This window comes from Lepidochelys kempii, chromosome 1, assembly GCF_965140285.1.
Source record: "Lepidochelys kempii isolate rLepKem1 chromosome 1, rLepKem1.hap1, whole genome shotgun sequence".
In the NCBI taxonomy this organism is placed as follows: domain Eukaryota; kingdom Metazoa; phylum Chordata; order Testudines; family Cheloniidae; genus Lepidochelys; species Lepidochelys kempii.
The window spans coordinates 46,734,013-47,822,343 of record NC_136380.1 but is presented as its reverse complement, the minus strand read 5'-3'; the positions used below and the strand labels follow the sequence as shown (position 1 = coordinate 47,822,343).

The 1,088,331-nt window shown below is 44.0% G+C and overlaps 7 protein-coding genes and 2 long non-coding RNA genes across 29 annotated transcripts; 6 read left to right on the top strand and 3 right to left on the bottom strand.

Annotated features, from left to right (window-relative positions):
* The first annotated feature begins 163,860 nt into the window (after window positions 1-163,860).
* UBL3 (ubiquitin like 3) lies at window positions 163,861-241,624 on the top strand. The gene is made up of 5 exons (XM_073341055.2): window positions 163,861-164,720; window positions 228,289-228,397; window positions 232,559-232,645; window positions 239,471-239,548; window positions 239,889-241,624. Exons 1-5 carry the CDS (start codon window positions 164,694-164,696, stop codon window positions 239,939-239,941), a joined length of 354 nt encoding a protein of 117 aa, XP_073197156.1. The 5' UTR covers window positions 163,861-164,693; the 3' UTR covers window positions 239,942-241,624.
* An 81,901-nt stretch (window positions 241,625-323,525) lies between these two features.
* Window positions 323,526-333,112, bottom strand: LOC140910329 (uncharacterized). 3 transcript variants are annotated; one of them, XM_073340992.2, is made up of 3 exons: window positions 331,964-333,112; window positions 324,758-329,818; window positions 323,526-324,169 (listed from the first exon to the last, which is right to left on the bottom strand). In XM_073340992.2, the coding sequence occupies exons 2-3, from the start codon at window positions 325,338-325,340 to the stop codon at window positions 323,655-323,657; spliced, it is 1,098 nt and encodes a 365-aa protein (XP_073197093.1). In that variant the 5' UTR covers window positions 325,341-329,818; window positions 331,964-333,112; the 3' UTR covers window positions 323,526-323,654. The 3 variants fall into 3 exon arrangements, with proteins under 3 accessions (XP_073197093.1, XP_073197101.1, XP_073197108.1); XM_073341000.2 differs by having other exon boundaries at window positions 332,031-333,112; XM_073341007.2 differs by having other exon boundaries at window positions 332,568-333,112.
* SLC7A1 (solute carrier family 7 member 1) lies at window positions 331,600-394,456 on the top strand. Of its 6 annotated transcripts, XM_073340947.2 has the most exons (13): window positions 331,600-332,495; window positions 333,837-333,904; window positions 365,785-366,168; window positions 369,944-370,102; window positions 373,544-373,718; window positions 375,650-375,777; window positions 377,772-377,994; window positions 378,826-378,965; window positions 381,005-381,107; window positions 384,897-385,108; window positions 385,400-385,566; window positions 386,867-386,975; window positions 387,247-394,456. In XM_073340947.2, exons 3-13 carry the CDS (start codon window positions 365,799-365,801, stop codon window positions 387,354-387,356), a joined length of 1,896 nt encoding a protein of 631 aa, XP_073197048.2. In that variant the 5' UTR covers window positions 331,600-332,495; window positions 333,837-333,904; window positions 365,785-365,798; the 3' UTR covers window positions 387,357-394,456. The 6 variants fall into 6 exon arrangements, 4 of the variants coding, with proteins under 4 accessions (XP_073197048.2, XP_073197064.2, XP_073197037.2 ...); XR_012158538.2 differs by lacking the exons at window positions 333,837-333,904; window positions 386,867-386,975 and adding an exon at window positions 385,957-386,866 and having other exon boundaries at window positions 387,247-387,333; XR_012158532.2 differs by lacking the exons at window positions 333,837-333,904; window positions 386,867-386,975 and adding an exon at window positions 385,954-386,866 and having other exon boundaries at window positions 387,247-387,333.
* LOC140910342 (uncharacterized) lies at window positions 335,382-339,454 on the top strand. Its single transcript, XM_073341014.2, has 2 exons — window positions 335,382-338,304; window positions 338,893-339,454. The coding sequence occupies exons 1-2, from the start codon at window positions 337,722-337,724 to the stop codon at window positions 338,994-338,996; spliced, it is 687 nt and encodes a 228-aa protein (XP_073197115.2). The 5' UTR covers window positions 335,382-337,721; the 3' UTR covers window positions 338,997-339,454.
* Window positions 394,457-397,613: 3,157 nt separating the features above from the next.
* MTUS2 (microtubule associated scaffold protein 2) lies at window positions 397,614-900,508 on the bottom strand. 7 transcript variants are annotated; one of them, XR_012158528.2, is made up of 17 exons: window positions 900,227-900,504; window positions 878,672-878,744; window positions 702,439-705,039; window positions 696,413-696,653; window positions 670,664-670,870; window positions 536,705-536,866; window positions 506,495-506,596; window positions 498,923-499,134; window positions 451,595-451,661; window positions 436,626-436,840; window positions 426,359-426,464; window positions 421,359-421,432; window positions 417,894-417,992; window positions 416,262-416,381; window positions 414,632-414,729; window positions 405,628-407,658; window positions 397,614-400,369 (listed from the first exon to the last, which is right to left on the bottom strand). XR_012158528.2 is itself a non-coding variant. In XM_073340845.2 (17 exons), the coding sequence occupies exons 4-17, from the start codon at window positions 704,740-704,742 to the stop codon at window positions 407,442-407,444; spliced, it is 4,224 nt and encodes a 1,407-aa protein (XP_073196946.2). In that variant the 5' UTR covers window positions 704,743-705,039; window positions 864,038-864,178; window positions 878,672-878,744; window positions 900,227-900,504; the 3' UTR covers window positions 400,568-407,441. The 7 variants fall into 7 exon arrangements, 6 of the variants coding, with proteins under 6 accessions (XP_073196946.2, XP_073196983.2, XP_073196939.2 ...); XM_073340845.2 differs by lacking the exon at window positions 397,614-400,369 and adding an exon at window positions 864,038-864,178 and having other exon boundaries at window positions 400,568-407,658; XM_073340882.2 differs by lacking the exon at window positions 397,614-400,369 and having other exon boundaries at window positions 400,568-407,658; window positions 506,495-506,593; window positions 900,227-900,506.
* LOC140910354 (uncharacterized) lies at window positions 399,430-426,699 on the top strand. The gene is made up of 3 exons (XR_012158549.1): window positions 399,430-399,563; window positions 399,689-399,720; window positions 426,437-426,699. It is a non-coding gene; the product is annotated as an uncharacterized LOC140910354 (long non-coding RNA).
* On the top strand, window positions 716,001-778,775 carry LOC140910346 (uncharacterized). Of its 3 annotated transcripts, XR_012158548.2 has the most exons (4): window positions 716,001-716,292; window positions 740,130-740,316; window positions 750,372-750,544; window positions 775,357-778,775. It is a non-coding gene; the product is annotated as an uncharacterized LOC140910346 (long non-coding RNA). The 3 variants fall into 3 exon arrangements; XR_012158546.2 differs by lacking the exon at window positions 775,357-778,775 and having other exon boundaries at window positions 750,375-750,652; XR_012158545.2 differs by lacking the exon at window positions 775,357-778,775 and having other exon boundaries at window positions 750,372-750,652.
* Window positions 900,509-988,311: 87,803 nt separating the features above from the next.
* SLC46A3 (solute carrier family 46 member 3) lies at window positions 988,312-1,021,475 on the top strand. Of its 6 annotated transcripts, none has more exons than XM_073340775.2 (6): window positions 988,312-988,589; window positions 989,781-989,994; window positions 999,018-999,891; window positions 1,000,345-1,000,428; window positions 1,002,585-1,002,741; window positions 1,009,161-1,021,475. In XM_073340775.2, exons 1-6 carry the CDS (start codon window positions 988,327-988,329, stop codon window positions 1,009,246-1,009,248), a joined length of 1,680 nt encoding a protein of 559 aa, XP_073196876.2. In that variant the 5' UTR covers window positions 988,312-988,326; the 3' UTR covers window positions 1,009,249-1,021,475. The 6 variants fall into 6 exon arrangements, with proteins under 6 accessions (XP_073196876.2, XP_073196885.2, XP_073196912.2 ...); XM_073340802.2 differs by lacking the exon at window positions 988,312-988,589 and adding an exon at window positions 988,600-988,921; XM_073340784.2 differs by lacking the exon at window positions 1,002,585-1,002,741.
* Window positions 1,021,476-1,023,921: 2,446 nt separating this feature from the next.
* On the bottom strand, window positions 1,023,922-1,035,494 carry POMP (proteasome maturation protein). Its single transcript, XM_073340831.1, has 6 exons — window positions 1,035,387-1,035,494; window positions 1,032,809-1,032,906; window positions 1,029,776-1,029,836; window positions 1,028,040-1,028,141; window positions 1,025,862-1,025,955; window positions 1,023,922-1,024,461 (listed from the first exon to the last, which is right to left on the bottom strand). Exons 1-6 carry the CDS (start codon window positions 1,035,387-1,035,389, stop codon window positions 1,024,394-1,024,396), a joined length of 426 nt encoding a protein of 141 aa, XP_073196932.1. The 5' UTR covers window positions 1,035,390-1,035,494; the 3' UTR covers window positions 1,023,922-1,024,393.
* Between the last annotated feature and the right edge of the window lie 52,837 nt (window positions 1,035,495-1,088,331).

Below are 1,088,331 nucleotides of genomic sequence, written 5' to 3'. Positions count from 1 at the left end.
GGTAATAGCACCTTGTTGTTGCTATGGCAACTGAGTTAGATTATTAGTGGGTAGCCCAGCCAGTTTGGGCTGGTTTGGTTTGTTCAGTGTGTGAAAATAAATGGCTGCTTTCATGGCTCACAGCTCTCTGTGTCTCAAGTGATTTCTTCCTAAAACTGCTGTCCCCAAGGATACAACACAAGGGACTGTCACAGCCATTTACCTGTCTCCTATGTAAATTACAGTGGAATCAGAAACAGTGGAAGCCCCATTTACATACAGGGGTGGGAATCCCACAGGAAGGGAAGAACAGTGTGAGGCCATCCTGTGCTCATTGAATGTTGGAAGATATAAGCAAGGACAGAAGCCATCTTTGGCATCCATCACTAGACAGACACAAGAGGCTAGAGCTCTTGTAAGCTGAGAAAGATGGGTGCTTCCACCAACGAGGGGTTGAAGTCTCTGGAGCTGAATATAGGTGAGAAACCTGCTTAGGTAAAGATCTTTCAGCTAAGAAGCCAAGGGAAGACAGCACCTTGTATTCTTTGCCTCAGGCAAGATCTTCCACGAGTCAGCCATCAGGGCTGTCCCTAACCCTACCCACCCCTGCTCCGCCCTGCTCTGCCCCTGAGGTCTGCAGCAGGGTTGGGCCTGCACTCACCAGCGGTAAGTACAGTGACCCGGCCCTGGCCGCGCTGCCGGTGAGTGCTGGGGGCAGTTCCCCCTTGCCTCCCCAAGCCAGCCTCCCCCCGCCCCACACACGGAGGCCTGCCCCCCTGCAGTGGGGCTAGGGCCCCAGGATAGCTAGGGATGGCCCTGTCAGCCATGACTGGAAGGAAGAATGGTTAGTGTGAAAAACCATCTGGAACAAAGCCTGTATCTTGCTAGAGTGTTTTAGACTTCTAGAAGTGTGTTTTGTTTTGTTTTACTTGTAACTCCTTCTGTCTTAGAATCATAGAATCATAGAATCATAGAATATCAGGGTTGGAAGGGACCCCAGAAGGTCATCTAGTCCAACCCCCTGCTCAAAGCAGGACCAATTCCCAGTTAAATCATCCCAATCTTCATTCCTTATACTTGAATTCACTATAGCCTATGTATATTTTGTTAATAAATATATTTCATTTTTACCATAAACCATCCCAGTGTTCGCAAAAAGAAAAGGAGTACTTGTGGCACCTTAGATTTTCTTTTTGCGAATACAGACTAACATGGCTGTTACTCTAAAACATCCCAGTGTTGGGGACACTGGGGCGTGGCCACTAGGTAATGAAGGATCGTGTTGTAATTAATTGACCCTCCTGGTGGCCACCACTCCTGGTCCTCTAGTTGATATTGAGGCCAGTCAACTGTACAGAATCGTTTTAATTGGCTCTTAGTCATCGGATCCGCACCAAATACTTTCCAGTTTGCTAGAATGCACTCTAGGGGCGTACACTGTGCCCTAACCCCTGAGCTCTGTCCCTGTTCCATACCTACAGGGTAACTCTGGCCGTCCCCAGGTTCCAACAGAGCATACAATCCGGATTTCAAAAGATTCCTACCTTATCCAAGGGACCAGTTCTTCACCGTTGTCCACCACCGAGGGGATGGAAGACCACGAGTGTCGATGAAGCCCCCTCGCACTAGGCCCAAGTGTCCTTGGCCCCCCCTCCCGCCTGGAGGCACTCTCAGCAGCTCTGCATACTAGGCCTAAGTGTCCTTGGCCCCCCGCCTGGAGGCACACACAGCAGTTATGCTGAGAATCTGCAACAATATGCTGCAGAGTCAGACTGCCTGAAACTAAGCAAGGCCAAACAGGGGAGATATGGAAGAACAATGCTGAATAAAGCAGCTTTATGTATAGTTTAACAAATGATACAGAGAACCAGGGAACTAGCTGGGAACTGGATTGGCTGGCTATATGGATACTTAGAGCAGCTTGCTATTGGATAAGTATGCTGGGAAAAAGGATGTATAAAAGCCTGTGTAACTTCCTGCTCTGGGTGCAGGATTTGAGATTTTATTCTCCCTGTACCTTTTTGCAGCTGCAAATAAACTTTTCTGCTTCTCCACCCCGTTGTGATTATTGGGTGTAGCACACCAGGTAACGAACCACTCAAGCTGTTGTTCAGCCTCTCGGCACTGGGTGCCGGCAACAGCTTTTGGCGTCCCTGGGTGGGCACAAGGCTGCAATTTAGCCTTGCCCGGACCCCTCCTGGAGGTCGAGGATTGCGGTGAGAACCGACGCCCAGTGCGCACCGGTGAGTTCACCGGGGCCTCGGAGGAGATGCGATTTGATCAACCCCGGAGGGCACAACGGTGCAACGCACTCATATAGTGGAGAAGCAGTTGTGGTGGACAACGGTGAAGAACTGGTCCCTTGGATAAGGTAGGAATCTTTTGAAATCTGGATTGTATGCTCTGTTGGAACCTGGGGACGGCCAGAGTTACCCTGTAGGTATGGGACAGGGACAGAGCTCAGGGGTTAGGACACAGTGTACGCCCCTAGAGTGCATTCTAGCAAACTGGAAGGTATTTGGTGCGGATCCGATGACTAAGAACCAATTAAAACGATTCTGTACAGTTGACTGGCCTCAATATCAACTAGAGGACCAGGAGTGGTGGCCACCAGGAGGGTCAATTAATTACAACACGATCCTTCAGTTACTCCTGTTCTGTCAGAGAACAAGGAAATGGAATGAACATATGTATGCACATTTGTTTCTGACTTTATGTACTCGACCAGATATTTTACAGTGCTGTAATCTGACTCCGAATGGTTTGGTAGCAGCTAATGTTAGTCCCCAGACCTCCACCTCCACTGTAATGGCAGAGCTGGTGCCCCCTTCGACCCCTACACCCACACCTTGTAAGTCCCCAATGGTTGGTCTATACCCCTTAATCACCGAAACTAAAGTCGCCTGGTCTGGATCGGACAGGCGTCCTGCCACGACTATGCAGGTTTATACTCATGTGCCCTTTAATCCTGTGGATTTGGCTGCTTTCAGAGCACAGGCAGGAGAGTTTTCCACCAACCCAAGCAGGTTTATATCAGTCTTTGAGGGGTGCCTCAGTAGTCACAAGCCGGACTGGGATGATTGTAACGTCCTCCTGCGAACCCTATTGTCTGAGGTTGAAAGACAACAGGTTGTGTCCAAGGCAAGGGAGGAGGCACAGAGACGGTACGACCGGGATCATATTAATGTCCCTGACCCGGATGCACAAGTCCCCTGAGCAGACCCCAGGTGGGATCCAAATGATCATGGGGATATGACCCGCCTTACCTCCTATAAGGAGTTGCTTTTGCATGGACTCCATCACTCGGCTGTCCGACATAATAATTGGGCAAAGCCATATGAAGTAATGCAGGATTTAAAAGAAAGCCCAGGGGCCTTTCTACAGCGTATTCGGGACACCATTCGACAGAACACTAATGCAGACCCCGATGATCAGGCAACTGAGTCAATTATTAAGGGAATTTTTACGAGCAGAGCAGCCCCTGATATTAAGAGAAAGTTACAAAAAAAGGAGGATTTAATGGGTATGACCATGGCACAAATCTTAGAGACTGCAAACCGAGCTTATAGTCTGAGAGAGACAGAGAAGGAGAGAAAGCAAGTGAGATTGATGGTAACAGTGGTACAGGCCGGCACTAAGAGAAGTGGCCGGGGAGGAAGGCACCGTGGACGCGACTGTCCGGGCCCGCAGGAGAGACGACTGGGTCGCAACCAGTGTGCCCTGTGTCGACAGGAGGGACACTGGAAAATTGAGTGCCCAAAGAGGAAAGAACAGGGGGGTGCCCCTATGATGGCGATGGTGGAGCAGGAATAGGGGTGTCAGGGGAGACGGACCACCCTACCCCTGGAACCCCGAGTAAAGATGCGGGTGGGAAGCTCAGAAATAGATTTTTTAGTGGACTCTGGAGCGGCCCGAACTGCCGTAAATCAACCTCTTCAGTTGCCAGTAGCAGATTCCCTTACTGTGGTGGGAGCCACAGGCAGGGACACCAAGTGCCCAGTGTATGCCCCAGCGGAATGCGCTTTGGGAAACAGGACGATATCCCACAAGCTGGTATACCTCCCTGAGTGTCCAACACCTCTGCTGGGACGGGATCTGTTTGTCGCCTCGGTGCCACCCTGCATTTTACTGAGGACGAAATAACCCTTACCTTACCCCCTGAGAATGCCTGGATCATGACCCTTGCAGTTGAGCCCTCAGCCATGCAAGCCCCAGAATGGAGCCCGTGGGAAGACCAAGTGTACCCCCTCGTGTGGGCATCAGGGATTCCAGGAAAGGCCACCCACCAGACCCCCATTACTATTCAGCTCATACCAGGGAAAGGCCCAGTGCAAGTAAAACAGTATCCAATCAAGAGGGAAGCCAGAGAAGGTTTACAGGAAACTATAGATTGATTCCTAATGTATGGTATTCTCCGGGAATGTCAGTCAGCCTGGAACACTCCCATTCTACCCGTACAGAAGCCTGATGGCATGTATCGGCTAGTACAGGACCTAAGGGCAGTCAATGAACAGGTTAAGACTCTGCACCCTCTTGTCCCTAACCCGTATACCTTATTGGCTTCTATAGGGGGATAGTATACCCATTTTTCAGTCCTTGATCTGAAAGATGCTTTCTTTACTATCCCAGTTGCCACCGCGTCACAGGAGATCTTCTCCTTCGAGTGGGAGGACCGAAAAAGGGTTAAAAAGCAACTTTGCTGGACAGTGTTGGCCCAGGGATTTAAAAACTCCCCCACCCTCTTTGGCCAGGCTCTGGCCAGGGACCTAGAGGAATGGGATAATGAGGAGGCCCTCCTTCTGCAGTATGTAGATGATTTGTTAATTGCCACTGTGGGCCAAACCCCCTGCCTTAAAGCCACCGTGAGCCTCCTGAATTTTATTGAACTCCGGGGATATCGGGTAGCACGGAGTAAGGCTCAAATTGCCCTCCCAGAGGTACGGTACCTCGGGTTTCACATACGGCAAGGGGAGCGTCAGCTTTCAAGTGAAAGAAAGGAAGCTATCTGTCAAGTTCCTACCCCAAGTAACCGTAAGCAGCTCAGGGCATTTCTGGGTATGGCAGGCTTTTGCAGGATATGGATCCCAGAGTTTGGACTGTGGGCTAAACCCCTGTACGACTGTGTAAAAGGAGCAGATCATGACCCCTTCTATTGGACCCCAGAGGCTGACAGAGCATTTAAAATCCTGAAAAGAAAATTGATGGAAGCCCCGGCTTTGGGCCTGCCGGATCTCTCTAAGCCGTTTCAGTTGTACGTACATGAACGAAGGGGGGTGGTCCTAGGAGTGCTCACACAGCTGTTAGCAGCATGGAGACGTCCTGTGGCTTATTTTTCTAAGCAATTGGATCAGGTTGCAAAGGGTTGGCTGGCATGTTTACGGGCGGTTGCAGCTACTGCCCTAGTGCTTGAGGAAGCCGAGAAGCTAACATTGGGAGGGGTTATGCAAATCTATACTCCCCATATGGTCCGAGCCTTATTGGATGCAAAGGGAGGGCTTTGGCTCACCCAGGCTCGGATTGCTCGGTACCAGGCTAAGCTGTTAGAGAACTCTGAAGTCACCCTACAGCCTTGCCCCTCCCTTAACCCAGCCACTCTTTTGCCAGAAACAGAGGAACAGAAACGACTGTTTAGAGATCATAGATGTCCAGTACTCCAGCCGTCCGGATTTAAAGGATGTACCCCTCCCAAATGCAGATTATGAGTGGTACACTGATGGTAGCAGTACTGTAATAGATGGGCAAAGGAGGGCGGGTTATGCTGTTGTGACCCTCCATGACACTGTGGAAGCTGAAGGTTTGCCTGCTGGGACCTCTGCCCAGCTTGCCGAACTGATAGCCCTGACCCGTGCACTTGAACTGTCAAAAGGAAAGCGGGTCAACATTTTTACTGATTCAAAGTATGCTTTTGGTGTGCTGCATGCTCATGCTGGCCTATGGAAGCAAAGGGGAATGCTGACAGCCCAAGGCTCCCCAGTCAAGTACGGGCCCCAAATCCTCAGGCTCCTAGAAGCCGTACAACTTCCATCGGAAGTGGCGGTGGTACACTGTAAAGCCCATCAAAGGGAGGATCAAGATGTGGCCAGAGGTAACGCCCGGGCAGATAGAGAGGCTAAGCATGCTGCCACCCTGCCATCCCCTCAGGCTGAGAACGCCCATATGCATGCCCTTATCCCATCAGTAGGGGAGCTTCCAACCCCTCAGTACTCTGGGGAGGAGAGACAGCTAACTGACAAACTCGGTCTCCGGGAAAAGGAGGGATGGCTCCATTCCCCGGAAGGGAAGGTCCTCTTACCAAAGGGCCTGATCCAGCCAGTGCTGCAGAAACTACATCAAACCACTCATGCTGGCAGGGAAGCACTTATCCAACTAATGGGAAAATACTTTATCACTTCCGGACTCCGACCCCTGGCTGCCCAGGTACAAGCGGACTGCTTAGTCTGCCAAAAGAATAACCCCCGACCGGGACATCCTGTGCCACCAGCTGCCCTAGAACCCACTCCGGGCCCCGGACAAGTGTGGCAAATAGACTTTACTGAGTTTCCCCGGACCCAAGCGTTCAAATATCTCCTTGTTATAGTGGATCGGTTCAGCGGATGGCCAGAAGCCTTCCCATGCCGTAACTGCACTGCCAGGACAGTGGCCCTCAAGTTTGTTAAGGAGATCATTCCTCGCTTTGGACTCCCCCTGTGGATGGAATCTGACAATGGGACACACTTCACGTCAAAAATCATTCAAAGCATCTCACATGCCTTACAGATCCCCTGGAAACTCCATACGCCCTGGAGACTGCAAGCCAGTGGGGTAGTGGAGCGTACCAATCAGACCCTTAAACGGCATCTCTCAAAAGTGTGCCAAGAAGCCTCACTGCGATGGCCTGATGCTTTGCCCCTCGTCCTACTCCGTATCCGCGTTCTCCCAAAGGGTAAATTAGGGCTCAGTCCCTTTAAAATTATGTTTGGAAGGGCATGGCCTATGAATGGCACCCCGGTTCTGTCAGGGGAATGGGAGTTGGGTAATGTTTTTTTGTCACAGTATATGCGTTCCCTGTCTGCTGTTCTTTTGTCTCTTCACAGGTATACCAAGGATTCCCAGCCTCTCCCCTTGGACTCTCCCGTTCACTCCTTACAGCCCGGTGACTCTGTGCTTGTTCGTACCTGGAAAGACGAGCCTCTCCAGGAAAAGTGGAAAGGACCCTATACCGTCCTGCTGATCTCCCATACAGCGGCAAAGATCGAGGGACACAAGAACTGGATCCATCACTCTCGTCTGAAGGCAGTACCCGCCCCCTCGTCAGCAGAACAGTGAACTGTCCAACCTGCTGACTCCTCATCTAGTGACGATCTCGGGCTAAAGCTACTGTTTAAAAAACACAAATAGTGGGCACCTTAAGGCTAAAATGGGCCCACCCAGGTACTGGAGACCCTGGGTTAAAAAGACTCTGGTGATAATTAATTGGGTAACATTGTTATTCTCTGTATTGGTATTTCCAAACTGTGCATATCGGGAGCATAACTCCTTTGTTTTGCTTGCACACCATGTTGCTACTTTAACAAACCAGACTGATTGCTGGGTATGTGCCCCGACTCCACTGTCCCCCAAAACGGGAATGCCCCTTGACATGCCGCCCTTGACCCTAGCAGAATTAGCCACCACCAAAGAGCAGAAAAGAACGGACTCACCGTTCTGGAATAAGACCTCTTTATAGCAAGCCACCTATCAGGACCAGGAGTATTCAGTTGCAGTACTCACTGAGGGAATGTTATGTTTTACCCTAAACCAATCTGATCACTATGGGCGTCTTGTGGGAAAAAGCTCCTGTGTTATTACACAGTGGGCTGATGGGTATTGGATAAAGACCGAAAGGGGAGGCCAACAGTGTGGGTGTAATGGTTCCTCCCCTTTTAGGGAAACTCTTACAAATACTCTTACCACAAAAGAGGAGTTTGGAAATATAACTTGCCGTCCAGTTAATATCTCCAATGCAGCAAGCTAATGGTGGGTTTGTAGTGGTCCCTATGGCGAGTGTAATTTGAATGGCACAATTAGAAACACCCCCACTTGTACCCAATCAGGAGGATGGGATGCCCCCTTAGGGGCATATGAACTGTTTGGAAAAACAGCCTTAAATATCCCAGGAATCCCCTAAAGAAACAGTCCTTACTGGGCCATACAGGGTCACTGTATGTGGCCGAAAGGCTTACAAGGTGCTGCCAGCCAACTGGACAGGTAGCTGTTATATAGCTCATGGAGTTCCTCATCTGTCAATAACTGCCACACTGCCCAAAGGAAAGATTAACAATGCCTGAGACACCTCTGTTGAGTTACGAGAAAAGACCCTGTGGCGATTGACTACAGCATTGGAGGGCAATATGAAGAATTCCCTCACAACCAAGGTGCTCTGTAGTGGGAATAGCGCCACTGTTTACCAGGCCAGCCATGGCATGCATAGGCCGCTATACTGTAAGGCTGCAAATGGTACTTGAGAAAGTTGCCTTAGAGTGAGAGGACTCGGTTAGTGATTTAGGATCAGCAGTAAAAACATTAAATAAAGAGGTACAGCAGCTCAGGACGTTTTCCCTCCAAAACAGGCTGGCTTTGGACTATCTCTTGGCATCCCAAGGAGGGATTTGTGCCCTCGTTGGGCCCCGATGTTGTGTATATGTAAATGATAGCAGTTATGAGATCTATGAAAAGGTGGTACAGGCTGAGGCCCATGCCCGAGCTGGAGCACAGGTTGCCTATACTGCCCCAGAGAGCGATTGGTTGCAAACCTTGTTTTCAGGCTGGGGTTTGTCGTTTTGGCTTGGTGGTTTATTTAGCCTGCTATTGAAACTTCTTTTTCCTGTATTGCTTGTATTACTGGTATTATGCTGTGCAGTATCATGTGTCAGGGCCCTTTTGCAAAAGTTAATAAGTCATTCTCTTCAGGGCTATCACAAAGTGCTTATGCAAAGTCCTATTGTAAAGAAATAAGTAGCCCAAGTGAGAAAACTCAGAGCCAAGGCTGTTGAGTGTTCTCAAAGGAGGGAGTTGTTGGGGACAGTGGGGCATGGCCACTAGGTAACTCGAGGGGATGGAAGACCACGAGTGTCGATGAAGCCCCCTCGCATTAGGCCCAAGTGTCTTTGGCCCCCCCGCCTGGAGGCACACACAGCAGTTATGCTGAGAATCTGCAACAATATGCTGCAGAGTCAGACTGCCTGAAACTAAGCAAGGCCAAACAGGGGAGATATGGAAGAACAATGCTGAATAAAGCAGCTTTATGTATGGTTTAACAAATGATACAGAGAACCAGGAAACTAGCTGGGAACTGGATTGGCTGGCTATATGGATACTTAGAGCAGCTTGCTATTGGATAAGTATGCTGGGAAAAAGGATGTATAAAAGCCTGTGTAACTTCCTGCTCTGGGTGCAGGATTTGAGATTTTATTCTCCCTGTACCTTTTTGCAGCTGCAAATAAACTTTTCTGCTTCTCCACCCCGTTGTGATTTTTGGGTGTAGCACACCGGGTAACGAACCACTCAAGCTGTTGTTCAGCCTCTCGGCACTGGGTGCCGGCAACACCAGTGCAGTGTTTAAAGGGAAGGGTGTATTTACCCACAGTTAAGTTAATAAGCTGTGATGTGTCTAAAAGGAAACAATGAACCATATCATTTCTCTGAACTGTCCAGGAGAGGGCTGGACATTGCAGAGCATGTGGTTTTGGGAAAATTCGGGACTGGGCAAATGTAACCAGGTAGTAGGAGGAACCAAGGCTGGTGGAAGCCAGAGTGGGGGTTGCGGGCTGGAGACAGGCTGCTGGGGTCAGAGCTGCTGAACCAGGGCCATCTAGCACACAGATGCTCAGGGTATGCCCTGTAGGCTGGTTGTGAGTGGCCCAGGTTGGGAGTTACAGGTACAAAAGGAAAGCACTGTAAGGCATCCAAAGTTACAGGACAAGTGGTGACACCCCTCACTGGTCTGATTTGCACCCCTGAACTGTGACATGCTCGGACAGAAGCGTAGACCATTTCTATCAAATATGACCTTGGCTAAATGAAGTTACCCGGTCTACTGATGTCTTGAGAGCTCATCTGACAGCCAGCCAACTCCCTCATACAGCCTAATTCTTTGGGTAGCCCAGGGAGCTTGAGAAGTGTTATGCAGTCTTTCTGAAAAATGGGTTTCTCTCTCATGTCATTGATTCATACAGCATTTGGCAAATTTTTTTTTCTCTCAAAGAGAAGCAGCAGGACACTGCGCAGCTCCTCGCTGAGGCATTTTCTGAAGCCCTTTCTGCTCCCAACGTCATTCTCTCACTGCTATTATTGTACACTGCATAACTAGAACACGTGTATTGTGGATGTAATGCCCCATAAAAGGGATTTGTTTTTGCCTTGAGTAGCAATATCCCATACTATAAAACATACATTATTGTATTCTCCTCTTTCCTCCTTGAAAACTAACAGCAGGAATTAGTCTTAACATTGCATTCACATTTTTATTAAATTTTTCAATAAAGAAGAACAGAGTATAGAGAGATTCAGCTTGTAAATTAAGCCAGTGGAATTCCCTTGAGCTCACAAACTGATCTGATCTGAAGTTACTGTTTACAAAGTTTACACCAGTTTTAAGTGCCTATTTCTTAAACCAGTGGTTTTCAAACCATGGGTCGCGACCCAGTTCTGGAATGGAAGGGACTGGGTCACGGTGGCTCTGGTCAGCACCACTGACTGGCGCATTAAAAGTCCCATCGGCAGTGATGCCTGGCTAAGGCAGGCTAGTCCCTACCTTTTCTGACACTGCGCTGTGCCCTGGAGGCAGCCAGCAGTGGGTCCGGCTCCTAGGCAGGGGGCCACAGGGCTCCGCACACTGCCCATGCCCCGAGCACCAGCTCCAATGGGAGCTGAGAGTGGGGCGGTGCCTGCGGGCAAGAGCCACATGGAGCCACTTGCGTACCTCCGCCTAGGATTCGGACCTGCTGGTGGCCACTTCTGGGGTGCCCTGCGGTCCATGGTGCTAGCACAGGGGAAGCCTGCCTCTGTACCCCAGCTCTGCCACTGACTGGGAGCCGCTGGAAGTAAGCCCATGCCCCAACCCGGCACCTCAATCCCCTGCCCCAGCCCTGAGCCCCCCTAAACCCAGAGCTCCCTCCTACACTCCAAACCCCTCATCCCCAGCCCCACCCCATAGCCAGCACTCCCAGCCCAGAGCCCTGACCTCCACCCGCACCCCAACCCTCTGCCCCAGCCCTGAGCCCCCCCCAACCCAGAGCCCCTTCCTGCACCCCAAACTCCTCATCCCTGGCCCCACCGCAGAGCTTGCATCCCCATCCCAGAGCCCTGACCCCCTGCCCCAGCTCAGAGCCCCCTCCCACATCCTGAACCCCTCATTCCTGGCCCCACTGCACAGCCCTCACCCCGGCACCCCAGCCCTCTGCCTGAGCCCCTCCCACACCCTAAGCCCCTCATCCCCAGCTCTGTTGGGTCGCAGTCATCAAAAATTTTCTTCAACTGGGTCTCCAGAAAAAAAGTTTGAAAACCACTGCCTTAAACCACAGGCCTGGGCTACATCTAAAACTTAGGGTTGACCTAGCTATCTCACTCGGGGTGTGAAAAAGTCACACCCCTGAGAGACATAGTTAAGTTAACCTAAGCCCCAGCGTAGACACCACTAGGTCGATGGACGAAGTCTTCCATGGAGCTCACTACAGCCTCTTAAGGGGGTGGATGTATGACAGAAATGGAAAAACCCCTTCTGTAGGCATCTACACTCCGGCAGAGTCGCGGCAGCTGTGTCACTGTAGTGCTTGTGATGCAGACATACCCAGAGGCTGCAGCCTTGCATAGCTTAAGAGCTGAACTGGAGCAGGACTGAAATTTCACAGAGCTCTGGAAGCCCTACAATTTGGCTTTTGGAGCAAACAGATGCATGGTGAACTCAGCCATCTGTAAAACTAGGTCCTTAAGGAGTTGAGACAAACTGCTTTAATTAATTTCAGGCCCCTTAAGCACTTCAGGAAGTTTTAAGAGCTTAAGTTAGCTTAACAGTGGCCTTAAGTGCTCAGGAACCTTAAAGTCTGTGAAAGCAGTTGCTAAGCCAGTCCAAAGGCTGTAAACAATTAAGGGCCTCAACTCAAGGCTGAAGTGGTTTTAATACCCGCCCTTCACTCTAAACTGCTTTGAAACAAGCAGAAGTCAAATGCACATATGCACAAAATCCTATCTTTAAACATCCACAACCTTAAAAACCAGTATTGAACCGAGCTCCTAAAAAGCTGGCTTGTCTACAAGCAACTTTTAAAGCAAGCTAAATTTGAAGCAAAATCTTAACGTTCCCAAGCCCGTCATCATTTTTCAAGTAAGAACGTGGGAGGAAGGATTCTTCATGTGCTCAGAAAGCAGTAACCATTTAAAAGTCAGCGTTTACTCCCATGGAAGCTGGTGGAAATGTTTGTGTTTTCAAACTGTGCATGATGAAACATTTTCCAGTAAAATGTTGTTGGTAAATATTGAACCTGCTGTAGTCAGCACCATTTCCCCTCTGTACTTAGAATGGGAAATAGTTATGATATCAGTGTGATAGGAAAGGTATAAATCTCGGTAGAGGTATACTGTATTCTCATCCTGAGGCTCTACACATGTGAGTGGTCCTACTGAAGTCAATGGGACTACTCATGCCTGACTGTCAATAGGATCAAGGCCCTAGATACCGGTCATCAGTGACAAAGTGGCACTGGCTTTTTAGTGGCAATTGTTTTAATGTAAAATGGCACAACTGACTTTGTTCAGACTTAAAACAAACAAACAAACAAACAAAAATGGGGGGAGCAAATATACCCAATTTTATCCCCAAAGGAATTTGTCTGAGGAAGGGACAAGCAATTAAAAAAGCAGGTTTAGAATGGAATTTGGAACTCAGTCTTTTATCAAATTTGTATTGATTACCATAGCACCTAGGTGCCCAGTAGCGGCCCAGGACCCCATTGTGCTAGGTGCTGTACAAACTCAGAACAACAAGACGGTCGCTGCCCTAAAGAGGTTACTGTCTAAATGATATCCGATGCTACCTATGCCCATTCTATGTTCGGGGCATGTTGGCCCACGTTTTCCAAAGAGCCCAGCCTCTTTGTAGGCACCAAAAGAGGTGGGCAGATTTTCAGAAGTGTCGAGCATATTGAGTGCTGAGCTTTCTAGAAAATCTGTCCATTGGTGTCACAATGGGAGCTGCTGGGTGCGCAGCACTTCTGAAAATCTGCTGTTGTGAATATTGTAGAGCCTTTCAGGGTGGCTGGTGAGTGGGAGGGCAAGTGTCTGGGTTAGTGGGTGCTGCCAAGCTTCCACAGCAACCTCCCTAATGAGAGGAAAGAGAACACAACAGGCATAATTGCTTATTTTGTCAAGTCACACCCTTATTCCTCTGCCTCTCCCTACCTTGTGCTTGCTCCCATTTCCCAGGCTCCAGGTTCACATTTGGATGGCTGCCTTCTTCAATGGCATGGGACAGATTTTCCTAGTTCAGCTGAGCACGATGCATTCTGGGGGAGCAGCGTGTGGGCCTGTGAAGGGGAGAGGATGCCAGAAGCTTTCTTTCCCTCACACCTGCCCCCAGGGAGTGAGCAGAGATCATGAGTCTCTGCTCCCTCCTAACACAGTGGAGGGTATAAACTGGTCCCCACAGAGGAGAAGGAAGATGCTAGGCCATTCCTGCACCCTTTCCACTAGCCAACAGAGATGGGTACAGAAAGGAGAGCTGTCTGCATCATCCTGCATATAGGGACATAGATGCTGGAACAAGGGGTACAGAGGGTGCTGCCACACCCCCTGGCTTGAAGTGGTTCCAGCATATAAGGGTTTACAGTTTGGTTCAATGGCTGTCAGCACCCCTGCTATACAAATTGTTCTAGAACCTCTGTCTGGGAGAGATAGCATCTGAGACACAGGGCCTCCTGCAGGCAGTGTGGCTCTGCATCACCCTCCCAGCACGGCTGGTGCCTGGCAGACGCATGACCTCTATCTGAGTCAATTAGAAGGAGACTGGAGAGAGTCTGAGCTCAATTACACTGGTATAAATTAGGTGTAAATTCACAGCAATCCATTTAAATTCGCCGCTTGCCCCCGCACATTCCTCCACACCCCACTTTTTTGACAAAAGTGGGCATTTGGCCTGTTTGCTCTTGCCAAATGATCAAGTTGGCAACAGCAAATGGGACAAATGCCCACTTTTGTCAAAAAAGTGGGGATGGCCAAGACAGGGCTTAAAAAACTGACTGTCCCAGCCAAAACAGGACATATGGTCACCCTACAGCCAAAGATTACATTAGCCCTCTTTGCCACAGCAGATGGCAAAAGAGAGCCCACATTTAAGAACTGCGAAACTAGATAGTGATATTAAAAAGAGAAAAATGGAGCCAAGAGGAAAGCAGCATAACACACCAAAGCAGCAGTAACAGCCCAGTGTGACGCGAGCCTGAACAAATTGGTCAATATAGAATGCCGATTAAAACAGTTTCTTCTCCTTTAGAGACTGTTACAGCCATGTTGAGGCTATTTCCCTTTCCTTTAAGCTGTGATGACACCTTGGTGGGCAAGCCATGAGAAAGAGACAAGAGCGAGCAGCTGTGCGATGTGAAGAAGCCGACAGAGGTGACGCAATACGAAGAGGATTGGTTCCTGCTGTACTGCAGGGCACACACAGCCCCTTGTTAAAATTCTGTCCCCAAGCCGGAGAGCGGTTTTGGCTGATTTCCCTCCCTCCCTCCCTCCCCTGGGATCACCCCTCCGCTGGATGCTGCCAATTAGCCCTGCTAAATGTGCTTTATCCTCAGGTTTCAGAGTAACAGCCGTGTTAGTCTGGATTCGCAAAAAGAAAAGGAGTACTAGTGGCACCTTAGAGACTAACCAATTTATTTGAGCATAAGCTTTCGTGAGCTACAGCTCACCTCATCTTTATCCTCAGGGCTCACACAAATGCTAATGAAGAGCACTTTTCTGTTGCAGGACATGCAGATAGTTCACCATGCAGCAGGTGTTTTCCTAAAGGTCTTCACCCACCCATCTTTCCTTTCAAATAACACATACTAGACATGGTGCTATCCTGGACTTGGTATAGTTTTCAGGAACAATCTGTGACAATTTCCAGCATCCCAAACGTTCCCAAATGTACTTGCAATATGCTAGTCTGCCAACCAATGCTGTCCCCTTCCTGTGTCACAGTTAACAGGAAATTTGGGCCTTTTCCAAAACCCATGAAAATCAATTGGAGGCCATGTCTGATTGTCTCAGGGGTAAATGAGAGCAAGGATGGTCCAGTGGTTTGAGCACTCCCTTTGGATGGGGGAACGCTGGGTTCCAGGCCCTGCTCCATCATTGGCTTCCCATGTGATTGCATGCACTGGAGTGCCTAGAAAATCATGGGAACAGCACTGCTATCTGCAAAGGCAAGGGGGCTCCCTGTACAATGAATGAGGAGAGACAGGCACCTTAGATTGCAATCCAGAAAATTCTGAATGTTATGTGGGGAGCTGTCTAAGCTAGCCAGTGGGAAATGCCAACCAGAGGGAAGTGTGCTAAACCCTGCCCCTTAAGTTCCTAAATCTGGGCTGTATGAAATTTTAGTTTGTACTGACTTTGCTAGTGCTTTTTATGTAGCCTGTTGTAAAACTAGGCAAATATCTAGATGAGTTGATGCACCCCCTGGAAGAGTTCTGCGTTCCCCCAGGGGTACGCGTACCCCTGGTTGAGAACCACTGGGCTGTAGAGTCATTCTCTCTTTCTTTCCCAGTGACTGTACATGTATTTATCAACAGAGGAACAGCTTCAACAGGAGAGACCGAAGGAGGCCCACATCAGAACAGTCCCTAGCTTCGTGCTTGGAGCACTCTCCTGAGAAGTGGGAGACCCCTGATCAAATCCCTGCTCCTCATCAGGCAGAGGAGAGGAATTGAACCTGGGTCTCCCACATCCCAAGGGAGTGCTCTAGCCATCGGGCTATTAGTTATAAGGTGGGCAGTGCACACCCCTCCCCTGCCAGATTTTGAATGGGACCCAATCTGGTTGGGGGCCTCTGAGCTTGCCTACTGGACTGGGCCCTGCATAGGAGAGAGGAAGGCGAATGCCTATCTTCCCCTGGTTTGTGGATCATCCTGGGGCTTAGGTGGGAGATAGACATCCAGACGCCTACAGTCACAGGCGCTGACTTTCCAATGTGCTCTGCCCCATGCCCCGACCCCACTCCACCCCTTCCCCCAAGGCCCCACCCCACCCCATCTCTTCCTGCCCCAGCCCCACTTCTGCCTGTCCCCGGTCCATCTCTGCCCTGCCTCTTCTGCCCCCTCCCCCAAGCTTGCTACACTCCCCCTCCTCCCCCCAGAGCCTCCTGCATGCCACAAAACAGCTGATTACGGTGGGCGGGAGGTGTGGGGAGGGAGACAGAGGTGCTGATTGCCAACAGGAAGCACTGGGTGGGGGAGCTGATGGGGGGCTGCCAGTGGGCGCTCAGCATCCATCATTTTTTCCCTGTGGGTGCACTGGTCGACGCCTATGCTTAGAGTGAGAGAGCAGTGCATATGCACAGCGGCAGCAATTCAGGCACCAAGGGAATTTTTATCCTGAAAATGTAGGTGCTGAGTGAGTGTAGGTGCCAAAAGGTTTGATGGATAGTTTGTGGATCCCAGTTGAACTAGCAGCCAGAGCAGAGCTGACCACGTGGTGACTGACCTCACCTAGGGAGCTGGAGGGCTAACGCAGCTTGGGTGGGGGAAGATTTCCCAACAAAGCTCTACCAACTGGGAGTCACCTTGGAGAGGGAAAGGCTCACGTTGAGGGATCTTGCGTTCAGGTCCCCAGAGGCCAGTTCTCTGGAGGAACCCTGAATGCAGGCCTGGGACTCATCAACTCCCCACTAGGGTTGCCAACTTCCTAATTGCACAAAAGTGAACACCCTTGTCCTGCCCCCTGCCCCACCCCGGCATCTCACTCTCTATTGGTTGGCAAGCAGACTCTGAGTCTGCCCTTGGCTCCCCTTCCTACCAGGGACAGTGCGCCTCTCCCTGAGGTAGCAGCACACAGGGCCCCAGGATTCTGGTAATTTTAGGGTTACATATTTTGCCCATGGAAAAACTTGCAGTCTGAGCACAAAGAGCATTTGCTTTGCTTTTGCCAATCACGTGTCTGGGCACCAAATGCAAACAAGTGTGGTCACAAATGAACAGAGCACTCCAGAAAATGTGGTCTCTGTGTCACAGAAACCAAACACAAAGATCCATTCTGCCACGTAATTAAACAAACAAACAAATTGAAAACCCTGTTAAAACAACTACATCTTCAGCACTTTTCAAAGATCATGGTACCTAACCCATTTAACATTGCTAACAGGAACTTAGGGTATGTCTGCTTCCATATCATAGAAATGTCACCCGAACTGTATAAAAAGCCAGGCCTCACCAACATCTGTAACATCTTCTAAGTACCTTAAAGCACCCAGTACTTGTAAGTGTACAGCACCACAGAACTCAGAGTCCAGCAAAACACCGAGACATGTGCGTACATGTACTGCAAGCGCCGCATCATTCATAGATTCAGAAAAACACACAGTGTAATATTTATAGCAAGCACTACACAATTCCTAACAGCACCCAAACCTTCATGACCAGAGCTCTGCTGACCGATTAGTATAAGTGGTGGAAAAACGAAGATACTTCATGAAAAATCTTGAAGTTTTCATTCCGCAGGGCTTCAAACGGCTCCATTATCTTTCCTTTTGAAAATTTTTGCAATGTTTTAAGCAAAATCATGTAATTTATCAAACCTTTTATTAAGCAACTGTTATCAACTTTGATTAAAGTCTACCAGTTTTCATTCTTAATGTCAACAATTCTTCACAAAATGTGTTTTGAAAAAAGGGTATTTCTCAACAACAAAAACGACCTGCACTGTGAAAGAGGGCTTGCTGCCAGATTGCTTATGGTGGCTGTTTCCACCTGCAGTCCTAGGAGAGACCGCAGTTTTCTGGCTTCATGAGAGAGGGTTTGAATAGGGTCCACCCGCTCCATTGCAGGCTGACACTTGTCCTGTAAGAGGGAGCAGGGCTGGACCGGTGTACCTGTGACTCATCAGCTCACAACTGGGTTTTAAGAGAGGGCACCTGGGCCATATAAATGGGGGAGTAGGTGAGGACAGAGAGTGAGTCAGGCAGGAGACTGGGGGAGGTCTCTGAGGAAAACTGCAGAAAACTCTGTTGGAGAGAGGGAAGAAGTATTAGCAAGCCAGTGGAGGGCCTGGCCTGCTGACTTCCAAGAACCAAAGCCAGTGCTGAAAATGGCTGAGGGCCAGGAAGCAGACATTTTGCAGCTGTCCCATAATCACAGTCCAGAATTCCCCAGCATCATACAAACAATACATGAAACTCCCCAAGTACAGCTCCAGCATCACTCACCACACTTCACACAACCTTCAGCCTTTTCTGGCCCTCTACCTTCAGCTCCCTGGCACAGAGAGCCACCAGTCATCTCACACAGAGAGACTTTAATCAAAGTTGAAAAGTTGTTTACTAAAATGTTTGATAAATTATGTGATTTTGGCTCCTAAGTACCTCTCTTCTGTAATACATTAACCCTCAAGGGCTATTTGTGCTCAGACTGTTTGGACTATTTCTGGGGATTCTAAAGAAGGGAAACCGAGGCAGGCGTACATGTTGTGCTGCGGCCTACCACAGGAGGGTGTTCCAGGCAGGGCCACCCTCTGACAAGCACATTGTCAAAGGGCTGAACTTTAGTGATAGATGGAAGAAGTCCTTCTCTCTGAAGTAAATGACATACAAGCAAGGCCCTTTGTTTTCAGTATTCATTGAACAATTCCTGGATTTTACAAAAGCTGTTTGTTTCCATTGATTTTACACTTAAAATTTGGACCACTCAAGTACTTGAAAATACTGATTATGTCAAGCAGATTCAATACTTACATTAGGTAGATGTGTTTATGTTAATAATAAGTTAGGCTAAGTGTAAATGCAAGGCTGTCTGTGAAAGTAAGGCACTGTAGTGGAAGGTATATATACACACACACACACATATCTGCATACAGGCACATCGGTGCTCAAGTGCTTAAAAAAAAAAAATTCTGGCTCCCTGCTCTGGAAGGAGAGATGGTTGCTCGGTAACCTGAGTGACCCAGATAACCAGGCAACCATCTCTCCTTCCAGAGCAGAAGCGGTGGAGGAGACAGCATGAGGAGATAGCGCCCTTGCCCCTTCCACCTCTGGGCCCATTTTTCTCTTTGTTGCCTTTTTTTTTTCTGTCCCCCGATATTTACCCAGAAAACCGTGAAGTTAATTTTTTGCACCGATTTTTTTTTACCTATTTTTAATTTTTTTTTGTAATAAACAGATAAATTCCTGGGAAATGTTAAACAAAATGAAAATGAAGGGCCTTGTGCACACACATTCAGTGAACGGATCTAGCTTTGCTAACCAAAGACAATTGCCTCGAAACTAGCTCTCTGCGGCTGATGGTGCTGCCACAATTCCCAAGCTACAGAACCAGCTGACTAGGGCTGGTGCCGATAGTAGGAGGCTGTTGTGGAATGTTAAAGACGACAGCAAGTCGGAGCCCAGATCGCCTAAGCTCAGCTTTGCAACAAACTTACTGTGTTACTTGGGCAAGCCGCTTGCTCTGTGCTTCAGTTTCCCCAGCTGATAATCAGAGCCTGGTGGTGCAAATCATGATTAAAATCTCCCCACTGTATTTTCCACGGAATGCATCCGACGAAGTGAGCTGTAGCTCACGAAAGCTTATGCCCAAATAAATTGGTTAGTCTGTACGGTGCCACGAGTCCTCCTTTTCTTTTTGCCATTAAACAGTAACTTTTACAATAAGTTACAACGCAATGGTAGTGCAGTTATTTCCTATTGGAAGCACAGAGAAATCCTGCACTTCTTAGCTACACTAATTGTTGCTAAATCGTGACTTTTTAGCTGTGATCCCTGTCTCAGAAGTTCACTGTAATAACAGTGCCCTTTGCAAACACTTAGGCACTTTTGTTCATAATCTTTCTCTAGGAGAGAAGTTGGTAAGCCTTTATTATTGAGTAAACTCATCACCTGTGAGGCAACTAATGAGTCACAGATGGAACGAAGCATAACTCCCTTCATTGGCTACCCCCACCCTGTGACACCTCCTGCAATGTTGTGCTGGATCAAGCCCAGAGTGATTAGTACTTTATTCTTCAAAGGTGACTACAAATTTTGGGGGCCGAGTCCCTTTTGAAAATGGAAGCCATTGTTTATCAGAACTTGCCGCCTAGAAACAGAAACATGACACGAACACACACTGCAGTGGCTGTAAGTGAATAGATCAGAAAAAAACTCACTAGTCTTTGAAAAGGCAGAGCAAGAGTCTTTGGGATACTGCAGGCAGCAAGTAACTTTTCCTTCATCTCCAAATCTAGAGCAGGCAGAGCAAAGAGGTTCTTTAACCCAGATCTTGCTCTGTAGTTGATTCTAGGGCCAGAGGGAAACTTCCTTACAGAACCACAACAAGCCTGGTCTGGAAGCTCTTCTCAAAGAGAGAATTTACTGGCCGGCTCCACAGACCCAGTGGTCTTGCTTGTCTCAAAGTGAATTATTTACACAGAGTGCAGTCAGAAATCCTCGCACTAGACAGTTGTCTGTTGGTATGATTTTAAAATGATCCCCACCCTTTTCTTGAGCCCTTAATTTTTGGGGTGGGAGGGCTGCCTAGTGGTTAGAACACTGAACTGGTCTCCATGTTAGGAATTCTGGTTTCTATTCTTGACACTGATTCTTTCCTCTGCAGATGACGTGCTGTACTGCCTTTAGCAATTCATTCAGGGACAAATCCAGGCCCCAGGCAAGTGGCTGGGTTAGGTGTTGGGGGATGGGGCGAGCAACCATCCTCTACAAACCAGGGTGATGCTCTCTAGAGCCTAAGACACCTGCAAGGCTGGCTTAGATTATGCAGGTCCTTTATACAGGCCCCTGCTAGGATTGCCAACCCTCCAGGATTAATCTCTAATTAAAGACTGTCATGTGATGAAACCTCCAGGAATCCGTCCAACCAAAACTGGCAACCCTAGCCCTTGCTCACCCCCTTGTAGTGTGTGTGTATGTGCGGGGAGGCAGGATCTGTACATCATCATTCCTAAGGCTAAGATTTTGTCATGGTTATTTTTAGCAAAAGTCCTGGACAGGTCAGGGGCAATAAACAAAAATTCACCTCCCATGACCTGTCCCTGACTTTTACTAAAAATAACTGTGACAAAATGGGGAGCAGGGGCTCCAGCACCAATCCCTGCTGCTGCTCCTGGTTCCCACAGGCGCCTGTGGTGGCTCGGAGATCCAGGTCCCCCCCGCTGCCCATAATGTCTGGGAGCTGCAGGGGGTCCCCAACCACTTGCAGCGGCTGGGAGCTGAAGCGGGAAATGTCATGGAGATCTCTGGAAGTATGGATTCCGTGACATCATCTTAGCCTTAACATTCCCACTCGTTGCCCCACTCCTTATGTGCTACTGCTTAAGGGGTTTGCACGCAGAAGGGCTCTGCAATACACAGCGTGACTTCACCTCTTGAGCAGGCATCACTCCCCACGTCCTGGCTGCGCCCTGCACAGCAGAACCACACTGCACGTGGCGTCTCAGGGTCACAGAGCAGGGGGCTGGATTTGTCCCTTCACCTCTATTTCTTTCCCCTCACCCCCCTGGGAGTGTTGTTGTGTGGCTCCATACTCTAAGGTTGTACAAGGCTTTGAGATTTGTGGATGCAAAGTGCTGCAGGAAATATTTTTTCTCTGTCCCCTACTTGGGCACCGGCAGGTGGGAGGCATGGGGTTTAAAGAGTGGATTTCAAGCTTTGGTTTGACCTCTAGGATGGTCTGTTTTTCTTTACCTATTTTTAATGTCCATTTCAGTATGATGTCTGTTAGGCCTGGTCTAGTCAGCAAAGCAGACCTGTATAGCTATTGCGGATTAATATTAATCATTAGGTCTGGTCTTATTCCACAATAAATCTTCTTGCGGACACTGGTGTGCAATTGCTTATTCCCACTGCAACAGCTATTCTGGTCAGTTTCCTTACGTTGCCAAGCCTAAAGATATAGAAGCCTCTTGATATATGTGCAGCTTGCTGAATAAGGACATTGAAACTGTGAAACTTCCTGATTCCAAAGGCTTTATCTTTCTAGGATAATCATGGTAGCTACCTGGGTGGCAATATCTTTTGATTTGATCGGGGGCTGTCCCCTCCCCTGAAAGGATGCCTGTAGTTAACAGCACAGAGCAGAAGGAATGACAGCCTGTGCATCCCAGGGCTAGACAGCTCTGAACATATGCTGTGTATCCAGGGCCTCACAAAGGATTTACAGGCCTGCCAACTTGCATTCATTATGCGTAAGGCAGGAGAAGGTGTCTTGTCATTGTTTAGTAGGCTAGCTACCTAGCCTGGGTCCGGAGGGGCAGAACAAAATAGCCTTATTATTACTGGAGAGTGTCTGTCTGAGACGATAAAAGGTTAGGTTTTGGGGTGGGTTTTTGATCAGAAATGACACTTCATAAAGAGTAAACAGATGACAATTCTTTCCCTGTGTTAGTTAGTGGCATGGCTCATTCTTGCTAGTAAAATAACCTCTTCAATTAAGCTAATGAGGTTTCAAACCAGGCAGGACGTTGTTCCATGGAGTGGAGGAAGGAGGCATAGGGCATGAATCGGTGTGTGCGTGGGGGGAATTAGGGACTCTTTCCAACAGTTACATGAATGTACCCTAATTGCACGGAAAATAAGTAAATACAATTTTCCCTTGCCAAGTAATCTTCATAACATTCTCGCTCTGCAGCTAAAGAACATAGGGGCAATCATGCCAAGATGACACACATGGAAAAGGGTCATGATGGGTGTTAATTCTTGTCTTTATAGAGTTATAGAGAGCTTGCAGGGGATTCAAATGCAAGCAGCAAATTCTCCAAAGGCTAATCACAGGGAAGGGGAGGGAATGCCATTGCAATGCCTGGGGGATGGGGACAAGTTCACTCACACACTTCTTTTCAGTCCCGTTGCCTAGCGAAGTGGTCAAGGTGAGCCGGAGAGAGAAGATAGGTTAATAGCCACAATTGTAAGTACTCAGTATGTGTTTGCTTAGTATGATTAGCCCTCCTTATGGGGAAGCAGACGGTCCAGTGGACAGGGCACCGGCCTTGACAATGGGAGGCTTGGGGTCTGTTCCCAGCATAGGTGCCAACTTAGAATCATAGAATATCGGGGTTGGAAGGGACCTCAGGAGGTCATCTAGTCCAACCCCCTGCTCAAAGCAGGACCAATCCCCAACTAAATCATCCCAGCCAGGACTTTGTCAAGCCTGACCTTAAAAATATCTAAGGAAGGAGTTTCTACCACCTCCCTAGGTAACGCATTCCAGTGTTTCACCACCCTCCTAGTGAAAAAGTTTTTCCAAATATCCAACCTAAACCTCCCCCACTACAACTTGAGACCATTACTCCTTGTTCTGTCATCAGCTACCACTGAGAACAGTCTAGATCCATCCTCTTTGGAACCCCCTTTCAGGTAGTTGAAAGCAGCTATCAAATCCCTCCTCATTCTTCTCTTCCGCAGACTAAACAATCCCAGTTCCCTCAGCCTCTCCTCATAAGTCATATGTTCCAGTCCCCTAATCATTTTTGTTGCCCTCTGCTGGACTCTTTCCAATTTTTCCACATCCTTCTTATAGTGTGGGGCCCAAAACTGGACACAGTACTCCAGATGAGGCCTCACCAATGTCGAATAGAGGGGAATGATCACATCCCTCGATCTGCTGGCAATGCCCCTACATATACATCCCAAAATGCCATTGGCCTTCTTGGCAACAAGGGCACACTGTTGACTCATATCCAGCTTCTCGTCCATTGTAACCCCTAGGTCCTTTTCTGCAGAACTGCTGCCGAGCCATTCAGTCCCTAGTCTGTAGCAGTGCATGGGATTCTTCCGTCCTAAGTGCAGGACTCTGCACTTGTCCTTGTTGAACCTCATCAGATTTCTTTTGGCCCAATCCTCTAATTTGTCTAGGTCCCTCTGTATCCTATCCCTACTCTCCAGCGTATCTACCTTTCCTCCCAGTTTAGTGTCATCTGCAAACTTGCTGAGGGTGCAATCTACACCATCCTCCAGATCATTTATGAAGATATTGAACAAAACCGGCCCCAGGACCGATCCTTGGGGCACTCCGCTTGATACTGGCTGCCAACTAGACATGGAGCCATTGATCACTACCCGTTGAGCCCGACAATCTAGCCAACTTTCTATCCACCTTATAGTCCATTCATCCAGCCCATACTTCTTTAACTTGCTGGCAAGAATACTGTCAAAAGCTTTGCTAAAGTCAAGGAATAACACGTCCACTGCTTTCCCCTCATCCACAGAGCCAGTTATCTCGTCATAGAAGGCAATTAGATTAGTCAGGCATGCCCTGGTGAATCCATGCTGACTGTTCCTGATCACTTTCCTCTCCTCTAAGTGCTTCAGAATTGATTCCTTGAGGACCTGCTCCATGATTTTTCCAGGGACTGAGGTGAGGCTGACTGGCCTTTAGTTCCCAGGATCCTCCTTCTTCCCTTTTTTAAAGATGGGCACTACATTAGCCTTTTTCCAGTTGTCCGGGACTTCCCCCGAGCGCCATGAGTTTTCAAAGATAATGGCCAATGGCTCTGCAATCACATCCGCCAACTCCTTTAGCAATCTCGGATGCAGCGCATCTGGCCCCATGGACTTGTGCTCGTCCAGCTTTTTTAAATAGTCCCGAACCACTTCTTTCTCCACAGAGGGCTGATCACCTCCTCCCCATGCTGTGCTGCCCAGTGCAGTAGTCTGGGAGCTGACCTTGTTCATGAAGACAGAGGCAAAAAAAGCATTGAGTACATTAGCTTTTTCCACATCCTCTGTCACTAGGTTGCCTCCCTCATTCAGTAAGGGGCCCACGCTTTCCTTGACTTTCTTCTTGTTGCTAACATACCTGAAGAAACTCTTCTTGTTACTTTTAACATCTTGCCAGTTGCAACTCCAGGTGTGATTTGGCCTTCCTGATTTCACTCCTGCATGCCCAAGCAATATTTTTATACTCTTCCGGGGTCATTTGTCCAATCTTCCACTTCTTGTAAGCTTCTTTTTTGTGTTTAAGATCAGCAAAGACTTCACTTTTAAGCCAAGCTGGTCGCCTGCCATATTTACTATTCTTTCTCCACATCGGGATGGTTTGTCCCTGTAACCTCAATAAGGATTCTTTAAAATACAGCCAGCTCTCCTGGACTCCTTTCCCCCTCATGTTATTCTCCCAGGGGATCCTGCCCATCAGTTCCCTGAGGGAGTCAATGTCTGCTTTTCTGAAGTCCAGGGCCCGTATTCTGCTGCCCTCCTTTCTTCCCTGTGTCAGGATCCTGAACTCGACCATCTCATGGTCACTGCCTCCCAGGTTCCCATCCACTTTAGCTTCCCCTACTAATTCTTCCTGGTTTGTGAGAAGCAGGTCAAGAAAAGCTCTGCCCCTAGTTGGTTCCTCCAGCACTTGTACCAGGAAATTGTCCCCTACATTTTCCAAAAACTTCCTGGATTATCTGTGCACCGCTGTATTGCTCTCCCAGCAGACATCAGGGTGATTGAAGTCTCCTATGAGAATCAGGGCCTGCAATCTAGTAACTTCTGTGAGTTGCCGGAAGAAAGCCTCGTCCACCTCATCCCCCTGGTCTGGTGGTCTATAGCAGACTCCCACCACGACATCACCCTTGTTGCTCACACTTCTAAACTTAATCCAGAGACACTCAAGTTTTTCTGCAGTTTCATACTTGAGCTCTGAGCAGTCATACTGCTCCCTTACATACAGTGCAACTCCCCACCTTTTCTGCCCTGCCTGTCCTTCCTGAACAGTTTATATCCATCCATGACAGTACTCCAGTCATGCGAGTTATCCCACCAAGTCTCTGTTATTCCAATCACATCATAATTCCTTCCAGGACTTCCAGTTCTCCCTGCTTGTTTCCCAGGCTTCTTGCATTTGTGTATAGGCACTTGAGGTAACTCGCTGATCATCCCTCTTTCTCAGTATGAGGCAGGAGCCCTGCCCTCTCGCGCGCTCCTGCTCATGCTTCCTCCCGGTATCCCACTTCCCCACTTACCTCAGGGCTTTGGTCTCCTTCCCCCAGTGAACCTAGTTTAAAGCCCTCCTCACTAGGTTAGCCAGCCTGCTTGCGAAGATGCTCTTCCCTCTCTTCATTAGGTGGAGCCCAACTCTGCCTAGCACTCCTCCTTCTTGGAACGCCATCCCATGGTCAAAGAATCCAAAGCCTTCTCTCCGACACCACCTGCATAGCCATTTGTTGACTTCCATGATTCGATGGTCTCTACCCAGGCCTTTTCCTTCCATGGGGAGGATGGACGAGAAGACCACTTGCGCCTCAAACTCCTTTATCTTAGTGGGTGCTCCGGCACGAGAGCAGCACCTGGCGAGGGCCTTGAGGGAGGGATTGGAGCACGGGCAGTAAGAAGCGGAGTGAGGTTGGCACCTGAAGTGAGGCAGAGCAGGGACGGGAAGAGGTGGGACAAGGGCAGACGGGGTGGAGTGGAGGCAGGGCATTGGGGCAGAAAGAGGGTGGAGCACCTCTGGGGAAAAATAAAGTCAGCACCTATAGTTCCCAGCTCTGCCACTGACTCACTGTGGGACCGTGGGCGAGTCGCATCCCCACTTTGTGCTTCATTTTACAATTCTGCTCACCCACTCATGAAAGCACTTTCAAATCCGTGGCTACAATTCCCTAGCTAAGTGCTGTTATTATGTAGGGTCTGTAATTTAGCACAGTGCTATGAATAGATTTCAGTTTCTGTTTTGACTTTAACACAGCATACGCTTTCATTGCATGCTTAACAAACCCCCCGTTCTAATGTGTACTTGGAGGGAGATCCTTCTCACGGGCCTACATGTGACACTGCAGCCCTCACCTGGGCAGCGTAATTGGCTACACACTTGTCCGCTGGTAACCACAGCTTAGTGTGTTCAGTGCACAGGCTCTGGAAGAGCTCTGGGCCACCCCCTCTCACCAGCTGAGGTGAGGGAAACTGATTTCTGGAACGAATGCTGTGGAGCGGGGTTGACTATAGGGATTTTGCTGCCCTGGGGCAGAAAACGTTTTTGGCAGCTCCCCCCCCCGCCCCCCCACCAAAAAAAAACACACCAAAAAAACCCCCCAGCTGAGCAAAAAAACCCAAACAAACCTGATTTGGTACCCCCAGAAACTGGCACACAGGGCAACCACCCTGATCGTGCCCCCCCTTCCCCCGCCCCGTATGGGAGTCACAGCGCCACCAGCTGAATCAGAGTCTGACTTCCCAAGCCCAGCTCTGTTTAAAAGACAGTCCTGCCCCCATAGAACGACAGACAGAGATGCAAATTACATTTGCAAGGGCAGGGATAACATCACAGTGAAGAATGTTTACACCCAACAGTGACATTGTTCAGAACATGAGAACGGCCATACTGGCTCAGACCAATGGTCCATCTAGCCCAGTATCCAGTCTCCCGACAGTGGCCACTGCCAGGTGCCTCAGACGGAATGAACAGAACAGGGTAATTTATCAAGTGATCCATCCCATGTCGTCCAGTCCCATTGTTGTCCTTTGCTCTTTACACAACAAACACAAAGGAGGAACCACACAGTTACTTGGACTCCATGGTGCCCATGTTTGTTGTATATGTACAACAACAACAACAAGCACTGCCTAGCTACATAGGCACTCTGCTGGTTTCTGGTGTCTTCTAAAACCCAGAACATAGTGAGAGCCACTAAAGGGCTCACAGGCTATTTAAAGGGATACTCCCCAATTTTTAAAAAAAGAAAAGGAGTACTTGTGGCACCTTAGAGACTAACCAATTTATTTGAGCATGAGCTTTCGTGAGCTACAGCTCACTTCATCGATGAAGTGAGCTGTAGCTCACGAAAGCTCATGCTCAAATAAATTGGTTAGTCTCTAAGGTGCCACAAGTACTCCTTTTCTTTTTGCGAATACAGACTAACACGGCTGTTACTCTGATCCCCAATTTTTATACATTACAGACATCACAGGTTTTATTTGATTTTGCTCAATATAAACCTAACGTTGGAAAAGGATGAATGATGCTTACTTGTGGGCAACGAGGAAGAGGTAAAGAGAGAGTTGCAGTTTCATGGACTGAAGCAGATGATACCTTCCCAGGGGGCAAGGAAAAGAAGCACAGAGACACTGGAGGGAAAAACAGAACCCTGCGCCATTAATGATAATGGGAGCTTTGCTATTGACTTCAGTGAATGCAGGATCAAATTGGGTAAAATATCTTCAATGGGATTACTCGTACTTAAAGTTATGCATGTACTTCAGTGCTTTGCTGGACTGGGGCCTTAATCTGATGCACCTAATTGTGTTTAAAACACAGACCTTCACATGCTGTGTTGGGTTGTTGCTAGCTGCCATGCTCCAGACTATGCATCATGTGTGACAGTTGTGAATTAAAGGAGGTGGCTTTTGAGGAGTGGACTGCAGTGTCTCCCAGGCGGAGGACTCCGACACTGGCTGCTTTAATTCACTTGTGACAACTTTGTTATCTAGCCTTGTTCACCTGAGAAGATCAGTCAAAAGTGAAACCTAGATGGATATTGTGGGCATGCCTGAAACGAAGCCAGACTGCGCTGCATCTGTGTCATGTGTTTATTTTTTTTTAAATAAACAGAAGTGCTCAGACCAATATACTGTGTGTGCAGCAAAGTTCAGGATCTGCTATGCAAAATACACCACTATTTGGATAGTCGAGTAAATAGCAGCAGGGTGCAAGAGCACTGCATTCCCTTATAGGAAAAAAAATAATATTTATTGAATATTCATTTGATACTCAAGAGCTAAGAACTTCCTTCCTCTACCTTTTGTGGGAGCTGCGCACCCTTCAGGCATGTAACTGAGAGTTAGCCCTTTCTCAAGGGAAAAGGAGTTTAATGACTCATGGAAATTCATTCTTTGCTCAGACTGTGGGCTGAACGCTGCTTTTCATGTACAGAACATGACGTTCATACGGAAACAGCCCAGTGTTTTATGAATAGGGCCCCTATGAAAACTTAAAGCTCTCTGATTTGGGGCTTTACAGAAATGGCATGAACTGAACCTCAAGGATAATTGCTTAAATAAAACGTTAGAAAGAATGTTTGCGTCAAATTCAATCAGTATGTTAGAGTTCAAACAAGCTATTATATTATTCGTGTGTGTGTGTCTGCATATGCATATGACTAACCTCTTGATGCCAGCTGGCAGAGGGCATAAGGCGCACATATGAATCACGGGAATCCCTCTGGGTCTGGTATTCACATTGTAGTTCATCAAAGAATGTCATGCAAGGTCTTTAATCTGTGAGGACAAAAAGCTAGCTTGATTTTAGGAGAAGAGGTTAAAACTGGTTAAAAACACTGGGGAAAGAATTTGAGGTAAGCTATCTGATAAGAGATAGGTGAATGCCTTGTTAGTTAAGTTTACTCTCTAGAGAGCATGTTATGATTTTGTTTTATATTAGGGCTGTTGATTAATCGCAGTTAACTCATGAGATTAATGCCAAAAAATTAATCGCGATTAAAAAATGTATTGCAATTAATTGCTGTTTTAATCGCACTGTTAAACAATAGAATACCAATTTAAATTTATTAAATATTTTTGGATGGTTTTCTACATTTTCTAATGTATTGATTTCAATTACAACACAGAATACAAAGTGTACAGGGCTCACTTTATATTATTATTTTTATTACAAATAGTTGCACTGTAAAAATGATAAGCAAAAGAAATAGTATTTTTCAATTCACCTCATACAAGTACTGTAGTGCAATGTCTTTATCGGGAAAGTGCAACTTACAAATGTAGATTTTTTTTGTTACATAACTGCACTCAAAAATAAAACATTGTAAAACTTTAGAGCCTACGAGTCCACTCAGTCCTACTACTTGTTCAGCCAATCGCTAAGACAAACACATTTGTTTACATTTACGGAAGATAATGTTGCCCGCTTCTTATTTACAATGTCACCGTAAAGTGAGAATGGGTTTTCGCATGAGACTTTTGTATCTGATATTGCAAGGTATTTATATGCCAGATATGCTAAACATTCGTATGTCCCTTCATACTTTGGCCACCATTCCAGAGGACATGCTTCCATGCTGATGACGTTCATTAAAAAAATAATGCGTTAATTAAATTTGTGACTGAACTCCTTGGGGGAGAATTGTATGTTTCTGGCTCTGTTTTACCCACATTCTGTTATATATTTCATGCTATAGTAGTCTCAGATGATGACTCAGCACATGTTGTTCATTTGAAGAACACTTTCACTGCAGATTTGACAAAATGCAAAGATGGTACCAATGTGAGATTTCTAAGGATAGATACAGCACTTGACCCAAGGTTTAAGAATCTGAAGTGCCGTCCAAAATCTGAGAGGGATGAGGTGTGGAACATGCTTTCAGTAGTCTTAAAAGAGCAAAACTCTGATGCGGAAACTACAGAACACAAACCACCAAAAAAGAAAATCAACCTTCTGCTGGTGGCATCTGACTCAGATGATGAAAATGAACATGCATCAGTCCGCACTGCTTTCGATTGTTATTGAGCAGAACCTATCGTCAGCATGGACATATGTCCCCTAGAATGGTGGCTGAAGCATGAAGGGACATATGAATCTTTAGCACATCTGGCACATAAATATCTTGCAACACCAGCTACGGCAGTGCAATGAGAACACCTGTTCTCGCTTTCAGGTAACATTGTGAACAAGAAGCGGGCAGCATTATCTCCTGAAAATGTAAACAAACTTGTTTGTCTGAGTGATTGACTGAACAAGAAGTAGGACTGAGAGGACTCATAGGCTCTAAAGTTTTACATTGGTTTATTATTGAATGCAGTTTTTTTTGTACATAATTCAACATTTGTAAGTTCAACTTTCATGATAAAGAGATTGCAGTACAGTACTTGTATTAGGTGAATTGAAAAATACAATTTCTTTTGTTTTTTACAGTGCAAATATTTATAATAAAAAATAAATACAAAATGAGCACTGTACAATTTGTATTCTGTGTTGTAATTGAAATCAATATATTTGAAAATGTAGAAAACATCCAAAATATTTAAATGAATGGTATTCTATTATTAACAGTGCGATTATTCATGTGATTAAAAAAATTAATCATGCGATTAATTTTTTTAATCGTTTGACAGCTCTATTTTATACGTAACCAGTTTTTCCAATATTCTTACTCACTATCACTTGAATCTCTTTGATAATAAACTTATTCTTGTTTTCACTATAAATGTATCTAAGTGCTGTGTGTTCAGCAGAGCTGTATTCTAAGGTATAACTAGTAAGCTGCGGTGTACTGTTCCTTTCGGAACAGCAGGCCTGATAATTCTGTGAGTCTTCAGTGAATAAGGGTCAGGACTCTACAGGGATGCTCAGAGGACTCGGAGAGGGGGAGGTGTGCTTATTACTAACGTGTACAGAGAGAGGGAGGCCTGCAGAGGCCTGGAAAGCAGTGCTCATATTGCCAGAGGCTGATGGAGTCAGGGAGCTGATCCACAGTAGGAAGAGACGGAATTTTCTCATGCTAAGGGCAGGTGGTGGTGAGGTGCCTCACAACCCTGGGTACCCATGGGAAGCATCACAGTGTATGTTTAAGGAATAAGTATGATGCTTTTCTAAAGCCTTATTCTGTGAGGTGAGTGCCTCCAATTCCTGAGAGGGGCCCATAACTTTGGAGGATTGGGACCATGCTGTAACTTTTCAGCAGATCTCTGTGTTCCACAGAGCACAGATTCTATCAGATCCTTCCCTTTCACAAACGCGGATCTCACTCTGTAGCTCTGGCTAGGGTAGAGATGTGAAGAATTATGCCCTTTCCCAATCCATGTGAACAGCATTTAACTCTAATCCCATATCTGGGGCTAGATCTAAGCACTGCTTGTAACAAGGAGACAAAGTTTTCTCCAAGATGTTTTAAACCCCAAACAGAACTAACGCCTCAGTAATTTTTTTTTTACTTGAGTTACATGGAAGGACAGATTGTGACAAACGTAGGGGTGCTCAGTGGTGAATATTGGTCTCAAAATGTGTCTATGGATAGGACTTCTGAGGGGGAGGCTTGGAATGTCATGGGGAGAAGACAGTTTCAGCGCACTCTCCCAGTCACAAGATATCTGATTGCAAGCCATTGTACCTGAATGGCTTATAGACTGCCAAACGATGGAGCATGGTAGTAGCAGCCATGTCGGTCCCAGCACAGGAGAGAGACAAGGAGGGTGAGGTAATATCTTTTATTGGACCAACATCTGTTGGTGAGAGATGTGCTTTTGAGCCACACAGAGCTCTTCTTCAGGTCAGACCCTCACCCACCTGGCTAAACAATGGAGCAACCATTACTGGGCACTTCTAGATGGCCAGGCTGGCTAGTCTGAGGTAAAAGGAAGACTGCAAATTTATGCACTGTAACAAAGACCATTGGGCAGCATATCTGGAATTACAGGATTGCCAGTTCATTCCAAGTATTTAACATGCATGTAAAGGCCAGCTTGGACACTCCCCACACAGTTCTTGCAGTCTACACATGTGGCTAACCCATAGGATGAACAACGTATGTTTGCATCCTGGAACAAAAGACAAGTCCAGTGAAGCTGAGCGCTTTGTCTCTTGTGTGCGCCGGGGCCTGTGGGGCTTTGAGAGAAGGCAGTTTTTCCTGAGAGAAGGAACTTGAGAAGCAATTCTGGGAGACATTCTCTGGAATGAAAACTGGTCCTGAGAGCTCCTTGGCTTCCTAAAGGAATTCAAGGTGGTTCTGCTTTTTTCCTGTAATTCAAGAGGGAATCCCATCTAATTTAGCTTGCAGTGAAGTGTTAGATTCAGTGAGACTGGGTGTAGGCTTTTTGAAATCATTTTCTCTAGTGCTTAGTTCTGTTTTCTAATGAACATACTTGTTTTAAGAAGGCTGTTTCCCCTCTGTTCCACTGATCACAGGCTCCTGAAGGGAAGACATTCAGGTGTCCAGTCAGACTCACAGGTAAGGGGAGCCGGAACAACTTTCACCACAGCATCCTCTGCACAGTGTGACCTTGAACATGTGTGAGAGGTCACGCCAGCAGGGGCGTTCTGGTAGTGCACAACCTATTCAGGGCTGCACCATTGGTCGCACTTGTGTGCTAAGAAGTGATTGGCAGAGATAGGGTGTTGTACCCAGATTCCAGTCCAAAGCCGTCTACATGACAGTGGCACAGTTGTAGTTACACCACTGTAGCACTTGTCGTGCAGACACACGTGTGACACTGGCAGACCAGGTGCCAGCTCATGCCAATGTCCCTATTTCGCAACTGAACACTGACAAATACGTAGCTGGAATCAGTCTGGCCCACCTGTTTATTAGTATTATTAAAATGGGTATTAGAATTATAAGAATGTGTTTGGTGGTTAGAGTTTATTGAATGTTTGTGAGCTGCTGAATGCACTAATTTCACTTATAACATCTGTATCCCATTTTGCAAGATAATATTTAAGTGGTTGTGTTGTAAGTCTGTTCGACAGTGTAAATCACCAGTCAAGAGAGAGCATTAACTAGTGTACAGTGCTGGTCTTCAACAGAAGGTGTTATGTCCTGCCCCACCAAAAAGGTCCATCAACACCAGATGGACTATTGTGGGATGATAAAGAGGACAAAAGGCATTGGCTGTTCTGCCCTCGTCTCTGTCAAGACAGGTCATGCAAGTGGATTCTTCCAGTCAGCTGAGTTCACAGCTCAGAGCACAAGGGGGGAGGGGGATAAAAACCCCTAACAAGAAGGAACTAGATCTCTAGACTACTTGGGCTCTGGAGAGCAAGGTTTACTAGGCATACACAAGAGATCCCCATGCTTAACCTGGGTTATCCTTCAAGGATATATAAAGCTTGCTTATTATAGAAGTGTGACTGTTGTTGCTTGGAGGGGCCACACTGAGATAGCTGTATTAGGGCAAACTGCAAAAATGGGGCAAACAATCCCCAAAACTGGTGGTTATTCTAATAATTAGATTCACCAAGCCAGCAACAAAACAGCTTCCACAACACCTTACTGGTTACCCAGAAGCCAGAAATATAGTTCCTTTAAACCAACCGAGCCTTGGGCTCCCACCCAGACAGCCAAGTCAAATATGGTCAGGATTTCTGAAAATATTGTTCATCATAAATAAAGTTCTACCAGTCCCAGGGGATCGGACACATTACCCACTAGGTCAATGAATATTTCAGATCTTACCCAAATACACTCTTACAGCCAATTCATATTAATTAAAGAAAAGAGAGAGAATATTGTGGTTAAAAGATCATCATACATACAGATATGAATAAAGTTCTTAGGTCAGTTTCATAGTAGAGATGGTAAGCTGCTGAGTTGCAACAAGTCCTTTCCAGAATCAGTTCATCCAGTCATAGTCCAAACAGGCAGTCCATATATAGAGTTTGTTCAAATTATTCCATGAGAATTAGCAGGATAGTCCAGACTGGAGCTGGAGACCTCAGTCTTGCGACTCAAGCTTCCCCTGACCAAGCTTAAGCAGATCTAAGATAACAGGATCAGGGCCCTAGAGTTCTTTTACAGATCTCTGGCAGACTATCGATAGCCTCTTGACAGCAGGTATTCCTTGGGTGAAGCATTGTGGCTTTGAAGTAAAACCTCTTATTTCCTATGTATATACAGGTAATTGGGCGCATTCATCAATATAAGGTCATCCATTAAGCAGTTCATAGACAGGTTACTACAAACTTCAAAAAGAAATATAGACAATGATATTATTACACCCAAGTTTCATCTAAATGTTAATATTCCCTTTTGCTCTCTGAATCAATAGAATATAGTAACAGATGGGAACCTTCTGGTTACATGGTTAACCTCTAACAAGATATAGGTAAACACAGACCAATACAATCACTATCTTCTTCTAATTCTCTAACAATACAAGTCTATGTTTCAAAGCTCTAATCTATCTAACATGGCTTTGTTAGTTATTTATAAGGAATGGCCCTAGTTACCATTTATATACTTTTCTAATATGTCTTTAAAGGTTGAATGTGAGTCATTTAGCCTTCAAGATGCTTAATCCTTTCTGGCTCAGTGTCACAAGAAGCTTCTATTACTTTTTGAAACTTAAGCTTGTAACTCATGTGTGTATATAAGTTTACCTGCTTTTAACCTTGTATATAACTTTCTTGTTTCTTTTTCCTACTTAGTAAATCTTTATATAGTGTATTATAGGATTGGCTAGAAGCACTGTCTTTAGTGTAAGATCTAAGGTGCAATTGACATGGGGTAAGTGACTGGTCCTTTGGACTGGGAGTAACCTGAATATTGCTTGTGATTCTTGGTATAAGGGACCATCTGTCACGAAGATATGCTCACTTGTGTAGCAAGATAGATTGGAGAAGTCAAGACTGCCCGTGACTCCATGTTTAGGCTGTTACAGTGCCTAACTATAGGAATTTACACTTGATAATTGGTTGGTGAAATCTAAATATAGCATTCACAGCCAATTTGGAGTCTGTGACCTGGTTCTTAACAGTGTGCCCTGAGATTAGTACTCATGCTCTTTAGTCACTGCAGGCAGCTTGACAACTTGTTACAGTGACAGAAGGGGTTTTTCCATCACTGTAGTAAATCCACCCACTCAAGAGGCAATAGCCAGGTCGATGGAAGAATTCCTCTGTCGACCTAGCGGTATCTACACTGGGGCTTAAGTTGGCTTAACTGCATCTCTGACGGATGTGAATTTTTCATGTCCCCGAGTGATGTATCTAGGTCAACCTGTGTAAACCCGGCCTAAGAGTGGGAGAATCATGAGTTTCCATCCCAAGATAAGTAAGAACATGTGTCTGGGCAGCTGAAGGGGTGCACCTAGACACTAGAAAAGGGCCGGGATGCAATCAGCCTTGGAACCATGTCAGAAATATTCCAAGAACCTACAATATCTGTACTTACACCTATTAGTGCATGCAACAGACATTACCATGGCAGGCACAGAAGGCCTGATTGCATGCAGAAGTGCTCTTTGGCACATGAAAATTGGTGGATTCACAAAAATAATGAGTACTTTTCAAAGGGGCTTTGGAAATTTGGCTTTTGTTATCTTCCTAACGAGGAATAGCATTACCCAGAGTGTCCAGTAGCTAATTGGAAAGACTGCTCCATCGTGGGTTCTCTCTAACTGTATTTAGAAAAACAGCACAAATCACAAATAGGGATCAATGAGAAGGCTAATAATGATAACATATTAGCAACATCAAATATTAGAAGCTTACACAGACATTGTATATCAGCAGTTGTACAGATCTTGCCATTACAGTGATATACAGCCCTCCTGTTTTCAACATTAGAAAACTCAGTGGCTTCCAAACACTGTGATGTTTCTAGTGCAGAAACACAACATACCTGAGTATCAAGTACCACAGCATTATGTAGAAGGAGTAGTGGCAATATGTATCATGCATGTCCATGTAGCAAGAGACGTGTCTCAAACTCATTTTACTATGATGGTGAGTCACTTAGGCTTAGCTGCCAAACTGCTTGCTTGTGGCCTTTCATGCCACAGCCAAAAATTTAAGTATTTATGTCATGTCTCTTATTTCAACATGCCCCACATGTGCCACAAAATACCATGATCGCCTTTCACTCTTGGCACAGGCAATTTCCATATCATGGTGTCTCCTCACAAGCACTGGTGTAAAATAATAAAAAGAGAACTGCAGTGATTTTACTAGCCCAGCTGTCTGAAAGCCTAGAAGATGGTGCCAGCTTAATTGTTGCAGTCACTATTCTTTTTCTTCATTTATTCATGCTTGGAGGGACCTCTCTCCTCTTGACATTCAGAGTGCTGGTGTGTAGAAAATTGGTACAGTTTCCTTTAGCTTTCAGGGGCAATACAGGAGTTGGATTATATGTCACAATTGAAAATACAACAGCTGTGCTCCATGCTAGCCATTCCTTTTCTTCTGGATCCAAAGTCTTCAAGGGAGTATCACAAATCCACATAATGATTCTGAATGCCAGGTTTGACATTTGGATCTCTAGTTTGGATTAGCGATAAGGGAAAACACATATGGTCAGAAAACTGACTCTTACAGCATGGGCACATCTGTGCATTCTGATGAGTGCAGGTTAATACTGACTTCTGCAGGAATAACTTGAGTTTAGAGTTTATTCTCCATATCCAGCTGCCAGTTGTCCAAGTTCCAGGCACTGATGAGAGAGAAAATAATTCCTAGGCTGTGAGTTATGATGCAAAATAACAGAGTTCATTCTGCTACACTAGTTAGGATTTTTAGTTATTTATTTAAAAATGATTTGCAGATAACTTTTTTTAAAATTGGGGTTGTGCCCTTTCTTGCTGCTTTAAGATGTATACGGAAATCGTGTTCTTTTTTTAACAAAAAGCCATATGTTTTCTTTTCCACTTGTATTTTGCCTTAGAAATATCAGGAACATTGATTGAGGCTTTCCGTATTTCTGCGGCAGGCTTCCTTGGTGGTTTCAGAGAGCATATTGTGAGCTCTCCCACATTAAGGTGTCTAATCTTTAACAAAAAAATCCTTTTTCCAGTATGTCCATTAGGCGTTATAGTTAAATATGTGAAAACAAAAATCCATATGTCTTTGTTTCAGATTCAAGGGCATTTTCCTTCTTCACCAAAGGCTGACATGGAGGTTTTAGGAGCCAATGTACTGCATAAATGATAGTGAGACCAGAAACTTAGGTTCTGTGAACGTTGAACACCAGTCTTTCAATCATAGCTGATTTTCTACTGATTTGAACTTTATGTGCTTGTTTTATTACATCAGTTATCTTCCCTTGCTTGGCTTTGATTTACATACCACTCTGATCTTCCTTACCTTTATGTCCACCCTTTCCCCCTGCCTCCTTCACTTCATGCTGACCCCTCTCCAGCTTCTACTCCTTCCCATATCTTTATATCTTAATTCTCAGATTTCTTCTTCCCTCGCATACTCTCCCACCTAACTCTCCCACCTTTGTTCTATACCCATCCCACCAGAAACAGCACCTGCATTTATTTAAATGTACGTGTACATATACCCAGACTGCATGTGTTTATGTTCATTTCAATATATTATATAACCATCAGCGCATACATATAACCCCATATAGCTGCTGAATCTCAGTTTTGCAACTCTCAACTTGCTGTCCACATCTTTGCATCACAGTTTGCTGTAGCTGCTCTTTTAGGTTGTGATCTTTTCGGGACGGAAACTGGCTGTCCTCTGAGGCACCTAGAAAATTTCAGAGCACCAGATAAATAATAATGCTATCAGCTTCTGCACTGCCTGAACACTCGCATGGGAAATGAACTTAAGCCAATGTAATTGAAACACTATGTAAAAGATTGACAGCCACTGAGGATCTGGGCCTATATCCAAAAGATACTATTTGGAATAATTTGCAGCCCATGGGTCTATAATTATTTAATTATTTGGCTAGCACAGCCATTTCTGTTACCCAGCTTGTGTGAGCTCTTAAAGAATGGGCATAAGGGGCCTGTGCAGATCTCAGCCTGCCCAGGGAGGTTGAAGATAAGGAGCTAAATCAGAAAATGGTGCCTACTGAGTGGTGTGTTTCATGATCCCATCAGGCAAAATATCTGGTTTACCTTAGCAGTACTATACTCACAAACAATATTTTCTGTGTTTAAGCAGGGTGGAGCTGCCCTCTACTGTTTCAATTATGTACAACTGTCCACTTGTTTATTTAGAAAATAAAGGACCTGCATTGATATAGTCTTCTGTTTTTTTAAAAAAAGCCCCTCCCCTTTGAAATGAAGCAGTGTGTAGTAAAACTGCAAATATATTTCTGGAAGTGTTGACAAATTGTATTTCTTTCTACTGTCTGGCAACTTCCCCAGAGACCATCAGACACCGTATGACGAGTGATGAAGTGACATCTGAGATTGCCCCAAAAGAAGCATTGTAGAATTTGCATTGCATCTGAAAAGGGGGGCAAGTGGAGACTCGTTGTTTGAAAAGCTTTAATGCCCCGGATGCTATTTATGAGCAGGGATATCCTGATGTTTATACCCAGTTTCTCAACCATCTCTGCTGCTCTTAGAGAAGCTTTGAGCTGTGTTAAAATTAGGATGATCTAAATTTGATTTCCAGGGAAAGGAATGAAAGGAAGAGAGGATATTTAAATACCAATGGATTTAAAAAAAATTCTCAGCCATCCTGCCACAAAATATTCCTGGTATTGTCAAGGTGCACTTTCCCATTCTGTGACTGCATCTTGGATGAACAAAAGCAAAATGTGTCACAGATACCTACTGTCATGCCAGTTCCACTAGGTTTAACTTTATTTCTAGAACCAGATTCTCAGCTGCTGTGAATCAGCACAACAGCACTGTCATCACCAGAGCTGCATCCATTCACACCAGCTGAGAATCAGGTTCCTTATGTCTTGCTACTGGCTTTCATGTTCTGACTTCAAACCAACAGGCTGAGTGCAGAAAGTGCAGGGTCCTATGAGTCATAAGTATCACTTGTCGCTTCTTGTTTGGCATATTCTTGAACTGCTCTTCAGAAAACCACGATCATGCCCTATAACTGAGCAGCATGAGAACAAATATCTCACAAGCAATGCCCCAATTTGGGCTTTTGGCCTGAGACCCTCAGGATTGTCCCCACGTTTCTCAGCCACAGCTGTTGTAGCTACTGCAGTCGTGAAAGCAATCTTCAGTAGAATAAAGGGAGAATACAGACATGTGTCTTGGGTCCATTCTAGCTGTTAAAGCAGATAGTATTTGGATTCATCGGCCATAGGGGTATGTTACTGTCCTGATTTTTTAAGGACTTTCCCCCCACACGTATTCGAGGGAAATTGGCGTAGCGGGTGGGGAGGTGGGATGGTTATCTCAGCCAAGAACAAAATCTCAGGCTTTCTAAATCCCACTCTAGCTAGTGTGTTCCTGGGCCTATGACTGTGTGGGGAGATCTCTATAGATGGTTTTTTTAGTGTACAATAAAATGGTGAGTCAAACAAAAACACCAAAGTGCGTCGACAAGCCAGGTGATGTTCATGGTGGCAGGACCTGCTATGGGGAGGAATTCCCCAGGCCTAGGAAAACGATGTATAATTGGCCGAGTCAGGGGAACACTGCTGATCCAGAACACTGGAATGACACCAAATTTGATTGTTTTAGTGGGCCCCTGTTGGAATGTGAATTGGGTTAGGTTCCAGGCCAGCCATTCTATTAACATTAAAGTGCCTTTTGCATTAAAGTGCCTCCCTGTTATAGCTGTTCAGAGCAGCCCAGGACTCTGAAAACAGAAAAAAGGGACGATGAAGGGACGAGAGTAACAAAAAGCACCATGTAGTGGGAGAACACAAGGGTGCTAATTCTCTAGGAGAGCCTGCAGCAGTATTTCCTCCGAGTGTAATCCTGTCAGATCTCCTTAGCTAAGCAGGGTCTAATCAGTACTCGAGTTGAGGCCTTGCTAGGGAGAAAAAGCCTAGCAGGAAGTGGTTCTGGTGCTTCAGTAGGTGGTGCTCTTCTCTCTGAATTAATGCTGAACCAATGTCCCAGCATACTGTTAAGGGATGTTGTGCTCCGGGAAGAGAGGTATTTGGGTAAAATGTAAAACCATGATCCCGTCCAAAGCAAGACCTATGGTCTAAAATGGCACTTTTTACATGAGTTTGTATGTTAACCTGGGTGTATTGGAGAAATTCTAATTTGGGGAATTACTTTCTACCTACCTTAAAATTCTCCCTACACTTCCACTGAGGGCAGTCCTCTGGGGTGCTGAGCACTCTCAACTCCCATGTAAGTAAAGGTGTTGAGCACTTCATTGGACTGGCCCCCTTAATTTTTCTATTAAGGTTCTTATACCTTGCCCATCACCACCGTAGCATCTGAACACCTTCCGGTACTGCACTAAGTAACATGATTAACATCTGTCACATGTTTGTTCTCTCATTCTCCCCCCTGGGGAAGAGGTCTGTGTGCAGTGGGGTGACTTGTTTTTGTACAGTGTCTCTTGTATTTTGGTTTTATTTTTGAGTCTCTGTGTGTGTGTAATATACCTGTTGCTATGTATTTGCTAGAAAAGGCAAGGTCAAAGAAATATACCTTGCCCTTAGAGCGGAAGGTGGTGAAGTTTGTGATGGTCCTTAGTCCTGCAGGAGTTCATTCCACAGTCTCGAACTGGCCGCAAGAAAGTTCTGTGTCCTGCACAAGCAAGTTTTACCATTCTGGTTAAGAGTTCTGTTGTGCCAGAGGAGTGAAGTTATTGACATTGGTCTTTGTCCCAGAGCCTTAGGTGATCTTTTCGATACCCTGGGCCCAGGCCAATGAGTGCCTTGAAGATAAGGACCCAGCCCTTGAACTTGATTTGAAATTCTTTGGGAAGCCAGCATAGAGAGCAGAGGGCAGGTGTGATGTGCTCACATTAACCAGTATTGTTGAGGAGATGCACTGGAATGTTCTGTGCTAGATGGAGTTTCCTAAGTGCTGAAGTTTTCATGCCCAGGTATATCACATTGATGTAGTCCAGGTGAGGGGTGACAAAGGCATGAATAATTGAGGCCAGGCCTTCATCCACCAGGATGGGATGGTCTCCTAGCCAGCTGGCAAAGGTAGAAAGCGTTACTTATGGATGCTGCTGTGCGAGCGCTTAGTGTGAGTGAGGAATCCGGGAGCACTCCTAACCTTGGGCTGAACTGACCGATTGTGAGTGTGAACCTTCAACCTAAGAGGACAGCACTGTGTCTGCACGCTCTTCAAAATGCTTTCCTCAGCCCACCAGCATCAGATCTGTCCTGCTTGAATTCAGCTTCCGCCAGCTGCTCTTCATTCATGAGCTTATCTCATCCAAGCAACTAGGCCATCTTAATGGCAGTGGGCTGGTCGTATCGGGTGAAAGAGAGGTAGAGCTGTGTGTTATCTGTGTATTTCTGGCACTGGAGTCCATGTCACCTGATCAGTTCCCCTAGGGTATGTTTACACTGCAGCTGGAAGCTAGTGTACTGGAAATAGCAGTGTGGGCGTTAGGCTCTGGCAGAGACTTGGGCTAGCCACCTGAGCTCAGACCCAGGGGGTCAGCTGCTATGCCTGCCACAATGGCCACACTGCTATTTGTAGTGCGTTAGTGTGAGTCCTGCTAGCCCAATTCTGTTTATCTACTCTGGGAGGCTCACTCCCAGCTGCAATTAGACATATCCCTAGTGGCGGCATGTTGCTGTTGAAAAGAACCAGAGGGAACTGATCCTTGTGGAACTCCACAGATGAAGGATGTAGTGGTGGAGGTCCAGTTTCCCATCACTACTCATTGGGTGAGTCTCTCCAGGAAGGACTCAAACCATTTTAGCACATTACCTTGGACCCCTTCCATCTCTTTCGGGTGAGACTGCAGTATTTCATGATCAACGGTGTCAAGTGCTACAGAGAAGTTTTGACTGAGTGGGAATTTTTTATAATATTTTGGATGAATATTGTGTGTGCCTCAGTTTTCCCTATGTGCTGCATGGTTAAGTAGGTGTGGGCAAAATGTTGTTTTGCAGAGATCCAGGTGTGACTGGTGTCTAGCTGTCTGGGGCCTGGGCCCGATGTCCATGGAGGGCCTAAGAAGACAATGGCTACTCCAATTGCCTGGACATCTGGTACCTAGCAACTAACGAGTAGGGAGCCAGCTGGCTGGGACCACCTGGAGAACAAAGGGCTAAGGGCAAGGCCAGGTGACCATGCTTCCCAGCAACAAGAAAAAAGGACTAAAGAGGGGCTCTTTGGGGTTGTTAAGTGTGGGCTGCTGGTAGCAGGAGACACTTCTGGGTTGAGACTACAGAGGGGTCAGAGAGAGCTCTTGACTGACCCAGATGGACTTTGCTGTAACTTTCTAATCTCCATGTTAACCAAGGACTCTCTACGCTGTGTGCCAGAGATCTAATAAACCCATCTGTTTTTGCAACGCAGGCTGAGAGTCACTCCAGAGTCAGAAAGTCGGGGGTGCATTGCTCCCATTGGGTGCAGAAGTCTTCCCCAGGTGTCCAATGCAGGTCAACTTGCTGCAGGGATCTTATGGCGTGAAGTGGGGGTGCTGAAGGCTCTGAGGTTCGGTCTCAGTGAAGCCAAGGGGCTTATCCCAGTGAAAGAGTGTGACCCTAAGGGGGGTCCTCCCAGGGATTGTCCCAGAGCTGGTCGTGAGCACTGGGCCTGTGGATCCGTAACAGAAGTCCAGGCAGATGAGAATGGATATCTGTCTCTTATCCATTGACAGCGGGAGTTCATCCATCAGTACCACCAAAGCAGTTTCAGTTCCATGTCCTGGCCTCAATCCAGACTGAATCCACCACTACTACGTATTCTTGCTCTGCCTATTGACAGTTGCCCCAGTTTACCCCTAAAGTTGGGAGCACTTCAGTGGTGGACAAAATGTTGCTCTATGACATAGTTCCCAGTTCTGCAATTAGATCTATGGAGGCAGATGTCCACATGTCAGGAGACCCTTTTCTCCTTCTCTGTTTTGGCACCAGCTGAGCTCTGTGGGGACACAAGGGTCTAACTCAGGGGTGGGCAAACTATGGCCCGCGGGCTGGATCCGGCTCCTCAGGGTGTTGGATCCGGCCCGCAGGATTGCCCCCTCTGGTGCCGCAGGCCCTGCGCCCCTCTCAGAAGTGGCCGGCACCACGTCCCTGGGGTTCCGGGGATGGGGGTGAGGGGGGGCAGAGGGCTCTGTGAGTTGCCCTTGTCTCCAGGCACTGCCCCCGCAGCTCCCATTGGCTGGGAGTGGGGAACTGAGGTCAATGGGAGCTTCAGGGGAGGTACCTGGAGGTGCGACAAGGGCAGCGTGCAGAGCCCTGTGCCCCCCTCCCCCAGGGGCCGCGCAGGGACATGGTGCCGGCCGCTTCCCAGAGCAGCACGGCATGGGGCCAGGGCAGGCATGCAGGGAGCCTGCCTTGGCCCTGGTGCGCACCACTGCTACCCCAGAGCTGCTTTAGGAAAGCAGCGCCAGGCCGGAGCCTGAACCCCGCCCCCCAACTCCTTGCCCTAAGCCCCCTGCCTGCAGCTTGCACCCCTCCTGAACCCCTCCTGCACCCCAACCCCCTGCCCTGAGGCTCCTGCTGCACTCTGCACCCCCGAGCACCCCAACCCCCTGCCCTGAGCCCCCTGCCACACCCCACACCCCTCCTGCACCCGAACTCCCTGCCCTGAGCCCTCTGTCACACCCTGCACCCCTCCTGCACCCCAACCCCCTACCCTGATCCCCTCATACACTCCTCCTCTGCCCCAATCCCTTGCCCTGAGCCCTTTCCTGCACACCACACCCTTTCCCACATCCCACACTCCCTCCTGAACTCTGTCCCTGCATATAATTTCCCACCCAGATGTGGCCCTCAGCCCAAAAAGTTTGCCCACCCCTGGTCTAACTGCACAGATCCAATTGCAGGACTGAGGCCATAATTTGCAAAATGCATTGGGCTCCCCCTGACAAAAGGCACTATTTATTATCATTGGCAAGGGAAGTCCCAGCACTTTGGAGCCATTAGCAAAACAGCAAAAACATAGTTGAAAAAGCTCAGGACACAATCTCTGCAAGATGAAGTGGAAAGATAAAACTTCTTCTTTCACTTGCTCAGCTTGAAACAGAAGGCGATCATTTCAAACAGAAATGTAACCATCAGGGGGTTTGTTTCGGATTTGTTTTTTAAATTCAATGTGATTGATGATAAATGTGTTGGACAACAGCAATTGATGCAAATAGCTTGGCGTAATTTTAGGAACTGTAAGAATTTTATATTGACTACATCTGCTGAATCACTAGTGGACACTGAAATACATAAATGAGAAAACCCTTCTAGGATGATTCATAATCGTAACAGCAAAGACAGCAATAACTGTTGTTTTTTGGGAAAGTGGAAACTGAAGTAATTTGACGTGAAATATTTTACACATAACGTGTAGCTTATGAGTGTTTAATTAAAAATGCTCACAGTAAGTTGCTCATTTTAGTCCATTCAAACAAGAGAAAAACACTGATTGACAGTAATATTTTGTGCATGCTGTCATGGAGTCACCGGGCAATGCTCTGGAACTACTCCATAGAAGCCAGTCAGGACTCTGGGGGAGCATGCCTCCTCTCTCTGAGCATATTGTCACCAGGGCAAGAAGCTTACACAGCTTCGACCTTCCTGGGTCTGACCTTGGAGCATTCAGCATCCCCTTTTCACACCGTGTGTTTCCCGCAGGAGTCCGCCTGGACGGGACTCCTGGGGAAGCCAGGGGGTCCTGCACCCCAACTCCGCAGTCAGACGTGACTCTCAGCCAGTGTAAAACAGAAGGTTTATTCGTCGACAGGAACACAGCGTAGAACAGAGCTTGTTATTACAGACATCAGCGACTTTCAGCCAAGTCCCTCTTGGGAATCCTGGGCCAGATGCCCTGGATTCCCCCTCCTCCAGTCCCCCCACGCAGACTGCCAGCCTCCAGCCACCCAACCTCTGACACCCCCCTTGATGCCCCTCCTCCTTCTCTTTGTCTCGCTTCCTCCTCGGGCCAAAGGTGTCACCCGGTCACATGCCCTTCCTGGGTCTCAGGTTCCATAGGTGCAAACAGCTGGGCTGTCTCATCTGCCCTGAGGGCCTCAGCAAAGTCACACACCCAATTCCCACCGCCAAGCATTGGTGCAGTACACAGGGAAACTAAGGGACACACCGTATCAGTATAGGACAGTAAGACTCACATGCAACGTAACAAGATGACTAAAGCCCCGCTCGTCACACATGCATAACACTCTTCCTGTGAGGCTCTCACAGGTCTCTACAGAGCGGTAGTATTATCCTGGTTTGACAGTGACAAAACTCGGGCACAAGTAAGCTAAATGACTTGTCTAAGACCAGACACAAAGTCAAAGCTGCCCACAGAACTCAGTTCCTGCTCTAAGCACTAGACTGCTAGGTCCAATTCTCCACTGCCTTGCACTTTGTGGAGCCATCTATTCCTGTGAAGAGTAGGTGTTAAAAAAAAAAAGGTACAAAATCAAAATTTTCCATTCACTCACACACCAGTGGCAAGGCTTTACCTCCATTTTGCTGTTGCTTTGAATGGGAGTAAATGACTATATGAGATACCAGGCAGTGGAGACTCAGGCCCCTTACCTCCTTAGATGTGAATCAGGGGACGGAATAACAAGGAGAGAACACAGACTGATTGGCAGGTGACTTCAGGTGCTAACGGTCAGCTCATTACTACTGCTGAAGATAATCCCAGTTTATGCAAACTCTTCCAAGTCAGGAGTATCAGCTTCTTCCCTCTGCTTCCCAGCTTCTTTCTTTATTCCTCTCGGCCAATTCAGTTCCTTCTTTTTTCTTGCATATTGCGCACTCCTTTCTTCTATTTCTTGTCTTCATACACCCTGCTGTGAATGATATTCCACAAGGGGTTGGTACAAAGCCCACTGAAGTCAATCGGAATCTTCCAGGAGACTTCAAAAGCCTCAATTCAGCAAAGTACTTATGCAAGTGCATTCTGTCTTTTCTACATCATTCATTATTTTATATAAAGCAGCTAAAATAATGAATGGGATAGAGCAGATATAAGACAGGGAGAACAGAAGCTCCTGATCTAACACAAGGACAAGGGGATAGTCAATGAAACGAAAAGGTGGCAAATTCAAAATTGATAGAAGGAAATAGAAAAGGAGTACTTGTGGCACCTTAGAGACTAACCAATTTATTTGAGCATAAGCTTTCGTGAGCTACAGCTCACTTCATCGGATGCTTACTTTTCCACAGTATGCATCCGATGAAGTGAGCTGTAGCTCACGAAAGCTTATGCTCAAATAAATTGGTTAGTCTCTAAGGTGCCACAAGTACTCCTTTTCTTTTTGTGAATACTGACTAACTCGGGTGTTACTCTGAAACCTGTCAGAAGGAAATACTTTTTCATGCAATGCATAATTAGACTGTGGAACTCATTCCCACAGGATGTCATCAAGGCTGAAAATTTAGCATGATTCAAACATTTATATGGATAGCAAGAAGTTATAACAGTTAATGTTAATGCTAAGGGATATTAAACCTCATGCTTCAGGGCATAACCCAGTCTCTAACCATTAGTGATTCCCAAGAGATCTTCATGGGGGACAGATTTATCCTCATCTGCCTCTCGTGGGGTTTCTTACACCTTCCTCTGAAGCATCCGGTGCTGGGCACTGTTGAAGGACTAGATGGACCTTTCAGAGTAACAGCCGTGTTAGTTTGTATTCGCAAAAAGAAAAGGAGTACTTGTGGCACCTTAGAGACTAACCAATTTATTTGAGCATAAGCTTTCGTGAGCTAGAGCTCACTTCATCGGATGCATACCGTGGAAACTGCAGAAGACACAGAGACCATGAAACAATACCTCCTCCCATCCCACTCTCCTGCTGGTAATAGCTTATCTAAAGTGATCATTCTCCTTACAATGTGTATGATAATCAAGGTGGGCCATTTCCAGCACAAATCCAGGTTTTCTAACCTCCCACCCCCCCTCCAATAACCACACACACAAACTCACTCTCCTGCTGGTAATAGCTTATCCAAAGTGACCACTCTCCTTACAATGTGTATGAAAATCAAGGTGGGCCATTTCCAGCACAAATCCAGGTTTTCTCACCCCCCCCCCCCACCCACACACACAAACTCACTCTCCTGCTGGTAACAGCTCATCCAAACTGACCACTCTCCTTACAATGTGTATGATTATCAAGGTGGGCCATTTGGTTTGACGGCAATTCCTTTTCCTCTATGTTCTGTCCCATTTGAAGCTGGGCCTTAAGCATGTGCTTTAAGTTAAGCACGAGTTTGAGTGCTTTGCTGAGAGAGAGTTGGGGGAGAAGGGAGGATGTCGAAGGTCAGTTATGCTCTGCAGGTTTCTCTCTGGTTTCTCTCTTTGAATCACAATGCTCAAAGCTTTCCCGAGGGCAGAGGTGCCTCAGAATATATTGCTCTTCCTCTGAGCTGTGGAGGACTCTGAAACTGCAGCTATCCTAGCTGTCACTGCTCAATCTGCTGAAATGGATTTCAGAAAAGAGAGGAGACCTAAGAGAGGAGACCCTTCCATCCTACGTCTCCCTCTACCCCCCATCAAAAATATATTTGTCTTATAATCCTGTGCCTCACACACTATTTCTGCCTGGTCGTCACTCCGAGTGTAGCAAAGTCTAAAAGGTACTATTGAGATATTATATAGCTGATTGTTATCATGTATACAGTTTGATATTTTCAGTAATTGCAGCTTCCTCTGGGAAGCCCGACCGTGCATTGTCAAACTCTCTGACCATGCCTAATGTTTCACCCAGCTGTGCTAGGTGAAGCCTGAGCCCGCACAGCTCCTTTTGCATACCAGACACTAGTGTAATACTGCAGAGCCCACTGGGTGCATAATTACCAGCACAGGTGTCTATGCCAATGTCGTAAATTATAGGATGGATCGTGCAGGAGAGCATCTAATTGCACTGCTAGTCTGACTGCTAGTACTCAATGCTTCTCTGCACTTGAATACAGTATTTCTTCCTGGGAAGAGAGAGATAAGTATGTGGGTTTGTATTTGCCCCTTCAAGCCTTATTTTTTGACTGCAAGGGCTAGCAGAGACTTCAGAACCAATACGATAAACTGCATGTTGGGAAATGCATGTTAGTGTGGTAACTCTATGGCAACTGCTGCCTGTTCTCCAGGCCACTGAGCCTCAAGTCCTTGGCCCCTAGTGCAGTTCTGTAATGCAGGGAGACAGGATGCAGGGGACCCCATGCCTGATGCAGAATGCAGAGCCATGCTTTGTGGGGAGCTCTCTGTGCCTCGGTGTGTAGGGGCTTGACAGAGGAGAGCCAGTGGATCTGTGACTGTCGATCCACAACTCTTTATCCAGACAGGTGATGGAGGAGGAAGGGGCTACTGGAGAAGACAGGGCTGAGTACAGGGCCTTGAGGCCGCAGCAGTGGACGTGGAGCACTCTGGTGTCACTCTGCATTCTGGAGTTCAGATTGTCCCTCCCCCGTGCCCCAGCCCCTGTGCAGATCCCCAGGGCCACAGCCTGGTTTCCAGGGCTGTGGGACCAGGATTTGGCCAGTTCAAAGTGGTAATCAACTGAGTTTGTTCAACTATTTGTAGGCACATCAAACTGTATCACATGTCCCATAGACTCCCGGAGCTAAATCCTGCCCACTACTGCATGAGGGAATAGGGTGACTCCTCTGCCCATACAACCAGCAAGGCAGATGGCCTTTGTCATGTTACTGGGGAGCCCTGGGGAGGAGGGAGCGCCTAAAGCTTTGTCTTCATTGCCAAACCAGGTATGTGTTTAGCAAGGGATAACTAATATGCGCTCGCTAACTGCTGTAAAAGTCCCTTTTTGGGCACGAACACCAAGCCTAATGATGTGTCAGCCTGTGACCCATGTGTCCAACAGGATCATCTGCTGCTCAGCAGGCATGGCTGCGCACCCTGCCTGACCGCAGACGTCTCCACCATTGAGCAGCAAGTCGCAGCTTGACACACTTTTCACCGCTCCTCTGAGCAGAAGCAGTGCATCCCCTGCATGGAGACCTGGCCTAGTCCTACCCTGGCCAGTAGGGATCCTATAACAGAGGATGTAGCAAGCAGCATCTTTGCTCGCCCTGGTAGCACTTGCCACTGCAGGACTCAGTCGTAGAAATTAGAAATGAAAATTCTTTTGCCATCCTCCAGGGGGCGATGTGGGACTGTTGTCTCCAGTGTTTTGTCTTGTCAAGTGCTAAATGTCCCAACCAAACAACAGTACTTCCATGGCTTTCGGGAGGCTACATCTCTCCGTGTCAGGAAGCTTTAGCTGTCATTCAGCCTAAATTTTTATTTTCTTAATTTCATTCTTAATGTTCTTCACCGAAGCCCTCAGGGCAATAAACAGAAGCCAGGTTGGTAGGAATAGCTCAGTGGCTGTAATGAGATTTCTGCACTGCATGGTTTTGCCTTCTCATTTGTCTGTCTTGTGCCACTTCTGGACGAGTCAGCATCCTTCTGAGACATATCGCTCGCTGAGGTCTTTCCCGGAGTTTTATTTTTAGTTTTGTTGAATCAGGAGCAATTAGCTCCATATGCATCTGGCTGTCTTACCTGGGGCTGGCTTTGAGGGCTTTTTGTGTCCTAGGAAAACTGAAAATTACAGGCAGGCCTTTCCCAGCTCACAATTTCTCCATCCCTCCATCACTGGTTCTCTCACATTTGTCTCACTTTTTGCAACATTTGGATCTTTGTTCTTACTCTTATTTTCACTCAGATTCTGCTCTCTTTCTTCTGGGACTTATTTTATTACTTTGGTTTAGATCCTTTGAGCTAATTTTCCCTGTTACTCTGCTTTCTTTTCATTCTCCTTCCCTGCCAGCTCCCTACCTAATTTTCTTATTTAGTATTTGTCTTTCTTTTCCTGGTTCTATATCCATTTCCATACTTTTATTCTCTCTCTGTGTTGTCAATAAGGGGCTCAGAGTGGTGGGATGGCTTATGGAAAAGTCCACAGTGACCTCAGCTTGGTAGGAATAATAAAATAACAGTAGTACCACAGTTAGTAAAAGTTCTACAAAAGGCTGCTCTGGATGAGAGATGGCTACCAGAGAGAGAGAGAGATGGCATGTCAGTAGCAGAATAGACTCTTTAATTGTAGGATTTGGCTCCTAGCTGCCTTGACACTAAACGTATTCTCATTCCAAATATTTTATTGCTGCTCTGTCCCTTCCATTTCCTATAAAGCCCCTTCTTTGGTTATTTAAGATGTTTGCAATCTCAGCTAGTAGGAAGATCTGTAAGCTAAGCCAGGGGCTGGAGTAGATGAGGTTAGTTTATTTTCTGTTTTGTCATCTCCTAGGATTTGCGACAGGGGTGGGGAACCTATTTTCTGTCATGGGCCATTGACCCACAGAACATATCAATCGTGGGCCACTCACCTGCCGAGGACCAGGTGGGGCGCCGAAACTTACCGTGGGCCAGATGAAATTAATCAATGGACCAGATGCGGCCTGCGGGCCACGGGTTCCCCACCCCTGTGCTAGAGCAATCTTCGTATGCCTCACAGACTTCTGGCCATAGACCTGATTGTGTTTTACAACATTGCAAGACTCATTTTTGACCACCTGGGCAGCTCTTGGAAGCCACTTGTTGGGTGAATCAGCAAGTCATACTTGGACTATAAGCTCCTTGGGGCAGGGGGGTCATCATTTTGTTCTGTATTTTGTATGTCACCTAGCACAATGGGGTCCTGGTCCATGACTGGGGCTCCTAGGTACTATGGTAATAGCAAAAATAATAAATAATTAGCCCCCTTGCAGACTAGTTAAACATGAAATGTGGACTATGAAACTAACTCTAGCTTCCAACCTCTGAACACAGACCTTCAGTAGCAAAGGCATCACAACAACATACAAGCCACAAAGGGTCTTAGTTAGTGTCTACACTACAGCCTTCCTCTCACCAATGTAAGTGCAGTACTACGCCAACCTAATAACTCTACCTCCACAAGAGGTATAAGGCTTATGTTGGTGTAGTTAGGGCAACACAATGTCTATGTAGACACTGTGTCCCTTACATCAGCTGTCTTGTCAATTTCACGGCAGGAGCTGTGAAACTGACAAGAAAGCTCTGCCTCTGCTGGAGAGCTGGCAGCTGGACCCTGCTTCCAGCTGGGAGCTGGGGTGAGAAGCCCAGGGCGCTTGCCCCCACTCCTAGCCCAGAGCCGAAGCCAGGGCAGCTTTGGACCCCCCTCCCAGCTGGGAGCTGGGCTGAGAAGCTGAAGTGGCTTTGGACCCCACTCACAGCTGGAAGCGGGGGTGAGAAGCCCAAGGGGCCCCATGCCTGCTCCCTGCCAGAGCTGGGCAGCTTTGTCAATTTCAGGGCTCTGTGAGCCCTGAAATTGACAAGGCTGCTGGGCTCCCTGCAGGGAGCAGATGGGTGGGGAGAGGGGGCTGAGAAGCCCCAGGCGGCTTCCCCCCGCTCCTGCCAAGGAATGGGGAAGAGAAGCCAGGGCTTCTGTCCCTGGCTCCCGGTGGGGAAGCAGGGAAGAGAAGCCCCAGGCAGCTTCCCCCCACTCCCGGCAGAGAATGGGGAACGGAGAGGGAAGGCAGTCCTCTGGGAGCCTGTGGGGGAGCTGGGCTCCCAGCAAGGAGTGCCAGCAGAGCTGAGAGACCGGGCTCTCAGCTCCCCACACTGCCCCTCTTTGTGAGGACACGCACCACCGACCCAAGGAGGGTAGTGTAGACATGCAGTTGTAAATCGAGCTAATGTAGGTTGCCTAACATTTCTGGTGTAGACATGCCCTCAGCGGTAGCTGTATCTTGAACTAGGGGCCCAGTCCTCTGGCCATCCCACAGTGGATCTCAGGGAGTGCAGTGCCTGGAGCCGTGGCCCAACTGAGCCCAGGCTTTGCTCAGCAGTGCTGCACTAGCAGCTGCACTTGTTCTGTAAGAGAAAAGAAATAATAAAAGACATGGTATCATTATGAAGGAGAAATCCTTCTCCTCCTCTGACTCTCTCTCCCCAGCCTGCTCAAAATGGAGTCTGTTTCAACTTGAACTTTAGGCCTACAGATAAACTGTAGAGCAGGTTTCTTTGAAGTGAAATGTATACCCGAGAGGAGATTGTCCTGTACATATTCAGATTTGCTTTTACCTGTGTGTTTCCTTCCCAAATATTGGCCTCTTCCCATAATGTTGATCACTTCTGCCTATCTCCCAGCATTTCAGGTGGCTAAAATGGGATGCATCGCCACTCAGGTTTGGCTGGGATGCCCCTCTGCAGATGGAAGGTCAGCCTCTCCCTAGTCAGAGAGGGAGGGTCAGCCGGGCCAGACCTGAGTGGTACTGCAAACCCATGTGCCAGGTAACAACAACACTCAGTTTAGGGACCCTCAGGGAGCAAACTGCCTGGAACAAACTGTTCCTTTTGTCACTCCCCTCCCTCTCCGCCACCCTCAAGAGCAGCCTTGAATGTGGGAAATGTTCACTTCAACCAGGACAGTGGGGTTGGGGGATCAAAGTGGGACAGTCCTGTGAAACGTGGGACTGGTGGGAGGTCTGTGGGTGAACCCCCTCTCCCTCTTTAACAATTCAGTTTACTAGCTCCGCAACTGACATTATTTGATGTGCTTGGTAAAAAAGAATTTCTCCCTGGGGCAATTGGGGTAGATTGGTTCCCTTTGTGGCATCTCTCTGATTTGTATAGATCACAATAAATATAGTCTCCACCTCTGGTTATTCGGACAGTAACTGGTCTGGTCAGGGTGACTAAATCCCAGGGGTTTAACTTTCTTATATGCACCTTTTCTTATATTTTGCCACCTTAGACATTTCTCTCAGTTTTAACTAACATTCCCCATTAGTACAGCTAAATAGCATTCCCAGTCCAATGCTGGGGTTTTTGGAACAGGTTCCTCTACCTTTGCTGTGGGATGAGACTGTGAGCTACAAGATACTTTTGGCTGAAAGGAGCAGTTCCATTCTAAGTATATAGCAAATTAACACCACAATTAGTACTGCTGCAAAATGATGCACTTGTTGCTACAGTCATCAGAGTATGTCTCTCTTACCGTATGCAAACAGGCCCCAGCCAGCCAAGTACATCAGCAAATGCGTTGTCTAATTGACCTCAGTGAGACTACTCACATGGTCGATGTCAAGCATGTGTTTACCTTTGCTGGATCAGGCCCTCAGGAAATGCCCAATAGTTCTGAGACAAAACAGACACAACAGGTTCTAAATGAAATAGCTCATCAAGAGATTCTTTGGAGGATGAATTCGCTCTGGGATGTCCCCATGCCTTTCCTTAGCTCCCTCTCCCCATCCAATCCCTCCTCAAAACCCACCTCTTTCTTCAATCTTGCTCTCTGACAGTGACCCCCCTCCATTATGCCAACCTCACAACTGAAAGAGACAAAAGCCCAACAAACAAACAAAGGAGTTAACATAGAGCCTGATCCTGCAAAGACCAAGATCTGACTCATGGCAGTAAAATTACTCTTCTGTGTATGGCTTCACAGGACTGGCTCATCCCGTGCACCATTCAAAACAAGCCACCTCATCCTTTGTTGTTGTTCTTAATTTCTCCCTTCCTCCTCTCTCCCCCCACACCCATTAGCAGTCCCTGCATCATATCATAGATATATTTAACCTAGACTATGAGATTCTTAGGGCTGTGACTGTCTCCAGTGGCTATGTAAAGCATTATGCAAACAGAGGGGTCTAAATACATGTTGAACCATAGTATTCACTAATAATGGTCAATGGAGCCAGCTCTCAATGCCACTAGCTTTCACAATCCGGTTCCTGTTCTGTGATTCCTGTTGGTCTTCGGTGATCGCACATGGCCTCACTGACTTTCTCTGGCCTAGCACTGGGCCTTCACTCAGCTATTCATGTAGCCTTCAGCTCAACTACGCCGTCAACAGTTCATATGCTGGAGAATGAATCTTTCTAAGGGTATGTCTACACTACGAAATTAGATCGATTTTATAGAAGTCGATTTTTAGACATTGATTTTATACAGTCGATTGTGTATGTTCCCACTAAGCGCATTAAGTCGGCGGAGTGTGTCCTCAATACTGTGGCTAGCATCAACTTACAGAGCGGTGCACTTTGGGTAGCTATCCCACAGTTCCTGCAGTCTCCGCTGCCCATTGGAATTCTGGGTTAAGCTCCCAATGCCTGATGGGGCAAAAACATTGTCGCGGGTGGTTTTGGGTACATGTCATCAGTCGCCCCTCCCTCTCTCCGTGAAAGCAATGGCAGACAATCGTTTCGCACCTTTTTTCCTGGGTTACCCATGCAGACGCCATACCACAGCAAGCATGGAGCCCGCTCAGCTCACCGCTGCTGTTGTGAGCATTGTAAACACCTCGCGCTTTATCCTGGAGTATGTACAGAACCGGGCTAAGAAATGCCAACACAAGGACGACTGTGAGGAGGACATGGACACAGACGTTCCTGAAAGCATGGGCTGTGGCAATTGGGACATCGTGGTGGCAATGGGGCTGGTTGATACAGTGGAATGCCGATTCTGGGCCCGGCAAACAAGCACAGACTGGTGGGACCACACAGTGTTGCAGGTATGGGATGATTCACAGTGTCTGCAAAACTTTCGCATGCGTAAGGCCACTTTCCTGGAACTTTGTGAGTTGCTTTCCCCCGCTCTGAAGCACAGGAATACCAAGATGAGAGGTGCCCTGACAGTTGAGAAGCGAGTGGCGATAGCCCTGTGGAAGCTTGCAATGCCTGACTGCTACTGGTCAGTTGGGAATCAATTTGGAGTGGGCAAGTCTACTGTGGGGACTGCTGTGATCCAAGTAGCCAATGCAATCACTGATGTTCTGCTATCAAGGGTAGTGACTCTCGGAAATGTGCAGGTCATACTGGATGCTTTGCTGCAATGGGGTTCCCTAACTGTGGTGCAGTGATAGACGGAATGCATATCCCTATCTTGGCACTGGACCACCTTGCTAACCAGTACGTAAACCACAAGGGGTACTTCTCAATAGTGCTGTAAGCACTGGTGGATCACAAGGGACGTTTCACCAACATCAGTGTGGGATGGCCAGGAAAGGTGCATGACGCTCGCCTCTTTAGGAACTCCGAGCTGTTTGAGCAGTTGCAAGAAGGGACTTAATTCCCAGACCAGAAAATTATCATTGGGGATGTTGAAATGCCAATAGTTATCCTTGGGGACCCAGCCTACCCCTTGCTCCCATGGCTCATGAAGCCATACACAGGCAGCCTGGACAGTAGTAAGGAGAAGTTCAACTGTAGGCTGAGCAAGTGCAGAATGGTGGTAGAATGTGCCTTTGGATGTTTAAAAGCGCGCTGGCACTGTTTGCTGACTAGGTTAGACCTCAGCGCAACCAACATTCCCATTGTTATTACTGCTTGCTGTGTGCTCCATAATATCTGGGAGAGTAAGGGGGAAACCTTTATGGCAGGGTGGGAGGTTGAGGCAAATCACCTGGTGACCGATTTTGAGCAGCAAGACGCCAGGGCGATTAGAAGAGCACAGCAAGGCGCTCTGCACATCAGAGAGGCTTTGAAAACCAGTTTCATGACTGGCCAGGCTACGGTGTGACAGTTGGGTGTGTTTCTCCTTCCTGCAAACCCGCCCCCTTTGTTGATTTTAATTCCCTGCAAGCCAACCACCCTCCCCCCTTTGATCACAACTGGCAAAGGAAATAAAGTAACTATTGTTTTGAAACCGTGCATTCTTTCTTTATTAATTAAAAAAAAAGTGAGATAACTGACAAAGTAGCCCAGGTGGGGTGGGGTGTGGGAGGAGGGAAGGACAAGACCACATTGTTTATTGGAGCCACACTACAAATCAAAACTGTTTGACAGTCTTCTGTTGTTTTGGTATCCTCTGAAGTAGAGTGGCTGGGTGCCCGGAGCCTCCCTCCGCCCCACGTTCTTGGGTGTCTGGGTGAGGAGGATATGGAACTTGGGGAGGAGGGCAGGCGGTTATACAAAGGATGCAGTGGGGGTCTGTGCTCTTGTTGTCTTTCCTGCAGCTCTAACAGACACTTCATCATATCTGTTTGCTCTCCCATTACCTCAGCATCACCTCCTGCCGCTGCTCTTTGCGCTCACTTAATGCTTTCCTGGCCTCTGCCACTGAATGCCTCCATGCATTAAGCTGTGCCCTATCAGTGTGGGAGGACTGCATGAGCTCGGAAAACATGTCATCGCAAATGCGTTTTTTCGCCTTCGAATCTGCGATAACCTCAAGGATGGAGATGATAGGGGAAGCATAGAAACATTTGGGTGATAAATGGGGAGAGTAAAATTTAAGATGATACATTTCTGAGAACATAAGGGAGACTCTTTCACAGTGAATCAAGCAATTCACAGAAGACAGCACATGTGCTTTAGGTACAAGGTTGCATTTTGCCTTTTATATTGAGCACCTGCCGATATGGTGTCACATCACAAACGGCTGGGCAACAGAATTCGGTTTCCAGGCAGCCATGGTAAGCCTTTTGGTATGCGGGGTTGGCTTCCTAACATGTGGGAATGGTTTCAAACTGCAATGCCATCCTTTCCCATAGTAAGCAATGCTGGCTGGGTTTCACATTTCAAAGGAGGGGCTGCAGTTTTCAGGCGGATGTGCAGCACACATCTCCCCCAACCCCACCGCATAGCTATTCTCTGGGATGATCCCTTCAACCATCCCCCCGCTGCATGGCTATTCTCCAGGATGATCCCTTTTAGCCAAGCACAAACAACCCAGCATGAATGAGGGCCTTTTATTGTTCCCTTAAAAAATTCCCCTATTTCAACCAGGTGACCATGAATGATATCACTCTCCTGAGACTAACACAGAAAGATATAGACCGAATGTTGCTTGAATGCAACCAAAACCCAGGACCACTTGCTGCCATGCTTTGTGCTGCAGTGATTCCAGACAACTTACTATTGGATTGGTGTGGTAAAGTGTCCTTCTGTGGAGGATGAAATAAGGCAGCCCTCCCTAGAAACCTTCTGCAAAAGGTTTCAGAGTTCACCCAGGAGAGCTTCATGGAGATGTCCCTGGAGGATTGCCACTCCATCCCCAGACACGTTAACGGACGTTTCCAGTACTGGCCGTAAATTCATCCCAAGTCTTCAGGGCAAATCAAACATTGAACACTATTGCTTTTAAACCCTGTACTGTAGTTATAAATGTGCACTCACCAGAGCTGCCTTCTCCAGCTTCAGGGTCAGGGATCCCGCTTTGGGAGGGTATTGGCTCCAGGGTGATGAAAAGGTCCTGGCTGATGGGGAGGATGGATTTACCACTTGCCTTCTGCGCATTCTCCTTCCTCCTCCTCCTCCTCCTCTTCCTCATCCACAAAATCCTCCTCCCTGTTCCATGAGGCTCCCCCATTGCAGGTGTCCACAGACAGTGGTGGGGTAGTGGTAGGGTCCCCCACTAGAATGCCATACAGCTGATCATAGAAGCGGCATGCATGGGGCTCTGACCTGGAGTGACTGTTTGCCTCCTTTGTCTTTTGGTCGGCTTGCCTGAGCTTCTTAACTTTCATGTGTGTCCCTGTTGTAGCCTCTTTCCACAATGCCCTGTGTGATTTTGGCATATATTTTAGCATTTCTTGGTTTTGATCAGAGTTCGGCCTGCACAGATTCTTCTCCCCATACAGCAATCAGATCCAGTGTCTCCTTTTCGGTCCATGCTGGAGCTCGTTTGCAATTCTGGGGGGACTGCATGGTCACCTGTGCTGCTGAGCTCGCCATGCTGACCAAACAGGAAATGAAATTCAAAATTTCCCAGGGCTTTTCCTGCGTACCTGGCTAGTGCATCGGAGTTCAAAGTGCTGCCCAGAGCGGTCACATTGGAACACTCTGGGATAGCTCCCGGAGGCCAATACCATAGAATTGCGTTTGCACTACCCCAAATTCGACCCAGCAAGGTCAATTTTAGTGCTACTCCCCTCACCGGGGAGGAGTACAGAAGTCGATTTTAAGAGCCCTTTAGGTCGATGGAACAGGGTTGGTTGTTTAGATGCATTCATTATAAAAATCAACCTAACGAGGCTAAATTCGACTTAACTCCATAGTGTAGACCAGGGCTAACTTCCCTCCCCTTACATCTTCCTCCCACTTCCATGCTTCAACCATTTTGTACAGTTCAGTGTGCTTGATCCAGTTCCATCACAGGGAATTTTCAGTGACCAGAAAGTAAAATCTAGACAAATGTAAAATCTAGACTTATGTTTTGAAAGCTGGGAGGATTGCTGCAGGTCTCTGTTCTCAGTTATTATTTCTGTGCCTAAGGATCCCAAAGAAGGATTGGGATCCTGTTAAACTAGGTATTATACTAATAGTGGGCACAGAGGCCTTCTGCCCCAGAGAGCCTGCAATCTATGAATTAGGCCAGTGGTTCTCAACTTATTACACATTGTGGGCCACATATGCAGCCCACAATGTGTTTCCTGGGCCTCAGGGGCTGCGTGGCAGGGCAGCAGCAGCCCAGATCACGACCCAGCACCTCTGCCACGTGGGGCCAGCCGACTGCCGCTCTGGACCCCCGCCATGTGGCTGCCCCGGGGCCAGGCAGTTGCCCCGGTCCCCAGAGCTCATGGCAACCCCAGACTCCACCACGCGGGGTAGGCCAGCTGTCCCGATGCCACAGCTCATGGGGACTGGTGGCTGGCTTGGACCCTGTGGGGCCAGCCGGCACCCCTGGATCCCTGCTGCGCGGCTGCACTGACCCTGGACACAGCTGCCCTGACCCCAGACCCCCACTGGCAGATCCCAGCTCGCGGGCCGGCCTTTACCACACAGCTGAGTTGGGCCGCAGCTGCGTGCTAATTGGGCTGTGGGCTGAGAACTACTAACTTAGGCAATATGCAGTGCATGAATAAAGAGACAAGCAAGGGGGAGAGGAGTAGGAGGACAAGATAAGAGCCAAGACATATCTCAGTAGCCCCAGTGAGCTAAGTAACCACAGAGAGGTGCAATTTTAGCAATGCTTGGCTCAAAATCAGAGAATTGTCTTTTTCCAGGTTTCAGCTACTGTACAGGGAAGGTCTCAAAATCCTGTTCTCCTTGGTCTGGTCTGGGCTAAGTACCACAGAAAATCTGTTGTTTTTTAATTATTTTTTGTTCATTGAATGTGGATAGTGACTATTTGGTATTCCAACAAATATAAAAAAGACCAAACACCACCCCCCCAAACCAACAACCCCACAAAACCCTGCAGCTGGAGACCATTAAAGTGGCAAAGTCAAACAGTCAAAAATTAGGAACTGCCAGAATTAAGGTTGCCTGTGCAGCCTTCATTTGGTCTACTTGCTTCAATGCATTATGATACAGTTTTTAATTGTGTGATCATATCACATCCACAGGACCCCTGCCTTATTCAGTGAATGAGAAGTAATTCAGTATTTCCTTTTATCCTCCACCTTCAATGTGTGCCTCCAGGCCTTACTGAATGCATAGCAGCCAGCCCCTGAGCTGAGTACATAATTATTAATTTGTTTATGGGCATTCCTGTGGTGTTTGCCCCATAATAACTGAGTGCTTTACAAATGCTAATGAATTTGATTGTCTTCATAAACTTCCTGTAAGAATAGGTGATATTATTATCCCCCTCTTATGGATGGGGAATTGAGGCACAGTGACCACTAATTTGAGGTGCCCAATTTGAGACACATGAGGCCTGATTTTTTTGAGTGTTTTGGTATGACATAGCTCTTTATCTGTTCAAAGCCCAGCGCCCATTGACTTCAGTTCAGTTGCGAGGGCCGGGCTCCCAGAAAATGAGGTACACATAATTAGCATGAACATTTTGAATTGTGACTTGCCCAGCATTACATAGGGACTCTGTCGTTGCTGGCAAGGATGGAATCCAGTTCTCTAGGACAGCATTCAACTGCCTTACCTATGAGAGGATCCTTTCTCCTCTTTCTATCGATCAGGGGTGAAAGTAAGTTAGAGGACTTACCGGTACGTCGGAGTCCTGAGCAGAGGGGGTGGCCTCAACTGGAAGAGGCGTGGCCTCAACCGGAAGAGGCAGAGCCTTAAATCCCCGGGCCCTTTACATCTTGATTTAAAGAGCCAGGGCTCCAGCTGCGGTAGTGGCGGCTGGGAGCCCGGGGCCCTTTAAATCACCCCTGAGCTACCAGCTGCAGAGGCAGTTGGGAGCCCCGGGGCTCGGGGGCAATTTAAAGGGCCCAGGCTCCAGCTGCTGCTACCGCAGTGGAGCCCCGGGCCCTTTAAATCACTGAGGAGCCCTGGGGGCTCCCAGCTGCCACCGCTACCCCGGGGTTCTGGGCTCTGGCAGAGCTTTAAAGGGCATGGGGCTCCGCTGTGGTAGCAGCTGCCGGAGCCCCGAGCCCTTTAAATTCCCACCGGAGCCCTGCTGCCCAAGCCCTGGGGTAGCGGTGGCCGGGCTCCATTGGGGATTTAAAGGGCCCCGGGGCTCCAGCCGCCGCTACCGCCCCGGCCCTTTAAATGCCCACCGGAGCCCCACCACCGCTACCCCAGGGCTTCGGCAGCAGGGCTCCGGCGGGGATTTAAAGGGCCGGGGCTGTAGCGGTGGCTGGAGCTCCAGGGCTCTTTAAATCCCCGCCAGAGCCCCCCACCCCTACCCCAGGGCTCGGGCAGCAGGGCTCAGGTTGGGATTTAAAGGGCTTGGGGCTCCAGCCACCACTACTGCCCCGGCCCTATAAATCCCCTCCGGAGCCCTGCCGCCGCTACCCCAGGGCTTCGGCAGCAGGGCTCAGGCGGGGATTTAAAGGGCCCCAGGAGGGTAGCGGGGGCTGGAGCTCCAGGGCCCTTTAAATCCCCGCAAAAGCCCCACCGCCGCTGCTACCCCAGGGCTCGGGCAGCAGGACTCAGGCCGGAATTTAAAGGGCCCCGGGGGGCTGGGGGGGAAGCAGTGGCTGGAGCTCTAGGGCCCTTTAAATCCCTGCCGCAGCCCCGCTGCCGATACCCCAGGGCTTTAAATTGCCCTCTCAGAAAGCCGGTCCTGGTACAGTGCACCAGCTCTTACAGGTACGCCGTACCGGGGCGTACCGGCTTACTCTCACCTCTGCTATCGATCCCCTGCTTCATTCACTGAACACCTTCCAAATTCTACAGGCATCTTACAGCCAACAGCCTCCTCCTTCACTACACAACTCTAATTTGTCCCCAGAGCATGGTCCATTCTGTGCACTGAATGAGGCATGGGTCCTGTCTCAAACTAATGTGTGATCATGTAATTAAAGACTGTATCATAATGCGTATGCACAAGATGTCCGAATTAAGACTGTGTACATATATGTAGGCTAGATGTTATGATTACAGATGGAGAGAGAATCCATCATACAACACTCTAGGACAAGCATTCTGAAAGATGAAGTTAACAGTTTACAGAGACTGGGAGTGGCTGGATCATTACACATATTGAATCTATTTCCCTATGTTAAGTATCCTCACACCTTCTTGTCAACTGTCTAAATGGGCCATCTTGATTATCACTACAAAAGTTTTTTTCTCCTGCTGATAATAGCTCATCTTAACTAATTAGCCTCTCTCAGTTTGTATGGCAACTTCCACCTTCTCTTTATGCATATATATATATATATATATCTTCTTACTATATATTCATTTCTATGCATCCGATGAAGTGGGCTGTAGCCCACGAAAGCTTATGCTCTCATAAATTTGTTAGTCTCTAAGGTGCCACAAGTACTCCTGTTCTTTTTGCGGATACAGACTAACACTGCTGCTACTCTGAAACCTACAGAGCAGTGGTTATTTTTAGTTCTTGTTTATATAGCATCATTTAAATCCAGTTTAACATCAAATCTTATATCATGGCTGGGCCCTTTCATGTGGGAACGCAACACTTAGATGAAATCTTTGAGGTAGAATGTATTATCAAAACTTTGCTAGTATGGAAAATAGAATCCAGATGAATCAGCAGCATGTGACTTGGGATGCTGAGTGTCAACAGACAGTCCAAAGTAAGGGTGAATAAGCTGATGGGGTGAACAGCTGCCTTCATCCCAGACTGGCTCGTGTCTTCAGCACTTCCAGAGCTGTGATTTCATGACACACGTTAGTAATTAAACAATTTAGTAAGAGAATTACATACTACATAATTATACCTTCCACTCTAGTGGCAGGAGTCCCCATGCACAACAACTTAGTCATGGTGACATCACAGCTACAAGAAGCAGGAAGGTGGGACATCCAGTTTTATTATAAGGGCCGAATACTGACGTCCTTACTCAGGCAAAACTCCCACTGTAAGTCTAGGAGTGAGGAAGGATTCAGGAATCAGCCCTAAATGTTCATAAGACTGAGGTGTAACAACATGTCCTAAATGTACTGTCCATTGTTCTCATGATAAAGTGATTCATACTTTTGCCTCCTTAAAACTTTGTTTTGACTAGCCAAATTAGGTTGTGTGTAAGCAAAGCTTTCTAAGGTCTGCATGTGTGTGGTGGGTGGAAGTGAGACCCATTACGGAGAGCTATCTGAGCTGAATATCAGCCCTTACTCATAAACATGAATGTCAAATGGAAAAGTTTGGGTCTCATTTGGGAGCCTGCACATGCATGAGTGGGAGGTCAGATGAGAGGATTTGAGCCAATCAGGGGCTAGATGTAGACTCCCAGTCATGTGACCTATGGGAATCAATCACTATGGTGTCACTTCTGCTTATTCCATTCTGAGCAAAGCAGGCTCGAAAATTTTGATGCAAACAGAATTTTTACCAAAAAAGAAGAAGAAATTTGCGGGGGATTCCCCCCAACCCCAGTTTGAGTACTGGCTGAGAGTGGAAGCAGTTTGCTGCTGCTCTTATGCCCATTAGAAGCAGCTGTGATAGCTCACCACAGTCAAATGCTTCTAAAACCCCCCTTTTAAATTTAATAACTGAAACTCCCTGATTTTGCAATCCTGTCAACTGGAGGAAGGGAAGGGGAGGGGATAAGAGCATGAGGAGTGGGGAGCCAGCAGTTCCCTGGCTCTGCAGCTGTCTACAGTGCTGGTGTTATGGCAATCATGTAATATTAGCAGGGTTTAGGAAGGAACACAAACTGCAAACAGCAGGACCCAGCAGGGCTCTATTCTCCGGTGCACTCCGCACTGCAGTCAGTATTGTGGCGATTGCTGGCAGCTCAAGCTCCAAGCAAAGCTGTTTGCTGCTGCACAATGTTAGCAGCTGGGGCTGACTTAATTTTGAATTAATACTCCAGGTCCTGACATCGGATGGACTCTCCAGTCAGAGCGGGACTGTGATGATGTTAGTTTAGGGTCTGAGAGAGACCCAATCTGTCGTCGTCTTCTTTTTTAAACATTCATAATTTAAAAAGAACCCTTCCTGCAGTTACACAGCAGCCTGGAGCTGACAGGGACAACTGGCAAACAGCAGCAAGGTCCCTGCATCATCCAGAGCTTGGTGACAGACACAGAGTTCAGCTCCAATCGGCTCCCTGCTGCCAGCCTGGGCTACAGTTCGTTTTTGTAGTGACACATTTGGCGCGTGGGACAGTTTATTAGTCATACTGTAGTTTAGGGTCAGAGAAATTTATGTATTTCCTACAAACTTCAGGCATCTCAGCACAGCAGCAAGCCCAGTGACAAACAACACAGGTCCACTTAAAGTAGGCTCAGGACTCCTCCAGTCTCTGTGGCTTGTAGCTATGTAGTGATGGGAGCTACAGCTTGTAGTCATGGGAGCTACAGCTATTACTGCTTCTGCTTGCCTGGGGCTACAGTCTGAGCACTTTCAGAATGGTACACTCTGGGTCAGCAAGGACTATTATTAATCATAGCCTAGCTTAGGTCCCGAGAGACCTATGGCTTCTCTATTTTAAAAGTTGTAGACAACTCTCTGCAGGAGGAGGCACAATGGCAACAAGATGAGATTCCATACTCGGGGCAAGACCCTCAAGTCTCTGCCTTGGATTCCATTGTCAGATGCTGGTGCAAATCCACAGCTCCTCAGCAGAATTCAGTGGAGTTACTCTGGATTTACTCACAGGGCGTGAGATCAGACTGTGGTTCACCAAGTTGTTCTGAGAGCCAGCATGCGGTTATTGCTGCTCTTGGAAGCTGTGTTTTAATTCCTTCCTGTGCAGGCCAGAGGGACTCTCCTAGTTCCTGCACTGGTGAGTCACTTCCTCCCCTGTGTCTTAAGTATAGATGGAAGTTATGTGACTTACCTAAGAACACACAGGGAGGCAGTAGCGGAGCTGGAAAACAAAACCCAAGAATCCCAGTGGCCCGTAGCCCCTTCAATTTCACCCAGAGTGTCACCGCCTTCCTAACGGATGATAAATGTGAGCAACTTGTTTACAGAGAAACACTCCTTTGCACTCAGCTAGCTGTATAAATGCAATTTAAATAAGTATTATTTTAGATGGCAGGTGATTCCTAACAGAATAAAGGGTGGCTGCTTCCTGGCTTTGTTCCTCCCAAGACCTACTTAACAATTAACCAATCCACACAAGGGACTGCTCTTTCCCTGTAAACATAAATATACACCATTGTTTAAAAGGTGCAACCAATTGTTGACTACATTTCTGGTTTGTTATTTAGAACTAACCACGCTTAGCACAAAGGAAAAACAGTACCATACAAAAAGGAGATACACATACCCTCCTTCCCAGAGGGAAATCTTATCTTGCAGATGAAATTCAATAAAGACAAGTGCAAAGCACAACACTTAGGAAGGGAAAATCAAATGCACAACTACAAAGTGGGGAATACTTGCTTAGATGGTAACATTGCTGCAAAGGATCGGAGGGTTATAGTGGATCGGAAACGGAATATGAGTCAACACTGTGATGCAGCTGCGAAAAAGGCTAATATCATTCTGGGGTATATTAACATGAGTGTCAGATGTAAGACATGGGAAGTAATTGTCCTGCTCCTCTTGGCACTGGTGAGGTCTCAGCTGGATTATTGTGTCCAGTGCTGCACACCATACTATAGGAAAGAGGTGAACAAATTGGAGAGTGTCCAGAGGAGGGCAACCAAAATGATAAAAGGGTTAGAAAACCTGATCTATGAGGGAAGGTTAAACAAACTGGCATGTTTAGTCTTGAGAAAAGAAGATAGTGGAAGGGGACCTGATCAGAGTCTTCAAATATGTTCAGGGCTGTTATAAAGAGGATGGGTTTCAGAGTAACAGCCGTGTTAGTCTGTATTCGCAAAAAGAAAAGGAGTACTTGTGGCACCTTAGAGACTAACCAATTTATTTGAGCATGAGCTTTCGTGAGCTACAGCTCACTTCATCGGATGCATGCCGTGGAAACTGCAGCAGACTTTATATACACACAGAGATCATAAAACAATACCTCCTCCCACCCCACTGTCCTGCTGGTAATAGCTTATCTAAAGTGATCATCAGATTGGGCCATTTCCAGCACAAATCCAGGTTTTCTCACCCTCCACCCCCCCACACAAATTCACTCTCCTGCTGGTGATAGCCCATCCAAAGTGACAACTCTTTACACAATGTGCATGATAATCAAGTTGGGCCATTTCCTGCACAAATCCAGGTTCTCTCACCCCCTCACCCCCCTCCCAAAAACCACACACACAAACTCACTCTCCTGCTGGTAATAGCTCATCCAAAGTGACCACTCTCCCTACAATGTGCATGATAATCAAGGTGGGCCATTTCCAGCACAGATCCAGGTTTTCTCACACCACCCCCACCCCCATACACACACAAACTCACTCTCCTGCTGGTAATAGCTCATCCAAACTGACCACTCTCCAAGTTTAAATCCAAGTTAAACCAGAACATCTGGGGGGGCGGGGTAGGAAAAAACAAGGGGAAATAGGTTACCTTGCATAATGACTTAGCCACTCCCAGTCTCTATTTAAGCCTAAATTAATAGTATCCAATTTGCAAATGAATTCCAATTCAGCAGTTTCTCGCTGGAGTCTAGATTTGAAGTTTTTTTGTTTTAAGATAGCGACCTTCATGTCTGTGATTGCGTGACCAGAGAGATTGAAGTGTTCTCCGACTGGTTTATGAATGTTATAATTCTTGACATCTGATTTGTGTCCATTTATTCTTTTACGTAGAGACTGTCCAGTTTGACCAATGTACATGGCAGAGGGGCATTGCTGGCACATGATGGCATAGATCACATTGGTGGATGTGCAGGTGAACGAGCCTCTGATAGTGTGGCTGATGTTATTAGGCCCTGTGATGGTGTCCCCTGAATAGATATGTGGGCACAATTGGCAGCGGGCTTTGTTGCAAGGATAAGTTCCTGGGTTAGTGGTTCTGTTGTGTGGTATGTGGTTGTTGGTGAGTATTTGCTTCAGGTTGCGGGGCTGTCTGTAGGCAAGGACTGGCCTGTCTCCCAAGATTTGTGAGAGTGTTGGGTCATCCTTTAGGATAGGTTGTAGATCCTTAATAATGCGTTGGAGGGGTTTTAGTTGGGGGCTGAAGGTGACGGCTAGTGGCGTTCTGTTATTTTCTTTGTTAGGCCTGTCCTGTAGTAGGTAACTTCTGGGAACTCTTCTGGCTCTATCAATCTGTTTCTTTACTTCTGCAGGTGGGTATTGTAGTTGTAAAAAAGCTTGACAGAGATCTTGTAGGTTAGTATTTTGTAGTTTTTTGTAAATTTTGTAGCTTGGATGAGCTATTACCAGCAGGAGAGTGAGTTTGTGTGTGTATGGGGGTGGGGGGGTGTGTGTGAGAAAACCTGGATCTATGCTGGAAATGGCCCACCTTGATTATCATGCACATTGTAGGGAGAGTGGTCACTTTGGATGTGCTATTACCAGCAGGAGAGTGAGTTTGTGTGTGTGGTTTTTGGGAGGGGGGTGAGGGGGTGAGAGAACCTGGATTTGTGCAGGAAATGGCCCAACTTGATTATCATGCACATTGTGTAAAGAGTTGTCACTTTGGATGGGCTATCACCAGCAGGAGAGTGAATTTGTGTGGGGGGGTGGAGGGTGAGAAAACCTGGATTTGTGCTGGAAATGGCCCAACCTGATGATCACTTTAGATAAGCTATTACCAGCAGGACAGTGGGGTGGGAGGAGGTATTGTTTTATGATCTCTGTGTGTATATAAAGTCTGCTGCAGTTTCCACGGTACGCATCCGATGAAGTGAGCTGTAGCTCACGAAAGCTCATGCTCAAATAAATTGGTTAGTCTCTAAGGTGCCACAAGTACTCCTTTTCTTTTTGCATAAAGAGGGTGATGATCAATTGTTCTCCATGTCCATGGAAGGTAGGACAAGAAATAATTGGCTAAATCTGCAGAAAGGGAGATTTAAGTAAGATATTAGGGAAATCTTTCTAACTACAAAGGTAGTTAAGCTCTGCAGTAGGCTTCCAAGGGAGGTTGTGGAATCCCCATCATTGGAGAACTGGTTAGAAAAACACCTCAGAGATGGTCTAGGTTGACTGGGTCCTGCTTCAGCACAGGGGCCTGGACTCAATGATTTCTGGAGGTCCCTGCCAGCCTTACATTTCTATAATGCTATGATTCTATGCTCACCTTACACAAAAGATGTGCTACAAAGATATGCCCTCAAACCATCTTCTATTTACAGTAACTCCTCACTTAACGTTGTAGTTATGTTCCTGAAAAATGCAACTTTAAGTGAAATGACGTTAAACGAATCCAATTTTCCGATAAGATTTAATGTAAATGCGGGGGGTTAGGTTCCAAGGAAATTTGGGGGGAGGGACAGACAAAAGGCATTATATACTGTACAGTACTGTACTGTGGTTGGGAGGTGCCCCTGGCTTACCCCACACAGGCACAGCCCGCTGCAGATAATGAGGCAGGCAAGGAGGCTAGGAAGCACCTTGCTCAGCAGCAGCGGCAGCTTCCCCCCAGAAGAACAGGTACCGACTTTGCCAGGGGATGCTCCAGGCCTGCCTCTTTCTGTCCCCGCTCCACTCCAGGCCCACCTCTTCCCACCCCCACTCCACCTCCTCCTTGGAGCACGCCGCATCCCCGCTCCTTCCCCTTCCTCCCAGTACCTTCCTGCCGCCAAACAGCTGTTTGGTGGCGCTTAGGACTTTCTGGGAGGGAGGGGGAGGAGCAGAGACATGGCGCTTCCCCGCTTCCCCGCTCCTCCCCCTCCCTCCCAGAAAGTCCTAAGCACCGCCAAACAGCTGTTTGGTGGCGGGGGAAGCACTGTGAGGGAGGGGGAGGAGGCGGAGAAGAGGAACTTGTGCAATGTTCCCTTGTAAAGTCGCTGCTCTTCCCAGAATCCTACAAGCAGTGGACAGAGCAGGTAGCCAAACGACATTATAAGGGAGCATTGCACAACTTAAATGAGCATGTTCCCTAATGGAGCAGCGACGTAACTTTGAAACAACGTTAAGAGGGAGGACGTTAAGTGAGGAGTTACTGTATACTGTAGTTGTTTGCAAGCGCAAAGCCCCTATATGCCACTCAAAGTTTAAGTTTAACACACTAGTTTGTACCAACCTTGTCCTTGGTACCTCCCGATACTTTCCTATATCTCGTTTGGAATTTACTTTCAAGGCTTGATGAGCCATGACAGTGATTCGCTCGCGGTGTTTGGTACAAAGTATTCATGCAGCTTTGCTTTGACAAATGTCTTTTTTCTGATGCCAAAGCTGGTTTCAGCTTTGCAAAGTGCTGTGGGATGCTTGACATGGGTGGACAGAATTGTGGGAAGAGCATAATACATTTAGTGAACATAACTTCCCAACACCATATATATATATAATGTACATTTATACCATGGACATAATGCCTACTAATGTAGTGAATGCTACACTTAGCATACATGTAATGGATAATACCACCTACAGACAGCATCTGAAGAATCTCCCCTTCTTCCAGCAAAAGGCATCTAATAATATCTCCTAGCAACGTCTCCAATCCGCCTCCCTCTCTAAGGATGGGTATATCTATGGTGCCGTCGGAGGTGTGATTGCAGCTTGCGTAGACATACCTGAGCTAGCTTTAATCTAGCTGGTGTGGGTACAAATATCAGTGACTTAACCACAGACTAGCCACACAAGGAAGCTGCCAGGGTCCTGGATGGACTTGTACAGCCCACGTTGAAACCTTTGTGGCTGCAGTTTCACTGCTCTTGGTACCCGTGTTGGCTAGTTTAAAGCTAGCTCCACACATGCTGCAACTTCGCCTCTGATTGCAGCTTAGACAAACCCAAGAGGAAGGATGTGCTTTGCAGGATGTCCCAAAGGTTCATGGCGCCAGGCCCTAGAAGATCAAGGTGGATTTTGTATCCCAGAGTCGAGGCTCCTTCACCAAGGACATTCTGCCAGCAGCCCCCTCTCTTTGAGAGAGAGCTCTGGATTGAGTGTTTTTGCTGATCACAAGATTGGCAGCTTGGCATGGGGATGGGGGAGGGGGAGGCAGTCTCTGGGTAGGCAGGTCCCACAGCATTCAAAGGTCAAAATCAGCACTTCAGTCTACACCTGGAAACCAACAAGCAGAGGCTAAGCTGGTGTTACTGGGACGCCATCCGTGTGCGGGGGTCAGCCTGCTTGGCTCTGGGGTGATACTTTGTTCCAAAAAGTCCTAGAGACTATCAAAGGCCAGGTATTCCAGAAACTGATTTGTGATATTCCGGTGTAGGAATGCTGTTCATACAAATCTTTCTTGCCATGGTTACTGTCGTTCTGGGAGTGGAGTTCTGTTTTTCTTACAGCTGTAGTCAAATGTAAAGCTACATTCTTCATTCTTTAAATAGCAGGGGCCCAATTTTCATTTATGCTATTTATTTACACCCCTTTATTCTGCCACTGACTGAACTGGCAGTGTGTTACATGGTGACCTTATCCCTGCAGAACAGTGGTCTCCAACCTTTTTACGCCCAAGATCACTTTTTGAATTTAAGGGCAACTCAGGGTCAACCCTGCCCCTTCCCCAAGGCCCCGCCCCTTCCCCAAAGCTGCTCCCCACTTACTCCATCACCCCCTCTCTCCGTCACTCACTCTCCCCCACCCTCACTCACTTTCACTGGGCTGGGGTTCGGGAGGGGGTGCGGGCTCTGGGCTGGGGCCGAGAGGTTTGTAGTATGGGAGAGGGCTCTGGGCTGAGCCTGGGACAGGGGGTTGGAGTGCAGGAGGAGGTGAGGGGTGCAAGCTCTGGGAAGAAGTTTGGGTGCAGGAGTGGGCTCCGGGCTGGGGCAGAGGGTTGGGGTGCAGGAGAGGGTACAAGATGCTGGCTCTGGGAGGGGGGTCAGGGCTGGGACGGGGGCTGGGGTGTAGGAGGGGGTTTGGGGTGCTGGCTCTTGGGGGGGTCAGAACTGGGGTTTGGGGTGCAGGAGGGGGTTTGGGGTGCTGGCTCAAGGCTGGGGGTTGGGCTGCAGCCTCCTGCTGGGCAGCACTTACCTCTGGCAGCTCCTTGTCAGTGGTGCAGTGTGGCTCCTGCTAAGGCAGGCTCCCTGCCTACCCCAGCCCCATGCCTTGGGGCCACACTGGCTGCTTCCGGGAGCTTCCGGGCAGGCAGGGAGCCTGTCTTAGCAGCAGCCTTGCTGTGCCACCAGAGATGGCGATCGGCCAGTTGGTGACCACTGCTTTATAAGCATGTTTAATACATTAGAAATAGCATTAAAATTAATTTCTGCTGCCACTAGAGGTCAGACAACATACCATCTGCATGAAGACAGCAGAACAATGCACTGTATTTCTAGATACACCAAGCAGGAGAAATATGTTGTAAGTTTTACATAAAAAGGTATTTCAGACCATGGCACCTTCTGTATCTCCTTGTCCTCTCTTGGCTTTTGTGACTCTGTCCTCTCCTGGTTCTCTTCCTACCTCTTTATGCAGTCCTTCGGTGTGTCCTTTGGAGGATCCTCCTCATCCACCCTCCAACCTTCTGTGGGGGTTCCACAGGGCTTTGGTTTTGATGCCCTTCTCTTCTTTCTCTACACCTTATCACGAGGTAATCTCATCCATAGACACAACTTCAGCTACCATCTTTATGCTGACCATTCACAGATTTACCTCTCTACTTCAGATCTGTCTTCTTCTTTCCAAACTAAAATCTCAGCCTGCCTTTTGAACATCTCCTCGTGGGATGTCTGGCCATCAACTCAAGCTCATCATGGCTAAAACAGAGCTCCTAATCTTTCTCCTCCCCAAATAATCCTCTTCACTACCTCCTTTCTTGAACAATGAGGACAGCACCATCATCCTGCTTGTCACTCAAGCCCATAACCTGGGCATCATCTTCAACTAGGACCTCCCTCTAGGTCCTTGCTGTATCTAAGGCCAAGGTTTACACTATATTGGTATAACTTATGTCGCTCAGGATGTGATAAATCCATACCTCTGAGTGACTAGTTATACCGACTTAACCCCCTGTGTAGACAGTGCTATGTCGACTGGCGAAGCTGTCCTGTCAACATAGCTACCACCTCTTAGGGAGGTGGATTAACTATGCCAACAGGAGAAACTCTTCACTAAAGCTCTACAGCATCACAGCAGCACTGGTGCAGCTGGGCCGCTGTAGCACTGTACACAAAGACAAGCCCTAAATGTCACTCATTCTTCCTGCATAACATCTCTAAGCCCTGGTCCATACTACGGGGTTAGGTCGAATTTAGCCATGTTAGGTTGATTTTATAATGAATGCGTCTACACAATCAACCCCGTTCCGTCGACCTAAAGGGCTCTTAAAATAGACTTCTGTACTCCTCCCTAGTGAGGGGAGTAGGGCTAAAATCGACCTTGCTGGGTCAAATTTGGGGTAGTGCAGACCTAATTCTATGGTATTGGCCTCCAGGAGCTATCCCAGAGTGCTCCAATGTGACCACCCTGGGCAGCACTTTGAACTCCGATGTACCAGCCAGGTATGCAGGAAAAGCCCCGGGAAATTTTGAATTTAATTTCCTGTATGGTCATGGCGTGGCCAACTCAGCAGCACAGGTGACCATGCAGTCCCCCCAGAATTGCAAACGAGCTCCAGCATGGACCAAAACGGAGACACTGGATCTGATTGCTGTATGGGGAGAAGAATCTGTGCAGGCTGAACTCTGATCAAAACCAAGAAATGCTAATATATATGCCAAAATCTCACAGAGCATGGTGGAAAGAAGCTACAGTAGGGACACACAGCAGTGCTGCATGAAAGTCAAGGAGCTCAGGCAAGCCTACCAAAAGACAAAGGAGGCAAATGGGCGCTCCGGGTCAGAGCCCCATGCATGCCGCATCTATGATCAGCTGTATGGCATTCTATGGGGGGACCCTACCATTACCCACCACTGTCCATGGACACCTGCAAGGGGGGAGTCTCATGGAACAGGGAGGAGGACTTTGTGGAGGAGAAAGAGAAGGAGGAGGAGGAGGAGGAACGAGAATGCGCAGCAGGCAAGCGGTAAATCCATCCTCCCCGGCAGCCAGGACCTTTTCATCACCCTGGAGCCAATACCCTCCCAAGGCGGGATCCCTGACCCTGAAGCTGGAGAAGGCAGCTCTGGTGAGTGCACATTTATAACTACAGTACAGGGTTTAAAAGCAATAGTGTTTAATGTTTGATTTGCCCTGAAGACTTGGGATGAATTTGCAGCCAGTACAGCTACTGGAAAAGTCTGTTAATGTGTCTGGGGATGGAGCGGGAATCCTCCAGGGACATCTCCATGAAGCTCTCCTGGAGGTACTCTGAAAGCCTTTGCAGAAGGTTTCTGGGGAGGGCTGCCTTATTTTGTCCTCCATGGTAGGACACTTTATCACACCAAGCCAGTAGCAAGTAGTCTGGAATCATTGCAGCACAAAACATGGCAGCAAGTGGTCCTGGGTTTTGGATGCATTCAAGCAATATTCGGACTTTATCTTTCTGTGTTAGCCTCAGGAGAGTGATATCATTCATGGTCACCTGGTTGAAATAGGGGAATTTTTGTAAGGGAACAGTAAAAGGACCCCGTTCATGCTGGGTTGTTTTTGCTTGGCTAAAAGGGATCATCCCGGAGAACAGCCATGCAGCGGCGGGAGGGGTAAAGGGATCATCCAGGAGAATAGCCACGCAGTGGGGTGGGGGGAGGTGTGTGCTGCACATCCACCCGAAAACCGCAGCCCCTCCTTTTAAATGTGAAACCCAGCCAGCATTGCTTGCTATGGGAAAGGATGGCGTTGCAGTTTGAAACCATTCCCACGTTAGGAAGCCAACCCCGCATACCAAAAGGCTTACCATGGCTGCCTGGAAACCGAATTCTGTTGCCCAGCCATTTGTGATGTGACACCATACCGGCAGGTGCTCAATATAAAAGGCAAAATGCGACCTTTTACCTAAAGCACATGTGCTGTCTGCTGTGACTTGCTTGATTCACTGTGAAAGAGTCTCCCTTATGTTCTCAGAAATGTATCATCTTAAATTTTACTCTGCCTTTTTATCTCCCCCCAGGTGCAAATGTTTCTGTGCTCCCCCTATCATCTCCGTCCCTGAGGTTATCGCAGATTAGAAGGTGAAAAAAATGCACTCGCAATGACATATTTTCCGCGCTCATGCAGTCCTCCTGCACTGATAGAGCACAGCTTAATGCATGGAGGCATGCAGTGGCAGAGGCCAGGAAAGCATTAAGTGAGCACAAAGAGCAGAGGCAGGAGGAGATGCTGAGGCTAATGGGGGAACAAACAGACATGATGAAGCGTCTGTTGGAGCTGCAGGAAAGACAACAAGAGCACAGACCTCCACTGCATTCATTGTATAACCGCCTGCCCTCCTCCATAAGTTCCATATCCTCCTCACCCAGATGCCCAAGAATGTGGGGCAGACAGAGGCTCTGGGCACCCAGCCACTCCACTCCAGAGGGTGGCCCAAGCAACAGAAGGCTGTCATTCAAACAGTTTTGATTTGTAGTGTGGCTCCAATAAGCAATATGGCCTTGTCCTTCCCTCCTCCCGCACCCCACCCCACCCGGGCTACCTTGTCAGTTATCTCACTTTTTTTTTCAATTAATAAAGAAAGAATGTATGGTTTCAAAACAATAGTTACTTTATTTCCTTTGCCAGCTGTGATCAAAGGGGGGAGGGTGGTTGGCTTACAGGGAATTAAAATCAACAAAGGGGGCAGGTTTGCAGCAAGAAGAAACACACCCAACTGTCACACCGTAGCCTAGCCAGTCATGAAACTGGTTTTCAAAGCCTCTCTGATGCGCAGAGCGCCTTGCTGTGCTCTTCTAATCGCCCTGGTGTCTGGCTGCTCAAAATCAGTCACCAGGTGATTTGCCTCAACCTCCCACCCCGCCATAAACATCTCCCCCTTACTCTCCCAGATATTATGGAGCACACAGCAAGTAGCAATAGCAATAGGAATGCTGGTTGTGCTGAGGTCTAACCTAGTCAGCAAACAGTGCCAGCGTGCTTTTAAACATCCAAAGGCACGTTCTACCACCATTCTGTACTTGCTCAGCCTACAGTTGAACTGCTCCTTACTACTGTCCAGGCTGCCTGTGTATGGCTTCATGAGTCATGGCTGCAAGGGGTTGGTTGGGTCCCCAAGGATAACTATTGGCATTTCAACATCCTTCTTGCAACTGCTCGAACAGCCTGGAGTTCCTAAAGATGCAAGCGTCATGCACCTTTCCTGGCCATTCCACGTTGATGTCGGTGAAACGTCCCTTGTGATCCACCAGTGCTTGCAGCACCATTAAGAAGTACCCCTTGTGGTTTACGTACTAGTTAGCAAGGTGGCCAAGATAGGGATATGTGTTCTGTCTATCGGCCCACCATAATTAGGGAACACCATTGCAGCAAAGCCATCCAGTATGACCTGCACATTTCCCAGAGTCACTACCCTTGATAGCAGAACATCAGTGATTGCATTGGCTACTTGGATCACAGCAGTCCCCACAGTAGACTTGCACGCTCCAAATTGATTCCTGACTGACCGGTAGCAGTCAGGCATTGCAAGCTTCCACAGGGCTATCGCCACTCGCTTCTCAACTGTCAGGGCACCTCTCATCTTGGTATTCCTGCGCTTCAGAGCGGGGGAAAGCAACTCACAAAGTTCCAGGAAAGTGGCCTTACACATGCGAAAGTTTCGCAGCCGCTGTGAATCATCCCATACCTGCAACACTATGTGGTCCCACCAGTCTGTGCTTGTTTGCCGGGCCCAGAATCGGCGTTCCACTGTATCAACCAGCCCCACTGCCGCCATGATGTCCCAATTGCCACAGCTCGTGCTTTCAGGAACATATGTGTCCATGTCCTCATCACAATCATCCTCATGCTGGCGTCTCTTAGCCCGGTTCTGCACCTACTCCAGGATAATAAGCGAGGTGTTTAGAATGCTCACAACAGCAGCGGTGAGCTGAGCGGGCTCCATGCTTGCTGTGGTATGGTGTCTGCACGGGTAACCCAGGAAAAAAGGCACGAAATGATTGTCTGCCATTGCTTTCACGGAGGGAGGGAGAGAAAGTGGGAGGGAGGGGCGACTGACGACATGTACCCAAAACCACCCTTGACAATGTTTTTGCCCCATCAGGCATTGGGCGCTTAACCCAAAATTCCAATGGGCAGCAGAGACTGCGGGAACAGTGGGATAGCTACCCACAGTGCACCGCTCCATAAGTCGATGCTAGCCATGGGTATTGAGGACACACTCCACCGACTTAATGCACTTAGTGGGGACATACACAATCGACTGTATAAAATCGATTTCTAAAAATCGACTTCTATCAAACCGACCTAATTTCGTAGTGTAGACATACCCTCAGATACAGCATTTCTTATCCATCTGCTCAGCTAAAACCCTCATCCTGGCTGTTTTCCTCTCACATCTCAGTTACCACAGCATACTTCTCTCTGGCCTTGACAAGTGTGATCTGGCTTTGTTCTGGGTTTGTGCAGTGCCTGGCCCAGGAGCAGGTTTCCTAGGCCCTATGATACTGTAAATAATAATATACAACTGGTGCCAATATTATATTTGTTTAACAGACTGTTACCAAACACCCACCTATGCAGCAGAAAGCATGTGTATTTCTTGAAAGTACAGTTAGGGTGTGGACAAAGTCCCATATGTCAATGACTTTGAGCCCCTCACTCCGTTTCCCATTGCCTCACATTTAATCGTGACTGAAACGTGTAACCGTGTTTGTATTCTCTTCGCACCTTAAGTAACATTTTACCAGAATGTCTTATTTATATATTTAATATAAGAACTCCCTGCTCTAGTATTCCTCTCTTTATAAGAGATGCAGTCCCCATACATTTGTACAGGATGTTGTATTAATAATGATTCATGCTGCAATCCATAGACAAGGAATACTTCCCCGAGACACCTTACAGTACTTAGTATTTCATAGGGTTGTCTATCATTTCCTCCTTCCCAGATTGATTGGAAAGGAAATTACAATATTTAGTTTGGTTGAGTTCAGTTGCAATCCTTTCTATGATCAGCTAGCACTATCAAGGCTGCCCCTCCATCCAACTGCAGTCTCAGAGCTGTGGAAGATATAGGATTGTCCTTTCTGTTTCACTGAGATCCTGGCATGGCGGCTTAGGTTTTTCAATAGAGCTATCTAGTCATTCACTATTCAGTATCAGTAAATTTTTATAAGCAACTTCTAGTGCTAGATGGATTTCTGGAAAATTCAAAGAAGAAAGGTTGACTTGCCAAGATGGCTGGTGTATGAAAGGCATTGTAGTGTATTGCCTGTTCACCTGAGTCATATCTACTATAAATGGAACTATTCCAGAATGACAAGGGAGGGGTGAGAGAGAAAAAAGCTCCTCTTTTAAAGAGCTAATTAAGCAGACCATGCTAACTCAGTGAGGGCTCAGTGCTACACAACCCATTATTTTGTCAGTATTCAGATTGTATCTAGATAACAAGTTGGCCAGAACCTTATCAACAGGGAAAATGGAAAGATAGGGGTTATCGTCTGTTCTTTACAGTGATGTCAGGTAAGGGCTGACCACACCAGAACAGAGGGCTAATCTCACCAGAAACCTGAAGCTGGGAAATAAAAATTCATTTTCTGGAGTTAAGCCTCCAAATCCCGGACAACTTGTACATTAAGGCGGCAGATGGTGAATCTGCTGCCACTATTAAGACATATGGCTCCGCACCGGCTTCCATTTGTCCTGAGTGAACTAAAACTAGGGAGTCTGGCATGCAAGTGAGAGCAGCCAAACCAGTGAAGCCCAAATCTGACTTCCTTTGGGATGTTATGGTTTTGTTAAGTCATTTACTCAGTTGGCAGCTTACCTTGCAGCAGCATGGATTTGGCTGCAAACTGACTGATTCTTGGCCCTAAAATGGGCTGTGAGGGCAGTGAGTGGAGAGATTAATTATGAACAGATGATCAGAAGAATGTAGCCGTTTTTCCCCATCAGTGTATTTTGTCATTCACATGCATTCACGGAATAGTTTGCATGAGCATATTTCAGCCCACGGGTTGTTTGCAAACTCCATATTTGTGACAGGTGAGTAGTCACTCATGATAGGGTATTTGTTTCTGCTCCCTGGTTGGATGTCTACAACTTTTTTAAAGAGGTCAATGACGAATGGTGAGTGGCAAATAGGTCCCTGTTCTGATTGCCGCTTATGCAGGTTCAAGGTGGTGTATGTGTGCAAAAAACTAGCCTCGATGTTTCACCTATTAGAGCCACTAGGAGAATCTTCAGCAGGGGACGTGCAACTAGTTTCTACTCCCTTTGTGCTCCTGGGCAGTGCAAAGAACTGAGAGTACGTCTACACTGGAGCTGGGCGTACATTAAAAATAGAAATATGGCTACTGCAGCTGGAGCAGTGGGAGGGGCTTGCCATCCATGTACTTAGGGTCTTGGACCTGATTGTACTGGGTGGCAGCGAGCTCGTCCCTCTGCTCATGCCACCCTTGCTACACTTCTATCTTTAGCGTGCCAGCTGGATCGGAGCTAGCATGGGTGTGTCTATTCAAGCTGGAAATGACACCTACATCTCCAGTGTAGGCATACCCTGAGAGTGGGGCAGAAGATCTACCCTATAAGCCCAAGAGAAGGAAACCCCCAAATGTCTGAATTCTGTCTGGGAGGGCTAGAACTCAGTTTGGAACATGAGCTGTTAATTACTGATTGTTCACGTTGCTGGCAGTTCTGGGGGGGAAATGGCTTGCGGCCAAACGAAATGTTTTGATTTTGTGTAAAGACGTTTGACTTTTTCAGACTTTTTCCTCCCACCCCCCGTCTTTTTTTTTTTTTTTTGACAGAAACAATTCAGTGGAACTGATACAAATTTTTGAAACATTTTGGTGTTACCAAATTTGCCTTTATTGCCAAAAAAGCTTCCGCCAAAAAATACCATCCACCTCTAATTGCAATCCAGTTTTGCTTTGCCTCCTTAAGGTTTAGCAAGATTCAGAAGTCCTGTGTCCCTTCACATGTTGAGCAATATAATGAAAAATCTGATAGGAGACTCCCCCACAGGCCTGTGAGAACAAATGCAATAAAAGACTAGATTAAATCCCAAAGGTATAGAAGTAAAAGAGGGTGATTCTTGCAAATATATATGGTTGGATTTAAAAATGAACAGCCCTCATGTCTCATCCATCTTCATACCCCTTTGGTGTTTTCTCTCCCATGGACATGTAAGCAATTGAGCTCTGCTCAGTTTACAGAGAGCCAGAGCTCAAGGGCCATGTACCTCTTAAGTCTGTCTTAAGAGGGATTTAACTGTTGCATATGACTTGCATTGGCCTTCTGCTGCAGCGTGGATTCATGGGAGGCTAACTTTAAACAGAGCAGTAAATGACCAGACTAAACTGTGGCCCCACCTTTCCCTACCAGGCTGTCGATGAAGACACACCAGGATTTTGTGTCTATGGCTAGGCAATGAGAAGGAAAATACAGCCGAGTAAGTGAAATACCCTGACTATATTTTATACAGATGTGACACTGCTTGACTCAGCATAAGAACGGCCATACTGGGTCAGACCAAAGATCCATCTAGCCCAGTATCCTGTCTTCCGACAGTGGCCAATGCCAGGTGTCCCAGAGGGAATGAACAGAACAGGTAATCATCAAGTGATCCATCCCCTGTTGCCCATTCCTGATGGCAGGGACACAGGGTTAGCAGAAACACTCCCACAGTGGACATTAAATAAACCAGGCGAGGATCTGATCATACACTTTGCAACTAGAACTGTGCATGTACAATTGACTAGGGTGATTACAAATGAACTCGGCCAGTGGATCTGACAGCAGCCTCGATTCTCTCTGAATGATTCCTCAGGCAAAGCCTGAATAGCCAGAAAGGATGAAGTGGTCCCATTATTTTTAACGTTGACGGTCATCTTTCTGGTGACAGCGTATCATTTCTCTCTGACATCTTGCGGGCTCTGCTACCGGGCACGGTTATAAACCTTTAGAAGAAAAGTAGTAGGTTTAACGAACGAACTAACAAACGAACTAAACTACGTTTCACTCCCTTTCTCTATCACCTCAGCTATTCAGTAACTCCCTGGCTCCTGGCCTAGTTATCTGGGTGCCAGAGCCTTCTTGGGCCTGGTCTACACTGTGAAAAATGTCATACTCTGAGTGCTGTAGTTAAGTCGACCTAACCCCTGGCGTAGACGCAGCTAGGCCGACGAAAGAATTTTGGAAACCTAGCTACCGACTGCCTCTCGGAGAGGTAGCTTAACTACACTGCTGGAAAGAGCCCTTCCATCAATGTAAGAAGAAGTGTCTACACCACAGCACTATGCTGGGCACTGCTGCTGCGCCATAGCTGGGCTGCTGCAGCGGCTAGACATGCCCTCAGTCTCTTAAACCCCTGTTGTCTTGGGCAATATTTACTCCTGCTGGTATAGGGGAGGGCTGAGGATAAAATGACTCTCGCTCTACATGGCTGTGGAGGCTTACAGGGAACCTGGTCAGGGCTTTGTACAAATCAGATTGTGCTCTTCTCAGGGGAATTAATAATAATGTCAGACCCACGCATACTTGCAAAACACAACTCTCCAGTGCAGCTTAGTTGCTATGGGCAACCGTCGAATGCCAAGCTCTTAGAACACTGCTCCAGCACCCAACACCACAAGGTACCCGGAGGAAACATGCCATGAAAGCCAAGTGGTGATAAGCGGGGTCCGCTCCACTGTAGCTGCACTAGAGATAGGAAATTTAAGCCACCCAGGTAGAATTAAAGGAACGCAAAAGTAAACAGTCAGGTTACTATTCTCAAATGCTTGTGAAAGGATATTGAAAGGTATCCAGGTTTTATTTGTATCCAAAAACCGAAATATAGTTTGATTGAAGCCCTCTGGGGATTTGAATGTGGACTTTGCCAGGTCATATACACGCTTGACTTGAAGGCGGTTCCAGATAAAGTTTTTCTCTTTCCTCTTATCTCAGTTGATGTTATCATTTGTTCCTTGTATTTCCCTTAGCCCTGTGACCAAGAGGAATGTGGTGTTGTAAAAACTACCTTAGGGAGAAAACTGCCTTCTTGTTGCTGTTAGCTGCTGGCATGGTACCAATGAGGTGAAAGGTTCAGGATTAAAGGTCCCCGTTGAAGCAGCATTGATCCAATAAAGCATATTTAGTGGATTGCCCATTGATCTCTCTGGGAAATGCTGGTGGAGGACGCATGGTCTTGTGGCTAAGGCACTGAACTTGGGCCTGTGAAATTTGGATTAAATTCCTGAAGTTGCTTAACCTCAACGTGCCAATTCACAGGGTTTGGGGCTCGGTGGTGGGTAATCGGGACCATCATGATCCCTGGCCCAGCCTGAGCGCCTGCCTCTGCCCAGCACTGGCGGCCCCCGGACTCTTCCCTCGTTCGCGGGCAGGGAGTGCCTTTGAGGCGTGCCGGGGTGCCTGGTGGGTGACAGGCAGGGCTGCCAAGTGATCTGGTCGAGGCACTCAGCAGGCTGCTGAGGCAGAGGGTGTCTGTGGGAGCTGTCTGTGGCACCTGCCTGGTCTCTTCTCCTGCTCGCTGGCCCTGGTCCCTGCTGAGGCAAGGGGCCACACACACTCTGCGGGGCCCCTCTCCCTGACAGACACATGCAGTGCCTATTGCAGCTGCACAGGTGGGTGTGAAGGAAAAAAGTTTGGGAACCCCTGGTCTAGGAGACTGAAATGCTTCCATTTTTCATTGAGCTGAGAGATGAATCATTCCAGTTAGTCCATTTTCTTTACATTTTAAAATAAATGCCTGAGCGTTAAAGAAACTTTGAACTTAAAAACAGACTGCAAGCTTCCTTCGCACTGTTTTCTACAGAGAGATGCCAGGTTGTTTTATTGCTGCTATTCTCTTACATGAAATAATTACTCCCAGTACTACGCCCTAACCTAGTAAGTGGGCAGACAGTGGAAATATGTTGGCTTCTCTGAGCATAGTAAAACAAGAGCATGTTGTGTAAAAAGCCGAGGGAGACAGGAGGGGAGATAATGTTCATCGTGTCACTCCTCATTAAACTACCTAATGACCAACTATGCCTAGGAAATGTTAAAATGTATTTACCAAGCAGATGGTTCAAGAGACTTTTCTACACCAGAGAATTTTGGTGAGCTCACCACTTTGTGGACTCTCTAGTGCTCCTATGATTGCCCCAATGCGCTGACCTGTTCACGCTGGCAAAGGGTCCCTAAAAGTCTAGTCTTTCTCAGGGCAAGGTTTCCCTGGCAAAGCAGCAAGGAAGACAATCATAAGGCTGACATCCAAGGGCCCCCTTGCCAGCCCTGGCATAGGGAGCATGCATAGGATGAGAATGGAGGTAGGAGAGTCATGTAGAGGGCAGGGCCACAGCATGCAGCACTGGGGGGACTCCAGGCAGCGCTTCTGCCCATAGGGCAGCCAAATGAGACTGCTGTAATTTAGGATCCCAGAGCTCTGTAAGTTACACTGGGAACCTCACCAGCCCCTGGAGCAGCCCACACTCAGGAGGGTGCAAAGGTGGCTTACAGCCTCCTTGACTCATCTCTCCCTCTGGGCTGCGAGTTGTGTGCGGCACTCTGACAGTGTGTCTACACTGGAGCTGTAATTTCCAGCTTGAGGAGACCTCCCTGTGCTAGCTCTGGTCGAGTCAGCATGGTAAAAATAGAAGTGTAGCTGTGGCTGTGCAAGCAGAGGGAGGGGCTAGCTGCCCAAGTACAGACCTAGGGCCTTGGACGGGAGGGCGAGCCTGTCCCGCTGCTTGCACTGCAGTGGCTACACTTCTATCTTTAGCGGGCTGGCTCAATCAGAGCTAGCACAAGTGTGTCTCCTTCAGGTCAAAATCACCCCTCCAGCTGCAGTGTATATATACACGTTGAGGCCCAGTCCAGAATTTCACCCGTTGTGTCTACTAAATTGGCACCAACCGTGTGTAGACGTTCACCCCACTGTATGGATTGTACCTGCTCTGCACAAGGATAATCACTGTGCCAGTCTCCACTGGGCAGTGCCCGATGTCGCAGTTGCAATGAGGAAATTAGTCTCCCATCACCATCCCAGACTACAAGGGTCATTTGCTAGGTAGCCTCTTTAGTCAGGTTTCTGTACTCTACTTTGACAAGGCTCAGTTTCCAGGAAACCGCACACTTTCTTTCCATCATCCACTTCTTTGTGCTCTCCCTGTTCCCAAGCCACTCTTGGAGCACGACTGAGAAGATTCCATGCTGTGACCATGCTGCACGCTGGCCCAGGACAGATGCCAGCACATGGGGCGATAGCATTCCGGCTCTGCTCTGTAATTTAGAATCCTTTGCCGTATGACCAGGTGTGCAGGTGTCTTGCCCGGGAGCCTATCACTCTCTCCAGAACACTGTCAGGAGAAGATAAGGATCTGAAAGGCCACACCTCCAGTCCTGGGCTGTCAACACCTACTCCGTGGAAGAAAGGAAAACTTCCCCTTCCATGGTGACCTTGGTCACCTCCTGTGCACTTACAGCCTAATCTAAGCCCACTGAGTTCTTTCCACTGACTTCAATAGGCTTTGGATCATGCCCTTACAGACCCAGATTTAATCATGGAACAAATCCAAGGCGCCTGGCTGTTGATACCAGGACTTAACTACCAGGAACCAAATTCTGCTCTAAAGGGCAAATCCTGTCCCCTGTGCCAAACTCAGGTACAGGGGTGTGGCAGGGACAACGCCACAGGGGTTGAAGGGAAAGAACATTCCTCCAGACTGGGGAGCAGCAGTAAGCAGATGTATAACTATTCCTACGCTTTCAGTGTTGCAACAGCCGTCCACAAGAGAAAACTCCAATAGGACAGCTCAGTGAGAGAAACACTGTATCTGCGCATTCTCCCATCAGTGTGGGAAGATCCCCATGGAGCTGGGATGTGCAACCCAAGAGCTGCTTATCCCTTACATGGGTTCTGGCATCCTGGCATCATTCCCCTTGTGGAGCAAAACTCCCCACGGCTGTACCTTTGCCCGTAAGTGACACCTCTGCAGCCCTATGGCCCAGTGCTTCTAGAATGTTCTTGCGTTTTGTTGAGGCAGTTTCGATATTGCAAATCCCCTGGGTTATATATATACTCTGTATTGTCTATAGACCCGTACACCTCTTTTCCCCTGGCAGATCACTTCAGATGGCTGTGGGTTGTGTTCCTTTTGTTCAGGGTTTTTTTTTCTTAATTTGACAGAGATAAAAATAGTAAAAAGAGTGTGAGTGGGACTGTCTTTTTTTAAAATATCTCTTCCCCTAAGTACAAGGGGTACTGGGCTTGCTTTTTTCATTTGAAAAGTGGAGAATTTTCCTGTGATCACAATTCACTTTTGTAGGCATGGCTCCTCTGAGGCAGCTCCCTGGGGTTCTGGCAGCTGTTCCCCAGGACAAGTGAAACTGACATGGCTTCCCCTCCTCCTCATTTTAAAGATTAAGAAAACCTCTCCCCCTCTCTCCCCCTGTGAAGAGATTATTAAAGAAAGGGGTCCAGGCTCTTTGCTGAGTCTGACTTAGGCTGGGCTCCTCAGAAAGTGGGGCTGTAAATTATAGGTTCCTGATTCTTTGCTGCAGTCCTGAACAGTTTATCGGCTTCTGGCCTGCCTTGACTGGACAGGCTGGTTATGGTCGCCTAGTGACCACAGGCAACCTGGGGATTGCTGGCTTCACCCTGCAACTGCTCCTCCAGCCTGTTCCTCCTCTGCCCTGTCACGTCCCCTGCACTGGGAGAGAGCTCTGCCAGCTCTCCACTTGCCAGGGACTCCCCAGTGCCGGGGTGGCCTCTGTTGGAGTTACAGGAGTTTTTGCTCCCCTGACTCCGTGCTAGTGACGGAAAGGGAGCAGAGTGGGCCCCAGGCATGAACAGGCAGAATGTCAACCCCACAAACCTGTGTTGCAGCACTAGTGATAAAGAATGAGATCCATTCATAATAAAACGATTGTGGGCCTAAGCTCGGTCACAGAAACCACCATAGGAGCAGAATCAGCCCACGAAGGCTTCCATGACATGCATTTTTTCTTTACAATACCTAGGTCAGATCCTTAGCCAGTGGTCATTGGGACAGTACCATTGTGGAGCTATGCTGATGTGTACCCCCACCCAGGAAGTTTTCAATAATCTCATGATTTCACATTAATGTATGGAAATTAAACAGTGAGATTACAACAGGTTTTTGTGGGCTGGCGGCACATGGGCTACATGCATTAAATATTGAACCTTGTAATGAGATGCAGCTGGGACTTACACAGAGCCGCTTTTCCTCTTATTGCTTCTAGCAAATTTTGAAGTGCTGGAAAGGGCCCGGGTATTCCTGAGCAATACTGAAGAACACCAAAGGCTGGAGAAGAGCCTCCTTAAATCTCCCCCAGCAGTTTCCCCCAAAACTTTACTTCTCCTCATATTCCCGGGAAGATCCTCAACTTCCTGCTCAATTCAGAAGAAAATAAACCTCTTGGAGAACAAATTTTTTAAAGATAATGGGCCAAATTCCTCAGCTGGTACAAATTGTGCAACTCCATTGAAGTCCGTATCTGCGAGGCTGAGTCAATGTAGTGATATCTGTTTACCCCAGCTGAGAATGCGGCCCATCACATGTTTTAGGCTCGCACTGCAGCTGTTCTATTCACATGCCCTGGTTCATCTTCACTAGGAGAGACAGTCTGTGGCGAGAGAGTTGTCCTTTCAGTGTAAGAGAAGAAGATTTTTTTTAGGTGGTGGTGGTTGGGGAAATAATTCACAATCATTCCCAGGCAAGGCCAGCTTCTGTTGTCCTGCCTGTTGTGCCCCTTATAGGTTCACCATCGTGGGGGCCTATGAGCATACTGTATACAAATACCCCCTATGGCCACACCAATTACTAAGGAGGGGTTCCCTGTCCTGCAGTCTTTAAGATCCAGTTACAAGCGGTGACCACAGACTGATTCTCTTCAGAACCAGAAGTGGTCTTTCTCCCTCCTTGGATTGAGAGAGGCTGGGAAGTATAAAAGACAGGATTCTAAATGCCCTTTGGCATGTACAGTCAGTGTCAATTCAGCTGTACCGAGGGAACTGGTGTGGTTAACCCAGACAGAGAGAACACACCTTGTTTCTTTTGCCCCCAATTTCAGTCATGTTTTGATCACATTTTTACTGAGAAATGTGACAGATGTCACATCATTTTAAAAAGGCAACCGCTTTTCACAACATTTTCATTTTTGAAAAAAGCCTTCTTTTTAATGAAAGAGTTTTTTGTTTAAGAACTATCGACCAGCTCTACTTCTAATACAACTTACACCCACTTTGTGACCCCTTTACACTGGCTGAGCGGTGAAAATGGGATTGTGGTGTAAATGGGAATTGGGCATTTTATTTTAAAGCCTGCCACGTTATGCTGTGATTCATTCTGTGCCCTCGTGCTGTTGAATGGCACAGCCCTACCTAAGTATTCAAAGCCTCTGAGCAGCACCTTCCTGTTACAAATATTTCAGCAATCTAAGTTGTCTTACTTGTTTTTCCAGTCAGATGTTTTTGTGGCACGCCGCCATATCTGTGGTTTCCTTTCCTCCATTTTTGTGTTATTCTTTTTAAAGAGCTCACAAGTGCCCAGGGGTGACACAGAGGAGGTCTTTCTCTTGGCAATTGCAGTGCTCTGTAGGTTCCTTTTCTTAAAGTCTATCATCACCTATTATCTCTGACCACTTTGTGAGCAGGAGGGGGGAGGGGGCATTTTTATGGCCCACCCAGGAGAGTCGAGAGCCGTGTGTATGTGTCTGGAAATGTCAGTGGAGCTTAGGCACTTTTGAAAATGTTAGCCTATGTCTAGAAATTACCCCTTAGAATTCAAAGTCGTATTCTGAACAGTCCAAACAAGCTTGTTGTTGTTTATATTTTATTTGTATTACAGTAGCACTGAGAAGTTGAAGCCACCATCAGGACTGGTAGTGTTAGGCACCCTAAACACAGCTAGTCTCTGTCTTGTCAAAATTGAGGTTCTCTTCCTTTGTTTTCAACCACTCGTCGCCCTTGAAGATCACTCCCTGGAGAATGAACCCTCTCCTATATTGCAGATGTTCAATACCTAGAAGATTAGTTTCAAAATATCCATGGGAGATTCATCGTTACAATTCCAGGTTATCCACCTTCCACACCCTGAGCTAGTGTATTGGGTTTGTTCAACAACAAGGTAGTTTACTTCCTGACCAAGTTAACACCCTTGTCTTTGGGCCAGCTGTTTTACATCCTGTGGACTCTCAGGAGTCATTATTCTTAATAGACTTCCAGTCTTCCTGTTGACTTTGTTATTGCTCAAGATTCAGGAAGCCTATTATGTCAGGTGTAACAAGGTCTTTGGTTTAAGGTAACCCACACAAGTGAGATCAGTGTTTCAAGAGTCAGCAGAATATGTGACGATAATTGTTATAGTGAATACAAATGAAAATCCTCAATTCAGGTAAAACAGTTAGAAACTTGAGTTAGAGTAAGTGAACAAGCACACACCTTTCCTCACCCAGAGCACTACTTTAAACCACAAGTGGTTCCATTACCTTCATTGGGCCTATTTGCAGAATGAGGTTACTCCATTGCATTTGGCAATGTACAGTATTATACTAACGTGAGACCTCACTATAGCACACCACTGCGTTGTGACGTATTTCCTGTCAAGGATCCGCCTCTTTTTGGTAAGAATTACTGAGCCTGCAGTGCAGACTGATTACTAAAGGGAGAATAGGCATTAAGGGAGCCAGAGACTCTTACCTTTAAAAAAGCTCTGAAAACAGAGAAAGGGACATATCTGAGCGTGAAGCACCCTAGTTGTTATACCATGTTGGTTGTGCATCGTTTTATCACACTCACTATTCCCCATTGCTTTGCAAGATGGAACGCATTCTTTAACATGTTTCACTGGCATGGAAACAAGTGTGTGACTGTATGTGACTTCTGGCAATGGGTAAGATTTCAAAATAGGCATTAAGAAAAAAACAGCTTTTTGTGAAACCGCCTTGGCCCAGATTGCAAAAGTAGCATGGGGGAAAAAAAACAAGGTAGGTAGGGGGTGTGTGTGTGTGCGTGTGGCCTTCCTGTCACAATGAAACAGGAATGATCATCCTAAATCAATTAAACATGCCTTTCATCTCTAGTACACTTAAATTGGAGATGTCATGCAGGACAAGAATTAAACTAGAAACATCAACTTCAGTTGTAGGGAGTGAAGCTGAAAACTCGTGAAGGGAAAAACAAGGGTTGTGTGTATGATAGACAGTATTCAGTTAAATTTTGCAGCTCTTCTTTGTATCATTCCCAATCAAAACTCCCAGTGGACTACAGCATTTGGCCAGCTGTGACTCATTTCAGCACTGCACTCAGATCTGCTACTCTCTTTTTAAAAATGGCATCAGAATTAATTCAGAACCAACATGCTTACTTTGTTTTTGACTTTTCTTTTAAAACACTATTGTGTGAATAATAACAGAGGCTCTACGCAACCATTTGAGGTGGGAAATAATATCCTGACTGCCTGAAATATTTGACTTTTCTCCTGAGCAAATCTGGGATGCCCTTAAAATTGTGGATTTGCAAGGCAGAAACCTAAAAGGATTAATCAAGAAGTCAATAAGTAGTGGAAAATAACATGAGTGAAACTCACTGGACAAAGCATGTTCTGAAAAATATAAGCAAATAATATACATACCTTAACCATGGAGCTATAGTACCTCCATAATTATCTAAATCCTTACAGGCCCAATGCTATGAGTTGTTTAGCATGTACTGTAAAGCATTAAGTGTCCTTCCATTGAACTCCCACTGAAGTCAAAGGCCCTGAGTACTGAAGTGAGGAAAAGCACAGACCAACATCAAGTGCTCAGACCCTTACTTTTTTCTACCTCGGGTAGTGTTTGTTGTATATAATTTTGCCCAGACATCCAGACCTCCAGCAGAGCTAATGGCCCCATCAAAGAGATGCTGAGCCAGGAGTGCCCTCTGTTCCCAGGGAATTCAGCTGGCAGTGGAAGGCCCCCAACAGCCCCTGCTAAGCTTGGGCCCTAACAGAACTCTTTCAGCTCGTGATTCCTGGCCAACAAATGAACAGCCAGTGTTCTCTGCAGCAGGGAGAGGGGCTCATGAGCTCATTCTGGCCCCACTCCAGGATTACACTTAAGCACATGCTTAATTTTAAGCATATGAATATGCTCATTGAAGACATTGGCTCAAGTGCATTGCTTTATCTAGGCTTCTGTGCTGTTTTCAGAGGCAGGGTTAGAGTAAGTGAACAAGCTATTGCCACTGAAATATTGTCTGGAAATCTCTTAGCGTTCTTATGATAACTGGCCCTGAAATACTAGAGGACTCCAGGAATCTGGAATATTCATTTTGCAAAACATACCCTTATTTCTAGACTACAGTCTGAATGCACATAGTTCCTTTCCTGTTCGAGGCACAGTGGTACTTACAGGAGGCGGGAGCAGCTCCTATTTTTGCAGTACTTCAAACCCACAAAATAATGTAAGATGTTCATGAAATCTCCAGCTTCACTAGCCACACTTGCCCTTAGTTCCAGTCAGTGCTTGCAAAGGACAAACAGACATCTGTGTTAGAACGTCTTGGCCAGAATCAGGCTTCCTGAGTTAATACACTGAAGGAAATTGCTCTCTGTTGCATTTTCATTTTGTTTTTTTTTTTATTTATTCACTCTCAGCAAGAAAATTAAGCCCGACTTACAAAATATGCTTCAATTCTATGTATAGCCTGTAGGCAGGGTGGCCAACTTTCTAATTGCACAAAACCGAACACCCTTGCCCCGCCCCTGCCATGCCCCTTCTCTGAGACCCTGCCCCCCATTCACTCCAGCCCCCACCCTCACTCACTTTCATTGGGCTGGGGCCGGGGGTTGGGGTGTGGGAGGGAGTGAGGGCTCCGACTGGGGGTGTGGGCTCTAGGGTGGGGCTGGGGATGAGGACTTGGGGTGCAGGAGTGGTCTCCAGGCCGGGGTAGGGGATTGAAGTGTGGGAGCGAGCCCAGGGCTTGGGCAGGGGGTTGAGGTGTGGGAGGGAGTGCAGGTTCTAGCTGGGAGTTTGGGCTCTGGGGTGGGGCTGTGGATGAGAGGTTTGGGGTGCAGGAGGGGGCTCAGAGCTGGGGCAGGGGGTTGGAGTGTGGTAGGGGGTGAGGGCTCCGGGAGGGAGTTTGGGTGCAGGAGGGGGTGTGGGTGTGGGCTCTGGGAGGGGGCTCAGAGCTGGGGTAGGGGGTTGGAGTGCAGGAGGGGGTGCGGGGTTCAGGCTCTGGGAGGGAGTTAGGGTGCGGGAGGGTGTTTCGACCTGGGGCAGGGGATTTGGGGTGCAGGCTTTGGCCAGGTGGCACTTACCTCAGGTGGCTCTTGGTCAGTGGTGTAGTGGGGCTAAGGCAGGGTCCCTGCCTGCCCTGGCTCCGCGCTGCTCCCGGAAGTGTCTGGCATGTCCAGCCCCTAGGCGCAGGGACAGCCAAGTGGCTCTGCACAGTGCGCACTGCCCGCTCCCGCAGATGCCGCCCCCGTAGCTCCCATGGCCCTAGTTCCCGGCCAATGGGAGCTGTGGAGCCGGCGCTGGGGGCGGGGGCAGTATGTGGAGCTTCCCTGATCACCCCTGCATCTAGGGACCGGACATCCTGGCTGCTTCCAGGAGCAGTGCAGAGCCAAGGCAGCAGGGAGCCTGCCTTAGCCCCGCTACACCACCAACCGGACTTTTAACAGCAGTGCTGACCAGAGCCACCAGGGTCCCTTTGCCCAGTCGAAAACTGGACACCTGGCAACCCTACATGTAGAATTAAAGGTGTTCCTGTGTTCAGCTCAGAAAAAGGACTGATTCTCCTCTCACTTACATCAGTGCATTACCGATGTAAATCCACTGACTGTGCTGGGAATTGTGCCAGATTTATGCTGGCATAAACAAGAGGCAACCAGGCTCCTGGTCTTTAGACTTATATGGTGGATGTGCCAAATACTAAGGCTAAAAATGTCATTAGACATATCAAAGTTAGCTAACATGCTTCTTTTGTCTCTCAGATCCTCTGAAGTTGCAGATGATATAGGTCCACTCCACATGACAGTCCATGGGGCAATCCGCTGGTGGTTATCCAGGAGACAGGAAAGCAGGTTGATAAGGGAGCGGGGAAGGTTAGGTAGATGCCACGTTTTAGCGACTGTTTAGTTTTGCAAAGTTTCTTTGAAAAGATTATTATTTTAGACTTTGCAGACTCATGCAATCCACTTCTCATCCTGGCTGCTCAGGGGATTCAGCACAGAATTCTGAAGCTGGTGCATATTTCTCGGCGCTATTTGCTAATCATCTTTAAAGCCTTTTGACAATCTATGCTAATTTATTTAATTGGTGGAGATGACTATTTTACTGCAAGGCGGTGTGCAATCCATACCATGACTCACACCTGATTGGCCTGGAGTAAAATAACATAACATGGGCGTTTTGTGCCCTGGCCTCCTAATGAGCCCGCAACAAAAGGAAGAAAGGTAAATGCAGGCTCCTTGCTCTCTGTGTGCTTGAACATCTGTTAGCTGCAGAGCAATGCATGCAATGCGAACACTTCTTGTAGGCTGTTATTTTGAACTCAGAGCGGATACCAGGGCTTGTGGAATGCATATTTACAAAAGTCCTTATTTTACTGTGTCGAGTTGCCATGGAAATCTGTGACACATAAATCTGACTTTGGTAACTGTCAGTCATCTTTTGCAACAAGCAAGGCAGATTGCTGGGTTCAAGCTGCTTTTGTTGATTCTGCACTAAAAATCCTTGGCCCGCAGACGGCCTGATTCTGACATGTCGATTAGTGCTTTACACCACAAGTAGACACACTGATTTCATTGGGATTACTCATGGAATAAGGTACTACTCAAAGAGCGTAAGTGTGGCCCAAAATCAGGCCTGTATCAGGGTTTTGCCCAATGAGACCTGATCTGGCCTCTACTGAGTTCAGTGGGAGCAGGATTAGATCTTCAAATACGTCTACACTGCAGTCACTGGGTGTGATTGCAGCTCAAGTAGACACACCTGAGCTAGTTTTTATCTAGCTAGCTTGGGTCCTGGCACAGTGGCACTGTGGGAGCGTGGGCTTCAGCGCAGGCGAGCCCCATGAATAATTACCTTGTACCACTGTGCACTGCTGCAGCTTCACTGCTCTGGAACCTGAGCAAAGCTCAGCTCTTTCTACGAGTTGCAGTCGTCACACCCTGTGATTGCAGTATAGACATTCCCTTAGTTTGTCAGGAACTGGACATCACCCTTCCTGTTTTAAAATACGTGATCTTGTAATGAAAGACGTCTCTGATCACCAATCAGTCTTCTACATCCCTAGAGCATTCCAATATGCCTGTCCCCAAAAGCCAAGCATTAGAAAATACTGATCGTGTGCTACAGCTGACTATGATTTCATCTTAAAGAATCTAACCTTTGTCCATCCTCCAGATCAACAGAACATAGGGCCTTAGTCACTGCCTGCCTTTGTTAATTAAAACAGTTTGGCTGACAAGATTGTGACCCAAGAACCACTGATTAGCAGCTGGCAGAGGACACAAGGCTGCATAAGGGTTACAGGGATCCCCTGGGTCTCGTATTTATATACTAGTTCACCAAGGAATGTCATGTAAGGTTTCTATTGAAGGCCTGAGCCACACAGGTCATCATAGCCATTGTGAAATGTATGTGTGGATAATACGTAAGGAGATAGGTATATATGTTGGAAATTATGTTCCTAAGGCCTTGTAATTAAAGGCAGGTCCCTCAGCTGCTTATCTGCCTAGCTGATTGTGTGTCTTACAATAGAAGTCCATTAGCATGCTGAGTAAAATGCTAATGAAGCGATTACAGGGACTTCAGAAGGAAAAATTAACAGGAAGAGATAAACAGTGGGCTGGGGGATGCGATGGGGAGAGGGGAACGAACCCTGTTTTACAGGTGAAGACCAACGGACGGGTCTGATATATCTGGGCATGCGTAAAGATGCCCGGGCATCCTCCATCTCAGGAGAGAAGTTGCCAGTGGGTTTGGTCTCATGAAAGAGAGTCTCAGCCATTCTGGTTGAAAAACACCATGAGAAGGACTTTGGGGTAAGGAGTAAGGAATATCTTATTAGATAAGAGAACATCTTGTTAGTTGAGTTTAGGCCCTAGAATGTGTGTTAGTATTTTATTTTATCTGGAGCCCTTGTTTCCAATGTTTCTGCTTGCTATTATTTAAATCTCTGTTCTTTATTAGATAAACTTATATTTGCTTTCTCTGTAAACAAATATAAGTGACAAACTGCTCTTTAGTGGCTCAAGAGCGTGAGTACCAACCTCAGGGCAGACTATGAAGAAGCAGGGCCCAAACCCCAAATTGGTTGTCAGTTCTATACTTAGATTTCATCAACAATATCATGGGTGAACTCCTCAGGCATGGAAACAGCCTTAACATGGAGTCATAGGCAGTCCCCTTGGCTACTCTGATCTGTCTTGCCACCCAGGTAAGCCTGCCTTTGTGATAGATGGTCCCTTACACCAAAGATCACAGCACTATTCAGGTTGCTCCCAATCCTGAAGATCCAGTCACTTACCACAGGTCAATTTCACTTTAGATCTCACACCAAAGACAAAGCTTGTAGCCAACCCTACAGTAAATTATCTAAAGATTTATTATATAGGGAAAGGAAACGAGAGTTGTTTATAAGGTTAAAGCAGGAAAACATATATATGTGCACAAATAAGTTCCAATCTTAAGTTTCCAAAAACAGTAGAAATATCAATAATAAGCAAGCTCTATATTGGCATTTAGGGCTTACTCAGACTAAGCACTGGGGATCTTTTACTTATGCCTAGTAATCCTTGCTCTGCAGAGTCCAAGCATCATAAAGATCCAATTCCTCCTTATTAGAGGTTTTTATTTGCTTCCTCCCTTCTGCTTGGAGTTGCAAACTCAGCTGATGGGACGAATTCAGGAGAGTAAACAATGAAGTCTTTTGTCCCTTTTAATGTTTCACTCCAGTAAACAACAAAGTCTTCACTTGCAAGTCTCATCTTCCTGGGTGGAAGAGTAAACACTAAAGTCTTTGGTCCCTTTTAATGTTCCACTCTAGTCCATCTGTCCTTGATAGGCCTTCCTTGTTAGACGTAACACTTTCTGTGGGAGCCCAGCATTTCACAGGATTTAATGTGTGATTTACACAGACACAGAGGCTCACATTGCAGATTGACAAATATTACCTTACAATGTGGGATACAGATGTTATGAGTGAGATTAACCCACGCAGCACCTCACAAGCATTCCATAAAGTCTAAACACTAAGCACATTTTATACCTCTAATATCTATTTAACAATACTGACATACAGATGAGCCAGACTGTTTCCAGCTATGTATCTGTCAGCGTTCATTGGAGACATGGGGATTTTGGCATGAGTTGGCACCTGGTCTGCCAGCATCACACTAAGTGCTGTGTGTGTCAAGGAAAGCGGGGGTCTAATGCTATGTCTACATAGCAACTAGACACCTGCAGCTGGCCCATGGCCAGCCAACTCGGGCTCGTGGACCTCAGGCTGTGGAGCTGTTCTGGGATCCTCCTGCTTTGCTGTCCTGGAGTCCGGCTCCAGCCCAAGCCCGGAAGTTTACACAGCAATGAAACAGTCCCTCAGCCTGAGCCCTGCGAGCCCAAGTCAGCTGGCACGGCCAGCTGCGGGTTTTTCTTTGCTGTGTAGACATCCCCTAAAATGTAACCAGTAAGCCGTGGTGTACCATTCCTTTGGGAACAGCGGATCTGGTCATTCTGTGATTGTCCAATGGATAAGGGGCTGCACACCATGTGGGGATGCTCAGAGGACTCGGGGTTGCAGTGTGCCTACCACTAGCCTGCACAAGGGACAGCAGAGCTCACTGGGCTGGGAGAGGAGTGCTTGTGCTGACAGGGGTGGGGGGTGTCGGGGAACTGACCCTGGCAGGCACGGACAAGGCTTCAGCATGCTAAGGGCAGGTGGGAGCGAAGTGATCACAACCCTGGGGAATGTCACAAAGATATTCTGATTAGCTGCTATTTTTCAAAAGATTATAACAGTGCAAGTAATGGTGTTTATAACATGCCCATTCCTTTCTTACTCCTTCAAAGTGATCAAGGAATAAATAAAATGAGCTGGAAATAATAGTTCAAATATTTTCCAGTAGACCAGAAAAACGAACCTACTCTTCCGGTAATCCCAGCACAATAGGGCCTGCTCTGGCTGATCTCTGGGTACCACTGCAATACAAGTTAATTAAGAATCAATATACATGTCCAAAGTGGGAACCTTTCCATCTTCCCCAGATCTTCTTAAGGAGACCGTTCTTTGTCTCATTGAACTGTGATATCAAAACAAAATGCAAGCCCCGCCCACCCTGGTGAGTACTTACTGTTGTGAGTACCCATGTCAACATCGAAGGGACGACTCATGTGAGTATGTGCTCAGCATCTCGAGAAAGGGTTGCACAACAGGGGCCTAAATATAGCCAAGATACTGTAGATAAAGCCCAGGGCAAGTATAATTGCTATAGCTTCAGGGCCCAATCCAGCTCCCAATAAAGACAATGGGAAAACTCCCATTTGACTGCAAAGGCAGCTGTTACAAACCCAAGTCCAGAAGCATGTATTTATAGCAAGTATAATTTCTTGGATTCCGTCCAAATCAAGTACTGTATTACCTGATATTTTTTTACAACTAAGAGCAGATTTTCTAAACCAAAAAGGTGACACAAGGTATCTGTGATTCATTTTTGTTTTGCAGATTCTGAGAACTGAGGTTAAGTGCAGTGTGGGAAATGAGTTTGGACTGCAAGGAATGAATGACCTTTTTCTGATATATTGTACAGCCAGACTTGTATTCCCTCTTTAATAACATTCAGACACATCATTGCACCTGTGTTTTGTGTCACATTAATTTCTGTAAGATGGATAATGTATGCAAGCAGTGATATGCAACAGAATGTGCAATTATAGCGTCATATATGCCATGCATGCTGTGGGTGTGATGTGAGTGACTCCCAAAATGCACATAGGTATGTAATACCAACAAGACTAACCTAGAATATTATAATTATAATGTAATTATAAATTACATTGCTCATAGGAAGGTATTCACCTGGTACATTTTGTTTGTTGAAGTGACAATGCTGATGCTTTACTGTTCCCATGTTTTGTTCCTTGACATCTGCTAGTTTGCGTATGTCACAGATTCTGTAGGTTAGTCAGATAAAAAACATCCTGCCGAATGTCAGTCTGAGTTTAAAATCCATCATCACCGCAGGATCTATTCTTATGTATCTGCAATGATGGGTGCTGAACCACCTTCCACGATGTTGTAAAAACAGGAAGTTAAACTCGTGAAACAGGGCCTAATCCTGTGAGGTTCTGCATGCCTCCAGGCAAGGGATGAGTGCTCTCTGCTGCCAGTGACTTTAGGAAGTGCCCAGCTCCTGGTGAGATTGAACCATTAGGCCAAAATTTTAAAACTTGGGTGTCTATAGCTAGTCACCTAAAAACTTAGGTGTCTAAGAAATTGGCCTGATTTTCAGAGTTAGCACATGCACGTCCCTCAGAAGTCATCATGGTGACCTGCGAATTACAGGTACTTAGCATCTCTCAAAATTAGGCAAATGATTTAGGAACCTAACTAATGTTAGACACTCATTTTGGAATATCTTTGCCTTCATCTTTGAGAGCCTTATCCTGCTCACGTTTAGAGAACAGGAATTTGGCCAGTGAGTTCAGAGGGTACTGGATCAGCCCCAGAGTGGTGTTGTAAAGTAGAAAGAGTGCATCTTTCATATAAATTGAGGTCAAGTTTCAAAGGTAATGAAGAAAAAGGGAAAGGCTTCAGACCAAACCATAGCACTGGGTGAGATGCACATTAACAATTTACTGTTATGCAGGACTAGTCAAATGCAATCACTGAAGAAACTGTAGAAACTTCTAAGAGACAAGAACTGAAGGGAAAGTGATCTGGCCAATGCAGTGTTAACTGATTATTAATTCCCTGGCTGTTTCCAGAGAATGCTTTTATCCCAGCAAGTTTTCCAAGGAGCATCCAGTCAAATGACTGGCATGTCATAATATATATTCCTTCCATATCTGGAACACCTAGAAACAAACATTATGGAAACATACTTGGCCCCTAATCATTAAGACCATATCTTCAGCAACAAACCCCGTGATTTTTGTGAGGTGGGATGTGGGGTTCGCTACAGAGTCATCATTTTTATCCTGTTCAGCTCCACTACATATTTTTACAAATTTGGTTCTGTATATGTCCAGTGCAATGGACTATGGGGCTTTCAATAGCTTAAAACTATTAGTTAAGTATTATGAAATGCTTTGAATAAAAGTTTATTGTAAAATCAAGGATATCCTTTCTCAGACTTAAATATTTTATGTCTGGACTCATCTTTTCTTTTTTTAAAGCTAAAATGATGACTTCCAATGGGACTTATGTTCCTAAGTCACTTTGGTGCTGTTCAAAGTCACCCTCTGTGACAGCTGGAGGGGGTGGGAGAAAGTCAGAGTAAACAGCCAATGAGCACTGAAGGGGTTCAGAAATTATGGCCTTTACCTGAGTGGATTTACTATCTAAGCCAATTTCACAGCTTTGAAATATACATCTGAAACCCCAGAGGCATCTCACGTAAAGACTTTGAGAATCAGGTCAAGTGGTCAGTCGATTTTTTAAAGGTAAGATTTTTGCTGTGGGGTGTTTTATAAAGGTCCAGACAAAGAAGGGTCAGCCTTGACAAACCAGGAATTAGTATAATCTCAATGGGGAAAGATAAAGGCACAAGTCAAAATTTCAGGATCCATATGTATCAGAAGTGCTCTGGATGTAGTACTCAGGTACTTCTGATCTTTAGATGGTGCTTTGGAACTACCTCGGTGCTACACTTGCTTTTAAAATGTTATGACGCTGGATCTAAAACATCTGAATTATATTGACGATGAGCCATCATGACCTGACTTTCAGGGGGACTGAGCACCCACAACTCCAGTTAAAGTCAATGTGACCTACAGGGGCTCAGTATTTCTGGAAACCAGGCTATTACTGTAATAAGGATATGTTATATGTCTATATCGTGTAAAATGATTTCAAAACAAAATGCTTGTCATTGCGTGAAGTATGGTTATAATCAGAAGAATTTCTTTAGAAATGACACTGCAAGGTTTCCAACAATACCAGTCTACAAGTAGGTAATAACAATAATTAATAAAATCCCATATTCATTCTTTTTTATTTACTGTCTGTACATTTAGACTTTAAACTGTTTGGGCAGGGTCTGTCTCTGATTATACATTTGTATAGTATCTAGGAAAATCGGGCCATGAACTTGGTTGGGACAACTAGGTGCTAAGATAACACAATGAATAATACTATATATGAAATGTGCTTAATGTTCATGTTTAAAAACAAAAGATGGGTTTTTTCTAATGGCCATAATTGTAAACTCAAAATGAGATCTCTGCATCAAGCTGTTTTTGTTCTCTCTCATATCATTACTGTTGATAATGATTGTGCTACTAGAATTTAGCTGTCAATTTTGTTGGTGATACATGAGGCTTTCCCCTACTACAGTGCACTGGGCAGCAGAGATGATGCAAAGCCACAGGGAGCAGATGTGTCGAATATGAACGTCACTTTTCTGACTGTAACTACATTTAAAGGCTGCAGTGCTTCTCTTGACTATTTATTGAATTCCAGCTGATTTCTGGGCCTGACAAACTATTTGAGACTACAGTTACTCTGATTAATTGTCTGGCTCTTTGTTTTGTTTTTTTAAATCTGAGGCTTGTCTGTTTCTTTGCACTGCTGGGTGATTACACTGCCTTTATTTTCTTCCAACTCATTATCAATGGCTGTTCTGTCCCCTGGCATTTCTGGAGTTAGAAAAATGGATGCTCAATGCAACATGAGAGGGGTCCTAGGGCTAGTGAAATTATTGACATGACTAAGCTCCTTTGTACTTCTGGTAACCAGCCAGCCTGTCCTTTCCTGTTTTAACTGGTTAACACTGGAAGTCCAGAGGTCACTCAATAATCTCCCTCGCCCTGGGCCATCACTTCGGTTGCTTTGACCATCCAGTTTTATGACACCGTTATTAGTATTTTTTTCAAACACCCAACAATGTGCAAGCACCTCAGAAAATGGAGCAAAGATGCAGTCTCTGCTCTAATGAGTGCACAATCCAAATGGGACATAAAACAGGGGGCTGATCCAAAGCCCATGGAGGCCTTCAAACAGACTTTCCGTTAGCTACATTTGGCTTGGGCTCAGGTCCTAAGTGAAAGTCACAAATAGACCAGGAAGAAGGGAAGAGATAGGACAAGAATGTCAGTAGTGATTTGATGGACAGGGCTATGCCAGCTTTTCCCACCGACATAGCTACTGCCCCTCACAGCTAGTGCCCTTAGACAGGAATATGGACAGAATACTGCAGCTTAGATAACAAGGAGGAACTATCAGATACCTTGTAATAGGAGCAGATATAAACACACTAACCATTTTTGTAGTCTACATCCTCTCATACACTCAGACATGTCTGCTTAGAATAATCACGGGCATAAGACATACAAGATATGTTTATGCAGGTAAAAACAAGATGAGGCTACAAAAGACACTGAAAATGTTTTGTATTTGAAGCACAGAAATCAAGAGAGGAGCTAATAAAAACTAAAGTTTAGTTTCACCTGGTTAAAAGGCCTCCAGGAGAATGGCTGAGATGAACTGCCAAAGAGAAACACATTGGGAAGTACAATGAAAGCCAGAAACAATGATTGAGATAGGGTCCAGGAAGGTGTGTACACATCTTGGTGGAACTTTTAACTTGTGGGGGGGCTGTTAAAATATATATTTTTATCTTTACCTTTCCTCCCCCTGCCTCCTCGCAAACAAGGAAACACAGGTTTAAGGACGATTTGAACATGGTGAAACTAGATGCTTGAAAACAGCTTTAAAAATAGAGCTTTCCATGTATGAGGCTGCATTGGAAAAGATACAGATACTGAGGTGATAGAAGGGAGCAGAGAGGGCACCAACGCTGGTATCACTAGTGAAACAGAAGATGCAGAAGGATAGTCTTATGATTAGGGCATTCGACTAGCGCTCAGGAGATATAGGTTGGTTCCTGGCACTATCACAGACTTTCTGTGTGACTTGGGCCATAGTTCCTATCCCCAAAATGGGAATAATAATCCTTAAATTGGTTAGTCTCTAAGGTGCCACAAGTACTCCTTTTCTTTTTGCGAATACAGACTACCATGGCTGTTACTCTGAAACCAATCCTTCTTTGTGCGCCTCATTTATTTAGGTTGTAAGATTTTTGGGCAGGGACTTTGTATAGCACCTAGCATAACATGGCTACAATCTCAGTAGAGGCCTCCAGGCACTACTGTAACATAAATAATATATAATAACCTTGCAATTAGTCAAAGATAAGGTCAAAGATATTGAGTGGGCTGAATACAAGGAGAGAGCTCAGAGGGGACTAATATCTTAGTTGCTGCTTCAGGAAATATTCTATTGGAGAACAGTTTTTTCTTCCCTATTTTTCTTTTCTCTCTGTCTTTTTTATTGACCTATACGTTGAGATTTGTGTAGCTGTGACATTTAAAAGTCGTTAGCACCTATCCCTTTGTCTGTCGACCCTATCTCAATCATTGTTTCTGGCTTTCATTGTACTTCCCAATGTGTTTCTCTTTGGCAGTTCATCTCAGCCATTCTCCTGGAGGCCTTTTAACCAGGTGAAACTAAACTTTAGTTTTTATTAGCTCTTCTCTTGATTTCTGTGCTTCAAATACAAAACATTTTCAGTGTCTTTTGTAGCCTCATCTTGTTTTTACCTGCATAAACATATCTTGTATGTCTTATGCCCGTGATTATTCTAAGCAGACATGTCTGAGTGTATGAGAGGATATAGACTACAAAAATGGTTAGTGTGTTTATATCTGCTCCTATTACAAGGTATCTGATAGTTCCTCCTTGTTATCTAAGCTGCAGTATTCTGTCCATATTCCTGTCTAAGGGCACTAGCTGTGAGGGGTAGTAGCTATGTCGGTGGGAAAAGCTGGCATAGCCCTGTCCACACCACCACGTTAGGTGTAACTTATGTCACTTGTGGGGGGGGGGGTGATTTATTCACACCTGTCAAGGTTCCTTCCCCACTCTGAACGCTAGGGTACAGATGTGGGGACCTGCATGAAAAACCTCTTAAGCTTATCTTTACCAGCTTAGGTCAAAACTTCCCCAGGGTACAAAATATTCCATCCTTTGTCCTTGGATTGGCTGCTACCACCACCAAACAAATACTGGTTACTGGGGAAGAGCTGTTTGGAAACGTCTTTCCCCCCAAAATACTTCCCAAAACCTTGCACCCCACTTCCTGGACAAGGTTTGGTAAAAAGCCTCACCAATTTGCCTAGGTGACTACAGACCCAGACCCTTGGATCTTAAGAACAATGAACAATCCTCCCAACACTTGCACCCTCCCTTTCCTGGGAAATGTTGGATAAAAAGCCTCACCAATTTGCATAGGTGACCACAGCCCAAACCCTTGGATCTGAGAACAATGAAAAAGCATTCAGTTTTCTTACAAGAAGACTTTTAATAGAAATAGAAGTAAATAGAAGTAAAGAAATCACCTCTGTAAAATCAGGATGGTAGATACCTTACAGGGTAATTAGATTCAAAACATAGAGAACCCCTCTAGGCAAAACCTTAAATTACAAAAACGATACACAGACAGAAATAGTTATTCTATTCAGCACAATTCTTTTCTCAGCCATTTAAAGAAATCATAATCTAACACGTACCTAGCTAGATTACTTACTAAAAGTTCTAAGACTCCATTCCTGGTCTATCCCTGGCAGAAACAGCATAAAGACAGACAGAGACCCTTTGTTTCTCTCCCTCCTCCCAGCTTTTGAAAGTACCTTGTCTCCTCATTGGTCATTTTGGTCAGGTGCCAGTGAGGTTACCTTTAGCTTCTTAACCCTTTACAGGTGAGAGGAGCTTTCCCCTGGCCAGGAGGGATTTCAAAGGGGTTTACCCTTCCCTTTATATTTATGACAACACCCCTGAGCAAGATAAATTATGCCAAGATAAGCTGTAGTGTAGACATGGCCTAGGAGTTTGTAACAAGCATAGAAGAGACAATTCCCAGGGAATCCTTTCCACACTAAGACTGGAATGGGATTTGCAGAGTTTAGGCCTTGATTTAGCAAGGTACTTAAGCACACGTCTAACCTGAAGTCAGTGGACTACATGTTAAAAGTTAAGCACATTGCATAAGTACCATGCTGGGGCCTCAATCATTGCTGTGTGAATGTTCATGCAGTGTAGGTATAATTAATAAAGTCATGTACCCAATTACTGATGTTCAGTGGAAAACATATTTGCACAGCACAATGGGGGCCAGTGGTGAGTGGGGCCTTTGGGTTTATTGTAATCTCAAGAATAATAAATGCCCTGATTTAAGAATAACCAGGAACACAATACAAAAGTCACCCGTGATTTCTGAATGTTTTGCTCAGTACTGTCTCAGAAACCTAGCCAGATGGTGCTTTAGTTCATCACCCTTCTGAGTTCATCCTTACAGGATAAAAAGCTATGTACCATTCATATACTTCACACTGGGGCAGTGCAGTGACTCTGGTTCTTGCAGGGTCTTCTGCTTGAAAATTTTCTTTAGATTTATTTGTGCATGTAACGATTTGGGGCCAGAGCATGGAAGAAGAATGGATTCATTCAGGCTAGTGGGACTATTGACATGATTAGTAACTGCTCACCTATGTGATTAGGTGTCCCATAATATAGAGCTAATTTTTCAAAATAGTACCTATGTTTCATATGCAAACTACTAGAAATTGCCTATTTTCTGCTATTAGCTCTGTATCATTAAATTTAGCAGCCCATGCCTTTGGTTTGAAATCGGAATTTCCCTTTTCCTAGCGATTGTGGAGGAAGACAACCAAGGGGAAGCCAAAGACTCGGTACTTCGACTAGATATCTGCAGACCTTAGACTCAGAAAGACCGATTTGCATGACAGCCAGGCATACAGTCATGAGTTTTGGAAGAAGGCTATAAAAGTTGCTGACCACGAACAGGGAACTGGCAAGAACAAGAATTAGCTCTGCATCTGTATGAACAACTCAAGTGCCTGTTCTTGAAAATTATCAGCTAGAGAGTCTCCTTTTCTATCTTATTCTTCCTTGTGACCTATGACATATACTAAACTCTGGCATAACACCAAGGTAACGCATTCCTACTATTTAAGAAAAAATAAAAATCTTCTTCCACTCAAACCTTTCTAGGAGGTCGGAATTGTCATTGCCAGCAGCAAATAAAATCTGAATTGTATCTATATTGGCATATCTATTCTTACCATTCCAACCAATGTCTGTGTTTCTGCCATGCATGGTGTCCAAATATTACTATAATTTTATAATCAACAGTAACCCTCACAACATATACAAAGCCATTGTATGGACCACATTGTAAAAATCCCATCAGTCTTTATTCTAAGTCACTTCAGCATTTGACGTCCCTTAGAGTTGAGGTTAGATGTAATGATGCCCAATTTCTGTAATGAGATATGTAACGTAATTCCGGTACTTGCCTCTTAATGAAAATGTTAGCTAATCCATCAAAATATTAGAGCTGAGTAAATAAATGATGTTTTTGATTGATTAGCTGAACCAAAAAATCTGGAAAAAAATTGCTTAGTTTCAAACTAAATGGATGACAAGAAGAAAAACTTTTCATTTGGGTTGAACTAAAAATTTTGAACATTGTTTTGAATCCACATTTTGTTTTAGAAATGTCGATTTGAAATGACACAGTTCATTTCTAAATGAAATATTGAAACACTTCATTTTGAAAATGTCATAATGAACCGTTTCAACTTTTTTGACATTTTTATTTGGCTAAAACTATCGGTCGAATTTGACCTGAATTTGCAAATAGTTTCAGTTGCCCCGAAACTGCATATTTTGGCAAATTACTATTTGACCAAAAAATTTAGCCCATCTCTACATAATGTATTAAACTCAATCAATCCACAGTACCTTGGAAGTAACAGAAACCTCTCTCCCACCACTGAGCCTTTCCCTTTACAAATATGAATTGTTTACTTAGGAGCAAATTCATCCCTGATATAACTCTATTTATTTCAGTGGTGTTTTGCTGAGACTTATGTTGCCACTAGAGCCTTATTATGAGCCATAAGTAGAATATTTAACTATAGAGCCAACACTTTTGTTTCAATCTGAAATGCCCAAATGTGATCCCTCTTGCACATTGATCTGAACCATTGACAAGAGTGTTTGTATGAGCTGTTAGTCCAACCACAGATTAATGCATACAGGAAATGTGACCTGAGATAAGCTAAAAATACTCAGGTATTGCATATATTCTTAGCGACAATTTTAGCTGAGCTTCTTTGACCATATAAAAAATTAAAACACATGCATATACTGCCATTTTCTTTCTCATACACTCCTGTATCTTTACCGAACAAATCCCTTCCCTGACTGCGAGAAATAGCGTAGGCTCTTTACTAGGCAACGCTTTCTCAAGTTTTATAAATAAGGGGGATCAGCCACATACTTGAGCCTTCTGGGAGTATTTTCTATAATAATCCTAAAGGAAGACTGCTCAAAGGAGCATTATATTTTATATAATGTACAAAATGGTGTAATTATAAGCACTGGTAAAAGGAATCTTTGCTATATATTGAAGTTGCATTGTCTTCAATTCATCCTTATCAAGTAGTGGAGTCATTTTAGCAATGCCTGCTGAGTTCTGGACTGATTTTCTTGCACAGATAAATCAGTCCAGGACTCAAAGTATTATAATGGTGTATGAGGGTAAGAACCATAGTATCGTAGAAATGGAGGGCTAGAAGGGACCTCCATAGGTCATCAAGACCAGCCCCCTGCACAGAGGCAGAACCAAGTAAATTGAGACCATCCCTGAAAGGTGTTTGTCCAGCCTGTTTGTAAAAAGCTCCAATGGTGGGGATTCACAGCCTCCCTTGGAAGCATATTCCAGAACTTAACTACCATTATAGTTAGAAAGGTTTTCCTAATATCGAAACTAAATCTCCCTTGCTGCAGATTCAGCCCATTACTTCTTGTCCTACCTTCAGTGGACATGGAGAACAATTGATCACAGTCCTCTTTATAACAGCCCTTAGCATATTTGAAGGCTCTTATCAGGTCCCCCCTCAGTCTTCTGTTGTCATGCTCAGTTTTTTTAACCTTTCCTCATAGGTCAGCTTTTCTAAACCTTTTATCATTTTTGTTGCTTTCCTTTGAACTTACTCCAATTTATCCACATATTTTCTAAAAAGTGGGACCCAGAACTGAACACTGTAGACCAGCTAAGTGGCGAGTAGAGCAGGACAATTACCTCGTGTATCGTACGTTCAACACTCCTGCTAATACACCCCAGAAAGATATTAGCCTTTTTTGCAACTGCATCAGATTGTTGACATATTCAACTTGTGATCCTTTGCAGCAGGGCTACCACCCAGACAGTTATTCCCCATTTTGTAGTTGTGTATTTGATTTTTCCTTCAGAAGTGTAGAACTCTGCACTTATCTTTACTGAGTTTCATCTTATTGATTTCAGATCAATTCTCCAATTTAACAAGGCATTTTGAATTCGAATCCTATCTTGCAAAGTGCTTGCAACACTTCCCAGCTTGGTGTCATCTGCAGATTTTATAAACATACTCTCCACTCCATTGTCCAAGTTATTAATGAAAATATTGATTAGTCCTGAACCCAGGACTGACCCCGAGGGACCCCCCACCCTTCATATGTTCCACCCATTTTGACAGGACATCTTTGATAACTACTCTTTGTGTATGGTCTTTCAACCAGTTGTGCACCCACATTACAGTAATTTCAGCTAGACAACAGTTCCCTAGTTTCCTTTGAGAATGTCATGTAGAACGGTGTCAAAAACCTTGCTAAAATCAAGATATATCATGTCTACTGCTTATCCCCTATCTACTAAGGCCAGTAACCCTGTCAAAGATATAAATTAGGTTAGTTTGGTATGATTTGTCTTTGACAAATCCATGCCGGCTATTCTTTATAACACTATAATCCTCTAGGTGCATAAAAATTGATTGTTTAATTATTTTTTCCATTGTCTGTCCAGGTTCAAAATTAGTCTGCTTGATCTATAATTCTCTGTGTCCTTTTGCCCATCTCCAGTCCTCTGGGACCTTACCCATTCTCCATGAGTTCTTGAAGATAATGCTAATGGTTCCAAGATTGCTTCAGCTAGTTCCTTAAGTACCCTAGGATGAATTTCATCAAGCCCTGCTGACTTGAATACCTCTCACTTACCTAACTAGTCTTTAACCTGTTCTTTCTCTATTTTGGCTTTTGATTCTTCCCTCTTGTTGTTAATATTAATTGTGTTGAGTATCTGGTCACCATTAACCATTTAAGTGAAGACTGAAGCAAAATAGGCATTAAACACCTCTGCCATCTTGAAGTCATTTGCTCTCCTTTCCTCTGGAAGTACAGGATCTACACTTTCCTTTGTCTTTCTTTTGCTCCTAATGTATTTAAAGAACCTCTTTTTGCTTTTTATGTCCCTTGCTCGCTGTAACTCTTTCAAGAAGCATTCTTGAATCTCACATTCCAGATTTCAGAGTAACAGCCGTGTTAGTCTGTATTCGCAAAAAGAAAAGGAGGACTTGTGGCACCTTAGAGACTAACCAATTTATTAGAGCATGAGCTTTCGTGAGCTACAGCTCACTTCCTCAGATGCATATCGTGGAAACTGCAGCAGGCTTTATATATACACAGAGAATATGAAACAATACCTATTCCCACCCCACTGTCCTGCTGGTAATAGCTTATCTAAAGTGATTTCCAGCACAAATCCAGGTTTTCTCACCCTCCACCCCCCCACACAAATTCACTCTCCTGCTGGTGATAGCCCATCCAAAGTGACAACTCTTTACACAATGTGCATGACAATCAAGCTGGGCTATTTCCTGCATAAATCCAGGTTCTCACATCCCCCCCACCCCCATACACACACAAACTCACTCTCCTGCTGGTAATAGCTCATCCAAACTGACCACTCTTCAAGTTAAAATCCAAGTTAAACCAGAACATCTCGGGGGGGGGGGGTAGGAAAAAACAAGAGCAAAGGGATATTTCCTTAGATCTGGACAGCTGGCTGTAGGGAAGTTCATCAACAAACTAGCCAGTTTGACACCTCTATACATGCTTGTGTAACTCCCCCAATGGGTATTATTTGGGAGTGTCTATCAGTATGGGAATGCTCTCAGCAATGCTGTGCAATAGCCTTCCAACAAAACATACCCTCAAATGGAAGCTCTCACCTCGTTTCCCATCTCACTTTTTGCCCCACCTCCTTTTTCAAACGTTTATTTAAACTGTTGAAAAACCTGTTGACCTAAGAGAAAACAGCCAAACCAAGAACCTCAGCATTCCTCAACCATTCCTCCTGCTTAAATACCTTTATAATAAAAATAGAGCTTATTTATACATTTATTCTACCCATTCAGCTAGCCAGTGAGATGGACCTTTCCTCAAAATCTTCTGTCATTTTTGAGAGGGAGGGATGACATTTTCTATATTGATGTCTGTGTGTTGTCAAGCTCAAAGGTGAAGAATGAAGGAAGGTATTTAAACTCCTCCCTTCTCACCTTTATCCTTCAGTACCTATTATTGGTATTTGGATTAAAGGGTAAGGTTTGGCTCATTCTAGAGATAGGGGGTCATCTGGAATGTTTGGATCAGAGTCCAAATCCAGAGACAAACATTACCAAAATGTAGGAGTATTTGGATCCAGAAGTTGATCCTGGCCTATCTCCAACATTTTATATTAACTTCTTATATTCGGGGGTGGGGGGTGGGGGGGAACACCTGCACTGAAACCTCATACATATTTTTGTCAGAATTATACCATCACCTCCTTCCTACACAATGACTTAAAAAGTCAGCCAGAAAATCATCCAGTTTGGTTACTTTGTTCACTGGCAGGCTCTAATGTGGGTCATTTCCTCCTTCTATTCTCCTTGCCTCTACTTCAGCCACACCAGCTAGTGTAATTTAGCCATGTCTATGTTTATCCTTAATATCCACCTGTTTAGTATAGATGGCTGATGGAACAGGCGCTGGTAGAAATGTACAGATTCTTACTTGGCTATTCTTGGGCCAGGAATGGTTAATATGAGTGATTATTCTAACCTATTCTGTATAGGTTCTTGTACCACGTTCATCATCATAGTATCTGAGCACCTTCCAGTAGTGTGTTGAGCAATGTAATCACACATCTATCCTATGTTAACAGGTTTCAGAGTGGTAACCGTGTTAGTCTGTATCAGCAAAAAGAACGAGGAGTACTTGTGGCACCTTAGAGACTAACACATTTATTTGAGCATAAGCTTTTGTGGGCTAAAGCTCACTTCATCAGATGCATGCAGTGGAAAATACAGTTGGAAGATGTATATATATACAGAGAACATGAAAAAATGGGGGTTGCCATACCAACTCTAACAAGAATCATTGATTAAGGTGGGCTATTATCAGCAGGTGAAAAAAAACTTTTGTAGTGATAATCAGGATGTCCCATTTCAAACAGTTGACAAGAAGGTGTGAGTAACAGTAGGGGAAAAATTAGCATTGGGAAATAGTTTTTAATTTGTGTAATGACCCATCCACTCCCAGTCTTTATTCAAACTTAATTTAATGGTGTCCAGTTTGCAAATTAATTCCAGTTCTGCAGTTGTTGGAGTCTGTTTCTGAAGTTTTTTTGTTGAAGAATTGCCACTTTTAGTCTGTAATTGAGTGTCTAGGGAGGTTGAAGCGTTCTCCGACTGGTTTTTGAATGTTCTAATTCTTGTCTGATTTGTGTCCATTTATTTCATGTTGTTTGTTTTCTCCTTCTCTCCACAGAGGAAGAAACAAGTGCAGTGGAGTATCTAGTTTACTGCCATCCCAATGCTCTATCAGTTCTGTTAATTTTTTCTAAGTAATGCCTCTTAGATACCTGAATCATAGATTCCATTTTTATTGTTTATTTTTCTGCTATTATTGATTTCTGCTATTAGCTTTGAGGATTATTTCCTCCAGGACCCATCAACAGAGTGAATCCTCTGCACTGTGATTTCCTGCCTGCTGAATAGAAAGTGGGGATTGGTTAGCAACTTCCAAACCACCATCCTTCCATCCCAGAATCTGTAGATCCACCTCTGAGAGTCCTAGGATCTACACATGGAGAGAGAACAGGAGAAGACAGAGATGAAGGAGGGCCAGCAGGCAGGTTAAGCCTGCCCTAATTTTTGTGTGAAGCTCTCTCTGCATTGGGAAAAATCTCCGTTCAGGGGGAAGCTACCTGTGAGGTACACCTCAGCAGTACATCTCAAAGGGAAACTCGCTGCCTGGGTGTCAGTAGAAGCAAGGTGGGCCCAGAGCTGTGAAGAGCTTAGGGTCTGCACGCAGATGGCCCTGTGCCTCCAGAAGATCCCCAGAGATCTCCAGGCTCTTGAGGCTAACCCCCTTGACAGGACCCTGGGGCAAGGAGGGAATGCCCTGTCCTCTCCTCTGATGGGTCCTGGGGCTACCAGTTCTCTCTCATGAGTTGGTCCATGCAAGGGGTCAGTGCTTAATTTGTGCCAGGGCTGAGCTCTGGCACCTCTGAGCTTGCTATGTCAGTTATGAATGTAAAAAAATTGCTTGAGCCCCGGCACCTCTTTAATTACAAATTAAACACTGCTGGGGTGGTCCCATACCAAGCCTCTTATGACTTTTTGGTATTTTCAAAGGAGTCAGTGGGTGTTAGCACCCACTTCCCACTGATACCTTTACCATCTAGATTCAACACAGGAATTCTTTGCTGTTCATCATTTTTAGCTAGACCTGATAAAAGGTGCATTTGAGGAGGCTGAACAGAGAGAGAGAGAGAGAGAGAGATTGGGAGAGAAACAATTTTTTTAAAACAAGCCTCCCCTGGGGTTTGGCAAAGCCACTGCTCTGAGGCACGTTAATTCAGAACAACACAGAATAAGCTTGATGAGCTTTATCTAAAAATGCTTAATGTTTGAGGCAAAACATAAAGGCTGTAGTTTTCAAAGGACGCTAAGGGAATTAGACCCACTAATTGACACCGAATTACATTTGCCGTACCCCAAAGGTTGCTGCTTTTGAAAATGTGGCCATATATATAAAAGCTTTTCAGACTTTTAATCAGGTGTAGCAAAAATGATGTGTTTCAGAATAGCAGAGAATTCCTCATGTTGAATCTAGACTGTGGAGTCCCAGAGAGAGAGAGAGAGAGAGAGAGAGAGAGAATATCGGTGCCTCCCTCTGGAGCAGCCTGGGGCCCGCACTGTCAGCTGCCAGTCCCACCTTTAGATTTCCCTTGTGAGAAGCCTGATTCTGGCTGACTCTGTCTGAGGAGGGGTGGGTGGGGCTGAGAGAGCTCGAAGGCTCACCCCGTCCTTGTGCACCAGCACAGGGTGAGCCACATTTCAGATGCTCGTGGGCCCTCAGTGATGCTGCTGTAAATTCTGGGGTTACAACAGTGAAATCAGCAGCTTTACTCTGGATTTCCACCAGTGATATTGGGATGAGGATCTGGCTTCCTGAGTTGCAAGGAGCATTAGTGCCACCAGTCGCACCAGGGACTCCAGCGGGGAGCATGCCAGGAGAGTGGTAGTGAGCCCACTTCTTTCCACGCCTGTCAGCAGCCTGGAGGTAGATGCAGGCAGGATACAGATTCAAACCCCCCCCTCCCCCCCCGCCCCCAAAAGGAGAGGAAAGAGCTCCCTGTGCATATGCTCCTCCCCAATTCCCCTCCATGTACTCCACACAGAAAATCCCTCCTGCCACTGGTGAACACTGTGTGCTGGGCCAAGTTCGCCTTTTTACCCCAGTGTTTATCAGGATTAACTCAGCTGAGGTCAGTGGTGTCAGCGAGAGGGGACCCAGGCCCACGCTTTTTACTATGGCTGTGCCCGCAATGCCCCCATTGTAGGGGCCTTAATCACCTGGTATCATTTTAGCTGAAGTGGGAAAGCTGTTGTGGTGAAGAAAACTTTCCATTGGAAATTAACCCTTTCTTTTCTCTTCGAGGAAAAGTCGGGCAAGCCGGACTGTGGCATATTTGGCGGTCGAAGATGCACACTAAGAGGAGGATGCTTTGCTCCCCAGCTGTCTGTTCCCAATATGCTGCCGTGAACGCCACGTGGGAAGAGAAGCGCCTTGGCATGGTTGCAGTGATGCCTGAAGTGCTAACAGCTGATAAGCAGTACAGAAGGGGCCATTTCTTGAAAGCACGTGTCCCGCTCTAGTCCAGTAAAATTGTTCAGGGCACATATGGGTTACCTGAATCAGGAAATATTGGCTCCATGTTCAAAAATAGAGGAGAAGAAGAAAAAAGACCTGTTTTTCATTCCTTCATCCGTAAATGTCTAATATGAAACATGTTTTCAGGTCGGAGAAAGCAGCAGGAACAATTGCAGATTGCACCTGGCAACATCCCACCCCAGGTGAGCCTTGATGAATTTGGATGTTTGGGTAAATTTCTCGTATTTTTATTGTGCTTTGGCTGTTATGGCTTTGTTTGCAAAACAGCAAGGAAAGAGAGGTAATTGTTGGGTCGGGCGCTGGGTGTGCTAATGTGAGCCTCACTTGGGTTAAAACTGGTCAGAGATAATTTGCAACCCACATGTGCCTAAAACCAATTTTGCATAATCTCCATGGACATACAGTTAGTGCCTTTGTGAGTGCTGGAAGGAGCATTGCCTTATCTTTCAGTAAGGATATTACTTTTCCTTGAGAAACATCAAGCGAATATTCTCTGTATAACTAGAAAAGAGGAAACATTTTAAGAGCAGGAAAACTCACAAGTTAGCTTGCCGATGAAATCAATGTAATAAACAGGAAATGAATTTTCATATGAACAAGCTCATATGAGCCTGCGGGACAGGAATCCTCTCAGTCTGACATTTGGCATACAAAGCACATTTTATGTTTATATATAACGGATTTTCTATTTTTTCTGTACTTTGAAGTGAGGGTGAAGTTTGAGACAACAGGGAGGAAGGAGACACTGAACCATTATTGGCTCCAGAATGGACTGGGACTGAGGGAGAGCTGAGGAGAGATCACAAGCTTTAAAAAAATGTTTAAAAAAAAAAATTTGCCATTCAGGCACTGGCCCCAGAGTCATCTTCCCTATCAAGACAAACAGGTCTTGTGTTCGCCACTATGGTCCCACGCAAGGATAATATACTAAAGCCATTGATTATCACTATTCTAGCACTTTTTATCTGTAGATATGATCCAGTGTTGCCAACTTTTGTGACCTCAACTCAAGTTGCAATATTTGGTGTTTGTCTTTAAGCATGAGACCCTGGAATCATGTGACTATACCATGAATTACAGGTGTTCGATATTTTTAATGTAAGTCTCTAGGCCTCGTGGTTGTGGAAGAAAACTTGAAAGCAGAAACCCCGAAGGTTCAAAAGGCAAGTGAAAAGAATCCAACTGTATTATTTTATACGTTTCATGTTTTTAAGCAAATCCCATGATTTTGGAGGGACCTTACTTCAGATGTTGGGACACAGCTAAGAGCACCAATCTCAGGCCAGACTGCCAGAATACAGGGTATTCACCCCAAACGGGTGGCGTACTCTCTCATAAGATTTAGCAAGCCAGTAACATATGTGTAACTTCCAAAATACTATACTAGTTATTATGAAGCCACAGACCTTCAGGCCCTCTGGCCCCTCATGCACCACCCAGACAAACCAGACTTTATGTGAAAGGCTATTAAACCCATAAGTCATCACACATTAGGTTCTTCCAGCTCTGGAGAGCCAGCCACTCACCCCAGGTCAATATGTTCTTCAGGATCTTACCAAAAAAACCACGCTGATGCCAATCCTCTAGTAAACTAAAAGTTTATTAATAAAAAAGAAGAGAGTTATGAAAAGGTTAAAGTGAATCATATACATTACAGTTGATTTCAGAGTCTGTAGATCAGGATAATAGCAGTGATGTTAAATCTGCTAGCTTGTAGTAAGTCTTTCTGGTTCAATCAAACGATGAGAGTCCTCAGTCCTTTGTTCAAAGCTCCCCTTGTTAGAAGTTCAGAGATGTGGGGCAGGAATGAGACCAAGAGGTGCTGTCTCCATCTCCAATTTATATTTCCAGCCAGGTACTGGATCAAACATGGAGTTATGCATCACATGTTCTACGTTCCACGCTGAATCATGGGGTCTCCATTGTCCATGTGCTCTTTGAGGCATCCTTGAGAAGGGCCCACTGGAAGAGTTGATTCTCCTGATTGGCCTATCAAGCATGGCTGTCTAGTCTTGATGTAAATCTGTCTTGTGGGTGTTACCCAGGAACATAACATGTTTAGTGACAAGCAAAATTTCATAACTTCATACCCAATGATGATATATGCATTTCATCAAGTTATCACTGTTCCACAGATTACAGCTTTTCCAATGATACCTTACAAGGCATATTTTGTACAAGATTTATCACAATTGCGCGACAATGGTGACAATATTAGTGTAGACAGTCACCTTCCTTTATATACAGTGTCATGATTTTTAAGCAGATCCCATGATTTTGCGGGGACCTGACTTCTGACATTTGAATGTTTGTGGTTGGCAATACTGGATAGCAAAGGAGATTAAGTATCTTTATCCCCTTTAGAAAGATGGGGAAAATGAGGCACAGAGGAGCTAACTGACTTGCCCAAGGTCACATAGCTATTTGGTTGCAGAACTGGGAATAGAACATTGGTCTCTTGACTTTCACGCTGGTATCCTGTCCACAAGGCCACACTGTAAGAGCTGATGTAATGTATAGGGCCTTGTTTGGGCCCTCTGCACTATGAATTTCATTCTGTAATACTGGACCCACATGGCATTGTAATGGGGTTCCTCTCTTCCACTTTCTGGGTTGCAGGTGCATATGGTTTGAGAGAGGCTGCAGAAATGGAAAGTGAGAAGTGTTCTTGAGTTTGGTGCTACCTGGGGACAGACACTTGCTGTGTGGGGACTTGCATTAGGATTAAGATTAAGTTGCATTAAGATAGGATTGCTAGATTTAAGAACAGTGTGCTGATCTACCTGGGGCACAGCGTGTGTGGAGGAGGTGTGAGTCTCCCAAGATCCTGGGGTTGTCAAGATCTGTAGTTGTCATTCAGAGATGGATTTTGTGGCCAGTGTCTCTGTGATGGACAGCAGCCTTCTCTGTGATGGGAGAAGCCCAAGGCTAATGGGGGAGGGGGGGTCACCTAATCCTGCCTGGGGCTGTCCAGGGCCCAAACCCTGATCTGGCCAAAATGGGGGCCTGGGCCTCCTGGGCTATATAAATACTGGTGCTAATAATGGTAGTAAAGTACTGCACAGTATTCAAGTTCTGTTTTGCACAAGGTGTTCAAGGGTTTAGGAATGTGACATAGAAAGGCTGACATATTATCGCAGTGTTACATTAGAAATGTCTGCCTAAGTGGCTGAACAATGTGGTATTGTCTAGCATTTGGCAGCATGCACAGATTGCTTAGATAACTTACTGATTGAAATAGGACCTTCGACATTGATGGTGCCTGCTACATCCATCAACTGGTAAAATCGATGTATCACCTTATTATGAAGCAAAACCAGCTGTATTAGGCTCAGAAATTACAACCCAAAATAAGGGGCTTTATTGGAGGCAGAAATGAACACTGTGTCTTAGGACACTTAAAAGACACTGGTTTCTGCATCTCTTTTTTTGAAGCTGCAGTAAGCACTCTCCCCAGAAATGACCTTGGACCAATAGCTGTACACAGTGGTGGAGGAGGATGGGCCTGTAGCCACACTCCCTTTGGGGGGCATGCTACTATTACCATGGCCAGCACAATGACGCCACTCCACATTGTGCTCAAGAACTCCTTGCACTAAGGGTTTTTCCTGCTGGGCGCAGGTGTGCCATGGTAGGAAGAGCTGCCTGTGTTTTTCCCCTCTCCTTGCTCACCTGGGCAGAGAATCTTGCCCAATGAGTTCCTTTGTTAGCAGTAGGAAGAACAGGAGGAGGAACAGGAGGCCGGTTCAAGCAAATCTATTGAATCTAGCAGGCTTTCTATCGCTGCGGGATCTAGGAATTGGACATGCGGCTTAGAAAGGGGTGGTCCAGATTCTCCTGTCATCCTGATTTTACACTGGTGTAATTCCGTTGACTTTAATGGAACCAGTGCTGATTTATACCAGAGTTTGTGAGAGGAGAATAAGGCCCAGTGAGATCTGTCCAGAAGAGACAGTCCATTCCCCATCCCTCTCTTTGTTTGTAGCCAGGCAGCCATGTGCACTGGCCCCTTTGGGGGGATGCTTTGCTGAAGGGGTGGGCTCTGCAATATGACCTGAAGATGGTGAGGCTCAGATATGAGCCTTGTTGGGGAAGGCTGTTCCCAGTTATTGGGCCTGCTATTAAAAGGCTCCTGCTCTGTATCCATTGACTCTCTACGTGGGCTTCATTAGTCATAAGATCCTGTCAGTCCACAAGGTACTCTGGGCCTATCCCATTAAAGGCTTTGTAGATCAGAACCTTGAACTGGGCCTGGTAATGAAGAGGGATACAGGGTATATTAGGGAGCAGTGGGGCAATATGCTGTTGTAATCTTCCCCCTGCTCACACAACAGCTTGGTGCAGTGTACCAGCTAAAGCTCCTTTTTTGCTAGACCCAAGTAAAGCAAACCATGATAACACATCCTGAAGGTGATGAAGGCCTGGATGGCAGGTCAGCAGTGCAGTCTGGATCCCTTGTAATGGCCCCACATGACTGTTGACTAGATGTTTTAATAAATATCTTCAGGAGGGGTCTGGAAGTCATTATTTGCACACACAATGGCTGTACTGGCATAGCTAACTATAGGTGAAAATTTGCAGGCTGTTTTTTTAAAACGTGGCCTTCAGCATCTGTTAAGGAAGAGGGAATGATGAGGGAAGCAATGAGCAAAATGGACTAAAGCTAATCAAAAGGGAATAAGAAGGGCCCTGGGATGGGGTGCACCTGTCCTTTACAACTCCCTACAGGATGGCCTGCAGTCCTATTACAACCTGCCTAAGGAAGCAGAGATATAGGAGGAAGGGAGCAGTGAAGGTGGGTCCTCCAGGCCTGCCTCTGGAGACCTGATCCTCCAAGGGCTAGCGACAGCCAGTAAGAGCCCTGCAGGCTCAGATAAAATGACGCTGTAGGGCATTGGCAGGGCAGTCCATGGCTGGAACTGGGGGCTGGGGGGGAGAAGACAGGTTCTCCTCTCTGGCCAAAGGAGCCTGACAGTCAGGCAGGGTTGATGGCTGGCTGAAATTACATAGGTGGGACAGAAGGACCTGAGGATACTGACCTTAAGATAGGGCTGGAGATGACAGGGCCCAGTGGGAGGAGGCCCAGAGAAATAGCAGCAAAGGACTGAAGTGAGCAGTAAGTGTCTGCTGTACGCAGAGTCCCTGGGTTGGAACCTGGAGTAATGGGCGGTGCCTGGGTTCTCCTACTGCCACAAGTAAAGTAGTGTAGACCCCAAGAAGGGGACAGGGCTTATTTGGAAACCCAAACCAAGGCCTGGATTTAAAGACCTGGGGCTGACGACCTTACTGAAGGCAGAGAGATGGCTTATTTATTGGCCTCTTTCATTCAGACTTTGTGACTCAGCTGCAGGACCATGTCACTGAAGACCCACCAAGATTGTTCGGCACCTACGGGGGCACCAGGGGGAAGGAAAGGACTGTGGTACTGCACCCAGTTACTCGGAAGTGCTCAAAAGGTGAGTGCCCCTTTCCAGGCCTTTACACATATACCAAGGAGAAGAGAAAAACAAGGGAGGAAGTAGGTCACTTAATAAAGGAGGGGGATGAAGTTAATGGAGACTCAAATATAACTGAGATGCTGAACATCTTTTAAAAATCTGACTTTAATACGAGAAACAGAGTCAAACAACTCTCTGAAGGAATGAAATCGGTGGAAAGAAATTGAGAGATTGTGTATCAGGGATGCTGGACTGAGACTCAAACTTTCTGAATCTCTAATTCTGTGATTAGGACTCAGGCAATAGTTTTTCAAAAACAACTCCATAAAACAACAGGACACTTAAAGAAGTGTGATTCTATAAAGCTCCAACCCAGCCTGGTGAGGACTGACTGACACACCGCAAAAGACCTCGCCACCAGTTTATTATTTCTTGTATTGCAGCAATGCCTGCTGTGCAAGGTGCTGTACAAATGCAGAGTGAGAGACATAATTTAATAGGCAAAGAAGTGGGGGTAAACAGAGGCACAGAAAGGTGAAAAGATTTGCCAAGGTCACACAGCAGGGCAAGGACAGAGCTGGGAGTAGAAGCTAGATCTCCTGGCTTTCAGGCCAGCTTCCTACCATTAGACACACTACCTCCTCAAGGGTTGGCATTGGTGTGATATTTACAGTTAGACGGTGTTGCATGAGAGATGATAGCTACCAGCCAAACATAACTTTTACATTGTAAATCATTTTGTGTTTGGTTACCATTGTCTGCCAGCGACCTTTGCCACTGCAGCTAGTCACACTTCTTGTAGTGGTTGGTTTCCTTTGGCCCAAGTAAGAGGCTTTTCCTTTCACTTCTTCTTTTCCCTGCTGCACACAGTCCCTGGGTATGCAGCCACTAAGCCTGAGTTCTTCTTTGCAACTTCCTCTTCTGAGCTGCTCCTTATGCATACAATTAACCTGATTCACCTTTTTGTTATTCCAGCTTTGCCTGGAATAGGTGGAGTTACCGAAGCAGTGAATCAGGCCAGCTGGGTGGACAATAATCTCCATACTGAGGGTTGCTTCTGTTCTTAGCCAGGATGCTGTGCTATGTCTAATATGCTAGAGAACACTTGAGTCATGCCCGTCCGCCAGGCGCCAGGCCTCCGTCCAGCTGTTATTTATGTTGCATTTTGCAGAAGTTTGCAGGCTGTCATGGACTCTTGCATCTGGGTCATGACGTTGGCATTGCACAGGAAGCAGAACTGGGGACTTTCATGTAACACCAAAGACATGGGCAGTTTGTGGGCATTGAAAATTGTCTCATCTTTACATTACCTATTTCCATATTTCTTCTGGCCATTTTAAGCAGTGATCCAACTGCACTGATATTTCTGCCAGGTGTGGCTTTAACCAAAGACACAATTAAATGGGCCCAGTGTTGTGGGGGTGGAAACAGTTTGCTGCAGTTTTAAGTTAGAAACTGGTTTCTTTAATGTTACTACTGTAGGGCTAGATTCTGGTCAGACTCAGCACAAGTGCACAAAAACCGGGAGGATACATCTTCTTCCCCTCTCCTCCCACCACGGCACCCCTAAGTAGATGCTGCTCAGAATCCCATTGGGGAGCACAGACCCTGCCTGCTCCCTCCTAGCAGCCCCATGTGTGCTAACTTGCATAAGGGAGCAGGGAGTATGAGACCTTTACCCCTCCCTGCACTGGCTTGTGAATATGTGAATAAGACCATAAGCGCGGCCATACTGGGACAGACCAATGGGCCATCTAGCCCTGGATCCTGTCTTCTGACAGCAGCCAGTGCCAGATGCTTCTGAACAGCGCAATTTATTGAGTGATTCATCCCCTGTCGTCCAGTCCCAGCTTCTGGCACTCAGAGGTTTAGGCAGTCAAAGGACCAGGCCAGAGTGCTACATCCTCTCCAAAGGCTGGTGGAGTTACAGCTCAGCGGGCCTGATCCCAAGCCCGTTAAACTCTGTGGGAGTTTTTCCACTGAGTTAATTGGATTTTGGACGAAGTCCAGTGTGCACATCCTAGGGGCCCACTAGAACGAGTTGTGGATGAATCAGCCACAATTCCTCCTGGGGCCCCAGCTAACACACTGTCCCTCTGCAACCCCTCTGGAGCCCCAGTGTTGTACCAATAAAATAAAAACCAGCAGGATCTTATTAAAGGGAAAAGGGCAAAATACCACATTTATTGTGAATACAGAAAGAATCATAGTAAGCAGTTAGTTATAGCTATAACATTCCATTCAATCTCATATTTATTCACACATTCATTCATACAAACACACACCCACACACATACACACCCACACACACAGGTTCTGCAAGGTTGTTATCATAGTTACCAGCCTTAGAGTTGCTCATGCCAAGCCACTGGCCAGGTGGCCTGGACATGAGGAGGGAGCAGGGCCTTGTCAGATGCTCATCTGATGCTCCTGGAAGTTGGTTTGCAGAATCAGACCCCAAAGTTCTCACTTTTTAGAGTCTATTTTTATAGGAATTTCTTCCTATGCCAGTCTATGGGAATTGCTTCATCATGCTGTTGCTGAATCAATCAGCAGATAGCACATTCCTGACGGCTCCAAGATGTTATCTTGTTCTTTGGTTCTCCCATTCTTGAGGCTGTTGGGTGGATTCCAGTCTGCCCTCCGGGGGGGGTCGTCTGGTTATTTCCACTTGACGCCTTCTTCAGCCGATGGACACTGGATTCTTAGGCTGGCACCTCCCTGATCATTCAGTTATTATCCACACCAAGCATCCATCCACATACATCCTCTATCTCTATTTTAATCACAATTGTTAATACAACAAAAGGGTGGGGAGTCTCTGGGTGCTGTTTCTGTTGTTAGAGTATTGCTTTGAGTCTCTCTCTCTGTGAATTGCTTTGAGAATAGACTCTGTCTTAGAATGTACTAACACAATTAGCAGCTTGCAAGTTTCACACATAGAGGGAGAGAAACAGTACCAAAAACCAAGAGACCTCTTAATTAGTAATACCCTGGAATTTAAACTCTGGGGAATCAAACTCATTTGTGATTTTAATACAGAACTTCTTTAATATGATCCAACACCAGAACCTTGCTCTTAATTATATTTTACATAGCTGATGCTGGGCAAGGGCTGAACTAGGAAACGTGGGAGATTTTTATGTACACTTTATTGAGGTAGGGTTTTTTATTATTAGGAGAAATAAAATAAATGCACAAAATGCTGTGATTTATTACAGTGGAACTTAACGTAGCTCATCTTTTGGGAATCTGTCACATCATTCTTCACCTATAACTCAGTGTATTCTCCAGCTGGGCATGGATTCAAGGCACCTAATTCAACTAACCAAATCAGGTCTTTAACCAAGCAAATTCTTACAACCAATACAAGCATGTTAGGTTATAGCTTCATGAAGATCCAAAAGAAATACTTAGAGTAATCTTCCTTACTCTATGACGTACTCAGAACTGTTGCCTCTAAATGAGAAATTGCAACATTTATTCTGATCTTACGGGGTGCCTCCCACAGCAGTTACAGAATATTCATCTCAGATCTCAGAATGGAGACAGGGATACATATACCAAACAACACATTTGAAGAGGCACTCTCAGGGTTAACAGGGCCCAACTTTCTCCTACATTAAAGCTGCTTTTTTTTTTTTTTTCTTTCTCTGGCATCCCCATTCTCATCCTGATCCTGAACAGTCTTTCGAGAGACAGGTGCAGTCTAGTTCTTAAAGTGCAAGGCTAGGAATTAGGAAGTCATAAATTCTAATCCCAGGCTCTGACACTGGCTCTCTCTGTGCTTTTAGACAAGGCAATTATGGCTAAAATGGACTTGCCTGTGTGCAGGTGTGCTAGACTGGACAGGAGGCACAGGAATCTCCTTCCTTTCTTTACTGTATTTCTGCAGGGCACAGACAGACAGCTGATTTGCAGGGCTCCAGAGACTAAGCATCAGGGCAGGCTCCTTTTGCCTGCAGTGCTGATTGGGCCCATCCCAAAGCATTTCTTTGTGGGATGTGAGCAGAATCATGGCCTGTTTATTTGTCTAGGCTCTTAGATTGTGCTCATCCCTGCATTGTCCAAATAGTGGGTTGACTGCGCTGTGAAGATTATTTGCACACCCATGGGTGGTGGGTATCGCAGGCCAGGGGAGGCAGAGCCACTCCAAACAGCCAGGCATGGCCCTGCCCATGCTCTGCCCTGAGGCCACCTCCTGCTTCCCGCTCTTCCCCCATTGCCCCAGCCCAGACAGCTCCTCTTCCCAGAAGCAGGTGGGGCTGGGGCTAAGGCAGGCCAGCTGGTGGCCCGGGACTCGGGGCAGCTGGGGCGGCACTTGGCTCACCCAGTGCTCTGGAGCTGGGGTCACTGGGGCAACCCGCCCAGCGATCTGAGGCTGGGGTTGCTCAGGTAGACCAGCTGAGGCTGGGGTGAGGGGAGCAGGCAGCCAGGGCCAGATGGTGAGCCTGGACTCCTGGCAGCTGGGGCAGGGCTCCTTCAGCTGCAGTGGGGGGCTCGGGCAGAAGGGGCTGGGATGGGGGCTAGCCTCCCCGAACAGGCGGCTCACACGCTGCTCATGGCACCACTTTTTCAAAGATGAAGCCAGGGGCACGACTGACCTTATTTGCTCATGCCCCGCTCTCATCTGGGCATCTCTTCCTCGTATGCAGAGCTCTCCAGTAGTGTGGGAGTTACAGTTTGACTTTCTCTCTCAGTTTTCCCCAGTGTAAAAGGACTTCAGTGGAGCAGCACATGCTTGTGCCAGTGGACAATTTAGCTTAGAAAGCATAAATGCAACATACAGCGAGTTATCACGTTGTGGTGATAGGTGAGATGCCACTGTTATTGTTTGTACTATCTAGGAGTGTTGTCTAGTGGCTTGAGCACTGGACTGGGACTCAGGGGAGCTCTCTCCCTAGCCTGCTCTCTCCCTAGCCTGCTGTGTGGCCTTGAGCAAATTGCTTCACCTCTCCATGCCTGTTTCCTGATCTGTGAAATGGGGATAACAATACTTATCTCCTTTGTAAAACGCTTTGAGGTCTACTGTTGAAAAGACCTAGGTATCTCTGGTAAATGTTGACTTTTTGAAAACAACCACTGGCAGTTTGGAATGTACAAGAATCCTGCTCTCTGAAGTGATTTATGTATTTCAAACTCCTGCCTACTCACAAGAATGAAGTCAACAGACAGAAGGATGAGGGGATGTGATTACGCTCACAGGTGCTGTGTGCATGTAGGTGCTATAGTGAACCGAAAAAAAGCTACTAGGTTAAAGTCTGGCATGTGAAAATGTCACCTTCGGACAAAAAGGAGATGCCTTGGCACTGTCCCTTTAAAGTAAACACATCTGGATCGAAGCTACACCAATGCAGCAGACTGCAGCTTCCACTTTGTAACTCTACGAATCACTCTATGTGGAAACAGAAAATGATTCTCAGATTGGAGGTAAGTCCTGAAAGTCACATTGGCTTAGTGGGAGTCACGTAGCTAATACTTCCTACAAATGTTTAGTTGCGTCCATGTCATCGTAATCATTTATCGACATTTGTCCCTTTTCACTTAAATTCCTTTGGACAGTTTCATAGAATCATAGAATATCAGGGTTGGAAGGGACCCCAGAAGGTCATCTAGTCCAACCCCCTGCTCAAAGCAGGACCAATTCCCAGTTAAATAATCCCAGCCAGGGCTTTGTCAAGCCTGACCTTAAAAACCTCTAAGGAAGGAGATTCTACCACCTCCCTAGGTAACGCATTCCAGTGTTTCACCACCCTCTTAGTGAAAAAGTTTTTCCTAATATCCAATCTAAACCTCCCCCACTGCAACTTGAAAAAAGTTTGGGGAAAATGTCTGTGTCAGTGTCCGAATTCCTTTTGGTTTGTGAAATAGTATTTATGACTGTAACCTTCGGTGTGGATTAGAACCTCCAGTTTGTAGCAGAAACAGTGTAAGGCCAGGTCTATACTCTTGTCGGTATAGCCATACTGGTACACAACATTGGCAAAGCCCTCCTCGTATGGACACAGCTGAGACTGGCAAAACTGCACTTTTGCCGGTGTATCTTAGTCTAGCCCCCTTGAGTGAAACAAGCTATACCAGTAAGTAAAAGCACAGTTTGCCTGTATAACTGTACCTACACTCGGGGCTTGTGCCCGCACAGCAATATTGGTCAGGGTCCACACTTCTTCACACCCCTGACTGATGGAGCTATGCCACCAAAAGCTTAGAGTGTAGACCTGGCCTGTGTCTGAGAAGCTAAAACAGGGTCTTCAAAGGGCTACCAACAATTGAATACTGTAGTGCTACCTTGGTGGGACAATAGGGTTGCTACTGGCAGAGCCATTGACTTTTAATGACCCTCTGCCCAACATCCAAGAGGGGGTTGGAGTATGGAACATCCACAGAGGAAGAAGAGAAGAGAAAGAAAAAATGGGTCTCAGGCTGCTTTGAAAAACAATATACCCGATAGGCAAGGGAGGCAGCCCATCACCAGAAACAGGAGACCCCACTGGAGGAGTGGTGGCAGACGGGGCTTTGCTGTCCAACTGTCTAATCGCACAAACCTAAAGACCCTTGGTCCACCCTTCCCCAAGGTCCCACCCCTGCCCCCTCCTTCTTCGAGGCACCCCCCCCATTCACTCCAGCCCCCCCCCCCCGGTCGCTCACTCTCCCCCACCCTCACTCGCTTTCACCGGGCTGGGGCAGGGGATTGGGGTGTGGGATGGGGTGCGGGCTCTGGGCTGGGAGGTGGGGCTGAGGGGTTTGGAGTGTGGGAGGGGGCTCCAAGCTGAGCCTGGGGCAGGGGGTTTGCGTGCAGGAGGGGGTTTGGGGTGTGGGCTCTGGGAGGGAGTTTGAGTGAGGGAGGGGGCTCAGGGCTGGGGCAGGAGGTTGGGGTGCAGGAGGGGGTGCGGGCTCTGGGAGGGAGTTTGGGTGTGGGAGGGGGCTGGGGCAGGGGGTTGGAGTGTGAGAGGGAGTTCAGGGTGCAGGGTCTGGCCTGGCGGCACTTACCTTGGGTGGCTTCGGAAGTGGCGGCATGTCTGCCAGCAGTTCCTAGGCTTCTGGACAGCCAGGTGGCTCTGTACACTGCCCCTTCCTGCAACCACCGCCCCCGCAGCTCTCATTGGCTGTAGTTCCCCATTCCCAGCCAATGGGAGCTGCGGAGTCAGCGCTTGGGGTAGGGGCAGCGCACAGAGAACCCCTGGCTGCACCTCCTCCGAGGAGCTGCTGCCAGACATGTCGCCACTTCCAGGAGCAGCGTGGAGCCAGGGCAGGTAGGGAGACTGCCTTAACCCTGCTGCGCCATCAAACTTTTAGCGGCCTAAAATCTCCCGGATTGGCTTCAGTAGCTTGCGGGAGATTGAGCCCAATTCCCGGAGACTCCTGGCCAGTCCAGGAGGGTTGTTAACCCTAGCTGTCCCCCAAGGGCACTGACCAACCCAAGGACCCTCAGGAGGGTTAACGACTCAGGGGGAGGGGAGGGGAGCATGTTCAGTGTTTTTTTGTTTTGCCTAGATCTGAAACTTTCCTTGGTTTCTAAAAGCAAAGAGAGAGAGAGAGTGTAAGAAGTTCCTGTGCAAAGCCTGAGTTCCTTGCTTTACCTGCCATGTGTCCTTGAAGAGTTAACTAGAAACCAGAGCACCCACAAAGGAGAAACTCTGGGTAGTGTGCCCAAAGGGCTGGCAAGGCTCGGGAGGTCTTGGGGCCTAGGGCAGCTGGACCGTGGAGTCCCAAGGACAGGCTACAAACCAGTACCTGGGAGTGTGCCCTAGAGGCCCAGCACTACAAACAGGCTGGGCCCTGCCCAGACCCATGCGGCTTAGCTGCATGTGGGATCCAGAGGTTGGGCCTGATTAACTCAGTTTGGTGATTGTCAGACAGGTCTGAGACATTTATTTCTTGTCAAATGTTTTTCATGTTAATTTTCTGGTTTTCTTAAAGTCATTCCTATAATAATAACCCGGTACTTATAGAGCCCTTATCACAGTACTATATGAGCACCTCCTGGTCATTGACGGGAGGGGGTGAGCTTCAGAGCCTGAGCCACAACTTCAAAGCACTCGTACTAGCATGAGCCCCCACTAGCCTGAGTCTGTCAGTCGGGGCTGGGAGGCTCGCTGCCTCAGGCCGTGTGGACATTACCAGAAAGTCTCTGGGAGAGCTGGGAACTGAACACAGGCCTCCAATGTCCCAGTCCAGTGTGTTAACGGCTACGCCTTCTTCTGCCGTAATACTGCAATGCTGTGACATTAACCTCTCTCTGTCATAAAGGTAGCCACACAAAACAATGCAGCTTCTGAAACACATTGGCAAATCTTCACTTGAGTTCCCCAGCAATGTACTAATATGGGGAAAGAAATTCTGGTTCTGAAATGATCGTTGGTTCCTGTTGAGCGAAGTATGAGATGACACATGACATGACCGAATGTACTCAAGAAAAGTCGATAAATCCACAACATGTGTGGTGCTCAGCCTTGTACCACAACGCTTAACCAGTGAAGAAGCATAAGTGTTTCCACACATGCCGTTTGAACCGTGATGCATATAATACATAATATATCGAGAAAACCCCCCATGAATTCAAAATAATGTATTAATAAATTGATTTCTGTGACAAACAATAGCAGCGCATTTATTGCTTCCAAAATTAGTACACGGGATGTTTTCAGTAACAATAAACATTTTTCCTAAAGCAAACCTTAATGTTACATTATAAAAGCAATTTGAAAATGGATCTTCTGCCTCCCCCTCTAGTTCTTACCAGCAGGTGGCATCAGTACCTTCATATCTTGAAAGACAGGCAGGCTGAGCTACACTAGGGAGAGTAAAGCTCCAGGCCTTGGGAAGCACAGGGAGGGATTTCATGCCAGCTGCCTTTCCCCACGCAAAGTTATTACTGTTGCTTTGAGTTTCTGAATGGTGGAAGGATTCTGGTAAGAAAAGTGCTGATGCATATGAGGATGTGAGAACCTGTGTCCCATCACTGCTATGTCTTCCGGTGGCCAAGCCATTTTAGGAAATGAAACAATCATCACATTTGTTTTGAACCTGAAGGACAGTGAGCAGAAAAACGTCTCACTGGTAAATTAATCGAACACAAGGTGCTACAAAAGGCTGAAGCGCCTGATTCATGAGAACCCAAGCAATGCTTAGGAACAATACACTATTTCTTCGTTGAAAGCAAGGGCCTGAACCTTTGAGGTGCCGAGCACCCTTAAATCCCTTTGACTTCAGGGGGAGTCAAAGTTTTTCAGTTCCTTGCAAGGGGTATTCAGACTGAGTGCCAAGAAAATCTCTGTCGGATAACAACAGAGACCTCATTAGCTAGTATTATTCACCTGTGACATAGATAAATACACAATGGGTTCTGATCAATATCCCATCCCTAAATCAGTTCATCTTTTTTTATTCTGTGCAGAAGCAGCCCTTTCTCCAATACTCTGAGCAAAGCTATGTAAGTTGGCAAAACCAGACTGACTAAGCATTTACATACATACATGAATGGATTCTCTGCTTAATCAGGAGCACAACATACAAGATCTTGCAGCTTTTTAGCAGCCATTACTTATCCACTGATAGTTTACCAGCTTTAAAGTATCTATTTCCTCTATTTGAAAAAGCAGCTACCTTACCAAATTCAACTGGTATGAGATTTAATTTCCCTCTTCCTAGTAGCTATACCAGTGGTGGGCAACCTGCGACTCACAGGCCGCACTCAGCCCATCAGGGTAATCCTCTGGTGGGCCGCGAGACAGTTTGTTTTCATTGCCGTCCGCAGGCATGGCTGCCTGCAGCTCCCGGTGGCCGTGGTTCGCGGTTCCCGGCCAATGGGAGCTGCGGGAAGCAGCGCGGGCCTCAGGGACATGCTGGCTGCTGCTTCCTGCAGTTCCCATTGGCCGGGAATGGCAACCTGGGGCCACTGGGAGCTGTAGGCAGCCGTGCCTGCATATGGCAATGTAAACAAGCTGTCTCATGACCCGCCAGTGGATTACCCTGACAGGCCGCAGGTTGCCCACCACTGAGCTATGCTGTACTTTCTGAAAGAAACACAAACCACTATATCTTGTCATCTGTTGTCATACACATCTATATTTCTTGCAGTGTGTCAAATGGTTAAGTATATTCTGGTTTGCACATGCTGTTAATGATTAACAGCTGTCTGCTAGAGTAACTGGTTTTTTCCTTCATTTCTAAAGTCATTAGCCATCTTTAGAGGAGAAAGAAGAACAGCATTGCACTGGATTCAGTAGGGACTTGTAAATACTGCATTGATGATACAGAGGATGACAAAGCATTTGGAATCTGTGCCACAGCTTTTAGCTGGTCTGTTTGCTATTAGGTTTCAAAATGTGTATGGATAGAGGTGCATGACAGAAAGGATGGGCTTGGGGTTAAGGTACTGGATTGGCCTGAGACTCAGAAGATCTGCATTAATGTCCTGGCTTCGCCACAGACTCTCTATATATGACCTTGGGCAAATCACTTAATGTCCTTGTGTCTCAGTCCTCTACCTATTAGATGGGGATAATACTTCCTTCTCCCACCTTTTGTCTGTTTGATCTCTGTAGACAAAGCTTGTCAGGGCAGGGATTGTCTCTTACTGTATGTTTGTGCAGTGACTAGCACAACAGGGCCCTAATCTTGGTTGGGGCCTCTACATGCTATTCTACTACAAGTAAAAACTAAGGATATTAGCAGTAGGACAGATTCTGCACTGACTCACTCCTAGGTGTTCACTGTGCTTATCTTCAGGTCTCTTAGAGGGCTGGGACCAGGTACCTTATCGATCACCTCTGTCTCTGCATGGCAGTGGTCCACCATGACAACTGCAATCACCAGAAACACTAGAGTTGGCTGTGCCTGGGCTGAAAGTCACAGGAGACTGGACATTCTGTGCAGCTATGGAACTCCCTTCCACCAGACATCAGATGTCACCATATCCCGAGCGAAATTTGGACTCCACCTCTTTATGCTAGCATTCAGCTCAGATGGCAAATGAAAATAAAAACGCCAAAGATTTAGATTGTAGATGATCTAAGCAAAGATTTACCCATCTGTAAAGGGCTCACAAATATGGGTTCTAAAGAAATTATTTCTGTACACATGTATGTAGAGGGTTTAATTCTCCCCCACAGACCCACATGGAAGGGGCAGGAAACTGAGCCGGTCAGAACTTCCTCCCACTCCTTGTCTTGTCTTGTCTTGTCTTGTCTTGTCTCTGCGGAATGAGTAGAGGAGTTAGCCCCTAAGCCCTTGTAACGTGTCAGATCTGTGGATATGAGGGAGACCTGCAGAGGGCAAAGCCATAGGCATGGAGGTCCATGCTTCCACTCTGCATTCCAGCAATCCCCAGAGCTTCTTTGAAAACTCACAGCTGCTTCTGTCCTTGAAGCAGAGGCAGACATTGCATACAATACTGCTGACAATGTTACCATTAGCTTACGTGATGAATGAGGGGGGACGATGCTGCAAGCTATAGCCACCACTCTAGCCCTGTCCCCTTCCGACCTGTGGCTCTCCTGCTCTGTGGAGCACCCACTCATGGAAACTGAGGGATGATCACACACCCATTGTGAAATTTGCCATTGCTTGTTATCTTTTCTAGAGTGTGGTTCAATAACGTCGAAACAATGGTGAAATAATCACTAATGTGGATTTTAGGAACCGTCCACTGCATCCAGTGTTGCTCCTAAACATTTTGGAAAACTAGTTTCAGACACAGTTATAAAGTAGTAGGACTGGGACTGTCCTGTGGTGAATATAAGCTATATAATATGTCTATACTGTGTGTACTATACCAGTATGCGTGTACTGCTAATATTCCTGTAACTAGAGCCAGAGACACCGACTTTCTACGTTCCCGGGGGGTGCTCGACCCCTGCTCCACCCCAGGCCCCACCCCCACTCCACCCCTTCCCCCAAACCCCCACCCGCCCCATCTCTTCCCGCCCCTGCTCCGCCCCCTCCCCCGCCGCAGTGCCGCCTGCACACTGCTGAACAGCTGGCCACCGGTGGGTGGGAGGCACTGGGAGGGAGGGGGAGGAGCTGATCTACAGAGCTGCCAGTGGGTGCTGAGCACCCACTGTTTTTTTGCTGTGGGTGCTCCAGTCTGCACCTATGGTTAGAGCATGATCAGGGACTCATACCGAGCAATTTCACATGCTTAAAATCCATCAGCCATTCATTTAGCCCTTTTCTTCAAACCCGCATGCTTGTATTTCAGTGTATATATACAGTGCATTCCACAACAGAAATCTAAAAATTGGGAGGCTCCTACCAGAGACTCCACAATTAACACTCGGCTATAATTTCACACTGCAAAATTTCAAGACACTGTGTGCCGAAAGCTGGTAGATCTTGCTCATATAATGGCGGCCCCTTTGCGAAATGTGACAGCGAACACCCTAATTAATCTTAGAAATGTCAGAGCCCACTGGAAGTAATTGGGCCTGACAGTTCGAGGGCTAATTAACTTCAAACCATGCATCTTATTTTTGCTTCCTCCACGCTTGTAGGTCACTTCTTTGCTTTATTTTTACATGACACTTGTTCTGTTTGGAGCTGTATTACTGCCTGCCTGTTTGTGCGGAGGCTGATGTAAAGGTTGAGAGCAAAGTGTATCTAAATAATTGCCAGGTTGGGTGTATTGCAGGCAGTCACAGGAAGTCCCCTAGTGTATCCTGACTTGAAGGGAATACAAAACGGCAGTAAACTCTGGGCTAGCCCCCTGGGAACCGCTTAGTGCAGGAGACTGTAAGAATAAAACCTCATGAGGTCTCCTATTCCCATGCCTCAACAGTGTCTAGAAGCAGAGCCGTAACTAGGCATTTTAGTGCCTGGGACGAATAACCATATTTGTGCCCCCTCCTGGTTTTTTAAATCATTTTTCTGCCCCCGCAGCTTTGCGCAATGGGCAGCTGCCCCCTTCACCCCGCCCTGGGCTATGGCCCTGTCTAGAGGCATAACAGTTATCACTTTCAATCCCCGGCAGAGTGGTGGGTGAAGCCATTATCATGCTTCAACATTGTCCAGCAGCCATAAAGAAGTGGTTGCACAGCGCAGTTTTATTAGGCCCGATCCCACTCCAGTTTAGCCGGAAACTGCAACATGAGCAGGATGAGGTTTGCTGTGAGCCTCTGCCAAGCCAAGAAGGTGAGGATTTTGTGCTGCATAGAGCTAACGAAGAATCCTAGGCTCCTCTCCTTCACTCCACCACCTTTTACTTTAATCTCCTCTTCTTTCCCTGTTTGTAACTATTTTTGTAGGTATTGAATATGCATGAAAAGCATTCAGTTGGTTTCAACTCTTGCAGTTTTTCTCACGCATCAGTCCAGGCGCACAAATTCCTTCTTTCCAACATAGACAGTGGGTTTTGAATAGCAGAATTTTGAAAGGTACGGTACACTCCTGCGGCTTAGTTCACCCCCACTGGTGCAGGGATGAATATATGTGCAACTTGCACTCCCCTGCATCAGCAGGGACCACTGCACCAAAGGGCGAATTCACCCCAAGGGAGGGTAGCATTAAACTGTGACCAGGATGGCCTAGGAGCCCTACCCTTGGAGGCTGCCTGGGTAGTGTCTTGAATTGGCTCAGCTCCCTGACTCCCCAGCCATCTCACCCACCCTCCGCAGTGACTCCTTTTGAAGTGTCTTCAGGTTCCTCAACAGAGTAGGGATTGTGAGTGCTCTGTGCTGGTCCATACCCCCTTCCAAGCAGACTTTAGTTTTAAATGTCTCAAGTGGTGGGGCTCCCATCACTTCCTTCGCAGACTGTTCCATAGCCTAATGCTGTAATTCTCACTCCTAGAAGGTTTCTCCTTTTATTTAGACTACTGTTTCTTCTTGCTTAATTTCATTCCATTACTACATATTATTCTGACTTGTACCAATTCTTCACCCTACTTGGCTCCTGATCTGTCCTTACCTTGGTAAAACTCCATTGACTTCTTCAAAGGGTATTGCCTGGGGAATGATCACAGAATAGGTCCCTTGGCTCTTACATCATTCAATGTTTATGGAAAGGCATAGAATGGGATAGAGAGGGAAAGTAAGGGAAAAGGGCAGCTAGTAAGGGCTTGTCTAAGTCAAGAAATTGCCTAAAGTAGCTATTTTGGAATACCTCCCCATAAGGACACTCTTATTCTGAAATAGCTATTCTAGTCAATTTCCCCATGTAAAAAAAACATAAATAGAGTTGGAAGGAAATCCCAAATTAGACTGTAAGGTCTTTAGAGCCGGAACTGTTTCTGTCTGTACAGCACCTAGCACTGTAGAGCACTGAGTCTGATTTGGGTTTCTGGGTGCTACAGTAATACAAACACTAACAAGGAGCCTCTCCTTCTTAGCATCACAAGAACTGGGGTCCAATCTGGTGATAAGGCTATCTGTGGGAGTCAGGTCTGTCTATGCGGAGGCAAGGCACTTGAGATATGAACTATGTAGTACCCGAGTAGGAGGATACACTGCAGAGAAGGGAAATTAGGAAAAGTGTGAGAGCAGTTTCCACGATATGCATCTGATGAAGTGATCTGTAGCTCACGAAAGCTTATGCTCTAATAAATTGGTTAGTCTCTAAGGTGCCACAAGTACTCCTTTTCTTTTTGCGAATACAGACTAACACGGCTGTTACTCTGAAACCTGTGAGAACACTATACCTGATTGTCATGGGGTTCATTGATCTTAATTTCTTTTCAGCTAGCACTCTTCTTCAGCTGCCACTTCACACTGCTCCAGCCAATATCTAATTATCCATCATATGCCTGGCACAGGAGTATCTAAGTGCCTAGTGAGTGTGGTACCTCGTTAGCATTCACTGAAACCTGTTGTAAAGGGATAGTACTGAAAAGAAAAGACTCAGTTCATTAATGAAGTTGCTTAGCCCTGGTCTACACTACGAGTTTAGGTCGAATTTAGCAGCGTTAGATCGATTTAACCCTATACCCGTTCATACAACGAAGCCATATTTGTCGACTTAATGGGCTCTTAAAATCGATTTCTGCACTCCACCCCGACGAGGGGATTAGTGCTGAAATCGACATTGCCAGGTCGAATCTGGGTTAGTGTGGATGCAATTCGACAGTATTGGCCTCCGGGAGCAGGCCCACAGTGCTCCATTGTGACCGCTCTGGACAGCACTCTCAACTCGGATGCAGTGGCCAGGTACACAGGAAAAGCCCAGCAAACTTTTGAATTTCATTTCCTGTTTGGCCACCGTGGCGTGACCACACAGACAGAGCTCATCAGCAGAGATAACCATGGAGTCCCAGAATCGCAAAAAAGCTCCAGCATGGACTGAATGGGAGGTACTGGATCTGTTCGCTGTATGGGGAGATGAATCCATGCTATCAGAACTCTGTTCCAAAAGATGAAATGCCAAAATATTTGAAAAAATCTCCAAGGGCATGAAGGACAAAGGCTATCACAGGGACCCGCAGCAGTGCCGTGTGGAACTTAAGGAGCTCAAGCAAGCCTACCAAAAAATCCAAGAGGCAAACGCTCGCTTGGGGTCAGAGCCCCAGACATGTCGATTCTATGATGAGCTGCATGCCATTCCAGGGGGTGCCCCTACAACTACCCCACACCTGTATGTACACTCCTGCAAGGGAGTCTCACGCAACAGGGATGAGGATTTTGGGGATGAGGAAGATGAGGAGGAGGGGGAGGTTGAAGATAGCGCACACCAGGCAAGCAGAGAAACCATTCTCCCCGACAGCCAGGAACTGTTTATCACCCTGGAGCCAATACCCTCCCAACCTGGGCTCCCGAACCTTGAAGCCAGAGAAGGCATCTCTGGTGAGGATACCTTTGTAAATATAATATGCGGTTTAAAAGCAAGCGTGTTTAATGTTTAATTTTCCCTGAAGACTTGGGATGCATTTGCGGCCAGCACAGCTACTGGAAAAGTCTGTTAACGTGTCTGGGGATGGGGCAGAAATCCTGCAGGGATATCTCAATGAAGCTGTCCTGGAGGTACTCCCAAAGCCTTTGCAAAAGGTTTCTGGGGAGGGCAGCCTTATTGCATCCTCCATGGTAGGACACTTTAGCATGGCAGGTCAGTCGCACGTAGTCTGGAATCATTGCATATGAAAGCATGGTAGCGTGTGGTCCCAGTGTTTGCTGGCATTCAAGCAACATCCGTTCTTTATCTTTCTGTGTTATCTTCAGGAGAGTGATATCATTCATGGTCACCTGGTTGAAATAGGGGAATTTTCTTAAGGGGACATCAGAGGTCGCCGTTCCTGCTGGGCTATTTGCCTGTGGCTGAAAAGAAATCATCCCCGCTGTTAGCCATGCAGTGGAGGGGAGGGGTGAAGCAATCATCCCAGAGAATTGGGTGTGGGAGGGGTTTAGTTGGGTTTGTGCTGCACGTTAACTCGAAAACATAAGCCCCTCCTTTTAAATGGCCAATGTGTCTTTTTCAATTTTAATCTCCCTTTTTTTCCTCCCGCAGCTGCAAATGTTTCAACGCTGCGACTAGCATCTCCGTCCTAGAGGCTAGCGCAGATAAGAAGGCGAAAAAAACGCACTAGCGATGAAATGTTCTCTGAGCTCATGCTGTCCACCCAAACTGAAAGAGCACAGCAGAATGCGTGGAGGCAGACAATGGCAGAGTCCAGGAAAGCACAAAATGAACATGAGGACAGGAGGGACGTGCGAGAGGATAGATGGCTGGAGCAACACGAGAGGTGGCGGGATCAAGAGGAAAGGTGGCGGCAGCATGATGAAAGGAGGCAGGATGCAATGCTGAAGCTACTGGAGGATCAAACTGATATGCTCCAGCATACGGTTGAGGTGCAGAAAAGGCACAGACCGCAACTGCAGCCCCTGTGTAACCAACCACCCTCCTCCACAAGGTCCATAGCATCCTCACCCAGATGCCCAAGAACGCGGTGGGGAGGGGGCCTCCGGCCACCCAGCCACTCTACCCCAGAGGACTGCCCAAGCAACAGAAGGCTGGCATTCAATAAGTTTTGAAGTGCTGTGTGGCCTTGTCCTTCCCTCCTCCCCTCATCCACCACCCCACCCAGTGCTTCCCTCCTCCCCCACCCCTCCTGGGATACCTTGGCAGTTATCCCCCTATTTGTGTGACAAATTAATAAAGAATGCATGAATTTGAAACAACAATGACTTTATTGCCTCTGCAAGCGGTGATCGAAGGGGGGAGGAGAGGGAGGCTGGCTTACAGGGAAGTAGAGTGAATCAAGGGGGCAGGTTTTCATCAAGGAGAAATGAACACAACTGTCACACCGTAGCCTGGTCAGCCATGAAACTGGTTTTCAAAGCTTCTCTGATGCACAGCGCGCCCTGCTGTGCTCTTCTAACCGCCCTGGTGTCTGGCTGCGCATAATCAGCGGCCAGGCAATTTGCCTCAACTTCCCACCCCACCATAAACATCTCCCCCTTGCTCTCTCAGATATTGTGAGGCACACAGCAAGCAGTAATAACAATGGGAATATTGGTTTCACTGAGGTCTAACAGAGTCAGTAAACTGCACCAGCGCGCCTTTAAACGTCTAAATGCACATTCTACCACCATTCAGCACTTGCTCAGCCTGTAGTTGAACAGCTCCTGACTACTGTCCAGGGTGTCTGTGTATGGCTTCATGAGCTAGGGCATTAAAGGGTAGGCTGGGTCCCCAAGGATACGTATAGGCATTTCAACATCCCCAACGGTTATTTTCTGGTCTTGGAAGTAAGTCCCTTGCTTCAGCTGTTCATACAGACCAGAGTTCCTGAAGATGTGAGCGTCATGGACCTTTCCCAGCCATCCCACACTGATGTTGGTGAAACGTCCCTTGTGATCCACCAGTGCTTTCAGCACCATTGAAAAGTACCCCTTTCGGTTTATGTACTGGCTGCCTTGGTGAACCGGTCCTAAGACAGGGATATGTGTTCTGTCTATCGCCCCACCACAGTTAGGGAATCCCATTGCAGCAAAGCCATCCACTATGACCTGCACATTTCCCAGAGTCACTACCCGTGATAGCAGCAGCTCAGTGATTGCGTTGGCTACTTGGATCACAGCAGCCCCCACAGTAGATTTGCCCACTCCAAATTGATTCCAGACTGACCAGTAGCTGTCTGGCGTTGCAAGCTTCCAGAGGGCTACCACCACTCACTTGTGAACTGGGAGGGCTGCTGTCATCTTGGTATTCTTGCACTTCAGGGCAGGGGAAAGCAAGTCACAAAGTTCCATGAAAGTGCCCTTACGCATGTGAAAGTTTCCCAGCCACTGGGAATCATCCCAGACCTGCAACACTATGCGGTCCCACCAGTCTGTGCTTGTTTCCCGGGCCCAGAATCGGTGTTCCACAGCATGAGCCTGCCCCATTGCCACTAGGATGGCCAGATTGCCGGGGCCCATGCTTTGAGAGAAGTCTATGTCCATGTCCTCATTGCTCTCATCACCGTGCTGCCATCGCCTCCTTGCCTGCTTTTGCAGGTTATGGTTCTGCACATACTGCAGGATAATGCTTGAGGTGTTTACAATGCTCATAACTGCCGCGATGATCTGAGCGGGCTCCATGCTTGCAGTCCTATGGCGTCTGCACGGGCAATCCAGGGAAAAGGGCGTGAAATGATTGTCTGCCGTTGCTTTCACCAAGGGAGGGGAGACTGACGACAAGGGCAAATGCGAGGTGTTTATGTACAATGCTCACAACTCCAGCGGTGACCTGAGCAGACTCCTGCTTTCAGAGCTATGGCGCATGCAGGAGCAATCCAGGAAAAAGGGTGCGACAGGATTGTCTGCCATTGCTTTCATGGCTGGGGGGGATAGGGGGTGACTGACGACATGTACCCCAAACCACCTGAGGCTACCTTTTCCATTATCTCATTTATTTTTAAGTAATAAAGAAAGAATGCATGGTTTCAAAACAATAGTTGCTTTATTTCGAAGGGGGAAGGGTGGTTGGCTTACAGGGAGTTAAATTCAACAAAGGGGGCGGGTTTGCAGCCATGAGAAACTAGTTTTCAAAGTCTCTGTGATGCACCACGCACCTTGCCCATCCCGCCATACACGTCTTCCCCTTACCCAGGCATCACGTAGCACACAGCAAGCCGCAATAAACAATGCAAATGCTAGTTGCGCTGAGGTTTGATCAACAGCAGCAGCGAGCTTGTTAATGTCCAAAGGCACATCGCACCACCATTGCTCCTTACTCCTGTCCAGGGGTCATGAGCTGTGGGAGCAAGGGGTAGGCGGGGTGGGTGCGGCCGTGCGGTGCTGCTGCCTGTGACAGCAGCCAGGTTGCTGGAGATCAGGATGGCAGAGTTGCAGCGGAAGTGGCGGAGCGAGCAAAGCAACACTGCATTGCCGCTCCGAGGACAGTTAAAAGTCATATGCAGGACGACGGCTTTCAGGCCTATTGCACGATCGGCTGCTGGATTGCAGGAGCTCGGGATGGCAGAGTTGCGGCGGAAGCGGCGGAGCGAGCAAAACACCATTGCTGTTCCAGATGGCTACAAGTCCTACTGATGAGGACGGCTGCAAGACTTCTTCTCCGGCGACAAAGGAGATGAATATGATGCGCCTAAAATCTAACCAGTCCCGTACATGTCCCAGAGTCACTACCCTTTAGACTTGCCTGCAACAGCAGTGGTGACGGAGAGCTGAGCGGGCTCCTGCTTGCAGTGCTATGGCGTCTGCGCTGTTAACCCAGGAAACAAGCCGTGAAACGATTGGCTGCTGTTACTTTCACAGAGGGAGGGAAGGAACGAGGGTTGACTGATGACAGTTACCCAAAACCACCCGCAACAAATTTTTGGCCCCATCAGGCATTGGGAGCTCAACCCAGAATTCCAATGGGCAGCGGGGACTGCGGGAACTGTGGGATAGCTACCTACAGTGCACCACTCGGAATGTCAACGCTAGCCATGGTACTGTGGACGCGCTCCACCGACTTAATGTGCTTAGTTGGGACGCACGCATTCAACTTTATACAATCTGTTCCCAAAAATCAACTTCTATAAAATCGGCCTAATTTCATAGTGTAGACATACCTTTAGAGGAAAAGAACTGCTATATGTAACATCTCCTTTCATAGCTGTTGGATTAGGAGTTCAGTGTAGTCAAGAAAATGTACAAATATTTGCAAGATACTATATGTAAGGTTTTGTTGTTGTTGTTTCAGTTTTTAAAATAATAAGCACATTTTCTGTTATTTGAACTGTTGTAACTAATCAGAAGTTACATGGGTTACTGTGAATTATTTGTACCTAAATAAAGAGGCCCAATTCTGATGGACAAAGAGGCTTCTGAGAAGTTTGTGGGCTGTTGCAATGAAGTGGCAAATACTGTAAAATGGAAATGACAGCATGAATCCCTTTCATACATGCATTGTAATATTTCCTCTGCAATCATGTCTTTCTCCTTCTTACCATTTGAGGGAGATAATTTTGTTGAATTTCACTTTTTCTTGGGCAGTTGTTACATTTTTAAATCCTGTGTGAAATGATGTTGTGATGGCAAAAGTTTGACATGATTCACTGCAAAACAAGGTTTTTGTGAATAAAACTACAGATGAAAGAAAGCCAAGACACGGATTCATCAGACCCCAGAATCCAACTGCAGAAATTATCAGTCTTTTGCTTTCACTAGGAGGATTCTGTAAGTTCTAGGAAATCGCCTTCACAAGCATCTCCTCATCCGCATTAGAAATGAACCATATGGCAACATGGCAGGAGCTGTCAAGTCACTGTTGGGGAGGCAGGGGGAGACTTTGAATAATGGAGCAATGAGTGGGCTATATGTGTTCAAATTACTAAAGCTCCCACTAAACTAATACAAGTCTCATTTTTAATGTAGTTCTTAATTTACCTTATCCTGGCTCTGGCTACGGCTACTTTGTGTTGCTCTCGTGACGCACATGGCCATGATTCTAGTTTAACCAGCTGGCGGAAGGTTCCTCTAGAGTGAGGAATCCCCAAGTGGTATATTATTGATTGATTTTATTTGTATTACAGTAATATCTACAGACCCCAATCAGAGACCAGCACCTCTGTGCTAGGTGCTGCACAAACCAAAAAGATGCCCCATACCTCATGGAGTTTACAATCTAAGTAAGCTGCTGTAATGGTTCTTCTGCCATTCCTTACCCAGCATAACGATAGTGCCTGGGAGGAAAAGGCCTCTCTGTAGGCCGGTGTGCGTAAGTTAGAGCAGCCTCCTATGTAAGGGACCAGTCCAGTCTCGAGCCAGCCCCAGGATCAGAAAGCCACTTTGCCTCTACCTGTGAGCAGCAAAAGATCACGGCCTTTATCTTTAGCAGGTTTATTTTTTCAAAGAAAAAAGACCCCCTCAGTGAGTGAGCGCTATTGCTCTGTAAAAATGTTTGCACTGGGGCAGGAGATTCTAGAAGTGTAAATATTAAAGTTTGTCCTACTTGGGATGTCTATGAAGACCAAAAGGAGAGTTAACAGAGATTCTAAAATCCGTTTATGTTCTGCCAGATGAGATAAGGGCACCTGAATGTATGCGAACCTTTCAGATGATTTTCTTTCTGAGTCAGTCTGAAGTACCATGCACACAAAGCAGCATTGCTTGTTTGGGTTCAGGGCAATTCTTTTTATTCTGGAGGTAGCATCTCCCCCACCCGCAATCTAAGCATTGTTGACTTATTTGAATGAATTATGTGACTGTTTGGAGCAGCGACTGCATGTGCAAAGTCTGGCACAGCAGAGTGTCCATCTGGATACAGATAATAGGGCTTCCAGCTTACTCTCTGCAAACAGGGTGAACCTATGGCATTTTCACACTAGAGAATTGTATGTGCTCTGGAAATAATGAGGGAAACTAACTACTGGTTGGTGGTCAATTTGCCCTGATATTGGGAATGTTGTGCCTGCACAGATCTACATAAGAACAGCCATACTGGGTCAGACCAAAGGTCCATCCAGCCCAGTATCCTGTCTACCAGTGGCCAATGCCAGATGCCCCAGAGGGAGTGAACCTAACATGTAATGATCAAGTGATCTCTCTCCTGCCATCCATCTCCACCCTCTGACAACCAGAGGCTAGGGACACCATTCCTTACCCATCCTGGCTAATAGCCATTAATGGACTTAACCTCCATGAATTTATCCAGTTCTCTTTTAAACCCTGTTATAGTCCTAGCCTTCACAACCTCCTCAGGCAAGGAGTTCCACAGGTTGACTGTGCGCTGTGTGAAGAGAACTTCCTTTTATTTGTTTTAAACCTGCTACCCATTAATTTCATTTGGTGGCCCCTAGTTCTTATGTTATGGAAACAAGTAAGTAACTTTTCCTTATTCACTGTCTCCACACCACTCATGATTTTATATCCCCCCTTAGTCTCCTCTTTTCCAAGCTGAAAAGTCCTACCCTCTTTAATCTCTCCTCATATGGGACCCGTTCCAAACCCCTAATCATTTTAATTGCCCTTTTCTGAACCTTTTCTAATGCCAGTATATCTTTTTTGAGATGAGGGGACCACATCTGTACGCAGTATTCAAGATGTGGGTGTTCCATGGTTTTATATAAGGGCAATAAGATATTCTCTGTCTTATTCTCTATCCCTTTTTTAATGATTCCTAACATCCCGTTTGCTTTTTTGACTGCCACTGCACACTGCGTGGACGTCTTCAGAGAACTATCCACGATGAGTCCAAGATCTTTCTTCTGATTAGTTGTAGCTAAATTAGCCCCCATCATATTGTATGTATAGTTGGGGTTATTTTTTTCCAACGTGCATTACTTTACATTTATCCACATTAAATTTCATTTGCCATTTTGTTGCCCAATCGCTTAGTTTTGTGAGATCTTTTTGAAGTTCTTCACAGTCTGCTTTGGTCTTAACTATCTTGAGCAGTTTAGTATCGTCTGCAAACTTTGCCACCTCACTGTTTACCCCTTTCTGCAGATCATTTAGGAATAAGTTGAATAGGACAGGTCTATAGGATAGGATATCTAGCTGTTACTGTTTTTTTTCTTACTTTCTATCAAATATGCGACTTGTATTAAGCCCGTGGTGCTTGACTCAGAATTTCATTGGGCTTTAGAAGCTGGAGTATAATGGCATATGTACAAGTAAATAGTATTTACTTTAACTGTTTTTTACTCTTTTTTATTTAACTGTTCCAAATGTGACAGTGCAAATAATTATGGACATTTTGCTACTGTCTTGATAACTATGAATGTTTATGTAGCCACTTACATTTTGGCAAATTGAAACCTCACTGTTAAATTCACAGCTGCATACTCAATTTGCAAGGAAGGGCTCAAGCACTGGACTTCCTTGTTAAGCTGATATGAATGCTTCCTCTTTCTTCTCTTCCTATACCCAAAAAACAAAATAAAGAAAATAAACTGATGTTTTCTCCTGTCAAAACCTGAGTACAGTTGATAACATCATTAACCTCTAAAGCTGTGTGGGGCATGCAGCTTCTCCAGATGTTTTCTGCAGTGTTGAATTTGCCAGCGATAGGCTACAAAACCCTTAACCCTGCACTCAGGTTTCGGTAAGTAATTTAAATTATCAATGATTTTTCAACTATTTCGTTGGACTAAAGTTTAAAATATGCAGCACCTACATAAGCGCTTTACAGTTTCAAAGTGAGAAGTATAAATAATCGGATACCAAATTTGGATCTTTAGCATTTTTAACTGGCTTACTTTATTTGTGTACAAAAGCATCTTTGCTCACCTATAAGCAGACTCTGATGGCTTTGGATATAATGTAAGTGTGATCTACCTGGTCTCTGATCCCACTCCCACTGACTTTCTATTGACTTCAATGAGAATTGAACCAAGCCCCTGACTTCTACTGAGCTAGAGGGATCTTTGGTCTCACCCAGTCTGACCCAGTATGGCCGTTCTTGTTTCTATAGCATATGCAATATGAAATCAGTATATTATGTTTCGTGACAAAGTTCCTGCTCTACCTTGGTGGGTCTTGCACTTATTGGCAGATTTGCTTGCCTTGGAGCTTCACGGCAGCCCTCAGCTTGGCTGTTTTCTGAACCCACAGTCCAGGTCGACGCCTCCTGTGTCTGATCAGAAGTTGGGAGGATTTGGGGGGAACCCGGGCCCGCCCTCTACTCCGGGTTCCAGCCCAGGGCCCTGTGGAATGCAGCTGTCTAGAGTGCCTCCTGGAACAGCTGTGTGACAGCTACAACTCCCTGGGCTACTTCCCCATGGCCTCCTCCCAACACCTTCTTTATCCTCACCATAGGACCTTCCTCCTGGTGTCTGATAATGCTTGTACACCTCAGTCCTCCAACAGTACGTGTTCTCATTCTCAGCTCCTAGTGCCTCTTGCTCCCAGCTCCTCACACGCACACCACAAACTGAAGTGAGCTCCTTTTTAAAACCCAGGTGCCCTGATTAGCCTGCCTTAATTGATTCTAGCAGCTTCTTGATTGGCTGCAGGTGTTCTAATCAGCCTATCTTAATTGTCTCCAGAAGGTTCCTGATTGTTCTGGAAACTTCCCTGTTACCTTACCCAGGGAAAGGGACCTACTTAGCCTGGGGCTAATATATCTGCCTTCTATTACTCTCCTATAGCCATCTGGCCCAACTCTGTCACAGTTTCTAATAGTATGTTCCCTAAAAGCTGCACTGTATGATGCTGTTAGGCATGAATATGCTGTTCAGGTTTCATTATGCGGCTGTGTGTACTCGTGTTTTTATGTTCTGGGAGCAATAACATGGAGGTGTTCTGTTCAACATCTGTAGCCATAAAATTGCTGAAGGACTTTGTTATACTGAATGTTGTGACCTTCACCACTACCTAGGACAAGACCTCTGCTCTGATCATTAGGAGGGTTGGAAGGAAGAAGGATTTTGGAAATGGGTCAGTGGGTTCTAACAGGGACAGAGGGTAACTAAAATGAGAAAAGTTAGGCCATGTTTACACTACAGAGTTAAGTCGACTTAAATTTTGTCGACGATCATAAGTTGCTTTAATAACATTGGTGGAGCATGTCCACACAACACTCCTTGTAACACCTGAGCATGTCCACAGTCATTGCTTTTGCATCAACAAGAGAGAGTGTTGCATCGTGGGTAGCTATCCCACTGTGTAACTTGCCACCCTCTGTCACCCTTTGCCACTGGGAGCTCTGGGAACAGATTGTGGTGCATCATGGGGACATGCTCGCAATCCTGTGATGTAGTTCTTTCCGTCCCATCATTTTCATGGGTTTCATACTTCCTACTTGGTTTCACACCATTTTTCAACAGCCCCAACTGAACAGAGAACCGCCGTCTCTGCCTAACAGTGTGGATCCTGAGCTGCTAACCATTGTGGTGATGAGCATTATGAACACAACTCAGCTGGTCCTGCAGTATTTCATGAGCTGCAAATCAGAGAGAGAATCAGTGATGCTTGTCCTGCTGTCTGCCATAGAAACAAATAATTCAAGATTGCTGCTCACATTCATAGAACAGCTTGCCACAGTGGACTGTCGGTACTGGGCTTGGGAAAAAAGCACTGATTGGTGGGATCGCATTGTAATGCAGGTCTGCTACGATGAGCAGTGGCTACACTCACTGACATCAATGTGAGATAGTCAGGGAAGATGCATGATGCACGCATCTTTCAGAACACTGACTGGACTGTATAGAAAGCTGTGTGCTGGGACTTTCTTTCCAGACCACAAGATTCCAATGTGGGGTGAGCAAATGCCCATAGTGATCCTGGGTGACCCTGCATACCTTGATCCCCTGGCTCATGAAGCCTTACACCAGGAACCTAGGCAGCAGCAAGGAGTGCTTTAACAATAGGCTCAGCAGGTGCCGAATGATGGTTGAATGTGACTTTGGCCAATTAAAAGGATGCTGGCACTATCTTTTTGGCCGGTTAGACCTCAACAAGGCAAATACTCTGATGATCATTGTGGCCTGCTGTACTCTCCATAATATTTGCAAATCAAAGGGAGAAAAGTTTCCCTAGGGGTGGACCACTGAGGCTGATCAGTGCCAGAGCTGGAATGCTGATTTTCAGCAGCCATATACAAGGACAATTAGTGGGATGCAGTGGGAGGCTATTCGAATCAGGGAGCCTTTGAAGGAGCAGTTTGACAATGATTCCCAGTAATATGTTTTTATGTGATTCATTTGGCTAGACAATGTTTACTTGCTGCTATGCATTGCCCCTGCTATGCTTGCTTCTTGAGCATTAATTGCAAGGAGCAGATAGTCCTACCTATAGCCAGTGTGTTTCAATGTTAGCACTGAGCGATGTAGGTATGTCTGTATTTCACAAATAAAGACATTTAATTTCAAAGACTCAAGTTTAATAACAGGATCAAATGCAAACTTTTGGTCAAACAGGGGACATGAAAGTGAGGAACAGTCTCACAGTTAGGGCTCTCACACCTGAGTGTAACTCCAGCTTTCACTGGGAAACCAGTCCCCAGGCGTGGAGTGCATGGGATTGTGTGAGGGACCGGTAACATGTGATGAATGCAAGGGTGCGGGAAGTTTGGGGAGGGCATGGACTGGTGTTGTGTAGTGGCTGAAGGGGGAGTTGGGCACAGATTTACTGCAATTGCAGGCTGACGAGGGACTTCAACATCTCTGTCTGGTCCTCAAGGAGCTTTATCATCTGCTCCTGCCCCTGTGTCCTTTCCTGGCTATCCAGCTGCAGTCTTTCATATATTGTCTCCCTCCATGCTCTTCTTTTGCTCTGAGCTGCATCTGTAGACTGCAGCGCCTTGCAAAATAAATCCTCCTTACTCATCCTGGGTTGTCGTCTTATCTGATGGATAAGGCTCCGCAGGTGTGGAGGAGTGTGTTCCCCAAGGGCACATCTGCAGAAGGCAAAGAAACAATGAACAGAGACAGGATTGTGAGTGCACTCACAGTCGGGAATCACAATAGTTACACACATCTCTTTCTCACTGCCCCTTGGCTAGCACACATGTTGCATAAATTATAATTATGGCTAATTAGCAGGGAAGGGAGGATGGACATGGGGGGAAAAGGGGAGAAAGGGAGGTTTGCGAAGGGGGTTACTATAAGCAGCTAGGGAGTCTATTTCCACAGGCTAGGGTAATTGAACCTGATATCTCACTCCTAAGGGTAACCCATCTCCTGCATTCATTTGCCTTCAGACCAGTTCCATATGCCACTCGCCTGTGTGCCGATCTGGTCCCTGCAGAAATAATTGCCAGATGGTGTAGCAAAGCTTCCTACAGCAAAGGTAGAAACAAGGCAGCTCTCCCAAGGAACCTTCGGCGGAGGATTGCAGAATATCTACAGAAGAGTTTCCTAGAGATCACTATTGAGGATTCAAGAGACATCCCTGTGTACATTAACAAACTTTTCTGCCATGGCGTAGATTGACAGGCTCTGTTGTTAATTTCTGTCCCTTATCCCTCCTCTATCATATAACAAAGTACAGGAGAGCTCAATCTCCTCTCACTGTGCAGTATGAAAGCAAACTGAACACTTACCGGAGCTCCCCTCTCCTGCATCCTGCGTGCCAAAGCTGGAATGCTGGGACTGGCTAGACCCCTCTGGAGTGGAAAAGAGATCCTACTCACTGCGACACTGGACAACCCTGTGTGTATTCCACATCATCCTCCATCTCCATCTCCTTGTCCTCCACTTCCTTATCAGGGTTGAGTCTGCTGGCCACTGTCTCCAGTCCCCCCATAATATCCCCGGGGCTCTTGGTGGTGAAGGTAGGGTCACCACTGAGGATGGCGTGCAGGTCCTTATAGAAGCGGCATGTCTTCGGTGTTGCACCAGAGCGATGGTTGGCCTTCTTTGCCTTCTGGTAGGCCTGCCTCAGCTCCTTGATTTTAGCATGACACTGCTGCATGTCCCTTTCGCGCCCCTTCTCCTGCATGCCACTAGCAATCAGCCCACAGGTATAGAAATTCCTACAGTTGGTGAGAAGCTGCAGCTGCACAGCCTCCTCTCCCCATAGACTCAGCAGATCCAACAGCTCTGGTGTACACCACACGGGAGCGCGTCTGCTACAGAAAGCTGGCATGGTCAGCTGGGAAGATGCTGTGTGAACTGTGCACACCCAGCAAACAGGAAGAGAAATTTCAAAAATTCCTGGGCCTTTAATGGGGGAGGGGCACATACTTGTGTACCTTCAGGGCAGCAGAGTTCAAACTGCTTACCAGAGTGGTCATGATGGGCATTGTGGAACACCTCGTTGAGGCCAATTAAGGCAACAACCCAGTGCGGTGTCTACACTGACTCTCTAAATAAGTCACAAAAAGCTCTTATGCCACTCGTTGAGGTGATTTTATTATGTTGGCATAACAGAGTAGTTACGTCGGCGGGAGGAACATTTCAGTGTGTACACCTCCACTGTTTTGTTGATGAAAGCTGACTTTTGTTGACCAAACTGTGTAGTGTAGACAAGGCCAAAGTGTCTGGTGCTGCTGTAAGTGACTTTGCTTAGAGTTGGGGGATGTGATGTTTTGTTTGTGGATTGGAATGTGCTACAGGCCAGGGCACTTTTAACAAATGCCAGATCTGTTGATTGGCTGTTAGAGATTATGGCCAACATCTTCAAAAGCGACTAGTGACTTTGGGTGCCCAACCAGAGACACCTAAAAGGGGTCTGAGCACCTGTCCTCTGAAAACAAGGATTCTGGCTGCAACAGAAGTGGAGCTGGAAGGGGAAAAGGGTATGGCTCTATGCACCCTCTCCCTATTTGTTAATGAATCAAATGAATCAAGCCTACCCAATGTTTAATTTGCCAGGTTTTCAAAAGAATATATTCCTGCAGGCTGTTTGAAACAGGCTTCATTATGCATGTCTTTAAAATTGCCAACAGGCCTCCATAGGACCTAATTTAACACATTCATTTGCTCACAGAAGTGTATAAGGAACAAACTAGAGAGCAAGAACAAAGAAACATTAACATACTTTGTCAAGCTAAACCAGTTGTAAAAGGCATGGTATACCTCTCTTCACTATTCTGCACATGACATATGCACTTTGGTACAATGAGTAAGGGCCATTATAAAACCTGCCTGTGGTTCTGGAGTGTTTTGGGCACCAACAAAAACACCCAAAGTGCCCAACACATAATACTCTATAACAAATGCCAATTACTTCTGTCAAAAATCCAAAAAAATGCAGAGTATTCAGAATGGATGATAATAGGAATTGCCAGTGGGACATCCCAGAAAACAGGTCAATCCCAGTCCTTATGCAAGTACACAAGGGGCAAGGCAAAGGGGGTGGATGCAAAGGGCCTACCCCATGACCTACATAAGGGCCAGGCAGAATTGCAGTCCCCACACTCAGAAGGGAGAAAGCTGCACCATGCTCTCCTCCTGTATGACAAGGAGTCATTCTGTCCATAGGGAAGAAAATGCTTCTTTGTCATGACCCCCAAGCCTCGAATCCCAGTCCACAGGAGCAGCCACACTGCAACCTTCCCCTTGCCAGCCTGCTGACAACTGCTGACCCAGGACCCATGAAGTCCAGCCCCAGTTTGAGGTTCCTCTCCTGAAGTCCCATTGGTGGAGTCCCAGAGCAGGATTGGCCCGCTGGCCCAACTTCATGCAGCAACAGGAACAGGAAGCTGTCTGAACAACTGGGATGTACCCTGCTCTGGACTATGTACCTTGTCGCTCCAGCTCCCCTGGCTTGGCTCCTGACCTCTGATTTGTGGTTCTGATCTCCAGTTTGTCTCCTGCTTCTCCTAGTATCCTGACCCTACTGACTCTCCACTTCTGACTGTGGGCTTTGCCTCTGACCCCTAAGTCTGGCTGCCCATGACCTGGCCTTGACATTCTTGGTGCTTCTTTGGGCAGTCTGCACCACCTTTTACTGTGAGCAGTGCCTAACACACACAATACAGCCTACTGGGTAAAGGTTTGATCCTGCATGGCTGGGACTACTCACATGCTTAAAGTTAAGCACATGCCAAAGTGCTTTGCTTGACTGGGGACAGAGTGTTTGGCACCTTCCTGAATTGAGCCCTAAAACTTCTTCCAATTTTGTTATCATCCTAACTGATTCAGTATCCTGGGTCTCCTATAAACTGAGTGATGGATGTTAACAGTTCAAATATATTGAGATTGGAGGAGATTGTGCTATCAGGGATTAGAGCATTTAGAGCAAACAATGGCTAGCAGCATTGGTCTAGATTCTGATCTAGCTAGCTCGATTTACTCTGGATTTCCATAGATAGAACAGAACAGAACAGTTAGTTGCTATTTTCTTTAATTGAAAAACATTCTTTTAAATAGAAGGAAAGAGGAAGTATGGAGACGGATATTGGCAACAGAGACACATTCACACAATTCTAACAGCTTAACTCAAACAACCAGTTTAGTATAAGAATCAACATACACTACACCAAGTATGCTGTTATTTATTCATACACATATGAGAAATCAGACCTAATGTTGTTAAATATTCTCTAATCGCTCATTCACTGGAAAAATATTTTTCAGGTTGGCAAGATCATTCATACTAAAATACCAGTCTGATCTTAAGATCTCTCTTTTTCATTTTTCTGGTATGTTTTGAGCCTTTCGACTTCATCTCATTATCAGCATCTGAGGGGTTTTATTTACATTCACCAGCATGTCCAGATCCACGCAAATAAAACCCCTGTCTTTAGGAGACCAAGCTGATAGAACGCTATTAGACTATTTCCAGCCAGAAGAAATCAGCCCATTCACATTTACTGGTAAACACTCCCTTTTATCCATAGAAGTAATAATCATATGATGTAGTGATCCTACATTCATTAGTGGGCTAGCCTGGCATTTCAGTCAATGGAATAAAAGCAAGTATAATTTTGCTGCATTCCAGCAGCAATAAAGATGGTATGCTAGAGAACCCAGAAAGCTGTTCAAATCCTTTTCCTTCCTAACTCTGAACATTATCTACTTTATGACAGGTTTCAGAGTAACAGCCGTGTTAGTCTGTATTCGCAAAAAGAAAAGGAGTACTTGTGGCACCTTAAAGACTAACCAATTTATTTGAGCATGAGCTTTCGTGAGCTACAGCTCACTTCATCGGATGCATACCGTGGAAACTACAGCAGACTTTATATATACACAGAGAATATGAAACAATACCTCCTCCCACCCCACTGTCCTGCTGGTAATAGCTTATCTAAAGTGATCATCAGGTGGGCCATTTCCAGCACAAATCCAGGTTTTCTCACCCTCCACCCCCCCACACAAATTCACTCTCCTGCTGGTGATAGCCCAGGGTGATTGTGTGGGGGGGTGGAGGGTGAGAAAACCTGGATTTGTGCTGGAAATGGCCCACCTGATGATCACTTTAGATAAGCTATTACCAGCAGGACAGTGGGGTGGGAGGAGGTATTGTTTCATATTCTCTGTGTATATATAAAGTCTGCTGTAGTTTCCACGGTATGCATCCGATGAAGTGAGCTGTAGCTCACGAAAGCTCATGCTCAAATAAATTGGTTAGTCTCTAAGGTGCCACAAGTACTCCTTTTCTATCTACTTTATGTGTTTCTACTGCTGGAGCAAAGGAAAAAGAAACATGGACTATATAAAAAAACTACAAAGTTTGAAATTATTGTAAAAGTTGGATTCTGGAAAACAATGGCAAAAAGAGTTTTTTAAAAATCAGTGGTTTTGATTTCATAACTGTTCACATCGTGTGCAACAGCACACACAAGGTTTTTGTGCTCCACCAGAAATGTGGGGTGAAGGCTATACAAAGGTGAAGTAGTGTTAAGTGCAAGGTGTTGTGTCCTCTGCATGGAATGATAGTAATTCTGAACCTCTTGATGCTCAGTCACTTACCACATGTTCAGGGTAAAAAAAAAAAAGGTTAGGGGGGCAAGGTAGGGCAGGACAGTATTGGGGAATGAGTGTGTCAGGAAGCATGGGGAATGGTGCGGTGTTTAAGTAATTCTTAGCTATATGTTCCCCTCATAGGTCTGATTCCTGCTACTGCTGCTAGCTATTCCAGGGTAGTGCTCTTATTAATACAGAATTGGGCTCCCATGCTCTGCATGTCCTGCTCATTAATTTTTAACCTTTGTGATCGAATACACCCCCTGTATTCACTCCCTACACACTATTGTAATAATCATGGTGCAAAATATGCCTTGTGAGGTATCATTAGAAAGCTCAGAACTTGCTGGTCAATAATATCATGGAGAAATGTGTGTCGCAACATTATATGTAAAGAATCATAGAATCATAGAATCATAGAATATCAGGGTTGGAAGGGACCCCAGAAGGTCATCTAGTCCAACCCCCTGCTCGAAGCAGGACCAATTCCCAGTTAAATCATCCCAGCCAGGGCTTTGTCAAGCCTGACCTTAAAAACCTCTAAGGAAGGAGATTCTACCACCTCCCTAGGTAACGCATTCCAGTGTTTCACCACCCTCCTAGTGAAAAAGTTTTTCCTAATATCCAATCTAAACCACCCCCACTGCAACTTGAGACCATTACTCCTCGTTCTGTCATCTGCTACCATTGAGAACAGTCTAGAGCCATCCTCTTTGGAACCCCCTTTCAGGTAGTTGAAAGCAGCTATCAAATCCCCCCTCATTCTTCTCTTCTGCAGGCTAAACAATCCCAGCTCCCTCAGCCTCTCCTCATAAGTCAAAAGTAGTTAAAGGTATTAACATAAGCTGAAATTATGACTGAAATGTGTTTACCAGACAAGTCTGGGAAGGGGGTAAACCAGTTCCTCAAAGACAAAGGGCAAGCTGACACCTCTAGCCAGGTGTCATCAAAGTTGATTGGCAATCACCAGTCAAGTGTCCATTCTTTGGCAATGGAGGTGACAGGGACAGATCGGTCTGCATTTTAACAAACAACAACATGGAACTTCTTTCACTGTGAGACTCCATTTCTCTATCTTCACAGCAGGAAGAAACTGTACCTAGGGATAACCCTGTGGAAAGTGCATTTCAAAGGGGTACTGGACTATAAAAAGTGAGGGACAAAACACCACAGGGATTCTTTCTTTCTCTCTCACCTAAGAAGACATAGGAACCAGCCTAAGGACTTTGGGAGGGGTTCTGACCTAAAAATGTGGCTAGCAACGTTGCCGGGAATATGTGGTAAGGATTTTATCTTGAACCAAGTCTAGTTTAAGTTTTAGTTACTAGAAAGGATTTTATATTTTGCTCTTGTAACCATTTCTGACTTTAATGCCTTATACTTATACTCACTTAAAATCTATCTCTTTGTAGTTAAATAGACTTGTTTTATTTTTTTAATCAAAACTAATCCAGTGTTGTGTTTAAACTGAGCTGTTTGGTAACTCCAATTAAAGTAGCACACTGTTGTATATTGACCGCTTACAGGGGAGATGGACCTCTAATGTCTGAACAGTCCAGGAGACAGCTAGTCAGTGCAGAACACACATTTTTTTTGCAGGGGGGGGGGATCTGGCACTAGGAGTGTGTTGGGGTCACCTTGCAAGTAGTAACGGAGAGTGTGACTGGAGTGTTGCTGGCAGGCTGCAGCTATATACAGTCAGGGGGTGACCTGCATGCTGTCTGGGAGGGACTCAAGGAGGGAGCTACAGCAGCAAAGTATTTTGAGCACCCAAGGTTGCAGGGCAGGCGGTGACACAACCCCTCACTGGTCTGGATTGCACCCCAAAATGTGACATATCTGCAGCACTCCACATTATAACATTGTTGAGAGTCATTAGAAGGTGCTATTACAAATGGTTGTTAGTTTAGATTAACAGATTGTATAAATTTATTGTCAGCTGTGCTGCACTTCTCTTTTGATGCTGAAAATATCACCAGTCAAATCTGTTCTGCCTGAGTCTGTCTCTGACTGAATCTATTTTTAGGTGTAACTTGCCTACTAATGCAAGTAAGCAAAACATTACGTGATGCCTGTCCCAGTTTCAGGGTAACTGCTCCTGAATTCCCCTCTCCGAGGTCCACTCCCAAAGTGCCCAGTCAGGTCTCAGGTCTCCAGCTGTCACCTGTTGCTGGGCAGGGAGCCATGTCCCAATCCATTCTGACTAAGGGATTTTAAGGCTGCACAGCTCCCTGCTTTACACTGTGATGTTCCCAGCAAGACGGCCTGCCTAACGGCCAGTCCCTGTGTGTTGCTTACTCTCTGTGGGCTATGACAGGTGTGATTTACCAGTATGACCACATAGCTCTCTCTGCAGTACATTTATTCTTAAGTTAAAAGCATTACAGAGAAAATATATAAAATACAAGAAAAGTTCCTACATGTTTATTAAAATCTTGCCCAAAGTAACTCCCAACTCCAACATAGGGCTCCGGTAGGTGTCAGTCTTCCCAACCCTTCCACAAAGAGGAGTCCTTCTAGGACCCAAGGTCCTGTCAGTTTGTTGAGTCAAAAGGAAGATCCTATATCAGTTTAAACTCAGGCTTTTATACCAAAAGCCTTTTCTTTGTCTCTTGGTCTCCGGAAAACCCAGTTTGAACCAGTATATGCAAACCATCCTGGGGGTGAGGGTGGGGGTGGGTGGAACTTCTCTGGAGTTCTTTATAATCACCGGGGTAATCACACATACCCACACCCTAACACACACACATTGTGTTTAGTTTCTGGGGGAGCTGTGGTAACCCTCCCCAATGGAGTAGAACACAATCATACATAAACCATTCATAAATGTAATGCAATAGTCCCCAAAGATACTGCATTATAGTGAGGCGGCTGCCCCATTCCTGGAGAAAAGGGGTTAAAAGCAGCCAAGCTAGGCTGATTGGGCAAGCAGCCACAGCTGAGGCCATGCCAATCAGGGCCCAGCTGGCCCTGATAAGAGGGCTGGGGGCCAGGAGCTGAGAGGAGTCTCTCTCTAGCTGTTGAGAGAGAAGGACCTGGCTGCCTGGGAGCTCAGGGTACCGGGATTAGAGCAGTGCAGGGGAAAGGCAAGAGGAGCTGGGGAGCTCCAGCCTGGCAAATCCCCAGGCTGTGGACCTTGCTAAAGGCCAAAGCAGGTATTCGGGTTGCAGAGGTGCAGCCCATGGTTAGGCAGAGGCAGCTGGTCTGACCCTCTTGCCAATGATGAGTGGCCTTTACAGACTACAGTTTGCCCCGGTGACAGGGGGCTAGATGATGACTGGCAGTAGCCACTGAGGCAAGGTGGATGAGAGGGTTGGTGTCTCCCCTGGGTGGGGAGACCCAAAGAGTTGGGGTACTCCTGGTGCCAAAACCCTGAGTAAAAGGGGCACTGGGGTCCTGGAGGGACATGGGGCCTGAGGCAGGTAAGACACTGGCCAACAGAGGGTGCTCTGGAGCTGGAGTGAGCTAATCCCCAAGATGACCAGCAAAAGGTGCTGTGCCTGTGAGTTGTCGACCCTGCTACATGCATGAGGTTGCTATATCTGTCACAAGGCCAAAACATTACATGGTGGCTGGAGCCCTGTAAGTGCAGAACCAATTTATGAAATAAACTGACCTGCTTTACAGAATATGCTGGAGTCCAGCTGCCCAAAAGGAACTGGGGAAAGCCCGAATCTTCTTTTGGGATGAAAGAAGCTTGGTCAGCATGGAGAGCTGTGTAGGAACAACACCTAAGTACAGAAGTGTTTTTACAAATAAGCTCTGTATCAAACAGATTTCGAGGGTATATATGCATGAAGAGATTATGACAAAATATATTTTTCATTTCATTATGTAGTTCATGGTAGTCAGGAATAGTACAAGTTAAATCTGATGACAGCTTTCACTCCATTTCTTTTACGGAAAATATTGAATAGCTTTTTTGTTTTAAGGTGCATGCTTTGCTCCTTTAGACTAATACTCAAGCCATCTCCCACTTTTTAAAGTACCATTCATGCCCTTCTTAGGTCATGGGAGAGTTAGGTTTTCATACAAAGTTGAAGAGGTGTTTCATCAATAAGGAAACATAGATTTTGCTTTTACTGCAGTCATTTATTACAAAACAGCTAAGAAGTGAACAGCATTTTTGTTTGGTGGCATTTCTAATACTTTGCAAAATACACTGTATTGTTCTGCATTAATATTCTGTGTTAAAACATACATTTTGCTGGATCTGCAAATAAATTTGTTCTAATAAAATAGAAAGTATACAAGTATTTAATCTCACAATGAAGCTGCCCGGAAGAGAGCTAGATATATTTTCCCCCTTTCAATTTTTCTTCAATTTATTTTTTACAAGTTTTTATGGAGTCTCTTACAACATCCTCAGTGCTTCAGAAAGTGAGGCTTTCTGGAAAGTGAATGGATTTAGGATCTCATACAACTCTCATGGTAGGCAGTGGGAGTCTTCCCATTTGTTTTAATGGCAGCTGGACTGAGGCCCCCATCTTGCAAACACTGATGGGCATACTTAGCTACAAACTCCAGTTGCCACATTGTAAATGTCTATAGCAAAGCCAGTGATGAGTTTTTGTCTATTTCTTATGAGGTTTAAATATTTTCTTAAGATACCATGACTGCAACATTTGTGAAGTCACACGCTCATTTATCTGTTTGAAAATGTATTATTAATTAAGTGCCAGCTGCATACTCAATGTTGTAAAAGAGATAAAATAAGACAAGATTCTCGTCCTGAGGAGCTTACAATCTAAAACCTCAATCCTGCAAAAGTTTACAGACAGATTTAACTCTTAAGCACAGCACTAGTCCTGTGTGCGCTAGTTAATTCTGACTTCAGTGAGACTACTCCCATGCTTTCAGCTGAGCACAAGCATAAATGTTCACAGGATCCTGGACTTTGGATCATAGGCTCTTTGGAGCAGGGATCATTTCCCATTCTGCATGTCATACTGCACCAGGAACATTGTTAGCAATTAATTAATAAATAATACACTTTTAAATAGAGGACTGAATGTGTGACCTTGCAAACATTGGATTTATGGTATCTTTTAAGAAATCATTTACACTCTAATAAAAAGAATTGAAATTTTATCACAGGTTTTGTGTATGGACAAATATTTATGCCATTACAGTTGTATGTGGGTGTAGTCTCCAGGCACCCAGATACTAATAGTGATGGATGCTTCAGCACTGAATGATGAGATAAATGTGCATTGAATTCTCCTTTTATTTAACTTTGAGTTAATACAGCTTATAATTGAGCTTTTAAATGAATGATAGAAGCAGGTAGTGCCTGCTCAGCACTATTAGAAATCGTAACTAGCTCAAACACTGTTGTTAAAAACTGTTGTGTGGGTGTCTCAAAGTCCTGTTTCAACCTTCTGCTGACACTACATCAATTATATGATTTTTTTATGCTAGTTATCTGATTGGGGGGTACAGGTCTATACTATATAAATACTGCTACTGTACATCTATGCACAGGGGGTAGATTTAATTGATGCACTCTGGAATTCTGCAACCTGTCATCAGTACCTCAGCCAGAGGTGACGGGTGGGCGAGGTTCAGTGGCCTTCAGTGTGCAGGAGGTCCGACTAGATGACCATCGGAGGCGGATTAAGATTTACTGGGGCCCTGGGCACAAAAAACATTTGGGCTCCCCACACCTTGGGGGCTCAGAGGCGACGGAAATGGAGGGGCCTTGCCTGCCCACTTTTTAATCTGGGCGTAGTAGCCTTGGGCAGGTGCAGAGCAGCTGCAGCAGAGGCTGCGCTTCACAGTGCGGGAGCTGATCAGTCTCTTTCAAGTGCAGGGGCTGAGGTGGGCCTTAGTCACTGCTCACTACAGGGCCCCACCCCCTGCTCCTCCTCTTCCCCCTGAGGCCCTGGCCAAATCAGAAGCTGGAACCGGGATGTGGTAAGAGGCCCCCAGAGAGCCTGGGCTGCTGTGGAAAGCTCTGAACTAGGCTGTCAACTTTCTAATAGCAGAAAACCAAACACCCTTGTCCTGCCTCTTCCCCAAGGCCAGGCCTCTGCCCCACCCCTTCTCCAAGCCCCCCCCTCCCTCCCAGCCACTCGCTCTCCCCGACCCTTGCTCACTCACTCATTTTCACCGGGCTGGGGTAGGGAGTTGGGATGTAGGAGGGAGCGAGATCTGGAGGTGCAGGCTCTGGGGTGGGGCCAGGGATGAGGGGTTTCAGGTGCAGGAGGGGGCTCCAGGCTGGGGCAGGGGATTGGGGTGCAGGAGGGGCTGAGAGCTCTGGCTGGGGGGCTGGGCTCAAGGGTGGGGCTGGGGTGAAGGGGATTGGGGTGCAGGAGGGGGCTTTGACTGGGGCAGGGGATTGGGGTGCAGGAGGGGGCCTTGGACTGGGACTGAGGGATTCAGGGTGTGTGCTGAGGCAGGTGGTTGGGATGTCAGAGACAGTGAGGGCTCCAGCTGGGGGTGCAGGGTGGGACCAGAAATGAGGAGTTCAGGGTGCAGGAGTGGACTCTGGGCTGGGGCAGGGGATTGGGGTGCAGGAGGGGGCGAGGGCTCCGGCTGGGGGTGCGGGCTCTGGAGTGGGGCTGGGGATGTGGGGTTTGGCGTGCAGGAGGGGGCTCCAGGCTGGGGCCGAGGGGTTAGGAGTGTGGGAGGAGGCTCCGAGCAGGAACCAGGGGTTGGGGTGCAGGAGAGGGTGAGGGCTCTGGGCTGGGGGTTCAGGGTGTGGGAGGGGACTCCGGGCTTGTGGAGGGGGTTGAGGTGTGGAAGGGGGTCCGGGGTGCAGGCTCTAGGAGGGAGTTTGGGTACAGGAGGAGGTGAGGGATGCGGGCTCCGGGCAGCGCTTACCTCAGGCAGCTCCCGGAAGTGGCGACATGTCCCGATGGCTCCTAGGTGCAGGGGCAGCCAGGGAGACTGCACACGCTGACCTTGCCCGTAGGCGTCGCCCCTGCAGCTTCCATTGGCTGCAGTTCCTGGCCAATGGGAGCTGCGGAGCTGGCTCTCAGGGGCATCTCACAGAGCCTGCCTGTCTGCCTAGGAGGCAGATATGTCGCTGCTTCTGGAAGCTGTGCGGAACCGTGCAGGGAGCCTGCCAGCCCCTCTGTGCCACAACCTGACTTTTTAACAGCCTGGTCAGCAGTGCTGACCGGAGCCACCAGGGTCCCTTTTCGACTGGGTGTTCCAGTCGAAAACCAGACACCTGGCAACCCTACCCTGAACCCTCCACCTTCCCTGGGTAGTGTGGGCGCGGGCCGGGGGCTGCTCTTGGGCCTCTGGCCTCCATGCCCAGTGTAGGTGAGTGTCCAGGGCTCCCCACAGCAGCCCAGGCTCCCTGGGTGGCTCTTACCACAGCCCAATTCCCGCTTCGGCCTAGCCAGGGGCAGGAACTCAGGGGGAAGAGGAGGAACAGGGACAGGGCCAGAGTTTTGGCACCAGTGGCCCCACCACCTCAAAACAGGTTCCTGCACTTCTGCAGGGACCCCCAAATTGTCTGGGGCCCTTGGGTATGGGCCTGTTAATCTGCCAATGATGATCATTATGGTGCCTTCTGACCTGATAGTCTGAGTCTATGCCAGTGCCATGACTGAATCTTAAAGAAAACAATCTGTCGCAACAGCTGCAGCATTCTAGATTATCTGGGTCTGGCAATATAAACAGAATAAAATTCAGATTGAAATGTAATGGAAATTCCAGTTAAAGGGCCTGCTGCTGTTCTCCCATCAGTGTAAATCATTAATAACTTAGTCAATGGAGATACACTGGTGGTATGGAATTAGTTTGAGATCATAATCCAGCCCAAAGTCCCCACTTTTTTTTTAAATTAAAAAAAACAGTCATATATGTACAACTCCATTCCCCAGTACTGTTATTTTTTCCCTTTACATATAAAAGAAAGCAGAGCATTCAGCAAAACAAAAAAAAGGATTATTCACATGTTTCATATACTGACAACATTCATCCTCAGGAACTCTTTGTTGATTGTTCCTAGTAGCTCTAGTAATAAATTTAAAGAAATACAAAACAGTGGTGTCCCCGTACCCCATAGACGACACTATACCATTGTCCTATTATGTTTAAAGAATGTAACAGTGACTGTAAAGAGTTTCCTGAGCAAACAGCAAGTGGTAACCAAAGGACAAGTGGTCTCTTGAGTCAATTAAAAAAGCAGAATTTCTAAATGCTGCTTTATTCAGATTTTGCGGCTCGTGAATGTTAGAATATAAGTCACATTGATGTTTTTTTTACACTGATGTAATAATGTATGCAACCAATAAATACGTGCTTGGTATAAAAAGGTCTATTGTTGCTAATTATGACATCATAAAAAACACAAGGACACATTCTGATCTTGGTTAAACCATATAAATTCAGAGTAATTCCACTGGCTGGTATAGTTGAACTGAGAGGAAGTGTTTCAGAGAATGAAAAAAATATAGTTAAGATCCTTAGGTAAATGAATAGAGCCCTGCGTGGATACAAAATTATATCTGCAGATTTGCAGGGCTCTAGATATAAAATTTGGATCCGCATCCGTCAGCGATCCACAAACATGGTCCATGGATATCCGCATTGGCAAATATTGGGGATTATAAAGTGGATATTCACAGATATGCAGGGCTCTATAAATGAAAACTTGTCTTAGTACAGTACTAGGAGTCCTAGTGGAGTTTATGTAATGCAAACATAAACACTGAGAAATCAGGAATGGGAGCCCTAATAATAATAAATGAATATAGCATTGCTTCTATGTGCTGCAAGTCCAGAAAATACCCTGTGTTAGTCAGCAAAAAATAGAAATGACAAACTGTAACCGTACTCCAGATTCCCCATGAAATTTGATTCTCTGAAGACAACAGGCTACATTCAGCCCTGGGCTACAATGGCTTCTGCAAAACATAAATGAAGGCTGGGATTTTGGTGACACTAAGCATCACTTTTCTTCCTTAAGATTTGTTAAAGCCCTTCTTATTCTCCTTGAACTTTTTCTTAGAAGTAAGAAATTCTGTTTTCTAGTGCTCTTCTATTTCCCTCCTAACTTAAGCATGTATTTTTGTTTTTTCCCCATTTCTCTTTCCTGTGCAGTTGATTTTATAAACTTGTTGTAGCGGTCATTCATGAAGCTGCTGCTCCTTGTTCCTTTTTCTGAAGAACTGCAGTCCATTGTACTTTTATTATGGCACCCTTGGGATTCTCCAGCCTTCTCCAATGCTGACAGTTTTAGTATTTCTTTAGTCACACCTTTAGTCACAATTTTTTTTAATTTCCCCAGATTTGATTTCATGATGTTTAATATCCTTTTACTGCTGTGGTCTGAAACCCATTCCTCACAATGCTAAATTCAAGCTCCTGGCTCAGATCTTCCCTATTATTTCCAATGTTTTCCTTCAGTTCCACTTTGTTGGTAGGAAACAGACCCCAAGATGGATTGTCATCTGCTTGGATTTTTTTATTTTCTGGCTCTTGTCTTACATATGTAACTTAGGAATTTCCATTTGCTTTTTTGGCTGTGTTTGTTACCTCATAGATTTCTGGGTAGTTAAAAGCCCTGAGTATAGCACCCTGGGGCTTCATATACTTCCAAAAGTAGTTCTAGGAATGTTTTGGCTTTGTTCTCTTCATACCTACTACTGTATCCCACCCCCACCCCTTTGTTTTTTCATTCCTTATATCCTACTCCATCGAATTTTACTCCATACAGTCTTCATTGTTGACTTGCAGCTCATTGGCATAAAAATGTTTGATACATGACACCAATATTCCATCTTGCCTTTCCTACCACTTGTGTCCATTAATACTGGCATTGCACTATTGCCTCCAGGTTTAATTTATGACAACTAGATCATAATTATCATCACTTTGTAGCACTTCTCATTCTTCTTGTTTGTTCCTTATATTCCTTACATTTGTATATAGATACTACAATATAAACAGGTGCATGGAAAAAGTAAACCCTTGAAACATAAAGGGATACTGTTAATGTTTTAGACCCACAATCTGAGTTGTTATAGTATTTTTAATTATATCAGTCTGACACCTAATATTGAAAAAAAGTAACCACTAGTGTGTAATGTAAACACTGCAAAAACTCAAAAGTTTTCTTTTAATCTCCTTACTGGCTCTGAAGCAGAAGTTAACTAATAAATTTTATTCCCAGAATGCTGCTGACATCAATTGATGTGGCATACTCTGTGTTGGCTTGACATAAGCAGAACTTGTGAAACAAACGAGGGAAAATCAATATTTTGCAAAAAGAAAAGGAATAATTGTAGTAGGGGGGAAATATTTCCAAACTTGGGGTCAAATCCTGATGTCCTTATCAAGGCCCAGTCCTGGGAGCTGCTGAATATCCTTACCACATAGTGTGGACAATGGAAATTGACAATGCTCAGGACATATCAGGAGGAGTTCAGTGTGACAGATATGGCAGTTTCTTGCAGTATCAAGAAATGGGACTACTTGCAGCCCATAAAGTTAAGCACATGTGTAAGTCTTTGCAGGACCTGGGCCTAATCATAGTTTGGGGACAAAATTATAATCTGTTTGACCTGTTCACAGTTCCTCAGTCTGTCACAGATTTAACCATGCATGCACAGGGAAGAATGTGTCTTATGTAGGATGGAGAAGTATTACTGACTGAGACTCCCTTATTGTTGGTGTTCTACAATGCTCATTATTTTAAATTCTTTTTGTGATACATCAAAATACAAAGAGCTTAGCTCTTTCACATAAAAACCCACCAGCAACTCCAAAACTTGAGAATTACCAGAGAGATCAATACAATCAATGCCCCAACACTATCCTGCTGCTCCCACAACTACCAGTCCTTTTATTATTATTTCTGGTCATGTAGTGCCAGCCCTAGAAGCCCCAGCTGAGAGCAGGGCCCCATTATGTAAGGTACCATATACACAGAGTGAGAGTCAGTCAGTGAGCTCACAGACTAAACAAGCAAGACTGACCAAGGGTAGCAGGGAAAACAGGCACAGAAAAGTGAAGTGATGTGTCCAAGGTCACACAACATAACAGCAGGGGAGCTGGGAATAGAAACCAGATCCCCTATTCACATGGCCTCTCCACTAGCCCTCTCTTGTAAGACTGCTCATGCCCCCAAAACTTTGGTAATGAGTTGGACCTTGCTGCAAGCCATGGAGGTCAACAGCTTTGTGGTATTTTGGGCCAAGGAGTAGAGAAATGCATTCCAAACCGGAGGACCCATCATGAAGAACATCCTGCTGTGAGTGTCCTCTGTATTATACTGAGAGGGCTCCTGCTCAAATGCCTCCTCTGAACACCACTGCTGTAGTCTAGTGTGGGGAGAGAGGCAGTCTCTAACTTTCTGAACTATTGAACTTAGCCATATTTTGATGTGGGTTTACAGGAGACCTATGACCTATAGACACCAGACTGAATGTGTAGATGATAGTGAACCATCCTTAAGGAAAAAGAAAAGGAGTACTAGTGGCACCTTAGAGACGAACCAATTTATTTGAGCATAAGCTTTCATGAGCTACAGCTCACTTCATCAGATGCATTCAGTAGAAAATACAGTGAGGAGATTTATATACACACAGAACATGAAAAAATGGCAGTTATCATACACACTGTCAGGAGAGTGATCACTTAAGGTGAGCTATTACCATCAGGAGAGCGGAGCGGGGCTGGGGGGAGAAAACCTTTTGTAGTGATAATCAAGGTGGGCCATTTCCAGCAGTTAACAGGAACGTCCGAGGAGCAGTGTGGGGTTGGGGGGGGAGAAGGGAATAAACATGGGGAAATAGTTTTACTTTGTGTAATGACACATCCACTCCCAGTCTCTATTCAAGCCTAAGTTAATTGTATCCAATTTGCAAATTAATTCCAATTCAGCAGTCTCTCGTTGGAGTCTGTTTTTGAAGTCTTTTTGTTCTAATATTGCGACCTTTAGGTCTGAAATCGAGTGACCAGAGAGATTGAAATGTTCTCCAACTGGTTTATGAATGTTATAATTCTTGACATCTGATTTGTGTCCATTAATTCTTTTACGTAGAGAGTATCCAGTTTGACCAATGTACATGGCAGAGGGGCATCGCTGGCACATGATGGCATATATCACATTGGTAGATGTGCAGGTGAACAAGCCTCTGATAGTGTGGCTGATGTGATTAGGCCCTATGATGGTGTCCCCTGAATAGATATGTGGACACAGTTGGCAACGGGCTTTGTTGCAAGGATAGGTTCCTGGGTTATTGGTTTTTTTTGTGTGGTGTGTGGTTGCTGGTGAGTATTTGCTTCAGGTTGGGGGGCTGTCTGTAGGCAAGGACTGGCCTGTCTCCCAAGATTTGTGAGAGTGATGGGTCGTCCTTCAGGATAGGTTGTAGATCCTTGATGATGCGTTGGAGAGGTTTTAGTTGGGGGCTGAAGGTGACGGCTAGTGGCGTTCTGTTATTATCTTTGTTGGGCCTGTCCTGTAGTAGGTGACTTCTGGGTACTCTTCTGGCTCTGCCAATTTGTTTCTTCACTTCATCAGGTGGGTATTGTAGTTGTAAGAATGCTTGACAGAGATCTTGTAGGCGTTTTTCTCTGTCTGAGGGGTTGGAGCAAATGTGATTGTATCGTAGAACTTGGCTGTAGACGATGGATCATGTGGTGTGGTCTGGGTGAAAGCTGGAGGCATGTAGGTAGGAATAGTGGTCAGTAGGTTACCGGTATACGGTGGTGTTTATGTGACTATTGCTTATTAGCACCGTAGTGTCCAGGAAGTGGGTCTCTTGTGTGGACTGGTCCAGGCTGAGGTTCATGTTGGGATGGAAATTGTTGAAATCATGGTGGAATTCCTCAAGGGCTTCTTTTCCATGGGTCCAGATGATGAAGATGTCATCAATGTAGCGGAAGTAGAGTAGGGGCATTAGGGGACGAGAGCTGAGGAAACGTTGTTCTAAGTCAGCCATAAAAATGTTGGCATACTGTGGGGCCATGCGGGTACCCATAGCAGTGCCGCTGATTTGAAGGTATACATTGTCCCCAAATTTGAAATAGTTATGGGTAAGGACAAAGTCACAAAGTTCAGCCACCAGGTTTGCCGTGACATTATCGGGGATACTGTTCCTGACGGTTTGTAGTCCATCTTTGTGTGGAATGTTGGTGTAGAGGGCTTCTACATACATAGTGGCCAGGATGGTGTTTTCAGGAAGATCACTGATGGACTGTAGTATCCTCAGGAAGTCAGTGGTGTCTCGAAGATAGCTGGGAGTGCTGGTAGCGTAGGGCCTGAGGAGGGAGTCTACATAGCCAGACAATCCAGCTGTCAGGGTGCCAATGCCTGAGATGATGGGGCATCCAGGATTTCCAGGTTTATGGATCTTGGGTAGCAGATAGAATACCTCTGGTCGGTTCCAGGGGTGTGTCTGTGCGGATTTGTTCTTGTGCTTTTTCAGGGAGTTTCTTGAGCAAATGCTGTAGTTTCTTTTGGTAACCCTCAGTGGGATCAGAGAGTAATGGCTTGTAGAAAGTGGTGCTGGAGAGCTGCCTAGAAGCCTCTTGTTCATATTCCGACCTATTCATGATGACGACAGCACCTCCTTTGTCAGCCTTTTTTATTATGATGTCAGAGTTGTTTCCGAGGCTGTGGATGGCATTGTGTTCTGCACAGTTGAGGTTATGGGGCAAGTGATGCTGCTTTTCCACAATTTCAGCCCGTGCACATCGGCGGAAGCACTCTATGTAGAAGTCCAGTCTGTTGTTTTGACCTTCAGGAGGAGCCCACCTAGAATCCTTCTTTTTGTAGTGTTGGTAGGAAGGTCTCTGTGGATTAGTATGTTGTTCAGAGGTGTGTTGGAAATATTCCTTGGGTCACTTGATTTCAGACCTAAAGGTCGCAATATTAGAACAAAAAGACTTCAAAAACAGACTCCAATGAGAGACTGCTGAATTGGAATTAATTTGCAACTTGGATACAATTAACTTAGGCTTGAATAGAGACTGGGAGTGGATGTGTCATTACACAAAGTAAAACTATTTCCCCATGTTTATTCCCACCTTGATTATCACTACAAAAGGTCCCCCCTCCCCCTGCTCTCCTGCTGGTAATAGCTCATCTTAAGTGATCACTCTCCTTACAGTGTGTATGATAACACCCATTTTTTCATGTTCTGTGTGTATATAAATTTCCTCACTGTATTTTCCACTGAATGCAACCGATGAAGTGAGCTGTAGCCCACGAAAGCTTATGCTCAAATAAATTGGTTAGTCTCTAAGGTGCAACTAGTACTCCTTTCCTTTTTGCGAATACAGACTAACACGGCTGCTACTCTGAAACCCATCCTTAAGGAATCATCTGCTTGATTTTCTTAATATTTCCTTTGACACTTTTACATGAGCAGATATGTGTGTCTATACATCTGCATCTTGGTTAAACAGTTGGACATCAGTTTTTCCTTTTTAGAGGTGGAATATCTCTTCCACCTGACATTACCTTTACTTAGTCAGGGCTGGGATTCCAAATCAGACTGTGGTAAGGCATAAGTTGCCCTACAGCCTCCTTTTAAGAAAATTTGGCCTTGAAGTAAGGAAGCATTTGGTGAGGGACCACTTTCCTTTTGAAACTGCAATAAGTCATCATTTCTGCTGTGGGTCCCATTGGAGCTTTTCAGTGGAAGAACTACGCAGCTTAGAAAGAATGGTCCAGACTAGAAATGACTGATATTTCAGGCTAAAAAAATCTAAGAATTGAGAAGTACAAAGAAGTGCTGTGGCACCTGAGACATGCGAACCTGTGGTATAAAGAAATAATTCTCTTCTATTCAGCTGGAAAATGTACAGGAACAAAACATACAACCATATTTTGTAAATAATACCATCTAAAAGGGCTCCCAGCGGTCTCCAAGTAGCTGTAAAGTACGTTACAGCCCACCTCATGAAAACAGTGCAATTCATTTAATATTTATGTGGAGGTTTATAATATATAAAGAAAACAGGTGCATTGTAACACATCATCAGTTTCAGCGGCTGTGTCTTAGTTGGTGCCTGGCCCCTGGGCCAAACTCACAGAAGTTGCACTAGGAATATGGAGTGAAATCCAGGCTGAGAACTTTGGAAAACTACATCTGCTTGTGGCCCAGCTGGGCCTGTAAGGAGCTCAGGGAACTGGGTGCCCTGGTGGTGCCAAGCTCTGCAGGTGGCCCAGCTTCCAGCCAGAGACTTTGGAGAGCAGGGTGATCATTGGGACTGCAGCCCCTGCTGCTGGCAGGGAGGGGCCCTTGGGAAGTGTGGGGCTCCTAGGCTAGAAGCCCCCTTGGGAAGTGTGGGGCCCCCCTGAGCTTGCAGCCCCCTGGGGAAGTGTGGGGCCCCTCGGAGCCAGGGAACTTGCTGGCCCCCACATGCTCCCTCGTGACAACACGGCAGGATACCGCCCCCACGACCTGTTGCCAGCCCTAGCAACCGTTGCTGAGTGAGGGCGGCGCTCGACTCTCTGGGCTGTTCGTTCTTGGGGCTTTCCCCGCTCCGCGGCCTACAATCCCCATGGTGCCCCGCGGGGGATGCCGAGCGTGACGCACAGGGGAGGGGCGGGGCTCGTCTCTCCCCTGCTGTGTCCCCTTCCCTCGGCTCGGCGGGCGCCATGTTGGCTTGAGAGGAAGATGACAGGCAGCGGCTGCGGGCGCGGGGCAGAGAGCGGATCGCACTGAGACGGCCCCGGCCCACGGCGAGACGAGGCAGGGCAGCCCGCCCGGCACTGGGGTCCCCGCCGGGCCGCTAAGGGAGCCGTTGGACGGGGGAGGCAGCGGCGATGAGAGCAGAGACCTGAGGCTGCTGCGGGCTGGAGGCGGCTGCCGTTTAAATTCCCCTTGAGGCTCTGCCGCTCCCGGAGCGGTGTGGGGGAGGGCACCCCGGGCCGGGGAGAGACGCTGCCCTTCTCCCTCGCCCGCAGACACCGTGCAGGGTGGTCCGCCCCCGGCACCCCCCGCCTCCTGGGAGGACACAAACTTCAGCCGCTCGCTCCGGCCGCCGGAAGGTCGCCCAGCCTGTCTGGGTCGCCCGCTTTAATGAGGAGGTGACTTGGGCGCAGAGCTATCCCGTGAATCATCCCGTCATTATCCGTCTGGGCTGGAGAAGGAAGAAAACCCCCCGCCCGCAGTTCATGTCACTGTACAGCCCTGTCTGGTCCACCTGGCACCGCTGCTGCTGACAAGGATCTGCTGCCATCTCCGGGCTGCTGCTGTGCCCGCTGGAGACCGGCTCCTCTTGGATATTTCCCCCTCAACAAACAGCCTCCTCTCTGCGTATCCACCACTCACAGGAACATTGAACTTACTGCCGCCGAACCGGGCGCGGATCCCTTGCTGTGCGAGCTTGGTGGTATTATTATTATTTTTAAAGTTGTTTTAAACCACTAGAGTATAACAGCAAGATGTCCAGCAGTGTCCCAGCTGACATGGTAAGTACCGGGCGCCTTATTTGCTGTCGTTACTACAGCCATTGGTTGACAGTCTGTTGGGTGTGTGTTTGGGAGATGAAGACGGAAAAAGAGAGGGGTTCAGCAAAGAGGGTTAGCAGAAAATGACACTCCTGTCCCTTAAGGATGTAGGGGACAAAAAGTTCCAGCCTTCTAGTGTCTCCTTCCTCGCCCACCCTCCCCCTCGTACGTCCAGATGCTGCTTTGATTTTTCCTAAGGGAATCGGGGAGCTGCAGTGTCGTCTTGTATGTAGTAAGGCAACTCGGAGAGGTAATTGTCCTTCTCCTTTACCTACACCAGTGAATAGCTGTCTGCGTCTTTTCATTTTGTGTAGCTGTATTGTGTAACTCTGTGAAGCATTTTTGAATTATAATGTGTGAGCGAGATGCTATACAAAATAAAACTGTACCGGAAACCATTTGTGTCCAAACCATAGCATACTGGAAAACATTTATCCTCCAGAACCAGCTGAAATTCGGCCCTATTCTCTCCTCCCACCTCCCTGGCTTCCCACCAACACTTTGGCATCTAGCATTGATAGGGAGATAATCTCTTCACTTGATACAGGTGAACAGGCAAAAACTCACATATGTATTTACACAATAAGATCTCTGGTGTACTAGCTGCAGTATTGACTTTTTTCAAGGACAGTTGTATTTCTTTTAGTGAACTATACTTCGACCAGTATAGTTCTCTGTTGAGCTCCCGTTGGACCTGCCAGATCAATAAATTTAAAACCAGAAAGGTGTATAGATGGGCATGTTCTGGTGCTTTGGGGGGAGGAGGAGGGAGTTCTTGCACTAGTCTTTCAGGTCTGCTAATTAATCTATTTGCAGCATGAATTTTCTGATGTTATATATTGAAAGAAACTGGTTAATACATTTTTATGTGTTACCTCTATTCTTACAGCAAAACTCTTCCACATATCACTTCATTCTTCATATTTCAAGGTGATTGGTGGTGACTTTGTTTTAGAGCAGAAGACACGTCCATGCTTCTGTCATTTGGTGTGAAATTACATTTTGCCTTGATAACCTAGTGCTGTAGAAAGAATTTAAAGATGGATAGCCCTTGTTTCAGGCATAGTAGGTATGCAGTTAATGTGCATATTCATGCTAATCAGGCTGTTGGAATAGTGGTACCATTTGGGAGCTTACTTTCATTGTTTCTTGCAGAGGGTCATTTTGGCTGCTGTAGAAAAATTAAATTTTGCCAAAAAAAGAGAAGTAATAAGATAAACGATTAAAAAAAATCGGTGGCTGTGGGCTTTTTTTTCTCTCTCAGATATATTCTGCATATTATGACTTGGAGGGTGGGGGGACTGTTGTCTCTGAGTTTGAATCCTTTGCAGTGTAATTTTCAGTCATAATATTATTTAGTGTATGTTTCCTTTCAGGGTCTCCTTAGCCCTGAGAATACACTGAATAGTCTTTCCCCTTCCCCTCACTGACTAATGCGTCATATCACAGCAAATCTTACTCTAGCTGAGGAGGGCTGGATGCAAATCCCTTAGCATTGTTTTTGAAATTTGCTGGAGGGGTCTCTAGACAACAACAGGAAGCACTCTTCTCTCCCCTTTCCCTGAGCTGAGCAAGTTGCCCCTCCACAGTACTCCTGGACCCTACCTACTTGGGAATCATTGTGCTGTCACTAGATATCTTGTGCTGAAGACTTGATTTTATATCAATGTACACATTTAAATGATAGAAATAAAAAAAATTTAGCTATAAAAACTGTTCTATCTTTTAAAAGCAGTAATTATTCTGATGCCATATTGGCACATTGCTACTAGTAAAATAGGCCTAAAGATATGCCATTTGTTCATAATCAAGAAGATTGTTAGCAGTAGTGATTTTTTGGATATATGGGGATGAAATATCAAATGATAACATCAGTATCCATTCATTTTAACTGGGGGTATAAATTCATGCTGGCTTTTTCAGGACCATTTCAATAGGTTTCTGCATTTTTTTTTTAGCTGCAGTTGTCTTGTCTTAACAGGCTTGAGTCATATACACTGTGGAAAATTGGGCTATTAAGTATGGATAAATTGTTAGAAGGAACATGGGGAAATGACACCCCCTTGAGTGCTGCAAGTTTCAGTGCTGTAAAATGCCAATATAGACAGTGCACCCGTGCTGGTAGCCATGCCCCTCGTGGAGGTGGGTTTTTTAGAGCGCTGGGAGACCTCTCTCCCAGCGCTCTGCCGCAACTACACAAGTCAAGTTAAAGCGCTGCTGTGTAGACTAGCCCTTAGTCTCCTATTATCAACAACGTCCTCACTCCAAAAGCTCACATTTGCTAGTAATCCCTGTTTAAACTGATTGTTCCTAAAAGAGAAGCATTTATCAGGCTGTCACCTTGTTTGTTTGTATTTACTGTAGAGTCTTGGTAATTTGCATTTCCCTAATCCACCCACTCCATAATTTGTATGCACAAGCAATGGTCTTTTTCCCAGTTCTCAACGATTTAATAGTAGTCTAGAGGGATGTTGTATTACTAAAATTCATTACGTTTACAAAACCATTTACAAAACACTGAAGTATTATAATAAATAATTAAAACTAAACTGTATTTGTCAAATAAATGATTTAGTGTCTGCTTTTTATTATTTTAATGGCTACTTTGCAAAATGTAGTTATTTGCAATAGCTCTTTCTATCAGTGGAAATTAGCAGTGTTCTGGGGTGTGTGTGTGTGTGTATATATATATATATTCTGAATTTATATAAATCTATGGAAGCTGTACAGAAATTTCAAGCTAGTACAGTATTTGAATATGTGCAAAACTTTGACCTCTTTCTCGTCAGTCACGTTTGATTGACTTCCTCTAGAATTAGTCGCTTTTTATGTTGCTAAACATTTCAATACATCAGTCCTAAATGATTAACATAATAATTCTTTATCATTTGCATTCTATTAACAAAGTAGATTATGACACGTCACATTCCAAACATTATTTTATAAGTATGTGTTTTGCTGCTGCTGTTGCAATACATGCTACTCAAAGGTTAAGGCTCCAGTTTTTCAATGAAACCTGCTAGTGTTGACCTATGTGGCTGTGTGGCTTTTCATCAACTAATTAGGACTCTAGACATGTGTAGGGGTCAGTGGTAGCAGATTGTATTGCAGGATTGGATCATAATTTTGTTTGTTTTCTCATAGTTCCCTGTTTTAGAATATTGGGGGTGCCAGTGACCATAGGGATCATCTCTGAATATTTCAAACACTTTCACCAGAAAATTGACCAGTTTTGTTATGCAGTAGTGGTTGAAAATAGATTGTAGATAAGAGGTGATCTGTTTGCAAGTCATATTTCTTAAGTAAAAATAAGAAGGCACTAAGTGGTTTGCGGATTCATGTAGTTAATTTGACTCTACTCTTTTAACTTAATGAAAATATTTAGTTTTCTGTTTGAGTTTTGATATAAGCATAGTTGAGTGTTTCAGCACAAGTGACTCAAAACATGGGCTCAGTACAGAAGCTATTACTTAAATGAATAATTCTAGGGATTTCAGTGGGACTGTCATGTGAGCCATGTCTCTTGTACTGTTACTACACTCTTCCTTACAAATCTAATTTCTTTTCAAGGACTTCCATCTTTGAAAAGCACCTTGTATGGCTTAGTCTTAAACTGAGTCCTTCCTGCACCTTCAGACATTGCTTAGGGCATGAACAAGACTCTGCCACCCCTGATTATCCAGGGCCACCCTTTGTATGTCTTCTATGTTGTTAAGTCCCATACATTTTCTCTCTCTGAGTAATGTTCGAGGGAGATATTCTTTTTGTTGACCCCTTTTGCATAGGCACCATGTAAACAACAAAACATTTATAAATTAGGAATTTATAGACTATTAAATTATTTTATACAGTCTGTTTGAATCCATATACTAAGACTTAAGCAAAAGACATCATGGTGTGTGGAATGCCTATTTTTAGTAAAACTTAATTAGCGTCTCCGGTGCTAGGCACTTAACAGACACAAGACAGGTGCTTGTCGGGCAGAAATACTATCGTCTTTATGGGTAATGAGGATAGTGGACAAAAGAAGGGCGGCAACAACAACAAAAACTGGTTCCAAACTTATTCCACGGTTTTTGAAGTGGTTTATATGTGTGCCTGTACAAGCTATTTCAGGAAGTAAAAGGTAGGGAGAAGGTGGGTGGCCTAGTGTATACTGGCACCTGTGAATTGTGATTTCATGAGGGACTTGATGGAGAAAATCAGATAGGGATATGGCCTCAGGCAGATTGTGCAGCCTGAAAGAAGGTGCAGTAGGAGAGTGGAAGAAGAACCTGAAGAAGTAGTTGTGTGCAGTTAAGTTTCAGTATCCACCAACCAGTTTAAAAATATTCTAAATATAAGAATACTCAAGGAGAATATCAACATAATATATTGGAAATAAAGTAGTTAAACATATTTGATTTTATTCACAGCATTTCATTTATGGGGACAAAATTCAAAAAGTGGTGCATCTTTATCCTCTTACCTTATTTACTTTAGTTACTGTTCCTCCTTTTACCTTTTCATAGGCTTTGTGACAGAATCTGAAATAACTTTTCTTATTTTTTAAACTGATTAGATACCAAGTTGACTGTGTTAAGTTTATTAAGGAGTGCTTGAGGGAGTGACTAATAAATGCTAAAATGTTATTTCTGTGCATTTTACATCCCCTTCTCCAATCTGAAGAGTTTTAAGTATTTATTCCTGGTATATTGTGTTCTGTATTTAATTGTAACATGTTATCCAGTTTGCAGCCAGGAAGCATTTGGGTATTCTTTCTTTCCTGATACAGGAGAGAGTGAAACATATCACAGTGTATCATTTCCTGTGTTGTCGTCATTTTCCTTTTTGTGTGTGTATGTCGGGGATGTGGGAGGGGATCAGGATGAAGAAAGCCCCTTTTCTGGTTCCCTATATGTTGAATCAGGGTGTGTAACATATTGCAGTGCTGCTTTTAAAGGGACAAGACATTTCTCCCTGCCTGTCTTCCAACACTCTCTTGTTACCTGCAGCTGTGATCAGGGCCATACATGCTCAAAGCTGATGTCACATATATACTTGGCAACCTCTACTAAAATTATCTGAAAATATTCCCCCTGCCCAACAAACAAAACGGAACAACCCATGTATTTAACCAGGTGTACCAATCATTATTATGATCATTTGTTTGTATACAGGACATTGTGTACTCCCTGGCAGAATAGGACCAAATTCCACAGTACTCATCCATAACTTTTAGGAAGTGTTAATTTACTCTTTTCACAATAAAATGCTCCATATTTTATTCCCCCACACGAGCACAGATCTGTGTCTCATAGTTGAAAATACTCCGATGTAAAATTTGTCAATGGTTATTTTTGAAGATGAGGTTTTTTTGCTATGCTCTCCAGGTGGCCCAGCTCCTCTCCTTGGGCCTTGGCTCCTATGTTGTTGTTCAAGTTGTTTGGCACAGAACTTGCGTCCACCATTGTGCAAGGAACTGACAGCGCTTATAGTCTGCTTCATTGGGACATTTCCTCCTGGCCTTGGCTGCTGCTCTGTTTTCCAGGCAAGTTAAGTCATCAGCCTATTTTCTGGTTCCCCCTGTTTCCTGGCTGTAAGCTGGACTCTAGTTCTTGCTCTCCAGCTCCCCGCTGTCTAGTTCCATGAAACAGTGCAGGGAGCACACACTGTAATCCAATTAATTTCCCCTTTTGGGGAATGGTGGGGAGCAGAGGCAACTGCTGGCAGGTCCTGGAAAGACTGAGAGACGGAAAACAAAAGCTGGGCACCTGGTAGTAGCAAAATGATGAATTCTACAGCAACAAAAGTTGAATTTTGTCAAAAAATAGCGAAATTCTGCAGCTCTGGAGTCCACAGGGCTCTATTTGAGATAAATGGGGCAATTCACAGTTCTCAGAGTTATTGTTTTGGTCTCTGTGCAAATGCAGGCAGGAAACAGTGTTGATGCTTTCAAGGTTTTTTCCATGATCACTATGACTGTAGACCAGCGTTTCCCAAACTGCTTTCCACGGAACACTGGTGTTCCACACAATGTGAACAGGTGTTCCTTGAAAGAATCTAGAATTTAATTTTGACTCTTGCGCTTGATTTTTGTACCTTTTTATACGCGCTTTCCAGTTAGAAATTGTTAGTTCAAGTTATTTTAAATTTATATTTTTGCTTTGTTTTATAAAATAAAATATATTTGAGCATAAATAATGCAATTTTTTATTTGAAAACCAAACGACTACAAAATAATATTATAAATGTTCTGTAATAGGCTAAAAAGTTTGGGAAACGCTGCTATATATATAAATAAAAACTCAGATTCTGGAGCACAGCTCTGTAAAAGGAGTGAAATCTGAGGCTATGCAACGTGGAATACGTGGGGCCTGCTTGTGTATACACTTACATCCAGTTTTTGTCCGTTTCTATGCTTTAATAAGTTTTAGAGTATAAGGTTTGAGGGCTGGAACTGTTTTTTCGTATATGCTTGTACACTGCACAGCACAATGGTGTTCCAGTCCTGTCTGCACCCATTGAGCGCTACTGTAAGATAAATCCTAGAAATAATGTGGGAGAAACTGTGGAACTGACTATATGCAAAGTGCTGTCAAATACACAAAGTAAATAATCTGAAAAAATAGTGATGTTGCCACAACAGTAATTCCAAATCCCCAAAATAAAACCTGTTTTTCCCCACAGAGAAGCCAAGCCCCTGGATCTTAGAGAATTTTTTCTGTGTTTTTTGGTTTTTTTAACTTTTGACCTTCTTCCTCACTCTGAAGAATTTACATTATTCTTGGGAGGGTGGTCTTGCAGGAGTCTAGGCACTTCTGGAAAGTTCTGGGTAATCTTGATGGTTCTGTATATGGCTCCTCTTATTTTTCAGTCTTCTATCTGCACTATTGCATTCACTAGATATTGGCCATTTATTCTAAATTTAGTAACAGTGAAAACTTTTGATTCCATCATTGTCATCTAATCCTGGCCATGATGCTGATTTAAGTCTAAATTTCAGACCTTTTAGCACATCTACAACTTCAGCTTAGTTTTGGAGTAGTCTCTGGTTTTGGTATCCAAAAATTGGCAAAGATCAATCTATGACTATGCTATAACAACTTGCATTTGATGGGATTTGCAACCTCCTACTATGCTAACCACCTCCAGGGTAGCACAAAATGATCAATTTAAAAAAATGACTGAAGTATTTTGGCCTGGCTATACTTCCCAAAACAAATTTAAAATGGCAGGTCCACCACCAGATGCTACTTGTGATGAAAATGAAGAAATATTGAAGGAAAAAATTAAAGAACGAACACTTATAATTGTAAGGACTGTTGGTCAAATATGAGAAAATTCTTGAAATTGTCTCTATGCAGCCAAATGCATTCCAAGTTAATGCTATTGATTATACATCAGAAAAGAAAATTTAGAGAATAATGTTACAGAGAATAAAGTTGCTGAAGGGGCCTTCCAAGAACGTTGGTAAAATTGTGTCAAGGATATCTTTGTTATTTGTTAAGCCAACGGAAAAAAGATGAGACTTCTCAGTTGTTGTCATTCTAAACTTCTGATGTATAAGTCTTCAGAATTATTTACACCTTGTTAAAGAAGTAACATTGAACCGTCCTAAAGCATGGAGTGAACATTGAAATATTCTTTGACAGCCACTCTCAGTTTCAGGATGGGTTGGTTGGTTGTTTGACAGAGAAGGATTGATATGTTCTAGTTTGACAATTGCAGTCAGTGGAATCCATTGGCAGGTTCTCTCTAAACTTGTATCTAGCAATCATCATAGATGTGTTTGAAATTTGCATTAAAAAGGAAGAGGGCGTTGATCAAAACATACTATAAATTTTCTCCAAAAAGAGTCTTCACAGAGAGCCACTAAACTTATAAAAGCATCTGAAAGAGGAGGGAACTTGACACATTGCAAGGTGATGACGCCCCTGATGCAGGATCGGACTCTTTTCAAGTAATTTTTTTCTATAGTTTCTGGCAGTGGCTAAGTGGCTTAAAAATAATTTGTCAATGTTAGGTCCACATATCTATATTTCTTACCTAAAATTCTTTGGGAGATAGATTTCAAAACTTCATGGAAAGCTAGTGGTAGAATCCCATACAATTAATTATCTTTCCAATTAAGATATTATTTTGTTCCATGATAGTTATTATGGAGATAGAAATAAATATAAATTGACTGAGTTTAATGTGTCCCATTTTTATTAGCCAAGTCATAAAACAGATGTAAATAGGACCAGGTCCTGTTCAGCACTGTGCCAGATTTGTGTTAGCCCTCCACCAAAAAAAACTTCCCTATACTTTAGTGGGTCCAGCTCCTGGATAATAGTATCTCATAGTCACCATCTAAGAAGTGTGTCTATGACACTCCTACACTGTATGTCTATCTGTTGGAATAGCCCCTGATTGCTCCAGGTAGCTGTCATCGATTCAAGTACTGTTCAGGCTCATCTGATTTACACCAAAGACCTGGACCTGTGCCAGGACAGCCATAGTAGATTCAGGGGGAAACAATTCTGGCTCTCTTCTTTTAGTGCTATTCAGCTGCAGATCTGGACTTCAATTTGTAATGCCAATATTTCAGGTATGGATGAATGCTTCGACCTTGAAAAACTTGGGTCTTTGCTCTTTTGGAAGCTTTCCCTTGATCTTTCTTACACCATATTATGTTATGTAAGATAAGAAATTCTCTTAGATGTAAATTTGGTACCTTTTTAAAATAAACATAACATGGTGGGTTTTTTTCTTCTTTTGAGATTAAACAGTGAGAAGAATGTGTTTTATTTCCAAAGTAATTTCATTTCAGAGTTGGATATTGCAACATTGGTTAATATCTCCTCTGTGCAGCAAGCATGATGTCCCAGTGCATTGTGGTCTAACAGTCGCCTGTGCCACACTAATCTGTTTCTGAACTCTAACAAACATATCAAATGATACTGCTTATAGTCCCTTAGAATACTGACGTATATATTTAATATAGAGATTCCATTATTGTTCGTAATAAAAATAAATAGTGGAGATCAATATTTAATCAATTAATTGTGCCTTTCAGAACTGCGGTATAACTTTAAGATGCTGATGGTGTGTTGAGCTTGATTAGTTATCCAACAATCCCTATTTCCTTGTTACCCTAATGAGTCATCAGGAGAGCACTTCAATTATTTTAGATCTGTGGCCTATATATATATATATATATATATATATATAAAAGTTTATAGTTTCCAAAGGAGCTTAAGTACCAGGTTACCTTGGCTCAGATATTCTTTTCATAGCATTATGTATTGTATCATTAGTGACTGAGAGAATGGCTAATAATGAGCTATACAGTATCAATAAGGTTTAAAATCGTGGATGTAATAGGTTTTATTACACATTGGTACTTGGATGGGCCGGTGGCATGAATGTGACTGTTTGGAATAATGTTCAGTTACTTTAGTTGTTGTACAGTGTACTAATAAGGGTTGAAGTTTGTATGTCATCTTGGTGCTATGCATTTTTAATTTTAGTCTTTACAAAGAAGAATTATGCAGAGTAATTAATAGCTGTTGTGAAACCAGGGTGGATAAAAATCAATTATTTAAAAAATAAAATAAAAAAAATCTGATTTTTTGTATATAAATCAGATTTTTTTTATTTTTTTTATAAAATGTATCCAGCAATGATCCCTCCATAATGCCAGCTATAGTAAACTTCAGAGCTAAGGATGAACCATTCAAGAAATATGTTTGCTGATGATGTTCTAAAGAAAGTCTCACCAGTGAACTGGTGGAAGTCACTTAAGCAGTTGGATTCAGAGACTGTTGAAGTGATAATCTCACTTTTAACAGCAGTAGCTTCTTCTGCCGGTGTAGAAAAAATATTTTTTTCCTTTGGACTAATTCATTCCAAATTGAGAAATCGTTTGGGACCTGAAATAACCAAACAATCATTCATTTTCTGATATAGCTGTAAAACTAATCTGAAAAGTTTTCAAAATTAATCACTTTAAATATGTATAGTGTGTACCTTCTAAAAATGAAACCTACATCTGTCTCTGAGTTGTGAAGAATATGTATTAAGGTTATAACAACCAACAAGAATGCACTTTTATGTAGAAATCCATGATTAAGTCAAGTCTTCCTGACTTGTAATTTAAATCATGATTTAAATCAAATCCATCCTGTGTGAAACATCATAAAGCAAATATAATTTTCATTTGTGAAAACTGAATTACTGATGTAAATGGACACAATTACATTTCTTATTGGATTTACGTAGTTATGCATGTTGTCTTAATCTTTACAGTTTAAGGTAAATCATTATATGGGGACTCATCTGTATTTGTATATATGATACTTGTATGCAGCTTTTCTTTTTTCTGTTTACAACAATACCAAGACTGGTTGCAAAAATATTTCAAATTTTGATTTATCAAGTTTTTTTACTGAGAGAGGTAGACATCGTGAACTCTTTTTATCTTGCGAATAATGAAAATATTGGAACAGAATTGAAAATATGTAAAAGAATTGGTGACTCTCTACAGTTGTATTGCAACAGGTGAGCTGGTAATATTACTATGTACCTAAAATGAAAGTACTTTTATGTGCTGTTTGCCGTCATCCTCTGAAAAAAGAACAGTATATTATTATAGGTAGGGCTGGTAGTGCTGTCTGTTACTAAGGTTACCTGATACTTCCCATTTTGTTCAGTTTCTTATAACTTTACCACCATGTTTGCCTTAGGCTTTGTTTTTTTATGAAAAACTTCAGCCAAAACAATTCAGCCATTTCAGAGAACTAGGTTAGAGAAAAATTGTTTTGACCACATTAAAAATTCCAGTAATTTTTTTTTTTTTTTTTTTGAAACCCACTAGTGCATCCATGCTTTGGAGCAGGGATTTGAAATTTTGGCAGGGAGTTGACCTTTGTGTCAGTGATGTCTTTGCCATCCCTGTAAAAATCCACCCAAATTTGGCCAAGTTGCATTTTGTGCATGCTCAGTAGAGATTTAATAGAACTTTGCTGCTAAATTCTTCAAAGATTCCATCCACCATCAAGCATAGTGTAGTCCAGGTTTTCAGCAACCCAGAATCATCTTAGTTCAGGTACTATGTCTTTGCTATCTCTTTACTTTTATAAAGACAACCTGCCCTATACATGGATTATAGGCTGATCACTGATCAGTCCTTCTATCTACATGTATGTTGTTTTGTGAGTGCTTGATTATATGAGTTGGGTTTGAAATTGTAAAAATGAGGGACTAAGAATTCTGGGTAGAGCTGAGCCAGGCATAGGCAAGTTAGGTACTTACAGGCTTTCTCAGTTGGTTCTGCCACTTCACATCAGTCCGACCTTCAACACTTTTGCTAGTCTTGGGCATCTTCTGAGCAGAGACAGACAATTGTGACCAATTATTGTATGAAGTATCTTTATGATTGTAATAACCCATCATTTGGGTTTAGGTTGAAATCAACCAATTTGTTTAATTTGTGACCTGAATGAGATCTATACTTTGACCTGTCATCTCTGAAGGTGTGTAGGTATTAACCAACGACCCTTCACAGCCATGGAGTATATTTTATAATATTAAAAGCCCTTAAAATCGTAAACAAATTAGGTCTTTATTGATAATAAACCTGCCATTAGGAGATGTTCATTTTCCCCTTAGCTTCCCCCATCCTAAAAACTTAGTTTGAGTATTCGAATGTCCTATTTTTCAGTGTATGAAAACAGCTGAAAGGAAAAAATACTAAAATTCATAGACATAAGAGGAAGGGAAGAGTAGTAACCATAGGTAGTAATTTCTGGGTGGCTGTGTGTGGTGGACTGTTTGTATATATTTTTGGCCCTTTTTATCCTTCTTAATACTGAAGATGCTTTCAAATACCTTGTCATGCCTGAGCAGCAATGAGCTCTATGTCAGTGGCTCTCAACCTTTCCAGACTACTGCATCCCTTTCAGGAGTTTGATCTGTCTTGTGTCCCCAAGTTTTACCTCACTTAAAAACTACTTGCTTATAAAATCAGACCAGTGTCAGAGCACACTATTATCGAAAAATTGCTTACTTGCTCATTTTTACCATAAAATTATAAAATGAATTAGAATATAAATATTGTACTTACATGTCAGTGTATAGTATATAGAGCAGCACAAACAAGTCATTGTATAAAATTTTAGTTTTTACTGACATCGCTAGTGCTTTTTATGTAGCGTGTTAAATATCTAAACGAGTTGATGTACCCTCTGGAAGACATCTGCGTACCCCCAGGGATACACGTACCCCCAGGGATACACGTACCCCCAGGGATACACGTACCCCTAGGGATACACGTACCCCTGATTGAGAACCACTTCCCTATGTTATTGAATAGGTATACTTGACTCTGCCTCAGCATGCGGGAGATGGATTTAATGACCTCTCAAGGTCCCTTCCATCTCTACATTTCTATGGTTCTATGAAAGACTGAAAATAAAACATGACAGATATTGTTTACATGTTACTGCACCCAGAGGTTTTTTTTTGTTTTTTGCACTGAGTAGATATTACATACTAAAATACTGAAACATGTTCTAAGAAATATGATACTTTTCCCCCAGGAGAACCAAGATTCCTATTTATACCCTCTATCCCTGAAGATCAGTTCCGGTTTGCTGTTATGTAGAGGAAATTGGGAGGTCCTCCTGTAGTTAAGGTTGCATAGTAGTTTGTTATAACCCAATGTTTGTATTGTGGCTCATAGCAAGTATATGTTGTTCAAACAATTCTTGAGAGTTACCAAAGTATTTAAAAATTTAAATTTATATGTTGAAAGAAAGGCAAGACTACCTATTCTCTGCCTGTTAACTTTGGGGGTAAAGCCAGTTGGCTGTTTTTAGCTGTACACTGGGTGCTGTGTTAGGAACAGTAATAGCCAGCTTCAGAGTGTCTGAAACTCTGAATATCAGCCAGGCAGCCATAGAATTGTAGGACTGGAGAGGACCTTGAGTAGTCTTCTAGTCCAGTCCCCTGCACTCAAGGCAGGACTAGTTTTATCTAGACCATTCCTGATAGGTGTTTGTCTGACCTGCTCTTAAAAATCTTCAATGACAGAGATTCCACAATCTCCCTAGGCAATTTATTCCAGTGCTTAATTACCCTGATAGTTAAGAAGTTTTTCTTTATGTCCAACCTAAACCGCGCTTGATGCAATTTAAGCCCATTGCTTCTCCTAACCTGAGAGGTCAAAGAGAACAATTTATCTCCCCCCTGCTTGTAAGAACCTTTTATGTACCTGAAAACTGTTATCAGGTTCCCCCTCAGTCTTCTCTTCTCCAGCCTAAACAAACCCAATTATTTCAATTTTCCTTCACAGATCATATTTTGTAGATCTTTAATAATTTTTGTTGCTCTCCTCTGGACTTTTTCTCATTTGTCCACATCTTTCCTGAAATGTGGCTCCTAGAACTGGACACAGTACCAGTTAAGGCCTAATCAGCACGGAGTAGAGCGGAAAAATTACTTCTCGTGTCTTGCTTACAACACTCCTGTTAATACATCCCAGAATGATGTTTGCTTTTTTTGCAACAGTGTTATACTGTTGACTCATCTTTAGCTTATGATCCACTATGACTAAGGCTGTGAGTTTGTCATGAAGGTCATGGATTCCGCGACTTTCCGGGACCTCTGTGACTTCTACAGCAGCCGGTGCAGTTGGTCCGGGTGCCACCTGAGCAACTCAGTCAGCCCCTGGGCCAACTGCACCAGCCGCTGCTGGGGCAGTCTTGGGCCACTGCGCCCCTTCCCCTGAGCAGCAACAGGAGTTTGTGTGTGGGAGGGGTCTCAGGGTTGGGGTGTGTGAGGTGGGGGTAAGGGTTCTAGGAGGTGCTTGCCTCAGGGGAGCTCCCTGGAAGTGGCTACATCCCTCAGCTCCTAGATGGAGGTGTGGCCAGGGAGCCCTGCACGCTGCCTCCACCTGCAGGCACCGCCCCCACCACTCCCATTGGCCTTGGTTCCCAGCCAATAAGAGCTGTGGAGTCAGCGCTCAGGGCGGAGGTAGTATGCAGAGCCCCGTGGCTGTGCCTCCGCCTAGGAGCAGAGGGAGAGGGATGTCACCGCTTCCAAGGAGGCACGGAGCCGGGTAGGGAGCCTGCCAGCCCCACCAATTCCCCCTCCACAGCATCAGCAGGGTTTCCGGGCCACGTGTCCCCTGGGCTTCCCCCCCCAGCATCTACAGCTCCCCCCAGGTGGCCTCCCCAGCACCCGCAGCACCCCCATGCCTCCCCCCCGCCCCCCAAGATTTAGTCAAGGCTATATAGTACAAGTCATGGACAGGTCACTGGCTGTGAATTTTTATTTACTGCCCGTGACCTGTCCATGACTTTTACTAAAAATACCCGTGACTAAAACATAGCCTTAACTATGACCTCCAGATCCCCTTCCGCAGTACTCCTTCCTAGGCAGTAATTTCCCATTTGGTGTGTGTGCAACTGATTGTTCCTTCCTAAGTGGAGTACTTTTCATTTGTCTTATTGAGTTTAATCCTATTTACTTTAGACATGTGAGAGAAAGGAAGAGGAAATTTGCTGTATCGTTTTATCAATAGTTCTAGTTGGGTTACTGGTGGGAAAGAACAAATTCACTTTCAAGGGTAGGCATTGTGAATTGTATTTAGACCTTGAAGATTCTGTGGTTATAGCTGCTGAAAAAGGGTTGGAAGGAGAAGTCATACAGTCAGCTAGTGAGTAACCTACAAACATTGGAAAGAGGGGGAACCAAAGTTAACAGACTTACTTATGGGCAATAAATTAGCACATAAGCATGGATGGACAGCCGCAAGAAGTCATGTAAAGTAAGGAATATAGTTCTGAATTAAGAAAATGCCATCACATACATTTGTAGGCTTATTGGCCAACTTCTGTTATAAATCGTTTTTCTGACATGTCAGATGATGATGATAATGTAAACCCTTACCCATTCCTGAATCTGTTTTTCCCTTTCTTTAAATTTTTTATTTATATGCATGATTAAACTAAAAAAAAAATTATCAATACTGTCTTGTTTTAAGATTGAGTGGAGGTAGCACTAATAGACATCAGTGTATGCAAGTGCAACAAGGTCTATCCGTATGCAGCAGAATGTTTGCTTCAGCCTTTAGAAGTAAAACTTCCACATTTAAAAGTAGGGCTATAGTGCAGTAGAACACTTCAGAATGTTTAGAGATGTATGAAGTCCAGTCTTGGCCACAGTATGTGTAACATTTACATATATTTGTTTTTGTAGATGGCTTTCCTCTAGCTCACCAGTTTTGAAGTACTTAGGTTACAACAAATGATAATTCTCCCAGGTATTATGGTTGCTCCTGAAAAAAGTTGACTTTCATATTTAAAGCTACAAATTTTCCAAATCACTGGAAAACAAATATAATCAGCAATTTTTCCAGTGCTGGGAATGTATGTCTTTCCTCTTTCACACTGATCTAGAGGTTTGAAGGAGAATGAGTTCACAGATCAACATGGATATTTAGTGGCATGTTTATAGTGCTTATTGCCAAAGTATTGGAGTGCTTCATAAGACTGAGTATTGAGAACTACTAGTATTTTTTCTTCCTTTAAGTAAGAGAGGAGACAATTGAAACAATTTTGGGGGCAGGAAGAGGGGTGGAAAGGTGGTGGATGGACAATTTAGCACCAGATTACAAAAATGTAACAGATTTTACCATGTTGAGTAAAATGGTCAAGTTCTGAACCTTGGTTGAAAATAGTCTTATTACCAATACCAGGAGTTTAAGTATAATGCCGATCATAATTTTAGGGGAATGTTGTTTATTATGTATGTCTTTATAAACTACTAAAGTTTGTAATGTATTTTTTCTGTGCTAAAGATGGAACTGGTAAACGGTTATCTTGTTAGTGTAGTTATATCAAAAATAAGGTTCAAGGCAGCAGTTGCAGAAACTGTTCTAAAAGGCTAAGAATACACATTGTGACATTTTATGTAGAATGTCACTCTAAGGGCTGTTGGCTTAGTGTTTCTGTTTTATTGATCACTTTGATATCTACTTTCTAGAAAAGGAACCATTATTGTAAAGGGCTTTATGGCACCTGAAATTTATGTAAAGTGAATTGCAACAGTACTGAAGCCCACTACTACAGCTAGTAGATTTTCAAGCCCTTGAGTACATTACGTAAAAGAGATGATACTTTTATTTCTATTCTACTAAAGAAAATATAATGGGTATAAAATATAACAAGGTAATATGTAACATGTATAAGACAAGTCGCTGTCCCATCACTTAAAAGGCAGACCCTGTCAGGGTGGAATGTGACTGTGTTGCTGGCACAGAATGGCTAGCTGGCATTGTTGCGGGTTTTCTGTTTTTGGATGGAGGTGAAGATGAAGGAATGTAATATTAAAAGCAATTAAGTCTTCCATTTTGGTATGCATTTCTTCGAACTGTACCCAAAAACCTGAAAATGACATGGTGGGTCACTCATGTCACCGTGAAGTCCAAAGAGTTTTTAAATTTGATATAGTGCTATTGGATATAAGATTTTTATATTGTGATTTTTTAAAGACGAGGAGTTGTGTGTTACTCCCTTAAGTCCTCAAAAAATCTCAGTCCTGGCTAACTTTTGTATACAATTTTTAATTTGTCTAAAAAGTAAATGGTAAATTTCTAAAGACCGTTGACTGCATCTATTAAATACACGTTACCACTTCTGAGATTCGATCAGTAAGAGAATCTGGGAAAAGACAGCAAAAATAGCATTTGATAGTAAAATGCTCGTTTGCATTAACAAATACTAATTTGTGAAATGAAGTATGTAGCTCTAATTTGGTGTTGATTGCCACCAAAAAGCTAGCTGTTGAAAACATTTTTGGTTGGCAACTATGTCCTGGTGAACTGGCAGACCACATTGCAAGTGGGCATGATACTGCCCTACCGGGTGAGCATTAGTGAAGACATGCTAGAGAACTAATACTTACTCCTGAGGGCATTCTGCACCAAAAAATTTAAATTCTACACACAATATTTTACAATTCTGCAAATTTTGTCAGATAAATGTGGAGGCTCCAGCATGGCATTGGGGAGCACAGGCCACTGGCTGCAAAGAGGTGGGAGATCACTGTGCAGCGCCCACTTCCCCCCGCCCCCGGGACATAGAGTCAGCGGTGAGGCTGCACCCAACCATAACTCAGTGCAAGGACCGGGCCTGCCCCAGGAACACCCCAGGGCCCGGCCCGTCCATGCCAAATGCACCAAGTGTGGGAGGCAGGCTCAGCAAGGCAGGATCCAAATGTGGAGGGGCTTAGTGTGGGAGGGATCCAGGTGTGGGTTGAGAGGGTTTTGTGTGGGGCAATCTGGGTGTGGGTGGCTCAGTGCGGGATCCAGGTGCGGAGGTGATCTGGATGCACGGGGGCTTGTTGGGGTGTTCTGGGTGCAATGGTAATTTGGACTTTGCAGAGGGGTCCAGGCAAAGGTGGTTGGGGCTCAGCGGGGGTGTGTGTCTGGGTTTGGGGAGCTCAGTGGGGGGGATCCAGATGTTGGGGGAGTGGGCTCAGTGGGGTGGGGATCCAGGTACAACTGGTTGTGGCTCGGTTGGGTGGAAATCTGGGTGCAGGTGGCGCGTCAGGGTGGTCCAGGTGCAGGGGAAGTGGGGTTCATCTGGGGAGAGGGGGGTTCTGAGTGCAGGGGGGTGAGGCTCAGCGGGAGGGTCTGGGTATGAGGGGGTCTGGATGCATGGGCGTTGGGCGGATGGGGAGCAGCTCCCTGTACAGGGATCCCTCCCCCTGCAGCTGAGGAGCGATGGGCGCAGGAAAGAGGGGGGAATAGGGAGTTTGCAGAGCTTCCTGCAGCTGGGGGAGAAATCTGGAGGTGGGTCTGACCTGGCCCCAGATGCCGTGCAAGGGAAGAGGAAGTCTCAACCTCCCCAGCCCAGATTAGCAGCTAAACTCAGCACAGGGTAGGAACCACAAGCTGGGTCTTCCCTAGTCCAGCCTCCTGCCCCACAGTGACTTATCTCTCTACCGTCTCCTCTGGACACCCGAAACATACTGCTGGGGAGGGTTGCATGACCGTTCTTGTGGCTTCCCTGCCAGGAAGTTTCATTTTTCTGGGGGGAAGCAAAGAAATCTGCAGGGGCCATAAATTCTGTGCATGCACAATGGTGCAGAATTCCCTCAGGAGTAAATACTGCATAAAATTTGAGTTTAATTATTAGGATATATTTAATCTCAGGAATATTGAAGTGATATCCCATGCAGAGTATTCCTATCCAGAGTTAGGTGGATAGGCTATTGCTTCTCCAGTTCAGATGGATTAAATCCATAAATACTGTAGCCTCCTATATGCTTGCAAAGTGACTTTTAGATTCTGGTAAATGTGAGAGGTTTTTGCAGAGGAATGAGAGTCACTCTGTGTATTAGTTTAACCAATAGCTGTTTTCTTGCACCTTTTAAGGAATTTATAAAAACTTGGTATGCTTTCAATACAGCATATAAATAGATGTTTTTTTATCTACTCTGAAGGGATTATGTATTTTACTAAATGATCCATCATGGGAATGAATCATAGAATATCAGGGTTGGAAGGGACCTCAGGAGGTCATCTAGTCCAACCCCCTGCTCAAAGCAGGACCAATCCCCAACTAAATCATCCCAGCCAGGGCTTTGTCAAGCCTGACCTTAAAAACTTCTAAGGAAGGAGATTCCACCACCTCCCTAGGTAACACATTCCAGTGCTTCACCACCCTCCTAGTGAAAAAGAAAAGGAGTACTTGTGGCACCTTAGAGACTAACCAATTTATTTGAGCATGAGCACCTGTTGATCACTTTAGATAAGCTATTACCAGCAGGACAGTGGGGTGGGAGGAGGTATTGTTTCATGATTTCTGTGTGTATATAAAGTCTGCTGCAGTTTCCACGGTAAACATCTGATGAAGTGAGCTGTAGCTCACGAAAGCTCATGCTCAAATAAATTGGTTAGTCTCTAAGGTGCCACAAGTACTCCTTTTCTTTTTGCGAATACAGACTAACACGGCTGTTCCTCTGAAACCTAGTGAAAAAGGTTTTCCTAATATCCAACCTAAACCTCCCCCACTGCAACTTGAGACCATTACTCCTTGTTCTGTCATCTGCTAAATGGAATGGTAACGCTTAGTCTCATGGCTCAGTTTCAGATGTTAGAAAAGAACTGGGACTTTACCCTTACAAATTGGAGTAGTGTGAAGTAGAATATGCAATATTAATCAGCTAGGAAGCAATTTGTATGTGACTTATTTTGATACAGACTAAAAAATTTAGCATAATTAAATTATATGAGATTAGGGGGAGGGGTGTGTATGTGTTTATTTCAACTCACATTTAGGTATTTGACTTAACAATGAAAAATCGTGTAAACATGAATTCCATACCTCTATATCATGGAAGTGATACCACTAATGCTTGAAACATTTCTGCTGCACTCTTTTCCTCTGATCTGTGCTTTCATCTCTTTCCACTTAAGTTTGAAACTGCTCCATGGAGTCTACCCATGCTTAGAAATGTTTTAAAATACTTTTATGTATTATATGAGATTTACAATTATTTCTGCTGAATGCAAAGCTGCTTATATTAAAAGCAAGATGTATGGAGTTTAAAGGTGCCTTGCAAACATTTTATTGTAAGTCGCAATGTTTGGATTATAGTAGGTTATGAATGCCCCAAATAAAGAGGACAAGAAATAGATCAGCACACTTATAATTACTTCCACTCACCTCTTTCTGATGTCAGCGTAAGAAAGATTCTGCCACCCAGATGCAAAGGCTGGTTTAGGCTTAAGATGGATGCCCTGATGTCCTAAAGGCTGATGAACAGTGCTGAAGACTGGTGCATGTCAAGGGGGCAAATACATTAACTTTCCCCAGTATTGTATATTTAAAAAGTTAGGAAATATTATGTTATACTGTAGCACTTGAGATTAATATTGAAGACTTAAAAACACCATGCAACATTGAATGGAGATGGTGGCTCTTGTCTTATCTTTATAATAATCAGGTTTCAGTCCCTGGTATGGCTTGATAGGTGTAGCATCACCAGCAGAATGAATGCTGGGATATCATGAAGCTAGAGATCATGAAGCTAGACAATGGGATCCATGGATGGAGTGATTGTGGAAAGTCAGCCTGTCTATGCTTTAATTTGTCTATGCTTTTTTATATTCAGTCTTTGCGCAAATGAGAGGAATGTATTTGAAAATTTTCTGCTGCATTCCCTTCCTCTGGTCTGTGCTTTCATCTTCTCCCACTTAGGGTTGGAACTGCTCCACAGAGGTACTACCCGTGCTTAGAGATGTACATTCCTGATAGATTTGAATAAGCAGTGCGGTGTCCTGACTCCATGCCCCTTTACCCTTTTTACTTGAGGCATAAGAAAATAACCCTGAAGTTTTATTTTTTTTAATTTGCAGATTCTTTCTCTTGCTGGAAACTGATAGGTAGTAATACTCAGGGTAGGAGATACTCTACAAATGTATGTATCACACATTCTTATGTTTAAAATATTCAGATGTTCAGCTTTGTTTCATCAGTAGAATTCTAAACTGTAGTAAGATGGACTGTTTAAATATTACAGTTCAGCTGAACATTGTAAAAGATTATGTTAAGAGACAGAAGCAAAGCCCAATCTCATAACCTGTGCCACCATCTGCTAACTACACTACAAGCTTATGTTTCCTTCTGGAAGGGGTTTAGCCAGCTGTCCATTCTGGACTGCTGACTGGAAGAGGGTATGCATTTAAGAACAGCACAGGACTCACAGGAGGCTGTCTGTGAGTTGACAAAAGCTTTTTCTGTTTTGATCTGAAACTCTTTTAATTTGTCTATGCTTTTTTATATTCAGTCTTTGCGCAAATGAGAGGAATGTATTTGAAAATTTTCTGCTGCATTCCCTTCCTCTGGTCTATGCTTTCATCTTCTCCCACTTAGGGTTGGAACTGCTCCACAGAGGTACTACCCGTGCTTAGAGATGTACATTCCTGCTGAATTCTTTGTGAGGAACGTTGATGTGTTTTGTAGCTGTAACTCTCAGTGCATTCAAATTCTATTGTCATGTAACCCAAGTAGCATTTAGGTCAGTGGTTTTCAAACTTTTTAGGCTGTGTACCTCTTTCCAAATAATGTAGTCTACCACATACTCCCATCTGAGATAGGGTCATAATATATCTATTATTAGATTGCCAAGTCTCACTAAATAAAATATGTTGTTTCGTGTGTCCCCGATCAGAGCTTGGGTACCCCATTTTGAAAACCACTGGTTTAGGTAATCTGTCTGACATTCTCCTTTCTTTCTGATCCATTGAGATGATGCAGCTTTTTGTAACTTTTAGCTAAGAGATAGCGGTGTCATTGTTCTAATTCAAGCTGTATAAATACTGGGGTTTTTTTTGGTTCTCTGGCATCTGGGAAAAAAGGTCATTTTGGGTCAACCGCAACCAACATTTTTCAGACTTCTTAGCAAATTGAAATCTGCTTTGTATAAAAAATGTTCATTGGGCCAGAGAGAGAGAATGACTTTGTTAGTAGGTTGTTTGGGCAGTCACCTGGGAGAGGGGATCTGAGAGTCTCTTCAATGAATATTCAAGTATTTTATACAAGAGCAGCACTCACCTAGTAGGGGAGAGATCTGGGTTCAAGTTCCCACCCTAGAAAAGGGAATAAAACCTGGGTCTCCCACATCCCAGGTGAGTGCCCTGACTACCAACCTGTTTGGTATAAGAGGCAGGAGCACAACTCCTCTTCCTCCATTTTAGATTTTCCTTCATTTCTTTATTCCTGGCTCTGTGCAGGTGGCTAGACTCGAGGTCCCTTCCAGCCCTATGATTTTATGAATGGGACAAACGTCCCCTTGTGAATCTAGCCCCCCAAATCGAAACATTTAGTTTAGATAATGCTGAAATTAACGTTTAGTAGTTTCTGAATCTTTTTCTCTTCCTTTTTTGATCAAAACAATTTGCCAAAATCAACATGAATTTGTGAAATTTTTCAGTTAACCCAAATCTGTGTTTTCTACCCCTCCCAAAAGTTTCAGCCAAAATGTTTTGAGCAGCTCTGGTTGTAATACAGGCTAGTGATGTTTATTGAAAATATACTTCTTGAATGGTTACTTTTGTTTAATTACAGGGTTATAAACTCTCTAGCATGGACATAAACTGAAACTGGCAGATATATTTAACTATTGTAGCTATTGCAATTTAATAAACAACATATTGGGGTGTTGAGATCAAGAGAATATTTTATATTAATTCTGCAAAAAGACAGTACATTGTTATTGTAGGTCAGTTATATAATATAATTGCATTATTCTGCCATTCGTTGTGCAGTAAAAGTAGACTTATTTTTAAATCTGATATCAGTGTTTTTTTCTATAAAATTACTGAAAGCAGTTCAAGATTACAGGTCTCCTTCAGACTGAGAATTACTTGAAATGTCTTTAATGTGATCTTAAAAGTAAATGTTGGGAAATCATTCTGCCATCTTCTACAGGAACTATGATCTGTTGAATCAGACTGTAAGACTTCAGTGAAATCTAGCAGAAATATTTTTAAGGAACTGGATGAGATAATGTATTGTATATTTACTCAGCTAGTTTTCCATGGAATACTCAGTGGATGTTGCAGTATATTGTACAGAATTGTGAGTTCTTCACCACTGGCAATTTTACCATTCTAGTAGCGGGCTTTCCCTGTTCCTTCAGGCAGGAACAGAATTGTCAACTGAAGAAAGACTTCATTCCACTCTATGGAAAATCCTCACTTCTTTCTGACTACTAGCAGAGTTATCCGGTGGGCCTACAGATTCATAGAGCACTGAAAAATTGTTAATTTGCAAAGTTTAGGGGGTTCAGGGATCTTTCTTAGTTATGCCAAGCTTTATTTTCTGGGCTCCGCAGAAGAATAACACTTTATTTTGGCAGGGCACTCATTCTGATCCACTCAATGTGGTAGATAAACACACCAAAAAGAAGCAAAAAGGTAGGGCTGTTTTACTGATGTCTTTATGGTCTCCTATAGTACTCATTACCCTACTACGTAAGTGCCTGAAATGCTTTGCTCTTCTAATCTCCTGTGTGGATGGGAAACTGCCCTGGAAAAAAAAATGAAGCATTTTCTGCAGCCTCTACTGCTGCTACATGTTTTGCATGGGCTACCTCCATGTGGCATTGTCTCAGCATCAGAGGATCATTCTAGGCAGATCAAAGACATCAAATCTACCCTTTTAAAAAAATTCTCTTTTGCTGCAGTCTTGGACTCTCCAATGCCTCACTGAATGCTTGCAGCTACAGCTATACTATTTAACACTGATGATGCAAGAGAGCACCTCTGAAGTCTTGACAAATGAAGAGCCAAGCCAAGCACTTAATGGTCCTGTTCAGATAACTGAGGGCAAATATCTTGATGAAAGATTGGATAAAACCATAGTCTAAATTAAGGAGAAAAGTTCCATTTCTTTTCCCATCTAGCCTTCAGAGGAAGGACAACAAAAATTGATACAGCGGTAATAAGTCTTTTTGTCATAGGGTGACCAGACAGCAAATGTGAAAAATCAGGTTGGGGGTGGGGGTAATAGGAGTCTATATAAGAGAGAGACCACAAAATCAGAATTGTCCCTATAAAATCGGGATATCTGGTCACCCTGTTTTGTCACGTCTTCTCCTTCCCCGGACGATGACTTAGCATTAGTTACTGACCAACATGAAAGAATACTAATATAAAATTCAAATTTCAGTCAGAAATCAGGCTGTATGGAAACTCAGTTTGTGAAACCAAATGTACATTTGTGAGCAGCGAATTAATAGTCAGTGACTGACTGAGAACACAAATTCGGAATTTGCTTAGAACGCCAAAATCAGGCCAGATGGCTTTAATTAAAAAAAAAAAAAAACACTAGCTGCCTGGTTGATTGGGCAGAAAAAGCAAAATAAAAGCACTATTTTAAAAAAATCAAATAATAAAAAAAGGCTGCCAGGGAATCTCCAGATGTTTTACACTTCTTTGAAAATTGTAGCTATTATATTGAATGAGTACATCTATTTTTATAAAAAGAGACTGTTTTGATCCACCCTCCGATTCATGGGGTGGCAATATTGTTTGGTTTGATTACCATATATTCTTCTGTTCAACCAAAACCCCTCTCCCCTTTCTAATTCAGTCTCTTCTTCTTTTTAAATCTCACATTAAAAACCTTCCTTTTCTCTTTCGACTACAGTGTGACTGTCTCACTCTGAAGTTTTTAGTGATGTCCTGTTTGAAGAACACTACATAAACTCTACTGAACTACAGTACAAGAACTTTTAATTAGGTGGGAATGTGAATTTTTATTAGTAATAATACTAGGCCAAACTTTTAATCAGTGCAACTTGTGAATCTGCAGTTGTTGTACCTATTCATTTCAGAAATGTATCAGTTGTCCCAAGAGAGTGGTACTCACATTCTAACCTGGGTGTTCTCTCTGAATACTGGTGGCAACAGCCAAAGGCCATCAGCTGGTGCTCAAACACTGTGGTAATGGGTGGCAGTACAAAATCCTAAATTAAGTCAGAGGGTCTTCAATTCCCATTTTGCTTGGGTTCTGAAGTGGTTGCAGTTCTGCCACTTTGGAGAGCATGTTTTTGTTCTGTGTTGGTACAGAGTCTAGCACTGTGGGTTCCTGGTCCATGACTAGGGCTGCTATGTGCTATGATTGTACAAATAATATATTAATAAGGGGAAAGTGATGAGATAGACATTGTCTTATATATATGCAAGAGGGGGAAGGGTCACAGAACCTCAAAGTTATAAGAATGTTGGTGAGTGTGCCACCGAGCCGTGGGGAAGGGTGAAGGGGTCAGGGTTTGGGAATAAAAAATAAGCTTATTTTTGGCCACATTCAAACCGGGTTAGCAGCAGATCAGTCAGGAGTTAATACCACAGGGTGTGTCTACACTGCAGCTGGTAGTATGCCTCCCAGTCTGGGTAGAAAGATATATACTAGTTCCGCTTGAGTTAGAGTGCTAATAATTGCAGATTCGATGATGATGCCTGAGCTTGGACCCAGAGATTGGGTCGTCTTGCACTCAGGCAGCTAGCCTGTGCTGCAACATCCATATTGCTAATTTTAGCTGGCTGAAGTGGAGCTGGCATGTGTCAGTCTATCCAGACTGGAAGGCATACTACCAGCTGCAATTTCAACACACCCAGAGAAAGATTTGTGGGACTGGATGAAGGGGGCAAAGGTAAACATGAGTCATCAGCAAAGAAAATGATAGATAAATGTGTGCATATGGTTAAGTCAGCAAAAGATAGGATGTTTCTAGAACAGGGATGGGCAAACTTTTTGTCCCGAGGGCTGCATCTGGGAATGGAAATTGTATGGCAGGCTCGGGGTGCGGGCTCTGGGATGGGGCTGTGGATGAGCGGTTTGGGGTGTAGGAGGTGCTCCGGACTGGGACAGAGGGGTTTGGAGGGTGGGAGGAGGATCGGGGTGGAGTTAGGGGGTTGGAGCGAGGGAGGAGGTCAGCGGTGCAGGCTCTGGGTGGCGCTTACTTCAAGCAGCTCCCAGAAGCAGTGGCATGGCTCCACTCTGGCTCCTACATGGAGGCATGGCCAGGCGGCTCTGTGCACTGCCCCATCTGCAGGCACCACCCCCACAGCTCCCATTGGTTGCAGTTCCTGGCCAATGGGAGCTGTGAGGGTGGCACTTGGGGTGAGGGCAGCATCCGAAGCCCCCTGGCTGCCCCTACATGTAGGAGCCGGAGAGGGGACATGCCACTGCTTCTGGGAATCACTCGCAGATACGGCATGCATGGAGTGGGGCAAGCCCCTGATCCCGCTCCCCGGCTGGAGCGCAGGAGCAGGGCAAGCCCCAAATCCCGCTCTCTGGCAGGAGCTCTAGGGTCAGATTAAGACATGTGACCGGCTGGACGCAGCCTGCGGGACATAGTTTGCCCACCTCTACTCTAGAGAGAAGAGATTGGTACCAATAGCAGTGCCAGAAGACATGGGGAGAGGTCTTGGAGATCACATTTAGGCTGCTAGGTAAGAGATTAAAGTCCAGGACCTCCGTGGTAGCATCCTCTGAAATGCTTCCAGTTCCATCTGCAGGGCCAGTTAGACAGGCAGAACGTCAGTGTCTCAATGAGTCGAGGAGACGATAGGGTAGAGAGGAGAATTTGGGTTTTTTAGGAACTGGGAAACCTTTTGGGAAAGGAGGAGCCTATACAGGAAGATGGCTCCACCTAAACCAAAAGGGAACCAGATTTCAGGCACATAAAATTAAAAAAGCCATAGAGGAGCTTTTAAGGGCTGAGGGAATGAGGGTAAAGCTGACAGGTGTGGAGGAGCGCATAGTTCGGACAAAGATGTCCCATAGGGGAGGTTCAATTAATGGGTATTCTTTAAATTCTAGTAAAGAGGAGAGGATAGAAATTGATAAAGTACAGGTAGGAATAGGAGGGAAACAGTCAAATGAAAGTGTCCCATTTAATTACAGAACATAATGGCAGACAACTAAAAAGTGACAAATTTTAAAAGTGCTTGTATATGAATGCTAAAAGTCAAAATTTTAAGATGGGTGAACTTGAATGCCTGGTATTAAATGAAGGTATTGATATAATGGGCATTATGGAAACTTGATGGAATGAATATCATCAATGGGACATAATAATACTAGGGTATAATACAGGAATGACAGAATAGGTCATGCTGGTGGGGAGAGACACTATATGTGAAAGAAAGCAGAGTCAAATATAGTAAAAATCTTAAATGAATCAAGCTGTACCATAGAATCTCTATGGATAGAAATTTCATGCTTGAATAATAAGTGTATAGCAGTAGGAATATGTTACTGACCATCAGACCAGGCTTGTGATGGTGATTGTGTGAAATGTTCAGGGAGATTAGATTGGCTATAAAAACAGAAAACTCAGTAAATAATGGGTGATTTCAACTATCCCCTTATTGACCGGATACATGTCACCTCAGGATGGGATGCAGAATTAAAGTTCTGGACACCATTAATGACTGCTTCTTGGAGCAGCTGGTCCTGGAACCCACAAGGGGAAAGACAGTTCTTGATTTCGTCTTTAGTGGAGCACAGGATCTGGTCCAAGAGGTGAATATAGCTGAACCGCTTGGTGGCAACAACCGTAATATAATTAAAGTTAACATCCTTGTGGGGGGTATACCAGAGAAGCCCACCAAGTAGCATTTCGTTTCAGGAGAACTATACAAAAATGAGGAAGCTAATTAAGTGGACATTAAAAGGAGCAATCACAAGAGTGAAATGCCTGCAAGCTGCATGGAAACTTTTTGAAAACACAATAATAGAGGCTCAAATTAAATGTGTACCCTAAATTAAAAAAGAGTAAGGATCAAAAAAGTGCCAGTATGGCTAAACAATTAAAAGAAGCAGTTAAAGGCAAAAAGGCATCCTTTCCAAAATTGGAAGTCAAATCCTACTGAGGAAAATGGAAAGAAGCATAAACTCTGCCAAGTCAAGTGTAAAAGTATAATTAGTCAGGCCAGAAAAAAAAAACTTGCCGAGCAACGAGCCGAAGACACACAAACTAACAGCAAACCGTTTTTCAGTACATCAGAAGTAGTAAACCTGCCAGATAATCAGTGGGGTCACTGGATGATCGAAGTGCTAAAAGAGCATTCAAGAAAGATAGGGCCATTGCAGAGAAGCTAAATGAATTCTTTGCATCAGTCTTCACTGCAGAGGATATCCTCTGCAGTGAAGACTGATTCATTTAGCACCAGGAAGATTCCCACAGCTGAGCTATCCATTTTAGGTGACAGATCTGAGGAACTGTCCCAGTATGATGTGTCAGTAGAGGAGGTTTTGGAATAAATTGATAAATTTAACAGTAATAAGTCACCAGGACTAGAGGATATTCACCCAGGAGTTCTGAAAGAACTCAAATGAAATCGCAGAACTACTAACTGTGGTATGTAACCTGTCACTTAAACCAGCCTCTGTACCACATGAGTGGAGGACAGCTAATGTGAAGCCAATTTTTAAAAAAGGTTCCAAAAGTAAGCCTAACTTCAGTACCAGGCAAATTGGTGGAAAGTATAGTAAAGAACAGAATTGCCAGACTCATAAATGAACGTAATTTGTTGGGGAAGAGTCAATGTTTTTTGTGAAGGGAAACCATGCCTCACCAATCTATTAGAATTCTTTGAAGGGAGGGTCAACAAACATGTGGACAAGGGTGATCCAGTGGATATAGTGTACTTGGACTTTCAGAAAGCCTTGGACAAGGTCCCTCACCAAAGACTCGTAAGCAAAGTAAACTGTCATGGGTTAAGAGGGAAGGTCCTTTCATGGATCAGTAACTGGTTAAAAGATAGGACACAAAGTATGGAAAGAATTGGTCAGTTTTCAGAATGGAGAGAGATAAATAGTGGTCCCTCAAGGATCTGTACTGGGACCACTTCTGTTCAACATATTCATAAGTGATCTGAAAAAAGCGGTGGCAAAACAGTGATGTGGGAAAATTTGCAGACGATACAAAATTATTTAAGATAGTTAAGTCCAAAGCAGACTGTGAAGAAGTACAAAGGGGTCTCTCAAAACTGGGTGACTGGACAACAAAATGGCAGATGAAATTCAATGCTGATAAATGCACAGTGGAAAACATAATCCCAACTTTACATACAAAATGATGGGATCTAAATTAACTGTTAACACTCAAAAAAGTGATCTGGGAGTCGTGGATAATTCTGTGAAAACATCTGCTTAATGTGCAGCGGCAGTCAAAAACATTAACAGAATATCAGGAACCATTAGGAAAGGGATACATAATAAGACAGAAAATATCATAATGTCACGATATAAATCCATGGTACGCCCACACCTTGAATACTGTGGGCAGTTCTAGTTGCCCCATCTCAAAAAAGATACATTAGAATTGGAAAAGGTACAGAAAGGCAAAAAAATGATTAGGGGTATGGAACAGCTTTCTTATTAGGAGAGATTAAAAAGACTGGGACTTTTCAGCTTGGAAGAGAGACGACTAACAGGCGATATGATAGAGATCTATAAAATCATGACTGATGTTCTGTGAAAGGGTAAATAACATTTTCTTATTCACTTTCTCCACACAAGAATTAGGAGTCACCCAATGAAATGAATAGGCAGAAGGTTTAAAACAAACAAAAGGAAGTACTTCTTCACATAATGCACAGTCAACCTGTGGAACTCATTGCAAGGGTTATTGTGAAGGCCCAAAGTATAACTGGATTCAAAAAAGAATTAGATACAGTAGAACCTCAGAGTTACGAGTACCTCGGGAATGGAGGTTGTTTGTAACTCTGAAATGTTCATAACTCCGAACAAAACATTTTAGTTCTTTCAAATGTTTACAACTGAACATTGACTTAATACAGCTTTGAAACTTAACTATGCAGAAGAAAAATGTGGGTTTTTTTGTAGTAGTTTGTTTAACACAGTACTTTGCTGTATTTGCTTCCCCGCCCCTTCTGCTGCTTCCTGATTGCATAATTCCGGTTCCAAATAAGGTGTGTGGTTGTCTGGTCAGTTCGTAACTCTCGTGTTCGTAACTCTGAGGTTCTACTATAAGTTCATGGAGGATAGGTCCATAAGTGGCTACTAGCCAAGACGATCAGGGGTGTTACCCCATTCTGCGGGTGTCCTAAGTCTCTTACTACCAGAAGTTGAGAGTGGACAATGTGGGATGGATCATTCAATAATTGCCTTGTTCAGTTCATTGCCTCTGAAGCATCCAGCATCAGCCACTATGGGAAGACAGGATGCTGGGCTACGTGGATCATTGATCTGACCCATTGTGGGCATTTTTATGTTCTTATGAAGTTGAGTGGTGGGGGGTGGGGGAAGAGGAACTTTTCCTTTTAGTTTTTGCTTGTCACGTGGGGGAAGAGGAACTTTTCCTTTTAGTTTTTGCTTGTCACGTGGGGGAAGAGGAACTTTTCCTTTTAGTTTTTGCTTGTCACATTGATATTTCATTAAATACTGTAATTCAGCTATTTGTATGTTCACTAAGATTTTTTTGTTCCTGTGTCAGCCAATCCAATATTTCGTGAGGTTGGCCAAAGATTGGTGGCTCCTCTTTGCTATGTGGTACAAAGCCATAACAGACCTAAAGCAGTTAAAGCAGGAAGTGACTTCTCAGAAGGTATTGGGGAAATTGGCTATTATGCTGGTGTTTCAGTTGGGAAATTGAGCATTGATACTCTAGAGTTCATATTACAGAATATGCTTAAAGATTCATTTTTTTAAATGAACTGTTCATCGGCTTTAACAGAAATAGAATCTTGAAGCAGATACTGTCTCTGGCAGAGCTTAAAGTCTGTGATCACATTTGGTTTGTTGTGAATCCTAAGTAGGAAACCAAAATAGAACTTCAATTAAAGAATGTTTGCCTAGAGAAGGTTAAATACTTTTTCATGCATTAGTTGCCAAATAGAGATCTGGGGACACCTGCTCTTAAATAAGGCAAAGCTGTTTCCAGATGGGCATAGTGGTGCCTGTTCAAGTAAACAGTTTTATTTAATTGCTAAAATACTTTATTTTTCTTTGTATTGGAAAGTTCCTACATATGTACATATGTTAAAAATTGAGTATATGTGGTATGTAGTTCTTTTTAAATTTACAGATGTGTATCTGCCCTTCCTATTTTCTGCTTTCCATTTTCAGTCATTTTGGGTTAGAGCTGTTCAGAAAAAGATTGCTCTCTTTTGTAATGTGAGAAAGTAGTTCCTCCTCTTTCCACTATTTTCAAAAATGACTGAATTGTTCTTACTCATACTTTAAAAAAATAAATAAATAAAAAGACTCTTGAGCAATGACCAGGTTTGGGAAATTTCAACCTGAATTTGAATGGTGCAAGGTTCAGAAAGTTAAGCATGAGTGATAACCAAAGGTTAAAATGGAAATGTTTGGGCAACCTTAATTGTCGCTTCCATTCTAACCATATCTGTATTACTGAATATGTTCTGAACATAATTGGGTTAAATTTATAGCCTGCTGTGGAATTTCATGGTTTTCAAGAGCCATTAAAATAGTTGTGACAAATTCTAAGAATAGTGAATATTCTGCCCAGAATAGGTCTAATGTGTTGTGCAATAAAGATCTAATACATGTCAAGGTATTCATTATTAGCAGTCTGTGTACACTTAAATGTTTGCTTTAACCAAATGAGAGGTAAGTAATCAGTGTTACTTCATGAAATCAAATATTTCTTCTACGTTTTGTACTGCTCAGGCTTGAGTGTGTAAAGGGAAATAAATTTTTTTTATTACTGGTTCTAATTTCAATGCCAAGGCACATTTTAGTTAAATAATATATGTAAGATTGATATCTTTAGAATAATTTAAATCCAGTCCCAATAAAGACATACTTTTGGCCTGAACCCATAACATCTCCGTCTGTAATCTCACCAGATCCCATAAGCTAATCAAGTTCTACTTTTGTCAATACTTAGCTTTCCTCTAAGATCTCCTAGTTATGTTGACCACAGACAGTAGGGGTCATGGTGATTCAGTAGATGGTTTTCTGGCCTCTGATTCTGTGTTAAACCAATGCTCCAAGTCAGGGCTTCAGTGCTGGAGGGATGGGCTTTGAAACTTAAACCACAGGCTCATACTTTTGAAAGAGTGGTGTGTTTGCATCCTGGACAAATTCCAGTTCTGGAAATTGCATTCTGCCTGCCTAAATAACCATTGCAGATTAAACTGGATTGAACTGAAGTTCTTCTTTTGGGACTGGGCTGTGTCTTGTTTTTGTAGAGCTCAAGTACACTTATGGCATTAGTTAAATACTTAATAATCAGTTGCTCAGAGTTCAACCCACATAAGTGGCAGCACTTTGTTGGAGAAATGATTGCCAGTGTGTCTGTTTCTGTAGCTTGACTGCCACCAGTTTGGATAATGAGTTATATTCTTCACTGTGTGTCAGTTAGGTAGATGGTGGCCAGTCAGAAGGGATTTTTGCATTGAGTCCTCTTTCTCACTATGCTCTTTTTGCAAGTTTTCCCCAGTCTTTTTTTGGTTGTTTCTTTTGTTTTAAGTCCTCTCTCTTACAGCAGTATAGCAGCTAGAAGAGCTACAAATCAGAAGGTCTCATACTTCTCAGGAGGAGTGGAGATGAGGCTCTTTCCACTTCACCTGTAATGTGCTCCAGTTGGGAGCTCACTGTCCACCATGAAAGTAGCTAGCAGAAGAACAAAATGTTCCTACCTTCTGTTAATTTTCTGTGGTTGACAACGTCAGTTGGACTCGCTCCCCAGCATCCCCTCTCTGGCAAAGCAGCCAGTACAATACTAGATAGGGTTAGTCTCCACTATACTTTCATATGAAAAGTTTCATCGTCAGCATCATCATTCTCAAGGCAAATCCAAAAGTGATGTAGCCTCTTTGTAGAGTGTAGATCAAGTGTTACCTAGATCAAATTCTATCTAGGTCCTTAAGTCTGGAAGTTCATCACCTGAGGAATACCTACAGATAAAGTCTAAGAGGAGGAGGAGTTTATACCTGATAAAATCGTATTTGATTCCAACCAAATGAATAAATTGAAATGCCTCCACATGAATTACGTTAACGTTAACCTTAAGTTAGGAAATAATGTATTCTGAGTAGCTGTAAATTGCTTTGTTGTCTTCTAAACTCAAGGAGAAATATGGAATGCACACATTACATGAAAGGGTAAGTATACCGTTCTTGGGTAAGATTACACTGTTTTTTTCTGACATCCTTAAGATAAATAGTCTTTTTCAAAATATAATCAGGTGAGTATTGGGTGTGGTTGTTGGGGGGGTTTTTGAGGAGTATTTGTGGCACCTTAGAGACTAACAAATTTATTTAAGCATAAGCTTTCGTGGGCTAAAACCCACTTCATCGGATGCATGCAGTGGAAAATACAGTAGGAAGATATATATATACACACAGAGAACATGAAAAAATGCACGTTGCCATACACACTATAATGAGAGTGATCAATTAAGGTGAGCTATTATCAGCAGGAGAAAAAAACCTTTTGTGGTGTGTGGTTGCTGGTGAGTATTTGCTTCAGGTTGGGGGGCTGTCTGTAGGCAAGGACTGGCCTGTCTCCCAAGATCTGTGAGAGTGAGGGATCGTCCTTCAGGATAGGTTGTAGATCCTTGATGATGCATTGGAGAGGTTTTAGTTGGGGGCTGAAGGTGATGGCTAGTGGCGTTCTCTTACTTTCTTTGTTGGGCCTGTCCTGCAGTAGGTGACTTCTGGGTACTCTTCTGGCTCTGTCAATCTGTTTCTTCACTTCCGCAGGTGGGTATTGTAGTTGTAAAAATGCTTGATATAGATCTTGTAGGTGTTTGTCTCTGTCTGAGGGGTTGGAGCAAATACAAATTTGGGGTTGATACAAATGTGTTTTTATCGTAGAGCTTGGTTGTAGACAATGGATCATGTGGTGTGGTCTGGGTGAAAGCTGGAGGCATGTAGGTATGTATAGCGGTCAGTAGGTTTCCGGTTTAGGGTGGTGGTTATGTGACCATCGCTTATTAGCACTATAGTGTTCAGGAAGTGAATCTCTTGTGTGGACTGGTCCAGGCTGAGGTTGATGGTGGGATGGAAATTGTTGAAATCATGGTGGAATTCCTCAAGGGCTTCTTTCCCGTGGTTCCAGATGATCAAGATGTCATCAATGTAGCGCAAGTAGAGTAAGGGCGTTAGGGGACGAGAGCTAAGGAAGCGTTGTTCTAAGTCAGCCATAAAAATGTTGGCATACTGTGGGGCCATGCAGGTACCCATAGCAGTACCGCTGACTTGAAGGTATACATCGTCCCCAAATGTGAAATAGTTATGGGTGAGGACAAAGTCACAAAGTTCAGCCACCAGGTTTGCTGTGATATTATCAGGGATACTGTTCCTGATGGCTTGTTGTCCATCTTTGTGTGGAATGTTGGTGTAGAGGACTTCTACATCCATAATGGCCAGTATGGTGTTTTCTGGAAAATCACCAATGGATTGTAGTTTCCTTAGGAAATCTGTGGTGTCTTGAAGATAGCTAGATGCGCTGGTAGCGTAGGGCCTGAGGAGGGAGTCTACATAGCCAGACAATCCTGCTGTCAGGGTGCCAATGCCTGAGATGATGGGGCATCCAGGATTTCCAGGTTTATGGATCTTGGGTAGCAGATAGAATACCTCTGGTCGGAGTTCTAGGGGTGTGTCTGTGCGGATTTGTTCTTGTGCTTTTTCAGGGAGTTTCTTGAGCAAATGCTGTAGTTTCTTTTGGTAACCCGCAGTGGGATCAGAGGGTAATGGCTTGTAGAATGCGGTGTTAGAGAGCTGCCTAGCAGCCTCTTATTCATATTCCGACCTATTCATGATGACGACAGTACCTCCTTTGTCAGCCTTTTTTATTATGATGTCAGAGTTGTTTCTGAGGCTGTGAATGGCATTGTGTTCTGCATGGCTGAGGTTATGGGGCAAGTGATGCTGCTTTTCCACAATTGCAGCCCGTGCACGTCAGCGGAAGCACTCTGTCGAAGTCCAGTCTGTTTCGATCTTCAGGAGGAGTCCACCCAGAATTCTTCTTTTTGTAGTGTTGGTAGGAAGGTCTCTGTGGGTTAGTATGCTGCTCAGAGGTGTGTTGGAAATATTCCTTGAGTCAGAGACATCGAAAATAGGATTCTAGGTCACCACAGAATTGTATCATGTTCGTGGGGGTGGAAGGGCAGAAGGAGAGGCCCCAAGATAGGACAGATTCTTCTGCTGGGCTAAGAGTATAGCTGGATAGATTAACAATATTGCTGGGTGGGTTAAGGGAACCACTGTTGTGGCCCCTTGTGGCATGAAGTAGTTTAGATAGTTTAGTGTCCTTTTTCCATTGTAGAGAAGCAAAGTGTGTGTTGTAAATGGCTTGTCTAATTTTTGTTAAGTCCAGCCACGAGGAAGTTTGTGTGGAAGATTGGTGTTATTAGAGTATCCGGTTTGAGAGCTCATTCTTAATCTTTCCCTGTTTGCTGTATAGGATGATGATCAGGTCGTTCCTCAGTGTCTTTGAGAGTGTGTGGCACAATCTGTCAGCATAATCTGTGTGGTATGTAGATTGTAGTGGATATTTTACCTTCAGTCCTTTTGGTATGATGTCCATCTGTTTGCATTTGGAAAAGAAGATGTCTGTCTGTATCTGTACAAGTTTTTTGATGAAGTTGATGGATTTCCACTTCATACAGCTAAATGCCGTGCCTTGCATGGTGACAGGTTTCAGAGTGGTAGCCGTGTTAGCCTGTATCAGCAAAAAGAACGAGGAGTACTTGTGGCACCTTAGAGACTAACAAATTTATTTGAGCATAAGCTTTCGTGGGCTAAAACCCACTTCATCGGATGCATGCAGTGGAAAATACAGTAGGAAGATATATATACACAGAGAACATGAAAAAATGGGTGTTGCCATACACACTATTAGGTCCTATTCAGGGGACACCATCATAGGACCTGTCACATCAGCCACACTATCAGAGGCTCGTTCACCTGCACATCTACCTATGTGATATATGCCATCATTTGCCAGCAATGCCCTTCTGCCATGTACCTTGGCCAAACCGGACAGTCTCTACATAAAAGAATAAATGGACACAAATCAGACGTCAAGAATTATGACATTCAAACACCAGTCGGAGAACACTTCAATCTCCCTGGTCACTCGATTACAGATCTAAAAGTCTCAATATTACAAGAAAAAAACTTCAAAAACAGACTCCAACAAGACACTGCTGAATTGGAAGGAATTTGCAAACTGGGCACCATTAAATTAGGCTTGAATAAAGAATGGGAGTGGATGTGTCATTACACAAAGTAAAGCTATTTCCCCATGCTTATTCCCCCCCACCCCACACACACACACTGTTACTCACACCTTCTTGTCAACTGTTGGAAATGGGCCATCCTGATTATCACTACAAAAGGTTTTTTTCTCCTGCTGATAATAGCTCACCTTAATTGATCACTCTTGTTATAGCGTGTATGGCAACGTGCATTTTTTCATGTTCTGTGTGTATATATATCTTCCTACTGTATTTTCCACTGCATGCATCCGATGAAGTGGGTTTTAGCCCACGAAAGCTTATGCTCAGATAAATTTGTTAGTCTCTAAGGTGCCACAAGTACTGCTTGTTCTTTTTACCTGCTTTGTGTGTGCCTCGGAGGCATTCCCCTGCTCCAGGCTCTCACTTCCCATAGTCATCTGGCAACAGCATTTTGGGGAACAGGATCCAAGCAGCAGCGTGGAGGAAACGCTTCAGGGGCATGGGTGGGGAAAGCACAGGCTGCTTCCTCCATGCTGCCACTGCTAGGTGGATCCTGAGCTCACTTCCTCTGGTCAGCAAGCAGCAGTGTGGAGGATGCTCTCAGCAACAGTGCTGAGAAAGTGGGCAGAGCCAGTGAGCAGGCAGACAATCAATAGCTTAGTGTAGTGATCTTGGCCTTGCTGTGAGGACAGAAGAGCTGGCTGGGGTACAGGAGGTGGCATGGCTGGGAGAGCGAGAGCAAGGGATTCTTGGGGGGAACCAAAGAGGGGGCTTGGCCTGAGAAGTGGGGGACTGGAAGGCTGAGAAAGGAAGGGGAGTGATAGCAGGAGTAATGGTGGGTCCCCCAGAAAGTCAAAATGCAGTTGATAAGTCACCTTAATAAAAGGTTTGGGAACCGCTGAATTAAAACGTTTTGCCTGATTTAGCGGAGGTCTTTATGAAGAGTAAATTATGAATGTTAGCATGTATTATATGATAAATGACAATAATTGCTAACTACAAATGAAAGCTTCCCAAAGAGCGTCTTTTTAAAAAAACACAAATCTGTATACTGGCAATTATTATGGAATATAGTACTGAAATACTGTCTCAGTTTGCTTTTGTCTTTATGCAATGGCAAACAAATTTTCTCAGAATTTTACATAAAATTTTAGTATTAATATTTTATGGGTATGTAATACCTCCTTGAATTATTTTTCCCAGGAACATTTTGTATGGAGATTTATCTTCCAGTCTGGTATAATTGACTTGGGCCAGCATTAGCATTCTAGATGGTAGTGAAAATGTTCTCATCATTTGTATTCGTTTGTATGTTTGCTAACAACCTTGTCTCTCTCCTGAGATGCAATAGTATGTCTGATTTATATTTTGAACTTTCAAATAATTTATTTTGTCCTTTATTAATATCAGTTATTATCAGACATTCTATCCCCAGAGATTCTTATTTTGTGTTTTAATGGGTTGGAAACTGGTCCATTATGTTTGTCTGATATGTATTCCAATATAATGACTTCTGCAAGTCTAGTTCTTTTACCTACTATGCAAGGATTTTTTTAATATAGCATAGGTCAGTAGTTTTTAAACTTTTTGAGCTGAGGTTTCCCTTTAAGTTACAATTTTTGGTTTTGACCCCTTCTTTCCCCCTCCCCCGACTAAATAGACCCACATACTGGGTGGCTCACTGAGGTGAGTCAGGGGTAGCTGTGACGTTATGTCCCCAAACATTTCTCTCACACGGGGCCAGCCCGAACATTCTGCTGCGCCCCCTAGGGGGCACGCACCACAGTTTGAAAACCTCTAGTATAGGTCAACTCATTCTCCTGACATCTAAATAATGGGCTAATTGTAAATATATTGATGTGTTCTCTTCTCTAAGAAGCCTTGGAATGACTGCAAACACTGGGAGTAGTGTACTATCAAGTGCAGAGCTATATTCATTCTAAAGAACTGCACTGTAGCTGCTGTAGTTTGAGAGGGAGATTGCAGCAGGTAATCACAATAATAGTCTCTTCCTTCACAGCACAGATAGCCCCCTGATGATTTTAGTGACGCATTTAGGGAGGAAGGTGAAGATGATCAGCTGGTTCAGTACTTGCATCAAGAACTAATTAAACTTTTTAATGCTACCTTTGAGGCAGATATTGGAAAGGTCCAAAATACCATGGGTTTAGATCTGGGAGAAGTTCACTTATTGTCAGTACTGCAGTTTAGTAGTGAGTTGTCAGCTTTTAAAATTTGAAATTAAATTTTAGTGAGGACCTAATAGAAGTAGAGTATTTATCATGTTTGTCTGATGAAAGACTTTAAAGTGTTTCTATCAAAAGTAGTTTCCTAGTACAGTTCTAATCAACTAGAATTATTTGGACAAGCTTTTATTCTTGGCTGTAATGCACAGTTTGTTACTTTATTGAAGCTTCAGTGAAAGTCCTCAAGAATTTGGAGAAAGGGCATGGATTAGTACACTAATTATTCAAAAAAAATCGTAGGTACTTATATGCCCCCTCTTTCCCCAATGGATTGATGTAAATCAAAACAATTTAAATAATTTTAATTTTGTTTAGTATTTGCATTAATTCTTTTCCTAAAGAAAGTTTTATTCTTATTGGCTGGTAACGATTAAAACATTGATTTTTTTCAATTAAATATAGCCTTTACGCTATATTTTGGTGCTTTTTTGCTAACCAGGAGGATACACCATATCTATCCACATTTATTTAAGCAATTAAAAATGGTGAATGATGTATTTCTTATTTACTAGATAATGATTAATTTTTAGTTGTGATTTTTGCCGAGCTCTATTTGGATGGAAATTAAAATGCATAAAACTATAATTTTAAAATGTGTTCATTAGTTAAATAAGGCTCTTAAATGTGCTGGATACATAAAGTTTATCAGAAACTTTATATGAAATTGTTTTTAATTTAAAACTGAATTGATTTATTAAAGAAAATAAATATTATCTGTAGCTAGTGAATGTAACTGATTGGTTTTGGTCATTGTGTCCTTTGAGATTTTTAGAACTAGTAGATCTTATCCTCTGGCATTTGATTTTTATTAATAGATTGGAAGCTTTTCTGCGTTTTTCAACTCCCATTAGTTTATTAACTTTCAGTAAATGCCTCTTTGAACTGAACTGGTTGAATAAACTGAAATGAAGAAAATATTCTCTCCGCATCTGCAGAAAAGGCTACTGCTATTCACAAGGTGCATTAGCCCTTCAGCAAACTCTGGTGCTTGGCCAGTGACTTCCTTCAGTTCAGTGGTATGATTTTCTTTAAAACTTGGCAGCAAACATATGCTGCTTAATATTATTGTTTTATTTTATTTAAATTATTTTAATAAATTACAGTAAATTTATGTCTTAATGTAACTTGTCATAATTTAAATTTAAAATTTAAATACAGTTTTTTTTAAATGTAAGTTAGGTTTATTTTAAATCTCATTTAAATAAAAAACTGATTTAAAAATTGGATTTTTAAAAATTTGAATAAAATAAACCCCAATTTTTATCCGCTCTGCATGCCCTTTCAGAAGTATCTGAATGTCTCACAACACACCAGTGACATAGGGAAGTACTATTATCTATATTTTACATGTAGGTGAACTGTAGTACAAAGATTGTGGCTTGCTCAAGGTCATACAAAGTCTGCAGCGGAGCAAGGAACTGAATCCAGGTCTACCAAGTTCCAGGCTAGTGCTAGCCACTGGACCGTCCTTCTTGACATCAAAGACAGATTTTAGCGCTGATGCAAAAGTTATAAAGAGACAATTTGTACCAAAAGCAGTTTACCAGTACTCTTACATGGATACATGTTCTCCCTCAGCACAACTTCTCCTTCTTGATACTATAGGGAAGTGCTTAATTCTGTATCTATCAGATGGGTCTGTTGCTGTGGAAATTATGTTGAATCCAGGGTCAACACTACGGCATTTCTGCAGGATCAATTAGTAGGAGAGGGGGTTGAGAAGAAAAGCAAGTCCTTGTCATCAATACCAATTGAGAAATAGGAAATTTAGTAAGAAATACGTAGATAAACAAGGGAAAGTTAAAAAATCTTTGGTAAATCTAAGTCCCCCAGTGCACAAGTTCCTCTTCCCATAAAAATTTCATGTCACAAAATGTGCTCATGAAAACTTAAACTTACAAAACCAGTTACATTAGCAACAAGACATTTATTGTGCTTCTGCTTTTTCTAGGAATCCTCAGTGATTTGTATATCGGACTGTTGCAATGGGGCATCCTCTCACCTGCTGATTGTATAAGGAAGCTGATGTTAACACCTCTCTAATCTCTCAAAAAAAGAAAAGGAGTACTTGTGGCACCTCAGAGACTAACAAATTTAGTTGAGCATAAGCTTTCGTAAGCTACAGCGTGCATCTGATGAAGTGAGCTATAGCTCACGAAAGCTTATGCTCAAATAAATTGGTTAGTCTCCAAGGTGCCACAGGTACTCCTTTTCTTTTTGCGGATACAGACTAACACGGCTGCTACTCTGAAACCTCTCTAATTTCTGTTACCATAGTATTTTACCATGTGTGAGCATAGACTGATGTACTCCACTTCTTATATAGTTTATATAATTTAACTTTTTCATAAGTGTATGTTGATTAAAGAAGTCGGGTAAGTTTATCATGTGTGAATATGTGTTTTCAGCTTCCCTGCATTTAAATAACTCCTACATAACAGCTGCACGCAAGTAGATGTTTGTTGTGGCTGATTTTGAATATTTCCTCTATGCAGTAATGAAATGACGCTTTGATTCCCTTCATTTGAGTTTTAATAAATAAGTTCTTAGCTAGATATGTTAGTTATGTTGAGACAAATGTGTGTGTATGTATCTTGCTTTATAGTTTTAAGAACTAATAGTGTATTCTGATAACGTACAAATGTACTTTAAAATAAAACAACCTTTGCATAGAGTTTAAGGGCAGAAGGGACTACTGGACATTCAGTCTGATCTCCTATATATCACAAGCCACCAAAACCACCCAGCACCTGCACCTTAAACCCAACAACTGAAATTAGACCATTATTACAGCCTATAGGAGAGTAGATTATTATGTGCCATAGGCAGAGAATAGGAGGGACTGATGTGCACCAGTTCCCAAGGCCCCCGCAGAAGAAAGGAAATGATTGTTAGATATACTCAGATAATCCTGGCAAGTAACCCACACCTACATGCTGCACAGGAAGGTGAAAAAAACCCAAGGTCACTGCTAATCTGACCTGGGGAAAATTCTTTCCCAACCAAACTGTGTGGCAATCAACTAGACATATGAGCAATAACCAGCCAGCCAACCACCTTGGAAAGAGAATGCTCGGTGCCACCTCAGAGCCCTGTCCTTTCTCTTCCAACGTCCAGTTTCCAGCTGTGGCTATTCCTGATGCTTCAGAGAAAGGAGGAAAAAAATACGGTGAGGGGTGAAGTGGGGAATCCCTTCTTAACGCCTATAGATGGGTAAATATGAATAAATAAATGTAAACGCATTCTCTTAGATTATTATCTGAGTTGCTTACAGTCTCAGCAGGTCTGATGAAGAAGAGATTATAAACTTGATTTTTAACATTATGGATAATTTGATGCCTGCACTAAAATTCATTTTTTAAACAAGGATCAGCTTGCTCCTAACAGCACCATGCAGTTTTTCAGCCGTTTAAAACCCGCTTAGTTCCATGAAGATGTAGTTTGTGTGTGGATGGAGAATAGGGCTTTTATTGTACTTATTTTGGTATGTTTTGAGTATTGATGGCAAAACACATGAGATCAACAAACAACTTCAGGCCACATGCCAGAAATCAATTTGAATGAAGCTTTAAAAGATGCTGCCAAGTCAGTTAAGTCAAACACGCATCTTTAAATTTGTCTCTGCTTATATATGGGATGATCCAGTGGATAGGGTGCTAGTTTAGGACTTGCTAGACCTGGATTCAGTTCCCTGGTCTTCCACAGACTTAGAGTGAACTTGGGCAAGTCATTTAACCTCTTTGAGTCTCAGTTCCCCATCAGTAGAATGGGGGTGATACTTCCCTACTTCACAGGGATGTTATGAGGATAAATACATTAAAGATTGTGAGGCACTCAGATATTCCAGTAATAGGAACCATATAAGTATCTGATAGTCTCTTAGATAGGTGGTGTGGGGGTGCTTTTTGTTTCTTTTGTTTTAAAATTTAACTATGTATACTCCCAGCTCAAAAAACTCATAAGAACCCCAGATGTCATGCACATTAGCAAAACACTTCATGTATACCATGTATATGCTGCTTGAGTTATTGAGATGGCTTGTGTGTGGTAGACATAGAGGATGGAAAGGGGGTAAAAACAAATTGAAAAGATCAATTAAAGGAAAACACAACTGATTATTTTAGGCAAATTTCCTAAATTTGTCCTATTTTCATATATATAAATAACTGTATTCGCTTTTTTCTAGTGTTTTAATGAGAAAGTTGAGTCTTTCATTCCCACTTTGCAACATCAGATTGTCATGGTGTCTTCCTGTTTGTGCGTTTTTGGTTTTAAGCTTAAGACACTTAGTGTACAACATCACCTTACTTCCAGACAGCCCCCCAACCTGAAGCAAATACTCACCAGCAACCACGCAACAGAATCACTAACCCAGGAACCTATCCTTGCAACAAAGCCCGTTGCCAACTGTGTCCACATATCTATTCAGGGGACACCATCATAGGGCCTAATCTCATCAGCCACACTATCAGAGGTTTGTTCACCTGCGCATCTACCAATGTGATATATGCCATCATGTGCCAGCAATGCCCCTCTGCCATGTACATTGGCCAAACTGGACACACTCTACGTAAAAGAATAAATGGACACAAATCAGACATCAAGAATTAGAACATTCGGAGAACACTTCAGTCTCTCTGGTCACTCGATTACAGACCTAAAAGTGGCAATTCTTCAACAAAAAGACTTCAAAAACAGACTCCAACGAGAGACTGCAGAATTGGAATTAATTTGCAAACTGGATACAATTAACTTAAGCTTGAATAAAGACTGGGAGTGGATGTGTCATTACACAAAGTAAAACTATTTCCCCTTGTTTATTTCCCCGCTACTGTTCTTGTTAACTGTTGGAAATGGCCCACCTTGATTATCACTACAAAAGGTTCTCTCCTCCCTCTCCCCACCCTCCCCTCCCCCCCGCTCTCCTGCTTGTAATAGCTCACCTTACCTGATCACTTTCCTTACAGTGTGTATGGTAACACCCATTGTTTCATGTTCTCTGGTATATAAATCTCCCCACTGTATTTTCCACTGAATGCATCTGATGAAGTGAGCTGTAGCTCACGAAAGCTTATGCTCAAAAAAATTTTACTCTGTGGGGCCACAAGTACTCCTTTTCTTTTTGCGGATACAGACTAACATGGTTGCTACTCTGAAACCTAACATCATTCTGGGCTACTGTTGAATCAGTCAAGAAACTGTTCCAAGTTTCTATGTGTTCTTCTGTTTGCTTGATGGTGAGCAGGGGACATCTTCCTTGCTCCAAACCAGTGGATCTCAAACTGCCCGTCTGGGAGCCCTGTGCTTCTCCAATGTACTTAACCACCATCTGCTCTCTCTGGATGCGACCCTAGAGCTCCTTTCAAAGAGAGATTGATCCAAAGAGTGAAGAAGGAAAGTGGATTAAATTAATGTTGATGAATTTAACATTAAATTACCCACAAATTTTGTGGGGTTGATGAAAATCCTGCTGTTTCAGGTACCACTAGCAAGAGACAGTAGATTGGGACAGATATTGCAGAAAATTGTTTCTTGGCAAGGGAGGGGACTAGAGGAGTTATATACATATCAGGTATATGACAACTCCTCTTCTGGTCCAGAAATGTTTATTTTTTAGGTTAAATTAACAAAGAAAAGTCCATTAAATGTAGCTTCCCTTTTTCATAAAAATCCTTTTTTCTCTGCTTCCTCCTTCCCCTCCACTAGGTGAGGTATTTTGTGTTTTTTCTCCTTCCTACTCGTTTCCTTTGTTGCCTTAATTTAGGCATAACAAATCAAATTCAGAACTATGGCATCCATGTAATGCTATCGTCCAAGTGAGACTGAGAGCAGAATTTGGCTCGTGTTCAAATTTGGGAACTCTCTTCACCATTTTATTTAGTGTTCCTTTGGATGACTACATCTGTCTCACTTTATAATACATTCATCACCATGGTATTTGAGCACCTTCCTTTAGCTACTGTTCTTATGCTTTCCGCCATTATTTCTGGAATCCTTTGTTCTTCACAAGGCCAAACTGGTGTTCGCTCTCCATGAGTTTAATTTTCAGTTATTCCTTCTGCCTGTCGTCTTTATTTTCTCTCTCGTGCTACTCCTGCCAGTTTCTTTCATCTTTGTTTTCTGGGCTGCACCTATCTCTGCCTCAGTTAAGAGTTTAGTAGTGGTCTTAAATTTACTATAAAAGTCTGAGACTTCAACTAGAAATTCAGTTTAAGTTTTAAATGCTGGCCAAAGTTCTATGGGGCAAATCAGAACTAACTGTCCCGAATGGTGCTTCTTTGTGCAGAAGATCTGACACTTGGGCAGGTTCATGGAAATAAAATTATATATGCAGCTGTATTTTTGTCCTTTCTACCTAATTGTTCCAAAGACAGCAAGAGGTGCAACTTTCTTATATCGTGTGTTCAGGGGATGGGGAGGAAAAATGCTAGACAGCGTCTGACATTACATGCATTTATCCACCTACTCACTCCTCGGTTTCTGATACTACGCAGCTGTGCAGTATTTGTAACAGTCATCCTGTATAACTTGATAGTCTATTTATTTTAGCTGAAGCATCTTGTCTGTTGAAGAAATCAATGAAATACAATTGTATTCACATGAGAATTCATAAATGTTCTAAAAACGCTAATTTATAAATAAGAATGGTAATAGTAAAGCAGATGATGCCATAGCTGTCTGTGGCACCACTAAGTGACAGTATCACTAGTCGCAGGTTGATGCAAATTGTCTGTGGTTAGCATGGATAGCTTGAGACAATAGTTTTCTTGATAACTAGTTTGTAAAACAAATGCAGTCTTCTTTTTAAACACCAGTTCCTCCTTTCAGCTTTGTACAATGATTTGTCTGACAAACATATTGGAAAGAATAGAATAGCTTTAACTATGTGGATTTTTTCTCTCTTCATATTGAGCAGCTGTTTCTTGTATTCATTGTAGTGTCCTATGATGGTACACTTCAGTTTCTGCAAGACAGTTGTGGAATTGTAAATGTAACTATGCCATGACTGTGACGGAGCTCATCAAACATCATCTAGGGAATTGTGAACAAATGGATTTCCTAGCTATTCACAAAATACCAATAACTCCCACTTGTAACCCCCAAGTCAACAGTACTTTGTATATATTTTTCATAAAGATTTTGTGTACACAGGGTGGTGACTTGTTCCAAGGGCAATCAGTTTAAATTACTTTCTGATACTCATTTATACCAGAACGTGTAGTTGAAGTAATGTTTATAATGCAATGACAACAATTGTGAAGAGATTTTAAATCCCAGTCTTCCATAGCCAAAAATAAAGCATTTCTCATGTAAACTCTGAAAATCTCTATGAAGTTTGAAGGCTTGTCTCATCCATCAACAGAAATTGGTCCAATAAAAGATATTACATCACCCATCTTGTGTGTGTCATAAAAAATATATATATATATTTTAATTCCTGTTGTTAGAAATGACCTGGCACAACTGAGTTATGCCTGCCTCCATAACTCTGAGTTAAAAAGAAGCAGTCCTAACAAGGAGTGTTTCTTTCTGATATATACTGTAATATCTACCCTCCACCCCCCCATTGGCCTGTACCAAAGGTTTAGTTACTCTTATTTTCTGAGGAGTAGCTCTTCTTCATCACTTGTGTTGATTAACCCTTTAGTCAATAATCTCTTTTAAAACTAACGCTCAAGTAAATGGTTTCAGAGTAGCAGCTGTTAGTCTATATCCGCAAAAAGAAAAGGAGGACTTGTGGCACCTTAGAGACCAACAAATTTATTTGAGCATAAGCTTTCGTGAGCTACAGCTCACTTCATTGGATGCATTCAGTGGAAAATACAGTGAGGAGATTTATATACACAGAGAACATGAAACAATGGGTGTTACCATACACACTGTAAGGAGAGCGATCAGGTAAGGTGAGCTATTACTAGTGGGGGGGGGAGCGAGGAGGAGAGAACCTTTTGTAGTGATAATCGAGGTGGGCCATTTCCAGCAGTTGACCAGAACATCTGAGGAAGAGCGGCGGGAGGGGAATAAACATGGGGAAATAGTTTTACTTTGTGTAATGAGCCATCCGCTCCCAGTCTTTATTCAAGCCTAAGTTAATTGTATCCAGTTTGCAAATTAATTCCAATTCAGCAGTCTCTCATTGGAGTCTGTTTTTGAAGTCTGGTTTTTTTGAAGAAGAAGAAGAAGAATTGCCACTTTTAGGTCTGTAATCGAGTGACCAGAGAGATTGAAGTGTTCTCCGACTGGTTTTTGAATGTTATAATTCTTGATGTCTGATTTGTGTCCATTTATTCTTTTACGTAGAGTGTCCAGTTTGGCCAATGTACATGGCAGAGGGGCATTGCTGGCACATGATGGCATATATCACATTGGTAGATGCGCAGGTAAACAAGCCTCTGATAGTGTGGTTGATGAGATTAGGCCCTATGATGGTGTCCCCTGAATAGATATGTGGACACAGTTGGCAACAGGCTTTGTTGCAAGGATAGGTTCCTGGGTTAGTGGTTCTGTTGTGTGGTTGCTGGTGAGTATTTGCTTCAGGTTGGGGGGCTGTCTGTAAGCAAGGACTGGTTTGTCTCCCAAGATCTGTGAGAGTGATGGGTCATCCTTCAGGATAGGTTGTAGATCCTTGATGATGCATTGGAGAGGTTTTAATTGGGGGCTGAAGGTTAGTTGATGGCTAGTGGCGTTCTGTTGTTTTCTTTGTTGGGCCTGTCCTGTAGTAGGTAACTTCTGGGTACTCTTCTGGCTCTGTCAATCTGTTTCTTCACTTCCGCAGGTGGATATTGTAGTTGTAAGAATGCTTGATAGAGGTCTTGTAGGTGATTGTCTCTGTCTGAGGGGTTGGAGCAAATGCGGTTGTATAGTAGAGCTTGACTGTAGACAGTGGATCGTGTGGTGTGGTCTGGATGAAAGCTGGAGGCATGTAGGTAAGCATAGCTGTCAGTAGGTTTCCGGTATAGGGTGGTGTTTATGTGACCATCGCTTATTAGCACCGTAGTGTCCAGGAAGTAGATCTCTTGTGTGGACTGGTCCAGGCTGAGGTTGATGGTGGGATGGAAATTGTTGCAATCATGGTGGAATTCCTCAAGGGCTTCTTTTCCATGGGTCCAGATGATGAAGATGTCATCAATGTAGCGCAAGTAGAGTAAGGGCATTAGGGGACGAGAGCTGAGGAAACGTTGTTCTAAGTCAGCCATAAAAATGTTGGCATACTGTGGGGCCATGCGGGTACCCATAGCAGTGCCGCTGATTTGGAGGTATACATTGTCCCTAAATGTGAAATAGTTATGGGTGAGGACAAAGTCACAAAGTTCAGCCGCCAGGTTTGCTGTGACATTATCGGGGATACTGTTCCTGATGGTTTGTAGTCCATCTCTGTGTGGAATGTTGGTGTAGAGGGCTTCTACATCCATAGTGGCTAGGATGGTGTTTTCAGGAAGATCACCGATGGATTGTAGTTTCCTCAGGAAGTCAGTGGTGTCTCGAAGATAGCTGGGAGTGCTATGTAAATGCCTTTATTTTAAAGTAATGTGAGTAGACTGAGAAGCATTATGAGATCCATTAAAATATCACAGAATTACTCAATTTTAACACATATGGTGTTAGAGATCAGGACCCCATTTTAGTGATGACTTTACAAGTGCAGACCCTTGACGTTTACTGTTTAAATAGACAGGAGGAACAGAGTGTAGGAAGAGGGAAGGGTTATTATCCCCATTTTTCAGATGAGAACTGGGGACAGGGAGGTGAAGTGACTTGCGAAGTCTATGGCAAAGACCGGAATTGAATAAAGAGGGTTCCTGAGTCTCGTTCCAGTGCTTTAGCCGCAAAAGCATCCTTCCTTTCAAGGTTTAGTTCTATCAATGTATTAACTGTGTTTGTGCCAAATATACTAAACATAAGTGGTGAAAACATGTTCTTGAGGATGTTGAATATGATTGATTCTAGTCACTCATTCATTCATCATTCAAGGCAAATCCAAAATGAATGTAGCCTCCTTGCAGATAAAGTGCCACCCAGATTGCTGTGTAGCTAGGTCCTTAAGATGGTCTGGTTGGATGTTCAGTCTCTCCATCACTGACGATCTTATGGTGGCATTGAAGCTTCGGCAATTGTGTTATTGCTGATCATTTGTAGCTGCATTGCTTGGTAAAGGAACTTCATAATTCATTGATCTTCCATCCTAAAATGCCTGCACCAAGAAAGGTGTCAAAACCAAACCAGTGCTGATGGAGGCGGTTGCTGGGTTTGGCTACAAGTATCCTCATTGTTGATCTTGTCCTGCCACTTAATTTGGAGCAGCTGACAAAGACAATGAGAATCAAAACGGTCAATCTGCTGCTCTTCAGCGTCCAAATATCCCAGGTCTAAAATTATCCTATGCCAGGTGTGATGGAAAAATGCTGTTAGATGGGGGAGGGGGAAAGCCTATTAAATGTGGATCATCATACATTGTGCTGCATACATGTTCGAATCAGTTGTGCTGTAGACTTATTACTAAATGGTAAGAAGCTTATGAAAGTTATTTTTGTTTACTGTTGAATCATCTAAAGAGAATACTTCAGAGTGCTTTACAAACAATTATTAGGGCAGAGAACTGCACAAGTAGGCCAAATTTATAGAGCCTAACCTTGCTTCTTTGGTGAAGCATATCAGGTGGTTTATCAGAAAAGAATTGTTGTTGGATGGAGGAAAAAACTTGCTAATATTAAGTCTTTCTATTTTGTAATCACTGTGAGGGCTATTAAAGTGTTTCCCAGGCAGAGCCTCCTATATCAGGGAAGGGAGAAAAAGCACTAGACTCCACAAAATACATTAGACATCTTGGTGCAGATCCAGTTCAGCTGGAAGTTCTTCGCTACTATGGCAATGAGTGGTGTATAAAACCCTAAGAGAGGCATCTGGGGTTGTTAGGAAATATTGGATTGGGAACTCAGGGCTGAAAGGGGATCAAGTGATCAGATAGCAATTGATAAAGTACAGGTTTCTTTATAGAAGTCTACAGTAGATGTAGAAGAAACATTCAAAGCGGAAAAATTGAGTAATGATCTCTACCTATTAATAACAACTAGCTAGTACATGCTGCCCAAGCTCCCTTTGTAAGGGAAGTGGTATAATCGTAACTTTTGTCTACCTACTGATTGGTAGGACACATGCAGTGGACTGGCATGATACAGCAAAAATCCAGAAAAGCTACATTTACCCTTTTTAATATACAGCTGAATATACTGAACAGAATAGTACCTGGGTCAAACTTAATCTGTGATGTAATGCCTTTGATGTCAGTCAGTTGACTTCAGTGGGGCTGCGTCAGCGATGAATTTATCCCATCCCGTTTGGTGTTTGAACAAAACAAATATGTAGATTTCTTTAAAAGCAAGTTTTATGTTTTATTGTGCTTTAAGCGTTACTCATTAAGGATGAAAATCTCTGAAGGTAAGGAATGACCATTGGCCTGCTCTGAGAAGCACATTCAATGGCCTAGATCATGTTGTTGGCTTGTAAGGAGTTCTGTTCTAGGGCAACTAGCAAGTAACCTCACAATCCTTAATCCTCTTATCATGTGATTAAATGTTGGCTATGGGCTATATTAGGAAGAACCCAATTAGGAAGAAGGGATTTTGCTTTCATTCATGTCCGAATTGCTTACTTTCACTTGAGTAAACCAGATCTATAGTTACTTAAACAGCCATTTCAATTAAACTTTACTATCTTTTGCATCAAAGATAAAAATATCTTATGTCCTGTATTTTGCCTTTAATTATCACAGCTCAATGGTTTAGATAGTGCTTTGAAATGGCAAAATTCTGGCTGACTGCCATGGTACACAGTAAGTTCAATGAAACTTGGAATCAGTTGCTGATGATAAAAATTTAATTTCATGGTATTTCTGCTCAAGTGAACTGAAATTTGTCTCTGCTTCAAGGTGTAATTCTCTGCTTAGCTCACTTAAAAAAAAATACTTGTAAGTACAGAATTTTTTCAGTTTTTCTTGATACTTGCAGTCAAGGCTAGAAAAACTTACCAGATGCATAGTAGCCAAGCCATAGAAACAAAAGAGGACTGTGGGTCCCACCACCAAGACTCTAGGACAACACATTGGTGAGAAGCCCAAATTCTACCATGTTCATCTGTTGGGTCGGAAAAGAGTGCTGAGGTTTCTGTAGGGATGCTGACCCTGGGGACCCTTCATGGGACCACCATTTTCCACATCATTTTCTGGCTAGTAACTTATGTGTAGTGTGTTTAAAGAATAAGCAATGACCTCACTACATGAATGGCCAATAACTCTTCATTTCTCCATACACTGCAGCATGGCCATTTTTTTTCTAGAATTATTCAAGCTGTGTCTAAATTCAGTGGCAGATATTGTTCATTTCAGCATTTCATGTAAAATTATTACACTTGTTCAAATATTTCTATTTAAAACAGTTCTGAATACAGCATTAAAAACATAAAATGCAACATGCTTCACAATAGAATATGAATAGAACAGAAATTTGAGCTGAATTAATGGCTGCATTACCAGCCATTCAGGTTGGCATATAGGTTCAGCATTTTGGCCGTAGGCTTGTCCCTCTTTCCCTTGCCACCCTGGATGGGAGCATGTTGGCATTCTCTTGTACCCATCCACATTGGGCCCAAACAAGGAACAGTTTTAATAGCTTTCAGAAGGAGAGCTATCCAGCCTTCGTCTGCTGGTGGGAGACTCACCATGACATTAGTCCATATGCTCTGATACATGGGACTCCCATCTCCATGAAAAATCAAACAAAATAATTTTAAAGGATGAAGAAATTCTCTCTTTCTCTCCCCCCTGAGGTCTTACATCTGAAGACTTTCAAGGAAGCTTCTAAAATACCAGGTTTCAGAGTAACAGCCGTGTTAGTCTGTATTCGCAAAAAGAAAAGGAGTACTTGTGGCACCTTAGAGACTAACCAATTTATTAGAGCATAAGCTTTCGTGAGCTACAGCTCACTTCATCAGATGCATATCGTGGAAACTGCAGCAGACTTTATATATACACAGAGAATATGAAACAATACCTCCTCCCACCCCACTGTCCTGCTGGTAATAGCTTATCTAAAGTGATCATCAGGTGGGCCATTTCCAGCACAAATCCAGGTTTTCTCACCCTCCACCCCCCCACACAAATTCACTCTCCTGCTGGTGATAGCCCATCCAAAGTGACAACTCTTTACACAATGTGCATGACAATCAACTTGGGCTATTTCCTGCACAAATCCAGGTTTTCTCACATCCCCCCCACCCCCATACACACACAAACTCACTCTCCTGCTGGTAATAGCTCATCCAAACTGACCACTCTTCAAGTTTAAATCCAAGTTAAACCAGAACATCTGGGGGGGGGGTAGGAAAAAACAAGAGGAAACAGGCTACCTTGCATAATGACTTAGCCACTCCCAGTCTCTATTTAAACCTAAATTAATAGTATGCAATTTGCAAATGAATTCCAAGTAGCTGGGAGTGCTGGTAGCGTAGGGCCTGAGGAGGGAGTCTACATAGCCAGACAATCCTGCTGTCAGGGTGCCAATGCCTCTGCGATACAACCGCATTTGCTCCAACCCCTCAGACAGAGACAAACACCTACAAGATCTCTGTCAAGCTTTCTTACAACTACAATACCCACCTGCAGAAGTAAAGAAACAGATTGATAGAGCCAGAAGAGTTCCCAGAAGTTACCTACTACAGGACAGACCTAACAAAGAAAATAACAGAACGCCACTAGCCGTCACCTTCAGCCCCCAACTAAAACCCCTCCAACACATTATTAAGGATCTACAACCTATCCTAAAGGATGACCCAACACTCTCACAAATCTTGGGAGACAGGCCAGTCCTTGCCTACAGACAGCCCCGCAACCTGAAGCAAATACTCACCAACAACCACATACCACACAACAGAACCACTAACCCAGGAACTTATCCTTGCAACAAAGCCCGTTGCCAATTGTGCCCACATATCTATTCAGGGGACACCATCACAGGGCCTAATAACATCAGCCACACTATCAGAGGCTCGTTCACCTGCACATCCACCAATGTGATATATGCCATCATGTGCCAGCAATGCCCCTCTGCCATGTACATTGGTCAAACTGGACAGTCTCTACGTAAAAGAATAAATGGACACAAATCAGATGTCAAGAATTATAACATTCATAAACCAGTCGGAGAACACTTCAATCTCTCTGGTCACGCAATCACAGACATGAAGGTCGCTATCTTAAAACAAAAAAACTTCAAATCCAGACTCCAGCGAGAAACTGCTGAATTGGAATTCATTTGCAAATTGGATACTATTAATTTAGGCTTAAATAGAGACTGGGAGTGGCTAAGTCATTATGCAAGGTAGCCTGTTTCCTCTTGTTTTTTCCTACCCCCCCCCCAGATGTTCTGGTTTAACTTGGATTTAAACTTGAAGAGTGGTCAGTTTGGATGAGCTATTACCAGCAGGAGAGTGAGTTTGTGTGTGTATGGGGGTGGGGGGATGTGAGAAAACCTGGATTTGTGCAGGAAATAGCCCAAGTTGATTGTCATGCACATTGTGTAAAGAGTTGTCACTTTGGATGGGCTATCACCAGCAGGAGAGTGAATTTGTGTGGGGGGGTGGAGGGTGAGAAAACCTGGATTTGTGCTGGAAATGGCCCACCTGATGATCACTTTAGATAAGCTATTACCAGCAGGACAGTGGGGTGGGAGGAGGTATTGTTTCATATTCTCTGTGTATATATAAAGTCTGCTGCAGTTTCCACGATATGCATCTGATGAAGTGAGCTGTAGCTCACGAAAGCTTATGCTCTAATAAATTGGTTAGTCTCTAAGGTGCCACAAGTACTCCTTTTCTTTTTTCTAAAATACCGTAACTACCTTTGTTTCTCTTGGTAGTAAAACATGTCATTCATAATTTGAAAAAAAATAATACACACTTTAACATGGAAATGCTCCTCTGGTCCTGCTCTGTTCCTAATGTAACCTGGGCTCATGGGAGAATCCTGGTGTGGCTAAAGTAAATTTTGGAAAACTGAGTGCTCCTATGTATATTGTTTGTTGTTTTTTAAACCATTTTTATTCATTTTAATCCATTTAAAATAAATGTAAGTAAATAAATTAGCTCCCTAGGCAATGCACAACTGACATTCTTAAGTTAGTTCAGAGAAATTAGTATTCACAGTAAATGCAGTATCACAGAACGAGCATTGTCTATCTTAATGTGCTGGAAAATTAGTGTATTGGATCTAATGAGATCACATGACCAAATGTCATTTGCAGTCCTAAATATGCTGACTTCATTGCCAGTTAATAACACAGATCTGAAATGTTCGGTTTCATATTGTGTGTTTTAGTGACATCCTTGTATTTGATTTTCAGCTGAAGAGCCAAATTCTGGTCCCGTTGAAGTTAATAGAATTTTGCCCTTAATTTCAGCTGCATCAGGATTTACATCTGGAAGCTTGTATTCATCTTTGCCTATGGTCTCACTGACTTCTTGATTCAGGCTTTAGAGTTCCTGATGTCTCCATGTCCAGCTCCACTGCACACGCTTCCCCAGTCTTCAATGTTCTCTGCTTCATTCCCTTCTGTCTCTCAGCAGGAAACCCAGACTGCCATTTCACTCCCACCTTTTCCTAGTGCACAAGGACCTTTCTGTATGCTCTCTCTAGTGCACGAGTAATGTCTTTCTTTCTTCCTCTCCTTATAAGGGTCATACATGAAAATATGTAGGAACATGAATAAAATAAAAGTTGCTAGCCATAAAGCAGCTGTCTTAATTTTTTTTCCATTTTCTTTAGTCATGTCTTTCTTTCTCTTCCACAGTGTGTGTGTGCACTCACACACCCCTGCCTCCAAATTGGGAGGCCCACGTTACTGTTGGCATGGATAATTTTGGCTCTTCCTGCCCCACTCCTTGTAGCTCCTCTCTACATGTTTGCAGGCTCTTTAAAGATGACTTTGTGGGTAGAATACACTAGTTTTCTATGGGACTTGGTGGATACTACTCCCCTCATTGGTCCAAAATAACCAGAATCTACTGACATTGAGGGAAAGATGCTTCTGTAGAGAAGGGCTGCGTAAGAAGCAAATGTTATTGGGGTGATGTTTATGGGAAGTGAGGAATTTGGGATTGGGAGGAATGGGACTGCTCGTTAATTTAATAGTAGCATATATAAATTATGGAGTTTCTCTTTCTTCTTTGAGGGTTTTTTTGTTTTTTACAATAGAACTAGAATAATTCCAGTGGGCTGCTTAGCCATATGCAATAGCTTTCCAGGGGGAGACAATGGGGAATTGTAAACTGAATTAGCAGGAGCTGCGTAGCCAGACATCTGACAGCAGGTAAAAATAATTGATTTGGGAGGTGAACTTTGTCCATTTGACCCTGAATAAGTTAGTCTCCTATGGAGCCAGCATCTGGGATTTGCATTGTCCAGGTGGTTCTGAATCTTTTGATTAGTTAGGCCAATAATAATTATTTTTAGTTTTGGTCATATAATAGTGTTTTAGATATTTCACATAACAAGCAAAGGTACATTCCCAGTCCTAAAGATCTTTGGGGAGAGAGGGCGAGAAAAGGGGGATTGAATGATAAGGAATTTTTTGAATGCAGTGTTGTTTTAGCCATGTTGGTCCCAGGATATTAGAGAGACAAGGTGGGTGAGGTAATTACTTTTTATTAGACCAACTTCTGTTGGTAAAAGAGACAAGCTTTCAAGCTTACACAGAAAGCTCAAAAGCTTTTCTCTCTCACCAGCAGAAGTTGGTCTAATAAAAGAGATTTCCTCACACACCTTATCTCTAAGAAATTTTTTGAAATGGTCATTATTACTGTTTAACAGAGCTCTAGATACAGAACAAATCAGTTCAAAATCTGAGTTGTATTAGAATTAAATGTAATTTAATTTAACAAGTTTAGTGTTGTCTCTGTTCCCCTTACTTGCTTCTCCAGACTTTGCCAATGTATATTGCGACTGCCTTACCTGTACAAAGTCTTCCCAATCATTCCTCACTTCAAGGGGCCAATTACACATACAAAACAAGTCTGTTTTTTTCTTTAAAACTATTCCCTATAAAGTGATCAGTGCTCCTGTTATAAAAATAGTTACATAGTTCATATAAATCTAGAGAGTGAAGTATTGCATACTATAAAGTTTTTATGGCCTCATGTTTGGGATGACCACCTTTTTCAAAAGTGGTGTGGCTACAAGTGAGTTATGCAGGTCTACCAAATGAGTGGCAATAAAACTTCATAGTGCTCCATGCCACAAATTTGTTTTTGCCACTTACTTTCTTTAATCTTTGTCCATTGTTCATCTCGCTCTGCTTCAAAATAAGGAATTTACTATAGAAATAGGGCCATTTTATGGGCCGAGTTTAGTGATTTCCACAAGTGCTGTATAAGTCAACTTATAATATGTATCTTCAAAACATAGCCATTAATGGAATAGCGTTTGTAACATATCTGATGTGGTAACTATTAAAATGGCAGTCAACTTCTTTGCCCCTCCGCCCCGCCCCTCAGTTCTTTCAGGGGCTATACTTGTCACCAGCTAATATGTGTGGTTTTACAGTCACAGCTCATAGGCCCCCATCCTGCACTGAGAAGCAAGCAGGTGGACCCTCTTTGACTTCAGTAGGGGCTCTGTGTGGACATGGATATGACTGCATGGTCCTCAGTGCAGGTTTAGGACCACATTTTCCTATTTTTTAAAAAAAGCTGATTTTCTTTCATGTTGTGGGAAAGTCCTGTACTCAGGGAAACTGACTATATTTAGAGTTGGAAGGATTAGATTTTTATCATTAAATGTTGGTAAATGTTGATTTCACTATACATATACAAACAAAAATATTTCTGTCAATAATAATATAAATTTACAGATAAGCAAAGTAAGAAAAATGCTCTTTGAAAACTTATTTTATTTTGATTTTAAGGATATTTACTTTTCTATTTTGACGTGATATTGACAGTTTGTGTTTTAATGGTTATAAAATTTAACTTTTCGAATCTCCGTGACAGCCATTAAATAACTATAGTCTGACACCCTCTCACCCCATAATTTCCCACAACTATGAAAATTTAAATAGATAAAAATAAAAAAATGCTTGAAATTAACATTGATATCAGTCAAAATTATAAAAAATAAAAATTTGAATTCTGCCGAGCCTAACTACATTGGAGAAACAGTGAACCTAACTGCACTAGAGTAAACAAACTGAATACAGGGAAACTAACTTTTCTCCCTCTAATCTCTTGGCTATAGAAGTCTTAGGTAAAAAATGTCAAAGTAGTAGTTCCTTTTAGGAAATGTAAAATAGTTAATCAAAGTTTACTTAAAGGTGAAAGTTCTCCAAAGCCATTTCTTGCACTGTCAGTTCTCTTACAATAAATAGAATAACCAGTAGTGGAAACATTATTAAAAAAAATTTTATAATGTCATGTGGATGTATTTTATGTTGTAGATGTTTTTAATTAGGGGTTTTATCTATTTTATTAAGTAGTATATAAAGTTTGTAAAGTGCTCTGGGTTCCTTTGGGATGAAATGATCCTGTGTAAAATTACATTCTGGTTTAATTTTTATTTTAGTCATAGCAGTGTAAAGAAGAGCATGCTTCTGAAGCATGGGACATTATAAGGGTAAAATGTTTTTTTAAACATATATTCATAATTAGTTTGAGGTCCCTGAACAGCAGAATACTGTAAAATGGTATTCCTGATCCTGAAAAACTAGAATGATTGTCTTCAGAGTAGCAGCCGTGTTAGTCTGTATCCGCAAAAAGAAAAGGAGGACTTGTGGCACCTTAGAGACTAACAAATTTATTTGAGCATAAGCTTTCGTGAGCTTCATCGGATGAAGTGAACTGTAGCTCACAAAAGCTTATGCTCAGATAAATTTGTTAGTCTCTAAGGTGCCACAAGTACTCCTTTTCTTTTTGTAGAAAGATTGTGTGGCGCTTTAAAAAATATTTGGATATTTGACAGGTATGTGTTTGTGTTGCCTGCTAGGACGTCCCAGAGATACAAAAGAGTCATGGCATACTCAAAAAAACAGTATAATCCTCATAGTTTTTGGTGGAGAAAGGGGACCTCACTTTTTAGCCTGTGTGTTCCAAGAACCTTAGCATTGATCCAAGCTTTTTCTTCAAGCCACTGGTTTGATTTTTCCAGCTCTTTACAATCTCTGTTAAGCAAATCTGACACTGATAAGTAAAGTTTGTATTGTGTGGTGATGTGTACCTAGAGACAGAGAGGACTTTTTCTGGGCTAGTGATACTGAATCTTTAGGAGCCCCAGATTTATCTTTAAGCTTTGGAGAACATCTCGCTCTTTTAAAACATTAATTATGAAAATGAACCAGGAACTAAATATATCAGACTGCAAAAAGGGAAACTTAAATCTCTGTGTTTCTATATGCTGTTTGCCACCCTCTCTACTCCCTTGGCCCAACAAGTTTTTCATTAAACATATTTCCTGTGCATGACAGAGAAGAAGTTTCCTTCCCACAATTTAATGATCATTAATGATCTGGAGGATTGCGTGGATTGTACCCTCAGCAAGTTTGCAGATGATACTAAACTAGGAGGAGTGGTAGATACACTGGAGGATAGGGATAGGATACAGAGGGACCTAGACAAACTAGAGGATTGGGCCAAAAGAAATCTGATGAGGTCCAACAAGGACAAATGCAGAGACCTGCACTTAGGATGGAAGAATCCCATGCACTGCTACAGACTAGGGACCAAGTGGCGAGGCAGCAGTTCTGCAGAAAAGGACCTAAGGGTTACAGTGGATGAGAAACTGGATATGAGTCAACAGTGTGCCCTTGTTGCCAAGAAGACTAACAGCATTTTGGGCTGTATAAGTAGAATCATTGCCAGCAGATTGAGGGACGTGATCATTCCCCTCTATTCGGCATTGGTGAGGCCTTATCTGGAGTACTGTGTCCAATTTTGGGCCCCACACTACAAGAAGGATGCGAAAAAATTGGAAAGAGCCCAGCGGAGGGCAACAAAAATGATTAGGGGGCTGGAGCATACGATGTATGAGGAGTGGCTGAGGGAACTGGGATTATTTAGTCTGCAGACGAGAAGAATGAGGGGGGATTTGATAACTGCTTTCAACTACCTGAAAGGGGGTTCCAAAGAGGATGGATTTAGACTGTTCTCAGTGGTAGCAGATGACAGAACAAGGAGTAATGGTCTCAAGTTGCAGTGGGGGAGGTTTAGGTTGGATATTGTGAAAAAGTTTTTCCTTAGGAGGGTGGTAAAGCACTGGAATCTCCTTTCTTAGAGGTTTTTAAGGTCAGGCTTGACAAAGCCCTGGCTGGGATGATTTAGTTGGGGATTGGTCCTGCTTTGAGTAGGGGGTTGGACTTGTTGACCTCCTGAAGTCCCTTCCAACCCTGATATTCTATGATTCTATGAATTTTGTAAATGTTGCATACTTTGTGGAAAAATAATACCCGCAAACCCAAGTTATCTCAGAGACCTCATCATAGTCTCAAAAACAACGAGGAGTCTGGTGGCACCTTAAAGACTAACCGATTTATGTGGACATAAGCTTTCGTGGGTAAAAAATCCCACTTCTGGCAACTGAAGAAGTGGGTTTTTTTACCCACAAAAGCTTATGCCCACATAAATCTGTTAGTCTTTAAGGTGCCATCAGACTCCTTGTTGTTTTTGTGGATACAGATTAACACGACTACCCCTCAGATACATCATAGACTGTAATTATTCAGGACAGGTACTAACACTATGTATGTATAGTGTATAGCTTTATGAAGATCCTTTTTTCCTGATTGGAAGCCTCTAGTCATCAGTGTAATATAAAAATTGATAATATCAATATCTAAATTAAAAGAATAGGATGGAAATACTGTAACTTACTTTTCTCACTTCTTGCTATTTACAACGGTTTACAGTATTCTTGTGTTGCAGAATCCTATCTTGGGCCAGAAAATGAAACTCTAGGGAATCGGTAGCATTCAAACAATTTTATAGCCTGTTTTTCAAAAATGGCTGTCATTTTCACCCAGTAAACACGCTTGCAGTGAAGAAATTTGTTCACCAAGCCACTTCCTTCCCCACATTTACAATGTTCATAAAAACATTTTAAGCTGCCAAGAAATGAGGGTTATGAAAGATAATGTTAAAAGTTAGTGACTTTATATGCTTAAAATTCTCAAACGTAATGTTCATAATTTGATTCTGCAAGAACCAACCAGAGTGGACATAGTCCAGAATTGACACTAAATATTACTTCTAACATCACTGGCTCTTTTCACCTTTCATCAATAACATCTCAGTTGTTACTACAATAAAGAAACTTGAATTTTAAAATTCATAGCAAAGACTCTGGGGTTGTCTTGCCCACAGCAAGAGGCTGGAACCTATCTTCTGTAGTCTTCATAAAAAAAATCACAAGACTCATTGTTGTCCTATCCCCCATGGAGGGACAAACCAGCCACGATCATGAAAAGCACAGAAGGCATAACACGGGTAGAGGATCTCCTTAGGAAGAAGGAAGAAAAATAACTCTTTTTGGTAATCATCTGGGGACACATTTTAATTCCATTGCAGCCTTTCAAATGATGAGATATGATGTATTATACAACTGGCATCTGAATCATTGTATAACCGTAGGAGTTTAAAATTAGCTACTTGTATATTAGATAACTCGTCCATTACTCAGGCTCTCCCCTACTATATGCATTCAGACTCTCAAATTTGCAATAGTATCTTTAAAAATATCATCTTAATCGGAGAGTTTTGCAGAGTAAGTAGTGTAGGAGTTGAATGCCTATAACAGTTCACGGTGTCTCAAGGAGATTTTAAAGACTAGACTCTCAGATTCAGACCTTGTGGGACTGTCACACCACAATGAACAGTAAGATTCCTTCAAGAGAAGATTTAAAAAATTAGATTTAAAATTTAGACAAGCACGCACACTAAAAATATGGCTATAGTCTGCAGTGCTATAAATAAGAAAATATTTAACCATTTATTAGAGCAGTTGTTTCCTTACATAACTTGACCTAACATCTGTTTAAGTATTTTAGGGATTTGCTTCAGGCTTTTGCTAATATTCAGTAATGGTCACATTTTGAGACAGAAACAAAAACGTTGGTCTACATATAGTTGTAGTATACTCTTTAAAAATTTGTTAGCGTTACCTGAAGCATCTTGATATTGGATCACAGGATCATGTGAACCTCTGAGACAATAGCAGAATTTCAGCAGTAATGGAGTCAGCCATGTAGGATGAATGTCAATGAACATTTTTACTCACTTTTTCATTTCTGTTGCTTATCTTCATTTTAAATTGTGTATTTACTCAGAGATCTGTAAGGGACAGCATTAGGTCCTGACAGAAATGTTGCAGTTACTTACATTTTCACACTATTTTTACGTCATCTTTGTTTTCTGTAGTGAGCCTGACAAGCCTAAGAAGCAGAAAAACAAGGAAATATGCCATCCCCTAAATACTGTACTAAGTGGGGAATAAGTTCTCTGATTAATACAAGGACTATTGCCTTAGGCATTGCTCTGTCTGTTTTAGCTCATCAGTCTTTGGCAGTGCTGGACAGTCAATGTTTGGTGACAAGACTATTCACCTAAAAAAGTAGTAGTGTAACTATTTTAGATTAGATCCTTTCTCAACCTTCTGGATTGTTTGTCAGTTCAGTGAGAGTAGAGACAGGAGTTGTTAAAATATAACACAGATTGTTGAAACAGATTAATCTAGTACTGTAGGTTTAAAGGTTTTTCTGTAGCATTGAATATCTCCAAACACGCACAATTCAAACAGTCCTTGTATATGCTGTAATGTGTGTCTGTGAACAGCCTATTTGGCAATCTTCTGTTGCTTTCTCAGTATGACTGTTCTTAAGTTTTTCTGTTGGGGTTGGTCTGAGCATTTGAAGAATCTTCCTTGTTTAAATAACTTTTCTACAACTCCTGCTCCTTCCTGCCTTACATCTTCTTTGACTTGATCTGTGTTGTACAGAACAATGCAAACTATAATAAATACTGTGGTATACCATAAAATTATTTATGGGCTTTATGCAAAAATAAATAAACAAACATTGACATTTGGACTACAGTCAAAAAACAAGGTTTCTGCCATTATGACAGGAGTTTAAGAAAAAGAATAATCATTTCATTTGTACAGTAGCCTATTTTCCCCCTTACTGGATTCCTAAGTGAATTTCAGACAAAGAAAAAACTGATAGAAATATCATGTCCTGTAGAACTTTTAAGCTGAATCTCTGTTCAAGCTCCTATTTGTGAGTAGTATAGCAAGTGGAAAAAAAACCCTGTAGAATACAGGTCAAAATCCAGTAAAGCCTCACTTTTTATTGTTATAGTAATTATTCATTGTCTTACAGCTCAAGGGCTGAGAAGTGGCAAGGGGAACCATATATCTAAAGGCATTTTGTCTAGCACACCCAAGTGTGCTGCGGAGGTTAGCCCTGTGGTTATCACTATGCTCAGGACCGGCTCTAGGCACCAGCAAAGCAAGCACATGCTTGGGGCGGTACGTTTCCAGGGGCGGGATTCCGGCCATCCTTTTTTTTTTCCCCCGGCCCTGCTCAGGGTCAACCAATGAGCCCCTGCATGGGGCCGGGGCGGTGGGCTCAGCGCAGGGGTCCCGGCCCCGGGGGCGGTCCCTGCCCTGGCCCCACGCCACTGGGGGAGCGGGGCAATGTGGCTCCTCCCCCCTTGCCTGCCCCTGCAGCGTGTGTCACAAGCGGCAGAGGAGCCGGAGCCAAGCAGAGCCCGGGATCGGGGCAGGACCCGCAGCCAGTAAGGGACCTGCTGCCCTTGGCGGCTTGACGCTGGTCCGCCCCCCTCCCCGTGGCTGACCCGCCCCCCAGCCTCTCTGTCGGTTACTGTCCCCTCTGCAGGGGTGGGACCGGGTCTGAGATTGGGTGGGGGGCCCATGGGCGGGCTGTACAGCCCCGAGCACCTCACTCCAAACACTGCTATAGCATTACACATTCTTTTAACATTTACCAGTATCAGTGACTTCTGGGGAGCGCAGTTTCTCAAAACTGAAATTACTAAAAAATTATTTGAGGTCCACCATGTCTGAAAATCGTTTGTCAGGACTCACGTGAATTTCAGTTGAAAGTACCATTGCACAAAGTGTAGATTTCACTGAATTATTAAAAGACTATGCAAGTATTAAAACCAGAAAAATTCAGTTCATATAAATTTTTAATTAATGAAAAACTGCACGCACCAGAAGACACTAATGTTTTTCATTACACTGTATAGTTGAACCCAAATTGTTTGTAATTGTGATTTTGTTAAAATTAAATGAGTACACTAGTAGGAAATTTGTTTTATTTCACTAACTACAAATTCTCTGTTTTCATTTTTTTTTATTTTAAAGTCAAAAAAACCCAAAACAAACCAACAAAAACATTTCAAAGTGCAAACATGTATAAAAGCCAAAAAAAAAAAAAAAGGGCGGGGACACTGCCAAACATTTTTTTGCTTGGGGCTGTAAAAAACCGAGAGCCGGCCCTGACTAAGCAATATTACTTGGAACAGAATGGTAGATGGTGAGGGGGTGGGGTTGGAAATTTAGGCTTTGAAAATCATTTAGCCACTACTAATATTGCTGTAACCAGGACCGTTTTGAGACCTAGACATTAGGACGTCTTTCTATCATTTTTTGGTCTGTGGGCTGGGTCCTGTAGGGATGGAATGTCTTGATTCAGTCCATTAGTAACTCTCAAACAGAAAAGGGGGAAATAATAATTGAAGATGCCAATATCTGGACGTATCGTTTGATGACATCTAAGAGAAAAATGATGGTGTTATTAATTACTTCACGGAGTCAGGATCTTATTCTCCTTGGGAGAAAAGTAAAGTTGCAAGTTAGAGAGATCAGCAGAAGATTCAAAGTCCTAAAACGTACAGGCACTGTCTAGAGGCTGTTTGACTTTCTAATATTCTGTAGTGAGTCCATGTGGTAAAGTCAGGTCTGACAGTCAAGGTGCAGATATACAGAAGAGGGGTTTGGAGTTAGTCTAGGGTTTAATTTTTAGAAGCAGAATTTCATATTTTTAAATTTGCATATTTTTCTTCCTTCAGTTAAGTAAAAGGTCAAGAGACGATGAATTCTTAGCATTTAGCAGTGTTCTTTAATGAACTTGTTTGTTCCCTGAAAAACTGTATTCGATGGTACTGTTAACTAATAAAAGGCATTTGCATATATTGTGATCGAATTAAAGAGCCTTAATATACATGATACATTTTATTAGTATAATTGTCATCTTCTTGGCTCATCTATGGGAAAAATCCCTTCTGTCCATCCTTTTTGGTTGATGCAAATACGGTTGAAATACGGTTGTCTATATTTAATATTTTCTGTTTAAATCTGTTGTGATTTTTTTTCCAGACTAATTTGGACTGATTAGTTGCTAAAACTAGTGAATGACTGGCAATTTAAATAGCCTTTTGATTAAATAGTGCATTTGTATTTATTTTTAGCAAATCTTCCTAATGTTCCATTTTCTTTACAGATAAATTTGCGCCTCATCTTGGTAAGTGGGAAAACGAAAGAGTTCTTGTTTTCACCAAATGATTCTGCTGCAGATATTGCAAAACATGTGTATGACAACTGGCCTATGGGTGAGTCATTCTTATGTGTCCTTTAGCTGCTAACTGTCCAGTTAAAACTGTTTACTCTTCTGTAATTAAGACTGAAATGTTAACAATTTTATCATTGTTCTTCATATTCAAATGGAAGTTTATATAGAGATATTTTATCCTCTGTTTTCAATGGTACTTCAACATCTCAAATTTTGTATGATCCATTGCCCAGTTTATTTCTGAGGCTACTTCTCGTATTCATTGTGCCCTACGTACTGCTTTTCCCTCATCTTGAATTTTTTTCTAGACAGACTTGGTACAAATCTAATAACTGCAGACTGATTCTGGTGGGTGTTAGATATTATACCCTTTGTCTAAGGATAAGTAAGGAAAATATGCCATTTTATATGAATGAAATAGCAAAACTGAACCTCAAATATTTTGTATTTTTGATCGCTTTGCCTCAGAATCAACCTACAAAAATACAGTAATGTCCAGAAAAAAGGTAATGATAAAAGGCAATTGTAAATGACTTTAAAGGATGAGGGAAACTGGGAACAAATTTAAATATGAAGATATTTTAAATTATTTGGGAGTATTTATTTTGGAAAGTAGAAGTATAAACTGAGATGGTGTGGGTGTAAGTAAAATAATGAATTGTTCAACAAAAACTGATCAGGCAATCTTCATCTCCCTGTCCCTCAATCCAAAACACAAGCCAAAACTGAGAAATGACGTTAAATTTGATGAAAGAAAATACTTATACATTCTCTGATACTGGAGGTCATGGGAGGCCATTAACTTAGTGTTGCAAGAGGGCTAGAAAATTACTGCACATGAACAGGAATAATGTGCATCTGTGCTATCTATGTCAATAGGAGTATCAATAATACATGCTTAGGCCCTAAACTGGTCTCCTCTGAAGGTTAGGAAGGAATTTTTCTGTCCCTGATGCAGCTTTACACAGTTGACAAAAAGCACAATGAGGAGGTTTGTGGTCCTCTAAAGTATTAGACACAGAGACACGGCTGTTGGAGACTTTTTATACCAAACTAGCTGGACCAATGTTTCTCTTTGGTATGGCAACTCAGTATCTACTGTACATTGTTTTAGTGTGCTTCTGGAACACAACTGACAAAATAAAATTTATCTAGTGTGCATTTGTGTGAATTAGTAATGACTGAAACAACTGTTTTTCCTCTTAAATTTACTCCTGAGTATATTACATTGCAGTTTCAAGTCGGCACCCTGCCTAGCTATTAAAGCGCATAACAGGCACTATGTAACACAGAATCAGGAATTTATATTTTGTGACTCTTATTTGTGTGTCAGTGAATCTAATTAGTAGCATTTCATCACATTGACTACTTCAGACTTTTGCAGCAGCAATTAAAACTGAGATTTGTACCTTGTACACATAACAAAGAATGAAGAAAATTACATATTTTAATAGGAAGAAAGCCATTCCATATTACCTAAGGAACGACAGCTAAAGTTAATGTGTGATCATAGTATGCAACATGTACAAGAGAAATGGCTCATAGGCTGAATATGATTACAGATCAAGTTGTTATGTGTATGTAAATCTTTAGAACAAATAGCTGCTAATGGCCTTATTTATATTGTAGGAGAAAGTACAGTGCCTAGATTTGTCAGTGAAATTGTGATCTCTCTTCTCCATCTCTTTAAATCCCATTTCATGTGTTAGGTTAGTTCTGAGAGGAAGAAATTGGAATTATTTAAAATTGAGGCAGCTCTGAAATTAAATATTGACTTGTTTAAGCCTTCCCAAGCAATGAGCATATGTGAATAATCTCTTGTTCTTTAAAATTTGAAAACTATCTTTGTTACAAGGGTTGATTATAACTGACCTAGAATGACACATTAAAATTATTTAAAAAGGTGACTATGTTGAATCTGTTCCCCAAGTTTTTTATTTGTTTGATTTGTCCATAAGATGTGCAGAGATGAATCTGCCTTGGGGTCTTTCAGAGATATGGACGAAATTGTGCTCTTAGGTACAATAATACAGATCCAAATTAACATCACTGAGTTTGGTGGAGATAGTCTCGGTTTACATCACTGCAACTGAGGGCAGAATTTTGCCATGTATCTGAAATGTCCTGTCAGCTGCCTAAATTTGATGATTTTAAAGGGTTATAAACTAGCATGCTTAAGCCACCTCTCTTCTATTCCCTTCCCCCCATGTATAGGTTGAAATACTCTTAATTTAAAAACTTCCTCACTCCCAGTGAGGCTGTCCAGTTTGATTCATTTGCTCAGACAGATAGTTGATATCCAAGCTAGAAAAGTTTCTCTTTATTCCCTCTTTTCTAAAATTACTTTATCCTTGTTGGTATAATTAAATTTTCTCTTACGATGATTGTCTGATAAGCGTTATGACATTTTTCAGTTGAACTTTTTTTCATTGGTTTAGCTAGTGGAGAAGTGTTTTTCTTATGAAAATTAAATATCCCGAGTGACTGTTTAAGGGGAAGAATTCTTGAGACTCTGCCAAGGAGCAAAGATTAAAAACATAAAACGGTGGATCATCAGTCAGGAATTAATATACCAAATTGCCACTTTTCATCTTCTGGCCTCTTGTATTATTGCATCTTTCTAGTACTACAAATTGGCTAAACTTTAGTACTGCAGTCCAGATGGTAGTCAGAGAAGTGAAATCTTAAAGCAGAAAATTATAGATAAAGTTTCGTCAAGCAGATAAATAGCTGATACTAATAATCAGGATAATTGTAACACTTCATTTTAGCTACTCTATTGACAGCATATCAATGCATTGCAATTAAAACAGGTAGTAAATGAAAACATTGAATTTCAGATGGTTTCAGTTGTCTAGGTTGATCATATCTTGTAAGGCATCTAGTAAATACTGCCACTTCTACACACTTTCCGCTCATACTTGTTTCTGATGTCAGCCCTAACTTTGTAGTGCTCTGTACGCCTCTAATCAGGTGTCATTGTGCCTGATGCCTCTAAAAGTGAACAGACATCAATTGTAATAGTTCCTTTTTCACTCTTCTCTTCCTGCATCTTTTCCTACCAGATGCTGGTTGCACACTTGCCACAATGTTTAAATACCTTTCCCAACACCCCTGTTTCATTTTCTCTTCCTCTCTGCCCATTGTATCCATTGTGTATTCTGGGCATACAGGTTGGCTTCTCCTATCCCTTCTTGAATATTCGTGTTTGCTATATAAATGTTACAGTAGATGGAGCAGAGCAGAAGCAGATTTGTGAACAGTTGGTATCAGATACCTGGTCAGCATTCTGAAAGAGCAGATTGAAGTTAAATAATTTTGTTAACGTTTTGCAATATTTACCCTTAAAACTTAATGCAGATTCGCTGACTTGTTTTGAAAATTGACAGAAATTTCAAACAGGAATAATAAGTGATCACCTAATCTTATACATTATTTACTTTAGCTAAAACACTTCATGGGAAAATACATGATTCTTAGTTAATTTGTGGTACATAAATCTGTCCAGACTGTGCTATGAGACATTTCCTGAAATCTATCAATATGTCTCTCTTCTGCGAGGGTCAGATGCTTACCATTCAGCTTTTCCAGGAATTTCAGGGTATGTTCAGTTCATTATGCCCTCTGGAAATTCAACTGGCTAAATCTAATCCAACACTGCGCAGTAGCCACAGAGAGGAGCACTTCTGCTTACTGATTTAAAATGATTTTCAAATCAGAGAACTGTTGTGTTCCTACTATATATGTGGCTGCTTATCAGTCCTAGACTGAGGCTGAACTCAGCCAGTTGAATGTTGGAGGGCAGAGAGATTGAGAATCTCCTGCCATTGAAGGAAAATGGTACTAAATTAACCAGATGGATATTGAGTCTGAATGGGAACAGGAAGTGTCTTCCTTATCATCCATTTAAAAATATTTTGCATAGGAACTTATAACCATATATATCACTTATAACCACTAATAAAGCAGAAGTAAAGTGAGGCACAGAATAGTTATTGCCCAAGATTGAATGGGGAAGTTAGGAACAGAATTTAGGAGTCTTAACTTCAGATCCTCTCCACTAAGCAGCAGGCTGCACTGTCCTGTTAGTACTGAACTGGAAGAGTTCTGTTTTCTCTTTTCTACCCTGGATGGGTGGGAAATAAACAAAAGATGCATATGCTGGGCTGTTTCTGACAAAACCCTCTTCCTTCTTTTTCAGATTGGGAAGAAGAGCAGGTCAGCAGTCCAAATATTCTGCGGCTTATTTATCAAGGACGGTTTCTTCATGGCAATGTGACACTAGGAGGTAATGAAATAACTTGGGTAGTATAATTTAGCAACTTTTCCCAGGCAAAGTGAATATTTATTTAAAATACAGTAGATTCTCATTTAAGTAAAACCCTCTCTAGACTTCAAGGTCACAGCATGGTTTTCTGCACAGTTTTGCTGCAGCATAACATGAGATACTCTTGTTACCTTTATATTTTTCCATCCTGCTAGAATCGGGTGTTAGACTATGGTATATATCACTGTGTAAATTAAATCTTTTTTCACATAAGGAATAGTTATGCTATCTTTATTGTCTTTTAATGGAAGAGAGATGATTTTATTCCACTTCTCATATACTGCATTTACAGTGTAAAACATTTCAGAAATCTCTAAGTATATTAAAAATGATGGATAAAGATTATGATGATTGGCTAAACAATACTAGGGAATTAGTGTAATGAAGAAAGACACCCTGTGAATTAGAATGAGGGAAAATATTTTTGCTATCTAGCTCTGTCCCAAGGATACAATTGTATAGTTATGTGAGAACAAAAGTAAATGGCTTCACTTTGTATGGTGAGGAAATACAGCTCAACTGTGCCCCCTTGTGTCATATTTTCTAGTTATATTTTGTAGATTTATTTTTTATTTATCAGAATGTAGTACAATGAATTGTAATTAACAATATTTCCTTTCAGAGGTGGTGGCAGCTATATGAATCTTAAGTAAAATCAATGTCTAAAGAAAATAGATCTCTTTTCTCTTTGCTCTTACCAAATCTAAGAAGTGAGCTGAAGGGCCTATTCTCTCCATCTACAAATTCCTTCTGTTGATGCTGTTGGTAATTATGAATGCACAGGGAGGGGAAAATGTAATATAAAGTCATACCTGGGGTAGCTGTATGTATGTAATATAAAGTCATACCTGGGGTACCATTAAAATGTAATATAAAGTCAAACCTGGAATGACTTTTTATTCCTTTGTATTTATCATTTTTGTTTGTTTTCTATCACTCTGTGCTGGCACTAGTTAGAAACTTAAGTCTTTGGCATCCCACAATATCTCACAATATAAAGACTCTGGAAAACAAATGCAGTACATTACGGGGAAAGTTTCATATGTGCCCAGTCAGTGTGCCTCCACACCAACTCGGAGAGATTAGCTGTAGAATGACAGGGCAGTTCATTCTATTTTTCTCCTTTAATTGTTGCCCTATTTGCCGATAATGGTAACCAGGTTGTCATTTTGTGCTAGTTGTGATATGGATACTTCTCCATTAAGAACTGGACTGGAGCCACCAATTCACTGTAAATAGATAACCGCTTTTAGCCATTACTAACCTGGGCTGCTAATCTCCTTTTGGACAATTTATCCTCCATATGGTTCAGTTTTCTAATGCTGCTTTATATACTGGCTAGATAATGATAAACTTCACTGTGTACTGCTTAGTAGTAACTCTCGCTTACCTGTGGAATTTTTATTTAGGCTTCAGTTAGTTAATATACGTAATCTCTATTGTGCAATTTTATGGCCCACTCGTGAAAGTAGTGAGAAGTAGTGTGTCCTTAGCAGGTTTCAGAGTAACAGCCGTGTTAGTCTGTATTCGCAAAAAGAAAAGGAGTACTTGTGGCACCTTAGAGACTAACCAATTTATTTGAGCATAAGCTTTCGTGAGCTACAGCTCACTTCATCGGATGCATACTGTGGAAAGTGTAGAAGATCTTTTTATACACACAAAGCATGAAAAAATACCTCCTCCCACCCCACTCTCCTGCTGGTAATAGCTTATCTAAAGTGACCACTCTCCTTACAATGTGTATGATAATCAAGGTGGGCCATTTCCAGCACAAATCCAGGGTTTAACAAGAACGTCTGGGGGGGGAGGGGGGAGGAAAAAACAAGGGGAAATAGGTTACCTTGCATAATGACTTAGCCACTCCCAGTCTCTATTCAAGCCTAAGTTAATTGTATCAAGTTTGCAAATGAATTCCAATTCAACAGTTTCTCGCTGGAGTCTGGATTTGAAGTTTTTTTGTTGTAATATCACAACTTTCATGTCTGTAATCGCGTGACCAGAGAGATTGAAGTGTTCTCCAACTGGTTGATGAATGTTATAATTCTTGACATCTGATTTGTGTCCATTTATTCTTTTACGTAGAGACTGTCCAGTTTGACCAATGTACATGGCAGAGGGGCATTGCTGGCACATGATGGCATATATCACATTGGTGGATGTGCAGGTGAACGAGCCTCTGACAGTGTGGCTGATGTTATTAGGCCCTGTGATGGTGTCAAGATATTGCCTCTTTTCCCCTACCCTTTGCCTCATCCCTCCAACCCCAATCTTGGATCATCATCAAGTTCTATTCCCATGGTGTCTTGTCTCAGATTATCATTCTCCAGCCAAAGATGGCTATACAAGATGTTCTTTGGTATTCACAGAATCATAGAATATCAGGGTTGGAAGGGACCTCAGGAGGTCATCTAGTCCAACCCCCTGCTCAAAGCAGGACCAATCCCCAATTAAATCATCCCAGCCAGGGCTTTGTCAAGCCTGACCTTAAAAACTTCTAAGGAAGGAGATTCTACCACCTCCCTAGGTAACGCATTCCAGTGTTTCACCACCCTCCTAGTGAAAAAGTTTTTCCTAATATCCAACCTAAACCTCCCCCACTGCAACTTGAGACCATTACTCCTTGTCCTGTCCTCTTCTACCACTGAGAATAGTCTAGAACCATCCTCTCTGGAACCACTTCTCAGGTAGTTGAAAGCAGCTATCAGATCCCCCCTCATTCTTCTCTTCTGCAGACTAAACAATCCCAGTTCCCTCAGCCTCTCCTCATAAGTCATGTGTTCCAGACCCCTAATCATTTTTGTTGCCCTTTGCTGGACTCTCTCCAATTTATCCACATCCTTCTTGTAGTGTGGGGCCCAAAACTGGACACAGTACTCCAGATGAGGCCTCACCAATGTCGAATAGAGGGGAACGATCACGTCCCTCGATCTGCTCGCTATGCCCCTATTTATACATCCCAAAATGCCATTGGCCTTCTTGGCAACAAGGGCACACTGCTGACTCATATCCAGCTTCTCGTCCACTGTCACCCCTATGTCCTTTTCCGCAGAACTGCTGCCTAGCCATTCGGTCCCTAGTCTGTAGCTGTGCATTGGGTTCTTCCGTCCTAAGTGCAGGACCCTGCACTTATCCTTATTGAACCTCATCAGATTTCTTTTGGCCCAATCCTCCAATTTGTCTAGGTCCCTCTGTATCCTATCCCTGCCCTCCAGCGTATCTACCACTCCTCCCAGTTTAGTATCATCCGCAAATTTGCTGAGAGTGCAATCCACACCATCCTCCAGATCATTTATGAAGATATTGAACAAAACTGGCCCCAGGACCGACCCCTGGGGCACTCCACTTGACACCGGCTGCCAACTAGACATGGAGCCATTGATCGCTACCCGTTGAGCCCGACAATCTAGCCAGCTTTCTACCCACCTTATAGTGCATTCATCCAGCCCATACTTCTTTAACTTGCTGACAAGAATACTGTGGGAGACCGTGTCAAAAGCTTTGCTAAAGTCAAGAAACAATACATCCACTGCTTTCCCTTCATCCACAGAACCAGTAATCTCATCATAGAAGGCGATTAGATTAGTCAGGCATGACCTTCCCTTGGTGAATCCATGCAGACTGTTCCTGATCACTTTCCTCTCATGTAAGTGCTTCAGGATTGATTCCTTGAGGACCTGCTCCATGATTTTTCCGGGGACTGAGTTGAGTTTGACTGGCCTGTAGTTCCCAGGATCCTCCTTCTTCCCTTTTTTAAAGGTTGGCACTACGTTAGCTTTTTTCCAGTCATCTGGGACTTCCCCCGTTCGCCACGAGTTTTCAAAGATAATGGCCAATGGCTCTGCAATCACAGCCGCCAATTCATCTGTAGGTGTTTCTGTGCACCACTGTTACTCACTTTCTTCACAGAGATCAGACTGGACTTCACAGTACAAACAAGAGTCAATGTTATTTATCCAGTTCCACTGGAAAAGAATAGCTAGCATGCTTTTGATTGCTACATTAAGACAGTTTCATGGATTTTAAATGCATACTTAGAATCAGGGAATTTTAGTTCAGATTAAAAGAAAAGGAGTACTCGTGGCACCTTAGAGAGCATAAGCTTTCGTGAGCTACAGCTCACTTCATCGGATGCATTCAGTGAAAAATACAGTGAGAAAATTTATATACACACAACATGAAAAAATGGGTGTTTAGCATGCGCATGCTAAACACCCATTTTTTCATGTTCAGTGTGTATATAAATCTCCTCACTGTATTTTAAACACCCATTTTTTCATGTTCTGTGTGTATATAAATCTCCTCACTGTATTTTCCACTGAATGCATCCAATGAAGTGAGCTGTAGCTCACGAAAGCTCATGCTCAAATAAACTTGTTAGTCTCTAAGGTGCCACAAGTACTCCTTTTTTTTTCGCGAATACAGACTAACACGGCTGCTACTCTGAAACCTGTCATTAGTTCAGATTGCTGTTCACTGATGTATTGCAATTTAATCATCACAGCTTCACCCCAGGGATATTTCATGTGTTACAAAGATTTATTTCTGTTATATTTTAGAGGTTTGTTTTTAAACATTTATTTCAACACTAATGAAATAATGTAATAAATTTCAACCTGGAGTAAGATTATACGTCTGAGGTATAAATTCCTGAAAAGGAATGTTGATTCAACCTTTACTAAAGCAACATGGATACATTTCATAACAAAAGAAAATAGTAACTTAATGTTTAGTCCAGTATGCAGTTTCTCATGACGTTATAATATTTTGCATTTCTATAGTGCTTTTCACCCAAGGATTTTAGGGGTGTTGAATTATAACATTTATAAAGAGCATTACATTTATCTCAAGTGGTTAGTGAATATTGACTGGAGTTTGGGCTTGCTCACCACTGAAAGTCATTTAGTCAGTTGGAGAGGCAACAGTACCCTCAGATTGTCTCTTTGGGAACTAAATATCATCTTTGGTTCTTTTTGTCAAAGTGTGGCAGTTTTCTACTTCTAAACTCAAACTTTATCTTGTAAATACTGACTGAAGTTGAAGCTTAAAACTAAAAAAAAAAAAAAAAAGTCTTGAGCTTGTTTGCCAGCCTGTGTTAACGCATCTTTTGAAGTATCCGCTGATGCAAGAATGACTGGGGAAACAGCAAAAGTATCAGTGGAAATGGTAATAGAAAAAAACGTTTGTCTCTCAAGTCTGCAGTGTCATTGTTGCAAGAAGTGCCAGATCCATCATTTTCTGTTGCTGCTAGTAGTCAGTGTGAAAAGATGGGTGGAGAGAGAAGAGAGCATGCTATCCAGATGCCATTAGTCCATCTAAAGTAGGGTGTTTCTGCCCAGCAAGGTGTTTCTGCCCAGCAAGTGCCAGGTTTAGTTTTATATCTGATTCTTGGATCTGCAATAAACTGATTTGAAATGGAAAATAGAGACTGTTGGGATACTTCCTCTCCATCCTCCCTCTGCAGTTATTGTGAGATGGATTATTTCTCAATGCAGATGGCAGACTGTGAGATGAAAATGGAAGCTATGACCTGCTCATTAGAGGTTAAGGTTCTGCTTTAAGTCACAGTGGTTATGTATTTGGGCACAAGTACTAAGGGGCTGGGGAGGAAGTACCTTGAATTCCTAAAGAGAAACTGAGCTGGTTCATCTATTGCTGATGATATTCCCTGATTGATTGATTGATCTTTTTAATGGAGCATGCAGCGGAAGATATTTTTCCCCTAATTTATAGTGGAAAATTTAAAACCTCAGGAGAAAATGAAGCTCTAGTAATGTGTGAAACTTTTACAAATAACCATCCTGACAAATGCTGTCACAAAGTTGCGGTCCAGAACATAGAAGCCTTGAGGGGAGCATTGAAAAAGGGTGGGTCAAACCTAATATGAATAGGGTATAAATGCTTTTGTGGTTTTTTGTGTTTTGTTTTGTTTTTTCAGTCAGTGAGATTGCAGTGGAATATTTATTAAAATTCCAGAGTGTTGAAAACGTAAACACAATATTATGAAAACTGGAATATGAAGCTGACCATCTAGTTTTACTGCAAAGTGGAATGAATTGTGAAAAGAAAATCAGATTTTTTAAATTCTTTCAATTTCAATGATACAGAGTAGTAACAGTATTAAGGAAAACATTTTGTCTTAAACAACTGGTTTTAAAAAACATTTTAAAGTTTCTGGAGATGCACGGTTCTCACATACTACTGATGTGATGGATGTTCAGTGTCAAAGCATGAGGCATTGCAATGAGAGGTTCCATGAAATTATTTGTAAACATCACATCATATCAGCAGAGATTTGGCTTATTTACTCTTCAAGAGAACTGGAAAAATGTTAGGGTTCTGGTAATGCATGCTTTAGTGTGCTGTTCAATTCCTTGACAGTAAGTGTTTATATTATGGCTTAAATTAGTCACATTGGCTTAATCACATGCTTAAAATTAAGCACTTTGCTGAATCAAGGTGTAAGTGACCATTCCTTCTCCCATTAAAGTGAATTGTACCACTGACTTCAAAAGGAGCAGGGTCAGGCCTCAGAACTTTATCATCCTCACAGTGACAAACATTAAAAGCACAGTATTTAATCTGATCATTCTATAAGACCCTGATCTATGTAACATTTATACAAAACTTCTTTCTGGAATTGGTAAATAAACAGTATGAATTGTAAAGTAAGAAGTAGGAAGCTGTGAAACAACCGAATCCAGTTAAAGTTATGGATTCAGTTGTGTGTGTTCTGTAGTGATGAAAAGAGTGATTGTGTTAATAAATCATCCTCTATTTTTCACACAGCATTAAAACTTCCTTTTGGCAAGACAACAGTGATGCATTTGGTGGCTAGAGAGACATTGCCAGAGCCAAACTCTCAAGGTAGGCTATACAGTAGGTGAGCTTCCAACTTCAGCTGCATAGGCACGTGTTCAAAAATGTCATGGTTTTCACTGGTTGTTTTGAAAGGAGAAAAATCGTCATGGTTTATGAATAGTTCTTGTCAAGCAAGTAACCAAATGTTTTTGGACACACTAAAATAAAAAGCATATTTCTTAATTATGTATCTGAGTAACATTTTTTGTATTCTCCAGAGCTTATAAAATCGCACAAGATAAAATTTTTGCATCATTCTTGCATCATTAACAATTATCCCCCGCTCACCCCAACTGAATGTTTTGTAAATGACTTGCAAGAAAACCTTCTTTTCATTGTTCCACAGGTCAGAGAAACCGTGAAAAAACTGGAGAGAGCAATTGCTGTGTGATCCTGTAAAGTCTGTCTGCTTTACCTGCTAAGTGTGATGTAATATAGTCTTTGTCTTTCATGCTGCTGCAATAGAAGAGGCCCAGCCTTGCTTCAAACATCTTTAGGAAGAGCCTGTCAGTAAATCCATTGAACTGAAATATTACATAAACACTGTCACATTATTCTCTTTTTTAAAGGAGAGATCTATGAACAATTGCATTATGATTTTATTGCTATTTTTTCTTGCTGAATAATCTTATAATACATCAGTTCTTGAATGCATTCAATCTCCAGAAAAAGTTAGTGTTCTCTTCCACAGCAGAAACCATTTTGCTGCCACAAAAATCTTCATTAACCGGAACTAATCAATCAAGCTTTCTAGATGCAATTTGCACTAAAAACAGTTGACAGTATGTTTCTCTTCGGCAATCTCTAATGATATTTGAGACACCTAGAAATAATCTACAATATGTAATACAACACTGGAAAATAGAATCTATAATTTAAAAAAGCTCACTAATGGCCAACTCAAAGGAAAAACTGAAGTCAATTCTACCAAGTCAACCTTGGTGGCCGAACTGGCACAGAATACTAACTAAACCGAGCCTGGCTATATATATTTTCACTGCAACAAACAAACAAACAAAAAAACTATGTGCCTGTAATTTAAAAGCACTCTGTAGAGGGCTGTTGAAACTGGTTTTTTTTTCATTATTATATGCACTCTTTTCTCCTATGTTAGTTGAGTGCTTGTTCATACAGCACAAACAAGTGCAGAGTGCATTTCCTAGCCTTAATATGGGAGGGGTAATTTCCTGTAGTTCCTAGGCTTTTATTATTGTGCATAAATATTAGAAGACTTCATTTACTAATCAATTTTATGTATTTGAATATCAGCAATTGATGTTTTTCGGTAATTCTTACTCCTCTGTATCTGTGTCCAGAGTCATGCTTACTCATAAGAGACTTCAAAAGAATTATTAAAGTTAAAAGAAAAAAACCTCTGCCATAGTACTAGTTTTGTTTCTTTATGTAATCTGCATTTGGTATTAGTGCTTGCAAGTGTATTAAAATCAGAAGCTGATTTTTAAAGGCATACATAATTAAAAAGGATGCCATTTTATTTCATATCAATAATTTAAAGGTTGATATGCTAAAGAAATTTGCACAGCACTAAAGCATGAGCTAGTTTCATCTAAACCTGTAAAAATATAAAAGATTTTATATTTTTTCACTCGGGAAGAATTCTTCCTGGATGAAATTACAAATAAGCGTAGAATATATTTAATAAAAATCTTATAAAATGCATAACTATAGAACTTAAATATGGATTGGCGTGTAGCATAATAGAACAATATTCCATATAAATAGCATTAGCCTTAAAAAAATAAAAAAATAAAAAAAAGTCACAGGTTGACATTGTGTTCTGTACTTAATAAGTGTTCACAGCCCTTACAGATGTTCTGTGTAATTGTTTTTTCAAATGGTCAGCATCATTCAAATGTAATCAGGTTATTTTACCCATTGTTACTGCTTTGATGAAATGCTTTATATGCCATAGGCCTACAAAAATATTGTTCATACTGATCAGAATTAAATTTGTATAGAGCAGAGTTTTAAAACAAATTGTAAATAGCACTAAACATTTTCTTTCTGCAACCTGTACTGATAGATTCTTCTGTAAACTAAATAAAAGAATATTGTAGTGCATTTTGGTGGTGGTCTAAAATTAATGACTGGGTCTGTAACTGGTTTATATGTGTTTTCACAATCATGAAAACTGGTGAAGTGTCAAACCTAGTTCCCCTCTGATTGAAAAAATAACTGTTTATAAGACTATTTATAGAACAATTCTTGGTTTTAGTCTGTGTTCAACATCATTTTTTCTTGAGTTTCCTTGGTTGCTCAAACATGGAATAAAACACCCTGCCCCAAAGAGATAAAAATAGAAGAACAACGAGGAGTCCGGTGGCACCTTAAAGACTAACAGATTTATTTGGGCATAAGCTTTCATGGGTAAAAGACCCACTTCTTCAGATGCATGGAGTGAAAATTACAGATAGAGGCATAAATATATATTGGCACATGAAGAGAAGGGAGTTGCCTTACAAGTGGAGAACCAATGTTGAAGGCCAATTCAGTCAGGGAGGATGTGGTCCACTCCCAATAATTGTTGAGGAAGTGTCAATACCAAGAGAGGGGAAATTGCAAGAGGGAAATTATATGGGAAAAGGATCTACCACATAGTACAAGAAAAAGGAATGAGATGAAGTATGATTCATGTCTTGTTAGTTCAATAAATCTTTAGTGTGAACTGGTGGTATTTGAAAAATGATTATCTAGTGTGTTGCTGATAGCTTGAAAATTATATATTAAATACTGAAGAGACAGATCTTGTGGTGGTAGCCTAAAATTAAGAAATTTCCTCTTATGTTGTTCAGTAAGTTTGGACACTGAAGAAGATAACGAGCTTCAGGTATAGTAAAATAATTTGTAGTCATCTAAGGTATTAATACTAATGCCACATTATATACTTATTAGAAAACGTGTGACCCTTCTTTGATCCATTTAAGTAAGATTGCTGACTATTTGCTATTTTGCAGAGATTAATTTTAATAGAAATATCAGCATGCTTTTGCCTGCTCTTGAGGAGAACAAAGTACACACACAAGAATGTTGAAATAAATCCTTTAAACTCTGCTCAGCTTTAAAAGTCACTACTTGTGAATATGCAGGATCTCTAGAAGCAAAGTAGAACACTTTTATGCTTGTTTGCCTGCCAGCATCCAGAATGGTGTTCCACCTATTCCATTGCATTGCTATTGTGTGGACTCTGGGAACAAATGTGCCTGGATAGTTAAGGATAAGGTTTGTTCGAGACATGCTGTGTTTTAAAATACTTAGACATGGAAGCATGAGAAAGAGCTCCCTATTGTAAATTGGCCATATCAGATACAAGAAATACATATGGGGGATTATAGCCCGATAGTAAGATGCTGAACAGATTCTAGTGTTCATAAATCACAGCTTGAGTAAATCAAGGTTGCAGCAGCCTCAGGGCTTGCCTAAGCTACCAACTGGAGGAAGAAAGCATGGTAAATGCCTTTCTGAATTATTCTGTAGGCATCATCAATGTGCTGCATTGATGTTCATCCAGTACTAATAATTTGTCTGTCTCTAAAATTCCAGTTATAGTAGGCAGCACCTAGAATCACTGATACTCTGACCTTTATTTTAGAAGAGGGAAACATGGTACTTAGAAAAAGGTCAACAAGTAGGAATTTTTCATTAACTTCCTTATCAACATATGAAAAGATGCTGTTTCCCTCCAGTATGTGTCTTCAGTACCTGCTCCACTGATACTGTCTCATGAGTTTTGTAAATATGCTGAAAGGGCATGCAGCCAAACAGTTTTTGATCTCTTCTTCAGTTAGCGTGCACTGCAGTCATGGGCTGCTGATAACATTGCCAGCATGCAGACTTTTCAGCACATCTGAAAGCAAAGTCATGAGCTGATTCTCTGTCATCCTCCTGCAATTTTAAGTTGTGTTCATAGGTTCCAGAGCATAGTTCAAGAAGGGAAATCGTGCGCAGTCTGTGGCTCTGTAGTCTGATTGAATGCACCTTTGCGGTCTTTGTTCAAGAGGCAAACTCACGGATATGCCATTTGATCTAAACTTCTCCTGCTTGCTCTGCCTGAGCGTACCCATCTGATTAGTACAGAGTTAGGGTCAAGCACTGCCTTAGATTGGTACTGGGAGCTCCCAGAGATACCAGTTGCACTACTGAAATCAACAGAAATCCTGTATGCTGATCAAAGGGAATATAGAAGCATTCCATGACTGTCAAAGAAATGATTCTACCTCTTTCTTTCCACTGAAATATTTAGAGTTCCTTAGATTTGTATCGTCTTTCTGTGAACTTGAGTGTCAAAATCTAACTTCAGAGTGCAAGTTGAAAGAGTGTTTTTCCCTAGTAACAGTGTATTAGGTCTGTCAGTATCCTATCAACTAAATTTATAATATGTTAGTACTATTTATATTGTAGCAGCATCCCCAGATGCCAACTGGGATCAGGGTCCTTTTGTCCTGGGGGTTGCACTAAAATACAGTCCCTACCCCGAAGATCTAATTATGCCACATAAAATATAATGAGAAATATAATTAACAAAAATAATGTTTATTCTGTTCTAAGATTTCTGAGTGCTTTTGGACAGCTGCCAGTTTGATTTATACATTTCTTAATGATCTGGAAATGGAAGTGAGCAGTGAAATGCAAAATGATCAGATGAGACAAAATTATTTAGGTTCGTCAAGTTCAGAGAAGAAAAGGAGGAACATTAGTGGGACATAACCAACCTAGCTTGAGTGGGCAGCACAATGGCAAAGGAAGTTAAGTGTTGATGAATGCAAAATAATGCACGTTGGAGGGAAACATTTAAACTACTCACACAAATTTCAGGGTTCTACAGTAACTATCAACTCAGGAATGGGAGCTGAGCATCAGAGTGGACAGCTCAGTCAGAGAAGAACTCAGCTCAATGTGAAGCTTCACCCAAAAAGAAAAGATGCGAGTATGCATAGCGAATAGTAGGGAGAATAATATGGAAAATCTAATGACTTTTATAATATGTAATATATAAAATTTAGTGGTGCAGCCTCATCTGGAACAATGTGTGCAGAACCGGTCACCCCATCTCAAAAAGAATATTGCAGAATTAGAAAAGGTTCAGAGAAGAGCAACAGGGATTAGGGATGTGGAAAAATCTCTCATATGATGACAGAGTTAAACGATTGGGATCGTTTACCTTAGAAAGGCGGCCTATGAGTACAGATGTGGTAACCGTGTGTACAGGAATGGACTAGTGGTGGCTCGTGACATTTTTGATAGGTGAGGCATAAATCACAAAATAGATATTTCCTCCCCCGCCCAGCGTATAATTTAATCACTACAAATAAGGTATGTTTTAAATAGCTAAGAAGCAGCAGGCAGACCCAGGAGCTGGAGCTGCCATTGCTGCTACCTGGGCCACTGGGGTTGGGATGGGGCACAAGGCAGGCCTGGGGCTTAGGTGCCTGGTGCACATGCTCAGTGAACACCCTGTGGGGGCGGGAGCTGGGGAGTCACCGGGCACAGGCCCCATCCCTACCCCCTGCAAGCTCCCTACAGCTCAGATTTAATCACTACAATCCTGCCTCAGCCTCACCAAGCAGTGGTTACCAGTCCAACACCCTTAGAAAGTGACTCCGGGGAGGGGGAAATGACCATGCTAACAAGGCAGTGTCTTGAGGCATTACTGGCTGTACCGAGATTTGAGCCTCATGCAACACTATGTTCTTCAAACTTTCTGGTGTTACATTTTGCTATTGGAGTGAGTTGTGGCATTTAAATCAAATCACAATTTGTCCTTCAGTCTGTATAGATTTCTCAAGTAAGTAAAGAAGACTATGCAAAAGGTATTTTGTAGCTTTGGGGAATTCTTGGTTATCCTCCCTTGCCGGGGCTGATGAGCCGCCCTGTAATGCGTGCTATTGAGAAAGTAGATCAGGAGCTTCTGGTTCTCCCTATCTCAAAGCACAACAAGAAGAGGCTGTTCAATTAAATTAAAAGATTGCAAAAGCAAAACTAATAAAATACTTCTGCTGCAGTGTGTAATTAGACTGTGGAACTCATTGCCACATGAAGTCATTGAGGCCAAAAACTTAAGTTTCAAAAAGGGATTGGACATTTATGTGGATAACAAGAATATCCAGAGTTATAATTAATAACAAACATTTTGGAAGGGATATTAAACCTCATGCTTCAGGGGATAAAACCAATCTTTAATTATTAGGGATAAGGAGGAGACCTGATGTGAGGCCAGATTATCCCACATCTGCATACTGTGATTTTTTTGGACCTTCCTGTGAAACATCTGGTATTGATCACTGTTGGAGGCAGGATACTGGACTGGATGGACCAGGGATTAATCTAATATAGCAATTCCTGTTCCACTCTGCAAATCCCAGGTTTTCTCCTCTTCACTGTATTTTATTTATCCACGCCCTGAAAATGTGCTAATGTCTACTGAACATAAAGAAAGCACAGCCCGTGTCCCAAAGATCTTACAACCTAAAAGTAGGCCTGATCTAACAGGCAGTAGCAACAGACAATTGTGGAGAAATAGGATAACAAGTTGATGCCGTTATATAATTAATCATGTTTCTTACAGTAGTGCCTAAAGACCAACCAAGAGTGGGGCTCCATCGTCCTAGGCACTGTACAAACAGGGTAGCAGATAGGCCTTCTCTCAAAGAGCTTACAAGACAGATTGGTTTTAACCCCTGAAGCATGAGGTTTAATATCCCTTCCAAAATGTTTGTTATTAATTATAAGTCTGGATATTCTTGTTATCCACATAAATGGGGGAAGGGGCATAACACACCAGCAGAATGAACAGCATGATGGCAACGAATGTTATGTTCGTTCCATACTAATTTAGGGATTAAGGCATATGTATTGCAGCTGTTCTGTGCTTGAGTGCTTTTTCGGAGCTGACTTGGAGAGAGTTGGGTATCTTGGCGTTGTCATTTATATAATTGTCATTTGTCAGTTATACCTTTGTCATTGTCTGACAACCACCTGCTGCCATTTGAGGTGAAAACACCGCTGCTATTTGATCAGAGCATGTTTAATTCGGCTGCCCATGGAAACTAGTGATTGTAGACCGTTATAACAGAGACTGCTCTGTTAGTGTTCTGCTCAGTTGGAGGCTGGGTGGTAATAGGATATTACAAGCAGCTGAACCATGGGGTAGTGGTCAGCGCACCCATGGCAGAAATTGCTCACCAATGGTGATCACTTGTGACGGAGTTTCTTTTCAAGTCTTGTGCTACAAGTATAAAGGAGGCGTTTTCTCCACCATTGCTACTGGGGATTCTCACCCCAGGGAGCTATTCAAGCTGTGAGGTGGTTGCAGCAGCCAGTGTTGCTGAGGGGAGACACTGCAAAGTTCAGTATTAGGTGGCCTTTCCTAATACTGAGGGCTTCGTTCCCAGGTATATCACATTGCCGTGTTCCAGCAGCGAGATGATGGAGGGGTGAATAACTGAGGCCAGGTGTGATGGGGTGTACAAACCCCACGTTGGGCAGCCAGGGGTTAAGGAGCCGCTCTAGCCTCAGTCAGCCCCCCTTCTCCCCTCACCTGGAGGAGGAGTTAAAAGGTAGGGGAGCAGCTTCCTTGGTGGCAGACCATGGAAGAAAGCAGACCTGCAACCTGCAGCTCCAGCAGAGGAAAGCTGAGGGAAAGGTAGGACTTCTCCCCACGACAACTGCCCAAAAGTCCCTCCCTGAGGGAAGTGAGGACCTGAGAAGAGAGCATCCCTTCTCCCTCTCATATGGACTCCTAGTTCTGTTAATTCCCCAGCCAGGGAAAGCCCTGGGACCGATCTGGCTTAAGAGGGTGGGCCATACTGCAGAAGGAGACAGTTGCTACCCTAGAAAGGAAGAGAGCTATCCCGCTACGTGCAGCCACCAGAAGGTGCTGGGTGGTGAGGTGACACCCTTCATACCACCTGGACCCAGATGGCGACTTTGAACAATTGCAGAGGGTTGGGGGGTGATAGGAGAGCAGCTTTAAGCAGCCACTGGCTGTCAGATCACTGATAGCTCTCAAAGGACTCTGGGTGGGAGCCTGCTGGAGCAGGAGGCCCCAGGTTCCCCTACCAACAACCCCCTTGGCAAGTCACAGGCCTAAGCCCTGCCCACTAGGCGACACTACCCTACCAACCAACCCTTGAGCTAGGACCATCACCAGGCTATAGTCCACCGGGGTGGGATGGAGTCTCCTAGCCAACCAGAGATGGTGCAAAATGTTGCTGACAGATGGAGCTTACTGGCAGTGAGGAACCCAGGGGCACTGCTAGACTGCAGACTGGATTGACCATAACTGGTGTTGCCAGTATCACCCCTGAGTTCTTCCATTCTTCTCTCATTGAGAGATCCCCAAGGGTTTGGGGCAAATGCTCATCCTGCCTTAGGGAATCACTTGTGAGGGGTTCTGCAAGTCTCCTGTCTGATGGGCAGGCACGGCTGCTGAGGGAGAGAGCACAATGATTTGGGCTGCAATGCCATCAGCACCTCTACAGCATGCGTCATTTTTGTCTGACCCCAATTGCCTGGTGTGTCTGCTTTTTTCAGGGGCTGGCTGCGAATGAGAGAACAAACTGGCTGAAGATCAAACCAGACAAGACACAGAGGTAATGCTAATGGGGTTGATACAAGGCTCTGGAGTGAGTGGCAGAACTGGATCCTGCCACCACTACTGACATAGTGCGCTCCACTCCAAAGGGTCCGCAGTGTGGGGATGCTTTATAATCCCCTGCTGGCCAGGAAATCCCAATTGGCATCACTGGAAAGCACCTTTATTTGACTCAGGGAAGGTGATTGCCACTGTTTCTTTTGGATCCGGACCTTGCTACAATAATCCATATCTTCAGGACTTTTGCACTGGCTTGTTGCAATGCAGTCTACACAGGGCTACCCTGGGAGACCACCTGGAAACTACCACTGGGGCAGAAAGCAGCTGCCTGCCTGCTTGGTGTTTTTAGCCACAGAGCACATGTTGTCAGACATTATAAAACTCTGGCTTGTTTGATTCTGGCTGCAATGGACGCTGTTGGCCTTGATTTATAATGTTCTATAGGACTTTGGTCCTGGCTTCCTGAGCAATGGTCTCTCTCCGTACAAACTCTTATGGCCCCTGAGATCAGCTGAGATTCTTGAGTGGTAGATTTAAAGGTGAAATCCTGACCACATTGAAGTAAATGGGAGTTTTGCTGTTGGCTTCAGAGGATGCCAGGATACCACCTAAAATGCCTTGTAACATCAGAGAAAGCTCTCCCAGAAGAGAGCCCTTGACTCTATATTAGCTTCACTTGCCTCACAGATCCAACAGAGCAAGAGTCTATTGCAACACTCGACCCTTTACTCAAGTGTTTACCTGCAGGGGGAGTTTGGGGGTGACGGCTAGTTTCTTTTTGATTGCTGGTTAAAAGTAGTGAGAATTCTATTGTTCTTCTTCAAGTGATTGCTCCTGTGAGTTCCAATCAGGTGTCTGTGCGTGCCCTGCGTGCACAACAGCTGGAAGATTTTTCCCCTAGCAGTATCCATCGGGTCGGCCTGAGTGCCCCCTGGAGTCACGCCATCATAGAATCATAGAATATCAGGGTTGGAAGGGACCCCAGAAGGTCATCTAGTCCAACCCCCTGCTCAAAGCAGGACCAATTCCCAGTTAAATCATCCCAGCCAGGGCTTTGTCAAGCCTGACCTTAAAAACCTCTAAGGAAGGAGATTCTACCACCTCCCTAGGTAACGCATTCCAGTGTTTCACCACCCTCTTAGTGAAAAAGTTTTTCCTAATATCCAATCTAAACCTCCCCCACTGCAACTTGAGACCATTACTCCTCGTTCTGTCATCTGCTACCATTGAGAACAGTCTAGAGCCATCCTCTCTGGAACCCCCTTTCAGGTAGTTGAAAGCAGCTATCAAATCCCCCCTCATTCTTCTCTTCTGCAGGCTAAACAATCCCAGCTCCCTCAGCCTCTCCTCATAAGTCATGTGTTCCAGTCCCCTAATCATTTTTGTTGCCCTTCGCTGGACTCTCTCCAATTTATCCACATCCTTCTTGAAGTGTGGGGCCCAAAACTGGACACAGTACTCCAGATGAGGCCTCACCAATGTCGAATAGAGGGGAACGATCACGTCCCTCGATCTGCTCGCTATGCCCCTACTTATACATCCCAAAATGCCATTGGCCTTCTTGGCAACAAGGGCACACTGCTGACTCATATCCAGCTTCTCGTCCACTGTCACCTCTAGGTCCTTTTCCGCAGAACTGCTGCCTAGCCATTCGGTCCCTAGTCTGTAGCTGTGCATTGGGTTCTTCCGTCCTAAGTGCAAGACCCTGCACTTATCCTTATTGAACCTCATCAGATTTCTTTTGGCCCAATCCTCCAATTTGTCTAGGTCCTTCTGTATCCTATCCCCCCCCTCCAGCGTATCTACCACTCCTCCCAGTTTAGTATCATCTGCAAATTTGCTGAGAGTGCAATCCACACCATCCTCCAGATCATTTATGAAGATATTGAACAAAACCGGCCCCAGGACCGACCCTTGGGGCACTCCACTTGATACCGGCTGCCAACTAGACATGGAGCCATTGATCACTACCCGTTGAGCCCGACAATCTAGCCAGCTTTCTACCCACCTTATAGTGCATTCATCCAGCCCATACTTCCTTAACTTGCTGACAAGAATACTGTGGGAGACCGTGTCAAAAGCTTTGCTAAAGTCAAGAAACAATACATCCACTGCTTTCCCTTCATTCACAGAACCAGTAATCTCATCATAAAAGGCGATTAGATTAGTCAGGCATGACCTTCCCTTGGTGAATCCATGCTGGCTGTTCCTGATCACTTTCCTCTCATGCAAGTGCTTCAGGATTGATTCTTTGAGGACCTGCTCCATGATTTTTCCAGGGACTGAGGTGAGGCTGACTGGCCTGTAGTTCCCAGGATCCTCCTTCTTCCCTTTTTTAAAGATTGGCACTACATTAGCCTTTTTCCAGTCATCCTGGACTTCCCTGGTTCGCCACGAGTTTTCAAAGATAATGGCCAATGGCTCTGCAATCACAGCCGCCAATTCCTTCAGCACTCTCGGATGCAACTCGTCCGGCCCCATGGACTTGTGCACGTCCAGCTTTTCTAAATAGTCCCTAACCACCTCTATCTCCACAGAGGGCTGGCCATCTCTTCCCCATTTTGTGATGCCCAGCGCAGCAGTCTGGGAGCTGACCTTGTTAGTGAAAACAGAGGCAAAAAAAGCATTGAGTACATTAGCTTTTTCCACATCCTCTGTCACTAGGTTGCCTCCCTCATTCAGTAAGGGGCCCACACATTCCTTGGCTTTCTTCTTGTTGCCAACATACCTGAAGAAACCCTTCTTGTTACTCTTGACATCTCTGGCTAGCTGCAGCTCCAGGTGCGATTTGGCCCTCCTGATATCATTCCTACATGCCCGAGCAATATTTTTATACTCTTCCCTGGTCATAAGTCCAACCTTCCACTTCTTGTAAGCTTCTTTTTTATGTTTAAGATCCGCTAGGATTTCACCATTAAGCCAAGCTGGTCGCCTGCCATATTTACTATTCTTTCGACTCATTGGGATGGTTTGTCCCTGTAACCTCAACAGGGATTCCTTGAAATACAGCCAGCTCTCCAGGACTCCTTTCCCCTTCAAGTTAGTCCCCCAGGGGATCCTGGCCATCCGTTCCCTGAAGGAGTCGAAGTCTGCTTTCCTGAAGTCCAGGGTCCGTATCCTGCTGCTTACCTTTCTTCCCTGCGTCAGGATCCTGAACTCAACCAACTCGTGGTCACTGCCTCCCAGATTCCCATCCACTTTTGCTTCCCCCACTAATTCTACCCGGTTTGTGAGCAGCAGGTCAAGAAAAGCTCCCCCCCTAGTTGGCTCCTCTAGCACTTGTGCCAGGAAATTGTCCCCTACGCTTTCCAAAAACTTCCTGGATTGTCTATGCACCGCTGTATTGCTCTCCCAGCAGATATCAGGAAAATTAAAGTCACCCATGAGAATCAGGGCATGCGATCTAGTAGCTTCCGTGAGCTGCCGGAAGAAAGCCTCATCTACCTCATCCCCCTGGTCCGGTGGTCTATAGCAGACTCCCACCACTACATCACTCTTGTTGCTCACACTTCTAAACAAAAAGAAAAGGAGGACTTGTGGCACCTTAGAGACTAACCAATTTATCTGAGCATCTAAGGTGCCACAAGTCCTCCTTTTCTTTTTGCGAATACAGACTAACACGGCTGTTACTCTGAAACACTTCTAAACTTAATCCAGAGACACTCAGGTTTTTCTGCAGTTTCGTACCGGAGCTCTGAGCAGTCATACTGCTCCCTTACATACAGTGCTACTGCCCCACCTTTTCTGCCCTGCCTGTCCTTCCTGAACAGCTGATGGCCTGTTACATATCTTTTTTAACAAGCTGCAGCTTCAAATTGCATATCTTCGGAATACTGGACAGGTTGTTATATCTGGAATATATTGGAGAACTCTCATATACAACCTACAGGACACAAGAGCTGATTAGCTAAACAGAGGATTACAACTCCCACTCACCCCTTCTGCCCAGAACTTCCCTTTCCCCTGGCCAGGGAAGGGTCCTGAACCGGGAAGTGGCTGGGCTCTGTTGAGAAGCAACAGTCACATGGCAAGCTAGGAGTTGCAGAGAAGGCAGGTGCAGAGTGTGACCCTCGGGAACTGTATGCAGAGCCATGTGTGGAAGAGGCTGAGATGGCTGGACATCACAGCTGCATGCAGGTCTGTGTGGGACTTATGGGGAGCAGCAGCAGCTGGGCAGGAAGCCAGTGCAGAGGGGCCCCAGTGAAAGACTAACTGAGCCTGGCCTGGAAATCTGCAACGTCCTATTTGCTTGAATAGCAACTGCACTGGAGATGACACCCCAGGCACTAGGCCTGATGATTGGCCTGCCGTAGGGTCCCAAACAGGAATCACTGTCATGCTTACTTTTCTCTGTAACGGTTTAAATCTCTGTACCAAGCATATTTGCAACCTTTCCCTCTCCTGCCAGTCCCAGAAAAATACCCTTTAACTCAGCCATGGGTCTGAGGGGTTATTAGGGACCCACCAGGGCTGGTGCCTGCAAAGCCTAGCTGCTGAAACACTTGTAGTGCTTGCCTCCAAATCCAAGTACACCAGGCACACTACCAGCACCCTAGGGGGTTGGTGTACTCCAGCAGCCCCAATATTTACACTGGATTCTAAAGGCTCAAAGCATTCCTCTCTCCCTCTCCCTCCAGAAAGGTACTGGGAGTTATAAAAATACAGGCTGAAACCTATTATCTGCTGGGTGAGAAGCCACTGAAACTCGATAGCCCTTAAGTGCCTCACAACCCCAGTAGACCAAAGAGCGTTCCTTCCTTCCCAGACATGTTGGAACCAGGGAAGGGTGGGGGCGGATGAGCACAGCATCCTCTCCGACAATGTTGCAAGGTGCAGCTATCCTTGGATTTTCTAAAACATATGATGAGGTTTAAATTTGTGGTGTATGGAATCTCCTCTTGTCGTGTTTGGCCAAACATCTCAAAGTGGTATTCGGCCAAAGCTGAATTAGAAGCCAAATATTCATAGAGAAATCAGAGTCACATGTATTATATTTATTCATTTGCTGAGGCAGGATGTTAGTAATAAAATCCAATACCAAGAGTTAATCAACTTAGCCATGCAGAACATACCATAGAGAGCATCCCATTGAAAAAACATTGCACACACACCACCGTTTCATCAAGTCTGGATGAAGCAGGTGTATCCCAGTTTCTGAGCACCAAAATCATAACTAAAGGCTGTTTATCATTTATCATAGGAGCATTTTTATAAATAATTCAAACTCTGGCATTTATCAGAAGCACTCACGGTAATGTCTAGTCCCTGAAATTTATTCTTATGAATTTTTACTACTTCTATAAAATGGGAAATGCCATGAGTGCCTAGAAATTACACCTTCGCAATAAGAACTGGTACTCGATAGCTGATTTGACTACACTGCAAAATGCGAATGTGACCAGTGTAAAGAAGCATGTAGCAGAGGTAATGGCTGTAACTTTGTAATATGCACTAGCCAGATTCTGCTGCATTGCTTAGAAGTGTGAACTATGAACCAGAACCTCACCTGGTGTAAATCAGCCTAGCTCTATCCAGTGGATCCATGTAGCTGGTGTAATTTGGCATAGCTCCATCCCCTGGATCCAGCTGCAGATCTAGTGCTATGTCTGCTTTTGAGTACTAAGACGATTATAATAATATTAAAGTAAGGGCTTAAATATGACCAACAGAATTGCTGTCAAATAATAAACATGGATGTGGTAAATTATAAATCAGCCTGAAGTGTCGAGTCATGTGGTACCTTAAAATTCATAATCTGGACATGAAAGCTGTAGCATCTTTTGAAAGACTGAAAAGACAATACACAATATGTTAATGGGCAGATATTGAACTTAAATTAAAAATTGAAATGATAAACAGAAACAATAGATCGGAATCTGATCTGACTAAAATTTCTGTTCTTCGAGCTTCTTTTGCTGTGTGATGATACAGAGCTTGATTATCAAAGCTCCTTTACGCCTCTGTGATAGCATAAAGGGGTTTTTAAGTGGGGGTATATGTCAGTTTCACACATTTTAAGGCCCTGTTATGCTGACAAAGTGATGTAAAGAGGCTTTAGTGTAAATGAGAATCAGGCTCATAAAGATGAAGTGAGCTGTAGCTCACGAAAGCTCATGCTCAAATAAATTGGTTAGTCTCTAAGGTGCCACAAGTCCTCCTTTTCTTTTTGCGAATACAGACTAACACGGCTGTTACTCTGAAACCTGTCAAAATTAAGTGTTATCCTGGATTTGTGGACTGGATACTGTGAACCTAGAGTGTATTCTGAAAGTAAGGAGAGAGGATAACTTCTTGAAAAGAACTAATAAAGACTTTTGTGATCTTCCCAAGAAGAAACTGTATGAAACATAATCCCGACCATGAGAGAACCAATATCAACAGAATTACTCTGTAAACTTTAATTAGATTACACTTTATTTTGTCAAATGATCCTTGTTATGGGAAACAGTGGTGTGTTTAGGCCTGGCTTCACATGAGTAATTGGACACAGTTGAGGCTCATTTCTTGGGAGAAATGGAGGATTAGGGAGGTAAATGACTCGGCAGGCTGGACATAGAATGCCTGTGCTAGCTAAGATAAGGGAGAACACCCAGGGAACCATTTACAAAGAACAAGATAACAATGGATTAGATAAACCTGGAACGTAAGATGAGGTAAAGAGTAAGCCGTGCATGGACAGTGCATGAAGTACAGGGATTGGTTCCTACCAAGTGACCAAACCAATCCCAAAATGTGTTGATGCAATATACAGTAAATTCAATGTAATGGGTAAATGTATATAACGTAGGGCTGTCAAGCAATTAAAAAAATTAATCTCTATTAATCGCACTGTTAAATATTAAGAATGCCATTTATTTAAATATTTTTGGATGTTTTCTACATTTTTCAAATATATTGATTTCAATTACAACACAGAATACAAAGTGTACAGTGCTCATTTTATATTTTTGATTACAAGTATTTGCACTGTAAAAAAACAAAAAAAAGTATTTTTTCAGTTCACCTAATACAAGTACTGTAGTGCAAACACTTAATCATGAAAGTTGAACTTACAAATTCTGTACCAAAAAAACTGCATTTGAAAATAAAACAATGTAAAATTTTAGAGGCTGCAAGTCCACTCAGTCCTACTTCTTGTTCAGCCGCTCAGACGAACAAGTTTGTTTACGTTTGCAGGAGATAATGCTGTCCGCTTCTTGTTTACAGTGTCACCTGAAAGTGAGAACAGGCGTTCTCATGGCACTGTTGTAGCCAGCATCGCAAGATATTTACATGCCAGATGCACTAAAGATTCATATGTCCCTTCATGCTTCAACCACCATTCCAGGGGCCATTGGTCCACGCTGTTGACGGGTTCAGCTTGATAACAATCCAAAGCAGTGCAGACCGACACATGTTCATTTTCATTATCTGAGTCAGATGCCACTGGCAGAAGGTTGTTTCTCTTTTTTGGTGATTCGGGTTCTGTAGTTTCCGCATCAGAGTGTTGATCTTTTAAGACTTCTGTTTAGCATATCTGGCACGTAAATACCTTGCAATACCGGCTACAAAAGTGCCAAGCAAATGCCTGTTCTCACTTTCTGGTAACATTGTAATTAAGAAATTTCAGTTGGTAGTCTATTATTTAACAGTGCGATTAAAACTGCAATCAATCGCGATTAATTTTTTTTGAGTTAATCGCATGAGTCAACTGCGATTAATCGACAGCCCTAATATAAAGGGAGAGTTTCGTTGTGTAACTTTGGATGCGTGGTATATCATATACCTGCCCGCTGCACTTGAGTCTGAGCAACTCCATGTAGCTTGGCTGTATGCCAAACAGAGGAACGTGAGTGACGAGGCTGGAGTCAGGCTGAGTTCTTGGGGAAGCGAGTGGAAGAGGTCTCAGGGGAACTCCAACAATGTGCTAGCACAAATAGCCAGTGCAAGGATATTGATTTTCTGAATACACTAACAAATTAGGAGCAAGGTAAGGGGACTAATATTTTGCTTTGTAACCATCTCTAGGATTGCCTAGAAAGAAGAACAAAAAGGAAAAGGTACTGACAAAAGCACTTATAAGCCTCTTCCGATGCCCATGATAGTCAATGGAAAGTCTCCTACTGGCTTCATAGGCTTTGGATACAGCACATCATGAGCACCTTTAAAAAGTAAACCGGGCCAGAATGTGGCTGGTGGTTCATAGGTTCACAGAAGTGGGGGAAGGACAGGGAAGAGGATGTCAAGGAGCTTTCCCACCCTAAACCCTGGCGGCATCCAGTTTTGGGCCCCCCACTACAGAAAGGATTTGGATAAATTGGAGAAAGTCCAGCGGAGGGCACTGAAAATGATTAGTGGGCTGGGGCACATGACTTATGAGGAGAGGCTGAGGGAACTGGGCTTGTTTAGCCTGCAGAAGAGAAGAGTGAGGGTGGATTTGATAGCAACCTTCAACTACCTTAAGGGCTGGCTTGACAAAGCCCTGGCTGGGATGATTTAGTTGTGGTTGGTCCTGCTTTTGAGCAGAGGGTTGGACTAGATGACCTCCTGAGGTCTCTTCCAAGCCTAATCGTCTATGATTCTATACATCCTATGTGGGGGCAGCCAGTCTCCCTAGTTGCACTCCCCTACTTTGAGTCCATGAATCTAGTGCCACCATCCCAAAGGGGGTTGAATGGGCCAGAGTTCCACCTCCTCTATCACTTTGGTTGGATCAGATCCTGCATTCTGTAAAAGGCCAGCTGCGCTCCAGGTCTTGTGCACTTCCCAATATTCTCATGGAAAATCTGTGTGCCTGAGAGCTACAGAAATGACTGAAAATGCATTTTATAGAACTGAAAGAAGCTTTTTAATGCCCATGTCTCCAGACATCTCTCCTGCTGGGTCAAGTTAAAGTGGGAGGGGAGGGCAACATATTGCTCAGAAAGATTGTCCTGAAACCTGGGGCTTGTTTACACAGGGGTACTTGGGAAAGTTAATCCAAATTAAAGGTTGAATTACAAGTGCATTAGTTAAACTGCATTAAATCTCTGTGTGGACACTTTCATTCAAAATTAAATTCAGTTTATCTTAATTCACTTTGGTGTTTCTCTGGTTTTCAATGCAACAGGCCATTATATTTGGGGGTTGAGAGGTGTGTGTGTGTGTGGAATGTGATCCTTTTTGTTATGATCACTGAGTCAGCTAGAATGTCTCTGAACCCTCCTGTTACTACACAGCCCTCTCCCCAGTGCAGGCTGTGACTGAAAGTCACACTGAAAGCTTTCTTGCAGTATCCACACCTTGCTGCAGCATGTGCTCTGAAGGAGACTTTCATAAGTGCTCTGTACTGGTCTAATGCTGCTCCCATTGAGGTCAATGGGAATTTTGCCATTAACTTACTTAAATAGGAGCAGAATTAATCCAGCACCGAGTACTTTTGCAAATCTCATCCCCCAGGCAGGGGAACTATTGTGGTAGATACAATACCTTCCTAAGGTGTGTTTATTTTGTAATGGGGGCCACCAAACAGAACCTGTCAGCCTTGGGAACTCTGCCATTCTACTCACCTGGGAACAAGGAACACATTAAAGAATCAGCTGCAGCTTGGCGCGACTATGTACATCTAAAGGCTGGTAATTTGTGCTTTAATCATGTAGTAATAAAAACCTTGGGCCAGATCCTCAGCTGGTATAAATGGGCATAGACTGGAATAGGGCTAAGCCAATTTACGCCAGCTGAGGATCTTGTGCATTGATCTCATGTGTTTCCACAACTGTCTGGTTTTGTTTTATTGCAATGCCCAGGGTACAGACGAAACATTAAGTCTGCAGGCTGCTTTTGTTCTGGTGAGCGTTTGAAGGTATTGCTCCTGATTTCTGTAGAGGAAAAAAGAAGAAACATACAGCACAGATTCTAATTAGGTGCTGTCCTAGTCACTAAGGACTAAGTCCATAAGAGAGACAAGTGCTGCCCATGGATAAGATCTATTGCCATGATGGATTTCCCATCATAGTTTATCACAGGAAGCAGAACGGGGGCGGGGGTGGGGAGGGGAAGGAAAGGCCAGTCCACAAGTATATATTCTCCTGGTCCAGTTAATAATGTAGTTAAACCACTTTGGAGGATGGATGATTCCGGATCAGCATTAGCAGCTAGCCAACCGCCCTAAGCACCTATGTCTTTGTACAGCAAGTTTCACAGATGGATTGCCAATAATGAACAACAGCACTTCTCATTGTCAAAAGCTGCCCAGACTTGAATTTCTCTGGGTGTTAATGCTAATGAGAGTTAAATGAATACTACCACCCGCACAGCCGCATACCACCATCGTCTTCCTAATGCTCTGAATACCAAATATCAGCTGCCATCTTCTTGGCTAGCAGGTCTCCATCTGGACAGCTAGTTATGTCACATTTTGCATTATCTTCTGCTGAGCTTTTATGTTCATACACTGAAATGTAGCTAAATAATGGCACACCTGAGGCAGGCCTCCAGGTATGTCTGTTGACAAATACAGATGCCAGTGAATGGGAAATGGATTCACTGAACTGCAGAGACCAGGGAAGTTTCCTCCTCACCCTAGGCTAGGAGAAGCTGTGCTGGTTTTTAGCCAAAATTCCACCAAAGGAGGTAAACCTCCCCGGCTTCTCTTCAGCCAGGGTCTGGTCTAGAAACAGTTTTTGTACTGGGGTTTTAATGTTGGCTGGGGGGTGATTTTGTTACAATTTCTGGATGTTGATGAGGCCTCTGACAGGCTAGCACAGAGAGGGGAAAACTCCGGCCCACAGACCACATCCGGCCTGCAGGACCCTTCCCTCTGGCCCCCGAGCTCCTGCCAGGGAGTGGGGTCAGGACAAGCTTGAGGAGGAGCCAGCCCAACTCCCCAGGAGCAGCGTGGTGAGCAGGGTGGAGGCTAGCCCCTGGTCCCTCCCCTTCTGTTCCCCTCCTTCCCTGCCTCCCTCGCAGTCACAGTTCCCCCAGCACCTGGGCAGCGTGGCTGCAGCTCCGGCCAGGTGGCACGGCTATAACACGGCCCAACCTGGTGCCCCAGGGCGGGGTGGTCAGGGGGAGTTATGGGGGGAGGAGGCGAGAAACAGAGGGAGTTGCAGGTGGATGGTTAAGGGGCCTGGGCCCTGCTGCCGGGGATAGGGGCAGAGCAAACCAGGGCCCCACCCCACCCCCACCTCCAGCATGCTTGGCCCCTGTCCCCAGCAGCCAAGCCCAGACAGGGAGCGAGCCCTGCCCGACTGCCAGGGAGACCAGCCAAAGGAGCAGGGGAAATGCACAGGGAAATGACTGAGCCCCCTCTTTCCCCGACCCCACAGGTTAATGTGGGGTGGGGAGAGCAGGGAGGGTTGGGTAAGGGATGGGGGGGCGGTCAGGGGGTGGGGAGCAGGGGGGGATTGGATAGGATGCAGGAGTCCCAGGGCGCAGTCAGGGGTGGGGAGTGGGGGGGGGGGGGGATTGGATGGGGGTGGGAGTTCTGGGGGGCTGGAATGGGGGCAGGGGCCATTGTGGAGGCATCGCCTCCCCCAGCCTTCCCTACCCTGGTCCTCCATACGATTTCTGTACCCGATGTGGCCCTGGGGCCAAAAAGTTTGCCCACCCCTGGGCTAGCAGCTCTCCATAGGTAAATGTTCCTGGTATTGTAAGCTCTTCCTCACTATGAGTGCAATTCATCCCAGGGCACAGGGCCAGCATGGCCCGGTCTGTCTAGCATGTCCTATGTAGCCCCAGGAAATGCAGGGACTGACATGGCTTTAAACCACCTTTGAGCACTTTCCCAATCCTGGGCTGCTCCAGGGGATGACATCCACTGCGTAATGTAGACAGCCCTGTCTAAGAGATTCCTGTCTGGAATCTCCGCAGTGCGGTGGCCCCACCCCCAAAATGCCCCTGCTGCTCTTAGCCTCATCTGTGGCACATTACCTACTCCAGGGCTTGCAAAGGGGTCCTCAGGAGACAGACATCTGCAGTGCATTTGCCAGGGGAATGCCCCCTCTGCCAGTTATGGGGTTTCTAGGCCCTCTTTAGCCCTGTTCCAGCCCTTTGGCCAAGTGTAGCACATGGAGGGGCCAGAAGGGAGAGTGGGTAATCTCACCGGAGGTCTTAACTGAGTCATAGTTATTAGCAGGCTTGGCAGAATTCAATGTTTTTTTCCTGCAATTTCAACGGCTAATATGGATATTTATTTTTGATCAGCGTTTAAAATTTTTATAGATTAAAATGCTCACAGAGGAGCAAAATGAAAAGGAGGACTTGTAGCACCTTAGAGACTAACCAATTTATTTGAGCATAAGCTTTCGTGAGCTACAGCTCACTTCATCGGATGCATGCTGTGGAAAGTATAGAAGATCTTTTTATACACACAAAGCATGAAAAAATGGGTGTTTACCACTACAAAAGGTTTTCTCTCCCCCCACCCCACTCTCCTGCTGGTAATAGCTTATGTAAAGTGATCACTCTCCTTACAATGTGTATGATAATCAAGGTGGGCCATTTCCAGCACAAATCCAGGGTTTAACAAGAACGTCTGGGGGGAGGGGGGGGGAGAGATTACCTTGCATAATGACTTAGCCACTCCCAGTCTCTATTCAAGCCTAAGTTAATTGTATCCAATTTGCAAATGAATTCCAATTCAACAGTCTCTCCCTGGAGTCTGGTTTTGAAGTTTTTTTGTTGTAATATTGCAACTTTCATGTCTGTAATCGCATGACCAGAGAGATTGAAGTGTTCTCCGACTGGTTTATGAATGTTATAATTCTTGACATCTGATTTGTGTCCATTTATTCTTTTACGTAGAGACTGTCCAGTTTGACCAATGTGCATGGCAGAGGGGCATTGCTGGCACATGATGGCATATATCACATTGGTGGATGTGCAGGTGAACGAGCCTCTGATTGTGTGGCTGATGTTATTAGTCCCTGTGATGGTATCCCCTGAATGGATATGTGGGCACAGTTGGCAATGGGCTTTGTTGCAAGGATAGGTTCCTGGGTTAGTGGTTCTGCTGTGTGGTATGTGGTTGCTGGTGAGTATTTGCTTCAGGTTGGGGGGCTGTCTGTAGGCAAGGACTGGCCTGTCTCTCAAGATTTGTGAGAGTGTTGGGTCATCCTTCAGGATAGGTTGTAGATCCTTAATAATGCGTTGGAGGGGTTTTAGTTGGGGGCTGAAGGTGACGGCTAGTGGCGTTCTGTTATTTTCTTTGTTAGGCCTGTCCTGTAGTAGGTGACTTCTGGGAACTCTTCTGGCTCTATCAATCTGTTTCTTCACTTCCGCAGGTGGGTATTGTAGTTGTAAGAATGCTTGATAGAGATCTTGTAGGTATTTGTCTCTGTCTGAGGGGTAGAAGCAAATGCAGTTGTATCGCAGGGCTTGGCTGTAGACAGTGGATCGTGTGGTGTGGTCAAGGTGAAAGCTGGAGGCATGTAGGTAGGAATAGCGGTCAGTAGGTTTCCGATATAGGGTGGTGTTTATGTGACCATCGTTTAGTAGCACTGTAGTGTCCAGGTAGTGGATCTCTTGTGAGGACTGGTCCAGGCTGAGATTGATGTTGGGATGGAAATTGTTGAAATCATGGTGGAATTCCTCAAGGGCTTCTTTTCCATGGGTCCAGATGATGAAGATGTCATCAATATAGCGCAAGTAGAGTAGGGGCTTTAGGGGACGAGAGCTGAGGAAGCGTTGTTCTAAATCAGCCATAAAAATGTTGGCATACTGTGGGGCCATGCGGGTACCCATAGCAGTGCCGCTGATCTGAAGGTATACATTGTCCCCAAATGTAAAATAGTTATGGGTAAGGACAAAGTCACAAAGTTCAGCTACCAGGTTAGCCGTGACATTATCGGGGATAGTGTTCTTGACGGCTTGTAGTCCATCTTTGTGTGGAATGTTGGTGTAGAGGGCTTCTACATCCATAGTGGCCAGGATGGTGTTATCAGGAAGATCACCGATGGACTGGAGCAAAATGGTGTGTTTTAAAGCACTTTTTTCTTTTATATCTCCTTAAGTTTTCACACTTGTGGGAAACTATGGAGCCAGGGTCAGACAACAATCTCTTAATGACAGTAGTTGTTGAGATTCAAAAGTCAAAGCTTTATAACCATTAAAACACAAATTGTCAACATCACGTGTCAAAAGAATAATAGGGGAGATGGGTAGGAAGGCAAAGAACAGCCTCTTGATGGCAGTGTCCTCATGTATAGCTCTATGGTGAGGACAAGGGCAGCCTTTAGGCATCCCCATCCCAACACAGATACTGCAGCAATGCCAGCTGTATGGGAACCTAAATTGAGAATCTACAATGGATTGATCAGATTATTGCTAGCTAGAGAGATGCTGAGAGCAGCCAGTTCACACCAGTGAATTGGCTCAGTTGGAAGCCCTTTGAGGTTCTTCAGCCCAACAGTGATTCCTGCCAACATCTCTCTCGTAGCTCTCTCACTTCCTCTCCCCTAATCCCTGCTGTCCATCTTTTTGGTGTTTTAAAGCTACCTCTACTTCCTACTCTGGTATGGTGCATTGTGCGGCTTGGCTGGATGGGACAATCTAGCCTGCTGATTTTTAGACTGAGAATCAACTAATCTGAAAACACTCAATATGAACAAATTCACGCACAAATCAAAGGTGAATCCAAGCCTGGCCCATCCCTGAAGATAAGGAACCAAAGTAATGAAGGGGGTTATATTGGTCGAATGGGTTCAAAATCATGTTGGTGCAGTAAGATGCAAAGGAAAGTCCGATTGTTTTAGCTGAAGCTGTAGAATTCTTCCAAGCAGTGAGAGATCTGCCAACAGGAAAGGATGAGCTGCACAGGAAATGGACTCCATCGTACTTATTCACTGTGTGTGTTTTTGGTGGAACAATATGCATTGAAGACATTGCCAAACCAATGAAGAAAATAAACTATCCTTTTTCAGTCTTCCTTTTTGCACATGTATCATAATGTGGATCACATTTTTTGCTCAATAAAACTAGCATGCAAAGGTGCTGATACACACGTGTGCCTTTTACTCCTTGCTATACTCAAGGTACCATAGTCCCAGAGAGCATTTTGCAGATCCTTCTCCCATTTTAGTGTGCTGCCTTTGGGAAGACAGGGGTGTGAAAAGTTTGCAGGAGAGAGATGTCTCTTTCCGTGCTGTGCGGTACATGTTATCTAATCTCTCCATATCATAATGATGCAGATTTTCCAGGAGAATTATGAATTATATGTATAAAATGGCTTATTAGTAAGTACTGTTTGACTTGACTGTTCAGTGCATTACAATAGCTGTTAAGAATTTCTTAGTGATAGTTTCTTGTCAGAAACATGAAAAAAATTATCTCAGGATGCCTATGTCCTGACTCTTTATTCTTTCCTTCTCTTATAAGAACAAGAGGATTCCAGGGCTAGTGGCCTCCAAGTTTTGATATCAGACCTACCTGAACATACCTGTGCTGAAATAATCTGATGAAATGTACCAAATTAAGACCCTATTATCTATCCCAGGAAAGAATTCAGGAATGGTGTCAGTGACCATAAATGGAAACACTGTTCTGTATTCTGTAACTCTTTTGACGTTCCCCACAACATGTAACATTGAATGATCACAATTACTGTCTATTATCTGTACCTCCAATGTTATGGTATCTTGAGGGGGATACCAGTGTGATGGCCACCATTTTATCTACATGCTAGGGATTGAACCGCAGACGACCAGAACTAAAAGCATGAGCTGCACTGAGTTAGAGGCAAGGCTCTGTAGCTGGAGCCTGTAATAGTTGTGATGATATTGTCATTTTGAGATGTTCTTGGGAACATGTTCATGGGAAGATGTCCTCAGGTCACAGCAAAAAAGCTTTCCAGCAAGTGGGGGGAAGATATAATGGAGTGACAATGACAACATGAGGGTCCTCACTCTCCCTACAACAACACACCTGAAAACACCTGAGGAACAAAGACTGAACTGTGACAAGTGATGGTCCCAAGCTAAGATCTTTAACCTGTGTATGAAAACCAGGGAAAGCCAAGGCAACTGGTGCCTTAAGAATCTGCCAGCCTGTTTATCACTCAGGGTGAGAATTTGTTAATTTGTATCCTACCTATCTAGTGTGTTAATCTCAGTTTGCGGCTTTTGTTTATTTACTGAAGTAATCTCCTTTGTTCTGTTTGCTATCCCTTTAATCACTTAAAATCTACTTTTTGTAGTTAATAAACTTATTTTGTTTATTATTAAACCCAGTTTATGTAATTTCTAATGGGGGTAATGGGGTGTGGGGAGGAAGAAGTTGTGCACATCTCTCTTCACATTGAGGAAGAGGGTGGATTTTTATGAGCTTGTGCTGTGCAGATTTTTCTATATAGTGCAAGACAGTATTAATTTGGGTTTAACTCCCAAAAAGGGTGTGCATGTGAGTGCTGGGGGAGTCCTCTCACACAGAGCTGACTTCAGTCTGTGAGAGGCAGCGGGGTGTGGCCCTACGTGTGTGTGTGTGCGTGTGCGCTGCAAGAGGCTGGAGAGCCTAATTCAGCAAAACAGAGAGTGGGAACCCAGGCTGGTGGAGCAGGAGAGGTTCAGTGAAATCCCAGTACATCAGGTGGCATCCCGGGGTGGGAGGAGTCCAATCTGTCACACAGGTCATCAGACTCATTAACTGCATAGCGTACAGCAGTTTATTCGCTTACAATCTGATTTAATAGGGTGACCTCACATGACCTAATAAATGGCTGGTTATAATTTTGGCATTTATTTCTGATCAAATATAACAGTATTTGCATTTTCAGGATCCTTTGGTTTTAAGTAGAAAAATGATACTGATTGCATTCATCAAATTCGGCATGGATTCCTGTTTTATGAAGCAATTTTCCATGTCCAGTGAAGACGGGGAGGCGGGGTACAGCTATCCAATTAAAAAGCCCAGTCTGAGGCTGTTATTTCTTTAGATTTAACATAAAAAGAGAATGTCCTCTAGGTGCATCGACTGTAATTATGCTTACAATAACCATCCAGCAGCCATCCACTTGGGTGTAGTGCCCTCCCACAATTAAGGAGCATTTAGTCTCCTTGATCTCTTATCTAACTTTAAAATATCATGGTGGGGCAATGCAGTGAAGAATTATCAACCAATGAAAAACCTCTCTGCCTTCTATTCATAGAGTTTACTATAGAAATCTAGGTTTCAGAGTAGCAGCCGTGTTAGTCTGTATCCGCAAAAAAGAAAAGAAGGACTTGTGGCACCTTAGAGACTAACCAATTTATTTGAGCATAAGCTTTCGTGAGCTGCAGCTCACTTTGTTGGATGCATCCGATGAAGTGGGCTGTAGCTCACGAAAGCTTATGCTCAAATAAATTGGTTAGTCTCTAAGGTGCCACGAGTACTCCTTTTCTTTTTATAGAAATCTAGGTATTGTTGGCTTTATCTACTCCTATCTGCCCAATCTGTCTATTAGCGAGACATGATGGTTGCCGTAATACCTTTTATTGAACCAGCGTCTGTTGGTGAGAGAGACTAGCTTTCGAGCTTACACAGAGCTCTGCTTTTTCAGGTCTGGGAAAGGGACTCAGAGTATCACAGCTAAATAAAAGGCAGAATGGATTGTTTAGCATAAGTAATTAACACGTATTTCAAGGGACCATTCAAAATGCAGTGGCCTGTTAACACCCCTCAAGTCATAGGCGGGGAAAGAAGGGAGTGGGGAAAAAGGCAGCTGGAGAGGGTTGTTAGTGGGTTATAGATTGTTGTAATAAGCCATAAACCCAGTGTCTTTATTAAGACCGGTTTCAGAGTAACAGCCGTGTTAGTCTGTATCCGCAAAAAGAAAAGGAGTACTTGTGGCACCTTAGAGACTAACCAATTTATTTGAGCATAAGCTTTCGTGAGCTACAGCTCACTTCATCGGATGCATACCGTGGAAACTACACTTTCCAGTTTCCACTTTGCAGTTTCCACGGTATGCATCCGATGAAGTAAGCTGTAGCTCACGAAAGCTTATGCTCAAATAAATTGGTTAGTCTCTAAGGTGCCACAAGTACTCCTTTTCTTTTATTAAGACCATGATTTTTGGTATCTAGTAAAGTTATGAATTTAAGTTCCCAGGCTCGTCTTTTGAAGGTGTTGAGCAGGTTTCATAGATTCATAGATACTAAGGTCAGAAGTGACCATTATGATCATCTAGTCTGACCTCCTGCACAACGCAGGCCACAGAATCTCACCCACCCACTCCTGGGAAAAACCTCTCACCTATGTCTGAGCTATTGAAGTCCTCAAATCATGGTTTAAAGACTTCAAGGAGCAGAGAAGCCTCCAGCAATTGACCCCTGTCCCATGCTACAGAGGAAGGCGAAAAACCCCCAGGGCCTCTGCCAATCTGCCCTGGAGGAAAATTCCTTCCCGACCCCAAATATGGTGATCAGCTAAATCCTGAGCATATGGGCAAGATTCACCAGCCAGATACTACAGAGAATTCTTTCCTGGGTAACTCAGATCCCACCCCATCTAACATCCCATCACAGGCCATTGGGCCTAGTTACCATGAATATTTAAAGATCAATTAATTGCCAAAATCATGTTATCCCATCATACCATCTCCTCCATAATTAAGCCTTATATCATCCTGTGAGGAAGATGAATAATACCATCCTCATTTTACAGATGGGGAAACTGAGGCACAGAGACACTACGTGACCTACCAAAGATCACAAAGCAGAGCAGTGGCAGAGCTAGGAACCAGACATTAGAGTGGTGCAACGGGTTCCTAGTGTGAATGAGAATCATGACCATTGATTCTGATTCTCTTCTGTCACATCAGTGTAAATCCAGAGACACTCTGCTGAAATCATTACAGGTATGCTGATGTAAAGTCTTCCTTTGGAATGAGGACAGAAGTCAGATAGAGAGTGATGGTTTTGTGAAAAGTGTTCACCCACAGGTGATAGGGTGTCTTTGTCTTATATTATTTTATTGTGTGCGTCCATGCGAGAGCGCAGTGATTGTCTGGTTTCACCCATATACAGTAGTTGTTGTTGGGGCATTTAGTGGTTATGGTATCTGAGCACCTAGCTTTAACCGAAGTTGGACGAGGTACAACACACATAGTAGGCACATGGAGGACCTCTGGATCTTAAAAGGTGTGTTTGGTGGGCGTTGTTGATCATCATAACAGTGGCGAGATGTCTACAGATTTTACATCTGTTCTGGTAGGCTCTGGTGCCACTTTGAGTAGGTATATCCAGGTCTGTGGGGAGCTTGGAGAGGCTGGGGGGTTGAAGGCTAAAAAATGGGATTCAGGAAATATTTTTTTAGGACAGAGTCCCCAGGGAGTATGGGTTTTAATTTAATGACACCCCATATCAGTTCCAGTGCAGGGTGGTAGGTGACAACTGGGGGGGTGCGGTTGGAGGCGGTTTTATTTCCATATTGAAGCAGGGTGTGTCAGGGTATTTGGGTGGCCCATTCCATGATGCGATCTACTTCTCTGCTGGAGTGTCCTTGTTTGGTGAAGGTGGTTTTGAGTGTGTTAAGGTATATATCCCAGACTTTCTCGACAGGTCATTCTGTGGTATCTGAGTGCCTGGCTTTATAGAACAGATTGCTTGGTGTGTTTGGGGTGGTTACTGTATCTGTGAAGATAAGCGTGGTGATCTGTGGATTTCTTGTACACAGTATAGTTGACTGTAGGATCCCACTGTTGAAGCCAATTGTAGTATCCAGGAAGTTGATGCAAGTGTGGGAGTGTTTCAGAGAGAGTTAATGGATGGGTGATGGTTGTTGAAGTTGTAGAAATCTATGAGGGAGCTTAGGTTATCTGTCCAGAGGATGAAAATATCATCAATGTATCTTGAGTATATTATTGGTTTTGTGGTGCATTTGTCCAAAAATTCTTCCTCATTCTGTCTGAATAACAACTATGTGGGTGAAACCAGACCATCACTACACTCTTGAATAAACTCACACAGGACAATAACAAGACAAAAACACACTGTTGCCTGTGGGTGAACACTTTTCACAAAATGATCACTCTCTTTCTGACCTCCCACTCCTTATTCTCAAAGAACATCAGCACAACAAGATGAGTTTGGGAGCTAAAATTCATAACTTTGCTGTACACAAAAAATCATGGACTGACTAGAGACACTGGATTTATGACTTTTTAACAATCTATAATCCACAAATAACTCCCCCCATCTGTATTATTCCCCTTCGCTTCCTTCCCCCCCTATGAGTGGAGGGGTGTTAACGGGCCATTGTACCTTGAAATGGCCTTTTGAAATACTTGTCAACGACTTATGTTAAACAATCAGTTCCATCTTGTATTTAGCTGTGGCATTCTGAGGCCTGGTCTACACTAGGAAATTAGGTTGGTATAATTATGTCACTCGGGTGTGAAAAATCCAACCCTCTGGGTGAGGCAGTTAAACCAACCTAACCCCCAATGCAGACAGCGCTAAGTCAACCGGAGAATTCTCCTGTCATCCTAGCTACCACATCTCAGGGAGTTGGAGTACCTATACTGACCGCACCGAAGTGCTATAGGAGTGCCTCCGCAGTGTTTTAAGTGTAGACAAGCCCTGATTATGTTCCCCAGACCTGAAGAAGAGCTCTGTGTGGCTCGAAAGCTTGTCTCTCACCAACCGAAGTTGGTCCAATAAAAGACATTACTGCACCCACCTTATACTCTAATATCCTGAGACTGGCACAGCTCCAACACTACTGCATACACTCTGTCTGTGGCATATGTGCTGTGCGTATCGTTATGGTATCTGAGCACCTAGCTTTAACTGAGCAGTTGCGTTCTGTCCTGCATTCTGGGTTGGGTCTGTGCACCAATCCCACTGCAATTAAAGGGAGTTTTGCATCTATATCAGGTGGCAGAACTAAGTCTAATGACTTCTCCTCTGATTTGCCTTTCTTCTTCAGCATTTCTAGTTGTATGGATAAGATTGTGGGAGTGTCTGCCTACTACTACAGCATACTAGTATCTCACCAGACCTACCGGAATACACAGTTTAACACAGAAGATACTGACATGCACTATGCTATCCTGGCCATTCGTAAGTTCCATTTGACTATTTTCTTTGTTTGTTTCCAGCTCCTTAACGCTGCGGTCTAATGATTATCTAATGGAGATAATTCATCCAGCTGGGATCCCTCAGCAGACCTGGGTCTATATGTAAGCCCTCGTTTTCAGCTTGTGACATAAGGCTTCAGGTATGATAGTAGAGAGGCCGGCTCTCTTTCATAATTGTTATGTATGATTGATCTGGTACACAGAGTATTAATTGGAGTAATAGAAATCTACAGCTGCAGAAAATCCATCACTTCTGAGAATTCGGGGGCCACCTGCAGATTTGAGTGTACTCTCTGAAATCTGCTTTTCCCCTGTTTTGTTGCAGCTGCTGCCAGAGAGAAATGATAGCACCAAGAGAATGGTGCACTTACCACTTCCGCGGAGGTCAGTGGAATGTTAACTATTTCATCCTCCCTGTCTTATCAGAAACATCTCCCTAATGCCTTCATCCTGCGAGGTGGGATATACCTGTCATTCTTGATACTCTGTTCCTTGGATAGGACGATAAGGCTGTAAATTCTGAGGAGATGAAAGTCACTCCTGTGCAGAGGGCCAGTGCAAAATCTATATACCACTTAGGCCTCACTTAAGTGGTGCATAGACCTTGTTCTGGCCCTCTCCACAGGAATGGATTTCACCTAATATTAGCAATAAGCCACAAGAGAGTGTGCATTAGCAGGCAGGTTTTATGGTCTGCTCTGTATGTCCTTTGACCTCTTGCCCACAGTCACCCAATAAGTGCAGATGACCAATAGCTACATCATGGCACAGCCTGATATGGATTTTTCCTATTAGAGTACAGACCTTTTAAAGTAAAATATCCCTTCACGGTGGAAAAAAGACTTTATGTTAGAAGGATAAGAGGAAAATAAACAGAGCAAAGGTTCTGTTGGGCCAGATCCTTGACACAGTTGACACAATCGGTTCATGTTTTCAGTCTTACTGTGAGGTTCCATGGGTGTGTCAGATTCCTCCATCCGTCTCCATAACTCCCAGCAGTGTGCCTGCCTTTTAGTAGCACTCGGTGGCCTAATTGTCACTTTAATTCACTTCCTATTATCTAAACTCAACCAGGCGCTATTGAAGAAATGCTCCCAATTCCGTTTTATAATAAAGTGGATTCAAAGTGGCTATTGGCCCACAAAGGCTGTTGTTGGAAGGGCAGCGGGCTAATGGGATGAAGGGAGTGGCACCATTGTAGAATTACCACTTAGATTCCGTAAGCATCATCTTTTCCCTTTTCTCTTGTCTTCCTCCCCTCCCCCGTCAGCCCTCATCTTCTTTTAAACATTTATGGTTTCTTTAAAAGACTGCACTAGGTGCTCTGAATCAGCTCCAAATTCGATTTCTTAAGTAAAAACGGATTTTAAAAGAGTTTGGCAACTTCTTTAGCACTGCGAGTACCTTGGTCATGCTTCAGGGGGGAGGCAGTATATACCCTACCATTGACCTGTTAAGCCATGTTGTCTGTTTTTTATGCAGATAAAACACACTTGATAATTTGAAGTCATTTACAGCCATATAAGAATGATATTTTGCAAACTTCTGTAGACTGACTAAATCTGTCTGTATTCTGCAAAGTATTCTAGTAGCAAGAGATATTGGACCAGCTCCTCAACTGGTGTAAATCGATATAACTTGAAACTACACATATTTATACCTGATACCATTGCCATTGTCTGCGAACACAATGCCAGCACAGTGAAACGGAGTCTGAACGCAAACAGTGTGACCATTTAAAACTCCCAGGAGGATAATACCATTCTTCAGTGATTAGCTCTAACATGCTCCCTTGCTCATAAAGACTTGCTTTGCAAGCATATTGCACTGAAATCTAGTAGACAGTGATGTAAGACTTGTAACTTTCCTTTGACTGTTAAAGCACTTTAGCAAATCTCATGTGTAATGTAGGACATTCTTCTATCATTGATAATGTTACCCCTTTTGACCTGACCAGTCAGCCAATATTTGAGGTCTTACGGGTTGTTTCGGTCAGGAAGAGAAATTGATAATAGAGTCAGGTATTTCTTTGATGCAATTCAGTGTATTTACACAGACTGTGCCCAAAGTTCTGTTTCCCCTGAACACAGTTGGAATCAAACAAGAGGCAGTTTCTTTGCTCGTAGATCTAAGCCAGGGGTCTCAAACTCAATTTACCTTAGGGCCAGTGCCCGTCCTCAAATCCTCCCAGCGGGCCAATAATGTCACTGAAGATGGTGTTCAGAAAAGAAAATGTTGATATTGTATTTTTAATTTCGAATTTCTTAGAAATAATAAAACTGTCACACAACTTTGTACAATTCTTCACCTGCCAGTGAGTTTTTAGTGTTTGCCAGACACCGGGCAACGCTTCGGTCCTGTCAGTTTGTTGATGTTTGTTTGGCCTCAGTGACTGAGCAGTTGAAACCTTCAGGATTGCAGCAAGGCGGGCGTCAGATAGTTGTGTTCAATATTTTGACATGTTTATATTCATTGTGGAAAAAAGTGACGCTGCCCGGCAACTAATGATGCTGCCTCCATGGCTGACTCTGCCCGGCAACTAATGATGCTGCCTCCATGGCTGACTCTGCCCGGCAACTAATGATGGTCTCTCTGTCCCTCTCCCCCAGCCTGTGGGAACTGTGGGGGGCAGGGCCTGCAGCAGACTTTGCCGGCAGCGTGTCCGCATGCGTCTCTCCTCCACGGGCCTCAGTGGGGAGGTTCTCGGGCTGCAGATGGCCTGCGGGCTGGGACTTTGAGACCCCTGATCTAAGCCTCTTTGCATCCTGCACTCTGCCCCAAAAACTCCCTCTCTTGGCTTTCTCTCAGGCTTCTGTGTCACAGTACAGGACAACTGCACCTGTACTCCCCCTCTGTGGTCCAGCAAAGGCACCCACTCTAAGTTTCCAGTTCCCCACCCATTGCCTCTTTTGGGTGGAGACCCACATCTCTCTCCCTTCTGACAGGGGTATTTCTGGGCTGAACAGTTCCTTGCCTTCACTGTGTTATTCCCAGCAAAAGACAGTCTGACTAAGCAGGCCTGCTTTTTTCTCTTCAGAGGCTCATAAAGTAATTGCCAACAGTTATAAATTACCACTCAGCACTTTCTAGGTAAGCATATTTATTCTTAGGGTAGAAGCATTGCAGAGAAAACATTAAAAACAATAAATGAACCTACATGCATGCTAATAAGCTCACCAGAGATCCTGTCCAACTGTCTGCAAAATGGGCTCTGGTCTGGTCCTCCAATCCCGCCAAAGGAGTCTGTTTTGGAGTCACTAGTTTGTGACAGTCCCAGCTCAGAACCAGCACCCTCAGGAACAGCTTAGTCCATCCTTTATGCAGTTTAGGGGTCTTCGATCTGGAGTTTCCAGAAGCAGGTGGTCAGTAAACTATGGGTCTGTCACGCCGCACAGCTGCAAAAGGGTAGACTCGATGCACATTTAGACTGCCAGAAAAGACCTGCTGCACTGCCTGCCGTAGCTGGCCAGGGTCAGCTGACTCAGGCTCGTACCCAGAGATTGCCTGAGTCAGTCGTCTAGAGAGGTTAGATACAATCCCATAATAGCACATACACAATTGCATTTTTAACATAATGGACCCCAAATCTATTCAACTTAAATTCAATAATGTTTATCTTAATTCTGTAAGGTTTGGCCAGGATATTGTTATATCTGTCACACCGTGTCTCCAAAGCTTCTCTTGCTGTCTGTTTGACTTTTTTGGTTGCTTCTCCTGTCTGTTCTCTGGCAGCTGCTGTGTGCTTCTGCTCTCTGATGCACACCTACCTCCATCAAACATTAGCCAGTGAAACCCCTATGCCCACATAGCTCAGGTCCTCACCAGCCTGGCACATGGCCCGTATTTTGGGCGGTGGCTCCTATTGTTTCAGCTCTCTACTCTATAAAGGAACTTCATTGCTTCTTACGTTTATGCTGAACGATGGGTAGCTGTCATGCACTTCTAGCTTCAATGCAGTTGCACCGAACTTCCAGCAGAGCAGCACCTTAGGGATGGATATTTTCAAAGGATAAAGGACAGTTAAGTGCCAAACTCACCTTGAAAGTCAATAGCAGTTAGGTGCCTAATTCCCATTTGTGCCTTTGAAAATCTCCCCTTTTAAAGCACACAGTTTAAAACTGATTGGGAGTGTAATGATGTTAGCCGTAAGTAAAGTCCCCTCTTGACATAGTCACTTTACTATTGCAAAGAATTATGAAGCGGGTTTAATTTAGATTCCCAAAGACAGCTACAGCTATTGCACTTTAAATACAATCTGATTATTTGCCAAGCTCTTTATTGAGTAGTAACTGTGTATTAGATACCAGGAGGCATGTGCCAGACTAAGTGCACTGAGACCCTCATATTTACTATCTAGGTATCTCTGTGGTCCATGTCACTTCTGAGACCCCCACAGTCATTAACGAATACAGCCTCTCAGTGGCTGTCAGGAGGGCACAGAAGTATGATTATCCCCACTTTGCAGATGCAGAGCTGAAACATACACTGAGTAAGTGACTGGCCCAAGATCACACAATAAGTCCATGGAAGAGCCAGGAGCTGAACCCAGTTCTCTTAAGTCCCTGTCTGGAGCCTTAAGCACAAGACCACAATACACTGGGGCTGAAGCCTGTGGTCCATCCAGGATCATTGCTCCTATTAAGGGGAGTTCCTTTGTGCCAGCCTGAGCAATCCTGGGGATGGCCAGACTGGTGTAATATTGGGTGTTGAGCAGCTACTTATTTTGTGGGACCCTGAAATGGATTAAGGGGAGCTCCTGCAAGTGAACTCCCCACTGTCTGTCGTTTAGCTGCAGATCCTGACACTCTGACTCCTTTGTGCAGGTCTTGAGGCTGTCGGTTGCCCCACGTGGAGCAGCCAGCGGGGGAAGACAGGGGTCTGGGGGTTAGAGTGCTTATTGGGAGCTCCCAGAAAAGTTAGTTGATGGGAGGTTTGAGGGGTTGTTGGGAGCTCTGCCAGGCTGCCGCCTCCGATTGTCCAAAAGGGTGAGGTTCTGTTAGCCCCAGGGACACCTACCCAGTGGTGAGCCGGAGCTGGTTCGCACTGGTTCGCGCAAACCGGTTGTTAAATTTTGAAGCAGTTTTAGAACCGGTTGTTAACCCGCTTCCCTGCAGGGGGCGCTGAGGCTTTGATGGGCTCCGGCCGGGAAGTGATGTAATTCCTCCTCCGGCCGCCGGGGGCGCTGGGCTGCGGGAGCCATGTGGGCTGCCACCTGGCCCTGGGCACGAGCCCTGTTGCTGCTCCCCCGTCCCCTGGCCCTGGGGCTCCCGCTGCTGCCTGGTGGGTCCCCGGCTGCTCTGCTGGGCCTGGGCAGCGTCCTGCTGCTCGGGCTGCTCCGAGCCACTCTCCCCACGAGTACCCAGGACCCTGCCCACAGCCAGCCCCTGTCTCCAGCCACCCCCGCACCCCCTGCCTGTAGCCAGCCCCTGCCACACCCCCTGCGCTGCCCGGAGCCAGCCCCTGCCGCACGCACCCCCTGCCCTGTCTCCAGCCAGCCCCACACCCTCCTGTCTCCAGCCAGCTCCGCACCCCCTGCCCTGCCCGCAGCCAGCCCCGCACCCCCTGCCTCCAGCTAGCCCTGCCCCACGCCCCTGTCTGCAGCTGGCCCCATGTCCACTGGTGCCCTGCAGTTCCCAGGGCAGTAACCCTGCACACCTGCTTCAATGAGGGGGGCAGGGAGCAGCTGGGACCCACACATGTGCACACCCTAGGGTGACCAGACAGCAAGTGTGAAAAATCAGGACAGGGGGTGGGGGGTAATAGGAGCCTATATAAAAAAAAGCCCCAAATATTGGGACTGTCCCTATAAAATCAGGTCATCTGGTCACCCTAGCGCACCCCCAGGGAGTGGCAGGGACCCACACCTGTGAAAGGGAGCTCATTTCTAGTTCAGGCCCATCTTTTTAAAAAAGAACTTTAGGCAGGGTGAACGCACACCCGTATTTTCCCGACAGGTCAGGCTTTTTGGTTCTTAAATCGCCATCCCGGGAGGAATTTTTAAATTCCTCCATACAGAGTTAGTGCTCTGCTACAATGGGGCAAATTTTAAAAATTCCTCCTGGGAAAATACGGGCATATGGTTGGTAACCCTGTTGGTACAAAAAATACATACTGGGGCACATCCCTTACATCAGAACTTTTTACAGGGAACCGGTTGTTAAGACTTTGGCAGCTCATCGCTGCACCTACCCCCTCCCCATCCCAGCTTTCCAAGTGACAGCTCTACAAGCCAACCACAAAGCTGTCCGTTCTCATCACTCTGGAGACTTAGGGCCTGATCCAATGCCCACTGCAGTGAAGGGGGAGCTTCTCACTTACTTTGATGGGCTTTGGATTGGGTCCTTATGCTCCTTTCTCCTATTAATCATAATGGTAGCCCACTATGCAAACAGAGTATGAGACACTTATAAAGGGGAGTCATCTGGTCCCAGCCAAGCAAAAACTCAAACAATCCATTATAGAAGCACAGAGGTCTCTCTCTCTCAAGTTAAAGGGTCGGGGAAGGGCTGTATTTAATGAAAAATGGTTGCATAATCTAAAGCGATTACTTGAAAGCAAACATCCCTTGCACAGGTTTCACCAACTAATCCTTGTCATTTCCGAGAGCTGGAGATCTTACCCTGCTGCTTTGCTCTCCTTCAGCCTTTCTTAATTGCGGAAGCCATGCTGAATTTAAATTTAAAAATTACCTCTCAGTTCAGGTTGCTGTTCAATAGGTACTTACATAAGGAATGTGTCTGAGTTATAACTAGAACTCAATGAACCCGGCAAAACCATTTCCATGAAAATCCACTCACAAGGACTTTGCTGTGGTGCAGCTCCTTGGTAATATTGTATGAAATCAGACGGATAGTGGAGGAAGGGGTCCTACATATCCATCAGCGAGTGATACTAAGTGCTTCAAAGGCTGCTGCCCATGACGGAAGAACTCAAGTCTTTGGCTATGACACTGTAATTTGATTTTCCCCAAAGGCCTAATTGGTGGCATGCACTCTGCTGGGGTAACTCTCAAAAGTCTGGTGTGATGATCTCCAGCAGCCCTGGTTTGATCGCTATCTGTGTGCAAAAATGTGTTCCTAGCACACTTGAATTGTAAGAAAAGCTGTTTTATTTGGAGGGCTGTATCTCAGGAACCCCTTGTTTAAAAGACCCCCAAATTTAAATCACTGACCTAATTGCGTGCCTTATGAGGCATGCCCACTTTCCAGGCAATCTGAGGAAGGGTATGTCTACACTACGGAATAAGGTCGAATTTATAGAAGTCAGTTTTTTAGAAATCGGTTTTATATATTCGAGTGTGTGTGTCCCCACAGAAAATGCTCTAAGTGCATTAAGTGCATTAACTCGGCGGAGTGCTTCCACAGTACCGAGGCTAGAGTCGACTTCCGGAGCATTGCACTGTGGATAGCTATCCCATAGTTCCCGCAGTCTCCGCTGCCCATTGGAATTCTGGGTTGAGATCCCAATGCCTGATGGGGCTAAAACATTGTCGCGGGTGGTTCTGGGTACATATCGTCAGGCCCCCCTTCCCTCCCTCCCTCCGTGAAAGCAAGGGCAGACAATCATTTCGCGCCTTTTTTCCTGAGTTACCTATGCAGACGCCATACCACGGCAAGCGTGGAGCCCGCTCAGGTAACCATCACCCTATGTCTCCTGGGTGCTGGCAGACGCGGTACGGCTTTGCTACACAGTAGCAGCAACCCATTGCCTTCTGGCAGCAGACGGTGCAGTACGACTGGTAGCCGTCATCGTCATGTCCGAGGTGTTCCTGGCCACGTCGGCTGGGAGCGCCTGGGCAGACATGGGCACAGGGACTAAATTTGGAGTGACTTGACCAGGTCATTCTCTTTAGTCCTGCAGTCAGTCCTATTGAACCGTGTTATGGTGAGCAGGCAGGCAATACGGATTGCTAGCAGTCGTACTGTACCATCTTCTGCCGGGCAGGCAAGAGATGAGGATGGCTAGCAGTCGTATTGTACCATCTTCTGCCGAGCAGCCATGAGATGTGGATGGCATGCAGTCCTTCTGCACCGTCTGCTGCCAACCAAAGATGTAAAAGATAGATGGAGTGGATTGTCAAGGTTCCTCCCCCACTCTGAACTCTAGGGTACAGATGTGGGGACCTGCATGAAAAACCCTCCTAAGCTTATCTTTACCAGCTTAGGTCAAAACTTCCCCAAGGTACAAAATATTCCCCCCGTTGTCCTTGGACTGGCCGCTACCACCACGAAACTAATACTGGTTACTGGGGAAGAGCTGTTTGGACGCGTCTTTCCCCCCAAAATACTTCCCAAAACCCTGCACCCCACTTCCTGGACAAGGTTTGGTAAAAAGCCTCACCAATTTGCCTAGGTGACTACAGACCCAGACCCTTGGATCTTAAGAACAATGAACAATCCTCCCAACACTTGCACCCCCCCTTTCCTGGGAAATGTTGGATAAAAAGCCTCACCAATTTGCATAGGTGACCACAGACCCAAACCCTTGGATCTGAGAACAATGAAAAAGCATTCAGTTTTTACAAGAAGACTTTTAATAAAAAATAGAAGTAAATAGAAATAAAGAAATCCCCCCTGTAAAATCAGGATGGTAGATATCTTACAGGGTAATTAGATTCAAAAACATAGAGAACCCCTCTAGGCAAAACCTTAAGTTACAAAAAAGATACACAGACAGAAATAGTTATTCTATTCAGCACAATTCTTTTCTTAGCCATTTAAAGAAATCATAATCTAACACATACCTAGCTAGATTACTTACTAAAAGTTCTAAGACTCCATTCCTGGTCTATCCCTGGCAGAAACCAGCATACAGACAGACACAGACCCTTTGTTTCTCTCCCTCCTCCCAGCTTTTGAAAGTATCTTGTCTCCTCATTGGTCATTTTGGTCAGGTGCCAGCGAGGTTACCTTTAGCTTCTTAACCTTTTACAGGTGAGAGGAGCTTTCCCCTGGCCAGGAGGGATTTCAAAGGGGTTTACCCTTCCCTTTATATTTATGACATGGATCAAAACAAGAAATAGACTAGATTTGTTTTGTACTCATTTGCCTCCTCCCCTGTCTAGGGGACTCATTCCTCCAGGTCACACTGCAGTCACTCACAGAGAAGGTGCAGCGAGGTAAATCTAGTCATGTATCAATCAGAGGCCAGGCTAACCTCCTTGTTCCAATAAGAACAATAACTTAGGTGCACCATTTCTTATTGGAACCCTCCGTGAAATCCTGCCTCAAATGCTCCTTGATGTAAAGACACCCCTTTGTTGATTTTAGCTCCCTGAAGCCAACCCTGTAAGCCGTGTCGTCAGTCGCCCCTGCCCCTCCCTCCGTCAGAGCAACGGCAGACAATCATTCCGTGCCTTTTTTCTGTGCGGACACCATACCAAGGCAAGCATGGAGGCCGCTCAGCCCACTTTGGCAATTAGGAGCACATTAAACACCACACGCATTATCCAGCAGTATATGCAGCACCGGAACCTTGGAAAGTGATACCAGGCGAGGAGGCGACGTCAGCGCGGTCACGTGAGTGATCAGGACATGGACACAGATTTCTCTGAAAGCATGGGCCCTGACAATGCATGCATCATGGTGCTAATGGGGCAGGTTCATGCTGTGGAACGCCGATTCTGGGCTCGGGAAACAAGCACAGACTGGTGGGACCGCATAATGTTGCAGGTCTGGGACAATTCCCAGTGGCTGCGAAACTTTCGCATGCGTAAGGGCACTTTCATGGAACTTTGTGACTTGCTTTCCCTTGCCCTAAGGCGCATGAATACCAAGATGAGAGCAGCTCTCACAGTTGAGAAGCGAGTGGCGATAGCCCTGTGGAAGCTTGCAACGCCAGACAGCTACCGGTCAGCTGGGAATCAGTTTGGAGTGGGCAAATCTACTGTGGGGGCTGCTGTGATGCAAGTAGCCCACGCAATCAAAGATCTGCTGATATCAAGGGTAGTGACCCTGGGAAATGTGCAGGTCATAGTGGATGGCTTTGCTGCAATGGGATTCCCTAACTGTGGTGGGGCTATAGACGGAACCCATATCCCTATCTTGGCACCGGAGCACCAAGCCGCCGAGTACATAAAGCGCAAGGGGTACTTTTCGATAGTGCTGCAAGCTCTGGTGGATCACAAGGGACGTTTCACCAGCATCAACGTGGGATGGCCGGGAAAGGTACAAGACGCTCGCATCTTCAGGAACTCTGGTCTGTTTCAAAAGCTGCAGGAAGGGACTTTATTCCCAGACCAGAAAATAACTGTTGGGGATGTTGAAATGCCTATATGTATCCTTGGGGACCCAGCCTACCCCTTAATGCCATGGCTTATGAAGCCGTACACAGGCAGCCTGGACAGTGGTCAGGAGCTGTTCAACTACAGGCTGAGCAAGTGCAGAATGGTGGTAGAATGTGCATTTGGACGTTTAAAAGCGCGCTGGCGCAGTTTACTGACTCGCTTAGACCTCAGCGAAACCAATATTCCCACTGTTATTACTGCTTGCTGTGTGCTCCACAATATCTGTGAGAGTAAGGGGGAGACGTTTATGACGGGGTGGGAGGTTGAGGCAAATCGCCTGGCTGCTGGTTACGCGCAGCCAGACACCAGGGCGGTTAGAAGAGCACAGGAGGGCGCGGTACGCATCAGAGAAGCTTTGAAAACCAGTTTCATGACTGGCCAGGCTACAGTGTGAAAGTTCTGTTTGTTTCTCCTTGATGAAACCCCCCACCCCTTGGTTCACTCTACTTCCCTGTAAGCTAACCACCCTCCCCTCCTCCCTTTAATCACCGCTTGCAGAGGCAATAAAGTCATTGTTGCTTCACATTCATGCATTCTTTATTCATTCATCACACAAATAGGGGGATGACTACCAAGGTAGCCCAGGAGGGGTGGTGGAGGAGGGAAGGAAAATGCCACACAGCACTTTAAAAGTTTACAACTTTAAAATTTATTGAATGACAGCCTTCTTTTTTTTGGGCAATCCTCTGTGGTGGAGTGGCTGGTTGGCCGGAGGCCCCCCCACCGCGTTCTTGGGCGTCTGGGTGTGGAGACTATGGGACTTGGGGAGGAGGGCGGTTGGTTACAGAGGGGCAGCAGTGGCAGTCTGTGCTCCAGCTGCCTTTGCTGCAGCTCAACCATACACTGGAGCACACTGGTTTGGTCCTGCAGCAGCCTCAGCATTGAATCCTGCCTCCTCTCATCACGCTGCCGCCACATTTGAGCTTCAGCCCTGGCTTCAGCCCGCCACTTACTCTCTTCAGCCCGCCACTTACTCTCTTCAGCCCGCCACCTCTCCTCCTGGTCATTTTGTGCTTTCCTGCACTCTGACATTATTTGCCTCCACGCATTCGTCTGTGCTCTGTCAGTGCGGGAGGACAGCATGAGCTCGGAGAACATTTCATCGCGAGTGCATTTTTTTTTTCTTTCTAAGATTCACTAGCCTCTGGGAAGGAGAAGATCCTGTGATCATTGAAACACATGCAGCTGGTGGAGAGAAAAAAAGGGACAGCGGTATTTAAAAAGACACATTTTATAAAACAGTGGCTACACTCTTTCAGGGTAAACCTTGCTGTTAACATTACATACATAGCACATGTGCTTTCGTTACAAGGTCGCATTTTGCCTCCCCCCACCGCGTGGCTACCTCCTCAACCTTCCCCCCTCCCTGTGGCTAACAGCGGGGAACATTTCTGTTTAGCCACAGGCAAACAGCCCAGCAGGAATGGGCTCCTCTGAGTGTCCCCTGAAGAAAAGCACTCTATTTCAACCAGGTGACCATGAATTATATCTCACTCTCCTGAGGATAACACAGAGAGATAAAGAACGGATGTTGTTTGAATGCCAGCAAACATACACTGCAATGCTTTGTTCTACAATGATTCCCGAGTACGTGTTACTGGCCTGGAGTGGTAAAGTGTCCTACCATGAAGGACGCAATAAGGCTGCCCTCCCCAGAAACCTTTTGCAAAGGCTTTGGGAGTACATCCAGGAGAACCGCGAATGCCAGGGCAAAGTAATCCTTTCACATGCTTGCTTTTAAACCATGTATAGTATTTTAAAAGGTACACTCACCGGAGGTCCCTTCTCCGCCTGCTGGGTCCAGGAGGCAGCCTTGGGTGGGTTCGGGGGGTACTGGCTCCAGGTCCAGGGTGAGAAACAGTTCCTGGCTGCCGTTCGCCTCTCTGGTTTTCTGGTAGGCTTGCCTCAGCTCCTTCAGTTTCATGCGGCACTGCTTCGGGTCCCTGTTATGGCCTCTGTCCTTCATGCCCTGGGAGATTTTGACAAAGGTTTTGGCATTTCGAAAACTGGAACAGAGTTCTGATAGCACGGATTCCTCTCCCCAAACAGCGATCAGATCCCGTACCTCCCGTTCGGTCCATGCTGGAGCTCTTTTGCGATTCTGGGACTCCATCATGGTCACCTGTGCTGATGAGCTCTGCATGGTCACCTGCAGCTTGCCACGCTGGCCAAACAGGAAATGAGATTCAAAAGTTCGCGGTTCTTTTCCTGTCTACCTGGCCAGTGCATCTGAGTTGAGAGTGCTGTCCAGAGCGGTCAGAATGGAGCACTCTGGGATAGCTCCCGGAGGCCAATACCGTCGAATTGTGTCCACAGTACCCCAAGGCCGATTTAAGCGCTAATCCACTTGTCAGGGGTGGAGTAAGGAAATCGATTTTAAGAGCCCTTTAAGTCGAAATAAAGGGCTTCATCGTGTGGACGGGTGCAGGTTTACATCGATTTAATGCTGCTAAATTCGACCTAAAGTCCTAGTGTAGACCAGGGCTAAGTGTATGGATTTTAGAACACTTTGAACAGTCAAGCTTTGAATAAAAAGTTGGTCTTACCCTTAAGTATGGCAGAGTTAGTGCTCTGCTACAATGGGGCAAATACCGAACAGGCTGCAATTAACAGAGTTTTTAAAAACGTGACTGATTCTTGAATGCATTCCAGGAAAACACAAGCTGTTCATGGATATTCCATGGACACAAAAAGAGGCTAATTTGTTATCTAAATTCTTCATTGCAGATTTTTTTTTGGTTCAGTGCTGAGCATTACCCAGACTTAGTACAAAGGTTACATTAATCCCGAGGAGAAGCTGGGCATTGGGAGAGACAGACCTGTGTCAGCAACCTTCCACAAAGTATGAAGGGGCTATTAGAGTGTTGAGAGGACTTGGTTAGAAAGCACTCCTTGAAACACTCCTTGAAAGGCCAATGCACTTTGGGATGGCTTCCTACAATGACAGCAGGGAAGTAGGAGGCTAAGCAGGTAAGATAGACCAGAGGTTCTCAACCTCTTTCTTTTTGAGACCCCCCTGCTCTGACAAGCTATAAAAACTCCATGGCCCATCTGTGCCACAACTGTTTTTCTGCATATAAAAGCCAGGGCCGGCGTTATGGGCTAGCAAGCAGGGCAGTTGCTCGGGGCCCTGCGAAGCTAAGTTGCTCAGGCTTTAGCTTCAGCCCCGGGTGGCAGAGCTTGGAGCCCCGGACTTCAGCCCCAGGCAGTGTGGCTTCGGCTTTCTGCCCTGAGCCCCAGCAAGTCTAATGCTAGCCCTGCTTGGCTCTCCCCCTGAAACCTGCTTTCAGCCCGCCAGACCCCTGGTTGAACCACTGAGATAGACATAGCTAGAAAGGACCTTCACAACACTGGGACCATGTTAGAGCACAGATACATCCTGCTAGTTTTTGCTTAGCCCTGTCCCCACGCAGCCTTGAGACATAGCTAGAAATGGTGATCCTTACGTATACTAGGTCAGCGCAAACCATGAATGGAGTCAACTATTTTCCAGGCTGTTTTTAATCTCTATAAAACTCTGTAAAGTGATGACCCCTGGTAGAAATGCCTTAGGAGCATTTTGTCTTACCTAATTTTTTTTTAACTAATAAATTTTGAGATTCTTCTTCAAGTTGTTGTCCCTATGGGTGCTCCATGTGAGAATGGGAGCACACTTCTGCACTCTGTCTGAGATTTTTCTGCTCGTAGTGCCTGTGGCCCTGTATCTATGCTGTACGGCTCCTTGTGCTCCTGTATGAGGGCATACAGAGAGATGCGGACCCATGCCACTCCAGTTGCTTCTCAGCCACCTGCAGCTCGAGATGGAGTTGTGTGGCACCCGCCACCTAGCTGAAGCAATTTTTCTTCTGCTCCTTTTACTTTTAATTTTTGTTTTATAATTAGTTCCTTAGCTATTTTGTTTTTAATTTACCTTTCCAGCACAGTTTGTGCCTTGAAGGGGATTCTCCCTGTGACGTTACACCCCGTATCCTTCATAGAAATCTGGTTATGATATGAATATGGCATAACTAAGATATACTTTATGCAAGATGACTCATGTAAGATATCATTGGAAAGGTCATGATTTACTGAATGTGATTATCCAATTTGTATGCACGTATCATTTCTGTATCTGAACTTAGGAATATTGACTATGTAACAATTACAACTGTGTGTGTACTTGGGAAAATGCCCACCAGACAGTAAGCAATCATCCTGAATAAGCCATTTAAGAAGGACAATAGAACTCTGAATATACTAATCTCCCACCTTCTTGAGGAGTTTCCTGGGATGCTACATTGGTCAGGTGATAATGTCACCTGATGCAGAATACCATCTTGGACACTGCTGGTACTTTTTCTCTGTAGAGGGATGAGGATCAAAGAAAGGTTTCCCACCATAGGTGGATCCATTTTAAGGCTGGGGAAGGAGTTGGTCTTGTCTCCCCTCCATTGCCTAACCAAGAAAAAAGACTGCTGAAAGTTCCTGAGGGGAAAGGCAGGGGTGAGTCTAGACGGAGACAGGGATAAGAAGAGAGACCTGGAACTCTAAGCTACAGAAACTCTGCATCCTGCCTTATTCAACATTTAGGATGAGAAATTACATTTTGTAACCTGTTTCCTTAGTGAATCAAGCTTAGTTTGTGTGTTTTGTTTTATTTGCTTAATAATCTGCTTTGTTCTGTTTGCTTTCCCTTATAATCACTTAAAATCATTCTTTTGTAGTTAATAAACTTATTTCTTGTTTATAACATAACCCAGTTTGTGCAATCCATATCTGGGGGTGGGAGCAAGAAGCTGTGCATATCTCTCTTCACATTGAGGGAGAGGGCGAATTTTTATGAGTTTGCGCTGTGCAGATTTTTCTATACAGCGCAAGACAGTATACCTTGGGGTCTGCAGCTGGGTGTGGCCCTGCCTCTGTGTGTGCTAGAGGAGGCTTAGGAGCCTGGCTCAGTAAGACAGGGTAAAGGGAGCCCAGGGTGGCGGAACAGGTGGGCACCGTGGTATCCCAGTACATCAGTGGCACCTTAAAGGGAGCAACCTGTCACACTCCCCAACCTTTTTCTACCTCTTTCTTTGAGGCCCCCCCTTTTCTCTCAAGCCTTCTTGATTGGTGACATTCTGGGAGGGAATGCTCAAGACCCAAGAATTCAAGTGTCAGACCTGCCACGGGTCTTTTCCATTCAGTGACGGGCACTCCAGCTGCCTTAACTGCCTTGGAGAGGTTCGTGCCCCATCCAAGTGTAAGATCTGCTCTGGCTTCAAGAGCAGATCTCAAAAACCTTGAGACAGATCTTCTAGATTCATAGATATTTAGGTCAGAAGGGACCACTATGATCATCGAGTCTGACCTCCTGCACAACGCAGGCCACAGAATTTCACCCACCACTCATGCAATAAACCTCACACCTATATCTGTGCTATTGAAGTCCTCAAATCGTAGTTTAAAGACTTCAAGGAGCAGAGAATCCTCCAGCAAGTGACCCGTGCCCCATGCTACAGAGGAAGGCGAAAAACCTCCAGGGCCTCTTCCAATCTGCCCTGGAGGAAAATTCCTTCCCGACCCCAAATATGGCGATCAGCTAAACCCTGAGCATATGGGCAAGATTCATCAGCCAGATACTACAGAAAATTCTTTCCTGGGTAACTCGGATCCCACCCCATCTAATATCCCATCACAGGTGTTAGCCGACGGCCAAGGATGTTTGGTGAGGTGCCAGCTATGCCCATTTATACCATCCGTGACTTTAACTGCTAGGACGCACTGTCCCTTCGCGGCAGGCAGCCCGGGCTAGGCTGACGGATGCCCCAAGGTCCTACCCACCCATGACTTTAACTGCTAGAGCTCAGAGCTCCTTCGCAGCAGGCAGTCAATACTGACTGACAGGTGCCCCAATGGCAGCACTAAGAGCCTTTCCACATCCGTGACTTTAACTGCTAGAGCTCAGAGCTCCTTCGCAGTGGGCAGCCAGGATTGACTGACAGGTGCCCCAAGAGTTTGCCCCGTGGAGGCGGCACAACTCAACGCTAGGCTCTTAGTACTCTCACCTAATGGCCAGGCTTTTGAGCCAAAACGGCTGAGGTTCTTTAATTGTGTTGGCTGCTTTACAGTAAACCAGAGAAAACAAGTCAGGCTTATGCACAAATGGTTACCAAAATTTATTAAGCTAGATTTTAATCATGTGGTTACAAAATTGCTAGTGCCTACTTATTTAAATGTAGAGATGTTACACACACAAACAAGTTACAAAACTGAAGCCACAATCCCAAAGAAAGAAAACAAAGTATAGAGCTCTATTTCAAAATATGGGTACACTAAAGATAGGAGATCAGGTGTGGGTGCTTCTTACCCTCCTTGCATCTCTCGATTCCAGCGGTGCCAAGCCAGGATAGGTCACTCAATTCCGCGGAAAGACGAATAAGGGACAAGGCGTAGGGACCCTCTTAGCTGCAGAAGCCTTGGGAGGCTGTCACTTATCTGACCAGCAGATAGATAGTGAACAGCACTCAAAAATCATGGTGCTGTAGGTCCCCTACTTATACCTCTGTACTCCTTTATTCTCTTTCTCCTTTCTTATGCCAAATTGAGGCTGGTCTGTCGGGGTGACGCCAGCTTTCGCAAGAGTAGTTTACACTTGCAAAGGAGAGAAACAATAAGTTTCGACTACTGGACATTTCTTTTATCAGGGTAAATATTTTCCCACCTAGGATGTTGGGGTGTGTGCATCACGCTATTTAGTAGGGGCTAAGAGCCATGTCTGTCACAGGGCCTCTGCCTGCTGTGAGCTTAATCGTCGTATCTGTTCCCAGAGGCACATTGTAGCAGCACACCTGTGCTTTCACAGCTTCAAAGGCTGTGCTGGAATATATGTTAAGTGCCCTGTTCCGGCTTCCTCCTGTGTTTCCAGCAATGCTGGTCTGGGGGTGGGGGGCTGGCTGTCTGGCTACAACGGGCCATTGGGCCTATTTACCATGAATATTTAATTACCAAAACCATGTTATCCCATCATACCATCTCCTCGATAAAGTTATCGAGTTTAATCTTAAAGCCAGATAGATCTTTTGCCCCCACTGCTTCCCTTGGAAGGCTATTCCAAAACTTCACTCCTCTGATGGTTAGAAACCTTCGTCTAATTTCTAGTCTAAATTTCCTGGTGGCCAGTTTATATCTTGGAAGACTGCTGGAAACTGCTTCTCATGGAACGCTCCCTTAGACCTGTGTGGTCAGAGTCCTCAGCCATGGAGAATTATCCAAAGACTTCATTGGCTCCGACCTCCAGAAACCAAGGAACAATTTCAATCTCCCAGAAGGCAACGAAATGTAAGAGACCCCACTCCCCTGACAGACTGTCTAAAACACGGGTGCCAAAGGCGGCACATGAGCTGATGTCTGGCCACTGGTCCCAGGGGCTCCGCTGCTGGTCTGGGGTACCAGCCGCCGGCTCCCTGGCAGCCGGGGTTCCATCCTCTGGCCCCGCTCAGCCCGCTGCCGGCCCCGGGTCCTGGCCACCGGTCTGGGGGGCTCTGTTGCTGGCCTGGGGTCCCGGCTGCTGGCCCGGGGCTCTGCAGCCACTCCCAGCGGTGGCCCACTGGCCCCAGCCTGGGGCAGTGAGGGGTGCAGACAGAGGCAAAAGGGGGGCGCAGCTCAGCACCCCCGCCTTAAAAATTGTTCCAGCACCACTGTGCTGGGATATTTTTAAGACCTGATTTGCTGCTTACATCATTATCCTGCCACGTGGAACAGCGCACTGTGTTTGACGTTGAGATTAGAATGTACCTGCAAGAACTGGAATCTGAATTTTCTGACAGATTTCAAGGTTTCCAGCAATCTGCCCCAATGCTTTCTTTTCTAATTAAAGCTGAAAAGTTCAACGAAAGCGACTTTATTTCAGTGGATGGGTGTTGAAGATTTCGAAATGCAGCTCATTCAGTAAAAAGCTTTGAATTGTGGGCATCAAAGTTTAGAGATCTGCGGAGTGCTAAGTTACTAAGAGAGATCATGGGCCTCTATTCTGGACTTCCCTGCCAGTGAAATTTAATTGGTTGAAGAAAATTGTGTTTGCAATGCTTTCAGCATCTGGATCCACATAACTATGTGAACAGGTGTTTTCACACATGAAATCTGTCCTCTGTCCCTCTTGGAGCCGGGTAACAACTGATCACTCAGAAGCCTGTGTGCAGCTTAAAGTATCCAAATACGTGCAAGAAATTGGAAAACTCAGCAAGGAAAAGCAAGGGCAAGGATCACATTAAACTGATAAGATCTGCATTTTAATTTTACTTTTTAAAGTCTTATTTACTTTACATACAACAATGGTTTAGTTATATATTATAGACTTATAGAAAGAGACCTTCTAAAAACGTTAACATTTATTGCTGGCACGCGAAACCTTAAATTAGAGTGAATAAATGAAGACTCAGCACACCACTTCTGAAAGGTTGCCGACCCCTGGTATATTGGAAATATCGTGCTCCACACTAGTCCCCTGCAATGGTAGTTTGGCTCTGTACAGCTTCTTTGTTTTGTAATCCTTTAGCTCAGGGATCGGCAACTTTTGGCATGTGGCCTGTCAGGCGGTGGGGGGTAATAGAAGCCTATATAAGAAAAAGACCCCAAAATCAGGACTGTCCCTATAAAATTGGGACATCTGGTCACCCTAAGCAGAGTAGTAGATCACAGCTGCAGCCTTCTGAGAGAAAGGCCATGGCAGGAAGTCATGCACTGAAGCTTCAGTAGCTTTTTGGGTTTCCTCTTTGTCTTGATGTGTAAGAAAATCCCTTTGCATCTCTTTCATGTGTTGGTGTTTTTAAATGAATTTTTGCATGGTAGCAAACAGAAGCAAGTATTGAAATGAATAATCCTACAACAGTAAATATGGACACAAAATGGTGTACAACAGCTATTCACATAAAGACAAAACTAGATCTTGTTGGAAAAACCTTGGATGGAACAATTTTCCATTGGAAAGTGGAGTTTTGTCAAAATCCAAACGCTTTGAAATCAACATGATTTTGCTCAAATTTCATTTGAGAGAAAAAAATGGGGGAAAGTTTTAACAATGTCAATGCCACATTTCTAGATTTTTGGAATGAAACAGTTTGATTTTTCCTTTCAAAATCACTTTTCATTTTCAATTATTTATGATATTTTATATAATAAAATTTTAAAAAGTCAAAATTGAAACAAAACATTTTGATTCTAAATGAATTTTTTTTCCAAATTTTCTTTCATGCAGAATTTTGAAATTTTCAGGTTTAATTCCAAATTGGAATTAAACCAAATTTCAGAATCCTCTGAGAAACAGAATGTCCATTCTCTACACAGCTCAAGACAAAACACTACCCATTTTTGTACTGCTCAAAGGACAATAGACTTTCTAGCTTTTTAGGCATGTATATTAGATTAAGTAAAAGTCATAAATGAAGCCCAAGTAGAAAAAAATACGGATTTATTTTATTGATGAAGTTGTTTTTAAAAAATGTATCACATTGTAAGGGTGTCCCAATTTGCATTGTCTCAGATGCTCATAGAAGCAACATGCTGCACCTTTGGGCAGCAGTAGAAAGTACTGCAGCTATTTAAAAAAAAAATCATGGAGGAGGGAATCAACTTTTCAAGTTGGAACATCACTGTTTAAAATTCACAATAACAAACAGCATTCAAAAATCCATATAATAGGCTGTGCATCCCACTCTAATATGCACTCTCCAGCAGACATCATGGAAATGAAAACCCCCTCCAGTCGCTCAGCCTAGCCTGCCACCACCCCCATGCTCAAGCAACCTTATAAAGAAGATCACAGTGGCACTCTGAGCTTCCAGTGTCTCCTAAGAGAATGAGGTTTATTCGGGCATGAAAAATGATTTATGGAAAATTACAGGCACAGATTAAACATTTTTTTTCCTTAGGAAAGATTGTAGCTGAAAATATGAAGTGGCCATCGCAGGTTTGATCAATAGCTCCATCAGGTCAGTCTCTTTCCCAGGCTTTAACTGTCAGTTAGTTAAACTCAGACAGTCACATGCTGATTCTGTCTGCTCTCCTTTGTGTTAATCACTGCTCTGTAAATCCCAGCCAAAGGCTGATGTGATCTATTAGCAAACCCGGCTGCAGCCAGCTCCTTTCCCTCCCTTTGTGAGAGTACCTGCATGTGATGTTTTTTGACTAGTGTTGCTAGAGAACCTGTGTCACCTGCGTGAGAGGAATAAGAAAAGCCTCGTGCTCTCCCTCTGGAGCACAGCATCACTGTCTCTCTCTCTGTCTATTATTCTAAATTACCTCAAAGGCTATTGAACCAGAACAGTGTTGGTATAGCAGTGGCATCCAGTGGCTTATCCCCAGGCAGGACTCCAACACTTTCCAGAGAGGTGAAGCAGGAAGCTGTCAGCTCTGGAGGATTAGGACAAGTGATCCTCAAAGCCTAAGCTGCGCATTTTACAGACACCCAGAGTTCATTCTGTGTCCCAGAAGCTGGGAATGGGCGACAGGGGATGGATCACTTGATGATTGCCTGTTCTGGTCATTCCCTCTGGCCACTGTCAGAAGAAAGGACACTGAGTTAGATGGACCTTTGGTCTGACCCAGTGTGGCTGTTCTTATGTGATGTTCTTATGCAACATCTCAAACACCCTGTCGCCTTCACCCCAAGGAAAGCCTGTTGCAGTGTTGGCCCCAGTCCTGCTGTCTGAATGCGGGATTTCCTGACTGTAGGCAGGTGGTGAGCTGAGACTACTGTGCCTATGCCAAATGTGCTTTTTCACTTTTGTCTCGGTGTCACACCCCAGCTGATTTGTCTGTTTCGTTCGCCTGTCATGTCTTGTCACAAAGCTGGCTTGGGAGCAATCTTGTTCTTATTATTTCTTTGTATAGTGCCCAGCACAATGCAGCCCTGATTCTTGACTGGAGCCTCTAGGGAACTACTATAATAATATCTCTGAGCAGAACTGTTCACCTTACTTGTTGAAACCAGCTTGTTTATTTATAGACTTTAGACCTTTTTTTCCTGTATGTCAAATTTCCATCCTGATTTATTATTCAAACCTGTTCAATGCACTGGCATTGGCCACTGTCGGTAGACAGGATCCTGGGCTGGATGGACCTTTGGTCTGACCCAGTGTGGCCATTCTTATGTTCTTATGTAATGCGCAGTTTTTACAAACATATTTCAGCCTATGCTCAGGAACCATTCACAGTAAAGGCTTGATACTTGCAATGTACTATTTGTGATGCAGGATTGGTCACCTATGTCACATAGTATTGTTTCTGTTCCCTGGCTGGAGGACCATCAGGGAGGCAAGAGGAAGCCAGTGGAATAAAAGAAGCAGGAGGTGCTGATGATTTGTACAGTGCTGTCTTTCGCGTGATGGACAGGCAACCAATAGCAGCTCAGAGGGCAGCACCTAATACACACCAGAGGCTGACATGTTGGGGGGGTGGAGGGCTGGTGCTGCTCAGTGCTGTTACTATTATTATTAGAGTGTGTTGGAAATTTTCCATCAGAAAATGCCATTTTGTTGAAACTGAAACGTTCAGCAGAAATGTGTCAATTCTGATTAAATTTCACTTAAACAATATAATGGAAAAGAAGACTTTTGGTGAGGTTGTAATGTTACATTTCGACATTTTCAGAATGGAACATTTTGATTTTTTGGTTTGTTTTGAAATTTATTTTATATTACAAGTTTTTTAAGGCAAACTTGAAACAAAACAAAAAATTGAAACCAAAAGAATTCCCAGCAGGGAAAATAAACCCAGCTTTTTTCTCCTGTTGTCTGTCCCCAGGACAGGAGGGAGTGGGGCAGAGATTTTGATATACATAAGTAGGCTAGGTCAGCATTTCCATCATGAGTACACTCACATTCATACATGAATACACTTCAACACCAAAGGAAAAGCTCCTCTTCAAACATTTATGAACTGAAAACCAGGTTTGTGCGAAACCAGAACAAAAAGGGATGAACTGAAAAATTATTTAGAATTTGATGAAATAGTCATGGAAATTTTTTCACAACGTTAATTCATGCCTTTATTTTACATTAGGCTTCTATCTGGCAGTATCACAAATTATAGCGCTTTCCACCAAAACCGTCAACCACAGAAGCTCCAAAACGCTTTCTGCTGTTACGAGGGCTAGGACAAGTTATCAGAGTTAGGCATTTGTAATTACAAGCATACATTTGTGTGTACCTCACTTATGCATGTGAATACCTGAAGTGAGCATGCAGGAATATTTAATATTAGACTGGTATGTGCACATTACAGGCTCACTAATATGTGTGTGCAGTTGCTCATTGAAACCCACGCTCTTTATTTTCCAATGCATTTCAGTTTCCTCATAGCAAGACTTGAGCTGGATTGCCATTTCCCATAAATGAGAAAACAGATGAAAACAAGGCACTCCAGGTGAAAGCCACTATCAAATCTTTCAGACTGCAGCTCCTTGAGGCAATAACTGTTATTTATTAAATGTTTGCACAGTACCTGCTACAAAGGCACTCAAATCTGAACAAGGTCTCTAAGAACTACTCCAATATAAATGGTAAATAAAATAAATAAAATAAAACTGATCTTCTTAATATATTTACATAGAATCTATGTTAGAGTCTGTATGCAATCTGTTCAATTTTCTATATAATTTGCAACATCAAGTTACAGTACAAATTGACTAGGAACACATTCATATCAGACATTGCTCTGTTCAGTGAAAAAAATATGGTTAAAAATCTGAACAGTGGAGTAAAGGCATAAGTTCATTTGATGTGCCAGAAAAAAATAATTCTTTATTATTAAAGAACAGAGCATAATGTGGCTTGGTTTCTCGTTTTATCTTCCATGATTCATAGACTGACTCATTTCAGAACATTGTCAGTTACATAATTGATATATTCTTGAAGAGATACAGTGTTCTAAAGTTTTCATAATGAATAAAATTCATATTGAGGCCTCTATTATTATATTACTGGATTGCATCAGCACTGAGACATTCTTGAGAGAAGTAAAAACTGGCTGTAAAAAAGTATGGTTAGGATGGAGTCAGACAAGTCTGCAGCTTAAAAGCTGGAATTTTTAGAATATGCACTAGATAACAGCTTTCTGGAGAAACACCCTGCTGGTGCTTAACCCTTGATGTCAGTGCCGTTATTCTGGGTTCAGACAGGTATAAATCAGAGCGGGATTTAGTGACCCATATTTTTGCTTCCTAGTTAGAAGTGAACTTCAGAAATTTACCTTTTCTCGACAGTGCACGGCTATTGCAGTTCTCCGAATTGTTTAGGGTCAAGACACTGGCAAATGAACAGAGCGCCTTTGATGTCTAGGTTACCAACTGAATCTAGCATAGGTGGTATGACCAAAAGGAGCATTATTTTCTGACAGCTCTTCAGTAGCTTATATGGCAGGAATTGGTGACCTCAATCCAGTTCCTTATGGCCAGCTGTTTACATTATATCATAACCCCAGGTGATCTCAACAGAAAAGACCAGGCTTTGGGATGAGCATGGAACCTGAAATACCCTCATCCCTGGACATGGGCCTTCTCAAACAGGGTCAAGGCACATGACAATATCTGCCACTACAAGTTTTATCAGTACAGGGGCTGAAGTTTGTTGGTGCTGCCCATATCCCTCCCACGCTGCATCTTTCTCGCTGCAGAATGTCGTAGCACAAGAGATGTTTCGGGCTGGTGTTTGGGGTTCAAGTTTAGTTAAGAACTTTTCCATTTATTTATTTTAGTTTATGCTTCCATTTATAAGATGCACCTATTGTCAGCAGCCAGGTGCATTTACAGTATAAACAATGGACCAAATCTTGAACCTTGTGGTCATTCTTTACACAGATTAACATCAGACATTTACCTAAGTAAGGACTGAGTAGAAACTGAGTAAAGACCTCAGGATTTGGCCTAGTAAAATCACTATGACAACCAAAATACAGTAACGATGACCAATGTAATCAAATAATCACTTCCCCAAACAACCTGCTTCCCCCCACCCTCCAGTCTGGGAGAACATGCAGCATGTCTTAAAGGATTCATGGGAGACATGAAGTATTGATGCATTGGCTCTGGGAACAGTAAATCTGGGCAGGACCATAAAAGGGAAGTGTGACTAGTGTGGAATGAACGTAATAAGAGGCAGGACAGTTAGGCCCTGACCCTACAATCCTATTGCACACAAAGCTTCCTTTGAAGTCCCATTGAATTTATCCCTAATGAAACTAGTCAATGATAATTTGCTACATGGCAGGGTTGTAGGACTGAGTTCTTAGTCTCTTATAATTGTCCTGTACAACAAAGGGAAATCAACCTAAATTGAAATGGTACTGTGGGCTATGTATACCACCAACCATGATGATGAAGAACACGTGCCTGCTTGCACTGACAAGCAATAACTTTCAAGTGCCAATCTCATTTACGTAAAGGCTTGCTCTGACAGTGTAAAAAGGCCTTCATGTGCACCCATTTTAAGGCCTTTTTACATGGCTCAAGCGTGTAAAGGAGTCGTAGTGTAAATGAGGGTCTAGGCTTTTCCAGATGGATTTATCTAACTAAATAGCATTGGTGTTGAAAAGGGTTCTTAAAAAAAAACAAACCTAGCAACCTCAAATAGAGAAGCTCAGATTTCATCACTAAAACATCAGATTATTTCCTCAGTGTTTTATAATTTAATCCTTACTTATGGTTTGGCTGCATATCTGGGGGATTAAGAAATTGTAGCAAATGCAAATAGAAACTTGAATCATTTCTTCGTGATATTTTGTTAAGCAGAACACTTGAATTCCTTTTGTACTATTGTAAAGTATGTAATAAGTCAACTTTGTTATGGCCACTGTGGGCAAAGTTGCCAAATATCCCACAGGGCAAATATGAGAAAAGAGCACCACGGAGATTCTGTACGAATTAGACTTTATTGACTTTTTTGTCTTACCTTCAAATGCCTCAATCAAATATTATCGGAGATTGTGATTTCACAATTTCATTGTGATTCCAGGGGGTAAGTGATAAACGATGCTTACACTGAAATTGACATAAGACCAAATTTTTTTCTTTTCTCTAAGTAAAACAAGAAGAGCATAAGCACGGCAAGGAGAGACATAAAGGTAATTGAGAACAGGGTAACAGTGAGAGAGCTTGATTGAACTCCCACTGAAATCAATAGGAGTTGGACCAGGTCCATAAATGAGGAGAAGAGGAGTAAGATGGAAAAGTGTAGCTCAGCATCAAAAAGAAAATAGTGACATGACTATTGAGTTGATCAAGAAACTTTGGATCCCTCATTTAGTTTATTTTCTTTTTATGAAAAAAGGAGATACTAAAGTATCCATTTTAGTCTGCTACAGAGTCTTGGTCTGCTTTTATTTGCAGCTGGCAAAATCCTGAAGTTTTGGCTGGGTAAAAATGGAGTCAGAACTTCAGGACTTGGCCTTATGTGTTCCTGCAGAGCATTATTTTCCACAAAGAAATGTATTAAACAGCAGAAGCAGCAAGAAGAAAAGAAAAGCTGTGTAAGAGGCGTGGGTGCTAATACAGACTTTATTGATTAACACAAGAGAGGAATTATCAGTTACGATCAAACTGTTCTTTGTTACCTTGTAATGGATGGTATGCATACTCTACACTACAAGGCTGTTGCTGTTAGCAGCAGGATCTATTCTTGTGTGCGCAGCCTTGAATCTGATTTCCAAAATATCTTAATTACTTTCCAGCTGAGCCAAGATCCTGGAGTGTTACTGTTGGAATTGTCTGCGACTGGTTTTCTCTGTCTTGGCAATTACTTCCCATTTTTGTGTAGAATTTATTTTATTAAGGGCTTAGTCCTGCAATCCTTGGTTCACTCCAGTGGCAGTTCTGCATACAGACAGCTTGCGAGATCAGGCCCTTGACTGTGACTGAGATCAAATCTATGAAATGAAGGCTGTGGGGGGGGTTTAGACACATTTTCCATTAAAATTAAAGGAAGATGTATATCTAAATTCTCTGGACCGCTGTGAAAAACTTAACTAATATTTTGGCCACTTTTGCTGTGATAGCATGGAGATGAAAAGCAAGGAATGGGAGAAGAGTATTGATGTCTGCTGGTTAGCTGAATTCTCTCATGCTAGCCACTGCCCACAGTGACTGTGCTGAATGGGAGAAGCCATGGCTGAGCATGTGGTCTGACACTGAGGTCAGTACCCTGGTCTGAGGAGAACATCTAGGCAGATTCTGAGTTGGCTAAAAACCAGTGAGTGTATCTCACCTCATGTCAAGTTGGACTGGAGAGCCCATGAAAAATCAAGGCACTCCTCCACTGGGAGGAGTGGTAGATACACTGGAGGGTAGGGATAGGATACAGAGGGCCCTAGACAAATTGGAGGATTGGGCCAAAAGAAATCTGATGAGGTTCAATAAGGATAAGTGCAGGGTCTGCACTTAGGACGGAAGAATCCAATGCACCGCTACAGACTAGGGACCGAATGGCTCGGCAGCAGTTCTGCAGAAAAGGACCTAGGGGTTACAGTGGACGAGAAGTTGGATAGGGGGTTGGACTAGATGACCTCCTGAGGTCCCTTCCAACCCTGATATTCTATGATTCTATGATTCAATGTCAGTGCAGTATTACTGGGTGAAAGACCAGAATCAGATGCTGGCTCATATTGAGAGTCCTATCCCTTTGATGAAGATCTGGACCTGAGTCTCACTGCCAGACTGACCTCCAATCTGAGTCACATAATGCAGAGGTACATGTACCCTACTGATGGGGATGATATGGGGGGTGGGGGAGAAGAAAAATTCAGGGCCTGTAATAGATATTGTTTGATCTTTATTTCAGGTGCGGGAAGTGTAAAGCCCAGGGGTAATGTGGGGGTGGTAGATTGGTGTGAAAGAATATGTGAGGGCCAACAGGTGAGTTATTTTTGTGTGGTGTGACGGTTGGGTTGGGGTGTGGTAACTGGGATGGTGTGGGTCCACAGAGAGTTGTTGACCCAAAGGAACATGTTATTTATTGTGGTGGTGTGGTGTGCTCTAAAGCACAACAGCCACTCATCAGTATTTATTGTGGGGCTGCCTGCTGGGGCATAGCCTCCCCAGTTCCTAGTTACCAGTCACCCTTTCAACAGTCGGCAGGAGAGAAGGCTAAATGCCAGGCCCCGACCGTTTACCTATCAAATGAGGAAAGGCTTTATTAGAGATGTGCAGCTAATGCAATGGAAAGGGGATATATATGAGCAGGAAGAACCAGAGGTGCCTAATGAAAAGGAGTTTGATTTCAGAGACAGTTAAGTGCTAAGTGCAGAAGGTGAACAACCTCGCTCCTGAAAGCAGCAGCACCTGGTGATGGGGTATAGGGCTTTCCCCAGCTTCCCCTTCCTCTTCCATGGGCGCTCAGGAGAGCTGTGCGGGTGGATAGTGGGGAGACAGAGACAGGAATATGACATTGCAACTGCACACCTAGGGCTCACGGGACTGTGATGACCTGCAAATTGGGGAATATTCTGTTCTCTCTATTTTTGCTTATGTTGAGTTATTTTGGTTTCCCCCTATTATGAGCATGATTCTTTAAGGGCAACTGCAGCTGTGTTTGGTTTTAATGCTGAATCATTCCACCCTCTTGTCTGTGGTTAGTTTGCCCCACGTATTGGGAAGGGTCCTTTGAAAGATGGCTCTCAATTCTGATTTTGAAGCTATTACCAAAAATACTGTGCAATGCTTGCCATGCATAAAGAACAAGTCGAGTGAAACATGTCTAAAGCAACAAGTCAACAAAACCTGGTTGCTGAGCAGAGTTTCCTAAAAAACTGTGGAGGAGAATTGTACTCGGGACTTTTACTACTGTCTTTAGTCTTTTAAGAAAGTCTTTTTAGCCTTTTAAGAAAGGTGGCCAGTAAGGGTAGTTTCCATATAGGTTTTGCTGTAACTGGAAAATGGATCCCCTATAATCAATCAAATATATAACACACAGGCTGACAGCTCACAGTCTATTACCTTTCTTAAATGCTGCATTTCTACAAGATCATTATTGTAATGGAGAGAGAATTCTATTTTTGAATAGTGCAAAGACTTTTTATCTGGTAGTGTAGGTGTAACTTTTAAAAATCCTTGCCATATATCAATTTGCACTATAATTGATCAGTTTAAGTCTCTGTGAGATCCAATCCCCAGAAAGGTGGTGTTGTACAGAGTGTTTGAGAAAGGAGGTAGTAGAAACATGATTCACCACCGATTAGCTTGGACAAAGAAGCCTCAGTGCAACCCACAGAGAATTTGGGTGAAGGAGGGAAAAAATGTTATCACAACCCTTTTAGGTCCCTGACTTCTTCCATGCATAACTGATCCTCTGCCATTTTTATGAAATTGTCCCTATAGTGTACCTCTGTCTAGGACTTAACCCTTCCAAGTCCGTTGTTGAAGTAACGCAGGATTTACCATGGCTAAGACTGACTACTCCCACTTGGATACCTTGATGTCTTCTCCCTCTTAGGAAAAAGACAAGATGGTAGTGGCTACACTTCTATTTTTAGCATGCTAGCTCAATCAGAACTAGTGAATGTCTACTCAAGCTGGAAATTACATCACCAGCTCCAGTGTAGACACATGTCTTGGGGACTCTGTGCCAACTACAGTCTCCCCAGCTGTTAGTAGGGAGTGCCTTATCTGCAGCATTGGCCCACAAGCAGGCAAGGGAAACACCACAGTAATAATAATAATACTTACCTGTTACTATAGGTTGTTACTTTCGCCTGTTGATCTCAAAGCATTTTACAAAGGAAGGTAAGCATCATTATCTCCACATTACAGAAAGGCAAAGTGACTGCCCAAGGTCATACAGCAGGATAGTGGCAAAGCCACGGAGAGATCTGTCTATTGTTCCCAAGCCCAGTGTCAGATCCATCGGTGCTCACTGCCCACCACCCCCTCCCCCCAGCAACCGCATAGCCTCATATCAATTGAAGAAACATTCCTACAATTGCTCCACAGAGTCGATGAAGATGTCCCAGTGTTCACTCATGAGAATGGGAAACTGCTGCTGCGCTGAACTGCAGGGACGGGGCAGAATTAGCCTGCGCAGCCTGGAAAGGATAGTGGTAAATTTTTCTCAGTGTCCACTGATGGTAGGACAAGAAGTAATCAGCTTAGTTTGCAGCAAAGCAGATTTAGGCTGGATATTAAGAAAAGCTTTCTAATTATAAGGATAGGTAAGCAATGGAACAGTTACATAGGGAGGTTGTGGAATCCCCATCATTGGAGGTTTTCCAAGTTAGACAAACATCTGTCAAGGATGGCCTAGGTATACTTAATCGTGCCTCACTGTGAAGGGATGGATTAGATGACCTTTGAAGTCCTTTCCAGTCATACATTTCTATGATTCTATGCAAAGGACATGGAGGTTGTCCGTTTTGACTAGAGATTAGTTAACGATACAATAAAAAAAAAAAGTCTGGAAGTATTCCTTGAGTTTTTATATGAATGCCCTTTTGTGTTCAGTCTCCATCAGACTTTGGTAGGTGGCGTTGTATTGATGTCTCTAGGGGTATGTCTACACTCGCGCTGGAAGGTGTCAATTCCAATTTGAGGAGACACATCTGTGCTAGCTTGGAGCAAGCAAGAATGCTAAAAATAGAAGTGCCACTGTGGTGGCACAAGCAGTGGGAGGGTTTAGCTGCCTCAAGTGTATGCCTAGTGTCTGGAATGGCATTGTCCTTGGAGAGTTTGCCCTCTCCTGCCACTCATGTTGACACGGCTACACATCTACTTTTAGTGTGTTAGCTTGATCAGAGCTAGAGCAGGTATGTCTCCTCGAGCTCAGATTTACACCTTCCAGCTCTAGTGTAGACATACCCTAGAAAACAGCTGGCAAAGTCATTACGGCAAGTTTTTATGTTAAGCCATTCTACAGTTCCTGCTGTGGACTATCTGAGCTGGAACTCTTGCTCACTGGTCCATCCAGCTAACGGTAACAATGCCATGTAACTTAAAGCAGTCACCCAGACAAAACTTTCAATTACCATGTAGCTATACTGTGTGATTTCAGTGTCAGCAGTGCTCCCGGCGCATTCACTGTATTGAGTGCTGAGGGATCTGAGTGAGCACTGGGGTAATCTTGTTTAGTTATCAAATGCAAAATTAGAAAGAACTTCAGGGTGACCGCTATACCTGACCAGTCACAGAACGCTATTAAGAACTTCTCAGGCACCTCTAGTGAGCTACCTAGACCTTGGGTACAGGTGTGTAAGAGTAAGGAGGGCTACTTGCTCACTGACTCCATCCCCTGAGTAGGATGAGGAATAGGTGGGGAGAGGGAAGACTTTGTTCAAAATCCCCTCCACCTCCCTTGACTGGCCAGAATAATAGTAATTCACTGCTGTTGGTACAGGGCAGCAATCAGTTACTACTACCTGGAGGTAAAGAAGCAGATGAAGAATTGTGACTGAGCATTGTGTTTCTAAGTCCCAATGCCTCCCAGTGCTAGTCTTGGGGAGGCATAGCTTATGTACATCCCTTGCTTTGGGCTATGCCTACAGGCATAATCAAGGCCTGTGCATATTTGTGATGAATCCAGGATGTGACTAATACAAAAAGAATAAATCTGAAAACAGATTGACCCAAGGGAATCGTGCTCTTGGATATTATACAAGCAGAAAAATAGGCACACTTCAAAGAATGAAGAGCTCAATTTTTTAGTATACTGCCTATATGGATATCGATGCAAACTTCAAAAAATAAAGGCCTCTAAATTTTACACTCTCATTGTCATTATGTTCGCAGTAAATAAGGGGGCACTCATCATAATTAAGATTGAATTCTGTTTCGCATTTAAAACAAGGATCCCATCCCTCTGTTTTGTATGAAAAATACAGTGTATCCTCCCCAAACTTACAGCACTTACTCCCAGAGTACAGAATGAATTTTCTGAAAAGTTACAAGTAAATCTGTTAACTAATATATAACTTAAAATTATTAAATATTGGGCCCTTTAAGAAATCTAGCATTTGTGACAGTCTTTTCTTTGTCCTGAATGATCTTAACAGTGGAATAATGCAGACCCTTCAAATTTTCCTTACAGTTAAAAATAATAGAAATGTTGTGTATAGGCTATATTTGAAACAAATTAAGTTGTAATTAAGCTAAGTTATTAATGATTGTTGTATCTAATTGTTATCATTATACAGGCTACAGACAGGGTCAAACCAACAGCTCAGGTAATTCAATCAATCACCAACCTTTATCTATAGTTAATTTGCATGCTACAGTTGTATTGGTTGTGATGAATCAGGGGTGTGAAAGAGACTGGATACGTATGTCAAAAGTTCTCATTAGTAAATTACTTAGTCTGTCAATGCTGTTCAAAGCTTTTGAGGCTGCATGTTTTCATACGCTCCACTTTACTGCCATCTTAATGCAGTGTTTTTATCTGGGACTATATTAATAGGCTATTCTTGGTGCTCATGACTATAGTAATTGAGCACTTCAAAAACATCAATTTTACCTCCCAACACACCTATGAGGTACAAGAGTTTTAGTATAATGCAAACAGATGAGGCAGCTGTGGTACAGTGAGGTATGTCCAAGGCTGCATGGGAAGACTGGCAAACTTGGAATTGAGCCCCACTTCCCAGTTCCATGCTGTTACCACTAGGTATTTGGACGTTCAATGAAAGCTATACTGTCTTTGAAATTTGGGTTCGGTGTGGCTTCTGAATCATACAGGTTTAATGTCCCAGCAGTGATAATATTTTACTCTTATGGTATTTGCAGAAAGTTGTTTCCACACTGCAGCTGCCTTCTGTGATGGTTTGTGTGTCAATGTCCAGTCAGGGGACTCCAGACTCCAGAAGATTTAGCTGTTATGAGGCTAAACTAAGCAGAAGGAAAAGGATTTGTAGACAATGGGCTGAACTTTAAGGTACCAATGACGAAAAGTTAGGAATTCCCGGTTATAAACTGACTATATTTGAGGGGAAAGTATCAGGGGATAGCCGTGTTAGTCTGTATCCACAGAAACAAGGAGCCTGGTGGCACCTTAAAGACTAACAGATTTATTTGGGCCATAAGCTTTTGTGGGTAAAAAAACACTTCTTCAGATACATGGAGTGAAAATTACAGATGCAGGCATTATATACTGACACATGAAGAGGTGGACGTTACTTCACAAGTGGAGAACCAGTGCTGACAAGGCCAATTCAATCAGGGTGGATGTAGTCCACTCCCAATAATGGATGAGGAGGTATCAATTCCAGGAGAGGCAAAGCTGCTTCTGTAATGAGCCAGCCACTCCCAGTCCCTATTCAAGCCCAAATTAATGGTGTTAAATTTGCAAATGAATTTTAGTTCTGCAGTTTCTCTTTGAAGTCTGTTTGAGGGAGTCTCTTCTTGGCTGCCTGGCTAGGTATCCCAACTCCCAGTAATGTACAGATGGAGGGTAAATTACCCTTGATCTGGGAATTACTGAGGGCAAAATTGGGCAAACCAAGCAGGCTAATGGGCAGACCAAAAGTAAGAATAAGGGTATGTCTGCACTGCAGCTGGGAGTGTGCCTCCCAGCCTGGGTAACAGACACACGCTAGCTCTGCTTGAGTTAGTGTGCTAAAAACAGCAGTGTGGACGTCGCAGCACAGGCTAGCAGCCCAAGGTAGAAGCCCTGGAAAGCCCCTTGGGTCCATACTGGAGTGACTGGCTTGTGGACTTCCCAGGCCACATTGTCCACACTGCTATCTTTAGCATACTAGCTTGAGCAGAGTTAGTGCGTGTCTGTCTACCTGGGATGGGAGGCACGCTCCCAGCTGCAGTGTAGACATATCCTCAGTCTCCTGTGGGCATTGAGTTGCCTGGCTTTATGCTTCACCAACCAGCTAATGCAGACAGGACAACATACCTCTTGCCTGGTAGTGATGTAAGGAGGTGGAGGTACCCATCCACTGGACTGCATCTCTTCGCCAAGCACCATTTCACTGGAGGAAAATAGAGGTGGAAGCAGGCCGGAACCATTTCTTCTCCCAGATGCTGATGCTCCAAATTAGAGATCCCATGCTGTAAAGCTTCTTCTGCCAGGTGCTTGTGTGCCATGGCTAAGGCACTGGTGAACCATCTCTTCAGGCAACAGTGTCATCTCCTTGCTGGATCCCCAGCCCTCCATGTTCCTTGGGTCAAGTGCTTGTGAACACTTTGACATTAACACCCTGCCCTGAGGTCAGATAAATGAGCTCTGTAACCTCCACTGCAGTGATACTCCAACTTTTTTCATCCTGAGGGCCAAACCTATTATTTCTAAAAGGTCATGAAGCCACAACCAATATTTTGGGGAAGTTTCTTTGCCCTATTCTACTTCATCTGCACCCTCGAGCAGTGGAAAAAGAGCAGAAACCATCATAAGCCCTTTGATTTGGGGGAGCAGGCATACAGCTGGCAGAGCTGGCTCCTAGGCCTCTCTCCCTGCAGCTCCTGGTACAGGGGGCATGTAGGGGGAGTGGCAGCAATAGGTTTTGCTCCAGCTGACCTATGACCCCTTCGTTAGGTGACCATATTTTTAAAATGAAAAACCAGCCACGTCTGTGCTGACTTTTCTTAGCAGTCAGACAAAAGAAAGGAGTGCACTTTTAAAAATACGGGCTGGTGTCACTACTGCCAATTTCAGACTAAACAGCCGCACAAACATATTTCTCAAAGTGGAGGATTCTTCCAGTAACAGAGTGTTCTGAACTAATTTGTCATGAAACACTGAACAAATGTCATTAGCAGTCACTTGGAGCAAAAGAACAGCTTTGATGTTCAGTCAACTTTTCTGTTTACCCCAAACCCTGTCCACCCGTCCACTTAGCCCTGGTCTACACTAGGACTTTAGGTCGAATTTAGCAGCGTTAAATCGATTTAAACCTGCACCCGTCCACACAATGAAGCCCTTTATTTCGACTTAAAGGGCTCTTAAAATCGATTTCCTTACTCCACCCCTGACAAGTGGATTAGCACTTAAATCGACGTTGCTGGCTCGAATTTGGGGTACTGTGGACACAATTTGATGGTATTGGCCTCCGGGAGCTATCCCAGAGTGCTCCTTTCTGACCGCTCTGGACAGCACTCTCAACTCAGATGCACTGGCCAGGTAGACAGGAAAAGAACCGCGAACTTTTGAATCTCATTTCCTGTTTGGCCAGCGTGGCAAGCTGCAGGTGACCATGCAGAGCTCATCAGCACAGGTGACCATGATGGAGTCCCAGAATCGCAAAAGAGCTCCAGCATGGACCGAACGGGAGGTACGGGATCTGATCGCTGTTTGGGGAGAGGAATCCGTGCTATCAGAACTCCGTTCCAGTTTTCGAAATGCCAAAACCTTTGTGAAAATCTCCCAGGGCATGAAGGACAGAGGCCATAACAGGGACCCGAAGCAGTGCCGCGTGAAACTGAAGGAGCTGAGGCAAGCCTACCAGAAAACCAGAGAGGCGAACAGCCGCTCTGGGTCAGAGCCCCAAACATGCCGCTTCTATGATGAGCTGCATGCCATTTTAGGGGGTTCAGCCACCACTACCCCAGCCGTGTTGTTTGCCTCCATCTCCATTGAAGGAGTCAATACGGAAGTAGGTTTTGGGGGTGAAGAAGATGATGAGGAGGAGGAGGTTGTAGATAGCTCACAGCAAGCAAGCGGAGAAACCGGTTTTCCCGACAGCCAGGAACTGTTTCTCACCCTCGACCTGGAGCCAGTACCCCCCCAACCCACCCAAGGCTGCCTCCTGGACCCAGCAGGCGGAGAAGGGACCTCTGGTGAGTGTACCTTTTAAAATGCTATACATGGTTTAAAAGCAAGCATGTGAAAGGATTACTTTGCCCTGGCATTTGCGGTTCTCCTAGATGTAGTCCTAAAGCCTTTGCAAAAGGTTTCTGGGGAGGGCAGCCTTATTTCGTCCTTCATGGTAGGACACTTTACCACTCCAGGCCAGTAACACGTACTCGGGAATCACTGTAGAACAAAGCATTGCAGTGTATGTTTGCTGGCATTCAAACAACATCCGTTCTTTATCTCTCTGTGTTATCCTCCAGAGAGTGAGATATAATTCATGGTCACCTGGTTGAAATAGAGTGCTTTTCTTCAGGGGACACTCAGAGGAGCCCATTCCTGCTGGGCTGTTTGCCTGTGGCTAAACAGAAATGTTCCCCACTGTTAGCCACAGGGAGGGGGGAAGGTTGAGGGGGTAGTCACGCGGTGGGAGGAGGCAAAATGCGACCTTGTAACGAAAGCACATGTGCTATGTATGTAATGTTAACAGCAAGGTTTACCCTGAAAGAGTGTAGCCACTGTTTTATAAAATGTGTCTTTTTAAATACCGCTGTCCCTTTTTTTTCTCCACCAGCTGCATGTGTTTCAATGATCACAGGATCTTCTCCTTCCCAGAGGCTAGTGAAGCTTAGAAAGAAAAAAAAACGCACTCGCGATGAAATGTTCTCCGAGCTCATGCTGTCCTCCCACACTGACAGAGCACAGACGAATGCGTGGAGGCAAATAATGTCAGAGTGCAGGAAAGCACAAAATGACCGGGAGGAGAGGTGGCGGGCTGAAGAGAGTAAGTGGCGGGCTGAAGAGAGTAAGTGGCGGGCTGAAGACAGGGCTGAAGCTCAAATGTGGCGGCAGCGTGATGAGAGGAGGCAGGATTCAATGCTGAGGCTGCTGCAGGACCAAACCAGTATGCTCCAGTGTATGGTTGAGCTGCAGCAAAGGCAGCTGGAGCACAGACTGCCACTGCTGCCCCTCTGTAACCAACCGCCCTCCTCCCCAAGTTCCATAGCCTCCACACCCAGACGCCCAAGAACGCGGTGGGGGGGCCTCCGGTCAACCAGCCACTCCACCACAGAGGATTGCCCCAAAAAAAGAAGGCTGTCATTCAATAAATTTTAAAGTTGTAAACTTTTAAAGTGCTGTGCTTAAAGTGCTGTGTGGCATTTTCCTTCCCTCCTCCACCACCCCTCCTGGGCTACCTTGGTAGTCATCTCCCTATTTGTGTGATGAATGAATAACGAATGCATGACTGTGAAGCAGCAATGACTTTATTGCCTCTGCAAGCGGTGATTGAGGGGAGGAGGGGCGGGTGGTTAGCTTACAGGGAAGTAGAGTGAACCAAGGGGCGGGGCGGTTCATCAAGGAGAAACAAACAGAACTTTCACACCGTAGCCTGGCCAGTCATGAAACTGGTTTTCAAAGCTTCTCTGATGCGTACCGCGCTCTCCTGTGCTCTTCTAACCGCCCTGGTGTCTGGCTGCGCGTAACCAGCAGCCAGGCGATTTGCCTCAACCTCCCACCCCACCATAAACGTCTCCCCCTTACTCTCACAGATATTGTGGAGCACACAGCAAGCAGTAATCACAGTGGGAATATTGGTTTCGCTGAGGTCTAAGCGAGTCAGTAAACTGCGCCAGCACGCCTTTAAACGTCCAAATGCACATTCTACCACCATTCTGCACTTGCTCAGCCTGTAGTTGAACAGCTCCTGACTACTGTCCAGGCTGCCTGTGTACGGCTTCATGAGCCATGGCATTAAGGGGTAGGCTGGGTCCCCAAGGATACATATAGGCATTTCAACATCCCCAACAGTTATTTTCTGGTCTGGGAATAAAGTCCCTTCCTGCAGCTTTTGAAACAGACCAGAGTTCCTGAAGATGCGAGCATCATGCACCTTTCCCGGCCATCCCACGTTGATGTTGGTGAAACGTCCCTTGTGATCCACCAGAGCTTGCAGCACTATCGAAAAGTACCCCTTCCGGTTTATGTACTCGGCGGCTTGGTGCTCCGGTGCCAAGATAGGGATATGGGTTCCCTCTATAGCCCCACCACAGTTAGGGAATCCCATTGCAGCAAAGCCATCCACTATGACCTGCACATTTCCCAGGGTCACTACCCTTGATATCAGCAGATCTTTGCTTGCGTGGGCTACTTGCATCACAGCAGCCCCCACAGTAGATTTGCCCACTCCAAATTGATTCCCAACTGACCGGTAGCTGTCTGGCGTTGCAAGCTTCCACAGGGCTATCGCCACTCGCTTCTCAACTGTGAGGGCTGTTCTCATCTTGGTATTCATGCGCTTCAGGGCAGGGGAAAGCAAGTCACAAAGTTCCATGAAAGTGCTCCTACGCATGCAAAAGTTTCGCAGCCACTGGGAATCGTCCCAGACCTGCAACACTATGCGGTCCCACCAGTCTGTGCTTGTTTCCCAAGCCCAGAATCGGCGTTCCACAGCATGAACCTGCCCCATTAGCACCATGATGCATGCATTGGCAGGGCCCATGCTTTCAGAGAAATCTGTGTCCATGTCCTGATCACTCACGGGACCGCGCTGACGTCGCCTCCTCGCCCGGTATCGCGTTGCCATGTTCTGGTGCTGCATATACTGCTGGATAATGCGTGTGGTGGTTAATGTGCTCCTAATTGCCAAAGTGAGCTGAGCGGCCTCCATGCTTGCCTTGGTATGGCGTCCGCACAGAAAAAAGGCGCGGAACGATTGTCTGCCGTTGCTCTGACGGAGGGAGGGGCGACTGACGACACGGCTTACAGGGTTGGCTTCAGGGAGCTAAAATCAACAAAGGGTGTGCCTGTACATCAAGGAGTATTTCAGGCAGGACTGCACGGAGGGTTCCAATAAGAAATGGTGCACCTAAGTTATCGTTCTTATTGGAACAAGGAGGTTAGCCTGGCCTCTGATTGATACATGGCTAGATTTACCTCGCTGCACCTTCTCTGTGAGTGACTGCAGTGTGATCTAGACAGGGGAGGAGGCAAATGAGTACAAAACAAATCTGGTCTATTTCTTGTTCTGACCCACTCCATCTATCTTTCACATCTTTGGCTGGCAGCAGACGATGCAGAAGGACTGCATGCCATCCACATCTCATGGCTGCTCGGCAGAAGATGGTACAATACGACTGCTAGCAATCCTCATGTCTTGTCTGCCTGGCAGAAGATGGTACAGTACGACTGCTAGCAGTCCGTATCGCCTGCCCGCTCACCATAAGACGGTTCAATAGGACTGACTGCAGGACTAAAGAGAATGACCTGGTCAAGTCACGCCAAATTTAGTCCCTGCGCCCATGTCTGCCCAGGCGCTCCGAGCCGACGTGGCCAGGAGCAACTCGGACACGACGAGGACGACTACCAATCGTATTGCACCATCTGCTGCCAGAAGGCAATGGGTTGCTGCTACTGTGCAGCAAAGCCGTACCGCGTCTGCCAGCACCCAGGAGACATAGGGTGACGGTTACCTGAGCGGGCTCCATGCTTGCGGTGGTATGGCATCTGCACAGGTAACTCATGAAAAAAGGCGCGAAATGATTGTCTGCCCTTGCTTTCACGGAGGGAGGGAGGAAACGGGGGCCTGACGATATGTACCCAGAACCACCCGCGACAATGTTTTAGCCCCATCAGAGTGCTCCATTGTGACTGCTCTGGACAGCACTCTTAGATGCCCGATTGTTTGCCATTGCTCTGATGCTGGGAGGGGCGCTTACAGGGTTGGCTTCAGGGAGCTAAAATCAACAAAGGGGGTGTCTTTACATCAAGGAGTATTTCAGGCAGGACTTCACGGAGGGTTCCAATAAGAAATGGTGCACCTAAGTTATTGTCCTTATTGGAACAAGAAGGTTAGCCTGGCCTCTGATTGATACATGGCTAGATTTACCTCGCTGCACCTTCTCTGTAAGTGACTGCAGTGTGATCTAGAAGAATGAGTCCCCTAGACAGGGGAGGGGGGGAAGCAAATGAGTACAAAACAAATCTGGTCTATTTCTTGTTTTGATCCACTCCATCTATCTTTTACATCTTTGGCTGGCAGCAGACGGTGCAGAAGGACTGCATGCCATCCACATCTCATGGCTGCTCGGCAGAAGATGGTACAGTACGACTGCTAGCAGTCCGTATCGCCTGCTCGCTCACCATAAGACGGTTCAAGGGCTGACTGACTGCAGGACTAAAGAGAATGACCTGGTCAAGTCACTCCAAATTTAGTCCCTGCGCCCATGTCTGCCCAGGCGCTCCTGATCGACCTCACAGAGGCGACCAGGAGCACCTCGGACATGACGATGACGGCTACCAGTCGTACTGTACCGTCTGCTGCCACAAGGCAAGGGGTTGCTTCTACTGTGTAGCAATGCTGTACCGCGTCTGCCAGCACCCAGGAGACATAGGGTGACGGTTACCTGAGCGGGCTCCATGCTTGCCGTGGTATGGCGTCTGCACAGGTAACTCAGGAAAAAAGGCGCGAAATGATTGTCTGCCCTTGCTTTCACGGGGGGAGGGAGGGAACGGGGGCCTGACGATATGTACCCAGAACCACCCGCGACAATGTTTTAGCCCCATCAGGCATTGGGATCTCAACCCAGAATTCCAATGGGCAGCGGAGACTGCGGGAACTGTGGGATAGCTACCCACAGTGCAACGCTCCGGAAGTCGACGCTTGCCTCGGTACTGTGGAAGCGCTCCGCCGAGTTAATGCACTTAATGCACTTAGAGCATTTTCTGTGGGGACACACACACTCGAATATATAAAACCGATTTCTAAAAAACCGACTTCTATAAATTCGACCTAATTTCGTAGTGTAGATATACCCTTAGATTGTGTCTACACTTGCGGCGGTGCGTAGGGAACCTGCAGTCACACGCCACGGCGAAAGGCAGGCTGTGTCCACACGTACAGCAGTGAAAGGCTCATGCAGTGGGGAGGCAGCAGGGGAAAATCCATCAACAGGAGGACTCTGTGCCTCTAAAAATAGCAGTGTAGCCTTGGGAGGCACTACATGGGTGTGTAGAGTAGGGTATATGCCCTAGGGTTCATATGCCCTATGCACGTAGGGAACTCTGCTCTGCCATCTACACTGCTATTTATACCTAGCTGAGCCTGCAGTGTCTGTACTCTAAATGTATGTCTACATTTGCAGTGGTGTGTAGACTCTGTTCCTGGTAAACAGAGAAAATTTTATTTGGCACAGCAATACAACTTGAATCATAGAATATCAGGGTTGGAAGGGACCTCAGGAGGTCATTTAGTCCAACCCCCTGCTCCAAGCAGGACCAATCCCCAATTAAATCATCCCAGCCAGGGCTTTGTCAAGCCTGACCTTAAAAACTTCTAAGGAAGGAGATTCTACCACCTCCCTAGGTAACGCATTCCAGTGTTTTACCACCCTCCTAGTGAAAAAGTTTTTCCTAATATCCAACCTAAACCTCCCCCACTGCAACTTGAGACCATTACTCCTTGTCCTGTCCTCTTCTACCACTGAGAATAGTCTAGAACCATCCTCTCTGGAACCACCCCTCAGGTAGTTGAAAGCAGCTATCAAATCCCCCCTCATTCTTCTCTTCTGCAAACTAAACAACCCCAGTTCCCTCAGCCTCTCCTCATAAGACATGTGTTCCAGACCCCTAATCATTTTTGTTGCCCTTCGCTGGACTCTCTCCAATTTATCCACATCCTTCTTGTAGTGTGGGGCCCAAAACTGGACACAGTACTCCAGATGAGGCCTCACCAATGTCGAATAGAGGGGGACAATCACGTCCCTCGATCTGCTCGCTATGCCCCTACTTATACATCCCAAAATGCCATTGGCCTTCTTGGAAACAAGGGCACACTGCTGACTCATATCCAGCTTCTCGTCCACTGTCACCCCTATGTCCTTTTCCGCAGAACTGCTGCCTAGCCATTCGGTCCCTAGTCTGTAGCTGTGCATTGGGTTCTTCCGTTCTAAGTGCAAGACCCTGCACTTATCCTTATTGAACCTCATCAGATTTCTTTTGGCCCAATCCTCCAATTTGTCTAGGTCCCTCTGTATCCTATCCCTGCCCTCCAGCATATCTACCACTCCTCCCAGTTTAGTATCATCCGCAAATTTGCTGAGAGTGCAATCCACACCATCCTCCAGATCATTTACGAAGATATTGAACAAAACCGGCCCCAGGACCGACCCCTGGGGCACTCCACTTGACACTGGCTGCCAACTAGACATGGAGCCATTGATCACTACCCGTTGAACAAGCATTTATAGCTGTAAACAATATTTTGATTGATGATAAAAAAAGAAGACATTTTAGGTGTCCCAAAAGAAGTTCCTGGGCCACCAAGACACCATATGAAAAAACAGAGACTGTTCTGGTAGAAATGGGACATGTGGTCACTTTGTCCCTGGAGAAACCGCCCGCTGGTGCAAGTTAGAACAGCCCTCAGGCTGCTCAACCTGTGCCAGGGGCAGGGTAGGGCCGAGAACTGGCAGCTGTCACTGGCTGTAAGTCCTTAGCTTCTCTTCTTTTCGCCCTCTGCTGGGCTGCCTTGAGTGGCTGTGTCTTTAGGTGATGGCAAAGCAAGCTGAGCTCTTACTCTGTTCTCCCTGGAGCTCCCACACCATGGAAGGGAAGCAGGCAATGGAGCAGCCAATTACTCTTTGTTCCCTTCTCTGTCATGCAGCAGGCAGTCATCAGGGAGCTGCTGAACAGCTGAAGCCGGGAAGGGACAGCAGCTGCTCAGCGTGCTCCCAGCTCACGTCAGACCTGCTCCTGGGCTGGAGGGCCACTGGTGCCTCCTTCCGTCTTCTCAGGGTTGATTCAAACACTTGGTTTAAAAATCACAGGGTGACACATAGGGAACACATTTTCAATTCCCAATCAAACACAAATGTCCATAATGATTGGCCTTGAGGGCCACAGTTTAAGCCTCAATGGCCACATTGTCCAGAGGCTGGAGAAACTGCTCTCGCATCTTTCTCTACTCACAGATAGGGGAATGTTTCTTAACAACTCCAGAGGCTAGAGCTGTAAGTTCCAAAAGCCTGCACCAGGGGGTGCCACCTCCAGATCATCCCAAGGGAACATCCCAAGGGCTCTTCAGTGAGTCACAGATGAGAGAGATCTCCACATTGGCCGGGTCCTGTCAGAAACCAGGACGAACGTTAGAGGTAAGCTCTCCAAACCCTGCCAGGAAATAGTCAGCACAGACTGGCTACGCAGATAGAAGTCCTGAGGACAGAGCAACCACCCTAAGGTATCACAGTTAAGAAAAATCGCCCTAGAAAAAGCAATATCTCCAAGCTTCCACAGGCAGGAAGGCTAGCACATAGCTGCCACAAACCCCCAGAGCCATCACTCCTCAGAGGAAAACAACCACTGCTTTGAAGGGAAGCCACTACTTAGAGCAGAAGCTCAACACCAATCGATAAATAATTGCACTGGAATGACTGAGGAGGGAGACACCAATAAAGGATACTGCATATCTGTCTGAAGTAAAGAGAACATCCCAAGTTGACTAATAGTAGGTACACCGAAGCTAGCTCATGTATGTTTACATCTGCTGCCATCACACCTCCTGATTGCAGCACAGGCCTGCCATAACACTGGTGCATAGCTTCTGTGGGGAGCTGACCGCAGACCGAAAGGGACTGACTGAGAAGATGCTATGCACTGGGAGGGAGCTGAGTCAGCTGTAGTTGGACTGGAACATGCTGAGGGTGATGGGGATGCACTGGGCTAGGCCAAAATGCCAGTACCTCTGTGAACTGAAAACCCAGAGAGCTTGGATAGTTCCCACCTGTCTGATGCTAGGGGGAATCCTATGGGTGGTGTCTTCAATGACCAATTAATGAATCAAAAATACCATGACTGAGAAAATTTTGTTGAAACTGACGTTACACTGAGCTAATAGGACTCAGTAGCAGGCCAAGTTCAGCCGTACATTTGAGATCAGTGTCCTTTTACCTTCCCAGTGTAACTTGCTTGTTAAAATACTGTAAATATGTGACTGGTCTGAAGGAGGAACCTGAAGGGCAGAGTAATTATCCCTTTTGTGATGAAAGGAAATGTGAGCTAAATCTGTCATTGGAGAAAGGTTCATTTGATATCCTTGTGACTTAAGATGATTGCTTCCATTTTATTCACAGAATATACTTTATGCTGCTCTAATCAGTGAATAATAGAGACTCTAGGACTAATTTTCTCTCACTTCTACTTTATTGCTGTGTAACTCCATTGACTTCAAAGAAATTATTCCTGCTTTGTGTTTTATTAGTAAATAAGATCTGTCTATCTAGGTATTTACATAGAGATACTTTCTGTATGACCTTGGGCATGTCATTTAGGCCCAGATACTCAAAGGTATTTTGGCTCCTAACTTCCACTTATTTCAATGGGAGTTAGGTGTCCAAGGGTATGTCTACACTACGAAATTAGGTCGAATTTATAGAAGTCGGTTTTTTAGAAATCGGTTTTATATATTCGAGTGTGTGTGTCCCCACAGAAAATGCTCTAAGTGCATTAAGTGCATTAACTCGGCGGAGCGCTTCCACAGTACCGAGGCAAGCGTCGACTTCCGGAGCGTTGCACTGTGGGTAGCTATCCCACAGTTCCCGCAGTCTCCGCTGCCCATTGGAATTCTGGGTTGAGATCCCAATGCCTGATGGGGCTAAAACATTGTCGCGGGTGGTTCTGGGTACATATCGTCAGGCCCCCGTTCCTTCCCTCCCCCCGTGAAAGCAAGGGCAGACAATCATTTCGCGCCTTTTTTCCTGAGTTACCTGTGCAGACGCCATACCACGGCAAGCATGGAGCCCGCTCAGGTAACCGTCACCCTATGTCTCCTGGGTGCTGGCAGACGCGGTACGGCATTGCTACACAGTAGCAGCAACCCCTTGCCTTGTGGCAGCAGACGGTACAGTACGACTGGTAGCCGTCATCGTCATGTCTGAGGTGCTCCTGGTCGCCTCTGTGAGGTCGATCAGGAGCGCCTGGGCAGACATGGGCGCAGGGACTAAATTTGGAGTGACTTGACCAGGTCATTCTCTTTAGTCCTGCAGTCAGTCCTATTGAACCGTCTTATGGTGAGCGGGCAAGCGATACGGACTGCTAGCAGTCATACTGTACCATCTTCTGCCGAGCAGCCATGAGATGTGGATGGCATGCAGTCCTTCTGCACCGTCTGCTGCCAGCCAAAGATGTAAAAGATAGATGGAGTGGATCAAAACAAGAAATAGACCAGATTTGTTTTGTACTCATTTGCTTCTCCCCCTCCCCTGTCTAGGGGACTCATTCTTCTAGATCACACTGCAGTCACTTACAGAGAAGGTGCAGCGAGGTAAATCTAGCCATGTATCAATCAGAGGCCAGGCTAACCTTCTTGTTCCAATAAGGACAATAACTTAGGTGAACCATTTCTTATTGGAACCCTCCGTGAAGTCCTGCCTGAAATACTCCTTGATGTAAAGACACCCCCTTTGTTGATTTTAGCTTCCTGAAGCCAACCCTGTAAGCGCCCCTCCCAGCGTCAGAGCAATGGCAAACAATCGGGCATCTGAGAGTGCTGTCCAGAGCAGTCACAATGGAGCACTCTGATGGGGCTAAAACATTGTCGCGGGTGGTTCTGGGTACGTGTCGTCAGGCCCCCGTTCCCTCCCTCCCTCCGTGAAAGAAAGGGCAGACAATCATTTCGCGCCTTTTTTCATGAGTTACCTGTGCAGACGCCATACCACGGCAAGCATGGAGCCCGCTCAGGTAACCGTCACCCTATGTCTCCTGGGTGCTGGCAGACGCGGTACGGCTTTGCTGCACAGTAGCAGCAACCCATTGCCTTCTGGCAGCAGACGGTGCAATACGATTGGTAGTCGTCCTTGTCGTGCCCGAGGTGCTCCTGGCCACGTCGGCTGGGAGCGCCTGGGCAGACATGGGCGCAGGGACTAAATTTGGAGTGACTTGACCAGGTCATTCTCTTTAGTCCTGCAGTCAGTCCTATTGAACCGTCTTATGGTGAGCGGGCAGGCGATACGGACTGCTAGCAGTCGTACTGTACCATCTTCTGCCAGGCAGGCAAGAGATGAGGATTGCTAGCAGTCGTATTGTACCATCTTCTGCCAGGCAGGCAAGAGATGAAGATAGCTAGCAGTTGTACTGTACCATCTTCTGCCGAGCAGCCATGAGATGTGGATGGCATGCAGTCCTTCTGCACCGTCTGCTGCCAGCCAAAGATGTAAAAGATAGATGGAGTGGGTCAGAACAAGAAATAGACCAGATTTGTTTTGTACTCATTTGCCTCCTCCCCTGTCTAGGGGACTCATTCCTCTAGATCACACTGCAGTCACTCACAGAGAAGGTGCAGCGAGGTAAATCTAGCCATGTATCAATCAGAGGCCAGGCTAACCTCCTTGTTCCAATAAGAACGATAACTTAGGTGCACCATTTCTTATTGGAACCCTCCGTGCAGTCCTGCCTGAAATACTCCTTGATGTACAGGCACACCCTTTATTGATTTTAGCTTCCTGAAGCCAACCCTGTAAGCCATGTCGTCAGTCGCCCCTCCCTCCGTCAGAGCAACGGCAGACAATCGTTCCGCGCCTTTTTTCTGTGCGGACGCCATACCAAGGCAAGCATGGAGGCCACTCAGCTCACTTTGGCAATTAGGAGCACATTAACCACCACACGCATTATCCAGCAGTATATGCAGCACCAGAACATGGCAACGCAATACCGGGCGAGGAGGCGACGTCAGCGCGGTCACGTGAGTGATCAGGACATGGACACAGATTTCTCTGAAAACATGGGCCCTGCCAATGCATGCATCATGGTGCTAATGGGGCAGGTTCATGCTGTGGAACGCCGATTCTGGGCTCGGGAAACAAGCACAGACTGGTGGGACCGCATAGTGTTGCAGGTCTGGGACAATTCCCAGTGGCTGCGAAACTTTTGCATGCGTAAGGGCACTTTCATGGAACTTTGTGACTTGCTTTCCCCTGCCCTGAAGCGCATGAATACCAAGATGAGAGCAGCCCTCACAGTTGAGAAGCGAGTGGCAATAGCCCTGTGGAAGCTTGCAACGCCAGACAGCTACCGGTCAGTTGGGAATCAATTTGGAGTGGGCAAATCTACTGTGGGGGCTGCTGTGATGCAAGTAGCCCACGCAATCAAAGATCTGCTGATATCAAGGGTAGTGACCCTGGGAAATGTGCAGGTCATAGTGGATGGCTTTGCTGCAATGGGATTCCCTAACTGTGGTGGGGCTATAGACGGAACCCATATCCCTATCTTGGCACCGGAGCACCAAGCCGCCGAGTACATAAACCACAAGGGGTACTTTTTGATAGTGCTGCAAGCTCTGGTGGATCACAAGGGACATTTCACCAACATCAACGTGGGATGGCCGGGAAAGGTGCATGATGCTCGCATCTTCAGGAACTCTGGTCTGTTTCAAAAGCTGCAGGAAGGGACTTTATTCCCAGACCAGAAAATAACTGTTGGGGATGTTGAAATGCCTATATGTATCCTTGGGGACCCAGCCTACCCCTTAATGCCATGGCTCATGAAGCCGTACACAGGCAGCCTGGACAGTAGTCAGGAGCTGTTCAACTACAGGCTGAGCAAGTGCAGAATGGTGGTAGAATGTGCATTTGGACGTTTAAAGGCGCGCTGGCGCAGTTTACTGACTCGCTTAGACCTCAGCGAAACCAATATTCCCACTGTGATTACTGCTTGCTGTGTGCTCCACAATATCTGTGAGAGTAAGGGGGAGACGTTTATGGCGCGGTGGGAGGTTGAGGCAAATTGCCTGGCTGCTGGTTACGCGCAGCCAGACACCAGGGCGGTTAGAAGAGCACAGGAGAGCGCGGTACGCATCAGAGAAGCTTTGAAAACCAGTTTCATGACTGGCCAGGCTACGGTGTGAAAGTTCTGTTTGTTTCTCCTTGATGAACCCCCCCGCCCCTTGGTTCACTCTACTTCCCTGTAGGCTAACCACCCGCCCCTCCTCCCTTCAATCACCACTTGCAGAGGCAATAAAGTCATTGTTGCTTCACATTCATGCATTCTTTATTCATTCATCACACAAATAGGGGGATGACTACCAAGGTAGCCCAGGAGGGGTGGTGGAGGAGGGAAGGAAAATGCCACACAGCACTTTAAGCACAGCACTTTAAAAGTTTACAACTTTAAAATTTATTGAATGACAGCCTTCTTTTTTTGGGGCAATCCTCTGTGGTGGAGTGGCTGGTTGGCCGGAGGCCCCCCCACCGCGTTCTTGGGAGTCTGGGTGTGGAGGCTATGGAACTTGGGGAGGAGGGCGGTTGGTTACAGAGGGGCAGCAGTGGCAGTCTGTGCTCCAGCTGCCTTTGCTGCAGCTCAACCATACACTGGAGCATACTGGTTTGGTCCTGCAGCAGCCTCAGCATTGAATCCTGCCTCCTCTCATCACGCTGCCGCCACATTTGAGCTTCAGCCCTGTCTTCAGCCCGCCACTTACTCTCTTCAGCCCGCCACTTACTCTCTTCAGCCCTCCACCTCTCCTCCCGGTCATTTTGTGCTTTCCTGCACTCTGACATTATTTGCCTCCACGCATTCGTCTGTGCTCTGTCAGTGTGGGAGGACAGCATGAGCTCGGAGAACATTTCATCGCGAGTGCGTTTTTTTTTCTTTCTAAGCTTCACTAGCCTCTGGGAAGGAGAAGATCCTGTGATCATTGAAACACATGCAGCTGGTGGAGAAAAAAAAAGAGAGACAGCGGTATTTAAAAAGACACATTTTATAAAACAGTGGCTACACTCTTTCAGGGTAAACCTTGCTGTTAACATTACATACATAGCACATGTGCTTTCGTTACAAGGTCACATTTTGCCTCCTCCCACCGCGTGACTACCTCCTCAACCTTCCCCCCTCCCTGTGGCTAACAGCGGGGAACATTTCTGTTTAGCCACAGGCAAACAGCCCAGCAGGAATGGGCTCCTCTGAGTGTCCCCTGAAGAAAAGCACTCTATTTCAACCAGGTGACCATGAATTATATCTCACTCTCCGGAGGATAACACAGAGAGATAAAGAACGGATGTTGTTTGAATGCCAGCAAACATACACTGCAATGCTTTGTTCTACAGTGATTCCCGAGTACGTGTTACTGGCCTGGAGTGGTAAAGTGTCCTACCATGAAGGATGAAATAAGGCTGCCCTCCCCAGAAACCTTTTGCAAAGGCTTTAGGACTACATCTAGGAGAACCGCAAATGCCAGGGCAAAGTAATCCTTTCACATGCTTGCTTTTAAACCATGTATAGCATTTTAAAAGGTACACTCACCAGAGGTCCCTTCTCCGCCTGCCGGGTCCAGGAAGCAGCCTTGGGTGGGTTCGGGGGGTACTGGCTCCAGGTCTAGGGTGAGAAACAGTTCCTGGCTGTCGGGAAAACCGGTTTCTCCGCTTGCTTGCTGTGAGCTATCTACAACCTCCTCATCATCATCATCTTCTTCACCCCCAAAACCTACTTCCATATTGCCTCCATCTCCATTGAAGGAGTCAAACAACACGGCTGGGGTAGTGGTGGCTGAACCCCCTAAAATGGCATGCAGCTCATCATAGGAGCGGCATGTTTGGGGCTCTGACCCAGAGCGGCTGTTCGCCTCTCTGGTTTTCTGGTAGGCTTGCCTCAGCTCCTTCAGTTTCACGCAGCACTGCTTCGGGTCCCTGTTATGGCCTCTGTCCTTCATGCCCTGGGAGATTTTCACAAAGGTTTTGGCATTTCGAAAACTGGAACGGAGTTCTGATAGCACGGATTCCTCTCCCCAAACAGCGATCAGATCCCGTACCTCCCGTTCGGTCCATGCTGGAGCTCTTTTGCGATTCTGGGACTCCATCATGGTCACCTGTGCTGATGAGCTCTGCATGGTCACCTGCAGCTTGCCACGCTGGCCAAACAGGAAATGAGATTCAAAAGTTCGCGGTTCTTTTCCTGTCTACCTGGCCAGTGCATCTGAGTTGAGAGTGCTGTCCAGAGCGGTCAGAATGGAGCACTCTGGGATAGCTCCCGGAGGCCAATACCATCGAATTGTGTCCACAGTACCCCAAATTCGAGCCGGCAACGTCGATTTAAGCGCTAATCCACTTGTCAGGGGTGGAGTAAGGAAATCGATTTTAAGAGCCCTTTAAGTCAAAATAAAGGGCTTCATTGTGTGGACGGGTGCAGGTTTAAATCGATTTAACGCTGCTAAATTCGACCTAAAGTCCTAGTGTAGACCAGGGCTAAGTACCTTTGAGGATCTGGGCCCTTAACCCTTTTCTCTGCATTTCACTCCTGATTAGCTTAGGCAGCTCTCCACTCAGCATGCATGGAGAATCCCTTACTTAGACGCCTAACTCTCCCAGTACAGCGCATGGAGAACCTGGGTACCTCGCTTCAGGCTGTGACTTCCAGTAGGCAGCAGGGCACCTAGGAATTGTGTCTCTGTGACTTTAACCCTCTGTGTCCTTCCCTACCTCTCAGAGGTGTTGTGAGAAAAAATAAACTGAAGATTGTGAGGTGCTCAGATACCATGATGATGGGGGACATATTAATATGTTAGCATATTCGATAGACAGACAACCCCATTGTGATTTGCTGAATATGATTATCCTATTTGTATGCATGTATCATTTTTGGATCTGAAGTTATGAATATTGACTCTGGATCTGTATTTCAAATGGGTTTACTCTGGAAAACACCCACAGCCAGCCTTTCAGGTACAACTGTGGTGAAGCTAGATAGTACTAATGACCCATCAGCAAAGACAATGGAATATGGAAAAGCTTAGCCCTCCTGTAAACATTTCAGCAAGCCTGTAAGTAATGGCTGCTATGACTCAGCAAAAGCATGAGATCAAACCGAATGACAATGAACTCCATTTTGGGTATTTGTATTTTTCCACAAACTGGGCTGGGAACTGTTTTTTCCTGCCATATGTTAAAGCTATATAAGGTGGGGTGTGACATCATCTGGGGGCCTCAATCCCCACACAGGGATGATAACTTGTTGGAGAAAGCTGTTAGTCTTTAAGGTGCCACAAGTACTCCTTTTCTTTTTGTGAATACAGACTAACGCAGCTGCTACTCTGAAACCTGGAGAAAGCTGCTGTATCTAGTGGCTCCAAACCCAACATAATAGTATTCTCGTCTGCAGCCACCTGAGTTCTACATGCAGAAGATGACCCACAAGTGACTGCTTCTTCAGCAGTAAGTTCCCTTCTGAGAATCATAGAATATCACGGTTGGAAGGGACCTCAGGAGGTCAGTCTAGTCCAACCTCCTGCTCAAAACAGGACCAATCCCCAATTTTTGCCCCAAATGACCCCCTCAAGGATTGAACTCACAACCCTGGGTTTAAGCAGGCCAATGCTCAAACCACTGAGCTATCCCTCACAGGTACCTGTGAAAGCAGGAACTGGAAGCAAGGAGGAGGCCACTCATCACTTTCTACAGGCAACTCAGCCACAAGCAGTGATGATGACATCGCCAGGATATTGGCCTCACAGCTACAGCACCCTGCTGGGTGAGGATTGTGAAAATACAGCTTCCACAGTGGATCCCATCAGCTTGTCCTAAAGCATTTCAAACTTTCTCTCAGCACTGCTAGGTGTGGGGCTTTTTGGACTGTTAACTCCCATCACTTCATAGCTGGGAACAAGCAATGCAGCTTTGCCCAGAACTATAATTTTTCAAGAGCAAAAGGTACAAAATATTTTTTCATTGATAGTAATTTTTATAAAGCATGAAACGTGAACTACACAAATATTTTCCAGTAAAGTCATCACTTTATTTCCCCCCAGATAAACACAGGCATCCATCCACAACAGCCCAATAAATCTTAACTGGAGAACAAAGTCATGTTGTAAGATGATGAAGTACTTAGACAAGTTCTCATTCAACAGGTGAAAGGATCTGATTGGGAAACGATGGTAAAAGAACAATGTTGTTAATAATCTGGCCAGCCCAAAATAGTACCAAGATTTTAGCTCCAGTTGTTTTAAGAGAAGTTTACAGGATGACAAAAGGATGGGACTGTAGATGGTCATTTCAGGGGGGAAATAAATAAATCACAGTTCTAAAGTAGTACAAAAGGGTTCATATCACAATACCCCCAAAAACTGCCTTGGCTGAGCACATTCTAGGAATCTCTTTATCCTGATGAGAAAATTATGTAAATGCATAGGGCATGATTCTTCTTTTACTTCTACTGCTGTAAATATGGAGTAATTCCATGAACTTCAATGGAGGCACTCCACATTTACAGTGCTGGGAGAACAGAATTTGACCTCCAAGGGTTAAAATCCCTTGTCAGAATTAAAGGTGTCCATTAGCTCAATTCTAGTTACATCAGCTTTTATTTACCTTTTATCTCTGGATTCTTTAACTGTTACTGAATTCTTGCTTTCACCAAACCAGGAGCAAAGCAAAAGAAATGGAATAAACCAGAAACAGTGAAACATGAGAATACTGGTTGCAGTCAAAGTAGGAAAGATCTTTTCACTGAAATGGAAATTCCCCATCTCCAAATTATTTTCCAATAACCTTATTTGCGAGAGGTTATTTCTACAAGGGTTGCTAGCTTGGAGAGAGGTAAAATAAAAACACCTAACTCAAGAGGGCTGGAAAAGGACAAACATGGTATCTATCTTTAAAAATGGGAACAAAAAAGACCTGGGGAATTATAGACTGGTCATCCTAACTTTGATACCTAAAAAGATAGCGGAACAAATTATTAAACTATCAGTTTAGGTAAGCACCTAGGGGTATGTCTACACTACGGAATAAGGTCGAATTTATAGAAGTCGGTTTTTTAGAAATCGGTTTTATATATTCGAGTGTGTGTGTCCCCACAGAAAATGCTCTAAGTGCATTAAGTGCATTAACTCGGCGGAGCGCTTCCACAGTACCGAGGCTAGAGTCGACTTCCGGAGCGTTGCACTGTGGGTAGCTATCCCACAGTTCCCGCAGTCTCCGCTGCCCATTGGAATTCTGGGTTGAGATCCCAATGCCTGATGGGGCTAAAACATTGTCGCGGGTGGTTCTGGATACATATCGTCAGGCCCCCGTTCCCTCCATCCCTCCGTGAAAGCAAGGGCAGACAATCATTTCGCGCCTTTTTTCCTGAGTTACCTGTGCAGACGCCATAACACTGCAAGCATGGAGCCCGCTCAGGTAACCGTCACCCCATGTCTCCTGGGTGCCAGCAGACGCGGTACGGCATTGCTACACAGTAGCAGCAACCCCTTGCCTTGTGGTAGCAGACGGTACAGTACGACTGGTAGCCATCATCGTCATGTCCGAGGTGCTCCTGGTCGCCTCTGTGAGGTCGATCAGGAGCGCCTGGGCAGACATGGGCGCAGGGACTAAATTTGGAGTGACTTGACCAGGTCATTCTCTTTAGTCCTGCAGTCAGTCCTATTGAACCATCTTATGGTGAGCGGGCAGGCGATACGGACTGCTAGCAGTCGTACTGTACCATCTTCTGCCGAGCAGCCATGAGATGTGGATGGCATGCAGTCCTTCTGCACCGTCTGCTGCCAGCCAAAGATGTAAAAGATAGATGGAGTGGATCAAAACAAGAAATAGACCAGATTTGTTTTGTACTCATTTGCTTCCCCCGCTCCCCTGTCTAGGGGACTCATTCTTCTAGATCACACTGCAGTCACTCACAGAGAAGTGCAGCGAGGTAAATCTAGCCATGTATCAATCAGAGGCCAGGCTAACCTTCTTGTTCCAATAAGAACGATAACTTAGGTGCACCATTTCTTATTGGAACCCTTCGTGAAGTCCTGCCTGAAATACTCCTTGATGTAAAGACACCCCCTTTGTTGATTTTAGCTCCCTGAAGCCAACCCTGTAAGCCGTGTCGTCAGTCACCCCTCCCTCCGTCAGAGCAACGGCAGACAATCGTTCCGCACCTTTTTTCTGTGCGGACGCCATACCAAGGCAAGCATGGAGTCCGCTCAGCTCACTTTGGCAATTAGGAGAACATTAAACACCACACGCATTATCCAGCAGTATATGCAGCACTAGAACCTGGCAAAGCGATACCGGGCGAGGAGGCGATGTCAGCGCGGTCACGTGAGTGATCAGGACATGGACACAGATTTCTCTGAAATAATAGGCCCTGCCAATGCATGCATCATGGTGCTAATGGGGCAGGTTCATGCTGTGGAACGCCGATTCTGGGCTCGGGAAACAAGCACAGACTGGTGGGACCGCATAATGTTGCAGGTCTGGGACAATTCCCAGTGGCTGCGAAACTTTTGCATACGTAAGGGCACTTTCATGGAACTTTGTGACTTGCTTTCCCCTGCCCTGAAGCGCATGAATACCAAGATGAGAGCAGCCCTCACAGTTGAGAAGCGAGTGGCAATAGCCCTGTGGAAGCTTGCAACGCCAGACAGCTACCGGTCAGTTGGGAATCAATTTGGAGTGGGCAAATCTACTGTGGGGGCTGCTGTGATGCAAGTAGCCCACGCAATCAAAGATCTGCTGATATCAAGGGTAGTGACCCTGGGAAATGTGCAGGTCATAGTGGATGGCTTTGCTGCAATGGGATTCCCTAACTGTGGTGGGGCTATAGACGGAACCCATATCCCTATCTTGGCACCGGAGCACCAAGCCGCCGAGTACATAAAGCGCAAGGGGTACTTTTCGATAGTGCTGCAAGCTCTGGTGGATCACAAGGGACATTTCACCAACATCAACGTGGGATGGCTGGGAAAGGTGCATGATGCTCGCATCTTCAGGAACTCTGGTCTGTTTCAAAAGCTGCAGGAAGGGACTTTATTCCCAGACCAGAAAATAACTGTTGGGGATGTTGAAATGCCTGTATGTATCCTTGGGGACCCAGCCTACCCCTTAATGCCATGGCTCATGAAGCCGTACACAGGCAGCCTGGACACTAGTCAGGAGCTGTTCAACTACAGGCTGAGCAAGTGCAGAATGGTGGTAGAATGTGCATTTGGACGTTTAAAGGCGCGCTGGCGCAGTTTACTGACTCGCTTAGACCTCAGCGAAACCAATATTCCCACTGTGATTACTGCTTGCTGTGTGCTCCACAATATCTGTGAGAGTAAGGGGGAGACGTTTATGGCGGGGTGGGAGGTTGAGGCAAATCGCCTGGCTGCTGGTTACGCGCAGCCAGACACCAGGGCGGTTAGAAGAGCACAGGAGGGCGCGGTACGCATCAGAGAAGCTTTGAAAACCAGTTTCATGACTGGCCAGGCTACGGTGTGAAAGTTCTGTTTGTTTCTCCTTGATGAACCCCCCCGCCCCTTGGTTCACTCTACTTCCCTGTAAGCTAACCACCCGCCCCTCCTCCCCTCAATCACCGCTTGCAGAGGCAATAAAGTCATTGTTGCTTCACATTCATGCATTCTTTATTCATTCATCACACAAATAGGGGGATGACTACCAAGGTAGCCCAGGAGGGGTGGTGGAGGAGGGAAGGAAAATGCCACACAGCACTTTAAAAGTTTACAACTTTAAAATTTATTGAATGACAGCCTTCTTTTTTTTGGGGCAATCCTCTGTGGTGGAGTGGCTGGTTGGCCGGAGGCCCCCCCACCGTGTTCTTGGGCATCTGGGTGTGGAAGCTATGGAACTTGGGGAGGAGGGCGGTTGGTTACAGTGGGGCTGCAGTGGCAGTCTGTGCTCCAGCTGCCTTTGCTGCAGCTCAACCATACACTGGAGCATACTGGTTTGGTCCTGCAGCAGCCTCAGTATTGAATCCTGCCTCCTCTCATCACGCTGCCGCCACATTTGAGCTTCAGCCCTGGCTTCAGCCCGCCACTTACTCTCTTCAGCCCACCACCTCTCCTCCTGGTCATTTTGTGCTTTCCTGCACTCTGACTTTATTTGCCTCCACGCATTCGTCTGTGCTCTGTCAGTGTGGGAGGACAGCATGAGCTCGGACAACATTTCATCGCGAGTGCGTTTTTTTTTCTTTCTAAGCTTCACTAGCCTCTGGGAAGGAGAAGATCCTGTGATCATTGAAACACATGCAGCTGGTGGAGAAAAAAAAAGGGACAGCGGTATTTAAAAAGACACATTTTATAAAACAGTGGCTACACTCTTTCAGGGTAAACCTTGCTGTTAACATTACATACATAGCACATGTGCTTTCGTTACAAGGTCGCATTTTGCCTCCTCCCACCGCGTGACTACCCCCTCAACCTTCCCCCCTCCCTGTGGCTAACAGTGGGGAACATTTCTGTTTAGCCACAGGCAAACAGCCCAGCAGGAATGGGCTCCTCTGAGTGTCCCCTGAAGAAAAGCACTCTATTTCAACCAGGTGACCATGAATTATATCTCACTCTCCGGAGGATAACACAGAGAGATAAAGAACGGATGTTGTTTGAATGCCAGCAAACATACACTGCAATGCTTTGTTCTACAATGATTCCCGAGTACGTGTTACTGGCCTGGAGTGGTAAAGTGTCCTACCATGAAGGATGCAATAAGGCTGCCCTCCCCAGAAACCTTTTGCAAAGGCTTTAGGACTACATCTAGGAGAACCGCAAATGCCAGGGCAAAGTAATCCTTTCACATGCTTGCTTTTAAACCATGTATAGTATTTTAAAAGGTACACTCACCAGAGGTCCCTTCTCCGCCTGCTGGGTCCAGGAGGCAGCCTTGGGTGGGTTCGGGGGGTACTGGCTCCAGGTCTAGGGTGAGAAACAGTTCCTGGCTGTCGGGAAAACCGGTTTCTCCGCTTGCTTGCTGTGAGCTATCTACAACCTCCTCCTCCTCATCATCTTCTTCTTCCCCAAAACCTGCTTCCGTATTGTCTCCATCTCCATTGAAGGAGTCAAACAACACGGCTGGGGTAGTGGTGGCTGAACCCCCTAAAATGGCATGCAGCTCATCATAGGAGCGGCATGTTTGGGGCTCTGACCCAGAGCGGCTGTTCGCCTCTCTGGTTTTCTGGTAGGCTTGCCTCAGCTCCTTCAGTTTCACGCGGCACTGCTTCGGGTCCCTGTTATGGCCTCTGTCCTTCATGCCCTGGGAGATTTTCACAAAGGTTTTGGCATTTCGAAAACTGGAACGGAGTTCTGATAGCACGGATTCCTCTCCCCAAACAGCGATCAGATCCCGTACCTCCCGTTCGGTCCATGCTGGAGTTCTTTTGCGATTCTGGGACTCCATCATGGTCACCTGTGCTGATGAGCTCTGCATGGTCACCTGCAGCTTGCCACGCTGGCCAAACAGGAAATGAGATTCAAAAGTTCGCGGTTCTTTTCCTGTCTACCTGGCCAGTGCATCTGAGTTGAGAGTGCTGTCCAGAGCGGTCAGAATGGAGCACTCTGGGATAGCTCCCGGAGGCCAATACCATCGAATTGTGTCCACAGTACCCCAAATTCGAGCCGGCAACGTCAATTTAAGCGCTAATCCACTTGTCAGGGGTGGAGTAAGGAAATCGATTTTAAGAGCCCTTTAAGTCGAAATAAAGGGCTTCATTGTGTGGACAGGTGCAGGTTTACATCGATTTAACGCTGCTAAATTCGACCTAAATTCCTGGTGTAGACCAGGGCTAGAGGATAATAGAGCCATGCTGGCTCTTCCTTATAACCCTATCAAAAACAAATCATTCCAAACCAAATTTCCTTCTTTGTCAGTGGATAGTAGGGAACCAATAGATGTGATATATCTTGATTTTAGAAAGGCTTTTGAAACATGACATTCTCATAAGCAAACTAGGGAAATGTGGTCTTGATGAAATTACTGTAAGGTGGGTCCGCAACTGGTTGAAAAATCGTACTCAAAGAGTAGTTATCAGTGGTTTGCTGTCAAACTGGGAGGGTCTGTCCTGGGTCCAATACTATTTAATATTTTCATTAATGACTTGGATAATGGAGTGGACAATATTCTTATAAAATTTTCAGAAGACACCAACCTGGGCGGGGTTGCAAGCACTTTAGAGCAGTGGCTCAACCTTTCCAGACTACTGTACCCTTTTCAGGAGTCTGATTTGTCTGCATACCCACAAGTTTCACCTCACTTAAAAACTACTTGCATACAAAATCAGACATAAAAATTCAGAAGTGTCACAGCACACTAATACTAAAAAATGGCTTCCTTTCTCATTTTTACCATATAAAAATAAATCAATTGGAATATAAATATTGTACTTACTTTTCAGTGTATAGTATACAGAGCAGTACAAACAAGTCATTGTCTATGAAAATTTAGTTTGTACTGACTTCACTAGTACTTTTTATGTAGTCTGTTGTAAAACTAGGCAATTATCTAGATGAATTGATGTACCCCCTGGAAGACCTCTGTGTACCCCCTGGTTGAGAACTACTGCTGTAGAGGATAGGATTAGAATTCAAAACAAACATGACAAATTGGAAAATTGGCTTAAAATCAACAAGATGAAATTAAAAAAAAAGATAAGTGCAAAATACTACACTTAAGAAGGAAAAAAATCAATTGCATAATTTCAAAATGGGGAACACCTAGCTAAGCTGTAGTATCACTGAAAAGGATTTGAGGGGTTATAGTGGATCACAAATTGAATAGAAGTCAGCAATACGTTGTAGTTATGAAAAAGGCTAATATCACTCTGTATTAACCAAGAGTGTTATATGCAAGACATGGGAGGTAACTGTCCCACCCTTCTTGGCACTGGTGAGGCCTCACATGGTTTGGGTGCCACACTTTAGGAAAGATGTGGACAAATTGGAAAGAGTCCAGAGAACCACAAAAATGATAAAAGGTTTAGAAAACCTGACCTATGAGGAAAGGTTAAAAAAACAGGGCATGTTTAGTCTTGAGAAAAGAAGACTAAAGGGGGGACTTGTTAACAGTCTTCAAATATATTAAAGGCTGTTATAAAGAGGATGAGTGTTCAGTTGTTCTACATGATCACTGAAGGAAGGACAAGAAGTAATGGGCTTAATCCGCAAGGGAGATTTATGTTAGATATTAAAAACTTTGTAACTATAAGGGTAATTAAGCTCTGAAATAGGCTTCCATGGAAGGTTATGGAATCCCCATCATTGGAAGTTTTTAAGAACTGGTTAGACAAACACCTGTCAGGGATGGTCTAGGTTTACTGGGCCCTACTTTAGCACAGGGGGTTGGACTTGATGACCTCTCGAGATCCCTTCGAGCCCTACATTTCTCTGATTCTATTTCTAAGAAACAAGGGGACAGGACAAAGACAAATGAAATCAAAGGCTTATTTGATGTATTGGGTACAAGCACTCAAATATTAGGGTGTTGAGCGTGGTATAAAGGCTTAGATAGATGGACTTATCTTACCTGTAACTAAAACAAATCAGTGATTCCGCTTTCAATTAAAAAGGTAGAGATGATTTAAAGTGCTGCTAGGATGCAATTCGCCTTTCTCTCACAAAGCCTGAGTAACCGGGCTTTGTGCGGAGAACTCCAAAGGTGTAGTGGAGGGAATGGAAATCAAACCTTCAACCCATGGGAAGCCTGTGGGGATGCAATGTAGCCTCTCCACAGCTACAACTCCAGCCCACGAGCTGGAAGAGGGGTGCAGCCCCTGGGCTCTTTTCAGGTTGTAGTTCCTTACCAATGGCTCTGGATCTGATACATGCATACAACAGTGGATATTGATACAGCCTTTAATGGGGTTGCAATGTATACTCCCTTGCTCTAGCCAAGATCTGTTGGCTTGTGTGCATGTTTGTGTGCATTTTCCACAGAGGCTATAGCTGCTGTTGCTATTAGACTCTCCCAAATTTAGTATGGTCTGGAGTGCAAGGACTAAGGTGGGGCCTGGGCCCTGTGCAGTTGAGTGCTTTTTCAAATCCCAACCCTTGTGCCTTCTCCTCTGTTGTACTTCCGCACAGGGTTTGGCCCCATCTAGTCCTTTTCTCTGCAGGAAATAACTTATGTACATATGTAATAAAAATTCCAAAGCTGGTTTATAATATTGCTCCTCATTTGAGTGTTAGCAGATTTCAGGGCCTTACAAGTCAGTCTCCTAGTGGAAGATAAATCATTGTTATGGAGTCTGGGTATATTCCTAGTGCATTTTGTTTTATTTACACACTTACAGCAATCCTAGATCAAAGGTCATCACAAGGGGCAAGCAGGCAAACCCTCTTTCAGAAATCTCAGCCCCAGCAGCAATGCCTGGTTATCAGAAAGCAACTGTGTACCAAAAATTGCTCTCTCTAGTGAGAGATTAAGGCAAAGATCGTATTCTCCTGGTGTTTGCCACAGCTTGCCCAAGAGCCTGCAGTGCAAAATTAACACTACAGCATTGTTTCAAAGGCTGAACAGAAAAGAACTTGTAAAACTATGACAGGTTTCAGAGGGGTAGCTGGGTTAGTCTCTACGGTGCCACAAATACTCCTCATTCTTTTTGCTGATACAGACTAACAGATTTATTTGGGCATAAGCTTTCGTGAGCTACAGCTCTCTTCATCGGATGCATGCAGTGGAAAATACAGTAGGAAGACAGACAGACAGACACACACCATGAAAAAAAAAAAGAGTGTTGCCATACCAACTCAATGAGACTAATTAATTAAGGTGGGCTATTATCAGCAGGAGAAAAAAAACTTTTTTGTAGTGATAATCAGGATGGCCCATTTCAAACAGTTGACAAGAAGGTGTGAGTAACAGTAGGGGAAAAATTAGCATGGAGAAATAGTTTTTACTTTGTGTAATGACCCATCCACTCCCACTCTTTATTCAAGCCTAATTTAATGGTGTCCAGTTTGCAAATTAATTCCAGTTCTGCAGTTTCTCGCTGGAGTCTGTTTTTGAAGTTTTTTTGTTGAAGAATTGCCACTTTTAGTCTGTAATTGAGTGATCAGGGAGGTTGAAGTGTTCTCCGACTGTTTTTTGAATGTTATGATTCTTGACGTCTGATTTGTGTCCATTTATTCTTTTGCATTAAGACTTTTTCCCCCCTACTGTTACTCACATCTTCTTGTCAGCTGTTTGAAATGGGCCATCCTGATTATCACTACAAAAGTTTTTTTCTCCTGCTGATAATAGCTCACCTTAATTGATTAGTTTTGTTAGAGATGGTATGGCAACACCCATTTTTTCATGTTCTCTCTCTATATATATATTAGAGAGAGAGATCTATCTCTCTCTCTCTCTCCCTCCTGTATTTTCCACTGCATGCATCTGATGAAGTGGGTTTTAGCCCACGAAAGCTTATGCCCAAATAAATTTGTTAGTCTAAGGTGCCACAGGTACTCCTCATTCTTTTTGCTGATATAGACTAACATGGCTACTACTCTGAAACCTGCAACAAAAGAGAATTTCTCAGACCATTTCTTAAAAAGTCTATATTGAGGGCTATTTTCTCAAGCCGTTGCCAACCTTACTGATGTGACCAGTCCCACTGAGTTGTGTGTGAGGAAAGTGAATTGGTCCTTTGTAACAATGATCTATATGGAGCAAAATGGACTGTAGCTTTACATACACTGGAACTCCTTTATAAAAAGTAGCCGAATATAAATGAAAAATCAACAGCGAGCTACTTTGCCCACCAAAGGTAAACATCTTAACATTGTGGGATTGCAGTTTAGGAAGCACTTTAAAAGGGGAGGTGCAAGCAGGTTTCAGAATGATTTGCTCAGATAGCACTTCACAGATGGTCACTCGAGTACTTCTTCAAAGGGGGCTTTTGGGTAGTGTTCCCAAGGGAGCTGCTCCACCTGAGAGAGACAGACACGAGAAGAGAAGGTTAAAGATTTTGAGAGGAAGGATTGCTTTAAATTAGTATATCATCAAATAGGAACATTTTGCATTATGGTGCCAGAATCCCATCAGAAGCTCTGTTATCCTGTTTTATAGAACAGAACTCTCATGAAATTATTCAGATTTTCCTGGTATTTATTCTATATGCATTTAATGGGGCATTCCAGATTAAATCAGCACCAGCGACCCAAAGCACAGAGAAGATTTTAAAGCAAGCATTATATTTTTGCTGTTTGCTTTCTGTTTGACAAAGAACTTTCAAAACAGAGATCCTCAGTTAGTGTAAATTGGCAACACAGCTCCATTGATTTCAGACAGTTTGTTTGCTAAAGTGATTGGTGATGAAATTGTTCACAATGGCAACATTTTAATTGTCATCATTAGGCTTCTGAATTAACACCGCCTGGAAATTAATGTGTACAATTCACATTTCAGAGCTACAGTTTCAGGCTGTTTGTGCATACAGCAAGTCCACATTCCAAGAGTTTCTTAACAGCCATAAAGGTTAGAAATTTAATATTTTTCAGTAAATGAAAGCTCACATTCTGCAGAAACAAATGGGAACACCAGCGTATGGCATACCACTGAGTACAGGCTCATTCAACCACGTACCAGCTCAGTCTAATCCGTAGCCAATCATAAAAATGGCATGGTCAAATTCATAGATTCAAAGAGTTTAAGGCCAGAAGGGACCATTAGATCATCTAGTCAGACCTCCCGTATTTCACCAGTTAGTCCTGTACTAAGCCCAAACACTTGTGTGTTCACTAAAGCATAACTTCCAGAAAGGCATCAGTCTTGATCAGAAGGCATGAAGAGATGGAGAATCAATCACTTCCCTTGGTAGTTAGGCACAATACTTTTAACCGTTGGGACCAATTTCTAATTTGAGTATCCGGCTTCAGCTTCCAGCTATTGGTTCTTGTTATGCCTTCCTTTGCTAGACTGAAGAGCCTTTTAATATCTGGTATTTTCTCCCCCTGAAGGTACTTAGACACTAATCAAGTCAACTGTCAATCATCTTTTCAGTAAACTAACCAGCTCCAGCTCTTTAAGTGTCTCACTGTAAGACATGCATCCGATGAAGTGGGTATTCACCCACGAAAGTTTATGCTCCAATACGTCTGTTAGTCTAGAAGGTGCCACAGGACTCTTTGCCGCTTTTACTATAAGGCATGTTCTCTAGCCCTCAAATCATTTTTGTGACTTTTTCCTGCATCTTCTCCAACTTTACAACATCCATTTAAAACTATGGACCCCAAAATGAACAAAGTATTCGAATATCCATCTCACCAATGCCCTTTCGAAACAAAATCACCAACTCCTACTCTCTACTTCCGGTTTATACAGCCAAGAATTGCATTGGCCCCTTATGCCACAGCATTGCACTGTGTCCAGTCAGTTGTTCCCAGTTGTCCATGTACCACCTCACTGCAGTTAATGGGACTGCGGACACAAAACTGAGAGCAGAATTTGGCCCCTGGAGCGGAGAACAGAAGCTGGCAGCAGGCAGAAGGGAAGGAGAGTGGGAGAGAATGCATGTGTGCGAGAGAGAGATAAGGTCGGGGAGGTAATATATTAGATTAACTTCTGTTGATGAGACAGACACGCTTTGGAGGGAGGAAGGGAGGGGGTGTGTACGTGTGTGTGTTCAGCAGGTGCTAATAGCTGCAGGGAGGTTTGGAGGTAGCTTTGGTGGCAGATGAGTTTTCCTGGGGGGGGCACCATCGAAGGGGGGGTGGTTACATTTTTATCTTTCAAATGCAGGCAGTGGCCCTTCTAAAGGGGCAGCCTCGCTCTCTGCGTTTCTCCAGCTCTCTGCCAGGCCGCAGAAGCCCCTCGGGGGCCCCATTAGGCGGAGACGTTATGCAATTACCTGTCCTCGCCTGCCCCCCACCCCGGCTCCCCGCGGCTGGCAGCCCGCCCTGCACATCCGGACAGCGCCGGCAGCCCACCCAGCCCGGCTAGGCGCGCACAGGCAGGCGGCCCGGGCCACGCGGGCTGGATCCCTTTGTATGCGCGGGCTGAGCCTGCGCTCACACCCCGGTGCCTGCTCCCTACAGCGCTGCCCTCAGCCCTGACCGCCCAGCCCCGGCCCTTACCTAGCCTCCGCGCTAACCAGCCCGATCCGGCCTTTGTTCCCAGCCCTGGCGGAGACCCTCTCCTTACTTAGCCCCACTCCTAGGCGCGCCCCCCTTCCGGCCTCCTGGTACTTTTGCGCGCAGTCTTTTCCCGGGCGGGCAGGCGGCGAGGCGCTCGCAGGAGGTGAGCCGAGCTCCCACAATGCTGCTGTCTGCGAAAAGGGAGGAGGCAGGGGGCTCCCCGGTCGGCTCTTCGCAAGCCCGCCCATCCCCTTCTCTTTCATCCAGGGAGGAGGAGCCGCCGAGCCTACCACCCAGCAGGGCTGCCGCGGACCGGACAGGAGGCGAGGTGTGCAGAGAGCCGGAAACTAAGCCCGTGCGCCCCGCACGCAGCCGCCCCCCTCCCGCAGCAGCACCTGCATCGTCTCTTCCTGTGGGCGCCGGCCGGGGACTGCGCCTCTCTCCCTCGGGCCCCTGCGCCGGTCTCAGCGCCCTTGGCACAAGCCTGGCCCATCTGCTGCTGCAGCCGCCCTTCCAGCCGGGCACAGGCAGGGTGAGTGTGATGCGCTGCCCTTGCTCTGCCCCGCGGGCGGCCGGGCGGGCTGCTGCCGCCCCTGCTCCTCACCTTGCCGCGCGCCCCGGGGACAGGCGGGGCTGGCGCTAATGCGGAGAAGCCAGGGCCGTGCGGGCTCCACGCGGCTCTCTCCCGGCTGCTGTGCCCGCGTGTGATCCGCCCGGGGGTGCTGGCCTGCTCGCCCTGCCGCAGGCATGTGGTGTCCTCCCGCTGCGGGGGCTGCTTTAATTCACTCTGGCAGCGCGGGGATCCATTTTACTACGCGGCATGGTGCATGATGCAATATTTATACTATGGCGAGAGGAAGCAGCGCCAGCTTCATTGAGTCGGTCAGTGCGCGGGGGGGGTCCGCTCTTGTAGACGGTCTTAACCCCCCCTCCCTGTCCCCAAAACGCTCTTACAACGAGCTTCCGGGGAGCAAGATCCCTGCTCACGCCCCACATGCAGAGACAGCCGGCCAGATCTACGGCTGCGTCCTGGGAACCTCGCCTTACATGGTGCTTCTGGTTGTAATGAGTCGCCGCTTATCGCCCTCTCCTCCTTGCCGAGGTAGTGCCACGCTGCTAGCGTCTCCCACCTCGCAGTGATGCTTGTAACTGGCTGTCCTGGCTTGCGGGGTGGGGCGCTGAATGAAAAGTCAGAGCTGGCGAGCTACCTGCTTGTGGGAGGAAAGTGGCCTGGCATGCCTTTAGCAGAGGTAATGGCGATCCCACATTTATAGGCATCAGATCCCACGTTTATAGGCAACTAATCTCTCTTGATTAGAATAGAAAAAAGCGGCCGATGAATCCGCTCAAACCCACGTGCGAAGTCTAATAATGACTACAGTGGCCGCTATGGCCGGTGCTTTCCCCCCGCTTTTTGGGTAAGAGGTGAGGGGAAGCTGGACTTGTGAATTTGATCAGATTCCCTTGTGACTTTTTTCAATCAATCACATTTTGTCATTGTTCACCCCCCTGTGCGAGCTGAGTGGTGGAGTAAAAGCCATTAAGCCACGTACTGGAAAGGAGGTCCTGTGAGTACTTTCTAGTTGAATGCATGGAGAATCTGTCGCTTCCTTTTCTTGAAGTAGCTAGTTCTCTTTAGTTGCCTAACATCATTCAAGCATGATTGCAATGCCATGTTTCTTTTCTCTATCAATTGCAAGGGAAGTTTGGTGATGCTGGAATTCAGCTATTTGTTGCTTAATTTTTAAAGGAACACCATCAACTTAAAAATCACACTATGTCTGACATTTTTTACCTGCTGTTGTCACAAGTAACACCTGAGATTACTATAATTGAACAAAGATTAGTGAAAATAATGTTTTTGTCTACTTAGGTAGATGCTGACACCATCACACACAAAAAAGAAGTGGATAACCTTTTGTTTGTTGGTTTGAGACCTGGGTAACTATTTTGCATACATATTCTACTCAGCTGTGTCTTTGATCAGTAATTTGAGAAAAACATCGTTTTGGCAACTCTGGAATCCTTAACCCCGCGCCGGCTGCTTTGTGTTGCTTCAGTGGGACAAAACAGACCTAAATCGGGCTGTTCTAGACCCTTGAGGATTTCCTTGCTTTGGGAAGTCATCAGGTGGCATATAGCCATGGTAGTGGCACCTAAGGCTTTGTCTACACTGGAAACAGAATGACAAAACATTTGTCATTCAGGGGTGTGAAAAAACCCCACCCTCCCCCGAATGACAAAAGTTTTGCCAACAAAAAGCGCTGGTGGGAACAGCGCTTTGCGACAAAGCTACCGCTGCTCGTTGGGGGTAGAATTTTTTTGTCGGCGGGAAATCTCTTTCCTGCTGACAAACAGCAGCTGCACTGCACACCTTTTAGTGGCACGGCTGCAGCGCCACAACCGCGTCGCTAAAAGGTGTGTAGAGTACACAAAGCCTAAGTCCGTACCTTCCTTCCCCCAGCATAGAGGATATGACTGAGATAACGTCATGGACTATATCTACACCCTGATGATTCTCACATACCAGAGTGGTCCTGTTGGAGGATCTGGGAGCTAGCCATCTTTGATTCCTCTCCTGGCTCCTTTGCCCACCCCCCACCCCCCTTCTTTTGCTCTGAGTACAGCTTGGATGGATCATAGCATCTGGTCCTCTGTGTCCCAAGAAAAAGATATCAAAAGATCAATTGAAAACCTAAGTATATTAACCATCTGTCTGAAATGTATGCAGCAGTGAATCAGGCTTGATATGCTCATATAAATGGCTAATGCAGTGATTGAATAATGGAGAGAAAGAATTAGAAGCAAGGTTTCAGAGTAACAGCCGTGTTAGTCTGTATTCACAAAAAGAAAAGGAGTACTTGTGGCACCTTAGAGACTAACCAATTTATTTGAGCATGAGCTTTCGTGAGCTACAGCTCACTTCATCGGATGCATACCGTGGAAACTGCAGAAGACATTATATACACAGAGACCATGAAACAATACCTCCTCCCACCCCACTGTCCTGCTGGTAATAGCTTATCTAAAGTGATCATCAAGTTGGGCCATTTCCAGCACAAATCCAGGTTTTCTCACGCTCTCCCCCCCACACAAACTCACTCTCCTGCTGGTAATAGCCCATCCAAAGTGACCACTCTCTTTAAAATGAGTGGTCACTTTGGATGGGCTATTACCAGCAGGAGAGTGAGTTTGTGGGGGGGGGGGGGGGGCGGAGGGTGAGAGAACCTGGATTTGTGCTGGAAATGGCCCAACTTGATGATCACTTTAGATAAGCTATTACCAGCAGGACAGTGGGGTGGGAGGAGGTATTGTTTCATGGTCTCTGTGTATATAATGTCTTCTGCAGTTTCCACGGTATGCATCTGATGAAGTGAGCTGTAGCTCACGAAAGCTCATGCTCAGATAAATTGGTTAGTCTCTAAGGTGCCACAAGTACTCCTTTTCTTTTTAATTAGAAGCAAGAGACTCAACTGTGAATTTGAAAATTGGGTTCACGGACTTGTCAGTTGTAGGACTGGATTTATTTTATGGAAGTGGGTCTTATCTTACTTGTTAAGGGGTTCCAATTAGAAACGTTAATAGTATTATGCATCTTTAAAAATTATTCTAAGTACATGGGATTTGATGGCTTTAGTAACAGAATATGGAGTCTTCCATCTCCGCATTGCTTATTAAAATCTAACCTACTATTTAGTGGCCTATGTAAAAGGGATTGAGACTGTGGTCCTTTATACTTCTTCAGTAGGGAGTTCCAAAGCCTTGTGTAGGAGGGAACCTACTCCCATGAGTTTTCCCCCTTGAGGGTTATAGTTTAGTAGTTCTTGAGGAATGTCCCTGTTGCAGGAAGGCATTCTTGTTGGGAGAAATGTGGTCTGTGGGATAGACTGGGCCTTGAAGATGAAGCCTGAGACTTTGAAATTGATCGGTCTGTGGGTAGCCATTGTAGTGAGTGGATTCTCAGAGTGATGTGCTCTCAGTGGCTTTATGGCTGCGCTAGTTTTCTAGAAAATCTATTTAAAGTGGTGGTTGCTAGAGGTTTTCATAGCTCTCTCTGAGCCCTGGTATTGAAGGAACTTGGCTTGCTGGTGGAGTAGTACAGAAAAGATTCCTAATAAGACTTCTAGAAACCCTCTAAAAACTCCTGAAATAGTTTTTTTTTTAACATATGTATATAAACAGACTGCACAATGCTGTGGTGTGGAAAGATCTTTACTGTTCTAGTAGAACCACTAACTGATGATAGTATCCTTTTCTTCGTGCCTTATCTTCCAAGAAAATAACAAAATACAGCAACAGCTTTCATTTTCATCCCATGGTCCAAACTTTTGGTGATAACAGTAATTAACATTTTTTCCCAATAATTCATCTTGTTTTAAACTATCCAGGGTTATTTTAAACCCCTCCTTTCCCCCCCTAAAGCCTGGGATGAAACTAAAATGTTACCACTGGCTGTCATTTAAAGGCTCTGATAGTATTAGCACTTATTGTATATGTCTGACATACAGTGCCTTCAGTATCTGATTCTGCATAACTGCTCTGTAGGGATAAGACGGGATGTCCAATGGGGTGATTCTAGGAGGAAGGTATGTTGAAATATATAACTCAACAATATATCCAGATATTGGCTGAAATCTGCTGTTTTAAAATATGATGACAAAGATAAAACAAAATTAAATGGTGTTTTCCTTGAAAAATGTGGGCGTTGATGACAATGCAAAAAAGAACACTATTTTGGTCTTAAAACATCATTTGACAAATTTTTCTCAAGGAAAATGTGTACTTGCTTCATAAAACATCATTTGGTTGATGAGGATGTTATCTTGTTGTGGATATAAATATAGTCATCTCCGATAATATTGGGTACTAAGTGATTTCACTTATTTCTATCATGGAGTTCCACATCAGTAACGTGAGAGGCCCAGTGATAATATTGTCAAAGCATGTTCTCAAAACTAAGTACAGTTGAATGAGTGACTTTTAAGGGATAGGAAGCAGGCTTTTGTCCAGACCTGACTTCCACAGAAATAACCATTGATGTAGGCAGATGTGAATGTAGATTGCTATAGAAGCAAAAAGACTGAGTAAGGTTTTATTATAGCAAAGCAGACAATGTGCAGTCTGCCAGGATTGTAAAAGGAGTTATGGAAAATCAGTTAAACTTTTTCAGAGTCCATCTCTTGTATAACTGGACTTTCATTTTAGAATGAGTCAAAATTAACTTCCATGGTGGAGACATAAGACTGTAAGAACTAGATTCCCACAGAGCGAATTAGAAAGCAAAATCAGAATGCAAACAGAATAAAGTTTAATGGTGTTGTACAATGACTCTCATAATAGAAATGTAGGGCAAGAAGGGACCTCAAGAGGTCATCTAATTCTAACCCATCTCTCAACACTGAGCCCCGGTCTACACTAGGACTTTAGGTCGAATTTAGCAGCGTTAAATCGATGTAAACCTGCACCCGTCCACACAATGAAGCCCTTTATTTCGACTTAAAGGGCTCTTAAAATCGATTTCCTTACTCCACCCCTGACAAGTGGATTAGCGCTTAAATCGACGTTGCCGGCTCGAATTTGGGGTACTGTGGACACAATTCGATGGTATTGGCCTTCGGGAGCTATCTCAGAGTGCTCCATTCTGACCGCTCTGGACAGCACTCTCAACTCAGATGCACTGGCCAGGTAGACAGGAAAAGAATCGCGAACTTTTGAATCTCATTTCCTGTTTGGCCAGCGTGGCAAGCTGCAGGTGACCATGCAGAGCTCATCAGCACAGGTGACCATGATGGAGTCCCAGAATCGCAAAAGAGCTCCAGCGTGGACCAAACGGGAGGTACAGGATCTGATCGCTGTTTGGGGAGAGGAATCCGTGCTATCAGAACTCCATTCCAGTTTTCGAAATGCCAAAACCTTTGTGAAAATCTCCCAGGGCATGAAGGACAGAGGCCATAACAGGGACCCGAAGCAGTGCCGCGTGAAACTGAAGGAGCTGAGGCAAGCCTACCAGAAAACCAGAGAGGCGAACAGCCGCTCTGGGTCAGAGCCCCAAACATGCCGCTTCTATGATGAGCTGCATGCCATTTTAGGGGGTTCAGCCACCACTACCCCAGCCGTGTTGTTTGACTCCTTCAATGGAGATGGAGGCAATACGGAAGCAGGTTTTGGGGACGAAGAAGATGATGAGGAAGAGGAGGTTGTAGATAGCTCACAGCAAGCAAGCGGAGAAACCGGTTTTCCTGACAGCCAGGAACTGTTTCTCACCCTAGACCTGGAGCCAGTACCCCCCGAACCCACCCAAGGCTGCCTCCTGGACCCAGCAGGCGGAGAAGGGACCTCTGGTGAGTGTACCTTTTAAAATACTATACATGGTTTAAAAGCAAGCATGTGAAAGGATTACTTTGCCCTGGCATTTGCGGTTCTCCTAGATGTAGTCCTAAAGCCTTTGCAAAAGGTTTCTGGGGAGGGCAGCCTAATTGCGTCTTTCATGGTAGGACACTTTACCACTCCAGGCCAGTAACACGTACTCGGGAATCACTGTAGAACAAAGCATTGCAGTGTATGTTTGCTGGCATTCAAACAACATCCGTTCTTTATCTCTCTGTGTTATCCTCCAGAGAGTGAGATATAATTCATGGTCACCTGGTTGAAATAGAGTGCTTTTCTTCAGGGGACACTCAGAGGAGCCCATTCCTGCTGGGCTGTTTGCCTGTGGCTAAACAGAAATGTTCCCCGCTGTTAGCCACAGGGAGGGGGGAAGGTTGAGGGGGTAGTCACGCGGTGGGAGGAGGCAAAATGCGACCTTGTAACGAAAGCACATGTGCTATGTATGTAATGTTAACAGCAAGGTTTACCCTGAAAGAGTGTAGCGACTGTTTTATAAAATGTGTCTTTTTAAATACCGCTGTCTCTCTTTTTTTCTCCACCAGCTGCATGTGTTTCAATGATCACAGGATCTTCTCCTTCCCAGAGGCTAGTGAAGCTTAGAAAGAAAGAAAAAAACGCACTCGCGATGAAATGTTCTCCGAGCTGATGCTGTCCTCCCACACTGACAGAGCACAGACGAATGCGTGGAGGCAAATAATGTCAGAGTGCAGGAAAGCACAAAATGACCGGGAGGAGAGGTGGCGGGCTGAAGAGAGTAAGTGGCAGGCTGAAGAGAGTAAGTGGCGGGCTGAAGACAGGGCTGAAGCTCAAATGTGGCGGCAGCGTGATGAGAGGAGGCAGGATTCAATGCTGAGGCTGCTGCAGGACCAAACCAGTATGCTCCAGTGTATGGTTGAGCTGCAGCAAAGGCAGCTGGAGCACAGACTGCCACTGCAGCCCCTCTGTAACCAACCGCCCTCCTCCCCAAGTTCCATAGCCTCCACACCCAGACGCCCAAGAACGCGGTGGGGGGGCCTCCGGCCAACCAGCCACTCCACCACAGAGGATTGCCCCAAAAAAAGAAGGCTGTCATTCAATAAATTTTAAAGTTGTAAACTTTTAAAAGTGCTGTGCTTAAAGTGCTGTGTGGCATTTTCCTTCCCTCCTCCACCACCCCTCCTGGGCTACCTTGGTAGTCATCTCCCTATTTGTGTGATGAATGAATAACGAATGCATGAATGTGAAGCAGCAATGACTTTATTGCCTCTGCAAGCGGTGATTGAAGGGAGGAGGGGCGGGTGGTTAGCTTACAGGGAAGTAGAGTGAACCAAGGGGCGGGGGGTTTCATCAAGGAGAAACAAACAGAACTTTCACACCGTAGCCTGGCCAGTCATGAAACTGGTTTTCAAAGCTTCTCTGATGCGTACCGCGCCCTCCTGTGCTCTTCTAACCGCCCTGGTGTCTGGCTGCGCGTAACCAGCAGCCAGGCGATTTGCCTCAACCTTCCACCCCGCCATAAACGTCTCCCCCTTACTCTCACAGATATTGTGGAGCACACAGCAAGCAGTAATCACAGTGGGAATATTGGTTTCGCTGAGGTCTAAGCGAGTCAGTAAACTGCGCCAGCGCGCCTTTAAACGTCCAAATGCACATTCTACCACCATTCTGCACTTGCTCAGCCTGTAGTTGAACAGCTCCTGACTACTGTCCAGGCTGCCTGTGTACGGCTTCATGAGCCATGGCATTAAGGGGTAGGCTGGGTCCCCAAGGATACATATAGGCATTTCAACATCCCCAACAGTTATTTTCTGGTCTGGGAATAAAGTCCCTTCCTGCAGCTTTTGAAACAGACCAGAGTTCCTGAAGATGCGAGCATCATGCACCTTTCCCGGCCATCCCACGTTGATGTTGGTGAAATGTCCCTTGTGATCCACCAGAGCTTGCAGCACTATCGAAAAGTACCCCTTGCACTTTATGTACTCGGCGGCTTGGTGCTTCGGTGCCAAGATAGGGATATGGGTTCCGTCTATAGCCCCACCACAGTTAGGGAATCCCATTGCAGCAAAGCCATCCACTATGACCTGCACGTTTCCCAGGGTCACTACCCTTGATATCAGCAGATCTTTGATTGCGTGAGCTACTTGCATCACAGCAGCCCCCACAGTAGATTTGCCCACTCCAAATTGATTCCCAACTGACCGGTAGCTGTCTGGCGTTGCAAGCTTCCACAGGGCTATCGCCACTCGCTTCTCAACTGTGAGGGCTGCTCTCATCTTGGTATTCATGCGCTTCAGGGCAGGGGAAAGCAAGTCACAAAGTTCCATGAAAGTGCCCTTATGCATGCAAAAGTTTCGCAGCCACTGGGAATTGTCCCAGACCTGCAACACTATGCGGTCCCACCAGTCTGTGCTTGTTTCCCGAGCCCAGAATCGGCGTTCCACAGCATGAACCTGCCCCATTAGCACCATGATGCATGTATTGGCAGGGCCCATGCTTTCAGAGAAATCTGTGTCCATGTCCTGATCACTCACATGACCGCGCTGACGTCGCCTCCTCGCCCGGTATCGCGTTGCCAGGTTCTGGTGCTGAATATACTGCTGGATAATGCGTGTGGTGTTTTATGTGCTCCTAATTGCCAAAGTGAGCTGAGCGGCCTCCATGCTTGCCTTGGTATGGCGTCCGCACAGAAAAAAGGCGCGGAACGATTGTCTGCCGTTGCTCTGACGGAGGGAGGGGCGACTGACGATACGGCTTACAGGGTTGGCTTCAGGGAGCTAAAATTAACAAAGGGTGTGCCTGTACATCAAGGAGTATTTCAGGCAGGACTGCACGGAGGGTTCCAATAAGAAATGGTGCACCTAAGTTATCGTTCTTATTGGAACAAGGAGGTTAGCCTGGCCTCTGATTGATACATGGCTAGATTTACCTCGCTGCACCTTCTCTGTGAGTGACTGCAGTGTGATCTAGACAGGGGAGGAGGCAAATGAGTACAAAACAAATCTGGTCTATTTCTTGTTCTGACCCACTCCATCTATCTTTCACATCTTTGGCTGGAAGCAGACGATGCAGAAGGACTGCATGCCATCCACATCTCATGGCTGCTCGGCAGAAGATGGTACAATACGACTGCTAGCAATCCTCATCTCTTGCCTGCCTGGCAGAAGATGGTACAGTACGACTGCTAGCAGTCCGTATCGCCTGCCCGCTCACCATAAGACGGTTCAATAGGACTGACTGCAGGACTAAAGAGAATGACCTGGTCAAAGTCGCTCCAAATTTAGTCCCTGCGCCCTTGTCTGCCCAGGCGCTCCCAGCCGACGTGGCCAGGAGCACCTCGGACACGACGAGGACGACTACCAATCGTATTGCACCGTCTGCTGCCAGAAGGCAATGGGTTGCTGCTACTGTGCAGCAAAGCCGTACCGCGTCTGCCAGCACCCAGGAGACATAGGGTGACGGTTACCTGAGCGGGCTCCATGCTTGCCGTGGTATGGCGTCTGCACAGGTAACTCAGGAAAAAAGGCGCGAAATGATTGTCTGCCCTTGCTTTCACGGAGGGAGGGAGGGAACGGGGGCCTGACAACACGTACCCAGAACCACCCGCGACAATATTTTAGCCCCATCAGAGTGCTCCATTGTGACTGCTCTGGACAGCACTCTCAGATGCCCGATTGTTTGCCATTGCTTTCACGGAGGGAGGGAGGGAACGGGGGCCTGACGATATGTACCTAGAACCACCCGCGACAATGTTTTAGCCCCATCAGGCATTGGGATCTGAACCCAGAATTCCAATGGGCAGCTGAGACTGCGGGAACTGTGGGATAGCTACCCACAGTGCAACGCTCCGGAAGTCGACTCTAGCCTCGGCACTGTGGAAGCGCTCCGCCGAGTTAATGCACTTAATGCACTTAGAGCATTTTCTGTGGGGACACACACACTCGAATATATAAAACCGATTTCTAAAAAACCGACTTCTATAAATTCGACCTTATTCCTTAGTGTAGACATACCCTGAGGAAGAATTCTAGAGCACTTTACAAACTGTGGTCCAAGTTAAGGCTCCGATAAAGGAAAAGAAGGTCACCTCAAAAGGATCAGTCTTTAGAGGTAGTATACCTGCATTATTAAGCATGCTATTGAAAGCCCCTATTATACCATTTGGAAGGGCTCCAACTCAGTGGGCTCTCTGCTTGCTGTCTACAGTGCATAGCATGGCTAGGGGCCCACTCTGCCCAGACATGCCCCCTACAGGTCATTCTGCCCTGCCAATAATGTTAGCTGCCCATACTCTGCATGTGGAGCATGCAAGTAACCAAATTATGGCTGCTTTCTACACTGGAGCAGTGAGAGAGGAAGGAGTTCTGTGCACCCTTTTGGTCCATTCCAACACACTTACATTAGAGCAGCCATAGTTCGGTTTTATTAGAGTGGAATGGTAGCACCACTATAGTTAAGGTTGAGTTTGCCTTACTATTGAACAACTGATTTTTTAAGTGCTCTAAAATCCACATGCTTACTTGGATTGACTTGAAAATTATTGTGACAGATGGAAAGTTGAGATAAGGCAAGTGGTCCAAATGTGAGGTTGTTCAAGCCAGGGGTTCCTGAGAGTCAGCCCCCATAACAAATCATGTTACATCAAAATTGTATAGTTCTTGTAACTTTTTTTTGCACACACCTGGAGCTCAAACTGTGACTCTGAGCCTCCCCGAGCTGATAACACCCTCTTGGTAATTATCTTAGCTAATGTCTGACATCCACTGCCCCTTTCAGGAAGTGATATTTAAAAAGCTATTCAAAGCTTATGAAAACAGGAGAATGTCAGATGTACTAATGCAGATTAAAGAATGAGACAGAGGGAGTGCTAAATATGCAATAGGGATAGAAAACAGTGAACAGCCCTTCTCCATTTCTGTCTTCTGTCAAACTGGTTGGAGGGGAGGGGGAAGGAGAGGAGGGAGTGATTATTGACCAATCTCCTCCAAGCCTGGGAGTTTGACTATTCAGTGGTTTTCTCTCTTTATCAGGTGCTCACACTCAGAACCAATGTAACTCTGTATGCTGTAGTTTTCAGAGGTTCTAGTATTAGTGAAATTGATGATCTGGAAGGGTACGAGGCAGCGATGGGCAACCTCTGCTCTGGATTAGTGAAGTTTTGGGGCAGTGATACACATACAGCATCACTGAAATACAGCCAGCCTTGGGATGGAAGTCAGAAGCCATAAAGCAGGGAAGGGGTGGGAGGATTTTTAGCCAATGATAGTGGAATAAAGCCTTGTTGGAACAGAAAGTGCCATGGGATGTTCAATGACTATCCAGAGCAGCCAGGATCTCAGTAGTTAGGGTTTCATAGAAGAAACTACTCCACACGCAACCCTTTCATAAACTGCATCAAATTCATCTACCGGCCTAAAAATGAGGGATAATCCTGGTGAGATAATCCTGGTGAGATTTTAATCTGTATTACACAGGGCCTACTTATTTCACACACATGTTTAGCTTACTGAGTCATCCCCTCTGCTTCCGGAATCCTGTAATTCTCCCTGGATTTTTCCCCAAACTTCTATAGTTTGAGCATACATGACACTAGAGATAAAATCATTTCAGTGCTCCTCCGTGTGGCTTTCATTTGGGCTTTGCTTACTGGTCACACGCTATTTAATAATAAAGAACTGCAGAGGAAAGGAAAACTTAGTGGACCAATTATCTCACAGTCTCCTTACCCCCTCAGAGTTTCCTGATTACTATACAAGTAGAGGTCTTACATAGAAAATTTCTGACAGAGGGACTTTAATGAGCTTTCTAAATACATTTCTAAGTACATTAACTCCCATTAAATCGGAGCAGAACATAACAAATAAATAAGATCTGTGCTTGGTTTAAAAATGCAGTGATTCAGCTGCCTGAATGCCAGTGAAGGTAACACAGCAGTGCATAAAAATCAAATGTCCTGTCACCCAAAGGGCAAGGGCCTGAGACTCGATTTCCCCGTGCTTTGTGGAGTCAATTACATCTGTGCCAAGTGGGACCAAAAGGCTACCAAATCCTGGGGGCGGAGGAGGGAGGGGGACAAAGGTGGTTTTGCACTGTACCCTATGCTGGAGGTGTTGGGGGCTGGTTCAGCACTTTGTGCAGGTTAGAGAAGCCTCAGGTTGTAGAAACTGGGAATAACTGGGGTGTAGAAAGGTTCCTGGCCATTCTAGGAACATCTTTGGCATGCTTCTGCACCCTGGACTTTTGTGTCACCACCCAGAGGCAGCCACACTGACTCTTCATCTGTTAGGGACGGTCCCTGTATGAGGAGAATTCTATGAGAGGCACTTACAGGCAGTGTTGGCCACTGATAAATCTGGCCCTTGGCATGCAGGCATGGGGAAAGATGTGAGGCCTCAATCTAAAAATCAATGACACAGGAAAATCTAAAGCACTTTATTTTTTAAGTATCAGTAACATTATGTTAAACCTAATGAGAACTCACTGACTGGATTGAAACACATCAGCAGTGCAGTGTGATTATTTAGACTCAAAGACTTTAAGGCCAGAAGGGACCATCATGATCATCTAGTCTGACTTCCTGCACATTGCAGGCCACAGAACCTCACCCACCCACTGCTGTAATAACCCATAACCTCTGGCTGAGTTACTGAAATCTTCAAATCATGATTTAAAGACTTCAAGTTACAGAGAATCCACCATTACACTGGTTTAAACCTACAGGCGACCTGTGCCCCATGCTGCAGAGGAATGCAAAAAACCCCCAGGGTTTCTGCCAATCTGACCGGGGGGAGAATTCCTTCCCAACCCCAAATATGGTGATCAGTTAGACCCTAAGCATTTGGGCAAGACCCACCAGCCAGACACCTGAGAAAGAATTCTCTATAGTAACTCAGAGCCTCCCCATCCAGTGTTCCATTGCTGGCCATTGGAGATATTTGTTGCTCGCAGTTGCAGATGGGCCACATGTCTCATAGGCAGTCTCATAGCAGTCTCATACCATGCCTTCCATTTATCAATCTCAGCCTTGAAGCAAGTTTAGTTTTTTGTCCCCACTGCTCCTCTTGGAAGGCTGTTCCAGATCTTCACTTGTCTGATGGTTAGAAACCTTCATCTAATTTCAAGCCTATTGGCACTTAATTTAAATAACTCCTCTCCCTCCCCAGTATTTATCCCTCTGATATATTTATAGAGAGCAATCATACCTTCTCTCAGCCTTCTTTTGGTTAGGCTTAAAGGAGACAAGCTCTTTGAGTCTCCTCTCATAAGGTAAGTTTTCCATTCCTCGATCATCCTAGTAGCCCATCTCTGCACTTGTTCCAGTTTGAATTAATCTTTCTTGAACATGGGAGACCAGAATTGCACACAGTATTCCAGATGAGTTGGAACTGGGATGCAGCTTTTGTTATGTGCTGTGATGTGGAGAGATGATTGAAAGGCTGTGTGTGCCGTGTACCTGACTCTTGTAGAAAGATTACAAGAAATTGACTGATAAACTACATGGGGGGTAGGTGGATGGAATCCATTCCCAGTTTATGACAAGGAATAAGGCAGCGTCACAACCCCTCTGTAATTGCTACCCCAGTCCATAGGCTTTAAATACCTTAACACCCCTCTTCGGTGGTGATTTGTGGACCTGGATCTGCATGATTTCAGACACACTAACCATGACCCTGCCTTTCCTTTAATCCCCTTCTATGCTGGTCAACATGGAGTCCAGCTCCACTTCCATAGGGTGTGCCGGGTCCTGCTGCACTCATGCTTTGCCATCACCTATTCTTCTTTTGGGTGGAACAGCAGCAGTTCAGCTGCACTGTCCGCCGTCCCTATGTTGCTGGGCGAACTTCACAGCAGCAGAAGGTTCATGTGGCTGAGATGTAGCCATGAAGAATGGACTTTCATCTTGAATGGTCCCTGGCAAGGCCACCCTATTACACTCCGAGCAACAAGGCAGGAGTTTTCAGGTGACGGGATTTGCAGAATGATCATTGCTTCCTCCATTTCTCTAAGCTCAATATGGCTAATTGTATCAATGGGCCTGACACATGTAGTTAGGGGACTAGCTGGGTTGTGCTTTATGTGGGACTTAAATGGCCTTATGAATTTCATTCTATGTGAAAGTGAATGCAGTGTGCACTTACCACAGAAGGAAGCACTTTATATACAGAAACGTCTCTGAAAAATAAGTCCTAAATAAACTCTTACTGATCTTTAAGTAAAACTAAAATAGCACAACAGTCTCTCAACCCACCCTGTAGTGCTCCTCCTTATATACCACATAAGTGCCTTTTAGAAATAGCTAAGACAGCTATGATCATTCTTCAGGGAGGTTACCCTATCTGGCCTGCCACTTGCATTGGCATAACAGGAATATTTGTATTCTGCTTCCTTTCATAGAGGCTTTTTATAAGCTCCTTTTATAGCATCCTCTGGGGTTTTTTGCCTGCTGGTATTATACCCTCCTTTCCTAGAGGCTTATTAGCCAGTCTAAGTTTTTCCCTCACAAATTTCTTCGTGAGTTGGAGCACACACCCTCTCTTCTACAGCTCCAACAGAACTGTCAGGTAAGTTTGTAGAAGATGCCTTTGGAACTTGCGTGCCTGGTTTCTATGACAACACTGCAATAGTAGTTCACACTTCTCCCTCACAATTGGCTAAAAGTCCAGGTTTAATCACCATCTCCCAGGAATCTTTTTCTTGTTATAGAGGGTGCTAGTTATGACCCTATTATTAAGGTTGCCTCTTACTCTCCGTTACAGGGGTTGGCAAACTACGGCTCGTGGGCCAGATCCGGCCCCTCAGGGCTTTGGATCCGGCCCACGGGATTGCCCCCTGTGGTGCTGCAGGCCCACACCGCTCTCAGAAGTGGCCGGCGCCACATTCCTGGGGCCCGGGGGTGGGGGTGGGGGCAGAGGGCTCCATGCGTTGCCCTTGCCTCCAGGCACCACCCCCTGCAGTTCTCATTGGCTGGGAACAGGGAACCGTGGCCAATGGGAGCTTTGGGGGAGGTACCTGGAGGTGTGGCAAGGGCAGCACGTGGAGCCCTGTGCCCCCCCTTCCCCAGGGGCTGCACAGGGACGTCGTGCCAGCTGCTTCCTGGAGTGGCGTCGTGTGGGGCCAGGGCAGGCAGGTGGGGAGCCTGCCCTGGCCCCGGTGCACGCCGCTGCCACCCCGGAGCTGCTTTAGGTAAGCGGCACCAGGCCGCAGCCCGAACCCCTCCTGCACCCCGCACCGCAACTCCTTGCCCATAGCCCCCTGTCGCACCCTGCACCCCTCCTGCACCCAACCCCCTGCCTTGAGTTCCCTCCCGCAGTCTGCACCCCTTCTGCACTCTGCACCCCTCCTGCACCCCAAACCCCTTCCCTGAGCCCCCTCATACACCCCGCACCCCTCCTCTGCCCCAGTCCCTTGCCCTGAGGCCGTTCCTGTACACCGCACTCCCTCCCACACTCCAACCCCCCGGCCCTTCATACAATTTCCCCACCCAGATGTGACCCTCTGCCCAAAAAGTTTGCCCACCCCTGCTCCATTATAATCACCCGATTTCAACTGATTATAATTTTGCTAAGCTTCAGCCACTGAGGCTGAAATTTTCTATGCCCGGTCTCTGCCTTAGGTTGCATTTTTGGGGAGTTTTAGCTGAAAGAGGGCTTTCTCTCCCCCCCCCTGCCCCCCCGCCCCCAAGGAGCAGGCTGGTTTAAAATATATGTTGACTAATTTTTGTGTCCCATTTTTTTTAAAGAGCTCTTGCACCTCCAGAGGTTGGAGCAAGAACTTGAAATCTGGCAGGGATGTAGTCCTGGGATCCGAGTATTACCTTGTGCTGCTCCTGTGAAAATCTTGCTAGATATGGCTAAGTTATAAATGACAGTAAGTCACCATTTTCCTATGTGCAGTAGAATATGCTAGAGGCTTGTTTCTAAAATCTCTGAATATGTTCACTGAGCATATTCCCCAGCCCCACTGAGCCTTCTGAAGCAACCACACAGACTAGAACTTTGGGATAGGACACAGACGAAATTGATAGTCTTCTTTCTCCTAGACTGTAGCCTCATTCACCACGCGGTCTTAATTGATTCACTGAGCACTGGCCATCCTGTGAACTGAATGAAGCAGAGGGCCTTGTGAAAAAAATAGAGAGTGAACATGTAATTGAAGACTCTATCATACTGCATATGCTCCAGGGGGCTGAATTAAAGTTGCAATGAACAACCTGACTTTGGGACCTTAATATCATTTTTTAAACAATTTTATTCTGTATGTAGTAGCAAATATATTGTTCAGAGAAGCCCCAGTCCTGAGCCAAACTATTCTGTTCCGCATCAGGGCCGGGCTTTGAGATGCAACATACAGAGAGTCAAGTTAAAAACACGGCATTTGCTCTCGTTCTGCTTCATGCATAGTAAACACAGTACAGAAAGATGAGCAAATGCTACAACTGTTACTACAAATAATTCAGTAGCTACGAATACAGTATTCATTACATGAGAACTGATTTTACATCCACTGTTCTGTGATGTTTAACTCTATTTTACCCTCTGTAAAATGGGAAGGATGATGTTACTGACTGGCCAAGATTTTCAGTTAGGCTCCTAAATCTATATTTAGGCACCTCAATCTAAGTGGCCTGAGTTCAGGATCCTCGAGCAGCTACAAGTCCCATTGGGACTGAGGACATTTGAAAAATCAGGTAGGTGCTGAGCTGTGGGTTTAGGAGTCTAACTTTAGGTTTGAAAATGGAGGCCCTAATTTTCATGGGTGCTGTGCAGATGAATTCGCTAATGTGTATAAAAGGTGCACTTTGAAGAGCTGAAGTGTTACTGACTGAGTGCTAAATTTGACCGTGACAGCGTGCTGTGTTGTATGTTGTGGTTTTCTTTTGTGTAAGACTTTTTTGTTTTGACATTTTTTGAACAGACCAATGACCCTATTTCAGAGGGTTGCTTGTTATATTAGCCAGGACTCCCTTCCCACAGAGTGCTGAGCTTTCTCCACTTAAGTGAATGGGAGTTGAAGGAGCAGAGTGCCTTACAGGATCCTGCCCAGAAACAAACATGAGTGACTTTTGTATAATGTAAAATTTTAACTGAAAGTGGATCAGTCTGTGGGCGAGGCTGCCATGGCAATGGCTTTTAACGTGCCTGGGAACTGCCAAGCTGTACAGTGTTGATATTATTGATTACTAGGACGCTGTTAAAATGGCAGGTGCTTTTTACTCATGGTAGCTGGGAGCACAGGAGAGGCTGGCCTCGGGGGTGGGGGGAGGAGTGAGGTAGAGGGGATGATGCAATTCAAGAGGTTCATTGCAAGTTTGGCAGTCAGTGCAGGATAGCAGCATTACTGAGAAGTGACAGCAAGAGTGTGGGGTTTGAAGAAAAATATGGTGAGAATGGTTGAAACCTGACCTTTTTAATCCCAAATTAGAAATGACTCCTCGGTATCCCTGTCATAGTGGGTGGAGGTCAGAGGGATAGTACTCACTCAGGAACCTGGAACAAAACAATAGTATCCATTGTCCATTCTCTGGTGGTATCTCTTACAAAGTGTTTCAGGAGAGTTGAGAAAAAATGGGGAAAGTCTATAGCTGTGCTGTGCTCAGTTTGTGTGCAGGGTGGGGGTGGGCAGTGCTTAATTTGTAATGAAAGAGGTCCTGGGGCTCCAGCAATTATTTTACTTTCATAACTGATGCGGCAAGCCCAGAGGTGCAGGGGCTCAGCTCTGGCAAGCCCCAGCACAAATTAAGCACTGGGGGTGGGGTCTCTGCAGCAGAGGAGCTTGGGTGCATTTAGTCAGGGTTGTTATGCAAACAGAATAGTGGAAAGGACCCCTACTTCCGTCCCGTCATCTACCCCCTTGCACAGCCCCATTCTTTATTTCCTCTTCCCCCGGCATTTTTCCCTACCTTCTTATTTCTTCTTTTCTCCCCTTTATTCTGCTGTAGCTCTCTTAGTTACACCACGTTTGCTAATAAAGTCAGCACCACTGTATTTCCCCCAACTGAAGATCTGGTCCTCTAGGGCCTTCTTTCCATCTATTTCTCCTTGGTTGCTCCTCCCAAAAGAGTCACCCTCCAAATAAAAATTATTAGTACAATCTACTGTTAAGGGAGATATACCATAGTTAATAATAATAATAATGTAATGTACTATGCTCAGTACATAGTGTCTGCCTCAAGGCACTTTAAGTTTATGGTCACTTCCATGATCTTGATACTTCTCACTTGTGGTTTAGGGGGGCACTCATGTTTCTGCAGCTGCAATGTAGCCTACTCTGGTCAGCTGCCTGCTCCCACCCACTGCCTCATGTGGGAGCTGAATGACGAATGAAGAGGGGATCAATGATCAGCAAGCCAGGTGACGGTGTAGTTCTTCTCTGTAGACAATCACAGGGATTAGGAGGGTCGCTCCAGTCCCACTACACCCCCTCTAAGTGATTCAGAACAGAATGGATGTCACATTATTTTCCCCTGCCTACATCTCTGCTCTCATTTCTTTTTACTTCTCTAACGCTGCCTGTTCTCTACTCTACTTACTGCTCCTTTTGTATCTTCCTTTCACTCCCAGTCTTTGTGCCTTCTTCCATACTGCTCCTTATTTGTGCTAGGAACTCCCTCCTGTTCCATGTGTGCTAAATGGCCACCGTCTCCTCTTTCAAATCCCGCCTTAGAACATATATCTGTACAGTAGTCTGTTAACAATAAGCCACATATATGGTTAGCCTACATGCATACTTAAAAAAAGGCACCACCTCTAGATTCTCATGATTATTCCAATGCATTATTAATTATTATTTATATTCTCTTAGAAGCCACTGTCATGGACTAGGGCCCTATTTTATCTGAACTATATTGCCTTTCTAATTTAGGGCCTGATCCTGTGAGATGCTAAACACCGTAAATTCCCTATGGTGTCAACAGTTAGCCCAGCACTTAGGCCTTTATGCTCTAAGGCAGGGACTGTGTTTTCTTCAGTATTGCATACAGTATTTCAACAATTCATTCAATTTATGGCATCTGTTCATTTTGTTATAGCCTGAAGGTGTTTGATGTATGCTCATGTATGGTCAAGCAGAGAAGAGGGACCTAGACAAACTAGAGGACTGGCCCAAAAGAAATCTGATGAGGTTCAACAAGGACAAGTGCAGAGTCCTGCACTTAGGACGGAAGAATCCCATGCACCGCTACAGACTAGGGACCGAGTGGCTAGGCAGCAGTTCTGCAGAAAAGGACCTAGGGGTTACAGCGGACGAGAAGCTGGATATGAGTCAACAGTGTGCCCTTGTTGCCCAGAAGGCAAACGGCATTTTGGGCTGTATAAGTAGGGGCACTGCCAGCAGATCGAGGGACGTGATAGTTTCCCTCTATTTGGCATTGGTGAGGCCTCACCTGGAGTACTGTGTCCAGTTTTGGGCCCCACACTACAAGGAGGATGTGGAAAAATTGGAAAGCGTCCAGCAGAGGGCAACAAAAATGATTAGGGGACTGGAACACATGACTTATGATGAGAGGCTGAGGGAACTGGGATTGTTTAGTTTGCAGAAGAGAAGAATGAGGGGGGATTTGATAGCTGCTTTCAACTACCTGAAAGGGGGTTCCAATGAGGATGGATCTAGACTGTTCTCAGTGGTAGCAGATGACAGAACAAGGAGTAATGGTCTCAAGTTGCAGTGGGGGAGGTTTAGGTTGGATATTAGGAAAAAAAATTTCACTCGGAGGGTGGTGAAGCACTGGAATGCGTTACCTAGGGAGGTGGTGGAATCTCCTTCCTTTGAGGTTTTTAAAGTCAGGCTTGACAAAGCCCTGGCTGGGATGATTTATTTGGGGATTGGTCCTGCTTTGAGCAGGGGGTTGCACTAGATGACCTCCTGAGGTCCCTTCCAATCCTGATATTCTATGATTCTTAGTGTCTTATTGAATAGTACTTCAGTGGAGATTATTTAACTACGTGGGGTGACTTGTGCAAGCACAACCTCTGCGACTGTACACACGCAATATGAGTGTATATCTATGTGTGTACAAGAGGATATGAGAGTCCAGACCAGTAACTGTGCACTTAATTACTTGATTTATACATACAAATCCTCATGTGTATATGCAACAATTGCATGTCAGACTTTGGAAGATGCTTTGAAAAATCTAGCACTTTTTTTCCTCAAATTCTAAATCACCTGTAGGAATGCTAGTGCCAAAGCCAACCTTTTTAGTTAATTTCACTATATTCTTTTATATGCTGTATTTTATATGCTGTATTAATTAAAATCACAGGAATGCAACAGTATTAGATTCATAGTCATGATAATGCCCTTGGAAGTTAGTAATATAGTTTGGAATGCAGCTTAGTTGCTTATAGGAGAAATTAACTTCACTCAGTATAGAAAGGGAGCAGTTTTTAAAAAAAAAAAAAACTTTCATTGTGTCAAATCATTTGCAAATCTGATGAAACTGAATACAGGTCTAGGGCTCACCCTGACCTGATTCAGAGCTCCGTGCATGGATGGCTTGCAGGAATGGCCTCAAAATCAGTGGAAACATTCCTGGATTAAGGAAAGCCATTTCTAATTAATTGATTTGGTATGCATTGTAATCCCATTTATCCCAATTAATTTTTTTAGCAGGTCTAGTGTAATTCAGTATCAGAAGATGCAGTTCTATTGGGAAGATGGTAAAATCTGTCTTGAAAATGTATAGTCAATGTATAGTCAATCTGTTCTGACACTCTGGTGGACTCGGCCCCTTGGAGCTGCAGTAATATCTTTTCTCCCCGCCAATTGCATTATTTATTCACTAAGGGCTAAATCCTCCCCCTGGTGCCAATCCCGAGTAGCTGGTTTAGGATAAGGCATTTGTGTGAGGCCTGAAGGGGGAGAAATTCCCCCCCACACACACACACAAATGCCACAGAGCATCAATGGAGCCATTGCTACTATCTGTGGTGAGCAATAGCTTTTGGTTCGATTGTACATACTGGATAGTAGAGCACAGAAGTTAACACCACATGTACAGAACATATTTTCAAGGGGCTCATTTACATTTGCTGTGGATAAAACTTTCCCTTTCCTGCCCTTTTTAAAGCCTAACAGCTGAACTGTTGTGCTAACATTTATGCCACCCATGTTTTAGTGTCTGTGTGTAGCTCTGATGCACTGTATTTGTGTTTTCGCATACCCGTAACCATCCCCCAAACTATTAATGATAAACAATTAACCATGAGACCACCCGTTACGTTGTAGGTATACACACCAACTTGCAGAGTGTAAGAGTTCCATATGGGTGAGTGAACTGAGCTGAGAACAGCTGGCTCCAGACCCTCTGCCCCCTGGTAGGGATGTGCAGGGGGGGAGGGCGGGCATAAAGGGTATCCATATCACTTGTGTGCTGCAGAGTGAGCTCCAGGCGAATTCTGAATCATTGTAATCGGGGTGGGAGGGGCATGTCTGAGCAGAGGAGTGTAGGCTACTGGGTGCTGGGTTATGTGGATTCACGAATCCTCATGTAAAGGGTGTGGAGGAGCTGCAGATGCTATTCCAGTCTATTAGTTAGTTAGTATATTGCCTGCACAGATGCTGCACTGTGGCCTTATTGGATGCGCCTGGGATGGGGAGGTGGATTTTATCCAGTAGCACAATTATTTGGAAGTAATTCAGTTATGGGTATTTTCACCCCTGGATTATCATGGCAGGTGTATACAGGTAAACCCGCAAGGTTATGCCTAGTTTTTCCGCCCGCATATGGAGAAAGTAGATTTGGGGAATTCTGAGTTCTTTGCCTTCTGATACATACATACCAAAGCAGACTGCAGAGATACAAAGCTCATACTTTACCACGATATGTTGGAAGCACCCCATGATGATGTGTTTTCCAGGCCCCATCTGTCTAACTCAAGGAAAATTGCTGATGTCCCATGGAGAAAGCCACATCTAGTCTTCCTCTGCTGGATGGGGAAGGAACAGACAGGATCAGAAGAGTTCTGAGGTCTCCTTCGGTCACTGGGGGTGAAAGCAAATTGAAGATGTGTTAACATTAAAAATACCAGCTACAGATGTCCAAAACTATCAGATGCACTATTCTCCTAGGACAGGGGTCGGCAACCTTTCAGAAGTGGTGTGCCAAGTCTTCATTTATTCACTTTAATTTAAGGTTTCACGTGCCAGTAATACATTTTAATGTTTTTTAGAAGGTCTCTCTCTGTAAGTCTATATATTATATAACTAAACTATTGTCATATGTAAACTAAACAAGGTTTTCAAAATGTTTAAGACGCTTCATTTAAAATTAAATTAAAATGCTGATTTTATGCCGCCAGCCCGCCGCCAGCCTGGGGTTCCGTTCACCTAGGCCGGCAGCAGGCTGAGCGGGTCCTGCGGCTCAGACCCCGGCTGGCAAGGGCCGGCAGCCAGAACCGCAGACCAGCAGTGGGCTGAGCGGGGTCGGCGGCCGGGACCCCAAACTGGCAGCTCAGCCTGCTGCCACTCAGCCCGCTGCTGGTCTGGGGTTCCGTCCACCGGCTCCTGCCAGCCAGGGTCCCGGCTGAGGGCCCCGCTCAGCCCCGCTGCCGGTCTGGGATCCCGGCCCTGCCCACATAGAGTGGGTACCTACCTCCTCCCTGGTTCTAGCCCATTCTCTTCTTCTCTTTCACTGCACTGAGTTGAGGGTGGGAGTGCACTGAGCACAGGGCTGGGGGTGAAGGAGCAAGCTGGGGGTTGGGGTGTAGGGTCTGGCCAGGAGCTAGAATGAGGGAGGGGGCTCAGAGTTGGGGCAGGAGGTTTGGGTGTAGAGTGCTTACCTGGGCAGCTCCCATTTGGTGCCAGGGGTGCAGGTGGGAATGTGGGTATGTGTGTGCGGGAGCTCCCGTTTGGTGCTCGGGGGGGGGTGGGAATGTGGGGGGTGCAAGAGTCAGGGCATGGGGTGTGCGGGGGCTGGGTATGTGTGTGGCGGGTGCAGGAGGGCAGAGGGCTAGGGGCATGTGAGGGGGTTGCAGGAGTCAGGGCATGGGGTGTGGGGGGGTGCTGGAGTCAGGGCTGGGGTCGTGGGGGGTGCAGGGGTCAGGGAAGGGGGCTGGGAGTGTGTGGGGGCAGTGCAGGGATCAGGGCAGGGGGCTGGGGTGTGTGTGTGGGGATGTAGGGGTCAGGGCAGAGGGCTGGGGGTGTGGGCTAGGGTCATGGGGGTGCTCCCAGCCCCCTGCCCAGAACGGCTCACGGCAGGGGCTGAAGGGGATATGCCCTGATTCCACCCGTCTTCTGCAAGGCCCTGTCCCCACCTCTTCTCCGCCTCCTCCCCCCAGCGCGCTCCCCCTTCCTCACAAGGGCCATCAGCTGATCTCAGTGGCAGGGAGGGAGGGAGAGAAGGAGGGGCAGGAACCCAGCACACTGGAGGAAGAGGCCAGGGAGGAGGGAGCTTGCCTGCCCTGCAGCAGCAGCCAGCAGCACCAAGCTTCTTCACCCTGCCCTCGCAGGGGGGCGGAGAAGAGCGGGCTGGGGTGGGCAGGATTTTTAATGGCATGCTGCTGCCTGCCAGGGTCCCAGCCGCAGGCCCCGCTCAGCCTGCTGCCGGCCTGGGTTCAATAAAAATCGGCTCGCTTGCCGTCTTTGGCACACGTGCCATAGGTTGCCGACCCCTGCCCTAGGATACGTTTCAGTGGCTAACCTTTTTATAAAGTACCCATTAGCCCACGGTGCTTTGGAAGTGGGAGGTGAAATACAATGTCAGAAAATATAAAGCCATGACTACATCCTGTCTTTTCCTCTTCTTATTTGTTTAGTAAAAGGTCTTAAGTCTGGCTGAGAACATTATGTCTCTTGGTCTCACTGCCCCATTCAGTAAACTCTGAACGTGCTGTCTGAAGTACCTTAAAATGCTTTCCTCTGGAACAGCGCTATAATGCCAGCCTAGCTGAGGGGTTTGGCTCTGGAAGAAAAAACTTGTTGTATTGCAGAATTGCCTTAAATAAAAATGATATTTACCAATAGTCTACAGTATGCTGGAGGGTGCATGTGGATTTTCAATGTCTGGATTTAGAAAAGTGAAAGGAGAATCAAAGACATTTACTCTGTACAGATGAGTAAGATGGATGTGAATCTTTAATAAAAATTCATAGAATATTCGGGTTGGAAGAGACCTCAGGAGGTTATCCAGTCCAATCCCCTGCTCAAAGCAGGACCAACACCTGAGCAAGGCAACCTGAGTGAAGCCTCAGGAAATCTCTGTGAGAAAACTAAAATAATCTACATGGTTAGTAGTGTAACCAGGGCCGGCTCTACTGTTTTTGCCGCTCCAAGCAGGATGTCTGAAGACAGAAGCTGCCGCCGAATTGCCGCTGCCATGGAAAGACGAGTGCCGGCCCTGAGGGTAGCAACTTTATAAGGGGAGAGACTGCTGATGTTGTACCTATATATGAAAGTGTTTTGTGCCACTCAGAAAATGTTGGGATTATAAAGTACATGCACATTTTAAGAATTTAAAGCTTACGGAATGTATCGTATTCTGGTACAGAAAAGGGAAACAAAAATGATTAGGAGTACGGAACAGCTTTCGTATGAGGAGAGATTAATAAGACTGGGACTTTTCAGCTTGGAAAAGAGATGACTAACGGGGGATATGATAGAGGTCTATAAAATCATGACTGGTGTGGAGAAAGTATATTAGGAAGTGTTATTTACTCCTTCTCATAACCCAAGAACTAGGGGTCACCAAATGAAATTAATAGGCAGCAGGTTTAAAACAAATAAGAGGAAGTATTTCTTCACGCAGTGCACAGTCAGCCTGTGGAACTCCTTGCCGTAGGATGTTGTGAAGGCCAAGACACTATCAGGGTTCAAAAAAGAATTAGATAAATTCACAGAGGATAGATCCATCAGTGACTATTAGCCAGGATGGGCAGGGATGGTGTCCCTAGCCTCTGTTTGCCGGAAGCTGGGAATGGACAACAGGGGATGGATCACTTGATGATTACCTGTTCTGTTCATTCCCTTTGGGGCACCTGGCATTGGCCACTGTCGGAAGACAGGATGCTAGATGGATCTTTGATCTGACCCAGTGTGGCCATTTTTACATTCTTCTGAGAATGACTTTTTTCTTATTGCACTTAGAGAGAGTGTGTGCAAAAAAACCTATTATGTTATTCATGATTAAAGAGATACTGCTGAGCAATAGAAACTGTCAACAATGTTACATTTTTCTTTTGATCACAATTGTTTTTTTAATTAGATGAGAAATGCGTTGCTTGGATACCAGCACATAGATCTGCCACACACTTTTGGGAACTACGCAGGTTTCTGTTCCCAGAGCTATGAAAGGCTGGGACGATGTGTCATTTATGTATTCTCCATTTACCCTACAGCTCAAGGGTGGAAGGGGGAATTCCTTTAGTTTGTAGGAAAGCCTGGTGTCCTGCCCTCTCTTCCAAATTGCATTCCCCTTGCAAGCAGCTGCACAGTGAAAGAGGAAGCTTGAATTAGGCAGAACAGTTCAAAATGAAGAATTCACTATGGCCAGGCATGCACTAAGAGCAACCTGCTGGTATAGCTATACCAATGTACTACACTGGCAAAGCACTCCCTCTGTGGATACAGTTTATAGTGGCACAACTGCGCTTTTGTTGGTATAACTTCAGCTACGCTGGATGTTGGCACAGCTATGTCAGTCAGGGATCATCCCTTTTCATACCCCTGACTGAAAGCTGTGCTGACAGAAGTCTGCAGTGTAGACGTGGCCCAAGACTCTGGTGCTGCTTGCAGAGTCCCAGACAGCTGTATGGGACGATGGACCTCACCTGACTGCTCTTTACTGAATCGCCCCCTTTGCTGTTGTTCTGAACACCTTTTAAAATTACTTCTTCTGTTTTGGCAAAACACACTGCAAGACTATTTCATGGTTTAGCTCACACAGTGTGTCCTAAAATCTGAGGGGAACTCTGTTGGTAATTAGACTGGACAAATGAGAGCCTGTGACAGATTGCCTTTTTATTTGATATGGAGTAGATTAACTCTGTGTTCTGTGAAATGACATTAAGCATGTGTGCTTCTTCTGTATCTTAAAGCTCAGATAAAAAGATGACAAGGATTTACTTAGTTTCAGATGGGCACCTACAGTCATGTCAATTAACATACAAAAATCATGGTCATTAGGCCAGAATAAAGAACAGGTGCTCTTTGGAGTAAGGGATGCTTATTAAGGAAATAAAATTCCAACCTGGGCTGAGAGAAAACTATCAAAATGACTTTGTGTGTTGTTAAAAATGATACAGGGGAAAAAAAATCAGCCCCCCGGGACATTCATCCAAAGCAATAAATGCCATCTTGAATAGATTGGGCTACATAGAATGGACGGTATTGCAAGGGGCTGTCTTCTGCTCCTTGAAGGGTGGTATAGCTGGGTAAATACCTTTGTAGGTGAGATCACAGGAAGCAGATCAAAGTAGCTTGAAAGGTTGATGGACTGCAGAGAGACAAAGAGGAGGGAAGGATGTCACTGCACCAGACACACATGTGCACTGATCTCTTGCTGAGGTGTCTAATAAGACATTTTAGATTTTTTTCCCTCAAATAATATAGTGGTTTTTTGTGTGTGAACCAGGAAGTTAAAGATTTTAACAAGCATACTGACACACTGTCTTTGCACCAGCTAAATGTGTAATTGGGATGCATTTATGGCCCGAGCCAGCTCCCACTAAAGTCAATGGAAAGACTCTGTCTCGTCAGTGGGAGTTGGATTGGGTCCTGCCTCATGACAGCTGCCATGCTGGGATGTCTTCCAAGAAACCTCTTTAGCAAATGGCCGTGACTGTATTTTTATTGGGATATAAACTTTTTTCTCCATTGGCATGCGCCTGTGTGCTGGTACCAAAATTTTGTCTTAGCCAACTCTTAACATGGGCTGGGGGATCACCTACTATACTGGACGAGTTGCCAATGATACCTGTCGTGTGGTTGTTCAAAGGACACTCTGCGGACATAATGCAAAACTTAAAATCTGTGGGACCTCTTTATTTGTTGTTCTACTGAAAGATCCAGAGAAATACTTTCAATTGCAATAGATTGACATGGTAGAAATTCTCTTCCATTGTCTCTCTCCACACCTGTGTGATTTGTTGACCAGTGTATTAACTACATAGAGCCCCTTAAGTCTTTCAAAAGCTAGAATTCTTGAAGGGAAACATATTCTTTGAACCAAGCAGACATACTTCACACAGGAATCCAGGGAGGCCAAACATCTTAAATTCCAAATGTTACTGACCTGTTCCAATGACAATGACCCCTAGTCACTCTATTGCTGAGTGGTATAGGTCTCTAGGCCTTGTGTGGTTCCAGTTTGTGGTCTTAGACTTTAACCTGTCTGAGGCATGTATTCCACTATTTATCTGGCACACCTGTCTTTTGTACAGTGCCTAGTGTACATCTGTGGGGCTAATGGAAATGCTAAGGGCTTGATTCTGCCACCCATACACCTTTTGAATAGCACCTTTCTTTCTTGTGAATGGGCCCTCAACAGGTGCTACTCAACACAAGTAAAGATGGTAGAATTGGCCTTTTAAGAACAATTCTGTCAAATAAATACATTATTTTACTGCTCAGGGAATTCTGCACTACTGCACGCATGCATAATTAATGAGCCCTGCAGATTTCTATTTTTTTGCACAGAAAAAAGCTTCTGCCAAAATGTTGCTGCAGTTCTGCATTTTTCCCACCAGAGGACTCTGTGGCAATAGAACAAAGCTGCAGCTCACAGCCAGCTAAGGAAGAGAGAGAGCCTGCAGAGCCAGGTCAGGAGACAGACTGCATCGGGGGGGTCAGACAGGGGTTCATAAGGGCTAGTGGGGGAGGACAGACTGGGGCAGGGGCTGAATGGGAGTGGAAGCACAGAGCTACAGGGGGAGGAAGGTGCAGAGACACATGGGGACAGGGAGAGGGTGCAGAGCTACATAGGGATGGGAGTGGATGGGAGGGGGCAAAGAAACACATGAAGCCTGGGGAGGGGGTACAGGGAGACATAGGGACAAAGAAGAGGCTGGGTGAGGGTACAGAGACACATGGGGACAGGGGCAGATGAGCCTGACTGAATGGGAGAGGCTAGGGGTCAGCCAGGGTCTGCATGGGGGAAGCTCCCTAACAATCGCTCCCTGTCCCCCAAACTTTTCCCACCCATACCTAACAACCCTCCAAGTTCACACCCAGACTCCTTCCCAGCAATTTACTTCCCTCTCCCTCAGCTCCTCTGTTACCCCTGTCTCCCCAAAGGTTTTACACTGCTTCTGAGGCGTGGTTCTGTATTGTAGTTTAAATAAATTATTACTCTGAGTTCTGTATTAATATGCCTAGTAAGGAATCTATTTGTCAAAAAACATTTTCTGAATTTTTATTGTCGTCTGTATTGTTACAGACATACTTGCTGACAGGTATTTTGAAATAAATGACCAAAAATAATTGAAACTGGTGTGATTATATTGTGTTATTTTGACAAATAAAATTTGAAGAATTTTAAAATATTGTGCGCAGAACTTTTAATTTTTTTGGTCCGGAATTCCACCAGGAGTAATTATTTGAGTGCCACATCAAAATATGCTTCTTTAATGAGTGCTTGTTCAAGGCCAAGTCTACACTACCCACCGGATCGGTGGGTAGTGATTGATCTATCAGGCATCGATTTATCACGCTTAGTGTAGACCCAATAAATCGATCCCCGATCGCTCTGCCATCGACTCCGGAACTCCACCATGGCAAGAGGCGGAAGCGGAGTCGACAGGGGAGCGGCGGCCGTCCCGTGCCACGAGGACGCGAAGTAAGTGATTCTAAGTTGACCTAAGATACAGTCGACTTCAGCTATGCTATTCTCATAGCTGAAGTTGCATATCTTAGATCGATCCTCCCCTCTCTCTCCCCCCCCAGTGTAGACCAGGCCCAAGAAGCAGGCCTATTTTTAAAAGACTAAAGGCCAAACTTACCCTAGGTGTAATGCCACTGTTTGTCAAAAAGAATTGTTTTGCACAAGTAAAGCTGATTGTTCTACTTGTATATTAGTAATGAATCCCAGTGATATCTTTTCATGTTTATAGCTATGTTGGGGGAGTCATTTGATGAAGATAAAAGGACATTGAGGGAGAACTGAAACTGCTCATTGGATTGCACTCTAGTATGATGAGAGATGGCACTGAGTGCAGATAACTCTCAAACTCTTCTTTTGTATAATGCATTATAGTAAAATAAATTCAAATCTAAACCTTCTGCTCCCGTTATCCTTCTTCAACAGCAAATATAGAATGATCCACGGGATCTTCTGTTGCTCATTGTCTCTTTCCTTAAAAGAGGTGCCTGAAGATTTAGCTAAAGTGTGCTTGGTGACTTTATTATACATGAATGCAGTTTTTCTCTTGCTCTGTAGATCATTCCACCTTCTGCGTAATCCACTTTGATTTAGGCTCATACACACACTGAAGTTTACTTCTGAGAGCAAATTCTCAAGAACTATTTCAAAGCTCTGTAGATAAGAAATTGTTTCCAGAAGTGAAACAAAATGTAATTATTTAGGAAGAGATAGCACTGTTTATGTAAATTTGTACCTTATCAGCTTATTTTACATGTGGAGTTTTATATTTAGCAGGACAGATGCTTGTTACATTTTCCTTTTTCCTATTAATCAGATGTGAATTTTCTCACCTTCTTACTGCATTGTTCTGAAAGATGTTCCTTTCTTAAATGCTATTAATGGGGAAACCTGATACAGTAGGTATGTTAACCACAATGTAATGGGAGGAAGAATGCAGGAACTTTGTTTTATCATAAATATAATCATGCACTTGATTTTGAACACAAAGAAACAAAGGCAAAATGCATTAAAAAGTTGTTCTAATAATAAAGCAAAGACATAAACCAATAAGAATGGGTGGAATCAGGGGTCTCAAACTCACTTTACCTTAGGGCCAGTGCCAGTCCTCATATGCTCCCAGCGGGCCAATAATATCACTCATGCAGCCCAGAACCCACCCTGCAAAACTCCGCCCCCCCAAACTCCGCCCCCCACCTGCCTAAGGCTCTGGGAGGGAGTTTGGGTGGGGGAGGAGGGCTGGGGTAGGGGATTGGGGTGCAGGCTCTGGGAGGGAGTTTGGGTGCAGAAGGGGTGAGAGGTTGGGCTCTGGGATGGAGTTTGGGTGCTGTGTGCAGGCTCTGGGCTGGGGCAGGAGGTGGGGTTGCAGGCTCTGCAAGGGAGGTTGGGAGCTGGGGAGGAGGTGCAGGCTCCGTGAGGGGGTTGTGGGATGCGGCGCTTACCTGGGCCTCCAAGGCGGGGAGGGGTGGGAGGCCTCCGAGCGCTGCTGCCCTCCAGGCACCGCCCCCATAGTTTCCCATTGGCCGCAGGGGCGCTCGGGGCTGGGACAGCGCACAGAGGCACAGCCCTGCCCTGGGGCTGCAGGGAGGGGCCAGAAGACACATGGAGCGAGCATGCAGAAAGCCGCTCAGCTCTGCTGCGCTGCTGGTGGTGGGCGGGGTCCTGGCCCATTGTAGATCGCCTGGGGAACACACGGTGCGGGGAGTGCTCGGGGGCGGTAGGCAGGGCCGAGGGAGAGACCCGTCCCCAGAATTGCTGGAGCCCTGTGGGCCACATTGGGGAGGTTCTAGGGCCACAGATGGCCCACGGGCCGGGAGTTTGAGACCCGTGGGTGGAATTCTGATTCCAGTGAAGTCAGTGAAAGAGGTTGTCAGACTTCTGTATGCCAAAGGCTCAGGGACCAGCCCCTCTTGTGGATCAAGCATTTCAAATGTGAGGGAAGCAGGAGCCTAAGCTAGTGTCTCTTGTAAAAAGCATGGATCGGAAGACTGATGGCCAGCTCCACGGGTCTAACACAGCTTTTGGGGGGAGGGAAATGGGGGTGAAGATTAATTTAAATCCCTTTGTGTTCCTTCTGATCCTGGGGCCACCAGGCTTTAGCCCATCCCCCTGCCGAAATGTAAAGCAGAGTGAAGACTACTCTATGTTACACAGCAGCTTTGCAGAGTCTGAACAAAATGGCTAAGGTATAAAGAACCTGCTGGTGCAAAGTCAACATACGTATTTCTTTCCTCAAAGGTGGCACTCCATCTTTCCCATTTCCTTCCTGTTCCCCATAAAGGCCCTGCTCTCTGGCAACCTTCCCGCAGGCAGACAATGTTCCCTCTGTAATTGATTGGTGAAGTCACTAGGATGTGACAATGGGGAGTGCTAAGCAAGTGCTGCGAATACAGGGAGTGCAGTACTAGGTCAGCTCCAACTTGGATCCCTCTTTGGGAGTGGATTGCTGTGCCTCTAGCCGACTGGGTCAGCCCATCACTATCCATTGTGAATGCAGGGCAGCACAAGGCCTACGCAATTTAAGGCCAGTGGGACTGAAGAGATGTCAAATGCAAAAATCCCAAGCAAGGGGTTTCCACCACTTCCCTGAGATGCTATTGCATAGTCTAAAAGGGATTCTGGGGCTGATCCTTGTCTGGCTTTAATCCACATAGCTCTGTTGGATACACTGGAGCTCTAGTGAGTTTCAGTTGAAGAACTGGCCTGGGAATGTCACAGGAGTGGGTGGGTGCGGTTCTGTGGCCTGCAGTGTGCAGGAGGTCCGACTAGATTCTGACCTTAAAGTCTATGAGTGTGCTAACCTTCTGCACAGGGGTGAGTTTCATACTCAGGCTGTTGCTATCATATACAGTAACTCCTCATTTAACGTCTTCCCGGTTAACGTTGTTTTGTTGTTACGTCGCTGATCAATTAGGGAACATGCTTGTTTAAAGTCGCACAATGCTTCCTTATAACGTTGTTTGGCAACCACCTGCTTTGTCCACTGCTTGCAGGAGGAGCAGTCCGTTGGACTAGCTGGTGGGGGTGATGGACCAGCAGCCCCCCATCAGTTCCCCTAAGTTCCCTGTGCGGCAGCTTCCCAGCAGGCTATCAATTGCTGGACAGTTCAGGTGTCCCTCACCCCACTGTCAAGTGCTGCTCCTGCCCTCTGCCTTGGAGCTACTCCGGGGAGCCTCCTGCTTGCTGTGCAGGGGGTGGGGGGAAGAGGGGTGCTGATGTCAGTGTCCCCCTCCCCCTCCCCCTGCTTCTGCACCCCTGCTCCTGTGCCCCATCTCCACAGAGACAGGGCTCAGGACAGAAGGAGCTTGCTGGCAGCAGCTGGTGTCTCAACTTGCTGATCTACTTAAAAAGGCAATGCACTTAGAGTGGGGTTAGCGTATTTAAAGGGGCAATGAGCATCTCTCTCTCTCACACACACACACACACACACGGTGTGTGTCTGTCTCACACACACATGCACCCCGCGGCACTGTGGAAAGTGGAGGGAGTGGTGCATTACAGTGGGATAGCATGGGTTCAGTTCATCCTGTTCAGTTTTGGCAGGGAATGTTTGCAGCCGCTGCCATGCGTCTATTGTGTCTCCTTCCTCCATTTGTGATGCCTTGTAGAGTGTGAGGCTACATTAACAGTAGTGTGTTAACCCTTGAGGGCCCAGCTGAGTGAAAAATTTCCCTGGAACCTAACCCTCCTATTTACATTAATTCTTATGGGGAAATTGGATTTGCTTAAAAACATTTCGCTTAAAGTAGCATTTTTCAGGAACATAACTACAACGTTAAGCGAGGAGTTACTGTACCAATCTGAAGTTTATAGTTCTCTGGTACTTCTGGTTTTTGGGAGTGAACGGCCATCTGTCTGAAGAAAAATCTAGCAGATGTATCTTTGCATTTGGTCCTAACTCAGAGAATTGTCAGAGGGTGTTGACATGCTAATACAGTTAAAGAGTTCTGCCTTCTATATGAAAGGAGAAAATACTTTCCTCACCCTGTGTGCTTTGGAACGCCTACAGTTCAGCAGATTTTTCTGAGATTTGCCTTGCTGCTTGTTTGAATTCATGTAGCTCATGAAAAGCTTTACTGTTAGCGTTGACTTAGATATTTTCCTAAACACTAAACAGGGGGGTGTATGAAATCCTAAACTTTCTTCCTGCAGTTGTAATAATGATTTTTACTGAGTAAGAGCCATTGATTTATATCACGGGGTTAAGCCAGGGTGTGTGGCTAGTGTCTTCTGAATAATGAATTTGTTTGTTCCTTCAGCTAATGTCTCTGTTCCATGGGTTGATATTATAGATTTCATAGCTGGTACAATGAGTTCAGTTTTGTAATATAAATGTATTTCAGTTAAGTGTTCTATCACCTTTTACATTGTGTATAACCTAACATCCGAAATGTAAATTTCACATGGCCTTATTGTAAATTTTATTTAGTATTTTATACATATATGTTGTTCTATGAACAGGAGTGATTTGACTGTGCACTAAGCAGATAAAACTCTGAAGACCCAGGCAGCCAGTTTGTAGAGTCAAAAGGTGTAAAGTGAAAAGGTTTTGTTCTTTAAATACAAGAGCAGTATGGTATTACTATGCAGAGATGATGTTTCCTGAGTTACTGCTGGTTTAACTAATTATGCAGCATCTTTCTAACAGGTCTCCACAAAAGGATGGGTTGCCAAGGACTTCTCAGTTTTGGAAAGAAGCTGCTTCGCCGGAAAGTTGTGGACTGGACCAGAGATGAGAGCCAGCTGTCACGATGCCTCAACACTTTTGACTTGGTAGCTCTCGGTGTAGGTAGCACACTTGGTGCGGGCGTCTATGTACTGGCTGGAGCAGTGGCACGAGAAAACGCGGGACCTGCGATTGTTATCTCTTTCTTGATTGCTGCATTGGCTTCTGTGTTGGCTGGACTTTGTTATGGAGAATTTGGTGCTAGAGTTCCAAAGACTGGGTCTGCTTATCTCTATAGCTATGTGACTGTGGGTGAGCTGTGGGCATTCATCACTGGATGGAATTTAATTCTTTCTTATGTGATTGGTAAGTACTGAGGGGCATGCAGAAATACTGTAGCATTCATCCAGAATGCCTGTCTTATTTGTACACTAACTTTCACTTGCACAGTCAGATTATTATAAAAATAGAAACTACAGAATACCTTGCACCTACAGCAGCCTCCAGATCTGAGCATTTCAGAGCTCTTTCTGGAAATTCAGTGAACTTGGTAAATATTATAGGTTAACAGTTTGGATCAATGCCAGGTTGCCACTCCCGCTTCCTTTAGTTTAAACGGATTTATGCAATTTTGGCTTGAGGACCTGCTAGCTATCTACCAGGAATCAGGAGTTTTCCTTCTGCTATGGAAGAAAAATCTGATGTTCAGCTGGCAGGGGGGTCAGCTTCTCACTGCTTCAGTATCTATGATTAAGGACCCAGTTCTGCTTCCATTGAAATCAGTAGGTATTTTGCATTGACTTTACTGGGTGCAGGATTGGGCTCAGTGTGGGTTGCAGCACTCAGGCTCAAATTTTCACAGCTATTAGGTGCCTAACTTCTGCTGATTTCAGTCCAGTGCCCAATCCAAAGCCCTTTGAAGTCAATGGAAAAATCTCTGGTTGACTACAATGGGCTTTGGCTCAGGCCCTGAGTAAGTGGACAACTCAGTGCACACTTCTAAGGTTTAAAAAGAAACCGTTTTGGTTAATTAAAGATTCGTCCATTTAATCAAGTTATCAAACGTTTCAAATGTATTATGGTGCCACTTGTCATGGCGCCAGAGCTCAGGCTGAAATCACCATACCAGTTAAGGGAAGAACTCCATTAGCTACAATGACAAACAATTTGCTATTATATTATTAGGGGAAGGCGGGGGGGTTAATTTTTACTTTATGGGAAATATTACCATTAAAACTGAGATTGATCTCCTGCCAGGCACCCTGGAAATCAGATAAAGACTTGCTTGGTAACATAAGTGCTGCTTGTCTTGGCTAGTATTGATTCCATTCTGTATGTTACATGAAACCTCTTTACATTCTAGATTTTGTGTATAAAATGAGAGAGTGACAGGTAAGATGCCCAGAAGTTAGTGTTCGGATATTCTTTTTGAATTGGATTGATGTCAGGAAGGGGATAACATGTAGTTTAAAAAAACTCCAAACAAACTGATCCTCCTCTTCCCTCCCCCCCCCAATATCCAAAATAGGTTCCTCTCAAGGTGTTTTGTTCTATAAAAAAATGTTAATTACCTCTTACAGATGCATCCTCCAGGGTTTAATTGTGGCAATAAACAGAAGACTTCTGTAGTCCAGCAGTTCTCGTTTATCTAGATACTGTACTTATGTGGCCTTTATCACCACGGTATGAGAGCACCAATAAAGCAGAAGCTGTCTGGGGGATTTAGGGCTAGATAGGGTCTCATGGTCCTGATCCTGCAAACACATTCACTTGAGCAAAGTTAATCATAGGATCTGGGCTTAGATGGGCCTGTCCCCGCCTGCCAAGGTGCACCGCCTAGGGTAGGTGGAAGTTCCAGGGCTTCCCACAGTGGCCTGAACTCCCTGGGCAGCTCTTATTACTGTCCAGCTCTAGCTTCTGGCTTGGGCAGAGGCAGGACCTGGGGCGGGTGGAGCAGGGGGCAGAGCCTCATGGCAAGAGGGGGCCCGCCTCAGCCCACCCCCCCGGGAAAAGGCTGGCACCACCCCTGAGCCTTGGGCACAGAGCAGCACTGCAGGGAATCTGGGACAAGTGCTGTCCCAGAGTTGGGTTGCCAACCCTCCAGGATTGGAGTCTCCAGGAATTAAAAGATTAATCTTTAATTAAAGATTATGTCATGTGATGAAATCTCCGGGGATACAGCCAACCAAAATTGGCAACCCTATCCCAGAGTCATGCAGCCCAGGACTCAGACTTGAACTCTGCATTTCAGCATTGTCCTGCTCAATTCTGGATGGGTGGTCACCCTACTCCATTCCCTTCTTTGCCAGCTTGCTCACAAGAGGGAGTAGTGACTTGTAACACAACACCTTTGTGGGGATTGAACTGGGGCCCTGTGGCTTGAGCCTTTACTGCCTGAGCAAAAAGACCTACCTATGTTGGCCTAGGCCAAGGCTATAGCTCATCAATGTCTGTTAGAGGGGGGTGATGCCCTGCTAAATGGGTCTGAGAAAACAGGGACAGATGATAAGGGAGCTTGCTTTCTCCTAGCCCCTTGTGCTTGGACTTGAGATATGGGCAAGCCCTGCAGGACTCAGTTATGCCCTATCTTTTCCTGCACAGCTGTATTAGTTTATAATGATCACAAGACCTTCACTCAGGTCTTTTTGGCTAAATAGTGGATCTGTGAGAATTAGTTTGTCAGCCCGTATTTTCAATTAGAATTCTCGTTCTTGGTATTAATTTCATTTTCAGTTGTAAGAGCGATTTCACATCAGTGTTAACAGTGAAAAAATTACAGTTGTTAGGGTGAAAAGTTTTATAAAAAATGGTACTATATAGTCACAAGGGGTCATTGGTGGGGCCTAACCCTGCCAATACTCACTCCTTGGAGTAGTACCTACTGCTACACTTCATCCTGTTGAAGTCACTGGGACTTCATTGTGTCTCAGGAGGTTTTGGCTACAGCTACTGGAATGGCACTGAACGATGTTGATCCCTGTCTACTACACTTGCATCTGAAGCATGGTCAGCCTTTGATCAGCTGCACCTGTTGTCAGCAATGGGGAACTTCTGGAGCCTAAACCACAGTTTTGAGGATATATATTTAAAAAACAAAACAAAACAAAAAAACCCTAGATAAAACCCAATTTGAATGCTGGTCTGTTCTGTAGCTCCTTGGATGTGCATTACATGCATGCACTTGAAGAGGTTAGACAGTCAGGAGAAGGAAAGGAAGTGTCAATGTTGAAAGAGTGTTGAGGGATTTTTAATCTTCAAAAGCTCCAAAGTTATTTACACCTTGTCCGAATTTGCGAACTGCATTTCAGCATTTGTCTTGCAGTGCGGTATTTTTCTGTCCCTGCTGTAGAACTTGAATATGAATTTACCCAGCACTCCAGGATTTCTCTTATTTTGTATGATAGCTTCTATTTCCTAGGCAATGCTTCAAGCTGGGGGGTGGCTCAGTTGCTCAAGAATTGGGTTTGAAATACATGGGGCCTGCTTTGCTCTCTGTTAAGGACTGACCTGGCTCCCATTGAGTCAGCCGGAATCAGTAGAGTCTCTCTCGATTTTCAGCAGTGTGACTGAGCAGATTTTATCTCCCTGTAAACCTAGGTTTGAATTGCAGAGCAGGGATCAGGTTGCATTTGCCTTCAACTCCCATTCAGTCAGTGGGAGCTGTTCCTGCTCACGGGAGGGATGGGCAGCACTGGGGAAACACTGTGACTTAAAAGGAGGAGGCCTGGTATATCTTATACCTTCCTGTGATTTGCTTTTCCTGCTAACCTGCTCATCCCCCTTTTCCCGTCTTAGTGCCTCTTTCTCCTCTCACACCAACGTCTACACTAGCGGAATGCCTTTGAAGTCAGTGGTTTATTACAGTGTGAGAAGCGGTTTCTGCACAAGGGGTCTTGGGGGCATGAAGGCTGCTGGGGGGAGGGTAAGCAATTGCTAGGCTAGGTCTTCTGCAGGAGGAGTTGTCTTCTGAGATTTGGGTTTGTAGAGAAGCCGAACCTCCAAGTGGACCTGTGGGGGAGGGTTCACTGTTTGCCCCTTCTAACTGAATAGCAGGGGTCAGCTCTGCCCTACGTAGTGCTGCTCATTTAGAAATATTTTCTAGTCATGAAAAGTGCTCTGCGTCCTTCCTGTTTTCTGGTAGGAACATCAAGCGTGGCCAGAGCATGGAGCGCGACGTTTGATGAACTCACAGGCAAGCACATCGAGCGCTTCTGCCAAAAGCACATGACCATGAACGCTCCGGGGGTGCTAGCAGAATATCCAGACATCTTCTCCGTGTTCATCATCTTCATCTTAACAGGTAAAACCTTTGGGAAGGTTGCTGGGACAATACGTTCCTTTTCTGTAATTTCATTCTTTGCTTTTGATGGACAAGCAAACGCCCTCATTTATTTTGGACAATTTATTAAAGGCTCCTTTGTTTGCCCAAAGTGTCGGATTGACCTATTTAGCAGCTCTGGAGTTCAGACTCTGCACATCCTGTTTGCAAGCTCTTTCATTAGGGGAGCATCCAAGGTGTTTACAGGAAAACTTGGAAACAATCAATCTTTATACCATGTAGAGTAAGACAGGGAGAGTTGTTACCCTGAGACAGGTATGGAGGGCTTTAATTTTTTTTAAACTACCGCAGAGGGACTCTGTTCTATTACGCTAACTCCCACTCTGATGATCTGCCAGTTTATATAGCACACTGGCCAGGAAAATGTGGGGGGAAAGGACAGAACTAAGTAACACCCTGGTGCATGACTGTTTATTTTAAAATATGTGGACTTCAATTTGCAGCAGTGATTGCAGGACTCAAGAGAAATAATTCTGCATGAAAAATAAACTGGTTTCTCTCTTTCCATAACATGCAAAATATGTCTTTGGTTTTTGATCGGAATGCAGGGAGTATTTTGTACAAGAGCAGGAATTAAAATGAAAACCCAGCTGAACTTTCACCCAGGTATCAGCTGAACCTTTCAAAACTTTGTCAAACTTCATATTAATTAAAAGAAAATCATTTTCCTGCACCTGTATGATTCCTAGCGGGTAGGCGATATCATGATACCACAACAGAGGCTCTTCTTGCAATACTTTAGGCCTGATCTGAAGCAGGAAGTGTCAGAACTCTCACAAGGAACCATGTTCTTATGAGGTTCCCAGCCGAGAGCCCTGAACTAGCAAGCCCTTTGATGAGTGTGGAACTCCTATGGAGTCCATCGGAACCCCTCCTGTACAGGACTTGAAGTGTTGAGCTCTGAGTTAGATGATGTGAGGACACATTCTGTACTCTGTTAATCTCGATATAAAGTGGTCTGACTGATCAGAATTTGCCTCCTGAGGTTCCATTTGGGTTTGTTTTGGATCAGTATTCAAACGCATGTGCTTTCTTCCATTTCTTTATCTGTAGAGTTTCACTCACTGCTATTTGAGAGTAAAACTGAGTCAGCAGCGTTTTCCTGCTGCATGGGAAAACTCTTCTGATTTTGAAAACTTTGCAAACAGGCTAAACCTTGGCAGCTTCAGGAAGCTTCAGAATAAGCAGCTTTATTGCCACATGTAAGCAGTGGCAGGGCTAGGTTTTGCAACTGGGCCATTGGAGGCAGGCTGGAGAACAAGCCCACTCCACACCACACAGCCGTGGTGGCTCCCGGCTCCCAGGCTGGGACTGGCTCCTCACTCCTGACGTTGTAACGTGGCGCACGAGCTCACAGCAACATTCAGGTTTGGCCCAGCATGACAGAGGGGCGGCCGGGTCAAATCTGACTGAGTGGTGTTGGCACACAGGGTCACCACGTAGCACTATGTCCCTCTGCTTCATGTCACAATGCCTGGAGCAAGGAGCTGGTCCCAGCTGCTGCTGCCAGGTGAGCGCAGGGCAGACTCTCGCTCCAGCCCTGTGAAAAAGGTGCTACACATACACCTAAAGCCCGTGGTCCCTCCCTCCCCGCCCCCCCGCCCTTCTATTAGCTCTGCCACTGTATATATGCCCTGTAGTTTATGCCTGTCTCAGCTCTCGAAATCACCTCCTTTTTGGTGCTTGATTTCTTATTTTCTGGTTGCCCACCCTGCTTTATCTAGACCTTCTGCTATGTCCACCGCCTATTTCATGGCTTATTTCCTTATTTAAACAAGACAAACTTGGGCATTTGTTGTATAGGAGGTCAGACCAGACAATCACAACAGTCCTTTCTCACCATATAATCTATGAATTCCACATTTGTGAGTGAAATAAAGTCACTGTTGGCCAAATCCTGGTCCCCATCATAGTGTTTCCCTCCCCCTCCTCATACCCAGTGCTTAATTTGTGCCAGGGCTGAGCCCCGGCACCTCTAGCCTTGGCAGTTCAGAGCCCCGGCACCTCTCGGTTTGCGGCATCAGTTATGAATGTGAAAAAATTGCTTGAGCCCTGGCACCTAATTGCTTGAGTCTCAGTGCCTCTTCCATTAGAAATTAAGCACTGCTCACACCTCATGTTGGTGTTTATCACTAAGACTACATGTTAGATTTTGGTTACACAGGTAACCTCTTTCTTAAACAGCAAGCAAGGGAGTAGGAATTCTAGTTATTAGCTAAAGATCGAAAAAGAGAAACAAAATCTGTTATTCTGAATGTAGAGTGCTGACTCATTGTCGTTATTGCTCACACTTTTAAAAACATGCTATTCCTCAAGATGAAAGTTTTTTAAGAAATGGGCTGAAAACTTGCTCACAGCGAAGTCAATGCCAGAACTTCCCTTGGCTACAGTGGGGTCAGGATTTTCCCCATGGCTTCTTCCTCTGTGATTTATAACACAAGAACTAGAGGTCACCAAATTAATAGGCAGCAGGTTTAAAACAAACAAAAGGAAATATTTCTTCACACAATACAGAGTCAACCTGTGGAACTCCTTGCCAGAGGATGTTGTGAAGGCCAAGACCATAATAGGGTAAAAAAAAAACTAGATAAATTCATGGAGGATAGGTCCATCAATGGCTATTAGCCAGGATGGGCAGGAATGGTGTCCTTAGCCTCTGTTTGCCAGACGCTGGGAATGAGTGACAGGGGATGGATCACTTGATGATTACCTGTTCTGTTCATTCCCTCTGGGGCACCTGGCATTGGCCATTGTCGGAAGACAGGATACTGGGCTAGATGGATCTTTGGTCTGGCCCCGTAGGGCCGTTCTTATGATTCATTCAATTTAAGTGTCAGATAACTGACCTGCTTTGTCCGATCCCTACACTGGCATGATACCTGCCCATCTTCCCAAGGAAGTGTTGAAGATGGCTGGTATTGCTGACTTCTACTCTTTAGTCAGGGACTGCATGACCACAAAGAGCTACTTCACAAAAACCACCAGTGATGCTTTCTCCAAGGTTTAGAGCTAATCTGATCTGTGGTCTCTGAATGAAGTTTGTATTTACTAAGGGCTCAGTCCTATTGACTTTAATAAGACTGTTTTCATGAAAAATGCGGTTTGCAGGATTGGGCCCTATCTTTTTGTATTAGACTTTTACTCAACCTAGCAGCTTTCCAGTGTAGAGAGACCACTTACATGGTATTTTATTAGCACAATAATGCAGTGAGAGAGACATGCACAAAAAGTGAGGGCTTCCCTTTGCTCTGCTGTGGCTGGGCCATGTGCTGTTGTTGAAGGAATGTCTGATTGTTCTTTAAAAGCGGCAAAGAGTCCTGTGCCACAGGACTCTTTGCCACTTTTACAGATCCAGACTAACACGACTACCCCTTTGATGATTGTTCTTTGTAATTTTTCCAGGGCTTTTAACTTGTGGAGTGAAAGAATCTGCAATGGTTAACAAAATATTCACCTGCATCAACGTTCTCGTCCTCGGCTTTGTTATGGTGTCAGGTTTTGTGAAGGGATCAGTCAAAAACTGGTACCTCACCATCGACGACATCTATAACACGACCAATGATTCACCTAGAAACAAGTATGTCACAGCATTTCTTCTCTTCTCAGGTTTGCGTAGTCAAGTCGATCTGTTTTCAGGGACCACCTCAGAGATTCACGTGTAGTCATTATGGGCCAAATTTCACGGCTTTGCCAAGTGGTCACTCGGTCTGCACTCAGGCAGAAATTCCATGAATGTCAGTGGGAACTCTGCATGAGAGAGGGTTGACTAGACACTTGGGACTAGAACTAGATCACCCATGTTTAAAAACACAGCTGGGAGGCCCTGTGGGAGAAAACCTCTGTGAGGATCTATTTGCTAGGAGGGTGAGAGGGACATGGACACAGTCTGGCTCTGAATAAGGAATTTAAGGTTGAGCTCTGTTTCTGTAACAATATCTCCTAAGTGCTTACATTGGATGAATCCTACAGTTTCTGAAATCATTTGACCAGTGAAATGTTTTTTAGTTGTTTTCCACCATAGCTTGGGCATATATACAGTACTGGAAGGCATTTAAATGGTCGTTGTCCAGCTTGAGTCATTTAAACCCGTACATTTACTAGGAGATTTTCTGTGAAGCTAATGGCTCGTTCCACTTCTAGTAACGCTGTCATCACTGTGCACACTTCAGCACTATCAAGTTATCCCTCTCTTTTCCTAAACCTGGGACTGATCACCTGGCTTTCTACCTAAGCACCTTGTGCTGGAGTGCAGGGAAATCCCAAAAAGCATAGTTCTATAGCAAGCTGGAGTGGTGCAGGCCCCTGGCCTGGGTTCCCCACATCCTGCCCACCCCTCTGCACTGCAACCATTTGATTCAGATGCATGTAGGGCCTTTAATGGGCCTCATTCGGTTTTCAGGATTCAGCCCATAGTGGACTTATTCTCTGGTAAATAATTCCCTCTGTAGAAAAGGACACAGCATGACTCAGCACCAGCATTGCCCTGCATGTCGTGATAATTATTCACTTTAGTTATAGCTTTTTAACCCATTAGATTTGCATTTTGGTGACATGTGCCAGAGGAGCTGGGGTTTGTGCATAGTTTAGCTGCATCTCCAGAAACATCAACATTGGACTGTCTAAATTATTTTCACATGTAATGGGGCTTCCAAAGCTTAGGGGATTTAGCTGTCTATATAGCTGAATTGACAAATCCAGGGTTTAGATTATTTAATGGCCCTAATTTAATTTTTATTAATGCCTTAATTATAGGCGCAAAGTTGTGCCCACAGTTATTTACACAACCAAAACTGGAGGCCAGTGTGAGAACATGTGGCTCATGATTGCATTTGTAGGCCACCTCCTTTGCGCCCTGATCACTTGCAATCTATGCATGTGCTTAACTCACACTCTGAGAGTAGCCCTGTTTACTACAATGGGACTGCTCAGAATGCAGCACGGGTTTAAGTCTGTTCAGGATTTAGGGCCTACCTAAAAATCTTTACAATAGTAAGCAGGAGATGTAATATTTGAAAATAAAAATCTGATGAGGCCATATTTTGGCCAGAGTTATTTAAAATAAACTTTTGTTTAAAATAGAAGATCAGCGGAGGGCCTGAAAGTGGGTAAACTTCCTTTGAGCATTTGTATCCATTCACCATTTTCAGAATTCAATAAGTTTAAACTTTTTGCCAGGTTGAGATGTTAGGAGACCAAGTTGAGTCTTTCCTCCCCACTCCTCCTCCCACCTCAGCCATGTTAATAAACCCTAGAAAACCATGGACGATCTGAACAAGCCTTAAATGCTGAGTGTTCAAAGGGTTCCCGAGCCGGTCACAGGCTGACTCAAATCTCTATGTAGTGTAAGCTGTAGTACATGCCATCCTGTCCTCTATAGGTCTGTTGACCATGTGTACCTGAAACCACACTCCCTCCAGCTCCAGTTATGGTGGATTCTGTTACAGGAACGCACTTCAGATAGGAGTCTGTACCGAGGCAGAACCTCTCCTGATCTCTCGTTCTTTTCAGTCAAACACAGGTAGGAGATCTGGAGCGTGGCGTTGGGGGCTTTATGCCCTTTGGATTCAGTGGAGTCCTCTCGGGGGCGGCCACATGCTTTTACGCCTTCGTAGGATTTGACTGTATTGCCACCACAGGTAAGCAGAAAGCTCTCATTGTGAGAGAACACTTGTTTCCCATTATGAGCTTGGCTGCCCTCAGTAACCTCACATGACACAATTTACAAATAACTCAAACCTCTTTTCAGCTGAATCAGGAAATCATGCTGTGCACTGGCTGTCCTGTGGGATCACTTCATCTTTTCAGTTTTAGGGTCACCCATCCATCTTCTTCTCTTGCCTATTTTTTCTAAATTTAAGACTTGCATTATACACTCTGAGACAGGGAATATCCTTTATTCTGGATTTGTACCGTTGCCAGCACACTGAGCCCCTGATCCTGACTGGGAGCCTCTAGTTGCTACTACAATGCAACTAAATAATATTTCTGATTTCGTTCACTGAACAGCACATCCAGGTGGTGCCCTTCCATTCTTTATTCTTGTGAAATTCCAGGACTTCCCATTTTCTGTTGGTTTGTAAAACTTCAAGAATAGGCTTCCACTGCACTGAGTCCTAGTTGAAACCAGGAAATGCAGCAGTGTGCTATGCTGAAGTGTGGGGCAGTGGGGAGAAATGATCTTGGGCTAAGTACAGGATTGGGAGTCAGGAGACAGGATTCTGTCCCCAGCTCTGATACGGTCACCTTGTGTGTCCTTGAGACAGGCTCTTGGCCTCATGGGTCCTGATCTACAAGGTGCTCAAGAGAGCTGGCTAGTCACAGGTTTTAATGGTGGGGTTTTTGGGGGTTTTTTTGGGTTGGGGCTAGAAAAATGGCCTTTTTTCAAAATTTAGAAATTCTGGCAAAACATTTGTTTTCAAAATTTTCGGTTTCATAATATGGAAACGTAGGTTTTGTGGAGTTTTCTCCTCTTTATTTCCCCCGGAATAAAATGAATAAAAGAAACTGAGATGGAGGCTAGAGAGGAGAAAGAATGGAAAAAAAGAATGGTGATAAATTGGAGAGGGTTCAGAGAAGAGCTTTGAGAATGATTAAAGGATTAGAAAACCTGCCTTATATTATTAGATTCCAGGAGCTTAGTCGATTTAGCTTAACAAAAGGAAGGTTAAGGAGTGACTTTATCACAGTCTGTAGGTAGCTACATGGGGAACAAACGTTTAATAATGGTCTTTTCAATCTAGCAGAGCAAGGTATAACCTGATCCAATGGCTGGAAGTTGAAGCTATACAAATTCAGATTAGAAATAAGGCATACATTTGTAACGGTAAGGATAATTCTTCATGGAACAACCTACCAAGGATCATGGTGGATTCTCCATCACTGGCGATTTTTAAATCAAGCTGGGATGTTTTCCTAACAGATCTGCTCTAGGAATTATTTTGGGGAACTTCTATGGCCTGTGCTATACAGGAGGTCAGACTAGATGATCACAGTGATCGCCTCCTGGCCTTGGACTTTATGAATCTATGACGTGTCAAAACCAAAATGGATACATTTTCACAGAATTTTGAATACATGAAAATCCAGCCCCCCTCTTTGGAACCTGTGGAAGGAAAGCGACTGATAGTTTCCACAGAGAATTTTTTTGGTCCATTTTTCCAATTAGCTCAAGTGCTTCCTGATAGGAGCAGAGCACCTTCCATTCCCTGCTGGGGCACCTAGGACCAAAGTCTTCTCTGAACTCACTGAATTTACACCAGAGATGAACCTGATTCAGAGTGCCCGATGCCCCTCTGAATTAAAGATGAGAGCAACTGTATCGGGGTTGAAGCACACAGCCCTCTTTTGGAACAAATGCTGGCTATCTGAATTGTAGTGATAATGATTCTTTTCAAACATTCAACTCTAAAACTTGTCACACAAAGTGTTGGCAGTTCCCTTTAAGGAAATGATTATGAGGAAGATCTCCAGGGACATAAATGGCAGGCAGGCACCTGGCTCCTCTTGACTGTCATTAGTACCTGGCCACCTTACTCTCCCTGGCTCCTTTGAAAGCCCCTCCTCACCTGTGAGTCTCATTGAATTAGTCTCTTTGTTTTCTGTGGCTGTAACTTAACTGTCTTTGTTCTAGGCGAAGAAGTGAAAAACCCTCAGAAAGCGATTCCCATTGGCATCGTCGCCTCACTCCTGATCTGCTTCGTTGCTTACTTTGGCGTGTCAGCTGCTCTCACGCTCATGATGCCCTACTACTTGCTTGATCCAAACAGTCCTTTACCCAATGCATTCCAATACGTGGGCTGGGAGGGTGCCAACTATGCAGTGGCCGTTGGTTCACTTTGTGCCCTTTCTACTAGGTGAGATGCTATTGTCTTGTACCCTTCTCAGTGCAGATTTGTATTTCCATTGTCTCCTCTTTCTGTGTGTTATGAGCTAAGGGCCTTAGTCCTATGTCCCTTACACTGGTGTAACTCCATTGACTTAAGTGATGTTACTTGGATCTATGCTGGGGTAAGTGCCAGAGGATTCAGGCCCTTTGGGTCAAATCCGGGCCCCACTGACTTCAAAAGGGTCAGGATTTCACCCTGTGTCAAAGGGTTCAAACAAATTCTTAGAATTGGTTTCAGAGCTGCAAGCTCCCATTTGTGACTCAGGAAATCTCCATCTTAAGGACCATCTGAAACAGTGTATCTCTTGAATACATAAAAAAGAAGCACTCCTTTACCAGTAGCCCTGGGGAAACAAGACATGACTGACTCAGACAGACCAGATGTAAGTGGGAGCAGCTCCATGGAACCAGTGGGGTTTTTGGGTGTTCCTCACCTCTGAAAATCAGGCCACTTCCATGCAGGAGTCGAAATCTGGATGTAGGGCACAGATCCTCCAAGGTTGTAGGCACCTAACGCCATTGAAATCAATGAGAGTTAAGTGCTTAAGGACCTTTTAAGGATCTGGGCCTAAGTGGCTAGCTTTAGGTATCCAAATTTGCACATCCGACGTCTTGTTCCCAGTAGTAAGTAGTATGTCTGTGTAGTGGGGGCAGCACTGGGGAAGACCTTGGAATTGAAGCTTGTTAACTAAAGCCATTCCACTATTGGGCTGCGATGAACGCACTTCCATTTTTCTGCCTTCGGCCCGTGTGTACTATGAGAGCTGTACTAGTAGATAATGCCTTTTTCTCTCCTTAGCCTTCTTGGCTCCATGTTTCCGATGCCTCGAGTAATTTATGCTATGGCAGAAGACAGACTGCTGTTTAGATGTTTGGCTACGGTCAGCAAGAGGACCAAAACCCCAGCAATAGCTACGGTAACTTCAGGGGCTGTGGCAGGTAAGTGCCAAGAGTTGCATGAATCCACAGAAAGCAAAAATATGGTCCTCTATTGGGAAAATACAGCAACTCAGCTCTAGTTCTCCATATTGTGTTCTGTATTTCCACAGCATGGCTTCCTGAGCTTAGTTCTGGGTTCCCAAAGTCTGAATAGCCCAGGACTAGGGAAACACAAAATATCTTTGTATGTGGATATAGATCTTTCTCATGGGGTCTCTCTCAGAACCCACTACTGCCTTCCTTACTCATGCCAAGTAGCACCGTACTCCACTCACTGTTCCTGTCCCAGAGCACCGCTGTGGGTTTTAAAAAAAACTAGCTTCGTGCAGAAGGTGAACAAGCCCAACTCAGGGTCCCTGTGGCTGTAGACTTGCCTGTGCCTATGTACCATGGCCACAGACACTGTATAAAGCCTTTACCTAGCAGCCAGAGCTGGGCAGATAAGAGTAGGTAACTGTGTCAGGTATCTGCTCTGTGGCCTACGCATTTGTTAACCAGTTTCTTACAGCTGGTAAGATTGCCTCCCAACCCTCACAAATCTGAGAAGTTTAGCCTCCCGGCTATCAGAGAAAAGCAAAAACTCCCTAAATAGTTAACACCTAACTCTGTGCTTGCGTCTCCGCGTTACCCCCAGCCCCAGAGCTGGGACTGGCAATTGATGCTGGATGCGCCACATGTGGCTGCTGCGGTCATTTCAGCTCTTATGAAACTCTGACCTTAGTTGTGGGGGCTGAGCCTGTGTCTCAGCTTTAAGGTTATTTTTATAATATTTTTCTTTAGTGTCTTCCAAGTGTTTAGCTGGTCTCCTTTCTAAAGCTCCATATGGCTCTTTTTAAAGACTCCTATGGGGGCATTGGTTTAACTTTCTGATCAAGATGCATGGCCGGTAGAAATAGCCATCCTCCAGCTGGGTGGGTGGCATGATGCTTTGCTGTAACATGATCATGTGACCCTAGGAGCTCGGGCCCTAAGCACAGGCCTGTAGTGCCCCTATGTCTTAATCCTGCCCTGGTGCAGGGTTTAACAGTCCTCCCTCACCCCCCCTTCACCCCCCCCCCCCACTGGGACCAGAGTATCTCTTCTCAGTGGGTCTCCACCAATCAACCTTCATCACACAAAATCAGTAATCCTTCCCCAGCTTGCTCACTCCTGGACCAGAAAGGAGCCTTATATTGTCCTGCCTTCTTCCCCATCAGGCCTTCCTGTGGCCTGAAGTCACCTGATCTGGGAGGAAAAGCAGGAGCTGGGGCCTGAGCTCTTCTTTAAGGCCCAACTTACCCTGTGACACCTCCCAAAAATGAGTTTGCAATGCACGGCCAAGGCCTGCTCCCCTTCCTGATGTGATTAGTCCCAGGGACTCCGGTCATGTCTTTTCCACACGTTTTTACCAACATGATGATAAAACCTTTGTGGGGTTTGTAAACTTGAGCAAACATTACAGGCAGAGAAGGGTCACAGACAGAAAGAGACTGGAATGTTTCTTTCCTGTGTTACGCACCCCACCTCCTCTTGAGCTGTATACAGCCTTTACCTAGCAGCCTGAGGTGGGCAGATACTAGTAGGTAACTGTGTCAGGAATCTGCCCTGTGGCCTTAGCATTTGTTAACAAGTTACTGAGCTTTGACTAATTCCTCCTGGAATGCCCTTTGGGTCTGTTCTGTTCCCTGCCTGATTAGAAGAGGGCCAATCTGCCACGGTCTGGTTCTTGTTTCCAGATTATAAGGTGGGAGGGAAGTGTTTTGGAGACCAAACAAAGCTCTTAGAGTCATTCTAGGCTGCGTTAGTGTGGGAACCAGAGAGAAATACAGGATCTGTCTGTGGCAATCAGCAGCAATAAAGAGTTTGGTATGTATTCATTACACCTGAGTCACATCTCTCCTTTCACAAGAGACACTGCAAAGCCCAATGTGTCCTTGGGGTTTCTCTCAGTGCAGATCTGAAGACAGAGCAATGGTCTTGCTTCAACTGTATTGAATTTGACACTCCCATAATGTGACTCTTCTGCAAGCTTATCAGTTTCTGTTTTCCACATTCCTCAGCTGCCATGGCCTTTCTTTTCGACCTGAAAGATCTTGTGGATCTTATGTCCATCGGGACCCTGCTGGCTTATTCCATGGTGGCTGCCTGTGTATTGGTACTGAGGTATGGATTAATGTGACAAGCTGTTCGCCAGAGCCTGGGAATGGGCGACAGGGATGGATCACTTGATGATTCCCTGTTCTGTTCATCCCTCTGGGGCACCTGCCATTGGCCACTGTTGGAAGACAGGATACTGGGCTAGATGGACCTTTGGTCTGACCCAGTATGGCTGCTCTTATGTTCGTATGATATCCTGGAACCCTGCACAAAGAATCATCTCTTGGGAACACAAAATATCCTCAAATGTAGCACACGTGCCAACACATGACAGGGGCATAGCCATGGGTGGGCCTGGGTGGGCTGCGGCCCACCCACTTAGCATCCAGCCCAACCCAAATCTGAGCAGGAGTGTAGTGCTGTGGGAGATCTCCTGTGTTCATTTACTTTGCAATCTGCCTCCTCTGGGCAGCGCTCATCGGGGACTCACAACCCTGTCCCCACTGGGCAGTTATTATTTGCACAACACAGAATCCGTTCGACACCTTGGACTGAACCCTCCATAATGACTTTCCTTTTTGTCCAGGGTGGGCTTGCAAACCTCGCTGTCTAGATCCTCCTTCCTTATTAGCATCTGCTACAAAATAAAATGCGCTGGCAACCCTGAATTGATACAACTCTGTTCAAAAGGGGTGCGATACAAAGTCCTAAAGGCAGCCAGCCTCCTCCTTCGCTCTCCACGCAAAGCACTGAATAGGCACGTCATTGGTGCAGTTACAACCCAAATCCCTCCCACCCCCTCAGCAAAGTGCCTCCTTTCCCCAGCTGCTCTGGGTGGTGGGTGCACAGCTCAGATTTTGCATTCTTTCTTTTTTATTATTATTATTTCTTTGCAAAGGGAATTGGACCTAATTCTCCTTGCAAAGAACAAAGAGCAAAGGGGCTTTTCGTGCCCAATGCCTTAAGCCGCTCTCTCCTCACTCTTTCTCCTCCCCAGGTGTGGTTTGGTTTGGTTTGGCTCGTTAATAATATCCAAGAGATCCCAAGGCAGCCAGTGGCATTCAGCTGCCTGCAGGCACAGGGTGGCTGTGGAGGCTTAAGCCAGCCTTGGGGGACAAGCGGGCAGGCGCTCAGTAAAGTACAATGTGCAAGATCATCTGCCTCTTTTTTTTTCCATCCCCCCCTTGCCCCCACCCTTTTGCAACACCCACCACTGACACCAAGGGGGAGGTAAGACGAGGACGCTGCAGGACCAAGGCTGTCATTTCATCGTAAGCCTTTTTTTGTGTGGAGATTTTTCCTTTTGGCCTCAGTTTAAATGTCAGCTGTTTTAAACCCAGAAAGCCAATTTTCCTGCATGGGTGAAAGGGGTCACTGAACGCCTATTCCAGACTTCAAGTCATTGTAAATGTCTGATGCCCCCGGGCTCTGCTGCCACAGCTCCCCCTACATGAACCGCCAAGGAATCCACTCCAGTGGTAAAGCCACATTGCCTTGTGCAAGGATTCACTGCATGCCCAGGTACCCTGCCATTGGTTAGGTGGGGATCTGGGGGGAAAAGCCAGTATGGGGATGCCTATCAGTGGAGCCTTGCTAAGAGAGGGGACGGGATGAGCTGCAGAGGTCAGGGAGACAAATCCCTTGAGATGGGGGAAGAAATCCTGCCCCAGGGTCTTTTGGAAACATTCCTAGAGGAGGAACTATGTAGTTTTCCTCTGTCCTTCTTCCCACCTGTAGGAAAGCGTGTGCTTCAGGAGATTAGGGGCCATGGGGTCCAATGATTAGAGCAAGAACTGATCACAGGGCTCCTGTGGTTCTATTTCTGACTCTTCCACAGACCTTGGGTAAGTCACTAAGGCCCTGATCCTGCAAACACTTATGCTGTGCTGAACTTCAGTACTGTAAATAAATAGTAAAGCTAAGGAAAGTAATAGTGGTAAAGTTAAGCATGTGCATAAGTGTTTGCAGAATTGGGGCCTTAATGCCTTTTTTTTTTTAAAAAAAAAGAAGTGCTGAACACCCACACCTCCCATTGACCGAAGCTCATGGTCAGCACGCCTGAAAGCTGAGTCTCTAGCTGCTTTGTGTCTCAGTTTACTCAGCTACCAGGGGGATGATAATATTTTCCTGCTCCACAGAGCAATTATAAATTCCACGCCCCTCATGTTTGTAAAAAGCTTGGAGTTGAAAGGTGCCAGGTGACTTTAAAGTATTTATCATTTATTCAAAGCCTGGATTTATTCCTCGCTGGATTTCCCCTGTCCAGGCACCCCTGTGTTTTCATTTTATTTCCCAATCTCCTCTCCTGTGTAGCAACTGCAAAATAGCAGCTCCCTTCCAGTCCTTCAGATGGGCAGGTGGCTCCCTTGTCTGCTGCTACAAGCTGCTGTGTGTTTCATCTGGCATGCAGTGCTGCACTCACAAGGCCTCAGCCACATCCCGGTAGAGCTAGTGTTGTAAGCCACAGCTGCTTACAGGCCTGAAGAATGGAAGCCTGAGTTCAGCTGAGCTTCAGTTTCCCACTTCGCTGCCTGATGTTGCAGCGTTTGAGTTGCTGCGTAAGTTGTTAGAGGTTCTCACTGCTGGTGCAATCTTGCTGAGCTTGCACATCTACAAAATCCCACATGCATCTTCATTTAAAATACATCTGCAAGAAGAGATTTAAAAGGGGCCCTTTGAAATGGCCTGTTCCTTTAATTGAAGCTGGTGCTATAAACCTACGGAGATTCACCAGTAAGGCTCTTGGTTAAAAGAGAGTTAAGGGTGAAAGCGTGTGTTAGAGGAGTTTTTCTTTCTGTTGTGGTAGGACCTGATCAGTCATCAAGTCCCCATTGTACTAGATACTGGACACATGTAATAAAAACCAGTCCCTGCTGCAGACAGCTTACCATCTTAACATATGACATGAGACAATAGGCAGATACAGCAAATAGATAGATGGGTTGGGGGAGGAACAAGGACAAGGCAACTGTGAGATGATCAAGTTTTGTATAATAAACAGCAGCTACAGCATGCCAGCTGTCTAGCTGTTAGTCCAGCTATCCTGCCTCCAGACCGAAATAGCTGTTCCTTCAAAATTAACTCCCAAACATTAGAAAGTCTGGAAATGAATGATTAAAAGAGCCAGCCAGTTCCCTACTGCCATATCCATTACTCACTGTCACAACCCACTGCTTAGGTACTGTGTTTTGGTGCTACTCCACTGGGGTGATGGCCCTGTGGGGGTCTGTTAGAAGCTGGTGTGACAGAGCTGCCCTGAGGCTGTTCTAAATTGCTCAAGGGGGTGAACTGGTCTCCAGCTGCCCAAGGGATTTGGGAGTGTTCAAAGGTGACATAAAAGCCACCTTTGTCTTCCGTCCCTGGTTCCTCTGCTGAGCACAGCTCAGACACACCCAAGAATCAGGGCCTATGTGACCCAACGTGCAATCCTCCATCTAGATCTGAGCAGCCTCTGCTCAGCTGAAGGACAGAGCATTGAATTCTGGGACGATAACACAAGAGTGTGGGAAAGGACCTATTAGGACATCTAGTCCGTGCTCCTCCCAAATCCAGGATTGCTGCCTACAGTATGTATTCCATACTCCAGCCCCCATTTGTGTGCTCCAACCCCCAGTTGCCTAATCCCTGAGCAGTGTCCTCCAACTGTGCATACCAGATGGTTCCCTTCGGCTCCAGACAAGTAACCAGTGTGGCTCCCATTTCAGTAAATTTTGGTCACAGCATGTCTTCTGAAGCCTCGCAGGTGTCCGTAGCCATGTGGAGAGCTCTGAGCAAGCTTTCTTCTAATTCTGGATGACAGTTTACTGTACCCTCTACCAAGGCAGTGCTCTTTTGGTTTTGTTTTCCTTCTCCAAGGTACCAGCCAGAGCAGCCTAACCTGGCCTACCAGATGGCTAGTACAACGGAGGAGCCAGACACCAACGAGTCTGCAAGCACCAGTGAATCGCAGGCTGCGTTTCTGCCTGAAGAGGACGAGAAATATTCCATAAAAGGCATTCTGTTTCCCCCAAACTCAGATCCCTCCAGACTCTCTGGTTTGGTGGTGAACATCTCATCTTGTATCATTGGTGAGTACTGTGACCTGGCATCTCTCTTGCCGTGAGCCAGCTGCCAGTCTAGGGAAGCTCATTCAAAGTCTTCTTGGCATCTTAATCGATAATTAATACGTTTGATTAACTGTTTTGGAGCCCAAACGCTTGCCTGAGGCAACAAAACAGACATAGAAAACCATAGATTAAATGACTGGTTTAAAAATAAATCCCTCAAACAGTGAAGTTGAACATGCAGAGGCTGGCTCAGAAATTACAATTTTTTTTCTCAGTCACAATTCAATAAACATTGGCCCGTCTTGTTCTCAGGTTTACTTATTGTCAGCTGCTGTAGCTTTACTGTCCTTGGCAAAGACCTGCTGATAAAAGGGACTGCGGGGGCTATCGTCATGATTGCCGTGCTCGTTCTCCTTTGCCTCATTGTCAGTTTAATTATTTGGAGACAACCTGAAAGCAAAACCAAGCTCTCGTTTAAGGTAAGCAGCCTGTGAGGAAGGAATGGCAAAGAACTGTGTGTGAGAGGAAAAAAGAGAGCGGGAATTGTGGTGCATATTAGTGAGGGGCTGATCTTCTTGGCTAAAGGTGGGCCTAGTTCAGGCAGGGACCCTGGGCAAGCCATCCCACACCACTGCCCGTGCAGCTCCAACCTGACTGCGAGCGCGCCTGTTGTTCCAGCACTAACCCTCGAATATGTAGAGAGATGTCCTGCGGGAGCGAGGCAGAGATCGCCAAACTCACTTTCCTCTTGTGATCCAAACCAAAATTAAACCCAGATTCCCAAAAGCAAAAGATTAGTGTGTTAACAACTGACTGCCCCTCTACCAAGCCCCTGGAGACAGATTTCATTCTCTCGTATTATCTAGCAGAGTGCTGCGCAGCAAGAGAAGCTGAGCCAAGCAAATCACAGATCAAAACCCTGAGGGGCTTATGTTCTGTGAGCACGAACTGGTTCAGTTCAGAACAAATAGTCGGTGCAGTACAGAAAGGAAGCAACACGTGGTCACTGAAGCTGGAATGTGCCATGGAATGGGTAGGGTTTTGACGTAGGAGAATGAAGGAGCTTTGCATATGTTAACTGTGAGGCTGTCCTGTGGACACGGAGGCACTAAGTTAGGAGAGCGTGAGAAGAGTGGCACTTGGGGCAGAACAGAGGAAGCAGGAGGGGGAAGTGGAAGAGAGGAGGGCTGAAATGTAAGTGGGAGCGCAGAGCCCAGGAGGTGAAGAGGAGAGGCTGGAATAGAGGAATCTTTTGCAGAGAGTCAAGAAATAGGATGATGTGGGCAGAGCAGCAGTGAAGGGAGATGGTTTTGGCAGCAGCTCTTTGGGTGGACTGGGATAAGGAGAGCGGGTAGAGAGGAAGGCCACAGAGGAGGGGGATGAATTGTAGGAGGAGCAGGATTAGGTGGGGTCCTGGATGTGAGATGAAAAAGACAGCGAGGAACCAAAGCTGACTCCCAGGTAGGGGAGGATGAAGACAGTGCAGCTAACAGTATCAGAGCAGGATAGTGGAAAGGGCTTTGGAAGGAAGATGATTAGTTTGTGGCGTCACCTGGAGGGAAAATCCAAGCCAAAGGGCTTTCTGCGCACCCGGGGCTGGTGCTCATGGTGGTCCTCACCTTGGAGAATGGAGAGCTGCGTTTTGACAGACTCATCGCTTCTCCAGGAGCCTCTGGCAGATGAGGCTTGGACGTTAGCACAGCTTCCGGCTTACAAGGGACATTCATGTCTCTGTGGTATCATGACCTGTGGACGTCACTGGCCTCTCTTTCTTTTCAGGTACCTCTTTTGCCTTTACTTCCTATTCTGAGTATTTTTGTGAATGTTTATCTCATGATGCAGCTGGATAAAGGGACCTGGATACGGTTTGCTGTCTGGATGTTCGTGGGTGAGTTTAAAAATGTGTCTTTTTAGCCATTTGAGGTTGAGAAACCAAACTTATTTTAAATGTGTACGGCCAAATTCTGCCCTCCCGTGTGTCTTTAAGGGGTTAACCTCATTGACTTTAGTTGCAATGCTGGATATTGCTACGATCTCAAGCGTTAGCAAGATTAGTGTTAGCTGCCAAAACATTTTATTGAGACTAAGCGGCCCATAAGTGTGAAAAATAGCTTTCGCTTGGTTATAGTGCTGACGTTTCCCCACCTTCGCTCCCACAGGCTTTATCATTTACTTTGCATATGGAATGGGGCACAGCGTGGAAGCTCCATATTCAGCACCGTCAGATCCAGAAAGAAACACGGACACCAACTCGGACAGCGGTAAATGATAGCGTGTTCGGCTGACAAGCAACCCAACTGTCGCTTCAGATGAGGAAGCTTCATCTCGGGGACCCTGAACTACTTCCTCAGTCAATGCGTGCAGCAGAGCATGGGATTCCCAGCCCTGCTTGCTGCAACTTGAAGCTCGCTTTACTTTGATGATGCAGTTAAAAGGGATCCCAAGAAAAACGCCGCACCTCTGGCATACACCCAACAACACTGTTCCCTGAGGCTGCCGGCGCTCGCTCTCTCTTCTATTTTAAATGTATAGAAAGAAAACCGCTCCTCTGTGTGCCAGTTAACCTTCAATGCTGCTATTAGACTAGGCCTCCTGAAAGTCCTTCTTTCAGTAGCCCTGTGAATTAACTCCCTAGGTACTTGTTTGTAAATGGAGCAGACTCTGCAATGCTAATGTCGTTCCTAGATCAGATCCTTGGATCAAGTGATGTGGGCTGTATCACAAAAAAAAAAAAAAAAGCCTCTCACCAAAAATAATCTCCCATCTGGTTACGAAGTGCCTACAGTGAGTTACATGTTAAAGAAAAGCATCCAGTGGCTTTATTTTAATTGTATTTAACTTCTGAATAGGTACTTGTATACTTTAAAATGCAGCTTTGCCATGATGTTTAGGGGAGCTGCTCTTAGGCTGAATTCCCTTTTCCTTCATGCAGCTAATACAGACAAATGCTTCTGTGAATAACAGACCCCATCGCTCACTAAAGGGGCTCCAGCTGTAGCTGTAAATCTGCTCGGTGTAAGTAGTTCAGTGGTGCTAGGCGCAGGTGTCTCCAAAGAGCCCTCCGTTAAAGTCAATGGAGATAGTCCTGATTTATGCCCGTCAGAGTTAGAAGAGAAGCTGACCCTGGGAGTTTGCTTTTGACTTCAATGGGCACAACAGGTTGAAGCCTGTAGAAAATGACGCACAAAAGAGTCTCACGGTACTCAAAATTCTGTGGGGGACAGTATCTGAGACTCTCCTGGCTCCTGCCAGCTCTCCCAAGCAACCCCCGTGTGCAATGTAAAATGTCCCCTTAGCCATTCACACAATGGAGCATGGCACCTCCTGCCCAGCAAGGCTGAGGTAAGCTGAAAGGCCTGATCAACGCTGGTAAGTGTAAGCAGTTAAACCCAGTGTGTGGACACGCTTATTCTGTTATACAAGTGACTCTTTTTGGTTGTGCTTACATCCCTTCCCAAGCAATGTACACTAAAATGAAAAAAAGGGACTCCTATGCCAGAGTAAGTGTGTCCCCACAGGAGTTATACTTGTGTAATTATATCGGGTTACATTCACTCCTTTGCTTTTGCTGAAAAAACTTTCCAGGAGTGGACAATTCCTTATGGTGAAAGTCTTCTCTCCCACCCTGAGCAGAGCTCTGTCTAGGTATCTCAGGTATCTATAAGGGCCCCATTACTATAATGTCTGAGCACTCCACAAACTTTAATGTGTTGGTCCTTATAATGCCCCTATGTTATCCCCAGAGTGGATTCTAAACCTGTACCTGTTTATACCTCAAGCTGGGGCTGTGATTCCCAGCAGCTCCAGGAGACACCCATGTGCTAGCCTGAATGTAGCTACAGCGGTGTGAGGGGTTAGTCACCCAAAGGATGTGCCTAGGGTTTTGCATGGGATTGTATTCAGGCAGCTAGCACCTCCTGCCACTTCAGCTATACTGAGAGCTAGCCACAGGTATGGCTCCTCAAGCTGAGAAGCAAACCCCCAGCTCACAGTGTAGCTGTCCCAAAGACCATACAGGCAGTTTGGCATGCAGCATGGAATAGAACCCAGGTCTCCCGCTAGTGACCTAACCACTTGACCATCCTTCCACCTGTTACACCAAGTAGGGCTTAAATGGTGTAGAGCAGCGGTCTCCAAACTTTATGAGCCGAGGGCCTATTAGCTTTTTGAAGGGGCTTCGCGGGCCGAAGCGACTGTGAAAGAAATGAAATATATGCAAAACCGTTAAAAAAATTGTCAGTATTGCTTTAAATTGTAAATCAGGCTCCCCTTTTTGGGTCTGCTCTGCCCCGGGCCTGCTCCCTTCTCCCTGTGCCTGCTCGGCATGCCTGCTCTGCTGGAGAAAATGACACAGGACTGAAAGTTTGGCTGCACTTTGGTAAGAGAAGCTCCAGGTTCCCATTGTTGGTTGGGACTGTTTGGTTCTATTAGTGCTGTAGTTAAAATTTAACCATTATGAAATTTGTTAATTTCTATCTTTTTTGCTCCATTTATTGGAGATGTAATTAAGCATCTGGCTTGTATTTTTACTCTAAGGCAGGGGTCCGTGTCTGCTCAGCTGCAGCAGCAACTCTCCCCTAAGTTGGCTCCCCTTTTGGGCGGACACTGGCTGCTGGGGGCACTCACCCCTCCGCACAGCTCAGCTGAGACCCCCTCCCCCGGTGCGAGCTGCTGCCGGCGGCCCCTCCCCTTGGCTGCTCGGCATGCCTACTCAGCTGTTCGCTTGTCCCTTGTTGGTTGGAGGGCCAGACAAATGGAAGCCCCAGGCAGGATCCGGCCCACGGGCCATAGTTTGGAGACCCCTGGTGTAGAGACTTTGTCCTGGCTTTCTGCACAGGAGTGAATTTAACCCATAGCCCTTTTTTGTAGGACACTGCTGATCTGCCATAGGTTCAGAATTTGTCTAGTGCCATTTCAGTGATAACAGTTGGTGGGACTTCAGTAACACACGGATCATTTTAACACTGTTCCATGTGCTGCGTATTGTACGAAATAAAGACCACGTCCTACTCTTGGAGCTATACAATGCCTCTTGACTGTCGGTCAGGTCTCTTCTTTCCTCAGACATGTGAAATTCCAAGAGTTCCACTCAAGCGAGAAGGAAGAATGTCAGACTGTGCAGTTCTCATCCTTTTATCCTAAACGGAGACACTCTTAGTACATTTCACATGCTCAAAAAAAGCACTGATGTCAGAGAAAACCACTGATGTCAGAGAAGGGAACGTTTCCTGTGGTACCAAAAACAGCTAAGTGCTTTCTTCAACTTGGGCTACAGCTTTTAAGCAGTTGTTAAATTTAGCACTGCATGACTATCTGAAAGGGGTGAGCGCTGGCTGAAAGGTGCGTTTTGAAAGGAAAACTATTTAAATTTAGGCAGATTGCTTGCTGTAAAAATGTTTTGATAAATGTTAACTTATTTTTTTTTGTCTTGCATTTTTTGTCGTCTTTGGGACCTGCTTGGTCTTCATGTTCCACTGCTTTAGCTCAGCGAATTACACATAAAGTGTCGAAAATAGCAGCACTTAGAAGAAAAAGGAAATTTTTGGTGGGAGATCATTTTTCTTTCATTTCCTTTTCTGTGAGAAAGTTCAGAGGAAAAAAAATCCTATTTAATTATAACCGGCAGTTAAATTATCTCTTATGTACACATGTCCAAAGTTCTCTTTCACAAGTTGAAAGGCAAAGTTCCACCAAAAACTTTCTAGGATCATGACACTGATTGTGCTAAATATATGAAGCCCTTTTTTCCCCCTCTGATGTCCAAATGTACCATAGCTCAAGCTGCGTATCAGGGAAGACATGCAAATACTGCTGTAATCTTGCTATTGTGAAGAACATGCCTGCATTGAGTTGAGCTGCTTTTTGTAAATAGTTCAGTAATTATCCTATGTTTATAAGAGTATTTTGTATAGCTGCCAGAGCTTTTCTCTGTATATAGAGTTGGGTGTAGAAATGATGCCTTCTTTGGGATAACGAAAGCAAGAAGAATTGGCCACTTTTTTTCAAAGGAGAGGCCGTGGCAAATGTGGCCAGTCGGAATTTTCAAGGCAGCCTCTTCCCTCAGGAATTTGATCTCATTTGAACTCTATTTGCTCATACATATCTGAGGGAAGGGAGACCTGTAGATGTTTATTTTTAGGTATAGTCACTAGAGCCTCTTAACATTTTTCAAATGAAAACTTAGGTCAAAAAATGGTCTGTTTCAAAAAGAGGTATTTTTATGTGCGAAACCTATTAGATTTTTTTAAAAATATTTTTTCTTTGAAAATGGTAAATGAAAAATGCAACCTGTTGGGTTTTGTCTTCATTTTTCCTCTTTGTTTTCCATTACTGTTGAGTTCCTCATGTATGTGTTGAGGTGCTGATTTCTTCTTGTTACTCTTTGCAGTCTTTATCATCCTGAGTTGTTGATTTTTATTTCTTACTTGCCACTATTGATTGATCACCTTAGTTGCTTAGTGGGATTTTTTTTTTCCAAATTAAAAAATAAATCACTTTTGAAAACTACTGATTTAAAAAAATGCAGTGGAAAAATTTAGAAAAATAAAACATCAGCTTGCTTCAAAAACTATCGCAAGTAAATTTTCAGATGATTTCCGGGGTGGGTCTTCAACTATCTTTTGAAGGAAAGGCAGATAGACGATTTGATTGTTTCTGTTGAAGTCAGTGACAAAATGTCCGTTAACTTATTTGGCTAAATTCATCCCTGGTGAGTTGGACGGATGAACTTTCTTCCAGGGATGAATGTGACCCATTGACTTCAGTGCAAGGAGGGATGGATCCATGATGAAAACTCTGCAGATGGTTAGCAGACTGAAGTCCCAAATGGCTTCAGTGCTCTGTTTTGCTGGTTTTAGTGACCATCTGTTTAGAGTTAGTGTTGGAAAGGTTAGGTTTTAATTAGCAAATGTTTACAACTGTCATTTTTGCCCTTTTGCTGAAATGGGTGAAAAGAAATTCCATCACTAACAATAAAAAATGTACAGAGAGGGAAAGTTAAGAACATATCATATGATATGTTGCTCTTGTAGATATCTATCTTCCTCCTCTGTTGCTGTCAGTTCAATTAACAGACAGCAATGTGAACTATTATGGTTATATTTTGGACAATCGGTCACTACAGTTTATACAAATAGTGCCTTGATTTAAAATTTTTAAATTCCTGTTAGTACAAAAATTTCTACTCATGAACACTGAAAAAGACAGTGAGAAATGCTCACCCGTATCATCTGTCAAAAGTAATCAAGACAATCAAAACCTGATCCTTCCAATCCTATGCACGGGGAATGTGTTCCAAGCACACCAATGTGCTTACTAGCAGAGAGGTCTGCTGGTTTCTCTCTCGCCTTCACTTCAGAATGAATATTGAGCCAGTCTTCTATTTTAAGAGAGTGGCTGCTATCCCCTTTAGCACAAGAGCATATTTGTTTCTTAGGCCTTGAGGTGGATACACTTTCAGCATCATGAGCTTGATTATTGGACATATATTTACTGGGACGTTTCAGTGAAACGTCTAAATCCTTTTTAGCCAAAAATGTACTTCGTGTTAAGTGTGTTGTTTTAAAAAATCCCTTTTGTTCTCCATTGTAGATGTGGGTTTACTGACCACACCTGCATTAGGGGCCCCATGACTTCCTCTTTACAACTCACTGCATCCTCCTACTCATTGGAAGCCAGTGGGTGGCCGTTTCTTAGTTGAAGCCAAAACTCTGATGTGTTTGAGGCTACTGGAGTGGGGGGGTGTCATGTAAGTGCAATAGTATTTCCCGCTCCCCACCACCCAACTGTCAAATCCACATCAGGATATACTTCACTGGACTGGAGAGTGCCACAGATTTGGTACATCATTCACTTGGATGAAATTCAACCCCATCCCCAGCCTCCCACTCAAGTAGAAGCCCCTAGAGACTTGGCACCACTTGTGTTAAGTTTTTTTAAGAGGTGCATTTTTGTGCAAGGTTGCAGTTCACCCTTGCTGTAGAATTTATTTTAACACTGCCTTCTGTGGACTCTCATCATTCTTTGCTTGCACACATGCTATTGACAGGGTAGCTGGGTGATGCGTTCCCAGACTTGGGGGGACTGTCGGAAGATCCAAAAGCACGTTCTAGTTTTTTAACTGCATTACCCAAGTCTTATTGAAATCGTGTAAAGGCAGAATTGTGTACAAATAATGTCTATTTTTGTGTGTATTTGATTATGGTGGGATGGAATAGTTGGGGGAGGCATGGGTGGTAGGCACTTCATAGGCATAAAGGAGGGGACTCTGTTTTACCAGGATAGTTGGAATTTCTAGTGGAATGTTTATTGACGTGCTGGTATGAGAAGCCATGTTCTGTTCAGCATTTCGTCACTGTAACCATGATGCCTGATGCAATTTTAAAGGTTTGCCCCTATTCACACTATTCCTGTTTCAGCAGTGGGAGGGGTAGATAATTCACTGCTTTTAATGACGAATGGGGTTCAGAGCATGTTACATACACAAATGTATCATACAAAAACTTCCAGGCATTTGACATGGAGAGAAGGGACATGAAAAGGCCTCTGTTGTTTTCTGAACCCTTCATGTTTAGTCAGTTACTAGCTGATTTTTATCATATTAAACATGTCTGATAACCAAACTGGAAACCAAATGGTGTAAGAATGCGCTTGTTATGAAACTCCAAGCCACGGTTTCCTCAGGGTATTTGCTCTTAGCTCATGCTCCAAGAAGTGAGGTTAGGCCAAGACGTGGAAACTTCTAAGCAATAGGGCATTTTTTCCCCACTGATAACTTACAGCAAGTCTTTGGCATAGTAACATCGGTGTTTCCAGATGATGGGATGGCTGTGACACGTGTTTACATTGTGCCTTTCAGCTTCAACTGATCGTAGGAGCACAAAGACTGACGACAACTTTGGGTTGTTTTATGTATCACAAACCTACCCAAAACGGGGGGGGTTTCTTCGGTGAAGTTGCTTTTACTGACCAAGAAGCCATGGAAGAGTTTACCTACTTTTTTTATTCATCAAAATGTACATACGTTTCTGTTGTTTGGGTTGTTCAATATTTCTAATGATTTCTCAGAATTTCTTACAATTATGATAAATGGTTAGACTCCTAGTCCTAGCTCTGCAAATCTAGTTTTTGTCTCTGTGTGGGGTTTGGTTGTTTCGTTATAAATTCTTTTTTAAACTGTGTACTGTTTAGACCATAGAATTACGTTTTAAAAATGTGAAACTTTCACCCAGAGCACAGCATGGGCAGACAGACACTTTTCAACAGACAACACTGTAAATAAATCTCCCCTGGACTGTGCTTTTTGACTTTGGAAATCGACTTGTAATTAAATGGCACAGTATTAAAATGTTTTCATGAAATTCAGACAAATTACTGATTCATCCTTATTTTCCATTCTGGTTTTTATATTCCCACTTGTTTCACCAGATCTGTCAGACATGGTCTTACGTGTATAAATCCATCCTTCAGAAGTCTATTGTTAATCTGATTCCCAATATAATTCTGTCCCTTACCCACACTCCTGGGATCTTTCTCCTCAACTGTTGACCGGTCTGTAGTTTAATAGATTCTCCTTTCTTAACTGCTCTAGCAACAATCCAGAAGCTGCATCTTCATTTAATTGGGCCTGACAAAGACTTTCCTATTTCTCTTATTACTTCACAGTCTTTAAGATTTTTGGGGTGCAGTTGTCCTAGGGTGGGTCCATTTTTATTAGTGTAAGGCCCTGCTCCTGTGAGTTGCTCAGGGCCCTGTACTTCTAGTGAGGCACTCCTCCACTCCTAAGGATTGGCCCTTAACTTCTTTGTGTTTACTAATCCATGAGCCAGTGGAAGTTACTGATGCTCACCCACTTTTGTAGAGTACTTTGGCTGATAAGGTCTATATAATGTGCCAAGAATTATGTATTGCACTCTCCTTGGTATTATTTGTCTAAGTGCTTATATGACCCCCAAAACTGCAGTAATAAGCTTTTTTTTTTTCCTTCCCTACTATTTCCTTTCTATTTTTGCATTTTTCAGTCACATCATGAACCACTCAAGTGCCTCACAGAAACCTTCTCTTTTTGATCTCACCTATATATTACATAATGGGGGAAGGGATAGCTTAGTGGTCTGAGCATTGGCCTGCTAAACCCAGGGTTGTGAGTTCAACCCTTGAGGGGGCCATTTAGGGATCTGGGGCAAAAATTGGGGATTGGTCCTGCTTTGAGCAGGGGGTTGCACTAGATGACCTCCTGAGGTCCCTTCCAACCCTGATATTCTATGAACTCCATTAAAAGAATGCAAAGTCAAGAACTCAAAAGTTAAGAAATGCCAGAATGAAGGCTGCCCATGCAACCTTAGTTCATCCCCCTTGTGCATATGAATTATGGTACAGTCTTTAATTCATCCCATACAGTTTTTTTCTACAGGTCCCCTGCTTCACTCAGTGCTCTGGATGGCCATTGCTCACTTAACCAGCAGCTATTTAATATTTCGTTTTAGCTCCATTAGAGGTGTGGCACCCATGCCTTGTTCACTGCACCCCATTCAACCACCGGTATTAATTTCCTCATGAGTTTTTCTATAGTGCTTATCATTACAGTATCTGTGTGCATCACAAATATTCATGAATTTATCTGCACAACATCCCTGTATTATTCCCATTTTACAGATGGGAAACAAAGGCACCAAGAGTTTAAGGTCAGACGTGTCCGGTAATTTTTCATCCCCAATTTGAGACACCTGAACCCTGATTGCTCAGAGTATGTGGCATTATGTAGCACTGTGTATCTTCAAACACAGCTCCCATTGACTTCAGTTGCAGCTGCGAGGGTTCAGCACTTCTGCAGCTCAGGCACCAGGGCCTAGAGCCTTACATGTACTTAAGTGTTGCAACATCGAGGTGCTCTGCCACCCAGTGGCATTCCCAGCCCTGAGCTCCCTGACCAGCTTCCCTGTAAAGTGCCTGGGGAGAAACAGGTGCCTCAGAAAGGGGTTCTCGGAAGCCAGCAGCAGCTGCCTGATTGGTGGCTGACTTTGTGCACATGGCTCAGTGCATTGCTCCATGTGGGAACCTCAGCCATGAGCCCTCTCCTGGAGTTAAGCACTGTAGTCAGGACAGCCATGAAGGCAGCCCATGCCTCAGCAGTTGAAACAATCTGTCTCCTGCTCATGCTTGTTACTTTGCTCCTGCTCACCCTGTGCCTCCATTTTCGTGTGGATGACATGCTGCCCTTAAACCTAGGGGTGGCCTGCCTGCTGTGGGGTCTGACAGGTGGCAGGTGTTAGGCATGATTAGGGCTGAGCCCCACTGGTGAGAAAGATATTACCCCCACTTAGCTTGAGAATCTCAGTTTGGGGGCTGTGGGGTTTCAGCCGGACTGTGCCTGAACCCTAATTACATATATCCCACAGCTCCTGGGCAGCTCAATTTTGCAAATGCTGACCAGTGGCAACTTTCATTCCCCTACGGGGACTGGAGTAGGTGACAGCTATGCAAATGTCAGTGGCACCTCAGCGTGGACTTGGCCCCAGAGCCTCAAAAGTATTTAGCAGTCTAAGTGGCTCAAAAGTTGGTTACCCAGGAAATAAGGAACAACCAATAATAATTCCTAGCTCTTATACAACACTTTTCACCTGTGGATCTCAAAGTGCTTTAAAAAGGAGGGCAGTACTATTATTCCCATTTTATAGATGGGAAAACTGAGGCATAGGGAGGTGAAATAACTTGCCCGAGGTCACCCAAAAACCAGTGCTAAAGCTAGGAGTTGAACCCAGGTTTCCTGCATCCTAGTCCAATGAACTAATCACTACGCTACACTTCCTTAAGTTTGGTATAAGGAGCTCACTGGCAGAGACAGGGATAGAAGCCAGTTCTCCAGGCCACCATTCAATTGTCTTAACCATGAGCCCATCCTTTCTCCTGCAGTTTCCTGCCTCATTCACTACAGACCTTCTAACTTCTGCAACAAATGAATCAGGGGGTCCTGCAGACAACAGCCTCCTTTATGACACAAACCTGCTCAATTCCCAGAGCATGGGCCATCAAGTGCACTGAATCAGGCAAGGGTGGGGGGGGGCTTTTAATGTAACTTTTGTAAATATAATTGTCTAAATTTTATAAACATGAACTGGAAACAAACACAAACCACACAAATAGAAATTCCATGATGTGGACCCATATTAACACCACGTGGTTCAGCAGTAGGGTTAGAACCTTTGACCCACAGCACAGACCTCTGTCACTTCAGTAACTGATAGCAGTAGTAGGTTATCATTCAGATGGTCAACTGATTAAAACAATTAATTGCAATTAATCACAAGACTAAAAAAAAATAGTTGCGATTAATCGCAGTTTTAAGCGCATTGTTAAACAGTACCAGAATACCAATTTAAATGTATTTTAAATATTTTTGGATGTTTTTCTACATTTTCAAATCTATTGATTTCAATTACAACACAGAATACAAAGAGTACAGTGCTCACTTTATATTAGTTTTGATTACAAATATTTGCACTATAAAAAGATACAAAAAATCGTATTTTTCAATTCATCTCGTAGAAGTACTGTAGTGCAATCTCTTTATCATGAAAATGTAACTTAGACATGTAGATTTTTTTATGTAACTACAAATATAAAACAATGTAAAACTTCAGAGCCTACAAGTCCACTCAGTCCTACTTCTTGTTCAGCCAATTGCTAAGACAAATAAGTTTGTTTACATTTACGGGAGATAACGCTGCCTGTTTCTTATTTACAATGTCACCTGACAGTGAGAACAGGATGGAGGGGCGGGGAGGCAGCAGGGGCCAGAGGTGGGTGGGGGAGGCAGTTGGGAGCCATAGCCCGAAGCCCTGCGGCTGGAGGATGGGGCACAGGGACAGAGCCTAAAGCCATAAGGCTGGAGCCTGGGGCTGAAGCCCAAAGCCTGAGCCCCACTGCTCCTGGGAAGGTGGGAAACTCACCTGCTGCCTGCTCCTCCAGCGTTGTGCCCAGGTGTGTCCAGAGGGGGGCAGGGCCAGGTCCCAAATCCTGCTGGTGGCCCCAGCAACCAAAACCAAGGCAGGGGAACCAAATCAGAGCCCAGGAGGCTATGGCTGCAAGAAAAGCCCCTGGTGGCCACATGTGGCCACGGTGGCTGCATTTGTTGCTTTAGAGGCAGGATGAGACATGCACTTTGCCAGTGAGTGTCACAAGTATTTGCTAACAGGAGGCAAGTGGTGCAGGACCCCTGGGTTCTCTTCCAAGCTATGAGATTGTATTGTAGTGGTCCTTCTGCTGCTAGCCCCTCCAGCCTGTCTGTCCTTGTCCCAGTCTCCCCCTGCCCTCTTCTATCCCCTGTCCTCCTCAATCCCACATCCCAGTTCCCCCCAGCTGGTCATCCCAATCTCTCTCCCTCACCAGGCCCACCTCCTTTTCCTCCTTGCTAACAAGTCTCTATTAAATATGTGAAAACAGATGTTCAGAGGCTTATAAATTGGCTACATTCTGGCAAATTTTCACAGGGAATGGAAAAGGCACATCCCCGGCACCACTGCCAAATTTCAAAGCACAGAGGTGCTAGAGCTTCTCAGTTAAAAGATTGTAAGAATTTTTTTAACATTTGCAAGCAACATAGGTTCCCGTAATCTCAGTCTGTGAAATGGCTGAGCAGTTTTGCTGACATTTTCAAAGAATTTCATCTGCAGGCAGCCAATCGGGCATGCAAAATTACAGCCTGAAATGGTTGTTCAGCAAAGTTATACGCGAAAATAGGGCCTTTCTTATGATGATAAGTGTCAGGCAATCCTAATTTAAGGTGACTGAGTCCAGTAAGTGCAGGTTCCCTGTGTGTTTCTTTGCACTAGCAAACTATAGGAGAATTAGCATTGGGAATATATGTCATATTGTCTAAAGGCTTTATCCTGCTAGATAATGGACATGTCCAGGAAGTCTAAACTCCTATAGAAGTCATTGTAAGGCTCTGACTAACTCATAGGGTCACAGATTCCAAGGCCAGCAGGGAACAACTGTGATCATCTAGTTTGCCCTCTTGCATAACAGAGGTCACAGAACTGCTCCACAATAATTCCTAGAGCAGAGCTTTCAGAAAAACCTCCCAGCTTGTTTTGAAAATTGGCAGTGATGGAAAATCCACCAGGACCTTGTGTAAGTTCTTCCAATGGTTAATTACTCTCACTGCTAAAAATATACAACATATTTCCAGCCTAACTTCACCTTCCAGCCATTGGAGCATTCTCTGCGAGACTGAAAAGTATTTGTTCCCCATATAGGCACATATAGACTGTGATCAAGTCACAGCGTAACTATTTTGTTAAGCTAAATAGATTGAGCTCCTTGAGTTTATCAGTATAAGGAATGGTTTCTAATTATTTCATCATTCTCCTGGCTCTTTTCTGAACCCTCTCCAATTTATTAACAGCCTTCCTAAATTGTGGGCACCAGAACTGGACACAGTATTCCAGCAGCGGTCACGCCAGTGCTAAATCCAGAGGTAAAATAACCTCTCTACTTCTCAAGATTCCCCTGTCTATGCATCCCAGGATTGCATTAGCACTTTTGGCCACAGCATGGCACTGGCAGCTCATGTTCAGCTGATTATCCATCAATCTTTTTCAGAGTCACTGCTTCCCAGGAGAATCTCCCATCATGTAAGTATGGCCTACATGCTTTGTTCCTAGAGGAATACATTTATGTTTAGCCGTATTAAAATGCATATTGTTTGCTTGCACCCAAGTTACCAAGTGATCCAGATCGCGCGGTATCAGTGACATATCCTCTTCATAATTTACTGTGCTCCCAATTTTTGTGTCACCGGCAAATGTTGTTAGTGAGGATAGTTTACATTTTTATTAATGACCTGGAAGAAAATAAACATAGGGCCAAGGTTGACCCCTGCAGGACCCAACTAGAAACACATCTGTTGAATGATGAGTCCCCATTTTCAATTACATTGTGAAATCTATCAGTTAGCCAGCTTTTAAGCCACTTTATGTGTGCCATCTTAATTTTATGTTTCTAGTTTTTGAATTAAAATATCATGTGTTAAATGTCTTACAGTAGTCTAAGTATATTCCATCTACACTCACCTTTATCAACCAAACTAGTAATCTAATCAAAAACAGATATCAAGTTAGTTTGACAGGATCTATTTTCCATAAACTCATGCTGATTGGCCTTAATTACATTACCCTTCTTTAATTCTTTGTCAATCGAGTCCCATATCAGCTGCTCCATTATGTTGCCCAGGATCCATGTCTCTTGAGTGAGTGCCACCCATCTCTTTCACATGTACAGTTCCTAATTTCAGGAGAGGATCAAGAATAAGGAAAATATATTTACTGCATTTAGACTTTGGAGAAATTTAGTCATTAAGATTTTAATCTAATTTATAGCATGGGAAATGCAGTCATGTACCTAATCAACCAGACCTATTTCCCCCCATGCTCTCCCTCCAGCCACACATACACAGCCATAAAGAAAACACAGCAAGACACACCAGTTTGCATGCTTCCATCCATATTTTTGCTGGAGCATGAATTTATTATCAGGAATATATTACACTCATCTGTACATCATAACAGAAATAATACAAACTTTTCCTGTAATTCATTAACCACGTATTAAATCAGACTACAGAACTCCTACTGCGTGGGAAAAACTTTACAGAAGGATCCCCAGTGTGTCCATGGGACACAAATGCAATCAGTGCAGAGACATAAAATACCTGATTTTGTTAGTTTGTTTTTCTCGCCAAAAAATGAACGTAACCATTAGGTACCTGCTGATTTAACGTAAGCAAATTATTTCAGTGAAATGCAGGAACTTAACTACTGATCTGATTTATGTAAATTTCTTAGTTGCAAGAATTCAAACACTGCTCATGTCCCACAGACAGATGTGAAGAAAAAAAGAGACAAGAAAGAATTTGTTGCTCTCTGACTCTTTTTCATCATTTGCCTCTAATAGCTGGTCTACACTAAAGCTGTCAGTCGACCTAAGTTATGCGACTTCAGTTAAGTAATTGAAGTTGACGGAACTTACGTAGACTGACAGCAGTGTCTACACAGTTCTGTGTCAATGGCAGATGCTCGCCCACCGACTAAGCTTCCGCCTCTTGGGGAGGTGGAGTACAGACATCAATGGGAGAGTGCTCTGCCATCGACTTAGCTTGTCTTCACCTGACCCGCTAATTCGCTTGCAGCAGTGCTGATTTAGCCAGAAGTGTAGACAAGCCCTAAGTAAGGCTGCCCACCAGCTGGCTGTGGTCTCAAGGAGGCCCTGCTTCATATGCTCATTCTTTCTGAGGAAGACACTTGTTGGGTGGGAGGAATTTGAAGGTGGTTGGGGGCAGATGGGCTCTTTAAAAACTCTCTCCAGGGACCATCCTTGGGGCAGAGGCCATGGTTTAATTTGTGTTTGTACAGCAACTGCAATGGAGCCTTCAGTCTGATAGGGTCCTTTGGGTGCTGCTGCAGTAGAGATAATACATATGCTTAAGGCCAGGCCCCCAAATAAGCTTGCGGTTGTATTTTTATAGAGCAACTGTGACATCCAATGGTCCCCAGGAGTAATTATTCCCTATGTATATGTCACCTGCACTCTTTTGCTATCTAAAAGGTAATAGCAATAATCAAGTATCATTGACCTGCCTGGCTGAGTCATCTCTGTAAGGGAAAGGGAGTGGAAGAATAATCACATAACGTGTGCTACCTACAGGCCCTGGGCCACCAACGTTACACACACACCCTCCCCCCGCCCTACCCATTGCTGAGCCCAACACTGATCATTTCACCTGCTCAATACTTACAAACTAAATGAAAACTAAAGTCAAATGCTATTCATAAACCAGTCACGAACTTGGTGCTCAAGTGATGTGCCATGAATGGGAGCAATCCGACTACTCTTGCCAACTTCCCCTTGCTATGTCCTAGAAACGGACTGAACCAAAACCTGACTTCTGACCACCCTCTCCCCCCCCAGCAACATTTGGCAGAACCTCATTTCAGATGCTAGCCCTGTGCCTTAGTTGTATTAATGAAAGCAGGACCCAGTGACCTATAGAAGTGAAGGTAATTCTGCTTTAGCTACTGGACAGTTTGAGTTTGCAGTGGAGGTGGAGGAAAAGAGGGATTTATTGTATCCTTCCACAGTTAAAGGCATTTCCATTATAAAATGTGGTTTTACAGAGGTTTATAGCACAGCCATAATTATGTGCATTGAATTACAAACTTAGGCCAAAATGTTCAAACCTGGATGCCTAAAGTTAGTAAAACCCACACTTAAGCATCTAAGTTAAACTAGCCTGATTAGGAGAATTGTTGAGCATCCACAAAGCCCAATGAAGCTCAGGCATGTATTCTGGTTCCTTTATTGTAAAATTGTTATTTCACTTTCTATTGGATGGCTTCCAATATAACAATAAAGTCACTTTTAGTAGCTAAATAGCTGTCTTTGTGGACATTTGCTGTGGAGGAAAAGTATACACTCTGTAGCCCTTTGAGAGATGCAGAAACTCTAATGATTAGTGGGTACAGGGCTGGCTAAATCAAAGAGTGGTTTGGCAGCCTTTGTATTCTCACAGTGTGGGTTAATGAGGAGACCAAGCGGAGGAATTGATAGGGTTCCTCCATAATTAAGTCTCAGTAGCACTTGCCTTGTAAAAGATAGTCCCTCTCCCCACAATCCTTATTCAGCCTTCACTAGCCGGTAGGGTTTATTTGTAAGTGGATCATTTACTGTTCTGGTATTGAGGCACAATGCATGAACAGCCCCATGCTAACCAACATTAAGAGCATGTGCTGACAGGGTGAGAACTCCAGCTACAATCACAATGCTTTGCTAGCCTGCTGCTGTTTTGGTATAATATAAGGACATTTGTTTTGACAGTGAATCCCTACATTGTTACGGTCTAGGACATACGATGCACCATAGTTATGTGCTTGAAAATCCTGCTATTTACATTGGCTGCAAAACATAGATAAATTCAGCCAAAAAACTGTAATCCTCCCCAAGTGTCTTCCGCAGGCCTGCACTCATGCCATCAGGAAATGCTACTGTAACAGGGTGAGATTCATCTCTCCTGGATTCAGAGTAGCAGCTGTGTTAGTCTGTATCCACAAAAAGAAAAGGAGGACTTGTGGCACCTTAGAGACTAACGAATTTATTTGAGCATAAGCTTTCGTGAGCTATAGCTCTCTTCATCGGATGCCTGTGTTGTGGAGTTAGAGGCGATGCATCTTACCAACCCAGCCCACAGGCAACCTGGGGATCTGTAGCAGTGCCCCATTGTGGTTGCTATTTAAACCCAAGGGCTAAAATAGGGTTGTTAGAGTCACTGAATCCATGGACTCACAGATCTCTGGGCACCCACAGTTTCAGTGTGCATAAAGAACTCCTGTACAGCAGGACTGTCCTTGGCCCCTCTTCACCCAGTAGCTCTTCCATGGGTCTTACATGAGTTTACAGGGCTCTGAGCAAATTTCCCCCCTAACATATTTGCTCTTTTCTTATGGCTTGGTATAGAGGATAGGCCCCCACTGACTTTTCCTCTGAATAGATAGTGATGAGTTATCAAAATCCTGCTGCTTCTGCTTTTTAAAACCCTATCTAGAGCGCAGTACAGTTCCTGTCATTTCAGCCAACACCCTAACGATGGTAGATGAAAGATCAGCCAAGTCAGCCACAAATGTGTTGCTGCCTGAAGTCCAGCCAGTAAACAAACCCAGGTCCTGAAAACAAAATCTTTCCCTCAACCTACAGACCTGGGTACTAGCTTCCTAGTGCACCTGTGACTCCCAGTGAAATTTTAGTGGGAATTCTGTTGCACAAGGAAAACAGGTTTGGCTCTTACTGCATTCACTTCAATGCCATTCTTGCGCCAGACAGTTACATCTCCCTGACCAACCACTTCATGCCAGCAGATGTTAGCGTTTGTAAGTGGAAGTGTGGGCAGGGAAAGAGGAGGGGGGATGGGTGCTAGGTTAGGAAACAAGATTATATGACAGAGGGGCAGTGCTCTCCACTGCCATTTAAAAAAGCTTGGTTTATGGATTATACTGGAGGGTGATATGCTTACCACTTGTCAGGGAAAGGCTCACTAGTGGTAATACTGCTACTGAGGGCTGGTCTATACTACACAGTTAAGTCGACATAAGGCAGCTTACGTCAACCTAATTATGTCAGTGTCTACACTACAGCCTTCCTCCCACTGCTGTAAGTGCCCTACTACACCAACATCATAACTCCACCCCCACGAGAGGCGTAAGGCTTATGTTGGTGTAATTAGGGTGACAGACACTGCGTCCCTTACATCTACTGTTGGCTGTCTTGTCAATTTCACGGCAGGAGCCCTGAAATTGACAAGAAAGCTGGGCAGCTAGAGCTCAGCTGTGTCACTCTGCTGGGTGGCTGGACCCCGCCCCTGACTTAGAGCCTGGGCTAGAAGCTGGAGTGTGTGGGGGGGAGGGCTTCAGACCCTGCTCCCAGCCACCAGCCAGGGTGAGAAGCCCCAGCGGGCCCCCCTCCCCACCAGCTCCCTGCCAGGAGTTGGGCAGGCTTGTCAATTTCATAGCTGAGCTGTGAAATTGACAAGGCTTCCCAGCTCTGGCAGGGGGGAGAGGGGAAGCCCCAGGCAGCTCCCCCCTCTCCTGTAGGGAACCAGGAAGAGAAATCCCAGGTGGCTTCCCCCTACAGGGAATGGGGAAGAGAAACCCCGGACAACCAACTGCAGTCACATGAACAGAAGCATCAGCATCCAGTGTCAAACACCATCAGGAAATGACTATTATAAGACAGGGAGAATAGAAACGACACCAAATGATGTTGGGGTCGCTGGCAGCCCAATCTACCCACTAAAGCCCCAACTCCCAATTCATTGCTAGGAGCATCCATTGCATGTGCATCCATTGCATGTGCATTTAGCTGATAAAAGGATGAGTAAAGCACCGTAAACAGAAATGACGAAGCAAAACAGACTGGCTTAGTCAGCTCAGATCAGGACAGTAAAACGTTTTAGTGAGTAGCACATGGGATAATTTAGATTAACATCACGGTAACAACTCATACTGTAATAGAACACATTGCACTAGACTGGAACATAACAATGAAGTAGGTATTGCAGAGTACCTGTGCATTGAGCAAGTGCAGTATGAAAGTGACTAAAATTATAGTGATAGTGGTTTTTATTCTTTAACAACTCTCCTACTTTCAGGGTGTACTTGCTGAACACATACAATCTAGTCATGTATTTCAATGGTGTTAGTCAAATATGGCCTGGTCTAGTCTAATAAGATGTTCAACATACTCAGTATCATAATATCATGCAAACCTGCTACAAAAATAAATTTCTCTAAAAAAAAAAAATTAACCTAATTTTTACACCTTGGGATGGGCCAAAGACACTTAAATTGAAGCTGGCTGTACCTAAGCTGCAGCCTGAGCATTCTGAATACATCACAGGAAAGCTGAAGCATATTTCAAGTGCAAACAATGTGCATGTTTGCTGGAGTAAATGCCTTCCTGCCTGCTTCCATGCACGTCATTAGCTGTTTACCCACCTTGTGACAACAACGCTTTCACATTGCTTCATGACCCTGGAATATTTTCTGTACGTATTTACATCCTGGCTGTAACTTGGTCAGGTCCTGGAGCACACAGCGTGCTCTGTGAATAGGCAGGAAAAAATGCAGGGTCTTTGCGACAAACTGAAAATAAAAGCATCATATCATTTAAAAAATTGTTTTTGCTTTTGTGTGGGTGACTCACACGCCTACCCTGCCTACATCAAATGCTTTCACAGTCTAATCCAAACAATTCTGATACAAATGCTGGGACCCACATTTAGAGAACATCAAAGACAACAGGACCTCGCCTGGCTTTGTGCAGTTCCCTTCCTGTACCCAGGATCCAGATCAAATACTGTTAACCCCTTCTCATTCTAACTGCTGTTTGAGGTGCTGTACCCCTGGGAAACCAGCGTGTTCACTCAGCATGGTGTGACATTCCATCTGGTCTAGACAGGCACTGCACTGAAAGTTACCGCTGCAACACATGCATGGTTAACAGGTGCAGCAAAGGGGGTTAATATAACAGGGAAACCTAAGAGTATTTGCATTTTGCCTGGAAAGCAGAGGTTTAAGGTAGTTTGGCCTCAAAATATATGGGTTATATGTCGAGGGACAAAATTCTGGCCTCAGCTGGATCCATGAAGCCCCATAGATCTTCCCTGGGGTTCTCCTGGCCATTAACAAGGGCAAACAAGAGCCTAGTATGTGCAGGATCCCCTGTACCCTGAGGCAAACTGGATCTAAATTCTTAGAACATCCCACTAGGGGTTTAATGCTTTTGGCCAAATGTCAAGCTCACAGCAAATATTTTTTTCCTTCTTTCTAGGGTTTGCAACAAAATAATGTGGGACTGGATTTGTTATAGATTCGGAGTGCTTCCAAAAGTGTTCAGTTAAAAAAAAAAAAAAAGGATAACTAGGATTTGAGAGAGTAAAATGGAGTTACTCTTTAAAATAAACTGTATGGAATGTGCTAAAGCCCTCTGGGTTTCGGTCTCTATCCTACATCCACTCACAACATTGATGCTAATAATAATTGAAAATTGGAGACTGGAATGCGTGGCCTTATCTGGCATTGAGTATGAAGGTGATGGTTTTGAAGGCAGTACTATTTTAGAATCTCATTGTCGCTGGTGTTCACGGTATATAGTGTACCACTTGGTGGTAGTTTGGAAGGCGCTTCTATTTCTAAGTAACTTTCTTCTATTTTGGGTAGAAATATTCCTAGGAGGCTTGACAGAAATGCATTTCATTTAGCTATAAGTCTTAGGCACAAGTTACAAAACTGCTGACCATAATGAAAATATATCAGCACTTAGTAGTGTATCCAACAATATAAAAAAATGCAATTCAGAACATCTTCAACTCCATATATGTTGCGTGTGTCAATATATACACCTATTTAGGATGAATACATACATATATATAAACACACATACATATATAGATATTCAAAACATGTACTGTTTGTAACTAACCTGAAACACTGCAGCAAAGGTTCATTTTGATGAACCATTAGTAGTAGGATTTTCTTTCTTTTGGCTCTAACCATGGCAAAATGTTTACACATCAGACTACACTGGTTATACTACTCTACAACATCAGTGTGCCAGTACCGGGAGCTTCTATGATAATAGTACACTGATAATAGTACACTGCCTAGCTTACACTTATGCAGCTACAGAGCATGCTTGCAGTAACCAACCCTGGGTATCTACGGTTGGTAATACTTTCTTGGATGATCACATTCAGCCGATTGGAAAAATGTGTAAAAGCCCAGTTAACTTCTGCAGCCGCGTGGAGCGGTCATCTTGGCACCGTGCTGACTTTTGCGGGAGTAGGAGGCCCTGATGAACAGCGATAAATTGGTGTAGGAGACGTAGGAGACAGTTTAACCGGGCTCATGGGCTCCGCTGTCTGGAGCTTCCAGAGTAGCTCTTCATTAGTCCTGCTTAACCTCTTCTTTTCCTTGGTTTCTTTCTCCACGTAGTCTTGAAGATTAGCATTTTCCTCAGATAACTGCCTGCAGAGGGAAATAATGCACCAGTTAACATTTCACCAGTCTAAACAGTGCTAGACTGTCATTAAAGCAAATATGACAGCTGCTGAGGCCACTACCCCACACAGCTGTTAAAGTCAACCCCTGTGATAGCTTTATACCAGAGCCATGCTGGCATAGCAATGATTCGCTCCTGATGAAGCCAAGCAGAGTATTTCAGGTAATACACCTGCAGTTCCTGGCACAGTGTTTCCATTGCACGATGCTGAGTCAGATCACAGTGACCTAATGCAACCTGACAGAAAATTCCCGGCCCTTTGTATTCCATTTGCTCTCATTTTCGACACCAGGTGTACTGCATGTGAGCGTGAGGAAAAACCCTCTTGAGTTTGTTATTAAGCAAATCAGTTATTCTGAATACTTTAGAATTGTGTATTTTTCCCAGATGACACAAAAAACAATAAATTTTAAACAAATCACAGAAACAGGGACGGGACTGGATGGCTCAGGGGCACGCAATGGGATTGGAGCCTTTCAAGTCTTTGTCACTGGGGTCTGAATTAGGTCTAGGTTGGGAGTGACTCAAAGTTGTTGCCATCCAATGGGTGTTTGGAGGACCACATGAAATATCGGGTAAAATTAGTCTGATTCCTAGTGGACAGGTGTCCACACTGCAAAACAAAACACTCCCCGAATTACTATTGGCTCTTCCTGGTATCCTTGATGGCAGTCACAGCATATGCAGCCAGGATGAAAAGATCATGAAGACTAAATTGATGCTCCCTTCGGGTCAAGCTTAAAGCATGTTGGTGGGGCACTGTGTAACATGCTGTTCCTTTTCTGTGAATGAATAGGACATGTTCAATCTCTAGGGTGGTCAAGCTAACACTGATCATGAGCACAATGGGCCACTTAGCTCAATGCCATGGATGTCAGGTATTGCAGGCCAGGGGAGGCTGAGCCTCCCCAAACAGCCAGGCATGGTCCTGCACATGATCTGCCCTGAGGCCCCTCCTACTTCCCGCTCTCCCCTCCCGTGGGCCAGGGTTGGGGCTGGGGCTAGGCAGGGCTGGCCTGCTGCCAGGGGCTCGGGGCGGCTGGGGCCGGTGCTCAGGCCGCCTGATGCTGGGGATGACCACCTGGCACTCCAGGGCTAGGGGTGCTTGGGCCGCTTGCCAGGCACTCTGGGGCTGGGGGTGCTCGGGCCGCCCGCCGGGCTCTCTGGAACCGGGGGTGCTGGGGCTGGCCGCCAGGTGCTCTGGGGCTGGGGGTGCTGGGGCTGGGGGTGCTGGGGCCACCCGCCGGGATCTCCGGAGCTGGGATGGGGGCACTGGGGCACGCCACCTGGCAATGGGGGTGCTGGGGCCTCGCTGCCCGGTACTGAGGGCATTGAGGCTGCGCCAACTGGCACTCTGGGGCTAGGGGTGCTCGGGCAGTCCGGGGCTGAGGGGGGCAGCCAGGGCCACGGTGGGGATCTCGGGGCTCCAGCAGGGGCAGGGCGGGACCAGGGGCTAGCCTCCCCAAATAGGTGGTTCACTTGCTGCCCATGCTCTATTCAGAAATTAATTTGGCTTCATGTTTACAACATTTATTAAATATCAAACTGAACATTTTTGGAGAGATTTCTACCCAACTCTTTTTTAACTTTTCCATGTATGCTCTGAGCTGCGAGAGGAGAGTGTGTCTAAGGAGACTACCAATCTACCCATGAATTTGTTTCATACTGCTGCCCATCACTGCAGTATCTGAGCACCTGCCCTGTAAATCCACAGCAACAGCGAAGTTCTTAGGGGACCTCATGGAGTCTCTGACACGGCTCCTTTTTCAGGGTCAGCTTGGGGGAGGGGTTTTGATTTTTCTTAAAAGACTGTATTACTTTCCTCTTCCCCTGCCACCGCACAGCAATGTGGGCCGTAAAGCTTTTATGCAAGCCCAGATAGGCCAACAACCAACCAATATGTGCCTGCCTGGTTTCTGAGAACAGTTTAGCAGGATGCTCATTGAGCACATTTAGGGAGTAACCCTACAGATCTTACTCCCGTGAATGATTCTCAAAGCCAGTGAAGGCAATGGGGCTGCCCTCAGAAGCAGAAATACGCATGCAGCAGCTGGAGAATCAGGCCCTCAGAACATATTAGCCTCTTTTACATGTAATACTGCTTGCCAGCTACACAGGGTGATATCCAGTATTACAGTGAACTTGGTAGACTGTCAGCCAATATACTCTCTTCTATGACACTAATAAACACCGGAGCTGGCGGCGGGGAGGAGGGCTGTGAGTTATATGCACAACCTACAGGTAATTTAGAGAGACATTTGAGTAGAATAGTGCCTTCATAGCCAAGCATCTGTGAATAGGTTGTGCAATACAGACATGTCCTCAGAAGACAACCTGCTTTAGCATGCAGATAGGGAAAAGAGCCCTGGCTTGTTACACTGCTTGTTTCATCTCCCACATGCTGTGTCAGGATAGCGCCGTTTCTGCTGTGTCATATGATGTCATGTAACCAGACACAAGGAGAAACAAGCGTCACATTGCATTGGAGATTGAGGTGGCTTTTCCCTCCTAGGTAGAATACAGTGCTCCTGCTGCCTGTGTTTTGCCACGTACTCCAGCAACCCTGCCACGTGCTTGGTCACGTTATGCCAGCCTTGCCTGTGTCATTTTATTCACAGAATCATGGATTCCAAGGCCGGAAGGGTCCACTGTGATCATCAAGTCTGACCTCCTGCATGGCACAGGCCATAGAACCTCCCCAAAATAATTCCCAGAGCAAATCTTTTAGAAAAATATCCAATCTTGACTTAAAAAATTGCCAATGATAAAGAATCCACCAGGACCATTGATAAATTGTTCCAATGGTTAATTACTCTCCCTGTTAACAATTTACACCTTAATTCCAGTCTGAAGAGCTCATTATTAAATATTTGTTCTCCATGTAGGTATTTATGGACTGTAATCAAGTCACCTCTTAACCTTCCCTTTGTTAGGCTAAATTGACTGATGAGCTCCTTGAGTCTGTCACTATAGAATCATAGAATATCAGGGTTGGAAGGGACCTCAGGAGGTCATCTAGTCCAACCCCCTGCTCAAAGCAGGACCAATCCCCAATTAAATCATCCCAGCCAGGGCTTTGTCAAGCCTGACCTTAAAAACTTCTAAGGAAGGAGATTCTACCACCTCCCTAGGTAACGCATTCCAGTGTTTCACCACCCTCCTAGTGAAAAAGTTTTTCCTAATATCCAACCTAAACCTCCCCCACTGGATTGGTTTCTAATCATTTTCTAAGGATTGGTTTCTAATCCTTTAATCATTCTCATGGATCTTCTCTGAACCTTCTCCAATTTATCACCATCCTTCCTGAACTGACAGAGAATTCCAGCAGCTGTCGCACCACTGCCAAATACAGAAGTAAAATAACCTCTCTACTCCTACTTGTGATTCCCTTGTTTATGGATCCCAGGATTGCCTTAGCTCTTTTGGCCAAAGCATCACACTGGGAGCTCACATTCAGCTGATTATCCACCACAACCCAGAAATCCTTTTCAGAGTCTGTGCTTTCCAAGACAAAGTCCCCCATTGTGTAAGGATGGCCTACATTCTTTGTTCCTAGCTGAATACATTTGGAGTTAGTCGTATTAAAATGCACACTGTGTGCTTGCACCCAGCTTACTGAGTGATCCAGATTGTTCTGAATCAGTGACCTGTCCTCTTCATTATTTACCACTTCCCCAATTTTTGTGTCATCTGCAAAATTTATCAGTGCTGATTTGAAATTTATCAGTGTTGATGGCGTATGAACAGATGCAAAGTGATTGCACATTAACAATACACATGCTGCCTATGAAGACACATGCCCCAACTAGCTCTTTTCCATCTTTCAAGTAGGATTTGTCATGGGTGCTATGGAAAAGAAACCAATTATTATTCTTGTATCATCTAGAGACCCCCCCAGTTGAGATCAGGACTCCACTGTACTAGTCACTGTATCAGCAGAGGTAAGACACACTCCCCTGAAGAGCTCACAGTTTACAGAGCCAGGACAGACACAGAGTGGGGGGAAGGAAGGATTACTATTCCCATTCTATAGCAAAGGATTTAGGGGCTACAGTGGATGAGAAGCTGGATATGAGTCAACAGTGTGCCCTTGTTGCCAAGAAGACTAACGACATTGTAGGAGCATTGCCAGCAGATCGAGGGACGTGATCATTCCCCTCTGTTCGGCACTGGTGAGGCCTCATCTGGAGTACTGTGTCCAGTTTTGGGCCCCACACTACAAGAAGGATGTGGAAATATTGGAAAGAGTCCAGCGGAGGGCAACAAAAATGATTAGGGGGCTGGAGCACATGACTTATGAGGAGAGGCTGAGGGAACTGGGATTGTTTAGTCTGCAGAAGAGAAGAATGAGGGGGATTTGATAGCTGCTTTCAACTACCTGAAAGGGGGTTCCAAAGAGGATGGATCTAGACTGTTCTCAGTGGTAGCAGATGACAGAACAAGGAGTAATGGTCTCAAGGGGGAGGTTTAGGTTGGACATTAGGAAAAAAAATGTCATTAGGAGAATGGTGAGGCACTGGAATGGGTTCCTAGGGAGGTGGTGGAATCTTCTTCCTTAGAGGTTTTTAAGGTGAGGTTTGACAAAGCCCTGGCTGGGATGATTTAGCTGGGGATTGGTCCTGCTTTGAGTAGGGGGTTGGACTAGATGACCTTCTGAGGTCCCTTCCAACCCTAATAGTCTATGATTCTATAGATGGGGATCAGAGGCATTGAGAGGTTAAGTGATTTACCCAACACCACATAGGAATCTATGGCAGAACTGGGAACTGAAGGTGGATCACCAACAATTTAACTGCAAGCAATTCTTCCTCCTTGGGAGACCAGCCCTCTCCTCTGATTGCTAAAACCCCTGGAATTCTCAAGAAGGAGGAGGAGGATGTAGAAAGGATTAGAATCAAATATTATCTCCTCACTGTCTCCATCATCAGCCACCTATTTTAACACTATCTACTGTACTCTGATTCCCGCCTTCCACTGTGGGAGCCCCCCACCACGCCATCTGATTGGACCATCTGATTGGGCCCACCCCTACAGTTATGCTGATGCCTGTATATGCAGATCTTTTCATGTCCCCACCTCAGAGTGGGGCTGCCTCTCTCCGTCCTAGTGAGGTCAAGCAGCAGGGGTCACTCCTATTCCCTGCATCTGCCCAGAAGGCGCCAAAGGAACAGGGGGCTTGGGTACTGCTCACTACATGATCTTAGATTGCCCAGTATATGAGCCCACCAACCTGCCCGAGTTGCTCCATGCCTGTACACTGCTGAGCTTAGGGTTTGGCTTGTGTTACCCACCTGAGTGGCAGATGGCTTTCTGGAGCTGGCCTAGTGCAGGGCTGAGCTACGAGACTCTTAGAGGTTTATGCTGTGGACTGGACAGAGCCCTTGTTAAAGGAGGCAAGCAGCATCATAGATTATTTTAAAGGATTACACATTTCTGTGAATGAGAATAGCCCCTGCTGTTACCCTAGCTAAGATAAAATTATATGGGTTATCCTCCTGTCTGTTGTTCAACCTGACCACCAACTGAGGGCAAGACAAGATTTCACTCCATACATAACGGGGTGAATTGTGAGAGTTTTATATTTTCCTCTGAAGCATCAGGCATTAACCACTGTTGGAGACAAATTACTGGATGTCATTAGATTGCCTCTGTGTGAAAAATCTTATGTTAACCCCTCCCTATACCCATATCCTTCCTTAGAGGTTTTTAAGGTCAGGACTGACAAAGCCCTGGCTGGGATGATTTAGTTGGAGACTTGTCCTGCTTTGAGCAGGGGGTTGGACTAGATGACCTCCTGAGGTCCCTTCAAACCCTGATATTCTATGATCTAACAAGGCTGAAAAATGATTTGCTTTAAAGTTGACTTTCCAGGTAGATCTTAAGTTCAGGATCCTCTCTGAATAGTTTATTTTTAAAGCAACATTCCCCACATTGAGAAATGTATATAAAAGAAACAAAACACAACACCTACAAGTGACTGTGGTGACCTATCTCCTAGAGCCATAGTTTTCAACCTTTTTTCATTTGTGGATCCCTAAAAAATTTCAAATGGAGGTGCGGACCCCTTTGGAAATCTTAGACAATCTGCAGACCTGCAGGAGTCTGCGACCACAGATTGAAAACCACAGTCCTCGATGAATGCTGATGGGGCATATTTGCTTTTAAATGTCTATGTTCAGAAAGCTTTGGTTCATATATATATTAGGGAACTCCTGAAGTTAAGACCTATAAGGAAACCCAGCCACTAAGGAAAAACACTCTTTTAACTTAGCAGCATCCTTTCTGCAAATATGTGTAGAAAATAACTGTATCTAACTGACATTGCGTGTTAACCTGGTGAGCCTGGAAATGGTCGAGATGTGATACCATTTGTTGGGCCACAATGCCTACAAAAAATTTGACAGTGGTTAGGTTGTTGCTGTGCTTGGCCCACAATATCAATATTGTCTCACTGTTTCCTGGTACTCCCCCGTCTCGCTGTATCCGTCTGGTGTCTTGCACTTAGATTGTAAGCTCTTTGGGGCAGAGATTGTCTTTTTCTTCTCTGTTTATACGGCGCCTAGCACAAAAGTTTCTATTGCAGTATAGAATAGAATAGAAAATGCTAAAGCAGCCTTAGGTACAGTGATGCTACCAGCCCACAGTTAGTATATTACAGTGCAAACTGCTAGCTCTCCCGCACCCGGTAGCTGCTGACTAATAGTGCGGCATTGACTCCGGACTCAGAGGCAACTGGGACTTTTGTTCTCAGTGGTGAGGCCGGGAGCTTAATGTAACACGGTTATGTAGCCAACCTCCTTTATGCAAAAATAAGCAGAAGGGAGTTTCCGGGGGGGGATGCTTAGTGCGACTGCTCCCGAAGGAGCTGTTAGCCCCGGGTAGTTGTAGTGTTACTGGTTCCTGTAAAACTCAGGGTGGTTCCCAAGTCTCTGCACGAACCTGGTCACAAGGGTATTCCGATCAATCCGGACTCTCATGTCTTCGTTCTGCTGTTGCAGGACCTGCAATTTTTCTTCCAGTATTGTGTTTTTTTCAGCCTGCAACACGAGAAGGGCTTGCTGAGTTTGCAGCAGTCGCAGCACTTGATGCGGGGGAATTTGGGGTTTAATCCCTAGGAAGAAGCTCTCTTTTCCTTACAGTAAGAGCTAACAATCCTTGTCAGGGGAAGGTAGATTATCCTGGCTGCAGATGCGATTTTAGGTTGTGAATGGTTCACCAGCACGTCACTCCCATGAAATCAGTGGGGTGACACTGGTATGGCACAGGAGTGAGGCAGCGGTGAATTAGGTACAATGTTCTGAGTCAAGGGAGTCAACCTTTCCCCCCCAGTACCCCTGTTATCCGTACTGGACCCCTCTGCTCCGCCCGCAGAACCTCCCGAACATGTGTCTGAGTTCCCCCTTCCAAAGGGCAGGGGAGTCATGGTCCCCTGACATCTGCTGGGGTCACACACCCCACATTGAGACCTCCTGTAACAGGGTTATATAAATCATATCCCTCGTGGAAGCAGAACCCTAGTGTCTGGCATGGCTGAGAAACAGCACAAACAGAATGACTGGAGACCACCTAGGCCAGGGCATGCCACTGTATCAGCTGTTTCCACATTCAGCTTTAGCTTAAGGAAGCAGCAGGTTAGAGAATGTTGTTAAGAAGTCTGAGCTGCGAAGGTCTATTTCACCCTCTATCTGTTCAATCAACTGGGTTCCCAAACTTCCCCATAAATAGAAACAAAGCTTGCTAAGTGCTGTGCTAAAGCAGCCAGCCCGGCTGCCCCACTGTGGCAATGGCTCATCCTGTCACTGTGTTAGAAGCCTGCTGTAGTTCACACAGGTCAAGTCTCACAAAATGGCTTCACTTTACAATGAAAACATAACTCCTGGTTAACTGAAAAGTTCATACCTGGCGAGACCAAAACACAAATAGAGAGAGAATAGAGTGGCTAGGAGGCAGTGTTATCTTTATGGTGGGGAGCTATAATTCAAAGCACTCGCAGCATGACCCTAACCTGGGATTTCTGGTTGCACCCTCGCTAATTTACACTGCTGAGCAAGACTTCTCACCAATTACTGAATTAAGGAGCCACACGGCACAAGTGTCCTCTCCTTCTTCCACCCATGTTGCTCCCGCCTTGTTGGCTGCCCCTACTCCTGACTTTGGAGGTAGGGAACAGGGACAGCTGGTGCTCCATACTTAGCTATAGGGATGCAGGAATCACAGCGGCCCCCCTCCTCCACTGTCTCCTCCCCTAGCTAACCTCCCACTGCAAGCGGAGCAGATTTCAAAGTGAAAACCAGAGAGACCAGCACGGGGAATCATGGAGAGGTTTTGGGGGATGTTATGGGGATGAAGGAGGCTGGTGGGGAAGTAGATAAAAAGAAGCACCCCCTTCCCACTCTCCCTTTCAGAATGAAAAACTGGGACACTTCACAGGAAAGTGCAGGGGGCAGAAAACAGTATTTAGCCCTCTGTGATCCCTTCATTGTGTTTTTCCAGTCCCAGCCTCCTCCCACTCCAGTTTAGCTCCTAGCTTCCTATCTCCCTGTTCTGGGAGGGGAAAATGATAACTGACCAGCTTTTCCAGTTCCATGATCCTCTTTTCCTGTTGATGAATGAGCTGATTTTTCATTTCCAAAACCTGCTTCAGGCTATTCATGTCTTCTTCTAGGTGCTGATATGGAGCTAGTGCAACCTAGGAAAAGAAGGATGACAGTGAATTCTAAGTTTTCCAACTGTAATCATGTATTCAGCCACTTGGTAAAATTTTCCCAAACACCCAACTGATTTAGAGCCTAACTCCCATGAAAGCCAAGGGGATGCAGGCTCCGAAATCACTGGGGGTGTTTTGAAAATGTTACCCACTATCACCATTCAATCATTTTAGCTATATACCTAACTTCATAAGAGAGACACGGTGGGTGAGGTTCTTGCAGTAGGTGAAAGAAGTCTGAATGTTACTCAGTACCCATGACCCAACCCACTGCTAGGTCTCCTAATATACAGAATTGTTTATGTCTGTGCGGAGCTTTACTCTTTCCGGAGAAGAGCACAAGTGTGAAATAGCAACAAAATTCGGAGATGGGGGCTGGGTGTTTGCAGGTTAGAACAGTAACGGATCACGCTGTCTGTGGTGTATGTGGCAAAACAGGTGAACTATTCATAAAGATTAAAGTCCCAGAGGGGAGAAAGACAGTGAATCGGGACACAAAGATACTCCCCTTTCCAGCTTAGTATTTCTGAAGTTCGAGGGCTAGGGTTCAATTTACCAAAGCAGTATTGGCCCACACTTTTTTCTCAGTTACACTGAATGGAATCCAGAGTAATACCAATGACTTCAGTTACTTCGGCTTTACAAAGCTACAACTCGCTCCACTGTCGCTGGTGTCAATACTCCGGATTTACAGCAGTGTACCTCAGAACAGAATCTGATCCTTTACACACATTTTGCTCTGAGAGGGCAAGTTCACCGGCATACCCCAGTCGTTTGGCTGCTCGGATGGAAAAAAGCAGGCGCTGACCTCAATCTAGCCCATGGAAAGTTCTAGAAAGGCACTAGAAAGCAGGGAGTTCTGCATTCTCAAAAGGTATGTGGGGCCCAACGTTAGAAAATGGTCTTCATTAGGTCCAGTTTCCTACAGAGTCTGCTAATAATGGGCTTCATTTCGACCACCAGCTTTAGGGATTCTACTGCTTTGTCGTATTTTGAACAGGATGTTGATGGAATAAACCTCTCCTGTGATATCCCCTGGGCCAGACAGTCCATTACGGGAAAAATGAGGACGGATAGCAAAGAATCCCAGCAGGGTGAGGGGGAGAGGCACATTAATATGAAAAGATGTGAAGAGGTAGGAGAAACACCACAGAGGGGAGAAGAGAGAGATGATTGGGGGTACTAAAAAGTAATGGAGGGAGCCAGAGAAAAAGCCCAAGAAACAGAACTACAGAAGCAAGTGAGAAATAGATAAAATGAAGCAAAACCAGAAATGGATGGATAATGACCCAGTAATAAGAGAGAGTGGGAGAGCTTTGTATCCAGAGCCACATGTAGATTCCAACCCCCCCTACAAAGCTCAGGATCCAGAGCTTTGGTTTGGGCCCATTTGAGCTGAGATTTCCTTTGCTAATAATCTACCAATACAAATGTGGGCCATATTTACAAGCAGGTCCTGCTGTTTTTAAAATGTATATTAAGGTTGTTAGCTACCTCTAGTTGCTCTTCAGTGTTTTTCTTTAAAGCCTCTTCAAATCGCTTTGCCTTGTCCCTTAGAGAATGGCTCTGGAAGGTGAGGGTATCTACTTGGTCCTGCAATTAATGACAAATAAAAAAACCATTAGGCTCTAATGATGCAAATAATTTCCCACCACTGCCAAAGTACATGGGGGAACTGAGTAGAAGGGCTTAGAAGCTACTGCGAGGTGACATTTTTACATGAAATCACTCAAACTCACAGTGGAGATTTTGATAACTTGGTAACTAACAGAATCAGGATTTCACGTGGAGAACCGGAGATTAATCATCTGGTTAGCTTAAATTGGCCACCAACGGCTGCTTCTAAAACTGTATCAAGCTAAGACATCCCAGCCCTTTTGGCTGTGTGAGACCCAGTCCACTTGCTTTGAAGGACAGGCATGTTTGTGTCATACACATGAAGCAGATAACCTCTACAAGGTTAGTGCTCCTCAGGGATCAGCGTGGGGAGGTACTCAAATACTGCTCACAATCCCAAGCTTCAGAGCAGCTAGAAGCCTCGGCTAAAATGATAAGCAGTGAAAGAGTCAGGAGCGGTGCCAGTTTCTTCCCAGTGGGGAGGCTGAGGTGGGCTACACAGAAAATTGTGGGGCTGCACCCCACATCACCACAAGGCCACACCCCCTGTTCCTCCTCAGGTAAGTTCTGGTCCCACCTCCTCCTTCCCCCTTGGGGCCCCGTTCCCCAGGCCAGGTCGGAGGCTGGAAGCCAGAGCCAGGCAGTGCAAAGCAGCTGATGCGCTGGCTGGTGCCATGGTTTGAGGGGCCATGCCACTCCCCCGTCTTCTCCTCTTGCTGTTGTTGCTTGGGGCCCCAGGGTTGCAGCTCTTCCTCAGCTCCCCACCACCCTTCGACTGCTCGCAGCCGACCTGGCTCCAGGGCTGGCAGAGCCCTCAGAGAGCAGCAACCATGGTGGCAGGGCCCAGGAGCATGGGATGGAGTGGGTCAGTCCAGGCCGCTGTGGGGAACCGTGGATCCTCCACCTGCCCTGAGTGGCGTGCCCCGGCAGATGGGGACACAGGCCAGGGGCTGCTCTCAGGCCTCCCGGCCTCCTGTCTGGGCTTACTTCTGCACTGCTTCTGGTGACGGCACTACCTTCAGAGCTGGGTGGCCAGAGAGTGGTGGCTGCTGGCCGGGCACCCAGCTCTGAAGGCAGCACTGCTGCCAGCAGCAGCTGAGAAGTAGCTGCATAACATTTAACCTTTGCCCTGGGAGGGGTGGCTGTAGGAGGCTAAGACAAATTTTGGGGTGGCTATAGCCCTTGCAAGCCTCCCCTCCCCCCAGTGCCACCTCTGGAAAGAGCTAACATGATTGACTTTGGACTGTCATCATTATGTTTCAGAGTTAACACTCCACTAAGATGAAAGGGGGTTGTTCACAGCACTCTAAGGACCAAATGCTAAAGCCCAAATAAATGGGCTTTGCTAGGAGGCATCAGATGGGTTAGGGGAAAATAATTCCCTCTCAGTCCAGCAGCTTGGTTCAGAATAGTTGCAGAGCTGCTATCCATCAGCTTTAGCAGCATCTGGGATCTCTGCCATCTTCGTGAGGAAAATGATGAGGTGGAGAATTAAGGATTGTGGAGTCAAGTAACAAAGGATCTGCTTGCAACTCTTCTTCCTTTGCCTTGCTAGAAAATTTAACTTGGGATCTGAAAACTACGCTGTGTTCTTTTTGCCTCTTGCATCATTATCAGTGACAGAGATTCTGCAGTCAGAATGTAGGTAACTCTTTTGATGATGATATATGAGGCAGAACAGAATCCAGCTTACTCTTTCATCATGGCATTAGCTCTGCAGCACTAAAACAATACTACAGGTTATAAAACAACTCACCTAGCCCAGTGATGGGATTCAAGAGACACTCAATGTATTTTTGACCCTGGTGAAGGCTTCAGACTGAAACATGTAGGTGCTATTGATCCTACTGCTATAGCTAATCTCTTTAATTACTTTATGGAAAAAAGGATTTTAAATGTTAACCTCAGTGAACCACTGTCTTGGAAGTTTCAGTACTCATGCAGGTGCATTATTTAACAGTGACAGCTCTGCCTCATGATGAGCACAGAGTTCCTGATTGTGGCCTGTGGATGACTTTGCACGATAGCAAGGAAATCTTGTTTTTGTAAGTAAGCAAGATACACAGGAGGGGACCAATGATTTGAGAAACAATCTGATCAGAAAAGTGATTGTATTAAAATGGCGCATTAATAGGTCAAGATTTTAATATTCCTACCTTACGTACAGCATCTGCAAAAGCTGCAGTTGCTGTGGAGGCCAATCATTTTGAAGTTCTGTCTTTTGTCTGCGTAAAATCTTAACCATAACCTTCCATTAATGTAGTTTATTGCACCGAATAATAGAACCACTGATAGAATTTTCAATTCTATAGCTACACAGTCAGTGCTGCTGCAATAGCTGTGTGGAATTGTGCAAGTTACTTGGTTTTTGAAAAGCAAAATTAGTCTTTGACTAGATAAACAAGCAGCGCTAACACCATTTAACATGGCACCTTTACTTGTTCATACAAGAGCTGCACATTTAGCATGCATCACAGGGACACACTTTCTCCTGGTGGATTTCGATCTCAGTCTAGAGAACAGAAAGCTGAATTTCGCTATACCCATTCTAAGTTGATCTGATTTTCAGCTGGTCATTATGGGGAGAAATTGTGTCAGGCAAACAGAGACAGGACAGTGCAAGTGACAGATTAGAGCTGCAGAACCCAAAGGGGAGATTTTACAAATTGGTATATAAAACTATTGTGAGGACAAGAGTCCAGCTGGGATGGATGAGGAAAGCTAGATTTTGCTCCCATTCACTTGGCTGGGAGCAAGATGGGCCTGAAGAAGGCAAATGAATCAAAACATTTTTTAAAAAAACTTCTTAAAATCTATTTCCCCAGCTGCAATTTCTTTGCTTTTGGGGTTTTCCCTCTTCTCCTTCAGGCACATTTAGCATTTTGCTGCTTCCACTGGAGGGAGAGAAGCTGAGGAGGCATCTTTGTAGCTAGCATACAGCTTGAAAAGAATGAGCACAAGAGCCAAGCAGAGCAGAGGGGTTAGCCGATCAGCACAGATAAAATGTGCATAATTGCTGGACAGTCCTTTAAAAATCATCATACAGTAATTATGCAAATCCCTAAACTCGGATTGACTAATAACAGCAATTAGCCAATCAGAGTGCCAGGATTCACATACTATAGTTATTGAGAACTATTGGCATGGTCATGTTGCAAATCAGACATCCAGAACCCATCCGTGTTGGGGGGACTGCCTTACTGAGAAAATGCTGTACAGTTAGGGGGCAGTAACTATACAGCAGCCCTTAGACTGGCTGAGAGAATTCCATGTCACTAAAGTGCTATCATAATGACCAGTTTTGCAGCATCATTGGGCTTTGGACATAACAAAAGTATTAACCTGGAGTGACAGCCGCAGTTTTTCAAAACTCTCTTCCAATTCTTTCTTTTCCAGTTCGTGGGCAGACATCAGTTCTAGGGAAAATCCACAAACATTACATTGCTAAATGGCTCTAAGAAACAGTATAAATCATGGACAGCGAGTACATTTATCTTCCCTATCATGAACCAAATTTTATTAGGAAGGCAGCTCTAGTGGACTGAGTAGGGCCTAGGAGCCAGGCAATAACTCACTTCATGGCCATGGGCAAATCACAAAAGCCTAAATTTTCAAAAGCATCCACTGATTTTGCGTGCCTCCATTTCTGAGGGCCTTGTAATCAGAGGTACTGAGAACACACAGCTCTCACTGAGTCTGACTGGAATGGTGGGCGCTCAGACCTCTGAAAACCAGGCCCTTAATATTTCTAGGCATGCATCAAAAACTGAAGTACACTGAATGAATGGACAATATTAAGTTTGGGCCTTAAATCTCTTGTATGTGTCCAGGTCCCCATCTGCAAAAATGTGTGTAAGAATATTTACCTAGGATTCTTCACAGAAATACTGGGAGGGTTAATTAATTAATGAGCACGTTGTACTTTGAAGATCATAAAGTACTATATAAGTATTATATGATTCTTTTTATAATTATTGGAATAAGTCACCCACCTATGATTTAATAATCAGAAGTAGATTAAAGTTTAAGAACTAAACCAATTGTAGCAAACTGTGATTGAATAAATAAAATCAGCTCTCTCCAATGAGCCTTGTTCATGAATGCTTGGAGTACATTACAATTTAACTGGTGCAATGCCATTTTCATCCACAAGAGGGTACTTGAAACCTGTGCTATGAGAAGAACCCACAAAAATTCTGACAGCACATGCCTCAACAGTAACACTGGAGTTCCATCACTGAAAAATGAAGTAGTTGAGTAGTTAAAAATATCCTCAGTCAGGGAAGAGTTTTGTTTTCAAAAGGAATAATAATTTTAAAAGATATCAAACTATTTTCTGTCTATAGGATGAGGAAACAGGTTGCAGAGTTCAACTAACATAGAGTAGATGGTTCTGAATTGTGTTTCTAAAAGGCTGAGCACAAACCTAAGCAATATTACTTAATTCAGGAATGTAATAGAAAAATCTAGTACAGTGGTACAGGGTGCACTAGGCCAAGACATCCCTTGCTAGAGGCTTTGGCGTCCTGCCACACCCATCCCAGGAAAGGAGCAGTAGAGGACTCCTCCAAGCAGCCTAGAGTGGCTGCAGGGGAAACAGCCAATCAGAAAGGCTGCAGGAGGGCCATATAAAAGAAGCTCCAGAGACAGTTCCTTGCTGGAGCTAGAGCAGTGGCTCTCAGCCGTTCCAGGCGACTACCCCTTTCAAGAGTCTGATTTGTCTTGCGTACCCCCAAGTTTCACCTCTCTTAAAAACTACTTGCTTACAAAATCAGACAAAAATACAAAAGTGTCACAGCACACTATCACTGAAAAATTGCTTACTTTCTCATTTTTACCATATAATTTGACTCTGTGTCTGTCACAGAGAGGTCATGGAAGTCATGGAATCCATGACTTTGCATGATCTCTGTGACTTCTTCAGGGGCCAGTGTGGCCCCAGGGCCACCTAAGCAGCTGGCTTTGGGGCCAGTTGCTCAGGTGGCCCACAGGACAGCCACATCAGCTGCTGCTGGAGCAGCCCCGGGAACAGCCATATCAGCTGCTGCTACTGTGGCCCCCGGCAGCAGTCCTGGAGCAGCCATGGTCCACTGGCCACTGCAGCGGTCCCCGGGCAGCTGGACAGAGCAGCCATGGTCCGTGGCCCCCAGCAGCAGTCCCTGGCTGGCCATCTGGAGCAGCTGCAGTCCACGGTCCCGGACAGCTGGTGTCACAGGCCCTGGGTGCCCCCCCTTTCCCCAGCAGAAGCCCTCCCGGCTCCCCCCTAGCAGTGGCCCCCATGGATGTCCCCCAGCAGCACCCCCCCCCCCCAAGATTTAATCACAGGTACTTTTAGTATAAGTCATGGACAGGTGACAGGCCATGAATTTTTGCTTATTGCCCGTGACCTGTCCCTGACTTTTACTAAAAATACCCATGACTAAATCATAGTCTTACATAGAATTATTTTCTTACATAGAATTATCAAATAAATCAATTGAAATATAAATATTGTATGTATATCTCAGTGTACAGTATATAGAGCAGTATAAACAACTCATTGTCCGTACGAAATTTTAGTTTGTACTGACTTCGCTAGTGCTTTTTATGTAGCCTGCTGTAACACAGGCAAATATCTAGATGAACTGATGTACCCTCTGGAAGATGTCTGCATGCTCCCCAGGGGTATGCGAACCCTGGCTGAGAACCAGGGAGATACAGAAGTGCAGATGTTGTTCCTGGCTGGTCAGAGGGAACTGCAATACCATAGACAGCTCAGTGCTTGCAGGGACCAGGGGAGCGAGGAAAAGCTCCTGCCTGGCTGCTGGGCCTGAAATTAGATGAGTCCTGAGGTAAGGATGAAGCTTTGGTGAAGGCTGGGGTTGTGGGGAAGTGGCCCAGGGAACTGAAAGCAGTGTAATTAAAGAGACATGATGGCATGTGTATGCTATTCTTATGATCCCTGGGCTGGGACCCGGAGTAGTGGGTGGACCAGACGTCCCCCACCCATAGCTACTGTGGAACTGGCCTACAATCGGACAGCAATAAACCCCCAGAAGGGGAACTGAACTACTTAGTGGCCCAGCTGGGGAGCTAGGAACCAGAATAGACTATGAGGGCGAAACTATTGCCTCCAGGCAGGAAGCCCTGGGGGTATGGCCTGATACTAGGGCCAGGACTATTTAAAGACAGCAGACACACCCAATCAGAAGGGGTGCTTGAGAGAGGTGGGGTGCCATGCCGTTACATAGTTATTTAAATATTAGGCATCCGGTGTTTGTTTGTGTGTGTGTAAGAGAGAGTGGTACCCACTGCATATCAATCCACACAAGAAAATTGATGTGTTTTGTGTTTTATTCTGAAGTGCCTGTGTTCTGATTGTCTGATCAGATCACATGGACACACAACAATAAGGCAAAGGATTGAGGGTAAAATTTTCATAAGTGTCTAAGTGACTAAGAAGCATATGTCTATTTTCCAAAGAGATTTAGGTCCAGATTTTAAAAGGTATTTAGGTGTTGCTCTGCTCAGCACTGCAAGGCCTAAGTTATTTTGGAGCTTAAATCTCATTTTCAAAAGTGAAAGTCAAGGGGACTTAAGTTCCTAAATGCCTCAGTCACTTTTGAAAATGAGACTTTGGTTCCTAAGTCTCAAGGTATTACAGTGCTGATCGGAGCAACATCTACATATCTTTAAAATGCAAGTCTCGGAAACCTAATTCCTATTGACTTTCAATGAAGTTTAGGCTTCAAAGTATCTATATCTCTCCTGACAATGGGATGTAGGCTTCTAAGACAATGAACATTTTTGAAAATTTTACCCTAAGTTCTGGATCTCCATTACCTGGGAATATCACCAATACAGACAGAATTCAGCTCTCAGTTGCAACTATGCAGCTCCCTGTGACTTCAAAGGGAGTCATGCATTTGAATCTCATTTGGCATAATGCAGACTTCTCATACTGTGAGATCCTGAGTGGTGCAGAGAGCCGCCAAGTGAAGCTATGGGAAGTTGAGTGCTCAGCACCTGGTGGGATCAGGCCTGAAGTTGTTCACAGTTTGCTGATCACAGCATGACAGTTCCTTCCAATCTGAATGAAGGATTCCTCCCATGCAGTATTTCGGTCTGAAATGCACTGGAGCACTAACCGCTTCCTTTTTTAGCTCCCTTTATAGGTGTTTAATGCTACTCACTGGTGGGCTTATATACAACACCATTAGCACCAGGGTCTTCATTTTAAATCATATCACGGCTGCACTCTCCAACGCAGCCGTTTAATTTCTTTTGTCTCCACGGTTAATGCTCACCATCCTTCACAGCCTAAGACTATTGGCTAAAACTAACATTTCATTTCACGAAGGGCCTGACTGTGCATGGTCCCCAGTACCTCTCAATTCTCACTAACCCCCAGAGAGCGGAGGGCAGGTGTCACCTTGCAGGGTCCAGCTTGACATTAGCAGTGACATGTCTAGTTTAAGGCTGTAACCATGCTGCCATAAAAACAACTGTCCTTTCATTATTCAGGGGTCAAAATCATTTGCACATACTGTAGGTATCTATTATACGCCACATCAATCAGTATAAATTCCCTAGAACTGGCCAGTAATGTAGGCTTATGATATTATTCTCATCAAAGCCCCTGGTGTAACAGAAAAGCTGGCACGCAGTTTTACAAAACGAAGGGCAGGAATTGGTGACTACACTGGGCTGGATTCTATGTGCCTGCCGGGAGCCTCTCTGCAGTGACAATGTGTGCGTAAGGTCTTGCATTTCAATAGTGGCTGACCAGGAAGGGGAAGGTGTTGGGGAGCAGCCATTCTACAACGCTGGCGCCCATAGCAATAGCCCTTAACTTACACCTGGCAAAATCAAACCTCTGCCCATTGCAGCACTGACTCTAAAGTGCAGAGTTATTCCCTGCCCTGTATTTATGAGTGAGTTCAGTCTAATTTTAAATGTGTACAACAATGATGTTTCCATTAAGAGTGACTGGAGTCCTCATGTGTTCTGGAGTGGATGTCGGGGTATACTAAGCAATCAAAAGGCATGGGTTCTGCCTTTTCTAGTCAACCCCATCTTAAGCATTATGCATGTACTGAGGTGCTTTTCTGCTCTCATCCTTGGCAGCAAAGACAGCCGATGAAGGTTTATAGGGTTTCATTGTGGAATATTGTTTCCTCCCTTTATCACCTCCCTACAGTGCAACTACATAGAGAGAATTCAGTCCAAAGTTAGAGGGCCAGGGTTATCGGTCAACTGTGATTTTGTCATCTGATGGGGATTAAGGAGCTTCAAGCCTATCTCACAGCACTCCCAACTTTAGGACTAGGATGGTTCCGTATGTATAAATGTCTCAGGATTACCTTGAACTTTGTTGCCATGCTCATCCTGGAGTACTGCAATGGCAACTGTATGATTGTTTTCTATCTCTAACATTGCAGCTTCGTGAGTGGCTGAAATATCTTCCACCTGTTCAAAAGACAACAAAATGAAGTTATGGACAGAAAAATATTAGTGCTATGAAGCACCAACAGGAGGAACTATCAGAAAACACCAGGGACGTGGAAAATTACAGATGACATGGATTGAGTGCAACAGTTCTTACGTTATCGAGTGTAATGATTAATTGCAGAAAGTGTGTTATGACTCCCCGAGTGACGGCATGTGGCCACTGCAGCCTGCTTTGCTGCTCTTGCAACTTAATGGTAACAATAGTGGTAATTAAAAAAAAAAAACCACAGGCTGAAAACCTTTCATTTGTCAAGGCCATTTATGTGTTCGGAAACCTCAGCAGCCCATAAACTGAAATGTTATTAACAAACCAGACTCTCCCATATGATCTGATAAACAGATCCAATTCCAAGATATCCTGGGTTTATTGCCCTTCATAGTATTCTACTACAATTATTTTTATTTTAAGACCTTGAATTAACCTCAATGGAAGATGCCAAAAAGATTTAGCATTTATTTATAGAAAAACAGCGAAAATAATAGCTAACTGCAAATATAATTTGTTAATTGAACAATAATTATTTAGAGAATCATCATTACAAACTCCTATTCCCAGCTAAAATGCTCATATGCTTATTAATCCAATCCCAGTAAATCACTGATACACTCTGTTAATATAAGCACACGCATTTTCAACTTGGTGCAAAAATAAATGATTGAGATGCCCCTGAAATCAGAAAGTTTCCCTTCTTCTTCTCTTACTGATCACTGAAAGCTTTCCTGTTATTTCAGTCAGATGCAAACAACGACAAAAGCTACATGATAATATATAGACCAGCAAACCTTTCCACTGCCTACATTCAGATAACACAACTGCTGGTTTTGTGTAAGGCGTGACAATGGATCGTTCCTTCACATCTTTTATTATAGGGCCTGTGGATAAGATATAGCCAGATTCCAAATTTTTCTTGTTATGTCCATGAGACCCAGGAGTGAGAATATAGAATTACTTGACGGCAACATTAGGCCAATCCAGTGGCTAAATAGGCAAGGAGGTGAATATATTAAGAAGTGGTTCAACAAAGTGCACTTTATTCTTCAGCTCCCATTGGTGGATCACACAGTGGTTTATTTTTGACATGATAATGACAATAAAGAATAAATATATATAAATAAGACTAATGGGAGTTTTGTCTGAATAAATCACATAGGATTAAAACCTCTTAATTTAGCTGAGATTCATTCTTAGCACCAGAGATGGGCATCAAGTCAAATATAATGGAATTGTGTCATGTAGCTGTTATCAAAACACAATGCTCATAAAAAAATCACGTAAAACAGCCTCAGCCTTTTGAATATTCATTCATACTTGTCCGGTGACAAATAGTCACCCTCTCATTCTGATTAACTATCGCAAAGATTCTACAACTACATTGTTTCTTGTGACAGCGCTGATCAGACAATTAATCTACCACATAAGTCACTGGAATCATTTCAATCTCTTTTACAGGTGGCTTTCCCCTCCACTTTATATTTTGAGTACAGTTAGTGTTCTTGAAAGGTGCCAGGTTGGCACCCCTGGAGACTGATGCACCTGGCATCTCTATGGAACAGACACATCACAGGCTGTGACAAGATAAACTTCTCCAAATCGTTCCAACCTGGAGCTGGAGGAACTGCCTCTTTGTTTGGTCTCCATGCTTGCTCAAACCTTAGTCTACAATGGTGCCATGTAGTATCAGTTGCGGTGGTGGTTTCTGTTGATTTGGACAACTGTCCTAATAGAAATGGACTAGAACCATCAACTCACATCGGAGCAGGCCAATGCAAAAACATCAGATGGGAATGAGTCCTTGCCACTATTGACCCAATGACCTAATGCTGAAAAGATCTGTATCCCATTTCCAATTTCCTGGGCCCTCCAGGCTCCTTCAGAGTAATTTTCTGATTGCCATATATAAAGGACTATATAAGTCACTTGCTCTTCTGGGCTTTGTGAGTTATAATGATCACATTCCCTAATCAAACATATTCTCTTGTGTTGTTTTGTAATGTGGTATACCAATTGTATTTTTTAGAGTGAAACAGCTGTTCACTGTGAAGTTGCTTCATGCACACAGCTGTTTTATTTACACAGTGTTAGATTAGAGAACAAAGACAGAGCCACAGAACTAGTGTAGATAAGAATAAATGTTTTACTACATTTAATCATTCAAAATATGTAAGTTAGCTCAGCCATTAGCTGCCACATTTCTATTTAAATTAGATAAATTTACATTTAGAATGAAAAATATAACTTTAGTTTGGAATTTGAAATTATACAAACTTGTCTTAATGATAACAAGAAGAGACGGTGCTATAGTTAAGAATTATTCAGAAAACAAAGTGGGATTTAGTTGCTGAGATGAGCTCTAAAGTGTGAGTGAGTAGAGGGCTGGGTGGCTTAGTGAGCTGGTAACAGGGGCAGCTCTACCAATTTTGCTGCCCCAAGCAGTCGCCACCGAATTGCCGCTGCGCGCGGCAGAGCTGCTGCTGAATTGCCGCCGCGGGACACGGACTGCTGCCCCATTCTCAATGCCACCCCAAGCACCTGCTTGGAAAGCTGGTGCCTGGAGCAGGCCCTGGCTGGTAATGTGTATGAATACCATCAACCCCTTCCCCTAGTATGTATATTCTCTTTGTTTGTATGTCAGCCTATCAACACCTCTGAAGCACTGCCAGAATTCTTTACCTTGTGCTTGCTTAAATCTTTTTTCATGCCTTACTTGCTTTCTGTATGAAAAACACTCCATTGGAATGACGATGCTAAATCCCTAATCTTTTGAGATCTAGGAAACAGGAGCAGAGTTCCTCTCACCACCAGCTTCACCAGCAGGTTCTCGCTCAATGAAGCCAAAAAGCTAGTTTTCAAAAATTTCTCCACGGATTTGCACAGCCTACACTTCTGACTCCATATCCATTTTCCTTCTGGCTCCCGTTCTCCCACTGTGGCCTCCTCTGCCCCTTTTCATAGTAGGTTGATTCTTTCGCACATGGCATCAGATCTCCTGGGTTCTAATCTCAGGTCTACCACTGACTCACTCATTAATCTTGACAAAGTCACCTAACCTCGTTTTTCCATCTGTAACAACTACCTCCCAAAGGAGTTATAAGCCATAAGAACGTAAGAATGGCCATGTGGGGCCAGATCAGTGGTTCAGAAGACCTGTCTTCTGACAGCTGCCAATGCCAGATGCTTCAGAGGGATTGAACAGAAGATGGCAACTGTCGAGTGATCCATCCCCTGTCATCCAGTCCCAGCTTCTAGCTGTCAGAGGCTTAGGGACACCCAGTCCACTGGGTCGCAACCTTGACCACGGTGACCATATTTCCTATGCTGAATACAGGACATCTGGTAAAATTACTTGTATTCAAGAGAGTTCAATGGCAATCAGCCAGAACTATGCAGTACAAATGTTCAAATTAACATCAAGTTGATTGAGCCCCTGTTAAAAGAAATACTGCGTACTTGGATTCTTTTTATTTACCTTCTTATCTTTAAGGCTTTATGGTTCACACGGAGAGAGGTGACACACACACACTCCCATACACCTCTCTTACACGGGTTGTGGGGGTGACCCACCGACCTGACCCTTCCTGACCCTCCCTGCCTGTGCCCTCTGCCCTCCATGCTTGGCTGGGCCTCTGAGATGGACCCGCCTCTCCTAGTACCGGGTGCCACATCTTCCCGAGGGAACACGTGTGGGGCATGCCAGGTCACATGCTCCCAGTCCCCAGATTTCAGCCAGGGTTCAAACCAGAATGTGGACTGTAGCAGCCTTTCAGCACTGTGTGGCAGGGAAGGGACAGGAGCTGCTTCCAGCCATGGGGGGAGGGGAGAGGTGGTTTGATCTGGCCCATGTCTTTGCAGAGCTCATCTCTTTCGCTCCCCACCCACTGCAGCTACCCTGTGGCTGGAAACAGCTTGTCCATTCCTGCCCGTACAGTGTGGAAAGGCAGCTAACACCTCCAGCCTGCAGCTGGCCACCGACATAACCCAGCCGCCTCCTGTCCCTTGGCTACAGCATGGGCAGAAAGGGGTTAAGCCCTAGCATTGTGCACCAGGGCCTAGGGAACCAGACTGCAGGGGCTTCAGCAAACTGGGCCAGACAGGTGGCTCAGCAGGGGAGGGTGCCTGGAGGACGGAGCAGCCCCACACTCCTGGCGGGGAGGAGGCACAGGTGAAGAAGCCCTAGGGTAGTGCCCTGCTACCGAAGCCCTAGGATAGTGGCGGCAGGGCTCCAGAGGGAATTTAAAGGGCAGGGGTGGTAACGGCGGCTGGAGCCCCAGGGCCCTTTAAATCCCCGATGGAGCCCAGCTGCCGCTACCCCAGGGCTTGGGCAGCAGTCTCCTCAGTGATTTAAAGGGCCCGGGCCTCCGCTGTGGTAGCGTCAGCCAGAGCCCTGGGCCCTTTAAATCACCCCCGAGCCCCGGGGCTCCCAGCCGCCTCTGCAGCTGGTAGCTCGGGGGTGATTTAAAGGGCCCCGGGCTCCCAGCCGCCACTACCGCAGCTGGAGCCCCGGGTCCTTTAAATCAAGATGTAAAGGGCCCGGGGATTTAAGGCCCAGCCTCTTCCCAACTTTTTCTTTAAAGGGCCCCGGGGCTCCAGCCACCACTACCACCCCAGCTCTTTAAATCCCCTTCGCAGCCCTGCTGCCACTACCCTAGGGCTTTGGCAGCAGGGCTCCAGCGGGGATTTAAAGGGCCGGAGTGGTAGCGGCGGCTGGAGCTCCAGGGACCTTTAAATCCCTGCCAGAGCCCTGCCGCCGCTACCCCAGGACTTTAAATTGTCGTCTGGGAAAGCTGGTCCCGGTACGGTGCACCGGCTCTTGCCAATACACCGTACTTGGGCGTACAGGATTACTTTCACCTCTGGGACACTTGCAGGAAGGCTTAAATATGGGACTGTCCCCTTAAAAACAGGATATCTTGGTATTCATCTCTCTTTGAAATGTACTGTGAATGGTGGAGGAACAAGCAAATTGCCTTATGTTAATTCGTATAGCTAAGTACCGGTGATGGACCTCCTTCAAAGTCATCCTAATTATCCTTTCCCCCTACCCGCAGGAACTCCAACTTGTCAAAAAGGACATGAAATTGTATAAAAGATCCTTGGGTCCCGATCCTGTTCATCTCAGAGCTGCTTAGGCTTCATCAGGGAAAATCTGAGTCGCAAGACTGAGGTCCCAGTTACGCTGGTACACCCTGAATATGATACTTGAACATTGGACTATAACCTATGGACATTTCTGAAAGAACTCTTTGCAACTACAAAGCTCACCATCTCTGCTATGAATCTGCACCTCAATGAACTGAACTCATGTTTGCATATATATTGATCTTTTAACCATGCTCTCTCTCTTTTGTTTTTTAATAAAGTTTAGTTTAGGTAAGAAGAATTGGCTGTAAGCGTGATTTTGGGTAAGATCTGGAATATTCATTAACCTGGGAGGTAACGTGTCTGATCCTTTGGGATTGGTAGAACCTTTTCTTTTATATGATGAAATAAGGTTTTCAGAAATCATCATATTTGACATGGGTACCTGGATGGAGGCCTGAGGCTGGATCACTTTAAGGGAACTGTGTTGTTGGGACTTCTGAGTAACCAGTAAGGCAAAAAAGAAGTTGTTTTATGCTGGCTTGGTAAATCTAAGTATTGGAATATCCACCAGATTTTTGGGGATTGTCTGCCCCATTCTTTGCAGTTCACCCTAATTGTGTGACCACAGCTGGCCCTCACTGGGACCCCAGTCACATATGTGTACCTAGCAAAAACTGCATGCAGGCTAGCCTACCCAAGCTAGCTTGAATCCACCTATTGCGGGTAACAACAGCAGTGAAGACAGCGTAGTGTGGGCTTCAGTGTGGATAATATGAGCCTGGCATAGACCATGGGTACATACTCAGCTCGCTAGCCCACTCTGAAGCCCATGCTGAGCTGTCTTCAGCACTATTCTTACCCATGTTAGCTTCATTCAAGCTATCTGGGGTAAGCTAGACCAAGTACAGCTTTTGCTGTGTACACATACACAGTGTCAACCCCGCTTCCCACCCCCGCGGTGGTACTGGCCCATGTTCACACTTCCAGGAGAAAGCCCACAGGCAGACAAAATCTAGAGCAGGCCAGAGGACAACAATTCTGTTTCACGACAACTTTCGAGGTTTCAAAGTTTGTTTTCATTCCACTTTGGAATGAAACCAAAACCTTGACTAAAGAGGTCAGGTTCTGGACTGGGGTCTCTCTCTCCCTGGTCAGAAATGACCAGAGATCCATGGGCCTCAAAAAACTTCCAGTCAAGAACTTAAGTCAAAATCAAGAAATCTCTAGGGAATTTTTCAACCTGGACAAAACATGGTATTTCAATGAATATATATTTTCTGGAACATGTTTTGACCAACTCTACTAAAATGCCAGCAAACCCCACCAGTAGTTTGACACTCCTTTACTTCCTGGAGGATCGTACCCTTTTGTGGGAAGGTTTGCGGGTGGAAGAGAGGGTAGGGGCTGAGGTCTACAAACCCAGTGGACGCCTAAGATGAATGAGGACAGCAAAAGTGGACCTCATGGATTCCAGAGGGTCTCAACTCCCACTCGGGCAGCACTACTCCTGTAAGCTAACCCCCACCATCCCTGCATCCTACCCTGACAGAAGACACATGCGAGGGAGTTCAAGCTAGTCCAAGAAGCAGTAACTCTAGGCATCTTTTCCATTGAAAATCCTTCTGTTAAGAGAGCAGCTGCCCTCTATACTGCCATCTCCTCCCACCTCTGAGTCCCGACCAAAACACACAGGTGGTGGGGAGAGAGAGAGCCCTGCTGTGTTTGGGGATGGGGGAGCACACAGTGGAGCATGAATGGGGGGAAAACACATTGGAAAACGCCACAGGGAGCCCTTTACAGGGCTCCTAGAACATAAAAAGGGGAGTGGGAAAGGAAAGCTTGTATAGTCAATGGCAATCTTTCTTCAGAGAGCACCAGATAGACCAGTCAGAACCCACAGTACTAGAAGAATGAGGGGAATAGATAAGACATTAGAAGGGTTAAACTGAAGAAGTGAGGCTAAATGATAATGCTATTTTCAGAACAGCAGAGCTAGAGGCTTTGAGTATCTTTAGCAATCGTGGGAGGGAAAAGGTCCAGAGCAGGGAGCAAAGAGGAGTGTCTGGCAAAGAGAGAGACAGACAGACTTACTTCCATTACTTCAGATGGCAATAGTGTGGAGGATTAAACCATAACAGACTGAGAAATGAGCAAGATAAAGATGCTAATAGTCCAATCCCAGAACAACCTGTCTGACCTGAGTAAGAGCAAAGCACCATCCTGCCCAATATCTCTAAAAGCTGCCCAAGAAATAAATAGAAACACAGCACTGCAAAGAAAACAAAGAACAAAAAACAAAAAAAACCCCAAAGCTTAAATCCTCAGCAACTGAAAACCTCCCCTATGAGTTCTTGAACAATTAGTAATGTCTGATAGTATATAGACTTCACAACAAGACATCTTTAACCAACAAAAATGACTCAACATAAAGGGGTAAAAACAACAAGAAGTACGTTTCAGTATAGATAGTAAAACATTAAGAACGAAGATAAGGAAACTCTCTAGCTTAAAACACAAAGACCCTTTGACTCAAACTTTCACAACACTTCCCACCACATACTAGGAAATCAATGCTCAGACAGAAGCACTGGGTAAAACAAGCACAGTTGGGAAGGATTTAAGATCAATAGCTACAAAAGGATTTAGCAATTCAGAATGGTCAAAACCCAGCAAGAGCACTCCCATCCCTGCCACAAAGGAATCAAACCTTACATAGCAGACTGAAGGAAAACATCCTTGATAAAGACATTAACTAGAATCTGCCATAAGAGATTATTAGTTCATCGGCTGTGAGGAAAAAAACCCAACAACATGTGAACAGACACCTTCAGGCTAGAAATGGAGGAGCACGGATATTCTCTATGTACATTCCCAGACAAAAAGCCTCCTTTTGCCAACAACTCCCTTTTCAGCATGAAGCTACATTGGAGAGCTTGTGGCTATGCAAAAAGAAAAGGAGTACTTGTGGCACCTTAGAGACTAACCAATTTATTTGAGCATGAGCTTTCGTGCAGTTATGCAGTTATCCTGGCTAGAGCTCGTCAGGATTCAGAGCAGGATCTTATGTCACCCATGTCCCATGGGCATGTCCTAGCCACTGGGCTATAGGCTATTTTAGGATGTCTCTCTTTCTGTCTTTCTCCCGAATTTTGGAAGGTCTCATTTTCAACCCGATGCTTTGAAATCTTGACAATTTTCGCAGGACGGGAAGACTGTTTCCTGCCCAATTTTAATCCTGGCAACTCTAGTGCTAGCCCCTCTGGTTGTGAGTCCTAGATACACGTTTTCCACCATTTTCCTTCTCTGCATACCATCCAGACGATAAGACAGTAGATAGCAACATAATGTGGTGCAGCACCCCATCTCTTCCAGGCCAACACTCTAAGCCTCCATAAGGAACCATTTGATAAAAATAAAATCAACATCTCCCCACTTTGTACTTGTACTCTCTTCCCAGGATCTCAAAGTGTTTTACAACACACTTGGTACAGAATGTGAATAATATCCTACCCATTTCACAGACAGATGAACTCAGAGACATTGTGTCTCCTTCTCCATATCTTGCACCATATGTAGTCATTTACCGTTGTGCAAAGTTAGAGTCATTTTGACTGATTAGTGCTTTACATCCACTTCACACAATTGCAAATGACTACATACAAGGATCAGGGACAGAAAAGTTAGGTGTCTTGCCCAAGATCACTCAGTGTTTCAGAGGCAAAGCCAAGAATAGAAGAACCCTGGAATTCTGAGTCTCAGGCTTTTGATCCGAACACTAAACTATGAGGTACATATTAAAGAATCCAAGTACTGTGAAATTTCAGCCAGGAGACCCTGCAGGCAACAGGACTAGGCTGTCTCTTAGGTTTCAGGGTTAGATTCCACCCAGATATGATGAAGATACAGAAATTAAAATGAGAAGAGCCTTCCATGAATAGCATTTGGTAGGGCAGGTCTACACTACTGCGTAAGTCCATCTAACTTACGTTGTTCAGGGGTGCAATAAACCTTCCTCCTTGAGAAACACAAGTTTTGCGCTGTCCATGCCAGCGCTGTCAGTGGGAGACGCTCTCCCGCCAACATAGCTTCTGTTTCTTGTTGAGGTGGCGTAATTATGCCGACAGGCGAGTGCTCTCTCACCGGCATAGTGTGTCTTCACCAGATGTGCTACAGTGGTGCAGCTGTGCCAATGTAGCGCTGTAGTGTCGATTTGCCTTTAGTCTTCGGGTAGAGTCTGTCAGGGCTGAAATCTTTTTAATCGTATCAATTGTTAATTGTGTGCAATATGAATAATTATTCAAAGTCAATGGAAGGAGTCATTTCCATAAACCACAGCAGAGCATCCTGCTAGCACATCCGATTCTACCACAGTCTACACACGAGTACAGTAATAGGCCCATATATGAGTTAAAATGGCCCTTCAGTTAACTTATTAAAAAATGAGGCTAAAAATACTGTGTAATTCAATTTATTTAGGAAAGAAAAGCAGGAGAAATTTTGAGGCTCATAGTCAAAGTTATGTGCTCGGTTAGAGGCAATAACGTCAAATGGTTGAACAACAGAAGTCAGAAAACCTGGATTTTATCCTTTGTCGTTGACAAAACATGTGCCATTGGGTAAGTCACTTCACCGCTCTTGCCCCACTTTATCTGTAATTTGAAATATAACCGGGCAAGCTTCTGCTGCCCTTATTTGTGTTGGGAAGTATCTTACTTACATGTAGAGTCATTCAAATCAATGGGAGTAAGGTACTGCTCATTGTGAGTAAGGGTGGTGGACAGGGCCCAATATTTATATTTGGTACCACACAAGTGAGTTATTTGTAAAGCACTTTAGGATGTGTGAATGAAAGCCATTGTACAGTCAGAAGCATGTGCTTTTCTTTAGACTAGGAAGGGTAGGAAACCTGGATCTTCTATTAGTTATCAGCTTGTTACCAATGTCTTCGTACTGGAGAAGGTCACGACATTCAGCTGGCCAGTAACCTGCACTGTAATTGCATTGCTCTATCCCCCTAACATGAATAACTTATGGCTGACCTGTTCCTGGTGCTGACACTTGATCCTCACAAGTTGAAGACTGTGTTCCTCTTGCAAGAGGTCCATTTCGCCCCTGTACTGTAACTGCAACCTCTCCTCAAGTGCACGCAGCTCTTCTTGCTGTTGCCAATGCAGCTTCCTCACCTCCTCCTCAAACCTTCTCTCCAGTTCCTCCTTCTCTTTTTGTAATTTCTCACATCTTGCTATGTTGAGGGCTGTGGAGAGAAGAAAGCACAATTGGTAAGGTCTGAGATAGTAATTTCTGTGGGGCAGGGACCATCTTTTTGGTCTGTATTTGTACTGTGCCTAGCACAGTGGAGTCCTGGTCCATGACTGGGGCTCTTGGACACCACCACAATACTATCTGTATTAAACAAATAATAACAACGTTGCAGTGGCTACAGAAATGATTACCACAGACACGCACACACAGACACTTCAACTCACAATACAGATTTAAAAAGGCATTATACATTGCCTTAGGGAAGGCAATTCTATTGACATCATAGGTGTTACTCTGGATCTAGAATATGAGTCTAGATTTCTGATGCCATACTTTTTATTTCTGTTTTCTGATTCTGATTTAATGCTTTGTCTAACAATAATTAATAGGAAAGAAGTGGATTTCCACTGCTCTCTGTTGAGACACAGTGAAAAATCATTCTATCTACATGAAAAACTGGAGCCTGGAAAGAAACTAAATAGCATAGTCCTGGTTCAGCAACAAATCACATATAAAAAGAAGACCTTGAAGAAATAAATGCCCACTTTTTAAAATTGTTTTTGTATTAAGTGGTTTGTGTGTTTCATGGACCTAAGGAATATAAATGTAAGAGTAACATTTAAGGCAACAAGCGATGGTGGGATTTACACTCTCATGATCCATCATTATTATTATTCCTCTGGGTTAAGGGACCATATCAGAACTGCTTAGGGTGACCAGATGTAAGGGACAAAATATTGGGACCATGGGGGAAACAAAAAAAAAAAAGCGGACGGAGTTGCCGAAGTAAAAAAAAAAAAACACCGCTGGAGTGGCCAAAGCCGTTAAATGGCATCCCAACCATACATCGGTCGGGATGCGGGACAAAGAACTAAAAATCGGGACAGTGCCGATTTTATCGGGACGTCTGGTCACCCTAGAACTGGTGTAACTGGGTGCAACCCCAACAGAAGTGCCGGTGAAGTCAGTGAAGTTTAACCTGCTTCCACCAGGCCTGAATTTGGCTGTAGGAGCATACAGATATTGTTTCAAAACTCTGAGTACGTCAATGGTGTGGATGGTTCTTTGTTTTCTTCACCCATCTGCGCCAGAGAGTTTCAAAATCCATGTCTGGGTTCAAGCTGAGTGAAGTTGGAGAGAACCCACTGAGAGAGCAAGTTTGCTAACTTTTTTGAGATCTTTCAAGTAGGGGAAGATTGAAATCAACAGGAAATTTAAAGTGAGAAAAAAATTAGTAAAGCAAGGAAACAGATGTGTTTTGAACTGTACTATGGTATTCCTCTGTCTGAGATCCTCCACCCATAGACATAGCTTGTTTGGAAGAAGAAGCAGCTTTCTGAGGAGACTGGCTGCACCAATTAGTTACCCCTCCTGCCTTCCCATTTCAAATTGCCCCCCCCATTTCAAATCTCAAGATTGCTGACCAGAATAATGGCATAAATTAGAATGGTGGATGCTTGCAACTCTTGGTGAACAAGGTTCATATCGTTTCATAAACACACTTGCTCTATAATTTCCATGTCACATTCACTCAGCTTACTTGCCAAAGCCAGTGGTTACTACTTTTATCACTGGTCATGCTCTCTTCTCCTTTTTGCTATGTCTTCAGTCTGAGCCCATTCTTCATGCAGAAGCTGCCATGGTAGCACTAGTTTGTCAAATAAGGTACATCTACACTGTGTACTACTTTCAGCAGCCTGCAGAGTACATACAGTACAAACATAGCTATAAACAGATTGTGCATCCGATGAAGTGAGCTGTAGCTCACAAAAGCTTATGCTCAAATAAATTGGTTAGTCTCTAAGGTGCCACTAGTACTCCTTTTCTTTTTGCGAATACAGACTAACACGGCTGCTACTCTGAAACCTGTTTAGTTTATATATTCTAGAAATCCCCTCATAATTCATGGAGTCATAGAAATGTAGGGCTGGACAGGACCTCGAGAAGTCATCAATCCAGCCCCTTGCAACTAGGCACAACCAAGTAAACCTAGACCATCCCTGACAAGTTTGTGTCTAACCTGCTCTTAAAGTCCTGCAGTGATGAGGATTCCACAACCTCCCGTCATTCCTTCCTGCCGAAAAACCACGGAAAGGGGAAAATGATCCAGGGAAATATGTGTGTTTGTACTTCCTAAATTCCTGAGGCCTAGTCCTGCTGGTGGGATGGCAATTGCAGAGACGCCTGGAGGCATGGCCCTACCAGGTGTAATTCAGCTCCCAGTGAAGTCCCTGGGAATCTTTCTACTGATTTCAGTAGGGCCCAAATCCATTGATGTTCTAAGATTCATGGATCTTGAAGCAGCTACACAGGTGATCTGCCCCTCTGCACTACTCTTCGGACTCTCGTCTTCCACGGCACCATGGCTGATCAGGAGCCAGGCTGCCATGCCTGCCACCCGCCTCTGAGCCCTGGAACCCCTTTTGAGGGGGCTGACAGCATGGAATGGAACTTGTGGAAGTTAATGATTTCAGGGTTGCTATTAACTTCCATAAGTATTTGCCAGCAGGTTTCCTGGAGGAATGATGTGATGCACAGCAGCTGATCACCCAGTGCCACTACCTTCACTCAGCCATGCCCCTATCAAAACCCAGGGCCCTGACCATTGGTTTTTGCACAGATGAGGTTTCACAGGACTGGAGGGAACAGTTGGATGCTGCTTCTCTGGGTGTGTATCCCACCATCTGATAGTTTTGAGAGCACGGAAATGGAGTTTCTGCCCTTCCCACGTCTTCTGCACCCTACAGAGGGAGGGAAAAACCAATAATTCTGCAAGATCAATATACGCAATGTATGAAGTCCTATTACTTGCCTTGTATGTGAAGTAGAAGATCAGCAATTTATATGGACATTAGATGAAGTTTCTTTCCTCTTGCGGTTTTGTGTTATAATTTTAAATGTTCTCTTATTATTTTGTTGCGTGACTATGCAGAGCTACATTTTGTATTAGCTTCCATTGCTGTGTGAAACTATCAAAGAGCCAAAGTACAATGAGATCAAGCTTCAAGCTCTGTATTCATTATAATTAAAACCTACTCAAGTTTTATATTGGAATTATAATGAAACCTGTCCTTCAGCAGTCTCTTTAATGAGATTGCTCAACACACAGGCCAAGGCTACGAAATGACACTTTTTGAACTAGAAGAAAGTAACTCTCAAACACAAACCATAAACCAACATGTTAAAAAAGGTAACAAAATCCTTCAGATACAAAGCAATTGTAGAGGTCTGAATAGAAAGCCCACTAATTTTGCTAATGGGGGATGGATCACTTGATGATTACCTGTTCTGTTCATTCTCTCTGGGCCACCTGCCATTGGCCACTGTCAGAGGACAAGATACTGGGCTTGATGGACCTTTGGTCTGACCCAGTACGGCTGTTCTTATAATAATGGATCTTGCTATCAGCTAGTGCAGAGGTGGGCAAACTGCGGCCCGCGGGCCACATCCGGCCCGCGGGACCATCCTGCCCGGCCCCTGAGCTCCCTCCCCCGCGGTACCCCGTCCCCCACAGCCTCAGTGCACCGCGCCGCCAGCTCTCTGACCCGTCGCTCCTGTCGGGCAGCATGAGTGGCATGGCTGCCTCCGGCCAGGCAGCAGGGCTGCGAGCTCCTGCTGCTCTGAGCAGCATGGTAAGGGGGCAGGGTGCGGGTGGGGGTTGGATGGGGTGGAGGTTTTGGGGGAGCAGTCAGGGGACAGGGAACTGGGGGGTTGGATTGGCATGGGAGTCCCAGGGATGCTGTCAGGGGGTGGGGGTGTGGATAGGGGTCGAGGCAATCAGGGGACATGGAGGACGGAGGGTTGGATAGGGGGTGGGGTCCCATGGGGGGGCGATTGGGGTGGGGATCCTGGGAGGGGGCGGTGACGGGACAAGGAGTGGGGGGGGGTTGGATGGGTCGGGGTTCTGAAGGGGGCAGTCAGGGGGTGGAAAGTGGGAGGGGGCGGACAGGGAGCAGGGGCCAGGCTGTTTGGGGAGGTACAGCCTTCCCTACCCGGCCCTCCATACAGTTTCACAACGCTGATGTAGCCCTCGGTCCAAAAAGTTTGCCCACCCCTGAGCTAGTGAGTCACTGGTATTGTGACACTGAGCTTTTGCTTTTCTTAACATAGAGAAATTGCAACACAATGCAGTAGCAATGTGAAATAAATGCCTGAAACCCCAGAGCTTCACTGTCACGGTGACAGATGGCAAATTAAAAAATATAATGTTTCTCAGATGGAGCAAGTCAGTGGAGCTATAGTGATTTACACAAGCTGAGAACTTGACCTTTTAGATCAGATTCTCTACATGCCCACAGATATAGATTAGGTGAGATAGACAGAAAGATTAAATACAACAGGTAAAATGAGAATTTTAATTTAGGAGCTCCATTCTGCTCTTTAGAAGATCCACACCCCATAACTTCAAAATATTGTTGGATCTTTGTGTGCAGTAGGAGCAATAGAACTGAGATCATAATTATGCTCTTTGATTTTTCTGGATCTGTTCTTGAGCATATAGCATTATCAGATCAAAACCCCTTTTAAATAAGGTCCATATTTAATGCATGTGTAACCCTACATTTTTGCATTTTCCTTGTTGTCACATCTTGGCTTTTCAGGCAATGAAAAAGGATTCCTAGTTAACATTACGTGGAAATAATTTGGCCCAGCATTATTTGAAGTTCACCTGGGACAGATCTGATACTTATTATTTAAAAAGAACCATCTGTGATTTGGTTAGAGCTTGGGGCATATTATGAAGAGGAAAGTGCAGAGAACATAAGGAGTTCTCTTTCCCTCCCTTGTACCTCTCTGTAGGCTCCAGACACAATCCTACTGTCCAGACACAAAACTACTGGGGAATACAGGCATTGCTCTCTGCTACTGCCCCTGCAGGTGCTAACTAACCTAGGGAGGTAGCTCAGAGGGTAGGGTGGGGCCATCTCTCTTATCTCCTTTGCACTGGTTACCACAGCTTTCTGGGCATGGAGAGGAGCATTCATGTGGCATGCACTGAAGGGGTGGCAGAGCTGGTGCTGTATCATGTGCTCTCTGGGAGTCTTCAGGAAGAATTCTGTCTGAGAATTATTCCTGGGGGCTCCTCGTGCAGCCTGGGTCCTGGCATCAAACTCACAATGGGGCCCTACATATATTTAATGAAAAGAAGACAATAATAACCAGTAATTTATGGCCAGAATGGCCTTGCTTATGGGTTGGTCTGTTTGTTGGATCATATTAAAGAAGTTCTGTATTAAAATCACAAATGAGTTTGATTCCCCAGGGTATTACTAATTAAGAGGTCTCTTGGTTTTTGGTCTCTTATTTTTACTGTTTCTCTCCCTCTGTGTGAAACTTGCAAGCTGCTAATTGTGTTAGTACATCCTAAGACAGAGTCTGTTCTCAAAGCGATACTTTGTAACAACAGAAACAGCACACAGAGACTCCCTGCCCTTTTGTTGTATTCATCTCGCTTTGTTAACAATTGTGATTAAAATAGAGATAGAGGATGTATGTGGATGAATGCTTGGTGTGGATAATAACTGACTGATCAGGGAGGTGCCAGCCTAAGAATCCAGTGTCCATCGGCTGAAGAAGGCGTCAAGTGGAAACAACCAGAGGACCCCCAGAGGGCAGACTAGAATCCACCCAACAGCCTCAAGGATGGGAGAACCGAAGAACAAGATAATATCTGGCAGCACAGAGCCGTCAGGAATGTGCCATCTGCTGATTGATTCAGCAACAGCATAATGAAGCAATTCCCATAGACTGGCATAGGAATAAATTCCTATAAAAATGGACTCTAGAAATTGAGAACTTTGGGGTCTGATTCTGGAAACCAACTTCCAGGAGCATCAGATGAGCATCTGACAAGGCCCTGCTTCCTCCTCGTGTCCAGGCCACCTGGCCAGTGGCTTGGCACGAGCAACTCTAAGGCTGGTAACTATGATAACAACCTTGCAGAACCTGTGTGTGTATGAATGAATCTGTGAATAAATATGAAATTGAATGGAATGTTATAGCTATAACTAACTGCTTACTATGATTCTTTCTGTATTCACAATAAATGTGGCATTTTGCCTTTTCCCCTTTAATAAGATCCTGCTGGTTTTTCTTTTATTGGTATAACATGTTAACCTATATTTAATAGTCAGTTCTTTACTATGAAAATGAATGCCCTAGCCCCCACTTTTGGAAACAGATTTGGGCTTCATTTTATAGTACAAAGCTTCAGAGGAGAGTCCAAAGCACAATGCATATGGTGCAACGGCACAAGGCCAAAGTCAGGATGAAGGCAGTGTTTATTGCTAACAAACAGAAAGTCCACATGTGCCCAAACAAATGCAAAATTTCAAAAACGTAGGTGCTCTTGGAAGTTGCTACAGTCACTGACATAGTAACAAAACAAAATCTACATCCCATCAAGAGGATTTCAGGCTGGATATTTCCCCCCGCAGATATTTCACTTGTGCTTTCCAGGCTGGAAGGGACTTTGATATAAAATGACATTTACTAGGATGACAACCTGCTCCAGGTTAAATCACAGAGTTGACATCACTGCTCCTCAGCTTTCCTAGCACCAAGCTGATGTTATTTCCCTTGGTGAATAACCTATAGACTATTCGCAAAAAGAAAAGGAGTACTTGTGGCACCTTAGAGACTAACCAATTTATTTGAGCATAAGCTTTCGTGAGCTACAGCTCACTTCATCCAATGTGATGCATCCGATGAAGTGAGCTGTAGCTCACGAAAGCTTATGCTCAAATAAATTGGTTAGTCTCTAAGGTGCCACAAGTACTCCTTTTCTTTTTCCATGAGTATGTGTAACTAAAATTGGCAACCCTATCCATGGGTCCTGCACATGCCTATCACAACACGCAGTATACCTCATCCAGTTAATTAAATGCCCCAATAACAACTATGTGGGTGAAGCCAGACAATCAGTATGCTCTCGCATGAATTCACACAGGAAAATGATAAAAGACAAAAACACCACATTATCGGAGGGCAAAGAGTTTTCACAAAACTATCACTATATCTGACCTCTCAGTCCTCATCCTCAAAAGAAACTTGCCCAATACCTTCCAAAGAGGAGCCTGGGAACTTAAATTCATAACTTTGCTGGACACTAAAAATCCTGGTTTTAAAAAGGACCCTGGATTTTTGGCTTATTACAACAATCTGTAACCCACTAAACCCCCACAATTTTTTGTCCTATGATTGCAGAGTTGCTAACTGGCCATTTCACCTTGAATGTTCCCTTACAATATATGTTAACTGTTTATGCTAAACAATCTGTTTCACCTTGTGTTTAGCTGTGAGTTCTGAGTACCTTTCCCAGACCCGAAGAAGAGTTCTGTGTAGCTGCTCGAAAGCTTGTCTCTCTCACCAACAGAAGTTGGTCAAATAAAAGATATTACCTCACCCACCTTGTCTCCTTCAGAGTTTATCTGTTTCTGATCAGAGGGCTGGCTCTACAGTTATTGTTCAGAGAGTATGATCCACACATCTTTAATTACATATGGGCTCTCTTTTCCTGAACCTTATTTCTGACTGATCATCCTTGTCGACGTCACGGTCTCCTTTGAGAACAGGACCCTGGCCTTCTGCAAAGCCCGAGCTCATAAGCTGGACAAATACACCCCCCTGGCTGACACCCTGAGAGCGAAGGGCTACGAGGTGCAGATGGATGCCCTGATCGTCGGAGCCCTGGATGCTTGGGACCCCTGCAATGAACGTGTGCTGCAGACCTGTGGGATCGGTTGAAGCTACGCACAGCTCATGCGGCGCCTCATGGTCTCGCACACCATCCGATGGTCCAGGGACATCTACATTGAACACATCACCGGCCACCGACAGTACCAGGAGGTGTGAGCTGGTACGACATCGTGCATCCACTATGGGAAAGGGACTGAGAGACTTTTTCCATTGGACGATATGAACTGGAACCATAAACTCACTGAACATTAAATCCCACCAAATGAGGGTAAATCCATCCTCATCATCGTATCCACTCATTATACTCCACACCTGAACATAGCCATCATATGAACAACATATCCCCATATCTCAGTGTCTGTACTTTGACCCGTTAAACTTTTAGCCCCAATCAGGGAGATTGCAGATTATGTATTCCTTACGCCACCCACTCCTAAACCGAATTTCGCACCCCTTGATAATCTGTACCTTATTCCCTGATAACCAGAAACTTCTGTGCTTAAACTCTGTACCGTTTTCTTTTTACTTCAACATCATCTTAATAAAATTATTAAATCTGTTCTTGTTAAAGATGTGCTGAACAGTCATGAAGCCAGTAAATTGGATTGCACTCCTTCCACAGAGGCAGCGCAATGGTGCATACTGCATGTGTCCAGAGGGCAAGGGACTGGGCACTTGAGTGTAACAAAATGGAGTGTGTACCTAACCTGCAGAGGGAAAACGTGGGGCTTGTGAAGCCCAGAGTGGCATACTTGTACTGCCAGCGGCTAGTAGCTGGGGATATTTTCCCCTGGTGGGCAAAGACAAGTCTCCCTCCTGCTGCAAGCAGGTGATAGTGATTCACTCCAAATATCTTGGTTAACCCTGCAAAGTGTCACACCTTCCCTTACTGCTCCCTGAGTTAGATAAGGAGTTTATGCATTTCTTCTTCATCAAGATATATGTAGCTCCTGTTTTGCACCACTACTATTAAAAAAAAAAAGCAAAAGCTTGTGTGAAAGTGAAGAGATATCATAAATCTTTGCACTCATCATTCCCCTGGCCCACAGATTTAAAACACAAATTCTTTTCTTTTATTGAAGAAAAGGCTAAAAATAAGCTGTGTAGAACAGCTTTTGTAATGAAAAAAATATTAAATAAGTCAGCTTATTGTAAAATACGTCTTCCTTAAAAACCCATTAAAAAGCAGAGAAGTTCATATTTCATATGGATGGATATATACCAAAAAGTGCCCTGCTGATCAGTTTTTTTAATACTCTCTGCCCTTGTGAAATGCCTGCACACTTTTGTCCTTCAATCCATGACTGGAAAATGTCCTACCAAGACCTCCTTCCTCCTGACTTTTTACAAGTATTTTTAATAAAAACTAAAAATCCACGGTTCAGAGCTCTGTTGTACTGCCTCAGGCCTCCTCAGAACCCGACTCCAGTGTAGGATGTCTCCTTTTTAAAAAACATCTTGTTTTATAAGCATACAAGGAGCAATAATAATCCTCCAAAATAGGAGCCTGATTTAAAACCCATTGAAGTGAATGGAGAGCGTCCCTTTTGAATTCAGTGGCCACTGGGTTAGGGGCCCTGTGTGCCCAGAAGATATCTCCTTCTCAAGTATTTGAGCTCTGTAAGTATGTTACAAGTCCTTGTCTCACTTTGAATGTTAAGAAGAGAAGGCAGAAACTTTCTAAGGCAAAACCAATACTATGTTAAGGAGAGTTCTTTGTTTGGGCAGTAGGGATGGCAGAAGTTACTCAGATGTTTAAACAGAAAAATACTGTAATATGGCCCAGATCCTTAGCTGTACTGCAGCCATTTTGTGTTGACCTGCTGGCACAAAGGGACCCTGTAGACTTCTAGCAGACCATGGGAGGGTTACCCCAGTGTAGGGGGACCCCTCCAGGGGCATGGAGCCAATGTAGTAGTAAGAGGTCTGGTCTGGTCTGGGTTAAGGGGATGAGGCCAAGGTGTTCTTGTGACCTATTGTTTCCTGGCTTCTATGTTGGCCCATTTTGACTTTTGGCAGCCAGTGCAAGTTAGCTCACACCTCAGACTGCTCTATCTCACATAGGGGACAAGATCAGTGCACTACTCTAAAGCCACCTTTGTGATGCCCTCTTGAGGTGCCCTGTGTGCCTCTTGGTCAGTGCTGAGGATCTGGCCCTGTACAGCTACTGTTTGCTGGTCTTTGGAACACATTCTGATAAGAAGAATTATAAGCAGGGAAAATAGTTGTCTCCATTTTTAAGCATACCACTTTTTCTAATCCAGTCTTTACAAACTACTCTCATAGGTTGTCTCTTTCCCAGCATTCCTTCCCTTTAACAGACTACTTCACTGACACAAGTTAGGAAACCCCTCTGGCTGGGGATGAGAAGCATGATGACAGGTACATTAAGAAAGTGGATGGACACAGGTTAGGATCATTAGGTTAGAATCCCTCTATGCTGGAAGCTGGGTGCAAAGCTGTACATTGATATACCCTGCCCTTCGCTAAGTCGTGGCTTGGTCACTATTTGACTAAAGATGCAGAGGAAAAGTATATATATCGTATATGGCTGCAGCAATTGTGTTGTTAATTGGCCTTTCGAATTGGACAGATTGTATGAAATCCTGAGCCTTTGGCTAGGGCACACCCCCAGCTCTTTGGAGGATATTTTCAGTAGGCAATACTGCTTTTTATTAGATGCCTTCACCTCCCCATTTGGGCCTGTGATATGTTTAAAGACCATTTGTACACCAGGCGTAAGGGTGAAGTTGGCTTTGATGATTAAGAAAAAAATCCAACTAGTCATTCAAGTGCATCCTGCATTTTTTATTATGTAAATAATATATCTATTATTTCATTTTAAAACAGCAAGGCAAACCCTTGTTAGTGCACATGGCATGTAACTGTCTGAATAACACAGCTAAATTGTGACAGACTCTGCCCTGCTTAGGGGGACACCTTCTCTCCTGGCACTGCTCCTGGTGCACAGGGATAACAGATTAATCAACCATGTGCCCCGATATAGACAGGATGGAGTGGGAAGGGGGCGGGGCAAAGCAATGATCCAGTTATTTATCCTCCCACTTTTAGGCATCTCGCTCCCCAGTGGGGAAATGGAATGAACAACGTCTTCACTCCCCAGAACTCAGGGAGCGAAGGGACTGCTACTGTGAGAGGACCTTGCACAGGCATGCAAGGAGGTAGATGAGGGGAGAGGGTTGGACTAGATGATCTCCTGAGGTCCCTTCCAACCCTGATATTCTATGATTCTAAGGTGAGTCTTCTTGCACGTCCCTCTGCCCCTGTGCACCCATGGGAGTGCTTCATAGAATCTGGCCTTGTATAGACAACTTTGCAATCTTTCTATTGCAAGTTTTCTACAGAAAGCACACAGGACGATGGGAACACCCTTTCTAGTCATTCCAAGGGGTCCTGCAGGTGGGCCTGATGACTAACTGATACGGATCCTTTCCAAGCACACACATGGGAGCAAATGACTTTTTCTGTAATCTCTGTTTGCAAAACCGATGTGTCTAGAGTAAAGAACAACAGGGCTAAATTCAGCCCTGGTAAAGTGAGTGCCATTCTAGTACTGCAAGGGAGTCCCGCCCACTTATCCTGAGCCTGAGTCTGGCGCAGTCTGCACATGGTTATATAAGGAGTCAGTGGAGTCCCATTACAGTTGTTTGCCACCGATCTGTTGTTTACAAGTTAGAACAATTATTTTTAATATCTTTATATATGGCTGTTTTGCCCCTGCTGTTTAAAGCCCCAGTCCAAGGCCTATTCAAGTGAGTGAGGGTCCTTCTACCAGCCCAAGGTGTGCCCTCAGTAGTGTTATTTATTCAGTGATTGCTGTCTCTGGGGAGTAAGAGCAGGTCACCTGCTATCTTTGGTGGGAGGCATGGCCGAACTGCAGCCTCTCCTCAAACCCTTGCTGTCTCCAAGAAAGGTGCTTTGTTCAGGGGCATCACAGGCCAGCAGTGGCCTCCTCTCAGATGTCCCTCCTGTGACCCGAGGAAAGGGCTGGGCTGCCTCACAGGATCCCATCCATCTCTGAATGGGAAAGTTGATGGTCAGTAAATGATCTCTTACGCTTCCTTTGGATGGAGACAGCAGGCACCTGGTGCTCCTGGCTATAGCTGGGCCTAGAAGCAGAGACCATTTCAGGTGCATTTTATTTCCTTAGGCAAGCACTTAAAACAGCTGCCTATGTTCCTCATCTGGGATTGGATCCTGCACAGCAAAGGTGTCTATTGTTGTGTACATACGTGCCAGGTAAATAGTGATGAGTAGGGCAGGAAGCAAAGAGGAACCTGAGCCTGTATTATTGAGAATGCTGCAGTGTGACCTCTAGACTGTGTACAGTGGATTACACCTTCAGCTCCCAGCAACACTGGTGTAAATCTGGAAGGAGCTCTATTGAATTCAGTGGATTTACACTGGCATAAAGCTGGAGTAACTGGGAGCAGAATCTGGCCCTAGCCAGTGCTTCTCTTTCCTTGCGCCGGCACTCACAAATGCATTGGAGTGCAACAACCTTGTGCTCCCTACCGTGCACTCTTCAGACTCAGAGACAGGCAGGATCAATGCCAGACTGTCAGTGATACACAGAATTTGAAAACAGGGAATAGGTCTTTGAACCACAGCAGAGCCCTTCAAGTGTTCCCTCCCTGCCTGAAAAGCAAAAGCAGCACAGCAATTCCTTTGGAAGGGGAAGGGGAATACACAGCAGAGATGAAAACAGAGATAAAAGTGATATTGCAAATGTGATCTCGGCCCCCGTTGGACCATTCTGTGGGGATGGAGAAGCGAAGCCCTACCACAGTCTGAAAATTCCTACATCAACAGTAGGCCTTGGTAATGCAAATCCCTTTGAGGGCACAGCAGGGAGCCCAAGTTATGGTGCTCCAGCACAAGTGTCAGGGAAGGGTGGTGTAAGGGTTTTTAAAAATGGAAGAAGACAAATAAAGTTAAGCCCGAAGTAAAGTCCTCTGCATTCAGTGGGTGTCTCATGCTCTTGAATGCCTGCTCTCTGACTCTCCAGGGTGTGGGTTAAAAAGGAACTGGATGTGGGGGACTCAGGATGGCAGGGTCTGGGGAGACAAGGCTTTTTCACAAGCCTGATCAAGCTAATAATCAGACTTCATATTAAGGTTCTGTTTATATAGGGTTACCAAATGGTTACTATATGTTATAAGCATGTTGGAGTATGGGTTATTGATGATTATAAACCATTGTTATAAGCAATCACTTAACCTAACGGACTCTATAACAATTTATATAAAACACCTATTGACCATTTATTAACCCTTTATGAACCATTTTAAAATGGAACCTTCATATCAAATGCAACCAAGTTAATGAGGCTCTTAGCTACCCTTAGTCTTGCCATTAAGCAGGAGTAGTGTGGAAGCTGCACAGCCATGCTTTCATTGATAAGCGTTCAGTTGTTCCTGCACCCAGCACCCCGGTTCCGTTAATCATTTTTTGCTCTATGGTAAGCATAACACACCCCACCTATGCTGGGATGATTCAGGTACAAAGAATTCAGCCTGATGTCTGGGTCCTGAGGAGGACCCATTTTCCTCTCCCTAGAGATGCAATCAATGTTCTAATGGTCACTGCCTTTCCTATCAGCTTCCAGAACAGAACAAAAAAGGGAAATGTGCTCACCCAGATGTACATAGAATAAATGGGATGAGTGGCACCAGTTGAGTTAGTCCCTGCCTTTCAAGGCACGTAGAGATTATAACCAATTTACTAAGTGTTAGCTTTTGTAGAACACTGATTTTGGGTTTTGATCTTGGTGCTCTTCCATTTGTAACCGGGAGTGCAGTACGTGTAAACTCACACAAGCAAAGTAATGAATTCCTAGCTAACAGTGCACTGCCACAGCGGAAGGCTTTCTGAGCTGGGTGGCATGTTCAGATGCTGTTTGAGAACAATGCCCCTCTGCCGTGTACATTGGCCAAACCGGACAGTCTCCACGCAAAAGAACAAATGGACACAAATCTGACATCAGGAATCATAACATTCAAAAACTGGTAGAACACTTCAACCTCTCTGGCCACTCAGTAGAAGATTTAAGGGTGGCAATTTTATAACAGAAAAGCTTCAAAAACAGACTCCAAGGAGAAACTTGAAGCTGAGCTTGAATTAATATGCAAAGTAGATACCATTAACTTGGGTTTGAATAGAGACTGGGAGTGGCTGGGTCATTACACATATTGAATCTATTTCCCTATGTTAAGCATCCTCACACCTTGTCAATTGTCTAAATGGGCTTAGATAAATGGGATTATCACTACAAAAGTAAAGGAGTACTTGTGGCACCTTAGAGACTAACCAATTTATTTGAGCATGAGCTTTCGTGAGCTACAGCTCACTTCATCGGATGCATCTTCTACACTTTCCACAGTATGCATCCGATGAAGTGAGCTGTAGCTCACGAAAGCTCATGATCAAATAAATTGGTTAGTCTCTAAGGTGCCACAAGTACTCCTTTTCTTTTTGCGAATACAGACTAACACGGCTGTTACTCTGAAACCTGTCACTACAAAAGTTTTTTTCTCCTGCTGATAATAGCTCATCTTAACTAATTAGCCTCTCATAGTTTGTATGGCAACTTCCAACTTATCTATATGTGTATATATATATATACATATATATCTTCTTACTATATGTTCCATTCTAATCATTTGATGAAGTGGGCTGTAGCCCATGAAAACTTATGCTCTGATAAATTGGTTAGTCTCTAAGGTGCCACAAGTACTCCTGTTCTTTTTGTTTGAGAACAGAGGATACAGATTTATAGTTCACCGTCTGTGAATAATAAAGATAATGCAGGATTAGCTCCAGTGTGTATGGTTATGAACCTGTCTCCACAACAACAAGGTAAAATTATTGTTCCCTGCAAGGCCACAAAAATTCACCACTGGGCTTAGGAAGATACTTTATTACAGCTCTGCAGGTTTCCTTGTACCACACGACAAGGAATAATTGCTTTTGTTACATGTGAGAAAGGACATTTTTCACATATGTTAGTATCTGAAGCCCTACTTACCAACTTCATCCCTGATGTTTGCAAGCTCAACTGACAACTCCTTTTCTTTCACAAGGGCACTTTCATTCTGTTAAAAAAAATAAAAGGATATGTATAGTGTTAGGATATAGATATTCAGGCCTGTCTGTAAAGGCCTATACCTTAAGAATTTAGGTATACATTTATCATTTAGCTAGTTATAGAGGTATAAAAGAAAGAATCAAAATCACTGTCTGCCTATGTAAGGGCCTTCTCTCACTGTGACGTCTGAGGCCCTGGTCTTAGGCTAAGGCCTTTGGCTAAGCTGCAGAGGCAGCCATAAGTTGGGAAGCGAACGGTCACATCCTCACATTCCAAACTAGTCATCTTGAAATAAGGCAATCTGGGGCTGTTAGGAAGGTGATCCGATCTATCACCTCCAGAGAAAGGGAAGAGCCTAGAAGATGTAAAAGGAAATTTAGTTTGATAGTTTTCTGTTTGGTAAGAACTCACTTATCAATAGACACAGCTGGGAAACACTTATGTCTTTACAGATGTAGTTGTGAAATCCTCACTTCTGTATTGTTTTGTCATTATAGTTTCCCCTTTATGATTGTTTATTTGCATGGTCTCTGTCTGGTTCTGTGATTGTTTCTGTCTGATGTATAATTAATTTTGTTGGGTGTAAACTAATTAAAATGGTGGGATATAACTGGTTAGCTAATCATGTTACAATATGTTAGGATTGGTTAGGTAAATTTCAGTAGAATGATTGGTTAAGGTATAGCTAAGAATATTACTATATAAATTAGGGGCAAACAGGAAGTAAATTGGGATTCGAAAATAAGGAAAAAGGAACTTTGATTTAAGCTTGCTGGAAGTTCACCCAATAAACATTGAATTGTTTGCACCTTCGGGTATTGTTGCTCTCTGTTCATGCGAGAAGGACCAGGGAAGTGGGAGAGTGAAGGAATAAGATCTCTAACATCTAGTTCCTCGATTTATCCCAGATAAGCACTTTCACATGTTTATTTACTAAGCTGGATTAGGTAAATTCTTCAGATCTAGTTTTGTAATTATTATGAACTAATTCTCTTTTAAAAAGAAAAGGAGTACTTGTGGTACCTTAGAGACTAACCAATTTATTTGAGCATAAGCTTTTGTGAGCTACAGCTCACTTCATCGGATGTAGCTCACGAAAGCTTATGCTCAAATAAATTGGTTAGTCTCTAAGGTGCCACAAGTACTCCTTTTCTGTTTGCAAATACAGACTAACAAGGCTGTTACTCTGAAACCTCTCTTTTAAAACCAACTGTGGAAGCCAGCATTGACATAATCATGTTTCACGGAAGACTAAGGAATACAATATTATATTTACACACACATCTGTATTTGCAAGTCAGTGTTTGTGCGTGTCTGTGTTCCAGTTTGTGTGGACAGCACATATAAAATGGTATTAATGATATTCATATAGACAAACATATTTGTGTCCCTGCATATAGCAATATAGCTAGATCTAGATAGTGCAATATACACATACACATAAATCGGACTGTGTATATTAATATATTTATAGCATTATGTGGATAGTATACACAGTACACACACAAATACCAGTAATAATCCGACTTTCAAGTCTATATTTCCAGCTTTATGCATGGATATGGTACATTTTAATTAGACCAGAAGAAAAAAGACCACCTCAAAAAAGGAACCCCTGAATTCTTTTAACATACAACAAAGAATTAAGACAGACATTTAGCCGGAAGAATATAAAACATATTTATATTGGCAATACTAAGATGTCTCTACTAAAGAGTAAGGATTTTGGTAGCAGATATTTCATAAGAGCTGAATGAATCATGCGAGAAAGCTATCTGCAGGGAAATCCACAGGAGAGTGATTTAGTACAAGTGATCCCAGAGTAACAGCATGCACATAAAGCCACTTTTAAATTGGAATGTACCCTGTGATACATTAGGGAGGAGACAAAGGAACATATCCTACTGGGAACGTCACCAATGATTAGGAAAACTAAATCAAGCTACTATATAAATATGCCCCCAGCAAGGAGAGAACCAGAGTCTTTAAAAGGCACTACAGAAAAATCATATTCAGGGGAACATCCAAGGTAGTAGCAAATTCAATGGAAAGGAATCCCAGCAAGTAAACTGGTCAGCACTATGCAGGGCTGAAGGGAATCCAGGCACTTTAAGGACCAGTTCAGCAGCAGGCACTATGAAACATATGGCAGAAAGCTGGTGATTCTGTAACCGATTTTTATTTCCCTGCAGTCCAACAGTTAACTGAACAAAAATTTTAACAGAAATACATGAAAAAAAGATAAAATTAAGAGCTAGAGAAGGAACTTTCTATAAAAAGAGCAGAAATACCGATAAAAAAAAAAAGATTAATAGACTCCCCCTCCAGTCCCTGTTGTTTCTTCTTTAGCCTGCAGTGAGCACAATCCCTGTGCAACCTTCCTGTGCTCCTATGTGTTCTGCTCTCACACTGCCTCTGTAATCAGCATGTCTCAGCAAAGCCTCTCCCACCCGGTGCTTGTCTCTATGACACTACACCATTTGACTGGTTTTAGGCCATCTTGGATGAACTGTAGCAAGCATTTTGAGAAGAAAGAAAAAAGGAAAATATATATTGTTCTAAAATCTAGGCCATATTTTAGAGTAGAAACCACATGTACATACACAAACATACAAATGATTTATAGTCTTAGAAAAGAGCTAGAAATAATTTTAAATGTGCTATTTTATGGTTGGGAGCAGACTGTAGTCGGGGTGATTCTGCAGCCCCTTTTCATTGCCACAGAACTGCAGAGCACCACAGTCCCCCCACAGATGCACAGATGCATCCGATGAAGTGAGCTGTAGCTCACGAAAGCTCATGCTCAAATAAATTGGTTAGTCTCTAAGATGCCACAAGTACTCCTTTTCTTTTTGCGAATACAGACTAACACGGCTGTTACTCTGAAAACAGTCCCTAAGAAATCCAGGGCCTGATTTCCATTCACACTTAGGTCACTTTACACCACTCTGGCAGTGTGGAGGGGCCTCAAAGTGGGAGTGATTTATATTTACACCCACTTAAAGGTCCTTTTTACTTGACTGCAGCAGTGTAAAATGGCCTTAACTTAAATAATTCAGCTGGTTTAAACTCTTAGTAAATGTGATGGCGATATCATAAAATATCCAACACAAACAATCAACAAGAATTAGAAGGTCCAATTTATCAGAATATATTATATATCTGCTATCAAATATGTTCCAACCATTAGTCAGTGAGTGTGATACTGTCACCACACTCACTTGTCTATCCACTGCTGCCAGGCTGTCTGTTACCACCCACTTCGGCTTCCAACCAGTGCTTTCATACACCAACCAGTGTATGTTCCAACTCAACCTTCCTCCTCCTCTTCTAGTTTGTTCCTCAGTTTTTGGGTTGGGAACCAGCAGCAGGTAAGCAGGTGGCACTGGGCACGCTACACTGGGTATCAGTGAAGGTTTCTGGAAGTGGGGAGACCAAGTGAGTTGAGATTTGTGACCTGCCCTGCCTATGTCCTGCACCAGACTTGGACTGAGTGGTACTTTAAAAAAAATAATGTTTTAAACACTATGTGAATGAAAGGACAATATTTACTGGCTAAACTTCTATAGCTGTTAAGGTCAGTTTATGCCATAGGGCAGCGTTTCTCAACCTGGGGTCCGCGGACCCCTGTGGGTCCCTGAGGGTACTCCAGGGGGTCCGTGGGCCCTGCTGAGAAACTCCTCCCCATCCCTCAACTCCTCCCCCTGCCTCCCAGCATGTCGGGGAACACGCTTCCTACCTGTCCCAGCTCCGTTCCACTCCCGGAAGCGGCCAGCACAAGCGGCCCTGGGGAGCCTAGCCACTATGGATGTAGAAGCCCTCTACACCAACATTCCACACAAAGATGAACTACAAGTCATCAGGAACAGTATCCTCGATAATGTCACAGCAAACCTGGTGGCTGAACTTTGTGACTTTGTCCTCACCCATAACTATTCCACATTTGGGGACAATGTATACCTTCAAATCAGCGGCACTGCTATGGGTACCCGCATGGCCCCACAGTATGCCAACATTTTTATGGCTGACTTAGAACAACGCTTCCTCAGCTTTCATCCCCTAATGCTCCTACTCTACTTGTGCTGCATTGATGACATCTTCATCAACTGGACCCAGGGAAAGAAGCCCTTGAGGAATTCCACCATGATTTCAACAATTTCCATCCCACCATCAACCTCAGCCTGGACCTGTCCACACAAGAGATCCACTTCCTGGACACTACAGTGTTAATAAGTGATGGTCACATAAACACCACCCTATACCGGAAACCTACTGACCGCTATACTTACCTACATGCCTCCAGCTTTCATCCAGACCACACCACAAGATCTGTTGTCTACAGCCAAGCTCTACGATACAACCGCATTTGCTCTAACCTCTCAGACAGAGACAAACACCTATAAGATCTCTATCAAGCATTCTTACAACTACAGTACCCACCTGTTGAAGTGAAGAAACAGACTGACAGAGCCAGAAGAGTACCCAGAAGTTACCTACTACAGGACAGGCCCAACAAAGAAAGTAACAGAACGCCACTAGCCATCACCTTCAGCCCCCAACTAAAACCTCTCCAACGCATCATCAAGGATCTACAACCTATCCTGAAGAACGACCCATCACTCTCACAGATCTTGGGAGACGGGCCAGTCCTTGCTTACAGACAGCCCCCTAGCCTGAAGCAAATACTCACCAGCAACCACACACCACACAGCAGAACCACTAACCCAGGAACCTATCCTTGAAACAAAGCCCATTGCCAACTCTGTCCAGATATCTATTCAGGGGACACCATCATAGGGCCTAATCACATCAGCCACACTATCAGAGGCTCGTTCACCTGCACATCTACCAATGTGATATATGCCATCATGTGCCAGCAATGTCCCTCTGCCATGTACATTGGCCAAACTGGACAGTCTCTACGTAAAAGAATAAATGGACACAAATCAGACGTCAAGAATTATAACATACAAAAACCAGTTGGAGCACACTTCAATCTCTTTGGTCACTCGATTACAGACCTAAATGTGGCAATTCTTCAACAAAAAAACTTCAAAAACAGACTCCAACAAGAGACTGCTGAATTGGAATTAATTTGCAAACTGGATACAATTAATTTAGGCTTGAATAAAGACTGGACGTGGATGTGTCATTACACAAAGTAAAACTATTTCCCCATGCTTATTTCCTTCCCCCCACCCCACTGTTCCTTATAGGTTCTTGTCAACTGCTGGAAATGGCCTACCTTGATTAGCACTACAAAAGGTCGTCCCCCCCCCCCCCCCCGCTCTCCTGCTGGTAATATCTCACCTTACCTGATCACTCTCCTTACAGTGTGTTTGGTAACACCCATTGTTTCATGTTCTCTGTGTATATAAATCTCACCACTGTATTTTCCACTGCATGCATCTGATGAAGTGAGCTGTAGCTCACGATAGCATATGCTCAAATAAATTTGTTAGGCTCTAAGGTGCCACAAGTCCTCCTTTTCTTTTTGAGGATACAGACTAACATGGCTGCTACTCTGAAAAGTGCGATGTCTAGCTAACCTGCAGAGGGAAAAAGTGAGGCTTGTGAAGTCCAGAGTGGCATACTTGTGCTGCCAGTGGCTAGTAGCTGGGGATATTTTCCCCTGGTGGGCATAGACAAGGCTCCCTCCTGCTGCAAGCAGGCGACAGTGATTCACTCCAAATATCTTGGTTAACCCTGCAAAGTGTCATTACACAAAGTAAAACTATTTCCCCATGTTTGTTTCCCCCCCGCCCCCACTGTTCCTCACACGTTCTTGTCAACTGCTGGAAATGGCCCACCTTGATTATCACTACAAAAAGGTTGGGTTTTTTGTCCCCTCCCCTCCCCCCGGCTGGTAATAGTTCATCTTAACTGATCACTCTCCTTACAGTGTGTACGGTAACACCCATTGTTTCACGTTCTCTGTGCGTATAAATATCTTCTTACTATATGTTCCATTCCATGCATCCGATGAAGTGGGCTGTAGCCCACGAAAGCTTATGCTCAAATAAATTTGTTAGTCTCTAAGGTGCCACAAGTCCTCCTGTTCTTTTTACACCGCTTTTGTTTACTAGAGTGAACAGTAAACCCATCAGCATTGTTACATGATATTTGTTTTGCAGTAATGCCTGGAGGCCTGAGTCAGGACTGGAGACCCCACTACACTAGGCAGCGTGCAAAGTTTTGTTGAATAAAACACACAAAGAGGTGAGCTGAACTGGTTGAGAAGTGTATGGGTATGTTCAATGCTCCTCTGCTTCCGCCAAGCGCTCTCTGTTGGTGACAGTATACTGGCAATCTTGAGTGCTGTTTCCCAAAGCAGCAGCCCTGAACAGGATCCCCTTTATGCAGAACATCACAGCAATAGCCAATACCGGTTGACTAACACAGTGGGGTCATTTTAAGAAGAATTTTAATGGTGATACAGTCAATAGAGATGTAATAGATTTGTGGGGGCTGGAGGGGCAGGGCTCCAGGCAGAGCGTGAGGGGGTACACTGGCTATTTTATTGCCAGGTACACTGCTGAAGCTGGGCAGCACTTACTTGTCTCACCAGCTCTCACCTTTTCAAACAAAATCTATTTAATGCAAGGAAGAACTACATAAACCAATGATAAACACATACATACATACCAAAGTCAGACCGACACTTGTTATTATTCTACTTAAATGAAGTCACTGAAAAATAAGTAAATAATTATGACGTTTTTGCAAAAAAAAGAGAGAGTGTTAAAAATGGAACTTCAGCAAATTTCTGCCAAGTTATTTATCTTACAGTTAAAATTAACAAAACTAAAATAAAATCCCGTGATGAAACCCAGCATGAATGAATGCATAAGCTCTCTTCATAGGATCATTTTATGCTAACTTGTAACTTGAAGTGGTGAAGGAGTTCACACACCTGGGGTCCACAATCGCAGTCAACCTTTCACTTGAAATGGAACTCAACGTTTGCATTGGAAAAGTCACCACAACAATGTCTAGACTGAACAAAAGGGTCTGGCAAAATAACAAATTGACAGAACACACAAAGATCTATGTGTATCGTGCATGGGTTATCAGCACACTTTTGTATAGGAGTGAGACATGGCCTTTTACGCTCATCAGGAAAAAAGACTCAACAGGTTTCATGTGCGTTGCCTTCGTCGAATCTTTGGAATCTCCTGGAAGGACAGAGTCACCAACACTGAGGTGCTCAAGCGGGCCAGCACACCCAGCATGCAAACACTCCTCATACAGAGACACCTCCACTGGCTTGGGTATGTGTGCCAAATGAATGATGGGTGCATCCCAAAGGACATCCTCTACGGTCAATTGGCATTTGGAAAAAGACCCAAAGGATGCCCCAAATTGCATTTCAAGGTCGTGTGCAAGCAAGACTTCAAAGAAATGGACATGGATGTGAACAACTGGGAAGATCACACTCAAGACTGCAGCCTTTGGAAACAAGAGCTTAACAAAGGTCTCCGGAGTTATGAGAGGAAGCCATCCAGCTTAGCAGAGGGGAAAAGAGCTTGCAGAAGGCAGAGCCCAAAGGGTCAAAACATCACCTTTAAACGTGACAGATACGGCAGAGATTGTGTCTCTTGAGTGGGTCTCTTCAGCCACAGATGCCATAACACCAACTGAGTAAATTCTTTACCTCTCAGGGGAACATATCCATAGTCTCTCGAGATTGAAAGATGCCTGCTACTACTAGAGTGCTAGGAATAGAAGACATAGGACTGGAAGGGACCTCTTGGGTCATCGAGTCCAGACCCCTGCTATCACAGGCAACCCTGTCATATGGTCCTGTTCATGAATTTATCAAACTCCATCTTAAAACTAGTTGTGTTGTTTGCCCCCACTATTCCTATTGAAAGGCTTATCCTACTCTTGGAGATGACTGATATATTGATTACTCTTTCCAAAATAAAAACGTTTTCTCTGAATGTGTTATGCTCTCTGAGTACAGAGGATGTGCAATAACTAGACACTGGGTTCACCCATATAAAGACCACAGTGCTACCACTCTTAGCATCCCCTGGGCTCTGCACTGTCAGTAATAGCCCAGTTTATTTATTGGCCAGAGATTTCTGACTGCCTTCCTGGATCTTGTTTAGCTGGTTGCTGGATGTGAGATGTGTAGATTAAATTCAGTGCCAAATTTTAAAATACCCCTCTTTGAAAAAGTTTTTTTTCTCTTTATTAGAACAATGCCACATACATTCAATTTTCCAATTCATTATAAACATCCTTGAGAAATAGCCCTTGATTTCCTTTGACCCTTTAACTGATGGTTTAGAGATTTGCCTTTGGTTTCTCTCTCTGACAGAGGAGATAGGTATGGCATTAGCTAATCTTCATAACAACCAAGAATATCCTGGATGTGCAGTGAACTCACAAATCCCTGACATGTTCTATTATCTTAATTTGCTTTGTCCGTGGTACATTATGTGTTTGGACTGGAGATATTTGTGAGACCAGTGTAAATACTACACTAATATGAAATGAAAAAGCCTCTCTTCATCTTCATCAACACGACTCTACTCAGAGCCACTACTTCAATCCTGGTAAATAAAGCCAGCAAATCAGAGATTCTAGCACCAGTTAAACTAAACAGGACTGCAAAGTCAAACTGAATCCGATGAGAAAACACAGCATCATCACATCCAGTGCTGAGGTTCAGTTGGGTCTAGTGTCAAAAACATCACTACTTTTACATAACTCCCCTAAACAAAAGCTAACGTCTGCCACAATAAATGTGTAAGCATCAAAATGAACATGACAGACCACTGAATTAATCCACCTCATTAATATTTATAGCAACAAAGAATATGTAACAGAAGACAAAGGAACAATCATGCTCCCTAGCCCTGAGCCTTAATAATCAAGCTTCATGACTAGAGGGCTCAAGGGATTAAAGGGATCTGTAGCCTTTTCTTCTCCAGGTCACCAGTTTGAACCCAGCCCCCCCCGGTGACAGCGGCCAAGGGCCAAATTCAGCTCCAGTGTAAAAAGGCCCAACTCCAGTGAAGCCAGTGCCACATCTCACGGTGTTTCCATTTCCACTAGATGAGAAGGGAATAAAACTATGAGCCTGATTGTACATTCCTCACTCAATCAAAACTCCCTTTGCACAGATTCCGACCTCACTTACATTGCTGTAAATCCAGAGTAACTCCAACAGAGTGACAAAAAAGAAAAAAACAATTCATCCAAATAAATAACAGCGGCTAATCACAGTGATAGGTTATGTCACCATCTGTGGTTAAGTGACTTGCAAGCTCAATTCTGCATCCAGGTACCAGGGTGACTGGGCATTTTTAAAATGCCTTGATATAACAGACAAAGAGATACACTATATTTATACCAGGGACAATGAAATGAGACACTGGGCAATTGGAAATTTGCCTCGTTAAGGCAGGCAGGATTGGGACCAAAGCTTATGGAGCCTGTTTTACACCAGTGTAACTGCACTGATTTCAACAGAGTTACACCAGGGTAAAGCTGAAGAGACCCACTGGAGAAACAGGCTCTCCATGTAAGCAGCCTCTGACTCCCTTGTATTCACGCAGCCTTATCAAGTGTGATTTTTGTTTTTGATAATTGTATTTGTATTGCTCAGAAGCATTTGCAGCTACATCCTATGAAGTAATGCACATAGTTACATTGCACATATTATGGACTGGTGCAAACTAAAAATATGGTCAAGATGTAGACGTAAACTGGAGTAATAATAATCATTATTATTATATTTACCAATATTGGTCTGTATCCTGTGACCCTTAGTCCTTATTCAGGCAGAAGTGTTGACTTCCAAAGGGATTTGCCCTGGAGAGCCTCTTATCTGAGGATCTCAGAGAAATACTAATTATTAAATCTCACTGCACCTTGTCAGGTTGGTAAATATTATTGTTCCCACTTTACGGATGGGTAAAATTACCCAGAGAGAGGTGTAGAGAATTGCCAGGTGCTACTTGGGAAGTCAGCAGCAGCTGGGAACTGAATATGGGAGTCCTGACACCCTGTCTGTGCTCTTTCCTCAGACCATACTCCCTTCCGCCACAAGGTCTTTAAGAAGGACACTTTTGGTGTGTTATATTCCAAGTTATAACCATACATGTAGTACCACCCTGAGCATTTCTTCCATTTGAACTATACCTAGTACAAACATGCATTGCACACAGATGCTCTATAGCATTTGTGATTATAGCCACTGTTTTACGTCACCCCTCTGCACCTATTGCTTTGAAAATATTTCAGAATGTTTTAGTGTGGAAATGGTGCTTAGTCACCATTGTGCTTGATTCACAGTCACTTGGAGCAAGGTCTTATATTATCATTGGAAGGGCAAGCAGACACATTCATAATACTCTTACAGCAATAAATATTTCAGCTGATTCTTGAAGACGCAATAATGAAATCCCATTGCAACTGATGTTCATAAGGACTATCTTCCTTTCCAAAAAGGGGTGACTTTAAAAGTGCCATTTTAATCATACTAGATAGCAGGCAACCTCCCCCCATAATTCCCCTTAGGTTAAAGTTCCCAAGCAGAACTGATCACCAGGATGTTCCCCGGTGACTATATTTTAATGAGTTTTATATTAAACCATATATTTTCCTTAACCTGGCAGGCAACATACCTCAAGCTATATCTGAATGTATATTAAATAAATGGGAGGCAGGGAGAGCTTTTCATTAGACCTATTATACGGATCTTTCAAAAATCCAGCCTTTTATGAAATATACTGTACCAGCAAGTGTTCCTGCCAAGATATTTTCTATTAAGCAAATTAAAATCATATGTACATTCCCTTCCTGTTCTGTATATGCTCAGAAATCTAGGCAAGTGTCCAAAAGAATAGTATGACGAGCTACATGTTAGAACTGACATACAAATTCTCTCCCACATGCTATCCTCTAACTACCTGTGGCTATGATCTTGCTCTTGGTATTAACACATGTAACACAGTTCAGATCAGTGTTCAAGGTTTTGCTTGTCTACAGATTCACCCTGACAAAGGAAAATATATAGTTTGCCTTGTTTCTTTTCTAATGGATTCTATAATGTCAGAAAAGGAGGAACAACAGAGAGGTAAAATCTTAGGACAGTATGAGAATGAATAATCTCTGCAAGTGAAAAGCTAACTTTAAAACTCCATGCAGGGATCCTGCATAACTCGAGCTCTGAAGGTCTATGAAAAATGTATGAAAATCATAACGACAAATCAAGGCAGCTGTAACTAGAGCCCATGTCCCTGGTACCTTATTGTTTTATGAAAATGCAATTGTCACTTTGAGACTGCAGGATAAAATTATGTAAGGCACTGCAGTGTATGTGAAACCAATGGTTTGATTTGATACTAATGAATGAGAAGTCAGCACATTCTAAATAAGATGAGCATTACACCCATTTTAGTTACGCCAGGCACATTACCTACATTAGCTAGAGGAAGGAGCACAGATTTAATCAGCGTAACGGCTAGCTCTCTGCCCTTTCAATGAAGCATAAAAAGGAAGATGCAAAGTACCGTCTTGTCCAGGCACTGAAGGCAGTAATAAAGCTTGCAGCAGCACTGGCCCATCCTGGCAGGCTTGCTGAAAAGGAAACCAGCTTCATTCAGAGTGAAATTCCCAGGCAGCAGTAATGTCACAAAAGGCAGGTGCACACTGCTGCAGGCTGCCACAACTTGCATGTGGTCCCCTCAGCTACCTCATTTCTCTTAATAACTTCGGGAATCCAGAAGAAGGAGGTATAGGAAGAGGAGGCGGAGCATGCAGAGAGTGAGCAGCGTGTCAGCATCCTGATGTAAGAAGGGAGAGTCACTTTGCCACTAGAAGGTTCAGAGTGAGGCAGATCAATAGAGACACAATAATAGAGCCTTTATGAATTTCATCACCTCCGAGGACAGCCAGACTTTCCCTGCAAACTAATGGCCATCAGCTTGCCCTACTCAAGCCTCTTCAGCATTATGATCTGGTTTATCGGACACGTTTGCCCACAAAAGACAGTAACGAAGAACACGATAACATGAATGTATACAAGCAAAGCAAAAAAGGAAAAAGATTTTGAAACTTAACAGAGTAAGCACAAAATACAGTGGAATCTAGCTGCGGATCCATGTTCCCCATAAAAGGTGGGTCTTTATTGTCCTGGTCCTCAAAGTTGCATTGAGTTATTTGCAACGATGATAATAATAATACTGTGCAATTATATACTGCCTTTAATCCAAACATCTGCAAATTCTTTATAGATTCATAGATATTTAGGTCAGAAGGGACCATTATGATCATCTAGTCTGACCTCCTGCACAACGCAGGCCACAGAATTTCACCCACCACTCCTGTAAAAATCCTCACAACTATATCTGTGCTATTGAAGTCCTCAAATCGTAGTTTAAAGACTTCAAGGAGCAGAGAATCCTCCAGCAAGTGACCTCTGCCCCATGCTGCAGAGGAAGGCGAAAAACCTCCAGGGCCTCTGCCAATCTGCCCTGGAGGAAAATTCCTTCCCGACCCCAAATATGGCAATAAGCTAAACCCTGAGCATATGGGCAAGATTCATTCTTTCTTACAACATCGCTGTACCAGAAGGACGCACTATTTGTAGGGTTGTTGGGCGTCCATATTTCAACTGGAACACCCAGTTGAAAAGGAACCCTGGCGGCTCACCAACTGGGCCATTAAAAGTCCGGTCAGCAGCGCAGCGGGGGCCCGGGGTTATGGCAGGCTCCCTGCCTGCCCTAGCTCCGCGCAGCTCCCGGAACTGCCCACCAGTCCCTGCAGCCCCTAGACGCATGAGCAGCCAGAGAGGCTCCGTGTGTTGTCCCTGCCTTAGAGCCAGCTCCACAGCTCCCATTGGCCGGGAACTGTGACCAATGGGAGCTGTGGGGGCGGCGCCTGCGGGCATGAGGGCAGCACATGGAGCCTCTCTGGCTGCTCATGAGTCTAGGGGGCTGTAAGGACCTGGCAGCCACTTCCCAGGAGCCATGGTAAGTGCCGCCGGGATCCTGTACCCCGAAACCTCTCCCGTACCCCAACCCTCTGCCCCAGCACGGAGTCCCTTCCCACACCCAAACTCCCTCCCAAAGCCTGCACTCTGCACCTCCCCAACACCCCAAACCCTGGCCCCCTCATCCCCAGCCCCACCCCAGAGCCCACACCCCCAGCTGGAGCCCTCACACCCTTGCAGCCCAACCCCAGCCCAGAGCTCCCCTGCACTCCAAACCCCTCATCCCCAGCCCCACCCCAGTGCCCACACCCCCAGCCAGAGCCCTCACCCACCTCCTGCAGCCCAACCCCCTGCCCTAGTCTGGTGAAAGTGAGTGTGGGTGGGGAGTGTGAGCAGTTGAGGGAAGGGGGATGGAGTGAATGAGCGGAGCAGGGCATTGGAGAAGGGGGGTAGGCGCAGGGCCTCAGGGAAGGGGTGGAGCAGGGGTGTTTGGTTTTGTGTAATTAGAAAGTTGACCACCCTAAGTATTTGCCCTGTTTTATGGCTGGGTAAACTGAGGCACGCTGTTGTGCTATGCTCAGTGACACACTGACAGCAAGTCAACGGCAGAGACAGGAACAGAAGACTTTTGGACTCCCAATCAATTGCTTTAACCACTAAGCCCTCTGTGCGGGTAGCATGATGCAGTGTATACGACCGTGGCTTGGGATTGGGAGACCTGGGTTCTGTTCCTGACTCTGAGACTGACATGCAGTGTGCTCTTCAGGGCCAGATTTCCCAGTAGGCACAGCAGGCCCATGCCTAGGGATGCCAGCATTTTAGGGGCACCACAAAATTCATATGTTGCTGCTCCTCAGTCCTGGCAGGGGGTGGGGCTGGCTGAGCGGGAGACAGCCCCACATAGCCCTGCTGGAGCACGCCTCGCTCAGCCTGGCGGACAGCGTCACCTCCCAGCAGGGCCAGGAGGCAGGGCTTGGGAAAGTGGGTCTCTGGAGGGGGAGTTTGTGGGGGCACTCTGGGCAGTGAGAGGGCAGGGGACGCTGGGCCGTGGGAGTCTGTGTGGGGCACTGGGAAGTTGTGGTGGGGCTGAGAGGGGAGCGCTGGGCAGTGGGGGGTCTGTGGGCAGGGGAGTGCTGGGCAGTGGGATGCCTAAATTTAAAAGTGGCAGGGTACCCAGGCCACTCACGGTGGTTAGGAACTCTGAGCTCCCCCGCAGCTCCCAGCTGCTTCCGAGTGGCAGGGGTCCCCGGAGCTCTGAATCGCTGAGGGCGGCGGGGTGACCCCACAGCTCCCTGCTGCCACAGGCAGTTTGGAGGGGAGCTCCAACCCCCTGCTCCTAGGGGCACCCAAAGTGTAAATCCAGCCCTGGTGATCTTGAGTAAGTGACTTCACCTCTGCATGCCTCACTCTCTGCATCTATAGAATGGGAATAATATTACCTCTTCTCCTTTGTAAAGCATTTAAGAGATTGAGGGATGAAACATGACATATAGGCACTAAGTATTATTATTATGGTATGAATGTGTTTGGTTTGCCTTTTTCTGCCTTTCAGAATTCCTCGCCCAAGCCTGAAACTCTAATTGCTGCTCTTTAGATTTGTAGACTGTGAATTTTCATTTATTTTGTTAGTTAGTTACTGGTGTTACATGAGATTTTTACACTAAATACATAATTGAGTCTGTGACTGCTTGTGAATTTTTATTTAGTTAATTACTGGTGTTAGATGAGATTTTGATGCTAAATACATAATTGAGTCTGTGACTGCTTGTGGCTGGGTAGTACAATCCATTAGAGTGCTTGTATAATTAACCCTGTGTTTATAAAAGGCTTTGTACCCTCCAGGCATCCTTCTGCTGAAATACCTTAAATGGGCAGCTATTTATAAGTGATTTAGCACTTTTCATAGGGTTAAAAGACCTACATTAGGGGAGTCCTCTTCAGAGACCCTATATATATAGAGAGAGAGAGAGAGACTAGACCTTTGTTTTTTTATAAAGCTGAAAATAGACAAGAGAGCCTGTTGATTCACACCCCACCCCTTCCCTATTTTTAGGAAACATGTGTACTGTAAATGTTAAAGGAGTAGAAACAGAAAAGTTACGGGCACTATTTTTCCACAAGCCTAATCTCAAACCAATCAAACATACAATACATTTATACTGTCTTTCAATTAACCCAGAACAACTCTCACTGTGGGGGAACTACTCAAGTGTCATGCTAGCATAGCCAGCCCAGATGGCAGAAATTCCGGGCCCCAGGGCCAGGGCCAGGGCCAGGGCCAGGGCCGTCCCTAGGGTGGGCAGGGCCCAAGGCGCAAGTGACGAATACGCCACTTCTGGGAAAGCCCATGCCGGCCCCCCAAAGCGCAGGGCTGCCCGCCCGGGCAATTTAAAAGGGCCCAGGGTTCCCAGCCGTGGGCCCCCAGGCCCTTTTAATTCACCTGGGGCCCTGGGCAATTGCCTCCTTTGCGACCCCCCCAACGGCAAGCCTGAGCATATCTCAGTTCTGGGTGTCCCCAAGTAGGCACAGTTTTTTTGTTTTCAGTCTGTTCAGGGATGTGTGCAGTGTCTTGGATAAAAGAGGAACCAACAAAGAACCTTTGGTCAAAATTTGAGCCAAATCAAATCTAAAGGTTCAGATAACTCCCTGGCCCATATTAGCTTTCATTTCTGTGAACCTCTGTTCTTCCTGGGTCCAGTGAGGGCTGGAGCAAAGTGTCAGACTATCAGGGATGGGTGAATTTGAAAAATAAAGGAATAATCCCACTCTGTGGCCCTGAGTTTTAACAATCCCGTTCAGAGAATCAAAGTTTTCCACATAGCACCTGGAAATTATTGAGCTGCTGGATATTCAGGAGCAAGAGGGTAAGGTTAGAAGGCCATGCCAAAGCATTTCATCCTCAGTGGGAGGATTTAGACTTTGTCACGTGACTCCGGCTATGCCTACACTACAAGCTGGGGGTGTGATTCCCCTGCTTGGGTACCCACACTCATGCTAGCCCTCATTGAGCTGGTGCAAATATAAATAGCAGCGTAGGCATGGTAGCCCGGATAGAGACATTAGAGGCACGATTGAGCCATGCTGAGCACATACCCAGCCGTTTCAGCAGGGTTTATACTCAGCACAGCTGGCCAAGTATGTGCACACTAGCAGGGGAATCGCATCCCTAACTTATAGTGCAGACACAGCCCCAGCCCCTCAAATCTGTGATTTGACTCATAGACTTTAAGGTCAGAAGGTACCATCATGATCATCTAGTCTGATTTCCTGCACATTGCAGGCCACAGAACCTCGCCCACTCCCGAAAGAGACCCCTAACCTCTGGCTGAGTGACTGAAGTCCTCAAATCATGGTTTAAAGACTTCAAGTTACAGAGACTCCACCATTTACACTAGTTTAAACCTGCAAGTGACCCATGCCCCATGCTGCAGAGGAAGATGAAAAACACCCCAGGTCTCTGCCAATCTGACCTTGGGGAAAATTCCTCCCCAGCCCCAAATATGGTGATCAGTTAGACCCTGAGCATGTGGGCAAGACCCACCAGAATTCCCTGTAGTAACTCAGATCCCTCCCCATCTAATGCCCTATGTAAGCATTTGGGGATTTTGCAGTCATTGTTGACTCGATTTGGGTCCTGGAAGGACTGGAGCCAGATTGCTGCTCTCAGTGCTGGAGAAGAAAAAAATCCTGCTGAGGTCAAATTTCCACAAAAATTGTGAGAGAGACTTGGCCATTAAGATTATAATGTTTAGATCACCCTGTCTGACATTCAGAATAAAAAAACCCCAAACCCTCAGTTCTCCTCTTTGTCTGCTTTTCACAGAATCATGGAAATATAGGGCTGGACGGGGATCGAGAGGTCATCTAGTCCAGTCCCCTGTGCTGAGGAAGGAACAAGTAATCTTAGACCACCCCTGACAGGTGTTTGTCTAACCTGTTCTTACAAGCCTACAATGATGGGGATTCCCACAATGTCCCTTAAAAGCTTATTCCAGAACTTAACTATTCTGATAGATAGAAAGTTTCTTCTAATAGCTCACCTAAACTTCCCCTGATGCGGAAGTGAAGTACTTCCCATTTAGTGATGTATTTTCTCTATTTATGATGTTCATCTAAGTGCAGAAAATTAATGAAGGCCTATGCACCACTTAAACCCTGATAATAAATTGAGAGTTAGGACTTAATTTGGGCAAAGGCCTTGGGTTGCTCCTCTGTCCTGGGATGAATTCCACCCTATGTGCTGAACTCCACCTGCCTGTGTCCTCACCACCACCAATACTTGCTGCATATTCTGTTCCCACTTGCTGCTTGTACGCACCCAAACTGCATGTGTCTCTCTGCCAAGACTGCATCATATAGGGGTCCATGCTGGCAGATACAATACAAGACTGGAAGTAAGGGCAGAAAGGAGAGTCTTGCAGAAAAAGGCCCAGAGGAATAAGAATCAGGACAATCTGGGTTCTCTGCCCCAAACTCCCTGTGGGAGCTTGAACAAGTCACTTACAGGCTCTGTGCCTCAGTTTCCCCATTGGTCATATAAGGATAATAAAGCCCCTCTCACAAAAGTGTAGGATGCTATTGTCACTTACCATGCAAACTAATGGTCCAGTTCTGCATGGCACTGAGTGCTCTGAAACCTACTGACTTCAGTGGAAGCTGAATCTGCTCAGTCCATCTCAGGCTGAAGCCTCAGGGTAATTAAAGCCTCGAGAAGGACTTCTATATTTTCTCAAATGTCCCAGGGGAGCTTACTCTATAAACAACCTTTTTAATGGTAAAAAGGCATTGTGGGCATTAATTCATTCCTGCATTGACAGAATCAATTCTTTCCTCCACTCAGGCCCAATACAGTTCTTACTTATAGGTCAGTTCCAATACATTTCATTGATCTCGGTCTAAACTAAACTGGGAAAGATTATTAGTAAGGTTTAATCATCTGTTTGTAAAATGCTTTGAGATCCTCCAATGGAGGATGTTATTGTTCTAAATTCTATATTATTCGATATATTCTACCAAGATATTCTAAATTATTCCATAATTATTATGAACATTTCTGATTTCAAACATCCTAGAGTATCATCCAACCAATTAAACCTCTGACTGTGAATATCATCCAGCGATCAGATTATTCGTCCATCCCTCTAAAATACCCTTAAAAAACCCATTCTCATGATTTTTTCAGCCCAACAGAATATAGGCCGTGGTGGAGATACCATGAGAAGCCTGTTATTATGAATTTCCAGTCCACTCAGAAGTGGAGCTCTGCACCTTGCAAGATCAGGCCTTAAACCAACATCTCCTTGCTTTATTTGTAAAACATTCTGTAAAACGCCTTCTACAGACGACATTATCACAGTATTTCATTATAAACATAAAGTCCGATACCTCTTAATTTTAGGTCAGTGTTGTATACTGCTGTTTTTAATGATGCTTTGTAAATTTTATCCATACACACAAGATAGCTTTTCCCATTTCTTTTTTACATGCTTCTGCTTCTAGGTCTATATAAATGTAAGTCCAAAGCACAACTCGTTGTCAGTTACCAATCAGCCGCCAGAACTGGGAAACTTCAAGCCTCCCTGTGACAGTGCACTATACTCTGTTAAGAAAGAGAGAATCGTGACACCAAAGTCAGAATCCTCTTCATCTAAAGAAATGCCCTCTCTGAAGGTTCCTAAGAGCAGATCAGTCTACTGTGTACATTCATCAGATACAGAGGAAAGGTAGGTCTTTCTCTTCTCCATCTGTTACTCTCTCCTACGAGTATAACAAATGGGTCAGGAAATGCTGGTGAGGTTAGAGGCAAAGCACTGCTGTCATGTAGATTAGCACTCTGGAAATTTGTCAGGCTACAAAGGTGCTGGCGCTGCAGTTAACAGTTAAAATTACAAAGCTTGTTCTTTGAATGCTTGCTCATGTCGATTCCGTTTGAGGTACATGTGCACCCACGAGCACAGCTGTCAGAGATTTTTGCCTTAGCGGTATCGGTAGGTTCCGCAGCGGGGCCCTCTGGAGTGTCGCGCTCATGCGTCGGTATATTGGGTGCCAGCCGGCCTGCGCCCTCTCAGTTCCTTCTTACCGCCAGTGACGGTTGGTTGGAGCACCTTTTTCCCGTTGCCTAGCAAGTGGTTAGCAGTTCTCTCCTTCCTTCTTTCCAAAATCTCGTAAGTCAGAAGAGGAGCACAAATTGCACTCTCTGGACATCAGGAGAGCCCTGGCCTTTTACATCGAAAGGACCAAGCTATTCTATAAGCTGACGCAGTCGTTCGTCGCGGTGGCGGACAGGATGAAAGGTCTTCCAGTGTCTGGCCAGAGAATTTCATCCTGGTTCACTTCCTACATCCGTTTCTGCTATGGTCTGGCGAAAGTGCCTCCACCAACAATGGCAACCACCCACTCAACTAGGGCGCACGCCGTGGCGGTGGCATTCCTGGCCCAAGTGCCCATCTGCATGTCTGCTACCTCGTCATCCATCCATCCACACGTTTATGTCTCATTATGCACTTACCCTGCAGGCCCAAGCCGATGCTGGCTTCGGTAAGGCAGTGTTGCAGGCCGCATGACCGTGAACTCCGAGCCCACCTCCAGGGATGCTGCTTGTGAGTCACTTGGAATGGAATCAACATGAGTAAGCACTCAAAGAAGAAAAAACAGTTCGCTACCTTTCGTAACTTTTTTCTTCAAGATGTGTTGCTCATGTCCATTCCATTACCCGCCCTCCTGCCCCTCTGTCGGAGCTGTCAGCAAGAAGGAACCGAGAGGATGTAGGGTTGGCGGCGCCTAGTGTACCGACGCATGGGTGCGGGACTCAGGGGGGTGCCACAGCCGACCCTATAGATACTGCTAAGGCACCAGCAGCCAGGAAGGCTAAATCACACCAGGAGTTGCAGCTAGCGAGAGATGTTAAGAGTAACAAGAAGGGTTTCTTCAGGTATGTTGGCAACAAGAAGAAAGTCAAGGAAAGTGTGGGCCCCTTACTGAATGAGGGAGGCAACCTAGTGACAGAGAATGTGGAAAAAGCTAATGTACTCAATGCTTTTTTTGCCTCTGTCTTCACAAACAAGGTCAGCTCCCAGACTACTGCACTGGGCAGCACAGCATGGGGAGGAGGTGACCAGCCCTCTGTGGAGAAAGAAGTAGTTTGGGACTATTTAGAAAAGCTGGACATGCACGAGTCCATGGGGCCGGATGCATTGCATCCGAGAGTGCTAAAAGAATTGGCGGATGTGATTGCAGAGCCATTGGCCATTATCTTTGAAAACTCATGGCGATCGGGGGAAGTCCGGAAGTCTGGAAAAAAGGCTAATGTAGTGCCAATCTTTAAAAAAGGGAAGAAGGAGGATCCTGGGAACTACAGGCCAGTCAGCCTCACCTCAGTCCCCGGAAAAATCATGGAGCATGTCCTCAAGGAATCAATTCTGAAGCACTTAGAGGAGAGGAAAGTGATCAGGAACAGTCAGGATGGATTCATCAAGGGAAAGTCATGCCTGACTAATCTAATTGCCTTCTATGATGAGATAACTGGTTCTGTGGATGAAGGGAAAGCAGTGGACATGTTATTCCTTGACTTTTACAAAGTTTTTGACACAGTCTCCCGCAGTATTCTTGTCAGCAAGTTAAAGAAGTATGGGCTGGATGGATGCACTACAAGGTGGGTAGAAAGTTGGCTAGATTGTCGGGCTCAACGGGTAGTGATCAATGGCTCCATGTCTAGCTGGCAGCCGGTATCTAGCGGAGTGCCCCAAGGGTCGGTCCTGGGGCCAGTTTTGTTCAATATCTTCATTAATGATCTGGAGGATGGTGTGGATTGCACCCTCAGCAAGTTTGCGGATGACACTAAACTGGGAGGAGTGGTAGATATGCTGGAGGGTAGGGATAGGTTACAGAGGGACCTAGACAAATTGGAGGATTGGGCCAAAAGAAAAAGGTTCAACAAGGACAAGTGCAGAGTCCTGCACTTAGGACGGAAAAATCCAATGCACCACTACAGACTAGGGACCGAATGGCTAGGCAGCAGTTCTGCAGAGAAGGACCTAGGGGTGACAGTGGACGAGAAGCTGGATATGAGTTAATAGTGTGCCCTTGTTGCCAAGAAGGCCAATGGCATTTTGTGGTGTATAAGTAGGGGCATTGCCAGCAGATCGAGGGACGTGATCGTTCCCCTCTATTCGACATTTGTGAGGCCTCATCTGGAATACTGTGTCCAGTTTTGGGCCCCACGCTACAAGAAGGATGTGGATAAATTGGAGAGAGTCCAGCGAAGGGCAACAAAAATGATTAGGGGTCTGGAACACATGACTTATGAGGAGAGGCTGAGGGAACTGGGATTGTTTAGTCTACGGAAGAGAAGAATGAGGGGGGATTTGATAGCTGCTTTTAACTACCTGAAAGGTGTATCCAAAGAGGATGGATCTAGACTATTCTCAGTGATAGCAGATGACAGGACAAGGAGTAATGGTCTCAAGTTGCAGTGGGGGAGATTTAGGTTGGATATTAGGAAAAAATTTTTCACTAGAAGGGTGGTGAAACACTGGAATGCTTTACCTAGGGAGGTGATGGAATCCCCTTCCTTAGAAGTTTTTAAGGTCAGGCTTGACAAAGCCCTGGCTGGGATGATTTATTTGGGGATTGGTCCTGCTCTGGGCAGGGGGTTGGACTAGATGATCTCCTGAGGTCCCTTCCAACTCTAATATTCTATGATTCTATGAAATAAACTTATGGATCTGCTCTTCTCCCACTGAAGTCAATGGCAACATTCTCTTGGACTTCAATGGTGCAAGATCAGACCACAATAATTTCTCTAGGATGAAATCAGTGGGAGTTTGGCATAAGTAAGGATCACAGGATTTGTCCCCCTAACATTTTAAATAGGTACCAGGGGTATTGTGAAAGCAGTGCGTGAAACACACAAGGCCAGATTGGAGCTAGGCCAATTTACCTCATCTGGCCCATGGTCCCCTTCGAACGGAATGATTTATAGTCTGAGCAAGTTCAAAAGCTAATGTGCTCTCCACAGAGATAATGGGTCCTCTGCAAACATCTTTACTGGATTTAAAAATACTGCAGCAGAGATTCAGAAGATTAAAAATAGTACAGAACATACCATATATTTTACAGTTTTGAGGAGGATCTTTACGTAAAAGACCTGTAACTGTGAGGTTATTTTATTTACAGGATTTCCATGCAAGAAGCATTTAAGTCTCCTACTTAAAATATTCTCATGCTCTAGCTTTATTCTTTTAGCAACAACACAAAAAGTGCAAGAACTATGATATGTGTCTCTTCTCTTAAGTCTGCATTAGATGGTGCCACTTCCTATATAAAAACATGTTTTATTATTTATGCACTTGAAGGCTTTCCTATGGCCTTCATCACCATAACATTGAGGTGCCTAACAAACATGAACAAATTTATTCTTACAATATCTGTATAATGCACAGTAAGGGTATTTCTACACAGCAACTAGACAACCATGGCCGCCCCAGGCCAGCTGAGTCGGGCTTACGAGGCTTGGGCTGCGGGGCTGTTTCTTTGCTGTGTAGACTTCCGGGGTCAGGCTGCAGCCTGGGCTCTAGGATTTGGTGGGGTGGGAGAGCCTCAGACCTCGGGCTCCAGCCTGAGCCCAGAAGTCTACACAGCAATGAAACAGCCCCGCAGCCCGAGCGCCACAAGCCCTAGTCGGCTGGCTCAGAGTTTTTCTTTTCTGTGTAGACGTACCCTTATTCCCATTTCACAGATGAGGAATGGAGGCACAGAGAGATGAGGTGCCTTGTCCAGCGGCACACAAGAAAGTCCATCACCGACAAATTTTAAATCAAGCTGGGATGTTTTTCTAACAGACCTGCTCAAGGAATTATTTTGGGGAAGTCCTATGGCCTGTGCTATACAGGAGGTCAGACTAGATGATCACAATTGTCCCTTCTAGCCTTGGAATCTATGAAAATCTGCATCAAAGGCAGGAAGAGAAGCCAATTGCCCAGAGTCCCATTCCAGTGCCTTCTCCACAAAACCATCCTTCCTCTCTTCTAGAGCAGAAGGCTCTATCCCCCATTCATGGTACTCCTAAGTAAACAGCTCTCTTCAGTCCTCATGACATATTGGAGATGGAGCTGAGTTTTGATAGGGACTGTTCTTTATTATAATGCTTCACATGCAGATGGAGCATTGAATAAAACATGCAAAAAGTCTGTATTGGAAACAAAACTTTACAAATGTGCAATAAAAGAACTGCTGCAATAACAGCTCCAAGGAAAAAGCGGGGCCTTCCCAGCGTGTTAGTAATATGAGCCAAACAGTTTGCGTCTCAGCGTTATTAACCTGCACTAGTTGTACTATAGTAGTGCCAAGGGGCTGCAGCTAGCACAGGAGCCTTATGGTGCTGTACAAACAGAAAAGAAAAGACAAACAGAAAGACAAAAAACAAAGCCATCTGTCAAGCTAAGATTCAAATAACTCCAAGTTTTCACAAAGTTCAGGAGAGGGGAGGGAGGCTCAGGACCAAGGTTCTGGCCCACTGATAATACACATGCATTGTTCAGGTTACAGTCTCTTAGTCCTCTTCCACCATGAACCAGAAGAAAGAAGCAGTCTCTCTCTCCAGAAGTCCCCACACTGCAGCTCTGGACAAGGTCAGAGATAAACCTGTTCTACTAGTCAGAGTAATGCTCCCTTTTAATTCATCTGAAAATAAAACTGTGTGGTCCAGTGCTCAGGGCACAGGACTGGGTGTGTGAGCATCCCTATAGAATCATAGAAGCGTAGGACTGGAAGGGACCTCGAGAGGCCATCTGGTCCAGTCCCCTGCACTCAAGGCAGGACTATGTAATAACTATCTTGACAGGTGTTTGTCTGATCTGTTCTTAAAAGAATCTCTTGTCAGAGTAGAACCACAAGCCTTGGGGAAGGCTCTGAACAAGGAAAGGGAGGACGTCTGATGAGCAACAGATAGGAGACTGTTCCAAGCATTGAGGGAGGTGGGGGTGGGATGCATGAGTGAAAGTATGAAGCGGGGAGTGGAAGAAGATGATTAAGGACCAGATTCTGATACCCTTACACAGCCGGAGTAGTGCCTTACCCCTCTAGTGGGCCCCATTACATCAACGGGAGGCATATGTGCTAGAACTAGGGATGCTGCCGCAGCCCCTGGTTTGAAGGGGTTTCCACCATATACAGGGTTTGCAGTTTGGTCCAATGTCTCTCAGCACCCCCACTAGACAAATTGTTCCAGCACCTCTGATCGGAGGAGTAGGATACCAATTAACACGAGTAAAACTACTGGGATCTGATGCTATGAGAGTAGTAGAGAGACAGAATAGAGGGGCACAGGTAGTGAGAAGGGGGTAGGAAGAAATCATTGCAGAATTGTAGGCAGAAGCTGAGATGTGTAGAGCTTTAAAGTGCGGATGAGGAGTTTGAACTTAATGTGAAAGGAAAGAGGAAGCAAGCACAAGTATTTAGGGAGGGTTGATGAGGTCAAAATGATGGAATGGGACAATAATCTCAGCTGTGACGTTTTCGGTAGACTGAAAGTCTTTGCTGGTGCTTGCTGCTTTTCAGGTCATGCACCACCCTGGGTCTTAATTTTTAGTTGCTGACAAGACAAACAGTGGTACAACCACTAGAGCCCCCTACTCCAGACTCTTTTAACAGTTTTACTGAAAAAACATGCAGGGTATACTTTGCTGAACACATTCCCCTGCCCTATGAAGACCATGGACTGTGCCCACATCACATCTCACTGGTTGGTCCAACCAATCAAGGGGAGAAACTGGACTTGCTGCTTAACCTGACAGTGGCTACAAACCAATCTGATCAATATAGGAACATGGGAATTGTCAGATTAGATCAAACCTATAGTCCATCTAGTCCAGTGGCCAGTCTCTGACTTTGGCCAGTGCCAGATGCTTCGGGACCTGCAAGAAACCTCAGAATAGACACATGAGGGATAATGTGTGCTGTCTATCACTCATTATTGTTTTGTGCTTCTGTTACATAAGGAGTATGTTCATAGCTGGTCTACTTATGCAATGGCCCCTAAAACGCAATATCCTGGAGGTCTGATTCTCATTTAACTCACACCAGATTTACAATGGTGTAACTCCATTGACTTCAGCGGGGTTATTCTTGATTTACATTAGTGCAAGAGGAAAATCAGACTATGTTGCTATGTAGGATAATTTCTCTTTTCTGTGCTGGCAGAACTGTGGCCAATCCTTTTTCTAACACAAGAAATATACATAATAAACTTTGGGCTGCTAATCATAAGCCGGTACACAATGTCTACTTCACCTCGTGGATGCTGGCTAATATCCACAGCAGACAGATTGTGCCTTTCATGAACTTCCTCAAAGTGCCAGTCTGAGCTCAAGTGAGTTTTAGTAAACACTCTGCTGCTGGGAGGGAGAGCAAATAGCCTGAACGGAAGACAAGAGACAGCTCACCGCAGAGATGATACCGCTGGGAACAGACTTACTAAATACACCCCATGTGAAAGGAAATAAAGGTAGTATCCTGGTGCAATATCTATATCACTGAGCAGGGGTTTCCTTATGTAAACTGTGTATTATTATTAAACTTTTATTATGCACTGTAAGTGCACACTGATTTGCACAGAAGAAGTATATCAAATAAATATTAAACCTATGCTGAATGGATAATGGTCCAAGGACACAAGCTGTTTCAAGTGCAGTAAAGAACAATACAATGAAACACAAAGGTGGAATGCCTCAGGGAACACGTGGGTTTTAAGGAGTTGTTTGGAGGGAGAGCGTATGGTCCTGAGATATGTTAAGTAGGAAGTTATTCCATTTGTTAGGGAAGAAATAAAACTGGGAAGGAGACAAAGGGAGAGGTTAGAAATGATGCTCAAGAAGACTGATGAAAGCAGGAAGAATATCGGAGAGGATAAGGACAGAAATGTGAAGTTGGGGCTGAATTGCAGAGAATCTTGAAGATGAAGAAGAGGAGCCTGACCTTGCTGTTTAGAAGAGGGGAAACCAGCACACACATTCAAGGAGGGGGATGACACACGGCAGGAAAGGAAAAGGCTTTTGGAGGCACTCTTTTGGAGGGCATAGAGTAAGATGGCAGAGAGGGAGATCAGAGAGCAGGGGGCTGCAGTAGTAAAGGCAACATATAAGTAAGGAAGTGGAACATGTTTTGAATGGGACATATACATGGCTACTAACTAACAGTGTGACCTTATTGCTGTATCTCTCATCTGCCCAGCCTCTCATTTCCTCGCTTGTTGTTGATCGCTCCCACTTGTTGCATTGTTCTGCTATTAGGCTAGAACTCTTCTGGCCAGGGAATTCATCAGTGCATCCTGGCACACTGAGATGCTTTGAATAAATACAATATAAGCCAAACCTGGGTGCCTAATGTTAGGCATCTTAACCCACATATAGGCACATATAGGTGGGGGTAGGGGTGAAGGACTGATTTTCATGTTTATTAATCATCCCCAGCTCTCATTAACTTTAGGGAAAATTGTGAGTGCCCAAGCTCATGTCAAAATCAGACCACTTATTTCAGTGCCTAACCTGAGGGATCCACATTTGAAGATTGTGGCACTAGTGTTCCATGATGGCCCAGCAGTACCACGTTTAGCAGGGTATGGAAGCTTGTTGTCTAAGGTAGCTGGAGTCTGGGTAGAATGAAGCTGTTATTCAAGACACATGTTAAGAGTGAGAGATTTTGGAGTTTATTTGGAAGGTTTCTTGTGTGCAGAAGGTTGCAATTACTGATAAGGATAATAAACACAACAGGAAAGACTGAGATCCAGCAATGCCTACTTCCTGAGATCGTGGAAAAGTGATTGTATGGAATCCTTATTCCTCTTCACCCTAATGTCTTTTCAGCCGGCTTTTCATAGCAACTCCAGTTATGTGTGATGTGAGGCTTGGGGATATGCAGCTGGTCTTTGTCAGATTATTTGTGTTTATGCAACCTATTAGGCAAGAGCAATTTATCGGACAACAGCAGAATTAAGGCTGATGTTCAAATTGTTGTCATGTGGGGTTTTGAAGTATCTTGTAATAACCAGGCAAGAGCCTGGGGAGTGTAACCAACTCTTAATGGTATTTTCAACATTTTTAATTTGCCATGGTCTGTTTCATGTTGCAAGCAAAGGTCTGATATATGATCTTACTCAATCCGAGAATCTCTTCAGAGTCTTTGGCTTTTGAGAGTGACAATCATAGAATTTTTCTTTCACAGTTTGGAGAGAATCTTTTCATAATAGCCTTACAATGTACAAAGCCTTAAATGAAAAAAGCAAACACATTTTATTAAGTATCAGAGGGGTAGCCATGTTAGTCTGTATCCACAAAAACAAAGAGGAGTCTGCTGGCACCTTCAAGACTAACAAATTTATTTGGGCATAAGCTTTCATGGGTAAAAAACCCACTTCTTCAGATGCATGAAAGCTTATGCCCAAATAAATTTGTTAGTCTTTAAGGTGCCACGGACTCCTCGACATTTTATTAATTTGCTCTTGCTTTCTGAAAGTTTATGACTAAATGTATGACTTAAAAAAATGGATGCGATTTTCTTTGATGTAACAACACTTTTGCTCCTGCAAGACAATTCCCCTTCAGATTTGCACCTACAATAATTGAGGGGATAAATAATAGTACTTAGATGACCCAACCACTTGGATCTATGCCTCCAAATCCAGCCTTTGGACATTTAACTGCTAAAATTTGCAATGACAATCCATTCTGAATGTAGATACAAAACTGCACCCATGAAATCAGAGGTTATATTGAAACTTTCCTAGATTGACGGACTCCAAAGCCAGAAGGGACCATTGTGATCATCTAGTCTGACCTATATAACACAGACCACAGAACTTACCCAAAACAATTCCTAGAGCAGGTCTTTTAGAAAGGCACCCAACCTTGATTTAAAAATAGTTTGTGATGGAAAATTGACCACATCCCTTGGTAAATTGTTCTTGACTAAGCTTGACTGAAAAAAGCGAATAATGTTGCTCAAGAGCTTGTCTATATTAGGGATGTTTGCACCAGTGTAGCCAAACCAATGCAAACCCCTGAATGTTGTTTAAAGCATGGCTTGGACTGGTGTGACTTACCCCAGTTTCAAGCCCTGGTTGACACTGGAGCAACCCATCTACACTGAGAATTTGCAGCAGTGTAGCTACATCTGTGCAACTATCGTGCTGCAAAAATCCTTAATATACAATAGCTCTGTTCATGGATTGATGAATTCTCATGAGAAGAGTTATGTTATTAACATTCCTGTCCTCTGGGACTGCAACAGTAATTTAGGAGAGACAGTGAGTTATACCAGGAGGGCATTTATTTATTTATTAATTTATTTAACTATATGCGTTAGCGAGGGAAGATGGTAAATGATCCTCCAAACTCTTTCCTTCTGCAACTGGTGATTAAAATTGTTTGGGGGAAAAGCTTCTCCCCCATGCCCCAAGATCTGAAGAACCTAGGCAACTGGAATATATTCAAAAGTTCTGTGTTTATTAATTACACTCAGAACTGTAATGTGTCTATAGTTATTTTCTTTCTGAGCAGCCTGTACTGTTGTACCGTATGACTGAACTTAGAGATTCTTGTTGCAAAGACAAAACTTCTGGCCAAATATTTGGAATCCGATCACCAATCTAGGCACAAATCTTGATGGCCTTGTGCATGCTGTCACAGCTCCTGGGTTGACTGCGCCTTTCACCCCTTCGTGACCTCCTTGGAGGCCTTCCACTACTCAGATCTGAGGCCTCTACCCATCACCTCTCTCAGCATGGGACCCACATTCCCCTCCGCCAAGACCAGGGATTTAGGTTGCAATTGCTTCTGCCTTTCAGTGCGATCACCTTAGCAAGTCTGAGTTCACGCCAGCCCTTGCTATTCTGTTCTCTCCCAGGGGAAAAGAGAGGGTTAACCAGCAACCAGCCAGCCTTCATAGAGCAAAATATTTATTTACAGAAAAAAACATATAAAACAATGAACAGCTTGCTTGCATGCTTACCAGACAATACCTGTCTACCCCTAGAACCCTAGCAGATATCAAAGTCCTTCAAACCCTTTCTGCAGGGCCTATCCCTCTTTGTCACAGTGTTGCATCAGTTCTTGGATCCCAGTGAGTGTGACCACTCCTCTGTAGCAGGCTGGTCATTTGGGTTTATTCATTTCTTACCTGCTTTGTTTGGGTAGCCTCCTTTAAGCAGTTTCAACTGGTATAAGCATTTTCCTCCCAGGGGGTGAGGTTTCTCTCCTGACTTGTTTACTCGCCTAGGAATTTATATTAATAGCCTACCTCCTCCAGCGATTTTAGTTCCTGCAGGAAATTCCAGTAACTCCCTCACTGCCCCCAGGCCATACAGATATATATAACATTTATAAAGTGAAGGAGGACTTGTGGCACCTTAGAGACTAACAAATTTATTTGAGCATAAGCTTTCCTGAGCTACAGCTCACTTCATCGAAGTGAGTACTGTTACTCCTTTTGATCCCTGCAGCTAGCCCAAAATTTCAGTCTACTAGGTTGTTCTAGTTAGGAGAAATTGGTGATAGGTATTTCTCGGATGCAGTTTTGATTACAAAGAATGCCCGAAGTCTTCTGAACACAGAAGGAATCCACGGCCAGGAAATAGCTTCTTTTGCTCGCAGCACCAAGAACACCTTTTTCAACCCGCATCCTGACCCAAAAACCTCTCCCCAGGTTCCTTCCATGGTCAGACACTGGACTTTTGGCTGCTCCCTCAGGTTGTCTGTGTGGTTCTCTGTGTTCTGCCTCCTCTCCCCCCACTCCTTACCCAGATAATACTTAGCAAAGTCCCTCTGCCTACTCACTCCTAAACTCCTGAGTGGGTCCACATACCACTTTTGTCTTAGGTGGGGGCTTGTGATTAATTTATCCTTACAGATATTTTAACTGAAGGTTAACTCTCATCAGTCTCAAGGAGGATTGTGATCCATACAGTCACCAGTATCTCTCCGCATAACGCTACACTGGATTTTGAATAGTCTATGATTCTATAGCTCAGTTCGTAGGTTGACAGTCCTTGGCAGTTTACACATGCTTATGTGATTTCCACCCCTGTCATAGCATTGCCTGTCCTGTTTCCATAATGACATTCGCCGCTTCACACCCACTGGGTGACAGTTCTGAACTGGATCATACATTTCCCCCCGCCTCCCATAAAAATAAATCTGATGTTTTATAGTTCTTCACACATGCCAGGTTCTATTGTATGGGTTCTCAACTTGGGGACCACAACCACCCACTCTTTTAGATGGAAGGGGGTTCCTGAACCTTTTTTTCTGTTGTGACATGGGTTTACTGTGTGGAAAAGACTCAGAAACGTGTTCTGTCAGGCCAAATTAATTCCTGTGCCACCCCATTCAAGACACCAGGGATGAATTTATTCCATCTAGGGTACTAATATGGCCCCCCATTACTGTAGTACCTGAGCACCTCACAATATTTAATAATTCACCCTCACATCACTTGGAGACTATTAACCCCATTTCACAGATGGGGAACTGAGGCACAGAGAGACTAAGCGTATGTCTACGCAGCAGCTGAGAGTATGCTTCCCAGCATAGGCAGACAGGCTCCTGCTAGCTCTGCTTGAGTTAGCGCACTAAAAATAGCAGTGTGGTCATAGTGGCACCAGTTGAGTACAATCCTGCCCCACCCACCGGGTACGTACTCAGGTGGCTAGCCCGAGCTGCTGACTGTGCCATGCTGCTATTTTTAGCACACTAGCTCGAGCAGAATTAGCACATCTCTCTATTTGCACTGGGAAGCACACTCCCAACTGCTATGTAGACATGTTCTAAGGGACTCACCGAAGGTCACACAGAAAGTCTGTGGTGGAACAGGGAACTGAACCTGGGTCTCCTGGTCTGCACTCTGACCGCACGACCAGCCTTACTCTCTGGCCAATGGGACTCCTCAGGTCAGTCAGGTGAGCAGGGTTTGGTCCTTACTTCAAGAACTTCTTGGATCACCTCATCCTGATCGTTGCTTCAAACACGACGGCTCCTTAAAGTTTTGATCTTTGTTCCATAAAGATTGCTAGCCTTTCCTCATCATCATCCTATGACTATGTCATTACTAGTGCACTATAGAAATCGCACCACTGTCCGATTAATGTTAGTGTCAAAATATGGATCTTCATATCTATGGCAAACATACCCTCTATCAACATTAGCCAATCACATTTTGTTAGATCAGCATCCAGTGTTTACAGGTTTTCTGTTTTATTTCCTGTATATCTTCTGTTTCATTTCCCTTCAGTTATCATGTTTCATATTATATAATTCACAGCTGCTCCCCCTCTTCAGTTTCTTAGGCAATCCCTCCAAGGATTCCATTGAAAATATTTCACTTCCCCACCAGTGAAACCAGAGTGAGGCAATTAGAATGCCCCAGAAACTAACCGTATCTCCAGTGATGCCTCTCCAGTGAGGCCGTCACTATGGAATATTGCCTATGAAATGTTACAGTGCTCATTTCTGTAAAGCTCTGGCCACACACTGCGTGCTTAAAACACAACAAAGGGAAAGAGGTGTACAGCCGTGGCATCTTATAACCTGAGTGATTCCGAAGGAATTCCAGTAGGAATTGTTGCTGGGGGCTGGCCTGCAGCACTACAGAAGGAACATGTTGTGGGACGTCAAATATTAATCACATTCATTCGGTGTAAATTAATATGAACACCAACAACATCCCTGTCGACAGAAAAGGAAAACAGCACTTAATGTAGCCACTTCCATATTTCATATGTGCGGCATGCACCAACACCCACCCTTGTTGCCTGTATTTCAGTCAAGCCACACAAGTAACCACGGCCTTCAGGTCCTCCCGCTGACATAGTCAGAAACTCTCCTGCTTATATAGTGCTGTCCACACCGGCGCTTAGGTCAGCGTGAGCAACATAACCTGTCATATAGACAAGCCCTCAGTTAGTCATATTTTTTCCTTTTCTTTTAACTCATCTAATTCCAGTCCAGAATGCATGTTTACCCCTTTCTCCACATAATTAAATTAAACAAAACATGCAAACGTTATTTATAGTGATGTTATTGCACTGGGAAACACGTGGGTAAAAACGGATGTTTGAAATAAAGCTAAAGTTCCTGGTTTGTGATGGTTAAAAACAAATCAAGGCAATTGTGTGCTGAGCCTGCTGTTTCTGCCGTTGGAAAGTGTAAATGGCTCGATGGACACTTAATATTGTGGTCCCATTACCCTTTGTTATCGGTAATAAGTTGTTCCTCTTGCTATGTTACAAAAGTAACAATAAAAAGCCCTAAACAAACCAACTTTTGTTATTTTTAAATATTTCTATTATGGGGGTGGGGATCAGGGCCCCATTGCACTGGGTGATGTATAGACACAGAAAGAGAGATAATCCCTGCCTAGGAGGGACCTACAATCAAAATCTACAGATAAAACACAAGGGATGGGGATACAACATACAAACACATGAATATGGTGACAAATTGGAACTAAAGAATTCCCTGCCCCTAACTCCTCATGAGAAGTAACTATAAGCATGGCAGCACCACGGCACTGGCACTGAATGCCACAATCACAGCGTCACTGTGCACGCCCTTGAGAAGTCAGTTGTGATGTGATACGAACAGGGGACAGGTGTGGCAGTGAGGCAACCCGGCTCTACGTGGCCTCAGGGGCACCTGCAGTGCGTCCCACCTGTAAAGCGCTGCTGATAAAATCACCGCCTCCACCTGCTCACCTTCCACGGTACTGGCGGGACAGGCAGCCTGCATTACCGTGAGAGGCGAGGAAGCTAAACGCTACAGGTACATTTGTAGGCAGGTGGATACGTCCATTCTCACTTGTGCAAAAGCATCGTTTTAAAAAAAGCCCACGACAGCAGTACATGGGTAGGTGGAGCTGGGGGATACGTGTATACGCACATGTATGACTCGTCAGGCAGCTGCCCTGAGTAGCACGTGGAAAGGATAAGTGTATATGTGAGGGCAGGCCAGACCATGGAGAAATTCCCATAGCACCGGAGCTATGCTGCGGTTTCCTGGCTGAATACACAAGAGTGTAATAGTTCTGTTATTCTTGTGCCGAGTCCTGCCACAGCAATGCCATCGTAACTATCCCCTGGAGATAATACCTATTGTATAACATAAGTAGTTGTCAAATAACTCGATAGTTGTTGCTGGTGGAGAATCCATAACAAATACATTATTTGCCCCTTTCACAGGGCTAATCATGATTTTCTTGATATCATTTGTTTTTCAGAATTTTTCACGAAATCATTTTTGGTAGTTTGTATGTGAGCCGCAGAGCCGACTGGAGAATGACAATTCTGTTTCTTGGTAACTGTCAAGGTTTCAAAATTTGGTTGTGTTCTGCACTGGAACCAAATCAAAACCTATTGAATGTTTTCAGGAAAATGCAATTGTGCAGAAATGCCCATTTTCAGATCAAAACCTGAACTTTATGATTCAGGGGTGTATGTATCTGGGTGCTCAGGGCACTGGCCTGGAATGTGAGAGACCCAGGTTCAAGACTCTGCTCTGCCTTACTCAAGACAGAGGTTTTCCATTCCAGATACATCTGAATCAGGAACTTGAACCTGGGGTTCCTACTTCTCTGAGCAGTGCCCTAACCACCCAGCAATACTATAAAGCCCGAGTCTTCCTTTCCCAACACCCCCAATAAAAACTTCATCAAAACAGATGTGTCTCCTCAAAACATTTCAACAACAGTTCATTTAGCCAAAAATGCTAGCATGCAGTCCCACTGTGAACATTCAATATCAGAAATTCAATCTCTTTTTATTGGACATGTAATTCATATGGTATGTTTGTGTTCCCTGATCGGGTGAATATAATTCTTAGACTTAGGTTTCGGGTGTGAATAATGGGTTAATATAAAATTATTTCATTTCCCCATATATTCCTGCCCGAAAACTCGTTTGCTACAGTAGGTGTGGGAAACAAACACAAGAGTGGGGCAGACCCAGCCAGAGCCAGTTCTTTTAAAGATCTGAAGGAACATGGGTAGAAAGTGTTTTTGCAGGTTTTGCCCAGCTCCAGTTAATGCATTTTACTGCTAAGTGTGGGAGATGGGTACTAGGTCAATGCCATTAGTAAAGTGCTGATGTTTGCACAGTCTGGAATGGAGCACTTTATAGTAAAGGTGGTTAGCTGATGAGGTCTAATGTTACAGTTGGCATTAAGGCAATTTAAAATCCATAGATTATTAATTCAATAGACGAGAACAACTATTGTGTAATCATTGCCATTTATCTGGTGAATAGAGACTGATGTTATATGTATATTTAATGCATATCATATTTACACAATTGCTCTACCACGGGACTCAAGGCTGGATGTGCACATTATCTGTGAAGGACTTTTTAAAGCCTCATTTCAATTAGAGACTGTAACATGGCATGTGTTTATATGCACAACAGAAGTTACCGTGATATTTCTGACATAAAAGACGTGGCACTAACGCAGCAAAGGGCTGACCCAAAGCCCTCTGAAGTCAATGGGAGTCTTTCCATTGACTTTAATTGGGAGCTGGAGCAGGCTCTAAATGATTTTTCAGGAATTGTGTTAAGGATGTGCCTGTTGTCACTGTCATGAAAATTCATTCAAATTTGTCCAGGCTAAAAGCCTCAGAAAAATGGCAGGTTGCGCATGATCAGTAGAGAGGTTAGCGTTTGGCAGCTAAATTCGCTGAAGATTCCATTGGCCCTGAGCATACATGGGGGAGGGATAGCTCAGGGGTTTGAGCATTGGCCTGCTAAACCTAGGGTTGTGAGTTCAATCCTTGAGGGGCCCATTTAGGGATCTGGGGCCAAAATGGGGATTGGTCCTGCTTTGAGCAGCAGGTTGGACTAAGATGACCTCCTGAGGTCCCTTCCAACTGTGAGATTCTATGATTACATCCTATTATGAGACATCCAGGAGCTGTTACTTTGCTGGATTTAGATTTGCTTTTTAGTCTGCAGAAGAGAAGAATGAGGGGGGATTTGATAGCTGCTTTTAACTACCTGAGAGGTAGTTCCAGAGAGGATGGTTCTAGACTATTCTCAGTGGTGGAAGAGGACAGGACAAGGAGTAATGGTCTCAAGTTGCAGTGGGGGAGGTTTAGGTTGGATATTAGGAAAAACTTTTTCACTAGGAGGGTGGTGAAACACTGGAATGCGTTGCCTAGGGAGGTGGTGGAATCTCCTTCCTTAGAAGTTTTTAAGGTCAGGCTTGACAAAGCCCTGGCTGGGATGATTTAATTGGTGATGGGTCCTGCTTTTGAGCAGGGGGTTGGACTAGATGACCTCCTGAGGTCCCTTCCAACCCTGATATCCTATGATTCTATGATTCCAGCCCCTCACAACCACTAACTGCGCCCAGGTGGCCACCACGTTGACTGAGCATGCCCCATCCTGGGCTGTAGGGGCTGATCTGAACTTTCTCTGCAATTGTTCACCCAGTTGCCAGGGGCTACTGTGATGCTGGGCATTGGAACTGGCTGCAGAGAGACGGTTTCCCTTGTGCTCTCAGTGCTCCTACTTTTGGGGCCCAGACAGTGTTGGGGAGGAGGAAGATGCTATACTGAAATGCAAAGGAGTGAGAAATGGAGTGGGGGAGGGGAAGAAGGGGTTGCAGTAGCCAGAGGAGGTGGGTTGGATAGGAACAGCTGGGGGACAGACACAGGCTTGGGGCAGAAGAGCCTATACCACAAGTACAGACTTCCCTAAAGAACTTGGAATTGAACCCAGGGCTTTTCATTTCTGTGCTATCAGTAAATAGATGTGAAACCCATTTGCAAGGTGTGTCTCATCCTCCATCTAGTGACTGGTCCATATAGAGGATAACAGCCTACTACTGGCTACCTGTTACTGTTAGTTCAAGTGGTAGAGCTCTGTGCTTTGGATCTAAAGGCTAAGCCCTGATGATGATCCAAGCTGGAGGTCAGTATGGTTCCAAAAGATTGATTTTCTATTTTAAATTATTTTTTAAAATAAACGTAGGAAAGTACATACAAAAACAACTTAACAGAATGTAAAGTTGCAAAATCAAGTACTCAAAGGTTGTGTAGTGTCAGAATTAAAGTTGCCTGTGCAAATTTTAATTTGTTGTCCTTGTGTTTATGCATTATGATGGTCTTTAATAATGTGATCATATACATTTTTTCCCATGGGACTCCTACTTCACTCAGTGCACAGGTTGAATCAGAGTTGTGCCGTGAAGGAGGCTGTTGGCTGTGGGACCCTGTCATGTGATGTGTCCCCCACATAGGCTCCAAAAGGGTTAATAAGGAGATCAATTAACATACCAGGCTGCACCTGGAGGGAGAGCCATGTTTAACTGAGGATGAAGCCCAGCTAGAGAGGGGCTGGGAGAGGACTATAAACAGAGGGAGTTGAGAGCAGAAGAGGGATGTAGGGAAGGAGTCTGCAGTCACTCTCTGGGGCTAGAGTCAGAGATTCCAAACCCAGAAGGGACCATTGTTATCATGTAGTCTGACCTCCTGCATAACACTCCCCAGAATAACTCCTAGAGCATATCCAATCTTGATTTAAAAATGTCAGCGATGGAGAATCCACCATGACCCTTGGTAAATTGTTCCAGTGGTTAATTACCTTCACTGTCAAAAATCTATGCCTTATTTCCATTCTGAATTTATCTAGCTTCCTGAATGCATCTAGCTTCAACTTCCAGCTGTTCGATCACATTACACCTTTCTTTGCTAGACTGAAGAGCTCATTAATAAATATTTGCTCCTCATGTAGATATTTAAAGACTAATCAAATACCTCTTAACCTTCTCTTTGTTAATCTAAATATATTGAGCTCTTTGTGTCTATAGAAACATAGGGTGAGAAGGGACTGCAAGTGTCATCCCTCTAGTCTAACCACCTACCAAGATACAGTATTTGTTGTATCTAAACCATCCAAGACAGATGGTTTTCCAGCTTTTTTTTTTTAAAACCTACAGTGAAGGAGCTTCCACAACCTCTCGAGACAGTCTGTTCCTTTGCCCTGCTGTTCTTAGTTCTTAGGAAGTTTTTCTTGAGATTTAATCTAAATCTGCTATGCTGCAGTTTGAACCCACTGCCTCTTGTCCTGTCCTCTCTGACAAAAAAGAACAACTTTTCTCCATCTTTTTTTGCAGCAGCCTTTCAAGTATCTGAAGACAGCTATCATGACCCCCCCGCCCCCTTAATCTCCTCTTTTCCAGACTAAACATACCTGTTCCTTCAGCCTTTGCTCATATGGCTTTCATTCCGTCCCTTTGATCGTCTTTGTCACTTGCCTCTGAATATTTTCCAGTTTCTCTACATCTTTTCTATACATTGGTGACCAAAACTGGAAACAGTACCAGAGTGGTACTATCACCTTCCATGACTTGCATGCTATGCCCCTGTTAATGCCACCTAAAATTGAATTTGCTTTTTTTGCAACAACATCGCATTGGTGACTCATGTTGAGGTTGTGATCCACCACAACTCCCAGATCCTTTTCAGCAGTGCTACTGCCAAGCCGGTTAACCCCCATTCTGTTTGTGCATTTGTTTTTTCTTCCCTAAATATTGCACCCTGCATTTGTCTTTGTTGAATTTCTTTTTGTTGTCTATAACTCAGTTCTCCAATTTATCAAGATCCCTCTGAATATTAGCTCTGTCTTCAAAAGTATTGGCAACCCCCCCACCACCTTTGTGTCATCTGTAAACTTGATCAGTGTGCTCTACAGCCAGGTCATTAATACAGATGTTAAATAACACTGGACCCAGAACAAAACCCTGTGGAACCCCACTTGAGACCTCCTTCCAATCCAACACCATTTCATGAATAGTTACATTTTGTTTCCATCACTAAAGGCAGGTTTTCTAGCTCTTTGATTATTCTTGTGGCTCGTCTCTGAACCTTCTCCAATTTATCAACATCCTTCTTGAATAGTGGGCACCAGAACTGGACACAATATTCCAGCAGCAGTTGCTCCAGTGCCAAATACGGAGATGAAATAACCTCTCTAGTCCTACTTGAGATTCCCGTTTATGCATCCCAGGATCACATTAGCTCTTTTGGCCAAAATATCTGCTGGGAGCTCACTTTCAGCTGTTTATCCACCACAACCCCCAAATCCTTTTCAGATTTACTGCTTTCCCAGATAGAGTCCTCATTCTACAAATATGGCCTACATTCTTTGTTCCTAGATGTATACATTTACATTTAGGCACATTAAAATGCATACTGTTTGTTTGAGCCCAGTTTACCAGGCAATCCAGATCACTCTATATGAGTGACCTGTCCTCTTCCTTATTTACCACTGCCCCAATTTTTGTGTCCTCTGCAAACTTTATCCGTAGTCATTTGAAGTTTTTTATCAGAGACCTGAAATAAATGTTAAATTGCATAGGGCCAAGAACTAAACCCTGTCAGATGCTATTGGAAACATACCCACTTGACGACAATTCCCATTTAGTTACATTTTGAGACCTATCAGTTAGCCAGTTTTTAATCCATTTAATAAGTGCTGTGTTAATTTTATATTGTTCTAGTTTTTTAATCAAAATGCCATGTGGTACCAAGTCAAACACTTTACAGAAGTTTACGTAAGTATATTATATCAACGCTCTTACCTTTAGCAACCAAACTTGTAATCTCATCAAAAAAAGATATCAAGTTAGTTTGCCAGGATCTATTTTCCATAAACCCATGTTGATTGGCATTAATTATATCATCCTCCTTTAACACTTTATTAATCAAGTCTCATATCAGCTGCTCCATTATTTTGCCGGGGATTGATGTCAGGCTGACAGGCCTATAATTACCCAGGTCATCTCTTTTCCGTTTTTAAAAAATTGTCACAACATTGGCGTTCTTCCTGTCTTCCCCAGTGCTCCAAGAGCTATTGAAAAAGAGAGAGCAGAGAAACCCAGGAGAGAGGAGGTAGGGAGTTCCCTCTCTTTGGGAAGGGCCTGGGTGAGGCAGACTGAAGACGACCACAGGGACAGAATTAATCCTGGGCCCCAGAAAGGGGACAAGGCGTGGAGAAGAAGTCCTGAGGGTCAATGTTCCACCAGAGAAAAGAGCTGGGAGGACCTAGGGAGAAGTCACAGGACTAAGAATCAGAGGAGAAGCTGTATTTAAGCACTTGCTACAGGGAAGCAGCACATGGGGCTCAGAGGTAGCAAGTGGCCCAGGGAAACAGCAGCACATCTTGAAGGACCAGACCCACCTGCTCAATATATCATCCCTGGGCCAGACCCCAGAGCACCAAATGCAAGTGGGTTCCCATAACAGCCCCAAGCCAGGAGCACAGAAATCTGATCTAAATACTTTTGAGCCCAGAGTGGGGCTGAAGACTGAGACTAAAGGAGAGGTAAAAGGAACAGCCCAAGACAGGGTAGAAGGATCTTTTGTTTTTGGATTTTTACTTGTATTTTTTTTTATCACAAAGGGAAGGACTGGACCACTGCCATTCACCGAATAAAGCAAGAGTGCTGTGCAAAAATGGCATGTTACCACGTAATTAAAGGTTATATCATAATTCATACACACAGAGGGGGATGAACTATTCTTGCATTTCCTAACTTATGAGTGCTTGACTTTGCAACTGTAGTGTTCTTTGAATATAGTTATTTTTTAATGTAATTATCAATGTATATGAAGAAAGAAAAGTAAGTCTACATGTGGGTGGGCTGGCTGGAGCAAAGTGGGGGTTGCTGGGTGGGTAATGCAGGGATATAAGAACACTGGGGCAAGGTAGAGAGGAGATGGAGGTGAGCCCTCTGGTGGGAGGGTATAAAGTTGCAGAAGATGATGACAATGCAGTCACTGGAGGGGCAGGGTGGACTCACCAGGCCCTGTAAATTTTGGCTGTGGCCCTGGATACTGCCTTCATGGCACGTGGTTTTCTTCAGGAGATCAGCTGACCTGAAGAAGGTTCATCCCCCCTAAACTAAATCTGACAAACTCTGGTGAAAGGGGCTCACAGAGAGGTGAACACAGATACATAGTCTCACCCTGTGAGCTGCACAACTGCCTGTCCTGGGTCTATCTATATCTCTTCACTGGGGACATATAGCCCATGGAATCTGTCAGAGGGGACATGGAAGCGGAAATGGGGTGGTGACTTCTGTCCACCATCATCCAAGAATGTGGCGAGCATGTCCTCTTCCCCGTCACTGCAGTTATGATGTTGGGGAACCTCACTGCCACAGTACAGAGAACTCCCCCTAATTGCCAAGAGAACTAAATAGTGTTTTCCTCCTTTCAATAGCAGAGAAACAGGAGTCATCTTCAGCCTAATGGGCCCCGCTCCTTCTCCCTAGTTTAGCTCTAAAATATGTCTGTCAGCAAGAGAGGTCCTGCTACACTGAGCAGCAGAGCAAAGGGGAAAGAAAAACATGTACCAGAAATGGAAATGAAGAAAGAAATGGAGGCAGAAAACTATTCCTCTGTTCTGCCCTCTCACTCTCCACAGAAGAACTATTCCAGCAGGACCTACTATGTCCTCTGTGGCAGCAGAGGTAGAAAAGCCCCTCCTCTCACCAGAGTCACCCACCAGGAGGCAATAGGAAGAAGGAAGGACTTATCACTAGCTACAGGTGTGAGGAGGGCCCAGCAGCAATGGCATTTAAAGAGAGCATGAAGTAGGCAGCATCAAACTGATTTCCCTATCTCAAATGGTAAGTATGCCGAGGCCCTGAACAGAACTGCACTTAATGACAAGTACTCGGGTCTGTTTGGTCTCATTCAGACTGAGACATACCTAGAAAAGTGGCAGATGAAGAGTTAATTGCTTAATGAAAGGCTGCTTTCTTGCTCTGTGCCAGAAGGAGATGCCTCTGAACATGCTAATTAGACAAGTTTGGAGGCCTAGGGATTTGCAAGTGGAACAGGTAAAAAAATGTATCTGGTGTTAATTGAAGACTAATTATCTTCATCAAGCAATGGGCGGCCAGATGTTCAGGGCTGGGGAGAGGAAAAAGAGAGGAGAACCAGGGAATACAGGTGTGAGAGAGTTGGGTTAGGAATTTCGTTCTCTCCCTGACTTGTTTTTCCTAAGAGCACAAGCTCTACGCTGTCCACATTTGCGCACACTGAGCTTGGACAAAAAGTCTCTAAGGTGCCACAAGTACTCCTTTTCTTTTTGCGGATACAGACTAACACGGCTGCTACTCTGAAACCTGAGCTTGGACAGCCACCTTTACAAATCTGGCTCGGAAAGTAGGAAATATTGTGTACGCTTCCCAAGCCTCCCCCTGCCCCTCAAACCCAGAGTTCCTATTCGTCACAGCGGTTACCTAGCAATGTGCAATACTCACTATTTGTTACTTACACAGTGCCACCGACGTGCAGCATTTTACAAAATGCATAGGTTAGTTATGGCCCACGGCACTAACGTCTAAATTGGATGGAAATAATATGAACAGCAATGGGTGAGAGATCAGCAGGGATGGAAAGGAAGAGGGTGTGAAGGAGAGACTCCAATGTGGAGATGCAGAATGGTTGTGAATGGAAAACAGGAGGCAGATATAAAGGGCAGGATGGAAAGAAGCATTTTTCACATTTGATCCACAAGAAATCCCTCTTCTTCTGGAATACTAACCCTGGGAAGCTCTGGAGACTTTACTGCAGTAAAAACGATGGACATACTGTGTTTAGATTTCTATGCCTGACCCATAGATGTCTTGTGCCTCTCCATTCTGGGGTGTGTGTGTATGGCATAATCTAAAGGGGAGGACATGTGACTGCCCCACGTCTCCTCTGCCCAGCAACCTTCCCCCGACCCTGTGCCTAGTCCGGAGCTACGGTGCTCTGTCGCCCCACTTTATCTATGTGGGGGAGGGCTCTGTCCTTCCCCCGCTGCACCTCTGGCATGTTCAGCCGCTCTCCCTGGCAGCCAGGCCTGGGTGGAGAGCGTGATGAGGCTGCTTCTCACATGGCTGAAGCTGGATGCTTCGGGTCGCTGCTCAGTGCAGTGCAAGCTGTCTGAGACAGCCTGGCTGGGGAGGAGGTGGGGGGCTGTCCCCACACCCAGGCCTGGCTGCTGGGGACAGGGGCAGAGCAATCTGGAAATGTGCCGGGAAGGGGAGAGTGGGAGAGGGGACCCTGGGTCGCTCAGCCCCTGTCCCTGGCAGTTGAGCTGGGTCGGAGGGCGACCTGCCGCCACTTCCCTGGCCAGGCTCTCTTGGAGCGGCCGGTGTGAGAAGTGTCTGTCCTGCCCCTGCCACTTCCCACCTGGGCCCAGCTGCCAGGGACAGGGGCTGAGCATGCTGGGGGGCGGGCCCAGCAGGAGAAGGACAGAGCCCCTCTCCCTCTCCACCCTGCAGGCCAAGCAGAAATCTCTGGGGAGGAGAGGGGGAGTCACTTGACCCCGCATGCCTCTTCCCCACCACACGTTGCTCATGGCCTGACCTCATCTTCTGTAACGTTTTGTTTCATAGTACAGCTCGTGATGTCATCTCATGCTCCATGACACCTTCTGGAGTCTCATACCCAGCAGAAACAATGCAGCTAAGTTGCAAAATGCTAGTTTCCTGGTTCTGGAGCTGTTCAGCTGCCAGCATTTGCCAATGAACAAGTGAGGATCCTGGAGGCAACTGCAGCCAGGGGAGTTCCTGGCAATGTGGCACTGTTGGAGCCATGCTGCCAAGAAGGGTGGCCGTGACTGCTGCTGTGGCATGGAGCCTCTATGCAGAAAGCCCTGGTCTCCTGCTGAAGCCCCTGAGATTTGTGCAGCTCCGGAGGAATCCATGGAGTCTGGCCCTATGGCCTGTTCTGCAAGACAGCAAACTCCATCTGAACAATAAGGAAGAAATCTCAGGTACAACCTCCCTGGGACTTGCTCCCTTTCAGCCCCCTCCCATGGGTTTTCTCTACATTGTTTGCGGGGAATGTAGTGTTCCAAGGTTTGTATGCTCCCCCTGGGAGAACACATTACATTGGTGCAATAGGGTTCATTCAAAGGACAAAACCACTACTCTTCAGACATATACAGAGAACAGTGTTTGAACGGAGAGGATAGGGGCACTTTCCTTGGCTTTGTTATATTTCTCTGGACACAGCGAAAGTTTCCTGTCTATGACTACTTATCTGATTCAAAGATCTGTAAATGAAGTATTTTACATATTCTCTAACAATGGCCACCCTTATTAATATACCAATTTTGCCTTTGATATGGTTACATTAGTATTTGCAGTATCCCTGTATTTCCCTGTCAGCACAACAAGGAACACCTAGGGTACTGCAAATGCACACATATCCCTCCTTAGGTATAAAGATTTCTCTGTAAAGCTCCATTAATATTTATGACAATGTATAAATAATAATAATAATAATTAGAGCTGGCTAGAAAATCTTTGATGGACCCACTTCCCATCTGAGAATGCAGTTCTGCTGAAATTGAAATGCTTCATGAAATCATGTTGATTTTGCTGAAATTTTATTTTAGGGGAAAAGTTCCAAAACACTTAGTTTTTTCTTTTCAAAATGACCCTTTGTTTAAAAAGGTTTTATTTTGTATTATAGTGTATATTATGACAGAATGTTCAATTTTTAAAAGTCATAATTGAAATGAAATGGAACTTTTTTTGGAACTTTCTTTCAGTCAATTTCAAAATGTTCATGTTTCGTTCCTAATTGGAATAAAAGAAATATCAGATCCTCAGTGAAATGAAAGTTCCAATAACAACATCCCTACACATTATATAAAGAGCAATTTCTTGCAACAATTTTATTTGAGAAAGGTTGGGAAACTCTGTACCTACTTACATAGGCTCCTCATTTACCCAAAGAATCAGGAGCTTGTTAACAAGGTATCTCCACTGTTTTTCAAACTTACATCTAAGCTGGAACTGGCAGAAGAGGAGCTGATGCCATTATCACAGAGCTGCCCAGTGCACTGGGGTGGTGTGGCCATGCTAGTGTTCAGCAGAAAAAGCTCTATCTATAAATACGACAGAAATATTTACATATAGTTTGTCTACTTTTTATTTAAATAAGGGATTCCTTTCCAAAACATGCATCCGATGAAGTGAGCTGTAGCTCACGAAAGCTTATGCTCAAATAAATTGGTTAGTCTCTAAGGTGCCACAAGTCCTCCTGTTCTTTTTGCGGATACAGACTAACACGGCTGCTACTCTGAAACCTTTCCAAAACATGTCACTTGGGGCTACTCTCCTGTAGATGGCACTATTGCCACTTCTAAGAGGCAATCTGCAACACAAGAAAATCCTTTGGCTTTAACACACGGCTTGAAATTGGGCCAGAAATTTCTTGGATTATCAGGCTAAACTAGCTGGTGGAGGTCAGTAGTGACCAAAGTCACAGAAGGCTGTTTATATTGCATTGTGTGAAATGACTGGATAATCTTAGTTCAATTCCTCGTGGACAGTTTCCACACTTCACGTAATATACCATCACAATTGGTATCTTCAGCACATAAGCTGAGGACAGAATTAAGCATTATGAATGTGAAACATTAAGCAAGAACTATCCTGTTTCAGATAAGTCTGAAATTCCCACTGAAGTCAATAGGAGTTATGCATATATATCTGAAGGCAAAATTTGACCCTAGCTAATTAATCTGCTAATTAATTATTAATTAAAATATAGCTGTCCACAGGCATACCAATCATTACCCTTCATAACTGGCTAATGGCCTGTGTAAGAACCACTGCTTTCATTTTCCTTTGCTTTCTGACTCTGAGTCAGCACCTCATTTGTTATCTATCCTTCTAGATAACAAGGTGGCAGTCTGTTTTAGTTGCAATTTGATGGGTAGTAAGCATTACTTTGTATTTCAAATTCCTTGGTACTTATTGGTTTTACAACAGTTTTTAATCTTTTTTTTTTAAAAGGATTTGTTCAGTGGAGGAGGAGAAAGGAACATTCGTTCTGAGATATCATTGAACAGTCAAATTTCTCTCAGAATGGCTGTCAAGACATATTAGTATAGATTAAATGGAAAAAACTCATGAAACTTTAAGGTTGCAAAGTTAGTCACTTAAAAGGTAGGACATACTAAAGTTAAGGTTGCACATGTAACCTTAACTCTATCCCTGTTGGTGTACACACTGCAATACAGTCTTTATCTAAAGGAGAAATTGAATACTGCCATGTAACTTAATTAACTGTATAGTTTTTGTCTGAAGAAGATCTTTACCTTGGTAAGGGTAAATCTGCACAAATGTTAGTGTGAAAGCATGCAAGAAAACTTGCCTCTCCCTTTGCATGGCTGCACAAATGCTTAATCACAATAGCCATCACCGTAAGCAGGGACTGCTCATCCCTTCACTGAGCAAATTACTCAAAGATAGGGAGGAAGTGACCATGGCCCTGTCCTCTCTACTGTCCTGTAGGATAGGACTAGTGCATTGGGGAATTTGTAGGGTGCCTCCTCACACATGATCTATTCTGGTGCTTCCCACCTGTGAGGGGGTGCAGTTCTATACCATCCCCAATGCAGGGCTGTGTGAAAACTGCAGCAATTGTGCAGTTAGTACCATTGAACTGAATGGGACTACTCCCAAGGGTGACTACTACTCAACTTGAGTAACAGGTGCACAGTCAAGCCCTCCAGAATGTTTGTTCATGAAAGAGGTGAGACTGGAACTCAGGAACTGGCTCCCAGGCCTGTGTATTTTCCTCAACCTCAAGGGAGCATTTTGGCTGGGAACAGAGCAACAGGAGGGAGGGGGAGAGGATCTTTTATAAGATCCTGGCTTTCCCCCAAAATCTGGACATTTATCTGAAGCAGATGGGAGCAACTCTGAGGCACAGCAGAAAAGTTAGCATTTTACTTGTATGCAGCACATTATTCCTTACATGCACATTTAGATTCCCACTAATGTCAATGGGTGTTGGATCAGGACCTCTGCGAGCTTAGCAAGACATCACCATGCATGCAGACCATGGAATTTTCAAGCACTCATTGCTTGTACAAATTAAAGCTAAATTCTTCAGGAACAAAGCCATGTCTCTCTCCTTAATTAGGACTATTCCCCTGCCATATTGCCTTTTAACTCAACCCTCAACCATTTTGCCTGTGCAGGGACTTCTGTACTTTTTTGTATTTCCCTCTGCTTTTAATCAAGAACACTCCACAGTCAGCTCAGAAAAGAGCTTCAAAAATGCCCAGAAGTCTCAAGGCTGGAAAAAAAAATAAAGGAAAAAGAAACCCTCAGAAAAATATTTTAAATATTTAGTGTTTCACAAAATCCTCCCATCACCCAATTTTTTTCCCCTCATTCAGACTCCCCAGCCAGCTAGCTAGATCAACTCCTACTTGGGAACAAGACAGAACTTCTGGTGCCCCCTCTAAGGCAGCTCTCTCCTGCCCCATCAAAACCACAAACCAAACATAAAAAAAAGCATGTAAAGCGTTTCAGAATTGTTTTAGAAGGTTTAAAGCTGGGCTCTTTTTTTCTCCACTCCGTGCCCAAAGTTTAGTATTCGCTGTTCCAAACTTAGAGACAAACTGACAGTTCTGGGATGTTACAGAAATCCCGAGCCAGATCTACTGAGACCTCTGTCTGCTTTGCACTGCCCCAGCAACGCAAAGCAGTCACAAACCTGGCTTCACCTGGAGGGGTACAAAGCAAACAGAACAGACTGGTGAATCTGGCCCCACATCCCACAGCAAGCGGCTTTAGAGGAAAGTGATAGTTAAAACCCTTCAAGAATACCGTGGTTTCCCTTTAAACCTTCCCATTGTTGTCCTGGATTTGGTAAACAGATATGCTTTTCTAATTATTCTGTTCCTGCTATAAGGGATACTGCAAATACTGAGGTATCGTTATTTCATGTATCAAAGGGAACTGACAGGTTTATAAGAGTGATCACTGTAATTTGGATGACAAGTCAGCATTACCCAGCCTGTGGTGAATGGGAAGTGTACAGGTATACTAGGAAAGTCTCTTTTCCTCCCTCTGCCACACTTTGAGAGATTAAGTCTATGACCAGTTTGCACCTTTGTTGCAGCTTTCACAATTTTAGTGAAGTTGTCCATTCCAGCGCTAATGTAAAGATGGCTGGCACCTTTTGTTTCTGCATGTCTTACATCCTTAAATCTATTCTAAAACCCCTCCACCTTCATTACAAAGGCATCAGTTACAGCACTCTCCTCTAGCTCAATGCACCGATCTTCGATTCCCAGCTACATAGTATCTAATTATAATACCCTTCTCATAGCAACCATTACAATGAAATTATACACTTGGCTCCCAAGAACAGAGTTAAAATTGGGCTGGAGTAATGAGTAGCTCGCATAGATGACTAGCATTATGACACAGCATTAAACACCCTCACGAATGCTGCTAATGGGGTGCACTTACCTTCCGAAAGAAATGCTGTGTTGTTACAGCGAAGACCTCGAAGCCACGACTGGCCCTTTTAAGTTCCTCTTGAATACAGCTGAATTGCCTGGACTGCTTGTCACACTTTTCCTTCAGCTGCTGCATGAACTGCCGTTCGGCCTCTCGAGTCTGCAGATCTGCCTTGGTGGAAAATCCATTCCTTGGAACAGCTGCCCTTTGTTTAGGGTGTCCTACAAGATGAAATATAAAAACAAAGACCATAACCCGTTACTGTATATGCATGGACACAACCTCTCATGTTTTGACGGCTCCTGGAACTCGACTAAAAAAATAGCCTGCTGCATTCACACAAGCTTTCTAGTGAATTTACCTGTAAAAAGTGCTGCCACATCAAAGCACAAGTTACTCCTTTGGGCTTAATCCTTCAAGGAGCTGACGCAGGCTTGTGGGGCTCGGGCTAAGGAGCCTTTTTAACAGCGGTGTAGACGCTTGGGCTGGAGTCCAAGCACTGAACCCTCCCCCTTTGCAGGATCCTAGAGCCCAGCTTCCAGCCCCAAAGCCTGAACGTCTACACTGCAGTTAAACAGCCCCTTAGCTAGAGCCCCGCAAGCCCAGGTCAGCTGGCACAGGCCAGCCACAGGGTTTTCATCGCAGTGTAGACATACCCGAAGTGTGTCCTGCGTGGTGGCGAGCACCTTGCTGATGCAATGATAGTTTAGAGCATTCAACACCTCACAGGAGGTGTCAGTGCAGTGCAGGACTGGGCCCAATGGTCCTCCTCTCATTAACAAACCTGTGCCCCTTGTCAGTATTCTGTACACCCTCCAGCTACATACAAGCCAAGACGGGCACAGAATCAAAGGAAAGGCATGTTCTGTCAGACAAATGCCATATCCTTCTAGAAAAGCTAAACAAGAATTAGGGTGACTGTCAGGTATATTCGCTCACTTGCTGTGAAACTGTTTTGTGAGTATGGATTTAAGTTAGTCTTCTTCTCTGAATACACTACTCTCTATGCCATCTGGCACACAGGTAATCAAACTCACAGGTCAGTGGCTTTCCGAAGTCTGATTCAGAATCCATGTAGCTAGAGATTGGAAAAGGGGGAGGAGGAACAGGAAGAGATTCTGCCTTTAAAAGAATGAATTCATGGAAACAGGGATCCAGTGGACTAAGCACAGAAATGGAGACAGCGGACCCAAACCTCAGGTGTGCCAAAGAATTGATTGGTGCACCTGGGAGGGCACTAAAGGTAGCTTTACTTTACCTTTCTGCCCCTCCTCTGAACAGGGTGATGGCCAATTCAGCTTTTGGTGCAATTTAGAGCAGCTTTGGGGTTGCTCTAAATTGAACGAGCATTTAGTGATACCCACATCCACCAAGGGCTGCAACACTGCCTGTATTTTGCCAGAGGATTGTGCTCTTGTTAACCCTGCTATGCCAGTACAGCCAAGAGAGAGCAAGCTGGAGTCTATTCATTTTTGTGCCTCATCAACAGATATGTAAGCACATTCCAATTACAGGACCAATCACTTATAGTTGTGCAACCCAACTGAGGTCAACGGAGTTGCACACATATCACTGAGGACGCAGTATAAAGAAAATAGGATTGCAAAGCCATCACTGATAGCCTGTTCAGCTGTCGAACCTTTACATCTGGTGATGATGTGTGAGGAAGAAATAAACCAGTCTGACTAGCAGTGCTGGGGATGAGTTCGCAGGACTGGCAGTTTGAAAAGCTGTTCTGGAGTCACTGAGACACAAGCCGTACAGAACCCCCAATATGCTATTTTTACAGTTAGTTTTTAGAGCAGAAGTTAAAATTTCAGTGCTTTCTTCCATCTCTAGAAGTTATAATTAATTCTCCATTGACTGACTGACTCACCAGAACCCAAAGGAATTACTTTGCAGGTCTATATAAAAAACATCAGCTTGGAAATATAGTGCTCAAACTTTACCATCACTTCCCTCTTTTTTTGGGGGGGGGTTCTATTATCCCTGTGCAGCATTAGCAGCCTTCCTGATGTTGTTGCTGAGGGAAGTGCTAAGGGAGTCAGCCACAGTGACAGCAACCCTGGACAAAACTCATAACCAGCAAGCTGCAGGTGGTGGTTAAAGCACCACTGGCTCGTCATGGGTTCAGGTCTGCTCTGAGACTTTTGAAAACATTGATGCATTTTTCTGAACTACGGATAGTCTGCGCTCCGGAGACTTTACACCAGAGATCCACAAATCGGGTTTGAGTTGTCACTCCCTGAAAACAAAACCCCCCTGGTGTTCACTGGTTTGTAATATACATAGGTATTTTCAGTACCATCATTTTTTAGATCCCATCTACAGCTATAACAGAGTCCAGGCAGGAACCCAGTTACAAAACTGTTACAATTTGCAATGTACAATGGATGGGACTTCTCTATGTTCCAATAAACATGTTAAAACCCCAGACAGTCCATGGCTTTAGTGAAATTCCGGGACAAAAGTAAGTCCTGTCTACACTACATCTTTTTATTGGGTTGTAAATGGGCTGTGAGACTTGTTAATAGTTATAGAGCAGATAGGGCCTTATTGTGAGTATGTTGACCTGATATTCCCTAGCCTCCGCATGGCTGTTCTATCTGAACTGTCAGTCATACTGGAGCCACTTTATATGGTCCCTCTGTAAGATATGGTCATGTTCCAAATCCTGCTCTGATACTTGACTAGCATATAGCATTTCCCTAGGTTTTATTACTCAGTTGCACTGAAGAAACAAGGAAAGCTGATGTTCCGGAGGTGTTGGATTCATCGCTTTGGAAATTTGCTCTGGCTTCATATTTTTATTAAGGAGCTTCCATACCAAACGCTTTGTGTTCTACTGGGCAACACCTTGCATGGATTACGACACTGTCTCCCTCTTCATCTCTGATCTCTTTATATTTTTTAGCTCCCTCCTGCACACCATGCTGGAACATTTTAGCTCCTACAAGCTCATCTACTTTAAATCTCTTCTTGGGTCTCATTGGTTGAACTTTCCTCCCAGACCTTAGTCCCAGAGGCTCTAGTCAGCAACGGGGAGAGAAGAAAAGGGTCAGACATCTCGTTAATAGGTGCTCCAGTAGAAGATAGATTTGGCCTAGGTACCATACCCAAAATGAGTGTGTATGGGGGTGTTAAGAGGAAGACAGAGGTGAAGATAGACTTCCGTGTGTGCGTGCACGTGCATATCATGAGTGTGGATGGAAGGGAAATGTGAAGAAGGGTGTGTGTATTCGTGAAAGGGAAAGCTAAAAAGGGAATAAGCATTTGTGAGGGAAGGCTGAAAAGGGGAGGAGGTTACATGGCCCTGCCAAATGTAAAAATAAAAACGGGACATTCATCTCCAACTACCCTTCACCACTAAGTGTGACAGAAAAGCTTCCTTAATTCTGTAGCTATTACACTGAAAAGACAAATCTAACCCAGTCACAAAGGAATAAATAGCTCTCTCATACAGCAATGCAGAACTCTGAACTGATGTTACAAATGAGTGAGCTTACATTTCACACAACTGCCAAGAAGAACAAACAGAATTTTAACACAAAAGCTGCATGAACTTTAATCCTCAGGGAATTCACTGACCTCATTTCTGGCAATATGACAACAGGTGGGGGTTAGAAAATAGCTGTAATTTTTGTAGGACAGCCAGTCTACACACCAGTGACATTACATAGTTTAATGGGCCAGCATTGACATTTTGGGACCCACAAGTATTTGCAAGTATGATTCAGATATTGTAGATACTTAAGTACCCTATTTGAGTGCGCAGTCAGGTTCTTAGATCTGCAAATGACTTAAATGACAGCTACAAAAAATCCAGCATTCATGATTAACTGTGTCTACAATATATGGCTGCAAAGGAGGCCAGATTTAGCAACATTTCATAACTGAATACTTTATGATTAGGGCCCTATGAAATTCACTGTCTATTTCGGTCAATTTCACAGCCATAGGATTTTAAAATAGTCAATTTCACAGTTTCAGATGTTTACATCTGAAATTTCATGGTGTTGTAACCATGGGGCCCAACCCAAAATGGGGCTGTAGGGGGGTCGCAGGATTGCCACCCTTACTTCTGCACTGTTGCTGGCAGGGGTGCTGCCTTCAGAGCTGGGCAGCTGGAGAACAGCGGCTGCCGGCTGAGCACCCAGTTCTAAAGCCAGTGCCACTGCCAGCAGCAGTGCAGAAGTGATGGTCTCAGGTATGGGGAGGTTGTAACTTTTGCAGGGGGCGGCGGGGGGGCAGGATCAGCCTTACAAGTGGGCAACCACCCAGGGCTCCATGGTCACGGGGGCACTATGGTCCAACCAGCCCAAGGCCCCTTTAACTCCCGAGCACTGGGCCTGGAGCTGGGGCAGGGCTGGGGGCACCCCAGCAGGGGCTCCTACTGTGCACTAGACTCTAGCTCCTAGTCTGGTGGGGCTGGGGAGGAACAGGACTTCCTCTTCCCCTGCAGGGGCCGCTCCCGGGGCCAGTCAGACTCACCTCTGGGAACCTCCTCCTGGCAGCAGGAAGCTCTGTGGCTGCGCTGCCTTCAGAGCTGGGCTCCCAGCCAGCAGCTGCAGAGCTTCCTGCAGCCAGAAAAGTTCCTGGAGGTGGGTCTGTCCCCCCTGGGGGCATCCCTGGCAGGGGAAGAGGAAGTCCCATCCCTGCCCAGCCTGGCCGGAGCTAGCAGCTGGAGCCCAGTGCATGGTAGGAGCCCCCCTCCCCTACAATAACCAGATTTCATGGGGGAGATCAGATTTCATGGTCTGTGAGGCATTTTTCATGACCATGAATTTGATAGGGCCCTAATTATGATGCAGCACTTAAATACTGTAGTGATGGGTGCTACAGAAAACTCTGACAGTTAAATAGATGATCACTTTTCAGACAGGCTCAACTATGACACTCATCACTTTGTACCCATTTCCCTCACCGCTGTTTGTCTTCTCTATTTAGACTGACTTCGGTTAAGGAAATAGTGTCCTCCTGTATGATTGTACAGCACCTAACACAATGGAGCTCCTTTCTGACTGGGCCTGTAGGTGCTACCACAATACAAAATATTTAATAATAACTGTGTTTGTCTGTCTTTTTGATAAAAAAGTCTTTCACTGCTTAGACACCATGGAGATGGAGATGCAACAAAAGTCATAAATGCAAAGAGAAAAAACCAGTCACCTTGAAATCAGTCAAGATTAAATGAACACAAACTATTAAATTGTTTAATTCCATTCTAAATTTCCCCTGCCTTCTAACATTTGAAGTGTGCATCTCTAAGTTGTCCTTGTCAATGGCATAAATTGTCCTTGTAAATTAAACTGTGATATTTTCCTCAGGGATAAATCTGAACTTCTCAATTCCTCTGGGTTTGAAAAGCAGCTCACAAAGCTTCTTCTGCCCATTGATGTTTGTGTTCTGTTGCTCTGCACAGGATGGGAAATACACTGACAATGCTGGCCCTGATCCTGCTTCCTCTTGTCAATTAGAATATGGGGTGCTGTGGAAAAGCAGGACCACACCCATTGTACTCGGAAATCCAGGAATCACTGATAGCTTCAAAATTCTTAGCACTTTTTTCAAATTAACTGTTTGAAATAAAATATTGTAATAAATACCTAGTGATATTTAATACAATCTATGAAGATTTAGATGTGGTACACGAGCTAATACATTTTTGTCTCCAGTTTCCAGTATTTAGATAAAGAAAGTGAAGAAGTAATTTTGAGGAGGCTGATAATAAGCAGATTGGACAGTGTTAGCTACCACAGTGATAGGCACCTTAGAAATAACTAAAATAGAGACAAGGACTCTAATCTGTCAATCACATTCATGTGGGTGGACCCTTGTGTCTGTGCAAAGTCCCCCACAGATCAAACTGTAGGATCAGGGTTATAGTGATAGATCAGATGGAGGTTCAGGAACGTTGAATTCTTAAAAAAACACTCTCACGAGAGCTTTGGGGAAATCCAGATCCGGATATTGATCCAAACTCTGAAGGTCAGACCCATTGATAAAACACACCAGATAATCCCTCCTTCTGTGGCAGCAATAGGGGTTTCTATGGCAGCCAAAAAACAACAGTGAGGGACGGGGGGTGTATTTGAATAGTACAATAATAGAAGGAAAATAAACTTGTTATACTAGGAATAGCAATTTTTCACAGCACATTATCTAACTAATTGGAATAGTTTGGTAAGTTTTCAGAATGCTGTCATAGAAAACTACTCTATTTGCAGTACAATTTTCCTTTGTCACTATTTATTTTATTATTTTTGTTTAAAGAAAGCAAAGGGCAACTGAAGAAATGTAGACTTCATTTAGATTTTGATTTAGGCCCAAATTTTCAAAAGTGACTAATGATTTTAGGGTGCAATCATTTTGGGGGCCCCAACCTGAGACACCCTAAAAGGACCCAATCATCAGAGGACAAGTGCTCAGTCCTTTATGCAAATCAGGGCCCTTTAAGATGTCTCAAGCTGGGCACCCAAAAATTAAGGCACTGAAAATTATTAGCCACTTTTGGAAATTTAGGCCTTTGTAAAACCCAGCAGCTTTACAAAGCCAATAGAAATGTTCCTGTGATTTCTTTTTAAATTCTAACGGAAACAATTGTTTTTTTACCAGCCATGGTGCCAAAATAGCTTGAATGCTCATCTTTTAACCCTGGCATCTGAAGAAGGGAAGGAATTCTGAGGTTAGTGACTGGGAAAGGAAGATTGGTTTTAACCTTTCACTTGCTTGGTTTTGTTGGCTGGGGGTCACATGCGATGGAATTGCTGCAGTTTATTTACAACAATGGGAATCTTGATGTGTGTGTTTTAAGTGATGTAAGTGATGACTAAAGTGAATGGACAGATGCTCTTTTGCTTATTAATTTAGAGTTATAAAACATAATGTTCCCCTTGAACTCTTCTTAACCCAAATACGGTTGCACTGAGAAGCTGAAAGTGAAACTAACGTCAGTGATTTTAAAGGTCTGACCTGAAAAGTCAAAGGGCCTGATCCAAAGCCCACTGAAGTCAATGGGCTCATGATTTCAACGGTGTTTGTTTCAGGCCCAAAGGGACAGACTTACGGCACCAATCTGCCTCTTTAGGTGCCTAAAGACATGTGTAAATCTGGCCCAAAGAGCATAAATAGTAAGAAGTACTTTGGATTTTTAAAAATTATTTTAGCTGTAAAGAATCTAAGGTTTTATTGGTAACACCGAGTAAAGAAATGTGTTTGTTTACAACATTAATTTTTAAGTTGACAGTGTTGCTATAGCTATCTGAAGGTTATTTCTAAAGATCATCTCTTTCCCAGTTATCTACAGAAATAACCTAGGAAATGTAACACTTCTGCACATCAGTGACCTTCGATATCAAGTGGTGTACTGTTACTGTTGGTGATTGTATTACACGTGGTTTTTGGTCCCTGTATTTGTTTTCTTTTTTTTTTAACGTAAAAATAATAAAGATTTTTTTAAATGATCCTTGTACCCTTAAACATTGAAAAGCAATGACTCTGTTTTGGAAGACAAATTCGACAAGTTTAAATCTTCCCTCAAAAGAGAAAATCTTCAAAAATCTTCCCGCAGTTTATAAATACCTGGTGAATGGAGCTTGGTGGCTGATACTGCTAATCTCTTAGGGGATGACACAGTGGGTTTATTTGCATCTTGATCTTTTTGTACTTCTTTCTTCACACCTGCTTTAAAAAAAGAAACCCAATCTTTACTTTATTTGCCATCACACAGCAGCATGCCTCTAACAAGAGTAACAGCATGGCAAAACACAAATACGTTTTCAATATTACTTTTGGGCCAGATACTGAAAGCTTTGCATATGCCTTTGAACGTGCACAATCACATATGCCTCTTGCACGTATGAAGATATCATGATGCTGTGTGCCAACTGGGTAGTTCAGTGAGCACATGGCCAGTTAGACACTTAACTGACCATGTGCCTCTGCAAATATGGAACTCTGCAAATACAAATAGGAGTGAAATTCACCACACTAATGAGGGCCAACACAAGGCCATGCACACTATGCAAATCCTCTGGCCTTCTGCATGTGGTGTACTTCACTCATGCACACACACATCCTTAAAATTCTGGCACCTGATGTCTATTCTGGTTTACAGCACCATGTTATTTGTGAGTTGCTTTACCTGTTCTTACCAACAAGCATTTACTTTCTGAGTCCGGACAGGATGAGTACACTGTTGTCTCACTCATCTAGCAGGGCACCTTGGTGCACAGTGGCGCTCTCTCCTGAAAGCTCAAGGCTGTCTGTAAACTAAAGCTTCCCCTGTTATTGATCAGACTACTGGGGAAAAAATTCAAATAGAAACACAGGTTTGAAATAAAAAGCTTCTCATCAGAGTATGAGTTGGGCCCTGCCATCCCATACTATGGAATGCACTCTTACGCCACGTGAACTGCATAAAATGAGCCCCAAAGTGGAGCTAATTGCAAAGCCAGTATCATTATCAGAGAGTCCATGTTCCCTGGAGGGACTGTTATTGAGGGGGCACCAGTGGAACAGGGAAAGGGGGCAGGTAGGAGGGAAGCAACTCAGCCTCAGATACACGGAGTCCGCAGGGTTTAATAAAGTTTCACTCGTTCAACTTAAACTGCATTCAGCGTCACGCTTTGTGAGTGAAACATGGCGGCAGTGTCTGAGCTGTGAGTTCGCTGCAGTGCAGCAGCTGGCAGCGTGAGCCATGGAAGGTCCCTGGAACCCTGGATTTTGCAGACACAAACCTAGCTCAGGGATGGACCCAGTGGATGGAGGAGTTTGAGCGGTACAGGGATCTGGCCATGCACAAAAGTAAAACTCTTACCTTACTGGGGACCAAGGCAGAAAGGTCTGCAGCTCGCCACTGCCTCGAGCATCACAGAACTCCTTGGAGCCCTGAGGAATGAGTGCTCCCCAAAGCAGAATGAAACCATGGAGCGGCAGGTTTTTCACTGGCAACCAATCCAAAGGGGAGAGAGTAGACCCGCCATGCTACAGCCTTACACACACTGGCTGCTACGTGCAATGTGGGGGACTTGACAGACTCCTTGATTTGGGACTCCCTGATTTGGGACAGGACTTGTGGCACTTGGGATCACCATGTGCAGGAGCAGCAGCTCCAGGAAGACAATCTCACATTAGGTGCTTAGCTCTGGGGCGTGCGGCGGATACCTTGAGAGAAAGGATGAAAGCCAGAGGAGGCACAACACCCCCAGAAGTACAGGCAGAGAGACAACAGCAAGGGAGAGCCGGTGGCCAGGGCTCCATACCTATAGTGATGTGGGAGAGAACATGAGCAGGTAAAGGAGAAGTGCCCCGCACTAGGACAGCATTGCAAGGAACGTGGCAAGTTGAACCACTTTATTAGTTTCTGCCAGAGCAGAGGAAAGTCCCAGAAAGATTCAGTCAGACCTGTACAAGAGGGGGATGGCACATCAGATGACAGCTTTATTCTTCTTGAGTCCAAGAGCAAATCAGATTCAGGCTGTCATGACAGGAAAGCAACAAGAGACTATACCAACCTCCGTGCATGCAACAATGTTAGCAGAGAAATGCCCTATGCAATTTCAGCTGAACAGCAGGGCCTCCTGCAATGTGATTCCTCAGGGTGAATTGGGCTCAAACACTCCTATTACGTGAGCAGGTGCACTCAAATAACATACAATCAGAGCATAATGCAGCCCACAGGAGATTGTGATCTCTGAGTAACTAACCCCCCAAAACACAGACCGCATCAACTGCAGTTTGTGGGTGGATGGGAAGCACCACAGACCCCTCTTGGAGAATACAGCCATACAAGACATGGATCTGATATGGGTGCAGCATCAGAATTTTATAGCTGCAAGAAGCAAAAGGGGGAGTCCATGGATAATGAAAATCATGAGGGGATGTTTTCAAAGGTGACACGTGCCTTGAAGGAAAGCTGTGACTGGAAGTAGACCCCATAGAGGAACCTCTGTGTTTACCACTGTCAAGGTTCCTTCCCCACTCTGAACTCTAGGGCACAGATGTGGGGACCTGCATGAAAGACCCCCTAAGCTTATTCTTACCAGCTTAGGTTAAAAACTTCCCCAAGGTACAAACTTTGCCTTGGCCTTGAACAGTATGCTGCCACCACCAAGCGTTTCAAACAAAGAACAGGGAAAAAGCCCACTTGGAGACGTCTTCCCCCAAGACGTCTTCCCCCCCAAGCCCTACTCCCCCTGTCCTGGGGAAGGCTTGATAATAATATTCTCACCAATTGGTACAGGTGAACACAGACCCAAACCCTTGGATCTTAAGAACAATGAAAAATTAATCAGGTTCTTAAAAGAAGAATTTTATATAAAGAAAAGGTAAAAGAATCACCTCTGTAAAATTAGGATAGTAAATACTTTAAAGGGTATTCAGATTCCAAACATAGAGAATCCCTCTAGGCAAAACCTTATGTTACAAAAAGACACAAAAACAGGAATATACATTCCCTCCAGCACAGCTTATTTTACCAGCCATTAAACAAAAGAAAATCTAACACATTTTCTAGCTAGATTACTTACTAAGTTTACAGGAGTTGTAAGGCTGCGTTCCTGATCTGTTCCTGGCAAAAGCATCACACAGACAGACAGAACCCTTTGTTCCTCCCCATCCAGATTTGAAAGAATCTTGTCCTCTCATTGGTCATTTTGGGTCAGGTGCCAGCGAGGTTACCTTAGCTTCTTAACCCTTTACAGGTGAAAGGATTTTGCCTCTGGCCAGGAGGGATTTTATAGCACTGTATACAGAAAGGTGGGTACCCTTCCCTTTATATTTATGACAACCACCAAGGAAAATTCCAGCGGCACTACATAATCCAGTACACAAGGAGTTTGAAAGTCTGCAGGGCAGGGGTATTGTAGCACCTGTAGAGGCCAGTAGGGACTGGGTGAGCAACATGGTGGTGGTGAAGGAGCCATCAGGAAAATTACACATCTGCATAGACCCAAACCCACTGAACTGGGCATAGGCGCTGGAGCACCCATGGGGAAAAATTAGTGGGTGCTCTGCACCCACTGGCAGCCAAGCTTCCCTCCCCCCGCCCCACCTCCTCCTCCCCCCCGAGCACCTCCCTCCCAGCGCTTCCCCCCGGCTGCCACCAAACAGCTGTTTGGTGGTGTGCTGGGAGGGAGGGGGAGGAGCTGGAACATGGTGTGCTCAGGGGAGGAGGTGGGGAAGAGGTGGGGCCGAGGCGGGATTTGGGGAAGGAGTTGGAATAGGGGCAGAGAGGGGGCAAAGTTGGGGCGGGGACTTTCGGGAAGGGGTTGGAATGGGGCGGGGCAGGGGTGGGGCCACAAGGAGGGGGAAGAGGGAGGGTTGAGCACCCAGGGGAAAGCAGGGAAGTCGGCACCTATGGAACTGGGCATTGAAAAGATGCCACTATCCACAGCCCACAATTGATTACATCTTACCAGAACTTTCCAAAGCCAGAATTTTTATGGTCTGTGATGTGAGGGAACAGGTTTTGGTACGTAAGCCCGGATAAAGAGTCCGCCATGCTGACAACCTTTGCAACACCATTTGGTTGCTCCAGATGGCTGAAAATGCTGCTGGGCACACCAGAGGTGTTCCAGAGAAGACTCACCCAAGGATTGGCTAGGGTGAAAGTAATTGCAGATGATATCCTCATTATAGGTGAAGGGAGCAATGATACAGAAGCTGAATGAGACCATGACAGAAAACTATAAGCTTTTCTACAGCAATGTAGGGACAAGAATATAAAACTCAACCTAGAATAAAACACAACTGAAACAGTATCCAGTGACACACACTGGACATCTGCTCACAGCAGAGGGACTGAAAGCAGATGCCAATAAGATCAAGGCAGTCAGAGACATGCCAACTCCAGCGGATGTGAAAGGGATACAGGGCTTCATAGGAATGATAAATTTTACATCCAAGTTCTGTCCACAACTGGCTGCAGCAGCAGAATCCATATGTCAGCTCACAAGGCAGGATGTTGAGTGGGACTGGACAGGTCCCCAACAGCAAACATTTGACATGTTTCAGAGTAACAGCCGTGTTAGTCTGTGTCAAGGTTCCTCCCCCACTCTGAACTCTAGGGTACAGATGTGGGGACCTGCATGAAAAACCTCCTAAGCTTATCTTTACCAGCTTAGGTCAAAACTTCCCCAAGGTACAAAATATTACCCCCGTTATCCTTGGACTGGCCGCTACCACCACCAAACTAATACTGGTTACTGGGGAAGAGCTGTTTGGACGCGTCCTTCCCCCCAAAATACTTCCCAAAACCTTGCACCCCACTTCCTGGACAAGGTTTGGTAAAAAGCCTCACCAATTTGCCTAGGTGACTACAGACCCAGACCCTTGGATCTTAAGAACAATGAACAATTCGCCCAACACTTGCACCCCCCCTTTCCTGGGAAATGTTGGATAAAAAGCCTCACCAATTTGCATAGGTGACCACAGACCCAAACCCTTGGATCTGAGAACAATGAAAAAGCATTCAGTTTTTTACAAGAAGACTTTTAATGAAAAATAGAAGTAAATAGAAATAAAGAAATCCCCCCTGTAAAATCAGGATGGTAGATATCTTACAGGGTAATTAGATTCAAAAACATAGAGAACTCCTCTAGGCAAAACCTTAAGTTACAAAAAAGATACACAGACAGAAAGATACACAGACAGAAATAGTTATTCTATTCAGCACAATTCTTTTCTCAGCCATTTAAAGAAATCATAATCTAACACATACCTAGCTAGATTACTTACTAAAAGTTCTAAGACTCCATTCCTGTTCTGTCCCTGGCCAAGACGACTACAGACAGACACAGACCCTTTGTTTCTCTCCCTCCTCCCAGCTTTTGAAAGTATCTTGTCTCCTCATTGGTCATTTTGGTCAGGTGCCAGCGAGGTTACCTTTAGCTACTTAACCCTTTACAGGTGAGAGGAGCTTTCCCCTGGCCAGGAGGGATTTCAAAGGGGTTTACCCTTCCCTTTATATTTATGACAGTCTGTATTCGCAAAGAGAAAAGGAGTACTTGTGGCACCTTAGAGACTAACCAATTTATTTGAGCATAAGCTTTCGTGAGCTACAGCTCACTTCATCAGATGCATACTGTGGAACATTTGACATGTTGAAACAAATGAATACAGATGCCCCTGTCCTGTAGTACTAACAGTCAGGAGAGCCACTGACACTCCTGTGTGATACATCAGAGAAAGGGCTGGATGTAGTGCTTTTGCACAAACAGCCGTGTCATAAATCTATCCATGGCAGAGCACCCTCTTCATGAGCTACGGGGAAGCACAAGTGTGCATGTTCAGTTGCCCCCATCCCCATGGATACTGCAGGGTGTATGAGTCTAGTGAGGCCACTGCTCAACCCTCTGGCTGAGGCCTTCTCAATATTTTTCCCTATCTCAGGTTCCCACAGTCAGTAAACGAGGTTAAATAAAAGCATAAAGGAAAAGAAAGAAAACCTGTAAGCAGCTTCATCTTGAGGTTTGGTGGCCTGCAATGTGCAGGAGGTCAGACTAGATGATCATGATGGTCCTGTCTGAACTTAAAGTCTATGAGGAAATTGGCCTCTCTTCAGGGGTGAAAGTAAGTTAGAGGACTTACCGGTACGCCAGAGTCCTGAGCAGGGGGTGTGGCCTCAACCAGAAGAGGTAGGGGCCTTAAATCCCCAGGCCCTTTAAATCACTGAGGAGCCCTGGGGGCTCCTGGCTGCCACCGCTACCCCAGGGCTCTGGCAGAGCTTTAAAGGGCCTGGGGCTCCACTGTGGTAGCAGCTGCCGGAGCCCCGAGCCCTTTAAATCCCCGCCTGAGCCCCACCGCCGCTACCCCAGGGCTTCGGCAGCAGGGCTCAGGCGAGGATTTAAAGGGCCCTGGGAGGGTAGTCGGGGCTGAAGCTCCAGGGCCCTTTAAATCCCTGCCAGAGCCCCACCACTGCCACTACCCCAGGGCTCGGGCAGCAGGGCTCAGGCAGGGATTTAAAGGGCCCCAGGGCAGTAGCGGCAGCTGGAGCTCTGGGGCCCTTTAAATCCCCGCTGCAGCCCCACCGGGAAAAGATGGGAACAGACTTATTTACCTTACATGAAAAAGCAGTACTTAATTACAGTACTACTATTCAAAGGTTTTGGAGGTCCATGTCTTGCCTGATACAAGAAGCAAGTCAGTGATTGGCAAACTGAAGGCCCACTTTGTGAGATATGGCATTCCAGACACTGTACTCAATGAAAACGGACCCCAGTTTGCCTCAGAAGAATTCAAGGATTTTGCATGCAAATGAGAGTTTGAGCACCATGCCTCCTCCACAGCATACCCCAAAGTATTGGTAAAGTGGAATCAGCTGTGAAAACAGCTAAGAGACGGTTACTCAAAGCTGTTTCTTCTGATTCTGACCCCTTGTTAGCATTCTTGGACCACAGGAATATCCCACCCCAGGGGTGCCAAACCAGTCCAGGACAGGAACAGGTGGGACAAAGGGACATAGGACCAACGCCCTGCTAACCAACGAAGGGAGACCACTTGCAGTTATAAGGACGGTGATACCGCTAAGAGGAGATGGCCAACAATCAGAGAAAGCAGACACTAGAGTACGACAGGTCAGCCAAGGACCCACTGACCCTGGAAACCAGCACTCCTGTGGGGATCCAGCCATTAGAGAGACACCAGAAGGAGTGGACTAAAGGAGTTGTGAGGGGCGCAGTGACACCCAGATCATTCAAGTTGACTATGCAAGGGGGACAACTGATCCAAAGGAACAGGTGGCACTTGTGAGTCTGCAGACACAACACCCAGAGAGAGCCTGTGGAGATACTGAGATCGTCACAGAACAGACACACAGAGACCTATCCAGTGGCCAGCCCCACATGGAGGGAGGAGATGCCAGAGAGAGTTTGGTAGACTCGGAGACAGGTGGCAGGGAGATAGGGCTAGGTCTTTCCCAGTGTGGTTGCCTGTTGAGGAGAGCAAACTATCTCAAAGACTGTAATCAGCTGACTCTGTGGTAAAGATGAGACTCCAACATGACTACCTGCCAGCAACCTCTGGCTGAAGATACACCTGGGCAGGAGTCTGGGCGTGTATTTGTTTTTTATGTTTATATTAAAATGTTTGTAAAATAGGGACGATATATCCTGATTAGTGGAGCTGGAGGGCCAACGTTCCCTGGAGGGACTGTTACTGAGGCGACACCAGTGGAAGAAGGAAGGCAGGGAGTTAGGCTGGAAGCAACTCAGCCACATGGACAGAGCAGTGCATGGGATCTAATACAGTTTCACATGTTCAATTTAAACTACAGTCAGCTTCACGCTCGGTGAATGAAACAGAGCTGAGCCTCTGAGGCAGGCTCCTGTGTGCCCAGCATAACTCCTCAAAAAATCTGAAGATCTACAGGTCTGCTAGGGAATGGGAAGAGGAGTGGAAGGAGGAAGAGGCTTCCCTCGGAATAGCTGATGCCATGATAGCAAGTGTAAATTAATGCCAACCAAATCAGTGCAAGAGCTGATCTGGCAGCCCCAGGTGCCAAAGGGATCCATGCCATTATCTTTGCTGCCCACGAGGCTGAGCCAGCATATGGTTCTAGTGCACCGGCAGCCCAGTACGTGCCCACTCACCAACCCAACACTGGCTCTGCAGGGTCCATGCCTTCTGTCTAACGTTTACCCTTCCCCGTGCAGCCACTAACCCCCTCACCCTGCCCTTCCACTGATAGTGATGCATGGGAGATTTCATTGGCTATGAAGCCACGGAAACTCTGTATTAGCTTTGCCCCTTCCATTAATTTTTAAGCAGGAGAAAGTAACATGGCCTTTATTATTGCCTCCTCCAACCTGCAGAGTTTTTCAGCTGCTGGTTCTTAAAAGCTCTTCAGTCCTCTAGGTTTCCCAGTCAGAGAGGGTAGATCCTGTACCGAGGAACTGCTTTCTCTCTTAGAAGCTTATGTGACCACCTAAGCCTAGAGTTATCGCCTCTGCCCACCATGATTGTTTCATTCACAAAGCGTAAAACCAAATGCATCTTAAGTTGAATCAGTACAATTTTATTAATCCCATGCACTGCCCTGTCCATATGGCTGAGTTGCTTCCAGCCTAATGCCCTTTGCTTCCTATTCTACTGGTGTCCCCTCAATAACAGTCCCTCCAGGGAACATGGGCTGTCCAACTCCAGTTTCACTGATCAACATACTGTACAATGAAAAATCACCCTGAGCACAGTAATGTGAAAACATTGCTCTCCCGCTTTCCCTGCCATGTGACAATCACAGACACACAATATTCTACTCAGTCAATGATAAAAAGCTCTTTACGTGCGTAAGTTATGAAGAATGAGAAAACAAAAGCTAAAAGCCAACCATTCAAATATATTTTCCAATTTGATTGCCTTTTTTATTTTTAAATACTTGCAATTTTTTTAAATTGTAGTTCTCAGACTGTATAACAGCTATTGGAAATAAAATGCAAACAAAGGGAACACAAAAATGGTTTCTGGTAGAATATAAATAATGTTCACATTATAAACGTCCAAATCTTTCATGTGTACATTCATATGTCCGTTAGGGAAATAACAAATAGAACAATTACATTGCACTGTGTACCCTGCAGGATATCTGAAGCAGAAAAACAAAGCCACTGTTGATACAATTTAAAAACATCTTGCAATTATCTAGTCCTGCATCTGAGACCCTATTCCATTTTGCTTCATGCAAGTCTGTGTGCTGCACACAGAGAGAGGACAACAGAATTTGGTAATCTTATATTAAGATTAAAATCCTGCCGGTAAATTCTTGTTGGATTAACATAGTTTTCATAATATTCAAAGCTGTAGTTAGAGTTACAAGTTAGGTCCCATGATATGCCCTGTTTTTTGACACACCACCTTCCCTTCACCACATCTTGATAGCTGCATGAAATTAGCTCACACAAGAGGACATTTTCAGTGAACAAGCAGTTTATTAGTCCTACAATACCATGAACTACGCTGCATATTCTTTAGTGCCACCTTCTGGCACTCTGTAAATTAAACATTTACATACAGACAGACATCTCTCTTTTATAGAGCACTCCTGTAACAGCACACACAGAGACTGAGCTAAATTCTGCTCTCAGTTATACCAGTGTAAATTTGAAGTTATTCCAGTGAAATTATTCCAGATTAATAGTATTGTAACTCAGAATAGAACGGTTGCTTTATATGACAGATTTGGAGCTGCTCTGTAATAATTTATGAACATTGTATGTGAACTTGTTATTGGATTGTGTTCTGTATGACTATATTGGTTTAATACAACAAGAGTCTGTCTGGAAAAATAGGAAGGAAAAAATGTCTCAAAATAACCACCCGTTAGCAAACAATTAAGCTTTGTTCAGGGACAATGTCAGAACGTTTAGATTTTTGTAAGAACTTTTTGCCTCCACCTCCAGCTACCGTACAAAACTGATTTTGATAAGGACAAGAAAAGGTCCTCAGACACAAAACAACACCACTCTGGCAATGTTAAGAGGGAGGCAGGAGGTTGTTTGGGGGAACTGGACTGAAACATGAGACCCTCCCCTGGATGTGTCTGAAGAAGTTAGGCCTGCCTAGTTTATCATCAGGGTTGGTAAGCCTTTAAGTAAGATAGACGTGTGTACACAGTTTGTTGTATTAAAATCCCTTTTTTCTCTCTTGGCTTGTTCCTCTTGTGAAAACAAACAATACCTTTGATCAAAGAAAGCTCTCTGATCACTGCATACCGCTGCTCACACATTCCCAAAAGGAAGAACTGCAGGTAACCAAACTCAGTCAGACTTGCTGTGTAAGAAAGGTTGACACACATGGTACTGGAGTCCAGGGCCCAATCTAAGAGTGGGAGAACTGCAAAATTCCACCTCAGGTCAGGAAAAGGCAAGAGGGCTGCTGCATGAGGGGGTGCCCTTAGAGAGACCAGAAAAAAGACGGGGCAGAATTAGCCCCAAACCAGGACAATATATTCTTTTGTTTGTTTCCAAAGGGAGGCAGGGGGAAGAATACTTTTGGACTGAGGTTCTTGTTAGAATTTCGTTTACAGAGTTTGAAGGACATGGTGAATCTCTTTTAGAGTGATAGGTAAGTAAAAGTCTCACATGTTAATAGATTTTTTGTTTCACCTGATACCCATGGATGCGACTCACAGTCAAAGGGCTTGTCTTCACATCACTCAAAGTTGTGAAAAATCCACACCCCGGAGTGACGTAGTTAAGTCGACGTAACACTTGATATAGACAACACTAGGTCGATGGAAGAGTTCTTCCGTCAACCTAGCTACTGCCTCTCATGGAGATGAATTAACTACAGCAACAGGACAACCCCTCCTGTTGATGTTGTGAGTATCAACACTGAAGCACTACAGCCATGTAACTGCAGCCTTTCTAGTGAAGACATAGCCTAACACAAACTGAAATAGCTGGTAGGATGGCACACAAAGAGAAGAACTAACATCTTCTTAGAGTCGCACCATTCTGAGAAGTTCAGATAAGTTCTAATCACCTCAACATTCAGCATTGGATGGTAAAGGCCTATCAGGGAATCTCCATGCAACCCCAGTCCTGGGAATGAGGACAGTCCCCCTAGCACCACGACTTCAGAACATTTCTAATATATTCTGGGACATTTGTAAACTGGAAATATTGAGGCCAAGATTCACATTTGTGATTAACACATTTCACAATGAAATGCCTGAGGATATAAATTTTCTGGATCTGGCACCTGCTATACAGTACTTCACAACATAAAAACAGGTTTATATTGCCATTTCATTGCCAACGACTGAGTGAAAGCTACCTGTGATGGGAGCTGTGAGACAAAAGAGAGAGCTCATATTACAAGCTATAATTTATGTAGTTACAGAGTCTAGAATTATTTTTTTCATGGCAATGATGCCTGGGGGGGGTGGGGGAGGGATTCTGTGGTTTACCAATAAAAATGTGATGCACAAGTGGGCCATCTGCCACGACACTCAGAAAATGAATCTCAGGGTAATACTGATAAAAGGAAATGCTTTCACTGGAGACAAGGGACGTACAAAACTATTTTGATTTTTAAGAAGACTTGAACAAGGAGCTCAGGGGAATTAGTACAGGCTCTTGCCCCCACACACCAGGCAGGCACAAAAATCCAAAAAAGTAAATCTCAGTTTAAATGAAGGAAGCAACAAGGAAAGAAAGGTATCAACCACCAACACAACTCCTCACTAGTAAAACACAATTTTTTTATGTAGCATTCTTTATGGTAAGGGCATATATTACTTTTCCTGATAGCAATCAGAGTTATACCCCAGAACCGATGGCAATACATGTCACAAAATATCAAAGAACATTTTGCAAGAAGGGATAGCGTAGTAGAGAGATGATTCTTTACGGAGCGGTGGACAGCAGCTCTGAAGCAGGCTGCAAGGGAAAAACAACATACTGTACTGTGCAAAGCTGGAGCAGAGCAAGAGCAATGAAGGCTGAAATCTACAACTAAAAAAGCTACAGATTGCTATTTAGTAATTTATTTTATATTGCAGTGAGGGAAGAACAGAACAATGAGTAACAAAGCAGGGAAACAGGAGTGGGTTGACATCCTTCAGCTTATATGAATGGGAAGGTTTGTAACCTCACATTTGAAAAGCAACTCAGTGACTCAAGGAGGGGTGAAGAGGAAATTCTAAGCAGATGGAGCAGCACAGCGACAGAATGACCCCCAACTGGGAAGACGAGGAAAGAGGAGATAGAGAGTGGTGGAGCAGAGCGAGTGGGGGAGGAGCAGATGGATACAGGGTCAGAGGAGTAGGATGGAGCAAGTCCTTGGAGAATTTTAAAAGCCAGGAGGACAATTTCTAATTAGATCTGAGGTTAGCTAAGGAGCTGCTGATGATGATAGGGGTTGATGACTGTGGTCTTGCTTTCTGGAGGGAGAGTAGTCTTACTGTAGCACTGTGGACCTCCTGATGTTTAGAGGGAAGGGATTTAGGAAGTCCGTGAAAGGCAAAAGAAAGCAGCATAATCCCCAAAAGCAAACACTGACCTTCTCACCAAGCCCATCACCCGCAGGCAAATTCTTGAGACAAGAGTTGTCCCTGGCACTGTATCCTAAAAGTCAAAAATATAGCTTCTCTCTGACCAGTTGAGGGATCAGATTTATGAATCAAGGGCCTTTTCAATGAGAACATCTCACCACTAGCCCCCAGACGTTAGGGTTTGTTGGATTCTGTGTGGCAGCTGACCTTAACCGACAGATCTTGTGGAGAGAGGTGGTCCCTGAGGCAGCCAGGAACCAAGCCATGTGCTATTCATTGTTGTATTTATTTAAAATAAATCTCTGTACCACCTTTCCAAAGGCTTTGGCTTAAGTACTGTAGCTCTCTTTAAGCCTGTATTTGCATGTGGAAATGGGCATTTCTGTTTGCAATATAGGTAACTGCACGCATAAGCACCTGTCAGTGGGTGCAAAGATGGGTTCAGTTTGTGCAATTTAGGTGCTAATTTTTGAACATTTGTTCACGTGTGTGTATTTAAAAATATTTAAATTTCCAAATTAGAACTATATAATTTGCTTCAAACTGTACACAAGATGCAAAGATAAAGGTATAAAAATCAAATGTAGCACTTAAAAATGGGAGCTCTTATGTTATCAAAACAATACAGAGGTGCTGAGTCATTCATCAGGAATTTGGCTAAGGGCAAACCCCCAAAATGTGTTTGTCTTTTCCCAAACTGTATAGAATCTGATAATAGAAATTAGAAATAAAAATCATCTATTATATTATCTAGGCCATTTTCCTGAGGCCAGTGCAGCATTGATCCATACTGTGTATTTGCCAATCTAGTCTTTAAAAGCCCACATAATACAGCCTTTAACATTGGTTCAATTTGCATTTACCCTTCAGACTGAAAACATACTGGCGAATAAGTAATGAATATTCATTCCTAAACAAACCCTAACATGCTATATATATCATTATCAATGCAGTGTAACCACTGGCTGTGAGTTTGGACTGCAATTGTTCTCAGGTGTATTATATATGTTAACAATGCATTTAGTGAATTAAAAAAAAAAAGCCAAGGAAGTGTTTTCCAGTCGTGAACTGACAGACAACCACACCAAGCTTCTTCTACTCCTCTCCGTCAGTGATAATCATGACTAGTCATGTCCATGGTGAGTAATGAGACTTCCGTGCACACATTGTTTGAGACAAAATGAGCAAAGTTAGAAGTATGATGGATTCTCTGGAATAAGAACAATCCAATTCTCTCTAGAGACTCCACACATCCTGTGATCTATGAGACACTGAAAGGATGTGAATAAATAAGTAGATGTAGAAGAAAGACTACGTTTGTCGAACGAGAAACAGCTAACGCTTGTAGTTTTTCCCTTTGTGTGTTTTTCAAGTTTGAAGTCACCTGGTAAGAGATAAGAGGACAAAGACTATTTCCTTGGCATATATGAAGGTGATTATTTTCTGACATTCTTTAAATGGAGACAGTTTTTCATAAATTAGCTGGTGTAAAACAAAAATAAGAGAAAAAAGACAAAAATATACTAAACGATCACTCCAAAATCAAAGTCTGGCATATAGGAAAATTTATTAAAAAGTTCCTTGAAATAAGTGCAGCATTTCAGTGTAACTTTATTAACACATCAGAGCTCAATTGCAGAGATAATATAAAAACTTGATCTCTTCCTTATATTGTGGATTTCATGGACTCATGTAATCCTCTTATACACAATCCTCCCCATTTTGAGGGGTGAGTCTCTGGGCCAAATTCTTGGGGGAAGGTTGAGGCTCAGTGTCTTACTATAAACTGCTCCCTAGTTTGTCAGATATGAGTTTCCACCTCTCAGATTGAGGTGTCAATAGAGGAGGTTTTGGAACAAATTGATAAATTAAATAGTAATAAGTTACGAGGACCAGATGATATTCACCCAAGATTTCAGAAGGAACTCAGATATGAAATTGCAGAACTACTAATGGCAGTATGTAACCTATAATTTAAATCAGCTTCTGTACCAGATGACTGGAGGATAGCTAATGTGATGCCAATTTTTTAAAAAGGCTCCAGAGGTGATCCTGGCAATTCGAGGCCAGTAAGCCTAACTTCAGTACCACAACAGTATAGAACAGAATGAACAGACACACAGATGAACACGATTTGTTGGGGAATAGTCAACATGGCTTTTGTAAAGGGAAATCTTACCTCACCAATCTATTAGAATTATTTTAGGGAGGTCAAACAAACATGTGGACAAGGGTGATCCACTGGACATTGTGTATGTAGACTTTCAGAAAGCCTTTAACAAGGCCACTCACAAAAGGTTCTTAAGCAAAGTAAGCAGTCATGGGATAAAAGGGAAGGTCCTCCATGGATCAGTAACTGGTTAAAAGATAGGAAACAAAGGGTAGGAATAAATGGTCAGTTTTCAGAATGGAGACAGGTATATAGTGGTGTCCCCCAGGGATCTGTACTGGGACCAGTGCTGTTCAACACATTTATAAATGATTTGGAAAAAGGAAGTGACAAAACAGTGAGGGGGCAAAATTTGCAGACGATACAAAACTACTTAAGAAGTTAAGTCCAAAGCAGACTGCGAAGACTTACAAAGGGATCTCACTAAACTGGGTGACTGGGCAACAAAATAGCAGCTGAAATTCAATGTTGATAAATGCAAAGTAATAAACACTGGAAAACATAATCCCAACTACACATATAAAATGATGGGGTCTAAATTAGCTGTTACCACTCAAGAAAGAGATCTTGTAGTCATTGTGGATAGTTCTCTGAAATCATCCACTCAATGTGCAGCGGCAGTCAAAAAATGCTAACAGAATATTAGGAATCATTAGGAAAGGGATAGATAATAATGCAGAAAATATCATAATGCCACTATATAAATCCACGGTACACCCACACCTTGAATACTTTATGCAGATCTGGTTGCCCCATTTAAAAAAAGATATATTAGAATTGGAAAAGATACAGAGAAGGGCAACAAAAATGGTTAGGGGTATTGTCATAAATATAAAGGGAAGGGTAAACCCCTTTAAAATCCCTCCTGGCCAGAGGAAAAATCCTCTCACCTGTAAAGGGTTAAGAAGCTAAAGGTAACCTCGCTGGCACCTGACCGAAATGACCAATGAGGAGACAAGATACTTTCAAAAGCTGGGAGCAGGGAGAAAAACAAAGGGTCTGGGTCTGTCTGTGTGATGCTTTTGCGGGGACAGAACAGGAATGGAGTCTTAAAACTTAGTAAGTAATCTAGCTAGGTATGTGTTAGATTATGATTTCTTTAAATGGCTGAGAAAATAGCTGTGCTGAATAGAATGAATATTCCTGTCTGTGTGTCTTTTTTGTAACTTAAGGTTTTGCCTAGAGGGATTCTCTATGTTTTGAATCTAATTACCCTGTAAGGTATTTACCCTCCTGATTTTACAGAGGTGATTTTTTTTCTTCTATTAAAAGTCTTCTTGTAAGGAAATTGAATGCTTTTTCATTGTTCTAAGATACAAGGGTTTGGGTCTGTGGTCACCTATGCAAATTGGTGAGGGTTTTTACCAAACCTTCCCCAGGAAGTGGGGTGCAAGGGTTGGGAGGATTTTGGGGGGAAAGAAGTGTCCAAACTATGTTTTCTCAGGAACCCAGATAAAGTTTGGTGGTGGCAGTGGAAGTCCAAGGGCAAAGGGTAAAATAATTTTGTACCTTGGGGAAGTTTTAACCTAAGCTGGTAAAAGTAAGCTTAGGAGGTTTTCATGCAGGTCCCCACATCTGTACCCTAGAGTTCAGAGTGGGAAAAGAACCTTGACAGGTATGGAACAGCTTCTGTATGAGGAAAGATTAAGAAGACTGGGACTTTTCATCTTAGAAAAGCGATGACTAAGAAGGGGTATGATAGAGGTCTATAAAATCTTGACTGGTGTCGAGAAAGTGAATAAGGAAGTTCTGTTTACTTCTTCATGTAACAAAAGAACTAGGGGTCACCCAATGAAATTAATAGGCAGCAGGTTTAAAAACAAACAAAAGGAAGTATTTCTTCGCACAACACAAAGTCAACTTGTGGAAATCATTGCTAGGGGATGTTGTGATGGCCAAAACTATAACAGGATTAAAAAAAGAACTAGGTAAGTTCATGGAGAATAGGTCCATCAATGGCTATTAGCCAGAATGGTCGGGGCTGCAACCCCATGATCTCAGTGTCCCTAGCCTTTGTTTGCCAGAAACTGGGAATTGGCGACAGGGGATGGATCACTCAGTGACTGCCTGTTCTGTTCATTCTCTCTGAAGCACCTGGCATTGTCCACTGTCAGAAGACAGGATACTGGGCTAGATAGATCATTGGTCTGATCCAATATGGCTGTTCTTATGAGTATTTAAAGTTTTGAACTGACTTCATGTTTTATCTGCTACTTTCTTACTATTCATCTATTTACAATTTTATGGCGAAGTACCCGAACATCTTATAAAGAGAACATTGTCGCAATTAACCAGTGGATAAGTTTCCGCCCTACATCTCCAGACACACAGAAGTTTTTATTTCTTTTCCCCCACTGCCCTCCCCATCCTCTTCTTTGTTGCTGGCTTTATTCTGGCTGTGAAGAAGCTAATTCAAAGAATTGCAATTGTACTTTACTGTGATATGGTGAGATCTGTGAGTATACTGGGCTCCTGTCCATCACACTGATTGCACTTTAGATCCTGCACTGCTTATTTACGATCTACCAGTACCTGTGGAAGTGTGGAGATGCTGTTTACATTGTAGTTGCAACAGAAACATCTTTCTTTGGTTAATTCAGTTTTCAGAGCAATGCTTGTTGTCATTACTTCACTAGGCAAGCAGAGAAAACCCAACTACTTGTGAATTTCTCATTGATGCTGTCATTTACACTCAAATTATGCACCTTCTTAGAGAGGGACAGCAGGAATTTGTCCATGAGGAGAATACAAAGTAAAAAGAATAATCAGGCAGAAATAGTTATTCCATCAAAAAGTATGTGCATAGAACAGAAAATCCTTCCACTCCCTAAAGATTTAAAATGCATTTTTTCTTTTTATGTTCAAATGTATAACGATCCCTCACCTCCTCACGTGTGTAATTCCTGCTGGCTGCTGTGGGAGTCTCACACTCAAAGGCTATGGTCTGTCTACACTTTCGACTTACATTGGTATAACTATGTTGCTCAGGGGTGTGAAACATCCACACACACCACACAACATAGTTATACCAACCTAACCCCTGGTGTAGACAGCACTAGATGGCAGGAGAGCTTCTCCTGTCAACATACCTTCCGCCTCTCAGGGAGGTGGATACAACGCCAAGGGGAGAGCTCTCTCCCCTCAGTGCAGAGCGTCTTCATTAAAGCACTACAGTGGTGCAACTGCATCAAGGCAGCTGTGCCAATGCAGCATTTTACAAGTGTAGACCTGCCCTATGTCTTTGTTGCAGCGTTAACTTGAGTTATCTACACTCAAATTACTCCTCTCAAGTTAGCCTAGTTGAAGTGAGAGTGGCCACACTGTGAAGTAACCCTGGAGTTGCTGCGTCTATATGTTTGCACTGGTGCTGTACTCACTCGTGTGTGGCACTAACACGTCTGAGGGCACATCTAATTGTTTTTAGTGCTGCACGAAGCTGAGTCGCTTATGAATTATTTCCCAGTGAATCCTGAGGGAACTTGTCTGACCTTTCTGGGCACAAAGGGAATTGTGGGAAAGCACTGGCAGTCTAGCGGCACTTGAGTGGCACTAGTTTATGGCCATAATACACAGTGGTCATGTTAGCAGCTGATGAGTCGCTCTAACTTGAACTGGAACTATACCCTGGTGGGCCAGCCAACTTGAGTTAACAGCAACACCACACTTAAGGGTTTTAGTGTGCGGATGGGACTTGAGTTAGAGGCTACACTTGAGTTATAACTTGAACTTGCATTGAAGACAAGCCCAAACCACTTGCAAGAATGAGACCACAAATGGGTGAAAAACTGCTTGCACACATTCTTAGAATACTTCCTCTTGCAGGTGTCCCTGCATATTCAGAGATGTACGGTAGAAAATCCAGTATTTATGTGGCTCGTAGACCATACATGACAATTACCCCTATTGAAAAAGACAATCCATTAAAAAAAAAAATTAAGGGATGGCTCTGAACTACAAAGTTAGCTTCCAGATCAGAACTTCTCAAAGCTCAAAGGTGCATGGCTCTAGGGTTTAAAACAAAATAGAAATGAAATGTTAATCATTTTTCCACTGCATTCCTCAAGACAACTCTCCTAGGCTAATGTATTTCAGTGGATTTAAAGGATGTGTCCCAGTTTTCCTACTCAAATGAATTCTTTTTTTTAATCTTTCATACATTGCCAGGTATGCAAAAATGAAAGAGGTCCAGTAATGCAATGCACAAAAAGCAACGTACAAAAAGATTAATTAAACCAAATTAAATGTATTGCTTTCACAGACCGATAGAAAAGCAATCAGTTCATGTCATCAAAACAGTTTGCATGACAATGATCTTCTATTGTTATTGTCCCATGCTAGGTCCCCCCCCTTCCCCGCTTTTTTTAACTGCCTGAATCACTGTAGAGCAGCAGCTATAGGAGCCCATTTGCGTTAATTCAAGGAGATCTATCCCCTGTAGTCCAATTTAGTTGACAAGCAGATTTAGTGAAATACCAGTAATATAATCTCTCTTGAACTTACTATTTTTAATGAGAATTTACTGTTCAGGTGGTCCTTTTTCAGGTAGAATCTAACACATGAAAGGTTTCACACGATGCTTGCTGGTTATTTTTTTCTCATTAATACATTTGGACGTGTGCTTTCACAAATAAAATCCCACTTAGAATGGTTATAATGATGTACGTTTTCAAAATATCCAAACATTTCAAATCTCACCTCGTAACCCTCTCCCTCAGAAATGTTTTGCATTAAAATTAATGCCAACCTTTGTGCAAGACTCTTCCCCTCCCCCTACATTATTTAAAGTGATGCTGCAGTATATAATTTATATAACGTTTGTGTTGCTATATTTTAACTCTGCCTGTGCAGTGTTCCAAGCTTTATTTGGCTTTAGTAATGGAGGTGGGTTGCACAGGAGCCTTAAGAAATAAATATATTTATAATAACTGCTACAAGGCTTGGTCCTACAAACACTTAGTGAGTAACTTTTACTTATGTGAACAGGCCCAATGGGGAGGGGGGATTTTTCACCCCGCTTTTAAATCCCCATGTGGAGAGGACACTCTGGATGTAGATCTGCTGCCCTTTGGCCCTCTCCGCCCCAAAAGAGCTGCTCAGCTGCCACCACAACACCACCATCCCTCTGCCAGACTCTGTGGAGGCTTTTCCATTGGTTCAAGGATCCACAAATGGAACGGGAGCAAGCACTGGCTAGAAGACACATCATCCCCACACAGGCCAAGGAGAGGATTACCTGTGAAAGGCAATACAGCCAGCTGGATGGAGCTGTCTCATCGTCCCCATGGATCCTGCACAATGAGCATCCTCCTTTAAGTGGAGTCCTGGGGGCAGCTGTGGCCAGGTGAGGCATGGTAAATAGGTTCCCCAGGAGCATTCTACATAGGGGTCCTGCAGCCTGTTCTGTGAAAGGGGAACCTTCCGATGGAATGATGGGGAAACATCCACAAAGGAATCCGTGTGGAGTTTTCTTCACCATTCTAGGGGCTTTGCTGCACCCTTTGACTTTAGTGGCACTGCTCAGGTGAGCGATGAATGGAGCTTGTAGTTTGTACCTAAATGCAAGAGTCCAACAACAACATCACATTATTTTTCTATGGCTAGAAAATCACCCTGCCTTTAAAGATGATGTCAAGTGATGGTTAAAAGTCCCTCATGCCAGAAATGTGAATTCCTCTTCAGTCTATAGAGGTTTATCTTCTAGACAGAGCTGATCTTTTCACCTGATGCTCATCACTGGACGCCCCACATGGAGGAGCCCCTCCTCTCCTTAGGTGCAGCCTTCTGAGCATTTGCCCAACTTGTCTCTCTGCAAGGGCTGGGAAAAAAATCCTATCCCTCACTCCATTTGATCTGGTCTGATGGTGTATCTGTTCTGCAGGAACTTGGAAATACCACTGAGATGGAAGCTAGACCTATTTCCAACCAACCCTCCACATAGGTATTTTCCTCCAGTTCCAGACCATATTAGGAGACCAATAACAGACAGGGTCAGGGTCACATATCCACTGACTCCTTGGATAGCCCTCTTCCTTCTTGGGATGATATCCTAATCTGAGAAGAGGTTAGTCTTGCTTGAATGTGAATCACTTCCCCTTTCACCCTCCAAAGCTCTCGCAGGTTCCTGACAGGCATGTCTACACTACAAAATTATGTCAACTTAATTTACATCAGCATACAGCCACCACAGTGATTAAATTGCTTCTGTGTGGGTACACTTGGCTCCTCACGTCGGTGATGCACGTCCTCACCAGGAGTTCTTGTATTGATTGTATTATCAGTGTGGGGCATTATGGGATGGCTCCTAAAAGCCAGCAACAATCAACATAACCAATGAAGTGTCTATACTGACACTGCATCAACGTAATTACACTGACCGTGACTCTATGCCACTGGGGGTGGGGGTGTTATTAAGTCAGCGTAGAGAGGCACTTATGTCAGCGGGAGACAAATTTAAGTGAAGATACTTCCACAGCGAGCTCGACGCACAGCAGCTTACTTCGACTTAACTGTGCAGTGTAGACCAGGCCAAAGACTGCATATCTTGATCACTGTTAAATGTCTTGTTAGGGAGGACTGGGATGGACAGACTTCAGTAAATGAAGGAGATCTATGCTAAAGTCTAAACCTGGGGTCAGCAACCTTTGAGCAGTGGCGTGCCAAGTCTTCATTAATTTAAGGTTTCGCGTGCCCGTAATAAAGTTTACATTTACAGGGGCCCCCCAACAGAACCCCAGACTGGCAGCGGGATGAGTGGTGCCCACAGCCAGGACCCCAGCTGGCAGGGGCCGGCGGCCAGAACCCCAGACCAGCAGCCCAGGCGGCAGATGGAACCCCAGACCGGCAGCACACTGAGCCACTCAGCCTGCTGCCGCTCTGGGGTTCTGTCCGCCAGCCCCTGCCAGCCGTGGTCCTGGCTGCTGGCCCGGCTCAGCCCGGGGTTCCGTCCATCCAGGCCGGCAGCGGGCTGAATGGGGCCAGCAGCCAGGAACCTGGCTGGCAGCAAAGTGCCACTAAAAATCAGCTCACGTGCCGCCTTTGGCATGCGTGCCGCAGGTTGCCGACCCCTGGTCTAGACCTTCTGAGATTTATTGTAGATGCTCTGACTCTAACCTTAAATACGCTGTATAAGGGCAGCTGCCTCCTGCTCACCCTCTTTGAGCATGTCTACCCTGCAAAAAAAGACCTGCATCAGCAAGACTCGGAGCCCAGGCCAACTGACTTAGGCTTGAGGGAGGCTAAAAATAGCAGCATAGCTGCCCCCACTTGGGCTGGAACTCGGGCTTGCTCCAGTTCGAGTGGGAATGTCTACACTGCTATTTTTAGCCCTGTAGTGCCACTTGCCCTGGGCTCTGAAACTCACTGCCATGGGGTTTGTTTTTGCAGTGTAGACGTGCCCTGCCTCTGTTTCCTCTCTTCAGTCTTTCTCGCAGCTAACTGCCCCTGTACTCAGGGCTGGTTTAATAACAGAGGGAGCTGAACACAATCCGCAGGCTCCCAAAATCAAGTCTATCGCCACAACACAAAAGTTCATGCTCAGCTCTGGCTCTGCTACCATACACAGCGCTATCCTTTTGTCCCTGTCTGCTCCTCTCAAAGCTGCCACTGCCAGCCCTTTCTCAGCTCCTGGCTCTGGCTTGCTTCTCCTGCCAGACTCTCCCTGTTCGGAGGGAGAAGGCAGCACATGTACTCTTAGGGTGACCAGATGTCCCGATTTTATAAGGACCATCCTGATATTTGGGGCTTTGTCTTATCTAGGCGCCTATTACCCCCCACCCCCAGTCCCAATTTTTCAGACTTGCTGTCTGGTCACTCTATGTATTGCCCTTCTACAGAGAGCAACTCCTGGGTGGCTGGGAGAGAGGGGAGTTCTGCCTCACCCTACAGTACAGGGCTTCTGGTCCCAGGCCCTTAAAGGAACAGTCTCCTGGGTTTTTCTCATTCAACTACTAATTCCCTAGGACCGCTTCCTCTCTTCCAGCTTTGGACCTTTCATGAGCCTTTGTTCCAATGTTCCTGGAACGGTGTCTTTGTGACATGTAATGGGATATGCTGCCCTTTAAGCCTAGAGGGGGCCCAGTGTCAGTGCAACTGCATCTATAGTCTGCCTCTGTGGTCCACCAAGGGCTCCCACTTTAGCCTTCTGGCTCTCAACCATCCCTTCCTTCCCGACTCATTACTGGCTGCTGGATGTCACTTTATCTCTGGCTTGGAGCACCGGTAAGGGTTCTTTTAGTGATGAGGTTGGCATTCTCCCTTACCATTTCTCCTAGAAATTACTTTTCTCATCTTTATGACATGTCAGTGACTGAAAGTGAGAGGGTGGGATAGATTATTCTTTAATGACTTCTTCCAACATTTTTAAACACTGATTTCACCTCTGCATTCCCCTATCCTTTTTAGTCTGCCATTCTTTGATGTCCATTGATAAATGAGGTGAAGCTACAGTGCCAATGCAGATTTGCCCAGAGCAGAATTTCAGCCACGCTAGCCATTATTCTTTGCACTTTGCAATGTCTCAATGTGGCATAAACACTTTGAAACTTCAGACTGTCTCTGGACTATAGGACGTCCTTTTGAAGGATAGCCTTTTCAGTCTGCATTTAGACACCCAGACACTTTCCTCTGTCAAGTTTAAAATATCAAACCTGACACAACAGCAAAGACCATTTGTAATAAAGCTTTGTTTGTCTGGGACCAGAAAACCCCAAAGTAATATGAACCCTCCACTTTCCTCTTTCCCCTTCTAGGTCATCTTTAGCATTTTCCTCCCAATTTAATAAAGAATTTAATTTCACAAAGGTCTTTTAGTGCTTTATCATTTAGGAGACGGGAAGAACTGACAAGAAGATGCTTAAGTGCACTGAACAAAGAGAAGTGCCAATAACTAAGAACATAAAAGGAGGAGACTACCTTGTAGGTGGCTCCATATTGCATAAGGATCTAGACAGCATGCATAGATTCTGGTATGGGAGCTAGAATCAGACTTGTGCTAAAGTACTTGTATTTCTCAGTCCTTTGTTTATTTTGTCCTCTGTCTCCATAAAATATTTAGCATTGTGAGGAACCGGAATACTGTTCTCATAAAAAGAAATGTATGACCAGTGCATAGATGCACCTGCTGGTACTTTGGCTCTTACAAACATAAAATAAGACAACTAAACTGCACATATTTGCTTTTGCTCCTGCCCATGTTACGTACTATAACAGCAACATACAGCACCTGCCAACTGCAACTGTTTAGCAGGGTCTGTTTCTATCTTTTTGCAAAATGTAGCTGGTTTTTTTCCCCACTTTGCACATTTATTTTGCTTCAGAAATAAAACAGGGGAAAGAGTTAATTGTTTGAACTGTACTGCCTTGCCTAATTTAGAATATAAAATCTTTAGGGTAGAGATAGTGGGTTCAACCCACTGTTGTATCCAGTCTTTTCTGGATGCAACCAGAAGTGGGGGAGCTGGTTTAGGCTCCCTGGTCTGGGGCGGGGAGGGGTCAGGGAAGCGACTGTGGAGCCCCGAGCAGTTTAGAGCAGCATCAGGGCTGCTCTATGCTATACCTAGACTGCACCAGCCTCTAATGGGCCACCTGGCAGTTGGGGATTGCCAGAGTGCAACACATTCCTCTTATGTAGGGGAAATCCCCAGCTGGATTTCCCCAGCACCCCAAGGTGCTTGATTATCATACACATTGTGAAGAGAGGGGTAACTTTGGATGGGCTATTACCAGCAGGAGAGTGAGTTTGTGTGTGTGGGGGGGGTGGGGGCAGAGAGTGAGAAAACCTGGATTTGTGCTGGAAATGGCCCAACTTGATGATCACTTTAGATAAGCTATTACCAGCAGGACAGTGGGGTGGGAGGAGGTATTGTTTTATGGTCTCTGTGTGTATATAATGTCTTCTGCAGTTTCCACGGTATGCATCCGATGAAGTGAGCTGTAGCTCACGAAAGCTCATGCTCAAATAAATTGGTTAGTCTCTAAGGTGCCACAAGTACTCCTTTTCAGTTGCACAGTTATCTGTGTCTAAGACCTTGTGTCCATGGCGCAGTGTGATTGACTGCACTATGGAAGTGCTGCTCAACATTAACCACAGTAAGTCTGTCCTTCAGGGAGAGAAAGCAGTGAGGGAGATGGATAACGGATTGATTTTGAGCTGGGTAATGGTGGCGACTGATTTGGGCACGTACTGTTGATGAGGGCAATTGGTCTAACTTCACAAATGCAGTAAACACACTAAGAAATCTGTGATCTATAGCTAGGCATTCAGATACCACAGAATATGCTCCAAGGAGAAAGTCTGGGATATACACCTTAACACACTTAAAACCAGTTTCACCAGACCAGGACATGCCACCAGAGAAGTAGAATGCATCATGGAACAGACCACCCAAATATCCCAAGAAAATCTGCTTCAGTACAGAATTAATTCCGCCCCCCCCCGCACCCCTAGTTGTCACCTACCACCCCACACGGGAACCCATACGAGGTATCATCAAACAGTTACAACCCATAGTTGATGGGGACCACATCCTGAAAGAATTATTTTCTGAACCCCCTTTTCTGGGCTTCAAACAACCCCCCAGTTCATCACCTCATCATCAGAAGCAAGCTCCCCAGAGACCAGAACATACCAGCTCAAGGCAGCACCAGACCCTGTCAGGACAACAGATGCAAAACCTGTAAACATATCTCCATTGCTATGATGATCAACACCCCCACAATACACCTTTCAAGATCCATAGGTCCTGCAACATGCCTATCACAATATGCGATATGTGAAGGTGCACCCCATAAGGCTTTATGAAAATATGCTTATGAATGTATATATGACATAACTGGAATATGTTTTATGCTACATATGCCATGTAACATATCTCTGTAAAGGTTATGATCTACTGAATATATTCATCCTATTTTTATGCATGTGTCATTGTTGTATTTGAAGTTATGAATATTGGCTGTATACTTGTTTGATTTTAAATAGCCTTAGTAAGGCATTTGGTCAGCTTCTTTAGAAAGGAATTTGCAAGTTAAGAGCCCAGTCAAGAAGCACTTAACAGGCAATGGATCTTGGAAGGCTCCAATCCACATAAGTCTACATGAGGACGTTCAAGCTAGCATGTGAACTGTGGCTGCTACCTGTAAGTTCTGAGTCATGCATGAGCATGTGACTTGCCCATGTGACTCCAAAACTCCATCTTGGAGCTGAAATTCTACACAGGAGAGAGGGGTATCCACCCACAAGAGAAAGTCTATTTAAACCCCTGGGAGACCCCTCCATTTTGTCTTCAGCTGGCTCAAGAGATAGCCTCTCCACCCCCAAGAATACCAGAAAGAGACTGGGACAAAGGACAGTAACTACAGGGGGCGTGAGTGATTGCTGGACCCAAATTAGAAGGAGACTAATCTGTAAAAGGAAGCTTACTGGAACTCCTCTGAGGGTGAGGTTTTATCTGTATTCAGTTTTCTTACTGTATTAAACATAGACTTGCATGTTTTATTTATTTATTTATTTTATTTTGCTTGGTAATTCACTTTGTTCTGTCTGTTACTACTTGGAACCACTTAAATCCTACTTTCTGTATTTAATAAAATCACTTTTTACTTATTAATTAACCCAAAGTATGTATTAATACCCAGGGCGGGGGGGGGAACAATCATGCATACCTCTCTATCAGTGTTATAGAGGGCGAACAACTTATGCGTTTACCCTGTATAAGCTTTATACAAGGTAAAACGGATTTATTTGGGGTTTGGACCCCATTGGGAGTTGGGCATCTGAGTGTTAAAGACAGGAACACTTCTTAAGCTGCTTTCAGTTTAAGCCTACAGCTGTTAGGGGACGTGGTTCAGACCTGGGTCTGGGTTTGCAGCAGGCTAGCGGGTCTGGCTTAAACCAGGCAGGGCACTGAAGTCCCAAGCTGGGAGGGCAAGAAAGCCGTGGCAGAAGTAGTCTTGGCACATCAGTTGACAGCCCCCAGGGGGTTTCTGTGATCCAACCCGTCACAAGATATACCTCATACAGTGCACTAAATGCCCCAATAACTACTATGTGGGTGAAACCAGACAATCACTATGCTCTTGAATAAGCTCACACAGAAAAATAATAAAAGACAAAAACACAGTATCACCTATGGGGGAACACTTTTCACAAAGCAATCTCTCTATATGTGACCACTCAGGCCCCATCCTCAAAGGAAACCTGCACAACATCTTCAAAAGACAAACCCGGGAGCTTAAATTCATAACACTAAAAATCATGGACTGAATAGAGACACTGGATTTAAAGCGTATTACAACAATCTATAACCCACTAATACCCCTCCCATGTTTTTTCTTCTTCATCCCCCCCACTCCCACGACTGGGGAGGTGTTAACTGGCCACTTCCCCTTGAATGGTCTCTTGAAATATGTGTTAACTATTTATGCTAAACAATCTGTTCCACCTTGTATTTAGCTGTGACATCCTGAGTACCTTTCCCAGAGTTCTGTGTAAGCTTGAAAGCTCATCTCTTTCACAAACAGAAGTTTTCTCCAATAAAAGATACGACCCCACCCAACTTGTCTCTCTGATGGAAATTAAAGATTTTTGGTGAACTGGTGCTCCATATTTTTCACATATAATCTCAAATGCCTTGAATAGTCAAAGTACTTAACCACATGCTTAACTTTAAGCATGTGCTTAAGTCATATTGATTCCAATGGGACATAAGTAGATGTGCTTCGCTGAATCAGGGCCAAAATCTGCAGGACAGGGATTCTAATATAAGTAACAATCTCTGCTATTAGGCCTAGACCGTTATCGTTAATCCAGGCAAAATGGACATTCCCACATGCATAAAGGGTATTTCCTATTTTGGCCGTGATGGATTATAATATTTAGCTCTTATATAAGATCATGTTATAAAAGAGATGGCCCAATCAAGCCATATTTCCCAAAGGAAAATACGAAATGGGCAATGCTCATTTTGTCCTTCTGAGCCAATGTCCATTCCAAGCAGACAGATAACAGGGAGTCAGGTTTAGGGATTCGTTTTGTCATGTCCTCATACTGCTTCCTAACACATCCATGCACATACCATTGCCTAATCATTGCACTCCGCCAGGTCACTGGAAGAGCATTCACACTCAAGTAGCTGGCATCACAGGAGATGCTTCGTATTTTGAGGCTCTCTGCCGCAGCCAGAGGTATTGGGGCCAGTGATATAACCCCAGATGATCATCACTTCTCTAGACCAGACCCACGCCAGTGCACTATTGATTAAGGGAAGTCCAGGGTTGATCTGCACTGGGTGGTAGGTGCTCGACTGGTGGGAGCCAGAGCACACAGCTACAGGGTCGTTCTCTACTCTTGTTTGCCATAACTGAACCTTTGTTGGGTGACAATGTTTTGTGTTTAATGGTGGCAAGAAAACTTTGTTGTGACTTCAGTTGACTCAGCATTGGTGTTGTGTAGCCGAGCGGATGTCTTGGATCTGTGCATTGCTTTGTGCGTTTGACTCTACAAGCAACTACCCAGCACATATCAGGAGGAGCAATACCTGAGAGGATGAAGAGGCTGTGACATGGGTAGGCTTAAGGCATCCTGTAATATAGCAGCAAGCAGTGTTAACAGATGGAAGAAGGTATAGGGAAGGAAGAAGCAGAGGGATCAGAAAATCAATGGAGAGTCTTAGCAGAGGTGGGAGCCCAACAGTGGGAAGTCAGTGAGGCATCTTTTCCTTGGGAGGCAACAGGGAAATCAGTAAGGAGTTCAAGGGACAAGAGTGCAGTGAGCAATGAGAAGTATGATCTGTCCAGAAGCAGAGGCAGGAGTGGGAGCAGGGGAGCCATTAGAGAATCTCCCACCTCCAATTTCCGGTTGGGTGTGAGCAAAGCAAGCTGCACTGAACAACTGCTTGGCTTCGGAGAAAGGCTTTTTTTGTCCAGTTGATGTAGAATAAATCCAGTACACTTCAAGTGGAATTAGCTCACATTAGCTGCGTTACACCATCAAAATATACCATCCTAAGAATGTTTAACTGGCTGGAACATTAAGTTTGCTTTCATCCCCAGGAAAGCTTTTGGGATAAAGATGCTGAAAACTCCAGGCCTGGTCTGTCCATATGCATTTGTTCACTGCCATAGATTTGGGGTTACTTTGACTCAGCTACACCCTCATAATGGCTTGGATCAAATACATCCTCAAAATTACAAAATATGACCCAGAGCCTGTAAACCCTCATTCTGACATGCTGCTTCATTGGTATCATTGTCCTATGAGCAAGGATTACTCCTGTGAGTAAGGGATTTCAGGGCTAGTCTCTAAGCTGAGGTACTTTCAGAAAGATGAGAAATAGGTTCATCTGAAGAAGAGCTCTGTACTAGCTGCAACTTAATGTGAAACATTTAGATGAACAAAGACTAAAGAAAAAGAAATATCCACCTGTGAGTTAAATAACAAGAAAATGTTACCAGTGAGTATATACTTACCCGCCCCCTCAATTTATTTGCCTAGAAATGTGAATCATTTAAGGCCAGATGCTGATACCTATACTCTGGTTTAGTAACCCCACTGACTTTAGGGGGTTACTCATGAAGTAAGGTACTATTCAGCATGAGAAAGGGCATCATAATATTAAAAGTTAATCATGTAGGGTCTGATTCTTTCACCCATACACTCACTGAGCAGCTTCTTTCTATGCAAGGAGTCCCAGTGAGGTCATTGTATGAACCATGACAATCTTTTTTTCCAATTTCTTATGCAAAAATATTGATGCCTTTGAATTAAAAAGAAAGAAGAGTCATCAGTATTACCGTGATACATGGATTATTTCATTGGAAAGCTGACGACATATAGTAGAAAAAACACTTTGATAAAGAAGCTTATGCCTTTTCTTTTTTATTTCTAAAATGTGGCTAATTCCTGCTTTGAGCATTTTGAGACTTGATCAAACATTTAATTCACATTTATATATAAAGAAATTATATTTTAAGAACATGCTCTTCTGCTCGTTCCCTCCTCACTCATGAAATTCTTCTGGGTTAAGGCCTGTACTGTTAGGGAGACTAGGAGTGGTTGTAGGCCTGTTTGAAGAAATCAGTCTTGATGGATTTGAAGGAGGATTTAGTTACAGGGAGGATTTGGAAACAGAATTCCCAGGACTTTTTACCCTGGTTGATTTCTTTTTTTCCTTTCCCTCCCTCAAGTGAAAATGTCATGAGTTCCTTGGTGTTGGAATGCCATGTCGTTGTCCTTGGAAATATAATTCACAATGAATTATCTTCTCAAAGGAAGCGTTCAGTCTCTAGAGAAGTTTCATGTCTTCAAAAGGCCATTTTGTGGGTATTTTAATGAACATGAATACTGTACACAGCGAACCTGTGGCATGTGCAGCCAGCAGCAATAAAAGCCTTGAACTCCAGAGATTCTTAAGTTTGCAAAATGAGACTACCGCTGTGTCACTAACAGTGGTTCAAATAGACTATGGCACCTTACTGGCAAATGGAATCAAAATCAGATCAGTTTTGGTAATATGTCTCAGAGCCATGTGAAAGGTAACCACACAAGAAATAAAGTATATTAGTAATATTATTTAAACAGAACTTAGGTAATGCAGACGGCGACTTGAATACACAAGCTTGAAAAACTTACCAGCAGGTGTTATGGTAGTTTTTGGTGCTGGAAGTAAACTCCTGCGGGGAGTTGCTGTGCTGGTTGATACCTGCAGTGCAGTCCTACTGGTCCCCTTGGGTAAATCTTTAGAAGGCACAGATGCCTTAGGAGGGGTTTGCTCTTCACTGCCAAAGTTTGAACCTGCAGGAGGCCAAAATTGCACTAATTATAACTTCATAAAAAATGTATGCAAGTTCTGGAGCATAGACTGAGCTCATGTTTACAATTATAAGCTATAAAGGCATATTCTCCTCATTACTCAGACTGACTCTTACATGTATATTTCTCCCAATCCCACCGGTTATTCACAGGTAAAGGGTTCCCAATACTGGATTTCTACTATGTTAAGTCTAGGCTGCTTTTAGGGCCTTTTTCTGACAGCACTTACTACCGGCCTCCTTAGTGCTTACTACTGTGAGCATTTTTGCTTGACTACTGTCCATGGAACCACCGATGGCAGTAAGCACTGCCTCTGGTATGTAAGATCAGGGCCAGAAGGCTTAGCACCTTGCAGAATCAAGTCCTTAATCAGCTAGGGTTTGTTACAATCAATTCTTCTGATCTTATACAGAAATTTGAATGATAACATGAAAAGAAAAATCTGCTTTAATCAGCACATACTTTTCAATCATATTCTCATACTTAATCTAAGGTTGCCAAGGTTTCCATTTGATACAAACCTTTCAAAACCCCTGTACGTGTTCACTTGGCTTTCCTGTATTTGCCACCTAAGAAATAATCACATCCTATGCTCCTTGCAGATATAAGGAAATCAGTTTTTTTCTACATTTAAAAAAGAAACAGTGGAGTGTCTTCTTATCTATTAAGTAGAAAGCCTAAGCGGAGTGAGAGATTACAGCAGGTTTGGACTTGAACATTTGCAGGAATATGAAGCATTTGCTTGAAAAATGAGCACAGACACTGGCAAGAAAGATACAGAATTTCACAGAAAGACTATCATTTTTTATTTTCATTATTTTAAACAGAGAGGAATAAAATGCTATTTAGGTATGGCCTGGAGGGAAATGATAACATTATTAAAATAGCTAGCATGCCAAAGTCCTCAGTCTTTTTAAGATGTAGGCTTCTATTCATGCATAAAGAGACTTTTAATTTTCTTTCTGAACATCTTAGGATCTGTTATAAAAAAGGTGCACGTTTCAAAAAGAAAAGCACCTTTTCTGATAAAAGGAAAAACTGTATCACCCAGCTTTGAAAAAATACCTTAAGGTTTGCTGTCCCTTCCGTGCCGGTCTTAAGTTAAAGGAATGTGCCTAAAGTCTACATTAATTGCTACAAACACATTTAAAAGACAAGGTGGGTGAGGTAATATCTTTTATTGGACCTCAGAGCTCTTCTTCAGGTCTGGGAAAGATAGAAGGAGCTCTGTGTAGCTCGAAAGCTGGTCTCTCTCACCAACAGAAGTTGGTCCAATAAAAGATATTACCTCTCGCGCCTTGTCTCTCTAATATCCTGGGACTGACACAGCTGCAACTACCCTGCATACTACAAACTCATTTGACCTTTATTCAAATAACAAGCTACATTAAAAATTCAAATTAAACCATCTACTGTATTTGAATGGGAGCAGAAAAACCACAAGCATGTATCATCCTAACACTGCCATGCACATAACACCCCAAATGCATTACACAGTTGTGTTGCTTCAGAATTACAGGGATTTTTCACCAGTTTAACAAAGGTTAAAGGTTATGGAGCTAATTCTCTGCTGGTAGAATTCCATGGACTTGAATGAAGTTAGACCACCAGGAAATTTGGCCCAACCTATGTAATGTCCACTGCAGTTGTGCATGCTGAAGGCTCTCCTGGATGTTAGTGATATTTTATTGGTCATGCTCTCATTTGATCATTTAACCACGTGCTGCTAAAATTATTAACTGTTCTTTGAAATGTGCTCACACAGCTGATCTGGGATGATTTTTTTAAAGTATAGGAGCTGTCTTCAAGAGGAAATATTTCTTGTTATTTGCAGAGATATACACATCAAATGTCCTTTTATTTAAACCTCATATGCCTCTCTTTTATTCTCTTATGTGAAATTTATTATACAGAGAATATTTCAATTTAGAAATCTGGCTAGCTTCCAGCAGGGAAGCAATTCTTCTGTCTGAAGCATGAGGTGTCGGGGAAGCTATATAATCTCTTCTGAGAGAGATCTTGCATTACAAATAAATAAATAAATTCAGTTTTTTAGTATGAAGTGCAGCTGGCAACAAAAAGCCTTGCCCTTTGAAACACAACAGAAGAGGGCCAATAATTAAAGAATCATTACAGGCTGAATGGAAAGCCACCTGAAATGTGATGTGATCATATAGCAGGTATCCAGAAATGCCCAGTACCTGGAGAGTGATGTTAAAGCCTATGGTCATTTCCTGTCACATACACTGTGTTGCTGATAATAGAACAGAAGAGGAACAAATACTCTCAGAATTTTTTAAATTATTTGTTCCGTTATTCATCTTTTAATAAGGAGATATTGACTTCTTGAAGATGTCAAGTTTGAATAGCAAGATTTATAGATCCAAGAGGTACCACGCTAAGGTCAGTGTTTTACTTAAGGGACAATATATCTCATCTTTTTGTTCACCCAAATATGAAGTCTATACACATGTGAATGTGTGTGGGAATACATGTGTGCACACAGACACACGTATGTTTACATAATCTCAAGGCTGTTCCCGCTGATGTCACTGGGGACAGGATTGGGCCCTCATTGTTCCAATCAGTCGAGCAGCAGGGCTGGAATTCCAGCTAGCTACATACATTTCTGGAATTTTTCTTTTCTTTTAAGCTAACATTCTGAAGCAGAGAGTAAATTAAAACCCACTATTCCTCACCTCCTGAGAGGAGAATAATAGTTTCAATTAACTCAGTGCAGCTACTTACCTCTCGGAAGCAAATTAGGTAACGTGATGACTCCTCACTTAACAATTTTCTGTCAGTCATGACAGCACTTTTCCATCTATGGCCCTGTAGCGGGGTAGTCACCCGCTCCTGCATTAAAAGGCTTAAAACAGCCTGGGGAGAGGCTGTGGCAGGGAAGGAAAAGTGGGGCTGACTGGGAGAAGCAGCCTCAACTGGGGGCCATGCCCCAATCAGCCCGCAGCTGGCTTAATCAGGGCCCAGCTGGCCCTTATAAGAGGGCAGTGGGCCAGGAGCAGACAGAGTCTCCTCTAGCTGTGGAAGGGGACGGGCCTGGCTGCTGGGGAGCGTACCAGGGTACCTGAGGTGAAGCAGGGCTGGGGAAGGCAAGAGGAGCTGGGAGGCTCCAGACTGGAAAAGCCCCAGGCTGCAGGCCTGGCAAACGGCCTAAGCCAGGGTACTGGGATTGCAAAAGAGCAGCCCATGGGTAGGCAGAGGTAGCAGGTCCAACCCCCCCTTGCCTATGATGACTGGCTTATACAGACTGCAGTCGGCCCCAGTGAAAGGGGGCTAGATGGTGACTGGCAATAGCCCATAGGCTGAGGCAAGGTGGGGATAGAGGGTGGGAGGTTCCCCAGGAGGGGAGATCCAAATCTGTGGGGTATTGCCTGGAGGGGCAGCTCCCCAGGCAAAAGGGTACCGGGGTCTGGGAGGGACACAGGGGCCAGCGATGGCGAGACACTGGCAGAGGGCGCTCCAGAGCTGGTAAAAAGAGCTAATTCCTAGACAGCCAGCAGGAGGCGCCGCTGGGTGAGTCTGCACCCTGTTACAGGCCCATGAGTGACTCAATATTATTTGCTCTCTTAAAATCTACCTATTCCTTATTTTTTTTAACTAAAAAGAATATACAGAAACAGCAAGATGAGCAGATGCATGAAAGGAGTTTCCACGGGATTACATTGCTGTAACCTCCATTCTTCCTTGCCCACTCCTCTTTATACTTTGCCCTCAATTGTTGTGTCATGTGTAAAACTTAAGTCATGTCTACACTTAAAAGCTTACGTGGAACAGCTGTATCGATACAGCTGAGCTCTCCCGTTGACATAATAAAACCAGCTCAGTGAGTGGCAATAGCTATGTTGGCCAAAGGGGGCCTAGGATACACTCAATGAAGCCATGCCAGGTGCATAAGTATAACCAGTTTTATTGCCAAAGTATAAGACGCTTCCCAGCCTTCATGCATTACTAAATACATGCTTTTCAGCAAGCAAGCAAGAATCAATGCTTATGCCCCTTCTGCTACAGACAGTCCCAGACCCTCCTGCCTTGTCCTTGAGGGCTCGTAGCAGGTGCTGCTCCAGTGTGGGGAATTCCTGGGCACCCACAAGGCCTAGGTCCGCAGGGAAGACTGTTCATCTAAAGCAATTCGCATAGCTTCTTTTATCACCACCTCTTTCTCGGGGGCGGAGGGGGGGGGCGAATTCACCCACAAGCAGGCTCTGGCAGGAGAGACTGTTGCTTCCTAGTCCCAACAGCGGGAGACGCTCTCCTGGTTTTTTCACACCCCTGAGCGACAAAAGTTTTCCCGACATAAGTGCTAATGCTAACATAAGCTGACATAAGTGCTCGTGGAGACACGGCCTTAGAGCCTAAGCTCTTCTGTGAAGCACCTGGCGCATCTCATGGGTGCTATAAAAGAAACAAATACACATATATTGTTCTTAATAACACTTCCTGAGTATTAACAACCAGCTGAGTGGCTGAGGGCCTTCTGCTACACTCCTGGTTATCGACTCCTTACTGCAGGTTGTTGATCCCCAAGGATTCCTTCTTCCCTTTCTGTGGAAAAACATGTGGAAAAGGAACAGATTTGTGAGCCATGGCTGCACCCCACCCATCCTCTACACTGTAGGGCATGTAGAGATATGGAAAGGCCAGAGGTGGGCCAAGTATTGTAGGCTAGGGATTTAAATGAAATGGTGAATCAAAAACAGGTTCCCAGCCCGATACACAGACAACAGGCTGTGCACCTCACAGCTCACTACTCTCATCCTGGTGGCACAGTTAGCAGGTTGGTTAGATGTCTGTTAGCCTTTAAAAGAGGCAAGTTTTTTTGCACATACCAGTAGTTCCTAATTTTTTAAATTTAACAAATACCAAATGAAAAAAATTAAAAAGCACGAATAGTTACACACAGTTTTTAGGCAAAAAAGTCAGTGGGAATTTTTAAAAATCCTTTGTTTAACTTGAAAGAAATTCAATCATTTTGCCAAGGGAACATGTCACTTTGCACACATGTTAAGTATGAGCAGAGTTCCATTCTTGAACGGTAAACAGTACAGAAGATTTTGACACAGAAGATTTTGCATGCAAGACTGGCCAATGGCGAGTGGGCTAGCATAGTGACAGCTTTCTTTATCTCTATTTGTTAGTGTCCTACAGTTTCTTTCTGTCAGAGAACTTGAGCAGGCTCTGTCAAAAAGAGGCCTGTGTCTGGCAATATTTTGAACTTTTTTGTTTTACTGATAAATAAAACATGAAAGGGGACAAGAGCATTTGGAGCCAGTCCTCTTCTATGGCTCAGTGTCTCATGAGCTGCAACGTGAAGCCTCTTAAATTGAGTAAGTTTCTGGATCTTCACAGCAGATCAAGCATCAAACTGTTTTGGCAGTGAGATGGGAAATGTTAGTTACCTACTGCAGCTATAATCACACCCACGAGGGAAACAAAGAGAATGCATCTGCATACATGTATGTTCAGTGAAGCTCTCACATTCATCCAGAGCAGTACCTGAGACCTTTCTGTTTTCAAGTTTCACAGACACTACTTGATGTCAAGTTTAAAAACAATAAAAAGTATTTCTAGTTGTTATAGGCAGGATACCACATAATAAATAGTAACACTACTTAGCAGTTGTCATCCACGTATCTCAAAGTTCTTTAAAAATAGGGAAAATGAGGCACAAAGGGGTCAAGTGACTTGCTCAAATTCACACAGCAGGTCAAGGCAGAGATGACTATAGAGAGCAGAGAAAAAGCATGATCATCAGAATGATTTAAAGATGAACATTCACCTGCAACATTTTGGCCTGATTTTCTATCTGGGCTTTATCAGGTTACACTTTGGTGCCCACAGTTTTGCTACAACAAATATTTGTAGGTGCAGTTTTGCATCTATGATTATTTGTGGGTGTAGCTCAGGTCATTTAAGCACTTCATTTGTGGACCCAGTCTGGTGCTTAGATGCTCTACTGACCTAAGTTGTACCTGCAAATAATTACAAGTAGAATAATGGTGGTTAGCTTTGGAAAATCTAGCCTTCTCCTCCCAATGAAAGGTATGTCTGCAGTGTTACTGGATCAGAACCAGGATGTCCTCTGAGACTTCACAAGTAAATAACAGTGTCAAACTGTGCAGATGTGAAAATGAAAAAAGCAAGACTCAAACCATTGAGACCACGTCAGAGAACAACAAATGGTTGTACTGTGACATGCTGCATAACTCAATGGGAAGGACAATACTTCCTATCCAGTAACGATGGTCCCTAGGAACAACATAATAAGGTTTCAAAGATTACAGAAAAGATGTTATGATAACTTACAGTCAATGTCTGGTGCTCTGAGTAATACTCTGAGCAGGAAAATCCCTAAACCATTGTCAATAAGCCAGTGACATTTAAAGCAAAAATACAAGCAACATATTTCACCAGCTTAGATCATTTTCCTGTACTTTAATTATTAAACTGCCTACTTTAGTTGTGATTTCTTCCCGATACCTTGGCAATCAATTTGTATACTTTAATGATAAGCTGCATAATGAGTCAGTTCACTTTCATATTGCATTAATTTCACAGTCTTCTTTTCAGTTCAGTCTTGTTTAATTATTGATGCATACAATTCCTTTTACACATCCACTTTCATACTTTTCCACTTGATCTGAAGCTATTTAATTGATCAAGAAACATAATATGAATGAATGCTAGTCCGTAAGGGTTACTATGCTGGCACAAGATTACCATTATAGAATGGATTATTAGTCCAGCTAATTCACCTTTGCTAGCAGCCAGTATCTGATATTTCAGAAAAAGGTGCAAATCCCACAATGCATCAGGCCAGCTGTGTAATGGATCATTGAGAGTAGTGATGAGGTGACAGATTTCCAATCTAGCACATGATCAGTTCATACCAAGAGGCATGAGGATTGATATTCATAGTATTTTCTTTATCCTAGTTGAAATTTTTTTTATTATTGCACTTTATTTTACTGACTTCAAAGTGTACTTTTGTTCCACATTAAACCGAACTAACATTTTACCAATGCAACTGTATAATATAATTACTGTAGTATAATGTTTGTCTACAGATATTCACACACACACACAGGTAGGAATTTTAAAAAGAGCACAACGTTGAAAATTAGAATCTGATTTTCAAAAGAGCTCAACCTATTTAGGCACCAAATAAGGAACCAAATTTTCAAAAGCTCTCACTCAGCACATGCTGTCACAACGGGGTGCTGAGCGCACTTGAAAACCTAGTGCTAATTTTGGTTCCTAAATTGGAGCTGAGTTTTTTGAAAATTTAGGCCCAGTTGGGGCTCCTGAACAATTGGAAATCTGATCTTGGCCCCACATTAATAAAACATATCACAATTTAATCTGAAAAGTCTGGTATGTTTCTAAACCATTGAAATGCAAGACAACAAGAGAAACACTTTCAGCTACTCTATTTCTCTTTTACATGTGTACGTTTATATCTTTTATTTGGCTTTCACAACACAGACCTACACAGAAATAAAGAAGGAAAAACATCGACCATATGTATCAAATGCTGATCCTGCAAATTGGTTTGTGCAGATGGACCTCTGCACCTGCACAGACCATCTTGCAGGATTGGGGCCTTTCTTTGATGGAAATTGTAAAGCCCGCAAATAGTTCAGTAATGAGAGTGGTGTAAGTTGACCTAATGATTGTTTTAGCTCCATACAGAATCACAGACTTTAAGGTCAGAAGGGACCATTATGATCATCTAGTCTGACCTCCTGGACAACACCAGTCACGGAATCTCACCCACCAACTCCTGTAACAAACCCCTAACTTATGTCTGAGCTATTGAAGTCCTCAAATCATGGTTTGAAGACTTCAAGGTGCAGAAAATCCTCCAGCAAGTGACCCGTGCCCCATGCTGCAGAGGAAGGCAAAAAACCCCCAGGGCCTCTGCCAATCTGCCCTGGGGGAAAATTCCTTCCCGACCCCAAATATGGCGATCAGCTAAACCCTGAGCATGTGGGCAAGACTCACCAGCCAGACACCCAGGAAAGAATTCTCTGTAGTAACTCAGATCCCACCCCATCTAACATCCCATCACAGGCCATTGGGCATATCAGGGGTTCTCAAACTGGGGGTTGGGACCCCTCAGGTGGTCGCCAGGTTATTACCTGGGGGGTCACGAGCTGTCAGCCTCCACCCCAAACCCCACTTTGCCTCCAGCATTTATAATGGTGTTAAATATATAAAAAAGTATTTTTAATTTATTAGGGGGGTTGCACTCAGAGGCTTGCTCTGTGAAAGGGGTCACCACTACAAAAGCTAGAGAACCACTAAACAGATGGTGTCTGGGGGTACTGTAGACCATAAGGCCAGTTTGCTAGTTTGCTATATGGCATAATGTGTTTTCTTTATTGGTTTGATTCATATTATTTTGTTATTATATCCTAGTATTATTGAGTCATCTTATTTTCTTGAGTTTTGTTTATGTTGAATTCCAGTATATACTATTCATAATAGCTATTCATGGTTATTCATGGCTGTAACGCAAGCAACCTACAGGCATATATCTGGTTCGATTAGCTAGAGCAAGTCAGTATGAGTGTTTGTAACCTTTGGCATAGATAAATGGCCTACCGGTTACCTCTCTTCACTTTGGGGAACTGAATGGGGGAACCGAACAAAGAACTGAACATGTTTATCATCGGTCTGGAACAGACCGGTAACCACAGGGCACACTGCAGAACGTGGAAGTCATAAGTAAGGCCAAGGGTAACGGTTTCAGGCATGAGATAATCGATATTAATACATAAGAATATATGCCATAACATGTTAACCTATAGAGTAAGTGTACCCGAAGATTCATTTGGATGAGGAAATAAGATTTCCAGAGACGAGGCTGGTCCTCTGTCTCCTACTACCAGGTCTTCAGGGAAGGGTGTGAGGACACTAGCTTAAGTACTGTTTTAGAATAGAGATGTTACCACCAGGGGTCATAGAATGGTATTACTTCTTTGTGACTCGGTGTTCAATATATTGTTCTTTCATTCATATTAATAAAGATCTTATCAGTTTGGTATTGTCTTCAGTGTAAGTGTCCTTGCCGCACAACCTGAGAGTCCTCTCACGATATTGAACTCTCTGTGTTCTCTAACCCTGTAGCCTGAATTGGGACAAGAACCTAAAATATCTCCTGATCAGATCAGTGGCGAGCCATAGTAAACAAGCCCATACATTCAGGTCTACAATGCCTTTGCCAGCCAGCACCCTCTCCTGGCTGCGGGTAGTATAATGGCAACTCTGCCTCAGTTTCCCCGCTCCAGCAACAAGTCATTTAGCCCTGTGCTGGGTAGCTTCCCTCCATCTGGCTGGGTCATTTACACTCTGTTTTCTTCTAAGGCAATAGAGTCGGCAAGAAAAGGAGCCCAATGACCCTAATGAAGAGTTGATAATATCAGACCCCTGCAGAGTCCTGACCCCCTTCGCTCCAAAGGGGGTACCTATCTTCTTTGCTAGGGATCGTATGGAAACCAGGCCTGCCCACTCCTCTGGGGTCCAGCCAGGGAACCTGTGTTAAGCAGCTGGGACCAGTTCCTTACATTCCCTTGCTGCCTCCTAGGGCTGCTTCCTACCTTGTCTCTCTGGAGGTCTTTTCCAGGCTCATATTCTCCAGTTCTCCCTCTCTGACTTCCTAACCAGCTTCCTGCCTGTTTGCTACTGAAAGAATCTCATCTGAGTAGTCCCTCAGTCACTCTGGCATTCACTCCTCTCCTTTGATCACAGATCCATAGATTACAAGGCCAGAAGGGACCACTGTGATCATCTAGTCTTACCTCCTGTATAGCACAGGCCACAGAACTTCCCCAAAATAATTCCTAGGGCAGATCATTTAGAAAAGCATCCAATCTTGATTTTAAAATCGCCAGTGATGGAGAATCTACCACAACCCTTGATAAATTGTTCCAATGGTCAATTATTCTCACAGTTAAAAATGTACACTTCATTTCTAGTCTAAATTTATTTAGCTTCAGCTTCCAACCATTGGATCCTGTTATACCTTTCTCTACTAGATTGAAGAGCTCATTATTAAATATTTCTTCCCCATGTAATTACTAATAGACAGTAATCAAGTCACCCCTTCACCCTTGAGTCTATCAATATACGGCCTGTTTTCTAATCCTTTAATCATTCTCGTGGCTCTTCTATGAACCCTCTCAAATTTATCATTGTGGACACCAGAACTGGACACAGTTTTTCAGCAGTGGTTGCACCAGTGCCAAATACAGAGGTAAAATAACCTTTCTACTCCTACTCAAGATTCCTCTGTTTATGTATCCAAGGCTCGCATTAGCCCCTTTGGCCACAGCATCACACTAGGAGCTCATGTTCAGCTGATTACCCACCATGACTCCTACATCTTTTTCAGAGTCACTGCTTCCCAGGATAAAGTCCCCCATTATGTAAGTATGGCCTACATCCTTTGTTCCTAGATGTATACATTTACAATGAGCCATTTTAAGTAACATTGTTTGCTGTAGCCCATTTTACCAAGCAATCCAAATCTGCAGCCCTCTTTTTGCCCAGCAGTTGCTGACCAAGCAATTACCAGCAGCTAAGGAAACAGCTAGCCTACTTGTTAACCTCTTGGTGGCTGTGGTACAATGGGGTCTATAGCCCATGGCAGATGGGTCTAAGACCAAACCCCAACCTAAACATACTAAAGGTTTTTTGGGCACTGAGTTTTTGAAATCTAGATCCAAATTTTGAGGCTTGGGCCCATCTCCGGTGTCCTTCTTATGTATTTGTTTAGTAAAAATGCAGCCAGTGCTGATGCAGTGCTGTGCACCAATATGGTATTTTAATTTTTGAGCTTGCCTTACCTATTAAACTATATCTTTCAGTAGATACAGTGTCACCTGTTTTGCTAAATGAGCTTTATACTTGAGTGGAGTTACATGCTGCCACTACTGAATTGTTACAAACATTGCTGACCAAGGTGAGTATTTCATTACTTAGTAAAATTTCTATGTACTTTGGTGGTAGAGATGCATACAACTTGCTGACCATACAGCAGAGTTCTATAACACATTTAATTTGGGCTCATTTACATAATTGGCAAAACAAAGTCACATCTGGCACGTAATAAAATCAACTTAATACTTTACAGAAGAGCTTTAAAATTCAAGTGGCACATTTAACGGAACTTACACATTTTGTAAAAGGGCCTGCTTTTTAGAAACTATTCCCACTGTTGTTCTACTTGGGATGTTGCTGGGTGACGTTCAGATGACATTGGTTGTGCTGTGGTCCATAACAGGCAGACCATAAAATTGTAGAATCATAGAAATGTTAAGAGTAACAAGAAGGGTTTCTTCAAGTATGTTAGCAACAAGAAAGTCAAGGAAAGTGTGGGCCCCTTACTGAATGAGGGAGGCAACCTAGTGACAGAGGATGTGGAAAAAGCTAATGTACTCAATGCTTTTTTTGCCTCTGTCTTCACGAACAAGGTCAGCTCCCAGACTACTGCACTGGGCAGCACAGCATGGGCAGGAGATGACCAGCCCTCTGTGGAGAAAGAAGTGGTTTGGGACTATTTAGAAAAGCTGGATGAGCACAAGTCAATGGGGCCGGATGCGCTGCATCCGAGAGTGCTAAAGGAGTTGGTGGATGTGACTGCAGAGCCATTGGCCATTATCTTTGAAAACTCATGGCGATCGGGGGAGGTCCCGGACGACTGGGAAAAGGCTAATGTAGTACCCATCTTTAAAAAAGGGAAGAAGGAGGATCCGGGGAACTACAGGCCAGTCAGCCTCACCACAGTCCCTGGAAAAATCATGGAGCAGGTCCTCAAGGAATCAATTCTGAAGCACTTAGAGGAGAGGAAAGTGATCAGGAACAGTCAGCATGGATCCACCAAGGGAAAATCATGCCTGACTAATCTAATTGCCTTCTATGATGCGATAACTGGCTCTGTGGATGAGGGGAAAACGGTGGACGTGTTGTTCCTTGACTTTAGCAAAGCTTTTGACACGGTCTCCCACAGTATTCTTGCCAGTAAGTTAAAGAAGTATGAGCTGGATGAATGGATGATAAGGTGGATAGAAAGCTGGCTAGATTGTCGGGCTCAACGGGTAGTGATCAATGGCTTCATGTCTAGTTGACAGCCAGTATCAAGTGGAGTGCCCCAAGGGTCGGTCCTCGGGCCGGTTTTGTTCAATATCTTCATTAATGATCTGGAGGATGGTGTGGATTGCACCCTCAGCAAGTTTGCAGATGACACTAAACTGGGAGGAGAGGTAGATACGCTGGAGGGTAGGGACAGGATACAGAGGGACCTAGACAAATTAGAGGATTGGGCCAAAAGAAATCTGATGAGGTTCAACTAGGACAAGTGCAGAGTCCTGCACTTAGGACGGAAGAATCCCATGCATTGCTACAGACTAGGGACCAAATGGCTAGGCAGCAGTTCTGCAGAAAAGGACCTAGGGGTTACAGTGGACGAGAAGCTGGATATGAGTCAACAGTGTGCTATTCGATGTTGGTGAAGCCTCATCTGGAGTACTGTGCCCAGTTTTGGGCCCCACACTACATGAAGGATGTGGAAAAATTGGAAAACGTCCAGCGGAGGGCAACAAAAATGATTAGGGGACTGGAACACATGAGTTATGAGGAGAGGCTGAGGGAACTGGGATTGTTTAGTCTGCGGAAGAGAAGAATGAGGGGGGATTTGATAGCTGCCTTCAACTACCTGAAAGAGGGTTCCAAAGAGGATGGCTCTAGACTGTTCTCAGTGGTAGCAGATGACAGAACGAGGAGTAATGGTCTCAAGTTGCAGTGGGGGAGGTTTAGGTTGGATATTAGGAAAACCTTTTTCACTAGGAGGGTGGTGAAACACTGGAATGCATTACCTAGGGAGGTGGTGGAATCTCTTTCCTTAGAAGTTTTTAAGGTCAGGCTTGACAAAGCCCTAGCTGGAATGATTTAGTTGGGGATTGGTCCTGCTTTGAGCAGGGGGTTGGACTAGATGACCTCCTGAGGTCCCTTCCAACCCTGATATTCTATGATTCTATGAAATGTAAGGCTGGAAAGGACCTCAAGAGGTCATCATGTCCAGCCCCCTGCGCTGACGCAGGATCAAATAAACCTAGCCCTACCCTAACAGATGTTTGTCTAACCTGTTCTTAAAACCCCTCATCGACAGGGATTCCACAACCTCCCTCGGAAGACTATTCCAGATTATAGTTGGAAAGTTTTTCTTAATATTTAACCTAAAACTCCCTTGTTTCAGATTAAGCCCCTTACTTCTTGTCCTACCTTCAGTGGACATGGAGAACAACTGACCACAGATGCCTAAGAATGCGGGGGCAGGGGGAGGCTCTGGGCACCCAGCCACTGCACTCCAGAGGATGGCCCAAGCAACAGAAGGCTGTCTTTCAAACAGTTTTGATTTGTAGTGTGGCTACAATAAGCAATGTGGTCTTGTCCTCCCCCACCCATCCTATGCCACCCCCACCCCCCGGGCTACCTTATCAGTTTTATCCCTTTTTTTGTTATTTAATAAAAAAATGCATGGTTTCAAAACAATAGTGACTTTATTTCCTTTGCGGGCTGTGATCGAAGCGGGGAGGGGGATTGGCTTACAGGGAATTAAAATCAACAAAGGGGGCACATTTGCATCAAGGAGAAACACACACAACTGTTACACCATAGCCTGGCCAGACATGAAACTGGTTTTCAAAGCCTCTCTGATGTGCAGCACGCTTTGCTGTGCTCTTCTAATCGCCCTGGTGTTTGGCTGTTCAAAACTGGCAGCCAGGCGATTTGCCTCAACCTCCCACCCCACCATAAACGTCTCCCCCTTACTCTCACAGATATTATGGAGCACACAGCAAGCAGCAATAACAATAGGAATATTGGTTGCGCTGAGGTCTAACCTAGTCATCAAACAGCGCCAGCGAGCTTTTAAATGTCCAAAGACACATTCTACCACCATTCTGCACTTGTTCAGCCTATAGTTGAACTGCTCCTTACTACTGTCCAGGCTGCCTGTGTATGGCTTCATGAGCCATGGGCGCAAGGGGTAGGCTGGGTCTCTAAGGATAACTATTTGGCATTTCAACACCCCCAAGAGTAATTTTTTTTGGTCTGGGAAGTAAGTCCCTTCTAGCAGCTGCTTGAACAGCCTGGAGTTCCTAAAGATGCGAGTGTCATGCACCTTTCCCGGCCATCCCATGCTGATGTCGGTGAAACGTCCCTTGTGATCCACCAGTGCTTGCAGCACCATTGAGAAGTACCCCTTGCGGTTTATGTACTGGTTGGCAAGGTGGTCCGGTGCCAAGATAGGGATATGGGTTTTGTCTATCACCCCAACCACTGTTAGGGAACCCATTGCAGCAAAGCCATCCACTGTGATTTGCACATTTCCAAGAGTCACTACCCTTGATAGCAGAAAGTCAGTGATTGCATTGGCTACTTGGATCACAGCAACCCCTACAGTAGATTTGCCCACTCCAAATTGATTCCCAACTGACCAGTAGCAGTCAGGTGTTGCAAGCTTCCACAGGGCTATCACTACTCGCTTCTCAACTGTCAGGGCAGCTCTCATCTTGGTATTCCTGCGCTTCAGGGCAGGGGAAAGCAACTCACAAAGTTCCAGGAAAGTGGCCTTATGCATGTGAAAGTTTCGCAGCCACTGGGAATCATCCCATACCTCGAACACTATGCTCGAACACTAGGTCCCACCAGTCTGTGCTTGTTTGCCAGGCCCAGAATCGGCGTTCCACCATATCAACCACCCCACTGCTGCCATGATGTCCCAATTGCCACAGCCCGTGCTTTCAGGAATGTCTGTGTCCATGTCTTCATCACAATCGTTCTCATGCTGCCATCTCTTAGCCAGGTTCTCGACATACTCCAGTATATTGTGCAAGGTGTTTACAATGCTCACAACAGCAGCAGTGAACTGAGCGGGCTCCATGCTTGCCATGCTATGGCGCCTGCATGGGTAACCCAGGAAAAAAGGTGTGAAATGATTGTCTGCAGTTGCTTTCATGGAGGGAGGGAGGAAGGGGCGACTGACAACATGTACCCCAAACCACCCACAACAATGTTTTTGCCCCATCAGGCATTGGGAGCTTAACTCAGAATTCCAATGGGCAGTGGAGACTGCAGGAACTGTGGGATAGCTACCCACAGTGCACTGCTCTGTGAGTCGATGCTAGCTATGGTAGTGAGGATGCACTCTGCCGACTTAATGGGCTTAGTGGGGACATGCACAATCGACTGTATAAAATCAATTTCTAAAAATCAACTTCTATAAAATTGACCTAATTCCATAGTGTAGACATAAGTGTGGCACAGAGAACTGGACACAGTACTCCAGCTGAGGCTTCACCCAATGAGTAGAGCAGGACAATTACGTGCTGTTTCTTACATTGAACACCCCTGTTAATACAATCCAGAATTATATTAACCTTTTCTGCAATTGCATCACATTGTTGACTCATATTCAATTTGTGATCCAGCTCCTTTTCAGCAGTACTACCACCCAGTCAGTTATTCCTGATTTTGTAATTGTGCATTCAACCATGATAACATTGTCATTATCTACCCCAATTGCAAGCAAGGCAGAAGGACACCTACTTCCAGAACAAACATCTAATGGAGAACCCAAGTAAAGAACCTAGTGGCTTTTCCCTCCCAGGGAAAATATGGTCCACTTTGAACTGCATCCACATACCACACAGCAGGTGCACCTACCTCCTCCAGAAATGATCAAACTCTGGTGGTATCTCTGCCATCCACTCTGTGTCACCAGAGACAATCAATTGGATCACTAACGTAGGCTTGGATCATCTAACATTACTGTTTTTAAGCCACATGGAAGAAGGAAAAGATTTTTAAAAAGTGTTCAGTACCCATCCTCTGAAAATCTGGCTTCTTTTAAGTATCTTAAGTTGGGCACCCAAAAATTGAGGCACCGAAACGTACTGGTCACTTTTGAAAATCTTTCCCAAGGAATTTATTCAGTCCAATGTACGATTATTGTCAAATTGACAAGAAGCAGCCTCAAGTTATTACCATCATGAAGAAATGTCTGATGAGATATTTTAAGAAACAGATGTGGTGAGGGTGAGAATGTTTGTTTTTTTTAATTGCGAATAAAGAGGAGTACCTGCATATATATGCAACTTCTGGGGATATGGGTGGGAATTTCTGACAGAATAGGAGATGAGCAGGGATCCAAGATATCGGTTAGCTACCAAAAAATGCGGAAAAATGAGGAATTTGCATTTTTACAGAGAATCTTTAGTTTTTTGCATTTTATGAAAAAATAAAAACATATTAACAATTAACTAAATTTTACTGAAAGTACCAGTGTCACTTATTCAATGCACACAACCTCCCCCTCTTGTGGTGGATTTTTGAATGTGTTTTAAATTTACAGTGGAACCCCGTTTATCCGATCTACTTGGGACCAGGGCCAGATAGGATAATAAAAAATTGGGATAATCAGGAGAATTGGCAAAGAGCTTTCTATCCCTTATTTTAAGATGTGGGGAAAGGGTACAGCTAAAAGGATACAATGTTGGTAAAGGTGACCTGCCAGTGGAGTTAACTAAATTCTATCAGTTTTAGCAGTGTGTGCTGGCGGCCGCATCTCACCAGACTAACACAGGGGCCAAGCAGCACCTTACCAACTGTCAGCATTTTAGGTCGGTAACATCCAGTCCTGTTCCTGCCTGCCAGCTCCCAGAATGATGCTGATGATATCAGCAAACATGGAACCCTGCTAGATCACGCAGCAAGCATGCATGTGTCTCTTTTCACTCTTTGGCACTGTGAGGCAGAATAGTGCATGCTGTTACATTGTTATGGGGAAAGGAGCTGGCAGACTGGATGTCATGGGACATAAAGAGTGGTGGGGTGGGCCCCACAAATGGATTTCAGATAATTAACTGGGTTTTATTAATTCCATCTTTTGAGACAGCTACCCATAATGAAGCTTCAAGTTGCAGTGGGGGAGGTTCAAGTTGCAGTGGGGGAGGTTTAGATTGGATATTAGGAAAAACTTTTTCACTAAGAGGGTGGTGAAACACTGGAATGCGTTACCTAGGGAGGTGGTAGAATCTCCTTCCTTAGAAGTTTTTAAGGTCAGGCTTGACAAAGCCCTGGCTGGGATGATTTAACTGGGAATTGGTCCTGCTTCGAGCAGGGGGTTGGACTAGATGACCTTCTGGGGTCCCTTCCAACCCTGATATTCTATGATTCTATGATTCTATGAAGCTTCCATAAACTGTACTTTCTGTCAGGCACCTCACTATCACCATGACATTTCTTTTTTATTATTCTTTTAGGGAGGAACACAAGAGATATGCTGCTAGGTCACAGCGAGGAAAATGTTGCTATAGTGCACTGACTTCTGAGTGGGATCAGGAGACCTGTATTCTAATCCTGGCTGTGCCACTGACTCCCTGTGTTACATATGTGCAAAGTATTATAGTTATCTTCCTCCTTCCCCTATATTAATCTGGATGATCTCAGAGGCAAATAATGAGTCTTCAGACACTGTCTGGACCAAAGCATCAGACAAAGCACTGAGAAAAATCCATGACCTCATTACATTCCGAAAGTGGCAATCATGCTTTCTTTCTCCTCATCTGTATTGCAGGGTCTGACCACTTACGGCAGACAGGCCGTTGCAACAGAGTGGTATTCCATGCACTTTAATTGCAAGAGGTCTTTGTACAGCCCTCCTCAGATTTTGCCATTTGTGTTTGGGAGCCTCATTAACTCTGGGTGTGCAGTGAGGCTTCTGAACCAGAGGCTGAGAATGGGCAGTCAGTACTGAGTGCACCCAAGTCAAACAGAATGTACAAGAATCTCACCTATACTTTGGGAAGACAAGAGGCCAGCCATCCACCTCTTCCTAGGTTGCTGCTGCCGTCACCTAACCTATTGTTTGTTCCTCAGTTGTTGGGTAAAGGAGAGAGAAAGAGAGGGTAAGAGAGAGGCAGGAAGAGGGAAGATCAAGGGACACCTAAGTCAGATCCAGAATTGCAAAGTATCCCCTGCTCTTGAAGACCATGGACTGAAGCAGAGGACAATGCTATAGCTCATGAAAAAGGAAGTGCTAGAGCGGCATGAGTGCTGATGGAATGGGAGTACACAGCTGTTTTCTGGTATTATAAAGAGTCAGAGCTGAGATCACCCTTGTCCGAGAGTATGTCAGACATAATGTGAGCACATACCCATGTCCGGAACACTAAGGGTACATCTACGCTGCAATTGGACACTCACGATTGGCTCATGCCAGCTGACTTGGGCTCACCGGGCTGTTTAACTGTGGTGTAGATGGCCAGGCTCAGGCTGGAGCCTGAGCTGTGGGACCCTCCCACCATGCAAGGTCCGACAGCCTGGGTTCCAGCCTGAGCCCAAATGTCTACACCGCAAGTACATGGCCTCTTTGCCTGAGTCAGCTGGATAAGCCAGCCTTGGGTTTTTAATTGCAGTGTAGACATACCCTTAGCGGCAGAGTTTATGTAATGTGTACATGCTCCCCTTCGCTGGGGAAAAATGTATTTAACTCTCCGCCCCTATTGGAGAAAAAATAGAATGGAGAAAAGAAAGAGACCGGCCTGTTTAACTGTTACACTGCAAGTTTCATTAGTGGCAGAAATGTCTGAAAACACCAGGGAACCCTGTTTTCCTTCATAACCTGTAAATGGCAGGGATGAGCCTGAACCAGGTCCAAAGACCCACAACTTTTGCATGTAGAGTCCCAGGGCCAGATTCACAAAGGTAATTAGGACATTAAAGATGCAGATGGGCACTTTAGTAAATCTCACTGACTGCCTAAGTGAGTTAGGTGCCTAACTCCCATTGAAAGTCAAGGGGAGTTAGGTACCTAACTCGCTTAGGTGCTTTTGCAAATCCCACTACGTGCCTATCTTCATCTTTAGGTGTCTAAACACCTTTGTGAATCTGGCCCCAAACCCCAACCTGAATCTGTATTTTACAGTTAAGGCCCATCTGTAATAGCTACCTGTCTCTAGCAATCTTACAGAATAAAATTGCATTTAAGAGAAAGTCCATAGAGGCAACAATACTAAAATAAAAAGTAGATAAAAATCTTGTCATGCACCAGGGCTCAAATTGTCAGACAGCCTATTTAGCTGTGGGAAGCTTTATTTTCCCGTATGCTAGATACCCTGCTTTTAGTTCTGCAACAGTGAAACTGACTACATTAAGCTTATTGAGTTTTGCTGTTTAAACAACATTTCCCCCCGCCCCACAAAAAAACATTTCAACTTCCTTAATCAAACTGAATTTTTCTTTTAATAAATTCTTTCACTTTGGAGGTGCTTGGAAGAAAACTGCAATTTGAAAATCTCTGCAAAATAAAAAACAAAAGCAAATGTGGTGCTTTAGATGGTTATTATTTATGGGGAGAAAACATATACTTTCCCATGGGACTTATTGAAAATCTGCCCCATCAAATGTTTGCTGAAAACAATTACTTTAATTAGATTCCTTTGAACATGATCTGGTTACTTTGCAAACCAGCAATTCTAAACACTGTGACCCAGTTTAACAAGTTTTTCAAAGTTTGTTACAGATATAATTGTGCTTCTATGAACTAGAATAATCTAAAACATTTGATGCATAATATTTTGCAGTGAGTAAACAGATGTTAAATTGCAGATACTTTGCAAACAACAATTCTTAAAAGTACATGAAATAAAACTTGCAGTTAAACAACAGAAGTTAAATGGATTTTTTTTTAAATTTATTGTTCAGTTGTTAACACTTTTATAACCAAAATTACTTAAATTTTCTCTGTCTTAAAACAAAGATCAAACATAACATTTACTTGTTCATTTTTGCCCTGGTCTTGCTCTTCCTACTCAAAAGATGTAGGCTGGATTATTGTCTTGAAATGAGTAGACTCCTTTTATTATAAGAAACACTAATAAATTACAAAATAGTAATAGGTTTCAGAGTAGCAGCCGTGTTAGTCTGTATCCGTAAACAGAAAAGGAGGACTTGTGGCACCTTAGAGACTAACACATTTATTTGAGCATAAGCTTTCGTGAGCTCACTGTAGCGGATGCATAGTAATAATAAATAATAATATGCAGGGTCACCAAAATGAGACTCAGAGAGATTAGCACACAGATGCTCAAAGGTATTTAGGTGCCTAACTCCTACTGATTGTAATCCAGCCTGCATCATTTGGATAGGAAAAGCAAGATTGGGCCATAAAGGATTTCAATGGGAGTTAGACACATAAATACCTTTGAGGAGCTGGGTCTAAATGACTTGCACAATGTCACACAAAATCAGTGGGAGAACCAGAAACAGGACATAGGAACAGGAATAGGATACAAGAATCCAGATTTCCAGTCCCGTGCTGTAATTGCCACAAATCACTGTCTGCCCATGTGCCATAAACAGTAATATTATATTATATATTATCTTCATCCCCTGTGCAAAGTCAGAATACCTGAGCTTTTGCAAAGGTCCTCTGTATATGTTGAGAATGAACTCCTTCTATTCCAGATACAAACCAACTAAGGCTCATAATAATAAATCACATTATAGAACTGTCCTGCAGCTGCAGCAATAGAGAACCATGCTTCGTGCTCCCCCTCTCTCATGTAACAGAGGTAATTTCTGTCATAGAATCATGTCATGCATCACACAAGCATTAGGTGTGGGTACTGAATGCATAGAATCCACGACTGATGCTTCCCTCCTCTGCAAGGTGGGAATGAGGGAACTGAAGAGTGGGTCATTATCTTTGTAATTGTGGACTCACTGGACAGTCCATTGCTTCTGCTTTCTGCATTACTCATGAGAAATCAGTCACCCACTGGTAGCAGTACTCTATAGTGCACTGGGGACATGGAGTAGTTCCCCTGCATGGCCTATCTGTTCCCTGAAAAGTGAAACCAATAACATTCCACTGTCTTTAGGTCCATCCAGACCCCTAAAGAAGAGGGACAAGGTTTCATCTATTGGTAGAAAATCTTCAGTGCTTTGTCTTTACATAGCCTCCTCTGATCCTCAGATAGACACCAACAATTTAAAGCATGTACTGTAGGATTTCTTGGGGAACTGTTATTTAACATCTACGCTCTTCATGCATTATATGCATAACACAGCAAACAGTGAAGACTTGAATCAAGAAATCATTTTCCCGATCTTTGGGAGCAAATTGGTACAGTAATTCCACATCTCTACACTTTCTTCACTCACACATATCTTTAAATTAAAAGTTAACTCACGGCCAATGTATGGCATTGACAGCTTTAGGCCCTTACACAGCACATGATGAAAACTGTTTTAGTGCCTATTCTATGGGAAAACACAATTCCAAACCTACAGTGGATGATAAGGCACTGACATCTGCCAGTCATGTCGGGAAAGGAGTACTGCGTAACATGTCAAAGTTCCGTTTATATAGGAAGGATGTATTGTTTTCCCGTTTGGTTTGTTGAATATGAAAGGTACCAGCATTAAAATCCTCTGTTCAGAGATCAAGTACAGCCGGACATCCAAGCGCAAGGTTCCTTACGCTACCTGCCCAATGTACCTTAACTCTGACCTAGAAGGACCATCCCAAGAGGATGAGACCTATTTCATTTTCATCCAGTCCTCATTTCTAGCCTGAGACAAGGGTGCCAATTTGTGCAAAGACAGGTAGTGGCTTTTGTTATAGCAAAAACTGTCCATAAGAAAATGGACTGAGGCCACCAACTCAGTTCACTCAGGCCACTGAAGCACCACCCGAAAGTAATGATTTTTAGCAATTTTCAGTAACAGATAACCATTAGCTGAAAGGGCTTGGTGTCTCATTACAAGTACCCTAAGGAATCCTGTCTACCAAAGGAAAAATACTAATGGCCAAACTGGGTCAGACCAATGATCCACCTGCCCAGTATCCTGTCTTCTGACTGGCTAGGGCTGGATGGTTCAGAGGGAATGAACAAGACAGGCTAATTTATTGAGTGATCCATCCCCTGTCATCCAGTCCCAGCTTCCGGCAGTCAGAGATTTACAGACACCCAGAGCATGGGGTTGCATCTTGGCTCATAGCCACTGATGGACCTGTCCTCCATGAACTTATCCAATTCTTTTTTTGAACCCAGTTATACTTTTGGCCTTCATAACATCCCCTGCAAATAAGTTTCACAGGTTGACTGCGCGTTGTATAAAGAAGTGCTTCCTTTTGTTTGTTTTGAACCTGCTGCCTATTAATTTCATTGGGTGAAACCCTGGTTCTTTACTTATGTGAAGTGGAAATAACACTTCCACATTTGCTTTCTCCACACCATTCACGATTTTATAGACTTCTATATCACCCCGTTGTTGTCTCTTTTCTAAGATGAACAGTCCCAGTCTCTATAATCTCTTCTGATATGGAAACTGTTCCATACCATTTTTTGCCATTCTCTGTACTTTTTCCAATTCTAAGATATCTTTTTTTGAGATGGGGCAACCAGAACTGCATACAGTGTTCAAGGTGTGGGCATACCATGGATTTATATAGTGGCCTTATGATATTTTCTGTCTTATTATCTAACTCTTTCCTAATGGTTCTTAATGTTTTGTTAGCTTTTATTGTTTCTCTTTGTTTGGCAGAGTCTTGCCCGGTGGATTAGTTTCACTGAGGTTTTTGTAAGAGTGCATTTCTTTCCTAAAGGACCCATATAATACATCATTGTATCTTGGGCTACTTTTACGGTAACAGTGCTTTTATTGTTAAATAAAAGGCTGTCAAAAATCAAGAAAATTTTAGTCCATTCACAGATTCTCCCCACTGACCTATCTGCTGGAATATCTGCCTAAGACTAAGATATTTGGGGTACGAGAGGAGATCACAATTTCAAAGATCGTCATTGGCTGCTGGAGCCAGTGACCAGATGAAACATCTACAGAACAGCCATTAATCTTATCCTGCTGCATGGAGCAGTTTGTGGCCAAGCTTCAGTGAGTAATCCCTTTATTCACTAGGCACTTTTGATATGGTATAGCCCCACTGACAGCCAATCAGAAAGCTGCAGAGTTTTATGAAGTTTACAATACTGTATGTCACAAAATCTCTCAAACCTGATAAAGGGATGATGCTGTGCTCTAGAAACAATTATTGTTCATAAGGAAACCTCCAACCTATTCCAACAAGCATTCAGTCACAGTGTTTTTACATTATTTGGTTTGAAACTGAACAAATCTGTCTCCGTCATTCCTCTGGGTCACATCCTTATTACATGGTGCCAGAAGAAAACGTGAAGATTGGTGGTGATTCTGCTAGTAACTTGGGTGGTATTGTCACTCTGAGTTTACATGTTAGGAATTTTTCCCTCTTAGGGACAATGCAAATGGAACATCAAATAGTAGGGTGAAATAGCATACAATTATATACTGAAAAGAACATTCCCTCATTTCTCTAAAAGCTCAGACTGAATATGAAAGTATGCCTAGCGTACATACAATCATGCTGTCTAGCTGGAAATAATGCACTCTCTTAAATAGCATCTAACAAAACCCACCATGCAACAGAATAAAATGACAAACATTAAGGGGCCCTAAGCTGCTCTCAAGCCAGGACTCAAAGTCTATGTGAGTTGCATCTCATAATTTATTGTTTACATTGTGATATTAACCAAAATGTACAAGGCACAGCGTAGACTGAAGGCAGCATATGGCCTGTAGTAAATACTCCCTTTGCCCAATTACTGTCCATTTTAGGTGTAAGGATGGTATCCTTTCTTGTTCAAAAGATATATTCTTCTGTTGTTTATGTGCACGTTGCTTGGCCAAGTGGCATTCATTGCGTCATCCAAGAAGGAGAGGGCAAAAGTGACTGCATGTCACCTTTATATGTATTTGATCCTGGGGAGGACTGGAGGCCAGTTCAACCTTCCACATAAATTCAAATTGCCTCAGGGTTGCTCTATCTTATGCTAGCTGGGTAACAATCCAAGGGTTGCTTACACCAGCAAGATAGCACAGTGTGTTCCCTTCTCTTGGGCATACCTTCTGGCAGGAGAGGGGGTCAGGAAGAGGTGGTGTAGACCAGGATAATCTGGCTATAAGCTAGCCAGGAAACCTTAGCTGTCCAGTTAGGCCAGCTTCACATTCCTTTAGTGTCACGTAGACTATGGCCCGATGAATCCCCTGCTATGATGGTATAAACAAACGTGAACTGAAAGGCTTTTCCGAAAATCTAAACTCAAAAAGCTTTTAAGATTTAACATTAATATTTAGTTAGGCTTAAAATGACTGATAAATGCATTTTAAAAAACAAGCAGGAAGGATTTTTTGGTTTCTTCCTACCAAAAGCAGAGGTTCTCTGCTAACAAAATGCTTGGTGAAGGATTCAGTGTTTGCAAAATTAGGAAAGGATTTTCAAATAATAAATTTGGTTTGATAATTTATTTGTAAATTCAAGATTACCCACTTGTTCTGTTCCAATCCAGTCCATCAGGAGTGAAATGGGCCCGCCGAGGATTTAGTTTCTTAGCAAGTATTTCTGCATTTATAATTTTAAAAGCATTTCATTTCCCCATTGCAATTATTTAGTTTCTAAGTCCATTGCCTTTGAAAAACAAGGTAATGATGTTCCAAGGAGGCAGCTATGTAATTACAATCATCCTTACCACAACTATTTTTCTTAATTAGGATATTTGCTGATAAATCCACTTGCCCACCTCCAGCACGTAAAAACTGAGGTATGGTATTAACCAGGAATATCCAATTAATTTCAACTCTGTATGAATACTTCAATAGTTAAGACTTTGAGAAGACTATTTAATGGAAGATTTTTAATCATACATTTAGTACATGGGTTATTAAAATGGAAGAGCTTCCGATTTAGCTCAAGTTAAATCCTGCTAAACTTTTCATTAGGATACATACAATTATTAACAGCATCAAAAACTGGGGATCAAATTATGTAAAGGAAGCAGAAAGAACAGTCAGAAGTATAATTTGGACTGGTTTGTACCAATAAAAAAACCCTGGTATCATAGATTTGTTTAACTATGTCAATGACAGCGAAGGAATAGAAATTGTGAGATGATAAAACCAAGCTTCGCTCAATACATGTTTGTAATTCAAGTATTCTAACTTCAGGAAAAGTCTTCAAAGCATCAGGGGATGCTATTAACAAAGAGCTCTTATTCCAGTAAATGCTTATTCCAGGGGTCTTGGGGAAGTATGACTCTGCCAGGATCCCCTTGAGAAGATTTGCCTTTATGATGCTGGCAGACCAGGTGCCAGCTCATGCCAAGGCCCCAGGCTTCCCTGAACACTGACAAATGTATAAGCTGGAATCAGTCTGGCTCACCTGTGTGTTAGTATTGTTAAAACAAGGATTAGATTTATAAAAATGTGTTTAGACTTTACAAAATGCTTGTAGGATGCTGCATGCATTAACCTTACTTATAACTGCTATGCCCCACGTTATAAAGTAATATTTATATGTTTGCTTGGTAACTATAAAAATATTTGATCTGAAACTCTAAACCCAATCAGGAGAGAAGCATTACCCAGTGAAAAATCCTAGTTTACCATAAGAGATGTCATCTCCTCTCCAACAAAAGAAAGGCCCACAGACTTCAGACAAGCCATTGGGAAACATCAGTGGACAAAAGACTTTGCTGATTGCTCCCCCATGCACATCAAGAGGAGACGTGCACAAGCACTTGTCCCATCAGCTTGAACTCTGGGGGAATGGAGTAAAAATCCTTGTCAAGAAGAAATTGTTATTTCTATGCTGCTTGAACTATGAGGGGTGAAGATTTCTAAGCATAAGCAAGAGTTCCCCAGTGCTTCGCTGGGTTATCCCTCAAGGGCATACAGAGCTTGCATATTATAGCAGATTCTATTACACTTTTGGAACCTAAGACTGTAACTCATTTGTGTGTATATGTTTACCTGCTTTAACCTTGTAAATAACTCTCATTTCTTTTCTCAGTTAATAACTATTTAGTTAGTTTATTATAGGATTGGCTACAAGCATTGTCTTTGGGATGAGATCTGAGGTACAACTGGTCTGGGGTAAGTGACCGATACTTTGGGACTGGAAGTAACCTGAATATTGCTGTGATTTTTGGTGTCATATCATAAAGGCAAGCTTGCCTCGCTGGCAAGATAGACCAGAGCAACCAAGGGGACTGTCTGTGACTCCATGTTTAGGCTGTTGTAGTGCCTGAGGAGTTCACACTTGATACTCGGTTGGTAAAATGTAAGTATAGAACTTACAACCAGTTTGGAGTTTGTGCCCTGCCTAACAGTCTGCCCTGAGGCTGGTACTCACGCTTGTGAGCCCCTCCAGATAGCATGATAGATTTCCCTATGTTGCTCTGTCAGTTGGATAGGGTTTTATTGCCTCTTCCCCATCATGGAATAGGCCTGTAGGCCTGCCCCAAAACCTATGGATCCTGGGGGATCAGCAGGAGGCCTGAGTCTCTGCAGCAGCAGCCATCTGACCATAGCAACGCTGCATGTTGCTAACTCTTGCAATTTTATCATGAGTGTCATGATATTTGGTGTTTTCCTTAAATCCCTGGATCCTGGAGGCATGTGATTAAATAAGAATCTCAGCTTTCATTTAAAAAAAAGTAAGGAGTTTAGCAGTCATGGCTGTGGCCTGAAACTTAAAAATGTGACTTGAGTGCACCCTTAAGGATCTTCATTTTAAAGAAATATTCTGGACAGATGGGGCTCAATAGCCATGGCAGACAGGCCACCTAGAAGGGACTCAGATGTCAAACCAAGAATATCATGCAGTTTGTAAAAGTTGTACCTTTCACACACACTTTATGGGTCTTTGTCTTCAGGGAATACATCAGTATGATGGTAGGGCTGTCCCCGGAGGCAGTGCATGATCACTTCCCCGGAAAACGGGAAAATGGGGAAAGCCTACTGCATTCTGGGTGCATGTGGCTAAAGAAATGAGTCTGAGAACTATATTTGGCTTCTCTGACTGTGGAAACAATGACTGGAAATCAAGTGAAGTAGTTGAGATATTTAAAAGAAGGAGTGTGCACACTGCCTGCATACAAGAAGCAAAATGGAAGGGATCAAAATCCATGAACATTGGGAGAGTTACCAGATAATGTATCATGGCTCAGTCAAGGAGAAATGGAGTAGGAATAATCGTAGCAGAAATATTACAAGGTAAGGTAGCAAACATCCAAAGGAAGAGTGGCCAGCTGATGCAAGTGAGAATAGCACTGAGTAGAGAACAAATATTTAATGTTATACCTGGAGACACACCACAGGTTGGTTGTATGATTGAGGAGGAGGAATTCCAGATAGCGCTGGACCAAGTAATAGGTGAAGTACAACAAGCAGAGTACTTGATTATCAAAGCAGATCTCAATGGACATGTGGGAGAACACAATGAGGGCTATAGTGACTGTCATGGAGGATGAAGCTTTGGAATCAGAAATAAAGAAATGTTAGAGTTAGCCAAAGCCGATGGTCTGATTGTTTCCAAAACATACTTTGTAAAGAGAGAAGAGCACTTAATTACACACAACAGTGGTGCCAACAGGTCCCAGATTCCAGGATTACCTCCTGACAAGGGAAGAGATGTAAAAAACATAAGAAACTGTAAAGTGATCCAGGAAGAGCAGACTGCAGAGCAACATAGATGGTTTGTAATGGATTTGTGTGTGAAAAGGCTAGTGGGGGACCAAAGACGAAGTATGGAACACAGAATAAAGTGGTAGAGACCCATGGATAGGAAAAGTTAGTCTGAGACTGAAGGATGAGGTTCTGCAGTGGTTGGACAATGACCAAACCAAAATGACGCCAACAAGGTTTGGGGGGAAATACCTAAACATATTACACAACAGCAAAAGCTGTCTGTGGCCAAAAGAAAGGAAGGAAATTTCCTGGCAAGGAGACATGACAGTAGTCCAGTGATGTGCAGGAGGCAGTAAAGAGGAGAAAAGTTTTAAGCATTGGCAGAAAGTTATGAGGGAATACAAGCTGGTAAAGAAAACCATAAAAAGAGCAGTTGCAGAACCTAACTGTCAGGCATTTGAAGCCTTATACACAGGACTACTAAGCAAAGTATGGGGGAAAGAAATATATAGCTCAGACAAGATTAGGCAAAGAAGCATAGAGGACTTGGGGGCTGTGAAGTGTGTCAAAGATGAAAAGGGAAGAGTATTGATGGCAGACGTTGAAATCTTTAGGAGACGGCAGTGATTTTATGAGAAATTCCTCAATGAAAACAACGTGAAAAAACCACTGAGGGAAGTATGAGCAAGCAACAATGTTACAAGACCTATCATCATGCTGGAGAATCAGACATGCTAAAGATGATGAAATGTGGGAAGGCAGTAGGACTGGACAATGTACCAATTAAGGCATTTAAAGCATTAGGCCATGAGGGAGTGGTGATAATGACAAACTTTTTCAGTTTAATTCTCCATCTTTGAAATTGCCTGACAAATGGAGGAAAAACACATTGGTTCCTATCTTCAAGTGTAAAGGAGATGTACAAGAATGTAGGGTAATTGCTGACCCATCAAGTTAATTAGTCACACGATGAAATGGCCGGAAACAATTGTTGAGAAAAGACTTTGGGAGGAACTGGAGTATCAAGTAAGTGACAACCAATTCAGGTTTATGCCCGGAAAGTCAACAATGGTGTTTGCAGTCTGAATATTGCAGGAGAAGTACAAGCAGAAACATAAGGAACTATACGTCAATGTTTGTGGATTTACAGAAGACTTATGACAGACTTCCCAGAGAGTTGTTGTGGTCCTGCCTTCAGTCGCACAATCCACTGGAGACATACGTTCAGACCATCATGGACATGTAGGAAAGTAGCACAACAGTACTGAGAAGCAGCTGTGGCTACAGTTGGTCATTCAATATGAAAGTAGGCCTATATCAAGGATCAGCCTTAAACCTGTTACTATTTGTAAGGACACCATGACTCAGGAGATTAGAAGGGGACTCCATGGAGTATGCTTTTAATCAGTGACGTTATATTGTACCATGAAGATAAATATGAACTGGAAAGGGACCTAGGACTACGGAGGGCTGCATTAGAAGAAAATGGTTTAGGAATCAGTTGACAGAAGTCAGAACTCTTGTGATGCTTCATTGAGAGGGACAACCAGAAGCCAGTACAATTAGATGGTACAGAGTTAAAGTCTGTGCAACAACGTAAATACGTTGGGTTAGTGTTGAACCACAATGAAAATGTGGATCTGGATGTTAGAAGCTACATGAAGAGTGCTTGGGGTAAATTGAAGTAGTTGATGGGAATTCTCTGCAGTAAGAATATGCCAACTAAAGAGCAAAATATGCAATCATGAATAGCCCAGCCATGATGCTGGCCAGAGAGAAAGAGAGAAGAACAACTATTTCACAGAGCCAAAATAAGAATGCTCAGGTCGATGCTGGGTTAGACAAGAGCTGATAGACTATGCAATGAAGTTTGATGTAGCCATGATGCAGGTAGCCCCCATCACAGAATGCCCGAAGGAATATTGATTGAGATGGCTGGGTCATGTGAAATGATAAAATGTAGGATATGTTGGCCAGGGAGTTCAAGAGCTAATAGTCACAGACAAAGACCATGAAGAACACCTAGAAAAAGGTGGTTTGACATGCTGAAGCAAAACATGAAGAAGGCTGGAAGACACACTTGACAAGAACGCTTGGAGATTAACTATAAGAGCCACCAACCCCGATTGACAGGACAAGGTGGAGGCAAAGGAGAAGAGGATTTTTTAAATTAAAAATGGTTTATACAATAGTGGGAGGAATATGACTTTAAAGGCATTTTACTCTGAGAGGTAATTTTTTAAAAAAATCATGATTTCTAAGTTAATCTCTTGACTTTTTGGGTCTTGATTCATGACATTTAAATGCTTAGGATTGGCACTACTGGCATGGCTGCACTGGAACCATGCTATGAGGGGCTTCCCCTGGCAACCAATGCCCCAGGGAGCCCCTTAGAATGGGGAGGAAGTGGCTTCCTACTTCAGAAAAGATAAAACAAGTTCAGGCTGTATTCCTTTCCATGTGAACTCCATGGGACCAGATGGAGGGTAATATACACCAGCCCCAGCTTCCACCCTTCCAAGTCCTTTCCCAACCCCCAAAGATCCTTGAAGCAATGGTGGGCATCGATGGGGAGTAGGAAAAGCAGAGGTAACTGATTGCCCCTTCCACATGGAAGAAGGAACTGTGTGTGCAGAGGGACTACTGACTTCAGAGGCTACTGGGTCCTAGAGCACTTAGGGCTTCATGGTTAATAATTAGCAACCCAGTATGGAGTCTGAATCACAAGTGCAATGTGCTTTTGTCAGTCTGTCCTGCTTCAAAGATGGGGATCCATATTCAGGACTAGTTGAATTTTTCCTAGGCTGGCGGTGATGGAGGGACACACGTCTGTAGCAAGGTCCATATCTGAGAGGAAAGCATACAATCCATTGGACAAATGGAGACAAAAAAAATTCTGACACTGCAAGATCTATACTGCCTCTATAACATACTGAGGTTTGAAACCTGAATGACGGGGCCCCCAAAAAATGAAGTAAACAAAGATGCTATTGGATTTGGCCTGATGCCACCTTCTCCTTAAAGGAGGAATTTAGGGACTGTGCTACCATAGTGTGGTCACAATTTTCAAGTGAAGGTATCTTGATTGACGTTCAGCGTTTAAGGGCCAAGAGCAATTTCTCTTCATATGTGACAATTCCACTGAAATCAATAGGGGCTTAGCAATGGGCTACTCAGTGTGAGAAATGGTGGGAGAATCTAACCCTATGTGACCTGGGGCAAGTCAGCCTCGTTTCTGGGGCATCTCAGTTTGTTCCTGTGTCAAATGGTGATGATAATTCCCTCTCATCTCCCAGGAGCGCTCAGAGGATTAATTAATGTAAAATGCTTTATTGTCCCTGGATGAAAGGTGCTATGGAAATGTAAAGTACTATTATTAAGCAGCATTTGAGAAAAATAAGAGGAGATACAGATAAGAGGACATTTTTCATTTGTGCCATTCAAATTCTTGTAAATGTGTGTCAAATTACCCCCAGCCAAGCTGCTATAGCCTTAGGTGTAATATTGCAGTGGTAATTAGTTAATGAAACCCAACTTTATCTTGAACAGCTTTCATTTTTAAACAGGATGGCAAGTACTGCTGTTTGCCTAGAGAGAAGACATGCTATGCAATGAGTAATTCATGGGTTTAATAGGAAAGCAATAAATTGTTTCTTAAAATATTTATAAAGTGCTAGTAAGTTTCTATCTGCCAAGGACTTCTCAGAGTAAAATGCCTTCAAAGTCATATTGCTGCATAAACTGGATGAAAACTAACCTCCACCATTGGATCAACAATATTTTAATATACAAATAATATTGCTTTAAAATGAAAGAAAATTCTGAAAATAAATTGGCACAAGGGATCTTCACAAGATATGATGTAAAACTGGACTGCTGTATCATGGAGAAGTAGCACTCCCTGCACTTATTCCTACAACTTGATTGATCTTATTGTCCTGCCATCTTATCATCCCCATCTACGAAAAACATACAGAAGAGATTGTGGGGGTTGCTGGGGTGGTGTGTCTTGTAGAAATATGAAAAATTCTCCTGGCCAAGTCATTTTCTGGAACAACAAGGTGAGCTATGGCAAACTATTTTGCTTGCAGAATAATCAATTTAGAAGACTAGAATCCATACTAGAAGCCACCCTCTTTCAGACCAGTATTGCCCAAAGTATGCCTTGGTTCCCTAAGAGTGTTGGTGGTGGGTCTCCACCGAGTGTGTGGCATTTACATTATATAAACATTTAAACATGGGGCATTTTTCACTTTACAGTAAGCAGAAACCTGACATCTAAATAAACACCAATATCTCTTGAAAAACGAGGAGTACTTGTGTCATCTTAGAGACTAACAAACTTATTTGGGCATAAGCTTTCGTGGGCTAAAACCCACTTCATGCATCCAATGAAGTGGGTTTTAGCCCACGAAAGCTTATGCCCAAATAAATTTGTTGGTCTCTAACGTGCCACAAGCACTCCTCGGTTTTTTTGCTGATACAGACTAATACGGCTACCATTCTGAAAAATATCTCTTGAGTTCAGGACATAACCATGTGTTATAGCTGCATAGTAGTGTAGTTAAATGGTTTGTTGTGTGAAAGTGACAGTGAATGATGTTACTCTCTAGAGGCTGACCTAAATTGAGGACAGGATAAGGGACTTACTACTACTGTTGCTAGCTAAAAAAGTTTTCCTTTTGTTCAAATGGTAGAAACCGGTGGGATTTTTATTCAAAGGACCAGGATTCCAGTCTCACATCCCCAGAGAAATAATAAGAACATAAGAACGGCCATACTGGGTCAGCCTAAAAGTCCATCTAGCCCAGTATCCTGTCTTCCAACAGCGGCCAGTGCCAGGTGCTTCCAAGGTAATCATCAAGTGATTGGTAATCATCAAGTGATCCACCCCTTGTTGCCCATTCCCAGCTTCTGGCCAACAGAGGATAGGGACAGATATGTGTGTGTGTGTGTTCATGATATATTAACTGTGTTTGCAGTTTCACCACATGGATTTTATACACTGGATATGTGAGAGAGAAATCTTTGCATCAAACTAACAGTCAAATGGAACCGGAAGCAGTAAGGGCATAAACGCAATGGCTTTACCAAGCTACAGCACTCTAGTCTCTGTCACCCATAAAATAAGGTAGATTAGTAAATGTAAAAACACCCGATCTATGACTTCCTTCCACCAACCACACTTGCTATTGCTATCAATATATGGTTAGTAGCAGAAAGCAATCATGTTGTTATAAATCTGTCCTGCAAATATTTATAAAGAACCTTTTGGAGGAGGAGAAAGGGGAAAAACCTGCAACAAGTATTATTTTATTTACTGGCATGTGGGTGGACTTTAACTTCCTTGTACTACATTTGCTGAATTTACTTTCTGAGCCCTTCCTCAACACCGTGCCCGCCCACATAAGGGCAGGCAGAATTTAGCCCTAAGGGTTTGTCTATCCCGAGCTGCAATGCACACTAGAGAAGTGTGATTTCTAACACGCACCAATGTGTTGTGCTCTAACTGGCCCATGTAGACCTGCTGGTGTGAACTAAAAGTTCCCTAGTGCACATTAATAAAGTGTGATTTCAGTTCTACATTAATGCATGAGGGAACTTTTAGTTGATGCCAGCAGGATCTTCAAGGGTCAGTTAGTGCACAACACATGGGTGCGTGTTAGAAATCACACTCCTCTAGTGCATATTGCTCTACATAGGCACTAAATGGTTAAAACTGTCTTGTTTCACACCCTTTTTTCTTAGTGCTCTATTTTTGGCAAACATTTTACAACCGTTCAGGCATCAGATTTCCACCCCAGGCCAATCTATTTCATACTACTTTCTCACAGAAAAATCAATGGGATTACTTGGAGAACAACATACTGTTCAATGAGAGGGTGGCGGAATTTGGACCTAGATTTGTGGGGGCTGGGAAAGCTCATATTGACTACTTTGCTAGTAATTTCCATAGGAAGTCAAAGTTATTAATTCAGATACAAGCTGGATTAGTGATAACATACCCTCTTCAGAATATCCCTAGAAGCGGAAGACAGTCACTCAGAATGTTGCTCTTTAAAGTCATCATCAGCACAATTGGTCTTTTAGTGTAAGTTCCTACCATCATGTATGACTGTCAGGCTAGCCTAGTGGTTATTTGTTAACCAGTTGGTCAAATTCTCGCCATTGGTTATATGTTCCAGGAAATGAGGGTTCTCAATAGATTACAAGGACAAAAGTGTTGTTCTGCAACTTTTTGCTGTGGCATTACAGAAACTGCATAATTTCAAATGCCTCCATATACATGATCCTTTCTTTTGACGCTATTGTGTCAATACCAAAATATTTGAGAAGGGAAATAAAGAAGATATAGACTTCAAGAGCAGTTCTGATGATCCTCAGACAGAATATATTGTAGTGGACACCTGGAAAACCTAGGATCAATATTTGGGTTGGTAGAATGGAAATGACCATAGGCAGTTTGTACGCGCAATCTCATAGCAAACAATGTTACTAAGGGATGAACTAAGCATCACTGAAATGCATCTAGTTGAGTCCAAAACATGTTACACACTTAACCCAAAGCCGTGGACTAGTATCTGAAGAGGCGTAACACAGAAAGGTCAGCAACAAGCTCTCAGATGGTCTTTCATGAATGGAAACTCCAAGAAAATTTGCCAGGCCACTGTTGTCTTTTGCCTGAAAAGAAGATATAGTGCTGACCACGTAGGACACAGCTGGAGGTAACATTGGTAATGTAAACCACTTCTCCTATACAAACTATGCCTATTGTTAGAAGCATGTTAACAGAGCTCCATTCTATCAGGATCCCAGGCTTTAAAATATTCAGTAGCATACTGGTAGCTGGATAAAGCCAATCAGCTTCAGATTGCATGAGTGTCGCCAAAGCTTTCTGCTAGATTTACTTGGCACAGCTGCATAACACTCCCCTGGGTTTTACTCTAACTTTTGTTTTTCATACAAACCAAAAATCTAATGGGAAACTCAGAGTGGATGGTGATCATCATCAGATGAGGCCAGACATTTACAAGTGAATTTGTTAGATTTCATAGTGAAATCCTAGCACTTATTACTTGTGAGTTTCAATCAAACTTTTTGAATTCTCTTTGTATTCACTGGAATCCAGAAATGGCACAAAGATTTAGCAAAAGATTCCAGTGAGCTAGGAAAAGTTTCAAGTTTGCAGCACAACTAGACAAAAGGAAGTTTGGGTTTCCTCATGAATATTTCACTTAGTTCTCTTCCCATTAGTTGAGTGCAGGGAATCTAAAAACAGATGTGTATTTGTTTTTCAGGCTGATCTTCTGCATGGTTGTATTTAATGAGCTTATGAGAACTATCCTGCTCTGCTTAAACACCAGCGTCCTCTCTGAGTGTCTCCCCTATTGAAATCATTTTGTTAAAAAAAAAAAAAAACACCTCGGGAAAGGGGCATTTTATGACATAGTTTAGAAGTGGAAAGGAGAGAAGACTTTCCCTGCATAGGCGAATGGGGAGACACCAAGATAGTCAAGGTGTTGCCCAAGTCAGAACTCTGAGTTACTGTAGGAGTGTGGCAGTAACCTTGGAATCATACTTAGCCTCTCTGAAAGGTGAGCTTTGGGAGGTATGACAGATGCGCACAAATCCAACTGAAATAAGAATACAGCCCTAAATGAGGACATTTCCCAATAAATCCAGCTGTCATAAATCTTGATATCAAAATGAGAACTATTTATGTGAAATATATTAACTTAACCACTATATGAATCCTTTAGAAACAAAGACTTTGAGTGGATTACCGAAAGGGAAGTGCTTTCAGCCAATGTTTAATAGATGTCTTATTAAGTAAAAGCACTTCTGACTGTGTTCAATTTGATTATGACCTGAAATCAACTTCAACTTGCCATTTGGGTTTGTCAAAATTGTTATTAAACTCTTTATGGTTTGAAACAATCACTTCAGAAAGAAATGATTACTTTTAAAAACATGCCTCTGTCAAAATGTAAATATGTGGTTCGCATAGTCAGACTACTTCAACCTTGAGGACTGGACTCTGTTGATGCTCATTTCTTAGAACCAGGACTATCCAAAATCCAACTATATGTGTGTGTGTGTGTGAGAGTGTGATAACAAACAAATTTTGACAAGCACTTTGTATCCCATCAACTATGTACAATACTACTCCAGATGTGAACATATAAAATGGAATCTTATATTAACTGAATTAATTACTTCCTTCCTGAATCTGAAACATTCGGGGTGGGAAAGTTGATCTCCCCAAACTCATTCTCCTATCTCTCTTCTAAGCAGCCATTCTAGCAGCCTTTTGTAGAATGTAAATTGAAATGATTACTAAGCAGCTGTGTAAACTATGTACACATATGCTTTATTCCTTTATTTTTATATTCTTCCACCATGTGTTTTAGTTTTCCATGAAAAAAAAATTATGCCAAATTAAGTAAATTAATGACATTTTGCAACTAAATTAGATTATTATGTATTGTTTAGTGTTAACTTGGTTTTTAAGTATGCTTTTTAACAGTTAAACCAATTAAGCATACTTACGCATTAACACTGTGGGGCAGATTTTGCTACCCTGCTCTGCTTCCTAGTAACAATATATGGACAGACACAGATGATAAAGCAAATGTTATCATCAACGGTTGATTGGGTTTTTCCACATTGAAGATTTAGGCCAAGATTTTCAAAAGTGATTTTGGGTGCTTCAATGTGACACACCTTCAGAGGTCTGATTTTCAGAAAGTGCTCAGTACCCACCCCCTGAAAATCAGGTCCCTTCAATTTGAGATAATTTGGGCACCCAAAATCACTAGTAGACATTTTTGAAAATCTTGGCCTTAGTGTACCTCTATCAGGGTATATATGACTGAGGTAGCATTGTATGAATATTTTATATATCAAGTGTCTAGCTGCTTAGCTTTGGAGTCATATGAACTGGATTCTTTTCCTTTCTCTTAGAAGAGATGACTGGCTTGTGGTCAGCTGGAGTAAGACCAATGAAGAGTCTTAAGCCTTGTCTACATTTGCGGTGGCATGTAGGGTATGTACAGCTACAGGCTGCAGTGAAAAGCAGGCTGTGTCCACACTGCAGTGTGTAGCTACACATGGCAGTGAAAGGCTTAGGTGGGGAGAGGCAGTGGAGAAAGGCTCCGGCAGCAGGGAGATGCTGCAGCCTTTCCCCGCTGTACCCCCTTGCTAGAGCCTCTCCTTGCTGCTGGAGCCTTTCTTTGTAATGGAGAAAGGCTGAGGCAGCAGGACAAAACACTGCTAAAAATAGCAGTGTAGACTTCCAGACCTTAAGGCCAGAAGGGACCAAAACAATCATCTAGTCTGACCTCCTGCACATTGCAGGCCACAGAACTTCATCTGGTATGTCTTTACTCTGTTCATCTAAACAGCGCTTCATCATCTACACTGCTGTTTATACCTTTTGTAGGGGGGCATGCAGTGTATATATTCTACACACCACCATAAGTGTAGACATAGCCACAGTGACTAGAGGGTTGGAGTTCTTTTGGTAGGTAGGAGTGAGGTAGGTGAGCTAGTCCTGATTTTCTTTTTCCTTTCCTTATCTCTCTTGGTCTGAATGGACATATATGTTACGGATTGGTACTATGTATAAGTGGTGTATGTATATATTAATTATAATTATATTATATTACATTTAAAACAGTGCACTATTTAAAGATTTCAAGCACACAGAAGACAAACAGGCTTCTGTATTGAAAACAGCATGGAAACCAGCAAGACTGAATAGAGATGTACAAATCCCTTGTATCATCCTGTCCTAACATCTGGAGGCATGGACAAAGTTTCTGAGAAATTTCTTTCTGTTCAGGGCCTCAGTCCCTTTATTGACTTATTGCAACATCAGTGTTTATCAATAATTGACTCAGCAGCTTTTATTGTAGCATTCTTCTCTGAGATGTTTAGTGGCAAATGTAATCAATTTCAGGTTACCAGATATTATTATTAAATATAGGTTCTATTAAGTTTACTGATTTTCATTTCCCAACCATACTGTATATTGCACAATTGCCAAGATGTTTGCAAATCAAACACCTGGTTACCAAGACACCTCAACAGGATCAATTAGTAATTCACCTTTACTGCCACTAGAGGTCAGTCATTATCCTGTTTGTTGTAACAGCTTGTCTCCCTCACCAATAGAAGTCGGTCCAATAAAAGATATTACCTCACCCACCTTGTCTCTCTGACATACAGTAAAGACAGGATAAAAATTCTTTCTTAGATTCTCTGACAAGATTACATCTTCAGATCATCCTACCTTGACTTTGCTTACTTAATTGAATGTAGCAAAAGTAAACTTTGCTAAAATACCTCAGCCACACTCCAGTTCCCGTTGTCTTCAGTGGACTTGAATCCAGCTTTTGATGAGGTTGGAGGGTTTGGTTCCCAAGTACAGCAAGACATTAAAATGTTTTAACTGAAATAAGACTGATTTGAAATACAGTGATGTCTACCTTAAGCCACCACCTAAATGGACCAACAAACACTGGTCTCTACTAAACTACATTGCATTAGACACATTGGGGGATATTTTAGTTGTCACTTAAGACAGACTTGTCTGTTGAAAGTGGTTCTTAGTGTAAGTTTCAGTGTAACTTTGGAATTTTACCAAGAAATGATGGGTAGCTAACACAGGCAATCTCATTAATCCACATAATTTGCATAATGAGAACAACAGAACAGAAGGGAAAAATCACTTCTGAGACATCGGACTGAAAATCCACATTCATCTGTTCAGCCTCTCTGATCCACTGGCCCAGGAAATTATTAACCTGACCCTGTTTAGCTTATTTGTAAAGAGACTTTTTGTTACGTTTAAAGACGTAAAATGCTCCTTGTGAGAAATGCAAAGATCACAGCCCAACCTGTTACAACACAGGGAATGACACATTAAGTCACAAGAGGTCAGTCACTGGCTCTTTGGAAACAAACACTGTCAACAAACTACATGGTTTACATCAGCTCTGTAGGATCATCATAGCCCTGGACTATGCATTCTCACACTATAAAATACAGATGTGAAATATAAGGTGGTTGGTTTGGGACAGTACAAATGACGCAAAGCTAGGAGTGCCATTTTCAGGAGAACTTCAGATCCTTTTCTCATCCCATGTCTCTAGAGCTACACATGGCTCTCCACTGTCCTACTTGCAGCTTGTCAGGGAGTGCAGAATGCACCGTGCAAATGGAACAGAGATTGCCTTCGCTCATGGAGGGAAAGATAAAGAGCTAATCAAATCACATGACATGTGAGAGCGTTGCTTCCCTCCCAGAAGGAATGGGGGAAAAACGGGAAAGAAAAGACAACATTCATCAGTTCTCCTCTTCAGCCACTAGTGGAAGAAGTGGTGATAGAAATGCACTGCCCTGCCCTACCCTCCCAGATGTCAGGAGATAAGAGAGAGAGGAGGAGGAGGATGTTGTCTCCATATGTGATGATGTTGCGTCACAGTGTCTTCACATTAATGTATCATCCCATTTTTGTGAAATGTCATGTTTCAAACATGTCACATCTTTGGGTGTAATTGTTTGGGGCTCTCTGCAATCCCATGTAATGAAGAAGTGGCTCTCCACCTGCCAAAGTTTGAGACTTACTGCTCAATATGATAAATCGAGAACACTGAGCTTCACTGGTTCATTATCCTGTTGCCATGTTGGAAGACCCATTGTGGCAACTGACTCAAGAATTCTCTTTTGGGCAGTACCAGATTTGTGTAATTCACAAGCGCCAGGGCAAACAACTCACAGTGCTCACAAGCGAACAACTGCTGGTTGTTTTCCAACTCTAGATATTAAAAGTGTATGGGTTAACTTAGATGAAACACAAAAAAGAGGCCAGCAAATACAAATAAAACCAGAAAGTTCCATACTAGTACTGACTGACTGCTGAGAGAACAGTTTCATCGGAGGTGGAGGGGGTGGGAGGGGGGGAGGGAAGGGTGTGGAGGGCACAAATGGTCCCAGTAAATTTTAAACGTCTCAGGAGACTTCTAGGAGATGGTTTACAGCTAGCTGCGCCTTTGACCCTGCTCTAGTCTCTAAGTGCACCCACTCATGTGACATGTCCTGCACCTTCACCGCTCCAGGTGGACTCCTCAGATTCTTCCACTCTCAGGACCAAGGCTACAGTTCTCTGTGTACCGACAGTGATTTCTCAGCAGGCCCAATTAGATTCAAACCCAGCAAGTCTTTGAGAGCTGTGACCAGTGGCTAACATAGTGACCCAAAACAGCTTTTTCAAAACAAAGTGTTATTTGATCTTAACAGCAGGAACAAAGCATAATAAAAGGGCACCACTCTGCACCCCAACAGTCCCTATCTCTCTCTCTGCCTGTTCTTCAAGGGTTTCCCTTAATGTCCACCCTCAAGTTCTTTGTCTCCCCTGTGTCTCTTGAACCTGGTCAAACTGGTATATGCAGCTCACTAAGGGGCCAGGGATAGGAGTTCAAGTGGCTCGTTCTCTGCATTATCCTTTAATTACTGGTAAATGTGTGACTATCAGAAGAGTTTGTCCGCTTTCCTGCCTACGTACCCATCAGTGCCTGCTGGAATTATCCCTGGTAATCATATAGAAAACAATACAACAGTAATCAAACAAACAGAGCATATAATATTCATAATCACAGGCATCTTCCACATCCTTCACAGGTCAGTCTACGATTTTGCTACCATGATCATCCTAACATCTATCAGCAATGATTTTGGACCTTCTAGTGGTAATGGTGGTGGTGGTATCTCTAAGAATGTTTTGGACTTGAGTGCCTCTGAAGGTTGAAGTATTTCCCCACTGAATCAGGATTGTTTTCTATTATATTCAAAACATTCATTTCTCTCCTCCAACTTTCACTTAACTTTCTGAACTCCCCAAACTCCCCATGCTACGTAACATAGAGAGGCTGCCCTGTTCTACCAGCTAAGAACAGGACTGTCAGTGAGAAAACCCAACTATTTAATAATGTCAGCTTGGCAACTAACTTATTTTGTGACTATGGGCAAGTCACTTAAACTTTTTGGGTCTCATTTTCCCCATCTGCAAAACAGTACTAGGGGCAGTATAATAACAACAACAGTAATAATGATGTAGATAATACAAAGATAACAATACTTCGCTATATATTGCAAGGTGGAGGTGTTGTAAGGCTTAATTAATATTTATAAAATACTCTGAGATCCTAAAATAGAAGTACTGTATTATTTGATAATGAGGAGTCCAGTGGCACCTTAAAGACTATGGGCATGTCTACACTTACCTCCAGAGCGATCAATCAAGCAGGGGTCGATTTATCGCGTCTAGTGAAAACGTGATAAATCAACCGCTTGAGTGCTCTCCCGTCAACTCCGGTACTCCACCGGAGTGAGAAGCGTAGGCAGAGTCGACAAGGGAGCGTCACCAGTCGACTTACCGCAGTGAAGACACTGCGGTAAGTAGATCTAAGTACGTCGACTTCAGCTATGTTATTCATGTAGCTGAAGTTGCGTAACTTAGATCGATTTCTCCCCCAGTGTAGACCAGGCCTAACAGATTTATTTGGGCATATGCTTTTGTGGGTAAAAAACCCCACTTCTTCAGATGCATGAAGAAGTGGGGTTTTTTACCCATGAAAGCTTATGCCCAAATAAATCTGTTAGTTTTTAAGGTGCCACCAGACTCCTCGTTCTTTTTGTGGATACAGACTAACACAGCTAGCCTCTGATATATTATTTGATTTCACTGTTTTGATAAGCAGCAAAGACATTGAAACAGTAGAAGAAGGGCGCAAGTGCACCTAAGTGTTCAATAGTTAGTCAGTGGGCTTGGTTTGGAAATAAGTATTATTTACTGTTTGAGGCCCCAATCCAGCAGAGCAGTTAAGCACATTCTTAATTCTTCAGGTTTGAAGAGTCCCAGTGAAGTTAATGGGACTTCACGGGCACTTAGAATTACCTCCTTAAGTGCTTTGCTGGATCACAGCCCATACCATTTGCATTCAGATTATTAGAGTTACACGGGAATAGAGGATTTCTCATACTGGATCAGATCAGTGGTCTATCTAGTATGGTATCTGACTCTAAAAATGAACAATTTCAGAGAAAGGAGAAAAAATCCTATAATGAATGAGGCCAGTTGTGCAATGGCACAACATGAGGAAAACATTTATTTTGAAAGGACTACTTAATACTAGCAGCACTGTGGATTAGTTAATTTTTATTCATGCATTTGTACTGTACAGTCAGAGAAAATGTCCATTGCATTAGTGCACTGCCTTGATGTCAGTGACTTCTAGGAACTCATGACTTTACAGAAAGAAGTCTTTCATCCATTATTCTTTGTCTGGGATCAAATAATGCCAGTTTTCTCAGTGTAAAAAAGCTTTCTAAATCAGAAGATTTAGCAAGCCATCTAAGTCACATACTTTTTCAATTGTAATTTTCAAGAGATAAGAGTCACCCTGAAGAAACAATCTTATCCTAAAAATCTAGGATATTTCATAGACTAATTCTTTTAAAGCATGAAGCCTTTTGGCCAAAATCACAGGGTACAGTTTTTATTCAGCAAACCTATTTCAGGAACTACAATAAAACAACGAAAGTTATGCTCTAAAGGTCACATCATTAAAATCAATGAAAACAGGCACAGTGCCGGGGTGTGAAGAGTGGGCCACTTGTGATTGAATAGTTTGATTGGTATCTTAGCTGGCAGGTACATGTTTGTTGATCAACAGCCCAAGAATTTGAGAAAAGATGGGAAAGAATGAAATGGGTTGATGCTTATTTGAATTGTCGGTGTTTCTACATTTCTGAAAAGCACTGTTTTATTTCCCAGTCATGAGGAAAAACACACTCCATGTTTAGCTGTATAAGATTAAATAAAATGAATGAGATGTTATGGGATTGCAAAAAAGCATTTACTTGCAATAATTCAGAATCCAACCAATACAACATTAAAGAAACATATTCTTTCAATGCGACAACAGTCGTATTGAAATGAACATAGATTTTCTGTGCCCAAACTGAAGGAGAAAGCATGCCCCTACCACATCAGAACTGAGATTCTGTAATTTAAGGGTGGAAAAAATGGACACCACAACTTGAAGACTAGTCAGTCTAAAAAAAAAAAAAATGAATTAAAGTGGTTTTCTAAGTACTACTCCTGCTCTGGAGAACCCCTGTTAGACTTTGTGGTCTTCCTATTTTTCTGTTTTTACAAACATTTTCTCTCTCCCCTCCTGCTACACAAATAGAGGAAACTGCTTAATTGACCATACAGGTGAAACAGTGAAACTGACTATGTGCAAGATGGTATTAGCTGTATAAAATAAATAATGTGTAAAACGAAGAAAATATTTTCCTGCAATATTTCTTTTATACTGATCTATTGTAATAATAGTAGATTTCAAAACAATCAGGGAGAAGTATGTTTTTTAAAATGACAAATGACCTGTTAAGTGATATTTGTTCATTATTAGGCACTCATTCAGAGGATCCTATCTGATTTGTAAATTACTGGAAGGCCCTGGAGTCCTGGTATTACCTTTTCAGTTTACATGATTATTATTTTTATATTGCATGGCACAAAACTTACTGCACAGACAGGTAAAGTTAACATATACAATTAAGAAATAAAGAGAGAGCAACGTTCAAGTTCAATGTACATTGAACTGGTGAGGGTTATAAAGCTGTCAAACATCTTCCATTATGGAAAAAATTCACATGAAACAGACTGTGAAAGGCTGTTTACACTGAAAAAAATATATATATATGTATGTAACCCTTCTGCTCGTCAGAGTTGGCAGCAACAAGGGCCAGGTTCAGTATCTAGGGGTTCCATTTCAATAACAAAATGCAAAACCGGCTCGAGCCCCCACCCAGTGACCTGGGACAAATACATACCACCCCCGCTAGGCGCCTCTAAGAGGCAATACTTCCCCTCTTGTAAGCACAGAGTCTGAGTGTAGCAAAAGCCTTTTAATAACAGAGAGAAACAATGTGGCATTATGTTGGGGAAACACCACCAACAGGATTCATAACACAACCCATGAGCAAAACCCATCCCAAGCAAATTGGGCCATGTCCTTTGCCTTTGGTTCTTGAGTCCAGCAACCCAAAAGTCACCCAAAGTCCCAAAAGTCCAACAACCCAAAAGTTTCTGTCCCTGATCAGTGCAGCCCCAGAGTTTGAAAGTTTAGCTGCAGAGTTTTACCTCCCAACCTGGGTGGAAATGGGAGGGTTAAGGGGCACCTTACGTGGTCCAAAGCCGATTGCCCCACCTCTCCATGGGGCTCCGCTCCGCTCTACCAGCCGTCCCACGAATCGCTCTGCTCTGCCAGCCCCCACGAATGAGCTGCTCCAGCCATTCTACAAACTGCTCCGCTCCACCAGCCACTCCACTCTGCCAGCTGTCCCATGAGCCGCTCCAGCCATCCCACAAACTGCTCCGCAATATGTCTTCAGGCTCCCCCACTACTTAACACAACACTTAGTGATTTCAGCTTGTAGTTGGGGAGCCTCAGTGCTGGTGCACCATTATCTGAAAGTGAATTCAGCACAACAGCCTATAACTAACTCCTAATAGAATCAAAATTAGCTCTGACATTCCACAGTGGAGGAAGAAGGAGGTGCAATTAGCATGTAGGGCCCTCATCAGGGGCCCATACCACCAGGTAGTAATACCTATCCCCAACCTCTTTCAATTCACTGAGTTTTGGAACCCATGTCCCTTGCCTAGCGAGAGCTACTTAGTTGATGGCAAGTCCCTCCATCATAACAAAAGGCCAAGTACAGTTCCACTGTCCTTGATTCACATAATCAGGATAACAACAATTTATTCTTCTTGCCCCAATAACAGAGAAACTAGGGATCCCACAGCAGCCAAAGTGACCATTTGGGCAGCTGTGGGCTCATGCTAGGCAGGTTGGGTGTGCCTATGCAAATGAAATCAGCCCCTGAAGTTTTTTTCCACAACTTGCCACAACTCACCACCAGATGTCAGGGTGGAGCTCATCCTGACTCTGCTTACATCTATAAAAATATAAATGAGGACGGAAGCAAAGTGTCTAATGAACGACTTCCAAAAAATAACCTCTCTTTGGAAAGTGATAATTTGATACATTTCTGATGATGTTCCACTATGGCAGAGAAATTATCAAGTACATATTCAATTTAAAAAAAAATTAACAGCAAAAGATCAATCAGGGACATTTGCTGAAAAGAGGGAAAATGTAGAAAGTTATAATTAAATATTGTGTGAATTCTTTTAAAATCAGATATTTTCTACTTAGCAAATTTCACATCTCATTGAGCAGCACTATCTGAGTAAGACAACACGAAAACTATCTTGGGTGAAACGTTAAGACAGCCCCACAAAAAAAATCACGAACAATTGAGATGACTTCAAAGGTTAGTCAAGGCAAACAGTTGCCTTTCACTTTTCATGCAATCAGAAATGCATTGTGCTGAAATCTGCCATCAAGTCCATTCATAGCAAACTAGAATTGAGCAGAGGAAAAACACAGATCTTGGCAAAGATGTAACTTAATAATACATTTAGAAATTTCTCTGGTTAAGGGGCAGAGAAACATTTTGACCCAAAGGTCAAGATGTCCAATAGGCAAGCAACAAAAGGCCACTTCCTATCCAGCCTGAAAAACAGAATAAGACCACAGAAAGCACAGAAAGAAGAAAAATGAAGTGGGACTGCTCTTTGCCATTCAGTCTATACAACATATCTGAGATGCCATTCCTCCCTGCTCTCAACTGCTGCGCAAATGGTGCTCTGAATTAGTCATCTGTGATTTCTGTGCAGGATGGACCCATGCAGGATGTATTCCTTGGTTAGCAGTCTCACAACGGTTGTCAGTAGGGCAGAATGGGAATTGTTCCCAGATGATGGAACCATTCCTAAAAGTTTTAATACCAATTAATGCAGACCCCAAAAGATGTACAATAACCTCCTTTCACCAAGAGCTGTGTTTTGTATTTGTTCCCAAATAAAAATCCACTCAAAATGCATTTTCTGTGAAAAATGTTGAAGACTAAATATCAGGGCTGATCCAGACTCATTTTCAAATTAATATGAGTTGATTATGAATGCTGATCATCAACGTTAATGGCTGCTGTTCATTCAGCTTTCCTAGAATGTTTCCTACTGTTTCTTTTTCTTCACAGGTAGATTGTCAGAGGAAGTGTGATCAGGCACAAGTTCTCCAAAGCACTTTGCTATTGTCTAGATGTTATTCCATGCTTTAGTTACTTTCTTACTTAATTACTACAAACTCCTACTTTTCTCTCGTCTCTCTTTCTCCAGACCATCTGAGCCCTGCCACCAAGGTCTTTTTTGTCTGCTCTTACCACTTATTCCATTCTGCTTTGGTTTAGGTTCTTATACCACCACCATAGCTGTGGTATTTGATTTAGAAAACACTGCTTTATTGGCTGCCAGGTCTAATGAGGTAAGTGAGAATTCTTGTGCTGAGCCACCAGCTTTCCACTTCTTGAACCTCTGAATTGGCATCATCTCCTCCTCCATGTAAAATTCAAACTCTACTTTATTTCCAGCGCTCCCCATAATTCTATAATCATTTACATCTGTGTCTTCATCTTCTGCTCTTTGGTCTATCAAGTGTTACACTCCTCATGGCTCCCTTTGTCTCCTCTTCCGCCTCCACATGTCTATGTGCTCTGTTTCATGCTTCCCTCTATGCCTGGGACAATCTTCCAGATTCACAAGTATCCCGCTCCCCTCAGTCTCCTTTCCAAATGCTACTGAGAACAGATCTATTAAGGGAAGAATCCCAGCTGCAGTGGCATCATACCAAGATTGCCTAATAGGCACTTGTCCTTGTTGTTTTGGATGCTGTGGTATGCACCTGTGCCTTGATGAAAGGAGATTTTCTATTCTTTGTGGTACAGTCAAGATATTGTAAAGAGCCCTATATACTTAATGCTGATGTACTAGGTAATAAAGGATAGGAAAGAAAGTCTTATAAAAGGCCATTGTCATGTTACTGCCACATTCTTCCTCTGTTACTCTGCCTATTTTTCCCCATAATTTGTCATTGCCGACTGCTCTGTGCTTACACATCAGTGCCATTACTAAGGTTTCTTTGACATACAGACCCAACATGAGCTGAGGGCACCACATTCTTTATTATACTTCATAGGTCATCTCCAGCTGCTGTCAACAGAACAGTTCCCTCTCCCCCAGCCCTGTGCCCTTTGTGTTACCCACAACTACTCCTCAAATGCCATTCCCAATTGATACATTTCAGAGTAACAGCCGTGTTAGTCTGTATTCGCAAAAAGAAAAGGAGTACTTGTGGCACCTTAGAGACTAACCAATTTATTTGAGCATGAGCTTTCGTGAGCTACAGCTGAGCTGTAGCTCACGAAAGCTCATGCTCAAATAAATTGGTTAGTCTCTAAGGTGCCACAAGTACTCCTTTTCTTTTTAATTGATACATTGCATCCATTAAAAAACCCAAACATCTGGAGAGAAATACTGGCCCCTTTGAATAGAATGGGAACTTTCAATGGTGCCAGGATTTCATCCCTAGTCTCTCGCTTTGCACATGCAATTTAGATGATGGCTTAGGGTGTTATCCCTTAGAGCAAGCCACTCCACTGCTTACCTTTAAAAAAAAAACGCACAAAACAATGTCCTTTCAAAAGAACACTCCATTCTTAAGGTTTTCCTGGCAGTATTTATAATTATTACTATTCAGAACTGAAAGTTAGCCTTCCAAACATTCAAAAGCAATACAAATTATTAACTCTGGATTAAGTTTAGAAGTGTGTGCAACAAGAGTGATGTAGTGGTGGGAGTCTGCTATAGACCACCGGACCAGGGGGATGAGGTGGATGAGGCTTTCTTCCGGCAGCTCACGGAAGCTACTAGATCGCATGCCCTGATTCTCATGGGTGACTTTAATTTTCCTGATATCTGCTGGGAGAGCAATACAGCGGTGCATAGACAATCCAGGAAGTTTTTGGAAAGCGTAGGGGACAATTTCCTGGCGCAAGTGCTAGAGGAGCCAACTAGGGGGGGTGCTTTTCTTGACTTGCTGCTCACAAACCGGGTAGAATTAGTGGGGGAAGCAAAAGTGGATGGGAATCTGGGAGGCAGTGACCATGAGTTGGCTGAGTTCAGGATCCTGACGCAGGGAACAAAGGTAAGCAGCAGGATACGGACCCTGGACTTCAGGAAAGCAGACTTCGACTCCCTCAGGGAACGGATGGCCAGGATCCCCTGGGGGACTAACTTGAAGGGGAAAGGAGTCCAGGAGAGCTGGCTGTATTTCAAGGAATCCCTGTTGAGGTTACAGGGACAAACCATCCCGATGAGTCGAAAGAATAGTAAATATGGCAGGCGACCAACTTGGCTTAATGGTGAAATCCTAGCGGATCTTAAACATAAAAAAGAAGCTTACAAGAAGTGGAAGGTTGGACATATGACCAGGGAAGAGTATAAAAATATTGCTCGGGCATGTAGGAATGTTATCAGGAGGGCCAAATCGCACCTGGAGCTGCAGCTAGCCAGAGATGTCAAGAGTAACAAGAAGGGTTTCTTCAGGTATGTTGGCAACAAGAAGAAAGCCAAGGAATGTGTGGGCCCCTTACTGAATGAGGGAGGCAACCTAGTGACAGAGGATGTGGAAAAAGCTAATGTACTCAATGCTTTTTTTGCCTCTGTTTTCACTAACAAGGTCAGCTCCCAGACTGCTGCGCTGGGCATCACAAAATGCGGAAGAGATGGCCAGCCCTCTGTGGAGATAGAGGCGGTTAGGGACTATTTAGAAAAGCTGGACGTGCACAAGTCCATGGGGCCGGACGAGTTGCATCCGAGAGTGCTGAAGGAATTGGCGGCTGTGATTGCAGAGCCACTGGCCATTATCTTTGAAAACTCGTGGCGAACCGGGGAAGTCCCGGATGACTGGAAAAAGGCGAATGTAGTGCCAATCTTTAAAAAAGGGAAGAAGGAAGATCCTGGGAACTACAGGCCAGTCAGCCTCACCTCAGTCCCTGGAAAAATCATGGAGCAGGTCCTCAAAGAATCAATCCTGAAGCACTTGCATGAGAGGAAAGTGATCAGGAACAGCCAGCATGGATTCACCAAGGGAAGGTCATGCCTGACTAATCTAATCGCCTTTTATGATGAGATTACTGGTTCTGTGGATGAAGGGAAAGCAGTGGATGTATTGTTTCTTGACTTTAGCAAAGCTTTTGACACGGTCTCCCATAGTATTCTTGTCAGCAAGTTAAGGAAGTATGGGCTGGATGAATGCACTATAAGGTGGGTAGAAAGCTGGCTAAATTGTCGGGCTCAACGGGTAGTGATCAATGGCTCCATGTCTAGTTGGCAGCCGGTATCAAGTGGAGTGCCCCAAGGGTCGGTCCTGGGGCCGGTTTTATTCAATATCTTCATAAATGATCTGGAGGATGGTGTGGATTGCACTCTCAGCAAATTTGCGGATGATACTAAACTGGGAGGAGTGGTAGATACGCTGGAGGGGAGGGATAGGATACAGAAGGACCTAGACCAATTGGAAGATTGGGCCAAAAGGAATCTGATGAGGTTCAATAAGGATAAGTGCAGGGTCCTGCACTTAGGACGGAAGAACCCAATGCACAGCTACAGACTAGGGACCGAATGGCTAGGCAGCAGTTCTGCAGAAAAGGACCTAGGGGTGACAGTGGACGAGAAGCTGGATATGAGTCAGCAGTGTGCCCTTGTTGCCAAGAAGGCCAATGGCATTTTGGGATGTATAAGTAGGGGCATAGCGAGCAGATCGAGGGACGTGATCGTTCCCCTCTATTCGACATTGGTGAGGCCTCATCTGGAGTATTGTGTCCAGTTTTGGGCCCCACACTTCAAGAAGGATGTGGATAAATTGGAGAGAGTCCAGCGAAGGGCAACAAAAATGATTAGGGGACTGGAACACATGAGTTATGAGGAGAGGCTGAGGGAGCTGGGATTGTTTAGCCTGCAGAAGAGAAGAATGAGGGGGGATTTGATAGCTGCTTTCAACTACCTGAAAGGGGGTTCCAAAGAGGATGGCTCTAGACTGTTCTCAATGGTAGCAGATGACAGAACGAGGAGTAATGGTCTCAAGTTGCAGTGGGGGAGGTTTAGATTGGATATTAGGAAAAACTTTTTCACTAAGAGGGTGGTGAAACACTGGAATGCGTTACCTAGGGAGGTGGTAGAATCTCCTTCCTTAGAGGTTTTTAAGGTCAGGCTTGACAAAGCCCTGGCTGGGATGATTTAACTGGGAATTGGTCCTGCTTTGAGCAGGGGGTTGGACTAGATGACCTTCTGGGGTCCCTTCCAACCCTGATATTCTATGATTCTATGATTCTATGAAATGATAACTCCTATCATGCACGGTAATAATTTTACCATTGCTATACAGAATATTCCCTTTGTTTTTGCCCTCATTGCCTACAGCAGCTCTCACAACTCAGGCTTCATGTCTACCTATTTTCTACTCATAGCATGTACACCAGAGATAATTTGTTTGTTGGCTTGAATCATTTAAATAGCCACGCATCCAAGATCTAAGTGTGAGGCATTTATGTAAGATTGCAGCCAGGAAAGATGAGACAGTCTCTTTTGATGATAACCACCTTTGTGTCTAGTGACTAATTAGCGAGATCTCTTCAATCTTGTTTGATTTCTTAAATTGTGTGTAAGATTCAAAGCAGTGATGTTCTGTCAGGAGCAGAAAGTCAGGGCTTAGAGGCTTTGAAATCGTGTAAATATCTATGTAGAAATCATCAATATTTAGCAAACTAAAACCTCAGAATATTTTGGAACAAAGCTAATGTCCCTACAACATGGAAACAAAGAAGGCAAAGCATCTTGTACCATAGCATTTCCAAACCCAGCACTGCTTCACTGCTAGAGTGCTTTTAGATTCAGTTAACAGAGCAGGTGGGAAGCCAAGGTGATATGCTTTTATTTTTAAGGAGGGTCTGTGGTGCAAGAGCACAGGCACAAGGAGCCTGGAGGGTCCTGGGATCTAATTCAATCTGTGTCCCTGTCCGACAGTGTGACCTCAAACTGGGCATATCATTCTACCTTCCCCTTGCCTCATGCAACCAAGCTGTAACTGTGGGTAAACATGCTCATGGAATACATTTGTATGGAAAAGATGTTCCAGGTACTCACAATATGCAAGATTCAAAAATCAAGTTATGCATCTTGATTATTGGATTCTACCTGAATTGGAAGATGGCAGATTTAAATATACCTACATTCACCTATTATCTGTAGGAAAGAGCTACAAACCTGAGCCAGGCTTGGAGGGGTGAGAAGAGGAGCATTAGCCAGGCATTAGACAGACAGGATCCAGCTGGAGACTCCAGGCAGCAAAGGCAGCAGTAGCCAAATCAGGGACTGCTGCACTGGGGGGGTGCGGGGGGTGTAAGAACTTAAAACAGGGCCTCCAGTAACCGTCTGGACACAGAACTTTGCTAGGGGGGCACTAGAACCCAGATAGTCCCTTCCCATCCCCACCATGTGGGCTGCAGGGAGTAGCCAGACAGAGCCTCCAGCCAATAGGGGCAGAAGCAGCCAAAGCAGGGACCTTTGGACTGCTGATCATTCAAAGAACTTTCCACAGTTTTAACTGGACTTTTTCTGCACTGTGCTAAGTGGCTGTTTGCTCCAACTCGCCCCCTGCCCCTCCCACACAGTCTCTTCACCTCAGCTGCACTCTACACCTACCTCTCCGACCCTCTTCTCCCTGCCCTGTCATCCTCATCCCCCATGCCCTTCACTTTTCTCTCCATTTAGCTGATCCCCTCCTAACTAACCCCCCCCACCCAAATCATGGAACTAGCCTGACATTTGCTGCCATCACCTTGTTCTCTCTGTTGGTGTGTTTATATCCCTTCCCCCACCCTGTGTCTGTCTGGTCTATTTAGATTGTAAGCTCTTGTGACAGGGACTGCCTGCTATTCTGCGTTTGTACAGCGCCTAGCACAATAGGGCCCCATTCTGGGCTGGTCCTTAGGCACTACCATAATGATCATGTGAAATTAAAAAACCCGAGCTGAGCTCCTCTTTGGCATTATGCCTGTGCAGTGCTGGAGCAGGCATAATGGCCCCAAGGGGCCTTGCCTTTGATACTTGCTACTCCTGTTTTACAAGTGCAAGCCTATGCTTCCTGCAGAGTTGTTCTGCGTTTGTCAGCTGTTCATGGGGATGGGAAGGGTGGATGGGGCCATAGCTACCCCTCCTTTAGGGCCTAACATGCTGCAGGCTGTTCTGGCTGGTCTCCCCTGTGTTTTGATACCAAATGGACATGTCCAGGGCAGCCCTGTGACTCCATGGATTGTTGCCATTACTGAGGATCGTGATGGAAAATTTCTCCTGCATGTGACACCAGAACCATTGGTACCATGGCTGCAGCCACAGTGGGAATTTTTCTTTTTTGCTTTCAGGATCTTCCACCTGCTGCTCAGCTCAGCATTTTACTTTGTCTGTTCGATGACTCTCTTTGAGTGCAGTGGTGCATGGGCCTGCCTAGTGGTACACAACAGGGAGCTTTTTCAACAGACTGGGAAATAAAATGAATCCTCATATATCCACTTATGCTCTTGCACCCATTATATTCTTGGACCCTGTGCAGGTCAGACTCCTCCATTCTGGGACAGTTCTCTTCACATTCTGGATAAATTGGAAACACTCTTGTTATTCTGGACAAGAGAGGATATTGGAGTTGCTCTGGGGGAATTGGGTGGGCCTCTTTATTTTATTGTGTTTTTTAAATAATGCCAAGGACACCCAAGAACATTGGCTAAGCACTCTTTGTACAAATCGAAATAAGGAAATGATCATGGTTAGTAATTAGGAGGAAACTTTCCCTGGGGATTTGTTATCCCATAGCTACCTAGGGCAGAGTTTTTTGCACCTTCCTCTAGAACAGTAGGTACTGGTCACCCCTGGAAACAGACTACTGGACTAAATGGACCACTGGTCTGACTGAGTACAGAAATTCCTATGTACCTATCGTCCTTACACATAGTAAAAATGTAATGTTCAAGGGACAGATTATGATACTCTTCATCTCACTGAATAATGCCATTGAAGTCAATGGGACTACTTGTAGAGTAAATTTGATTCAATATGAGGAAGAATATCAGGCTCTGGCCCCCAGTTAACTAGGAAGCTCTGTCTCAGTGAGGTCTATGACCTGCATGGTACGCTAATAGGTTTGATCAACCTTCATAATGCAGTAATACATGTCAAGAAAGTGATAACATCTTCATGTACATAGCTTGTAGTGTGCATTTTAATCACAGCAGCATTGTGTTCTTCAGTGCGCTCATTGTATGCATTCATTTTAATAATTAAAGCATTAATTTAGCCTCAAGTCATAATTATCATGAAGGCAGGATACCAATAAAACATATTTGACTAACATGTGGAAAATTAAAGTGATGTATATTTCTCTTAGAGATGAAATAATGCTTTTCTTTTCTGGCCTAACTTGGACAGAAAGTGGTCAGATGAGCTAATATAAAGTCTAATTCAATCTATTCCTAGAAATAGATGGCAAAGATTGAACCTGAGATGGAAAACCAGTCTTATACCAAAATAAAATACTAAGTGTAAAGGGCAACTTTGACTATTGGACAGTTGAGACCAAATCACACCGGCCCTAATCTTGAAATTTACAACACAGACTGCTGAGCCTGTGCAGAGTTGACTTCAATGGCCACTTTGCCTATACATTGTAAGTTCCCTCACAGTTGTAAGTTGCCTGTAAGTTGTTCAGAAAAAGCAAGCTTGAAATTCTAGCAGCATGGTAAAAGGTGGATAATTACCCACATGATTCACTGGAACCCACTAAAATAGCAAAAGCTTTTTAAATGATTATAGTGCTTATATATACACTTTTTAAAAGAATGAACTTCCACTTCAATAAAAAGAAAAGTGCAATAAAAATTGACCCCTGAAAAATTTAAGAATAAATCTGTCAAATCTGAACATATTTCATAGAACTGCCAAGCCATTTAAAATGAAACCACTGATGTTGACTGGAGTTTAGCACCTAGATCGAGGAAAATGTATGGCAGTGGACCATACAGAAATCTCAGTAGTTTTGATAAGGTGCCATTTTTACATTCTTTCTGAGCACATCTGTTTTCTCAGTACACTAAGAGTCTGAGCACAGAGCCTGTGTATTCTAGTGACAAAAGTAAAGATTTTACTGCTTTCTACTTCCTCAGAGCCAACACAACTAATAGACAGTGAGATGATTTCCTTCTTTTTTGTGTATCGTCAACAGAATTATTTACAAAATTCCAGCTACCCTTATACAAACCCATCCAGGGCAATGGAGTCACACAGGCGGAACCCGCAGAATGGTTAGTACTGGTGCTCTGCAGGAGGGAAGTGACCCATTTTGACTCCTATATCCCAGCCTGACCTTGCTGGCTAGCAGTTAAAAACAAACATCCTTTTACCTGGAAATTGAGTGTTGTTAATATGGAAATCATTGAAGACTTGTATCCAGCGTTATATCTTTTTTATAAGGGGCAACTGATTATTCCCTGTCCAGTGAGCCAGCTCGATGTGTCAGGGCATAAAGGGTAGAGGCACGACCTTCCATTTTGGTGCACAGCATGTCCCTGGGGCACTGAGGGAGGAAGTGGCTCCTGCATTCCCCTGTCATGCAAATGGCTAACCTTACCACCTCCCATTGCACCCCTACAGAAGGGCCAGACAGCAGCTGGCCCTGAGACAACACAAAGATATAATCATACTATGCCATTTTTATGTCACTTTTTAGAGTAGAGCCATGCTTTACACTGTCCTGGGTTGAATTCAATGATGTGACTGTGAAAGAGCCCAGAATTTAATGTAACTTAATACAGACCACGCAAAAACATTAGTACAGCTAGAAAGAAGGCACTCAAGACAAGAATTCACAACACATTCCCTCTGCCCCACGTGACAGCCTATGGACTTTTATAGAGATAGTCAAACCTATTTGTTGAAAAGACATTGCTAATTTATAACAGCATTTCATGTGCACATTTCCTAAAGCGTCTTGTCATGAACTGTGCTATTCATCACATCGGAATCCCCTCAATGGAAAAAAAGTATTAATTAGGCAAAGGTTGCCAGGGTACTGTAGTAGAAAGGATACTTGGTTTATAAATGTGTATGCTAATAATAAGGCTGGTGGATATATTTAGTATCATTCCTGACATGCATTTAGATTTGAAAACATACTATATAGGGAAAAGTTTGTTCAGCCCAATCAGAGCTTATTCATGCTAATCATAAATCCTTCCCAGTACATTGATAGCTCGCTGTTTTTTTGAAGAGTCCCCCAAATGCTCTGCCTCAGACATAGGTAGGTTCAATCGTTCCATGTACTTATTTAAGCTATTTGTCAAAAATGATCTTTTTATGATTCTTCTGAGAGTGTCCCCTTTTAGGAGTAAAGAAGCCAATGTGAATGATAGCAAGGAAGGAAACTTGACTGTGCCACAAGCTAATCTGATCCAGAAACGGGAACCACACGGTGACTCTTCTCATTCTTATCCCAGAGCCATTCAATGGAAGGTGGCTAGTTGGGCAAGAGAAGAAGCAAATTTATTTCAGATAAATGCAGTAGAAATGCTGGTCTCTAAAAGAATAAAGACTGTGCCTCAGTTGGCAGATGATACCAGGGTCAAGATCTTCTGCTGCTGTAAACCATCATAGCTCCATTGAAGTCACTGATGGAGCTATGCCAGATTATACCAGTTGGCTCGAGATCACTGCTGTTGGGGAAAAGGCTGATGAAATATAGGACATGTTCTTTCTCCATTGTGGCTTCCTAGATCTGACCCTGTCAAAAACATTCCAGCAAGTCCAGTTCCAGACATTTTTTTAGCTTTCATTTGTACGTCTTTGTACAACCTTACAGGCTGAGATGGAAGAAATAATCTAAAGTGACAACTACATTGTTTATGATTTTATCCACTTCACTTCTGGTTTTCATATCACAAACACACACACAAAAGCTGCACTCAAGAAGAATAAGGCTATTCCCATGATTTAAAAGAATGAACAGTAAGGACAGGCTAAAAATCAAACTTATCCTTTAAATAAAGAAGGCACAAAAGCGCATAACTGAACAAGAACTCCAAGTGGGATTTGCCCACTACACTAGATAATCTCATCATAAGCTTCTTTTCTTTCTATTCCACTATTATAGCCATATGTCTGAATAGTTTAATTTCTTTTTCAAACTGATTCTCAATACCACTTACATTTTTCTTTTAGAAATAGTGTAGGGTTGATAGCTGCTCAAAATTCACTTTAAAATACTTTCTAATCTGGCCGGATACTTGATTTTACATTTGTATCATTTTATTTGAGTGTCAAATATTTTAGCCATAAAAAGCACTAAGGTACACGTCTCTGGGATACCCTTCGTCTGGATTTTTAAAACTACTGGTGACTTTTTGAAACACCATTTTTAGCATAGTGTAAAATGTAAATGAGAATGATTTTAGGTCTATGATCTTTTAGGAAAGCCCCAGGAATACATCCGAGGACAGTTGCCGGTCAAGAGGCTATAAAACTAACATAGAACGTCATTGCTGATAGTCAGTAACAAACTCCTACAAGCTGGATTTCAGTTTTGCTGATTCCACTTAACGGAGACAAAGGATACAATTTCAGGGTAAAGTGAAAGATAACTAATAAAAAAAGCATTTTTTTTTCAGCACAGCTCATTTTTAAGGATGCCTGCAAGCATTAGGACAGATTGTCTTGGTCTTTAACTCCCTCCTTAGTCTGAGCTTAGACCTGCCTTGTCTCACTCCCTTTCCTCTCAACAGGAAGTGATTTATGCATCTAGTGCAGACCTGGTTCTGGAGACAGTGTATGCAGTCAGCTCAACAATATCTCACACCCAGAGCACAGTTCACTTTTTCCTGAGAGTATTATAGTTAATGGCCTCTCAAACATAGTCACTCAATTTTCCAGATTCATGAGAAGGCCCTCACAGCACTGGCTAAGGATGGCTTTGCTTCCTCCATTAGTCATCATCCAGCATCTACCCACTGGGAAGTCTGAGATTCACTCATGTGGTGGATGCTGCCAGAAAATGCACAGAGGGCAGAACGGTTCAGTCTTCTGTCTTTTTGGTGGTGACTGTGACAAATGCCTTAGGGACAGTTTGAGGGGCCTACCTGATTCATCCAACTATTCAAAGACTTTGGAAACCTGCACTCAAGACTATGAAAAGACTACACTCAAACGTCCTAGAGACCTACAGCGTGTTTCACAGCTCTCCACCATCACAGATTTTTACCTTTCTTTAAATGTTATAATATGCATTAAAAAAAACCAAACCCCTGGGATGTGCACATGCAATGTAGTTGTATTGCTGGAAACCTAGTCTTTTCTTGGCCCATTCCCATCCCACTGTTTGTCATTGCCATTCACTGTGCCCCATGGAAAATGTAAATTGTAAGTTCTTTGGGAAAGGAACTGTGTCTTGCTTTGCCCTCTGTGAAAAGCCTCATGCACAGTATATAATGCAAATAATAGTAATAGATCTAAGGTCACTGGATCTGGCTTCCAAGGCCCTTCCCCCTGGACCACAGAAGTAGTATGTTCTCCATTATATCTCACCTGCCTCTCTCTAGGTTCTTATACCATTGCCATCACTGCCAGGTTTTTGGGCATAAGCCATGTACACGCAGAGAACTGAAGCAGGAACCACACAAATGATCCCTGAACAATGCAGAAGTCCTAGCCCATTTTGCCCTATCTTGGTATGAATGGGACAGGGGGTGGCAGCAGCATGCTGGTGAGGAGTTCCCTTAGCTTTAAAATCTCACTTCCTGCTGTGGTGTGCCGAAGCCCTATGCAATAGATTTCTAGGCACAACCCCAGAACCCAGTGTTTTCTGGGCTTTTACCGGGTGAGGAATGGAAGAGAAAAATAAGCTGTGGCTGAAAGACAGAGGTGGTGTCTGGGGTAGAGAGAATTTTTAAAACCTCACTCCTTCCCATTACTTAGTTGTTGATACCCTGTAATAAAAGCTAGTTTTTATATCTATAATGTACCTGGAACAGGAAATAAATAATTTAAAAATAAGTTGCCTTTCTTTCTCATCTGTATCAGACAAATTCTTGATTCTCTGTTCTTCATATTACCTCATTCTTTCAGTACACGTGAAAGGGTACAGATTAGAACGAAACCTGCTTACTCAAAATGGTGCTGTCAATAACTCTTTCCATATAATTCGCAGCCTGTAGGCCAAATGATTAAACACTGCTTACTTTCTCCAGATTGAAAAGGAGTACTTGTGGCACCTTAGAGACTAACCAATTTATTAGAGCATAAGCTTTCGTGAGCTACAGCTCACTTCATCAGATGCATATCGTGGAAACTGCAGCAGACTTTATATATACACAGAGAATATGAACCAATACCTCCTCCCACCCCACTGTCCTGCTGGTAATAGCTTATCTAAAGTGATCATCAGGTGGGCCATTTCCAGCACAAATCCAGGTTTTCTCACCCTCCACCCCCCCACACAAATGTGCTGGAAATGGCCCACCTGATGATCACTTTAGATAAGCTATTACCAGCAGGACAGTGGGGTGGGAGGAGGTATTGGTTCATATTCTCTGTGTATATATAAAGTCTGCTGCAGTTTCCACGATATGCATCTGATGAAGTGAGCTGTAGCTCACGAAAGCTTATGCTCTAATAAATTGGTTAGTCTCTAAGGTGCCACAAGTACTCCTTTTCTTTTTGCGAATACAGACTAACACAGCTGTTACTCTGAAACCTTTCTCCAGATTGTGTCTTTACTTTTCGTCATAGCTTTGAAAATTATTTCTCTCCATCCTAATGCAGTCTGTTCTATTTACTACCTTCTGTAGGAGCGGGAGATTTATCTGTGCTCTTTTGATATCCGTAAGAAAGTTAGTTATTTTGCAAAGATTTATTATATATGCATTAATAAATAATAAGCGATTCAAGCAATTTGTGTGCTTTCATATTTTATAAAATATGCACAATGGAGGTCCCTGTTAATGGCTCTCTCTTGGGAATCTCTCAAGAATGTATTTTTTAAATTAAACATTCTTCTCATGTAAGGAATACAATTAACAAGAGATATGTAATGAATTCAGAAGTTGGTACGGTGCCGAATTGCTTCGAAAAATTAAGTGCCTGATACTTAAGCAAACTGTACAGAGAATGTTATATTTCAACCACAGCAGATTTGTGGCTCTGGACCTTTAATATTTAAAGAGCAAATTCAGTCCTTCCAATCTCTACAAGGAACAGAAAAGGGCACTGAAAACCACTTACAAACCCAATGTTCAGTTTTAGCAATGTTACACTAGCATAATTCGGGCAAGCCACAAGATCTTTCAGACTTATCACGTTTAGGTATTCTTTATATAGTTGAACTGCTTATTAGACTAGCCATGTTCTTGTTTTTTTTTCAAAACACCATTTCATTTTCTGCAGCTGAGTTAACAAACCAGGGATGACCTATACACACACTTACCACTCAAGTGGCTTAAATGGATAAAACTCAAAATGCAGTACAGGCCCCTACATCCAGTGTGTAGTAAGGGAGATCTCGATCCTTTGAAGCACAACAAGGCTAATCTACGCAGCCTGTTGGGTGAAATCCAATTCTGCAGATCTCACAGATGTGAAAGACCAAGTATTATAGAATACCTCCTACTGGATAAATCTACTCTCACATTTTAAAAGCAGCTAATTAATTATCAAATCCAAATGAATTGCTTCCTGCAATGGATTAATGAATCCAAAGCAACTAACAGAGGGAGCAATTGTTAACTCCTTAGATTGTCATTTTGTCAACATTTTGAATTATTGAAAAAATCTGACCCAGTGATTACAATACTGTGCATATTGTAGTGAATGTATTGTATACATCTTGAAAGAAATTCTCTGAACCTTAAACCCATCTCAGGCTATAAGAAAACCATATTTGATTCAACTTCACTTGAATTTTAAAATGAAACACAATTTATGAGCCATTATACATTATGCTCTCTTTCTAAAAAAGCTACCTGCTTACCTACACCAAAAACCACAATAACTTTGACACCAATTTACTAAGATTTCCAGATTAATAAAAACAATTAATGTCAGCTATGAAAAGTCCTATCACTGATGCCCATGGCTTTAAGCTCAGATAAACTATTCAGTTCCTTCTTTCACAATCATCCTTCCTGAAATAATCTTTCAGCTGGTGGCTCATGATATGATTCATCAGTTGAATGACAGTGGCAATTCTGCAAACATGTGATGACAGACCAGAAGGTAAGACTGGAAGATTACATTGTTGCAAAGCATTTTTGTTATACAAAAGGTGGGAAAGTGCATATGCTGCCACTCTTAAAATTAACAACACTGCGAATATTACTGGAGATTTTGAACCATTTGTGGCTGAATAAATTTCACATAAATATTACAATTCTCACAGATTTCAAAGTAGCAGCCGTGTTAGTCAGTATTCGCAAAAACAAAAGGAGTACTTGTGGCACCTTAGAGACTAACCAATTTATTTGAGCATCAGCTTCCATGAGCTACAGCTCACTTCATCGGATGCATGCAGTGGAAAATACAGTGGGGAGATTTATATACACAGAGAACATGAAACAATGGGTGTTACCATACACACTGTAAGGAGAGTGATCAGGAAAGGTGAGCTAATACGAGCAGGAGAGCGGGGGTGGGGGTGGGGGGGTGAGAAAACCTTTTGTAGTGATAATCAAGGTGGGCCATTTCCAACAGTTAACAAGAACATCTGAGGAACAGTGGGGGGGAGGGGGGAAATAAACATGAGGAAATAGTTTTACTTTGTGTAATGACTCATCCACTCCCAGTCTCTATTCAAGCCTAAGTTAATTGTATCCAGTTTGCAAATTAATTCCAATTCAGCAGTCTCTCCTTGGAGTCTGTTTTTGAAGTCTTTTTGTTGTAAATTGCAACTTTTAGGTCTGTAATCAAGTGACCAGAGAGATTGAAGTGTTCTCTGACGGTTTTTGAATGTTATAATAATTCATGTCAAGATTGGAGAGCCAATCAGGGCAAAGGAAGAGGCAGCCAATCGGTGCTGGGCTGGGCCCTATATAAAGGCTGCCTAGCAAAGGAGAGGGCAGTCTCTCCCTGGCTAGCAGAGCCCAGCCCAGCCCAGCCCAGCCCAGCCCAGCCCAGTTACTTGCCAGGCTGCGGCCCCTGCTAGAAAGGGTCAAGAAGGTGCACTGGGCCAAAGGGGAAGTGGCCCAGGGAAGATAGATGGACAAGAGGGGAAAGAAGGAGGGCAGAGAGAAACTGCCACTAGAGGGTCCCTGGGTTGGGACCCAGAGTAGTGGGTGGGCCTGGGTCCCCCTCTTCTCCTCTTTACACTGCACCTGGCCACAGAGGAGTGTGACCGAGACAGACTGCAACTTGCCCTGAGGTGAGGGGCTAGACTTTGGGGTTGTGGTTGGCCACTGAGGCAGGTGCAAGCTGAAGGACTGTTGTTACCTTCCCCTCTCCCGGAAGGGGGTGCGAATGGAGTAGTGGGTGCTACTGGAGGGCAGTGTCCTGAAGCGGACACCGCCGAGCAGAGAGCAAGGTGGTTCCCAAATCAGCAGAGCAGACAATGGGTGAGACACCACACTCCACAGCCGACAAGAGCTAATTCCCGGAGCAACCAGCAGGAGGTGCTAGCGGTGGTGAGTCATGACCCCGTTACACCAGGAAAGAGGTAAGGGACAGTGGATTCTGATTCTCTTGACTTTCTCTACTGAAAAGCCCCATTTTCCCCTTTTAGTCCAGGTTTTCAAGACTGTCCAGTTTCACCAATGTACATAGCAGAGGGGCATTGCTGGCACATGATGGCATATATCACATTGGTAGATGTGCAGGTGAACGAGCCTCTGATTGTGTGGCTGATGTGATTAGGCCCTATGATGGTGTCCCCTGAATAGATATGTGGACACAGTTGGCAACGGGCTTTGTTGCAAGGATAGGTTCCTGGGTTAATGGTTCTGTTGTGTGGTTGCTGGTGAGTATTTGCTTTAGGCTGGGGTGCTGTCTGTAAGCAAGGACTGGCCTGTCTTCCAAAACCTGAGAGTGATGGGTCGTCCTTCAGGATAGGCTGTAGATCCTTGATGATGCGTTGGAGAGGTTTTAGTTGGGGGCTGAAGGTGATGGCTAGTGGCGTTCTGTTGTTTTCTTTGTTGGGCCTGTCCTGTAGTAGATGACTTCTGGGTACTCTTCTGGCTCTGTCAATCTGTTTCTTCACTTCAGCAGATGGGTATTGTAGTTAGAGATCTTGTAGGTGTTTATCTCTGTCTGACGGGTTGGAGCAAATTCGGTTGTATTGTAGAGCTTGGCTGTAGACAATGGATCATGTGGTGTGGTCTGGATGAAAGCTGGAGGCATGTAGGTAGGAATAGCAGTCAGTAGGTTTCTGGTATAGGGTGGTGTTTATGTGACCATCGCTTATTAGCACTGTAGTGTCCAGGAAGTGGATCTGTTGTGTGGACTGGTCCAGGCTGAGGTTGATGGTAGGATGGAAATTGTTGCAATCATGGTGGAATTCCTCAAGGGCTTCTTTTCCATGGGTCCAGATGATGAAGATGTCATCAATGTAGCACAAGTAGAGTAGGGGCATTAGGGGACGAGAGCTGAGGAAGCGTTGTTCTACGTTAGCCATAAGAATGATGGCATACTGTGGGGCCATGAGGGTACCCATAGCAGTGCTGCTGATTTGAAGGTATACATTGTCCCCAAATGTGAAATAGTTATGGGTGAGGACAAAGTCACAAAGTTCAGCCACCAGGTTAGCCGTGACATTATCAGGGATAGTGTTCCTGACGGCTTGTAGTCCATCTTTGTGTGGAATGTTGGTGTAGAGGGCTTCTACATCCACAGTGGCCAGGATGGTGTTTTCAGGAAGATCACCGATGGATTGTAGTTTCCTCAGGAAGTCAGTGGTGTCTCGAAGATAGCTGGGAGTGCTGGTAGCGCAGGGCCTGAGGAGGGAGTCTACATATATGCCATCATGTGCCAGCAATGGCCCTCTGCTATGTACATTGGTCAAACTGGACAGTCTCTACGTAAAAGAATAAATGGATACAAATCAGACGTCAAGAATTGTAACATTCAAAAACCAGTTGGAGAACACTTCAATCTCTCTGGTCACTCAATTACAGACCTAAAAGTGGCAATACTTCAACAAAAAAACTTCAAAATGGACTCCAACGAGAGACTGCTGAATTGGAATTAATTTGCAAACTGGATACAATTAACTTAGGCTTGAATAGAGACTGGGAGTGGATGGGTCATTACACAAAGTAAAACTATTTCCCCATGTTTATCCCCCTTTCCCCACCCCCGCACTGTTCCTCAGATGTTCTTGTCAACTGCTGGAAATGGCCCACCTTGATTATCACTACAAAAGGTGCCCCCTCCTCCCCACTCTCCTGCTGGTAATAGCTCACCTTAAGTGATCACTCTGGTTACACCCGTTGTTTCATGTTCTCTATGTATATAAATCTCCCCACTGTATTTTCCACTGAATGCATCTGATGAAGTGAGCTGTAGCTCACGAAAGCTTATGCTCAAATAAATTTGTTAGTCTCTAAGGTGCCACAAGTCCTCCTTTTCTTTTTACAAAATAAAATAGTTTGTTTGTTTTGGGTACAGATAAGAAAACATCTGAGAAGAAAAAACACACGTACTCTATTTCTTTCCCCATGTTTCTGTGGTAAACTTTTCTATTTTACAGTATTCACAGTCAGGGAGACTGCTACAGAGGAAGTGAGGAATAACAACTATATTTTTGCATTTGTACTGTGATGCTCTAAAACCTTTTTCAATAGCCCTAGGGAGAAAATATCACTGCTTCTTGCATTTGGAATGGTGTCACTCCCCATTCTGCATTTAGCACACTGTACATGTACAATATACATATTTGAAAGTTCCAAACATTTGAAACCCAACCAGTACTATTGCATTTGAACAGAAAATGAGATACAGAAACCAATCTCCATTCAGCCACTGAACATTGCAGATGCAACTTTTGTTACCTGATTTTCAAGTTTGTCGATGATCAGGGTCACAAGATATGGAGGTTAACTCTGTCTCTGGTGTGGGATTGATTATTGCCAAGCTTGCAACTTAGACCAGTGTACTTTGGGAAGGAAAACATATTTCTGTGGCAGTTTCTTTTTTAATTGTTACTTGAAGCTGCTCAGAGGATTTCAGCATTAGAATAATTTCCACGTGAGCTGAATTAATAGGCAGAATGCAGGTGACTATCGAAGGAGCATGCTAAATGCAATCTAGCATTTGTCCAGCACTACTTACATATGTGTATATGTATATTTGGGGGACACCACCCCACTATATACATGTGTGTATTATAGGCAGTGCACAGAAAGTATTATAAGACACTTTGTATTATAACATCCTGTTTTCCAATGCTTATAACTTCCCAAACTTTATCCATTTGGGATGAAACTCTACATGCCGGGTGTTTGTTAAACCTGAAAAAAAAAATCAATTATTCACCCAGTTCTGCTTGAAACTCTTGGGTCTTATTTGCAGAACTGCTGATCACTTAATCCTTTCCCAGCCACTGTGGCAGCCTCAGGCACTGGTGCACTTCTGTCGGTCCTATCCTCCGCCGGTGGCAAATAATAGTCTAGCCTTGTTGTGGGCTGTAATACTTTGGTCTCATTTCAGTGGTTTGGTTTAGTGTGTGGGTGCTGGGTGGTGGTGGCGGTCTGTGATATACAGGAGGTCAGACTAGATCATTTTGTGTCTCTTCTGGCCTTAAATTCTATGACTCTATTCACAAGTGAAGTCAATGAGAGCTTTGCTTTGGACGAATAACAGGGGTGTTGTGAAAATGAAATTAATTGGTGTTTGTGAAGCACGAGAGTTAATATCTCTGTCTGCAGAGCCGGGCTTGAATAGTGTGTAGTAAAGAAAATATGGAGGCACAGTTCAAATGCATAATTCTGCAGCCTTAATGTTCTTTTAACATAATTTTTGTCACCGTCTGCATGTGCATGTGTGTATATTTAGAGAGAGCACGCACTCGTGTGCACACATGCACTTAATTATAAACTGAATGAATAAAAAATGAAGAAACAAAGCTCCAACTTTTAAACAAAAAGATAATGTAAATTGCTCTTGCCCCAAAATTTTTTCATGTCTTGGAGCAAGAGTCTTCGTTAGAATAACGTGCCTGGGATATTGCATTCTCAATTTTTCTTTTAGAGTACAATGCGAAGCATATTCAATGAGACAACATTCCACAACTCTTTCAATATTTTATTAATAATGCCTTTTGGCTATATTAATTTACTGTACCAGTCAGAGTTAAAGGAAGTCACTCGCTGCTTAATATCAGCTGAGGGAGTGAAACAGAAGTCTTGAAGTGCTCGTTATCAGCTCCACTTCATAAAAACCCATGTTTGTTTCCCTCTGTAAATTGCTCTTTTCTTCCTTACAGAAAGAAAAAAACACCAACAACTTGTTAAATATATGAAAGTCTTTCATGTACTTCCTGTAAGGAGGCAGCGCAGTAAGATCTTGCACCTTTCCTTGTTTTTCTTAGTTGAGAACATGAACAGTTTCAAAGGAGTAAACAAAGCACTTGATTCTAAAGCATGTTGGCTGAAATATTGGCTGAAATGGAAAGCTTAAAATGTGAGATTCAGAAGGAATTGCAGAATTGAGGCCGAGAGTTACAAAATACGTTTGATGTTTCCGCTACCATTAGTGTGGCAGCAGAAAGGCACACCATTTCAGACTCCCCCTTTCTGATGATTTTATGTAGTTCAGTGGAGGGTAGTATTTCGACAATTCCAGAGGGGTTCTCTGCTGCCATACTTATCCATGCTGTTGTGCCACTCAGAGGAGCAGTGCTTGAATATGATAGATTGCTGTCAAAAATTGTCCCTGCTTAGAGAAAGAGTTGTGCAAAGAAAAAACGCAATCACGCACAAGGTTCCTTTGTCATGCCTGCAGAAATGTTTTTCCCAAATAAAGAAAAAGTGTGACTGGAAAATGCTGAGCTGCCCATGCATAGCATTGCTTCATTTTGATTATCCTCACTCACTTATGCCTTTTTGAATTTGTGAACTGAATTTCTTGGATACGATTGTGGTATGAATGAACTACAGTAATAGCCAGTGTGTCATTTTCCATTTGCCAAAGAAGGTGAGAGCATGGAATAGTAACTTTCATGACACTGTAGCCTGTTTAGACTTTGGCATTGGCAGCAATACCAGATTAGTGGGTTAGCAGAAGATTCCATCACAGCTAAAACCTCTCATCCAGGTTCTTATCTCATGCCTCCATTACCGCAACGTCTTCTCTGGCCTGGACAAATGCAGTCTTGCCCTGCTCATATCTGTTCAGAATGCTACTGCAAAGATCATTTTCTTAGCCTGCCTCTTTGACCATATCAGGCCTGTCACAACTGGGGCATGGGCAATCGTGCCTACTGGTTGGAGCAGGAGTCAGGTACTGGAGCCAAGAGCCAGAGCCGGAGTCAGAAACCAGGAGAGCCAAGGGTCAGAGCCGCAAGAGGGAAGCAGGGATGGAGCAAGACAGGAACAAAGCTGAGAACAATGCCGACACAGAGCAATTGCAGCTGCTGCTGAGCTTCAAAACAGGCCTGCTGGATCTCTTCAGCAAATCAGACAGGCCAGACAATCAGCCAGGTTTACCACAACCCAGCTGAGCTCATTAATCTGCCTGGAGGCTGAGCTGGCTAGTCCTCAGGATCAGTTGAAGGAGCTCATCCTGATGATACTACCCACACCCCCATCTGAGGTGACTTCTAGGGGCCCTCAACCCAGGCATCTCAGGATGAGCTTGGTGGAAGTCCTGCAGTAGATCTGGTGCATGAGCATTGCCCACTGGCTCCCAGGACTGGCCATCAGGTCCACTGCCTTCCCAATCCACTAGGCAACGAAGCTTACCCCACACTTGCTTGGAGTTCAGAATCCGTTGGACTAAGTATTCCTCTTGTCCTTGGTCTGTTATGGGTGGTGCTGGTGGGCTGGACTGACCAGGGAATGGGCTTTCTATAAAAGTTTTTAGGAAGGAGACATGGAATACCAGGTGGGTTTTCATTGACTCAAGTAGCTGCAGTTTGAATGTCACTGGATTGATTTGCTCCATGATCTTGACCCGACCTATGTATTGATGGTCAAACTGGGCTGGTGGTTGGGTTGATCGGAGGCTTCTCGTAGACAACCAGACCCTGTCCCCTATGGTAAGGTTAGGTACAGCCTGACGGCCTTGACTGGCATAGCACTTGTAGCTATGGCAGCTTCCAGATGTTCTTCTTTTTGGCAGCTTCCAGATGTTCTGTGCGTGTACGTGGTACAAATAGGTGACTAGATCCACTGCTGCAGGGACCAGGGAAACTGTGGGTAATGCTGGGTGAAAGTGTGGTGCCGTAGCTGACAGAGAATGGCTCTGTTGGGTAGACACATAGACTGAATAATTATAGGCCAATTCTGTGAAGGGCAGCATGGAGACCCAGTAATCCTGATCATTAGGAAGCAATGGAGGTTCCAAGAACTGATTTACCCATTCCATCTGTTCATTAGTCCATCAGTGGTATGCTGACAAGGTAAGAAGTTCTACATCTGTAAACTTAAAAAGCATGTGCCAGAAGCAGAAGCTAAATTCTGGGCCTTGATCTGTTCCTGACAAAGCTTCTCTTTGCATCTCTTCCCTGGCTCCCTCCTCCCTCTCATATCAAACATAAGCTTACTTGTCTTAACTTTCAAGACCCTTCATGACTATCCCCATTCCTATCTACCATTTCTCATTCAGTATCAAAAGGTCAGCTCCTATCGGCCCATGATACCAGCCACTATCACCCCCTTGCTATATGTCCTTCGTGCTTTCTCCCATGCTGCTCCTCACACTTGACAGAAGCTCCTTGTAGATATCTGCAGAACTAACATTTTGTCCTCCTTCAGATCTCTCCTCAAAACTCTCCTTTGCCATGAGGCCTATAAAAACATGACAGCTGTTAGGCCACTGGTATGCTGAGACCACAGATGCTCATGCTGATCACTGTTGTTTCCTTGTATTACCTCATCCGTCTATATCCATCTGTTGTCTTGTCTTATACTTAAATGGTAAGCTCTTTGTGGCAGGAACTGTCTTTGTTCCGTGTTCATACAGTGTCTAGCACAGGATTCCTAGGCACTACTATTCAAATAAATAATATTAGCACCATTGTTCATTATTTTGAGTACAGAAAAGGAGGCTTGCAACAGTAACGGGATTTACTATCACATCTAACCTTTCAACATCTGCCAGAACCATCTGCCTTCCGGGCTACCATTTTTAATGTATTTTGATTTAATAAACTTGCTGCTTTGACAGCCATTTTTCAAACCCTAACAGGTGTTTGTTCTCATTGGCACATTCCCATGACAGTTAAGGAGTAGGTATGGTCAGTATTTATTTTCTGATCACTTAAGACTTTTTTATATGTAAACCGAATTTTCTTCAGACTTTACAAAGACACCTCTTATTGATGACTATGTCAAAGGTATCTGAAAATTAACCCACTTTCAATTGTCTCAGTGCAAAAAGCATGATGTGGGGGTGGGGGGTTGCACCACAAGCATTTTGTTTAAGACGGGTGCTTTTTCCCCCATGCTCAGATAGCTTGGGGAAAAAAGCAGAATTTTGTTGAACCCTCTCCTGGAAATTCACCTTACGGCTGAGATAAAGGATGAAAAATGTCATCCCTAAATGAACATTTACAACACTTTTGATTGTGAACATAGAGTTTTGGGAAAGAAAAGTCTTTCCAGCTAATAACTTAGGGTATTGTTGTTGTTAAATTACTTTTAAGGTTAGAAAGTGAAGAATGCCAGAGTTAAGGTTGCCCATGAAATATTAACTACCCCTTTGTGCATGTGCATATGATACAGTCTTTAATTACATGATCACATACTGTTTCTTCTGCAGCCTCATCCAATGCACATCTTGGATGATGTGCAAGGAATGAGATAGTGGGGAGGGGCTTCTCATTGAACAGTTAGGATGAAAATAAATATTGAGCAGCTGGCTCACTCAAGGTGTTGTGTAGCCTCCATGTTGAGTGATAAGGAGGTCCTGTGGAACGAAGCATATTGCATCTTTAATAAAAAATATAATAAACTTTAAAAAGTTTTCTTTATAGCTGGTCATCTAAAACTGCGTGCCTTGTTGTATCTAGGACAGAGGAAATCCAATTATTTTTGTCAAGGTCCAAATTTCTTGGTCAAGATATTGTCAAGGTCTAGACTGGAGAAAATAATACAAAAATAACAACGATGATGTTGATGATAATAATAAGTAAATAAAAAGACTTCACGGTCCATTCAGAAACATCTGGCACTCCGGATTTGGCCCCCAGTGTGCCTATTCACTATCCCAATCTAGGGTAATCCAGCTCACAAAACTCTATAAGCAATAGCTATAAGAACTAAGAAGGTTGTAAATATTTCCACACTAATAAGCCTACTAAATCATACTGACAGAGATTGAATCTGATTAGTTCACTATTTTGTGCTTCAGCCTAAAAGTCAGGCCTAAAGGACACTCTACGTTCCCCAAAACTTGCAGAAGAAAAACTCAGAAATTTGCTGTGCACGGTTTTCTTCAGATGGGTTAATCAAAGATTAATAGAGTATTGTGATGAAACACAGCTATACAAGTGACTAGAATTAGAGGCCTTTCATTCAGCAATCTACATGAAGTTAAGGAAATACACATATAGGTAATGAAGGCTGTGAACATGACCAGGGAGTAAGATGTAAATGAGTGATTAAGGGAGCAGATGGTGATGTTTAATTTAGAAACAGGAGGCAGTACAGGAAAGAACAGGAAATAGCTGAAAGGGAAGAATTTAATATTCAAATGGTCTGTTTGGGAAAGAGCTAAAGGTCAATTCATTAGAAATAATTAAATTACAAAGATGAATGGGAAGTATGGGCACCAAGATACCCTGCATGGACGGGAATCGGTGTTCCAGTTCTGAACAGAGTGATACCAACTAATGCTGCTCCAATGAGTTTGTCTAATATGTAAAGAGGTGAGTGCTAACACTTTGTGACACCCACAACAAAATGACAATTAATGATTGAGGGGGCAGTTGGGTATATTTGATATGTAACTACTTAATAAAAAACAGCCAATATACATAACATACACAGAAAATGTGCCTATTTTGACTATATCTTTCACCAGCACCCTCCATGCTTGTCATCTTAGACTGAAACCTTTCAGGGGCAAGGACAGTTTTCTCGTGTGTATGTATTATAGCACATTTTGAGTGCTACTACAAGACAAACAATTAACGGGATACCTACACTGAGAAAAAGAGAAGTAACATAAAGGCAGAAGAGAGATAAATCTTGAAGTAAATGAGGAATCACTAGTGAAAAGAAGTAGAATGGTGGGAATTGAAGTAATGAAAGAACTTAATTAAACAAGTGAATGGGAAATATTAAGTGTCACATGCTGTTAAAATCTAAGGCCCCGATCCTGAACTGGTGTAAATGGATATTTGTGCTGAGTATGGTTTCATTGATATCAGATGGACTCGTTCACCCCATGACGTGTCTGCACTTTTCCCATTAATGTCAATTAAATTACATCCAGGGGAGAATAGACCCCAGTATTATTACATTAAGAAGGTACTGAAGAAAGAGACTTAACATTAGCTGTTTGGAGGTCAGAACTTTGGTTATGCTACGGGTGAGCATATAACTGATCTTCTGGTTTGTCTGAACTGAAACTGAAGTTTTGGGGCTTTTTGCCCCTCATCAAAACGGAAAACCAAAAACATTTTGTTTGAGTAAACCAAAAGTTTCCAAGGTTGTTTTGAATTTGCAAATGAAATGCTTATCTTCCAAACGAGATTTCAAAGGGACGTATCAAAACAAAATGGTTTGTTTAGAAACAACATAGCAAAATGGCTTGTTTCAAAAATGTCAGAATGAATCATTTTGACTTAAAAAAAAACCCACTTATTTTTAATTTGGCCAAAATGATTTGCAAATAGTTTGTTGCCCCAAAACTGAAATTTGCCACAAATTTAATATTCAACTGAAATATTCTACCAGCTGTAGCCTACTCTAATGTGGAGCATCAAGAGATGGAAACTTCCTAAGTATTCTTAGGAATAATTATTTGTCATACAGTACTAATCCCCTTGCTTTGTGTCTACTAATAAGCAAGGAAATTTAACAAGTCACTTAAACTCTTAATCTCAGAATTTATAATCAACATAATTTTACACTACCTCCTGTACTAAACTGTGAGCACATGTCACATGCTGACAAATCTTGCCCTACGTTGTTGTGATGGGCACAGTTTAGGATGATCCAAGGGGCTGGATGAGATGCCCTTTGTAGTAAAAGCTTACTGACGATACAGAAAGGAACAGAAAACTCCACTTTCCTTGCATCTGTTGTCAAACACATCATACAAGCAAGGGTGCTGCTTTGGGCACATCTGCAAGCCAGCACACCATGGGGCCCATAGTATTTAGAGGGCTTTAAGAGGGTATTCTGTCCTGCATTAGGGATAGGAGTTCTAGGGAAAGCAGGTGGAGAGGCCTGCCTATACCCACCTTCTGTACACAACATATGGAAAGACTTTCATTCCCAACTTCACTTACCAAATGGAAGGAGGTAGGATACCTTCAGACCTCTAGATACACTTTTCTCCACACTGTAAGAATCTTTGTGGACCATATTCAACCAATTCTTACACTTTAAAACTGAAATTACACTCAGTTTTCTTATGCACATTTGCATAAATCCAATGGAATAATGAACGAGTTTTTATCTGGTGTAGCCACTCACTCAATCCATACAGGCATACATAAGCCATGAGCCAAGAGAACGTTGGCAGATGGTTTTGTATTATACCGAAAATCATCATGCACATGTGAAGTATGTTTTTTAAACCCTTGTTACCTGACCAAAATCAAAACCTATTTTTGTCAAACCATCAAAAGGCACATTTACAATCTGGGCATTTTCATGTTTTTAGCTCTAATATCTCAGTTGGGAGGTACGACTTAAAAAAAAAAGCCACAAATACTATTCTGAAGAAGAGCTGTGCGTGGCTCGAAAGCTCGTAGAAGTTGGTCATATAAAATATATCACCTCACCCATCTTGTCTCTCTAATATCCTGGGACCAACATGGCTAAAACAACTCTACAAACAAATACTATTTGTTAGTGCAAAAGCCCACCCTCTCCATGCTTGAAAACAGCTCAGTTTGGTATGCTTTTGATAAAACTGAAAGCAAGCATACTAAATTTCAAGCAAAAAAGTATAACATTAAGAAAGTGATGAGAAATTAAAAATGATCCTTCAGAATGGGAAAGCATGGGAAACTTTAATATAGATGACACCATATCCTGATATATGCCAGTGCTAGTAAAATATTATTGAATATGAATTCTGTGACCAAGTTATATATATGTGTATGTGTGAGAGAGAGAGAGAAGGCAGTGATGACACTCACCTATGTTATTTTAAGTGGTACCAGACCCAAGTGAGATAGTGAGTTGCGTGCTTCATGAAAGCTTCTCAGTTCGTGAAGAGAAGTCAGTTCAGGCATAAAAAAAAAGTTATGAAATGCTGACCTTTAAGGAATAATTTACCACTCCAGTATTAAAGATGTATAAATTATTTAGCCCTCCCGTTGCACAGTTTCTCTTCAGCTGCAGAGGAACCAAACCAAGCTCTGTGTATGAAAAGAAAAATAACCCACTACAGAATACAGTCCCTGTTAAGTACTTCTGACTAGAGAAGTAACTGAAACACGGGGAAAAACAATCTATTAAGGCACAAAAGCATTAAGATAGAAATGGATTTTTCTTCAAACATATTTTACCAGCTCCTCGTGTTCGAAGGAGAGAAGCAAATTCATTGCATACCCCTTGTGAAGATACTGTACTGGTGCCGGCTAACATCACCACCATTATGGGACTGCAAGCCTTTCCATGATAAAGTTCATCTTTATTTATAACTCAGCCCTAAAAATTCTCCTCAGGCAGAAACCTAAGATAGATAGCGTTATTTTGAGAGAGTTCAGTTTTCTTACACTCATTTTGTGCCACAAGAAAATAAAAGCAAAACAGAATCTTTCTAGGCAGCTCCTTGTGATAATTATCTCAAAAACACCACCACCTTATACAACAAAGTTTTACAGGGGGGATTGTTTTATGAGGTGGATCGATCAGTTTAGGTATTGACCAATTAACAGGTAGATTTATCCAGTGGAAATTAAGGACTTCAATAGGTGGCTACCCGCTTAGTATAACCTGCGCTCCTGAGGCTCTGAGGCACTACTGCTTGGCTGTGTAAGCCGCAGGGCTAGGCTCCGAGAGTGAACTTTGAGCCGTAGTCCATGGCTTCTGGCTGGTGTACTCAATACAGCGTCCTGACAGATGCAAGCAGCAGCACTGAGAGCAGCAGTGGAGCACAGATCACAACTCCCTCACCCTGCCAGAATCAAAGTTTACCTTCCGCCCCCTGCAGAGGAGAGGAAGGGCCCTGCCCTAGTCTCTGACCTGAGGAAGAGGAGAGGGAAAGACATAGCCCGATGCACCCTATTTCGCTGTGGGGCGGGGCGAAGACGACGCTCCATTAGCTCTCTTTGGAAGACATTCCCCAGGCTACCCTCTGGATAAGAGAGAGGAGCCCTAGCCCCTCCATTCACATTTTACGGCTTTCGTTCTCCTGTTCTTCATGGACGCCAAGAAACACACTGCTGTCAGCCTGCCTGCCTGCCCCCTGGTGATGCTGGTCCTGGGAATGGAGGTGAATGGCATCTGCATGCACTGGAGGATGCGCATGGGAGGGGAGAAGGGGTAGAAACTGGGGATGGAAAGAAGATGTGGAACAAGGGAAAGGTTGGAAAACAGCTGTGTGACAGAGGACAGGGAGCAACTTCACATTTTTGTTTGGGAGCATGTCTAAAAATACCAAGCATCTTGCGGCTACTATACACATGTGGCTATTAGCAACGGCAGGCCATAGAGATCTCCACTATTTAGTACTGCAAATCCTGTGACCCCTTGTAGGTGCTGTGTGTGGGCACCAAAAATTACAGAGCTGGAAAGCGCTGCCTGCATCATGTAGTCTCGCTCTCTACAGAATGCAGGACCAGTCCACACAGCTTCTGTTGACACATCTTAACAACCTGCTTTGCCAAATGGTTTCATTGTCTAAATAACTTCACTGTTAATAATGCTTTCTTAATATCTAACGCCTTTGAGTTTCAGGCCATTAGACCTTATTCTAACAACTTCACCCATTTAAAATAATGCCTCACCTTCTTATGTTATTACCCCTTAAGTATTCTTAGATTGCTATTATATCGCCTCGTTTCTTCTTTTCAGAAGACGTGGATGTATTTAAATTCCCTAATCTGCCTCCTTCAATCATTCCCTCTAATCCTTAGAATGTTTGCATTTGTATCTACTTTGGATTCTATCAAGCTTATTTTTAAAAAAAACCAACAACAGACACTGTTTCATACATTGCTGAACCAAAGCTGTACTAAAGGAAAACTATTACTTACTCAGTTGTATATCTGATACACTGGTAGTTGTAAATATATCTACATCTATCGTTATCTATCTATCTCTGAAAGTTCATATCTAATTTGCTGCCACTATTATTTACACAGCATCGGTGCTAGGTGCTTTAAAGGCAAATATGAGGAGAGGTCAACACATATTTTAAAAAAATATTCCTAAATGCTATCTTCTGCAGCAGTGCCTACAGGAAAAATGATTATGTCCACACTTTGCATTTTAAAAAAATATTAGATTGCCTGTTATTTAATAGCATTTGTCACAATTCAGGCAACTGCACCTGTAATCTTCCTCCGTGATCCATCAGGAGCACTCATTCTAGGCTCCTGGCTTCTCAGTCATCACCACTCTAGGGTAGAGACTTGCGTGTCTTTCCTTCCTAACCAGGGTTTTGCCAGGCTGTACAGCTCCCTGCATACACTGTGATACTCCCAGCTGGTCAAACTGCCTAAACAGACCAGCGTCTGTGCTCTGCTTTCTCTTCAAAGGCTGTGAATAACATAATTGCCAGCAGTTATGAGCAACCACACAGCTCTTTATAAGCAAGCACATTTACTCTTCAGGTGAAAGCATGACAGAGAAAATGTATTAAAAACAACAGAAGTTCCTATACACATTCTAAAAGCTCACCAGACATCAACAACATCAGTCTTATGGAGCGTCAGTAGGTCAAAGTCTTTCCAACCCTTCCCAGGAGGAATTGGGCCCCCCTTGGACAGACGGTCCTGTCTCTTTGCTGGATCAGAAGGAAGGCTCCGAGTCAGTTTAAACTCAGACTATTTATCCAAAAGTCCTTTCTCTGTCTGTTGGTCTTGAACCAATATATGTGAGCTTCTCCAGGTGGTGGTACTTCTCTGGATGTGTTATCACCTCCCGACTGTTCTTAGTTCCTGAAGGGCTGGGGTCACCCTCCACCATGGAATTACATTCAGTTCCTGGCCCATAATGATACATAAACTTGTTACAGTATGATCTCACAAAGATACTGGAGGAAATTGCCATATCTGTCTGTCATAGCAAGGCACTAGCACCAAGAGGCCCCAATCAGCTCAAGGGCCCAGCTGTGATAGGCACTGTAAATATACACATGTGTAAGGTAAGAAATTAAATATCTCACCCCTCAAGTTTCTGGTGCAAAGTATATTCTCTTCACATGACCAGAAAATCTATCACTTGGGATTGGGAAACTTTGCAGGGACCTGTCTTCTGCTTGCTTCCTGTGAATCATGTTTCACGCTTGTGGGCATCATAAAACAAATAAACAATAAGCCAAAAAGATTCTTCCCTTTTACAATTTACAATCTAAGTATTGATGAGGGGTTAGCTGTAAATAAAGGCAAGGGAGAGAACCATGCTGTTTAGCTCATGTCTTGTTGATCTCAGTTTTTTGGGATTTCAAAAATATTGTTATTTTCTAATACTTGCCAGAGTCACAGAAGAAGTATATTGGAGAGTTGGAGGAGACTTTAAGGAAGTAGTGATTTTGTGTGTTCTTTTCAGGAACTTTGTTCCAAGAATAAGTGTTAGAATAGAAGAAAACACGACCATGCTTATGGCAGAAGTAGAATAATGAGTGATGAAAGCTTGCTCCATTGGTGGATTAAAGGCAGCAGTCAACAACACTATAATAGGTAAGGTAAGGCATGGCTGAAGTATGAAGGTCGTTAAAGATAAGGACATGAGGCCTGTTTGAGGTGGCTGAGAAGGCAAATTCAGTGGACAGATTCAAAGAAAGGGGTGGCACAGTAAGAATGGCAGGACAAAGAGATACGGTGAGTGAGGTTATATCTTTTTTGGACCAATTTGGGTTGGTGAGAGAGACAAACTTTTGAGCATGCACAGAGCTCTTCTTTAGGTCTGGGCTAAAAGGGCAAAAAGAGAGCAGCAGTGTTCTGCATGGATTTGAGGGGGACGACTTTATCCCAGGGGTCAGCCTGGCAGCCAGATACCCGTAGGATTAGTCAGCCACTTTTGTGTTTGGCCACAGCTCAGAATCTGGGCCTTAAAATGAACTGCTTACTCTAACTAGTACATCCAGCTTTTCCTCTGCAGTGTTATTTAAACCCAAGGTATGGTTAAACAGAAATTTTAATGTTATGGTGCACCTTTGTTATTATTATGGGTGATTTTAAGTACCCTTCTACATATTTACACTGGTTGAATGGCACACCAGGGCGCAGTTTAAAGTAGCAACTTATTGGTGGCACACATTGCTTTCCAGATCACTTGCCTTGGCACAAACAAGTTGTTAACAGCTTTTTCAGATGTGGTTCTAAGGCAATCATACAAGAGGAAAATGGAGGCACTCTGATGCATGAATGGTCTCCACAGGACCATTAAGTTTGATATCATGTTGAGTCCCCTAAAGGCAACACAGTGCGGCCAAAGTTTTTCAGAGGGAGGACTTTAAAACGCTAAGGAAACTAGCAGAAAGCTTAAGGACAAAGCAAGAAATGTAGGACACTGAGGTGCCAGGTGCTGAGGACTCCTGTGAGGTGCTGAGTGCCTTCAACTTCCTTTGAAGTTAGTGGGAGTGGAGGGCTCTCAGCACCTCACAGAAGTGTTCAGTACATGGTAGGACCGCACCCTGAGTGTGCTGCACTGGAGTCACAAATAGTTTGTATATAGTCAGATAAAAATAAAAACAATGCCAAAAGTGTGCGGGAGGAGCGGGGGCAGGCATGGGGAGAGTAGAAAACTACCGCAATGGAGCAAGCGTCTTTTCCCTGCTCCAGAAGTTGTCTCCATATATTTTTATGGTTCCCTTCTTTTACCCCTTCCACAAGTGCTTTCAATGTTACGTTATTTCTTTCCTCCTTATTCTCCCAATCATCCATTGTAAGCTCCAAGTCAATCTTTGGTTTCAGCCATATGACGATTCTTAGCAGCATTCAGTCAGTATATGGGAAAGTTCACTTAACCTTGCTTGCCATCAGTCACTATCAGCAAGTTCTTCTGATTCTTTAATGAATTCCCCGGAGGTGGTTTGCATCTCAGACTTCATGGATTTTATTTTAGACAAGAATTCTCGAATAGCTGCATTGGTGGCCTTTCTCCACTGTATTTTGTCAGTGGGACATTGGCCCATGAGGCAATTTTTTGAAATCGCTTATGACTTGCAAAGAAGCTCTTAATATTAGAATCATATTTCTGCACAAACATCTGGATATTAGAGAACTCCAGGCCCTTTTTAGTTGGAGGTTTACTGCTAGAATAGTCTTTGCATCTTCTTCCTTGTAGGGTCCCCTATATTTAGAACTCACTTTATGGCCTAATTCTTTTATTAAAGAATAAATTAGTAAAATATATTGTTTATATCTACACACACTGGGATTTTAAGGGCAAGGGTGGGGGGAGAGAGAGAGAAAAGGAGGTCTCAACTTAACAAAAATAATTTATTAGTTAGATCACAAGTCTCAGTCTTATTCGTCTATAGGCATCTTTAATGTAGTGACTCTTATATGTGACCTACGTTTCATATGTGATGCAGATAACATTGAACAGAAAAAAGCTGAAACAATCAAATAACTTCCATGATGCATTCAGTTTCCATCTGCCTGGGACAAAAAGAAAAAAAAATCTGAGTTGATTCCCAAACTAGGGTCTGCAGCTGACAATGTTACGGAGAACAAAAAAGATCAAAAGCCCACAAGATGACCTTTGCTGTTCAACCAGAGTAATGTTTTACCTGACAATAATTTAACAGTGCAAAATAACATAGTGCATTTGTAGGAGTCATCAGTACTGTACTGGAGCTTAACTCTTAATGGTTATTTTCTGCCCCCGTACTGAAAATGAGCGTATGCCGTAGCTATCTATGAAATGTTCTCTCTCCACAAAATACAGTCTCTTTCTTTAATTGACAAAATGTTATTAGAAAAACAAGCCCAAGGTATTCCAATAAAATTACACCGGAATAGCTCACCTACTGAAATACAGTATGTTTTGAGGCATGAGCAAGGCAAGAAAAACACCATGTTATCAACTGCAACAGACAGAGATTTCTTTGTTTTCCTGGAACAAATCCTGCATCTTCACTCATGATGAGAAATACCTTGCCCATTAATTCCAAAGAGACTAGTAAACAAGTACGGTACTACTTAGTGGGAGTAATGGTGGCAGAATTTAGTCCTCAGTGTTTGGGAAACCAAGATAAATGAAATAAGTGAAACTGACACCCGGGGCATAGGACCAGCACATAATCTATACATTACTGAAATCCCACTTAAGTGCTTCAAGGGCCTTGTGCTGATCCTTTGGTCAAGCAGAATTTATCCCGTAGAGAATTAACAATAAATCATTTACCAAACAATATCTCTCCCTGACAATTGAACAAGTCTAGCTTTTTAGTCTTTTTTTGCTCTGAAAGAATGCACATGGTTAACTGCTTTTAACAACTGAGGTGGCTGCATTTCAGTGACAGATGAAGTGATTCTTCTATTGTGTATACAGTAGTCTGATAAAACACTTGGGGATGCTTCAGGGTGATAAAGCTATATAAATGTAAGTTTTTATTAGTAATGTTATTATGCACATAAATCTCTATCACAGAGGTGAGAATATATATACTCCTTTGATTTTAATGTGCCTGAAACATAAAAAGTGTCTTCACAGACAACTGAAATATGATAACTTTTATATCCTTTCTTATCTAAAATCTCTGTAGAAAACACCTAATAATGGAAAATTTGAAACTTAGTACTTACATTAAGCACTCAGCTACTCTGGTGATGAGCAGTAGTGAAAAAAACTCTGGACAGACAGATTTCCAAAACTTTGCACGCCACATGAACGTATCACTCAAAGCTCCCAATCATGCCAAAACTTAGCACATGCTTAACTTTACTACCATGAGTTACTCCATTGATTAGGCTACTCTAGTAGCAAAGGTAAGCACGTGGGTTAGTATTTGCAGAATTAGTGTCTAACTCCCTTAATGGCATCCTGCAGTTAGATATCACACAAGAATAAACGGGGAAAGAGAGCAAAAGTCAATACATATCGTCTTCCAATCTCTCAAGTAGAACTGGCCAACATATTTTTCTCTGAAACATTTTTTAATGAAAAATGGCCTCTCTTAAAACAAAAACAAAAAACCCAAAAAATATTTCTCCATTTTTTTTTACAAAAATATTGCTATCATTTTCATTTTCAACATATGTGTTTGTTTCCCCTGTTTCTTCCCCTCTTTTTCAATAGCAAAGAGGGGGAAATGAAAAGTTGAAAAAACCCTGAAAAATTCTGGCAAAAAGTTTGCATGAAAAATTGTTCCTGTTGAAACCTGCAGAACGACAATTATTTTGAAATCCTGCCCAAAAAATTAGCAGCTGTTTTCTACAGCTCAAGTCGTGTTAAACAGATACGCAGCGTCATTTTAAAAAAAAAACTGTTAACAAATGTGCAACTACTTCCACGCCAGGCACAAATAATGAAGGGGACGGAGCTACAATTATAATGACACATTTGTAATTTTGAAAAGAAAATTGTGTTGGTGTAGGCAGCTTCCATTATGCCTGAGGAAGCAGAGATGAATGAAAATATTGACAAAATAATCTCGGCTATTATACATGGTTATAACTCAAAGCAGGAAAGCTGCTGAGATGCTTCTAGAACACTTAGAAGTATTCAGGCCTGACTCTGTAATTCTTATGTTGATGAGTACTTACTTATGTGAGTAACTGTTCAATAATTTCAATGGTCTACTAGCATACATAAAATTGTATACATGCGGCTCTTCAGAAGTTAATATGCGGCTCCTTGTATAGGCACTGACTCCGGGGCTGGAGCTACAGGCTCCAACTTTCCAAGGTGCTGGCGGGGGTGCTCACCACTCAACTCCTGGCTCTGCCACAGGCCCTGCCCCTGAGCCTGCCGTGCCCTCACTCCTCCCGCCCCAGAGCCTCCTGCATGCCACAAAACAGCTGATCGGGAGGTGCAGGGAGGTAGGAGGAGGTGCTGATCGGCAGAGCTGCTGGTGGGTGGGAGGCACCAGGGGGCGGGGGGAGTGAGCTAATGGGGGGCTGCTGATGTATTACTGTGGCTCTTTGGCAATGTACATTGGTAAATTCTGGCTCCTTTTCAGGCTCAGGTTGGCCACCCCTGCTCTAATTCTAGGAGAGCAGAACTCTTCATTTGCTTATTGGCTGTAAAATTCATATTTTACCATGGTTAATGTTATTGAATTAAGACCTTTTTAATTGGTTGAATAGGTCATGAGGGGCCTGATCCAAAGCCTAGTGAAGTAATTGAAAAGACACCTATTGATTTCAATTGGCTTTGGATTAGGAACTGAATCAGTAAAGTGAGATGTGTCCTTAGGTGAGAGTAGGAAGCTGAGTTTGCCTTCATTCCAGTCTTATTTATGCATAAGAATCAATTGTTGGGTACCCCTGGTTCACATAGAAAGGAAAGGATATTAAGAATGTTCATGGGGTCTAGCTACAAGACAAGGCTATGAACAGTGTTTTGTACAGGCCTCCTCAGTTAGCCAATAATCAGATGCATATATATGGAAAGTGCAGACTGCTTCCAATCAGGACTAAAGGTTATGTTGTCACAAAACTATTACAGGAGATGTATCCTTGCTGATTAATACAAAATCATGGAAGCTCCACACGTACCATTTTCTGATTTGTTTAAATATCTTCCATTTAACAAGCAATATTGCCGCTTAAATTTTATGCCAGCATTAATCTATCACAAAAATGGAGACTTGATAAGGAAGCTTTCAGTGAGGACGCTTTCATATTACACAAAAGAATAGGGATACCCATTTAAAAGGATGCATTGGTATTCTGTGTTATTGTAATGCTCCCTAAGATTATCAAAAGTCAATACGAAGCTGTAGTGACAGATAGATGGAGCATGGTGTATCCTTTTATTGTTACCAGCTGAAAGCCATTTTTAATCAATTACATACACCCATCAAACACGAATTACATATTGGCTAAAAATTATTGCCATGGTCATTGTTATTGTCAGTTTTTGCTGTGTCAGTGCCTACAACATTTTCAAGCAGTAATAAATGATCCTAATTAAAAAATAAATGTTGGCAATTAAGCAATGAGGAATAACAACTGCAGCCAATCCCAAACAAGCAATAAAATGAATTTAACCCTCCTTTTTGTAGGACTGCTTATAAAGAATAGATATTTCAATTCAGATTCTCTCAGTTTGGAAGACGGATGTATAATCCAATACACTAGTTATGCTATACAATGACTGTGTTGTGTGTCTGTATTTACAATAAGAATGTAATGTTAGTTTTGCAATACTATATTCAATAGTCATTATTATGTATGGAGTCTGTAAGTGCAGAAAGTCATAAATATAAACCAGAATCAATACTGAGATATTCGGAGGGTCACAAGGAGGTATTGTATAGTATTTGACACATTTTGCTTTAAAAAGTTATAGCTTTAAAAGTAAAAACTTAGTCTTATAAAACATTCAGTAGATAGTATCACAGTTCATTTATTTCAGGCAAATAGAAAAAACTCTTCAAATGCATTTAAGAGTTTGTCTACATTAATGATATAAGGAAAGACAAAGCAGGGTTGTAGCTGAATTGGACCAGATACTATAAACGTTCAAAAGACACCGTTTTAGATTTGCTACTTGAAAAACCTATTAAATTGTTTTCTCAAGGATGAGTTAGTTTAATGAGAAGTGAGTTTGAAACAATGCAAAATAATGCATTTTTAATCAAACTCTGAGCATGTATGCATCACAAAATGCTACATAATTTAATTCATCACTCATGGCATCAGGATTTAACATGAAACCCAAGATTTTCCTTCCACAGTTTCAAATATTTAATGTTCCATAATCCAACATGGAGAGCCATGAACCACACTAATGACAGAGTATGCAAGTTGCTGCTCTATTTTTGATAGCTCACTGATTTTATTTTTAACACTGCTGCTTAAAGCGTGTGATGGATTTCTCAAGGGTAACACAGTAAATAGAAATGTGCAAACTACCATGGGTCCCTCCTTTGTCGTCAGGAAATTGGTTTCCGATAATCTCAAAGGTAAAGAGAATACATTAGAAGCGTGCATCCAAACATATGCTATGAAAAGGTGCCATGTTATGCAAACTAAATGGTACATGCCTGTCATTATATGACTTCCAGGCTGCAGGAAAAAACAACTGAAATCAATGAAGCACGTTTTCTAAATATGTAAAGAATAAGCTGATTTAAAGGGGGAGGAGGAGGAGAGGAGGAAAGCAATGACTTACCTGAAAGCTAGTTTTCCCTCAAAATTAACATAACTACAAATTTAAATGCATTTAATAGGTATTTGTCAAGGTTAGAGTGCGTCAACCCCCAAAAGGAAATCCAGGCCAGCAATCCAACAATTAAGCACACAATAGCATAATGCTAAATATGAAAACACACACGAGGGAGGAGAAAGCACTTCAATAATACTTTAAACTGCTGCTGCTTTACCAGTTTCAAGCTTCTTAGTGGCCAATATAAAAAGAATATAATATATTGGATGTAGAATTCCGAATCCATAGGGACTTTGGCTGTTAAACTGAAACCAAACATAAAGCAAGTGAAGGTGTCTACATATGGCCAGATGTAGGCGCTTTTACTCTGGACACAAAAGAGGAATTGTTGCCTAGAGCCAGATTCTGCCTGGCTCCTTACAGGGGTGTGCAATGGCTAGGGCTCTTTAAATAACTGAATATTTGGTGCAGATGCAGGTGTGAATGAAAATTAAAAATAAAAAAATCATTTGGGGCCAACCTGAAATGAAAACGTTTCCAAGTTTTCCATCAAACAATGTCAAAAAGTTTCATTTCATGTCAACCAAAATGCTTCGGTCAACTCTAAACAAACTGTTTTTGTTTCAGTTTTGAGGTTTTAAGAACATTTTAAAATGTTTTTTCAACAACATTTAGGGACATTCTGAAACAACACATCCCTCCAAAACAAAAAGTCAAAATGTGCAGTTTTGGAAATGCCCAAACTGAATCATTTTGATATTGCTGAGATTTTTTTCTTTTGTTTCCGACTGAAACAATTTGTCAAAATTGGTCCAAATTCACAAACTATTTCAATTGACTTAAATCTGTATTTTTTGGGAGAAAAGTGTTCATCATGAAAAACTTCACCCAAATCTAGCAATGGCAGAGAGCATGTATGGAATCCCCTTCATACAGCCTACCCAAAGGTCATGCATAGCTACAGCCCCAGTGCAAGCTGTTCAAGGTAATACCTTTCTATTCCCCCCTGGAAATGCACAGTGCGTAAAGCGAGAGAGCTATGGTGTTGACCGCTCCTCACCACTCCCCTCTTCAGAGCAGCCCAAAAGGAGCAGGACTGGTGCAGCAGGGGTAAGTAAGCTGCACCTTTGAAGGGATGTAGCAGTGAGCATGTTCCTCTTTTGCACCAGGATCTTAGGGGTGAACTCCCCCGGTGGTGGTGCAACTCCCCCGGTGGTGGTGCAACTTCACACCACCCAGACACAGGGCTCAGTCTAAATGGTGCCATTGAGTCTCATGACACAAGCATTGCAACTGCTACATTATAACAAGGCAAAGTAACGGTTTGCTTAGAAGTGTTCAAACAATGCATTATCCCTTCATTCATTATGGTGTCCAATCAATACACTCTTTCTTCATTAATAAAGCACTCAGCATTACTCTTAATTGTAAATCCTCTTCAGAAAGGGGAGGAAATGCATTATGCATTCCATGATATAATCTCAGCCACTCACCTTTCTTTCAGACAAAATAATATAGCGGCAGTATCCCTATATTCCAAGTTTAAATCTTCTAAACCATTGAAAATGATCTTTGGGTTGAGTAAATATTTAATGCTTCAGTGTTAAAAACTAAACTTACAAATTCACTGTGCCTTTTGGGTATGCAACTGTTCAGTCCCAGCGAGCAAGGAGATGACAATTTTGTATGAGTGCTTACTATTGATAGTACTCATTTGTACAGAAAATTACAGTTGGGCATATGCTGTACGCAGGGGAGATCTTCAGGGCCTGGGCCCTTCTGAAACAAGGATAGTTGACCTACTTGTCCCACTGCTGAACCACAGTGATATTGTTCTGCTGGGTACCGCAGTTTCTGACAGCCTAGGAGATGAAGCCATGTATTCAGATCAGATGCAGCACTGTTAACAAACTTTAAAAGGCACCAGCAGGAGAAGTAAAAGGAGAAACTACTGGAGAAGAGAGAAGTATAGTGGCAGAAGAAGGAAGAGAGTTAATAGAAGAAGGGGAAAATATGATAAATTAGAGATGAAGAGACAACAGAGAAATGAAAGCAAAGAAAAAGAAAACACGGTAAGTATAGAGATTTTTTTTGTTTATTTCTACTTTGTATCACCTAATACAAATTCAAACAATATTTTTACTAAAATATAATCATACCTATAGCACAGCTAACATAATAAAAACAATAACTCCAAAATAAACTAATAAAATTGCTTTTCCTCTCACTAACCTTTCCAGTCTTGCACAGGAGAGAATGACAAAATAGATTGGTGAGGTATCCTAGATAAAAGATTCCTCTAAGCAGATGCATACTTGGCTGAAACCACCTTTTAAGAGGTCTCTGAAAGAAAAGAATGGAACCACTCCATCCATTACTGCTAGGGCCTAAAGCTGTGTCAACAGAACTGCACAGATCAGCAGCATCAAAGGTGGCTGACACACAGACACTTGAGCTTCATCTATCACTAGCAGAACATCAACCAATTCAAATAGTGCAGTTTCAGTACTATACCTATGTTAATTGGTCTAGGACCAAGAAAATCTAAGACTCCAGAAATTAGCAGTTATTTAGACACAACCTTCCTACAGACCTTTCCCCAAGACGGAACATTAGACATTGTTTGTCAGCATCCAGTGACAGTTTCTTGAGCAGAGGCCCAAAAAAAAGCTAGTGAAAAGATAGCGGGCAACTGATCCTCCATAGTGAGACACAACAACCTCCACCAACAATGACCCTTGTCAAGGTTCCTTCCCCACTCTGAACTCTAGGGTACAGATGTGGGGAACTGCATGAAAACCTCCTAAGCTTACTTTTACCAGCTTAGGTTAAAACTTCCCCAAGGTACAAAATTATTTTACTCTTGGATTTCCACTGCCACTACCAAACTTTATCTGGGTTTACTGGGAAAACGTAGTTTGGACACGTCTTTCCCCTCAAAATCCTCCCAACCCTTGCACCCCACTTCCTGCGGGAGGTTTGGTAAAAATCCTCACCAATTTGCATAGGTGACCACAGACCCAAACCCTTGGATCTTAGAACAATGAAAAAGCATTCAGTTTTCTTACAAGAAGACTTTTAATAGAAGTAAAGGAATCACCTCTGTAAAATCAGGATGGTAGATACCTTACAGGGTAATTAGATTCAAAACATAGAGAATCCCTCTAGGCAAAACCTTAAGTTACAAAAAAGACACACAGACAGGAATAGTCATTCTATTCAGCACAGCTCTTTTCTCAGCCATTTAAAGAAATCATAATCTAACACATACCTAGCTAGATTACTTACTAAAAGTTCTAAGACTCCATTCCTGTTCTGTCCCCGGCAAAAGCAGCATACAGACAGACACAGACCCTTTGTTTTTCTCCCTGCTCCCAGCTTTTGAAAGTATCTTGTCTCCTTATTGGTCATTTTGGTCAGGTGCCAGCGAGGTTACCTTTAGGTTCTTAACCCTTTACAGGTAAGAGGATTTTTCCTCTGGCCAGGAGGGATTTTAAAGGGCTTTACCCTTCCCTTTATATTTATGACAACCCCAATACTTTCCATCAATTCTTCAACCAACCATGAAGTATGCATGTGGGTCCAACTCATAAGTTGTTTCCCAAACAGGTGGCTGGAACTCAAGCAGGGAAAATGTAGCATTTGAGACACTGTCCTGTCTCAGTGATGATAAAAAGATCAGTAAGGATCTGAACAATTTTATCCACAAAGAAACACAACAATTCTTCAGTCAGAAGTATCTAATTGGAGGCACCAAAACCAGCTTTCTGTTGCAGATGTTATGAGAGAGGTGAAGAATCCCTGCCTTACCTTCTGCACAATCACAGTACAAGACTGCCTCAACAACATAAGAGTAATAATCGGTAATAGTGCTTTACATCCAGAGAGATCACTAGGCCAGTAACACTGTCAAAGAAGGAAATTATGTTGATTTGGCATGATTTGTTCTCGACAAATCCATGCTGGCTATTCCTTATAACCCTATTATCCTCTAGGTGCTTAAAACTGATTGGTTAATAATTTGTTCCAATATCTTTCCAGGTATCGAAGTTAGGCTGACTGGTCTATAATTCCATATATTATTTTTGCTCCCCTTTTTAAAGATATTACAATGGCACTTAGGAGCCCTACACCAGTCCATCCCTTCCAGATTTCAGATTCAAAATTTACAGTAAATTCAACTTTTTTCAATATCTCTACTACTACTTCTTGTCTTTAAATCACTTGCAGTGCCTTTTCACGCCAGCAATTTTTGGACCGGGGCTTTACCCCCCTTGGTGGCCAAAACTACATACGGCTCCCTTTTGTTACTTCCTTGTAAAGTGACGAGTCACTCCTGCGCTAGGGTCCCGCTAATCCATAAACCTGATGACTCACCAGGCAGGTATATAAACCACACAGCAGTAACATTAACTCAGTCTGTTCAGTGTCACTCCAGGGCTGGGAACTCACTCCTGCCTGACAGTGGCATCACAGTCTCCAAACCTTAGCCTGCTCCAGCTTTGCTCCTGCTCCAGCCCTTTTCTTAGTCCTGCTCCAGACTTGCTCTCACTCCGGCCTTGCTCCAACCCCGCTCCAGACACCTGATTCCGGCTCTGACCCCTGTTTTGACCACTAGGCCCAACTGCCCCAGCTCCATCCACTAGGCCCGACCATCTCCACCATGGTTTTTGGCATTTATCGTCTGAAAAAATTCTCTCTCTCACTCACACATACACACACACACACACACACCCAGAGTTCCTGATTTCAATTAGTTTCTATTAACTGCTGAATCTGGAAACTGCTGTGCAAGTGTACACAATTTAAATATGACTGTCAAATGCATGCCATATTCCAGCAAGATGCTTTCAGCTCCGAGAAAAGTTTTGAATAGCAACAGATCAGCCATTGTCACAGAACTGAACAGAATTATAATGAAGGAAATGAATTTGTAGATCCCATAGTCAATCCCTGGAGATCAGTCCAAAGACTGCTCCTTATAGTATGTTCTTGAGAACTTTGTTCAACCTAGTTTTAAAATTTCCCATGCAAAGGGCTTTCACCCTTCCCTTCGGAGACTATTACACAGTTTAACAGTTCTCTCTATCAGAATGATTATTTTCTCCTCTGATATCTACCCTACATTTTCCTTCCTTTGACATTGTTCCATTACCCTTAGTTATATTCCACTGTACTGCCTTAAATAAATTCCTACCTCATTGTTATTTATACCCTTTCAAACACTTGTACATTCTTTATAATGTCCCCCTGCTCTTCGCCTTAGTTTTTGTTCAGTCAAGCTGTATATATTTAGTTCTTTTAATCTTTCCTCATGTAAATCTAATCCCTCCAGCCACTTAATCATGTTTGTTTGCTCCTCTTTGAATTACCTCCAATTTGGCAACATCTTTCCAGTAATGAGGAGCTCAGGGATCAGTCTGAGAAACGCACATTATATGGACTTCTAAGATACAATTAAAAGGCAGGTGCAAGTTGACAAAACCTTAGGTAAGGGATCAGTGTAACTGTTCCCAGGATATCCAGTGAAAAAGACCATTCACCAAGGCTTCCATGAGATGTGAGGCATGCCATAATACAGATTAAACTAGATTTCCACATCTGAGTCATTCTTTTTAGGTGACAAATCTGAGGAACTTTCCCAGATTGAGGAGTCAGTAGAGGAGGTGTTGGAACAAATTGATATATTAAACAATAAGAAGTCACCAGGACCAGACGGTATTCACACAAGAGTTCTGAAGGAACTCAGACATGAAATTGCAGAACTACTAACGGTGGTATGTAACCTACTGTTTAAATCATCCCCTGTAGCGGATGACTCAAGGATAGCTAATGTGACGTCAATTTTTTTAAAAGGCCCCAGAGGCGATCCCGGCAATTACAGGTCAGTAAGTCTAACTTCAGTACCAGGCAAATAGGTTGAAACCACAGTAAAGAACAGAATTATCGGATACATAGATTGAACATGATATGTTGGGGAAGAGTCAACACAGCTTTTGTAAAGTGAAAGCATGTCTCACCAATCCATTAGAATTCCTTGAAGGGGTCAACAAACATGGGGAGCCACTGGACATGGTGTACTTGGACTTTCAGAGAGCCTTTGACAAGGTCTCTTACCAAATGCTCTTAAGCAAAATACACAATCATGGGATAAGAGGGACAGTTGTCTCATGGTTCAGTAACTGGTTATAAAACATAGAAAACAAAGAGTAGGAATTAATGGTCAGTTTTCACAATGGAAAGAGGTAAATAGCAGGGTCTCCCAAAAATCTGTACTGGAACATCTGCTGTTGAACATATTCATAAGTGATCAGGAAAAAGGGGTAAACAGTGAGGTGGCAAAGTTTGAAGAAGAAACAAAATTACTCAGGATAGTTAAGTCCAAAGCAGACTGCGAAGAGGTACAGAGGAATCTCTCAAAACTGGGTTATTGGGCAACAAAATGGCAGATGAAATTCAATGTTGATAAGTGCACAGTAATGCACACTGGAACACATAATCCCAACTATACATACAAAATGATGGGGTATAAATTAGCTGTTAGCACTCAAAAAACAAAACAAAACAAAACAAGGTCTTGGAGTCATTGTGGATAGTTCTCTGAAAACATCTGCTCAATGTGCAGCAGCAGTCAAAAAAAGCTAACAATGTTAGGAACCATTAGGAAAGGAGTAGATAGCAAGACAGAAAATATCATAATGCCACTATATAAATCCATGGTACAGGCACACCTTGAATTAATAGGCAACAGGTGTAAAACAAACAAAAGGAAGTACTTTTTCATACAAATGCACAGTCAAACTGTGGAACTCGTTGCCAGGGGATGTTGTAAATGCCAAAAGTGTAACTAAAAGAATTAGATAAGTTCATGAAGGATAAGTCTATCAGTTGCTATTAAGATGATCAGAGATGCATCCCAAGCTCTGAGTGTCCCTAAGTCTCTGACTGTCAGAAGTTGGGACTGGACTACAGGGTATGGATCATTGCCCCGTTCTGTTCATTCCTGCTGAATCATCTGGCACCGGCCACTATCGGAAGACAGGATAATGGGCTAGATGGACCATTGGTCTGACCCAGTATGACCATTCTTATAGTAGAAACACAATTGCAGTTAGGACCTGAACATGATAGGCTCAAACGTAAGAGCTGTACTAGACCAGCCATATGAACCTAGCTGTTAGATTTCTGAATGCTGCAAATGAATAGAGCTGGTCACAAGTCTTCTGACAGAGGAGTTTTCCATCAGAAAATGCTGATTCCACAAAAATCAAAACACTCAGTGGGAATGGGTCAATTTTGTCAGAATTTTTGACAGAACCAGGCAGGCAGCCAATCAGCTTCCTTGCCTGATTTTCTGCCAGCTCATCCACATGCCTGCCAGCCTTCCAAGCTTCCTGGCTCCTCAGCATCCTGACTGGTGGGTTCAAAGGGAACCAGTCACTTGTTTGCTGGCTCCATGGGTAGCCAGCTCTCAGACTCTGCAGGTGACTGGTTCTCTGAGCTGGCTGAATCTCCTCCAGGCTACCCGAGGAGTTGAATAGCAGGGGAGATCCCCGGCTGGCTGCCTGGTGGAGACATGGGGCTCCCATGTTCCCTGGGCTGCCTTGCTCCTCATCTGGAAGGCAGCTCAGGAAGCTACCCAGCCCAAGTGCTCACTCACCAGGCAGGCAGCTGGCACACTGAAAACATCCCCAAACTTTTTTTGCCTTTCCTCCCTGCAAAAAATTGAGATTTTAATTTTGTTTCAATTCAGTATGATTTTTTTTTAATGTGAAAATTTGTTACAGAATGGAAAATCCCATTCTCGCACAGCTCCACTAATGAATTACATTTTGTATTAGTCCTAAAATGTCCCTCTATAAATTGTTATGCTCTCTCACTGAGTCACCAAACAACACTGAATATTTGTATTTCCATGCAATCTACGTCTTAGCAATATTTTTGTTTTTTTTTCCTGTCCTGTGTCTGTTAGGCCATGAAGGCAGCAGAGTCACACATTTGGGGTTTTCCTACTACTCAGAGTAATGCCTCTCAAAGCAACAAGGAAAGAATCTTGTCTGTGTAAGTGGACTGAATGAAACCCAGACGAAATCAACAAAGTCCTTAAGAGAAGAAGGAGGAGGAGGAGGTGGTCAGGCTTCAAGATCTACTCACACAGAAACTTGTTAATATAATTTATTAAATTTAATATTGTGAACCACTGACAGCGGCAAGCAAGTACCCAATAGGAGTAGGTGGGTTGGCATCAGAAAGGGGAAAACAGAAATGAAGGCAGTTGATGTATTATTCTGAGTGTTAGCCTTGTTGTTCATCGAAAACAAAATCAATACTTTGTACAATGCCATGATGGCAAAAGGCACCATGTCAGCAGCGATGCAGTCAGAAGTCCTCTGTTCACAGAGGAAGTGCTTGTCCAGTTTTATTGCCTAAATACAGTTACATTCTTTGATTTTAGTCTGCTTTTCAGGCCTTCTGACTTGGCATGCAGTCTAATGCTTTAGCCTTTTGCTACTGGTAGGCTGGGGATTGGATTAGAATTAAGATCTCAAATAAAATGAAACTAGACACCGATTAGAGAGACGACCCGTACTACATGAGTGGTTTGAAATCTCCTCCCCACAACCCCACTTATTGAGTCCTACCTATGCTGTACCAAAGAAATCTGTGTTTAGTTCAGGTACTGTTCATGTTCCAGGCAATTTCTTTTGACTTGTCATACTGTATATGCATGTTCCACAGCATGGCCCTATTCCCCAGCATAGCATAGAACCTCCCTAATTATAATTTCATCTGTCCCTTCTGTATGACCCATTGCTCCGTAGCATTCGAATGACACCATTATATTCTCTGTCAGTAATTTTTTATATGAAACTTTACTATAAAATCCCAATTATCTGTATCCATATCATCTGTATGTAGAAAGAAGTTTGGTCATCATAGATTGGGTCCTACTGAGCATTTCCTAGCCATCTAATGCTTCAAAAGAAAACAAGCAATTTTAGGGGAGACCCAGAAATAAAATGCATGATATGGAAGCTCAAGATCAAGATGCACGGTTGATATCTGTGTAGATAATTGCTTTAAAATTTATCTGTGAAATCAGACACTTGCATTTACTACTCTATCATCAACAACTTGCAAAGCAAGCAAACGTCAAATATACTTTGACTCACACACCAATATCCAGAATCATAAATGACAGACACATCAGCATCAATAGATTAGCCATTAATTGTAAGCAAAGGTGTTGCCTATACACTAAACTTATTTCTGAACTATGTATATCATCAATATGGCTCAAACAGAATTTCTGTGCTGATATATTAAAAGCAGATAAACCAGGCATTTTCCAGATTAGCTGGTAAATTCATGTTCAGAACTGTAAACTGTGATGGACTGTACAAATCCCACACAGGGCATGAAGGAGTTAAAGGCCAATACTGGACCCAGGTAGCCCCACCCCTGCAGGCCGAGTGAGTTCTGGTGGGTGGGCAGGCACAAGCCCACTCACATCTGAAGACCCCCTCCGCCAGACTAAGGGGAGGAGCTACCAAACCCAGGGCTCAAGCAAGGTCAGGGGACAAGTAATGGCAAACAGGGTCAGGAGTGAGGGTCACAAATTCAAAATCAGGGATCCGGAAGGATCCTGGACAGTGCTCACTGCTCCTCAAAGGTGTCTAGGGAGCCAGCAGACTTGGCACAGGGGAACACTCCCATCCCTCCAGACCTGCAGAGCATGATCCTACTGGAAAGGAAGCTTAAAAGGGAGCAACTCAGCTCAGATGGGGGAGGAAGACAGACCTACCCCAAAGGCTCCTGGAACAAGAGTCCCAAAGAAGCCTCCCTGTGAGGAAGAAAGGCTATCTGCTGAGCCTAGCTGGGGCTGAAGGTTTAGTTGTCTTTTCTTTTGCTATCTTATACTGGACTTGGCGCCACGGGGGTAGACAGATGGTAGGAACTGATCCAGGGAGGCATCTTTGGGGCACTCCAGAGTGCATGATGCTGTTGTCTCTCATAGGGTCCTGGAGTGGAAGGGCCTGAGCTCCCTTACTTACTGCTCCTGCTGCAGGCTAGGCATAAACCTCATTTCCACCCCCCACCCCCTCTAGCTAGAAAAGGGTAAGGACGTTGAAAACCCTGAGGTGAGTCAGAGCCCAGTGGAGTGGGAGGGCCTAGGCTCCCCTACCAACTGCCCTTGTTACTGGAGCGGCATAAACCTCATTTCTCCCCAACGCCTTCTAGTAAAGGGTAGGTAAAGATGTTGAAACCCCTGAGACGAAGATAAACCACATACAAAGTTAGGAACTGGACTGAAGGGCCTTCTTGCTGGGAGGCCTAACCACTAAGTAACCTGCCCCTCTGAGGACTCTATTACATAAGCATTTTAACATTTTACAGTCTTTGGGACAAGGTCTAAATCTACTTATGTGACTGTAGAATGCCTAGCACAGTGGGGCCCCCACTTCTGATCGGGGCCTCTGGGTGCCATTTCAAGGCAGTAATACAAAAATAACACCTACTACTGCTATGTGTGTGTGAGAGAAAGCACTCTTCCCCTGGACTGAGAAGAGGAAGGCTGAATTTGTTCTAACAGTCAGCCCTGATCGACTGGAATATTAAACTGTACTAGACTTGATCACATAAAGGCCTAACAAGGCAACATAGTCGCTTTAAGTGGAGAACAGTGATTATTTCACTGATTTATCTTCAACCTCGTGATAACTGAAAGACAATCATAGAATATCAGGGCTGGAAGGGACCTCAGGAAGTCATCTAGTCCAACCCCCTGCTCAAAGCAGGACCAATCCCCAATTTTTGCCCTAAATGGCTCCCTTAAGGATTGAACTACAACCCTTGGTTTAGCAGGCTAATGCTCAAACCACTGAGCTATCCATTCCCACTGCACAGATTATGTTACCAAATAGTTTAGGGGGGGAACTGTCCTCTTTAGACACACCATCCACTGTTTGTGGGAGAAGCCCATTAGAATTGCTGTCGTTGGTGTTATCATTTCCTTTCAACAGCGGACAGTAGGAAGAAAAGGTTACTTTTTGCTAGTTATGACTTTTACTGAGAAGTTATTGTCATTCATTTTGGCAGAGGGTTAGATTTTACTTTCATATCAGCTTTTATAATGGAACTTTCCACTTGCAAGCAGTAATAGCCAATGTTATGCAATTTAAATAACCTTGACATATCTATGAGGTTGGCAAATGACTGAACAAATCATATAGTGGATATAATCCTATAAAATTAACAATAACTCAAAACCTTGCATTAGAATATATGCAGAAGTGAACCCACAAAGGGTGCATGCACAGTCAAAAGGTAATCTGTTGAAGTTGAAAGAAAATTAGTGGAAAATATCATGCAGTATTTGCTTCGTTTTAATATTAAGGGATGAAAAGCAAAGAACAAACATAACTGCATTCAGCTGGGTTCTCCCTTTCATATTATAAAGGCTATAATATGAGCCTGCAGACATCTAAAGATGATCTCTAAAAAAGTTCACAAGCATGGGAGCCAAAGAAAGCTAATCAATAAGTCCGCTCTTCAGATCCTAATACATGAGTTGAGCCTGACACTGTTGTTGAGGGCATACGTTACACAACAAATTCAGAAGAAGTAACATTTCTGTCATTTCTACGGGCTTGAAAAGAGATTGAGAAACTTGCTTGTCATAATATATCAGCTAGGAAAAAGTTAGCTGTTCTTAGCGGAAAGCAATAATAGAGTTTCTCTTCGAAAAATAACCACACAACATAGTGCTAGCTGCAATGTCAAAATCAGAAATGCTCACATAAAATAATGCTTACATAGTACAACCTTCTCAAATATGGGGGAATCCTGTTATAAAGATCAATTTAATGCTGCCACCCCTTTTTCAGCATGAGCTTCACAAATTAGATGTGCGCAAAGAAGCAAAATCACCTTTTTATCACAACAAGATAAGCATTTTAATCTATTTACTGCAATTTGTAAAAACACACCACTTCGATGGTCGATGGGTACACGCACTAACATTACAGGTTAAAACAATTTGAACAAAATCCCAGTTTCACTAACAACCTCTCCAAACCCCTCCAGATAATCTGTAACTGGACACTGCTGTTTGGGCAAGTTAGTACTGGGTCTATCTGTCAATCCAACAAGTGGTAACACTTCATCTGCAGCACAGTAGCACTCAAAGAAATGAAATTCTTTCCTTCTTATCTTTGAAGATATCAAAGAAAATGACAGAAATCCATTGCGATATACCCCACTGATCAGCATAAGCAAAAGGAATCAGCAACAATGGGAAAGATTTTTTTTATTTTGTTTTTGTGTGTGTGGAAAATAGGATTTTAAATCCCCAACGTTCAATGATACTACAAAGCAGTGATCAACAAATATAAACTCCAGTGTGAGTTGACGTGTCCATGATATTTACTTTGTCTTTTTGTACTTGATAGACTATCACAAATATATTTGCAGGTCACTTTTGATCTTTTCTTTTGCAGATGCAAAATCCTCAGTCTAAATGCAGAAAAACGATAAGGAGAACATAATATCCATCCATTCCTATGCAATCTTACAGATCTTTTCCTTTTATAGCCTGTAAGCTAAATCTGTACTATTTTTCTTATCAATATATATTTATCAGAACACAAAAAAACAAAGACCATATAATGAATGGAAGACAAACTGAAAAGACTCCTAGAAAGGAACAACGATATCAAGGTAGCTTTGCAATTAAGAATCTTTTACACTTCAACTCATTTAATTGCAAACAATCCACAGATATGTCTCATACATGCAGTAAAATGTAATGGGAAAGACTGTCGTTGTGTTTTTGTATTTCTGATACATACATCCCAAGGTGCACTTATGAATATGCTCTCTATCTTGGAATATTCTTTTTACTACTGCTTAGTGCTACAAAATAGATGTGATCATCTATACTTCAATAGGCTTATTAAAAACAGATTAATAAAACCAATTGGCTAAATATAAATGAATAGCAAGAAACCAGCAAAATTTCTGTCAGAGTAAATTGTCCCTGGCAAACCTGGTAGAACTCTTTATGTGGACAAAGGGATACTAAAGCAGACAGTTTATTTGGATTTACACAAAGTTGTTGAGGAGACTGCACACAATAAAATACAAATGATACTTTGTAAATATCCAGAGAAATGCAGAATCCTTTTGTGGATTAAAAGTAGAGAAAAAAAGCATTGAAAGAAACTAAAGGGTCTTTTGTCAGGGTGAATATTTGGGTGCTGTTAATAACAGTGCTATTCAACTAATTTAGTAATAATCTTGAGGATGAAGTAGGCAGCAAGATATTGAAATTTGCTGAAGAAACAAAATTATTTAGGTTACAGAAACTACTGAGGATTGTGAGGAATTCCAGAAGGATCTAATCAAAGCTGGTGACTGGGCAATAGGATGGCAGATGTATTTTAATAAAGGTAAATGTAGGGCAGTGCTTACTAAGAGAAACAATACTGATTAGCCAGCATATTTCAGGGAAAAGAGCTAGATATGACTGCAACAGTGTCTATATTGCTCCATGCTATGATAGAGGAAAATCACTGAAGAAAAATATTGATATTTATGTTTCTTTCATTCTAAATCCTGTAGTTGGATTGCTTTAGTGTCTATGACACATGTCAACAGTAAATTCACACGAAGTATAAAATGTTTATAAAATAGCTTTTTCCCTAAAATGTGTGGGACAAACAAGATCTGTAAAGTTGTGGCAAGTGAAGCGTTACTTGATGGAATGAGGGTGTTCCAAACTCATGTCAAACAAGGGCTGGCACCCTATGGCTATCTCAAATAGCAGGTTGGGGGCCAAAATGTGCAGTCACATCCTTGGGCGGGGCATGGTGGCTGCTAACCAATTGTGGCCCTCCTCTGTTAGGGAGGCTGCCATCAATATATTCCCTACATTTCTTTTAAGCACTGGGATTGGCTAACCTGCCCATAAAGAAACCACAAGCAGTGGAAGTGAACCTCTTTTTGATCTACCCACTATTGTTGCAAAATAAAAATCACCACATTGCCATCTGATTGTATGCAGTGCAGTATAATTTGAGTTTTGAGGCAGACACTGCGATTGGCACATGTAAAGGGTGCCAACAGACCACTTTATGTCTTGCCGCAATTTCACTTTCAAAAACAATAATTTGGTGTCATTTAACTGGCTTCCATATTTCAGCCATTCTCAAGCACATTCCTATCTAATCTGGAAAAAAACTACAATTTAACTAGCATTGAGAAACCTGCCTTTCAGGGTATTAGGTATCAGTGTTTAGATGTGTATTATTAATGGCTCAACAGACAAAACCATGTAACCACCCATGGTCAGCTGTAAGTGCAGTACTAGGGAATGATGTGGGCCAAATCTCGACTGGTGTTTGTGCAGGAGATCGGGACAGGAAAAGAAGTGGAGAGCACTGAGGAAGTGGGAGTGTGCTGGTGGCAAGAGTGGAGAGCAGGGACTGCCCCGTCTATGTATCCCCTGAAGTGTATATCGCCCTGAAAGGGAGCAGGAAGGAGACAGGGCCACAGTCCCGCACCTCCCCACAGTGCCTCACAGAGTAGACTAGATGCACTGGGTGGGAGCAGGATGCACAATTCTAAAATATGGGGTAGCTTGTGCGTATATAACGCTGACAGACCCTGGTTATTGGCATGCAGGATCGATCTGTGGACCTCAGGAGCTTACTGCATGAGCCCCTACAGCATGAGCTAAAAGCCAACTGGCTGTTTCATCTTATCTCATCTCTAAGTGGTCTCGGTGCCGTTAGGTGGGACAGAACACCACACCCAGGAAGTGTTTATTACACGTACACACGGACCCTCCCCCACTCACCTGTGGGAGCTCCCTGTAGGGCAGTGTGGGCGCACATCGTCCCCAAAAAGCAGTGCTGTGTCTAATTGGCAGAAGATAGCTTCATAGGAAGCTGTGCTTCTTTTTAAAAACGATGAAATATGTGAATTTAATCCAAACTTTTCAGATTATTTTAACTTATTATTTAGCATTTACGATGTGGTAGCTCTCAACCTCTTCAACCAGCGTGGGGTCCTACTGGGCTAGAGAATAACAGTTCTTGGCTCAAAGACCTTGCGATCTAAAGGCCAGTATACAATATACTGACCTCTGCTGACACAGCTATACTGGTATAGCTATACAGACAGACCCACCCATGTAAATACAGGGTATGGCTACACTTCAGTTAGACACTGGGCCATGCCAGCTGTCTCGGGCTGAGGGGCTGTTTAACTGCACTGTAAATGTTTGGGCTCAGGCTGCAGCCCAAGCTATGGGACCCTCCCTACCTCGCAAGGTCGACAGCTTGGACTCCAGCCCAAGCCTGAACATCTACACAATTAAACAGCTCCTAGCCCAAGCCCCATGAACCCGAGCTAGCTGCCCCGGGCCAACTGTGGTCTTTTGGTTGCAGTGTAGACATACCCACAGTGTACGACAACAGGAGGAGTTTTTTTGCCCGTGCACGAACACCAACTCTCCAAACAACAATTAGCGATGCCAATGGAAGAAATCTTCTGTTGGCATGGCATGGATTTTTTGCCAGCACAGCTATGTCAGCTCTTGGGTGCGGTTTTTTTCATACCTCTGATGGACATAACTAAGCTAACAAAACTTGGTAGTGTAGACCTGACTCAAAAGACAAGGCATAATAGACTAATGAAACAAGCAAGCAAGTGGACTGGGTAACAAGAAGGGGATATTTTAGCATGAACTAATTGTATGGACAATTCAGAACTCTGGAACACTGAAAAAAAAAACAGATTAAATGTGGGATCACTGACTTCTATAGTAATGACAATGAGAACTGGTAAGAGGTATGGTGTCATCAAGCCTACCTTCCCGACAGTGTGGGTTTTTCTCTATAGCATATTTTCATGTTTTATCCAACTACCTTTCAAAGTCACAGTTTCTCTCCCACCTCTACCCACGATACTCATCCCATATTTTCCTGTTCTCGGGCATACTCCAGTAGTTCTTAGGCAGAACTCCAGATAGACTTCAATGGGGAGATTAACCCGAGTAAGGACTGAAGGATCAAGCAATAATTTTCCTCTTGATACCAGGATATACAGCCTGTATCAATTTTATAATCTAAAATGAAAAAAAAATCAGTTTAATCAAACTGAACTCCTCTTTACATATTTTCATACTGAAATGAGTGTGTATACACTGATTCAGATTTGGTAGGCCCGGAACATAACATAGCTTGTCAATAAAACATTATTTAACCTGTACTGGGAAAAAATTATAATTAGGGCTGTCAAGCGATTAAAAAAATTAATCGTGATTAATTGCACAATTAAAAAAATTAATCAAGATCAAAACAATGTAAAACTTTAGACCCTACAAGTCCAATCAGTCCTATTTCTTGTTCAGCCAATCGCTCAGACAAACAAGTTTGTTTATATTTGCAGAAGATAATGCTGTCTGCTTCTTGTTTACAATGTCACCTGAAAGTGAGAACAGGTATCCATACTGATGACGGGTTCTGCTCGATAATGATCCAAAGCAATGCAGACCGATGCATATTCATTTTCATCATCCGAGTCAGATTCCACCAGCAGAAGGTTGATTTTCTTTTTTGGTGGTTTGGGTTCTCTAATTTCCGCATCAGAGTGTTGCTCTTTTAAGACTTCTGAAAGCATGCTCCAGACCTCATTCCTCTCAGATTTTGGAAGGCACTTCAGATTCTTAAATCTTGGGTCGAGTGCTATAGTCTGCTGCAGTTTCCACGGTAAACATCTGATGAAGTGAGCTGTAGCTCACGAAAGCTCATGCTCAAATAAATTGGTTAGTCTCTAAGGTGCCACAAGTACTCCTTTTCTTTTAGCTATTTTTAGAAATCTCACATTGGTACCTTCTCTGGGTTTTGTCACATCTGCAGTGAAGGTGTTCTTAAAATGAACAACATGTACTGAGTCATCACCTGAGACTGCTATAACATGAAATATATGGCAGAATGCCGGTAAAACAGAGCATCAGACATACAATTCTCCCCCCAATGAGTTCAGTCACAAATTTAATTAGTGCATTTTTTTAACAAGAGTCATCAACATGGAAGCATGTTCTCTGGAATGGTGGTTGAAGCATAAAGGGACATATGAATCTTTAGCGCATCTGGCACGTAAATATCTTGCAATGCCAGCTACAACCAAGCCATGCAAAAGTGTGTTCTCACTTTCAGATGACATTGTAATTAAGAAGTGAGCAGCATTATCTCCCGTAAATGTAAACAAACTTATTTCTCTTAGCGATTAGCTGAACAAGAAGTAGGACTGAGTGGACTTGTAGGCTCTAAGTTTTACATTGTTTTGTTTTTGAGTGCAGTCATGTAACAAAAAAACCCTACGTTTGTAAGTTGTACTTTCATGATAAAGAGATTGCACTACAGTACTTTTAAGAGGTGAATTGGAAATACTATTTTATATCATTTTTACAGTGCAAATATTTGTAAACAAAAATAATATAGTGACCACTGTATACTTTGTATTGTGTTGTAATTGAAAACAAATTTCCAAATTTCAAAAATCTATTTGAAAATGTAGAAAAAAATCCAAAATATTTAATAAATTTCAATTGGTATTCTATTGTTTAACAGTGCGATTAATCACAATTAATTTTTTAAATCACGATTAATTTTTTGAATTAATTGCGTGAGTTAGCTGCGATTAATCAACAGCCCTACTTATTATACAAAGAAGGGTTAACATGATGGAGTTAAATGTGACTTTGCATAATTGCACATGGGATTTGAAAGAGAACAGACTGGAAAAAAAGATTAAAGCTTTCAAAAACTATTTCATAATAATAATAATAATAATAATATATACACACCACTTACATTTCCTCAGCTGAAATTTCTTGCTGTCTGTGCAGACATTTTCAGACATTAATGGAAATAAAGACACAACATAAAACACAGTATATATCAAAATCCCAAGTATTTCATGCATAAAAATTCCATCCCAGGCAGTGGTAGCTATCATTATTTTAGTCCCTTATTTACAGTTTCCTAACTAAAAAATACCATACTGCTATCTGGCACCTCCTAACTCTATATTAGCATTTTCATCCTTGTTAAACATGCAACTAGGAAGTAATCTGCTTAGCAACCAATATAAACATATTGCACAAGAAGAAAAGAAAGGTTACTAGAGAAGTAAACTTGGCTAGGGGCCAGCGAGAGACCTAAAAACACGTCGGTTAAACGTCTGCATTTTCTGTATAATCTATAAATTCAGAAGGGAAATAGCAGGGATAAAATAGGTCAACAGTCATTTCTTGGGATACTGAGAGAGAGGAGACCTTGTTTAGGCAACTCAGTTATGGTGATGGTGGCTTTATGAGCAGATAGAATTCCAGATCATTTAATCCTCATAGCTGCAACAAATAGTTCACATTTCCAAAAATTATTTATCAGGACTGTAAACCATCCCAGCAAACCAAATCCCATGGCTAGCTGATTTTGGTTCAAAATCTTAGATTACTGAACTAGTGCCTTTGTAACTTCCCAGGATAGCATTTGAAAGGCATCCTTCTCTGAGACAGTCTTTAAAAGAACAAATCCACTGGGTGTGGGCAGCCTCAGAAATGCAGTGCTTTTGTGTGTCATTAAGAGGATTCTGTCATTACAAAGTAGTATAATCTATGCCACAATCCAAATGTAATATTAGTTGCTTGGTGATTAAGGAGGAGGCTTGTACTATGTTATTACCATTAAATTACCAGCCAACAAACAACTATGCCTCACAGCAACTCATTGTCATCAGACTTTCAACCCTAAATTATAGTTTTGAAAGAGATTAAACTACTCAAAACTTTATTTTAATTAAACATCTTTGCCCACCTATAATCAATTAGATTAACTACTTTTGATATGAAGGTTGTTTGCAGAGTTGTTGTAGCCATGTTGGTTCCAGGATCTGAGAGAGACACGGTAGGTGAAGTGATATCTTTTAAAGGACCAAACTCTGTTGTGAAAGGGACAAGCTTTCGAGCTCCACAGAGCTCTTCTTCAGGTTTAAAGGGGCATTATTGCCCTGAAAGCTGTTATGTGACTATCCTCTCAAAACTTAAGCTCCTAGCTTCCCTCCAAGTGTGCAACACACAAGAGGGAGCAAATGAGTATATAGGTGCATCAAATTCTCCGCACAGGAGTGCCACCAGGTTGAGCGCTCTCCAATGTGCATATAATGCACCAAGTGCTGATGTACACCAGGAAAGATGGGTCTAACCACACAAATTTGCAGGGGCTCTTGGCCATGCATAGGAATTCATCATGAGGACAGTATAAATTAAAGCAAGTCATAACTGCTTTAAAGTGGGAGATCTGAAGATAATATTGGTGCAGGACTGGCAGAGGGGGAATGGAGGCAGCAGGTACACAAGGGAGACATGAGATAAGAAAAGGGCAAGAAAGAGGCAGGAGGGGGTGGGGGCAGGTGACCAGGAGACAGAACGAGAACAAGTGAGGGAAGGGGTGACAACACCTCTATCCCTACCCCAGTAGAATCTCCCTCCTACTTGCCTATAACAGGGTAGCTGGCCCCTTAACTAAAATTGGGCTCAGCTCTCCTGTTTCAGTTCAGGTGCGCCCCAGTTTGGTGTAATGAAGAGGGTGGGGCTGCCCCTAGGAGTTATACATGAGAGTCCAGAATGCTGAGAGACAGAACTTGGAGGGAGAGTTTACAACTCAGTGTTTAGAAAGGGACAGAGGCCAGAGAGCTCAGAGGAAGATCAGAGCTGGTCTGAGCGCTTCAAGGAGGGGATACTCCTGATGGAGGGAGTGGTCAGTGTTCCCTGGCTGAGCAGTGGACTCAGATTAGGCTTGTGAAAGTAGAAGGTAGGAAGGCAGTCAGGAGGTCACCTACAAACTGTCCCACGCCAGACAGCTGCAGCCTGAGATGGCTGGAAAGGACTGAAGACAGAGCAGCAGAGGGAGATGTCTGCTGGATCTCTGAGCCAGAGAGATTACGTCAGAGGGGGCTGAAGGCTGGGGAATGATGATGGGGTGAGTCGAAGATGTCTCCATACAAGAGCTGGAATTCTACCTGGGAAGAAAAATGGGGTGGAGAAACGCCAGGTGTGGAGAAACAGGGAGGGTTGGGGCTCTGAGGAGACATGGAGCATTCTCTCTCTCTCTCAAGTGCTTGGCTGGCTGGCTCTTGCTCATATGCTCATGTGTAACTGTTTGCCATATGTGGGGTTGGGAAGGAATTTTCCCTCAGGTCAGATTGGCAGTGACCTCGGAGGATTTTCGCCTTCCTCTCCACTGTGTGGGGGCGGGGCAGGATTATCTGGGTATTTCTCAATCATTTCCCTGCCTTTGCGGGTACCGCGAGCACTGGTGCACCTTGGTCCCTCCTGTTCTCAGCCTGCGGGACATAATAGTCTGGTCTCCTGTGGGCTGTAATACTCCGGTCTCTTTTGGTTGTTGGCGTTATTGCATAGGTGCTGGGTGGTGTTGGTGGCCTGTGACATACAAGAGGTAATACTAGATAATCTGCTGGCCCCTTCTGATCTCAAACTCTAGACTCTATAACCCCAGCTAGAGCGGTGGGGGTGAGGCATGGTCAGAGAAACTGGAGCCGTACCTGGAGTTGCTGGGGTCCAAAACCTGTTTGGACTGTGCTGGAGTGATTCTGATTTAAAGTAAGGGGACTTTTGGTAATAAATTAATGCTGCAAAAAGGGCTACTTACATATGCCAAAGGCTGTCCTGAGTTTGAGGAATCAAGAAAGAAACTGAGGGGCCACTTGCAGGCAGGGGCGGCTCTACCAATTTTGCTGCCCCAAGCAGTTGCCACCGAATCGCCACCGCCGAAAGCTGCTGCAGCAGGAAGAGCAGCGGAGCTGCCGCTGAATTGCCGCCGCGGGACACGGACTGCCGCCCCATTCTAAATGCCGCCCCAAGCACCTGCTTGGAAAGCTGGTGCCTTTAGCCGGCCCTGCTTGCAGGGCTGCCCTGAAGCCATGCATTGACACTGCCAGCAAGGAGGCGCCTCTTCTGTGCAGGTTGAATTTTCAAGTTAAATTAATCTCACACAGATCAGGAGAGGGGGAGCTTTCTCTCACAATTAAATAAACAGAAGTATTTCAGACCAAAAACATGAGACTAATTTTTTTTTGAAGTCTAATGATATTTTAAAAGCGTCTCATGATTTTGGGGGTTCTGCCATGTGGTTTTTGAACAGAGGCTTGGAAATACTGGTAACACATAGCACAGTGACCCAATGGCAAGGAAGTGTCCTTGGGTGTGGGACACATGGATGACAATCACTCTCCAGCAATTACAGGGAGGACTACAGAGACACCAACAGAGGGGTACCGGGATAGGCTCCTGTTGGGCTATATACCCCATAGGGGATCTGTTTTGTTTTACATACAGACTGTGTGCGCAACTCAGCTGGAGTGCCAGGTGCTTAACATTGTGAGAGTGCTTTTCATTTCATGTCTGATATGGGCTACTGCGACAGAGAAAACTTTGTGAAGATGCTGGGAGCAGTGGCTATTCTGAAAGGAAGCATCCTGTACTGGAAATGGTGGGTGCACAATGTGAATCTCAGGAAACGTCTGTGGGGTGGATAGATATCGATGTGAAAAGAAGCATCCTGCATATCAAGAGCAATAAATCACATGCCTTTCATAGGGATGGAACAATCACTGCCAACATGACCATACAAAACTTGAATCTGTGGATGAAGCAAATGAGATGGCTGAGATCGAGGATTAGTCTCCACCCACCTTTCTTCTTAGATATCAGGAAGTAAGTCAAATAGAACTCCGTTCCTTGATATTCCGGGGGAACACGTTCTACACTCCCCATTGTAGTAAGGAATTCACCTCTTGGGTGAGACTGCTGTCATGAGAGTGGTCCCTGAGGAGGGATAGGGAGGGGAGTTTTGGAGGAAGTAGCATGATGAATTCCATCAGATAGCCACGGTGGATGATGTTCAGCTCTCCATTTGTCCATTGTTATTGCACTCCAAACTGGGGGAAAGAGTGCTAAACAACCCCCAAAGGGGGAGGGAGGTTGTGAGGTGGTAGGCAAAGTGGTTAGCAGCTTTCAAGGTTGTCTCAGAAATATCTTTTGGTAGGAGGTTGTAGCTGTGAGGTGAAAGCCTGTGAAAGGGGTCCCAGGAGGTAGGATCTCTGGGTTTTCTGTTGTTTCCTTGGTGCTTCCTTCTCAATGGAGAAGCAGGTGAAGTTTCCCTTGCAGTTCAGGCTGGTTCTGAGGGAGGGTGTTGGGACCAGGGTCCCCAGTACAGACAATAGGCTGGATCTGGGGGATGTTGAGGCAGTCCCCACGGCATGCGGGACCAGTGACTCCAGGGTGGTTGAACTGGTAGTTGTTGCCAAGACCAGGACATGCAAATGCACATATGGATGGTAAGACATCAACAGTCCCTCTCCAACTTCTGATTTTTTGGAGGATGAGAAGGCAGACTCCAGTTCCACTGGCGGTACCGTTGGAGCTGGTGGAAGGGTGTAGACCATTGGAGCGGGCAGCAAGGGCTCCCACAGTGGGGGCATATCACGAGGGGGAGAAATAATCTCTCTAGAAGTAAAAGGGCCCAACAGACAGGGTGACCCTGGTTAAGGCAAATACGTCCTGGGGCACAAACACAGTTCCTGATCTCCCTGGTGTCAGAGGTACCCTCCCTTTACTCAGTACCGATGTTGATGCTGTGGACTTCCCCGGAGCAGGTGAATCCCATGTCTTGTGGGGCACCGGTATGGACGGTATTGTGGACCAGTGCTTGGAACTGCCAGATCCCCATGTTTGTAACACTTCTTTTCATGTCTATGGGATTCGGTGCAAGCTCCATCTCCATGCCTTGAACTCATGGAAGGAGAATCCACTTTCTTTGCCTTTGAGGAAAACTTAGTGCCATGCTTATGGGTATGCTTCCTTACCTCCCGACTAGGCCCAGCACGGGATCCATAGGGATGGTTCCACCAGTATCGGATTTGGACTCAGTAGCAGGAGGTGCACTCCTTGCAGTTTCAGGCGATGTGTGTCCCCTGGCTTCGGTCCACGTGAGGCCTCATGGTGAGTTCCATGAGGTGCCTCTGGAGGCAGAGAGCCTGACCTTCTCAGGTATGGCTGGGGAAGGACTGGCAGATTCTGCACCTAGATATGATGTGAGCTTCCTGGACATAGTCCTGGAGCTGCAGGTGGGTATGGGGGATTGAAGAGAAATGAACCCCCAATCTATCTAAATTAAGCACTGAAAACTACAATAAAACTGGTAAAAATACTACAAAACTCGAAACTTTTTACAACTATGCATTTAAAGGAGCGTCAGAGACAAGGTCACTGAAAGTTCCGACCCAGAGCATGCAGCGGTGAGAAGAAACTGCCGGCGCAGTTGGTCCGCTCCGCCATTTATCACCTTGGACAGAAGCACAAGGCGAGCCAGGGTGTATGCGCAGACCAACGGACACTACTGTCAAATTCTCTGACTCTGGCTGTATGGTGCACGTGCCTAACACTCAGTGGAATACAAGACGGACCATCACTCAATGAAGAATTTATGGCATTCCAGAAACCAAGCTCAAGTGACAAGAGTTTATTATGCCAGAAATAAGGAATGAATGGTTTGATCCTTAGAACAGTTTCACTGAAGTCAATAAGAATACTTTTGAGCTCGATTACGCCATTTAGACACAGCCCCCAGTAAGGGACAGTGTGAACCCACTGCGCCTGATTCCGTGGGACAGTAAGCCTCCTGAAACGCTTGAGCAAACAGAGTTGGAGTGGCCACTGCTATGCGCCACTGTGGGGTGCAGCTTACTTGCCAGCATGTATGGAGGTACCAAGCAATGACACTGCCTCAGCCCTGCCTGCTTTTGGGTTGCACTAAGGAGAAGGAAGGTCCTTGTGCCCTCCTCCTCCCACCCATCACTATTGGAAGGGCCAAACTCTGATCTTGAGTTAGAGAAATTGACCTGTGGTGTTGGGTCCTATGATTGCACTGCACAGTAGGTACAGTAGGAGAACAGGAAGGGTGAAGAGAAAGTCTTTGTTTAAAGAGACACTCCCAGGTCACACATGGCTCATTTTTATATATATAAAAAAGTCCCCATGGATTGCTTGTTAAAAACAAACACACTCCATAGGTTGCTGCTGCAGGAGAGGCTTGAAGTTAAATTGACTAGAAACAGGCTAGGAAAAAGGAAAACTGACTAATCTAATTTCACTGTGCAAGTTGGTGAAATGTCCAAGATAGCAGACAATATAAAAGCAAACTGGCTATTTTTGAGCACTTTTAGTTTTAACAACCTCAGGTGGTGTTTGTAACAAAGAAGGATTGTTTTAAAATACCAGTTTTAACATGGCAGTCTCCCTCTACACACTGCTATTCTGTCATAAGCAGTTACCAATGAATGCAATGAAAATCTTGACGGTTCAGCAAAGTTGACATCTATTGATAAATATGTTATTTTCCAGTAACAGAACTATTAATAGTTTACTACAGTATGTTTAAAGACAAAATACTTGCGCATTCATACTGTGAAGACAAGTATAGCAACTGCTGTCTCTTGAAGCAATAAGCATTATATCACTTCACAGCTTTTCACTGTATAAACCCCTAGCCTTCACCTCTCTCTCTCTCTGGAACAGCAAATAACCCAGAGGTAACAGTAGTATTCAGTCATAAAACTGGTCCTCCATGGCTAGCCAGCCTCATAAGATAAATCAGAAATAGATTATGGTTACTGGGAGATAGGATGTAATTTAGTTTAAGATTAGGATCATCACTCTAAACAAAACATTGTATTTGTTTCATTTTGTATTGCAGGGAAGATTTGGGTTTAAAACACAACATTTGTTTGGATTCAGATCTTTCAGGAAATATACAATATGTTTCTTTGTCACAATACTTCTAATATCACTGCAGCTGTCAGCATATAAGTCTCTCACCAAAACTAAAACCCTGGAAAAGGATCTTTTATTGTCATATAATTTGTGGCACTCTAGGTCAGCTAACTAGCTCTGGGAGTATAATGCTTTGCTTTGTTCATAAAAGCAAACAAGAAAGTGTAGGTATATCTACTTACAGCAGCAAAGCTTATACTTTTTATGCTCTGATTGCTTTGGCCGACCTATATAAGGAACTGGCTGTACATGTCCAGACTTCCGACACATGTTTAAAACCCTTATGCCTGCAGTATTACCATCTCTGTGATCTTTAGTAGCATGGTTTTAGTTCACTACATGCCTTGTTCTGACTGAATAATCCAGACCAGACTTCCCAGCCAGTTCATTTTATACAGGGTTGTAAGGGCCTACATTGACCAGTTCGCCATACTGGTACTAATGCAAACATTTATATTTATGAAATTCTCTCAGGATGGGGAATTCTATTATGAATACCTTGTTTCTGGATGCTTTTCCAGAGAACCGGGTTCCCCACCTTCCACTCCTCCTCCCTCATTGACAGCAAAAAACAGGGAGAGGATATTAATGCATGGGATGGATTTGGTTCTCTCTACATGACATGGGTGTGTAGGGGAGAGAGGGGGAGGGAAGGAAGGATGAGGGCATTAACTGGCATGATTTGTCCTGATTATCCACAATTCCGTGCACTTTGGATTTTTAGTTCCATGGGCCTGGCTGGCTGCCTGTTTTTTAAAAAGGGGAGACCTGCAGGTCTGCTGCCCTTTTCGTATGCTATGACACAAACGTCATGATCCTCTCCAGTATGGGTTTGTCATGTCATAGGTAGCAGTGGCTATCCTGCTTTGCATGACTTTACGAGCACTACTGCCCCACTTGTGCCATGCTCTTATGTTGGGGTTCCTAACAAACGTCTCCTATTTTGACATTGTTTGGGGTGGGGAGTGGGCTTTCCAGTGCCTATTCTTTGATTATATCAGTAGGTTTCAAGGATGGAGGATAAGGTCATTTCTATTGCATAGCACCAGTTTTTCTTGCTCTGGGGGTCGTGGGTGGTGATGGCCCCCTCTGTCCTGTCTAGTTCTGAGTCTACAAGAGCACAGGCTAGTGGAATAAGCCCCCTTCCTACTTACCTTGTCTCATACATGATGTTATAAAGAATGTAAAGGGTATTTAAGTCTTTCAAATTAGATTACTTTATTACATGAAAACTATTATCCATATCACACTGATCTAAATTAAAAGAAAACAAAGTTGTCTCAGGTTGGACACCCAGAAACAGAAGCACCTGAAATCAGTGGTCACTTTTGAAATGTTGGCCTTATTCGGCCGACTCCACAATGCTTCTGAACTCAGGGCCCCTCTCTAACGTGCTGTCAGAACAGGAGATATGATAGAATTTGGATGCCAGCCCTTCGAGCTTCTCTGTACAGGCTGCCCCAGTGCCTGTGCAGAGCCCCACTGAAGTCACTGGGACTCTGAAGGGGTAGGGGCCTGTGTGTGGAGAGCAGAGCAGAGGCCTTAGACCATGATCCTGCACAGACCTGCATATGTGCTTTATGCAATAAGTAGTCCCACTACTCGAAGTGCATAAAGCTAAGCTTGTGCTTGTGCCTTCGCAGGACTGGGGGCTTAGACTGTAAATTGTTCAAGGCAGGGAGATTGTGGCCTTGTAGGTGCAAAACACCAAGCATGCGTATGAAGCTGTCGAAATAATAAATAGTAATTCATCAAAACTAAGTCTCACACATGGCAGCACAGAGCACCACCGGGCCACTAAACCATTCTGAGCCTGGCTCTCTAAATAATCATAAATGCACAGGTTTAAAAGATTCAGTAGCAGACTGTACAGATCCTGAAGGATTTTAAATGTGGATATATTTATTAACTAAAATATCTCCCACAATTGTTCTAAGTGAAAGACAAGCCACCTGAAAATCAATTCCTTGTGTAGCTTTAATTACTCTTGAATTTAAATGAGTCTAGCAAATGTATTCTGGAGAATAAAACACCCTTAACTGTGTGAGAAAATGGCACCAAGAGCTTATACTAATAGCCCTTTGAAGACGTGCCTCCTGCATGCCCAGAGGTAGACCTATTTTTATCAGCAGAGCACCAGCAGAACCGGTGCACATTCGTAAAGCTGTAATTATTGCCCTCGTCTTGCACTGGAATCCCTCTGGCACTCAATAGGTTAAACAATTGCCCAAGATTAAACGAGCACACTGGATTCCACTGTGTTAAATAGGCTTGGTTCTTGCTTTTTAAAAATCACAGCTAAACTACACCAGGCTTATTGAGAAGAACAGATACAGCTTAGCCAAAAAGAATACGCAAACACACGTCTGAGCCATTTCACTGATGTATAAATTATTTGAATACTAATTAGAATTTTTTTCATCAGATAGAATACGGTATGTTTGCCTCATGCAGCAGAAGCTGACTGTGCGGCTCTGCAAACAGCCCACAACTAAGAGGAGAAATCTGAATGACCCAATATTCTCACTACTAGGAGAAATATTTTTGCCCGTTGTGTAGCCCATGTTGAGAAGCTTCTCTTCCAATTTACTTTTACTTACTAGTATTTTTACTAGCATAGATTATGAAATTAAGGGTCTAATAGTTCTGTAGAGCCAGATATAATAGGACATGTAGGTTACACGCAGGTTTCTTTCAATTGCTTGGATTGTTTTTACTAATGCATCTCTGAATGAGACAAGTAAACTTGTTTTAATGAATAGTTTAAGGAAACCTTAGATCTCAGATTTCCAATGTTAAAGATTAATGTGTTAAAAAGCTGCAATACCAAACCTCCAAAATCTGTGGACCATATTATCAAACATGGTGCCCAAATTAAGTGTCTGTAGCCAACATCTGGGAGCTGAAACAGTCATTTCAACATCCAAATGTGACTAAGATCTTGATCGTGAACAATGTTTAACATAGTGCTGGTTGGGAATTTTTCGCTCAAATATTGTTTTCTATTGAAAGCTGCTAACTTGAAACCACTGAAAATTTTCTTTGGAACGGAGATCAATTAAAAAAAAATTCTTAAAATCAAAAATCCTGTCCTGATGTTTTCAAAATGAAAAGTTACATTTTTCAGATCGCAACAACTTTTTGTTTTGAAATTTAAGTTCATTTATAGCATTTTTAAAAAAAATAAGGATTGAAATCCAAATTACGAAAACAAAATGTTTTGACTGACACTAGCTAATTTTTTGTCTGGATTTTCAGTCTGTGAAAGTTTGCGATTATGACTTTTTCACCCAAATTTGGGATGGGAACATTTTTGAAATCTCAAATTTTCGGGGTTGGGAAAACTGTTTCCCATTCTGCTCTAATATTTAGTGTTCTCAACTCTCATGGATTCAGAAGATGCTCAGCATCTGGCCTCTATTACTGATACAAGTGTTTAAATCTTTGGAAGCTCGTATTTGGACATTGTATAAAATGTTTGAATAGAAGGCTTACTAGTGCTATCATGGGAAAGATTAAGAGGGAATGACTCTGATTTATATAATGTTCTGGAGAAAACAGAGAAATAATGAAGGCAGATTTGCAATAGTGTCAACACAGGCAGAAGGGGCACACACTTAAACTGAGAAAGAGCTGAGAACTAAAGAAATTTAGGTAGAATTGCTTTACATAGAGAATAAGTAACACACAAATTGGATATGTATTTGGAGGGGGAAGTATTCTAGAAATGATACATTCTAGATTTCACTAATGAGAGACTTATAAATTACCATTTTGCAATGGGAGGTAGTGTTGCCTAGTGAATAGAGAGCATTGGACAGGGATGCAGAAGATGTGGATTCTATTCCTGCCTCTGCTGCTAGCCTGCTGGCTGACCTTGAGCAGTCACTTCACCTCTTTATGCCTCAGTTTCTCCAGCTGTAAAATGGGACAATGATACAGTAAAAGCAGCCCTGGAGAGGGCTGTGACTGGGAAAAGCAGTGAAAGCACCTGAGTAGCTGACCACAGGTTGGCCAGCTCAATTAAGGCCCAGCTGGCCCTGATAAGAGGGCTGGGAGCCGGAAGATGGGGGAATCTCACTCTAGCCCTGGAGTGGGAAGGGCTAGCTGCCTGGGAGCAAGGTACCTGAAGCAAAGCCGTGCTGGGGAAAAGGGCAAAGGGAGCTGGGGAGCTCCAGTCTGGTAAACCTCCAGGCTGCAGGCCTTGGTAGAGGCCTATGCAGGTACAGAGGCTGGGAGGAGCAGCCCAGGGTTAGGCAGAGGCAGCTGGTCCAACCCCCTTGCCAATGATGAGTGGTTTACAGACTGCAGTCTGTCCCAGTGAGCGGGGAATAGATGATGACTGGCAGTAGCTACTGAGGCAAGGTGAGGATAGAGGGTTGGGGGTTTCCCTGTGAGGGGAGACCCAGAGTGTGGGGGCACTGCCAGGGGCAGGACCTCAAGATAAAGGGGCACCGGGGTCCGGGAGGGACACAGGGGCCAGTGGCAGGCAAGACACTGGCCAGGAGGAGGCACTCCATATGCTGGAGAGCTAATTCCCAAGACAACCAGCAGGAGGCGCCGTGCCGGTGAGTCATCACCTCGCTACAGATACTCACTTCCTTTGTAAAAGCGGCAAAGAGTCCCGTGGCACCTTATAGACTAACAGACATATTGGAGCATAAGCTTTCGTGGGTGAATAAGCACTTTGAGATCTATGGATAAAAGTTCTATTTGAGAGTTAGTTATTACCACTACTGAGAGTCCTAGCTAATTTTTAGGTTATATCCATAAAAAATACTTCATAGTACGCTATTATTCATTATCAATTCTGATTGAGAAAAGTAACTATTAGATTTTGACTGGCTTTTTTCCCATGGGAGACTGTTGTATTCAGCTAATTACCATAGTGTAGGTCTTTATCTGAATACAGAAATATAGGCACTCTGTAAATATATCCGTCCCCTCCTTTTGGTTTCTACATGGAAAGGGCAAAATGTCTTGAACTTGTTTCTATATTTGCTTTGATTAGCTTACATAGAAAGTCATTCTAATTTCAGTACCACGTTAAAGAAATAATTGTTCCTTAATTCCCTATTTACTGTCAACATGAAAGCTGCCCCATTTCTCCCATTTCGTAACAATTCACCCATTGAAAAAAATGAATGCCTACAAATTGCTTTATAATTTTTAGCATGCAGTGTTGTTGTAGCCGGGTTGGTCCCAGGACTTGAAGAACAGCTCTGTGTAAGGTCAAAAGCTTGTCTCTCTCACCAACAGAAGTTGGTCCTATAAAAGATATTACCTCACCCACCTCGTCTCTCTTATAATTTTTAATATGTTGATATGGTAAGCTCAAAATCCATCTACATGGAAGGCCAGGACTGTTGTGCACCTTCGCTTGGAGTGCTTCCCATGCACATTCTCCCTGTATTCGGGAGGGACCTGGGGGAGTAGATGTGTTATCTAAGGCAGAATCCCAATCAAAGCTTGCCCCAGGCAGGTGCATGGTGCAGCTTCACACCACTCTCAGTGTTGTGGGTAGCTAAATATAGCACTAAGTGTCCTTCAAATATGTTCACTCTTATCATGACCGCCTCAGTCGTCACTTAGCCAAGCCAGCTCTTTAAGCTTTACTTACAAGTCAGTCTCTGCAATCCCTGACCAGATTCTGTTGATGTTCTTAGAGCTCTCATCTCTACTACTACATCCCAAACCTGCCTCTATGGAACACAAGAGACCTGGAGTGGTCAGGGCACTCTACCCCAAACAAGAACAATTTTTAAAAATTCCATGTATACCCAATCCCAATTTGTGCCTGAAAATGGGCTCCTAAACCGTTATTTGCTTCCATGCAAGGTTTTGAAAAATACGGCATTAGTCTCTGTACCTCAATTTTCCCTTCTGCAAAACCTGGGATAAGATGTACTTACCACACATGGGTACTGCGAAACAAAAGTAATGTTTGCCATGTGCATTTAAATGACAACTGCTAGAGAAGTAGTACGTAATATTACTGGGCTTCCCAAATGTAAATATAGTGGGAACATATTGCTCTGTAAGCACACCACATGATATGGATTTCCAAGCTGGTGCAAGAGCGTTATGTTAGGGCCCAACCTTGCTAATGTGCACTACACTCAACAGTCCCACTGAAGTCAGTTAATGAAACTATTTGAGATAGTAAGCAGTACAGACTGGTACTGTAAGTGTTTTCAGATTTGGTCCCTTAATTGCTTTCTGAATTTTTCTATTTAAACCATATGAAAAGAGTCTAACATTGGTCAGGAACTTTTCTATCCTCTTTGATCCATTCTCTTTGATTAACTATAAACAATTATTTAACTGCAGGCACAAATCTGTAAGAATAGAAGAGAAAGTTAAAACATCTATCAGCTCAATGTGCGCGATATAATGTAGTTTCTTATGCTACCCTTGTTAAAATGCATCTGTGCTTGAACAGTTAGTTTGAAAACCCACTAAGCAGCATTTAAGGTTGCTGAGCAACAGAAGACTGCTGCCAACTGTAGCAAATCTATTGTTAATTTTTATTTTCCCCTCAAGTTTTTAGGCTAATGTTAAAGAGATGTTGAATTTAAATATAATTTCTACCCACTGTAACTGTGTGGTGTAAACACAAAACCACTTGATAGCCAGGAATGTATAACTTCATATTACAACATGGCCAAATGCACTACGTACTGTAGTAGCCTAGTTTTTAATTTCTTTTCTAAATTGCTTGGCAAGGCACCATCTTCCTGCATTTTAGATTTCATTGTCAATGTGCAGTTTTGTTTAATATTAGCAGGCTTAATCTTGAACCATGGGTAAAATTCAAGTAATGGGTCTCTACTCCATCTGGGCCAGGGACTGCCTCTCACTATGTGTTTGTACAGTGCCTATCGCAATGCAATCACTGCAACTATATGTGGTGGATCCTTGTCCAGCTGCCAGTAGCAGGAGGGAAGGAAGGAGAAAGTTTACCAGGACAGAACAGGAAGGAGCATAAAGTGACTGGACCTGGTGAGGGATACGTGGGGAAGAAGCACGCGGCTCTCACATCTGACCAGAAGAAGGGAGGGAGTATTTATACCCCATTTAGTCCCAGATGAGCCCTCTTTGACCTGGATCAGAATGGCAGCCTTCACCCATTGAATCTGTAAAAGGACCAAACTTCTGTAAAAGGACCGGGCTTCTGAATCTGTAAAAGGGGCAAGCCCCGGTGCTCAACCCCCCACACTCTGCCCCAGGCCTCGCCCCTACCTGCCCCCTTCCCCAAACCCCCACCCCCATCTTACCCCAACCCCATCCCTTCTCCCAAGCCCTCACCCCGCCCCTTCCTGCCCCCACTCCGCCTCATCCCACTCAGTTCCATCCCCCTCCCTGCTCCTCCTCCCCCACCTCCTGCACGCCGCGGAACAGGTGATCGCAGTGGGTGGGAGGCACGGGGAAGGACAGGGAGGAGTTGATTGGCAGGGCTGCCAGCAGATGGGAGGCACTGGCTAATGTAGCAATTCAAAGTGGTATCAAAATTAATTTTTCTGACTTTCCTAAAACAAATTCTAGTCCAAGATATTCCACATGCAAAAACAAAAACAAACAAAAAAATCAGTTAGAAAAAGAACAGTTCAGTCATGTAAAGATGTGAGATCAAATTCTGCTCTCACTGGAGCCAATCACCTCCACTATCCCCCCCCATGCCAACCAATAGGAGGCAGAGAAGCACCTCCCCCTCCTCCAGACACTTTCCAGTGTTCATCAAAGGCCAGGGGTGGGGCTGTCTGGTAGTATCCCTCTTGCCTCCCAGCTCAACTGGGGAGAGCATTTACCCCAGTATATAGTAACTGAGAGCAGAATTTGGCCTGTGACAGCTGGAAAAGCATCCATGTTAGGAAAAGATTAACCATTTAAATCATCAGGTTAAACAAGACATGGTTACAGATAACTCAACCAACTCCCTGTGGTAGGATTCATACAAGAATCATTTTGTTTTAAAAATAAGTTACACTTGCATGAATTATTGTTTTAGAAGAGGTTTAGGAAAATTAACATGTTTAGCCAGTGAGCTCTGAACTAGGGAAGAAAGACCAAATTAGTACGAAATTATATTGTGTCTAGTTTGATTGATTCAATAGCTAGCTCTTTTCTACTGCGACTTTTCCTATAGCTATATTATGCCTTTGTACATGGAGGGGTTTTTGTCTTTTAATTTGGCCTTTTATCATATGGTGGACATTGGTTCAGACAACATATAGATAACAGTCCTGCACTAAATAATGCACACCTTTTCCATAAGTGTTTCTTTTGGCACAAGGATCCAAGCTCCAATGTGCTTCTAGAGTTCTGGCAGTGTATTTATTACTAATACAGGTCTAATTTAGAGGGCTAGCTACTCTGGCTGCTCCTGGATCAGGATATTGGTATGACTAGAACACATATGACTAGTATACTGGGGTGGGGGTGGGGATATGTACTATTTTTATTTTTATGCATCTTACTTGTAGATTTGAATTTACTTTTAGTTGTGCATTAAACATTTTAAACGTGCATTCGTTATTGATCTGTTTGGAAGGCCTACAGAGAGCCACAGCACCACCTCTCTTGTTTTTACTTTCACATACACTGCACAGTGTGCAAGTCTGTTTTGTATCTACATTTACAAGCTGTTATAACAAGTGATAAATACCTTAATTCTAAACAGCTATTGTGTACCTAGGAGATAATTAAAATTCCTTTGAGGGCTGTCCATACTACATAAGTATTTAGTAAACACTGGAACATGTCAGAGCAGGGTTGTTTTATCCCAAGACACTTCGAGTGTTTCAAAATAAAATTTCTGATTAAAGAATAGTTTTGCAATATTGTTTAATGGGAAGGCCCCTTTTTTGCAGATTACAAATTCATTTTCACATCATTCCCTATCATTATTGGGTCTGTGCTGGGGATACATCATAAGGTTTTACAATAAATGATTAATGCATTACATAAAATATTTTCGCTGTTCTTGGGGTTGCCAGGCATCCAGTTTTCGACCGGAACGCCTGGTCAAAAAGGGACCCTGGCGGCTCTGGTCAGCAGAGCTGACCAGGCAGTTAAAAGTCCGGTCAGCAGCACAGCAGGGCTAAGGCGGGCTCCCTACCCAGTTCCGCGCGGCTCCCGCAAGCAGCCGGTATTTCCCTCTGGATTCTAGGCAGAGGCTTGGCCATGGGGGCTCCGTGCACTGCTCCTGCCCTGAGCACCAGCACCGGGAACCACAGCCAATGAGAGTTGTGGGGGTGATGCCTGTGGACAGAGCAGTGCGCACTGCGCAGAGCTGGGGCCCACACCTCACACCGCCTCCTGCGCCCCAACCCTAAGCCCCCTCCTGCACCCAAACACCCTTCCAGAGCCTGCAACCCCTCCCGCTCTCCAAACCCCTCAGTTCCAGCCCAGAGCCCCCTCCTGAACCCCAAACCCCTCATCTCCAGCCCCACACCAGAGTCCGCACCCTCAACCAGAGACCTCACCCTACCGCACCCCAGCCCCCTACCCCTACCCCAGCCCGAGCCCCCCCTCCGCACCCTGAACCCCTCATTTCTGGCCCCACCCCAGAGCCCGCACCCTCAGCCCAGAGCCCATACCCCCTCCTACACCCTATCCCCCTGCCCCAGCCCGAAGCCCCCTCCCACACTCGAAATCCCTCATTTCTGGCCCCACCCCAGAGTGCACACCCCCAGCTGGAGCCCTCACCCTCTCCCGCACCCCAACCCCGTGCACAGCCTGGTAACAATGAGCGAGTGAGCAATGGAGGGAGAGGGAATAGAGTGAACTGGGGGCAGGGGCTCGGAGAAGGGGCAGGGCAAGGCTGTTCGGTTTTCTGCAACTGGAAAGTTGGCAACCCTACTTGTTCTCGATTAATTCTTTCATCCCTTTAGCACAAGAAATCCTACCGAAACACTTAAAATTGATTTTGTTCAATCTCCACCCATATCCATATGTTTGTAGCAGTACTAGGAAAGCAACTAAGGGTTTCTCTTTGCTGGTCCATCATGTGATGTTGCGAATAACACGTGCTCTATTCAAGACCCACCCTCATTCAGTTTTGCTTTACCCACCTTTCCTGAAATGGCTAGGTGGAAGGTGCTGTAGCTCTAATGCTTACTCAAAAAACATGTGGGATTTTGATTCAAATATTTTTTCTTTTTTTAACCATTGAGTAAAATAAGTTACCAGGGCAATCCTCACACACACACACACACACACACACACAAAACTTCTGACACGCAAAGCGCCTGAAGGAAACACCCTGCAGTCTGACAGTTACATTGAAAAAAAATAACTTCCAATTCATATTTGTCAATTAAAATCCTATTTTCTTCTTTCTTTTTCGATAGTTAAAAAAAATATAGGTCTGTGTATTGGAATTTGTGTGCCTTAAAAACAATAAAAAAGGAGAAACGATTCTATGTACTGGGGGAGAAATGCCTTGGTGTTGCTATGAAGGCCAGCAGAAGTACTGGAGCAAGCCGCTCTGTTTCTGTATTGTTGCAGTAGGGAGCAGCATGGAGAATTAATGTTTTTGTGTTTGGTAGTAATAAATTACTGAAGCAGAACATAGCCCATCAGCCAGTGCCTGATTTCTCTCTCTCAGGATTAGGAGGGAGGTAAATTGTGTGCACTGTACATGCACCCAAGTATTCTAAACCCTCTTTCACGGGGTATGGAGGAGCACTGAAGTGCTGCATTGGTGTTATTAGGAGTCTATTTGCCTGACTTTTTTTTCTAATAATCAATTGCAGCTGTTTTTGGAGTAAATCCTTCGCCAGGTGCTCAAAACACCAGCAGCCAGACTGGAGCCTGGACCTTCCCCCCAGACCAAGTCCAGTGAGCAGCTGCAGAGCTGCATTGTGGAGTTGAGTCGAGTGCAGTGGCCATTGCTGAGCACCCACTATTCCAGCTGCAGTCAGAGGGTACTTTGGGTGCTCAGCAGCTCTGAAAATCAGACCCTAGAGGTCTCAAGCTGGGCTTCCAAAATTAGAAGCTGCTTTGGAAGATGAGACTATTGAGGGCCACTCTGAAATGTAATTACAAATATGCAAGCACACTGGGTATGTGCAGAAATTCCACGATGCACACTTTTAATTGAAGTTTATGCATACATACTGCAATGTGCTTATGCAAATCCCAACATGCGCCTATGCTTTGAGATATTTATTCACCGACACTGGCGGCTCAATGTTTTGCAAGCTTCTGAAAATGTAGCCTTTTCTGCAAAGAATGATAACTTGAGATAAAGGATATGAAAACACATCAGCAGCCTATGAGATGTTATTCTGTGTAAATTAAGAACTCAGACTCCTATTCACTCCACATAATCCTGGTTAATTTACTTATTGTTGCCATGAGAAAAGGAGTCCAGTCTTGACTGTAATTTGCAAACAAGTCTAACAGCGGTCAACTTTTCCTGTAATGATATTGACACCACAGGTACACATTAAGGCTAACTGCATGGGAGGCATGTTACCATTTTTCAGCCTCACATCCAAGGGAGCAGAGTAAATGGTTGTTAGCAGCTGATGGCTGTGCTGTAGATGTCTAGTGTGTCAATTACCTCCATTTCCTATAACCGCTACTCAGAAGGAAAATAATGTGCAACTGTTTCTATTTTATTCAGGTTTATGGTTTTTTGTCAGCGGGTCTCCATTTGTCATTTTTTCTGCCACTACTGTTTTGACTTATTTTAGACCTCAACCAGCATCTGATTAACACCTAAATTATCTTGAGACACCAGAATTTCTGGCAGAAATTGATGGCTTGTGGTCTTGCACCTAATGCAGTGCAGAAATTGACCAAATTGTTAACTCTTTACAGCATCATGCAGTCTTAGATGGGACTCTAGAAAACGTCCAAACAGCAAGCTTGAAAGAGCAGCTGTTAAAGCTGCAATCTCCATTCTCAAATCACAACTAACAGACTTTTGACACTATCAAGTGATGCGATTTCAGCTTTTTACTGCAGAGAACCTCAAGAACAAATGGAGAGGCTACTGGTCTGACCTTAATTTTATGCTCTTTGGACTTGTCAAACATGATGGAAAATCATCATAAGGGAGATGCCAACCCACCCTATAATGTTGGAAAAGTTTGTTCAAGATGTAGAGTTTTTTGTTCTTTTGGCTATACTCACTATTGTTGTTACAAAATCAGAATTCAAAAGTCTACTACAGGCAGTCATAAGGGGATCAAAGACTGGAATTGCTTTGAAGTTTGCTTTTTTTTGCTCTATTATAAATCCATACCTTCAGTAATTTAGCAAGGTTCCCCTACACTAAGCAGTCTCTTCCCCTCCTTAAAAAGAAGAGACATTGTACACACATTTTTCAAATCCCTGTTTGTTTGTGCTCATCATCCATATTCATTTTGCAAGGGCGTAAGATTTAATTTAACCAGTTGTGAACCATGTAGTACAAGGAGGCCAGTGCTGTTTTCAGATAACTGTGGGCTAAATGAGGTCTATCAAGAACATAGAGCAATATCATTTGGGCTTTTTAATGTAGTCATTACTAGTACGGAACATAGTGCTTTATTTCTACATGTGACAAACTTCAAAGGTTTGGTTGTCCACAGCAGATGCTAACTATATAATCTTAATGAGATGATCAACAGCATGTCTAACTTTTTATTTTATTCTTTCCTCTTCCTGGCCAATACAGAGCAGGGAAAGCTTTTTTCGTTTCCTGTTTTGTTTGAGAAAAATGTGCTGGGTGATTTAAAACAATAGTTTGCTGCCATTACAGGGAAGCTACATATAATAAACATGTGTTTCATCAACATGGAACATGACAGAGAGGTAGCAGCCTGTTAGGGTTGCAACCAGCTTCCATTACAGAGTGCAATTTTAGCTGTAACTTTAGCTTACAAAATTCAGTTAGTCTGAAAATTGCCAGAGTTACTGGGAAGGCAAAGGAGAAAGTTTCTACAAAGTTTAAAGAAATTGGATCAAAGTCATTTTCAGTTAAACGTCATTTTAAAAATTACTCTGATTTGAATTTTTGACTTCTCTGGCATTTCTTTGCTTCCTTCTAACTCAAAAAACAACTATGGCAAATTTTCTATTCTGGACTGTTAAATCTCCTTGAATGTTTATTCATCAGCTATATTTGAAGAAAATATATAGGAATACAGCACAGTTCATAATGATTTTTGTCACTGACAGTGTTTGGTTTGATTGCGCACTCATAGAGGCATATACCTTAAAGCCAGAAGGCACCACCCTGATCCTCTAGTCCAGGGGTGGCCAGCCTGTGGCTCCGGAGCCACATGGGGCTCTTCAGAAGTTAATATGCAGCTCCTTGTATAGGCACCGACTCCGGGGCTGGAGCTATGGGCGCCAACTTTCCAATGTTTCACTGCTCAACCCCTGGCTCTGCCACAGGCCTTGCCCCCACTCCACCCCTTCCCACTTCCCTGAGCCTGCCATACCCTCACTCCTCCCCCTTCCCCCAGAGCCTCCTGCATGCCACAAAACAGCTGATCGGGAAGTGCGGGGAGGAAGGGGGAGGTGCTGATTGGTGGGGCTGCCGGTAGGTGGGAGGCACTGGGAGTGTGTGGGGGGAGCTGATGGAGGGTGGGGGTGCCGACGTATTACCGAGGCTCTTTGGCAATGTACATCAGTAAATTCTGACTCCGTCTCAGGCTCAGGTTGGCCTCCCCTGATCTAGTCTGACCTCCTACTCAACATAGGCCATACAATTTTACCAAGTTTTTTTGCTATTGACTTCAGTGGGTGCAGGCTAGGACATTACTGCTTATATTTTCAACAGTGGCTTTCATTTCAGGATCATTCAATTTGTGTGCGCCTAATTTTGGACACCTACAGGCCTGAATTTCAGACCCTGCACCAGAGCTCCAGCTGAAGTTAATGAGAGTTCCAGGTACTTGGCATCTCTGAAAATCAGTAGACACTCTATTTAGACACTCCAAAACGGAGGCACCCACAACTGGTGAACACTTTCTAAAGGTTGACCTATATGTGGCTGTGAGCAAGAGGGGGGGGGGGTGCAAAAGCATTGTTTGTGGAGCTATAGGACCAGGGTCTTTGGCCCAGCCCTGCCAGGGTGTGTGGTTTACTAATGGGAGACTGCTAAGACTGAAACCATGGTTACATGATAAGGCTGATTTAGCTTTGTAACTCCAAAAGAAAAACAAAACTAACCAACCAAAAAAATTTAAAAAGCCCCAGAAGAGTCTTTTTGTTTCAAGATATTATCACTGGCACCTGATTTAGCAGTGCTCATCAAAAGGAATGGGACAGCTCACACCTCAGAGCTACTGGTTCAGCTTCTCTACATGCTTAGGCAGACAATGCTGCATCAGTTATTTCATGCTTTGAAGGTTTAGACTTTTTTGTTTTTAATGAAAGCTGAGACTCCGGAGAATGGCTGAGAGGCCTTTCTGGACCCTGTTTTCCCCTGGTTTGTTTTGTGTGCCTCCTTAAGGGATGTGACCCACACTTTGGGAAACACTGGCCTAATACAATTTCTGTCTAATGCAGTTGAAAACGTACTTCCTACTAGAGGACACATCACAGTATTCAAGTCAGGGGGAAAAAGACAAGTGGAAAGGAAAAAGAGCTGGATTTGGGGGCTGGAAAAATCAACAGAAAGACATATACACAAAAATATACAGAGATATTCTTTTCATAGATAAAAAACATTCTGGATTTACACAATTACATATTTTAGATTAATGAGTATTTCATGGCACCAAGTTACACTTCTGATGTTTCTACCTCTCTAGAAGCAATCAGCAGTTGATTCAAGATTTCTGTGTCCACTCTAATTTCTCCTTCTCTCCACTCACCTGCATATGTTTGATTACTCTGACACCTTTGCTTAATCTTATGGAAATCCAATATTAATAAAGCAAGCAAAGAAAGGCCAAAAAAGTGTGAAGCTGTGTGGTGAAATGTGTAGGTTGTAAGAGATGATAAAACCAAAATAAAATTATACTGAAGAGTTTCCTATTTCAACAATTTTAACCATCAAACATATGCTGACCTGAAATATTATTAGTGAAGCTTATAGAAGCACCTGTTAGGATGCAAGGTAGCCTATTTCCCCTTGTTTTTTCCTACCCCCCCCCCCCCCAGATGTTCTGGTTTAACTTGGATTTATACTTGGAGAGTGGTCAGTTTGGATGAGCTATTACCAGCAGGAGAGTGAGTTTGTGTGTGTATGGGGGTGGGGGGTGAGAGAACCTGGATTTGTGCAGGAAATGGCCCAACTTGATTATCATGCACATTGTGTAGAGAGTTGTCACTTTGGATGGGCTATCACCAGCAGGAGAGTGAATTTGTGTGGGGGGGTGGAGGGTGAGAAAACCTGGATTTGTGCTGGAAATGGCCCAACTTGATGATCACTTTAGATAAGCTATTACCAGCAGGACAGTGGGGTGGGAGGAGGTATTGTTTCATATTCTCTGTGTGTATATAAAGTCTGCTGCAGTTTCCACGGTATGCATCCGATGAAGTGAGCTGTAGCTCACGAAAGCTCATGCTCAAATAAATTGGTTAGTCTCTAAGGTGCCACAAGTACTCCTTTTCTTTTTGCGAATACAGACTAACACGGCTGTTACTCTGAAACCTGTTAGGATATAGATATTCAGGCCTGTCTGTAAAGGCCTATACTCTAAGAATTTAGGTGTATTCTTATCACTTGGCTAGTTATAGAGGTATAAAAGAAAGAATCAAAATCACTGTCTGCTGGTGTAAGGGCCTTCTCTTACTGTGACAGTCTGAGGCCCTGTGCTTAGGCTAAGGCCTTTGGCTAAGCAGCAGAGGCAGCCATAAGCTAGGAAGCGAACAGTCACATCCTCACATTCCAAACTAGTCACATTGAAAGAAGGTGCTACTGGGCTGTTAGGAATACAATCCTGTCCTGATAATGCCTATCGCCTCCAGAGAAAGAGAAGTGCCTAGAAAATGTAAAAGGAAACTTAGTTTGATAGCATCCTGTCGTCTGGCAAGAACTCACTTATCAATAGCTGGGATGTGAAATCCTCACTTCTGTATTGTCTTGTCATTATAGTTTCCACTTTGCTATTGTTTGTCTATATAATCTCTGTCTGGTTCTGTGATTGTTCCTGTCTGCTGTATAATTAATTTTGCTGGGTGTAAACTAATTAAGGTGGTGGGATATAATTGGTTACATAATCATGTTACAATACGTTAGGATTGGTTAGTTACATTTCAGGAAAATGATTGGTTAAGGTATAGCAAAGCAGAACTCAAGTTTTACTATATAGCCTGCAGTCAATCAGGAAGTGAGTGGATGGGTGTGTGTGGGGAAAATGGGAACAGGGAATGTGGGTAAGGAAATTGGAATCATGTTTTGCTAAAGGGGGAGATGGGAACAGGGAATGGGGGTAAGGAAATTGGAATCATGTTTGCATAAGGGCAGGAATGGGAACAAGAACATAGGTGTAAGGCTCTGTGGTATCAGAGCTGGGAAGGAGGACACTAAGGAAGGAAACTGGAATCATGCTTGCTGGAAGTTCACCCCAATAAACATCGAATTGTTTGCACCTTTGGACTTCAGATATTGTTGCTCTCTGTTCATGCGAGAAGGACCAGGGAAGTGGGAGAGAGAAGGAATAAGCTCTCTAACAGCACCCATCACCCTTTCCTTTCTCTGCCCCACATTAAAGGAATTCTTTAATTCCTAGAATGTTGGGTAGAGACTGAATAGTGCTATCTTTTTGAGTCAATTCCCTTGCCAAGGGAGAACTACTTCTTACACTACGCTGTTATTCTATTTTAAGAATCTTAAGCAATAAGGCTTTCACCACTTGACTTGGAAGATTATTTTTACTAATAGATTTTATGACTAACAAGTATTTCCCTGATTTAAAACCTACATTTTCCATGTCTTGAATTCATCCCAGTTATCTCATTCATACCATCCTAAACAATGTTTCCTTTTTTGCATTTCTCCCCAATTGAGGCTGTATTACACTGTTTGGCGAAGTGTTTTCTGTATAGTACTTACAGCACTTTGGAATCCCTTTGGATTAAATATACAAAATAAATTAAATCAACGTTATATTAAATGAACCAGGAGAAATACCGATGCAAGCAACACAGATAACATTAAAGCCAAGAATTATGAGAATTATGCTTATAACACATACAACTGAAACAAAATCACAAACATTGTAATATTGCTATATAATAAACTATAGAAGTGTATAAATTAGAAATTACACGACAAACAGAAAACTTTAGCATACTGTATGGAATTCAGCGTCAAAAACTAAGACAAATTACATGAGAGGTAGATATGGGAGGAGCTAAAGAACTAAAAATCTTAAATTCTGAAAGAAACAGTCATTTCACAACTGTTGCAGGACTCAGTCCTACTCAGATCCAACTCTCACTGACTTCAGCCACTACCTTATTACGTCTTTATTTCTCAACCAACTCTTCCTCTTACTTGGCAAAATTCTCAATCTCCCAATATGAAAATTAAATACATGGCACATTTTAACTTCTGTATTCTCACCAATTCTGGGTATACACAACATTTTAATAATTTTCCTACAGTGTGAAAAAATCCTTTCAAAACCCATGCTCAATTAAAGGAAAATGGCTCATCACATTTATTCAAACCCTCATAATATTAAGCAGCGGGGCTGAAAGCAAGCATAAATTTGTAGCTCATGGTTAATTTTGAGCAAAAAGTGGTGCTTGAAAATCTCCCCCTATAATGTAAAGCTAATTCTGCTACTGTTGCTGACATGCCCATTCCATCCTAAACATCTTCTTTCAAAGGTACAATGGCAATTAAGTGCTGAACTTCAAAGTCATTGTTAAGTCTTACCTATCTTCCCAGATAAAAAACCTCCACTAGGTTAAACTGGAATTAATGTTGAGAGTACAGATCTGTAACTTAAGGGTAGAAAAGAAAACACAAAAACAGTCATGAGATTGTTGCAGTTAAACCCAAAACAAGTATTAAAAACCCAGGAAATACAGAGGTACGTTTAAACTTAATACATCCAACCACAGAGAGATCATTCCCGAGAAACGTCTAACAACTGCTACATATCTTACAGGACCCAGTTTTACTTAATTTTAACTTAAACTGATGAACATATGTACTTGAAACTTCTCAGAAAATTCATTCTATACTCACAGTAAATATTGTAAACTTGGGGATGATGCACTGTCTTCTTCATATAGAACAAAGCTGCTCAGACAAAACACAAATCAACCTTTACTACAGAGTCACAGCTAGTGCCTCCATAGTGTGTTTATGGACCGGATATCCCTATGACACTTGTGTGATTTATGAGTAACCACACTGAAGCCAACATATGGTTGCCTAACACATTTCTTTATAACCTTGTTTTACACACACACACACACACCCCTCTGTGTGTGTGTGGGGGGGGGGGCAAATGCACTCAGAGTATCCATGTGATAAGTTGTAGAACCCTATGGTGAATTGCAAAAATATGTGATTAATTAATATATGGTGTACCTTTGACCATCTCACTTGCTTACTAAGCCATCTCCCTATGACTTGTTCTAACAGTCCAAAACCCCAGAGCAACAAAACACCTTTTTTTTTAAATCAATCTGCCAGAGAAATGTTTCCTCCTCCTCCTGAGTGCGAAGTTTCTCTGAAGTTGTCTGCTTAGTCACTAGTATGCAGAATTTGGAAATAAATCTGTGTTTCCTAGCATGTGTAAATTTATGAGGTTCTACGGTATCTACTTAAAATGTATTGTGCATTACATTGTTTATAGAAATAAATACTTCTGTTAATGGAAGTCAACATTCTGCTCCACCCACAAAGATGTGGCCTTTTACATTTTTGCAACCAGGTATCTATTGTAAAAAATTAGAGGTCAAGTTTTGCAATATTAATTGCACAATTAAGCACACTTAAACCACAACAAATTGCACACATTTAATGCTAAAATTGTTTTATATTGTCCCAGTTGTTAAAAGCATGCTTGCGTGAAAGCAGAATTCTTAACAGTTTGTTCCACTATAACAAAACACATTTTTACTGACAACTAAAGTACAGCATTATTGGACACAGTGTCCACTGCATCTGAGTGAACACTAATATTTTGGTGCAGGAATTTTATGTATTGACTCACTATTGTTTCATAAACAAATATGGAACAGGACACTGCACTTAATCCTATCCAACATCCCAGACACTGAGTCAAAAACTTGTGTCAAGCACCAAAATAAATATAAAAATGCCAGTTTTGGTTTTCATAAAGAAAACCATCATTCTCACCTCAGCCCACCCATTATTTCTGGCCTTCAGTTCTTATAGAGTGGAAAAAAATGGAGGAGCCATCCAGTCTACAGTACAACAATAATAATCCAGATGAACATAATGATCAAAATCAGCTCTGAAAGAATGGCTCAACTCAACTGAGACCCTCCCTACTCCATCCAGCCTCCAAGGAAAAGGGTAAGCACATGAGCTGATCTTGCAACATGCCTCGAAGGTGAACAAATTCAGGACCAAGGGGGTCGTGAGATACTGATTGCACACAACATCTTCCCCAGATCTTAGAAATAACAGTGTAGGGTCTGTCAGATGTCTGAGTACGCTGATCTAATATGTTTTTATTTATTCATGCATAATTGGGTTCTTGTGAGAAGAGAGGTGGTCTCTAAGGCTTTGACTACACTATGAGCTAGGGTGGGACTTTCCAGCTTGTGACACATACTTGCCCTACCTCTCATCCAGCTAGTGGGAGTACGAATAGCAGTGTAGTCACAGTAGCACAAGCAGCAGCAGAGGCTTCCCAAGTACATACCCATCGGTTTTAAGTGGGTTTGTACTCGGCATGGCTCAGCCATGCCACTACCCATGTTATCGCAGCTACACTGCTATTTATACTCATTAGCTCTGTGAGACCTAGTGTCAGTATGTGCACACAAGCAGGGGAATCACACGCTCAGACTATAAGTCTAGCCTAAAATACCCAGGCCTCGGAGAATAAAACTAACATCTTAACTGCATCCAGAAACTAATCTGAAACCCTTGCAGACTAGATAGCACAGAGATAACATGTTCCCTGCATGAAACACTAATATGGGTTCTGATCTTGCAAGTGTGCTCAAAGACAGGCCTCACACCCCCACAGAGACCCACTCATTTCAGTGGGGCTCTGTACAACTGCAGGAGTCTGCCTGTGAGCATCTCACTACAGTATTGGGACTTAATTGGGCAACCGCATTCTATCCCAGCAGAAGACTCCAGCTGGTCTTCTGTGATGAGTGCATTGTGGTAATCCAACCTGGAGGTGACGAACACTTGGATAACCCTGGTGTGGGAACTCTGTATCTAACAGGGAAGGTTGCAACCTCCTTGTCAAGTAGAGATGAGCAGTCAATAGGGCATAAATAGCAAATCTGAGTTACAGAAGATGGCCAAACCAGTAAACTCTAATGAAATTATCCACTCAATGTGCAGTGGCAGTCAAAAAAGCGAACAAAATGTCGGGAATCATCAAGAAAGGGATAGATAATAAGACAGAAAATATCAGATTGCCTTTATATAAATCCATGGTACTCCCACATCTTGAATACTGCATGCAGATGTGGTCGCCCCATCTCAAAAAAGACATATTGGAATTGGAAAAGGTTCAGAAAAGGGCAACAAAAATTATTAGAGGTATAGAACGGCTTCTGTACGAGGAGAGATTAATAAAACAGACTTTTTAGCTTGGAAAAGAGGCGATTAAGCGGGGTATGATAGAGGTCTGTAAAATTGTGAGTGGTATAGAGAAAGTACATAAGGAAGTGTTATTTACTCCTCATAATAGGAGAACAAGGGGCCACCAAATGAAATTAACAGGTAGCAGATTTAAAACAAACACAAGAAAGTATTTTTTCACGCAACGCACTGTCAACCTCTGGAACTCCTTGCCAGAGGGTGTTGTGAAGGCCAATACTATAACAGGGCTCAAAAGGGAGCTAGATAGATTCATGGAAGATAGGTCCATCAATGGCTATTAGCCAGGATGGGCAGGAATGTTGTCCCCAGCTTCTGTTTGCCAGAAGCTGAGAATGGGCGAGAGGGGATGGATCACTTGATGACTACCTGTCTATTCATTCCCTTTGGGGCACCTGCCATTGGCCACTGTCAGAGGACAGGATACTGGGCTTGATGGACCTTTGGTCTGACCCAGTATGGCCATTCTTATGTTCTTATGACAGATATCACTTTCTGCATTCTTCTGCTTGTTTTTCCCAACCCATCAGCTGTGTTGTTCTCAGTAAGGCAGAGAGTTTGTCTTTAACAATTAAACTAACTTTATTTGAACATGGCAGAACATTCTAACCAGAGCCTGGTGTCTGCAGTATTGTGGCTCCCTGATCTATCTGCAGGCCTCAGCTTCCCCAGTCAACCTGGATAGAAGTTGCGCCAACATCAGCAACAACTCAGTCTTGCCCAGAATGAGCTTCAGATAGCTGCTAGCTCCCACCCAAGCTCCAGTCTCAGCCAGCCACTGGGAAAGCTGTGTGATCGCACCATCCAAGTTTGATTTAATGGAGACCTGGGGCCAGATTCACCAGTGTGCTTGATCCACTTTGCCCGTAAGCAGCACAAAGTGGATTTAAAAGGGCCAGAGATGGCCAGTGCAGAATTGCCCTGTGCGAGGAAACTTCCTGCCAATAGAAAGCTGGTGGAGAGACTTTACCTCCCCCACAGGCGGCACATGAGTCTTCCATTTGTGGAGACTTACATGCAAGCCCCTCCCCCACTCTGCTCCCTCCCCCGAGACCCCCCCATTTGCCTGCCCCCTCCCCCTCTTCCCACGAGGACCCCCCTTGCCCACCACTCGCTCCTCTCCACAGAGAGAAGTGAGCAGCTGGTGGGATGGCGCCATGGGGGAAGAGGCCGAGTGGGCAGTGCCTCCCCACACTTCTAGGGATCTTCGCTTCCAGCGCTCCAAAGGTGGTGGGCCGGTGCACCTCCAAAGGGAGGTGACCCACGCCGCATCTGTAGCATTTGCCCTCCTGTATGGTCAGCCTTATTTGGGGAAGCTTAGCCTCCCCAAGCCTCTTATATTCAACATCCATTACCCCCTCTGATTCCAGCCATTTCTCTGTCCCCAGCAGAGAAGCCGGCAGGGTCATGAGGAAGCATAACTCCACTATGCCTGCTCCTCCACTGGCATACACTGGAGCTGCTCCCCTACAACTCGATCTGCCCCAGGGAGCAATGTCATCAGCTACTGAGGGTAATGCAATCTAAGCTCTCACACGATCTCCCATAGCAGCCTAACTTACATGCTGCACCAGAGGGGGGAGAGAATAGAACGCTGTGGTACCCCACACAGGAAAGACCTCACAACTAAAGCTAGAGCTGGGTGATTTTTTTTTGGCCAAAGAGTTTATTTACCAAAAACTGCAATGTCGGCTGACCCAAAACTATTTGTGAATTTGAGCTGACAATTGTGCCCAAGGAAAAGTTTTTCAGGACCAGCAAACTATGTGTGCGTGCGACCTTTTATAACCTATATCCCAAAGGGTAGGACGCTTGCCAGGCATGGGGGAGACCACGTTTGATTCCCCACTCTGGAGCAGGTCCTAAAATTCTGGTCTCCTCACTGCCAGGGCTCTAACCACAAGGCCATTGGCTATTCTGGGATGGGTCGCTCTCAATTTCTCCTGTTGAAATTGCTGCATGTTTTATAAATATTTAAATACGCATTGTGCCAATGACCAACAGCAATGAGAACGACTCTACAGCCTGGAGACTAAGGCACTCGCCTGGGAGTTGTGGATTCAAATCCCTCCTCTGAACCAGGCAGAGAAGATGTGGACTTTTCCAATTGGCTGACAAATCACAAACATTTTCTGAACCAAACCAAGTATTTTCCCTGATCTTTTTGGTTCCCTGACAGTACTAAAAAAAAAAAAAAAGAAGTCAATCTATTATTCACTCTACTCACAACAAACAAGAAATCACCTCACTGGGACATCTCTAAGTGAAAAACACAGCAACTCAAATGTAATTCTCTGTACGAGAATCAGCAAGCATGCAATCTTTATCCATTGCCATAATGAGACTGTAGACCAAGGAAATCAGAACAGGATCTGTGCCATACCCACGCTTAAAGCCTTCAGGATGGTCAAGAAAAGTTGAGAATTTGGTGTAATCCCAGAGCTGCCTCACCACAACCTCATTAATAAATTTCTCCAAATAAGGAATGTTACCTATCTCCTTAGACAACCATAATTCAAAGCCATTTATCTGTGTAGAGGGTATTTAATGAATCCATATTAATTTGACAAAACTAAACAGCAGTATAGTTGCTTTGGAAAGTAATATGACCATTATGTACCACTGCAAGAACTAGCATCTTGAACCATCCAAGAATAGAGAAAAAAGAGACAGGAACACCTGAGGAAAAGATCATCTGGATCTAATATCGTCCTTTACTATATGTCCCCCCACTCTGCAATTACAGATATCTGCTTGCAGAAGCAATATTTTACCATTTGCTTGTGTTTGTTTGTTTCACTGTGACACTGATCAGATCCACAACTATATGCCCCTCAATTTACTGTATATTTGGACTGCCAAGGCGGTTTCAATAATATTCTGTTTTCCTGATACACAGTGGTGCTGCTAGAATAGAAAATCATGTTATCTTTAAAGATTTATAAAGATTCATCATTTAGCACTCTGCACCCCACTGAGGCAGGATATAAATATTCAAAATTTACCCTGCCCCCTGCTCAGCAAATGAATCGGATTTAGTTACATCTTATGATCCAATTTAGAAGTTATAGAATCAGCTATTTATATTAAATAAAACCACTCTTCCAATGGACAGCAAGGGAAAATAAATCATTTATCCTGTTAAGATTTGTTAGATAGTTTCCACCCCACCGCTTCTATTTTGTTCCATGCGATAGATGCTCAGGTACCTCGGTGACCTTGGTGGAATACAAACCTCACTGGAACAGAACAAACGTTAGTCTAATTCAAGTACACTAGGTGTGATACCAGTGGTTCAACTTTCCTTGATCTACAGAGTATATTTAGGAGGAGTTGGGAGTTTCAGTTTGATAATATTTCTATTACAGTTAATTATTCAAAAGTAAGAAAATAAAATGCAATATCTCCTATTAGTTATTTAGAAATAAATCAATCTGACCAAGTTTAAGGGATAGGGAGAGAAGGGTTAATTATCCATATTGGGTTGAAGACAAAATAAAAATAGGTTTTGCTTCTAGTCCAGAAATCTCCTGGTTACTATACATCCCATGTACAGACACAGCGCTTGGAAGATGTTTACGGCAATACAAAATCACCTCTCTGTCCTTCAAGAAAAGGATTTTTCCATGTATTCAGATGAGGAGAAGACTGTTCTTTATACTTCTTAAATGCAAAAAGTGATCTGGTGGTCTGATTGTGGGCAACAGCATGGCCCTGGCAGACACAGGAGCTGATAAGGTTCTATTTTGGTCCTGCTCATAAGTCACAAACTCAGTATGTGATAGGTAACCACCAATAGTTACAGATGGGTCCAGCCAAAACCCCAATTTCAAACACACAAACTTCAGAGTTGTTCAGAAATCCTAACATGAATCTAAGTTTGACTTGTACAAATGGTTACAATCTTTAATCAAAAAAAGAAAAGGAGTACTTGTGGCACCTTAGAGACTAACACGGCTGTTACTCTGAAACCAATCTTTAATCAAGTGGCCTGAATCAAAATCTCTGATCCAAATATCTCCACAAAAACTGTGGTGTTGGAAACTTGGACCCAGATGTTGTGGACCGGGTCCATCACTACATACAAACTAAACTACCTCTGTATTTCAAACTCACCAAAACTTGGACTCAGCTGCCTGGCTTTCATATGACTATATACTTCTTCCAAAGTTTATGAGGTTTTGTAATCCTTGGAATACACACAAGGCTAGATTCTGATCACATTTTCATCAGTGTAAATCCAGAGTAACTGCACTGAAATCAACAGACTCCGGATTTTGGAGTTGAGAATCTTACTCAGAGAATTTACTAAAATTAAAATATTCTAATAGAAGAGGTTGGAATTATAGGTATCAACAATATCTACTAAGGTTGTATTACATCTGTACACACACAGTTTCTAGCCAAAATATGGTAGCTTGGATTAAACAAGTGGTGACATGAGTTTTTTTGCCCCCCTACAAAGGCCTTAGTACCTGAAAAAAACAAATTTTATGAACACACAAAATTGGGGGGAGGGCGGGGACAAAAAAACTTCAGAACAAAAGACAGGTATGAGACAGGTAAGAATAAAGAAGAGTCCAACAGTGTAATAAGTATTCTAACATACGTTTAGCTTTCAAAACCATTGTGTGTGTCAGAACTCATTAGATGCATTAATCGCCTGCATTTCAATGACCCCATATAAAAAAGTGCGAAGAAGAAATCCTGAGGATTTTTTGTGTATTTTTGTTTTTATTTAATGTAGTTTGTTTAAAAATTACGGTAATATAAAATCTAAAAGATTTAGGACCCAACAGCATCCTAAAGCCGCTGGAATTTTATGCAATCTGGCACATTCAATTTGAACCACTTCAAGACTGATAATAGTTGCTTTGAAATTGACATGGTTCAGGCTGAAACCAGTCTTCAAAGAAAAACTTGCATTAAAAATCCTCAATCTCCGTTTATGTTCTGAGCCCATGGTATGTGTGTATTTCACAAGGAGTGCACACTCCAGCTTGCATTATTTAGTACTTAATAAAATTAACATTAGCTGCAGAAAATAGGATTTGAGATGACATTTCAGCCAAGAGATCTTTCCAAGACTGGAGAAGAGACCACAGCTAAGAAACCAATTCTGATCCTATTTTGTACCCCTCGCATTATTTGATTAACTTTCTAAACCTAAGTTAGCACACAACACATTAAGAGATGTGCAGAAAAATAGTAAATGAGAAAGAATATACTATTCAGTTCATATAATTCCCCCCCTAAAATGCCTGTTGTCCATGATTGCAATGTGCTGACCAAATACATCCATTGTATTTATTTACTAAAGAAGGAAAATTCTCCAAGTAAGTAAAAGTAGAGTACAAAAATGAATTAAGTGCATCCTTTAAAGCAATTTCCTCTTCAACAGGGAGAGCAATCCCCTCTATGCAATTTATCTCTAGTAATTATTCATCCACCATTATTTATTAAACATTTTCAAATGGGAAAAATCAGAATTCTAAACCCCCAACCTTATGGAACAGAAGAGACTGTTAAGTTGTCACGAGGATTAAACTAACCCTTCCATCCAGGCTCCCTTTTGAGCATATTTGGGATACATCTTTTTAATATTAAAATACAGAACATTTTTTCTCTGACTTACGGTTGGTTGTTCTGCTTTGATCACTCTGAACGCTGTCATTTGACTGGTTGCTTGAGACAGAGGATACACTCGAGCTCCTGACAAAACCAAATGCTGCCAACTTAGCTGCTGGCAAGCGTGAATAGCCAGGAGGACGAAGTCCAGATTGACATGGCTTGGGGAGATTGGATTTTGCAGCATTTGGGCACGGGCCTTTTTTTAGATCAACTGAAAGAAGAAACAATTTGGTGTTAAAACTAGGAAACCAGGACATGTCGCAGAGTACTTAAAATAAATCAATAAATTAATGTAATATGAAAATGAACATGAGTATTAAAAGCTGCCTAAACTGCATGGGTATCTTCGCCTTTCCTCAGCCAAATATACATTTAAAACAATTACAGGTACGTTCACAATGGATTGCAAAAGGTGAAATACATTGAGAATCGGAATGTATGAAGTCAAAAATCCATCCAACTAATGGACTAACAAGCAAATAAAATCTTTTATAAGTGAGTTATTGTATTACTTTCCACCGTTAAATCCTATTTTAGTTCTGCAAGCTAAAAAAATTATATATATATATATATATATATATGAATGATTTTGGAAGCTACATGGTAGAACGATTGTTTCAAAAATGGCAGCATAAAGCTGTATTCCCACAAAGAAAAGGATTCTGTAAAAACCAGATAAAGTTGCTAAATGAAATCACCCACCCACTTAAACTCTTAAAAGAAAGGAAATGTCCACATCAGATTCCAAGACCAGAAAGGATCATTGTGATAATTTATTCTGACCTCCTATAACACAGGCCAGAGACGGTTCCAAAATAATTATCTTTCAGAAAAATATCAAATCCTGAATTAAAAATGGCCAGTGATGGAGAATCCACCACAACCCTTAGGAAGTTGTTCCAATGGTTAATTACATTAATTGGTAAAAAGTTATGCCTTATTTCCAGTCTGAATTTGTCTAGGTTCAACTTCCAGCCATTGGATCGTGTTATATCTTTCTTTCTTAGATTGAGGGGCCCCTTATTAAGTATTTATTCCCATGTAGGTACTTATAGACTGTAATCAACTCACCCCTTAACCTTCTCTTTGTCAAGCTAACGAGATTGAGCTCTTTCAGTCTATCACTATAAGGCAAGTGTTCTAGTCCTTTAATCATTCTCATGGCTATTCTCTGAACATCTCCAATATATCAACAACCTTCTTTAACTGTAGACACCAGAACTGGACACAGGATTCCAGCAGCGGTTGTACCAGTAACAAATACAGAAGTAAAATAACTTCTCTACTACTCAAGAGTCCCCTGTTTATGCATCCAAGGATTGAATTAGCCCTTTTGGCCACAACATCACACTGGGAGCTCATGTTCAGCTGATTATTCACCATGACGGCCAAAGCTTTTTCAGAGTTGCTGCTTCCCCCACCCTGTAAGTATGGCCTACATTCTTTGTTCCTACCATTGTGTAAGTGTGACCTACACTTAAGGTATGCTTAGTTAGTACACCTTCACCCTTAATATCCCACATTCACCACTTCTACTGTCAGACTCCTCCCTGCTACAGAAGTTCAACCGAAGCAGATGATGTTTGGCTAAGTTATAAACTACTGAAAACTAGAGTTTAAAATGGAAAATATTAGGCAACCTCAGCAATAGAAATTGCCACCAGATCTACCTATAGTACCTCTGATAGCCGTTAACTGACCATTCTTCTCCACTCTACCTCTGACCTTATTGTTAACTGCTATGGCTCAGCCAGACTTTTCTAGACAACTCAGGAATATCATTTCATAACTTTCCCAAATTATCTTCAACTAGGGATATATGATCCTCCAAAGGTTTGGAGTTTGAGTTTTGTTTGAAAAGCACAAAAAGTCTGGATGCTTAGCCCAATTAGATCTAAACTATGCAAGCCCCTTTAGTACACAAAATTTTGTTAGAAGGCTTGCAAGAACAGGTTTTCTTCTGAGTTTTCTGCTATTTCTTTCCTCCAGTTAGGCTACAAATACTGCAGTTCTCTCCTGATATTTTGGCACTTCTGGGTTTCCATCCCTGTTGGAATCCAGGTGTGCAAAGGCGTACAAAAGTGACAAAGAAGAAAAAATAAATAAAAACCAAAATTTTCCAAAACTTTCTGAAAAATTGGGTTCTAGAAATGTGGAAAGATTCAGAGTCTGCATGGGGGTAAGAAAGTTATGATTTTTTTGAACCTATCCCTACTTTCATCTGCCCTGGAAGTTCTTCAACAAAGTAGTGGGATGTTTAAAAGCCAGCAAGGTTATACGTTTATTCAGTCAAACTCCTCTCCCCACTTTGTGAAAACAATTTACACATTAGAATTGAAGAATATTTCAAATTAAGTGTATATTCATAATTGTATAGGGGAAATGGGAATTAACTGCATAGAAACAAATACAGCATTCGTATTATCACAATATTTAAATCCACCGTAAATTATGTAGGTCATAGCCTTATTATGTTTAATTAGGGATTACTGTTTGACAAGACTCTATGGAAAACAAAAGTAACTATCTGTCTGAACAGAAAAATAGTTTTAAATAATACTGGAATTTGACATATACTTGCGAATTTCAGCACAATAATACTAACCAGATATTTTTTAAAAGAAAACAATATATGTAACAGAAATGCAAAAAAATCCCCAATCTGTTTTTTTAAATGATTTTCCTTTAAAGTACTTGACATAAGAGTAAAAGATTATCCACTAAGCCAACAATGGGATTTACATGGTAATCCCTTATAACTGTACTTAGAAAAACATTTAATAACTTCTCAGGATTTTAGATAAATACTAACATTTAAGAAGTCAGGTGTTTGAGTGTAAAGTTTTTCACAGGCCATCAGATGACAATGGGCACACATGCACAAAAAAGATTTTTGCTTTTACACTTCTGCATTATTTTGTTAACAAGTGTATTTTACGTGAGCTCTACTTTCTCATCTTTTTGCCTCCGAATTATTACACAAAAATACAGCACAAATTCTTTCATGCATTTTCTAGTGTTTGATCTGACATGTGGCAACAACTATTACTTGACTTAAACAAAGGAAAAAAACTGGGGAAAAAACAGGGGGGGGACCCTCAGGTACTAGCTTACCTACACTGTCCCTCCATGGTGCTATGACCATGACCTGGAGGGACCACCCCTAGAAACTGAGAGGATAATTTGGTCTCTTTTGACCATTAAATCCTTTGAGTCTGATTTTCCCCTGCCTTGCATCATGTGTAGGTGCCATTTAGACCTGTGTAAAATGAGCTTGAGACACCTCTCTAGGTGCTGGCCTGCCTCCCCAGCCCATGAAGGACTTGCTGCCATGTCCCAAGTCTGTTTTATTCTTCAAACATAAAACTTCAGCCAAAAAAAAAATATCTAAACAACACAGTTCTTCTTCCCAGCATGGGCTACAACTCCCCAAGGCTTTTCTCCTCGTCTCTCTCAGTGCTAAAAGGTGGACACACCACATCCCACCCCACCCTTCCGTTTCAGGGTCTACTGCAGGAACCCTCTCCCTCCTGCAACTCCTCTCTCAACTGAGCCACTTACCGGCTTTTATAATTACTTGACCCCTTTCCAGATGGGGCTTATATCTGCCCAGGGCTAGCAGGCCCCAGGGCCCCTGACCCTTAAAGGGCAGACTACCCTGTTACAATTACCAAACGTGAATTCTTCACTCACACAACATGTGGGACTTTACACTCACTTTACATGGAAATGACTACACAAGGGACAAGGCACTGGAGAACTGGGTCTTGATATTTTCCTGTCACTGCCAACAAGGTTGGCAATGAATGCAAATCATGTTGGTTGTTTTTATTTATTCTCTTTCAATTAAGAACACTAAAAAGTGCCCAAAACACAGGCTCCATGCACCCCACCAGTTATTTAAAATTGAAATGTGTATTTGGTTTTGTAAACAGCAACAATCCATACAAATACTAAGACCTTCATGCATTGGCCAATATTTCAAAGGCCAGGCAAAACAAATGGGCCTCTGCAATGTGGACATTTGAGTAATGGGTTCAGGAATGCAATCACCAACTCATTTCCTGTAAGCCAATGAACAAATGATGACTGTTACAGGTAAAACATAAATAGCTTTCAAGCACAACTTTCTTGCCTTACAGTTCAAGTACTAAGGCTTGGATTCACAAAGGGATTTAGGCCTTGTGACACTACATCACAAGATCTAACCTTTACATGCCTAGAAAATTACAGCAATTCACAAAGAGTTTGTCTCCCTATACAACGAATAGGGGAAAGACAGATTCCTTAGATTGCACTCCACAAAAGAAGCTACCTAAGTTAGCCAATGGGAGATGCCAACAAGAGGGGTGTGTGCTACGTCCCATCTCTCAGAGACAGGTACCTAAATTTGGATTGCAAGTGTTTGTTTATCTCTGCTAGTGATCCACGAACAGGGGAAGACAAATGTTCCTCCACCTTAGTCACATGCAAGGCCCAATCCAGTAGTGTGCTCAGAGGCTGCCTAACTCAGAGGCTGCAAAACAGCTAGAGGAGGGCCTCCCTTTAGCCCAGTGGTTAGGGTACTCATGTGGGACACGGGAAACATCTAGTTCAAATCCCCTCTTTGCCTGATGAGGACAAGAGATTTGAACCACCTCTTGGTTGAGTACCTTAACCACTGGACTATGGGAGGTAGATCTTCCTCAATCTCTCTTACTGAAGTTTTTTCATTTTAATTAAATATTAGTTGGTCTAGTAAAGAGTGAGAATTACTCTGAAACCCAGCATTTAGAGCAGGAGGGTCAGACACGGAAAGGGACAGCATCCATACTTTGTTAGGTACCAATATTGGTACCAAAGATGGTAGCGGGTAGAGAACAGTGCCTTGATGGAGATCTTGTAACACAGTGCCATGGAGAGAAGCCCTGGATTCTGTTTATTCTTGGCTGGCAGCACAAAGATGTTTCCCTGATGGGAACCTCTATGGGAAAAAGTTCTCCGGCTCCAACGCACTGGTGTGCAGACACCTGAAGTGGAACGGACACATGCAAGCACTCCAAGAAGAATTAAGTTATTTTAATGAGCAGCTTTCCTTTTAATAAAAATCTGCCAAAATAAGCTAACAAAAACTGGCAAAAAATTTTCCAGCTGTCTACCTGCTTGAAGCTAATTATAGAATTAAGAATTGTTGCCTGTACATTACATGAGTCAGTTTCTGTGAGACTTCAGCTGTTTCTATCTGGGAACGAGAAAGCGTTTACAGGTGGTCATTGGTAACGCAAGACAGACGTGCCTTAGAAGCCTCAAGGAAACTACCAAGCAATCATTTTGTAAGCATTCGTGCAGCATGTAAACTACATCTCCATAGATGCAAATAACTAAACAATAACTTTCAAGTGAGCTCTCTGTGAAATCTGAAAATGTTTCAGCTAAAACAAACAATAAGTAAAAGAAAATGGCTGAGTACATTTCGGTATGCATAAAAGGGATCTGTAGCTCAACAACTCAAACCCTCCTTGAAATTCAGGACCCTTCAAGTTTTTGTTTTTTGTGACACATTTTCCCCCAAAGATACCATTTTCCCTCAACAGGGACTTGAAATTGGATTTTCTACATCCCAGGCCAGTAGCCAAACCTCCTCACCCAACACACACAGGCAGCTGGGCTGCACCTTAGGTCAACCTAACTATGTCACTCAGTGGTGTGAAAAATTTACACCCCTGAAAGACATAGTTAAGCCAACCTAAGCTCTGGAATAGACAACGGTCGGTCGACAAAAATGTTCTTCTGTTGACATAGGCTTGAGTGGATGGATTTACTACAGTGATGGAAAACCCTCTTCCATCCTCATAGTAAGTGTCTATGCTAGAGAGGAGTAGCTTCAGTGCTGCAGCTGATTGTTTGCAGGGCAGACATACTCTTACTCTCTTTTCAACACCTCCTACTGAAACGAAAGCCTCAGGTTTTGTATTTCAAAAACTGAAAATTCAACACAATTCCATTTTCATGAAAATATTCAAGGTTTTTTTTTCATTCCATTGAGGGGGGAAAAACGGTCAAAAACTTGAAAGTGGTCACAAAATGGAACTGACGTTCTACAGCTAGCTCTAATGGTTACCCCCATGTTAAATATGGAGAAACTGAGGCAGAGGTGAAGTGAGCTGTCCCAGGTCACACAGCAATCAATGATGCCGCATGCATATTTTGGATGAACACAGAAGGTAATTCAATCTTCGATCTCTTCTGGAACTTCCAACAATTGTTCCAATCAAGGATTGATAATTTTCCTGCTATGGTCACCAGGAGTTTTTATCTGAGTAAAAACCTTAAAATGGATCTTAAGATGTTTTGCTACTTGTACATGAACAAGAGTCACTGGACTGCATGCAGTACCTTGGATTCCCAGGTGTTCTCCCACACAAGTACTAGCCAGGCCCAGGACTGTTTGGCTTTCAAAATTAAAACAATAGTCACTGGACTGACCATCAATTAATGGCAACCAGCCAATGGAAACAAGTTTTCAAATAAACCTGGGTCGGATTTGAACCAGTGACCCGGAGTCAAAAAAGCTATGTGTCTCGCAATCTGCTGAGCAGTGGTGTAATGGTAAAAAAATTGAATGGGTAAACTGACCTTTCTGCTGTTCCAGGCTGGGCAGTGGCAAACATCATGTTTCCCAAATGAGAAAGGGGTAAACTCTGTTTACCTGCATTTGCCCTCAACTATGTTACTGCTCCTGAACAATCCAGTCTACAAAACCCAATTGGCCTCCTTTAGGAAATTTTCACTGCACAGAAGAACTTTGTTAATTTGCACTTAGATTACAAATCCACATTGGATTTCCATGTTTGCGATTTACTGAAGTATACAGATCAGGAAGGTTCAGCTGGAGCTGCCAGTGCAGATAATATAACACTCCCCATGAGACTCCCTGACCTCAGACTGAGAACGCAATACCACCCTGAAAAAGGTAAGGCCACTTAGTTGTCTGTCGACACTGCTTTTCCTTCCTCCAGTTGCGGCTGCTCTGATACAAGATGGACTCTCCATGTAGCGGGGACTCTGCTTGGCATTTCGTCATATTCAGCAAGAGAGACAGCCACCTCTGCTTGTGTGCTCCCGCAAGGCACTGTGCCCAACTCTAACAAGCAAGTGAAAGTAAAAATGGCTGCCACTACCTTCCTGTGGTGAAGGGAATAGCTGGTCCCCAGCTCTGCCTTTGTCCTTTCAATAAGAAAACTGACAGAAGAGCAGAACAATACTGAGAGACAGGTGGATGGTCAACCAGTCTCCATTCCCAATCCTCTAAGCACTCAGCTCCCCCGCCCTCCCACACTTCTTGCTCTTCCTCATCATTTCGCCCTCCAGCTAGCACTAAAATCCTTCTCTCTCTCAAAAATATCAGGAATTAACATGTTAGATGAAAAGAATTACTTTGGAAGGAAGGTCAGCTGTTAACTAACATAGAATCGCTATGGTTAGGAAGGGCCAGATTGCCAGTGCCAACACTGCTCCTGTCTCCTCCACCTATACCTGTATCCAGACAGAGAAGCTAATCATGGATGCCTCTACCCATCTCCTGGTGTGGCTTTGCAGAGACTGGGCCTCTCTGAAAATCCAGGCTATGGGAGGACCGTCCAGCGTGAAAGGTGTCTCCTGGTGGAATCCCTCAGGAAGCAGGTGGGATAGCTATGGAATAGAGAGCTAGAGAGGATTGCTGTCATGCCCCTGGGGAACGGGGATATGGCTCTGTCACAGGGAGGACACTGCTGGTTACTTTTGGCAGCAGGCAGTACTCCACCCCTACTCCGAACCCACCCATCATAGTGATGAAGAACTTTTTGTTTCAATTTTCACCAGGAAGTTCAGTATCAATTGGACATCTAATTTATTAAATACCAGTAAAAATGAGGCAGGATCAGAAGCTAAAATAGGGAAAGAACAAGTTAAAGATTACTTAGACAAGTTAATGTCTTCAAGTCACCAGGGCCTGATAAAATACATCCTAGAATACTCAAGGAGCTGACTGAGGAGATTCTGAGCCATTAGTGATTGTCTTCGAAAAGTCACGGAAGACGGGAGAGATTCCAGAGGACTGAAAAAGGGTAAATATAGCACCAATCTATAAAGAGGGAAATAAGGACAACCTGGGGAATTACAGACCAGTCAATTCAACTTCAGTACCTGGAAAGATAATGGAGCAAATAGTTAAGCAATCAGTTTGCAGACACCTAGAAGTTAATAAGGTGATAAGTCAGCATGGATTTGTCAAGAACAAATCATGTTAACCCAACCTAATAGCTTTCTTTGACAGGGTAATGAGCCTTGTGGATGGGGGGGAAGTGGTAGATGTGGTATATCATGACTTTAGTAAGATTTTTGATACTATCTCGCATGACCTTCTCATAAACAACCTAGGGAAATAAAACCTAGCTGGAGCATTATAAGGTGGGTGCATAACTGGTTGGAAAACCGTTCCCAGAGAGTAGTTATGCGTGTTTCACAGTCAAGCTGGAAGGGCATAACGAGTGGGATCCTGCAGGGATCAGTTCTGGGTCTGACTTTTTTCAGTATCTTCATCAATGATTTAGATAATGGCATAGAGGGTACACTTATAAAGCTTGTGGACTATACCATGCAGGGAGGGGTTGCAAGTGCTTTGGAGGATAGGATTAAAATTCAAAATGATCTGGACAAACTGGAGAAATGGTCTGAAGTAAATAGGATGAAATTGAATAAGGATCAGTGAAAAGAACTCCACTTAGGAAGAAATAATCAGTTGCACACATACAAAATGGGAAATGGCTGCCTAGGAAGGTGTACTGAAGAAAGGGATCTGAGGGTCATAGTGGATCACAAGCTAAATATGAGTTAACAGTGTAACACCGTTGCAAAAAAAGTAGGGCTGTCAAGCGCTTAAAAAAATTAATCATGATTAATCGGTTGATTAAAAAAATTAATTGTGATTAATTGTGCGATTAATCATGATGTTAAACAATAGAATACCATTTATTTAAATATTTTTGGGTCTTTTTGACATTTTCAAATATATTGATTTCAATTACAACACAGAATACAAAGTGTACAGTGCTCACTTTACATTTATTTTTATTACAAACATTACATTGTACATTTGTACATTTTATTACATTGTAATAAAAGAAATAGTATTTTTCAATTCACCTAATACAAGTACTATAATGCATCCTCTTTATCATGAAAGTTGAACTTACAAATGTAGAATTATGTACAAAAAATAACTGCATTCAAAAATAAAACAATGGAAAACTTTAGAGCCTACATGTCCACTCAGTCCTACTTCTTGTTCAGCCAATCGCTCAGACAAACAAGTTTGTTTACTTTTGCAGGAGATAATGCTGTGATTCTTGTTTACAGTGTCACCTGAAAGTGAGAACAGGTGATCACATGGCGCTGTTGTAGCTGGCGTCACAAGATATTTACATGCCAGATGCACTAAAGATTCATATGTCACTTCATGCTTCAACCACCATTCCAGAAGACGTGTCCATGCTGATGACAGGTTTCGCTCAATATCATTCCAAAGCAGTGCAGACCGATGCATGTTCATTTTCATCATCTGAGTCAGATGCCACCAGCAGAAGGTTGATTTTTTTTTTTTTGGTGGTTTGGGTTCTGTAGTTTCCACATCGGAGTGTTGTTCCTTTAAGACTTCTGAAAGCATAGTCCAGACCTCGACACTCTCAGATTTTTAGAAGGCACTTCAGATTCTTAAACCTTGGATCGAGTGCTATAGCTATTTTTAGAAATCTCACATTGGTACCTTCTCTGTGTTTTGTCACATCTGCAGTGAAGGTGTTCTTAAAATGAACAACATGTACTGAGTCATCATCCAAGACTGCTATAACATGAAATATATGGCAGAATGCAGGTAAAACAGAGCAGCAGACATACAATTCTCCCCCCAGTGAGTTCAGTCACAAATTTAATTAGTGCATTTTTTTAACAAGAGTCATCAACATGGAAGCATGTTCTCTGGAATGGTGGTTGAAGCATAAAGGGACATATGAATCTTTAGCGCACCTGGCACGTAAATATCTTGCGACGCCAGCTACAACCGAGCCATGCAAACGTGTCTTCTCACTTTCAGATGACATTGTAATTAAGAAGTGAGCAGCATTATCTCCCATAAATGTAAACAAACTTATTTCTCTTAGCTATTAGCTGAACAAGAAGTAGGACTGAGTAGACTTGTAGGCTCTAAGTTTTACATAGTTTTGTTTTTGAGTGCAGTTATGTAACAAAAAAAATCTGTATTTGTAAATTGTACTTTCATGATAGAGACTGCACTACAGTACTTGTATGAGGTGAATTGAAAAATACAATTTCTTTTGTTTATCATTTTTACAGTACAAATATTTGTAATAAAAAATAATATAAAGTGAGCCCTGTACACTTTGTATTCTGTGTTGTAATTAAAATCAATATATTTGAAAATGTAGAAAAACACCCAAAATATTTAATAAATTTCAATTGTTATTCTATTATTTAACAGTGCAATTAAAAGTGCGATTAATAACGATTAATTTTTTTAATCACGATTAATTTTTTTTTAGTTAATCGCATGAGTTAGCTGCAATTAATCGATAGCCCTAAAGAAAGTGAACATCATTCTGGGATGTTTTAGCAAGAGTGTTGTAAGCAAGAAATGAGAAGTAATTCTTCTACTCTACCCTGCACTGATTAGGCATCAACTGGAGTATTGTGTCCAGTTCTGGGCATCACATTTCAGGAAAGATGTGGACAAACTGGAGAAAGTCCAGAGAAGAGAAACAAACATGATTAAAAGTCTAGAAAACATGACCTACAAGGGAACATTTTAAAAATTGGGTTTGTTTAGTCTGGAAAAGAGAAGACTGGGTGCGGGGTGGGGGGAGGGTTACACATGATAGTTTTCAAAGACATAAAAGGTTGTTACAAGGAGGTGGGACTGGACTAGAAGACCTCTCAAGGTCCCTTCCAGTACTACATTTCTATGATCCTATATTCTATTCCTGGAGCCTGTTCTGGATCACAGATTTCCACACTCACTGTGTCCAGAAGCTTGTTGATATTAAGCAAAGTCTCATGAGAAACTGCCTTAGGAGTTAACTGAATGGAAATCCTCAAGAAGATGGCTAGAATGTATTTTGGAGAATGGCTATAGTCCACTTACAATTATGTCACACAATGGATAGCTCTCTCCATTTCCAACTGCCTCTACTCCCTCCCTTCTTAACTAAGGGCTGCCTCTAACTCACCTGCTTTTTTCACTCTTGTTTCATTCCACGTTTCTCCTTTTTCATTATCCACTTTCACCTTCACACCCTTTCATTTCATTTACACACTGATTATGGAATTATGTTAAGTCCTCTCTGTTTCCTAACTCCCCATGGAAATGCATCCAGTCAGATTTTCTACGCTAGGGTGAGATCGAAGCGGTACATAAGCACTTAGTATTTAATAATCACTTTAGCATTTTCCTTGCACTGCACAAAAATACAGATCGATGCAATGTATTTCAATACTGTTACTAACAATGTCTGTGGCACCAGGTGTAGAATTACGTGACACAGAACAATGGAGACACCCAGAGAATGTGGCATGTAAAACGTTACTGCAGGTTGTTTACTTTAAACAGGCACTATTAGCTGAGAGAGGGGAGGGAGAATAGAGCTAGGTTTCTAAGGTGGCAATAATTGTCCTTCATATAATTCTTCTGAAGAGATAGGTCATATTGAGACACTTCTAAATCTCCACAAAAACATACAAATCACCATTCCGCCCGCTGAAAAAGTAGGCAGTGCCGTTCAGAATCATTACGCCGGAGTAACTAGGAGATACAGAACAGAGCAGTGTCACATATTCCTCCTTGAATTCTGAGTGTGTGATCTCTCTCTTCAAAAAACTAAGAAGCTCAACAGCTCAGATCTGCCCCCAGACCCAGGTTTATCAGATTGCAGAACAAATGAATGAAATTGAAGCCTGAATAGCATAAATACAAAATTACAGGAAGCAACTTCAAAGTGCAATTCTTATCTTCAAATCTCATTTGATATTCAGTAGCCCTGAGTGACAACATAAAAAATAAAGATGACACGGAAGGAGAAAGCTGCAGAGACATAGTGGCACTAGTGATGTACTTTACATGTGTGTGTCTGTGTGTGCGCATGTGTGGGAGAGAAAAATACAGTCCTGTTTCTATCTTTTGGAAGAAAAAAATACATCTCCAGTGGGACTTGGGAACTCTTAGCACCTAGCTGGGGGTGCTGAGCACCTGTCAGGATTAGGCCCCAACTCATTAACAGAGAGAAAAGTATAAGTGCTTTGAGTATCCTTTTATTAGTAACAGATTTTGCTTTGATTCAATTTCCATTGTGTGGAGTTGGTTCAAGATTGCCACAAAATCCTAAATGGTAAACGTCATAAATTAAAAGGGGGAGAATTTAATTAACTCACACTCCACAAGGAAAAAATATTCATAAACATCAGGAAAAAGTAGCAGACATTTAATTTAATTGAAAAGATGGTCAAGGGATCACTATTTTACTTTTCAAAGTCAGATAGTCTGCCAATCAAAATCAGCCACTTCACACAAACATTACCATATTTGCTCCAAAAAGCCTTCATAACAGAGGAAAGCATATTAACAACTTATACATTACAGACATAGTGTAAAGTGTTATTAAATACCTGTTCAACACTTGATGGCTCTTGTAGAAGAGGTAAGGAAAATTTATGCAGAATAAATGAGTGTTAAGCTCTGAGAGAGAGAGAATGACACCCAACTTCCTTTGAATACATCACAACTCATTGACTTACTATACCTCCTATAGCGTTGAACACTTTTCCCTATAACAATAACACTTTCTTACTCCTTGCCTGCCCACTTTATATCCTCTTCTTAAAGTTAGTCATCCATTTAAGCGTTTCTAAAGAACAGTACCACTAAATACGAAAATGACAGTATAACACATGCAGAAGTGCACCATGGACTGAATATATAACAGATACAGAATTGTAATCAACTCAATCACATTTTTAGCCTCATCATGGGATGTTTACCAGCATTATTCACAGAACCATTCATTATTAGATTTCCCCTCCACAACACTGCCTTACTGGAGTGCAGTAATCCAATGAAGACTATAACTGCTTGAAACTAACAAGATCCTTAATGCATTGCTCTGTGGTTTGTCTGATAGCAGGCGTTCAGGGATTTAATGCTCAACTGCTTTAGAGACAGCACTGTCTTCATTATTGTTATTGTCTGAGAGCCGAAATACTCAGTGCCACAGCAACACCAATGCTGGTTAAATGACTTGCTGTGCTAGGGAAGGCAGAGCGGAGAGGAATAAGATCTCCATTACAAGGCACTGGTTCTGCCCTGGCTCCTGTACTGTGGCAAGGCAGATTCATGTAGTAGTAACATCACACTGTGGAACCGGCTAGTTCCTTCCATTTCCACCACTCGAACACCTAATCCTGCAAAACTGAAATCCGTGAAAGGCTTGTCGCACTAAGGGCTCAAGATCAGCCCTCAAGTGGGTGCTCACTAACGTTTCTTGCTTGTAGTAATGGTAGCCTAGCAAGGGAAAGCACTTATGATACCACAGCTGATTATGCTTTAATCTAGCAAACCTATAAATGTGCACTTTTAAGAACAAAACATTGCCTTCATTTATATCAAGGAAAGGGCTTTGTTTTGTGTGTTTCATTTGATTATATTATGTTTATCTAAGCTATAGTTCATCCTGTTGCTCTAATACCACATACAAAACAATAAGGCAGATAAAAGGAAATAATTTAACATAACACCACAACAGCCTGTCAAATTAAGGGAAATAAGTTGACAGCAAGAGATAAAAGGTGTCAAATTCCTGGAAACATAATAGGTTTGTTCTGACCATAAAACAGTTAGATTCAAACAAAGCAAATACTGATATTACTCTATCAGATCTGTATGTCATACTCAGTTCTCTGGATGGGATGGGTTCTGCTAGATTGCTCTTTTCATTTCAAATTATAAACCAATGCTTCAAAAATTATAAACAAAATGGAATTCCACTCCTCGCTCCCAGTGCAAAAGTGAGAGCTAAACGCAACCATTTACATAGACTGGGTAGAGTAAATTTTAGTGGATTCAGCATATGCGAAAGTACCAGCTTGACAGGCTTAGACAACGAAGTTCTCTATTTTTTCACAGTACACATACAGCAACAGTGCAAGCTTCCCAATCTTGCTTCGCCAATGTGCCTTAATCCTTCTGGATCTGAGACAGTAGTTCCAGGCCCATTCCTTCCTTGTCTTCTCCACTAAAGTGATGCTGTAGGATTGAATATGACCATTTGTATTATTAAGGCTACCACTGTTACCTAGTCGCAACAAATCTTGTACAAAGTAAGTCATGTAAGGTGTGAATGGAAAAGTTATGATTTGCTAAGTATGATTATCCTGTTTATATGCATGTATCATCTTTGTATCTGAAGTTAGGAATATTGGCTATGGATTGGTATCTTACATATGTGTTCTATTTCTGGGTAACACCCCCCAGAGAGAATTTGTATCAGGGCCAACGAACTATGTGTTGATTGCCTACTAAGGACAGTCAGCTCACAATGGGCCTTTTAAGAAATTCATCCCACCCAGTAAGACTTTCCTGTGGATGCCTCAGGAAGAATATGGGATCGCTGCCTCTGTGAGTCATCAGAGCATGTACGGATATTAGGGTTGCCAATTTTCTAATCCCACAAAACTGAATGCCCTAGCCACGCCCCTTCCCCAGGGCCAAACCCCCACCCCACGTCCCTTCCCCAGGGCCACACCCCCACCCCACCCTTTCTCCACAGCCCTGCCCTTGCTCACTACATTCCCCATCCCTCAGTGGCTCGCTCTCCCCCACCCTCACTCACTCCCTTTCACTGGGCTGGGGCAAGGGGTTGGGGTGCAGGAGTGGATGACAGCTCTAACTGGGGGTGCGGGTTCTGGGGTAGGGCCAGAAATGAGGGGCTCAGGGTGCAGGAGGAGGCTCCGGACTGGGGTAGAGGGTTAGGGTGTGAGAGAGAGCAAGGGCTCTGGCTGGGGGTGCGGGCTCTCGGCGGGGGCTGTGGGGATGAGGGATTCAGGGTGTGGGAGAGGGCTATGGGTTGAGGCAGGGGGTTGGGGTGTGGGAGGGGGTGAGGGCTCTGTCTGGGGGTGTGGGCTCTGGGGTGGGGCCAGGGATTAGGGGTTTGGGGTGCAGGAGGGGGCTCCAGGTTGGGGGTGGGGAAGAGGGATTCAGGGTGTGGGAGGGGGTTCTGGGCTGGGGCAGGGGGTTGGGGTGCAGGGGGGTTGAGGGCTCCGTCTGGGGGTGAAGGCTCTGGGGTGGGGCCGGGGATGAGGGGTTTAGGATACAGGAGGGGGCTTTGGGTTTCGGAGGGCCTCAGGGCTGGGGAAAGGGATTGGTGCTCACAGTTGGGGCACGGGCTTACCTCCGGAGGCTCCCGGTCAGTGGTGCAGTGGGGGGGCTAAGGCAGGCTTCCTGCCTGTCCTGGCACAGCAGACTGCGCTGAACTCCTAAAGCGGCCAGCAGGTCCAGCTCTTAGGCAGAGGCACAGCAAGCAGATCTGCGCATTGCTCTCGCCCGCAGGCACCGCCCCCACAGCTCCCATTGGGAGTACGGAGTACGGCCAATGGGAGTATGGAGCCGGTGCTCAGGGTGGGGGCAATGCATGGAGCCCCATGAGGCCCCTCCCACCTAGGAGTTGGACCTGCTGGCCGCTTCCGGGGCACAGAGTGGAGCCAGGATAGGTAGGGACTAGCCTGCCTTAGCTCCACAGCCCTGCCGACTGGAGTTTTAATGGTTGGCGGTGCTGACCAGAGCCGCCATGGTCTCTTTTCAACCAGGCATTCTGGTCAAAATCCAGACATTTGGACACCCTAAAAGGCATGTGATATACTCATGTGACCCTGGAATCCATCTTGGGCTCGTAATTTTCTGTGTATCTGGTCTGTAGGCTTTGTTTGGGACATTAAAATTCCATGCACATGGCAGAGGATATAAAATGGAGATGTTTCAGGGGTCCCTTTGACTTCTTTTCCTGCTTCATTTCCCTGGACTGGTTTTCTAACAACTAAACTCTAAATAAGGAATAAGGACTGAAATCTGTTTTCCTGACATTTCCAGAGAGAATTTTGCAAGCTTGCAGTTTATTCCATAACTGCTTCAAACCTGACATAAGGACTTCGCAATCACTTGTATGTATACGATCTATTAACCACTTATAATTCTCTTCTACTTTTCTTTTATAATTAAACCTTTTTTAGTTTTTAGTTACTAAACGATTGGTATCAGTGTGATTATTGGGTAAAACCTGAGTTACAGATTGACCTGGCTAAGTGGCTGATCCCTTGGATTAGAAGGACCCTAATTCTGATGAAACTGGTTTTCAGTAACCACTCATCATAAAGTCCAGTGTCTGGGTGGTGAGCCAAGGGCTGGAATCTCAAGGAGACTGTGGTTTTGACTTCTAGTTAACCAGTGTGGTGACACACAAGTTCACTTTTGTTCTGGGTTTGGTCTAATCTAATGATAGAATAACCACCAGTTTGGGGGACCCTCTTTCTCCGCAGTGTGTCCTGAATTTGGTATTCTCAGCTGTGATTCACTGAGGCACAGTGACAATGAAGCCAGCCAGCCAAACAGGCAGTTGTGAGAACTGTACTCACTCCAAATGCTCATTTCACATGAATCGTTCAATGGCTATCAGAAAATAATGGGGTTCAGCAACTGTTCACCTGAGCTGGATCCTAAGAAATGACTGAGAGGTAAAAGCTCTGTATCAAATTACCAAATCATATGTGCCATCAAGTAAATTGAAACAATTTTTACTATATGATGGCTTGCGGTTTAGATGAAAGAAGATATTTGTTTCGGACCTGGTCTACACTAGGACTTTAGGTCGAATTTAGCAGCGTTAAATCGATGTAAACCTGCACCCGTCCACACAATGAAGCCCTTTATTTCGACTTAAAGGGCTCTTAAAATCGATTTCCTTACTCCACCCCTGACAAGTGGATTAGCGCTTAAATCGACGTTGCCGGCTCGAATTTGGGGTACTGTGGACACAATTCGATGGTATTGGCCTCCGGGAGCTATCCCAGAGTGCTCCATTATGACCGCTCTGGACAGCACTCTCAACTCAGATGCACTGGCCAGGTAGACAGGAAAAGAACCGCGAACTTTTGAATCTCATTTCCTGTTTGGCCAGCATGGCAAGCTGCAGGTGACCATGCAGAGCTCATCAGCACAGGTGACCATGATGGAGTCCCAGAATCGCAAAAGAGCTCCAGCGTGGACCAAACGGGAGGTACGGGATCTGATCGCTGTTTGGGGAGAGGAATCCGTGCTATCAGAACTCCGTTCCAGTTTTCGAAATGCCAAAACCTTTGTCAAAATCTCCCAGGGCATGAAGGACAGAGGCCATAACAGGGACCCGAAGCAGTGCCGCGTGAAACTGAAGGAGCTGAGGCAAGCCTACCAGAAAACCAGAGAGGCGAACAGCCGCTCTGGGTCAGAGCCCCAAACATGCCGCTTCTTTGATGAGCTGCATGCCATTTTAGGGGGTTCAGCCACCACTACCCCAGCCGTGTTGTTTGACTCCTTCAATGGAGATGGAGGCAATACGGAAGCAGGTTTTGGGGACGAAGAAGATGATGAGGAGGAGGAGGTTGTAGATAGCTCACAGCAAGCAAGCGGAGAAACCGGTTTTCCCGACAGCCAGGAACTGTTTCTCGCCCTAGACCTGGAGCCAGGACCCCCCGAACCCACCCAAGGCTGCCTCCTGGACCCAGCAGGCGGAGAAGGGACCTCTGGTGAGTGTACCTTTTAAAATACTATACATGGTTTAAAAGCAAGCATGTGAAAGGATTACTTTGCCCTGGCATTTGCAGTTCTCCTAGATGTAGTCCTAAAGCCTTTGCAAAAGGTTTCTGGGGAGGGCAGCCTTATTGCGTCCTTCATGGTAGGACACTTTACCACTCCAGGCCAGTAACACGTACTCGGGAATCATTGTAGAACAAAGCATTGCAGTGTATGTTTGCTGGCATTCAAACAACATCCGTTCTTTATCTCTCTGTGTTATCCTCAGGAGAGTGAGATATAATTCATGGTCACCTGGTTGAAATAGAGTGCTTTTCTTCAGGGGACACTCAGAGGAGCCCATTCCTGCTGGGCTGTTTGCCTGTGGCTAAACAGAAATGTTCCCCGCTGTTAGCCACAGGGAGGGGGGAAGGTTGAGGAGGTAGTCACACGGTAGGAGGAGGCAAAATGCGACCTTGTAACGAAAGCACATGTGCTATGTATGTAATGTTAACAGCAAGGTTTACCCTGAAAGAGTGTAGCCACTGTTTTATAAAATGTGTCTTTTTAAATACCGCTGTCCCTTTTTTTTTCTCCACCAGCTGCATGTGTTTCAATGATTACAGGATCTTCTCCTTCCCAGAGGCTAGTGAAGCTTAGAAAGAAAAAAAACGCACTCGCGATGAAATCTTCTCCGAGCTCATGCTGTCCTCCCACACTGACAGAGCACAGACGAATGCGTGGAGGCAAATAATGTCAGAGTGCAGGAAAGCACAAAATGACCGGGAGGAGAGGTGGCGGGCTGAAGAGAGTAAGAGGCAGGCTGAAGAGAGTAAGTGGCGGGCTGAAGACAGGGCTGAAGCTCAAATGTGGCAGCAGCGTGATGAGAGGAGGCAGGATTCAATGCTGAGGCTGCTGCAGGACCAAACCAGTACGCTCCATTGTATGGTTGAGCTGCAGCAAAGGCAGCTGGAGCACAGACTGCCACTGCAGCCCCTCTGTAACCAACCGCCCTCCTCCCCAAGTTCCATAGCCTCCACACCCAGACGCCTAAGAACGCGGTGGGGGGGCCTCTGGCCAACCAGCCACTCCACCACAGAGGATTGCCCAAAAAAAAGAAGGCTGTCATTCAATAAATTTTAAAGTTGTAAACTTTTAAAGTGCTGTGCTTAAAGTGCTGTGCGGCATTTTCCTTCCCTCCTCCACCACCCCTCCTGGGCTACCTTGGTAGTCATCCCCCTATTTGTGTGATGAATGAATAAAGAATGAATGAATGAATGTGAAGCAACAATGACTTTATTGCCTCTGCAAGCGGTGATTGAAGGGAGGAGGGGCGGGTGGTTAGCTTACAGGGAAGTAGAGTGAACCAAGGGGTGGGGGGTTTCATCAAGGAGAAACAAACAGAACTTTCACACCGTAGCCTGGCCAGTCATGAAACTGGTTTTCAAAGCTTCTCTGATGCGTACCGCGCCCTCCTGTGCTCTTCTAACCACCCTGGTGTCTGGCTGCGCGTAACCAGCAGCCAGGCAATTTGCCTCAACCTCCCACCCCGCCATAAACGTCTCCCCCTTACTCTCACAGATATTCTGGAGCACACAGCAAGCAGTAATAACAGTGGGAATATTGGTTTCGCTGAGGTCTAAGCGAGTCAGTAAACTGCGCCAGCGCGCCTTTAAACGTCCAAATGCACATTCTACCACCATTCTGCACTTGCTCAGCCTGTAGTTGAACAGCTCCTGACTACTGTCCAGGCTGCCTGTGTACGGCTTCATGAGCCATGGCATTAAGGGGTAGGCTGGGTCCCCAAGGATACATATAGGCATTTCAACATCCCCAACAGTTATTTTCTGGTCTGGGAATAAAGTCCCTTCCTGCAGCTTTTGAAACAGACCAGAGTTCCTGAAGATGCGAGCATCATGCACCTTTCCCGGCCATCCCATGTTGATGTTGGTGAAACGTCCCTTGTGATCCACCAGAGCTTGCAGCACTATCGAAAAGTACCCCTTGTGGTTTATGTACTCGGCGGCTTGGTGCTCCGGTGCCAAGATAGGGATATGGGTTCCGTCTATAGCCCCACCACAGTTAGGGAATCCCATTGCAGCAAAGCCATCCACTATGACCTGCACATTTCCCAGGGTCACTACCCTTGATATCAGCAGATCTTTGATTGCGTGGGCTACTTGCATCACAGCAGCCCCCACAGTAGATTTGCCCACTCCAAATTGATTCCCAACTGACCGGTAGCTGTCTGGCGTTGCAAGCTTCCACAGGGCTATCGCCACTCGCTTCTCAACTGTGAGGGCTGCTCTCATCTTGGCATTCATGCGCCTCAGGGCAGGGGAAAGCAAGTCACAAAGTTCCATGAAAGTGCCCTTACGCATGCGAAAGTTTCGCAGCCACTGGGAATTGTCCCAGACCTGCAACACTATGCGGTCCCACCAGTCTGTGCTTGTTTCCCGAGCCCAGAATCGGCGTTCCACAGCATGAACCTGCCCCATTAGCACCATGATGCATGCATTGTCAGGGCCCATGCTTTCAGAGAAATCTGTGTCCATGTCCTGATCACTCACGTGACCGCGCTGACGTCGCCTCCTCGCCCGGTATCGCTTTGCCAGCTTCTGGTGCTGCATATACTGCTGGATAATGCGTGTGGTGTTTAATGTGCTCCTAATTGCCAAAGTGAGCTGAGCGGCCTCCATGCTTGCCTTGGTATGGCGTCCGCACAGAAAAAAGGCGCGGAACGATTGTCTGCCGTTGCTCTGACGGAGGGAGGGGCGACTGACGACACGGCTTACAGGGTTGGCTTCAGGGAGTTAAAATCAACAAAGGGGGTGCCTGTACATCAAGGAGTATTTCAGGCAGGACTTCACGGAGGGTTCCAATAAGAAATGGTGCACCTAAGTTATCGTTCTTATTGGAACAAGGAGGTTAGCCTGGCCTCTGATTGATACATGGCTAGATTTACCTCGCTGCACCTTCTCTGTGAGTGACTGCAGTGTGACCTAGAGGAATGAGTCCCTAGACAGGGGAGGAGGCAAATGAGTACAAAACAAATCTGGTCTATTTCTTGTTTTGACCCACTCCATCTATCTTTTACATCTTTGGCTGGCAGCAGACGGTGGAGAAGGACTGCATGCCATCCACATCTCATGGCTGCTCGGCAGAAGATGGTACAATACGACTGCTAGCAATCCTCATCTCTTGCCTGCCTGGCAGAAGATGGTACAGTACGACTGCTAGCAGTCCGTATCGCCTGCCCGCTCACCATAAGACGGTTCAATAGGACTGACTGCAGGACTAAAGAGAATGACCTGCTCAAGTCACTCCAAATTTAGTCCCTGCACCCATGTCTGCCCAGGCACTCCCAGCCGACGTGGCCAGGAGCACCTCGGACACGACGAGGACGACTACCAGTTGTATTGCACCGTCTGCTGCCAGAAGGCAATGGGTTGCTGCTACTGTGCAGCAAAGCCGTACCGCGTCTGCCAGCACCCAGGAGACATAGGGTGACGGTTACCTGAGCGGGCTCCATGCTTGCCGTGGTATGGCGTCTGCACAGGTAACTCAGGAAAAAAGGTGCAAAATGATTGTCTGCCCTTGCTTTCACGGAGGGAGGGAGGGAACAGGGGCCTGACGATACGTACCCAGAACCACCCGCGACAATGTTTTAGCCCCATCAGAGTGCTCCATTGTGACTGCTCTGGACAGCACTCTCAGATGCCCGATTGTTTGCCGTTGCTCTGACGCCGGGAGGGGCGACTGAGGACACGGCTTACAGGGTTGGCTTCAGGGAGCTAAAATCAACAAAGGGGGTGGCTTTACATCAAGGAGTATTTCAGGCAGGACTTCACGGAGGGTTCCAATAAGAAATGGTGCACCTAAGTTATTGTCCTTATTGGAACAAGAAGGTTAGCCTGGCCTCTGATTGATACATGGCTAGATTTACCTCGCTGCACCTTCTCTGTAAGTGACTGCAGTGTGATCTAGAAGAATGAGTCCCCTAGACAGGGGAGGGGGGGAAGCAAATGAGTACAAAACAAATCTGGTCTATTTCTTGTTTTGATCCACTCCATCTATCTTTTACATCTTTGGCTGGCAGCAGACGGTGCAGAAGGACTGCATGCCATCCACATCTCATGGCTGCTCGGCAGAAGATGGTACAGTACGACTGCTAGCAGTCCGTATCGCCTGCCCGCTCACCATAAGACAGTTCAATAGGACTGACTGCAGGACTAAAGAGAATGACCTGCTCAAGTCACTCCAAATTTAGTCCCTGCGCCCATGTCTGCCCAGGCGCTCCCAGCCGACGTGGCCAGGAGCACCTCGGACATGACGATGACGGCTACCAGTCGTACTGTACCGTCTGCTGCCACAAGGCAAGGGGTTGCTGCTACTGTGTAGCAATGCCGTACCGTGTCTGCCAGCACCCAGGAGACATAGGGTGACGGTTACCTGAGCTTGCTCCATGCTTGCAGTGGTATGGCGTCTGCACAGGTAACTCAGGAAAAAAGGGGCGAAATGATTGTCTGCCCTTGCTTTCACGGAGGGAGGGAGGGAACGGGGGCCTGACAACACGTACCCAGAACCACCCGCGACAATGTTTTAGCCCCATCAGGCATTGGGATCTCAACCCAGAATTCCAATGGGCAGCGGAGACTGCGGGATAGCTACCCACAGTGCAACGCTCCGGAAGTTGACTCTAGCCTCAGTACTGTGGAAGCGCTCCGCTGAGTTAATGCACTTAATGCACTTAGAGCATTTTCTGTGGGGACACACACACTCGAATATATAAAACCGATTTCTAAAAAACCGACTTCTATAAATTCGACCTTATTCCGTAGTGTAGACATACCCTCAGAATGGATTCTAATAGAGAGGTGTCCACAAGACAAGAATCACTTTCACAATTATTGCGAATTGATACTTTCATTGGCAGTCTAATCATTGAAGCAAAGGGTAGAATAGGCACGAATGGTAGACTGAACCTTAGTTTGTTCTAGAGAGCGAAACATATTCCTAGAAACCTGTGTGGAAGCTTACACTGCCACTGCTTATATTATGCCTGTTCCACGGTTAAAGGATATCATTTTCCAATGCTGTCACTCTGGCATATTTCATAAGCAATATATTCCTTTTCAGAGACACGGTTCAAAAAAAAAAAGACGGATAAAGATGGCTTAAGAAGTCAAAAAGCTGTCAAAGGGAAAAATGGGTTGTATAAGACTTAAGGATACAAACTATAAAGATGACAAAGAAAAATACTAACCAATACTGCATGGGTATTAAGGAAAGAAAATACTGCAAATAAAAGAGGGATTGCCCAGGAAGTAAAGGAAAACAATAGAAGATACTTGTAATAAATAAAAAGAATAGATCAGTAAGGAAAACCAGTGAATCACCAGAGAACAGTGGAAAGAACACAGGAACAAGATATGGCAGAAAAATTAAACAAGTTCTTCATCTCACTGTTCATAAGGGAAATTGGAGGTGAGATGACAGAAATGGAAATAACGTGTCTGGGGCAACACAATGAAAAACTCAAGGCATTAGGCAATCATTCCAGAACAAGTTTTGTGTAATTTAAAAATCAATAAAAAACAGATGGAATGCCAAGGTCAGATGGGTTACACATCAAGATACAGAGGGAGATGGCACAACAGATCGTAAGCAGTCCAACAAGAGTTATTTTTAATAGTACCTTTGAAATTGGTGAGATAACAATGGGCTGGAGAGATGCAAACGTAATGAAATTCTTTAAGAAGGAAGCTATGGGGAGCGAAGGAATTAAATCTGGCCTTGATGGCAGACAAGATCCTAGAGATAATCAGTGATGAGATCACAAAATAACTAGAAAAATATGACTTGATAATTAATGGCCAACTGTTTCATAAGGGATAAATCTCGTCAATTAGAAACTTTAAGATGACATTACAGAAAAGAAACAGAGGCAAGGCACAGACAGATACTGCTTGGATTTCCAGATGGTGTTCCATACAGTAAGACATGGGGTAGGTGAGGTAAAATATTTTATCAGACCAACTTTTGTGGTAGAAAGTACAAGCTTTTGAGCTCCACAGAGCTCTTCTTCTGGTCTAGAGGAGGAGGCTCAATCCAGAGTGTCTGAGCTAAACACAAGTTGGGATAGATTGTTAAGCAGAAGGCATATCGTGTTGGAGCCAGTCACTTGCAATGAAGTGGGCAACTGGGCTTAGATTGTTATGCACAGATTGTTTAATTGGGCAATTAAAGGTAGCAGGCAATGTGGTGTGGTACAAACTGTTGTAATGAGCCATAAAATCAGTGTCCCTGTTAAAGTCCATGTTTTTTGGTGTCTACCTCACCTACCTTCTCTCTCTTATATTCTGGGACCAACATGGCTACAACACCACTTTAATGAAGTAAGACACAATGCATAATCTAGACAAGTCTAATACGTGGAAGACAGCATGTCCTTGAATGAACAAAGAAATGGACTGGCAAAAGCAGAGACTGCAAAATGAAAAGTACAGAGTGAATAAAATCATTTTATTTATGAAGAGGGTGAATAAAAATCATTCATTTGAACCATCAGATAAGTGACTAAATATGTTAGCATGCCCATTCCCTGTGTTTGCCTCTCCCATAAACTTACATTGTCTCTGAGTTTCCACCTTTTAAGGACTGTCTCATCCTTCCCTTCCTTCAAGCTCTTACATCTCCACTCAGTGTCAGTATTGTTTCTAGCTTCCTAGCCCTCCACCCGGGTCCCCCTATATTCCTGTGTCACTTACAGCTTTACTACCTTATTCTGTGATCTTGTAAATTCTCAGAAGTTATGCAGAGACGGGTTTGGCCAATATTTGCAAATAGGACCACAGAGAAAAAAATCCAGGTACTGAGGCAATACAGCACCAATTTCACCAAGATGGCGATAGGAGGCACTGTGCTGCTGGAGGTACTGACTTTCTGATGAGATGCAAAACTAAGATCCAGACAAACTGTGCTTTTAACTATCGAACGGCACTCTTTTCAAGGGCAGAGTTGGTGTTAAGCACTATGTTGGGGTCATATTCTATTCTGCCCACCTAAATGCCTTAGGGAGTTTTTAACTGCAGCTTTACTTCTTGTCCTGCATTTCTATGTAGTATGGTATGCTGTTAAGTGGCTACCATGTTCCACTCCAGAGAAGGCTGCATTTCAGTGGTCTGTGAACCAGATCTTATATATACACATTCTAACAATCTTTGATATCCTTCAGGATGAAAGCCATTATGGATAAATTGTGTAAGGTCTGATGATGATGAGGAGGATTATTTCTGTCCTGCTGTGTTTGACTCTTTCCCTCACATTCTTCTATTGTTCTCTCCCTCCCCCTTCATATTAGTCTGCTTGATCTTGCGCTGTGTTCAATGTTCTGGCAGAGAAGAGGTCCTTGCCAGGCCTTCAGAAGATCAGGATTGTAGTAAATTTCACTTCTCTGCCAGCATATTTTAATACTGTGACGCACATCAGAACAGAACACAGTGTTATGGGGGAGGGGGTGGAATGAGATAGTAAATTCTAAAAAGGACTTTTGTGATGGGGCAAAAAGTGTTCAATTAACTTCCCTGGTACAACAGCGAAGGTAACTGACCTCCAACTATTGCAGATAAGACATTTCAGACACCTACAGGGAGGAGGAGGATCAGGTACACAAGCACTGTAATGACTGGTACTAAACTGATTCTTCCTCCTTGGCAAGAGACCCAGTAACCTTCCTACAAGCCCCAGGCTCCTTAGTCAGCAGAGTCTTACCTCAGACTGGATAAAGGAATCTTGTAGAGTGATATTAGAGCTTTCTGGTATCAGGCCAAGGTATTGCTCATTTTGTCATATGCCTGTCTGAAAAAATAATTACTGATTATAGTTAAAAGAAAGGAAGTGTTTGTAGTTTACCTGAAGCCTCAGGATGATAAAGGCTGGACGCATTTGTTATTTGTCCTTGTTGATGGAGGCAGCTATCTGAGGACCTTTGACTTGCAATCAAAATCCTACTTTTTGCAGAGGGCAACCTGGAAACCGCACCCAGTCCTAACTGTGGTTTAAGTATCATGGCAGATCGATAAAAACTTGGGGATACCTCATAGTGGGTATATGGCGGAGAACAGAATTCTTCTTTCATAGGCCTTTTCCCAACCTATAGAGAAACAAATGAAACAGCTATCACTGCAGTGTACTCACACATCCAGGAGCTTACATTTGCTTGTAAAGACTATGACTAATTTCTCCTCTTTGTGGTTGCTGCTTTGAGATCAGCATGGGAGGAGATTCGAAATGTGATGGTTTGATCACATTGATCATTAGCCATGGAATAAAAATTTCATTCACAACCCAGCCAAATGCAACACACCACTGACCCTTGCTCTCAGAAAAAGCCTCAAGTAGTGAAAATGAAGTGACACTATTAACACCTGAAAGGTAAATCTCCTTGACCATGGAGAATGATGTGCCAAGAAAATGAGTAAAGGGAATTTTTTTGGATGTTATTTAAAATACTCCTTATTGGAAGATAAACCAGAGCTCTATTTTTTTTAAAAAGATACTCATCTCGAGCAAAGTTTCTTGGATGAGCAAGTTGTCTTTTATTACAGGAATGTGGAGAATTTAATTTTTACACCATGATGAATGAAACAATTATAAACAAAGTTAAAAGTACTTTTAGCTAATTTCATCAGAAAAATAATCTCATTTGAGATTAATATGTTCACATTCATTGTGATGAAGGTATACAAAGAAACTTGGCCTTATTTGTTCACAGAATGACCCTGAGTCCTATGAATTTATTTGCTATTCATAAGCATTTGCCAGATAGTTTGGTATGAAACACATTACCATACAGGCTAATCACAAACTGTTCACTTTGGCTTTCGTTATTCATTATTCATGGTATGTAGTAGGTAACCTAAATCACATGGTGCTGTTTCTGCTCCCTGAAACGGAAGCTTCTTAAAAGAGGGAAACATTTTTGACAAATGTGTGGTCCAATTCATGAACCTTTCAGGATTCATATGAACCTTTCAGGATTCATGTCCCAAATAAACGGGCTATTGTCTGAATCCTGATGAAAGGCACAGCCCCACAAACAACAGCAGAGCAAATTCTCCACATAAAGGCCGTGAACCTGCAAAGACCTATATATGTGCTTAGCTCCACACATGCTGAGGCTTGGTCTACACTACAAACTTATGTCAGTTTAACTGAAATCCACCCCGTGAGCGACGTAGTAATACCAACCAAACTCCCAGTGTAGAGAGTGCTATGTGAATGGGAGGACTTCTCCTGTTGGCATAGCTACCAACTCTCAGGGACGTGGAGTACCTAAGCTGATGGGAGAAGTTCTCCCGTGAGTCCCGTCAGCTTAGGTAGAGTCTTCACTAAGTACTACAGCTGCAACGCTTGAAGTGTAGACCTGCCCTGAGTCCACCTCTTCAGGCTGTGGCTGATTTCCATGACTTGGGATAAAAGAAGACAGCGATGTCACATACCTATGGATGTTCACTTCTCCACAGTTTGCTAAGACACATTTACACTATTGACCCGATTAGCACTCTGGGTTGGAGTCCAACTTTTGTAGACTTTTCTTTTAAAATATAAATCATAATTCTCTGTTAAGGACCCTTTAATATTTTCCAGTGTGTCCCAGTTAGGGGTTTGGGGTTATTTGGGGGGGGGGGAGTGGCTTGGAAATCAGGGCTAAATTTATTTTAAAAATTAATCAAAAATAGCCTCAGGCCATCACGTATGCAGAAGAATATCTACTGATTAATTAATTCTGCTGTAAATTACAATGTATTTAATATGGCAAGCCCATATCTTTTCAGCAATTATAAGCATTTAGAGGATGCACTTTAACAGTGACTATAGGAGCTTTGATCCTAGCAGATTCATAAGCACATCTTTAACATTCCAAAATACATAAGATTGGCCTTAAACTATTACAGAATCAGTTTAGAATCTTTTAGGGTTTTGCATATTTTATACTGAAATTCTGATAAGACAGATACTGTAGATATTTAGGGATTGTCCACACGTAAAACGCTGCAGCTGCGCTGCTGTAGCACTTCAGCAAAGGAACAACCTATGCCAACAGGAGGGGGTTCTTCTGTCAGCGTAATTCACCTCACTGAAGGGAGAATTCTCCTGTCGACCTAGCGCTGTCTACACCAGGGGTTAGGTCAGTTTAACTGAGTCACTCACGGGGTGTGGATTTTTCACACCCCGGAGCAATGCAGTTATACCGACCTAATTTCCTAGTGTACACCAGGCCTGAGCATTTTATCTTTGCTCTACATTTTTCACCATAAATGTAGCCTCGTTTTCCACCATTAAATCTTCAGTAACATTCTTCTTTCTTTGTATTATATTTATATGACCTACTTTTCTATTTTAGAATTCAGGTTTTCATTACATATGTCTGATTCCTGATGCCTAACTTGTATGAAAAGTAAATTATCTTAATTTTTCAAAATTAATCAATGTAGTAGTTTTACTGAAGCTTTTAGGTGTGAGATTTTTTTCCTGGATAAGATTTAGTTATCTTTTCTCCTCATATCAGCATATTTCAGTCAGATTGCATTATACACTTCCTATCATTTTGTTTATAACTGGCAGTGAATAGACCAACAACAAATTCCTAAACAGAAGGAACAGAGAAATTCTTTGAATACAGAGACCATGCATTTTTAATAAGCTGAGTTAGTTTTGCCAAGGCTTCAAACTACTTGTGTTATCTTTATTGACAGTGCTCTATAGGTTAGACAGCAGGGCTGCAGACATGAAATAAGGTGACCAGATGTCCCGATTTTATAGGGACAGTCCCGATTTTGGGGTATTTTTCTTATATAGATTCCTATTACCCCCCAACCCCGTCCCAATTTTTCACACTTGCTGTCTGGTTACCCCCTAACATGAAAAGATTATCACAAATTTAAAATGAATCCTCTGATGGAATCCAGGAGGACTTGCCTGATCATTTCTCAGCAAATACAGTAAATATGTTTGTTTAAAAAAAAAATTCCACACACAATCGCTCTATTCTGAATGAGACAAAATTGCTGTTTGTGGATTGAGTCCGTTTTTATGGTTTGTACTTTGGGACAAATGTAGATAGGGTGTAATTTGATTGGCTTCAGTGGAGTTGTACCTGATTACAAGGCTCGTTTTGGCCTATAGTATTCTGCATTAGCTGTTTGGGGCTTTTAAAGAATGAACTGATATATCCTGTTAAAGCTCCCAACTCCTGTAATTTTAGACTTCTGATTTCACATGCCATGGTATGCAATAAATATCTCCTACTCACTCTATGTATAAACCAATGTGCCTCCATCACTTGAAAAGTCAGCAGTTAAGTGCAAATTAGCAACTTCCACAATACGGCTAATTCTAAACAGAACTGGTAGCAATGCCTACAGTTAAGATTGCCCAGCATTTTCCATTATAAGACTTTACAATCTTTACATTTAATAAACTTTACGTTCAGGACAAGCTTTTCCTTGTTGGGTGTCTGCGCTCTGGTGATTTATTTATTTATTTATTTCGTTCAACCTTTTCTGAGAATGAGATAAGGGAAAATTATGGAGACAAGGTGGGTGAGGTAATATCTTTTATTGGACCTACTTCTGTTGCTGAGAGACAATAAAAGGTGGGACCGACATGGCTACAACTACACTGCATACAAGGGAAAATTATGTTATATGACCCATGTAAAATAAGATTCTTATAGCCCTTTCATTGAGAGGTTCTACTGGCCTCCATGCTTTGGAGCAAGGACTTGAAATTTGACAGGCAGCACTACCAGAACCCATCCCCATGGCACTGCAGTCATGACAAGTGGCACTGCAGTCACCCTGCCTTGATTTCCCTTTCTCTCCATTAGTTCTTTAAGCCTTCAGCAAGGTTCAGTTATAGAGGTGACTTAGCCTTAGAGCTAGGCTACAGAATGCAACCCCTTCCAAGGTAACAAAAGTCCAAAGTAAAACACCAACATCAGATTTCCACTCCAGATCTGTGCCAGGCAGAGCCCTTCTCCACGGGGTCTGACTGTTCCATACCACAGTCTTTGGCCCTTCTCTTGGGCTCAGCTTCCAGCCCTCCTGGGCTCTGGTCAGTCCCTTTCTCTCCCCTTACTAGCAAGAGTAGCTGCATCCCCTCATAGGGTGACAGCATTGGGAGAACACACACCTAACCTCTACTGTGGCTTCTTGACCCTGGGAACCCTAAACTACTGGGCTATATGCTACGTAATTCAAACTCTAGCTCGTTCTACCTTTCCTTCTTAGAACTTCTTCCTACGTACCAGCCTGGCCTCTCTGAAAAGTCTTTTTCCTCAAGTCTTTTCAGCTCTAATCATCAGCTAAAATTCCTTTCCCCTGTGAACAGTGTATCCACAGCCCTTCTTTCCTGGGGCTGTACTTTAATCCTGGCAGGCCTCCCTGGCCCATCAAGATTCTGGTTCTACCCCCTCAGAGTCATCTCTCCTGACTCTTGGCCTTCCCCGCCACTGAGCTAAGAGTGGTCCTTCATAATGCTCAGGAGGTGGTCACCTGATTCTGGCATTTGGCCCCCCTTCCCAGCTTGGTCTGCTGATTCTTCCTGAATAACTGAATTAAAGGTGCCATGTTCTAGAACAGGGTTGGCTGGCCCCAGGGCCCACTGTCCTTAGCTGGACAGACTGCCCTGTTACAGCACCTGAAGCTAGAGGATACTTAGGCCTTAATTTCTGTGCCTCAGTTCCCCATCTGTAAAATGGGAATAAAAAATACCACCTTACTTGACAGAGAGTATTACAAAAATAAATTAATATTTGTGAAGCACTCAGATACCATGGTGATGGGTGCCACCAACAAACTCATTAGAAATTAATAATTCCATCTTCAAAGAGGGGTTTGAATTGTACGTGGTTAATAAGGCCAGGGCCACACAGTGAACAATGAGGATAAAACAAAATACTGAATAGCTGCTCAGACAGTGAGCACCTTTCATCCTGTGCACTGGGAGTGTGTGTGGGGGAATGTGGAAAAAATAGTATGTGACCACGTAACGACTGTATCATAATGTACCACAAGTCCCAAGTAATGGGCAGTAAGTAGCTGTCCCACAAATTAACCAGGGACTCAACTGTGACCCCTGCTTGCCCACTCCCCTGCCCTTCTGCACTGGAGGGGGTGTAGTGGCACAGAAGCAGTCTGTAACTGACAATGGGGGTAGAAGGTGAACCATGATCTTGCCCAGAGTGACCAAACTGGAAGCAGACATCTTGGCAAGGCGGTACTGAATGGGCCATAGGGAATTCAGTTATCCTCTGACTGCATTGAGAAACAGCCGGGGAAATGAAAATTCTGTTATTTTGAGAGAATGGTTAATATACCCGTCCACTGCAAAATGAACCAAGACATAAACATTTTACTAAACATTATAAATTGTCTTACAGCAGCTTTGAAAGGCCCTGTTTTTCGGTTCATCCAAATGAGAGGCAAACTCTTCTAGTCCTACTGCATGTCAACAGTCCAGAGCTCTTGCTGGACATACCTGCCAACCTTCCTCTGAAGGAGGAAAAGCCCCTGTTTACCAGCAAATAGTGACCATTTTCTTCAGCTGTCTCTTCAAAAGGCTTGCCTAGACCCATGTATGTCAATGGAGTTAAGAGACAGGCCTTTCTCTCTCTCCAATGTTCCCATTTATAGTTTTCAAATATTAGGGGGTGACTGTGTGCTTCTGGGAAGCACTGTGACAGTACAATGACAGCTTCCAGCAACAGACTATTCGTCGAAACAGTTAAGAAAATTTGTTTACAATGCCCACATATATCCCAGTATTGATTTACTGTTTTCAGGTTTTACAGCCAATCTCTGCTATTTTCCTCAAAGAAACAAGCAAACAAACAAACGTCAATAGGTATACAAAAGAGGTGGTTATCTCCTTACCTCCTGTAAAAACTTTTCACTCATTTGACCAAAATGATGCCCTGGGGGTTTAATGCCAGATACCACGAGTCCTGAACCATAGATTCTTGGCTTTTGCAAGTCGGGTTTAAATTTGTCATACAGAATGTTAGATGGTTTAATGTCCCCACCACTCAGTATCTGCTGTTCTTTTGCCATGGGCATACCGCACACAGGGGGACCATAGGGCAGCTCAGTTGAGGCAAAGGAAGGGTCAAGATGGTCTATAGACTGAGGATTTCTTCTAATGTAAGTGATGATCTTAGGTCTCACGTGTTTGGGTTTGGGTATGGCAGGTTTTATCTCGATGTTTTCTTCAGGCTTTTCACTGCCGTCGCTCTCCACATCACCTTTGGCTGTAAGGGAGCCCTTGGAATGGACAAGGATTGGTTTGGGGATTCCACTGTTGGCAGCAGTCTTGATAGGCACTTTAGGGGATATGTTTAACAACTGGGTACTGTCAATGGGAGATAGGACTGAGGAGGGTGACAGCTTGTCAACATGAAGTGAATAAAGATCCTTTAAATTGCTGTTTGAAATTGTGGGCTGATTATTAACATTCACAGTTGCCACTGGGTGCAAGGAAGTTGGGACACAGAAAAAGGCATCAGCCCTTGCTGAAATTTTATAACTCTCTGATGCTTCATCTGAAAGATATTTCTTTGCAATAGCTGTCTTTTTATTCTGAACTGAAAAGCTTGTGGTTTCCACATCATTATTCTGGTTGTTTGGCTGTTCATTTGACATTGTTTCTGTACTAAGCACTCTGTGTTGATCTGAGAGATCAGAGGCAGACATTGTGGTGTTTTCAGTGTTCCCTTTGACTAGCATCAGTTTATTCTCATTAACTTTCATGGTTTTGCTGTAAGGAAGACTAACGTTGTGTAGAAAAGATATATGCCCACCAACTGTCTGAATGCAACTTGTACCAGCTTCAAGTAAGTTTCTATTTCTTGTAGGTGTCAGTTTGCCACTGGATTTGCTATCATCACTAAGAGGAAATACAGATCCAATTTCTTTGTCTGTTATGTATTCCTGACGACCTTGATTAGCTGCCCTGTTTTCATCATTACTACTTCCTCTTCCTAACCCAGGGCAGGTGTTATTACCACTTAGTAGTCTGTCCTCAGCATAGGCTACCACTTGGTTTAAGAGCGGATCCCCTACTTTACTACAAAAGTCTTGAAACTGGGGAGCTTGCATTTTGGAAACTTCAGCTCCACATCCTTTCTTCTCTTGTACCAATGTACTTTCTTCTCTTTGACATCCTAGAAATTCTACCAACATAATTCTCTCAATTTTTTGTTGACAAATATTCTTAGATGGTACAAGTGGTGGATTTTTTAGCTCCAGTTTTTTACTCTTATCACCCTGACCTAATTGTGCTTCTGACTTACTAGAGACTTCACTGGGCTTACCACTTAAATTTAGATCTACGTGAGTAGGATGCTGTGTGCTTTTACTGTTAACATTTGGTACATCTTCCACATCCATTTGGATCTCCGGAATATTTACTTTCTTGTTTTCTGAGGTAGATGGTTTTGAATAAAACACTGTATTTTCCTCTGAGGTATTGTCAAGTGGATGAAAAACCATACCTAGAAAATGATCCACTGGTGTTTTCTGTGATTTCTCAGTATCGCCAATCAAATGATGTGATGTATCAATGGAATCCAGTGATGCAGAAAGCGAACGTTTACACGACACACGTTCTTTTGAAAATGCTTCTGTTTTAGTAGAAAATTTACTTGATCTTCCCAAAGAAAGCCTTTTTATTCCTTCAGCTTCCATGGTCCTGATCATTTTATCCTTAGAAATATGCCGGGTAAATTCATCATCATCTTTTGAAAGAACCCCTGAACTGGTGTCATTTGCACTGCTCTTCAAATTAGACAGACTTTTTCCTCGGCTAATTCGAATTTTCTTTGAAGTATCCTTAACTTCATCAGTCCTGTAATCTTTATCCAATTCCTTGTTTATGGTGGGAGGCAACCTAAATTTTTGTACATTGATGTCACAAATCTGAGATTCCTTAAAGACCAGAAGTTTATTCTGCTCTGTATCCAACTGCGTAATGTTCTCTGACCCACCAGTATGCACACTTCCAGGATCAGCTGTCAAATCACATCTCTTGACCTCCCCTTCAGTGCTTCTGACCTTTGTCATAATTTGGTTGGCATTTGTATCTCCCATACTTATTATGCTTTCATTGTTATTTTTTATTTCATTTCTGTTGTCCTGCAGCTGGGTGTAACATGGCTCACTTGGTATCAGTGATGCACTCATTTTGAAATTTCAGGTGACTGCTTTTTTGACAGTCCTATTTAAGGAGCAAGCTCTCTCTTCAACCAGTTTAGCTATTATGCATGCTTCGGTTAAGGATTTAAATTACAAACTGATCAGTAGAAAATTCTTTCTCAAGCTGTTTGGAGTCTTGTTAGATTCACATTTTTATGCTGCTTCAATGGCTTTCACAGCAGCTTCCTGACTTGAGAAATCTTTTTGACATACAGTAGAGATTTATTTAAAGCAAGATATAGACATTAGGTTCCCTCAGAATGAGAGCCAGTTAGTCCATTTAACCTATAAGGGAAGAAAAAAAAGTTACATTAGGTCACGGGGCTTAAAAAAAACCCCACACACATGTTGTTAACTCAAATGATGTCACTAGCAATACTCACTGTTGCATCCACAGATTAATGTCTCATAACACTTTATGTACATTTTCAATTATTGCTAATAACAAATATTTGTAGACCATGGCTTGGTGTACGCCAGAAAAGGTGTATCATCATAACTATGTTGGAAAGGGGTGTGATGTGTGTGTGTTATACCCATATAAGCACTTGTGTGGATGTAATTATATCATAGCTTTCTTCGCTTCCCATACAGAAAAAAGCTACACTGGTATAAGCACTTGTATACGGATATAACTGAGAGAGTTATGCCACTTAACCATCCCAGTATAGTTAAAATGACAACACTTTCTAGTGTACACAAGTCCTGAGGAACAAAATTCTGGCAACGTCAGGAAAAGTTTACTTGGCTTCCCTCCCTCCCCCAGATGGCAGTGATACACACGCTAAGGCTCTATCTACTCTAGGAGCTAGGGATGGGCTTCCATGCTTGCAGACACATACCCATGCTAGCTCAACAAGAGCTGGCGTGAGCATAAATAGCAGCCGTGGTGGCATGGGTAGCTGCAGTGGAGGCACGGCTTAGCTGTGCCAAGTGCGTTCCCACCAGTCAGGCAGGTTTGTAGTTGGCATGGCTAAGCCGTGCTGCCGCTACCATGGCCACTACTTCTGGCATATTAGCTCAGATCTGAGCTAGTACAAATATGTCTACACGAGCTGGAAATCACACCCTTCGTTCGCAGTACAGATGTAAGCTATGTTACAGCCATCAAAGCAGGCCCTCCCTGACTTTTTGTAGGGCGCTCAAAGGGAGCAGGCATCCTCTGTCAACTGCAATGGCAGGAAGACAGCTTTCTACACTTGTGTCCTCGCATTTTATCTCAAGTAATTCAAAAGTAATTGGTAATATGAATAATGTTTAACATGTAGTAATATGTGCATTTGGAAAACTAGAAATGAGCCAAAGCTGAAAAACTGAGACCCAGATTTGAAACCACCACCTTAATACCCTAAGATATTGAGATTCCAGTTAGGAGGTACTGGATCAGCCCATTTTGGAGATAGGCTCTATCTATAACATCTGGATGCAAGTTTAGGATGGAATTTCAAAATCCCTCTAGACTCAAGGTTCCAGTTCAGCCCATTATACAAAAAGGCCCTGATCCTAACTTTCAGATCAGAGTTCAAGTCCAGATTTGTGCACGTGTGCACACACACACAGACAGACACACGGTTGGGTTTGGATTCCAGCTTCTGGCTCAGTTCCCCCTCTAGAACAAACATTAACTAATTACATTAATTCATGAAACAGAACATTATATCAGACCTCCATTTCAATATCACAGAACCGTGTTATTATACATCTTATCCTTGGAGCACTTTAGGATATGAATTTTAAATTAATGTTATGTTCTGCCCTTACTCCCAGAGATTAAATTATTGAACTGATTGTAGATATTTAAAGGTTTTATTTAAAATTTGGACTTTCTCCAATTAAAATATTTTGCAGAATTACAGTACCAGAATTTACAAATTAATTGTGAAGGCTAAACTCTCAACCTATAGGGGATGATTCATGTTGCTAAATGGCGACCCTTGGGTTCTCTGGTAGACAGTCAATGGTTAGGGTGCATGGCATCAAAGGTAAGGGATTTTAAAACAAAAAGAACAGCAAGGAGAGCATCAGGGCTTAGAAAAGGATGGGAAAACTCAAATTCAGCCTCTACCCAACATCCCTTCCCTCTTCCTAATTCCATCTTGCCACCTCCAAAAAACCTCAAACACTATACATAATACAATTGCTCTAATAAAGAAATTAATAGAGAGGCTATCTAGCAGAATCTTATTTTCATTGTGTAATTGCTGAGAAGGAACGAAAACCAGAACTGATATGAAGCAATGGGTTTCCTTTCCTCACCATTCCTCCTGGGGTTAGGGAGAATAAAGAGAAGATTATCATAAAAATTACGGTTCCCAGGTACGTAACCCAAGTTAATGCTATGAGTCACTATTTGACTAATTTATTTATATGGTCAGAATCAAAGGTATGAACTATGCTTACTCAGAACAGGTGCTCAGTTGTCAGTGTTCCATGCCTTTGGGGGGGGGGGGCAGCAGGTGGAGGGAGGGGAGCAATGCTATTGTCATAGGCTGATTTGCATTCTGCTCCATTACTTTTGTATAGAATGTATTAACAAAATAGTATTTTAACAAGAAAACAAACAAACAAAACAAAAACCCCAACCTCCTCTTTGTCACTTTACTCTCACCAGTAATGCAAATCACTTTTCAAGTACACGCAAGGAAATATTTTTCTCAAATTTGTACTGTGCTTGCCAAATACAATTTTTCAACCAAATAAAAAACAAAAGCCATATATATTCACCTCTTAGTCAATAAAGTAAACTTGTATTTGCTTAGCATGTGGAATGCACATAATTAATTTTATTGGGCATATGGTTTCCCTGTAGTGGAAAGTCGACCAATCTGACTAAATTGAAGAGATGTGCTCAGGCTTTGTTCTTCAAATAGAACTGTATTTCCCTCAAATGGAAAGCGAAACTGACAAGGACAATAAAATTTTTTTTTTTTTTAGTAGTGCGTGATCTTGGTGTCAGATATTTTGTAATAATTTAAGTTAGTTTAAAAAAAACTTTATCATGTTCTCTGCAGATAAGTAGGGATGACATCACTAGGGAATGTCATTCTCCCCCCACACACTCCTGCAGAGAAACTAATAGGAGGAAATCTCTGATATTCCCTCACTGAAATTCTCCCCAGTTATTCTGTCAGCTCACCCGAGGGAGGGGCTTCCCCCAGACAACAAGCAGCAGGGTCCACCCCTGAATTCCATGAAATCCCCAGGATCTGATGATTCCCCAGAACCAAAAGAAGACCAAGTACATTCACACGGAGGCCTCATACCTCTGGGTCTCGGGCGCATCCTGCAGCAGAACTCCAGTGGAGCTACACTGACAGTACCTCTGAAGCTAGCAGCAGCTGTAAGGAGCCCCCTTAAACAGGATCCCCACTGCGAAGGTAAAGGCTAAGACTCAATATTCCCAACGTTGCGTTATATACTCTTCCTCAATAGCACAAGGCTGATGGACCCCTCTGGCCTTGGGCCACTAACTCCTTGTCCCTTCCCCACTTATGGATTCTCGGCCCAAGGGAGAACAATCTAGGCACTACAGCAGCACAAATAAATAAATAAATAAATAAAGCCGCTTGCAGGTGCACAATTAGATCGTACACATTTTTAAATGTGCAATTCGATTAGCAGTGTAGCCTGGTGATAGTTTTTAAATAAATGTCTTACAAAATGTTAGAAGGGAAATAAGTGAGGTATTTAAGATTGTGGTGGATAAGGTAAACACTAGTTAGTACCCCCTCTTTACACTGCTCCGTGATGTGAATACAAGTGGGCACTCAATGAAACTGATGGAAGGTAAATTTGAAAAAAAAATTAGAAACACTTCACAGAACATGTGCTTATCCTGGAGCATTCACTACAGTGGAACATTTCAGAGCTAAAATGAGGTAGTCAAAAGTCAAGTTTTGGGGCACAAACTGATCACTGATTAATTTACACCATCAGGTGTTGGCCACTTCCCAAGGGAGGTACCCAATCTACCTCTAGATTCTAAGATCATATAGTCTGACCTTCTGCATAACATAGGTCAGAGAATCTCAGCCAGTGATTCCAAATCCATCACTTCTGTCTCACTTGGAGCATCTCTTTTAGAAAGACATCCATTCTTGATTTAAAGACTTCCAAGGATTGGAGAACCCACTATATCCTTTTGGTAAGTTGCTTCAGTGGTTAATAACCCTCACTGTTAAAAACGTGTACCTTACTTCTAGTTTGAATTTGTCTAGTTTTACTATCCAGCCATTGGATCTTTTTTGTGCCTTCATCAGCTAACTTGAAGAAACTTTTAGTATCAGATATCTTCTCCCCACAGAGAACCTATATATGGTGACCAAGTCACCTCTTAACCTTCTCTTTAATAAACTACATAGCTTGAGCTTAGAATCATAGAATCTAAAAATAGAATATTATGGTTGGAAGAGTCCTCACGAGGTCATCTAGTCCAATCCCCTGCTCAAAGTAAGACCAACACCCACTAAATCATCCCAGCCAGGGCTTTGTCAAGCCGGGCCTTAAAAACCTCTAAGGATGGAGATTCATTCGTTAGTCTTTCACTATAAAGCAGACCCTGACTCATTCTCATGACTCTTTTCTGAACTCTTCCCAGTTTTACCACATCCTTTTCAATGTGTGGACACTAGATTTAGACACTAAGTGAAATCCTGCCTTCATTGAAATCAATGGCAAGACTCCCATTTGACTTCAGTGGGACAAGGATTTCACCCAGTAATGGTCTCACTAACACCATATACAGAACTAATGCCACTTCCTTACTCCTACCCAATATTCTCCTATTTATACATCCCAGGTATGTGTTAGCTCTTTTAGCCACAGTATTGCACCATCAACTCCTGTTCAAACGGTTGTCCACCGTGACCCCTATGTCCTTTTTAGAGCCACTGTTGTTCAAGATACAGTCCCCAATCTTGTAAGCATGACATACATTCTTTGATTAGATAGATCAATAGTTGGATTTATGCCATATGATCCCTGTTTCAATAATCAAAACTTATGCAATGTAAATATAGCTGTCAGGATTATCGACTCAGAAGAATGTGGCAGTGGTGCTGGAATAAATCTTAAGGCTCCACTCTGACTTAAAATATGCTCAAAGCTGTAGGTTTTCTGCAGAACCAATGCATAAAATAGAGATAAGAATCCTTATGTTGATTAATAAATATACTGTTTATTCAGGCTTCTATGATAAGGAATCCAAAACATTTTTTTTGTTTGAGTCAGCACAATAAATATTTTAGGTGACTATGACAGATATATTTGAGTGTATGATTTATAGTTTTGTATTAAATGTAGGCACCTACTGCATCTGATCATTCTAATATAGATAACTTCTATGTGAATAAATTATGTCATTGGGGATTGAGCTGCCTAGCTTCCCCTAAGTGGCATGTCTAACCCTAGCTTCAATAAGCTGTTTGGGAGTCATTAGGATGAAACAAATATCAAGAGGGAAGTGAGGAAGGAGATAAATGTGTCTGAGTTCTTTCTAAATCAACTTGTTAGCAACTGGTCACACACACATAGCTTACATCACTTCTTGCAGCTCTGGAAGGTCTTAACAATTCCTAAAAGGCAACCTTTTAAACCTAAACTACTGACATTAGATACCAAAGACAGTGGCATCACATCCCCTAGAAGCAGTGCCATGCAGATCCCAGATAAGGAGTAGGACTGAAAGATTTAAAGATTGGACTTAATACACAAAAGTCTCAATGTGGGTAAAAGTCTCATATTACAATATGAAGCAAGGTAGAAAATGTTTCTTCTGAATTTGTGGGCGTGGAAACTCACGTTATGTTACAGCTCTTGAAATCATGGCAGGATACAATTTCAGTATGCTGTGAACAAAGTATACAAAGCAAAATAGAGAAGCTGGTGGGCAGAATAAGACAAGCCATCAATCTATGATTACCGGCGGTTCCTATAGGGAAGAGAAAAGTTCTGAAAAGCCTGAGACGCTGCTAAGTAATTTTGTTAGTTTCAGCAACCTCCATTTCCCTCCCAGATGTCTGACTTCAAGAAAGTTTACCTCTGTATATAACCACAGGACAATGATGATTGCTTGTGAACATGTAGCTATTACAAATCCAAACTCCGAATTCCCACTGACCTGAAAGGGAGATTCCATGCATGGAATTATTTTAAAGATTGAACACAGAGGACATAACCACAATTAAACAAAAGGGGTGGGGAAAAAGATTTGAGAAAAAGAAAAATACAGTGGGTGGGGAGAGAAACAATTTACTTTAGAACATTAAAAAATGAGAGAGTGAGATTTGAAATCATAACCCCAAGTGAAAAGCAGCAGAAAATAACGATCAGCTAAAAACAAGGCAAAATAACTGAAGAAAAATATACTTTAAATAAATAAAATATAAAATCTGGTCACCATAAAATCTCATATGGTCACCATAATCCAGTAGGTGGTCATCAAGCTAACTAAGGATTTCTTTCAAGCTATAACAAGGTCCCTAATCTCACATGCCCTGGCCTCTCCTAAACTTCATTCTTACCAGCTGATTCCAACCTACCACGTGCAACACAAGGAAGAAAGTGAAGGCAGAACTGGAGGATTTATGTCTTACCACACACTGTGGGGACAATAATACCACATGGACCTTTTTAACAGAATAGGGTCAGCTAGACCAGGAAGGTGACAGTCCATTTGAAACAACAGTAGCAATTTTTCCCTTTGTTATTGTAAAACAGGCACGTTAGGAATAACACTGGCGGCATGTGTTGGCTGTATTCTCAGAAGGCGCTACATAAAAGAAAAAAAGATAAAGCCTCACCATATTATTGGGGCTTTTTCTGTTTTTAATAAGAGACCAAAAACAGAGCATCGATAATCTTGAGGTCCACAGAGGAATGCTCAAGAAACATTACAAGAAATAAAAGCTAGAAGCAAAGAAATAAAACCAAAAGCTGGTTGCAATTGTTGACCAGCTCTAATAAAAACTATTTCCTGAGCATAGAATATCATAAATATTCCCTCATCACCAGCACTGCAATTCTATCAACTAAATATTTATGATGTTAAATTGATGCTAAAAATGCATTGGCTGCTACAGTACAGTACCTAGAGCTTATGCTGACAGCTCTTTCTGATTTCTGATTTACAAGAACCAGGGCCGGCTCTAGGTTTTTTGCTGCCCCAAGCAAAAAATTTGCCACCCCAAGCTCCGAGAGTGCAACTGCCCAAGCAAAAAAAAAAAAAAAAAAGGGTGGCCACAATGGGGGTTTTGCTGGCATAGCTATGTTGGCCAAAGGGGTGTGTTTTTTCACACCCCATCAGATATAGTTTTGCTGACAAAACCCTTTGTAACATAGTCCTGGCCTTTAATTTAAAGAGGTGCACAGATCGACTTCCTGTTGTCATTTATCTGCAAGCTGCTGCATCTGAAATCCTCTGGAATTGCCCTCCAGAGGTAGCGGTTGTACTTGCTGCACTACCCCGCACATTTTCGGTGTGTACCTGTCTGTTGCCGTTTTTACAAGATTTGCCCTCCATTTGCATTGTGAGACTGTTTCCCACAATGAAAGCATGCAGTGTTGGAGTGTTGCACAGGTCGTGCTTCCTGCATGACGCCTCGTGTATTTGTTGCACAGATTACATAATGATGCTGTTCCCTGACATCTTTAGTAGCTGTCTTCCTTGATACAGCAAATTTTAGTGCACATTGTGGGGTCAGATTAATCTTGTCAATAGCTGGTTTTGGATTGTTTCACTTTGCATACCACATAACAATATATCTCTTAATGCATCATTTAAATTCCCTCTAAACTGGCAATGCTCTGTTAATTTCCTTAATTCAGCCACATTCAGAAATGTTGAATTTTCTTTTGGATTCTGTTTATAAAAGCATAAACATTCTGCAAGCACTAGTGGCTCTAGGGACAGGTGATTTTTGTAGCATTTCCACAATCTCAGCAAATGCTTTGTCTGCTGGTTAATAGGAGCCATGCCCCAGGTTACAGGTTTTAGCCCCCATGACACTAAGCAAAACTGCCACTTTTCTCTCATTGTGATATATTTATTTATCTCATTCTATCATGCACAATTGGCCAGATGTATTCTGGAGTTTTTTCCCTACCTTTCTCCAAAGTATCACAGATTGGCCATGGCTGGAGACAGGACACCAGACGGTGGATTAGGGCTCTGAGGTGGTACAAAGAATCCCCTCTCTCAGATGCCTGGCTGGTGTGTCTCTAGGGCAGGGGTGGGCAAACTTTTTGGCCCGAGGGCCACACTGGGGTTGTGCAACTGTATGGAGGGCTGGGTAGGGAAGGCTGTGCCTCCACAAACAGCCTGGCCCCCACACCCTATCCACCCCCTCTGACTTCCCGCCCCCCTCAGAACCCCTGACCCATCCAATCCCCCCTGCTCCTTGACCCCTGACCACCCCCTCCCAGGACCCCCCGCCCCTAACCGCCCCTTGGGACTCCACCCCCTATCCAACTCCCCCCGCCTCCCCCCCCGCTCCCTGTCCCCTAACTGCCACGACCCCTATCCACACCCCGGCCCCTAACCACCTCCGGGACCCCATCCCCTATCCAACTCCCGTTGCTCCCCGTCCCCTGACTGCCACCCCCCCCAGAACCTCCACCCCATCCAACCACCCCTGCTCCCTGTCCCCTGACTGCCCCTCGGGGCACCCTGCCCCTTATCCAACCCCCCTGCTCCCTGCCCCCTTACCATGCCAGAGCCAGCTGCGCTGCCCGAAAGGAGCAGCGGGCCAGAGCGCTGCCCACGCAGCGGCATGCCATGGGAGAGGGGAGACAGCGGGGGAGGGGCCAGGGGCTAGCCTCTCTGGCCGGGAGCTCAGGGGCCAGGCAGGATCAGGCCCACGGGCCGTAGTTTGTCCACCTCCGCTCTAGGGTGACCAGGTGTCTGTTTTTCCACTGGAATACCCAGTCGAAAAGGGACCCTGGCAGCTCAGGTCAGCACGGTCATCCGGGCTGTTAAAAGTCCGGTCGGCAGTGCTGCGGCACTAAGGCAGGCTAGTCCCAACCTGTCCTGGCTGGCACCACGCTGTGCCCCGGAAGCAGCCAGCAGATCCAGCTCCTAGACGGGAGGGCCACAAGGCTCCATGCACTGCTGGTGGGGGGAGGGGGGAGTGCCCGCGGGTGAGAGAAGCGCATGGAGCCTCCCCGGCCCCCCCGCCTAGGCCCCGGACCTGCTGGCTGCTTTTGGGGTGCGTGCAGCGCAGTGCCAGGACAGGCAGGGATCCTGCCTTAGTCCCCCCCACTGCACCACTGACCGGGAGCCACGCGAGGTAAGCCCATGCCCCAGCCCTGAGCCCCCTCAACCCAGAGCCCCCTCCTGTACTGCAAACCCCTCATCCCCAGCCCCACCCCAGAGCCTGCACCCCCAGCCCAGAGCTGTCACCCGCACTGCAACCCAACCCCCTGCCCCAACCCAGAGCCCCCTCCCACACCCTGAACCCCTCATCCCTGGCCCTACCCCAGAGCCCTCACCCCCTCCTGCACCCCAAGCCCCTGCCTCAACCCACAGCCCCCTCCTCCACTCCAAATCCCTCAGCCCCAGCCTGGAGCCCCCTCCTGGAGCCCAAAACTGTCGACCCCAGCCGGAGTCCTCACCCTCTCCTGCATCTCAACTCCCTGCCCCATCCCAGAGCTCCCTCCTGCTCCCTGAACCCCACATTTCTGGTTCCACCACCCAGCCCGCACCCCCAGTTAGAGTCCTCACCCCCTGCCACAACCCAACCTCCTGCCCCAGCCCAGTAAAAGTGAGTGAGGGTGAAGGAGAGCAAGCCACAGAGAGAGAGGAAATGTAGTGAGTGGGGGTGGGACCTTGGGGCAGGGGCAGGGTCTCGGGAAGGGGCGGGGCTAGGGTGTTAGCTTTTGTGCAGCTAGAAAGTTGGCAACCCTTTGTATCTCGCTCACATGCTCAGGGTCAAACTAATCACCAGATTCAGCACCAGGAAGGAATTTCCCCCAGGTCATATTAGCAGGGACACTGGCGGGATTTCACCTTCCTCTGCATGGCACATGGATCACCTGCTAGGATCATCTGGGCATATCTCACTTAATGAATCCTCTGACATTGCAGGGGATTCAGGCATTGATGGCTCCTCGGTCTCTCCTGTTCTCTGCCTGTGGCACTGAACAGTTGTCTCCTGAGGACTGAAATGCTTTAGACTCACTAACATCAGTGGGCCCTATTATAGGGTAGCTGGGTAAAATGTAATGTTTGTGTTATACTGGAGGTCAGACTAGGTGATCTAATGACCTACTATATAACGTTCTGGCCTCTCCGTATAGGTGAGCCAATCTTCTGTTGAGCTATCGAAGTCCAAAATCCATTTGCCCTACACAGATGCATACTTTAAGCCTTCTTTCTCCCTAAATCAGCAGTGTTCTCACAGTCCCAGTGGCTGGAGGGCTTTTCAGTTGTACCAGGCCTCCGCAGGCACGCTCTGTTCCACTGTATTCCTGGATCAGTATCCCATGCTCGCTGCCAACTGCTGTGTCTTTCGCTCTTTACACAACAAATGTAATATGAAGCAGTCACATGGCACAGTGGAGGTCAAATAACCATCTTTACTAACTACATGCAACGTGCAAGGCTGAGTTCCATACATACACCACTGCTCTGGCATGTTTCTAAGACCACAGAGAGCACCACCAGAGGGCTCACTGACTATTTATAGGGATTCTACCCAATTCCTATACAATAAAAGAACCCAAACAGAAAAAGCCAAAAAGCCTTCAGCCTCCTTCCATTTTATTTCTCTACCTTAAGCTTCAAGGGAATACCTAGGAAATGAATTAATTCCCTGTTTGCTGGAAATCAATGGGGATTTCTTCAACTTGTCACACACGGCATTCCTGAAAGAATAGCCAAAATTAAATGCAGGAGAGCCACACGCTTCCCACCCCACAATGGGGGGGAAGGGAAGCTCAGCATCTCGGTGCGCCTTACACAACCTGTGACTCACCATGAAAGAACAGAACTGAAGAATCTTGTGCCAGCAGGCACTGTAGGAGCAGATTTTTGATATCCCAGAACCAAGCAATGTGTTTAAACCACTGCCAGTTGCTGCAGTACTAATTGTTATGCTTATTGCTGAAAGCAGCTAAAAGAAGGCCTTTCTGAAACCTTAGCACAACTAACAGACCAGGAGGGGAGAGGGAAGTGAGTGACCTCGAGGAGTAAACATGATCCTCTGCCCTCCTGACTTGAGTTGTTTTTCCCAAGCATGCGGTTTTGCAAGATTGAAAGTCTGACAATAGTTAACTATTGCTATACAGCTGGTTAACTGATGGAATACTCTCTGCCTGACAAGCTGGAAATCTCCACACTTAACTTAGTTTCTGCTCAGCAGTTTGTCTGGGTTTTTTTGTTTTGATGAACAAGCTATGTAATAATAACAACAAATTGGGTATAAAAAGAGGGAGAAATCTGAGCTCTATGGACACCTGAACACCTCTCAAGGTCCCCTGCAGACAGAAGACCGGCCACTGGACGTTTGCAGTTATCCACTCGAGATCTCTTCAAGACTTTGGGTAAATACAAATCTGAGATTTTGGGGGGGTGTTTTACTAATATGTTGTGGAGATACGGTTGCCAACCCTCCAGGATTGGCCTGGAGTCTCCGGAATCAGCATAGATTTCCCGGCGACTATTGAAAGGAATCCGGGACATTTTAATAGGATATTTTAAGAAAAGGACATTACATCATGTTGGGGGGAAAAAATCTCCCAGAATAGCTTCAGTCAGGGTTGGCAACCCTATGTGGAGGTGTATAAGTGCTTGAGACTAAAAGTACAGCTTTCAGTGAAAGCACTCTTGTATTGTGCTGTTTGTGCAAGCCATCTATCGGTTGAATGTCTGTGTCTCTAGTGATTTATTTCCTGCCACCACTTCATCAAGAGTAAAAGTTACCAAGAGCTCTGGGTTCAGAAACCCTGGGTAACAGCACTACGATCTCTCATTGCTTCTGTCCATTTAAGGGGTGCATGATCACTTTACAATTCACTTTCCTTTTTGAGTAAAAAACCAACAGCACTTGCCCCACTAGAAGCATTTTGATACAGTTTAATTTCCTTGTGCATGGCACGTGGTGGCAGGGAGAAAGGGGGCCCTAGCACAGGAGGGATAGCAAAGGGATTATGTTGCCTTCAGAGCTGCTAACTCTAGGGATTTTTTCAGGAGTGACAGGAGTTTGGCCAGGGTTGTAGCTTGTCTTATGACAAGGTGGGATGCTCCCACCTTCTAGCCAATTTCAGACCTGCCAGAGGGGGATGGGACCTCCTCTGATTGGCTGCCTATCCCACTAGCCCACCTCTGGGGGATAGAACAGCCAATCCAGGCTGCTGCATAAAGCGACAGAACTCCCTCCTGCTCCCCTCAGACACCATCTTTCTCACAGGAGGGGAGGTGGCAGGGGGAGCACAGGGCCCGGCAGCTCACTCCCTCGTCTCCCTCCCTTCCTGTGAGCAATGAGACGCCTCCTCTGATCCTCCCCCCGCTGCCTGCAACACCTGGCCTGGGAAGGGGGCAGAGAAGGGGTGAAGAGCCCCTGGAGCTGCCCCTCCAGACTGGAAGGGGGAGAGGAGACTCTACTGTAGCCCCCAGGTCTGGAAAGGGGCTGAAGAGCTCCAGGAGGATCAGAAATGTGGCAGGGGAAGGGAGGGTGTGGCACAACCAATAGGGGCTGAGCAGATAGGGCTAGGGAGACTGTAGGATTGCCACCTTTGAAGTACAAAAATCAGGATATCCCTGAGCTGGGAAGGTGCAGGGGAAGATAGGAGGTGGCTCGTGGGTGTGGATCAGGGCCCTGCTGAGCAGGAATAGCTGCCACTATGGTGAGAAGCAAGGCACTGTGGGGCTATTTCCTTGAGCTCTTTTTACTGCTCTGAGAAGCTTGTTGGCCAGGTAGGAAGCAGCTGCTTCCGCTGAATGGCTTCTTTGCGGCAACTGCGTAGCAGCCAGTAGCGTGGAGGAGCAGCAGCATGAGGAGGAGAAAGATGAGACTCCCCCACCCCAGCAGCAGCCCAAGAGGTGACTCAACGGACAAAAAACAGGAGTTAATTCACTTTTAATGTCCTGGGACAGCTACCTCAGAAAAAAAAAAAAAAAGGGCAATCATTGGAAAACCTGGACTGACACCAATAGAACAGATGTGGGGGAGGATTTGGAGGTTTGGGGAGCAAAGTTAATTGCTGGGCAGGAGACTGGCAGATGGGGACGTGAGAGCTCCTGTAGTGAGAGCCAAAATCAACTTACTCAGTAAATTTGGGAGAGTAGGCAATGCTAATGGTCACACGCTGGGGATGGGCAGAAGGGGGTTCAAAAACCAAAATACAATATTTTTTAAAACCTCATGGTTTTGGGCGTCTGACTCAGAATTTTTGAACTTTTGGGGCTGGCAATACTACGCATGTTTCACAGCCAGAGACCCCTTTTCAATAAGGGGGTAACTGATTTCACAGGTCTGTTCCTGAGAGGAAATGGCCACTACCACATGCAAGTCTGGCTGACTAATGGGAGTTGTGAGTGTACAGCTTTCTAGGGAACAGGCCTACAACTTACCATACCATAGAAGAGGCAACAGCAGTGTAGAGGGCAACAAGCCCTCTATATCTCAAATAACATTTCCCCAGTTACACTTTGGGGTTCAGTGCATTTTACATGAGAACAGATCTCAGATCAAAAAACTTCTGAGAAAATATATCAAACATTTTTTTCATAAGTTACCTTATGAATGCTTTTCAAAACCAGCATATTTTAAACAAAAATGTGAAGAGCTAACCTAATAATTTATTACCTGTCAGTCTGTAATCCCCCAGGACATTATGTGGAAAGAATCCTGCTTTCTGTTATTTCAAAAGAATGTAGGCTTTAGGATTAAAGATCCTGATTATCAAAACTGACAAATTATTTTAATAATTAGCATCAAACAAGTTTCTATAAGGCATAAGTCATAATAATTGTGTACTTCCAACCCTTTTAAAAAATTCACAGTTGGAGAACTTCACATTGTGCAATATAAACAATCCTATTAATAAGGTTCCAAAAAGCCATATGTCTCTGATCTTCTGAATAAAGTCAACCACAAAGCTAATTAGATTATCATTTAAACTACTCTTGAACAAGTTTCATTTTTATTTTAGTTTCAGATTAGGTTGCTTGTTTAAACACATTGGAATTTGTGCATACTATCAGAAAACTGAAGCTTTCCATTTAATACAGTACAAGTTAAGGACTAAAACCCAGGACAACCCAGGATTTACCGCTGTGGAGAGATACAGAGCTAGATGAGTGCATATTGTCAGTCCAAAGGGTAAAAAGAGCAAGTGGGTAAGTAGAAGTGAAGCCAAGTCAGCAATGTGAGATTCCAGCAAACTGTTCCTGACCAGTGAGGTCAGTAGCACATAGCCACAAGCAGCCAGGGCAACATAGAAAGTGTAAAAAGAGGGCCGGAGCTTGAGCCGGATAAAGGAAGTAATGTTGATCACATTTAGATAGACCAAATTAGTAATATGAAAATGGTAAAAGCAAGAGTCGACAAGGAATTTCTTTTAGAGGGAGATGCTAAATATATGTAGAATGATCCGCCCCCCCCCCCCCACACACACACTTTTCTAAAAGAGAATAGAACTGGAACTTTAAAGGACAGTAGGAAGTAGAGAAAGAAAGAAAGAATAGTGAGGTGTACTAGTAGCTTCCAAGCTCCAACAAATGTGACATCAGCCAGCATTTCGGGTGCATTACAATCAGAGTTCAGACCAGGGCAAAGCATAGGGTCAGAACTAGAGGCACTTAAAGAGGAATCCATTATGGCCATAGACACAGGCACTGTCTCCATGCTCACATTGCTGGATCTCACTACAGCTCTTGATGCAATAAATCCCAAGGTTTTGCTAGCCTGCCTGGATGACATAGAAGGAGTAGATGGAACAAGCGCTACAGTGGCTCCAATGATTCCTCTCCAGCAGAACTCACAATGGTAATGGGTAACTGCTCCTCTCTTAAGTTCCTCACCTGTACCATCATACATGGATTGATATTATATCTGCTTCTCTTCACTGATCTCATGAGACCATTGAGGGAGCGAGTGAAATAGCATGGGTACAGCTGGCAACAATATGCAGACAACACAACTATCTAGCCCATTCTCAGCTGATGCAAGCACCATCACAACTGAGATGTCAGAATACCTCCTTGGATAAAGACCTGCTGGCTCAAGCTGAACCCAGGCAAGACTGAACTGATGCTGGTTGTGTAACGCCGACAGACCCCTGTCAACGGTGGGCAGGATCGAACCGAGGAACTCCAGAGCTTAGTGCATGAACCAAAAGCCAATTGGCTATTAGCTAAGGCTGTAGAGCAGACTCATTTTATCTCTCTCTTTAAGTGGTCTCAGTGCTACTAGATGGGACAGAGCACCACACCCAGAAGGTGTGTGGGTTACATACTTCCCCTAGCTGAGGAAGCGCGTCCCAATCTTCAGAGTCTTCCCAGCTGAAATCCCAGACGAGCCCCCACTTGTAACACTGACAGACCCTGGTTGTTGGCAGGCAGGATCGAACCTGGGGCTTTGGAGCTTAGTGCATGAGCCTCTACCGCATGAGCCAAAAGCCAACTGGCTATTCGTGAAGGCTGTAGAGCAGACTCATTTTATCTCTCTAAGTGGTCTCGGTGCCACTAGATCGGACAGCACACCACATCCAGAAGGTGCGTGGATTACAGTTGCAAGGGGGAAACACTTCGAAAAACCAGCTGAGATACTGTCTGCACAGATGTACAGACCCCATTAGTCAAAGCAGAGTGAGGCCTTCAGTCTGGTGTGACTCCTCATTAAGACTGGATGACCACATAGCATCAATGTCTAAAAATGCCTTCTTTCATCTCCAGCTCTCCAGGAAACTTTGCCTATTTGTCACCTCCAGGCTTGATTACTCTGATTCACTGTATCTGATACTGAATGTAAAGACAATGCACAGTCTCCTGCTGGTACAGAATGCAGCCACCTGTTTCCTCCATAGTCTTGGCTCCCAGGAGCATATAAGCACCATGCTCAAGTCTCTCCGCTGGCCCCCACTCAATTTCAAATACCAGTTTAAGGTCTTGGTCACAAAGCGCAGGATAATGCACAGGAGACCAGGGGACAAAGAATCTCCATCAAGGGGATCTTGCTATGGAACAAATTTCCAGAGGAGATTACACTAATCCAGAGTCTTTAGGAAATGCTGAAAATCTCTCCTCATTAGAGCCCTTTTACCACAGCAAGAAGGATACTCTCAACATTGAGTCTCCGTCTACCCATACCTCTACCCAAATATTTTAAACTGTAACAAATCAACCAACCTGCAAAAAAGAAGTCAAACCCCTCAAACAATAAAAAATACCCAAAGCAGAATGTTTACTCTAAAAAGGGAGATGAGCCAGACACTCCATGAAATCCACAAGACACTTCACTATTGCTATAGATTTTACATAGAAGTTGGTCAGACACTCCAGAAATGGGCAGAAGTATAAAATCCTAAAATAGATCAATGGATGCATGGATGGTTGAGGGAAGGATTTCTGAGAAAAGGTAAACACTAGAAGTTGATTATTGGGCTTTTTCTGCAGCTTTCTCAACTTCATTCCATTCTATAAAAAGCAAGATGAACAGATCAATATAACGCACCTCACAAAACACAAACTATGGATTATCATAAAATCTACTAACACCTGAAGATCAGATATTTTGGGCCCCCATTCACTTTTCTACTTAATCTATTGTTCTACAGTACCAAACCTGTACATAACCTGTGATGTGTGTAACATTTCAAAAGTGATGCATTTTGTTAAGATTGCTAAATTATTCCTCTCTTGCAAAACAGCTGAGAAAGGGGGAAAATGTATATAGTTGCAAAATTTAAGCACGTATAAGTTTGGAATTTTGCTTTCTAAGAAGCAAGAATGAGAAACTCATAAACCTTGTCTATTTTAACAAGTTTACCCATTGCTGATAATGCAGTTACAACTAATGCTGAATTCAGTTTAACTGCAAGTGTAGCCAAGGGTAAACTATCTTCAGCACCAATTTCTGAATCCTGCTGAAGTCAATGGCAGGTAAATGTGCTCAGCACTTCTGAAAATATGTGAACTCTTATATCGGTCCTGCGACAAAGTTCCTGCTCTACCTTGGTGGGTCTTGCGCTTATTGGCAGATTTGCTCACCTTGGAGCTTCACGGCAGCCCTCAACTTGGCCGTTTTTCTGAATTCACAGTCCAGGGTCGACTCCTCCTGTGTCTGATCAGGAGTTGGGGAGGATTTGGGGGGGAACCCGGGCCCGCTCTCTACTCCGGGTTCCAGCCCAGGGCCCTGTGGAATGCAGCTGTCTAGAGTGCCTCCTGGAACAGCTGTGCGACAGCTACAACTCCCTGGGCTACTTCCCCATGGCCTCCTCCCAACACCTTCTTTAGTCTAACCATAGGACCTTCCTCCTGGTGTCTGATAATGCTTGTACATCTCAGTCCTCCAACAGTCCACGTTCTCACTCTCAGCTCCTAGTGCCTCTTGCTCCCAGCTCCTCACACGCACATCACAAACCTCATCCGATGAAGTGAGCTGTAGCTCATGAAAGCTTATGCTCAAATAAATTGGTTAGTCTCTTAAGGTGCCACTAGTACTCCTTTTCTTTTTGCGAATACAGACTAACACGGCTACTACTCTGAAACCACAAACTGAAGTGAGCTCCTTTTTAAAACCCAGGTGCCCTGATTAGCCTGCCTTAATTGATTCTAGCAGCTTCTTGATTGGCTGCAGGTGTTCTAATTATCCTGTCTTAATTGTCTCCAGAAGGTTCCTGATTGTTCTGGAACCTTCCCTAGGGAAAAGGGACCTACTTAGCCTGGGGCTAATATATCTGCCTTCTATTACTCTCCTGTAGCCATCTGGCCTGACCCTGTCACATATCCCCTCCCCCCCACCCCGCTCAACACTACAGGGTTGGGCAACTTCTCGGGTCCACCTACCTACGAGAGCGACCCTCTGGCTTTGGGACAGTATTCGGGTTCCCAAGGCCTTAGCTGCCCTTCTTTCCCTTTTCGTCTTTCTACGCTGTCTGGGAGTGGAGAACAAATCTGGGGATATTTCAGAGAAGGTTGGGGGTTGACAGTCTACTGTGGATACCTCACTACTTTCAGGGCTTCCCCCTTTCTCCAATTCCCCTACTGGGAGTAAGTCTCCAAACCCTGGGAAGTCCCTCCCTATGAGCACTGTGTATGGGAGTTTAGGGACTACACCTGCTGCTACCTCAGTAGTGTTCCCCTGAATCTCGATTTTTACTGGGATGGTGGGGTAATAACCAACTGTCCCATGGACGCATGTTATCCCCATACGCTTGGCCCACAGCAGCTGACTACGCTTCACAAGCTTCACCGAGACAAGCGTGATAGCACTCCCCGAATCAACCAGTGCTGTGGTCTCCCATTTAGCTTCACTGGTCTAGTATACATATGTGGGGTTAGTGAGACCCCCCACAAGGTGGATTAGGGAGCATGGGTCTGCCCAGTTCCCCAGGTTACACTGCATAGGCTCCTCGGCATTGGGACACTGTTCAGATATGTGTTCCCACTCCTCGCAGGCGTAACATCTGTATGGAGCCCTAGGCATTCCCCGGTCTCTTGGTTTGTGTAGTCTAACATCATGATCCTCTTCCCCCTCAGTGCTCCGACTCTTTGTGGCTTCTGGTGGGCCTTCAGCCCCTCTCTTTTCCCACCTGGGCTCTCCTGGTGGCCCAGTCACCGGAGCTCTAGGGCTTGGTGCTGCTAGTTTAACCCGGGGTGCTTCTTCCTTAACTGGTTGGGTCAGCTCCCTCGCCGTCCTTCGCCTTTCTACCAGCACGATAACCTCATCATAGGTGGAAGGTTCGTTCTGGCTTGCCCAAGCGCGAAGGTCTGGCGGTAGTCCTCTCATGTATCAGTCGATGACCAGAACCTCTAGTATCTCCTCTGGACTCCGGGACTCAGTTCATAACCACTTTCGTGCGAGATGGATGAAGTCATATAATTGGGACTGCGAGGTTTTATTTTCCTGATTCCTCCACTCATGATATCGCTGGGCCTGCACTGCGGTCGTTACCCCAGATCTGGCCAGGATCTTTGCTTTCAGCTGGGGGTAATCTGCCGCAGCCTCTTCAGGCAAATCATAGTAGGCCTTCTGGGCCTCCCCACACAGGAATGGAGTAAGGATGCCAGACCACTGTTCTCGGGGCCAAGCCTCCCGCAGGGCTGTCTCTCAAAGGCCAGGAGGTATGCCTCTACATCATCCTCCCGCATCATTTTCTGCAGCCAGTTGCTGGCCCGCATGATCTGCATCCCATTATGACCGCGGTTCAGCTCTGTAAGGGCCTTTACCTGGTTTACCAGTTCCCACAACATAGCCCGGTCTTGAGCAGCCTGGTCCATCAACAGGCGATTAGTCTCTTGCTGCAGCAGTACAGCCTCCTGTTGGGCGGCTGCCTGGACACGAGTAGCCTCCTGCTGGGCAGCTGTGGCTTGTATCAATGCCCGAATTACCTCCCGCATTGTGGTGAAAAAAATAAAAATAGACCCTCTTCCCTTTTTTTTCTTCCCACCCCCCCTTCCAAACACCCTCCTTCTTCTGCCGTGCTGTGGACACCAGATCCCACTGCTAACACCAGTTGTGACAAAGTTCCTGCTCTACCTTGGTGGGTCTTGCGCTTATTGGCAGATTTGCTCGCCTTGGAGCTTCACGGCAGCCCTCAGCTTGGCCGTTTTTCTGAATTCATAGTCCAGGTCGACTCCTCCTGTGTCTGACCAGGAGTTGGGGAGGATTTGGGGGGAACCCGGGCCCGCTCTCTACTCCGGGTTCCAGCCCAGGGCCCTGTGGAATGCAGCTGTCTAGAGTGCCTCCTGGAACAGCTGTGCGACAGCTACAACTCCCTGGGCTACTTCCCCATGGCCTCCTCCCAACACCTTCTTTATCCATAGGACCTTCCTCCTGGTGTCTGATAATGCTTGTATACCTCAGCCCTCCAATAGTCCACGTTCTCACTCTCAGCTCCTAGTGCCCTCTTGCTCCCAGCTCCTCACACGCACACCACAAACTGAAGTGAGCTCCTTTTTAAAACCCAGGTGCCCTGATTAGCCTGCCTTAATTGATTCTAGCAGCTTCTTGATTGGCTGCAGGTGTTCTAATCAACCTGTCTTAATTGTCTCCAGAAGGTTCCTGATTGTTCTGGAAACTTCCCTTTTACCTTACCCAGGGAAAAGGGACCTACTTAGCCTGGGGCTAATATATCTGCCTTCTATTACTCTCATATAGCCATCTGGCCTGACCCTGTCACAGTCCCTAAGTGGGCATTTAGAAGCCTAATTTTAGGCATCCAGGTTTGAAAATATTAACACTATAGAATCTATGCTAATTTAGGTTAACTGTCAAATCATCAAAAATATCACTGCAGACACGTTGAACCAGTTAATAAGTTAAAAAAATACAACAACCACGACACACACACATGGTCAAAAATACTGTACATTTCCACTAACCTGTAATTCAGAATAAGCGGAGATAATTTGCTCTAAATTTCCAAAACCTGTTTATCCTTGAACTGAGACTCAATGGTCAAAAGTTTTTATTTAACAAATTGGAGGGAAGGGGTGAGATGAAAATAGTGGTTAAATCTAGATTACAATCTTAATTATGGGACCCTGATTCCATAAATTAAAACAACCCACTTTGACTGGCATAGTGAGGTCAGTTCGTTGATTCTTTAGTTAATGCTCCATCACCATATCTTACAAGGGATATGGGTTAGATTCCCAGGCCCAGAAAGAACCAGCAGCAATTTCAGCTATTAGGGAACAAGGAACTCTTTGTGTTGTTCCATTGGAACCCCTGTGACTGAACAAGAAGCTGAACTGATGTGTGTCAGAAGAAGTAACATCCAGTCCCTCCCCTCTTTCTTGGTGTGACGGGGCACCTGCCCAGCACTGGCCGTGAGAGGGTTAAAACCAGCCTAGGGAGGCTGAGCGGCAGGCAGCCAAAGGAGTGGCTGCAGAGGAAACAGCCAATTATGGCGGCAGCTGTAGACAATTAGGGCAGCCGTTGGACCAGCCAATCAGGGCCCAGCTGGCTCATATAAAAGAAGCTGCAGATGAGAGCAAGTATCTGCTGCAGGGAAGGGCAGGTGCTAGCAGGGACCTGGGGAGTTTGGGAGAGATCCTGATGGGCTGCCAGGTCTTGCAGGTTCGAGGCCCTGGGAAGAGGGCAAAGGAGCTGGAGCCAGAGGCAGAAGGAACCGAGGTTGCGGGGAAGTAGCCCGGGGAATAGAGACAGTGAGCGGAAGGAAGAGGCAGTGGGAAGCTACTGTTTGCAGGGTCCCTGGCCAGGGCCCGGAGTAGTGGGCGGGCCTGGTGCCTCCCTCCCTTCCCCACTAGCGGCTGAAGGAGCAGCCCGGCTGTGGACTGCCAAGCTGCTGTGAGGAGTGGCTGGAATCTTGTTGGAGAAGTCCCCTGGAAGGGGGGGAAACCAGATGGTGACATGGCCAGAGGGCTGTGCCATGAAGCAGACACCGAAAGAATGGAACTGCAACGGGTCTACAGGAGGAGGCAAAGATGGGAGAGCTACCACTGCCTGAGGGCGCACTCTCTGGAACTGAGCTAATTCTCAAAACACTCAGCAGGAGGTGCCAGTGTGGTGAGTGACCCTGTGACACTTGCCCAAGCAGGTTTGGGTGATTTTGGGCCTATCAAGGATGAGAAGAAAGAAAATCCTCGTTAAGGATCACAGAGGACAGAACCCAAACCTTGTCATTCAGAAATATCAAGCACAGATAATGCATCACAAGTCTGCTGTTTAATTAATCTTGAAAATACTACAAGGGAAATAGATCACAATGATCACTTCTCTGTAAGCAATTATGTTTGTTCTGCTTAGAAAAATGTATATCTTAAAGCCATTTTCTGAAATTTGTCTGTCACATAATTGCATTCTCCTTTTCACAAAATAGGGAAACAAGCAGATATTCTTTATGTGCCTTTAACATTTTCTAATCTCCTACCATTTCTAATTCTTATAGACAAAATAAAAACCATTCTCATTTCAGTTTTTTCTTCCATACAAACTTTACAACAACAAGAATACATGGATTCTAGTGGGAAGATTAAATACATTTACACTCTTTTTTTTTATTTGATTATTTCAATTTCACCTAAAAATCACCTGTACAAAAGCTCAAGTTATCTCTGATATTAGAGATACAAATCAACTTAAACACCACAAATGCAAACCAGCAGTCTTGTCGAGTCCCTCCCCAAAGAGGAGAAAATTACACCCCATTCAAGTCACTGACCACAGCCCAAAATATTCCAACAATCCACTTCTTCTGACCTGAGATTCTTATCTCCTCTCTCAAAAGTTGGGAAAAGATAGGAGTTTTGCAGCATGCCCTTAAACTCAACAGATTCTGGCTATTTCCGGCAAAGTGGGGAAGTGAATTCCAAAGACTCAGCCCTGCATGAAAAACAGCCTGCCAGCAGCCCCACTCTGTTAAAATGAGGAGCTTCAGATTGAATGCCTCTGTGGCTCAGGCACAGAGTGGGACATGTAATGCACACTGACCTGTGGGTTACACCAGCTCATATAAAACCAGCAGGTATGCGCCTCTGATGAAAGGGGAAGAGAGAATCCTCACTATAGTTTCTGATTGCTTCCTTCATAGTACTAACATCACTTCTATTTTATCTGAACTGAGCTCTAAATACCAGAACTGTATACTGAACCTGAAATGTGAACATTACACTGAGTTCCTTCCTCCTCATTAGAGCTCAGTGGGAAATTGATTTTTAGTTCTGTGGAAATTTTGAATTTTCAGAAATATATTTTTCATCTCAAATTATTACAAAAAACCCTCAATTTTTTGCTGAACTAAAATCCTGCAGAATATAGTGTTTCCAAAATGAAATATGCTTGCCGGGATCCCTGGCTGCCCATCTGGCATGGTACAGGGAGCCAGAAACCCTGGAAGCCTTGGTAGCTGCTGACTGAATTGACATAGTTGTCAGTTTCACTGCTGCCCACAAGGAACAGCAGGTGAAACAGCCAGAGTAGTATGACTAGGCTGGTCAGTTTCACCACTGCCATTCAGGGTCCCCATCTTCATGGCAGCCCACCTGGCAGGGACCCGGAGAGCCTGGAAGTCCAAGAAAACTTGGCTCCTGGGTAGCCCACCTAGAGGAGTGATAGGGAGCCGATAGCTTGAAAGAGCAGCTTCAAGGCTCAACAAAATCCCCTGGATAGGGTTCGAAGTTTGTCAAAGTCAAACCTCTTGTGCTAAATATTTCAGTTGCAACTAATTTGCATTTTTCTGATTGGCTCTACTCTCATACATCACCACCAACAATAACAATATTTCTGCAGGCCAAATTATTCCCTCAGTTACACCTGTGCCATGTCTTTGTCAGAAAATTATGTCCTATGGAAAATATGTGCCATCCCAATGCCTTCAATATGTTTACACAGGTCTAACTGTTTAGAACTCCATAAATAATCCCACTGATGACATATAAATAGGAATAGAATCCATAGCTCACTCTCAGCTCTGCTGGGCTAACAGAGGTTGTTTTTTTTTAAAAGGACAGCTAAAAAAACTTACTTTTTTATCACAAAAGTAAGTAGATATGACTTTGAATACACACAGGGACCAGATGTGCTGTGTTTGAATGTATCATTTCTGTAGTCACTTTTCAGACTAGAACCACACTATAACTTTGGGGCATTTCCACCATATGGGTGGAAAAAACTGCCTACTGAACTACAAACCTGCTACCATTGATCTGATTAAAAGTTTCATAATATTCTCAATTTGTGTATGTTAAGATACGGTCTGTACAGTGTTAGGGTTATCCGATGGGAATCTATAGATTGTGATCTTGCTCTTGTGTTTTAGTACAGTAGAATTTTTCAGGGTTATTGCTGGAACAGAACTACTCCTACTGTTTTAAGTTGAAATGGGTTCTGTATAAATACTGTAAAAAAGATTAAAACCCTTCTAAGTTCCTGTAGTGACTGATATCCTAAATGATGACACTGAAATCAGAAACCTCTCTGATGCAAGGATGTTAGCCAAAGTTTGTCTGGGCCAGGTTTAGGCACAGACAAGGAGTTTAGTAAGGTGGCACTATAGTAGTGTCTCCCCTTGATAAAATGATGTATTATGCACCAAATTTAAATATGTAGTGATGCCTACTATCCAATAGCAAATCTGCAGTTGTGCACTTCAGAATCCTTTATCCACATGGCAGTTGCCATGGCTCCTCTGAACCCAACAGTGCAGCCAGTACAAAACCTTCTGTTGGCAAGTTTGCAGGAGAGAAGAGCTCCAAACCCTGTTATTGCCTTGTGTGTAAGCAGAGTCAGGATGGGCTCCACCCTGACATCTGGTGGTGAGGTGTGGCAAGTTGTGGAAAAGAACTTCAGGGGCTGATCTCATTTGCATAGGCACACCCACCCCGCCTAGAATGAGGCCATAACTGCCCAAATGGTCACTTTGGCTGTTGTGGGATCCCCAGTGTCTCTGTTATTGGGGCGGGAAGAATAAATTGTTATTACTCTAATTATGGGAATTGTGCTTGGAACTGTACTTGGCCTTTTGTTATGATGGAGGGACTCACCATCAACTGAGTAGCACTCGCTAGGCAAGGGACATGGGTTCCAATTCTCTGTGAATGGAGAGAGATTTGAGACAGGTATTAGTATCTGGTGGTGTGGGTCCCTTTGTGAGGGCCTGAAGCACCAATTGCACCTCTGTCTCTCTCCACTGTGGAATGTCAGAGCTAATTTTGAGTCTATTAAGAGTCTTGCTACAGGTACTGTGCTGCATTCGCTTTGGCCTTATGGTGCACCAGCACTAAGGCTCCCACTACTATGAGCTGAAATCACTGAGCACTGTGTCAAGTAGTGGGGAGCCGGAAGATCTAGAGTGCAGCGGTGCTGTTCGTGGATAGGCTGGTAGAGCGGAGCCGTTTGTGAGACAGCGGTGTGTTCATGAGATGGCGAGCTGAGCAGAGCTGTTCGTGAGACGGCAAGCTGTGCAGAGCAGAGCCGGTCGTGAGACAGCGGTGTGTTCATGAGACGGCGAGCTAAGCAGAGCTGTTCGTGAGACGGCGAGCTGTGCAGAGCGGAGCCGGTCGTGGTGAAGCAGAGCCGTTTGTGAGACAGCCTAGCAGAGCAGAGCCCTGTGGGGCAGTCAGCTTCAGGACACATAAGGTGCCCCTTACCTCTTTCCCCCACACACAGGCACATTTTAGCCAGACTGGGGAGTAACACTATGCAGATGAACTTTGAACTCTGGGGCTGGACTTTTTGGACTTTGGGTGATTTGTGGATTGCTGGACTCAAGAGACGTTTGGGTTCTGGGACTCAAGAACCCGAGGGAAAGGATGTGGCCCAATTTTCTGGGGTGGGTCTTTGCTCATGGTTTGGTTAATGAACACTCGTTGTGGTGTTTCCCCAATTTAATGCTGATGTCGTTTACCTCATGTTATTAAAGATTCTCTGCTACACCGAGACTCTGTGCTTGCAAGAGGGGAAGTATTGCCTCTTTGAGGCGCCCAGGGGGTGTGTAAGATTTTCCCAGGTCACTGGGTGGGGGCTCGAGCCAGTTTTGCGTTTGCTTTGATGAGAGGGAACCCCTGTGTACTGAACCCGGCCCTTGCTGCTATCAACTTGGCCTGGCAGAAGGATTACATGCGCACTAGCATGCTTGGCCTATAATCCATTTAAAAAAAAAAAGAGGAGCTTTGGGTTTTTTCCCTATGTACGCATCTCTCTTTTAAATTCAGACAGTAACATACTTGCCAGATTTGGGCTGTCCTATTTAATTTGCTGCCCTAATTAATTTGCTGTTAATCGCCTTATAGTGAATACTGAAGGTGTTACATAAAAGTGGCCCTATCAGTCCCTGGCCACCCTACTCTATCTCTCTCCACAACTCAATACATCACCATTTGCCATTCCTTTCTCTGGGGTCCTCTGGACAGCTTTCATTACAAGCGACTGTACTCATATCTACTTCAATTTGAACTTTGAAAGTACGATTTCAAGCATCCTGAAAAAACAACACAGTCATTCTACACAACCTTACAGTAGAAAAGCATAAGGAACAAGAAATGGTCACTGTGACCCCAGGAGGACCTGCTCCAAGGCCTAGGGGTTAAAAAATACAAAAGAAAACAGCAGGAAGTGGATAACTGCAGAGGGAATCAAGGAAGAACATCCAGAGTCAGGTAAGTATTGCAGAGAAAAGATAAGAGCAGCAGAAAAAGCAATATATGTTAATAGTAGCTCATGGTCTTCAGAGGTATAAGAATAGCTTTATGAACACATCAGGAGTATATGAAACTCTAGAGAGAAAACAAGCCATAAAAATTGAGCTATGATTCTGAAATGAAGAGACAGAAAAACAACTCTGGTTCAAAATCAATTCTCCGATGTTTTTTAAAATTAGTCTTTAACAAGAGGAGGAATTAGGCGAATGAATGATCTTGTCAGTACATTGTATAAGGGAACACTTAATAGCAGTATCAGCATAAAACTACTGGGCCGGATTCATCACTGTGTTACTTCAATTATACAGTGGCATACCTCCATTAGAACCGTGCCTTCCGCACTCTCAAGAAAATGGTAACTCACCAAACTGGCAGCAATTATTTCTGAGGGGAGGGGGAAAAAAGCAATCAGAAAATCCCGGAAGCACCAGCCAAATGGAATAAAGCAAGCCTGAAGGCAATTTTCAAAAGGGAAAAAAACAAAAAACAAAAATCACAACCATCTCCAATAACTATAATTTCAATCCTTTGCAAAGCATTTGAGAAAATATTAATCTGAATAAGTATGTAACTACACAGAAATGAACATAGCCATGATCAACACAATAAGAAATGCATGGCTGGGATAGTATATGCAGCTTCAGTAACTATACACTGGTCTAGCTCTACAGCAGAGCATCTGTCCCCTCTGGCCATCTCCACCATCACACCATTGTCTTTCTCAGAGCCACCTTGACTAGTGGTGCACTGGACCCCAAAACAGAAGACAAAAGTCTGTTATCTACCCAATTCCTTCCATAACTTCCCCATTTTGTGCATCTGTTGCATCGCAGAGGGGCCCCAACCATCCTTCTTAACAGTTTTAATTTGTTCATTTTTTTTCTCTCTGAACTATTTTCCAACACAGTGATAGTCAAAAGGTCCTTGGGCCTGGCCCCGACAGACAACATTCCCATTGATGTCAGTGCAAGTTTGGCTTATGGAAATTCCATGGGATTACTTCATTTATTTTTCAAAAAATAATCTATTGTTAACTCTCAAAGGGTTCTGTCATATTTTTGAATTACTCTAGTAACAATGAAGCTACATCAGGGTCATCATTTACTTGGCTATTTGTGCCTTCTCAGCTGGTTGAAGCTACTTAGCCTTCAGACTCATGTCCCACAATTAGGCTGACCAGATAGCAAGTGTGAAAAATCGTGATGGGGGTGGGGGGTAATAGGAGCCTATATAAGAAAAAGCCCCAAATATCGGGACTGTCCCTATAAAATCGGGACATCTGGTCACTCTGCCCACAATGCACCCAATGCATGCACCACAATCAAATAATGATCCATGTGCACCTTAATTTTGGACTTAATTGGAAAGACACTGTAGCTGTCTGGAAGAAAGTGGTGTGAAAAAAGACCTCAGGATCATAATGAACTTCAAATACGGTATGAGTTGCAAATGAAATATGGCAGAAATAGGCTGTATGCTGATATTTTTATCTACTATATTGTTTTAAATTATTTTAACTGAGTTTTTTAACAGTTATCAAAAGCATTTGGAGAGGTACTTCTTAAAGATGTGTCAATCAAAATAAATAAAGATGATCACACAAGTCGTATGGCCTGTGTTATGCTGGAAGTCAGAATAGATGATCGCAGTGGTCCCTTCTGGCAATAAAATGTATTAATAAGGTTTCATAAGAACGGCCATAGTGGGTCTGACAAATGGTCCATCCAGCCCAGTATTCTGTCTTCTGATAGTGGCCAATGCCAGATGCTTCAGAGGGAATGACCAGAACAGATAATCATCAAGTGATCCATCCCCTGTCGCCCATTCCCAGCTTCTGGAAAACAGAGGCTAGGGATATTCAGTTCATGGTTTTGCATCCCTGCCCATCATGGCTAATAGCCATTGATGGACCGATCTTCCATAAATTTATCTAGTTCTTTTTTGAACTCTCTTATAATCTTGGCCTTCATAACATCCTCTGGCAGAGAGTACCACAGGTTGACTGTGTGCTGTGTGAAGAAAAACTTTCTTTTGTTTGTTTTAAACCTGCTGCCTATTAATTTCATTTGGTGACCCCTAGTTCTTGCTTTATGAGAAGGAGTAAATAACACTTCCTTATCTACTTTCTCCACACTAGTCATGATTTTATAGACCTCTATCATATCCTCCATTAGTTGTCTCTTTTCCAAGCTGAAAAGTCCCAGTCTTATTAATCTCCTCTCATATGGAAGCTGTTTCAGACTCCTAATCATTTTTGTTGACCTTTTCTGTACCTTTTCCAATTCCAATAGATCTTTTTTGAGATGGGCAACCACATCTACACACAGTATTCAAGATGTGGGTGTACTATGGATTTATATAGAAGCAATATGATATTTTCTGTCTTATTATTTAGCCCTTTCTTAATGATTCCCAACATTCTGTTAGCTTTTTCGACTGCCGCAGCACATTGAGTGGATGTTTTCAGAGAACTATCCACAATGACTCCAAGATCAGATTTCTTGATTGCCAAAAGCTAATTTAGACCCCATCATTTTATATGTATAGTTGGGATTATGTTTTCCAATGTGCAGTACTTTACATTTATCAACATCGAATTTCATCTGCCATTTTGTTGCCCAGTCACCCAGTTTTGTGAGATCCTTTTGTAACTCTTTGCAGCCTGCTTTGGACTTAACTATCTTGAATAGTTTTGTATCATCTGCAAATTTTGCCACCTCACTGTTTACCCCTTTTTCCAGGTCATTTATGAATATGTTGAACAGCACTGGTCCCAGTACAGACCCCTGGGGGACACCACCATTTACCTCTCTCCATTCAGAAAACTGAGTATTTATTCCTAACCTTTGTTATTTCGCGCTTCAGACATAGAAGCATCACATCACTGACCGAGAAGGTAAAAGTCTCTTATATTGATATAGATAAGACTTTTGCCTAGAATTAGGTGTGTGGTTCTGAGCACTTCATATACCAGAAACTTGGCAACAAATTAGAGGACATAAAGAGAAGAGCAACAGAAATTATTAAAAGGCTGGAGGTGTTAACATATGTTGTGAAGAAACAGAAAAAGAACTAAATGTGTATAACTTGGCTAAATCATAACTACAGGGGGATATTAGCAGTAAAGTTAAGCACGTGCCTAAGTATCTACAGGATCAGGACCATAATACCACCCACTGTACAGCATGGAGGGAGCATATCTGTTCAGAGTTTTCCAAGAGGGTGTTCACAGTAGGAATGGGATAGAAATGAGCAGAGGAAGACTTAGGCTAAATTAATATCAGGAAACATTTTTTTTCTCTATTAGGGCTCTGTCTTGGCCCACCAAAGTCAATGGGAGTTTTTCATTGCCTTGAATAGGAGCAAGTTCAAATCTATTGCTGGAATCATTCAAAACTGCTTAAGAGAAAGTACTGGAAACTGTACTGTAAGCAACAACTCTGTCCTGGCCACAGGGAATAGACTAGATCAGGGATCGGCAACCTTTGGCACGTAGCCCATCAGGGAAATCTGCTGGTGAGCCGGGAAAGTTTGTTTCCCTACAGCTTCTGCAAGTTCAGCCTATCACATCTCCCACTGACTGCAGTTTGCCGTTCCAGACCAATGGGGACTGCAGGAAGCAGTTATACCATTATATTAGACTGCCTCACAAGGACTCAATCAGCTAATGTGTTAATGTTGGGTTTAGAACAAACACTAAGTGGACATTTTAATAGATAGCTTCTCTGTGCTTTGTACGTTAATTATTTTTCTTCCAATAAAAACGGTTGCCAAGTAATAGATGCCAAAACCCCTTGGTAACAGTGTTGTAGTCGTATCTGATTTGAGGAGATGTCAAAGTCTATATTGTAAATATGTATTTAGGAACTTATTAACATGAGGAATCTATTGTCTACTGCACAAATATGTACACTGTTGATAAAACATGTCAGAACAGCTGCTCCAGAGTTATTTCTAGCAAATGGAAAAGGAGTACTTGTGGCACCTTAGAGACTAACCAATTTACTTGAGCATGAGCTTTCGTGAGCTACAGCTCACTTCAAGTGAGCTGTAGCTCACGAAAGCTCATGCTCAAATAAATTGGTTAGTCTCTAAGGTGCCACAAGTACTCCTTTTCTTTTTGCGAATACAGACTAACACGGCTGTTACTCTGAAACCATTCTAGCAAATGGGCTCAGTGCAATTAACATACACACTTGAAATCTACATAGTAAGAATCCATCTTGAAATTAGGGTGATCAGGTGTCCAGTGTTTGACCAGAACACCTGGTAGAAAAGGGTAGAAAAGCTGACCGGGCCGTTGACTGTCCAGTTGGCGACACCGCGCAGGGAAGCAGCTGGCATGTCCTGCCTCCAGCTCCTATGTATGGGGCAGCCAGGGGGCTCTGCACGCTGCCCCCTGCCCCAGTGCTGCCCCCGCAGCTCCCATTGGCTGGGAACCACGGTCAATGGGAGCTGCAGGGGTGGCGCAGCATGCAGAGCCATCGGACTGCACCATCACATAGGAGTTGGAGGGGGGACATGCCGCTGCTTCCGGGAGCTGCTTGAGATAAGTGCTGCTGGGAGTCTGCACCCCTGACCCCCTCCTGCGCCCCGACCCCCTGCCCTAGCCCTAATCCCCCTCCCACCCTCCAAACCCCTTGATCCCAGCCTGGAGCACCTTCTTGCACCCCAAACCCCTCATCCCCAGCCTCACCCCAGAGCCCACACCCCCAACCCCCTGTCCCAGCTCTGATCCCCCACCCGCACTCCAAACCCCTCAGTCCCTGCCCAGAGCACCCTCCTGTACCCCAAACTCCTCATCCCACCCCCAGCACCCCAACCCCCTGCCCCAGCCTGGAGCCACCTCCTGTTCTCTGAACCCCTCAGTCCCAGCCCGGAGCATCCTCCTACACCCCAAACCCCTCATCCCTGGCCCCACATCTCCAGCCGGAGCCTTCACCCCCTCTCGCATCCCAACCCAATGCCTCAGCCTGGAGCCCCTTCCCACACTCTGAACTCCTCACTTCTGGTCCCACCCCAGAAGCTGGCAATGGGCGACAGGGGATGGATCACTTGATGATTACCTGTTCTGTTCATCCCCTCTGGGGCACTTGGCATTGGCCACTCTTGGAAGACGGGATACTAGGCTAGATGGACCTTTGGTCTGACCCAGTATGGCCACTCTTATGTTCACCCCAGAGCCTGCACCCCCAGCTGGAGCCCTCACCCCCTCCCATACCCCGGCCTCCTGAGCCAGCCTGGTGAAAATGGGCGAGTGAGTGAGGGTGGGGAGAACGAGCGACAGAGGGAGGCGGGAACAGAGTGAGCAGGGGCAGGGCCTCCGAGAAGGGGCGGGGCCTCAGAGGAGGGACAGGGCAGGGCAAGGGTATTCGGTTTTGTGCAAGTAGAAAGTTGGCAATCCTACTTGAAATGCTTGATAACAGAAGTCACTGCATATGATCAGTAGCCATGCTTCTATTCAAAATACCTTTGTCTTTTCACTTTTCTTTCACCGCACTGAATTATGGACAGCTTTTCAAAACAGCTCTTGCTTGTGTAGCAGTTTAAACATGTGAAGTGCTATATACACACTAACTTAAAATGTGGCAAGTAGCCATTTGAAAAGGCTCTTTTCTTTTGTTTGAACGTTTGTAAGTTAAAATGCCAACCCATTTTTTAAAATAAAATAAATGTTCAGGGCTGAGAGACTACATCATAAATTTCGACCCAGAGCTAATCTTTTATGAATTAGTTTTAAACCACTGATAACAGGGTTTCAAAAGGGAGACAGTGATAGACCCTTCACTATAATAATGCTAGAGGGCATAGCCATAATATGATATAATGCATAATCAGGATTTTACAAGTGGTGGGGCATATTTCTGCAGGTCCTGAATCCTTGTAAAAATCTATCTGGGTTTTCATTGCTTCCTCTGTAATACATGTATACCTAATAATGTCTCAGCTTCCATCTTCTCTCTTTCCTATCTTACATTCTTGCTTTCTAATGTTCTATTCAGAGCACAAGTCAAGCAAAATTATTTTATCTTACCCCTAGGGAATGTGCAAAGCATCAACTAGAGGTAACAAAGTCCCTCCAGCATATATCCTCTTTATTAATTGAAAACTACTAGCCAGTATTATATTTTGCAGCAGTGGGCAAAAATTCTTCTGCTTCTGAGTGCATAAGGAATCAGGTAGATTGAGACACTGAAGCTCTTATCTGACCTATTCTGCACTGTCTGAAAATTAAATCCACACCCTTAACATGCAGTGAAAGTAAATTACTGCACTGTTACTTCTGCAACAGTGTGTCAAAGACCAAAGTTTTGCATACTGTGTTCTTCATGGTTCTTAGCTACATTCCTCGGCTGTTCTCTCTCTGGCCCTAGGATTTAGCAAGAATATTCTCTGTTAAAGCACAAGACTCAATTCCAAACAGCTTGCTGAGCAAAGAAAATAATTATTGCTCCGCCCTATAAAGAAGTGGCAAAGAGTCCTGTGGCACCTTATAGACTAACAGACATATTGGAGCATAAGCTTTCGTGGGTGAATACCCACTTCGTCAGATGCACAAAGGTATAAAGAAGGTATTTTATAGCAGGGAGCATGATTAGGGCTCTAGACCCGGAGTCAGGAAACCAGATTTCTATTCCCAGTTCTGTCACTGGTCTGCTGTGTAACCTTGGTCAAGACACTTCATCTCTCTGTTTCCCCTACCACTGTTCGGTCTGTCTTGATTATGGAGACTGTAAATGCTGTGCAGCGAGGACCATCTTGTATTACACATTTGTAAAGTGCCTAGCATAAAAGGGCCCTATCTCAAACACTGCTGTAATACAAAATAGAGCAGTCCCAAAGACAGGTTGGCTAGCCACCCATAATTTGATGTTAAAATTTATAAAAACGGAACAAAGATCACACAGTGAAACAGATACCTGAATTTATATGCATTAAAATTGCAGGAAAAAGATGGCGCTCAAAGAAACTCCTCCTCCTCCTTTCTGGTGGAATTATAACTAAATTTATCTTCAGACATTTTGCATTCCCACTAGTTTAAAATGCATGGGAATGAATCTTTGTCCTCGGGTTTGTTTAGCCTATATCAAGTCAATTCACGCTCATTTCTAATCCATTATATTCATACACTTGCATGCAGCCACTTATGCAGCTATGAGAGATCTTGACACAGAGATCCCACTGAAATCTTTGATTTCCCAACTTCTCATTTTAAGAGTTCCAGTCATCCAATTAAGAAGCAAAAACACCACGTGACCAGTCACACACCAGAAAAAACAAATATGGTAAAAGTCACCTCTGTGCAGAGGGCCTGATCAAGTTAAGGTTTAACTGAGACTTAAATAAGCCTGATGTGAACCCGGTGCATTGAGAACACTTAAATATTCAGAGTCCTGTGGAAGATCTAATTTATTCCTGAGTTGAGACTATCAAGTAAAGAAGCTGCCCATTCACTCCGATTAGTGATAGGGAAAGTTACTTACTAAAGCTCAAGCAAGTGCCACAACCTGGTTCCTCTACCACTCCTAACTCCTGGAACACTCTTCCTCTAGTCTCTTCATTCTCTCTCCATTGTTTAATACTTAAATTTATAACTCTCTTATTTAACTCCATAAAACATTTTGGAATCCAGCTTATAGGAAAAAATGCTATAGAAAATACATCTGTATTATACTTGCTGTTCATAATGAAATAAATATTATCAGTAGAATTTCTCAGAGAACAGGGATGGCTCTATTGCCCTATGTCTTGCATAAGGTTGAGACCTAGAACCATAACCAAGGTAATACAACACCTGTGCAACACCTGGCTCTTAATCAATAGCATTTATTTCAATTGAACGGCATGACGTATAAAATACTGCACATTTTCACCCTCTGGGTGAAATCCGAGCCTCACTAAAGGTAATGGCAAGATTCCCATGGACTTCAATGGAATCGGGAATTAATGTTTATTAGAGCTAGTGAAAATTTTTCTGTCAAAACTTTTTTGTGGTTGTCTAGGGTTGTTGGGTTTTTTGTTTTTTTTTTACTCACTAAAACAAAATCTTTCAAAAGATTTCAAAAATTTTCATTGAAAGACACTCCCTCTTTTTATTTCCCCCCCCCTGGAAAAATGGAGGGGAGTAAAAAAGTGAGAGAGGGTTGTTGTTTTTTTCTGCCAAATCAAGTGACATTTTTTAAAAAGCAGGTACATTTTGAAAAATGTCATTTAAAAAACTACCACAAAAAATCATTTCAAATTTCTAAGGAACAATAATGTTTCTTTTGAAAATGTTCACGTATTATACTATTTATTTGACCAATTCTAGTTTTTATGTTGAGCTTCAGGAACAGGTAAGCAATATGGTTGGGGCCATTCTTGGTTATGCTCTTCTGATGTGTCTCACATTACACTGAAGGGATCTGTCTGCAGAGAAAGAGGAAACACTCCATTAAATAACCTCAGTCTGCAGATAGCATAGTGTCTATGACATGACAACATACCAGAGAGCTGAAGAATTTTGCAGAGACAAGAAGGGGAGGAAAGATGGGGAAACACCAACACATGAGGAAGGAAGAGAAGAGTTAACAGATTATAGGAGATAAAAACTTAAAAGGCAGGGAGAAAATGTGGTGATTAGCAATGGAAAAATACAATAAGGTTAGGAGAAAAGACACAGGAAGGCAGTATAGACAAGAGAAAAAGTAATAGCAAATACACCCTGGGTGGGAAAAAAGTGTCTCTTGTCTATCTCAGACAGAACTGTTGCTTCCAAAAACCCCAATTCAGGCTTGGGAAACAGAAGGAATAAGAAAGAAGCACAATTTAAGTGACAGACAGTAGGAAAACTGGGGATGTGGAGGGGAGAGAGAAAGGAAGGATAAGGAGTGATTTCATGTTTCCTTTGGCAACTAACTGGTTCCAAGTTGCGTCTGTTTTTCGAAGTTCTTCCAAGACAGGATGCCCATGAGCTACCACCTCCCACCCACATCTGAGAATCTAAACCTAGAGCAAATTCTTCTCCTTTCCTTGCCATCTCTTAATCCTCTCTTCTCTTTGTCTCACTCAGAATCAGTGGCAGCCTGTTGCTGCCTGCCAGGGCGTTGCCAATGGACCCAACTAGGGGCATAACCAGACTAACACATTTCCTCCTGCATGTGCCACTGACTCAGAAGCAGCTTTCTTTGATCTGACCCTGCTGGCACCAGTTATGGGGTGCCAAAGTCTGGCTTGTCCAAGGAAATGTTTGATCACAGGTGGGTTGTGCTAAGCTCTTTAATATATGAATTAAGTGTGTGATTGTTTAGCCTGGATTCTGCCATGCTATTCTAACTACCCAATCATCATCTCATTTTTGTCACTAGTAGTGCATACACCTTTTTTACAGGCATTATCCATCAGAAGGGTTAAAAAAAAAAAAGGTTCTCATTTGCCAGTTTCATCTCCCAGAACAAGTAACCTCACTGGGTCAGAAAACTCTGCATAAAATCAAAAACTATTCTTCCTTTTCTATAAACTTAATTATGATATGATAATTTTTGAGAACCACAAATGCAAATGAGTTGAACAGCAATGGCTGTGCCTTACAGAAATGATATAGATTCCTCCTGATAAGCAATGTAGCTGTTCTGAAAATTCCTCCTGGTTATAATGCAAATCTAGGATGTTCTCATGTAGAAGGACAAAGGAAAATATGAAATAATTTATTTCCATTACTTTCATGGTTCTAACTTTTATTGTTGGGTTTTGGGTTGTTTTGTTTTGTTTTGAAGAATATTGAAAGCAAGACATAACCTGGCATCTGAACACATGACTGGGAGCTAGGAATTCTGAGTTCTAATCCTGATTGATTCTCTGTGGCATTCAGGAGGTCACAACATTTCTGTCTCATTTACAAAAAGATCCAAAAGAGGGGTATTCTATTAGTTAGTGCTTTTCAAGGTCTGTGAAGAGAAATTCTACCATTTTCCACATTACCTAGTTCTGAAGGCCCTAACTCAGCATTCAGATCCACTAGTGCAGACTTTTTCCCTCTATACAGTCTCATTTAGACCCCACACTAGCAGCTCCTGATACAGGATCAGGGCCAAAATTACTTCCATTACAGAACCTAGTTCTCGTACAGTTTATATGTAGCTCCTTTGTAAGCTGATTTATGTTTTTAAGGTAGATATTTTGCCTCTTTCCCAAAACAAAGTGAGTCTGTATTTAAGCAAACATGTCCATATACTCCAAAAATATCATACTCTCTTTCTTGCAAAAATAGAGCATGTTTTCCTCTCTTCTGTCCCCTTTAAAATTGATACAGAAACCACACCCAAGACAAAGCAACTGATTTAAAGAGAGAAAACTGGAGAAGAAAACACACCCAATAGAGATATTTATTAATATTGAGCTACAGTGCAACATCCTTACTCACAATGAACAGTACCTTATACCACAAGTAGCCCCTCTGATTTCAATGGGCGGGTTCCAGGAGTAAGGTACTACTCACCACGAGTAAAGGTTTCAGAATCTAGTTCATACACGTTTTAGTAAATGAGCTAGCTATTGCCAACAGTGTATTTTAATTACATAAGGCAGCCGTATGACCCACTTGGAAATATCCAACATTAAAAATCAATCTAATCCAGTTACTCTCTAGGGACTTCAGGGGTCAGGTGTGACAGGAGCCATTTGGGAAATGGAAGAACATCCTGAGAAGTTTTATAGATTTTTCTCCATGTATTCTCTGAAGTTACAGTGAGAAAGTATTTCTGGAGTGCTTGTAGAAAAACAGAATTAGCCAAGCCTCTTTCTGAGAGGCCAGAGCCTGCCCTGGAAACTTCTCCACAAGCAACACAAGAGTCTTTTGTTAAACAGGAGAAAAACAAATCTGTGAATGTGTTCAATAAAGTTTTGGGCCAGATCCTCAGCTGGCGTATATCAGCATAGCCCCACTGAACTCAATGCCGTGCTTCAGCTCAAGTGGTGTCCTGAATTCATTTGATCTGCGTTGGCCTCTGGATGTCCTCCAATAAACAGCTGATCCAAAAATAAGATCAAATCCAGATGAATGCTGTGGGTACATACTAAGCCCCTTTTTCAGTTATGGAGAGTTCCCCACTGCCCTACGTTCTCTTACCTTTTGTCTATTGTGTCAGTTTAGATTTATCCTTTTGGGGTCAAAGGCTGTCTCTTGCTATGTCTCTGTATAGCACCCTGCACAATGGAGCCCTGATCTCTATGTGCTACTGTAATATAAATAATGAACAACCGCAGTGGCTTTACTGTATCTCTCATTGAGAGGAAGCGAGCCCTTTTTATGAATGTCAGAATAGGATATTGTATGATTAATGCAGGTTCAGCAAGTAATATAGGTGTTTTCTCTTAACTGCCCAAAAGCTGAAGGAGAACCTCCTGCCTACATAATCTTCAGGAGCTCCAACAGAGATCTAAAAGACCTAACCAGGATCTGAAATTTGGGAATGTGATACATTTATCTCATTTCCCTGGGTGGAGTAGTTTGTTCTCAAGTCCATCTTTTGTTGCTTGAACCTGTCCCATGCAGCTGCCTAGATTGGTGGAGAAACTTCTCAGTGGGCAAAATGGGTTAGGGATTATCATGGCCAAGAGAACGCCCTTGTCTTATACCTTTATATTTTACAAAATATTGCTGGGTGTTCTCTGGCAACTTTTATCATTTTTCCCACCAAGCTTTGAACATTTTTGCCCTGCCCCTCCCAAACCCAAGTCATTCTCCCATTTGTTGCCATATGTACACATTCTTAAACACCTTTAATTCACCCATCCCAAGTTCCCCATCTTTAAATTGGTTTCTTGATTTATGATCCCTGGCACTATATGAACTCGTCAATGTGTGTCTTTTCTCTGCTGAAGTACCATGTGACTGCCCTTCCCTCCCCTCATCTTCACTTGAGATTTTCTTTTACCCAGTGGATATCTGTCTTTTGAATTTGTATGTTGCTCCACTGGGTGAATGTCCCATTGTACAGTACATAAGGCAAGGCATCTGTTTTAACAACAGAAGAACCTGCAGGAGTTTGCTACATCAGACTGTTTTTCTACACCTTAGGTGTCAAAAGACCTTGAAGCTATAGTAAACAACAGAGAAGGTCAAAGAAAACCTATTGGCATGTTACTACTGAAATTATTCTTAATGAGGGCTTTACAAATTTATACATAAAAGAACAATGATTTATTGAGTCTTTGACTAAGTTTGGAATTATACCATGTTTGTGTTTTGGAAAGAAAATAATGAGAAATGTGCAGTATGCAAAACTAATGAAAGCAAAATCAGTTTACAACTTTAAAATATTCTTTTGTATTTTGATTTAGCATAATTTCCATCCTCATTTTAATGAAAGCCTTGATAGAAAAGGATTAATTTTGTTGTGTTTTGTCAAATTACTGCTACTTCTCTATTCATATCATAAATATTGAAACAGCAAATAGAACAAGTGATTTTCTGTATTTACATTACAGCATAGTACATAAAGTATAGCATTTTAATTTCTGTACAAATAAAAACCATGTTAGTTACAGTATGTGTTATACACAAATAGAGAAATCATCTGATGCCTGAGATTTTATTACTCAATTTCTATTGCTACATTTGAAAGCAGCCAATGCAGGAAAAGTACTTTATCGTTAAGAATAACTATTAGACGTTCACAATTTATGAGGGGAAAGTTTAAAAAAAAAAGCAAAGGGTTTTTTGTCCAGTCATTATACTCAAAAGAAAAAAAATCCACAATCAAACAGAATTTGGAAAGAATCTAGCTTCTTAGATCTGTAAATGTAATAACATCCATAGAAAACTGAAGTAAATTACATAGTATATCCTGTGATATAGGAATGTTGTACACAGATGGTGATGTTGGGGCAGAATGCCAACACACAGAATCACAGCAATCATAGGCATAATAATTAATGACATTTCTAATAGCATAAAACCCCAGAAACACTCATACCACACCATGGAGTGCTTGTCAGCAATATTAATCTAGAAAATAATTAGTCCCTGTAAAGTTCCTTCACACTATTTTACCAGATGGCCAGGAAAGATAGTCAGCTAAAATCATGCTGGTTCAGCACTGGAGGAAATGTCAAGCATTTCATTATACTTTATATTATTCAATGCAAGATTTGGGTGCTGAAAGTTTTAAATGTGATTTAATTCTCACAGGCATCCAAACCCCTTACAATATGTTTCAAAAATCCGAAGAAGCAATTCACTTTCAAACATAACTCAAATATTTGCTTTAAAAAAATAGCAGGCTAAAGATGTCTCACAAATATAATTGTGCACAGTCTTTTTAACCCTAAAAGCTTATTTTCTGGTTACTGTTCTGTTTGTTTGATCACATTCAATTTATTAAGGTGCTAAGGTTTAAAAAAAAATTCTCGCATAATAATGAATGTTCTCACAAGAATGAAATTTTACTATACACCAGACATGCCATGATTGTCTAGTGCAATGGTTCTCAAACTTTTGTAATCGTGACCACTTTCACACAGCAAGCCTCTGAGTGCGAACCCCCCTTATAAATTAAAAACACTTAAAATATTTAAAACTATTATAAATGCTGGAGGTGAAGCAGGGTTTGGGGTGGAGGCTAACAGCTCGCAACCCCCCCAGGTAATAACTTCGCAACCCCGTGAGGGGTCATGACCCCCAGTTTGAGAACCCCTGGTCTAGTGATACTTGAGGAAAGCTTAGTGCATCCCTTCTCCTTTATCCCCTTTTCTTCCGGTAGGGAGTCGGGGTCAATCCCGACCTTCTCTAGGACACACCGGGCCTCAGGTTCTCCAAAGCCACCAAGCAGGGTCCGCTTCTCCTCCTCTAGGAGCTGCATTGTGGGGAGCTCCAGTTGCTCCTTTTCTCCCACTAAGGGGCTTGGGCTGGCCATCTCCCCCGCACCTCCTTCCCCTCTTCCTACCCTATCAGGGCTCTTTTTCTGGGGTTTCTGTGTTCATTTCCCTGAGGACCCTGCTCGTCTTCCTCCCCAGGGCTTCTCAGTCAAGGGATCTCTGCCCCTTTCTTCGGGGAACCTTTCCTTTTCCCTCCAGTGAGAGGGCCCCAGTCCGTACCCAACACAATGGGGTACGGTAACCCCTCTACTACCCCAACCTGCTTCCATTTAAATCTGCCCCACTTCTAGGGGCACCTGGGCCACCAGACAATATCTCCTGTCCCCATGAGTACACAGTGTACTTTCTGCAGGTGGGGGATGAAGGAACCCCATGAAAATGATGCCAAGGATCACCAGGAAGAAGGGGAGAGACTCCCCCGGCTGAATCCCACCAGTAGTGGGCGGAGAGGATGAGGAAGGACGAACCTGGTGGTTCATAAGTGGGGAGGTATGTGATAGGGTGCAGGCCTCTGTCCTGCCCACTCCAATCAAGAAAGGGGAATTGGAGCTGTCTGAGTAAGCCCAGGCCTGAGTGGCAAACGGAGAACTGTTGCCAGCCTCGTTAGCCAGGGGCTACATAAAGGCTGGCAGGAAGGAAGCCAGAAAAGGGAGGAACCAGAGATTTAGAGGGAGTGGGAGCTCTTTCCTGCTGGCTGCAGGAGCTAGCAGTCCCTGGGGCTGTAAGACTGAAGCTGTTGGTAGCTATAAGGTGGTGGGAAAGTAAAAGATAAATAAAGAGCACAGGTGATTACACCAACGCAGAGGTCTTTGGCTGGCTTGTGGGCGCAGCAGGGTTGGAAGCAAAGAGGGACCCAGCTGCACCCTGTTACACGCCCTATTTGTTAAACTTTTGAATACCTTATTTTTATTGCATTTGTAGCCCTTTTCACGACTTTTATGCACAATTTGCATGCATGATTTATCCCTGTCACATAAAATGATAAATTTGCATGCTAGGATCTGTAAATCTGTATCTCGTCATGCCGTATATAAGCAAATAAAAATTGTTTCCTCTAAGCTTATAGAAACTTTTTAATTTTAAAAAGTCCTTAATTTCTTCTGCACTGGGACAACTGCTACTGCCTAAACCCGGTCTATGTTGTTCTGTTTCAGATATTTTCCCATCAGATTTGCCCCTTGCTGCAAATAGATGCAATTGAGCTTTTCGCTTCCTATACTGAGCTCCTGAAGGCATCTTCAGGGGCATCTTTTATTTTCTATGCCGGAAAAAACAGACAGTGTTTGGGAGAGCCAAAGTCCATGTTCTGCAGTGTTAGAAAGTCATCCACACTGCATGTTAAGCATGGCAAAAGAAGTAACAGTATTTGTTTTAGATTGTTGCATAGAGAGGGGTTCGACAGATAACTCTGGCATCTCATTAAATATGTTCTTTATTAGCTGCTATTTACACTCTTCAAGTCTTAAAACGCAAGTACACTTCCACAATAAAAAAAAAAGGTTCATGATATCATAGCAGGGCTCACTTCACTTCAGTTCATTCTTATATCTCACTGACTGACTGGTGATGCCCTGCCCTTATATACCTGCGAGGGCATGAATGACAACATTCTAGGAGGTTCGAGGAAAATGTAGTTCCTCAGAAAATCTGGAAGATTTCCCAAGATTCTACAAAGGTCCAGAGCATTCTAGAAGGGTAGTGAAAAATTAATCCACATACAGAATACCTGAAACATTTTATTTCAAAAACATTCTGTTTTCCCTTTTATCAATAACAACAAAAACAGCACCCTAAATCTGGCACCCCCAGGCCCAGCACCCCAGGCGGTCACCTGCTCCTAAATCCGGCTCTGGTTCCATATATTTGCCCAGATATGAAATACGGATACTGGAATACGAAAATGAATCTTCTATTATATATGACATCTCTTTATCCCCTAGCTAGATCAAGGGGTTTGGAAGTAAACAGGAGAATGGGATTTTCAAAATAAAATGGAGTAGAGTATATGGCATTCAACGTAGCCCATCAAGGAATTCTGGAACATTTACACAGCTCCATCGTTAATTCATTAGGAAGCTCGATGCTGTTGGTGATAAAACAATAGAGGAGCCAAAAGCACCGTTACAGTTGAAGCTGTGTAACAATTACCATTTCAAACCCTGGTTTGCAGTGATCTACATCTCTGTTGTAAATATTTGTTCCAAGCTAAAATTTGGCATAAAAGTTTCCCCAGGAGGAAAAATTTAAAAATGACAGAGCAAGTTGGTTTTGCACTACCTCTAGTGGAGACTGCATTCCTTGGTAGGAAGTGAGGTAGAGAGAGACAGTGGGCGGGGAGGGGGGAGAGGTAGGAAACCAATTCATTTAAAAAAAAAATCAGACATTTGGGCCTTATGGGCTTTCATCAAGGGCCAACAGCAATACCAACTGTAAGCCCTTTTATACATCTCTTAGCTACATGAGCAATCAGAGGTGACCTCTTAAATGGGATCCTTATGAGTCAATACCATCTTAGGGCTTGTCTTCACCTGAAAACTGAGTCATGTCTGAACACGACAAACTTAGAGTTACATTTGCTGACCCAGTGCTGATGATCATGTCTGACCAGCCAGTGTAGAAGAAAACAAATCATGATACTTTGTATCAGTATAACCTCAGCAGGTTTTAACTACAATTCGCTGACACAATTTGGCCTGATCTCCACTGACCAGTTATAGTCAGCATTTTGTCAGCTAACTCAATTCCACATAGTTGTGTTCAAATCCCAAACAATTTTCTAGTCTTAAAACCTTAAAGGGGCTTCTGTAATCCCAAACATACCAATCCGAATAAGGAAAAGATTTATGTATGGTATTCTTGTCTCAGAATCACACATTCCACATCATAATATTTCAATCACTCAGGACTAGAGTCGTAATGCTCTGCCCCGAGTTTGCAGCAGACCATTGGTGGGGGTGAGGGGTTGCACATTGTATCTTCAGTTTGTTGATTTGGGAGGCAGAATCCCTCATGCAATGGCATAATTATGTTCCTCGTTCATGAAAATTAAGTGAAAATCCAAGATAGGTACATGGTACACAAGTGGAAGCAAATTCTATACTACTTTATAGAGATTCTTATACCATCTTAGTCACTGTAGGCCTGAGAGCCTTCCAAAAGTGCATTGTGACATGACTAACATCTGATATGTGTGGTTCATTCTCTCGCATCTTGTTTAATCATCCTATCATCAATATTTGTTATGTTTCCCACCATGAATGTAATCACAACCTCATACATAATTAACCTTAGTTAATTTTTTAGACAGCAGCTCACATTTTTCAACTATAGTTCCCTGACTGTGGAGAATGAAAGTAAGCCATGAGTTCTCCACACCAAACATTCACTAGTTCTGATAATATACTAATTGCAAGAAAATATTGAGGGGCATTAGTATTTGATAATTGGAACTCCCCTTTGAACAATATGCATGTTACAGTTAACATAACATATCCTGTCACTATTAGCCATATTTTTGTGTGGTTTGTTTTCTTTGTGAGAGCAGAGAGCAATTCAAGCAGTGAAGCAATCAGTGAGTTGATCATTAAAAACTGCTCCTTTGCTCATTTATTTTGTGAACCTGAAGTTCAAGATTTTTTAAATTTTAGAAGAAATAACTCCTTGTGCACACCAGGGTCGACAGCATAATCTTTTTTTAACTAACTTTTTTGGTTAGCCCGAAAATAAGAAAACATGGAAATGTGAAAAATATTCAGTCAAGCCATGCAGTGGAAAAATTGAGATAAGCACAAGTAAAGACATTCTAGAGAGGAAAAAAGAAAAGAAAAAGCTCTTCATGTTTTGTATTGAAGTGTTTTTGGATACAACAAAAATCCCACCTTCTGTTCAAGACAGAAATGCTTATTACTGCATAAGAATGACTTGCACTATACTCTACAACATACAGATGCATTAATACTCCAGTTGCAAAATCAAATTGATTTCTCTGATATGCAAAAGAAGTTATATTTCCTCCATTATTTTTCTCCTGCCAAATCCTCTCTTTTATTGCTCACAGCAATGATTTGCACTACTTTTGACCAGGGGTATAGTGTATTAATGATATCAAAATGCTAAAACCGATTAGTCAGTTCTGTGAGGCAGGGATAACACACTGGAGTTATTTGCCATTATCAAGCTTTTGCACATCAGAAATAGGCATTGAAGTGAGAAGCGCTAAGCAATTAATTGTCTGTGTTGACCTGGAAGATTGGGTTATGATTGCCATAGACCCTTTGGGTGATTGCCACTTTGTGAAAATACAAGCTGAAGTGGGAGTTCACATAGTAAGCAGAAGAAGCAAAGGCAGGTTAACATTATGAGTGACATTCCTATTTCTTTCAGGAGGTTTTCTGAATCAGTTAAACCAAGGTAAATCCTGAGTAATTCCACTTACTTCACATACACAGACGTAATAAGAAAGGAATCTGTCCCTTGGGGCCTAACTTTTTAATATGGAGATATACCTGTCTTATAGAGCTGGAAGGGACCTTGAAAGGTCATTGAGTCCAGTCCCCTGCCTTCACAGCAGAACTAAGTACCAACCCTTATTTTTGCCCCAGATCCCTAAATAGCCCCCTCAAGGATTGAACTCACAACCCTTAGTTTAGCAGGCCAATGCTCAAACCACTGAGCTATCCCTCCCCCTCCCACTGCTACCCTCAGATATGCTCACAGTCAATCTCAGGCCTCAAGGGAGGTGTCTCTCCATGGTCATGTCTAATAGCCCAAAGGTGCTGAAAAGTGCACACTAATTTGCAGGAAAGTGTTTCTCTTCTCCATGTTCAGTTTCAGTACTAGACACAGTGACTGCTGGAGAATTCAGCTCTTACCAAATGTCTCTACAGAGGGCAATTTTCAAAAGCCATCAGTGTCATACTACGCCCCATATTCTTCATAGAAATATACTTACGATATGAAAATGGCATAACAGATGTATTTTATGAAAAAGGGGCCATGTGAGGTATCATTAGAAAGGTTATGATTTACTAAATACGATTATCCTATTTGTATGCATGTATCTTTGCTGTATCTGAAGTTAGGCATATAAGATCTGTAACAATTGCAAAAGTGTTTGCATCTGGGAAACATCCACCAGCCAGTAAGCAATCAGTCCGAATGGGCCATTAGGAAGAACAATAAGACTTTGAAGATACTAATCTCCTACCTTCCTGAGAAGCTTCCTGGGTTGCTGCTTTGACACTGCAGGATCATGTGATCGTGTCACCTGATACTAGACCCTCCCCTGGCCCTCCATCTTGGGCTTCTAGTGTTTTTCCATTAAAAGAGGTGGTGGGGGCCAGACTGGGAAAACAAAAAGTTCTGGCCATATGTAAATTCTATTTAAGGGTGGGCAGTGAATTAATCAAGGCTCTTCTCCATTGCCTCCCCATCCAAGAAGGAAGACTGCTGAAAACACCTGAAGAAACACGGGAACTAACCTGGGGTGGGCAGGGGGCTGAGTCCAGGTGAAACAGATCAGCCTGTAAAAGGAATTCCTGGAGATTTAAGCTGCAAGCAGTGCAGTTTACCATCAAGAAACTCTGCAACCTGATTAAAACAACATTTAGGGTGAGAAATTACTTTTTGTAACCTATTTCTTTAATGTGTCCAGCCTAGTTTGCACATGTTGTTTTATTTGCTCCGTAATCTGCTTTGTTCTGTTTGCTATCTCTTTTAGTCACTTAAAATTTACCTTGTATAGTTAATAAACTTGTTTCTTGTTTATTCCAAAATCCAGTTTGTGCAATTCATAACTAGGGGAGGGAGTTGCCAAAAAGCTGTGCATATCTTTGTCTGGTTTGAGGGAGGGGGCAATTTTTATGAGCTTTTGCTGAATAGATCTCTACATAAGATAATATAATTTATAGATCTCTATGCAAGATAATATAATTTTGGGTTTGCATCCCAAAGGCAGTGTGCACTTGAATGCTGGGCAATCCGCAAGCTTATTCTTTCCACACAGAGCTGAACTCAGTGTCTCTGTGACCATTTGCAGCTGGGTATGTCCCTACCTGTGTGTGTGCTGGAGAAGGCTTGAGGGCCTAGCACAGTGGAACAGGGTGAGGGAGCCCAGGCTGGTGAAACAGGTGGGCTCAGTGGGACTCCAGCACATCAAGTGACACTCCGGAACGGGGGGTCCAACCCATCACAATCAGATTAAGCTGATCAGAGTAAACAGCTATTCAGCCTAGCTGAGATGGCCATTAGAAACTGATCTCACTAATTAATAAACTTGAGACCATTGGATCCATCAGTTGGAACCTAGAAGGAGAGAGCAGCAGTTCCCCAACTGTTGGTCATGACCCCAAGTGACCCTGGTGAAGACTAGTGTGTCGAAGACACCATTTTGCTCCACACAGCATAACCATGCATGTATGATGCATGCGAGGACACAATGCAGGGAAGACACCATTTTGCTCTACAATATGACATCCTCCACACAGCATGACCTTGCATGCCTTTTACGTATGAAGTCATGCTGTGCAGACAATGCCACACATATAGCGCATGCAAGGTCACACCGTGTGGAGGATACCATTTTCCTCTACAGAAATGTGTCCTCCATGCTGTCTGAGGTGCCAGGAGGAAATAATGCATTAAAATGGTGTCATACCAGCAAAGTTTGGGAACCCCTGTGGTAAAGTGTAGAGCAGAGTGCCATAATGATTAGTCACTGAAAGAAACAAAATATATGGAGAACAAAATAGACAGCAGAGCTAGTTAGAAAATGAGAGAAATCCTGTGCATTTTTTCCTCCCTATAAGCCACATTTGTCATTAAAATTGGTGGTGGTGGGAATCATTAGCTCAGTGGGCCAAGACTCTCCCCCTCACAGATTTCCCTTTCAGAGCTATCAGGCAAAAAATATGATTTGGGCTACAGGGCCTCTTTAAATGTGACATATCTTCCATGACATCAGTCAGCTTAGGAGACATCCACCCCCCACCCCCCACCCCCCCACCCCAGTCCAGAAGCACATCCCAATGTCACTCCTATGCCACATTCCACATCTAGGCAGGGGACCGGACTGAGACCAGCATTGTGTAACCCTTCTGCCACGTGAAGCCAGCAGCAACAAGGGCCGGGTTCAGTACATAGGGGTTCCTTTTCAACAATACAATATAAAACTGCTCAAGTCCCACCCAATGACCTGGGACAATCATACACCACCCCTTGGGCACCTCTAAGAGGCAATACTTCCCCTCTTGCAAGCACAGAGTAGCAAAAACTTTTAATAAAAGGAGGGAATTAACTCAGCATTAATTTGGGAAAATGCTGAAACTAGGGTTCATAAACACAAACCGTGAGCAAAAGACCCACCCCCAAGTAAGTTGGGTAGTGTCCTTTTCCCCTCAGGGTCTTAAATCCAGCAACTCAAAAGTCCCTTTAACGTGCCTGTCCCTTATCTGTACCCCACTCACAGTTGCTGTCCTTGGCCAGTGCAGCCCCAGAGTTCAGAGGTTCATCTGCAGAGTTCACCTCCCATCCTGTGTGGAAGGTGGGGGTGGAAAGAGGCATCTTATATGCTGCACTGCTCTGGCCCTCTCCACCAGCTTCTCTGCAGGCCGCTTGCCACATCTCTACCCAAGCCGCACTGCTGGTCGCACCTCTCTACCAGCCACCCTGATAACCGCTTGCCACATCTTTCCACCAGCTGCCCACTCACCAAGATGTCTTCAGGGCCCTCCCCACACTTAACACAGCTCTCAGTGATTTCAGTTGTTGGTGGGGGAGCCTCACTGATGGTGCACCCTGTACAGTCTCTTGCAATAGAGACACAGTCCCAAAGTAGGTCTACAACTTAGACCAAGGCATCAGTGATTTCAGCTCTGCAGCATGTAACAAGACTCTCAAGTGAGTCTAAATTAGCTCTTTTATTATACCAAGGAAGGGTCAAATAGTGTCTAGGATCCTTAAACAGAAGTCACACCCTCTCTAAACTCATTGGGCTTTGGAACCCATGTCCCCTGCCTAACAAGTGATCAGCTGAGGGTGAGTCCCTCCATTGGGGTATTCCAGGTACAGTTCTGCTGTCCTCGGGTCACACAACAAGGACAGCAATCCTTTATTACTCCTGTCCCAATAACAAAGAGACTGGGGATCCAACACCAGCCACAAGTGACCATTTGGGCAAGCAGTCCCATCATGCTGAGCATCGAGGCAGGGTGGGTGTTTCCATGCAAATGAGATCACCTTCTGAAGTCTTTTTCCACAGCTCACCACTAGATATCAGGGGAGAGCTCAGCCAGACTCTGCTTACAATTGTGTGCCCACTTTTCCAGGAGAAAGTGCTCTCCTCTCTCAGAAAAGAGAGGGCAGTTTTCACAATAAGCAGCTGTGGAGGCAAACTGAGGCTGGGCTGCAGCCATTGGTACAGGAACAGAAAAAAGATCACGTACAATAAATAGTTTTGCTATATGAAAAATTGTGATTTTTTTTTATCATGAGCACAAATACTTCTGAAAGGGGTGAAAATCTGGAGCACAGGCATAAAGTTTCTTTATGATCCTTTGTAAAACAGACAGTAGGGTTTCTAGACGGAAGAATTACTATGTGAATTTACAATACTTTCCCAACTGAAAACAAGTACTTATCACTTTCAATTTCAATTGACTAAAACAATGAAAATTTGATAGGCAATTCATGTAACACACACAGATTCTCTCAGTTGAAGAGACATAATTCTTTTTAAAATTATGGAATGGCAGTATCTGTGTTTACTGTGGAATAAATTCAGAAATGAATGGCATAAAAATGAACTGAAGGGACAAGTCACAAAGCATTCAGTCATACATAATTTACTAAGTTACACACTGTTTATCTTCTGGTATATGTCATAAGAAGTAACAATTTAAATAAACAGCTTCTTTAGTAGGTAGTAAAGTGCTATCGATCTTCCAGCCTCACAGTGCATTCTGTAATCATCAATCAGGGTTATTCTCAACCTTTATTAATTTGCAACTTTGGGAGGCACTTCAGAAACAGCACATTAAATTAGGTCTTGCAGCAGAGACAGATGTTCGAGGGAAACCAAAATTCAAAGTGCAGTCCTTTTTATTCTTTTTTCATTGATCAAACTTTTAAACAAAAACAAGCCATTTTTATTTGTTACACATATTGTGAAAAATGTTCTGCTGTAAATTAACATCCACAGCGCACCAAGAGGGTCCACAAAGGCATTCGACGAAGAGATTATACCACAACGTTTTTAATCAACAACACTGGCATTTCTGAGAGGGATGAGGAAACTAATGAAATCAGTAGGAGAAACATCTCAAACCAAACAAACCATTTTTTGAGGTTCATTCAGATTCCGTGTCCTCTCCTGACTAGAGATAGATTATCTAAAGTGGTCCTTGCAGTCCTCGCATGTTATCTGCTATGTTGTCTTCTTGCATAAGGAGAAACCAGAAATGTACTGTCCTTTTTGGTGAATCTTTCTGCTCTTCAGAAGACCCTGCTATCCTTTCTGGCTTCAGGATGTCCTTTTTTAGGAGTTGCCAGGCTGTCCATTGATTTAAGTCTGTCCCGCTAGAGCTCATACCTTCCACTCAAGGGACTCCATTGTTAATTCAGAATGGGGGAGAGGATTTGAGATCCCAAGGCTGGATCTGCTATCCTTGTGCGAAGGGATTTCATAGTACTGTGGATGAGCTTTGGGATACAGGTTACAGAATGCCTTTTAAAACTGTAAAAGTGTACTTAGATTTCCAGAAAGCCTTTGACAAGGTCTCTCACCAAAGGCTCTTACGTAAATTAAGTTGTCATGGGATAAGAGGGAAGATCCTTTCATGGATTGAGAACTAATTAAAAGACAGGGAACAAAGGGTAGGAATAAATGGTAAATTTTCAGAATGGAGAGGGCTAACTAGTGGTGTTCCCCAAGGGTCAGTCATGGGACCAATCCTATTCAATTTATTCATAAATGATCTGGAGAAAGTGGTAAACAGTGAGGTGGCAACGTTTGCAGACGATACCAAACTGCTCAAGATGGTTAAGACCAAAGCAGACTGTGAAGAACTTCAAAAAGATCTCACAAAACTAAGTGATTGGGTAACAAAATGGCAAATGAAATTTAATGTGGATAATTGTAAAGTAATGCACATTGGAAAAAATAACTTCAACTATACATACAATATGATGGGGGGCTAATTTAGCTACAACTAATCAGGAGAAAGATCTTGGAGTTATCGTGGATAGTTCTCTGAAGACATCCACGCAGTGTGCAGCAGCAGTCAAAAAAGCAAATGGGAATCATTAAAAAAGGGGATAGAGAATAAGACGGAAAATATCTTATTGCCCTTATATAAATCCATGGTATGCCCACATCTTGAATACTGTGTACAGATGTGGTCCCCTCATCTCAAAAAAGATATACTGGCATTAGAAAAGGTTCAGAAAGGGGCAACTAAAATGATTAGGGGTTTGGAATGGGTCCCATATGAGGAGAGAGTAAAGAGGCTAGGACTTTTCAGATTGGACAAGAGACTAAGAGGAGATATGATAGAGGTATATAAAATCATGAGTGGTGTGGAGAAAGTGAATAAGGAAAAGTTATTTACTTGTTCCCATAATATAAGAACTAGGGGCCACAAATGAAATTAATGGGTAGCAGGTTAAAAAAACAAATAAAAGGAAGTTCTTCTTCACTCAGCGCACAGTCAACCTGTGGAACTCCTTGCCTGAGGAAGTTGTGAAGGCTAGGACTATAACAGGGTTTAAAAGAGAACTGGATAAATTCATGGAGGTTAAGTCCATTAATGGCTATTAGCCAGGATGGGTAAGGAATGGTGTCACTAGCCTCTGTTTGTCAAAGGGTGGAGATGGATGGCAGAAGAGAGATCACTTGATATTACCTGTTAGGTTCATTCCCTCTGGGGCACCTGGCATTAGCCACTGTTGGTAGACAGGATACTGGGCTGGGTAGACCTTTGGTCTGACCCAGTATGGCCATTCTTATGTTTTTATGTTTAAAATGACAAATGAGTGGAACCCAGCAGAGGGACTGGGTCATGCTACTTTTTGAGGACATCCACAGAAAGCATGAGTGGGCCAGCAGCTTGCCCCACAAAGAGAAACAATGCTTTATAAAGGGTGGGGCTAGCAGCAGGTTCCTGGCCCTCCCTGAGAGAGTAAGAACATCCACCCCTGAGGGATAATAGGCTGCCAGTCTTTTCCTCTCTCTCAAGAAGAAAAATACAACAAGGAGAAGAATCCAGGCCTGTATGTGGGACAGTGTCAGTTGAGGAAGTGGAGGGGAGGGCTATAGGGTTTGATGGAGCCTTCCTGGACCAGACTTGTCCTCCTTCCAACATTTTAATATGTTGTGCTTTGATAACTGCTGGGCATGTTTTCTGCTGATAAACATTTTGGTGAAAAATGACACCATTTCTCATACCAGAAGTATGGGAATCCTAAGAAAAAATTACAAATCAAATTCTGTCATAAGCTGTTTCAGCATTAATGCAAATCATTAGCGTTTAACTGTAATGTGTATACATCTAGTTTGTGTTAATCTTCTGATGTAGATAACTGGTTCACAATTTTCTTAAACTATACTACTTTATTGCTGATGTCAATGATTATGCAAATTTTCAGGATGCCAGATACCAGCAGAAGATTGCTCAGAAATGCCACTCTTTATTCAGAACTGTGGGTAAGGTGATGGCCTTCCCCAGGGGAACCCACAGGAAGGAAAAGAAAAGCTCTGAGGGTCCCTGTGATGGGGTGGACTAGGCCCTGAGGCCCACTGCTGGAGGCCTTGTGGCCCTGCCACACTCCTCCCCAGAAAAAGGGCAGGAGGGAGATCCTCCAAACTGCCTAGAGCAGCTGTGTGGGAAGCAGCCAATCAGCAGGCTAATATAAAAAGAGCTGCACTTCCCTGCAAAAATCCCCACAGGTTGCCCCACAGGTTGGCACTATATATCTAGTGGATGGTGCGTGGCACAAGAAGGGTGGCACCGGGCACATACCAGATCACAGCTCAACGGGTGGAGATGTTAGTGGCGTAAAACATTCACTTCTCAAATCAGGTCTTGGCAGGTATGTGAAGGAGAAATTGATTTTCAGCTGTTCATTTTTTTCAGAATATATGTTACTTGGAACTTTAAAGTCTAATAGTATATGTATAATGAACTTTGATATAAAAATATTTTACAAAACTATTACTGGTTATATCATTTATTTCATATGAATATGGAATATCCCAAATTCAGAGTGATATTATACTATCAATTTCTAAGTAGAACTCTCCACTTGAAATCAATGGGGAGTACTGCTGAAAACTTGACACAATACAGCCTAAATTTACCCCAACTCTGTTTCAAATAAAAAATTGAAACAGGAAGTTAAATAAAGCTTTAAACTCTGCCACCTTCTATAATTCTACCCTTTGTGACAGGGTCGGGCCAGATGGCTACAGGAGAGTAACAGAAGGCAGATATATTAGCCCCAGGTTAAGTAGGTCCCTTTTCCCTGGGTAAGGTAACAGGGAAAGTTTCAGAACAATCAGGAACCTTCTGGAGACAATTAAGACAGGCTGATTAGAACACCTGCAGCCAATCAAGAAGCTGCTAGAATCAATTAAGGCAGGCTAATCAGGGCACCTGGGTTTAAAAAGGAGCTCACTTCAGTTTGTGGTGTGCGTGGAAGGAGCGGGAAGCAAGAGGTGCTAGGAGCTGAGAGTGAGAACGCATACTGTTGGAGGACTGAGGAGTACAAGCATTATCAGACACCAGGAGGAAGGTCCTATGGTGAGGATAAAGAAGGTGTTGGGAGGAGGCCATGGGGAAGTAGCCCAGGGAGTTGTAGCTATCGCACAGCTGTTCCAGGAGGCACTCTAGACAGCTGCATTCCACAGGGCCCTGGGCTGGAACCCAGAGTAGAGGGTGGGCCCAGGTTCCCCCCAAACCTCCTAACTCCTGGTCAGACATAGGAGGAGTTGACCTGGACTGTGGGTTCACGAAAACGGCCAAGCTGAGGGCTGCCATGAAGCTCCAAGGCGAGCAAATCCGCCAATAAGCACAAGAACCACCAAGATAGGGAGGAACTTTGTCACACCTTATTCAGGATCACCACCAGACTGGCACAGAAGACTTGGGATAAAATTAGGATAGCCTTGAATTTAGGAAATGTAGAGATAGTGGAATACTGTCAGAAACATAATTTCAGGGAAAAGTACATCTACCAGGAGATGTGGATGAGAGAGAATGAACCACACATGACGGATGTTAGTTCCATCACTTGATGCACTACTGGAAGCTGCTCAGAAGCCATGGTGATGAGTGGTATATGAACCTAGTTCTATTCTGTATATCATACCTTCAGTCCCTGTCTTTCAAGGTGGCCAATAAGAGACTCTTCTGTAAAACTCTCCTTCAAATTTACAATGGCAAAGAAAAAAACAACAAGCCAACCAATCTTAGTGTCTAGAAGGTAGTGAGAATTGGTTTGGGCACCTGTAAAAACTTTATAAGAATCTGTGAAGAAAGGGAAAGTCAGCCAGCCACCTTCCCTTCTTCCACACTTTGTTTTAGATGAAAGCTTCAACAGCCCCAAAGCTGCATCTCTAACACCAATACTTTATCTCCCTCAGACTGAGACTTTTTGGGGAATATCTTTTCTTTTTTTATTGCTGTGCTCTGACACAGAACCCTTGATCATTTTAATTCACACTTCATGTCATTATCATTCTTTCCTACCATTACTGTATCTTATTGTTACTTTTCTCTTTACAGTATTCTACAGTAGTGAGTGAAAAATTGTAAGGAGAAAATTACAATTAAGTTTTTACATGAAATGATGAGTTGCAAGCATCCAGATTTCTCTTTTTTAAACCTACTGAACTTCCAAGGAAAATCTAGTTACTAAGATATGTAGAAAGTCATGCGGGCTCGGATTATCAAAGGGGCCTAACTCCCTTAGGTGCCTTTGAAAATATTAGCCACGGTCAATATAGATGCTAGACATGTATTAAGGTCCTAGAGGAGACAAGTCTTCTCCTAGACATTTCATTCACTTCTTATGATTGAGGTACAGCTACTTCATGGTCAGACTCTGCTACCCTTACTCAAACTGCATAGTGCCTGCAAGTTGTCCCACTGATTTTAATGAAAATACTTGTGGAGTGAGGTACTATTGAATGTAAGGGTGGAAGAATCTGGCCCTTTAATTACTAAAACACTACCAGATACAGCCCAAAAGGTCATATAGAGGAGAATATGTAGTGTTAAGCATATGAAGAAGAATTAGACCTAATGAGCATATTTATATCCCAAATCTTCATAATTTGGTCCATTCTGGAGAGTGTTCCCTATCTGGCTAAACTGAAGAATTATACACAAGATAGGGCGATGTTAACTGTTTTATTGAGTTTGTGAGACCAAGTAAGCTCTTACAAGTCAGGTGCTTCTCAACAGACAGCTGCCTGCAGCACATACATTAGCTTATTTAATACAAAGCATGAAACACAGTCAAGATGAAAGGGATTCTCCGTTTTCACTCTGAAAATCATTTAAAAATAGACTACATTTTGCTAATGGTGATGGTTCTGTGGCTAGAAGGCATCCGGTACATTTTCCAGATCATGAAAGTGTAGTATCCAGAACAAGTATCTATTATCAGGTTATTATTTTATAAATCCTTTACTGGGGCTCAATATCCTACAGTGGGAGGGGAATAGGCTCTCTATCCAATAACGTATGTCTTTTCCAGATCTAACTTCTACATTACCCTATTTTAGGATTGCTGCCACATCAGAGACATTGTTCCTCTCCTACAGCCATCAGATCCTCTTTATCATTGGAATAATAATCATTGCTCACCTATGATTTCAAAATGCTGAGTTCTTGGTTTTATCAGAATTTTATTTCGTTGCCCCCATGGAAAGCCCAGGTAGTGGTTAACATTATTTTAAATATTAACATAAAAGTGAAAAATAATAAATAAGAGTGGCTCTTATTTTAAAATATGTCTCACTCTGAACCAATGGAGAGACGTATAATATGCACTTTACATTTAGGGCTAGATCATGTTGTGTGCTGTACCAGTATGTTTCTCTTCCTTCATGTGCAAGCAACAGGTCAGGATATCCCTCTAGTGTTCAAGAAAAACCAAGACAAAGGAACTGGCGGGGTCCTGTGACAGCCAATGCATCGGGCCCCTGCAGGCTTAGTATGTATGCAGGATGGTGCCCATAAAAGAAATGACAAGTTGATAGAGGCAGCTTGCAATGATGAAAGCTTCCCTGTGGCATACATAGTACCCTTGAAAAATGAACCCCATCAGAGCAGCTCCATCTTTTACCCACACTCTTCTCCTGAACCATTGCTATGGAGATGTGAGTGGAGCAACACAGGAGATGTGGAGGGAGGAACACATGGTCTTGGAAATCTGGAATTAATGATAGTAAGCAGCACTCCATTCCAGGCATCAGTGGTTTGCAAATATTTAATGCAGAGGTGAGCAAACTACAGCCCGCCAGCCACATCCGGCCCATGGGCCTGTCCTGCCTGGTCCCTGAGCTCCCGGCTGGGGAGGCTAGCCCCCAACCCCTCCCACGCTGTTCCCCATTCCCCGCAGCCTCAGTGCACTGCGCCGCCAGTGCTCTGGCCCGCTGCTCCTGTCTAGCGGCGTGCGCAGCAAGGCTGGCTCCGTTTGCAGGAGGTTTAGATTGGATATTAGGAAAAACTTTTTCACTAGGAGGGTGGTGAAGCACTGGAATGGGTTACCTAGGGAGGTGGTGGAACCTCCTTCCTTTGAGGTTTATTAAGGTCAGGCTTGACAAAGCCCTGGCTGGGATGATTTAGTTGGGGATTGGTCCTGCTTTGAGCAGGGGGTTGGACTAGATGACCTCCTGAGGGCCCTTCCAACCCTGATATTCTATGATTCTAAGCTCCTGCTGCTCCGAGCAGCATTGTAAGGGGGCTTGGATGGGGCGGAGGTTTTGGGGGGGGGGCAGCCGGGGGGGGCAGTCAGGGAGCAGGGGGCGGTTGGATAGGCATGGGAGTCCCGGGGGAGCTGTCGGAGGTGAGGGTGTGGATAGGGGTCGGGGCAGTCGGGACAGGGAGCAGGGGTGGTTGGATAGGGGGTGGGGTCCCAGGGGGCGGTTAGGGGGTAAGGGGAGGTTGGATGGGGCAGAGGTTCTGGGGGGGAGGTCAGGGGATGGGGAACGGGGGGGTGGGTGGATAGGCATGGGAGTCCCGGGGGGCCTGTCAGGGGATGGGGGGGTTGGTTAGTGGCAGGGGTCCTGGGAGGATGCAGTCAGGGGACAAGGAGTAGGGGGGTTGGATGGGTTGAGGGTTCTGAGGGGCGCAGTCAGGGGGTGGGAAGTGGAAGGGGGCAGATAGGGGCGGGGGCCAGGCTGTTTGGGGAGGCACAGTCTTCCCTACCCAGCCCTCCATACAATTTGGAAACCCTGATGTGGCCCTCGGGCCAAAAAGTTTGCCAACCCCTGGTTTAATGTATTATGCCCCAAGGTGGGAATATTCTCCCTGAGAAATACAGTTTGATATTCAAAGCAGGCTAGAATAAAGGGACATTTTGCGGGCAAGCACAGAAAATCAACATTCAGTCCACATTGCACACCTGTCCTCAGTTGTGCTTTCTTTTTTATTGTTACTCTGAGAAAACATTTGAAATAAATTTATGATCTCAAAGTGCTGCTGGAACACACCTCATTTCTCAAATTCCATACTGCCTCCCATTTACTCCTTCCATCCAGCCCTATTCTTTCCCTTCCTCTTGGGGAGTGAGAAGGCAACCAGCAAAGAAAAAAACCTTTTAACAGAAGTATACACCAGGCTGATCAAAGTGTGAAAAGCAATAAGTGGGAAAAGTAGATTATCAGTTGCCACACATAATATTCTCTTATCTTCACCGTTTCAGTGAAGAGATTCTGTTTTCTGGCCTGGAGGATTTAAAGGGTCCCAAATATTATCTATGTCCCATGAAATATCATCATTTTTTGATGTTGCATTTTGACTTGCTTAATGAAGAATGAATTTATCCAGAGGACCAACAATTCCTGGTGCCAACACATTAATCTGATTATTTTGCCAAATGTGCGTGTCCAGATCTGGCTGTATTTGGGGATTCCATATCTTGGGTCTGATAAATAGTCATTTTCAAGCAAATTTTAAACCAAATAAGCATTTCTGCTTAAGTTTAGGTCTATTACTTACTGTCCAATCCAGAATGGCCTTCCTAGCTATTTCTTTACATGATGGGTTAGATCAACATAAAACATAGCAATTAAAATATCAGAAATAAGCAACATTTTTGCCTCAAACTATGGAGTCCAAACAGCATATCCAGCACATCTATGACAAAGAAATATATAATATTTGGCTATCATTTTTCCACTCACATTGCAACCATATATTACACAATACATAGCACAATATTACCTGAAAAACTCGTATGGCAGAATTTGAGAGTTGGGACTGCAGTATTTTGTGGCATATCTCAGTGAAGTGAAAGGCATGGGATGCCATCTTGAATGTGATTTGCCTCCTAAAAACCAGAGTATGTTTGCCTTTCACTTCACTTCTCCATCAAATGCAGCAGTCACCCTGCATGGCTTGTATAAGCAATTTCCAGTCAGGTGTGTTATTTCACATATGGTGTTCTAAAAGCAGTTTAATAAAGTCCAGAGTATTCCAAACAAATATCAGTAAATGTGTATTGAATTTGACTTGTAATCTTTAGAAAATAAAGAATATCTACTAATTTCTGTCACCAGATGACCAGCCATATATCTGGAGCAATATAATCCATTCATTTACATATAGATCCAAAGACTCCCAAATCTATAGGATATCCCCAACTGACAGAATTTGCATTAATGTAACTGATTTAGCTGAGAGATATGTAAAAACCACACAGAGGCAGATAGCTCCCCATTGACTATGAGGAGGCTACGTTTGTTGTTTTCTTCCATTATAGAATATACAGTGCTCATGAAATGTGCACTTGTTTCTGATAAGCTTATGCAAAGAATTGCCGTCTAGACCAAAACTGTAAGGGCCTGATTCTCAATCCCAATGTGTACATCAGTATCATCTGGAAATAGAACAACAGGTATGTATGAGCAAGAAATAGTATCTATGCTAGCTGTCCAGTACAGTCGGTCAGAAATTTTTTGATGAAACTGCTATTGTCAGCAAATGCCAACTCATTGAAACAAACTTTTCTCAGGAACATATCTGTTTCAGTGAAATTTTGTCGAGAAATGGCTTCTTGGGTCCAGAATGGAATTTCTGGCCAAAAGACTACCCCAGAATAGGCAATAGCCCAAAGGTTTGATCAGGGACTTATACCGGGGTCTCCCACATTCCAGGTGTGTGCCCTCACCACCAGGCTATTGGGAATTCCGGGGTGGTTCTCTCTGTCTTTCCTGTTAGAACTGTTTCACTTCATGGAAACAATTAAATCTCAATTTTTTTCATGGGACAGGAAAGTAGTTTCCCATCCAGCTCCAATGTCCCAGGTATGTCTATTCAGACAACCTGTGGAAGGGGGCATGCAGGATTTGGACCCAAGCTATTTGCATACTTGTGTCAGAATAAAAGGCATCACGTATATAACTCCTAACAGCAATATTTTCTACATTAGCTGAAAACCCATGCACAATATATAATCTCAGACACTTAGTCAATGGAGAGCTGTCTATGTATAATTTTGTATATCTTTCAACTAAAATCCAAATCCTAATTTAAAATTTCCAGTTCAAGGATATTATATTGATTTTTTTAATCACCTTTGGAGGATTTTGGGGTCCAGAAACCAATGAACTGGTGTTATTCATTTTTAAAAGTTCTGTTTTTAAACAGTGGTAGATTTGTGAGAAATGCTTTTTGTGTAATAATTCAATACAAATTACAAATGAGCCTAATTCTCTTATCACTGGGAATGAGAACAGGAGAAGCTGGAAATATTTTCCATTATTTATTTATTTGTTTTAAAAATTGAATAAGCTACCATTATTTGCATACTTTTGAAATATTAAAACCATAAAACGCTGCATAAAATATAAATTCAAATAAAATTAAATCAAAACTAATGGTATCAACCCAAAATATAATAGAATTTGTACAACTAAAGTCCAAAAATAATCCCCTTTCCACAAAAGTCCAGGATTACAGATGGGTTTTACACTAGGTTAGGTGATACATGGTCAGTTGTCATACTGACATACAGTTTGGAATTATCAGCATATTGAATATAGAATTATAGAAATGCAGGGCTGGAAGGGACTTCAAGAGATCATCTATCCATCTCCTCCACACTGAAGCAGGATTGTGTACCCTAGACCATCCCTGACAAATGTTTGTCTACCTGTTCTTAAAAACCTCCCAGTGATGGGGATTCCATAACCTCCCTTGGAAGCCTATTCCCATACTTAACTATCCTTTTAGTTAGAAAGTTTTTCTAATATCTAACCTTAATCTTTCTTGCTGATGATTAACTGAGTCCTTCTTGGTCTTCTCTCAGTGGATATGGAGAACAATTGATCACCATCCTTATTGGGATATGTAAAGGTTAAGTAAAAACTGGGGAAACTGCTGATGTGCTGATATGGTATTAGAGAGTAGAACCCGGGCAGGTACAGTTACTGCGCTTGATAGATAAAGTGCCATCCCTGTCCCTTCCCTTCTGCTTGTTAAGGATTGATAAGCGTTGCAGCTGCATAAGGAATGTGGGTGTCTAAACAATATCCTTTGTGTAAAGAAGCGTTATCGCCCCCTCCCTTCCTTTCCCAGCTACATAAATGACATTGGGGTCATGGCCCCTTCCTCCCTTACCTGTGAACTGCTGCTCAAGGAAATTTGTGGCTGCAATTGCTGCAGAGAAATGTATCTTCAAGGTAAAAATGTCTGTAGAATATGCTTAATGCTGTAAACAGTAAACAGGGGTGGGAATAAATATATTCAGCATATAGCTATTAATATTCATTGTATGAGTGTTCATATTACTCTAAGGTTTAGGGGGTATTGTAGTAAAAGTAGGTATTTACATATTAACTTAGATAAAAGACTGTGATGTGATTAGCTCAGTGCTTACTCGACAATTGGATCGAGGGGAACAAGTATTGCAATAAAGAAGCTCGTTTACTCAATACACCTTTCGGTCAGCCTGCTCATTCTCTAACAATCTTCTTAACAACCTTCCACATATTTGAAGACTTATGTCCCCACTCATTCCTCTCTTCTCCAGACTAAGCATGCCCAATTCTTTCAGCCTTTCCTCTTGGATATTTTTTCCAAACCTCTTATTTTTGTTGATCTCCTCTGGACTTTCTCCAATTTGTCCACATCTTTCTTAAAATATCCAGGTTTGGGTAGGAGATATCTTCATATAGACCTTAACATCACATTACTGCTCTCTTTATTTAACTCTTCAGAACGCTATACAGGAAGAATGGAAATTGATAATATAAAATGTAAGAAGGGATAATTATTATTAATTATTTCTATTAGAATGTCTGTTAGAGGTCTCATTGTGCTAAGCACTCTTATTCACAAAGAAAAAATGGCCTTACAAATTTCAGTCTTAGATTTGTATTAACAGGAGTGTTGTAAGCAAGACAAGAGAAGTATTGTATATACTCGTTCATTAGCCCATTCATTTATAAGCCGACCCCCCAAGATGGATAGGTAAAAATAGCAAAAACTGTATGACCCTTTCATAAGCCGACCCTATATTTCAGGGGTTGGCAAACTTTGGATCCTGGCCCATTAGGGTAAGCCACTAGCAGGCCTGGATGTTTTGTTTACGTGGAGCTTCTGCAGGCATGGAGTCCCTCAGCTCCCTGTGGCTGCAGTTCGCCGTTCCCAGCCAATGGGAATGTGCCACTTTCCGCAGCTCCCTCTGGCTGGGAACAGCGAACCGCGGCCACAGGGAGCTGAAGGACTCCATGCCTGCAGAAGCTCCATGTAAACAAAATGACAATGTATTAGGTATTCAATTCAATGATTCCATAGAGTTTAAAATCATCAAATTTTGGTGTAGACCCATTTATAAGCCGACCCCCGTTCTTTGATGCGTCACTTTTTTACCAAAAATATTCGGCTTATGAATGAGTATATAGGGTAATTCTTCCACTCTATTCTGCACTGATTAGGCCTCAACTGGAATATAGTGTCCAGTTCTGGGTGCCACGTTTCAGGAAAGATGTGGACAAATTGGAGAAAGTCCAGAGAAGAGCAACAAAAATTATTAAAGGTCTAGAAAACATGGCCTATGAAGGAGGATTGAAAAAACTGGGTTTGTTTAGTCTGGAGAAGAGAAAATAGAGGGGACATAACAGTTTTTAAAGTACATAAAAGGCTGTTACAAGGAGGAGGGAGAAAAATTGTTCTACTTAACCTCTTAGGATAGGACAAGTAGCAATGGGCTTAAATTGCAGCAAAGGCTGTTTAGGTTGGATATTAGGAAGTTTTTCCTAATTGCCAAGGTGGTTAAGCACTGAAATAAATTGCCTAGGGAAGTTCTGGAATTTCCATCATTGGAGATTCTTAAGATCAGGTTAGACAAACACTTGTCAGGGATGGTCTAGATAATATAGTCCTGCCATGAGTGCAGGGGACTGGATTAGAATCATGACCTCTGGATGTCCCTTCCAGTCTTACCATTCTATGATAAAACATACAAAAAGTGGAGGAAGAGGAACACAACAGAACTAGGTACAAATTTTATATAAACTATATTAATTCACTCAGTCATTTCACTGGTACAGTATCATGTTTATTGCTCTCTTTATATATAGGTCTCCAGCTGTGTGCAATCAAAGACTATTTATGTAGCTTTAAGTACATCATAAAGGCAATACATTTTTTATTAGTGACTAATTCTTATGTGTTGTACTTTCACACAGCTACTTTTCTGGAACCAAAATACTTGGTCTTTCCTTTTTACACTAAAATTTATTGGCTCTCCACTGGAGTTGTGTGTTATACAATAGAGGACTTTTAACATTTTCTTCATCTAGGAGGTAGATGTGACAGTTCAACCGGACTATATCAGCACAATCTAAAAGCTGAACAATTTTGATAATGCAATTGATTCCTTACAACATGATGCCAGGGAAGAGATTATAGAGACTCACTAGGATTAGAACCCATGGGGCTTGATTGTGATCTCAGTTATGTCAGTGCAAACCCAGAGTAATTTAATTGATACCACTGGCTCTAGATTTACACCATTATAATGGAGATCAGAATCAAGCCCCATAACTTCCATTAGAAGACTGCCTTTCACTTCTTCTTGCATAATTTCAGTATCATTCACAGTAATTATTAACTTTCTAAAAAAAATACAAGACAGTTTATTTTATGATTTATTGTTTTTAAACCATCTATTAGACACTGCAGAGCAACATAGTGCATTTTAAGCTGCTAGGTACATTGCTAGCATACAGTTTGAAATGGTTTCCTCATTACAAAAAATAAATATCATTCACTTAACAAACAAACAAAATTCCATTCACTGAGATGACTTCTCAGGCCACAAGAAAGACTTTAACATGATCGATTTGCCAAGTCCTTGACCCACAGCATAAGCAAGGCCCAAGCATATAGATTAAGTGCTGGGTATCTCCATGGAGAACAGGGAAGAAAGAATCCTTCCCAGAACATTATTTGCTGACCCCTCTTTAGGAGATTTAGCCATTCGGTCCACACAGCTGCATCCTCTCCTTACCTTGTCCTGCCCCAACTCAGCCCTTAACATCCCCTTTGTGCTGCTGCAGAGAGCCACTGCAAACCATTGCTCCATGACCACCGCAAGGGATGGACTGTGCCCCAAATAGACTTTCACACCGTGCATACTGAAATCACAGAGGCTCTGTTGAATTTAAGCCTCCCTCCCCCCTCCACACATATGGAAGAAGAAAGGATTTTACCTTATGTCACTAGGATTGTATTTAAATTTGAAAACTGAAAGAGACAAACATCAAATTAAATGTGGCTGTGCAATATGTGTTTAATATGAGGCAATCTGGATCTATTCTCCTCATCCTGGGAGCTGCTACAAGGTAGTTTCATAACACAGATGCGCCCCACAGAAATAATGATCGTCCAAAAACAAGCAAGCCAGCAGGTCCTCGCTTGTCAGCCTGTTTTCCATTCCTTCTCTCCTCTTCTTTCCTGCCTTGCCAGTAATACATCTGCCAACCACTTTTTCTTTTCACCTCTTATGGATTCCTAGTTCTTTTTATTCTATTTTATTTTCATCTTCCTAATATGATTGTATGCAGTGTTGTAGCCATGCTGGTCCCAGAATTTTAGAGACTCTCTCACCAACAGAAGTCTGTCCAATAAAAAATATTACCTCACCCACCTTGTCTCTCTAATGTGATTAGCAGTTACATAATATATATTCATCTGCCAATTAGATAGTATATGCATAATTTGAAACCACCCACACATACCCCTCAATTCTCCATATCTTCAGTTAGCATGGGAATGGGTGGGAAGGAAGGGAAAAAAAATGGCTTCAAGGAACCTTTGAATGCCCTGGATTCTCAGCCCAGACTGTAAATTAGAGGTGTGTGATGGGGTGTACAAGTCCCAGAATGGTGAAGTGAGGTTAGAGACACCAGCTCTGGGCCCAGAAGGCCCTGCCCAGTCGCACCTGCTGGGCATTCTCCCGTTGGAGGCTGGGCTCAAAAGGGAGCAGCTTAATTCAGTCTGGGCAGACAGAGCAGGGGAGAAGTCATGCACTGAAAGCTCCTGCAAAGAAGCATTGGGGCTCCATGCACAAGACCCCACTGCCGAACCGCCACAGGCCCTTCACTCCACGAAGGCAGGGAACGATGGGCCGTGGCTGAGAGAGGAAGACCTGCTGGAGTGTGATCAGAAAGAACTCCAGGGAGAATCCAGAAACTGATCAATTGTGCAGACAGAGGAACCGAAGCTGGGGTAGGAAGTGGCCCAGGGAACAGGCCTAAGGGCATCTGCTCCAGGCTACATATTTGAACTATTGTGCCCTGGTTTGGAAGCTGGTGGAATAGGGAGGTCCTGGGTTCCCCTACCCCGGCCATGGGTTCTCACCACTGGGTGTTACAGCCCAGACCATTGCTACTAGGTGGTACCGCCAGGTTTGGACCTCAGTGCCTCATGACAGGCTGCTCTAATTTATGTTCTTATTGGCTCCCAATGGGCCATCCACCACCCAACACTAGCCAGAGCAAAGCAGCACTCTGGTCACAATCCTACTTTCCTACATCACACTACTAGTTCACCCCATACTAGGGACCAGGATGGTGGGCAGCACAGAACCATTTAAGGAACTTTGTGGTAGATATGGATTGTGTATAATTTCTGAGAGATCGCAAAAACCGATGCAATTAAGCTCTCAACCATTTAAGATCAGCTACACAAAAATCTTGTTTTGCTTTTGTTTTTCAAGAGCCATCAGTGACTGAGGCCAAAAGATAACCGAAGAAGAAATCCCTCAGCAGAAAATCTGTTTCTTCAGTACAAACACAGAAACTCACTCTAAACCATCTCAAGCCCAGTAGGTTAATACACACATAATAGAATTGCATTCTATGTCCCACATTTATTTTTACTTCAACTAAAGAGGCATGTGTGACCTAATTCTCACACTGATTTTTATCCGAAAAGAGAAGAAGTCTCCATTCCACCAACTCTCGGGGATAGCATCCACTCTGTGCCTCTCCTTGTCCTACATTATTAGCAGAGTGCTTCCTACCATTAGACAAAAATTCCACAGATGGTTTTCATTACCAATGCCATGCTAATGGTTACATTTTGTACAAGCAGCAGCCCTTATGTTGTCGCTACCATTCTGAGACCGGCAAACTATTGAGCCATACCTTTCAACAAACCAGCTAGTTCTTCAAACACATTCGGTAACTGTGGAAACAATCTCACTAAATAGATTTGTGAGTCCTTCTCTAAGAGCAGGGTGTACGGGCAGCATGTAACAAAATGAAATTCAGTTAGGAAAAATAAAAGAAAAAATATTTTTGGGGAAATTATGATAATAAAACATATATCTGGGAATTTACTCTGCACTTTACAAAACAGATGAGACATGTTCCCTGACCCGAAATTCTTACAATCTAAGTAAGAATACATACATTCAAGACAAGAAACATATAGTCGCTAGTCTAGCTCAGGGTCTACAGGGTATTAAGGCTATATCTACACTTGGAGCCAGGGGTGTGCAGAGTACAAACCCACTCAGGTTGGTACTCTGCATAGCTAGCCTGTAGTGCCACTTGCTGTTGTCCATGCTATCATGGCTACATTACACTACTATTTTTAGCGCACTAGCTTGATGAGAGCTAGAGTGAGTATGTCTATGCAAGCTGGGAATCACACACTCCGCTCCAAGCACAGACATGACCTGAACGATAAGAAAAGGGAAGGATGGATCAACTGAAGAGGTGAATTTTAAAACGGAATTTGAAGGAAGAAAGAGTGCATGTTGATGAATGAGGACATGAAGATGTTCCGGGTGTAAAAGGCACGGGGCTAGCAAAGGAGATGATGATGCAATGGTGGTTCAGCGCACAAGGAGCTGGTGCATAAGGAGCTTGTATCCCACAAGGTGAAGTGATAACAAAGATAATAGGAGAATGCTACATTATACAGACTTTGTAGGCAATAAAAAAAAATGACAGGTGAGAAATTTTCAGAGGGAGGGGAGCAATGTTGAAAGACTTCACTGTAACAATGAACTAAATATATGCTCAGAATACAATACGATGGCAAAAATCCTATGCGAATTTGGGCTGCATATGCAAGGACATCAGATTCCAGACCAGAAAAAAGACAGCTCCTATCCATGTAGCACTGGTGGGACCTCTCACAGAACAATACACACAGTTCTGGGCACCTGGGCAGCATATCCTCTAACTGTCCTTATTCTGCAGGTACAATACCTGCATTAATAAACGCAACACTTGCCTAAGACCATCTGTTCTACAACTCCAGCTCCATGCACTACCACACAGAAGAATGTTTTGGTTTTCTAAATATTAACGGGTGGTTCCTTCAGTACATTAAAGGAGACTGAATATTTGAGGTTAATAATTTAATTTTGCAGAGGCAGAACATGGACTTCTCATCCCTGTAGGAAGCACACGAGGCACACACTTAACACACATTCCTTCTATACATCCATGAGGCACTTAATCATTTAAACACAACACAGTTGAGCTGTAGTTCCTTCCATCTCCACTTTCTATGTTTATGTAGAAGGAAAAATATTGTCTCATAACTGGCTACAAAAGTCATGTGACAAATAAGCAAATTTGCATTATTTACCCCTCAGATGTTAACCCTGAGATCTGGAGTAACAGTGAGAGTTAAGAAAACAGTTAGGCTGAATGTACTCACTGGTGAAAATTTGGTGAAATTTATTATGTTTACGTTATAGGTTTCCATGCCCAAAGGCCTCTGGGTATCTAATAAAATACTATGCTGTAACTTAATGCCTAGTCTAGCAAATAACAAAACTGACCAACAAAAATTCCCAATAAACTACTTGCCAACGTTCCAGAAAGATACTCTAAATATTTTTTTTTAAATTGCTTCAGTTCCAAGGGCACCAGAGTTGTTCGATGGTATAGATTTGTGGGACGAGAAGGCCACCATCAGATATATTAAACATCATCTATTTTCTATCACTGATTTGTAGCTGTTATGTTCACTGGGATGCACTGAAGAATAAGTGGCAGTGTACTAGCTTGTATTATAATAAAGCTTCTCTCTCACTTTGCTAAGTATTTCCCTACTGATTTTCCTCATTTAATGAAGTTCCTCTAATACAGTCTCAAAAACACTTGTGCTCATATTGGGAATGGAGCATGACAGAAACACGTCCATACTCATGTCCTCTGGGATTTCGGAATTTATAGTAAATCTCTTAGTTCACATATTTCACATGACACAAGTTAATTAAATGGCACAACAGGACACTTCCAAAGCAAATGCATAGTCTCACTGAAATGCAGCCAGCCATTTTAAGAATGTAGCTAAACCAGCCCTATTTAACCACATAAGAAAGAATATCCATTGTTAGGCTATTTGTGTTTATATATAATCTCAAATCAGAGAAAAGAAAAAATAAGCAGCCATTGAATTTCAGGGAATATTCTGGAGCCCACAATTATCCACATTCACAATAAAAAGTGAATTTCTATCTCCCACCTAGAAGAATACCCAGTAACTGAAAAAGAAATTAATCAGATAACTATAATTTTACAATATTCTAGTTTTTGCTTTCCTCAGATGTATAGTAAACAGATGGAAAAATTATGGTACATGCACTGGGAGATAATGTTTTAAGGCAAAACTGTTTATGCAAAAGTTCTTTTTGCATCTAAATGTTTCTGGTCTCGAAACTTTAATCGCATTTGGTTGCATCTGCTGAAACATTTGGCTACTGGCTGATAACAGAGTTTAGCACTGATAATGGCTTTGTCATTTGAAAATACTTCTGGGTTTGCACATTGTTCTTTATATTCAGAATGTTGACAGTGAATGACATGAAATGTACAAGATAATTACAAGGTGTTAATTTTGCAACTTGGGCATACAGTAGTCCTAATAATAGTGGAAGTTTAATACTGATATTGGAAAAACTCATACTTAGGGAGAGACAGTGTTTTTCTACATGAAGAAAGTTGACGCTATAACATTGGAGAGTTATTAGTGATTTATTTATTCAGCAATTACTGGTGCTATAACACCGTGGGCTGTGACCTCATTAGACTCCACTAGCTAAGCTGGGTCTCCCTGGCTGGAACAGGTATCTGTGTGCTGCACTTTTCTAAGAGCCTGAACTGAATAAACAACCCAGAGTGTTGTTAGGGGCAACTATGTTGTTAGAGTGGGTCACCTGTTGGAGGAGACTTAAAACAAAACCTGAGCAGTTTCACAAAGAGTGATCCTTAATAACCCTGAGTAGGAGATATTAACTAGAACTGTGCAAATAATCATTTTTGCTTCGTAAAATTATAGGACTGAAAGGGATCTCGAGAGTCTTCTAGTCCAGTCCCCTGCACTCATAGCAGCACTAAGTATTATCCAGACCATCCCTGACAGGTGTTTGTCTAACCTGTTCTTAAAAATCTCCAATGACAGAGATTCCACAACCTCTCTAGGCAATTTATTCCAGTGCTTAACCATCCTGACAGTTAGGAAGTTTTCCCTAATGTCCAACCTAAACTGCCCTTGGTGCTATTTAAGCTCATTGCTTATTGTCCTATCCTCAGAGGTTAACAGTTCACTGGATGAACTGAAAAAAACAGAGAGATTTTGCTTCAGATCAATCCAAAAATAAAATGTTTTGACTTTTTCAGCAAAAGTAAAGAAAAGAAAACAAAATTAGTTTTGGGTCAAATGAAACATTTTGTTCAATTCCAAAACAAAAATGTTTTGATTTTGGGCTTTCATGGAACAGGGGGAGGAACTGTCAATGCCCCTCCCACAGTTAAGGCACTAACCTGGGATGTTGGAGACCCAAGTTCAAGTTACTGCTTCAAATGCGGCAGAGCAGGGATTTAAACAATGTTAGAGGTGAATGCTCTAACCTGTGAGCTGTAGGGTATTCTTCAGTGGGGGGGTGTCATAAATATAAAGGGAAGGGTAAACACCTTTAAAATCCCTCCTGGCCAGAGGAAAAACCCTTTCACCTGTAAAGGGTTAAGAAGCTAGGATAACCTCGCTGGCACCTGACCAAAATGACCAATGAGAGACAAGATACTTTCAAAAGCTGGGGGGAGGGAGAAACAAAGCCTCTCTCTCTGTCTGTGTGATGCGTTTGCCGGGAACAGGAAAGGAATGGAGTCTTAGAACTTAGTAAGTAATCTAGCTAGGTATGCGTTAGATTCTGTTTTCTTTAAATGGCTGAGAAAATAAGCTGTGCTGAATGGAATGGATATTCCTGTCTTTGTGTCTTTTTGTAACTTAAGGTTTTGCCTAGAGGGATTCTTGATGTTTTGAATCTGATTACCCTGTAAGGTATTTACCATCCTGATTTTACAGAGGTGATTCTTTTTACTTTTTTTCTATTAAAATTCTTCTTTTAAGAATCTGATTGCTTTTTCATTGTTCTTAAGATCCAAGGGTTTGGGCCTGTGTTCACCTATGCAAATTGGTGAGGATTTTATCAAACCTTCCCCAGGAAAGGGGGTGTAGGGTTTGGGAGGATTTTGGGGGGAAAGACATTTCTAAACGGGCTCTTTCCCAGTTATATATCTGTTAGACATTTGGTGGTGGCAGCGATAAAGTACAAGGGCAAAAGGTAAAATAGTTTGTACCTTGGGGAAGTTTTAACCTAAGCTGGTAAAAATAAGTTTAGGAGGTTTTCATGCAGGTCCCCACATCTGTACCCTAGAGTTCAGAGTGGGGAAGGAACCTTGACAGGAGGTCTCTCAATTCTTCTGCTAAAGCTGTTTTATTTTGTATAAACAATTAAATAGTCATTATAGCAGGGACTGGAAACCAGGTGTCCCTTGTCCCCTTCAGGAAAGTGCCCAAACCACCAGGCTAGAGAGTCTCTCTCACACTCTTTCACTGGCCCAATGAATATTTAAGTATTTCATACAAAATGGAACAATCTCAAGAGAAGAGATTGAGAGAGACCTGTTGCAATAATTGGGCCTACAAATTTACCCTATTTGTGAGTTCTACTGTAAAAAGAGGATGACCAGTTCACAAAGTGCCACAATAACCTATAACAACACAAGCAGAGGGGAAAAGCTGGCTACTGGCAACAATGGCTGACTGAAAGGGGAAAGAGCGATCTTAACCATCATGGCTGCCGCCCCCACTTCCCCCACCCCATCTCCTGGGACCCAGGGATCCAGAGTGAGAACCCTGGACAGTCTTTATCACAATCGGATTCCTGAGAGATGTCCTGACCAAACCAGGCCAGAAAAAGAAGGAGCCAGCTGCCACTGCCACTTCCACCAGCAATGGATGAATCCTGAACACCACCTAGAAAGTGAGACTGTCATTCCATCCCCAAGAAGCGTCCTTTTCCCCCCCTACCTTATTTCTTCTCTTTCTGATCTCTCTTCTTTTTCCTTCTGTCTAATAAGAGCCTGGGTAAGCCAGCCAAGATTTTATATTTTGCAGCAACTGCTGCAATCCTGACAGAGGCAGCTAAAAGTAATGCCCTAAACAGCCCAATGCTGGTACAAGTTTGCCAGGTCTTGGTCTTGTGCCAGGCCTCTGTTTCTCCAGAAGTCAAGACCAGCGGCAGAAGCCACACTTTCTATGTTTATTATTCTTTTCTCTCCCATGTTGTGTATGTTTTTATTTTAGGAAATTTGATCGGACTTTAACAGCAGCAGCAGCTCCAACCCATCTCAACTAACTTCTTCTCTTTTCCCCCAAAAGGACAGCTTTTACCATCTTTGATACTACCTAAGAGACCGTCAAACAAGAGCGAGGGCGGTATCCTTCTGAAAACTCTCTCCATCTAAAAGGGCAAGGGAACAAGTGATGCTGTTAAAATGAAAGCCTTAATACATTGCATTTCAAATGCTTTAACTGTTTTTCCTTCTTTTCTGTATCTTTAATAAAAGGTTAACGGGATTTTTAATGATGTGTTTGTCACTGTACTAAGCACACTGAGATCTCTGTCTACCAAACCTCGTTTAACACTGTTTAAAGGTGGACAGTGATTGGGTTTTGTTAATACCTTTGACACTTTGGACCGTATTCTATCTAAATTAATGCAAAAGTCCTATCACAGAATAGCCAGGTCGTAAGGACATTTGCCTGGATGTGGGAGATCTGGGTTCAAATTCTTGCTCCAAAACAGGAACTTGAATGCTGGTCTCTCACCGTCCAGGCGAGTGCCTTAACCTCTGGGCTGTTGGTCACAGGAGGGGGCAGCAGAGGCATCACCACCACTTGCTGAATGGTGTCTAAGCCACCTTCTGGAACGCACCTGAATTTTATCTTTGGAGCTGAAAGTATTTGGCAAATTTGACACAAATTCATGAGAAGTTTCAGGTTAAATGAAATTGCATTTTTTGACAAATAAACTATTTGCCTGAAAGTGTTCTACTATTAACCTCAGTGATCTAACCTAATCCACTGTGAATAATTACATTTCGCCTTCCTAAATTCCTCCCCCTAAGTTTCAGATTCAGTGTTATCCTTATCCTTATGGAGACACAGCGTTATCCTTCAGTTACCGTCCGAAACTCCTTGTCAACTTAAGCCCAGAATATCTCATCTAGCACTCTAAAAAACACCTTTTGATGTAACCCATCTGCCAGTTTCTGACTGATGTTTAACCTGTTGTATGCAGTGTAGCTGTAGCCTGGTCGGTCCCAGGACATTAGGTGACCCAAAGAAGAGCTCTGTGTGGCACAAAAGCTTCTCTCTCTTTCTCTCTCATCAATAGAAGTTGGTCCAATAAAAGATATCTCACCCACCTTCTCTCTGGTGTCTAACCTATCATTCTGGAGCAAAGTGAGATGCTGTCTGCAACATCTAACCTCTCCTAATACCTTACATGGCACAGTTATGTTTCAGTCTAAGCTATAGCACCGAGTCTGGGCTGGTCAGATGTATGGAGAATCTCATCTCTAATCCATATAAAGGACCAGCATTCATCTTCATTCTGCTATCAGCAGCATTTGACACAGTCAACTATAAGGTATTACTAACTTGCCTGAGAAACCTAGCAGGAGTGGATGGGTGTGCATTATGCTGGTTCTGGGCCTTCCTCAGAGAGAAAGGACAGTCCCGTGGTCAGGACACTGGCCGAGCAGTTCACTTCCCTGGGTTCACTTCCCTTGTCTGCACAGCCTCCTTGTGTTAGTCACTTATTGCCTCTGCTTCCCATCTGTAAATGGGATTTGACACCTGGCCAGAAAGGGTTAAGCAGCTAGCCGGCTAATTGACCCAGATTCTACCTTTAGAGACATGTTAGAAAAGTATGTAAATGGTAATTCCATGTTAGACAGGCTAGAACTTTGAAATGCAAACCTGTATTGTTAGAAAATTAGAGGTGATACTAACTGTATGTGTTTACTTATATCTTGTTAGATGTTAGCCATGTAAACAAACAGTTCCTGTCTATTACTATAGCTATTGATTTAGAGAACAAAAGGAAATATTAACATTTAGATGAAACATGGGTGTGATAATGTCACTGTCTATATTTCACTTCAAGGTTTGTGGTAAACTGTCTATAAACTGCTTAATGAAATAATTACCTTATGCTGATGAATGCAACTAGTTACTTGGGCACGCCCAGAGAATAGGTAGTTTTACTTCAAAGCTGCTATTCTTCATCCAAGGAACACCTGCTGTGAAAAGGCTACCATAGCCTGCCAGAAAACTGTACAAAAAGACTCTTGGGACCTGATCCTTTAATCTCAGATCTGCTCGATGCTTCATGCAGAGGAAGCTTGAGTCGTAAGACTGAGATCTCCTGCCCCACCTGGATCACCCTGGATATGAACATTGGACTGAATCTATGGACTAATTTTAGAACTCTTGTAACTCCAAAGCTCACCATCTCTACTATGAAACTGATCTCAGATCTTTACTCATGTCTGTATGTATACTGATCTTTTAACCAATACTCTCTCTTTCTTTTTTAATAAATTTTAGTTTAGTTAATAAGAATTGGCTATAGGAGGGTATTTGGGTAAAATCTGAAATATTCATTAAATTGGGAGGTAATGTGTCCAATCCTTTGGGATTGGTAGAACTTTCTTATATAATTAATAAGATTTTCAGTAATCTTCATCATATTTGACTTGGGTGTCTGGGTGGAAAACCAAGGCTGGGTTACTAAAAGGGAACTGTGTTTTGGATTCTGTGCAACCGGTAAGGTATTGTAGAAGCTGTTTTGTGCTGGCTTGGTAAATCTAAGTATTGGAATATCCACCAGCTTTGGGGATTTTCTGCCCTATTCTTTGCCATTTGCCCTAATTGAGAAACCCCGGTCACAGGGGAAAATAGTTCTTCTGTTCCTCACAAGAATATTGTGAGGTGCTCAGTTTCTAAGGTGATGGGGGCCAGATAAGTACCATTGAGAGGTCTTATACATGACACCTTTGTGACCGAATAACACAACACTGTTTTATATAAAGGAAACATAAAACCAAAAAGCTTTCCCAGCATATATAAAAACAGCATTAGACCAGACTATTTAGATTAACTATATCCTTAACTATTCACTTTTACTTATAGTTACTGCTTATCAAATAGATTTCAAAAACACTGAGTGAGAAAGTACTGGATGCACAGAACATGATCATTCCTTTTGATGTCTGCTGAGAGTCCACAAAGACCACACTTCAATGTTCTCTAGCAGCAAACTTCAGAAAATAAAAATGTGGCCTCACTAGGGAGTAGTTGAGTGTCTGTTATTGTATGCAGAGGAAATAGCCTTGTTCCATCATGGAAAATATGGGCATTTTTCTTCTTTATACAGTGTGAATCCCTGTACCTAAAAGTGACAATTCTTCAACAAAAAAACTTCAAAAACAGACTCCAACGAGAGACTGCTGAACTCGAATTAATTTGCAAACTGAATACAATTAATTTAGGCTTGAATAGAGACTGGGAGTGGATGGGTCATTACACAAAGTAAAACTATTCCCCCCCCCCACTGTTCCTCAGACGTTCTTGTCAACTGCTGGAAATGGCCCATCTTGATTATCACTACAAAAGGTTTTCTCCCCCCCCGCCCCCACTCTCCTGCTGGTATTAGCTCATCTTAAGTGATCACTCTCCTTACAGTGTGTATGGTAACACCCATTGTTTCATGTTCTCTGTGTATATAAATCTCCCCACTGTATTTTCCACTGAATGCATCCAATGAAGTGAGCTGTAGCTCACGAAAGCTTATGCTCAAATAAATTTGTTAGTCTCTAAGGTGCCACAAGTACTCCTTTTCTTTTTGCGAATACAGACTAACACGGCTGCTACTCTGAAACCTGTAATAATTGAACACCTGTCAGTCATTATTTCACCTTCTCAGTCTCAAATCCAGTCTCCTCAGTCACTTCACCCCTGTCTGAGTACGGTACTAAGAGTGTAAATACTCTAAAACTGATTTTCGCTAAGCACACCAGAGAAGGTTTAAATTTAAAATTGTTCAGCCCTCTTTATCATATTAATAAGCATATAGAGATCAGGAGGTATACAGGGTTTGGCTGACATAAAAAATCCAATCTTCCATCATATATTGGTCAGGCTGCCATCAACTTTTGAACCAAACCAAGCAAATCACTTCATTGTTCACTCTGTTTTCTTTAGATCTTACAGTCCAGAGATGGAAATCATCTACTCCATCTCTTTGCCTGTGCGTGTGGTTCTTCAGTGTGCATTTACTAGCTATTTGTCTAACTTCATATGCATTTTTGAATAACTATTCAATACTTCAAGCTTTTGTGTGTGGGTGTGTGTGAGGGAGCAGTTATGGCAAAAGTGAACAATCAGACCATTTCAGAAGGATGTTCATTTCTCCATCCTGGCCCTGAAGCATCAATGACAGACACGCCTCCTCTCTTCTTTGTACCTCAGTGGCATTGTAGATCTGTAGGATAAATGGCATAGTGCCAACTCACCACCTTTTCTCATTTTGTCTCTCCTGTATGGATTGTACCTATCTATATTGACATTGCAATTCACGAGACACATTGCATCAGGTCTCAGTGACACTTACTAGATCATAATATCCATCATTTAGTGTGATTTCTAGTTTAACTCCCATACTCCTTGCATTTGTATATACATTTTTGTACATGAAATATGTCACCTCTTCTGTTGCAGAACACGACTTGTCTTGCTTTGATTGTTGGAAATACACATAAAATTATTTAAAACCAGATAGAGAAGAAAGCATTGGTGATTTATAATGTCTTCCTTCTTATTCCATCTGTTTAGCTTTGGTTTTTCCTCAGTGATTTTGATTGCTGTCTGAACCCCTGCATCTTCCCCTCTAGAAAGAAAACCAACTTTCACTTCATATATTAGCCCTTCTTATCTTAGTTCAGAAAGAGAGACAGACAACTTCCACAATTCAGCCACGTTGGTCATTCTGTTCCCAGTTGATGTTATTACTTCAAAGATACCACTTGGCTTCATAGAATCTGTCATGTCATGAATGAGCTTCTGCCTCTTGGAATTTCTTCTAGTAACTCCACTGTTTGCTGTTCACATAGTTTGCTTAATCCCAGACCTTTATACCTGCCTTTGTAACATTTCTTCATGATCAACAATAGCTTTAAAACTTTGCTGGTCACTCAACCCCAATGACGCTCAGCCCTAAGAATGCATCAGCCTTTTTTGGGGCCCTCGCCCCTCTAAGTATCCATAGTTCCTTCAAAATACCATTGTAGTCTTCCCCGCTCCTGCATAGTACTAATAGCCTGGCACAACACCAAGACAAAAGAATACACAACACATTTCTCACTGAGACTTTTTTTTCCCCTGTAAGGACCTACTTACAAGCATGAGACAGACACTATATGGGGTTGCCATCCAAAAATAATACATGAAATAGCATCTGCAGTCCCAACAAGGCATTTCTTTATATTGCTTTTAATTGTTAATCTTAAAACAAACACACACACACAGCTAGGTACTAGAGCTGGAGAAAGCTTATAATTACAGTACCAAAGCACCACCCCGCTTCTTCATCAACTCTCCGTGTAAATGCAGCTCATCATGTTTCCTTCAAGTTTTACAGAATGAGGTATAAAAGAAGCTTGAAACACATTTATAACATGCAAAGCGAACATTTCTTGTTATCTGTCTGTCACAAGAAGCACATCCCTGCTGCATAAGAATGGAAAATGAAGTTACATTTGTAAAATGGCACATACCATCCACACTTTTTTTTCTTCTTCTAAAGATTGAAGATAATATATTTACCAAAATGAAAATTAGCTATTTTCTGCATGAAAGAGATCTGGGTGAAAATGCGGCTCCACTGAGATCAATGGCAAAACTCCCACTGATTTACATTTCGCCTCTTGTATTTTATTTTAAAAGAATCATGCTGTGTGTTCACTATTATTTGAAAATGCCGTGACAGGCAGGTTGTGTAATATTCCCTCCGTTTCTCCACAGCATGTTGAAGGAGGGAGATTTCTTTTGGATCTTTGCTTGCAAGTTGGTTGGAAAGTATTTCGGCTCTATGTCTGGTGACTTTAGTGCCACAGTTCAGAGAACCAAGCTTTCCTTTGCCTTAGACTAAGAAGTATATGCTTCTGTTTCACTCAACGATATTCCTCTCTGGGCACTAGCTCTTTGTTGTAGGTTGGCAGGGGGCTCCTTTATTACTGGTTCTGCATTGTGTAAAGGGATATACATTTTCCCCCAACTACATATACTTGAAGAAAATCAATGTTTCAGTAAACATAGAGGAGCTGTAGAACCATGGAACTAGTCCCATTTGCAAGTCCACTACTGGAGATCGGGCTTAAGATAAAGTTTAAATATGAGACCATAACGACAGAAGAGAATGGAAGAAACAAGCAAAACAGATAAGTACAGAAGAACAGAATTTCATTTAACCATAGAGAAGTCAGGAGGCATCTGTAATGACTAATACAAAAAAAGTGAAGCATTCACAAATTCCAAGGCCAGAAGGGACCATTCAGATCATCTAGTCTGATTTCCTGTATAATACAGGCCAGAGAAGTTCCCCAAATAATGCCTGGAGCAGAGTTTTTAGCATAACATTCAATCTTGATTTTAAAATGGTCAATGATGGAGAATCCACCACAACCCTTGGGAAGTTATTTCCAGTTTGAATTTGTCTAGCTTCAACTTTCAGCCATTAGATCATGCTAGATTGATGACTCCATTATTAAATATTTATTTCTCATGCAGCTATTTATAGACTGTAATCAAGTCACGCCTACCCTTTTATTTAATAAACAAAATAGATACACTCAAGGAGTTCAATCACAATAAGGCAGGTTTTCTAATCCTTTAATCATTCTTGCGGCTCTTCTCTGAACCCTCTCCAATTTATCAACATCCTTTTTGAACTGTTGACATCAGAACGGGGCACAGTATTCCAGCAGCAGTTGCAGTAGCGCATACAGAGGTAAAATAACCTCTCTATCCCTACTCAAGACACCTGGTTTATGCCTCCAGGGATCTCATTAACCCTTTTGGCCACAGCATCACACTAGGAGTTCGTGTTCAGCAGATTATCCACTACAATCCCCAAATCTTTTTCGGGGTCTCAACTTCCCAGGATACAGTCTCCTATCCTGCAAGTATGGCTTCCTTTCTTTGTTCCTAGATGTATACATTTACATTTAGACATATTGTTTGCTTGCACTCAGCTTATCAAGCGACCTAGATCAGTCTGTATTTGTGACCTGTCCCCTTCATTATTTACCATTCCCACAATTTTTGTCATCTGAAAACTTTATCAGTGATGATTTTATGTTTTCTTCCATGTCATTAATAAAAATGTTAAATAGCATAAGGCTACGAACTGCTCCCTGTGGGACCATACCAGAAACACACCCACCTGTTCAGCGACAATTCCCTGTTTACAATTACATTCTGAGACCTATCAGTTAGCCAGCTTTTAATCCACTTAATGTGCCATGTTAAGGAGGTTTCATTTAAATCAAAATGTCATGTGGTACCTAGTCAAATGCCTTACAGAAATCTAAGAATATTAGATCAACACTATCCCTTTATCAACCAAACTTGTAATATCACCCCCCCCACACACACAAAAAAAGATATCAAATTAGTTTGACAGGATCTATTTTCCATAAACCCATATTGATTGTCATTAACTATTTTACCCTCCTTTAATTCTTTAATAATTGAGTCCCTTATCAGACGCTCCACTATCTTGTTTGGGATCAATGTCAGACTGACAAGCCTATAATTAACCAGATCCTCTCACTTACCCTTTTAAATACTGGCACAAACATTAACTTTCTTCCAGTCCTCTGGAACTTCCCCAGCATTCCAAGACTTATTGAAAAATCAATGAGTCCAGCTAGCTCCACAGCCAGCACTTTTAAAACACCTGAATGCAAGTTATCTGAACCTGCTGATTTTCAAATGTCTAACTTTAGTAGCTGCTGTTTAAGTGAAATCTGTGGAACAAGACAAACTCTTATGGAAGTTTAGAAAGTGCAATGTAAACCAAAACAATGGAATACAAAACCTGGGGTCATAAACAGTTTAATATACAACAGCACAACTGATCTGAAAGGGACTAAAGTACACACAATGGAAATGACAGTCACACCAGAGACATTTAGCTCCATGTATATATCACATTATATGGTTAGTTGGGTGGCAGTCTTTGAATGGAAGCTTTGACATTAAATATGATCATGATATTATTACAACTGTCTGTATTTCACTGATCACGCAACAGAAGTGTCATCCTATTATTGGATCTGGAGTGAATGCATTTAATTTGAAACTATAAACTATTCAATTTGCATTTTAAAAGGAGGTTTCTTTCCCCGCACAGAATTCACAACGTAATGACACAGCAAAGCACAGGGATTATTAGAGGGTGTCATAAGGCATGGCTGCCCCATAGCATCCCCTGCTGGTTGAGTATGGCACTGCTGGCACTCCCTGCCTCAGTTCTTTTTCCTCGAGAGGGGTCTCCTTGGCTTTTCATATTAGTCTGTGGTGAAGATGTGGTTTAGCCTTCTGGACAAATCACAAACAAACCTAATTCCTTTTGGGGTAGCAAAAAGGACAAATAAGTTCCAATGGAAAAAATATTCTTCTGCCCTTCAGGGCTTCTCTTCAGCCTGATATCTGGGCCCTGTTCCTAGCCCCTTTTTGGGTTACCCTGGAGAATTTTCTGGCTCTGGGACAGAGCACTTGACTCTCAAGCTGGTTCCCCTGGAGAAACTCACCTCCTATAGACCCTGGCTCAGGGACTTCCACAGAAACCTGCCCATTCCCTGTGGTTCTTCTCAGACGGAGGTGTCTCAGTCCTTTTATGAGGTTCAGATGTCCATTAAACTGTTACCTCGCCCCCACCCTCAGGCTGGAAAGCAACTAATTAATTATGGCACCGGTGTGGCTGGCTGGCTGGCCCCATCGACCCAGAAAGGAGCTAGTCACCCACTGACAGTGAGTGACATTTAAAAAAAACAAAACACACTTCTTTGGGTAGTAAGCCCATGTTAGTGTGGCCCATGGTATGTAACATTAAAACTCATCTATGATGTTGGACTAGCAAAACAGATTGGCTTTATTTTACTGTATTGATGTTACTCTGCTCTGTTTACTATTTATATCAGTAATTAGTATCACTACCTTATCCATAGGTGGGGTTACTTGAGGGATTAAGAACAATGGTCTGTTTTCTCTCTCATTCTCCACTGAAGTGTGTGTATAAACTGTAATAAGTGTGTTTGTTCGTACTATGTTGAGAATAACTGGAGACAGAGAAACTGAATACATCTTACATATTACGGGACATGTTCTACACTTGGTTTGTACATAGAACTTGAATTGATGACAATGAAAATTACATGAGCAAAGTATGCCCTTGGAAGTTGATATGACTGCATGATCATTCATAGCATCAGAGTCAAATTCTAATCTCCAGTGAGTGGCATGCAAAACCAGAAACAATCTGTTACTGTGTTTGTGCATGAAAGCACAGTACAAAGTTTTTCACGTTACAAAATAATGTGCATCATATTAGAGGTTAAAATCTGGCCCTAGAAGTGTGCTGAGTTCTGGGGCGGCTCTTAGGGGGGAAAGAAAATACTACTACAAGCTTTTAAACTACCCTGCCTTCTCTTTATACATAACCCTCAGCATCCAAACATTTTGAGTGTTATAAACAAATTTATAATGAGAGCACTTTCAGCTGGGCAATTAGAGTGTGAAGGAACATCCAAAGAAGTGTTAGAACTAGCAGCATAGTGAAGAGACTATGTATAATGTTTCTATTCTGGTCTGTGGAGTTACTTAAAACAGCTTTATGATCTTCTTGTTGTTTTAATAGTGATGGAATAAAATTAGCACTTTGCACCAGATTGAGTGGAATATGTAGCACACAGATGGGCCTCCTGACTTGAAGGGAAATTCTCTGAGTCCTGAAGCCCAGGCCAGGGAAATAAACTCTCTGCCTACCCTGAACAGGGAACCAAACGCAATACAGAGTAGGGTGATGGCAGTGTCTCCAGCCAAAAGTAGAGACAATGAGACAGTTGCGGTGCTCTGCCAAAACTAGAACACCCTCCATAAGGTGAGGAACGCCCAAGTACAGTCTACGGCAGCTGCTTGGGAGAGGATAGCAGTAACTACAGCCAGGAAGAAATGGGAATGTCTCCTCCCAGTCTACAACTGCCTGAGACTGGTGGGAGAAGAAATGCTGTGGGCCTTGATTCAGTATGTGTGGATCAAAGGGCCACCCCAGTACGGTGAAGGATCAACATCCTCCCACTCCCCTCGGAGAAGCTGAAGTTAAGAAACCAGAATCCCCAGGCCCCAACCTCTGAGGAGATGGGGAAGAGAAAGAAATTTGGCCATGGGGAAAGCTTGAAGAATCTCCCTTACTTGCCCCCTCTGATGTTAAAAGCAGCACATGGTTATGAGCTGCTTCACAAGGAGCCAGCCCTGCCTTGTTTCTTGTTTTTTGAGTGGGGTTGGGAGACCCTCAAACCACTGTTGGGGCAGCTGAGCCCTTGAGTGACAAAGGGACACTACACATACTCCCTAGGAACCGGATGGGTGGTGGGAGTGAAAGAACCAAGTCTCAAGTTCACAGCCAAAGATTTGGGGTGAACAACAGTACAAGAGGGTTTGCGAGAGGTTAGTCCATTGGTTCTACCAGGAGAAATTATACAAGGTAGTTGCTGAACTGCTCTGTAGGGGTTTCTGAAGGATGTATGCTGGCGTGCTAGCAGAATGTTTATTATATATGTAGCCCAAGCTCCAGTGTGCTTCAACAGCAGCCTTGGGAATGGCAAGCTGTGCACTACAAACTACGGCACGTTGGGAGAACTTCCTGGTTCCTGCCAGGACGTACCCTCTGCCCTCCCAGCAAGAAGTCTGAGAGCTGACTGAGCTGGGAGCACGAGGCAGGAAAGCAAAGAGGAGGCTGCTGGATTGTAAACCCGTTCTATGTTTCTTTACAGAATAAAACCTTGTCCCTGGTGGTTTGTCTGAGTGGGTCTAGTCTGAGGTGAACACACACTGACACACAACACAGAGCACATTGAGGAGCTTCAGGCCCAGTTTGCCAAAGTTGTGCAAAAAGTCACAAGGCAGACTTTCCCTATCTTGAACAACCTAATACTAGGCCAGTGAACAGGAGAGAGCCACATAAGCATATGTAACCCCCAAGGAGATGACATAGATTCCTGGAACTCTGTCTGCTGGCAGCTCAGGGAGAGACACACTGTCCTGGGAGGTTTCAGAGTAACAGCCGTGCTAGTCTGTATTCACAAAAAGAAAAGGAGTACTTGTGGCACCTTAGAGACTAACCAATTTATTTGGGAGGGAGAGGGAGCCAAGGCAGACTCAGAGTCCGCCCAGCAACCAATAGGGAGTGAGAGGCCCTCCCAGGGAGAAGCCATTTGGGAGTGAGTCTGGAGCCAGCCAGCAAAAGGGGAGGACTGGCTATGTGGGGAGCTGGTGAGTCCCAGGCCTGCATGTAGGGCTCCCCCTGAGAACAGGCCTCTAGGGACCTGACAGCAGATCCCACCTGGGTTTTTTCCTTCCCCACTGATGATTCCCAATTTGTAGCATTTGCTGGGAAACTTCCCAGCCAGGCTGAGTTCGCCCTCCAGCTCCCTAGGTGAGACCAGTCACCAGGTGGTCAGCTCTGCTCTGTCTGCAAGTCCAGGGAAGCTGTCTGCTGAATGTGTGACTGGAGGCTGGGCTGGGAGACGACCGTTTGGATGTTAGTGCAGTTGTGTAACCTACACCTTGAGCCCTGTACCCCTTTGTGGTGAGGGGAAATCCTGGGACCGACACAGCTGGATTCCTGCCTGAGGAGGATCCCTGCCAGCAGAGAGCAGCCCCTCTGCAGTGACTGAGGAGTCCAGAGTCATCTTCGAACCTGAGGATCATTCATGGAGTTTGTGAGTGCACCATCATTTAGTTAGTTAGTCAGGGAATTTGTTCTGGGGACCCCCTACTCCCTGAACTGTGTCCTCAAGCCAGGGAGTAAGGGTTTGAGGATTTTACAACCTGCTGCATATTACACCTGTGGATGGATTTACCACCTTCTCCCCCTTGTGAGTCCTTTGGGCTGTACTGAATCCAGTCAGCCACGCTGCTAAACCACTGCAGAGAAGAATTTTGTGGTTGTAGGTCATAAAGGGCCCCAGCAAAGTACGCTTACCAACGGGACACTAATTTTACATTTGCTACATCAAGTCACAGGTATTTGCAGTGTGGGCACAGGTGACTCTAAAAATAGTGTTTTACCCTGTTACGTTGTATTTGTCTCCTGTTTAATATAATTATTGTGTTGAATATATTTTTATGTGTTTGTGTTATTTCTTGGAAGTCTCCAACTATCTGGCAAGTAATTGGGGATTACTCTGTAGTTAGAATTTTCCGCCCAAGCTGCCCTGGTGACCCTGCCAGGAAGGAGCGAGGGGGTGGAGGCACCGCCAAATAATTTCATAGGAAAAAAAGAAAGAAGATACACCCTGCTGAGTAGGTGGCAGGATCCCAAAGAACCCAGCCTGTCCATCAAAACCTGTAAGAAGATTGGCATTAAAAGAGGTAACCAGGTGGAGAGGGGGCACTACACATAGTTGAAATAAGAAATTCTGATGCCAGTCGAGCAACCTAGTTATACCCACTTCTTCAGGGGGGAGATGTGACAGATATGGCAATTTCCTGTAATATCCTTGAAAGACCTAATTGTATTAGGTTTATCTATCATCAAGGGACTGGATTGAATGTAACCTCTCTAGGAGGGAGATGTTACAAATGTGAGACCTGGGAGTCCAAAAGACTATATTGAAAATGTGCCAGACAAGGGGGGCTTTGGGGACAATAAGTGTTAAGTAGATTTCCTAGGGAATCCCTAGGGAGAAGTTGATGCAAATTGCTCAACTTGGGTTACGCAAACACCCAACACTGAGTACCTGTTACAGAAGGCCAAGATTAAAGGTCTAAGCTGTACAAAGAAATCCCTGATCTGCCCATTTGGGGGTTCTGGTTCTAAGATGTATGAACTTGTAAACAAGGGAAAAAACCAATTGTGGGTTTTGAAGGACTGAAACCTACCAGAGCCCCGAGCTGGAATAGGGGGTGACCTCTGGTACACTTTCTAGGATGCATGTAGGTTCTTTGTTTTGTTGTTTGTTAATGTTTTCTCTGTAATGATTTTATCTTAAGAATAAATGTGCTCGCTTAGAAGGGATGTGTGGTAGTTCATAACTACGAGCAATACACTGGTCATAGCCTTCGGAAAGCAAAGCAAACTTTGTCAGGGATGGTCTAGATGATACTTAGTCCTACCTCAATGTAGAGGATTGGACTAGATGACCTATTGAGGTCCTTTCCAGTCCTACATTTCTACGATTCTAAGCTGGTCTTGTAGGCAGTCTGGCTTGATATCACAGTGTCATCCAGTGAGCTGTGCAGCTTTAAAACCCCCAGTTAGGAGAGAGTGAGATGTGGATCTCTGCCCAAGAGAGGGGATGACTGGGAGCCAGAAACCTTTAAGTGGATGCCCTTGCAGGTCCATGGGGATTGGGGGAGAATACAGGTGCAGTTACACTGAAAATGTGACAGGCTCATTAGTTTATCTGTTACAGACTTGCACTGTGGAATCATTCAGATTTCCCAGCAAGGTGTCTTTCTAGCAAATGCCATCAATTTTTGATGTTGATGGAAAGGTTTCTCCCTTAATTGCCCATTTGGGAATTTTTACCTGGCAATTTAAATTAATCTACAGTCATGAAACTTATTTGTTACATTTTATTTTTTTAAATGTGGCAAATTCACTGGTAATACTATTGGGTGGAGGGCCACTGACTGCAATGGAACTGTATATGCTTCTGTCAGTAGTGAATTAGTCCAAACAATTGCAAGATTCTGTTTTACTAGACGGGTCAAACAAACAATACAGATCTTGGATTTACAGAGTACTGTAATGCCTGCATAATAATTGCATAGCATGATGAATAAAATAATTATCAAAACTGAAAAAAACTGTCTTCTCCTAGGTCTGCGAAAAAAAAATATCTGCAATTTCAAGTTGTGCAGGTACAGTTAGAAACAATAATGATGGTATGAATAAAATCCTTCCTCTTTTCTTGCAGAGATAGGAAAGTGCCTCCTCTTCCTTTTGCCTTCTGAGGCCCTTTCCTCAGCATTTCACTGGCTCCTTTTTATAGCTCTGCTTTAATAAGTCTGCCGAGTGTCACACAAGCACATTTGGCAGCTCTGTTACATATCCCTCCATCTCAAATGGATTGACAGCCAGCTGTGCTGTGGCAAGGCTAGAGCCATTTGTCTGAATTTCTGCCTTTTGCTGTGGCATCTGATAAGTAGGCGGTCAGACACCACCTCTTTTGCTGTGCCCCTGTTGGACCAGGACCAGGCAGCTGAAAGGGGGTGAAGTGATTCATAAGGCCAGAAGGGACCACTTCCATCATCTTGCCTGACCTCGACAGAACACAGGCCATAGAACTTCCCCGAAGTAATTCCTGCAGAGAAGTTGGCACAGCAGGATAGCCTATCCCTACCCCCCACCTCCACTAGGTGAAGGGCCCCATACCAACCCAGTCTCAGCCTAGTCCTAAAAGTCCCAGCACCCTCTCCGACACGGGTATCCTGTTACCCCACATGAATCCCAGCAAGGGGCGCAGGGAATGGTGGCGGGGGGGCGCAGTACTCCCACTTTTCACCACGGGCCCGGCCCCCTGCCCCTCCTCTTTCCCAGAGGCCCTGCCCCCTGTCCCCCACCCAGGCCAGAAGCTGGAGCTCAGCCCAGGTAAGAATGGCCCAGGGAGCTCAGGCAGCTGGGGAAGCCACAGACCCTCCACCAGCCTGGGGTGTGGGGGCCTGAGAGCATCCCTGGCCCACGTGCCTGCCCAGCTCTTACCCTGACCTGGGGACGGGACCTTGGGGGCCAAAAAGGTGCAGCTGAGCCATAGTAAGAGCCGTCTGGGCAGCTGTGGGGAGCCACGGATCCTCCACTTGCCCTGGGCAAGGGGCTCAGGTGGGGAAGGGACATGGGCTGGGGGCTGCTCTGTGGCCCCCCACCCTGGGAGGTCGGAGGGACCGGGGCTCCCCGGTCTAGCTCTGGCTTCTGGTTTGGCCAGGGGGCAGGGCCATGGAGGGGGTTGGGCCTCAGGGCCTCCCACTTTTAGGAGAAATCCGTCACCCCAATCCCAGCTCCTCCTATACCACCAGCACCATCAACAGCCTGAATTGCCCACGCATTAAATTACCTCCTCCCCCAGTCACAGCAACACCCTTTAGTACCCAACCAACCGTCAACCCCAACAGAACTGCCAGTTTTCTGCAGCTTCATGTCCAGCCCCCTCCACCGTTTACAACAGGAGGTGTTACCCATAAGCATAAACTTATGGTAATAGTCAAACCATTTATTAATATGCAAACTCATTCTGTATAAAATATCACACGAAGCAGAACAAAACTTAGTGTCTATGCTTTAATGAGCTTCTAATTAACCCTTTCCCACCTTCCCTCGGTGTGGGGTATCACAAGCTTTTTCTACTGAACATCTTTGTAATTTATCCATTAGCTCCCCCAAAATCTCCACTACCGAAAGGAATTTCTTCGAAGCAACACCAGTGCAAAGCAAGTTTGGAATTTATAGGTCAAGTTATTTTGTAAACCAAAATGCCAAAAAGAATTAGAAAATTTTTCAAAAGTGAACTGAGGTAAGTTTCGCAAACACCCCTATCTTCCAAACTCCGTTACAAAAATTCCCAGAAGTTCCAGGGATAAGCTGCAGCATGTGAAATTTCAGAGGAATTGGTTTATTTGGGGGGAAGTTATGGGAAGGAATTTAAAACTGGGTTTATCCATTAGCTGTGGAGCAGCTCATGCTGCTCCATACAGAAATTAGAAGTACCAGGGGAGTAAAATCTGAGCAATGGAAAAGAAAGGGAATTTTTAGTCAATGTTTAAAACACTTCGGTTTTGCTATCACCTGATAAATAGTGAATGAGATAAAAGATCTCATTGTTAAAGATACATAGCTGTCCCCTCAAGTTCTGAGAAAGGGATACCTGATTATCTGTTTAACGAGGTATTGTACTTTTCATATTCAAATGAGTGTTGCCTTTGAGAGATACCCAAGGGACTTTTTTCAGAGTAGCAGCCGTGTTAGTCTGTATTCGCAAAAAGAAAAGGAGTACTTGTGGCACCTTACAGACTAACAAATTTATCTGAGCATAAGCTTTTGTGAGCTACAGCTCACTTGCACAACTACTCCTTTTCTTTCTAAGGGACTTTAGACTGTGATATCTGAGAACATTTCCCGCACATGCTTGTTTTATTACTTGCTGTCTGGTTCTTGAGAATGCATTTACCTTATCAAAGCTCTTTGCTCTCTGTTCATTAGAAGCCTGGAAAAAGATATCAGTGACAGGAATTGGAAATTTTCTTAGTTCAGATTAGGAGTTACTGGTTTTGTATCAGAGAATCTTCTACACTCCCTCTAACGGAATGCTAACATGTATTATACTGTTCCACCAGAAAGTAGCACTGTATATACCATACCTTATTTATGCTAACCTTAGCCATACTTGTCAGTGCATTAAAGGATTTTATGATGAACACATCTGGTGTCTATCTTGCTCAGAAGTAAGCTCTGTAGTCATAGACAGGAGCATGATATGGTGTCAGAAGTAAACTAGTGCCAGCGTAGAACAGAAACAGAAGAAACAAAGCAACAAAGATTGCAGGATCTCATCAACATCCCCCTCCACTGCCCCAGAGAACTTCAGTTATGACAAAAAGAAAAGGAGGACTTGTGGCACCTTAGAGACTAACCAATTTATTTGAGCATAAGCTTTCGTGAGCTACAGCTCACTTCAGCGGATGCATACTGTGGCAAGTGTAGAAGATCTTTTATACACACAAGGTATTTTTTCATGCTTTGTGTGTATAAAAGATCTTTTACACTTTCCACAGTATGAACCCGATGAAGTGAGCTGTAGGTCACAAAAGCTCATGCTCAAATAAATTGGTTAGTCTCTAAGGTGCCACAAGTACTCCTTTTCTTTTTGCGAATACAGACTAACACGGCTGCTACTCTGAAACCTGTCAGTTATGACAAAACTTCACAATGGACAGATTGGAAGCAGTATTTTGCAAGATTTCAATTGCAAACAAGCTCCACAAAGAAACTGGAGATATACAGGTATCTTCTTTAATTCATGCTGTGGGGAAGTAAGCAGAACATATCTTTAAATCCTTTGACTTTACTGAAGACAGTCGCTAAGATGATTATGAAAGGATTCTGAGCTATGTTTGAAGCATACTTTGTACTTCAGAGAAATGTGGTTTAAGAAAGAGCATGTTTCCACCAGATAATTCAAGAACAAGGAGAACATGCTGGATGTTTTATAAGAGCGCTGCATACATTGGCTGAAAACTGATTTTGGCATTGCAGAACATGAAAATATCAGAGACACTGCTTATTGGGTAAACAGATAAAAAAATCTTTCACAGCAGCCACCACTGAACACAGACTTAACCGTAGACTCAACTATTCAAATAGCAAAGCAATCCAAGCTGGTGAGACAGCAAAACCAAGAGCAACTTGCCAAACTTCAAAAAACAAGAAACTAGCTTAGAAGCAGTAGAAAGACTCAGCATGACTCTAAAAAGTCATTATCATAAGACCCCTGCGACTAAAAGGGACACATTCCAGCCTATACTCACAAGGTGTTGAAAAAGTCATATCCCAAGAGACGATGCATCTCCAGCCAGAGGAAAAGCGTATAATAAATGCACAAAATATGAACATTTTGCTGCTGCTTGCCACACCAAAACCATCAGGGAGTTGACATATTACAGACAATCAAGAGCTATTATTTTTGGGAGCTATTGTTTGTGATGTCACAATCTGCCTGAAGAGTGAAACTGAATATTCATGGCAAGACTGTTGACTTTAAAATTGACTCAGGAGCTGATGTCACAATCATCTCAGAAGGGACCTACAATCACCTTCAATCCCTCCCAGAGCTGATGTCTCCTGGCACAGTTCTGACTAGCCTTGGAAATATCCTGAACTGCATAGGCCAGTTCACTACAGAAACAACTTACAAAGACAAAAGCTTTGAATTCAGAATGCATGTGATCAAAGGAACAAAGACCAACAACTTTCTCAGCCGCAGTGTGGCAGCCATGATGAGACTAATGAGAAAGGTGAAGAATTTGATTGCGGATTTGAGGATACTGGACTTTTGAAAGGAGATCCCATACAAATCAATTTAAGAGATAATGCTGAACCACACCAAACACCCCTACCAGACAGACCTTGGAAGAAACTAGCTGCAGATTTATGCCAATTGAGAGAACATCCTTACTTGGTCATAGTGGACTATTTTTCTGGCTACATGGAAATAATGTACTTGAAAGACATAACATGTCACAGTGAAATAGAGATACTGAAGTGCATTTTTGCTCACTCTGGTATTCCAGAACATCTAGTGATGGACAACGGACCACAGTCCACTCCAGCAGAATTTAAATCATTCTGAATGAAATATAATTTTAATATTATTAGCAGCCCGCATTACCCACAAGTGAATGGAGAGGGTTGAGAGAGCTGTATAGACAGCCACAAAAATCCTATAGCACAAAGATCCATTCCTTGCTTTTCTGAGCTATAGATGAAGACCAGTAGCAACTACTGGATACAGTCCAGCACAACTCGTAATGGGGAGACAGCTCAGAACTACTGATCCCGTTTTGGAAAAGACTATCTCCAAAGTGGCCAGACATGGAGAGAGTAGCCCAATTGGATAAAAAAAAGGGTAAAAGAGCTTATGGATTCTTTTACAACGGAAGTCACTCAGAGAGCTTTCAGGTCTAGAACCTGGTTCTGTGTTCATGACAAATTGGATGGAGAAAAAGGATGGACAACACCAGCTGTTGTAAAGAAAAAGAATTCAGTGCCTCAATCATACGTGATTGAGATGGTCAGTGCAGAGTTCCACAGAAACTGTTGACATCCACAGTTTGTTCCTCACAAAGAACAATCAACAAAACAAATTCTACAGATGGTGGATGCAGAACAAGATGACGACAACTCAGATTCCAAACTGACCACGGCCAGTTGTTGCAACTAACAGACAGCCAGATGACCAAACTGTTACACATTCAGGTCATGTAATGAGAAAACCAGTACAATTCAAAGGTACTTAATAGTAGGAATGTAGAACTTAAAGGGGGAGATGTAATGGAATGCTAAACTGTATTATCTGATTGAACTAACCTCATTATCCCTAGCCTGATTCTTGCTTGCATATTTATACCTGCCTCTGGAAATTTCCACTACATGCATCTGACAAAGTGGGTATTACACTTATGCTCCAATACGTCTGTTAATCTATAAGGTCCCACAGGACTCTTTGCCTGTATTACATTGTTCATCCACCAGGGGGCTGTGTGTGTAACATACCTTATTTAAGCTAACCTCAGCCATACCTAGTAGTGCATTAAAGGATCTTGTGATGAACACATTGGTGTGTATCTTGCTCAGAAGTAAGCTCTGCAGTCAGTCTATATCTGATATAGGAGCAAGACAGTCCCAACAAAGAATTTTCACATAAACACCAACCAACATATTTGAACTGCCTTGCAGAAAATTTTCCTTTAGCTCTAGTGCTTGAGTGTCTATTTTCAATCCAACAATCCTTGCTTCAAGTCCCAGGAGAAGCAGAGGGCTCCAACACATGCAGTGGGCACAGGTGTGTGTAAAGCTTGGTGCTGTTTAGTTTGTGCCTGCTGGAATGGGATAGATACCAAGTATTTATGAGCTGAAAGCGTATCCCTTTCTGAATGTAGGAGCAGGTCTGTATATGGCAGTTTTGCCCTCTAGTGGTTAGAAGTCAGGAAAAAAGCTTTTGGAGCTCAGGGTCTTAGGTTCTAAATCCCTATAGGATTCAGACCCACATTAGCTGCCCATTTGCAGGTAGGTTTAGTATGTGTGCATGCTTGAGGGAGAGGATATAAAAGGGTAGTAATTCCCTAACTCACAGGGGTGTAGTGAGGATAAATCCACAAACGCGTGGGAGGTATTCAGTATTAGGGTGATGCATACCATGTAAGTACCTAGATAGATAGAAACCAATACCAGAGAGGCTATATAAAAGCCCATGAGAAACCGAGATTTGGGGTGATAAAGTGGATGACACTAAGAAAGAGAAAAATTAGACTGATATAGGGAAAATATTCTGAGAGTTCAGGATTCTTCCCGACAGCAGAGGTGAGGTGGAGGGGAGGAGGTCACACAGGGTCATGTGCCCTGCCAGATGTCTGCCAGGATTTTCATTTATTTTTTTGTGAGGAATGGGTTCAAAATATGTGCCCCCCACCCATTACCAACAGTTACATGTTGCCTCTGCCTGACAATGTGTTTTCTAGTTATTTATCCCATCTAACTTTTAGAATACCACAAGTGATGTAACTTTCACCACTTCCCTTGAGAGTTTGTTCCACAGCTTAATACCTCTCGCTGTCAATAAATCATTTTTCTTATAATCAGCCCAAATTTTCCCTCTCTTAATTTCATCCCATTATCTTTCATTATATCTGCTTGGTGCACTCAGTGACCAAGCTTTCCTAGATAATGAAAGCATGTATGTGAGAAGGCAGGTGACTAAGGTGTCAGAGGTTTCAGAATTTTGACTGTGGAATTGTAGAGACCTAAATGAGAAAAGACTAGTATACAGTCTCTTCAAGAAAAGGACACATTATAAAGCAGGGCTACCATATAACTTGTCATAGGTTTTCTTAGGACACATTGTACTGTTTCATAATTAAATACAAACAGCTACATTAAAAAAACATTGACACTGCAAACTGAGGAAGGTAAAAATCTGGAGTTAAGATTCTTATTTCATTCTTAAGTCCCTCTTCTGTGCTTTATTAGTCCAACAGACATGCTATAATCTAGTCACTTTTTTCTATGAACTTCCATATAGCGCCTTTCAGAGAACACCAGACTTTCCCCCCTTAGTGTTCAATCATTTGTCCTTCCCTGTCTTAGAAGGGATAGTGAGGAAGACTGTCTTCAGCCACATTCATTTAGGACTCTGATCAACGTCCCCATTATGCTCAAAGGTTAAGTAACTTGTGCAACAGCTTTTGCTGCTACTAACAAGGTCAACTACCCAATCCTGTAACAGATCAGCACACAAAACTCCAACTTCAATATGGGTTCTGTACACATAATGGCAGACCCTGTAACTTTCACATCCAATAAATACCATCTCCTCATTTTCCCCTCTCTCTTTCAGTGCTGATCTCAGTCTCAAGACATCTGAAACTTTCAGACTTTGGCATCCAAAGCCAAAGTGTTACTTTGGTTCCATGCACACATTCATTCTTGCATTGGGGTAGTCCCTCTACAGAATCCATCTGTCTGGCAATACAGAAAGAAGAACCCAGCTGCAGAAATTAACTGGACAAAAAAGAAACCTTGAATATTCACCAGCTTTTTGATTTTCTATGTAGAATACATTTTGTTCCCAGCTTTCTGTGATTTTTGTATCCTAAATATACAGTGCTGCCTCATGTATTATTGTTGGAACAGATGTGAATTCTAGAATGCCAGTGCATTATTAATCCAAATGATTTTATGATGAAAGCTTAACAAGACTAATCAGGCAAATTCTTTCAAACCACTATAAATGTGTTTCTCTTCACTGGGCTGCATATTAATTTTAAATAATACTTGTACAGAATCCACTGCATCAAGGGGATTAAACAGAACAAATAAACTGTAACAGAATGGATAACTCTTGGCTGCTGAGGAATCACAGGAATGCCAGCAGCGATAAAAGGCAATCTGTAATTGCTAAAGTATGAAGAAGAATGTACCTAAGAACTATATTGTGTTCTAAGTAAGTGTCTCTCTCATTGGTTACTGATTTTTTCACATGGCTGTAATTAGCCCACATCTGAATGCTCTGATGCAGCCGGATTCCAGAAGCTGTCATTCTAATAAAATATTCTTCAGCTGCAAATCCAGAAATTTATCACCTACCTCCTAATGCTAAATCCAAGTCAATCCTATTTAACAACCAGAATAGTCATTATTAGCTTGTCAGCACTTTAATTTCCCTAAATGATTTCAGCTGACTTTTAGTAAGCACTGCTTCCAGTTAAAGTTTAACAAAATTAACTCACAGCAATGCTGACCAGCTTTGAGTCTATTTGGGAAATGGACTAGAATGAGTTGTTTATTCTTTTATGTCTTTGCAATTGATATTTTTATGGTTAATTTAATTGCTTTGAAATGAAAACCCTTAATCGTGGATTAGAGATTTATAGCTATAACATTTCAAGTTGTTTCCCATATTTTAAAAAATGATTATTTTAATAATATTGTCTGAATGTATACCGCTTTGTGCTCTGACCTAGGCAGCTCTTACAAGTTAAACAGGGTCAAGTTAGCTTGGTACTTGATTCTGAGACCTATGGAACAGGCTGGACTTGATTCTCCACTGCCTTGCACCTTGTGTGGCTGTTTACACCTGGGTGTAAAATGCCACCATTCTGACCTGGTAGTGCTTTACATTTAGTTTTCTCAAGTGTAAATGACTAACTAACATGCAACTAATAGAGATTCAGGGCCCCAGAGTGCTGCCAGATAGTTACTGTGATTATATAGGTACTTCTCCTCATTCTGAGTCAGTAGCATTGAACCAATGCCTTAGCAGAACATCTAGGCACACAAGGTAACAGGTTTGGAATGAGGTACTGACTGCTTCCAGTCAAAAAAAGATCCCACAAGAGATGAGTTGCCTAGTGCCCTAGCCATATTTCAGTATACCTAGTTTCACACTACCCAGCTAAGTGTCTTCTACCATTTCAAATCAATACGGTATTTTTCACTTCCTATCTAAGCTATTATTATACATTTTCTGGGGTTCAGCCCACAGGTGGCTCCATTTCAGCGGAATCCCTATGTATGGTTTGTAAAACTCTCTAAGAACATTTGGGATGAAAAGCACTAAATAAATGTAAGACGTTATTTCCTTTTCACATTGCCCTAAACAAACAAATCGCTAAAGGTGTACTAAAATGAAAGAGATACCTTATATATTGGACTTGACACATAAAAGTATTTTATAAGTAGTGAGACTCCACAGAGACAATATGGGAAACATGGTCAATAAAAGTGAGAAAAGGTGAGGATTGGAGGGAGTTGTTGGATGCTTTTTGGTTGTTCGCTGTAGGTTATGGTGTTATGGTTTTATTCAAGTTTGTACTCATGAAATCAGGTTTCCACTAAAGTGCTAAATGTACAGACAGTGTCCATCATGGTCTTTTCTTTCTTACATTATCACTGCATACTACAATTTTTAAATCCAAAAATATCATCCCACGTGTCCTATTTTTCCTAGTAGAAAGCTATGCAAATTCTTTGACTGAAAAAGTGTCACAGGATTCTCATTAGGCTTTCCTGCTCTCTTTACTCTTTGCAATAGATCTTGCACTCTCCTATAGACCCTCTAATGCTTTCCACAAGTTCCATTTTAGGGATGAAATATGAGCATCTCCTTTAACTAATGGCTGGATCCAAAGCCCATTGAAGTAAATGTGTTTTGGATCAGGCACAAGAGACTTACAGAGAAGCCACAAGACAACTTGCATCTCGACACCCAACACAACCAGAATCAGAATCCACAGTATGGTGGATAAAAGAAATTCCTCTATGGTCAGCTGAAACTGAGACCAGCATGGTGGCATTTCTTCTCCTTCACCCGACCCTTATACAGCAACAAGATCAAGAAAAGAAGGGAAAAGCGTATATTTATTTCCCCTCAAATGTATATCACCAACATAGGATTGTGAATAAAATGATTCCTAATGGGGAGGACTTACCTCAAGCCCTAAGCAAACACTCAGAGGGACTCAAATGGGTAGCTTCAGTGAAGGTGCTTCACAGGTGAAGCTCTTCCTCTATTTCTGTCTAGACGGAACCTGAGGATGGCGAGCAGGTTTCTGTGGTAGCAAAAATGGTTACACACCACTGGGAAATCATGCATTGGCATCTGCTTATGTTAGGACTGATTTGACTCTATCTTCTTCATCCCTAGTCTGTCTCTCGCAAAAAGACAGCTGCTGTCAGGTGCGTGTGTTAAGCTACTCTAGCCATACAAGTTAATTATGTTAGATATTTGTGTGCAATTCAGAGTAATCCAAGATAGATTATTGATCCTTACTTTTAGCATCTTGACTTTTTAAACAATCACTATCAAACATGATTCAGAAGAGATCTTACAGTAAAACAAATACCTTTTATTTGGAGAGTTCAGTGAAATACCCAGTAATTAATATTTAGTGCATTGTAATCTGTACCCCTATTTTCAGACAAGTAAAATTATTTCTACTATATTTTACTATATCCTGAACAGATTTGCTGCTCAAGATATTTTCTTAATTGTTACTCTAGTTTTCCATAGAGGGAAAGATGGACTACACCAAAAAAACAAAAACCACCCCTTTTGAGCCAAGAGGAAAACAGAATGTAGAATCTCCATTTCTCAGGGCATTAGGTAAATAGACCACTCACCATAAGTAGTGATTGGAAAGATGTAATGTGTGAAGCTGATGTTCTACCATCATCCTAATATGAAAGAAAAAAGACAAACCAGTGTTTGTGGAATACACAGAGCCCAGTTGGGCTTAAAATCCTTTACCTCTTCCAAAGTACTACCTTGGTAGCCAAGTATGGAGGAAAGTTCCCAAAGGGGAAGAATAGATGGATTGATTGAAGTGACCTATTAACAAGAGAGCTGCTGAATCAATTAAGAGGAAGCTATTAGAGATAGAAAGAGAAAACTATGTCCTGTCTTTCACTCTAGGTGGTTTTGCTACACTTACTCCACCTCCCAGAGCTGGGCTTGCTGTAGAGCACGGTCTAGGTGGAACGTAAGTGAGATCATTACACTTCCAATCGTGAAATGGATCTGCATGTGCAAATGCTGGTGTGGTTTCCTCTGCAGATTTAGGACCTAAATACTCAATCTGTTCTGGTCTATTGTAATTTCCTTTTTGTGTGTGATTCGTTTCTTGTGAAATACAATTGTCACTATTAAAAGGTCAATATTTGTAAATAATTCCATACTGGTGGTATTGGAGAAACTGTAGTCACTGTCTCACATTTAGAACAGGAAACGACGGCAATATCTGAGATATTTACTGTTAGTGCCTGGAAGTATCACCTGTTTACAGGCAGCGGCAATGTGGATACCAATGCCAACCTGGAACTCTCTCCCACCCAGTAGTCCTGTTTGACCCTGGTAATAATGGAAAAATTAACTGTGCTTTGTAAGTCATGAGCAATGAGTAACCACCACATGCACAGAAGAATTTTCATATTTGAACATTATTTCAGCTATTTAAATACTTTAGGGCCCAAAGTTTCCATGGGAAAAGAAATCAGTGTTCCAGACTCCCAAGTATTACAATGATTCACATACAAAAAATGTCTGCCCATATCGCTAATATTTCCTAAAAATAGTTACTATCTGCCAATTTACACACAGATCCATCTCCAATAGAGCGCTTTATATGCCAACAATATGCTTCACAACTGTCCTTAATTTAGATTTATAACAGAATTTCTGCAGATAAATACAAGTTAGCAAAATATTGGTTATACTACAGGACTTTTCATTTTCCCTGGGGAGGGGGAGATGCCAAATTGTGATAGAACCCCAGGAGGCCACAAAGACTAAGTTGTAAGTCCCCAGACACTGTATAGTGAGTCCAGTAAGCAGTTCTTTTCCCCTGCCAGAAGGATTGTGGCTGAGTTGCTGCATCTGCAAAACCCAAAGGCCTTGGCTGATCAAAATTACTTTCTATCTGGGTACAAGCTTTATGGTAGTTTGCTTCCCAATCCCTGAAAATCATAAAATATTTACAAGTCTAAGTCCCAGATGAATACATTAACTATTCTCTTACCTTCAGAGCTCATTAGCAACAGAAATGATTATTCTGATGCTATTTTATATTTTATAAACACTGCATTTGCTGAGCCTGCTGTGCTACTCCAGATTGTTACATTTCCTTTCTTACTTTTATTTTAGAAGGTGAATTTTTGCCCCCCCATGGATAAAATATCCCACTTTCTTGAAAAACAAGTTAACCTAGTAAGCAAGAGGATGCAATGGGTTTCTGCAAAATCTGCCTAGACAGGAAGATTTACTGTTAAAATATTTCCTACCCATTTTTTTTTCCAGGATCTTTCTCACTAAACCATCACTGACAGCTTCAGTGAGTCGAAAACTGTTGTTTTAATTCAACTAGTAAATGTTTACAGCCTAACCCGAATGATAATACATGTAGAATTCCAGGGCGGTTACAGAAAGAGTGAGGAGTTAGGATGTAAGGGGCCAGATTCTCTACTTGTGTAAACTGGTATAGATCCATTGAAGTCAATGGAGATGATCATTTACACTAGCTAAGGATCTTGCACAAGAATTTTCTCTAACTACTTTTACTCCATTAGTAACTCCGTGAATAAAAGTCGCCCTTGGATCTGAAGAGGTCTGAATCGCCTTGCCCATGAATAGGAACAGAATGGAATCCTCATCTATATGAAGGTAAAGAGCCCTCAATGGCAATTGGGCGTACCTTCTAATATCCTTTGACTTGGGGGCCCAAGTATTTGTAAATGTTTTGTTGGGCTCATCGCAACCTTTACCTTGCTGTGATCTCTCTCCCCTTCTAACCATATTAGCTGTGTTGCTTATCAGCTTGGGAGGCTGAGAATAGTGGCCCCAGTTGAATATTTGGTACCTGTGATGGGCAGCACAAGCTGTTTTAGGTCAATAATTCCCCCTTTCTTCCTACTTTTCTTGCTGGACTACAGCAAACCCTCCTTGTCCCTGTAAAAGGTGTAGGGACAGTGACAGCTGCTTATGATCCAGTGGTTAAGGCACCAGCCTGGGATTTGGGAAACTTGGGTTCAGCCCCCTCCTTTGCTGCAGACTTGGTCAAATCTTTGTGCCTCAGTTTCCCATCTGTAAAATGGAAATAATACACCTTCCTTACCTCATAGGTGTGTTAGGAGGATAACTACACTACGGGACATGAGGCACTCTGAGATGACAGTAATCAGAGATTTATAGGTAAGGCTGATAGATAGCCATTGCTCCCAGAGCCATAGGAAGGGTTACAATAATTTTGAATCTTTGCAATCTAAGCTAGATCTTTGGGGTTCCTAGATGTGAATCTCCTGAAAAGAAAGCAGGCAAATGGGAATTCCCCCTCCACAGCTTATCTGGATTGGTGGCTGGTCCGTGACTGTGCACTATTCATCAGGGAAGGAAACCTTCGCTACCTTAATAAAGTCAAGCAATTTAAATGAGGATTGTCTGGGTTATTTTAAATTGCTGCATTTCAATTATATCTTTAAGTTAGATCAAGGGTACCTAGCGCGTATGGGCAGCCAGACTTGTTAGCATTTTTAGAAATTTAAATAAATAAATAAATACATACATGTACCTTGTCAGCTGGACAGATCCCTTAGGTAAAAGTGATGAGAGCAGGCTTCAGGGCTTTGCTATTAGCTACATAACCAGCCTACACTGAGCCAAGAAGAAAAAAACGAACAAAATGGAGCCTTATTTCACCACCCAAGTATATGCGCGTATAAGACTCTTGCCAAATACAAACGTGATATTTGCTAAAATTAGAAAGTTTAATTACTGTATGGTACAAAATCTCAAAATTCTCGTGCTGAACTGATAATGTTGCTATGGAAATAAGCCTAATTACTGCAGGGTGAGCAATAAACTTCTCAGAACAGCTATCTTTACAAGCAATTTCCTCTCTTGAAAGTTTCAGGCTCCCCGCCCCCACCTCCTTGAATGGGACTAAACATCTCTGTTAGTTTTAATGTAATTTCAAATGGCCATCAGCGTAGACTGTTCTGAGAATCAGAACTATTTTATAGAACTAATGGAAGGGAACAATGAATACATCAGTATATCAATGCCACAATTACAAAGAACTAAAAATAAATTTAAATCAATCTGATGCATGAAACATCCCAATAATGCTAACTTACTCAGTACGTTTTAGGTCTGTATGTGCGTCTTTCTCTTCCCCCACTCCGTGCCTTTACCTTGTGAGACTATGTGGAGGGAAGAAAAATTGTGGATAAAACCACACATGCCTGCGCAGAGAGGGCACTGCTTCTTTTTGCCCCTGAAGCTAAATCGCATCGATGTTTAGTGAATGGCTACTCTTGGAACATATGTCTATATTTAGATGTGAACAAGGGGATTCACAAGTTAAAAAATGTATTCACTATTCACTGTCTGTCATTCATTTAAATGGCATTAATTCTCTCTATCATTCATCCTATTTTAAAAGTTGTAGGAATCCAGTCAAGGAGCAGAACCAATATCATGTGATGAAGGTGACTAATTACACTCCACGAATAACCAAACAGTGAATAGTCAAAATGAACTTTGCAAACACCCAAAGGCTGAAAATATCTCATTCAAAGTATTCCCAGAACTCAGAAGTGGTTTGCAAATTAGTCACTAACAGGAAAAGGGGGCAAATTTATTCAAGAATTTATTCACAATGAATAATTCAAACAGCTCTAATAAAAAAACTAATAGCCAAATATCCACCTTTGCAGTGTGCCAATGGTTAATCACCCTCACTGTTAAAAAGCTGTGCCTTATTTCCCAGTGAAATGTGTCTGACTGTGGACAGCAGAATATTCCAGTATAGGTCTCACCAATGCCATGTACGGAGGTACAATCATTTCCCTACTTCTACTCACTACTCCCATGTTTTTACACCCAAGGATCGCATTCGTCCTTTTTGCCATAGCATCACACTGGGAGCTTGGCCACTATGACTCCTAAATCCTTTTCAGAGACATTTCTTCCCAGGACACAGTCCCCCATTCTGTAGGTCTGGCCTGCATTCCTTATACCAAGCCTTAATATTTGGCTGTACGGAAGCACAGTTTATTTGAATGGGCTTTGTTTACCAAGAGATACAGATCGCACTGTATGACTGCCCTGTCCTCAAATTTACCACTCTGACTATCTTTATCTCAAATCTAAATAAAAATCAGTGTGTGTAAATATTTACATAACTTCAAACATTTTTGCTTTACACCAGGTATTTTGGAAAATGCAGTGATGCAGATATCACACAAAGCTTGTTTGTGCTACCAGATGGAACACTTCAATCAAATCCTCCTGGATGGCCTCACTCAAAACAGTGTGGCTTATTCTATCTAAACCTTCAGAGAGGAAGTGCAACGTGTACTGATGCAGAAGAGAAATTCTGCTGCATATTGAAATTAAATATCACACATACACGTGTGATATAAAGGAGTGAAACCTTTCTTCAAAACCTTTCTTCTTTGTCAAGTTTAGTTTTCTATAGATAGTGACACAATTGTGTTGCTAATAACAGCAAAACCAAAACAAAGGGCCTGGTTGCACCTATGTGGAAGGTCATGCAGATCTCTCTCATCCAGCACAGGAAAGGCGGAGGCAGCATTATCCCCCTTTCCAGGACCTAAATCCAGCCAAAGACAGGAAAGGCGAAGAGGGTGCATCCTTCCATCCATAGCCCCAGGTTGTGTTTTCCTGCAGCCTGCTCCCAAGTGGCTAGGATTTGGAACCTCCTTTTAAGGAGGGCCCTGGGAGCAGCTGCGAGCTGTGGAAGCCATGTCAGCAGCTGGTACACACTGTGCTGCTAAAGTCACAGAGCTGTTTAAGGCAGCTTTGGCCTTCAGTAGATCTCTGGGGAGCTGCTGGTTTTGCCAGCCAGCCCAGAGGCCTGTTCTATGGGAAAGCAAATCCCACCCTACTGACAGAAACACTGAGGAGAAAACTCCCCAAGGAGAGCCTTGCCGATTTCTTCCCTCTTCATCCTGTAGAAAGGGACAATCAGACCACTCTCCAGAGGGGGGGTTTAGCAAGGATCACAAATTCTCTGTATGATGGAGCACTTAGCCTTTTGTACAATGTTTGAATAAATACTGAAATCATTATACCTAGGTCACTAAATAATACACACATGCACCACTGAAGTCTACCAGGGATGGCTTCCCAGGTGTGGTAGGGCTGCACCCAGTCAAGGGGTGTGTCACAGTGTAACCCACACATCTCCTCGGTGTAGTGTTCTGTCCCATCTAGTGCCACCAAGGCCACTGAGACCTAGTCTACACTAGGACTTTAGGTCGAATTTAGCAGCATTAAATCGATGTAAACCTGCACCTGTCCACATGATGAAGCCCTTTATTTCGACTTAAAGGGCTCTTAAAATTGATTTCCTTACTCCACCCCTGACAAGTGGATTAGCGCTTAAATCGGCCTTGCCGGCTCGAATTTGGGGTATTGTGGACACAATTCGACGGTATTGGCCTCCGGGAGCTATCCCAGAGTGCTCCATTCTGACCGCTCTGGACAGCACTCTCAACTCAGATGCACTGGCCAGGTAGACAGGAAAAGAACCGCGAACTTTTGAATCTCATTTCCTGTCTGGCCAGCGTGGCAAGCTGCAGGCGACCATGCAGAGCTCATCAGCAGAGGTGACCATGATGGAGTCCAAGAATCGCAAAAGAGCTCCAGCATGGACCGAACGGGAGGTACGGGATCTGATCGCTGTTTGGGGAGAGGAATCCGTGCTATCAGAACTCAGTTCCAGTTTTCGAAATGCCAAAACCTTTGTCAAAATCTCCCAGGGCATGAAGGACAGAGGCCATGACAGGGACCCGAAGCAGTGCCGCGTGAAACTGAAGGAGCTGAGGCAAGCCTACCAGAAAACCAGAGAGGCGAATGGCCGCTCCGGGTCAGAGCCCCAAACATGCCGCTTCTATGATGAGCTGCATGCCATTTCAGGGGGTTCAGCCACCACTACCCCAGCCTTCAATGGAGATGGAGGCAATACGGAAGCAGGTTTTGGGGACGAAGAAGATGATGATGATGAGGAGGAGGTTGTAGACAGCTCACAGCAAGCAAGCGGAGAAGCCAACAGCCGACAGCCAGGAACTGTTTCTCACCCTGGACCTGGAGCCAGTACCCCCCGAACCCACCCAAGGCTGCCTCCTGGACCCAGCAGGCGGAGAAGGGACCTCTGGTGAGTGTACCTTTTAAAATACTATATATGGTTTAAAAGCAAGCATGTGAAAGGATTACTTTGTCCTGGCATTCGCGGTTCTCCTAGATGTACTCCCAAAGCCTTTGCAAAAGGTTTCTGGGGAGGGCAGCCTTATTGCGTCCTTCATGGTAGGACACTTTACCACTCCAGGCCAGTAACACGTACTCGGGAATCATTGTAGAACAAAGCATTGCAGTGTATGTTTGCTGGCATTCAAACAACATCCGTTCTTTATCTCTCTGTGTTATCCTCAGGAGAGTGAGATATAATTCATGGTCTCTGGATTAAGTTTAGAAGTGTGTGCAACAAGAGTGATGTAGTGGTGGGAGTCTGCTATAGACCACCGGACCAGGGGGATGAGGTAGATGAGGCTTTCTTCCGGCAGCTCACGGAAGCTACTAGATCGCATGCCCTGATTCTCATGGGTGACTTTAATTTTCCTGATATCTCCTGGGAGAGCAATACAGCAGTGCATAGACAATCCAGGAAGTTTTTGGAAAGTGTAGGGGACAATTTCCTGGCGCAAGTGCTAGAGGAGCCAACTAGGGGGGGCGCTTTTCTTGACCTGCTGCTCACAAACCGGGTAGAATTAGTGGGGGAAGCAAAAGTGGATGGGAATCTGGGAGGCAGTGACCATGAGTTGGTTGAGTTCAGGATCCTGACGCAGGGAAGAAAGGTAAGCAGCAGGATACGGACCCTGGACTTCAGGAAAGCAGACTTCGACTCCCTCAGGGAACGGATGGCCAGGATCCCCTGGGGGACTAACATGAAGGGGAAAGGAGTCCAGGAGAGCTGGCTGTATTTCAAGGAATCCCTGTTGAGGTTACAGGGAAAAACCATCCCGATGAGTCGAAAGAATAGTAAATATGGCAGGCGACCAGCTTGGCTTAATGGTGAAATCCTAGCGGATCTTAAACATAAAAAAGCTTACAAGAAGTGGAAGGTTGGACATATGACCAGGGAAGAGTATAAAAATATTGCTCGGGCATGTAGGAATGATATCAGGAGGGCCAAATCGCACCTGGAGCTGCAGCTAGCAAGAGATGTCAAGAGTAACAAGAAGGGTTTCTTCAGGTATGTTGGCAACAAGAAGAAAGCCAAGGAAAGTGTGGGCCCCTTACTGAATGAGGGAGGCAACCTAGTGACAGAGGATGTGGAGAAAGCTAATGTATTCAATGCTTTTTTTGCCTCTGTCTTCACGAACAAGGTCAGCTCCCAGACTGCTGCGCTGGGCATCACATAATGGGGAAGAGATGGCCAGCCCTCTGTGGAGATAGAGGTGGATAGGGACTATTTAGAAAAGCTGGACGTGCACAAGTCCATGGGGCCGGACGAGTTGCATCCAAAAGTGCTGAAGGAATTGGCGGCTGTGATTGCAGAGCCATTGGCCATTATCTTTGAAAACTCGTGGCGAACCGGGGAAGTCCCCGATGACTGGAAAAAGGCTAATGTAGTGCCAAATCTTTAAAAAAGGGAAGAAGGAGGATCCTGGGAACTACAGGCCAGTCAGCCTCACCTCAGTCCCTGGAAAAAATCATGGAGCAGGTCCTCAAAGAATCAATCCTGAAGCACTTGCATGAGAGGAAAGTGATCAGGAACAGCCAGCATGGATTCACCAAGGGAAGGTCATGCCTGACTAATCTAATCGCCTTTTATGATGAGATTACTAGTTCTGTGGATGAAGGGAAAGCAGTGGATGTATTGTTTCTTGACTTTAGCAAAGCTTTTGACATGGTCTCCCACAGTATTCTTGTCAGCAAGTTAAGGAAGTATGGGCTGGATTAATGCACTATAAGGTGGGTAGAAAGCTGGCTAGATTGTCGGGCTCAACGGGTAGTGATCAATGGCTCCATGTCTAGTTGGCAGCCGGTGTCAAGTGGAGTGCCCCAGGGGTCGGTCCTGGGGCCGGTTTTGTTCAATATCTTCATAAATGATCTGGAGGATGGTGTGGATTGCACTCTCAGCAAATTTGTGGATGATACTAAACTGGGAGGAGTGCTAGATACGCTGGAGGGGAGGGATAGGATACAGAAGGACCTAGACAAATTGGAGGATTGGGCCAAAAGAAATCTGATGAGGTTCAATAAGGATAAGTGCAGGGTCCTGCACTTAGGACAGAAGAATCCAATGCACCGCTACAGACTAGGGGCCGAATGGCTAGGCAGCAGTTCTGCGGAAAAGGACCTAGGGGTGACAGTGGATGAGAAGCTGGATATGAGTCAGCAGTGTGCCCTTGTTGCCAAGAAGGCCAATGGCATTTTGGGATGTATAAGTAGGGGCATAGCGAGCAGATCAAGGGACGTGATCGTTCCCCTCTATTCGGCATTGGTGAGGCCTCACCTGGAGTACTGTGTCCAGTTTTGGGCCCCACACTACAAGAATGATGTGGATAAATTGGAGAGAGTCCAGCGAAGGGCAACAAAAATGATTAGGGGTCTAGAACACATGACTTATGAGGAGAGGCTGAGGGAGCTGGGATTGTTTAGCCTGCAGAAGAGAAGAATGAGGGGGGATTTGATAGCTGCTTTCAACTACCTGAAAGGGGGTTCCAAAGAGGATGGCTCTAGACTGTTCTCAATGGTAGCAGATGACAGAACGAGGAGTAATGGTCTCAAGTTGCAGTGGGGGAGGTTTAGATTGGATATTAGGAAAAACTTTTTCACTATGAGGGTGGTGAAACACTGGAATGCATTACCTAGGGAGGTGGTAGAATCTCCTTCCTTAGAGGTTTTTAAGGTCAGGCTTGACAAAGCCCTGGCTGGGATGATTTAACTGGGAATTGGTCCTGCTTGGAGCAGGGGGTTGGACTAGATGACCTTCTGGGGTCCCTTCCAACCTGATATTCTATGATTCTATGGTCACCTGGTTGAAATAGAGTGCTTTTCTTCAGGGGACACTCAGAGGAGCCCATTCCTGCTGGGCTGTTTGCCTGTGGCTAAACAGAAATGTTCCCCGCTGTTAGCCACAGGGAGGGGGGAAGGTTGAGGGGGTAGCCACGCGGTGGGGAGAGGCAAAATGCGACCTTGTAATGAAAGCACATGTGCTATGTATGTAATGTTAACAGCAAGGTTGACCCTGAAAGAGTGTAGCCACTGTTTTCTAAAATGTGTCTTTTTAAATACCGCTGTCCCTTTTTTTTTCTCCATCAGCTGCATGTGTTTCAATGATCACAGGATCTTCTCCTTCCCAGAGGCTAGTGAAGCTTAGAAAGAAAAAAAAACGCACTCGCGATGACATGTTCTCCGAGCTCATGCTGTCCTCCCACACTGACAGAGCACAGACGAATGCGTGGAGGCAAATAATGTCAGAGCGCAGGAAAGCACAAAATGACGGGGAGGAGAGGTGGCGGGCTGAAGAGAGTAAGTGGCGGGCTGAAGACAGGGCTGAAGCTCAAATGTGGCAGCAGCGTGATGAGAGGAGGCAGGATTCAATGCTGAGGCTGCTGGAGGACCAAACCAGTATGCTCCAGTGTATGGTTGAGCTGCAGCAAAGGCAGCTGGAGCACAGACTGCCACTACAGCCCCTGTGTAACCAACCGCCCTCCTCCCCAAGTTCCATAGCCTCCACACCCAGACGCCCAAGAACGCGGTGGCGGGGCCTCCGGCCAACCAGCCACTCCACCACAGAGGATTGCCCAAAAAATAGAAGGCTGTCATTCAATAAATTTTAAACTTGTAAACTTTTAAAGTGCTGTGCGGCATTTTCCTTCCCTCCTCCACCACCCCTCCTGGGCTACCTTGGTAGTCATCCCCCTGTTTGTGTGATGAATGAATAAAGAATGCATGAATGTGAAGCAACAATGACTTTATTGCCTCTGCAAGTGGTGATTGAAGGGAGGAGGGGCGGGTGGTTAGCTTACAGGGAAGTAGAGTGAACCAAGGGGCCGGGGGTTTCATAAAGGAGAAACAAACAGAACTTTCACACCGTAGCCTGGCCAGTCATGAAACTGGTTTTCAAAGCTTCTCTGATGCGTACCACGCCCTCCTGTGCTCTTCTAACTGCCCTGGTGTCTGGCTGCGCGTAACCAGCAGCCAGGCGATTTGCCTCAACCTCCCACCCCGCCATAAACGTCTCCCCCTTACTCTCACAGATATTGTGGAGCACACAGCAAGCAGTAATAACAGTGGGAATATTGGTTTCGCTGAGGTCTAAACAAGTCAGTAAACTGCGCCAGCGCCCCTTTAAACATCCAAATGCACATTCTACCACCATTCTGCACTTGCTCAGCCTATAGTTGAACAGCTCCTGACTACTGTCCAGGCTGCCTGTGTACGGCTTCATGAGCCATGGCATTAAGGGGTAGGCTGGGTCCCCAAGGATACATATAGGCATTTCAACATCCCCAACAGTTATTTTCTGGTCTGGGAAGAAAGTCCCTTCCTGCAGCTTTTGAAACAGACCAGAGTTCCTGAAGATGCGAGCATCATGTACCTTTCCCGGCCATCCCACGTTGATGTTGGTGAAACGTCCCTTGTGATCCACCAGAGCTTGCAGCACTATCGAAAAGTACCCCTTGCGGTTTATGTACTTGGCGGCTTGGTGCTCCGGTGCCAAGATAGGGATATGGGTTCCGTCTATGGCCTCACCACAGTTAGGGAATCCCATTGCAGTAAAGCCATCCACTATGACCTGCACATTTCCCAGGGTCACTACCCTTGATATCAGCAAATCTTTGATTGCGTGGGCTACTTGCATCACAGCAGCCCCCACAGTAGATTTGCCCACTCCAAATTGATTCCCAACTGACCGGTAGCTGTCTGGCGTTGCAAGCTTCCACATGGCTATCGCCACTCGCTTCTCAACTGTGAGGGCTGCTCTCATCTTGGTATTCATGCGCCTCAGGGCAGGGGAAAGCAAGTCACAGAGTTCCATGAAAGTGCCCTTACACATGCAAAAGTTTCGCAGCCACTGGGAATCATCCCAGACCTGCAACACTATGCGGTCCCACCAGTCTGTGCTTGTTTCCCAAGCCCAGAATTGGCATTCCACAGCATGAACCTGCCCCATTAGCACCATGATGCATGCATTGGCAGGGCCCATGCTTTCAGAGAAATCTGTGTCCATGTCCTGATCACTCACGTGACCGCGCTGACGTTGCCTCCTCGCCCGGTATCGCTTTGCCAGGTTCTAGTGCTGCATATACTGCTGGATAATGCGTGTGGTGTTTAATGTGCTCCTAATTGCCAAAGTGAGCTGAGCGGCCTCCATGCTTGCCTTGGTATGGCGTCCGCACAGAAAAAAGGCGCGGAACGATTGTCTGCCGTTGCTCTGACGGAGGGAGGGGCGACTACAACACGGCTTATAGGGTTGGCTTCAGGGAGCTAAAATCAACAAAGGGGGTGTCTTTACATCAAGGAGTATTTCAGGCAGGACTTCACGGAGGGTTCCAATAAGAAATGGTGCACCTAAGTTATTGTTCTTATTGGAACAAGGAGGTTAGCCTGGCCTCTGATTGATACATGGCTAGATTTACCTCGCTGCACCTTCTCTGTGAGTGACTGCAGTGTGACCTAGAGGAATGAGTCCCCTAGACAGGGGAGGAGGCAAATGAGTACAAAACAAATCTGGTCTATTTCTTGTTTTGATCCACTCCAACTATCTTTTACATCTTTGGCTGGCAGCAGACGGTGCAGAAGGACTGCATGCCATCCACATCCCATGGCTGCTCGGCAGAAGATGGTACAGTACGACTGCTAGCAATCCGTATCGCCTGCCTGCTCACCATAAGACGGTTCAATAGGACTGACTGCAGGACTAAAGAGAATGACCTGCTCAAGTCACTCCAAATTTAGTCCCTGCGCCCATGTCTGTCCAGGCGCTCCTAGCCAACGTGGCCAGGAGCACCTCGGACATGACGATGACGGCTACCAGTCGTACTGTACCGTCTGCTGCCACAAGGCAAGGGGTTGCTGCTACTGTGAAGCAATGCCGTACCGCGTCTGCCAGCACCCAGGAGACATAGGGTGACGGTTACCTGAGCGGGCTCCATGCTTGCCGTGGTATGGCGTCTGCACAGGTAACTCAGGAAAAAAGGCGCGAAATGATTGTCTGCCCTTGCTTTCAGGGAGGGAGGGAGGGAAGGGGGGCCTGACGATATGTACCCAGAACCACCCGCAACAATGTTTTAGCCTCATCAGGCATTGGGATCTCAACCCAGAATTCCAATGGGCAGCGGAGACTGCGGGAACTGTGGGATAGCTATCCACAGTGCAATGCTCCGGAAGTCGACTCTAGCCTCGGTACTGTGGAAGCACTCCGCCGAGTTAATGCACTTAATGCACTTAGAGCATTTTCTGTGGGGACACACACACTCGAATATATAAAACCGATTTCTAAAAAACCGACTTCTATAAATTCGACCTTATTCCGTAGTGTAGACATACCCTTAGAGAGAGAATTACATGAGTCTGCTCTACAGCCTTAGCTAACAGCCTGTTGGCTTTTAGCTCATGCGGTAGAGGTTCATGCTTTAAACTCCAGAGGTCCCTGGTTCGATCCCGCCAGACAACAACTGGGGTCTGTTGGTGTTACAATAGCACGGCCTACCCAGTCAGGCTTCAGGCTAACTGCTGCTGCCTCAGTTTCCTCTTCAGATCCAGAGCCAATCACCTGCCCACATTCACCCAACCTTTCCAGGAAGGACTCACTGTCACTCACACAAAGGATACTAGGACCCAGAGGCCTCTCTCACCCCCCCCCCATCCCACTTCCTTTTTTCTTCCCTCCCTCTCCTGGGCTAATCACAGGAGCCAACCTCCCTCCTGCAGCTGATGTTCAACTGAGCCCTCTCAGCCCTTTGTAGAGAACAAGGATCACTCCTCAGCTGTGTCTGATAAACTCAACAGGGCTGCTGGTTCCAGGTTCTGTGGCCCTTAAAGCGACAGGCCACCCTACTATAGAGCAACACACTGGCCATGCTCCAAGCCACACTTCCTCCTGCCCAGTCCCCTGCCACTTACTGCTTGGGCCCAAAGATCCTGGTTTCCTGAAGGCTAAACTCTACACTCCCAGTTAATGCTACCCCTGCCTCCCCACCCCCACCACAAAACACAGACACAGGGTAGGCTAACTCTCCCCTGCAATTAATCAATTTAAGCGGAGCCCTACTGCTACACAGGTCTCCTTTGTTTTTGCTTCTGGTGCCTTCCTAGCATGCAAATGGCACTTGGCCACCTAACGAGTTCTCCTCTGCCCATGGCCCCCTGCTCCTATCCTAACTCCCAGCCTGTGAAAACAGCAGTGACTCTAGCCCTGATCTCCTCCCTGTCAAAGATGTAACAGCTCCATCTGCTTAGCTCCCTCCCACTCCAAACCAACCAGCAGCGCAGAGGCTGTTCAGCTCCCTTCTTAAACAAGCAGTGGCACTGTTCTACGTGCGTCCCCACACTTGCCCCTAGAGAAAGCAGCAGTAGGTCATTGGTTCCACTCACCCCACTTGCATGAGCAAAATTTCTGCTTTTCCTGGGCAAGCTGGTTTCTCAAGACCTGATTCGTCATGTAACACAAAAGAGAATATAATGATGACTATTGTAATATGTACAGGGACAGACTTAAAGCCAGGCATTCAACCTTAATTTGGTGTATTTATGTCTTGAGTACTTCACCATGCAGCTTTAATATGGAATTCTTATAGGCCTGTTCTCAGCTTTCGACTTGCATGTAGCAGGGATTACATATGAATATATAAAGCGCAGCAGCCTGGAATTCTACTAGGCTCTGGGGAGGACAGGAGCAGCCAAAACACCGCTGGCGGGAGTATGAGCCGTTCTGTTCAGCAACAGCAGGGCAGTACCAGTTCTGGCATCCACACTCAGACAACAGAATTTCAGGTTTCAAAGACTTGTCTGAAGAATCCACATTGTAAACAGAAGTTCCCCCAGGTTAGCTACCCTGAGCTGTCGGCAGTGTGCTTGTTCCCCTTGGCACTGCCTTTTGCTGCTGCCAGAGGAAGAGGCTCCTTTTATCAGACCAGAGACATTTGAAAAGGTTCCTGGGATGGTTTGGAGCATTTTTTTTTTTGAATCTGGTGGTTAGCTATAAAGCTACCTTACTTTTTAAGTCCCTTCATTTTCAGTTTAAACCGATTTTTACCAAAAAAATCCTGGGTTTTACAAAAAGCATTGTTCTCCCCCCCCCCAATTGTCACCCTACTTTTGTATCATTCAAATATATATAAAAAAAACCAACAACTTGTTTTATTAGGAAAAATACAATACATTGCATGAGATATATGTATTACGATAATACCTTAGCCTGTGTATATGCAGAGCTGCCTGTTGAAGTAAGGCTATGTATTAGTCTAGAAGATAGACAACAAATAAACAGGCATGTACGCACGCATCTGAATGTACAGACGAATCTCTTGCCCACCATGTATACATTTCAAGCTGTTAGCAGATAATGGTTTAAAGATCTGACACACTGAAATGGGAAGAATATTAAAATCTGTATCCGAGTAAGTTCCAGAACACAAGCAAGTATTCAAAAGTTTAAAAAAACAAAAACGAAAACGATGAAGTTGAGTGTATGCAGTGCAAATGGTGTGGCCCAATTATTAAACATAAATATTTATAGGCTAATAGTTTTATGTCTGCAACAGTAAACTGTTAATTCAAATGAAAAGGTTATTTGGGGATTAGAGATGTATTGTTTCCTTAAAGTCAGAGGTGGCATTGTGTTTTGAGTTCTGTTTTAGTTCTGCAGCAAACCACATTGAATTCCGTTCATCAAAGCATTAATCTACTAAATACGTTTTCCCTCCGTCCTTCCGTCCACCAAAATAAACCCCGATATTTACCCAGCAAAATTATTAATAGTTTTTCCCATCAATTTTCACCTGTTTTTGTTGTTGTAGTAATAAACACCATTAAATTCCCAGGATAAATTAAATAAAATAAAAACCGAAAATGAAGGGCCCTACTTACTTTGCATGCATACCCAGTTCATATGGGGATTTACATCACAACTTAAGAGGTAGTAGTGTTTTCTACCATATGCACACCTGCGCTGATTTTCAAATAGCCATTACTCCATTATTTTACACATTTTCTGAAACACAGTGAACCCTTAACTGTATAAACAGGACCAAAATTTTAAGTTTAAATTTGCACACAATCCCACCAAAAGAAACACCACAGAAGTTCTTTAAAATGGGAACATTTACTTTTTCACTCTCCCGTCTCTCAAAAGTATTGGACAGGATATTGCTCAATCTTCCATAAAAAGATTAGTTTCAGAGTAGCAGCCGTGTTAGTCTGTATTCGCAAAATGAAAAGGAGTACTTGTGGCACCATGCATCCGATGAAGTGGGCTGTAGCTCACGAGAGCTTATGCTCAAATAAATTTGTTAGTCTCTAAGGTGCCACAAGTACTCCTGTTCTTTTTTCATAAAAAGATTGTCAACTTTTGACATGGACCATGGAAAATTTCACCCCAAAAGACAGCGGTTTCAGAAAGTTATGAGCAAGTAAAATTCTGAAAGCTTGCAATGGAAATTGTTCTGCAATCTTATCTACAGCTGTCGCCTCTTGCATCATTTAGAATACACACACACACGCATAAATACATATGGGAACTTACAATATCCTGACAGTAGTCATTCAGCAAGTACATCCAGCAATGTATAAATCCACAAAACATTTTGGCTTCTGCTGTTTCAGGGGATAATAGATGTCTGACTGGCTAGGAGATAAATGATTACACACGCACGCACACCTGAGCAAAATGAATGGTTGAAAAAAAAAAAAAGTCTCTGATTCTCTAAGGAAAGTGTAGGCATCACCTCAGGCCAATTTTTCCGCTTTTCTTTTATTGATTTGCTAAAGGCAGTACTAAACGGAATGTACGGTACTGGAGACAATTACCTTCTGAATGATTGATGTGAATGCATTTAAATTTTACCATAATCTAGGCTTTACACTTCACCAAATCCAAAGGTAAAATACCTAATTTTATCCCTGATTTGATAAACTCATTTGCCTGCAAGGGTTCATACTAGATGAATTTGTATTGCTCTTGAGACAACTATCGTTTCATTATTCTCTAGTTACCACCTGCTTCACTCTATTCACAACACTTCTACATTTGCACAAATGGTAACACTGTGCTATCAATAGTTACGCAGCACACTGAAGATGAGGTTGGCAGAATTCAATTTTTATTTTTTGAATAGTTTTGATGGATAATATCAATGTTTATTTTTAAGCATTTTTCTATTTTAATCCATTTACATTTTCACAGTTTCAGGAAATTACATGGGGTCAGACAATTACTTAATGACATAGATACTGATTTTCAAAAAGTTAAAGCTTATTGACTCTTAAAACACAAAACTGTCATCACCACATGTCAAAATACACAAAGTAAATATCCTTAAATCAGACTCTGACGTTCTCATGAAGCATTTTTCTTAGTTTGCTTATCTGTACATTTCAATTATTATTCATAGAAATATTTTTTTGGTTTGTATGTGTATGATGAAATCGAGGTTTACTGACATTTATCCATAAAAATCTAATCCTGCAAAGCCTAAATATGCCATAATTCATGCACAAATGACAAAGAGCATGGTAAGATTTATATTTTACCTAGAGCAAAGGATATTTTAAAATGTTTCTTAAGTTCAGACAAGCACACACGTGTTCAGACAAAGGACTGAACAATTAAAATCTTACTAGATCAAAGTTAAATTTTCAAAGCATTTAAACAATTTAGGAGCCTACGTCCTATTTGCAAAAGTAACATGCACTTAGGGACATGTGTCCCATTGATTTACAAAATGAGATTTAGGCTCCAAAGTGCTTATGTCCCTTTTGAAAATGGGATTTATGTGCTTTTGAAAATTTTACCCCAAATCACAAAGAGTAAGATTCTGACCCCTTTTTCATATTGAATGATACCTTATTCTGCAAGTGATCCCATTGAAATCAATGGGATTACTCAAGGAGCCAGGTGCCACTCAACATGAGTAACTGTATCAGACTCTGACCCTAATCATCATCATCATGTTCCTATCATGCCTCTGGCGTTTAGGGCAGCGACGAAGCTCCTCCACTCCTGTTTGTTTCTGGCAAGTCTTTCAATGGTTCCCCAGCTGTGCCCCAGGTTTTTCAGCTTGGCTTCCACAGCTCTTCACCATGTTGAAGCTGTAGCGTCTCATCTCTGCTGTGACCTGAGCTAGCTTCCCCGTTTCGTACATTGTTCCCGTATGTTCCAAAAACCAAGTTTGGTTTTTGTCTTAGTGTTGAGCACTTCGGTCTTCATGCCAGTGGCTTCCTTTTGGCTGTCACCACTGGCAATTATATGGGTCATCACACACAGTAATGGTCGATTTTTCCATAACATTCTTTTGTTTTCTATGGCAGTGGTTCTCAAAGCAGATCCACCGCTTGTTCAAGGAAAGCCCCTGGCAGGCTAGACTGGTTTATTTACCTGCCGTGTCCACGAGTTTGGCCAATCGCAGCTCCCACTGGCCACGGTTCGCCACTCCAGGCCAATGGGGGCTGTGGGAAGGGCGGCCAGCACGTCCCTTGGCCCACGCCACTTCCCGCAGCCCCCATTGGCCTGGAGCGGCAAACCACGGCCAGTGGGAGCCACAATCGGCCGAACCTGTGGACGCGGCAGGTAAAGAAACCGGCCCGGCAGGGGCTTTCCCTGCACAAGCGGCGGACCGGCTTTGAGAACCACTGTTCTACGGGACAGGGTTGTTAGCCCTGTGACTAACCCCCAACCTGGAGGACCAGGGTGTCTGTTTTGTCTGGCCTCTCCACCACAGACTAATCCGGCATGGTTGAACCTACCAGGAGAAAAGCCCCCACTGACACAGACTCTGGGGATCATTAGAGCATGCAAGCTGTCCTGCCACGACAAGGCACGGACACCAGAGGACAGTCTGACCCTAAATAGGGCACTTAATCAAGCCCTCCTGGGGCAACAGAAACTGGACATCTAGTTTAACCTCTGTAGGCCCAATGTGAAACCTTACTCTAAGAGTAATGCCATTGCAGGTACGCTAATTTAAGAGTGGCAGAACCAGGCCCACGGTGATTAAGCTTTAGGGCTTCTGTTACTCAGAACAAAGGCTGGATTAGCATGCCTTATGATCTAGAGAGATTAAAGATGGGAACATTTTTAGCAGCAATTTTCAACAACAAGAAGAAGATTTTTAGGATTTCCATTTCAAATGAACGATGGCAGTAGCAGCATGTCTTCCCTTCATGGCGTTAGTATCGCACAGACGTTCCTGAGCTCGCTGACGCTCAGGGATAGGAAGTCAGAGTCCCTGAAGTTGAAAAACTCTGCCTCAAGAGGACAAAAGCTTAGATTTTTAGGTCCAAATGCTGCAGTGATTAATTAATTATTTTTATTATTATTATTAGCAATAGATGTAATAGCAGTCCTGCTGATTTTAGGCTCTAATTTGAGACAAGACACAACAAGCAAGTATGACAAACCAAAAGAGGGAAAGGGGGAGGTAGGAAATGAATCATAGAATCATAGAATATCAGGGTTGGAAGGGACCTCAGGAGGTCAGCTAGTCCAACCCCCTGCTCAAAAGCAGGACCCATCCCCAATTAAATCATCCCAGCCAGGGCTTTGTCAAGCCTGACCTTAAAAACTTCGAAGGAAGGAGATTCCACCACCTCCCTAGGCAACGCATTCCAGTGTTTCACCACCCTCATAGTGAAAAAGTTTTTCCTAATATCCAACCTAAACCTCCCCCACTGCAACTTGAGACCATTACTCCTTGTCCTGATCTCTTCCACCACTGAGAATAGTCTAGAACCATCCTCTCTGGAACCACCTCTCAGGTAGTTGAAAGCAGCTATCAAATCCCCCCTCATTCTTCTCTTCCGCAGACTAAACAATCCCAGTTCCCTCAGCCTCTCCTCATAAGTCATGTGTTCCAGACCCCTAATCATTTTTGTTGCCCTTCGCTGGACTCTTTCCAATTTATCCACATTTATGAAGATAAAATCATAATTACTTAGGTAGCTTGATGGCTCCTGAAGCTACATAACTTTCTATTTTTAGGGTTACCATATTTGAACATTCAAAAAATAGGACACTCCATGGCGGGGAGGGGTATTTGCTCATGACCACCCCCACCCCTGGCCCCGCCCCAACTCCACCCCTTCCCCGCCCCCATTCCAACCCCTTCCCCAAAGTCCCCGCCCCAACTCTGCCCCCTCCCTGCCCCATTGGACCCCTTCCCCAAATCCCCGCCCCAGCCCCACCTCCTCCCCTGAGCACACCACATTCCCCTTCCTTCCCCCTCCCTCCCAGCCACACGAAACAGCTGTTTCGCGGTGCAAGCACTGGGAGCTAGGGGGGAAAAGTGGGCACGCTCTTGAATGATCAGCATTCACTCTCTTTCTTGAATGATCAACCCTTCTTTGGGGAAAAATAATAACAGCAAAATCCTGGACATTTTTAGATATTTTAAAATTCCTCCCGGACAGCAATTTAAGAACCAAAAAGCCAGACATGTCCGGGAAAATACGGACGTATGATAACCCTACCATTTTTAAATAAGCCAGTATCCCCACTGAGCTCAGAATCTAGCAAACAACATAATATACTGTACATAGACCCAAGGAAGGTTTCCAGAGTCTCCGTAGGGGGATGGAATGCCCCACTACTCTTGACTAGAAGGGGAGCTTTGCCTGAGTAGGGACTGAATATGTTCTACAGGTTATAGGATGAAATTTTAGTCCCATTGAAATCCATGGGAGTTTTGCCACTGCCTTCGAAATTCAGGATTACACTCAGTAGTCTTTAGGTAGAGGCAGTAGTTGTTTTAAAAGGAAAAGGGAAAAAAAGCGTTTAGGCCCTTTTGTTTCTTTATGATGTATAAAGAAGGCCTGAAAAGGTTGTCTAGGATTTGCATACCACCACCACCCCTCCCAAGTGTGCTTCAGCTATTTCATTTAGATACCGTATAAACCGTTGGGAGAAAAGATCTGCATGCTAATGACTCAAAGCCTTCTGCCCTTTCAATGGAGAGTGGGGAAAGCTCACAATAAACATCTGAACCCTCCAAGAACATCTAACCGAGGAAGAGGAGATCTAACACTCCTTATATTCTCAGATTTAAAACAAATCGTAAAAAAACCCACGACATGATAATACACCTCTCAGGCCATCTTTAATCCTCACAATGAAGGGGAAATTGGCAAAATCCCAATCTTCTTTTTCCTCCGCGGATCACCTTGAAAGATAGAGCAGTTTGTAGAATGCGGCCTGTGTATACAAGGCCCATTGAAACCAATTGTAACTCCTTGTGCAAAGCAGCTCAGGCCCTTCAAAAAGAACCGAATCAAACACAGCAGCTTTCTGTAGGAGGCAAATAAGCCCACAGAACACCTACATCTACCAAGTGGTACTTCCAAACTGATTTCCCCTATAATTCACCTTCAAACAGCTTCTAGGACAGATCCTGCTCCTTTCCCACCCCCCCTACACACACACCCCACACACCCCCATGAAGTCATTCAGTCTACTTATATCAGTAAAGTAAGCAGGATTTTAATTTGTAGAAGTTACATGAGTAAGTCAATATGCTGCTTATATTTCCTATTTTCATATTTCACTTGCAAGAAGGATAGCGTTCATTCCTGTGCCAATAGCTCCTACACAGTTAGAAGGATTTCCGGACCAATGATGCAAATGAAAACAGAAATGCAAAAGAATCTGGAAAGTGTTATAATAGGGCCAGTCACTGCAGTGCTACTACATTTAACATTTGATCACTACTAGCTTTAATCTCAAGGGTTTACAACTCTGACATACAGGAATTCCCCTCAAATGCCACTTACTAGAAAATCACTCATATCAAAAGCATATTTTATTTTCTTAACAAACTCTTCTCAAAAGTTATGGGGGGAAAATTCACTTGCAGTATAGAATGGCCATCAAACCAAGGTGTTTGAGCTATACAATAAAGTAAAAGTGGTAAATAAAAACCAATTTTTACCAATCTCACATTCTTTCTGAGTTCCCGGTACTCAAAACCTGTTTTGCTCTTGAGGACAAGCATAGTTTAGCCCATTACTTTTAAATAATATATTTTTTTTAAAAATCTAAACACACTTAGGCCCAAAATTTGACCAACAATACAATGGGTACCCATACATACTAATAGGCACAATTAACTAAACTGTAAATATTTTTCCTCACTTGCTTTTGTAAAATCCACTGCTCTGTTATAGAGAAACGTTAAAGTTACTGTTGTAAATTGAAAAAAAAAATTAAATCACACACACACACAAAGTTATTTTAAAGTAAGGCACAAACAATACCGGGACTTACCATCTGAAATGCAAAGCCAGACAGATCGCTACATGGCTAACAAAGCCTTTTTGGAAAACTATGCTGATACACAGTAATTTATTACACCCTCATGGTGTTGATAGCAAATGAGGAAATATATAATTCAGAGCTACTATATATTTGCTTTGTATTGAAAAAGAATCAAGAGATGTTTTTAAAAATTCCAGTGGTTGCCAGAAACAAAAAAAGGATAAAAAACAAAAATGTCATTTCCAAGCTTTCAAGAGGGTATTACAACCAATGATAATGAGAAGACTATAAAATGTAAAACAATTTAAAGTTTCTTGAAAACAAGTTATGGAGGAACTATATCACTTATGGGATTGGGATTTGTAATTGTGTGGGGATATTTTTTACTTGTTAAAATATTGCCTGGGATAGCAGCCATTGCAATATACTGGATAAAATATAGGACTGAGTCTGGAAATCTCTGTATGTCTACTTCCCCTTCCACCCTTGGTCTGTCTTGTCTATTTAATCTAATCTCTTCAGGTAAGAGACTGTTCACTAGGTTTGTCTTGTGCCAATCACAATGGAGCCTCACTCTCATTTGGGACCTCTAGGAACTACTATAATACAGCTGTTAATTAACATTAAGCTGCTCTGTTACTCTGGGCAAGTCACTTCACCTGCTTGTGTCTCAGGTTCTCCAATCTGTAATATGGGGACAGTGATACTTACCTATCTGTGTGAAGCACTTTGAGATTTACATAGTAAAAAAAAACCCCATGATGGAAGCAATCAATCATCTGCAGGCACCCTATCTGAAATGTGCTTTTGCCATTACTCCAGCTCCTAGTGGAACAGTGGATTGATTGCCAACATTGCTGCTGTTTTTTGTTTTGTAATCAACAAACTCCAAGAGCACGATTCAATGAGCATGGAGCCAAAAAGAATGAGCCTGGAGGCTGAATTCTCTCTCACTCCTACAATTGAGCCTCCTGACCAGTGCTGAGGGAATGCTGTTGCTCAAGTTGAACCTGCTGGACGGACATAAAGGGCTTTGGTAGTGCTGCCTACATGACACCGCCCATGAACACTAATTCAATGTTAAGTTTTAAACCACATGCTCCTAAAACCACTTGCAGAAATATTTAAAATTTCCAAGTTATAAGCATGAAAAAATAATTATTGTGCATGCACAGGGACTATCGTCACAATGGTGTGATGGATCTGCTAAGCAGGTAACTACAACTCCCATCAGCCCTCTCCCCACTACACCCGTCCTTTCTCCTGGACAGGTAAGGAGGGGAAAGGGCCAGAATCGGAAGGTGACTGTGTTTTGTTTGGAAGCAGTGGCCAAACACCAAGCCAGGAGTTGCAGAAAAGCTGGAGGAGAAAGAACTCCCTAAGAAGTGTATGCAGAGCTCCGTGCAGAACAGGCTGTGACTGTCAGATATTACAGCTGGGTGCAGGTAGGGTTGCCAGATGTCCAGTTTTAAACGGGAACATTTAGTTGAAAAGGGATCCTGGCAGCTCCAGTCAGCACAGCTGACAGGGTTGCAAAAAGTTCGGTTGGCTGCAACGGGGCTAAGGCTGCCTCCCATCCTGGGAAGCGGCGGCATGTCCCTCCGGGTCCTAGGTGGAGGGGCAGCCTGGGGGTGCCGGCTCCGCAGTTCCCATTGGCCGGGAAGCCAGGGCGGGCGCAAATCCAGGGTGCCGCAGCCAATGGGAGCCGCAGAGCCAGCACTCAGTGTGGTGCCTGCAGTCAGGGGCAGCGCACAGAGCCCCCCTGGCTGACCTTCTGCCTAGGAGCCGGACATGCTGTAGCTTCCTGGGAGCCATGTGGAAGTCCTCCATCCCAGGAAATTCTGGTGCAGAGCTGGTGCGGCTGCTAAGGGGGCCCACCTGAGGTCAGTGCCTCCCAGAGACCCCACAAACCATATCAGCCAGAGCCACCCAGAGCCCACACCTCAAACCCCCTCCTGTACCCCAACCCACAGTCCCAGCTCGGAGCCCCCTCCTGCACTCCAAACCCCTCATCCACAGCCCCATCCCCTCCCACACCCAAACTCCCTACCCCAGCCAGAGCCCCCTCCCACACCCTGAACCCCTAATTTCTGACCCCATCCTGGAGCCCTCACCCCCCCAGCCCAGAGCCCATACCCCCTCTTGCATCCCAACCCCCTGCCTCCCAACCTGCACTCCGCTCCCTCACCCTAACCCCCAGCCCCAAGCACCCTCTTGCTCTTCCTAGCAGCTGCCCCACCTAGGGGGTCCTGCTCCCCACAAGCAGCCGTCAGCTGCTTGAGGAGGAGGCATCAGGAGAAGATGCTCCAAATTTGCAACTCCCTTCCCTGGGAGCCTCCACTTCAGCCCCTCTGTGGAATCTGGGGTATGTTTACAGTGCGATTAAACACCCTGCTGCCTGGCTCAGCAGACTGGGGCTGTAACATTACTGTGTAGACATTTGGGCTCTGAGTCCCTCCCCACTCAAGGGTCTCAGAGCTTGGGCTTCAGCTAGCCCAAACAGCCCCACAGCAAGCCCCAGTCAGCGAACAGGGGGGCAGCCAGCTTTAATTGCTGGGTAGACACCCCCCCCCACACACACACCCCTTCCCAGCAAGTGGAACACAGCAGCTGCTAGCCTAGATGGCTGTGCAAGCCAGTCCCTCCCTGCAGGAGGTTCATGTAGATCAGTGTGGTTTTGAGCGTGTTTCTGTCAGTGCATCCAGGGACAGTGCACTGGGACTAGTCAGGCCTCCACCACTGGGATGGCCACTGCCACGCACCCAGTCAGCAGGGCACATCAGGAGCCATGCCAGCAGCCAGACATTGCTGTGCACAAAGCCTGGCACTTCACATTGGTGGGTGCCCGCCTAAGTCTGCAAAAGGTAAGTGGGTCATAGGGTCTGATGGCACCAACCCCACAAGTAGCAAAAAGGGGCCTGGCAACAGGGAATGCACAGCTTCACTAGGACTGATGGTCGTGAAACAGAAGAGCTAGTCCCTGGCTATGGTAATCTCCCTTATGCCCCTATACAAACCCTTTATGTTTCAAATAAAGGACAACTTGGAAATTATAGGAGAATTATATATAGGAAAATTATGTTTTATTTGTGACACACACTCATAGAGAAACACCACGTTGTATTAGAGTGTACAATCCTTTGCATGATTATTGCTGTATACAAGACTATAGTTATTGATTTGATGTGTAATGTGGAACGTTGGGCACCGAACAAAGGACAGGTGGTCATGCTGTGTGCAACATTCTAAGGTATTTCCTCTCAACCTGAATTAGGGCAAATCTGGCACACAGTACAGGTGAAAAAACTTGAAACGAAGAACCCTGGAAAATCTACTGGTTAGCAAGATGGTAAAATAGGGAGGGGTCAGTTTCTGCAGCATGAATTACATTTTATGGAACCTCACCTCTTAACATGAAAGAGCTATAATGAATTCGTAAAATAACATCAATGCAATATTAAGGTTATATATTTAAACATAAGTGTCAGGAAATGTTAACATTAAGACTCCCGTAACGTTAATTTGTCCACATTGCATATATTGTCTATTAAAGCGTACATTTCAACAATTTAACTAGTCATTACACATGGAACAGCATAACTTTTTTCCCCTGCTGTACAGTTCATTGTTAGGTAGGGAAGGAGTCAGTCAGTGGCTGCAGCACTACTGGATCCTCTACCAGGACAGTTGGAAGAAGGCAAGAAAAATCAAGCTCCTGCAATAGTCTCTTTACTCTCACTCATTGCGAGTGAGTGGGACTCTTTTGGGGGGCAATTAATTTTACAATAGTGTTTAAAATCTCTCCCTGGTGAGGTGAAGGCTATTTGAATCACACATTCCATCTCCCACATTCAAACTTTTGCAGCTCCTGGCCATAGGTGTTGTCTCCATGGTTGGAGCACCCATGAAAAAAAATTAGCAGGTGCTTAGCACCCACTGGCAGCCAGTTCCCCTCCTCCCTCCAGCACCTCCCCCACGCTGGCAGCTCTGCTGATCAAGTTCTCCCCCTCCCTCCCAGAGCCTGTATCTCCTGCCCACCGCAGATCAGCTGTTCTGCGGCGGGCAGGAGGTGCTGGGAGGGAGGGGAAGGAGCGGGGACGGGGCGCACTCTGGGGAAAGGGCAGAAAGAGGTGAGGCGAGAAGAGGTGGGCGGGGATGAGGCCTTGAGGGAAGGGGTGGAGTGGACATAGGGGCAGAGCGGGGGTGGGAAGAGGCAGAGTGGGGATGGGGGCTTGGTGGGGGGGGCGGGAGGTCAAGCACTCCCCAGGTAGAGAGGAAGTCAGCGCCTATGTTCCTGGTGCCTGCTTGGGCCTGGAAGTGATAATGAGCAAGTGTGGGGGGAGAGAGAGAGCACAAGTGAGGGAGGGAGAGGGGATGAAGTTAGCCGGGGTCAGGGCCTCAGGGAAGGAGCGGGACAGGGGTGTTTGGTTTTCTGCAATTAGAAAGTTGGCAATTTTGCAGGTGCAGGTCTCCGTGGGGGAGCAGCAGCAGCTAGGCAGGGAGCAAGTACAGAGAGGCCCCAATGAAAGACACTAACTGAGCCTGGCCTGGAAATCCACAAACTCCTAATTACTTGAATAGAGACAAGACTGGAGAATGCACCCAGGCTATAGGCCTGCAGAGCTCCAACTCTCAACTGGACTTCCCCAGGGATCCAAACATTTAGCTCTATTGCTCACTTTGAATGGTAACTGTCTAAGTCTCTGTACAACCTTTCCCATTCCTGCCAGCCCCAGTATGGGAATAAAAGAGATGTTCAAATTGTGAGTGTCACTTTTGGGGGGGGAAAAAAATCTACCCTGCAATTGGCACTGAAGTTGTGCATTTAGAAGTTCATGGCTGGGCTCTGAGGAGCAGCAGAGACCCTGCAATCTCTGCAGGCATGGGGAAGGAGTGTGCACAGAGGTGTAAAATATTACCTGCTTTAAAAAAAAAAAAGCCAAAATTCCTTAATATGCATTTACATGACAGGACTATAATAGCTTCAGAGACAAGGTAGGTGAGATAATATCTTTGAGAGCCAAGCTTATAGTTTATACAGAGCTCTTCTTCAGGTTTTTTTGTTGTTGTTTTTTTTCCCCTCAGCTGTCCCTTTTCACCAGCTATTTTTGGCCATTCCTCCCTCAAATTAAAAAAGGAGGGGGGGAGGAAAACCAAGTACACAAAAATGGACAAGTCAGGAGTTAAGATTGGAACTTGTATCCCTTGTAGGTAATGTATCATTAATGTATCCCTTGTAGGTAATGCCACAGGATGTATTATATAAGACTGCTTACTGTTTATAAATCTCTGGCAAAACCAGCCTTAGCCACGTAGTACTATTCATTCTGAATTCCTGGCATTTGTCGGTTTAAACCAGATATGAGAAGAGTTTTGTGTTGTTTGCCCTCCCCTGTTTTCTCCTACGTGTATAAAAACAAGATTCAAATGGTCTCCTGGAAAAATAGTACAAATAGTGAACAAATAAAATATATTAAGAAATGACAAAAACATTATATTAAGTCTTCTTCTAAATAACATTCTTAATGATGCATCCCCAAAATTTGTGAATGTAAACACATTTTCTGTTATGAAGGTAGAATTACATCCACTCCAGTGACCCAAATCATTGAAAGGGTCATCAGTATTCTATTGAGAGACACCAAATGATGCATTACATAATTCAGCTCTGACGTGCCTCTCCACAGCAATGAGCTCCGTTCATGTAACTCAATCAATCTATGTTTACTTAGTGTTTTCCCATCCCTAACAGTGTAGATTTTGTAAATCCCTTTGGGAATTAAATCTAGATATTAAACCAAGAACTTTCAATATGTGAGCTGACAGAATTCAGCAGTGACAGATGGACATTTATGTTTTTCCACAGATATGGAAAGCAACAACATATTCAACTCAGGTTACTATTCCAAGTGTTTCTTTCACACAAAGGCTACTCAGCTATACTGAACTCTGTAGATAACACTGTAAATCTTGGTAATAAAATGGAATTAGTCATATAAGCAAAATGCTTGTGGCTAACAAAATAAATGCATTTATATTTACCAAAAAAACCCCAATATTTTGAACACATCATACAGAATATGCTTAATTAACCCAACTAGAGCTGGTATAAAATTCAGGGGACTTACTCAGAATTTTTGGTGTTACCCCCGTAACAGGGCAGTGGGATCTACAGCCTCAAATAAGGATTCGGGACTCTTCCACTGATCTAGCCTATTAACACGTTACAAAGCTGCATACAACTGCTGAGTAAATTCTGCCAATTCACTAGTGGTGGCATGTGAAGCTTGTTAACTTCAACCGGTTATAAAAAAAGATGGTCATGACCTCCTTTACCCTGAGGGAACTAGGAATAGTAATAGTGTTTCTAACTCTGGCCATATTTAGTGTTTTTACTTAAAGCTCCACCTCCGAGATGCATGTGCTTAGGTGAGAATCTCAGCTTTCATTTAAAAAAAGAAGTAGCCAGTCCTCTTTGTCCTCGAGAAAATATTACAAATGTGAAGCAAGTGCACCCTAAAGTCTCAGCAGACAGAAAGCAAATAAAACCCAAACAGTTTTTTTGCTTATGGGTTTGCTTGTTTTTTTAACTCATGATTTTTAGAGCCTGACTTAGGATTTTAGTATGTTTGGTGTTGTCCAGGCTGCTGCAGGAAAACCTAGGAACAGCTACACCTGAGGAGAAAGCTTAGGTTGAGGCTATTGTCAGTTATTGAATTACTAATAAATCCTACTAATTACTAATTACTAATAAAGAAGGGGGCAAATCTGACTTTATACAGTGAGTGCAGATTTGGAAAATCACCTGCTCATAACTCCAAACCTGCGTCTCATGGGCTTATTTTGTTTCAGAGGGCCAGGCCTTGCACCCCACAGAATCTGCCATGTTTCTTCATGGCCTAATATGCTCCGAGGGGCGGGGGGGACCTGCTTGGAGAATTTCATGCTACTCCTTCCTGTCATCCAGATTCTCCCCTCCTCCAAAATCCCCTAGGGGGTTAGTATGTTGCAAACCCTGAGTGTTCAAAAATCATCTGTCAGGCCCCAAGAAATCATGAGATTTTAAACATACATATTTGGATTGTTTTTATTTACTTTTATTTTTAAAACTTTAGGATTCATTTGGGTCATGTTTTCAAACTTTTCTCCACAACCATGAGGGCTAGAAACTTATTTTTTATTTTTGTTTAATTAAACCTGAGGTTTTTATGTATTCACATGAATCCAGGAGATGGAGCTTTAAGATAAACACCAAATAGTGCATGACTCATGATAAAATTGCAAGAATAGGCAACACTACTATTGCTGTTCATTTTATTAGTTGCCCAGGAGAAACTAGGCTACAATTCCTGGGCATCAACTAGAACAAACCAGAATTCAATCAGCTGTTATTTAAACAAATTATTTTTTTAAAGAAGGGATCATATGTGAAATTTCATTTTTAAACTCATTTGCCTGTATCTACATCTCAAACAAGTACAAATACCATCCTGTATGTGGAGTCCTATTACACATTCCGATTTACAGATGCTTAAAGCTCTTAAAATATGGACACAGATTTAAAAGATTAATCAACCATTACCATTAATTTAACACCAAAGTAACTCAGTCTCAGTAGTGGCTCTTAAAGTGTGAAGGAAAAAACAGTCAATTGAGCCATTTTTTTAGGTTATATCAATATAAGAAAACATTATTTGTTTCTGATGTTTGCATTCATCTTAGCGTAAGAGCAACATGCCTCAGGTGGCACATGATCAGGATTCATCACCGAATTTGGTCTGCTGGTTGGATCATTAGCTGCCCCAGCTTGGGCCAGGTACTGAGTGGGAGTGCGACGTGAATGCTGACCCCCCCACCCTCAATGAAATACACTGAAATGTTGTAAAACATTAGTTCACAATTTTTTTGGTGGGACGAGAAGACACATTTTTAGACCAAACAGTTTATTCTGCTTATAGATATGGCTACTGTATATTCACAGTACATTTGTTAAGCAAATGTCATTGGAATTTTCAACAGGAATTTCAGCGACACTTACATAAATGAATAGTAATAATTCCAAAGTTTAAAGTCTTGGTGAGCCACAAATTAACAAGCTTTCAACTATAGCTATGGCAGATCATAACAGCTGTGAAAAGTTGACCTATTTAATCTAGAATCTGTAGGCCAAAACCCTATTAATATGCTTTTATTGCCTAAAGTTTTCTTAATAACTGCTAACTGAAATACACTGTGTATTCGCTCTACTCCATGCTAAAGCCTCAACTGGAGTATTGTGTCCAGTTCTGGGTGCCACATTTCAGGAAAGATGTGAAGAAATTGGAGAAAGTCCAGAGGAGAGCAACAAAAATGATTAAAAGTCTACAAAACATGACCTATGAGGAAAGACTGAAAAAAATGGGTTTGTTTAGTCTGGAGAAGAGAAGACTGGGAGAGGACATGATAACAGTTTTCTAGTACATAAAAGATTGTTACAAGGAGGAGGGTGAAAAATTGTTCTCCTTAACCTCTGAGGATAGGACATGAAGCAATGAGCTTAAATCGCAGCAAGGAAGGTTTAGGTTGGACATTAGGAAAAGTTTCCTGTCAAGGTAGTCAAGCACTGGAACAAATTGCCAACGGAGGTTGTGGAATCTCAGTCATTGGAGATTTTTAAGAACAGGTTAGACAAACACCTGTCAGGAATGGTGTAGTAAATAATCCTGTCCTGAGTGTAGGAACTGAATTAGATGACGTCTCAAGGTCCCTTCCAGTCCTACACTTCTAATGATTCTATGTAATTTCATTTGCTCGTTTCATACCTGCTGTTAAAAAAACCAGGCGATTATTGTGCATAAAACAATGTTACAGTAATTGAAGTTCTTAATTTTGGTGATGTCTCACTAGTTTATGTGCCCCCCAACTTGAGTCCAGCCACAAAACTCATCCCGCCCACACTCCATATCAGGGCAGTCATGTTTTGTGTGTCCAGGTCTCCCACACTCCCAGGAAAAAAGCTTGGCGGGCCTCTCGGGTGCTCCTTGGGCTCCCCCTTTCTCTCCAGGCCATTCCTGGAAAAGGGTTCTGCCAGTTTCTTCCCCGACTCCTTGTCTTTCCGGGGTCTGTCCTCCCTCCGGGGACTCTCTGCCTCAATATATTCCTCGGTCAGCCTGACGGCTGCCTCGAAGGTGACAGGCTGGTGACTCCTCACCCAGACGCTTATGTTCTCGAGGAGGCTCTGCAGCAATTGTTCTAGGACCAATGTTTCCATCATTTCTCCCACCATGCGCAACTCCGGCCTCAGCCAGCATGTGGCCCAGTCCATTAGTCTCTGGGTTTACATCCAGGGCTGCACAACCACCATCCATTGGGCCGCCCAGAACTTTTGGTGGTACTACTCTGTCGACAGGCCCACCTGGTCTAGAATGGCAGCCCTCACGGCCTCATAGTTCTGAGCTTGCTCATCGTTCAAGGCCACATAGGTTTCTTGAGCCTTTCCCGTCAGGTATGGAGCCAGTCGGAGGGCCCAGGTTGCCCTCTCCCACCCGGAGCCCGTGGCTACCTGCTAGAAGGTCCTGAGAAAGGCATCCAGATCATCTGCCAGGCTCATTTTACAAAGTCCCCAGCCCGGCAACCGGGTGCCATCCCCTCCCGCAGGATTCACCACTCATTGCAGGAGCTGCTGTTGCACGCCGATCTGCTCCCGTATGAATTCTCACAGACTCTGCTGTTGCTCGGCTTGCCAGGTCAGTAAGGCCTGTCTTTCAGCCTGATGGGACTGCTGAAAACTTTGCAGAGCCTGCTGCATCTGCTCCTTCTGTTTGACCAGCCATTGCAGGGTCTCCACCATATCCGGGCCACAAACCACGTTCGCTGGCACTTGGATCCCAGACAAGCCCCCACATGTAACGAGGCCTTTGCTTGCCCTCGCAAAAAATCAGCCAGAGACCCCTTCTGAGTGCAATCACCAGTGCTTTTTATTTTCAATGTCAGGTCCCACCACCTTCTATTTACAGTCTGCTCCAAACCAGCAACCTGGGAGACAGCTAGCCCTCCAGCCAGCAGGGATGCATAGCCTTTGGCTCCTCCCCTCCCTTTCCTTTCCTTTCCTTTCCCTGCCCCCCCCTTCCTTCCTGCCAGCCTTACATAGCCCCGTGGCTAATAAGGCCCGCAGGTGCTTCTCTTCTAGCAATTAGGCGTGGCATACTCAGCCAGCCCCAATTAATACTTCCTAATTGGAGCTGGGCCAACAGAGGCCTGGCTCAGGAACTCCTGGCCAGCACCCTGTTACACCCTACAACAGTACAATGAGGTCACCTTTGATAGGAAAGCCCTTTAATGGAGTGTGGGTATGCCCACGTATGGACAGCTGAGAACCAAGTCTGTATACGAAGGTCCGCCAACCTAACAGTTCCCAAGTGGATCAATAGGACCAGGTCAAGAGCTATTGGACTTGGGGTGCAGCCAGACTTTGATGCAGACTCATCAGCTGGGGACAGAGGCGGTCCCAAGAGAAACAATATTCCTCCAGTGTATCCACATGTATATGAAGGCACACCCAAGTAGATGGCTGCAACTAACCATGGGACCACACACAGAGGTGCTCCTGATAGGATTGTCTCTGACCTTGGCCTATCCTGTTATTATTGGGGCTACCGTTATTGATACAGGAAATGGGGAAGCAATGTACCAGGACAAATGGCAGTGGCCCTTTGTTGAAGTGGTCCCAGAACTGGTCTAGCTGGCTTGAGGGTCACAGTTCACCTAACACCACCCCACAGGGAGGAGGTGACTCAAGAATTGGTGCTACCCATCTAGAGGCACTAGATCATGACACAGATTTTATGCAGGAACAGAAGGGGGCCAGACACTGAGCTGGGCCTATGAGCAAACAGCCTCTGTAAATGGCCAGGTAGTGGAACCCCAGTGGGTCAAGCAGTGGCCACACATTGTGCTCCATGATGAATGCCTCTGTTGTGTCAGACTAAATAAGCTAACAGGTGAGGTGAGAATCCAACTACTGGTACCTCGCTTGTACCTCTGGATGGTACAGTGCCTGGCACACGACACTCCTTGTGCTGTGCACCTGGGCTGGAAGAAAACCTTTTAATTCTTTACAAATTAAGCACCACATTTATCCTGCAAATGGATGCCGGGAGCAGTTCACCTGGTGGTGAACAATAGTGACTATCCTGTCCTCTATCTCAGTCCTAAGCCGTTCCCCAGAGAGAGCGCCAACATGGCAACTGAAAAAGTAGCTCTCACCATCAAATGGGCGATAGATGCCTTCAGCTATTATTTGCTGGGTAATCTTTATCATTTCATTACCAATCACACCCTGCTGAAGTGGCTGAATTCCATGAAGGAGCCAAACCTCTAAATAATGCATTAGTACCTATTCCTCTAACCCTACAGTTTTCAAGTCCAGTACTGCAAAGGAAAAGAACACAACAATGAAGACTTCTTCTCTCAAGAAGTAGGTGAACCAGGCTTGGAGGATGAGACCCTGTCTTGGGGGAAGGGGAGTGGTATGTGAGGGGGCAGATGCCCCCTCCCCTCCACCCGCCAGGCAAGGGTTAAGGAACTCCTGTTGTCGCAGTCAACCCCGTTGCACCTGTCTGGCCTGGAAGTGGGCCCTTAAAATGGAGGAGCTCAGTGCAGTGGCGGTGGCACTCAGAAACAAGCAGAGCCAGGGCTCTCAGCTCCCAGACTGGGACCCCTGTGGCACCAACTGACCAACTTGCAAATGCCACCTGTCTGAGCCCTCTGAGGAAGTCATCAGGGCCAGGTTGATTTTCTTGTTGAAAACCCCCCAAGATTAAGCCCAACCTTGACTCAGACTCAGACTGAGGAGCAGGAACTGAGACTACCTGCAGGACCTGAGAAACTGCCTCCCTCTCTCTAGCACAAGGAATGGGGTTGGGATGTGTTTTCCTTTTGTTTGGACTGATTTGTATCTCCAAAAGAGAGTAGACTCACTGAAAGGCACAACCGGAAGACTGTGCACTGTACCCCAGCAGCATACCACAGGGTCACAACTGCCTGGAGAAGGACATAAGAGGTAAGCAAGGTGCCTGCTCTCAGCCCCAGGGGGCAACCTCAAGACATTAACCTTTGACACTCTCTAATAATAAATAAATAAATAATAATAATATACTAGCACTTATCATCAGTAGATCTCAATACATAAATGAAACTTGAAGATGCCCTAAACGCTGATTTGACTAAGGTGGCTGAATATTGTAGTCGGTGGCATTTACAGCCAAGTATAACCAAGACGGTTTTGAATGTGTTCCATCTTTACAAGGCCAGAGCAGACCAAGAACAGAATATCTTTCTCAATGGACCCTGCCTGAAACGCGATTCCTCTCCAGTCTACCTCAAACAAACCCTAGACAGGGCTCTCACGTATCTTAACCACTTAAAGAAAAGCGTACCTAAGGTGAAGATGAATAACAACCATCTAAACAAACTGGCCATCACTTCATGGGGAGCAAACATTCAAACTTTCCAATCATCCAGTTTAGCCCTCTGTTATTCTGCACCAGAATACTGTGGTCCAGTCTGGCTCTATTCATCTCATGTCAAGTTGGTTGCCACACAACGACCCACAACCATACACATCATAACTGGAATGATTCGACCCACACCAGTAGCATGGCTCCCCATGTTAAGCAACATCACTCCTCCACAAATCTATCCGATGCTACACCCAGAATGGTTAAGAAGCTCAGGGCAAACAAAGCCTACCACTATACACAGACCTCTTCAATCATCCAAGAGCACACTGGTCGTTGAGGCATACATTGTGGGCCCACTTGCCCTGCCTAGATTTCTCTGCAACTTCAATGTGGGCGAAGAATGGTCTGCAGATGACATCAGAAACCAGTCTCTTATAACTGACCTGACCATGCATGTACCTAGCTTTGATTTGCCATGCCACTCGTGGGCCCTTCTGAACTGATATCAAATGGGCCAGAGTCAACGTGCAGCCACCCTTCACACCTGGAGCCAACGAGAGGATCCCACATGCAGTTGTGGCCAAAAGGACAATGTCACACATCATTGACGACTGCCCTCTGACCAGATTTGACGGTGGTCTGGGAGCTCTCTACTTCGCTTATGAGGCTGCCACAGCTTGGCTTGGCAAGCTCCGCACCAAAAAGTAGAGGTAGATAAATGCTGCAATATCTGGGATCAATAGAACTGAGTGTCAGCCTTAAATTTTCTGTTGTTTCGGGTGTTGGTTTAGAAAGATGCCATGCTCACAGCCTCCATTTAATTCTGGCGTCATCAGCAGAGCATGGAAGGTCGCCCCTGTGTGGATCTGCCCCATCTCACAGGGAGTGAATAGGGAATCTGCTCCAATGCCGATCACTCCCTCCCTCCCACCTGGTGCTGAGGAATAGGCATGGGGGAGATGAATCAATCACTTCTGAGGCACTACTCCTCCGCCACTACCCACATTGTGGAACCCAAAAGAGCCCTTCATAGGGTCCAAGGCCCATGGCCTCAGAATACATAACATTTTCTGTGTCCCCTCCACCCAGGCACAAATCCCTGGCACAGACAGTGGCTAAAGATTCCCTGAGGCCAAAGTAGGGACCAGGAAATCTGAACTGGTGCAGGGCCTTCATACAGATCCTACAGATAGTTAGGTTTTTGGGGGGATAAGACTGCTGCCGGTTCTGCATGGGGGAAGCACACTCCCCCCCACATGCACACACTCTGAATGACTAACAGAAAACTCTGTGAGGAGTCCCTCATGGTTCTCCCAAGACCCCTCCTGGGGGTGCGGGTTATGGGAGCCTCAGAAAACAGGGGCACATGTAGCACTCAGTTAAGCTCTGTAGTATACCACAGATTTCACCATCCTGTCCTGCCTCAACTATTCTTCTGGAGAGATCAGGTTAAAAAGCAAGCCTGTCCTAAAGGGTACTCCTAACTTTGACTTGTGGACTTCTGGCAAAACCTTCATTTTACTTCAATGCAGGCAGGGGGTTTTGCCCGCATCACTTTACCATACGCATGCACACACACACACACAAACCCACACCACGATTTGCTCCCATCAGTTTCCTAATTCAGAAACTTTTAAAATACTGTAGCCTCTATGTTTTAAGGTAAACAGCCTTAAAAATGCAGACAGCCGTCAAAACACGATGCTGTTGAAAAACCTATTGCCAATCAATATAAAATTTGGAGCGAGAACTCTCTTTGTTCAAAAAAAGTGGCAACGATAAAAATGCCTTAAGAAATTATGCAAAAAATTAATTTTACGCATTTTAAACAATTCCCTTTAGCAATTCCTACGCTATTTGATACAGCCACCTCTTAAATGAGATACAGTAGCTACTGTGCTAATCTATTATCTCGATACACACTCTAAAGAAAAAGTCCATAAAATAAACCTTGACATTTATTTCATTCAACATCTAAAATAACCTGGATTTTATGGCATTATAGTTCTTTCTTATTGTGTACTGAAGAAAAGCAAATATTTTAAATGCAACACTGGAGATCTGAGATGATTTATTTATTTGCCATGGATTTGTACTGGTTATAGTTCTGTGAGGCAAGATGTCATTAATGCCATAAGGAACAATACCCTAATCATAAAAGGATACATGCAAGAATGAAACACGATCTGCCCTTTGTTCGCACCATGCACATAGAATACTTCTATAAGGTTTGATGCTCACCAGCTTCTATCAAGAAAGACCACAGTTCTCCTTCAACAGTGAGTCCCCACACAGAAAAACATGTTATTTTGCAGCAGTGTGGCCCAGCATGGGTTACATTTAACAGTGCTTTGGTCAAATAGTAATAGTAGTAAGAAGGGAGATGGTGGTCACTGTTAGCTGCACTACCAATTTCACTACCCCCATTTGTTTAATAGAACCAAAATGCATTGGACACGTGTCCCATGCAGCCAGAAAACATCTCCTTGCTAATTAGCGTCAGAGTCACCTACCTGGGGAGGCACTGCACTGATCATGAAAAATTAACCACCACCAACTGAAACAGAAGCACTCGCTCTCCGTTTTAAGTCTGGCACCATAAAATCAGATGAGAGATTCAATAGCATATAGTGAACCTGGGAAACAATGGAAGAAGGCTATTCATGAACCACAGCTTATGAAGAGTTTTGCTCTGGTGAGGAGTGAAATGTTTTGTTCTCAGATCTGTTTGTGGGAAGCAGTTTTAGTTCATTCAGCAAAGAAATCACAAGAGAATAGCAATTACAAGAACTGCAACAGCTGAGCTTTCCAGACCATCACTCTAGTGTATCCCCCTTCCCCAGCAGAATGTTCCTATAGGGAAAACCTGATATTTGCTCCACATTACTGATCTTTCCAGTGTAGTTCAATCAACTGGATATTTCTGAGTGGAACAATAACGATACGACTGAGAAATATTTCATTCTTACAAGGATGAGACATTAAGTTACAGAAGCCAACCGCTGCAGTAGATTTATTGCATATTATTCCATAGTGGTTATTTTTTCTGCCAGTTTTAATTTTATAGCACACAGTGGCTCCTTGATATTAGAATAATTTGCATAATCAAGTATAGACTCATTTTCAAACACACTTACAATGGAATCAAAATGCCATGCTGTAAAGCTCTAAGGGGTTTGCAATGGTATGTCAGGTTTCAGTCTTGCTATTAAATCTTAATACTTCCTGAGGGTTGTGTAGTCTTATTTCTACCCAGCGTTTCTACCACAGCACTAAGTATAGTTTCGTTTCAATCAGAATCAGATTTTAAAAATGCACAGATTAGTCTGATCTGTATGTCTACCAAGGTTTCTGAATCCTGTTTTCTCTGGAAATCTAGAAGCAAAAGATAAGCCACTGTATGAGGCAAAAGATAAAACACGTCACAATATTGTTACAAAAAGTGAAACACTAAGGAACTAGATCGACAAACTCCTGATGTTCATTCCAAGACTCAGGATCCAGGGCTCTTGGCAGCTAGCCCAGAGATTTCAGTTTGCTTCCTGCAGGTCCATAAAAATGTTCTGTTTTTTCTTTTCTTTTCTCTTTTTATTTTTTTTATTGCACTGCAGAAATAAGTTAGAAAACCATTGCATGCTTCATGGTTTTAGATCAGATTTTAAGGAGAGCATTCTTTGTAAGAGAACATGCTGTCCCACATTTATCATACTTTAGAGCAGAAAATGGGTTATATATTCTCATTTTATTTTGGTCTACAATTCCAGCACCAAGTACTGTAGTTGAATGGCTGTTTGCCAGGATGGGCAGGGATGGTGCCCTTAGCATTTGCTTGCCAGAAGCTGGGAATGGGCAACAGGGAATGGATCACTTGAGGATTACTTGTTCTGCTCATTCCCTCTGAAGCATCTGGCATTGGCCACTGTTGGAAGACAGGATACTGGGCTAGATGAACCTTTGGTCTGACTCAATATGGCCATTCTTATGTTCTTAAATATCCAACTAATACTCAGTCTGGATATTACACATTTTAAAATGCTACATTTGCATGCTATAACTGTGGATATGGTAAAGGTATAGCTTCGTCTATGTTTGGGTCCACACTAAGGACTGGATACCATTCTGCATGTGGTGCTGCCATCCTAGTCCTGGGTGCCAGGCTTTCTTCTTTTTTTATTTTATTTATTTTTTCTCAATTATTCAATGTTGGAATGATCAGCTTAGAGAGGAAAATGATCATAGCTGAGTGCAGAATACATCAATACTGTATAATACAGGACAACCTAAAAAGAAATTGGCAAAGGACGACAGGGGGTTGATCACGTACCAACTGAAGTCAATGGTATAAAAATCCCATTGACGCCAGTGTGAGCAGCATTGGGCTCTAAAGGTTCTAATTAATTTGAAAATGGAAAAGTCCTGTGATTCTTGGATAATGCTAAAACCTGGAGCTTAAACCATTAAGCGTCTTTTAAGAGGTACAAGTTCTACAATGTGCTCAGCACATGTCATGGGTTTAGATTTACTTTAAGAAAGAGCAACCGGAATTTTTCACAACATATTTGTAAAACAGTTTATTTTTTCAAATTAGCATATGATTAAAACCACAAAAAAACTGACTGTTTCTCCTGCCCTTCCCACCTGTCCTATAATGGAAACATCTAGAATGGAGAGCATCAGAGAGAACACGGCTAGAGGAATAAAACACAGGACTGGGAGGGAAAGGGCAGAGAACTGCTGAGTTCTAAAACTGGCTCAGCTATTGATTTACTGTGTGGCTCTGAGTAAAACATTTAGGATCTGATTCAACTCCCACTGAAATCCATGGGAGCTAGATAAGGCCCTTAATTTCTCTCTGCCTGAGGCCTGGTCTACACCTAAAACTTAGGTCAACCTAACTACATTGCTCTGCGCTGTGAAAAATTTAACGACTTGTGCAATATACTTTAGGTTGACCTAACCCCCACAGCAGATGCAGTTAGGTCAATGAAAGAGTTCTTCCATCAACCTAGTTACCGCCTTTCAAGAGGGTAGATTTACTACAGCAACAGAAAAATCCCTTCCGTCATAACAGGTGTCTACACTACAGTGCTACTGCAACAGAGCTGGCAGTGTAGACATACCCCTAGTTTTTCCATTTGGAAGATGGCAATGACAAGGTTTACTTTAATGTGTGTAGAGCTCACAGAAGACACAGTACATTGTAAACGCTTATGACACCACCTACGTAGAATGAAAGAGACAAAGAGCCCTGTCAGTTACTGCCACCTAAGCCCCCTTCTGTCACCTCAGCCTGGATGCAAGGGTGTCCTTACCTCAATCTGCAGTCTGAAAATTTCTTCCTTTTTCCTAACTGCCTTCAGCCCAAGAGGAAAGAAGAGAAGACAGAGGGAGGGGAAAAGGACACTCAGAAAAAGGAAGAGGGGTGTCACAGTTACAGAGTGAGATGCATTTAGATCCCTTTGAGTCCCCCTTGAGTGCACTCATCTGGTGACAGGCTTCACAAGCTTCATCCCTCTCTGGGTGGTACCACATGGTCCAACCTTTCTTAGATGGAGTCTGGGCTACAGCCCCCCGCCCCGTTTACCAACCCTGTTAACCTGACAGGACCAGCTGGGTTCGGCACCTGTAAGCCCTTTTCCTCTGGGGACCTCTGACCAGCAGCTAATTAAAATGACACCAAAACATCTTCTTCAAACCAAAGCATTATTTAGTCACCCGAAGGGGCATCGTGCACAGAGCAATGGGATAGAACAAAAATCCTAAATACCTATTTCCCCTTATCTAAAACTAAAGCCATGGCTCTGTGTACAGGGCTGCAGCTGCACCACTGCAGCTCATCTGCTAAAGATGCTCTATGCCAACGGAAGAGCTCTCACGTCGGCATAAAACTCCTCCGTGAGTGGCAAAATCTGTGTTGGTGGGAGAAGCTCTCAGGCCAGCATAATGCTGTGCATATGCCTGCTTATGCCACTGTAACTTATTTCGCTTGGGGGTAGTTCATTCACACCCCAGAATGAAATAAGTTATGCCGACATAGGCTGTAGCACAGACATACCCTTAATCACTCCTTGTAAGTTTTCCCTTCAGCCCAGTCACCTTCATATCTGGGTTGGGAGAGACAACCTGCTTGCTGCCGTTTTGGTCTCTTTCTCGGAGTGTCTCTGTCAACATCTCACTCTTGGGCAGCTGCTGACAACCCGATCAACACCCCCCCACACACACACTTTTTCCTTAAACCAGCATCCTTACAGTTTTAGGGTCTTCTTTCTTTCTAGCCTCAGGTCTAGGAAGAGTCAACTTTGGCAGCCAAGATGGAGCCAAGCCAAGGATACTCCCCAATTAATATCTTCCCCATTGTTTCCCCAAGGACCTCTGCTTTACGCTAGACTGTACCTTATCTTTGCTATTATTTTGTTCACTGTTGGTTTCCCTTGTGTTCAACCAGGCAGACACACAGGTAAATTGAGGTGAACAGGATATTTTAAAAATACATATAACTCCCTCATTTGCCACAAAAGATCAAAGAGAAAGCCCTCTAAAGGAAAAGCACTTTGTGGCTCCTGACCTCTTGTAAGTGTATAGCCCCTTTAGTTACATTTTATTTTCAAAGGCCTGTCCAAACATTAATCTTCACAGCAACTGTGTGAGGTAAGTGGTGTGAATATTTTCATCATCCTGCTATTTTATGGGAATAGGGGAACAAACACAGGGAAGGTCACAACACCCCTGGGGGGTGAGGTGTTGGTATTACCCCCATTTTACAGATGGGGAACTGAGGCACAGAGAGATTAAGGTCAAAAGTACCACTAATTTCGGATGCCTAATTTGTGGCATCCAGGACCTGATCTTTCAGAATACTTAGCATTATATAGCACTGTATGTGGTCAAACCGCAGCTCCCATGAACTTCAGCTGCAGCTGGGAGCACGCAGCACTTCTGCTAATCAGACTTCAGGATCTCAGGTCAGGAACCCAGAAAATGAGAAACACACAATTAGTGACCACCTGTGAAATATTTGGTTTAAGTGTCTTGTCTAGCATCACAGAGGAACTCTGTGGCAAAGGCAGAGATAGAATCCGGCTCTCCAGGGCTGCATTTAATAGCCTTAATCATGAGACCACCATTGCTCTTCCTGCAGTCCCCTGCCTCATTCATCACCTGCCTTCCAACCCTAGCCCTCCGGAACTCCTTAGCGGGCTCCTGCCCCACAAGCCTCCCTGGCAGGCCCCAACATGCCACCTGAGTTGGCTGAATGACATTCAGCCAGTCTGTCTCTGAACCGCACCTAGGAAACATTTGTACACACTCATGTTTCATACCATCCACTTTCTTGCCCTCATGTTCCACCCCAACAGCAAGTGTTCTAAAATCTCAGGTCCTAAGTGTCACAACGTGGCATAGAGGGGTATAGCTTGTTCAGGAAGGACAAGCAGGGTAAAGAGGGACCAGGTGTTGTATTATAAATCAGGAATATATACACTTGTTCTGAGATCCAGTGGGAAGTGGGAGGCAGATTGGCTGAGTCTCTCTGGGTAAAGATAAAAGTGGTAAAAAATAGAGGTGACATCATGGTAGGGATCTAATATAGACCACGAAATGAGGAAGTGGATAAAGTTTCTAGAACAAATAACAGAAATATCCAAAATACAAGACATGGAGTAACGGGGGTCTTTAACTATCGTTGGAAAAGTAATACAGCAAAACACCAAGTTTCCAATATGTTCTTGGAATATATTAGGGGCAACCTTTTATTCCAGAAAGTGGAGGAAATAACCAGGAGGACAGCCATTTTAGACCCACAGGGAGGAACTGGTAGTGAATCTGAAGGTAGAAAGCAATTTGGGTAAAAGTGACCGTGAAATGATAGCTTTCCTAATTCTAAGAAAAGGAAGGAGTGACAGCAGCAGAATAAGGATAATGGACTTCAAGAAAGAAAAAGCAGATTTTAACAATTTTAGAGAATTGTTAGGTAAAGTCTGATGGGAAGAAAATCTAAGGGAAAAAGGGTTTCAGGACAGCAGGCAGTTTCTCAAGAAGAGAATATTAAAGGCACAACTGCAAACTATCCCAATTCAAAGGAAAGATAAGAATAGTAAGATGCCAATATGACTCCATCAGGAGCGCTTTAATGACCTGAAAATCAAAAAGAAATCCCACAAAAAGTGGAAACAGGAACAAATTACTAAGGAGGAGTACAAAAGAAAGACACGAACATGTAGGAACAAAATCAGAAAGGCTAAGGCACAAAATGAGTAACACCTACCAAGAGACATTACAGAACCTCTTCATAATACATTAGGAGTAAGAGAAAGAAGAAGGAAAGTATAGGCCCTCTACTTAATGGGAAAGGAGCTGAGGTATTTAATGTCTATTTTGCTTCAGTCTTCACTAAAAAGGTTAATGGTGAGCAGATACTCAACACAATACTAACAACAAGGGGGAATGATGCAAGCCAAAATAGAGAAAGAACAGTGTGACATTGCACCCCATATTAATCAGGTGAAGGGGCAGGCCTTTAGCTTTGGGCAGGCCAGCCATCTCCCAGAAACCCCAACAGGTACACATCTTCCAACTTCTGCAAGAAACGAAGCAGGAGACAGCAGTCTCCTTCACTACACAGTCCTGATTCATCCCTAGAGCAGGCCCATCCTGTGCAATGAATGAGACAGGGGTCCTGTGGAAAAAGATAGGATGTGATCATGTATAAAAGACTGTATCATAATGCATATGCACAAAGGGGCTGAATGAAGGTTGCCCAAACAACCTGAATTCTGGCATTTCCCTATTTTTGAGTGATTGGTTTTACAAGCATAATAATGGCCTTTTAACAATTTTTGGTGTGTAATTTCCGAGGTTTTTTGGGTTTTTTTTAAGCAAACTGAAAAAACAGAAGTTTCATAATATGGCATCATACCGACACCCACATGTTTCATTAGCAGCGTTAAAACTTTTAAATCCTCTGCACAGCCCTGTGCCACTTAAGCTAACGGAAAAAAGAAAAGGAGTACTTGTGGCACCTTAGAGACTAACCAATTTATTTGAGCATGAGCTTTCATGAGCTACAGCTCAGCTGTAGCTCACGAAAGCTAATGCTCAAATAAATTGGTTAGTCTCTAAGGTGCCACAAGTACTCCTTTTCTTTTTGCGAATACAGACTAACACGGCTGTTACTCTGAAACCTGTCATTAAGCTAATGGAGTAACTGATAGCAGCAGTAAGGTGTCATCCTCTGTGTAGGCCAGCACTAAAGGGGGATGGGACACCTTGTCAGTGGATTTCACAGATATTTGCTGACAGCAGAGGAATGGTGAGACTCAGGAATAATAGATTCTACTCTAGGATCTGGAGGGGAGTGTGTTCCAGTTTTCTGCCCATTCCTCCAGAGCTAGATCCCTTCTGCTCTGTCCCCTCCAACCTGTCCCAGTCCTGTCTCTTCCCCACCCCTGGCTCCTTGTCCTAGTCCCATTCTCCTCACTTAGCCTCACTATTCTCCACCCCTCCACACTCCCAGTCCCCCCAGCTCCTGATCCAATCTGTCTCTCTCCCTTGCTCTGACTTCTAGTCACCCCACCACCACATTCCCTGCACCCACGGGCTCCAAACCCCAATCTCTCTCCCCAGCCTTCACACTCAAACTCAGTGTCCCTCCTCCCAAATCCCCACCTCCCTGACTCCCAGTCCTAGTCTCCTTGCCCAGTCAGGCCCAGCACCACCACCTGCAAACTCAGTCCCAGTTTCCCTCTCCTCACCTGCCTCCAAGTCCCAGTTTCCACTACTCCTCAAGCTCTTTGTCCCAATCTACTCCCCCTACCCTCTCTGCAGCCCAGACGTCCAGTGAAGTGAGCTGTAGCTCACAAAAGCTTATGCTCAAATAAATTGGTTAGTCTCTAGGTGCCACAAGTCCTCCTTTTCTTTTTGTAGTTACAAGGTTGCTGCACAGGAACACAGCTTAAAGGAAACCTTGGTCCCAGGTAAGAAAACCCAGCACATTAAATCTTTTCACCAGCAAAGAAATACAAAAATCAGACAGGCCAGTTAATAGCTGGCCAGGTGGCAACCCTAGCCTCAATTGCAGAGAAAGTCTGGCTTTGGCCCCGCAGCCCGAGGGGTGAAGCATGCCCAGTGCAAACAGAATCTTCAGGGAATTGAGCTGCAACTGAAAACAGGGTCTCATAAGGGGAAGTTTCAGGTAACCTTAATAGTAAGTGGTACTACCGCCCCACTTATAGTACCTAAAGGACTCAGCCAGCTTCCTAAGACTTTGGCCTGAGAAGGCAACAGCAGAGTAAAATCTGGGACAATCCTGGAAAAAATGGGCCAGTTGTCAAGTACATATTAACTCCAACTACTGCCAGTTACAAATCCACTGAGTTGTTTGATTCCCCCAGACAAACAGAATTTAGTAAGAGAACAACCATGCAGGATTTGACCTCCCCTTTCTAAACACAGTGGGAGGCTACAGCATACATCCATTAAGATACAGACTCTTGGGTAATAGCTTTTAATGTGGGAGTTTGCAGCTGTTCACTAGCTGCCAGGAAGAGCTCATATTGCTCCATGAATGTAATGTCACAGAAACAGCAAAAAGTAAAGGTGTTTGTGCTACAGTGTTCAAACAAAATGCCCATGTCAGGGTTCCTTCCCCATTCTGAACTCTAGGGTACAGATGTGGGGACCCGCATGAAAGACCACCTAAACTTATTCTTACCAGCTTAGGTTAAAAACTTCCCCAAGGTACAAACTTTGCCTTGGCCTTGAACAGTATGCTGCCACCACCAAGCGTTTTAAACAAAGAACAGGGAAAGAGACCACTTGGAGGCGTCTTCCCCCAAAATATTCCCCCAAACCCTACACACCCCCTTTCCTGGGGAGGCTTGAGAATAATATCCTAACCAATTTGTTACAAAATCATCAAAGACCCAAACCCCTGGATCCTGGAACAATGAGTCAGGTTCTTAAAAGTAGGATTTTGTAAGAAAAGAAAGAAAGAAAGAAAGAAAGAAAGAAAGAAAGAAAGAAAGAAAGAAAGAAAGAATCTCTGTAAAATCAGGATGGAAAATACTTTACAGGGTATTCAGATTCAAAACACAGAGGAGCTCCCTCTGGGCAAAACCTTAAAGTTACAGAAAACAGGAATAAACCTCCCTCTTAATACAGAGAAAATTCACATAAAACAAAAGATAAAGTAATCCGCCTTGCCTGTCGTACCTATACTGGTTGCAATATTGGAGACTTGTATTAGGATGGGTTGGAGAAGATGGATTTCTGTCTGGCCTCTCTGTCCCAAGAGAGAACAAACACGTAAACAAAGAGCACAAACAAAAACCTTCCCCTCCCCCCAAGATTTGAAAGTATCTTGTCCTCTTATTGGTCCTTTGGGTCAGGTGCCAGCCAGGTTAGCTGAGCTTCTTAACCCTTTACAGGTAACAGGATTTTGCCTCTGGCCAGGAGGGATTTTATAGCACTGTATACAGAAAGGTGGTTACCCTTCCCTTTATATTTATGACAGCCTACCTGAAGTCAAGGGAGTTTCCAGCTGCAAAATCAGGCCCAATATGTGGCCTTTCATTCAGACCTAAGATCTACTAAGAATGCAATATTTTCTAAGTCAGATGCAACATAAACTTCAATGCAAATGAATATGAAGAGGGAATGGAAAAGAATGGGGTGGAGTTTCCAATTTGTTTGATATATATCCCATTACTGAACTATTTTGTAAAAGGAAGTGGATCTGTGGGAGCAAAGAATAGTTTCATGCTTAATACTGTCATGACGCTAACACAGCTTCCCCAAAAGTTTTAGCTTATATATGCTGTAGATGCTGATTTGGTGGGGGGGAAGAGGGAAAGAGAGGGAGAAACAATCACATACAGCAAGTAGCATTCTGAAACTAGAGATACTCCCCAGATCTTAGTAATATTTGAACCTGCTCCATGAGACATGGCAACACATTGCTATGCATAATATTAAAAAAATCATGTCTGAAAGATCAAATTGCAAGTTACAGATTAGAGTTAGATGAATAACCTTGATACAGCAGACAGTTATTTTTTCAGCGACTTTATACCTTTTGGGCTAAATTCCTGCGGTTTTTACTCAGTTTACTACTGCTAAAGTAAATTGGACGGTGCCTCAGTACAAACTGGGTAAGGACCACAGGAATTGGCCTTTTAGCAGGCATTTTAGAGAGTTCATAATACAGATTAATATTTTCTCAAGTCAGTTTTCTTTTGTGTTCCTCTTTTGGGGCATAAAAGTTCTAATCCTTTTATGTGCTGTAACATCATTTTTTACTCACTTGTAGGAAATGTTTCAATTTTTTAATGATTAGTATTAAGAGAAGTACTGTGCAAACACATTAGTAAGAGACCGACCTTGTCCCAAAGAGCTTACAGTTTAAACAATTAAGACAAACAAAGGGTGGGAGTGGGGAAACAGAAGGGTGAAGTGACCTCCCCAAGGTCACAGAGCAAGTGAGTAGCAGAGTTGGGATTAAAACTCAGGTCTCCTGACTCCCAATCCAGGACCTTATTCACTAAACCATGCTGCCTCCCCTATTGATCTTCTTCCTTCTTCATAAAAAGAAAAGGAGTACTTGTGGCACCTTAGAGACTAACCCATTTATTTGAGCATGAGCTTTCGTGAGCTGCTGTAGCTCACGAAAGCTCATGCTCAAATAAATGGGTTAGTCTCTAAGGTGCCACAAGTACTCCTTTTCTTTTTGCGAATACAGACTAACACGGCTATTACTCTGAAACCATTCCTTCTTCATCTCTTTCAAAAATGTACCACATGTGGCTGGATGAGATCATATATTGCATTTTCGCTTTCAGGTAAAGTCTGAAACCTCAAAATCAAATGATATTCTAGAAGTGCAAATCCAAAATGCATATACCCAAATGAGTGCTTTTTGCAAGCCATAGTCTGAAACTACATAGCACATGTCAAGTTTCAGCTGAGAAAATTCACAATCAACCTTACAGGGGATGTTATTGTATTTATGAGTTGCTTATCCAGCCTATACAGCATAAATATAACTGTTAATCCCTGAAAACATAAAATGTTGGATGAAGCAGTCTCAGTGAAGTGTATTGATCAGCAAGATTTATTTTGAAATCAAACCCTATAATGTCCTCTGTGTTTATGCTTACCCAGCTTATTTCAGTGAAGACATCCAATCCAATAAATGCTTAAGTTACCTGAGCTCTATACAGTAGGCTGCTCTCTTTTCTTTTTGTACTTCTCCCCCTCCCTTTTTTTTTGGTTGCAACAATGAAAGTCATTTGCAGCATTGATATGCTTACAACTATACTGTGCATAGGCTTTTTCTCCAGTGTAGAACAGTATGTACTATTGAGTTCTTAAAGGTTTTTTTTACATGCTTCAATAAAAAAAAAGGGCTTTTTCCACCCCTTCCTTCAAAAAAAGTATATGTTTGTGTAAAATGTTCACTATCAAACCAGAATGTCCAACTCTTAAGACATACAAAAATGAGCTTTACCATTATGCATTATTTTAAGGAGAATTCAGAGCTTGTGAAAGGTGGCCAAAGTCCTCTGGTCATACACAGAACAGGGAGCAGATGTGCCAGCTTCCCTATCACCACCCTACAATGTGTCATAACCACTGACCTGGAGGGTCGAACTTGGAGACAGATGCTTGGTCTCAATGGCCTCTCTGGTAAGTCTGTGAACTAAGGTGCCAAAAACTGGTGGTTTTGGCCATGTGAACTCCTGGGCAGTAGGAACTGAATTCAGATCCTACTGCTATTAGAAGGCAAAACCCAATCTTGATGGTGCCCTCTAAGCACTAACTCAACACAAATAAGTATTAAGTCCCTGAAGATGACAAATGGTTGACTTAATACTTATTTGCCAATCACCAAAATATAATCCATTCTACAGTCTGTATGTAAACATGCATGTGTAGCTATTCTAGGTTTTCCAGATTTTCAATGCACAAAGAACCACTAAATATTGTAAACAGGAAACAATTAAAATTTTGTTCTGATTTATACCAGAACCTGTAAACATGGGCAGGGAGAGGATCAGAATTGCAGCTGAGGATACTTTGGGAGGAGAGCTAGCCTCTCTGCTCCAGAGGCTGATTTTCCCTCTGGTGAACTTCCAAAGGGAAGTCCTGGCAGGACAAGACAAGAGTGTGTTCATCGATTCAGAACTCTAGCCAACTGGAGTGAAGATCTCCCTTGCAGTCTGGATCACTGGTGGCTCCTTGCCTTCCCCATCCCAGCTCTCCTTCCTATTCTCCCATAAGTGCTCTTTGTTGTATCCATGTTACCCTCATATGAACACTTTCTCAGACACTGCCCACCCCCCTTAGGAACAGGAATGGAGCATAGGGATGAGCAGAAATATGGGAGAGGTAGGTGGGTGGGTATGTGGGACAGAGGGTTAAAGGTAATGGGTATACCCAATGTTGGTCCACTAGGATAGCAGCTTTGAAAGAACACCCCCTGACATTGCTGCCTCAGGGGAAGCAAGATTTTGGTTGCTCTTGTTTGAATTCTCTAGAATTGATAGTGCTGTATAACATAGGATGGGCCAACTCCCAGATCTGTTGGCCCCCATGTATGCAGTCCATAAATCTCCCCTGTTTTTTCCATGGTTAAAGTACTCTTCATTACAGGCTCAAACTAATATTTTGTTCACTATCACCCCAAATTCTTTGGCATTACTACTTATGAATTATCACCCTCCCATTTAAAATCTGGGTTAGATCATTTCCCCCAGGTGTGTCAGTTTACATTTTTCCTATTTGAACCTTATTTTGTTATGTACTGTCTATATTTCTATTATTTCTAAGTTCTTTGTTATGAAATTTCTCTATTTCCACTGGTATTCTCAGCACCTCCCAGTTTAGTATCTTCTCCACATTCAACTGATGTGTTCTTTATATTTACAGATCATTAGTTAAGGCCAAGTTTAGTACTAATTCCTATGGGACCCCAATGGCCACTACCTCCCAATGTGATATATGATTATCTATCATTTAGTACCCTTCACTTACCGTCTTTCATGAGGTCTTCAGCATGTGTGATAGTACTCCTACCCATGCCAATTTAAATTAATTTGTTAGATAAAGACTGAGAGAATCTATCAATTGTTTTAATATAACGTCAAGACCAATGGCAAATACCGTATTCCTGTATTTGTCAACATTTTTTTTAATTCTTCCAAAACCAAGAAATCAAGTTTGTATATTGCAATTTGTCCTTTATGAATCCATGTTATTTATTGCTCACAAGTCCATTATCTTTAAGATAATTTACAAATTTCTGTCTTAACAGGCGCATGATTATTTGGATTTAGCATTACCCAATAGTAATTGTCAGGAGCACTCTTTTAATCCTTCTTTGAAGATCATTACAACATTTCTTGCCTCAAGACTTCTTGTACTCCAGCTCTCCATGACTCTTCAAAAATCAATTAGCAGGGGTTTGGTAAATTCATAAGTAAATTCCCTTATATCACCCAAGTATACATTCACCCGTAATTGAAGATATGTATACTTCCAATTTTTTCTTACTTTCTGTTTACGAATAGCTATTGTAGAAAGGCTTTATTTCTCAGTCATCACTACCATATTATTAGTGTATTGCTGTTTGCAATCCTGTTGTTTTTTTTAAATCATAAAATGTGGAGGAAAGAAATCTATCACATATGAGAGGTTCCAAGAAAATACTTTTGAAAGACCTACTCCAATCAGTTTTGGTCACCCATCTTATCATATATGCACAATCCATATTCTGTATAGACACATAAATTCATCAATTAGGTTTCCGAGGTTACATCCACAGTGGCACAGTTTTAAAGCAAACAAACAGATGCATGCTATTGCAAACCTCAGCATTACGTGTTGATAAGTACAGCACTCTTATTTTCTCTTTACAATCCATATGAGCAGTTATAAAGATTTAGACATCTTTTTATACTTGCTCCAAGTGTACAGCTAATTACTGTTCTCCTTCAAATAACACAGCAACTTGGCAGATGTAGGTTGCAAATGCAAAGCTTCAGAATACTTTTTTTTCCCTAGGACTCACATCTAGATTTGAGTCAGTCTGCTCAGTTAGTGCATAGTCCAACTCCACTGATGGCTGTGATAGCAGCTCTGGAATTTGTCTGTCAGCCTTCTTTTAAGATTAATCTACTGTACTCGCGGTGTGCAGTTACATAGGATATTGCTCATTGGATTTGCACCTAGGTAGCTGAGAGCAGAATTCGCCCAATAATTTGGAGCAGGATTCAGCCAGAAACTCACATTTCTCAGAGGCTGAAGGCATGCAGTCTTTTCACCTATTGACTCACAAAGCACTGTGCCTGAAATAAGAAACATCCTGTGTGACTACACACCAGCTTGTGAATCCTGAATCTTTGTATAACATTTTGTACTGGCATATACAGTTAAAACAAATATTGTTCAAGTATTAACTCTACTTTACTTAATTTTATTTCTATCCTATTTTTTGCTATTATATCTGCCAGTGGATTATACAAGAATGCGTGTCTTTATTGTTACCTTTTTATCTCACCAGCGAACTCTAGAGCAGGGACTATCTTTATTTTACTTATTTGTACAGTACCTAGCACAATGAGGCTCTCATTTCTAACTGGGGCCTCTAAGCGATATTACAATATTACAGTTAAAGGTTCTATAGTCATGTAAATAAGAAGAAAACAAAGAAAGAAGAAGTGGGACCACTAAACACTGAGGATCGAGTGGAGGTTAAGGATAATCTAGGCATGGCCCAATATCTAAACAAATACTTTGCCTCAGTCTTTAATTAGGCTAATGAGGAGTTTAGGGATAATGGTAGGATGACAAATGGGAATGAGGATATTGAGGTAGATATTACCACATCCGAGGTAGAAGCCAAACTCAAACAGTTTAATGGGACTAAATCGGGGGGCCCAGATAATCTTCATCCAAGAATATTAAAGAAACTGGCACACAAAATTGCAAGCCCATTAGCAAGAATGTTTAATGAATCTGTAAACTCAGGAGTTGTAACATATGACTGGAGAATTGCTAACACAGTTCCTATTTTTAAGAAAGGGGAAAAAAGTGATCCGGGTAACTACAGGCCTGTTAGTTTGACATCTGTAGTATGCAAGGTCTTGGAAAAAAATTTGAAGGAGAAAGTAGTTAAGGACATTGAGGTCAGTGATAACTGGGACAAAATACAACATGGTTTCACAAAAGTTAGATTGTGCCAAATCAACCTGATCTCCTTCTCTGAGAAGGTAACAGATTTTTTAGACAAAGGGTAGAGGTGTAATAGTAATAGGATGAAATTTAATAGTGAAAAGTGCAACGTCATGAATTTAGGGATTAACAACAACAAAAAATTGTTATAAACTGGGGACGCATCACTTGGAAGTAACAGAGGAAGAGAAGGACCTTGGAGTATTGGTTGATCACAAGATGACTATGGGTCACCAATGTGATATGGCTGTGAAATGAGCTAATGCGTCTTGGGATGCATAAGGCGAGATATTTCCAAAAGAGAAAAGGAGGAGTTAGTACCATTATACAAGGCACTGGTGAGACCTCACCTGGAATACTGTGTGCAGTTCTGGTCTCCCATGTTTAAGAAGGATGAATTCAAACTGGAACAGGTACAGAGAAGGGCTATTAGGATGATCCGAGTAATTGAGAACTTGTCTTATGAAAGGAGACTCAAAGAGCTTGGCTTATTTAGCCTAACCAAAAGAAGGCTGAGGGGAGATACGATTGCTCTCTATAAATATATCATAGGAATAAATACCAGGGAGGGGGAGGAATTATTTAAGCTCAGTATCAATGTGGACATAAGAACAAATGGATATAAGCTAGCCATCAGGAAGTTTAGACTTGAAATTAGACGAAGATTTTTAACCATCAGAGGAGTGAAGTTCTGAAACAGCCTTCCAAGAGGAGCAGTGGGGATAAAAGACATATCTGGCTTCAAGACTAAGCTAGATAAGTTTATGGAGGGGATGGTATGGGATAGCCTAATTTTGGCAATTAATTGATCTTTGACTATTAGCGGTAAATATGCCCAATGGCCTGTGATGGGATGTTAGATGGGGTGGGATCTGAGTTACTACGGAGAATTCTTTCCTGGGTGTCTGGCTGGTGAGTCTTGCCCACATGCTCAGGGTTTAGCTGATCGCTGTATTTGGGGTCGGGAAGAAATTTTCCTTCAGGGCAGATTGGCAGAGGCCCTGGGGATTTTTCGCCTTCCTCTGCAGTGTGGGGCACGGGTCACTTGCTGGAGGATTCTCTGCACCTTGAAGTCTTTAAACCATGATTTGAGGACTTCAATAGCTAAGACATAGGTCAGGGGTTTGTTACAGGAGTGGGTGGGTGAGATTCTGTGGCCTGCGTTGTGCAGGAGGTCAGACTAGACGATCATAATGGTCCCTACTGACCTTAAAGTCTATGAGTCTGTGACTCTATGATACAATGTTAATTAATTAATTAGAAATAAGAACAGAGCATACTATATGGTCTGTATCCTAACTTAGGGTACCACTTCCTATCCCCCAAAATCACCTTCAACCAACCAAAGGTATGTGGTGTTGGAACAGATTCACAATAGTCCACTGCATGCAGATTTCCTTACCATCTACTCTGCACAATGCTAGGAATGGGACTAATGATAAAGAAATTGTTTTTTTGTTTGTTTTAAAAGGAGCTGAAGTTTGACAAAGTTCCCATTCTGGAAGTGCCTGGATTGTTTCAGTATAAAAACACTGAGGAGAAGGGGAGTGGTACAACTTTTAACAATTGTGAAAAGAATTGGTTTGTTGTGGGGGAGGAGTAAAAAAAGTCAATTATTTTTATGTACTCTTGCAGGCCAATATGGACCTAGAGCCTTCAGATATTTCACAAACACAGAGAGACAATATATTAATCTAGGAATGCAGCTACTCCACATATGCAATAACTGCTTCTCAAAGATATTTAAAAGGCAGGTACTTCTTAAGAATCCACAGATTAAAGATTTTATAAATACACCTTCACACAAAATATTGTAACAGGCCTGCAGATTATAAAATGTCTCATATTTCCAAATCATATTGTATTGATTGCAAAGAAGTAATTTCAATCAATGGAAGTATCAGAATAATTCCACTGAAATCTTGAAGCCATTACAGTTTAATGTAGTTTGGCTTTTTGAAAACAAAAAAGAAATAAAAAATCCTGTGTTTAAAACCTTAATGTTAAAAGGAAGGAAATTCTGATTATTTAAGCTCTCTCAGTAGACCTTTCTAACAAAGTGGCAGAGGCTAGCTGTATGACTCCATTCATGTTTGAAAATTTATCCCATTGTGTTCTTGTCCTATATTTCAAGAGCTGGAGAACAGTGGATATTCTTAATATATGTACAATATATGCAGCAATACCTCAAAAATCATGCATAAAAGAGGGAGTGGGTTGTACTAACTCTGGTTTTCCAAACTCAATGGAACTGATTAGTTCAAGTCAGTCTCTTAACAGCATAAACTCAAAAGATAGCATATAAGGTTTGTGTGTGTTTGCATGACCTCCAGATTTGATTATTGACCTGAAGAAGAGCTCCGTGTAGCTCGAAAACTTGTCCCTCTCATGAACAGAAGCTGGTCCAAGAAAAGATATTTCCTCACCCACCTTGTCTTTCTAATATCCTGGGACCAACACAGCTACAACAACACTATGAACAACAGATTTGATTATTGCAATTCCTAACTGGGTATGAAGCCACAAACTCTAGCTCCAACTGATGCAAAATAGAGCAGCCAGTCTACTTAGTAACACAGTTAAACAGGTTTCAGAGTAACAGCCGTGTTAGTCTGTATTCGCAAAAAGAACAGGAGTACTTGTGGCACCTTAGAGACTAACCAATTTATTTGAGCATGAGCTTTCGTGAGCTACAGCTCACTTCATCGGATGCATACCGTGGAAACTGCAGCAGACTTTATATACACACAGAGAATATGAAACAATACCTCAAATACCACAAATCCAGGTTTTCTCACCCTCCACCCCCCCCCACAAATTCACTCTCCTGCTGGTGATAGCCCATCCAAAGTGACAACTCTTTACACAATGTGCATGATAATCATGATAATGTGCTGGAAATGGCCCAACCTGATGATCACTTTAGATAAGCTATTACCAGCAGGACAGTGGGGTGGGAGGAGGTATTGTTTCATATTCTCTGTGTGTATATAAAGTCTGCTGCAGTTTCCACGGTATGCATCCGATGAAGTGAGCTGTAGCTCACGAAAGCTCACGCTCAAATAAATTGGTTAGTCTCTAAGGTGCTACAGTTAAACAAAACACCAAACCCCAACAACGGAAGAACGACCGACTCCATGAAGTTCACTAGAAACTTTGCTATTGCTAGTGATTTTATCTGGAAGGTGCTAAGAAACTGCAGTGATGGGCAACAGTGTAAAACCCTAAGATAGACGGGTTGATCCCTGTGAACTCATTGCCCAAATGCTCAGATTTTTGTACTGGTCCCTTTTGAATACAGAGTCCAGTCCCAGGTCTCTGCCCCGATAGTCAAACCTCTATGGCAGTGGTTCTCAACCTGTGGTCTGAGGAACCCTGGGAGTTCGCAGACTATGTCTAAGATTTCCAAAGGGTTCGCGCTTTCATTCAAAAATGTTGAGGTCTGCAATTGAAAAAAGGTTCAAAACCATTGCTCTAGCTACCGGAGAGATCACCTTCCCCTCCATACTAAACCATAACCTCACATGAGAGTTATTCTGCAGCAAAACAATGAAAAGTCAACTCATGGGGGAGGCAGGTGAGTTCAGGAGATGGAATTTTCACAAGGGTTGGACCTAGGCTGTAGAAGTCTTTCCTGTAACAGGTAAGAATGACCACAGACCTCACCACATTTACAATTAAATGCAAAACTAGCTCCTTCAGCTTAGCTTTCCTACAATAAATTCTTGACATACGAACAATTAAAAAAACCTCTCTAAACCAAGATATTTATCCCACAGGCTGGAAAGAAAGAAAGAGAGAGAGAGATTGTTACAGCCATTTCCATTTTTAAATGCTTGGGAGCTTCACAGATGCTAAGGGGATGCTGCCATAGAAAAGTACCTATACCCATTAGGAGTGAACTGACTCGGAGGGTGGGGGGCAGAGCAAACAGTCTCCCCACTCCCATGGTTTCAGCGAGAGCTCTAATCAGACTGCTGAGTTAGAGCGTTCTGTTACCACACTCACCCTCACAAGTTTATTTATCCTTTTCATGCAGCTTTGTACTTCTGGGGTCCTGCAGGAGCAGATGCACTAGCATACCACTAACATGTCACTGGAGCTTATTTTTACTCAAGAGTGCAAAATCTGTATGTGTTGTGTCCTGGATTTTACTGTCTCTTCTGGATGGCCATGCTCAGAATGCTGCACGGGAGCCAACACTGACAGATTCCTCTGCTATGTCTGCCAGGGGAATCCCGTGATTACTGCTCAAATATTTCTGCCTCAGCATTACTCAGGTAAATCTGTGCTGCTCCCCCACCCCCTTGCCCCAGGTAGCACTGCACAGCGCTTCCGACTAGTTCTCCTTGCTCCCTACCACTTCACCAGTGCTTCTCCCAAATTCTTAGCAGTCCATAGGGGAATTAATACAGTGCTGGCAGCCATTAGTCTTGCGGCATATCTGCCTAAAATGGGAAAGTAACAAGCCTGAGGTTTTCACCTTGGCTGCATCCTACCTCATATTGCCTTGCCCGTTTCTTCTTTTAAATGGCCATCAAATTTAATTTTGTTTTTAAATAAGGAAAATAATCACCTTCTGATTCTGAGTGCACCTGGACACCAATGGAGCTCAAAAATCACGTTCTTTGTAGCTTCTTGGGCAGGACCCATCAGTGTATTTCTCCTTCATTCTGGGACTGTTGCCGTCCCATAGAAATTTCCTAAGTCCTGAGAGTTTGGAGGCATTCCTGAAAAATCCTACAGCCCAAGTCTCATGTAGGTGCACCTTGCAGAGACCCTGAGAAGCTAAAGCAGACTACAGAGCAATTTGAGGAGGGAGGCAGTTTCAAAAGGGAAATTTGGGCAAATCTGGACAGGAAGAAGAGAGGGGCAACTTTGGAATACAGGCTGGGCCAGGAAGAGGAAAAGACTAGGAGAGAAGAGCAGAAGGGGAAGAGAGACTTTTTTTGCAGGGGGTGAGAATGGCAGTGTGCACACAGGAAGAGGAGAAGGACTTAAAGAGATAAAAAGAGTAAACTGGTAAGTAAGTAAGTAAAGTTCAGAGCTATAGAAAAAGCACTGAAATAGACAAACAGCAGGGGAGAAAGGGGAACAGAACTGAAAGAGGAAACCGACTCAGGAAAAGCATTCTATAATAAGAAAGAGAAGGAGAAGGGTAGTGTTAGTCAAAAAATAAACTGCCACTTGAAGTCGGAGCTTAGAAAAATACTGAAAACAAATAAGGAAGAAATTAAAAACAGAAATCATCCCAGTTTAAAATCCATTTATTAATCTAGTTAATCATGGAGAATTAATCCTAGCAGAGCTCCTGAGATTCACCCTCAATTACACCAGTGACTCCTATAGAGATACTCCTGTCTTACACCAGTATAAGCAAGAGACCATGTTAGTATAGTCTGAGCTACTACTGTGATAAGTTGGAGAGGCACTTCTACACCTGTGATAATGGATCCGGTGCAGAAGAAGGCACTGAAGAGTTTTGTGCATTCCACCAGGAGCCAGATGCTGAAGCATGAAAGCTTACGGTTAACCTGGACTCTCTTTATCCAGGTGGCATGCACCTCTTGTGTGCAGAAGCTGATATTTTTCAACCTGGACATACCATCCCAGGTTGGGATTTGGTTACAAGGTTTGCCGGGGAGTTATGTGACATCTGTAGTAGTTTATCCTGGCCCTAGCGGTTATATTTCCTGTGGCAGCATTATAGTTATTGGGGAGTGAAGCTTGGATGTTACCATGCCTGAGGAGATTGAGAGAGGGGATAATGTCTAATCCTCAAATTAATCATCATTAATCTTCTCTGTTGAAGGGGGATGGACCTACAGGAATGTCCAAGCTCTCCTTGCTTGTTTTCCCCAAAAGTAGCCTACATGGGGCTGCAGGCCTTGGAAATGCAGTGACCCAATGAAGCCTTAGGTTTAAGTAGGTTTCTTAGGCTTCTGACAGTTTGGATGCATAGGACTGGAGTATCAAATGGAGTATAGCAGGCCAGTAAAAACCTACAACAGCTGTTCCCTTCCCCCTAACTTTCACTGACACTAGTTGAGTTTGCCTTTATGTGTTAACTTGTTTGCTTATAATACTGTGGCTACGTGGCCTAAATCTACTGCTTGTGTTGTTCCTCATTTGGCCCTGTTATTTGCAGAAAATTGGATGTAAGGAGGAGGCAATATTGTATGTTTTCCATAGTCTGATAACTCAAAAACTATGCAAGAAAATTAGTTCAAATTTTCTAAAATAAATTACCCTTGAGCTGACACCAAGCAAGTAAAAACTTCATCCCAAAAGGATGAAAAACATTAAGTGACTGACAACAGGGGTTAGAGAAGCAGTAACTTGACAATAACAGTTGCTGTACTGCAATGGCTATATTTACACATTTTATGCCCATGAAAAAAAAATCCAGTTAAACTCAGTTTATGAGAAATGCGGCCTTTTTCTCATCCAGACTTGTATTCAGTCTTGGTAGACAAGAGCCAGCCTTGCGTGACAGCACTAAAACTACCCATTGTAGTTTAAATGAAAGCTAACCCACATTTTTTCTTTCCCCCCTGCCCTTTCAATTTACAAATCATAGAACGTACATATACAGTGTGCCTAGACAATCAAAATCATGGAGATTTAGCAGATTTCTTTGGCTGCCACTAACTCCCTAGGGCCTGACTCTGCTCTCAGTTACAATGGTGTAAATGAGGAGTACCTCCTTTGAAGCTTGTCAGGAATTTCTCAACAAAACCCAAACTTTCTCAGGACCCGAATGAAGTTTCTGGTTGAAGAAACAAGGCATCTACCCCCGAATAGCCTAGTGGTCAGGCTAGTCTCCTGGAAAGTAGGAGACTCAGTTTCAAGTCCCTGTGCTACCTGGAGTAGGGACTTGAACTTGAGCTTTCCATCCACTGGGCTATTGGCTATTCTAGGGTCTCACTCTCTCCCCATCCTGAAAATTTTTAAAAAGGTCTCCATTTTATCCCAATCCGGAACAAAAACAAGCATCAAACTCAAAAATCTACATGAAACAGAATTTTTATTTTCCAGCCAGCCCTACTCAGAAATCAATGGAGAAACAGTTGAAAAAAAATGGTGCAAGTGAGATCCGAATCAGGCACAGATTGTCTGTTATATGGTATGTTCTGCAGGTTTATTGAAAAGAACAGGGCTGCATAAAAAAAGGACATGACCATAGTTATGTTTTGCATGTGTATGTTTGCATGGCTTTTGCAATTAAAGTGATTGCACATCACATTTTGTTTGTCAAAAGGGTGAACAAGGTTGAGATGTATGTGGTTTACCATTTTCCCTGACTGAAGTAGTAACAGCTGGGCTCCATTCGAATGAACTTAAAAGTTACATAACAGCTATGTTTAGATGACAAAAATGATATATTTCAATAGTAAACAAAGTGTGTCTGTCATTCCCCACAACACTCCAATTAAACATTATCTTGTGCTGGACTATGGCCCACAGAAGTAGAAAGGTATGTTTAATATAATTTAGGGGTGTGGTTTGCAAAATCCTTTGAGTGTGAGCATTTTAAATTTTTTTTGAAGTTCTACAAAGGTCTGACCACCTCTCTTGTTTGGATGCTAACTACCTAATGGCTAAAAAATTACCCTGAATATCTGTGATCTTTATTTTTTCAAGAAAGGACTTCTGGTTTATTTATTATAAAGTCTTATATTTACGCACAGCACGCACACACTGTGAACAACACTGTTGGTAACTCCTGTAGGGAATCTCTCTACAAGCTACAAACACATCTTCATGGTTTATCGTCACCCTACCTATTATCTCTCATTCGCCAGTGAGCTGTTGATGTCTGTCTCTGATTGGCCAGCCTCCATCTCCCATTTGTTACATTTTCAAACAAGCATCTTTGTGCTTTTCCTACATGGCTGCTCATGCTTAGGAGAAGCTCCCTGTAAATATGAGCAATGCTACCTCATTGACTTCCTTCAAACCACGCCTCAAAACTTTCCTTTTCCATGACACCGACAAAAAATATTTGCAACAGTTAAGTTGCTGATGTGCTGAGACCGCTGCCTATCATGCTAGCCAATACTGTTTCATTGTTTCCTTGAACTCCCCTGTCTGTCTGTATCTGTTATCTCTTATCTTATACTTAGATTGTAAGCTCCTTGGGACACGGACTGTTTGCTTGGTTGTTTTTTGCTGATATTCTGTGTTTTTACAACTCCCAGCAGAGTGGGGTCCTGATCCATGACTATGGTTCCTAGGCACTACAGCAAGACAAATAATAAATTAGATCATTATTGTTATTTACCTTGCTTGGTTTTACAACCCAGTTTTGATGCAGAGTCAGGCAGGTGGAGGAATGTCCTATCATGAATTCCAGGATCAGCAAAGAGAATACTGGCTCAGCAAAAGAGGATATCTGTTTTTCCATTGGGAAAGGACTGGCAACTTACTTAATATCAACATTCCTCAAAAGTCAAGCCAGCAACAGCACAGCAGAAATGTACAAAAACCTGTTTTACCCAATGCTACAAAGGAATATACGACAGGAAAGCAGCTGGGTCTGAAATCAGATACAACAGGAGCAATATGCATCACAGAGAACAGCAGTGCCAGAAATGAAATCTGAAATGCTTTTATCACATGGCAAGACCTGTCAGTCACCAGGGTTCGTACAGCTCTAAAATCAAATTCTACATTGTAAGTGTTTTAATCACAGCTTGTGTGAACACATCACTGGTTCTCTTCAGAAAAATATATTTGAACTAAACAAGCCAGCATGTTCAATCAGTTTTCTGTCTAAAGTGGAAATATCAGAATATTAATACACAAATTGTCTGATCAGTGCTAACATCTGCAATAAGCTTCAACCTGCAATAGGCTCCATTTTCCCTTGAGATTGGCATACATAATTTCCATTACAAATGAGAATTATGTGCTCTTATTATGGGGAGAAGAAAGCCCAATTATCTATAATGTGTTTTTAACATTCAGTTCTAGGGCACTTGTTTAATTTTTTAAGTGAATTTAGTGCTTGTGAGAAGTGCCAGATTGACAGCTCCAGAAACTAAAGTCCTATTTGTCTACAGGGCAGCACAAGTGAAAATGAAATCTTCCTACCAGGCTACTTGGATCTGACCTGGGGGGGACCACCTTTAGGTCTGAGAGAATGGTTCGGTTGTTCTATGCACATTGAACTGCTAGCCTTTCTGATAAAGCTGCCAACCGGTAGCAGCTCATTGTCTGGCATTTATTCTAGTCAGATTCTTATAAAAATACCATGGGTATTTTATGCCTTGAGCAGTTTCCTATAAAGAAAAGCAAGGATATTTTCAGAGAGGAACATTTGAATCACCACACTAAATCAGACCTGAGATCTATCTAGGCCAATCTATCTATTCTGTCCCCAACAGTGATCAGTACAAAATGGTTCAGAGGAAGATACAGGAACCCTGCAGTAGGTAGAAGTGGGATACGGTTCCCTCCACCCCCTATCATCCTGGTCTCCAAATATTACAGATTGCTTAAGCCCTGAAGTATAAGGTTTAACACCCCTTCCAAATTTTTGTTAGCATTCACTATTATAACTCTGGATATTCTGGACAGCCATATAAATGTCCGTTCTCTTTTAGAAATGTATTAAATTATTCATCTAAATGACTTTGTGGCAATGAGTTCCATGGGCTAATTATACGTTACATAAAAAAGTATTTCCTTTTGTCCGTTTTGCATTTGCCACCTTTCAATTTAATCGAATGTCCCTGTTGTTCTTGTGTTGTACTACAGGAAGAAGAGACGTTCCTAATGGTGTGTAAAATATTCTCTGAAGGTTTGTTTCATTGGTCAAACACAACGGAATCTTTAACAGTAAACTCTGGAACAACCTTCTTGTTTACTCTCGTTTCACGCTGTGTAACTGTGCACATACCAGCATACATACCAGCATAAGAGCTTCACAGACTCCAGTGTAAATTCTCTTTCTTCCTAATTCAATTGTATATTATTATTTGTATTACAGTAGTGCTGACTAACGCTGGAGCCCCACTGTACTAAGACCTGCCTCAAAAAGCTTGTAATTTAATAGACAAGGCAGAGAAAGAATAGGAGAGGAAATAGAGGAACAGAGCGGTGAAGTGACTTGCCAGGAGGGCAGGCACCAAATTAGGAGCTGATCTGGGAATAGAATCCAGGTTTCCTAACTCCCAGGGTCAATGCTCTATTCAGTAGACCATACCGCCTCTAATCTTGCCTTTGGCATTCAACAGAAACGAAAAATCTGACCATGACTGATTGCTTTCCTGCCATGGTACAAAGAAAGAAACCAAAAGCATAAAGATTTTTAGTTCCTAAATGGCTGCTACTCCCTCTCTGATTTCCAGAACTCACACAGTGGCTGGCACATATAAGGGATGGTATCAAGAGACTACAGTAGTATAGAAGAAACAATACTAGTACCTGTGTTAAGACTCCAGCATTCCCAGTGTGAATTTGGTATTTCCAGATACCAGAGCAGAGTCAGTATGAGCCGAGTGCTCACACAGTTAATGAGGGCCATGCATTCTCTCCTGAGCACATACTAACCAGTACAATGTACACTAGAAATGGGGAAGCAACACCATACGCACAGTTCTAATGAAGACTGTGCACAATGCCATAGCTAAAGTAATCTACCTCTCCTGTCCCTCTGACAATTTCTCCTTCTTCAAAAACCTTCATTGGCTCCCTGTGCCTTACAACATCAACTTCTAGGTCCTCATCTTTACCTTCCAGGCCCCTTCATAATCTTACATTTCTGATCTTATTTCCTTCTATTCACTCCTTATTCTCCTCCCAGTCTTCTCACCTACACTGCCTCTTTATCTTTCTCCCAGTCTCAGCTTCATGCCTTCCAGTGTTACCCCATAGCTCAATAGCCTTCTTCTCCAAACTCTGTCTCCCCCTCTTTCAAATCCACTTCTTTCAGGAACACTTTTCACCTTTTCCTCACAAATAAGTGTCTCTGCATGCTTCTCCCAGCTTCGTGAACTATTCTTCTGTTTCTTTGCTGACAATTGTAGGATCTTTGAGGCAAGGATGAGGTCTTACACAGTGCTTTTAGGAATTACATACAAGTTACTATTTTAAATAATATTCTGGTCATGTGAACTAACTTCAATGTGCTTGTTAATTTTTTCACAGGATATTCTATCATGAAATGTAATAACCAAGGCTCCATAATTCTACAGCCATACGATTTGTTCAAAATCTTCCTGAATCTAAGCTTCCATTTACAAAATTTAAGTTTCTAGCCCTTGTGATTGCAAACGAAACCTTCCAAACAAATTGAGTGCAAACTCATCTAGTGTTCTCTTTCTGAGGCCTTGTCTTGACTCAACTGTTGTCTCTCTCGAGTGTTTGCTCCTAACTTGAGTCCCATCCACACACAAACCCCCTTCACTCAAGTGTGATTTTGCCCATTGTGTGTGTGTGGGGGGAGGAGTACAGGCTCAAGTGCCACTAGTAGTCCAATAAACTGTGCCCAGAAAGGACAGCCGAGTTCACCCATAACTCACTGAGAAAAAAAATTCATAGAGCAGCTCAGCTTACTGCAGCGGAAAGTATGAGATGCGTCCCCAGAAATCTCAATGCCACACTCGAGAGTGCAGCGCCAGTGTAGACACAGCGGCTTGAGTGTTATTTTGCGGTGTGTTGCTGTTATTTGAGCTAGGCTAACGCGCTGTGAGTAACCCAAGTGTCGGTAATGTGAGTTAACTTTGCAGTGAAGACATACCTGCAGGCAACCCAAAGCAGCAGCTCTGGAAAAAGTGTGAACCATTTCCATTTGTCACAATAGCGTTTTAACTTTGAAATCTAGTGACGACAATGCCAATATCAATGTTAACTATTTAAATTATGATAATTTTAGAAATAGCCTGATGTGCATGTCCCACAATCCTAAATTGCCTCCCACACCTTCCCAGGTGAAAGAAGTCCAAAGGGTGAGTTGTTACTTGGAAAAAAGGTGTGTTCTTAACCTGTGTTAGCTAACACATGGTAAATAACATGGGGATAAAACCAGGATGAAGACAAAGCAGTGTGTAGTTTTCACACAAGTTAGCAGGTCGAAGTTACCTCTTGGTAACTAACATGCGTTAAGAACATACCTTTCTGCCTAATGAAGAGAAGGTCTAAGTGTCCTCTCTCCAGCTTCCCAAATCTTCAGCTTCATTCCCACTCCTGGCACTTTAGCTATGCAGTTATGCATTTCAATAAAAAATACTGCAGCAACTTGAAAATTAAAAATATAGATGCAGCATAGAACAAACAGAATTTAATATCAAATTAAATAAGGGGTGAGACTGTGGTGATTATATTATCCATTTTCATATATAATTTTAAAATCGAGATTTTTACTGAATGTATCTGCACCTGCCACAGAATCTCTACTCTGTTGTAGAAGTCATGTCAAACTTGCTATGGAGTATATGGAGCCTTGGTAACAATTCTGGATAGATACAAGCGGAACATTTTCTGGATATGGGGAGGTTTTTGCATGTACAAAGCGGTGTTCTTTGGCCTCTGAGAATGACAACAGCATCACTGAAGCAGCACGTTTAATAGATACAAGGTAATAAGCAATAAAGGTGTCTGATTTTGCCAGACCTGTGGGAAGATGACTTCTCAGCAGAGTAATAGGTCTTTTCTGACATCTAAAGATTTTTCATAAAGGAAATATTCTTCTGTTACAGATAGAAGGTTAGATTGTCTAAGCTGTCCTGTCCTACTTTTTGACTGATGGCAAAATCCATATGCTTAAGCATACTTACAAATGAAAGATGGGCTCTTCTTTCACTGGTTGTGATGCTCTGGGAGTCTCTGCAGCTATTACTGGCTCAGTTTTTTTTTAAAAAAAAGTTGTTCTTTGCAATGTTCATTGTCTGTTTCCTGCGGTGCTGTTGGCCTGGGAACTGGAGAGGAGGAGGACAACAATGAAAATCAGGAGCTCCATTTTCCACCGCCTTGAACCTTGTGCAGTTGCCTACCGCTCTGCAATGGGCTACCAACCCAGACTGGAAGTCTTTTGCACCTCCCGAGTTCAGGCATAAGTCATTGCACAGGATTCAAAGCAGTGGTGAATCAGGCCAAGTCTTAAGCCATTTTTACAGCAGCATGCAGTCAGGTTTTTACAGAGGTGCAAGTCACGGTGCTTGTCTGACACCCAGACTGCAAATCCCTTTAGCAATAATTACAAAAAGCCCCAAACATAAAAACTTTCATTATTTTTACAGTTGGCCCATTTTCATATTTAAAGACCAGTTTTTTAGAGGACTTTACTTACTTAGAGGGCAGAGACTCCATGTTCTAGTACCTACACTACGTGCCCAAAATAGATCCTGTAGGGTCATAAACATCAAGTAACAATTCCCAAATAGCACCAGGTGCATTCTGGAGGTACCTCAGGCCCCAGAATAAAAGTAAATTGCCTCTAAAGCCGCATCTGCTAGACGAAAAGAGGATTTATGAGTCCCACTGATGGGCAAGGAATTGACAACCTTGAAGACATTTCTAGAGGATTTAGAAGGATGCCAACCTCAAAACACTTAGGACTAGGGGAGCCAGCAAACCAGTGAGCCCAGGGCCTTCTGGAAGAAAACTATGATTCAAAAAAGCATGGCCAGGTTCACCCAAAAGATCAGTAAAGCTCAACAACTCTTTCTGCAAAGCAGGGCTGAATTTTGGGCTAGTTACTAAATCTGAAAACAGATGATTTGTCTGGTTTCATGTTCCACTCCAAAAGCTGTAATAGGAACTTTAACGAGCACAAGTGATCAGGACTTCTGTTTTCTATCTCAACGCAGAGATGCCACCTCCGTCAGCACAGTGTCTCCTAGCAATATGCTGAGAAGTGACTTCCTGGGAAGACGGTTTGCAGAATGACCCTCACCACTGTAATTTCCTGTGGAGTTTTCCCTCTAAGAGAGTCTGACCATCAGAAGGAAACAGCTCACATCCATGCACATACAAATCCCACTTCACAAAGACATTATGCTTTATTATCTTTCACTTTAAATCCCCACTTTAGTCACTGCACCACACAATGAACTTCCATAAAGGGCCTCTCACTGACTCCTGTGTAACTCAGGTGTAATTCCACTGAAGTCAGTGGAGCTGCTCCGGAGTAAAACGTGTGTGTGAGAGGAGAATCAGGCCCTCAGTAATTTTCTTTGTATTTCCTCACCACTGGTTTAAAGTGGTGTCCTTAACTGACATCAGGGTTGAAAGCTTTTACAAATTGATAGGTTCACAAAATACAAGAGAAGAAAAGCTGTAAGAGAATAACTACTATCAGCAGCCATTCAAGACACAAAGACAGTTTTCCAGGTAGAAAATAGCAGCTTCTCCATCTTTTTTTGTTAGCAATTTTCTGCAGATTGAAAAATCAAGATGAATATTGGCCTGTTGTTATCCACAAACCCCTAATTTATTGCAGCAAGGCTACTTTTCACTGGCATCTTCTCTGCACTGGGATTGTTTTACCTATTTATTATTGGTCTTGTGACCATGTCCAGAATTGCCAGTCAGGATCAGGACTCATTATGTACAAATATATGCAGATACAGCCCCAGCCCCAAAGAGCTTACAGTCTAGTTTAAGACAAGAGGATGTAACAAACAGCTGGAGGAAAGGAGGTGAGACGATGACGATAACCATAATATGATGTGTTTACATAGAGAGGCAGTGTGGCCTATTGGGAAGAGCACTGGACTGGGACTCAGGAGACCTGGACTCTGTTCCTGACTGCTGCTGGCCTGTTGGATGACGTTAGGCAAGTTGCTCTGCTTCTCTGTGCCTCAGTTTCCCCATCTGTAAATGGGGATAATGATCCTGACCCCCTAAAGCTCTCTGAGATCTACTGATGAAAAGTGCCATTGAAGAGCCAGGTTTTGGGCTAGTTACTAAATCTAAAAACAGATGATTTGTCTGGTTTCATGTTCCACTCCAAAAGCCGTAATAGGAACTTTAACGAGCACAAGTGATCAGGACTTCTGTTTTCTATCTCAACGCAGAGATCTATGTGCTCCACTTAATCATTTCAAATAGTTTAAAAGTGGTTATTATGGTTTTAATAAATAATAATCAGCAGTTCCCTCTAGCCCCTAGCTAGCCTTTATCAGTTGGTATAATGGTAGTGGGGGGGTTGGGGGGAGAAGGTAGTTTCTTTACAGATGTGTTCTAACAGGCCATTCCATGTGTAAAGAGCAATGTGGAAGAATTGAAAAAGTGCTTGAGGGAGAATTGGACAAGTGGGCAGAGGAGGTGAGCATCACTGAGAGCAGAGGGTGACTGCGTGGTATATAAGAACAGATACATAAGGATGGGCAAAGCTGCAAAGAACCTTAACAGTGAAGATAACTTGAACTTGATGTGGCCACAAAGAAGAGCCACTGGAAGGATTCAAAGAAGGTGATGGAGAGACAGCAGCAGAGCAGCTGTGTTTGAAATGGACTGAAGTGGGTGATGTGGTGTCCAGAAAGTAGTCAAAACAGAAGGTGATGAGGGCCTAGCTGAGAGAGTATTAGCTGTGCTGACAGACAGAACAGACTGGATCTAAGAGATGCTATGGAGGAAGCAACAGCAAATTTGGGATGCATGGAGCAAAAGAGGGAAGAGAGAGAAGGGGAAGATGCTGATGCCATCAACAGTGACAGAGAAAGGCGAGCAGAAGGAGAGGAAGAAAAGTTCCATGTTTGCCATGTTAGTTTTAAATTGATGATGAAACATTCAGGAGATGTCAGAGAGAAAGGCCAACATGTAGGCCTGGATGGTGGGAGTCAGATCAGGAGTGGAAAGGCAGATTTGTGGATTGCTGACATAAAGTTGTTAATGGAAGCTGTGTGAGATGAAAAAAATATCTAGAGAGGGTACAGAGCAAGGACAGATCTCCGTGGAGGTAAGAAAGAGAAGGAGGATCACCATCCACTGAAGGATCAACCAGAATGGTAGGATAACTAGGAGAGGATGGATTCATGAAAGCCAAGGGAGTGTAAGATTTCAAAAAGCCTGGTATGATTTAGAACTTGTTGGGAATTTTCTGATTACATGTTTTTGATGGAAAGTGCCATTTCTACTACATGTAACTGGGGGGGGAGGGGAAGGGGGATTCTGATTTTACTGAATTTTTTCATTTTCCATTCGGAAAAGCAAAGCAAAATTTCATTGAGTAAGTTCAATACAGATCAAAATATTTCTTTTTGTTGAATGGAAGCAAAACTTCGTTACAAGTCAACATTAAACTGCATCTACTTATGCTTCTGCAGTGTTTCATGGGAGCTATAGTTTGGGTTTTTCATTCCCTCATTTGCTTCTCTGCGGAAGGCTCTCGGCCTGGACTACATCTTTCATGATGCACTGCAGCCTTCCCTTTAACCAAATGATGTGGTGCATCATGGGAGATGTAGTCCAGCCAAGGAACCTGGCCCATAGGCAGATGCAACTGAAAGCTGAACACTCTCACAACATTGTTTCAATTTGATTCAGCACACTAAAACACAACATTTCAGTTCAGGATTGTCAAAGTGTTCCAATCAAAAATGTCAAAACAGAAGTCTGGCATTTCAAAATAGGATTTTTTTGGAAATGTTCATTCCATAAAAATGTTGATAGGTTGAGTTTTTGCCCCACTTCAGTATGAAAATAATAAAGCATTGGAATTTCCTGTGGATGGAAATCCTGATTTTTGCTCAGCTCTAGAATGCTTAATTGTATCAAAAGCAGAAAAGTGAAGGAGGATGAGAAGGTGTCTTGAGATCTCACCATGCAGAGGTCATTAAGGATCTTAGTGAGAATAAGTTCAGTGGAGTAAAGATGGCAGAAATCAGACCAGTTGGAGTTGGAGGAGAACCTGAAACAGCAATTGTAGGCAGTACACTTGAGCAGAGATGAAGGGAAGACAGGATATAGGGTGCTAGCTGACAAGGCACGTGGGGTTAAGAGAATGGGTTGTTTTAGGAAGGGAGAGGCCAGAGAATGTTTTTATTGTGAGTGGGAGGAACTGGAGTCTATATAAAAATATAAAGCAAATATACTTCATGTACAGGAACTCTGAGTTTGGGTTTTTGGACTACCCACTCTCCTCCTTCCCCAACTCTCCCAGAAGACTACAGTACAGTAAAATCTCCCTCTAGCTCTGTATGTTACTACTTAGCAGAGCAATCCCTTTCATATCCTTCAAAGTTTCATCTTATTCATTGAACATTATCAGTGATCCCCAGAGTTCTAATTTATATCCTATTACAGTAGTACAGGGGAATTAAATTAACAGATGCCAAGCCAGTTGCCCAAGAAGTTTTACCAAAGAAGTCTTTGAAATTTAGTATGAGTGAACATGTATGCAAAGGGAAAAAAATAGTGATATTAAGATTTCTTTTAAAAGCTGTAGCAGGTTCACAAATTCATGTATTCCACTTTAGTTTGGCAGTAGCTTACGTCCCTAAATACAAAGTTTTTTTATTCTTCTTGTGAGTGAAAAATGGTAAAATGTACATTTTAAAGCAAGTTATGCACCTAAATTCAAGTTTCCCCCTATTCATAAAATCTTAAACACAGATGAAAAATATCCCTCAACTTCCAACTGTGTTTCTCATGAGAGTACAGGTCTCAAAAAGAAAGGATCTCAGTTTAGCTCTGATCTTATCTCATATTCAAAATGGGAACATCTTAATTTTTTTAATGCCAACAGGCACTCTTGCTCCAAGCAGAAACTTAATTTGAAATTTTGAGTTTTTCTTTTTATCATACAATTTAGACTATTGATATTTACAGGAACAGATTGCTGAGCAATATGAAAGACCACTAGTGAAGTAAGAATGCTACTGTAACTCAAAAGACTGGAGGATAAACTAGAAGTTCCCTACATTTGTTTTTGAAAACATCATATGCCCATGGAGAACTCCCACTATATTCCCTGGATTATTAAATGCACTTAATCAAGAACAATAATGCAATAAATCCATCCCTTGGAAACAAAAGTGAAATATTGATGACGATGGGACCTTCACTGATGCACTGGCCAGTGAGCTGGCCCACGGGCTTACATTAGTGGGGAAACCGAGGCAGAAACTGGGTCTGATGCCAGGTATGGGGTGATCCTTTCACAATATACTTGAGTTTCACTTTGTGTTTTAGGTTCCAATGAATTTTCAAAACAAATCCGATACTGAATTGTTTTAATTTCTTTGTGTGTCAAAAGCACACAAAACTGTGGGTGCACCCACACTAGGGGGAAAAAAAGTGGTGGTGGGATTTAACCACATGTTATCTGACACTCACATGGCTTCAGTGCGAAACCCCACAGCTAAGAACCCACTGTTCCCCAAACTAATTCACTGAGAGAGTCTAAGTGACTTTACCTCATCCTCATTCCCCCTTCCTGTACAGATCAGAAGGAAAGGCAACGCATATCACAAGAATCCAGTCACACTGCTTTATATTACGGAGTTCAGGCTTACGTTGAAGATTAATACAGAGCATATGTAACAGATATAACAGGCCAGGACAGACTAAATAGAAAGGACAAGACAATAGAAGTGAGCCACTAAAGAAGATATTTTTTAATAAAATTACAATTTACACTAGAAGTCAGGAAATCCCATTAAGAGAGGCATTTATGATAATAAATGCTTCAGTGGCTGCCACTATTAACATCATTATAAGAGTTAATTATCTCTATATATCATATTCACTGAAGGTTTTGTTATCTCTAAAACATGGCCCTATCCATGAAGTTGAGGTCCAGATCCAAAATTCCTCAAGAGCTGAGCAGCCACCCTCTGAGCGTACACCTACACAGCAACTAGACATCTGCGGCTGGCCCATGCTAGCCGACTCAGGCTCAGGTTGTGGGGCTGTTTCATTGCTGTGTTGGCTTCCAGGCTTGGGTTGGAGCCCAGACTCTAGGACCCTGCAAGGTGGGAGAGTCCCAGATCTTGGGCTCCAGCCCAAGCCCAGAAGTCTACACAGCAATGAAACAGCCCCACGAGTCCAAGTGAGCTGGCACAGGCTAGCTGCGGGTTTTTCTTTGCTGTGAAGACATACCCAGTGTGTCAGTAACAACCATCATTAATGTAATTTCAGCAACATTCTTGTTCTCCAAAGGGAAGTGTAAATTACCCCCCACCCCTTTTCAAGAGAGTCACTCTCCTGGATGATCTGTAGAATAGTTTTGTCAGAAGCTCCAGAAGAGGCCACAAGTATTTCTCTGACATTCAGAGGAAAGGTTGTTGCAGCTTTTCTTGATTTGAGCAGACGCAGCCTTTGAACTATCCTTTTGATCTCTGCTTCACTGTAGCACAGTAAGCTATTGATATTTACAAAGTTAATTTCCAGAACAATATGAAGAATAGAAGAATGGCCATACTAAATCAGACCAATGGTCCATCCACTCCAGTATCCTGTTCTTCAACAGTCACTGGAGCCAGTTACTTCAGAAGGAATGAGGGAAGAAGATGGAGAGAAATTGACAGGTGTGTGAGGAGCTTCAGGGAAGGAAAAAGCTGCCCTGACTGAAAACATGGCCACAGCCTATGCCGAAATGCTGAGAGGGGAAAGAGGGAATAAGGGGAAAGTCTGATATATATTTAGGCCTAGGAGAATTTGATTTTTAGAATTTCAGAAGATATCAAATGTTCATTTCAGCATTTTTTCAATTTTTAATTAATGTAAATTTTCACAGTTGAGCAAAATTATGGGTTTTAAGCACTTTTTGTTTTTATTAATATAAAATGTTCACAATTGCAGGAAATTATGGATGGGGGTCAGACAGCAGGGTTATTCACAGACATTGATTTCAAAAAGTTCAAGCTTTAGAGCAGTTAAAACAAATTGTCAACATCACATGTCAAAATATACAAAGTAAATATCCTGATATCAAACTCAAATAAGTCCTCAGGGAGCATTTTTCTTACTTTGCCTAGCTGTAATTTTCAATTTTTATTAATGGAAATATTTTTTCAGTTTGTGTATGTACAGTGAAATCAATGCTTACTGACATTTACTATAATCTAATCCTTGCAAGCCTATATATACATACCTATACACACAGATTACAAATTAGACAGATTTCAATAATCAAACAATATAAATATATAATAACTGGAGTCTACTTTTCTGAATGGGTTTCATTTTACAATGCAGATAAAAGAAATGCTGTGTTTTGTTTTAGCTGAGACACAAATCATGCTAACATCTTGAGGCGGCATATTCACCATCAAATGCTTCCTGACATCTCATTTGTCTATTTTACCATAAAATTGACTTTTGCATGATTAATTACGAAAAATAAACCTAAAATGCTTTTATGCATCTTTACTTCACAGCCAAGATCAAACTGTTTTGCAATCCAAAAAGGTGCTACCAATAAATTAACATGCCCAAAGATCTTTTGCAAGTAACTTTGCATTGGTGGGCTTATCTAGGAGTTTATGAAGCTATGCCTTCTATTATGTCATTGCAAGCTCACGGTATCTGGTCACATCCAGTCTACACTCCTCATTTTATATCATAATAGCGTATAAAAGCTTGTGAGTGGATCAGCTCATCACCAGCACCAACTCGTGGCTGGAGGTGGCTTGGCAGCTGTCTCTCTCTGCTGGGGTCTGCTGTCACTGGTTGCTCAACCTCTACAGTGGCCTGTCTCTTCCTGTGACTTGGCCCTCTGGCCAGGTCCATAGGTGTGGGAACTAGAGGTGTGGGGGTGCTGTAGCACCCCCAGGTTTTGCACAGGGCCCTGGCTGCCAGCCCCAGCCTCAGCCCCCTTACCCCTTTCCGGGTCCCCCGCTCCCGGAGACATGGCCCTGCTCCCAGCCCCAGCTCGGGGGGGGGGGAGGTTAGGGGGCACGGACGGGGTAAGGGGGCTGGCTTTCAGCACCGCCACTATTAAAAAAAGTGTTCCAGTGGTACTGGCCAGGTCATTTCAAAATCTCTTCCCTTCCGGGGTAGTTTGTAAACAAAAAGCAAGGGGAGCTTACACAATACACCCAAGTTAGTAAGACAGCAAGGAATGATTCCCCCTCAGGGTGAATCAGGATCAGGCCCTCCCTTCCCTCAGGCAGTGGTTGTCAAGAAAGCTCCTGCCTTTCCTCGGCCCTTTCCTTAGGAATTGAGGGTTGGAGATTTGTTCCCTTCCCTCGTCTGCCCACCAGTGAGCTGTTTTGCTCCCTTTTCTACTCCTGGGGGAATTCTGTGCCAAAAAATTAAAAATTCTGTGCACAACATTTTAAAATTCTGCAAAATTCTGCATATTTTAGTTGTCAAAATCACACAATATAATCATGCCAGTTTCAATTATTTTGGTAATTTATTTCAAAATACCTGCCAGCAAGTATGTCTGTAACAATACAGACAACAAAAAAAAGACTACGGAATTTTTTTTTTTTTAGGACAGATAGATTCCTTATGAGGCATATTAATACAGAACACTGAGTAATAATTAGTTCAAACTACTATACAGAACTGTATTTCCTGCACCCCTCAGAAGCAGTGCTAAGGCATGGGAGAGTCAGGGGTAAGAGAGGAGCTGAGTGAGAGGGAAGTAATTGCTGGGAAGTAACCTGGGAGTGAACCTGGGGGGTTGTTGGGTGTGGGTGGGAGAAGTATGGAACAGGGGTTTGGGGGGGGGGGAGGAGGGTTTGTTAAGGAGTTGGGGAGCCTCTCCCATGCAGACCCTGGCTGACCTCTAGCCTCTCCCATTCAGTCAGGCACATCTGCCCCTGTCCCCATGTGTCCCTGCACACGCCCCACCTCAGCATCCCCTACCCATGTGTCCATGTACCCTCATTCAGCCACCCTTCCTTCCCCCATTCACATGTGTCACTGCACTGCCGCTCAGCCCCCCTCCACCCCTGTCCCCCATCCCCATGTGTCCCTGAACCCCACTCCTATTCATCCCCCACCCAAATCTGTCCCCCCGACTAGCCTTTCTCAACCCCAGTTTGTGACACACACCCCAACTGCCCCATGCTGTCCTGCCTGCTGTTCTAGCACCACAAAAGGCATAATTGCAGCACCTCTCTGGCAGAATGTATTTTCTGTGGAGAAAAAAAATTCTGTAGAGGACATGAATTCTGCGTGTGCACAGTGGAGCAGAATTCCCTCAGGAGTACTTTTAATTCCTCCTCCAGCCTGTGCATGCCTCACAGGTGTGATGGGGCAAAGCTGACTGAGCCCAGAGCAGCTCCTTAATCCCTTGCTGTCCAGTGTGGGGTTTGTACATCCCATCACAGAGCTCTAGTCAAGAACCACGACCCCATTGTGCTAGGTGCTATACAAACACAGAAAAAAGATAGTCCTTGACCCAAAGAGTTTACAAATCTGCTACTGCTCTGTAGAAGCTAAAATCTATCTATTTGCCATACCCTAGAAACAGCACAATCATTCACCTTGTGCATGTAAAACAGGGAAGATGGCTATTCCTATCCTGATCCCTCCAAACTGCCATAGAAGGCCACTCTCTAATTCCTCTGCACAAAGAGATGAGAGGCACTCAGATACTACAGTGATGAGTATGGAATAAAAACCTTGATAGTGTGATTGTGGCTCAGGCATTCACATGTGGCGACCTGGACCAAATTAATTTTCTTTATTCACAGCTCCCTATAATCACTTACCATGACTAGACTATGCCAGGGGACACAGCACCAGTAGCAGTCAGGATCCAGGTGAAAGAGAGAAAGGGACACAGCACATTGACAAGTCACATCAGACATGCCTTAACTTGTTTCAAAGAGTGTGGGAAGTTACCTTTGATGATCTGGGCCCTAGAAATTATTTAGGTGCTTAACTCTCATTCATTCAATGGGAAGTATGCACCTAAATATCTTTGAGGATCTAAGCCTAGGTGACTGCTGCTTTTCACTCTTTGGGTATTTTTTATTAGTAATTTGGATTACTAGTAGAAGGATCTTCTCCAATTGTTTTAAGTCTCTTTTGCACAACCTACTGCTGGAAAGAGATATCAACTTTTGACCCTGGCTATTGTCCTTTCTGTCTCAAGGACCAGCTGCTGTAGAAAGTTATCTCCAAAGCCAACACACAAAGAGACCTCCACTTCATGAAATGTACATTCTCTGTTCTCAACTACAGCTGTATGGCAGCACAGTAATGACCTCAGACTTGCGAAAGGCCATATGGACTCAGAAGTCTGCAGAATCAAGCTCTCAATGGCTAGCAACAGCACTCCAATGTCAAAAAGTATAAAATGTGATTGTATACTATGGAGCTAACTATAATGACATTTTCACCAATATGGCCAGGACTGTTTGAATAACTTCCTTAGTTTTTAAAAAGGTCAAGCCAAACCTATTTCTTTAGAAATTTGCTAACTACAATGACTGTATCACTCTGAAGTAGGAAGGTAACTGTATGGATATAAATATACTTAGACTTCAGTAAGGCATTTGACTAAGGACTGGTCTACCCTGGGAACTTACATCAGCATAGCTTCGTCTCTCAGGAAAAATCCACATCTTGAGAGACGTAGTTATGACAAGCTAACCCCTGTAACGAAAGGGCGAGGTCAGTGAAAGAATTCCAATCTAGCAATGGCCTCTCAGTGAGGTGGATTACCTGTGCTGATGGGAGAACCCCTAGCCTTGATATAGGTAGTGCCTACACTGAAACACTACAGCTGTAGCACTGTGGCTTTTAAGTGTAGACATACCCTTAGTTTCATGTGACATTCTGATTAAAAAACTGTACTATGCCAAATCAGTGGAGCCCATATTAAATGAATTGAAAACTGGGTTAACTGATAGACTGCAAAAAGTCATTGTAAATGAGTAATCGACATTCATTTACTTCTAACAGTAGACAGCTCTTTAAACTAGCGGGGGGGGAAGGAATAGTGTGATGAAAAAAGGAACAGTGGTTGGAAGCTGAAGAAAGAAAATTCAGACTAGAAATAAGGAGCAATTTTCATTCTCTCTCTCTCTTTTTTTTTTTTTTTTTTTTTTTTTTAAACAGCCAGATTGTTAACAATTGGAACAACTAACCTAGGGACCTGGTGGACTCGCCATCATTTGAAGTCTTGATTTAAAGATCAGATATCTTTCTAAAAAATATGCTATGGCTCAAACAGAAGTGAAGGGCTCCATGCAGAAATTATTGGGTGAGTTCCTTTGACATACATTATGCAGGAGGTCAGACTGGATGATAACAATGTTCCCTTTTAGCCTTAAAAACCTATGAATCCAGGATATAAAGACCCAGACATTATTAATCCCTTTGGTATTTAATGCAATAAATTTAATCATGATTAATCCATCTGACATATCGATGGTGCTGTAAGTACTTCAGTAGGATTTCTACTGTAATCCAGCATTAATTAACAGGATGACTCTGTAAAGTGTTATCAGATTGCTTGCTGGAGTATCTGCTTTTAATTGCAACAGTAGCAAAAAGCCATTCATCTTTGACTCATTCTACCAGCTAATTATACAAAGGTACAGGAACAATATTAAACATTTGACCCAAATCCTTGTATGCAAGCACTATGATGACCTATTACTTTAAAAAAAAAAAAAAGACTGTTATAATCCCATCATATTTCTTTGGTGATGTTTCAAGTTACTTCCTATTATATGCAGTTGTGTCAGTCATGTATTGTAACAAAATTCAATTGTTAAAACAAGGTCATATTTCTTTAAACCATTGACAAGAAAAAAATCCTGGTTTTGATACACAGACTTCTTGAATTATGCTGTTGTCCAAATAGGACTCACTCGGGCTCTGGGAAATACAAAGGGACCTGTTACCCTGCCACACAATTCTCTAAGATCCATACAGAAAAATAAGTGCCACTTTATTCCTTCATATACGCACTTTGGTCCTGTTCCCCTTGAAACAATACATTTTAGGAGATCAATAACTCAGTCTCCTAAATGAAATGTCCACTTTTCTAGATTTGCAGAAAGCATTCATATTCTGAGGCACTGCCTGATATCTGTTGCTCTATTTGACCTCTATTAATTTTGCAATTTTCTTCTTAAAAAACTCACTGAAGTATTCAAAGGGTTTTCACACGCTGAATATTCCTGAAAATCTCATTACATGTAGCAAATTCATTTAAAAGATTCCTCAGACTTTTTCAGCTGGTACTCTTTGGTCGAAGAATCATCCTCTTGGTTTAATCATTCTGAGAGGAATCAAACTTCAGATTCAGCTTTTCAAATGCCATACTTTAAATACCACCAACAGATTAATTCATAAAAATGGAACCAAATGCATTAAATTAATGAAACCATTTGATGCCTGTTAACAGTGAAACTTAGAGGACTTTATTAATGAGCGGGAACATCTTAATTATGGCATTTAGAAGGGGACAACTGGAGAAACTAATCCCTCACCTGTTTATATTTTCTTATCTCCTTTAAGCATGGTTATACAAAAATTAAAAACATATAAAGTTAATAGAGCAGTGCTATCTACCGTAGTCCTGCTATGGACCGCATCATTTTCAGCCAAACACTGAAGATTATTGAAGCAAACTGGGAAAGACAAGGACATTTATACAAAAGGAAGTGTATTTCACGTGCACTTTTTTCTGTTTTCCCCTCCCTATTGCAGTTAAGTGCATCTTCCCTTTGGCTCTGAAGCAAAGTCATAATCATGGGCCAAATTCCAGGTCCAATCCATAGCAAGCTCCCATTCCCATGCAGTATCAGGCCATTTTCTCAGATATACACGTGCAAGTCTAACTGAAGACCTTCTCTTCACACAAAAGTTGTACTGCTTTAACTATACTGGTATAGATAAAATTGTAGAACCCCTCCCCACACCAGTGTGGATGCAGTTATACAAGTACAAATGTTTATACCGGTATAGCTTATTCCTATACGGGAAGGGGAACAGGCTATAGCAGTGTAACTACATCCACAGTAGGGGTACTACTGGTATAACCATTTCAGGAAAAATAATCGTACCGCAAACTGACTTACACCAGTACAAAAACTGTGTAAGCCACACCAAAAATCAGCTGGAACTGCAGGTTACAATTTCACTCATACGATTTTGAGATCAGAGTATGGCCACCTCTCCCCCACAACATCAAAAAACCATTACCACCATGGTTATGTGACTGTCCCACAAATGGCTTTAATACTCCACTAGAGAATTGTGACAGGGTGTACCAGGCCCTTTAAGGCCCCCGGCTGGAGGCCTCATGGTCCTACCAAACCTCACCCCAGAAAAAGAACAGTGAAGGTGGGTCCTCTCTGATTGCCTAGAGAGACTGCAGGGAAGCAGCCAATCAGAGTGCAGAGGGCTCAGTTAAAAGGAGCTGCAGGGGCTGAGCAGATCAGTTGCTGGCTGGGACCAGAAGGGCAAGGAAGGCTGTGTGACTCTCCAGGTGAGGCAGCCTCAGCAAGACCCTGCTCAAGCAGAGAACAGACAGAGAACTTCAACCCTGAGGTAATGGTGAAGAGGAAGGGGCTACATGGGAAGTGATTCAGGCAATAGCAGCGGCAACTGAGTTAAAGGAAGCAGCATGTGGCTGCTATTTGTAGAGTCCCTGGGTTGGGACCCAGAGTAGTGGGTGGGCCTGGCCCCTTCTGCCCTGCAAGCCACTGACAGGGTAGCCAAAGCCCCAAGGAGGGAACAAGTTTCATTTAGAATACCAACCATAAGGTTGTCCCAACTGTTTGTTGAACTCTGTTACCCCCACCCCCAGAAGGGGACAATGTGAGAGGTGACCTGGCTGGAGGCCTGAGTAAGTGAGAACTGCAGAGGACAAAGAGTCTCCATGAAGAAAGCCCTGGGGATGCTGCTCTATAATAGGGCAGGGGTAGTCTTAGAGCTAGCACAGCTGGGGCTGACAACTGAGCCCAAAGACAGCTGCAGACATAACCAAGGGCACAGGGACAGGCTCTGTTGGATCTTTTACCCTGGAAGGGGTTCCTTCATATGTTTAGAATATGTGTGACTTAGCTGGAGGGCTGAGCCATTGAAGACCCACTTGACGAGTTAACTGCCAACAGGGGGCACCAGGAGCGAAGAGTGAGCGCACAGGTTCACTCACCCCCAGCAGAAGACACTCATGAGAGGTGAGTGCACTCTGTTACAAGAATCAAACCAGAAGAGAAACTAGGTAGTGAAGGAGCAAAGCTTGGTTTAGACATGAATATCGTATTTACTATCAATATAGTATAACTGCTAGACACATTAAGAAATATTGTGAACATTTATTTCTATTTATGCTTGACAGTTTCTACTGGTATAAAAGTCTCTCTTTTAATTATGCTTTCAAGTCACCTCTTTCAACTACTGTACTGTTTACAAGAATTGTTGAAAGGTTCCCCATTCTTCCCCACCATGAATAACAGTACAAAAATGAAAGATACTGTTCTTAAAATGTCTTTAGATTCAAATGTAATCATAGAATCAATCAACAACACAGAAAACAAACTCACCCAGAACGCTGGAAAACAAGTTTTACTGCCATTGGTGACAATTTGCCCAAGAAGACAATCCAATGCTGGAAACCTTTTTAAAAAGGACAAAAGAGGCTTTAGAATCAAACAAATGGGTTCTCAAGAGTACACGCATGCTGCATCCTATTTTGTTTTGTAAACATCTTGCTTAAGATTAAACCTGTCAAAAAAATCTTTACTTCTGATTGTGCTTATTTCTCAGTTTCCTGCAACTAGTTCACAGATAAATTGGTCCATGTTTTGTTGGGTTTTTTAAAACACTGGGAGGTACAGGCCCTTGTGAACCAAGAACTCCAAATGTTCACACTGTTTCTCTATCAGCACTGCTTAAAACAATCTTCACAGGCAATTAATAAACTAGCTATGTCTTTGGGTACTATCACTTAAGAGTACATCAGTTGAACTGGGGGGAAGATGAGCTCTGTGTAAGCTTGTCTCTTTCACAAAGATGTTGGGTCCAATAAAAGATATTTCCTCACCCACCTTGTCTCTCAGGTTTCTTTGGGGAATATTTTATTTCAGAGGGACAGTTGTTTGGATTTGGATGATTTTTCAAGTGTCAGGCTAACACCTGTCCCTTTGTCACATTTTGTTGGGGTGGGGGGAAGGGCACTCATTCATGGCAAGGGCCTCTGGTGACTAAATACAAAGCATAAGAATGGCCATACTGGGTCAGATGAATGGTCCATGTTTTCAGACAGTGGCTGGTGCCAGATGCTTCAGAGGCACAGGACAATTATCGAGTGATCCATCCCCCTGTTGTCGAATCCCAACTTCTAGAAGCAAGGGGTTTAAGGGCACCCACAGCATGGAGTTGTATCCCTGACCATCTGGGTTAACAGACCCTGACTTGTCCTGCATGAATTTATCTAATTCTTTTTTGACCCAGTTATACTTTTGCTCTTCTTGTCTCCTGGCAACGAGTTTCACAGGCTGACTGGAGATTTGTAAAGCACTTCCTCATGTATGTTTTAAACTTGCTGCCTATTCATTTCATTGGGTGACCCCTGGTTCATGTGGTATGTGAGGGTGTAAATAACAGTTCCCTATTCTCTTTCTCCACACCATTCATGATTTTACAGACCTCTACCGCATCCTGCCTCAGTTATCGCTTTTCCAAGCTGAACAGGCCCAGTCTTTTAAAACTCCCCATATATGGAAGCTGATCTATACCATTAATAATTTTTCTTGCTCTTCTCTGTACTTTTTCCAATTTTAATATCTTTTTTGAGACGGGATGACCAGCTCTGCACACAGTATTCAGGGTGTGGGTATACCATGGATATATAGTGGCATTATGATATTTTGTCTTATCTATCACTTTCCTAATGGTTCCTAAACATTTGTTAGCTTTGACTGCCACTGCACATTGAGCAGATGTTGTCAGAACTCCAAGATCTCCTTCTTGAGTGGTAACAGCTAATTTAGACCCTATCATTTTGTATGTATAGTTGGGATTACATTTTTCCAATGTGCATTACTTTGCATTTATCAACATTGAATTTCATCTGCCAGTTTCATGTCCAGTCACTGCAGCAGGAAGCACCTTCCATGATGGCAGCTGATCTTTGGGTTCCCATCCCCAACACAGATATTTTCTAGCCACTTGTAGCAGAAGAGTCTGAAGCATGGGCTTAGCACCTGCGGGCCTTGCACCAGGCCCATGCTTCAGGCTCTCTCTACTATACCACTCGAGCTCAGTGCTAGAGGAGACTCCATAGGCCCCACCAGAGAAATTGGAGAAAGTAGGCAGGGAGGAGTAAATGTAACTAGGAAAGGGAGAGCACACAAGGCCAGCTAGGGAAGTAAGCAGAAGGAAAAGAATTCAGGAAGAAAGGAGAACAGAGTGCTAAAGAAATGGGGTGACAATAATTGGGGAAGGAAGATGAGGAGCTGTAAAGGGAAAGCAGAGAAGGGGGCAGAAAACAGTGGGGGGAAAAGCCATCCTTTCAGGTGAATGCTAGATTTTAGGGAGAAGACAGGTGAAATGTGGAAGAGCAGGAAAGAAAACTGAAACAAACCAGAACATTCAAAGGAAGCTGGGGAACACTCAGCAGTGAAAAGAGAAGCAAGAAATAAAGTAGGAGTTGGACAAAGGAGAGGCCTACACAGACCAGGGTCAAACTTCACACAGGAGACTGGGGAGAGAATCATAGAAAGAAAATATCAGTGTCCTGAGTTTTGTGGGGGAGGAAGAACAGCAAAGGCTAATACCCCTGCTACTGAGCTGATTCAGAGGGGAAGAAATTCCTGGGATGAGGGACTTTGATAGGTCCTGCCAGTAAGCTGCTTGAGGCTGGAGACCACTTCCATGTAGAAGGTTCTGGAAAACTGCACACCAGGTAACCTCTGCTGGGTCATTATATAAAACTAATAGATTAGGGTTCTTGTCACTCCACCAGCTGCTGTCTTCCCTCTTTTGAAAAAGACTTTCTCCTTGTTATCTGGTAGTGACATAAAGAGAAGCAGTCCCCTCCAAGACTCTCAGTCACCACCCATTCTCTACTGACTTGCCTCAGTCTGCCATCTTACAGGTACTTTTTCCTAGCATGCCTTGGTGGTGGAAATGGACTGGCCCTTTAAATTTGGCAAAAACATAGGCAAAAACATACATGCTGCGCCTTTAAAGCAACAATTTTGAGACTGGTGGCTGCACAGGCGCTGACTTCTGGTTTTGCCAGTGGGTGCTCCACTCCACCCCTTGCGGGCACCGGGTGAGGCCTTGGGAGGAAGCGGCCGAGTGAGGGTGGGGCCTTGGTGCAGAGGTGGAGTCTTGGGAGTGGGGGAAGAGTGGGGGTGGGATCTCAGAGCGCAGAGTGGGGGGAAAAGGGGAGGGAGCTGGTCTGGGCACTGCGGCCCACAAAAGATTGATCTGGCCCTGTGTGTGCTAAACAGCCCCTAATTTTTTTTCAGTGGGTGCTTGAGCCCAAGAGCACTCATGGAGTTGGCCCACATGGGTGGCTGTGTATCTCGCCTCCTTCTGATAAGTAGTTTCAACCCATGTTGTGTATTTTTCCTTCTATTTCAGTACATGCCCTGTTGTTGTAGGACTGATCGAAATTATATTTTTCGAGCCTGTTGAAGTTATGCATTTAGTTACACACAAACATTGTGACAAGGAGAGCTAATATGGCTCCTGGCCCAGCAGCCTCACAGGAAAGATTATTTTTCCCCCCTTTCCTCCCATTTATTTTCTAAGTTTAGAATACACCAACTGGACAGTGAAGGCAGGTGCTGTCTCAGAATTTACCATTTCTCTTCCCTTCATGTGGTATTAAAATATATTTCTGCATGTACATAGTTGTGATGTGTGTTTGAATCAGGAGTTAAAAATGGAGGATAGGTCACTTATAAAAATGAGCCCCTCCAATGGAAAGGGTTACATCAGAGGCACAACTAATGCCCCATAGCTATAGTTTTGGCTCTGAGAACAATTAATTTGGATTAGCGCCTGAGGATTTGAGATTTTAACCGTACATGTTAACACTAAGACAATACATACACAAAAAAGATAAATACCATAGTGTGTCTTATTCACTCATTTCTCCCCTGTAGGCTATAGTCACCTTTTGTAGTAAAATCCACCCAAACACTACAGATAAAAATCCTGTCCTGACTTAAGTCTGGGGCAAAATTTCCATTGATTTCAGTTAGGCCTGGATTTCACCTTGTGTGAGTTAGCTCAAGAGTCCAAATATGGACTATTATTTTCCACCTTCCATTCCCCATCACAAGATATTGTGGGAAGTATATTTTTTTTCAAATAACTGCATTAGTTGTATTTTCTGCCTCATTAACTAATCTATCCATTTCTTCACTGCTTTAATTAGATGGGTCTCTTTATACAGTTACCTCCAATCCCTCCCTCAAACCATCCCAGTAGGGATTTTTTGGTATAGTTCTTTTAAAAAAACAAAAAAACACACACCTTTGTTTTAAAAGCAAAATTAGAGATTTACTCCTTTCAGCTAATAGATTTATACTCAAAGTCAAAGTTTAAACGGCGTGGGTCCAGAAAACATATTGGCAGATTAGATATTATGCAGGAGAAAATTCCAACACAGTGTGGACAGAAAAGGAAAGACACTAAAGTCAACACACTTCTTCCCGCCCCCTCATGTCTGAGCCCACTGCTCCTATGCTTACATCCATGATACAAACTCGGGCAGTGTTTGCTTTCTAGCATTTAGGCTTCATCTTACAAGGGCTTACTAAACAGTATTATTTAGCTGTCAGCCATTTTCAGCTGCTGTTTATATTAAGGGAAACATCCTAAGATCCAAATCTCAAAATTATCCCCATTCACTGTCTCCTTTCTGTTCTTTTGGGCTCTGACCCATATCATTATGCTTTGTTCTAGACTAGCAGCCTCTGTCAGCGGGTTAAGGAGATAAAGATTCACAGTATAAAGACGAGGGGTGGGGTGGGGAGTGTTTTGATACTACAATAATGGGCACTAACAAAATATCTACTATAGCTAGAGCACTGACTGAAAACTACAGCAAAGAGTGTTCTAAAAAGAGCAAAGTAGGTTTGTGCTTAGGACCTGTAGGTTAGTGTGCCTAGACTAGAGAGTACCAGTAATGGTAGGGTCCAGTGGTTAGAGCACTAGTCTTGGACTTGGGTGCAATTCTTTGCTCTAATATATGCTTAGTCTCTCTAGTCATAGGCCCTCCCAACATTAGAGGAGTGTTGTGAGGATAACTACATTAAAGATTGGTGCTCACATTGTGCTAATGGGGGCCATGTAAAAATACCTTAGATAGGATTATGCAGCCCTCAAACAGTATCAACCAAAAAAGCCCACTGTTACCAAATGCATTTTGTATGTTAAACCAGTAGCAAGAAAAGAACTCATTCTGCCTAGTTCATTGAGCGACAAATACTTCTTAAAATCCGATGCATCCGATGAAGTGAGCTGTAGCTCACGAAAGCTCATGCTCAAATAAATTGGTTAGTCTCTAAGGTGCCACAAGTACTCCTTTTCTTTTTGCGAATACAGACTAACGCGGCTGTTACTCTGAAACACTTCTTAAACAAACAAACAAAAAAAAAACAGTTAGATGGTTTTGTGGCATCAGTGTAGCAGATTGTGGAGAACACATGAAAAACTCTGGTTGGTACACAAAGAGAATACAAACAGCTGTGCTCTGGTATTTGCTGTGCACAAATAAGTACAAGATTCAGAAAACAAAATTAAAAAGGCAAGAACTAAAATAAAACTCAGGTTGGATCCTTCAGTCCTTATTTAAGGAAACTCATAACCCAGTTCTGCCCTGGCTTATAGTCCATGAAACAACACTGATTTCAATAGCTTTGCACAAAGAGTAAATCAGGGCTACACTTGGCCTATTGGCTTCAATAGGAATTTCACCTGAGTAATAAACTCTAAGAAAAAGCAAGTTATAGGCTACATGGTAAATTATATTTTAAAAAGATGCTAAATTGGTATTTAGTCTTTAAATAATCTCTCCACATTTCACTCCCTAGCAGGTATCAGACACCAAAACAAATCCCACCCCCCACCCCAACCACCTTTGTGCAGTTTTCATTTTGCCTTATGCTCACACAGGGCCAAACCCTGCAGGGCATCCTCAGTATCCTGTTCTCCCCTCCAATAAGGCTCCTCTCTGCCTGCCTAACTGTGCAGAACCCACTGGGGAGGAAGACAACTCCCTGCATGGTAGGATCCCCCGCCACCTGAGCTCAGAGTCAGACTCACACCCAAATTTCTCACTGGAGCTTGGGAGCAGCAACCCTTTGCATTATACTTCCCTACATACAATATGGAGACGCGGTCAGGAATAAATGACACTCCAAGCAGCATTAACTCCTGCCTTGTTGTCTCTGAACAAGTGCATGGGGAAGCAGCCAATGACATCATGGCAAACAGCCATGTTACCATGGTGGAGTAGGTGGCAGAGGCAGCTATCTAGAGCCATGGTTCTCAAAGCCGGTCCTCTGCTTGTTCAGGGAAAGCCCCTGGCGGGCTGGGCCTGTTTGTTTACCTGCCGCGTCCGCAGGTTCGGCCGATCACGGCTCCCACTGGCCGCGGTTCGCCGCTCCAGGCCAATAGGGGCTGCAGGAAAGGCAGCCAGCACATCCCTCGGCCCTCACCGCTTCCCACAGCCCCCATTGGCCTGGAGCGGCGAACCACGGCCAGTGGGAGCCACGATCGGCCAAACCTGCAGACGCGGCAGATAAACAAATCAGCCCGGCCCGCCTGGGGCTTTCCCTGAACAAGCGGCGGACTGGCTTTGAGAACCACTGCACTACAGTCCCTCTTCTAGCAGAAAGGGACTATAAACCCATCAGACCTGTCTGGCAGGGACTCTCCTGCAGTGTAGCAACTCTGCTCCATATTATCCCTGCAGCCTCAGCATAGGGGGTGTGGCTATGACATCTCTTCTCTCTAGTGCTATTCCTAGTTGTGGGAACAGTTGCTGGAGGTCATAGGCAGCCAGGCAAAGATTAGTGCCGCTTCCATTTGTTATGTAATAGACATATTGCTTGTGGAGTCAAAATAGAGACATTGCTATTGTATAAGAGGAACAAACAGTGCAGATTTTCTGTGAGTTGATGTTTAAAAAAACTGTGCATTTAAAAATTGTTCTGGGTTCATTAGACTAACGTTATAGTTTCAGTCTGATAGGTTTTACCTTAAGGCTGCTCTAATTTATGCTGGAGATGACCCAGCAATAGAACTGGAGATTCATAGAGGTGGGATTAAGCCACCTTTGCCCCACATGCACTTGGGTCCTGCTCCGAGTGCAATTTTGGGCTTTTAGGCTTCTCTTTCTCCAGCATTAGTATCACAGTCTCTTGAAATCAAGAGAGTCAATTTACATGAGTAAAGGCTACAGAATTGGGCCATAAACTCTGCTGTGTCATCTAATAGCCTGTAAACTTGCACTGTTCTCATTTCATATAATAGGACTTTGATCAATGAGAGTTGTAAGATGAAGCCTGCATCATTTTCAGTTACATTTCTTTTCCAGTTAGACTAAACAAAACAATTAGACTGTACACAGGATCTTATGCTTCCATGCATGCAAACACAGCTCATCTAAGAAATAACACTTAAGAGCCACCATTGTTTAGGACCAGGCTATATACAGATCAGCATGTACATACTATGTTAATTGATGATTACGGCTATGTTTTAGTCATGGGTATTTAGTAAGTCATGGACAGGTCACTGGCAGTAAACAAAAATTCATGGGCTGTGACCTGTCCATAACTTGTACTATATACCCTGACTAAAACTTTAGGGGGTGGGGGCCTGGAGGACACCACAGGTGCTGGGGCAGGAGGTGGCATGTGGCCTGGTACCCCTGCTGGTGCGTGGGGGGCAGTTGGCAGGGCTGGCAGGCTCCCTACTTGGCCCCACACCTCCCCAGAAGCAGCAACATCCCCCTCCCTCAGCTCTTCGGCAGAAGTGTGGCCAGGCAGCTCTGCACTCTGCCTCTGCCCTGAGTGCTGGATCCGCAGCTCTCATTGGCCAGGAACTGCAGACAATGGGAGCTGAGGGGGTGGTGCCTGCAGGTGGAGGCAGCATGCAGAACGCCTGGCCACGCCTCCCCCCAGGAGCAAAGGGATGTTGCTGCTTCCAGGGAACTCCCCTCTCCCCCGCAGGTACGTGCCACCCAGAGCCCTCACCCTCTCATGTGCCCCAGCCCGGAGCCCCCAACCCAAACTGCTGCTGCTGCTGGCGGGGCATGCACAGAGGCCCAAGACTGCCCCAGCAGTGGCTGGTGTGGCTAGCCCCAGGGCCACACCAGCTGCTCAGGCAGTCCTTGGGTCAGCTGCACCGGCTACTGCAGAAGTCATGGAGGTCCCACAGTCACAGAATCTGTGGCTTTCATGACAAACTCGCAGCCTTATCCATGATCTGTAAATATCTAGGACAGATAGGTGCAATTGTCTCACTTCTTCACAGAGGGAAGAGTCCTGTTAAGTCATCTTGTCCAGCATGCTGCCAAAGTAAGGTTGTTTCCTTCTAGTATATTTTGCAGTTTTGTCCAGTCTAATTTTTAGATATTTGCTCTACAGTTTGCAAACTAGGATTAAAAACCCTTGATTTAAATGTACTTTGAAGTTCAAACCCAAAGGCAGCATCCATCTGAGAAGCATCAACCAAGGAAAGCATGGATTAAAGTTCATGTAGCAGCTTTGCATATTTCCATAACAGACATGTCCTTTAGCAGGGCCATAGATACAGAGTATGAGCTCATAGAATGAGGAATGATCTTGGGATAAAATCAGTGGCACTGGAACTGGGGGTCTCCCCCTCCCACTTTTTTGAAAGAGGTGGGGAGAAGGTGTGGGGTGGGAAACACCCCCAGGGCTGAAGGAAGCCAATGCCTGTGTCTCTATACATCCTCAGTACAGGACATGAAGATGTGTAGGGAGCTGTCATAAAAATAAAGGGAAGGCTAACCACCTTTAAATCCCTCCTGGCCAGAGGAAAAACCCTTTCTCCTGTAAAGGGTTAAGAAGCTAGGGTAACCTCGCTGGCACCTGACCAAAATGACCAATGAGGAGACAAGATACTTTAAAAGCTGGAGGGGGGGAGAAACAAAGGTTCTCTCTGTCTGTGTGCTGCTTTTGGGACCAGAGCAGGAATGCAGGTCAGAACTCCTGTGAAGGGCTAATAAGCAATCTAGTTAGATATGCGTTAGAGTCTGTTTTGTTTAAATGGCTGAGAAAATAAGTTGTGCTGAATGGAATGTATATTCCTGTGTTTGTCTTTTTGTAACTTAAGGTTTTGCCTAGAGGGATTCTTGATGTTTTGAATCTGATTACCCTGTAAGGTATTTACCATCCTGATTTTACAGAGGTGATTTTTTTACTTCAGTTAAAATTCTTCTTTTAAGAATCTGAATGCTTTTTCATTGTTCTTAAGATCCAAGGGTTTGGGTCTGTGTTCACCTATGCAAATTGGTGAGGATTTTTATCAAGCCTTCCCCAGGAAAGGGGGTGTAGGGTTTGGGAGGATTTTGCGGGGGAAAGATGTTTCCAAACGGGCTCTTTCACTGTTATATATTTGTTAGATGCTTGGTGGTGGCAGCAATAAAGTCCAGGGGCAAATGGTAAAATAGTTTGTACCTTGGGTAAGTGTTAACCTAAGCTGGTGAAAATAAGCTTAGGGGGTTTTTCATGCAGGTCCCAACATCTGTACCCTAGAGTTCAGAGTGGGGAAGGAATGTTGACATGGTGGCAGAGCAGGGGGATTAACCTGAAATCATTTTGAGATCAATTTGAGATTTTTTTTTAACCAGAAGCACAGATTTTTTTAAAAGGAATTTTTTTTTCCTTTGGGCTGCTGGAAAGCAGGTTTTAAGTTGAAAGCAGTTAGGTTTTTTTGTCTCTGCTTGGGGACCTTGTCTTGTCTTTTGTGAGCTGAGGTTCTCTACCTAAAGGCAGGTTAGTTAACCTCCTGCAGGGAAATTCTCAACCTTCACAGACCTGAAATTGTTTTTTTACCGAAGAGCAACTAGAGGGGTTTTCTGTCTATTTGCCTGGAGACAAAGGTGTTAGGTTTGTGGGGTTTTTTGTTTTGTTAAGGATTTTTCTGTAGGCTGACAATCACTATCAGAGAACATAGGTATCCGGTTACAGCACAACCTATTTTTGTTTTGACAAGCCAAATTGTTTGTTTGTTTTTTAGTTCTAACTCTCGGGTGTAAAGTTAGTTAAAAACAGAGAGGCAAACATGACCGAAACCAAGGAAACAGCCAAAGAGGCTGCCCACAGGAGAGCTATGGAGGCAAAGGAAAAAGAAATGGCGGAAAAGGAAAAAGAGAAGAAGCATGTACTGGAGATGGAGAAGGCAAAGGCTGAGTGGAATCTACTGGATAACCCTAACCATCCTTCCCCAACAATCCACAAATGGGAGCGACTATGACCCCAGTATGATGAATCCAGTGATATTGCTGAATATTTTCTCACCTTTGAGAGGATTGCACTCTCTATAAAATTCCTGAAGCTCATAAGATGACCACATTGGTCGCAAAATTAACTGGAAGAGCTCTGGACATATTCAATAAGATGCCTATTGATGAGGCTTGACTATAATAAGTTCAAGGATTTGGTTTTAAAGCAATTTCAAATTACATCTGAAACGTACAGAATAAAATTTCGAATGCTTGAGAGGGCCTGGACTAAGTAATGTGGCTTATCTGAACCAGATGAAGGATCTGTTAGATAAATGGGTCCAAGGAAGGGGTGTCACTAGCTTTGACAGAATGTGTGATTTGATAGCTCAGGAGCAATTCCTGAATATGTCCAAGGAGGAAATAAACAGTGTTTATGGGATAAGGAAATGGACTCAGCAGAAAGTCTTTCTTCTGATGCTGATCGATACGAGCAGTCCCAGACTGCCCTCTAGAGATGTGGGGCAAGCCTGAACAAAACGGGTAGATGGAGGAGAGAGGAACAACCCTGGTCGCAGTTGGAGCGGATACCAGAAGGGACACCCTCAGACCACACCCTACTACCGGGGGCAGCCCAAGGCCCCAGCTACACACCAAGGAATACTCCAGACACCTTATCGTCCTGCCACACCATTCTCCAGCAACCCACCTCACCCCAGTGACCTATCAGCTGGACGATGTTTTAAATGTAACGAGCCAGGGCATGTAAAGGCCAACGACCCCCAGAACCTCAACAGATTACAGTTCATTGCACCGGAATCACACCAGAGGTCCTCAGGCCCAGATACCTACCAGATACCCTTGGAGCGGAGGGAAACTGAGTGTGGGTGGGAAGAAGGTCACTGCATGGAGGGACACCGGAGCACAAGTGTCTGCTATCCATGCTTCCTTAGTGGACCCCAATTTAATCGGCCCAGAGATCCAAATGACAATTCAACCCTTCAAGTCCAACTCTTTCAATTTGCCTACAGCCAAGTTGCCTGTCCAGTACAAGGGCTGGTCAGGAACGTGGACTTTTGCAGTCTATGATGATTATCCCATCCCCATGCTATTGGGGGAAGACTTGGCCAATCATATGAAGCTAGCCAAGAGGGTGGGAATGGTCATCCGCAGCCAGGCTAAGCAAGCCGTCCTGCCTAGCTCTGTTCTGGAAACTACCAGGACCCGGTCAGAGGTGATGGACCCGAACCCCAGGCCAACGACTGCAACAGCAGTAGTGGATCCAGTTCCAGAGACCCAGACAGAGCCAGTCCCAGAACCGGAACCGGCAGCAGCTGATAACCCTACACAAGAGGCTCAGCCGGAGCCTGAACCCCAACATAGTGCACCAGCGGAGAGCGGTTCACAGTCAGCTGAAACAGCCCCATCTCCTACATCGCTTCCAGAGGGACCAAGCCTAGGTCCAAAATCCAATGAGGAACTGAGGTCTCCAGCATCAAGGGAACAGTTCCAGATCGAACAGGAAGCAGATGAAAGCCTCCAGAGAGCTAGGACAGTGGTACGGAGCAACCCACTGCCTCTCAGCTCTTCTAATTGATCCAGGTTTGGTGTAGAAAGAGGACTTTTATACAAGGAAACTTTCTGGTGGACACCAGGAAGACTGGCATCCTCAGAGACAGTTGGTAGTTCCAACTAAGTACCGGGCCAAGCTCTTGAGCTTGGCCCACGATCATCCTAGTGGCCATGCTAGGGTGAACAGGACCAAAGACAGTTTGGGGAGGTCATTCCACTGGGAGGAGATGGGCAAGGATGTTTCTACCTATGTGTGGTCTTGTGAGGTGTGCCAAAGAGTGGGAAAACCCCAAGACCAGGTCAGAGCCCCTCTCCAGCCACTCCCCATCATTGAAGTTCCACTTCAGCAAGTAGCTGTGGATATTCTGGGTCCTTTTCCAAAAAAAGGAACCCAGAGGAGAGCAGTACATACTGACTTTCATGGATTTTGCAAGCTGATGGCCAGAAGCAGTAGCTCTAAGCAACACCAGGGCTAAAAGTGTGTGCCAGGCACTAGCAGACTTTTTGCCAGGGTAGCTTGGCCCTCAGACATCCTCACAGATGCAGGAACTCATTTCCTGGCAGGAACTATGGAAAGCCTTTGGGAAGCTCATGGGGTGAATCACTTGGTTGCCACCCCTTATCAAACAAATGGCCTGGTGGAGAAATGTAATGGGACTTTGGGAGCCATGATATGTAAATTCGTAAATGAGCACTCCAATGATTGGGACCTAGTGTTGCAGCAGTTGCTTTTTGCCTACAGAGCTGTACCACATCCCAGTTTAGGGTTTTCGCCATTTGAACTTGTATATGGCCACGAGGTTAAGGGGCCATTACAGTTGGTGAAGCAGCAATGGGAGGGGTTTACACTTTCTCCAGGAACTAACATTCTGGACTTTGTAACCAACCTACAAAACACCCTCCGAACCTCTTTAGCCCTTGCTAAAGAAAACCTGCAGGATGCTCAAAAAGAGCAAAAAGCCTGGTATGATAAACATGCCAGACAGCGTTTCTTCAAAGTAGGGGACCAGGTCATGGTCTTAAAGGTGCTCCAGGCCCATAAAATGGAAGCGTCGTGGGAAGGGCCATTCATGGTCCAGGAGTGCCTGGGAGCTGTTAATTATCTCATAGCTTTCCCCACCTCCAACCGAAAGCCTAAGGTGTACCATATTAATTCTCTAAAGCCCTTTTATTCCAGAGAATTAAAGGTTTGTCAGTTTACAGCCCAGGGAGGAGATGACGCTGAGTGGCCCGAAGGTGTCTACTACGAAGGGAAAAGTGCTGGTGGTGTGGAAGAGGTGAACCTCTCCATGACCCTTGGGCGTATGCAGCGACAGCAGATCCAGGAGCTGTGCACTAGCTACGCGCCAATGTTCTCAGCCACCCCAGGACTGACTGAACGGGCATACCACTCCATTGACACAGGTAATGCTCACCTAATTAAAGTCCAACCTTACCAGGTGTCTCCTCAAGCTAAAACTGCTATAGAATGGGAGATCCAGGATATGCTACAGATAGGGGTAATCCGCCCCTCCTGCAGTGCATGGGCATCTCCAGTGGTTCTAGTTCCCAAACCAGGTGGGGAGATACGTTTTTGCGTGGACTATCGTAAGCTAAATGCTGTAACTCGCCCAGACAACTATCCAATGCCACGCACAAATGAACTATTAGAGAAACTGGGACGGGCCCAGTTCATCTCTACCTTGGACTTAAACTAAGGGGTACTAGCAGGTACCGCTAGATAAATCCGCCAAGGAAAGGTCAGCCTTCATCACATATGTTGGGCTGTATGAATTTAATGTACTCCCTTTCGGGCCGCGGAATGCACCCGCCACCTTCCAAAGACTTGTAGATGGTCTCGTAGCGGGATTAGGAGAATATACAGTCGCCTACCTTTATGATGTGGCCATATTTTCAGATTCCTGGGCAGAACACCTGGAACATCTACAAAAAGTCCTTGAGCGCATAAGGGATGCAGGACTAACTGTTAAGGCTAAGAAGTGTCAAATAGGCCTAAACAGAGTGACTTACCTTGGACACCAGGTGGGTCAAGGAACCATCAGCCCCCTACAGGCCAAAGTGGATGCTATCCAAAAGTGGCCTGTCCCAAAGTCAATGAAACAGGTCCAATCCTTCTTAGGCTTGGCCGGTTATTACAGGCGATTTGTACCGCAATACAGCCAAATCGCCGCCCCACTGACAGACCTAACCAAAAAGAAACAGCCAAATGCCGTTCAGTGGACCGAAGAGTGTCAGAAGGCCTTTAACCAGCTTAAAGCGACACTTATGTCTGACCCTGTACTAAGGGCCCCAGACTTTGACAAACCTTCCTAGTAACTACAGATGCATCCGAGAGTGGTGTGGGAGCAGTTTTAATGCAGGAAGGACTGGATCAAGAATTCCACCCTGTAGTTTGTTTCTCAGCAAGAAGCTGTCTGAGAGGGAAAGCAACTTGTCAGTCAGTGAAAAAGAATGTTACGCCATTGTCTACGCTCTGGAAAAGCTACGCCCATATGTCTGGGGACGGCGTTTCCACCTGCAAACTGACCATGCTGCGCTACAGTGGCTTCATACTGCCACAGGAAATAACAAAAAACTTATTCAGTGGAGTTTAGCTCTCCAAGATTTTGATTTCGACATCCAGCATATCTCAGGAGCTTCTAACAAAGTGGCTGATGCACTCTCCCGTGAAAGTTTCCTAGAATCAACTGGTTAAAATCATCCTTGAGATGTGGAAAATATTGTTAGTCTTTATATACTAGGTAGTATATTTAGAGGTGCATGTGTCTTAACTCTGTTTTCTCCTAGAGCTCCAGGAAGAAATCACAGCCAGCATTTCACCCATCTGTGATTTGGGAGGCGTGTCATAAATATAAAGGGAAGGGTAAACACCTTTAAATCCCTCCTGGCCAGAGGAAAAACCCTTTCTCCTGTAAAGGGTTAAGAAGCTAGGATAACCTTGCTGGTACCTGACCAAAATGACCAATAAGGAGACAAGATACTTTAAAAGGTGGGGGGGGAGAAACAAAGGTTCTCTGTCTGTGTGCTGCTTTTGCCGGGACCAGAACAGGAATGCAGGTCAGAACTCCTGTAAAGAGTTAGTAAGCAATCTCGTTCGATATGCGTTAGATTCTCTTTTGTTATGCTGAATGGAATGTATATTCCTGTGTCTGTCTTTTTGTAACTTAAGGTTTTACCTAGAGGGATTTTTGATGTTTTGAATCTGATTACCCTGTAAGGTATTTACCATCCTGATTTTTACAGAGGTGATTCTTTTACTTCAATTAAAATTCTTCTTTTTAAGAACCTGATTGCTTTCTCATTGTACTTAAGATCCAAGCGTTTGGGTCTGTGTTCACCTATGCAAATTGGTGAGGATTTTTTATCAAGCCTTCCCCAGGAAAGGGGGTGTAGGGTTTGGGAGGATTTTTTGGGGGGAAAGACATTTCCAAGCAGGCTCTTTTCCTGTTATATATTTGTTAGATGCTTGGTGGTAGCAGCAATAAAGTCCAGGGGCAAAAGGTAAAATAGTTTGTACCTTGGGGAAGTTTTAACCTAAGCTGGTAAAAATAAGCTTAGGGGGTCTTTCATGCAGGTCCCCACATCTGTGCCCTAGAGTTCAGAGTGGGGGAGGAACCTTGACAGGAGCATATATGAGCCGAATGGGCACTGCCACCTAAAAATCTCCAATTGAAGGTGAATGCCATTAGGAAGAAAAGGAGGAGACAAAGGGGGCTGGCAGTTCCTAAAAGATGTAATACTAGAGCAGGGGGAGGCAACTTATGGCATGCTGATTTTCAGTGGCACTCACACTGGCTGGGTCCTGGCCACTGGTCCGGGGGGCTCTGCATTTTAGTTTAATTTTAAATGAAGCTTCTTAAACATTTTAAAAACCTTATTTACTTTACATACAATAGTTCAGTTATATATTAAAGACTTCTAGAAAGACCTTTAAAATCGTTAAAATGTATTACTGGCATGCGAAACCTTAAATTAGAGTGAATAAATGAAGACTTAGCACACCATTTCTGAAAGGTTGCCGACCCCTGTACTAGAGGCTCAAACTATTCCAATGCAAAAGATAGATAAGAGCCACAGGAAGCCAATATGGCTGCACAAAGAGCTTTTTAGCTACCTAAAACCCAAAAAGGGACACATACAGGAAATGGAAGGAGGGGCATGTCACCAAGGAAGTGAACATGGAAATAGCACGAGCATGTAGGGACAAAATCAGGAAAGCCAAAGCAAAGAATAAATTACAGCTGGCAAGGAATGTTAGCAAAACCACAAGGGGGTTCTTCAAATATGTCAGACAAAAGAAAGATCAGGGATGGTGTTGGTCCACTGCTCAGTGGGGAAGATGAGCTGGTAACGGAAGACAATAGGAAGGCAAAGTTGCCCAATGCCTACTTTGCTTCAGTTGTCTCTCAAAAAAACATGACTGGATGACTAGCAAAGTTATCATAGAAAATAAAGGGGAAGGAATGCACATCAGGATAAGTAAACACGTCAGATCTTCGACAAATCTGAATGAATTCAGGTGAGCAGGGCTGAAGAATTAAAGATGGAGAAAAGTTGTTCTCTTGCCACAGAAGGCAGGACAAGAGGCAATGGGTTCAAACTACAGAATAGCATATTTAGATTAAATCTTAGGAAAAACTACTTAACTGTAAGAATGATCTGGAAAAAGGGGCAAACAGTGAGGTAGCAAAATCTGCATAGGATACAAAACTATTCAAGATAGTTAAATCCGAAGGAGTTACAAGGGGATCTCACAAAACTGGGTGACTGGGCAACAAAATGGCGGATGAAATTGAGGATAGGTTCATCAATGGCTATTAGCCAAGGTGGGCAGGGATGATGTCCCTAGCCTCTGTTTGCCAGAAGCTGGGAATGGGTGACAGGGGATGGATCACTTGATGATAACCTGTTCTGTTCATTCCCTCTGAAGTACCTGGCATTGGCCACGGTTGGAAGACAGGATACTGGGCTAGATGGACCTTTGGTCTGATCCAGTATGGCCGTTCTTGTGAGCACCCATAAGGACACTACTTGAAGGTCTTGTACAGAGTGAAACTATCTGGTGAGCAGGTCTTTACTGGTATCTTGCGCTTTAGACAAGAACTCTAAAACATTCCCTCTGCACAACCCATCATAATGATTCTGGAATGTTGGCATCAGCAAATCTTGCCAAAGCTGTATAGATCTGTTACGATGCCCTGAATCTTCATTTTTCTCTTTAGCTTTCAACTTTACTTATGGCATAACAGCACCTGCTAATGCCATTATAGTATTGTTGTGCTGGTTTTTTTATCATAAAATACAAACTCCTCAGATCTGCTCCAGCCCCTTTGTATTGCCCTGGCAGTAAAAGGGGGCTGTAAAGTCAGTTTAAACAGCGAAATGAGGATTGCCCCAGACTGGAGAAATCTCAGGTGGCAGAAAAAGCTCTAACAACATGATCCCACTCGGCCGTTGGCATAGTGGGCATGTCCAGGAAGAGAACGTGGTTGGAGCATCTCTGTACTCAGGCAGCCCTTGGCTGCTACAATGGCTGCCAAAGGGCCACTCTCAAAGGGCCATTCTATCTAGGCATAACTTAGAGCAGCCCAGCTCAGAGTCCAGGGAATTCAAAAAGTGGCAAAACGCCACTTCTCTTCCCCCATGCCCACACGTGGGTCTTGCACCAAACCTTGGTATTGCAGCGTTTGTTTTTCCAGGAACAATGTTAAAAATGTATTACTGGGAGTATTTAACAACTCCCAAGCAAGGGCCCAAAGCAGCTCAGAAGAACAAACTGGGCATGGGACCTCCACGGGAGCTACTTGGAACTTGTTCAGCACTGTCAGGAGAAGGGTGGCGTTTGGCTGATCACTTAACAGAGGCCTAAGATCCAGGCAGGGAATTTAGCCTGAGAGTGAAAAGCTATTTAGAAAAGCTGGACGTGCACAAGTCCATGGGGCCGGACGAGTTGCATCCGAGAGTGCTGAAGGAATTGGCGGCTGTGATTGCAGAGCCATTGGCCATTATCTTTGAAAACTCGTGGCGAACCGGGGAAGTCCCCGATGACTGGAAAAAGGCTAATGTAGTGCCAATCCTTAAAAAAGGGAAGAAGGAGGATCCTGGGAACTACAGGCCAGTCAGCCTCACCTCAGTCCCCGGAAAAATCATGGAGCAGGTCCTCAAAGAATCAATCCTGAAGCACTTGCATGAGAGGAAAGTGATCAGGAACAGCCAGCATGGATTCACCAAGGGAAGGTCATGCCTGACTAATCTAATCGCCTTTTATGATGAGATTACTGGTTCTGTGGATGAAGGGAAAGCAGTGGATGTATTGTTTCTTGACTTTAGCAAAGCTTTTGACACGGTCTCCCACAGTATTCTTGTCAGCAAGTTAAGGAAGTATGGGCTGGATGAATGCACTATAAGGTGGGTAGAAAGCTGGCTAGATTGTCGGGCTCAACGGGTAGTGATCAATGGCTCCATATCTAGTTGGCAGCCGGTATCAAGTGGAGTACCCCAAGAGTCGGTCCTGGGGCCAGTTTTGTTCAATATCTTCATAAATGATCTGGAGGATGGTGTGGATTGCACTCTCAGCAAATTTGCGGATGATACTAAACTGGGAGGAGTGGTAGATACGCTGGAGGGGAGGGATAGGATACAGAAGGACCTAGACAAATTGGAGGATTGGGCCAAAAGAAATCTGATGAGGTTCAACAAGGATAAGTGCAGGGTCCTGCACTTAGGACGGAAGAACCCAATGCACAGCTACAGACTAGGGACCAAATGGCTAGGCAGCAGTTCTGCGGAAAAGGACCTAGGGGTGACAGTGGATGAGAAGCTGGATATGAGTCAGCAGTGTGCCCTTGTTGCCAAGAAGGCCAATGGCATTTTGGGATGTATAAGTAGGGGCATAGCGAGCAGATCAAGGGACGTGATCGTTCCCCTCTATTCGACATTGGTGAGGCCTCATCTGGAGTACTGTGTCCAGTTTTGGGCCCCACACTTCAAGAAGGATGTGGATAAATTGGAGAGAGTCCAGCGAAGGGCAACAAAAATGATTAGGGGACTGGAACACATGACTTATGAGGAGAGGCTGAGGGAGCTGGGATTGTTTAGCCTGCAGAAGAGAAGAATGAGGGGGGATTTGATAGCTGCTTTCAACTACCTGAAAGGGGGTTCCAAGGAGGATGGCTCTAGACTGTTCTCAATGGTAGCAGATGACAGAATGAGGAGTAATGGTCTCAAGTTGCAGTGGGGGAGGTTTAGATTGGATATTAGGAAAAACTTTTTCACTAAGAGGGTGGTGAAATACTGGAATGCGTTACCTAGGGAGGTGGTAGAATCTCCTTCCTTAGAGGTTTTTAAGGTCAGGCTTGACAAAGCCCTGGCTGGGATGATTTAACTGGGAATTGGTCCTGCTTCGAGCAGGGGGTTGGACTAGATGACCTTCTGGGGTCCCTTCCAACCCTGATATTCTATGATTCTATGAACTCTATGGCTAGAGGGACAACATGTAAGACTGATTAACGCAGAGGCAGAGAGTTTCTTGTGGAGCAGCTGACTGAAGCTTTTGTTTTGTTTTCATGTTGTCCTTTTCTGTTAAAAACATGATACCCACTGATGAGGATGCTTTTTAATATTAGAAAGGCCTTCTTCGACTTGTTTGTTTCACAGGTGATGGAAAACTAAGGCAGGGGCTCACCTGCAGCACCACACCTGACCACATGGGTGCACTAGGGTGACCTCTACAAGAACTGTTCCTAACTAGTATGTTATGGCAACTGCTATTTAACCTAAACAAACTATTGCTTCCACCAATAATCAATTATATCTGCTAACTCTTTTGGCAATATTGTATTATTGCTACCCGATAGTTCTGGTGCTATGTGCAATACTACATTGCTTCAGAAATGTAACTCTTGCTTAAAAAAACAATGAAAGAGCTGGCCTATCAAGGAAAATTTTCAGATAGCCCAAATGCAGGGCAAAATATTCAAAGTTAATGTGTAGAAACCACCCAAAGTCTATCAGAAAACCCAAAGGACAGAAATCCTAACCCTGTGTGAAGTCTCATCCCAACTGGCCACCAACATTTGGACAAAAACCCAGAATTTAGGTCCTATTTCAAAATGCAATTTTAATTATGGAGTTGCTACCAGGTGCCTTTGTAACCATCTTATACCCATCTGTTGCATTTATTATTGTCTAGTGTGAAGTATTTGTACACACATATACCATTATGTGTGTACAAATACTTCACACTAGACAATAATAAATGACAAGAGCCTCAGTGGCTTGCCCCTAGCAAATTACACTGGTCCCTACCATGTTACCCCCTACATTAGTGTAAGATTAACTATGACCTTATTCTGTAGTTATGGGTGTTTTGTCTGAGTAGGGATTGCAGAGTCAGGTCCTCTATCTTTAATGATTTTGTCATTTTCCTCATGATTGAAGATATATGCCAGTGTAGCTACTATTGTTTATACTCTTTAAAGAAAGTAACTAGGTGCTGCAGAGTGCTGCTAAAGAAATCTGACCACCACACTGGGTCACATCACCACCTGAAGTAAATTAGGTCAGCTCCACTGAATCCAAGAGCTGTGGGTGCTCTGCACTTGTCAGTAGGCACCCAGAACCCAGCAGTGTTGCTGCTGTTAAAAGTGAACATCAACAAGCAACCTTTGGTCTTTATCCCGATGCTGTACAGGAGTAAATGGCACCTTAACTATTTAATTCATTAGGTTCCTTAGAACTCTTCACTGAATGTATGAGAAATCCTGGTGACATTACTTCTCCCTACTAAGCATTTTAGGAATAATATCAACATATGTTTTCACCACAGGCAGTAATAGCTCTATCAATATTCAGATATTGAAACAAAAAAAACTGTAGACTATGTTTCAAAGAGAATTACATTAGTATTTAAAATATAGCTGTAACATTTGGCATATTTAAAGTTCTTTTCTATGCATTTTCTTCTGTATTAATTTTTACTATACAAAAGTCTAAGGATTAAATAAACTAATCTCCTTCCAGGGAAGGCTCAAGCACATATCCCAAGATCTCTCTAGAGCAATTATATGCAAAATGAAAACAAATGTTCAGTGGACTCAATGAGCAAAGCACCACACAAGCCGAAAACAAAAATCTAGCCCCTTAATAGCAATTCCTGTCAGAGGTCCTACAGGGAAGTGCCATCTTGAAGAAAGATTTTTTTTTTATGTGCTTATGTCTATGGTAAGAGGAGCGAGGAGGACGTTCAAAGTTTAGGCTGATGCATCAGCTTTCTGGTCACCCACTGAGGTCTCAGTGAGCGCTTCCACACACCAGATCTGCTTGCTCCACCTAAGCACAGCGAGGTAGGTGAAGGAGGCAGTGAACGCCGGGACTTGGAATTTCTTCAGGGGCAGCTTTCACCTTACTCTGCGCCTCTAGGACACTAACCAGCTAACTTTGTCTCATCATACCCCATCATGCAGCCCAGCTTCCCCCATCAACCCGTGCAAGTGACATGAGCAGCACTCTGAGGACTAGTAGCTGCCCAAGATGCTGCAGTACCTGTCCCAGCCCCAGAAGGCGAGAAATGCCTGATGAGGTCACACTATAGACAGTTATTAGCAACGTGTGACCCTTTCTCTGTGGGGAGCTGGGGGTGTTGTGTGGGGCTGGGGGGGGGGCTAAGGTGTCTTGTGCCATTGGAGGGGGGGGGAGAGAAACAGCATCTTCTCCAGCCCTGGGAAATATACAACCTGCGCAGCTGGCCGGGGGCGGATCGCGCTACTCTCAAAAGCGGGCAGTGGCGGGGTTGGTTTTGCTTGGGGGTCTGCTCAGCCTTGCGCGGTTAGGCTGGGGGGGGGGGAGCGTCCTGTGCTGCAGAGGACCATGGATGTGGAGTCCTCAAGCCCCCACCCCCGAGTGGCAGATGCCCGGGAACGAGACCCCGCTGAGGGGGTAAAAACTTGCCCAGGCAAAGCCGCGGCTGGAAGGATACCGGGCACACGCAGAAACCCGCATCCGCGTGGCCGGGTCCGAGAAGTCCCCGCCCGCCCCTGCCACGCGGGGAGCAGCTCCCGGGGGGCAGGGAAGGACGCACGATCCGTACCTGGGTCCGCGGTGCAGCCGCCTTCTCCTCCAGGACAAAGGGAAGCCGGGGAGGGGGGGACGGGGGGACGGGACACCAGCGCGCCCGCTCCCAGCCGAGGGCTCCTGCTCCAGCCTCAGATCGCACCCGGCCAGCCGCAGCGAAGGGGAGATGCGGGCACGGGCAGGGAGCTATATATACACCCAGCGCGCAGCCTCCTCCAGCGGCGCCCGCTGCCTCCCCGCTCCCCAGCCTCCAGCCGCCGGCCACGGCAGGAGCCACAGCGCCCTCTGCAGGCACGCCGGCAGCCGTGCCCCTTGGAGGCTGGTTTTCCAAAGGAACCGGGTCCAGACTTGCTAAATCCTGCCGCTACAGCAAAGAAAGCCCACAGGGATGGATTTTAGGCTGCATGTAAAAATAAATCAAATAAAATAAATAAATAAATAAAAAAGCAGCAGCTATTACTAACACTGTCCCATTTTTTAATAGGGCTGTCGCCCGGCTCTGTGGACACTGCTCATGGGACGTTGGCAGGTCCCCAAACACTTCCAGAAGCATTGCCAGCCCCAGGCAGCTGAAAGCGGAGAGTCAGCTGCCCCACCAAAATCAGGGGATTGACTTAAAACTCGTGAGATTTTGAAAAATTCATTTGCCTTCCGTTCTTCGAGCCTTTAGGGTTCACATTTTCAAGCTTTTCTCTGCAAGCGTGAGGGCGAAAAAACTTTAAAATGAAGGCTGGGATTCTTATGTAACAACAACAGCATGATTCCAGATGCTGGGGATTTAAAAACAGAAAAACACCAGTACTGTGAGATTTGAGATACAGTTGCAGTAGACAACACTGTTTCAGGGTCCATTAGAAGCTAGCATTCTGCAATGCTACCACATGATGGATGATGATGTGCTAAATCTTGGTGTCTGAAATGTGATAGCCCCTGGTCTGAAATAGCCTGAGTTTGCTGACCTTTAGGGCAGTGGTTTTCAAACTTTTTTTCTGGGGACCCAGCTGAAGAAAATTATTGATGCCTGCAACCCAACGGAGCTGGCGATGAAGGGTTTGGGGTGTAGGAGGGGCTCAGGACAAAGGGTTGTGGCAAAGGGTTGGGGTGTGGGGGTGAGAGCATGGGAGGGGGCTCTGGGCTGGGACAAGGGTGCAGGGGGGGGTCAGGGCTCTGTGCTGGTGGTACAGGCTCTGGTGTGGGGCTGGGGATGAGGGGTTTGGGGTGCAGGAGGGGTTCGAGCCAGCGCTCAGGGCGGGGGCAGCACATGGAGCCCCATGGTCCCCCTGCCTAGAAGCTAGAGACGCAGCTGGTCGCTTCCAGGGTGCAGAGCAGTGTTGGAAAAAAGGTAGGCACTAGCCTGCCTTAGCTGGGCAGCACTGCTGATGGGACTTTTAATGTCCCAGCGGGTGGTGCTGACCAGAGCAAGGTGATACAGGGTCTTGAAAAACACTGCTTTAGGGTACTCTCTTTACTGAGGACAGAATGTATGCTTAAGGCCTTCCATTTCTGAGTTCCTATTCTAAATGTCAAGATTCTAATTTCTTGTATGCTCTCACTTAATGCTGAAAAGGAAAACAAATTGTGCCTATTGATGATGTATAAAGAACGCCAAAAATGTGCCCCTCGAACCACCCTCCCACCCCCAAAAATTTGTTTTTTGTTTTTTAAAAATAAAAGAACAAAACAAAACACACATTAGAAATTCAGGTCCTGTCTGATCTAGAAAACTATGATAACTGGAGAACAAATTAAGTGACAATACTGGACGCATCAAAAATGCAGGCTGAGCAACTGACTAGGAAAGGGATTTTTAGTCCAACAATAATATATGCAAATTAACTGTTAGTACATACAAACAGGAAAAACACACACACACACACACACACACACGACTGAATAGCATATGCAGTTGTGGCAATTGTCAAGCTATCTGGAGTGGCTCAGAAGTACCAATCTCAGGGCAGACTGTCAAGAAGCAGGGTAGAATCCCCAAACTGGTTATGAATTCTATACTTAGATTTCACCAACCAAGTATCATGTGTTAACACCTCAGGCACTATAACCGCCTTAACATGGAGTCACAAACAGTCCCCATGGGTACTCCATTCTATCTTGCCACCCAGGCAAGCCTGCCTTTGTGCCATTTGGTCCCTTACACCAAAAATCACAGCCATATTCATGTTACTCCCAGTCCCAAAGGACCAGTCACTTACAAAGACAATGCTTGTAGGCAATCCTATAATAAAACTAATAAAAGAAATAAATTATTTATGAGGTAAAGAGACAAACACACTCAAACGAGTTAGTCTTAGGTTTCAAAAGGTGGTAGAATCTTCTATAATAACCAAGCTCTGTGGTCCTTGAAGACTAACCCAGGCCAAGCACTTGGGAGCTTTTGCTTATGCTTAGTAATTCTTGCCCCTCAGAGTTCAAGCAGCATATAGTGTTTCCTTGTTAAGGATTTTAATTCCCTTCCCCCAGAGTTCAAGCTGATAGGATGAGTCCCCATGCAGATCTCTTCATGGGTGTGCGGGGAGCAATCAAAGTCTTTTGTCCTCTGATGTTCCACGATGGTTTGTCTGGTGTCTATGGGTCTTCTTTTTCTGGGCAGAAAATAACACCCCCTGTAGTAAACTAGTATTTCACACTCATTAATACTTCTCTCCTGACTAGTGGATTTACAATTTCAGAGCAAACACTTAAATATTACCTTATCACATGGAATACAGATATTATAAGTGAGATTAATGCATGCAGCATTTTAGAAGCATATCATAAAGTCTCGACACATTTTCATAATCCAAATATCTATTTTAACAATACTAACACAGGTGAGCCAGACTGGTTTCCAGCTATGCATTTGTCAGTGTTCAAGTTGAGGCCTATTGGCCATCGCATGCGCTGGCATCTGGTCTGCCAGCATCACAGCTATGTCATATAAAAAGTAGGAAATTAAAGTGATGACAGTCTACAACCTGCTGTACAAACCATAACTGGTGCCTGGACATAGGAGCTTGCAATAGAAGGGTCAGACCAGCCCTGGGATATCCAGAAGATGAAATTAAGAAAACAAAAATTATATTTAGTAAATATTTGTATGCTGATGGCATTTAAAGTATATGCCAATTTGTATCCCTGTTCCTTTTTCTATGAAGTTACCGGTTACATGTGCTAGTGGCCTTTTGAGAACAAATGGCCAACTTGCATGTGTGCTATTTTTTGTTGGCCATGGCTGATCCTTGATTGGCTACTCTCCAATCCTCTTCTCTCTTGAGGTTACCTTCAAAATATGCAGAGAGTACCCTGCACCTCTAAATCCCTTTTTAAAAATAGTTTCTTCAAGTAATAATCTTTGCATTTTTACTTTTGAGCTATTGCCCAGTGTCTGGTTTAGTTTTACATGAACTAAAAGCTCTGTGTGGCAATTCGTCTTATCTATATTTTTAAAGCTCTGTGTAAGTTTATACCACTATATTAAAGATATACTCCTGAAAAAAAAAAAAAAACCCAGCATCCATTGTTTCAATCAGCTCCTAAGACCTGCTATGTAAAATGAACCAGGTTTGAGGTTATGATCTGTCCATAATGTAACATATTTGGTACCATTTAGCACAGAGTGTCCATATGGAGCCTGACCCAACGCCCATTAACTCAAGACTGACTTCAGGGGGCACTGAATCAAGCTCATTATGACTCTGCTCTGTTCTTGTACTGTAGAGTAGTTCATCTCATCTTTTTGCCTATATTTATATATATTATATACACACACACAATAAGTATTAGTAGGATACCATTTCTGCTCAAGGACTACTACCCAACCCATACTGCTTGTATTAGTGTATGGTACAGAGGGCTGTAAGTACAGTACTTGTAGCATGACAAGCTAACATAGTGTCGCAATTCCCTTAGTAAGAAGTGTGCTCTGACTCATTAGTGCACGTGAAATTCATCTGTAGTGGCTTGGGTGTTGAGAGCTTTCAAGGACATTGCCCTTTCAGTAAAGCTAGTTTTCACTTCAAAAAAGGACTTAAAGAATCCCATACAAGGAGGAGTTTGTTCTGACCAGGTGCAATCTCACCACTGATGTGTTTCCCCCAAGTTTCACAGTGCACTGTGCATAGGAACAGGAACTCAAGCCCAGGCCTGAATAGTCTGCAGGGAATGCTACAAAGCCATATTCCACCCAGTTGGGATTGTACACAATAATAATGACAATACCAAGATTACAAGCATCCTTTTAAGACATCCGTCAATTTAGTCATTAATCTCAAGAAAGAGGCAGGCCCACTAGTCATCCCCAAGGCATCACTGAATTCTCAATGAGGCACTCTGACAGAGAAAGCAATCTTTCAGTCTTCTTCGTATAATGGTACTTGCCAAAATTTACTAGCCATATCCACAGTGTGGAAAATAATTGGACACCCCCCAAATTGGCCAAAATATCACCAGGTCAATCAAAACCTGATTTTCTGAAAGAGAGATCTGTACCTGGCCTTGAGAAGGCCTTTTTCTTTAAACATAACATTTTAGCAGCCAATTAGCACCTAAATCATTAACACCCTTGATCACCTAGCTGTTTGCATTCCAGAGATCAATTAGTGCTATCATGACACCTAATCAAATACTATGTAAACACAGAACTTAGGCGTTTTTCTTGGCATTGGTTTCTGTGTGCAATGGGGAAATCTCTGCAAAAGACAATTTATGTTTCTGGGAACATTTGGGAAAGACTGAAAAAACTGCAAGTTGCATTTAAGTTTATAGTAAGGAATGTCACAGTATGTGACTCAAGACAAGGAAAAAAGAGGAGACATTGCTTCCTCTACAGACAATGAGCAGGTCCAGCACAGAATAAAGGGGGAAAAAAAAAATAAAAACTTTAAAACCTGAAGAAATGAATCCTGGGACAAACGAATGCTTGAATTAAGGTACAGCAGTTTCAAGTATAAGGTCAAAGCTAAAACCACTTCAGTTAATCCAATTAGATGAGCCATCATGGCTAGTGGGTGTTGGCTGAATAGAGTCAACCATAGAGATGGAAACAGAATGACTCTCCAGTTGAGGAAGCTATGGGCCAGATTGTGGCCCATCCCAGCGCAAGTGGAGGAGCAGGGGAGGGTATCATGAGTTTCTGTCACAGATCCAGAGGCCCGGTGCTCTCATACAGCTTTAGAACAGTCCGTGGGAGAACCCCTGCAGTGAGTCAACCTCCTTAGGGTAACTCTCACTGGGGTAATCCCCTTGGCTTCACTGCCTCCTGGGACTAAACCTCACAGCCTTCAGCACCCCTGCTTCATGCCTGGAGCTCCCTCCAGCAAGTCCACCTGCATTGGACCCCAGAGGGAGACTTACACACCCAACGGGAGCAATGCACCCCCAACTTCCTGACTATGGACTACTGATTCTCAGCCTGCATTGTAAAGACAGAAGAGTTTATTAAATGTCTGGATCGCAGTATAGAATGTCTCTGGTTATCACAGAGAACAGAAAGTTACAGCATAGTCCATCTAGGTCAGTTCAGAGCCCAGAGCTCTCCTCTGACCCCTTCTTAGTCCCAGTCTGGAAGCTTCTCCTGCTTCCAGAAACCCACACTTAACAACCCCAAGGGGCCCCTTGTTAGTCCTTTGATCTTGTTCCCCAGAAAACATGGTCATCTGGCCGTGTCCTTAGTCCTCTGTTCTCCAGCTGGTGGTAACCAGCTGGCTTCCTGCAGCGTGTAAGCCCTCCCAAGGGTGGGCCCCACCACAGTCATTAGTTGCTAGGTGCCAAAATCCAGCCAATTGCCTTCTGGGACTCTCCAGGGGCATGGCCCCCAGGCCTAAATAGCCAAGCATCAGTCACATCTGGATCTCTAAAGAACACACAAATCCCCCATGGGGAAACTGAGGCACACCATATTCATCCAAATTATTATGAAAAATTCCCCACTCTGTCACAGCCTCTCCCTGTTCTGCACACCTTTGCAGCTTGTGGCCATTGTTGTGGTTCTTATGTTCACAAGTACAAGGACGGCTTCCACCTGTAACACTAGTTGTGCTAGAGCTGGAAAAATCCACACCCCTCAGAGACACAGTTATGGCCGACCTAACCAGTGGTGTAGACAGCACTAGGTCAATGGAAGAATTCTTCTGTCAGCCTCGGCAGATTACTTACATTGACAGGAGAACAACTCCCATCAGCACAGGTGATGTCTTCACTGAAACACTGTAGCATTTTAAGTGTAGACAAGTCCTTAGGCACCTCAAGAGGAATAGGTAGGAAATCTGGCTCTGGATCCATCCTCTCCCCACAGTGGCCAGCCACAGCAGGAAGCATATGCTACACCCTCTTAAGGGACACTTTCCTTGTGCACTCAGGCCTCATCTACACCTAAAAGTTTCACCAGTACAACTATTTTGGTTAGGGCTGAGATTTGCGGTGGGGTAGGGTGGTGGTAGTACTGAAATAGTTATATTGGCAAGAGCCCTAGCGTGGACACAGCTATATCACTAAATAGGTGACATAAGACTAATTTATTAAATCATGTTATTCACCTTCCCATATGGAATAGCTTTATTTACAGAAGCATCTTTGTACTGATAACTGCATCCACACTAGGAAATTGTATCTCTTTAGCTCTACCAGTATCATTAACATGGTACAATATATGCATTTAAACAAGCTTCAGAAACTGAGGTATTGTCTCCTGAAACTCTTGCTGGGGGAGAATCTAGCTCTACTTCAACCCCAAAATGAGCCACTGCTTTAAAGATACAGTTGAGCCCCAGGCGAGCTGCTATGAATCAGCCGATTCCTTTATCTGTAGAGGATGGTTGGCTAATTTAATGAAACAAAATATTGTAACCACAGGAAATTTGTAATGTCTGACACAGGACTTTTCTGGATACTTTTGCCAGAAAAGCACCGCCAAATTGATTCAAGTTATAAGGAACATCTCATATTCTTAAATTGGTGACTGACAAATCTATTAAACCATATTGCTTTAAACACAGTAACATGGATAACCTCCCTGTTTGACAGAATACAGCCAAGTGCATGGATTTAAATACTTGGATTATTTTAAGCCATAAATTCAGTCATCTGAGATCACAACAGTTGCCTCTCAGAGCTGTATTACTGCTTCATAGGTGTCCCTAGCCTCTGTTTGCCAGAAGCTGGGAATGGATCACTTGATGATTATGTGTTCTGTTCATTCCCTCTGGTGCACCTGGCATTGGCCACTGTCGGAAGACAGGATACTGGGCTAGATGGACCTTTGATCTGACCCAGTATGGCCGTTCTTATGTTACATTGATAACAGTAATGACACACTAGACACAACTGATACTCATGCTAAATTGTGTTTTCTCCTGAAGGATACCATTGAAGACATTCATCCCATTGGGACCAAAGAATTCTTACCATAGTAAAGTGCACTTATGGTCAGATAAAAATGGCAGCCTGCTCAAAGCTATGCTTACTGTCTGAACGAATATAACTGAACACATTTTGCCTGAACTAATGGGACTATTGATGTGAGTAATTTGTAATCATGAGTAAACGTCGCAGAATTAGGCTTGTAGCTAGCAAAGATACTTTTTTTTCCTAATTTTACTTCTGTTACTGTTAGAGAACTGATACAGCTCTAAAAAGAGTGAGCTGGGCTCTATTCTGGCTTAAGTCTCAATAAAATGGTTAGCTACATTCTGCCTGCAGAATCTTTATTCCTGATGAAGATTGGTGAATGGAAAAACAGAAGCTGACTTGCACACTGAAAATTAAGGTCCAGGACTGGGGCTGCTAGGTGCCACTGCAATACAAATAAATAAAAAATATAAGTGTTATTAATAATACCCTCTTTTTCAGTAAGTTATTGAAAAACCACAATTTCAGATGGTGGTACTACAGACGTCAACTTCTTACAATTAAGCTGGAGTCTCTGGTTCTCCGGAGTCACTTAGGTACCACAAAGTGACCTTAAAATGGCCGGAGAGCAGGTGGAGAAAGGGAACTCTCCCCAGGCAAAGCTGCCCCCTGCACCACCTATGGCAGTGTAAAAAGAGGTGCCAGGGGCATTCCTGGGGAGAGAAGAGGCCTGGTGGAGGAGCAGAGCTCCACTATGCCTGATGTGCCCCTTGTGTCAGTAGTGGATGTTAGTAGGCCCCCATTGCTCTAATTTTCATTGGGGCCTGGTGCCCAAGGGTCCAGGAGCTGCAACTGGCTCCCTATGGCCAGCACTGTATCCAAACATAGGGGAGAATCAGTCCATGGTCTCAAAGAGGAAGATGAAGAGAGTTCCATAGTAGACGTTATAAAGTCTGAAAATTAAGGGTGCACTATAATAGAATGAGATGAGAATAGATACCATGGTCAAATACTAGCTCAATTTAACATTGAGCCACCAAGACCTGCCCACACTGAGACATTCCTTAAAAAGTCTCCCATGAGTGTACTAATTCAGAGATGCAACTCTGCCAGTGGGCGGGAACTGAAAGCTCTAGAGCAAACAGGGTGACTGATGCTTTTCAGAGCATCCCGGACTGTCAGACACCTTGTTGCCACCTGCTTCCAGCAGGAGGGAACCTTTCCTGTCGCAGCTGGATGTTAGCTCCCTAACACAGCCAGCCGACAGCCACTCAAGCACTCTCCTCAGGCCTATACCACTCTGCCGGTTGACAATAGATGCATCCCAGCCCCTGAATTCCTTCAAAGTATCCCCCTGTAGTATCTAACCCCTGATCACAGGCTATCCACAAGACACCCCAGATCCTCCATTCACAAAGGAGCAGTGTACACCAATTTAACCTTAGCCCACCACTCCTATATCATACACAGCACTTATGTTTGATTGTAGTAAAATCAAAGGAAGTTTGAAATTTTAAGAAACAGAGGTTCAAATAGAAACAAGGGTGAGTGATGAAAACAAATGGGTACAATACAAAACAAACAAAAGCACAAAACGTGAACTAGGGCCTACACTTTATTAATAGTTACCTTTCCTATTTTCAATTTTCAACCCAAAATTCAGTCTTTTGCAGTGTTTGCTAGCCTCAAGGAGACAGGGCCCAGTCTTTAATGGATTTTTTTTTTTAGGGTACCTCCTCAGTGAGTGGTTACAGAGTTCTTTCTCTACCCTTCTATCCGATGAAGTGAGCTGTAGCTCATGAAAGCTTATGCTCAAATAAATTGGTTAGTCTCTAAGGTGCCACAAGTACTCCTTCTCTACCCTGTGATATAGTTCAGAGATCAAAAGAGAAGGTCTCAAATTTAGTGCAAGCTGAGTTATGTTTCAACTGGACTCACAGAGGCAACTTAATTGCTCCAGACCTTAAAGTGTTTGAGGCCAAGGTACGCACTCAAATTTGGTATGGTGCAGAAGTATGAAGTGGAATGATTCTAGGATAGTGGTTCTCAAACTGTGGGTTGGGACCCCAAGGTGGGTCGCAAACCCATATTAATGGAGTCGTTAGGACTGGCCTTACTTGCTGGGGCCCGGGGCCAAAGCCCAAGCCCCACCACCCAGGGCCAAACCCCAAGCACCACAGCCCAGGGCTGATGCTGAAACTTGAGCCCCACCACCTGGGACGGTGGGGCTTTGCCCTCCCTGCCACCACCACCACCTGGGGCAGTGGGCTTGTGTGGGCTCAGGCTTTGGTCCCCTTTCCTGGGGATACGTAGTAATTTTTGTTATCAGAAGGGTGTCATGGTGATTGGAGATTGGAAGTGATCCAAAACAAGTTTCTTTGGAAAATTCTGAGTCTCCCAAATAATACCCCAGCCACTCTCCTTACAGCTAAGGCAAGCATTAATTCTATTGTGGCTAAAGTGCAATTCCATAATATCAATTTTTGGTTCACATTCATAGTCTGCATCCATAACGTTTGTCAAAGATAAGCACAGAGGAATTGCTCAGTCAGGCTTCGTCACGTAAATTTCCTTGGTTAGAGTGTATGCAGAAATTTTTGCATTCTCTAGGCCTCTCAGAATTGGAACGGATTAGATTTAAGTTTAAAAAATGGGAAATCCCTAATCAAATTGAGATTAGAGCATATTAATAAGCAACTAAACATGGCAGTTGTTGCCATTACAAATATGTCTTCTAGTTCACCCTTGTTAAAAAGGTCAGGGGTATGCTGCTTATTTAGACAGTTTGTCCAACAAGTTAAGGAGGGCCTTTACAGCTTTGTTTTCAGTCTATGAAGCCAACTTGCTCAGAAGGACTATATAGTGGCATTGAGAAATGTAATCAACTCTGTCCATACAGCTCTAGACAAGTGGAAGACCTACCCCAAGAACAAAGCACAAGAACAAATCCACACAGACACACCCCTAGAATACCTCTGGTCGGGGTTCCATCTGCTACCCAAGATCCATAAACCTGGAAATCCTGGATGCCCCATCATCTCAGGCATTGGCACCCTGACAGCAGGATTGTCTGGCTATGTGGACTCCCTCCTCAGGCCCTGCACTCCCAGCACTCCCAGCTACCTTCGAGACACCACTGACTTCCTGAGGAAACTACAATCCATCGGTGATCTTCCTGAAAACACCATCCTAGGCACTATGGATGTAGAAGCCCTCTACACCAACATTCCACACAAAGATGGACTACAAGCTGTCAGGAACAGTATCTCTGATAATGTCACGGCAAACCTGGTGGCTGAACTTTGTGACTTTGTCCTCACCCATAACTATTTCACATTTGGGGACAATGTATACCTTCAATTCAGCGGCACTGCCATGGGTATCCGCATGGCCCCACAGTATGCCAACATTTTTATGACTGACTTAGAACAATGCTTCCTCAGCTCTCGTCCCCTAATGCCCCTACTCTACTTGCGCTATATTGATGATCTTCATCATCTGGACCCATGGAAAAGAAGCCCTTGAGGAATTCCACCATGATTTCAACAATTTCCATCCCACCATCAACCTCAGCCTGGACCAGTCCACACAACAGATCCACTTCCTGGACACTACGGTGCTAATAAGTGATGGTCACATAACCACCACCCTATACCGGAAACCTACTGACTGCTATGCCTACCTACATGCCTCCAGCTTTCATCCAGACCACACCACACGATCCATTGTCTACAGCCAAGCTCTACGATACAACCTCATTTGCTCCACCCCCGCAGACAGAGACAAACACCTATAAGATCTCTATCAAGCGTTCTTATGACTACAATACCACCTGCTGAAGTGAAGAAACAGATTGACAAGAGCCAGAAGAGTAACTTCTGGGTACCTACTACAGGACAGGCCCAACAAAGAAAGTAACAGAACGCCACTAGCCATCACCCTCAGTCCCCAACTAAAACCTCTCCAACATATCATCAAGGATCTACAACCTATCCTGAAGGACGACCCATCACTCTCACAGATCTTGGGAGACAGGCCAGTCCTTGCTTACAGACAGCCCCCCAAGCTGAAGCAAATACTCACCAGCAACCACACACCACACAACAGAACCACTAACCCAGGAACCTATCCTTGCAACAAAGCCCGTTGCCAACTGTGTCCACATATCTATTCAGGGGACACCATCATAGGGCCTAAATCAGAGGCTCATTCACCTGCACATCTACCAATGTGATATATGCCATCATGTGCCAGCAATGCCTCTCTGCCATGTATATTGGCCAAACTGGACAGTCTCTATGTAAAAGAATAAATGGACACAAATCAGACATCAAGAATTATAATGTTCAAAAACCAATCGGAGAACACTTCAATCTTTTTGGTCACTCGATTACAGACCTAAAAGTGGCAATTCTTCAACAAAAAAACTTCAAAAACAGACTCCAGTGAGAGACTGCTGAATTTGAATTAATTTGCAAACTGGATACAATTAACTTAGGGTTGAATGCAGACTGGGAGTGGATGGGTCATTACACAAAGTAAAACTATTTCCCCATGTTTATTCCTCGCCCCTCCCCTCACCCCCCAGACTTTCTTGTCAACTGCTGGAAATGGCCCACCTTGATTATCACTACAAAATGTTCCCCCCCCCCGCTCTCCTGCTGGTAATAGCTCACCTTACCTGATCACTCTCGTTACAGTGTGTATGGTAACACCCATTGTTTCATGTTGTGTGTGTATATAAATCTCCTCACTGTATTTTCCACTGAATGCATCCAATGAAGTGAGCTGTAGCTCACGAAAGCTTATGCTCGAATAAATTTGTTAGTCTTTAAGGTGCAGCAAGTACTCCATATCTGAATGAGTGGTTGCCCTATTTGTACCATCAGCCACTAAAATAAGGCAAAGGCAAGTGGCATGATGATTATACACAACATAATTAGTTTTAAGTTTGTATTTAGATTTTACATTTTTTTATTTAGTTTTAAATATTATTGTAATATATTTTGGTTTTGGAACGTTGGCCTATGGCTAAGTCACTATTACTAAACTGGAAACCCTGTCGTATATTGAATCAGTCGTTTGTCTTTATTCCCAGTTTGGGAGATCCTTTCACTGTCCCATCGTTCCTTTTCGCTTCCTAGTGGTTTCAATGTTTATAGTTCATCTTTGATGGTTTTCTTTGACTTTTTTAGTAGTTGCAGCTGAGCAATATGTTACATAATGGCCTAGAATGGGCCATTCCCTAATGACTCACTTTCACTCCATGACCATAAGTTATAGTTACATTATTCCTTAATAATTCCCTGTGCACATCTCACAATGATTATGAGTACTGATAAGTATGAGTATTAATAAGTTTCAGTAGACACCTCACCTAGCCTTTGTAGATAAATACCATGATGGTGTATTAGACCTGACAAACTCACTACACCTGAGACAGGAGTTGTTTGCAAAGAACAGTGAGTGCTTTGTCTGTTGGCACCAATAGCTGTGTCGCAGCCACCCTGGTTTTTAATCCCTGTGCCATCTAGGTTTGCTCTGAGCATGGTTAGAGGACAGTAATAAAGATAGCAGCAGCAGGTTTACAAGACAGCTTTCACCATTACTACCAGCTGTGAAGCTCCACTGCTGGGAGTACAATGGCTGGCAATTTTAAGGAAGAGCTTATTGTAGGTAAGGGTTAAGTAGTGTGGGGACAGTCATAGTAACAACTGTGAAATAAGAAAAAGAACCAACAGATAGGACAGCAATGGAATTCACACTCTGAATCATCAAGGAAGTGGATACAGAATAATGAGGGTTGTGGAAATATGTCTGACAATTTAGCTTATCCACAACTCTGAATGACATGGACTCTGTTCCAGGAAAAAATATCGCAAATGAAGTGGAAGAGGAAAAAATTAACAATGACTGACAGATTCTGAGCCAGCAGAATGCTTTGGGAAATGCTTATCCAAGCTAGATAGCAAAAGTGACACAGATTGTATGCAGCTTCTGTTACTGAGATAGCGCCACACAACAGCAGTAGAGAAAAAAGTCGTAGTAAAAAGAAAAATATTTGTGATAAATTTCTTCACACCTTAGCAGCGGTAACTAACATCTTACAAGAACCACCATTAAGTATACACAATGATTCATACAACAGTGCCTACTTTGGATTGTGATTGATCTGTCACTTCACTAGTTGTGTTGGTTATTTCACGTTCATCTCACTTTCCAAACCCTCAGCTTCCCCTAGGTTTTGGGTGCTACCCACCAAAAAGTCTTTAGATATTTGAAGTTTTACTGTACATGGAACTAAGCATTTTTCATTGCAGTATTACTTATATTTAAAAATTCATAACAAGCCAATGAGCAGAAGCCATTGAATCATAGAATATCAGGGTTGGAAGCGACCCCAGGAGGTCATCTAGTCCAATCCCTTGCTCAAAGCAGGACCAACACCAACTAAATCATCCCAGCCAGGGCTTTGTCAAGCCTGACCTTAAAAACCTCTAAGGAAGAAGATTCCACCACCTCCTTAGGTAACCCACTTCACCACCCTCCTAGTGAAAAAGTTTTTCCTAATATCCAACCTAAACCTCCCTCACTGCAACTTGAGACCATTACTCCTTGTTCTGTCATCTGCTACCACTGAGAACAGTCTAGATCCATCCTCTTTGGAACCCCCTTTCAGGTAGTTGAAAGCAGCTATCAAATCCCCGCCTCGTTCTTCTCTTCTGCAGACTAAATAATCCCAGTTCCCTCAGCCTCTTCTCATAAATCATGTGCTCCAGTCTCCTAATCATTTTTGTTGCCCTACACTGGACTCTTTCCAATTTTTCCATATCCTTCTTGTAGTGTGGGGCCCAAAATTGGACACAGTACTCCAGATTTCAGAGTAACAGCCGTGTTAATATGTATCCGCAAAAAGAAAAGGAGTACTTGTGGCACCTTAGCGACTAACCAATTTATTTGAGCATAAGCTTTCGTGAGCTACAGCTCATTTCATCGGATGCATACTGTGGAAAATACAAAAGATGTTTTTATACACACAGACCATGAAAAAATGGTTCTCTCTCCCCACCCTACTCCAGATGAGGCCTCACCAATACCGAATAGAGGGGAATGATCATGTCCCTCAATCTGCTGGCAATGCTCCTACTTATACAGCCCAAAATGCCGTTAGCCTTCTGGGCAACAAGGGCACACTGTTGACTCATATCCAGCTTCTTGTCCACTGTAACCTCTAGGTCCTTTTCTGCAGAACTGCTGCCTTGCCACTCGGTCCCTAGTCTGTAGCGGTGCATGGGATTCTTCCATCCTAAATGCAGGACTCTGCACTTGTCCTTGTTGAACCTCATCAGATTTCTTTTGGCCCAATCCTCTCATTTGTCTACATCCCTCTGTATGCCATCCCTACCCTCCAGCGTATCTATCACTCCTCCCAGTTTAGTGTCATCTGCAAACTTGCTGAGGGTGCAATCCACGCCATCCTCCAGATCATTAATGAAGATATTGAACAAAACCGGCCCCAGGACCGACCCTTGGGGCACTCCGCTTGATAGCAGCTGCCAACTAGACATGAAGCCATTGATCACTACCCATTAAGCCTGATGATCTAGCCAGCTTTCTATCCACCTTATAGTCTATTCATCCAGCCCATACTTCTTTAACTTGCTGGCAAGAATACCAGAGTCCTGCAACCCAGCTAGACCTTATGGCCACAAAGGGTTTATTTAGGCTTTGCTCATACCACCATTTGTGGCAGGCACCAGGTGTACAGCCCTAAAATCCCTGTCTGTGGGGGCAAGGTTTCCTCAGCTATCAGTGCGACAGGGAGTTCAACTTTGGAGGTAAGGAAGGGTCCAAGAGCTCCCTGCAGACATGTGAAGTAACGGACCTTTCCAAAATGGACCTCCCAGTAGATATTAGACAGCTGCAGAACAGGGACCCTGCAAGGCACAGACTACCCCCTTAGACCTCTCTAACCTCCTAGCAGCTAACTTTTGGGGGTAGGGGGAGAGAGTAACAGAATCCCAGTCCCCAGACTCCTCTGCCTATGGTTTTACAAAGGTTATAGTAACCATTGGGTCCAGGGCTTCAGTAGCTTTCATGGAGCCTATCCAGGGAAGGCAAAGATTCAGTCAGGGAGATGAGGAGCCTCTTACAGTTCTCCAGAGAGCCTGACAACAGAACAGCTGAAGTACCACACCACATCCCCTACCACACTACCCTCATCCACAGGAGCAAGTAGACTTGCATGATACTTCTATATGCAGCGGTAAGGGGCTAACATGCCTGTAATGGGGGAGAGGGGGGCACTCACTTCTTGAGTCCCTCCTAGCAGCTGCAAAGTTTCCCCTACTCCTGGCACCCCCTGTAGGTTGCCAACCTGCCTAGGCAGGTCTTCAGTGGCTCAGCCCTCTGGCCAAGTCACACAGTCAAATGGACTCCTTCCAGGATAGCAGAATTTAACAAACTATGTGCTTTCACCAAGGTCTTCATCCCCATCTCTGAGCCCTTGAATTCCAGGCCTTTACTCAGATTTCTAAGGGAGCCTTGTTCCACTTCTGAGAGCTTAGGCCGCTCTGCTAGTGGCCAGTGGGGGAAATCAGGCCCACCCACTACACCAGGTTCCTACCCAGAGACTCTGTAAACAGCAGCCACATGCTGCTTCCTTTAATTAGTTGCTGCTGCATTAGCTGGGCCTCTTCCCACCTAGTCCCTTTACCTCCGCCTATTACCTTAAGGTTAGAATTCTCAACCTCTCACTCCCAGATTTAGCAAATGCAGCCCATCAAGCTGCTCTGGCCAGAGCACAGGATCAATCCATCCTCACCCTCTCTGGACCCAACCAGGACCTGCAGCTCCTTTTATTTAAGCCTGGCTGGTCTCTGATTGACTGCTACCATACAGCCCTTCTAGGCAGGCCTGGAGGACCCACTTTCACCGCTCCTTCATGGGGCAGGATGTAGTAGGACAGCAGGGCTTCCAGCAGGGGTCACGTACACCTGTCACAATGGCCATCAGGATTTTGCTCTGGGTGTTTGATCTTGCTTTGTGACTAGACTACGTGGACTTGGAGTTAGCTAAAACACCCCTGTTTTAAAATCCATCATGCAAATGCTCTTTTGTAGAGTAGAGATTTATAGACAAGTGTTATGGGCTACGTTTGAGCTTCACAGTAATCTCTGCCTAGGAAACTGGAGAGAAAGGACATGCATTGGCAGATCCATGTGTACTTAACAGTGTTGTATAAGTAATATATTTCCCTCTCTGTGGCAGCTCAAACACCATGGTGATCAGCATGTTCTCATCTCAGCCTCTGCCTTTTCTTACCCATTATGCTCATCTACACATGTTCTCCAGACTGATCCCTTTGCCTCCTCTCCCCAGTCCTTGTTTGTGCCTTCTTTCCTGACCCTCTTGTGAAGAGCCTGCTGTTCTAGCTGTGACAAGTGCCCTCCCTCCTTAGGACACACTTGTTTCAGGAAGCCTTCCTACACTGGTTTCACCAGAGATATTTCTCTGGAGTTTGAACTATTATTTTCGCAAAAAGAAAAGGAGTACTTGTGGGACTCCCTCCTCAGGCCCTACGCTACCAGCACTCCCAGCTATCTTCGAGATACCACTAGCTTCCTAAGGAAACTACAATCCATCAGTGATCTTCACTGGCCACTATGGATGTAGAAGCCCTCTACACCAACATTCCACACAAAGATGGCTACCAGCACTCCCAGCTATCTTCGAGATACCACTGGCTTCCTAAGGAAACTACAATCCATCAGTGATCTTCACTGGCCACTACGGATGTAGAAGCCCTCTACACCAACATTCCACACAAAGATGGACTGCAAGCCATCAGGAACACTATCCCCGATAATGTCACGGCAAACCTGGTGGCTGAACTTTGTGACTTTGTCCTCACCCATAACTATTTCACATTTGGGGACAATGTATACCTTCAATTCAGCGGCACTGCCATGGGTTCCCGCATGGCCCCACAGTAGCCAACATTTTTATGGCTGACTCAGAACAACGCTTCCTCAGCTCTTGTCCCCTAACGCCCGTACTCTACTTGCGCTATATTGATGACATCTTCATCATCTGGACCCATGGAAAAGAAGCCCTTGAGGAATTCCACCATGATTTCAACAATTTCCATCCCACCATCAACCTCAGCCTGGACCAGTCCACACAACAGATCCACTTCCTGGACACTACGGTGCTAATAAGTGATGGTCACATAAACACCACCCTATACCGGAAACCTACTGATCGCTATTCCTACCTACATGCCTCCAGCTTTCACCCAGACCACACCACACGGTCTATTGTCCACAGCCAAGCTCTACGATACAACCGCATTTGCTCCAATCCCTCAGACAGAGACAAACACCTACAAGATCTCTATCAAGCATTGTTACAACTACAATACCCACCTGCTGAAGTGAAGAAACAGATTGACAAGAGCCAGAAGAGTAACTTCTGGGTACCTACTACAGGACAGGCCCAACAAAGAAAGTAACAGAACGCCACTAGCCGTCACCTTCAGCCCCCAACTAAAACCTCTCCAATGCATCATCAAGGATATACAACCTATCCTGAAGGACAACCCATCACTCTCGCAAGTCTTGGGAGACAGGCCAGTCCTTGCCTACAGACAGCCCCCCAACCTGAAGCAAATACTCACCAGCAACTACATACCACACAACAGAACCACTAACCCAGGAACCTATCCTTGCAACAAAGCCCGTTGCCAGCTGTGCCCACATATCTATTCAGGGGACACCATCACAGGGCCTAATCACATCAGCCACAATATCAGAGGCTCGTTCACCTGCACATCTACCAATGTGATATATGCCATCATGTGCAAGCAATGCCCCTCTGCCATGTACATTGGTCAAATTGGACAGTCTCTATGTAAAAGAATAAATGGACACAAATCAGATGTCAAGAATTATAACATTCATAAACCAGTCGGAGAACACTTCAATCTCTCTGGTCACGCGATTACATAGACATGAAAGTTGTGATATTACAACAGACAAACTTCAAAACCAGACTCCAGCGAGAGACTGCTGAATTGGAATTCATTTGCAAATTGGATACCATTAACTTAGGCTTGAATAGAGACTGGAAGTGGCTAAGTCATTATGCAAGGTAACCTATTTCCCCTTGTTTTTTCCTACCTCCCTCCCCCCCCGTTCCTCAGACGTTCTTGTTAAACCCTGGATTTGTGCTGGAAATGGCCCACCTTGATTATGATGCACATTGTAAGGAGAGTGATCACTTTACATAAGCTATTACCAGCAGGAGAGTGGGGTGGGGGTAGAGAAAACCTTTTGAAGTGATAAACACCCATTTTTTCATGGTCTGTGTGTATAAAACATCCTCACTGCATTTTCCACTTTATGCATCCAATGAAGTGAGCTGTAGCTCACGAAAGCTTATGCTCAAATAAATTGGTTAGTCTCTAAGGTGCCACTAGTACTCCTTTTCTTTTTGCAAATACAGACTAACACAGCTGCTACTCTGAAAACTATTGTTTTGTGTATTTTAGTTGTCAGAGAAAGACTTTAAGCTCCTCAAAACTAGGAGCTCATCATCTTTCTACGAGTTCTGTAAATTTGCTGTAGAAGGTGTCTACCTCACAGTATATAGCATTAGTATGTATGCAAAATAAACTGTCATTACATGCCAGGAAATTCCAGATCCTAACACCATGGAAGTGGAGTGGTGAGAGAATTGTGGATTCACTGCCCTCAGTCTGAAGATCATTTGCGTCCACCTATGTCGTCACTATAAAATTACAAAGACATAAACTTAAAAGTGTTTTCAGCTAGTATGAGAAGGTAGCAGTGCTTTGTAGAGAGGAAGGAAGCTGGTCTGGTAGCTAAGGACCAGAACTGGGAATCAGGAGAGCTGGGTTGGAAATAATGCTTTCCTGCCTCATGAGGACGTTGTAAGACTATGTTCATTAATGTTTGTGAGGTATTCATATCCTACAATGAAGGACATAGAAAGATCTTTAAAAAATCAGTACTTACAAACAATTCATCCATCACCTAGTAATGTCTGATTTTAGAACTTGCTGAGCACGCAGACTTCTCTCTGAAGTCAGGTAAATAAATCCCATAGTATGACAATATTACCAGGATTTTAGATTCAGAAAGGCAGTTGTTACTTGTTCGGTCCAGTAGAAAATACTGAATTACAGCAAGCTTGCTTTTGTGCTTGTTCAACAGCATCAAGCAAAGTTTGACCTTTCATCTTTCCAGTAGTTAGTTGCAGACACTCTATAAATAATACAAATAAGCCACCCCCCGCCTAGCATGCTGTGAAGCTAGTTGCTAAGGCAGTAAATGATGCGTTTGTGTCAGTTCTTAAAGGGGCATGATTTTCATTTCACTTCTATAACTAATTCCCCATGTCTATCACCAGCTGTTTCACATGCATATGATAAGCTGCCACTCTTTTCCTGGCCAGCTGCCATTTTGGTTTCCTCCCCTAGGCCGTCCAGACAGTTCATATACCAGTCAGCAGCCATCTTGTGCTGATCTTATCACTAGTCAGTCCCAGCCAATGGTGCCAAAACTTAATCAATGCTGGATCCACCCTGCGAGAGGGAGGGAGCTGTCTGCTTTAGGAGATTATGGCAGAATAGATACAATTGGGATGCAAAGTGGCAAAGCTTGTGGTGGCAGCTGGGGATTACCAGGGTGCCCATGGTATTTCTCAAGTCTTATATGGGATTAGATATTTAACATGGTAATTCCTGTTTACATGCACAGGGTTTAATTCATCCCCAAGGACCAGACTGTAGCTGGCCTTTTATGGGGGTGCACAGCCTGCATAAGGCTACAGCTGCAGTCCCTGTGTTCCTAGGACGTACAGGGACTGCTCCTTCTGCGAATGTGTGTGCACTAGGGAGCTTTAGGAGGGTTTATGTTTCCACAAAGCGCGATTACTTCCTGAGCTCCTGCTGCGGTATTGCAGCTCCATACTGTCCCAAACCCAGGGCTGTGCCTTAGATGCATGATCTTGCTTCTAATTTAAGATTGAAAATATGTCTCAAGCACAAAGATATCACAGCAAATGTTTTCAGCTTCCCACCATGATGGGCACAGTATAAGAACCTGAACTGCACAGAACAGGCAGGGACCTTGGAGCATTGAGCACAGATCCTGTTAGGGTTAAATGACAGTGCTCCTATCTCCTGTGATTTTATTGTGAGTCTTGTGATATTTGGTGTTATTTTCAAATCCCCAGCTCTTTATTGTGAGTCTTGTGATATTTGGTGTTATTCTCAAAGTCCCAGCTCCTGGAGTCATGAGAATGTCCATTTTCATTTTTTAAAACGTAAGTTTCTAATCTTCATTGTTGAGGAGGAAAGCTTGAAAATGTGACCCATGTGTGTTGGGATAGTGCCAAATTCATGTGGCCATACTGAATGAATGGTGAGAACATGGCTTGACATGACTGAACTGCGAAAGGGGATTCTGAGAGCAGAATCCTTCTATTAGCATCAGGCAGATGTCAGAGGTAAAACTGACTGGCTCCACGCTGTGTGTATGATCAGTACTGATCTTTGAGTCAGCAAATATGTCCACTTTAAAGCAAACAACATATGTAGAACATCCTGAGTGGAGCATGGGCTGAGCGGGGCATCTCGACCCTATTAAAGGACATACGCAGCGGACTGAAGTGAATGATTGATAAGGGAGTGAATGTGGGGTAATGTTCAGTTGGCACCACTCTGCAGTATCCTCCTAAATTATTAATTAGGTAAAAATTGGTAGATACATGCCCAGTGGGCATGCTTTTAAGACGTGACTCCTTTGAGGAAAAAAGAAAAGGAGTACTTGTGGCACCATAGAGACTAACCAATTTATTGAGCATAAGCTTTCGTGAGCTACAGCTCACTTCATCGGATGCATCCGATGAAGTGAGCTGTAGCTTACGAAAGTTTATGCTCAAATAAATTGGTTAGTCTCTAAGGTGCCACAAGTACTCCTTTTCTTTTTGTGAATACAGACTAACACGGCTGTTACTCTGAAACCTGTCATTATTTGAGGAAAAAGAGTATAAAAATCAAGCAAATTAAATTACTGTTGAGCGATTCTTTAATTAACACTTAAAGAAACAATGCTGCTAGACAAAATACCAAAACTCTGCTCTGTGGGCTCAAGTAGGACTATGAACCAGAGGGATCTCCAGGCAGCCAAGGCCTGGCCTCGAGGGAATCTGAGACAGACCAAAGGGCTGAGGAGACCAGACCTGGAGAGAAGAAGCCATCCATAGTATTGGTAACCACCTTCTCTGTTGGCCAATCAGGAACTGTTTGTCTACGTTTGTGAAAGAGAGGCTAGTTAAGAGGAATGTATAGCTCTTAATGTATAGTTCCTTCTTAATGTCTAACATAGGAGATATGTGCTTAATGTAACCCTTTACCGCTTGTGTAATTCCTTCTCAAATAAACTGCAGTGTATCAAGATAACTACTGTGGACCTTTTTCACTGGCATGACAGTAATCTGCTCCACTGGCAGTCATTAAAGATCCATTCGGGGGCAATAGTCACCTGGTGCCAACAATGTACATCCTAAAGATTAAAAAACCAGACAGTGTGAAACCAATTTTTCTTTTAAGTCTCATGATTTCTGAGCCCATTTTCTGATTTTTTGGGGACCTGACTCATGATTTTTTGAATATTTGGGTTGGTAATACTAAGGTGAGTGGACTAATTTAATCTTCAACAACTTTTTAAATGTATCCTTCATTGCCAGTTCAGCCTAAGAAATCTTCATTGAATTCATCACATTTTATATGGGGTTCTTCTGTAAGGTTCCTCATATGTTAACACACAGCATAGCACAGAAGTCAGTATCCTTTATGTTGTATTTTTAATATCTCCATTATTATATAACACTTCCTGAACTATCCTCCCTGTCTTGTATTTTGATTCACATTTGCCTTGATAACACTTAGTTGGCATATTTTCTCTCACTCTCTCAGTCTGTGATTTCATAACAAACACAGCGTTGACCTCTGTTCCTAAGATTCTAGAAAAGCTTTGTTATACCTAAGGAATTTTCTGTACTGCTTTGTCTTGTGTTTCTCATCCAGGTCCTTTTGCCCCATTTAAAAACATATAGTGCTAATGCTCTCCTTTGCTCGCTTGCATGCTACGATGACATCAAACTAATTCTGACCCTAGTCTTGCACATTCAGTTGAAGGTACCAATGGTAAAAGTGCTTGAGGCCATTATGTTTAGCATAACTGAAACATTAGGATGGTAAAAATGATAGCAATCTGTGAAGGCTGTTTGAATTTCAAATGTGTTATGAGTCACTTGAACAATTGACAAAGTAATTCAGGGCTGTAAGAAAAATATTCTATAGAAGCATACCCTTTGCTTTGATTTGCTTTTGTTTTCTGTTCTGTACATTAGAACAAACAAATTATTCCAGCATAGCCCACTTATTGTGTGTATTCCCAAACAAAATAATTGGTTTAGCTTGCCCTAGTGTATTTTACCATAATGCAAAAAATAAAAGGCAAGAACATCATCAGTTAAGGAAACAGTTGCATCAAACACAAACCCGATCTCTAAGCATTAGCCACCCACCACCATCATGACACTCCACTACACCCACTCATTAATACCCTCTCTAATACACACTTGCTTTCATTGTGACAATGCTATCATCCTTAGAACACACCTCGAAGAACTGAAAATTGCACTGCACAGCCTTGACTCTGATCTCGCAATGTTACCTTACCACAAAGTCAGAAGGAACAACCAAATTATCTAGTCTGACCTCCTGTATATAACAGGCCACCAGTACCACCCAGCCACCTTTACACCCAAGCATAACAACCAGAATTGGAGCAAAGTAATACAGCCCTCAGGAGACTACTCCCATAATCTTATCATGCATTAGGCAGAAAATGACTGCAAAGTTGATTATACACTCTACATTATTTACCTTATCAAAAGCACAGACAAATTTAGTATATGGACCAGATCCACAAATGGGGCAAGTCAGTGGAGCTCCATATAGGATTTGGCCAGATCAGCTATACACCCTGTGAAAATCAGTGTGTCAAGGTGGGAACCCAAAATTACTAATCATTTTTAAACAATTTGACTGGAGTCTCTACTGGTGACTTCATAATTCCAGAAGGTTAGTTAAAAGACAGTTAAGGTCATTCAAGTGCCTACTCATTAGTTGAGTCCTCACTCAGTCTTTGCAACTGACAGGCATGGTTTTGCCCTCTCCATGTAACCTCACTTATTTCCACTGCCTAGAAAACTCACTCTTCCTCACCCACCTCCTCACTGTTCCACACATTCAATGACAACTACTGGACTTGAAGCAGGTATTAATTCCAGGGAATTCTGGTGGCTCATGTTAAACCAGAGGTCATGCTAGATAACCACAATAGTCTCTTATCATAGAATATCAGGGTTGGAAGGGACCTCAGGAGGTCATCTAGTCAACCCCCCTGCTCAAAGCAAGACCAATCCCCAACTAAATCATCCCAGCCAGGGCTTTATCAAGCCTGACTTTAAAAACCTCAAAGGAAGGAGATCAATGAATAGATCCAAGTGTTCAGTATATAGACTCAGATGCTAATTTTGCATCTGAGATCCATGTGGCATAAGAATACTATTAGTTTGGACACTAGGAATATACAAACATACAAGAAAGAAATTATCCCTACCCTGAAAAGTTTACAATCTAAATTAAATAGCACTGGTCCCCAGACCAGCTCTTGGGCACCACACTATTGACCTCTCTACACTCTGATGATCAGCCATTCACTGCAACTGTAGCTATATCTGAGAAATGCAGGGATGTGGGGTAGAGTGCTTTTTATTTTAGAGCCTGATTCACCTTCCATTTGCGCCAGTGTGACTCTTTCCATTTACTTTAACAGAAACTAGAATTGGCCCGTAGTGTAATGTGGGCTTCACTAGGTAGAATGTCTTCTCTTCAAGGGTCATAGGTTCACTCAGCCCAGGCTGGTTCTAGAACAGTAATACATCCCACCTGTTTTGGAGTTCTTCTCTCATAAACTTCAAACACAGTCAGCTGCATTTTTAAATTGACTTTACAAAAGCCCAAAGCAATCTCCTGAAATGTACAAGAGCAAATATTTTGACCAAGCAATTGCCTAGCAATTGTCAATGGATCATTGAGGCATGAAAGAGTTGACACATCAATCTAAAAGCCTGTTTTGACAGCCAGTAGAGGGCAGTGGTGCTCACATTCACAAGATAATTTATCATGATGCACAGTCATGACTTGAAGAGGTAAAAAATAATTCTAATCTGTAAAATGTGAAAGTGACAATAATACCACTGTCTTGCTTCCTGACAGAGATAATCAAGGTTATGCAGTTTATCCCAGTGAGAGAACTGGGAGTTTATTAACCCAAGAACTGGATTACTGCTGCCTGATGAAAATAACACAAGGCCACTATTATTGGGCAGCCCATAACTGACAACCTTTTCAGTTTCAATGGTCCAAGAGTCATACCTCACCCCCCAAAAAGCAAAACAAGCATATTAAGTATAAAGCAAATTATTCTATATATTTATTCCAATGGTTTTAAGCATTGCATAGAGATAAAAGGGCACTTAGTCAGGTCTTGATGAGCATGAATATATTGGAGAATTTAAAATATTGTCTTCCTTCCACCAGTAGTGGACCAGAATCAGAGAATTTTGACACCCCCCTTCCCATATAGCACCATAAACATATATAGTGGTTTACAAAACATATAAGAAAGACAGGCTCCCTGCCTAAAAGAACTTGCAAGCTAACTCAGATACCTGCAGTACAAAGGGCAACATTTCAAGCTGCTTCCCCAACCCTCATTTTCTCTAGCTTGTTAATGTCCCCCTTAAAATGAATCTCATTTCTTGGTCCTCCACTTTTTGTTGTTGAGTTGCCCCTATAGCTAACAGGTAGAAAGGTATGGAGGCTGTGAACAGCTGACTTTCATATTGTTGTAAAATACCATACTCCACACATGCTGTGTGCAGTCAAAATTCAGCTTCACCCTAGAGTCCAACTTTACTAAAAACAAAATGCATAATAAGACAACAAAGTGCAGCCTAAGCCTTTCCCCCTGGTTTGGCTGCTACTAGGCCCTGGTCTACACTAGGAGTTGAGGTCGAATCTAGCAGCATTAAATCGATTTAACCCTGCACCTGTCCACACGACAAAGCCCTTTTTTTCAACTTAAAGGGCTCTTAAAATCGATTTCCTTTACTCCACCCCCGACAAGGCGATTAGCTCTGAAATCAGCCTTGCTGGGTCGAATTTGGGGTACTGTGGATGCAATTAGATGGTATTGGCCTCTGGGAGCTATCCCAGAGTGCTCCATTGTGACCGCTCTGGACAGCACTCTCAACTCAGATGCACCGCCAGGTAGACAGGAAAAGGCCCGCGAACTTTTGAATTTCAATTTCCTGTTTGGCCAGTTTGGCAAGCGGCAGGTGAGTGCAGAGCTCATCAGCAGAGTTTTAAACTTTTAAAGTGCTGTGTGGCCTTGTCCTTCCCTCCTCCACCACCCTTCCCGGTGCTTCTCTCCTCCACCACCCCTCCCAGGCTACCTTGGCAGTTATCCCCCTATTTGTGTGATGAATTAATAAAGAATGCATGAATGTGAAGCAAGAATGATTTTATTGCTGTTGCAAGTGGTGATCGAAGGGAGGAGAGGAGGGTGGTTAGCTTACAGGGAAGTAGAGTGAACAAAGGGGCCGGGGGTTTCATCAAGGAGAAACAAACAGAACTTTCACACCGTTGCCTGGCCAGTCATGAAACTGGTTTTCAAAGCTTCTCTGATGCACACTGCACCCTCCTGTGCTCTTCTAACTGCCCTGGTGTCTGGCTGCACGTAACCAGCAGCCAGGCAATTTGCCTCAACCTCCCACCCCGCCATAAACGTTTCCCCCTTACTCTCACAGATATTGTGGAGCGCACAGCAAGCAGTAATAGCAGTGGGAATATTGGTTTCGCTGAGGTCTAACCGAGTCAGTAAACTGCGCCAGCGCACTTTTAAACGTCCAAATGCACATTTTACCACCATTCTGCACTTGCTCAGCCTATAGTTGAACAGCTCCTGACTACTGTCCAGGCCGTCTGTGTATGGCTTCATGAGCCATGAGATCAAGGGATAGGCTGGGTCCCCAAGGATACTATAGGTATTTCAACATCCCCAACAGTTATTTTCTGGTCTGGGAATAAAGTCCCTTCCTGCAGCTTTTGAAACAGACCAGAGTTCCTGAAGATGCGAGCATCATGTACCTTTCCCGGCCATCCCACGTTGATGTTGGTGAAACGTCCCTTGTGATCCACCAGTGCTTGCAGCACTATTGAAAAGTACCCCTTGCAATTTATGTACTTGCCAGCTTGGTGCTCCGGTGCCAAGATAGGGATATGGGTTCCGTCTATGGCCCCACCACAGTTAGGGAATCCCATTGCAGCAAAGCCATCCACTGTGACCTGCACATTTCCTAGGGTCACTAACCTTGATATCAGCAGATTTTTGACTGTTGGCTACTTGCATCACAGCAGCCCCCACAGTAGATTTGCCCATTCCAAATTGATTCCTGACTGACCGGTAGCTGTCTGTTGTTGCAAGCTTCCACAGGGCTATTGCCACTCGCTTCTCAACTGTGAGGGCTGCTCTCATCTTGGTATTCATGCGCTTCAGGGCAGGGGAAAGCAAGTCACAAAGTTCCATGGAAGTGCCCTTACATATGCAAAAGTTTTGCAGCCACTGGGAATCGTCCCAGACCTGCAACACTATGCGGTCCCACCAGTCTGTGCTTGTTTCCCGGGCCCAGAATCGGCATTCCACCGCATGAACCTGCCCCATTAGCACCATGATGCCCTCATTGCTAGGGCCCGTGCTTTGAGACAAGTCTGTGTCCATGTCCTCATCACTCTCGTCACCGCGCTGACGTCGCCTACTTGCCCAGTTTCGCTTTGCCAGGTTCTGGTGCTGCATATACTGCTGGATATGGCCAGCTGGTGCTGCATATACTGCGCATGGTGTTTAATGTGCTTCTAATTGCCAAAGTGATCTGAGCAGGCTCCATGCTTGCCATGGTATGGCGTTTGCACAGAAAAAAGGCATAGAACGATTGTCTGCTGTTGCTTTGACAGAGGGAGGGGCGACTTACGACATGGCTTACAGGGTTGGCTTACAGGGAATTAAAATCAACAAAGTGGGTAGCTTTACATCAAGGAGAAACAAAAACAACTGTCACACAGAATGGCCCCCTCAAGGCTTGAATTCAAAACATTTAGCAGCCCAATGCTCAACCCACTAAGCTATCCCTCCCTCTGGTATTTCAGGCAGGACTGAATCTCCATTAAAGTTTTCAAGGTGCCCCTGACAGACCTCACCAAAACAACTGTAGGCCATTGATTTCATGGAGGGAGGGGGGAGCAAATTAATATAAAACAAATCTGGTCTATTTCTTGTTTTGATCCACTCCATCTATCTTTTACATCTTTGGCTGGCAGCAGATGGTGCAGTAGGACTGCAAGCCATCCACATCTCCTGGCTGCTCAGCAGAAGATGGTGCAATAGGACTGCTAGCCATCCTCATCTCCTGCCTGCTCACCATAAGATGGTACAATAGGACTGCCTGCAGGACTAAAGAGAATGACCTGGTTGAGTCACTCCTAATTTAGTCCCTGCGCTCATGTCTGCCCAGGCGCTCCTGACTGACCTTACCGAGGCAGCCAGGAGCACCTCGGACATGATGAGGATGGTTTTCAGGCCTATTGCACCGTCTGCTGCCACAAGGCAATGGGTTGCTGCTGCTGTATAGCAAGGCAGTACCGCGTCTGCCAGCACCCAGGAGACATACAGTGACAGTGAGCTGAGCGGGCTCCATGCTTGCCGTGGTATGGCGTCTGCACAGGTAACTCAGGAAAAAAGGCACAAAACGATTGTCTGCCATTGCTTTCACAGAGGGAGGGAGGGCCTGACGACATGTACCTAGAACTACCCGCGACAATGTTTTTTGCCCCATCAGGCACTGGGATCTCAACCCAGAATTCCAATGGGCTGTGGAGACTGCGGGAACTGTGGGATAGCTACCCACAGTGCAACACTCTGGAAGTCGACGCTAGCCTCGGTACTGTGGAAGCACTCCGCCGAGTTAATGCACTTAATGCACTTAGAGCATTTTGTGTGGGGACACACACAATCAACTATATAAAAACGATTTATAAAAAACCAACTTCTATAAATTCAACCTAATTTCGTAGTGTAGACATACCCTAGGGCTCCTCAGATCTGAAATCCCTCTGTCATTGCAGCCCAGTTCTGAAGCCGGGTTTCTCCCTTTTTCATTCCATACTATTGGCAAACCCTCCCTCACGATTAGTGGCAGGTGTTGTGAGGCAGGTTCGACTTTAGCCTTGGTTTCCTGTACAGACTTTTAACTCCTTCTTGTCGTGGACCTGACACTCCACTGCTTTAAATTTGGTGTAGTCATGTACACCTGTATAAAGTGGGTGTAGAAGTGTTTCCACATGTGTAAGCGAGTGAAAAATTATGAATTGATAGTGTTTTACACCCTCTTTACACAGATGTAAATCTCACAATCTAAAGATTTTTTACTGCTGCCCATCACTGTAGTGACTACACAGGGTGTCTGGCAATGGCTGCTTACTGAAGGAATAGGTTTTAGGGAGGGATGTGATGGAGGAAAAGAATACCTGTCATATGGGAAGTAGGAGATTTTTCTGAGTGTAGGAGGAAGTAGTGTGGAAAAAAGCCAAGAGTGGGAGTTTGGGAGAAGGAATGTGTGGAGGAGCACAGGAACTGAAAAGGGTGTGTACTTCTTCTTTGCCTTTGCTTTGTCCTGTCAGTCAGGGTCGGCTTTGGTTCTTTGTCTCCAAGCATTCTTGCTAAGTGCATCTTCCAAGCTGACACCAACCTTCTTCATGTTCTCCTTCAGCATCTCAAACCACCTTTCTCTAGGTCTTCCTCGTGGTCTTTGTCCCATGACTACTAGCTTTTGTAGTCTCTGGCCAACATATCCCACACTGTGTAGTCTCACAGGACCCAGCAATGTCAGCCGATACTCCCTCAGCTTTTCAATGATGGATGCTACCTGTGTCATGTCATGTCTTCCATTTCACTGTGTAGCCTATCAGCTCTTGTTTTACCCACTATCCACCTGAGCATTCTCATTTTGCAGTGTGTTCTTTTCTCTTCCTCATTGGCCAGCATTCCAACCCATATGTCATGGCTGGCCCAATCATGCTCTTATACACTTTGCTCTGTAGTTTACTTGGCATATTCTGGCCACAGAGAATTCCTATCAACGCCCTCCACTTACACCAAGTGCTCTTCATGTGGGTCCTAACATCTGCAGCCACATTCCCATGATGGCTCAATCATTGAACCAAAGTACTTAAATTGTTGCACAGACTTTAACTCTATGCCATCTAGTTTTACTGACTTCTCCTTGTGCCTCTCAATGAAGCATCACATGTATTCCATCTTTTGTCAGGTGATTCCTAGGACATTTTCTTCTAATGCAGCCCTCCATAGTTCTAGGTCCCTTTTCAGTTCATACTTACCGTCATGGCACAACATAATGCCACTGGTGAAAAGAAGGCTCCATGAGGGGCCCATACAATGAGACAAAATTAAAATGCATGTACAGTAGTAGTTCAGTATTTATAGGGTGCTAATTTACTTTCAACATACTTTCATTATTCAGTTAGACCACAGTGTATAGTTCAGTGTAAAAAAATCTACAACATTGTTCCTGAATTCCCTCAAAAGAGTGATCACACATGCAAGAGTACTATTAATCATAACACCCACAGGAAAGATTATAAATTAGATTTCTCTAAATATAAAAGAGATTTGTTCTGTTCAGTGCATGAGATATGAGATTAAAAGAGACCACATTCTAGAAGAGTCAGTCCACCTCAATCCTCACTTAAGCTTTGTATCTGTCTACAGGCAAACACATCACAAATCAAACTAAACCAGCGGAATGCTGGTGGCATATCAATTCTCATCCAGACCGTAAGAATGGTCTCCAAGCTATGAATAAGAGGTTAAAAAAGAGCTGTCCTAGATGTTGATAAAACAGCCATAAGCGTGGCTCTGAATTACAGTGACATCTGTTGTGTACCCAATGAGTGATCACAGATAATATCTCTTCCCATAAGATTTCATCGTATGGCCATAACCAAGAGTCTTTGTTCCAATATGTACAGCTAATTAGTCATAACCACATTTCAAATAAGGAGTAATTCCACTGTGAGTATTAATGTTCAGCATGAGAGTAAAATCTATTCATTATGTTTAATTGAGTTTTTGTCATTAAATTGCAAGTTGAAATTACTTCATATTCCTGAAAGAAAGACTCCATATCTCATCATCTAGTGCAGATCCTAATAGTTCTTCACAAGCTCTTCTTTACTTATGAAATGCTAGCAGAATTGAGCAAAATTTGATTTTATAAGCTGTGGATATTTTGTTCTAGTCATAGTATCATTAAATATGAGTTTTACAACGTGTTTCATATTACCAACTGTAGTGAGGCAGTGTGGCTCCCCCCCGCCTCAGAGAGGGTCGAGCCCCTCCAGATACCAGCCTGAGTGGAGCCAGGAAGCTCTGAGCCCACCCCTCAGAGGGACAGGACGTAGAAAGGTGGGCCCTCAGAGCTCACTAGAGGACCAGCCGCTGGGGAGGCCAGACGCAGCCAGCCTAGCCCGCGACTGGGAAAACCCCACGACCCCAGGTCCACGCCAGGATTGGCCTGGCCTGCCCCGCGCCCGCTCTCCAGGGGAGTTACCGGACCTGTCCTGCGCCCACTACATAGAGGATTTACCGGCCCTGCCGCTTGTCTACTGCTCCATGGTGCTGCATCCCCCGGAGAACACTGCCGTGACCCAGGTACCAGAAGGAGGGGACTTAGGAAGCAGCCCAGGGGCAGCCGACCCTAGTCTGGCTGTAACTCTGCCAGAACCCATGTCAGAGTGTTGCGGTCAGGATCCCCACTGACCCAGCAGCGGGTCATTTGCTGCTGCTAGGGCCCCGGGCTGGGATGCAGTGGAGTGGGTGGGCCTGCGACGCCCTGCCACCCAACTTGTGGGTGGCAGTCTCCCCCTCTTCCAGGTCCTTGGAGGCCTGGGCTAATTCACACATGCTGTGTTGTTCAGCCCCTGCCTGAGGGCCTGACTATTTGTTGCCCCCCCTGACCCAGGGCCTGGGCCTGCCTAATCTTGAACTGTTCGCTCTGTCCTTGCCTGAGGGTCTGAGCTACTGACTATTTGGTGCCCCACCCTGACTCAGGGCCCGGGCCTACGGTGCTCATTCCAGTTACCGCAAAGGCTGCCGTGGGAGACTTCGGTGGCTGGACAAATTCCCCAAAGTCAACTATGTGTAGTGAGCCGGTGTGGCTCCCTGCCACCCCGGAGAGGGTCGAGCCCCGGTCTAGCCCCTTTACACCAACATAAAGGGAACACTGATACTATTGACTAATAAAATGGCCAAGATTTTCAAAAGTGTTGAGTGATTTTTTTTAGGTAATTTGAGCCTTGTAAAGGGGACTGATATTCAGAAAGTGCTGAGCAGCCACCCTCTGAGGGTACGTCTACACAGCAACTAGACACCTGCCACTACCCTGTGCTAGCAGACTCGGGCCGCGCCTGCGGGGCTGTTTCATTGCTGTGTGGACTTCTGGGCTAGGGCTGGAGCCCGAGCTCTGGGATCCTCCCACCTTACAGGGTCCTAGAGCCTGGGCTCCCACCTGAGCCCCAAAATCTATACAGCAATGAAACAGCCCCGCAACTCTGCGAGCCTGAGTTGGGTTTTTCTTAGCTATGTAGACTTACCCTGAAAAGGAGGGCTGGCCCACAACATTTTGGGACCTGACGCAGGGACCTCAAATGATGGCCCCCATCCTCCTCACTTGGGCCAAAACTTCGAAAGGTCTCAGTTCTGCCTTCTTCCTGTTCTACTCTTCTCATGGTACTTCTCTGCTACCTACCCCAATAAAGGAGGACTAACAACTTAAAATGTCTTGTTCAAAAATTTTAAGTAACACTTAACTTTCAAATGCCTGAACAGCAAATGTGACTTTTCTTATCTGTTTGAATAATCAAAGTGGTGCTTTCTGTGCCTTCTTGGTTTCAAAGATTTGAACTGCTTCCTGAAGGTCCACAGTCTGGGCCAGTTCATGGTGTATTGAGATGGTTGCAAGGCCGACCAGCCTCTCCTGTGTCATTGTGGAGCGTAGATGTGTTTTTATTATCTTCATCTTGGAGAAGCTGCGTTCTCCACTGGCAACTGTTCCAGGAAGTGTTAGAATTATGCGCAGAGCAACAAAAACATTTGGAAAGAGGGTGGTCATCTTATTTGTGCACATATATTCCAGAACAGCCTTTGGAATTGATCCTGCTGAAACATATCTTGAAAGGGCTTTCAGTTCATCACCTAAATCACTCGCATAAATATCGTGCATGTCATCATGTGTCAACACTGTCTCTAGTGCCCTGCATTGCTGGTATGGGTCTTCAGGTATAGTGAGGAGTTTTGGAATATCATACAATATCCCAAATATACTGCTGTGTTCCTTGAGCTGCTTGAAATGTTCTTCAACTAACTGTATTGCACAATCTAGCACTGGTTAAAGAATTCAACTTTGAATTGTTGTTTGGGGTCTCTTATGGAATTATCCTGTGCCTCATAATCAAAATGTCTTCTTCTTTGGTGACTCTTGTATTCTTGAATGGGTGGGAAAATAGCTTCAGTGTGAAGTTCCTCTGCCAACTTCTGTGCACACTTCAGAATGTTTTAAAATCCCTCATCTGACCGATAAGACTGTTGGTATGACTTTGCTTTGTCCAGTTGTTCCATTGCTCCAGATATATCAAGGTCATCATCTTGGAGTCTCTTGCTTACAACATTTATTTCAAACAGTATGTCATGCCAGAACACTAAACCACACAGAAATTTGAAGTTATCTATGTTTCTGATGATTCCATTTCACTCTGCCACTGTTCTCCCATGAACAGTTCCTGTCATAGCATTATCCTTCATAATGGCAACTATGGCATCATCTACCTTCCCAATTTAGTATTTGATAGGCTTTGTCGCCTCCTTTCGACTTTCCCATCGTATGGCACTCAGTGGTTTCAGTGTCAGAGAGGATGTTCTCAGATGTTGCTTCAAAATTTGCCTTCGATGTGTTGATGCAGAAAAAAATACATAGATGCTTTGAATTACATTAAAAAATTCAGCAGCCTCACTAGAAGCTGATGCTGCATCACTGACCAACAAGTTTCAATGAATGAGAACTGCATGGGACAAAAAAAGCTTGAGGGTTTAACTCTTGGATCCGTGTCTGCACTCCTCTGTTCTTTCCTTTCATGTTGGCACCATTATCGTAGCCCTGACCCCTCCTGTCAGCTATCGCAATTCCTGTATCTTCCAGCTTTTTAAGAAGCACGTTTGTCATACTAGCTCCTGTAGTATCAACAATGTCAATAAATTCTAGAAAATGCTCTTTGACAGTCACCATTGCAGGGACATTTTCACTAGGTTCTGTTGTTGTTACAAAGCACACCATTAAAGTCATTTGTTCCGTATGGCTGATGTCAGGTGTGCAGTCCAGAATAACAGAGTAATATCTTGCTGACTTCAGATCTGCCACAATCCTCTGTTTGGCGTTTGTTCCCAGTAACGGTATGATCTCATTTTGAATTGTTTTTCCAAGGTAGTGGTGTGTATACATTTCTTGGGTGGTGACTCTTCTTAAATGCTCCTGTAGTACAGCATCAAACTCAGCCATCAGCTCCACAATTTTAAGGAAGTTTCCATTGTTTGGTACATACAGCTGCTCTGAAGTGCCACGCAGTGCTAGGTTTTGGGTAGGAAGCATGCTCACAATGGCAATGAGCCTTTTCAGAACATTTTGCCAGTAAAGAGACTCTGATGCAATCTTCTCTTGGATGCTGATCATCTATGGTGGCCTTTAACCTTAGTCTCATCTCAAGCTCTTTCCACCCATGGAATGCTCTCCGGTGATTTGCTGCCTTCTCATGGCATGCCAGATTTCTAGCCAGATTTTTCCAGTCCTTTGTTCCTGTAGAACTCAATGTGGCTGGAACATTAGACTGGAAGAGTTCGCAATAAAAACAGTATGCAGCATTCTGGGGTTTTGAGTACATAAGCCATGGCCTCTCCAGTTTGTCACCATTGGGGATTTCACACCAGTAATGTGTTGAATGGAAACTTCTATTTTCATTGTCTTTGGGGAACATGAAGTTTTTCACTTGCTGTGGCCCATGCAGTACAAGGAAGTCCCTCAGGCTACTGCTCAAGTGGGTCCAGAGTCCTGGATCATCTAGACTTAAGGAATTAAACTCAGCAGCAGCTGTTTCTTGTGCCTCTACCACACTCTTCTCTGATCTACACTTTTCTTCAGCAATGTGCATGGTTACATCCACTGTTCCCTCTAAGCAGTGTACATGTGCGTGTGCACACAAATCCTAAACCCTGCACACACAGTGAAACACCGCGCACGCAAAAATTTGCACAGAAGAAATTTTTTGCACACACAGCCTGTCAAAAATTAGAGGCAACACTGGTTACATCCATTTGAGATGGAGATATAGATGCTGCAGTAGCTGCCAGGTCACCTGCACTCTGACTAACTGGAAGATCAGTCATCTTCTCACCACTCACATCCTCACTGGGGCCGGAAGGCTCACTGTGAACATTTGTGTCTATGTATCTCAGGAGAGCTCCTTCCTGCTTAGATAGAAAAGCTGCCTTTGCTTTCTTTCTTTTTCTGAATGCTGCCCCAGAGGGGCGTTTTCTTCTTTCACTCATGACGGCTGTTATGTGCCAGCTATAGTGGCTCTCAACACTCAGTTGAAGCGGACAAATAAGCAGGCTGGTAGCAGGGCCTGAGTGAGGGAAGATATCAGCGTATTAAGGGCCTAACTGGCTCCTACTACTTCAATTGACTGCCTGTTCTCCTCAAGTGGGTTCAGGGAAGCAGCAGGAAACAGGAAGCTCCCAGAGAAGCTGGTGTTAATCAGTCCAGGCTCCTGGGGGTGCTAGAGAGGTATAAGAGACTCCTCCTCCTCCTCTCTCTCCCTGCAGCTCCTGCTCCTTTCTGTTATTCCCTCTCACCTTTTCTCCTGCCTGCCTGTTATGTCTCTTGTGCCCTCCTTCCTCCAGCATAGCACTCCACCATCTCTGTGCATCTAGAGCAGAGAGAATACATATGCACCAGCAGCAGACAATTTTCTACACTCTGGGTCCTAGTGGCGCCCCCCACAGTCTGGCACCTGAGGTGGCCGCCTCAGTTTGCCTCATGGTAAGGCCTGCCCTGGTGATGAGCTGTGGGGGGAAAGTCTTCAAGATCAGGCTGTATTTACAGCAACATACCTACTCTGCCGAGGTACCCAGCAGACAGAGTTGTGTTGCCCAAGTGATCAATTTTGGCTGGTGTTGGGTTACAAATCGTTTTAGTACTGAATGCAGAGGTAATCAAATGTTATCTTCATTGTATGAGTAAAGGGCAGCAGAATTGTGCTTAGCCTGTCCTGATTGATGGCGTAACCCTCAACCAAACTGAACTCACTAAGCAGGGGGTTTGGATGCCAGATCCCAGTGGTGAGTGAGAGTGGGTGGACACAGTTGTTCCTGCCTGGTGGTGTGGGCTCTGCAAAACAGCCCTAGGCACCATTTAACCTGCCCCTATCCACTGTTTAAAGATAGAGCTAATTAGGCTCCATTTTGATTCTTTTGTTGTGTTAAGTGATCACTACTAGAGTGGAAAACACCAATAGTCTGGTCTAAATGCTGCTTAAATCTGTTCTGGGACAACGTTTCTGCACAAGAGACTGCCCAGCCTGCATTAGAAGTGAGGTTCCCCCCTTGAGAGCTGAAACCACTGAGAGCTGAGTGGAACCTCAAGGGACCCACTGACAGAGGTCTCAGCAGAGAGACAGGTGGCAGGAGAAGGTGAGGGCGCAGGGCCATCAACGATGGAGCAGATGCTGGCACCATGGCACAATGAATGACAGCAGCGGAGTGAATGATGGTGCAGTGGTGGCAGCAGGCAGTGACGCCAAGTGAATGGCAGCAACTGTGAGCCAGTTGCAGTGGCAGGGCATTTCTTGACAGTTCTCCTCCCCCCTCCCCCGAGTGGAGATGATCTCACGTGAACGCACATCTGAACACTGGGTCTTCGCTGACTAAGGACAGCAGCTGTGAGTGGAGTGTGGCAGAGAGAAAGGGGAGAGGCGTGATAAAGGGAAATTGGTTCAACTCTCACACCACAAGGTGAGAAATGGAGGTTGTCAAGGTTCCTCCCCGACTCTGAACTCTAGGGTACAGATGTGGGGACCTGCATGAAAACTTTCTAAGCTTGCTTTTACAAGCTTAGGTTAAAACTTCCCCAAGGTACAAATTAATTTTATCCTTTGTCCTTGGAATATCCATTGCCACCACCAAACTCTAACTGGGTTTACTGGGAAATGTAGTTTGGACACGTCTTTCCCCCCAAAATCCTCCCAATCCTTGCACCCCACTTCCTGGGAAAGGTTTGGTAAAAATCCTCACCAATTTGCATGGGTGACCACAGACCCAAACCCTTGGATCTGAGAACAATGAAAAAGCATTCAGTTTTCTTACAAGAAGACTTTTAATAGAAATAAAAGTTAATAGAAATAAAGGAATCACCTCTGTAAAATCAGGATGGTAGATACCTTAGAGGGTAATTAGATTCAAAACATAGAGAACCCCTCTAGGCAAAACCTTAAGTTACAAAAAAGACACACAGACAGAAATAGTCATTCTATTCAGCACAGTTCTTTTCTCAGCCATTTAAAGAAATCATAATCTAACACATACCTAGCTAGATTACTTACTAAAAGTTCTAAGAGTCCATTCCTGTTCTATCCCCGGCAAAAGCATCATATAGACAGGCACAGACCCTTTTTTCTCTCCCTCCTCCCAGCTTTTGAAAGTATCTTGTCTCCTCATTGGTCATTTTGGTCAGATGCCAGCGAGGTTACGTTTAGCTTCTTAACCCTTTACAGGTGAGAGGAGCTTTCCCCTGGCCAGGAGGGATTTTAAAGGGGTTTACCCTTCCCTTTATATTTATGACAGAGGTAAAGGACACTGCCCAATGTACTCTGTGGTGGGAGTTTTGCTCATGGTCAGATGTGTTCAAATCATAGTTGTGGTGTTTCCCCAAATTAATGCCAGGTTCCTTCCCTTTGTATTAAAAGTTTTGTCTGCTATACACAGACTCAGTGTTGGTGAGTGGGGAAGTATTGCCTCATAGAGTCACCCTAGAGGGTGGTAGTTAATTTTCCCAGATTACTGGGTTGGGGGCTCAAGTCAATTCTGTATTTTATTGTTAAGAGGGACCCCTGGATATTGAACCCGCCCTTGTTGCTGCCGACTCCACTTGGCAGAAGGGCTACATATAAATGTTAACTCTCTAGCTAAGTTAGTCATGTGTGCAGCTGTACTGATCTTCATTGTGAATACTGGTAAAAAGTGCTATAAATTAATAGGAAATGACAAGTCAGAACCAAGAGGACAACTCCATGTTGTTGATTCTACAAGCAGCACCTAACCTGACAGGCTATATCATTGCCCACCTGTGTCACTCAACCTCTCTGTTTTTAGGTGTCCCATCCTTAAATATAGCAAATAATATTGTTTCATACTTACACAGATATTTTTCATCTCTAGATTACAAAGGCGAGTAAACATTAGCTCGATTTTGTACTTGGCCTAAACACAGTGAGTTGAAGCAATTTGTTTGAGAGGCACTGTATATTAGTGGCTAAGTTATATGTCTTCCAACTCAGAAATCAGGCTTGCATTTCAAACACAAATCTCTTTCTGTTCTTGTTAGTAAATTTTGTTCCTCAGTTGTCTCATAAGAATGGATCCCATGCACATTCCTTCCAGGACAAAGGGACAGTTGTGGGGGGATGGAGGGTGGTGTAGGAGAAGAAATAATCTCACTAGATCTTGGAATTTCTTTCAGTTTTGAAAAGGAGCCCAGAGTGGTTCATAGGTGGATGGTATAATAATCTCTGGCACCAGGCTTTCTTCTCTGTCTGCTTCACAGTCAGAGAATTGGGCCTATTTTTCACATAATGGTGATTTCCTATTCCTGCGCTTGAAAACTACCTCTTGCCTAAACTAATGTCAAATTTTGCCTATGTTTCAGATGCTGTGGTGTACTATGATTTTGTTGGACAGATTGAAGGACACAATAAAACAGAAAATACTTTGCAAAAATGCCACAAAGACACTGTGTTACATTTTTTTAATCTGAAAAGCACTTGCTCCTTTTATCAAAATTTTCACAACATGTTCTAATTGTCAATTAAACTTAAAAATGTTAAAGCAAGAGGATTTCTCTCTGTTTTTTTTTTTTAATTACTGGGGGAATCAAAATTACCTATATAATAGGGACTGTTAACTATCAACTACAGAAAGAGCTTTCTAAGTTGTAGCCTGCTAACAGAGAGCAACACACAAACACTCCTAAGTGCCTGAAAAGCTCCCATTGTACTTAAAGATCAAAACCTCCCTTTGACACATGTGAGCAGGATTAGGTTTCCACCTATTTACAACAAAAATAATTAAGAACTTTGCATAATTACAGTCTCTTTTCTTTAAATATAGCTGATGCACAAGTGTTTGGCAAATGGAAGACTATAAAGTTAGTAAGGTAAAAGTGATGGTCCAGCTCCTACTAGGGTATTACAGATTTAATGCATGTGTATTGGGCTATCACAAAAATAGGTTTAACAACTTACATTGTTATTAACACTAATTAAACCTCCAATTAAAATGGAGCTGATTGTAACCCTTGGATCCACATTCACAAATGGAAATGTCTGTGTTGCCTAGAAAACCTGACTTTAACAATGATAATTTTTCCACCATTGATGATAGTGTTACAATACATATTCTGGGACAGATCTTCAGCTGGAATAAGTAAGTGCAGCTCTCACTGAGCTATCTGACCCTCTGCTTTTAAGGCACTCACTAAACTCTACTGCAGTGGAGGGACTATAGCTTCTGTATTCCAAAGGTAGATTGTGAACTCCAATAAGACACTAAATATGTTGCAGGTTTTCCAGTAACAAAAGTATTTCACTTATCAGTTTTCAGCAGAATAAAACAATGGACCTGAATTTCCTCTAACATAAAATAGTGTAAGTTAAGAAAAACTCCAGTGTAAATCAGTGGAGTTAAACCTGCGGAGACGTGTGTGAGAGGAAAATCAGCCTCTCTAATTCTTTCTGATTCCCTAGCCTAGGTAGGAAGATCTTTACAAGTTAACATCTCATTTCCAACCGTATGACACAACATCCCACTTCTTATGATGGCATCTGTTCTCCTTTACACAGACCCATAGGTGAAGACGCCCAATCTCAGTTTTCCAGGCCATACATGTGCGGAGGTCAGCTTCCACTTTCTCGCCAGGAATGGTGGTTTTCCAGCAGATCAGCCATGCTTCCATTGCTAGAAGATCATTGGCTTTCTGGATTAGCAGTGGGCTGCTCAGATGAACAGAACAGGAAATTGTCTAGTGCACCAGTAACAGCTGCTGTTCCCTGTTTAAGTCTTTGCCATCCCATTTCCCTTTGCCATCCAGGTCCTGACCAAATAGCCAGTCCTCAGATGCTTTCCTTGTCTTTAATGAAGTCACCACTGATTGTAGCCTGAGGATGTCTGAACTGATTTCCCATTTTTTAAGAATGGGGGGGAAAGACACACATACAGTATTAAGAACGAGGAGTACTTGTGGCACCTTAGAGATTAAAAAATTTATTTGAGCATAAGCTTTCATGGGCTAAAGCTCACTTCGTCAGATAAATGCAGTGGAAAATACAGTAGAAAGATAGATATATACAGAGAACATGAAAAAATGGGTGTTGACATACCAATTCTAACAAGTGTAATTGATTAAGGTGGGCTATTATCAGCAAGAGGAAAAAAAACTTTTGTAGTGATAATCAGGATGGCCCATTTCAAACAGTAGACAAGAACATGTGAGTAACAGTAGGGGGGAAATTAGCACGGGGAAATAGTTTTTAGTTTGTGTAATGACTCGTCCACTCCCAAAGACTCATCCACTCTCAAATAAATTTGTTAGTCTCTAAGGTGCCACAAGGACTCCTCATTCTTTTTGCTGATACAGCCTAACACAGCTACCACTCTGAAACCTGTCGACATATAGTATTGTAGTTTGGCTCTTATCAGTCTGATCCTCATAACTGAAATCACATACACTATAGAAATAATGCACAGTGGCTTTGAAGTTATACAAAATGAGCCTTCCTTCCTTGGCAGAGCAAGGCAGCCTAGTGCAAAATCATGTCATCCGCGACTAAGCTAGGATAGGTTGGGGGCACATTGCTGGGGGTTTATTTGTTGAGGGAGGGTGGTGTTTTGTGTTTTTAGATAAGGCATGTGCTTTGATTAGAGCATGTTGCATGCCAGTGAATACAGCATAACCAGGTGTCCTAAACACCTCTTTAATGCTATTACTTTATGTGCTGGCAGGCCTAACAGCCAGGCCTTCCTTAGCACTTCTGAATGCTAGAAAGGAATGCAGCCATGCTCTGAGGCAGATGTGTTATGAGACCAGAGGAAAGACTTCCTGTGTTCTCTTCCCTGCAGCATACACGCACAACACAGGATGAGTTTTGGTCCTGTAAGCACAAGACACCAGGTAACCCTTTTCAGCTTCCGGGACATAATTTATCTCAGACCAAAAAGAATGCCCAGACTTAATCTAAACAGTTCCAAGTTCTGTAATAGATGTAAACTAGAGATAAGTTGTTCCTGGCACAGTGTATGGGAGTGCAGGAAAATGCAAGAATTCTAGGGATGGGTTATGAAGTGGTTTAAAAAAATAATGGAAGTCACCAATTTATTTTGTTCAAAAGTTTGTTTATTGAATAATTTCTCAGAAACTACACTGGATCATTTTCAAAACTAATTCAAGGGCGTTACGCTGGTGACTGCCAGGAAAAACATTGCATCCCACTTGATCAAAGAAACAGCATCATCAAAGGAAGGTTGGACACAAGGGATTCAAACTTGCATGCCACTGGAAGAACACCTACAAAATCAGAAAAAAACTGAAGACCTCTCCTAGGATATGGTCAGACTTTATAGTCTCCCAAGATCTAGAGCTTAAAAAATTCGTATGTGCTCCGTTTCAAAATGTAAAAAAAATATGTATTAGTATTGCACATTCAGCTATTAACTGCTTGACTACATGAGAAAAGGGGCAGATTTGCAGATTTATTATTCATATCCTGTTGACCATGGACACTGGTTTATGTTTAATATGAACATTGAAAAGGTAGAAAAGAGTTAAAGTAGCAGACTTTAAGCAAGTCACCTTTACATATACATAAAAACAGGTTAAAGCAGGTTGGGCAAATAATACCCACCTGCTGCCTTGAAAAATGATATGAGACCAATTCTCTGGTTACTGCGGCACTCCATAAGAAGTAGTTTATTAGGAGCTGTAGTGCCAACATGAAAGAACAACAAAAATGCTTCTGCAGCTGGAGGAGAAACTTGAAAACAAGATGCTGCATAACTCTAATAGCGTGAACTCAGAGTGACAGATGACCTTATTTATAAAGCAATTAGGAACAGTAATACTGAAGACATAGGGGTTTCTTAATATAACAATCTTTTGATCAGTTATTTAAAAAAAGGTCTACTTGGCCCTTTGCCAACAGGGTAATGATAACAACTTTGACAGGCTTATCTGGACCTTTTCACGTTCACCCATTACAGCTGTTTATGTTCAGAGAGAGATTTAAAATACTCAAACACCACTGCGGTGGTGAAGTCTACCGAACAGCTACACAAGCCCCAAAATCCCTGTTAATCGGCCAAAATCAGAGTCGGCAGCTTGCTCAGCAGTGTCACATGTGTGGGGAAGGTTGTGGGGAGGAGAGGCTGCATTGGGGTGGGGATGTTTGAGTAGCAAGGCTACTCAGGCAGCTCGTAAACGGGCCAGGCAACTGCAAAATTAGGAAAAAGTGAGCAGCTATCGTGCTGCTGTTAAAGAGATCTGCTGGGACAGGAGACAGCTTTCGGATCCATCCTCCACACCGCAACTGCTCTGGGCAGAAAATTTTTTTGTTTTTGGGTGTCTGCTCTCCACAGTATCTTCTCCCAGACCTGCAGGGGCTGCAGATGTAAGTGATCCCTGCTGGTGGAAGTTTCAGGATTAATTTAGATATGTGCCCTAGGGGCTGGTTGAAGGACAGCAACAAGCAGGGCAACGCACAGGTATCATGTCACCTGCTGCTGGGTAGGGGTGCTGCTGGAGGCAGTGTGGAGACAGGGTCTCTGCACACATCATCCACCAAGGCTGGTGAGCTTCAGGGGCTACACATTCCTCAGAAGGGCAAATCTTACACTCACTGTAGTGGAGGCTCTCAGACACCATGGTGATGAGCATGGTATGAATGCCTATAGACAGATTTGATAGACAATGGGGAACTCCAAAGGTGGAAGCTTGCAGCTTCCTGGCCCTATGCAGGAAGACGTGGCCCTTAATGTTTCAAAAGCACTTTGAAGGAGAGGAGGAGGACTGTGACTATATAATAGCCAAGCAGCATTACTCTGGCAGAAGTTGGAGAGATTCTGTGGTTATGTATATGGATTTTCTATTTGCTCCAGTGTATATTAAGCTAACACTAATATACAACTTCAGGGCTAAATATGTCCATTGCACTGTATAATTCCAGAGTAACGATGTTGACTTTACCATTGTTACTCCAAATCACAACAGTGTCAATGAGAGCACAATTTGGGCCTCAGAGTTTTATAACAGAAGTCTTCCAACCCGTATGTTCAGTTTACTCTGTATTGAATTATCTATAGTGGTATTTATCTTGTGTGTAGTTCAGGACCTCTGTCTCTAATACAATCACCGCAATTATTCAGCTGCCACACATGTTGTACTTTCATACTGCAGTCACATTCCTTGACAATGTGTCTGTCAAAATGTTGAATTATGCAGTTAAGTCTGAACTTTGGAGAATCTCCTGACTGAACTTGCTGAGAATTGGCTGTCACTGGTATTGGCTGGTAATTTTTCATTTACAGTAAAAAAAAAATTTTTAAATGAAATACTGCTGCAAGGACATGGGAAATGCACAGCCCCTATGACACCGTTGCTACACTTCGTTATTTTAAAATTGCCCAGCTTTGGTGTGTCTCCTGCAGTTCAGGACTGGTACACAACCTTCGACATCAGTGTGGCAAACATAAACAGACACCCGCATGGACGCACAGCACCCTATTTATCCGAGTTTGTAGAAATGGGAACTGGGGAGATGAGAATCCAGACTTTACTTTTACTAACATTCTGCAAATAGAACAAAGTTTGATTTTTTGCAGTTTGGCCAATTTGCAATCAACTGATATAATTTTGTGAAGGGTAATTTTTTATCATTTTAAACATCTCTGGGGTTTTTTTAATGTCAGACCACAAAACCAGAGTGTGCAACAATTCCTCTAATTTTTCATGCAACTTGGAAAACCATCACCGTTACTGAGTGGCAACTATTTTTTACCAAATAAACACAAATTTAGTGCTATAAATATTACTATTACTAAGCCTAATTTGTCCCTACAGGCTTAGGCGTTGTAATTTTCACCCTCTTTGTTTAAACATGATTTACCCCGATGGAAGGGCAGATGATGGTGCAGCGATTGATCTGTGCCAGAGGTAGACTACTTTAAACTCCAACCTGGGCTCTATAATTATTCCACTAGCTGAGGCTCCCACAGAGATGTGCTGAATTGATGCTTCTCCAAAATGCTGGCACACCCATTGGCTCTGGGCCTCTGGCAGAGTGGGGTTGTCTTTTGCCACTGTACCATCTTTCCAAGTAAACTTTCTGCTGCCCAGTGGCCTGCAACCATGGTTCTGCTGGAAGAATCAGCATCCAGGCAGTGACTCTGGACTATTTGAGATATGTAATACACAGAGGTGCACTTTTTCCATGGGTGCTCTAGTCCCGGAGCACCACAGAGTCAGTGCCTATGGTAATACAATACTGCAACAGGTTCCAGCAGTCAGAAAGATTTGGATTTCAGGATGGGCAGAGGAAGGAGTTGAGACAGACCCAGGATATCCTTTTCTCATCTGTTTGGAAGTATATGCCCTTGATAACAGGATCAGCTGTGTGTTCAGCTCCTCAGCCAGACTTTCTCTGCTTCTCTCTTACACTCTATCTCTTATTAGAATAAAGGTTCAAATGGCTGCTTTAAACAACCTACCCAATATAAAGATAGCTATTATCCTCACTCATTAGCTAAACGGGTCACTGAGCTGGGTAGGTCTATAGTGGCTATTTACCATTTCCTCTGGGAGATGGAGACATTTGAAATTACTTTTATGAGTGGTACTGGGGAAGTGCTTATGGACCCCAGCAGAAATTATGGCCTCTTTGTGCTAGGTGGGTGGTGTACAAACATATAGCCTGGGGCAGTCCCTACCCCCCAGAAGCTCACAGTTTCAGTGTACAAGACATACAAACAGTGAGAGGAGAAACAAAGATAGGAAGGTGACGTGAGCTGCTCACGTTAAATACAGCAGGTTGGTGACAGTGCGAAAACTAGGCCCCAGGGTCCTCTGACTCGCAGTGCGGTGCCCTAGCCGCTATACAATGCTGCCTCCCAAATATGAGCGATGCCAATTTATTATTTTCCGATCTTTCCCATTTTAGTTGCCATCTATTTTTGCTTAGTCCACTAGTGGTGTTTGCAGGGGAACTCCTGTGCCTCCACATCTTTCATTCCAAAGGCTCTTGTAATGTTCCCACTTCCTCTCATTCATTTCATCGCTACATTGGACCACTGCCAGTTCCCCAATTCTTGCTGGTCACTGCCTTCCCCATTTTTCCTAGATGTGTGTCCCCACATGGGCCACTATCACACCCCTCAGTGAACCCAAGATGGCCCCTCTATAGAGTGCATCTGTCCTTATATGGCATGCACCACCATAAACTGACACTGCACCAATATTAATAAATTAGCTTCATAACTCTTCTCCGACGTAGGAAAGTATTATGAAAAAACAGCCAGTCTAAGAAGTGCCATTAGTCTCACTGCCATAGAGACAGGAAATGCTTATTAGTAGTGTTCCTTATAGGAACTCAAAACAGTGGCCAGCAGAGCGATGGAGGCAGGTCAGAGGCATGATGGGCCTTCAGGGACATAGTCCCTACAGGATCAAATGTCAGTATGACAGCTCATTTGTGCCCATACATGGGATGGCTGTGTGTCTTCTTCTTCTTCCCCTATGAGAACTCTCATGTGGCTGTGGGTGTCTTCTGTCCTTTCCTGGGGCTGTAGCAGCTGTGCGGTGTGTGCATGTGATCACACTTACGTGCAGCCTTTTTGACAGCATGTTATTTTGGGCGTGTGTAGCTTATATGGAACAATGGCTGTATATCCTGAATCACAACCGCAATGAATTGCACAGAAGTGACACCCAAATACTATGGCTGGATTCTAAAACTGGCAGAGTCCACGTCTTTCTCATGTTTTTATAACACTGGGAACAAGTAACAATTCACAATTAATACAGCCCGTCACATGGTTATTACAGTATCCCAGTTTTTTGTTAGCTGTTTCCCTGGGGAAAAAACAAACCAACCAACCATGGGCTAGATCCTGAGGTCCTTACTCAGTTCCTTCTCAGACAGGCCTCCCATTGACTTCAAGGGAGTTTGCCTGAGAAAGGACTATGGGATGATCCATGATGATGATGATGATGAGTGGCAGTAGTAACAGAGCCTGTTGTGTTAGGCAGTGTTCAATAGTCCCCTAGTGAAAAGATGATCCCTGCTCCAGAGAGCTTACAATGAGGTTTGACTCATTTTTAAAGTATTGTAATTTAGAATGAAGCAGCACCTGCAGCATGCTATGCACTTTTCAAATACAAACCATTTCCTGAAGAAAATAAAGTCTAAAAATAACATACGAGGTGCTTCTAATGTTGCTTCTGGCAATTATTTTGTAAGATCACTAATAATGCGCAGCGTGAAGAATGTGAATTATTCATACACGTTTCTCCTCCTCCTCAAACATTTATTGCTCAACTGCAGGCCTGCCCACACATATTTGCATCAATTCGGTTGTAAGTTGGATCTTGTGCCATACAAATGTTAACAGCCATAACTGGAAAGCAGGTTCTCTAGAATGTTGCATGATACTGGTCTCGTATCTGTTTAATATTTGCATGAAGGTGGTAATGAGAATAGTGCCAGATGACAATGGGAATGGAAATGATATGACGTCCATGTGTTGCACTTCTCATTTTTCTTGAATAAAGAATCTTGTGAAAAGAGGAATTACAAGTAGTATTTATAACAGCCTTTCATAAACATCCCCCAGTTCCAAGCCGAACACAAAAGGCATGAATCATAGCACAGCAGGTGTTATAGCTGGGGAAGTGGCCCTTATGAAGATTGCTTCCGTAATTTGGGTTCCATAATGATTGAAAATTGCTTTTAGAAGATCTGTAGGAAGTTGATAATGGCTTATTTAACTGTAGTATCACTACTAAAAATCTGGTTTCTGATCAAGAGCATTTCCTTAGCTAAAAATGTCATGATTCTTCAGGTCCTACTTTGAGCCTGGTGATTATGTCTGAAAATGCTGTAAAGCGAGAGAACCAGATTGGGACATTGTGGTTTATAAGCAGTGGCTGCAACGTATGGCTTTAATCCTCACCCTCACACAGTAGCTTAGAGCCGTGGTTCTCAAAGCCAGTCTGCCGCTTGTTCAGGGAAAGCCCCTGGCAGCCGGGCCGGTTTGTTTACCTGCCGCATCTGCGGGTTCGGCCGATCGCAGCTCCCACTGGCAGCGGTTCGCCATTCTCGGCCAATCGGGGCTGCGGGAAGCGGCGCGGCCCGAGGGATGTGCTGGCCACCCTTCCCGCAGCCCCCATTGGCCTGAAGCAGCGAACCGTGGCCAATGGGAGCTGCTATTGACCTAACTGGCGGATGTGGCAGGTAAACAGATCTGCCCGGCCCGCCAGGCGCTTTCCCTGAACAAGCGGCAGACTGGCTTTGAGAACCACTGGCTTAGAGCATCCACCAGTTTCTGCTATTTATTTTGGTCTCATGCTGGTGTGTTCAGGTTTCTGGGTGTCATGTTGATTGATCTGGTTTTTCTCAATATATTTTTCTGTGTAATTGTTCTCTAGGTCACCCTCTTTAACTCTTTCTGGGTGGTGTCCATTATCACTTGCCATGGAAATATTTAAGGAGTGTCTTAAATATGTCCATCATCTTGTACCAGATTTGATGCTTTAGATTGGTTTGCTCTATTTAGAAGGTACAGAGAAGGGCAACAAAAATTATTAGAGTTATGGAACAGCTTCCAGGTGAGGAGACATTTAAAGGCTAGGACTGTTCAGCTCAGAAAAGAGATGACTAAGAGGGCATACGACAGACATCTACTCCTGTCATGACTGGTGTGGAGAAAGTGAATAGGGAAGTGTTATTTACTCCTTCACAGAACACAAGAACCAGGGGTCACAAAATGAAATTCAAAGGCAGCAGGTTTAAAACAAACATAAGGAAGCACTTCTTCACTCAACACACAGTCAACCCATGGAACTCATTGCCAGGGGATGCTGTGAAGGCCAAAAGTATAACTGGGTTAAAAAAGAATTAGATAAGTTCATGAACGACAGGTCAATCAATGGCTATTAGCCAAGATGATCAGGATGCAGCCCCATGCACTGGGTGGTGTAAAACAATTTCGTTTAAGTGAGATACTGCAAAGGAGGCAAAAAGTGTGGCTAATATTTTACAGCCCTGTGACAAAGTTCCTCCTCTATCTTGGTGGGTCCTGTGCTTATTGGCAGATTTGCTTGCCTCAGAGATTCACGGCAGCCCTCAGTTTGTCCACTTTCGTGGCTCAAATCTGCCGTTCACTCAGATAACCTCATCACTGGCCAGCACGGGGCAAAAGAGAAGAACAACCCCGCGCAGTCTCTGCTGATCCACCATGTAGGTCGGGGAACAGCCCAGAGACCTCCCCTCTGGTGGAACCCACAGTCCAAGTCAACTCCTCCTGTGTCTGATCAGGAGTTGGGAGATTTGGGGGGAACCCGGGCCCGCCCTCTACTTCGGGTTCCAGCCCAGGGCCCTGTGGATTGCAGCTGTCTAGAGTGTCTCCTGGAATAGCTGCGTGACAGCTACAACTCCCTGGGCTACTTCCCCATGGCATCCTCCCAACACCTTCTTTATCCTCACCACAGGACCTTCCTCCTGGTGTCTGATAATGCTTGTACTCCTCAGTCCTCCAGCAGCACATCCTCTCACTCCCAGCTGCTTACACACACCCCTACTAACTGATGGGAGGTCGTTTTTAAACCAGGTGTCCTGATTAGCCTGCCTGCCATAACTGATTCTAGAAAGGTCTTAATTGGTTCTAGCAGGTTCCTGATTGCTCTAGGGCAGCCCCTGCTCTGGTCACTCAGGGAACAGAAAACTATTCATCCAGTGGCTAGTATATTTGCCTTCTACCAGACTCCTGTACCCAACTGGTCTGGGTCTGTCACAGCCCTTTATTACCTGACATACAAAGATCTGAAAGCACTTTACAGACATTGATAAAATTCTGCTTTTACATAAGTTTCCATTGACTTCAGTGATATTTATGCATGCCTATCTCACAGCACAAGTTTGCTCTAATTGATTAAACCCTCACAATAGCCCTTCAGGCTAAGTATTATTAGTACTCATTTTATGGATGGAGAAATACTGAAACATGGAATGTTTCAGGCCTCAAGTCAGTCACCCAAATCCACCTTTAGGCCCTTAAATAATCACCCAGATACTTAGAGGTGCTGAACTCCAACTGCCATTGGAGTCAATGAGAGCTGTGGGTGCTAGTTATCTTTGAAAACCAAGCTAGTTATTTAGGTACCTGACTTTAGGCACTCACATTTGAAGATGTTGACCTAAATGACTTGCCCAGGGTCACACTGAGCCAGAGGCAAAGGTGAGAATAGATCTCAGGAGTTCTGAGGACTTCAGCTCTCCAGCTCGGATTTATATCCCCACTTTTCAGCTCGGAAGTCTGTCTTAAGCCAACAATCAAAGGAGTTTAATGAGCTCAGTATAGGGCTCAGCTGCGCCAGGAGGCATTGATTGGCAGGGGTTGGCATGCTGGGTTAATTGAAGCACTGGAAGGGGTATAGAGTATGTTCCCCTGTGCACCTGGTTAGTTCTGTTGGCTGGTGTGAAGTAGAAGAGAACAAGGCCATGGCCCTGACTCCTCCTCCCCATCCCCTTTGTAACGGGAACACTAGCAGTCTGGGAGTGCAGAGGCTGCGGTCGCGCCCATGTGATGACACTGAGGGCACTGAGGATGTATGTAGGTGTGGATGGAGGTTTTTGTACGCAGAGGCATGCAGAGCCAATCTTCTTTAGCAGATGTCTGTATGCATCACAAGGCTACCCCATAACTGGACACCATCAGTAGTTTCTGTTCATGACAGACCGAGAATTTAAAACAGCAAAGGTCCTGCAGGCCAGGATTCAGATGCATTGGTAGAGATGTGCAGGAAAGCTTGTACAATGTCTGCTGTCATCCCCCTCATGGCTAAGCACTGGGAAAGCAATATGCAGGTGGATAGAATGACATGCTAATGGGAGCATATCACTGAGAGGACAGGCCTCCAGACTGCCAGGACTTTAGTCAGAGCAATGAAAAGAAAAAGCTGGAGAAGCCCTTTGCATAATGCCATCAATCTCTAGTACTGCAAATGGTATCTGACAGCTGCACTAAGAAAGGAGGAGGGATAAAAGCAGAGCTATCACAAGCAAAACTTCAAAGCAAGAACAGGAAAAAATTCCTGGCTCCCTCAGACGTCAGGCTGCCTGCAAATCATTCAAGAGAGTAATGATAGCCTCAAGGGAATAGGGAAGACAGAGCATTATGATAGCTACAAAATCAAATGTTGCCAGCTACCACATTAGTGATGCACATCAGGTATGGCTGAAATGATAACTCATGCTTCCTAATAAAAATTTAACATGCCATATAATAGGGCCTGGCATTCCAGAAAGTCAATCGGTGTTAGAAGTGTGGGGAAAAAACAGTTTATTTCATAGAAATTTACAAATTTAATCCTGGCTGAAATATTTGCATTTCCATCATTTTTACATAAATTGTTCTAGCAAAATTGATTACATTCTGCCCATAAAATAATCTGGGATTTTCACTGTGGAAAAAAAAATCACCTTTCCATTTTTTGGAACACAAGAAACTCGAGGTGTAATTAGAAAACAAGGCATCATTCTCTGACATTTTTGCCAATTGTGTGAATCTCCAATGCCCAGAACAAAATGGACTGTATTTTTCTTAATTGTTACCTTCGTTTTACAGTTGTTGTTTATCCTGTGATTATTAGGGGTGGGACTCAGTAGCTGAGTCAGGCTTGCAGTGAAAATGCTGACTGTCTCATAAGAACAGAACAACAGTTACATTTACTCCATTGCTTAAAAACGTGAGGGAACATCTAGCAGACATCAGCTGTTACAAGTCAGTGACCAGGAACCATTATTAGAACAATATTGTAGCTGCATACACATTAGTCAGTCCATTGGCATTTGATGTGGACCAGAAGGACTTTAAGGCAACCATTAATTTTCACCTTGCTGAAATAAGGGCTTTCACCCTCCACCTGCAACATTGTCACCTTACTGAGAGCCAGATGTTTTTTATGTTAGAGGAGGGTGTCTGCTATTGAAAGGGAATATGTAATAGATTGTAAGCCAATTCACAGGCGCCTATTTTTAAGTCACCTCTTTTATCTTCCTATAATTCTGTTATCACCATGCACTACACTAATTTATTTTAATAGACACATTCATGACCCCCAACTTGTCTCTGTACCATTCCATCCATCATATCCAGGGTTCCACAGAGTCGGAGGGGATGCAGTACTAATATTACTGAAAGTTTATGATTTGTGACATTTTGCAAAACAAGTTTTTTGTATGGAAAATAATAACCCCCCCAAACCCTGTATATTTTGCTTTCTTTATTTCATTGCAAATCTACCTTTGAGGAAAATTCTAATCCTATTTTTGCAAACTGTCAGCTTTTCCTGCTCAAAAATAGGTCAGTTTTCCTGGAAATTATCATGATTTTTTTCCATAAGTGTAGGGCAAATTTTAAATTTTCAGTCAAGTTCAGAACTACTCAGCATTTGATTGCCCCTAAGATTGATTGTCCCTAAGAGCCTCCCTCCCCTCCCCCCCACTTTTAGCTTCTGCACAGCCTCTGGACCTTGGGTCCAGGCACACAGAAGTAAGGGGGTGCTGTGTGGATGCTATTCCTTTACCTGAGTAGGTGGGTGAAGAGGGGGCAGAACCTTGGACCCACCCTGTGAGCCTACCAGCAGCAGAGCTGAGCCAGTGCAGGGAGTAGCGTTGTAATTGGCTACCTGTTATTGTTTAGTAACAAATTATGACTCCCTGTCCTGGAACAAGGGGGAAGCCAGAGGAAATTGTGCCTCTCAGAGGCTCAGTTCTTCCCTGTGCTGCTCCTCAGGTGATGCCCCTTACATAAAGCTTACGGCAAGTACAATCTAGCTCTTAACTTGAAGTGTTCCTTGTTTCTTTATGAAATCTGCACACAGCACTAGAGATTAGTGCATTAACTGGAGACTACTATCTACTTCTGCCCTACAAGCCTGTGCGCTTATTCTATATGTTCATAGTATTAACATTGATTGTGCAGTCTGGGAGTGTGATGGTTTTTATAGAAGTTTCCTGAAACTAACTCAATATTGATTGGCTTTATTCTAAGGTGGTAAGAAGACAGAAGATTGTTAGTCTGAGTGACACCCCAAGAGTGGAAAACTTTGGGTCCAGAACCACTGTGCTGGTGCAGAGAGGTGGAAATTACACTGGGTGCCAGACTGGGGGAGCGAGGACTTCCAGGGAAAGGAGAGAAGAGGGGCCTCTAATGGTCATCGCGGTGCTGTGTCTACTCACTGCTACCACTGCTAAGGAGCCAGGGGAATAGGGATGGGCTTGTCTTCCTTCAGATAAGGAGGTTCAAAACACCACTGCTCAAGCTTCACCTTCAAGCTGCCCTGGTGCTTGTCCTGCCACATGTGCATCCCACCTGCCTTTTGCTACTTCCTGAGTTTGAATTTAGCATGCTACTCTGCTATGCCTCAGATCACGCCTCATTGTGCATAATACAGTAGCATGATAAGCCCGACCCTGCCACCAAACCGTCTGTGCTTCTCGGCCACTTTTTGCTGTAGTGGTGGGCTTTTTGCTGTAGTGGTGGGTGGGTCCCCCCCCAAAAAAAGGGTCCCCCCCCAAAAAAAGGGTCCCCCCCCCAAAAAAGGTCTTGCAGATGTACATTCTGTTGGCCCTCTAACAGCCAGGAGTCACATCCACAGATCAATGGGATCCCTGCATCACGTGTCACTCAATAAGGGGGTATTGGGGGAGTGTATGTGTGCATGGGAGGGTGTCCCTGGAATTGTCTGTGCTGGCCAGTCCCTCCGTGATTACATCTCTCTCCGCCATCCTAGCCCCCTGCATCCCAAGGTGAGTCCACCCAATGGAGGGCAGGTGGTGATACTGTTGCTGTCCTCCCTCCGCTTTTCACCAGGGAAGGGCAGCTTTTAATTATGGACAGTGGGGCTCGTAGGAACCTTGCTGGCCAAATCAGTTGCACAGAGGCACAGAATCAGCAAGACCCTAGCTGTCCTGGCCACTCCCTTCCATGGCCAGCATCACCCATATTAAACTGAAAAAATTATTTGCTTAAAAGAAATGATAGCATAGTAAACTACATTTCTGTAGTTCCTCTTTCTCATTTCTTCAGCTTTTCCCAGAGCTCTGGCCCCCAAGGATGGTCCACAGAAGCCTATTATCAACTATGTTTCTTTCCAGTAATATGACCATTGTCAAATGTACATGCCAGACTAGGGGAACTAAACTGAACTAGTTTGGAAAATTTGCTTTGATCCTCTATAACTGATTGTTCACTAGAGAGATAGTGAGGGGTCTTGTACTTCTTTTTGAAATAATCAGTCTCCTTGTTACTATAAATTTCTTAAAGGAAAGAAAATATATTCATGTTGTCTGTTAAATCAGTTTGAAACTATACCCTGTTTTCTAGTAAATTAAAAACAAGCTGTTATAAAAACAAAATCTTGCTTGTAATGGTGAAAAATATAATATTCTTTCCCCTTTCATACAATATGCTGTGGGCCCTTTAAATGCACCCCGTGTCTTTAGTTGTTCTCATTAGAGGTGCAGGTAGTGTTTTGTGTTTATAAGTGTGTCAGAGGTGATGATTTCACTTAACAGTTCAAATATTTTATGCTGAATGAACTGTGAGATTTTATGGGCTTTAGGACTTTGGCTACAGAATTTCATTAGAATGGGAAATTAAATGAGTCTTTGATCAATAATTTCAAGTTACTGACTTTGTACAAAGCAACCCTATTTTGCTCCTATAATAATAAATCAGGTTTGAGGCTATGTATATACAGTATATACATTATTTTAGCTGGCCTTCAAAGATGGATAAATAGTACCAAGCTCATTAAGAATAAAGAATCGAACTAAAAGAAAATGAATTAAAATATCAACACCAAATTTCCTTAGGAAAATATTGATGTACTGATTAGACCTACAATTAATAGTTTCAGCCTAATAAGGATGCATACAAAAATTTGGATTATGCCTCCATTCCTGCTGGGGTCACATTAAGGGTATGTCTACACTACGAAATTAGGTCGAATTTATAGAAGTCGGTTTTTTAGAAATCGGTTTTATATATTTGAGTGTGTGTGTCCCCACAGAAAATGCTCTAAGTGCATTAAGCGCATTAACTCGGCGGAGTGCTTCCACAGTACCGAGGCAAGCGTCGACTTCCAGAGTGTTGCACTGTGGGTAGCTATCCCACAGTTCCCGCAGTCTCCGGAAATGAGATTCAAAAGTTCGCGGTTCTTTTCCTGTCTACGTGGCCAGTGCATCTGAGTTAAGAGTGCTGTCCAGAGCGGTCACAATAGAGCACTCTGGGATAGCTCCCGGAGGCCAATACCGTCGAATTATGTCCACAGTACCCCAAATTCGACCCGGCAAGGCTGATTTAAGCGCTAATCCACTTGTCAGGGGTGGAGTAAGGAAATCGATTTTAAGAGCCCTTTAAGTCGAAAAAAAGGGCTTCATCGTGTGGACGGGTGCAGGTTTACATCGATTTAATGCTGCTAAATTCGACCTAAAGTCCTAGTGTAGCCCAGGGCTAATCTTGTTCCATTATGCTATGTTTACCTGGCTGCATTAGAGAAACTATGTCTGTTCTGGCCTGCCCTCCTGTCACAATCGGCTTTTACTCACGGAGACTCCAACATAGCATCCCTTGCAATGCACTGTGCCGTGATCAAAACACTAGGATCTGGACAGTAAATGAAAATATTTCAATTTCAAAGCCATCAGGGTTTACATTTATTATGTATTATTTTTTGAGTATGATAAAGCATGTTGGGGTCTCCCAGATATGTACTTCACTTGAAAGAGCTCACAGTCTAAGGGTATGTCTACACTATGAAATTAGGTCGAATTTATAGAAGTCGGTTTTTTAGAAATCGGTTTTATATATTCGAGTGTGTGTGTCCCCACAGAAAATGCTCTAAGTGCATTAAGTGCATTAACTCGGCGGAGCGCTTCCACAGTACCGAGGCAAGCGTCGACTTCCGGAGCGTTGCACTGTGGGTAGCTATCCCACAGTTCCCGCAGTCTCCACTGCCCATTGGAATTCTGGGTTGAGATCCCAATGCCTGATGGGGCTAAAACATTGTCGCGGGTGGTTCTGGGTACATATCGTTAGGCCCCCGTTCCCTCCCTCCCCCCGTGAAAGCAAGGGCAGACAATCATTTCGCGCCTTTTTTCCTGAGTTACCTGTGCAGACGCCATACCACGGCAAGCATGGAGCCCGCTCAGGTAACCGTCACCCTATGTCTCCTGGGTGCTGGCAGACGCGGTACGGCATTGCTACACAGTAGCAGCAACCCCTTGCCTTGTGGCAGCAGACGGTACAGTACGACTGGTAGCCGTCATCGTCATGTCTGAGGTGCTCCTGGTCGCCTCTGTGAGGTCGATCAGGAGCGCCTGGGCAGACATGGGCGCAGGGACTAAATTTGGAGTGACTTGAGCAGGTCATTCTCTTTAGTCCTGCAGTCAGTCCTATTGAACCGTCTTATGGTGAGCGGGCAGGCGATACGGACTGCTAGCAGTCGTACTGTACCATCTTCTGCCAGGCAGGCAAGAGATGAGGATTGCTAGCAGTCGTATTGTACCATCTTATGCCAGGCAGGCAAGAGATGAAGATGGCTAGCAGTCGTACTGTACCATCTTCTGCCGAGCAGCCATGAGATGTGGATGGCATGCAGTCCTTCTGCACCGTCTGCTGCCAGCCAAAGATGTAAAAGATAGATGGAGTGGGTCAGAACAAGAAATAGACCAGATTTGTTTTGTACTCATTTGCCTCCTCCCCTGTCTAGATCACACTGCACTCACTCACAGAGAAGGTGCAGCGAGGTAAATCTAGCCATGTATCAATCAGAGGCCAGGCTAACCTCCTTGTTCCAATAAGAACGATAACTTAGGTGCACCATTTCTTATTGGAACCCTCCGTGCAGTCCTGCCTGAAATACTCCTTGATGTACAGGCACACCCTTTGTTGATTTTAGCTCCCTGAAGCCAACCCTGTAAGCCGTGTCGTCAGTCGCCCCTCCCTCCGTCAGAGCAACAGCAGACAATCGTTCCGTGCCTTTTTTCTGTGCGGACGCCATACCAAGGCAAGCATGGAGGCCGCTCAGCTCACTTTGGCAATTAGGAGCACATTAACCACCACACGCATTATCCAGCAGTATATGCAGCACCAGAACATGGCAACGCGATACCGGGCGAGGAGGCGACGTCAGCGCGGTCCCGTGAGTGATCAGGACATGGACACAGATTTCTCTGAAAGCATGGGCCCTGACAATGCATGCATCATGGTGCTAATGGGGCAGGTTCATGCTGTGGAACGCCGATTCTGGGCTCGGGAAACAAGCACACTGGTGGGACTGCATAGTGTTGCAGGTCTGGGACGATTCCCAGTGGCTGCGAAACTTTTGCATGCGTAGGGGCACTTTCATGGAACTTTGTGACTTGCTTTCCCCTGCCCTGAAGCGCATGAATACCAAGATGAGAGCAGCCCTCACAGTTGAGAAGCGAGTGGCAATAGCCCTGTGGAAGCTTGCAACGCCAGACAGCTACCGGTCAGTTGGGAATCAATTTGGAGTGGGCAAATCTACTGTGGGGGCTGCTGTGATGCAAGTAGCCCACGCAATCAAAGATCTGCTGATATCAAGGGTAGTGACCCTGGGAAATGTGCAGGTCATAGTGGATGGCTTTGCTGCAATGGGATTCCCTAACTGTGGTGGGGCTATAGACGGAACCCATATCCCTATCTTGGCACCGGAGCACCAAGCCGCCGAGTACATAAACCGCAAGGGGTACTTTTCGATAGTGCTGCAAGCTCTGGTGGATCACAAGGGACGTTTCACCAACATCAACGTGGGATGGCCGGGAAAGGTGCATGATGCTCGCATCTTCAGGAACTCTGGTCTGTTTCAAAAGCTGCAGGAAGGGACTTTATTCCCAGACCAGAAAATAACTGTTGGGGATGTTGAAATGCCTATATGTATCCTTGGGGACCCAGCCTACCCCTTAATGCCATGGCTCATGAAGCCGTACACAGGCAGCCTGGACAGTAGTCAGGAGCTGTTCAACTACAGGCTGAGCAAGTGCAGAATGGTGGTAGAATGTGCATTTGGAAGTTTAAAGGCGCGCTGGCGCAGTTTACTGACTTGTTTAGACCTCAGCGAAACCAATATTCCCACTGTTATTACTGCTTGCTGTGTGCTCCACAATATCTGTGAGAGTAAGGGGGAGACGTTTATGGCGGGGTGGGAGGTTGAGGCAAATCGCCTGGCTGCTGGTTACGCGCAGCCAGACACCAGGGCGGTTAGAAGAACACAGGAGGGCGCGGTACGCATCAGAGAAGCTTTGAAAACCAGTTTCATGACTGGCCAGGCTACGGTGTGAAAGTTCTGTTTGTTGCTCCTTGATGAAACCCCCCGCCCCTTGGTTCACTCTACTTCCCTGTAAGCTAACCACCCTCCCCTCCTCCCTTTAATCATTGCTTGCAGAGGCAATAAAGTCATTGCTGCTTCACAGTCATGCATTCGTTATTCATTCATCACCCAAATAGGGAGATGACTACCAAGGTATCCCAGGAGGGGTGGTGGAGGAGGGAAGGAAAATGCCACACAGCACTTTAAGCACAGCACTTTAAAAGTTGACAACTTTAAAATTTATTGAATGACAGCCTTCTTTTTTTTGGGCAATCCTCTGTGGTGGAGTGGCTGGTTGGCCGGAGGCCCCCCCACCGCGTTCTTGGGCGTCTGGGTGTGGAGACTATGGAACTTGGGGAGGAGGGCGGTTGGTTACAGAGGGGCAGCAGTGGCAGTCTGTGCTCCAGCTGCCTTTGCTGCAGCTCAACCATACACTGGAGCATACTGGTTTGTTCCTGCAGCAGCCTCAGCATTGAATCCTGCCTCCTCTCATCACGCTGCCGCCACATTTGAGCTTCAGCCCTGTCTTCAGCCCACCACTTACTCTCTTCAGCCCGCCACTTACTCTCTTCAGCCCGCCACCTCTCCTCCCGGTCATTTTGTGCTTTCCTGCACTCTGACATTATTTGCCTCCACGCATTCGTCTGTGCTCTGTCAGTGTGGGAGGACAGCATGAGCTCGGAGAACATTTCATCGCGAGTGCGTTTTTTTTTCTTTCTAAGCTTCACTAGCCTCTGGGAAGGAGAAGATCCTGTGATCATTGAAACACATGCAGCTGGTGGAGAAAAAAAAAGGGACAGCGGTATTTAAAAAGACACATTTTATAAAACAGTCGCTACACTCTTTCAGGGTAAACCTTGCTGTTAACATTACATACATAGCACATGTGCTTTCGTTACAAGGTCGCATTTTTCCTCCTCCCACCGCGTGACTACCCCCTCAACCTTCCCCCCTCCCTGTGGCTAACCGCGGGGAACATTTCTGTTTAGCCACAGGCAAACAGCCCAGCAGGAATGGGCTTCTCTGAGTGTCCCCTGAAGAAAAGCACTCTATTTCAACCAGGTGACCATGAATTATATCTCACTCTCCTGAGGATAACACAGAGAGATAAAGAACGGATTTTGGTTGAATGCCAGCAAACATACACTGCAATGCTTTGTTCTACAGTGATTTCCGAGTACGTGTTACTGGCCTGGAGTGGTAAAGTGTCCTACCATGAAGGACGAAATAAGGCCGCCCTCCCCAGAAACCTTTTGCAAAGGCTTTAGGACTACATCTAGGAGAACCGCAAATGCCAGGGCAAAGTAATCCTTTCACATGCTTGCTTTTAAACCATGTATAGTATTTTAAAAGGTACACTCACCAGAGGTCCCTTCTCCGCCTGCTGGGTCCAGGAGGCAGCCTTGGGTGGGTTCGGGGCGTACTGGCTCCAGGTCTAGGGTGAGAAACAGTTCCTGGCTGTCGGGAAAACCGGTTTCTCCGCTTGCTTGCTGTGAGCTATCTACAACCTCCTCCTCATCATCATCTTCTTCGTCCCCAAAACCTACTTCCGTACTGCCTCCATCTCCATTGAAGGAGTCAAACAACACGGCTGGGGTAGTGGTGGCTGAACCCCCTAAAATGGCATGCAGCTCATCATAGAAGCGGCATGTTTGGGGCTCTGACCCAGAGCGGCTGTTCGCCTCTCTGGTTTTCTGGTAGGCTTGCCTCAGCTCCTTCAGTTTCATGCAGCACTGCTTCGGGTCCCTGTTATGGCCTCTGTCCTTCATGCCCTGGGAGATTTTGACAAAGGTTTTGGCATTTCGAAAACTGAAACGGAGTTCTGATAGCACGGATTCCTCTCCCCAAACAGCGATCAGATCCCGTACCTCCCGTTCGGTCCATGCTGGAGCTCTTTTGCGATTCTGGGACTCCATCATGGTCACCTGTGCTGATGAGCTCTGCATGGTCACCTGCAGCTTGCCACGCTGGCCAAACAGGAAATGAGATTCAAAAGTTCGCGGTTCTTTTCCTGTCTACCTGGCCAGTGCATCTGAGTTGAGAGTGCTGTCCAGAGCGGTCAGAATGGAGCACTCTGGGATAGCTCCCAGAGGCCAATACCATCGAATTGTGTCCACAGTACCCCAAATTCGAGCCGGCAACGTCGATTTAAGCGCTAATCCACTTGTCAGGGGTGGAGTAAGGAAATCGATTTTAAGAGCCCTTTAAGTCAAAATAAAGGGCTTCATTGTGTGGACGGGTGCAGGTTTAAATCGATTTAACGCTGCTAAATTTGACCTAAAGTCCTAGTGTAGACCAGGGCAAAGCCATGACACTTGTGATTGCCATAGGCAGATTTAGGCTTGATTGCATCCTAAGAATCCAGTCCAAGTAAGGGTTTACTTATAGCTGAGCTGTCTCTAAATCAGCACAGGAACAAGATTTCATCATGTGGTCCTTGCTTCCAGTAATCACCACCAGACCTTTTGCTGGTGCAGAGTAGTGAGCTGTAGCTCACGAAAGCTCATGCTCAAATAAATTGGTTAGTCTCTAAGGTGCCACAAGTACTCCTTTTCTTTTTACTTCCCCTCTGTGTCAGCTCAGCTGCGCTTGCTGTTTGGAGGTATGTGAATCAGAACTAAGGCTCCACCCACTCCCTGTGAAGGAGAGACAACAACAACCTGGCAGAGCCTGTGCTCCTTTCCTTATGCCTTTTTGTACCTCTTCACAGGCATGCAGCAGGGCATAAACTGAGCCCAAACAATGGGAAAACAGAGAGGAAATATAAGGGCTACAGTAATAAGATTATGCAGCCACTCAATCTGCCATGTTTATTATCTATGATTTGCTTCCAGTATTGCTAAGCTCTTTCCACAGATAAAAAGCCAGCAGAGTCCCCGCCTTGCAGAACCTATCTTGGCAGCTCTCTTAGGTTAGCTTTCTTTCATTCTCACGTTTCTTGTAGGTAACCGTGCAGAAGCACATTTTTAGGAAGGATCTGAATGAGGAGAAAGAGGCTGTTTGGTGAACAGGTTTGGGAAGGCATTGCAGTTAGGGGGCAGCGTGGAGGAAGAGGCAGAGGTAGTAGTGGGAGAAACAGGGCTGGCCTGACAGATGGGCAGCTGCCCAGGGTGCTGTGGTCGGGGGAGCGCTGAGCTCCTTGATAATGATTAATAGTTGTGCCCACTTGGGGGGCAGGGGAGGAGATAAAGGAGGCTGCGGGGCGGGAGCCAGGCGCTCACATGCGTCCCCTTTCTGCCCTCCTGGCAGCATGACACCTGCAGCCCCGCTCCGCCTGCTGCTACTCTGCCTGCTGAGTGGTCACCCGCTGCTCGGGCAGTCCAGACAGGGCGCGGGCACCTGGGTTCGCTTCACCCGCCTGCCTTACCCAGAGGATGAGCTTTTCATCTACAACACCTTTCCCAAGGGCTTCCTGTAGGGGGTGGGCAGCAAGCTTGCCCAGGGTGCCATTTTCCCTAAGGCCAGCCCTGGGGAGAAAGGGAAGCCAAGGTAAATTTTTGTGAGATCAATTTTACTGGGGACCTTTAAGCCAATTTTTGTTTAAGTGATTGTCCATTTTCATGTGCAAAATGAGGGATGCGGTTATTAGTCTGTATTTGCGCCTACTGTTACAGTGATTGTCCATAGAGTAGTTGTAGATACACATCATCTTTCAGATGTCTAAAGGGCCATTTACATGTGAAAATATCCACTTTGTTCACACAATTGCACTTACTCTGCCCTCAAATGTAGGTGTGCTTGTGCGTGGATTTCAGGCCCTGAGATTTAGTACAGACTAATACAACATTTTATTGACTAGGAAGAGCCTGCTTCTGCTACAGTTCAAATGAGTGACAACATTTTCACTTGCTTGATTGGGCCCTGTTGTATCTAGCTAATCTAATGATTTATAAAATACACCAGTCAAATGTGTACCTACATCAGTGTTTTCCAAACTTTAGACAGTGAAGCGCTTCTTCAGCAAAATCATACCAACTGTGCCCCCTTTCAAGCCTGCTGTACATTGTTAAAGATCTGTCTAAAGAGTGGCCACTCCAACTAGATTGTGCAAAACTTCCTAATATAATGCCTCTCTTTTTTCACATGCTTTGATGAGCCGTGAAAGAGGTACACCTGGTATTTAAAGAATTAGCATTGGCTTCTAAGTTAGCAACCATTGTAATAAATGGGACAATTCACACCTCCAAACTATCCTTTCAGGCCCTCTGTGAACTCAGGTAAACAGTGCTGCACCAGTCATACTTGGGTCAGATTTTTTAGGTCTTCTTTACAACTATAACAGCTAGAGGATTATTATATATTTAAATGAGAACGGAGACTCTGGAGAATAATTAAGAGGGCTGTCCGTATCCAACAGCTAATTCTTGGCCCTCCTTAGGGGAATCACTGTGCTGTGTGACCTGAGGAACTGCTAAAGCACCCATTATTGTAGTGGCTAGGTCCTAACCTGGGCTGGATACCCACTTGAAGCCTGCACAGAGGCCAGGCAAAGTTGCAGTCCCTTCATTTTAACTGAGCACAAGGGCTGTGCAAGGTTCAAACTGCTAGTGGTGATTAGACATAAGTAAGAAAAGCCAGAAAGAAAAAAGATGCAAAAAGTTAGGGCACAGATTCTACTCCTTGATTCTCACATCAAACGGAGGCCGCATAAATAGTTACAATTGTCTTTGCTATATTTTTTGTGGGCCGAACTTTTCTTCTTTTCCTCTTGTGTGGATCTCTCTATTGTACACTTTGCACTTGTTCCACATGCAGAACTCCCACTGACACCAATGGAGATCCATCCATGTCAAGAAAACCGTCTAGCACGCGAAGATATACCATGCAGGTCTCAGATAAGAATTTGTACACTTCAGTTGAACATATGGAGCTCAAACCTGTAATTGTTGCACGCCAAAAACTTTCTTTGAAGTCAAGAAGAATACTGGGTACTCAAGAAAAGCAGACTCAAGCACAAGAATGGTAACCCTTCAGCGCTTCAGGAATGATTATACAATCATTTAAGACTAAACAAAAACCACACTCAGGAAATACACAATAGAAAAGACAAAACTTCAAGCTGTGATTTTTCTGAATGAATGTGTCTCCAGTTATCTCTTAAAGCACTTATTGTTTTAAAACCAACAATCAACTTATGGCGATGTGAGATTACCATCCTTGGAAAGTCTTAAACTATTGCAGTACTTTGAGCAAACTGAGAGAAAGAGAATAATGTCAAATGCTTAGACTTACACAACATATAAGTGATTTATGGTTCAAATATATATGAGTACAAACAGCGCATGTTTCACTAGTGATATTACTGGTGCTAAAAATGTATTTTAAAATAATGTGAATGGAGGATCATAACAACGACAGCAACATTTCCACTGATGTTCATGGGAGCAGGAATAGTTTGGGTCCAAACTTTAGTTTTGTAAAGTAATTTTACAAACATAATATTAATAGAATTGTTCTGAGGTAATTGAAAAGAAAATGCATTAGATTGAAACCTCCCCTTCAAGGGTTACAGTCCAAACATTGCAGCATTGTAGTCATGGCACATGACAACACAGAAAGTGAAACTGACCAGAAACAACAAAAGTGAAATTAACTACAATAGCCATTCTCACAGAATGACTCTGAAATAGAAGCCAGATCTCACAATGTCAGCTCATCCATTTTGTTTCCAGCTGCTTTACATGTGCCTAGATTTTTTATTGCCTGGTGCCTGAACAAGCAGCTGAAAACAACTAGAGTAAGATGGCCTAGCTGCCTCTGCAAGGATCTAGTACTATACAGGTAGAGAGGAGAGGAGACAGGTGCTACCCTCAGAACTAGAAGCACTAATGAGACTGGAGCCACCAGAGACCATCACAGGATTTCAACAAGAGAGAAATGGTCAGGGGAGAAGAGAGCCAGGCAGCTGATGTATGGGAAAGGAGCATCAAGAGAATTGTGAGCAAAGGGGAAGGAGGAAATCACCAGGTGGTAACAAAGCATGTAGAGGGAAGCAGAGGGAGAGAGAGAAACAGAACAGATGGGAGGTAGAGATATGGAACAAAAACACAAGGAAACAGGGTGAGGCCTTTTGTTTTGTTTTTCAAGAAGGACAAACTCTTGTTGCAGTCAATACTTTCCTAGCATTACTCTTCCACATAAGCAGTTTTAGCTGACACAGGGATGTTGCACAAGCACAAATAGGTGGTGGAGGGTGGTCTGGCCCACTTAGTTGTCAATAAGAGAGGAAGAATCCATGAGACCCTTTCTCTATTATCATGTAATCCATTCTATGAAAATGTTTCAGTGTCCCCTTCCCAAACCCCACTTTGAAAAGGATGGTAGGCTTAACTTATCCCCACAGGTAAACTTCTTAGTTGCTAGGGGTAGTCTTACCGTATGATCAAAGTCACTTGGTAGGCTGCATGGAAGATGTTTCAACTCCCATGGCTTCCAGACCCACAACACATCCAGGCCCACTGATATTTTCTCGGGTGTCTTTCACGTTCTTGGCTGCCAGCTGAAAAATACAGCTCTGGTGTGCAGCTCTCCTCAGTTAAAGAGCTTGCTGGTTCCCATCCTTTTTTAAAGGCCCAAAACAATTTTCCCAAAGCCGACTTTATATACCTGATCTACCGAACATGGCAAACTTTCCCACCCCTTCCTACCCCCACTTAAAAAGCCACATCCTACGAGACGTTGTGAGGTTCATGGGAATGAACTGAGCACCCCCCTGTGATGCTGGCAGACCAGGTGCGAGCTCATGCCAAGGCCCCTAGGTCTCAACTGAGCACTGACAAATACATAGTTGGAACCAGTCTGACTCGCCTGTGTGTTAGTATTGTTAAAATAGATATTAGAATTATTAAAATATGTTTCATGTTTAGACTTTATGAAATGCTTGTAAATTGCTACATGCATTCATCTCACTTATAACATCTGTATCTCATGTTGCTCTGTAAATGTAAATCACCAGATAGGAGAGAAGGATTAACAACTGTGAAATACTAGTTGCCAACAGGAGGTGTTATCTCCTGCCCAGCAAAAGAAGGCCCATCACCACCAGATGAACCATAGGGGAACATCAGAGGACAAAAGACTTTGTGGATTGCTCCCTCCCGCCCAACCGAAGAGGAGACATGCACCTGAATTCTTCCCAACAGCTAAATTTGCAACTCAAAACAGAAGGGGAGAAGGAATAAAAAGCCCTAACAAGGAAAAACTCTCTTTTATGCTGCTTGGACTCCGAGGGACAAGGATTACTAAGCATAAACAAAAGATCCCCAGTGCTTGACCTGGGTTAGCATGCAAGGACATATAGAGCTTGCTTATTATAGAAGCTTCTATTGCCTTTTGAAATGCCAGACTAACTCATTTGTGTGTATAAACATTTAGCTGCCTCAACCTTGTAAATAACTCTCTCATTTCTTTTTCCTAGTTTATTATAGGATTGGCTACAAGCTTTGTCTTTTGTGTGAGATCTAAGGTGCAATTGACCTGGTGTATGTGACTTGCCCTTGGCCTGGGAGTAACCTGGATTTTTGGTGTAAGGGACCAAACTTGCCTGGGTGGCAAGATAGATCAGAGTATCCAAAGGGACTGTCTGTGACTCAATGGTTAGGCTGTTATAGTGGCTAAGGAGTTTACACTTGATAATTGGTCAGTGAAATCTAAGTATAGAACTCACAGCCAGGTTGGGGTTTGGACCCTGCTTCTTAACAGTCTGCCCTGAGGTTGGTACTCACACTCAAGCCACTGCAGGACCGCTTGATCCCCTCAATTTCCAATTCAGTGACTGAAAAGTGACGGGCTTTTGGCATTTCCAGGGTGTATTTAGCATCTCATAGAATTGGGTCCTAGAAATGTAGTTAAAAAATGTTTTACTGTTGTCCTGTGAAGAACAGGGGTAATGTAACCGCTCTCATAACTGCGCCAAACCAAAACTGACTGTGGTGTGAAATAAAACAAGCATTGAGATAACAGCAACAGTGGTCTCTTGAACAGGGTGGGAATAGGGTGAATGAAAAGGGAGGGCTGTGTTTTGCTGTGAGACTTTGCACACTTGGCAGCCACATTCCATAACTAACCAACCTCATCCATCAACCCCCGTCAGGTGTACCAGTGTCACATACGCTCAAGGCTGCCAGCCGTGGAGTAATTCTGACCTAACAGTTGGCAGTGGAGGGTGGGGGAAGACAAAGAGCTAGATTCACAGATAACCTCAGCCCCTTTATGCCCAGCAGGCTGCCAGCAGCATCCTGCCATGCATTTATACTTCAGCTTTACCCTGAACAATCCACTAAAAGTCGGTGTGTGGAATGACAGTGGGTTTTATAAACAAAAACACAATGAACATTTACATAACAAGAGAATCAACATCACAATGGCTCCCTTGTTTTCCTTCCTTCTCCCCACTCTGTTCCCCTAGGGCCTTCATCATATTCCCTCCTCCCCATGGCCACACCTTGGTGAAACCTTCTCAGAAGTTCACCTCTGTCCCCCTACCAACCATAGGCTCTGTAGCTCATCCTTGTTCCCCCACCCCCTTCACACACATGGTACTTCCTCCATCCCCTCCCCTGCAAGTTCCCTGTGTCCCCCTGCCCCCCAACACCACCATCTTCCTCCATTTCAGGGACTCCCAGCAACGCCATCCCCTCCCTCCTGCCAGGGACTCTGTGTGCTCCCCTGCTTTCCTTCCCCATATGCCAGGGGCTCTCAATCCTCCCATGCCAAGGGCTCTGTGTGTGCCTCCATTTTCTCCCACCGTTGAAGTACCTTTCTCCCCTCCACTGGAAGGGACAGGTGGATGGCTGGTGCCCTCTTTCTCTCCGCTATCATGGATCAGGCTAGAGAAGGAAGGAATAAAAAACTTCTTCCTCTCCAGCTCCCTCTGGTGCCTGAGCATAGGACTGCAGAGGAGAGTTCTTCTCCCTGCAGCTGGGAGGTGGCTTTCAGCCGGCAGGGCTGCTGGTGTTGTTGACAGCAGCACTTCCAGCTCTGGGGCTGAGTTTCCTGACACCCCTCCCCCAGATTTTTTTCTGCAGGAGGGGCACTGTTGTCCCACCTACTTCTGCTGAAAGTTCCTGGATAAATGTCACTGTTAACACCCTTAAAATTAGGCCTATAGCTGCCAGACCCCCAGGCAGTCAGGAGTTGAGCCTGCATTGGCTATGGCTACTATTCTAGGTGTGATCGTGTATCACAACTTGGCAAATGTGTGGCTGCTGGACTTGGAGAAAACCCAATTGTGATACCCTGGCATCCCCTTATTCATCACTGTCATATAATTAGGGTATGTTTTGCACAAAGTATGCCTTGTGAGGTGTCATTCTAAAAGTCTTGATCTGCTAGACATTAATATCTTGTTGGATTGTATGTGCTATCTTTGTATGTGAAGTTATGAAGTTTGGTTACATATGTTTTGACTGAAACATGTTGTAATGTTGAAAAAACCCACAAGCAGCCTTTCAGGTACAACAGTAAAAAAGCCAAACAATGTTAATGGTTTATTGAGGAATGCACACAAGCACAAGGATTACCCCAGGAACTGTGTACAATAAAAATGTCTCAGAGACAGCACCACACAATGGGGACTGTTTGACCCAGGTCACAGCAAAAGAGCGTTCCAGCAAGTGGGAAGAAGATATAAAAGGGGGAAATGACATCATGATGGTACCTCACTCTCCCTACAACAACACACCTGGAAACACCTGAGGAACAGGTGAACCTGGCTGTTTAAAAAAGCCAGTGCTCCGCGAACCAGCTGAGCGGCGGGGGACAGCAGAGCAGCAAACAGCAGGAGTTTGCCTGGGAGTTCGCCTGGAGTGAGCCCACTGAGGCTTACACCCTAATGACTTCTCTGAGTAATTACTGCATCTCCTGAGGAAGCTCATAGTAGGAAGGTAATATGGATGGGGAGTGTTCAACTGTTGTGACCTGCACTGGATGTGCCATGTTTGTCTTTCTTCCAGAGGACAGAAGCGACTTTGTGTGTACAAAGTGCAAGCTGGTCTCCATATTGGAAGAGAAGGTTCAAGGTCTGGAGCAACAGGTATTAACCCTGCGTTGCATAAGAGAAACTGAAGATTTCCTGGACAAACGTCAGGATATGCTTCTACAGGCACAAGGTTCTGAAGATTCAGAGCAGGCTGCGCAGCGTAGACAGGAGGACGGTGAAGAAATCTGGCAACATGTGACCTCCAGAAGAAGAAGGGGGAATGTCCATGTACCAGCAACGCGGATACAGGTAAGTAACCGTTTTCATGTTCTCTCCACAGGTACCATTGCGGAGAGTGGCCCAGATGATACATATCGGGGAAGGGAGCAGAAGGAGACTCCACCGGTTGAAAGGCATGAGATGCACTGTCCTAAGGTTGGGGGTTCCATGACCACCACTCCCAAGAGAAGGAGGCGGGTGGTGGTGGTCGGGGACTCTCTCCTCAGGGGGACTGAGTCATCTATCTGCCCCCCTGACCGGGAAAACAGAGAAGTCTGCTGCTTGCCAGGGGCTAAGATTCGCGATGTGATGGAGAGTCTGCCGAGACTCATCAAGCCCTCAGATCGCTACCCCTTTCTGCTTTTCCACGTGGGCACCAATGACACTGCCAAGAATGACCTTGAGTGGATCACTGCAGACTACGTGGCTCTGGGAAGGAGTATAAAGGAGTATGAGGCACAAGTGGTGTTCTCGTCCGTCCTCCCCGTGGAAGAAAAAGGCCGGGGTAGGGATCGTCGAATCGTGGAAGTCAATGAATGGCTACGCAGGTGGTGTCGGAGAGAAGGCTTTGGATTCTTTGACCATGAGATGGTGTTCCAAGAAGGAGGAGTGCTAGGCAGAGACGGGCTCCACTTAACGAAGAGATGGAAGAGCATCTTCGCGAGCAGGCTGGCTAACCTAGTGAGGAGGGCTTTAAACTAGGTTCACCGGGGGAAGGAGATCAAAGCCCTGAGGTAAGTGGGGAAGCAGGATACCGGGAGGAAGCACAAGCAGGAGTGTGTGAGAGGGGAGGGCTCCTGCCTCATACTGAGAACAAGGGGCGATCAGCGGGTTATCTCAAGTGCCTATATACAAATGCACAAAGCCTGGGAAACAAGCAGGGAGAACTGGAGGTCCTGGCAAAGTCAGGGAATTATGATGTGATTGGAATAACGGAGACTTGGTGGGATAACTCGCATGACTGGAGTACTGTCATGGATGGGTATAAACTGTTCAGGAAGGACAGGGAGGCCAGAAAAGGTGGGGGAGTTGCACTGTATGTAAGGGAGCAGTATGACTGCTCAGAGCTCAAGTATGAAACTTCAGAAAAACCTGAGAGTCTCTGGATTAAGTTTAGAAGCCTGAGCAACAAGGGTGATGTCGTGGTGGGAGTCTGCTATAGACCACCGGACCAGGGGGATGAGGTGGACGAGGCTTTCTTCCGGCAAGTCGCAGAAGCTACTGGATCGCACGCCCTGGTTCTCATGGGCGACTTCAATCATCCTGATATCTGCTGGGAGAGCAATACAGTGGTGCACAGACAATCCAGGAAGTTTTTGGAAACTGTAGGGGACAATTTCCTGGTTCAAGTGCTGGAGGAACCAACTAGGGGCGGAGCTCTTCTTGACCTGCTGCTCACAAACCGGGAAGAATTAGTAGGGGAAGCAAAAGTGAATGGGAACCTGGGAGGCAGTGACTATGAGATGGTCAAGTTCAGGATCCTGACACAAGGAAGAAAGGAAAGCAGCAGAATACAGACCCTGGACTTCAGAAAAGCAGACTTTGACTCCCTCAGGGAACTGATGGGCAAGATCCCCTGGGAGAATAACATGACGGGGAAAGGAGTCCAGGAGAGCTGGCTGTATTTTAAAGAATCCTTATTGAGGTTACAGGGACAAACCATCCCGATGTGTAGAAAGAATAGTAAATATGGCAGGCAACCAGCTTGGCTTAACAGTGAAATCCTTGCTGATCTTAAACACAAAAAAGAGGCTTACAAGAAGTGGAAGATTGGACAAATGACCAGGGATGAGTATATAAATATTTCTCGGGCATGTAGGAATGGAATCAGGAAAGCTAAATCACACCTGGAGTTGCAGCTAGCGAGGGATGTTAAGAGTAACAAGAAGGGTTTCTTCAGGTATGTTGTCAATAAGAAGAAAGCCAAGAAAAGTGTGGGCCCCTTACTAAATGAGGGAGGCAACCTTGTGACAGAGGATGTGGAAAAAGCTTTTTTTGCCTCTGTCTTCACGAACAAGGTCAGCTCCCAGACTACTGCACTGGGCAGCATAGCATGGGGAGGAGGTGACCAGCCCTCTGTGAAGGAAGAAGTGGTTTGGTACTATTTAGAAAAACTGGACATGCACAAGTCCATGGGGCCGGATGCGTTGCATCTGAGAGTGCTAAAGGAATTGGCGGATGTGATTGCAGAGCCATTGGCCATTATCTTTGAAAACTCATGGCGATCGGGGGAAGTCCTGGAAGATTGGAAAAAGGCTAATGTAGTGCCCATCTTTAAAAAAGGGAAGAAGGAGGATCCTGGGAACTAAAGGCCAGTCAGCCTCACCTCAGTCCCCGGAAAAATCGTGGAGCATGTCCTCAAGGAATCAATTCTGAAGCACTTAGACGAGAGGAAAGTGATCAGGAACAGTAAGCATGGATTCACCAAGGGAAAGTCATGCCTGACTAATCTAATTGCCTTCTATGATGAGATAACTGGTTCTGTGGATGAAGGGAAAGCAGTGGATGTGATATTCCTCGACTTTAGCAAAGCTTTTGACACGGTCTCCCACAGTATTCTTGTCAGCAAGTTAAAGAAGTATGGGCTGAATGGATGCACTACAAGGTGGGTAGAAAGTTGGCTAGATTGTCGGGCTCAATGGGTAGTGATCAATGGCTCCATGTCTAGATGGCAGCCGGTATCTAGCGGAGTGCCCCAAGGGTCGGTCCTGGGGCCGGTTTTGTTCAATATCTTCATTAATGATCTGGAGGATGGTGTGGATTACACCCTCAGCAAGTTTGCGGATGACACTAAACTGGGAGGAGTGGTAGATACGCTGGAGGGTAGGGATAGGATACAGAGGGACCTAGACAAATTGGAGGATTGGGCCAAAAGAAATCTGATGAGGTTCAACAAGGACAAGTGCAGAGTCCTGCACTTAGGACGGAAGAATCCAATGCACCGCTACAGACTAGGGACCGAATGGCTAGGCAGCAGTTCTGCAGAGAAGGACCTAGGGGTGACAGTGGACGAGAAGCTGGATATGAGTCAGTGTGCCCTTGTTGCCAAGAAGGCCAATGGCATTTTGGGGTGTATAAATAGGGGCATTGCCAGCAGATCGAGGGACGTGATCGTTCCCCTCTATTCGACACTGGTGTGGCCTCATCTGGAGTACTGTGTCCAGTTTTGGGCCCCACACTACAAGAAGGATGTGGAGAAATTGGAGAGAGTCCAGCGAAGGGCAACAAAAATGATTAGGGGACTGGAGCACATGAGTTATGAGGAGAGGCTGAGGGAACTGGGATTGTTTAGTCTATGGAAGAGAAGAATGAGGGGGGATTTGATAGCTGCTTTTAACTACCTGAAAGGTGGATCCAAAGAGGATGGATCTAGACTATTCTCAGTGATAGCAGATGACAGGACAAGGAGTAATGGTCTCAAGTTGCAGTGGGGGAGGTTTAGGTTGGATATTAGAAAAAACTTTTTCTCTAGGAGGGTGATGAAACACTGGAACGCGTTACCTAGGGAGGTGGTGGAATCCCCTTCCTTAGAAGTTTTTAAGGTCAGGCTTGACAAAGCCCTGGTTAGGATGATTTAGTTGGGATTGGTCCTGCTCTGGGCAGGGGGTTGGACTAGATGGCCTCCAGAGGTCCCTTCCAACTCTGTTATTCTATGAGTCTATGATTCTATGAACAGACTGAACTGGGGGAAGCTATGGTCCCAGGCTAAAGGAATTTCTAGCCTGTGTTTGAAAACCTGGGAAACCCAAGTTGAAAAGCAAAGGCAGCTTGTGCCTTAGGAATCTGCCAGACTGTTTATCACTCAGGGGGAGAATTTGCTAATTCATATCCTACCTATCTAGTATGTTAAGCTCAGTTTGCAGTTTTGTTTATTTACTAGGTAATCTGCTTTGATCTGTTTGCTAACACTTATAATCACTTACCATCCATTCTTTTGTAGTTAATAAACTTATTTTATGTTTTAATCCAAACCAGTGTGTGTTTGACTAAGGTGTCCGGAGAAAATCTCAGCTTGGTTATCACAAGTGTGCATGATCCTCTTCACATTGAGGGAGAGGCTGACCAGGTATTAATCCCATAATTTGGCCAGATTTTAACCAGGGTAGGACAGTATTGCCCTGGGGTCCTAGGCTGGTGGTTGGAGAGCCTGCAAGTAACTGCAGCTGCGTATGTCCCTACCTGTGTGAATGCTGGTGAAAGTGCAAGCTTGGAGGGCTTTGCAGCTTGTCACAGCAGCACAGCATGAGAGGGAGCCCAAGGTAGTGGGTGAGAGGACTCAGTGGTATCCCAGTTCCAGGTGCCACCCTGGGGGGAACCCATCACACCAACCATCTGTTTTTGGGAACAAACCCTTGATAATGGATCCTGAAAGTAGAAACTGGGGTAGGGTGTGCAATCCAGGTGCAAACAAACCCAACACAGCAAAGTGGAAAGATAATTCTGTAGCTGGGGGGAGAGGGGGAAGAAGGGGAAACAGATGAGAAAAGGCTTTTGTGAGGGAATAGCCTTAAAACTTTTATACCTGTTTTATACTCCTGGGGGAATTCACCAAGAGAATGGGAATAATTCACTAAGCAGGCAGGCTGCTACATTCTGTTCTGCCTGAGGGGCAGAGTCTGCCCCATGCATAGCTCCTCAGAAATACCCCAAAGTCCTGCCCTTCCACACCAAGCATGCTGCAATAGCAGGTCAGACAGTGTCTCTCTCTCACACATGCACGACTGCCCAGCCCCTCCTTCCCAGCAGTGACTTACATCTCTACCAGCTGCTCCAGGTGCACAAACTGACCTGTCTGTGCTGCCGGGGAGGGGCGCATGACTGCTCTTGCGGCTTCCCTTTGCTTCCCCATCAGAAGTCATTTTTCTGTGGGGAAGCAAAGAAACCTGTGGGGGACATGAATTCTGCACACGCGCAGTGACACAAAATTCCCCCAGGAGTAATGTATCAGTGATGTCCAAGTGCACTTAAACAGAGCAGAACAATGACAATACTTTATTAATAATTAATTACAGTGATTTCAATGAAGGATTATTAAGCAGATCACATTGAAGAACGCGGTTCTACAGGTCTCCCCTGACAGACTAGGACAATCATTTGAAAAGTGAGAAAATGTTACAGTTAATAAACATTTTTCTGGGTAGACCGGAAGGAAAGCTGATAATTGGTAATAGTTAATTCCTGTCTCAGGTACCAAGAATAGCTCCTGTGATTCCTCCTTAGAAAATGCCATTAGCATCCAAACCATAGAAAGACAGAATAAAATTCTGGTTCTGTTGAAGTCAACAGGAGTTTTGCCATGTCACCGAGGAAAGACATGTTAAATCAACCTCTGCTAATGGTATATTACCATTTAAAACTAGAATTGACTAGAAAATACGCCAAGTGATGGAACTGTTATAACCTCCTTTCAGGTTTATGGCACAGCCTGTTGGGGCCTGATCCAAAGCCCATTGAAAGAAATCAATAGGAATCTTCCAATTGACTCCAAGGGGCTTTAGAACAACTCCCTGGATCTCATTACCAAGAATTTTTCCTGATATTTACCCTAAATTTTCATTTAATTGTCTCACTGACTTGTAGCACCCTAAATATTATGTTGCTTTCTGCTCACCAATAGTTGTACACTGAGGCAAAATGTAACTGCTTTCTTTCTTACTGATGACAGACAATTGGGCTAATGTCTGAAAGGAGAATTTTAACAGAGCTGTGCAAAAATTGACATACATGCAGCAAAATTAAAGAGTCAAGTCTGCCTCCTTTCTGCTTTCTGAATGGGGATGGGAATGAGTTGTTATATAGTCCAGCATTACTTCTCAGAAGTGAAAAGGCAGCTTTCACTTGCAAACAAAAATATGAATGGTATACTGGAGATGTACTTCTCTGAGATGGAGTATTAATTAGATTCTGTTTAATGGATGCAAAGGACACTAATTCAAGGCCAACTAACAAAAGACATTTTAGCAAATGTAGGGCAAGTTTTAACAAGGTCCCTCCTACAACAGGAAAGAGAATGCCTCAGACCACTATCTCTCTCAGCCTACACAGCAGCTGCTTAGTTTCACTTCCTCATCTCGCATGGAAGGAGTGGTTTATACCAAAAACTGCATAATCTAGATTTACATAGACATCCCAATGACGCAGAAAGGCTTCTGCAAACACCTGAAGTGGAAGCAAAGGTTGAAGAGGAAACAATTTGCTGAATACAAACACTAGCTATATGATGATCAACAGAGTTCAAAGAAAACCTTGTTGAGCAAGAAAGGGAGCTTCAGAGGAAAACTCCAGAGGACGTTAGATTAAATTAGCAAAAGCAGAGAAAAACATTGAGCTGTGCTTCATAAATTTCCCCCACTTGTGATGCATCACTAAGAACAGATAGTTAGCTACAATAAGCTTTGTGGGAGAGCAAGTGGGTAGAAATGGAGAAACTCAGAAGGAGGAATTGCACACAAGAGAGAAGAGATGACACAAAAATTGGGGGAGTGGTAAATAAAGAAGAGGACAAGTCACTAATACATTCTACAAGTACATTAGAAGCAAGAGGAAGACCAAGGACAGGGTAGGCCTGTTACTCAATAAGGAGAAAAAAACAATAACAGAAAATGTAGAAATGGCAGAAGTGCTAAATGACTTTTGTTTTGATTTTCACCAAAAAGATTAGTAGCGATTGGACGTCTAACATAGTGAATGCCAGTGAAAATGAGGTAGGGTCAGAGGCTAAAATAGAGAAAGAACAAGTTAAAAATTACTTAGACAAATTAGTTGTTTTCAAGCCACCAGGGCCTAATGAAATACATCCTAAAATACTCAAGGAGCTGAGGAGATATGTGAGCCATTAGCGATTATCTTCAAAAAGTCATGGAAGACTGGAGAGATTCCAGAGGACTGGAAAAGGGCAAATATAGTGCCCATCTATAAAAAGGGAAATAAGGACAACCCGGGGAATTACAGACCAGTCAGCTTAACTTCAGTACCTGGAAAAATGACGGAGCAAATAATTAAGCTATCAATTTGTGAACACCAAGAGGATAATAAGGTGATAAATAACAGTCAGCGTGGATTTGTCAAGAACAAATCATGGCAAACCAACCTAACTGCTTTCCTTGACAGGCTAACAAGCCTTCTAGATAGGGGACAGTTTTCAAGTACATAAAAGATTGTTAGAAGGAGGAGGAAGAAAATTGTTCTCCTTAACCTCCAAAGATAGGACAGGAAGCAATGGTCTTAAAATGCAACAAGAGCGGTTTAGGTTGGACATTAGGAAAAGCTTCCTAATTGTCAGGGTGGTTAAGCACTGGAATAAATTGCCTAGGGAGATGGTGGAATCTCCATCAGTGGAGATTTTGAAGAGCAGGTTAGACAAACACCTGCCAGGGATGGTCTAGATAATATAGTCCTGCCATGAGTGCAGGGGACTGGACTAGATGACCTCTTGAGGTCCCTTTCAGTTCTATGATTCTATAATTCTAATAAAGAGCAATCTAGATCACTTGGTAAACTGGGCACAAGCAAACAATAAAAGTTTTAATATGGCTATCTGTAAATGTATACATTTAGGAACAAAGAATATAGGCTATACTTACAGGATGGGGCACTCTAGCCTGGAAAGCAGTGACTCTGAAAAAGATTTGGGGGTCATGGTGGGTAATCAGCTGAAGATGAGACCCCAGTGCGATGCTGTGGCCAAAACAGTTAATGCAATCCTAAAATGCATAAACATGGGAATTCTTGAGTAGGAGTAGAAAGATTATTTTACCTCTGTATTGGCACTGGTGCAATCACTGCTGGAATCCTGTGTCCATTTCTGCTGTTTCAAGAAGGATTCAAGAAGGATGTTGAAAAATTTGAGAGGGTTCAGAGAAGAGCCACGAGAATGATTAAAGGATTAGAAAACCTGCCGTATAGTGATAGACGCAGGGAGCTTAATTTATTTATCTTAACTAAGAGAAGATTAGGGGGTGACATGATTACAGTCTATATATACCTACAGGGGGAACAAACATTTAAAAATGGGCTTGTAATGGGGTCGGCACCCACCTCTCACGAGCTCCCCCTTCTGGTCGGGTGTTAGCCTACTGTTTCTCTGTTTGAAATGGGGGTGGCACCCACCTCTCGCAAGCACCCCCTTGGCCGATTGTTTCTTTGGCAGGTCTTCAGTGACTCAGCCCTCCAGCTGAGTTACACACACTGTCTGTAGATGGAACAAACAAACCCCTTCCGGGGTATACAGTCTCTAACTTCTTTTTCACAGGCCGGGTATAGGGCCGTACTGTCAAGGCTTCCTTCCTGGAGACACTGCCTTCTATAACAGTCCAACCAGGGCCCATCGCGGTACCCTCACTTGGTGTGTCCTTTTTGGAAGCCCTCCCTGGGCTCAGTCTCTAAGCAGACCAACAGGGCCCATCAGGGTGCCCTCACTTGGTTTGGCTAGGTTCTGGGCTCAGTCCTTACTTGGTCCCCACAGTCAGCCAGGAGCTCCTTCTTAGCTCCCCCAGTCTTCAGCAGCCCTCCCTGGGCTCAGTCCTGCTCGCACTGAGCAGTTTGTGGTCATAGGCTCTGACTTCGTGGGTGCTCTGGGGCTGGAGCACCCATGGGGAAAAATTAGTGGGTGCTCTGCACACACCGGCAGCCAAGCTCCCCTCCTCCCAGTCCCACCTCCTCCTCCCCCCTGAGTGCGCTGTGTCCCCGCTCCTCTGCCTGCCTCCCAGGGTTTCCCGCCTGGTTAGCAAGCTCTGGGAGCAGGGGCAGGAGCGGGAACGTAGCATGCTCAGGGGCGGAGGGGGGGCAGGGATTTGGGGAAGGAGTTGAAATATTGGCAGGGAGAGGGTGGAGTTGGGGCGGAGACTTTGGGGAAGGGGTTGGAATGGGGGTGGGGAAGGGGTGGCAAGAGGCGGGGCCTCATGGAAGGGGTGGGGTGGGGGTGAGGCCAGGGGCAGAGGAGGGGTCAAGCACCCACGTGAAAGAGAGGAAGTCGGCACCTATGTTTGTGGTCCTTCAGTGCACATGAGGCAAAAACTTAGGTGATGAGGGAACTTTTAGCATGCAAACTTAGATACCAATTGAGTTTGAGTTTTGTGAATCACGGTGCAGCCTAAAACTGGGATTTAGGTGCCTAAAACTGGAGTTTAGGCATCTACATGCTTTTGTAGATCCCAGCCTTGGAGTCTAGGATATATAGGCCACAAGGGTGGTATTCAGTGCAGTTAATCTGAAACCGCATCTCCACTTAGATGGTATTTGCCTTGAATCACAGGTATCCGGACAAACCAGTTAGTCATATGAATTGGATAATCCATACTAATTAGCTTTAGTTTGGTCTGATTCTGAGCTGATAAACACGTGACAGGGTAGTGTTGTACACTCAGTATTCACTCCAGCCCCTAAACCTGAGACTGAGTAAATCCAGCCCACATGCAACTGACACAAGAAATGCTTTATTGCGGCTCATATGACCCATGTTACAGTTAATCTAATATCAAATCAGTTTATGAGGGAACTGAAACTTCGTGCAGATATAAAAAGAACTTCTGTTTTAAAAGGAAACACTCCAGAGAAAGGGGCTTCTCCAATTTTGAATAATTTATGGTTTAGAAATATTTGTGCTCATAAAGATTTGTAATGATATTTTATAACTGACAATATTTTAAGACTGAAATAGGGGCTTCTGAGCATGCCCAGGCTCTCCATCCTGTTAAACGTTACCTCTTTCTTTTCTTTACGATACCTCATAGGGATGGATTGTTGTTAGCCTGGCAGGCATCTACGGAGGTGGTGGCAAGCATGGCAGGGTGCAAAGAACACCCTCTATTCACCTGTGCAAGGGGCAGCGGAAGTCCCAGTCCTTGAACTCCTGGTGCAATGGGAATATCCAGTATCCAGAACATCATTAGAACCCCCAAAGCAGCCAGACAGAGGTGGCCCGTGGCTCTGCCCCTTTCTGTACTGGTCAGTGGAACAGGGCTAGTGAAAGGGAAACCTATTCTGCAGCCCTCAAGACTGTGACACAGCTCCCACTCTGGTGATGCTCCCAGTACTGTTGGCGACGTCACAAATTGTCGGTCTGGAGGAGATTGTAAGTACAGTAAATAAAATCCTTTTACGCAAATATCCTCCAGTCTGAAACTGCTGGGGAGAGAACAGGGGGAGCAATTTTAATGAAGAACTGCCTGAGAGCACCAGCTCACTTCCAAATAACCAGCCAATGGTCATAGCTTGTGCTTACCTAATATGGCCTGACATTCCTGTCACAATTCTTATGTTTCATTGATATGCAAGGACATTCCATAATACAAAGCTGAATATTCTGAATGTGCAATTAGTTGAATATCTGGATTATCAGGATAAATGAGAAATTTATTACTGTACCCCCCTAAAACTGGGATGAAGTGAAGTTTATGATCAGGAAATAATTAAGTCTGGTTCAAAACAGGAAGGGCAGTTACAGATCCCAGTTCAAGAACCATGTGATTCCTGCAATAAATCAGCTAATCAGTTATGGTTTGGTTGTTCAAGAGAGGTGATTTCATTTACTGGGAAAAAAAGGCAGATTGCTTGGGACCATTTGTAACTACTGAGTTATGCAATAGCTAAGTAACCACATGATCTTATTTTCATTACCTTCGCTACTTCTTTCCTTCTGTTTTTCTCATTTTTGTCACTTCTTTTCTCATATTATACTGTAAACTCAACAGACAGGAACTACCTCTATTCTTGTGATTGTGCAGTGCCTAAGAGAACAATGCCCCATTCCTGACTGGAGCCACTAGACACTACCACAGTAAACATCAGATTAAGGCATAGGCACGGGCCAGGGACCCAACTCCCAGAGCCATGTAACTATATCAGAATTTCAGGTTTATTATGTTTCTGGACTCATAGATGCAAAGAAAAACTCCACCCAGGTGTGATGTTCACTTGAGTTTGTAGACAGCATGCACCAGACTAGGTGCAGCAGCCAGTAGAGCCATGGAGAAAGTTATTTGACTCCATCCGCAAAGCAGACCCTGCTGCTCTGAAGGAGACCCCAGCTGCCCATCCCAGTTTGGAGAAGAGTTTCCTGCATAATACATGCCCCCATTTGGTGATGTGCCTAGGACCCTGGATTGTCTTTTTGACCTGAGCACCAGCTCTGCACTCCCACTGGCCGGGAACCAGCCCTTAGTCCCCCCCAAAACCCAGAGTCCCCTCCTGCACCTCAAAACCCCAGCCCCACCCCAGAGCCTGCACCCCCAGCCAGAGCCCTCACCCCCCTCCCAGACACTAACCCATGGCCCAGCCCAGAGCCCCCTTCTGCACTCCAAATCCCTTGGCCCCACCCCCCCATCCTGGAGCCCCCCTGCACCCCAAACCCCTCATCCCCGCCCCACCCCAGAGCCCGCACCCCAAGTCAAAGCCCTCACCCCCTCGCACACCCCAACTCCCTGTCCCAGCCTGGAGCCCCCTCCTGCACCCTGAACCCCTCATTTCTGGCCCCACCCGGAGCCCGCACCCCCTCCCACACCCCAACCCCTGCCCCAGCCCAGTGAAAGTAAGTGAGGGTGGGGGAGAACAAGCCACTGAGGGAGGGGGAATGTAGTGAGTGGGAGGCAGGGCCTCAGGGAAGGGGCAGAGCTAGGGTGTTTGGTTTTGTGGGATTAACGGGTGGGCAAAATACGGCCCGTGGGCTGGATCCAGCCTGTCTAACATTTCTGTCCGGCCTCCTCTGCTCCCTCACAATCTCCGAGTCCAGCCCGCTAAAAGTCCTGCCGCACAGCGGGGCACTCAGGCAGACTGCGTGCCTGCTATGGCCCCATGCCGCTCCCTGAAGCGGCCAGCTGCTGCTGGCACGTCTCTGCACGCCCCTGGCGGGGGGAGGGAGAAGGCAGCTCTGCACGCTGCCCCCAGCCCCAGCACCGTCCTCACAGCTCTCATTGGCCAGAAACCAGCCAATGGGAGCTGCAGGGATGGTGCTTGTGGGCATGGGCAACTCATGGAGACCCAATGCCCCCCTCCCCGCAAGGGGCGCACAGAGACATGCCAGCAGCAGCCAGCCACAGCCACTTCTGATAGCAGTATGGGGCCATGTCATGCAGGCAGCCTGCCTAGGCCCTGCTGCACCACCAGCCAGGAGCCGCCTGTGGTAAGAGCCTCCCAGCCAGAGCCTGCAACTTGCACCCCCTCCTGCACCCCAACACTCTGCAGCAGCCCGGAGCTCCCTCCTGCACCCAAACTCCTCCCAGACCCCCTCCATTAATATAGTAGAAATGTGCGACCCGTGACAACTTACCAGAATTCGAAGAGTGGACCCCCTGCAAAAATTATTGCCCACCCCTGGATTAGAAAGTTGGCAATAGGGGGAGAGCAAGTGAGGAGGGATGGAACAAGTGGGGGGAGAATGGGCGGGGCCTTGGGGAAGGGGCAGGGCAGGATGTTCGGTTTTGTTTGATTAGAAAGTTGGCGACCCTATTACTGAGATTAAGAGATGGGTAGGACCCAGTAGAAAAATCAAAATCAGCACCAATTTCTATTGTCCCTGATTATTGCTGTTCTGGGGAGTTTAGGATTTGATCCTGCCCCATTGAAATCAATGGATTTATACTTCTGAGAATAGAATTAGACCCATAGGTTTTATAGCTGATGTTAACCTAGCCCATACATTTACCCAGAGATAAGAAAATCCTCATTGCACTATTAGATGAAACAAAGTCCATTGCTGCAGATGTAGCAAACCCTAAACTGGAGAGCAGGTTTACCTAAGCCCTGGTCTACACTAGGACTTTAGGTCGAATTTAGCAGCGTTAAATCGATTTAAACCTGCACCCGTCCACACAATGAAGCCCTTTATTTTGACTTAAAGGGCTCTTAAAATCGATTTCCTTACTCCACCCCTGACAAGTGGATTAGTGCTTAAATCGACGTTGCCGGCTCGAATTTGGGGTACTGTGGACACAATTCGATGGTATTGGCCTCTGGGAGCTATCCCAGAGTGCTCCATTCTGACCGCTCTGGACAGCACTCTCAACTCAGATGCACTGGCCAGGTAGACAGGAAAAGAACCGCGAACTTTTGAATCTCATTTCCTGTTTGGCCAGCGTGGCAAGCTGCAGGTGACCATGCAGAGCTCATCAGCACAGGTGACCATGATGGAGTCCCAGAATCGCAAAAGAGCTCCAGCATGGACCGAACGGGAGGTACGGGATCTGATCGCTGTTTGGGGAGAGGAATCCGTGCTATCAGAACTCCGTTCCAGTTTTCGAAATGCCAAAACCTTTGTGAAAATCTCCCAGGGCATGAAGGACAGAGGCCATAACAGGGACCCGAAGCAGTGCCGCGTGCAACTGAAGGAGCTGAGGCAAGCCTACCAGAAAACCAGAGAGGCGAACAGCAGCTCTGGGTCAGAGCCCCAAACATGCCGCTTCTATGATGAGCTGCATGCCATTTTAGGGGGTTCAGCCACCACTACCCCAGCCGTGTTGTTTGACTCCTTCAATGGAGATGGAGGCAGTACGGAAGTAGGTTTTGGGGACGAAGAAGATGATGATGAGGAGGAGGTTGTAGATAGCTCACAGCAAGCAAGCGGAGAAACCGGTTTTCCCGACAGCCAGGAACTGTTTCTCACCCTAGACCTGGAGCCAGTACCCCCCGAACCCACCCAAGGCTGCCTCCTGGACCCAGCAGGCGGAGAAGGGACCTCTGGTGAGTGTACCTTTTAAAATGCTATACATGGTTTAAAAGCAAGCATGTGAAAGGATTACTTTGCCCTGGCATATGCGGTTCTCCTAGATGTAGTCCTAAAGCCTTTGCAAAAGGTTTCTGGGGAGGGCAGCCTTATTTCGTCCTTCATGGTAGGACACTTTACCACTCCAGGCCAGTAACACGTACTCGGGAACCACTGTAGAACAAAGCATTGCAGTGTATGTTTGCTGGCATTCAAACAACATCCGTTCTTTATCTCTCTGTGTTATCCTCCAGAGAGTGAGATATAATTCATGGTCACCTGGTTGAAATAGAGTGCTTTTCTTCAGGGGACACTCAGAGGAGCCCATTCCTGCTGGGCTGTTTGCCTGTGGCTAAACAGAAATGTTCCCCGCTGTTAGCCACAGGGAGGGGGGAAGGTTGAGGGGGTAGTCACGTGGTGGGAGGAGGCAAAATGCGACCTTGTAACGAAAGCACATGTGCTATGTATGTAATGTTAACAGCAAGGTTTACCCTGAAAGAGTGTAGCGACTGTTTTATAAAATGTGTCTTTTTAAATACCGCTGTCCCTTTTTTTTTCTCCACCAGCTGCATGTGTTTCAATGATCACAGGATCTTCTCCTTCCCAGAGGCTAGTGAAGCTTAGAAAGAAAAAAAAACGCACTTGCGATGAAATGTTCTCCGAGCTCATGCTGTCCTCCCACACTGACAGAGCACAGACGAATGCGTGGAAGCAAATAATGTCAGAGTGCAGGAAAGCACAAAATGACCGGGAGGAGAGGTGGAGGGCTGAAGAGAGTAAGTGGCGGGCTGAAGAGAGTAAGTGGCGGGCTGAAGACAGGGCTGAAGCTCAAATGTGGCGGCAGCGTGATGAGAGGAGGCAGGATTCAATGCTGAGGCTGCTGCAGGACCAAACCAGTATGCTCCAGTGTATGGTTGAGCTGCAGCAAAGGCAGCTGGAGCACAGCCTGCCACTGCAGCCCCTGTGTAACCAACCGCCCTCCTCCCCAAGTTCCATAGCCTCCACACCCAGACGCCCAAGAACGCGGTGGGGGGGCCTCCGGCCAACCAGCCACTCCACCACAGAGGATTGCCCAAAAAAAAGAAGGCTGTCATTCAATAAATTTTAAAGTTGTCAACTTTTAAAGTGCTGTGCTTAAAGTGCTGTGTGGCATTTTCCTTCCCTCCTCCACCACCCCTCCTGGGATACCTTGGTAGTCATCTCCCTATTTGGGTGATGAATGAATAACGAATGCATGACTGTGAAGCAGCAATGACTTTATTGCCTCTGCAAGCAATGATTAAAGGGAGGAGGGGAGGGTGGTTAGCTTACAGGGAAGTAGAGTGAACCAAGGGGCGGGAGGTTTCATCAAGGAGAAACAAACAGAACTTTCACACCATTGCCTGGCCAGTCATGAAACTGGTTTTCAAAGCTTCTCTGATGCATACCGCGCCCTCCTGTGCTCTTCTAACCGCCCTGGTGTCTCAGCTAGGCGATTTGCCTCAACCTCCCACCCCGCCATAAACGTCTCCCCCTTACTCTCACAGATATTGTGGAGCACACAGCAAGCAGTAATAACAGTGGGAATATTGGTTTCGCTGAGGTCTAAGCGAGTCAGTAAACTGCGCCAGCGCGCCTTTAAACGTCCAAATGCACATTCTACCACCATTCTGCACTTGCTCAGCCTGTAGTTGAACAGCTCCTGACTACTGTCCAGGCTGCCTGTGTACGGCTTCATGAGCCATGGCATTAAGGGGTAGGCTGGGTCCCCAAGGATACATATAGGCATTTCAACATCCCCAACAGTTATTTTCTGGTCTGGGAATAAAGTCCCTTCCTGCAGCTTTTGAAACAGACCAGAGTTCCTGAAGATGCGAGCATCATGCACCTTTCCCGGCCATCCCACGTTGATGTTGGTGAAACGTCCCTTGTGATCCACCAGAGCTTGCAGCACTATCGAAAAGTACCCCTTGCGGTTTATGTACTCGGCGGCTTGGTGCTCCGGTGCCAAGATAGGGATATGGGTTCCGTCTATAGCCCCACCACAGTTAGGGAATCCCATTGCAGCAAAGCCATCCACTATGACCTGCACATTTCCCAGGGTCACTACCCTTGATATCAGCAGATCTTTGATTGCGTGGGCTACTTGCATCACAGCAGCCCCCACAGTAGATTTGCCCACTCCAAATTGATTCCCAACTGACCGGTAGCTGTCTGGCGTTGCAAGCTTCCACAGGGCTATCGCCACTCGCTTCTCAACTGTGAGGGCTGCTCTCATCTTGGTATTCATGCGCTTCAGGGCAGGGGAAAGCAAGTCACAAAGTTCCATGAAAGTGCCCCTACGCATGCGAAAGTTTCACAGCCACTGGGAATCGTCCCAGACCTGCAACACTATGCGGTCCCACCAGTCTGTGCTTGTTTCCCGAGCCCAGAATCGGCGTTCCACAGCATGAACCTGCCCCATTAGCACCATGATGCATGCATTGTCAGGGCCCATGCTTTCAGAGAAATCTGTGTCCATGTCCTGATCACTCACGGGACCGCGCTGACGTCGCCTCCTCGCCCGGTATCGCGTTGCCATGTTCTGGTGCTGCATATACTGCTGGATAATGCGTGTGGTGGTTAATGTGCTCCTAATTGCCAAAGTGAGCTGAGCGGCCTCCATGCTTGCCTTGGTATGGCGTCCGCACAGAAAAAAGGCGCGAAACGATTGTCTGCCGTTGCTCTGACGGAGGGAGGGGCGACTGACGACACGGCTTACAGGGTTGGCTTCAGGGAGCTAAAATCAACAAAGGGTGTGCCTGTACATCAAGGAGTATTTCAGGCAGGACTGCACGGAGGGTTCCAATAAGAAATGGTGCACCTAAGTTATTGTCCTTATTGGAACAAGAAGGTTAGCCTGGCCTCTGATTGATACATGGCTAGATTTACCTCGCTGCACCTTCTCTGTAAGTGACTGCAGTGTGATCTAGAAGAATGAGTCCCCTAGACAGGGGAGGGGGGGAAGCAAATGAGTACAAAACAAATCTGGTCTATTTCTTGTTTTGATCCACTCCATCTATCTTTTACATCTTTGGCTGGCAGCAGACGGTGCAGAAGGACTGCATGCCATCCACATCTCATGGCTGCTCGGCAGAAGATGGTACAGTACGACTGCTAGCCATCTTCATCTCTTGCCTGCCTGGCATAAGATGGTACAATACGACTGCTAGCAATCCTCATCTCTTGCCTGCCTGGCAGAAGATGGTACAGTACGACTGCTAGCAGTCCGTATCGCCTGCCCGCTCACCATAAGACGGTTCAATAGGACTGACTGCAGGACTAAAGAGAATGACCTGCTCAAGTCACTCCAAATTTAGTCCCTGCGCCCATGTCTGCCCAGGCGCTCCCAGCCGACGTGGCCAGGAGCACCTCGGACACGACGAGGACGACTACCAATCGTATTGCACCGTCTGCTGCCACAAGGCAAGGGGTTGCTGCTCCTGTGTAGCAATGCCGTACCGTGTCTGCCAGCACCCAGGAGACATAGGGTGACGGTTACCTGAGCGGGCTCCATGCTTGCTGTGGTATGGCGTCTGCACAGGTAACTCAGGAAAAAAGGCGCGAAATGATTGTCTGCCCTTGCTTTCACGGAGGGAGGGAGGGAACAGGGGCCTGACGACACGTACCCAGAACCACCCGCGACAATGTTTTAGCCCCATCAGAGTGCTCCATTGTGACTGCTCTGGACAGCACTCTCAGATGCCCGATTGTTTGCCATTGCTCTGACGCTGGGAGGGGCGCTTACAGGGTTGGCTTCAGGGAGCTAAAATCAACAAAGGGGGTGGCTTTACATCAAGGAGTATTTCAGGCAAGACTTCACGGAGGGTTCCAATAAGAAATGGTGCACCTAAGTTATTGTCCTTATTGGAACAAGAAGGTTAGCCTGGCCTCTGATTGATACATGGCTAGATTTACCTCGCTGCACTTCTCTGTGAGTGACTGCAGTGTGACCTAGAAGAATGAGTCCCCTAGACAGGGGAGGGGGGGAAGCAAATGAGTACAAAACAAATCTGGTCTATTTCTTGTTTTGATCCACTCCATCTATCTTTTACATCTTTGGCTGGCAGCAGACGGTGCAGAAGGACTGCATGCCATCCACATCTCATGGCTGCTCGGCAGAAGATGGTACAGTACGACTGCTAGCAGTCCGTATCGCCTGCCCGCTCACCATAAGACGGTTCAATAGGACTGACTGCAGGACTAAAGAGAATGACCTGCTCAAGTCACTCCAAATTTAGTCCCTGCGCCCATGTCTGCCCAGGCGCTCCTGATCGACCTCACAGAGGCGACCAGGAGCACCTCGGACACGACGAGGATGGCTACCAGTCGTACTGTACCGTCTGCTGCCACAAGGCAAGGGGTTGCTGCTACTGTGTAGCAAAGCCGTACCGCGTCTGCCAGCACCCAGGAGACATAGGGTGACGGTTACCTGAGCGGGCTCCATGCTTGCCGTGGTATGGCGTCTGCACAGGTAACTCAGGAAAAAAGGCGCGAAATGATTGTCTGCCCTTGCTTTCACGGGGGGAGGGAGGGAACGGGGGCCTGACGATATGTACCCAGAACCACCCGCGACAATGTTTTAGCCCCATCAGGCATTGGGATCTCAACCCAGAATTCCAATGGGCAGCGGAGACTGCGGGAACTGTGGGATAGCTACCCACAGTGCAACGCTCCGGAAGTCGACGCTTTCCTCGGTACTGTGGAAGCGCTCCGCCGAGTTAATGCACTTAATGCACTTAGAGCATTTTCTGTGGGGACACACACACTCGAATATATAAAACCGATTTCTAAAAAACCGACTTCTATAAATTCGACCTAATTTCGTAGTGTAGACATACCCTTAGAATCATAGAACTGGAAGGGACCTCGGGAGGTCATCTAATTCCAGTTCCCTGCACTCAAGGCAGGACTAAGTATTATCTAGACCATTCCTGACAGGTGTTTGTCCAACCTGCTCTTAAAAATCCCCAATGATGGAGATTCCACAGCCTCCCTAGGCAATTTATTCTAGTGCTTAACCACTCTTGATAGTTTGGAAGTTTTTCCTAATGGCCAACCTGAACCGCCCTTGCTGCAATTTAAGCCCATTGCTTCTTGTCCTATCCTCAGAGGTTAAAAAGAACAATTTTTCTCCCTCCACCTTGCAAAACCTTTTATGTACTTGAAAACTGTTATCTTGTCCCCCCTCAGTCTTCTCATCTCCAGACTAAACAAACCCAATTTTTTCAATCTTCCCTCATAGGTCATGTTTTCTAAACCTTTAATGATTTTTGTTGCTCTTCTCCTGACTTTCTCCAATTTTCCCACAACTTTCCTGAACTGTGGCGCTCAGAACTGGCCACAATACTCCAGTTGAGGCCTAATCAGCGCGGAACAGAGCAGAAGAATTACTTCTAGTGTCTTGCTTACAATACCCCTGCTAATACATCCCAGAATGATGCTCGCTTTTTTTGCAATAGCGTTACACTGTTGACTCATATTTAGTTTGTGATCCACTCTGACCCCCAAATCCTTTTCTGCAGTACTCCTTCCTAGGCAGTCATTTGCCATTTTTGTATGTGTGCAACTGATTGTTTCTTCCTAAGTGGAGTACTTTGCATTTGTCCTTATTGAATTTCATCCCATTTACTTCAGACCATTTCTCCAGTTTGTCCAAATCACTTTGAATTTTAATCCTATCCTCCAAAGTACTTGCAACCCCTCCCAGCTTGGTATCAGCCACAAACTTTATAAGCATACTCTGTATGCCATTATCTAAATCATTGATGAAGCTATTGAACAGAACTGGACCCAGAACCCATCCCTGTGGGACCCCACTCCTTATGCCCTTCCAGCATGACAGTGAACCACTGATGATTACTCTCTGGGAGTGATTTTCCAACCAGTTTTGCACCCACCTTATAGTAGCTCCATCTAGGTTGTAGTTCCCTATGCAAGACAATATCAAAAGCCTTACTAAAGTCAAGATACCACGTCTACTGCTTCCCCCATCTACAAGACTTGTTACCCTCTCAAAGAAAGCTATCGGGTTGGTTTGACATGATTTGTTCTTGACAAATCCATGCTGACTGTTATTTATCACCTTATTATCTTCTAGGTGTTTGCAAATTGATTGTATAATTATTTGCTCCATTACCTTGCCATTTCAGGGGGAAGTAAAGTCACAACATGGCGGATGCTAGTGATTTGTTTTCACCCCCAGGCCAGCTACTTCACTGACCAGTTTCCATACCCAAACCCAATGAGCAGGTGTCTAGATTTCATGGGGTTAAGCGGGGCCTGAGGCTCAGAGAATGCCTCTTCCACGCCACATCCCAGTGGGATGGGAATGGCAGAGGCAAACTGCCTGATCGCCCCGTCGGGGAGTGGATCCAGCCTGAGCTCCCTTAGCAGCGTGGCTGCAGCAGAACCAGAAGGCCGGGGTTCCCCGTCCGCCGCGGAAACCCCCAGGGGCCCGTTCCGCCGCGCGGCGGGGCCCGGGGGAGGGGAACAGGCGACGCTTGGGGCCCCGGCTGGATCGGGCGGGGGCGGGAGGGAAGGTGCCGGGTGGCCCGGGGCGCGCTGCGGGGCTGGCAGGTGTTGTCTCATGCCCGCCGGGGGACGGAGCCAAGGGGAGGCCGGGCCGGGGCGAGTGGCGCGGGGGATGAGCAATCGCCGCGCTCCGTGGGACAGGCTCCGTGAGCCGGCACCCAATGAGCGGGTTCCGGCTTTGACGCGTCCCTGTTTGGGAGCAGCCTGGCGCAGCAGCTGGCCGGGGGGCACGGGTCCTTGCCGCGGCCTGGGTCGGAGCTCTGCGGGCGCCAGCCGGCGGGGGATTCGCGGCCGCGAGCGGCGGGCACTGCAGAGGAGGTGAGGGCGCCGCCGGGGCATCTCTCCTCTTCCCCCAGCCAGCGCACTGCACCCGGCGCTCCCAGCGCGGGCTGAGCGTGCACCCCCACCCCCCAGCCCGCGCGGGGGAGGCACATCGGGACTGGAGCACCCCCCAGAACCCGCCCGGGAACCTAGAGGCGGGCACACACAACACACTCACACAGGAAGAGAGGCCGCCAGCAGCCACCCTGCCACTCAGGCACCCTGGCTTGAAGCCCGTAGGGGAGCCTAGAGCTGAATTGGATCTGCTCACCCCAGTTAAAAGCCCCTCTGCCCTGTCTTCACTGCTATTTTAACATGGCTTAGCTAAGGTGAGTGAAGACATTTTTTTTTTTTTTTTTTTTTTTGCGGTGTAGACGCATTCAGACCAGTGCATACAGTCACTCAGGCTTACTTGAGATAGCAACACACACGTTATCAGACCAAGACGTGCCACACAGACATTCAGATGTACTCTGATACCTGAACGCTTAGATACGCACAAACATGAATCTTTGCTAACACTGAAAATGGTTTGTTTTTTGGGGGGGGGGGGAGGGGTGATGTCACACAACAGCAAGTGATCTCGCTACTACTGCTTGTAATTTTGGTCATTTTGCACATCTGGACTTTGCATAACTGGGCTATAGCTTGGAGCAGCTGAATAAACACCCCCAGAGAGAGTAGCAAGACCTGACATTTTATTTGGGGAGGAAAGATGTCTGCCTTTGGGTTCTCTAAAATGGTGTGATATGAGTTTTAAAATGATCTTTTACTGATTAACTACTTTTAGAATTTTAAAATACATGTTTTGAAGAAACTACTGAACATGGCAAAACATAAACAAGGTGAACAATAGTGAGGGGGGAAGACATCACCACCTTTAAAACATTCAGTTCTTTTTAATTAGTTAAATAATTGACAGGCTAAAACAGAAACTGAATTAAATGTGCAACTCATTTGTAACTCAGATTTTAAGCAATATAAATTACACAATAGCAATCTAAAACCGAGCTTGGCTCAAAACAGAGCGTAAGCTCCTCCCTAACTGACAGAGAATTACCATCTGACGCTTCCTTTCTCTCTGCAATGTGCAAAACCCCCCACCTGAATTTTAGACTGTTCTGAAACACTAGTATGTGCGTTCCTTTCATATCGGACAGCTAATACATGTTCTTTCTTTCTGAACAGAGAATTGAAGGGCAATCCAGACATGAGGAAGGTTTTGTTAGTGGAACCTGTCATCATCATTTACGCTTTTGCCTCCTTCTTGACTGCACCGCTGATTCAGCAGTATATTTATCAGAGACTATGGGAAGAAGCAAGCAACTCCAGTTTAATAGAAAATAACAACACTACTTACTGTGAACGAAACAAAAGTAACCCAACCTATATCAAACAGAAGGTAAGTGCGGGGGGAGAGGGGGAAGTACCAATGAAAACGTATTACGAAGGAAAATTTGCAGTGAGTACTAGATAAATATGAAATTAACAGTGGTTTATTTTTTATAAAATTATGATTTCATTAATATCTATGTGGTGCCATAGGTGTGTATAGTGTTTACAAAGAATCAACTCCGCAAGATGCTGAGGACATTCAGTTCCCTCTGAAGTCATTAGGAGTTGAGGGTGCACATTATCTTAGAGAAGTGGTTCTCAACCTATTTACCATTGTGGGCTGCCTATGCAGCTCTCTATGTGTTATGTGGGTAGCATCCACACAATATATATACTACTTGTATGGCCCTGAGGATGTGCTGCAGCTGTATGCTGATTGGGCTGTAGGTCGAGAACCACTCCCTTAGAGGGTTTGGCCCAAAAAGAAGATATTGCCCTTACTCTGAGAAGTATAGAAACCAGGGCCCTGATCCTGCAAAGACATATGCATGTGTTTAACTTTACACAGTGTGATTAGTACCTTTGACTTCAGTGGGACTTCTCCATGTGTCAAGTTAAGCATGTATGTCAATCTTTGCAGGACCAAGGCCATGGTTAGATAAATATAGCATTATACAGAGAGAGATGACATCAGACAGGGATGCGGGACCAGGAGGAGAAAATTAAAGAGAATTTTAAAATATGTATTTAATTGAGCTGATCTTTTAACAACTTTGAAAATCTCTGATTTCTCATTTATGCCAGTGATGACATTCATTTCCTGTATTGTCAGAATATAAGGATGGCAACTCTTCAATTTGATTAATGATCCTTTTAAAAAATATGTAAAGCATATTTTAATATTATTTGTACAATTTACTCTTCTTGAATTAGATATTGATTAGAATCCCCTGTTAGACCACAGCTTCCTTTACATTTAGGGGAAAGTGGTAGTTGACATGGATTTGTGAGTTATAAAAAAGGCATGTGTTAATAAGAGACCATCAGTTGACATCATTCCCAAATCAGACAAAGAGATTGTTACAAAACTCTAAGTAGCACTTGAAGTGAAGGATTTTGTGCAATCCTAGATCTGAATCTCTGGGCTGCTACCATAAAATTACTAATTAGGTATTCTGCACTGCCCCTTCTCAAGAGTAGAGCATCCAAGTTTATGTAGCCCACTTGCTATATATAACAAGGGCATGCTTGTCAATGCCATATGTAGACTCCATTGAACTTGCTCAAAGGAATAGTTCAGACTTTTTACCATGACAATGAGTTCTTCCTCATTTGACAGGAGACCAGTCAGCTAAGGAAAAACTTAAGAGGGCAAAGTTGAATTTTTGCCATAGGACTCTTGTTTTGTTTTTCGGGTTTTTTTGGCTGACAGATCAGCCAAGGTAGGCCATTTATGATTCCCATGAATCCCCTTTAGTGTTGATTTACTTGGCTTCTATCTCCCAAATACTATCCTATGGGAGTCAGAGTCCAGTAGAAGCATAAACAGCTCTTCCTGGCTGACCCAACCCATGGAGCTTTAATTAAACAGCAAGAAAGCAGCTGTGCATGATCCACAGCTGCAATTGGGAAGAAGAGACCCCAGCAGCTTTCTGGTGATTGGGAGTAGGAGGCACCTTCTAGCAATCTGTTAATCCATGTAGAGATGCTAGTAGGCACTGATCTCACTAGCTCTGCAGCATGTAATTGAACACAAATAAACTCAAAACCCTGAGGCTGGGCTGCTGAGACCTTACTCGCCTCTCTCCCAGCATCAGACAGCAGGAAAGCTAGCTACTGGAATAACTTTTAGAGCACAGGAGGAGGAGAACACGTGAACTCTCCACTCCTCAAGGCTGCAATGTTTGGCTGCAAAGCTGTCCTTTTTGGAGGGGAAGAGAGGCTTCTATTGCAAGTCAATTTGACATTTAAATAGCTTGACCTGAACCAGAACTCAGGGTCTCCTGAGGTTCTTGTGAAGTGGAAGACTGTGGATGCTTTTGGCTAGATCAAGGTTTTTTGGTTCAGATCTAAAAGGGATTTATGTCCTACGGTGATCTACAATCCATCTGCACAGCTGCAGCCTAACACTGTAGGCACCTAATCTCACTCAGCACCTAAATTTTCACTGTAAAAGTGTCCTAGCTGTCAAAGTTTGTGCCTCTGGACATGGCGTTGCTCCCTCAGGCAGGTGACCTGACACCTGTCTCATGCCTAAGCCCCAGTGTGGTCCTTAAACCAGGTGAAAGTAGGTGTTAGCCTGCCTAGCTTGCTTGCTGGGCCTAATTCAGCGAGCATGCTTAACTCTTCACAAAATGGCCACGAGGAGGAGACCTCCCTTTATAACCTTTAGCTCCTCAGTGGTTAGGATATTCACCCCAGATACAGGAGACCCTGTTTCAATTCCCCCCTCTGCCTTGTGAGGAGAAGGGATTTGAAGAGGGATCTCCCACTTCTCTGGGGAAAGCTCTAACCACTGGGCTATGGAATATTTTGAGGTGGGTCTCTTTTGCTGAAGCCATTCCACTTTTTGTATTAAACAATTAAATATTAATGGGGCTAGACAAAGAGTGAGAATGTGCTGGCGTTTATGGATTCTATTCTCAGGTGCCTACCTCTCCTCATAAATTGAATAGGGAACCTAGTTCAGGGTTTGTGAATTCCAGTGATTTTTCCAAGGTGCCTAAAAGTTGGGTTTGTGGATCTGGGCTTTTTCTCTTAATAGTCTTTGTACATCACCCACAACAGGTATTTTCATCCAGTATTAGCTCTTACTGCATGCTGTGTTTTAGGTAGATGAATTTTGGCATATTGTGACTCTTTCTCAGGGTGTCCAGAACCAGAGGTCAACGTGTTACCTCCTGCCTCAGTAAGAGACATACTTGCTGTCTTTCAGTTCCCTGGCACTCATGGTCAGTTAGCCACCCAAACAAACTCCTCAGAATTTTTCCAGCCCTTACTTTGCCTGCAGGTTAAGTCTTGGTGTATCCCAGTCCCTGAACCTTCCACAAGCATTCCTCCCCGCCTCCTCCGCCCCGGTAGTGTCCAGCCACTGTCGATGGACACTCTCAGTAATTACCCGGTAAACTGTCCCTAAAGAGATAGTGTACACATGGCTAGGTGTTTACACAGCTGGATGGTTACAACTCAGGATTAGGTCCTTTATAGCAACACAGCACTGTAATTGTTTTTTAACAAAGAACAGAGATTCACAGATTCAAATGAGTATTGAGAAAGAGTAAGGGAAACAAAAATGGTTACAAATAAAACAAAACTATAACACACTTTCCAGAGATAAAAACTTAGGCTGCAACCCTTGTCTAAAGTAGTTTCTCACCCTTAAAAGTCTTTCTGCAGAGCTTGCTTGTTTTCAGTCAATCTAGGATCTATTCCTTCACAAATCATCCCCTGCACTAAGGATGTTCCTCAGTGAAATGGATAATGGGAGTTGTTCGTGCATCCCTGTTATAGCCCAGTAAACGTCTGAAAGCATTCCTGCTGTTTATTCTCCACTGTGCTGGTGCCATATTGTGTTCACATCCCTCCTCCCCCCTGTCAACCTGTTTTTCCTGTTGACTTTACATGCAAATGTAGCTCCCATTGTTTTTGGCTCATGATGCTTAATTTACATGTGACAGTGATACCTATCTTTCCTTTTGGAAGCCTCTTTCTCTGTTTGTTTGGTTACAGACTTTAAAGCATATCATCAGTACATGTACACAGTTCCTCATATAGTATTAATACATATTCTTCACAATGATATTAATGGCCAGTGTGTCATTGGCTTTCATTTCATACCTCACACAACATTCTTTATGGATAACTACTGTGACAGCAATGTGTTAGGTGCAGTGAGTTTGTCAGGCCTTATTGGAGTTGCTGACAGAACAGTGAGCCCTTTGCCAGTTGGCATTGAGGGCTTCTTAGTGTCAGACATAGGCTATGTCTACACTACAGACCTTACAGTGGCACAGGTGTACCGCTGCAGATGTGCTGCTGTAAAGTCTCCTGTGTAGCAGCTCTGTGCTGACGGGCAAGAGCTCTCCTGTTGGCATAATTAAACATGGCGCTGTCCACACTGGCACTTCTGTTGGTGAAACTTATGTCAGACAGCTGTGTTTTTTTCACATCCCTGAACAACAAAAGTTTTACTCGTACTAGTGTAGACATAGTGTACTAGACTAGTGTAGACATAGTCATATGCTGTCATGTTGTTTTCATTATAGCAACTACAAACCCACGAATGATGAAAAATCTGCCAGCTGCAGATTTCTGATCTGGAAATTTAGTTAAACTTTGTAAAAATTTAGTTTGATATTTTTTTTCTGTAGTTGACGTTTGCTGGAAAGCCCCTGAAATTCAAGCTGTTTTTCAAAACACGACAGTACATGCTTGGAAAAAGAAAACTTTTCCACTCAATGCAAAGCACTGAACCAAAGTGCTTATTCACCATGAGTCAGCTGAATTTCAAATGGCTTCTCGCAACAAGATCATTGTGAATTTACTCTTTCACACAGTTGCTCACTGCAATTATTTGACATAAAGGATGCATAATAAAAACTAGCTTTACATTCACTGTACTTGGATAACTCCTTTCAGGGCAATGGGTCTCCAGTAAGTGGGATCTTGTCCTGCAGAACTTTTCTGTTGCCCATCCCCTGCCTGTTTCCAGTTCCCATTATTCCATCAATACAGGCCTCAGGTAGCTGTAAACTCTGAAATAATCACATGTCTGTCTGTCTGTGTTTTACACCACACTCATCACCATAGCATCTGAGCATGAAATTCTTGCCCCATAGATGTAAATGGTAAAATCTCCGTTGGCTTCAAGGGGGCCAGGATTCCACACTGAGAAAGAATTCTGTCTGCAAGTGGGTGAAAACAGGAGGCTGAGAAATTTAAACTCCAGACAGTTTGCTGAGATTATATTTGCACCAGGTATTCTGGGTTTTCCCGGGAGTCCATGATATTAGTGACTTTTATACATAGAGGGCCTACATTTTGCTGTGGTGTTCCTCAAATTCTGTTTCTGTCAGTCTCTCAGGAAAAGACAAATTATCCTCTCTCTTCATCCTGTGTAGTTTCCCCCCCTTTTTTTAGGGTTGGGAGGGGCTCTTCAATCTCTACAATGTCAGGGCAAATTTAGAAAATAAATTTTAAGACAATAGGGGAGCATTTGGGGTCTGTAAAGATATATAAGATGTGGATAAGGCCTTTGCGGCACTTAAATTCATTGTCTCATAGGCGTTGGGTAAATGTATTCACTTTATAATTAATTAAGAAGAGGTTCAGAATTCACTGGAATGAAAGCTGGTGCTTTCTGATTGCTGGATTGAACAACATCTCTTTTAACTGAGCTCAGAGGAGTTATATTGAAGCATTATTTATCTTACAGTATCCTTTGCTAGTATGTAACATTCTTTAATTATATGAGCCAGTATCAGTTTGCCCTGTCCTGGTCATTGTTCAGCCTTAGGCACAACATTCCTCACTTAACTAAAGCCTTATTTAAATCAAGGGATTCTTCATTTTCATCCATTTAATTTTGTATTCTAGGATTTTTTGTTCTGTATAATCATATTTTAGAGTGTAGTGGATTTGCAGATTAAGAAAATATGGCCAGATTCTCTGCTGCTCTAAACCTGTGTAGCTCCATTGATTTCAATGGAGTTGTGCTCATTTGAACGAGCTGAGGAGTTGGCCCATAATTTTTTAAGTTCATTTTCGTTTACTTTATAAATGCCTGAACTGGTCATTGATCGTGTTCATGCATTCTAAATGTGGCATATGTCCCCCCACCTCTGTCATTGAACTAGATCTGCTGGTGCAAGCCATGGTAATTCCAGTGAAATTAATGGAGATGGGTGATTTACAGGAGTTGAGCATCTCGCCCCCTTTTTCGCTTGTGTTGGACTTTCTCCTCCAAAACACACACGCACACATGCCATTTTTCTCTTCTTGTTTAATGTTATTAAGGGCGTTGGGTTTTTAGCTATCATATCTGTATGAGTTTTAGACTGTTTTAGGTATGGGTTTTTCAGTACCCTGAGCATTCCTATGTGGGATGGGGTGGGACAGGATGGTAAAGTACAGTTTTGTTACCGAGTATTGGCATTTCTGTGATGCTCATCACTGTGGTGTGCCAGCTTAGTATTGGAGTACCAGCTTTAGTAAGGAAACATTGCATACAACATGGAACAAGTACAGTGAATGTAAAGCTGTTTGCTTCTTAACTGTACAAAAAGTGCTACCCAGGAATCAATTTTTTTCTCGGTCTTCACAACTGCAGTTAATCCTTGTCTCACAAGATGCCTCTGCTTTGTTCGTTGTGCCCATTTGTCTGCAGGCTATTGCTTCCCTTCTCATTGCTGCTGTCTCTGCAGAGCAAGTAGTTTCCCTTCCCATGCTCCCCTCTCTCACTCTTTAGGATAAATCACTTCCTTTCCTAACACCACTACTCTCCTTTCATGATGCTTGTCTTTCCTTTGCACCACTGCACTCTGTAGACAGGGCCCGTCCCTCTTTTTGTGCTGATCAGGTTGCTTCCTTTCTCGCTGTCTAGACTGGGGTTCTCACAAGAAATTTTTTGGTGGCCGCTCTGACGGTTTTTCCTAAAATACTTAATTAACTTTAGGAAAAACAAATAAATATGCACATATCCATGTCCAAATCATTGTAATTTATTTATGTAGGGTTTTTTCAGACTCAGTAATAAAAATTATATACAGTTGTCTCTATTCTTTACTGGACCTAAACCGAATAGAACCATAAATAAGGTGCTTTGCACATCCTTGCCTTTTTTGTGGTTGTTTCTTTTGCTTTTTTTTTTTTTTAGACTTGCTAAGTAGTAAGTCTGCTCCTGTGAAGACTGATATTTGTAGGTTTGTTAATATCACTTTTCATAGCAGACTTACTCAACCCTGGCAAGCGGGGGAACAAATTAAGCTGTGAATGGAGAGGTGGGTAGGGAGGCAGTGGGGACCAGGGGCAATGGAGGGCTGGGGAGATACTGGAGGTTAGTGATTTGGAGGCTTTCTGAGCCTGAGAAATCCTTTCCACTGGTATTAAATGTATTTGCATCTGGTAGGTAAATTATCCAGGTACTTCACACTGACGCTCTGCAGGAAGACTTCACAGACCTGTTGAGGGTCATAGAAGTGTAGTACTGTAAGGGATTTCAGTAGGTCATCTAGTCCAGTCCCTTGCACTCAAGGCAGGACTACATAATAACTAGACCACTCCTGACAGGTGTTTGTCTAACCTGTTCTTAAAAACCTCCAGTCACTGAGATTCCACAGCCTCCCAAGGCAATTTGTTCCAGTGCTTAACCACCCTGACAGTTTGGAAGTTTTTCCTAATGTCCAACCTAAACTGTCCTTGCTGCAATTTAAGCCCATTGCTTCTTGTCCTATCCTCAGAGGTTAAGGAGAACAATTTTTCACTTTCCTCCTTGTAACAGCCTTTTATGTACTGGCAGTGACGCTGGAACACTTTTTGTAGTGGGAGTGCTGGAAGCCAGCTAAGGAACTGTAAAGAAGTGGTCCCCAAATGTTTTACCTCGCACCCCCCTTACGCCAGGGCTCTGGGAGGGGGACACGGACAGGGGTAAGGGGGCCGGGAGCTGGGGCTGGAAGCAGAGCTGCGGGTGCGGGGCCAGCTGCTGGGACCCAATGTGGGGCCAGGAGTGGAGCCCTGGGCATGGGCTGGAGGTGCTGCAGCACCCCCTACACTCCTACTTCCCACACCTATGTGTAGCAGAAAACTGTTATCATGTCCCCCCGCAGTCTTCTCTTTTCCAAACTAAACAAGCCCAGTTTTTTCAGTCTTTCCTCACAGGTCATGTTTTGTAGACCTTCAATCATTTTTGTTGCTCTCCTCTGGACTTTCTCCCATTTGTCTTCATCTTTGTCTTCATCCAGACCTGGACACAGTACTTCAATTGAGGCCTTATCAGCTTGGAGTAGAGTGGAAGAATTACTTCTCATGTCTTGCTTCTCGTGTCATGGGATACTATGTGATAATATTAAGTATAGATGTGTTAGTATGATTAGTTTTTATGCAATACACTAGAACCTCAGAGTTATGAACTGACCAGTCAACAATACACCTCATTTGGAACTGGAAGTATGCAATCAAGCAGCAGCAGAAACAAAATTTTTAAAAAACCCGAAATACATTACAGTACTGTGTTAAACATAAACTACTAAAAAATAAAGGGAAAGTTTAATAACAAGATTTGACAAGGTAAGGAAACTGTTTCTGTGTTTGTTTCATTTAAAGTAAAAGGGTTAGAAAGCTGCATTTTTCTTCTGTATAGTAAAGTCTCAAAGATGTATTAAGTCAATGTTCAGCTGTCAACTTTTGAAAGAACCACTGTAACGTTTTGTTCAGTTACAAACATTTCAGAGTTATAAACGACCTCCATTCCTGAGGTGTTGGTAACTCTGATACATCCGATGAAGTGAGCTGTAGCTCACGAAAGCTCATGCTCAAATAAATTGGTTAGTCTCTAAGGTGCCACAAGTACTCCTTTTCTTTTTGAGGTTCTACTGTATCTCCTTGATGTGCATTATTATTTATTGATATAGCACTATCAATATGCATGGCACTTTACAGATAAGTAAAATACCATAGGCTCTGTAATAATCCCATTCAGGGCCAGTTTCTGATCCCCCTTCTCTGCATTAAATTGCATGTTTCAGTATGATTACGTGTGAGTAAGGGAATCAGCGTCTGGCCATAAACTACTAGTAGTTTTATCACTGACTTCAGTAAGAGCAGAAGCAGACCAATGTTGCTGAAGGGCTCACAGCATAGGGGCCTGAACTTGCAAATGCGTGCTCACAACAGTAGTCTCGTTGACTCCATTGGGACTACTCATCAAGTAAGGACTACTTGCCTGAATAAGAGAGTTCAGGATCATGTCCTAAGTTAAAATACAGCACGAAAGAGTGACAATATTAAGGGAAGGGAGAGGAAGGACAAAGGTTACAGAAGTAGAATTTTTTGGATACGTAACTGTTTCATATTTTTTTTTTTCCTCATTTGCAGGAAGTCCAAGAAAAGGCCTCTCTTTTTCTTATGCAGTTGGACTTAACTGGCGCAGTTCCCAGCATTTTGGTTGCCCTTGTCCTTGTAGCTGATGGGGATCGTCATGGACGCAAAAAATCTTTAGTTCTGCCTTCAGTGGGAGCTTTTATATCCAATGCTTTCCTCGGTGCATTCTCGTATTTCTCCCTATCCCTCTCTATTTTCTTTGCAGTTGTATTTTTTGGTTCACTGTTTGGAAGCATGGCAACTTTCCTCGGAGGAGCCTTTGCCTTTATAGCTGACCTATGTAATGAAGAGAAGCAGAAAACGATACGTATAGCTGTGGTCGATTTGATTTTTGGACTTGTATCTGGATTAGCAGGACTGACTTCCGGCTACTTCATAAGAGGATTAGGCTTTCCCTGGACATTTGTGGTTGCTTCTCTGTTTCACTTTATTAATATTTTCTATATTACATTTTGGCTGGAGGATACAGTACGTGTACCTGAATTCCAGCAACATGCATTAGTATCTTGTACTGAAGGCCTTAAAGAAACATTTTCTGGAGTGTACATGCTTTTTAAAACTTCCACTTATAAAAAACGAACTTTAATCATTGTATTGCTTTTTACATTCATGATGTATTTTTTTACCTTGATTGGTGGGAGTTCTCTTTTTACATTGTATGAACTGGATGAACCTCTCTGCTGGAATGAACTCTACATAGGATATGGAGCAGCTGCATTCACTTCTGTTTCTCTGACCAGTTTTTTAGGAATATACTTTTTTTCACATTGTCTCAGGGACATCTATATTGTCTTCATTGGGATATTTTCTTACATTGGAGGAATGGTCATGGCTGCCTTTGCCAAAACTACACTGCTCATGTTTTTAAGTGAGTTCAAAAGCAGGCCCTTTAGATTCATGAAATACATGAAAAGTGTTATATTCTATATAATTAAGCCAGCTGATCCCTTAAAAAAACCTAAAGATATGTTTAAAAACAACAACAAAAAAGTAATGTTCAATCAAATCCATGTTGGATTTTAAGTGTAAATTCAAAAATGAAAAGTGTGGCAAGTTAATGAAAGCACTTCCTTATAGCTTTTTGCTTTTAATATCACATATATACACTGGATTTATCAATGTTTCTCTGTGCTAAGATAATTTAAGATGATTGTGTCACATACAATAGTAGTTATGGTTTGAATCTTCTATTGCTTTTACTATTTGGGGCCTTCAGTACATAAAATGCAGTTAGACCATTTAAAAAAAAATGGCAGTTCACCTTTAAATTCTAAAAGTGCTGTTACCTGAGTGACTCATGACTAATTATATTGTTTTGCAGTGAGAGTGCCCTCTCTCCTATGTTTTATGCCCATTCCAGTTCTACGGTCCATGATGTCAAAAGTGGTTCTGACCAGTGAACAAGGTGAGTTGAATTTATTAAAGAAACACAGTCATTAGGCATCTTCAAACAAATAGGCTCTAAATTATAAAATGTTTTGAACATATTTGTGTGCAGAGTTTCCTTTTTTTTTTTTTTTTTTGCTTGTACTAGCTTTTAAAGGTAATTTCTTTAATTTCAGGCTCTATCTATTATCACACTACTTTATTTCAGTAAAATCCTTGTGACTTTTGTTTCCAAGTTAATGTAAACAAGATTAGATGATAACACCTGGTCAAAATTTCTCCTTTGGGGAAAAAAACAAAAACCCTAAAAGATTGGTTAGCGTTTTGGTTAAAAATAGTGATCCTCTGAAAACTTGAAGTGGAGTTAAAGATTTGTTATACAGTTGTGACTTGACAAGTGCTTTTAACATTTGGCAAGTTTTCACATTCAGAGAGATAAATAAATCTCATGTTTAGTCAGCCATTACACAGGGTGAACGGCCAATCTTTGAAACACTTGAAAGGATGAAAAGAAACAATTAAGGACTGTGATACTGAGTTGTGCACCACTGCCTCATGGCTATAGTAAATTTCCCAGAGGACATAACATCAATTCTTACCTATGTAAAACCATGGATGTTTAGATTTCAAACTAAAAACAGTCTATATAGTGTAGTGCAGAAATGAAGCCTGTTATTCTGGAAGGATTTCATTGATTTTTTTTTTTTTAATTTTAAAGATGGTAAAGAATAGCTTATTGTTTGAAGTATGTATGTACCATATTTTGGCACCTTTAGCTCCGAATGCTCTCACAGAATTTTGAGTAGCCAAACTGATACTTTGTGAAAGTGCCAGATCATTTATTGCAAAGGAGTTTCTCTTAAGCTATTCATATTGATAATATATTTAGCGAAACAAAGATGTTTTTATCTGTACTGGTCTCTAATCATTCACATTGCCAAGGAACTACAAATGTGGAAATATCTTTCTTTAGGATTGCCTATAGTTGAGTGGCTTGATGTAGGAGACAGTTTGCCTTATAGTGATTGACTCAAAGAGCTCATTCTATTTAGCTTAACAAAGAGAAGATTAAGGGGTGACTTGGTTACTGTCTATTTGGATCTACATGGGGAACAAATATTTAATAATGGGCTCTTCAATCTAACCGAGAAAAGTATATCAGAATCCAGTGGCTGGAAGCTGAAGCTAGACAAATTCAGGCCAGAAATAAAGCATAATTTTTTAACGTTGTTTGCAGTTAACCATTGGAATTATTTACCAAGGGTGATGGTGGCTTCTCCATCATTGGCAATTTTTAAATCAAGATTGGATGATTTTCTAAAAGGTCTGCCCTAGGAATTTTTTTGTGGAAGTTCTATGACCTTTGTAATACAGGAGGTCAGACTGGTTAATCACAATGGTCCCTTCTGGCTTTGGAAACTATGAATATGTGAATTTATGCTGAATTATTAGTCATTTTATCTATATAGCACCATGAGCATATATAATGCTGTGGCATGGGCAAGCATGCCAAAAGAAGACATTCTGTCCTAAAGAATATACAGTCTAAAGGTGTAATCTGGGTGGAGTATAATACAAAAAATGCAGACAAATGTAGGAATTTTTTATTTCTGGAAATGGAGGAAGAGGATAGAGGCACTGAAGTCTTGATCCAGCAAAGCACTTGCTTTGTTGGATTAGACCCGTGTTGAACATTAGCTGGAAGCTGTTCAGCATATAAGAGGTAGCATGAACGAAACAACAAAGTTGGGAAAAGATGGACATAGAGAAAAAATAGAAGAGGAGAGCAGGAAAAGGGAAGATATAGTGGGTGGAGTTGTACAGAACTTTGCAAGTGAGAATGAGTCGTTTGATATGGAAGGACAGTGAGCGTTACTGAAAAGATTCAAGAAAGGAGATACATGGGCAGAGTGGTCGTAAAGATAATCTCCACTGGCAACACGCTCTTGTCTCTTAACAAATAATAATTTTGAAGGTGGTTCTCCTCCCCTCCGCCCCCCTGGTAAAGCATTCTAATAGTGAGATGCTGCACAGTAATTGTACGATGTGGAATTGTAACTGTAGTGGATCTTTTGTATTTTTTTATTAATCCTCTTCTCTGACCAAAGTGAATGACTTTAATTTCAATACATGCAGAGCACTGTATTGTTATCCAGATATTTTTTATTTTGACAGGTGCCCTGTTTGCTTGCATTGCCTGCTTGGAAGTTATGACTGCTGCCATTTCACTCACAGTTTTTAATAGTCTCTATGCAGCCACTGTAGCTTGGTTTCCAGGCTTTAGTTTCCTCTTATCAGCTGGTCTTTGTATAATTCCCCTGGGCATCTTGTGGTAAGTATATATCATAAGATTTTTTTATTAGAGTAGAAATATATTTATGTATGAAGTGAAGCTGGGTGGTTTAGTGGATAAATGTTGCCTTTCACCTGTTGGCTCCATATTTAAGTCTAACTTGAGTTTCCTAATATGGGGCTAAATTCTACCCCTGGATGCATGTGTGTAGCTTCCATTGGCATGAGTGGGAGCCCTGTTTGAGTGTGTGCATCTTGAGGGAAAGTTTGGCACAAAATGAGGGTAATTGAGCTGTATGAAAGCAGAGAGCTCAGTTTTGTTGTATATTCTTACCAGAGGGAGTTTTATGGGCCTGATCCAAAGCCCACTGAAGAGAATGGGAGCATTTCCATCCAGGCCCCTTTGCCTTGATCCTGCCCCATTAAAATCAACAGGATCTTTGATATTGACATTTACTTCACTGAGCATGGGATCAAGCCCTGTGTGGACAAATCTCCATGCATATCAGAAAAGCTGGGGGAAGGACAAACTTATGTCATATTTACCCACACTCAACCAGCTGTATTTCAGTAATATTCAGGACAAATTACACCTTTCCTTGGCGTTCATGATATCTGAATTCACTTGCATTCTCTCTAATGTAAACTATGCATCTGAGACTTTGAAACATGAATGGAGTTGACCCAGTTCATGTATATTCTTAGATTCATAGAAAGTTAAATATTTACTAAGAGGGATAGTGTTATTCCTCCTGAAGTCTTGTACCTTTTCACCTTGTGCTTAAACTTCATCTCAAATACCTTTTGTTCTGGATTAGCTGAGTTTTAAGATCAGAGTAAAAAGAAAAGGAGGACTTGTGGCACCTTAGGGTATGTCTACACTATGAAATTAGGTCGAATTTATAGAAGTCGTTTTTTTAGAAATCGGTTTTATATATTCGAGTGTGTGTGTCCCCACAGAAAATGCTCTAAGTGCATTAAGTGCATTAACTCGGCGGAGCGCTTCCACAGTACCGAGGCAAGCGTCGACTTCCGGAGCGTTGCACTGTAGGTAGCTATCCCACAGTTCCCGCAGTCTCCGCTGCCCATTGGAATTCTGGGTTGAGATCCCAATGCCTGATGGGGCTAAAACATTGTCGCGGGTGGTTCTGGGTACATATCGTCAGGCCCCCGTTCCCTCCCTTCCCCCGTGAAAGCAAGGGCAGACAATCATTTCGTGCCTTTTTTCCTGAGTTACCTGTGCAGACGCCATACCACGGCAAGCATGGAGCCCGCTCAGGTAACCGTCACCCTATGTCTCCTGGGTGCTGGCAGACGCGGTACGGCATTGCTACACAGTAGCAGCAACCCCTTGCCTTGTGGCAGCAGACGGTACAGTACGACTGGTAGCCGTCATCTTCATGTCCGAGGTGCTCCTGGTCGCCTCTGTGAGGTCGATCAGGAGCGCCTGGGCAGACATGGGCGCAGGGACTAAATTTGGAGTGACTTGAGCAGGTCATTCTCTTTAGTCCTGCAGTCAGTCCTATTGAACCGTCTTATGGTGAGCGGGCAGGCGATATGGACTGCTAGCAGTCGTACTGTACCATCTTATGCCGAGCAGCCATGAGATGTGGATGGCATGCAGTCCTTCTGCACCGTCTGCTGCCAGCCAAAGATGTAAAAGATAGATGGAGTGGGTCAGAACAAGAAATAGACCAGATTTGTTTTGTACTCATTTGCCTCCTCCCCTGTCTAGATCACACTGCACTCACTCACAGAGAAGGTGCAGCGAGGTAAATCTAGCCATGTATCAATCAGAGGCCAGGCTAACCTCCTTGTTCCAATAACAACGATAACTTAGGTGCACCATTTCTTATTGGAACCCTCCGTGCAGTCCTGCCTGAAATACTCCTTGATGTACAGGCACACCCTTTGTTGATTTTAGCTCCCTGAAGCCAACCCTGTAAGCCGTGTCGTCAGTCGCCCCTCCCTCCGTCAGAGCAACGGCAGACAATCGTTCCGCACCTTTTTTCTGTGCGGACGCCATACCAAGGCAAGCATGGAGGCCGCTGAGCTCATTTTGGCAATTAGGAGCACATTAACCACCACACGCATTATCCAGCAGTATATGCAGCACCAGAACATGGCAACGCGATACCGGGCGAGGAGGCGACGTCAGCGCGGTCCCGTGAGTGATCAGGACATGGACACAGATTTCTCTGAAAGCATGGGCCCTGACAATGCATGCATCATGGTGCTAATGGGGCAGGTTCATGCTGTGGAACGCCGATTCTGGGCTCGGGAAACAAGCACACTGGTGGGACTGCATAATGTTGCAGGTCTGGGACAACTCCCAGTGGCTGCGAAACTTTCGCATGCGTAAGGGCACTTTCATGGAACTTTGTGACTTGCTTTCCCCTGCCCTGAAGCGCATGAATACCAAGATGAGAGCAGCCCTCACAGTTGAGAAGCGAGTGGCGATAGCCCTGTGGAAGCTTGCAACGCCAGACAGCTACCGGTCAGTTGGGAATCAATTTGGAGTGGGCAAATCTACTGTGGGGGCTGCTGTGATGCAAGTAGCTCACGCAATCAAAGATCTGCTGATATCAAGGGTAATGACCCTGGGAAATGTGCAGGTTATAGTGGATGGCTTTGCTGCAATGGAATTCCCTAACTGTGGTGGGGCTATAGACGGAACCCATATCCCTATCTTGGCACCGGAGCACCAAGCCGCCGAGTACATAAACCGCAAGGGGTACTTTTCGATAGTGCTGCAAGCTCTGGTGGATCACAAGGGACGTTTCACCAGCATCAACGTGGGATGGCCAGGAAAGGTACATGATGCTCGCATCTTCAGGAACTCTGGTCTGTTTCAAAAGCTGCAGGAAGGGACTTTATTCCCAGACCAGAAAATAACTGTTGGGGATGTTGAAATGCCTATATGTATCCTTGGGGACCCAGCCTACCCCTTAATGCCATGGCTCATGAAGCCGTACACAGGCAGCCTGGACAGTAGTCAGGAGCTGTTCAACTACAGGCTGAGCAAGTGCAGAATGGTGGTAGAATGTGCATTTGGACGTTTAAAGGCGCGCTGGCGCAGTTTACTGACTCGCTTAGACCTCAGCGAAACCAATATTCCCACTGTTATTACTGCTTGCTGTGTGCTCCACAATATCTGTGAGAGTAAGGGGGAGACGTTTATGGCGGGGTGGGAGGCTGAGGCAAATCGCCTAGCTGCTGGTTATGCGCAGCCAGACACCAGGGCGGTTAGAAGAGCACAGGAGGGCGCGGTACGCATCAGAGAAGCTTTGAAAACCAGTTTCATGACTGGCCAGGCTATGGTGTGAAAGTTCTGTTTGTTTCTCCTTGATGAAACCCCCCGCCCCTTGGTTCACTCTACTTCCCTGTAAGCTAACCACCCTCCCCTCCTCCCTTTAATCATTGCTTGCAGAGGCAATAAAGTCATTGCTGCTTCACAGTCATGCATTCGTTATTCATTCATCACCCAAATAGGGAGATGACTACCAAGGTATCCCAGGAGGGGTGGTGGAGGAGGGAAGGAAAATGCCACACAGCACTTTAAGCACAGCACTTTAAAAGTTGACAACTTTAAAATTTATTGAATGACAGCCTTCTTTTTTTTGGGCAATCCTCTGTGGTGGAGTGGCTGGTTGGCCGGAGCCCCCCCACCGCGTTCTTGGGCGTCTGGGTGTGGAGGCTATGGAATTTGGGGAGGAGGGCGGTTGGTTACACAGGGGCTGTAGTGGCAGTCTGTGCTCCAGCTGCCTTTGCTGCAGCTCAACCATACACTGGAGCATACTGGTTTGGTCCTGCAGCAGCCTCAGCATTGAATCCTGCCTCCTCTCATCACGCTGCCGCCACATTTGAGCTTCAGCCCTGTCTTCAGCCCACCACTTACACTCTTCAGCCCTCCACCTCTCCTGCCGGTCATTTTGTGCTTTCCTGCACTCTGACATTATTTGCCTCCACGCATTCGTCTGTGCTCTGTCAGTGTGGGAGGACAGCATGAGCTCGGAGAACATTTCATCGCGAGTGCGTTTTTTTTTTCTTTCTAAGCTTCACTAGCCTCTGGGAAGGAGAAGATCCTGTGATCATTGAAACACATGCAGCTGGTGGAGAAAAAAAAAAAGGGACAGCGGTATTTAAAAAGACACATTGTATAAAACAGTCGCTACACTCTTTCAGGGTAAACCTTGCTGTTAACATTACATACATAGCACATGTGCTTTCGTTACAAGGTCGCATTTTGCCTCCTCCCACCGCGTGACTACCCCCTCAATCTTCCCCCCTCCCTGTGGCTAACAGCGGGGAACATTTCTGTTTAGCCACAGGCAAACAGCCCAGCAGGAATGGGCTCCTCTGAGTGTCCCCTGAAGAAAAGCACTCTATTTCAACCAGGTGACCATGAATTATATCTCACTCTCCTGAGGATAACACAGAGAGATAAAGAACGGATTTTGGTTGAATGCCAGCAAACATACACTGCAATGCTTTGTTCTACAGTGATTCCCGAGTACGTGTTACTGGCCTGGAGTGGTAAAGTGTCCTACCATGAAGGACGAAATAAGGCTGCCCTCCCCAGAAACCTTTTGCAAAGGCTTTAGGACTACATCTAGGAGAACCGCAAATGCCAGGGCAAAGTAATCCTTTCACATGCTTGCTTTTAAACCATGTATAGTATTTTAAAAGGTACACTCACCAGAGGTCCCTTCTCCGCCTGCTGGGTCCAGGAGGCAGCCTTGGGTGGGTTCGGGGGGTACTGGCTCCAGGTCTAGGGTGAGAAACAGTTCCTGGCTGTCGGGAAAACCGGTTTCTCCGCTTGCTTGCTGTGAGCTATCTACAACTTCCTCCTCCTCCTCATCTTCTTCGTCCCCAAAACCTACTTCCGTATTGCCTCCATCTCCATTGAAGGAGTCAAACAACACGGCTGGGGTAGTGGTGGCTGAACCCCCTAAAATGGCATGCAGCTCATCATAGAAGCAGCATGTTTGGGGCTCTGACCCAGAGCGGCTGTTCGCCTCTCTGGTTTTCTGGTAGGCTTGCCTCAGCTCCTTCAGTTTCATGCGGCACTGCTTCGGGTCCCTGTTATGGCCTCTGTCCTTCATGCCCTGGGAGATTTTGACAAAGGTTTTGGCATTTCGAAAACTGGAACGGAGTTCTGATAGCACGGATTCCTCTCCCCAAACAGCGATCAGATCCCGTACCTCCCGTTCGGTCCATGCTGGAGCTCTTTTGCGATTCTGGGACTCCATCATGGTCACCTGCAGCTTGCCACGCTGGCCAAACAGGAAATGAGATTCAAAAGTTCGCGGTTCTTTTCCTGTCTACCTGGCCAGTGCATCTGAGTTGAGAGTGCTGTCCAGAGCGGTCAGAAAGGAGCACTCTGGGATAGCTCCCGGAGGCCAATACCATCGAATTGTGTCCACAGTACCCCAAATTCGAGCTGGCAACGTCGATTTAAGCGCTAATCCACTTGTCGGGGTGGAGTAAGGAAATCGATTTTAAGAGCCCTTTAAGTCGAAATAAAGGGCTTCATTGTGTGGACGGGTGCAGGTTTAAATCGATTTAACGCTGCTAAATTCGACCTAAAGTCCTAGTGTAGACCAGGGCTTAGAGACTAACCAATTTATTTGAGCTTAAGCTTTAGTGAGCTATAGCTTACTTCATCGGATACATTAGAGTAGTGAGACGAGAAGAACACTTCCGACTTCAGTGCCTTTCAACATTTCAGAACGTTGGACCTGATTCACTACTGCATCACTCCAGCTTTATGCCACTCTAATTCAATTGAATTACCCTGGCTTTAAACTGGAGTAATATATCAGTGATTCTGAACCACTAAGTTTAATGGAGTTGGAAGATAGAGTCTCATCCTGGAAGTGGAGAGTATTTTAGAACATAAAGATACTGAGGTTCTCAAATACTCTGTTAATGGGGCCATATGAGTACCTTAGATATAGAGAGCTATAACAATCTATAATTTCCAGAATAACAGGGAAAGCTCCTTTCAAAAAGGCAGGGTTTTCTGTACAAAGGGTCATAGACACATACCAGTTAAGTAATCCATCTTGGATCCAGAACTATAGAATAGCGTGATAGTTATTTCTGAAGGTCCTCTCTTCCCTCTCCACTCCAGATTGTGCCTTATCTGTGGTATACTGCCCTTAGAATAACCTCACTCACCCTGAGAAACCATCCTTTCTGAGGGTGTCAGAGCAGAAACTGCAGCTTGTTTCAATTTGTGCTAAATCAGGCATGCTGGCTTCGTGCTTTTCACAGAGAACCAAAATGAGATTGTCTAACTTATGTTACATAGGGCAAGCATTATCATTGCTTTATTTATTAAGCCACCTGGACCTTTCTGTGCAGAAAGCCATTGGGTGGTGTTGGTGCTGATTCAGCATACTGTACATTACTGTCTTGCTAAAAATGTCTTCGTGTCTTCTCTCTCTCTTTCAGCTGGCTTATGTGCACCGGTTGGCATGAAGAGGACTTGGCATCACTTGTATATGAAGAACAATTCAGTGAAGAGAGTATTGAGAGTTGAACGAAGAATTTAACTACCTTGGTTTTCTAGTCTGTTGTGCATGATACAACCTGTTACATACACGCTGACAGGGGAATGAGTCTGACAGTTGTAGATGAAATCTGGACAGTAGCCCTGTAAGTTACCATAAAACTGTTAGCATTTCTAGTCTTTCTATTTTATGCTAGAATGAGTTTAATCCTTATACTTAACTATGCAAATAGGGTGAGAGTGGAGGGTCCTTATCAGTTTTTAAAGTATAGCAAAAATGTTTGATTTATGAATAAGAATTTAGAATGACTTATTTTTTTACATGCTGTGCTCTTGGATTTACAAATAATATCTCTTTCAGAATTAAGAGAAAATAAGTGAAAGCCATATTTTGTTGTGTCTCAGGTTTGAAAATGATTTTAAGTGAGGCATATGATGCAGCTGTGTGATCTATACTTGTGTGACAATGATAGTTTGCCAGATTATCAGCTTGTATAAATCACTGTAGTTCTGTTGAAGCCAATGGAGTTATGCCAGTTTGCACCAGCTGAGGATCTGGCCGATAGTGTGCATCTCAAAGGACTTTTGTGTTACTGTGGGGCCTGTAGGACAGTCAAAAATGAGCAAACTATATGTGTTCTCTTCCAAAAGGCAAAACTGGGAAAATTCTGGCATATACTGTAAATTAAACCATTTTTCTGCAGGTTTAATTTATATGTGAAACATTTGTGAGTGTGGAACTCACCTGTAACTTTGTTCTCAAGATGGGTTTTCCCTCTAATGTTGTAATGTGAATAACCTGTGGCAATGAGAAACCAGCATGGACTCTTTCCAATGCATTCCTTCTCATGGCAGCTAGATGCACTCATTCCATTGGTGGGATCTGTGATATCGACATTTGGCCAGTTGGAACTAGTTTGAGGTTAACTCATTTCATACACAACATCAACCAGCTGCAATATTGTGGTAACTTTTGCTCATTGCCTTCAATTTACACTCTAATCTCTAGTCGTATTCCTACAATCATTGGATGGACATGGACAAAGTCTCACTCATGAGTAAGTTATTAATTTTATATAGAAACTGTTGTGCCAGAACAGACTCATAGTCTATCCACTCCTTGTCCTGCATGTGGCAGTAACCACAGTGAGAAGGGATATCTGTTCCTGACCCTAGCTAGCGACTGGTCTATGCTGTAAAGTAGAAGGGATTTTTTTATTAGTTATTTTAACTGCAGATGTTCTTCTACAGAGCCAGATCCTGGTCCATTTAAGTAACTGAGAGTTTTGCCATTGATTTCAACAGGACCAAGGTCTAGCCCTAAATGTTTAAGCCTTTTTAATAATCTGTTAAATAATTTGTTTCAATAATATTCTAGGCTAATTATAGAGGCTGCGATTCTGCAAAGACTTAAGCACATGCATTTTCAGCACTTCAAATATTACTTGCATTGTGTAAACTTAAGTATGTGCATAAGCCAGATTGTATAAAAGGTTTTTGTTGTTTTTTTTAAACCAGTTCTAAATATGCTGCCTTTTAACTTCATCGTGTCCTTTTCCCCCCACCCTATTATGGGGCAAGATATATGTACCATTCATTTACCTACATCATAGCTCCATTTAAATCATTGTAGCATCTTTAAGAGCTCCTCTCTTGAAAGACCATAAGATCTTTCTCTTCTGTGGATCTTTTTTTATTTCTTTTATAACCTTGGTGAAGTGACTAAATCTGATCCACACATCTAATTGTTTTGCACTGAATGCACTCTAATTGTAATTAGAACTTATATAGCACTTTTCATCTTCAAGGCACTTTACAATTATTTAAGTAATGAATTCTCACCCTCTGGGGTAGATATTATCATCCCTGTTTATGAGATGAGGAAACAGAGAGGTTAAGTGACTTATCCAGGGCCACAGAGCAAGTTAGCACCAGAACTGGAATTCAGAAGGAATTCCTGGCTCGTTGGTCTTGCAGTATGATAGCTTTATGCGCAAGTCAGGCAGGCAATTGCATTATATAACGCACAACTCTGCCCTTCCCTTCTCACCCTGTTTTTTAAAAAAACCCATAGATAATTATTAAGCAGAGATTTGGTACAGTAATTAGAATAAAGTAAATTGGTTGGAGTTCACTTTAGCCTCCATATTAGGAAGGATGTTATTTTAGGAAATCAACTGTGAAATGTGAACTAACTGTATATGCACATACACTTTAAACAGCAAAAGGACAGAATTCGGGTAAGAGAAACCTCTTTGTTACCATATAGGAGAGACAGACCACAAATCTGCACAACTCAAATGACCTTCCTCTCTTCTTTCAAATTCACTTTAAGAACACCCTACTTAGCTTTAGCAAAGCCTTTCAGAGGTAATCCACCAAAAATATTGGCACCATATCAAGATTGGTGCTAAAAAAGGTGTATATTATGTGTATGATCTAGACTGCAGACTCTTCAGGACAAGGACTTTTTGCCTTCCTTTACTTTTGTACAACTCCAAGTACACTGGTGATGCTCACTAAATAGAGAGCATAAGTTCACAGGAGAGTCTAAGGACTCTTAAACACAAACTGAAAAAAGCACTTGAGTTGTAAACAACTTTTTGCTTTTAACAAAAGCAAGGACATTTTTTCCATAAGAGTGCTATGATGATTTTTTAGGCTCTTCATATAGACCACACACAATTCTGATCTGCCTACTCTGCTCATACAGGTTATATAATATTTTCTGGTGTTAACTATGTAGAGTGAAACTGTTAGGATATAGATATTCAGGTCTGTCTGTAAAGGCCTATACTCTAAGAATTTAGGTGTATTCCTATCACTTGGCTAGTTAGAGGTATAAAAGAAAGAATCAAAATCACTGTCTGCCAGTGTAAGGACCTTCTCTTACTGTGACAGTCTGAGGCCCTGTTCTTAGGCTAAGGCCTTTGGCTAAGCGACAGAGGCAGCCATAAGCTGGGAAGTGAATGGTCACATCCTCACATTCCAAACTAGTCACATTGAAATAAGGTGCTATTGGGCTGTTAGGAATTTAATCCTGTCCTTATAGTGCCTATCACCTCCAGAGAAAGGGAAGTGCCTAGAAGCTGTAAAAGGAAATTGAGGTTGATAGTTTTCTGTCTGGTAAGAACTCACTTATCAATAGACACAGCTGGGAAACTCTTATGTCTTTACAGATGTAGTTGTGAAATCCTCACTTCTGTATTGTTTTGTCATTATAGTTCCCACTTTGCTATTGTTTATTGGCATGGTCTCTGTCTGGTTCTGTGATTGCTTCTGTCTGCTGTATAATTAATTTTGCTGGGTGTAAACTAATTAAGGTGGTGGGATATAATTGGTTAGCTAATCCATGTTAGGATTGGTTAGTTAAATTTTAGTAGAATGATTGGTTAAGGTATAGCTAAGAATATTACTATATAAATTAGGGGCAAACAGGAAGTAAGTTGGGATTCGAAAATAAGGAAAAAAGGAACTTGTATTTAAGCTTGCTGGAAGTTCACCCCAATAAACATCGAATTGTTTGCACCTTCGGACTTTGGGTATTGTTGCTCTCTGTTCATGCGAGAAGGACCAGGGAAGTGAGTGGGTGAAGGAATAAGCCCCCTAACATCTTGGTGCCGGGACTTGGATACATCGCATTGGATAGGTGAGTGGCAGCCTGTAAGTCCCCCTCCCCAACAGTCCGCGCAGCTGCTTGGAGGGGGTATGGCGAACTCTCGTGATGGTAGTTGCGGGTTCTGGCAAGCTGGGGTAACGGATTTTTTGAACAAATGGATAAGGAAGAATCAGGGCCCATACCAGGTGCAGGGGTTCACCTGGGATGAGATTGAGAAGGAGATGGGAGAGGTTTTGGGAGACCCCAAGGGAAAGGAGTGTAGGAAAAAGGGAATGGTATTACAAGGTTTGTGTGCTGGGATGGCATACTGGGTAAAAAGGGAAGCTGATCTCCTCCAACACATTAAGGATTTGGAGGAGATTGTAGATCAGCAACGGATTTTAACAGAAAAATCTGTGTTAGCAGTAGAGGTAGCGGATTTGAAGGCACGGGATGCTGCACGGACAGAGGAGTCTTGTGAGGCAATCCGGAGAGAGAGGGACGAACTGCTGGGGAGAGTAGGAGACTTAGAGGAGGAATTGTATTATTGTAAACATGGGGGCAATGGATTTGGGGACCTCAAACCATCCGCCCCACTAATGGAACTGAAGGAGACACCTCCACCACCCTACCCTGAAAAAACACTGTACCCACCACTGCCGGTGGATGTTGTAAGCCGGCGATCCACAGTTACAGCCCCTGCGAGAGAGGCTACCTGGGAGGAACTGCAGGAGGCAGGAATAGTGGCCCCAGTTGCGGGGTGGGGGGACCATGCCCCACAAGTAGTAGAACAGGCAGAAATCCGCCCCTTGTCCCTGAAGGACCGGGAGGCAGTACTGGGCCGCTTGGGAAAGGTACCCCGGGATGATTGGGATCAGTTTGTGCTGTGGCTAGTGGAGGTGGGCAGGGAGATGGAGGGTCTAACTCGTGAGGACCAGGTGATCTTATGGCGTAGTCTTTTGGGACGAGGTACCTTGGGAATCGATGTGGCAGGAGTGGCACATCCATTTCTAATTCCCGGACAGGTGGCAAAACACTTGTTTGGGGTGTACTCTCGTACTGCGGGGATGAATAAGATGAAGCGAGTCCCTGGGGAAACAGGGCGGGATACACTTAATCGCATACAGGCCTGGGCACGGTGCTGGGTGGATCCCCTGGACGGTCCATGGGTGCTGCCACAGGCAGGGGCACCGGGACCTGGTGGGGGTGTGGAGCAGGGCAGGGGTGTGGAATTGCTGGAGAAATGGTTGGAGCTGAGCAATCCGCAGTTCGTGGGGCATTGAAGGTTGCAGCACCCTGAACTTGCTCCCAATCAGCTACCCCAGTTTCTGGAACAGGCAGATGTGTGGAGGCAGATGCATCAGGGGGAAGAGCCAGTCCATGCTATTACTGCGGGGGATCAATACAAGGTGGAAAGGAGTGGGTCAGCCTGGAGAGGAGGAGGTAGAGGGAGAGTTCGTGGCTTTGGGAGGGTAGTCAGGGATGAGCGGGCAGCTATAGAGCAAGAGATCCAGAGACTGCAGGCTAAACTGACTACCCACGATCTTACCAGATCAGGGGGAAAGTGGTCCCGGAGGCCAAGGGACTGGGACTGCCTGAAATGCCAGACATACAATTTTGCATGGAGACAGGAATGTGTTCGGTGCCAGGACCCCCGGTCCCCCCATGAACCAGTGGGAGAGACAGAGGTGGGTACTGCAACTTAGGGGTGCCCTGGGAGGCGTCCTGTCCATGTTCTCAGTTTAGGACGGGATGCATCTGGTCGCCCCACGCTCCAGGGGGCAATCGAAGGGAGTCCCATGAGGGATTTTTTGATAGACACTGGAGCAGCCATCAGTTTAACCACATGGGGGCAGGGGAGACCCTCAGAAGGGACTGTGACAATTGTAGGGGCAACAGGAGGGGAGACACAGTTAACCCTGAGGAGGGGACAAATCAAAGGAATCTGGGGGGAAGGGGAGATTATGTGGGGTTGTAATGATATGCTTAATCTGTTGGGGGCAGGAGATTTACACAAACTGGGACTTGTACTGGATTTAGCCAATTGGGTGTGTTTACTGGGGCAAACACAGGACGGTCAGGGCTATACCATTCCCATGGGGATAGCCACTATGACCATTAAAGCGGCACATGCCCTCCCACCACCCCCGGCTGGGTGGGAACACATCCCTGTGTGGGCTAAGGATAACCTGGATTGTGGTAGGGGCAGCATGGAGGTACTGATGGAGGGAGGGGACCCTCCCCCACAGAAACAGTACCCTATTCCTCGGGAGGCACTGGCAGAGGTGGGGGCAACTATTGAGGAGTTGGAACAGAGGGGACTGATTCGGGCAGTTGCATCCCCTTGTAATGCTGCTGTGTGGCCCGTGAGGAAGCCAAATGGTACCTGGCGCCTCACTGTGGATTACAGGGCACTAAATGCTCTGGCCAATTCGCCAGCCTCAGTGGTGGCAGCGTATCCTGAAATGTTGGCCCGTATTGGACCCCAATTCCGAATTTTCACTGTTTTGGACATAGCTAATGGATTTTGGTCTCTGCCACTAGCTACCTCGTGTCAGTATAAAACTGCATTCACATGGGAGGGCAGACAATTCTGCTGGACAGTCCTACCCCAGGGATATAGGGACTCCCCTGCAATTTTTCACAGATACATGAGACAGGCTCTGGAGGGGGTGGATTCAGCAAGGTGCATACAATATGTAGACGACCTGTTGCTAATGTCAGGGACAGAGGAAGAAGACAGGGAACTAACTGAGCAGGTCTTGCAAGCTTTGGCAAGAGCAGGATTGAAGGTCAATGGGAAAAAGGCTCAGATGGGACAGACAAGAGTGACCTACTTAGGAGTGGAAGTGTCTCAGATGGGAAGGGAAATCGATAAGGGACGGGTGCAACTGATCCAGTCCCTGCCACTGCCTACGGATGTTAAAAGCTTGCAAAGTTTTCTGGGTCTAACTGGATTTTGCAGGGATTTTGTGGCCAATTATGCAGAAATAGCCCAGCCTCTATTTGACCTAACCCGAGCCTCAACTTGGGAATGGTCAGAAGAGTGTACTGAGGCAGTGAGAGTGCTAAAGGAAAACCTGGCCAGTGCTGGCCTCCCCAGATGGGGAGAAATTCTTTTATCTGTACCCTTTGGTATCGGACACTACCATTGGTTGTGCATTAACACAGGAGTATGGAGCAAAGGACCGACCTGTGGCCTTTGCCTCTCGACTTTTGAGTGCTGTGGAATTGAAGTATGGATGGTGTGAAAAGGTGCTGTTGTGCTCCTACTGGGGGGTAGGGAAATTTAAATACCTTACGGGAATGCAGAAAGTAATAATCCGATCTCATCATGACCCCCTGCGGCTGTTAAACATGCACACTATTTTACAGGGACAAGTGAGTGGGCAGCGTATTGCTAAATGGTTGGTGGCTCTACAGGCAGAAAACATTAAAGCAGAGGTGTTAAAGGAACCCATAGTCTGGGTAGCTGGATTACATCTGGCTGGTACCCCACACCAATGTGAAGCCAGCCCAGGTAAAACCCAACATCAGGTGTTTCGGGCAGCTAATCCCAATCAGGTAAAGGAGGGGACACTGGTATGGTTTTTGGATGGAAGTTGTAGCTATCAAGGGGGACGGAAAACTGCAGGCTTAGCTGTTGTGGGAATCAGAGGCAATGAGACAGTCAGCACCATTGGTTTCTCACTAGAAGCAAAGTCAGCTCAGGAGGCAGAACTGGCAGCCTTGCTAACAGCTTTAAATGAAGTGGATCCCAAATTTGAGGCAGAATGTTGGGTGGTGGTAGATTCAGATTATGTATTTCGGGGTGCCACATTAATGCTGAGATGGTGGGCAGATAATCATTTCAGGGCAACAGACGGCTCCACAATCAAGCATGCTACCTGGTGGAAGCGAGTGGAGGGGCTGAGTCACTGTTTTACACGGATCAATGTGGTGAAGGTAAAGGCACACAAGAAAACAGGACCCCTAAGCAAAGGGAATAATCTGGCCGATGTAGAGGCCAAGCGGGCTGCGACAGAGGCACCCCCATGGCCCTGGGAGCCAGAAGAGAGTGTGCCTGTAGCAGTGTTAACAAGAAGCGGGGTGGATACAGATCGGGGAGGGCGAATTCGAGAGTTGCAGGAATCTGACCCAGGACTGGAAGGCATCATGAAACTTGGGGACAGGCATGTGCCAAAGGTGGAACTAATGGAAGGGATTTGGTGCGTCTTAACAACTGAGGGACCGGTCATGTTGTGCCCTCAGGGAAGTCGGACGGCTTTCTTAAGCTGGGTGCATGGAAGCTTGGCAGGGGGACACCCCGGGTTTGAGGAGGCCCTGGGAACTTTAAAAAGGTTGTGCTGGTGGCCAGGAATGGCAGCTGATTTAAAATCACATCTGGAACGTTGTTTGGACTGTGCCAGGCACAGCCCACCTCACAAGGTGCTAAGGGGAGAATTAATGAGACAAGCCCCAAGGGGACCATGGGAAAGGATACAGATTGATTACACAGGACCCCTACCACCAGATCACAGGAAAAACCGATTCATGTTGGTGGTAGTGGATGCTTTCAGCCGGTGGGTGGAAGCTTTCCCCACAAAGTATCAAACAGCCTGGGTAACTGCTGCAATACTGGTAAATGAGGTATTCACTCGCTGGGGGGTCCCAAAGGTGATTGACTCAGACCAAGGAGCTGCTTTTCGATCAGATCTGTTAGGGGAGCTATCGGCCCTCACTGGAATCACACAGTTGTTCCACATTGCTTACCACCCCCAGGCTGCGGGGCAGGTGGAACGCATGAACCGCACCATTAAAAGTGAGCTAAGAAAGGGAGTGGAAGTCGGAGGAAAAAACTGGTCACAGTTACTGCCCTTTGTCTTAATGAGAATAAGGGCCCGAGAATCAAAGGGCACAGGATTTTCTCCATATGAAGCTCTCATGGGAAGGCCTATGGAACGGTGGGAAAATCTACTTACCCCAGTACCTGGGGAAGTCACTACACATGGCCTAACACAAGAATGGATTTTAACTTTAATTGACCATGTAAAACAGGTACAGCAGGCGGTGGCCTGGCGAGACGAGCAAGGAGCAGCAAGAGTCAGAGCGTGGTATGACCTGCCTGGGGAGCGTAATCTACCCATGGTGGGAGATCTAGTGATGTACAAGATTCCAGGTCAACACCATCCATTCCCAGCTCCTAAATGGAAGGGCCCTTATCTTGTCCTTGACCAATTAGGGCCCAGTCTGCTATTACTGGGTACAGAGAATGGAGGACGGGAGTGGGTTCACTGCACGCAAATAAAAAGGTACAAACAGGGGATTGGAAAAGGGGACGTGTAAATTTTGTTATGTGTGTATTACAGGTTAATTCAAAAAGGAGAAAAGGATGAAAATTCCCTGGCCCTGGATGGAACACTTACTAGTGCTAATCACAATTGTCACATTTACAAATTCTATTCAGATCCCACGATGTGAAGTGTCAAAAGGAGGAAACACATGGACGGCTACACATGCAACCTGTGGTAATAAAGCTAATGAAGACTATGAGAATCTCCCCATAGAAAGATGTACCACTAATACTCCAACAGGAATTTGGCAGTGTCGGTATATGGTTTATGGATTAGATGGGGGAATCCCAACCAGATGGAGAATATCAAATTTATCAGGAAATATTGCATGGTACTCCCTGGGTGCTGCCATGATTAACGATAGTGAAAAACACAGTTACCCAGCTATGTGGTTTGTTACAGAGGGTCCAAAGAATATAACCCTCTGGTCTCCTGGAGCAAATGAACCCTCTTGGGAAAATAGGACCCCACATTTAGGGTGTGATGTTACCATATGTAACCACAATGGTACTTCCATGGAAGATAATCCCCAAAGGTGTGATTGTTATGTACATATTACATTAGGCGTAATATCCCCTTTGGGACGCTGGGTGTACGATGAGTTAACCATTTTACAGAATGTAACCCTACAGGTGATATGGATGCCAAGTTGGAAGAATCCAAATTTAAAGTGGCCACAGCCTGGAGCCAAGAATATTCCCCGACGAGCAAATGTCTGGGAGCCATTGTGGGAGCAGGTGCAGCCAGCACTTTTTAACGTGTCCTTTCACTCTATTACATGGGTGGTACGCCCCAAGGAATGGTGGGTGGACCAAATCCATCCTAATTGTAGTATGTACATAAAAGGATTGAAACAACAATTCAATGCATGGGTGAGGGGACACACCTGGAATCGTCGTCGGAAAAGGGGATTGTGGGCAGCTGGGAACACTATGTTGGGTACATGGAATCTGGGGGACGAGTGGGTAACCAAACAATTAGTAAGCCAAAATGTGAAATTTCAACAACAAATTAATGAATTAATGGCACAGCAACTATCAGCAGTTGCCACAGGGTGGAGGACAGCAGTAGAGGTAAACTTGCAGTTAACTCATTGGGCAGGGGACCTGGTGACATGGGTAGAAGATGGCTTCAGAAGACTAACATGGGGAGAAGTGTGCATAGGTATTCAAAATGCTCAGTTAATAATGTTAATGGATATTATGAGAGATGCTTGGTCAGAACAATGGCCTTCAGTATTGAATCGGGAAGCTAGCCCATATTTATCCACAATTGCAAAAACATACCCATCTACCTGGAAAATAACATCCCCGACCTGTGGGGACAGTTCTTGTGTAATTGTTACTATGATACCATGGGAAGGAAATGCAAATAAGGTGGTTCCCTTGTACCCTATGGGAGTAAGTAGGGAAGGGGGAGCACGTTGGGAGCCACTAGGGAATAGGTGGGGGGCATGGAATGGGGTAAATTGGACTGTCATCACATTAAGCAGTTGTATATCCAGAGGAGGAATATGGATGTGCCCCTCTCCTATGACTATGGAGGAGCAGGATCAATGGCCTATTGCAAAGGGGGGGCATTTAGGGGTAATGTATATGGGGTATGGTGTATTCTGTTGGGAATGTATGCAATCCTGCAATATAACACTAGGAGGCAAAATCCTTCCAGTGTATGACAAAATTATGAACTTCTATACTCTGCCACCTGGACTATGGTGCACCAATGGATCAGTGGACTCAATCGTTGTAAACAATCGAACCAGCACCTACTACCCGATACCGTACCAAGTAGTTGAATTGGTTTGGACAATACCAAATTTCACTGTGGATATTCAATGGACACACAATATGGACAAAAGTACACAAAGATTACAAGAGCAACTTGCTGCAAGCGACAACAGTTGGACACACTTACAATACACACTACAGGATGGCGCTGACAAAATTTTAACCTTATCAAAGGAGGAGAAGCAGTGTTTTTGGTGGTGGCCAGGATGTTGGACCATACTGCAGTGGTCAGGACTCTCGGTGTTGCTGTGGAGTATCATAGCAGCTAGTGTATTGTTAACTATATGTGTGTTACATTGCATATGGAAACGATCAAGGGGGGCACAACCCCCTAGAGAACAGCCACTAATTATAACTTATAAGTAACGTAGTAAGCCCCCCCAAGTGTACTAGACAACCTGGACCCAACCTTCTCGGGCCCACTACACTGGGAAGTCTGGAACACTAATTGGAATAGGTGTGGTATGCCCGTACGAGAGAAGGTGCAGGGCACTATACCACACAAGGGGCAGTGGGACAGATGGAGCATCGACACCTTCCACCTCGATGCCTGGCCCTATCAGGAAATGTGTCGCCATATGTCCTATGCTTTTCCAGGGATACCTGGGCAAGAGGATCCCAAAAGAAAAAGAAAAAAAGGGGTGGAGTGTTAGGATATAGATATTCAGGCCTGTCTGTAAAGGCCTATACTCTAAGAATTTAGGTGTATTCCTATCACTTGGCTAGTTAGAGGTATAAAAGAAAGAATCAAAATCACTGTCTGCCAGTGTAAGGACCTTCTCTTACTGTGACAGTCTGAGGCCCTGTTCTTAGGCTAAGGCCTTTGGCTAAGCGACAGAGGCAGCCATAAGCTGGGAAGTGAATGGTCACATCCTCACATTCCAAACTAGTCACATTGAAATAAGGTGCTATTGGGCTGTTAGGAATTTAATCCTGTCCTTATAGTGCCTATCACCTCCAGAGAAAGGGAAGTGCCTAGAAGCTGTAAAAGGAAATTGAGGTTGATAGTTTTCTGTCTGGTAAGAACTCACTTATCAATAGACACAGCTGGGAAACTCTTATGTCTTTACAGATGTAGTTGTGAAATCCTCACTTCTGTATTGTTTTGTCATTATAGTTCCCACTTTGCTATTGTTTATTGGCATGGTCTCTGGTTCTGTGATTGCTTCTGTCTGCTGTATAATTAATTTTGCTGGGTGTAAACTAATTAAGGTGGTGGGATATAATTGGTTAGCTAATCCATGTTAGGATTGGTTAGTTAAATTTTAGTAGAATGATTGGTTAAGGTATAGCTAAGAATATTACTATATAAATTAGGGGCAAACAGGAAGTAAGTTGGGATTCGAAAATAAGGAAAAAAGGAACTTGTATTTAAGCTTGCTGGAAGTTCACCCCAATAAACATCGAATTGTTTGCACCTTCGGACTTTGGGTATTGTTGCTCTCTGTTCATGCGAGAAGGACCAGGGAAGTGAGTGGGTGAAGGAATAAGCCCCCTAACAGAAACTGCTGTGTAGAAGTTAATAGCTCCTGAAAAATGTAGTGATTCAAAAAAGAGGAACGATACGATACCTTCATTCATTTCCCATTCTTTATGGAGGTTCTGTCATTGTCCCTGGCAGTAATCTGAAAAACCTAGTTCTACAATGGGACATTCCATTGGCCCAAATGAGAATTTTCACACATGATCATATTACATGGGTGGGAGAATGCAACATTTTATGTCAATTTTGCAGCACACAATGTATAAAACCATGTTTTGTGGACTTGTCTATATGGAGATGCACAATATTTCTGGTGAATATAGCACGTAAAATAAGCACGATTAAAATAAGTAGGAGATTATGCCAAAAGGTATGTAGAATCATTTCTCTCATTTATTCTGTATATAGCATGAGACACCAGATGGGTTGAGGCCTCCAGGCACTCCTGTGCTATACATTTTTAATAATAAAATCTTAAATTTTGTAGCAATTGAGTGATTTGAGAAGTGAAATATTTTTGTAAAAATGCAAGCACCCTTTTGCTGTAAGTCAATAAAGCAGAGATCTGTCTAGTCTTCTAAACGTTTGGCTCTTGTTCTTTTGACAGATAAGCATGCACAAACCAATACACTTGGTGGAGTAATATTTAGAAGCCGCTCAGGCCACCACCCTATTGAATTTCCTTTGCAGCTAGTGATGCAAAATACTATGTACTTGACGACACTCAAGTGAAATGACTGGAGATCACATCGTGCGCAAACAAAACAGCATGTGAGCTAATATGGGCTAGCCTCTCCCAGTTCTTACGTGGACAGTCAAAATGCTATTCCAAAATGCTGTTTTGTTTTATAACAAGACTCCCTCATTCCTGCAGCTCTCCAGTGAAGCAGACTGGAAATTCCACAACCTCCTCAGGTAATTTAGAAATTGAAGGTTTTTTTTTTTCTTTTTACTAAAGTTAAATATGAAAAATAATGCAGTCAGGAAAGTATCCTTTCTGGAGTGCAACATGCTGCCTCCACATTCTTCAATTTGCTGCAAGACTTTGTATTAAAAATGCATAACTGCACTGGAGAATTGGCAGGAAGGGAAGCTGGTTGTTTTGGCCCACAGGAGTAGGGAACAGCTGGGACTTTTGGTACACAGACAGGCATAGGAGATGCCTTGGGATTTTGGAATAAACGTGTACCTGCATGTTTCTGCAGAAGCATTCAGCAATGCTAGAGTAGAGAACAAGGCTCACATTTAAGTTCTTGACATTATGCTTCAGAGTTAACATCCAAATCTGCTGAATGGATGTAGTTCCCATGTCCCACAATTACTGTTTCAGGCCATTTACAAACCTGGGTAGACTTCATTGCATTAAGCTTATTTTTGGAAGGTTTCCTTTGCAATCATTGGGTCTTGAGATGGATGATTTCGGGGGGGAGATAGCTCAGTGGTTTGAGCATTGGTCTGCTAAACCCAGGGTTGTGAGTTCAATCCTTGAGGGGGCCATTTAGGGATCTGGGGCAAAAAATGGGGATTGGTCCTGCTTTGAGCAGGGGGTTAGACTAGATGACCTCCTGAGGTCCCTTCCAACCCTTGTATTCTATGATTCTATGATTTTTTTTTTTTTTTAATAGGACCCTACTTCAAAAAGACACAGCAATCCATAGCATTTAGGCTGGTTACATTCTCAAAGTGTACATAACACACTTTGATCACTGTATGAAGTAAGAGAACAAACAGAATTGTCCTAAACTTATTGCAAGGATTTGTAATATGTTATGCATATAATTAACTTGGAATAGCTTGTAAGAGCCTGTGTAATTTAAATAAAAATACACCCTTTAAACTTACAGAAAACAGCTTTAATCTGGCTATTCATTTATAAAAGATGCATTAGTGTAGCTTAATTTTAGGCTCTCCCTTTGGTTATCCCCAGATAAGATTGTTTATTACAACCAAGTCAGTTCAGTTTTAATTTTATGTTCTGCAGTTATGTAAAATAAAAATTCATGTTTACTGTAACACTTTTGTTATGCAGTCTGTCAGATGTGCCTTTGTTTCATGCAAACATTATGAATTTTACATTTTTTCTCAACATTGGTATTTTTCCCTTAACCACTTAGCAGCATTTAAAGGTTATTTTAAGTTTCCATGTAGGCGGGAACATAGCCCAAAATAGGGCTACAGAAGCTCTCATTCTACAGAGCAATGGAGCCCGCCGAGACTGTTGTGAAATCGAAAAGAGGGGTTCCCCCCTCAAAAGTAGCTGGGTAAAGCCAAATTCAGCTCCCAACTCTTCCTAGGGAGCAGTGTCTAATTCTATCCTAAGGGGCAACTGAGCTCCAGTGAGTGAGCATCTTAGCTGGGGGAGACAAATGTGTGTGGCAGGTTTCTTTTCTACCCATGAGCTACTGAGGATCCTTAAAAGGACTGCAAGTGACGAGAGTAACATTGCTTGGGTTGGAGGTCAGGGACTTGAGTTATGATTACATATTTTTGGAAACCACAGCATTTATAGCAATTTTTTATTTGATGTTTAAAAGATTTCAAGAACAAAAAGTGATTTAGTGGAAAATGCCTGTTTTATATTCAAAAAGTTCTTTTGCAAGAACATGCATTCCCTACATTTACTGAGTAATCAATTTTAAAATTCACATGCATTTCTGAACTCTTGTAGTATATGTATAATATTTCAAAAACTAAGCAGCTATTGTCCTGAGCAATATATGAAGAGTCGTCTTGTACAGTTTTAAAATACCTAGTTCTAGGACATTTATAGTGACAGTAAGCAGAGAACAAATCATAAGACTTTAAACATTTAATGTGCCTATTTATCAAGTAAGGCAACAGCTCTCCTGTGAGTAAGTTAACAAAAACATTGTATCAATGTAATATGAATATATTGTACACTGAACCTGTAGTATAGTATAAAGACACATACAAGAAATGTTTTCATGAACAGGAGGTTCAGACTACATTTGTGTTACAATAAACCAAGCTTGTATTCCACCATCACATGTGGTTCTCCCATAACTTCACTCTGCGATGGGTCTAGAAAATAGACAGTAAAATATTTACAAAGTTAGTAACACTTTGAAACAAACCATCATAAGACAAGATGACTACATTTCCTCTAGATGTATTTGTTTATAGCAGGGGTTCTCAAACTGGGGGTTGTGATCCCTCAGGAGGTTGCGAGGTGGATACATAGGGGTCATGAGGTGTCAGCTCTGTGGGGCTGACAGCCCTGAGCCCCCATTACATTAAATTACCCCCCACCCCCATTTTTAATTTATAAGGAGGGGGTCATGCTCAGAGGCTTGCTGTGTGAAAGGAGTCACCAATACAAAAAGTTTGAAAACCACTGGTTTATAGCAACGTGCACATCTTGATTACTGAGAAAAGTTCTGTAGTGTATGCTGCAAATCTGTCAGCCCTGTAAATATTTGTTCTAAGCAACAACCAGGGGGAAGGAAATCTGGCAAGGGTTTCCTTTCTAGGGAAAGGGAGGAAGGGGGGAGCTATGCTATGTTCAAGCACCAGAGAGTTACACATACAAGACCTAGGACAATAAATTAAGTACAACAGACAGAAAAACAAGTTTTAAACTAAGTTGAAATGGCATATCAGCAACATGAGCGTGACAAAAGAAAGACTTTACAAAGTCTTCAAAGTGATCAAAGCCCAGTACTTAGTTTAAAAAAAAAATTAGAGAATAGTTATAACACTAAAAAGCAACAGTGAATATTAGTTTCAAGGGGGTGCATGTGTATAGAAAGAGACAGAGCCCAAGTCTAATAGGTAAGATAGTCTATCAAAAGAGAAATACCAGAATGAGAACTTCAAAACAGAATATACTAAAAAACCAGCACTCATACTGGAGTGCAACCCAAACACCACATATGGTGCTTCAAGAAGCAAGATTATGCAAGGGGCAGACTGACTCCCCCTTCATATCAACCCCTGGAGTGGGGGCAATGCACGTTGAGGAGCAATATGCTCTGCCCTAATGGATAGAACAGACAGTGCTCCTTCCATGCACAGTACAAACTGGGCCTCTCTGAGGCACATTCCCTTCAGCACTCCTCCAGGAATATGGAGGCTCCATAATTTAGCCCCAGATGATAAAACCACTTCTCCAATAGTTTTTAATTGGCATTTATTCTCTTTAACTACTATTAAAGCAAAATTGTGTCTTGTATTTGGATGTGTACCATATCCCCTAACCCATGTTTTACATTTCCGGATAACAAACAGCTTCACCATATTTATTTTTTTCCTGATACATCCCTTTTCTGACCCCTAAATTTAAATTAATAAAAAACAAGATATTTTAAAAACCTAACTGTCGGGGGCACAGAAATCTTGACAGTTCCCAAATCTCACCTTTCCCTGATAGCCCTGAGAAAATTTTGACAGCTTACAAAATCTTTGAAAGAAAACATATTTACCATTAAGAATATCCTCAAAACCAATGCATTCATCATTTCCTCTCAGTGTATCCAGTGCTATATTTGAGCTATGTAGAAACGGAAGACGCTGGATCTGTGAAAACACAGCAAGAGTCAGAAAAAACGCAGGCTTCTCTATATTCAGGCTTCCCAAGTCCAGACTGTAATTAAAAGTGACAGGCAAAATTCTTTGGGAAATGACAGAATGATAACATGGACTCGAGCATAGAGATATTCTAGCCTGCACACATTTGTCTCAAGACCTGTCTGACACCTTGTCTTATAGTCAAGGCATAGGATCTAAACATCAAAATGTACTATTATGAAAAACAGTTTTCAATTTCAGTAGAAAAATATGCCCACTGTTTTCTGCCAAATATCTGTGAATGGTCACTACGAAGTATCTTTACCTTGAGAGTTACGTGATTAATAAACATACATTTCAATAATCTGGTTAGCTACTTTATTTTCAATTTTATTTTTTCAATCCATATATCAAAAGAGAGTAAAAAGCACATCAACAGGCTATATCATTATTTTAATGAACTTATATGGCCTTCTCTAAGAGTCATTTAGGTTAAATTTAGATTATGAATATCATTTCTCCAATCTCCACTAGAATCAGCCTTAATGAGGTCTTTGTCCATGATTAGGGCTCCTAGGCTCTACAATAATACAAATAAACAACAACAAAGCTTGAGATTGGCTCTTGCTCAAAAGGACAGGTTTATGCCATATGAACCATCAGACCACTATATGATTGTGGAGGAAGGAAGGCTCCGCGCGTGTCACAGGCAACTGACTAAAACGAGAAGTAAAGAGCTCAGATCACAAGATGCACATCGGACAGCAACATATTTGGATTCACAACTGCCTTTGACATAGAAAAACTTTACTGGTAAGTTATTGCGAGTACTTGTTTTTTATATATAACAAAGCATAGCTGTCTCTTGCTTGTGGATATACTGGATTTGTAATTATCCATAATATTCGCTAGTACAGCTGCACTTTAATCAGTTCCAATACTAATACTATTCCAACTCAAATGCTGTAAAAAGATTAAGTTACGGTACAGGCACATATCAGTGGTGAGAGTTCATATTATCTTCTAAGAACATTAAAAAGATAACAATCAAAGGCCAACAAGTATCCTAAGGTCACAAGAATTTCTTCTCTCCTGCATAACTAAGGCGAGCCACACGTAGGGGGAAAAAAGTCTTTGCTCTCACCACTCTCCCTTCCTGCCAAATATGCAAGAGGCTGTGGGAGAAAAAGCTCTCAGGAGATCTGCAGGGAGGAGTGACTGGGTGAGAGCAGGACAAATTCCAGCATTTCTTGTAAGTCTTCTGGTGTCTGCAGGGCAGGAAACCCACAGCAAACCTTATGAGGCTTGTTGTGGGCCAACGCTTAACCCTTAGGATGGGGTAGTTCCTTATTCTACCTCAAAACACATCTGTAGTAGGTGCCTCAGCTGTAAACAAGCCCAAACAGGCTTGTCAGTCTTTAATGACCTTAAATACATTCAGTGAGGACAAACCAGTCTATTATGGCTCCTGGGGGTAGAGTGAGGGGAAGACGGACGTGCAGTGTTCAAAGATTATCTCACAAGGGGTGGTGGGTACAATCTCCCACTGAACTTAAACTTTGGGGGCTGGCTCCCAATGAACTTCCCACAGCTTACAAAGAAGGGCTAATGGAGGGGTGCACTTAGGGTTTTACTGCCCTGATCTCTCCCCCACCTCCTTGTGCGCTCCAGCCCCCCAAACTCCTTTAGTCTGCAGAAGCAGAGTTCCCTTCCTATGAATTCTCAGGAGGTTTGCCAGAAGGAACATTGGTCTTGGGGAAGGAAATCAGGGATATAACTTCCATTCCCGTGGTCCTCCTCCCAGGGCCCGCAGGATGGGAAAATCCCACACAAGACTTATGAAGTTCGGCTTCACTTCACCTGGAATTTGCTGTGATAACAGAACTCTGAATGTTTCAAATAACCAGCGTTAGTTTTATCATAAGTAATAGAGCCAGTTCTGCTTAGAGTTTGCTTGAAAAATGTATAGTAGATGAACAGCTGTTATCTAATGTATTTTGAAATAAACAAATGCTTTTTAAAAAGCATGTCTGCAGATATGTCTATAATTAACTAAGGCAATTCATATTACTAGAATAGTTTAAAGTGCCCACCTGCTTTGCTGCTTTGAATTCCATTTGAAGCTTTAGAGGTGCATGGAGTCCTTGAATATTTCTCAGAGTCGATAAATTCATTTTATCTTGGTTTAGCTGAAACTATCAAAAGAATTTTTTTTAAAGCTGCATTTAATTATAGCTATAGAAAATATATTTGTAAAATTATACTTCAGTGAACATGCATATGGAAGTTGTCCACAGCACAAATAAATTTAAAAAATGCAATAAATAGGTTGCTAGATTTATAAACCTCAGTGTGTAAGAAAACTGCCAAAACATTAACTCATTTGTTTTAAGCAACTGAGAAAGAAAATCTAATTTTAAAATCATGCATTACATGCTGCTTGCTACTGGCTGAAACTGTATTTTGTTATTTTTGGCAAGCAGAATGCATTGGACTCCACCAAGTGGAGTAGTTGTGTATTACTTTAATAACTTCTTGAAATTGCTTAGTGATATTTTAAATATATTAGTAGCCCAGAAAGAGGAAAGCCAAGCATCTTGGCCTAAAAGAATCCATGGCAAGCCTTATAAACTGACAAGAAGAGTAACTTTTTTTGCTTTAATTGAAAAAAAATAAGAAGCCTATATTTGGCAAACTTTTCCTATTTCCAGTATAGTGAAATTACTTTATATACGATCTCAGCAGATATTTATTTTTGTTAAGTATCTTATACGCGAGTCCCACTGTTTTAAATCATTTCAGAAAGCAAGTGCTGAGTCTTGACTCCTTACTGGGTCCTCTGGCACTAATCAATAACATGAAATATAGTATATGGATACCTACTTAATAGGTACTGGTTCCTGATAAAAGAAGTTGTGACTGGCCAAATAAACTTTTCAAGTATAAACTAAAAATCATTTTGCATGTATTTGCAGTACTTAGTGGGGGGTTTTGGCTCCAGGTTTTGCATTGATGCTACTGAGATCAGTGACAGAAGATAGTGATTTTTTTCTAATTTTTTTTTTAATTTTCTTAATATTCAGAAGTTATACTTGTGATGGTTATGGTAACAATATATTGGTGTAAGAGCCATTGATGTTTCCAAAGAAGACAGTTAGCACAAACAAGCAGAAGTATAAGTTACAGGACAGGATACCATCTCTAGGCAAAACATCAAAGGTCTAGTCAGTCTCTGTAATTTTCATCAGAAGTTTAGAAGAAAAATATTAACTATACTTCCTCCCCATTCCCCAGCTTCACTTCTTTAACTTACTACATTAGCCTTGCCAGTGTCTTTTGCTATTTAAAAGTGGGGCTTATGACATACCAAGCAAAGACATTTAGTTTCTTTGCTATTAATGCTATTTGTAGAGTTTATAAACTTCTACAGCAATAAGAACAGCCATAACCATTTCAGCATAATACAGGAGTAATATTTTGGAATAAAAATGAACCTAAAAGCGTATCCCCTGAAGATGTTTAATTCTACTGCGTCAAATCTCCTGTGCGGAGATAAACCCTAGCAGTTCTTTCAGCTATTAACCAACTCCCCCGCCCAATCAAAAATTCACAATGAAATATCATTTTAATTGCATAAATTATATCAAAACAATACTATTGTTAGGCATCTTTATTCCATTAATATTAGGATCCTATTCACCAGTGACTGAGATGCACTGAAATTGCTCTGGTCAAGAAGTTAATGTTAACAGTGGCCCTTAATTAAATTTTCTAACTAACTGATGGTAAGAAAACATTAAAAGGTTATCAAATTCAGCATTGCACTTACATTTTTTTCTGACAGTTCCAAAGGATGGCTCGGCAAAAGTTCATTTTTCACACTTGTAAAGCTACAAAGGCAAACAAAAGTTGTTTTTTTAAAGTCACAGAAGAACCAAAAATTACTGCGCCAATGTCTAGTCTGACATTAATTCCAGATCTAAATGAGCACTGATGTTTGTAACAAGGAAAAAACCTATGCAAGAATTTCAGTCTTTTTCTGATTCAGTTTCAAGCTTAACATAAAAGCAGTCATGTTTTTTCTTCATCCGGCTCCAGCTCACAAACAGAAGACAAATTTAACTTGAATACCTGAATAAACCCTGCTATTATTGGTTCACTTATGGATAATCTACATGTGTGACCCTAAGAGCATCCTTGTGCCAAAGGGTCTGCTTGGTATCCAGCAACGAGTTTCAGCTGCCCTGACCAACTCAATGTACTCCAACTCACTAATATTACAATCTGTATCTAAAAGGTGTAATGTAACATGTCACTGGAAAACTAATAACTTACTGATCATTAATATTCTTGTGTGACATGTACAGTCAACCCATGAAGAACTTTACAGATAGGCTGGAAATATATGACTGAAAGGTGTTTATCAAATCCCCCGACATGCCTGGTTTAAACAGGTTTTCCCCAAACAAAGGAAAAAGGCCAGGTGGGGCCAAATTCAATGGGCTATTCATTTGACAAGCTGTATAAGAAATTGCAGGAAGAGATCACTTGCATTGTAAAAGTCACTACTGGAGGAGAAGACAACAGAGTCTGCAGGAGGCATCATGGCATCCACACCCAGCAGTGAAAAGGAAATTTATCTAGGGGTACACTTCAGAAGTTTACCGGACTATAGAGGGGGAGTGAACCCCTAAATTATCCTTCACCTTAGGAGACAAAGGAACCAAGCACTTTAAGCTCTGTGAAGAGTCCTCACCAGAAAGTCTGGTTAGCCATACTGGAAAACAGACGTCAAGTATGTCTACACTACAATGTAAGCCCAGAATTTGAAGAACTCAAATTAGCAGACCCTGGGTTTGTTAACCTAAGGCTTGAGCGTCTACACTCATTTGTAATCACAGGTTAGGAATTGTTGAACTCTGGGTCCTAACCTGGGGTTCCAAAGTTTACACTGCATTATGCAGGTCTGAGTCCAACCACCTATATCCCAGTCTTCTGAGCACCCTCCTAAAATGTGGCCACTCTAGCCTTTTGTTCATGGTGCAGCATGGGAAAACTTGACTGTCCACCCAGCTTGCCTGTTCAGAGGATAAAAAAGTCATCTTGTGGGATACTTTTAGCAGACTCCCAGAGCACAAGTCCAGTGGGGCTACATCTACTCTACAAAGCAATAGGGCTTGAACACAGGGTCACGGTTTGACTCAGGCTTGGACCTGCCACCCCATGGGGTCTTGGGACCCTGGGTCCGAGCCCTGGGTTAGCACAATTTGTGTGTATACAGGCAGGATTAGGTTTGAGCCTGAGTTCGAACTCTGAGTTTACACTGAAGTGTAAACATACCCGTGGCGAGAAACACTTCTTTGAACAAGAGACTTAAACCAGGTTTTAGTCTTAGAAGTGTTTTCACTTATTTCCTTGTAATCTTTTCTGTCTTTATTCTTGGTATCATCTATGACTTTTTGTTTAATGACCGTGTTTTACTTTTACCATAAATCAATTCTGTGCTGTGATTGAAATAAGAGCATTTGTAGCCCCCCTACCCCTATGAATTAATAAGCTGCAGTGTATTGTCTTTTTAAAGGAGCAACAAATGACTACTCTCTGAATGTTCAGGAGGGCTGGACACAGTACTGTGACATTTCTGGGGAGCTTGGGAGTTCACCGATTGTTACCTGCAAAGCAAGGTTTGGATAACAGAGCCCTGAAGAGAGTCTGCTGGCAAGGAGGACAAGCTGGTGTGTCAGGGAGTTGTCACACAGCTTAGCAGTAGCAAAACACTGTCCTGTAACTCACAATTCTGGGAACCTCAGCAGATTGTGGTAATGGTAGATGGTTCTGTGGAAATTCAGGACTGGGAAGGCATTGGGGTCACTATGCAAAAAAGTAACTGGATGGTGGAAGCCAGGGTGTGACCTGCATGCTTGTAAGGCTGGCTGTTGGTATCAGGGCAGTGGACCATAGCAGCACAGCATTTAAGACACCCACAGTTGTAGGGCAGGTGGTGACACAACTCTTACCAATCTGGGTTGAACATCACAACATGGTACTTGTTTTGACATTATTTCATTTTCAGACAAACCTTAATTCCCTGACTATACTGTTACATGCAAGCCTTGGATTATCTCTTTCTGAATCAGTTTGATAAGCATTTTAAATTTCAACAGAAATATTTATACTTCTATTCTACATGTATATTTTATATACGTGTGTGTATACAGATATGGTTCTGACCACCAACCATCTGAAACACTACCAAGTAGTGTAAAAATATTAGGCCATTTTCCACACTGTTAATACTGTTTCATATGCCATTCATAGCTGAAATCAACCATTTTGGCCAACATTAGAAAAGCACACGCAACTACTATTATTTATTTATTTAAAAGACAACGTTCATATATGCGCAGGGATGAAAATTAAGCTTTTTCTATCAGTTGTTTAAAGGTACAGCCTTATACAGATCACTAGTTACACAGCTGTTTGTATTTATTATTTGGTTCTAAGAGTAAGGTTTCATAGGAAACAAGTTCTTGATGCATAATGCTCCTACAATAATTATATGCAAAGTGACTACACCAGTGATTCTTAACCTGCATCCTAATCAGCACACAGCTGTGGCCCATGTAGATGTACAGGTAGTATATATATCGTGTGACTGCGGCCCACATAACACAGAGAGAGCTGCATATGCAGCCCACAATGGTAAATAGGTTGATAATCACTGGATCTTTTGATATAAAGTATACGGCCAAGAAGCGTATATTCTAAAGCAGGTGCATAATACATAAAAACTTTCTTCCTGCATACCTAGAATTTCAATTTGGTTATGGTAATAATATATTAGCAGGCAGACAAGGCATACCCTCTGCGTAGAATATCATGACCTCCAAATGCTCCACTAGCTGAAAATTCAGCAATTGGGATGCTATCCTTAAGCTGAGATCCAACTCCTCTGGAATTCTGAAACAAAAAGCAAGGATTACTTTTACAGAATTAGGCCCCATTCAGCGCTTCTGTTAGCTCTGGCAAACAAAAATTTAGATTAATATTTTGGTCTTTATACCAAAAAAGAGTTGATTGATGTTTCTTTAAAACTACATACGCACAAGCCTTAGTCTTCAGGGTAACTGCTTTTTAACTGAGACTATAAATGACATTTAATTAGGACACCTCAAAGTGATTTAGCTGTCCTTAGATCTCTTGGAATAGTGTAATATCATGCTGTTTGCTCCTCAAACTTGCTAAGACAGAACAAAAAGAACAACTTAACGCTCTTTTACTACATATATGGGAGCACCTACCTAAACTGGGTCCCCATCCTGATTGGGGCTTCTGGGCACTTCTATAACACAAATACGAAAATGACTGTGCCATCAACTAAGGTTTAGGAAGAAACTTCTGTGAGCAGATTATTCCATAAATTGTCCACTACAAGGTTTCTTGAATTCTTCTCTGAAGCATCTGGTTCTAGCCTCTGTCAGATGGAGGATATTGGACCAATGATCGGACATGGCAATTACTATTTTTCTTTATGCAAAGGCAAAGGGTAGTAAAGAAGGTAGAAGATAAGCCCTATAAAGTGGAACTGACTGGTGTAGCTGTCTGGGGAATTTTATATTCAATTCAGTTTTGAACGCCTTTTTACCCCAGAAACATAGTAACAAATTTAGAGGGAACTCAGGGAAGATCAACAAAAATGTAGGTATGTAGGTATTTATTTATTGGGGTGTGGGACTGAAGGCATTGACTTTCAAGGAAACATAAAACAGTTAAATAAATGTAGCATCATCTACCGATTAGAGAACTGGACTGGCACTCAGGAGATCCAGATCTATTCCCTATTCTCTATTCCCAGCTGTGCCATTCAGCTACTGAGACTTGGACAAGCCACCGCTCCTCTCTGTGCCTCAGTTTCCCTTCTCAAACTGCCTGATTTGTCTATCTGAACAGTAAGCTCTTTGGACAGAAACTGTTTCCTACTATGTGAAGGTACAGTGTTTAGCACAATGGAGCCTCCTTGCACTATCACCACGCATATTTGGAATATGAAAATACAGGAGAAATTATTATTGTACAAGAGGGAATGACTAGAAAACAATAGGATGAAGTAAAGTAAATAAAGGCTGAAAAACCAGAAATATTCCCAAGAATGAAACACATCAAGTACTGCAAAAAGAAGTACTTGATTATCCTTCATTTTGTTAGGCTAAACAAGCCAAGATCCTTACATCTTCTCTTGTAAGGCAGGTTCTCCATTCCTCTGATCATCCTAGTAACCATTCTCTGAACCTGTTCCAGTTTGAATTAGTTTTTCTTAAAGATGGGAGACCAGAATTGCACACACTATTCTAGATGAGGTCTCACCAGTACTATGTACAATGGTAATAATGCTTCCCTATCTCTACTAGAAATATCTTGCCTGATGCATCCTAGGATTGCATGAGCCTTTTTCACAGCAACATCATGTTTGCAGTGCATAGTCATCTTGTGAGTGATCAATATAACCATATCTTTCTCTTGTCACCTCTAACTGATATGATCCCAATTTATAGCAAAAATTATTATTGTTAGTCCCTAAGTGCATGACCTTGCACCAAAAGCAGGGGTGGATACCTAAACCTTAATCTTTGCAAAGTCCTGCGAAAGGAATAGCAGGAGGCATTGCCAACTCTAGCCACTCTATCACAAGTCTTACAACATTTGGTGGTGTTCTTAAAGCCCCAACTCCTTGAGTCAAATACTTCTGTAAAAACCTCAGCTTTCATTTCTTGGAAGTAGTTGTCTAGCCCTCATGGCTACCGAGCCAAGTTTAAAGACGCCCTCAAATGCGCCCTCAAAGCTCAGAAACCAGAAGGCAAATAAAAGACTTAACTCTCTCCTCCCCCCGCCCCAAGAAAACACCCACAACTGACATGAAATCAAACTCTCATATGCTGGAGCCAGAGTTCGGGATGCGGAGTAGGAAACAATCCCGGAGTGGGGGGAGGGGGGAGAGAGATAATCTAACAGATGTTCCCATCCCTGAGACACTGATCCCACAGGGGGTGGGCGGCGGGGCTGGTGCCATGGCGGCCCTGACCCTGCACGGGGGGAAGGGGGCAGGGAAGGGGCGAGGCAGGGAACGCGCCGGGCGGGAACGCGCTGCTGCGGGCAGGGGCGATTCGCGCTTCCGGTCCCCCCCCGGCCACTGCTCCGAGGCACCGGACCGCGGACCACGAGCCGCCTCCCCGCCGCTGTACACGCCGGGCCCGGCCACCCCCATGACTCAGCACAGCCCCGCCGCTCCTAGCGGCCAGACCCGGACGGGAGCCGCGGCGGGGCGCAGGGCCCACACGGCGCAGAGGTAGCCGCCAGCACCGCCGCCGCCGCCGCCGCCGCCTCCCCCCCTCAAGCAGCGGCCAAAGCGCTCCCGGGGCCCTGCACCCCGAGCCCGAACTCACCATCTCGTCCCCCTCACGCACAAGCCACCCCTGCTTCCGCCTGTGCTGATGACGTCACTTCCGCCCCCAGCGCAGATTATTACGTCATACGCAAGAAACGCCATGAGGCGAGGCAGGGCGGGGTTGCGGCAGGGCCCGTCCAGGCCGTGAGCGTGCGCGCGCAGTTTGTAGCGCTGCCTCAGGTGCCCGGGCTGGGGCAGGTGGCGTGGGGCGCCGGGCCGGGCCTTGCAGCGTGTCCGACCGCGGGGAAGAGCCGCGCGGGCTGGACACGGGGTGGGGAGCCCGGCCTCGGGGCCACGCCGCTGACTCAGGCGCCGGCGCAGCTTTGTGCGGGGAGGTTGCTGGGACCTGTTGGCCCGGGCCGCTGTTTCCACGCGCCGGCCAGAGGGGACCCGCAAGGCGGGATGAGTCCGCGGCGGCAGCCAAGGCCCGTCCGGGTGCGGGGTGTGTTAGCAGGAGTGGGGCCCGCATGACGTCAGGCGGCAGGTAACGGTCCTTCGTGCTGGTGAGCCCTGAGCTGGAGCACGGGGCGCATCCAGTGCGGAGAGCCAGCCCCGAGGCAGCGGCGCGGGAGCAGGGGCCGTGGCCCCTCCCGCTTTTTACCAGCTGGAAGGGCGAGCAACAGGGGGGCAGGGCCTCGGGAACAAGGGGCGATGCGAGGGGTGGGGCCTCGGGGACAACGGGGGGGAGGGGCGGCAGGGCCATGGTTTGGGTATTGGTGCCCACCTCTCAACCCCCCACCCCCCCACTTCTAGGGACCGTCTGCTGCTCCTGTCCAGAGGAGAGTAACCAAAATGATAAAAGGGTTAGAAATCCTGACCTATGTGAAAATGTTAAAAGAAGCGTTGAGAAAAGAAGACAGAGGAGGGGTGACCTTGATAGTCTCATGGTAAGGGCTGTTACGAAGAGTTTGGGGATCAGTTATTGCCCATGTCCACTGAATGTAGGACAGGAGGTACTGTAATGGGATCAATCTGCAGCAAGGGAGGCTTATGTTGCATATTAGGAAAAGGTTTCTGACTATAATGGTAGTTAAGCTCTGGAATAGGCTTCCAAGGGAGGTTGTAAAGTCTGTGTCAGAGGTTTTTGAGACTAGGTTGGAGAAACCTAGACCATCCCAGCCAGGTGTTTTAGTGGTCTCATATTAGTGCATGGGGCTGGATTTGATGGCTTCTCAAGGTCCCTTTCAGCTCCATATTTCTATTATTCTCTTCTTGAGTGGAGAAGGGAACTGCCAGCCAGGCAAGAGGCTCTCAGCAGCAGTCGTCTTGGTATTTATAATCAATTTATAATTTATGGTGATCTATAGAGACCTGTGTCAAATTTATGTTTGATTTTTTACCTGCTATAGAAGACATAAATAACTTATGAAGACTTTCTGAAATCCATCAGCTCTTTGGAAGGTTAATGAAATGTGCATTCATTTGTTCCTCCACAACTCCAGACGTAAATATCCAATACCTATATTATTGATTTTTTTCTAAGAACTGAAGTTCAGAAATTTGTCCACTTCACCTCATGTTTTGCCAATAATTGCTCTTTTGCTACAAACTTCATGTGTGAAATTTGATGTGCACGAAGTGTAGCTTGAAGGAGGTCATGTGTATGTGCGAAATCAATTTTATACTGGGAACGTTGTTTTTCTATTTTATTGTTATACAGTACACAAAAATAAAGACTTTGCTACAGCCTTAATTCCTGAGAGACTCATGCCAGTCAGTTTCTCTTAGCATAGGCGCCGATTCCATGGGTGCTCTGGGGCTGGAGCACCCATGGGGAAAAAACGGTGGGTGCTGAGCACCCATCAGCAGCCCCCTCATCAGCTGCCCCCAGCGCCTCCCACCCACTGGCGGGCCCCACAGATCAGCTTTTTCGTGGCGTTCTGGGGGGGAGAGGGGAGGAGCAAGGATGCGGCGTGCTCGCGGGAGGGGCGGAACTGGACAGGAAAAGGCAGGCTGGGGTCTTGGAGGAAGGGGTAGAGTGGGGTGGGGCCTGGGGCGGAACTGGACAGGAAAAGGCAGGCTGGGGTCTTGGAGGAAGGGGTAGAGTGGGGTGGGGCCTGGGGCAGAGCACCCCCCTGGCACTTGGGAAAGTTGGTGCCTGTGTCTCTTGGTTTTCCTCTAGCAGTAGAAGATCACCACTCAGAAAGTTCTACAAAACCAAAGTATTGGCCATTTCTACATTTGTATCAATAAGACTTGCACTTAAATCACAGACTTCAAAAGGATGAGAGTGAAAGACAGTATCTTTGTTTTCTTTTATGGAAAGCAAGTTTTACCTTGTAAGTTTAAGTGGTGCTCAAATGTTTTGGTGTTGGGGCATTATCATAGACTAGATGTGAATACAAAAACAAGTCAAGTTCCTGTTTAACTGCAGCTTACACAGAGACCAGTTTTTTCAATGAATATATTTATTTATTGGCTCTTTGAGTTTGTTGATCAGGATATGGCTGTCAAGATGAAACATCTAACTTTCAAAGTCATCTTTTGCAGGACGCAGACAGGATACAATCACTCCATGTACATTATTGACATCATTGCAATGCATAGTTTAGGCTGCATAACATAAAAGAACGTACATTGCAAGAAAGATCTGATTTTCCTTTAAAGACAGACTTTCACACTAGGGGAAACTTCCAGACATAAACATAAATCACAGATATTTTTCTCATCATGTTACCAAGTGAATTTGAATTTGAGCAAGGATTGCTTTTCTCACAGCCTATCTTCTCTTCCCAGTTGATCCTGTAGTAAAAGTTATAATGCTAGGTGATTGTGATATCTCTTCCAGTTCTATGGCAAGGGTCTGATTGTCACTATAGGTGCATAAATGCAGTTCCATTTGAAGTCAGTGGGAGTTGCACATGTGCAACTGACAAGATGATCAGGGCTTGGGATCAGGCCTGGGAAGCCAAGTTGGATGGTGAAAGCTCCTGTTACTCAGACACAGTGAGATAAATACAAAGCTAGTGTGACTCCAGTAGCTTTAGTGAAGTTACAGCAGAGGTGAATTTGGCACATTGCTTTTAAAAGCGACATCTACATAATTTTTTAAGAATAAAAGTTTGCCCATTTTTCCTTCTTTGTATATAAAGCCCTGAAATGTTGTTTAAATGGCTTTGTTTCCATCCCTCTGACCCCCTACTCCCCCCCCCCTTTTTTAAAGAAATACCGGGAATGGCAAGTCTTGTTTCCCTGATTTTGCTGAAAAACGTCTTTGGGATTTCCGAGATGTACAGTAGAACCTCAGAGTTATGGACACCTCAGGAACGGAGGTTGTCCATAACTCTGAAATGTTTGTAACTGAGCAAAGCACCGTTCAGGCTCCAGATCCAGCAGCTGACACTCCAGGCCAGGTTTCAGCAGCAGCTGAGCTCCCTACTCAGTGGTGGTATGAGTTTGCAAGCTTGTCCTCCTGGGGGGAGCGAAAGGGGGGATGAGTGAGTGAGAGAGACAGAGAAAAAACAGCCCGTCCCCCTCCAGGTGTGTGTGTGTGTGTGTGTGTGAAAGCAGCATAGACCCCAAGTGCTGCTCCTGCTCTGCTGGCTCTGGCTACCTTGGGCTGGCAGCCCCAGCATCTTGCTGTAAGTGGCTGCCCCCATACATGGAGGTGGGAGTGGGCACAGCCCAGATGTACCTACCTTTAAGACGCAATACAGGCACAGTATTTTCCTTTTTATTTTTTTGGCTCTGCTACTGCCTGATTGGTTACTTCCGGTTTCACATGGTGTCCGGTTGACCAGTCAGTCTGTAACTCTGGTGTTCGTATCTTTGAGGTTCTACTGTATATCATGAGCTCTCACACCTTATTTTAATGTTGAGGGTTTTGAATCTTTTAACAGACATACTTTGTCTCAAATACCCATTAGGCATTGGGGTTAAATAGGTGTTAACAAAAATAAAACCCCAATAAACAAAAAGTTTTGAATTGCCTGACTAAAAATTAATTCTGAATTGTGCGGCTTTCACTCTTTTGGCTCTTATGTCATCATTTCTCTAGTGGCCTGTGCATTTCCCATTAAGTCAACAGGAGTCTTTACGCAGACTTCCTGGGAGGTGGATTAGATCCTAGTCACAATAGACTTTTCTAAGATAGACAAGACCTGAATTTCTGATGTAAAAAATAAACAGAAAAACACGTTGCTCCAGATCCTCAACTTGGGTCAGTAAGTCAGAGTAGCTCCATTAACTTAAATGGCACTATACCATTGCAGTTTTTACCTCTCTCTTCTTCAGGCCTTTTTTATGCATCATGGGATGGGTGGGGGGAAGACACACCATTTTAATACTCTGCAGGTCCCAGTTAATAATAGCAGTAGGAACTCAGAAAAATACTGGCCAAGAAAACTTTCTTTTGTATCAACAATCTCTGATTTTGATAATGAACATCCCTCTTTAAAAATGTAATACCTTTGTAATGTCAGTGAGCAGTCTGTTCTGAGTACGTGAACCTCTATAGGAAAAAACGTTTATTCTGTTGGGGATACAACTCTTTTCCACTAGTCTGTCAACAGCCAGTTAGAACCTGCTAAAGTGAAAGTACTTTTTATTTGTTTTAATCAAGTAAAATAAACACTTTTCCTTTGATCTTTAAGAAGTCCTTTCTTGTTAACTTGCTTTAGACTTTTATGTTTCAATATTCATTGTAAATTTAATTATTTAAAAAGTTATTTTGTTTTAAATTACTAAACCTTTTCTGAATTTAAGATAAACATGGGCATGTTTTGATAGATTAAAAATAAATTTCACACAAAACTGCAAAATGTAACAAAGATAATGTGTAGGCGTCAGTATGTTCCAAAACAAGACTCTCTAGGGGCTCTTCTAAACACATGGCTACGTTAAAACTGTGTTCTGAAAAGGCTCAGGAAACCCCTGACTCTAACCCACCCTTTCCTGAAACTGGTGAAAGTATTTTAAAAAAAAGTTACTGCTTCAGTGAAAAAAATAATTGAATCTCAACATATTGCCAAAGCAGATGATTTTTTTTCCTGTTTGTTAGCAAATGTTACAGCTTTTGGGATTTTCTCCATGCTGAATTCACTTATCCTAATCGTTCAAATGCAGTGAGGAACTTGATGAATGACAAAAATAACCCATCTCAGTGAGGTGTGAAATGTTATTAATGAGCACAATGGGGGAACAAACACCAAACATTTCTGAGCGTTTATAGCCACTATCTGGTTTCAAGTGAAAATATAACATCCCTTCTGTTAATACATTCTTATTCTCTGTTTTGGTGGTGATAGTCGAACAAGGACTCTCCATTGTCTAATACGTCAGGTAAGGTGCATAAGAAGGGGTCCCCCACCTCCCTGAGGTAGTGACTCATTCTGTAGCATGTCGGTGTCTGTAATTCTAGGATGATTTGCAGCTGTCCCCTGTACAGTTGTCCTTAACCTATGTAATCCCTCATTCCTTCTCTTCTTTCCAGCAAGCTTCTGTTTCCCGCTCTGCTGTGAAGGCAAAAACCTGGAGGCAGTAACATTTGTAGCCAGTCACTAGGGGTTGCTCAGGAGTCAAACATGCTGAATCTTTATCATCCTCTATCATGACTGCCAGCATGAGCTGTTTGTTCCGTATAGGTACAGGTCAGATGGACATGAGGTGTTTTAAGTAACTTGATCAATTAGTACCAACGTTATGTGAATGTATAAAAAGTTGTAGGTCAGAGATAGATAAAACCAGTAGAACGTGTGCAAAGGACAAAAGTATAGAAAGTAATAAGGGAAATATAAGTGCAGTGTGTCCCTTTCAAGGGATCGTATTGCAAGGTTGTATTGCACTATTGAGACAACATAAATCTTGTTACTTACTGGAACAAAGTCCCATGCTTTCCACATCCAGCTTTCACCTATAAGGGACAAAAATACTCCACTAGCTCAGTATTTACAAGCAGTTGCACTAACTCATAATGGCAGCAAAATCAAAGCCCCTCTGTGAGCTCATAAAAAGATGTTTATATCCTCTCTCTAAATCAGTGCTGGTCTGCGGGCCTCCCAGACTTGGAACCGTGCCCAACTATAGGTGAGCCTGAAAAGGGAGTTTCCTGTGAGTGCATCTTCCTAAAGGAAGCCTGAAAGTAATTTATAGTAATTCCAGCTCCAGTGTTTGAATGCAACAGTTACTTCCCATTCCTCCTACTGTGCAGGAAAAAATCCCCAATGAGTCTGCCAAAATATCTAGCAATGATAGGGGAGTTGGAGGTTGCTCTGAGTCACAGTCATATCCACATAAACAGGTTGGTAATTACAGGCTATCTCTAATTTCTACTTACAGCTGGTTGGGGGAAAAAAAATTTCTCCCATGGAAAACTTTGATTTTTGATGAAAAATGTAAATTTGGAAATGGAAAATGAAAAGTTTTCATGGCCAGAAACAAAAAAAAGTATTGGTTTGGGGATTTTCACTTTTCCAACAAAAAGTCTACATTATTCAGGGGAAAGCAGATACTTTCCAACAAATCTTGTTTAGTGAGAAACTCATTTTTCTACCGCAAAATAGTGTCAACAAAAAAATTTCCACCAGCTCACTCTCTACAGTATCTCTTCTAAAGAAGAGCTAGATGCTTAGCTGGTTATTCAGCCATAATCTACGTCTTAATGTTTTAGCACTATAATTTGTCTCTAGATGCATGGTGACCGGCACTGTACAAGTAACTAAGCGTCTGCTTGTATTCACTGGAAGTAGAGGAGGGCTTGAAGTTCCAAAACCATAGATACCCCTGACATTTGGGCAAGTTTGGATCTGGATCTGAACTGTGCAATGAAGACCCATATCTAATTGGAAACTACAGTTCATATTTGCTGGATGAAACCAAACAGACTCACAGAATGTAATTAAATTAGCTCTACAGTCTACAATACGCTGCCTGTAAGCAGAGCCCAGTACATGAATGGTGCCTTGTTGAAGTTAATGGTACTCTGCACATGAGCAGCAGTCCATCTGCATGGATCCCTTTGCTGAATCAAGACTAGTATAATAGCTAGAGTATTCTTGTAGAGCAAAATTGTTTCAATTTTTTTAATGAAGGATTTGTGCCAAATTTGACCATAAAGAGTGCTGATAGATGTTAAAATGTTTCTGTTTATAAACTGATTTACTTAGTATTCTAGTTGTGTTATATTTCCTGGGAAACTCTGACTACACATTTTCCAAGGCTGGTTTTATTCATACTTCCTTATTATTAGTCATCTGAACTTTTATTGTAATTTTATTACCCTTTATACTGTGCCTCCTAATTTTTAGTATCTAGATCTACCTGTATCTTGAAATGAAGTAACTATTTTTGTTATATCAACATCTTAAATCAGGCTTCCATCTTCAAATAATTGGTTGGAAGACAGTCACTGAATGCATGTACAGTTAAACTTATTTTTACAATGCAAATTTCCTATTCAGTTTGTGTCGTATTATTGGGAAGATCTTGAGACAAAGATTGTCAGATAACAGCATTTTCTAGGACAGGGCTGTAAACAGCTCCAGCCCCTTGTTTTTTAAAAATATTACTGCATAATGCAGTAAATCATCAATATAAGTTGACTTGCACAAAGCTAACTGAGTACATACTAATATAACATTGCAAGGTTGCTGTTGTCTGACAGGATCAAAATTATTTAAAAAGAAATGGAGCAAAATCAACAGTTTATCATTAGACAGATCCTCCAAGTGATATCTAGTGTTTTAAAAAATCCCAGTATTCAAATGCTGAGAGGCAGGACGTATAGTTCAGGGGGATTTATTGCCTTCTAATAGATTACCTTTAACTTGTCAATAATTCATATTTGATATAGAATAGAAAAAAAAAAACCCTCTTCATTTTAAAGGAAAACTGAGAACAGGATTCAGACTGACAGATCCAGCCATAAAAATTAACACCCTTAAGCACTATGGTTAGGTTAGAACAAAGATGATGCAAATGTGAGCTGGGAGATCTATTGTGTGGATCCTCCTTCAAAACAACTTTTTTTAATTGTAAAAGGGTACAGGAAAAACATAAACTCAAAACTGTTTATCTGAAGCAGCAAATATAGCACTGGAAGGGTTGGGAAATATACAGAGGACATTTCATGAGAGATTGTCATACCCTCCTCTGACAGTACAAATTTGTGAGAATACCTTAGTGGTGGAGGATCACAGTGGGCAGATCAAAGTAACCTAGAGACTCAAAGGAGACACAAAGAGAGCGAGGTTTACATGAGACCCCTTATACGAGACAGGAATTACACCTATATAGGGCTTCATCCAAAACCCATTGAAGTCAATGGAAAGATGCAAGATGACGTCAAAGGGGTTCAAATTAGGCATCTGGAGTTCAGAGTCTGAGTCTCAGACATGCTGCCTGGTGGAGGAGTTGGGGAGAAAAACAGCTGAACAGAGTGCATGGAGATGTAAGATTTTTGCTTTTGCAAACTACCCCCAAATGGTATCTATCTAGAGCATTGATGTGAAGTTTAAGACTAGATATGTTACTCATATGCCATTTTTATTTTTCAAATCTGATTTTCTCTCTTAGCTCTTAATAAACGTTGTTTTACTGCAACTCACGTGGTTTTAGAACGTTGTTTGGGAATTTCATCCAGACCATTCTGAAGAGATGAAAAGACTTCTGAAAGAGTAGGGAAGGAAGAGTGTCGGGAATGTACTCCACTGGGTATTCTCTGTCTAAAGATCACAGAATAAGGAATTCTCTCCTATAAAGTGTCCTATCTATCTTCTGGCCTCAATGCACAGGAGGTGCCTAATGAGATGAGAACTAAGTTTAAACTCCACCCCATGAACCTTTCTCCCTGATTTTGACTCCTGGCACTCTCTCTCTTCACAATCTTCCACACTTGTCCTCGGTGAATCAGCCTCCATGTTGATGACCCATCTTACGCCACAGCTTCGTGTTTCCTCACCTTAACCTCTTCACTCAGCCTACAGCTCTGATTCAACTCTCCCACTCACTAAAAGGGCTGATCCCTTGACTTGGACTTCACAGAGCTCTGCTATCCCTCTGATCTCTCTGTTGCTGAGTTTCCCCTCTCTGACCAACACTCGGTCTCTTTCAGCATCACCCGTCAGCACCCCTCTCCCCCGACCACCGCTGTCACTCACCTTCCCATGACTTCCAGGCAATAGTGCTGCAACTTCTCATCTGTTCTCAGCCCTCTCCTTCCTACCGTGTCTTCTCCATCTTCCATCAATATGGTTGTTTATTCTATCCATTGCTCACTGTTCCCCACCTTTGACTCTTTTGCACTCTCTCCTGTCACAAGGTCTGCCCTGCCACCAACCCCCACTCCTGGCTCACTCCCAACATTTGCTTCCTGTGCTCCTGCACTCGCACTGCTTAGTGTTTGTGGGGGAAATTCCACAACCAGGCTGATTTCCTCCATTACAAATTTGTTCTCTCCTCTTTCAGTTCTGCCATCTTCCTAGTCAAACAACTCTACTTCTCCAACTTCTTTGAATCTCATGCCTGCTGGTCACCTTTTTGCTATGTTTGACTCACTCCTCAAACCCTTCATTCCTCCTGTCTCCCCTTCTTTCTCTGCCCAGGATCTTGCTGATTTCCTCAAAGAGAACACTGATAAAATATGTGGCCTTCCCTCTCCCCTCAGATTGCTCCCCTTCCCCCCTATGACTCTCTCCTCCTTTCCCCAGTCATAGATGCAGAAGTTTCTTTCTCCTCTCCTCCTTTAACTCCTCTACTTGCTCCAATGACCCTATCCCATCTCCTAATTTCCCTTGCACCCATTCTCCTCTCATCCCTGGCTTTATAATACAAACATGCTTTAATTTCTACCGTCTTAAAAAGCCTACCCTAGACCCCACATGCCTCTCCAGCTGCCACCCCATCTCCCTTTCATATAATTCAAACTCATTGAATACAATATTTACAGTCACTGTTGGAGTTCCATTCTTCCAATTCCATCCTAGACCCTCTCCAATCTGGCTTCCACACCTTGCACTCCACTATAACTGCTCTCATCAAAGTCTCCAAGGTCCTATTCCTAGCCAAAGTTCAGAACCAGTACACCCATTCTCATCATCATCAATCTGTCAGCTACCTTTGATGCAGTCAGCCATGCTTGTCTTCTTAAAATCTTTTCCTCCCTCAGCTTCCATGACGCTCTCCTTTTGTGGTTTTCCTCCTTCCTCCCTCTTCATCCCCGTCAGCTTCTGCAAGGCTCTGTCCTTGGTCCCCTTCTCTTTTCCCTCTACTCCTTATCTCTGGATAATCTCATCCACATAGACAACTTCAACTACCATCTCTATGTGGATGATTCACACAGCTATCTCGCTACTCCAGACCTGGCCAACCTAAAATCTAAGCCTGTCTCTCTGACATCTTGTTGTGGATGTCTAGCTGATAGCTCAAGCTCAACATCCATCCAGGATAAGTAGATAGTGAGTGAAAATTATTACTGCATGATTGCGGTTTGGTAAAAAGAATTTGGTAGTTACAGCCCAGCCACCTGTAAAGTGGGGTTCACATGACAAAAAACACTACAACAATTGGTATTAATTGGCTCCCTTGTTGACAGTCTCAGCAAAAAAGCAAAAGATTGGCTGGGCATAGAGTCTGAACTACTCTTTAACTCAGGGACAGGACATGTGTCAGGAAGACACTTGCACTCTTGCTATCTGTTCTATACCTGTGTTTATGGAAAAAGGACATAAGGCTTCGAACTGTCAAGCCAACACTATGCATGAATACTAAGGGCTGCATGCCCAAAGGAATTAGGTGCCTACATCCACATTTTAGATGTTTAAGCCCCAGTTTCAAGATCACTGTGATGCACAAAGCTCCCGTTGAACCCTGTAGGCGCCTAAACTCATTCGGCACCTCAAGTTTTCAGGGTAAAAGCTCCTTTGATGTCTATGTTCCTGTCTCTGGGCATGGGCACTGCTGCCTATCTCTAGGCATCCAGCTGCCTATCTCTCATGTAAGCCCCACAGTGATTCACAAATTGGGGGACGATAGATGTTGGTCCTCCTAAGTCATGTGCAGCAATTTACTAGGCCTAGGTGATTCTCAGCATCACAATGCCCAACTTCTTTTGTGCATCCAGCCCTAAATTCATAAACTATACTAGAATCAGTGATACTTAAACCTCAGTGGTTCAGGAGCCAAAGTAGTGATCAACATTGGTGAGGCCTCATCTGGAGTACTGTGTCCAGTTTTGGGCCCCACACTACAAGAAGGATGTGGAGAAATTGGAGAGAGTCCAGCGAAGGGCAACAAAAATGATTAGGGGTCTGGAACACATGACTTATGAGGAGAGGCTGAGGGAGCTGGGATTGTTTAGCCTGCAGAAGAGAAGAATGAGGGGGGGATTTGATAGCTGCTTTCAACTACCTGAAAGGGGGTTCCAAAGAGGATGGCTCTAGACTGTTCTCAATGGTAGCAGATGACAGAACGAGGAGTAATGGTCTCAAGTTGCAGTGGGGGAGGTTTAGATTGGATATTAGGAAAAACTTTTTCACTAAGAGGGTGGTGAAACACTGGAATGCGTTACCTAGGGAGGTGGTAGAATCTCCTTCCTTAGAGGTTTTTAAGGTCAGGCTTGACAAAGCCCTGGCTGGGATGATTTAACTGGGAATTGGTCCTGCTTCAAGCAGGGGGTTGGACTAGATGACCTTCTGGGGTCCCTTCCAACCCTGATATTCTATGATTCTATCAGCATTACCCAAAAGAGCCACAGTAGTGTGAATTCATTGTTTCATTATTTTTATATATATATATAATTTTCACAGAAAAATGACTGACCAAGTATTCTACAATTCTAACATAGTAAAAGCATCCTAATTGGTTAATAACTTAGATTGGTTAATAATTTAATATCACAGTATTTAATATCATGCAAAGAGCCACAGGAGACACATTAAAGAACCACATGCGGCTCCCGAACCTCAGTCTGAGTATCACTGATCTGGATGTATTATCAATAAATAACATGCTATTCTAAAGTTTTACAGATCTACAATTTCCTAACCTTAAAAACAATATACACTTGAATATTTCTCCATCTGTGAAATGGGGATATAATACTTATCTCCTTTGCAAAGCACTTCAAGATCTACTGATGAAAAGCACTATGTAAGTGTTCAGTATTAATTATTATTATTATATCATATGCACTTTAGCAGCAAGCTGTTTATTTGCATCATATTTATTTCTGCAAATATTCTCAATTCTAACCTGCAGCATATGCTCCTGAAATTTTAGTCCTGGATTTCCTACAAAGAAAAACTAACAATTTTTTAATGCCTTTGAGATAAACATTAACTATGCATTACATGGATACCAAAGGCTCATTTTGTTAGTAATCTGAGACAGATTCATACTATCTAAAAGTGAAAGGCTAATGCATTAATCTACTGCTCTGTTTAGACTCAAAATTTCCACATATTTTGTCTGGCAATTTTCCTTAAAACCCTGTAAAATTATCTATATTTAATTCAGTATCTAATATGCTGTGAGCTCATGCTTTCTTTATTCTAATGACACATTTTGATGTGAAAACCTTTTGTTTTTTGATTACTTCATCTGTTCTGCTTCCAGCCCATGCTGTGGGGACTGATAATTTATTGACTTTTCCGCAATTTGTTTTTCATTTGTGATTTCAAAAATGTTATTTCAGGTTCCAGAAGAAGAGGTTCCCTGTGAACTAAGATTACAGATTTCAGGACTATAAAATTGTGTTTTGTCTTTCATGTTAGATACATTTGTCTATTGTTAACCATTGTCTAACATATATGAAAAGAAAAAGATGGGAATGCTACATTCTAGGAATGAAGTTAATAGATTTGGAGGATTATCTTTCTGTTCAAATTATTTGTTTCTACCATTCCCCCTTCCTCTTCACTCCTATAGAAATTCAGCACTTGCATAGTAGTCTGTATCCACAAAAAGAAAAGGAGGACTTGTGGCACCTTAGAGACTAACAAATTTATTTGAACATAAGTTTTCGTGAGCTACAGCTCACTTCATCGGATGCATTCAGTGGAAAATACAGTGGGAGAGATTTATATACACAGAGAACATGTTCTCCCCACTGTATTTGTCACTGAATGCATCCGATGAAGTGAGCTGTAGCTCACGAAAGCTTATGCTCAAATAAATTTGTTAGTCTCTAAGGTGCCACAAGTCCTCCTTTTCTTTTTGTGGATACAGACTAACATGGCTGCTACTCTGGTATCTGTAAAATGTTGTCAAAACATTACTTACTTAATCTTCACATAATGTCTGAAGTGTCATCATCATTTGTAAGATGGGGAAAGTAACACAGGTAATTAAATAAGAAGTCAAAAATGAGCCATTTGCAGAACTATGAATCAAACTCAGGCGCTTCTGTCTCCCAGTTCTGTGTCCATTTCACTAGATAAAGCTACCTGGTCTATAGGATGCAGTATGCTTCTATAATGGAATCTGAAACAAGAAACAAACATCACAGCATTCCCTCTCATTTTTGTTTCAAATCTTTTCTGGTACTGTTCGTGTGGGAAGATGTGTCTTGCTGCCATCACAAAATGTTTTATTATTTTATTATTATCTGATATTTTATACATCTATTATGTCTCCATCCTTAGAGGTTTTTAAGGCCTGTCTTGACAGAGCCTTGGCTGGGATTATTTAGTTGGTGTTGGTCCTGCTTTGAGCAGGGGATTGGACTAGATGACTTCCTGAGGTCATTTCCAAGCCTAATATTCTATGATTCTATATACCTCTAACACCTGGCAATCCTTTCCCAGCAATGTGAAGATGCAAGGGTTCACTATTCCAACACGGAGCTTCTCCATCTGTGGCATCATTGTGGGACAAGACCTCACCTCTGTCCCATACTCTGATGCCTTTGGATATCTTGGGGGTCAATGTACTCTTCTTCCTCCCCTGAGTGCAGAAACTCTCTCTTCTCGTGGGATGATCATTCAGCACTTGTTTCCCTCCTTAGAAATGTCAAACCCAAATTATAGTTGCTTTAAACAAAAGACTGTTTCTTTAAGCGACAGAGAAGAAACATGAAAACAGTAAAGAAAAGAATATACTTGTTCTCATACAGATGAGGACTGTGCTAAGATTCATTTATATCAGCCTTAATTACATATTTAGTCCTCAAATATCAGCACCAGCCTCTCCCTTCCTCATTCCATCACTGTTCCTTGGAGTTCACAATGTTTGCATTTTCCTAAAAATTCAGTGCATCTTCCTTCCCCTCCAGGAAGTGAGTGGTTCTTTTATAGTGAGGCCAATCTTTGTCCCATCCAAATGCCCTATATCCTTTTGTGTCTAGGGACAACACCCACAGCTGTCCAGACATGTCCAGGCTTAACCATTCTCCCCTTTTCCTATATGGAAAAACTGAGGTTTTCCCCCAAATTGACATTATTGAAAACTTCATGTGGCTAAGAATGGCTCTCTAAAATTGTGGTTTTGAACGGTTTATTTTTCCTTACACCATTATATGGTTTCCTCATGAATATATCTGTGCATTAACCTTATACTTTTCATACATCAGCCTGCATGGGTCATTTCTCTCTCATTCTTTCCCATGCTACAAAACAAAACAAAATGCGTCACACTATTTTTTGATTAAGCTAGACCCTAACATTTCAGAAATAAAGGATTGGCTATTAATTCCCTGTGGATTCTTTGTGGTCTACCGGTAGAGAATGCGGGGTGTCTAATAAATGTTATTTGACAACAGCTGAGGCTAGGCACCCTGCTGCTTTTAAAGAGCATGCTGAGGCAAACTGCTGTTAGGATATGCAAGACAGCAGATTTGTTTATCCTTATTTCTTCGCTCACATCCCGAACACATATGGTTGCTGTTTTTGTTTTGACTAATTTTGACTTGCCATAATGTGAGAAAAGTGGTTAAAATGACCTAATCTTTGTCGGAAGTTAGTACGCATGTGAAAGAGTGGAAATGCTGATAGACCTCTGACAAGAACAGTGTGAATAAGACTCTTATAGGCCTGAGCACTGTACTGACCATGCAACCCCATTCACTTAATTGTTCACAGAGACATTTAGGAGGAAACCATGTGGTAACATAAGGAAGCACAAACCATTCAGAGATGTAACTTTAGACTAGGACTATGTTTGGCTTCAATGGGATTACACAGGATGATAGCTCAGCCCAGAATCTGGCACAGTGTATGTGTGCCACACCTATTTAATCTATTTTAGGATTTTCAGCGGTGCCTACTGATTAAGATTAGTATTAATCTTGTTTATTATGGTAGTGTACAAGGACCAACCCAGAATGGGGTTGTCACGGAGTCCCCGGGCGATGCTCTGGAACTGCTCCCTATGAAGCCAGTCAGGACTCTGGTGAAGTCTCCTCTCTGTGAGCAGATTGTCTTCAGGGCAAGAAGCTCACACGGCTTCCACCTTCCTGGGTCTGACCTTGGAGCATTCAGCATCCTCTGCCCCTCCGTGCGCTTCCCACAGCGAGTCTGCCCAGGCGGTGTCCTGGGGAAGCCAGAGGGTCCTGCACCCCAACTTTGCAATCAGACTTGACTCTTAGCCAGCCAGTAAAACAGAGGTTTATTAGATGACAGGAACATGGTCTAAAACAGAGCTTGTAGGTACAGAGAACAGGACCCCTCAGCTGGGTCGATTTTGGGGGGCAGTGAGCCAGACAACCACCTCTGCACTTCACTCCACGTCCCCAGCCAGCCCCCAAATGACTCACTCTCCACCACCTCCTCCTCTGGGCTTTGTCCCTTTCCCGGGCCAGGAGGTCACCTGATTCTTTTGTTCTCCAACACCTTTAGCTATCACCTTGCAGGGGGGAAGGGCCCAGGCCATCAGTTGCCAAGAGACAGAGTGTCAGCCATTTATGTACACTGGCCCTTTGCTCTGCAACAATTACACCCCCTTATCCCATTGCCTAGAGACTTAAGACATGCATAGGGGAAACTGAGGCACCCCTACTGTATTCAGAGGAAACATTAAGAACAGTCCCACTTCGTCACAGGGGTCTCACTATTGTAGGCACTGCACAGACACAGAGCAGAACACAGTCCATGCCTCAGAGAGCTTACAACTGAAAATCACTGGACAGTCAAAGGGTGAGGGAAGGGATGGAAACACACAAGCAGAGTGAACAATGTGATGGCAGCAAACATCAGGTTATTATTTTTATTATTAATAATACTAGTATTGCTCTAGAGTTCCATGATTTGTTTGGTGAAGGGTTAGATAGGAGGGGATAAGCTAAATGAAAAGTAAAGTAATGAGTTAGGGGACATTGAAGGGAAAGAGGTGAGGGGGACAGGGCAGAGGAGACAGTGGTAAGAGGATCAAGTGTGGGGTGAAGCCGAGGTGAAGAGATGATGAGGAAGGGGAAGGATAGTGTCGCAGCAAACAGCCAATCAGCACAGAAAGTCCAGTCAAAACTGTACAAAGTTCTCTGAATGGCTGTCTCTGGGTGGCTCCTCTGTAGTTTTTCCCCAAGGCCACATGGCGGTGTGGGGAGGGGGCCTCTCCTGTACAGTTCTGGGTCCGGGATGGTGCTGTGGGGAGGAGTGGGCCCAGGTGGGCCCCATTTTGCCCGGTCTCTCTCCCCATGCCAGTGCAGTAGCCCCTTCTTCGACTGCTTCTGCGAGCAATGACCGAGATCGTGTATCTAATGGATTCATCTCCTCTCCTAAACTCTAGCCGTCAGCCCTCCTTATGTGGATTGTGTTGTTTTTTATTATTATAAGTTATAACTCATTGTCTTCCCATGTTAGTGTTTTTCTGCCTTCTGTTCCAGTGAGAAGATTTTAGTAAATAAGTGGGAAACAGATGGTGTTCTGAAGATGGCCAGGCTGTGCTTAGTCTTATCTTCTCTGGTAACTCATTCCAGAGTTGAGCTCCCTTTACAGAGTTCACTCTGTCTCCAGCTCAAATGCTTGTTATCCTTGACCTTGTTAGCTGTTTTTTGTTTGTTTGTTTTTTTAAATTTTTGTCGTTTCTTTTGTCAGAGGAGTGACTCTGCCTCAGAAGTTCATGGTTGGGAAGATAATCTCTGAAACACCAGATCCCAAACCACTGATAGTCTTGCAGAGTAAAACCAAAGGCTTGATTTGGCAGTGAAGCCCACTGGGAGCCAAAGTAGGGTTCTGCACAGGTGTGATGTGTTCCAGGCAATCATCCTGCTGAGGAGTTTAGCTGCTGTGTTCTGGAAAAGCTTGGTGCTTTCCTGTTGCTTCCATCTTCAGTTTAGAGAATTAAAGTAATCGAATCCAGGGGTGAAGAACGCATGGGCCACTCTGGCCAGATCCTCAGTAGAGAGCAAGGAACACTGTTCCTACTAAACTGCAGGTGGAAGATGGCTGAGTTGTCTGTAACTGTACCTTTGGCCAAGGTTTACCTCAAGAGCGAGGATTTTAAGGGAGACGTTGTGGGCATTAGGAATCTGCTTGCTGCTAATATTTTAATAGGCAATGATAGCCATGTCTAAGCAGGTTAATAGAATTTGCAGTCAGAAAGAGTATGGGTCTACCTCACCTGTTTTGTCTGTGCACAGTAGGGAGAGCTGTGAGAGGGCGGGAAACGCCCTCAAGTCCTTTGTCAGCGGAAAGTAATAGTTTGTCCTCAGGAGAGGGGTTTGGAGATTCCTCTGCACGTTTGCCAGAGTCTGCCCTTAACTTAAGTGAGACTGAAAGGGAATTTATTGAGACTCAACAGGCTGATCCTTCCCTAGACAAGGAGAGGGATGTGGCTCAGAATAATTCTCTGGCTGGGAAAGGAAGGGTAAATTTTTCCTAGAGGGAGGTTTGTTGTACAGGGAGGCTCCCACAGGGAAAAAGGTGCCCTGGTGAGGTTTGCAACCAGGTGCTTGTGCCTGATAAGTACAAGACAGAGTTGCTGCAGGTAGCTCATGATTGCCTCTTTGCTAGACACTTGGGTGTGGAGAGAACCTGTGACAGGCTTAAATAGAATATCTACTGAGACTAAAAAAATTACTGTAAGAATTGCGTCTTATGTCAAAAGCATGAGAAGTTAAATGGACCTTGCAAGGCACCTTTTCACTCATTGCCCATCATTGAAAAGGTGTTTGCCAGAGTGTCTGTAGGTATTGTGGGGCCCTTACCTAAGCCTTCCAGGAATGGAGGAAATATATACTAGTTGTGGTGGATTCTGCCACCAGATGGCCTGAAGCTTACAGCTCTGTCTAATATACAGGGCCGGCTCCAGGCACCAGCTTTCCAAGTAGTTGCTTGGGGCAGCATTCAGAATGGGGCGGCAGTCCAGTGTCCCGCGGCGGCAATTTGGCAGCTCCTGCTAATATAGAAGCTGAAACTGTGGCTAATGCCCTCATTACCAGTTTTAGCAAATAAGTTTTTCCCAGGGAAATCATGTCAGACCATGGTACAAATTTCATGTTTGTAGTTTTAAAAAAGTTATGGGAGTTGTGTGGAGTGAGGCGTATAAAGGCTGCCCCCTATCAACCAGAAACTAATGATCTGGTAGAAAGATTCAGTGGGGCATTGAAGTCTATGCTAAGGATATATATTACCTCGTGACAGAATGACTAGGATGTGTTGCTCCCTCATTTGTTATTCACATAAAGGAGTGTACTCCAAGAGCCCTCTTTGATCTGCTTGACAGGAGACAAGTGAGAGGACCCCCAGATTTAATTTGAGGCTCTTGGGATGGTAGTAAAGAGCAGACTGGACAGCTTGTAGGGTAGTATGTCACTTGTTTTAAAGAGAATGTAAAGGCTGCAATGGACTTAGTGCATCAGAACCTTGAAAGGAGTCAGATGTCTCAGAAAGCTTGGTAGGACAGGCATTATGGAGAAAGATCTTTTGATATAGGTGACTTGGTGCTATTGTTGATTGCAGTGAGGAAGAGCAAGATGTAAGATTGTTGGGAGGGACCTTTTGAGGTGATAGAGAGAGTGAATGATGTTACTTATGAGTAAGGACACCCCATGGCAGGGGAGCAGTGCAAACAATACATGACAGTAGATTGAAAGCTTACCATGAAAGGGAGATGGCAGTGAATATGATTTGTTGTGCTGTTGGTTGTGCTTTAATTGATTTGGTCAGGGAGAGTAAGGAAAAGACTCCTCTGGAGAGCTCTGAGATTTGGGAGGATTTGAACCCGAAGCAAAAGCAGGAGATGTTGGCCCTTTTGAAACCCCACAGGCAGGTATTTTCCAACTGGCCAGGTTTAACTAACAAAAATAGTGCATTCCATTGAAACTACAAGGCACCACCCTGCTCTTAGCAGAGCATACCGTGCTAAAGGAGAAAAGTAAAAACAAATCAGGAGGAACTAGGAAGTGGAAAACATGCTGGATTTGGGAGTGCTTAGTAAATCAAAAAACCCCTGTGTGTCTCCTGTTGTGATGCTGCCTAAAAGAGAGAAAACCATGAGATTTTTTGTGGATTTTAGAAGGGCAAATGCCATCACCCAACCTGACCTTTACCCCACACCCTAAATAGAGGACCTATTGGATTTATTGCGGGGTGCAAAATTCATAAGCATTCTGGAGTTGACTTGTGGGTACTGGCAAATTCCCTTTGACACTGTAATCCAGGAAAAAGCAAACCTTTATAATGGAATCTGGCCTATATGAGTCAAGGTTATGCCTTTTGGATTAAAAAATGAAGGGGCTACCTTTCAGAGGATTGTCAATGAAGTGCTGTGGGGTTTACGACTTGTCTATTTTTAGTGACTCCTGGCAAGACCACATGAACCATGTGGGAATTGTATTGCAGAAGCGTAAAAACACCAATCTCACTGTCAAGATGTCCAAATGCAAAATGGGGGCTGCAGCAGTACCTTACTGAGGACACTGAATGGCCAGTGGGTTAGTTCGCCCTGACCCTTTAAAAGTAAAAGCAATTCTGAGTTGACCTGTTCCACAAACCAAGAAAAAGGTCCAGTCCTTTATTGGTCTGGCCATCTATTACCAGAGGTTTGTAAAGGGATTTAGTGACATTGTGGCCCCTATAACAGACCTTACAAAAAAGGGGAAGCCATACCAGATGATAGGGACTGAGGCCTGTGAGAAAGCCTTCAAGGACATCAAAAAGGCTTTGTCTACAGAGCCAGTTTTAGTCAGCCCTTACCATACATGCCGACTTCCTCTCTACCCGGGGGGTGCTCGACCCCCGTCTGCCCCAGGCCCTGCCCCCACTCCATCCCTTCCTCTAAGACCACACCCCACTCCGCTCTTCCTGCCCCTGCTTCATCCCAGGTTTTGCCCCACTCCACCCCTTCCTCCAAACCCCACCCCTTCTCCGCCCCCACCCTGCCTCTTCCCCCCCCCCGCTCTTCCCCCTCTCTCCCAGAGCCTCCTGCATGTCACAGAACAGCTGATGGTGGCGGGTGGGAGATGCTGGGAGGGAGGGGAAGGAGTTGATTGGTGGGGCTGCCAGCAGATGGGAGGCACTATGGAGGAATGTGGGGGAGCTAAGCACGTGCTAATTTTTTCCATGGGTGCTTCAGTCCTGGAGCACCCATGGAGTCGGCACCTATGTCCCTGACTTCAGCAAGCCATGTGTGCTGTGCACTGATCATAGAATCATAGAATATTAGAGTTGGAAGGGACCGCTGGAGGTCATCTAGTCCAAGCCCCTGCCCAGAGCAGGACCAGTCCCCAACTAAATCATCCCAACCAGGGCTTTGTCAAGCCTGACCTTAAAAACTTCTAAGGAAGAAGATTCCACCACCTCCCTAGGTAACGCATTCCAGTGTTTCACCACCCTCATAGTGAAAAAGATTTTCCTAATATCCAACCTAAATCTCCCCCACTGCAACTTGAGACCATTACTCCTTGTTCCGTCATCTGCTATCACTGAGAATAGTCTAGATCCATCCTCTTTGGATCCACCTTTCAGGTAGTTAAAAGCAGCTATCAAATCCCCGCTCATTCTTCTCTTCCGTAGACTAAACAATCTCAGTTCCCTCAGCCTCTCCTCATAACTCATGTGTTCCAGACCCCTAATCATTTTTGTTGCCCTTCGCTGGACTCTCTCCAATTTCTCCACATCCTTCTTGTAGTGTGGGGCCCAAAACTGGACACAGTACTCCAGACGAGGCCTCACCAATGTCGAATAGAGGGGAACGATCACGTTCCTCGATCTGCTGGCAATGCCCCTACTTATATACCCCAAAATGCCATTGGCCTTCTTGGCAACAAGGGCACACTGTTAACTCATATCCAGCTTCTCGTCCACTGTCACCCCTAGGTCCTTCTCTGCAGAACTGCTGCCGAGCCATTCGGCCCCTAGTCTGTAGCGGTGCATTGGATTCTTCTGTCCTAATTGCAGGACTCTGCACTTGTCCTTGTTGAACCTCATCAGATTTCTTTTGGCCCAATCCTCCAATTTGTCTAGATGCTTCTAACACTGGGCTAGGGGCAGTGCTAATGCAGTATAGGGTGGGGGACAAGAGGCACCCCATTGCCGTCTTGAGTAAAAAACTGATCGACATGGAAATAATCCATATCTAGGGGAAAGAAAATGTAGTGGACAATGCCTTATCAAGAATAGGGAGACCCTGAGGCATATTCAGGAGCGTTGGGGACACCCTTTCCAACACCAGTTTTGCGTTGGGATTCTGGCAGACCAGGTCCCAGCTCTTGCCAAGGCCCCTATGTCTCAGCTGAACACTGACAATAGCTGGAACCAGTCTGGCTCACCTATGTGATAGTATTGTTAAAACAGGTATTATAAAAATGTGTTTCACATTTAGACTTTATGAAATGCTTGTAAAGTGCTGCATGCATTAATCTCACTTACAACATCGGTATCCCATGTTATAAGGTAATATTTAAGTGTTTGCTCTGTAACTGTAAATCACCAGACAGGAGAGAAGCATTAACGACTGTGAAATACTAGTAGCCAACAGGAGGTGTTATCTCCTGTCCAGCAAAAGAAGGCCCATCACCACCAGGCGAACCAGGGGGGAACATCAGAAGACAAAAGACTTTGTTAATTGTCTGCCCACCCATGGAGAAGAGACGTGCAACTGATTTCTCCCAAAGCTGAATTTGCAACTCGAAGCACAAGGAGGGAAGGAATAAAAAGCCCTAACAAGGGGGAACTGTATCTTTTATGCTGCTTGGACTCCGAGGGACAAGGATTACTAAGCATAAGCAAAAGATCCCCAGTGCTTGGCCTGGGTTAGCCTTAAACGGTATATAAAGCTTGCTTATTATAGAAGCTTCTGTTACCTTTTGAAATGTAAGACTAACTCATTTGTGTGGATATATGTTTACCTGCTTTAACCTTGTAAATAACTCCCTTATTTCCTTTTCCTAGTTAATAAATCTATAGGTTTGGCTACAAGCATTGTCTTTGGTGCAAGATCTAAGGTGCAATTGACCTGGGGTAAGTGACTGGTCCTTTGTGTTAGAGCTCACAGAGCTGGTACCTGGGACTATGGGGGCTTTGGCTGCTGATGCCTCTGCACTGCAACAGAAGACTCTGGGCTCGGCTGGAATTACTGCCCTGCAGGACCTGTGTGGCAAGCCTGCAACCCTCCTGCTTTGCAGATACCAGGACTTAAACTAGGAAGCCATGAAGGGGAGCTGTGTGAGCAACAACACAAACTGCCTGGCTGCCTGACTCTGCTCCATACCCTGCTTATGATAGACCATAGAATCCAGCTTCTGATCCTGGTTTGTCCCTGACTTTGCTATTGGATTGCTATCTGTAACCTGGTGCACAACCTCAGTCTCCTGGTAAACTGACTCTGCCCACCTCCTGGCACCAACTCTCAGTTTGCCCTCTGGCCTGTCTTTGACTCTGACCTCCCGGTACCTTACTCAGCTTGACTCTGGTCTGACCCCCCCTCATCCCGGTCACAATACTTTAGGACTGGGAATAAACTGAACACTGTTGTGATTTTTGATGTAAGAGACCATCTATCACAAAGGCAAGCTTTCTGGGTGGCAAAATGGAGCAGAGTCTTCAGCAGGACTGGCTGTGACTTCATGGTTAGGCTGTTACAGTGCCTGAGGAGTTTACACTTGATATTTGGTTGGTGAAATCTAAGCACAGAACTCACAGCCATTTTGAAGTTAGCGTCCTGGTTCTTCGCAGTCTGCCCTGAGGTTGGTACTCATGCTCTTGAGCCACTGTGAAGCAGCTTGACAGTGTCTTTTGAAAATGAAATGTAAGAGTTGGTTTTTGACAATGGAGCCTATAGCACCTCACATCTTCACCAAGAGTTCTTATGTAGACACTGAAGAGAAGCAGGTAGGATGGATCTTTTGGGGGCTCTGTATGTGAGAGCAGCTGAGGCAGAGAAGCAGTTACCCATCACCACTTGCTGAGTCCTCTCCTATCTATCAGCCAATTTACCTGTCTCTTTGGACCTTCATCATTATAGTATTTGAGTGCCTCAGATATCAGTGGATTTATTGCCATTTTACAGGTGAAGGACTGAGGCACAGAGTTTGTGACTTGCCCCAAATCACATAGAGAGTCTGTGGAAAATCTTGCAAGTGAAAATAGATCTCCTGAGTTCCAGTCCTGCACCTTAACCATTCGACCATCCGAAGAGCAATCTTTGAAGCGATTTATAGATGTCTAATCCTAATTGGTTCAGTAGCACCTTGGCCCTGATTCAGGAAACAGTTGAACATGTGTTTAAATCCCATTGAAGCCAATTGGACTTCAGGATATGCTTCAGTACTTCCCTACATCGGAGTCCTTGTGATTGTCAGTGTGAAAGCTGAGGAGTGGTCAAATATTAACACTACTGAGGTTTGACTTTTATTGATAGCCATAAGGAGGTCCTCCATTAATTCTACTAGGGACATCTCCCTGCCACAACCTAGTCTAATTCCTGACTATAATGAGTCCAAGAATTCAGCAGATACTAGGTCTCATGGGATTTTGGTTTTAACCACATTTTTGATCTTGCTTTTTACACTGCGTAGTGCAATCCACCTCTTTACCTCAAGACTTTCCAAGTATTCCAGTTGAGGAGAGAACTGTTTTCAATGCAACACTAGCTTGATCCTGGGTATTCCTGTGAGATGCTGGGTGTCTTCAGGAAAGGGTTGCACTCAGTGAAGAGTTGGCAAAATGAAACACAATGAGCTAAAACGTGTGCTTGCTGTAACTCCAATTCAAGCCTGAGATGTTATATCAGGAATGAACATGGCCTGCTGGCCCTATGTCTATTAGGGAATGTAGCGGGGTGGTTACCCCGCTCCGGCCCTGAAGGGGTTAAAGCAGCCCTGGAGAGGGCTGCAGCTGGGGAAAAGCTAGGCTGATTGGGGGAAGCAGCCACAGCCTGCCCTATAAGAGGGCTGTGGGCAAGAAGCTGGAGGAGTCTCACTCTAGCCCTGGAGTGGGAAGGGCTAGCTGCCTGAGAGGATGGTACCTGAAGCAGAGCAGTGCTGGGGAAGGGCAAAACCTGGTAAACCCCCAGGCTGAAGGCCTTGGTAAAGGCCCAGAAAGATACTGGGGCTGCAGAGGGGCAGCCTGGGAATAGGCAGAGGTAGCTGGTCCTAACCCCTTGCCAATGATGAGTGGCCATTACACTGCAGTCTGCCCCAGTGAGCTGGGGTTAGATGATGACTGGCAGTAGCCACTGAGGCAAGGTGGGTTTAGAGGGTTGGGGGTTCCCCTGGGAGGGGAGACCCAGAGAGTGGGGGTAATGCTGGGGCAGAACCCCAGGGTAAAGGGCACTGGGGTCCGAGAGGGACACGGGGCCAGTGGTGGGTGAGACACCGACCTGTAGAGGGCGCTCCAGGCTGGAAGAGCTAATTCCAAGATGACCAGCAGGAGGCGCCGCACCCGTGAGTCATCGCCTCGCTACAGGGAAAATGACCTGAGGTTTGAGATCCTTAGATTAAAGGTACTTTACAGAAGACCAAACTATAAAGCACATAATCAAATGCATTCCCAATATGATATACAAGCTGTATGCAGGGACTGTTTCATCCACCCCTGAAATTCAGAAGGAGAAGAGTATGGAATGACAAAAATTATCAGAGAAAGGTAGTGTTTCTAATTGAACCATAGTTTCCACTGATTAACCTTCTCAGGGATATATGTGGTCCTGAATTAATGACACAGTTCCCATTGATATCAGCAAGAGTCCTACATGTTGATATGTCACGATGAGCTGCAGAATTTTCCAAATTATCACTGAATGTATGTTCAATACCTACATGAATATCCTAAGAGATGTATAAACTGGGAGTGCCATTTGAACTACTGTAGTTAACTCTGAGTTTCTATTGCTATTGTTTTCATCACTTACTTTACATTTCCTTCCTTCTTGAATGGGTTGGCAAACCCTTAATATTGCTTTAATTTGTTTTAGTTGACTCTTATTTAAGTACAAATACTAATTTTGAAGTGAATGTCTGAGCTATTGTTTGCCGTCTCTTCTGTGTCCTTGGCTGACACTTCCTATTATTTAAACAGCTAATCAGCCTTATTTTATGAGGTGTAAATGTGTTTCCATGCTTCCACTGGCAATCACTAATCTCTAAACTTCAGTAGCATTTGATATTTTATTGCCTGCTACTTGTGCATAGAGCTCAGTGGCTTTTTTCAAAGTGAAATCACAAGCAATATGTCTAGTTATGTTTACATTATTACTAGGGCTGAGATTTAAAAAATTAATAATCATGCTATTAATCACGCTGTTCAACAATAGAATACCATTTATTTTAAATATGTTTGGATTTTTCTACATTTTCAAATATATTAATTTTCAATTACAACACAGAATACAAAGTGTAAAGTGTTCACTTTATATTTTTTATTACAAATATTTGCACTGTAAAAACAAAAAAATTGTATATTTCAATTCACCTCATACAAGTAGTATAGTGCAATCTCTTTATCATGAGAGTTGAACTTACAAATGTAGAATTATGTACAAAAAAACTACATTCAAAAATAAAACAATGTAAAATTTTAGCGCCTACAAGTCCACTCAGTCCTACTTCTTGGTCAGCTAATCACTCAGACAAACAAGGTTCGTTACAATTTGTAGGAGATAATGCTGCCCGCTTCTTGTTTACAGTGTCACCTGAAAGTGACAACAGGTGTTCGCATGGCACTGTTGTAGCTGGCATTGCAAGATATTTACGTGCCAGATGCGCTAAAGATTTATATGTGCCTTCATGCTTCAACCACCATTCCAGAGGACATACGTCCATGCTGATGATGGGTTCTGCTTGATAATGATCCAAAGCAGTGTGGAGTGACATATGTTCATTTTCATATGAGTCAGATGCCACCAGCAGAAGGTTCATTTTCTTTTTTGGTGGTTCGGGTTCTGTAGTTTCTGCATCAGAGTGTTGCTCTTTTAAGACTTCTGAAAGCATGCTCCACATCTCGTCCCTCTCAGATTTTGGAAGGCACCTTAAACCTTAAGTCGAGTGCTCTAGCTATTTTTAGAAATCTCACATTGGTACCTTCTTTGTGTTTTGTCAGATCTGCTGTGAAAGGGTTCTTAAAACGAACAACATGTGCTGGGTCATCATCCGAGACTGCTATAACATGAAATATATGGCAGAATGTGGGTAAAACAGAACAGGAGACATACAATTCTCCCCCAAGAAGTACAGTCACAAATTTAATTGACGCGTTATTTTTTTAACGAGCATCAGCATGGAAGCATGTTCTCTGCAATGGTGGCTGAAGCATGGAAGGGGCATACGAATGTTTAGCATATCTGGCATGTAAATACCTTGCAACACCAGCTACAAAAGTGCCATGCAAATGCCTGTCCTCACTTTCAGGTGACATTGTAAATAAGAAGCAGGCAGCAGTGTCTCCCATCAATGTAAACAAACTTGTTTGTCATAGCAATTGGCAGAATAAGACGTAGGATTGAGTGGACTTGTAGGCTCTAAAGTTTTACACTGGGTTTTTTTTTGAGTGCAGTCATGTAACCAAAAAAATCGGCATTTGTAAGTTACGCTTTCACAATAAAGAGATTGCACTTCAGTACTTGTATGAGGTAAATTGAAAAATACTATTTCTTGTTTATCATTTTTCAAAAATAATAATATAAAGTGAGCACTGTGCACTTTGTAGTCTGTGTTGTAATTAAAATTGATATTGAAAATATCGAAAAACATCCAAAATATTTATAAATTTCAATTGGTATTCTATTGTTATAAGTGCGATTCATCGCAATTAATTTTCAGTTAATTGCATGAGTTAACTGCAATTAATTGACAGCCCTAATTATTACTACAAAACCCCATTGTGCTACTATAGTGAAAGTCCTGTTGGCATTTTCAATAATGCAGGAGGTTATACCCAGCCATTTTAAACTATACCAGGCTGAAACTTGGGCTACAATATTTCAGGCCAGATGAAGTTCTAAATTTAAAAAAAACCCTAAGACCCATCGCCTCACAAAGGTGGCGGGTTGCCATGCCTCAGCCCAGAAGCTCCTGAATTTAAGTGGTTTAATTTTCTGGCTCTCCCACTTCTGATGATAGTTTGTGTGTCAGATTGCATCCAATGGGAGTTATGCACATGTACTTGAGGGCAAAATTTGGCCCTTTTGTTTAGTATTTAAAAACAACAACTTTGGTCTCGGGGAGGGGGCAGGGTTTTTTTAGTGTATTCCATTGACATTGTCCTTGTACCATGTCGATGGAAGTGCCTCATATAATATGATTCAGCAACAATGCTGGCTGAAATTTTGCTAGAGAGACAAGGTAGGTGAGGTAATATCTCTAATTGGACCAGCTTCTGTTGGTGAGAGAGACAAGCTTTCACGCATCCACAGAGCTGGAGAAGAGCTCTGTGTACACTCAGAAGCTTGTCTCTCTCATCAACAGAAGGTGGTCCAATAAGAGATTACCTCACCCACCTTGTCTCTCTAATGTCCTGGGACCAGCATTGTCACAACAACACTGCATACAACAATGAAATTTCACTTCACTTTTTAAAGAGCTTGGTGTATGGCTCATGAACTCCTAACTGAGATTTTCTTAAATTATTCATCCACCCCCGTCTTCCTGGACTAATCTCATTGTTGCTGAAAGGAAAATGTGAAAGATTGCTATTCATGGTTTCTAAGTCTGATGCTTAGGTCATATAGAGATGCATTAAATAACTTAGTCTCTCTTTCACTTCTGCTTTGAATAATCTAACATATACCCTGGCAATAAATCTTTCAACTATAGAAACTATGAGGGATTGATAAGATAATACTATACTTTGAAACTTGAATACTTTGGTCTGGGACTTTGTATGTAACTCTATGTAGAACCAAATTAACAGATTGCTTACACATTTTGGAATCCAAACATGATTCTTTTAGAACTCCTAAGGAAAAATGACTGTTTGTCTCTGTAAGTGGTTGAATACAAGAGATAATGTGAGGGGAACCCATGTCCATGATTAAATGGTTTTGTTCTGTTCGGGCCCCATTCTCAGGGATCTAAAAATAAGTTGTTTGACCTTTTTATTCTAAGGCTTCATCCTACTTTTCCTTCTGCCACCATTTCCCTCTGTCTCACCTTCTTTCTTTAGATTGATCCTGCAAGTAGTTCCAGTCAAAATGTTCAAACTTTTGCATGCCTAAAGCTGGGCACCTAAATCCATATTGAGGTCCCAAAGTGTGTGTCCTTTTTTTTCCCTAAATGTGATGAGTACCTGTAGTTCCCACTGATTTCAGTGAAAGATGCAAGCACTCAGTACCTTTGAAAATCAGAACACTTATTTTGTTGCCAAACTTTAGAGATCAAAATATGAACATTTTGGCCTAAGTGTTCCTGCGAGGTACTGGACATTCACAAATCATACATATCGATCACAAAATAAGTCCCAAAGTATGCACTAAGGCATGCAAGAAACAAAAATATGTAAAAATATAATATATAAAGCTGTCAGAAAAGACTCCGTATCAGGCCAGCAGCTATATCGTGTCTTTGCTCGTTACACAACTTTAAGAATACAGGGAAGCCACACAGGCACTGCTGAGCTCCAAATAACTGTGTTTGTTAAATTACTCTTGGGGGAATTGTGTGTCACTGCGCGTGTGCAGAATTCATGTCCCCTGCAGACTTATTTGCTTCCCCGCAGAAAAATGACTTCTGACAGGGAAGCTGCAAGAGCGGTCATGCGCCCCTCCCTGGCAGCACAGACAGGTCAGTTCAGGTACCTGGAGAAGCCAGTAGAGATGTAAATCACTTCTGGAAGGGGCGGGGGGCTGGGCAGTCATGCGTGAGAGAGAGAGAGAGACAAGGTCTTGCTCGCTCGCTATTGCAGCATGCTCGGCGTAGAGGGACAGGGCTTTGGGGAGTTTCTGAGGAGATAGGCATGGGCTAGGCTATGTCCCCGCAGGCAGAGCAGAAAGAAGCAGCCTACCTGCTTAGTGAATTGTTCCCATTGTCTTTGTGAATTTCCCCAGGAATATAAAACAGGTGTAAAAGTTTTAAGGCTCTTTCACATTTCAAGAGCGGTCCAAAGAACAGTATGGCCTTATAAATGCTTATGGTGCTTTCGTGATTAGACTAAATTTTTGGACTGAAAAAGTTTCCTTTCAAAATGTGCTCCAAAAACTGTTTGCTACTGACTTTTCTGGAGATGGTCAGCAGCTAATATAAATTGTGAGTTTGATTCCCCAGCCCTCAGTTGGTCTTCAGTTGCCTGTCATGTAACACTGAGCATATAGCTGCATATGTTTGTCTAATAACTAGAAATAAAGGCTCAAACCTAGCTACACTACTATTAGGCAAGGGGGTTTGGGGATTTCCTCCAGTGCTCTCCACTCCCATTCTCCATTCATTGTATTGTAGTTCAAATAAATAACGTAAATAATTGAAACCAGCATAATTATATTGTTATTTTGACAAATAAAATATGTAGAATTTTAAAATATTGTGCACAGAATTTTTAATTTTTTGGCACAGAATTCCCTCAGGAGTAAACTATGTACAAATACACAAGGCCTACTTATCTATGTTCCCTGCTACTATGGCAGGGTTCTGGTGGCTACCACAATAGAAGACGGGGGGCCCAGTGGGGGCCCATTTAAAGGGATGGGCCTATACTACATTATAGGTGGAAATGTAAAAGTGCCAGTGTCATTGTGGAGTATCATGGTGTAATTACACAGTTGCATGGAAACAGTGTGGATGTTAAGCAGAAGCCGGGGAATGATATATAAAATACATGGGTTAACAGACTAAGTTTGACAGTAAAGTTGGTTGAAAAACAGCGTATGAGGTATATTGAGATGCTTTGGATTTCCTTCCCCTCTTCCCCCCACCCAATTTTTCCTCCAAACTTCAAAATTTGAAACAAAATGTGAAGCACTTTGGCCAGCTCTGTATTGGTTGGTGTGTGGGGAATGTACTTGGTGAAATGTATAATCAAAATGTTTCTATTATTATTTTAATTTGGAAAATTTCATCCAGCCTATGCTGCATCAGTAGCAGAGGCTCCCCAGTCTCACATTTCCTGAAGGGATCACTACAGATGGAGAGCCCTGCAGGGGAAGTCTGCACTCAGAGGGGCTGTAGCACATCTCATAGTGATACCCTCCCCTCCTCCCCCAAAGTGAGTGTGAAGGGACACGCCCTCACCCTGGTATGGAGGAGGCTAAGAAGCTCATCTGGGTCAGTTCCATGCTACTGAGATTCACCTGCAAGGCTTGTTCAGCCTGGATGGGGAGGAGTTTAAAAGCAGGGAATTTACCACAGGCAGGGGCAATGGAAAGGAAGAAGTTTGCTCCACCCAGGGATTGCTGGCAACAGAGGAGTCCAGCCGAGGAGGAGACAGCCATGAGATGCACTGCTCCTGAAGCCTCCCTCACCGACAGTAAAGCAATATGACCCAGGAAGAGGGGTATAAGGTAAACCTTGCAAAGGGGCAATAGACTCTGTTAGACTGAGCCCATAGAGCTGACTTTCTAAGGGCTGCCTGAGAGCCTGGTCCTTGTTCCAGCCAGATCTTCCATCCCTTGCAAAGGGAAGGGAAGAACAGGAGCCAACCCCCAGCTTGTGGGTGGAAGCCTGCAGAGAGTTTCCCCAAAGTCAGCCAATGGGGGGAGAAAGGGGAGTCAACAATGGCCAGTGGGACCTGGGTGGATCCAGGGAGCCCATTTCCCCCTCCCGCACAGTGAGTGTCCCAGAGGCAGGTGCACATTGTGTCTGGAAGTGAGGGACAGTATTGATGTATACAAGAGGGAATTCCTGAATCTCACAGGGGTCCAGCAGTAGCCAGACACAATATTCACAGCAAGTCAGTCACAGGCACAAAATGACTCAGCTGAGCACTGACAGGCAAAGCACTTTTGGCAATAGGGTGACAAGATATCAAGTATAAAAAATCGTGATGGGGTGGGGTGGGGGGAATAGGTGCCTATATAAGAAAAAGCCTCCAAAATCAGGACTGTCTCTATAGAATCGGGACATCTGGCAAGCTGAGGTCTCAATACTTGCTTCTGTGTTCAGGGTACAATGGGAGGGTGAACAGAGGTGCTGACTGAATTTGGGAAAACCCATGAAGATTAAGATATTCTGTCTGTTAAAACACAACATTGATCTTAGCCCACAGGTGGTAAAATGACTGAGCTAATATGTTTGAGGCTTAGTCAAGATTAACCCTCTGGGAAGTCCTAGGACACCTGGGGAAAATTTTGTGTTTAAATGTAAAGTGTGTTAGAGTCATGCTAGAGGGAACAATCAACGTTAAACACAAGACAGTACAGTCGAGGTATAGCGAACAGGTACCTGAGGATCTCAGAAGCAGGGATGGGAAGGACGCCTCCCTAATCACTGTTTGAGTGGCTAGGAATGTAGGTGGCAAGGGCATGAATTTCTTGTCCTCATCAGATCAACAATTTCCTCATCACTTGGCACTGCCATCTATTTGGCTTCCCCTGTGTCATTGTCTCAAGCAGCTCTGTCCCACGAGTCAGATCCTACTTCCTGACATCATCATCAGCTGCTACTTCTAGGTTTCAGATCCCTTGCTCTTGCTCCTGATGATGTAAGAGGGCACTTGCTAATTACAGTGTCACACTAGGGAAGTTAGGCCCAGACTTAAAAAAAAAATTGGGTCTCTTTTTTTGGATGTTCAACTTGACACACCTTAAAGGCCTGATTTGCAGAGGTTGGGTGCTCATCACTGTCTGAAAATCAGACCCATTTAAGGTGTCCCAGGTTGGGCACTCAAAAATTGGGGCATCCAATATCACTAATCACTCTTGAAAATCTTGGTCCTAATGATATATAAAATATATGCTGGGCACTGAAGTTCACTGGCCTTGTTTACATTTTACAGTAATGTATCAGCTGTTTGTATTCTTGGAACACCATCCTGAAGTATGTCAGCTGATACATGATTTCCTGGCTGGTCACCATAAATGGATTGGATCCAGAAAGTCCCATGGCCTGGCTGCTTGTCTGTTATTGGCTTGATAAACGTTTGAGATTTTGTTAAATCTTTAACTGCAACTGGGAATTTTGAGGGATGGGATAGAGACCTCACTTATTTCTCTCATGTGTCTGGACATGGTGCTAAAACAGGACTCTGTGGATTCAGGCTCTCTGTTCAGCATCCTCCTTCAAGAGGCAGTGGATGATGTTGATGTGAATTCAGCCTTCTTCCTGTCCTTCCACGTGTGAGGAACTCAAGGGCTCTGTTGCCTGCAAGTTCTATCACAGTGATTCCTCCTGGGGGAATTCTGTGCCAAAAAATTAAAAATTATGTGCACAATATTTTAAAATTCTGCATATTTTATTTGTCAAAATAACACCATATAATCATGCCAGTTTGTTATTTTAGTAATTTCAAAATACCTGTCAGCAAGTATGTATGTAACAGTACATACAAAAATTCCCCCGGAGTAGAGTTTTAAAGAAACCCCTACAAAACCCAGTTTCTGTTTCCTTGCCCCTCCCCCCCCCCCAGAGCCCAGCTGTGGGGCACCCCACCCCCCAGCCCAGACACCTGCAGCCCTCCCTCCCAGAGCCCAGCTGTGGACACCAAATTCCCCCCAGCCCAGACACCCACACTCCCTACCCCCCAGAGATCCAGAGGGAGAAGCAACCTGATGCTGGCTCCCGGGCTTGTATGGAATTTCTTGCACACCGCCTCCTTAAGAACATAAGAACAGCCATACTGGGTCAGGCCATAGGTCCATCTACCCCAGTATCCTGTCTTCCGACAGTGGCCAATGCCAGGTGCCCCAGAGGGAATGAACAGAACAGGTAATCATCAAGTGATCCATCCCTGTCGCCCATTCCCAGCTTCTGGCAAACAGAAGCTAGAGACACCGTCCCTGCCCATTCTGGCTAATAGCCATTGATGGACCTATCCTCCATGAATTTATCTAGTTCCTTTTTGAACCCTTTTATAGTCTTGGCCTTCACAACATCCTCTGGCAAAGAGTTCCACAGGTTGACTGTGCATTGCATGAAGAAATACTTCCTTTTGTTTTCAACCTGCTGCCTTTTAATTTCATTTGGTGACCCCTAGTTCTTGTGTTATGAGAAGGAGTAAATAGCACTTAATTACCTTCGCCACAGCAGACATGATTTTATAGACCTCTATCATATCCCCCTTAGTAGTCTCTCTTCCAAGCTGAAAAGTCCCAATCTTACTAATCTCTCCTCATATGGCAGCAGTTCCATATCCCTAATAACTTGTTGCCCTTTTCTGAACCTTTTCCAATTCCAATATATCTTTTTTGAGATGGGGTGACCACGTCTGCACCCAGTATTCAAGATGTGGGTGTACCATGGATTTATAGAGGCAATATTATATTTTCTGTCTTCTATCTATCCCTTTCTTAATGATTCCCAACATTCTGTTAGCTTTTCTGACTGCCACTACACGTTGAGTGAATGTTCTCAGATAACTATCCACAATGACTCCAACATCTCTCTCTTGAGTGGTAACAGCTAATCTAGACCCCATCATTTTATATGTACAACTGGGATTATGTTTTCCAGTGTGCATTACTTAGGATTTATCAGCATTGAATGTCATGTGCCATTTTGTTGCCCAGTCACCCAGTTTTGTGAGAGGTTGAGTTTTGTCGAGGTTTTGAGAACTGCAGCTGCCAGGAACCCTCCATCTTCCTGCCCCTCCCCACAGCTGTCTCTTCTATTTGCAAGCTGGGCTCTGCCAGGTCCAGCAGCCCCTAGTGGCAGCTAACAGCTCTGCAGCCCATTTCTGTGAGGGCAAAAGGGAAATTCTGCATGCACATTATTTTCTGCAGAAATTCTGCATTGTGCAGTGGTGCAGAATTCCCATAGGAGTAATGCACTTATCTCAATGCACAAATGACAAATGGACCTTCTTTTCTGAAGCACCAGTCAGCACTGTGATGGTTTGAACATGCTATTCTGATCACACTGGCCCAGCCTGTGAGGCTATAGGAGCAGGTAACAACCTCTTCCTTCCCTGCTGTGATGTTATCTGATTAAAATATGACCATATAGATCATTGTTGCAACTACTGTTATATATTTGCAACAAATCTTGTACAAAGGTAATCAAGTCTATGAAAAGGTTATGATTTGCCGGTTATGATTATGCTATCCGTATGCACACATCACTTTTGTATTTGAAGTTATGAGTATTGGCTCTGTACCTGTATTTCAAATATTTGCTCCTAGGATAACGCCCACAAGATAGTTAGCCAGCACATCGTGAAGGGACTTTTCAAATTAAGTGGCTAATCAAGAAACAGTTAACAGTGGATCATGGGAGATGCCCATCTACACTGAATGGACTGTCCTGCAAATGTTCCATCTGAAGTATAGGTACTGACTTCCTGAAATGACTACGCAAAATGCACGGACATGTGACTCCAACCACCATCTTGTTACTGTACTTTTCCACAGTAAGAATAATGGAATTCCTTCCGCATGGCAGAAGATGTAAAATGCCCTGGAAACACCTCCATTTTGCTTCGTTCCTGCTCAAACCCCTGGACTATGGACTTATACTAATGGGAGCATTCTAACCAATGGACTGAGATCCTTCCAATGATTTAGAAGCAGCCAGAGACTTGACTTAAGCCAGCAGTTTATTTCATTGCTGCTACAAGCCTGAACTAAGAACTTTGCAATTACTGTATGTATTTAATTCCTTTAACCAATTTTAACTCACCTTTCTTTCTTTTTCTTTTTATAAATAAACCTTTATATTTTAGATACTGAAGGAGTGGCATTAGCATGATTTCTGCGTATAATCTGAGTTATATAGTGACCTGGGTGCGTGGCTGGTCCTTTGGGATCAGAAGAACCTTTTACTTGAAGAGATTGGTTTTAAAGAACCACTCATCTCTAAATCCAATATTTTGATGGTGGTATAAAAACTGGAATGCTTAAGGAAACTACTTTTATGAGTTCCTGTTAGCCAATGTGGTAAAACAGAAGTTTACTTTTGTTGCTAGTTTGATATATCCTATGGGGGATTAGCCACCAGTCTTGGGGTGTGTTTGCCCTATTTCTCAGCAGTTTGTTCTGAATTTGGCATCCTCAGTTGTGACCCACTGAGGCACAGTTACACCTACACAGCCACTTGGTATTGCAGCACATTGACACACTGGACAATCCAATTTCAATATATGCTTGAATATATAATTTTGACAGGAAGCTGAAGTGGCGCACATGCCTGGCATTGCTGGGGGTATTCTATTCCATGAGCATATTTCTGACCTAAATTAATGTTGACAATATCAGCTATAGTTTAGATAATCCCTTCCTCAGGGGCTCTGTATTCTTCTCACTGACTGGATCTCCCTTTCTCTAGAGCTCTAACATCTCTTTCCTTGTCCACACCACTAATTTGTGGATACATGCATACATGGCATGATGCTGTGGAATCACCTTGCTTGGTCTTTCATGTCTTCTGTAGCTTTTCTTGCATTTGGTCAGATGCACAAAACTTTGATTTACACAGCAGTTTGGTTCTGTGTGAATTATCGATAACTGTGAAATAGTTTTAAAATGCTGGAAAAAGTACTTCTGGGTGACTATTGGTTGCCTCGGATGGACTTATTCACATGTCAAAGTGACTGAACTAGAATTCTATGGAAAGCTATTGCTGGTAGTTCCTTATTTCAATATTATAATTTAGAAATAAAAATAAAGCCCCAGGAAAGCCAAGCCCTATGACTGTTTGGCATTGTTGAAATTAAAACCAAAGAGCTCAGTTTTTGAACAAACGTTTTAAGATAATGTCACAATAATCTATAAAAAGTACCCATGATGAGGCAATCGTGCCATTCTGAAAGAATTGTGCATCTGGCTAAATGAAAGAAATAACACTGCATGGGAAAGCCACGCAAGACTATGCAGGGTGACTTTACACCATCAGATATGATTGGGCTGTTTCTGGCAGACATGTTCCTATTGGCTTAATATAAAAAGTATAAGCTTTACCTAAGAATTAGATTTGTTTAAATGGCTGCACAGAAGGTGGACATTTTGATAAATTTGCTGATAATCATTTTTCCATTGATTTTTCAGCATTTTTCTTGATTACTCACGAACAGTTAATAAAATCTGTTTCCAGCTGTCAGGGTTCCTTCCCCACTCTGAACTCTAGGGTACAGATGTGGGGACCCGCATGAAAGACCCCCTAAGCTTATTCGTACCAGCTTAGGTTAAAAACTTCCCCAAGGTACAAACTTTGCCTTGTCCTTGAACAGTATGCTGCCACCACCAAGCATTTTAAACAAAGAACAGGGAAGGAGACCACGTGGAGACGTCTTCCCCCAAAATATGCCCCCAACCCCTACACACCCCCTTTCCTGGGAAGGCTTGAGAATAATATCCTAACCAATTTGTTACAAAATCATCAAAGACCCAAACCCCTGGATCTTGGAACAATGGAAAAATCAGTCAGGTTCTTAAAGAAGGATTTTATTTAAAAAAAGGGGGGAAAAAAAGGTAAAAATCCTCTCTGTAAAATCAGGATGGAAAATACTTTACAGGGTATTCAGATTCAAAACACAGAGGATCCCCCCTGGGCAAAACCTTAAAGTTACAGAAAACGGGAATAAACCTCCTTCAACACAGGGAAAATTCACACAAAACAAAAGATAAGCCAGGCAAGGTGGATTAGTTTACCTATAGTGGTTGCAATATTGGAGACTTGGATTAGGATGGGTTGGAAAAGATGGATTTCTGTCTGGCCTCTCTGTCCCAAGAGAGAACAACCACGTAAACAAAGAGCACAAACAAAAACCTGCCCCCTCCTGCCCCCCCGCCCCAGTATCTTGTTCCCTTATTGGTCCTTTGGGTCAGGTGCCAGCCAGGTTAGCCGAGCTTCTTAACCCTTTACGGGTAACAGGATGTTGCCTCTGGCCAGGAGGGATTTTATAGCACTGTATACAGAAAGGTGGTTACCCTTCCCTTTATATTTATGACACCAGCCAATAGTTTGCTAACGTGCAACTGAGGCTCTGAACAGTTCAACAGTGTGTCATAGGTCCCTTCCTGCTTCCAATCAAAGGAGATTCTTGGAGCAGCAGGATGAGTTCTATCTTTGTTGTTGCCATGATGTTCTAGTTACTACAGTGTGTTGCATAGTGGCCTTGGATTTTACAATATATTCCACATATTTCTTACCAGAAAAAAAATGAGAAGAAGTTTTCCTCTGTGGATCATAACAGCCACAAGGTGGGCTAAACAAAATGATGGCTTTGTAGTTATGATACCAGACAACAGACAGGGGATATGGGTTCTAAGACTCCTGAAGGAATTCTCTGCCAAAAAAATTAAAAATTCGGCACCAAAAATTAAAAATTATGCTCCCAATATTTTAAAATTCTGCAAATTTTATTTGTCAATAAATAAATGTGGCTCCAGCATGGCAGTGGGAAACACAGGCCACTGGCTGCTATGAGGTGGGAGATCACCCTGAAGCTCCCACCTTCCCCAGTAGAGGGACTTGGCAGCGAGGCTGCACCTGACCCTGACACAGTGCAAGGGCTGGGCCTGCCCCAGCAACACCCGAGGGCCCTGCCCTCTGTGCCAGGCAAACCAGGTGTGGATGAGCCGGCTCAGCCCAGCAGGATCCAAGTGTGGAGGGGCTTAGTATGGGGGGATCCAGGTTTCTGTGTGGGGCAATCTTAGTACTGGTGGCTCAGTGGGGGGATCTGGATGCACAGGGGCTCATTGTGGGGTTCCGGGTGCAGGGGCAATGGGACTCTACAGGGGATCCAGGCGATGGTGGTTGGGGCTCAGCAGGGGGGTCTGGGTGCGGGGAGATGGGGCTTTGCAGGGGGGAGGTCTGGGTGAGTGGAGCTTGATGGGGGTGGGGATCTAGGTGCAGCTGGCTGGGGCTTAGTGGGGTGGGGGTCTGGGTGTGGGGGGCTTGTCAGAGGGGTCCAGGGGTAGGGCTTGTCAGGGTGAGGGTTTGATGGGCCTGCTTAATGGGGGAGCCCCAGCTGCTGCTAAGGGGATGCCCCATGCCAGGATCCCACCTTTCTCCGTGATTCCCCTACCTTCTACATCCCCCTCCCTCACTCCCACATTCCCCTCCCCTGCCCTATTTCATCCCTACTTCCTTCTCCACTGCCTCTTCCCCTCCCGCTCCCTTCTGCCATTCCTCCCCCCCCCCCTTACCCAGCCCCACCGTGGGCTCTCACTGTTCCACAGAAAATGGAAAGGCTCCCAGCACACAGAAGGGGAGCACAACTGGCACTAGGACCCAGGAGGCTGCGCTCAGTGCTGGAGACAGCCTCCTTCAGCGGGGCATCTCTGCACTTGCAGAAATGGGGGGAGGGGAGCAGTGACACGTCTGCCCCCCCCCCATACCTCACCTCTGTTTGGGGGGAAAATTCCTCCCAAAAAACTGTGTTTTCAGGGAAACACAGGAATTCAGGGGGAGGAGGGGGTGCATTTTCTGTGGAATCCCCCCAGGAGTAGTTCTATCTCCAGTTCTTCCACAGAATTCTCCTGTGACTTGGGCAAGTTACTTAACCTCTCTGTGTCAATTTCCCCATGAATAAAATAGGAAGACATCAACTTTAACGTGTCACAGCCCTTTCTGCGTGACATCATAGAAACCATGTAACAACCACAGTTGGTTTCCAGACAAGTAAACCTGAAGTCTGGATAAATGAGGGTATGTGTGAAAGAAAGGAAACAAGCCAAAGCAAACTTCAACTCCTCAAAAACATCTCTAGAAAAAGAAGTGGCAAGAAAACAAAAAACAAAACCACCTGTATAAAATAAAGGATGAAGCAGTAAAAAGCAGCATGAGAAGAGACACGGGTAAAAACATGGATAACATTGCCAAAGAAGCTGAAGCAGCTGCTGAAAGAGGTGATAGTAAATAACTTTATCAACTCAACCAGGTTCAGCTGGCAAGTTCACACCAACTTGAGGGACTGTTCAGGATAAACAAAGAAAGATCCTGTCAGGGGTCTACTCACTGCAGTGGTGTCTCCCGCTGGCCACCCTGGAAATTAGCTCTGCCCGTTGCTGCACCCTCTTTAGATGGTGTCTCTCTCATCATCCTCTTGCCCTGTGGACCCACCTCACTCCAGGAACTGCAGTGTCCTCTTCATGACTCATCCCTCTGGCCAGGTCACCTTCTGAGTTTCCCCCTTCCGGGGTTACCCAAAGTCCTTCTATGCAAAAAATTCCAAGCAGTCTTCATTTGTTCTGCCCTGATGGTGCCACTTCTCCAGTAGCCAGTAGGGGAACCTGGGCCTGCCCTCTACTCCAGGTTTCAGTCCAGTTCAGCAATTCTGGGCTCTACCCTCTCAGACCTCACTGCTCCTTCCCAGGACTGCTTCCTACACTTCCAGGTTCCCCCTTCTCTGGGGCTACCAGCTCCAAACAACTCCCTCCTCCCTCTTTCCAGGGACTAACTGCAGACTACCTCCCTTTAGCCTCCATACACTCCTCCTGCTTCCCAGGGTGTAACTGCCCTTTCACAGCAGTCCCCTCTGCTCTCAGCTCCTGGCTTTATAGACTGAGCCTCATTTAATCAATGCCCACATCTTCAAGGTGCTGCCTGGGCAGTTAATTGGCCTACCTAGCCATCTTAGCCTCTTCTTATCCTGTGTGGGGTAGACTCTACACCACAGAGCCTAATAAGAGAAAAAGAACAAAGAGAGTGATGGGCAGAGCATTTTGAAGTGATGCTAAACAGACCAACACCACAAGGAACAAAGGACTTTGATAAAGAAATTAAACATCCAGAACTAGACATCATAATATCTCACATCACAAACAAAGAAGAGAAACATGCAACAACAAAAAGCTAAACTCTGAGAATGCTTCAGGTGAAGATCAAGTTGCTGGAGACATGGTGAAAGCTTGTGATAATAGAGATAAAAGCACAGAATCATGGGACTGGAAGGGACCTCAAGTGGTCATCTAGTACAGTCCCCTGCACTCAAGGCAGGACTACGTAATAACACTAGACCATTCCTGATAGGTGTTTGTCTAACCGGTTCTTAAAAACCTCCAGTCACTGAGATTCCACAGGCTCCCAAGGCAATTTGTTCCAGTGCTTAACCACCCTGACAGTTTGGAAGTTTTTCCTAATGTCCAACCTAAACTGTCCTTGCGGCAATTTAAGGCCATTGCTTCTTGTCCTATCCTCAGAGGTTAAGGAGAACAATTCTTTTCCCTCCTCCCTGTAACAACTTTTTATATTCTTGAAAACTGTTATCATGTCCTCCCTCAATCTTCTCTTCTCCAGACTACACAGACCCAAGGTTTTTTAAAAAATCTTTCCTTGTAGCTGTTCTGGCAGCTGCTGCTCCATGGCCCTGGGGCTGGCCGCTGGTCAGCTATTCTAGCATCCTCTGCTCTGACTGACAGCTGCTCCAGCCATGCCCCAGAAGAAGTCCCAGACCTCCTACAAAGTTATGGAATCCAAAGTGACAGAATCATATCTTTATTCATAGATCATATTTTCTAGACCTTTAATCATTTTTGTTGCTCTCATCTTGACTCCTTCTATCTGTCCACATCTTTCCTGAAATGTGGCATTCAGAACTGGACACAGCCCTTCAACTGAGGCCTTATCAGTGCAGAGTAGAGCAGAAAAATTACTTCTCATGTCTTGCTTACAACACTCCTGCTAATACATCCGAGAATGATGTTTGCTTTTTTTTTTCTTTCTGGCAACAGAATTACACTGTTGACTCATTTAACTTGTGATCCACTATGATCCCCGATACCTTTCCACAGTACTCCTCCCTAGAAAGTCATTTTCCATTTTGTATGTGTGCAACAGATTATTCCTACCTAAGTGGAGTACTTTGCATTTGTCCTTATTGAATTTCATTCTATTTATTTCAGACCGTTTGTCCAGATAATTTTGAATTTTAATCCTGTCCTCCAAAACACTTGAAACCCCTCCCAAATTGGTATAATCTCTATGCCATTATCTAAATCAGTAATGAAGATATTGAACCAGGGGTGACGGATATTTCCTAAAAGTGGGAGGGGGCAAGAGGCCCCACCCCTCCGTGGCCCCTCCACCTCCCCAGGGTGACGAGGCTCAAGAACAGCCCCTGGCCCATGTCCCTGCTACCCAGGCCTCGTTCCCAGGGCAGATGGAGGGTCCATGGTGTCCCACAGCTGCCCACATGGCTCTTACCCTGACCGGGCTCCTGGCCTAGCCTGGGGGTGGGGCCTCAGGGGCCAAAGAGTCACAGCTGTGCTATAATAAGAGCTGCCCAGGCAGCTGTGGGGAGCCACAGACCCTCCATCTGCCCTGGGCGGGCGGTCTTGAGTGGTGGGTACACGGGGCAGGGGCTGCTCTCAGGACCCCCCAACCCTGGGCAGGTGGAAGGTCCGGGGTTCGCCACAGCTGCCCAGGTTCCCCTGGCCAGGCTCCAGCTTCAAGGGGAAGAGGAGCGACAGGGGGTCTCTTTCAAAAGTGGCAGGGCCATGGTGCCTTGGACCCTGTTCCGATGCCCCGTATTGAACAGATCCGAACCCAGGACTGATTCCTGCAGGACCCCACTCAATATGTCCTTCCAGCTTGACTGTGAACCACTGATAACCACTGTCTGGGAACGTTTTTTCAACAGTTATGCACCCACCTTATAGTAGCTCTATATAGGCTGTATTTCCCTGTTTTTTTTAACAAGGAGGTCATGCGAGACAGTATCAAAAGCCTTACTAAAGTCAAGATATACCACATCTACTGCTTTCCCCCATCCACAAGTCTTGTTACCCCGTCAAACAAACTATTAGGTTGGTTTGACATGATTTTTTTCTTGACAAATCCATGCTGACTGTTACTTATTGCCTTATTATCTTCTATCTTGCAAATTGATTACTTTATTATTTGCTCCATTATCTTTCCAGGTACTGAAGTTAAGATGACTGGTTTGTAATTCCACAGGTTGTCCTTATTCCCTTTTTTACAGATTGGCGCATTGCCCTCTTCCAGTCTTCTGGAATATCTCCCATCTTCCATGACTTTTCAAAGATAATCACTAATGGCTCATATCTCCTCAGCATCTTGAGTATTCTGGTATGTATTTCATCAGCCCTGCCAACTTGAAGACATCTAATTTGTCTAAGTAATTTTTAACATTAGATCCTACCTGATGTTCATTGGTGTTCACTATGTTAGACGTTTAATTGCTACTAACCTTTCTGGTGAAAACTGAAACAAAAAGTCATTTAGCACTTCTGCCATTTCCACATTTTCTGTAATTGTCTTTCCCCCCTTGTTGAGTAACAGGACTACCCTTTCCTTGGTTTTCCCCTTTCTTCTAATGTATTTCTAGGCTGTTTTCTTGTTACCCTTTATGTCTCTAGCTATTATTGAACCCTTCAATGTGTGGGGCCAGGAACAGCCTTAAGAACAATGGGAAAATGGCATTATAGTCAAGATACCTAAAGAAAGGTGACCTAGGTCACTGCAGCAACTGGCAAGCTGTTACACTGCTTTCAGTGATGGACAAAGTCTTCTGCAGCACCATTTAGAGCAAAATAAAGGAAGCATCTGAGGCAAAGCTAAGTGAAGAGCAGGCTGGATTTTGACCTGGAAGATCACGGCAGCCAGATTTGCACCCGAAGAATAATCATTGAAGACAGCATTGAATGCCAAAAAACACTTATCATAAACGTCACAGATTTTAAGTAAGCATTTGACAGCCTCTATCGTGATTCACTCTGAAACCTCTTGAAGTGTCATGGTAAGCCAACAAAAATAATTCACATCATTGATCAGAGTAACAGCCGTGTTAGTCTGTATTCGCAAAAAGAAAAGGAGTACTTGTGGCACCTTAGAGACTAACCAATTTGTTTGAACATAAGCTTTCGTGGGCTTCAGCTCACTTCATTGGATCCAACTTAGCTCACGAAAGCTTATGCTCAAATAAACTGGTTAGTCTCTAAGGTGCCACAAGTACTCCTTTTCTTTTCACATCATTGAGACTCTGTATCAGGATGCAGCTTGCACAGTTAAAGTAAACATAAACTTGAGCAGCTAGTTCAGCATAGACACTGGTGTCAAACAAGAATACATTCTGTCACCTCTCGTTTAACATTGCCATTAATTCCATTACAAGAAAAAGTGTAGACAGATACAACACAGGCATTGCACAGTTCAACAATAGTAAAAAAGACAGGATTAACAATCAGCTATGAAAACACAGATCTAATAAGTACCCCAGCAACTGCCAACTTAGAATTACTTTAGCAGGCAAAGGAATACAAGAGATGAGTCAATTAACATTCTTTAGTAGTATACCCATGCCTTAGTGGGTCACGACTGAGGATGCCAAATGCAGGACAAATTGCTGAGAAATAGGGCAAACACAACCCAAAACTGGTGGTTATTCTTTTATAAGATATACCAAACCAGCCACAAAAGTAAACTCCTGTTTCACCACACTGGCTAACAAGAAAACATAAAGGCAGTTTCCTCAGGCATTCCAGTTCTTATATCACCACCAAAAACAGTTGATTCAGAGATGAGTGGTTCTTTACAACCAGTCTCATCATATAATAGGTTCTTCTGATCCCAAAGGACCAGCCAAACACCCAGGTCAATGTATAACTTAGATCTTACCCAAAAATCACTCTGATGCCAATCTTTTAGTATCTAAAATCTAAAGGTTTATTCATAAAATGAAGGAAAGAAAGAAAGAGAAAGGTGAGAGCTAAAATTGGTTAAAGGTATCAATTACATACACTAATGCCAAAGTTCTTGGTTCAGGCTTGTAGCAGTGATGGAATAAACTGCGGGTTTAAGTCAAGTCTCTGGAGCACATCCACAGCTTGGATTCATTCAATCCTTTGTTCAGCGCTTCAGTTTGTATCAAAGTTCCTCCAGAGGTAAGAAGCAGGATTGAAGACAAAACAGAAGTGTTTCCAGGGCCTTTTATAGCTTTTGCCATGTGGAGGGCATCCCATTGTTCTTACTGTGGAAAATTACAGCAACAAGATGGAGTTTGGAGTCATATGGGCAAGTCCTAGGTTCATGCCCAATTTCCCACAGTCATTGCAGCCATTACCTACACTCCAGACAGCACGTTTACAAGACGGTCCACTCAGTGCAGATGGGCGTCTCCCATGGTCCACTGTCAACCAAGTGTTTCTTGATGAACCACTTCATTTGAACAGTTCCTCCAAGATGTGCTGGCTACCTACCTTGTGGGCGTTACCCCAGGAGCAAACATTTGAAATACAAGTATAGAGCCAATACTTATAACTTCACATACAAAAATGATACATGCATACAGATAGCATAATCATAACCAGCAAAACATAACCTTTTCATAGACACCTCACTAGACAACTTTTGTACAATATTTGCTGCAAATATATAACAGTGGTTGCAACATTGATCAATATGGTCATATTTTAATCAGATAACATCAAAAGCAGTAATGTTCAAGCAAGAAATAATGTCACAAATTGGGAAGGGGGCAGCTGCATTTATCAGTTTAACCAAGATTTGGTTATTGAAATTCTACAACTTACAGACCAAACCTCAAATCTTCAATTCAAATGTTATTTCTGAACAGGTGGATGAGAAAAGTGGAAATCCACGAAAGGTACAAACTGTCTAAATGCCTTTGAAAGCAAATGCCTGAGGAAAATACTAGGTATGAAATGCAATTAATTCATAACAATGCTGAGATTCATCAGAATTCAATGCCCAATCCTCATGCCTAGAGTTACCCAGAAAAGAAGATGGGAATATCTGGGACACATGTTAAGAATGATGATCTATCTGGGACACACGGCAGGCATGCTATTGTGTAGCTAGAGGAACATAGAAAAGGAGCTGAGAGAATCCCTCTATCAAACAGCACACAGAGAGGGAACATTTATGAGACTTAGCAACATTGAGGACATGCAAAGAGCAGCCCAGGACAGAGTGGGATGGCAGAGCCTTGTTTATGCGTTAAGCAACATCTCACAGTGTAGGAAGGATTCAGATTCAGAAAATGGGAGTAAGGACACCTCCGACAGAGGGCCATTGCAAGTCTTACATTAATAGATTATCTCAAGTATTTTGAGATCCTCGAATGCAGGATGCACTAGAAGTGCAAAGTGAAGACATTATTAATTACACTTTTAACTTTCTTTTCATTCATAGGTGAATAGGCAATTGCAAGAATTTTCCTTTTCCTCTCAGTTACATCGATGGTGGTTTTGTCTCCAGAAATAGTAACATATTTTGCACAATAAAACAAGGCAATATTCTCTTCTCCTTTTTCTGGAGAAAGCACTGGTTTCTCTCTTTGGCAGGTTGAGCAACAGCTCGTGGTGGAAGGGAGGGGCAAGGAGAAGGAAGAAGAATAGTTAATTTTTGTTTTCTGTTGTCTGCTAACTTTTGCTGTCACGTCTCAAGTTTCCATGATGTGCAGAAAAACTAAAGTAAAACCAGAATCACCTTTCAAGCTACATTTTCCTTACATTTACTGCTTTCAAAAAATGACAGATTTTAAATAATCACAAAGTGGCCAGTGCCTCAATTTTATAAGCCTATATAGGGAGGCAGCATGGCCCAGTGGGATCAGGGTTCTATTTCTGGCTTGGCCACTGACCTGCTGTGTGGACTTGGGGAATTCACTGCACAACTCTGTGCCTCAGTTTCCCCATTGCTGCACTTGACAAGATTCTACCTAACTGGATTTATAACACAGGGATGCGGTGTGATCATGAAGCAGAAGGACTGTGTCCAGGCAATAATCTCTCTCTCTCTCATGAGGTAGCCCATGTTATGGAAAAGCCTGAGAATCCCTGTTACCTCATGAGAGAGAGAGGGAGATTATTGCCTGGACATGGTCCTTCTGCTTCATGATCACACAGCATCCCTGTGGCAACTTCAGCAAGAGTTTACATGGAAAAGTGATAGGAAAGCATTTAGCTATTTTTAACTCTTCCAGTGGTGGCTCCAGTTTCCTCTCCTCTTTTAAATGGCCTCATCTATCTCCAGTTGAAGTCAATGGAAAAACTCCAGTTGGTTTCAGTGGCAGTGAGATGGAGTCCACAAAGCAGTGGCTACTAGGGGCTCATCTTCCTTGTTTTCAGATACTTTTTACAGCTGGAATTTTTTCCCCATGAAGAACCTGGACAGCTGTAGAGGCAAACAGAAGACTGGAGGGGCTGGTTATCCGCCACCATGTGAGCTGCACCACGAATGGCACACACAGACCACTGTATTAGTTTTTTGACTTAGTGTTGTGGTGATAGTAATTATGTTGCAGATCACGTGTCTAACATTGGTGATCAGCCTTTACCAAAAGCTAGAGGGGAAAATCCTCATATTTAAGAGCTTAACAATAAAACTCATTTTTGCCAGCAGGCCTCCAAAACCCTTGACAATGATCAGGCTGCCTGTGTGCAATGACTGCTGCTTATTGCACTTATCACAACAGTCTCACTGTTACCTGTGCTCCTTCCATCTCCATGTTGTATCTAGCTTAGTTTCCCATCCCATACTTAAGCTGTAAACTCCTTGAGGCAACGACTGTCTCTTCATTTCATTGTGAGAAGTGCCTAGCACACTGGGGACCTGATCCCTGACTGGGGCCTCTAAGCACTAATTTAATTCAAATATTAGATAGTAATAATTAAAATCAAAAATCTTTCCTTGCGCAATACTATGTGAGTATTTTAGACCACAGGTATGGCCCCCATGGTCATAGTATCTGAGCACCTCTGAATTGTTAATGTATGTATTTTCATAACATCCCTGTGAGGTAGGGAAGGACCATATGATTTTACTTATCTTCTTACCCATGGGGAAAGGAGGCCCAGACAGATACTTGTTCAAGGTCACAGGAGTCTGTGGCAGAGAAGGAAAGTGAACCAGGATCATTGAGATCTGGGGCAAGAGATAGTACAAAAATTCCATTTCTAGGAGTGTCTCCCTCAAGCCCTGACGAGCTGGTTATTTTCTTGCAGAAGATACAGAAAATGGTCAAGGTTTACTGCTGTGCACAGGACTTCATTAAAAAACAACTTTCTGTTCTTACTCAGGGAATCCAATTGTTTTTACATTAAAACCTCATTGGGGTCCTTCTTACATGTTCTCAAAGTTCCCCAAGGATTTCCTGCAAACCAGCCATTGCCAGTTCTCTTTAAGGATGTCAAAGAGGAACATCATGTTTCCTTTCTGATTTCAGGCATGCACATTTTCAAAAACTATCTGCATTTTCTCCTAAGCACCAATTGTCTACAAGGGATTACCAGAGTCAGTAAAAAACAACTGAAATCCTAGATGCAGTGTAGTGTAGCCCTGTTGGTCCCAGGACATTAGAGAGACAAGGTGGGTGAAGTAATATCTTTTATTAGACCAACTTTGGTTGGCGGGAGCCATAAGGTTTCAGCCCCACCGAGCTCTTCTTCGGGGCTGAGAAAGTTGGAAGGGCTCTGTGTGGCTGGAAAGCTTGTCTCTCAGCAACCGAAGCTGGTCCAATAAAGATATTACCTCACCCACCTTGTCTCTCTAATATCCTGTAGTCACTAGGTAAGTTTGGGGAGACGGGCAATTGAAAAAAAAAATAGTGGAGACCAAATAGTCTAAACTATTCAAGGACCTGATCCGGTAATGGGAGTTTTGTCCCAATAAGCAGGGAGGATTTTGCTCTCAGTAGGAATCTTTGTGGATAACAACAAAAAACGGTAACAATAAATGAAAAGAAGAGAAAATAGCCAAGATTTTCAGCCCTGCCTTCTTTTGCACTCATTGCAGTTGTCTGGTCTAACCTGATCTGTATATGAGGGGGGTAAAGTCAGAATGTGCGAATTGCGGAGCAGACGGCTTGCATGTGTGTGTGCTTGTTTTTAAGCCCCTGACCGGAAGAAGTGTCTTCCAAGCTGCCTTCGGCAACCCCGCGGCTCTTCTTCAGATGTTACTTATCTCTTCCGGCTCAGAAACGCCTGCGGCCCGCGTGGGCTCCTGGGGCTGTGCATCCCGCGGCACCGCCCCCAGCTCCAGCGCTCACCCCGGCTCTGTCCGCACGGGCGGGACTGGTGGTGCGCGCCTCTGCGCGGTGCGTTTCCCGAGCTGGGGCAAAGCAAAGGCTCCATTTCTGGTCAATTCCCCGCCCCGGTAAACAAGCGCACTTCCAAAAGTAGCTGGCAGGCTCCGATTGGGAACGGGGTCAAAAAGGGGCCAGGGGCAGATTTGGCGCGGGTGCAATGTCCCGTCGTATCAGCGGAGTAACAGGCCCCGCGGCGGCTCCCCCAGCTGAGTCCCCACGCAGCAAGCGGTGGCTCAGAGCAATGGCGCTGGCGGGAGTCCTGTGACGGGGCCTGTTGCTATGACAGGCAAATAAGGGCGCCCCTCGCTGGAGCCCAGCCGTGGGAGATAACTCCCCGTCGGAAGTGACTCCCTCGCGCCCGGGGCATCGGCCACCAACGAATCATCCCGAGCCCGGAGCGGGACGTGTCCCCCCGGCTTCTATCCGGCGACCAGGGCCTCCTTCGCTTGCCCGTCACGCGGGGCAGGAAGAGGCGCCCGGACGCCGCTGCGCTGGGTCGCAGGCGGCGGAAGCGTTCGCAGCGCCGGCGCTGTAGGGAAAAGACTGGGGGAGAGAGGGGTGTGCGCCGCCGCTCTCCAGCACGCCGACAGGGCGTGTGCGTGTGAACGCCCCTTCTCCCGATGAATGTGTGTGAACGTCCCTTCTCCCGATGAAGGAGTGTGCGTGTGAACGTCCCTTCTCCCAATGAATGTGTGTGTGAACGTCCCTTCTCCCAATGAAGGGGTGTGTGCGGGTGTGTGTTAAAGTCCCTTCTTCCAATGAAGGTGTGTGCGTGTGAATGTCCCTTCTCCCAATGAAGGGGTGTGTGCGTGTGTGTTAACGTCCCTTCTCCCAGTGAAGGTGTGTGCGTGTGGACGTCCCTTCTCCCAATGAATGTGTGTGTGAACGTCCCTTCTCCCAATGAAGGGGTGTGTGTGCGTGTGAACGTCCCTTCTCCCAATGAAGGGGTGTGTGTGCGTGTGAACGTCCCTTCTCCCAATGAAGGGGTGTGTGCGGGTGTGTGTTAAAGTCCCTTCTTCCAATGAAGGTGTGTGCGTGTGAATGTCCCTTCTCCCAATGAAGGTGTGTGTGAATGTCCCTTCTCCCAATGAAGGGGTGTGTGCGTGTGTGTTAACGTCCCTTCTCCCAGTGAAGGTGTGTGCGTGTGGACGTCCCTTCTCCCAATGAATGTGTGTGAACGTCCCTTCTCCCAATGAAGGGGTGTGTGTGCGTGTGAACGTCCCTTCTCCCAATGAAGGGGTGTGTGCGGGTGTGTGTTAAAGTCCCTTCTTCCAATGAAGGTGTGTGCGTGTGAATGTCCCTTCTCCCAATGAAGGTGTGTGTGAATGTCCCTTCTCCCAATGAAGGGGTGTGTGCGTGTGTGTTAACGTCCCTTCTCCCAGTGAAGGTGTGTGCGTGTGGACGTCCCTTCTCCCAATGAATGTGTGTGTGAACGTCCCTTCTCCCAATGAAGGGGTGTGTGCGTGTGTGTTAACATCCCTTCTCCCAATGAAGGGGTGTGTGCGTGTGTTAACATCCCTTCTCCCAATGAAGGGGCGTGTGCGTGTGTGTTAAAGTCCCTTCTCCCAATGAAGGTGTGTGCGTGTGAACGTCCCTTCTCCCAATGAAGGGGGGTGTGTGTGTGTGCACGTCCCTTCTCCCGATGAAGGGGTGTTCCCCAAGCCCCTAGGTCGCACCACCTACACTTTCCTCCCCTAAAGATCAAACGCGCCTCGCTGCTGCAAAAGTCTGTTTTCTCAGGCGTCTTTCTCCGCCGTGGCTTTGTTAAAAGGACAATAGACTCCTGGGTCCGTCTTGTTGGCACCAGTTTTGTACAATACGGGAAGCAGCATTTCCGTTCGGGGCTGGAAAATGAAGGTGGATCGCGCTTGTCCCTTGTTATGACTCATCCGCACGCACCCCGGGAAACTCGGCTCGCTGGTCCCGGAGCAGGGAGAGGAAGCCGCGGGGCAGCGTCCCTCCCGCCTCCTCCCCACTGGACGTGCGGAGAGGAAAGAACGTAAAGGAAGCGAAGCGAAGCCGATCGGCCAAGCCAGCTCCTAACGTCGCCGGCAGGAAGAGAGGTGGGCGCGCACCCGTAGCACACGGCTGTACCCACACGTAGATCTCTGTGTGCCTGCCATGCACAACACACACACGCTGTGTGAGAGCGCGAACGAGGATCTCTGGGCGTGGCTGCATGTTCGAGTCTCGTGTCATTCACACGCCATTTCCAGCGTGTCTGGGTCTGTCTGGGGCGTGTCGAATAACAATCTCCCCTTGCCTCTGCGTGACTCTCCAGCAAGGTAGAGATCTGTGCCCCTCCCACTCGTCTGGGCTGGGCATCTCTTCCCTGGCCTTATGCCAACAGTGGCACATTTCCCCCGCTCGCTGCGGAATAACACAGCACGCTGATTAATGGGCCACTTGATTAACCGACAGCTGCTTTTGGTAGCCTGAAGTTCTCTGGGGTGGGAGAAGACGCTGGTGCGATGTAGGTGATTCACTCCAAGCGAGATCCCAGAGCTCTCCCTCACTTGCTGGTCCAGAAGCTGGAAAAATAATTACATCAAAGCTTCAGCCCTTGTGCTGAAGACCTAGTGGGTCAAATTACTCCGCAGTGTACCTCCCAGCGACTTCAATGGAGTCACACCTTCTTTGTGAATTGGGCTCACTTTGTCTTATTGCAGAGCAAAAAGGGTCTCTTGGCTCTTTCTCATAAACGACCTTTCCTGGGCGTCCTTTCAGTAGACGCTCCTCTCACCTTTCACCAAGCCCTGCGGGAATCAGCACACTGGCTAGTCTGCATGCCCAGGCCTGGGGAGGGGTGGGGGAGCGCTTCCTGCTCCTTTGGTTAAAAAATACAACCTTGTTTTTAATCTTTGTCTGCTTCCGGGGGAGGGGGGGGCTGTTCCTTATTGAAAGAATCTAAAATCCTGAGAGGTGATCTTGTTTCTTGTACCACGTGGAACCTGTAAAGTGTGACTATAGGGATGCATTTTAATTTACATCTTCCATTGGTCTAGACACATGAACAATACCTATCACAGAGATACAATGTCCAGTAATAGAACTTTAAAATATCTCCGAAACCGAATTTACACATCTGGACTATCACACACCTACACACCCAGTATTACACAGTTAATGTAAACAGATGTGTGGGTTTTATGTGTCTTTACTTCAAGGAGGGTTTTGTCTCAATAAGAACTGTAAGGTAGGTAGGTGTGTGTGTGTACAATACACATTTCTTCAAGGCTTGATTGTCCCCTAAATGGTGTATTCCTTATTGCCTCCTAGCAGACAGGCAAGTGAGTGTTTGGAGTCAGAGATTCCACCTTATTGCTCCATAGGAGTGCAGGGGTCCACACTTTCCCGCACATTGGGATTGACGGTAGGTGTGTGGCAAATTCCATGGATCTTGGGTAACCCCCGGGATTCCTGCCTCCTCTGAGCTTCCAGGCCCCTGTTCTGCCATCGCCTCCCTTCTGGCTGCTTGGGGGGGGGGGGGGGAGGGATAACTAAACCCAGGCCTGCTAAACCCCGGGTTGTGAGTTCAATCCTTGAGGGGGCCATTTAGGGATCCAGGGCAAAAATTGGGGATTGGTCCTGCTTTGAGCAGGGGGTTGGACTAGATGACCTCCTGAGGTCCCTTCCAACCCTGATATTCTATGATTCTATGCTCCCACCCAAACCTTCCCTCAGGAGTGGGGCTGGTATTTGTGTAGAGCCCATAAATTAATGCTAACAGCCAGGAATTCTCTTGGGGTTAACCCATGCTGCAGAGCAGTTCTCCTCCTGGACCAGTCCCAGACCTCAGCCACAGAGCATGGTAAACACAGAGCACCCCCAAAGGGTGTCACTGAGGTGTGGGGACAGGATGGGAAATCATGCTACAGCTTCAGGGACCCTTCTTTGCCCCAACCCCCACTATCTCGGTCTGTGGCTTTTTGTTCTTCCACATAAGAGGAAGCATAGGGGATTGTTTCACTCACAGTGTGGAAATAACATGTCATTAAGGTAAAATCCTACTTCTCACTGTGAGCCTCTGACACAACTGGAAGAGAAACAAATCTCCCACATAACTTTTCCTGTCACCGTGAGTTTCTGGTCTATGATTTTAAAGGAAATTAAATGTTGGAAAAGTGATAAACTTAAAAGTTATCTCAGGTTGAAATATAGAGTAAAAACAATTGTAACCCATTGTGTGATCATTTAAGTCACATCAAACATTTAAATGAAACAGAAGCCACAAAAGATGTTTTAAAACACACACACACACAAACACACAAAGAGTGTAATAACAAAACTAGTCCAAATGTCAAGAATTTCCCATACTAATAGTTCTGCTTTATTTAAATGTTTGCAGTAAGTTACCAAAAACCCCTGAAAACCCCCACAACCACAAACCTGCCAATGATAACAAACTCAAAAAAGGCCCTTTGCTGCTTTCTCAGACAGTGTAACCATCCTTATACCTTCTCCCACAGAACTGCACGCTTGCCACTTGCGGCTGTGCAACCGAACCAGTGATGGCAGCAATGGTGTAATGAGTCTACCAACTGTACTGTT

Excerpts from the sequence above, each read along its gene's own strand:
- LOC140910329 (XM_073340992.2), bottom strand. The coding sequence starts at position 325,340 with ATGCAGAGCTCATCAGCACAGGTGACCATGATGGAGTCCCAGAATCGC. Across the intron at positions 324,170-324,757 it reads AGGCGGAGAAGGGACCTCTG|CTGCATGTGTTTCAATGATC; the intron begins GTGAGTGTACCT and ends TTTCTCCACCAG.
- POMP (XM_073340831.1), bottom strand. Across the intron at positions 1,029,837-1,032,808 it reads CATGATATTCTACGCAGAGG|CTTTACAAGTGTGAAAAATG; the intron begins GTATGCCTTGTC and ends TTGCCTTTGTAG. Across the intron at positions 1,028,142-1,029,775 it reads TGGAACTGTCAGAAAAAAAT|TTTCAGCTAAACCAAGATAA; the intron begins GTAAGTGCAATG and ends TTCTTTTGATAG.
- LOC140910342 (XM_073341014.2), top strand. The coding sequence starts at position 337,722 with ATGCAGAGCTCATCAGCACAGGTGACCATGATGGAGTCCCAGAATCGC. Across the intron at positions 338,305-338,892 it reads AGGCGGAGAAGGGACCTCTG|CTGCATGTGTTTCAATGATC; the intron begins GTGAGTGTACCT and ends TTTCTCCACCAG.
- SLC7A1 (XM_073340936.2), top strand. The coding sequence starts at position 365,799 with ATGGGTTGCCAAGGACTTCTCAGTTTTGGAAAGAAGCTGCTTCGCCGG. Across the intron at positions 375,778-377,771 it reads TGACTGTATTGCCACCACAG|GCGAAGAAGTGAAAAACCCT; the intron begins GTAAGCAGAAAG and ends TCTTTGTTCTAG. Across the intron at positions 381,108-384,896 it reads GCCTGTGTATTGGTACTGAG|GTACCAGCCAGAGCAGCCTA; the intron begins GTATGGATTAAT and ends TCCTTCTCCAAG.
- UBL3 (XM_073341055.2), top strand. The coding sequence starts at position 164,694 with ATGTCCAGCAGTGTCCCAGCTGACATG. Across the intron at positions 228,398-232,558 it reads GTATGACAACTGGCCTATGG|ATTGGGAAGAAGAGCAGGTC; the intron begins GTGAGTCATTCT and ends CTTCTTTTTCAG. Across the intron at positions 239,549-239,888 it reads GCCAGAGCCAAACTCTCAAG|GTCAGAGAAACCGTGAAAAA; the intron begins GTAGGCTATACA and ends ATTGTTCCACAG.
- SLC46A3 (XM_073340775.2), top strand. The coding sequence starts at position 988,327 with ATGCCCGCCGGGGGACGGAGCCAAGGGGAGGCCGGGCCGGGGCGAGTG. Across the intron at positions 999,892-1,000,344 it reads TACACTGCTCATGTTTTTAA|TGAGAGTGCCCTCTCTCCTA; the intron begins GTGAGTTCAAAA and ends ATTGTTTTGCAG. Across the intron at positions 1,000,429-1,002,584 it reads GGTTCTGACCAGTGAACAAG|GTGCCCTGTTTGCTTGCATT; the intron begins GTGAGTTGAATT and ends TTATTTTGACAG.
- MTUS2 (XM_073340845.2), bottom strand. The coding sequence starts at position 704,742 with ATGAGTGCATCACTGATACCAAGTGAGCCATGTTACACCCAGCTGCAG. Across the intron at positions 536,867-670,663 it reads TCAAAGCAGAACAACCAACC|GTTCAAACTTTGGCAGTGAA; the intron begins GTAAGTCAGAGA and ends GGCCTCCTGCAG. Across the intron at positions 407,659-414,631 it reads CGGAATACCCTTGTGACCAG|GCAGTTATCTGAGGAAAATG; the intron begins GTTCGTGCAGAG and ends TTCCCTCTGCAG.